We start from the raw sequence: 1,067,085 nt of genomic DNA on the forward strand, positions 1-1,067,085 counted from the left end.
CATCCTCATTTACCTTCCTCATGACAGCTACAGTCATTTATTGCCCAAGAAAGCAATGCAGCAAAATGTTATCTGTGGTTTTAATTGATTTTTATATAAATTAGAAGCTCAGATCCTTTTCAGGGTCTTCCCCTTTCCCTGTGCACATCTTCTACCTCCCTACCTCTACCTGCTCTCCTGTGGGCTTCAGTATCCAGTCCCTGTGGATTTCACTGACTGCTGTTCTCAGTAGGATATTGGCTTCTTCTGGCCCCATTTCATGAGGTGGATCCCATCTCTCCCCAGTTATCCTCATTTTTCAAAGGGGATACCCACAGCTGCAATTTCTGAATCATTTTTGAATTAACCAAAGGATGCTGTAGCTACTTTGTATGTCATCTGATCCTTAAAAAAAACTCCCTTTCATTCTTTTTTTAAAACTGAGTTACACACCAAAAAGATTTTGGAGAGAAAAAGCTACATGCTTCATTGGGATGATGCTGAAATGAAATACTTTACTTTTTAAAATGGAACATGTTGGTTTGTTTGGATTATTTGCCTTGTGTTTTCCAACAGTGGAAGTATTTTATGAGGTTTTTTTCCTCCTTTGCTTGTAGCTTGCTGTAATTGTGTTATTTTGATTCTTTCCCCAGTATTGGCTTTGGTTTCTCATTTGCTCAGTTCTGGATCCATCAGTTTTGAAGTTTCCATTCCTGCCCCATGTGTTATCCACAGTATTTAAGATATGGATGCAGAAGATGAGTACTGCAATCCCAAGTCATTGAAAACAGAAAATTAGTGGAAATCCATGGAAAGGAGCTGTGGAATTTGGACTATTGAGGCGTTGGTGTGACACAGGTGACTGGCAAGTGATTGAAAAGCCCTAGGAGGTGTTGGTTTGGTACCTCTGACCAAACTACAATCAACCTCTGGCATTTTTCTGCAGCCTGAACTGCAGCCATTGCCTGCTGCAGGCCTGCAGGGATTTTTAAGAAGCAGATTGTGCAGCAGAGGCTTGCAGTGAGGCGTTGGCTCCTGGAATCCATGGTGGATCTTCCTGTGGGAAAGAGATGGTGCCTCTTGCTCTGTCCCCTGCGGAAGAGCCCTCATTCACTCGTGCACAATGTGATAATTGAGAGGGAGTTCCTGGAGCTGAATGCTGCCTGTCCAGGGTCAGCAGCTGCTCTTCCATCTTGCCTTCCTTTGACATCCCTGATGAAGCCCCAGCATGGAGTTGGAGGGAGCCCTCTGAGCTGATTGTTGCTAAGAGACAGCCTCTGGAAGAGCAGCACTCATCAGCTTGTTGGGAGTGGGTAACCAACTGTGAGTTAAGGTATTTGGAAAATACTTCTATACATTGACTACAAACAGGAAAATTATCCTGAAATGTGGGGCATTTTGGTTGCTCTTGAACCATGGAGGTGTTTTAGCCACTCAGAGTGTGGCAGAGCCCAGCATCTGCTGGGTCCCATCTCTGCTCTCTCCCATCACACAGAGACATGCAGGGACCATTAACAGGTCACTGTGGTGCTGCTCACAGCTGTGTGGGGCCCAGCCTCACTGAACTTTGGTAGATGAAGCGTGTCTGCTGAGTTATAGTCCTACTAGAGAGAGATTCATTGCTCCTGCTAGGAGATAATGCATTTCAGGGTATTTTTTGGAATGTCACACATCTCTGCTGGGAGAGTGGAGGCAGGGCATGGAGTCACTCATCCCAAGCGCACTGCACTTTGTGCCTCACCCTCCCCAAATAATTCTTTGGTCCATTTAACATCAAAAAAAGTCGTGCCTGTGAATCCTTTGCAAGAAGCAGCATGGGATTTGTGCCTGGTGAGGGCTCATCCAGCCCAGGAACACCTTCCTGGCTGGCAGGGAGCCCCGTGCCCAGTGCAGCTGCTTCTCTCTCCTTCACCCCCGTGGGGTTTTAGTGGCTTGGGAGGAGAGGGGCTGCCTCCAAATGACTGGTGGGGCAGAACTGCATTGCTTCTGCTCTGGCACAGCACAGGGGACAGGGCAGAGCACAGGGCACAAGACAGATCACAGGGCACAGCACTGAGCACAGGGCACAGGGCACAGCTGTGCTTTGCAGTGCAGCACCTCTCCCGTGTCCTGCACACTGGCTTGCTGCACATTAGGGGGACGTGGTGGAAAATTTATGTCCGATTTCTCTGCCTTCAGCTGGAACAGAAGTGCCATTCTGCCCGAGAAGTGGGCTTCCACAGAGCTGAATGGCTCAAAGAATGGTCCCTATCAAGGCTGATAATCTTCCCTGGCGATAACGCAGTGGATTATACAGCGATTGGATGTTGAGAGGAGCTGACCTTAATCTCCCTTAACTTTGGTTTTCTTTCCCATCTGATAATAATGGAGAAAGTACAACAAGTGCCACAGAAGATTACACACATCCTGCCACACACTGCAGATGGCTGATACAAAAATCAGAGACAATGCTGAAATAATTAAAAAGCTCACAAAAAATGAAACAGTGCACTCAGCTCCTTTTGTGAGGCTGTGGCTAAGGAAACAGCCAGCCATCCTGAAATGGACAATATAAATGTAAGTAGATCTTATTAAGATTCTGTGTGGCTGTTAAATCATCCTCAGCCGTTGCTTCCAGCTTAGCATCACTGCTAATGGTGAAGAGAGGAAGAGATTAGTTTAGGCTACTTTGAGACATCACAGATATATGTGGGAGGCATCCTCTGTTTCTTGAACTTGTATTTCACTGCCCTGCTATGTGACGAGCGGAGTGCCAAAAATACAGAAGAGTTGGCACATAAAATCCACGTCTACTCTAGCTACTCTGTCAAGGCTAGAAAAAAAAAGTCCTGAATGAGCCTTGGAGAGTCAACAAATCACTAAAATAGCAGCTAAAAGAGGAAGTTCAGCACGAGTTCAAGCCATTAAAATTCCCTCTAATGCATGCTCTCGCAGACCAGTGGGCTGAGCATGATCCTGGGGAGTGGAAGGATGTGTGTGAGCTTCTGTGCAAGGGGAAAATGGACAAGGCTGGTGTTGCTGGCCTTCAGTGTGTAAGCCTGATCATTCCTGTTGTTTGAGATGGCTGTGTGGGAAGAAAAAGTCAATGGGGCAGCTCTGAGCTGAAAATGGGGAGAAATTATCTTTAGCATGGCTTTCTTGGGCAAGTCCCCTCCTGTGTGCAGTGTGTGGCACATTTATGTCTTGGACTTTTGCTGGTACTTCCACAAGGTCTCAAGGGGAAGGCAACTAGGTAAGGGAATGGCTGTGGTGGAGTGTAAACATAGATTCTTCATTTAGGAAACACTCTTTCCTAATGGTAATATTTGGCTCAGGAGCAGACAAGGCCTATTAACTGTGAATGTGTTCTTTTCATGTTCTTCCACACAGGCAATGTGGGGAAAAAAAGGAGAGTTACACCTGGATTGTCCATGTTAGCCACATTTCTCATTGCCTCCAGAGGGAGTTCTGTTCAGGAAGTGCAAAGCAGGCCTGGTAAATATATTTCCATTTATTCAGTTGCTTTGAGATTGAAAACGATGGAGACTGGGCAAAAGAAATATCAGGGGTATCTCATACCCAAGTGTTGCCTCATTAAACATCTGAAAATGGCAATAAAAAAGCAGAGATTGCAGAATGAGATTATCAGGGAGCAGGATGATAACAAGAAAGCCTCAGTCCTCTGCTTGTACAATACACAAGTGGTCAGAAAAATAAAAGCAGCAAACTACCTTACTGTGTAAGAGACAAGGATGCTCATAGCTGTTATTTGGGATGCATGGAAAGTAGAAAATGGCTTTACACCAGAGAGTCACTTGTTAACTTTGGATATGTGATATGTGAATGTATAGCTGAGATAAAAAAAAATCATCTGGTTTCATCCTCCTTGTCAGGCAATATTTGCATTCAGAAGCTCCCAATGTAACATTGAGCAGCTAAGGAATATATGACAGATTATTGTAAAGCTAACTGACATTGTGCACAAGAAAATTAGTTTCCTTTTATTGCTAAAAGATTTTGATCAGTCTTGGCCCTCTCAATAGGCAAAAAAAGGTGACTAGACCACAAATGCCTGTGCAGCTGCCTGAAGTCATGACAGCTGCTGGAGGAAGGGTCCCTGGTGGCAGAGTGTTTCTGTCACAGGAGAGCAACGTGTGACAGCAGCATCCTGGGGCCATGCTGTAAGAGCTGGGGTTTAAGCCAGTTGCCCACCATCCTTGCCAGTCCAGTGCTGGCATCATCCCAGGAGCAGAAATCCCCACCTGTGGCACATTCTCTCCCTTGCCCCTTGCTGCAAACTGCCCTGAGCCCTGGAAGCTGCATCACCGCAGGAGCAGAGGCAGGAGCACGAGTTGGACCTGCCCTGGGGTGCAGGGACCTGCCCAAGCTCTGCCTGTGTGTGGGTGACTTGTCCTTCAGCTCAGCTCAACCTCCCAGACCCAGCACTGCCCTGAGGGCTCCTAAACCAGCTCTGCTGTGGTGGAGATTCTCCAGAAGCCTTTTCCAGTGAGAGAAAATTTGTAATGTAAATTCCTACTTGAGCACCAGTTTTTGGGTTTTTTAAAGATTTGTTTTTCTGTAGGAGCACAGTAGTATTTGTTTTGGCTTGTACTTGTTTGAGTCTTTAGGTCCTGAGGCAGCAATGAAAGCTGGAATTCCAGCTGCCATCCATCCACTTCACATCCCTGGTACCAAATCTCCTGAGACAAAGCACCTCCTTAACCAAATTCAAGCCCAGCTCACTCTCTGGGAAAGAGCTGCCCCCGACCTCCTGCCATCCTTTTGTGTCCCCTGAGGGGCTGAGATCCAAACCAAGGGGAGCAGATGGGGCAGGAGGAGTCCAGCCAGCGCTGGCAGCTCAGGTGTTTGGTCACCCAAGCCTCACCTGCTGCCCAGGTGGGCTGCTGCTAATGCTGGGGCTTGTCTGCTCCCATGTGCTCTCCACTGGTTGTCATCAAGGGCTTTGCCTTTTCATTTTCACTGTTTAAAGAGCCTTTTCAAATTAGGTTATTGATGATTTGTGTCTGTACAGCATTGCACAAGTTCCAAAGTGGTTTCCTGAACCCCTTTGGTTTTTGTGGTAATTCTGTAGTTACAGTGGTGAGGGGGGTTCTCCAGGAGCCACCAGCCTTGCCAGGTCTCCCTGCTGGTGGCAGGGCTCTGGGCACACGGTGACACAGGCGGTGAGAGCAGGAAGGTGAAGATGAATATCTCTACTCTTTCACTACCATCCAACCTAAAATCAGGCTGGGCAGTAGCAGATATCCCAGTGGCAGTGAAGCCTGCAGGCTCTGCAGTCCAGGTGCATTAGAGCCTGAAGGGAGCTGAGCTCCCTAATGAACGCATGCCGTGGTTTTGAGCATCCTGCATCTGCTGCTGATTGTCTGCTCTCAGCTCTCGCTTCCAGCAGCGCTGGGCTTCCCCCTGCACGCCAGCAGCAGCTCTTCCAAACTTCCTTGATTGTGTCTGTGCCTGTTGCTCGGTGCTTGAGTGATGAAATGGAAGGCAGCAAGAGTGACAAAGATTAAATGAGCAGCGAGAGGAACCTGAGCTGAATTTTGGGAGAGTAATTAGTGGTGCCAGTGGCTCCAAGCAGAATAAGGGGGTTTGCTTTCTGCTATTATCTGTGTGGCACTGGAGAAACACCAGGCAACTCCCTCCTGATTCTTCTCTAATTAAAAGGTTTTCATGTGGAAGGTCTGTAATGTACGAGGCTGTGATAAATTAAACGTCACGAGTTCCCCACGCAGTGCTCGTGCTGCTGCAGGAAATAGATCCTGCATCTCACAGCCAGGCCAGGGAAGAAACTGCTCCTTTCCCACTGCCAACAGGAGCTCGTGGCACTGCCAGCCTGGAGGCATCCTGCCAGCTTTGCTGTGCCTGGGGACAGTGGCCAGTGTGGGCCAACTGGCCGTGGGGTGTCGGAGCCATCGCTTGGGTAAAAGGCAAAAGAAACGCTCTGAGTGTGGTAGGGCTCTGCTGTCACGAGTCCAGGAGGGGAGAGCAAAGGAATTGCCTTCTTCCAGCAGAGAGAAAGCAACAGCAGAGCTGCTTCAAGCAGTTGCTGCAGCCCCTGGGCTGCACTGGCTTCTTTCCCAGGACGCAGGGTGGAAAATGCAGCTTTTCTGCCCAACTGCAGCAGCTCTGGCTTCTTCCTGATGGCTTCTCCACCTGTCCCTCATGGTGGGCTGGGGAGCTGGGAGGAGACTGGCAGCCCAGAGGGATGGAGCAGGAAGAAATTGCATCCATCTGCCCCCCAGGGCATGACATCCCTGCTGGGACAGCTTCAGGAGACCATCCAGGGGCTGCAGCCAGGAGACACCACCCTCTGATCCCAGCTGCCCTCCTGAGCCCTGGGAAAACAACCAGTGCCATGTCCTGGGCTGACTCCCAAATTTGCCTCAAACAGGAGATGCACTAAAGCAAAATGCACACAGACAAAAAAGGGAAATGCTTCAAGATGATCCTAGAGGATTTTTTGGAAGTTTTCTCTGACAGGTCAATGCTTTTATAAATTTTTTAAAGGCTTGGTTAGATTGAAAGGGAAAAGGGAGGTTGTTTTCCTGTGGCTTGGAGTCAGTGTTTAAAAAATATAGCTGAAGGTGAAAAATAATTGCAAAATAAAATTAAAATCTACTCCTCAATGCCAAAAGAATGCCAAAATGTAACTTTTCAGGTTTAAGACCAGGTTTTAAGCCTGACCAAAACAACCCAGGAGTTCAGTATCATGTTGAAATACTTGAGTAAATCCAAATCTGTGTGTTCTGGAGAAAAAACTTTCTTACCTAAAAATTTCATTGAGCCCTCCATAAGCATCACCTCCTGGCCTGTCCTTGCAGTAGAAGGAATGGTTTGTTACTATCCTTCTGAAGGATTATTTTTATTTTAATAGGTAAAACTCATGCACATTGTAAACACACCAAAAAGCACACACCCTATTGAATTTTCAGAGACAGGTATTTTAAATCTGGCCTTTTACAAAACTGCAGGCATGCATTATTTACACTGAAGAATTATAATGTAACAAAGCTGTATTAGATTAAAATTGTTCCATAAAATATTGTGATTATCATTTTTTGTAGCTTGACTTAAGGTGAACAATTTATACAAAAATATGAATTATTTTCTGTTACAAAAAAATTATTCAGTGTGGGCTCTGAGTATTACAGTTATTAATCTTTCTATTTAAATGCAAATTTTTCCTTTCAACTGAGAGCTAAAGGTACTTTTTATACAACTAATAAAACACAGCTCTGATCTTCTGATCCCTCATAAGGGAGATGGTTTTTTCTGCTGTGTTTGGGATGTCTGTGCTGGAACATGGTGCAAGGATGCTCTCTTCATAAATCCATTGAGAGTTACCTGCTCAAAATGGAATTCTCATTTGTACAGCAAGGTGTGACTTGGTCAATCCTCAGTTGTGTGGTTTTTGTAAAAAGAGAAAAGAGCCGAGAAGAGCAGTGGCCTTTTGTGGCCATGTGCTGTGCCTGCAGTCTTGGAGGGTCATTTATCCTTGGAAAATCTTGGTTTGCAACTGAGTGGGTTTGCTGCTATGAGAAGCCTGAAGCTGAGGTTTCTTTGAGAGGCTGAAGTCAGCTCAGGTGGGAGCTGGTGGGGTGGCTCTGGTGGGGACTCAGGGGGGCTGCTCAGGGGTGTTTCATTCCCCTGTGAAGCAGTTTGTTGAAGATGTCCCAGGCTTTACAACCACCACAGTGTTTGTGCTGTTCAGAAGCTGCAGAGAGCCTCATTTCACCCCCAGGATGCCAGGCACCCCCATACCACCACAAACTCCAGGGGCATAGGCACAGTTTGCTCTGCATAAGTGTCAGAGGTTCTGTCTGAATGGTTCCCGTTTGCAGGAGGGAGTGGAAGTTGTCCTGTTGGACCAAGAGAAGACTTCCAGTGTCTGATCCCTGGGAGCTGCAATCAGCTGAGGTTTCTGCTTGCCACACGTGCCTGGATGTGACAAGGAGAGAGGTAACTCCTATCTGGCAGCTCGTGTCCTGAAGCAGAAATCAAAGTTGTTTATGTGATTTCATTTTCGGTAACAATTTCAGGGTAATTTCTGCCAATTTTTCATCTGACAAAGTGCTTCTATTACCCTGAGCAACTCCAAGGACAGCTTCCTTAATAACATTTATATTGTTCAAATTTAGTTTAGCATTAGCAAAGGAAGTGGAAAACAACTCTGCATCTCCATCTTTCATCCTTGCGTGATCACAAACCTCCCACCTCCCAAGAAATGCTGTTTCCTGCCCGTGGAAAGCTTTCATGGTTTTCCAGGTTCTGCATGGTCTGGCAGAGCGTGTTGTCCTCTGGCCACCCCTTGGTCTCCCTTGTTAGTGGTGCTCTGACTCACCCTGGATGGGAGCTTGGCTGCTCCAGCTGCTGGAAACGTGGGTAATTGAAAAGGCTGAAGTAGTGAGTGCTGTTATAATTAACTGTCTGTATTAGGCATTTTACAGTTCTGACACCTCGCAAGAGTGGAAGTTTAATGAGAATGGAGAGAGGCTCAAAAGCAATCCATTTTCCCAGTAAAGATTGTAATGAAGGTGTGAAATGATGCACAGCTAACTAAACCTGTCTGTAATAGCCTCTCTGTTATAATGGAGTGATCTGACACTTTGGAAAAACAATACAGTGCATATGTATAAATATATATTATATCTATATCTATATCCATCTATATCTATATCATATATATATATTCTATATCTATCTGTATCTATATCATCTATCTATATCTATATCATCTACTTATATATCATCTATCTATATCTATCTATATCATCCATATCTATATCTATATAATCTATATCTACCTCTACCTATCTATATATATCATCTATATCATCCATATCTATATCTATCTGTATCTACATCTATATCTCTATCTTTCCTTGCAGTGTTAGTATAATGCATCATGGAGCTTGACTGGGTGTGCCATGTGTAGGTCAGGTGCCAAAATGTGTAAAGAACCCATTGTTGACAAAAAAATGCTCATTTGCTGTGTAAAGATGAATGAAGCCCAAGGAAAGTCCCAGAAAATGTCCCAGAGAGGGCATTCAAGAGGAGCCCAAGGGGCTGTGAATGCCCATGCCAGGGCCAGCTGTGACACAGCACAAAACACTTCTGTGACCCATTTGCACCAGCACAGCATCCTCATTACACTCCTGTCATGAATTCCTTGGGATCTGCCCTGGAGGGGCAGGAAGAGCAAACAGTTTTCCCACTATTGCTTCAGAAGAGACTCAGTCAAGAATGAAAGATGGAGATGCCAAGTTGGTTTTGACTTCCTTTGCTAATACTAAACTAAATTTGAACACTATAATAGCAATAGTTTTATCACTATTGCTTCAGAAGAGGCTCAGTCTCTTAAACTATCAGTCAGATCTTAAACTGACTATCAGTTTAAAATCCAATAGCAGCAGCAGTAAGTAGAGTGCACTTTCCCCAGCAAACCCCTGTGGTCTGCACTGTCATTGCCTCTCTGCATTTGCAAGGAATGCCTCAGGTCCGGGTGGGTGTGCGGTATGGGAATGAGGATGGCACACACCACGGGGCTTCTGGTGCCACTTGGGACTCCGTGGCCCTCTGAGATTATTTTTGGAAATGAATGCTTTCCTCTGGGATCTTGTCTCTCCAGATTTCATCTTCACAGGTTTTCATGTCCCCCCTGCAGGGTTTCACTCTCAGCTGGTGAGGAGCTGAGCGTCTGCCGAGCCCCGTGCCCTGCTGGAGCAGGTGCCCTCTGCACACCCAGACTGGTGCACGGTCAGGAGGTCATTTCTGCCCACAAACTGCCCCAAAGCTGTCCCCAGCATGGAGCACTGAGGGCTATTGCAGATGTATTGCGCTCACAGGCAGGTTTCCTTTTGGATGGGTAAGTTTGTCACCATTGTCACCTTTGCTGGGAGGCACCTCAGCATCCTCACCTGGTGGGAGCAGGGGCTGCTGCCACTCTGCATTTCCAGCCAGGCTGAGGGGGCTGAGGGCCAGGTCTCTGGGAGCTCACAGGTCTGATGTTTGCCATGCTGGACCCTAAATGCAGACAGGAATGAAGGGTTGCTTCCATTCTGTGCAGCTCTTGCTCCAGTTTGATCCCAAAAAGCTTCTCCTGGCTGACCTGAATTACCTTCTCCTTTTTTAAATATGTGATTTCTATGACTGATATAAATTTCAAACACATAGATGAAGAATAAAAATAGAGATAAACACCTTGTTAATTGTAATCATTATGTAAATACCTGAACCCATAAATTTCAATAATTAGTTTTTTTTTCCCCTCTCCTTGCATGAATATGGCTGAGCTTTCTCATAGCTGCTTGTAGGATAGAGCCTTGATTGCTGCACTACATGAGTTTTGTGTGTGGCATATGGTGAGGTCTCATGAAACATAATTGTGGAGCACTAATGTTCAGCTCTCCTGTGGGGAGTATCACATCCTGAAGGGTGACTCCTTTCAGTAACACCAAGATCCTATAGGAAAAGAGCTTCTTTCAAAGCTCCCAGCCATATGATTTATGGTAAATAACACTTGTATTCACATATTATGTGTTTCTGATCTTGAGGTTTGCCCTTGTTGGTGCTCAAATTTGTTTTTGTTTAGCATGTCACAGGACTTGGAGCAATACAGTTTTGCCAAAATGCGTGGGAAGGCTATGTAAACACCATCCAAGCTCTCTATATACTCTGCATCCTCTCCAGTATGTTTAACTGCTCCAGCTATGCAGCTGAAGTACACCCACTAACACAAGTTAATGCAGAGACATGGTTATAGAACGGAAGCACTTTAACTAGATTTTTATAAAGAGAACAAGAGGATCCCCTGAGATATTGTTGTACAAATAACAAAAGACAGAGGCTCAATTAGTGAAAGCATGGAAGTGAAAAGTGAGACAAAAATAATGTAGAGTAAAATTCAGTAGGTATTTTAGTTTGCAAAGTAGACTTATACATTAAAGGGCTGCACTGAGGAGTGAATTACCTGCTTTCTCTATGACAGGTTTCTAAACTGAGGTTGTCAGAATTTTTTTGCAGTGTTCTGACTCAAGATAGGAAAAGTCAATTCCTTAATTCTACTAGATGGAGGTGTCACTTTGAAACTTCCATTTACTTTTTTCATTACAGGAGAGCAGAAGTTGTCCAGAATTATTTTTTTTTCCATTTTTTTGTTCCCCTGAGACTCCAACAATAACCAGTGATAGTTTTTTTTGTCCATATTATTTTAAATTAATATTTTCCAAACAGCAATATATAGAAGCACAAGCCTCAACAGTTGGCCAGCAAGTAAAACAAGAAAGGATTTGGTTTACAGAAATAAATCCAATCCTTATTCTTTTTCCTTAGAAGCTGACAGTGTGTTTCCAGCAAGGTGAGACTACATAACAAAATGTTGCACTCTGGCCCATGCCTGCAGAGTTCTTTGGTAATGTGACTTCTGAAGCCCTTTAAGCCTTTCCTAGAACAAAGCCCTGGTTTCCTGTCTGATCTCCTAAGAGAGCCCAGGAGCCAGCAGGGCTGCCTGCAGCATGTGCAATGTGCAGTGTGCACTGGGTTCAGACACTCCACAGCCTCATTTCATGCAGCTTCTCATGCTTTAATCCTGCTCTCATGGTAGTTCTCTCTCTGGGACTGCCAAGTGTCCACACCAGCCACTGGTCTCATGGGGAAAGTCCATTTGTGCAGAATCCTGGGAATAGCCCTTGTAAAATACAGCTGCTAAGAAAAAAAAAAAGAAATCATTAGTCAAAAGTGTTTCCCAATTAGTTGGTTCAAAATGATTGGTTTTGGCAACCTTCTTCTGTCAGTCACTGGCCCCATGTATTTACATAGGGCTTAGTGATAAAACTACTTGGAAACGTGTGAAATTATGTATTTTGCAACTTAAATCACTCTTCACCAGCTAAAAAGGAAATCCAAGGAGAATACTGACACTGAGAGAAGCAGGGTTTGTAAGGGGACTTTTCTGGGGTGAAGCTGGAGCTGTCAGGACCAGCTCCTGGTCTGGGGGAATGTGCAGGGCAATGAGATTCCATCCAGTTTTGTGGCATTTGGCTGCAGCCTCCACCTCTGTGTGCTGCTACCCTGGAAAGAGAAAAGACATTTTCAGAGCAAAGGTTGTCTGTGTAAAGCACCTTGGAAGAATCTATGAGAATGTGTCTTTTTCTGAAACGGCAGTTTGTTTCTATATTGCTTTTTTGTTGTTGTTGTTTTTATGTGGAATTAGAAATTATACAATTCATTTGACTCCTTAAGTCATGGTCTTATTAAATATTTCAGAACTTGAGTCACTACTTTGCCTGTCACCAAAAATGGGCAGCTGATTGTCCCCACTACAAAGATGCTGTGAGCCAGGGCTTGGTGTGGGCTTGTTTTGATTGGGGTCGATGTCAAATTTTAGGGGTTTTATTTTGCCAGTGTTAGGGTCGGATTTGCATGCATGAAAACACAGTCCTGTTCTGCTTCTGAGCAGTGAAAATGCTGCTCCCCTGTGCAGGAGACCCAGAAATTTTCTCCCCAAAGGTGAGGCACTGCCTGGCTGGTGGCAGAAGTGGAGCAATATGAGCAGCACCACTTGGTTTAATAGCATGAGATCCTCACAATGTGTTTCAGTTTATAATATTCTGGAGATAAGAATCTTTAAATACTGAAGGAGCATACAGTGTACAAGCATTGTATTGACATTTTTCTATGCTATCATAACCACAGATTCATCTGCTTGTCCTTATGTTAGCAATTTAATTTTAATCCAGGGCAATAATGAAAAAGTGCATTACTGGGGAAAAACAAACTCTTCATAGCCTGTGTTCCTGATATTTTTAGGGAATTGAATTGCATTTTTTGTTGACAATACTAGGCTATCTTTAGGTCTTCTGTGAGCATCCATGAACAACCAAAATGTGTCTGCTAATGTATTGTCAGCCAGAGGAAAAACAGACAGTTTGTAGCTCTTGTATTGGGGGGCGGATCTGGAGCCCTGTTGCCCTTTTACTCTGCAATTTCCTGTGAGGAATTGGAGCAGCTTTGGGGGTGTGGGGAGGCACTTCTGGATATGCTGAGGCTGAGCTGGGAGCCTGCCCTGCTCTCAGGGTGTCCCTGCCAGCTCTGGGTGGGGATGGAGCAGGGCTGGGCTGAGCTGCCCCAGGCTGGGGGGAGATCAGGGTCAGGGTTGAAGAGCTCAGGCAGGGGTGGCTGTTTCTGCTCAAATGGGTTAAAGTTCCCCACATCTCTGGGGAGTGATTTTAACTGACAACAGTGAGAGTCCATTCTGACGCTGAAAACCAGATCCTTTTTTTTTTTTTCTTTTTTTTTAATCTGTTTTTAGGAGCAGTTTGGTGGTACAGGTCCGTGGCAAACACTGCTGTTCAGGCACAGGTTTTCCTTGCCACAACACAACCCTAGCCATAGATTTGTTAAAAACTGGGAGCAATCAAGTGCTCAAAAGTGCTGTAGAATAATTTGGATTCCATTTTTTAATAATTTAATGTATTTTTATATAGATAGAGGACTCGAAAATCCTACAAGAAGGAGCACAATATGAGATTTATTTCCCAAAGCTGTTTTTTTCTAAACTCTTGCCAAGAATCTTCTACTACAATTTTGAGCTTTATTAAAAAAAATCCTAGGAGAAATGTGTACTATTCTTCATCAAACTACTTAGGACATATTCCTAAGAGTCACTCACACTCCCACACACACCTTTCCACAAGTGAGATAAATTGAGAATGTCACTATCTTTAATGTTAGAAGTATTTCCATCTTCCACTGCAAATATGCAGTGATGCATCTAGAATAGCACTGTCAGGGGAAGAAATCTTCACACGAACAGAATTTAGCTATTTGTGTTCTCTTTCTAGATGCACTCAGTGTTTTTTCTCCAGTGGGATCATGTTGGCTGCAGGGAAAGGGAGAAAGAAAAACTGTTTCTTTAGATGTGAGCCTGTCCTGAGTCCTGCCCCTTGGCCAGTCTCTGGCAGCCTGCACCCAGTCCTGAGCCCTGCCAGGGCATTGCTGACAGCAAGGTGGGCGCAGGGAAATTGCTTTGACACGTGCTGGTGGGGCTGAGCGTGGCCTTCACCTCCTGGGTCTGCACAAAACTGCTGGCTCCAGTGGGGAAGCAGATGGGAATGAGGGCTTGAGAACTAATCTCCTGTCTGTGCTTCTGCCTCTGTGACTAATTGCTCTGAAATTTGCACATGTAATAGCTTTCGCTTTTCCTAATGCCTCTTACTAGGTTAGCATTTTAAAAAGATGTATTTTCTTGTCATTAACAGCACTAGATGCAAATGGGGAAGCAGATTGATATACATTGCTTATTAATTAAAATAAGAGCACAGATTTTGGGCAGTGCAGTCAGGCTCCAAGGAGTACCTGATCCCCTGTCCAAGGCAGGGTATGCAGGAAGAAATGCACCCCCTGCACCACTCCTCTGTGGGGACTCACAAATTAGAAATTTCAAGGGCTGTTGAACGCTGTGAATTTTCACTGGGGATCAGCACAAAGTTATTTGGCATGGGAGGTTCTGTAAGTGTGATACATTGGGAAAGTTCACACTGTGCAATGGCCCTAAAACTCACCCATCCTCCTCTAGTATGCAGAGACCCAGTGCTCAGATGTGTTTAATATAAAGCAGGTAGGAGATGAGCTGACTGGAGCAGTTTTTCTGTCTCTTGTTGCCTTTACATTATTCATCTTAGGATCGTCTCCTGTGCTATTTATATTCAGCATAAATAATAATTAAACCAGGGGACAGAGGTATGGTGTGAATGTGAAGGAAAACTCCATGTCCCTGATGTTACAAAGATGGAAAGTTAGCCAGGACTGGGGGAGGCCTTAGTCTGAGGAGAGGTGGTGTGTTGGAAATGCTTGCTTCCTACAGGAAAGCATTAACATGCAAGCACTACTCTTAAGTGGCCAGAATGTAGTGATTAAAGTGCTCTTGCTGGGTGATCTTGGGCCTCTTGCCCTTTCTGTTCCTTAATTAATTTCCTCTATCATTTATGTATTAATAAAAACAAATTACCTGCTTCACGGGAGGTGAGAGGGTTTATTCATTTATGTTTGCAAACAGTGTTGAGATCCAAGGAAGGAAGGAAGGAAGAGGCTGCAGAAGTGAGAGTGTCGTATGTAGTGCATGAATGATATATGACAAGGTTTTATTCCTTGGCAGTCTGATAATTTGACATAGCAGTCAGTCTTTTTCCTTTCTACTGTTTAACTTTCTTTTTCTGACATTGTTCTATAAGGCACTACTTTTGCCTCTAGTGTGGTTTATAAATGAGTGGACACTTTGATTTTGGGTAGATCACTACCTTTGTTTCAGCCTTCTTTCTTTCATGATCATTTATGGGGAAGGGCACTGCCCAGTGACTGTGGAGTCATCTGCCAGCAGGTCATGTATTTGCAAATAATGTTGGGATTAAAAATTGTTTCCATGCCCCACTTTCATGGAATAAACACAGATTTCTCTCCTGGAACAATGCTCTGTTTTTTGCTATTACTAACAGGGCAGCAGCTCTGGGGGTTCTCCTGCATGGGACAGAGATGCACAGACAGGACAGTTCCAGCTAGACATGGAGAGCTGGTTCTTGTCTACTGACACAAATCTCTGCAACTCAGGTTTTTAATTTCTTCCTCACAAAATGAACTGGATCAAGCTCTTAGAGTCTACAGGCAGCATGGACTAGCTCTGGCCAGATGCTGCCTGTGACAGTTTTGCTGCTGGAGTTCAGCAGAGGCTGAGGCATGTCCATGACAGAGAGCTGTGCTCTCGATGTGTGCTCCTGATGCCTTCACTCCTGGTGAGCAATGCAAACTAACACTGCGCTTCTTCCTATCCGTGCAAACCAGTCTCAGGATGGAAGCAACATGAAAAGCCAGCATCTCTTCTCTTGTCATGTCTAATAGCAACATCTAATTCTGGATTTTCAAAGCTCTTGCCTTAAGGTGCTGCTGTGATATGGAGTGTGTTTGTGCCCAGGCAGTGCCAGGAGAGCAGCTCAGTGCAATTCTGTATGCAGAGAGCTCTGGGCTGGGCTCCCCTTGGAGTTCCTCAGCAGGCACTAAGGATGTGTCATCCTTTGAGTTATCTCTTACTTTTAACTCAGATTTCCTCTCTGAAAGCTGTTTTGGTCTTGATTCCAAAACACTACACAGATTACTGCATTTCACAGTGGGCTTTGCCAGGGGGGCAGTGAGGAGATGAGAGCTGCCTTTGGGGCTGTGCCTGCCTTCACCTCTCACGTGTGTCGTGCCTTTTTCATCAGCAGTTTTCTTTGTGCCCATCCCAAGTTTGCTTCTCTCAGGGATTTTAAGGAATGGCCACTGCCCTCTTGGAGCTGTGTGGCAGAGGAAGCTCAAGTTGCTCTTGGGTGTTTGCAGTTTGCCCCTTAAACCTCTCCCTGGAGGAAGCTGCTGGCACCATCTCCAATCTTGCACTGACCTGAAGTGTCCCGTTACCTTCCCCTCCTGAATGTGCAGGCTTTGTGTTTCTTTTGTGCTTGTGACTGAGGTTCACCCAGGGGCAGAAACCTTTGTGGGGCAGGGAGAAATGGAACTCTCTGTTTTGCAGTGTGAGAGTGCCCACAGCCCTCCCACAGCAGCCTCCCCTCATTTTTGGGGAAGATTTCCCAAAAATCAGGGTGGTCTCTCGGCTGCTGGCAATGAAACCCCCCTGGACAGCCTGGCTGAGGTGCAGCCCAGCTCTCCAAAGGCAGCAGGAGCCCTGCACTCCTCTGCCAGCTCTCAGGGCCAGGACCTGTCAGCCAGCCCTGCAGAGCTGAGTCCTGCTAATGATGGGTGCAAAGAGCTCACGCTGCTGAGGCCACCGTGCTGCTCCAGAAATGCTCAGCTAATTGCATGAAAGGTGAAGCTCCAGCACAGCAGTGACTGATTCAGCCTCAGGCCCTACAGCTCGTGGAAACCAAAGACCAGGCATGTGATTGCAGACCCTTAATCCAGCTGAAATACCAGGATGCCTGACCTCATTAGAAAGAAGTCACAAAACACATCTCCCTGCATTGTTCCTTGCTGTGTCCAGTGAAACAGTGGGAGCTGAGCCAAGCAGCCAGGTACTCCTCCTTCTCCTGCAGAGTGCTGTGTGTCCCTCTCTGCCTGGAAAACACTGGGAGATCCAGACTGAGCTCCTATAAACTCGTGGGGAGGAAAACTTATAGCTTACTAATTAAATAAAGAAATAAAATTATTGCAGCCGCAATGCTCAAGCTGATGCTGGCTGTGTAGGGTGAGGGGGAGTAAGGCAAACAAGAAAGTCACATGCAGTGCCTTATCAGGGGCCAGGAGAACTTTTAAGGGTTAGATTCTATTATAATAGGAATTAATGCACTGCCAGTGCACAGTTGCAGGCTTCCAGCTCATAGTCTGCGTTAGCCCCTGGCACAATTGTCCCTCCCATGGCAAACCTGGTGCACTTCAGAGCATGAGTTTGGGTTGCACATAGATGGGATGGACCTTGCAGGTGACAATGCTGTGCCTTTGCTTTCAAGGCCTCTCAGCTTCCCCAGCACAAACAAGTCCCTGCTGCTAACAGCAGACAGCTCTTACTCCAGCCTGTTTGGATGCTGAGGTCTCTTTGGATGCTGAGGTATTTGAAATTCATGTATGGGAAAGGGGGAGGAATGCTGGCATTTCCATGCATGTAGCTTAGTTCTGTACAGTGGTTTTCTGCAGCCCCTGAATCGTGGATGAATATTCCTACAAGGCAGCTCGGTCTCTACAGAGGTCCCTCTGCAGTGGAGCAGGGGGCTGAGCACCAGCACTGAGGGTTTTCTCTCTCTGCTCAGCACAGGGAGGAGGTCCTGGCAGGGTAATCCTGCCTCTCCCAGCTGGGCTGCAGGCAGGGGAAGGAGGGCTGAGGGGCTTGGCTGGGATGTGTGGGCTGAGGATGCCTGAAGTGCCCCGTCACTGACACATCACTGCTCGCACCCAGCGGGGCCCTGAGCAGCTCGGGGGTCTGTCCTGGCCATTGGCACGGCCTGAGGGCTCCTACTGGGCTGTGGCACTGGGGGTGCTGCCTGCAGGGCTGCTGACCCCTCTGGGGCTCCCCAGGCAGCAGCTCCCCTCTGTCTGAGGCCCTGGGCAGGCGGGGACAGAGCATCCCCTGGAGAATGATTGATTTCCTTATTTAGGAATCATTTAGGAATTTAGGATCCTTATTTGGATCCGTGGGGCTTGGGCTTAATAAGAGTTGGGGAGATGAGGCTGCTGCAGCAGCAGAGGAAGCCATCAGGCTTTGCACAGCATGGCACTGAGGCATTTATTGAACCTGCTGCACAGCAGTGGGGCCAGCCCTGCTGCCAGCAGGAGCCCCTTGTCCTGCCCCACGTTCAGCCATGGCCAGAGTGTCAGGGGCTGCCTGGAGAGAGCTCTGGGCAGTTCAGCCTTGGAGGCTCTGGTCTCAACCCAAGCCTTACAGCAGCACTGCTGGGCAGATACAGCCCCTGACTGCCGTGGCTTCTGAGCTGTGCTGCAACCTTTGCTTTGCTGCAGGGCACTGAAGGAGGGAGAGCTGTGTCACTGCCTTTGTGGAGGAGGAGGACAATCCTGGGAGCAGGGTGGCCCTGTATCACCAAAGGGATATCGGGGACAGGCAAGGGTGATACAGAGACTCCGTCATCAGAAGGCATGAAAAGACACGTTGTTATTAGAAACCTACTGTTATTATTAGAAACTTACTGTTCTTATAGAAACAATGATGGACCTCAGACCTGATTGGCCTTTAGGAATCTTCTCTCACACTGTTGGTGAACTATGAATAGCACACTCTGGAGAATCATATCTATAAACAATGGTTACAGAAAGAGAGATAATAATTGTTTAAATTCTTCCCTCTAAGTTTCCCACAGCTTCTAAAATCCTGGGAGAACTATGTCTCTCTCTGTTCAGAGGAAATGTAATTACTACAGCCCTGGGGCCACCTTGCCAGTCTTCCCAACCAACTCAGTAATTTGGGAAACCTTGTGAAATGCCTGTTAGCATGCCCCAACACTAGCTTGGACACAGAGAGACCCAAGCTGAGTCACCCTGCAAATCTCTGGTGGGATTTGGCCCAAACTCCCTCTCTAGGCTTTGCTGTGGACCCTCTGGATCCAGAATTCTTCCCTGTCCTGGTCCAGTTTGGTAGGAATTGCCAGGCCTCATCAAGCCTGTGCCTCTGGGGCTCTGAGAGAGGGAGATGCCCTGCTGGGAGCTGTGGAAGGACCCAGGCAAACAGCCAGATGAAATCCCTGGGGAGCTGTCAGCAGTGTTTGGCCTGGAGCATCAGCTTTGTCTCAAGCAAAAATCCTGTAAAGCACAGTCATAAAGCACAGAAATTGTTAGAAGGTCTTGAAAATCTCCCTTTTTAAAGCACTACCTAAGGAGAGCAGCTGCTCTTCCTTTCAGCTGACTTTCCTGCATGAAAGTTGGAGCCATCTCCCTCCTCCTCCAGACAGGCTTTGCCTGGCAGCAGTGGCTTTGATGGGACAGCCTGGCTTTCCTGCACATCCCTGGTCTGCCAGGATATTTTAGTTTAATTTCCTCCTCCGTGCCCATTTATCACCAACTTTTCTGAGACTGTTTCTTGGCTGCAGCTGCCAACCTGAATATTTACCTGGCAAACCAAACCAACCAAACCAACCAAACCAAACCAAACCAAACCAAACCAAACCAACCAAACCAAACCAAACCAAACCAACCAAACCAAACCAATCAAACCAAACCAACCAAACCAATCAAACCAAACCAAACCAAACCAAACCAAACCAAACCAAACCAAACCAAACCAAACCAACCAAACCAACCAAACCAACCAAACCAAACCAACCAAACCAACCAAACCAAACCAAACCAAACCAACCAAACCAAACCAACCAAACCAACCAACCAAACCAAACCAAACCAACCAAACCAACCCAAACCAACCCAAACCAACCAACCCAAACCAACCAAACCAAACCAAACCAAACCAACCCAAACCTCACCTCCATTAGAAGTAGCCAAGTTGTTGGTACAGACGAGGTGGGGAATGCATCACCTGAGGGCTCAGTAGGAGGAAGGACTTTGCTGCTTAAGAGAGGGATGTAGGACTGTGGGGGTGAGCTGGAAGGCAGCTGTGGAAAGGAGACCTTCATCTCTAGGATGATCTATCCACCTGTGAGAGGTGTCTGCAGCTCTGCCTAGTCTGCTAATATCCCACTCATTGGGTGAGTAGGAGAAGAGAAAAATGAGTGGGGATAAATCAGAAAAGCTGGAAATGTAGGGTGTTATCTGCAAAGTGCAGGTGGAAGAAATGTGTTCTCTCCTAAAGACTTCCCACAGATTTAATTCCCTTGTGTCTTTTCTTTTAATGTCAGTGCTTAAAAATAGGACTGAAGAAGGAATATAACATTTTTGCTAGTGTTCAGCTGGCAGCTAGTTAGTGCTGGCTACTTATTGAATAGGCCAAATTGCTCAGATGAGACCTGCTTTATGGAGGTGCAAAATGGCTGCTGCTCTCAGGAAGCAGGAAAATTGGGAATCTTTTATCTTTTTTACTTCTTAGGTGGCACAGTGACCTGCAATGCCTTAGCTTAGAGTAATGAGTCTCTTGTATCTGTGCTTACCCACCAGATAACAGCAGGGCATTGGGCTCCTGGTAGAGTTGGGGAGGCTTAAATAAGGACAAGCAATTCCTCTAATGATCTCTGCTGCCCTCCTGGGGGAGGCTCACCTAGGATAATGCCATCTCCTGCTGAGTGACCACTATCATCCTTTATTTCCAAATCTGCTTCTTGCACTTCTGTGGTTAAGAAGGATTTAAGACTATTAGCAGAAGGCAGTGTGCTGGCAGGGAGAGGTTTGGCCCTGTGATGTGCTTCCTTCTCAGTGCTGGTTGGAGCTCTGTGCCCCTGAAATACCCAAACACAGGATTAGAACCTCTGTGGGGAAGGACTCTGCATTTGGCAGCTGTTTGGTTTAGCTGCCTGCTGGAGCAGAGTCTGCTCATCACTCCTGAGGTGCTGGGCTGTGCTGGCTGGAGCCTGAACCTGCTGCTGCTTTTGCTGTGCATCTGATTTTAAGTTCAAAAGTTACAGCTTTGAGGGAATGGTGTGGCTGACTGGGTGGTTTTGTGGTTGACAAAGGGAGCAGGAGAGCAGCTGGGGTCCAGCAGTGGATGTGCAGCAAGGTGAGCCTGGGCTCAGACTCACTGGCTGAGCTGAGTTAAAGGCAGGGAAGATGGTGACATGAGGGCAGGTGGAGAAAATGGGGAAACTGTGTCTCTCAGAGAATCCCACCCCTTCCTCCACCATTGGGTAAAGTGGTTTACTCAGTAAACGAAACTGAATGAAGCTAAACTAACTTAACTAAACTGATTCTTCCAGCCTGGTACTTTCCTTTGTGTGCTGAGGAGTCCTGGGCTGAGCTGCTCCCCTCTGCAGGTGTGTTCTCTGCAGTGACTGCCTGGAGCTTGGTGACCCAAGGAGAGAGGTAACAGAGGAATAAATCCTCCATGGGTGGGCAGTTCTTCCCTGCAGGGACGGCCCCCTCCTGTTAAAACCTTTGGAAAATTAATTTGATTTTAATTTAAAATGCACTGAAAGACCTCAGTGTGGCAAGATGGGATTCCTCTTTTCAGCTCCCTGCTAGCCAGCTCTTCCTATCACATCCTGCTGCTTTCCCATAGCCAGCATGTCAGCTCAGATATGCTGCAGAGCACAAGTCCCAGTGGCTGTGGGAGAGGCAGACAGAGCTTCTCTACACAGCCCCTGCTGTCTGCAGTCTCCTCAGGCCAGTTCTGGGCCAGCCAGGCAGCTCTTTTCCCTGGTAGCATCAGGGCCTGCCTTTTCCTCCTGCAGGCCAGGCACTGGCACACCCCACTGGCACGAGCAGCTGCTGGCACTGCCAGTTCAGGGGTGCATAAAAAACATTTGTGGTGCCTCAAGAAAATATATCCCTCTTTCTGAAAACTATATGAGATGGAGCAGCACCTTCTGTTTATGCTGCCTCCTGCCAGGCTTTTTAGCATTATTTATTAGCAGCTGGAGAAGAGTTCCCTGGCCAGCAGCACCTTCCCTCGGAGCCCTGTCTGTGCTGCCCTCGCCGTGGCTCGCTGCCCACTCGCCGAGTGTGTTTGCTTTGCTGTTCAGCTGCTTTAAGGCCCCGCTCACCAGCTAGGATTTGGAGAGATTAATAATGTCTCTTTTCTCTACAATGCCCTTGACAAGCCAGAAATTCACCCATTTGCTGTTCTGAGCAATTAAATGGTGACATGGACATCCACCCCCATGCAAGCAGTTGGCGGAAGCGCCCTGAGCTGGAGCCGCAGAGCTCGGGGAGTGAATCTGTGCAGCCTGGCACAGAGCAGCCCTGCTGCCTTCCCCAGCCCTCACTGCTCTGTTACTCAAACACAAACATCTAAAGCCAGCACTGGCACTGCCCAGGCCAGCTGCTGCTGGTGGGTAACAAACCAGCATGTTGGGGTTTGCTGCTCTCACTGGGAGCCTCAGTGGATGGCAGGGATTCTTTATTGATTGCCCTTCAGATCAGAAACTGGATGGGACCACAGGGAGCTGGTAAGGGAGGCAAACCATTCTGAATGCACTGTAAGTGCCCCTTTGCAGGATTGGTGAGCAGGAAATGGTAATGTGTGTTTACAGGATGCAGAAAAGCAAAAGTGGTAAGCTTGCTTGGGTTCCCCTTCCACAGAAAAAATTCTGCTTCAGCAGAGATGAGGAAATACTTGCTCTAATAAATGTTCCTTTATTGCTAGGGTCTTATAACAGAAAAGAATTTATATTCCTACACAGAAGTTCTGGGAAAATTGGCCAGTGTTTGAAAATATGAGGGGAAACAATAAACAAAAAAGGAAGATGGGGAGCTGGAGTTGGCAGAAGTGGAAACCTTTCCTGTTGGCTACTTCTTCCCTCAGGGTTAGTTTGCAAAAGGCATGAAATGAATGCTCTGCTCTTATTTCCTGCATAGCTGGGAAGGATTCACCAAGCCAAATGGCTGAAAGTGTCCAGCAGGGACAGGTTCTCCTCTCTGTAGCAGCCACAGCACCAGGAAGCATCCCCTCGAGTCACCTCTCACCGCACCACACATTCCCATCCTCAGCAGCTGGTCTGGGTGTGAGACAGCAGAGCAGGTTGTGATCCCATTTATCACTTTGCTGAGTGTTTGGAACTTCACTCCGAGGTTTTGTGTGGCTCTGGTGTACTTTTGAAATGCCTGGGAGAGTGGCTGGGACGCTGATGCACAGATGTGCAATGAAAGGACAAAAGCCTGTGCTGTCGTTTTAGAAACGTGTGCTGTTCCCCTGGTTTGCCAGACTCTTACAATAATCCTGACACCTGCAGCCTTCCTGAAATCCAGCCCTGGATGCTTTTCTCCTGCTTGCTCAGCTTGTTTCTGGCTGCCTGTCACCTGGGAGATGCCCTCTCCAGCACTGTGGTTATCATTCCTGGAGCAACTCCTGGGAGCAGGGGGGGAGCTGGGACTATTCCCTGCTTCCCTGGGGCATTCCATGATCCTGGATGAAGGACACAAGTGGCAGGCACAGCCAGGGATTAGTATGTAGAAATGTTGAATTTTAGGAAAGCCTAATGTCTTTGAGACCCAACTCCTTGTAGAATTGTGAGTGAAATATTAGGAATGTTAAGGAAACAAGAAAGATGCTGGAATTTTGTAGTGTGAGGGGCTGGTGTTGGAAGGGCAATGAACTCATCTGCAAAGCCTGGTCTGTTTTATGTGATATCACCACCTGCTTGCTTCCCCTTTGCCTTTGTCCACCTAACACATTCAGTCAGAAATACAAGCAGCTTGGACAGGGGATGTTTTCCTTTCTTTCTGGTTACCTCAGCCTCACAAATATACTCAGGGCATCTCTCACTCCATGGACCAGGTAACGAGGCTATGAAACCATTTCCAGGTGACTTCTGATGCCTTTTAGCAGCCGCCTGGCTGCCAGGGGCATTGCTGCTGCCCTGCTGGGAGCAGAATGCTGGGTGCCTGGGGCAGGCACAGCTCTGCAGTGCTGTGCTGTGTCTGTCCTCTGGCCAGTGCAAAGGCTGCCATCACGTAGTAACTCAGTTTGGCAGGGGTGCTGAGGGCTCTCAGCTTGCTCGAGGCTTCAGCAGGTCTTAGTCCCAATCCTAAGCACTTGGAAAGCCGTGTGCTGGGGGCCAAGCTCACTGCCCTCAGAATGGCTGCCAGAGGCAGCGTTGATTTCAGAGGACAGGGGTGGTAATGTTTGCTGCTGCCTTGGATGCACCTGGGATCAAGCCTGGGTAGGCTGGATCCGAGGCAACCTTGGATCACCTGGAGACAAAGCCTGGCTCCAGCGTGTCCTGGGTGGCTGCTTTGCAGGCAGAGCATTAGTCTGGTGAAGCTAAACCTTGAGGGTCCGACCCTCAGCAGGCAGGAACAGATGCACTTGTTAGTGCCTATGGAAAACTGGGCCATGAATTATGAATGGAGCGCGTGCCCTTCCTGTTCCAGGGGACACGGAGCAGAAGGGCCTCTGCCTTTGGACAAGATGTGTACAGTGAAATGCAGCCACAGCTCAATGTTAATGCTCAGGATCTGATTTTTGGCTGCCTTCCTGCATTTCTGTTTGCAGATGTGAGGGATTTTTTTGTGTGGGTTTTTTTATTTTTTATTAGAAAAGAATTCCAGAGGAACAAAGAGCCTGAGACCCCTGTGTGTAAGATCTGAAAGCTCTCCTACTCAGAAAGGAGGGGGGAATCATTCAGAAGCCAGCCAAATAAAAGTCAGGTGCCAGAGCAGCATCTGTGTGAACCTCCCAACACAGACATTGGAGAGTCACTTTTGTCCACATTGACCTAATGAGCAGGCCATTGGATTTGTTATAATTATAATGGGACTTTGATTAGTCCTTCTCCGTGCATCATAATGAAGTTGTGAGACTTCTGGACAGCCTACAGTGGTTCTTGGCTGCAATACTGTGATTAGTGGATGGCAATTGCACCCAAACACCACCCACTTAGAGTTGCTTAAAGAAAATTAAAGCCTGGGTAAGCAGTGAAATAAGCCTTTTGTGTACTCAGAGCAACGTAATGTTTGTTTTTTGTTATTACCTAACAGGAAACACACCAAAACACATGGAAAACGTAAATTGTTTTACAGGCCCAGGCAGTTGTAGAACAACTTAAAAAGCAGCTCTGAGGTCACACAGTCCTGCTGTCTGCAGATGGGCAGAGAGGAAGAACACATTCACCAGGTGCCTGTGGCCAAAGGAAAGGGAGGCAGGGACAAGCCCAGCTGGTGGAAGGCTGCTAGAGCACAGGCAGCTGAGGGTGCCTGTGAAACCGGTTCAAACTGGTTCAAACCGGTTCCGACCAGTTCAGACCGGTTCTGACCAGTTCAGACCAGTTTTGACTGGTTCAAACCAGTTTGAACCGGTTCCGACAGGTTCCGACAGGTTCCAACAGGTTCCAACCAGTTCCGACCGGTTCAGACCGTTTCCGACCAGTTCTAACCAGTTCCAACCGGGAATCTGACGCCCTGGGCCAGGCGGCTGTGCTGGGCTGGAGGGGCGCCGGGCGCTGGGGGTCTCGGCTGTGCTCAGTCTGCTCTGCCAGCGGTTCCCCGGCTCCGAGCGTCATCGCAGAGACAAAGTCGGAGCAGCCCGAGCCCCACCGGGCTGGCAGAACCTCCTGCGGGGGAAAAGGCCTTCCCGAGGTCCTGCTCCGGTGTCTGCGCGCGCTGCACCGCCGCGTGATGTGTGAGCGCTCAGCCCCTCTGCTGCCAGGGAGAAATGAGAAATTTCAAGGGCTATTGAGCACTCTGTGAATTTTCACAGTGGCTCAGCGCAAAGTTATTTAGCACAGGTGTTTTGGTAATTGTGATGCATTGGGAAAATTCACAGTGCTCAATGGCCCTCAAACTTCCACCTGCTTGGTGTGGTGGTTAAGTATTAGTGCAGTGGATTACAGGATAAATTATGCAGGAGATAGTTGCTGGCTGCAGGAGTTTTTCTAGTACTGGTTGTACTTGTTCCACGATGGGTTTGTTTATCTGATGTGTACTAGAGGACAGAAAGTTGGCTTTAAAAGTTGAATGTTTTACCCCTGCTGGATCTACATCTCCTCATAGCCCAGGTGAGAGGAAATTGGTCTCTGGACCTCATCCCTGGCTGTGCTCAGCAGCACCTCTGGAGATCCATTCTGGGGCTGCAAACACACAACCATGACACCTGGGAAAGGGGAGAGGGAGAAGAGCGGCCTCTGCCCACACTTTTCTAAATGTTTGCAACAGGCTGCAAGTCCCGGGTAAATTCTCTTTTAATTGTCACTTTCCAAGTCACCTCTGTGCTAGGAGGGGTCCTTTGGGAAGGATGCTCTATCTGTCCTTTCATGCACAAATGAAATGATGAGGGATTTTTGCAAGGATATGATATGGCCAAGTACAAAGGATCAGACAAAACCTTAATTTTGCTTCAGCCCTGAAACACTCAGGCAAACACAAATGATGATGCAGGCCATTATTACAAAGTAATTGAACACAGAAAATATTGTTTTCTGCTGTCTCCCAAGCTGAGTTGTTGCACTGATCCTGCAAGCTTTGCTGGTTTTGCTGTGCCATGGATGGGCAGCTAAACCAAAATGACCTGTGGCAGTGTGGGATGGCTGAGACTGTTGGCTACTGCCATCTGCACTGCAAACTTATTTTCATCTTTTTTAGTTATTGAATGAATATTAGCAATTTGATGTCCCTCCTCCCCCTGCTCTCCTCTCATACAAAACTACAGAGCTGACTGGCTTTGCTCCACCCAGTTCTCTCCATATTTTCACCCAAACCCAGTAATCATGGGACTGTGCCTGCATACAACCACTCAATTGAAGCTTTCAGAACGTTGCCACCTGCAAGAGTTTCCAGAAGGTGAAAAGCTGGCGTGCAACTGCAGCCTCCAGACATGAAATGCAAGTAGGCTTAATGGATGGATTTTATTTTGAGCTCATTGAAATATTTCAAAATTCCTATTTCTGACAAAGTTTCAAATGGAAGTTGCTTCCCCACTTTTTCCTCAGTCTCCTCTCTCAGGCCATGGTTTTTAGTGTCATTAACATGTAAATTAAGCTCATTTATATAAAGTAACATCTTGTCAGGTTGACAAGTGTTGCATGTGGCACGAGTTTGGACTGAGAGCTGTTTCTGTTTCCACAATCTCTATTATTCCCTGGAATGGAAACACAGTCTTGTGCAGTGTTGCCTTTTTCCCAACCTAGGAATGAAACTTGAGACAATTTTGGTCGACAAAAGCACCCCCCACCCCTTCCAGGGATGAGTACATCTTTATAGGTTTTAGGAAATTAGCATAATTATAAAAAGCACCAATTAGAAGGACAGTGGTGATACAATTGCCCCCCAGGTCAAGCCCCTTCTCTGGAGCCCCCATCAGCACTGGCTGTACTTCATCCATGAAATGTTTCCCAAAGAGCTGTTCCAGCCTTGGTTCCCAGAAGAGCCAAGATAGGAGAGGGGCCTTGTACCCCCCTGGGCTTGGAGCTCTGGAATTTGTTTTGTCTTTCTGCCCAGGGAAAGGCCATGGAAAAGCTCTGGGAAAACTGGCTACTCATACAAGAGACTCCAGAGCTACAGATACACGTGGGAAGAATACAGAGAACATAGAAAAGAAAAAAGGCAAAACCCAAAGGCATCAGCAGCAGTGGCTGGGATGCTTGTGCTGCCTTTTAGCCCCAGTTCCCTTGGCACTGAGCAGCTGGGACACCGTGCTGGGTGCAGCCCAGTGGCTGTGCAGGCTCATTCCAGGTGCTGTAAAAGCCAGCAGAGGATCTGCTCAGTTGCTGCTGCTGCTGGAATCATGTTTGGACCTGTGTGTTGCATAGCAACCCTAAATTATTAGAAGAACCCTCAAAAGGCTATTAATGCTACTTATGCATAAATACACTCTGTCTTGCTCGTTTATGAATTGTTTTTATGCTGTTTCTCAGCCAAGTGAAGGCTTTCATCTTCCTGAACAATGAAACTCAATCTGTTTCCAGAAGGCTGCTGGCTCCTGCTCAGTGGCACAGCAGCTGTACCTGGTCTTTTCTGGGGCAAATTCCCTGGGTTTCATTATAAGCAGGACTTTCCCTTATTGCTTATTCCTCAGTGCTGAATAGCCCTAGCTCCCACTTGTGAGATGGGTTTCCTGGCAAGCATCAGCAGAGGTTGTGTTTCAGGTGTGGGAGTTTCCTGTGTGAATCCTCATTCCCAGATAGAAAGCACTTGCAGCTCGTCTGTCTTCACTTCTTCCAGGAAAAATCATCCCTGAAAGCAAGAGATGTATTTTGCCTTTTTCTCCTACACTTTGAAAACTGTCAGTACTAATTTAATTAGTTGATGCATAATCACAGGTTGTAATTTCCAAGTCTAATGTATTATAATATTGTTTGTACTGATTTGATGATGAAAGGCCTTGTCAGAGACTTTGTTTCTTTTCAAAAAGAAAAGGTATTTATAAACCTTAAAAAAAACCCCAAAACAAAGACTTTGTTGTCATGCAAATGAGACATCCCAGATTAGGGAGGTTTATTTTACCTGAACAGGTATTTAAGGTTATTTTCTGTATTCTTGCTATCATTGTTATTGTCTGCAGAACACTTGACTTGCTCTGCAAGATGAATTCTTGCCAGGCCCAGCTCTGCAGGCTCTGCCCAGCCTCACCCATGCTCATGCCCACCCACACCTGCTCTACCTGAGCCCATCCACCCCAGGAGGGCTCTGCTGGCTCTGTGCCTGCAGGGGGGTCTCAGAGCTCTGCAGCATCACCCTGCTTGGCACAGGGTGTTCCCAGGGCTGCTCCCCATGCACTGCTCCAGCTGAGGGTCCCCAGAGTGCTCAGTGCAGGCACAGGGGACTTGGGGCACAGCACCAGGGGCTCAGCCTGTGCCTGGGTGTAAATCAGCGTGTCCAGGGGCAAGAGGCCCAGCTTGGAGGCTGAGGGAGCCCTGTGATGATGCAGAAGTGCTGCTGGGTGTGACCCTGCCTGGCAGAGGTGCTGTCATGCCTGAGCTGATGGGTCCTCCCCAGCTGCCCCTCTCAGGGACCCCTTTATTCCTCCAATCTCCTAGCAATGAACATCTGCACTTTGCATCAGGGCTGGAATCAAGATCCAACCAGGTGGAGTGGGAGTAAACAGCACAGAACAGGAGGCTCCCCTGCTCTGAGCAGGATGCTGTGTAAACCCTTCTGTTTTGGGGGATCTGCTTCATTTTGCCTATGGTGTCCTCCAAGAGATGTCCATGGCTGCAGGCTGTGTGTCTGCTCCCTGAAAAAGCAAAATATTTCTCCACCTTCCTGCTGGAGCCTTCACTGTCAGTTTTCTGCCACTGGGTGAATGACTCTGTGTGTCTGTCACCAATTGCACAGTCTGTTATTTAAATTACAAAGCTCATTCTTTGCATCAGCTTATGCACAGCAAGTTAGCAATCTATGCATAAAGTCCCAGCAGGCAATGATTGTTTCCTAAGGAAGGCAGAAGGAAAGCCAGCCCACTGGATTGACAGAAATATCACTGAATTCAGATTTGCTCCTGGAACAATTTGGTTTTCTTTCGAAGAAAGTTGGCATTAACACGGTTGTGACTGAGCATAGGTGAGCACAGTGTTGAAAATTAGGCTGCCAACACAATTACAATGTGGTGTAAAAAAACCCCAGTGTTATCAGCTTGTTTATGACCTCAGTAAAAACAAACCCCAGACCTGAAAAATTATGCTAATTCTGCTTTGATTTGCAGCAATGATAACCAGCAATATGCTGCCAGAGCTGCCTGATGTGTGTGCCCAAGGATCCTGCATGGATCTCAGGGGCTTGCTGCAATGTTTCTCCTTAATGGTTCATTAAGATTTGGGTTCTGGCTATCACAGTCCCACTCTGGGTGTCTCCTCCAGCAGTGGGTGGTGTGAGCTCACTGACTCTTCATTACTAGCAGGGGGAATGTGGGTGTGATCCAGGTGAGCTGGCAAAAAATTGTTATTTTCTTTAATTGCAAGCCATATCAGGGCTGTTCTCTCCTTAGCTTGGGCAGTGGCCAGGCAGGGAGGCAGAGGAGACTTTTGTAGCCCATTTCTCCTCTGTGGTGTGTCTGTCTGCAGGACACTGCCAGCAGACAAGTTTAAGCTGTGCTGGCCTTTCCTCAAATCCTTGAGCTGCTCTCAGACCCGTCCCCTGCCACACCAACCTGCCTGGGAGTGTGGTGGAGTCACCAAAAGCACTCCCACTCCTCCAGAGGGGTTGAGCCACCTGGATTCTTGGAGCTTTCTGTGGATCAAAAGGCTCTTTTCACACCATCCCTATTTACACTTTCACTTGTTAGACAGGAATGACAATTCCAAACCGACTGAGCCCTCCCAGACCTTTTCTAGGTGTCCTCCCAGCAGAGTTCTGAGGTGTGGCTGGTTGAGCTGTCAGGGACTGAGGTGTGTCCATCTCTCTGTCTGTGCACACAGGGGTGCTGTCATGGGCAGGGAGGTGCCCTGCAGGCCCTGAGCTGTCCTGGGTGCTCCAGGGAGGGCAGCCCAGGGCTCTGGGCTGGGGGTCCAGTGGGTCAGTCACCCCAGCAGTGTCACCTGCTCCCAGCAAGCCCCCCTGAATTCTTGCCCTGTGCTGAATTTGCAGTGCTGCCCTAACCACAGCTCTTGGTCAGTTGTCTCTCTGGGGTTCAGCTGTGTTTGCTCTTGCTCAAATAAATCAGAGGAAGCAGCTCCTGCCCTGGAGCTCCTGTCCTGGAGATCCATCCCCCTGTCCCCTGGCCAGGCTGGTGCAGCAGGGCCCACTCACCCCCTCCACACCCTGGGCAGTTCTGACATGGGGACAGTGCTTCCAGGACCCCCATAATATGTGTGAGTCATTCCAACCCCTGGAACAATCCCTGGATCCCTGGTAATGGTCTGTCTCCTTGCCACAAAACTATTTGGGAAAGGCTGCCCTTCACTCTCAGGTTTTAAATGACCTTTATTTTTCCTCTGACAGAAGGATAAAATAACAGAAATTAGTGTGATAACTTTTGCTGTTTGTGGGTTTATGATGCAATACCTATTGCTGGTGTGAAATTTCCCCTTGCTGGGTGGAGCCCCTGTGCTTTGCCAAGCAGTGTCTGAGCCATGGCCTTACAATGGCACATCTTAATCTAGCGAGTTTAAGCACAAACAGTTATTATTTCTAAAGGAATACATGTTATTAAGTGCTATTAAACTTGTGTAGATATTATTATACCATCAGATGAAAAGCACTGGAACTCTCACCTGCACATAATGCAAATCAAGAGAGCTGCATTTCTTTACCTCTTTATTGGCTCACAAACATGCAGCCTGGAGGAGTCCTTCAGGATACCCCCCCTTCACAACTCCATTTATTTCCAAACACCACTAAAGGAACAGTTTTCTCCCTCAAGGTAATTGCATAACTTCCTTCTGTTTCACACTAAAAAGCACCATGCACATCAGTGGACTGCAGAGCATGTTTAGGTATCTCTTACCCTTCGCTAATGATGTTCAGTAGATCAATCAGGGGGAGAGTAATTTATTTTTTTCCTTCCTTATAGAGGATCTTGATCTTTCTCTGAGGGGAATGACCTTGACTTGATAATGCAGCTAAACTGGGAAAGCTGTTTTGCTATTCAAACTGAATTTAGACTAGCTAAATAAATAGCAGGCAAAAGAACAAATCTTTTCCCCTAAATAAATGTAAGATATTAAGACCTGGCTTGGCAATGATTATAGTCTAATACACAGCTTGCTGAGAGGTGGTATTTTGCCTGTGTCTCTAACCCTGAATTTTAGATTCATCTCTGTGGAAGTGCTTGCTTTTCACTACACATTTTGTGCATACAAAGAACAATTTAAAACTTACATGGTATGGTCAGTCAGAAATACCTAAATGACTCTTTGGAAAACATGAATTGTGCTTTTTTTTTGGTTTTTTTTTTTTGTTTTGTTAATACAAACACAAAACAAGTCAGTGGCACCACATTAATCATTCAAGCCGATTGGAAAGTCTCCAAGCACCAGCTGAGTTTAAAAAAAACCCCAACAACTAAACAAAAACCCCACACACTTTGATAAGAGCCAACTGGGAATGAGATTCTTTTTTTCCTCTAAGTTTCAAAAAGAACAACAAAAAAACAATTCGAAGAATTGGCAAGCAAACAAATTGAACTATCATGGCCGGTTGTAAGGGCCATGCTTTGGCTCTGGAGAAACAATTCATAAATATTCATTAGCCTGGGGAAACATGAAAAACAGGATTAGACTTGTTCCTGGGAGTTCATCTTTAGGGTCAATGCTGGGGTGAAAGAGCCAAGACAGGCAAATTGCAGTTTTATAACGTATTTCCCGGGACAGACAAGATCTGCAGTCTTCTCTCTTAAAAACAAAAGGAAAAAACAACCTCAAAACGCAGCCAAAAAGCCTTTTCACTTCCTCACACAGCAGAGATGCTGTCTCAGCTCGGGCACACCTGGTGTCCTCCCCAGGGGACAGCGCTGGCTCTGTGTCCCCAGGGGTTCTGTGTGTCCTGTCCCCACGGGCAGTGGCACTGCTGCCATGCTGTGATTGACATCAGAGGAATAGTGGATTTGTCTTTACACACAAGTTGTGGGTCTGCTGGGAGAGAAAACCAGCACTGGGAGATAAAAGAAACAATGGGAAGGATTCCACTGATTGATGAATGGAAAAAGATATTTGCTTTTACATATAAACTTTAGGTTTGCTGATAAATGAAATTAGACATTGAAAGATGAAAGAAACAATGGGGAAGAAAAACCCCTAAATTCCATAAGAATTAAAAATTAAAAGGGAGTGTTATACATTAGAGGGAAATCTTTGGCATCAGGCATTCTGGGAAATCTGTACCTCTCAAGTACCTCTGCCAATGGGGAAAGAGAGAAGGGAAATGTGGCTGAGAAATTGAGATAAAAAGGGAGGCTGAGTTTTCCAAAAATTTGAGAGATCCCAGGGGAATGCCCCATGGCCTCTCCCTTTATTCCAATAAAGTAAAAGACTCCTCTATCTCCTTTTTGGACATAAACCTCTGGTGTTTGTGGGTTAATTTTCATAACAGACACTTGTGAGGTTGCCTTATCCCATATTCCTTGCTAGCATGAGGGATGCTCCCAGGGCTCAGTGCCTGTGGTGTGCTGGAGTTCTGTACAGAAACTGGGGTTTCACTGAAGGAAAAGCTCCCACGGTTCTGGAGCTGGCAGGGTCACCCCTGGAGCCCCCCCTCACCAGGTCAGTGCACAGCAGAGAGCTCAGGAGCAAAAAAGGCAGATAGGATGGGAAGAGCCCACAGTGCTTCCAGGAGCCACCCCCAGCCTGCTGGGGGAATGGAAAGCTGTGACCTCTGGCAAGATGGCCAGGGGCAGGAAGATGTCCATATGCCACCTGTCCCTGCCAGAGGCTGAGAGGAGGAGAAGGGAGTCTCAGGGAAATGCAGCCAGGTCCAGGTGACAACCCAGCCCTGCAGGACTTGGAGCCCCTGCCTGCCTCTGCTTCCAGGGAAAGGCTGTTCTGCTGTTTGCTCCTGCATGCCTTGCTTGCCTGTTTGGAAGGTGACACTGGTATTGACTGTTGCCAAATGTGTGTGTAACTCCTTAGCAAGCGCTCTCCAGTGCCAGGATGGATGGCTGTGTGCTGCCATGAGACACCCACTGGCATTAGAGGCACCCCTGTGAAATCTGAGTGAGCCCTTGTGCTCACAGGAAAAAAATACAGCATGACTAGAAACAATGAAAAATCAGCCCCTCCACTTTTCCCTCCACTGCAGCACGCCAAGTTAATTGTGTTTTAGTCCCTTTAAAGTGAATGAATTGGGATTTTAGTGACTTTATCCATCATCAGTTCAGGACAGATACACCATTTGTGATTTCTACTCTTAGAATCTTACAATCCTGCAATCCTATCAGGTCTGTGTGTCAAGGTTTTGGTAGCAGGGGCGCTACAAGGGTGGCTTCTGTGAGAAGCTTCCAGAAGCTTACCCCATGTCTGATAGAGCCAAGTCAGATCTGCCACTGGCCAAGGCTGAGCCCATCAGGGGTAGCTGGATCAAGGTGTTGGAGCCTCTCTGCTGTTGGACAAGTAGCTGGAATTGCAAAACACCTCCTGAAGTGTGGGTGAGGAAGTGCAGTCCAAGAGTCTTGCCAGAAATCGCACCAGTTGTGTTGACAAATAGAGCAAGGGTGAAGCTGAATTTAGGAAAATGGTAGCTATTAATATTTTCTGCTTTGCTATAAGGAAAAAACCCCATGGAAGTAAATTGGTTAGTCAGCAGGATCCAGCTGTTAAACAGCAGCTTTCCCAGTTCCAGTGGGAAATGCTTTGCCCTGTGGTACTTGGGATACTGTAATATTGCCTTGCATTTTTGTTCTATATCTGCAGAGTCATTTCCTCCATCTTTGCAGTTACTTCTGTCATCTCTTGTGCCTTTTAATATTCCACAGTAACTCTCAGCAGAAGCACCAGAGGCTGAGGGGAAATTGGGCTTTCTCCACCAGAGCCTCTTTGTGCAGGGTTTTCTGTTTGCTGATTACTATCTTGAACAAGCAGAATCCAGACAAATGAAGGGAGGGGTGGAGGGGCTGCTCCCGTTGAGCTTTTGTACCTTTTCCAGGTTGTTTTCCTCTGCTTGCTGGGTTACAGAGATACAATCACAAAGCTTTAATACTCTTGCTTTGGGGTGAGGGATTTCTAGCTCTGCAAGGTGGATTTCACTGAGCTTGATGATGTGGGCAGGCAGAGGCTGCAGGACAGGCTGTGCAGGGCTGCAGCTCTTCCCCAGAGTGATTAGAGCTGAGCACCTGCTGGGTGAGGATAACGCTGTAAGGAGAGACCAAGGCAAGGCAAAACAACCCAGTGCCCTGTTCTTAGAGAGGATTTAAACAGCTGCTCTGCAGTGGGTCATTCTGAGTCTGGTTTTATCCCAATCCAGGTGTCTCACAGGTGTTTGGGTACAAGAGTTGTGGGAACAGCACCCTGGCTCAGCCTGATGGGAGCTGCTGGTTTTGAAGGGCATATGGCTGCTGTTTTCCCTTCATGCATGGTCAAGCATTGCCAGTTACAAACAGGGAGTCTGAGCCTCATCCCTCCCTGCTCTGTGCTTGCTTTAGTCTCTTGCTGTTTTCTTTTTCTTGCCCTGCATTGATACTTCCTTCACACTTCTGCTGGTCCTCCATCACCAGCAGCCAGGGCATTGCAACTGTCTATATTGTAACTTAAAGTGAGTGGCATCTTTTCTCCTGGCAACAAGCTGCTTTGCTTTCTTTCCCTCTCCTTCAATAAAAAGTGACAAGTGCTCCTTCACAGAGCAGTGCAATCAAAGGAGCTGCTCACAGAGAGCTGTCAGGAAGTTGTGCACTCTCTGCAAACTGTTTCACTGTGGGACCGCTTAAATAGAGTTCACATCCTTCCCATCTCTCTCCCTCTTGTGACAGTGCCTTGCACCCTTTCTGATGATATCAGAGCTTATCTCATCGTGGCTTATCTGAATAATCAGCTCTGGGTTTTTGAAACCATCTCAGAGGGATTTTTGTGGCTCTGCAAAGCTCCCCAATGTGGTAGATGCAGCTGAGAGCAGCACAGAGGGCTCTGCTCCCTGCTCTGACACCAGCAGCCTGCTAATTGCTGGGTCAATGTACAAGGACGTTTCAGGATGCACTGGTGTGCATCTTCCACAGTGCTTCAGGCAATCACAGCCACTCTTTGGATGGAGGGTCTCATCTTGCTGAGTGCCAGCTCTGCCTGGCAGCTGGGGAGCCTCTCAGCAATGCTGCAAATCAATAATGTCTCTAGTTCTCCTCCAAATTCCCTGGAGTTTACCTCTCCCATCCTCATCTCCAGCAGCGTTCCTCAGCCCTGATGGGCATCTGTTGCCCACTGCCTCAGTGCCAAGCTCTTGCCAGTGTGTGTTGGAGGCACCTGGGTTGAAAATGCTGCTGTTCCTGGCCACAAGCTGCTGAGGATCTGTGTTCCCCAGGGCAGCCCCACTCCCAAAGGCAGAGTTTGCCAGGCTCCTTTTGGGCTGCAAGGGCAGTGATTCAGCAGAGACCAGGGATGGTGGATATGGCTGTGCCTCTTTGCTCACCACAGTGGATAAGGGCAGGGCACAGGTGAGCCACAAGCTTGACATTAAATGCATGAATAAATCCACTCAGGGTAAGGCTGCCTTTTGTAACCTGGCCTAGAGATCAGGAAGGGGAAGGACTGCCACAGCTATGTGCGCTGGCTCAAAGCAATTCTTGATGTGAAGATGTTGGCAGGAGAGTTTGGCACTACTGCTGACAGAGCAATGCAAGGATGGAGAGTTCAGGGATGGCTTTTTGACTCACCCTTAAATCTGAGTCCAGCTAATTCCCACTAAATTTAATTTTAATTTGTTTGGACCAAATGCATTTTAAAATGAGATTAAAGTTCAAGCTAGTCACAAAGTCTCCCACCTTTATATGAGCAGCCATTTCATTTTGCTCTGTGTTCCTAGAGATGACCCAGTAGTATGCACTGGAATCCAGCATTTCTAGGAAGGCATTGCTCTCCATATTTCTTTGTTTTGTTTTGTTTTCTTATTTCTATCTACAGTATTGACATAGTTTAATCCCAACTGGCAACTAAGAACCACACAATCACTGATTCACTCCTTGCCCTCCCAAGTGCAATGGGGAGGAGACCTGGAAAAAAAGTGAAACTCATGTGTTGAGATAAGAACAGTTTAATAATGTAAATAACTTTAATAGCAATATTAAAAATAATAGTAACAACAATGTGATGTTTGTTGTTATGAAAAGAAAATAGAGAGTGGAATAAAAAGCAGGATGATTTATTCCAAGTGATTCAAAGGACAATTTCTCACCACCCACAGATGGATGCTCAGCCTGTCCCCAAGCATCAATCAGTGGCTCCCCACAGTTAATGCACTGAGCATATGGAACATCCCCTTGGCCAGGTCAGGACTGTCCCAGCCAGCCCCCTCCCAGCTCCTCATGCCCCTGCTCACTGCCAGGGCAGGGACACTGAAAATCCCCTGACTCAGGGTAAGCACTGCCTGGCCACAGTTAAACATAGAGTGTTATTGGTGTTATTCTCCTCCAAAATCCAAACACAGCCCTGTACCAGTACTGAGAAGATAATTGACTCTATACCAGCTGAAACCAGGACAAGTATGTTTCAGTGAGTTATTACCTTCATTGCTAGGCTATTTTTTTTATGCTGCTAATTTAAATGAGTATTGCTTTATCGAGCATAGATGTACATTGGTATGAGCAGTAGGAAGCTCAGAAAATCCTTTGCAAGGATTCTCCTTCTGCTGCTGTGCTAATGAAACTGAAACACTTTTCCTTGCAGTGGTCTGTGCAAGATAGCTGGACTTTTTACATTTTGTAATTAGTTTCTAGATGATTATCTATTAATATTTCATGCTTGATTCTATGCCAATGTCTGCTTTTGGCCAAGGTCTCTTTTGACCATCTTATTTTGCATATTAGTTCTAAGCTTCTGAAGAAAACACTGCTTTTGCTGAAATCTGGGAGGCTGCACTTGCTGAGCAGACTGGGGTAGCGATTTGGGAACTTCTATAATTACTCCTTCATTCCCAAAAGTCTGCTTATACAGCACATAAATGTGAACTAACCTTTAGGAATCCTCTTCAGCTCTGACACCTAATATCAAACTTACACTTTGCAACAGGACAGAGAATGTATAATTTATGAGCTAGTGAAGTATCTTTAATTAAAACAGTATTTTCTAAATTTTGACTGAATTGAATTCTAATCTAACAGAAAGAAGCAATCCAAGTCCAGCTGAGGCTTTCCTTAAATACCACCCTTGTTATCTGGGAGACTTTGAATCAAGTAAGATAGATGGTTTTAATTTCCATGTTCTCAGTGTAACACTTGGGGTCAATGTTTGCATACTTATCATAGGCAGTTTACCACTGACAACCACTGTAATTGTTCAACTTTTCCTTGGTGAAGACCTGATTGACTATTATGCACTGTATTTATTTTGTCTCACACTAAAATATAGATGATTGATTATTCCATTATTCTATTGACCAAGGCTGTAACAAGGTGTGACAAATACGTGCCATTGCAGTCCATAACCAGCTGTGGAAGGTGGTGCAGTCAGGTAGGAGAATTTTACTGCACACAAATCTCTGGAAAGCCTAGCAAACTTTCAGGACACTGCATTTAAAAGGTGTTACCTGAATGAATGGTCTTCATTTCTGCTAGGTACTTGCTAAGGATGAAAAAAGAAAAGAACAGGTCCTGATCTGAAAAGCTTAAAATATGATTGAGAATCCATGGGAGTCAAGGGAAATTCTTCCAGTGAGTTGCTGGGCTTTGGCAGGGTCCTGAGGGTAATCCTTCTGTTTACTTCACTGAGAGTTGTGTCAGCCCTGAAAAAAATCTCCATTTGTTAACTGCATTAAAATGTGCAGAGAAAGAAATGTCTTCTGTCACTGATGTGGCACATTATTGTGAATTATATGCACATATCAAGGGAAAAGAGAAAAATCCTGTATTTTAAAGCTCTTTATCTGCAACTTGGTATTTGAAATACATAATTTAATTATCTTTGAACTACTTTGTTCCTTCTTAAAATAAATAGTATTTAATTTTCCTTTTAAATATCATGCATTGATGGACACAGCACTGGGGATTGTGGCAACAAAATGGTGTTGAACCAGCCACTGGAAATTAGTACTAATAAACAATGCATTTGCTACCAGTCTGTCATATTAATTAGTCTTCAGAATGTGTCAGTGCTTTTCATTTGTATTTAACATTGCCTGAGCTTACTGCCAATTAAATACAATGTTGTTATCAACTCACACGTGATTACATTGGATTAATATGGTTCTTTTCTTTGATCCACTATAATTAAAAATCAGAGTTGTGATTTTAAACAAGTGTAAAAATACAATTAGTTTGTATATGCAGCTGCCTTTTCCTTCTAATATACTTTAATAACATTCACCTCCAATTAACAGCTGGGGAAACCCTGGGCCTTGTTCAGCAGCTCAGAGGAGACTGAAGCATTTTGGAAGCGCTGGAAGAAGCCCCATGCGTGTCCTTATCCTTTCCCTCTGTCCAGATGTTTTGGATGATGTTCTGGAGCAAGACCTTCAGCCCCCAAATCCTCCATGAGAACTCATCCAGCTGAAAGAGAATACTGCCTTAAAATTCCATACTGTGTCCCTTGAAGCCTGGTGGCTGCTCCATGCCCGAACCCCGGGGAGGCTCTGATGGCTGGGAGCACCCCAGGGGGATGGAATGTGCATCCTCCCTGTCCTGTCCCCCAGCAGGCACAGAGCCCAGGGGCACATGGAGACATGGGCTGGAGTAAAATGGGCCACTGTCACTGTTGGGGGGATGTGAGTACCTGTGTGAGAGCCCCAGAATAACCAGTCTGCCCAGTCTTGGCTTTGGTGTTTCACTGAGCTCAAATCTGGGACCTGCCACCCAGCAGGGGTAAGGAACAGACAAAATGCCACCACTCAAAGCAGAAGGACACTGTTTCCCATCACTTCCCACTTCTCTGCTGCTGACAGACAGGGCTCAGGCAGCGGAAAGGCTGGAGGAGGCTGCTCTTTGCCGGAGCAGATAGAAGTAATTAGTCAAATCACTGCGGCGCAGAGAGGGAAGCTGGCCCATCTCCTGTGCACCACAAATGACTCATGGCATAACAACTCCAGTAAAGGGGTGTTTTTTCCCTCTTCTACTTCAAGCAGGGAAACAGAGAGATGAGCTTTTCAAAAGGCCATCAAGGCTTTTGTTTGAGAGCTTTGCCTTCCAGGTCTCCCAGGACCACTGAGAAAGTCATGACCTGAATAAATGTCACCAGCAGTCTCTCTGGGAGGCACGGAGACCAAGAGCATTTCTGCCTCCTGAAGGAGCATAGCCATGACCTGGTGAGCAGCTGGTGATAGCTGGTGACTTCTTATCCACCAGCCTGACAGACCCATTTATACCACTGCACCCCAGTGGTGCTGGGTCCTGTGGGACCAGGGCAGCCACCCCCTTGTCCGTACCAGCCACGTGGGGAGGGCACAGCAAGGGCACGCAGCCCTGCAAAAGCACTGCTGGCTGCAAGAACGTTTTCCCAGCAAGCAGAAACAAAGAGAGACTTGCTCTCTTGCTTTTTGCCTCCCTTCCCAGGCAGTGAGGAGCAGTCAGTGCCGTGCCTGCTGAAACTTGCTCAGTTCAGCTGAGTCTTGCTCGCTGCTGCGCTCCACCTGCTGCCACTGCCAAGGGCAGCGTCCTGCAAGAGGCAGTTTGTCTGTCCCACCATCCTCAAACCTCCCCCCCCCCGTGCCCTTCCTCACCCATTCCCAAAGCAGAGGAGCAGCAAAGAATTAAGGCTGAACGAGCAGAAGGATGTGAAACATGAGCCACGCCTTGCTGGCCCCTCGGAAAGTGACACCGAGTTATGCTGAGGTAGTGCTCTTTGTGCACATATTGTGTAGTGTTCCAGTGAGATGAAGCCTCAGGCTCCTGATTCAGCTGATATTTCTGGCAAATTGTTGACCTATTGCAGTTTATTCAGGATTTTTGTTGTCCTGGTAGAGTGGTTCTAACAGTGACAGATTTGTCATTCTGTTTCTAACAAATATGCAGCTTTTGTGACTCTGAAACTTGTACCTTGAAGCATCCTGGATAATAATTGCTTCTGTGCTCCACAGTAACACTCTGTGTTTATAGGCAAGGAGAATAATTAATTTAACATTAATTAATAAGATTTAATATAGCCAGTGCTAGCTTGTGTCATAGAATAACTCATAGGGACAATTTTAATTTCACCTGACGTTGATATTGATGGTTTCTCTCCTGGGCTGGAACCAGAGGATGGAATTGCTGCACTCTGGGCAGTGAGAAGGGCAGCTCTGCTAACAAGAAGTGGCTGTGGGGAAAGGGTTCAGGAAAGCCACTTGTCACCTGGAAAAAATTTAAAGGAGAAAGCAGCAAAATGGCTCTTTTTTTGGTTCACCTTGTGAAGGAACACCTGCAGAAGCAGTCTCCTTGCCTGGGTGTGATGCAGTGGGTTTGATGGATTAAATGCTGCTCTTTTAGAATTTTCCCTGCTTTATTGTAGCATGAGCAAAAGGACATTTCTTATGTCACTTCAAAGAGATGTGTCAAATCATAGAGCACCAGGCTGGAAGTGACCTCAAGGATCACCTGGTCCAACATTTCTTGGCAAAAGCAGTGTCAGACAAGAAGGTCCATCACCCTGTCCTGCTGAATCTTAGAAGTGTCCAATGTCAGGGAATCCACCACTTCCCTGGGGAGATCATTCCACTGTCTGATTGTTCCAACTGTGAAAAATTTTCTTCTTGTCTAGTGTCTGTCTAGTTGGAATCTTTTCAGAAGTCATTTGTACCCATTATCCCTCCCTTTTCCTTGGGACTCCTGTGAAAAGGCAGTCTCTGTTTTCTTTGTAGCAGCCCTCTAAGTGTTGGAGCATGGTGATAAATGCCTCCCAAGGCTTGTTTGCTCAAGGCAGAACAAACCCAGTTCTCTCAGCCCTCCCCAGTCCTTGGCTCACCTTTGCAGCCTTTCTCTGGACTCTCTCTGCCTGGTCACATCCTTTTTATGTCACAGGCCCAAAACTGAGCACAGAACTCCAGGTGTGGGCCAGCTAGGGCTGGGTAAAGCGGGGTAATGACTGCTTTATCTCTGCTGGTGATGCCCTTGGTGATGGCACCCAGCCCACTGCAGTGTCCCTTGGCAGCAGCCATGCTCTGCTCACTCACCCTGAGCTCATAATGCAGTGACAATCCCAGTGCTGCCTTGTGCTTTGCCACCTGTTAAACCCAGCTAGAGGCTCTGATCAAACCCCTTCTCTGAGAGCTGCTAAAAGGCTTTAATTAGTAGTGAGATGCAGCCTGCAGGGACCTGTCACACTCATGTTTCCCTGACAGGGGTCAGAGATCAAACAAACTTCCTCAGTGATCCACATCCAAGTTGTCTTTTATATCCTTTCAATATCCTTTGGCCTCACATTTCATACCACATTAAGGTTTTTCCAAAATACTCATGTTTAAGATGAAGCTCAGGCTGGAGCTTGTACCAGCCCAGAGGTGTGCCCTGGCAGTTTTACACTTTTTTGGGGTGTTTTCCCTGAAGTCAGGCAGTCAGGCATCCTTGGCTGCCATGGGCTGGATCTTCAGTGCAGCTCAGCCTGCGTGAGTGAGGATGCTGCAGACAGCTGAGGTCTTGGGAATTGCTGATGGAACCAACTGCTCTGCCAGCAAACTATCCTGGGTCCCCCACTGGCTGTGTAATTAAAATGGGGACTGGATGGGTGTGAAGTTAATGCTGTATACATAATGTATCTGTCCCAAGGTAAGCCTTCACATCTGCTCTCTGTAAAAGTGTAAGTGCAGGGTATAATTGAGTGAGAAATAGTTTGAGCGGAGAGCAGTGCTGTCCACCAGCAGCTCAACCAGACCTCTCTGCAGAAAGCAGTGAGTCTAACCAGCCAGAGTTAGAGCTGGCATAAAAACAGGCTGAAGGCACTCCTGGTTAAAAACATTCATGGGTTAGTTTTTAAATTTTTCCACTTAATTTTGTCATTGAGGACAAAGAGAAACTTCAGGCTGTAAATGCCGCTGGTTCTCCATTTCACACTGATGTTCCCAGGGACAGCAGAACTGCCCATAAAGTGTCTGTCACCAAATGAAAATTGGAAAAAAAATCTTCCAGGTTTCTACAACCCCCTGTAACTCATAATTAAATTGTTACTTAACCCTTGCCTGCCCACCTCCCTCTGCTGCTGGAGATGGTGACAAACTTTCCTCAACAACTGCTGCTCTTCTGGGTGTGGGAGAGCTGCTGCAGGTCAGGGAGAGCTGCTGATGACAGTGAAAACAGGGGGAAATACCTGTCCTGGCATTTTAGGACTGGAAGTGTCTGCAAGTGCATTTGTGGAGTCAGAAGGGCCCACCCAAAAGCTGTAGACAATGTCTGAACTACCCACCCAGGCTTTTCTTCCCACTTCACCTACTTTTTTTTTTTTTAATATATAATATGATTATTAAAATATAATAAATATAATATAAGTGTATATATTTAGAAAGATGTTATAAGTGCATATGCATGTGTGTATCTATAAAGACCTTTTAAAAGGTCTTCTAATGTCTATATACAACCACTACATATATATATATATATATATATATATATGCACATAAATATACATATATGCACACATTTTAAACATTAAAAAGCATTGGAGTTTAGATATGTAAATATCTTTGTATATAAATACCTGAAAACATTCTATATCTATACATCATCTAGATCTAGTGAGTATTAGCATTTTGCAGAGGCTGTGGCTCTGGTGCTTGGCTCAGCTGTGCTCAGCAGTGCCCGTCTCACCTGCCCAGAAGGTCTGGGTGAAGTCCCCATCTCTGTGGGCTGCTGCTGCTGTTCAGGGACCTGTGACTAAGTGCCCAAAATACCCTTGGCTGAGCTTGTGCCTGAGCATTTGTATTTGTTTCTCTGTCCCCTGATGCCACTCTATAAACAATGAGATTTCAATTCCCTCTCTGCCACCCCTCTGAGCATTTCCTGGCATCTGTCTGTGTTTAGAGCTGACAAACAGGGAGTGTGCTGCAGCCTGTCCTGTGGGACATGCACAGGTGTGCACACACCCAGGGTTTGCTGTCTTGCCACTGTTAATTTTCCCTCTTGTTTTCCTGACAGTCAGTGTCTCAGCCTAATGCAAAAGTGGCTCTGGAGGGTGGCTGAGGACAGGGCAGAGCCAGGTCCCTGCTGCAGGGCCTTTGGAGAGGAGACCCAGGGGTGGAAAGGGATGCTTTGCTTCTTAGCTGCTGGATCTGACTAGGAATATTGTCTTTAGTGCCTGTAGCACAGATACTGATGGTTTGTTTATCATCTGCAGCCTGGTTTACATCAGGAGAGGCTTGGGATTCAGTGTTTCCTTCCCACCTGGTTCCAGGACTCAGTGGGGCTTGCAAGTGCTGCTGGAGTAAATTCAGGATGGGGCAGTACCTGGAAAACTCAGCTGGGGCACACACACCTGGGCAGCTCAAGGCAGTACAACATTCTTGCCTACATGCAGCCAGCCAAAGCTGTTATGCTGATTTTCTGCTCCCTGGAAAGACTTTTCTTTTGGCCATTTTTTTGTTTATCTCTGGCTCAAAATTTATAAAGTGCTTGACCACCCAAGGAGCTTTGCAACTCCACCATCTGCACTGTCACACAGCAGGCAGGTCCCACCTGCTCCAGATCAGTTTAAAAGGAAAAAACTTCTAGGAAGGAACTGAAAGCAGACTTGGATGAAAAATATGTTATTAAAAAGAACAAGAATTAGAAGAACCTAAGTGGCATAATGAAAGAAGCCTTGGCAATAAAGCAAGCTGTGTGAATAGGTCAGGAAGGGAAGGATGAAGGGACACATGCTGAGATTTAGACCTTGGGAAGAATATTCAAATGCACAACTTCTACAAACACAGGGCACGAGGAGGACCAGTGAGAGCAGACAGGAGGGAGAGCAGCTGGCTCAAAGCACAGGGCAGGAGTATATGGACAGGTTATGTGGCCTCCTCCTCAAAGAGGGAAAAATACCTGGCTTTTGGATAGGGAGGAAGATTTGGTTAAGATAGATGTGCAGAAATGAAATCCCAAACACATGAGCCCATGCTGAGTTGGGTTTTATAGATTCTGATCAACCAGCAGGAACTTACAACAGGACATTTTTGGGGTATTTTATCTAAGTAAAACATTTGCTGGGTTTATTTGGCACCTAAGGTGCAGGCTTGGGTTCCCAACAGCAGAGAGTGGGCAGTCTTTCTCCTGCAGTTTTCAAGGTGGGCGCTTGACCATCTTATAAGCTCAAGGGTGGGATTGTATACAAGGAGTGTGCTCCATGTTGTGCAGGTATTTAAGAAGGGTTTGCTGAGTGATCAGGGTCCAGTACTGAGAGCTTGGTCACATTTTTCTGAGAGAAAGACCATTTACAGAGACATGAAGGCAAATGGGATAAAATGCAACATGATTTATCAAGCAAGATTAACCTGAAATCCCTAACTGATCTTGTAGATAAAGGAAATCTAACAGTTCCCCTCCTCCAGGATTTCAGTGAATCCCCTGCTTTTGTGCTCTGAATATCTAACAGTGTAAGTCGTGCTGGAAAAGATGGGGATTAATGAAATAACTCAGAAATAGGTGAGGAATTGGCTAATAGGGCCCAGTAATGGTAAGAGAGCTTTTTCAAGGACTGGGCTGCAGCTTACTTTGATCATTCTCTATCTGCATTGAAGTCCCCAGCAGAGGAACAGGGGTGTTTGCTCAGGGAATCTGGTGGGAACAATGGCAAACACACAAGGAGCTTTGGGACATTTTAGTGAAAGGACCTGGAGGACCATGAACACACAGGAGGTCAAAACCAACTGGTACAGCCTGGTAAGAGGCACTTTACTGTCCCCCACAGCCCTGTGGCAGGAGGAAGCACACTCAGTTTATCTCATGTTGTGCACCAAGGCTCTGAATTTCCTCGTGCCCTGCTCCAACCCTGTGCCTGGAGGCTTCTGCAGCTGCATGTTGGGTGCTGTCAGAGGCAGAAAGCTGTGACATAATCCAGCAATGCTGGTGGTACCATGCCTGGTTCAGCACCCCATTGTTCACAGCTACCAGGGAAACCTGTCACAACCACGCTCTGGTTTTCTTGCTGCACTTCTCCCTGCTGTCACCCATCTCTCTGCATGCCTGATTTCTGACTAATGTAAATACACACCCCCTTCTTTAGCATAATTGAATACTAATTCCTTAATGTGTGTTATTTTCCACTGTATCTCCATTTCCCTGCTATCCGTCTTAAGAGTGCCAACAATTGCTATCACTGTTTGACTGCTGTGTGTATATAATTAGAACAGTTGGCTCAGGTAATTTCTTTTTTCTTCCTTCCTGCTTTCCTCTAGTCTGCCTTTTGGTGTTTTTTTTCATTTCAGGCTTTTTGGAGGAAGTTTTCAAAGCAGGGTGTGTGGCTTTTAACTCTTCCACCCATTGGATTGGAGGCCCCCAGCTGCTGAACCCTCCGAGTTTGTGAAACTCTCCTGAGCAGCCAACTCCTCTCATTCTCCATTTTTTATCCCCAAGGCTCTCAGTGGAACTTTGTAAATGATGTTTCTACAAGTGAATTGCCTGTCTGGTTTTATTCCCCCACCATTGCCAAGCCTCTACTGGTGTCCAGCTCCTCCCCGGTGTGCCCAGGGAAGCGACGTGCCAGGACCTGGATCTGGCCAGCCCATCACCTTCAAGCCATCCTTCCTGCAACAACAGGGAAAGGAAAACTCCCAGTGCCTGAGGGATTCATGTGGAGAAACAAAGCAAACCCACTCTGGAGAAATTCCCACTCTCTCCCCATGTCAGAATTTGTCTTGAAAGATTTTCTTTCACAGGGAAGTACCTGTTTAATTACAGCTATTGCAAAGACAGTTAATAGCTGATGAACACAGCAGTATATTTTAATTGAATATATTGAGCACTCTGAACAAAAAGCACAGCTCTTGACCTTTCTCATGAGTGAATTGTTAGAACAAGCTTCTGTACATTCTGAGCCCATGGAGAGCAAGGAGGGGACCACCCACTGCTGTTAATGGAGCCACCCATGTAAATCCCTCTATGACAGCTCAACAATGGGCTGCTGAATGTGCAATTAGTTTCATTTCATACAGTTATTGCTCTTGTTGGAGGTTAAAAAAGTGGGAGGGATGCTCTGGTTAAAGCAGAACGCTCCAGGTTGCTGTCTTGGCCACTCCAGCCTCAGCCATCCCACAATAACACTTTTGTTAATGTCTGGAAGACTTTGAGTGGTTTAATGCTGGTGGCTACAGTTTGTCATTGCAATGGGACAGATCTGTGAACTAACCACCCTCTCCTGCCCTCCAGGATCAGGACAAGACAAAGCCAGATTTATTAAGGATGCCAGGAGCTGTTGCCCTAGTGCCCACCTGGGTGCAGGAGCTGCAGAGATATGGGAATGGGACCCACACCCCTCCCTGTCTCCTCACCCCAGCCAGCTTCTTTATTGATTTCTAAGCCTGTGATTAAAGTTTGCTCGTGCTGTACCTTCCTGAATTGGCACTTGGGTCCTTACTCCAGCAAAAACTCCCATTGATCCGTGCTGGAGCTCAGGCTGAGGGAGCCCTCAGGGACCAGCTGTATATTTGCAGCGTGGTGCTCTTCAGACACATGACAATTTCAGCACAATTTAGTAACATTAAAGCAGCATTACCAGCGTGTCTTTAACTGGCCATAAATAGAAACCCTGACTTGTCTACAGTGGTTTGATATTCCAAGCTAGAAAAGAACATTTAGTCCTGGCTTGCAAGCCATTTTACCACCAAAAAGAAATTTTGTAGGTTAGGAAAGTCAAGAGCTTATTCTTGCAAAACTTCAGCCTGTGTCTGTGAGCTGCAGTGAAACTGCATCTAATATTCAAGTGCAGCAAAAAAAGGAAAGGCTCTTTTTAAGGCTCATTAGTGATGGCAAAAAGATACAAAAAGACCAACGCCATTTTACACTTGTAAAAATACCCCTAGCAGATTCATATTTTTTAATCTTCAGTACAAAAGCTCTGTAACTAAGGCATAAGTTCCCAATGACTAGCTAACCTTTTTTTTCTATAGCCTCTGGCATTAAAACTCTCAGTGAAAAGACACTTTACAGCTAGTTCGGGCAGTTCATTTTCTGTCAATCAACTCTTAGGCTGGAAGTATAAAGGCAGCAATATGACAAGATTTCTATTTTAATATCTTTACTCTTGATAAGATAATCCTAGAGGAACGGTGGTGATCAAATATTTACAGGCAGTGCTCACTGACACAGCCTATTGTAAAATTAAATACATAAAATTATGTGGGGATAATGTTAATGTTGTGATAGAAGGACAAAAGGCAGCGTGCTCAAAATGAAGGTTGACTCTTCTTAATATATCCTCTGAGGCAGGACCAGTGCTGCTGGCATGGGAAACAGAAGAGCTGATTTCATTTCACATTTTGTGACCTTTCTCTGCTTTTCAGGAGCTTGTTTGCTATTTAAACACATTTGCTTACTTAATGATCTTGATTTTTAAGTATGTATTTGTGTGTGTGCTGGGTGTCTCTGAGATGCACTGCATGGCTAATGAGGCCTGGCAGAGAGCAGGATTTGACACTGAGCCACTCCCTTGAGAGCCCAGGTTTGTTCCCAGCCCAGGTTTGGTCCCAGCCCAGGTTTGGTCCCAGCCCAGGTTTGTTCCCAGCCCAGGTTTGGTCCCAGCCCAGGTTTGGTCCCAGCCCAGGTTTGGGCTGTGCAGAGCAGAGGGCGCAGCCTGGGGGCACGGGGGGCTCTTTGCCCACTCACTACAGGAGTCAGGGTGAGCAGGCACCTCTGGGGAGCTCTTCCTATTGCCCTGCAGACAGGCACGTGCCCCAGGACAGGTGGAAGTGCCCAAATTCCTGCTTTTATTGACCTTGAGACTGAGCAAATGCACTCAGGGAGAAACCTTTGCAAATACATTTTTTTGTCTTTCCCTTCTCTCTCTCTCTGCATTCTTGGTGGGACATGAGGTGACCTGAAAGCCCTGTCCCTGCCCTGGCTGTCCCTGAGGAGCACTGGTAGCACCCCAACACACCAAGGCCCCTCTGTCACTGCTCTTTAATGGTGCTCCAGTGATGCTCAGCCAGAGCACAGGGAAAATGAAGTGCTGATTTAGGCTGAAAAGCCAGTGCTAGCTAATATGGGAAATTACTCCAGCAATCATCACTCTTTTCCTGTCACTATGGTGACAAAAGAAATGACAAAAGCCTGAGCAGAAAGATATGGTGACACAAGTAGAGAGGGACAGAGCAAATGCTTGGCAGCTGCAGCCTGGTCAAGGAAGATCCAGGAGGGCACAGGCAGAACAGGAAACCTGTGCTGGAGCCACTGCTCACTGATGGATGCAGTTGGGTCCCACACAGGGTTTGCAACGTGACACAAGTACTAAACCCAAGTTGCACCATGTGTCACAGCCAATGCAGCTACCACAGACCTAAAATATATAATAACCTCAGTCATACAAGGCTTTCATGCCACAGCTTTAATCCTAATGCACTAACCATCGATTTTTGCACCACCTTTCTCTGCAGGACTTGTTTTCCCTAGGGGGTCTGCAGCCTCCTCCCCACAGTGCCAGCAGCTGAGCATCCTTAGAGGACACAGAGGGACTCTGCTCTTCCCAGCCAAAGCCACGTTCACCTGGGACTTGGAAACAGGTGTCTACAACGGATGGGAAAGCACAGGGGGGCATGCTTGGAGGGGACCCAGGACTGTGAGGAGCAGCTGAAGGGACTCTGGCTGCTCAGCCCTTGTCTCTGCAGCACTGCTGGTCAGGTTTCTCCAGCATCCCCCATCTCACTGTGCACAGACACAAGATACCAGCTCCCAGATGCCCAAACAGGTTGCTGTGCTGCTCAAGGAGAGAAATCTGTCTCCAGAAACTCCAAAGAAGAAACTGGGCAGTTACAGCAAAATGTGGAGGTCCAAGGACAACTTGCTCAGGAGTCTCTGGTGGAGGAGGTGCCAGTGTGTTGGTGCCCATCCTGCAGTGACAGTCCAAGCCCTGGGGGCAGGAGGGGTCACCAGCAGATCAAACAGCATCCAAAGTCTTTGCCACTTTAAGCTGAATTTTTATCTTCCTGGAGTCAAAGGAGAAAAAAAGTTGAGGTGGATTGGAGGAGCAGAAGAGGGTTCTGGAGAGAGAAGTGGGAAAAATCTTCATCCTGAAACACACCCTCTGCCCCACCTCATCTTTTTTCTTTCTTTTTTTTTCAGGAGGGAACACTGTATTTTCCAGCCAGCTCCACTCATGAGTGATTGTGCAGAGCTGTGCTAATGGGCTCTGCCAAGCTGTGGTCACCCTACAGAGCTATTGGCAGGAGAGGTGGCAAGTTGGAAAGGACTACAAGGGAACTCTGCATGATATTTTTTGATGAGCTGATTATTCAGAAATTTCACAAGAGCTGAAATATATCACTCTGTTCTGAAACTCACAGCCCTGCCAACACACAGGACAGCTTACATGAGCAGCAGCATTTTCTCCTTCACAAAGCTGCTGGCCTGCACGTCAGGATGCAGGAATTGGACAAGGCTTTTCAGCAGCCATCGACCACAGTGACAGTGAGAGCTGGGGAGTGGATAGGAGGACACAGAAAGCTGGCATAGAAATTCTTTTGGTACTTTCATGGCTGTCACTATGTGTGTATTTGGGCTTGAGAGTTTTTCATTAGCTCTGTGGGTAGTGGGTAGTTAGATTTTTATTGCTTTATGGCTGGGTATGAGATCACCCCAGATTCCACACGGATTCAGGCATTTTTATTTCAGGAGTGCTCAGTCCCTGGCCACATTTCAGGGCACTGTCACATGCCCAGGAGCTGACCTTGACTCCCCCCACTGCAGCCAGGACCTGCTGCCTTGGCATCAGCTGTCTGCAGCCCAGTCAGGCTCCAACAGAGACCAGCAGAACATTTTCCCTTCTCTCCAACATTACCTAAAAACAAAACACTGGCTTATTTAAGCACAGAATCAAAAGAGAACCTGATACCAGGGGGGTGGGTGAATGTGTGCTGGGGGAGGTTAGAAGCAGCATAGGTTTCTGAATTAACACACAAAGTCTTCAAGGAGCTGACACAGCCCATCCCCAGCCCATTGATCTGTCAGCTCACACCCGTTTTGAGCTGCCTGGGGTGGCATCAGTTGTCCCATGGAGAACCTGGAGCTGGTACATCTGCATCTGGAGCAAGAACAACGCTGAACTGCTGAAAGACAAATAACAAACATCCCCGAGCAGCACTCACAGCCTTGGCTGAAGGCACCTGAGCTGCCTGGCATGGCAGGGGATGCATGGGCTGATGTGTCCCCATCAGATGTGTGCTCCCAATAACCCATCTGCTCTCCTGTGTGTGTCCTCAGACACTTCTGCAAGTTCCAGAGCAGTCAGGGGACGTGTGGAGCTCCCAGGCTGCCCCTACAAGTCAGTGAGGAGAGCTGTGGCTGAACCATATCTGGCTTACACATGGAAAAAGAGGCACACAGGCACAGCCCTTGCAGCCCTTCAGAGGAACTGCTGCTTCAGGAAAAACTCTTAGGAACTGAAAAAATATGGGAAATTTCCTTCCGTGTGTGGACAGGGAATTAGGGTCTGAGCTCTGTCCTGGTTTGAAGCCACCCCATTGGGACCACTCCTCTTGTGCCACATCCATCTGAGCCCCTGCACTGTGATTTTTCCCATCTTTCCTGCTTTGGGTGAGGGAGCACAGCCCTGCAGCATTCCCCAGACCCCAGGCAGGCCCCATGAGGGTGAGAGATGAAGGCTGAAAAGGACAAAGATGGTTACAAAGTTCATCAGTGTCTTCAGCACATTTCCAGCAACAGCACCTCTACATACAGCTCCTTGCCTGTGGAAAATTAAGTCTGTAGGAATACATAAATGATCCAGACAGCATCTTTAAGGTCCATATCTTAAAAAAACCATGAGGGTTTACTCCACATACTGCTGCAGGATGTCATGTACTTCATGATCTGCCTTTTCTAATCTCTCCTTATCTCTCCCTCCAATCCCTTCTCATGTCCCTCATCTATTGCAAATTCCCTTTCTAAGCTGGAGCGAAGCACATAAATATTTCCATGCTGCATAAAGAGGTTGTTTTGTGCATAATGTCACAGGAGGCCTTTTTTAAAACCAGGACCTTTAGTGCTGTGATAACGGGCTCCTCATTTACACAAATGAAATCTTCCATGGAGCTCAGCACTCATCTGCTCTGCAGCCCCCGTGCAGAACGGCTGGCACAGAGCCTGCTCATCACAGGCTACAGAATTAATACAGAATATTCCATAATAAATAGGAAGCCATTGAGCAGCAGGTTTGAAAATGCCTTGCAAATGTAACTGATGCTGAGGTTTTTCTTTAGTGTTCCCCAGCAGCACAACCATTGTCTTCCTTCCATGTGAAATCACAGCAACTTGAAATGCTGAAGTGCAAAAGGACAACCATTTATGTTGGCCCATTTGCCAGCATCTTTGACCATTCTGTCTGCTCACCTTACCTTCTCTGTTGCTTCTTGCTCCCTGACCTTCATTTCCTGTTTATTCAGCCCTTGCTCAGGGTCTAAAAAGTGCAGACACCATCAAAATGGACTTTTCATTTACTCTGCACAGAAAAAGAAATAGTGTTACAGCCTGTACAGTTTTTAAAAGGGCTAATGGAAGATACTGGGGGCCACACTGGGTCATGGTAAGTCTTTGAATCAAAGTGGTTTTCAGGGGCAATATTTAAATAGCATGGCAGTTAAAACTGGAATAAAACATCAGTGGTTTTGCTCTAGTATTTCTATTTGACAAGCATAAAGACTTCAAGCCAATGGACTGAATGGCTCTGCAGTAGAGAGTAGAGAGAGACTTGGTGAAAATGATGAGAGCTCCTCCACTGTGCATTTTCATAGTGCCCAGGTCAGGCTGTAACCCTCCAGGACAGACTATCCTGGAGCAGCTGAATTTGTTCTGAACACGATCACACTGTGCTGCCAGGCAGGCAAAGCTCTACCAGGCTCTGGTTTGGACCTGCTTGACCTCAAGTCCTCAGGCAGGCCCTGCACCCTATGGCCTCCCTCAGCATGACTCTTATTGAAGGACTTGGGGGCATTTTGTTTTTCATCCTGACTTTGTGGGACACAGAAATCTTTGGGTTTTTGCTTCCCTGCAGTTCCAGAGGAGGATTATGGGTGCTCTTTTCATGCAGATCTTACAGACTCATTTCTTCTCTCTTCCATCTGTTGTTTGACTTCTTTTCCTGCATTATGTGTTAACAATCAACAACTAACCCGTGGTGGGTTTCTTCCTGTGCAGGGTTCTGAACACAGCATTCCTTGCCCAGGGATTGCTCCAGGTGGGAGGCTCCCACTCGTTGTTTGTGGCTGGGAGCAGCCATTCATGCCAGCCTAACCCTGATGTGATTACTATCCCATGAGCAACTTCCCATATTAATTGTTTTACAGAAGTGTTTTGTATCACTTAAAACTCCAGAAGCTTTTTCATAATGCATTAAAAGAACAGAAAAAAGTAAGATCTCAAGAAGTTTAATATTTCTTGGTATAGAACTCACCTGAAGAAAAAACAGCTTTCCAAGTTTATCTTGGCTAGTCTGTAACAAAGTCTTGGTTTGTATGAATTGCCACACTGCTAAAAGATCTAATTTTTCTATGATAAAATAGCCTACATACAGTAACTGAATCAAAGAGCACAACATGGAGTAAACACTTTATAATGTATCTAAACACAGCAGCTACCTGATTTTCCTGGCACTTTATTTCTATTTAGGCCAAGGGACAATTTAAAAAGATTTATTCCCAAGTACATATTTCAGAAAAATATGAGTTACAATTCAGAGCAATATTTTGAACCAGTGCTGTTTAGTTGTCTTAGCTGGAATTCAACCTCGATGATATCCAAAGGTCCAATAAAATTTTTCATGGAAGAATCCCATATTTGTAGAACATAATAAAATTGTCAAGCTGCAGCTCCAGAGCCACTGAGAACTGGAGAATGAGGTTGTTCTTTCTGGGGACTTTCTGGTGTTGTGGGACGTGTTCCAAGCACTTTGTTACCTGAGAAGTATCAAACATAACAGATCATTACATATAATAGCAGCTTTGATCTTTGTTAGTAAGACAAAATGTGAGGCTGTTTATTACTAACGACTTAGGTGCTCATTAGTGTGTTCTGACAGGACTCACTGACAGCAATAGGCAAAAGGAAATGTTCAGTGTTAAACCCCCACACAGCACATTGCAGCTCTTATTACAGCCCCTACAATAGAGGAAGGAGAAAAGCCTTGCACACAACTATTTTAAAATTATTTACCAGAGCAAGAAAGAGATTTGTCCGATTTCTTATCTGCTTTTTCAATAAACTGCACTTGCAAATAATAGTAATGCCTGCCTTTCACATCGTGCTTTTCATTCTTAACTCACAAAGCACCCTTGGACAGAGGTCAGGATCATTTTACAAAAAACAAACATGAAGTGAGGCCACGTCTCTGATGTCCCTGAGTAAGGCAGCACAGTCCCCAGCTCTGTTGACCGCTCCTCATGGGAACAAAGGATTAGAAAGGGCATCTCGTGTCATCAAATCCAGCTTCTTACTCTTCAAATCTGTTTTGCTATAATAGCCTCATGCAAGACTCTTTGGGGCTCATGATCTGTTATATAAGCTCCTACAAATAATCTTTCAAGACTATCATCTGTTGTTTATCCTCCTCCATCCTGACCAGGTGGTGGGACTCTGCCTAATGCCACGGAATCACAAACCAGTGATTTGGGATCATCGCCCAGAAAATGTCCCCATGCTGGAGAATGAGTGGGGCAATTCTTGCCATGTCTGCTCCAATTTTATGCATCCCTTGGTAGTCCATCCCAGTAAAAGACCTGTAATAGGTGCCATGACAGATGTGAAGGTGTTCCTGAAGCAGAGAAATACAAATGCTGAGAGCCTGAAGCTGTGGAAGCTGTGTGTGAAATCCCTGCACAAACTCACGGCACAGGTGCTACTGCAGTGGTTGCTGGAGGCTTGCAGCAGCCCCAGGTTCAGACACAAGTAGGGTATTTGAGTTTACCCCTGCAATACCTCTGCTTTTGTGCAGAGACTGACATCCTGGCAAACAACAGAGCCTCAAGTACGCTCAGTACAACATATTTCCAACATCCATCACCCCCTTCCTTTCTCAAATAACTACTTACTGCAGGAGTTATTAATGCCTTTCCACCTCCACAGCCTAGATACCGACACTCACACAAAGGCAGTGCTGAAGCTCTGAGGTCATGGTCGAGCTGCTGGTTCCAATGTCTCTCTGGGCAGTTCTATTATGCAGCAGCTACAGCAGCAGGATACCACCATACAAAACTTTGCTAATAATTGAGCATGAAATAGGCTTTTGGCTTGGTATCTTCAGTTTTGTACCTTCACTTCAGAACATGCTTAGAGCTGGCTTCCATACTGGGAAAATTATCTCAGCGTATTAAACACAGAGCTGTTACCCAAGTGTTGGATGAGGGCACGGCCCCCGAACTCGCTCCCCGGGGCTGCGCGCGAGGCTCGGCTCTTGCCGCTGTTGTGGCTGCAATTCCCCAGCCACCCACTCCTTTGTTTGATTGTCTCTCTCACTGAAACATATGCTTCCCATTCCCACGGCATTTTGAGCAACAGTTTCCATTGTGAGCCCCTCCTGACTGACAGTTCGATGGCAGCCTGTGAATCGCTTGGCAGTATTTTGTGAATCTGCTTCGAGGAGGTTCTGCCTGCTCACCAAGAGCATCCTCTGGCAGCTTTGGGGGCAAGAGATTAGCATCACTTCAGCACAGGTCTGGGTGTAAAAATACCTAGTCACAGTTGGTATCGTCCTTATTTGAAGCTCAGCATTGTCCTGCACCTCAGCTCTTTTACCCCAGGTCCTCAGACAAATGTCCACCACTTATGCTCAGCTTCCCCCATTTTCCTCTCATACAATGTGACACACAAAGCCAACAATGAATCAAGGACTGATACCACTGACAATATTTGATTTTGACAGGCAGCCCAGGTGGGCATTCAGGCTGCTGGATGTGCAGGTTAAGAGAACATTTGGCTGTCAGCTTTCTTCACCAACAGCAATGCATTTGCTGCTTTGCATTTATGCTGTACAATCGTGTCTGTGTCTCTGGCCCTGATGTTTCTACTGTGGCCATAATTACAGGATCCAAGCACTGCTGTATAGAATTCATGTACTGGACAGCTGAATTAAATGGCCACCTATAGGGAAATGAAATAACCTTGCATAATAATGTATAACTTTTGGGACAGTACTATTCCAGCCTCAAAGTAGAGCCCTGGAATGGGTGTGAGGGGGGACATCATTGCCTCTCACAAGAGGATGACATTTCATTTGTAATTCTAGCTAGCTCTCCTGTAGTTCTGTTTTCATAAGAAATAATCACATGCTTCAACCAGAAAAATAATCAACCTCAACACTGAGGCTGCTGTGCATTAGCACACCACATTTATTTGGGGAAGCCTTTTGCCCTGAGCTTTCCAGTCTGGGTGTCACTGCTGTACAGTCACTGCACCACTTCTGGCTGTTTACACCTTGAAGAGGTAATGTAATTCCTGTATAAACCTTCTCCCTGCTACAGAGCTGGAGAGTATGGATATTTTACACTTAAAAAATACCAGCAAGGGCCAGATTATGTTTGTGGGATTTGTGTTGATAATTAATTTTCCTTGCATCCCATTGAAATGACAAAAACATTACTTTATATGTACTTACTGCAGAAAAAAGAGAATTTTGGGTGGAAAAGCACAGACCCTATGATCTGATCCATCTTCTCTTTGCTATTTCCAACTACTTAAAGCATAATGTCACACTGAAATGCACACTTGGAGTGCTGCATTCTCTTCTGACAGATTTTTATGATGTTTTTCAAGGTGACCTTCATAAAATGTGTTTCTTTTGAAGCTTATACTTCATTCTCAGGTCATAATAGTTTCACACAGGCAAGCAAACTGCCAGCTCCTGCTTTCTAATTAATGCTTCTTGGAGGCTTCTGAGTGGGGGATATAATTAATAGCACTTAAATCTGGAGTGCAGAGAAATCTATAGCAGATTACTGGGATGTGTATTTACTTCAGGATTACACACAAACAGCTCCTAGACCATGCCCTCTGGGAATTTCCCAGGTACCACCTGCCTCTTAACTCCAGTGTAAGCCCTCAAAAGGTTGCCCTGCTTTAACGAGTGAGGCTCTGAAAATACTGAGTGTTTCTGCTTGCTGCAGCCCTTGTCCCTGCTCCCATTTCCCGTGGCACTGCCTGCTGTGCTCCTCAAAGCTCCTCTGCTTTGCCAACAGGCAGCACCAAGTGCAGAAAATACCTCTGACCATGCCTGTGGTGACAACCTGCTCTGTGGCCACAGTGCAGGCACAGCATCTTCTGGGGCAGACTGTTCTCACTGCATCCCAGATGCACTCAGTGGATCACAGACAGAGCCATTTCTTTGTGGGTTTATGCAGTTTAAAGTACCAGAAATGATAGGAGGGTTTTTCTTACAGTAAAACAAGAGGAGATGGGTGTTGCAAGTAATTTTGTAATACTTGCCTAAATTTAAGGAAAGTGATGGGATTGCTCTGGTGTTCACTCTCGTGCATGCAGCATGGATTGTCACACTCCAGAGGTGCTGGAGTAAAATCAGATGCAAGTCAAATTGCCAGTTGAAATTCCCCCCTGGCCAGCTGCTGCTATCAGGGGTAATTTCCCTGCTGAAGGCAATAGAACAGCATTTTTTCACACATGCCGAGATCTTGGTGCAGAACAGGCAGCTGTGAGGCAGGATGAGTTCTCTCAAAGAATGAGTGGGGGGAAAAAAGGGTAGAATTTATACTCTCTGGAAAAGCTGGAAAGACTATATTATCCAGAAACATTGCCAGACTGGGGACAAGGGGGAGAATTGACATCAGAAATCCTGCAAGACTGTGCAGGACACATTATCTGAAGGAATTTCTACAAGAATTTGGCATGTTGCAGGACACAAAATATTCAGGCTGTTAAGCAATTAAAAGCTATTGAATATTTGTAACTCCAAGCACTTGGCAACAGAATATTGCTGTCAACTTCTTTATGCAAAGGGACATTTTGACATTGTACTTAACACTGACTACTTTTCTAATGGCATAAAAGTATTAATTCAGTTATGCACAAAATAGGAAAGCTACTGAAACTTGTGCAGCCTGGTTCTTTCTTCAGAAATAACAACACAGAGTGAAGCTGCCTTTGAAGAGAAACATTTTTCACATACTATCTGAAGGTTAAGTCTTTTAATCTTTAGCCTTTTTGCTGGCATGTGCAATTTAAAATGCTCAAAACAGACTATCAAAACACCCAGCTATACATAGCTAGAAAATTCAAAAGGCACATCTGAAAATAGGCTTGGAAATTAGGGTGCTGCATCAAATCCTGCTCTTTGAGTAAGGGCCTTTTCCCTGTGCATCCACCTCAAAAAGCAACCAAGTTATCAAACACAGCTGACCAGAGGACAGCCAACACAGAATGAGAAACAGCTCCCAAAGAGCTCGAGAGAGGTAAAATCTTGGTGCTGCTAACAAGAGAGTGACTAACTGGGGAAATTCTGTATTAAATATCCTCCTCCTAGAAAGGTTTGCTTTCCTTTTCTTTCTCTCTTCCAGAGTCACATGAAGTTCTCCTGAGTTTCAGCTCTGCAGACACAGTTCTGTGAGCAGAAAGAACAAGTCCTTCTAATGAGGTGGGAGACAGTGGCATGGGGACACCCAGGGGAAGACCAGAAACACATGCAAAGCACAAATTCACTCACTGATATTGCACACACAGATAAAATATTTAAAGATAAGCATTTTCTCAAGAGTGGAAACTTAGCAAGGCTAAATGTGTTCATTTCCTTAAGCAAGTGGGTGGATATTTTGGGTCATCTGGGGACTGATGTAGAAGCACTTAACTGTAGTTAGTCAGTCAGCCAAGAGGGATCAGCACCAGCAAATGAAGGAGGGAGAGAACTAAGAGCTGCTTGCCTTACTCAAGTATTTATTAGGAAAAACTTACTTGCAAGTCCTTCTTGATTAGATACTCTCTAAATACATGTAAAAGGTGCTACTGGACCTTGTCCATTCATACAGGAGTTGTGGAGGTAGAGAAGGACTTGTGATAAATGTAAAGGTAGCTGGAAAAGCCCTAAAACACAGCTCAGTCTGCCCAGGCTAAGCTAGCTAAGCTGGGCTTCTTTAAACAAAACAATGAAGTACAAAAATAATGCATGAGGCCTTAAAAATTGCTATTTATTGGCTGCAGAACACCCACATTCAGCTCTTTCTGACTTTCCCTATGCTGCATGAAAAAAACCTCAAGTTAAGTGTCATTCAGGTAAACCCACAAATGGCAAAATAAATCTTGTGTAGGTGAAAAACAAAAATAGCTTCAAAAAAGGATGCATTTAACCTTGTTAATTTGCCAAAAGTTTTCAATCTTCGTCACTTTAGAAGCAAGGTTAAGAGACAAGACAAAGGCTGAGAAATGCAGAATGCATAGATCACCATTATCTCAGATTCAGAGACTTAAAATTCAGAAGCAAAATAATCTTGGGGAGAAGAGATTGACAGTGATGCCTAATGTGTTGGGAATCAAGGGTTGGAAGGACTAAGCACTCTCATGATAATGATGCCAGGAAGATTTAATTTACCAGTTTGTTCTAGGAAAGGTAATGACCTTAATATCACAGGAAACATATCAAGAGGTCATCCATGCAGACACACACTGACTCATTTTCATAATAAATGGAAATAGATGTCCAGCCAAACAAATCTGCTTGCAGGAAAGGATTTATACCATCCATCCAGCTTTGTTTAGTACCAGAAGAGATAAAGAACATTTTATTGCTATGTGGGGATTTAATTCCAACCCCTTTGAGAATCTCTAGGAAAAAATGCATTTCCAATTTATTTTGGACCAAAAAAAAATCCCCCCAAAACCTACCAGATCAATAAAGGAAAACAATATCACACTGGAATAGGGATGTGCCATTTTCCCCTAAGTACTATTCATTGGTTGCTGGGCCATAGATGAAGCACCACATAATGCCTCTGTTAGAGAAGAGTGCTTACACATGCATTACCAAGAATATGCTCTTCCTGCCTGAGTAATTCCCATTTCAGCAGCATATTTCTGAGAAGGTGAAAAGTGGGTGTCTAAATGCAACTCCAGCAGCCACTGCAGAAATGTGACCGGGTAGCCCCAACCCCGCTGCTCCAAACCCTGGAGGTCCCATCTGCTGGGGAGAAATTTCCTTCCCAGATGGGAATAAATGTGTTCCATGGCTTTTTCTGTGCACCCACAGAAGGGCTGGCACAGCTACTTTGGCTGGAGAAGACGGGAGCATGGTCACGATGCAAGAAAAAAAAAATTCAGGAAGGGGAAAATCTGATGAACTCCAAAAGGAGTCACCCAAAATGCCATCCAAATGGCATTTGAATTTGCCATTTGAATGGCACAGGAGATGAGAGCTGCCATCTAAGTGTGCCACCCATACAATGTGTGGTTTAGCTCAAGATTTCTCAAGCCAGGCTGCAAGCAGTGAGTCACACAGAGAAAGGAGTGTTATTTCTGGGATTTTGGTTCTTCGGAGGAAAAACATGAAACAGCCAGAAATGACAGAGAAGTGAGAGTGCTGGATGATGGCAAACAGCATATGGGGAGCAGGGGAGAGGGGGATTTGGCATCCTTGCTGCAGTATTACATCCCAGCCTAACTCACATTGATCTCTGGGGGCCAGTTCATTCCTGCTGGAAGAATCTGGCTCCTGGGACTCTAGGTACAAAATGAAAAACTCTCAATTTCTAGAGCACCAATGTTAGTGTTTGCCAAGTGTTTTCTCTTTTCTATTCCTCCCTGCAAATCTTTCTTTTTCTTTTAAGGTCAGTGGAAAATTTAGCAGAACAGGCAGTTTTCCAGCAGGCTTAGTTTTGGAAGTTGAACTGATCAGATCATTTAATACTTGACAGGTGAGGTTAGTATTTATGCCCTCTGTAGTCTGAATTCTGATGCAATTTTTTATGTATAGGTGCATATGTATATGTGGTTGTACACAGACACACCCGTTTTAGCTCTGTGTAGAGGTACCAGGGCTGTTTTCTGTTTTAAAAACAGAAGGAGGATATGTTAGGTTAAAGACTCCTCTTAAGTAAATGCTGATGATTCTCATTTCTGGATGCACAATTACTTTTGCTGTCTGGCAACAAAATGCTCTAGGATGGTGCTGATTTGTTCAAGAAGGAACATGTCATTTCAGCCACTGTTGGAGTTCTGTGACCTTTTGGAAACAACACGAAACTAAGAGCTTTGTTTTCTTTTGTTTCATTCTAGATATTTGCCCCTTTGTCTTCAAGAAGCCTCTGGAGGCTTGAGCAAAGGCTTGGGTGCTGCAGGAGTAAGTCAATGGTCAGATCATTACCTCTAATTTTCCTGGAAATACTTCTTCAGAATTTCTGCTTCAGCTGCCATTTCTTCTTCTGTCCTCCACTTGTCAGGGGAATCTTCTTTGTCATGGCGCTGCAGCTTTTTGAGGGAGAAAAGAAAAAAAGTCAGTTTATTATTTTTTCAGTTTTAATGTCAGACTTAGGGCAATCAATCTAACTATTCCATGTGCCTTCAGGATGGATGAACCTGGTGATGAAGAGAGGAAGGGTGAAGGTTGCTGCTTTAGAGTGGTGACAGTGGCTGCATTTACAAGGACAGCACCAGGTGCCAGGGTGAGTGACAGGCAGGGACAGGCCCAGCTTTGTGGGCTTATGGTCAGACACTTTGTTGGTAATTGATGCAAAGCTGGCAGGTAAAACAACAGGAAAACACTCAGGTCCTTTGAAGCACCCAAGCCACCAGTGGAGTGAGCTGGACACCTTGTCACTATTTCCTGTGAGTTTTTCTCTCTGTCTTTCCCTCTGCCCATGGGACCAGCTTTCCTATCAAAAACCTTTTGTGATAATAAGGACCTGTTCAACTGTTTCCCACCAGCAGTTTATATTAATATTTTTTTCATTCCTTCTCTGCATGCAAGATATCAATCCTTCCCTGCCATTGCTGAAAGCAAGACACATCCCTGGTCTGGAAACAAAACCTGTTATTTTAAGCATAATTATATTTCATTGATTTCATGGAAAAAAAAATTATAAGAAACATATAATTTTTGTGTCCAACTTGCACACTATGCCCACAAAAATTTGCTCTATCCCATATGCAGTAACTGCTACATGATATTGTCCCAGACATGATAATTTGTTCCTTTGCCACTCAAGAAGAAGGGAGAAGCTGACAGCTTTGTTGCTTTCCTGAAGAGGGGAGCTCCACATTAGGGTAAATACTGGCACTTGAGTGACTATTTGTGCACATGTCCCTTCAAGGAACGCCTGACACTTGTCAAGTGAAGGCAGCATTTACACCAGCCAGCAGAAACATTTACTTAACAGATCAAGTGCTGAGATTCCAGTGGTTCTATAGGTTTAGAGCACAGCACAGACTGCATTAACAGCACCAGTGCTTCTGAGGAACTTCAAAATACCAACTTCCTGTTAATGTCACAAAAAAAAAAATAAAATTTGAAAACTAATGAATTTACATCTCTTATTCCAGGAAAAATTATAGTATAGAAGATGAAGTGGTGAAAAAACAAAGATGAAGCCATCATGAACCTACAAGCAAAGTGCATTACTGGATATGGAATGTTTAGCAATAAACTAGAATTGTTAGCATACCTCCAACTCACAAATACTTTTATTTATGCTATGTTTCTCCTACTCTGAATTTTGCTGCCAGCTAGAGTCCCATGTAGTTTTACACTCTGCAGCACAGATTTCCCCCTGCTCAGCGGATGAAGCTGCATTAGAAAACCATTTCCTTTCATGCCAATACAATGCAGTAGCTGTAGGCAAATTAAAGTGTATTACTGTTCGACTCAGAGAAGACTAATCTTCATTGTTACATTAGTACTAAGGATGTTATAAATCCATCTTGTAATAATGCCACAGAATGAGAGAGAAAGATTTAAAAGGCAGGGACTGGTGCAGTGTACACACTGACATGCCCTGGGTCCACAGGTCTGCTGTCACCCTCTGCACACACCCACAGGCTGACCTGGCAAGGAGTTATTGCAAAGAGTATCCATCATCCTGGGAATGGATCTATGGACTGGGAATGGATCTATGGACTGGGAATGCTCACATCTCACAAGAGAATGCACTAGGACAAGGCAAGTGGTGGTAAATCTGACTGAGGTGTGAGATGTTTTCTGAAAAAAAGCAAAGTTTTGCTCATTCAACCTAATGCTGGTAGGAGGTGCAGCAGGCAAAAGCTGGAAGGCAAGGGAGGGCTGCCCCTGCTCCTCCAGGTCTTCTTGTTTAACCCAGAAGAATTGCTTTTAGTGACATGATGTGGCTGCTGCTCTCCCTTGCTATCTTGTTTCTGCACAATCCAGGTGAGAGCTGGCTCCATGTAGAGACTGGTAAAGTGGAGGTGTGACTGGTAGGTGGTGATTTTTTTTTTTTCTGTTCAAGAAAACTGGAGTAATAATAAGGAGGGTTAACCTGCAATGGCTGTTGTTGTCTAAATTAAAACTGTGCAGTTACAGACCAGAGTGACTTCTCAAAGCTGGCAAAGGTGAGGGTTTCTTCTGCTACATAACAGCTAACCTTTAAAAACAATCAATCTTTGAGGTTAAAGCAGATGTATGGAGAGCAGCAATGAATCCTGAAACTTGCCTGGAAGCGCAGCAGCCCTGGCTGCCAGTGCACAGCCCCCAGGACACTGAGCAGCCCAGCCTGGATGGGAGCTCAGCACGGGCATCTCAAGCCTCTCTCACTGGAAAGGTGCCTCCACTTTTTGTGGGCACACTGAGAATGTCAAACAATAGCCTGAGGTGTTAAATCACTGCCACAGCCAAGGTATTCATTGTTAACTGACTTACAGATGAGTATTTTTCAGTATAAAATTGCTACATCTACCCCCAAACAGCATCCCAGGACTATTCTGTGCTCAGAGCTCTTACTGTGCCAGTCATTTCTGAGGTGCAATTATCACTCCAGAGCCACTTAGCTTGTGATATTACCAATGCAACACTGGAGGTATTGGGAAAACCACCTCTGGTGGCTTCCTACCCTTCTCTGACACCACCATCCTGCAGCTCCAGTACAAGCCAAACCATAGAGAGAGCCACCTTGATGCAAAATGGTTAAATTATGGATTATCTTGCTAGATGAGGAGTCTGGAGGAGGCCAAGGAGTGGATAAGAGGACAGGAGCACTTTCTCTATGAACACAGGCTGAGCCTGAAGAAGAGCAGGTTGCATAGAGACCTCACAGCACCTTTCAGAATTTGAAGGAAGCCCCAGGGAAGGGAGAGGGACTCTGCATTGGGAATTGTAATGATAACTCAAGGAGTAATGGGTACAAATTGAAATAGGGCAAATGTAGGCTGGATATCAGGAAGATCATTTTTACTGTGAGGGTGGTGAGATGCTGGCCCAGGTGTCCCAGGGAAGCTGTGGATGCCCCCAACCCTGCAGTGCTCAAAGCCACACTGGATAAGGCCTTGAGCAACCTGGTCCAGTGGGAGGTGTCCCTGTCCATGGCAGAAGCAGTTTGGGATTAGCTGATCTTTACAGTCACTTCCAACCCCAACATTCCATGGTGTTCTGGGTGTTCTTGGCAGGTTCAACAGTACCAGCAAACAGATGACAAAATAAAGGTTGCTGATCATGCTCTAGCTCAGGGATTGCACATACTACAAATCCATGGAAGCTGAAAAGCACAATGCAGGTCCACCTGTGCCCCTTCCTGGTTCTTCAAATCTCCAGGATCTGCTAGGGATCCCTAATGGTGACAAGGGAATGTGATCATGGATGGGTTTGGTCTCACCTGGTTATTTAATGTGTTCTTATGTAAGGTACATTTCAGTTGGGTTCACTTCTCCCTGTGAGGGCCTCTGTATGCTAAAGCTACTTTCTGCCTTTTTTTTACTTTATGTAAAATTTTAGTTTATGTAAATTTTACTTTATGTAAAATGTTTTTGTTTGTTTTAATTAAGAGAGATTAAGACAGTCTCTGCAGTCTTTTGGCTAAGTTGTAAGGCTGCTTTCAGGAGAAGAGAGCATATATATTTCAGCTATAAATTGTAGTGATTTAGAATTCAGGTGGGGAACAAACATAACAGTTGATACTTGTTTCTTAGGGACTTCTGTGCCTCAGAGTGTGCTCATATTCACACACACATCCAAGTCCCAGCTGTGAATCTTTGCAAACATCTGACTTGTATTGAAAGTTTGGATTAAGCTGAGGAAGTAACACTCTCTTGCACCTCGAGAACACTCCAAGGTTCTGCTCAACCTAAAGGGCAAAGAAGTGCCTCTATTTGCCTGATATCCATTCATAAAAAATAGTGATTTATCCATCTCTCCTACCCCTGTCAGAGTAAAAGCTGGGTAAGTTGAGCTGACATCCTTATTCAGATATATCCAAACACAGACTAGCTTGAAGTTTGGGATACTTTCTGTACAACAATTCCACTTCTGCAAACTCAGAGCACACCAAAGCAAGGTGAGCCTATAAAACCTTTTCTGTAGGGCTCCAAATTAGTTACCATTTCAAAGCACCTGGTACTTGGCCTGTTTTCATAAGAGGAAGGTGATGCAAAAGCATTGCACCAGGTGGAAAAAATGTTTTATGGCCAAACTCTGAAAGCCCCAAATTCTCTAAAACCAAACCTGTTTGTAGAGACTCACTACAGGAGTGCCTCTGAATCCTGAGCATCAACAGGAAGGTGAGCAACGCCCTCAGCAGAGCTTGGATAACACTGAAAGGAGGGAACAGGATGAGAGAGCATGAGCAGCTCTTTTAGACAATCTCTATTATGCTAAATTTTTCTTTTAATATTCCGAACAAGCACTGGGACACACATTAGTCAGGTCTCTAATCACAGCTGCCCAGCAAATTACACACTGGATCTGCTCAACATTCCTCAAGCACCAAGGCTCGTGTTTATAACTCCAAACATCTTCTTGCCTTGCAGTACAAATAAATGCACTATTTCTAAGATATGCCCTTCTTCAAGCAGATCATTACTGATGTCTGACTTCTTGGGCTTCCTGATAAATTATCCTCTTCTTTCACCTCAAGCAGAAAATGCTCTTCCACCGATAATCTATGACTGTCGGTCTTGATTACATGTAAACAGTGGAGCTCTTTGAATATTTCTGCTTGTGAAAAGTGTTCATTTTCTCACTCATGTCTCCCAGTGTGAGATGCTGGCAGACCTGACAGCTGTGCTTTATGTTATTTTATTAAAGTTGCTAGTGCTGCAGAATGGGCTATGTTTTTATCACTGCAATTCTTAAGGGAAACACAATATTGTTTTATAGCACATTCACATTGGGGGACCTCTCCTTCTTGCCCTTTGTGGAGGAGCCCAGAAATCTCAGTACAGCAGACTATAGGGGACCTGGGTCTATGACTGGCTGTTGCTTGAAGTGATATGCATGTATTTTTTTCTTTTTTAAACTTATGCCATAACACCATCAGCAAAGCAACCTGTGTAAGTACAGAGCACTAGCCAAAATTATTGGGAAAAAGCTTTTATGGTAGTTAGAACTATTCTCACTCCCCATGAATATTTATAGTTGATAGTTAAGAGTTTATAACCTCCAATGCATTTAACTAAAAGAAAAATTATAGTGATGGAGAGTAATTACACAAAACTGCAGCAACATAACAAAACTCAGCTGCTTCAGCAATTATAAAATATAGTATTATCAAAACCAGCAGCTACCAAAAAATAAAAAGAATGAAATTTTGCCAGTGGCTTGAATCAGAGATCAGGCATTACCGAGCTGCTGGTGTTCATTATTATCAACACACCTTGGGATATCCAGGCATCTTTTCTATAGTTAAATCCTATACTGTGGTGAAATATTCAGAGTGATATCTCAACAGCAGATTAACACATGAACCATGAAGAGGCTGAAAATCTAATTTCTTCTCACCAGTAGCAACCATTTCCAGAGGCTGGAGACAAACTTTATCCCAGGGCTGCTGCTACACCTTGTTTCTCCCAACTCCCTTATGGCAGCAGAGCAGCGTGACCAAAACACTCCAGAGCACACCCCTACTCCTCTTCTTGCACTGCAGCTGTGGGGGAGCTTCCACCCCATGGAAAAACTCCAGGGCTGAGCTGGCTGTGGCTCCTCAGCCCTTTGGTGATAGTGGGAGCCTCTTGGTCCTGGTGATTGCTTCCAGCCATCTTAGCCTCCTCTGCTACTGCTTTTAAAACTTAACTCCTGAATTGTTTCCTTTGCCCTGCTCCCCTTGCTTTTGACCCCTTTGCTCTTTTCCCCCAGTGCTTTCTTTCCTTTCTCTTCTCTTTGTATTTCACTTAAAACCTGAGTAAAACTTCATTTCCACCCCACCGCACAATGTGATTAAATGCAGCATTTACTGCTATTATCTGCACCTCCTGCTATGCTCCAGCCCTTCCTCACTCTCTGCTGCCTTGCTGAAAGGAGTGTGAGCTTTTTTGTAGGTGCCCTCCTCTGCCAGTCTGAGCCTCCTGCCTCCATCCCATTTGCCTTCAGCTGTGCCTCAAGTCCCGACTTGACTTGCAATGTACAATGAAAGAATAATGGATGAAACACAGCAGTTTCACAAAGCAGCTTCTCAGGGATGCTGGAATCACATGCTCTTACACATCCTGTTCCACCTACCTGGGAAAAATCACTGGGGGGGAATCACTGCAGCAGCAGCTCCCAGCCCTGGGCTTCTCTCCCAGCTGAGATCACCCCAGTTCTGCTCAGGGCCCAGGAAAGGCAAGAACAAGGCAGAGAACAAGCCCAGCAGGCTCCCCCTTGGGCACACAAAACACCCACCAGACTTTGTGTTAATGCAGTGCTGGAGGCCCCTCTGCCCCAGCAGCTGCTGTGGGATCAGGACCCCTTTCCAAGCCCCTTTCCCACTGCTCCCCCTCCCAGCCTGAGCAGCTCAGGCAGTTCAGAGCTTTCCACATCTCTGGGCTCGTCTCCATATTTAATTACAGCTACAAAACTGCTGTAATTTAATTGCTCTAATTTACAGTGAACACTGCAGAAAAAACCCACATCCTATAATTTTCTCATCTGCTGACTTTGCTTATGATTCTATATCATACAGATATCTACGTTTGCATGAATCAGAAATCCCTGATTTTGGGGTGGGTTTTACATGCTGCATTAAATCTGAATTATTTAAGGAGATGGGAAAAAAGCCTAAATTATCTGCATTTTATATGAGACAATTTTTAAAGTATCTACTGGAAAATCCTTCTCCAATTGTTTTACTGCTTCTGCATGAAATATACTGCTACCTCACAGCTGCTTATATGGCTGCAAAGCACATATTCCATTGGAAACCTCAGTTTATCAAAAGTGTGTTTTAGAGAGTGGTGGTTCTTTAGCCTCCTGTCGACTCTTTGTCATAGTGACTGCAAATATTTTTTCAGTTTTATTGTTGTGCTTTGAGGAAAGACTTGAACCCCACACTTCACATATGAATAACTGCACCCTATTTAGCACTTAGATGAAGAGAATTTTGTGAAAACACTTAAAGGTTAAGTAAAACCCTTAAGCATACATGTTTAAGTGCTTGGTTAAAATAAACTCTGCAAACCGTCATTTCTAAGAATTCTGATAAGGAAAAAAAAGACTAAATATAAAAGGAATCTTAAGAAATTTTTGAAAATTTAAAAGAAAAGCAAGCCCACAAGCAGAACAACACTTGCATGGAAAACACATTTACCATTCAGTGAAATATGTAGATTGCACTCTGAAGAGCTCAGATCTTGACAGACTTCCAGTTTGGCTCCAACTGAGATAAAATTCTTGGAAAGTGAGCACATTATAAAGAAGATACTTGAAGGAATATCCACTGGGGTAAGTCTTGCCAAAGACTAGGGGAGCTGCTATTTACAACCTGATTTGAATCCAAGCAAGAATCTATAAAAGTGTTTAGATACATTTTCACCATGCCCATTATCCTTCTGGTCAGCAGATAATATCAGAAACACTTCTGTAGTCTTCCTCACCTGGGAAGAGAAGGTGGATTTTTGTGGGGAGCTTCCTAATGGCCTTGGCTAAAGAGGGCTGTCTACACATGAGAAATGTGTCACACAGGGACCTGGCTAAGAAATGGCAATGTCATCAGTGTGATAATGTTGGAGGAAACCTTATCCTGCGTGCACAGCCTGTCATGCAACATTACTCATTTGGAAAAAGGCTATTTTTAATCAAGGAAAAGCACTTTAATCAAGGATAGAGTCAGTGATTCAAAAATTTCATGCAGGTGCATGCGTTACTTGACTGAAAGCCTCTTCCCAAGAGGTCAGAGCTGCAGAGAGATGTGCATGTCCCACTCCAAGAGCAGAGATAACCTCGAGGTGCCTGAATCAGGGTGATGTATTCTGGCTCCTGCTGCAGTGAGTTTCAAAGTCACAACTTCCCTCAGTAATCTTCTTAACTTTAGACAAATATTTGCCATACTCTCAAAAAGATTCATGACGTGCCAAGGAAAACACATGCGTGTTAAGGAGGTTGATTTGGTTTATTTGCTTTCTTTGTCTTTTTCTGACAGCACAAAGGATATCAGCTGCAGGTGCTGTGGCATTGGCACAGAGCCAGTTCACCACCAAGGGGAATGGGAGCATGCCCTCATCTCCAGGGGGGAGTTCTACCTCTCTCACCACATCTCTGGGACGTGCAGGAAGAGCCCATCGTGGTCAGAGTGTATTTCTTCTTCTCTGGGGAATTTGCTTATTGCTGTTAAAAAAAAAAATCCTCACTCTCGGCAACACTTTGTGAAATGAAGATGAAAACATTCCATCAAGGTGTTCTGGAGTAACTCATACTCTGAGTCACTCCCTCCACTGACTGTAGGAGGATTTCAAGGGGACTTTCAGGGTCTGAAATGACACATACCACATATTTGAGGTGAACTACAGGGGCTTCAAAGCTTGATTTTGTGTGTGCTTAGGAGACTCCTCACTCACCAACAGACCTTCTCAGGATGATCCTGCCTGCTCTGCTTTCCCCACAGTGCTCAGGATCACAACACTCCTGGATAAAGCTACATCCCCAGGTCAGCCTTTTCCCCCAGGCACCCCTCAAATACTTCTTTGGCTTTCAGCCTTGCAAGGCTACTCCACCATCTAGATTGCCTCCCTGGGATTTAGGCAGCCAATACCCTCTAGTAAGTAGGTAGTAAAATAGGTTGAAGAGTAAATTGCTCTCATTTAACATTCACTCAAAAAAATATGGCTGCATTTATTATGCAGCATATTGTTTTATATACTGTTTTGGTATAATAAGTCATGTTTAAAATGTCATGACATTTAAATCAACATCAGTAAGAAGGAAATGCTGAAAAAGAGCAAGATGATCAAAAAGCCTCTGAAAAATCCTGGTGAGTCATTATGGGCCAAACACTCTCATTACAGTAAAAACAGTCACAAAAGAGCTTTAAACTCCTCTGTGAGAAACCCACTGTAGAAAAACCCTCCCTGCCCAGGTCCCTGGGGTGTCCCCAGGTCTGTCACAGCTGGGTGGTGGCAGCTGGCTGTGGCCAAGGCACTTGGGCACCTGCTGCCAATTCTCCTGGTGCTCTGCATCCCCTTGCAGGTTCATCCTTTCTCTGTGCTGCCCTCTGCCCCCGAGCCACTGCAGCACTCTGGGAAGCTCTGCTGCACACCCACCCCTGGACCTTGTTAATGCCACTTGGCTCAGTGAGAGCTGGGCTTCACTGTCTCTGCTGTCATACAAATGAACTTTACAAATAATACAAAAGACTACTTTAATGTGGCTTCATAGCCTTTGAGGAGGCACAGAGCCTACCACATCTACCACTGATGAGCCACATGCACAATGGCAGATTTTCAACAGACGGACTTTTAATGTTAAAAAAGAAGAGTGTGGATCAAAGGAGCTACTCTGCTCCTGCAGATTCACTGCTCCTCTTTTCCATCAGGTCTGGGCTTATATGCCAGCATCCCTCACTGCTGCCTCCATGCTCCCTCACCCCCCTCTGAGGGAAAAAACAACAACAATAAATTCAACAACAAAACAGATGGCAATGCAACGAAACATTAAACCTGAGCCCAATACCTGAGCTGTACCATGAATATTTCACTGAGGCATGGGGTAGAAAAGACAACAAAATGACCTTTTCTACCATCTTAAGAGATATCAAACCTTGTAATTGCTATAGACACATTGAAGAAACAAGAGAGAGACAAAGACTATTTGAAAGAAGGTGTGTATATTTTTAAAAACTACTGTCTCAATGTTCCCATTACAACCTGCCAATATGAATGACATTTACTTTTGCTCTGAGAAATGAAAGAAACTCTAAAAGACAGACTGTATTAAGAATCTATTGATATTCCACTGATCTAGTGGGATAAGAACCAAACAAATTTTATCAAGGGCAAATGCCCCAGAGTCTGTAAATTCATTTCTTAAAGCAGCAGCAGGAAAAAGGAAGAAAATCTTCAATACCTAGAACAGTTTTTAGACCCAGTAGAGGCTCCCACGTCTCAATGATCCAGTGGCAGAGGATAGTACCAGACCCACATATGGGAGAAGAATTGGAGATTTCAGATGGCCAATCCCCTTTTCCAGTTTATCCAGCCCATTAATATTGCTGTAAAACTTATGCAGGAAGTTGCCTTATTATGGGACATCACAGGAGGTTTTGCCCATGTAATTTTTTCTCTATTGTACAAACGTCACAAAGATGTATTTGTGTTGCAGTGTTGGCCTTCTGTTGAAATCCTTCTTCTGGGGAGTAAGTTGTACCCACATAATGCCCATGCAGAAAAAAAAGGATGGCACAATAGCCATGGAATAGAATATTCTGAAATTAATTTAAGTGAAGGGGCTGTGAATTTGTGAAGAATTAATTTTAGCTGGATAGACTGGCAGTTAATTAAGGCTGGTAGCTTCTACTCGTAGAAAGGTGTTTTTGATGAAAATATATTGAAAATATTATTAAACTGCCTAGGAAAAAACAGTTGCTATTACCCATGCTAAAACCTCCCAGACATCCCATGTTTCTGTGTAGAAATCATAAACTGATAGTATTTGCATAACAATTATTATTTAATATGTAGACTTCAGTATCCTTCCTTTTGGACAGAATTAATATTAAAACCTTTGAGCACAGATATTTTAAAAATACTCATCTGAAAAGTCACAGGAACTTTTTTAGTTTGCAATATTTTTGCAAGTTCTGTTCTGGTGATGATACCCTGGCAGCAGATCACCACCTTCTCTTTGCATAATCCACCAGACATGCTCCAGAGCTACAGAAAATCCCACACTGCTTGGAGGGGAAGCACATGACCATGCAGGATGGAGGGTAGGACAGGTACAAAGACAACCTAAAGCAACCCAAACACTCCCAATTTTCAGAGACAAAAAAGTAATTTTGTATGCTTTCAGCTCAATCAGTTTGTTCATGCCTTAGGAAACAACGAGATCAACAGAAATGAAAGCAATTTCCAGCAGATATGGATAAAACACGTGGCTCTGCTGAGAAGAACTTGCACGTTATTCCAGAAGCACAGTCAAAAACTCGTGGATTAAATGCTGAGAGAATGGATCACGCATGGACTTGCTTCATCTGAATTTACTAGACTAGGGCTTTGCAGGTTTCTCACTCCTCCTTCAGGAGGGAATTGATTGGGGAATCAGTTGTACAGTCACATACTTTGTGGAGAACTTGCAAAATAATTTTATTTATTTAGACACATTTTGAAGTTGCAGTCCGAACTTCTTTCACGGGTCTGTTGCTATATTTCTCTCCTTTCTTTAGGTCTTTTTTATTTAAACTATCTTCTTCCAGCAAAACTTTCTTCTTCAAGCAAAATTTAAAAAAAAAGATCATGTTCTCAGTGTGTTTCAGGGTTTTCCCGTGCACATACTCTGTGGTACAAAGGCATACAAGCTCTCCCCATTCATCCTGACCCATAATCATTATTAAACTTAATTGCAGAAGACACTGTCTTCACAGCTTTATTTCTCATATGACATCTTGTGAATTGCCTTTAAGAAAAGCCATTTACACAACTTCTATATATATGTAAACTAGTACTCTAATGTCACATTCTTGTTTGCACATTCCCTTGTATTCATGTCAGCTAGCCCTAATGCAAAAGCAAGTGGCCCTTCGTGTATTTCAGTTAGGAAACAGTAGCATGGATTTTCATAAAACAAAAGTTTGACTGATACTGTGCAAAATCTGTTCCACTGAAAAATTGGCATCTTGCCCATCATCTTCCACAAAGTTCAGCATCTTTGTCGGTGCTCATCTACTTGACTTCTTAATTGTCTGTGTTCACTGGCTGTGTCAAATGGAGTTTTCTTTTTGCTTTTGCTCGCTGCATATTACATCTTTTAATCGGGATATATAATTACTTACCACAATCTGCCATGCCAGATTTTCTAAGCATTAGTCTAATTAACTTAAGCTTGATAATTATGTTTCAGATATCATAACAGTACGCAGAGAACTTGCAGATTATGCTGTTGGTTTAGCTGTTTCTGATAACACTTTTCTCCTATTCTTACTTTTTCCTCTTGTTTTTTCTCTTTCTGCATAGGGTGGGAGCACAAGCAGAAAGAGGGACGTTTTTCTCTTTAAATGATTCCAAGGTTCTCCAAAAACAAAAGCTGTCTCTTTTAAATAGGAAGCCATCAAAAGTAAGTCAGCACCAATGAGAATAGATCCATAGTGCAAGGATTTCCTCTTTTTATAAGAATAAAAGATAAATATGTCACTGAAGAAAGAACCTTGAGCTTCTGATAGCGGAAATTGTAGAGGATTCTAGCACAAACCTATAGCATTTATGGGCTAATTATGAAAGTACTCAGACTTTGCACAGGTCTCCAGCCTGAGCCACTCTAATTATCTGCCTGTTGGCGACAGCCTGTCGCCAGGGAGGCAATAAATAAGAGATAACATGCATGGGACCTGGCACAGGCACCTCTCCAACACAGAGAGATCATCCTTCAGAGAGTGATGCAGCCCATCTGGGCAAATGAAATATGCAAGCCTGAGACCCCAGGTAAGAGTAAATAGATGCAGAGGACACTTATGTCACAGTCATAAATAAAAGGAAATAGAAAAAGAAAATCTGTGACAGGCTATGGGTTTGTATTTGAGTTTCTGGTATAAATCAGCATTTCTCTTAATTCCTGACAGCTCACCTTGGTGTTCTGTGGAGAATATATCCTGCATTATTTGATTTGCCTTACTCCTGGCTGAGGGCATGGACACTGTGTCCCACCACACGAATGGCCTCTGCCCAGGGAAACAGAGCCAGGCAGAGCAGACCTCCTCTCCCTGCTTCCAGAGACCATGGATCTGTCCTGCTGGCTGGAGTGCAACAGGTCCTGTTGGGTCCCAAAGGCACCCAGACCACATTTGGGTACACAGGCTGCAAACCCACTCACGTCTTTGCCAAGAGACTATTTGTTGGAATTTTGGGTGCAATGGTGTGTAAGAGCTCTCAAGATCACACAGAAACCACACCAAAGGCATTGCATTTGCTCTGGAGGTGTTGGGTGAGGATTTAATCAGCTGTGAAACACTGGGAGACTCCTCAGCTGCTCCTGTGTTTTAGCAGACTTCAGGGATAGAGACAGGACAGGCAGCTCTGGCTGGTTTCCCTCATTCCAGCCCTTATTTTCAGATGATTGAAGGGCTGTCACCCTTGACAGAAAATATTATCAGCAGTCAAGGAAGTAATAGGGGTGGCAAGTACATAAATAACCATAGCATAAATCTGAATATTGGTAATTAGCATTTCATTCAATCAGATTAAAAGTGTTAGACCACTGTAGCAGCGATTCCTTATAGAAAGCTATTTAACATTCCAATTATCTCTAATGAATTAACCTCAAAGTATGGCTGAGGTGCAACACCCTAAGAATCCCTTTGCTCATCTACAGTCCACTTGCAACTAATTTCACTTCACAAGCCTACCTCAATTAACATTTTTCTGTATTTCACACATCAGTAACTGCAGTACTGAAATACGCACTCCTTTCCCAAATTTAATAGCTGAGATACTTTCATTTTTTTTTATTCTACAAATGAAGGAAAATCATTTCCTGCTACTATCTCAAACCAATTAAAATTCTTTTAATATTGGCTTTGCATCTCTTCAATACACATATGAACCAAAAAGTCCTACATTTTTCACATAATAATTACTTGGAATTGATCTGCTATGCAGCAATCCAAAGACAAAGGGATTTACAATTAGCAAATTTTAAAGTTTAGTTTACATTTTTCATCTCTAGAGTTTTTAAAGAATGCTTTTTGGTTGAAGGTTTTATATTAGGAAAGAAAACTCAATTGGTACAACTAAATTATTTTCATTTAAAAAGAAAAAAAATGGGAAAATACAGATTTATTGATAGGTCTGGAAGGAGAACACACTACATTTTAGGCCACTGTGGAACTACAATTACACAAAAAGCTATTGCAAAATAAAGAAAACTTTTATGAGCACACCCTGCTGATGGTGGTAGAAGGACAGATCTCTAACAGAGATCTCACAGTTATCAAATGCCTCTGAGAGAGGGAAGCCACTGAGCAGCCTCAATAGCAGGGCAGCTGCTGGGCCTCATGGCCCTTCCCTTCTCCTTCCCTTGTTTTTCCTGGTGAATTTTATAAAAAGACAGTGTCATTTATTAGCATTCCCACTTTAATGGGGAAGCATGGTGAGAAAGCTCTTGCTCTGCGCCACGGTTGTGGTAAAAGGAGCAGCATTTGTGAACAGATTACAAATCTGACGTTATTTTCCTTTTCCCTCCATGTTTGCAGCATTATTTTAGAATTAAGAAAAATGAACACACATGTAAGATAACAGCATCCACGCAGCAATATGGCATAGCTGCTATTCCTCTTACAGGCATCCAATTTAATTTTATCATCAAATACCACACAGCACCAATTCCTGTGTTCTATTCCATACTGATTTTAACCTCTGTGTAGAGCTAAGCATTTTTGTGCTGTGCATATCATCTAGAGCTCCCTGTGAAGAGGAGCACTGCCAGCAGAGTGTGGCAGTGGGGATACAGTACAGGACTCCTTCTCACATCAGGAATGCTGGATTTTCCTTGCCAGCTGAAGCACCCACATGATGCTGCAGAGCTTCACTGCCATTCCTTCTCTGAGCTGCTGAGCACTGCTATAATTAAGTTATGCAGATAGGACACAGGCATAATATAGCTTGCCCATATAGATACATAGAGTTTGTTTTGTATATTAATTTTTATAATAAATAGGGGCATGCATGGCCTATTTGGTTACATGAGCAAATCCGTGCCCTGAAAGATGATGTTCTCATTAAGAGAAGCTGCAAGCCCAAATCTTATCTGAAGTGCTGTTTACTTTGCTGGCAGAACAGCCAGCATGCTGCAGAGCCTATATCTTCCACTGTGCCACTCAAAGTGAGAGCATTCCATAATAAATTCTGAAAGCTTTAAAAAAAAAAAAAAAGCCAGTAAGAGGAGAACAAATATTAAAAATCAATAACTGCTTAATTTAGCCAACATTATAAACTAATATTTTTAGATGGAGTAATTTTTTTTCTTATCACATTACCACAATAACATTCTTTGGCGTTTTATCTACTCTCAGAGAATACTGAATATTGTAACATTTTGCCCTTACCTGAATTTTTACCAGCCCTTGGTTTTTATCACATACAACTCTATGGAAAGTCTAAATAGTAGTTAAAAATAAACTCTCTGCTAACATTCTATTTCCACTTCATCCATTTATAACCAACACCACACTGCATTTATGCATGAATCTGTTCTTATGTCAAAACCTGCTTCAAGCCTCATTTTACTCATACTTTTTGTCAAGTGTCTCTGGGCTCCTGGAGTGGCTCTGATCCCCTCAGGCAAAGGGGATCCTTCTCCCTCTGGGGAGAAATTCTTTACATGAAATGGGCACTTTTATCCCTGAGCAGGTGTTCAGGACCAAAGCTCTGTGTGGGGCTCCACCTGAGCAAATGCACCCTCCGGACTCCTTCTCACACTTCCTCCTGCCTCTGGTGCCCAGCCAGGGCCATCCTGCCTCCAGAAAAGCACTGGCAGGACTCTCAGCTGCCCTGGAGCCAGACAGAGCCCACAGGGCAGCAATTCACTGCCTCCTATCACAGCTTACTGGCACTATCTGAGCTGATAATTTCATATTTATTTCCTTAAGAGTTTGCTGCAGATGACAGTGCCCAGAAACTGGAGACATTTCAGGAGATAGCATTGAGAACATTAGGAAAGCTGTAAATTCTCTCCTAGGGATTGTTTCAGTGGCACAGGTCGAGGCAAGAGTTTTGATCCTTTCAACTCGTCTCTGGGGGTTTGGAACAGCCATAAAAATTTGGATAAATCTGCTATTGAAAAAAAAAAAAATCCCAGTTCACACCTAAAGAGCCTCCTGAAAATTAACATTGAGAAATATCTCATGTTCATTCTTTACTAAAAGGAGTGGGAAAGGCTGACAATAAACTAAAGAAAGCAAAATAGTGTGTGTCAATTTGCAGTTTGTGATGTGAAGACAGACCTTGTGCTGATTTTGGCGCCAGCAGGAAGAGGAAAGTCTCATGTAATAAGATCCTAGGTAGGAAGGACATTCTCCCTAGACAAATTTGTCAGTAAATCTGAAGCTGATTCATGTCCCCATTCAGCAGGGCATTTAAGTTTTCTTTCAATGCTTAAGAGCTGTTTGAACTCACTTAAGCTGATCACTTCTTAAATGCTAAAATGGGATTGCACTGAATACCAGTAGGCACATCTATAATTAAAAAAAAACCCTTCTGAGCCTAACAAGCATAGCTGGCTGTGTTACTCATTGTCCACATGTGAGAGCAAAGACTCCTGCTTTAATTAAAGTGATCCAGTGAAGACATCTGAATGCTCACAGAGAAAGAAATTAAGTCATCATGTGAGTCAGAAAATTGCATGTAGGGCTGGATTAACACTAGGGAAAAAATATGAGACGTTAGATGAAATTCTTAATGAAAATATTATTTGCTAGTTCAGACCCAAACATTCTGACAAATTTTAGGAAAACAACATTTCTTTCATTGGTAATGTTTCTTCTCTTGCATCTTCAGAAGTTTCTCTTATCATCACTCTTCACCACTGTCATGTTTCAGTTGTCGCTAATGAACATTTGATCTTTTTTATAAAAAATATAGGAAATATGCACGGTGCTTAAGGGGTAAGAAGAGCCCCAGCAAGGAATGACCACATCCTGCAGTGTTTACTCATAAGCATTTCAATAGCATGCCCTTTGACCTGCGGTGATAATTGGGGTCTGCAGGTCTTCCATAATTGTTTCCCTCAGCACAGGGAAATTCAAGGTTTAACACAACGATCTGGAAAACTGTAACAATCACTGCTAATAAAAACAGCACAGAAAGGGAGGAGCCTCCATTCATCCAAACAAGACAGCTTTGTATATAAACTCAATATTGTGATTAACACAGGATAAATTAGTAGATCATAATTGGCACAATTTACATTAATTACACAATTACGTTAATTTTGTGAAAATTAAGGTGAATAATTCTGACTCTAGTATTTCCATCTCAGTTTGGAGCTTCAAAAAGGCAGTGTGAGAACAAAAGGGGTGAAGCAGGCTCCAGAGGAAGTGAGGAGTGCTCCTTTCTGCTCCAGATATGCAGTGTCAGCCACAACTGCACTGAGGCCAGCATATTTGTCAGACTATAACTGCAGCTCTCGAAGGAGATCCATCACCATCCTGGCCATCCTTCCCTTCCTTTGTCTCTTTTCCCATCCTACATTATGATTTTCTTTTTCTCTCACTTTCACTTTTATCTGATGCCCAAGCAGATGCCGTGCAGCCCCCAGCACAAGGCACCCAATCCAGCAATGATGAGAGGAGAACCGTGAGGGCATCTGGGATTCTCAAAGCAGGGAGCAAGAACTGAGAACCACCAATTCCCAATCAAGTTCTGGTGTCCACAGCATTGTTTCTTCCTGTTTCAAAAAGCGTGTTCCCATTAAACCCCATACCACTGATGTCAGAATGACATGTGGAGCTAATTCTCTGCATCTGTCTGGGAGAAAAGGTGTATTGCTTCCATTTCTATCTGCCACTGCAAAGCTGCCCTGCAAACTGAGATGAAGAATTCCTGCTGTTTCTGCGTGCCTACAAAGCCCAATCTCCACAGCTCTTTTCTTAGAGGACACATTTTTAGCACGGGTTGAATGAAAGAAATGACACATTTGCGTATTTCCCCCAGCAAGCATTAGATCAGCCTTTGGCTGCCTTGGCAAGGAGTGAAATCATCCTGGGGCGGAGGGAAAGCAAACACAGCCCATCCTGCCAGCAGCTCCCCCTGCTCACGTCGGAGCCGCCAACAGGAGGCCAGGGCATGTCTTGCTGTTGGTTATTCTGCATTATCCAGGATAAGCCCTGGAGCCAGCACAGGAACTCTGGATTTGCAGAGCTGTAATGGGGCTCTGACCTAATGGTGCAGGAGAGCCAGGCCCCACTGGCAGCAGAATTTGACCCAAGCAGGGTCTGCTGCATTCTGCAGCATCCATTGGCTTCACTGGAAGCTCGTTCTGTGCTTCAGCGCCAGCAGGGAAACAAAGCTCAAAAGGTCACACAGAGAAAACATAAAGGGGAAATTGTTTCAAGGCACAAGGAGCTGCTTCAATTTTTTTGTTCAAGCTGGTCTATCAGTTTGATTTTCAGCAGAGCACTGCGCTTCACCACGCAGGCTCCCCTAACTAACCAGGCAGAAGTATGATCGGCTTTAAAGAAAATCATGGGTCTGTCTGTAGACAACTCAATATTTCACTGCATCAGGCCCTGTTCTCAAACTATTTCTTATTGATCAGAATACCTCAGGCTATTACCTTCATTAATTAAATGATAGTTTTTTTTTCCTGGTGAGTATACAAGGAGATAAATGTCTCACAAATAAACTCAGAGCTTGCAGGCTGAGTCATGTGGTGATTTAGAAGTAATTTATCTTTTTCTCTCCCCCTCAGCAAAAAGTAATCATTGTCACAATACTCTGCAAGGCTAATGTGAAATGTGCAACATAAAGAGATATTTTTCATTTCCAGCACAATTATACCAAGCTTTTATGTTCTACTAATTTGTAATTGCAATGCTAACAAGAGGATATGGATGGCTGCTAATCCATTTAAACCCAAACTACCACCCCGGTGAAACAGGGCTGGATCTGACCCCACTGGCTGCAGCCAACCCCTGTAGAGGCTGAATTTAGATTCAAGTATCTCTGTTCTTCAAAAGAAACCCCTGTTTGTATATGCCTAAATTTTCACTGCTATCTTGAGTCAGGCCTGAGGTTATCAGGTGATGCTCTAAAGATGAGACACAGCAGCTCCCTGAAGAACCTTCCCCCAGTGTTTTTCCCTGGCTGCATCACTGCAGGGCACTGTGATGGGAAACAAGCGCCTTTTACCCCATCAGCAGCCCCACAGCAAGCAGAGAAGTTGATCAGGTGCCTGCTAAGCATGAAAATATCACATTTCTTGGATCAAAGCTCTAAGCAAACTGTGGCTGCCCACTGACACCAAATACAAGGATCAACTAAGTCAGAAACTCAGAAAGCAATGAAAATCAATGATTTTTGCACTTTTTGTTCTAAAAATTGAAGCTTTCTGTCTATTCTAGAATATGTTAGGATATTCTTAGAAAGTGATATGTACACAGAAAGGGACACAGCAAAACAAAAAAAAAATAGTGAAAAAAAGGTAAACTCTTGAGTAAAAGTCAGACTTGAGACTGGATCTTTTTTCCCCAGGCCTTTCTTCTCTGATGTGGTTTTGCCCAAGTAAAGACAAACTAAAGAGTCTTCAAGATTTGGCCCATACATTTGAAAACAAAATACTAAAGATTAGTTTCTTTTCTTTAGGATTTACTAATCTCTTAAAAATCACAGCATTACATCCCACTGATGGTTTTGGGCAGGCTGAATTAGTTTGGTCTAAGATAGCTTTGACTGAGACATTGGAAACCAGCCTAACACAGCAAGAGCCACATTCTCCTAAGTTTGCAGTGCTGCTCTACCAGTTTGGAAGGGTGCTTTGCAGAAAGGGACAAAGGCAGCAAAGGCAATGTTAACAGAAACATACTTTAAAATAAATGGCACATCAGGAACAGGGAAGGCCTCTGATTTTTCATTCTGCAAGCAAGCAGCTGCCCGAGCACCAGCCCAGAGGTAGTTATGGTTTATCTGCAGCTCCCTGGGGAGCAAAGTGGCTGTTGCTCCAATAACAGTAAGCCCCAGAGACCCTACTGACATTTTCCAGCAGGAAAGCAGGGAACAGTGCTGGCAGCATGCACATGGACACCACTTACAAGTCCTTTGGCTAGAGCACAGAGACCACACTCTCCACAAATCTGCAGCCATCACACAGCTCAGGCTGCTCCATGCACTCTGAACCAGGCTGCTTCCATGGAAGTACCTCAGGGGAACTTTGCAACATCCCATCCTGCTCTCCAGGGCTGTTTACTTACTGTTCCAAATCAGCATTTGATACAGATTAAAAGAATCATAAAGTGTTTAAAGAAATCAAGATCATGCATGTCCTGTGACAGCTTCACTGAGAAGCAGTGATGCTGCACTGAGTGCTAGTTTGTCAACCTTTGCTACTTACACAATTCACAGCCAATTTAATTAAAAATATAACAGATCTGAAAGCTGCTAAAATGTTTGCAATGACTATCAGTCATTTGATAATGGTATGAAAGAGCCATTAGAAGTGAACTGTAAGCAAACTTTTTCAAGATTGAATAACAAGGGCATTACAGTTCCAGCCATTAATGTCATGCTTAAAAAAAATTAGCTGTCCATCTCGCCTTAAAAACGAAGCATTTTTATCTCCCACACATTTACAATCAAAATATGCTTATAAAAGGTACAGTAAATTTCATAGTTATGAGCTGCACATTTTGCATTCTGAGCACTGAAACAGCCTCCACTCACTTCATCGTTTGGTTGATTTAATACAAAAGCTCTTTCCTCCCCTTTTCTGCTTGTTGCTACGATGAATACTCCGTGTTCATTAGTAATCAAATACAATGGCAAATGTAATATTGTTGCACAGATGAACTCTTTTTATTACCAATACTCTCATGTTTAAATTATTTTCTTTAAATAGTTGTCTCTTGTTATTCTAGTTCAGCTTATGAAGTTCAGAAAAACAGCAGCTTGGACAAAGGATGCAAAATTAAATAAGTGAAGAAAAAAACCTCAGAGAATCAACGTATATTGGTTACACCATTAAAACAGCAATGTTTAGACATACTACAAGCCTTGGGGATTGCAAGATAGTCCTGGGATGACCAGGAACAGGATTCTCTGAGCACAAACCATGCTCAACTGCTTTTGTCCCCTGAACACAAATACTGACTGCCCTTACTTTGGGGCATGGATTGGTCCCAGCAATCCTGCTCAGCCCTGCAGGGCCCCCTGTCAGCAGAACGGACTCACGAGATCAAAGTCCAGCATCCACAAGTTGTGCAGCCCTGAGGGTGTTGGAAAACCTCAGAGCTTTCAGAGGTTTGAAGGGGTGGAGACTTTCAGCCCCAGGAATGCACTACTGGGAGGTCAGAACAGCATTAGTGCTGTTATTTGACTGATGAGATTTCTGAAAATCAAATTTTGAATTTAATTCTCACTTGGACAAACAAAGCCACAGGTATTTGTTTTATGAGGTACATTTCTCAAATCTGTCTTCTAACTTGAGGAATTCAGATTACCTGCAAAGAGAGACAAGCAGGTTCAGAATAGCTCAGGTGTTGTGCCAACAGCAAACTCCAGCACAGACGTGCAGATATAAGAGGCAGCCTGCACTCCTGGGAGCCAGGACAGTCAGATCCAGAGCTCCCCTGGTGAAAGCTTCAATTTTCAAAATTGTCAAAAAGAGGAACCAAAGGAAAAGAGAAGAAAGCAATGGCTTCCTTTGATCCCAGAGCTCCAAGAACAGAGATTTTTAACAACACTGCATTAAAAAAATATATATATGTACACACAAAAGCATGTACAAATATACATTTAAATATATTATATATAAACACATATTAGTACATATTATACATATAAAAACCAAAAGTAAACAAACCTTGTCCTTGACCCCCTATTCTTAAAGGTCTCAAGTTCTGTTTTGAAAGTCATTGTATGCATCTTATCACTTAATAATTTTCCTGTTTAAAACTAGCCCAAGTGATTTGCTTTGTTGAAGTACTGCAAAGTTAGAGTATTTATATGTATAGCAGCAGATGCTGCTGTCTCTCTCACAATATAATACAACTTTACAACTTCTACTGCCTTTCATACCAACTGCATTCCCAGATGGACAGCATTAAATACAAGGAAGAAGTGAATTCAGGCAATGCACAGTAGATGTGTGTATTGTGATACAGAGATGTAAAGTGCTGTCAAGACACTGTTTGATGAATAAATTAAGGCACTGAGCAACAAGGCCAATAAAAGAGTGAGGGAAAAAAATATGAAAACAGAGGCATGCACAGATGAGAAAATCTACTTAAGATAAAAAGATAAAAGTTGAAAAGATGAGGAGTTGATGAGGCAGAAAGATATACAGAGACTGCTCCAGATGGTAGAAACAACAGCAAAGGTTCCTACATTAGTGTGGCACGAATATGTACAAAGGAGCATGGCGTGGTTGCAGAGCCTGCAAAAAGACAAGCAAAGGCTGCAGGCATTGCTGAGATGCATCACTGCTTTTGGAAATAAGGAGGGACCCTGAAAATGCTGCAGCTTTTGTTCTCAGCATGGTCAGATTGCTTAAAAGCTCCTGATACTGCGGCCGTGAGAGAGTCCTTGAGCTCCGGGGCTTGAGGAGCCTCTATTTCCCCATTCAGGGAAGGGAACATGCAATTACACAGTCTGCCAGCCACTGATTAACAACTGGCACACACAGAAATCTTGATGAACCACTCAAGGAATTCACATGCAAACCAGGAATCACTTATCTACCACACAAACTCTGTATCAAAAATTGGCCCAAGTGCAGGGCTGAGCTGACCTGACCTCTCAGCAGTACACACTACACACCTATGTCAGATTTGCCTTCTGGGCTCCCTGTATTTTACATACAGTGTAGAGAAGTCAATCCTTACACATACCCTGCTACCTGAGGAGTTTTTAGCACAGACTGAAATGATGCATGAGTATCACCATATTGTTTTATATTCTCAAAAGTCAAACATAACTGCGCTATGCTACACTGTTTTAAAAATATTAATAAACAAACACTAAACAATCTCAAATTTAGCTCTTGGGCCTGAAGCTATGATACACGAGTGGCAAAGTGGCATAGATGTGTTGGCCAGAAATTACTCAGTTCTAACTAAGTGGCAAGAGTGCTACTTGAAATCACCAAGCATACGCATCCATGGATCCCTTTCACTCTCAAGTTGTCAGTGTGAGAACAGTGCTGAAAATAAACATCCCTCCCTTGACCTCCACTAACAAGTCTCCACAACCTTAGGCTTTCAGACTAGCAAGGCCTAGTGCTCACACATAGCTTCCAGAGTGGCATATTCAAGCAGAGAACGACAGCAGTGACACATTTAAGCCTTGTTCTTTTCCATATCCAGCTTTGTTTCCTTGTCCATCATCTGCAGCCTGTGCCAGCCCACTCCCAAGAAGATCCTGGTGTATAACAACAGGATTTAGCTACAGTGCTTGTACATGTAGTCTTGCTCACCTCAGAACACCCAAAGGTAAAAATGCTGTGTTTAACATTCATCAGACAGATTCAACAAAGCTATAAATGAAAAGAAATTGAAGCAACTTTGTGGTCAGGAATAAAGCTAAATTAAGTAGCAAGTGTTTAAAAAATCAAGACCTAAACCACAAGTTCCTACAACATGGAATCAGTCACTTTGGCACATCTGGGCATTCAGTGGCCAGAAATGAGCTTGATTCTTATGCAGAAACCCAGTAAATAACCTACAGGTAATTTAAAAGCCCTCAAGAGGGCACTCAGGAAAAGCCCAAGTCACTTACTGAATTACTGGTGGGACTCTGTACAGTGGCTAAGCATCCATCTCTCTGGTGTCAGCTGTGGAAGGCAGGGATGTAATCTGTCCAGTGTACCCAAACAAAACAGCATGCAAAGAATTGGTAGCAATATAGATTCACTTTTCTGGCTACCTCTTGTTTTATGCTCAGATATGAGGATGATGGGTGATTACAAAGGACTTGCATTACACAAATAATCTATGATGGGCTACTGGCTCATACTCATATGAGCATGACAGTGCAGAATATGAAATGCAATGTGGATGGATTCACTGAAAAGCAACAAATCAAACCTAAATCATCACTCTTCATGTCGAAGATAAGACAGCGCTGTTTTATAAGAAATAGCCCTTGGAAAAAAGGTACATTGTTCATCTATAACCTACCTAACACAGACTTTAAATAAGCTTCAGTTAACTATTAACTCAGACACCATTAATCTGTTTTGCTTTTACTTTTCAAGCAAAATTCTCATTAGTGGACCACTGGATTGACTAATTAATGACACAATACTTTAAAGAGCATGCAAATGTCTTGTGTGTCCAATGCCTGTGCAAGAGAAACACAAATGTCCTCAGGACCAGAAGAATTGTACGTTTTCATAATGAATTTAGGATACTGTCAGTCATGATCCTTTGCTTGGAATACCATGCTGAGATCCAGCTGAGATCCCCAGACTGAGCAGGGGCTTGGGCTGTCAGAGCAGACCAGATCTGAATTCTTTGAAAAGGATTAGGTCCTCCTTGGAGTCATGGGCAGGAGCTCAGTGAAACCCCTGAGGAAACCAGAGCAATCTCTGCCCAAGACTACAGAAAAAACAATTCTGTCAAAAATAGAAGCAAGATGCAAACAACCATGGCTAAAGTTCATGCACAATTTCGTAAAAAGAAATCAGGCACCACTGTAGGTAACCTAGGTGCATTTATTCAATCTGATTGAGCAGAAAGAGCATTATTAAAAGAATTAACACATTCCATCCTGAGATTTATTTGTATGGAACCAACTTGTGGGTGAGATCATGTAAGAATTGATTTTTCTGCCCGACTTAAAAAATAAGGTTACGGAGGGATGAAAAATCATTATCTGAGGTGTCCAGAAAGTCTTAAGCAAAACTATATCATACCTAAAATTCACCCAGTGCATGTATACGTGTTATCAAGGGGTGGTAAAAGTTGCTGTAATGGATAAATTATTAAATACTTTTCCTAAACTTTATTTTTTAAAGTATATCACATATTTTGAAGACACTGGAACTCACATTAATTCATTTACTAACTAGGTTAATAAAAATTGCTGTAGCCAAGAGCTCTATTATAAGTCCATAATGTTATCTTAATGGAGGAAAACTAATAGAGTTCTTTGGAAGTTTTCCATAAAATTAATATTGTAGAATTTCAGTGGATGATTTAAATAGTTTAAAAAGGCATTTTTTATTAACAGACTTAATAATAGAATTAAAACAAATTAAAATCATTACTTTCTCTAAGAGGAAGTATTTACATTCCAAGCATCTTAATGGAATTTATTCTTGAAGGAATGTAGAAACAATGCTCATTATTCAACATTGTGAAGTGGGAATTGGCTACTTGGCATCCAAACATAGAAGATCTGCCAATTTGCAACTACTGTAGCACTTAGTGGGAGCCTCTCTGTCTAAACCACTTTGCATGGCAGCAATCCAGGACCTCGACCTGCATTAGAATCCACCTCCTTGTCAGGAGCCTTTCTTGTTGGAAAGTGTTAAACTCAGTCAGCAACCAAGCAACAAAAAAATAGTAATTAAAAAAAATAATAGAAACCTGAGTAATACACAAGGCAAATAACTGAGGAAGTTATTGTATCAATTATCTGCTCATACCCTGTTTCCCTGGGCTTTTCCCCTCTTACAATTATCCCTTTGGTTTATCTCACGTTATCCCATGTTCCTTATTTCTCTGTCTCCCTGCTTATTGAAGGTCTGTGCACATTTTCAGCTGAATGAGATCTTCCTATTTCAACTGCACTTTCTACCTGCTAATAGGGTTAAAACACACACCAGGCAATGCAGATGAGCTGTGTGAGCCTTAGAGGGTTGCTGAGGTTGAAGGGCAGAATCCACAGTGCTGGAAATGACACACAAAAATCCCACAAATCCAAGCAGAGCACTGGAGGCAAGGTTTTGGCCAAGGGAGGGTGAAGGAAGAGCTGTGCAGCTGGAGGAAGCCCAGGGTCAGGGGCAAAGCTGATCTGGTCACCATCCTTAACTCCTGGTGGTGAGCAGAAAGCATTAATTATGACACAGCTAATGTGGCCTAAAGCAGCCATGCTGCCTGTGCCTGGAACCAAAATCCACAGAACAACAGAAAAATTTTGTTTGAACTCATGCAGGCATTTCTCAGGGAGTTCATGGAGAAAAGGGAAGCCCTGACCTGACAGAGGGTACTGCAGCAAGTTTACCTTCCTACTGAACTCAGCAGATTTCCAGTTCTGTTCCTAAATGAACAAACACATGAATTTCTGATGAAGTCACTGCATTTAATATCCAAGTACTGTGCAAAGGCAATTGATACTAAAGCTTTTGGAGTTCTATTCACCTATGGACATTCTCACTGGCCTTGGGTTAGAAGAGTCCATTTTTCTGACATGCCAGATTTGATTATAAAAGGCATCATCAGCACCAGTTTTGGACAGCAGGGTAACACATGCACATGCCTTCCAAAGTGATTAAAAATTCATGTCCCACCCACACCTTCCTCACCTTCTCATCAGTCAGGGGTGAGGGGAAGGTGACCGTGAGAGCGCAGCAAGCGCTGCCTGCAGGAGAGCCAGCACAGCCCCCAGGCTGGGCACCTTCAGTGGGAATTTTTAACAAGAGCACATCTCCTTTGAGCCCGTGGTGTCAGCTGAACACTACTGACTGCCATGAAAACAGGGCATTGTGCAGAAGTTATTTGTCACTGTGTAATCAGCAGAGATAACCAGACTTTGCTTCTCGTTATGGATGTTAGGCTGGAACAGACAGGGGTAGGAGGTGTAATATTGCATTGTAATTGCTCCTAACACTGGAACAGTCTCCCCCCACCCCGAAATAACTTGCCAGAGAGTTAAAGCCCTTCCACAGAAATTGGCAGCATTGTGACATTCAGAGAACAGGCCAGAACACTGAAGCTATTTCAACCATTACCTTACCAGACACATTAAAGGACCAGATCCAAAGGCCATAAAAGTTCCAGGAAACTTTGTGTAGTCTATAATGAGGTTTGTATCAGGCTCCAGGTCCCAATCAGCCTTCCCTAGTTTTGGTATTCATGTTTGCTAAAATTACAAAATGTCCTTTCATTCCAGAGAATCTTATCAGAAAATTGATCTCTTTATATATAAAGTCTTCAGCCAAGGTAAAGTCCTTTCAGGAGTTTTATGGTTTCCTATCATTCTTTTCAAAACCCTCTGGAAACTGGAAAATATGCTGATACTGTTTCCATGTTAAAAAGAATGGTTAAATAAAATAGAAATATAGTTCTCAAGTGTTTGCAAATATCCAGCCTTTTATTATCTCTTTGGCAAAAATGGCAAAGGTTAACAGAAAACAGGTAAAAAAATAATAATCAGAATTAATTCAGAATTACACAATTATTTACAGAAGTACCTATCTGAAGATTATCTCATTACCTAACTTATAAGGCCTACAACTGTGCTCTATGTATTTCAATTAAATTATCTAATGCAAATGTTATATATGAACATCTCAGCAAGACACTGTATTGTATCAACACAGTGTATTCTGTGTAAAAGCAGATTTCCAGTCCTGGGATTATAAACGTGTCAGATAATAATTTTATTGCTTTGCAGGTAGCAGAACCCCCAGTGTTCTTGTTCCCAAATGGTGATTGAGTGATAGCTTTTAATATTGTCTAATGATCACAAACATGTGGAGTCTTGTGTTAACATCTGGTTTATGGGTAAAGTCGCACACAAAACTACTCACAAAACAAATAACCCCCTGCCCTCCAAAAGGTAGAATTAATAGAACAAGAACATGTTCTTTTATTACTGAAGAAGAAGTAGCAGGGCATGCTGCAAACATTTATAGGTATGGTTTATGTAGTGCAACTAACTGAACAAATCACTTTGTTCAAAAAATTCTTAGAAGTCACAAGCTCTAAGGAGGGGAAAACATTTTGTCAGGAACATTGGAGGAAGAAATAACCCCAGAACCAAATCTCATAATTCTGAGCATGGCAAAGCTTTCTCTGCAGACAAGCAGAGCTTTGCCTAAGGGCAGCTTTAGCCAGGAACTTGTGATGTCCAGGCAAGTTCAAGAACTTTTGAAGGTAAAAATAAAAACCCCATGTCAGTTGTTCCATCCTTATTTTTTTATCAGTGAGCATCACATAACAAATAAAGCCTCAAGGACTATTAGAAATCACCCTACTTGGTCACAGCTACTACAATTTTAGTTGTAGATTTTCTACTAAAGTGTATTAAACAGGCTCCACCATGGACTTCCCAGTCTTATCACATTTATTTCAGTATCTCAGATACTGCACTACCATACATTTTTCACTTCCATGGTTTACTCTGTTCAAGCCCAATTCTTTTGTCTGGGTGGACCTTTTCCTAGGTAGCCTGATCTTTCCAGATGTGAGTTCACAGCCCAGAGCCCCATCATGGTATGGCTACACTTTGCCTCCAAGGCCTCTGCCCAGGGCTAGGAGTGCATGTGAACGAACTCCTCACAGCTCCTTTCACAAACCTTAGGCCAACTTGTACCTCTTGCTGGGCTCTCCTGGAGGGGACATGAAATATCTCAGCCCTGGGGGAGCAGAAGATGCTGCACTGGAGAGGTGCAGAGGATGCAGAGGAATTTGCTATGATTGTTTAAGGATTTTGTGGCCATTTTGCAGGCATTTCTAGGGAACCATCTTGTGTTCGGAAGGCTTGGGAAATCCAGCCTGCAAATCTACTCTTAGTGCTGAGATGCAGAGAATGAAATCCCCTGAGCAGAGAGTGTACACAAGGGCTGTTCATCACACACCTTCCCTTGCATCAGAGGTCTCACCTCAGTACCTCACACCTGGCCCACAGCTGCATTGCAAGGATCCACCAAAGTCAGTTAAAGCACCAGTGCAGACTTGGCTACACTCTGCAGGAAGGTACAGGTTCTCCCAGTCCTCAAAGCATCTCTTTCAGACAAGTTTCAGAGGGAAAAAAAAAAAAAACAAACCCAAAACCAACAGTGTGAAGAATGCTCTGGGTAACACAGAGAGCGATTTCAGCATCACTGAAGCTGTCCCCACCCAGCCCGTTATTACCTGGAACAGCAGGGCACAGCTGCTCTCCCACCCCAGCAGAAAACACTCCTTTCTGTGCACTGTGTTCTGTGGAGGGTGGCTTTTTCCAAATCCAAAAATTCCACAGCTGAGACTTGGATGAGACTCAGAATCTCTGTCCTCTAGACCCTAACATATGCACACATTCCCTTTCACGCTCTCACCCCTACAATTAATTGAAGAGTCATATATTTTAACAAACCGGTTAATTGAACATAGCTAAGTTGCAAAATTTAAGAAATTTGCCACATTTACATACATAGTAATGAGATCAATTACTTTCAGCTCATGTAGACATATTGAGAACTAATGAGGTACTTAAAACGTGTATGGAGAAAGTCTACTTTCTATTTCCATGCTGTAACTTAGAGCTTGTTAGGGATTTAGCTCTTTATCAGTTTGAGCTATGGCACTTACACTGATAGAAGGCCTGTTAGCTGTGGCTCCCCACTGCATTAAAAAGTCCTTTAATGCAGTTTTGTAGCGGCATACATCTCATTACAGTGCAAAAATGGGCAAACACTGAAGACCACGTTGCTGGAAAATACTTTGTCTGAGAACACAGCAAGCAGAAAGCTTATCCTTTGAAGGATAACATCCACCTCACTCATAATTTAGATAAGTAATTCAGAGACCTTTATAATAAGAAATCCTTTATCATCATTTAAATCTATTGAAAAAGACCCACGAAGGTAAAGTGCCAGATTCTGGAACTGTTATCTTTATGGGTCACTTACAACAACAAAACACTCTTTCTCCCAACACAAAACACAGTGGTAATTTATTTCTTCAAAGAGATTGCACTGAGAGAACACCTACAGCACAGTACACTTCATACACTGAGCTCTGGGTTATTACATAGGAAGCCAATTTTCAGGCAGTGGTTTCAACATCTGAGCACAGCCCTGGATACAGCTCCAGGCACATCCGAGGTTTCTCATTAAGTTGGACATGCAATGAAAATGTTGGAAGTTGTTTAAGGGTGAGGAGAAAATGGACACCAATATTATAAAGGTACAAGAAAAAACAGAAGCAAGCAGAGGAACCTCTGACTCTGGCATGGAGACTTACAGGGGAAGTCAGCCCAGGAGAGTCTCAGCAGGTCCCCGTGGCTGCACAAGTGTGCTGGCCAACCTACAGCAAAGCTTTAAATCTTGCCACCTAGCAGAGAGAACCAGCTGCTTTTAAACCATAGTTCTGACCATTTTTTCTGCCTATCAAACCCTCTAGATATTTTATTTCCCTGTCCCAGATATCAAATGACACCCAATGTATGCAATTGCCCTCAGCCATTAGGCTGAGGTCAGTACAATGCCTCTCCCCAGGGGACAGGGGCTCCTTATCCACAGGGGGAATACTACTGCACAAATATCTCAGCCTGGCTCCTGGGGTCACTCAGGTTATTAGAGACACCTCTGCAGCAGGACTGTGAGCTTCAGGTTTCCAAGAGATGCACGGAACAGCTTTTTACAGCTTTACAAATCAGAAGGCTCCCTTCCCCCCTTTCAGTTAAAAAGTATCAACAACTTAATTTTACTCCTGAATTTGTTCTCATTTGAAATGCCCATTTACAATGTGACAACTACCGCCAGGACAGCACCCTTCAAATGCCAGCTGAATCCTGGGTGTGAGGCTGAGGACAGGAGCCACAGGGATCACCTGCACTTTGAGCAGAGATTTGCAGATCCAACCTTCAGCTGCTGAGGGAAGGAGAGAAACCACTTATCCAGCCATGGCTGAGTGAAACAACGCCTCAGGAGCAGGAGAGCGGCAGCAAAACCAAAAGCTGCCAAAAAAGATGGTAATCAGCTGTCTCAGGATGCAGTTGTGATCCATGGGGTCACCTGCCTGCAGCACAAACTCCATCACCCAGCCTGGGTGAAAAGGTGACCCTCTGGGACCAGTTCTGCTGCTGAGAGGCAGAAAGCAGCTTCTCCCCTGCCTCATTCCAGCTCTGGATGTGTCTGGGGCTGGTGCTCCCCAGCTGTGCCACAGCTGCCCCTGGCTTTCAGCACTCACCTCTGCCCCTACCAGGCGAAATCAGCTCTGGGATTTTGTGGGCTGAGAGCTGGGCAAAAGGCCTGCCCCCCAGTTCACAGTGAGAACTGGGAGCAGGTATGGGGGGCCACCAACTCCTGCTCCCCACAGGGGATGAGAACCTGCAGAGTGGAGGAGGAGACAGCCATGGGCTATCCCTGGTTGTGGATTTCCTTCCACTCAGAATTCGTGTGCTCATGTGCAGTATGTTCAGCCTGAATATACTGCTTTCTGTGCCACTCATCATACATTTGCTTGTCATTACACTGCCTATAAGTAAATACAGAGAAATAAATAAGAATACTTAGCACTTTAAGCCCATTAAAGCATTGGCAAAGTTTCACATGAGATGGTCTTTAAAGCTTGATGTATGGCAATAAAATTAGTTCAGAAAGAGACAACTGCATAAAAACAATGTATGTCTCCACATAAAACTCTGAAAAATATTTTGACTGGCACAGATTTTAAGGTAGGCTTATTTATTGGAGCTGTGCTTCAGTAATTTAGAAAATACAGAATGGGAACAAGAGGAGCATGGGATGCTCGCAGAGGGGCAGTTCCAATGAGCACTCACTGCAGCTGAGGAGTCTGAAATCACACCAGGAGTCTGAAATCACACTTTGATTTTAAAATAGCAAAGATTTGTACCCAGTGCTGGGCAATGACCACACTTTACAAAAAATGAAGAGCTAATGAAGTAAAATTAAAAATAAGTGGAGTGGTGGATTGAAAATATTATCTAAAAATATAATATGAAAGGAATATCTGATAACTAAAGAGTAATTATGCTTTACAAAATCTGGGAGCATCACGTTTGAATTAAAACTAATACTTTTTTTTTTTAAATTGTGCTTCTGGACTACATGTGTCAGAAGAAGCCCCATCAAATCTGTGTCTTTGATCCAGTTACCAGTAATAGAAAACATTTTCCCAGAGAGATACAAAAGAAAAACAGATTCATGAAAGCCTCTACTTCTTATTTATAGCTTTATGCAATTTTTATCTCATATCCTTCTTCCTGTCCTTTAATTGAAAAGCAAAATTTATACCTAAGAGCAACAGTGCAATGAGAGATGGTGCCTGCAGATTGGATTTGAGTCTCTAAAGTGAACAGAGTCACATGAATGATGCAGTGTTCTAGTTTTGCTGTGCTCTTTGCTATCTGTTAATGATATCGTGAGACAAAGACACAGGACCAGCAGCAGTAGGCTTAGGTAGCTCTTTCTTAGCCTGTTTTAAAGTGAGGACTCTGGTGGACTCAATTCACACGGGCCAAGGAAAAATAGGGCATCCTACTCTTTGGAAAATGTAAAATGTGACAGAAAATTCCTATTTTTAAACAAATATTAAAGGTTTATTGCTTTTTACAGGAACTTGGGCTTAAGAAAATAGATTGCTTTGCCTTTTCATATCAGATAAAAAGTTTCAAATAGTCAATGACAATTTGTACTGGTTTTCCACTTATGCCTGGACTACCACCGAGCCTGTCTTGCATGAGCAAGGTCCTATTCATGTATTCTCTTAGTTGTCATACAATGAATTCTCATTACCAGTTGAAGCCTGTGCAGCCACATTAAAGTCCATTTATGTTCTGATATGTACATAGGCATTAATTCAGATTATATCCCTCTAATTGCACAAATTAATTGCTCTCTGATGAATTTTACAACACCTCATTTCTAAGGGTTTCTCCTGAAAGTGGAGTGAAAAGGTCAACAACATGATCAAACACTACTCTGTTCAACATGCTTTGAAGATTATAATTATATCCAATTAGAAGTTTTTGCAATTATCACATACTGTAAGTTTTACATTCTTAGAACTAATAAGATCCTTTTGTATTTATTTACCCTGCCAAATATGTGTGCACACACCACCCAATTACAATTTTTGATGGATTGTTTCAGCTCAGTGGGGACAATAGGATGTCACAATTATTTGCTATTTTTCTCAGCCAAACATGATCTTCTGCCTGGAAGGTTACCCCCAATGTCTGCAGCCTGACCAGTACTCTTTGGGACAGAAGAATACAAATGAGCTGATATTTAATGTCACAAGCATTAGTAGTACTTTATGGCTGTGTGCAATTTTTTCATGGAAACATGCTAATGTAAGGAGAAACTCCCCAGTTATTGGGCTCTCCATGGTGACCACTATACACAGCCTCTAAGCAAAGGAGAGGCACGAAACCAATGCATTTCCCAGTCTGCCAGAAGGCACATTTTTGTCATTCAGAAGGGTACAGATAACAGATTAGTATTCCAGGTACTAGTTGATTTTCAGCTCTTCTCGGAAAGCTATGTATGCACTTGTACCCCAGAGAGCAATATAAGAGCAAGACTGTCAAACTTCATCTTTGCTGCAGACTAATTATAAAACCTAGGAGCCTAGTTTGCAAAACTGGGCTTCCTTTGCTGTCTCTACATGCTATTTTATGTAACTTAACAGTATGGGGTTGTTTTATTATGGTAACAGATATGCTCAGTCTCTGGGTCTCTTCAAAACAGCAAAAATCACCAGTGCCAGCAGCAACATCAGGAGGAAAAACTGGCAAAGTGCTCAGCTTTCCTCAAATTAATTACCTGCTGAAATCACAACAACAATTAGTTTGTTGATTTGAATTTTACCCGCAATACAAACATAGAAAGAAGAAAAGATTACAAAAGCAAAAAGCAGTAATGGTGAAATGGAGGTTTGGTTGTCATCTCTTGAGACAGGATCTCCTTCTACCGCTCCAACACAAACATACATGGCTGTGATTGAAAGCCCATTGCTCTCAGGAAGATTTGATTACTTTCCAAACACAAGAAGGAAGCATCATTCCTCAAAAACCTGTCTTCCACAGTATACCTGGGGCTTTCACATCACCATTAATTTAGGGTAGCAACTCTCAACACTGCCTGTCCCACGGCAGCTTCATATCCAACTTCATTTACAGAATGGCTTGTCTCTGATGGCTGAGGCTGCCCCAAACCTCCCAAAGAGCTAATGGCTAATTTAATGAACAGATTTTAATATTCCTGAGCTGCCACCACATCAGCCTGTTTGCTGGACTGGATTCACCCATTTCCTACAGAGCCATTTCTATATCTCCTTGTACATACTCAGGCACACTCTGTGCCAGTTTGCTCACTGTCTTGGTTGTAATATCTCTTTGAAACACAAAGACATAATTATAAATATCAATAACAATAAAAAGCCTTTTATCTCTCTAGGCAAATTTTCTTTGAACCTAGATACATTTAGCATGTATGTGGGTTCCATATTTCAGCTTGAAGAATTACAAATGTATTTACTGAGTGTTGGCAAAACTCTTCACGTTGGTTTATATTCCTAACATGCACACCCAACAGAATGAAATCTCCTTTTGTGGAATCTATCTTCCTATCTTCCTCACCAGCAAGGGAAATATGAGTCATGTCTCTCATCAGAATTGTTTCATTAAATCCTTCCTTTTTCTCCCAGAAAATTCAGGAAAGATGAAATTTTATCCATTGCTCGGCTTCAACCAACTGTGACAAAACTTCTCATTGAACTTGATATTTGAGAACTTCACAAGTTGGCTAATTACTAAGAGAACCTATAAGTCAGGCAGGTTAAGAGAAGTCGAACAGTGAATAGCAAGAAGAGCAACAGATCCAACAGTATGTAAATTAGGAATTGTATTTAAGCCAACATATTACATTATGCATGAAAAGGTGAGTAATAGCAAATAGTTTGAGACATCTGTCTACAATTAATGAATCCTAAATAGCTTTATTAATGTAGGTCAAATTCCTTCTTCTTGTGGGAATTTGACATTTACTAATATGCCTCTCTGAATTATTCAAAGATGTATTTCATATATAGACAAAATTGTATTGAGTATGCTCTTCACAAAGGCTGCATTATATTTGTATTAAAAACCTATAGGGACTACTTAATTTCTAATCCAGTAATCACTAAATAAATAATATTTAAATCATACTCTAATATATCTAAATCCAAATGTTATACAGAAGTCTGCAAAATATTGTTTTATTTGTAGCCCGTAGCAGAATGTCATCACCCATCACAGAGCAGGTATTAAGATTCTGATTTTTGTTCTTGTAAAACATAAACCTAGTATCAATTCCCATTGTGAAGAAAAACTGTGATTAGTAATTAAATTACAGTGCACTAAATTTACTTAACTTAAGTTCACCAGCTGGGAAAATTCTATGCCTCTGGGCTTAACAATAACTCCTAATCTTGCTGCTGCCTGTACCTAATTTTTTAACTTGTATTATAATTTTCTTTATTGGAATTTCATTAAAAATGGTAATGTCATTACTCCTGTTAATGTTCAAAACCAACACCATAATCCTGAATTTTAATTAGTAATTATAATTAATCATTATTCATTAATGAAATGTTTAGTTGCTAATTGTCTTTGAGCACCCCAGTCCCTAGGCTTATATGCATTTCACAGTTTCTGTTTAAGTGGAAGCATCAACCTGACTCAAGTTTAACACTTTTGTGTGGTGCAGTACTTCTGGTTTTTCATCCCCTCCTTACAGGGTTCAAATGTAGGTTTGAACTCAGGTTCAGAGTCCTGATTGGTGTTCCATTAGGGAGAACGGTCTGACCGCAAATCCCTCCAGCCCAGGACCTGTCTCCATGAGAGAGTGGAACTGGGTCCCAAGAAAAGCATAAAAGAGCAGGCTGAGCATATGTTGGCACTTCCCCAAACTCTCCTCCTACCCTGAATTTCCTGCATCAGGCTTTTCTAAGTTGCTCACAAAAGCCTAGAAATGGTTAATAGTTATTGCATGTAGAGACATGAATATAATGCGTTAGACATGGTCCTAAATGCAACAAAAGAAAGCCTTAGAGATGATGGTGATAATTATTTTTTGAAGCTTTGGGGCTGTATAACAACTGGCTCCCTGATGAACAGATATATCACTGCTAACACTAATATATTAACCTTTAATTTATAAATGGAACTCTGTATGGAGTGTAGCCAGTTTGATCTGCAAAATCTTACAAGGAATGACTGATATTCTGTGTCACCACTTCCTGAGTTAAGGTTCACAGATTACTGACAGCCTGTGCAGCCCTTGCTGGAAACCTGATCTGGCCCATAGAGACATTAGACCCTTTGGGTATTTTAAATTTAGTGCTCCTTGATGAGTCTGCATGCTATCCCTAAGAAATTATGGGCACTGACAAATGGATGCTGGCCCAAAAGGCTGGAAAGCCAGAGTTGTGGGTTTATGCTGGCACTGAAGAGTATGCTAAGCCAACATTCAACTCACTGGAAAGTCAAAATCAGAATTAATCTGAAGTTTTGGTGAAAATCTGATACTTTTACTTCTGCACAGATCTTATTCCAGGACAGAAATAAATACATTTTTAAACACATATATTTTAAATCAATAAAATAGTATTCTCTTAAATTGAACAAGTTAAATATCTGCTTGTCTTGTGAATCCACACAGACACACACAGGGCATTCTTGGTGGGGGCATATTTCTGTAATTTATGTTTTGCTTATTTTACACTAACCGTTCTTCTTCATTGTCTGTTACAATGAAGTACAAATGACAGTTTCTCCTTTTCAGAACATGATTTTAGATGTTTGATGGCTACCCATGAGAGGGTCATCAAAAGTGTCTAGAAATAAGGAGGGATTTACATATAAAAAAAGTGCTGCATTTGGAAAGAGACACATAGGGCTCAGGGAGGCACCCCGCTCAGCTGGGCTTCAATTCCACAGGCACAAGTTGGAGTCGGAATATTTGTCTTAGGGATGAAGGTTTAGAACAGAAATCTCAGCCCCAATGCACTCAGGGACAAGAACTTTATGAAGTACAGTAACAAAAACTAGACTTCCTACTGGTTCACCATCTGGACATTATCTAATTATTAATTAGGAGGTAGAGGACACGAAGGAAGCTCGCTGTCTGCAAGGTGTGGTCTCTCCCCATGAATATCTGACAACACTTCTAAACCCATGATGTTAGCAGACAAGGGCATCTACTTGAGATTTACACCACATTTTCTTGGCTGCACAGAAAATAAACCTGCAGGAAGCCAAGAGCTGTTTCTGTGCTCTGGTGGCTGAAGGGTGACAGAAGAACATCTCTACTTGCTGCACCTCTAACAGCAACTGGGAAGCTGTGCTCTGTATAATGTTATGTCACTAATGTAGTACTTGATTCGGTGAGAGAAATTCTTAAAAGATAATTTTGAGGCAGATGGGGGATCAATAGTTTCCTGTACAGTCTGTACTCTCTATAGACCAAATAGTATTCATACATCTGAAGTTTAGCAGATGGTGTTTTTGCATTAATTTTCCAAACTACCAACTGTAGGATACTCTGTTTTCAGAAAACCAGTTGCCTTAAGGCTTGAATTTTTAAAAGTATTTCCAATGTTTTCATGTGTTGTAGGCACACCTCTTTCTCAGGTTCTTTCTCCCAAAGGTGCTGTTCTGATTTTGGATCTCAAAAACCCAAACTGGCAACAGGCTCAGCCGTGCGGGTTCACACCATGTTTGTAACAAAGCATGGAATATGACAGCAGCATCTCACTGCAGGGCATTTGCTCCTCTCTGCTGGACACAGCCAACCCCTCTGCCACTGCAGCACTTTGCTACTTACAAGGAAGGAAACCACACTGGTGGGTGGAAAGTACAATAGAACCATTCAACATTCTCACAAGATGCCAAGGACTATTTGCTTCTGTTTCAAATCAGTCCCCAATGCCCACTCCACACTTGGAGCACCTGTTTTCATCTATCTGCATTTCTTTCCTGATTTAAATTATTTATGTAAACAAACAAACAAAAAAAAGTTGAGGAATTACAAGAAGGCGTAGTGCCTCTGAATATTTTAAGGAGACTGAATTCTTTTTTGGCCAGCTGTTGCAAGCAACACTTGAAAATTTGACTAGAGATGTACATATATCAGAGCAGAAAAAGTTGCATAGAAGTCACCATGTCATGGATTTTGAGTTCCCAAAGAACTCCCCAAAACTGAGATACCTTTGATCCACACCAAAGGGGGAGTAAAAGAAAACTTCAAAGAAGAATGAAAATCCTGCTACTTTGCACCTGCTTTAGCTGCAGCCAGTGTGTATTATTTATCATCCTCACCTCACTCCTGCATTGCTCTAAGCATGCTGAAGTCATTCAATTTAGCTTTGCAGTTTGGTCAGCCTGCCAGGAAGGAGCAATCTCGCCTTCACCTTCCCCAGCCCCCTCCTGAACACAAATATAGAGTGACTGCTAATTTGTTGATTTATACAAGGTTTAATCCACTAGAGTCATAAAATATTAAAGGAATCTTTCTTCAGTAAATTTACAGCTAAATAAAACTGTAGCTTTCAAGCCTTGCGAGAAACAAGAGTGGCATTTTATTTGCTTGAAATCCATTTTCTGATTCAGTGAGGTGGACTGACATGGGCAGCCTGCTTATTTAAACCACAGCATGTGCAGGATGCTTGGGTGGAGTCTTTCTGAGAAAGGAAATGTGTTTTATTATTTCACAGAACAATGCAGCTAATGCATTCTTCTCGTCTTTTATTGTTACTACTAAAGAAGTGTAATAAAAGACTAGCTACTTTCTGCCACAATTGATGCAAAATAATTAAGAGAAAACCCTGCATTAGTGCAAGATGGAAGCTTGCCTGACATTGGTTGAAAATACATCCCTGAGCAATCTGGAAAAACTTGAAATAAATTTCTCCCTTCTCGTCCCAATTAACAACTAATGGAGTCAGCATCCATCTCAACTCCAAAGTGAAGACAATGATGGAAATACCCAAGAGACCAAATAAAGGTGATGAAGTTTCCTAGAGTACATCTTCAAACACTATTTCGATCAGTGCATAACTGCATAATTTTGAAATCAGCAGCAATCTGGGCAGCACATCACCAAGCCAAAAAAAACTCCAAAAAAACCCACCACCCCCTGTATATTTCCGGTTGGAGGGATGTCAGAAAAGGCATATGAAAAATAATTTTATTTTACAACCATCAATTTAATCTCAAGTGTTACCCTGCCCATTTTTATTTCCATGTTTTTAGGCTATTCCATTTTGCTTTCCTGAGAACGTTACAGGAGGTCAAACAGAGCATTTTCATCTGTTAGCACCTAACACTGGAATTCCATTACACAGGGTTATACACTGCCCTGTTTAAAGGGAAAGAAAATCAATATGGGGTTACATTTTCTTTTTTGCCTAACAGAGAATGGGGAAATGCCCTCCTCTGGATTTCTGGATTTTAGCATCCCAATAACAAGTTGAACCATAGGATGTCACTTAGGAACTCCAAAAAGTCTCCTCTATAGGAGCTCTGCATATTTTTTGCAATTTTTCCCCTGGAAATCTGCTTAGGCACTTGTTGTAAGTTCTTTCAGGCAGCAAAATTTCTGGGTAATATGCATTCATGGAGATTCAGTCCCTTACTTAAATGCCTAAAAAAAAGATTAAAGAAAAAGTCAAGTATCTCTATTAGATTTGTTGAAACAGATGATTTAAGAGTTTCAGAAAAATACTAGAGAATGAACATTTGAATATGCAGTTTATCAAAACTAACAGCTTCTGTTTAAAAAAATATTTATTCAACAGTCCATTTGTAAAAATTATTATTTTCAATAAAATATGATATTCATATCAGAATAAAATATTTTTGTAGCAATTGTGATTTAGTTAAAAATCAGAATTGATCCTTAGCAAGGTTTGGAGGCACTTACTGACAAAGTCACAAAATAATTAAATATTTAAATCTTTATGTGTGGTAGTGTGGCTTTGCTGATTTTCAGCCTACAAGGCAGAACACCCAATTAACAAGCAATCCCCAAAATTCTGTATTTTCTATGCAATTTTCAGAATCTGTCAGTTTCTGAATCCCCAAACTTTGCAGTACTATTGGGGCAGATCTATTCAAAGTAACTCTGTTTTGCTCAAGATAATCTCTTTGATATAACAATACCACAACAGAAAACAAACCAAAAAAAGTCTTCTTTCTCTGAAGTTTTTTTTGGAAAGGGGATTAAAAAATTACCATCTTTAGCTGCTCTTCTAATAGCAAGCCCGCATCAGAAGGGATAATCTCCCTTGCCTCTTCAGCACAGAAACAACAGTGTCTCCTTAAGGACACAGTGCTGTGGGTATAATCTGCTTTACAGGGGAGATCACTCCAAACTGTGCTCTAAGCTGTCAGAACTTGCTGCAGGTGCAGGTAAAGTGCATTTCCACACTTCTGCAGGCACAGGAAGCCCCAGCCCTGTCCCAGCTACAGCATTCCCTGGGGATCCCCATGGCCCTGCTGAGCACAGGATCCCATATCCCTTGTCATCTTATTGCAGGGGTTCCATTCTGTTATCTCCTTATCACAAAGGTTTCACACCTTCTTGGTGTTTCTCGTGGGCTGCTCCTCAGAGCACTGATTCTTTCCTCTTCACAAAGCAGCCAGCTGACTCCAGCTCCCTTCCCAACCAGCCACCCCACTCTTTCATAGCACTCTTCTTCTCATGGCTTACAGCTGTGGCCTGGTAAAGTCAGGCGTGTTCCTAATTCTTGCTAAGTGGCCGATCTGCAATTCCTCAGGGGTAAGATTACTTTCTACACTATCTTTATTTCCTTATACATCCCTCCCAAATTTAAGTCTTGCACTAGCCCTAAACTCATCTTCAGTGACCGTAATGCTGGTTCCCCCTGAGGCTCCAGCCCCAGCTCTGCATGCAGGGGATGGTGCCTTGCTCCATCACACACCACAGCTCTCCACACAGCACAGAATTGCCAATACATATTTTCAGCAGTGCTCAGCTGCTGAGGATCCTGAAACTCCTTTAAAATTTCAGGAATTCATTTGTCAGTTGACATGTCCTCCAAGCACTGCTTCTGCTATCAGTGCTTTCATTGTGCTTTTCATTCAAATGGGGATTTCTTTTTTCTCTCAGAGCGTTCCTCTCTTACTGCTGGAGTCACAACATTTCCATCATGCTGCCCATCACCTATTCACAAACAATATTGCAGCAAAGATTGTTGGAACATCCAGCATTTGGGTGTTCTTGCAACAGAATTTATCCACCAAGAGAAAAACTTGATTTATAGGTTGCAGGCTTTACACCTTCCATTCTGTTTTGGCATTGGCTTCATACATTTAATATTCATTCCCTTCACTCTTATCCTGGCAGTTGTAGAGTTTATAAATCCTAATCTGTCTCCCTGAGATGGCAAGGTTGTATTGCACCTTGTGTGATTCTGTCTCTCTCAAGATTTGTACCTTTTCTTAACTGTTTGCAAAAACATGAGATTGGAGAAAAGCTTTAATGCAGGGCCACGGATTAATCATGGTTATCAAAGCTCCTTTTTAAAATGGATAGCAGCACAGCATATACACAGAGACTGCACTTAAAATTGAAACTGCATCACAAAATTCCTTTTTCCATTTATATATAAATTATGCATCTAAACAGAAGTGTTAATAATTTATTAAGTTGCTCAGCTAAATTCAGATCTTAATTAGTCTTTAGAATATCTGCAAAGTAAAAGTACGTTGATTAGAACATGTAAATTTATTATTTGCCTTTTCAGCTCTTAGCATCAAGTGAAAATTTGGGGGTTTTTTTGGGGGGGGAGTTCAGGTACCCCATTCACCATGCATACTTGATATTTTGTTGTTCTTTTCTCTTATAGGCAACAAACAGGGAAGAACAAAAATAAAAAATATTTGAATAAATTCAGAATTTTACAGGTTTTGGACATGCTTGGGGCTTTCACTGTGAAACACACCCTGAGTGAATAAAGATTTACTGCCATGGAACTGGCTGTGAGGAAATAGTCTGGGGCAAAACAATAAGTTGTATCAGAAGGACACCAGGTTCAACGTGGGGAAATAATGATGGAAAAAAAGGCACTGAGCTAAAAACTGGAAAAATATTTTGAAAGTTTCTTTCTTTGCCTTTACAAACAGAGTTAACCCAACAGCCCCATGCTCTTTCTTTGCTCTCTGAACAACAAGAGATATCTGGCTCCTTGCAGTGGTCCTTTTATTTACATATCCCACATTTCTAATGGACCCTTATTCAGCTTTGAGTTTTATTTGAGGGTGGAAAGGGCAATAATTCAAATCCAAATGCACAAATGTTATGCTTTGAATGAACCCAGGGATGGTTCAATAAGGAAATTGAGAGCAGGTCTGCTCTTCTTAAGGTTAGAAAGTTGAGCATGGGGCTCGGAACTGAGCACAGAGGCACTGACTGTGTGCCACTGCAATGTCACGCCTTGGGAGCTCCAGCCACACTGCAGGATGGTGATGTGACATCCAAAGGGGTCTGGGGACACCTGAGGGTGATGGAGCACCTCAGCAGCGTTGTGGATGGGCACAACTGGCCCTGCCACCCTCAGAAAGGTCAGCAGCTGCTGGGAATGAATCCCCTAAGCTCTGACAACGGTGACATTGTCCCTAACGTTAACAGCTCAGCCAGGGCAGGCACTGGAGCCTGATCCTGCATCCCAGCAGGCACAGTCTAGTCCTGGATTCATTTTGCATTTTCATTTGGCTCAGCTGGACCAGGCTCTTTCTGCTCCCCCTCCAAGTGGGATTGTGGCTCTGGGAGCCTCAAGTCCATTTTCTGTTTTCCTCTTTGCAGTCAGTGCTGCAAGTTTTCCCCCCTTGGAAGCAGCTTCTCCCACAGCATCCAGAAATACATGTGGGGTTTGGTTTTGTTTTTTTAACTTTGTACATCTAAGACATTTCTGTGGACTTGTGAGCTGTGTTCTCCAGTACAAAGAAAGTCCTTCTTGGTGAACTGTAAGAGCTTTTGTCTCCCAGCCCTGCTTCACCCACTACTGGTACTGCTGCACTTTCAAAGATTAATTTTTCATCCTCTGCTTCCACTACTTTTTTTCCCACAAGTTTCAAAAAGACATAACTATGGAAAGTTTCTAGATACTGCTCTGCCAGTTTAAAAGTATATTTTATCTCTTTAGTGCCTTTCTTCCCAAAATGTAAAAATTATAGAAACGCCCCCCACATCCCTCAATAACCAACTGTATGTCTCTGTTGAAGAATATGTATGTGTACACACAGAAATATATCTGGAGGTGAGGAAATGAGCTGCACTCGTAGTGTGTGAGGATGAAGTTTTCTAAACTAAATTCTCTTTGACAGAAGTAGTCCTGCTTCAGAGAAAAAAATGTACCAGTAACTGTTAACACAAAGCTGTCAGGATTTCCATGCAAATTATGAAAGAGGAAGAGCAACCATTAGCATCCAAATGAGAGAAAACTGCCAGTCTTCATCATCTAGAGAAAAACTGCTAAATGTGAAGATTTTGCTAGGAAGTTTCCAAACAACAAATACATCCCTTTGCCATCCACCTTTGTTCATAATATCTAGCTTCATGAATAAACATTCTGAAGTCATGAGATACCAATCATCCAGTGAACAGAGTCCTGTGACTTTGCTGAGCTCCCACATTACAGTAAAATTCAGATGCAGTCTAACACTAGAGGACCTCAGCCCTCAGGAAAAAAAAAAAAAAGGTACATATCTTCTCCCAAATTACAGAAAAGATAGGATATCTGCCTCATCAAAGAGCACAGAGATCCTAGAGGCTGAGTTATTGCAGTTAATGAGGCAGTCTCAGCACAGGTACCATAACCTAAGAGGTCAGAAATTGAAAATGTGCCTGTAATTTGCAAAGTTTTTAATTTAATGTTTCAATTTAAACCCCTCCCTTGCGGGTCAGGGCACTTTGATCCCCTCAGAGGACAAACACGAGGCGCCTCTGTTGTACATGAGCAGGTCCCTGGTGTGGCAGTGGCTGTGCCAGCCTGGCAGGGGAAGCCTGGACCTGGGAAAACTCCACTGCAGACACATTCATTCAACACCCAGCCACTGTCCTTGCCAGTGCTGACAAATGTGTGACTGAAAGGTTCCCTCGGGAGGCTGCTTTGCTTCTTCTCCCAGGCTTAATGGAGGTGATTAACAAAAAAGTGGCTTTTTTGTGGCTTTTTTCCGCCCAGATTTAGCCCTTTGCTTCCCTGTTATCCAAGGGTCAGGGACTTCCCCCCAAGTCCAGTCACAAAGTCTGTGCCACAGAACAATCCTAAAGGAGCAGTCAGCAGTTTGGAATCAGTCTGTAGTCTGGGGGGCTCCTTTTCTCTCTCTCCAAGACTGAAGGAGAGTGAGGCCCCAGCATGGCCACCCCAGCCAGGAGATCCTGCACATCTCCAGAGCTGCTCCCACCCTTCACACTCAGCAATACATCACCTAATGCCAGACTTTGTATCGAATATTCTGCTTTAGGATTCCACCACATGTCCTGTCCTGTCCTTTCTTCAGAGGAATAGTGGATAACCCTGTCCTACTCACCCTCTCCATGTTGTCCTGTGATTTTTAGAGATATATTTCTTTCTTTTTCTCTTTTCCAGCCAGAGGATCTTAACTTGTTTGGTCTTCCCTTCCCAGGGAAGTCATGCAGATTCTCCTGAAGCTGTCTGGTTCAATGGATTTCACTGAAATTTCCCTAAATTCAAAAAATAGTGCTGTACTTTGCCCAAATATAATAAATGCCATATGCCCAAGAGGAAGTTCTGCTCATAGAAAACTGTGAGTTCTGGGAAGAAAAGGGAAAGAAGATTACAATGGATGCTGAATTTCAAGATACCAAAAATGTCTCTGGTTTCTTCTGCAATTTCCCATCTTTGTTGTGTGTCCCAACCACAGCACAGTAATTCTCAGCTCTTCTACAGTTCAAATTATTATCTTGACCAGCCTTTTTTAATTAGTAAGAATATTTTTTTGAAAAACTATTACATCTCACAAGGTTACAGTGAACTTAGCACTTGTGCAACTATCATCTCACCAAAATAAATGCTCTGGCCAGAAACTAAGCTAAAGACAGAATCTCCTTTGCAATCCTGGTTTGGGACACAGCAGTTATATTTTAAAACACTTCTGAATAAAAATTCTTGCTAGATTTAGATTATGAAAAAAATCATACATTTTTAAAATTAATTTGGAGGGATGGAACAGCTAAGATTAAAATTCAGGGTTAGGCACATACCTATGACCGATTATAATTTACATTTCCAAATTGTTTTAATAAATATGTAATGCTGAAAGAGGGATACTGTTGCTGGTCATTTAATTTTTATATATATTGAATAAGTTATTTAAATTATTTACTAAAGTTTTTAGCAGCTCAGCTATATCTTGTTCACAAATTCTTTCAAATCCTAATCTTTTACAAGGAAAACTGGGTCTAAACATTCTGGAGACATCCACATAAAAATCAGGAACAGGAGGAGGTTTGAGGACAGCAAGTCTGATTTGAGGCATCTAATTTAAGTGACATGTCCCAGCACCCTTCCCCTGCCCCCAGGACAAGCTGAGGTCTCTGTGACTGAGGAGGGCACGTGCCCACCTTGGGCAGATTTGCATGGATTAATACAAATATAACACATCACTGAGCCCCGTGAAACACTCAGAGACAAATGAGAAACAAGCCTAAGGATGAAACTGAGCCCCTTGCTTATGTGGTCCCTCACTTTGTTAATTAATCTTTTGCTTTGCAGCTGTGGCAGCTCTTCCTTCCCACAGGAAGCTTGGAGTGAGCACATCCCATCCAGGAGTGAGCCAACCTTGGAGCCAGATCCTCCAGGCAGGACCCTTGGCCCACTGCCACAGGAGTTTCTGCAGCTTCAGAATTATTTCAGAAGTGCATTCAGAGAGCTCATTTTACCTTGGAGCACCATTAGGTTACAATGCCATTGACTTCATTTGCTGGGAGAGTGGATTAATTGCCTTTGTCACCACCACTGAGGAATAAAGATTACTCTCACTGCAAGTATTTCCCCCAAGCACCACCAAGTTATCTTACAATCTCTTAACTTGTTCACTTACTGGTAGAAACATTATAATTTTCAACTAATTTATATACACCCATAGAAATTTTATATATATAAATATATATATATTTCAGACCTGTGACAGGTATCTTGTCCAACATCTTGCAGCCCATCAGGGTTACTAACAGCAGCTTTAAGCCATGGAAAACTACAAATCTCATTTTCACAGTAAAATATGGCTTTATTTCCAGCCTTGAAAGGCCATGAAATGATAGGCTATAAATTGCACATTTTAATATCTATTTATAGGCCCTTCTATGGTGCACATCTATGTATAAAAAAACTTTCTGATTTCTGAAGTTCTAAAATATATTACTGTCCTCTACTTTCAAGGTCTTTTTTGAGGAAGTCACAGATTAAAGTCACATGGTTTGCAAATGGCAGGGATTCATACGCCATGGATAAATTAATGCCAAAGTACCAAACTGCTGCCCCAGAACTACATTCTGTTACAGACATTATCCACACCAGCATCATTTTCAGAGTAATTATCCCATGAATATCCAAGGAAGCATATCCTGGCAGGCTGTGCCTCTGCATCTCCAGCAAACGTGTTTGCTCCAGCTTTGTACACACAGCAGTGACCCAGGGTAGGGAGGGCTCCAGACAGCAACCAAAACACTGAGCAAACTTTCTCCCTGAAATCAATATTTGTGCTGTGCCTCAGGAGTTTCTCTTGGACTGGGGATCAAGCAAGGCAGAGTGGAGCTGGAAAAGCAGAAATAGTGTGGATGTTGTCAGGGTTGTGAGGAGCAGGCAGTTCCTTCAACCCCCTTCTTGCAGCCCTGGAGCCCTGATGCCCATGAAGAGCTTTCCCTGAGTCCCAAGGCTGCAGTACCTGGGATGAGCAATGTGGAGCCCTCCAGAGATGGGCTGCACCTCCCCACCTCCATTCCCTGGGGCAGAACCACCAGAAGCAATCCTGCAATAGAAACCAGAGAGCATTCCAGAGAGCATTCCAGAGAGCATTCCAGAGAGCATTCCCAGAGAGTATTCCAGAGAGCATTCCCCAGCTGCAGGGGCCAGGTCAGCCTTTGCAGGAAGGCTAAAAGCCACCAGGAATGAGGTTTGCTCCAATGCCAGCTAATGAGAGCTTGGGACTGGGCTTATCCCTCTTTGCCTCTCCAGAGGAGCTGTTCCAGGCCTGTGGCTGTGATCAAAGCAAGGGGCCAGTGGCTGTGCTTGGCAGGACCAGACAACAGATGCAGAGTAGGTATCAGAACTTCAGATGACATCTTTTCCCCCATTTTTTTTATGTTGACACAGGCCTGAGCAGAATGCTTAATGCTGGGGCACACAGCTACCACAGCAGAAGATTTATGATTATTTTCATAACATAGGCCTTGTCAGGGATTTTTGATTTGATTTTGGTTGGATTATCTATTGCAATGCCAATAACATTTCACAGTTTTTTAGGATGCAATGCAGTCAAGGCTGGTGAAAAGCAGGGACAGACCCACTTAAATGCAATTTGTTAGCAGCCTCTATTCTAGGAGCTGCTCCCCAGGGGCAGCAAAGTTTGAAATGCTTTACAAAGGAATTTCTTAATATTTTTTTTTTCATAGACAACTACTTCCATTAATTATTTGAATAAGATTTAAGTGAGATGAAAGGCTGTGCTCTGCCTTTGATGTGAACATATAACTATCATTAACATTTCATTATTAATGGGAGCTGGGCACACACAGTGGGAAGAATAGATCCCCTCTTATTTTAAGCTAAAGCTTTGTCTCTTTCTCCACCATTACTTTCACCTCTAATAACTAACCCAAGGTTGGAACAGCTGGACAGGTGCCTTAGTTGTGGTGACAGCTACAACACACCCTTGCAGCGATGGAAGCATTTGCCATCCCCAGCACAGAGGTGGCAGAGTGACTTCCAATGAAGTTTCAGCTCTTGAGCAGCATCCCCATGTTGTGGGGACCACATTTTGCCTGGCTGACCCCTGCCTCACTGTATACCTCTTGCTGGAAAGTTTAGCTATTAATTTGGCTGTTATTTTTACATTCTAGACCTACAAAAGAACCCAAAAACCCAGGCCTTTTCTCCTGGAGACCTCTTTGTTAAAGTCAGGTACAAGCTGCCCATTTATCCCAAGCATTTATCCCCTGTGAAGACCTTACCCACAGGAGGATATGGGACTATGAACACGACAGGGAAATTTTCTGTATGAGAACACAACTTCAGGAAACATATTTAGTCTAGGAAAAGATACATTGCAGTGGTATAACTATGGCAATGCAAGTATTTTACTACACTACTGCTGACAGGTGTGGACAGGCTTTGGATGTGAGACATGCAGAAGGTTTTAGGGAAAAATTGAAGGGTACAAGCACTGGAAATATGATACTAACTGCATAAGTAGGGCTGCCAACTCAGGAGTTTGGTCAAGCCTTAAGCAAGATCCAGTTTCCTCCTAACAAAAATACATTTTCTCATTCCATATCTATTCTCCTGCTTTAGATAAGGAGATTGTGCTTCTTTCACTGAAATACCATGTGAGCAAATTAATGAAGCTACCAGAAACTTAACTTTTTCATTTCCAGACTATATCATTTTAACTGTCCTGATTTTATGGTGCATTAATGTTGTTGTTGGCATTTATATGGCATATTAATTACATTCACTCAGTTATTTTCTCTGCTAAACTTAAAAGGTCATATCCTTTGTGTATACTTTTCTATATGGAAATTTGATTTCTTTAGCACACCAAATAGAAACTAAATCAAGGAAATAATGTATTTTCTGTGAAACGAGTGAATAGTATTCTGTGAAAGGACAGTTAATCTACAGGCTTGTTGTGAATGTGGGAGCAATGGAATAAATGTTTTATTCTATTTCCTGCAGGAGAGGAGCTGCACAGCTCCTGTGCACCACACACATTCTGCCAGTGCCAAGAATGTTTATTCCTGAAAGAGAAAAAAATGAGGGAGTTTATACAGCTTTCTATGTGCATAGTTTAATGCACAGAATAGAAATACTTTCCCCAAGAAGATGGGAGCATAGAAGACATCTGATATACTACAGGCTATTAAGTTGTCACTACGTCTACCCTGTATATCTTCCCTCGAGTACAATTCTTGGATGTTTACCTTTAAAGAAAAAAAAAAAGGTTATATTTTACCCCCAAAAAATTTCCTGCAAAAATGAAGATCAATGGGGTGAATGGAGAAGTGTAAATATCATCTAGTGGAAAAAGCAGTCAATGCATAAAAGTTTCTGACAACAGCTTGGGCAATGCAATGATTTTGCTCAGAGATGAGGCCATTTCATCATGAAAAGTTTTTATACCAGGAAAATATTCATTGTGCTAGGGACCTGCTATCTAGCATTCCTCACAGATTTCCTTTGTCCCACGAGCTGACATGTAGGGCACTACTATGAACTGCAATGATAATGTGCTCTTTTGATTGTTAAATTTCAGAAGATGCCTGAAAAACAGTGCTCTGCTCCTGATCTTGGGGTTATGTAGGGAGCTCTGCAGAGCAGAGGCCCTGGGAGCCCTTAGGGCCCTGAATGACCCCCTGAAATCCACAGAAATGGTGTCTGAGGGAAGCAGGATGCTGGCAGCTCCTACGGGGTGTCAGAGCTGTGTGCACAAACTCTGCCCAGCTCAGGGGATGTGTGTGTGCCCCCATTGCTCCAGCCACAGAAACTGCTCTCATCTACACAGGGAGGCATTTCATCTCAGCCAGCAAATGGACAAGAACGTGAGAGAAATGCACAGGACAGCTGCAGCATGGCCAGGGGACAGCGTGCAGAGCTGTGATGGGACAGTGCCAGCACCTCCTGCAGGGCCAGGCTGCCTCTGCCTCCCCACCCTCCCATTGGGATAATCCTGACATTCCCAGCCCCTCCAGGACCTGGGAACTGCCCTACCACAAACAAACAATGCTGCATCATAAACTGGTCACATCACAGAGCAATAACAGTGCTGAGGCTCTAGTGGAAGCTGAGCCCAAGAGCCAAGTAAGTTACTCAGAGACCTGATTCACAACTGCAACAAAGCTTTGTATTATTTAGCTGTCTGACTTGAGACAACACCTGATACACATTTCTTCTGGCTGAAAAGTGGCTGAATTTCCACCAGCCATAAAATATGACACTAGTGCCTGGTGCTTTGCAAAAGGCACTATGCAGCTGCCACTTACAGCTATTCCTGCTTCTGCATTTGTGCACTGCTCAGTGCAGCTGCTGGGTCTCGCCATGGAGAGCTGCCCCAGGGCTGTTGGTTGGGTGGCTTTCCCTTCCACACACTATTTTTCAGGCAGTTTCAGCACCCAGCACTGTCACATTGTCAGGAGTAGGTACTCATGGAGGGGTGCCCAAGGCTGGTGAATTAAGGTCTTTAAGTTTTGCCTTTTTTTTAGCACCCATCCTGCAAGGCAGCAAATTGCATCTTTTCACCACAAAAATGGAGGAGTCAGGAGGGAAAGATTAATATCACAAACTTTGGTTTCCTTGTATCTGTTTTCCTTCTTATGACAGGCTGAGTAAATTTTTTTCTATTTCTGTTAAATAATGACACACTTAAGGCTGCAATTAAACCCCAATTATTAATTAGAAAAGGAAACAGAAAATAATGACATTTATACTAAATATATGTGATATTTACTAAAACCTTGGCAAGCCCACTGAGCTACATCATTGCTTCAGCACCTTGGGCTTTTTAAATATATATCCTTCAGAAGGGGTGGTTCCAAACTATCACAACAAATATCTTGAAGGGCAGGGAACTGCCAGCAGTGGCAACAGCAATATATGAAATTGCTTCTCAATTCTTCATATCTCCACTATGCCAGCAACTGTAAATCTAGCAATGTAAAAGCAGCCTGAACCTGCTGGGCTCCAGTTGTGTTTATTGTAGTGTGGAAAGGCCAGAAACCAGAAGTGAATATACAACTCAGAGACCATGCTTGTGCCAGGCTCCACTTAAGAAACTGGGGCTCTCAGAAAAATTTGGGCAAAACATGATTGCCTGTAATGGATCCATTTGCTCCTTCTCATTCATTCTGCACTGGGAATTTATGTTTTGTTATGAGGCCAGCTGTTCCTCCGCGATGCAGGGATGGGGGAGGAGAGGTCTAAAGCCTTCTGTTGCTTGGACTGGGGTGTGTGACAGGAATTTTCAGGAGGCAGGACTCCCTCTGGGGCAATGCACCTCGTGTTACTGGGTTGGCCCTGGTTTCACCTCACGTTTTGGCCATGGGGCAGCAACATGAGGACTGTCACACCCACTGGCTGCCCCAGAAGCATCTCCCATTCTTTTCCAATTCATCCAGTCCTCATGCCTCCTCCAAGGATGCTCCAGAGGATTCCTTAATAATTACATTAATCCTTCCAGCTGAGGAAGAGGAGAAGCAGAGAGCAGAAGATGACAGGGAGAGAACAGCTTTCTCCTGACTGCTAAGGCAGGGCTGTGACCTGCAGGGGAGATGGAAGACAGGAAGGGGGTGAGCTCTCCCAGCCCACAGAGCTCTGTCCCTCCCCTGGGGATGCACACCCTGACCTGCCTGCCCAGGTGTGCCTGGCTCTAAATGCACAGGCACTACCTAGGTCAGCAAGGCACATGCTCATGCTCACACACATTTAGGAATGGGCTGGAGCCCTGTTGGATCCAATGAAGCTTAAGCACAAGAGCTCAAAGCTGCATCAGCAAAGAGCAGCAGGCTCAGGGCCTTGCCCAGGCACTCACTCTGTCCCCAGGCAGCTCTGTCCAGAGTCACCCCACACACCAGTCCCTGCTCTGAACCCAGCCAGCCAACCCCTCATTGCAGCCTCCCAGGATTTCAGCTTCCTCAAAGAATTAAAGAGCTGATAAAATTAGAAAGGACATTTCTCTTCACACTTCTGGTGGCTTATCAACATTAGAAACTTAAAATAAATCAATAATACTAGATTAGTACTACAATGGAAAAATTAATTCAATCTTCATTTTTTTAAAAAATTCCTTTTATGCTGTTGGTGCCACTGTGATATGAACAGGGCTGAAGCATGAATCCTACCCTCCATGAAGCCAGCATAATTGCATGCTGTGTGCTAGCTATTCTATCCACATTGGAAATGCATCCTTAAAACATTTCAGCTTAAGCCTTGTCAGTACTAATCCTAATGCCTGATGCTGAGATGTGTATTTTATTGCTGTGTATAAATGAAAATGGAAAACCTTCATGGAGGATTACAGGGAGTAATAATGACCTCCACAGCATTACAGCCTGAAGATGTTCCCAGGCACCAAATGGGATTCTGGGATAAAAGTGACATGTGTCTATATAACCTTGGCACACGCTCCTGCTACACATGTACCTACCAGCTGTGGGATTGTAAACATATGTCCTTTCTAGTGAACTGAATTTTCATCTATAAGGAGGCTAAAAGCAAGGAGTGAGCAACAGAGGTGGATTTTGGCTGAGGCAGCTAATGGGCTCCAGCTTCCCCCAGCCAGGGAAAAGGCTGCTGCTGTTCTGTGCTGTCAGTGTGGACTGAGGGAGGACAGAGAATGCAAGAAGAAATGGCAGGAGAATGAAAAAAACAGAGGAGAACAAAGCTGGAGTGGCAGGGGAAAGGAGGGGCAAAGGAAGTAAAGGAGGGTGAAGGAGGAGGAGAGGAAGCAGGAAAATGCTGGGGGTGGGGGATTCACCTCCCTGCTTTCATGTCCCAGCTCTCCAAGGGGACAGTCCCTCCTGTGCATTTTAGGGATGCTTTGGAGAGGAGCTGTGGCTGATCCAGCCTGGGCTGGGTCGCTCCAGTGCAGTGCCTGGGATTGCTCCAAAAGAAGAGGAGGAAACACACGTGGGGAAATGGAGACAGGGAAGCATGGAAAGAGGAAAGGTTTCTGGCATCTGTGCTCCCTAAAAACAGCCCTCACTGCCTTTTCTAACTGCAGTGAAATGGAAGTGAGATGCTTTGAAACCTCATTTTATTTGGCCCAGTTTTACTCTAATCTACCCTGGGGCCAGAAACACAGCTTTTCAATCTGCCAGAAAGTTGTTCTGCTGACCCTGAAATGTCAAACTGTTATAGGGGGCTGAATCCAAAATTGATTACTTCAGAGATCAGACAATAGCCAATTTTGGAGTGATTTTTTTTTAAAGTCTTTCCTATGAACTTTAAAAAAATAAAAAAGAGAGAGAAAGAGCCACTTTTGAAATAAGAGCAGGAAACCACCAGCTTTCTGAGACACCAGCAGTGGTTCTTTGCAGAGAAGGGGAGGAAGCAAAGACCAACCCAACATTTGCAGGAATGGGATCCCAGGGATACAGCACACAGGGCAGGTGTTTAACCCAGCACTGGTACACAAACACTGCTCAGGGGTGGATGCACGCCTTGGCTGACCTGCCAGCCTGTTTCCATCATGAGCTCAGCCCCTGCAGACTTGCAGAGAGACGTGTTCCTTTGCAGACTTGCAGAGAGACGTGTTCCTTTTCCCTCCAGCCCACAGAAATTCCAGCGCTTTGGGACCCATCCTGTGAGATCCACTGCTGCAGCAGCCACTGCTGAGCTCGTGGGGAGAGCTCCATCCCTCTGCCAACACCCCTTATTCCAGCTCCCCTTGAGCAAGGAGAAATGCCCTCAGGAAGCATTTTTTTTCCTGTCTCAGCTATTAGCCCATCACAAACACCGTAATCTCTGTGTTTATACTGTAGTAAACAAGTGCTCTTGCTAAATCTCAGCAATTATAAGTGCTTCATCCTTTTCTTTAGCCAGCCAGCAATAGAAATACATTTAATTAGTTAACACCCCCTGCCAATTACAACATCTGAGGAAAGTATTGCTGAGATCGTTGGTCCTAATTATTTTAATATTCAGGAGAACCACTTTAACATAACAAGATAATTACTCATGGATAAGAGTTTATGAGAGCTGCAATCCTTTTCTTTATTTTCTACAATGCAAGTCTGGGCCTTGTTAAATTTCTGGACGCATTTTCAATTTAAGATTAAAAATTGCAGTTTGTGAGAAATCATCAAAGCGCCACATGCTGGAAGAAAAATAACTATATGCAATCTCAAAAATGTTAACACTATAGTAAAATATATAATAGATACACCGTGTATTACATGCAATTAATAGTGGAATCTGAGGGAATTGGTTTGTTTCTGTTTAAAAAGATCTTTTCACATGTACAGAATTGATCAGCCACTCAGTTAGGAGAAAACCCCTGACTGGCTCCTCATTTTAGACAAAATGTGAGTTGCCCTTTACTAATCCAGCCTGCATCCTTTTGTAGCCATATGAATCCTCCTTGCCTGCTCACAGTCAATGGGAAAGCTGAGCTCTGTTGCACATCTGAGAGACCCTTGGCTCACATTTCTCCTGTTTGCAGTGTCGCCATCAATGGAGGAGTTTTTCAGTTGAGAAAACGCTGGAATCGGTACCTGTTATATTTTAACACTTTATCATACCCAAAGAGATATCCCACAAGGGTTTTTCACATGCCAAATCCCAGAAATATATGCATGTATTCATCAAAAAAGAGTTTGGCAGGGGCTGTTGAACAATAAACTGTGTGCTGTTCCTTTCATGTACGTTCAGAAAAAAACCTTTCTTCCACATCCCTAAAGACAGCTTCAATATATAGGCAGTGAAAGATTTCAGTGTTTCTGGTTCTGTATTTGTACCCATGGAAGTACAGCCTGTTCACAGTGGAAGCCCATTTTCAAAGGAAATTTTCCTTTAAGAAAGTAATTTGCCCATAACTCCCATATTATGTATTGGCTTGGTCCCTTTACAATGCACTGGTGGGGAAAATGGGAAGATGAGAGATGAGCACCACCATTAAATGTCTCCATTTGCTCTGTGCATAAAGAAAGCACCTGATGGCACAGCTCTTGCTTATGAGGACAGGCTGTACTGGCTTTTAGGTTATGCCTACCCAACCATTTAAAAATATACTCAAGAGATGAATAGTCAGGCACCAAGTCAAAATTCAAGCTAATCATGAGTTCTGCTCCTTTCACTAATGCCACCATCAAACTTTAGAGCTAATCTTAGGTAAAAGAAGTTGGCTGTTAATTAGGTGTTTAAATCTTGAGAAATATTTTAGAATTTAACAAAAAAGAAAAATAAATGCCAGCACTACCAATTAATTTTTTTCTATAATCAAAATAATTTAAATTTATTTACTAGAATATTTGCTAATTTTACAGCCAGCTACCAGAGCACACACAGAAACAACCCCTGTCCGAGTAAATATGTAGTAACTGAGAGGGAGAAGAAATCCACTTGATTTACTGAAGCAAACTTTGCCTTTAGCCCAACAAGTGTGCTTTAATTCAGTTGTAAGGATTATAAAAACAATGCATATCTAAACAGAGGTGATAAATTAGTGGAATTAATCCAAATAATAGGCAAATGTTAGGAGCAACATATGTAGAATGACTGCAAAGTTGGATTAATTTAAAATAAAACCCTGGAGTTATGTAAGCAATTACAAAAATTGCATTTAGCAGTAAAAGAGCAATTAAAACAACAACAAAAAAAGCCCTAACCCCAGACATTATGTGCTGGGGACAGGACAGGGCTCATAGAGAACTTGGAGATGAGCTGGAAAAGCAATTGAACAGAAAGTTTGTCTGATTTTACTCTGTTATGGAATCAATGTGCTCGGATATGGCCTCATAATACACAGATGAAAGGCTCATTTCTCCCCAGATGGGGCTCAGTAATCAGATATAGAAACAGCTATTTTTAATGAAGACCTGCAAAATCATAAAGGCTTAGATGTTGCTGGCTGGAGTAAAGCAATGGGAGGCAGACAAGGCAATTCACTAATCTGCCTGGTGGCACAAAACCAAGCCTGATCAACACATTTTTCACAGCAAATCACATTCCTTCAGTAAGGCTGGCCCAGAAAGGCAGCCATGTCAAGCCAGAGGGGAGCCTGGTGCCAACTGGCACACATGTCCCTCAGGTGGGAGAGCCCAACTGCATTACACAGCCTGGTACATTAAAAGACAGAAAATACCTGCTGGATTTTTCACTCCATCATCCTGACAAAATGCTCCCATCGGTTCAACTCTTTTTTGCTTTTCCCATGTATCCAGCCCAGCCTATTTAAAATCTTTCCAACTGGGGGTATTTCATTGGGAATGCAGGCAGCCATCCCAGTAACTGCAGCAAAAGTGAACATCTCTGACTTAACCCCTTATTTTCTGTGTGCACACTTCATATCCTTTGACTCCAACATGTCCTGATATGCAAAGCCCTCAATACTTTTTAAAATTGAGAACTATCTCCTAGTGGTAAATATTTTGAAAAACAGTGGCAGGGAAGATGACTTCTCTTTGCAGCACACTAGATGCCAACCAAGGGCCACCACACCAAAGAAACAAGCACCAAATTCCTAATAAAAATCTTAGTGGAATAAACAGTCTCAAAAAAATCAAATAAATAATTTCAAATGTGAAAAAAATGTGTATTTCCACACTAAGAAAATCCCTGATTAACTTAGTGTCCAAACCAAGTTGAAGTTGAAGCATGAAAGGACGTGCAGGTTCTCTGTGGCACCTACAGACACAGTTTGTGCCCTGGGCACCTGAGATCCACCAGTGTCCCCCACCTGCTGTTAAAACACTTTGATAACAATTCTGCAATATAGAAGTGCTGTCAGATTTCTGGAAAAACAAAGTCAGGCTGGCCCTGCCAGGATAGAAATGAAAGCAGAAGATCCTGGCAAGGCAAAGATAGAAGTAGAACTCCTATTCTGTGGGGAAAAAACCCCAAAATCAAGAAAAAACCTGGAAAAAAGTACCCCCCAAAATTAAAGACAAACAAACAAAAACCCAACCCCCAATTTTACAATAATTTTTGGCAGTGAAAGTATATTCTGTGGGTTTGATTTCCTGACAAGACAATCTGGCACTTGCAGACAAATAATACCACACAGACACGGGCAGCCACTCAGCCCATGCTACCGAGTTGCCAGCCCATCACAAAGCAAGAAAGCAAACATAAACCCCACAACAGTTCCACAAAGCTCTTTTTTCCTAAGTTATGCCTCTCATGCCCACAACAACCTTAATCCAGCTTTCCCAATGGAAGGTTTGCTCAGCAGTGGAAAATTGGAGGTGGAGGCAGGGATCCATTACATCCTCATTTCAACAGGGCCATGAGTGCAATATTCCCATAATAAAGAAATTAAAAACACAACTAAGTTTCATAGAAATGTTAAGCACTATTAAAAGAAGTCAGTGTATGGACTTCTCAGCCAGAGTGACCTCAGATCCATTAAAAACTAAACTCATGGCTGTGAGAGATGCAGGGCATTGCAACACATGCATTAGCAAGGGCCAGTGAGCTGTGCTAAGTGGGCTGTCGAGCCTGCAATGAGCAAAACTCAATATGTCTATAACCTCACTGGAGTTCAGAGTTCTCCTCACCCACTTGGGTTAAAGTTTGGCTTTTGGAGACCCTGTTCAGGCTTTTTCTGCTTCAGATTAAAACCTCCCTACTCATACTGGATGCCAGAAATAAAAAATAAAAACCTGCATACAAACACATTGTTTTGATGATGGCCTATCTTACTGTTGGCAAGATGTACTGTTTTAACATCTGCTGCTGCTTTCTTGTCAGGTATCTATGAATAAGGCTGAGGATGTGTGAAGGAGGAGAAATCACAGAAATCATGCTACTTACAGCTTTGTACTGAAATGATATTTACCTTTCAACTCTTGGTAAAACAAATAAAATAAAAAGGAGGTCATTTTAGTGCTAGAATGCTGATGATTAAATGAAACTGTGAAATTTATTTCACAGCCTTTACTGTGAAATAAATGTTGGAGTAGCAGAAGCAGGGAGGGAGTGCTGTCAGCCAGGGACCCCAGCAAACTGAGCTGAAGTCAAAGAACTGTGTTGTGGCTGATCTCACCTTTGCTGCCTGGAAATGCTAGCAGGGCTTCCCTGCCAGAGCCCTCAGCTCCCTCTCCCTTTTATCCTGTACACACCCTCAAGGTGCAAGGGTGAGGAGAAACCCCAGCACAGCAGAGATGGAATTGAACTGAGAAACTGAGAGGCACCCAACTGGATTTATTATGAGAGCAGTGTTTAATCTAAAGAAAACTCCCTGCAAATGCAGAGATCCCAGTAAGGAGCCTCTTTCCTGGTCCTCTTCAGTCTCTGAGATTTTGATCTCTGTTTCCCAAGGTGGGCTGTTGCTCAGCTTCATGCATATCAAAACTGCCAGGCAGTGCTCCTGCAATTTTGGGTCATCACAGGATGGAGCCCTCACTCTAAGTCTGTAGCCAGGTTTTCCAGGCACTAGCAAGCAGTTATCCAAAGCCACCAAAGGCACAGATGTTTACTAAACAACACCTTCTTTCTTGCTGCATCAGTGGTGCTGGTTTATTTTGGTTTGGGTTTAGTTTTCACAGTAGTGAAATGAAATGCAAGAGTAATGAAAGCATTCCTTAATGCAATTAAGAGGATAAACATGTTTGTTCTTTGTAAATCCAAATAAGTTGGGCTGACTGAAAAATTCTATTTTAGAAACAGGTAAAACCTAAATTACTGAACACCACTCCTAAGAGAGTCACAAGTTGCAATTTGCCAGCTCATAAAACACAGTCTGAGAAAACACTCTTCTGCAAGACCCAGCAGATGCCATGACCTGATAAAACAGAGTCCTCAGGCCCAGGAAATTCTTCTGTGTCAATGACAGCAGAAGAGAAATGCCAACAGCCCAAGAGTAGGAGTTCTGCCACTCAGGTGAAGAAAGACAGGAAAGAGGCAGTTTTGCTGTGTTACATGTACTCAATGGAGAATTTTTGATTCAAGAGCCCAGCCTAATGCTAAGCAAGCTTAATAGATCTTCACACTGGTTTAAATAGGAATGGGAGTGGACTCCAAGCAGCCTGTGTGAGCACATGTGCTCACAACCACAGAGCAGAAGCTGGTGCTCCGCATTCCCTCTGTCAGGCACTAAACACCCCCATATGCTATCTCCTCCAGGAGTGTTAAGCACCTTCAGAGTTCAACATTAACTCCTGAAACAGCCATAAATGAGTTCCCAGCAATAATCTGCTCTTCTTCTTTTTCTTTTTTTTTAATCTTGCTCTAATTATTAACGAGCAAAACACTGATGAACAACACTGATTGCATATTCTGAAAAAAAAAAAATACCACCCTCCAGCTGCTCTGCTGGTGAATCCCTTTCTTGCTGCTTGTTGGGATTTACTTTCAGCCCTTTGCATCTGAAACTAATTACTGCAACACCATCCTCAACATTAATTCCCTTCTCCTCTCTGGAATCAGAAGCAATATGGTACATTCAAAGATAATTTTTCATTTCTCTTCCTAAAGGAAGGATCTCAGCTGTTCAATGAAGATAATGGTAAATGAGTCACCAATTTCAGAAGGTGAAACTTTCTGACATCCATTTATCAGAAACCATTGTCTGAAATTTCAGCTGGTGATTTAGGAAACTTTTTTATATGAATGTCACCAAGACCTAGTGAAATCTGTCAGCTTTCTGTGTGATCCTAAAGACAAATTGCAGCAATATCTTGTCAACCAGCTCTGTTAAACTTACTTTGCTGTGTATTCTCCTTGCACCTGTTTCACTGTTAGCTTTTCTCTCAAAAAACATTTTGCCCAGGTTTCTTAAGGCATACTTGCTGGAATTCTCATATTTTTCTTCATTTTTAATGAAGACCCTTTGTTTTCAGTGAGAAGAAGCACTTGCTAAGTGACCAGAGTTTCCAGGAAGTTGCAATTATGGTGCTGGAGTGCTCAATAGAAAGATTGTGCCATCAGGTCCAGTACATCTGTGAGGTGCCCTGTCAGAGTTGGTTTCAGGAAGGAAAGCCAGCCCTTACCCCTCTCCAGATCTTACTCCTGTCTCCTATCACCTCATCATCCCCATTCCTGTATCTGCTCCCCTGGGCCAGGCACCTGAGGAGTGGCTTTGTAAGAGGCACACTCCAAGAGATACTGCTACAGAAAATGGGTACTTGTACATTTTCTGCTATTCAGTGGGATGCTGAAAATAAAAGGAAATGAAAAATCAGTAACTCATTCAATTCAACAAGCAGATGCAACTTTGCCCTTCCACGCAGTTCCCTATGCTAAATATTAATCATAACAATTAGACTTTCTAGAAGATGACATTGTGCTTTCTCAAACTGATGCAGAACACTAAGACTCATTCCTCGAGTTCTCTGATGCCTGAACTATTGCATTGCTATGCATAACATCAGAAGAATTAAACACTTCCAAGCTATACTGTTATGACCAAAATGACACAACCGAAGCAGTGCTCAGCTTCTGTGTGTGCTCTCTGAATACAATCTGAGCCTTTTTTCACAGCATTACAACCTGACAATACACTACAAAGAAAGTTAGAAAAGCAGCAACAAGATAAAACCAAACCCAGCTGAGCATCAGACCTCCCAAGTCATTTAGTGAAGATGAGAATGAAAAGCTGTATCATTTCAATTAAACTCTCATCCAAGCACTCTCAAGATCTACCTAGCCTGTACTTTTTAATCTATCTGGTTGAAATGAAAAACTGTTTGATCCCTGATTTTTTTCATTATGGTGACTGAGAGCTTACATTTGGCATTGACCATTTGAAATAATGCAGCCAAATTTTCACTGGATAAAACTGAAAAAAAACCAATGGAATGAAAGAAACTTTCATGCAAGTCCTGAAAGGGTCACCACCCTGTAGGGTTTATTCTGGTTTGGTCCTGAACTGAAGCTTGAGTCAAACACGCATCTTCTGTCCAGGCTTATTTAGGTTGGAAATTTAGAAAATATTCTCCACTGAAAGCGTTGTCAAACACTGAACAGGCTGCCCAGGGAAATGGTTGAGTCACCATCCCTGGAGGTTTGTAGAAGATGTGTAGAGGTGGCACTCGGGGACATGGTTTGGTGGTGGCTTGGCAATGGTGGGCTCATGGTTGGATTGATGATCTTAGAAATCTTTTCCAACCTCAATGATTCTTTGAGTCTATGATTTTGTGTCAGTGCTGCCATGTTCATTCCCTTGCATAGACAAGCCCTTAAAACCATGCAAAGAGATGGCAAACAACTCTAAATCTCCAAAGGCAACATCCCACTCTTTTCCCCTTCCCCATGTTTGTGGGCTGTCAGGTGAGTCACTGGCTCTTTGAGGTGACTCTCTTTCATTAGGGGCTGTAATTTCCCCCTGTGTAGCCACTTGTGTTGTGAGCACAGTTTTCAAGCCCACGCTTTAGAAGAGGAGAGCTGCAGAGCCGACAGCCCAGCTGAGAAAAAGCTTTGAGTGAGAGGATTAGAAGAAATTTGCAACGTTGTGTTTGTAGCATTTTGTACTCCATTGTTCCCAGAGATAATGCCTTCCCTTTTACTTGCAAAATCTTTGTGTTCCTCACTACAATCAAGGAGAGGAAATCTGACTGTAAACCTCTTTGTTCTATATTATCATTTCATGTTGGTTTGGTGTCTTAATCAATGTGTCAGTAATGGCTGCAAAGAGAACTCATTCAATCCTCAAATGAAGAGAAATCTTAGCTCTCTAACACTGGCACATTTTCTAGTGGATAAGCTTTTTCACAGAGTAATTATTTCATTTTCCAGAAAGATTACTGATTACATCACATTGGAAAAAACTAAGAGAGGGGCCCTTTATCTTCCCCATGTTTCTGCAATTCTTGTACAAACTTATACTTGTTACCAGGAAAAATGACAAATTTGCCATCTGATCAAAATGTTAACAAGGTAAGTGTCAGTGAGATGGATCACTGACTGTCACTGCAAGCCAGAACATGAGGATACATTGATATTCCTCAATATATTCACTGCTTCCCCAATGTTCGCTAACAACATTTCTACTGTGAGTGTAATAAATCACACAGAAATAACAAGCTGCACAGGATCTCTAGGATATGATAGATTTGTCGTAATAGCAGCATTTGCAAGGTAGAAAACAATTGGTAATGATCTATAGAAAGACCTAATCAACTGTCATTTGCTATAATGTAGCAGACGAAGCAAAGATATGAAATCCATAACACTTCTTTAGCCACTGCCCTCCCCATACACATACACACGTGTCAATTGGGGAATAGTAAAAAGAAATAATGAGCTTTGGGGTCACAGAAGTAGAAAAGAAAGTTAATAGCATGCCCTGGATGCAATCATTAAATTATACACTGCTGAACAAGGCAAGGGATAATCACAGAAGCTGCACAGTCCTGTGACAGCAGTAAAGGCTTTTAGCAAGCCCATGCCTCCTCCTTTGCTTTATTTCTTTTACATCTATTTCATTATTTTAAAAAGTACTTTATGTCAAAGTGGTTCTGGATAAGCAAAGGGAAGGCACTGTCTAAGTTCACAGAGGACTGAAGTCTGTATGTGCCAAGGCTCCTGCAGCACAGGAGACCAAAATCAAATGTCTGTTTTGCACTGGTCCCCAAATGGCTGCTGAGGCTTTGCCTGCTCCCAAGGGGGAGGGAACACCATCTTCCAGAACACACAAGAACACACCACCCTCCAAAACACATGTGCAGGATGATCACTTTCAGTTTTCTCAAAGTCTAACAGAACTGCCTTCCTGGGAGCTTAAGTGCTGCCTAGGGTTAAAGCCTAAATTCATGAATTTTAAGTACTGAAATATCCTCTTTGCATCACATCCTCCATTGCCACCTGCCTACCATAACTTTCAGGTGAAGAACCAACACTCACCTAGAAACCCAGAAGCTTCCAAGCTTACACAAACTGTTCTGCAGAGACTTTTCTTGCTAGCCACACCAGAAAAGGCTCTCTGGAAAACAAGGCAGTATAGAGCATGCAAGGGGAATCCTGGATCTAAAATTTCAAAAGTAAAATTGTAAAATTCACTCAATTTTTATGAGGTTCAAATCAATCTTTACCACTTTTTTTTTTTTGGTCTTGCTTTGTTGTGTTGGTTTTTTTGGTGTTTTTTATTCCCCTGAAAGATTGGAAGAAGAATAATGGCTGCTTTGTGCTACTTTGCTTACAAACCACATTTTGCTAAGTGAATGCATTTCTGAGAACACAGGAATTGCTGTGCTGCCTCAGCACAGCAGTGCTCTGCCCCAGCATCCTGCCTGGCAGCTGCTGCAGGAGAATGTGCAGAAAACCTCCTAGTGGGCAATTATGGGAAAACCTGTTCAGATGCAAAATTTTCTTCCAGCCCCTCTATCAGTCAATAAAATTGGCACATCTTGAAACGTGGAGGTTTTTCTCTTTGCAAGCATTTGTTTCAAGTCCTTCCCAATGTTTGGAACGTAGTATTTTTCCACATCAGAGAGCTTGCTAAAATCTATATTTTCAAATATCCTTATCTTCCAGCCTGGCAGCAAGCAAAGCTGGACAGATTTTGGAAAGGACACAGCTCCTTGGTGAAATGGAACTGCTGAGTTCTTTTGCAAATCTGTCCTTAAAGGGTCACAACAGGAGCTGCTCCGTTTAGAGCAGTTTGAAAATCTTTCCTCAGTGGGAGGTGCTAAACCTTCAGAAAGCTGGCGCTCAACACTTTTGATAATCTGGCCCCAAGTTAAGTATCGGGGCCAAATTAAGTGATTTAGAGGCAGAAATACCCTACTGACTGCAGTGGAAATTTCCACTTGCCAATGAATGGCTCAATAGGATTCTGGAATAATAGAACCATGAAAAGTGGATAATACAACAAACAAACATCAAAGGGTAAGACTTTCCTTTTCAATCATGTCTGCCTGTGCTCTGCATAAAAGGACTGAAATATTTTGACATGAAAGAAGGAGAAGGAATGGTTAACTGCACAGCCATGCACTTCCTTCTGAGATGAACACACAGCATTTCTTAGGAGCAGTGATTTCTTAGTATTCATATGACATAGTTGGTAACAAGGATACCTGTCTTATATGATATAGAAGACACCAGTGGTACAGGAACTGATCTCCTGGACTAGTTTCCTCTTCCTATCATAGAATTGTAGAATGGTTTGGGTTGGAAAGGACCTTCAAAATCATCCAGTCCAACTCCTCTGTCATGGGCAGGAGCACCTTCCACTAGATTAATTTGTTCCAAGCCTCGTCCAATGTGGCTCTTAACAATTCCAGGGATGGAGACATGCACCAAAGAGAAAACAGCCTTACATTTATTTTCCACTCCAGGAGTGAAGCTTTGCCAGTCAAGTTATTTTGCTTAGGAACAAATGACTTCCCTCTCTGTCCCTTAGATATTTTCAACATTCAGCCACATCCATGATTTTGATTGAAAGTGAAGTTTGCACACAACTATTTTATGAGTGCTTGTGGCATTTTTGATGAAGAATTTCAGGGAAACTTACCGGTATCTTAAATGGACTTGGCCACCACAGAGCTTGAACCTCAGGCAATTTCCCCACACTCCCAAGGCAATTTTTGTTGTCCTTACTAGCATGATTAAGACTTCTGTCCTTCAGTCCTGATGGAACACCCCATTAACAAAGGGTTCCTGCATGTTTAGAAGAAAAAGCTTGAGCATGAAGCTAAAGAGGGTAATTATGTTGTGGGCTGGATGGAAGTACATCATGTTTCCTTCATGGCTTGAGGTCTCTTCCAAAGCCCTGGACAGAATACTGGTATTTACAGCTCCCTGTAACACATCTGCAGGGGTACACAGGATTTTTGGAGCAAGGCAGAGGATGAACATTTTCATTTCACCAGAAGAAATCTGACTATCAAGATGTAATCTGTTAATAAATGTTGTTCCATGTAATTAAAAGAAAAAAAAAACCAACAAAAAAAGTGCTACAAAATGACTTGTAGACCAGCAGGAAACAAGAAACCCTCCATGGAGAGTGGCAATTCAGAGAACACCCACCATGTGGCCCACCTTCCTATTCCCCCTCTAGAAACAGACCCATTTTACACACGGTGATTAAGGCACTAAAGCAAAAAGTATTAACATGATTCACATGTAGAAAACAAGGTTATTAGAAGTAGGGATCATTTCAGCATATTGTTCTCCCTAATAAGCATAGCAATGAGTAATTGAGTTTCAGGCAATCTCCAAGGTGGTGCTTTGTAGAGAAAACGGAACTTGGCATGATGTCTACTTTTCCTTTAATTACATTGCCCTAATGAGCAACTTTCTTTACTCTCAGCAAATTTATTTCTTGAGAAGAAGCAACAGTAATAAACACGTTAAAAGGATCACCAGGTAGCACCTGAGAAGAAACATCAGCAGCTTAAAATGACAAGAGGTTCCTAAAAGTGGTGGAAAAACACCAGATTGTTCTCAGCTTCATTATGCATATCACTCTTAAAAGCAAAGTAAAGGATGTCAGTGGAGCACATTACCTAACCTGGGAAGTGTCCTTGTTCTGCTGTTATTTCCCTTTTGCACATGTTCCTGAGAACAGCCCAGAAACACGAAGTGCTGATACATCAATCCACAGCTCCTCTGCTCACGCAGCAGCAGAGGGCAATTCTGTCTCATGCCCTTGTGCAAGATGAAAAGAGAAAATCACATGCCAATAACATCCTGCTGAGTGTCAATATTGCCACTGCAACCTGATACAGAGGATAAAGGGCTGGCTTTTCCAAAGTCTTTAAAGCATTTAGACATCTGACTCTAGTTGAAAGTCAGTGGCTGTTTTGCTTATCTTTTTTTAGAAAACCACCTGAGAATCCACTTATAGCAAAGGACTCCCTGAATCTGCCTTTCTGGAGACAAAAAGCTGGGACGTTTCATACGTATGTTCATTCTTCTCATTTTTTCCATAAGCATTTCCCTCCTGGTGTCCCAGGAGACACCATACTAGTGAAGATATACCCCCTCTTCTACAGCTGGGTGAACATGTCTCCTCTTGTTAAAATACCTGAGGTGTTCACCTTCAGAGAGCAGCAATTGCTGCTGCTCACAGGCCTTGGCTGAATGAAGCCAGTGCACTACCAGGTGACAATATGAATTTTTAAATGCCAGTAGTATTATTCTTCAGGAAAAAACAAAACAAAACACCCCCTTGAGAATCATTCCAGTTTTAATGTTGCTTAACACTGGGGAGCACATCCTGGAATATCTCCCAGCTGTCTTAGGAGCCCACTTTCATGCAGGGAAGCAAGGGCTTCATATGTGGTATTACTCTATGTAGCTGTAGATGGGTGATCAATCCAACTTTTGCTTATTCATGGATGTATCTGCACTCAGCTGTTTTGCCCTGGCTCACTCCAGAACTTCACAAGGTCCCTTCACCTCTCTGCATCAAACCTGCAAGTACTGTTACTTAATGCACTCACAGAGGCATGAGGAAACTTCATTTATATACATTAAAAAATATACTCTGAGGTCTTCAAAAACAGGCTCTTCAGATGTAAAAGTGTGAAATGAAATTATCTTCAAACAGAAAATCTGAAAGTGCCAATGGCAGCAGACACTGAAGACCTTGAGTGTTTATGCAGCTTTATGTATTGTTATTTCTTCAGTAAGCCTGTCACAGAAATGGCAGAGGTATGGGAAGAAAGTATGTTAGCACTTATAGTCTACTCACAAATGCATTAAATGCAACTATTTTACTGAGAAAAAATCCAGGAAGAGAGCAGAGGCTCATCTCCTAGGGAGCTAATCTCAATTACTGCTCCCAATCATGCCTCAACTGAAGAGAATCCTGCATAGAGCCTGTGCTGTGGCCTGGCAGTTGTGTGCAGTTGCCCCTTCAAAGACACTCATGCAATGAATGAGAATAGATTTTTCCTTACAAAAAAAGAAAGAAAAAGGTCATCATTCAAAGAAAAGAGAAATTCTAAAACAGGCCTTCCATTAAGGCTCTATTTATTGCAATACCCTCCCACTTCCACAGAGACTACAATCCCTAGATGCAAGATACCAGTCCACTGAAGTAATTTACGTAGCAAAAAGGAGACACAAATGTTTAGCTGGATTTGCTTGTATGTTTGCCACAAACCTATGATCAATTTCTGCAATTAAAGGCAGGAGGGGATTCTTTGGCAACCTCATGCACAATGCTCCAGCTTTCCGGCCAAAGTGGGACAAAGGCTGCCTTACTTCCCTGTTTCCCTGTTTTTTTGGAATACCTGTGCTTGGATAGTTATAATTGGGTTGTAACTCAGCCAAGCGGGATTTTGAAGCTTTCTTTTCCTTGGAGCAGTAAATGCCACTGCTTGATGTGGGCACCAGTTGTCACTTTCTCCAATTTGCAGGACACAAAAGCTGAAATGGGAAAAATGCTGCACTGCGCTACTTGAAACCCTTCCAGGGGCTCCCTGCAGCACGGGGAGGCACAGGCAGCCAGAAGAAGTTGTAAGCTCACTTTGCTAGCTGCAACTCTTAGTTGTCAGAAAGATAAAAGTTTCCTGCACATGCAAAATAGCAGCATGAGCTGTTTTTGAAAACAGATCATACGTTTCTGATAATTAATTGAATTTTGGAGATGTTTCACTTCTGGCCCCCAAGGAAATGCTGTTAGCTCCTCGCTTCTGAGCATCCTGTGTGTTTTAAAGCACACACTATATTCCACAGAGAATATTCCATCGGGGACATCAGCATGTTAAAACTCTCAGAGGAGGCATTACCCAGTGTGCACAGTTCTTTACTCCCCCAGCCCCCACGGGTCCCTGTGGTTCAGAGCTGGGCATTTGGTCTCTGTGCCCTGCTCATGGCACTGCTGGTCTCCACCTGCCCCTATGGCACCACAGAAACACTGAGCAGGGCTACAAACACTGTCTAATAAATCTGAGGGCTGGAGAACAGTAGGAGAGAGGGGAGCAGATTCTCACATCATCAGGAGGGAAATAGGCTTTTAAAAAGCTAGTTGTGTCTGTGCACAACAATGAAGCTTTATGTCTATATAAACTGACAAGTCAGATTGTCCTCCTGGGCCCAATTCTCAACATCAGTGCCATTTGAGGCGATGGCTGCCTCCTGCCTCTGCAGCCAAATGGCTCTGTCTGCCAGCAAGGGCAGGCAAGATGATTAAAATTAGCATTAACAGAATGGTTGGTGATTAGCTTCTCCCTCTCTCTTTTTTTTTCTCTCTTTGGTTTCTCTTTTTTTTCTTACATATAGTTTGGGCCCACCAAAGATTGCTAAAACCCGTTCTTCATTAGCAGTGTACTTAACAAGTGTGAATTTAAAGTATTCATTTTCTTAAGGCCAAGGATTAAAGCAATTAAGGAAAACTGCTGCAACCTAGCACCAGAGTCAATCCTTAACATGGAAAAGAAACAATGGTGCTTAATGTATTTAAATAAAACCAAATTGTGCACAATTATGCTAGCACTCTGTTAAACTAAATTCTCGCTCTTCTGCAATGTATTATTAAAATTTCTTTTCTCAAACTGAAATAACACTTCCTTTGTCCCCAGTATGGCAACAGATCTGTGGTTACTTTGCATTGCTTTCCTGGCAAAACCACTGCAACAAAAGATAAAATCCATTCTCATTCCATCCTCATTTTACCATCAGCTTCTCTTCTCTTCTGGCCTTAATGCCTTGCCAGGTTTGCACTGGATTTCAGTGTGATTTGGTTTGTGCTTACCAACTACCTGCTCCAATATCCTGAACCTTAAAGAGAATAGGAGAGCATTTCATTTGAAGCTTAAGGCAGCATTTTAATTTGGCAAAGAAAAATCTCTCTTTGGAAAATGGCAGCTCCCTGATAGGTTTGTTTGCTTTCCATATCATCAATCCAAAAAGATGAGTACCTAGGATACCAATGGGGCGTTTTCTTCCCACCAGAATGAGTTCAACCTACACTGCCTCCAAGGACAAGCAGAGATCTGAAGACAGTTTCACCTCAGGGCTGGGAATACACAGGAAGCATCTGAGCAAGTCTAAGCATTGACAGCATGATCCAACCTCAGAGACCGTGTTCACTTTAATCTTCTTATCAGCAAGTTGTCCTTGGTTGGAGGTTTTTTGTCACAAAGTCACTTGCCAATGAAGTACCATCAAGGACACAGCAGAGCAAATACTCCATGAGCTAAATACTATAAACATCCTACACAAGGAGCCAAGAGATCCTGGTAGCCAATGTCTTTTAACCTGGGAGGACAATGATTGCAAAATCCCTGAGGCAGGAAAGGATAAGAAGCATCAAGAACAGTGGTGGAATGCAGAGAGACAGCCAGAGTAGAGGGCAATGAGGCTGACCCATGGTATGTAAAATGCCAAATGCACATTGCCTTCCAGACAAGACCTAGGTGTAAAAGGGCATGTGTGTGATCATGAGGGATTGCTGCCTTAATGGGAAACCACTTCTAATTCAACCACTTCTAATTCCTTTCTATAGCTGAGCTCTTTCCGTTTCTCTAGGTACTATGGAAGATCTTCCATAGGATCTAGAGGAATTAATAAAATGGCTTTTTAAGCAGATCAGATTATGACATCCTGCTATCTTAAAGTAAGTGCAGCAACACAGCACAGAGGAAGGTCTGAGTGATTTCAGGTGTCAAATGAAGAAATACCTCACAGGGCTGGAAAGGGCAGAAAATACCACAAACAGTGGGGTCTTCATCTAGGGAGATAAATGTAACCCTGGGATGTCTTCCAGGTTTGATACTGGGCCTTACTGACAAATTTGTCAGTTTTGCCTCAAGTAGATTGAGGACATGGACTAAGCTTGCAGGGCATGCCAGCATCATCCAGGGGATTTCCAATCCTACTCAGACAACATATTGTGGTCCAGAAAATAAATTATCCTGTTTAAAACAAAAAGTAAATTCATTTGATGGGAAAAAACATTGTTTCATCTTAACTAAAAATGATTTTTTGTCCATGCACCTACAAGATCAAAACCATAATTATTGGCACAGTTCTAGGTTCTATTGCAATACTCTCAGCTGGAAATATTCACACACAGTCCATGTCCTGTTGGATCCACTAAAATATCATAAGACTCAGGAATCAACTGGGAAAGGCTCACACTCCTTGGCTAGGAGAACCTCCTCTGGTGCTTGCAGTCAGAAAAAGCAGCATTGGCAAGGCCACAGTAAAATCTGAAGCCTAGTGGGAAGAATTTATTTGCTGCTGCATCAGGAGATTAGGAAATAAACTTGTACCTGGGAAAACCAGAGCTTTAAAAAACACCCCACAAAACGACTTAGATTCTGTGCTGCTTCTGTTCTTTTCTATGGGTTTAACCATGCAGGGTGCAGAGAGAGCAGGGTCTGGCCCCGAGGGAGTTCAGACACAGCAGACTGATCTCCCAGCAGGCTACAATATGTTCCCAGAAGGTACAATATCATTCTGAGGCCAAGGAACAGCCTATTAGCTCTGCATGCCATTAATTTTCATGAATAGTTCAATCTGATGCTCACAGGAGCTGTTGGGCATCTTTCCATTTTGTCTCACAGACCTGGATGAGGGCTTATTTATCTTTTTACTTCATTCCTTACCTTTAAGCCCTTTAAGCAGCTCAGTGCAGCTGTGCAGGTTTCCAGCCCTGTGCCAGGCTCAGTGCCCAGCAGCAGGCAGGATGCTGTCTGCAGCTCGGAGTGATGGCATGTCACAGTCAAAGCCATTCAGGGAGAATTAAACTTCAGGCTTGTTTGACTAAACTTCTGAATTCACCACAGTTCCCCTGTTTTGCCAGCCTGAAGAAACAGCCCAGCAGGTTCTTGACTCATATGCCAAAATGCCTCCTTCATCCTTCCTGGAACTGGAAATGATTACTAATAGGTATTTGTGCTGAAATGATTTAGCATAACATGCTGAATGAGATCACTAAGTCAAAGTATCTTTTCCTAAGTGAGTCTCTCACTGCTTGCCTGAATGCCAGAGGGGAAGGAGGATAGCATGAAGCAAATTCTTTTGCTGGCTTTTTACAAAATTTCATAAATTACTGAAGAACTCACAGTAGGAAGTTTCACTCAGGTTCATTAGAAGAGATCCATGATGCAGGTCTGGCAGGCAGAGGAGGATGGAGACACAGGGGTTTGGGTTAACCTCTCTCTCACACTTTCCCCTTTTCCAGGGCTTTCCAGTCTAGGCTGGGAACTGCAGACAGGCAGTGAAACAAGGCAGCATGAGAGCAAGGCTGGGGAGGGGCTGGGCACTCTTTGCCCTTTGTGCACAGCCCTGGATGTGCATTGCTGTGGCAGCTGCCTCTGTTCCAGGAGGCTGCAGGCACCAAGTGAAATGCAGAATTTGGGGAGGAACAGGGGTGTGCACCACAAAACTCACCTCAGCATGCCAGGGATGCTCAGGGTTTCACTGAGAGGCCAGGTTGCCCTTACCCATCTGAGTCTGTCAGCCTCAGAATTAACTTATTGAGGTCAGCACTCATAACAGGAGTGTAGAGTTTTGATTGAGTCTTCCTTTCTGAGAAAGCCCCATCGTCTCTGGCCCAGTACAGCTATTACCTGCCAGCCTAAAGGATGATGAATGTTATTTATATTGCAGTAATGGCTAACCACTCAGTGGAGACCAGGGACAGGCTGTGCTAGGGACTTTTCAAACACCCACTGAATGAAGGCTGCCCACAGATGCCTGGAAGTGCCAAGACTTTTCAGGATAATGTTCTTGAATGTCTTGGACATGACGACCTCCAACAACTGCAGTACTTGTGCTGACTGCAACAGCACTGGGGGCTGTTCTACAGTAAAGATGTTCTTTCATACCCATTTCTTATCAGTCACTGTGACATGCCCTTATAATAAGAAAGAACTCATCTACTTTAAAGCAAGCAACTACTTCATAAGAGGCTTTTAAGTTCCTTGATTAATAAATGTAAAATATAATTTCTTTCAAACCAAACAGAAAATACAGAGGTATAAAGAGTTATTCTAATGGAAGGTTTCCCTAATATTTAGCTGCTATTGTTCTGCTGTCCAAGAAAAAAAGAATCAGTGAATAAGAACTACTCAAGATGAAGATGAGAAAAGTAATCTAGCAATAGTAAAAGATGAAGAGCCTGATCCTATAAAAAATCATGTAAGACCAATTTAACTTTGGCATGTGCACACTTGCAGGATCAGGCTTCAAATAATTGCAGAGAAATGTAAGAACTGATAAACTATAGCTTTAGCTTTCCACTACAGTGAGCCCAGAGAGTGGATAACTTCCCAGGAAATACCCTTCCAAGAAACAGCTCTGCAAAGATGCAGAGGAAATACATCTAAAATATTAAATGCAGATGTTTTTTTACTATTAGTGATTCTCTTTGTATCTTGGAAAAATCACACAGTGACTTCTTTCATATGCACTGAGGTAAAAAAACCTAAAATATTAAGTGACACATTCTACCAAGGAGTGTCTTAGAGAAGGTGCTGTGAAATAAGTGTCAGACCCTGTTTTATTCCTTCTACAAGTAATTTTCTACTACCACAGTTCAAAAAATATATCCAGAAATCAGCAGATATTTGCTGATATCCATCAGATACTTGATTAAAATACAAGTGCTAAGAAACACCTTACCCATAATTATACTCTTTACACTTAAAAACTACTTTAGACAAGGCTGTATCAGAGCTTCAGAGCCAAAGCCTGAAGACCTCAGAGCCCAGCAAACAGACTAAGCAGGAAACAACCTGATGTGCTTTCTTCTGCCTTTTCCATCAGGTGAGTGGTCACTCCAAAACTGAATAGGAGAAATTAAGCACACAGTGAGAGACTGCAAGCACTTTCTGGCTGTCTCAATTCTAGAAGGCTCCTAAGAGGAGTGATGTCTCAGCATCTGGGCATTCCTTTCACTGTCAGACACTAAGAGCAGTGGGATTTATCAGCAATCTGCTGAGCATATACAGATGACAACTGCAGAGCTTGGAGAGCTCAAAGGCACTTACAGATAGAAAGGGGTTTGCAAAAGACATGTTGAGCCAGAGCTGAGACCTAGAGCCTGTGAAAATTGCTCCCAATTGCTGTTAAACCTTTAGCTGTGGCAGCTAAACCAGGCACTGCAATATGCACAATTCATCCTCGGTGTGCTTTACAATTGCACAGACTGAGGGAGGCTGATCAGCCTCCATGTCACATTTTACAAGGAAAAGGCCATTGGGATGATTTTGGAAGGTGGTCTTTGCTACCTAAATTACAGCTCCATCTATCACTCAAATACATGGAAATGAAGTGTTTACGAAGGGGTTTTGGATTTTTAAAGTACAAATTTCATGAAAAATAGATTTAAAGCACTCTCCAGCACCCACATCTCACCTAATGGTACTTTATCCCTTGTCGATTTCCACCCTGTTGCCCCACCATGATCTACATATCTCCCTAAATCTTTTAAAGTATCTTCTTGTCAAAAGGATATGACTTGCTGACATCACACAGAGATGCATTATATCAAAATGCTTTTGCTGTACTGACATAAGCTCCAAATTATTTCCAAAGTCAGCTGCATTTTCAATAATTTGTCCCTTTTTCATTTTTCAAAATAGTTCTATTCACCTGTGATAGCAAATTTCTTAAGTCTCTGCATCCTCAATCCCGACAGTGATAGAACCTGGCATCAAACTTTTTATAGCAGCAAATGTGTCTTTGTTTCCCTGGCATTTAAAAAAAATCAAATCTTTCTTCAGCTACAGTCTGTACAAAAGTGTGCTAGCTCTGTGGTGTTCAAGAATAGCTAGTTAGACTCTGAGGCTATACATTCCTCTGCTAAAAGATACATTATCACATCTATGTCTAAATATTTATGGTTCCTGTTTGCTAAAAGCAACACCTACAATTGCTGTAATTGGAAATGACAAAATAAAAAAGAAATTCTTCCCCAATTTGCCACCCTTTTGCATCTAACAACACTAAATATATAGTCTCGTTCATTAGAGTTTTGCCTGTTTCTGTTCAGCTATAACAAGGGAGAAATAATTGTGTTAAAAAAGAAGCAAATGGAATAGTAAATGTGACAGAAATGGAAAGAGATTTGATGGGTTGATGCAGCATCTGAAACGCCTTAACACATGTGAAAAGGATAAGATCATAGAACCATACAATTATTTAGGTGGAAAACACCTGCAAGATCACTGAATCCAACCATCAGCCCAGCACTGCCAACTGTAACCCACAATCCTGAGAGCCCCATCTACACATCCTCTAAACACCTCCAGGGATGGTGACTCCACCACTCCCTGAACAGCCTCTTCCAGTGCCTGACAACCCTTTAACCCTGTTAACTTTTGTCTCATTCAACTGCTTTTAACCACCACACCAGCAAAGATTGCCACCATTTACTTTCATTGAATATCCTTGTTCAGCAGCCTCATTAAGCTTTTACCCTTACTAGTGGAGTTTTCAGGCACTACACTTCATAGAACTTGTCACTAATATGCTTTCTTCTCCATTTTTGCATATTTAAGTAATTGAAAAACTTTAAAACACTCCCCCATTTTCTTTTTGTGAGTGGGGAGTTGTCATCATGTAGATATCACAAAGGAAAAAATACCAAAGCAGAAAATGTCACGATGTCTCTTTCAAGCAGATGGTATTACAGTAGCACTGAACAAGTTTATATTAATTACTTTCAGGAAGAGAAGGAGATGTCATATTTCAGATAGAGGATCCTACCAAACCCACGAAGAACAAGCCATAAATTTAACAATAGTGAGATTTTTTTCATAGAATCATTATGACAGCTGTCAAACCGGGGAAAACTTTTTGTTAATGCCAGTATAATTGTTCATTTAAACAAAAGCCAGTGATTCATTCACACTGGAACAGCTCATGAGCTGAGCTCTGCTGCACAATGTGCACACATGCAGATATCCCATCTATATGCAGAGTTGCTCTTTAATTTCCATCTTTGGGGCTACAATGTGATTTGTCCAGAGCTGAGCAGAGCCCTACAAAAATCAGGCCAGAAGGCAATTTGTGATTGAGTTGTAACGAGCTGCCTGTGTTTTCTCTGGTTGGAAGGGGGAGGTTTGGCACCCCAGGCGAGCATCTGGTGTAGGACACCCTCCCTGCATGCCAGGCTGACCATGTGGTCACCATTTTTCCTTGTGCCCTCAAAATGAGAGACTACAATTATTTGTAGAGATGCACCCTGTGTGCAGTGACACACTGAAGTCCCAAAGGTCTCAACTGTATCCTCCCTCAGAGAGGGAGCTCACAAGGAAATCCCAGTACAAATCTTGGGGCTGTCACAGGATCTTTGCAAGCAGTAAAAATGCAGAGATCCCATCCCTCCACCCATGGGAGGGCCTGGGCCACTAAAGCAATTTACTAACAGCAAAACCAACTCTGAAGAAGAGATGGAATGTAACTCTTACCTCCTCGTAGACATCATTATTCCTGCTGAAGTCTCCAGCCCTCCTTGGCAGCACATGGACATGAACATGCTGAAAATATGAAACAAAATAATGGTGATTATCAAGTTCATGACTTTCTATTCTGAACTGTCAGCATTATTCTCAACACACACAAGAAACCATGCACAGGCTCCCACAGCATTATATTCAGAGGAAAAATACATTAACCTGTTCCATAACTGTATCTCAACTCTTTGGAGAATATAAAAGATGAAAAACATGAGAGAGTAGCCCTGGTGTATTATATGAGCTTCAGAGTGAAATGCCTGGAAGTTTAGGGGCTCTGTGGAATTATTCATAGTTGTCAGTCAGAGACATATTTAGCCACAGCTTTGAAATAACAATGTCCCTTGGAGCTGAGTGTTGGGGCTTTGGAACAGAGGGGAATAAGAAGGTGTTGGAGACGGGATGTGGGGAGAGCTCGTGTGGGCAGCCTGGGCTCAGAGCTCCCTGTCTAGGGACAGAGCAGCTGCCATGCCATGGACAGCATGTGGGCAGAAGGGCTGGCAGAAGAAGGCAGTACCTCCCATAAGGTTAAAAAGACTTTAATGCTTCCTTTCCTCCCTGGAGGCTGTAGCCCAACTACAACAAACTGAAACCTGTGGGGCACAAGCCTCATGCTGGGGACACACCTGCCAGGTGGCCCAAGGACTATGAGCCCAGTCTGGCAGAGCCTGAAGTGTGCCCCTCTCCTGGCACAGGGCCATTGCCCAAGGGGTAGCAGGGCTGAGGACTGAGCTGCACAAAGGCTGCACAGACAGCTTTGGGTTACCCAGTTTGGCAAGGAGGTGAATGGTGATGTGTTTTCATCAAGAATGCTGATAAGATTTGGGGAAAAACAAACAAAATTATGGACAAGAACACAAATACATGACTTGGCACCTTAGTGTTGTGTCATTACTATTACCTTTTTTTTCTGACACTCTGTTCATACCATAACGGAAGGATAATGCAAAGTCCTCAAGAACCAAACTCTACTGGGAAAAATACTTTTCTGTAGTAAGTTCAGCTGCTAACAACATTGCAATGCATGCTTTTCTCTTTCTCCCTTTGTCTTTCACTCTTGAGTAAAGAAAAACAATAACTGAGAATAATTCTTCAGGGAAAAAAACCCCAACACCTCAGTGAGGAGAGGCAGCAAATAATCTGAGTGATAGATCACATTTATGCATCTTCAGATCTTTTTAGATGGTACCTAAATCCTTTAAAAAAATGACTGCATCAGAAACAGCACCAAATGGTTTGCATAGAATTTAGATAGCTTGCACCTGATTCAATTTTATGAGGCAGAAATCAGCTGAAACTCCTGCACCTCATGGAAACATTCTCAAAACATGGCTTAAGTCTATAATGAAATATGAAATCAAAAAAGGTTTTCTTAGGCTATTTGTAAGAAAATTCAAACACCCCTATATTGTGTTAGCTTCTATCCATAATAACATTTGCTCAGTGAATAAAATGAAAACACAAGGATGTTTCAGTTAATGAAATATTCCAAATACCACACTATTTTTTTTCTCAGCTTTACCCTAGAGAAACTGAATATTTCTTATTCTTATTCTTATCATTATCCACAGCTTTCAGTGTATTCAGACTAGAGATGAGGGTGAATCTTGAGGGTCAGAAACTGTGTTTTTGAGTAATATATCAGTGATAGTGTTCTGATAGTGTATTATACTAATATATCACAAGAGCAAAAGTGCTCCTGTGATGTATTAGTGCAATGTATCATCTGAACATCACTGCTGGTATGATGTATTGCTCAAAATCACAAAGCAACTTTAAAGACAGTCTTCAGTAGCCCTAGGCCTGAAATTTCACTTTTGGACAGACCTTCAAGAAAAATTAAAGAGTAGATTAAAGTTTGCAGAGGTACTGTAAAATTTCACTACTGTCTCACACCTGTTGTTCTCATTAGATTTTAAATTTATTCATAAGAACGGAGCCAGTTCATCTGCCAGTCAGTTTCCTTCTCTTCTGCTACAAGGAATGAAAGATTCGCTACAAGTATCAATTTGCAGGAATTTCTACTGATGATATATATAAACCTAACATCAGCTATCAATAACCATATTCCCCAGAAGTTTAGCCACCTTTAAGCATAATTTTTATCTCTGGTGCAGAATGCTCCAGGACACACAGAGGAGAAGATCTGTGTATACCCGTGACAGAGGATTTGGAATATCAGAAAACACACAGGGATGAGTCCAAAGCTCAGAGCAGAGATGCTGCACTGCAGATGCACAGACCAGCACAGCAGGTAATGAATGAGCCTAATGTGATCTTCCACCCAAAATGGGCTCTTATGATCAGCGTGGAAAAAAAAAAAGAATAAAAAGTGTTTATGACAGCATATGGGCGACTTGGCATTGGTGGGGATGTTCTCAGGGGTTAGCCACCTTTACTACAGGCATTATGTTCTCACACACTGCCAGGCTGCATAGCAGAATCCATCAACTGTATCACAAAACAAATGAATATTCCCAAGGTTTGAAGTAACAACAATCAATTTGAAAGAGAGTAATTTTTTCCAGTCATCCGTTTTTGGTTTGGTTTTTTTTTTTTTGGTTTGTGGTTTTTTTTTTTAACTCTGTATGGGAAAGAAATAATTATCTGGATCCTCCCCACTGTTTGTATAACAGAAACAAAGACGATCAGCAGCAGTGTCTCACATATTTCCCTTCTATTCAGTTTTACCAAGAAATACAAGCGGTGCAGAGCTGTGGCTACCATGCAGTCAGAAACGCTGAACAGGAAGATTTCACACCTTCTCTAATCTGCCTTTCAGCTTCTGCCCTTCTCAACTCAGAGTGGCTGATATTTTGATTCATTAGGAGATCTTTAATTGATCCTTTTTACTCCTTACTACTATTTGTTACTGCTAAAGCCTCAATCCACCAAGGCACTTAAGCACCAGCTCCATTTCCAACCTGTGAATTGGTTCAGTGGGAATATTCACATCCCAAATGTTTTGTTTATGTCTCAGTGTTTTGCATCCACTGCTGGCTACAGAGAGGTCTCTCTAAATGGCAGTAGCAAAAATAACTTCAAGGTGCCCACAAATTAAAGTTGTTTCCTTTCATTTGTTTTTCCAAGCAAAACAAAACCCTGCACATCCAAAAAACCATTTGCAATTGACTGAAATACGTCAGATGCAAACAAAACACTGGAATGCTTTTTTTTTTTTTAACCAAACAAATACATTTAGGCAAACCTTCCATCACTGCTTGAACGGAAAACATCTAAACATTGACCAAAATTGTCAAAATAAAGCATTTTAATTTTTTTTCCCCAGTTATTGTTGGGAGCCTCATGCCTGGTGGGTGGCAGACAGCCCCATCACATTCCAGCAGGCTGTAATCAGTCACTGTTGATGGTATTTCATTTTTTTCCTAAAAAAATTGCTTTCCCCTCATTTTGCATGATTTTGATTAATAAGCAAGGAAAGCAACACACAACAGCCAAGACATTTACATTAATGGACCAATCAATATCACCCACATCAGGGCAGAAAAACGCAGGAACACACTTGCAGTGCTTAGGTCCATCCGCTGCTCCAGGCAGTGCTGGAGGAAGCAGGACACTGCCACACTGGGTGTGACAACAGTGACAACGTGAGGATGCAGCAGAAGTCCCCAGGTGGGGGGCACTGTGTGAGTTAAAGATGCCTGAGCCCTACTGGCTGCTTCTGAAACTGGGGGCAAGATTTCCAGTCACGGATATTTAGAACAGCAGTAGCTGGAAGGAGGCTGTGGGAGCTGAATTTTATAGGACCTTCAAAATTAAAATTATTAGACTGACATTTTTCTAGGGTAGGGACTGCAGCTCTCCCTGCTTTGCAATGTAAATAAAATCTCAGTTTGAGAAACTTCTAATGGTGAGAATTATCAGGTGATGCAAAATCACTCACAAGCGAAGTTTCTTCAAGACCTTTATAGCCAGAATGACAAGAGCATCAGAAAATGCACTGCAAGGAACAGATCTGTAGTGCCATGGGGAACTAATGAGCCAGAGCCAGGGTGAGATGCCTCTGGCCTCCCACTGCAGCAAGAGGGTGCTCTGATGAGCTCCATGGCATTCCCATCAGGGCTGTGAGAGCACAGGGCTGCTCATGGGCACTCTGGAGCACTCTCATCCCACCACTGCCAAAGTCTGGCTGCACCACAGGCATTTGTGGGATTATCCCACTAAAGCTGCTCTCCAGTGAACCAGGGCTGCAAAATGCCCAGAAAGTCTCAGCCAAAAGACCTGGAGCTTGTGCTGTTGGAGAAACAAGCACTCAGGTCAGGTGAATTTTACTTCAGCACCCAAGGCCATGCAGAAAGCAATGTTCCTGGTTATGGCTGGTTTTATACACTGAATTATGGTCAAAAAACCAACGTGTCACCACTACACTGCATTTAAAGGGAAAATACCAGACAAAAATAGACACTAAAAGAGATTTCCCAGGTAGACCAGAACAGTGAAGAGCAGATGACCCTGCCACACACCACTGGGGAGGACATGGGCATTGCCTGCAATAATTCATGGATATTATGTTGTGTTCACTTAGCTGCTGTGCTGGTTAGCAGAGCAACAGAGCTCAGCTTCCAGTTTAAAGGTAGATAATTGTCCATGAGCTGCTCAGCACCCAGGGTCTATTAGCAATACATGTTCTTACAGCATGAACACATAAAAGCTGGCAAAGGGTCACGCAACCCTGAGGATGGGGAGCTGCCACAACGTTGGCAGAGGAAGGGCTGTTCCCTTCACATCTGCAAAAGCAGAGCATGGCTGACCTGTGCCTTCATGCAGCAAAACCAGATGCTTTCAGCAGCTTCATCCTTCCCCTTGGTACTTTTCATTTTTTCTACATCAAAGCTTGGCAGCTGTGGGTTTCCATGGTCTCAGGGTGCAGCAGGAGAGGAAAACCCATGACCTGCTGTGGTTGTGGCCAGGCAGGAGGAAGGGCTGGAAGGGAATCAGCAGCTCCAGGCAGCAAGATCAGCTGGCCAGGAGACGCTCACCAGCAAGTTCACTGGGAAAAGGGATGGATAGTGGTTCTCAGGTGAGACCTCGCTTGCTGCAAAGTGCCCTGTCCATTACACAGACAGGAGCTTCCTATGGGAGGCTGTGATAATGCATCTTCTAAACTACCAGATTAACTGTAGGAATTCCAAACTAATAACCATTCTCCAAGTAAGACTGTTACTGGGTGATAAAGAAAATCAGCCATAATACAGAGATAGCCACATGAAAAATAGGGCAATTTTGTCCTCTCTGTAAACTGGGCTTCCATGGAGCCCTTGTTTGCTATTCTTGATTAACTGCTCAATTGTCCCTGTTACAGAGTTATTCCATGGAAAGCCCTGCCTGTATATCCACAGCTCATTAGCAGGAGGCTCTCCCTCTGCTGCCCCTGAAAATGCAGCGGGTCACCAGCCACAGGCACACCTGGTACAACTGCTCTTTCTAGGCACTGAAAGCTCACTTCCAGGACCCTTGACCTGCAAGTCCTGGAGACATCTTTGTGGAAAACAGTTCTATTCAGTGAGTATTTATGAGTTCTTGATGTTTTTCCAAGTCCTGAATTGGTTTGAGATGGACAAACAAATTTAAAAATTTTTAAAAAGTCCTACCCAGCATTAGGAAAAGAGTTTTGGACAACTGAAACACTCAATTTTAGCAGCCTTTAAAATTATTGCCTGCATTAGTAGTGTTTTTTTTCCTCATTTAAGGAGTTCTAAATTAGTCAAAGACAGACCACTTTAAAGGAGCTAAGTTTTATAAAATAATAAAACATGACATGAAACTGCTCGAAACCATTCCTTTGCTACAAAACTGCCCCATTTCTAGGAATCAGTGCTTTCTTTCCCAGCTTTACTGAAGCCTTGAGCACAATGCTGCACAGGAGAAGGCCCTGGCTGTCTCCTCCCCAGCTGGCAGCTCTGCCGTGCTGTAGGCGAGGATTGCTCCAAATCAGGGAGGCAGCAAGGCCTGACACACCCCTGTAGCACCCCTGGCTCTGGTTTATTGAAACACAAAACTCAGGTTTGCTGTTCTGCCGTTGTGAGGAGCATAAGGATGTGATACAGATGGGAAGGAGTGGCATAGACTGCCAGGCTTGAGAGCAGGATGTGCAGGGGAGCAGATTGATGCTTGCAAGGGAAGGACAGGGAAATCCATGCCTGTCTCAAAGCCCTGGGCAGCAGCAGGGGAAACAGCAGAGACAGATGTGAGGATGGACTAGAAGAGCCATTGGAAAACAGGGAAGGTGGAAGCTGTTGATAGAACGAAGGCAGTGGTCAAAATTTTGTGAATCAAAAATGCTGCTCAGAAAGAGACTGCAAAGAAAGAAAACAAGAAACTGAAACAAGTCTTAGGAGAGAAGGTCACACAGGCTGTCCATATGCAACCAGGCTGGAGAGTGAGTAGAGTGTGGCCCTTTGTGTAAATGTGCATCACAGTGCGCAGTACAAGCATCCTTAGGAGGAAAAATAAAGCTTTGCAATGATCCCTACCAACACTCACACCATGGATTTGCCTCTGGAAGAGTAATTATCAAGATACTTGCTCAGCACAGAAAACAGGTACTTTGGAAAGCAACAAAATTTAGAGAATTTGCAAATGTCTCAGAAGCTAAACCAAGTGGGGGACTTGCAGGAGAGTACATCTTTAAACATGTAGGTTCAGAAATGTGCAGATTCAGCATTCTCAATAAATAATGCATATGTCAACTGCTATGAAGTTTAAAGAAATGAGCTCACCAAGTGGGTGAGCTAGAAAAGGGCTGTAGACCTCATGAAAACAAGCCCAGAAAGATTTTTAAATCCACTTGATATGTGTAGTTAAAACTTCCATGGCTGAAGGCAGCTTTAGCACTTGCAAGAGAAGGGCCAACCCCTCCCCTTCAGCCCCAAAGCCAAGAAAACCGGCACAATAATGAGAGCAATAAGCCTGCTTGTTGGAAGTGGTGATCCAAATGTACATCTCTGAACATCTCTTAAGAATCATCTGAAATGCAGCAAATGGATAAACCAATTGGAAATAAAGGATGATTAATTCTTTGAACTTGTATTTCCTGACCTCTAAGCTGCTCTGCATTCTAGGAATGAGGGTCCATGCATGGTGTTGGGAAGGCCAGGCCAAGGACCATCCCCTGCCTTTACTCATTGTCCATCCCCTCTACAGCACTCACAGGGAAGGATGGGCAGACCTGCAGGAGCAGCACCCATTACTCTACACAAACAGCCCAAAACCCTGGCAGTCCCCAGCCTTTTTTACAGATGGGAATGACCAGAGAAGGTGCCCCATGCTCAGGCGTAGCTGGAGAGCACCTGCCTGAAGGCCCTGTGCCTTTGCCTTCCATCAGGGTCACTTTGCCCAGGTATTTTTGTGCAAATTTGGCATTGCTGAGATGTAAATGAAAGCACAACTGCATTTCCTCCACCTCTGATCTTTAGTTAAGTCTTGATACATGCATATTGTTTGAATACTTGTGATATGTATAATTAGGGTTCTTTAATTTATGTTTCAATAAAATGTTCTATAATAAACATTTACTGCACTGTGAATAAACATTTAAATGAAGCTCCTAATGGGGGTTACACGTTTTGAAGCAGTTCATGGCTTTGCTGAAGTCTCTGCCTATATTTAATGAGAGTCATTTCCATAATCTGTGCATTATTGCTTAAGCCTCCCTTTAGGAATATTTTACAAAGTAAAATTGTGTGAAATATTATCAGCTAAAAGAGAAAATGCTAAGAGGATTATCAAATTGTCCTGTTAAAGGGACAGCACAAACTTTCATTTCCCCCCTGAGATGCCAACACTGTAATTATATAAAATGTGCTTACTAATCGCCACACCGGTGTGTTTTTACTGGGTTTTTCCCTCAGAGACCCAGGCTAAATTAAAAGGATAGGAGACCCCTGAAAGGTCTGATATGAAGGGCAACATAAAGCTAATTTACTTTCTGTTATTAATAAGAGGAAGGACCAAATCCCCAGAGCAAATCTTGTAGATGTCAAGGAACACCCGGCTCAGTCAGGGTGGGGCTGAGCTCTGCACAAAACTGAGCAGAGCTGCTCCCACCACGGGGTCCTGCAGCCCCACAATTAACACCCAGGGTCTCATCCCCATTTTCCTGGAACTTCCACCCATTTTCTCCCTGACTCCAGCAATAGCAGGACTCAGTCTCCCACATGAGATATAAAGCACACTAGGTCAAGGGAAAGATTATTGTTGGAATACAGAGGGTTTTCAATTCTCTGGAGCCTCTGCAAGAATACAAACACCTGTAAGGTATTTCTTCCATATGTCTGAGTACATTTGAGGAGAGCATAAAACTGAAATATATCTTCTCTGCTCTAGCAGGAAATAAGAGCATTAGAGCAGCAATGGCCCACTCCCCCTTTTAATGCAGGGAGTGGGGGAGAGGAAGAGAAGATAAATCAGGAATGTATGTGACAGGGGGAAGACAAGCCTTACATACCAGTTATTCTGAGAGGGAAATCATTATCTCTAATTTTTGTGGCTGTTTTGTGGTCCTTTTATACAACTGCTGCAATCTCTTCTAGGATGATACAAGGTTCCTGCAGAATGAAAATACTGTCTCTGTCTCCTCTTTCATTACTCAAAGATGTGTATTGGGTTTGTGTGGCCAGGTTTTGGTAGCAGGGGGACACAGGGGTGGCTTCTGTAAGGAGCTGCCAGAAGCTTCCCCCATGTCCAGTGGAGCCAATTCCTGCAGCTCCAGGATGGATCCACCACTGGCCAAGGCTGAGCCCATCAACAGCAGGGGTGGGGCCTCTGGGAAAACAGATTTGAGGACGGGAGAAAAGCCCTGTGCAAAAGCAACTACAGCCAGAGAGAGAAGTGAGAGAAACAGCCCTGCAGACACCAAGGTCAGAGCAGGAGGGGCAGAAGCAGCAGCAGGAGCTGCTGCAGCCCCTGGTGCAAAACATGGAGAGGGAGCTGTGCCCCTGCAGCCCATGGAGGATCACAGTGCCCAAAGGAGGCTGAGATCTCATGAGAAGCCCATGCTGGAGCAGGTTTTCTGGTCTCTGGGAGGGAATCCTACACTGGAGCAGGGGAGCAGCATGAAGAGTCCTGCCCCTGTGGGGGAAAGGAGCAGCAGAGACAAGTAGGATGAATTTATCACAGCCCCCATTCCCCACCCTCCTGTGCCACTGGAAGGGAGGAGGGAGGGACAATCAGGAGTGCAGACAAGCCTGAGAAGAAGGGAGGGATAGAGGAAAGGTGGGGTTAGGATTTGGTTTCATTTTTCAATCCCCTACTGTGATTTGATTGGTAATAAATTAAATTAATTTCCCCAAGTCAGGTCTGTTTTGCTGATGACAGTAAATGGTGATTGATCTCTCCCCATCCTTATCTCTACCTACAAGCCTTTTGATGTATTTTCTCCCCCTGTCCAGTTGAGGAAGGGGTTTAACAGAGTGACTTTGGTGGGTACCTGGTGTCCAGCCAGGGTGAGCCTACCACAAGATGGAAGAGAGGTGCTGCTGCACTGAGAAGGAAATGGTTTCTGATGATGGCAATGTGACCAAGTTCATAAGTTTCTGTGGAGGATGAAATGCATTCAAGCCATGCTGCCTCTCATCACAGAATCCATCAGCGCTAAAGGAGATTTCCAAGGCTCTGTGTCAGTACTATATACCCTTAAGAATACATTTCCCAGGAACTAGTAAATATCTCAATGCATACCTGTAGCACTCACTAGACTGCATTTAGCTCCTTATAATATTAAAATTATATATAGCAGCTATGGGTTCCAAAACATGGGCTATTTCCCTGTTTTATTGCCAAATGTGCACATTCATCACTAAGGTTTAGCTGCTTCAGTTAAACCTTTTAAATGTAAATTATTTTCTGTTATAAAAAGCTGATTGTGGGAGTTTTAGTATTTCAAAGATGGTAATTTATGTGACTGGAACAAAATAAAACATTCAACAGAAACAGAATTTTACTTGATCAGAAACACTTTTATGTTTCAGTATAGTTTTCTTTTCATATTTTTCTCCTGCAGCAGTGGCCTCTGTCTTTCAATTAGCTAGAAACATAAGATCTTACATAAAACCATAATTTAATGCTATTTGCATATGCCTAATTCCACAACTTTAAAGTATTTTAAAGTATTTTAAGGAGTCACGAACCAATGCCTGAAATCCCTTGTGCAACCACTCAGGTGTTCACCCCCCAACAGTCCACAGAAGCCTCTGGAACTATGGGGAATGGACCAGTCTCCAAAAAACTCTCCCCCCATTAAGTCTCCCCCCTTGTCACCTCAAACCATTTCAATGACATGTCAGTGAGGGAGCTGAAAATGAAGAAAACAGATTTTCAGCCTGTGGCATATGACTGCAGGTCAATCCCACTTTTCTTCAACTTACTTCCCCCACTCAGTGTTGAATTTGGCATACAAAAAAGCCTCCTTGAAAACCATCATACTTCATAGGGTGCCTACAAAATCACCCAAAGGGGACTGAAATCTCTGCAACAACTCCTTGGTTCCAGCAGCTGCTGGATCAAACTTTGCTAATGTGGTAGCAGCACTGACACCTTTGAAGATTCTGACAACAGCCTTTACAGACCAGCATCTTCCCCCAGGCTACCAGTGCAAAAGTACTGTTCTTCTTGACTTCCCAAATAACTAGGATTTTTCTCATTGTCTTTCATAATATCCAGCCCTGCTTCCATTCTCTTTCTGCTCAAGTCAGTGGCAACACACTTATTAACTTCAGCTGAAGTCCTTCCTGGTTTGACTAAATCTGGCAAACAGATGGGCTAAAAATGGCAAAGGAAATATAATAGTATGTTCACAGACTTCACCAAACTTCATCAATGGAGTGCAAATAAAATGCACTCCATTGCCTTTATTCACTGTGTAATATTTTCAAGTTAGTTTGGAAAATTTACCAATATCCCTCTCTCAAACATTTTATTAACTTCTTAGGGTACTTTTGTAAGCCCTTGTGTGGCAGGCAACATTTGCACAGCTCCCACTTAGGTGTGGTGAATGGCTGCAAGGCCAACACTGATAAACACCCAGAAATGCATCTTCCATTGAGCAGCTGCTAAAACAAGAACTCAATAGTTTAATTAGAGAAATGTATTATTGATTCAATCTTTCTTCATATTCATGAGCTGGCTAGAGAGAAGAGTGAACTGTTCAGCTGAGTACACTTTCACCTTGATAAACATGAATTACCCTAATTGGGAGAGAAGTTATTTCAAAATTGTTTAAATCCACAGAATCCTTTCAACAGGGAACTTCGGTGGATTTGTAACAAACACTGGCATTTGCCAGGAAGCCAGGTGAAACCACCAGACTTGCTGTCCTGGAGACCTTTCAACAGACACTTTGTCCAAATGGACTTTGACTGTGACAAGCAGGGCCATATGGGCAGGGGGGAGCAGAGGTGAACAGTCTGTGATTAGTCCCTAAGTCATTTAACCTTCAGAATTACCATTCCAAACACTCTGCCACCCAACAGGAGGCTGTACAAGCAGGTAAAAAGATAGATGTCTATTCTTAATGACTGTTTAGAAGACTGCTGAGCTCTGGTCTGTGCTCATGTTGGTTCAGTTCATTAATGTAATTAACCAACAATCAATCTTTTTAAATTAGTTACACAAAAACAGCTACAGCCAGATCAGCTGGCATGAAAGGTAGGTCACGGTCCATTTCTGCACAATTTAACATCCACACTGGAACAGAAGACAGGGCATGGAAGCATCAGAAACTGGGGCCAAATTCCTCTGAAGCCCCACAACTTAATTAAAGCGTGTAAAACTTGTGCATCTGCCTTGGTCTTGTCTGCATGGCCTTCTGTGCTTGGAGCTCCACACCCTGATGACAGAAAAAGTGCTCAGAAAACAAGAGGGAGGGAAAGAGGGGAGGAGGGAAAGAGGAGGAAGGAAATGTTTAGTAATGAAGGAACTTAAATAAATTTGAAGAATATAACTTCATGCAGAACTTGAAACTGTACTTTAACAACTTCATGATTCACCAGTGGCGGTTCACAGAATAAAATGAAAACAGAAGGAGCTGCAGTCACTATTATTGTCTGTTCCCTTTCCACGGTCTAGGAAAAGACTAGCAGAGCAACCTGGACTTTCTCTGAACACAAAGGTTACACGCGAGGGGTTACACCACAGTTCCACCACCAGCCCGGAATGCGGATCTGCTGCCCTGGGATCAGAGCTCGGGCTCACAAGCTGCCTCCTTTCCCTGTTCTCTGGGGGCTGGGAAGGGATTTGGTTGGGCCGAGCCCGGCGCAGCTCTCCGGGAGCGATGGCCGGGGGTGGCTGCGGTGCCCGGGCCCTGCCCCCGCGGCGCTGCGGGGCGAGGTGCGAGCAGAGCCCCGCAGGGTTTGCCCCGGGCTGCGGAGAGCGGACACTGCACAGCCGTGCCCTGCCGGCACCAGGCTGAGGGCACCGGGCTGAGGGCTGGGCTCAGCAGGGAGGTGCTGCCCAGGAGCCCCGGGCCGTGGCTGCCAGGCCGAGGAGCGGCCCCCGGCCCCTCAGGGTATCGGGGCTCGGGCGGCGGCTCCGGAGCAGCTGCGAGCTCGGTGCGGGTGCGCTCTCAGCCTGCTTTGGCACTAATCGACATTTTCTTTCCCAACCCTTTAAGCTGAACCTGAACTAAACCGCTTTCAATTTCCGCAAAAGGCCAAGTTTGCAACTTCGCCGTATGTTTGTCCATTAACAGAGCATCTGGCTTCTTTTAATCCCTTGCACTAACGGAGTTGATCCGATTGCATCCTCCGGAGACGCGGCAGCGCAGGCACTGCTGCTGAATGACTGCCATGAAACCGCGATCTTCCTCCGAAATCCACCGTGAAACGGGAGGGCAGGCGGCTCCCTGCCATGCAGGAGAGCACAGCGCTGCCCGGGCTGGGAGCCTGCAGACAGCCGAGCGCATTGCTCAGCTCCTTCCCCGTGCTTCGCCAGAACGGCGCTTGAAGGCGGCAGGATCGGACCCACAGCCTCCCCTTGGGTGAAGTGTGAAACACTCACCCGCTTTCCACTGCTGTGAAATCAGGCACTCGGCTGGTGCGGCAGAAAAGGACTGGGAATTGGGGCAGATGGGGAAGGATGCCTGCTCAAGTTTCATTATGAAAGCTGTGCGTAAATTAGCATGACTGGAGGGGAAAAAAAAGGCAATTCTAGGAGACCAAGGAGGAATATGCAACCTGTCACTTAACACTCCCCACCCTCTGCAGTGTTTCTGCCAGAAAACCACCAGAGCAGGTGCCTCCGGAAATGAAACTGAAGGAGACATAAGTGAATTTAAAACTAATAACAGCAAGAAACTTTAATGAAACTCTCTCTGACTAGCTAGAGCTGCTTTTCTCATATAGGATTTTCTGGAGCTTTCATAACTCTGCACTCAGAAACCATTCTCAGAAGTTGCAGGCAGCATATTATCACTTTGTGCCTCTGTGAACACAAATGCACCTTTTCTGCAGCACACGTATAACGGCAAAATGTCAGGAGCCCATCACGGCAAACTCTTGATTCATTAACAGAGTGATCTCTATTTTCTTGGCATATATGCAATTCTATGTCATTGCTCTAAGATATGAATGCTGCTAATTGTAATTTGGCTGCTTCTGTAGCTGGAGGACCAGGTTGCAGGAGCTGAGAGAGTGGAGATCTTACCCCAGTAAAGCTCCCAGTTTGGTCTGGATCTGCCTCATCCCACACACTGAGCAGGCAGCCTGAGCTATCCGTGGTTTTTAGTATCCAACATTGCTGCCAGAGTCAAAAGCAAGCTGCAATGCACAAGGAATACAAAATAGGGACCTAGAGGGCAGGCAAAACTTTCATAAATTCAGTTCATCTACCAACATCGAAAGAATTAGTAATCAGAGAAAGAAAGCTACAGAAGTGTTAACATTAATTCTACTCTGCTACGAGCCACGTGGTTAACACCATGACACCTTACCATTTACTGAGGGAGAGCTATTTATTTATGTAACCTATAGCTCACATTTAAATAATTAGTCTGCCTGATAAATTTTAGAACTTGCAATCTGTGTGCCACGTTTGCATAAGCACAGCATATTTAATGCAGGTACAATTGTTTAACACCTCCAGCATCACATTAAAGAGTTTCATGTAATTAGCAGAGTTGGGCGCTCCAACTTTCAGGCCAGTTACACATTAAAAAAAAAAAAAAAGGTGCTAGTTGTACAGTGTGAAGCTGCTGCTCCAGAAATGTAGTCTGCACTCCTAACAAGGGATGTTCAGAGAGCAATATGTGCTGCCTGGGAATAAGCAAATCAGGTCAGCTAAGACTGGACTTGATCCAAAGCTCCCCTCAAACCTTCTGTTGTCTCTGAGAGTCTGAAGCTCCCCAGATCAGTCTGCAGTATTTGGTTTTCTCTCAGCTCACCAGGAGCAAAGGCCTGAATTTTAGAAGTGCCAACCACTTGTTCCTCTCTCCAGCATCAGCAGCTCAATGCTTCCCTACAGCCAGGTGCCAGAACAGCACCTGCAGACAAGCATTTTTATATGAGGGCACATTTCTAGAAGGTAAAGGGTAAAGCTCCTGGGGTGCTGCTCTGGATGCAGCAGTTCTAACTCTCTAATAAGCAGCAGCAGCTGCAGAGGGAAACTCCTAATGAGCTCTGTTTACTCCTCAGCAGAACAGTCCCTGCTTCCAGGAGGTGCATCAGGGATAGGCTTGGTCTTTATTGCTATTATTTTGTTATAGTCAAGTAAGCAAAACCCCAGTTGTGTGAATCATATCATGGCAGTCTCTTGGCATCTCAGCAGATTAAGAATGCAATAAATACAAAACCTCACAGTTCAGGTTGTAAACATAATACTGAATTTTAGCTTCAAATTTAGACACTGGAGGAACCTGAAGTGAAAGCCATGCTCACAGAGAGAGGATGTCATTGGCATTCCTACTCCATAGGAATTTGCTAAACAACATGAACAGAACTAGCCTCTATGTCAGAAGTTAGAGTGTGCAAAGTGACCACTAGAAAGCAAAGTGATATTCTGAAACTCAAATCACAAATCAAGAAATTAGAAATGCTCACTTAAGAACTTTCCCTTGGACATCTAACCTGAAAAGAAAGTAAAAATAAATTGGTTTATATGCTTCTTAGGTAGCCACTGCTCTTAAGCCAGATCACCAAACATCCAAATTTAAAGCCAGATTTCTGAACCCACTCAGCAATGAGCAGCAACTGACATCGACACGTCTTGTCAGATTTTCAAAGCCCTTAAATGTTCAGCACACTTCAAAGAAATTAGCCACCTGCATTATTGCCAATCAGTTCTGAAAGCCCTGTTTCATCTGTGTTAAGCTCTCATGAAAACTTCTACCTATATGTTTTTTTCCAAACGGTGTTTAGGCACTTCAGAAGCTATTCTTTGAATACTTTAGAGACACGTCAAGGCCCTTTTCACAGGGAATTATTTTCTAGTTCAATCTATCCAAAATTGTAAAGAAACTGGGATCAATCCCACTGTGTCTATTTATCAAAAATCTTCTATCATCACAGGGCCTTCATCTCAGATAAGTAAAATGAAGACAAGCTTCAAGTTAAAAATAGCACTGCACAGACTCCTCTGTTGGCAAGTCAGCTGCTGGGAAAATTTACTTCTATATTGTTCCAAACTGAGTGGAGCAAACAAACCTCCTCTTGCTTACTGCTGGAGAGAGGGAGCAAGACCAGATATTAAAATAATTTTGATAACTCTGGGAAAATGAGTTCTTCTTGGGTGATAAGAATATATTTTCCAAGGAGAACTGCCACAAGCAATTCTTAGCAGAAGGTATGGGAAAGCAGCACATGGTATATTTAGGGACATAAAATACTCTTGTAGTGGCAGAAGGAGAGCAGAAAAAGATGAAGACAGGGATGAAGTATTCCATATTCTTAGGCCTGAGAAAGGAAGAGGTCCGTATTTGCAAGTCCAAGGAAAGGAGGGGCCTTTGGGGAAGCACCACACAAAATATGGCCAGGGAAAAAGAAGGACCCTCTTTCTCCACAAAGAAAATAAAAACTGCAATGAATTAAGTTACACCAAAATCCTCATCTAGCAAGAATTTTAAGGGAATGCTTTTTTCCCAAGTTTTAATGGGGAAAAACAATTTAACAGCTTGAAAATAACTTAAAGAAATTCCCTCCCCCATTTCTATGAAGAAACAAACTCCATTTTGTACTTCTCCAAGCATGGAACCAGATCCTTGCCCCCTCCACAAGAGGGAAAAGCTGGGGAGATACAGGACAGACAGGACAGACAAGTCTCTTCTTTGCCTCTTTAGAGAGGTTTTTCACCCAGAGAAGCAGGGACTGCCCTGTCAAGGAAGGAGGACATGGAGTGAGGGGCTGATGCTGGGGTGGCAGTAGGATAATGAGCAAGGCTGAGACCATCCAAGCAGAAGTCCAGCAAGGAGGAGCATCTCAGTGTCACAAATCCTTCTCATGTCAAATCAAATCAAGAATAAATATAATGGAGCAGGCTGGGAAATCATCCTTTGTAATCTGCAGCTCACAAAAACCAACCACCCAAGGGGGTATTCCAGAGCAGCTCCTGAAGCTGTTTGACAAAACCCCTCAATTTCTGAAATGCTAATCAGGGCAGAATTAGCAGATCAGGGAAATGCCACGATGGATGAGGACAGGAGGCCAGCAGCAGATTACAGGTTTAAATAGACTTGTTAACATCTGCTTAGGGTAAACTATAATTAAGAAATCTTCTTTCCTTGTTTGGGGGTTTGAGAGTTTTGTTTGTTTGGGGTTTTGTCTCTGCTAGTTTTCTGCTTTCCAGTTCTGACAATGAATTTCCTATCAGGACTCTGGGGAAGCAGAGCAGACTTTCAGCATTCACAATCAGCAGAAGCAGAAGATCATGGCAATGGAAAGGCATTTGAGTCCCAGAGTTGTTGCATTCTTTCAGAAGCTTTTCATCTTATGAATACAAATCTCCAAAAACCTGTCTTTACTCGTGGATTTACTTCTTAGGGCAGTTGCATCACTACACACCTAAAGTTGAACAAGCAAACTGTTGCCCAGTTGTCCATACTCCTTCTGCCACTTCACTCAGTTAAGAAATCAGTTCTATGTGTATAATTAGAAGCAGATGTCCAAATTACACAAGCCTCAATTGATCACTTTTTCCCTTCAAAACTATGCAGTAAGTCCAAACTTAAGAGTAGGATACAAGTCTTCATAGTGCCCAAATACATTTCAAAGGGAAGATTTAGAAAGACAGATGTTTTTTGGACCATCCTGACCAGAGGACATGTTGATAGCCAGAAAGCACATTTTGGAGGGATAGTGGCTGATGACAGAAAAACAGGCCACAGGTTCACCCAGACAATGTAAACTAGTATTTGGTTTTGGTAGGTTAATGCAGACCTTTCTAAGCAATTTTTAGGGGCCTACTTTGGCTTTAGACTGTTGAACCCAGTAGATGATTTTAGCACAAGGAGTGGGATGGAGTTTTTCACAGGGAGCAGCTTGCTGGGACAGGAGGACATTATAACATGAATATCTAAACATAAATTCCAGCCTTTTCCCTCCATGGAAAGGAAAGCAGAACTCCAAAGGGTAGAGAAAAAAACTTATGATCCAGAGTAATACTAAAGGACTCAGTGATTAAACTGGGCTGGCCAAAGCAAAGTATCTGCATCTAAATTTAGCTCCCTAAATGATCTGGTTTGATTTTTCCAAGGTGATGAATGCCTCCGGCTCCTGTCGACTTCAGGTGCCCACATTTGAAATGTTTGGCCTTTAGTCTTCAACTTGAACTAATTGAAGGATTTAACATTTCAAAGCTAAGGGGTTTTATCCAATCCAAAGTGCCATAAAGCTGCAGTTCCCAGGCATGAGAGATATGACACACGAACAACTCAAAGGCAAAGCAGAGGAGGAAAGATGATTATTCCCCAAAGTGCATACACTTGAAAGACAGGCTAATGAGTTCTTAAATGACATCATTTAATCCCAGTGCTTCTCAAATACAATGCTGGAGTTTTCCCAACCTCAGTCATTACAGACTGCAGAAGGAAATTTTGACTGTGCTTCCCCTGCCTGTTGAAATACAGCAAAAATGTGTTGCTCAGTTAAGTTCCCCCTGAGCTGCATAAGAGATGAAATTAGCCAAAACCAGCCCTGCATCACAGCTAGGCAGGAAAGCAAGCCAAAAGGATCCTGTCCTCCCAAAGAGCAGAGACACGTTTTCACAGAGATCCAGGGCCCACCAATGCTGGAACAGAGACCTGTACAAGAGCATTTCCAGGGGTCACAACATGCTTAGAGACACCTCCAGAACGGGAAAACGGGTGCACATGATCCTACAGAGTATTAGGTCCTCAAGGTGCTCACACCAGGGATGAGCAGACTTTCAAGAAAGCCTTGTGAGCCATTTAGCATCCAGTTCAACAGCTACAGGGCAGAGGTTTTCACCAGGAGCTGTTCCAAGGAGACTCTGCCTACCAGGATCTATACTGGCTTTAAACCAGCTTCACATTGGAAAATTAAATTTTCATCACTCTATATGATGATAAGCAATGCAGTAGAGAGGCTTAATTATCAGTTAAAACATTTAATCAAAAGCAAGAACAATGAAAATACTGTTTCAAGAAAGGTGTGGTATCATGCAAAGTTCAAGAGAGAGTTCTAACAGCAGACTGAGGTCAGGTGAGGCTTTCTGTGATTTGGTCCTTGCTCTATCTGGTAGAGACATTTCAGAAAGCACAGCAAAATGTGCATGAGGCTGCTTTATTTAAGGATAAATTCATGGTTAAAGTAATCAGACCGCACTTTATAGAAGTGAGCCTATCCTTTTCTCTGCCCCAATTTTGCGCCACTGGGAAAGTCACCTCAGCCAGAACATCTCACTGTTGGTCACCTTCTGGGCATCCACAGGAAACCCACTGGACTGGTCTGCAGAAACCCTGAGCAATGACAAGTTTAACTGTAGTCTCTAAGAGCCATAAGCTGAATCTGTCATTTAGGTTGCTAAGTATGCAAAAGAAATCAAGCTCTAAAGCTAAGTTGTCACCCAAAGAGAATGAGCATTACTTAAAGTATAAAATATGTGTATTAATGCTTCAGAGACATTCAGATACTCTGCTGAGAGGCTCTGTGTGAAAGCTCAGAGGACATTAATAACCTTGTATTCAGGGCAGAGTTTGGATGGCATCTGGAACTTCACTGAACGATGCAGATAAAAATAAACACTTGATCTTGTCCACCCTGAGCACAGAAGAAAGCAGCAGCTTGTGATCAAGTCTTTAAGACTATATCACATTCATCTTCCAAATTAAAGCCACACAGACAGCCTTAATTCTGCCTTTTCCTAATCCTTCAGAGTTTAATTTTACAGTTCTAACTTTCTTTAAACATAGTAGTTTTTGCACATCAGTAATAATTCACCCATCTCTGGCAAGAATGATTTACATCCAGTATACTAGCACAGTAAATCCTAATGGAATGATCCCATGAATCATAACATAGCATTACATTTAATTGCTATATTCATTAAATAAGAACATTGGATCTTCTTAAAATGAGAAATTTTGAGGTGCCATCAAGTAAGATTAAACTAATAAGATAAGATTTAATAGAATATATAAGTTGTGTAAATAAGATTTTATGCTGTGCTCGATTCTAGCTCAATTTTAATTTGATTTAGAACATCAACATCAAACTTTCAGCCTTCAGATTTGTTTCAGTTAATCTCATGCTAGCTTTAAGAAGCTGAGTCTAATAATGATTGCATTGATATTATATTGATTTCTTTTCCTGTTACATGTTTTCTAAGCAATACCACTACTCCAATGAAAACAGAAATGATGGGCAGGATTTTTTTAGTTGCTTATGATGAGGGGCTTAAATGTAGAGCACAGGATTAGCTTTGCAGAGATGTTTCTGAGGCATGTAATTGCAATTCTCACCTGTGTGCAAAGCTGCTCTAGATGGAGGCCCCTCTGGTGACAGCAAGAGTAGAGACAAGGTGGCTGCTGGTGCACATTTGTACAGAAAAACCTCTATGTTTCTTACCTCTCTAAAACAGTGCTAATAAACATGTGCAATTAGTGAGGGGATTTCCAACAAGCACCATTTCAACAGCTCTGACAAGCTCTTGCCTCTCTTTTGTGAAAGTTCCACAGCTGTCCACCCTTTGTGAAAAACTGTTAAGAGAAAAAAATGACCAGAAGAGAGAACACAGAAGCAGGGTGTTTCCTTTATTTAGGGAGTTCTAAAAGGCATCTGCAGGCTGTTGAAATTAGACTTGAGTTACATGGACAAACAGTGTAACTGAAGAACACATGACCACCTGAGCAGCATGAAAACAAGCAGTGCAAGGTGGGCAACCCATTTGGGCAAGACACAGGAAAACAGGGGCTCTCTGGAAAAGGGCCTTGCAATGGTTTCTGGAAAAGGGACTTGCAATAAGTCAAGTGGGAGCAATCTTTGGCTGAATCCCTTCTGTAGTTGCCGGCAGAGACACTTGACACAGAACTTCAGAGGCATTAAACAAATGTTATCTCCAAGTCTGATGCACCAAGAAGGCATCAAACAGCAGCAGGAATCACAACTGAAAACACTCTCAAGATCATCACCAGCAGAATGGGAGCAGAACAGCACCATAAAGAGAAATAAATAGACAGTTTTGTAACTGAAATCAAAGCTGTATAGTTTGTTTTATGCTGATTTAGATTTTTGTAATTCATGTCAGAGAAAGGATGTGGCTTTTAGTAATGCTGAGCAATTGAAAGCAAGCTCAAGGACATATTCCTACTAAACCTCACTTGTTTATACACTCCTTGCAGGCACAGACTGAACAGCAGCATCCACAGCCAGGCCTGCTATCTTTGTAATGCAAAATTTACTTTAGCACTTCCTGAGCTTTCTCAGAGTGTTGAAATTGCACACTCAGATACAGACATTTGTAATTTCAGTAGATCCATCTGCACTTCTTAAGGACTATTACCCAGTGCTCTCCACTTTTGATCCAGCTATGCCATCTGTAAAGAGAAACAATCAAACAAACCAACCAAACCCTAATATTTTTCAATTTTCTGCCCTATTTATGTATCTTCAAAACATGAATGTGAAATCTAGACAAATCCACGGGCTCTAATATGGTTTCTTTCCCTGCATTCCTGGCATAGTACTGACAGAGAGGTAGAGGGTATTGGAGGAAATCTGACTGCTGATTAAAGTTTCATCTCTTGACTAATATACGTAGAACCACAGCACCTCGTTAACATACACTTTGTTACCACAGCTTATCAACCCACTAACAGAAAATAAACCTTAGAAAATGCTTCTAGATTAAAAAGGAGAAAATAGCTCCTGTCAATCAGGACTAGAAAACCCCTCCTCCTCCAGCTTTGGGTCTGTCTACAGCCTTTTGAAGACAAACAGGAGCTCACTGTTTGTCTGTCCAGACAGTGAGATGCAGGCCAGGGTGGATCCAAGCACCAGGACCACAATTCGGAGAGAATCCAGCCCAGGTTTGCAAGTTCATTAACTGGAGTTCACCACAGGCCTAACACAGCCTCAGGGCTTCTGGACCAGTGCTGCCTTACATCCCCCTGAGCTGCAGCTCAGGCAGAGTCCCAGGTATTCTTTTTTTCATTGGGCGATGCTCCTAATAAAATGGAAAGTCTTTTTGCATTTATACGTGACTCACCTATAACAGCATGTGGAGAACACAGACAATAAGATGGTTTGGCAGCCTCTCTGCCATACAGAGTTATCTTGTCATGGAAGAGATGCACATGCTTCTGATAGGAGTACACAGAAGGTCATACTGATATTGAAGGTTTGCTAACTCCCACAGTGCAGAGGTGTCACTTGGTTGCACCATAAAACAGACTGGTTTTTGTCTGCTAAACAGAAATTTATGTCTGTGAAACATTTCAATAGAACTCATGGCCACAGGATTCCGTTTTTGTGGGTTACACTGATTACTGCATGAGAAGCTATTAGCTAATGAGAAGATCTTCCTTTCATCTTTGGGGAAAAAAAATAATCACATTCCAAGTACTTCAGCACTGCTCAGTTCATTATTTCTGGTTGAAATTATTGTGTGTTTTGCTGAGGTTTCTAAGAAAGCCCAGGATACACACTCTAGTTGTACAAGAAATGAACCATTAAACAAAACCAAAAAAGTTTATGCTAACTTTTTCATGGAGTTAACATTTATCCTTCTTGTCTGCATTCCAGATAAGAATGGTATCTTGTTTGCTCTCTATTGTCATTCTTCTGTTTGTGCAGATCTTCAAAGGCTGTATTTGCATAATCTACACTGAAGTAGCAGGAATACTTGATCTGTTTTGTGCAATATGAAAACATTTACATTTACAAATTTTCCATCTATTTTTTTTTTAAATACTGCTGGGTATTTTACATTCTTTCATAGAAATCTCTATGATGGTGAGTTCTGCCTCACCAACACTCAGTTTAGTCTACTCTCCCAGTTTATGTATAGAATTAATTTAAACAGAAATTGTTATTTAAAGGAGACCAACCTGCTGTTCATCCAGGCCACTCTAAAACTGAGTACTACCTAACTCTACAACAGGACAATTTGTAGAATAAAGCAGCACTTGCTGGAACTGTGGTAGGGTAAAATCTAGACCTTTATACTGCAGGTTTAAAACGTGACTATTTATGATCAATCCAAGCAAAATGAAAATATAAGTGCTTCATTTTCTCCAAAGTAAAACCACCTTCACCACAATCACTACTCAAATAATTTACCACTTGGTACTTTCCATTCAGGTGTAGCTAGAAAGAACAAAATTACTCAGTCAAAGGTGGCAAAATTCAGTGCAGATTAATAACTCTGTAAAAGTAAAGGAGGAAGATAATTACAATCTTTCCAGCACAGAACTATTCTGTGTACAGAACAGCTTTACCTAGTTTCAATCCACATATATTTTCATTTAAATACAGTCCTTTGCTAATTCTACCACTCTCTAAAGTTTACTGCAGGGAGCATGAAAAAGATGGTCTTTATGAACAGATGGTCTTTTCAAGGAAATGTAGTTACACTTAAATACAGACAAATGCACTGCAGACTAATGGTCCTGTTATAGAATGCAAGTTCTGAAAAGGGAAAATATGGGACCACATAATATGCTAGCCCTTAATTACAGTTGTTTCTTTCTCCTTCTGAAGACAAACTAATCACTAATGAAGCTTAATTAGCAGTAAACAGGTACCAGTGTACAGTCATTCATGTACCAACAGATGTCTATTGATTGTATTTGACTGAATACAAATGTGAGTAGCTGTTGTTTAGGTATTATTAGTATAGGCTGGGAAATTGTAACACAACAGCTCCCTCCTCTATGACAAGTGGACAAATTCAGTCTGTCAAGCACAGCTGCATTCCTACCTGAAAGGATCAGTTATACCCCAACACCTGGAGCAACCTCTTGTGTCCAGCATGCTTTCCACTGAGCCCGGCTACACTTGACAGCAGACCTGGAGAGATTTTACCAAGCCACAGCCCAAATGAGCAATATGCTATTTTTTTATACTTCTGAGACACCTCCTAACATTTGTTGTTTTCTGCATTTTGGCAGAGAGCCTGCAATTTTGTGAATGCTGCCTGGGCCAGCTGTAATGCTGAGTGTAACACAAGGAAACAACTGGGACAGAAAAGTCTTTTGGGTTTTTCCTTTTTGTTTGTTTGGGATTTTTATTTTTTTTTTTTGTTAAAAATCTTCTCTGTTTCGTATTTAACAGGATTCATTTACCAAATTCATCAGACCTAAATCTATGAAAGGTTCCTCAGCTTCAGGGGCCTGCATGATTTTAGGAGTAGAGTACTTGGGGAGTAAACATTGTTAGATGGGAAACACAATGCCAGGGCAAAGATACAAAGAAACCTTGAAATTGAGAAGAAATCCTAACCTTTAAACTTTATTGCTTTTTGTGTTTGCATGGGTTTGTTTTTTTGGAAGGCTCATTGAGCTCCCTCTCTGAAGTTTAGGACAACGCCTTTCAATTCTCAACAGCCAGAATTCACTTCCAAGTCTACAAATACAATAAGATAGAGTTATGGAAGATAAAGGCACCCTGAATTCTTATTCCTACTGACAGTTTCCTGGTAAGTATCTTTTTTTCAAAACCATTTGAGCCAAAATAGCACACTTTTCCTTTTTTCACTCTAATGAGAATGGTGAACCTTTCACCTTCCACAGAGAAGGCCTAAGGCCTTGCCTATGGGTCTGTGGAAAAGAGCAATGTGAATATTAATGCCATCTTTCCCTCCCTCTCTGCCCTGGGAGAAGTGCACAAATGAAATTCCACCCTTGGCAGTGCTGCCTTGTGCAGGACTGTGGTGGTGTTCACAGGGGTCCCAGGACGAGGGAAGAGATGAGAATCTTGACTCCATGTTTCAGAAGGCTGATTTATTTTTTATGATATAATATATATTAAAAGAAATTTATATACTAAAACTATACTAAAAGAACAGAAGAAAGGATTTCATCAGAAGGCTAGCAAGGAAAAGGAATGGAATGATAATAAAATCTTGTGACTGACCAGAGAGTCTGAGACAGCTGGACTGTAATTGGCCATTAATTAAAAACAATCACATGAGACCAATCAAAGATGCACCTGTTGCATTCCAGAGCAGCAGATAATTATTGTTTTTCTTTTCCTTTGAGGCTTCTCAGCTTCTCAGGAGAAAAAATCCTAGCAAAGGATTTTTCAGAAAATATATCTGTGACACAGGACTCCAGTTCATCCAGGGGCAAGGTGAGCACAGCTTGGAGCTGCAGCCCTGCCCAGGAACCAGAGCTTTGTTTGCAATGCCAGGGGCTGACTGAGGGCACTGAGGGACAGGGACAGGCACCTGGAGCTGCTCCCATTCCTGCAGCTGCCCCTCAGCCAGGAGGCTCCTGCAGGAACCAGGAGACCCCTGAAGAAGGCTCAGTTCTGCACAAGCCCTTGGGACAGGGCTTGACAACATATGCTGGTTTTTCCCAAGTGCAGGAGGCATTGATACAGGAAAGGATGATAAGATGTGCATAGTGCTGGACCAGGACTTTGGGATATCAATTTATTTCAAGTCCTACTTCAAGTTCCTTCCATAAATTTCAGCATGTCCCTTCTCTACCAGTGTCCCTCCACAAAGCAACAAAGCAATACCTCCTTTGTCTAAGCTCAGTTATAACAAGAAGTGCCTATTTTATCAAAGTGCTTCCTGACACAGGAGTTGAGCTTTCAAGAGAACTGAGGCTGCATCTGTATAGCACATAGGGTGATTTCAAATTTTTCTGCAATATTAATATAAAAACAGTATTAATTTAATGATAAAGCAAATCATATTTGAAGATGCTTACAAAAATTTTAATACTGATCAGGTGCCCACATAATATTTTTATTATAATGGAAAGTGAAATATTAAAGTTAGTGATGATGATTGAAAAAAATATGGTGATTAATACATTGATTAAAGAAATAAAGACTATAAGGAATATAGTGATAGATAATGTCATAGCTGAGAGGAAGCAGCTCCCCAAACTAAATATTCTATAATATCACAATATCTTATTTCTGTTTCTCTTCTTTTTTGAAGTATAGAGATTCAGCTAAAGAACAGCAATTCTGCATTCTCTTAAAAATTAGATGAGTGAATATGCTCAAAACTGTCTCTCTTCCCTTGGGCAACAGGATGACATGGCTAACCTTAAACTGAGATTTGGCAAAATAAACCATGAAAGCTGTAACTAGAGGAATGCCAAATCCATTAAGATGAAAATGAAGGAACTCTAATGTGCATTATACAATAGGGAGGCTTATTTGGTGCCAGTTGAAACACTCATTCTACCTTTTTTGCTATGGTCAGTATTTCAGTTGAAATCCTAAGTGACTGACCCAAAATTTGATCTTGCCTCTTGGGTACAGAAAATCCAAAATAATTCCACAAAGGAACAGAATTAGTTGGGCCTTACTCTGGTGTTTGTCAGCATACACTGGCACCAGTTGTTCCTTTCTCTTTTAGCTTCAGCATTTAATTTTAAATAAGACAGAAAGGACTTCTCACAGTAGAGCTCAATGCTCACACCACAGATGCTTCGAATGCCTCACAATCTTATTTCTCTCCCTCAAAAAAGGCAACTTGAATCAGACAAATTGGACCAAAACCATGCAGATACCACATCAGAGTTCCTGTCTTGAAATGAAGTGGTGAACCACTGTCTCATCCACAGCCATTTGGGACTCTGGTATTAATTTCACACCACAGCCACTCAGCTTCTCTCAAGCCTGAGTCAGGTGTGTTTGGCAGACATGGGGGTATCCTGCCTCCCTGTCTGATGCCCACCCTCATTTATTTGTTTAATGCTCCTGATACATTAAAAACTTATATATATATATTTATAGTTATCTTTTCAGTAACCATGTCTATCCATTTGATAGCTTTTGATCACAAACTTGTGAAGGTAGAAACATCTTTAAAATGGTGAAGTGCACGCCTGTCTAGCACCTCTGTCCATGCTTCAAGGAACATCCCCAAACAAATACCATTACTGCTTTGCTGAGCATGCCCTTCATGTGGCTCTGCCTTGTTTCAACTATAACATGAAAGATCCTTCATGCAATAATGATCCTTTTCTTTGTAACACAAAGATGCTCAGTAACCACAAAATGAATTTTCTAAGGAAAGAAGTAATCTGGAAAGTCTGTTTCAACTATTTCATCCTGCTGCAGTGCTAAGTAACCCTCATGCTTTTATAACTAAGAGAAGTTTTCTGAAAATATGTATTTTTCTTGGCTTTATTTGTGTAGATACAATACCCTGAGCACATAATCCTTCACCTTTTACTTCTGTGGCTGATCAGATATGAAATTTCCCCTTGGCTCATTAGCTTTAGTGTAGGATGAAAACAGTAAAATACTGACTTGAAGTCATCAAATGGGTCTCGGGCAGTTATTTCTGTGGAGACAAGAATGAAATCTATGGCAGCTTTTAAAGAAATAATCAGCATTGGATTCAGCCTGTGCTGTAAATGCTGGAAGTTTAATTGCATAAGTCAGACAAGGGGAGATAGGATGATGATAAACACTCAAAAAAATCCTTTTACTAAAAAATATACAATAACATCAACACTTTGACCATTGTCATAAGAGGAACTTAGTTTTCTCTCCTACTTTAGAAAGTTAACACATAGAAAGTTGACAATATCTTTAGAATTTTCTTATTTCTAGCTGAAGAAACAGAACAGGACAAATTGAAAGAGATTAATCTCTAGTAAATTTGCATACACTTCCCCTTGGATTTGACTTTGATTCACAAATACCATCATTTGCACTGTTCCTGAAATAGGTGACACTAAGTAGTCCTGCACAATTTGAGGTTTACAGATTCAAGACACATTTGTAACTGGTCCTGTAGCAGAGCCTCAGATCAAAGTGATGATTAAAATCTAAGTTCTGGTGGGAGTTCAATCACTTCAAAGCCTATAGATAGCAACATTAGCATCCAGCCATGCATAGTTTTAGTGTGTGGCTGGGATCAGAAGTCCCAGAGGGAAATGAGGCAGCCTTTCTGTGGAAGCAGATAACACTCACAATACTCAAAGGTTTAAATCTCAGCTACTGTCAAACCCTCCTTGATGGTGAGGAGTCCTTTTGTGTTTATCTCAAGAACGCCAGCATTTTATTTTTTTTTTCCATTCCTGAAATAGTAACAACAGAATTTCCATATATGAGATTAAAAGCACTGCTGTTACCACACAAGTACAGTGCAATCTTTGCATCATTTGCAAGCAGACATCTGCTCTGTAAATTCTCCCCCCACTATTTAAAAATCATCATTTTCTACTGCAATACTTAGGAATGTTCCCATTGTATTCCTTTGTTGTCTCATTCAATAATACCTCGGCCTATAAATGGTACTAACACAATCAGTTTACCTCTGCTATTATTTATTATTCATGCTGTGGGAGCACATAGAATCTCCAGCCATGGTGCCTTGATCTTATTTGTACTTGCTGAACAAATACATCCTAAGAGACAAGTTACTGTCCTGAAGAAACATTCTATTTTCAGCCTAAACAGACAAGGCAGTCAAAGGGTGGGAGAGGAAATAATGAGGAATGGCTTGCCCACAGTCACACCACTAACCACTGACTTACAGAGGACAAGCAGCAGGCCACTGTGGAGTGCAGGAAAAGAGCCCTGGTCCATGGGAATGCTGCAGAGAGTGGCACTGCCCTGCCTGCAGCCAGAGCTTTGATTCCATCACCCTGTCATAGACTGAGCCCTGTCCTGGCACTCACACAACCCCTCACACCCCAAAGGCTTTTGCACTCGGGTCTTGCAGAGCTGTTCAGGATTCAGGAGCTCCATGGAGCCTGTGCTGGCACAGCTGTGGATCAGCAGCACAAGTTCACCCTGAGAGATGCTCAGTTCCTCCAGCTGTCCTGCATGTCACACAATAACCATGGGGGATCCCTCTTGGGATCCCCCACAGAGTTACTGCTATAAGTTTGCCTGAACAGCGCCAAAAGTGCATTTATTCATGCCTGTCTCAGTGGCATAAGGAGCAATTACTGCTTATGGGGATTGAATGAGGAAGTCTGCAGTGATTAAAGAACAGAGCATGGAGAACAGCTCGATCACCTTCACCCCTCCTGAAACACTCAGGCTCATTAGGCTCATCTGTTCATGCAGAACAATGTTAATTCACCCAAAAAAGGATTGTAGGAAAGGTGAAAGGTTGCTACATGTCCCCAGAGCTTACATATGGCACTGATAAGCTACAAGAGACAAAACCCCCAAACTGCAAATGAGTGGAAAAGGGCCTTGGATCACAGTGTGGCTGGAGGTGAAACATCTGTCACATCCAGCTATCTACAGAAGCAGAAAGCTCATTTATTAACCAACTCTCCACCCAGAGATTTCTATGCACAAAAATATCAACTAGGTGAATGCTGTGAAACTGAATAGGTAAAAAGGCAGAGAGACAAACCCTCAGCAAAGCTACAAGGCTGAAGTGCTGTCTCCTGCTCTTCCCAGATTAGATCCCAGCCCTCTGTTCTGTATAAACACACAGGTTGGCACCAACATCCTGGGCAGATTACGAGTGAAGGAGAAATACCTCTCCTAATTTACATCCCACTCTTCCACCTTTTAACCAGCCATCAGATTTCTCTTATGACCTTTTCCTGAGCTGCTTTTAAATGATAGCAGTGTATTTTTCCAAAGATGTGGCTCTGTTTTCTGACAGATGGAATAATTTTAATATATCATTTTACCTGCCTCACCAGGGAGCTCTGCAGTGTAATTAAAACACAGGACAGATGAAAAGGTTTATAGCACAGCTACATCACTGCAACATAATGTTCACTTGAGCATCACTTACACCCTGCTGCTTCCCAAGGATGCAGCAGAGAGTGCAGTGCTTGCTGGATAGCTCCTTGGGCTGGGACTGACTGGAGGGCAAAACAAATGCAGTAATTCTGCCCTGAAGCTGCTGAGCACCAGCTCAGCACCTAAACCTCTGTTGGACACTGCCAACCCAAAATAACACCCACATCAGACAGAGCAGATCTATGAAAGCTATGAAAAAAAAAGCTATAAAGTTCTATGAAAGATAAATCAGGTGACAGGACCTCACAGTGGAGACTTTACTTCATGCCCACAGCACAGACAAAGCAGCTTCACAGCACAGGGAAGACAAGGGTAGTATGGCAAATTTTTTTTGCTGAGCAAAGAAAACAATATAAATTTGGTAGCATCCTATTTTTTTTTTATTAGCTTAGAACAGAAATTAAGTATAAAAGCTTTGGTGAAGTCAGCAAATCACCAGAAACCAGATATGTGGATAAAGCATGTGTGAAGTAAGTGATTCAAATGGGCATTAAGTAGATGACATTAAGTTAAAAATCCATAAAGTAAAAAAATAGTGGAACACACAAAGGCTGTACAGAGGGATGCTCTTACTGAGGTCAAAACCCACTTCACCTTAGCACACTTTGACAACCCATCAGGACCATAGAAATCTGTTCAAGAGTGTGAACTAGCTGCAGGATCAGCAAAAGTAGAAAAAGTGATTTATTATTATTAAAAATAATAATAATTACATGAAATCCTGTGAGAACAAACAGTACTTAGGACCAGAGATACACTGAAAGCTGATCCTTTTAGTGAAAAGATGAAACAATAAATTCACTATTCAGACAAATCTCTCTTCTCACATTTGCCTTGGAAATATCAATATTGTGTAAGAATATCAAGGAATACATTTTGTTGGAGAACATACAGAATATAATTTATTCTGCTTGAATTTTAAATTTCTGTATTTTCATTATAAAAATTAAAAATGTCTGCAAAGCTCTGGCATAAAATTATAAAAAAGGGGCAATGCTAAAAATAAATAAATTTTTAAAAACTCTTTGTAAGGCAATATCCAGAGGAAGCAGAGTGAAAGGCTGGATTATGTCTGTATGTTAGCAAATGAGGTTAACTATGTTGTCAAATAAGTTTTCTGCTATGATTTTATTTTTAAATAATTCATGCTGTTTTTTACCTCCTTTTGCTAACAGGCTTAGGGTTCCTGGTTTTATGTTTAGCAAAAACAAAAAGTATATTTTCTCCTGTAAAACTAAAAACATTCTGGTGTGGTTGGTTTTCTGACATGCATCATGACACTTCCTCTACAAAAAGCCTTTGAGACACTAGGAGAGAAATGCAACATTCAGGGACAGAATCCTGTTCAGCTATCTGCAAAAATCAGATCTCAGCAAACCTACAGAGCAACAGGATTTCTAATAAGTCCTTCTGGCCATAAACATAGTTTATTGTAACATAAATATGATAATGTGAGGAGTTCTTGGCCGTTGTATTTCCAGCTGTCTTTTCTTAATGAACTCCCCTTTAAATCCTGTCCTTCTCTTGCCAGTAAAAGTCAGTCTTCTCTTGGGTCACTTTCTACTCTTCGATTTTCTCTAAGTATATCTTTAGAAAATCTTTCACTTTCCTTGTCATTCCCTCTCCATGCTCTGTTGGATCCTTGGCTCCCTCCCTTTCCTGGGTGATGCCCCCAGGGACAGATTGCAGCTCATCCCTGCCCAGCCCACAGCCACTGCCTGCCTCGCTGGGCCAGGGCATTGCCTGAGATCACAGCAAACTTCATCTCCACCTACCCCAAAATCCTGTAAATATCTTCCCTTGCTGGTTATTTTTAACATCCTGCTTCTCTCTTTTCATCCTTGCATGAGTTCATTGTCTCCTCTTGATTTCACCAAAGTTTTTTCTCTTGTGAGAGACAGCTCTATCACTTCCCTACTGCATTCTCTTCTGCTGTCAAATATTTTATTTTAAGATAAAGACAACATTTGTATAATTGCAAGCATGGTTATAAGACTTCTGCTATGGCAGAGGCAATGCCTGGCAATAATTTTGTTTTGCTTTTTAAGTAAAGGAAATGGATGTACTTATGCTTTTTAGTAAAGAATTAATTTCTGCCAACATTTTCAAACAGACCAAATTACATGAGCCAGGCACAGAGCTCTGATAGGCAGAAGCTGAAATATCATCCATCTTCATCCACTGAATTTGTATTATGGAATATACTTATTCTGTGCTTAGAGGGTAACTCTGCATTATTTCCTTTACATATGACAGATGCTCATTCCTCATTCTTGTTTTAGAGTAGAAATTACTGAAAAATACCACACATTTCACTGATCAGCAGAATTTAACCCCAGATTTTGCCCCCTAAAATTGCAGTGTGGCTTTAATGCTCATTTGTTCTAAAAATACAGTAATCCACTGCTCTCTAGCAGTTGGGGAATGTGGGAACAGGCAATCTGTTGCAGCCAGTTCTGTGTCAGACTTGCTGGGTGGTAACAGAAGTGTCACCTGAGAGCAGCTGCAAAGTAAGCAAAGCCACTCATCTCTTTACACTCAGCTGCTGTGTATGGGAAAAAAAAAATGGCAGCACTGATCTGGTACTGCCTGATACTTACCAGATATTATTTTGGCATTTAGCACAAATTTGGTGGCCTAAAACCTGATGCTCTCCTGTCAAGCTCTCTCCCTACTACAATGCAGAGTAGCCAAGTCAGCAGATGGACCTGTGTAGTTGCATGAAAAACCTGAATGCATTAAAGTGTGGTAGAGTGACCCTGGCTGGATGGTAGGTGCCCACCAAAGCCACTTAGCACTAACTTTCCAAGCTGGAAAGTCTTGTGGGCCAAGATAAGGATGGGGAAAATCAATCACCAGTTATTGTTACAGGAAAAACTAACCTGACCTGGAGAAATTAATGTAATTTATTGCCAATTTAATCAGAATAGAGTAAGGCATGGGTCTCTCAGAGACACTATCCCTACTGCTGATGGCCTCAGCTTTGGAGGGTCCCTTTGGAAATGCTGGCATTAGCTCCATCAGACACAGGAGAAGTTTCTGGAAGCTTCTCTTGGGAGCCTCACCTGTAGCACCCCCACCTTGCCACCAAATCCAGTCCTATTAACCAAACCCTTATGAGATTTGCAGGAGATACAGGACAAACAGAACCAGGAGCATGCCATGATTAGAATCCTCCCTCTGATCAAACAGCTTCTCCTTTTTTATCTGAGATGCAGCAAAGAGGCAGCTCTGACTTCTCTCACCTTGAACACTGCTGGGCCTACAGGAGAAAGCTGAGGAGCATCAGTTAAACACTGCACCCACAGCATGCCTCAGCTAAATCATTTCTACAGAGATGAGCACATGTAAATTCAGCAGAGGCTTTGCCTTGCAGGGTGAGCTGGGCTCTGGGCTGCAGAGAGCCCTAATTGAATTCTGCTGGGAGCGTGTGGAGCTCTCTGCCTACCTCGCGCTTGGGGTGCTAAACCTGAGCGTCATTAAACTGACATAAATGCAACAGATTTCAAATAGGAAGATAAGCATTAGGCCTAGAACAAAAATTCTGAAGCTATCTTGTCTGGACCCCTACCCTGCAGGACTGCTTCCTGTGGTATGCACTGAAATGCTGTTTTATCTGCTCCTGGTGGACCTTTCTTTCACTCCTGTACAGCATCACCTTGTTAACATTCAAGCAAAACAATATCCAAGGCCAACACTGAGTGCATTAGCAGCACCCTGTCCCAAGACACCACCCTGTTTGGAGACATTTGTAAACCTAAACCTTGGCATTCCATTTTTAATTAACAAAGAAAGCTTAATATGCAATTATTTTTTTCATCCATCTGGCACTAAAGTTGCTGAGTTGCTTTGTTGCATTTTCAGGAAAAGTTTGGGACTATTAGAAGAAAATTACAATATATTTCTCTGTCTGTGCTTCACCTGTCTGTTTCAAAGGTAAAGTGTGTTTGGAATTGAGAAAATAAGTGCTAGAGGAGATATTACCTATACACATACTTTCATGCATTCTTTCTGCTAGCAGCATCAAGGCCTTTTTTTCCTTTCCATGTGTTTTCTCTGTTCTGTATCAGGTCTTGGCATTTTCCCCCCATCAGATCTTAACATACAAGAGGACAAAAACCAAACCAAACCAAAAAATTGCCATTAATGCCTTGTCCATAGCTTGACACAGGCTCAATTTCTCTGCTCCAATTTAAAGACCCTCTTGTGGTGAGATAACCTAAAAGTAGAATATTTTTATGTTGCAATCTAGCACTTGTTCTCCTCAGTGATTCCTTTATCCTCTTGGGGGTATCTTCAGGGATTGTATATTGAGTTTTTAAATTAAACTCTCTGAGTCTTTTCCTTCTGTTGCTTTTAAACTTGTTGGTGAAGGAAATGTTTTTGAGCTTTGCAAAGACTTCTATAGTACTTCTCGCTTGTTAAAGCTACATCAAGTACCACATTAAAAAGAAATTCAAAGAAACTAGAAACAACTTTGTTTCTAACTGAAAGCAGAGATGGAAGAACATATAAGGAGCATGTTAGGAACTGCTCTTTTTCTGACTTAGTTTCATTAGATATCCCGGTGGAAATATAATATGGAACATATGTTCATAAATAAAGTGAACATCTGATTAATTCTGTTTCTATGCTTTTAATTGATCCATTTCTCAATACATAATGCCCAAATTACCATATCTATGTTGCACAAATGAAGGAAAGCCCACATGAAACCCTAGAATATGCAGTGGAAGAGACTTCTGGGATTTTTCTGGCACAAGGTAAGTTTTACCTAAGTTCAGACCCTTTCCCTGCTCCTTTCTGAAAGGCCTCCAGCACATCCCATTTTAACACCAGCCCCCTGAAAGGCACCATCCTGTGACACCCTTCACACCAAAAGTGCCCCCACCCCCAGCCAGCCAAGCAATCCATCAGGGCCAATCTCTTGCTGTGGGACTGGCAATTGCCAGATGCTGCAGCAGAAGCTGAATATCTCTTAACAGCACATCTAATTATCTATATTATCCAGGGGAGAAAGAAGAGCCCTTTATATCTCCACATGGCAATCGATAGCTGCACAACTTGGAGATATAATCCTTGACTTAACTATAATTTGTAACTTGTGCCATCACAGATGTCATGCTTCAAACAGAAGCTGCCCAACATTAGATCCTAACTTCTGAGTTCATTACTGCAGCCACTGACAACAGCAGCAGGGTTTTCCTTCCCTGGTGAGAAGGGTGTGTCTGCACAGCTATCAGAGGCTGAGTGCTAATTGTCTCCCCTCCACAGCCATTAGTGCAGGACCAGATAGCTCCTTCTTTAAAAGAAATCAGAGAAAGAAGGAAATGAGAATTTCAGCTCAAGGAGGTTTTGTTTTTTGTGTTCTTTCATGAAAATTGCTGTGCAAAAGAGGAAACCCACAAAACTATGGACTCCAAAGCTGTCAATAAAAGCCCAAGATTTCTAGGATGCCCTTGAGTATCAGGGAAATTTTCCCCCAAATCGATTTATCTTATGTGAATTTCCTTGTTTATGTTGGCCTCCAACACATTATGATTATTTAAGTAACCCAGCATTAATTATTTCAGTCATTTACAAATCAAATCAGTATGTTGTGAAAAAATGTGAAAGCAAGAATCTTCATCTTTTAGTGTAAAAAAAGCTAAAAGAGAAAAGGCTGCATATCTAGGCCCACTCCAGAGTTTGCTGTAACCTAATAAAAAAGGACACAAACGGATGCAGCTTATTCCCCTGGAAACAGGAATTTAAATTTACATTCATTTAATCTGAACACTTCAAAAGGAACATCTTAGAGCAGAATTATATTCTCCAGTTCATATGGCAATTACTACAGGGTCATATTGTCCATTACTGTGGCTCTCCTCCTGCACTGAGTTTCCATTGCTTACTAATTACAGGAATGCAGAATCAATTAAGAGAAAATAATGAAAGGGAATATATAATTTCCATAAATAAAAAGAGCCACTTTCTTTAGAAACATTACATAAGCAAATGAAGGAAAGCAGCTTTAATTTAACAGATGGCAATCCATTTGAGGACACTGCTCACCACTAACCCACACTTCCTAATTAAAGAATTCTGTCACTGTGAACCTTTATGTATGACTGTGTTATGATCTCTCCTGCCTAATCTGCTTTGAAGGGCTAATTAATACTAACCCACACTAGCCAATACAGACAGACCAAAGTAAAAAGAGAATTAGATATACATTATCTGGAAATAATGCTCGCTCTCTGAAAAACAGCTAAAGAACTTTATTGACCTAACTTATTTAACAAATGACACTTAAGTAATTCATTGACAAGGCAGAACAATGGTAGGACTGAAAGCCTATTAAATAATTTTCTCTAACAGACATCACACTGCATTGGCTGTAAATTTCTGGTGTAATTAATTAATTAAGACTTAAATATTTCAGTGATTAATTTCTATTAAAAATTCATAAAACATAATGACACTTAGGGAAAGAGATTATGGTTACTAGCATTTATTGACTGGGCTATAAAAAAACCCCAATCTATTTAGAAAAAGAACTCTCCTAGTTCAGCCTCAGAACACCAAAAGCATTTATTGCAAACACTGTGAAACCAAAGTGCTGATATTGCTCATACTTCTGGTGCATTTTCATTTTTCATTTGAGGACTGATTTTAGCAGATGTTATTTAGGGACACTTATACAACTCAACAGGAGCACACAGAATTTCCAAGTGGTCTGATCCCAGACCTACAAGGATTTGGCTTAAAATGGTGGTGCACCTTGCCCAAATATCTCAGTATTCCCTGCTGAGCTCTTGCCACATCCAACCCCACCTGCGGACAGGATCCTGCCACCCTTTCCCACCTAATCTCAGCTCTGTGTCCCCCTCCATTGCTCTTGAGCATCCCCTCTTTCCTTCCCAGCTTCATACTTCAGGTACCACCTCCCAGTATAAACTAAATTCTGTCTGCAACAAATGGTAAAGTCCTTGTTTTTAATTTTATTTTTGTTGGTTTGTTTTACCAGCTTAGAGCAAACTACTCAGCTCAGCCTTCCCGTAAGAACAAAGATTTGTTTTTATCCCTTTTCCTCACTAAAGCCCCAGTCACACCCAGAGGGACCTGGATACCAGCACACAGAAGCAGCAAAGCAACAGAGGCACACTGTGCCTACACAGACAACATTTCCCTCCCATCTGCAGGAGATACTCACAGTTTTTAAAACCAGCAGGGGACACCAGATTGCCCACACTGACCTCTGTTTTACAGCACATTACATTCCTCCCAATTACCATTCCACTGAGATCTGCAGGTTTAGCCCAACCAGCTGACTTTGCAAGAACAGGGCTAACCGGTTCCATCCCACAGGAAGTAATAACAAGAAAAAGAAACTTAGAGGAGAATCAAAAGAAAATAATTTCCTGACATTCCAAGCTTGGCTGTTATCAATGCATATTGCATTTCACTTTGTGTTCTCCATAACTCTTAGCATATCCAGCACCTCTGATGGAAATCAGCAAGGTAGAATGACAACAAACATACCCAGGACTCTTCAACCCTCTTGGCTGTATCATTTCTATTTATCTGTTGTCTGCCTAAGTCCCTTTATTATAAACTCTTTCTTGAGGCTAAACATTGATAGAGATACCGCAAACTCAAAGCTCAAGTTTTCTGCAAGCTCAATAGAATTTATAATCATTGCAAATGCTTTTTTATATAAAAAGCTAGTATTTTAATCTTTTTTTCTTTTTTGAATTAAAAGCCTCTTTTATATTTGATGTATTAGCATTTGTTCTCTATGAATATCAAATATTGGTGATAATTATTTGCATGTTAATGCTTATTAGTACATCCAACTGGATGTGAACAATAAATAGAAAAAAGTTTAAAGTTCAAAGCACTTCACATTCTATATTTCTGGAAAAGGATGGGAAGCTGTAATTACCAATGATGGCAGCCAAGCCTGTAATAATCAGAGTTAAATCTAAGGTAAATCTAATATGAAAACCATAAAGCAGTTTAACATAAGGTAGAGGGTTAAATTCGTTTATTAAAATTGGCTAGAAAACAGAATAAATTTATTTTCTTTACATTCCTTCAGGTACAGCATTTTGAGTAATGTAAGCAGTTAAGTAACTTATAGCCCTCCTTAATTATTTCAAAAAAATTCTCCTGGTTTTATGCTTGGATGGCTATGCTTGTTTGTTTTTAAAGGAAAATGATTATTTGGGGTCGAATTAGAGACCTGGTAAATGCAGGAGAATCTTGCTCAGCTTGTTTTTTGGGGTCACTGCCCCTCCCTGTCCTTTCCTCTCAGTTTTGCTCCTCAGGGATGTTCTCTCTCTGCTCTCACAGGTCCCTGCAGGATTTTCTCCTCCTCCTTCAAGCCCAGACCTTCCCACCCTGTGCCCATTGCCAGGCAGGCTGCTGCCCAAAGGACGGAGAGATGCCAAAGGGGCTCCCAGCAGCAGGAGGGGGAGGATCCAGCAGAGCTCTCACCACCCTGCCCCCTTCCATTTACAGGGGAATTACCAATCCTTTGGGACAAATCCTGTGCCTTGGTGCCCAGGCTCAGACCAGGAGCCTGGCTCTGGATCCCACAGAGCTTGGGGGAGCAGCTGGTGCAGGGAGCAGAACACCCCACATCCACCCCACATCCACACCCCAGCTGCTGGTGCTTGTTCTGCCTGGGGAAGGGGAACCTCTGCTTAGGAAAAAGGGGATTTATCCCCTGCTGGTTGCTTAAACAAAAGCTGCTATGAGGCAGTGAACATTTGGGCTGGGGGGTTTGGGCTCCAGTTCTTGGGGGCACTGAAGAGTCTCAGCACAGTCCCAGTCAAACCCAGCTCCTTGGCCTGAGGCAGGACCTGACCCCACAGTGGCTTTGGCCCCGAGACAGGGACACCAGCACCTCCACTGTGACAAGATAACCTCTTCTTTCTGTGTGAAAGCCAAGCTTAATTGCAGTTTCATTCAAGATAATGACCTACATAATTTTCAATAATTGGATACAATTTATCTTTTCTTAATTAAAAAAATGGAAATTAGCAAAGGGAAGGAATACTGGAAAATGCTTCATTTGAAATCTCTTCATTAATTATCACGATTTCTAAACACCATTTTGAGAACTGCACTTACAGAACCAGAATCCAAATAATAATTTTTTCATTAGTCTGTTGAGTTTAATGTAATTCTCCAATTAAAAAACAGCACCTACTTCTAGGAGAGATCTGTTTTATTTGGGTACTGTTGGTTTCACTGCTAAAATGAGCGATAAATCCACATATACATTCCTGAACAGGTAGCACAACCACCAGTATAAATGTGAATGTACACTCTGAACTCATTAAATGAGGATGCTTAGAACACACTGACAGTCTTATAAATTGCTTGGATCTTCCCAGAATTTTTAGTGGGCTTTGTATCAACCACAGAATTCTTTAAATCCTTGTTTTAAAATTAATTATTATAATTCATATCATGTTTTTGTAACTAGATCTGGCATCAGCATTTGATGGATGAAACAAAACAAGCCAGCCTTGCAGACGTTGGGTATCCCTGTTATGTGGTTGCATATGACAGGGGTTTATAAACTCAGTGTAACACACTATATTTACCAAGTCTCATTTTACATTTGTGGAGTTACTAAATTACTTTGACATATCCCCAGTTTATGTTCTATTACTGAAGAATAACTACACAACAGATGGCAGTGTGTTTGCATAACAATTTTTTTGGGCAGGTCAATCTACAAGGTAGTTATAGGGATTGATATATATTGGTGAACATGGGGATTATTTTTTGCACTATCAATCAGACAGTCAGTCAACAGAGTAATTTCTATATTGCAAAGGAGAGATTTAGCAAATATATATCATTATGGACAATTCTTTAAAGAGCAAAACCATAGTACCAAGAGTAGAACCAGTAATAGAAAATTATGCTTCTAGATAGAATCCTTTTCCTGAAGGACTTCAAACCTCTGAATCTTAAAAATAATATTAACAAAGAATGACTATAAAATCATACTGGGATTCATTTGGTGTATGAATAAATATCTATAGCTGTATCTACTGCACTCCTCAGCATTAAACAACAGATAATTATGGACTGTGTCATGTTAAGTGAAGATAATATCTTGCAAATAAGGTAATAATTATAAAGGAAAGTTGTGCTGCTCTGAGAGCCATGTTATTTCTAAATAAAACAAAAAAGCCAATCCTAACTAAAACTCTGAATCCTTGATTCCTGTAATACAGCCAAAGATATTTGAATCAAAAGTTGCATCTTCTCCTTACTTCTTAGTCTAAGGGGAATGAATTTGGTTATCTTATGTTGGCCCCACACTGCAGTGCTACATAACCTGATGGCACTGGTTAATTCATTGGGACTGCTTGAGCCTGTGTTAAGATGGAATGACTGGAGAGAGGGGGCAGAAAATGAGGCCACCTGCACCTCAGGATGTCTGGCTTCAATTTCCAGTCCTATCCTGGTGCTGTGGCCTGGATTCAACTATTTCCATGTCAACAATTGGGACAGTGATTCGTTCTCTTTAAGAATATTACGCATTATATCAAAGTGAGGAAGGGTTGTCACTTTTAGTTGATATACATTGTAAGTGGATATACACTGCAAGAGCTTCTTTCTACTTTGTCTGCCTGTAAGAACTGAGGAGTGACATTCCAACTAATGTTCATCCAAGGAGACATCTAATATTGATGACTTTGTGTCAAAGCAGTGAAACAAAATAACGAAAGAGTTAACAAAGCACTGCTAGTGTGTGCTCTTTCAGGGAACAATACAAGCTTCTTATTAATTAGTGCATTTTTTAAAAAAGAACATTTCTTTTGGCATCCCACTGCAATGTCTGGCTGCCATTGGGGAGGGCAGGGAACAGCTGTTTTCCATGAGAAAGCCTAGCTTGTCTCTGTGGGTGAGTATTTCTATTTGTATGTACCCTGCTTAGTGCCAGACCACTAACTTTTAGTAATGCGTGCTCTGTCTTTGAGGCACAAAAAGGGTGAGGTGGTGTAATCATTTGGAGGCTGAAAATTCACTGCTTGATGCCTCCTGTAGTAAATTTGACCCTGGAATATTAAGGGGTGCTAAATAAATTGGACAAAGAGGTGTTTGGGGAGTAAAAGTGCCAGACACACTGCCATGAATGAGCAATTAGATGTTCAGGAACCAGCTTATCACAAATTACATGCCTACAATATCTATTACTGTAATGACCTTGAGAGTTGCCTCATATTCTCCCTTAACCTAATGAGCATGCTGTGTATAATCAATTACGTCTGCAATTAAAATTATAATTTGTCTAACAAACTCTTCTTCACTTTCTGACAATTTTTAATAAAGTCTGTTACGTACTGGTAAAAGATAAATATTAATTTTCTGTTGTGCTCTATTTTTTTTCCTTACTCTGTGGCTAATTTATTAAATCATATTACTGCTCTCCATTATTTTTTAAGTTTTCAGCAAAATTTATTTAAGGCTCAGTCCTGAATGTCATGGGATAATTACAATATTTAACAACAATTTATCATTTCCCAATAGGGTTTGCAACCTGTCTTTGCCCACTTACTGAAATTTGTTTGCATGTTTCACTCAATGGTTACTGTAAATATTCTGCCTTTCACTTCTGCACAGATATTCCCTGTTTTACTGGGGTGACCAGAAGATATTCTACTGAAGAGAGCTGACATCTGCTTGCCAGCCCAGACCTCCTGAGGTCAAGTCAACCCAGCATCAGCAAAACCCAGCTCTGACCATTAAGGAACAGGATGTCATTCATTGCAATCTGCTGCTAATTAGAGTCACCCAGGCAGGCTACTACAGAACAACTTCTGTTTGCTCCTGTGTCCAGGACTGCCAAGTTACCTACCAGGAATTCTCTCCAGAAAAAGCCAGGCAGCTGTGCTGAACTGCACCCATAGGTGTTGATTTCTTTTCTGTGATCCAAAGCTGAGAAGAGACCAAAGACCTCTAAGGCTGATCAATGAGCTCAGGGTCTGCCCTGAATGTGCTGTAAATTACAGAGCCAGCCGGGGAGGCACCCCAAGCCCCAGGCTGAGGAATCTCACCCCAGGAGTTGGCTCACCAGGACAGCTCTGCTTTGGCACCAAACATCTTTTACAGAGAAGGGAATTAGCTGAAAGCCTCATTTCCTGCTCCCATGATCTGCCCTTAAAGCTCCCAATTAAGTGAGAGTATGTCAAACTGGAGAGCTTTATTTGCTCATTCCTTCTCCAACGCAGCCTTTCCCTGGACTTACAGGCAGTTAATGCTGTGAAATATTGATGCCTATCCAGAAATGAGAAGTGATGAAGCTGCTAGTGATACAAAAGGAGTTAAGGTTCCCACAGAAATGAGTTTTGAATCCTCCTGATTTTGTACCTTTGGAATGTGCTGCACCTGGATGGGCTCTGAAGGATGAGTGACTGCTGTGCAGGACAGCTAAAAACAGAGGAAATGGGGGGGAAAAAAGCCCCTTAAGGTACAGAAATACCCATGAGCCACTTCTCTCAATATGCAACAGATAATGAATAAACTGCCCAGTATTTTGTATTTATTTTTGTCAACAAAATCTAATCAAACTTCATTTTTTTTTAGAAACTCAATAGTTACAATAAATTAGATTACATAGGAAATTAAATCATAAATCCATGTAACTAGAGCCTGCCTCTGTCTTGGTTGCTCCAAAACACAACTTTGCTCTCTTGAGCACCTCATTTAATTCTGGGAGGCTGAGCTTCCAAACTAGTTATGGATTTGATCATTTAATAACATGAAACAAGTAATTGTGTGGGGGAAAATTTATGATTTAATTAGACCTTACTGGTAATCAATAGCAACCTATTAATTAATTAATTTGCATATCCCTTGTTTTTATGTGTGGCCACAAATTCTGTTAGCTTTTTTTTTTTTTGAATTTATGAACTTTTTACCTTCACTATGTAAAGGAGGTGCTCAAACTGTTGAGCAGAGGAAACAACTGAGCAGTGGGGATGCCTGTCTGCCCTATGGAACTGACTGCAGGGCAAGATTTAGTAGTGAAAACAAAGATGAGAAATAAAACAACAGGGCCTATTCTCCCCAGGATCCATGCACAATTCTCATTAATGTTAATGAAAGATACTAAATGAATCTGCACTGCGGGGAGTTTATTAGAACATAATAAATACTGGTATTTTCCTTTTTTTTTTTACACTTTATAGTTATTATAACTGAACTTCTCCAGGTGAAGTGAAACATATTTAAAGAAAAAATAAAAAATGTTACATTGAATTATGCTTCATAGGTTACTGTCTCAAAATGCTATTTTTCATTCAGAATTATTGGATTTACACACATCACTAATAACTGTAGGCCTAAATTATACACTATATGAAATCAAAAGTTTACAATTGTAGGATCAAAAATGTTTGGAAAGAAATGGAAAAAGCCCCATTGATTTATTTCACATGTTTTCACAAGTGAGTTGAACCATTTATACCAGAGAAAAATCTTGCCCCAGACACCAAGGTTGTGCTGCTTACATCAGGCTCAGACAATCGAAGACAGGTTATAAATTCATATTCTGCTGGATCATAATTCTGAATTTAACTCAGGGTGGCCTCACCAAAATGCACAATTGAAAGAATGGCTTTTGTTGAGCACAGACATGACTTATTTGCAGGAAAAAAAAAAGATTGATTAAATGCAGTGTGAACTGATCCACTCCTCAATCTGGGCAGGCTCACCACTCCCTAAAGATAAATCCCCTCCACCTGAGGTGCTGAAGGTCAGGTGAGGAAATTAGTGATATTATCTTTTCTATACCTTCTCAATGGGGAGTTAATAAAGCTCATTTTCAGATCCATTTTGAAAAAAAAAAGTGTTACCTTTGGGCATTATCTTTACTTCAAATACTAAAAACTATAACTGAAATCGGAGAAATTCAACATTCATGAAATCAGAGGAATTATTCATCATTAGAGATTTAACATCTTTACAAATAAGATCAAGACAATCATTCATATGAGCACTTTCCATCTGGTCTAGTTTATTTTCTTTCAGCCTCTCACGGAGAGAATTCTGATCACTGATGCCAGGCAGACGACATGAAATGAAGATTTCATGGTAGCAATGAAGGTGGTATCTCACAAAAAGTGTAAGTCTCCTCACATTTTCTGTCTGTAATCTTAGTGTAATTGTTGATAGATTAATTTTGGTTTTTTTCCCCGATTTATGTCAATTGTGGCATCATTACTAAAACACCCAGAGATGCTTTTAATTTACAGAACTCACTATGCAGAAGTTTCAATGATAATTTTTCTTTCCTTCAAAAGCAAGGGACTGAACAGTGGTTCTGTAGTGAAAGAAAATCCTGAGCAGCAGCACCTGATTCAGACACAGAATAATTTGTTTTAAAAATCCTAATCCTGAACTGCCAAGTTATCTACTAGGAATTCTCTCCAGAAAAAGCCAGGCAGCATGCTGAACTGCACCCATAGATGTTGATTTCTTTTATGTGGTCCAAAGCTCAGAAGATGCCAAACATCTTAAGCTGATTTTAGCAGGTAACTGCCTACATTTATGGAAGAATCAGGCTATGTTTGTGACTGTTCCTTTCACTTTTTAAAGGCACATCTCCTTAACATGTGGTACGTGTGTGTGCACAATCCACCTGGAGACAGATTTCTGCCTGAGAGAAGTTTGGGTGTTCCTCCCTGCAGGGAGTGCTGCACCTCACCTGCCTGGAAAAGCAGCACAGTGCAAGCACCAGAGGATTTCTCAGCAGCTGTCACTGAAACTGCAAACCAGGCAGGCAGAGGGGAGTGCAGAGCTCCAAACCCCACCCTGGCTGAGACTCTGCCCTGGGGAGTGCCCAGCTGAGCTGCACAGCACAAGAGCAGGGTTTTACCCCATCCCTGCATGCAAGGGAAAGGCCAATGTAAAATGTGAGAACATGAGGATAAAGCTCCCTGAGACTGGATTTTAAGGGCATATTTCACATTCTTTCAAAGGACAGCTTAGCTTTATGGAGTGAGCAGAGACCCAGCATATGAGTGGCCTTGCCAGAGGGCACCCAAGCAGCTTTCAGGAGAGATGGGGCAAATGAGGCTCGAGAGAAGGGTTGTGTTGTTTTGCAGGAAGCTCTTGGCTTGTCCAGTGTAAGCATGAACAGAAACACACTGCAGTATCCTGAATAATTGGCTTTTTTTTTTTAAAACAGTAAAATATTACCTACTTTTCACCCTGTCATCCTGTCTGGAGCTTGCTGAGCAAGTTTTATTCTATTATTTTAACCTTAGTTTTCCATTTCTAAATCACTTCAAGCAGAGACTTTTCTTTCAAAGGAAGTCCTGCATGGGCTAACATGGTGCTGCCAGAACAGACTAAAATGGGCTAGGTCAGATATTCCTGTATTTCAGATGTGCTTTCCACAGATTACAGGGCAGTGCCAGTGTACTGGCTCTTTCATATGGCACAGGAACACAGGGCTAGGAAAGTCCTCCATTCCCTTGATATTACATGCAAAAATGTTACATACACTCTTTCTTTTTGACACTTTTAAGAAGGAAACTCCTCCAAGCTGTGCAGGCTCTTTGGAAATTTGCAGGGGCAGCTTTAAGTACACACTTATTTCCTTTTCAGAAGAGGAGGTGACTTCCAGGAGAAAAACCATGGAGCCAACTTTTTCTTTCTTGTTGCACTGATAAAGCACCCAGGGCTCTCCTGAGTGGGCTGCCTTTGTCTGGCCAAAACTGGGTCAGCACCATGCACAAAGAACTGTGACCCTGCCCTGTCACAGCATCCAGCCAGACACTGGAGCACCAAACTTTAGCACAGAGCAATCAACTGAAAATGCCCTTGGGCAAGAACACCCAATAAACCCGACCATGAACAGTTTAAATGTGGGTTAATGCCTGCTCCTGGAAGGCACACACTGGCATGAGGCAGAGAAATCTTTTGACATCCCTTCTACTCTGTGGTCAGCATATGAATAATTTTCTGTGGATCTTGGGAAAAGCAGTACCTGGGAGGTAAGAATGTAAAGGCAAATGTGCAAAATCACACGAGATGAGAGCACAGTCACATCATGTTTCATTTTAAAGCATTATAATAATTTTTAGAAAGAGTGAGTCAGAAACCTATTGAACTGAAATCTTGTCTTACAACACTTGCTTAATAAACAATTTTCAACTACTAGAAAACACAAAAAACATCAAATTACACATCTGAATTAAACAGGAATAATTTTGCACATTTCTTGGTGAGACACATTTTACTTGAAAACAACGTTTTGTAACAAAATTGAAAAAAAACCAAACAAAACAAACCCAAGCATTCCCTCTTTGATGAAGAGTTTTATAAGATACAAGACTGACAAAGAAAAGAAGTATTATGGATGAGATGGAGCTTGAAAAGAAATTCATACACTAACCACACAAAAATTAATCAGACAGCCTTGACTGTGCTATTAATGATTTTAGACCTGATGCATGGGATTTCAAAAGGTTTTACATTTCAAGTACAATACAGTATTTGTAGGACCTGTACTCAAGAGTGGCATTTGATTGATTGTACATACTCGGAGACAGAGAATGCTTTAAATGCAAAACATATTGCTGTAACAGGGGAACAAAGAACTGAAAGATACTTTCTAATTAAAACAGAGGATTTTTGATCCTAATCTCAGTCATTGTGGGGCAAATAAAGAGCAGCATGTCATGGATTTCTCAACACCCCTCCCTCTATTGTTTTTTTTTTTTTTTCTGGGTCAAAACATGTCAATTCAATAAAACAGCATTTCCAGAGGAGGTTTTCTTTTCACAAAGAAAAAGTTTTTGTTGTCAAATACTCAGTTATAGCATTTTCAGAGGAGAATTTTTCTACCTTTTTGCTAGAAATACTTTTTCATTTTGAAATGTAAGCCTGTTTATTGAAAAAAAAAAAAAGACTGATTTGCTCAAGATTCTTCTGTCACAAAAACTGCAAATATCTGAACATATACCAGAAAAAAAAAAAGAAAAAAAAAGAGGATATTTAAAAATCTTTTGTGGAAGCAGGAGCAGGCTGTTCTGGAGCTGCAGAGGGGCAGAATGCAGAGAGCCCTGGCAGTGTTTAACCCTTTCCTGTGGGAATTAGTCAGGTCACCCAACGTGACTGCTGGGTTCCACTTGGAGCAGCCGCTGGCGCAGCCCCGACTGCCCGGGCTCTGCTGAGCCACCCTGGGGCTGCTGGCACTGGGACAGGCTGGGACAGGCACATCACCCTCCCAGGGACACTCCTGGGAGTGCTCACTCCCCTCCTGTCTCACAGAGCCACAGATTCCATGGTCCAGCTTCCACCCACCAGCCTGGCAGAGGAAAACCCCAGTGCCCAGCCAGGAGGGAGCTGGATGTGGCCAGCAGAACTGCAGGACTTTGAATATCTGCATGCCAAAGCAATTGAAACGAGCATTTGAACCCACTTACTTGCTTATTATAGTTTAATTTAGACAGTGTCAATATCTGTGACTAGCTCTGGGGATATTTTTGGAATTAAACTACCTAAAGAGAACATTCATCTAAGAAATCCATATGGCAGGAAAGAAGGGTAGAGCTGCTAGCATGGAATAGTAAAATGTTCCTTTTCATCACCATTCTTCAACTTAAATCTCTGGAAATTTCATTTACTATCCTCATTTATACTGCCCTATTTTTAACAAATCACTTTATTGGATGATTTTTTTGTTTGTTTGCTTAGGTTTTTTATATTTATAGTCTACACAGACTATTCTGTGTTTCTACAGAGACAGAGGATTATATTGCTTTACAAGTCAGAGGTACAGCATGCCATGACATTCACTACTGGAAATTCAAAATAATCTAGATTCAGAACTATCATAATTCACTGCTAAAGAGAATCTTTCAAAAATTTCAGTCCCCATCCCTTCAGGGAACTTCACAACCCAGTATTTCCAGATCAGACTTCATTATCCAGGTCATCATTTCAATTTATCAGTGCCTCGGGGCCTTTGGTATTCACAGCTAGGATGGTGTTATGTCCATCAATCACTAGGCTGTTTCCACATTCCCACTTTTCTTTCATCTTCTTCAGCCTTCAAAACAATCTCTGAAACTTTCCATGGGTGTATACTGGACACAGACACCTCTTACTTCTGTCAGCTGCTTGAAGTACAGGAAGGGATCTGTACAAATTATGGGGGCCAAAGAACTGTTTTCATTCTAGGCCCTGTATATTATTATTTGTTTTAGGGAAGGGTTTACAGATTTACCAGTGCCTCTGAAATCTATAAGCCTGGCAAACAAAATAGCAACATGTTTTTTCTGGAAAGCTTATTGTTCAGTCAAAAACTAAATGCTACATGTTATGAACAGAAGTAAGGACCTGACAAAGCAAACACTTATTAGGACTTATTTTGCATGATAGAAAACACAGGTCTGGCCAAAGGACTGAAAGGAGATTTAGACCAACACAAGGCAGATTTTGAAAAAATCCCTGAAGGAAAGGGCAGGAATTATTATTTAGAGTGAAGCCAGAGAGCTGGCAAAAGACTTCAAGGAAAGGGGGGGGGAGAAACTATCTGGATGATCCTGCTGCTTCTCTGTCTCTGTAAGGGGCAGTATAATCCTAGCTTTGAAAATATACATCACTAACCCCAAAGCACCCACCCCAAACTAAATATAGTACTAAAATAGGAAGAAAATTCTGAGCTCAAACCAGATGTAGCAGCCCTGAGACTTCTGAATTTACTGTACCAATTACCTGCCCACAATATTACATAGTCTCCAACCAAATACTATTAGTGTGGTTCTCAGAGCAATTCACAGACACTGCTGCACTTCCTCAAATCATTTTTGGATGTCTCACAAGCTTCCAAGAGAATTATCATTCTTAAGGGTAAAGCACAGGAGACAATTTGTTCACATGTTTCGGTACAATCTGGGTTTCAAAAATTTGTTGCTTCCGTGTCTTTTTGTATCTGAATTTTTAGATTTGTTTAAAGGTAAGAAAAGTCTTCACATTTCTCAAACACCAGCTTTTTTTTGTTCTTATAAGAGAGCAAAAGAGGGTTTCTAGTACTTCCCTAAACCAGGGCTCACTTCTGTTGGTCTGCAGGGAAAGAAGGCTGAGGCATCAAAAGCATTGCAGTTAGTGAATTTAATCCTTCCGATGCAATTAGTCTGCAATGAGATCTGATTAAATTTAAACACTCAAACCTCAAGCCCAGTACTTTGGGTCAAGACATAAATAGACAAAGAGGATGAAAGAGAAGTCTGCTGTGGGCTCCACAGCTCAGGTTAAGATTTCTGAGGAATGCAAGCCAGGTGGATTGATTTAACACAGCATTAAAAAACATCTGGAAAAGAAAAATATGTACATCAAAAATAATCACGAGACAGTCTTCTCAGTGTAAAATAACTAGTGGAATGTGTGACATATAAAATAAGTTTCTGCACACATACCCACACTGCCACCATCAGCTTTGCTTTCTCATTTATTCAGGGGAACCTGTAATTGGCAAAGAGGCCCTTCCTTTCTCATGGATAACAGAGGAGGTGCTGAGCTGCTGGAGACTTCAACACTGCTGCAAAATACAGGACGTGTTCATACGTGTTTGTGCAAGGGACACTTGCTGTGCAATATTATCTTGTCTCTACAGATAAATTAGTTGCTTCATGCTCCTGCCAGCTTGATTTGTTTAGCCTTTAGAGAGTACAGAATCCATGGAGTTTCTTGTGATTGAATCTCACGTAAAAGGTAAACCTGAGAGCTTATTCTACACTAAGCTATACATCCACCCAGGCAGCCAGAGCATTTGCTGACTTGATGATGAAAAGAAGGCTATAAAACATACCAGAGAAATCTTGAAACGTCGCTCACTTGACATAGCAGTAAGAGCCCTGCATTAAGATGCAGAGCTGATTTCCCTGATCCATGAAATTGCCTGGATATTTAAGGCATTCTCAAACAGAACCAGCATGAAACTCACCCTCCATTCCTGGCACAAGGACACCATGGGTTTTGTGTTCTCCAATAAAAAGAGAGCTCAAAATTGCAGAGATTAATAGTCTTTAAGGGAGGACCTAAACACAATTTCCTCCTTTTCTCAAATAATAAGAAGTAAGTATTCAAAATCTCTTGAATGCTAAAAGACAGTTTTGCTAGATGACACACTGTCCAAGTGCCAGAGATGCTCAAGTTCTCTGCTGTGAGTGGTTCAAGAACCTCTCAGAATAAAACAATGTGGAATTCTGTGACCATCTTTGGAGAAGGACAATTGTTTCTCTCATAAACAGGTGACAGAGCTGGAACAGGTACAATAGGTGGAAAGCTATGAAAAATGTTATGAAGGAATATATTGCATTATTTTGCTGTCTGAGACTGGGGACATGGTGCAGAATTCCTTACCAGTGTACATTTCCAGCTGCTAAAGGGTGGGAAAAGACCCATCTATACTTACAAATATTGGTGCACTGAGGGTCAGGTTTAATTACTTCCAAAAACCCATCCAGTGGAAACACTCAGTAAAGGGGAATTTGCAAGGGCCATCAGCTGCCCAGAACATTGACCTGCAGGCTCTGCTACCTTAGAGGCAAAGGAGGAACAGAGTACAGCAATAATGAAATTACCATTAGATGATGAAGAGCTTCCCATAGGGGAACTGGAAAGGCTTTAACACAAAATGCACACACCAGCAGCTTTCACACCACCAAAAGGGACATGTAACACTGGCAGACAATCTCATCACTGATTTCTAGCCAAAATCACATGGAAAGGGTCATCTCCTTCCAACCTGTTGCATACATTGCACATATAATTTTCAGCATCTCCACTGCTAAGAAAGACCTGAGACTCATATTCAGGTTCAAGATTTTTCTTGTACATGGATTATAATTTCTTCTTGTGGACAAAGAAGGAGAATTCCTTAACCTTTTTCAGACTGAAATTCTCAGGTTTTGTCTTCAGCTAGGCTGATAGCTCTTCCCATTTTGTAGTAAAATTTTGTACTGAGCAATTGAAAAGTCATTACTCTTCTGCTCCCTGTATTTCTGTTCCTCCATAACACACACAGTATTTATTTCTATATTTACACAGGTATACAGAATTACAAAAAATGCAACTGGAAAAGACTCTTGAAACCATCTGGTATGTAACCCCATTCAAAGCAAAATCAGCTACACCTAATTAGCTCCTGAGATACGCTTGCCTACCCTACTTAAAGAGTCTCCACAAACTCCCTTGGATATTTCAGATGTTTTGCTATTTTTACTTTTAGAATGTTTTTCTAATGTTTGGTCTGTTCCAGAAATTTTAATTAAAAGCTCTCTCAGAGGAGACTGGATTATTGTGGATTCTCATACATGAAAAAAAAACCCCAAATAAATCCACATCCAAAAACACGACACATTGAATTTAAGGTTCATAAATTATTTGTAGGTCACATAGGTGTTGTTTCAAGCTTTGTGATTCAGAAAAGCTTAAATGAAACCAGCTATTTATGTATCCACCCTATTGTTCACTTAAAAGAAGATCTTGATCACAGTAATTTCTTTCCTGATTGAAGTTTTGAAAGCTCTAAATTCTCTGAAGAAAATAGTTGTTGGCATTTTTGGATGATAAACATCCCAAAGCGATGATGATAAATTACAGTGTTGCCCAATGATGCAGAAAAGTAGAGAAATTTAAACTGATAACCTCTGATTTATGAATACATGCTCATAATTGCAAAGTCTAGGGGTTCACAGTTGTAAGAACGGGTCATTTTCATCTCAGTGTTTATGAAAAGTGTGAGAAGGAGGCATGAAGGGTGGCAGCCATTTTGTAATAAACACTTAATGCTCTTTGTTTCCAGTACAAACCCAAAGCAATACAGAACTTCTTGCCTTTTTAAGGCCTACATAAGAATTTGTTACTGTTCACAGTCACATCTTTTTACTTCTTTTCTCACTCATATAAATAATTCTTCTCACATATAGCCATTCCTATATACCTTTTCTTAATAGAGAGAAAAACACTTGTCCAAGATATTAGAATAAATCTTCAGATTTTCTTTGTAAACAACACTGATGAAAATAACAACATTTACTTCAAAAGTATTTTAAGTTATTATTTCAGCTATCAACAGACACTGCCAGTGAAACCCACCCAATGTGCTCAAAGTCCTGATTCAAGGAATCTGTTTTGTCACAGTACAGAAATAAATCTTGTTACATTCCTTCATCACATCCCAAGCTTGGTAATATTCTAATTTCTTCTTCTCTCTCCCTATTACCTCTCTGTTAAATATTCAAAGCAGGCAGCAAAAGGCAGAAGGAAAAATAAGGTCAATTCAGCAAATTGAAAAAAAAGTAAAATGTTCCTATCCACCATCATTTGGTTGTTGCAGTTATCTTAATCAACTCAAACAGGTTCTCTGAGACATCTAATTTGATTTTACAAAGTGCTAACCCATAGCCATATTTGACTTTCCTCTGATTCCAAACGTAAAAAATAGTCTTTATCTAATGTTGAGGCATATCATCTAACCACACATGCAATTGCATTTGCATTATGAGGCAGTGAAACATGGCTGGAGAGACATCTTGGATGTTATCTGTGTTATTACTCAAGTGGAGAATATAATCATAAATCCTCCTCTTCCCTTCCACCCTCCCACCTTTTTTTTTTTGGAAGTACACTTAAAATCTGGTTTTCAGCTTCACTGGGCCCATTACATTTGCACTTCAGTAACAAGAATGTGATATGAATACAGTGAGAGAAAGCATAGACAAAAGGTATATTTTCATAATGTGGTTCAGTTTAACTGTTCCTACAATTAGCTACAACTCATTAGACAATAAACAGAAAAACAAAGAGATCCTGAATAGAAGGGCAATATTTTCTCCATAAAACAAACAAAAAACTTAACCAGATGCTTCTTTCATGAGGCTTTCCTTGCATAAATACACCCAGCAGCTTAGAAAAGATATTTTCTTGATTGAAAATTTTTGTCCAGGAAGAAAACGTGTGAACATTATCTTATGCAATTTCAATAAAAAGTATTTACTGCTATTGTACACTTGGGACTTTTTGATCTCAAGGATAAAGCAACAATACATCAATGCACTGCAGATGATGAGCTTTGATCTTTTATTAGTTCCTATAATTGTGTCTTAATTTGTATTCTGCATAATGAGCACTCACCTTCACTGTTTGTCCAGCTTCAGGGCCATCCTGTAAGCAAAGGGAAAAGTCTCAGGTTAGAGGATCTAACAAGGATCACACAGGAATTCAGAAATCTTACTCAATAGTCATTCACATCAATTACACTGTCTGTTAAATTAGCATATTTTTCCTGAGGACCATTCAATACTAAGTTTTTGGACAAAGCTCTTTTCCATATCAGACCCCAGCAGAGAGGGAAACTATCTCACATCACAAAACCAATATTTTCTATTTTTCATTTTTTCAGATTATATTTTTCAATAACTAGCAGTAGATTTCTGATCCTTGTTAACATAAAATCACACAGAGAAGTAAGAATTTACTCAAACTGTGCTAGCTTAAATTCTGATTCTAATGAATGGGCTTATTCTCCTGGTTTGCTTTAAACAGAGTTCATTTTTGGTATAAAAACACCCAGCACAAACAACTGAAAGGTCAGAATTTATAATGTATTTACATGGCTACAGCTCTCTGTCTGCATATAAATATCTGTGAGGAGGGATCACCTACCTCAAGTATTGCAGTGGGTTGTGTGTGGAACAGGGGCTGTGGCTGCCTTCTCTAGAGGTCAACCCTGCCAACACTTCTTTGAAGGAAGAGTATTTCCTGAAATACTCACAAACAAGCAAAGCATTTGAGAGTGTTTGCTGGCTTTATCCAAGGCTTTGCAGTTATTAATTAACCTCACTTTCCCACTGGTTTCCTCTTTAGATTTCTCAATGGCAAATCTGGAAGACTGCAATGCAGTTATTTGGTTTCTTGTCTGTTATTGTTGTTATTTTGCATTTATTGCCCCTTGATGTTCCAGTGTCCTTTTGTGATTGGACAAGGGAAGAAGGCTGAAAAAACAAACCATTAAACCTTTCTCAGCTGCCTGGTTTACCAACCTGGATGGAAAAGGTGAGTGAAGTGCCACAGAAATGTTTCTCCACCACGTTGCCGACCCTTTGTGCCACATGGAACAAATCAGCCACTTCCTCGGGACGCAGGTCGCGGAAACGCTCCACCGGCCGCAGGGGACAAACCAGGACATCTGAAGGTGGCAGTGTCAAGGCACAAACACAAATCTGAGGGGTCCAGAACAGTCCCAATCCCCAGCCTGCAACCTGGTTCTGATCACCCTTGAATCACCTGAGCTCTTCCTCTCTGGTGACACAGCAAGAGCATCAGAAACATAAGGCTAATTGCAGGGGATTACATGATGCTGTGGTCAGAATTCTTTTCCTCAAACCCCTCAGATATGGATAAAATTAAGAAGGCTCTTGTGCTAGATTGAGACCTTTAAGGAAAAGCAAATTTTTCACGGACTCCAATTTACCATCTCAGTAGAGAAATGCTGGTATTTATCTCCTGTGAATGTCAGAGACATTTTCTTTTGTGATTAAAATGGGGGAAAGCCAAAGAAATTTAAGAGGGCTTTGGATGTGTTGTCTGAGACAGCAGTTTACAATGCTTTTCCCCATATGTGATATGTATTTTTGAAAATCTTGATCTGACACCTCTAATTTTAGGCCCCTAAATATGACAAGCTGGCACTATGCTGATCATAGCAGATCACTTATTTCTACACATTCTCTACAATACACAAGGAATGCTCACCTGTTGTAACTATAATGTGCTTTTAAAAATACATAAGATAATTAAGACTATTTCCTTTTAAGCACAGTGTTCACAATCCTGTAAATATACTTTGATTTAATTCTACCTTGGCGACTGTGATTTGAGAGTCAGTGAAATGAAGCTATAAAGTAAATAATGGAAGTACACAGATGCTGCTTAGAGCTATCTGATCTGCTGTGTTCACAGTAATTAATAATTGCTATGATTCCTCACTTGAAAGTCAATTATGCAACATTAATAATATGGTCCAGAATTCTTAGCAGAGTCTCAGTTGTGTAGATCCAACAAGCAAGTACTTGATTCTCATTTCAATTCCCTGCAGACAGGATTCTTTGCTGACTTACAGAATAGAATTTGCAGAATGAGGACCTTAAAGTAACCTTTAACACCACTTGAACTTTCATGACTAAAGGCTACAAAAATTATTTTTTTTCAGTATTAAAATAAATGTTCAAAGAACTGTTTGAAGAAAATTAAGCTCCATGCCATTGTATTACAGTCATCTTTATTTTTACTGCATCTTGAAGCCTGCAGGTGTTCAGGAATGTTCTCTATAATCCAGGAAAGGTAACTAGGAGCTGTCTGCAGTTAACAAGTTCACAAAAAGGTTACATCAACCTGATTGTCAAGAACCATGTGAGACATTTGAAATAAGAAGAGATTAATACATGAAAGATCAATTATTTCCATAAGCACAGAGACAACATGTTTACATACACCAAGGTTATAATATAAGAATCACACTTATCATTCTGATAGGACAGAAAACCAGACATTTTCTCAAAGTAAAGATGTAGTGGCAGGTTTTGATCATTTTTCTAAATCCAGATGAGAACAGACAAGTCTGTAATGGATATTTGCTATAGTGGGAGCAGAACTGAGCAAGCTCTACCTGTAGCAGCTCCCAAGAGAACAGGAGAAGACTGCTCCCAGCTGTGGGTGCTAATCTGCTTTGAAAATCTGTCTCTCAGGGGTTTTTGTACAGAATCAGCTATGCCACCCCTATTCTCCTTTTTTGCTTGTTACAGCTTATGTTATTACCTTTTAAGAAAGGAGAAAAAAATATTTAGAAAGCAGGTACTTGGAAACAAAACAATCCTGGATGGATACAAAACCCCTAGTTTTGTGGGGTTTTAGTTCTGCACTGCTGTGTCCTTTGGTAAATTTCCAGGCATAGTAAAACCCTCGTAATTCAGTTGTGCCTTCCCAGGGCATTGTACAGAGCACATCCATAAACTGTGCTATTGGCTAAACTTTGGACCCAAGGGAAGAGCTGCAAAGTTGATTGGCAGACCTGATTTCCATACCAGGAATAAAGGAATAGAAAAACTAATTAATTTTACTCATAAGAAGGAAATCCATGTCAACACTAAACCAGGAAAAAAGGACATTTGTTTAATCTAAGTTTATTTTTCCAAAGGAGAGAAGGGAAGTTTGTACCCTTAGGGCATCTGATATTTAAGTAGATAATTATCCTTCTTCTGCAGCACTGCTTTATTATCATGGCTCAATGAACCATTTATGAATGAAGAATTTCCTCTCACTTACCTCTAGCAAAACTGATGCTTACATTAAGACAAGTTTTCTTTTCTCCTTTCAAGTTTTCCCCGGCAGCATCTCACCCTCTCACACTTGCACACGCCTCACCAGCAATTGTTTGTTCTCTACCTAGCTCAGGGCCACAGCCACACTTTTTGAATTAATGCTGGTTTGTACAATCTGATTACAGTTAGCACTGTACTGTTTGCCACTGCAATGGGTTGTGGAAAACATGAGTTAAAGAGTTCTTGGGAAAGCTTTTGTTTCCACAGCACATCGCAGAGGGAGTGAGGGCTGCTTCTGACCAAGACAGGACAGGTTTTCTCTTAATTTCTCACTAACCTGCACTGTCATTTTGCAAGTTCTCTGTATCTCTCTTTGTCTCTCCTCTTCCATACATCATCTGTCTTATCTGCTTAGACAGCACTTGCCAGCTGGTGCAGTGGAGGTTTCTTATTAACCATGAACATCTCTGCTCATGTGGGGCCCCCAGTGCTCCTGCAGCACCTAATGCTGCACCCCTGGCATTCTGCAAAAAGGACTTGCACTTCCTCCTTACACTACCAAAACTCATTTACAACTCAAACTAGATTTTAGCTATATTTCTGTCTTTGAATTTGATAAATAATTCAAAGGCACAATCATAGAACGGAGCATCTTTTCTGAACTTTCCATCATTTCAAAATAATTCTACAAAGAATAATGATAGAAATTCTGAATCAGAGCTAAATTAACATGAGAATGTAATTAGGACAACATTCAAGTTATATTTAACTATGAATATATTAAAAGGAAAATGTTAGAATGAATTCATGAATGCGAGGTCATTAGGAAAACAACCATCCACTGTGACTTTAAATCATAGTTCTTAACTAAAGTTTTTGATGCCAAGATAGTTTTTAATTTTATACCTGGTTTGATTTTAAGCTGTACACCTGTTCTATTCACCTCAGAATTCTTACTAAGTTTAAAACTAGATAAACTGTTCATTACTTTCTACAATAACCCACTGCAAACCCTGCTATGAAACCACTTCAGGTGACTGTGTATTAAAATGAAGGAGAAAGGGAGTCTGTACTTGTGTTTATGTGCAATTACTTCTTAGACTGAAGCATCCACTGCCATCTGAGATGCCTCAGGGCATCCAGCTGCCACTCCAGAAGGGCAGGAGTCTCCCCTATGCCCTACACCATACCTGCCAGCCAGGTGGGCCCCCTGAGTCACCTTGGGCTATCTGAAATGCCACAGGTGCCTGTGTGTGTCCAAGAGCCTCCCTTTGACAGTGGCTCAGCAGGACAAGGTGCTGCCACTCAGCACAGACATGCTGCAGCACTGCTGACAGCATTCTGCCTTCAGAAAGTTTGAACTTTATCTTTCCTTTCTCTAAGGGCTGTAATTAATAATTTCTGATTTCTTCATTCATTCTGAACTGCTACTGACTGATGAAGTTTCTATTTTTAAGCTTTGATGTGCACAGCTGTTATTTCCTTCAAGTTCTCTGAGTCAGTCCACATCACTAGAGCACATGCAATTTAATATGTCAGCCTCTCCATTTTAGGGAGTGAAAAACCTTTACACCTTATTATAATCTGTAATTTCTCTCTCTAAATTTTGCAGAAGTCTCTCAACAGCCTTACTTCTCTCCCCAACACCTAAATATGCATACACAAATCAATCTGTGCTGGAAAAATCCCCCTTGGATGCGTGGATTGAAGGATGTGCTCACCCTGGGGATTTTGGGGCACGGCTGCAAAGTGAGCACGTGCTAACTGCACGCGGGCTTTGAGCTGATCAGAGAGACAAAATCAGATTCTACAAGAAAATCAAAACTGCTGGCCAACATCTGCATGGTGACCACTTCAAATGTAATTTTCCTTCCACTAATACACACAGGGTGAAGGCTGAAATTCAAAGGCTCAGCAGTAATTTTTATTTGCTTTGTATGGATTTTGACTCAGAAGCCTAAATTATTGTAATTGTGTATTTAAGGCCTAGGCCAAGCTCTCTGTTCACTTCAATGGGACTCCACTCAACCCCACAAAGTGCCTATTATAAATTTTCACACATAACTATCAAGGTACACACGTTCTGTAGTTCTGAAATGTTGGAAAATGGCCTTTGGGGGGGTCAAAAAAGAAAGAAAACCAATAAAAAAGAAATCCCAAAGAGGTTAAAATTCCTTTTATGTGACAAGCTTTAGAGCTGAACACAGCTTTTTCCTGGTTAAGTCCATTAATTTGCTATATAGAAACATACTTTCAGTTTTGACTCTTGTTTTATTCCTGAATTTGAACTTCAAACAGAACAATTCAAAGCTTTAAAAAGGAAAAAATTAAAGGCTCTCCAGGTACTGACACTCTAACAATAGGAATAAAGTTCTTTTTTTTCTCTTTGACTTTTTGAGGAACCACTTAAAAACATTAAAATTGACAGGTTTTCTTAATATGTGAGGCTTTAAAAGAACAAACTACAAGGGGAAAAAAGGCAAAATATCTAAAAGTGAAAGGGTAATTGCTACTTTATGAAGCTCCTGGGTTTCACCAATATTGTTAGCTTTCTATACCATTTGTTATAAAATTTTTTAACTTAGGAAAATTATTTATTTTCACACAGTCAGGAATTCATAGCTCACATTAGAATAGAAACATTTCCTGTTTCATTAAACAGTATTCCCTCTCACAAGAGGGAGTGCAAGAGTCAACATCTAAGAAAACAACAGCACAACAAAACAACAGAAAACCAAAGAACCAAACAGCAAACAACAACAACCAAACCACCCCACAAAAACAACCAAAGACATATTTAATGACAAAAACAGAATCTCCAAAACAAAATCTCTGAAAGTTTAAAATAAACTCTTCAAAAGTTTAGAAAGTCTTAAATATCTATTTTTAGCATTCTACTTTTTGACATAAAAAGTTCTTTTGCTGATACTCAAAATTTTCCTTACCGATATAATTTGGGGTAATTACTTTTTCATTCATATTTTGGTTTTGACTAATTGGTTTTCATTAAAAAACTGTCCCAAACTTTAGAGACCTAATATTCCTGCGTGCATTTCATAAACTCAGGTGAGTTAAAGCACAGCAGCCTCTGCTCTCCCTCCAGGCTGCAAACACCCCAGTCACTCCCAGAGCAACCCCCAACAGGGAATTCCTCCTGCCTTGGAAATGGGGGCTGTGCTCATTTTAGGATTAATGCAGATCAGATCCTGCCACCATCTCTTGGTGCCAGCAGGAAGAATTTGATGGACATGGGAGATGTCCCCCAGGAGCTGCTCAGGGGCCAGCCCAGCCCTCACTGCCTTGGGGTGGGCGCTGGGAGCTCAGGGGCTGGAAGAACCAGCTGCAGAAAACTGTAATAAATGATTATTTCCAACTATTTCATGCATCTGTATGAAAGAACCCTTCTGCACGGCCATAAGCTGATGGGAATGCAGAAATAATGCACTGTGGGGGGCAGAGAGAGGGATTATTCTCTTCTTACACTGTTTTACATGAATTTGCATCAAGAGCCCCAAGCAGAGAGAATCACACAGACAAAGCTTCAGGTATTAAAACTCACCACAATGTCCCCAGATTCAGCTGAGGAGTGTGGGCAGGGGTATTAAATTCATCATTGCATCTAAGCAGAAATTTTCTTTGTTCAAAAGGCTCTAATTGCTAAGAGAAAGAAGTCCCAGAGCTCTGAAAAAACACAGGAGAATGCATGACTAATAAAATTAATACAACTGAAAAACAACTGCCAGTCATTTATCTTTTTTCCTGCCCTTGAACAATTCTTCATATTTTGAAGGCTATGGGAGCAATTTCTCTGTGTGAGGAAAACAATAATGGTTTCACAGATGCTGCCTGTAGGAGGAGTTAAGGAAGAGAACACTGAAATATCACACACACATCCACACAGAGGGCATCAAAAAAGCCTTTAAAAATTAATCAAATGCATATTTTGCTTCATTACAACAATATGCCAAGGCACCCATTCAGTTCCCAGTAAACCCACAGAATCTGGACATCCATAAACCTGTAGCAATGCAAAACCTGACATTTCCCCCAGCCCAGAACAAGCCTTTTTCAGTAAGATGGAGTGACTGACTTTAGGGAGGAAATCTGTAGAGGTGTTTGAATTAAGAGTAAATATCTCATAACAGGAAAACGGGGAGAAGAACTCTTTAATGGATTTTACATGTAGAACTGTATTGAAATATATGTTAGAGGAGTGCCTGGGTACAATATGGGAAATAGTAGTACATCACAGAGTTTGCTACTTTGGGAAAAAACATAGCTCTGAACAATAAAAATGATTAAGAACCAATGCAAATGCAATAAAGTTACAATAAAAACTTAAAAATTGCTTCAGACTATTAAACCCACATACAACTTTTTTATATATTGCTCTGCTGCATATTAGCATTAATAACAAAAAAGCCATTAAGATAAGACAAATTATCTAAATAATTTGATCTTGATAAGGCAGCTCAGCACATGTTTACACTAATGCAGTAGATCAGATTTATGCAACATATCAGAGAACTAGTGGTTCCACTAGAACAAAGAGCAATCACTGCAAATCTTTGACAGGGATCTCTCTACACTACGAGAAGTACACTCTTTGAAGACCACATTGCAGCTTTTATACAGAGGGGTTTTTATTCTACTTGATCTTCTCACCCCACTGAAATGACTTAAAATGCCTTTTCATGTCAATGAAACATGCAGTAGTTCCAAGAAATGAACAATAAACATTACTTTTAAAAGTCAATACATCTAATTTAAATATAGATATGGCTTATTCATTTAAATATAGATATGGCTTACAGTCTGAATCTTGCTAGATAGAACAGCAAAGTACAAAGTCCTGCTACACAAAGTACAGTGACTCCACAAGACACAGGGCCACAGTGGGGAAATGTGAGATTCAGAACTGTTCACTTTTCATTTAAACAAGTCTTTCATATATTTGATATTCCCTTTAAATGCCTTTAGGGTATGTCAAGTAGGTCAACTTAAAGCTCAGTTCCTCATAGCAAGTGGTATTTTACTGCAGGATTTGTCCTTTTCTGCTGCTCCTGGCCTCGGGGACAGCCTCGGGCAGGAGCAGGTACCTAAGTGGAACCACAGCGAGAGCAGCTGTGGGAGTTTGTGGCTCAGAAACCACCTCTGATCCAAGTCCCATTTGGTGGAAATTTACTCAGGATCTAAACTTACATTTGTAACAGGAATCACACATTCTTAGAGTCACACCAAGCTTGTGATCTTGGAAGGCCCAAAAGCAAAAATTAACCAAGGACCAACACAGAAATGCAGAAGTTCCAATATAGAAGGATGGCATCTCTAATTCCTGGGATGCTCTGAGATCCTGTAAAGAAATCCTGCTGTACAGCAACCCATTCCAGCTAAGAACGACATCTTTATTGCTCCAGTTGAGAAAGCTTTTTTCCAAATGGATGACAAAACTGGTCACAATTACATGAAGCTATGAATGCCCCTATAACAACTATAATGTACAAGACCACTGAAATAAACAGCCACACCCAAAGCTGACAGCAGCGGCCAAACAACATTTGGGGTTCAGCTGTCAAAAAGTAGGGTTTTGGCCTAAATATTGGAGTGATGGCATGTGTCATAGTAACTGATTTGTTCATGCAAAGCTACTCAGCAGCTACAAACCTTGTCCAAATGACCTGCACCACCAGAAAAATTCAATTTACCAAAATAAGCCTGCTGGAATTACAACATTTTAACATGCCATTGCAATGCCTCATTTCAAACAGAGAAAGTGAGTTTGTGATCCAACCCCTCCACCTGAGAATATTGTGAGAAAATGCTTCAGCATTTGGTCTTAATTAAGGCTGCAGCACCATCATATTCAAAAACTAATGTGATCATTATGAAGCTATATTCTAGGTCATGATTCAGGAGCTATAATGAGGGAGTAACTAATTACTAAATATGACAAATTTAGTTAGGACAAATTTACTTTCTTGAAATTTATTGGATGCCATATACCAGACAATAAGTTTTCCTGGAAACAAGAGTTTACCTGGTAGAAAGATACCACAGAATGTGGGAATAAAGGTTCTGTACAAGCCACAGGCATTATTGACATTTTTGTCTATGGCACTTGAAAGTACAATTTTTTTTCTGTTTTGGGCATCTGCGGTGGGTGACAGTAGTAAATTAATCAGATTAATAATTGATGAATCACCCTGGGATTTTTCTCACCTAATTTTGAAGGCACATTGGTTTGACCAGAGTAAACCAGTGAATCTGGAACTGTGAAAAGCCAGATCTTTATTGGCAGTCCTTTGCCGCTTAGGAAGTTTCATTTCATCCTCTTCTGTTTTCTGCAGAGTTAAGTCAAGGAAGGTCCTGTTAGACCTGGAGAAGTTGATAACAGCTCTACTTTCTCCAAATACCTATCAATGCAGATGATTAAGAGCTTTCCATCTACTCTTTGTAGCTCTGCACCAGCTTTATGCTGAGCAGCACAGAGAAAAACAAACCTGTAGCAGCACGTGGCAGACCAACAGTGCCTTCATTCCACAACCAGTGAAGCATCAGCTGGAGCAACGCAGTACAAGATCAATTACCAGAGCATCACAGGGGACAACAAATATGTCTGGATAACCAAGGTTTCAGGTAATTAAGGTAATTTTGAGTGTAATTTATAGATAATGAGAAACATGAATAACAGGGAGTTTTGGAAAACTGAATTTGGATAATTCAGGGCTATCTTACACTAAGTATTCCTCAAAGAATATTGTAATGTATGCTGGGATTTTCAAAGTTTTTAAATAGACTAAACCACCTGATTCCCATTAATTTCTAGGATTGGTTTTCCACCTGGTTCTGTTAGGGCATTCAGAAAACTGCTCCAATTAAAGTCAATGGAGAGCTGTGTTTGCCTTAAACTGGAAGTGCTCATGGCATATTTTGCACAGTTAGTCACTGAAATTGCATCCAAAGAACAGGATAGGCTCTGCTGTTGCAGGGAACTTTCCATGAGAGTAGGAGGAGCCTAAATTACTACACCCCTTGCAGGTATGGCTTAGCCCTCTGTTAAAGCATCAGCATCTTTAGGAACAGTCCAAAACATGACAGAATCTTCTGTCTCCCTTGTGAAAGAGCCCTTCACCACACTTGCATGACAGAGAGACAAACTATAATATCTCTGCCCAGCAATATCACATCAAAGATGTGATAAATGTCCCAGTATTTTCATCAGTTCCTTTGAATGCTTAAAATTGCAAAGTCCATTATAATGGATGTGCATCTCTACTGCATTGGCCAATGCACTGTTGAAGTGGATGCAGCAGAGAATTTACTTTCCAAGTAACAGAGTTGATTACTGGCTTTGTAAATGTAAATTTGTTTGCTGTTTAGCAGGACTACTGAAAGCAGCCCTGCTAACACCCAAAGGAGTTCTGCAGCATTCACCTGAGAAGCCCAGGCACACACACACCCCTGCGTGTCAGGAGACCCTTGCAAACATTAATAGCTGGATGACAAGGACACTGAAAGGGTAAACAAGGGAAAGGCAAGTGGGGGCTGACAGAGGTACTTCAGAAGGAAAAGGGATAGAGCAATAGTCTCTTCTGTAGTTTATGTCTCTGGGGATTAAAACCATGAGCACAGCTAAGCAGGGAATCAGCCCTCACTCAGCTGCAGTAGAGAGAAAGGTGGGGTGGAAATATCAAAGATCCTGTGTAGCATTTAAGCAGAGACTAAGAGGCAGCTCAACATGAAAAGAAATTATTTTAAGCCACTATTCTTTAGCTACTTAATTTTGACAACTTATACCTGCTTTAACACAAAAAGCTTGGTGTCGATGAGAAGGTTCACAGAGAGGGTGTGTGTCAGGACAAACTGCTCCCAAAGGTGCATTTTTCTTCACCTCTCAGGGGAGTCAGTTTTGAGAAAGTCATACTTAAGGGCTGAGAAAATGTAAAACAGATGTAGAGTACATCTTCAACATGAAACTATCCGTACAAAGCACTCCTTCTAATACAAAATAAAACTCAAGCAGAGATGCTTAAACATAGCTTACAAAGCACCCGGGACAATGAAAGCTATAAAGGAGGAGGGAATCAGAAAGTAGGTCTCCTTCCTGTTTTTCACTTGCATAATGAGCTCTCTTGGATAAGGACAACAGGGCCCTGTGTCATGATTGCCTCTGTAGATGCTGTTCTAATGCTATTATTGTCATTAATGCACATTGTTCCCAGCTCTGCTGAATCGCTCTGCCATGCACGGTACATAAATTCATACTCTCATCCAGAACTCCTGCCGCATTCAAGAACACGGGAATGAAGAAGACAAACTAGCAGCTTAGCTGAATAACCTTATTTTGTGTGAGTGTCATCTGAAACCATTACTTTAATGTGATTATCTGTTTTTATTATTTCCTTTCTGAGGACTTGGAATAAAGACACAACCGAGACTCTCTTAGACACGGTCATTGGCATCATTACAGTCTTTCTACTGTCAGCAGCAGAGATCTGATCTGTAAATCAAGTTAGACTGTAAGGGCTACTGAAAAGCAAGCACTCTTTATCATCCTATTACATATCCAAGCTACTGCTTCCTCTGGCTCACTGAGAAAAACAGTCTGTTTTAGTTCCTTTACATAACCAGAGGAGTTCTTAATGCACAGATTATTGACTTAGTGGAGTTTTATCATGTCCCAGTGTACCAGGGGATTTTTAATCCAGGACTTCTTTACATGATCTATTTTCATGGCTCTTTTTATTGTCACAGTCTGTCATTATAATGATTTGCAAATCCAGAACAGCGTATGCTTAGCTCTTTAACAGGTGCTCGTGGAGGAGATGGGGGGAAGGCATCTCCCCCCTCTCCTCTGCCCTCTGTAAGGGCCATACCCCATCACATGCAGCACAAAATCCCTTCAGGGCTTGTGCAGCAGGAGCTGGCATGGCTTTCTGCCCACAGGAGCATTTCCATTCCCATCACTTCCATTAGCCCATCACCTCCAGGAAAGCAGCTGGGTGCAGATCCACCTGTGCTGGTGTCAGCCAGCCTTTGTGGAGGGGCACAGAAATGCACACATTCTTGAGGAGCCAAGTCTAAAGATGGTCTCCTGCACAACATCAGTTTCTTGTAAAGGCCACTGATGTTTTCTTCCTGTGTTGATACTACTGGAAGCAGGCAAGGATGTTCATGCCTAGTACAGGGTCACTTCTGGGAAAAACAAATGCTCCAAAACACAAGTAGCAAGGGGAGACCCTGAATGTCTTGTAGGTGTGAGATCAACACAAAAATAAACCATACAAGGGGTATGAAAGAATGTTTGCATCAGTGAAATCTTCTGTCTTTACAACTGTGGTTTCTGCTCTGCAGAGACTCAAACCTGCTCTCCTCCCTTCCACTCCCTTCTCCACTTTACTGCAAAGTTCCACATGGAAACACCCATACGAACCTCAATACCTGCATGCAGCTCCCTGTAAGTGCTGTAGGGTGTGAGGTTTTCAGGTACTTTAGGCTGATGACCATTAAGGGAAGCATCTGATTTTATGGCCCTTCAACCCTTACATCCTACCTTACCCTCAGTAGTGGATATTTCCCTTTCCACTGCTGGAACCAGTGGGACAACCTGCAAGATCCCTGTGCACTCCAAATTAATCCCAGTCCTCAAAGTCTCACTGGAGCAAGATCTGAGTAGCTGTTAGAGCTCCACAGCATGTCTACATATCCCCAAAGATTTGGGCTGTGATCTTTGGTTTGGAACTCTCTGTGTTACCATAATAAGAGCTGATAACAACAATATGTCACTGCACTTATTTCCAGTAGACAGTTCCCCGGAGGGAAGGAAAAAAATGGTTTAAATCTGACATGCTATCAGTGTTAAAAGAGAAAGTAAATACATGCCAAAAACAAACAAACAATTGAAAAAAAAAATCCAACAAAGAAAGATGACGGTATTCCAACTGCATCCTGGATGTGAGAGAGAAAATTGATGTTGAATTTGGTATTTGCAAATGAATTTCCAGATTTCTGTGTTTCTTCTTTAAATTACAAGCACACAGCATATCTTGGGGGTTTATGATCACCATCAAAGCCATCTTGCTGAGAAATGTGAATTTCTTTCTCTTTCTGAAGGTCACAAAGTAGATATCCCATATCTAGGGGCTTTAAGAGCAGGAACATTTGGTATTCCTCCAAATGAAAGCTTCTCCAGTGTCATTTGTTCAGCCTCCCCTTGCTAAGCTGCTGGAAGTGAATCACTCAGCAACCTCCCAACATGTCAGTGATGGCTGTGTGCAGTTGAGAGCTCAGAGCAAGAGCTCTCAACAAGAGCTCAGTCTTGCAAAAGTGATGTGCAGACTTGCTGCTCTGGAAATTAAACATGTTCTCTGCAGAGTCCCCTTGAATGTGGTGTCTGCATTTCCCATGCAGCCCCACGCTGATCCTTACCACTGGTGTGAAAAACACTTGAGAATCATTTTCCCCTGGGCTTTACATTACTATCTTAGGATTCTTATCAGGCCACTCAGAAACTGGTGGCACAGTCATTACTGGCTGCATGTCACTGATAGAGAATGGAAGACACATGAAAAGCCTAAGCATAAGCAAGCAAACTGCAGTATAACTAAAAAAGGCAGAAAACACTGCTTTTTTTTGGTTATTTATAGGAACTTCAAAGTTCTCCTCAGTTATAAATCATTCTGAGCTACCAGTCTGCCTAAGGATGGCTGTGCTTTTGAAGGTGAAAGCTGGAAGATCAGACCTTGGGTGATAAAAAGAATGTTGGTTCCACTACAGACAAATTCGATTGCAGAGGAGATAAAATGGTGTCCAAGAATACGATAGATTAGGCTGAGAGGTTTTTGCCATGCAACCAGTCATCAAGAGATTAAAGTGCTTCTGCAGGGTAGATTTTCAGTAGGAAAAAATTAACCTCTCTTAAACCATATTTCCCATCACAAAGAGTAAATAAAATTTCCATTTGACTGCCACTTTCTTAGGACAGTTGATTAGAATGGAAAGTTAATGAATAAGACCCCCAGCCTTTTAAACCAAACTTGAAAAAAAGTTAAACCTATAGTGAAAAATTTTAAAAACCCCTTGCAGCCATGATGCCAGATCCAATTATATTTGTACTACTAATTTATATGTGCAAGATAAGGGAAGTTATGAATGGAGATGAGAAGCCAAAGAATTGTAAGAGGCAAGGGAAATTGTTCTACAGCAAAACATGCTTAGGCTGTCCTCAAAAGAGGAACCAACAAGCAATTTAATGTTGTTTCAGTATCTTCTGTTCCAGAAGCAGCTCATCAGGCTGTGTATGAAAAAAAAAAGAGGACTGGCTCATAAAACTTTCAGATAAACTATGTTTAGAAAGCATTAAAAAAACAACAGCAGCCACAAAACAATCAGCCTTTTCCTGGAAGAAAAGGATTTGTATGCAAATATACCCCAACATTTGTCACCAAAACGAAAGGATTTTGAAGTGAAAGAAGGATTTTTTGAATATAGTTTATCAGTGCTCTGATGAAATGAGATGCCAGCTGCAAGGTTGCTGCTGTCTCCTTTAATAGCAATTAGGAGGCTGGGAAATGGAGCTGTAGCTTGTGCTCACAGGCAGAGCTGACACCACACATGTAGCACAATTCTGACACCTAAACCTCCAGTGGCAGCAGCCAAGACATCAAGAGGCTCAAGCTTGGAAGTAAAACACTGCACTTACTGGCAACCTCTATGACCTGAGGTACTACAAAATGCATGAAACACTCAGTATCACTTATAATAATTTAATGTTTTCCAGTGGGAGGAGGAATGGGGAACCAATGTTTGAATAAAGCTAAAAGCAAACTCTGCTGCTGAGAAGGAATGGTCGGACTCGTTTTGCTTTACATGCTTCCATTTTCTTTCTGTTTGTTCAGAACAGAGTGTTTGCCCTTGGGCAGTTTCACCCAGGCCTTCCAACCAGCAAGGACTGAACAGGAAAGAAGCACCAGGAATTACATTTGGCAGCCATGCCTCCCTCCTCAAGGCCCAGGGAAAGGATGAGCCCTCCAGGACACTTTAAAGGTCAACAGGAGCAAACAGAGGTCAAAGCCATGGGGGCCACTTAGAGAACGCCTTGAGAGCAACTCTGTCTTACAGATTTTGGATTTGGAAACATTTGGTGACAAATGACACCTCTGCATTTTCATCTGCACTTACAGAAATCCTAAAATAATGAAATTATGCAATTACTCAAGCTTCCTCCTTGAATTTATTTTGCCCTCAAAAAGTAGTGGAACATTCAAAAGCCTTGCTCAGACTTAGAAAACTATCCCCACTTCCAGATGCTATCAGCACTGCTCTGCAATAGTCAATTGCTGATTGATTTCCTTTAAACTTGTGTAAGCTATAGATATATAGATGTGTACGTGCATTGAAACTCATAGCGTGTTCCCTTGTTCAGAACTCCAATATCAAAACATCTCCAATCTCCCCAAGTGTGCTCTAGGACAACCTACAGGACAAAAGGAAGTCAGTTTTAACAAAGCAGGAGAGATTCCCAGGGTAAAAAGCATCTTAAAATATAATTGTAAAAATTATTTTCTTGCCTTAACTCACATAGGCACACAATTGTGTTTTGGAGGATGACATTACTGAGACTGCCACTGATCAATCACAAAACTTCCAAAACTTCCAAACAACTAAAACTCTCTCTTGGAGGTTTAGCTTACGTGCCTGCATGTTCACACCTGCTTCCTCTGTTTGCATGCTATAAACATTTTCCAGAAATAAAAGTCCTAATAGGTGAAGGCCAAAGTCATTAAACATAATTTTGAATAAATCAGAGCACAAAATGTTCCCTCGCTGGCAAGTGCTATGCAATAGAATAGATCTGCACATAATGGCAAGCAAAACACTGTGGAAGCAGATGTCAGGAAAATTATTTACCTTGATTCAGATTCTTCAAGGAGAAGGAGTTGAAAATATTTTTCTGAAACAGGGCTTAGCACTGATGGAGAAGAGGCTGGGCTGAACAGCCAGGGCATTTGCAGCCCCATTCTCCCATTACACCTGTGTGGGTGGGAGAGCATTGGGACCTCTTTCCCCACAGCAAGGGGAAGCCCAGGCAGGGCTGGATGTGCTGCTGGCACACAGGAGAGCAGGCCAGGGAGCAGAGCCAAGGGCAGGAGGGTGCAGCACGGTGGGACACAGCTCTCACCTCGGGGGTCTCACCTGGGGCATCCCCCCGGTGCTCAGGGAGCTCACAGCACAAACCCAGCCCGCACAAAAACCCACCTGAAATAGCTAACATTCCACATTATGTAGCTTTCCCCACAAAAATAGCTGCATGCACAGCACAGGCTCCTCCAGAGCTGTCAAACAAGATTTGAAACCCAGTTCCACTGGCATGGGATGCACAAATCTTCTGCAACAGCTATAGGAGATCTTGACTGACAGCAGGAGCAGCAAGCTGATATTGTTTGTTGTGCACTCAAAACCACACAAAGCAGAGACAGTTTGGGGACTTGAGCTTTACAAAATAGTTTTACTGTTCAGTAATGCTAGCCCTTGAGATACAAAAAAAAAAAAAAAAAAAAAAAGAAAGGCAAAAAAGTTTTCCAAAGTAACAACTTTTAGCTACAAGAATGCTTTAAAGCCCCCAAAAAAGTAAAGAAAGGAGCCTGGGATCCATACATCCTGCTGCACATAGTCCCCAAGCAGACTATGTGCAATAAGAAAAATATTATTACTTAATATTTTTGCCTTACATAATTCAGTACAGCACTGGATGTTGCTAAACCTTTTAACCCCTCATTTTTTTTTCCACTCTCAATTTCCACAAAAACTGGTGACTTTTCTCTAAGGAAGTAAGATATACAAGTTAATAAGTTGAGTAGCATTTCATCCTCACATGATAAAAATTCATTAAAAATTCTTTAAAAAACAAGCCAGGACGAATCCCAAACAGAAGAAAATCAGTAGTGCTAGAGCTTCCACAGAGGGCAACAGAGATGGCCTCACCTGGAACACAGCCCTTCACTCAAAAGAAAAACCAAGGGTATCTATTGCATCTTGTACAAATGCACCTTGGAAGCCACAAAAAAAATTAATTGCAACACTATGTCAGGCAATGTAAATATGCAGGTAGGTGTCCAATTACTTCAGCTTTAAAGATCGGTGTAATCTTTCTCTTTATAAGCAGAGAGGGTGCACACAGGTTTTGATACACGCTCTGGATGTATTACCTTTGAAATCTGGCTCTGCTGGGGACTGTTGTTGTTCAACCAAAGTGTAGGTATGCAAAAGCTGGATCATTTTCATCATGCTGTGTGGTGTATAGCTGTGCTTTTCAGAGTAAATATCTATACTGCTGAAGAAAACGCCCTTTTTCTTTTGAAGTAGCAGAGTACAAACCTCAAAGGTTGATTTCTTTGCAAAGACTAAGGCCCTAATGATCATAAGCAACACAAGATTACTGCAGCTCCAGAGTTAGAGAGAATCTATCCCAGGCAGGTCCTTGTCAATACAGCTCACAGCACATTGCAGAGAATAAAGTTGGTATAAACTATTCATTCATATGTTACTTCATATTGAAAGATAGATTGGTGACCTTCTCCAGCTTGACTGTTATAATAGTAATAAAACTGAATCCTGGAAGATTGCACTTGTGGTCAAAGTAGTAAAATATGACCTTATGCTGTTCAACATTGACATTTATTATATCAATTCAAACACAAAAACTGCATTAAAATGATGTTAAGTGTCTGGCTTTCAAGCACAACAGCTACGAAATTTGATCTGTCAGTAAGATTTCTTCACCAGCTCACCATCTCACTTTTCACCATTTCACTACATGAGACACATCATTTACCAAATCTGGTAGTTTAGGCTCTTTAAATAAAAATCTGCTTGTATCTCAGGCACAGGAATCATGGCAGAAGTGACACCATGTAGTGAATCTGCAGTGTTCATACAAGGCAGCCTCAATATAAACACAAAAGTAAAATAAATCCCCAGAATCAGGAGTTCATCTTTGCTCTTTGAGTGGAAACACAAAGGGCTAAATGCAAAATGCTGACCACCTGATTGCAAGAAGAATGAAATTTTTCACAGTCATTTTTAATATCACAGCAGCACATCCATTTCAATCACAGAAAGAAAACTTAGTCTCAGGTCAGCAAGGAAGATCGAGGATTCTGCAGCCCCACATACTCTGAACTCCTGCTGGTTTCCCTAAAAATACAGGACAGAGAGCAGCATATCAGAGCAGAGATGTGCTCTGCAGATCTCAGAGCAGAACGAGGTCTTGAGCTATTTTGGGATACAGTAAAAGTTGAAGAATAGAGCTATCTGGAATTCTTTTTATTTTTCTGATGCAGTTAGTGATGGTTCACAAGTAAATGTTTTTCAGGGTTACGGAACAATTACTAGTTAAAAATAAAATAAAAGAAAAATTGAGATTCCAGACTCTAAGTGATCTCAGATCAGTCAAAAATATGGGTATCTGAGCATTTATTTGGAGCCTGGTAATTCTGCACAGAGACCTGTCTCCTGCTATGTGCATCCTGACTGTTCTGTGCTGTGTTACACACTCACGGTGATTTTTAATGAGAAATTCAACAGCCATTTCAGAACAACAGACAGAAGCACATCAACCATTTTTTCTCAGAACAGAACTCTTACTTTTAGCCAGCCTAAATTTGAAAAGATGCTTAATTCTCAGAATTAAATGAGAATACTAATGCCTCCCACCATGCTGGCAAGTTGTGAATTTTCAGACAGAAAGAGAAAAACACTGGATTTTTATAATCCAAGTTGCATAATCTGTCAAGAACAATGATTTGCGTCTGGCGAATGCTGATACGCATTTTTAGTAGAGCTAAGCAACATCAGCTCAGAGAAGAGAGTAAAATCCCCCTGCCTTTGGGCCAGGCACTGCAAAATGAAGCTTTAAAAAAAAAAGGAAAAAGAAAGGAAAAGTGGGCTTGTCATCAGGGTGGCAGACAATGACAGCTACTTCATTTCAGCTCCCTGGAATTCAGACTTTCTGTGTTCAGGCTATGACTGACAGAGCTGCAGCTCCCCTGTAGTAAGGGTGACATCTCATTTGAACAGCAGCTTCACCCCAAGACATCCTCTGGGGTAGGCACTCCAGGCACACTCCCTTCCCAGAACCTCCAGCTTTGCTGGAGCATCTCAATGGCACATTTGTGCAGGAGATCTCCTGTTCTGCCTCGGCAGAAGCTGCTCCTGCGGTGCTCAGCGTCTACACAGATCCTTTTATTTGGTTCCCTTCCTCTCTAAGGGGTGCAACTGGGTCAGGCTTTTTCTTTTTGTAAAACTCCTTTTGGACACATTTCAGCAGGTTTCTCCTCATCCCCCCAAGATTCCTGCCTCCTCTTCACACAGCGTGCTCCTTTAACAAAGTGTGATGCACAGCAGGCCCTCACACCTGGATATAAAAGCCTTCTTTCTTTGCTCTGTACCTCTTCTCCTACATTATTTGCATCCAACCACGATTCATTTCCTCTTATTTAAGAGGACAGAAATGTGACTAGTAAGGCATGTTATGAAGTAGAGTATTTCACAAAAAAATCTGCCAAGCCCTCCACGGCCAAACTAATTATAACTGTACTCTCTGCAGCTTGATGAAGCTAAATGGAGATCTACAAACTGCTTCAGTAAATAGAAAAACATGCAAGTGAAAAACATTCATTTGGGGAAATATGCATCCAGCATTGAGGCTTCAGGAGCAGCAGTTTATAGACCCAGTTACCACTACATGCATTTTAAAATTGAATGCCTCCTCAGTATTCATGAAGTGTACCACAGTTCAATAGTTGTTTTCATGAGTTGTGCCTTCATTAGGTGAACAACATTAAACACCTGGGATACTGTTCAAACTAGTCCTAAGGGGCAAATTTTCATGACAAATGAGCTGAGATAAATTTTACAACTGAAAAAAAAATCTCATTTTTCCAATGGTAAATTTACTACTTGTTTCAAAGAAATAAAATAAAGCAACAAAGACACAAAGTTAATATTAATATTACTTCTACAAAATCCCACAGAAATTATTTCAGTTTGCTCTGCACATAAGAACACTTTCAAATACCAGAAAGAGAGTAAATATTTATTGACACATGCTTTTGTTTCCCCTTTCAAGTTAATGGGGTTAATTCCCCACTATCTTTGCAACCTTCTGTATGTTCATTATCAGGATGACTTCTTATGTCTTTATGGCATAAGTATCTTACAGATTTTGTTCAAATCTTTTTCTTTCTTTATTTCCTAAGGCCTTGTTTCAGTCCTTACTTGGACAATGTACCACTGCAGATGTTAAATGTGCAATTTTGGGGTGTCCTCTCCCTTCCTTGTTCAGAACTGAGCAAGCAGTGCCTCAGTGCACACACAGCAGTCTGGCTCTCCCACCCAGAAGACTCGGGAATGCTCAAATAGAGCTGATTGCAAGGAAGCCCTCTTGCCCTGCAGGTTGCCATGACTTCCCAAAGTTCTGGCCATCCCCCCTGCACATGTGGGAATGCTTCGTTCCCCTCTGGTGCTGCTCTCAGGAGTGAGGAACAGTTTGTGTTTGGGGTTTGCTTCTCTCTACTCGCAGCTGTCCCTGTCCCTTGACAGCTGACTGGACTGGAAAAGACTTGAAAGGACTCAGCCTGGGGGTCTGACACTGCAGGACTTGGTACCAGACTGCTCTCAGTGCCGTGGAGTCTGGCTGGGTCAGGGGATGCTCAGCGGTGCTGCCTCAGGCACCCTCAGTCCCACACCCTGCAGGGAAACACTGACACTGTCACCTATGTCCCCAGCTGGCACTTAGGCCAGAGGCAGCAAGGACACAGAGATGTATTTACAGCTACATTGTGTTCAGACACCAGGGGCAGAGAAAAGACGTGGTGGGAAGGAAGAAAGGAGAGGGAGAATCATCCCCTCCACTCCTACAGCAAGGGAAGAGTCAGCCTGTGGTCCTGGCATTTTGTGTCTTCTTGCAAGCACTACAACAGCTGCAAATAGGGAAAACCAGCTGCATTTTCAGATAATTCTAACAACAGTTATTATTTCCATAATCCTTTTTTCTAGCTCCTTAAATCACAATTTCCTCCCACATCAATGACACCATCACAGGAAGGTAATATGGTCCAGGTGAGTAATTTGTATAGATGCACAAACACCCCTAGCACAATAGAAGCTCTCAGAACATTTTCTTCTCTGCCTCTTTTTACTGTCTTTCTGGTTTATTTTACCCTAAACAATCCCTTTCTCAGGAGACCTTCCAGCTATCTTGCAAGCAGGCACTGAGCCTTTCATACTTTAATAAAACATAAAAATTAAAGCAATGAATATTAGAAATATCCATCTTACTCAATTAGATGCTCCATAGTGGACTGTAAACCTTTGAATGTGGTTGGCTAATCCCATTAACTGGTCAAGCAATTTTCTCTCCTGCTTCCAGGAGCACAGAGCTCACTAGAAAATACATTTAGAACCATGCCCACCCTTTAGATTAGATTAAGCTGCCTATAGAAGTCCAGAGTGTTTCCCTAAGGTTTAAGACCTATATATTAATCCCTGTATTTTTCACAATTCACTGGGTATGCACTGCTCCTAAAAATTACTACAGGCTTGGTTTCACTTAATGTTGACCTTCCTCTAAAGTACTAGATACAGTGGAATTACAGGCCAAGGGAACAAGGACTTTCTTTAAAGATTACTAAAATTATATTTTTCCTCATAGTGAGAAAGAATTCCTCCAAATTTGGTTTATTAACAAATTCAAGGAAGGCTTGAAAAGGAGCAGTCTGGCTTTGGATTGCATTTCAAAGGCTCCTGGCCCCTGCTGTGCAGGAGGGTGCAAACTGTGACCCAGTTCCTCTCTGCTGCTTCCCATTTATAAGGGGCTGTGCTTTATTGCTGTCAGCTCACACTTCCAGCCCTCCCTGAGAGAACAAGGGAGATGAGAAAGGATGCTCAGAGTCTGCATCCTGCACCCAAACACCTCACATGGTCACCAGGGAACATATTCCCCTTCCTTCCCCTTCTCCTTTCCCACCACTGAAGAACACTTCCCTCTCAAAGCTGATCAATGGGCTCAGAGTTCCAGGGAATGCTTGGATCTGAATCCAGTTTTTTCTCTTGGTTTGAAGGCAGACAAGGCAGATGGTTCATTATCAACATCAGTTTGTTGGGTTTTTTTTTATCTGCACTATAAAATCCCTTCAGGCCCCAAAAGCTAAACCTGAGGCAAGGTGTGAGGCCCAGCACAGATGAAGTAAGAAACAGTCCCTGCTCAGAAACCGTGCAGGAGAGACTGGGGACAGGAACACAGAAGAAGAAATAAAGCACATGTTCAAAACAGACATCAGCAGCACAGAATATAAATGCCATTTCCAAGGGAAACTGTGCTAAATATCTTCCACAATCTAACTCAGCAGAACAGGGCTGCAGATCACTGAGAACCCAGCAGTGTTTGCAATGTGAGCCCTCCTCTCCATGTGGACTCATTTTAAGACAACATAAAAGCAAATCAGTACCAAAGTTTAGTTATTTTCATCGGAAAAAAGTGCCAAAAACATGTTATGTCACTTCGTATTTTATGTCTAAACAAAGGATGTTAGACAAGAAAAAGGAAGATATTTGGAATCAGGAACTAGAAGGGCAAATTATTTTAATTTTAAAATGGTGGCATCTTGAACGAAGGTTCATAAATTGGCTGGAATTAAAGCAGAATTTAGCTCAGAATATTCTTCGTAGTTGAATTATTCAAACAACATGAGGCTACTGAGGAAACATTCACTGAGCTAAACCCTAATTACAACGGTGCAAAACAAACCACTTTAACTAATAGAGCACATCTTTCAGTGATGTCTGTTCTGAAAAATGCTACTTTTTGTAATATGTGTGAACTCTACATTTTTCAGGAAGCAGCAGACTAATAGTAAATATTTGGCTGGCACAGCTTCAGCACACAGATCACATACCCGAGATTTGAGAGCTCTCAGACAACAAAATGCTTCAGTGAATACTTAAGTTTGAATAGTTCCATATCAGCTGTCTTTGGCCACAGTTACTCCCCACAAGTCCCTGCATGACAGCACAACCTAGCAGGCTCTGCTCCAGCTAAATTAAAAGCAGAGAGTGATGGAAATCATGAATAGCTGCAATGTCTGCCCTAAACAAGGATTTAAAGGTCCTTATTTTCATAAATGAAACATTCTCATAACTGATACCTAAGTGAGGACTCGTGCAGAAAAAGGATGGACTGCAGAAAATATGTCACATCATAGGAGTACAGAAAAATCAACTGCACCATTTGCCCGAGAAAGGAGACAAACAGGGATAAGCTTTTAATAATCCCCATGTGGTTTTTTAGCAGGAAATGCATTTAGAAACATGTTGGGCTCCTTTGAATGAGAAGGCCAGTGTTCCTCTGAAGTCAGAGCACACAGACGGGGTGACAGGCGCTCACAGTGCCACGGCTGCCGGGACAGCCCCAGCCCAGGCAGTGCCAGAGCTGCCAGGGCAGGGGGTTCTGTCTCCAAAGGCAGCTGCTGAGCAGGGGCCTTGTTCTGACACTGCTTCACCATCCCCACGAGCAGAGAGCACCACAGCCTGCAGCTGTGCTCTCTAAAACCTTGGACTTCTGGCCCTCAGAGAGCAGAGCTGAGCTCAGGCACCACTGAGGGTCCGGATCATGATGGATCCTGGCTGAAATGAGGGGGTGGGTGGAGCTGGCATGAGAAATTCTGGACACTGAGGAAACAGAGTCCATAAGCCAGGCAGAACCTGGCAGCCACACCTTTTATCTGCTTAGCAGAGTTTGACATGTTAAGGGAGCCAGCACACGTAGAAGAGAGAATGCATTTCAGTCGGTGACATTTTCACTACAATACTCAGAGTTAAAAATGCATTAGCAGTAACTTTCCATCTATCAAAACCATGAGGCAGGAAGCAACACTTGCCTGGCAAAGTCTAAGAATGCTATTAAATGTGCTGGAGGCCAGACTCTGTCCTTTTTTATGATCCATTTGCATAAGTAGGACATTTTCACATAAGTCTACATGGCTTTAGGGCAGCATAACTTGCCACCTCTCTACCTGACTGCTACTTGCCTGACTACCAAGCATGAAGAGCTCACTAAATGTGGTTTTTACAGAACATTTATATCCTGACCCATACAATGTTTGCTCATTACCTGAGTTTTTATAATATGTAAACAACAAATAATTGCAGAACTGCCAGGGACACATAGCTATCACACCTCAGCTGAATCACAGCAGCCATACAAGCACCTTCTAGCAGCCCTCAATGAATAGAAGGGACTTAGCTTGTACTCTAGGAAAGAATATTCCTGTTTAGCTATGAGCTCTAGAAAGCCCTTACATGCTGCTGTGTGTCCAGCTTGCCACAGTCTTGTCTTTGTTTTGCAAACCCATGAAGAACTCGGTTCCTCCCGCTCTTTTCCTGTTACACAAAGTGCAATCACTTGCTGTACCAGCAGAGCAGCTCACACTTGCAGCTCTCCACTGGAGCAAGCAACATTCATGTGAGAGCAGCAGAGAGCTGTGGATGAAGGGAAATAAAATACCACTCCCTGTGCCATCTTGTATGGACTCAGCCCCGTGCAGAGAGGCTGTGAAGGTTGTCACAAAATGCTAACAGAACCCCAAAGCTGCACCATCAAACATGGCCCAGTGCTGCCCATAAGAGTGACCAGGGCTTTTCTGGTTTGGCTGCCAGTGCTCCACATAAATTAGCTGCTCCTTCCCAGGGGCTTCTGTGTTTATAGAATAAACACCAAAGTCCAGTATCCTGTGGTACACAGTGCACTCAGTTAACTTCCACCTGCATATTTAGCTCTCTACAGAAGACTTGTGTAAGAGACTTTCAAAGAAACTTCTTTGAAGAGGTGTAAGGTAGAAGCCAGCCACAGGCACGTTTGCTCCTGCTCTCTGTGGGAGGAAAGGAGGAGGACAGGCAAATACCCTCAGTGTCACTCCTCTCTCTGCTGCTCTAATGAACGTTCCTCACAGCCACCTTTCTGTCAGAAAGCCTGCAGTTTCTTTACATAATGACTTCAGAATAAATTGCATGGGGATCAGAACAGAGGGAAAATTATAACTTGCAAGTACAGTTCCCCATCAAAGGCTTCTTAGTTACTCCCTTATTTGGATCATTCTCACTGTGCTTCTGATGATACACAAACGTGTGCAGTGCCTTTACCACACCTGGGGGTTACTCTGGAGTAAAGCCACGTTTGTGTGGGCAGCATTTCAAGTAGCCAGGTGCCTAACTGTGAATAGAATAAAAACAGGTGTCCCTGCCATTTCCTCAGGGTCCCAAGAGTTAATCCTAAAGCCTGTTACCTGACACTGAATTTTAGACTCTACTTTCAACTCTCAACTTCAGGAGCAGGTAAACCATCTTTTATTTCTTCTTTAGGTGTCCCTGTTGAGTGATATTCTCTAGGAATTGTTATGGGCTCCTAAGGATCTGGGCAAAGTAGGTTCTTCCCAGATAATGTTCTTGCAGGCAGTGAGACAGTCGAGAGCTGCTGCAAGTGTTGCCCAGTAGCACTTGGAATGGCAAAGCAATTTCTGTTACTGCGGGCAGGGGAAGGGCGTGAGAGCAGTGGTTTAGAAACATTTCTAGCCCAGGCAGCTTCCTGCTGGTTCTCAAGATGCTAAGAAAGAAAAATTTCTGTTCTTGAATCCAATAGATGCTGCGGGGTGAACCGAAGGAAAATTCTCCTTGGGTCCTAAATACGAAAATATGAGAGGCTTAAACTTTCCCACTCATTCCATGCTACACCTTTTGCTCACTTCACCTAACTTTAGCCATCTAAATATTAGGATAGTTTAAATATGTGTAAATCTAGTTTATAGCCATCCCTCAGGGGGAAAAGCAAGATTTCTCTAGAATGCAATTTTCCTGTCCTATGGCAGCTATCTCAGGCAGCCAGGATAAATTGCCTGCTGGAATCTGATTCCTTTCAGCCTGGATGGCTGCCAGTGCTGAACCTTGTGAAAGGAAGGGCTGGGTACTGTAGGGTGGGAGTGTGTGAGGGGATATTGTGCCCAGCAAACAAATGGAGATTTCAGCTTGCCTCAGGAGGGGACTCTGCCTGGCTCATGGCTTTATCCTAGGACTGCTTTCTGATCAAGGAAGAAAAGGCAGCCCCTGGCTCCTAAAAATCAATCAGGCCTTACAAACTCCAGACAAATGGGAAAGTCATCAATTCCTGTCTTCCACAAACTGTAGTGGGGCAACAGCTGACAGCAGAAAGCAGAAATGGTGGTGGTGTCATGAACTTGTGCTGAATTACAGTCAAGTGTATCAGGACAGCAGCCAGGCAGGCAGTGAGTGCTTCAAAAGCACCAAAAAATCTGGGAGCAGGTCCTGATTTCTAACACTTAGACTGGGTACTGTGTCCTGGTGTGCTCAGTGTTAGCAAGAAGTTCTCTTTGTTATTTGTCTCACCCTGGTCTGTGTAATCTGCAAAACTGAACAGTGAGGGTCCAGTGCCTTCATCCCTACTACTGACAGAAATACTAGAACCACAAGTGAAACCAAGTTGAAGGATACATGGAAATCTTACAGCAGTATTATCAGCTTTATCAGCTTGAAATCAAACTTAAGTCTGCCCAGCCAGTCCCATAGGAACCATTTGCCTTAAATTTACAGTGATAAGCATCATCTTCTTCTCATTTCATCAGCATTATTAATTAAAACATCAATCTCTCTGTTATTTTGTCATAAAAGCCAAGCTTACAACTTTTAAAACCACAACATTAGATTTGCTCTGCTCTTCTGGAAATCAAAGACTTCAGGGTCTTATTAACAGTCAACATTATTGGTCAACTCTTAAAAAGCTTAAGAATGTAAGCTACATGTTAAATGTACCAATTGAAAACTAAGAAAGAAAATTATGCCTGACTTTTCCATGACTACCACATTATTTTGCAATATTTCAAGTTCCTAACTGGTAATTCCTGTTCAATCATTATCATGTAGAAGTGGATGAATAACACTCCCAGGAAAACCTGTCCTTATCCTTCCCACATCACATTTCTTTCTACCAGTTTGAGTTCTGATTCACAACAAAATACCAAGCATTTAAAGCCTCGTGAAACTTTGGAATAGTTCTGATTTTTCCTAATTATTTTGTCACAGATCATATTTTAAAGTTTAAAAAATAATTAAATTTGAAGCTTCCCCCCATATTAAAGTGAAAAAATTGCCATGGACACCTAGCTATGTTTTTAATCACTGGGATATAAAGCTTCAGGGAGGGAGAACAAAAGCAAGAAAGCAGAATGGCAGATATATTTGCAGGAACCACATACATGTCTAAATTGATAAATATATCTGCCTGCATAGGCATTTATCTAACAAAAAGAAACAGAGATAAAACGCGCAAAGAGAAACAGTAATTGTAAATAACAGTCTCTCCTGCTCTCATTTCTTCCTAAAATGAGTCAATTTGATTTCTGAGGTCTTGATCTACATTTTCTATTGTGGGCAATTTATTCCAAGCCCAAGAAGTCAAAGCATCTACAAAACTTTAGTCTATTAACCTTGGGACTGGCAGCTTATTAAAAGTCATAGGTTGAGTATTCCAATTATCAGCCAAGGAGATAGAAAGAAACAAATTAAACATTGTGGCAAACAACAAGGGTCTTGTGGCCCACTGCAAGCAGCAAGATCTTGTTTTGTCTAGTGCCTATTATTTTGGAACAGAGTTCTCAAAGGGCTGGAGATTGAGAATATTGTGCTCTTTTTCAGAGATTCTTGTATGTTTGTCTCTGTTATGTAAATCCCAGCACACACCAGGGATGAAAGCTATTAATAGAGATCACAAGGACTGAGAAAATGGCATATTTCTCTTCCTCTAATACTTTAGACTTTGATTTTCTGAACACTAATGTACATTAAAAAACCCAAGACAAACTTGCAGTACCTTAAACGTGCAGTTGTCCATGCCAAGACATAGGCTGCATTTCCTATCTTACATCTCACCCGCCCACAAAATTGTTTTTTTCATTTCTAACTTCAGACTTTTGTACCATAGCATGGAAATTCTTGTTCTGGAAACCTGTTAGTTCCACAGGCCACGTGTCAGACCACTGACCCCGTTTCATTAGCTTGATAAATTGAAATATTAGCTATTTAATGCCACATAAAGATCACAGTTGTTAGATTATATGATGTCTGTTATGGGACAAAAAAATAAGTGTGCTTGAATATGTAAAAGAAAACTTCCAGGAGCTCTGTATTTTACAGCATCCTGACTGCCTTTTTTATAACTTCCTATTCAAATCATCTACACAATTTTGTACCCACAATCATGCATTTATGCATTGTTTGCTTTGCTTGTATCCAAACAGCTTACTGGTGGGACCACAAATGAAGCTGCTTCTGCTGAAAAGCCAAGTGGCATGAAGAAACTGGAGCTCTTGCTTCCTCTTGTGCCAGCTTTGGCCCTTCACAGTGAATTTGTTAAGCTGATGCACTGTGGAAAGAGTGGCATTTTCCTTTCCATGGAAGGAAATCCTATCTAAGACTAAATATTTTTTTTATTCACCAGAGCTACTCAGAATGGCAGTATGGTTTTTATTTTTTTCCCAACCCAGCATTAAATAGCAAGTTTGTTGGAAATGCTACTGCTACAAATAGGGATAAGATGCACTACAGAGAAAAATCTGAAGTGTGTTTATCCCCCTTAAAACCTGAAGAGAAAATCTAAATCAGCCACTCACCTTTTATCTACATTTTGTACTGATTTGCAGTGCACTATATTTCAGAAGCATTTATCCAAATTTCTGCTCAGGTATACAGTGGGTAATCACAGTGCCAGATTGAGAAGAAAGAAATAGCCTTAAAATGAAATGGAGAATAGAATTTTCTGCAGAAAAAAAAACTTCTCTTACTAATTGGAAGTCAGAAGTTACGTCATACAAGTGCAGAGAGGCAGTTCCTGTTCCCCACTTGGAACAGAAGCCCCACAAACTTAGGGAGAATTATTACACTGCATACAAATGAGCTGAGGAAAACATTTGTATTACTCCTGAAGTGTCACAATTAAAATGCAGGAGGGTATAACAACATATGAAGAGTGTTATAAATGCATAGTTCATCAGCTCTTTGAAGATTTTTTTTTTCTTTTTATATCTCTTACTATTAGTTCTGATCTTCAATTCTGGTATTAATTTCTTACAGCAATTCACTCAGGGAAAAATTATGAATAGTTCTTAAAATAACCAAAAATCCAAGAAAGCACAAATTTTCTTGCTTTACCACACCCTAAAAATATGAAAAAAGCTGAAAAAGGATTGTTCTGCAAAACAAATGGAGGAGAAGCCCCTTAATGTGAACAGCCACACAGCACAACAGTAACAAAAGGAGTAATAAGATCTGAATGTCATCTCATAATATGATTCTCTACAGAAACAAAATACTTTATGAATAATAGAACATTCCCATTCAGAATTACAGTCTCATTCTTTTGTATTTTTAACCTCTCTTCTTATGTGATAAGGAAGGTACCCTTGACTGCTTTGTACTTCTATCCTCTTGAAGCTGAAATGCACTGGCACATCCTCTATGAGGCACAGAAGAGACTTCATTAGCAATTCCAGATCCAGGATGCTATGAACTGACATCTCTAGTGTGCATCTCCTTGTCACTTTACCCTGCCTTAGCACAAAGAGAAAAAAATTCCTGTCAAACACTCTTCTAGACACATGAGTCTCTAGATGGAAGAGAGCATTTTAAAACAGAATCCTCTGCCCAGAAAAGGCAATGAGAAATGTGGGGAGTGATGCACAGTTATAATACTCCACATTGGTTATCAATCTTCTTCTGCCTTATGAAGCCCAGTGGCATTGCTCTGAAGGTTTCCTCTCTTCCATACAAATACTTAAAGTAGCTGCTTAAGTATAAAGAAATCTATCTACAGAGTAACAAGAATATTTATGAACAAATAAAACTTTGTGCAAACGCTCAAGAGCAGAATTACACATTGGAGATGTCTGTAACACCCAGGAAATCCATCACAATGGCCATTGAATAAGCTTCCAGTTCCCTAATTCTTGGTGTACAAAAATAAGCAGTTATTTGTTTATTGAATATCCTTCACTCTGGTACAAAGACAACTTATGTTGCCCAATCAATTCTTTTGGCTTTAAAATATATAATGGCCAGAACATAAACAAGAACCTGCTTCCTGCACCAGCTGGGCTTCTTTCCACACTGAGCAATGTTGAGAGTAGCCCACCTTGCCTCTTGGAAAACAATCCCCATGGACCTGCTCTACCTACATGTACAGACAAATGTCACTCACAGGAAGACAGGACAGTTCTTGCATTAAAATTATTTAAATATTTTAAAGAACTGGAAAATGAAATTTTCTTTTAAGGGAAAATTCTGGGGGTTGACCATTTGTTTTCACCTTGAATAGACAAAAATGAAAGCTCCCCCAAAAAATATTGAGATTTTGATGCTGAGTGGGATAGTTTTTGCATTTTAAAATAAAAACACAAACTTGATGGAAAGTCTGAAAAATGTAATCAAGCCAGATGTTACATGATCAGAATCCCATTTTTAAACATAAATGATTTACAGTATGACATGGTAGAAAGATCTGTGCTTTTTAAATACCTTGGTCTGAAGACAAATCTATATATAGTCAAGTTTTTTGAATTAAAACGTTTTAGATAAGGGCTAATACTAATCTTGTAACAGAATCCTTGCTTTTCAGGTTTATATATAGCTTCTAACAGTTTCATCTAGAAGATAGATGGCACTTTGCATTCACAAAATACCATGCAGAGCATTAATCACATAATCTTCACTGTCTGCTCTGTAATACATATCAGAAAAAACCATTTCACAGAGAGAGAAACTGAGCAGCCAGACAGCTTGACCACAAGAAAAGCTGCCATTTATGCTTAAGACTTTCTAATTCCACTCTTGACCCAGCTTCATGCCCCTTCTGCAGTGCCTCGACTGTGCACAGCCTTCTCAGTAACACATCTACAACTTCTCAGTACTTTCAGGCTCATTTCCAGGTGTTTTTGCTTATTACAGAATAAAATACTTGAGAACAGAAGCTCAGCTAAGCAGAGCTGCCAGAAGGGTGCTCTGCCCAGCCCAGGAGCAGCACAGCACCCACCTGCACAGCCAGCTAAACTACCCAGGTAATTCTTTCTGCCAAAATGACAACCCAGGGCCAGGTTTCAAATACCTGTAGCCCAAGGACTAGTTTGGAGCAACATTGCTGGGTGACTTGGTCAAGCTTTACTGAGAAAACTGTTGCTTCAACTGGAATAGAGAATGTGAGCTACAGCCATGCAAAAGAAGAACAAAAAGATCAAAGTGTAATTGTTGAGTTGATAATTATTATCCATGCAAACAAAAGCATTGACTTGAAAATATATAAAACTATAATAAATAGTTTTAAATAGAAATAATAATAAAAAAAAACCAAAAGACTGACCTCAGCAAGACTGAGGATCAGCCTCTTTAAAGAGAAAACAGAGGTCAACACTTCCCTCCTGCCCAGCCCCAGAAACTCTTTGTTATCTCCTTGGCAGGGATGAGCATACTGTTAGCATAATGCTAAACACAGCATGTCCACATCAGTACATCTGTAACTTCATGAAGAGCTGAAAGACATTTGGCTTGAGGTGAGAGCAAAGAAAGATATTTCAGTCATGGATTTGAGGAGGTACAAAGAATTCCACTTGGTAAGGCAGTGAGACTGCCATGGCAATAGAGGTCTGCAGGATAGCATCTAAAACCAGTGTGATCTCAGTCTCTTCAAATCCAGATGTGACTTAAAATGAAATTTATTTCATTACTGTTCTTGGCATAGTAGTGAATACCTTTTGTGCTAAGACTTCAGATCAAGGACTAAAGTAAACAGTCTTTCAGTCAAGAACAAGTGACAACACATTTTGTTTTACACTTATATGGGGGTTTCTCAAGACAGCACACAAATTATCTAAACATCTTTTTAATTCTCTTTTCAAAAGCCAGAATGCAAACTTATAACACAGATTTGAACTTAAAGCCTAAGATGATGAATTTCTAGAACCAATTTCAATGAAATTTAATTTCACTCCATATTTTGGGACTCTCTTTCAGCAAAATTAATCCATAGCTTACCACACTTCCCTGGTAGCAATATTGGGTACCAAGGCTGACTTCAAAGAGCTACACAATGACTACACAAAAATGGGAAGAAGGCCAAAAATCAATTAATTTTTATTCTACCATTTCATTGTATTTACACATACATGGAAATACAGAGCCAAATATCATTCCAAGGTTTCCTTTAACCAGGCTAAACAAGCCATGCTCAGCAGATGCCTAGTGGGCAGCAGTCAATGAAGAAAACTCATGTTTTGGACTGAGGCTTTCCTGACTGCCCCAGATAATTTGATTTCTTTTGCCACACGAGTATTCCCAAAGTGGAATCCCTGCACACCTACAAAAGTACAGGTGTCTTAACTACTGTTGGATTCTGAGAGCCCAGACTGAGCTTTCTAGTTAGTGCCTGACTACTGGTTTGGGTTTGGTTTGTTGAGATTTGTGGGTTGTTTTTTTTTTTTCCACAATAGGGTATTTTCCACCATTCTTACAATTTTCTGAGAGTTTTCTGAAGGCTCTAGAAAGGTTTTCAGTCAATTGTCTGAGTTTCAGGTCAGGTCCAATGGTGCTTTTTTGACTAAAGAGTAGCACAGCTCCAAGCAACAGATGAAGAACAAGCAGTGATAGATTTCCTCTAGGGAATTGTACCTACTGATTTTAGGGGCAGGGGAGAGAATATATTAAATAGTTCCTGAAATTGTTTTACTTTATATGATCAAGCAGATAATGTGTCACAAAATGGAAGTATAAATAATATGCATATAACAAACAACAACTCAGCTGTTCATAATATCTCCCTGAAGCGAGACAGTGAAATCTGAATAACAAAGTTGTGCATATCACGTAAAATATAAATGAGACAAACTATTTTTAAAAAGTACACTTCATATTTCAAAGGTTTCTCTAAGTAACCTATTTCCTACTATGTACCTAATACTTTGCTAACTGTAATGGCAGCAACATAAACTAGACTGATTACTTACAGGAGAGATGCTTCCAAGAAAAACTCCACCCAGTTTGGGTGCCAGCAGCTGACCATTTCAATTGACTAAATAAACAAAATCCAACCTTTGTCTAAATATTACAGAGGTCAAAGTTTAAATAGCTTTAAACCACTTTTCTGAAAGTAGGAACTTTGTATGAAATACTGTTACATAATATTTTTATATATGTGTTTTGGGGTTTTTTGATTGCCACCTCTAAGGATCAAAAGAGAATGAGTAATTAATTCAGCTGTACTCACCATTAACTTATGGTATCTGGTAACTCCCTGCTAGGAATTAAAACTACTGACTTCAGCAAACTTGACTATAGAAGCATTGTGAGTCAAACTTATACCATGAAAGCCATTTTGAGAAACAATTATGTAACTTATGGGGCTCATTTCAAGACATGTCAGACTCTCGCATTTCATAAAGTGCTGTGCCTAAGTTTTCTGGAAGTCAGTGACCAACATTTCTTCTTCCAGGTTCCCCCAAATTTAATCAGCTTTGGTTTAATTTGAGACAGTATTTTTTTCCATTATAAAACCCAGTTTGATTATTCCATCTCTTGGGGTCCTACACTTTTGTGGCTTTAAAGTGTTTCATTCTTAATTGCTTTCAGGTAGACTTTAGAAAGAACTCAGGATAATCTCTCACTGATGGAAATCCTCTGCTCTGTTAAAAGGCCACCAAAGAATGCACCTTTTTTCTTCTGCACCCAACTAATCAGCACACAGAAACCGTGTTGAAGGAATTCACATTCTTGGGAACATCCTTTTTGAACTTAGCTTCCCACTGGTATCTCCTGAGTGATAATTCATAGCTCAAGATACACTTCACAATACTGTCCTAAATAGTGTTAAATTGGTATTCCCTGCTCCGCTGGGCAATCTATCTAGATGTGTAAAGAAAAATCAAGACAGTCACAATTATTTATGGTTGACAGACACTGGCAACATGAAATTGCACAATAACCCTTGGAAGGCTCTATACCTTGTTTGAACAATAAAAAGATGAAGTTTCACAGCAAATGGGTTATTATGATTAGAAGGAAATAATAACCACCCCAAGCCAAACAAGTATCTCAGCAGTCAAGTGTCACTTAAATTGCTTGAATCATTTGACATATCTTTAGTGTGTAATAAATATTAATAAAACAAATGAGGAATACCACTGAAATTTCAGAGGATAGCACTACAGTACAGCTGGAGAAAAATCAACTTTAAATGAATTTAGATCATGGAATCGATATCTAGGGATTTACTAAGGATCACTGAATCCTTCATTATTGATCCATGAAAATACCATCCTTTTACTATGCAGGACACAATTACTAGTTATTTTTACAAATTCACACAATAAGAATCAACAAACTGTGTACTGATTAAAATTCAGTGCTGAATATATTACATAAGGAATTAAAGTCATCTCAAAAATGAGAGCATGTTACAAAATTCATAGGCTTCATGCTCTTAACTGGAGATATGAAATGCATGCTTGCTTCCTTGTCATTTCAGTCTTTCTGGGAGCTTGATGCTAATTGGACCTCTACATCTTCTAACATAGAAGGAGAATTTTAAATGAAAATTATTCAAATAAACTCTACCAAAAAAAAAAAGCTATATTTTTCTACTTTATAAAGACAACTGGCTTGGCTGTTTTCTGCTAAAACCTTGTAAACAGACTACATTTGTGTAGTTCAATCTTTTATTTTATCAGTGACTTGCTGCATTACATACAAAGCATACTGCCATTCAAATTGTATTGCTAATAAATTATATCATGATAGAATATGTTTTTAATTATATCATGCTAGAATATGTTTTTTCTCTCAGTTTTGCACCTCACCCTCAGAAAATATTAGAGGGGGCACAAGAGGTACATGAGAAGATTTTATTTTTTTTTTACAACACCATTAAACAAATGTCCCCCATCAATAATCTTCATCTCCACAGAGCAACTTTCCAGTGCCAAAGAAAGTTCTGGTCTTGCATTCAGAGCCGTGGCTGAAAAACCCAGGGCACAGTTGAGATAAATCTACCTAAAACCTTTAAAATCATGGAGGCTGCATTAATTAGCCATACTTTGATAAAAATAGAATAAAAGATAATAATCTAAAAATCTACCACACATACAGGAACAACAACTGCTTTATAAAGACAGAACCAACAGGTTTTAAACAGAAATATCTCAGAATGTCTAAACTGTTAGCTATCTATATCTGAAATAATTATTATTGATATTTTATTCATATCAGAATCCCACAGGATGTTTTAGTTGTCCATTTTTGTGTCTGTGAGACCAGTGGACTGTGCTACAAGTTATGGTTAGTGCAATAGCCTCAACCAGAAACAGAGAACACTTTTTATTTCTATTTTATATTTGTCTGTTCTCAAAAAGACTAAAAGAAATCTGTTGATATGTAGCAAATTTCAGACAAAATTGCATTGAGACCCATTACCATGGAGTTTGTACAAACAAAAATATTTACACCAGAAGTATTCAATGAAAACAAAACCCAAACAACGCAGGAATATTCTCAGCACAGTCATATATAGAGGTTTTTGGTTTATAAATAGATGCTATGCAGTCAGTCAAACACCAGAATGTGCCAGAAAAAAAAAAAAAGAGAAAAAAGGGAAACCTAAAAAAACCAAAGAACAACAACAAAACTTTTAAAAAAAGAGAGAGAGAGAAAACAAAGTCCAAGAAGTCAGAATATGTTTTGGATAGTGAAATTTCCTCACATCCTATTTGTTTGAGTAAAAAGAATTAGGAACATTTCAAGTGTGCAGAATAATATCATCCCACAACATGGAAATCACATAAAATGAAAGTGCTTTATAGCAAATTATAAAAAATGGTAAATTGAATTAGGCAGTTGGGAGAGGCAAATACTCCCACTACCCTGCTAAATTATCATGCCTGATATGCAGAAATCAGCCTCCAATGCTTCTCAAATCTCACCTTGCAAGGCTCAGTTCCCAGAGGATGCCTCTAAATACCGCCCTGCTTTACAGCTTTCTACTCAAATAAAAGAGCTGTTGCATTGCAAGTAAATTTAATTTTTAAAATTTCATTCCCTAGCACAATCCCTCTCTCTTTTCAACTTTGAAAGAAAGACAAAGAAAAAATAAATCATTTTGTGGAGGCAGTAAAACAATATAGTTTATAATTTTCCTTTTCCTGACCTTTGAATGTGTGCAGTTCTCTCTGAACTTACTCCAGCGAGCTGTGCAGTGGTTGGCATTTTTCAATTTGAAGCAGTAATGAAGGAGTGTAACTATGACTAATGTGCTGCACTTGCTTTGCTCTGTTCTGTCAGTTCCTTCCATCCTGAACAGGATCTACCCTGCATCTGAGCAGAGCACACGGAGCCTTTCAGCACTCCCTGTTCCTCCGTGCCCCGACTCCAGCTGTAAACAACCTGCCCTGATACCCACCAAGGAAAATGGGCTGTGCTGCACTGAGACAGGAGCAAACACAGGCACAGCACAGGGACAGGCCACAGGAGCTGTTCACTTCTCTCATTTTTCTTTTGTATTGCTTTTCCATAATGCGTCTTTAATGTATCGCAAAAGGTGCAACATTTTCAAAGTCAATTTTCTGGGGAGGTGAAGGGCTGAATCCTTCACTGAGTGAAAATGCAGAAACTTGGAAACCTGTGCCAGTGTATTCCAACAGAAGGTCCTCTTCAATAGCTGAATTATCCCTGTAATCTATATTTCTTTACTACAGAAGGCGAGTGTAGCAAATCACAGCACATAAGTTATTTCTGTTGGGTTCCTTCTGGAGATTTCTCCATATTGGTGCCAGCAGGGTACACTGGGAAAAATTGATAAATTTAATCATACATTATCATGCCAAATGAGACCTTTTCATAAAGGGTGGGCTAAAGGAAGTGAAATTACAGCAATATTTGAGTTTCTCTTACCAGAGAAGAGCCCCTTAACTAAGAACATTTTTTCCCCACACAGTTGGAAAGCAATCCCTAGTTCAAGACTACTTTGTATGTTAGCTCCATATTCTCACTGAAATCAACTGAAAATGTATCTTACTAAATAAATATTTCTTAAATTCAAGATTATTAAATACACTGTGTTTCTAGGCAGAGCAAAAGCACTTTCATAATGATCTTGCCATTGAAATGTTTACTTTCCAAGAACTAACCTTAAATGCTATTAAACTCCAAAACAACAAAACCCAAGATTTTTCTCTACATGATTACAAAGATGAATTCCCTTTAAATAATTAATGAAGAAATATGATTAAATAGTTAATGCTCATAAAATACTGTGAAAATGTTTTAAGGAAGAATTTAATTCCAAAGGAAAAATCCTCACTGTCTCCTCCACCTTGGGTAGTGTGACATTTACCACTTCCAACAAAATAAACTGGGAAAACTCTAACAGATGTCTAGAAATCATGCACTGCTTACTAATAAGTGAAACTTTATTTTTCCTGAGAAGTTTTGTGGAAGAGTTGAACACTGGCTATTAGTATTACAAGCCTCTCCAGAGAAACATGAATGAAATCTTGCATCTCATTAGAATTGCATCTTTTTCCCAAAGTATTTGGTCCATTTCTTTTGCCTGATAGTAAAGAAAAAGAGCAAGGTCCTTCCCTCAGACTGCAAGCCTTATCTGAATTTTTTATGTGATCTAACTGCTAAGTGTGTGCTCTGGAGGAGCTGTAGTCTCCTGATCTCCTCAGAGGAAGAAGCCCAGGCAATAAACCTGCTCTCTGTCCCTTGCTCTGGGCACCAGCCTCTCTTCCCCACATTCCCCATCCCCAAATGCCTTGACCTTGAGCAGTGGGGTTTGATACACCTCAGCAAGGAACACTCTCAAGATAAAAATTCACAGATATTCCACAGCAATTGGCAGGAGGAGAAGGGAGTGTTGGAGATAACATCATACTGAGAGAAAGGCAGGGGACAGCAGCAGCCACAGCCTCTGAGAGCTGTCAGGGCTGCTTGGCACATTTGGAATGTCAGGGATGTAGGACAGGATGTGTGCTCCATGTATTATTCTGTTGATGATCAGACAGCTGCTCTGAGAAGTTTGCAGTTTAGGTTTCAGACTGCAAACAGGAGTAGGGGGAGATGCAAAGTGTGGATCAGAGAAGGACCTTTCTAAACTCCCTCACCACAAGTTCTGGTTTTGGGAGAAGCCAACACAAGTGCCTCGAGGGCTATAGCTGACCTGGAGAGTCTGAAGATCTAAAGAGAAATATTCAACACCCCTGGAGAATGGGAACATTGAGACTTTCTGAGAAAACAGGTGTGTGAGCAGGCAAAGTGCTGCAATAGTCCCCTTCTGAGAAAGGGATGCATCATCCCCCAAGCACTCAAAGCAACAGTAACTCCCTAATTAGGACCATTAGAAAAGGAACAGACCACTCTCATTCCCTCTGTGATTTCCCCTGAAATGTCACATAACTGAAGGAAATTTCTAAAACTGAAACCATCACCCCCATTAGGCAGGGCCCACAGGGTGCAGCAAACTGCTGTTTGCTCATTGGTGCTGCTTGTTTTGAAGGAGCTTTACACAGTGACAATATTTACATGGCTCTTGTTTTATCACAACTGGATTTCACACAGCACTGCATCTCCCACCCTCCTGCATTTGGCAGCAATGTTGAATAAATATGTCTGAGCAGAGCAGAAATTCTCTGGCCTCCCTGGTCAGAGCAGCTCTCCCAGCTACACCAGCTCTTCAACCCACAGCAGCTGGGAACAGGAAAGCTGTTTTATTTCAGCAGGGAGGATATTACAGTCTCTAATACTATTACCCAAAAGAGGTTTACTAGTGGGAATCAACATCTTGTCATATTTGCAGAGGCTTTTCTCATCCCCTATCTCATTTCCCTCTGGGCTCCCATTAAATTAATATATTAACCCAATGTTGTGTCAGTGGTACTGGAAATAACCTGTGAGTACAACCTATTAATGCTGTGGTGCATTGCAGGGAACCTTGCTGAGAGTGATGACCACAACAGCTGCCCTTCATTTGGGAAAGTTGTGGGGGATCACTGAGCTCACTTACAGACTCAGGAGGAAAAAAACTGCGACAGGTTCCAGCCCTGGGACACAGCTATGCCTGCACACGAGGAAAAATAAGTTTTCTGAATATCATTTGACTTAGGTGTGTCGTCTCACATTTGAAAGACAGAAAGATCAGGAACAGATTAAAGAAAAAGCACAACCCAACCCAGCTGCAGTGATTCTGAGGCAAAAACTTTAGGGTAGTGGTGCCACAAGCAGTAATTTTTTTTTGACTGATTCCTTCAGTGCAGAATTGGATTATTTTTTTTTTCTCTGAGTAATCTGCAATGGATCAAAGGATCCAGTAAATCAAGCACCAAACTTAGCTTCTAACTGAGATAATCCCTGGAGATCCTAGATGTAGGAAAAAAAGTTTGTCTCAAGACTACAAAACTGCTTTGCTTATACACTCCACTTATATAGCAACTCCAGAGCACTGCATTTATCAGCAGAATTGTCATATTGGCAGAAGTAACTGGCAAGAAAACCTTTACATTTTGCTTTGGATGATGCAGATTGTGGATTTGGAAGTTCCAGAGTCTCCAATAATATTTTTAATTGCTTTACTCTATAGAAAGTCTAAATGCTTCCAGGCTATTACCTTCTTTTTATAGATATAAAACTTGTTAATAATTATCCAGCCTTAGTGAAAGAGCAGCATGGGACAGGCAGAGGGAAAGGAGAAGGTGTCTTGGCTAAAGAGCTGAGCAGAGGCACTGGAGAGCACATCCCACCCTCTCCTCATCCTTCAGCCTCCCTTGGGCTCCATGGGCAATTCCCAGCTCCATAGCGTTGGGGCAGCAGGACCTTCAGTAATAACTGGGGACTTTGGAGGTCCTGCACTAGTTTAGACAAAGTTTCCATTTCAGCCAGGGCTGTAGATCAAACCTAAGGGTCCACACAGCATCTTATCCATAATTTTATGATACATCTTTGAGTGCCTGCCTAACAGGCAGAAGAATATAGTTTACCATACTTTTTGAGCAGCAAAGCATGCTGTTTGTGCTCAGACTAAAATCCTTTATTATAATTTTTCCAACATTCTGAGTAGCCTGCCAGGAGATATTTAGAAGAATAATAAATCTTACTGGAGCCAGGGTTGTGGGAGAAGGGCTCAGGACTAATACAAAGATCTGTTTTATGAGTGTCATCTGTTCCTGTTCTGCCAAAGGAAGAATGGCATATTGAAATTGCTCTGCTGTAGGCAAAAACAGCAAGGACAGCACATTATCCTCTGTTGGCACCCATGGAGGAAAAAAAAGAAAAGAAAAAGAAAACCATGAAAAACACATTGATGCCATTGATGCCAGTATTGGGAAATACAGCAGATAATGTGGTGCAAGTTCAAATATTGAGGTACTCAGTCACTGAAGCCACAAAAATTCCAGGGAGTTGCTTACTGTCAGGAGTGTCCATAGTGAGCCTGCTGCTCCTGCCTTTTTTACTTTTCTTCTTGTGGTAGGAAAGATTTTCAGTAGCATTATAGCAAATAAGCACAATATTATGCGAGCAGGAGAGTGGCAGGCACATGCTAATAAAACCAAAATGCCTCTCAACTCAATGTCTGCTAATGCAGGCAAAGGATCCTGGCACAGCTGAAGCAGCCAACACATATCAGCTGTCCACAGGAGGACATAATGAGCTTGGAGAGAATTATTGCAAAATTAAAGAGATCTTGCACATCTTGGCAAAGAAATCACAACAAGGGCAGCTGTTTCTTCCATGCTATATGTAAGAACATCTAGAAGATGTCAGCATTTAAACCTGTAATGGGAAGGGCAGAATAAAGTTGAGAACAGAGGAATTTTACTACTTCTGTTTATCAGGTTTTGGTCAGCATGAACAACACCTCTATTAGTGAAATTCATTTACAACAAGAAGTCACACATCAGTGACCACTGAGTTCTTGAAAATTTCTTCTGCCTAGAGGGAGGATGCTGAAGGTTTAGATAAAAATCTTAAATGACATCACTGGTAATGGACTAGAGGAACCCAAGGAAGGAAATAAGTGAACATAACCATCTTGAGGTATATATAGATCTACTGCAAAGAGGAAACACTGTTCTTGGTGTGTCTGGCCAGAAAACATAATGAACTTAAACTGCAGCCCAAAGGGACCACTAGAAAAAAGAAAATGTTTCTTCTGAGGGTTACCAAGTAGGGTTCAAGGGCAGATGTTTCCAAAGAGACTGAGGGATCTTGCACTGGTGATAAAAGCATAGGTGACAAGTCCTGGGACAGAGAACAGATTAAACAATGCCTGAAGTGTCTTTGGAATGTTTTTTAATATAATTCTGGCATATGTTGCATTCATCATGATGGGGAAGCTGTAAGATTTGGAAAAGCCCTAGCAAATGGTTCCCATACCAAGGTGAGGAATGCATCAGTTCTAGATAACAGCAGATGTTACAGACCAGAACTCAAAAGACTTTCCATTTTCCATTGAACAATTAAAACAATTTAGGGTCACTGGCTATGAAACAGACATTTGATGCAACGAGGTCAAATTGGTCTCATCATTGGGCACGCTGTGCACGCAGAGCTGCCAAGACAGCCAGTAAAGTTATGCCAAGTACAGAGGACAAACTACAGACTGGCACTCCTGAGACTTCCCCATGATTTTATCTAGGATTTTGGTCTTCTATTTTTTTTCCCCCCACAGAGACCCAGAAAGCTGAAAGGAACACACTGTTTTCTTCCAACTGCAAGATTTAGTACACATATTGACATGTTTTCCCAACTTCAAAAAGGTGTCATTTCAGTCTGTAGAACAGGGTTGGCTGGTTCTTAGGACAACCACATCAAGTGACCCATCAACAGCAGAAACTCCTTTTCAAAGATATATGTTTCAGCATGGCTTTCATCTCCTGACGAGGAGAAGAAAGAGTTGTCTTCATTTAAAGATCTTAAACACAGTGCCAATTACTTCTAAGATTCATCCAGAAAGAATCTCTTCAAGCAGAAGCATGGACACACAACAAGTAATATTTCAAGTGAAAATGTATCCTGCTTTTCTCAAGAAACCCTGAAAATTGGACAGCTCTATATGTTAATATATTCCAGTGAAATCCCCCCAGATTCACAGGGCACTTCTCCCTGCTCCAATGCTCCATTTTCACCACCATCCAGCTCCTTTTTTGTGCACCACAGAAACAGCACTGCAAGTGCTCCTCATACAAGCTCATTCAGAAAACAAAACAAAACAAACAAAAGGCTGAAATACCAAGGCTTACCTGTAACAAAATAAGAAAAGGAAACAGCAAAGCATAGACAGGTGTCAGAAAGCTGCACTCTTAAAACAAAAAAACTCTATTTTTTAGCATGACAAGGAAGTGATGCTTTCACAGATCGAAATGGGATCAAATCCTCAGGCAATGCACTGTAGAAAAGCAGGCACCCTCACTGAAGCATTCTCATTAAAACACCCTCCCTCTGCCAGTGTAACATTAGGGGTTTTTTTAAAAAGGAAAAGGAAAATCAGCTTTCATTTTCAAGTGACCTTTTTAAAAAATCCTTCCTAAAAAATATTAAAAGCATTGGGGAATACAACAGCTCCAATTTCTGTGCTGATAGAACCACGGGTTGATTACAAACCTTTGTGTTTCTTCCTGTATTAAGGCAGCATTGTGCAATCATTGCTGACCTGGGATGAAAAGAAACAAAACAAAAACATACAAGCATAAACTCACAGCTATCATTATCCATGCAGGCTCACCAGGCAGAGGCTGGAGTATTAGCTGGAGTTGTGCAAGGATGAGAGAGGAAGGGACTGTGATAGATGGGGAGATAATATCACACAATGTCACCCAGCAAATGGTGAGCACTCTGCAGCCCAACAGCCACGCTGATCTCCAGCAGCAACATAATTATATTTCAAATTAGTTTTCTGCAATGCAAAAGGGGAAATAAGAAAGATCATCTGATGTGATCATGATACAGAGAGGGATCTGAGTAATATATTAGGGTTTCTGGCCCATTATTATACACAGAAAATGAGGCTGTACAATTCCAGTTCATTTCTGAAGGTTCAAGGTCATCTTATTAGGAACAACATATTTACTGTCAGCCTGAAGAACCAGTATTGATCTGAATGTAAGTGCTTATGCTTGGTTTTAGGATCCCTCTTTTCCTGTGCTGTCCAAATGAGCCATGAAAGGAACCTCAGCTAAATCAGAAATGCCCAAGCATGGCTGGAATAGACCTTATATCTGTGCCAGTCTTTTGGCACCAGTAACATAGAAGGATCAAATTTCCAGCTCAATGGTTTTCAGGAAGTACTGGAAACCAGCAAGAGGATATGGGAACACCAGGATTGATATGCTGTAGCAAAAGGCTTAACAGAGGCAAGAGGACAAAGGGAGACTTCTCAGTGGCAGAAATAATGTCCAACCAGTGTATCTTCACAATGGTTCTGTTTTCTCTGAATCCATTACAGAACAATTCAGAAACAGAACCTTTGACTAAAGCCCTAACCAAGAAAGCCTTGGCTTCACAGAGCAGTATAATTGTTATCTGCTGTCTAATGTGTCTGGAGAAATGGGTCACAGGGTGCTTTCTTTGTGAATAAACTTGATGGCTGCAAAGAAATCCAGTCTGGCTCATCAACTTCTCCTCCCTGAGGAAATAGTCTGCTAGACTCCAGGTGCTGCCTACCTTCTCAGCAATTCTATTGATTTATGCCTCTAGCTAGTTTTAAGCCCAGGCACTGTGCTTAAGTACCTCACTAATGACAACTGCATGAGATAAAGGAGAAAATATATTTTAAAAATAATTTCCTTGTGTTTTTGTAGCAAATTGTTACGGATGCTAGTGCAGAAAGGTGCAGAAATGTGCACAAATGCAAGCTGCAAGATGATGGTGCCTTTTAAAATGTAGGGGTTTTATCTACCAGGACCAGGCAAGCACTGAGGGTTCTGCTGAGCTCACTGGCAAATCTGCTGCCTCCTGTATGCCCTGGTCAGACCTGTGCTTGTGAATCCCATCACACAAACAAGCTTTGCAAAATAACAACACAAGGCTGGCAGCTCAGGGGCACCATGAGGCCAATGGGGGCTGAAGGCTTTATTTCATTTCATTTCTGAAGACATCATCCTGTCTCCTTCTTTCTGCTTCCATTCTTTTTCTATCTGCCCAGAACCTTTCTGTCCATTTATTCTGCATTCCTCCCCATCTATTTCTCTGCTGTCATCTGTCAATATTTTTTGTTCCACCCTCTCATTTCCTGTCTCTTCTTTTAAAGAAGCAGTAATTCAAGGGTAAAAAAGACAATAAAGAAAAAAGGAAAAGGCATGGAAAAAAGCTGAAGATTGTTCCCAATGTAGTTTATAACTCATTTCTATCACTTCCCCTTAATCCTGCAACGTTTTCTAGCCACCAAGGAGTCACAGTAAAATATAACCCCTGATTATGGGGTGAGAAAAGCAAATGGCACAGAAAACTCGGTAATTCTCACCTAAGGGCTGCAACTACCTATTGGCAGCAGGACTGCAGTGACAGAGTCTGTGATTTAGGGTCCTTACCAGAATCTACACTGGTGTTAAACCAACTAATAAAGAGTTGCAACAGAGATGTGCTAATTATATTTTTCCACTTGAGTGTGTACTGAACATTGTAAACTATCATTTAGTGTCATTATTTTAATGATATATTATGTTGATAATACAATATGGGTTAATTCCCAAAAGCGAAATCTAGGGGAAAAAATGCTTCTCTGATCTTTTAAAAATGTAATTTTTTTTAACCTTAAACCAGAAACTACTATAGACCCAGGAAAAGCATTCATTTTCCATCAAAGGTAGCAACTATAATTATTCTGGAAATACTTGTCACAAACCAATTGTTATCTCTCTTATTTTAGTAGGGGAAAATACCCCAAAAGATAAAATCAGAATTTTATACGGTAAGGCCCATAATGAAGCACCTTCTATTAAGGGATGTCTCATCTTTTGCTGAGAGAGAGAGAGCAAACAGTCAGCAGTGTATTCAGCACTGGACAGAGGGAGAAAATAGTTGTATGCCTGCCCCAAAGGTATGAGGATATCAAAGTGCAACAAAGTGAAAACAAAACACATAATTCTAGTCATTCATGTTCCCCATCATTTTAAGCAGTAAAAGTCACTCCATACTTTAATCAGCCCTTATGCCCCCTGACCTATTAGCCTGCAATTAGCAATAACCATTATCTCTGAAATTCCACCTGAATCAAGAGACAGGTCTTTTCTTACACATTCAGGCAATGACTCCAACCCAACCCTGGCTGTGAAGGACAGCTCACACAGGTATTTGTTTACTATTCTATACCTCATTGCCAGGTATCCTTGGATGGCTGCAGAAGCAAGGAGCCATTGGGGCTGCCCTGACCATCAAGTATTTCACCAATTGTCCAAGGACAAGATGAAATGTTTCTTAGCCTATCAGAATCACATTTTCTTCAGGCAAGTAGTATTACCTTGGTCTTATGTATTTCTGGTTAATATCCTCATCTCTCCCAAAAAGAATTTAAAGATTTTATGTAAGATTTAAGCTTTTAACATGCTTGAGAGTCGCTACAAAAAACCAACCAAACAAATAAACCTGTTAAAAGTATATGTGCTTGAAAGTCCTCTAGAGCTATGTATAATGCCAAGAGCCTGATGCTTTCTTCCCTAACACTCATCATATCAGAAAAAACCACCCTGAGTAACAAAGGGATCTGCTAGTTCAGGCTATGCCAATAACAGAAATGAATGAAGTCTGAGATCTTTGGTATCTTCCTCTGCTTCCTGCAGAGGCAGCTGTGGGAGCACTGATCTGCTGCAGATTGGCAGAATAATCTCTCTGCTGAACCCCACACACCTTTTGTGCCAACTACTTGTTAACAGAGCCCAAACAGACTCATTCAGTGTTTATCAAACCACGGAAAAACAATGGTTTTCCCCAGAGAGAGGCAGAAGATTTCAAAAGGATCACAAAGCACTGACATTAACCACGGCTGGCAGAACTCTCAGGGACAGAGAATGAGTCTCTGCTGCTGAAGCCACTAATCACTGGGTGCAGGTTCTTGTCCCCAGCCCTGGAGGAGCAGCTGCTCTCAGCAGTCACAGGCAGCCAAAACAGTTTGAAAAACAATGGATTTTAGAAATTCAATACATTGGAGAGCGATTAAGGCATTTTGCCTTCGCAGCAAAGGCAGGGTTTGATTCTCACTTCGGACTGTCATGAGCTGGCCAAAGCAAAAATAGAACCTCATCAAGGAGAGAGGCAATCCAAATCCCAAATCCCTTTGATTTATCCTGTGCTGTCCTATTTTTACCCAAAATCTACCCCAGCACAGGGAAGATGTGAGAACTTGCAGGTTACACAACCCTGTGTTTTCACAGCGCTGTTGGGTGCTGCGATGGCTATAATTGTGATACACTGAGAACGTTTGCAGCCTTCTGCAGATCTCACACTCACACTTCTGCCCAACTGGTGTGATGTGCTTGTGTTATAACAGTTCAACATGTTGTAACCAAAAGCTGTTGAGAATGCTGGTTCAAATTATTTCTCTCCAAGCACTGTCCTTTGTTTAGGTCTTTCCATCTAGCAGTGAGTAGGGGATGGACACACTGTGAATATTCACAGCCTGATTCCCTATTGTGGCACTGGGAAAACCATCTCATCTGTGTCTCAGCATCCTTGGTTGTCAGTCTGATGCACAATGCCCAGCTCACAAGACTTTGGAAATTAAGGACCTGGTGGGTGGCACCTTTCTACAGATAAATGAACTCTGTAATTCAGGTGGAGGTTTATGACAGATTAGTTATTCCAGGAAACCTAACAGTCTTGGTGATCCTGGTCGTACTGCAGAGCAGTCAGATGCATTTTCCACCTATTTACTAATACATGAATAAAAAGAAAATGTTTCCCAGCAGCTGCACACAGACAGAACAGCAAACATTCTTAGTAGAAGATCCTGACTGTAGTGTCCAAACCAAGCTGAGTCTGGAGAGGAACTAACAACAAATGAAATCTCTCAAAGTGAGCCATTTGTTTTCCAGCTCAAAACACTGCTGGACTCGCATATGTTGCCTGGGGGATGAAGCAGGGGGATTTGCTTGAAATTCTCTTGATTTGTCTGAATTTTTTCTCCCCTCAGACTCTTTGACCTCTTGGGAAGCTTCTGCTCTGTCAGGCATGTAATCAAGCCCAAAGGGAAATCAAATGGGCTCGCTTACACAGTCATTAGTGGTCCCTAAAAAGCTCAAGGGCTCATGCTTTCTGACACTTGTAAGATAAATTGTTAAAGGGTTATAAAAGAAAGGAAATAAAGACAGGAGAGAAGTTGGAAGACTTGATTGAAAAGGCCTACAGGAGGCACCCCACTTTTTGCAGCAAACCCAGCAGTCTCTGCTGAGATTTGTTGCAAGACAAGAGCCATAGGATGTGAACCATTAGTTCTTTGCAAAGTTTTTCCAATCTGTACCACATGCATCACCTCAGTGTTCCAGCTGCAGACAAGTCAGTGTCATTTTCTCACAAGACAGTTTCTCTGCAGAGTGCCAGGAGGACATGCATAACCTATTAGAAAGGGCTGACAATAAATCCCTTATCTTTATTAAGATTCAAATCTTGCTCCACCCCACACTTATCAAATCTATTGATTTCAAAGTAAACAAAACCCCCTGTATAGATTGGCTGTACGTGAATCTTGGATTTAATCTAAGTGTGTAGGTACCATGATTTAAGCAATAGAAAATTGAACCATCACAACAGGCGAGGAAATCATACAGAGGAATTTTCATTCAATCAAAATGTATGCTATGTATGTTGTTTGCTATATTGTGTCCTTACATTATTTCTGTAAATTAATTTTAACCCCTCACGAATCACACAACTAAAGAATTATACATTTGTACACGAAAATCTAGGAAAAAAATAATGATGCGTTGATTCACGATTTGTTTTGGTAAAAAATTGTCATCCACTTGAAGCCATCATTGGAGAAATTGCTTTTCAAATCTATTACATCTCAGGCATACTAAGTACACTCTAATGAGTTCAAAAATGTGTAATGACACTGCTAATTCTATGGCTAGCTCCGAATCAAGACTTTTTCTTTTCTTCAAAGGAAAATAGGATTATTAAGTGCACTAGGAGAATTTCCTTAACATGATTGATAGGAAGAAAGAGTAATCACCTTTGAAGTGCCACTACGTATAATACCTCTCCAGTGTTCTCTTTCTCCTCCTGACACCCGTGAGTAATTGAAAGTAAAGAAGCTGCTTAGTGTGATCAATGAAGCCCAGATGACAGCCTGTTCTACAGCACCTACCAGCACTGCAGGGTGACAACAGCCTCATCTTTGATACTTTGGGGTTGACACAGGGCAGCGCATTTTGAAGTGCCAGACTCCAGTTTGGCAGGAATTGCAGTGCCACGATCACTAATGACTTGTATTAGGTGCTCCTCTGTCAGCACAGGGGGCCTCTCACTCTGCAGGAAATAATGCTGGAATCCAGGCTGGAAACTGGGCCAGGCACTGCTGGGTCTGGACTCAGGCTCACAAAACAGGATTCTGCTGCAGGGAAGCCTCAGGAGCCCAGGTTTGTGCTGTGGTGCCCCTGTCTGCAGCACATCGGGGACATCACCGGGGACATCACGGGGGAGCAGCTCTGGCAGGGCCACAGGGCAGGGCAGACCAGCAGTGGGTACTGCCACAGCCCCCAGAGTGTCACAAACACACCGAGAGGCATTCCTCTGTTAGTCACAAATTCTGGGAATTGGAGAATTAAACAAAATTGCTGCACCCAAGTAGGCTGCAGTCGACTCACCGCAGGTTTGTGAGGGAATAAATTATCTAAAAAATACCTGAATGGATTGCTTCCCATTTATCCATGTAACACTGTTTTGGTATTAACAGCTTAGATATTGATAATGACTCAATTTACAATTATATAAAGAACTAGCAAGCAACTGTCTCTGTTTTACTGAGTTCTTTGCAAAACATCAGGCTGGTCTGAGCTGACTTGTCTGAGAAAAATTCCCATAAAAGATAACATAAAAATCAAGAAAATGTGTACAAATTTGGCTTCTATCCTGAGCACCAGGATAAAAAAAAAATCTGCAACATACAGAGCATCTCTAAAAACATTAAATGCAATTTTATTGATGTTTCAACAGCTCAGATGAGTCCCATTGTTTCACAGTCCTAGGCATTGAAATAGGAGGTGGTACACCAAGGTTAAATCACAGTAGTGACAGTTTCTTGTGTCAGACACCTGTCAAAGTGTAATCAGAAATCTGTGAAAAGAAATAAGATGCCAAAAGCACATCACAACAGGGTTTTTCATTTTCATACTTCATGATTCATAAGTCACAGAAACTGTATACCTATGAAAAGAAGGTGGCAGCTCCACACCAACACTTCCTGTTTGGCAGAAAATTAGACTGGGTTGAATGTAGACAGGTCCTGCCCAGCCATGCTTAAGAAAGGCTGCCTAATTGTCACTATAGGACACGAAAGAACACAGGTGCACACTGCTGTTCTCAAGGGGAAGAGAAAAAGGGAAGTTTATTTTCTGACTCTAACATTTATAGTTTTCTAAAAGTGACAGTCAATTGGAGGGTGCTACCTCTCCAATGACACTGGACAAACTAACAGTCTATCAAATTTCTCTTTTTCTATAAAAGAATGCAAAACAATGAGTTATTTACAAAAAGTGCGTAAGAAAGTTTGTTACAAAAATGTCAACATCAGAAGGCTTAGAAAATCTTAAAACATCAAAGCAACACCTAATCCCACCCTGGAATAATTTACACAGGGCAGTGGGCAGGGGACAATTTGTGATTCACCTGACAGGCAGAGAAGCAGAGACGGTTGAAGTGTGGCCAAATCAACACCCCAGCTCAGCACCCCATAAATCCCCCAGTAATAAGGGATTTATGAATTGTGGGCAGGATATTAAGTAGGTTTTGTCAGTAGGGTTTTAGATGTCAGCAGAATTGTCAGCAGGATTTTAAGTAACACAGGTGCAATTTGCATCTGGACACCCCACACCTGCAGATTCTCCATGGGGTCTCACTCACACCTATTTCCCATGGGCACACGCCAGAAACCTAAGCTCCCTTTTCTTTACAAAAAACCCAGGGAGTGACAGACACACTGACACCAAACAATGAAATCCCTTCAGAAAAATCACAGCCATCCAAACTGAGCCACGCTAACAGGTTAAAAAACAAATGCATTTTATAGGAGACCTATCAAAGGGACTGAGGAAAATGGAGCAATCACAAAGATGGACAGTTTCAGATCTGCACACGGGCCCATGACCACAGGAAGGAAATAGGTGCACAGGTGTAGCACTGGCTCCTTTTTGTCAAAAGGGATTTTTAAATACCTGTTCCTTGAAATTAAAGGGAAGATTTTCACACAGAAGGGCTATCTGAATGTTATTTGTGTTATTAAATGATGCAGCCACAGAATGACTTAGGTACCATGCACACCTCTGAGCCTGCAAGCTGCTTAAACAAGTCCTAGCTTTACAGCAATAAGTAAATTTCAGTAAATCCCCTCTTCCCTCTTACATTACCTTCACTTATATGACAAAACAAATGGAAACAGTGGCCAAAACCAAGCATACATTAGGGGAGGCAATATTCATCTCCATGTAAAGATGCCTTTACTTTCAGAGCCTGGGCAGCTTTTTCTGGTTTGTTTTTAAATAGCCCTACTCTGCAATGTAGGCCAGTGCTGCATTTGCCTGAAAGTCTGCTTCTTGAAGCTGATTTCTTTAAAACTGTGAATGATACAGTCTGTTCTGAACTACCTATGCAGAGCTTTGGCAGTAACACTCCTACTAGCAGGAAGGGGAGTTTATAGCTGCAGCTTTGCAAGAAACAAATAACATTTTCCTGTGACTATTGATTGCCATCTATTTTTATGACACATCTGCGACTTTCAGTGACTTACACAAGTGCTCTGCATTAATAATATATCTGCTCCAGTTATTTATATATTTACTTGATAAATTAAAAAAATACATATTAATAAAACAAATGTAAGGTTCTCCAGAGAGGAAAATATTAAATGACTGCTTTTATATGAAAGGCCACAGAGCAACACCCACCGAGAGACCAATTTATTTTCTGTGCACACACATGCAGGCATGTCACATCTATCAGTGTATATACACGTGCCCTGCCTTTTCCTCCCCCCCTTTGGGGGTTCAGTGACCTGCACCCCCTCCCTTGCCAGAAGGGCCAGCAGCTGGGCTCAGCACCACCTGTCCCTTCAGGGGGCCCAGAAGATGAGATTCTGGGCCTTAGACCTGACCTTTAGCACAAGCAATGTGAAAGGGACAAAGTTAGCAACAGCGGTCATTTCCCTGAAGTTCTTCATGCCTTTGATATTAGCAGGCCTAGAGAGACCTGCCACAGAATAAATATTGCTATTTACGTTTCATTTTCCTGGCAATTTCTAAACAGAAAAAAAAATATAAATTAAAAAAGTCTCCCTCAGCTGGATGTGCACACAAAGTCTGTGACTCTCTGAAGCTGTATTGTGCTGCTTCTCTAATGGCAGCTGCAACAGACAGAAATATCCTTTAATCAGAGTTATCTTAAAATCATCTGCCCATGCTCTGCACTTTATAATTATAACATACTAGCCAGAAGGAAATGTTAGATTAACTAGTGCCCACAACATCTTTGAGCTGAGATTTATAGAGAAAAAGTCATTTTAAACTGAAAGATATTCCAATCCATTCTCAAGAGTCCCGCAGAACATGAGTGGAAGTGTAAAGAGAATAGCCAGAGCTAGTCATAGAGACTGCCAGTGTCAAAGATGATGAAAATAAAAAGTTGTGTATCCAATTCTAGAGGAAGAAAGATTCTGCCTCAGCCTGCCAGCTAACCCTGGAAAAAAATCCTCTATCTGCACCTCCCATTGCAGAGAGATTCCTTATCTCCCCCTCTCTGCTCACGTGGATTTCCTGTTTTAAAAAAGTACTTTAAAATCTCCTGGCTGTTTTGAGCCTGTCTTTGTGAGGCTGGGGATCCACATAATGGGTTGTAATCTGCCAGGAAAGTCCCTTGATCCAGGTCACCACTCTGTGCCACCACACACAATGGGTGGCACGCAGTGGAGAGCAGGAACCAGGGCAACATCAAGGACAGAAAGCATTAAGCTGTGACTAAATGTGAAACCACAGCCCAGCTGAAATAAATGGGGCATATTTCCTGTAAAACCATGAAGCAAAAGAGTTCAGCAGCCAAGCTGCCAAGAGGAAAGAGCAGGAGTCAAAGGCACTGTAGCATTATATGTGTATCTGAGTTGGTTTATATGCTTGTAAAACTGCCCACTTCCTTTCACCTCTAAAATCAGTCTCTTAAGAGAAGCCTCCTCATACTGGGTGACCTCAATGGTCTATTAGGAAATGCTTTCATCCTGTGGAAATGCCCTTGTGTGCCCACTGGCCATGGAAAAAGCATTCTGGAATGAGGTGCTTTAACTCCACACCTGCTGCCAAACCATGTGAACCCTGAGCCTAAACATCCTCTTCCATATTCAGAGAGATGCTTCTGGGGATGCCATGGAAACCAGTGCTGTCCTCCACAGAGACTCAAAGCTGCATTAAATATGTTCTTTTACCAACTTTCCTCCTTTCAGTGTTAGGACCATTAGGAAAATGGATGCTGGCAGGCTTTGCTCTTGACCTCAGTTCAAGCTCCCTGTGTTTTTCTATTAATCCCAAACAAAGAGGTAAATGCTAAGGGTGGCTTACAAAACACTAAGGTCTGGGGAAGGAGTGAGGAAAAATGCTTATATTATCACACTGCACTCCAGTTAATAGATGCTGCACTTAGCATGTTATAAATCTGGAAGTTTCAGTTTTAAATTCCAAGGCAAATGCTGCTCAGCCAACCCTTCTCTTACCAGCCTTTAACAACTGCACCTCATCCTTAGTCCTTGATAACACACAGCTATGCAAAACCAGCAGCTGCTGAAACTCACTCACTGAGTCCTCTCTCAAAAAACAGGTGTTTAACTCAGGACATTGCAAAGATGTATAACAGCAAAAGGAGCAGGGGTCAGCGCTCCTTAGGTCCTTCAATTTTAGCTTCTGGTTTTGAAATACAGCTGCCTTTCTAATTGGAAAAGGGTTTGCTGTTATTTTCTTAATTGTTTTACATATATCTATTCACTCCAAATAGATTAAGGTGAGAAAATGGATCACACACCTACAGCTTCTGAACAGACAGTCCCTACCTGAGAATTATTTGCATGCATGCCATGCTGCACTGAAATCAAATGCATGTTCCATGGCATGTAAACTAAATCACTACAACAGAAGAAAAAAAAAAGGAGCTAATTAAAACACAAAGGTGAAAGACAAAATAAACAGAACAAGCAATGAGCCAGATGACAGCATTCTTCAGGTCATTACAAGGAGGCTGCTCCTTCATTGTGCTTGGTGGAAACACCTATCTCTGATAGAGAGATTTCTGTTGTTCTCTGTAAAGGCTTTTGCTTTTATTGGCACTAATCTCATTTTTAAAATGGACAATACATGGGTGAAATCCATTTTGGACCACTCATATAGCTTGTCTCAGTGAATGTTACAGGCAGAATAGTCTCATGCTTCATCTTCCAGGAGTGCTGCTCACTGTTGCAACAGTTGGATTTTCCCTTTTATTGCTGGGATAAATTGCTTTCAAATATTCCTGCTTTTACTGAAAACACAAGACTTATTTTTTATTCTTCCCAATTGATAAGAAAAGCCTGAAAAATGTATCTCAATGCGCCCAAAATGTTCAGAAACTAAAACACAACAATAGTAAGTCCAAGGTTAGTTTCCTTCCTCTGAATCTCCTTATTAAGTCAATTTTAGAGTTTTCAAAGGCAAGCTTCCTAGAACATGAAGGTTGTCATTCCCACTACTAAGCCCATTTAATAATGGTTTAAGGGAAAATCCCCTTTTGAAAATGAATTTTCATATTTGAGCTAAGGATGTTTTGTGACCAAGGCAAGACATTTCCCTACTTGAGCCCCAAACTACTTCAATATATTCCATGTTCTTTCTTATCTCTAGGGTTCTGCTCAGGAATTACAAACAGACTGCACAGGTAGGTGCCTCTAGAGCCTGGTACTGTCTGTTCTCTCCTTTCCACGGGGGCATTGCAGGAGCCCTTTCCCAGCCCACAGCTGTGTCTGGCTCTGAGCACACAGAGCCTAAACCCCAGCTGGGGTCTGTAGGCTGGGCCCTGAGCTCAGCCAGCCCCCAGCCCACTCCCTTCCACACCAGCTGGGGGAGGCTCAGGCTTTTTGCCCGTGTAGATGACTCACAGCCATCGCTGCACAATAAAACCTCAGAGTTAAAAACTCAGGAGCTCATCTTCCCTCGTGTCACCCATATGCCTGCAGCCAAACAGAGAGACTAAAGAGAGTTTGTCTCTTAGCTCTTAAATATTTAATCCACACCTTCTACATGGTATTCTAGCTTCTAGATACAATCCTGTAGATCACTGAACATCTGTAAGAAGTTACACTATTCTAGATTTTTTATATTTCCTTCTGTGGCACATCCACATACAATGTGAAGGCTGATTAAGTTATGACTTTACATATTCTGACAAGGTCTTCCAGCAGTGCTCAGGAATATTTCAGGCAAGAGAAAAAACCAGTACTGAAACACAGAAACCTGCCAATTCTCACCCTTGCAGATAATCTACCTCAAGTCCATCCTAAATGCTAAACCCTTCAGAAGAACAGATGCAGGATGTAATTGTACAAGAGAGGTACAGATAAGAAAGGAAAAAAAAGTGGGTTTTTATCCCCACCCCCAAATTTTTGCTTCACTACAAATACATAATTAAATGTCTTTTCCAAAAGAAAAACACATTACACTGATAAATTAAATAAAATGCTAAAGCACCCTTCCCCTGAGAAACCTGAGTCATCACTTGTGATGGCTTCTATCAGGACATTGCTGTGCCATTTTTGTTAACGACATCTTGTTGTCACTGCATTTCCCCACAGCTGAATAATAAGGGATTTATGAATTGTGGGCAGGATTTGAAGTAGGATTTGTCAGCAGGATTTTAGGTATCAGCAGAATTGTCAGCAGGATTTTAAGTAACACAGGTGCAATTTGCATCTGGACACCCAGAGAATGAAGGACAAATGTCCATTTTTCCTTCGATGCAGTTAAGGTTCTTTGATAATGCAAAAATAGGATTGTGTCCTGGACAGTGCTTTTGCCTATAAAAGTTGTGAAGAGACAGGATGATGCTCTGCTTGAGAATAAGATATGGCTGAATGCTTGACTGCTCAGAAACTTACAGTCATTTCTAGAATAGTCCTTTCCAGAAGGGAGTTACCTATTGTGAAGGGAGTTTTCTATTGTGAAACAAATAGCTGCATTTTCCACTGCTGTTCACTAGAAATGAAGTCCCCTTGTTCCTCAGAATGAAGGACTGGGCACGTGTAGAATTTTAATATTTGTTTCTACTCTTTTGTCTTTCTGTTTAATAGTAAATGCCCCGACTGCTAAATGAAACTAGAACCTTTAAGGTCTCTTCCAGCCCAAGACCTACATGATTCTATGAATATGTAACTAAGCTCCATTGGCAGGGTTGAAGAAACTTTTGCTAATATTAGTAGTCAGGGGTTTTTTTTCCCACGTTTATAACATCCTGTAATAGGTTTTCAGGATAAGTTTGTTTATTAATTGAATCTGTCATACCAGGAACACAAAGAGCATTCAAATTAGGCCAGGCTGGATGGAGCTCTCAGCATCCTGGTCTAGTGGACAGTGTGCTAGCCCATGGCAGAGAATTGCATCAAGGTCTTTAAGGCCCCTTCCAACCAATCCATTCTATGATTCTGTGATTCCATTTTACAAAAGGCCAGAAAAGCCAATGTCACCTGCTGGCTACGAAAGGAAGAACAGAGTAATCCCCATTTCCACATTCTCTGTGTCCATTAGACAACTTCAGGTCACACAATATTGCTGTTACACATTAAAGGAACTCAGAAGTATCAAAGTACTAGAGAGCCAGTGAGTAACAGGAGAGGTTCTAAGATAGGATTAAAAATTCCAGGTATAGGTTACTTGCACTTATTTCAGCTCTCCTAGAGGGGATCTACTGCCTCCAAGTCCTAAAATTAAAGTCAGCAAAAGGATGTGCTGAATCCCAGATGTTAATTGCACAGACTCACTGGATTAGAACTGCAGATAACTAATTGCCAAATTTTAATACAAGCTGAACTAAATGGATGATAAGATTTCCAGTAGGTAGTTCTGAGGTCTAGAAGGAGAAGAGTGTTTCTTAAAATGTGAGAGCCCTAGAGTCCCAAATCATCTAAAATGTCTGATTTCAGGAAGTTAGAGAAGCTTGGGAGAGTAGTAGAAAGGCAAAGTGAGGAGCTGTGATGCTTGAGTGCAGCAGCTCAAGAGAGCTTTTGTGCTGCTAAATTCCTTTTGGTGAGAAGCAAGCAACTTTTCAGCTTTTAGAAACTGTGAGTAATTGTTAGCTAGGTTTTCTATATACACAAAATACTCTGTTAGATTTTATATTTTAAAAAAACCCCAAAACCAAAAAAATGGCATTTTCTGTTATGATACTGTAACCTCATCATCCTGGTTCTCAGGAATTCAGTTTATCAGTTAAAACTTAGAGTAAGATGACAGTAGAATTAGGGTATAAACCTTTTAAAGAGAAAAATGTCTACCTTTATGAGGACATATTTATCTGGGAATACATGAGGTTAAAACAATAAGATGAACAGAGAGGAATTATTCTATCACTTGTGCAGTAGAATACATGAGAGACTTCAGCTCTGATAAAAGCTACACTGTACTTCATGTTGCCTGCTCATTAAAATCCAAATTGAAAAGGAACAGCAGAAGTAAATTGTGGCATAGGCTCTAAGACACACATAGATTATGGAACTGATCCTCAGCCTCAAGTCCCCTGCTTGGTTTAAAAGCCACTCTTTTTTAACTCCATGCACTAGAGCACTGCCCCATCCCAAGTGGCCTTCCTGGTGTTGTCTCTGACATAGACAGAATAAGTCCTTTTAATTTTTTTTTTCTCTCTAGAAATGTGCTATGGAGACTCTCAGGCTGAAATTCACGGGTACCTGCCATGTGTTCCTAGGGTTTTGTTAGGAACCATGACTGAGAGGTATAATTTGAAACTATTATTATACTGCCAAGGCCAGGTTTATTTTCCTGCAACAGGCGACCCAAAGAAAATAATTTCCTGTTTGAGGAGACATCTAAATGACATTTAGCTGTGGGTATCAAAATAACATGCCCTACAATTAGATTTTTAAAATGCTGAGCTTATTTTGGCTGGTGCCTGATACCTTTTGAATTTCACTTCATCCTTTGCAGCTCCTTTTCAAGGAAGTTTCAGAGTGTCTGGTTTGAAGGTTCCTGACCTGGAGGTCATCTTTGATATCAGCCCAGCTTTTGATTATCAGTTTAGCTACATAACAAAAACTTCTACATCTGCAGAGGATAGTAAGTACAGCCACAACCAAGGCTGTCTCAGGAGGGTGCTGGGCTGTCATTCATGCTTTCATTACATCTCAGCTGGATTATCAAAACACATTGTTCACATGCCTTCCAGAGCAGGCACTTCACAAACTGCAACACAGCAAAAATATTGAAGCTGGAGGGATAAGTAGCTGTCAGTGAGCACAACCCACTGCACCCATGCTGAGAGCTAAACAAGAACCTCAGGCAAGGCAGCAAACTGCAGTTCTTGTCTCCCAACCCACCTCTAATAATAGTTCTTCATACCTGCCCCAGCAGCGAGCCCAAGAAATAGATTTGGTCCCTCTGGGTGTTATTTGGTTATTAATGACATGGCAGAGAGAGGTTCAGGACTTGTTGAGCACTGTGTGGTGCTCTACACATCAGAACATTCATTTCCCCTACCCTGGGAAAAAGCAGATTTGCCTGCACACCCTCCCAGAGCCCAGGGATTCTCCTGTCATATTCAGCCAGCAGACCCACTCTTCATCTGCTCAAACCTATTTATTTCACTAAAAGGAAAATATTCAAGACTGGCCAGGCTTCCTCAATTCTCCTAGAAATCACCCAATTCACCCATGTAAATCCCAGCTCTGTAGTTTTGAATGAGAATTATTAAAAAAAATAAATTCAAATTTCACCACTTTGATATTAATAGAACATTTTTTTATGTGAGAAACTTTACTAAGATGCTTAACACATTACTCAGTTGTGGGGTTAAAGATTATATATCTGTATTAGCAGAGGGCTGCAGTGATTCCTCCCTCCAGTCAGCCTGGAAATACAACTAAGGGATACCAAAGACTCTTGGAGAACAAAAAATTAAGACAAGCCAACTATGACTACCACCAGGACTGGTGAGTTAACAGTCATGGGAGCTAATCATGCAGAATGCACTTTAACAGAGAGTTTACTCTGAAGTGAGGTGAGTCATAACTCACTGAGCATAACACAACAACCTTGGGATACTTTTAAACATGGACTAAATGTATTATTCATCTGCATGTATTCACAATGGTATCTCAGCATCTCTTCCATTTAAGTACTACCTCAGCTTTCATTGTTTCATTTGTTAATTCTGTGATTCTCCTACATGTGAAGGGCATTCAGAAGTTTCCTGTATTTCGTAATGTATTGGTATAATTACAAAATCTCATTAAGAAGAACTTTATTATTGATTTAGTGGTTTTCTATTCATTAAATTTCACTGTAAAAAGGATTATTACTTTTAAAGTCAGCATGCTTAAACACAAATGGAATTATCGTAAGAGAAACAACATAAAATGGGGCTATTAATATTAAAGCAGCTATACTTTGAAGATTATTCATTTAATAAATCTTTGTGATATTAGCAAGATTGATGAGCAGTAGTACAAATGAGGGGAACATGGGAGAGATGATCATTTATTATCATTACAGAGATATAAAGTATGATTCAGTGTTTCATAATGGATGTTAAATTTGATTTAACATATGGCTGACTCATTCTCTGAAAACTATTCTTAAAGACATAAACTCATTGAAAAGTCAAATCCATTGTCTTAATAATACTCATGAATTATCTTTTGATAAGAAAATAAGTACCATGTCCTCAGACAAATCAGGCAGGCTGTGGCAGGGCTCTATGCCAGCAGTGCAGAAAACACACCTGGAGACACAAACACCGCCTTGAATGTGCCCAGGCAGGTGGGAACTGACAATGAGCAAAAATGCCTCTTCCTTTTGCACACCCACAGACCATTTGTGCTCTGCATGCTGCCCAATACTGCCTTTACCTGTGCAACAGCATTTCTGATTGTGAGCAGGGGCAAGGCCTCCAAGTGATGTCACAGGAGATTCCCTGAAAATATGCTTAAACCCCATTCAAGAATTATCTTGAAGTGCTCAGTATGCATAGAGCAGGGCCTCTGAGATAGGACTGTTTATTTCTAAGTTAAAAGATTCAGATATAACAAACCCCATGCCAGTGCTGAGCAACAGAATTTTGTTACCTTGTTGACACTATTTATTCATATAAAATTGAATAAACTGGACAATTAATTGCCTGATCATGTAAGAAATACTACTTTTTCAAATACCCTATCAAAATAAAATATACACTTGAGAAAAAGACAGCTTAAATGAAGGAATGTTATTTCTGCTAAATCAAGCCCTGCTACCTGCTCAGAAAATATCTGAAAGAACTACTAACCAAATTAAATGTGGAGTCACAGAAAGTTCTGTGTCATGGTGATCTTTCTGCTTAGCAATCCTGGCCACAAAAACTTCTGAAAATTCCTTCTGTAGATCCATCATTATTTTGCCAGTGAATCCAGAGCAACCTAAATATCTTCTCCCCTACGCTGCCCCCACATGCACAGACTGAATGAGCACCATGTCCTTGGCACATTTAACAACTCTATTGTGTGCATTTTCCACAGAGGGCATGTCTGCTACCTCTTTCTTTGCCTTTAGTTACCTGCAATATTTCTTGCTTAATTAGGAAAATAATTGAATCAATACCTCACCACCTCATTGTTCCTCTCCCCTGAGATGCAGCACTAACAGGATATATTCATATATTTATTCATTCATCATCCTCTTGTGATAGTGTAATCCTTGCTGCAGTAGCAGCAGCACAAGTCCCAGCAGCATGGATTACTGGGATGTTCAGTGTTCTGGACTAGCAGGTTCCTGCTTAGAAACCATCCTTAAACAGACTCCAGTCTGATGCTTTAATTTCCCACCTCCTCAGGCTTTTACTTATTTCTGTACTCTGTCATATGCTACAACTAATCCAGTCCTGTGCTTTATGGAAAAGGATTGCTGAGCTGCTCCACTACCCCTTTACATAAAACATTTTATATGTCCAAAGGAAAGGCTTTGCCCTGTTCTAACAAGCCACAGCCCCAGTGTGGAGCCTGCTGCAGGATCTGGCCTTTAACAACTGACATATTTCCTCTGCATAAATCTGCCCAAGTACCGTCTCATCTAAGTGAAATGTGACAGGCTTAAATGTACAGAAGAGTAACAGAGCCACAGAGTCTTTATTCTTTTAATATTATAATAATGTAATCACCTGCTAAAATGCCCTGTTCACTATCTCTCCTCAGCCATTTGTTTATTTAGTAGGAATTGACTCGGCATATCAACTTTGCATACATCTCAGACCTGTCATACTTTGCCTGCCTCACCTTTTCTCCATCTCTCATGAGAATTTACTTTCACTTATGTAGCACCACGCAGGAAAACTGGGTAGTTGCTAAATGCACTAAGTAGTATGAGAAGAACATTGTAACAGGATGAAAAGGTTTCAGAACAGTTTGTAATGGAGGGATATGCAGATATTCTACTGAGGCAGAGATGGTTTGTAATAGGAAAATTCTAGCCTCTACATAGGTTTTAACTCGCTCTTCTTTCTAATTTTACAGACTGACAATGGATTAAAAAGCTCCCAGAAGAAAGTGAGCATGCTGAAATGTAGGAGGTCTGGTAGAAAAATGAGCAATGGTTGTTAAGTGAAATCTTTTGACTACATATTCTCTTTTTTGTTTGCTGCAGTGACTTTACTGCTGGTAATTGACTTCTGCTTGTTTACAATTAAAGGATAACATTCATGTTAGAATATACAAGTGAAAAAGTGCTTTCTGCAGGTGATTAAATGTCACAGAAAGATAAGGATGCACATTAGCTGTGAAAGCTGTTAATTGCAAATATACACCAGCATTAGTAGTGCTGTCCCTCTTTCACTGTCCTCAGCAAGTAACAGCTGAGAAAGGATATTTGCATGCTCTTCTGCCTGTTGCACATCCACATGGAGGCAGGGAGATGTTTTGCTAATTCTTGGCTGGACTACCTCTTGATTCTCATTCAGTGCAGTTTCTCACAGGTGAGTAAACTACGCAGAGGTAAATCCCTGAATATTCAGTGAAGTACTAAGGAGACAGGATTAAGGAAAAAAAAAAATCTTTAATTCCTTTTGTTAGTTTGGAATTAATCAAAATTATGTCTCTTCTCATAATAACTTAGCAGGCATTTGGAAAAAATATTATATCTTTGTCAGACACATATCCATGTTGGGTAAATTAACCAGTGGTGAAATAGCAGATCAGCCAGATCTAAATAGCAGTATTTTCCTAAGTGTATAAAAGTAGTAAAAATAATCACAAGATTTGCACTAAATGGCAAGTTGTTGCTTACATAAAGATCAAAAAGATAGTAATTATGCAAACTGTGCTTCAAGCATGCTTTGTCCCAGTATCATTCCTTCCAGGACCAATCCCAGGTCATTGTATCTGCACCACCATCTCTTTGTTAAAGTAAGGATGTTCTGCAAGGCTTGCAGGGTTTCACTGCACATATCTGCCCCATCAGATACAGGTTCACCTTCTGCTTATTTGACTTCATTTTCTTCAGTTTTATTTAGTATAGTTGATTTAATTTCCTTCTTTCTTTTTCTCTCTTTTCCTTCCTCTCTCTGAAGAAAATATCTCCATAATTTTATCCTTTCAACTTCAATCTTATTCCCTCTCTTTGAGCATCTCTATATGGAACAGGTGTTATGTGAATATTGGAAGTGAAAAAGACTGGTTCATTATTGTGTTTGGAAATTCAAATATTACTCTATCTTTGATGCTCATCTTCTTTGGCCAAGTCATCACAGACTTCCTAATTAGCATTCTGTTCTTTTACATCCACTGTAGCTTTTTTCTACTTCTTGTTGTGTCATCTTTCTCTGTATTTAATATATATTTAGATCTAGATAGATATTTATATGAATTTCAAAATAACAACATTCATAATTCACTTTAAATAATCTGATTGTTTTTACAAGCTTTTGAGAAAGAAAACAAACCAAAACAGTTAGTAGGTGGAACACATCAAATACCAAGGATGCCAAGTCTATAATTTTGACAACTGCTTTCTCCTGTTGTCTCTTCAGTGAGGCCACCTTAACCTCCTGGCACACCCAGCCCTCAGCAGAGTCAAGCATCCTTGATTTGCAGGACCCATTGTTTCTAAGGATACTCAGAGCTGTCATTTTGGGTGAAGAGTTGAGCACATTTGCACCACCATCAAGTACTACCAGACTATGAAAATGATCCCAGACCATGAAGTACTGAGGTCTGAAAACACTAGCCATACATATTGTTCATTGTGTCTTTTCCTTCTCATAGCCCTGGCTTCTAAAAAGCCTCTCCAAATAGGAGGTGAGGATGTAAATGAGAGAAAACCTTTTTCATGCAGCACCATGTTTTATCTGCATCTTTTCATTCTCTCCCAGACAAGCTTCAATGCCATGTAGATGACTTTCACAATATATGGCTTGTCTGTTCTTTTTCCTTCTTGGGCTCTGAACACCAATGCTATTGTTGAGCACTCAAAGGCTCTTTGTAGCCCAAAATAGCTGAACCAAAGCCTTTGCCCTATTCAGTCCTTTTACCCAGAACCTGATTCTTATTCTGTGGAGTAGTGATGAGTCTTTTAAACCCTGCATGCTTTTGCAGGCATTTAAGGTTCAAAAGTCCCTCATGTCTAGCTAATCAATACTTTAGGAAGATCTTGTGTAATGCTCATTAAAGTCTAATGCACAGTATCTCTTCAGCTCCTCTGTGCTCCATGCTCAGAATACCCTGCAGCTTCTCTCCAGCTAAATGGCCTTTGAGTTCCTCACACAGCTTGTTGAGGTGTTTTCCTGTTCATTTTTCAGTGATATAGCTTAATATCTCAGATAAATCTTTTGTCCTGAATCCTCCCTCTCCTATCAGCAATCCTTCAAGGAGCAGTGAGGAGAACCAACTTCTCAAGTGTTAATTCCTGGAGCTGCTGCTGTGCTTTTTCACTGTGACTACAGTGAAAAACGTGCAGGCTGCTGAGCACACAGCAGGACATCCTCACACATTCCAGTCCACACAGATAAATGGTTGGATGTCTTTGAATGGGTTACTTTCTCCATTTTGCTCTTTGAACTCTCCTGTGGGCAAACCTGATGGTGGCTACACTGCCCTCTCTTCTGTCTGCTGCCTCCAACACCAGGCAAAGATTCCAGGCAATGTTAACCCAAAGGATGCTGAGTGCCATTTAACCTCTAATCAAGCCTTATCTCTTTGGGAGGGATAGAATAAAGCCTATACCTTGCTTATTTACAATTTATGGCCACACTGGGGAGAAGGAGGAGGCTGCCACAGAGAAGCACTATAGCACACAGGGGCTGCTTGGGAACCATTTGGCAACTCACTGGCTCCTAACTGGAGTTACACAGCAACCCTTCACATTACCTGAGAGAAATATGAAACAGAACAGCAAAGAAATCCCTCCTGGCTGTAAAGCCAACCAATCTTACATTTCACCATGTTGGGGTGGCATTCAAATGAACATGCTGTTTACATTTTCTCCTTCCTTCCCTTCTCCACAGCTACATTTCTATTGATCAAATGAGATCATCTAAGTGAAAGTAAACAACACCAAAGAGAAAATAAAGACTTTTTGAAGACAAATTTATGCCCTGCTAATTGAGAAGAAAGGCTTCCATAAAGACTAAAGCAGTAGTTAACAGTTATTTAGGCAAGTTAAGCCAGGATCTCCTAGTTTTATGCACCAATACGGGTGGCTCTCTCCTAGCTAAAAAGCCAAGCAGTGTTTAACTTCAGCCTATGTGCTTGTTTTGTAATAATCTGGGATGTACCAAGTAACCTAAACTACAAGCTACTGTTACTCTCATTTCTAGCTATGATGTTTAAAATAGCAGTCCAGAAGATGAATATATCTTTTGCCACCATATCTGGAAAGCAATGTAAAGTGACCACCTGCCAATCTCAAAACAGAGCTCAATGCCAGTCTGTAAAATTTTGTCTGTATTACCAGCATAATTCAATTGATTTTTTTCAGAATAGATTTTATAGAAATCAAACTGGAATATAATCAGGCAGGTAAGAGCTTCACAATGTAAGCCTGGATGCTTCAAGTAATGAAATCACATTCCCCCAATTTGTCCCCCTACTTTACTGCTGTTTATATGTTTGGGAGCCTGAGAAAGTGAGGTGCCCTTGAGTTTCAGGCCTAGAGAGAAATTGTTTTGTCTGAATAAAATGGGAGAACAATAGCTGACAGTCTATGGAGTTTTAGAATTATACACTAAAGCAGTGCTGATCTGAAAAATATAAAAGTGAAAACTTAAGGCATCAGTCTGACTGGCATTTCCAGAGCAAATTTGCTCATCTTTCTGCAAACTCAACCTTAGGCCTTTGAAAGTCAAGTTGTGCTCTCTGGCTCCCACTGCAGAGATTATCCTGACCAAATCCTGCCCTCAGTTACACCTGGGCAATCCTGGCTCTGGGAGCTGAGCTGGAATACAAAGCAAGTACAAATGTGAGAAAGGCAGCACACTCAGGATGTACACAAGACTGGTTTGTTGGCCAAGACATTCTTAGGTGATTTTTCTAACTTTAAAGCAATTCAATAACCAGCTATTTGTAGTAAGCAGAGGAAAAAACTGCTGCAATTTGAAAAGAGAGTCTAAGTAAGGACTTTTAGATGAAGTCCATTCCAAGCTCCCAGCAACTCCTCTGGGAACACCTTTGAACACTTTTACTCATGCCTGTGAGCACTGGTAAAAGGGTCCATCAGTTTTTCCAGTGCTTGGCACAGGGGAGCTGTGCACAGCACTGATTTCCCTGTTTGCTGACACAGGAACGAATGGGGTGCTTTAATTCCTCTTCAGGCTTTTTTTCCATGTCAGGACATCTTAGTCATAAGACTCCTAGTGTTCAGAGGAGATGCCAATTGTTCAATTTATTTCCTCCTAAATTAGGTCTATCCATCCTACTGCAAGCCAGTGTCAGGTGGAATGGGTACACCAAATCTGTGACATATATAGCAAGTTCCCAACCATTTTAGGTTTCAGCTTGGGAGAATAATGATGATTTCCTAAGCTAATGCTGAGGAAGGAAATGCTTAGACATGATTTTGTTTTCTTGTAGGAAATGAAACACAATAAAACCCACTAATTTCTGAGTGCTTTGGAAATAATTGCTCTTTTATTTAGATGATGCTTCTTGCTCTCAGTCTCAGGGAGGTAAATCCAAAGCAAGTACTTGAAATCAGTAGAATAACCTCTTCAATTTGACCCTCATTTTCATAAGCTTATATAAAAAAATACTCAAATAGCAAAAGCTGCAAATTATAAATAACAATAAACTACAATTTTAGTTTGACCGAGAGGAAAAAGTTACTCTAATTTTACCTTAAAGGATAAAAAATTAATATTTTCCAAATAATGCCAAAAGTTAATAGAACTGTGCAGCAACAATATCAGTAGGGGCAGCAAAACAAGCATGGCCCCAGTCCTGGGCACACACATGACCCTTTTAGAAGAGCAGAATCACCAGCATCCCACACAGCTCTGCAGGGTGCACACTGCCCCAAATAACAGAGCTTCCTAACACCTTACAGAGTAAGGAATTCTATTTTCTGTGACAGAAGCAGTATCCTGTTACCAGCCAGGTGAACTAATCCCAGCCTCTCCTTTCAGCAGGATCCAGCCCATGGATTTGTCCATTTGTTTATTATAATGGATTTATCCATTTGTTTATTATAATGCTGAGCCTTTCCCTCACCTACTTCCATGACCTTCACATTTCCATGAGACAGGACTAAGTACTATCATCCTATCCAATTTCAATTTTATTACTCTGATATTTTGTTGCTCAAAGCTGTCAAATTCAGTGCGATTCCACTCTCACTGGAAGTAGTAAGAATGTGATTATCACTGGGAGAAAAGTTTTGAACCATCTGCAAAAAATAGCAATAATAATGAAATAAGCTTTCCCAAAGATGCCATACATCACCTTTGTTTAATATTTTTGTCAGTTCCACTTAAAAAAATTAATGCCTTGGGAAAAAATAATTGAAAGTGTCTTCCTGGAGCACTGTAAGCACACCCTTGGGGTGTTTATTATTCTAACAATTTCCCATTTTAAAATACACAGGTACTAACAACCAACAAATTATTACATTTCCTTTAAATGAACTGAAACAACAAAGATAATTAACTAAGAACATAAGCCTGCTTTCCATATGGTAATCCACATCCCAAGGGCAAAGCACTTCTCTTTTAAGAGATTCCCCAGAGAATTCTTATCCACCTTGTAAGGGTAATTAACAACCTCAAAACACAACTGAACTTGCTTAATGTCCCAATATTCTGCAATGCATTTCTTTTTCATCATCTCTAAAAAAAGAGCACGGGACCTTGAAACAATAGGGCATTTTTTTCTGACATGGACAATGCTGATATAACTGACAGAACAATTTAAACTCTGAAAAGGTGGTTAGAGCATCATTTACATTAAACAACAATTTTGTGGGGAAAAATGAAAGGAACATATTGGCTAAGAGGTATCTAATGTGTTAAAAATCAGGTTAGATAAGGCAAACTATACTTTTATTATAATTTTATTAGTGGAAGCAAACAAGACAGAATACTAATGCTTTCTTAGCATGCACAGTGCATATTAAAATTCAAAAGTATCTTGTCTACACTACAATTTTAAGCTTGAAAGGTGTACTAGGCAACAAGCTTATTGTTACTAGGAACAATACATGGAAGAATGGGGTAAGTGGAATGAAATGAAAACTCAAAACCTAAAGCCAGGGTAAGCACAGGGGAGCAGGAAAGGTAAAGAGATGTCTTTGGATTGTCTGGATCTGGGGTGCCCAACACAAGAACAACATGGGCCTGTTGGAATGAGTCCAGAGAAAAACAAAGCCTCTCACAGGGCTGTAGAACTTCTGTTATGGAGGGAGGCTGAGAGAGTTGGGGCTGTTTATCCTGGAGAAGAGAAAACTTTGGGGAAGCCTTGAGGTCCCTTCTAGTCCCTAAAAGGGCTCCAGAAGACCTGGAGAGGGACTTTCCACAAAGACATGTAGTGATAGGAGAAGGGGATATTGCTTTAAACTGAAGGAAGGTAGATTTGGATTAGATACTAGGAAGAAATCCTTTCCTGTGAGGATGGTGAGGCACTGGCACAGGCTGCAGGCAGGCCATGCAGTGATGAGTAACCTAACTCTGGTTAGTGGTCAGGTTTTCATATTTTATTATATGGCTTCAGTGAGGGATTTGACACCTTACTAATGCTGCAGCATGGACCTGTTTAAATACAAGAACATTTTACATGGGAGAAATCACTGAGCTGGAAGAAAGTGAATGATTGGCACGGGGCAGAAGCACTTTTTGCTTCAAGGCTCTGGCCTGTCGTTTGCTGGAAAATCTGTTTTATTAAATGCCATTCACACTTCCCAGATAAGTCACTGAGGGATATGCCAGATTCTTTCCCAAATACTGCTTGATACTCAGTGCTGATCACTGATGCGAGCACAACATCTCTTTTGATGTTTCTAAACACTGACGTGTATACATCTCCCAACACACCAAATCTTTATAAGGCTAAAAGAGAGAAAGATATCAACCCCTTGGACAGAGAAAGGGCAGAGGAAGCTGTGTTTATTTAAATACACATATCAGATACTTAGAGCTCAGGAAATCCAAACTGGGTGCCACTTGCCCCGTGACTGTTTTTTGGTGTTATAGCAAGTTTCACTTCAGTGTAATTTTGGTCAATCAAATAAATATTACCAGAGGACAGGATGCAAGAAGGTGATAAGGAGTGCTGATATCACTGTACCAGTGATAGCCCAAGAGCCCTCAGTGTGGCTCCACTCCTGTAAAACACCCCTCTCTAACCTGCCCATGCAGAGCAGGGTGCAAGGTCATGGCCAAAGTTTGCAGGTGACTTTGAAGGTCAGAGGAGCAAACAGAAGCTGGCTTGGACACACATTTGGCTACAGATGCACACAGATGCACTTAGCTGAACTAAGAGCCCTTGTTTGACTCAGCTGTTGTTTGTCAGATGTGACAGCCAAACACTGATATTGTCCACATCAGAGGCCACTTTTCATTTCTGCTGTACATGTCAAACAAAATGAACATATTCCAGTGACACCCAGCAATCAGGCAGATTATCAGCATGAAAATTCTACTCTATTCAGAATGTTTTTCTGCTTAGTTCACTTTAATAATAAAAAACATATTAAATAATTTCTTCAAAAAGCTCACGGGCTCAGATCTCCCTTAAAGAACACCAAGGTGTTCTTACATTGAAGTCCCCTAACTGATCATTTAACATACATAGTACCTACAGCAATAAATAAAGTAGATTTACTATTAGAGCTGTGAAAAATCAAGGCTGTTACTACTGCAAGTCTATCCATCACCAGCACTTACTGCAAACAGCTTTTTCTGCAGCTTAGGCTTATATAAAAATTTCTCCAATCAGGCACCACACAGATTCCAGAATGATATGCAATAGCACAACTCTTAACACCTATCATGCTTTACAGCCTGGTTTAAAAAAATAATGTGAAAATACCACCAACTAAGCTTTATTGAGTATTTTTGTCTGTGTTGTCCACATTGCTGTTTTAGTCTCCCTTTTTTTCCCCCTTTGTATCAAAACCAATGACAAACTGCATGCCCACAGACACATTATTGAGAAGATTCACTACTAACCCTAATACTTTCTACAAAGGAGTATACTTGATATATATACATACTTGATATATACTATACTTGATAATAACAAGCAGTAGATCATTATAAATTATATTTACAAACAGTAGAGGCAAGAAATAAACATTCACAACACAAACAAAGATGGCTTTACCTGAAGCACAGCTCAGATGATGAGGTCAAAGACCACTGATGTTTTCAGGATCAGTAAATGCAGCACGGGCCATGTTGCAGCCATGATCACACAAACCTCTAACTACCAGTTAATATCCAAGTGAAAATAACATAACACCTGTGCTCAGCTGAAGGTTCTGATTCCTGACAGGGACTTGCCATGGGATTTTGCTCATCCCCAGCTGAGTGAGCCCCGGTCCCCACTCACAAGGTCCCCTCCCAGCCCTCCTGCAGTGAGGGGGATGTGTGGCAGATGCATCTCCTGGCCTGGAATTTCCCATCCTGAACAATGGTTTCACCTGTTTTGGGTACCAAGATGTCCTACAGCCCCCTCAAAATCTCCATAAGAGCACAGACCACAGGCAGAGACTTTAAGCTGTTAGAGGGTGTCCAAAGGAGAGCCATGAGGATGGCTTCTCTTCTTGGTCCCTTTCAGAGTCCATCCCTCCTACACTCACCAGAGCTCTGAGCAGGGCCAGCACCTCCCACAGCCCCTTCTTCCCCCTGGGGCTGCTCCAGCCCCACCATACACCCAGACTCTGTGGGGAAGCTGAGCCTCCAGGTGCAGTGACACAGTCAGGGCCAGGGAGCACAGCCAGGGCAGCCCTACAACACCAAGATCTTACAGTGCCTCCAGACAAAGCTTTGTACCCACCTCAAACAGGCGATTAAAGGTAAAAGAACTTGGTCTTGAGGCAAGCTTTACTACAAGAGCTGACAAACTCCAGCAGGTTCAAAATTTTAACTGAAGCCTCACCTGCTTGTCTCTATTGCTCTTTCACAAACCCAGACCTTATAAATGTGTTAGCAGTGTGATACCTCAGTACATCATAAAATATGTAAGAAGGTAGAGGATAGCAAAGCAAATGGCTCCAGAAGTAGCAAGACCCTTGGTATTGCCTGACTTTGGGGTACCTTTTATTCCTACTGTTGCATTAGTGTTATTTTCCAAGTGTTTGATGCAGTATTAACTAGCATCATGTTTTGAGGAATAGAGTTGTAGAACACTGCCCAAAGGAAAGGGAAAATGCCTTGAAATGAAGTGTGTGATCATTTACAATGCCGAAAGCTTTTTAGCTACGGGCATTATTTCACAGCCAAGGTAAGCACTCTCTCCTAGGGGTACAACTACACAGCTGCTGTTTAGAAAGGAAACTGGGCTTCTCTTTCCACTCCTTCTTACATTCACATGGATGAGGAGTGATCCTCCAGCCCTGGAGGTAACAGGGCTGCCCCCAAACCAGGCCAGGAGCAGCCACAGAGGGGTTTTCCTCCAGACAGCCCCTCCATCCTCCTTCAGCACACTCCCTGCACACAGCAGTGAGCACAGCTGTAGGGAAACCCACAGAGCTGATGGACACATCTGATCCAGGAGGCAGAGAGGGAGATAAAATTCAGAGCTGCCATGATGCTGCTTTAAGGCAGCAAGGTGCCACAGGCAAATCACTGGAGTGGGGCCACTAAAAGCAGGGGAGAGAAGAAAGATATTTCTTCTGGAGTCCTTCAACCATCCCAGAAACAGCAAACCAGAGACCAGAACCCACCCAGGGCTGCAGACAGGCACAAGCACAGACCAGGGCTAAGCTTAAACCTCAGGGCAGAAAGCTGAGAGGGTGTGGGAGGAGGTCCTGGGACAGTTCAGCAAAATCAGAGCCCTGGAGATGGGCTGCACACGGTGCAGGAGCCTTGGCAGGCATCTGTCTTAACTCAGAAGGGAGGAGGAGGTGGCAATTTTGAGATCCCTTTGTTCAAATATATTGTTAGGTGTTAGGGCATGGGTTGGGCTCGATGGTCTTGAAGGTTTCTTCTGACCTCATCATTCTGTGAATTCTGTGTGAAATATATTGTGAATTGCAGAGCTCAAACAAAAGTCTTCTGTGAGCTCTTCCTTTGGGCTCTCCAAACCCACCCCAGTTTGTAGAAGACACAGCATAAGTGAGTACATGTAACCTCCTCCACCAGCTGGAGCACACAGTGAAAAAAAGGGGGAACATTTGAATTAAAGTAATTAAATGCATGTAGCATTCTCAGACTGAAAGATTATTTAATTTCCCGTGTTCCTTATCCCTGGAAAAGAAGTTAAGTTTCATCTCATGAAGACTTGAAAGCTGGACAATCTCTGGAAAAATTCTGCCTTTCAAGAACACTAGAAATTGGAAAAATATATTCTATGCAACATAAATAAAGCTTAGCCAACAAAGAGGCTGCCTTCAGCTGTACATATATGAATGTGCAGGCATATAATTGATGCATACATTTATTAATGCAAGCTCAGAAGCTTTACACCTTGTAGTCTAGTTGACATATGATCTTTTTATTTTATTTTCCAATAGAAGAAAAAAGTAGTGCAGAAGTGATAAAACTCTTTGAGATTAAATTGGATTTTCCACTACAGAAAGCTGTTTGGAGACAGGTATTCCAGCAGCAAGAGACAGTACAAAAAATCTCTCAGAGCCTTAATGAGAGTGACAAGGGGAAAAAAAACCTGTCTCTGCTCTTCTAGAATGTTACTCCAAATGCTGTTTTTGTCATAAAATACTTCTGCTTCTTTGCAGAAACTATTTTCTTGTTGTTATTACTTTGCAGTATTTAGCTGAAAGGCTGGAACAAGAAAGCTGCATTATGTCAAAATGTGCTAAATGTGACACCAGTTTTGGATGCAACACATAATAAACTCATTATGCACTGATTTAAAGATCTACACTCACTGTAATGAATATGAAATATTAGGGTACCCCTGACAGAACTGAGGGGTTGGGATTTTTAGTGAAGTTACCATAGGAAATATGGGATAGCAGTGGGTCTGGCTCCATAGACTGAGTTCTCTGCAGAAGTCCAGAACTTCCATTCCTTGTTTCCATCCCTTGTTGGTCAGATCCTCCTTCCCTGCACCACTGGGGCTGCCTGCAGCCCCCAGACCCTCCTCCATGGCTGGGGAACAGCTTGTCCCTCTTCCTCTCCTTCCCAGACAGAGACAGCTCACCATGTCCCAAACAGCCTCACATCCCTTCTGCCTTTTCATCTGTATTCCTCTTCTCCTTCATACCTTTCCTCTTCACCTCCATATTTCTCTCTGCCACCAGGAAGGGTTTCTCACTCTCTCCCCAAAGACAACGTTAATTCCTCAAAGCACACTTCCTAGCCCATGCCAAGATCTCTCAGCCCTTCACTCCATCACACCTCTGCATACACATGCACTTCTTTCCTCTTCAGGATGCTTGTTATCTCCTGTTCCTCTGTGGTGTCACACATCTTTTACTCCATTTATCTTTCATGCTCACAGCTCTTGGATAAAGACAAAAGAAAAACCACAAATCCCCAAACCATGTCACAAACTGCAGGACAAATGAAAAACTTCCTTTCCTTCTATTCCCAGATCTCTGCAGTCTAGTAAGAGATTGAAGTTTAGACAAATTGAAGATCCCATTGAAGTGGTGAAGTCCCTTATAACCTGAATTATTCTGTGATTCTATGTGAATTTGATCAGCACTGGAGCTGGCAAAAAGGTAGTTGTGGCTCACAGTCAGCTGTGGTTGAAAAAGTGATATTAACGTTTTTTTTCAGCAACATCAGACAGTTCCAGTATAATTGCATATGCAGAAAAGTTCATTGAACCAGGGAGGTTTCAGTTGAAACACACTCAGCTGAATGAAGCAGCTTAAAATTTGTCACTTCACCACATATCTCCTAAGTCATACAGATCAAGGAAAACTTCAGGTCAAAAAATTGTGTGCAGTTTATGAGACTTTCCTGAAGTGAAGAAGGAGAGCAGGTTGTTGGTGGTACTACTAATGGAGCAGATAAAGGGAATCTGTCTTTCCAGGGAAAAGCATTTGTGAGCTGACCTATCAGTTAAATCCAAATACTTCAAGTGTAATACTGAGGACTCAGAGAGTAAATACAGACTGGCTGTGCAAGCTGCTAGAGAAGGGATTTGTTGTGTAATTCACCAAAGATCCACACAAACAAGTTCTGATACACTCAAAGTTGTAAATCCAGATATATATATATATATATATATATATATATATATATATATATACACATACACACACACACACCATTTTTATGTAATGATTAGTCCCATAACAGACAAATTTCTCCCAGCAGCAAATTAAGCAGCAAAATTAAAACTGTTGTTTGTTCCCTGATGCTCTTTACAGTAGACTCTTCCTGGAGTTCTGTGGCTCAATCCATTACAAACCCTGCAAGAGGGGCCTGTTTGTGTGGGACATCCCTTCACAAGCAACATCCCACTGTGATGGGCCATGCAAGGTTTGCATCCCAATGGAATTAAAACCAGACACCCCACACTGTCCATTGGTTCTACTTTGGGATTGGATCCACGTGGCAAAAGAAGCTTTTCTCAGTCAATTGCACAGGCAGTCTTAATTTCAGAATTTTCTAACTCCACTTTGGTATGTGTTTCTAAAATAATTTTGCGCAGTATATAAATTACATAATGTTTAAAAAAAAATTAGTTCAGGCTTTTGATGTTTGATAAAGTTGAATAGTTCAACAATTCAGCTACATTCAGGCACAGGTGGCTACCAACAACTAATGCAATGCATGAATATCATGATTTATAGAAATTTGTTGCTTTTTTGAGATATTTAAGTTATTTACCCAAACTACCTCAACCACTTTTTAAAAAGGAATCATCATGAAAATTCAGAGAAACAACTTCAATTACTTTTGACTTCTGAGAGAAAGACTGACTTTCTGAACACAAAAGAAACAGTTGGCAATAATTTATGGCAAATTTCCCCTTGACTTCTTGTCAGCTTACATTCAATAACTGCTTTGAATAGGACTAACACATTATTCAGACTTGTTTTAGGCTTGCTAATCTTCAGTATTTCCTGACTTCTGAGTTGTTATTATTATTATTACCAAAAGATAGATGATAGTAATAAACAACTCTTTTGGAGGATGTACTGTGGGGATTTCATTTCCCACTTTCAAATATCATTTATTATCAGGTTTAAAGAAAAACACTGATATTGAAATGAAAACTCATCTTTAAACTCAATTGAATTATTCTATAGTATATAGATACTGATCAGGAATTGATCTGATACAAGCTGAAGTCAGTGGAAGGCTGGCTATTGGCTTTAGGTCATGCTCTCCAGAGACTGAAAGAGATCTTAACAAAATTAGAGTTAATTACCTATAGTAGTCAACCTCTCTGTATAGGTCTACAGAACACAGTTTGAATATTTTAAGCATGTGAAGCCTTTGATGGAAGAAACACAAAAGGGTTCCTTGAAGCATTTTTCTGCCCAAACAGAAAGACTGTCCATTATCTGGGCAGAAAGGAAGGAGAACCAACTGGAAGGAGTGAGGTATCACACACACCACAGCATCATCTAAAAGGTTTTGGGCAAATTGTACTTCAGAGTAAGAACAAGAAGCACTTATTGGAGATGGATTGAAAACTCAGAGATTGTCCCAACACTCCAAATAAAAGCAGCAGAGGAAAACAGTCATAAATGTGACTCCAAGAGAAACTGTGATTTCTGTGCACCTAAAACCTGATAGAAAAACCTACTCAGAAAAGTCAGCTCCAAAATCATGGAACAAGTAAACTCCTCTACTTGCAGGAATGTCGTTCTGGGTAAAAAAGAGAAGTAGGCAAGGAATGAACAATTTGTGATCACTGAGCAGAAAATATGAGTCACCATTCAGGGCTATTATTTGGGTCAAAGAAGCAAGAGAAGAGGAACTGAGCCATGATGCTTTGGACACAAGTGGAGTAAACTGTACCCAGTAAGGAAGAGAAATACTGAGAAGAAATTTGTCAGGTAAATGTGAAAATAAGGGGCCTAAGACCCTGTGTACAAGAACCACCCTTTGATAAACTCAGAACACAGTCACACACTGCCAGCAAACACTGAAGTTTCACCTGCCCTGCCACACTCACTAACAACTAAAACAGGCTACTTTGCTGAAGTGTTTCCTACATAATGAAAATGCATAAGATAGTAATGTATAAACAAAGAATAAAACAAAAAACTTTTTACCTTTCATCTGTCCAAGTGGGTGAAACTCTAAACACAGTAAATCAACTTGAATTTTGCCTGCACTGTTATTAAATCATTTACCTTTATAGTTCAAGCTAGTCAATGCCTGACATTTGGAATCAGTTTATTTTAATTTGCCACTAAATGGAGGCCACCTGAAAATTTCCTTTTTTAACTGAAACATCCACCTATTGTAATCCAGCACAGAGCATGAACGGGCACTGTTAGGAATGTAAATTTCCCTCCCCATAAGTATTGTGCCTTATCTGGTAAATACTTGCTTTTCCTACTGTTAGTCTGCCTAGTGCATACATTTGTTCAAATAATCCCAGAGAGTAAACATGCAAACAGGTATTTCGCTTGGCTACATTTGGAAGAAGACAGCAGCAGAAATTTTAGAGCACAGTCTAACAGCTACAAGGGCAGTACTGTTAGATCCACAATATTATCACAAAAATGATAAATTGGAAAAACATTTACTGCATTCAGATTAAATTCAATTCTGGTAATTTTACTATTTTATGTCAGTAACAATTAACAACAAAGTTTAACAAATTTGTATTATCAGGGATTGGTACAGATGTAAATTATTTTTTTAAGGTCAATTTCAGAATATGAACTAAATGTTTCTTGATCATGAGATATTGGTATCTCTTGCTGTCATCACACATACAAAGAGAACCCAATAATTTCTTTTTTATAGTAAGCATGTGCAGGCTTAATATATTCTATGTAATAAACAGAATTTATATGCTGTAGAAATAGCATTTTTAATTGTTGCCTAGTAACAGTTTCAGTTTTGTAACTGACCTTCAGCTAAAAAAAGAGAAAAATAAAAAAGAAAAGAGACAAGACGACAGTAAATTATTTTAAAATTATTTTGCTACCATTTCTAAAGATTCATTTAAACTTCTTCCTATAAAATGCCTGGAAGAGTTAAATAATTCCCTTGTTAAGCCATTTCCCAGTTCACCATCCGAGCTCAGATTTTATGAAGTGTTGCTAAAATACGACACAGAGGATGAGCCTGTCACCTTGACAGCAAAAGTGTCCTGGTTTCTGCTGGGATAAAGTTAATTTTCTTCCTAGTAGCTGGTGCAGCGCTGTGCTTTGGATTTAAGATGAGAATAACGTTGGTAACTCAGGGATGTTGTGGTTATTGCTGGGCAGTGCCTACAGAGTCGAGGCCTTTGCTGCTCCCCATCCCATCCCATCCCAGCAGTGAGGAAGCTGGGGCAGGTCAGGGAGGTGGGAGGGGATCCAGCTGGGACAGCTGATCCCAAGAGGTCCAAGGGATATCCCAGCCCACACAGCTCAGCACACAGAGCTGGGGGAAGCTGGCTGGGGGCTGCTGCTTGAGAACTGGCCAAGTATCAGTCAGTGGGTGGTGAGCAATTGAACTGTGCATCCCTTGTTTTGTATAGGCTAATTATTTTATCATCATCATCAATTAATATTATCATTATTATCATAATCATATCCCTTTCCTGTCCTATTAAGCTCTCTTTATCTCAACCCACAGATTTTACCTTTTTTCTTCCAGCTGTCTCCCCCATCTCACTGTTGGGGAAAGGCTGGGGGGTGAGGGGGTACCTGTGGGGTGTTGAGCTGCCTGCCAGGTTGAACCCCAGTAAAAAGCCAAATTGAACTTTTGATGTCTGAGAAACTCCAGCATAAAGAATTACCTATGTGTGCTATGTTTGCTAAATGCATATTAAGTTTTGTTTTCACTCTAAATCAAATACTTATAAAACTTGCACTCACCAAAAAAAAGGATCAAGTTCTGGGGAAGTTCTTGCTTGTCAGAATCATCTCTGACATGCAACTCTGGCTGGAAATCCTCTTTTGTGTGACCAAAGAAAATGCAGTCACATTTTATAAGCATAAACAATTTTACATATGGCACAATCTGACAAATACAAAATCCCAGACTACAGCTCCTCTTAGTTCCTCAACTATTCAGTTGTAAACATCCTATGATGTTAAAACATATAGCTCTATATACACAGATAACAACTCTTTCCATGACTGCTGAGTATTTCAGCACTGAAACAGATCCTTCAACATTCAGAGGTAGCAAATCTGGGAACCATTTGCAGCAGACCTACGCACTGAAGAACAGATTTCGCCAAAAATGGTATTTCCTAGGTTTAGAGGTTAACCAGATATACACCTAAAGGGCATTCCTTAAAGGTTGCCTGTTTTCAGGTCAGTTCCCTAGTTCAGAAGGTACAGCTCTAATTGAAGCAGTAAGTTAGCTGATTTTACACATTTGGATGGAAGAGGAAAATGGCTTTTGTGATGAGCATCTGCTGTTTTGTTAAAAATGTGGTTAAAGACATTAACAAAAGTGACATTACCAGCTGTTCGAATGTCAAACAGCTTAGTAAAACTGTTTTTTGTCAAATGACAACATATGACACCAAAATCAATTCCAAACCAATAACACTCTCTTAGTTGCAAAACAGGCTGCAATCTAGAAAAAAAATGTTAATTAAAGTACAAATTATACTTTTTTTTTCCTCTGGAAGAACAGAACGCCAGATTTGATGACAAAACTCACCCTCTTTTCTAAATTCATAAAAGGCAGAATATAATTTACAAGAAGTCCTCTGATGTATAAATAACACCTTATTCCCATAATACACCTGCAACAGCAATGGAACATGACAGGCTGTGCCTTGCAGGGTAATTAAACATGCCCCTGGTGTTTCAAGTACGGCCTTTGGACTTGTAGCTTACAAATCCCTCTCCCTTTTGTGCTGCAGTCATCAGGCCAGCACTGCCTGGTGTGTGCTGCTGCTCCACCACCCCACGCTCCTGTTTGCATCATTTATAATTATCAGATTATTAGAAGGTGACACATTAGCAGCCTTGTCAGCCAGCATTCCTCCAAGGGAAAGATTATAGTCTTTGTGTGTTTGGGCCAATGGCTTTAATGTTCTCTGAAATATGACTTGGGAGGAAAGTAGCCATAAAATAAATTACTAAAATACAAATTTCTACCTTTAAGTCAGGCTTCAAGCAAAAGTGGACAAATTTGCCTTCAGTGTCTGAAGCAACCTGGTAAGATCAGATAAAATCCTAAATACTGGTTGGCTCACACCATATTTAAGGGTATACCCTGGATTTTTTTAATTAGGAGAAAATGCTTGGGAAGTATTTGGGGAAATGCTTTCCCCAAACATACGGAGAATTACATGAGTGGAGAGACTCAAGGTAAGCTCAGTCCTCTGAGACAGCTTTGCTGCAAAAGGGATTGGTGGGCAAAGGAGAGAAACAGCTGTGCCTTCTTGTTAACTAAATAAAGGACAAATGCTTTAAATTGTGATCGATGTTTGCAGGCTCACAGCCCTTGAAAAACACGGAAACTGGAATAGTGGCTTCCAGGTGGAATTACCAGGGGTGCTTTAGTGACCAAGGAAGTCTGGTGACATCCATTGGATTCCATGCTTCTGAGCAGAAACCCAGCTTGTTCAGGATACATCATGGCAGTTTTCATTTCTATATTAAACACAGCCCACTAAAACTCTGGTTTCTATTTTTAAAAAAAAATTAAATTAATGTTATTTTCTATTTTGAACACCCAAACACATTTCAATACACATTTTTAGCTAGCTGCAGCAAAGAAACAGGATATGGAACGTGTTTGTTGCTGTCCCCTCACACCCCAGCATATGGTAGGTGAGTTACAGGCACTTGTGTTGCTGCCGCAGCTCTTGAGAACTAAATTGTTACATTAGAACCTTAGGCATATGCTATTTTCAAGCTGTAAAATACCTGCTTCCTTAAACACACAGATGCCAATAATCCCCATATGTCTTGAGAAGATTTTGAGGCACTTTTAATAATTGATTAACTCTGTGAAATGCAAATTTGAAAATGTAATGAGAAGAAGAGGAGAGAAATTTATCACGTTTGTCAAAATTAACTGAAGTGTTGAATCCAACCCCCTTTGCAAGCTGAATTCATGTCCAGCACACTGGACCAGGTCCTTTCAACCTTTGTCATATACTCAGAGTTGCACTTCCCCTGATAGAGGTACCATGGATCTTCTCTATGGCTGATTAAGTCATTAATTTGGAAATTAAGCATGCTGTAGAGGATGGGTGCCCAGGAGAGGTGACACCGCCAGGCAAGTTGATCCTGCCTAAGGAAACAAAGGGGAAACCCAAAAGTGGCAAGAGTGGGAGGGAAAAGAAGCCAGGAAATAACAAAGCTTGTGGTTGAGGAAAGAAGGAGACGGACTAAACATGAAATAAATATCCAGTGGCAGCATGTTGTCATCTTATTGCAGGGGTTCCATACTATTATCTCCTTATCACAAAGGTTTCACACCTTCTTGGTGTTTCTCGTGGGCTGCTCCTCAGAGCATTGAGTCTTTCCTCTTCACAAAGCAGCCAACTGACTCCAGTTCCCTTCCCAACCAGCCACCTCACTCTTTCATAGCACTCTTCTTCTCATGGCTTACAGCTGTGGCCTGTTGAGTCTGGCCTGTTTCTAATCTTTGATAGTTGGCCAAGCTGCAACTCCTTTAGGGGTAAGATTACTTTCTACACTATCTTTATTTCCTTACATTCTATCCCCCTACAGCAGTGGATGCTGATGAGGGAAGGAATGTGACTCTTGCAGCAGCACAGGACTGCCTTGGGCTCCCCTTCCAACAGCCCCTGCTGATCTCCTGGAAATTTCAGTAAAGGGAAGAATTGCCTGGTAGAAACCATAATTATCTGACTGCACTGTCTCTGTTTGCAAGGCCTCACTTACTTATAAGCAAATCATTATGTACAGTAAATATAAGGGACTGAACTCACACAGTGCAGCCGTTAATCTAACGCTCCCACTGCATCCACCTAAGTAATAAGATGCTTTTATTTCCAGCCATCTGCAGAGCTATGGATTCTCCTCCCCTAACTTCTTGCTTTAGTTTGCTCTAAAACACATCACACACACACAGACAAATCAAGACATACAATATTCCACAGCAATTCATTAGGATTTCCTAGCTGCTGTTATTATTGATTACTAATTGTTTGCCCCTGCTGCAAACAGAATTTATATTCTGCATGTTAAAATGAGGCACTTCCCAGAAAACTATGAAAAATGATGCAAAAGCCTGACAATACAGATCCCTCAAAACCAAACATGCAAAGACAGCAGCAGACTGATTTCTTAAGTATAGGATTAATCTGTAAACTTAAAGCTTAACCACTTTGCATGGTTTTATCAGGACACAATCTAATAATAAAATACAGCAGCAGGCTACAATGCTCCCGAGTCTGCCATTTCTCCCCAGCTGTGCAGCAGCATGTTACACTGGTGAAAATTAGAAAGCAATGTAACCTCAGCTGACAGGTTTATTAAGACACAGAAGACATTACACAAGCCCCTTTGACATTATAATCACTAACTCAGTCAGGAGCAGAAACCTACTTGCTACCATTATTGGAAGTAATTGGCAAAAAGAAAAAAGTAGAAAAAAAGAGGAAAAGAGTAAGTAAACAGCCTTGTAAATGTCATGTTAATTATTTAGGATACAGGTGCTTTCAGGCACATAGATTGCATCCCATCTGTACTTGGGTGGTTTTCAGTGATCAAAAAGAAAGACCCAGTGGAGGAGCCTACTCTGACCTTGCTCCCTTAGTTCAACTGCTCTTAGCTATGTTAAAAAACCAGTTTGTGCTCAAGGCTGTACCATTGCTACCAGTGCAAGTCCCAGTTTGCAAGGATTTATACTTAAATTACAAACTTGCTCTAAGCTGAGACTTGGTCCACACAGACACCACACAAGTCCTTTTTCTTTTTTCTCAACCAAGCTGATTTTTATTGAGTTGTCTAATATTGTTGTTTGTGTTAGGGAAAGAGAAAGATTTCATGGGTTTATGGCTTTTGGACTTACCTATACAGATTTCAACCCTTGGAGTGACATTAGAAAATATCAATCCAAGAGAGTCAAAATTTCTGGAAAACACTTAAGTAGTTGTCAGTCCTTCACCTGTGGGACACCATCTATTGCAAGCAAGTAAAACCTTCTGTATCCCACATTTAAATCCCTATTCATTGCCATTCTTCCCATGCCACCCCACTGCTGAAACCAGCAGGCACCAAATGACAGAAAAGCACAATTCCTGCTTTTAGAGATTGCAGTCAACATACAAAGACCAGAAAAAAAACCCAGGTCAAAGGCAAGTGCAAATTAAGCTAAAGAAAATGAACTATATTAAAACTGAGATCTGAACTGTCTGCTGAGGAAAAATCTTACCACTTTTTATTGGCTGTGCAGCCCTCTTAGAGCTTGGGTTGTCTGAAGAGTGGGGTGGAAGACTGTCTGGCTTTTAACCTTTTCTTTCTCTCCTCCATTGTTTAAGAGATTCAAACATTCATCCAACTATTCCCATAGCTCTTGAAAACACTTCAAAACAAGAGTAAGAGCTACATTTTCAGGAGTGCTAAGACAGTGCTTTTCTCACTGTGATCTGTGTGTGAGCACACATGGAAATGCTGCCCAGAATACCCTTTTCTGAGGAGAACCAGACAGTAATTTAAACATTTTCAGTCTCAACACATGTTTGAACTTCTTCTGCTAATTTTTGTTCTGCTCCTCTGGGCAGGACCTCTCTTTCTCCCTGCGTCCTCAGAGAGCCTGGAGCCTCAGGCATGTCCTGGGTAGACCTTTTGAAAGTGCCTCTGGCTCAAATGAATGTTTCCTTCTGCCCTCAGGCACAACACAGGTACCTGGCAGGCACTGCAAAGGACAAAAGCTTTGTTGTTAAGGGGCACAAAGTGAAGGTGCTCACAGTTGCCGACTCCTCCATGGATTTCTCTATGACCCAAACTGAGTTGACTTACAACCCTGATCTAGAGAATATACCAGAGAAAATCATATACCCATATACCAGAGAAATCAGACCTTAGTAAGGGCAAACAATAGCTTGTGAGCTCATGAGCCCAGAGCTCCTCTGTCAACTTCAAAACGGGGGCCACCTTCAGTGTGTTACTGCAGGCACTTGCACGGCTGAAAGGAGATTTGAAAGTTCAGAGCAATGCACTCATTTTATCTACAAACTTTTCTGAATAACAGTAAATGCAAAACTAAAAAGCATTCGCTACACTGGATTTCCCAATTGCCACTAGACTGTGCCACAAGGGTCCATTTAATACAAAGGAATTTCAGAAAAACTTGAATATTCAGCCTTTTGATACTAAGCAGCTTCTGTAAGCATTAAATGTTCAACATACCTACAAATATCTCTCCAAGATGATATAAACACATATGATGACATGACTCAGCTAGATTTACTTTAAGAAGAAACCATATGAAAGCCTTAGATTCTTGATAGACATGACAATGTACACCAACCCTTGTGTCCTGGGGGGACTTAGTGGATGATTTAATAGGTATAGAAATGCTTGTGTTAGGAGAGTCCTTTAATATATTTATTTTGCCTTTAGAGCTTTCTTCTGATGAATTCTCTGTGAAGACCTCAGGAAAGGTCATATTGCTAGGAATTTTACACCTTGTACAGAGATTCCTCCAGAGAGCTTCCTGTGCCAGCAGTGAATAAACATTCCTTAGTGCTGTTTGCTCCCACCTTCCCTCAGCAGCCCGAGAGGCAAGAGCAGAGCTCTGCTGTCCCTTGCAGGATACATGCCTTTGATTTTAATGACTGTGAGCTGAGACAAGATCTGCTTTTGTTTCCTCTCATTTCCAGCTGCCTTCTTGTTTTGTCAGAACTGACAACTTAGAGGACAACCAAAACACTTTAAGAAACCCTTTTTGACCTTACTGCCAGGAGTCTCACAAAATTAATGTTTACAGCTATTTATATGCATTGGGAAATCACTGTTTCCCCTTTGAGTTTACACGTTTCAAAATGTCTTTTTCTAGCTCTCTGGACATCACCACACTTTGAGAACTTTTCACAAGCCATGATCTTTACTTTAAAAAACATACCAGGACTGATGAGAAATTGATGTTTCTCAAACACCCAGTGAGAGTCTCTCCACTCACCATTCAATGCCTTGATTCATTCTACACAATTCCAAGCATAAAATGTTTTCCAAGCACACAGCTTCCAAACCCTGTATTGAACTGTATTTTCTGCTCCAAATCTATACCAATGCCAGTCATTAATCCAGCAATAGTTTCTATCCAAAACACAGAGGCATCCTCTTGTCTGTCTTCTTAGGAGTTACAGCACCACTGTGTTAACGCTATCACTTGGAATATTTTGCAGGCCCAGCTTATTTTCCCAAAAAAAGATTATTTTTTTAGTAGTAGTTGTACCTACTGACTATCCAGTAAGAACCAAAATCAAGAATAAAATAGAATAAAAAAGAATAAAGCAGAATGATTGCACACATTATTCTGTCTCTAATTAAAGAAGTATTTGTGCTCAACTTGTGTACATCTGTACTTTTTAGCTTATCAGCACAATTTGACACAAAGTCATTTGAAATTTAAAAGTCAGAGGGTGCTTCTTTAACAACTGCTACTTTTCTCTAAGAAAAAACTTGAGTTTGATCAGTTATGTTCTCTCATTCCTTTAAAAAATAAAAACTGAATTATGTTTTAAATCTCCTAAGGAAGAGCACCACAAGCCCTGAAGAAATCAAATTAGGAAGACCAGCTTGTGCTGGGAATCATCAAACAAACTTCATCAGATGTCCAGCCCTTGGGTATTGCTTAAAACTGTGCCAGGAAATTCTGTAACACCAGGTAAAAGCATGGATGTGACCTAAACAGAGAAAAACAGCTTAATCCATTGACCAGGCCAATGCTAGACATCACCTTTCGACAGAAAGGGAAAAGGGATGCACAGATTTAATAAGGAACAGATGTCATTTTCTCTCTAGTAGCAGACTGGCATCAGGGAAACATTTGAAAAATTGTTAAATGAACTGTTGTGGCAGCTGAACATCCTTGAGTTTAGCCAATGTGATCTAAGCCCTAACAATGTGATTTGAAAATCCCAGAAAGCAACCTGGACTGAAAATTGCAGTGAGGGTAAAAACATAGCTTCTAGGCCTTTGAGTACCAGGTAGAGATTGTTCTGGTTGCTTCCTGCAGAGAAGGAGCTGGAAATGTGGGGATTGTGAAAGGAAGCCCTGTCAATCAAATTTTACAATTATTTTTTCAGTGCTTTATTTTCACCCCAAAGCAATGCAATTCACCTCAGCAGGAAAAGTGCCTGAAAACCGTCAGAAATGTCAAAGACCACTTGGGTACAGGAAAGGTAGGTAAGATGTCATGTGTGTGCCATTAGGCTGGTAGTCAGGGCAGCATCAATACAAGGTGAATGATGGTAGGGATGTTGCTTTTTTATCCTTTTTTTTTTCCTTTTTTTTTGTTTTTTTTCCCAGTAGTAGAGCCCCAAAAGAGCCATTAGTGAGAAACACGGGTGGAGTAAAGACAGCTAGAATGATACACTATCAATGGATTGAAAAATAAAACTGCATTGATTTTATAGACATGCTTAGATTGCTAAGTAGCAAATTGCATCTTTATAATGCCTTTGATTTCAAGTGCTCTTCTGATTGCACACAGAAGAATCAGGACACCCTCAGGTAGAGTGCAGCCTGTTCACTGACAGTACCTCTTACAGAGCTTCCAAACCTCACTGGGCAGGGCTGCAGATCTTCAGTACAAGGACCAAAAAACCCACTGTGTATAATCTTCACCGGGTATATTCTTGTGTGGGAAGCTAAGAAAAATATGGTAATTATAGTGCAGGAGGAAGAATATAGATAAAACAGAATGTAATCCTGAAACTTACAATTTACGCAGGATATCGCGTTTTATACATTGTGTTCAGTAGGCTTAGGAAGAAGAGCAATGCAATTTTCAGGAATTAGTGGAACCCAGGACATCCTCATTTACTCTACAAGACTGAAGGTCCTGGTCAAGCTTTGATTCCTCAGCATTCTGCAACAGTTGTCACATGTGAAAGGCAATTTCTGAGAGAACAAATTGTGAAGAAACCTAGGGATGCATAGAGCTGAAGGTGAAACCCGAGGGACATTTATTCCCTTTCCATCCTGCTGTCTCTAATGATACCCATGCATCCCTCCCATTGACTGGGCTCCACTAAGTTGCTGCTGAAAAGGATTTACAGCATTCATTTGAACAGCAATATCACAGGATAAGGGTTCCATTGGATTTTGGTTAAATATTTACCTGTGCTTTGAAACCACAGCCTGAGCAGGAGCTTTCACAGACACCTGAGTTCTCAGCAATTCTTTAAACTAGCAAGAACAGTGTGTGACACAAGGATTAGGATTTCTCTTTCCAATCTCCCCTAATGGTTGGGAAAAATCTTCCTGGTTGTCTCCTCAGCTTTTCTGCTGCACTCTCTCCAAGCAGCATTTACACTTGTCAGAAAGCTGTGCTATTACTGTGCTCTCATATTTTATCTTGCATAGCCAAAATGCTATGTTAGGCCTATCTGCAAATTTCAGCCCAGTGCACTGCAGCATGTTCATAAAACAGAAGTTCATACACACAAAGCCAACATTAATATGCAGCAGTTGAAAATGGATAATCTCAGTACACTGAATGCCAATGCTGTAAAACTGTGAGATACACTAAACTTGGATATACTGTCCTATTAAATCCAAAACTAATGTTACTTCAGTGGTGAAACAGAGCATTGGAATTACCAGAGCTGTGTTCCCAGTGTTACAGTGGGAATAATTACAGGGTATTGAATACATTATAGAGGGAATTTGACAACGTGAAGCAATGATGTAACAAGGGAAGTGTTTCCATACAGTTTCTGCTCTTAATTCCTTTGGGTAACAGTGACAGAAAAAATAAAGAGGGTAAGAGACAGAGAAAGAACACTAAACTCTTTCTAATCACCTTAAGTGTACATTAGAGAATCTGACTGCAACATTAGTGAAATTACACAGCATAGCTCAGATCAGAGGGACTGGATTTAATATACAGAAACCCTTCCACAGGCTGCACTGAGAGTAATATGGTAAGGAACATTGGGCTGGAAATTTGCAGGTTGAAAAAACACACACTGTACAGTTTCATTAAAAGTTTGAGAGCAGCTGATATTCTCAGTAACAAATCTTTCAAGAAGCTGCAGCAGCAACACACAAACTACCACAGCCTTAAGCTGGTAGCAATTACACAACAGTTTAAATACAATACATGACTGGCCAGGAGAGGGATTCTGTTTTCATAGACACTCTGGGAGGCCTATCTCAGAGACACCAGGACTAGTTTGGGATATAAATTATTGGAAAGCTCAAGGATGACCTTTGACAAAACCAGCTTAGAAAGAACAAAGCACTAGAAATTGCTCAAAGCAGAATAACTGAACATGAAACCATGCTGACTTACATTGTAGTCCCAAGACCCAGACAGACACTTGACAACCAGCAGCTGCATGCCAGAAAAGAAGAAACATCTGGGAAGGCAGATGCCATACTGGAAAATGTGTGTTTGTGGGTAAGAGATGGGGACTGTGCAGTGGGGGAGAGTTACACAGACAAATGCTGTAACTTGCATCCACACTAAGGTGTTGGCTAGGGAGAAACTCTGCTGTCCAAAAGAGTGCACCATGACAGAGTTTAAACCAGGGAAACAGAAGGTGCACTGTAGGAATTAGAATTAACCAGGTCAATTCCAAAGCTATCAACCCAGGAAATGTCCACATCACCAGCTAGAGACCAACAGATCAAGTCTGGCAAGGAGGATCTCCAAACTTACCATCACACCTCTCCATAACTTTCACCTCTCTCCACAATTATCAATAGGATGAGAAACACTGGATTTTCCACCGCACAGATGAGAGAAGAGAGACACAAAAGGGTACAGCACAAAGGTAAATATGTGGAGAGAGGTGCAGAATGATGGGCAACAGATAGGAGCAGAACATCAGTAGAAGGAGGGTTTTGTAGGGAAAAGGAGGAAATACAAAGACAAGTGTTCAAAGGAGCTGGAGGCTGTCACACAAGTAGAAAGAGTAGAAACACACAAAGAGCTGAAGAGGCAGCATTCTTCTGGAATAAAAGCAGGCAATGAGGCATATAGCAGACACAAAGAGAAAAGAGGGGCTGCAAGAGGAAGAAGTGTTTGCACACTTTTTCTGGAGGGTGAAGAGGGTTCATGAGCATACACGAAGGTCTGCAGCAGATGACAGACTGCTGAAACCAACATCTCCCTCCAATCCTTTGGTCCACATCAATTGACTTCTAAGACATGCTATAAGGCTGTGCTGCAGTTTCAGGTTAAGGCTGTGAAATGAGGAGAGCTGCTCACTAAGATGGAGCAGTATTTTATACCCTGTGGGAGGGTGTTGGTCTGCTGTGATGCACTGTGAGGTGTTTGCATTTACAGGAGTGCCAACAGCATAGACAGATGCTTTGTTAAACAAACTGTGGACATCTAAAAGTCAAAGGTACACGAATGTGCCAACACAAGGCAAATACTACTGGTGTTTTTTCTAAGAGCAGAAAAAGCCCATTCACACAGATCAAATGTGGTAAAGGAAAATAAAGCTAAACTAGGCCAAGATTAAGATTGATACACTGCCTATTTAAGCACTTGCAGAAGAAATGCTGAGCTTCATTCTCAAAGGGCAGTGCTCACACCCTGGGCACTCATCAGAACTGGAATCCTGCATTTAATCCCCAGCTGGAAGAAGCCATTGACACAATCCATCTCTGTAACTCTCAGCTGCTTGCCTGTGTCTCACCCTTGGCTGAGACCTTAGCACACAGCACACAGCAGTGAAGCTAATGTCTCTTTTTGCTGTCACTGAAACCAGTGTCCAGCTCCACTCTGCCAGGGTGCTCAGAGCTAACATGGACATCCTCAGTCCTCCAAAGCAGGCTCTGGGTCACTGGCATGAGCAGAGGTAAAGCTGCCCAAACAACAGCTGCTGATTAGTTAGGAACATAAAGACATACAGGCTGATTATTTGAGAAAGGGCTGTCAGGAAACCCTTCTCAGGAAGGGTTAAAGATCCAGGAAGAAGCCAAAGGTACCTGCACTTCCATCCCTCCTTGTGACCACAGAGGGGTCTCTGCTGAGAGCATGAGGACTGCAGCCAGAGCTCTGGGTCTTTCCTCACCTCTCTGTCTCAAGCTCCAGAGCAGTTCATACATAATAAAGGCTCTCAAATAGGCAGCACTGCTACTTGGGAAAGGAAATTACTTCTGCCTATCCTCCTCCAGAATCCCTTCCTACACAGCTTGGGGAAGGGTCACGGGCCTGCACAGTCATCCACTATCTTCCCCAGAACAAAAATGCCCTGAGCAGCTGAGGGTTGGTGAGAGCACAGACAGGCAGGGAAGATCACAGAGCGCGATCTCCAAAAGCAGCAGCGAGGAAAGATAAAGCATCAACTTAACCAGATGTTGTCAGATCAAATCAGAAACACTGCTGCTCCCCAGCTGTGAGTTAATGCAGGTCAAGACACTCCACTCCTCTCTTCTATGTGCTCTCCCACACTTGCTATGTAGATAAATGCAAAACAAACTGCACTGTAAAAACAGGATGAAAAGCAAAAAATATCACTCAGATTATGCCACAAGTAGGTAAACCAATGGGAAAGCAACAGCTCTCAGATTTGAGAGATGAGTTATATTCATATTGTTTAAGATTATTTGTTCTGTTGTCAGGGTACAATTTAATTGCTCTTTGTTGACAGGTTAGAGAGAAATGCCCCGGTGTGTAATGTATTCACAATAAATATAGATATATATGACCAATGCAAAGCTTTTCAGTGGAATTTACAGAGGTGATAAAAAGGGTCATACCAGAAATGCAGTGACCACATCAAATTACAAGGCCTCTCTTGATAGACCGTGCACTCAGCTGCAGATAAATTAACTCACTCTGTGACAAACCTTTTCTAAAAGAAGCAGAAACCAAAAGCAGCAGGAGAAGCTTAGCTGCAGTTGTGTTACACTGTTATCAGTTAAAAGGTCGAATTAAAAATATATTTATTCTAATTTTTACCTAAAGATAGAAAATATTGTGACACCTGTTCAGGCTCAGTAAAGGAAAATGGTGCATAAAAATAAGATGCATGGGGAGCTGTTTCTAATAAATAAAATATTTAAAAAAAAAATACAACCTCCTGACTCTCAGTGACCTCGAAGCTTTTGGTTTGCCCATGTTAAGGACACATTTGCTTCTTTCTCATTTCCTCACCATTGTGTGACTTGAGAAAATACAGGAGGAAGAACTACAAGAGCTACAGGTTAGAGTAGAAAGTGGCCAGGGTTACAAGAACTTTTACTACTTTGTAAATCATCACTGCAAGCATCAGGTTATTCTGCTCTAAACCACCTTAATATGGGAACTTTTAAAATACTGATATTTGGTAAGCCACATCTTCAGCACTTCAGTGTTGCTGAACCTTTTTCCTCTACAGGTTTCTCTTTCCCCTGAGACACTGCAGCAGCCTCTCCTGGGGCAATAACCTTGCTGAGGCAGTTTGAGGAGCTGCAGCCCAGCCTTAAGCCATGTCCCTTCAGCTGGGACTTAGTGACCAGGCATGTCAGGCAAGCAGCGAAGGAAAACACTTCTGCTTCAATCATCTTCAACTATTGAAGGCCACCTTGCTGTGATTTGCTCTGGAAGAGCCCAGGCAGGTTCACAATTCCCTTTCTGAGGAGAGATGCAGTTCCCAGCTGTGGCTGTGATCTGCCCCAATGTGTATTTTCACATGATTTCACTTTTTCAGAAAAGGATGAGAATCCTTCCTCAGCTGTAACACAGAAAGATTGGGACAACTGGCTTCTCTTCAGGCAAGCTCAAGGGCAGTGTCTCTGCTGAAATTATTCCACCTGGACCCTGTGTGATACCCTTTGTTGCACCATACTAGGATCAGTGTGGCTAATGATGGAGTGCAGGGAGGTTCTAGCATCACTAAATGTACCAAAATCTGCCTGGTTTTATTCCTGACCAGGCATTTCACCAACCCCTCATGAAGTGCAGTGGGAAACAAACAGGTTTTCCTGACAAATTATTGATGAAAAGGAAAACAGCCCAGTTGAGCTTAAAATTGTCAGACTGGAAGCAGAAGCATTTCAGTGGTGAAGAAGACAAGGGAAGTATTCTAACACTATATGTGTAAAGAAACTGTAAAAAGCCTTGAAGAGAAAAATAAGGAGCCTCACAGCTGTCTTTTGCAAAATACAAAATATTAGTGTTCGCTTACAAAGCATAAAACAGAATTTAAATGATGCACACAGCATAAAAAGAAAAAAAAGAAGTTCAGAAACCAGAGTCAGGCAGGGGGTTTGAAGTACTCTGCAAACAGCAGGAATAACTGAAAGCGATTTAACTGAGCTATTACCACAAAAAACAACAACTTACATCTTAGCATATTATTTTCCAGTTATACCAATTACACACAAATCCATTTTTGATGGTTAACAGGAGATGGTAAAAATATTCTTTAATGGGATACACAAGCTACATTCTGAAGTTAAAAAAAACCCACACATGACATAATTTTGTAATTTATTTTCAAGTAAATATCCCATGAATTTGAAATGCATAGCCTGGGCTGGAAGTTGACAGGTACCATCAAATGATGAGGTACTAAAATTTTTAATTTTGAATTTTAATCAAATTTTCTACCCTAAACATCAAACAGATTTTATGTCTAAAACCATGTAAAAATGACAGTCTTCCCTGGGAGATTTATGACCTCAGAGCACAAACACAAAATCTGATCCTGCAAATGCTCCCTCACAAGTACCTCTGATACAGTTTGGCTCCCAAATGAGTTACTGGCAGGAGTCCAGCAACCAGTGAGTCAAAGGTGGTGAGCACTGGCACTACCACAACTCACACCACTGTGTGTTGGAGTGTTTATCTCAATTTCTGCAGAATTAGAGCCACAAACATGGTCTATAACCCAGCTATTATCCACTGCTGAGCAGTGTTGAATTCCCTGTTCACAGGAACAGCAGCAGACAGCCCTCAGTCAGAAGCAGAGCCCCACTGAAAAGCCTTTCCCACATGCAGAGCCTTTAATCCCATTTATGAGTACAGCAACTGTTTAGTATAAAATGTGCAGAAGGGAAGTTACTCCCCCAGTACAATATGATGGACGGGCCTAAGGGAGATATCTGAAACCACCTTGAAGCAGGAAATAAGAGGGAAGGACAAATCTTGCCCAACAGATTCATATTCTTTCAGTAAGAATGGTTTCAGAAAGGCTGCCCAAAACAAGGCAGCAGAAAACAGATTTAAACTCAAAACAAGACATTAGAATGAGCAAAAGTTGAAAAACCCTTTCCAACAGCATCATGAGAACGGGTTCATTTGGGATATGGAGTAGGAATCACAGGACAAAACCAGCCTTGGTTTTAGTGATACAGCAATTCATCCCAAAATGAAAAGATCTGGAATGTGCACCTCCTCACCACTGGCCACTGACAGCCTTGATCAGTGGCAATACTGAAGGTGCTGGCTCCCTCTGTCTCCAGTCCTGGCTGTGCAAACCTTTCAGTATTTCAGGGGATCTCACCACTACAGGGGCCTCAGTTAGAAGAAATGAAGGCTGTGCTAATAGCAGGAATTCTTTAAAGTGCAAGGCCAAGGTGCCTGGAAATCCTGATTCCTGCTGTGCATTGCCCTGCTCAGGACACAGGGCTCTGCTCACCCTTCTTCCCCACGTCCACTGCTCTCTTCTCTTGCATGCAGGAAACAATTTTATAACAACTGTGCTCACAGAACCTCCAAAGGTGCTTCAGCCGTAAAACAGGTGCTTGGAAAGATTTGTTTGGGGAGTTTAGCAAAGGGGCCACCAGATGAACCTCAGCAGGAGGAGACCCACAGCCTTTGCTCCCCATGGCACTGCAGAGGAGCAGCTTTCAGTGCAATGTGGTTCTTTCAAGCCATTCTCAGCACCAGCACTCCCAGGCAGGACTCTGAGAAGTTGTAAAGCAGCATTGGACAGTAACCTTGCAGATGACAATCCAATTCCAATTTCAAGCCTCACAGGGTGCTATTACAAACAGCAGGGAAAAATTACAGGAGGTGCTTTGGCACCTTTAACTTTTAATAGTCATTTTAATCAGATGATCCTGACATCATTTTCCTGCCTGTTTGGTAATCTTATTTGGAAAACGGAACGAACACAAGATCATTCTGCAACATACAATAACATTTATTTTTTCCAGTACCTGTTTTCCTGAGCTTTCTTCCAGGGGAATCTTATCATAAATCAGTATACTCTGAATTGCTGGAATTGGCTGTGTTGGCAGCTGGTGCTGATAGCTACAAATGTGAGTCACAGAACTGTAAATTAGAATATAGAGCATCAATGGATTTCTTTAGGCAGAGATTTTTAATAGCATTAAAGGAGTGACTGCATTTATGGCTCAAGTGGTATCTTGAGTTCTTTTCCAGCTTAACTTGTAAAGTCACTTTAGTGGCAATGAGACTTCAGCAACTTTTTCTCCTAAAATTTATGTTACCAAAAACAAGAGAATGAAAAAAAAAAAAAAAAGCAGTCATTTCTTACAAGCAGTCATTTCTTACTGGTGCCTCTTTTTTGGGGAGTGAAAAAAACAGAATAATCGAACCAAAGCCCTCTTAAAAACCCAGATGAGGGGTAGGGCCATACAGGCTAGGATTTTTATGAAGATTAACATGACATCTTTGAGTTTGTGTCCCTTAGCACTTCAGCATAAAGATGATGAAACTATAAATAAAACTTCAGCGTACAGCTTTACCAATAAAAATACTTAGAACAAGTAACAGAGCTTTAGATGAAGTTGCAGTGCAAAATCCCAAGGATGATTTGACATCCCACACATTTGTCTCTCTGCCTTCTGGAGATATTGATGGGCCAAATGGTATGTTTTATATTTACCAATATTTTTGCCATGACAGCAGGACCTCAGAACCAGGTTTCCATGAGGTTTGTGTTTTAAAAAGCCCTAGAGAAACTTTATTCTAGATATAAAGCTATTGAGAAAAACTTAATTAGAATTAATATCCTTTCTGTGTATACTAAAATAAACTCTCACACATTAGAAGTCAAAGGGAAAAATCAAGCCAGATATTTAGAGCACACATAATTGGGAAAAACAAAACAAAACAAAAAAAACCAAAACAAAACAAAAAAACAACCCAAAAAACCCAAAAAATAACCCCCAAAACAACCAAACCAAACCACAAATCTCTAATTATTAAAACTGGCAGATCAGAAACTGTGGGAAAAAAAGGTTTCTCTTTAACAAAATGTAAATGTTACATTTCCGTCTAAAACTTTTTAAAAAATTAAGTAAAGATGGCTAACTTCTAAGCAGATGGTTTGAAAGAAACCTTATTCTAAAAATGGAAAAGATTTTATTTTAGAAACTGACAAAATTAAATGTTTAAAATTATTTTGTTTTACACGCCAAAATGGAAACATTCACTAATTGTTGTTTGTGCCAATGAAGCTCTGCTCCACTACACCTGTTTCACATAACCCAATTGTTTCTTTACTCACATCAATCAAAACGTGTGCTAAGAGTCTGCATTACAGCAGAACTGCCTGCTATGAATGCACAGAGAATTAGCTGGGATGTGTCATTATACAGCACAGTAATTCCAACTAATCCTCCTGAAAAACCTTAAAAAAACAGCAAGAAAAAAATGAGTCAATTTTATTTTCTCACTGAAAAAAGTCCCATCATTACATTCACTGACATTAATCATTTTTTTTTTAAATATTGGATATTTTGAAGCTCAAAACACAGCTGGAATACAAGAGCAGTAGAATAACTCATTCTAATACAGATAAGAATTCCTGTACTCCTGTACTGAGAGAAGTCTGAGTCCAGATTTGCTGGTTTTATCCTCAATGGCCATTTAATGTAACTTGGGTACTTCCTTGGGAATTCAGGCTTCCCAGGCTAGCCTATTCCTTTGTAATTCCTTTCTGGAACTGCCTCATGGAAAAGCACAAATGCAGCTCTGGGTGCAATCTGCCAACCAAGGCAGCTGGAGATCAAATCAAACATATCAATATTTGTAAGATGCCTTTGTTCTGTGATTGTTCATATTAGACCTCTGAATTTCAGAAAAAAATGTGTGAATTCTGAATGCAGGAACCAGTAAAATTGTTTTCACAGATCAGAATGTAGCAGTATGTGTATCCATGTTGTTTTTCAAGTCATTGCTCCATCTGGATGAAGGATGAAGGATAATGGTAAGAAATTTTTTATAAATTCATATTTGGGAATTTGGAGATAACAAAGATTAAAAATGCTATGTTATATTCAGAACACTAAAATTTAAGGAAAAAATTATCAGATATCAATAAGATGACTTTAATTATGTTAGCAGGGCCTTTAACTTTAAAGTCTGCCTGAGACTTAATGATTCAGAGGTGATATTTAAATCGTGATTTCATCCCATTTCTCAGTTTCTAAAAGTAAATCTTTCCCCTTTATTCAAGCGATGTGATCATTTCAGTCTATCTGCCCTAGAGCTCTTGCTGCCATTATTATTATTATTATTATTATTATTATTATTATTATTATTATTATTATTATTATTATTACTATTATTATTGTTATTGTTATTATCATTAACATGAAAGTGATCATAATTACAGTCTGCAGTAAGTAAGAGAATCCAAGACAAGGTCAAAGAAATGCTTTGCTGTCCCAGGGGCACCATGAGAAATGAAATGGTAGGAATTGTGAAGCACTTCCCTGTTTTCTGTGTCATCTGTTTTACAGATTATAAAATAAAGATTTCTCAGTCATTCACATACAAAAATCACAGCAGCAAATCCATAAAGGACAAAGCCCTTAATTCTGTCACTCTGGACTCACATTATGGCACATTTAGCCCTTGTTTCTTATGATTTGTAAAAGAAAGATGGATCAAATTATAGATATCATGCAAAAAGATAATCAAAAGATGCTGAAGTTGTGCTAAAAGGCTGTCCTTTGAGAACTGAAGTGTGTAACTTTGTAATTAGACTTTGGATGAGAGGACTATCATGTCTTAGTCTATTGTTGTTCTTATCAGTGGTCTCTGGAGACTGTGGACAACATCCACTAATGATTGCAGAATTTGATCATGTTTCTAAATTAATTGTGCTGTGGCCTGTTGGGAGTATGCAGTCATATCCAGTGGAGAGGAAGGGAATAATATTGTATCGTGCCAAATAACCCCAAATAGTCATTGCACTCAGCCTGGGCTGTGATCTAAATCAACTCAATTTACATTACCAAGCTGAACATATTAATTTGCATAATCAGGTCTAAGTACAGAAAAGGTATGGAACTGCAGCAGTAGCACACATTTCTCATTTAGGATTTGCAGTCTATAGTGGTATTCAAATGACCTAAAGTTTTTAAAATTTCTATACAGCGCTAGCAAGACAAGGAAAGGGATTTACTTGGCTGAATAAGGTGGGGTTGGGAGAAAGATTAAAGAAAAGCAAACATTACAATTCTAATTTTGTTAAAATTCCTACATGCCTGTCCTATCAGCACCTAATGAACAGGCACCTCAGCATCTGTGAGAATCCCAAACAAGATTCTTACAAGGAACCAAGCTGCTGTGGACAACCCAAACATAACCCCCACAAACATATGCAGTACTTTAAGTAAAAAAAAAAACAGGAAAGGACTTTGGGGTTGTTGCAGTATTGAGCCACCCAAATGCTTATACCCATCAAAGCTTCACAGATTTCTACCTTAATAAGCAACTGCTACTTTCAGAAAGTGAGGAAAACAATGCCATAGATTGGCATTTAGCAGAATGTGTCCTTTAGTGCTGTTCAAGATCCTGTAACCTCATCATCCAAAAAGCCACCCATCAGATAAACTTATTTATTCCAAGTAGTACTTCAGAGAAGCTCTAAAATTCTTCTCTGGCAGCCCTGCCTCTCTTGCTGAGCATGAACTCAGGGTGCAGCAGCTGCTTGGGCATTTGTGCATCAGCTGTCTGGGCCACATGTCCAGCCCAGGGCATCTGAGCCCTCCCAATCAGCTCTTTGTCACTGCATTTCTGGGCTCCTTCTCATCTTAGCTGCAGGGCACCCCCTGAGATGGTAAAAATTGATTACACTTCAAGTAATTTCTGGAAAATACATAGCTGTTTAAAATGTGAGTGCTCCCATTCTGCAGTTTTTTCATTGGAGATAAAATAAAACTTAACCAAACCAGCCAAACAAACAAACAAACAAAGCCCCCAAAAAACCTCAAAACCAAAAAAACCCCAAAAGCAAAAAACCCCAAAACAACAAAACAGCCCCTCCCTCCCCCCTAAGAAACCCAAAACAAAGCAAAACAGCCAGAAACAAAGTAAAAAAGAAATTTGCAGCCTCACAAATAAAAACTGATTCACTTACAGAGTGTCTAACATTTCCATTCTGGCACTGCCTTTGAAAGGCAGTTTGAAACAACCCCTGCCTACCAAATTGCTGAGGAATTATTCTCAATTACAGCCCTCCATCTGTTAAAAAGTGTAGTCACTGATCACCGCTGACCTCTCCTGTGACAGGTCAAACAGATGAAGCATTCTGACAGCCACTCAGTTTTGAAGTTCCAGGGAGAAGCAGACAGAGAAAGAAGGAGAGAAATAAGGTTTCTTTGCTCAATTTTGTCTTTTTTTTTTTTTTTTGTGAAAGTAAAACCACATTTGCTTTCACTCTAGTGAATAAATTGCACATGGCAATGCAATTTTCTTTAAAGTCATTAGCTTAATGTTTTAATTTTGGTATCATTTGCAGAAATCTTCACCCAATCAATCACTTCAGCTTTTGTTTCCTAGTTCTGGACGGTTCTGCTGAGCAGCACAACTTTGCTCCCCTCTCTGTTCCAGCACCTATATAACTAGGTTGCATATAAATCTGACAGGATTCAGCAAAGTCACACTGCTGGGAGAGACCTGTTGCTAGGGACACCTTGCCAAGCTACAGAGAAATCCCTGAAAACACTCTTTCAAAGCAGATTTGGGTTAATTAAACTTGAATGCATGAAGAGAGTCTCCTTTGAAAACTGTGTGACATTTACCTGTGACTGCTCCCTCCAAGAAAAGGCTTTCTGTGATGGAAGAGACACTGACCTAATGAAAGGTAAACACAAATCAGTCTCACTGAATTCTGACTTAGCAAAGTCTATATACAACCACATCCACAAGGTAGAGCTGTTAATTAGGACTGGGAACTACTTATAGAGCTGGGCTGCCACTTCTAAGGATTTAAAAAAGATTAAAAGGACTGAAGAAAGAAGTGTCCCCTCAGGAGCACTTCCAGCCCACATTTAGGTCAGCTCATGACTGATCCTTCAGCTATACCAGATGTGTTTTATTAGAGAATGCTGTCTTCTGCTCCCAAATGAAATGCAGTTATTGAAGCTCACTGGAAAGAGCAAAACCTGGCTGGTGCAGCCTGGACTGGCCAAAGAAAACAGGACATTTCAATTACAGTGAAAGTCTTACAGAAAATGCTGATATTCACGTTCATCTACTACTCTGCTAATCTTTTGTACAACTAAAAAAAAAAAAAAACAGGAGAAGGAGGTCTAGAGCTATTAAATGATTTCTTCTTGAGATCATTGTCTAAACAGGAGAAAAAAATAAAAACAAGCAGAGTCCCTCTAACTTCACAATGTCAAAATATGTAAAATGTGGGGATTTTTTTAAATTAAAACAAAAGCAAAGAAAAACCAGCCAAACCATCTGATTTGACATATTTTTTTCCCAGGTTAACCAGAGCTATCCCTTCAAGTCCTACTAAATGATTTCCAGGTTAGGATGTATGTGTGATGATGGAACTTGCTTAATTAAATCGGACTGATCTCAGAAGAAAATGTCATTCTGAAACAAAATTTCAACTTATTTATTTATAACATGCCAAATCTAAGGAATATTTTCCTACAGCTGTGCATGCTAACTATAGAAACATGTTTCTCATTGACCATTTTAAACTGCAGATAAGATCTTTGTGTGAAAAAAACCAAAAACACAAATTCAGTTGCCTCTGTATCTTTGCTTAAAGTGGCATTAAACTATTTGGTTGTTGTTGTCTCTTAAATAATTGTGGGACAAACTTTGGCTTTTGTTACTCACAGCTTAAGACACGAGCAACCCCATCTGAAGCTGGTCCTTGAGGGCTCTTTCTGCCTTATTCTTATATGCACATTACTGTCTTACACTTGCAGGCATTTTCTTCATTTCTTGATTCACTATTATTGTTCTTTTCTGCAGTCTCACTGTTTTTTAATGTCCTTTGAGCACCAGAGCTGAGCATGGTATCCTAGCACTGGCCTCCCTGATGTGAGGAGTGAGAAAGTGAAAGTCTTTGGAAATAATTTCAGCAGCTCCATTGAGAGCAAAAACTGCTTCAAATTCATCCAAACAAAAGGTGCTGTGGTCATACAACCTGCAGTTTGTCCCCTGAAGTTAAGAGGTTGATATTTTCAAACTGAATTCTAGATATCAATTCCCCAGAAAAGTGATTTTAAAAACAGAACAAGCCCATTCCACTTGAAGTGCAAAGCACGTGCAGGAACAGGAGAGATCCCAGGGCAGGTCTCCAACACAGCAGCACCAGGTGAAGCCCAGGGAAGCCCTGGTGATTGATGAGGTGATTGTTCTTGCATCCCCCAAAAATATTACAGATGCAGGATCTCACTGCAAGGACAGGTAGGGGTTGAGGAGTAAATCTGAGGACCAAGACTTGGCACCAAAACATTGGACCTGAAGCCTTGGTGTTCTTCATTCCCATGGTGATTTGTATACCCTCAGGAACGGGCAACTTGCCACTGTAGGTGATTTTCAGCTACATTTTGACCACAATTCCTTAAAGACTTTATTGTTGAAGCCTGAAAAATGGATTTTTTTTTTTCCAGGTCTTGCATATTACTTGGCACTGCTGAAAGATTTCCACATCTCTCCCTAGAAAGGATGAGCAAAGCAACTACAGCACAGCCTCTGGCATGCTTCACAGCCCACCTTCAGCTGCTGAGGTGCTGTCCTGACCAAGGCTGCCAGAATATGACCTGCATTTAAACCAGTCCTTGACAATAAAAGACAATAATTATCTTGATCATAATTGCAATTCTAATAGTCTGACAAGAGACATAGTTCAGAAGATACTCAGGAGAGCTTTATCAATTAAAGTCACCTCCTCAGTCACTATTGCAACCCATGCAAGGTCTGCAGCGCTTTTCAGCTTTGCTATCTTGGCTGGTGATAAATACACTTTTATGACTTTCCAGATGTTAGTGTACAAAGTCTCTTTCATTATCCATGCTCCATAAACCCATACGAAGAGCTGGGCACAGATCAAGCACATGGGAAACCTAATTCCAACTATCTCACCATATTTTAGATGTAATTTAGCAACAGTATGCTCAGTGCCCTTATTTATGAAGGTTATCTGCTTTAGAAATATATAAAGCCTCTGCTTGTCCTTTTACAGAATTTTTTCACTACTGAAGCTTGAAACACATCATAATAGCTTAAGTCACACAAACAGCAAGGGACACAACAAAGCCTGATTTAACTGACAATCTCTGCTTTGAAGGTAAAACTTCCCAAGCAGCTCAGATCCAGGAGTTGACCTGAAGGCTCATCTAACAACAGTTTGTGTTGTTAAACATAAAGGAGTCAAAGACTTAAAGACTCCAGGAAGGATCATGCAACCATGGTTTCAGTTCTCTCTTTTTTTTTTTTTTAAGGATTTTTAGATGTTTATTTTGCATTTTAGGAGACAGAATCTTAGTTTAAACCAGTTCTTAGCCACATTTTACCACATTACACCATGAGCCTTCAAAATGAAAAACCAGGCTTTTGCTAGTCAACTAAGAAATCTATTTTATACTGAACATCTACAAAACATCTATTTTATACTGATGTGCACAAAGATGAAAATACTTCACACGCTAAAAATCTGTATTTACATTTTACATGTTAGCAGCATGGTCTCCTTTCTGCAGATGACTTCCAGTCCCTGGGATCAGAAATCCCCAAACCAGTAGTGAGCCACAAGCAGAGAAACTTCAGATTCAGATGAGTCTCCCTCCCATGAAAGGTCTCAGTGAAAAGCAATGTCCCAAATTCCCCTGATTCCTCCCTCAGGAGTGGCACATGTGAAGGCAGAGGGACACAAATCACAGACCCAAGTGACACAGGGCATGCAGACTGCCCACCAAGCAAGGCACATTCTGAGAAAGCCAGAGAGCTTTGAGGACAGGGACTGCACCAAGATCCACAGGTGAGGTTTGCCTGGTTTTTTCTCACTCTGGAAGATGCTGCAAAGCAAACCAAAGGGCACAAGACTCTGGGGAGACTCTGAGCAGAGCTCTAGTGGCAGAATATTCTTGATGAAGGGTGGAGACAACAGGAATTTCTCCATGTTAATTCATAGCATCCCTTTCCCTCTGTGCAGAAAGAAAGAGTGCAGGGAATGTTCTCAGTAGAAAATGAACCAAAATCCTAAACTGCATGTATTTGTATGTAGGTGGCTGCTACCTTTTTTAATCATAGTGTTTCTTTGCCAAGAGATCATTTATAACATATGTATCAAATCAACACTTCCACAGAACCAACTGTGAAGGAAAAAAAAAGGTTTTTTTCTCATTCCTTTAAGGGACATAACCAGAAAAAATTAATTGAATCCTTTTTCAGCACTAAGCACCCATCCAGCCCTCTTCTCAACCACAGGTTGGGCAGTCCAGCTCAAAGGAGAGTGCCCCACTCAATTTTTTGGACCCAAAAACTCAGAGAAGCAAATCCCCAGTGACAGTCAGTGTGATATCTGGCTCTCCCTGCTCAGCTTGATGAGTGTATAGAGGTGACTTCATGGTTCTGTCCTCCCTCTGTTGCTGACCAAGCCCCGATCCCAGGCAAGGGAAAGTGGGATCAGGGCTCCCTGGAACACACCATGGTGCTCTGCACACTCTGGGAAAGCATAGCAAGGCCATTCACAGCCCACAGGGAGGGCTGGATTTCCACCAACAAAACAAAAATCCAGTGTTGCATGAAAGAGCTCACTTTGCTTTTAAACTAAACCAAGGTAAATTGGCTTTAATTTACCCCAGACATCCTCCAGCACTCACCTTCCCTTACAATACTCAGCTGCAGTAACACTGAACCATCTTCTGATCACCTCACTTCAAACAACAATTCCTTGGAAGTGATAAGCTTAGAGCTAAAAGTGATGAAAAGTTTAGATGATTTCAAGGTTTGTTATTCTGCAAAGCTCTGAGCTTATCACAAACAGGAATTTCACAACTGATTCACTGGAATTAGGACCAAAGCAAAAGTGTAAGAAACTCTTGAAGAAAGTATGAAATGATTGTACATCCACATTTGTCATTCTATAAAATCAGTTCTGTTTCTAGGAAATCCTGCCTGCCTTTCCTGATGATGGATATAACAAGCATATAATTTGCCTCAGAGGCAAAGCAGAAATTAAAAATGCATTAATTCGTGCAAAATGAGATCTGGGATGTATCTGTTTTGTTTTGTTCTATTATTAAAACAAGAAAGTTTAAACATGAGGAAAATTTGGTATGAAACATAATCCTTAAAGTCCTAGGGTCCACTACAATGCTTGGATAAAATTCAAATACACTTTATCCAAAATATGGCACCAGCTTCCATCAAAAAATTATATGTTCAGTCACAAATGGTTATTGTAAAATCTTTATTAACCTAAGTGCATATAAAAATTGTGAATTCTTAATACAAAGCAGTATTTGACTTTTAAATTTCATTTTAAGCTTGCCCTGTTCACTTGGAATGTGATTACAGAGTAAATTAAAAAGTAATCACATGTGAATTACATTTCCTCATGAATGTAATGACTTCAGGAGACTGATTAATGTTAAGCAGTGCCTGTCCTACCTCATGCATACCTTCCCAGGTGAGATGTGCAAGATAGCTGTCGTGAGTTGATTTAATTTCCTTTCTCTGGTAGTCCAGTGAGAAATGTTGAACAGAAACCAATTCAGCACGTTCATTAGACCTGTATATGTTCACTTCTTTTGTCCACCCAAGCACCATCTGCAAAATGCTCTCAGTGTCAGCTTATGATTGTGAGCAAGACCCCAGAGACCTGGCTCATCCTGTACTCTGCACAGCAGCCAGGAAAACTCTTTACATTTAGATAGAACAACTCAGCTGCTGCAGAGAGCAACAGATACATATGTGTCAGCAAATTAAAGCCTGATGAAAAAGAATACCTTGTCAATAAACTAGGAAATAGGCCTGTCTAGGAAAATAGACACAGCAATATATATACACCCCTCTAAAAAGCTGCACATAACTCAAAACATGTCTAAAACATTTCCTTTAAGAATTATTTTTAAATGAATGTAGGTATTACATTAAGAATCATTAAATTTACGGGAATAATTTGTTATCTATGAATAAAAAAAATGGCCCAAAATTCTTTCCTTAACTCAATAGCCACACAACAGTTTAGTTCAAATTTTTTCCCCCCAATAATTATTTTTAATTTAAATAAGAAACAGAAAGGATATTAACCTTGTTCTCAATTTGTTTGGATTAGTTCATTTTACATGTAATCTTTTCCAGGGAAGGACTCATACCCCTCTTGTATTCTTGACTTTAATAATAAATAGGAATCCACTTTATATCACAGCTCATGTGAGTCACAAGAAATAAACCCAAATTTTTGCACGAGTTTGTATGTTTCTATCAATGGTTATTCTATTCAGAGAATCATAATTCTGAACCCTTTTGTAAGAAAACATTCCACAAGTTACAGAGAACCAGCAGGATGTTTAATGCATATGAAAAGAGGTAAATGCAGAATGTACCTGAAGCCAGGAAAGGAAAATCCACCCAAAGGAACCAACCCTACATGGCTCAACACTGGTCTCAAAGAGTGATCCTGATGTTTTTCCAGTCTTAGATGCCCTGATGGGCAATAATGAAAGTGAGATGAATATAGGGACACCAGCATTTACAAAACAAATCTCTCACTTAGTTTCCACCCAGACAGAAGAAAAATTAAATTAAAAAAAGTATAGACCCAGCAATGATTTTAGCTGTATTAATTTTGCAGCTTAATTCAGCCTTGTAAATACTAAAGACAAAAGCATAGTCTAATTGTTCCAGAGCCAGTTCATCTCTGATGGCAAGAGGACTGTTCTGAATTCTAAGTGTGCTTTTTAGTGGCAGCATGAGAATAAATTCCAATATATTAACAAGGCTTTTTGCAATTATATATTCATATGTACATATATTCATTTTCATCACCTTATGTTGTCACTTACCATTATCTCTGCATCCTCAGCAGTAAGACTTTGTTTCTCACTGATTTTCCTCCCCATCCCAAGCCTGCTCCATCTCCTCTTAGCAGTGCTCCCAACACAACCCAGCCCAAAGCTTCTCCTGCCTTTGCCATCCTGGTTTGAGGTGGAGCCACTCTCTCACAGCCTCGATTTTTGGCTGGCCTGGCTGCAGTTCTCTTCCACCATCCAACCATGTCCAAACAGATCACATTTTAGGCATATTAGATAAAAATTGCTCCATTTAAAACTCCATCTCTATTCTGACGCAGCAACAAAAAATCCTCTGCAAACTGGACCATCTCCTGGTAGGAATAAAAATCCCTGTGAGTAAACACTTTTTAAAATCTATATGTGAAACTTCAACATATCTAAATATCTTCCTAAAAAGAAAAGGTCACAACATCACTATGTGACTAATAATAGAGCAAGGGACAACATCGCTATGTGACTATTAATAGAGCTCTGTTTTCAAAGAGGAGCCTTTGCATGTTGTGCAGTGTCATGCTCCTTTTTCAGCCTGTGGGATTATTGCTTTAAACTTTCCTCTTGACACCCAGCACTGCAGTTCCCTTCATGAGAAGGCATTCAATCACCAAACACCATTTTTCACAAAGCAAATGATGGTGCTCTCCTCCTATCTGCCTCTTTGTATTTCATTGGACTTAGGATCTCAAGAGACTATTCAAAAAGATAGCAAAAGACACTACTGCCCCAACTATCATTCTGTTTCTTGAATAAGAACTGGAAATTAATTGGCATTAATTCACTTGTTCAGAGTTGTACAGAAGCTGTTGCTTGCAAACAGCAGCCATGGTTGACTGATTACGGATAGGCAATTAATTTGGAAAAGGGTATTGTCAAACAAGAATCCAATATCATCTCAGCAGGTGTCACTGCAGTCAGAAGAACATGTCAGGAAAGGAATGCTCAATATTTAGATGGCATTGGCATGACCTGTCCTGCTCAAAGGAAATATTTATTCTATTTACCTGGCCTCTCCCAGTTTTAAACATATCTTTAATCACAAAAATTCAATTCAGAGCTTAAGATAGTTGTTTGCTGTAATAAAGATTCAGAGGGCAAGCACCAAAAAAAAAATATTTCTCTGCCCAGAATGAGCCTCCTGCAGCACATACTGCTTGTAATGACTATAACCATTGAGACATTTTTCTGCAAAATGTGTTTCCTGAATTATAAATGAAAATAAAATGAAACATCAAGCTTGACACAGGTTACTTCAGTATGCACCTACTGCCATTTTTCAGGGCAGGATGTTTGCACAAGCAATGCAGTGAAGGGGACAGAATGTTAGTGTGGATGTCAGGATGCCTGAGTCTATTTGAGCTCTGCCATTCTTTACCATCTTCTCCAAACAGCATCTTACTCTGCCCTGTCCTCCTGCCATATTTGCTTCTTGTACTTACTTAGCTTTCAGTCTTTTCTAAATCACTGTTTTTGTGTTTTTTCAGCCTGTACCTTGGTGGGGTTCCAGCTTTGCTTTAGGTCAGACATCATGGTTGCAGCTCCGATGGAGGGGTGATGTCCTGCGCCACATTGTCTCACACTGGCTCTGCCCCCCAGCAGCAGCAAACTCGACACTGCCCACTTCAGACAACAGGGCTGGGGCCAGTCCTGTTTCTTACTGACCTATTGATTTTCCTTCTTCACAGATTGCATGATGTTCATAAAGCAAAAAAAGAAAAATACCTTGATAAGCTCAGCATTTATCTACTATCAGCACCTAATCCACATAAAACATCAAACTACCAGGATTTTAATATCAACTGATGACTGAGATGGATCTGACAGCGAAGGGCAGTGCCCATATGCATTTTTACAGCCACATAATAGATTTTTTTCTGTTACAAGTTATGTACTGCATAACTAGTAGCATAATCAGCCACTGAAATGTACCACTTAAGAAATCATAAGGCAGCCTAAGGAAAACTTTTAGAATAGAAAACCTAAAATTTTATCAAGTGTTCTACTAACTGTTTCCCATTCCATTTTGAGAGGGACCAAAGCAGACACAGAATTTTAGAACATGTATTTACAAGGGACGCATTTCTGAAGCCATCTCCTCTCAACTAAGGCAGTAGCACAAAGAAAGGGGGAAAAAACCCCAGCTCCCATCAGGGTGTCATCACCTTTCTGAGTTACCAGAAAGCATGAGCATTTCCAATACATAAATATTCTCCAGCTTACTTGATATTACTGTCTTCCTACTGAAGATCTGCCCAACTGCCAGCACTACCCACTGCAGAAGGTTCCTCATGCCCCACAAAAACACAGGTCAGATACAGAGTGAGCCTGAGAGCTGAGGCAATTTTTGCCTCCTGACAACTTCCAGAAAATCCCATCCCAGCTGCTCTTTTCCTTAAGGCTTGGGAACACAGGTTCAAGGCCAAAAGAGCAAAGAGGCAGTGCTCCAGCTAAGTCCATGGATTTGCAGCTTGGACATGCCTCAAGACAAATTATCCCAGAGAAGCTTTGTGAGGAAGCTGAATGACCTAAAGGGAGCCAGAACATCCCCACCAAAGCCACTCTGTAACACAGCAGTGTGGCTGTTAAAGTCTTCTAAACAAAGTCAGCTTGGAAAGACCTCAAGGGATGGGCAAAACTGTTCATCTGAACACACCTCACTTTGGGAAACTTGTTTGACTGCCACCAAGGGACAACAGGAAACCACCACACCTTTAATGGTCTATGCTCCATGTGTAGAACAAATGTATTCAGCAGTCAACATACTGAAATGAAGGAAAATTAAAAAAACAAAACAAAACAAAACAGAAAACACCCCAGAACACTCATTTAGGATGCAGGAAACCTAACTTCAAATCCCTTTGCTGTTTCTCTCAGTAGCTTGAACCTGGTTCCTGCCAAAGGAATGCCCTAAGCACTTAGTAACTTTGCAGTGCAGCAGATTACTTGCACTTGTATTTTGTAAAATCTCTCAAAAGGCCTTTTCATTCCAGTGAAAATGAAGCTGATTTCACAGTATCATGTTTTTGTGCACCTTGGAACTGGAGTTTTCCTGCCAGCCATATTAACATTCTACATGACTTCATTCAAGAATAAGTGAAATTACCTCAATCTTCTCAAAAAACTTGAAGATAATTCGAGATTAATTTTCTCAATAGCCTTGATCTGAAATACTCAAATATGGTTTAATTCATTAAGGTGTTTAAGTAAATATTTCTTTAATAACTGAATTTATCTCAGCATTCTGCCTTTATCACCTATTGCAAGAAGCTGAGGTACTACAGAAAATCAATTATTTTCAACAAAGAAGTAAAGACATCAGTTAAATCTCCAGTAGTTACAACAGAATAGTCAATTTAATGGATTGGTATTTTTTTCTGACTTTTGCAGTCAGGCCTCTGGCTTCATCCATGCTAAAGGGCAGCAATGAGAGACATAACAGTAATTGCTCCAAGTGGCACCACAACCTTTAGGCATCATTAAGAAATTCAGCCAGCATTTTGGAAGATAGAAATTATACCCTTAGACTCTGTAATTTTTAAGACAATTGGCTGAAATAGCAATTCACATCTTGTGTCCTTTGTCTTACCAATAAAATAAATAAATTATACTCTACTACTAAGGGTAATAAGAGGTACATTTTCCTTTTGACAGAGATATAAAACTGTCATTAATATGTTATAAGGGAAGATTATAGTCCTAAATGTAGCTATCCTTTCAACTTCTGACATGTCAAATTAATCTTTGCTTACTCCATTACATGAACTAGACACAGGATGAAAATTCATGCCTCTGTAAAATGACACTACAAGACCCCTGCAATCCTGAATTTCCACTGTTAAGTGAGAACAGGTACCCCATTGTTGCCATGAATCTTATGTGCAAGAGTCAGGTATTTCTGTGCCAATTGACAAAAGAGCCTTCTAAAACTGTTAGCAAGGATACAGCAGTACAAATGCTATCTTCACTGGCTGGATTTTATCTACGAAGTACAAATTACACATATAGGATATATTATGTATAATTATGCTCAGAGTTACTAATTCATGATTCAGATGGTTCCTAATGGCACAGAACTTAGACTGCATTAAAAGCCACACAGCAGATTACAAATCTGTTTGCTCATGACATAGACCTAATCTTCACTTCTCGATGGATTCAAAGCTGGACTGCCTAATTTTAAGATTAAAAATGAAATAAAGACTAAGTTTAATAACATTCACAGTGTTTAAACAAAGATTTCCAGCTGACACCTCCTAGGGAAAAAGCTCAAATTAGTTCTGTCAGCTTCCTTTTGAACAGTTATGTGTTACAGTAATAAGAAGGGAGGCAGATTTGTTTTAAAAGTCGACTGCAGCCGTGTTCAGAGGACCCAAGAAGAACATTGTATTATAGACTCAAAAGGAAAACAAATACAGAGATTGCTCAGCACAATTAATTTTCAGAGCTTCCAAGCATGGCCATGTAACCCCAATTCTTCTGTAAACACATTGTAAATTACAGAGATTCAGGAAGCAAGTAAAGAAAGATGAAAAGATGATGCTTCCTCACAAAGAGCTTCAAAGAACTGCATTGCTCCACTAGGCCTTGCTTACTGTCAGAAACTTGGACTGTTCTGACTGTGGGTTCATTGGTAGCTCAAGGAAAGTAAATAAAACTCCTCTGTATCTCTACAGCTTGTGTTTTTAAAGTACACATTTTCCACATAAGGAGGACATATCAAATAAGGTTAAAAACTCCCAAGGTTTTAGGCCAGTGTGACTCTCTCCAAAGGAGGATTGTGCCTCTTGTTTAAAAAGGGCACTGAGCACCCATAAATGCATGGCATCAAAAATCTGGGGAAGGCTTTTTAGTACTGAAGTTCTTGCTGCCATCACATGGTCCTTTGACAGTCTTTAAGAGCATTTGTGCAGTGGGCCAGTCCTGGGGAGCTCCATGCAGCACCCAGGGGTGCTCAAGGAGGCACCACCAGCTGGAAAGCCCTCGGGGACAAAGGGTTTGCACAATCTCCCACCTCCACAGCTGGCTGGAGAGTTTGGCAGAAGTTCTTGAAATTAGTAACTCACAACAGCTATTCATCAGTTTGCTTTACTTTGTTCAGTACTCTTCACCTTACAGCAGTGCAGCTGATAAATTTATTCCTCTGACTCTGGTATGGTTGATCTGATGTTCATCCAGAACTGCTGTGGGCCCTTCCTCTAGAAACAGAAGCCTCTGTGAATAAAGCTCTTTGTGACTATTTCCATCTCACAGGCCTGGTTGTGTGGAAATTACACAAAGTAATCTCTTCACATGGAAATGACACAATTTAATTTTCTCCACCCCTGACAGGTCCAGAAAGACTTGAGAAATTTCTGCTCAAGTGATGAAAAACTCAAGGTAAGATTTGGTGTGTTGGAAAACACTGTACCCCTAATTGGTCCCTGACCTGGGTTTCAGTCCTACATTTGAGCACTGAAATCCCTCACTTGGCTGGGAAGGATGAAATCTCTGCGGCACACAGATATTTTCAAGAGAAACCTGACACAGCCTGCTACCAGACAGAAAGTTGGAGAGCATCCAGTGAGACAGGATATATACAGAATCTACCATGTGTGCTTCAGGAGGGCACACAGAAAAGCAGAGGTGTGTGCTATCTATAAATACCTGGATGTATATCAACAGACACGTGCAGAGGCTGCTAAATTATGGCTGCTAAAATTATACATTCAAAGAGTATAGATTCCATCTGATCAATCATTCAGGACATATTTACCTTTAATCTGCATAAAGGACATGATGAGAAAGCCAAACATATCACTGCGAAGATATGCTAAATCAAAGGAATTCAGAGTGCTTTGGGCAAAACCCCATTATTATTACTTTAATCACATTCTTATAGGGAAAGTGATATAAATGTATGCCATTGCTGGAAATCTGACCAATTTCTTTGATGCCTGCCCAGCATGAATTGAGCCAAGGATGCCCTGGAATCACAAAACATTATTTGTAAATTCACTTTTAAAAATTTGATACGAGCCTAGAGTGAAATTCAAAATCTGAAAGGGTATGGCAAAAGCCTGTTAATACCTAAATCTATTGAAATAGGAAGTTATCTAAAGTAGTAAGGGCACAGAAACTACAATTTTCACTTCTTTTAACTTGAACTGCTAGGGACCTTTCTCAGCTGGTCCTTTTCAGAGATTTTGAAGTGCCTTGGAAACTGAAATAGTGCCTTAATGTTCTCCTATGAGAAAAAAAATAAAAAAATAAAAGTCTTCCTTAGACACAGCAAAATCCAGCCATAAAACGACCTCCTGCACGCCCACCCAGTGTGTTACATTGGAACTGGGGAAAGCCCAATGTTACAAGAACCTGTAACAGCACAGGAAGCTGCTAGCTACCCTCTTGTTTAACTCCCCTTCCTCTCCCACACATCTGGCTCAGCAGTGAGGCTATTCCATCCCCAGATTTGCAGGGTCAGGATGTTGAATTGAAGCCAGCACATCCTCCTTGTGTCTGGGCTGACCGAGACAGTCTCTACACAGCATCACACCAATTTCCATCCATCCCAATTTCTTGCAATGGGCAGGCTGGGCAGCTAATGGAAACCAAAACTAGGGGGGTGTGGGTGTATGTGCAAAAGAGGTAGACAAGATCCACTAGAAATGAACATTATCGGTGTCAATCCATGCCATGGATTACAAATATTAAAATAAGAAAGCCAAAAAGTGCAAAGACTCAGCAGAACTCAGCACCAGTGCCCACAATAAAATATAAATAAATAAGGCCTCTTTGCCAAGTTTTGCACAATTTTTGAATGGAGGCTGATGTTCAATTCCTGATGGACGATCAATCAGTGTTATTTGGTTTTCACATTTCTCTTTGTCTAAACAAGTCCTGTTCCAATTACAAATATTGGCATTAGTCTCTGTCTCACTGAGTGCTTTTAGTTATGGACTGTGTGGTGTTCAGTGACCTTACAGTCAATACCTAAAAATGTTAATGCAATGTGTTCTATGTTACATCCCCAAAGAAAAGAGAAAATCCCTTTATTAAGATATTTGACAGAAAGAGAAGCAATCTTATTTCAACTTCTTTCTCGTGTCCTAAATTTAGCAATGCAGCATCAGCAAACAACTTTGTTTCTCTGTGCCTTCATTAACCTTTCCTGTTAATGGTGTTTCACACTGCTGGGACTATAGATAGCCTCAGAACCATTATTAAACATGAAGTTCATTTCATTCATGAGGTTATGCATACTTCTCCTGAAACCAGTGCAGGAAATCAGAAATGATAAAATAGGGCAAAAAAAAATGTGAAGGTAAACAAATGCAAAATGTACTGCACAGAGGATAATATTTTCTGTAATATAATAGCACTCCTTCTTTGGCTAGCAAGAGGAGAGTTTTCTCTATCAGTTTCTAATTGCTATATAAATACTTGCCAGGTGAATACTGGCACCAGCTTGTTTGATTGTAAGGGTAAAAAAACTAGATATAAATGTTCTATTAAAACTGCAGTTAGCAAATTTTACTAAAAAATATAGCAGTTGTCTTTTTTCCTTTTTTAAACCTACTATAACTGTTTAAAAGGTCTCACAATCCTCATGGAGGGAAGTCATACTTGACAACTAAATACAGCTTGCTACTACACATCAAGGCAACATGAAAATACATTTAAAAATACTGAATTTATAGAAGATTAAAAAATGTTTGCTGAGAGTTTTCAGTAAACCTTGTCCAACCTGGCAGCAAAGCAGTCTACTAGCAGATGGCAATCTCTCTAGGAAAAATATGATTTCATCCACATGACTGTGTAAATTACCTGAAGACTATAGGTAATTTCATAGCATTACCTCCAAGAAAATAAGAGTAATCTTCACATATTGCTCCAGGGAGGGGTCCTGATATTAAGGGGATGATGATGACCTTGAAATATAAATGGGCAAGAAGAGATGAAAGGAAAATTACCTATAATTTTTGTTCTCAACCACTGGTAAATCTAAAGAATCCCTGGGTGAACTCCATGTCTTGTGTTTCCGGCAGAGGCAAAGCACACTGAGTTACTGAAATGACTCACTGGTGATGGATACCTGCTTATCCCATCACCACATCCTTTACAGGAAATTTCAACCAATAAATTTATCTGTTCTGCTCACCAATATGCAGAAAGCTTGTTAGAGCAAAGGCACATTTCAATTGGGTTTCTCTTGGAGAAACTTAACCTTTTTATTTTCCTTGGGCAATACAGTTACTGTTTTAAGAAAACAGCTTTTGCCAAGAGCTCTCAAACACTAAGTCATTGTAATGGTTCCTTCCTTGAAATAAAAAGGAATAGTTACAGTACTGCTCATTTTTAAACAGAAAGAACAGTGCATTTCCTCTATTTGCTTCAGATATTAGAAATACTCACATAGAAATACTAAATTTGAGTTTTCTTTGATCAGTGTTGTGCTTGCTTTCCTTCTGGTATTTTATTATGCAAATTTTTGCCTTTTTTGCTCAAAATGGTGCTATCCTTAAAGATACTTGAATATGAAAGATGCACCCCAGCCAGCAGAAGGCATGGCATTCCTAGGCCAACAGACAGGGCATTTTACATTTTTTTTATAGCCCCCAGACTTAGTCCTGCTGTCCAGAGAGCAATGAAAAAATTAAATTCCAGCGCCCTCCCATTGCACCCACTGCCATAGAAGAAATCAGGAAGCAGGGACAGATGTAGAACCTGTTGAGGAGGTTAAACAACACAGGTGATTTCCTGTCACTCCATCATTATTTCAGCTAAAACAGAAAGTTCATTACCAAGCAAAGGCCACAGTAAGGGATGGACACAAACAGACCATTTGCTTTGAAGGTATGGGCAGAATGAGAGCCATCGCTTCCCTGCAGATTTGATAACAGGAATCACAGGGTGGTTTGGGTAGGAAGGGACCTTAAAGATCATCTCACTCCAGTTCCTGCCACCTTCCACTGTCCCAGACTGCTCCTAGCCCCATCCAACCTGGCCTTGGAAACTTCCAGGGATGGGACAGCCACCCCTGTGCCCCAATGTAACAAATACAGCAGAACCTTCCTGAAACGTGCCATGAGACACAGAGGGTTCAGTGCAACATTCAGGCAGTGAATACAGAGCTGGCCAGAGGGTACAGGAATGAATGTTGCATCTAAATAGCCAAATTACATAGACTGTATTTCAGTAAAATTAATAACAAACTGAACTCAGAGGCACCTCATCTAAATTTGAAATAGAAATTTGCATCTGCCATGTTTATTTCATTATTATTTCATGAGGAGTCTATGCTTGTTTATGAATTCTTAAAGTATATTTAAGCAATCAAGCATAATAGTGGTGTAATTATCTCAAACCTATTGCAGCTCCAGGACTTTATGAGGAATCTAAGTGCATTTCATGTAGCTAGCTCCTAAGGTGTCTCACTCATGAGTTTATTCCCTGCTGTGTCTCATTGAAAAGAAGAGGCACTGACAAGGGAAAAAAAAAAAACCCATACCCTGTTACCAGAAAGGGAAAAGCAGCACATCAGTCCTGTGAACTGACACCACTCCCAAAAACCACATCCACGTCTGTCCCTGCAGCAGCCTGGGGGCTGTGGCAGAGATCTTACAAGGCAGTGTTTTTGTGTTTATTGGGCTCAAAGCTACCTCAGTGAGGCATTGCTGGAGCGGGCACCTGGACCTGGCAGCCAGCCTGCAATAGAGTTGCCACCTTTAGGGGAAAAGAATCCAGCTGGGGAGCTGGTATATAATGAAAATGATTGAAAAGTGGTTTTGCACTTAATAACACTGCTGCCATGGTGATCTTTTCCATTCTGCTGCTCTCTGGGTAGAAGGCACTTGCTTGTTCCCCTTCACATGTGATATTAGCTCTTTCTTAAAAAGAGACAGAGGTGGTAATGCTTGGCAGCTTGCAGATCAGCAGGGCTGCAGAAAGCAGAAAAACTCTACAGGGCCAAAAGAGACAAACACTGCCTCAGATCAGCAAAGCCCCTTCCCTTCCTTCCAAACTGAAGTATCATACTGGAAAATTAGATTGTGCTAGCCAGAAAAGTCTGTCCAGGCTTGCTACTACTACCAGGGCATGTTTCCAGCAGTTGTGGGCCACTTTTCCTGTGAAATCAAATATGGACATAGGGTCCATATCACCTTGTGCTGCAGCACAAATTATCTTTTGTCTCCTTAAAACTGATTCAGCCACCTGAACTCTTCCCATTCAGTAATGGGAAATGGGATCAAATGCAGCAAAGATAATCTGCTGCACAAATCATTCCCAAATTAAGCTTTTCCCAGACAACATATCTAATTATTAATGTTTGAAAGGGTGTGAAAAGTGAGTTCCAGGACAGATTTGTAAATCTTGCCAGGAAGTCTGCCTTAAACTCAGCTCCAACAATTGCCACTGCTCTAAATTCTGGTACACACCTTTGAACTTTCAGTCTTGCAGTGGTACATTCAAGACAAATGGGAGGTGACAGCTAAGTAGCAACAGTTCTTTAGCATAAACCAAAATTCATTAGATGAACTTTCAGAGGGTCTATGCAGTGTCTCACACTGAAAGAGCAGCTTTTCTACAGCCTGTTCCAGGCATCCAAGAATATCTTGCTCCAAGACAAGTCTGGCTGCAGCGAAATTTGTCAAAATATTCTGAACTGATGCAATAACTGGATACACAGTCATTGACAAGGATTAGGAGGTTTTCTTTATGGTGATACTATAAAAGGATTAGTTCTATGGTTTTACAGTGTAAATCCCTAAAGGCAGATTTTATTTTATTTTTTTTAATATATGAACTACAAAAATATCATGGTATTTCTTTGTGAGATATGAATTTACTGCAATTTTTAGAACACTCATCTTTATCTTTATTGCTGTATTCCAGTAGACAAACAACACTTCCCATGCTATCCTTACTTTTAGCTCCCCCTCTGCTTTATTAACTCGATCCTTTTCAGCCCTAGTTCAGGTGATATTTGATTAATTTGTGATCACTGCTCCTGGGCATCATGTTCTTAAAGATACAGTATTGTCCAGAGAATTATACATGGGAAATAACATCCTTTGTGTTTGCCTTTATTATCCTTTCTCCTTGTTCAGTGCCCATTTTTCCTTCTGTGCCACAAATACTGTATCTTACCGTATCACTGTATTATCCTAGCCACAAAGCTTTGTTCTCTGGTAATTGAAAAATTCTTTATCCATGGCTCTCACATTTACTGAGGTCACAAACTATGAACATCTCACGCATTTGAAGTGCATTAGATTACACAGGCAAGTAAGTGCAGAGTTGTTTAAAAGAATCATGCACAACTGCTTTTTAATCAGCAAAGACCCTTTAAAGTAGTTATCAGCACTGTACTATCAGGAACTGCTATTTAGATGCTCCTACTAAAAGCACAAAGATTATTCAATCTTCTTTAACCTAAAATAAATTTGGGTTACATGACACCAAAACATGATGTATACACATCGTTTAGTCCATACACTAGAGGTAGCTGGGCTCATAATTTCTTTTCTATTAATATTGTAGAAATGAAACCATAGAGCTTGTCCCTTTGAGACAGGGAAATCATAGAGATACTCTTGGATCCAATACTGCTGTATGTTAAAGGACTTATTAGAATTTAAATTACTATTGTGTATTGTTTTAATATGTCTTCACAGCATGCACCACAACAGCTCCTTTGCAGCTATTACACTGTACATTGGCTACATCAATTAACAGAAATGCACATTATATATTATTGACCTATTTAATACCTAATACATTTTTCCACAGTCTAGTTTTTCTTCCTAATGTGCACTCACAACACACACCATGAGTTAGTTTTGCTAAGAAAGTCACATATCGGTGCACTTACTCCAAGAACACTGTGCATATAGACATATATCTGAATCTAGTGACTCCTTTTTAAAGTTGAATTTTGCTGTTGTCTTTCCTTTTGCAACATCCAAATCCCAGTTTTTAAAAATAGGATATTAGTGCCACGTTAGGGACAAATCCTCATTAATTGGTACCAAGTAGCACAGAGAAAAAAAACTTCTGCAAGTTCAAATAACTTCACACATGTGAAAAATATCAGATCTAGGTCAACATGACAAGTGAAGTATATCTGATGTGTATTATTACTCAATAAACAGACTGGAAAATATCTAAATGCAGTTCACTAAATCAAGATAAAGTGTTGAAATTGGCATTCTTACAGATGACTGTTTCTAAAATCAATATTCTAACATTAAACTTTATATTTGTGACTGCCTCAGAAAGCAAAAAATAAAATCTTCAAAGCAGTGCTGAGAATTTAAATATTTAACTTTGACAGTCTGAAAAAATATCCAACCATTTTTTAAAGAATTTCAATTATGTAAATGAGAAGAGAGTTTATACATAACTGACAAAATGAACTGTTTCTTTGGTGGCCTATTAGTATTGAAATGGCTAAACCAACATCTCTGCTACATTGATCATAGTGACTTATAAGCATACAATGACTTAATGGTAAAATATCTTATCTATATATAATGCTACTGAATGCAAAAGCCTTTATGCATTTCCAGGTCTGAAATGAAGCATACATATGCAAAGAAAAAAAGGGGATAAAAAGAAAGCTTTTCTAAACTTTATGCAAAGGGCTAAGCAGCTCTGGTTGCTCACAATAAAATAAAATAGTTCCCATTCCAAGGCTTCTGATTTAAATTCGGTCTGTGTTGGAAATGACCAAAGCTGCTTAAATGTGACACGGTCTGTGTGGAAAAAATCAGTGGCTTTGCAGGAGGGAATAAGGTCTGCACCTTGGAAAGTTTCCTCACCAGGCAGGATGTCAGGGCCAGCTCCCAGGAGAGGCTCAGCTCCTTTCTGCAGGCTGTGACCCCTCCCAGGCACAGCTGGGGTGCCTGACACTCCTGTTTTAGTGAACAAGTGTTTTACAGAAGTGCTGGGCTCCAAACCCACTGCTCACCGTGGCTCTGAACTCACAAACCCAACTGGGTGAGGGTGAGAGACCCCTCCAAGGTTCAGCACCAAGGCAAACTTTTCAGAGGTCTTGAGCAGTGATTTGAGTGCAGATGAGCTACACACAATCCTCTTTTGCCCTGTCCAGAGGACATCCTAGAGCCTGGATTTAATGTGGGTCGAGGAGAGTACAAAGAAAAAAGGATTGGGTTCATAATGCCTTCACAAATCCTTCCTTTTTTCCTTTCTCATTCCCCTCCTTTAATGTCTCCTTTCATGTTTCTTTTCTTCTTTCTCTCTCCATGCCCAAGCAGAGGTGCTGAATGCTAACAAGACCTGACCCAGCCAGTTAGTCACTTTGGATAATTTCTCAGGGCACAAGCTATGTGATTTGCTCTTTGTATACCCACCTAGATACCACAAGGTTGGACTCTTCACTGAAAGTAATGCTCTGGTATCCAATTTTCACAACCTGCCTACCTGATAGCAACCTCCTGACTCCATGTCTATTATGGCTTTGGTTCTTTTTAATGGAGCCTTTTTCATTTTCTCCTCACAAATGTGCTTCAATCTATCTTACATTTTAATTGAATCAAATTTAATTTAAACCAAATCAAAGGTCCTTTCAATACATCTACATAAGAAAGCACTTAATCTTAATAAACTACCATTTAAGATGGAAAGGGAATCTACAGTAGCAGTGAAATATATAGCAAATCAAAATTCTCTCTGTTCATATAAAGGAATGAAGCCAAAATAAGCTCACTCTACTGTTTAAACTGTGCTGCATGTAATGTGTAAGGAAGAGAAATGTGCTGCAAAAGTAATACACTGTGACTGTGAACTATTCACTGAAATCTGAAAAGAATCCCATTTCCCAAAGCAGCTTAGAAAATGACATTTGCTGGGACCCTGTATTAATGAGATGAAGATCCTTACCCCCTTCAGATTTTATTACATTTCAGAAGACATTTCAAAAAGTCAAATAATTTACTTTGCTTAGGTGAGGAGGAGTTAACCCTCTGGGATTCACTGTCTCTTCAGCTCTACAGTTGTCTAGCATATGAATTTTACTAGAGCTGTTAACTTTTATTTCCTGCAATGCATGGATATGAAATACTAACTGCTCCTCCTCCCTCCTCTCTGCCTTTGCACTGCCAAGTGTGTACAATTCTTCAAAACCAAACAGAGTATAGTCCTACATTAGCTGGCCCATGCATACATATATTATTTACTACAATTTACATAAGAACGAGCTCACACCAAAGAAAGATTTGTGATCTTTCAACAGGAGTGAATAAGAGACATTAGTTTATGGGAGACAACTCAATTATCTTTCAAAGTTCTGCAATAAGATCATTAGATTTCTCCTTCACAAAAGCATTTCTACAGGTGCTTAGAGAAAAAGAAAGCAGTGTCAGGTACAAATCCTTAAGTTAATGCACTTAAAATAGGACATTAGTTCTGGAAAAATCTGTCTAAGTTTGTGGAGAGGCAGCTCCAGTGACACCTCAGCTGATTTTGTGCAGGGATCAGAGAGAAATCAGGCTCTTCCACAGCCTGTGCACTGAATCCTGGGTCACTTTGTGATAATACCACACAATTAAAATGGTGTTGTGTTGCTCTGAGGGAAACCTTGGGCATAGCAATAACTGCACTTTCATTATCAGTGGTAGAAACGCAAGAGAAGCCATGGAAGAGTCTAGATCAGTAAAAGCATGAATGCAAAACCTGCACAACAGCCTCTTAAGAGATCCTGCTGTTGCTTACAGGGAACGAGTAGTGAGAAATTTGGGGATTCTAGTGCACTGATGAGAGGACAATGCAAGTCAGGCCAGAGTGAATTAGAGCCTCCTCCACCCTCCACTTGTGGGGCACTGTTGTTAGCACAGAATGTCAAGGAAGAGCACTGATGGTTGCTGTGATTTAGCTGCTAGAAAAATGTCAGGGTGCCAATAGCACTTGGTTTTCCAGGGACAGTGGGAAGATTAAGGCACTTTGTGGGAGCAACACCCTCACACAAAAGAATTTCTTCCTAATATCTAATCTAAACCCACTCATTTAAAACCATTCCCTTTTGCCTCTCTCTATTTTTCCCTCAAGTTCCCTTCAGGTTCTGGAAGGACACAATCAGGTCTCCCTAAAGCCTTCTCTTTTCCAGACTGAACAATCCCAGCTCCCTCAGCCTTTCCTCAGGGCAGAGGTGCTCCATCCCTCTGACCATTTTGGGGGCCTCCTCTGGGCTTTCTCCAACAGGCCCATGTCCTTCCTGTGCTGGAAGCAGCTGTGCAGGTGGGGTCCCACCAGAGCAGGGCAGAGGGGCAGAATCCCCCCCCTAACCTGCTCAGCATGCAGCCTGGAATATGGGGTACATGTGCCTTTTGTGGTCTAACTGGTTTTAAATTTGAGCAGGTACAATATATTACACATTGCTCATACATCAACCATCCTCTCTCTCTCTTCCTTGCCCTTTTTATTGTTGTATTAAAGATTACTTTTTTCCTGGGAAGCTATCACTATATGTTTGTTGAAGATATTTTTATGTGGCAGCTAGAAAGGAATTACTGTCTGACATCCCCTGATAAGGTTACAGGTGAATACAAAAGTATAACTTTCCCTCTCTGTTACATGGTCTAATGGAGAAGTGTTTTGTTTTGCTTTCTTTCAATTCTTTCCATATCTCACTTATTTGAGGACTTGTGTGTTACGAGGAACATCAAAGACTGAATCAAGCATTTTAATATGAACAGTTTCCTGATAGATATGGTATGTCTGAGATTATAAATTTTATGGAAACCTCCCACATGTGTGACCCTCCACACATAGACTTAAATGCACTGGAGGGTAAAAAAACAGTCTTTCCTAATTCCCTTATAGCACTTTTTCATTTGAAGCACGTTCTAGCTGAAGAGAGAAGGAGAACATGCATCAGTAGAGTCATTGCTGCTCCTAAACTCCCCATTCCTAAAGGTGCTGCTGACACTGCATTCCATTAACTTCTCAATAGCTTTGATGCTTGGGCACACAAAAAGTAAATTGGGCACACATTCTCCCAGGAGAAAACTCCACATTTATGTGTGGCTCAAACACCCAGCTAACATGTTCAGCAAAAAAAAAAGGAAGCTTCCTACCTAGAAATATCTCTTCCCCAGCACACACACTATAATGGAGCACAACAACTACTCATGCTTCTCCATGGACCTGTCTCCCCATCACCAAGCAGGAGGCACAACACAGGATTATGAATGGAGCCTATTCAGAATGGCATCAAAACAATTGCTTACTGCACCATTCCCTGAAACAACTGGACCTGAAGCTATTTGTTCTGCTAGTTCTGAAAAAAAAAAAAAAAAAGGAGTGGGTTATCTAAAGTGTTGGAGGGTTGGCTCAAAAAATCCAAGGGAGAGCAAGTTCTGAAAAATAAGTTTGAAAATCATAAGGACAATATCTGATTGGACCTGTTCCTCTTTGCATTTCCAGCTGGAATTCAACTGTAGCAATAAGGTAGCACATAAATCTCTCCTTTTTAAAGTTTTAAAAATGATCATGTTTGGGGTCAAATGAGATTTTATACAATGTATCTTCTACTGTCCTAAGGAAAGCACATAAAATATTATAAAGGAGATACAAGAAGATACTGCTTATGCTATTTTAATAGTTGGCCCCCTTCTAACTGGAAATTACCTTTATTTAAGCAGCTTGAAATGATGAACTGAGGCTTAAAAATGCCTAGAGATGCTAAGAGAAAGATGAGTCTTCCTTTTATTTCTTCCTTTCAGATGATTTTCCCTACACTCTGCATTAGTTCCTAGCTGTACCCAGTATTTTTTATTGTAGTATTAACCACCTACCTTATTCACAAGAACAAAAGTTCCAATATCTCCCTGAAAGATAGTAAGTTTAAGTCTCCTTTTGTGATTTCTGATCAAAGTATAACATGTATGGCAAAATTCTTCATTTTGTGGCAGATACCAAATAAGAAGAAATACTTTAGAGATAAATAACATCCTATAAACTAGGTCACTTTTTCCTCCTTAAGCTGAAAGGCTCCCTAGTACCTGTGAACCATCACATAAAAAATATATCCTTATTCTGCCTGACCAAGATGTGGATAAAGATTAAAATAAGCCAGAGAAGATTTGAGCCAGAGAAAGAGCAGGTATGTTTAAAAGCTTTCATTTGCAGACAGCTCTAATGGCTATGTCTGGCTTCACTTTAATCAGAAAGATGAAGAAGAATTCATAGGCTCCCTTCAGCAGTGTGAGGACATTATGTGGCAGCTGTTTGTTCATACAGTAAATGTATAACACCATGTCTTGATTATTAAATATGTATTTGCAGGTTTACAGGAAGGTTCCTCTGTCAGACTTCAGCATACTTTATATTCAGGTGCAACAGCCGTATCTTGTGTTAAGCAACCTCAGCATATTAAGCACACTTTGATTTTCCTTCAGTTATTCCATGATGCTTAAAAAAATGATTTTTAAGATTTTTATCAATGAATTTTCTGGTTCTTTGGGGGTGATTCTCTGCTATCACGAGGATTCATGATGGACTTTCATGCCTGGTTGTTGTCCACCACTCCTCTGCAGAGCTCATTTTTTATATATATTATCTTTTGAGAAATACTTAATTCTTTGTACTAGATTAATTACAAGCACAATTTGGCTCTTTTTGACATTACTCTTTCTGTGCATCTTCCTGAACTATAGTTTCTCCTTCTTACATGTAAAAACTAATGACCAGGAGCTTGCTGCACCTGATTACATTTCATGATAATGAATTTCCTCCTTTAGTGTAACTTTATGTTACTATTCCAATTACACAGGCCTAGGGTATAGATTTCTGTTTGCATGCACAATTTCTTTCACCAAAGTTTAAATACAAATTGCCCAAAGCCTTCTTTAAAGAGATGTTGGTGTCATGCTCCAGCCTAACAAACAATCTCAGACCAAGCAATTTCTGTCTGAAGGGGCTACCATGGGTGTTAAGAGTTGGAGTCAATGATCCTTGCTGATCATTTCCAGCTTAGGATATTCTGTGATCCATCCACTGCCTGTGCTACTCAAAAGAACAGCCTATCTTATCTTAAAGGTCCTTTCTAGTCTGAAAATCCAAGAATCAACTATGATTGCAGCATTGTCCCCATTATAAAAGGATGCTCGGCCGAGACACAGAGCCTGGAGGGTCTTGACATAGCTGGTCAAAAAACATTCCAGCAAATTATCCTGATCTATGGATGTAACAAAAGACTCACTGGAGCAGAATAATTTTCACAGTCCTATATATACCCTGGGAAAAGAATGGGTATCAATTCTCATTTTCCTTATGGTTAACATAGATCCATTTCTGCAAAAATTAGATGTGAGTGTATACAAATTAAATGTGTAAGCAAAACCAGACTCACCCTTTCCCACAGCATGTACACAGAATGTAACAGCATTCTCAGTCTGTCATCTCAGCCACAAGTGAGCTGAACATGGCATCTGAACTCCTTTTTCAGTCAAGCAAACACCTATATAGGTCAAAGGAAAATTGCTTCTGTAAAGACTGTGAAAATTGAGCAAGGAACAGAGGAGCTGGCATACAAGGAGCAGGATGCAGGATGCCACTGGGAGATTACACTGTTTAGCTCTCCATCTCCACTGTGCTCAGGTCCCTCTTAGCAAAGGACACAGCTGCAGGAGCACAAACACAGCCTGCACACACTGCACTGCTGAAATGCAGCCCAAAGTGTCAAAGGCAACTGAGGGAAGAGCGTGTCTCATACACACACAAATGAAACACCGTGCCTCCCATCAAGGCAATGCAGCCAAATTAAAAGTACAGTTGGTGACTTTGGTTGGGCATCTTTTCCTCCTGTGAACACCTTTTTCCCAGAGGTGGAGGTGTAGTGCATGGCCCTTACTGTTTGCTCCTTCAACAAGATAAATAACTCAGTCACTAGCCTGAAAAAAACCCCATGTTGGAAACTGGGAATTACTCTGAGGGAAGTGTCTATTTACCTGTCTGGTTCTGCTGGTCCCTTTTGGAACCTGTGACTGCTGTACCAGGATTATCTGTGCTCCTTCAGGCAGAAGAGAGCCTAAAATGAACCTCTCTGGGTCCCACTGCCAAAATAAGGGAGTATAACCCTAATGAAATAATATTGCAGTTGAAATGTTTGTGCAGCTTGCGCCTCATATGAATTCTAAAACTTTTTATTCAATATACGTATGGGGCTGTAATTATAACTTGAAAGTAATTGTAAAAAGGACTTTCACTTCTAAGATCTGGTAATAAAAGAGTGAGGAAAAAACATGAAGACCTTTTCAGACTTATTTTTCCCAAACATTAAAAACACTGAAAGGGAAATACTTCAGAATGACTCATTTGTAACCTCACAATTGAAAAAATTATTTAAAAATCCCCCAAACCTGACAGCCTACAATCAAATAAATCAAATAGGAACAGAGCCCAGCCAGAAGCTTCTACCACATATTGACATCAAGAAAATGTGACTCTGGGAAGCCATCACTCTCCAACTACAATGACCTGAAATTATTTGGTAAACAACATGACTGCAATGTAAAGGTATAATAAACAAAGCAATATTAAAAATTCAGGAATGACTGCAGGGACTGTGAAAATTATTACTCTATGTTTTTTGTTTTATTCAAGTGCCAACAATATTTAGTCATCTTTCTTTCTTATTTTTATTTCTTGCATCCCTTTCAGAATACGCTTGTTGTAATGCATTAGGTTAACCCTAACTAAACTGTCACTGAACATGTAACTTGAACATCAGCAGTCTTCCAGCCCTGAGGAGCCTCAGCACGTAGGTTTTAAAGAAAAATACATTAATAGTAATCCATACAATGTGCATTGATTGTACTCTATGGGGATTTTTATCCAAAAGTACAGACACAAACACTCATGCTGCTTTTTGGTATCAAGGGAAAACACTGCATTCAGAGAAACTACCTTCCTAAAGGATAAATAACCTGCTCAGCCAAAACACACACCAAGATCATACACAGATCCCACACTCTGAAGGTCACTGCTGCCCCAAACACCTTTTTTATTGCACAAGAACAGATTCCCAAGTTGCATTCCAACAAGGTAATTGAGGTACATATTCTCAGACAAAGACTGAATAAACAAACCTCAAATGGTCACTTGACCAAGTGTTCCCTGTGGTGGAACTGCCAAGCTAAAGGACAAGAGAGACAGCAGGTTCAGCCCCAGCAGCTGTTCCCAGCCCCACAGCCTCACCAACACCAGGGAACCCACACTGCAGTGAAAATCAGCCCAGTTCAGTCAGGGACTGCAGTCAACAGGACCTGATCATACCCAGATGAAAAGCTTGAAGACCAAAACACTGCCACACTTTCCAAGCTACAGCCAACCCAGCTTCTGGCTTATTCTGCTTTCCACAATGACCATGGCACGTTCACATTTTTGCTGTGGGAATGCTCAGAGTTTGGGCAATCAAAATCCACAAGGATTAGGCTACAGTACATGACAAATCCTCATCAAGGACACAAACACCTCAGTCCAACATGCCCCTTAAAATACCGGGTGAAATAACAGCCTCATAAGGACTTAAACCACCAGCTTATGCCTGCAAAAGGCATTTCACAGAAGTGCACAAGTGTTAGGTTCAAGTAGAAGAAATGCAGGAAATCTTGCAAGGACAAGATGACAGAAATGATTTTGCTTGGTTACAGTTGATGCATGTGTTGTGTGCAACCTCTGTATCAGAGGGTCAGAGGACAATGCACTTTCAAGAAGACACAGAGAGGCTGGTTGAATTTCTAGTTATCCTTACCAATGCAACTTCTTTTTTTTTTTTTTTTTTCAATTTTCTGTATTGTTATCCTTCAATAATGACCTTTCTAGTTTCAGAGGAAGACATATGTTTCAAGTGGAAAGCCAATTCCTTCCCTGGAGGTTTGTGGCAAGTAGAAGCCCTTTTGGTAGATAAAAAAGGAGTGAGCGACTATCCTGCTCCCTGAATTTTGTTGTGTTAATTTTTCAACATGAGAAAAACTCTAAGCATTGAACTTCACCTTTCTGTAATAAGCCACCCACATGTTGAGGTTCTTGAGCTTGGAAGTCAGAAACTTCCAGGTGTGCAGTCACCCCAAAGGGCAACATGAATTGACACCTCTGAACTGAGACTCTGGATCCTGGGTTTCATTTCTCTGTAGTTACAAGCAGGACCAGCCAGGAAATTCTATAAATTTCTCAACTCTCAAACTCCTGGTTCTCTCATCCCAACCACAATGTAATCTCAATTTAAAATTATTATAATTTTCATATAAATATTCAGATTTTAATGAGTCTTATTATTTGTAACATAAATTATTTTGAAACAGTTTAAATTAAAAAACTTTCTAATGTTGATTCAATAAGGCTCTGCATTTACTTTCTGATTGATCAACAAACTAACATGGAAAAACATTTGGACCACTTGAGACTATCATTATAAAAAAATATCAATTAAGAGGTTTTCTCCTAATGAAATTACTTTGTAGACAAAAAAAATCACACTGTTTCCAAATCTGGCCATATCAGTATTTATATATCAGGCCACTTCAGCGCTGAATATTCAGACTTTTCCTCTAACTCATGTGCACCCTTCATGCACCTGGAATTTGTTTGGCTTTAATGGTCCTAATTATATTTTGTCAACAGTATTTTCACACATAAATATATTTTCACTATATTTTTCCTCTTTTTGGTCAAAGGGATTCACACCTGCCCCTCACATCACTGCTACCCAGAAGTTTGACATTCTTGCCTTAAGTGAATTTTTCTATAATTGCTCCAAAAATTATTTTAGGATATATAGGGTTCATTGATATCCTGAATTATTCAGCCATTTTTATTCCAAGAAGTAAAAAGTAAGCAATGGCTTAGCTATAAAAGTTAACCCTGGCTAAGGGATTATTTCAGCTGTACAAATTATTGTTGCTAACAGTATTTGACTGATTGATTTGCTCTGTGTATGTCATAAAGAAGTAGTCTGTGCATTCACAGCAGCTATTAGTACAAACAAAACTGCCAAAGGTGTATTTGCTTTGACACACTCCCAGTACCATGACATTTTGATCTGAGCATGATGCTCATCAATCTAGCACAACAACCACCTTTTAAACTTAGCTGCAGTGTTTACACTTGGATATAATGAGACAGACATTGTACATTAGACAACACACTAAGCCAACAGAATAGGTATAAAAACAACAAAGACACCACAAACATTTCATCAAAAGCCACAAAGAAAATTTAGGTGACATAAGCCTTTTCTTAGATAGCTTTATATTTTTAATTTAATTGAAATATTTTCATCCACTGGGAAAACGCTGCAGCTTTCTAGAAAAGATGAGTTATTAGTGACTGTCGATTGATCTGACTAAAGCCTTCATCATAAAAAATGTATAGCTTCACATAATTAAAAAATCCAAGCACTGTACGTTGACTAAAATTCTGTGGACTTTTAAATAATTCAAATTTGTGTTTAGTTACAGCAGCTGTTTAATTAAAAGGTAGAAACTGCAACTAATCCACTATGGTTGAATGAAATATAATCTATAACAGAGTTTAATCCCCCTAAGACAGAGAACACTGATATGGATTCTAGAAGTCAGGGGCTCCATTTAATGAATCTCACAAAAGGGATCATAATACATCTGAGCCAGCTCATCTTTGTTTCTCTGATTATCCAAATAATGAATGATTTCCCAGCTTGGTGCTGAAATTATAATTCCTGTTTTTTAATATTAAAAAGAAAGGTCTTTCACATGCATTATGTAAACTCCTCTGCTGGAATTTGTATTCAAAGCTTTACCAGAGTGAAAAAATAGATGCACAAGGACAGAAGAAATGCAATTTTTGACTCTTAGACAGCTACTTAATTGTTCATAATTAAAACATTTTGTAACAAAATTCTTGCATAAATGGCCTGGATGAATTTTTTGCAACGTAACAGTCAGCTAAGGAAACTGCTGCACACAGGAGGTCTGCAGTTGCCTGCTCTCTCAGCTGCAATGATTCAGGCATGATTTCAACTTTATACCAATTCCCAGAAGGATACTTCAAGGCAGGCGCAGAACAAAACGTTTTTTCTTCACTTCTATATTTTTAATTACAAAACAGAATGAACAAAGAAAAAAATCACCATGTTTTCCTCCTCAGATCCAGAGAGCGTTCATTAGTTTGAGATGCCTGTAATCATTCTGAATTTTGTGGATGCCAAGGCAGAGGGGATATCAAAGCAGACAATGGTAGTCCTTAATTAGAGAGGCCAGGTGGCACACAGAGTCACAGCACAAATTCCCCTCCACGTCCCTGCCAATGATTGAAAACTTGACCTCAGCAGCCATTCTTCAGGGGTGAAAAATAATACAGTCACCAGGTGGCCATCTCTTCAACATCGACAGCCATCTGCACCAAAATGTGCTAAATTATGTTTCGTTCTTTTTAATGTGAACCATTATCCATTAGAGTCACAGCAGGAAACCATGAGGTCCTGTTAATTGAAACTTCAACTGTGACTTAAACCTCTGTCCCAGACAGGAGACAGACACTTCACCTGCTGAGTCCTTCAGCCGAACATGGGCAACATTTTTCCTAAGTGTCTGATCAGATATAGAACAGTAAACGCCTGCTCTGCCAAACAGGCCAGGATTTGGAGAAGAAATCATTCTGTGGAAGTGTTTTTTATAGGCTTCTCAGGGCTGTCTGTCAGACTAAAAACCTGTTTGATTTTGCACACCGCTGTTTATTTTACTAATGAGCTGACACAGAGTTGTACTTGTGATTTGTCAACAAGCCACTTTTTAACCCCTTCCTGGGGAAGCCCTGAGAAGATGAAATGCAATGTGAGCTGCCACAGCTAAAACCTGTACAGAAAGCTCTGTTTCTGCCAGGAGAACCCAAAACTTGTCCTAGTCTGTCTCCTATTAGCAGGCACAGAACTTGCTTCCTCATCTGCTCCTCAAGTATGGGGGGACTGAAAATGTACACCCAAACACAAACAGAGGGTGAACATCTTGGAAAAAAACCCAGAAGCATTGGAAAAACGAGAGAAATTTTCACTCATCGTGAAGATACTCGCTTCAATGCTCAATTTTCCCCAAGCACCTTGAGGAAAGCTCAGTGTGAACCAAGGTCCATCTCTACCAAGATCAGGGCCCTTGGCTGGCATGCCCTGGCACTCAGCAATATCTCCCCTTTGTTATTTTCACTGCACCTGAAAGAGATCCAGCAGTGCCAGAAATCACTGTGAGGAGCAGCCATCAAAGACCACTTCAAGAATCTGGCAGAAGGCAACCTGCTAGGCAAGGAAATATCTGATGGAGCTGGAAGCTTGAGACACATTGATCCAAGCCACTCTCTTTCTGGAGGAGTGTATGAATAAAAGGCACCTGTAACTCCTGAAAAGACTCAATTAAAAGTTCATGGGCCCCTCAGAGGTTTGTGAATTGGTGGCATTGCTGTGATTTGTGCCCTTTGGGAGCTGAGCCAGTGCTCAGAGGTGTCTGCACTGCCACATCCCCGGGTGCCCAGGCAGTCCCTGGGGCTGGGCAGGCAGAGGGGGTCACAGCCAAGCACAGACCTTCACTCAGAGATGTTGTTATTCAATCAAATATAATAGTAAAGACACAAAGTGCTATGACTCTGAGCCTGCACATTAACAGAATCCTGGTTCATCAATTTTTAAGTTCACATTTAGAGCTTCCTCCTAAAAGCCAAAAAGTGGCTACAATAGATCGTCTTGCAAAACACGGCATCTGTTCTCTTTCATTCCATGGTTATGGATAACCTTCATAAGCTGATTTGCTCATGACAATAAATTTATTTTCAGAAATTATACTCCTGATCTAATATGAAAAAATAAATAATTCAGAGGTTTCACATTATTATAGGGAATTATATTTAGGAGATCAACAAGGGATCTCTGTAATGAGAAACATTCACCTTGCTAGAGGAATGCTACTCTGCATTTAATCTTATAATATTCCCTTCAGGGTGTACAAGACAGCTTGCTGGAAAATATAATGACTCCTTAACTGTTTTCTGAAGAAAAAAAAACCAAAAAGAGTAAAGAAAACAGTGATATGGAAATGAGATCTACATTTCATTTGAAATTCCATATGCACTATTTTAAAGCCACCTTGTTTCAATATGGAGAAAAATAAAAAAGACTTTGATGGGTCTGTTATTTGGAAAAAGATATTAAAACCACAGAGAAACAAAAGGATGTGTGGTCATGGTAATATAAAGTCACTTGTATTTCACAAAAAGAAAAAAGCTGTTTCAGCTGTTTCTACTTTCTTATTTGTTATCAGAAAGAGAAAAGTTGGTTCACAAAGTTCCCATTGGCCAAGAAGTGAAAACATCTGTTGGAGCCACGAGTGAGCTGCCAGGCACGTGCAGAGCACTGGTGCTGCAGCAGTGCAGCTCCACTGTCCCCAGCACAGCTCGGGCAGCAGCAGCAGCTCCCGCTGAGAGCTGGGGGAGCAGAGCATGCCAGAGTGCAGCCACATCTGAGCACAGCTCAAAATAACCACACTGCAACCAAGCATTGCTCTCTCCTGGCTGTCCCCTCCAACTGCTGTAATTTATCTGGGTCAGAAAAGGAAACTATCCACTTTTTCCAACTAAAACTAATGTTTGGTTTAATGCTGCATTCAGGGTAATGAATATTGATGTTTGTAGCCATCTTCCAAATGAGGTAACTGAACAATACATACGTAGTTTCCACCAGTCTGGAGTCTCCAAGAAAAATCATTAAATTGTCAGCATGGATGATCAGCTCGGAAGGAAAAATAAGTATTATTGATGATGACAGCATGCTATTGTATCTCTGCATCATTATGCCAGAGGTGTACCTTTTCAAAGCATCCCATGAGAAGTAGACAGACAACACCAATAATTGCCTGTGGGATTGCTATTTAGATGCAACAGCCTGAAAAAACATGTCTAAATCTTCTAAATGTCTCCTTATTTTTTTAAGCATGGTACATTCTGCCTCAAGTATTTCAAGTTATTCAGCGTAATTAGAAATCTCCTTCCAATTAATTTTGTGGCAGAAAGGAAATCCTGAAGACTAAAAAGAGATCATTTGAAAGATTACTTGGATACCTCAGAAAGTACAGTGACACATAGCCTACAATGGAAAAGAGTTCCAGGAGCAGAGATCTCAAAAATTTCCATTTCAGTTTCCAACCATGTTATTATTACACATCAAACGTCCACAGACAACTGCCATCACAAAAATTATTGAGCTAAAAATTTTTACTGAGGCACTAATTTCAGGGTTTCACTATGAAACAGGGATTTTGACATAAAGTAAGTCTTACTGCATTTTTTTCCTCTAATAAGTCTCAAAACTCAGGTACGGTATGCAAATAAGGTATAAGTATGCAATAACATATAGTGTTGTTTGACACAGAATCAGGGTTCCAGTCCCTGTATCACCAGATCTCACAGCTGCAATGCAGAGACACTGATGCCTGACAACTATTTTATTTTTGTTCAGTTTTGAGAGTTTTCCATCAGACCTGACTTTATCAAAAACATTGACCAACCATCTTCTGCTTCCATTTTAGCTGTTTAGAGAGGGGGTTTAGTACATGAGTATTGTAACCAGCCCAGCAAGACATGCTGGGCACTCCATGTGAAAAGGGACACTGTGAATTTAGAATATCTTGATGTAGCTCCATCATTAATAAAACTTCCATGCCCTGCAAGTCCTGAGGCAAATTAGAAAATGTTCTTTACCATTATCAAGATATCCTCATTTCTCTTCCCCTGGGAAATGAAGCTAAACTATTTGTTACAAGTGTTGGTGAACAGCATTCACTAGAAATATGGTAAAATGGCATATATTACAATTAATTAGATTTCCTGAGGAGTAATGTGGTATTTGGATTTGACATTAAATCAATTCAAGCTTTACAGATACTCTTGACAACCCCACCCGTAAAATCAATAGTAAAGCCTTGTATCCCTCAGAAAGGACAGTGATATCCATGTGAAAATAGAAATTTAAATAAAATTGGGATTGTCTGTAGCAGGTAGCTTTGGGATTATTCCAGCACTTGTACAGTATTTAACATGCCTTCTGAGATAATCATATTCCCAAGCACAATACAGAGGGTCTTTAAGCTGTAATTATGAATATTTTTTGTTATGCTATCATGTACATGGCACTTTTTTTCTTTTTCCCATGGTCAAAGGAAAGTTAAGAATTTTTGGGATTAGTTTAAGGTCAAATACATTCTCTTTGCATCTACTCTAACTAAGTAGCTTCACAAATCACACACTGATGGTGAGATTCTAAATTATCCTTATGATAATTCACTATGAGGACTACAGGGAGGAGGAGGCAATATCCTTTGCATGGAACAAAACTTCCCCTAAGGTGGCTTTTATTGTTGTCACAACTCATCTTCCAGTTTCTCATTATGGTAAATAACAATATCAAAGAAAAAGTGGGGTTTTTTTTCCAGAAGGATACCATAGGCATCGGTCTAAGAAGCAGGACCTGACAGTGACAGAAGGAACTGGCAAGGCACTTTCACAATCACTGAAAATACTCAGGCTTGAAATGGGAAACAAAATGAAAGAGTCCTGAAGGATGCAGCCACCACAAAACAATTCTGAATCTCCCAGAGTGGAAGAATATAAATATTCATTGTGTTCAGCAGAGAATAGCACATTGCCAGCTCACTGCAAAATAGAGACACTTTAGTATATGTTGAGGCCTCATAACAATGGGATTTGCCAATTAAATCTGAGGGGTGTGATCATTTCTGTTGTGATATGGTGAATAACATGCTGAGAGAAGCCCAGATGAAAGGGGTTTGAATCATTGCAATATTCTGTTTCAGCTTTCTTTTATTTTTTTTTCATCCTGTGTGAATATGAGAATGAAACGTGGTAGACAAGCCTGGGGAGACTTAAAGGAAGGTTATTTTAAGGTTGTTTTTCTTTACTTATGACAGCTAAATGTTAAACTAATACCACCTACATTTACTTCTCTTTTAAAGCCTGTAAATTGCATCTAATTAATAGACCTTGATTAAGTCAGATACCTTTATTCCTTCAGATTTGGATCTAATGGAATATTTCTGTTATGTGTACAGAAAATTAAAATCCTGGGACTGTGTTGTGCATATCTAAACAAATTCCCTGGGTTTCTTCCACCAAGTAAGTGAGAAGGACTGATGATGGCCACCCTGCCAGTGCTGTGATTTTTAATCTTTTCACTGCAAGCAGCAAAACCTCCTCACTGTGACTCTCTGAGGCTGAGGGAGGTCCTAATGCAACGTGGCAGCATTTGCAGAGAGCAGCACAGAAAGAGCTCAGCACATTCCTGCAGGGTTCATGGCCAATAATCCTCACAAGGTGGGCAGCAGGTTTTCCACTCCATCCTTTGAATAGGCTGGGGCAGGTGAGGCCCTGAAGGGATGGACCCAAAATTGTCACCCTCATAATTTACATTAACATAGAACGTGGGAAACAAGTCACAACCCCCAGAACACAGTCCCCAGAGTGGGAGCAGTTCAGGGAGGATATAAAGCCCTCTTCCTAGAAAACCTCATCCTCCAGCAGAATACAGGGAACCCTAACAGAAACACACAACAAAACCTGCTGTCCAACATTTCCACAGCTGTCTCTAGCTCCTAAACAACCTCTGCCAATAACCAGTACGTTTGTGTGCATATCCCTATAAAATGAGATATTTAAGGAGTGTTTTGAAGGAGAATCAACTTCATTTTATGGCAGCACATTGGGAGCTCTTCTGCCTGAGGGCACAGAACAAGGTGCTGGAAGCAGTGCTGAAAATGAGGTCCATGAGCACTGCATTCACTCTGGACCTGAGCGAATCTGAGTATCACATGTTCCCAGTATGGTCATTGCTACTGTTTTATTATTCTTTATAGTATTACTGCTTATTAACTGGCAGGCACAGATATTTAAAGGAATCTAAAGGGGAAAATTCCTTCATGTATATCTATATTTAAATCATGTTTCACATGTCTTGTATAAACCCTGTCCCTATTAACAACAGGGTACTTCAACCCTCAAAAGGTTCTGTAAGACACTGTCTGTCATTTAAATACGACATACACTTATTTATTTAGGAAATAAAGCCATCAAAACCTAAAACACTACCAAAAGCTTCCCAAAAGGTTTTGGTGTTAAATGGGGAGCTCTGTCTGGAGGATCATTCAGCAGAACCAAAACAAATATTTCCAGACAATAATAATAATAACAAACAACTTTTTGCCTGCTATCATGGCACCTTCTAAGGTGACAACTAGCAGAGTTTTCATTGGGCATGCATATCTTATTTCAGGTCATATCCTACAGTACATATTTTGATTGCTGCTCACCCTTATCACTATTTGGCAGATATCATGTAATCTTCATGCAGCAACATAAATTCTACCCATGTTCATTTTGCTTGGTAATCTTATTTACCGTCTCCCAGTAGCCATCAGTTTCCAGTGTACATACAGCTACATGATAAACCTCATTTTGGTCTCTAAAAATTATTGTCACAATTTCCTTTGATTTCAGCAAGACTTGGATTTGGCCTAGGGAATTTATCCCATTTATTTGCAAAGCTTTTGCTAAATTTGTAAATCCCTGGAGAAATGTTCATATCGCAGGGAAAGAAATTTCTTAAATGTGACAGAGTTGATAAATTTCTCAAGCACGGAAAAGTTTGGAGGATGCAATTTCTATAGTCTGAGCAGTCATCTGGCACACTGGGTGACAGGAAACTGGTTAATCCAAAGGGCTTCCTAAGAATTTTTTAAACAATTTCTCCTCCATCCTTTTAAATGTCCATACAAGAACTGTCAGATTCTATATTAATATGCATTATATGGGCAAAGATGTGAATAAGTCAAGCCATAGTTTCCTTCCAGGCTCTTGCTGCTGATCCATAAGCCTTATGATGTGTAGAATCATCATTTTGGAGGCCGCACACTGAAGAGATTTCATTTTGCTTAGTTATCATAAGAACTTCATTGCTGCAAAATAATTCATATCAGCTAGAAAAAAATAAGCTCAGCAATCAACTGAAACTTAGCTGTGGACTCTTCTTGTTAAGAGTAATCCAAAAAGAAGTAGAAGAATAAAAAAAAGTGAAGGGCAACGACAATTTTCATAAGCAAACTATGAACAGCTGCCCCAAGGTCAGTAACTGGAAAAATGATGCTAATGATCCTGCATTGGCTGGGGAACATGTTACTGCTCAAACAACTCAGCCCAGATTTGAACCATTGTGTGGCTTGACACCAGTACCAATTAAGGTGGCAGATGATGTATAAAGAGCCTGGACAAAGGATATTATTATGTTACGAGCTATATTGATTTTTACAAGGCTTGTTTGATTGACTGACTGATACTATCAAGTAATTAGCTTTAATCTAGGGTTACAATGACCAAAGAAATCCTGAATCAGGTTATATTAGATCTCTGATAGTATTTTACTGATATAGAAAAGTGTTTAAACAAGGCAGAACCCTGGTTTCCTTTGTAAAGTCAGTGTTACACAAAAGATCTGTGAAGAACTTGGCACACCCAGGAGTTGCCCAGGCTGCACACAAATTCAGGTCACGTAGGCAGTGGTCAGAGAAGAATGAACAACCTGATAAGAGATCCTGATAAGCACAGGAGTTGTCTCTAATTAGTTTAGCATTTTGGCATATCTGATTTTTAAAAAGCTCAGATGCAAAATAGTATGCAATTTCAACATGCTTTTTTGTTTGTTTGTTTTTGTCAATGATTCTAAAAGACAGCCACAGGGGATGGAGAGGGGGAAGATGCCAAGATCACTTGTCCATTGTGGTCACTTTTCCCATTGACAAAGCCAGGGCACTTCAAGAACACTTACAAACTGCAAGCTCATCACCCATATGAAAACCAGGCTAACTTGGTGCAAGGAACCTGGTCCTAAAAGTGAGCTCCTCCAGGGGGTGCCTGATCCCAAATACCAAGCTAACACTTTGTTACCTGGAAGGGAATTCTTTGTGGGCAGTAGACCAGGTCACAGATACTTGCAATACTTCTCCTTGGAGAACTAACAGCAAAATGCCTTAATTTGGTCTTCTCCTCCATTTTACATGTATGCCTAATTTTAGATAGTCTAGAAGAAACACTGCATGTTTTGATCTCAGAGCTCCCCAACAGACTTGTTCATTTCCACACACATACTTGCCATCCCACTACTGCACTTCCACACTTTGATTTGCTCAGTGTGATGGGTCACTTTACTTTCTCAAATATCATCTCCCTCTCTTCACACATTTCCTCTCACCCTCCCATCCTCCTGAGCCCAAATAATTCAGCTACATACTCTGGAAGGTTTTTACTTTCTCTCACTCATTCCTAACTTTTATACATATATATATTTATATATATATATATAAAAATTTGGGACTAAATACCCAACAATTTGGGACTAAAAACCAACAAATTCCCACTGAATTTGTTTGCCCTGGCTTCACCATGCCCTCTGTGTGATAAGCTACACGTGGCTGCAATCCTCCCAACACCCTTGTTTGTGAAGAAGCTGTCAAGCCTTCAAACTGCATGCAAGTTGTAAATAATACCATTGAAATAGCATTGGAGGTCCTGACATCAGATGTGCCATGACTTCCACAACAGGCAGTGCCTCTGAACCAAAGCTCAGTATAGTGCTGAAGGTGCCTATCTGTAAGAGAAACACATTTCTGCCACTGTGCCTGCCTTGCAGTATTATCCAGGCTCACATACAATTCTCTTTCATCTGGATAGTTTGATAGTCATGGTATTTAAACACTTTGAAAATTAGCAGTAGTGTGAGCAAATCACAGCCCAAGTTATCTCAGCAGAGCTTTTAATGTAAAGTCCTGCTCTTGGTCACTGGGTGGGGCAGGTGGTGGCATTGTTGAAACACAGTGTGTTTTCTTATTAAATCTCTCTTTGCCCCCTTTTTATTGATTTGCAGATCTTTGTTCCCAGAGTGAATTCTCAGTTCCTTTCCTGGTGACACATTCTGGGCATTGATATTTATTGTGGGTTTGGCTATATATATGTATGCCCCAGGGCTTAGCTCTTATCAAGAGAGAGATTCAGTGTCTCAAAGCTGCAGGTCCTGTTTTTTCTGGTTCAGCACATCCTTGCTCTAGAAGTTTCTGGATTTGCTTGTCTCCTGAGAACTTACAAACTAAGACAAAGTTCCGGAGCAAAGAGAAATGTCTGTATATGTGACAGCAAAAGAAAAAAGAAAAATCACAGCTGTTGTGATCAAACACTCTGCCAGCTCATTTGAAAACTGTACTAATTCAGACTGAACCAGCATAAGCTGATGTGTGCAGGCAGATGTTTACAGCCCCCCTGGAGCCCAGAACAAAGCTCCCACCCCAAGGACCTGCTGGCAGCCAGGTGGCCTTTGGAGCCAGGGACAAACCTTGGCTCAGCCTTACACAGTCCAGCCCGTGCCCCTGGGACAGAGAATGGGAGGTGTGCCTTTCTTTTCAAAAAGAACATGTTTGGCTTAAAAGTTGGCTGGCCACCACTGGCTGCAAGTCTAAGGGGACTAATGACATATTTTCCTGTACAAGTAGCTTCTGTGAGTGCAAATTACACACAAAACCCTCAGTAATCAGGTTTGGGAAACTTGACCCTAGAGAAAAGGAACTTACTTCTTTTTTTTTTTAAAGTAATTTGCATAACTGGCCATTGTTTTTAGGATGATGGGGCATACTAAAATGTACATATAACAAAACAGTAATGTTGGCTGTTCCTGACACTCATTTGGAAATGTCAAACTAGTGCTGGCTAGGATAATGTCACTGCTGTTGGAGATCAGGGAATGGGGAGGATAAGACAGAAGGCATCAGGAACACAAAAAAGCACATGCAACAGAGATTTTTATATCTCTCATGAAATCATCTATTTTCACTTTGAAAATTGTCCAGCTGGTGACACAACTATCCCTTTTAATTTTATTTTTTTAGGAAGGTAGATGTGTGCTCTGGGACAGTGATAAAAAGGACTTGGATTGGATCAAGGCTGCTGCCCTTGGGGACAGTACACAGTCAGAAATGGCTCCTATGCATTCTCAGGGATTTCTCCCCTTTTCTTGCTGAATACTTGTTTTTTGCTAGAGAGAGATAAAATCTCCACATAGCTTCCTACAATAACTGCCCTTTTCCTCCTGATGGGATAGCAGTTAAACTAATGGGATAACTCTAGGAAGCAAGAATTCCACATGAACCAGACAGCACTTACAAAGCAGATTGCTCTGAAACAGAAATAATGCCACATATTTCCCAGAACACCGGAAGCCTACATCCAAAGTACCAAAAAAACTAACCAAGTCCCTGGTCCCTGAAACAGTTTCAGCCTGAAAACAGAGATTGCAGAGGATCCATGAAATCTGAGAACATGCTGCCTTGGACTTTCTGTGGAAAATGTTCAGATAATTAATATAACACACAGCAATATAAACCTTAAGACAAGGTTATATTTACTGAAAATGAATATATTTTATACTCAGCAGCAGAAGAATATCATGTGTTCCTCCCATTTGGAGAACGACAGCCAAATAATTCCTGGAGTGGAACCCTAGCCCCACTGAAATCAAGAGCTGCATCATCAGAGCTTCACTACCACCTCAGTCTTTATGACTGCCAGTTCCTGGACCATTCAAACAAAATTTCAAAGAAAAATGCTATTTCAAAGCATCCTTATTCACTCTAATATACAGGCATGTACCAAGTAAGTTTTTTACTATTATGACAGACCTGACATTCTTTTTTTGGTCATATAAAAATATCCTTATTAGGCAAAAGGGGAAAGACAAGGAGGATAATGATAACATAACAATGCTGCATGGGAGGGCAAAATGTATTCCAGTGAGTCTGGGGAGTGTTCTTTTATCTGCTTTGCTGGAAAGAACTCTATCTTTGTGAAAGCCAATATTCAATAACTGTGGTTGTTCTTTTTCATTCTAAAACAACTAAGACAAACTACAGATAAAAAAGAAGATATTAGATTTGCTTTTAAATTCTGGTTGTTGAGCTGGCTGTGATTTTAGACACAGCTGTAATTCAACACCACTGCAGGAGTTCCCCATTCCCTCTGACTGCACCCTAAATGATTTATATGCAGGAACAGAGACCAGGATGAGAAACAGCAGATGCCAGATAAAACCACACAAGCCACATGCTCAGTAGCTGTGAAAGTACAAATGTAAAGGGAAATGCTGTGAATCACCAGCAGGAATTGCAGCTTGTCCAGCCCTGCCTGGGCTGGGTGCTGCAGTGCCCTGATCCCCAGTGGGGGCCGCCCACCAGTGCTCCTGGGATTCTTGGCACTCTTGTCCCAGCCATGCCAACCACAGGTCTCTATAAACAGTCTAAAGCCAAGACAGGTCTGATGCAAATTACAGAAGTGACTACAATGTAGATGTTCCCAGGGAGATTGTGTTTCTTTAAGGCCAGAAATCCATGAACTACTTCAGTGTTTTTCTTTTTTCAGCTGCCATTGTCTCATTCCAGCAGTCAAGATTCACTTACAAAGCGCTTCTTTGAAGCCAAATGTTATTCCACAACATCTATTTTAAGAGCAAATACCAAAAAGTCAGCAGCCTTTTATAGCATCTTACAATGTCTTGAAAAAGCACAAAGCCTTCTGAATATAAGAGAAAACCAAATGTAATTCAGAATCTTACAGCCTGAGCAAGAACCAAAGGGCTTCCCCACATACCATGTGTGTAAGTGAACACAGCTATCCTTTGTCTCCAACTTCAGCTGGATTGGTATGGATATACTTATAGAAAATATACCAGCAGAGCAAAATTCCTATTATTTCCTTTATAAAGAAGGCTTAAAATTAAAGAGTCTTTTAGCAAATTAGAACTGAACTGCCTTTGTTTAAGCAACAAAACCTGTTTTCCAATGTTTCAAATAACACCACGAATCCAGTCAACATTAATAATAATGACAGCACCCATTCAAGGCAGCAATTAAATATTATCTCCTGGGTTTTATGAGCCACTTACTTAACAGAAAGGGACTCTATATATGCACTGACACACAGATGGCACTTTAGTTCTGGCAAAAGAAGCAAATTCAAATACTTACAAAACCACTCAGAACCCAAACAGTAATTTTAGTATATTCCCAAGAGAATTGTCTGTATCTGAAGATCAATTATTAAGTTATGTGACTATCAGAACATGATAACATTTAGCATTTATGGTAATAAAATAAAACTGGTGCCTTAATATGTTCACTGCAGGCCAGAGGAGGGTTTCAGATGCAGCACTGTGTCCTGTGGCCCTACACCTCCCCTGGGACACGCTGAGGTGCTGCCATGAGCACAGAGGGGGTGATGGCTCTCTGGGCATGCCTCAAGTCCAGTCTCATTTACTTTTGCTTCTCAGAAGTGCAGGGTGCCTCAAAAAAATGCAAAGAGGAGGTGGGACATGGCTCCACAGGCCACACAGCAGGGAGGCAAAGGGAGATTGCCTCTGGATCAGCCACAGAGGAAGACTGAGAAATAATGGGGGATATGAGAGTGATCAACAGAACACTCTAAAACCTGATGCAGCAGGCTGGTTCACATTTAATTATGTAAACTAAAGCCTTAGATTTGAAGTCTTTTACTATTCTCACCAACACCAGAATGGAGGGAGATGATGTAAAATTGACCTCAGGGACTTAAACAGTAGCCCATTACATTTTAATACTAAATACTCATTGTCAATTATAAAAAGTGACCTATCTTCAACATGAAACCTGAATGGAGTATTTACATTTACTGTCTAAACCTGTGCATTGGCAGAAATCAAACATTTGTAACACAAATGCTTCCATTCCCATCTTTGGTTCAAATTCAGGAGTGACTGAAGGTTGTGACCATCTGGGGGCATTCACATGACCCCTGTTAAATTAACTCTCTGCTCCACTCCATGTTTTTATGGACAGCTGTCACAGCACAGCTGCAATCTCTTGCCATTTTGGCAGTTCCATGGCTCAGCAAAATTCATGGAAACTGGTTCTGGAATGAGAATAACATGGGCCTGCTGTGCAGGTTGGTTTGGGCTGCACTGATCTCCTCCTCTGGTACTGCTCATTCACACCTCTAAAAGTGCTAAATCCACACCTGCACAGGCACAGCACAGACAGGTACAGAGGCAGTGGAAAAAGCATTCTGCATGGCACAAAGAACTGGTTATGCACTTTGAGAACTTGAAATATCGCTTCTCTAAGGAAAAAATTCAGCTCATTCACTGCTGGCAGATGTAGTGAGCTTTCAGACAGAATAAAATAATTTTGTGAATAAATACTTATTTACTCTGAGCTCAGGGTTTCTCTGCCAGAGCATCTGCAGAGCCACAATTAACTCAGCAGATGTAACTCTGCCTCCTCCACTGCCCAGCCTCACCACAGTGTCCGATTTGAGTTACCTGGGAGACATCACAGAAATTGCAGTAAGAAAGCCAAGCAATTGGAAACACCAAGTCTTCCATGGATCATCACAGATGCACTCATTTGGTTTAATTTTTAGTTTAAGTTAGTACTTGTCAGTTCCAGAAAAGCAGAGAACAAAACTATAGTGAGAAGTCAGTGCTCACTGGAACTTTTAATATTTCTGCACATCCCTCTGCCAATTTACTGCTCAACACAAGCTGCAAGGTATTAGGAGTGAAACATGCAGATTTTCAACTAAATAATGGAAATGTGATTGAGCCACGGTAAACCAAATGAGAGCAAGAGAGGATCTGGGAATATGCATATGCAATAAGGAATATTAAAAAGTTTCTTGGGCCCTGCAGTATGACAATGCACTCTGATGATCATCTTTATTAGATAGCACTAGATAAAGAGCCAATTCATTAAAAATTAATGGCACTGTACTGCCATCCATACATTATACATAGCCATAAAGTGGATGTGGACAGCTAAATGCTAAATCTGTTGGAAATAACTGCAAAATGAAGTAGGAGAGTGTGTCATAAAATAGGAGGAACCATGTAATAAGAAAGCCATACAATAAAATGGGGAGAAAAGAAAGACAATCTTACTCTATGAGTCTGTAAAATCAAATGAGATTAGAAAAACTACAGTAAACCAAACCTCTATTCTGAAACAGAAAAATTATTCTCAGAAAATGTACAACAGCAAATATAAGAAGCTTATTAAAGAGTGAAACTGGAGGGTGGTAAATACAGTGACAAATGGCAGAGAGATGTTTGATTGCAAAACAGCAGAGCTATTCATGAAAAGAAAACCATTTTATTGCATTTTTTGATGAAAGCTCAACAATGTGGGGCATTAATATCATTGAGGCAGAATCAGTAAAAGGTATGAAAACAGGCAGATAAACCTTTTTCATTCGATCAGAAAATGAAAATCCAATTTACACCATGCTGTCTAATTAAATAAGATTCATTTTAGAGTCATTTAAAAATCTGTTTCATTTTCCTAAAATTCTTAAAGTTTTGATTACAAAATGAAGGCCTGTGACAAATTCCATGGTTTTGGATCAAAAGAGCTATTCAGAATACTCACGTGTGCTAGAATGATATTTCTAAAGTTTGTAGACAGCTTTAGTGTGGACTTAAACTATCTCAAGTAAGCCACCATTTGGTATGTTCAGCCCTAAAAAGATATGCCTTTAAGAACATTTACCATTCCACATATTTACATAGCAAGATACTTTCTGAAACGATTTTGCTAAATAATGATTCCTTCACAGTGCATAGAGAAATAGTGTTTTCTCACGGTGATGATGAAGAGGAAGAAGTGGAACTTCAAAGAAAACTGTTTAGTTCAAACACAGATGTATTTTCATGAACGCTGTCTTAAATCCTAATATTCCCAAGACTTATTCACTAGGCACAAAATCAGACATACTCAAACAATTCTATCTTTTGGAATCAAATTTCAAAAGGAAAATTACATCTAGAACCTACTGCTTACCCCTGAAACGAACAACCAGATTTGGGAACGTAACACACACGCACTGGTGCAATTTCAGAGCCTGCACAAAAGCTGAAGGAACTACAAGACTTAGCATGAGGCCACTTTCAAAACTTGACCTGGCTGGTGGATGGGAAGAGTGCAATTCATATTCAGAATGCCATTAAATACAGCTAAACCAGGCAAAGCTCTACTCATTTCTACTCCACTGAAATGAAATTCTGACCCTGCAGCTCCGGGAGCTCCCGGGCTGACAGTGACAGCAGGAACAACACGCTGTGTCATCCAGGGATGACAGGTGCTGGCATTTCTGAGCCTCTGTGAATGTCTGTGCCTCGTGTTTCCAGCACGTTCTTTGCTTTAATTGCCTTGTTGCACTGCAGCACAATTCTCTCTGAAAATGCATTGGTGCAGCTTAGTGGAGCTGGACTCCCTGGACTGAGCCTAAACCATGGGTCCCACCCTTTTGCTGTTCAGACCTTTCCCTAATCCAGCTGCATGTTGCACATCTGGTTTTACAAAGTATTTATCACCAGGGTTAGTCTCTCTCACTTTGATATCTCAAACATAATTCTGCAGACTACTAACAACTTCTGATTTTAGCAGCTTCTAACGACAGCCCTTTAGAAGAAGCCAGACACAGACAAAGACTGGTACAAAGAGAGCTTGAAAGCAAGTTTTGAGTTTGGGGTAGGAAAGACCCCTCACCCTTATGGATCTGGAAAGCATCTATTCCATGCCTCAAAGATCCTGGTGGATTATAAATGTGAAAACTAAGAACAGAAAAGGAATTATTCACCACATTATTAAACATGACAAAAAGCTTCTGAATTGAAGCTTAAAACAGGCTATTTAAGATTCCAGCAATCCCTGGGACTTTGGCAACAAAAATGTTCAAAAGCCTTTTATAGTTGCTGTCAGATTTATGTAAAGCATCTGAGATTCCTGTGAACTTATTTATATAACAACCTAAAACTTGAAGCCAACTTGAAAGTCTTCCTATTCTAATTATTCAGTATTGGAGGTGCTGTACAAAAGATACTCAATGTTCTTTGTTAAACATATCCTAAAATGGTGGCCAGGAAAACACAGACTTCAGGTGAACATTTTATGGGATGGCTGTTATTGTGGATGAGCTGCACCATTTGATAAAAAAGTTACTTGGTGATTTGTTTTCCTGTTTTCTGTTCAGAGACGTGGGGGAGATATCACTGTGTTCTACATTCCACCCACATTCTGCCCCAATAATCTCACATTATTTATTTTTAGGAAAATGCTAAAATAAAATAAAATAAACCAAAAGAAATTAAATGAAATTAAATAAAATATAGAAATAAAATAGAAAGAATAAAATAAAATATGAAATATAAATTAAAAATAATATAAAATATTAAAAAAGTAAAGAATTAAAATATAAATAAAATAAATAACACTTTAATAAATAACAACCACCCAGGCTGTGTACACTTTGAACACAGACTTGCTTGTCAAGCAAAGCTCTAACTACCTCACATGTCTTTATATTGATACTTCATCAGGTGTCTGCAGCTTCACAAAACCAGGGGTCTAAGAGGAAATAAATGCAAATCTCAGAATATTAACATTCCATAGAGACATTATTGTGCATTACAGACACAACAAAAGGGCATTTGCCTGTAGGACCTGGCATGTGAATTATCTTTTACAAGCACTGTGAACCTGGTCAGACTGTTTTATCCCTACATGTCTCTAACCAATCAATGCCCAAATGAGGGAACCAACATAGCAATTAAGAATTTCTTCACTGAAAACATACTGTTCCTCCTCATCCTTGTTTCTTTCATCACAATGCAGCAGTAAATACTAGCTTGTATTAATTATTCAAAGCAGGAGAAAATTTATAACCCAAATGTGACAAAAAGCAAACTACACAAGATCATAATTTCTTTCATTTATCATCATTTTGCCACGTCAGTCAAGAGCCAGAAATGTAGCTGCAGCACATCCAAAGAGAAACCCACACAAGAACTCAGTACCACAAACACTAAGGATGCCAACCTGTCTGGCTGGGGGTTTTGTTTGGTTGGTTTTGTGGTGTTGCATTTGTTTCACTGTGCTGATGAACACAGTTTAACACCCATGCATTGTTATAAGTTAATGTGAATTCTCTCTCTTCCTGTGTTTCTTTCTTTCAGGATTATTCCATAGACATTCTGACTGTGGGATTTTTATGGATTAACACAGAAGCCAGCAGCATTCTTTATTCACTGCTTTTTGGCATAAAAACACCACTTTGATTGCTTTTCTTTTTTTCCTACTTAATCATGTTTTAGACAGAGCATCCAGGTTTAACTCATCCCAGCTCAGTTTTCTCTTTTTCTCTTTAGCCATAAGAGTTACAGACAGAGGTTACAAAGAGCAAGAAAAAGGTAATTTAATATTTAGTTCAATGACGCCTGTGGAGGAATCTTGTGGACCTGTGCTGAGATCCCAATGAATCACCAGTGACTTACGATGCAAAACCAGTGACATAAAGGGGTAAAATGTCTATAAAGTCTTCAGGACTCCATTAGCTATTAGAAATAAAATATTAATATCTCTATTATGAGCATCCTTAAGACATGAACAGTGAATTGCAGGCCCTGGGTCAGTCTTATCCAGTTTATGCCAGTACAGATCCCACTGAACAAAAAGGTGGCAAGCCCATCCACACAGGCAACAAAAATGAGCACCCCTAATTTCTAATTTCTCTTGTGCTGCCTGGGTCACTTGAATTAAGCAAAGTGAAGCCTGCACAACTTGTGTTATATTTATTTTATGGATAGGTGTAAGAACAGTGCCAGCTGAAAGGTCTTTGGAGACAAAGCAAAACCCAGTGCCTTTTAGTTCTTCCAGTAGTTCCATGGCCCCGGGATCACTGCACATTCAAAGAGAACTGGAACTTCTCTCACTGCCATACAACTTTCCTACAAAAACAAAAGCCCAGAGAAAACACCTGAAGAGAAACCAACAAGGCAGGGAACAAACATCTCACTCTTCATTGTGAAAGACTTCTTTTTTCCTTCTGACAGAGCACATACCAGAGACAGGCAGGCAGGACGTTCCTAAGCACGCTGATCCGCACAATCAGTTTGCGTTTGCTTCTAAGCAGGGCTGCTTTCCTGCGTTTTGATCAGGACTTATTTACTTTGGGGCATTGTATGATACTAAGATGTCTAATAGGATGCAGAGCCTTTCACCTGCAGGTCAGTGTGCTCAGTTTCAGCCCAGCTGATGCAGCTCGATCTCGCACGCCGGGAGCTCCGCAGGGGCCGCCGCGGATGCTCCGAGCTCCGGCGGGGACGGCAGCGCTCAGCCCCGGGAGCAGCAGCTCCTGCTGACGGAAAGTCGATCGTGCTGCACGGAGATCAGGTGAAACACAATGCTCTTGTCAGCTTTGTTCCTCTTACATTAATAAAGGAAAACACGGGGCTGCCCCATTTGTTGCAGATAATTGTGGTGACAGATGCCCTTCCACCGGGCACGCACAGGGCCTGAATCACTTCTGCAGCTCGCAGGAATCTGCTCCCAGCACCCAGCCCATGGCACATCCAGCCAAAAGGATGCTGGGAACAGCCACAGAGAATACAGTGGTTCTCCAATAACACATTAAGCTTCTTTTTTTTTTTCTTCTTTTTTTTTCCCCCATTGTTATATTGAAGGATAACAATGCATTTTGAATAAGCTGATGGCATCCAGCAGTAAGGGAAGAATTACTTGCATATATGCAATACTTAGACCAATCTTTTCCCAGGAAATAATGAGCTGAATTCTAACAATTCCAGCCTCAGGTAAAGTGGTGGAAGTCCCCTCATCTGCATTAAAGTGCATAACACATTTCTAAATGTCTCCATCACTAATTTGGAAATATACTGCAAGGGCCCAGGATCAACATTAACAAAGTTATGTAACACAGCTGAACTGTTCAGTAATGCCTCTTGGACTAGAAATCATTAGAATTAGCTAGAAAAACACCTTTTTTCCCTAGAAGAAGCTTTAATGTTTCTGAAGGAAGACAAATAAGAAGGATTTGTCCATGGGAAATATTTAACTCATCTAAAAAGCAGATGTGTTTACCTTTGACTGAGATCAAAGTCACATGATACTGTAAGTCAAAATTGCAATTCTGACTACAAAAAGGATTTTGTCTTTTAATCTCAAAAACTGACATTGGACTGCCTTTGCAAATAAAGTTAGGTCAAAATCATAGAATCATGGAAACATGGAATGGTTTGGGTTGGAAGGGACCATAAAGATCATCTAGCTCCAAACCCCCTGCTATGGGCAGGGACCCCTTTGCTAGAATGTTCTCTATTTATTATTGAAAGAAGCCTTTTGACCAAATAAATATTTTCTATTAAACAGAAAATTTGTTTTGACAATATCATATTTTTGCTTAGAAAATCTCTCCCTCAAGTAATTCAGCCTGCTTTAAAATACTGGAGGGGGCGTTGCATCTGCCTGTTTCTTCAGGGAAGAGGTGGCTGCTCTTCATGGCTTTCAGTTTTGCTGCCCTCTTCTCTGTCACAGAATCCCTCTGTTGGAGATGCCAGCACTGAACCTCAAAGGGCAGCTGGCATTCAGCAGCCCAATGTTCCTGTATAACAAAGACATATGGCTGTGCATGTTGAAGTTTTGGCAGGATTTTACAGAAAAAAAGGCTCTCAGCAACCAGAAATAAAAATTGTAAAGAAATTGATTCATAATCGCATCTTTAAGTGGAGATATGTACAAGAAACTATTATGTAACTACAGCCATCAGAAAACACAAAAATACATATACAACCCCTACCAGTTTATCAGTTCTAGGCCTGTGACTGTGATATTTAAGAGCTTTCTGCTCACTGATATATATTCTGCCAGCTGTCACATTTTATTTCTAAATTGTTAAAAGAACCCCTTACCTATCAGCCCCAGAGGCATTCATTTTTCCCTGGACTTTATAAAAACTAGAATATGTTTCCGTGATATTTCTTTTACAATAGAAGGCCTGTTAAAAACAGCATCATGAATATTCTAGTTATGACAGATATGAAAGGACATAATATCCAGGAAACAGTTCTTTCTTAACATATTCATGAAGAGGTCCTTGTCAATCACAGCCAGTGAATTGAATAAAAAAATAATACTCGGAGTCTTAGGAGGATACAGCTGAGTTTTACATGCTGGAGATATAAAGACTGGGTTCCACTAACAAGATTCCTGGCCTGAAGTGCCTTTGTGAAATTATTCAGAAACCTGCCAATAACAATATTTCAGGCTGCAGAAATCTCCATGTGGGTCCGTGTGCTGCTGCCACAACTTAATGGAGTCTCCCAGCTGGTGCTTTAAAGGAACGATGTCTGCAATCGTCCATTCATCTTGGAGTTTCAAAACAATTTGCTTTATGGCCCTGCTTCTTTTGAACATTAAAAAGCTTACATCTTGAAATATTCAGGAAATAAGAAATAAACTGCCAAATGCCTCAAGCAGGAGAACAACTTACAAGGCTACTTATATATATATTTTAAAGTATAAAAGCAATATTATTTCCTATTTATGCTGTGTTGCTGACTTGTTCAGCATAGATAATTAAACAAAATTTTATAATAAAATAGTTTTTTGCTGCCTTTGCTACTTTTAAAGCAGGTCCAAAGCAAAATATTTAAAACACACTACTCGAAAATATACAATACAGAGCCAAATCTTACTTGATTTTTTACATAAATCAAAAGCTAATTCCAAATATTTTAACATACACAACACACAGCAGCAATCTGAAAAAAGTGCTAGTTTACTGACATTTTCAAACCACATGTCACCTTCCCAAGGAACACCCCTTCCTGAAATAATATTACAATCCAATTTAAAAGGCTGTGTCCATTTTACTTCGAACATAATTACATGTCATTTAAATTTATTTTTGTATCAAGAAAGTAAAAAACCCAAACCCAAGTATCACAGGTGCCTATATGAATCAAAATCAGTGAAATAAACCCAAAACCATAATTACACCACACCCAGGGTTTCACTGCTGACCACAATGTCCACAGCTGGCAAACCCCATTACCAGAACTCCTGCAGCATTCCTTTTGCCAGACTGCTTCCAGGACACTTAAAATATCACAGTGATTTGCCCAGGAAATACACACAGTTTCCTGCTTGAAGATACAAATCACCTCAATGCAAAACACTGGGGTAAATTTACAGCAGCTTTCAAATCCATAAATTGCATGTTTGAGATTAATCCATATATATGGCATTCCACAGCCTTGCTCCTTCATGGAGATGGAAAGAACTGTGCACTGCTGGACACCCCAGCCCACAAGGCAATATACAGGGCTGACAGCTTCATAGACTCATTGTTTGCATCCCCTTCACAGTGCATCTGATGCCAATTCAGCTGGATTTATTTCCAAAAGATAGGTATCCATGCCTAGATTCCAGGGGAGGGTGCTGAGATTTGCCAACTCTTACTGCAAAGACATTTTAAGGCTCACAAAATCACTGCATTCTTTTTTTTCTTCTTTAAACAGGAAACAAAAATAATGTAGAACAACCTCACCAAACACATTGTGATGAAATCTGAAAGGTGGGTTACTCAAACCTTGAGGCACAATACCAAATTGCCAGCAGTCTGTTTCTGAAATGGAAATGTCTCAGGCTTTTGTTTTCACCTACCTGTGGCAGAGTACACAGAATTGCAAACAGAAATATCCCAGCACATTTTGGACTCTGTGTGCAAGTACCAGTGATATGCCAGATCTGAAAAAAACCCCAAACCAATAAATCTGTCTGGCTGTCAGATATTAGGAATACCTACTACAGGTAATGTCTGGTACACCACCACATTTATTATGTGACTCACTCTTATGAAAACAATGACTACCTGAATAATAATAAAAACATTGCTGAATCCAACTCAGCACCGGCTTCAGAGCCTTCTCATGTTCTCACTAAAATAAATACACAGGCTTTCTGAGCTGCACAGGTGAGATTTAATCATGTTGGAAGTTTAAAGCCATGCAAGTTCAGCATCAGCTTGAACCAACATGAGCACTGCAAGGACAAGGAGGAGCCACTGTTGGAAAACCACCAAAACAGATCTGAAATGCTAAAGGATGAATTTTCTGCATGCAGAAGCTCAGTGTTTCATTTTTCCCATCACTTCACCTTTGGTAAACTTGATTCATTAGTGTGTTAGTGTATTAATTGACAGTTGCTTCCTGTTGTAAGTGATTGCTTTCTAGTTCTATTAGGTACTGTCAAACAGCAGCACATGATTAATTACAAATAAACCAAGAACTTTGCTAACAATGGGCTGTTACAAAACCTCCCACCTTCAGGAAAAGAATTCTGCTGCTCACATGGCTGGGATGCTTTCCAGAGCTCCATCTGCAGCATTTCACACACATTCAGCTGCACTGGCTTCTCATGAGGTTTTAGCTGACATTCCAGGTTGATATAAATGGGTTACTTTTCCTTTTGTGCCTTACAGACTGACCCCTTAAATGCACAAAGTCATATCCCAGTGTTGGTCAGTACACAAAACATCTATCAAATGAGAAATTAGATTTTATGGAGGATAGCAGAAGGCTGCATATGAGATCTCTTTACAGACCTCTGGCATGAAGACCAGGTCCAACACACATCCAAGCCCTGCAGCCTCACAAAAAATCTTCTGATCGATAGTGGGAAATTAAGATACTTCATTTTGCTGTCAATATAATTAATATGAACTCAACTTAAGTGATTATCTATGGTCTTCTAGCTCACCAGAAAGAAGTGGAAGTTTAAAGTGTTGCAATAGCACAGCTACAAAGGAGGATGGCTGCATGGAGACATCAGACAGGCTATTTATCACCCACCTCAGCACTAATGGCACAGGTTCATAATGATTAAGAAGATCCATTCTGTCTGAGGTTGAAGTTGAGGTGGTTTAACTCTCTCTTTCAAATCTGTTTGCAATGAATTTCCAGGGCTTTTATATATGAACAGGTCCTTGAATTGCAGATCGAGAAGAAGTCCCTTAATCAAAATCTGAACTGAAATTTCTCCTTAAAAGTTCAAACCAGCTGGCTGCCTAGTTCCTGTTATGGGATGAACTGCAAACTCTTTTAATCAGTCACAAAGTTTCCCTCTGTCTATATTTCTTTTGGGTTTATCTGAAAATTAATTTCAGTAACTGACATTCCTGAAATTACAACTCCACAAGGTGAACCCTGTTTGCTCTCTTTTGGAGCCCATCAAAAAATTGAAAATCACTTATACTGGAGTAGTTTGTACCGCACAAACTTAGAATATTATATTTCCAGAGGAATAGTTACTCTTACTTGGAAAAGCAGAATTCCACAAGTAAAATACTTCTTAATCAACTTCAATAACACTAACAGAAAATAATTATTAGTTGTGGAAAACAATTATTGTCTTTTTACCATGTGGCCAAAATCAACATCACTTCCAGGATAGCCAGAGACTGCAGAAAGGGAAACCACTAAACATTTATTTTAAAGTATGGAACACAGAGGAATAACACATATTCCTCTGACAGCTGTGGTGAATATCTCTGGTTCACATTTTTGGACAGGTTTTATATGTTCTCAAGAACCAGCTCTTAGGAACGAATGGAATTTTAAGTAGATTTCCTCTGCCCACAAAAAAAAAAAACAAAACAAAACAAAAAAAAAAAAAAAACCAACAAAGGTAGACTGTACATATAAGAAAAAGATGATTTACCTTGGCCCATTATAAAATAGAAAACAGATGCAGTTAAGTGGACCCTTCAGCTGAAGTTGTTAAAATACAACCATCAATCATCATCATTTGGGGGTAGTCAGGAAAACCAGAGTAATGAAAATTGGTGCTTTGATCATTTCACCTAATTTTCTTTGTAAAAGAAAACAACCACATGCACAGGCAAAATTTCAAAGTCAAAAGAAGTCATTTACCAAGATCCTCAGATTTTGAATTTGTAAATAGCCATTATTTACACAGCCTCTTTTACTTTCTGGACTTGTTTTTTGTTTGTTTTAAGCAGTTTTATTTAAAAGAAATCTACTTTGCATCTGCCAAAGACTGCAGAAACAGAGGGGCCTATATCTTTGTAACACACAAACAAAATTATTTATTTCAGCTAATATTAAGATGGAAAGATGAAGCATTTCACTGGTTGTATTTTCATTTATAAAGGAAATTAAATATTATTTACCAAACTAGTAAGAAAAAAATGATGGATACTAAATGGCACCTGCACAATCCTGTATTCATCTCTGTAAGCCTCGCTCAAGTATTTACCAAAATGACAATGCCAGACAATAACATCCCTGGGATGAGTTTCATAACTATCCAAGTTGAAGTTAAAAAAGTGAATGAATCACTTGTAAAAGCTTTCCTTCTATCACAATATCCCTCTTTTTTTCTGACAGGATTTTCTCAACTAAGTTATGATTTATTGCCACACAGTCCTAAGTACTCACCCAGAAAAACCATATTCAGTTTTAAGAACACTGTCTGTTTTACCAGAAACAATAATCTAAAAAGTTTTATTATTAATATTCTGGAAAACACTCTTCTTACACCCCTTCTTAATCCATTCCTCCATGTGCTTTTTCTAATTCACAGATTATCCTGCTTTTGGAATAATTCTCTCAAATCTCATCACACCGTCACACAGTGTCTCCCTGCTGACCTACTTTGAGTCAGATACTAAGTCCAATAAAGTTAATCAAACACCTTTCCTCTACATTAAGTACAGTTTTGCAAGCATCCTTCCTTCTCTGAGAGTTGAGATCTTCAGTTACAATTCCTAATTGCTGCCTTGCTTCCATGCCTTCATGCTCAACCTCCCTCTGTAAAAATCCCCAAAACCAAGAGAAGATCAAGAGGGTGACAGATTTTCTGCTGAGCAAAAAAGTGGAGCTTGTGGGTTAAAACTAACTGAATTCCATTTGTCTTTGCAACATATTCCAAAAGTAACAGAAGAAGGTAGACTGTGACATTAAATTTCAGAAGGCACTTACTCAGCATAAGAAACCCCAGCTGAGGAGCCTGAATACCTGACAATGATCCAGATAGCTCTCACTGGCTACAAGTCATGGAAAACTACTGTTTCCAAAAGTTACTTCAAGAGAAGTACAATAAAATTCCATTTAAAAAAATCATCATTCAAACAAGGAAATGGCCAGCTACATATTCAGTTTGGCTGAATCTTTCCTGCCTAATGCTTAGGCATTCAATGGAAGGCTCTGTAATCCTTTCACTTTATTTCATTTCATAATTGCTTCATATTTTTTATATAATCAATTTTAAAATAACTTGCAAGTAGAATTTAAAGAAATCTCATCTTTTTTTCAAAAATAACACGAAGAAATGAAGTAGCAGATATGGCAAAAGATCAAATCACGATATTATATACCTGACAGAACTTTTCATAACTCTATTTCCCAAATCAGCTCAAAGCCTCACTTTGTGTCTTCTCGAGAACCATCAAGGACCAGAGAGTGAAAACATAAAGGACAAAGTACTGAATAAATGGAATGGAACAGGGCAGTGCATTGTGTGTGATGCAGAATCACCCCATACCTTTACATCTGACATTCTGTGCTGGCAGGGAGAGAGCACCTTCCACAGAAAGGAGCCAAACAAAACACTGCTGCATTCCTCTGGGCTTTAAATCCAGCTACCCACAGGTTGTGTTCATGGGCTCCCAGCTCAGCCTGGGCAAGTCCTTCACGGATTGTCCCCTGGGAGCCCATGAAGCACGCAGAGCCAGAGTTAAACCTCCTGCACACAGGAGCACCTACACCTTGCCAAGGGCACTTAGACTGAATTTCATGCAAATTAAGACACATAACATACAGAGAATGCATGAAATGGCTACACAATTCACAGTGTAATTTTGGTGCTGTTACAGTAACTTTGATCTGTTTTCACAAGTATAACATGGGGGGGGGGAAGGGGGGAGGGTTACCCCCCTATTTTTTCTTTAGAACTAAGCAAAGAAAAGATAAAAGTCTAAACAGTCCCTTCCCTTTGGAATCATGCATAGAAAAATGACATTTGCCACAAAGGATTTCATTTTGCCAAGACTCTAAAAAACACAACAAGCAACATGACAGGAGAAAGATCAAGAAAAAGCCAGAATGTTAGAAGAAAATAGGCAATGCTAAGTGCTCCACTTGTAGCATAAGAACTTCCTTCCATCTGGAAATGCATCTGGAAATTCTTTAATTTACAGATGTCAACACCTGAATATAAAAATTTACAGGTGTATTAGAACCTGCAAATAATTGCACAGTCAAAAAATTGTCTGGACAAACTGCAGTGCACTTGACCCCACTGCTCATGTGACTCCTCAGGGAGTCCACTCAGTCTACAAAATCAGCAGAAAAGCAGTCAAGCCAAAGAGCCTCAAGTCTGAACTATTTCGTTTCAGGACAGCTCATTTGGCTGCAGTGGCACGAAGTTCAGCACAGGGAACTAAGTGAAACTTGTTTACTTAAACCACAGAGAGCAGGACCAGCAGTAAAACCAATGTTTTCTAAGATCCCATGTTTAAAGCTATATGGAGTCTTAGAGGAACAAAACTAACCCTCACCACATGAGAAATATATCTTAAGACCTAACTCTCTCCAATGCCATAATGTAATTTTCCTCTATTTCCATTTCAACCAATCATGAATATTTAGATATTTACCAGAGCACCTCATATTCCTCCATTAGAGCATTCACTTGCCTCTCTAAGCAAAGGACTGTGCTACTTAACAGTCTGATGAGTACCATGAGCAGTTTGAGCCCTGCATAAACAATAGGATAAATTCAGGACATGTAAGGGACACTGGGCCCAAACAGCCAGGTGTGTTCCCCAAAAATCTATTACCATTGTCAAAACCTGTGTGGTCAAGTTTGATAGGGCAGAGAATTTAAGGAGCAGATCTGTCTCTAGCATAACCTACACTTTTCCTGAGATGAGGAATAGTCAGCAGAGCTCAGAGACTCATCAACTATCACAGAGTGGGGTCCAGGAGATGGGCACAGGAGGATGTGCCCTGGAAGTGCGTCCTTTGTTGCTGCTCTTCACCGAGAGGATGGGCCAAGGGAAGTCTGTGCTATTTTCTGAACAAATATTGTTGCTGTTGTCAACAAACATGCTGTGCTATTTTCTGTGAGACTCAAGCTTCATTTCAAGCTTTTGCCATGTCTCCTCCCTCCCAAGGAACCCTGCCTCTGGGGCATTGTAATGCAGGTGACTCCTATACTGTTCTGTTACCTGATGGTCACAGGGGTTTTGGGATTGGTGTCATTTGGGATCTTGCAGGCAGTACAGAAGATGCCTCCCAGTAGTGGTCATGTGTGCTCAGCTATTAGGAACAATTCCCAGGAAAACCTGTATCCTGTGCCCTCCATATTGTTGTGGGAGCTTTCACACTTCGAGAAGCACCCACTGTGACTGTACCTGCAAGAGACCATTAATCACATGAGCAAGCCACTTTTCCTAGTGTGCCATCCAAAGCAGAACTCCCATCCACCAGATGTATTATGGAACAAAAGGTTCTTTTAGATTGATTTCCATACTGAATACTGAAGTAAAGCTCAGCTTCAAGTTGTCCTGCAAATTTGTGCTTTTGCTGTAATACTGCACCATTTTCTTGGGATACACAAGGACTAAAAAATAGGCTTAGTAAAATTTGATAGAACATTTTTCTCTTTTTTTAACTAGCCTTATTAAAAAAACCCAAACATCTGCCCCTTCCACCCCCCCCCAAAAAAAAAAAAAAAAAACTCAAAAAACTCTGCTACAACCAAAAAACCCCATACCCAATCCCTTGAGAAAACACAAAAAAACCCAAACAGTTTGCTTCTGGAAATTTGACAGGGCTGGGTTAGACACCTGGGAAAAAACCCTCCCCTCAATACGTCCCAAAATTAATAGCATAATACTGGAATGGATTTTCCTGGAGATATTGTGGAGCTTCCATCACCAAAGATCTGTGGGGAAAAAGGATTAAACAAACATTTGAGAGGCAGAGCATCAGCATAAACCAACACAGGCTGGTACTGCCATGGGATGGCAGAGTGCACTGACTGCCTCTTGGGAGACTTCCAAGCCTATTTTCCTATGATTCTAAATCGTGTTTGTGTGTGTTTTTCCCCACAAAATGCAAACCTACATAGCCCAAGAGAAAGACTGTGTTTAGTTTGAAGTTACACAAGAAAGTGCATCTCAAGGGGGGTAGAAGTGGGAAAGGTTAAGAACTTCAAACACAACTAAAAGGATAGTAATATTTTCAACATAGGCTTGAATATGTTTCACGTTGCTAGAAAACTCTCAGGTATAGAAATGATTTGTGAAAAAGCAGCTTGCTTATGGTTCAGCCTACAGAAGGTCCTGTATGTTAGAGGATGATTTTTGACTTCAAGTTGTATCTGTCAAAAAAGAGGTGTCAGCAAATAAACATGGGTTTGTTTCTTCAAGTGGTGGCATTTCCACTTCTCAGCAGAGCAGCACTTCCAGTTATGAGCAATCCTTGTGCACACAGAGGATTTCACCTCATATTGTCCAGGAGAGCCCCCCTGTGATGGCAGCTGATGCCCAGAACCCTGCACGTACTGCCCATGGCCTCTCCTCACCAGCTGTTAATATGGATGGAATAAAGTCTGCTGGAATAGTTTCAAAAGTTTCTCTGGGTGAAGAAGCAAGGAGGGAGGTATGACAGGAATTCTCTAAGAGGCAAGAGGGTATACAGGAGGTCTTTGCATCTCTGCCTTCAAGGTGTCTGTCAAAGCTTCCTACAGACCAGAGGGGACTTTTCTCCCTGCACTGCAGTTAGTGAAGCACACAGAGAGGTGACCCCAGCCTCCACAGACCAGTGTTTGTTCTGGGATAGCAATTCCAGTGTTGAAGTCTTTCAGGCTAGGAACAGTTTGAGTATAACATATTATTCCTGTATGATTTCCAGAGCCAGAGACTTGTATAAATTAGACATGTCATGAAAAATCTGAATTATGTGTTGCATGGTGCAGCAGAGGGTAATATACAGACCTTTATTATGTAATAAAACAATTGTGTGCTGGGGTGATATTTATAGTATAATCCTGTATGTCCTCATAGCACTCTTTGGAAACATATAATTTAATACACACTGTATATTTTGCCTCTGTGTGTTTACATTTAAAGTAATGCAAACTTTATTCTCTAAAATCCCAGTAATATATCTGGAAAGGTTATTGCATGGCATACTGGTAAACACAACCATAAGCCATTCTCTCTTGAAAAAGACCACTTACTGCCTGTGACTCATTCTGCATATTTCTTTAATATTTTCTTTTTTAAATCTGAGCAAGCTTCTCAAATGCTTAATGAGTAGGCTCTAAGGCTTTAATTTTCAGCCAATCCTAACTTTATTACAAAAGTTTATCAAGCTATAAACACACTACTTCACTACGCTGTCATGTTTTTATAAAGTAGTTTATAAAAGGTGACATCTGGCAAAGAGGCAGATCTATAAAAATCATGCTGGTGGATGTAGTGTCATTTTTTCTGCCATCCTCCCAGAAAGAGTAATATTATTTTGACACACACATTCATCCCCACTGTCAAGCTTCTATTTTTATAGTTAGCTTACTGCACATATCCTTAAGCTATACAAAACCTTTGGGCTAATGTAAAGAATGACATTTCTGCATATTTATTATAACACTTATTTTAGGGGTTGACTTTGCCTGATAGGATTTTTCAGAGTACAATGTCATTTTTGTGACAATACACTCCGTTTGGAAACAATAAATAAAGATGCACGAGAAGTCATGAAAGGCCAAATATGCACGGACAAGTGTACAGCACCTCAGCTTGGCAAGCCCTACATTTGTCCTTCTTTAATATTTTATCAGATGTGTGAACTGTATTTTGGAGTTCAGCACAAACTTCAGTGCACATAGTATAATGAAATCTCTCCAGGACATTATAAGTTTCAGCAGGGTATAATTTTAACACTGTGGAGGTTTTAGCTCTGACATGTTGGGATATAATTTCTTTCAAAGAGTTCATTTTTTTTCCATGTTTGTGTTGGCTCAAGCACAGCCAGGATATAAGCAAGTGGAAGAGCACTGAAATCAGGAAGCTGATGAAGCACTTTTGTGATTTAATTACAGCAAATAACTGATTAATCTCTGCTATGTCATAGTTTATCTGCTAAACTAGATGATATGAATCCCAACACACCACAGAAAGGTTGTTTCATTTGATTGTGCATAATGACTTGCTCTTTCTCAGACTTCCTCCAATACAATGGATACCTCACTTTTTAAATGTGAAGTCTATCATTATTCACCTCTGTTGAATGCTAGACCTCTAAAATATTTAGCTTTAAACCACATGCACTATTCATGAAATGACTTTTCAGTGCCTTTTTCCAGTATTTAAAAAAGCAACAGAAGTGTGCATTCACACAGCCACAAGCCCAAAAATTAGAATTATTTAACTGCTTTTGAACATGACACTGATGTAGACAAAACGAGAAATAGGAGTCTGTTCACAGCATCATTATTCTGCCATCAAAAGGGTTCAATACTGGAAATTCCTGAGCCGAGATCATTATTGGCAGTTCACTAAATGATAATTTGGGTTAGAAGCAGCATTCTGCTCCTTAAACAGAGCACTGTGTTTGACATTGATGAGAAACATTTTACAGTGTATTTTTTAATGCTGAATTCAAACTACATAATACCATAGATCTGTTAGGAAACCAACATCACCCTCTGGATTGTTCACTATAATTGTGGTAAGATCAAGACTTGTTTAACTTGATTGTTCCAATTCTAATATCTGGTTCTAATATCCCAATTCCACAGCTGCACATGAATAGTCAGATCTTTGTGCCTGTATCATGCCCTTAAAAGCTTCAATTACAGAATCAGGGACTATTTTTCTCTCTAAATAATATTTTTCTCTCTAAACTTCAGTATGAGCCATAGGAGAGAAGGTCCTCAAGTGCACTAAGTCTGAGGATTTCTGACCCTAGGGGAGAAGTAAAGAAATAGGAAACCATTATAGGGGTGAAAGTTACAAAATCTTCCCATCCTCATATCTCCTGCTTTAATATCTTTTCATCTTTATATACAATCAGTGGTCAAAAGCAGGTCTTCAGAAATACCAGAATATATGCCTAATTGTGCTAAAATATACATATTTACATACTGCTGCGCCTTCTAACTTGCCAGGCTACCTTCACAAGGTGCAGTCTGGGCTAGATTGTGTCTATTTCCTTTGAGCACTGCAATATATTTAGTATAGAAATCACAACTTTGAAATGCTATTTTCTGTCTATGTTGTACACGTACTTACTGGGCACCTGCAACACCCACCCTTTGGAATTGTTCTGGCACGACTGAGGGAATCACCTCCTTTAAGCAAAAATCTCAAGCAGTGTCTCTATCATTCAATACCATCAAATAGAAACCAGCACATCCCATTTGGATGGTGATAAGGAAAAAGGAGCAGACACACATCAATGTGAAAAACAACACAGAGGGCATTCTGGAGAGCCTAGACTGAAAAATACCCTGCTGAAGAGTCATGTAAACATAATGCACTGGGGATGCTCTGTATAGATCTGACCTGGTTTTGATTAGTTTTGTGGTATTTTGCAAGGTAGTACATTGGACTGTCATGGTAATCAAGGACTGGAAGTATTATTACCTGGAGTCAGCAATAAGGAGAACAGAACCTCTAATTTCAAATTATAAGATAACACATTGATTAATAACCATGGGATGATTAGTCAATCCAAGACCTTAATGCACAATAGAGAAATTTATCCATTATCTGTTCAATGTAATTCTTCTTTCCTCTTGGTGACTTTAAAAACAATCAAGGAAAATTACTGTCCCTCAGTAAAGGCTTTTGAATTTCATATGCATTTAATTAGATAACTGCCAGCCCAAGGACAGGAACCATGACAAATAGTTGTTCTTTTAAAATTAGAAGAATAGACTGTTCAATGAACAATATTGATGTTCTCGTGTACTGAGTTATACAGGAGTCTACTACTACTTCCTTTAATTTATCTAACCATTTTTAAGATTTAATGAGTTTTTTAACAAGGTTTTAGTTACATATGCTAGTCGGTCATTTTAAAAAAATGTTGCTAACAGCCACAGTACCTGCATAGATAAAAATTCATACGCCACCACAATTTTCTTGGAATTAGGAATGAAAGTACAATTTACTTAGAAAAAAGGGCATTTGGGATTAAGAGGCCATCTTTATGTTAGTAGAAAAACAACAGTTAATTCTGTTTAATCTGTTTAATTGCTTCAATAGCCATAATAATAAAGATTAGCTGGCTGTGAAACACTTAACTATAAAACAAAGGAGGAATTTTTTTCCCATTTCTGGTACTGGGTGTTGTTTTCAGCTTTTGCAGGATGAGGGTAAAATGGAGGAAGGGTTCCTTTTGTGATCTTGTTGTTTGAGTTTTGGTTTTGATCTTTTGTGAAGCTTTTTTCCTTCTAAAATTTTTCCTTTTAAAATTTTTCCCTCTTCCCTACTACATATTCACACAGTCTAAAGGCTGCCCAGCAGATGAAGCACAGTTTATTTATTACCAGGAGCACTCCTTTCCTGTTCCACAGGGGGTTATGACTTGACCATCCTGAGTTTGGTACAAGAGCACTTGAGATTTAAAAGGCCAATGGCACCAGTAAGAGAAAAGGACCTTCAACAACCTCCTGAACTGCCCCTTCCCAACACTCCCCACTGCAGAGACAGGATTCCAGCTCCACTCTTGCTGTGGACTCACACACCCTTCTTTATGACTAGAAGAAGCACAGAAGCCATGTCTGTGCTAAGTGCTGCCTTCCCCATCAGCCTGCCTTTCACTTAGAGCTGCTCTACTTGCCGGACCTTGTGACCAGCCTGTGCCCACCTGGGCTCCCATGCAGGAACACTGACCATCCCTGCAACTGGATTTGGCCCCAGGTTTCCCCAGAGCTCCAGGCACAGACTTTCTGCCTCAAGGAGTTTAATTTTATTCAGTAATCACCTATCAGACACATTTACCTCAAAGGAAATCCTTCATACATTAAATACCAGACCTGAAATAATTTATTCCTGAAAGAGTTAACTCACAGCACATTTTACTTGGCAAGTAAAACAGTGTGCTCTCTAAATAATGACACCCAGCTACCCAGTGACAAAATATTTCCCTATCTTTTATACCATTTTGATAATTCACTGTGTGCATTACACACAATCAAGACATCCAGGTTTCAGAGGGATTCTGAGCACATCGCTCAGACTGACAGAGCAAGTATTCCAGACAATTGGCTCCCTGAGGGTCAAGACAGTGATGCTCAATCAGGATTCAAACGGGTCATAAACCCTTCATGGATCTCGCTCAAGTGGGTGGTGATGTCTCCCTGGGGCAGCTCATCCTTTTCTGCTACAGTAAAGCACTTGTCATTACAGACAAACTGCCCGTCAGTCTCAGGCACTCATTTAATCGAGACTTAGTGAGAACAGCAAATATTATCAGTGCCACAAAAGCCCTAAAGAGACAAATATATTAATCATAACTGCCGTGATGGTAATTTAAGACACTCTCAAAACTCTGCTGGTGGTCTTTATACTAAGACTGCTTTTTAATGTAGATTCAGATTTCCAAAACTGGGTGCTGAAATCAGGCAATGCCATTTGGGTTTAAGCTCTTCAAGACAAATGCACTGAGAAGAGAGAGGTGCCAGAGTACCCCGAGCACAGAAACTGGGAGTGTGGCAGAGCACTTCTGAATATTAGAAATCCTTCATTCAAAACCCAGGTCAGGGTTCCATGCCCAAATTAAGCACACAAAAGGAAACTGCCCTTCAAAAAGCTCAAAGTGCTTAGAATGGCCCAAAACATTTACTTTTGCAACTGTTCAGATACCCTGGCATATGACCAAGGCAGCTACAACAAACTACAAGCGTGAAATGAAAACCCAACACAATCCTGGCAGCTTGGGACACAATGCTTTGATTGTGCTGTTTTCATATATAATTATGCTCCTATGCAAAAAAAAAAAAAGAAAAAAGGAAAAAAAAAAGAAAAAAACCCTCACTGTTATACACTACAAAAGTGTTGTGATAATCTAATGCTAGGCTTGGCTGGCTCAATAAAATCTTCCACAAAAGGTTTGCTCCCTTTCTCTACACCATCCTACAACCACACAATTCCACACTCATACAGTCCCAAAATTAATCTAGCTCAGATTGTCATCACTGCTATAAACAAATAAAGCTTTTATGTTCAGCTCATGTTTTGGAGTAAGGCTGAACACATGATAATTAATTTCTTGGGTTGCTGTAACATGCAGAGTGAACTCCACGCTCATTCAGCCGCATGCACACAGGTGTACATTTGAGACCAGATCTTTTCATCTCCTCAGCAAAGGAGTCAGCCAATGTATCAGTGATGTCATGTTCCCAGGAGGACAAAAAACCCCAGTGATATAAATCAAGTGTTCTTCTGCTACAACATAAAAAACTTACTGGAAAAGAAAAAAAACCAAAGCAGTTTCCAACTTTGCCTTTCCAGATGGGTCTGATCCCTACACAATCCCTATCTCTGCTCTGCCTTGCAACTGCACTTCCCTCATTATCTGAGAGTTTTCTCTTGGCTTCCTGAGGAATTGCAGTGCAGACATACCCAGGTACACACAGGTGCAAGCCAATAAAGCAGGAAGCTCTGCCTCTGCACCTCTGGGATGCCCAGTTCACCTGCACAGCCCCAGACCCTCTGCAGTGCCCCGGCTCTGGGGCTCCATGGAGCACCTCTGGCTCCAGCTGTGTTTCACCATCAGTCCTGCCTGGCTGGCAGTCCCATGAGCCCAAAACTGCTTTTATATCAGAGAGGTGTGTTTAGCACCCACCAGTCCCTTTCAAACACATGCACACCCCTCAGAGGTTTCATCTTTTGTGTTTTGAAACAGGCAAGTTATTCCTGTCACATTGCTTCCAAACCAAATTTCTCTCACCATGCATATTTATCAAGCAATTCAGGAATATATAAAATACATTTCTACATAGCAGGTGGATAAAATATATTCTATTAATGTAAAACTGTTTTAAGTTGAAAATCTTCTGACTGTATTCCAAAATATTAAAGCATAAATCACAGTATTTAGCAAGATAAACCAAAGCAGAAGCTGCATTTCAATAATGGGGGTTTACAAGATCCCTGTACTGTTTTCAGCACTAATACAGCAGCAGGATAAGGAGAAATGAGGCTCCTTTGACCATGGCTGTTATTATATAAGGTTCTTTATCCAAAACTCCTATAGAATGTTCTTTATCCAAAGCACTTTTCTCCTCAAACTTAGAACCTGATCAATACCCATAACTAAATAGGCCTGGAAATCAATCTGTGTTTGCAATCCCCTGTATTTTGTGAAAAACAAATAAACTATTGCATGTGAAACAAGAAACACATAACCCCAAAGCAATCTGAAACCTTTTTACAATACTCAGGACAGATTAGTCTGAACAGATCCAGTGACCTTATTTGATAATAGATAATAATGTTATATACAGAGTGACACCAGAAAGCTTTGAAAATAATATACAATTAATCATAGAAAACTAAAAGTTTTATAAGCATTGAAAAAAAATTACAGTATTGGATATTAAAGTCTTGTCCAGCCAAGTATGCAAACTTTGGATTGACTTACATTATATCTGAGTAACCCCACTTACTGAAAAACAACTTATTAGTTCTTATTAGAATAAATCTGAGCACGTGATTCTCTTTGATTCTAATCTGGAGCTACAATTCCTAAACCAGTACAGGGAGGAGCAGAAAGATGATCCTTATAAAAAATACCTTCACCAAAATGCAGAAGAAATTAAAAGCAATCAAACAAAAAAGCACTCAGATTTGAAAAGAACTGTAGTTGTCCAGTGATAAGAATCCTAGAAATACTGCAAAAGTTTACATTGGCCAAGAATCAATCAGGTATAATTTGGGCTCTCTTTTGGCAGAGGGATAAACTGGATAAACTCTTAAGGTCTCTTTGCAGCCTACAAATTTTGTGAAGTGATTTGGGATCTATAAAGACAAAATCCATCATATAAACATAAAAGGGCAAAATTCTGCTCTTTCTTTAGTGTGTGCTAGGCCCCAAACACAGAGGGAGAGAAGAGCTTTCACTTCAAAAGCATTAAAGGCTTTAGTGCAAAGCCCAGTGTCAGGATCAAAGGGAGGCCTGAGGTCCTGGATGGGATGGGGCAGAGGGAAGCCCATCCCTGCTGTGCCAAGCAGGCAACAAGGGGACATCCTTACTCCTGCCTGGTGTCACAGCAAGTGTAATCACCAATATTCTTGCAGATAAAAGCAAAAGCAACTTTCCAGCTGGATCCATGCTGGCTGAACACATCTGTGAACAAGTGGGAAGGTGGGAAGCTTGGGCTCATCCTTAATACTCCTGGAAAATTCTAGAAGAATTCTGTATGTGAAACCACAGCCAGAACACACACACAGTAGTAGGGATCATCTCATTTTAAAATGACAAAGTCTTTTTCTACCCTGGGTCTTTCCTGATGCCTATTGTTTATAATATAAAACAACAACACTGGGTCTTTATTTTCCATGTATTTAAATTCCCACGTCCTGAAAATTAAGGAAGAAAATCGACTTGCTTGAGATTTTATTGAAAAACTAAGAATGAGCATGCACTTCCTTGTGTCACCAGAATAGTATTTAGTGAATTTCTAGCTGCAAAGAAAAAACAGCACCTTAGGTTTACAAGTGTCTTTTCAGAAACAAGTCAAACTTCTCTTGACTAATTACAATATTTTGGATTGATCCACACACAGCAGGATATCGCTGTGTTGCAAAAGCACAAGAAATAAGAATGCTTTAAAACATGAGCACTAAAATTAATACAGGAATTAGGCAGCTGTTCAAAACTATCCATTTATTTAAACATGAGGTCTGTTACCTTGGTGTCTTCATTGAAACTCAACACTTGACACACATTTGCAGGGGATCAGCTCCTTCAGGCTCGTTTCTGGAGTTCACAGCAATAGTCCTGTGCTACAGGAAGGCCTGGCACAGTGCAGCCCATTAAAGTGGTAGCCAATTCATACCCCTCACCAACAAGGAGAGATGACAATTAGTGACAAACACAACCGCAGTGTTCCCCTTGTTGGACAAGAGCAGCTCCTTCTGTCAGAGCAGTTGCACAGGCTGATCATGACTCGGTGTCTTCAATTAAGGCTCTTACAAAAATGGGTGTGAAGGGCACTGAAAATTGCCATGAAAAGGCAAATTAATTAATGAAAACAGCACAATACGGGTGAACACTGCTAATAAGTGCTGCTTAAACTGATCAGAATTCAGTCTCATGGACTTTCCTTCTCTTTTAAACCATTTCCTTTTGTGTCCATTGTGTTTCTGAGGGTGAACTAGACATGGTGAAAAAAGACACTAATGCAATATCAGCAATTAGCTCAAGATTCACTTTGGAAATTGCCAAGTATTAAAGCAAGGGCAGAGGGAGAGGAAACAGTTACTTTTGCAAACAAACAGCCTTTTACTACCAATCTCAAAGCCACCATGGCAACTGAACCTCACTTTTTCAGTAGTGCAGAACATTTTATCTTTACAAAGAAACACTCAATCACTAAAATAAAAGAGCCATCTCTGTGAACTGAACTTCTTGAATGGAACATTTGAGTAAGTGCATTTGTCTTCAGTATTAAGGACATATTCAAGATTTCTTCCATTTTGGATCATAAACACTTTTTCTTTTCTGCCTGCACTGTGGGGAACAGAGGATCGCTGGCACTCTTGTGACTTGCAGGTTCTATTTTCTGCTATTATTCTTATATTTGCTACCTGTATGAAAACTAAAAGTGGGCAGTCATTGCTACTTCATCAAATGAACCCTGGCTATGAGTGCCTGGAAAGTTCTACTAATGTCAAGAAAGGTGAATTTTCTATAGGATTTTTCCTGAAACAGCTAACTAGAACAATAACATATGCTGGAACACGTCCATGTAAATCCTGAATTTTTCTATTTGAATTGAGCTTACTATATTCTTCTTTGGTATGAAATATTCATGGCAAAAAAGAGAAACCTCTTTAGTGTAGGGTTAAGCTTTTAAATACTGTGAAGAGTTTTAAAATGTCATGGCAATGTAAAAGCAAGCAATATAAATATTATGAGTTTTCCTAAGTCAAATCTTTGGATTTTCTGATAGCAACAGATTACATTCAATATCATTTACACATTAGGGTTTATGCTTCAGGTAAATTCTACAAGTCTTTCTGAGTACAGAATTAGTGTGCTACTTCTTCCATTACAGAACCTCTTCCTCCTCAAGATCTTAGGTTTCCTGTAGGAACTGCGCGTGTGGAATAGCCAGGGAAAAGCACCAGCACATGGAACTTAACTCCCCAGCTTTCCTTCCTGGCACAGAATCATCTGTAACAGTGAGGAGTTTCAATCCAGCACGGGGCCACTCACATTCCACTCACGAGTTTAAAAGGAGATAATTCAAATTCAGAACTAGAAACATTTCCTTCTGGAGCTCACACAATCCCTTTATTTGGGAGATTAAACCTCTGCCATTTGACAAAGGAAGAGCTCCCTGTAACTTTTGCCACTGCAGATCATTTTGCATTCACACTCTACCCCCTCTTTATCCTTCCTCCTGTTGCTGGAGTCCACACAGGACAGAATTATGTGTTAGTGGGTTGTCCATTAACATATAAAAAAGAGAGAAGACTGGGTAAATAAGCTTCTTTTTTCCAGGCTGACCCCTGCCTCTGGCAGTGAAAAGATAAAAAGTTCAGCTGCCCAGTTACCACAGATAGAAATAATGGAAATCCAGCAAGTCCCCAGCTCCTCACAAGTGACATCATGTGCTCATTTACAGCCTGAATTGATCTGCCTCTCCTCACTTGCTGAAAAGCCCTGATAAGGTACAGAGGAGCAAAGAGAAATCCAGATTTTGTAATCAAGCTGTTTTGTACTTCAAATTAATATTTTCATATTTGCTGTAATTTAAAGATGTTCAAATCAGTACATATTACCAAGCTGAACTAGTTATGCATAATTTTAATTCTTGCAATTTGTCACTTGCTTCCCAGACAATAATGTTATGTTGTTTCTAAACACGGATCACAGTGACTTTCTCACTTTATGGGTCCTGCAAATTGCTTTGTTTCGCACAGCCATACTCTGTTATGTTTCAATTACAGTCACATTTTATAACTGACATTCTTAAAAGTATTATATGTTAATATATTAATTTAAGGAATGTCAGATGGAGTGTGTAGACTTAGCACAGAACATATTCTGACAGACCTGACAAAAAACATGAAAAATGTGCACTTTCTATCATAATGATTATTTTTCAGATAACACCAGCTGTGCAACTATTAAACCAAGTGACTGCTTTTCCACATAACACCAAGTACCAGCATTCAATCATGAAAGAAATATAAATCTCCATGGGCTCTTTCCACATGCTTTAAATCAGCAGCAATCTGTGCATTTGTATCTGCACTAAAAACATGGTAAAAACCAGCAATGTCTTCCAGCTGAAAACTCTTTGGTATTTTATTGATAGACACTATGATTGGGATATGTAGTCTTATGCTTATAGGGATGTAGTTCAGTTTTAATCTAAGTTCCAAGTTTAATATGACAAAATACACTAACCAAATAACTTGAGCAGCTACAGGAATGATTAAATCTTTAATTTCATCCTCCCCATTATTTTATTATGGAAGCTTTGGATTCTTCATCAATGCCAGCCTAAAATTGCTCAAATCAAATGCATGATGAAAGGTATCATTGCCCTTATGAAACTCCAAGCTTTTAGAAGAGTCTTTCCTTCTCCCCCTCCACTCACCTCCCATAAGGTCCCACCTGGAGCACTGCATCAAGCTCTGGGGCCCCCAACACAAGAAGGACATGGACCTGTGGGAGAGGGTCCAGAGGAGGCTGGAGCATCTCTGCTCACACTGGGGGAGATGGGGTTGTTCAGCCTGGAGGAAAGAGGGCTCTGGGGAGACCTTACAGTACCTTACAGTCCTTGAAGGGGGCCACAAGAGAGGTAGAGAGAGAGGGACTTTTTACACGGGCATGGAGTCATAGGGCAAGGACTAATGGCTTTAAACTGAAAGAGGGTGGATTTACATCTGAGAGGAAGAAGAAATTCTCTCTTTGAGAGAGAATTTGGGGAGGCCCTGGCACAGATTGCCCACACAAGCTGCAGATGCCCCAACTGTGGAAGTGTTCAAGGCCAGGTTGGACAGGGCCTGGAGCAACCTGGTCTGGTGGAAGGTGCTCCTGCCCATGGTAGGGGGTTGGAATTGGATGATCTTTAAAGGTCCCTTCCAGGCCAAAGCATTCTGTGATTCTGCTATTCTTGGGTATTACAAGATTCTGTCTACAAGCTGCATGTTCAGGGACCCCTTTCTTGACAGCTTTGCAATTGGATAACGCCATCCTACATCACATGCTGCAAGACAAAAACAGCCTTCTGCCTAATTTCTGCCCTCCTCTATGGAGTTCAGATAGGTTTATTAAACACCTCTAATTGTGTTAAACACCTCTTAACACCTCTTAAACACTTCTTTTGTGTTCATTTCAGTCTCAGAATCACACATCATCTCTGTGTCTCAGATCCTGAGGAAATGAAAAGGAAACACAGTCATTTTTCTGGGTACACTATTTTAGATGTGGTGAGCTTTGAAGGCTCCAGGGCAACAGCCTTTGGAAATTGGGATGTTTTGAACTGGTCTGTGACCCCATAATGTTATAAATGGAATAGCTAAAAAATGCAATAATTACATTGAAATATCTGATTCAGACTATGACACCAATTCTGGGGTTAAAACATGCATAAAATGCTCTTTATAGAAAGGTTATAAAGTAGGAAAAAAAGAAAGCATAGGTCCAGCTTGGTACTGCATGCACATGTAAAGCAAATAACTCTGGCTTGTGAGGAATATGGCTCATAAAAGATTGGATCACATAGACTGATAAGCAGTTGCTTAGGGCCAGGAAGAAGAGTAAGCAATCCACTTACATATCTGACACCTCACTAGAAAATCAGAAAATCTAAGTCAGCATAAACTTTGCAAAAATGTTAAAGCAAATGCTCTACTGAATCATCACATTTAGACAGAAAATCAAATCAGGATGTGTCTAAAGCCAGTGGGTTCCAATATCCCTATCCTTTAACTGGAGAGAACACAAAACTTGTGACCTCCCTGTCAGGCACTCAAACCCCCAGATTTCAAGCCCTACTAGGTCTGCTGCTCTGTATGCATTCTCTCTCCTCCCAAACTCCACACCACTCTCCACAGAGCCTTATAATGCTCTTTTCTGTCTTTAGGGCTCACAGTAAGACAAAAAATCCTATCAGAATTAATATTTTCTTTAAAAAAACCAAAACAAAACAACAAATAAAGCCAACACAACAAATAACACTTATTTGAACCCAACCCAGCAATGGATGGTCCTTTGTTTCTTGAGAGCAGTAAATCCCATGAATAGCTGAAATTATCTGCATTGTGTTGCCTGACAGATATGCCCAGAGAGGCCTTGAGATCTTTGCTTTCATCTACCTGGTAATTACCTCAGATGGGGGGAGATGTTCTACAGTCTCATCTCTTTATTATTCATTATTGTTCTTAACTTCATCAAATTGCTACTCTGGGATGTGTAAGAACAGGGATTTCCCTGTGGTTAGTGGACTTTCTCCTAAGTGAAAAGTAATGTTTTAAAAAGGCAGAGCAGTGCACTGTCAATCAGTCATAGCAGGCATGATCTAAACAGCTGGATTATGCTCCTTGGGGTGACTCAACATGCAAATATTTTCATTTCAGTTCAAGCACCGCTATTATTTCAAAATCTTTTGGTTCTGACTTACTGGACATAGAAACATCCCTCTTAAGCAGCTGTAGTCCCACAAACAACATAACACTGAATTATTTACTTGTTCATCAGTGAATCTATTAAATAACATATTAGTATATAAATTTACAAAATGGAGTGAGTCTCCTTGGAAGCATCAGAGGGAGAAATGCTGGGAATCTTTAGCCATCTCTGTTTGACCAAGAAAAAAAAATGGAGAGCAGCCCCTAGCAGGCTAAGCTGACCTGCTGTTATCTTCCCAGCCTGTGGATCCTCCCTTCCTGTCAGGTCTTGTCACAGGACAACTCCAGGGAATTGTTTGTGGTGAAGGTGCTGAGCAATGTTGTTCAAACCTCTGCCACACATTTTGCACATACAGAGAAAACACATCTAATTCCAGTATCACCTGCACACAGGAGGTGCTAAAGGCTAAAATCACAAAGCTGCCAAAGGAAACTCATGGTTGCTGTCAGGGAACAGCCCAGCAGTCAGTGGTTTCCTGGCAGAGGGAGCTCTGGGGACTGCCCTGGAGGCTCTTCACTCTGTGGAAGCAGCTGAAAATTCAATGGGAACAGCAACAGGGAACCAAGCACATCTTAGCCAAATGAATCAAGTTCAACCAAATGTCCCTTCTAATTCTCTTGATTTGCATACAAATCAAAGAAATTCACTAATATTGGGAGAATAATTTTCTTTTCCCTTAAGCCATGAAGGTCTTGAGGCTGATCTTTAACCTTGACCAAATCTGCTGACCCTTTAGAACTTAGGTCTTTTGCTCTCACAGTCATTCATGGACTTTGCACTTTCTGATGGGATGCTTTTCAGAGCAGGAGATAATCTCTTTCCAGATATTTAAATGTGATGAATTCAAATACTTGGTTTGGACCATTACATTTCATCATTTTATAAATAACAATATACATTTCCATGGTTAGTTTTTTTAACATCCCTTTTTAAAGAGGGATGCAGAGAAACTAAGTCCAAATTGGAAAAAAAAACAAACTAAAAAGCAGTGTATTATACAGTTTTGTAGTCCATGGTGCAGAATGATGAATATCTACAACGTGTGTGTGCACACACAGGCTTTTCTGGTTCATATACACACATTTCCATTTCTCTTTAACAGCAATAATTGCCTTTTTGAGGTATAGAATTGCCATGTACATATTAGAGAAGAGACAGCAAAGCCTTTAGCAGCAGGTGGCACGCTAAAGGAGAGCAAAGTGCTCCTTGTTGCCAAATAAACACAGCAGCCATTACACACTCAGCAGCCTCACCTAGAGCCGTGAAAGTCAGTGCTGCTGCTTTATCAGAGTATTAAGTGATAGACAGGCTGTTAGCCAGAACTTCTTTATCTGCTCTTATTCTGAATCCTGTCATGCTATCTTTCAAATTTATCTAAACTACCATGACAAACAAGCAGACAAGCTCTCAGTTTTCACTGGCACCTCAAGGAGCTTAACCCAGAGCTTTGCACTGTTTTTGCCTGACACAAGATAAGGAGTGTGGCTGGGTCATTGGCAGGCCAGGAACACTGAAGTGCAATCTCTTCATTCACCACATTTTTATGACACCTGCTGTTACACACTCCCTATTTTGAGCGCACCAAGAGCACCAGGAATCAGGTTAACCAATAACTCTGGCTTCAGAGGAATATGGCTCATAAAAGCCATAGGCTTTTCCATTTCCAAGGCTCTTCCATTGGCCCTGGCACTCCTCTGCATCCCTGTGTTGAGTCATTGTCTCCTGCATGGTGCAATTCCCAATCTGCCAGTGGTGTCACAGCCACCTGTGACAATATCACACCTGGCACCATATATGGCACATAAAAATAAATCCCAGCTGGTACAGCCAGCACTGGGATATTGGACTGATTTTCCATACCTAACATAAGACCTCCACCAGGACATTGTGCCTGAAGCACATTGTTCCATTTGGTTCTTTTTCTGGATATGGGTTTCACCCTTCAATTCATATACAGGATAGTGGAGAGTCTGGCCAAAACTGTTCTCAATCCATTTTTCTCATCTTATGAACGCTTAAGAGAAGGTGGAGTAGGATGGTTTGGTTTTTTTTTCCCCCTCATGAATTCCTTTGTCATCCAAGGGAATGACTTCTCCAGTAACAGAACCTGCAGCCTAAAAAGAGCAATATCATGGATGTCTCTTGCAAGCATGTTTAACAGATTGGTTTAATGGACTGGTAACAGAAGAGCTCCATTTTTCTAATGGGAGGAGTTCTCCTTCACCATCTTCTGCTTACATGCAAAAACAAAGCCTACCTTTTCTTCACCTTTTTGATAGCAATTCAATCATTTCTGTAGATCAGTAAATCATTAAAGCCACCTGCAAAATCTCTGGGGCTTCAAATTGTGTTATGCTTAACTTTCCTGCACAGAAATAATTTTATTAAGTGATTCAGTGCTCTGCACAGACCTCCACCCTCCAGAAAACTGGAGCTGTTGACTGCAATAGATTTTTCAACAGAACAGTCAAACAACACAAGTGATTTGCAACATTGCAGGACCCAGTAATCCCCACTATTCATCTTTTCAGGAGAGCTATGAATCCAATGAAGATTTATAAGCAGAAAGTCACTTCATTCCCAAATAATGTACAACTGGCAGCAGAAGGCACCCAGGTTTAGCAGGCTCTGCTCATAACACACTGCATCACTTTGTGCCATGGCACGCTCTAAACTCTGACCTAATTTGACACGACAGCTAAAATTTAAAGGACAACATTTCCCACTTCACTATCAAATGGGAAACCTGCAATGTTCCAACAAAAGCTGGCCAGCAGAAGGAGGGCAGACAGGAAAGTGTCCATGGTCTGCCAACTCCAAATTACCGTTAAGCAGTTCAGCAGTTCTCTGGGGAAAAAAGCCAAAAACCTTAAAAGAGTAATTAATTGTCATTTAGGAAAGGTCCTCAATAAAGTGTATTTTTTTTTCTTTTAGCCATACATTCCAGTTTATCAGTAAACATCCATTTTTTCTGCACATACTCCTATACTGATGGCAATTCTAAATCAGTAGTTTTGAACTCAATCAGAAAAATATGGTCATTCTAAAACTCAAAGCAAAAAGTCCCCAGAAGTATGTTAGTATCTCCCAACAGTTTCAGGGCTTTTATTTTCTTCCTGAGATGTTTGAATCCGATGTCTGGAGAGTAGGACACATCTCCATTATTAATGCATCTCCTGGGATAGTATCTTTGAAACTGTAGGATGTATTGTATTTAGACATAAATAAATAAAAATCTGAGTTTCATGGATTGCAAAAAAACAACTTAGAGATTCAGAAGTTCAGAAGAGTCAATTCAGAGAGCAAGCATCTCCTAACCAACCCAAAACTTCTGCATTATGTGCTTAATCTGTGTCTCTGTATCATAAAAAACATCCTGAATGATTTCTTCTTTAAGGATATGCCCAGGACCTCACATCTCCATGAAGTACACAAGAAAATTATCAACTCTGTTTTAACTTCTTAACTTCACCTTAATTTCTCTCTTCATCAAAATGCAGAAGTTTTAGGATAACATTTCAATCTAATTTGCATCAACCTGAAATGCCATTTGAATTTGTATTTGCCTTTATTAAGTGCATTGTAGAAGGATGTTTGAAAAAAATTTAAATTCCACTAGTCAAAAACTTTAACCCAGAATTTGCAGCCTGCCCTGTATTTCAATTCCCAGTCAAGAAGAGACCAGAGTTCAGAACAGTCAAAACCTAAGAAAAATGCCATTCAATCAAAGCAAACCCTAATCTTCTGTGCAATTCATGATGGTAGGACATTTAGAAAATGGGATAATTTCCCCAAATCATCCTAATGTGTGGAATACAGGAAAATTGCCATTTTCCATCACCCCTATGCTTTCCCTGAATGAATGCCTGAGGCAATCATGTTAAAATGCTATTCAAAAAAAAAGAAAAGAAAAAAAAAAGGAGGGGCAGTAGAAGCATTCTTCCTGACAATTCTTGCCCTACACCTGCTCCAAAATTAGCAGTGATTGTAGAAGACCTCATAAAACATTAATAAAGTCAGTTTTCATCTTTAGTGGCACCATCTTTAGTACCTTCAAAATTCTAGGGGATGTGAATACTTGCTTGTGCCATCTGGATAAAATTTTACTAAATCACTAGAAGTAGTGCAAAGGCACTATTCTCTCCAAAAGAGATAAAATAATAATTTTTATAGTAACTCTAATTTCTTCAGTGAATTAATAACATTTCAAAGAGGACTTCTGACCCACCCTTTCAACTGAAATTTTCCAGTTATAATTACCTGGTAAAATATTATGTCATTTCCATATGCGTGGTTAAACCTTGCCTTCTCATGACTAAGTCTGATTACATTCCAGAGCTGTAATTTACAGATTTTTGATATCCTTAGAGAATTAAAATATATTAAAAAATAAATCAAGCAATGTGAATCTCATTAGGGAATCATCTCTAGTAGTTCAAGCAAAGGTCTCATTTATAACTTATAAGCAGCTTGATTTTTTTATGCTCTTGGCACATCCCTAGAAGTTTTACAGTGACACTTGTTATTCATCTCTCAAGTACTCAAAGGAAACACCTCTTTTCATTTAGAAAATTCCTCATTTAGGATGGCAGGGGCCATGGCTTTATTCTAAACATTAACCCCTGCTATCCAACTTGAGTTATCATTGTAAGTGATCATGTTAGAAATATTAAAAATAACAGATAGCTTTTCATAATGCTAACCCTTGCTGGTTAAAGAAATGATGTTATTTACAGACATTTATATGTAGTGTATTCACAAAAGTCTAGGTAGACACATCCACAGCCTTTCCCTCTCCCACTCAGCAGTGGGTGAAGCTGCTCCTGCCTTTCCTAAACCCACCCTGGCTAGGCTTGATCCTTAATTGTCCCTCACTTGCCACTTGATGGCACACAAGATGACCTGCTCCATGACTTTTCCTAGCATCAAGATCAGGTTGACAATTCCCTGGATCCTCCTTCCAGCCCTTCTTGTAGATGGGTGCGATGTTTGCCAGCTTCCAGTTGATTGGGACCTCCCCAGTGAGCCTGGATTGCTGGTAACTGATGGAAGGTGGCTCAGTGAGCACTTCCAGCAGGTCCCTCGGTGCCTTTGGGTGGATCCCATCCAGCCCCACAGAGCTGTGTGTGTCTGAGTGGTGCAGGGAGCAGGTCACTCACCTGGGGTTAGGGGGGCTCCATTCTACTCCCCGTTCCAGCCTTCCAGCTCTGGGGGCTGGGTACCCACAGAACAATTGCTCTCACTCTTAAAGACTGCAGCCAAGAAAGCACTAAGTACCTCAGCATTTTCCTCACACTTTGCCATGATGTCTTGCCTCCCATCCAATAAAGGATGGAGACTCTCCCAGAGCCTCCTTTAGTTGTATTCATAGAAATATTTTTTTGCCTTCTAAGCCTTTTAACTAACATAATTTAGTTCCAGTTAGGCTTTGACCCTTTAAATATTCTCCCTATATAAACTCATGACACCCTTGTATGCCTCCTGCATTGTTTGTTCCTTTTTCCAACATTTATAAACTCTTTTTTTTTTTTTTCTTCCCCGAGTTCCAGCCAAAGCTCTCAGTTCAGCCAGGCTGGTCTCATTCCCTGCTGGCCCCTCTTCCAGCACATGGGAACAGCCTGATCCTGTGCATCCAAGATTTCCTTCTTCAACAATGTCTAACCTTCCTGGACTTCTCTGCCCTTCAGGATCACCTCCCAAGGGACACTGCGACCAGACTCAAAATTATAAACTCTAGTGTATATCAATCATAGTCCAGGAAGTTCTCTGAAGCTCTTTGACTGAACCTAAACACAAAGATTCACAGGCTGCCTAGAGCCTGAAACATTGTGGTCATGAAACATTACCTCCCCAGCATGTGGTGTGCCTATCAGCACAGAAGTGGTAAAAAAGAGCCGACTAACTTTATTTATTACATTTGTATTGCTTACAAAACCATTTACTTAATGGATGGGTATCATTAGCAGTCCAACCACAAAAAAAGAATACAATGATGTGTTACATGGGTTCATTAAAATAATATTTCAAAGCAATCATTAGAACAAGAAGCTAAAGATCCAAGAGACAGTAAGTTATCTGCAAATAAATGAGGCAGAACAAACATGTTTTGAAGTAAGTTAAGAAACATGTTTACAAATATAGTGCATCATAAAGAAAGCAGGGCACGAAGCTTAGAGACTGCTGTTCATGCAACTTATTACACAAAGCAAAAGGGAAAACTAGTTTTGAATCAAGGGCTCTCAAACCTTTGGTCAGTTTGCTGTGCTCAGGAGAATGTGTCTGAACACAGGGAATACAGAAGTTCAGTATACAAAGCACAGCAAAGGGAAGGTTATGAGTAACAGTTTCTTAGACTAAAGGCAGAAAACTACAGACATTGCCACCTCCTACTGTGTATTAAAAACAAAAAAACAAAAAACACAAAAACCAACAACAGCAACAACAACAAAAAAACACAGTCAAAAAAGACTCCCCATACTATTGCAGCATCAAAGAACATCCTCATGCTCACAGGCTTCCATGGTGAAATAAAAGCATTTCCAGTACATCAGACAAAGGTTGTAAGGACTATGCTGCTGTGACAGCTGGGGAATCATAAGTTTGCCTTACAGTAAATTCAGCCAAAGAAACATGAGTGAAGGTTCTGGAGCATGATACTCATTTACTGGAACAGCTATTAGCAGAAAAGCAGAAAACAGAAATAGTGGGAAAATAGGCTTGTTGAAGCATAAAGGTAAAAAAGGCCAATACTGAAATCATGCTGGACAAATGCAACCAAGGCAGAGTTATAGCAGAAAAATTTTGGAGAAAGACAAAGCACAGAAGCATAAAACCCACTCCATTCTTAATATATTGCTCTTCTCTTTAAAAAGGGAAAGTGATGTTGATGATTTCTGAACAAAATTTAGAGGGAAAATAAATCCAGAATATTAGCATAAAAGCTGCCCTCATCTCATTTAATATTAAATGCTTCACCTGATTTTGATTGTTTTTCTGAATATTTAAGTTTTTTTTTAAATTGCTGTCAGGAAACTACAAGGACTAATAACCAGCCTACAACCAGCTGCTTATAATCATCAGCACATTTAATTTTCTGGACCACCTTCTATCTAATGAAATTAAGAAAGCTGTCTTCCAGCCATCAAAGCACCCAGCAGCTGATGGCCTGAGAGGAGCTCCTGTTCTCCCCAAACCACCTGAGCCACAAATGTTTTGTTATGGGCCAGCAGTGACACAACTATGCCTGCATCAAACAGGAAGCATGAGAGAATGATTTAATAAAGACTAAACTGAAGGGGGGAGACAAGAACATTATGGAAAGGAAGTAACAGCTCCCAAGTTAAAGTTGCAATCAATTCCTATTACAAAGCTCTCTTTTAGCAGTTCTATAATCAGGCCTAGATTGGAAAAGGTGCTGAGCTCAAAAATTGTCAGATTTATGCAAAAGCAGAAGAGAAAGCTTAAACAGGCTTCAGTTCTAGCCTGTTAAAATACTGTCAGGTTTCAAAGACATCTATCATATTCTTTAGTCCCATTCTGTCTTTAAAAAAAAATAAAATAAACCAAACCTTTCTCCAGCACCCCTGAATCTTGCAGCCTTACACAGTACATAGCTCTCCTTGGGCAGGTGAGCACTCACTGTACACCACGATATGCAACAGCAGTTAATAGGATGTCTGGGTATTCTTGCCATGGATAGTTTGGATCATAGCTGAGATACCTGGGAGCCTTACCATTTACTTTCTTCTGAGAACTCAACCAAAACCAGGGGAAAATCAAAGCAGGTTGATCTCAAGTTATCTTCTGTGACCAGCTTCTTAAACTAGTGTAGAATCCTAAAAATTCCCACAGCCTGGAAAGTTGCATTTCCATTTTTATCTTAGCCAAAACATCTGCTTAACCAAATAAAAATGTTATATCTTTTTTTTTTAGGGAAGCAGCAAAGGAAGAGGTTATCACATTTTACATTGTACTTAAGTAAATCTAAGTGACCAAGATATATACAAGATAATATTAACTGGGCTAGAGAAAAGCAATGCTCATTTTTAAATTTATTGCCATATCCTTAAGTGTTTATTCAATATATCTCATTATTGGAAAACTCAGACTTGTTCAGTGTACCAGAATAGGAGCTGACAAAGAAATCTCAGCTGTTGTAATATCTCTGCCCTAAGGGATTGAGATGGGATAGGAATGACAAAAGGAGGCAAGAACCTTTAAACTAAAGGACAATGCAGGAAAAAAAAGGTAGGTGTAAGGTAAGAGAATAAATTAGTAAGTGGTTATTTGTTTGGTTTTTGAGTATTACAAAAAAAAGGAAAAAAAAAAGCCAAGAACTGAAGATGTCTTAGCAAAGAGCAGAATGATACAAGTGCCACCAGGTGACACAAGTGTCAGCCAGGAGAGGCTGTGGGTGAGGGCAGCTCCCGCCTGGGGCAAGGAAAGCCCTGCTCAGCACACCCAGCCTTGCAGGCAGGTGCCCGAGGCTGCAGAGCTGATGTTCCTCATCTCAAAACAAGTGGGGTACCCTGGGTGCAAGTGGGGCCTCAGCCTGTGCAGGAACACCCAAGGGTTTCTGCATAAATAAGCCATGAAGGACATAAAACCAGTGAGTGACCCACTTTGATCGCGTCATTTTCACTGAGTCTGCCCTCAGGCTAATGCAGATTAATCTTTTTCTCTGATTAACAACATCATTAAAGAAAATAAATAAAGTTCTCAAGAATGTGTGGAGTGTCAACACCTGCACATTTGCACAAATGTCATTTTCTGGAGTAAGCAAATCCAGGCCAGTGTGTAACACACGGCACAGTGACCTCTGTGCTCATCTCTGCCAAAGCAAGGACTGGACACATTTGACAAAGGAGCTCTCAGACTGCAAAACACCATGAAAATCACATGAGGCAAGTCATAAATTTGTTAATTAGTTACAGGTTTATTGCAGGTGAAAAAATGAATATTTTTTTACATTAATTTCCCTGTCATCCAAATGATAAGCTAAAATTTAATAAGCTTCATATTGCAAATATGACTTTGAATTATTAAGAGGCACCTGTAACCTTTACTTGTGATGACAAATTCTAGAGGATTACTCATCACACACGAATCAGTCAACTTTTGCTCTTGAGCTTTCAAGACCCACCTTACCCAAAGTATCTACAATCCTGTTGCCCAGTGAGCTGTGAGGAGAAGCTGGTGACAATCACACATCACAAAAAGCATTTGAAAAGTCTGAGTATGCCCTGAGATGACAGGATTAGTGCTGTCTGCAAGGGCCACCAAGCACTATGTCTATTTTTGTGCAGTGAATACCCAAGGAAGTATTTTACCAAGTATTATTATAAACAAAAGTGCTGAGACCCACCAGTATTATGTAAATTCTTTTATGGATCACATGAATTTAGAAATCAGATGAGGTTATCACTTTGATAGGATGCAGATTCTTACAAAATCAAATGCACTATTTTTTTACTGCAGTTGTCACCCTGAAAAACTCATTAAACAGGCAAATATCCATTAAATACTAGATGGATCAACCCTATAAATATTGTTAAACAAATTTCAAAGTCCTTCCTATCACAGCCATTGCTGAAACCCAGGCATGACTGAAAACCCCCAACTTTCCCTGAGCAACCAAGATGAGGACATTGAGGTAGTAAGGGGAGCATGATAACTCACACCCTGGATTCACAGTGGCTCCAGCAGCTTTTACAGCTTCTCAAATTCTTTTACTTTCCTAAGGAACAGCCCCTGCTATCTTCCTGCCCTCTTTGACCAACACCCTAAATAATTCAGCTCGTCTAAGGAAAAGGGGAAACAAGAAAGGCAGAAAATCCACCTTAGTTGCTCAGAACCTTTTTCCATAAAATCACCTCCAGTGAACCCCCTGCAAAGCCAGTGCTGAAGAACTAAACTAAACTGCTCCTAATTTATTGCTTCTTTCATTCAGTGAGTGCTTAGAAAATCCAATACTGAATTCATTAATAATATTAAAGCACTAAATTCTCTGCTAAAGTTTACAGTTTCAATCAACCACAATTCAACAATATTAAATTAGTGCAGCACAGCAGGTGAGAATTAAATATTATGGTTACTAAACAAGTAGGGAAAAAAAAGGCTTTTATTGTTGTGACACATCTCTAATATGCTTCATAGCTGATTATTGGTACTGAAAAGATTAAAATTACTTAGTTATTTAAGTATATGTTAGTCTAATATATATGTCTAATGTATACTTAAGGAAAAGATTATATTTTCAAAACTACTGATCAACAAGAAGTCTTACACTGAGGTCCACAAAACCTTGGAGGCACTCAACATTAAATAAAAAAACAAATGTGGATAAACACAGCTGTATGGGAGTAAATACAATTTCAAGTTTTAAAAAAGTCTATCTTCAATCTTTATTTTTATTTCTTGGGGATGAGAACAGGATTGATTTCAGGAAGAAGGTTGAGAGTAAGTGATTAAAGGGAATGTATATGAGAGCCTCTGATTTTCTGGCAAAAAAAAATCTCTTTCCTTTGAAGGTATGGAAAGGAAAAGCACAAAAATATTAAGTTTCAATGGCTTAATTTTAGATGAAGTTTATGTAACATCTACAGGAAACTCAATCCTCACAGACAGAAAAATCACCATCTTAAGAAAAGAAAATTACTGTAATTGAGAAAAACCCACACCAAACAACAAGAGCAAACCCTTCTACCCTCAGGGTAAGGACTGCTCCAGGCAGCCTGATTTCACCAGTTTGGGCAGCTCCTGACACCCAGGAACCTCTGCTGGAGAGATGCTGGAAGGCAGAGGAATGGCCTGATGGTGAAGTAGTGAATTTCAGAACAAAATCTTTCTACACAAACTGGCACCAACATAATTCTGCTAGCATAGAAAAATGGGGACTCTTCACTCACTGAGAAAAATATTACTAACATTTTCAAAGAATTCCAAAATTAAATAACAGACTCAGCATCTGCCTGAAAGGATACAAACTCCACAGCTAGGCATCAATGTGTAAAGCCAGTCAAATTATTTCATCTTGGAAAACAACTGAACAGATTTGCTGAAAGTTGACATGACAAATTCTGGAAAAACGTCCTAAACAGTTTAGTCCTGTCTTCAATAGAAGCAATGATTTTGGGTGTAGTGTGAAATAATATTGTTTATGGAGTTTTGCCACTGAGTTTTGGAGAGATGTTTGGGCAGCAGAGGAAAGGGAAATGCCAAAATGTTGGAAGTGATCATTGTACACTGTAGGCAGCTGGATGTTGACTTATGGAAAACTGACACAGCAATAACAACCATGATCACACAAAACTGCCTGAATTTAAAATGGAGGAAATCAAATATATCTTCAAAGGACAGAGTATCAGAGGAACTTGTTAAACTTCTTCAACTCAGACAAAAAGCAGTGATATGACATGTTGCAATCCATGCTATAAATGGATTTATCCTAGGCTGTACACAATACCATAACATGGATAAAGGCAACCAACTTCACTACCCTCCATGGGAAGTAGCTGGAATTCAGCTGTGCTTATCTGAAGAACAGAGTTTGTCTCACATGCTATTAAAAATCAGAGCCCCACCAACACTGAAAGTGTCAGTAAGAGATGAGGACTGTGCCACTGCAGCACACCAGAAGTGAAACACTCCATTTCCACTTCCAGGCTGCTCTGCTTGGCTCTGCATTGAACAGAAAACATGAGAAGCACAAAGCAGCACATTGTTGTCCTTGAGAGCTCTGACCCCCAAATGAAGCCAGGTTTGCTTGCTCCATCTTCTAGGGCAAGAACTGTTTGACTGGAGACAGTTTTCCTTAATTAAATTTATGTCACAGAAACATGGCTATTGCTTATTCAATCCAGACAAATTTCTGAGCTGAAATTAGAGCTCTGTTGTTTGGCAGCAAAACAGGCTTTTGAGAAACACCAAGGAACTTTATTTTAGGAGAGCAGCAAGAAGGGACAGGGTGAAGTGTTTTTATAGCCAACACTTACATACTCAGGTAATGCAAACTCCAAGTGCTCAGTATTTGTTGCAAGTTTCATTTCTGCTTTACAGTTGAGAATGAAGAAAAAAAAGAACTTTAGAAGCTAAAAGCACTCAACATGGACCTACTGTGCCTCTCTTTTACCAGGAATGTAAAACCTCCCTCACAGGAGAGAAGCTGAAGCATCTGGCCAAGCTTCCTTTTCCACATGCCTTGTGATGGCTTTAGGCTCTGCATTAAAACTGGGGGTGACCTGGTTCCCCTGTTTAGTGACACCACCCAGCTGTATCCCCAGCCTGTTTAATCTGATCAGGAAAGGCTCCTGACCACAGCTCTGCCTTTGCACAATGCACACAATGAATTAAACGCGTAAATAAAAAAATAAAAGCTCCCTGGCACAGCCCTCCAGGGTCCTCAGAGCTCTCCAACACTGAGAGACAGTCCCACAGGAGGAAAAGGAGGAAAGCTCCCCTATTGCTGACTCCCAGAGACCCATCTCAAGGCATACAAAAAATTAATTACTCCATGAGGTACACAGCTACAGCATCACTTGAAAGTACGTGACATTTTTGGATAGTTCCCAGGCATTTGTGGCCAACAGGTGCCTGGTAGTTGCACAATTTTCTAATTAGTTCACGTGCTGTACTTCAAAACTAATTACTGAAATGGCTGGATTATAATGTAGCAGGGAGTCATTCGTGTGCCACCTACCATTAAGGGGAGGGAAATTTTGTGAAGGTTAATTAGCATTTTTAAAGTACTTTGGAGATTAAAAGCTTTAACTATATGCCTAATAAAAGAAGTAAAGGTAATACCTTCTATTCAGTGGATTCCTTTTTGCATTGAAAGTGAATTACAAGGGTTGCTTTAAGTCCAAGAACATAAATTTTCATGTACAAGGAATTAAATCAACTCCCAACAGGATCAATCTGTTGGAGGGTGGAGACCTCCAGCAAGGCACAAATCATCAGAGGTGACCACAGCATCCTGGTGTGAGAGAGGCAGCTGCTGGTTCTCAGGCAGAGGTTGTGTGCAACTAAGAGTAGAAATTTCCCTATAACATGCCCTTGAACAGGTCAAAAAAATCAAGCCATTATGAACAGGTACCTTTTTAATTAAAATAATTCACAGATATTCTCCTCTTGGGACACCTGCTGGCTGTTCTCTGCTCAGAAAACACCCACTGGCCTCTCCAAGAGGGGATCTATGTGCATCTGAATCTTTACTGAAGTTGCAGCCTCAGCATTTTTCACTCTTCTTGCCTACTGCCAAGATTTTCAGAGTGATAGAGGACATCAGAAACTTTCTCCATAAACACAAACTTATTTTCTTCAGAATCAGAGTTACATATAAAATATTTCATGAACTTATAATTGCTTTACGTGAGCTTGGGAGAAAATATACAAATCCTTATTAAGCATACATGTGTATTTTGTATTAATTCTGCTTCTTCACAGCAGTAATGGGGGGAAAAAAGAGTTCATTAATTATGAAAAATATGTTCCAATTATTTGGTTCACATGATTACTATTTATGCTGTAAATCCAAAATTGTCATTGACTTAGAATGTCACTGTCTTCAATAGAAAGATTATTTTAGTGCTACAGATGGTTGTCCTTTTATAGGCCATTTTAATGACTTGTTCTTATATAATCTGTCATGCATTATTTTGTTGTTGTTATAAACTTTTTAAGTTTCATATCAATCCATTTTGATGTTTACTAAACAGATGGTGTTACAAAAAAAAAGAAAAGGGAAAAGCATAATAATGACATTTAGTTCTCAAAAATACTCCAAAGGCTCCACATTTATTTTGTCAAATATGAAATCCATGTCATTTGTTTAAAAAAAAAAAACTTCACACAGAAACAAAATTATGCATAAGTTGTAAACTTAAACAGCTTAAAAAGCAGAGCATGAAATCAAGTGAAAGAAGGTTTTTATGAAAGGTTATTGAACTTCAAAAATGTTTGTCAATTAAGATATATAAAGAATCTATTCACTGTAGTTCTCAGCATTCCTTCTCCTCATCCAAAGCACCACTGTCAATTAACTGCAGTAATTGATAATTCATCTAGATAATTATTTAATATACAGGTGTGACTCAGCTGCTTGAAATCTACTTGTAGGTTGTGGTCATTATGTAAGCACCTCAATTTACAGAAAGTTTTGCTTTGTCATTGTAATCTTTATGATTCTTTTGTTTAATCAGTGCACTGTCATCAAATAGACAAAAGGCTTGAAGAGCTGAGCACCACAGCAAACAAAATTACTCCTAAATTAACTTAGAGCTCTGAATATTGTAAATTCTACATTGAAACAATAAAACTCTTCAATCCCAATTCACGAGTATGAGCTGAAAAAACCGTCCCTTCCCACCCATGACTTCTAAGATGTTGCAGAAATCCACCTCAAAATGTGAATATCATAAAGTGAAGCATTCTTAGATGAGGAAATTCCAGAGTTCAGGATCCCTTAGCTCTACACATTCTAGTCCTGTCCTGCAATACAAACTTCAGCTACAGAATAACCTTTCACCCAAACAATTCCTCTCATTTCAAACTGTAAATAATAGCTGCTTGTGGAGTTCATCTGATTAAATCTTCAGTTCTAGCAAATATTAATGTGACTAAAAGGGAATATATATATTCAGCTGATAATAACCAGTGGAACTAGAGCAATAACATCATAAAAACCAATTCCAGCTGATGAACCTAACCATGCTTTTAAATAGCCAAGGAAGTATTTTCTCTCTGCATTTTAAAACAGGAAAAGGCAGAAGAAAAATCAGAAAAATAAATGGTTTTTGTTCCAGGGACGCTCCTGTAGTAAGCTTTCCACAAGTTTAGGCAGTTTTATGTTTATGATAAAATATCATGAGTAAAATACAACTAATTAGCCTATGTTAATTGTGTTACCTCCTTACAGCATGCTGCAGTAGAATAGGTATAATTCTGTATTTACTTTCTTATCAAGCCAACAGATGTGTCCCAGCAGGAAGTTCCTCTGACAATATGTACTTAGCATGGTGATAATTCCTGCAAAATGTGGGTTTCTCTTGACATAGGCAAAACACTGAAAAGGAGGTAAAAAAAGCCATGATACAGATGGACTACTCTTGCTGAGGAAAGTTATTAAAACGTGCAAATTTGTGCAATTGTTTCTATGAAGGAAAGACAGAGTTACTAAATTGCCATTGTCCTAACAAGAGCAAGCATCTGTTAGTGCACTAAGTGCCTCATTGGGCATGACATGGGCTTCAATGTTTATATTCCTGGTATGTAAACTGGGCAAAATTTATCTCTGGTGCAGCTCCATTTAAGTCCTTGGAATTCCACCAAGTCTACATTTGATTCAATGGTGATCATTAACAATAAGCTAAAGGAAGGGCTATTATCAAGGCTGATGTCATTGCCTTTCATCAGTCTTCTACAGGGAAAAATTAGAGCTGACTTGAACTCAGGATGACTTCAGGGGTTTTTTTAATATATTTGGATTAGTACAGTATCAATTTCTCATTAAACTGAGCTCACTCAGGCAGTGATTGCAGAGAATAAAAGTAAGTGTAAAACTTTCTACCTTCCTTAATAGTGTGTATATTTTTAAAGCACTGAAGACTCACATTCATTAGAGAAGCACAACTCCAGCCATCTCTGAGTACAGTCATAAAAGTGACTGTATCTGTGGCTACAGGGGTATATTTAATGAATAACATTTAGTGTCCTGAACAGACAAAACCAAGTTGTTCTAACAGACCCTGCTTTATCTCCATCTCTCGCTGCATTTGCATGACTGTTGTGCCAGCCATTGGGCTTTAAATCAGTGCAATCAACTGCCCAGCAGGAAAAAAAACCAACTTGAACCATCTTTTAACAAGATGAAAGGGTTGGACAAAAGATGTCTTAGGGCCAAGCTTTATGTTACGTAAGTGATGACTTTCCCTTCAAATAATACTGTCTGTAAACACTCTTGTTTCAAAGCACACTCATTGTTCCTGTGTTTAATCTGATCTATGCTGGGTGCCACACACACAGTGCACTCCACTCTGGGCCACAGTGGAAGGCTAACAAGTCTCATATTCCCCTGTCTGCGGGCTGGAAGAGGCGGGATATGTCACAGTCAAAGCAATATAAATGCTTTATCAGAACAGACATGTCTTTAGGCTGCCCTGGGAGAGAGTGGCACCTGAAAGCAGCCAAGTAGCAGTCAAACATCACAGCCCCAGCACTAGGCTGGATGTTTATGAGAAGTAACAGATTAATGTGTACTAAAACCTCATCACTCCCCCAAAAGAGGTTCAAGAAATGCCTCAATCAGAGGTACAGTCATAGCTTAACAATCAGTGGGCTGGAACACCTCTCCTATGAAGACAGGCTGACAGACGTGGGTTTCTTTGTCAGAAGAAGGGAGATCTGATTGTGTCCTTTCAGTACCTGATGGGTGTGCATAACAAAGATAGATATTTTTTACCAGGTTTGTAATGGTAGGACAAGGGGCAACAGTTTTAAACTAAAAATAGGAATACTTAGATTAGGTACAACGAGCACATTATATGCTGAGGGTGGTGAGGCACTGAATAGGTTGCCCAGAGAAGCTGTGGATCCCCCATCCATGGATGTGCTCTAGGCTGGGTTGGTTGGGGCTTTGAGCAATTTGGTCCAGTGAAAGATGTCCCTGGTCACAGAACTGGGATTGGAACTTGATGATCTTTAAGGCCCCTTCCAACTGAAACCATTCCTGATTCCCACCCTTTGATTCTGCCTTAGCTTTGGGTTTTACCTTTCCAGGAATATTTTACCTGTGGTGGAGCTCTCCTTAGGGCTCTCCACTCAGTGTTTGGGCTTCACCACTGACCTGGAGATCTTGGGAGCTGCTGTTCCCAAGCTCCAGAAGATGATCATTAGAAGTAAAGAAGCAGTGCCAAGAAGGCCAGGAATACTGCAAAACTTGCAGACAGATCCAAAACATTGATGCTCTTCTCAAACAGTTGTTTCAAAGTGGTGCTGTGGTGAACTCCAGAGCACAAGACTTAAAGAAAGAGGGATTCAGACTTGAGAGCTCCCAAAAGCTCCCCAGAACTTCTCAGAGGGCTTGAAGCATTCCCTGTTCCAGCATAAAAGCAACAGAAGTCCAGAAAATAAAGCACCTGGCCCCTTCTCCCAAAGAACAGACAGAATGGCTGAATGGCTTTCTGCTCTGGGTGGGTCAGCATCTCCCCTTCTTCCTCCAGGGAGGCAGCAAAGCTGGGCTCCAACCAGGCTCCCCCAGCACACAGAAACTGTTCTAACAGACATTGACTCTCCTGTGAACTGGGAAAGGTCTTATAAAAGTTTGCTGCACCAAAAAGAAATCAGTCACTAACTGGTAGGTCTTCCTTCCATCCCTCCCCCATTTCCCACTTAGGATTTCAAACACAAAGATCCCTCTTCTCATTTTCCTCTGCAAAAGGAATTCCTGCTCATTTGTAGTACTGGGGATATGCCAGTAGGGCTTGTGTAACTAAAACAGAGAGAGCAAAACTGCAGTTTTTTTAAACAGGTTGGTCATTTGTTTGAAAAGCAGTATTTCCAGGATTTGTCTTCAGGAAACTTCACCATGAACTTTTAGAACCATGTATAAAAAAAACCAAAAAACCCCACAGGGTCTGCAGAGGAGTTGCTGCTGCCTGATGCAATTCATTACAATTTCACAGAAAGGTTAAACAAATTCTGCTGGTTGCTTGATTTAATTCTGTACCAAATATGAGGCCACCTTGCTGTCTGTAATTTTCCATTATTATTTAGCAAATTCTCTTCATGTCTGTCTATAAATATTCAAGTTTTCCATAATTCTGTGACTTTTACAGCCAAATCCATTAACCAGTTTGGAGTTTTTTTCCCCAAAGGCTGTACATAGAAGCATCACTTGGGGTCTGAAAGTTATCTTATTAGGAGAGGTTGAAAGCACACAGAAATTGCAGAAAAAATATAGTAGATAAAGCAAAACCTGGATAAAACTTAAACCAGCTTTATGAAAAAATCTTATAGCTTTTTTGCTACTCTAGCACTTCCATCAGTGAGAAATGCTCTCCTTGTGCATCAGTCCAAAGGCATGATTTGAGGCATGATTTCAAAGGCATGATTTCAACTCCTCTTGCCCTTAATTTCAGCGCTCTCTCTTCCTCTCCCTGTTTTGGCACCTTTATTTTCAAACAGAAAGGAGTGTGAATGCTTGAAGTACAGACTGTTCTCCAACACTCTGTCCCTTAGGAAATGCTGACACAGCTCAGGATCAGAATTCCACAGAACCCAGAAAACTTTTTCAAAGGGAACACCACAAGAACATGTTCAAAACATTGTCCTTAATTTTCTTTTTGGAAATAGATTAATAACTTCACCTAAACTTTGCAATATTATCAAGAAAAAAGTGCAAACATGATGAAACCATTCAGTCTAAGATCTAAAATGTGTTTGTATCAGAGCTTAGCCCTGAAAATAAAATCTGGAAGATCTAAAAGCAAATGAAAAGAAAACATTTGAATGGGAAATCATGGGTTTGGATATTTCTACATCAGTACCGTGCATAAAACTGGCAATTTGTAATTTTAGAATAGTTTTGAAGGCTATTTGCAAAGCTAGGAGCCATCGTGTGAAGCTGGCCACAAATTTCTGTTTAATAAATATTGAGTTCCTACTCCATGTGGATTTTGCTACCTCAAAGCAATTTTAAAACACATCAATCAAATCCCTGTGAATCAGCAAAAGCAGATGCTGCTAACTGTTACAGGCAATATCACCTGAAGTTTCATTTTCTGCAGTGCTCAGTTAATGCAAAATGCATAGGAAGACCTTGGAGCAGAGACTGGATCCTGGGATTTCTGACTAGAACTAATTTCCCCTAAGTTTCCCAATCTCTAGGTCATTGCATCAGTCTCCCCCTTCTCTCTCTCTGGTTGAGTGAAGCTTGAAAATATTCATAAATATATAAGCACATCCTCAGTTCTTTTTTCCTTTGCAAAAGGCATGGACTATGCTGAGAAGATGAAACATCCCTCTGCAGTGGCACAGAGCCACAGTGGCTCCTGACCCACGAGAGCTGAGGATGGACCACCCTGACCAAGGGAGCCCTTCTTCATCTGCTGTGTGGAAGAGGCACCATCACTATCCACTTTCCAGTCTGCTTTCTAAGAAAGGGACATTCCTGGTTCAGCTTTTGATAGTACAGGTGCCAATGCTCCAGAGGTTCAGGTCTCTGCCAGAAGCACTTTACCCCACACCTGAGATAATGTGGAAGTTCCTTCCCAGGGCAGGATTTAAACAACACTTACTCTTCTGAGTTCAGTGTGAATGGGCTCAGGTCACAGAGACAGTGGCTGTCACATCCCACTCTGCACACATTTCACTGTAGGAGCCTGAACATTAACTCAGCATCAGCTCCAAAGGCCAATTCTGCCCTAGGACAGCTCAGCATCCAAAGTCCAAGTCACTCTGCAGATTTGGTCAATAGGTCACTGTAACAGCAGCAATTCTCCTTTCCTGCATGTTTTGAAGAACTGTTATGGGAAAGAACTGGGTAGCCCCATGTAAAATGAATATGTAAATGAAATCTTTAGTGGCAGAAGTGTATTGTGCCTTTAAGGCACAAAATAACTGTGGGCCACAAACCATCATTGGCTCACACACAGATCTCCCACTGCTGTCAGTGGGAATCAGGCACAGACCAAGATCCCAATATGCCCCCGAGAGTCTTTATTCAAATAAGAAATTTAAATGACTGGTGAAGCTATAGGAAAAAACATCAAAACCAAATCCAACTGCTTTCAGAAACGGTAAATGAAAATCATGGTTTGTACCAATTTTATCTCAAATTTCCTTTTGATTTCATGAAAACATAGGCTTAATGCTTCCAGCTTTTCTTACTCTCTCTCAGAAGCCACACTCTGACTGTTGAAATTATGAAGGATCCCTTTGAGAAAAGCAAAATTTTACTTTGGGCCAAGTCGTCTGATTTTGCCTGCAGTCGAATTTTACTTTTCTAACACTAAGAAAAATGTTCAATGACAGATTTGGCTCTTTTTCATATCAAATCAAGCTTACTAAATTTTATAAATTCTTAGCATTGTCATGAAGAATTTACCCTCCAGTGGGGGAAACCCAAAATAACCAACAAAAAAACCCTAGGTAAACCAAAACAAAAGAAATCACAGCACAAAAGGAATCACAGATAGATAAATCTCCCATTAAAGCCAGTTTTGCATGTCACAGAATAATTTTACTTTCATCAAGGACAGTTTTGCCTGTCATGCAATGGGAGTTAAGCAATTTGCCAGCTATTCTAATAGGATAAAACCTTCTCCAATGTAGACTTGGGGACTACAAGCCAATCAATTAGACCTTAGTGGGGAATTACTGAGGTAGTAATGAGCATTTGCTCTCTGCAAGGATGTCTTTATAAGTAGATGTGATCCAGAAAATGTAAGCTAAGAGCGAACAAATGGCTCCGTGTGTGTGTGTGTGTCTAAGTGAAACAAGGATAAACTTAAAGCTAATGGGTATTTAAGGAACTCCAACTCTGCGTTACCAAGACAAATCCACCCTATTCTTCAATAGCAGGTCAAGGAGTAGTTGTGGGAATTCAAAATCTCTGCACTAAATTACTGGAATCAATAGGAGTGAATGCAGAAAGAGGGTAAGTACTGACCACAGCAGGCTCACTCCCAGCTAAGACTGAGCTCTACTGAATATTAGCTTGAAATTACACAAAGTGGTAGAAAATTCACTGTGAGTTTAATCAATGTGGTCTATACCAGCAACAAATGTCTCAAAAAATCTGTCATTATATTAAGATAAAGGTTACTGTTCTTTATCTATAGTAGTACAGTGGGGTTTGTATATATTAAATCTGACACTTTGAGGTAGAAAATAAAAAATTCTTTAAAAACAGCAATAGTTTAGTAAGAAAAGTGTTTTGTAAAATCACAGAACAAAATACAAAAGCTTAACCTGTTCCATTAACTGTTAAAATTATTTCCAGAATAGGAGTAATATATATGCTGGCTTTTGTTAATCCTAAAAATGCATATACAGAAAAAATGGATTCATGTTAGAAGTACTAGTAAGGTCAAATAATCTCACACTAGTGGAAAAGCTGATATCCAAGCCTATATCAAAGATGTAAAAAATTCATCATCCATATTCTGAAACTAAAAATGTGACTTATATTTCCCCCAGTTTTGGTGTGCCCCATCCTTATCCTGCATTTTGTGCATCTCACGGAAGAGACCAAAGGTGACAGCACCCTTCCTCCCAATTTTCTACAGTCAGCCTTGCAGACCTGGAAACCACAAGTGTTATCTTTTACCCTGGGATCAATTTTTCCTTTCAATTTAGAAGTCAGAGGTTTCTTCAGATGGCCAGAGTTTGAAGGAAAAGTCTGTTTTTCTCTGCAACAAGTGAAAAGTACAGCAGGAAAGCAGCAGTCAAATGCCTGAACAGAACAAGTCAGAACTTAACATTTGTATTTATGAAAGTCACGATATGGAGGTAATTGCATGTGTTTATCAAGTTATTCCCATGTCAGCAAAAAGCTTGTGTGAATGTACAGCTGACCTGCTATGAAGCTGAAACATGAATTCTAGCATGAGGGAATATGGTTTGAAAAAATTATTTGAGAATAATTTTTTTCCTCAAAGTCCCATGCAAAAGACTATTTGGGAAAATAAATACAGAGGGATGAGAAGTAAAGTATGGTCTTTGGTCAAAATTTATCTAGAAGAGTACAGACATTCAGATACTACTAATTAAGACAAAAGTAAGAGGTCATAAAATGTAGCAAAGATATGCCTAATGCATTCTTCCTGTTAAAGGCCAATAGAAGAGAACTTTCCTCAATCCCTCTCCCCTCACCCATAGCATAAGAAGCCTGTAGAGGACACAGTGTCAGAATTTTGGTACAGCAAATTGGTGGAAACAAAAAGCAGATAAGGTGTTCTTGAAGCTCACAGTGTAGCAATTTTTCTTCCCAACCTCTCCCATGTACCATGTCAATCCATAATGCTTTAGTAAGTGAATTGTTTCATTTTCCTTGCAGCATTTGATTTTCAGCACTGTTAGAGAAACAGGATAATGGACACGACAGACCAGTAGCATGATGCTGTAAAGCAATTCTTGCATTCCCAAGACACATTAAAAGGATCTGTTAGTTCTTCATTGAAGCAGTGAAAGCACAATTTGTTTATCAGACTTCACACTGCCATGACTGATTAACAATTAATACATACAAGAAAAAATGAGACAACGCTACACACTGAGCAGGGGAGATGTTTCTGATACCAGTTTGGCAACTCAGTATCTTTCATTCCTAAGAGGCAGTGAGAAATAAGATACTAATCATTTGGAATGGAGGACATTTTAACACCACATCCTCTTTTTAATAATGCTTACATTTAAAAAGAGGTTTAACAACACTTACAGTCAAAAAGAGGTTTTATTGTTCTGGCCGTGTGTGTCCAGGGGAACAGAACACACTCAAAGGAAGGGCTGCCTCTCACCCACACCCAGCTTCCTCCAGGAACCCCAGCTCGGCTCCCATTTATTGCAACAGCCCCAGACCAGTCAGGATGGGGGCTGGGGCAGGGACAGCAGCCACCCTGGGCACAAACAAAACAAAATAGATCAAAAACCCCCAAAATGGTATGGGATAATAAACCATGCCCAAGACAAGTTTGTAATGTACATTATCATTATTTTACTCTGTTGTATTATACAGAGTGTATTTCAAAAGCAGTAACAAAAATCCTTTGGGAATTCTCAACAAGCTTCCATTTTTTCCCATTGCCAAACTTTTGTAGTCAAAAAGATTAATCTCCAGCAGAAGATTATGACACAGGGTGGCAAGTGGAAAAAAAGAGAAATGAAGTGGCCATCTTTCTTTTTGTAAGCACTTACAACGAAGGGGGAAAAAATTACATCCAAAAAGTAAATGTAAAAATAGTTCAAAAATCTTCAGCTCTTCTTCTGAGGTTACTCACAAATATAAATCTGTATCACATCCTTAGACAAGGCTCTGAAAATGTTCAAGACTGACAGCCACCTCAGCAGCACCTGTTGTTTGAACTCTAAAAAAAATTAGCCATACTTGGGACTCTTAGAACATTGTAAATGTTACCTGTCCAGTGATTCCATGGGCCTTGAACAAACCTCAGAGACTTCCTGGAAACTCCTGTCTTACAGCATCTCTAAAATATATCAACTGCTTTTCTTGGATTATTTTTACATCTCTCAAATGCTCTCCTGAAACTGTAATAGTTCAATTACAGTTCTTAGTTCCACTCCGCCAAAGTAAAAACTGGGAGATACAAGATGTGAATAGGCTGCAACAACTATTTCAGCAACAGGAAATCTGGTTATGCAGAACATATTGTTTGAAAGTCCACATACTTTTCAAGACTTGACCATGTCTTCACTCAAAATCCATAAAGATACTTTCATTTAAAAGCAATAATAAAACCATCATGTTGAACCTTAAAGTATATGAGAGATCAAAGTACAATACCATCTCCATTACCATCACATGTAAACAAGGTGAGACAGAACCACAAGTGACCTATCACTCACCTACCAGAAGAAATTAATTACCCCTTGGCATAAGGATAATTTTTACATACAGAGTCTGGCTCATAATGAGGTCTTTACTATGCAACCGTATTTCAAGTAATTGTCATCTTAAGTAAACATGTTTTAATTACTGTCACTTTTTTTCATTATTCATTCTCAAGTCTACAATACTTGTCAGGGCTTAATGGATTGTCATCTCCTGCTACTTCTCCGTGATAACATATGTCCCCATTTATTTCACCAACACACTAATTAAAATACACAGAGTATGCAATGAATTTAAGGTAATTCTGATGGTGATGGTATTGCAGTTGTCCATCCTAACAATCCTTCAGAGCGATTATTTGCTTCTCTGAGTACTTTCATGGTGCTTTGTAGCTGGAAATAACGTTCTGTGTGACTGTTGATAAAGTGACATTTGCCACAAGCACCATCACTTTGAAGAATATCCAAGGAGCAAAAAGGAAATCAATGCAATTTCCAGATAAAAACTTTAAATTTTCATTCAATTACATGGTACAGAATAGCATATTGAGAATAAATTCACCTAGTGGAGGGAAAAAAGGGGGCATTCTGGAAATAAATACTCCCCCTTTTCATATGTGAGCCTTAGTACCCTTACAAGTAAACAATTTCATATAATTATGTAGAAGATGCTTACTTGTATGTTGAGATGTTATTTATATTAATACCGTTGAAAGTGGTCCATCAAGGACTTGAAGGCCAGTTAACTCTGCCACTTGAGCATGCTCATAAAATGTTTACTGTTTGTACTACAAATGAGGTATCTCAAATGTCCAAGTAGATGCCATATTCACACCAAACAATTGCTGAATCAACAGGTCCAGCAGTCCCTCAGCAACTCCTAACAGAGCTTTCCTGGAGCCCTGAAGGGAAAGGAAAAACTTTAAAAGGGTGCCAAACCTTTAACCTTTATATAAATAGAGCAATAATTTGCTAAAAGCACTTTCATAACACACCTAAAATGGAAGTTAAAAATAAAATGTAAAAGGGAGAATAGCTGGAGAAAGCAAAAGAAAACAGAGGAAAAGATATAGGGGCCTGGCTTCTGTCTACTTTTTCCCCACTGACTACAGGGTTTGTACATCACAGATGATACTGGATACATCCTGCTCTTGGAGCTGTTCGTGCTGTTCAAAGGGAGTCATTGCATGTCCAGTGAATCACATTTGATTCATTTCCAACATCTCTGTTCTGAAGGAAGACAGTAAAACTGCAGTGTCTGCAGAAAATAAATGCACATGCCTCATTGGTAAAAAAATTATGATCAGCACTATAAAAAGAAAGAGTAATTTAATATTTGTAATCACAAAAGAAACTCAGTAACTTGTTTCTGTAAGTCACACATACTTCCCATTTCTTTAACCTGACATTCAGGGAATTGTCTGCTTGAAAGTTGAGTTTTGAAATTAGCATCTGTCTGTTTTTACCTATCAAACACAATCACACTGGGCATGGCTGAAACTTTTATTGCTCTCCTGACAGACACCTGGAGCCAGTGCTGTCAGAGCTCCACTTTGTTAGCAGTGAGGAAGTAAATGAGACAGACAGTTCTTCAGCAAAATGTTGAACAAAAAGCAGACTGAAGCCTTTTACAAGGACATCACCTTTTGCAATGCAGAAAGATTCTCTTTTTTTTTTTTACTTTTTAGCACTGTCATATTTAGCAGCTCACATTCCCTCTTCTCAGGCAGTTTTTCTCTATGATGAACCTACATTGTGAAGGAGACTAAGCTAATCACCAAAAAAGCAGAGAGAGGAATTCAGGTCAGGTTTGAAGGTGAGGGAAGGGGGACACTGTGCCTGAGCAGGCATTAACAGGTCCTGGAGCAGCATGGGCAGGAGCTGAAACCCTGCTGTACTTCTGAGGAACGCACATGAGATTCTTCTTCAGTTCCAGGGTCACTGGCACGGTGGTCAGTGCTCCCTCTTCACCTCCTGCTCTTTTTGGGACAACCAAGAATTACTCTGAGCAAGTTCTGTGTTAGTACAGAAAGCTAATAAAACATTCCTCTGTCCACCTGACACTGCAGAAACAGGACTGTGTTCATTCTGGATAAAAGTGCCCTGACAACACCCCCAGGCTGGCAGGCAGCTTTATGAGCTGGGGAGCTCAGAGTAATTCTGGTCCTGTTTGGATGCCCTCACTCGGTGTCAAATCCACTGTAGTGGCTTCTGAGATGATATTGCAAACATTCTGTAGCACCCCAGTAACTTTTAAATGGGTTCAGCCAAGTTCATGTGCAGGAAAGCTACTGCCAGCAACGCCCCAGCACAAAGATCACCTTGCTGCAGTATCATCACACCACAGAATTACACAGCAAAATGGCCAACAGTATTTTGAAGCTGTCCAGAGAAAGATTAATTGATTCCTGACTATAGACTATTTCTAATCATTGCTGCCTCTCCAAGTGATAAGAAATATTTGCTTTTCTTCATCAGGAAGGAACAGTGGCTGCTGGAGCCATGGTGAATTATTTCTTTCATATCCTTGGAAACATATTATACAGCCTTAATTAAAAGAGATTTCCAAAAGAATAGCAAAACACTCCTAATGGAAAAAGGACATTCTGGCTTTCAATAGCAAGGAAAATAGAGTGCATTTGTTTACTTCCCTTGATATTTTATAAGCCAGGAAATGTTTTCTCTCCCTATCTCACCTCCCAACGCTTTGATTTGGTCTATTCTGCAGTATTTCACTTCCAGCAGCAATCAGGGGCTGTAACAGGACAGCTTTCTCTTACAACACTTTCATTTAGTCTCTGTACCTACATTTAATACAAGACGTTATTTAGAGAGGAGAATAAAAAGAAATATCAGGAAAATGGGTTCTCCGAGGCCTCAGGATCCAGAAGGGTGGACATCAAGCTTCCTTTAGTAAAGGAGACCAGAACAGACTGCTGACTGTAATCACACACTGATTTCACTAAACCAGAAAATTCTAACAAGACCCTTGGGAAGCCTTTGAGAAGAGGAAGCAGAAACAAGGTACAGAGTGGTGCAAGTCTACCAAATCTTGTAACATACTTTTCCAACTTGTTTGGAGATTATGCACTCAGTAACTGTTCTTCACCAAAGCAAATCCACACAGACATGTCTTCCAGAATCTTATCAAATATGCATAAAATCTCCTAAGGAAATTTTAGCTTCATTTTTCTGGCTACAGTTGACTATGTTTCCACTGAAAATTGAATAAAGGACAAATAAAATGAGCCAACTTGGGAAGAACTCACACTTCAGGAGAAATATAGCTGATTCTCTTAGAGCCAAGATTCAAATCCCAGAATTCTTCATTTTTAACAAACAAGAAAATGTAACCCACTTGACACTGGGAATATGGTTTCCTGAAATCCATTCCAATTGCTGCAATTAAATGTGGCACATAAGCCAAGAACATGGAATTAGTTAGATTATATCTGACACACATTAACAAGTTTAACCTTAAAAAACATTAATAATAAATTATCCCTTTGTAAAGTCAAGATTGGTGAGGTAAGAATTTCTGCTGTTACTGTCCTTTCTTTAAAAATTGGACACAGGTGGAATTCCTTGCATTTTCTTTCCATTTTAAATGCTTTGAAGGATGCTGCCAGCAAGAGAAGCACGCAAGTCATGCTGTCCAAATTTCTCAAAGTGGAAATGACATGTCTTGAATTTTCTCACCAGAGTACATGCAGAGTTTGAACTGACCACTAACCAGTGCTGATGGCAAAGAAAATCCTGTGGTTCCAGCAAAGTGTTACAGGAACTGAAAAGCAAACACAGCATGGGAGCACCTTGACTCCTGGCCTTTTCTGCTCTAATGAAATATTTGAGGTTATCTCCAAGAAAGATGGGTGCAGTATTCCAAGTTTTAAGGAATGTAAGGCCCACCAAGGAAATAGCTCATGCTTAAAATATTAAAACATCACAGCTCTTACATAACACGTTTGGGACAAAGTTCTTCAAGCCACAGACTCCAGAATGGCTCACTGCATTCTGCTATATTGCCCCAGCAGCTGCAGAAGAAACAACTACAGGATGTTCACCTGCATGTGCTGCAGAAAAACACCACCACTCCTTGTGCTTACTACAAACATGCCACAACAACTGCAAACAGAGGTTTTTTAATCCTAGATCAGAAATGCCCTCCCTCCTTGTGAGGCTGTTCTCAGGAGCCAAGTGTTACTGTAGCAAAGACAAAGCTTATTTCATTTTTCTCCCCAGACAATTGCCATCAAACAGGGATTTCTGAAACATATTACAGCTTGTCTCGCAGACATCTGGAGCCAGGGCTGGCACAGACTCTGCTATTCAAAAGAAAAGTGAAAAAGACAGACAGCACTTCAAAATAAATCAATTGCATTTATTAGCTCCTTTTGCTGATGTTTTAGGGAAGGAAGGAAGGAAGAAAGAAAAGAGAGGAAGAGGTTTTCAGCATTAAAAGTCTTATTTTCTTTGCTATTTAAAACTCCTATTAGTTCTAGTCAGATCAATGGCATTATGCATTTTCCAATAATTTGTCTGAGATAAAACTAGAGCTATAAAAGCTTCGGGATTTACTAAGGACATCTATTTCCAGTCCAAGAGCTAAATAAAACCAGGAAGAAAAATAGACCAATTTGAGCCCAACATACTTGGGTTTGTAGTTGAATTTCCACACACTGAAACCAAATGTGGCTCTCAAATTTGCCTCGAAGAAGTCCAAAAGTCGGAACATTTGCTTGCACAGATTTAGGAGTTGTCCTTCAGAGCACAACTAATATTCATGTTTTAGAAAATGTACTGCAGTAGCTGCAAAATGCTGGAAAGTGAGCCTTTTCCACCCAATACCAAAATTTAAAGGTTTTATAAAATCTATACAGACCGGAGCATCTGAGAGAACAAATACAAAATCTTCTAATAAAATTTACAAAATCTTTTTAGATTGGAAGAATGCGCCAGCATGCTCAAAGCTTCATATGGAAGGCTGGAGTATCTCATACTGTTTGTCAAACCCAAATGAAGTCTTCTAATCACTCTATTGGACAGCGAAATAAATGCAATAAGCTGCCAGAATACTGGAGCTTTCTGAGCTATCTGCAATTGCATCGTCTCATTTCTCTAAAAATAATACTTGTCGGCGCAATTAAACACAGAAATAGAACAGCCAATTCATTAGATTCAGTTTTCCTTTACACTAACATAAATTGGGAGAGATGAAGTGAAATATACTGAGTTAATTCCCAATTTGTACTGATGACAATCAGAATCTGGCTTAAATATGATCATCTGCTAAAATACATGAACTATGAATTTCAAAACAAAACAAAGTCTCTTCCTACAGAAGGCAACTGTGAAAACAGATGTCTCTGCTGTAAGAATGTTCAGTTGTATGCTATTATAAGAATTATAAAAACCAAGATCCACAGAAGCTTCCTTCCTGTTGGAAAATATAATATGGTTCACTTCACTAAAACAAACAAAGTCTGGCATGTTAAAAAAACCAAACAAACCTACACTACTGTTGCAGTCATTAACGGCAGTTCCTACATTCCAAATTTCAGTTGCTCTTCTCCTAACCTGAACAAGGTCTCAAAATACTAAAATATTGTTTTTAAATATTTATGATTCTGCTTGGCTTCAAAAGCAAATCACTTAAAAGTGATTTGGTGGATGTGTGGGAGTGGAATGAGAAGGCAAGTAAGAATACTAGAAATCATTTTTTGAGTACAAATAAGGAGAACGTGGTGCAGGGTCAGTGTTGCCGAGGGCATTGTAGTAACCACTGCAAAAAGCTGCACTCAGACACAGCTCTGTAGGAAAGAACTCCTGAGGCTGCTGACAGTGAGCTCGAGGCAGTCCCAAAAACCATTCTGAAACAAATCCTGCAGCGCCAAAGACCATGAGTGACTTAAGCACACCGAGTAGCAAATAGTAAAAGAGTGGAGGCAGCTTCTTGATTCCTGCAACAGCAGTCAGCATCCTCTCTGCCAAATATAGTGGCTTTGAAATAGGCTCAGTAACAGACTGAGCCACCCCCAACTTCCCCCTGTCAAGCTCTATGAATTCTTGTCTGGCTGAAGCACCACAACTATTTTTCCTATCCAATATTTATTTCAAGAATTGCTCTCCCAAAAGACTTTCCAAAACATGCTTTTATGTCTTTGTCTTGGCTTTGAAGCTGACACCTGTCAGATGCACACCAACATACAGACAGAAAACAAGAGCCTTTTTCTCAGCCCTGGTTTAATAGAAAAGAATTCCTTTCCAGAGTCTGAGGAGCAGCATCCTAACCAAGATACAGCCATTGCACCTTTCTCCTCTACACCAAAAGCCAGAACACTTGCTGGTAACTAAGCCTGGGGTGTTCACTGCTTCCAGTTGCCTGTCAGATATCAATATAATCAAGGCAGTGTAGAAGTTTTAGATTGGGCCAAACAAATCAGCACATGCTCCTACCATAATTGATGGAGAGATTGGGTCTCAGTTTGCACAGAAACCTTTAAAAAAAAAAAGTTGAATCTTCGAATAGAACAAGTTTAGAAACTAAAATTTATTATTTTCAGCAACAGATCCTGGTAGGAAAGAAGAAAGTGATTCTTGGACAGTTGATCTCTGCACCCATATCTGTATATATAGATGGAGAAATCAATTCATACGGACAAACTTCATGGTTATACAGAGCTGCAACTGTTGAATGAAACATCTGTCCATTTATACTTTTATATCAATGAACTTGTACTTTTAATTTATCCTAGTACTACTTTATACTTTGTTGCTCCTTTGATTCATTAATAATACTGAGGAGCTGTGCACCTCCAAAACAGAGTGGAAATAGTGGAAGACTCCTAAGGTTATTTGAATAATCCTGAAAAGTTTATATGGAAGCACTTTTGACATGGAGTTTCTTGTGATTGTTCTGATTTGCTGGTAGAACTGGTCTAATCAAAAATGCATGTTGCAGAAATCCAGGGGAAACACAAAAGAACTTCAGCTTCTATTCCTGGCACTGATAGACAAAGACATGATCCTTATGTACACTGCAGTGTGCATTTTGGGATCAGAGAATGACAGCCTGCTGCCACACATCCACATTTCTACTGTGTCCATTACATACTTCTCAGAAAGGTATCAAAGCCAAATTAATGAAGTCAAAGTCCTTCTGGAGAAACTTGGAAAAGTCTGCAAAGCTCTATCTTTGCCACTAAAAATAATTTGAAGGTGATACACCACAGCTATAGCTGCCTCCTGCAGTTCTTCTGTTCTATCTGCAAGTTAATCAGAGCAAGGACTGGACAACAAAAACTATTTTCTGGAGCCTACATGGCTACCAGTGATGTAACACACAGGACCATCTAACTTCAAAGAGACCATTTGTTTTCATGTATGAAATGAGATGAACAGAATACTCTGACTACTTACAAAAGCAATTTCACTATGCACTCACAAAAGGACAAAAATCACATAGTACTGCCTGTTATTAAAGCATTCTGAAAACAACAAAAAATTGAAGTGCAGAAAACCTAAAAAGGGAAAGAAAAATATCACTTAAAAATCCTTCAAAACTTGCTAAAGAGTAACAGACCTATCAAGTAATAAAACCTACTTTACTCAACAAAAGCATTTGTAGAAAAGACTGCTGAGGGGGAAAAAACATTCAAACAGTTTTCAGACATTTCCAGGAAGTGATTTATCTTTTGGAGCAAAGGTTAAAGGCTCAGAGGAACAGACAGGTTAATTTTGAATGCAGGAAAGGAGTCTAGAGAGGCAGTACTAGATATGTTGGCAAAACTAACATCAAGGGAGAAGTCACAAGTTTTGACACCCTTTTTTTTTTTTAATCCAGAGGAGAGACAAAGAGCTAAAATTTAATTTTGCTCTTTCTGCAAGTTAAAGGTGTCTTACTACCACAATGAAAGGGAGGTATCTTTATCCAGATGGCTTAAGATGGCAAACAGTTAAGCAGAACCATAATCCTCTCTAAGGTTACACAGGCCAATGCAAAGAGATGAACAAGGTCTCAAAATTAATAAGAGAAAGGGAAAACCACATCCAGAAGCTCTAAAAATTGTTACTTGCAATAATGGCACAGGTTAATATCACTCTTGTCATGAGACTCCATGCAATTTCTCAGAGGGTCTTAAAGATCACAGCACTACAAACCAGAATTTTTAAATAAAATTGGATAAGTCTTTAATAGGAGATGATCACTTTTCATACTTTTGAGGATAGGGGAAATGAAATATCAAATATCCATGTATGAAATATGGCTACTTTGGATTATGGCTACTTTGCACATATATTAAGAGCTTTCCCAAGGAATTTTACCATACTTTTTAATGTACATAATAGACAGGAATGGCTCCCATTAGGGAAAACTACATATCCTAAATTAAATTTAAAAAAAAAAAAAAAACACAAACATATAGAAAGGATATAGCTAATTAAACTGCCAAGCACAACTCCACACTGACAACCTTTTAACAGAAAAAATACATGAGGAAAATACATGCCTATTCCTGAAAAGGGAGCAGCAAGGCACAGATTCTCTGGCCTGCCTCCTGGCTCTGACTCTGCTCCTCCCTTACTGCACTGGGGATGATTTCTCCCCATCCCCACGTTACCACCTGGTCCATATTCCTCTCCTGATGTTCTCCAGACTCTGCTCACCTAAAATTCTCAGTCTATGTGATCCTCCTTCTCTTCCTAGCACAATTTCTGATTATATTCAATTTTCTTCCTGCTCTCTCTGTAGCTGTGTGATATCTTCATCTCACTCATTCTGAATTCCCATGTAGTTATTCTGGGCTTGTTTCTCACCTCAATTTTTGCTTTATATTATATCAATTCTGCTGAGCTTTTCCTGACTTGCCAGGCGATAACCTAAATCTCCTGAGCTCAGTGGGAGCTGCCTGCCAAGCCCACTGGATCAGAATTTTACTTTTCATGTAAGGAAATATTACAGAGGGTTTTCTAATTCCTGTGATCATTTCAGGGATCTATAATCAAAATCTCAGACTTTGAGTCCTGTATGAATGAGATCACCATAATCTCTCACACCAATCAAAAAACACATGTCAAACACTGACAACAGTAGAAATATTGCTGTTTCTTCTGCCAGGAATGTTGGTTACAACTTTGAATTATCCACTTGCTAGAAACACACTTATTCTATGCATTATACTAATTATTGGGCACACAAGTCCATGCTCTGCTGAAAAAGTGAATAGCTGAAAACATCACTGTGAATTTGATCACAAAGATACAAAATGACCAGTATAAATAAAGTAGATTATAAAAGAGCTCTGGAGCAAAACAGCCATAGATACAACATTACACAGGTTTTGCCATTTCATGGCAAAACTGATCTAAAAGCCTCGGACTTGGTTAGAAGCACAGAATTGCAATATTCACAACATGACTCAGCCTTCATTCCTGCTTGAAGCATCTCTGATTAATCTAGTAAGAGGAAGGAAATTAAAGTTTGAGTTACTTTTTGCTTTTGGGCAAAAGTTGGAAAGAGATGTAAAGGGTACAGCAAATAAATTGAGGCAAGGTGATATTAAAAAAAAATATGAAAACATAGGAAATTACTCTGTATTCTGACAGAACACACAGAGAACATACTCAGCAGTACTGGATTCCCCTTCCCTGAACAATTTTATTGACCCAAAGTGAGCCCCAAGGGTGCTCCTAACAATCAATCCTGTCAGCCAGCTCCAATCCTTGCCCATTTGTGGACAGAATGCTGGGAAAAACAGGCAGCTTAATGGTCAAGGTAGGAATTTATAGAAAGGTCAAAGTGTTGAAGCTGCTACTCATTGACAATGGATTGTAAAGCCTGGATCTCTTAAATATGCAAAATCACTTAATACATAATAGGAAGTTGCAAAGTTCTTATTGCAAAGAGTTCTTGGAAATGACATGCTGAAACTATAATTTCCTACCACTTTGACAACAGTGCTCTATATGATCCTAGTTAAGCCGCAGTCTAAAATGGATTTCATTACATTTTGGAAGGCAAACAGATATAAACATTGACAAAAGTTCAGCTGCTCATTCAACTTAAGCAAAGAAATGCTTTCAAAGTAAAGAAAAGGAACCTATTCATTAATAGCTTCCACTTTGGGAATTTTGGACTGATTCCTTATGTATTCCTGTTGCAAAGTCACCATTCTTTGATGTCACAGCACTGATGGAAGCATCAGGAAAATGCAATGCTGGATGTCACTACAAAGCATTCTGGGCTCCAACTGGCATTAGGTCCCTAACCAGATGAGAGTGAGAGGCGGGTCACAGCAGATGCCCTGCCTCGGTTCATTACTCAACACCTGTTAAAGTTGATTAACAGCCCCAGCTAATTAACTGTTAAGAGTAACTCATGCTGTAACAGATCCCAGAGGTCTGAAAGTTGACTTCATTTACATGCTTGTCTCCTCTCACAAGGTCTTAGTTAAGCCTCACCAAAAATACCTTCCATAAAAAAGAAAGGGTCTAAATCTTTTATCCAAGATACCAGTGCCACCTGTATGTGACCTATTTTCTAGTGTCAGATGTGTGCAGGGAAAGCCTTACAATAGGACTTAAAATGCTCAAAATACACACCTGCCCTGCAATTTAAAACTGTTTCCAGAGAACATGCAATAAACTAGAGCCATGTGCACTGAAGCAGCTGAAACAGATGTCATGGCAGTCAAACAAAAAATGTCCTAATTTCAAATTCAAAATTCTGTGCTTTGGCAAGCACGATTTCCCTAACATAAATCAAAAGAAGTGATGTTTCTCAGTGCTGAACGCAATAGAGACACATAATATAGATTCTGCTGTTAGCAAGGTGAACTTTGTATTTTTTACAAACAGTGGGACATTATGCATTAAAATCACTGAAGCCACAGCCTAAATAAGACTAAAGGTATAATGTTTCAGCAGCATTTTATACAAGTGTACCTCCTATGGAGAGGAGAGATTTAGAACTCCACTATTGGTAGCATTTAAGGTTAATAGGCCACAAAACTTCTAAAGAAAAAAACTTCTTGTCTCATTCTAATGATAGAAGAAATTTCTGCATTTGACAAGAAATTTCTCAAATGAATGTGAACTTTAAGACATCACATGAAAAAGTGATTAAAAAAAAAATCTACCAAATCAGGCATTGAGCAGCCAATTCACCTTGTAATGAGATATTTATTTTAACCAGCCACCATACTTCCTAAGCTGAAACTGAAGACAAGTTCTGAAAAAAACTGAAAGTTGAATGATACTGCGCAAAAAATAAGGGAGAAGGGCAGGCAGAGTCTATCAGGACACAGTGAGAGTAAGTAGACCACAACTAAAGAGCTGAAAACACGCTTCTGTCTCAAAATATGTTTTTCTTTCCCCAGCAATAGAAGTTGATCTAATGAAAGACTTCACTTCTTGCAACCATTACATTGCTTATGATTATTCCAGTATTTCTTTAGTCTCCTAAATGTCATATCCAATCATTTTTATCTCTTCTTACTCCTTTTATGTATTCCATCCCCTTGATACCATTGGAATCTATGCAGCCACAATCAGGACTGTCTGTTCTTCCTTTCTTTATGCCTTTTTCAGGCCATGAAATAACTGGTCAAAAGAGAATATAAGGAAGGATAAAAGAATAAAGTGGCTACAGTCATACTTAATTTTGCTGTATTGAAGAAAAATATTTTCTAATTTTCTGAAATGATACATTTTTTAAACCAGCTAAACTGAACAGTTAAACAAAATTAATTTATTCTATGAATTCAAAATCATTACTTGTATTTGATCTTTTTTCCACTTTGTTTTTTTATTTTTCTGGAAGAACTGCATATGCAAGGATATAACACAGGAAACAAAATAAATCACGCTACTATTATAAAGCCATATGTATTTGTATTTCTTCTAGCCTTCCTAACAGCAGCCAATATTAAAGTCCTCAAAATATTTTTCTTTTCTTCAGACTGTCATTTTCAGCTTAATATTTGTATTTTCCCCCTTTCCATAGTATATTATATATCCACATATTTACAAACAACTCTGAAATTACTTCTGTTCCTCAGCTATATCAGCACTGTACTTGTTATCGTTCTCATCCCTTACAGGCAACATCATTACTCCAGCATATTTCTAATTTTCCCTTTCTTGTATCACATCAAGATATAGAATTGTGATTTAAAATTACATTATTATTATTATATTAGCAATCTCAATTACAGAAAATTTGCTGTTCCTTTCAAAACCTGAACACTTTTTTCCCATGCTTACAGCTCACAGTTAGTAAAGGGAAGAAATATTTTACAGTTTGTCTGTAAACACAGAGATTGCACAGATTCATTTCACACCTACAGCAAGATCTTTGTGACAGTGCAGGATGCTCCGAGACAAGTGTTCCTTTCAGAAATAATGGATCACAGAAACATAAAAAATGCAATTTCAAGCTCTAGTGGAAGAAGTGAAATTATCATGTCATCAGTCTAAATGTAATCTTTATTTCACGTCCTACCCCCAGCTTCCCATTCCGACACCTGCAGGGGCCAGCCTGACCAAGGGATCTGCAGTCCTTGTCTTCTTCATCTGCCACTTCAAAAAAAGCTGCCAAGCATCCAGTCATTATCTCTGATTCAGAATAATAGCAAACTCTTCTTTTTATTCTCATGTTTATGAAAATAATAATTGTTGCACAGCAGGTATGTCTCTATAAATACAGAGATGTGAAACAGTCCATAGTGGTAATACAGAAATAAAGAAAGCTCTTTTCATCATTATTATGCCTCTGAAAGAGAAACACAAGGCACCAATTTTATGGGCAATATTTAACTTGAATTCATATCAGAAACAAGCAAGAATTGGTTGTGCCAGAAAAGTTGTCTTTTAGTCCTGAATTTCATTTTTCCACATTAGCTGAAATAGACAGATTTTGAATTTTTAAAAAAGATAGAAGAATAAATTTATATATTCCACTAAATGAAAAGGTTTTAAATTTTGCTTTTGATTAGGGAGCTTGGCAAGTTTATGCACTTGTAGATATGATACAACAAAGGGAAAATGGCAAAAAGTAGAATATAGATGTTGCTTTCTTTGAAAGTGAAGACTAATAGGGACTATGCTGATTTAGTTGGAGGACAGAACTAGTAGAAAGAAAGTACATTTCATTAGTAAATACATCTAATTATAAAGCAAGAAAAATATTACAAGGATGGTCTGAAATATGGATTCATGTTGTCAAGTCTATTAATTTTCAGAAAAAGAACCCTCATTGCCTTTCACAGTTTTGGAAGTCATCATTCATGGAGTATCAGAGCTACCTGACTCATTTTGGCAGCTAGGGCAACATTGGAAGCTTTTCACAGCTCATCTCAGCAGCTTTGGGAACTCTGAAGCTCTGCTGTAACCTATTGGACAGACTGGTTCACCTTACAGGAAATAGAACAAAAAAAAAAGTGGTAGGAAAATAGAATAAAATGGACTGCAAACATTGCTGAGGAAGGAAAGAAAAGGAACAAATATGAGAAGTGAAGAAGATGACCTGCTGCTCCCTGGCATCAGCCTCAGTCTTTGAAAAGACCCAGATGCCACTGCCACTATCCTTCATGTCCTTTCTTCAAAGCCTGGGTTTCAGAGGGCCCAACAGGAGAGGCATTGCCAGCTAAGGAAAATCAAGTATGTTCATTTACATGAGTGAAAATCATGTGCATATCAGGCACAGAAAATACACAAAGTATTAACCTGGCTATGAACAGGAAGTGTCAAACAAAGGAGCTATTTAAAAAATAACTAAAAACCAACCAAACCCCTGTCTCAACACTGAAAGGATGTAATGAAATAGAACTGTTCCTGAGGCAGAAGCAGAAGTTCCCTACTGCAGAGCAGGCATAACCTGCTTCTAATGTCACTGGAGCACCTAAGTGTTACAGGACAAGATAAATAAACATGCCATTTGCTATATGCACGTATGTTATGGAAAACAAAGGGTATTTTGCCTTTCTGTAGAATGTAAATGGGATCAAAATCTGTCAGGAAAAATAGAGATTTTACTGAATGGATCATAGAGTTAGAAAAGTCATAGACTGAGAGCAAAGGTGACAAAACTGGGAAGACAATAAAAAGGAAAACTAAAACTTTGTAACTAAAAAGTTACAAAGGCAAAAAATAAAAACAGGAGAATATGGTCACCCTATTGCAGTAATCCACAAAAGACAACCAAAATTAACAGCTAATTCATAGATCCCAGACTGCTCACTTTAACTTGCAGCACTTTTTTTCAGAGATGTACCTGCTCATCTTAACAGCATCCTCATTTTGCAGCTTCAATTCATATTCCCAAAGCAGGAAAAGAGCACTCAAATTTAAAAATAGAAAATATTCTCTTTTGCCCACAGGCATCCCCAGGACATGAAAACAAGGAATGTACTTGATACCTATCACAGCTTGTGCCTGCTTGTAACCAATGGAACTGCTGCAAAAACGCAGGGAGGAGAAATGTCACCACTCATCAGTTGCCTTCTGCATGAAGGAGCTGCTTGTGCAGACAGAGGCACTTTTTGGTTTATTTTGATTGTTTATCACTTCTGTTGAGGCTCAGGATGCATCAGCTTGCATGTGGCTTCGTGCCAGACCCACGAGAGACTGACATGCAAACCACAAACACCTTCTGCTGCTCCGCGCCAAACTTAACATACAGAGTAGGAGGAACAAGTTTTCAATTCTTGTAGACACATTTCTTTACTGTGATGGATTTTAGGGTAAACTGGTAGGTTAAACAATTCCAGTCTGCAGCCACACATCAGATGCTGCACAGCTCTGGAGATTATCTCCAACACATCCAGCCCTGCACTGGAAAGCATTCTACTCGTGACCAGCTCTCCTCTTCTGCAGCCATTTTAACAGAAGACAAAAATATCTCAAGGTAAATGGAAGCACATTATTTATACCTGCTGGGACTCTGGCTACTGACTTTACGTAAATATAGTCTTAAACTGTACAAATTATTTGAAAGCTATAATGCATCATTTCCTACTGCTGAACTCTAGTGCAGAGAACAAACTGTTATTCTGTATTTAGCGCTTTATGTCCAATATTTGATTTTTTTTTCCTTTGGCCCTAATGTTTTTACATAAAACTTTCAATTTTACTAATTTTATTTTTAGTTTTAAAAACTCCATCCATATTTTGTCATTTAGACTTTTATAAAGAGTAACGCACATGTGCATTTATCAAAAATATCAAAATAAAACATTTTAGTTTACATGGAAAAGGATGCATGAAGGAAATGCCTTTTCCAACTTGATCAAGTTAAATTCACTCCTTTGGAAATGCATTCTAATGATGATAAATGAAGATACAGAGAATGTTTTTCAAGCACACTAAGTGACTGTTCATCCTCAGACATTGAGGCCATTATTTTTTCCTTTCTTTTTCCTGATAGCAACAGATTTTATTACGGTCAATACACAAAATACACAAGTTTCACCCTTTTTTATTTTTTTAATGGCTTCAATACTGTCTGGTACACAGCATTGAAAAAATAATCTGGCACTGCTTCTGAAACCATCTTGGATTTTTGCAAGTGAGCTGGGTCACAAATCAGTTCATGATTCCACAAGAGGAATAGTAGCAATAAGTGGTTTTCCGACTGAAAGTTGGAACTAGAAAGTAAAAAAAAAATCAAACACCAAGCAAACAACACACTGAAGAACCCCAAACTGCTTTTGATTAAGTTATTTCATTATTTATCTTGTTTTTTCCCCAACAGACTGCAATGAAGTGGCACAACATTTTCTCAGTTCAGCACAACATGGTTAATTCAATCTGACATCAAATATTTATTCTGGGTAACTATAAGAAAAGCAAAGAGAAAACAAGAACCTGGTTCAAAAAAGTTGAAGGTAGTGCCAGTTCCCTTTTAATGGTACAGCTCAAACTTAAAATGCCCTTCCCTAAGCCACGTTCACTTGCCTCTCTCTACTCCCTGGAGATGTATCACAGACCCCTTGGCTGGTGGAGTCCTGTCAGTCTCACAGTTCATGCTGCTCTACTGCATTCTCTGGAGCCAGGCTGCTACTCCAGGAGTCCTCCACAGAGTAAGAACTCACTCCTTCCCTCTCCTTAAATGATTACTTCAGTGTGTTCAGCTGCACAGAACAGCTCTGGAAGGAAACGAAGGTGCTGAAATAGTTCCAGCCTTTATCTAAGCAGGATTTCAGCTTAATCATGATTGTGCTTAGCCCAAGGAAGGGACTTGGGTTCCTCTTGCAGAGGTCTTGTAGAGCTATTCCCTGAAATTCTCTGCAGTGCTTGCAGATACTCCAAGTCCAAACTTTTCCTGTAGGGATTTTCAATAAGAGTGTACACAATCCTATTAAAGCAAAAGAAGTAAAATACTGCTTTATATAGATTTACTTAGTAGCAATGTTTTTTCTGCCATTATGGAAAAAGTTGTGAAGCTACAAGAGTTTATAAATATATTCATACACTGAAAAACAAGTAATGAGAAAAACACACATATTTGCTTACACTGAGGAGCTCTAACTCAAAAAACACATAGAAGAAAAATGTTACTGCATGTATCTTCTGAAGATAAATCAAGTTCTAGAAGTAGGAGACTAATTTCTGTCTTGCATCTATTCATTTGTTCAAATGAAAGAAAATTTAATAACTGGCTATTTTTAAAAGTAAAGTTTTTATGTGTGGTAGTTCAGCATTTTGGGCACTTTAAACATGAGCACTTAAAAATGCCTCTGACATATTTTTGCATTGATTTGTTTCCTGCAATTATGGAATCAGAAAATAAAATCAAAGTTTTAGATTTTCTATGTATCATGACGAGTTAAATAACTAATATGCAGAGCAACAAGAGTATTAGAACTAATCCTCATTTAGAAATGGAAAAAACCAAGCACCAAAACCCTAAGTGATATAATCTAAGGTCTTGGAAGTGCACTCTAGAAACCAAGCACCATACTGATATTTTTCCAGAAACTTTTCCCTTGATAAAATAATGCTGCTAATTTTCTGTACAGTGTTTTGAAAATTTACCATGCACATGCTCTCACAAATTCTTTTCCCTCCTTTCCACACACATGCAGACACATGAACACAAAGCTTGCAGTGAAGCTCACAAAGGACTAGAGTGAAAGTTGGCAGAAGCCCTGCCAGGTGACTCTGGCTGCCTGCTCTGCCCATCCTGTGTAAAATATCACAGTGACTGCAGGAATTTGCTAAGGAATAAAAAGCCTAAGCAGATCTTTACTGAAGATTGATTTACTGTCTAATATGCACTGACAAACTAAAATGTGTCTTCTGCAACAAAGAAATCCAAGCTTTGTTGTTGCATAGACTGTTTTGCAAAATGGACTATTTGTATACATGCACTAATCAAATTATTTTATTCTACAGGTAAATATGATTCACATCCCAATTCTAAAGAAGCATGTGCAATTACAGTACTACACAACACATCCAGCAGAACTGCACTTACAAAGATCTATTACTTTTTAACAAATTAATGGTTATGACATTAAGCCTATACTAAAATGCTCAACTCAGTCATGTTCCTCAAACTACCAATTTCCAGTTTTTACGCTGTAATAAAATATTTAATTTTACACTCCTGATACTTCACTGGAAATGCAGGCATTCTTTATACTGTAGTCCCTGAATTAATGGATCCAGACTTTTCCAGTCTCAAACCCAAAGGAACTGGCACTGCCCACTAACCCTGTCATAAAAAAACCCCAAAAAACCAAAGATTTTAAAAGCACTGGGACATTTCCTTTTCAGCAAAGAGCTGTTAAAAACGTGCTGCACTTCTGCATGCAGCTCATTATCCAGCTAAATCCTCTTTGAATGCCCAACACCATTGTTTCCAAGCAGATGGCATTTAACCAACCTTTGGGGCTGTTTTGGTCAGTGGGCTTTATGGTGGATAACTTTCTATTACCTATTATAAAGGTTTAGTGACCTTTTCTTTGATTACCCTCCTGCACTTTAGGCACGAACAGTGGGAAGAAGGAGCTCACTGGGGATCTGCCAAAGATCCCTCCCCATTTGGATGTGCAATAAAGCCAGCTGGAGATTGCCATTCCAAAACCCTCAGTCAGACAATGACATCACCACACAGTCTCCCTCTGTTGAGGTTTGACGCTTTCACAGCTCCTAGTGCTAAAGTAAAGGACCAGCTCTGCTCTTAAAAATCATCCCCATGTTTCTTTGGCTCACACATTTCTCATGAGATGCAACTGCTTTTACATTACCTCCACCACACCTCTCATGGAGGAACTTCTTGCTTCTGCTGCCACTAAAAACTGTCCCAAACCATGGGGGAGAATTCAGTGGTTAGGGTACACCTTGCAGCATAAAAATATAAGCAGTTAAGCTTCTTCATCCTGTTAAGAGCTCAGAGACCAAGAGAAGGAGAGGTGAAGAAAAGAAAACAAAGTGTGAAGACTTAGAAAAGGATTGAGCGATGGAAAATCTGGTCAGATAGCCAAGTGACAAGAGAGGAAAGGAGAGACCATCTAAAGGGAATGGCATAGGAGGATTGTGCCCTATTTGGAAATCAACTCTGCATGTTGTGGTGAAATTATTTGTCATAATATTGAATTGTCATAACTATTGAATTATTGAATTGTGTGCTTCAGATTTCTTATAGCTGCAGATAAAGGAAGATATGAACTTTGCTTGAAACAGAGCTCTGAAAAATAATGACTCAATCCCAAATTAGCTGATGTTAACACTCACTGTTTCTCTATGAAGACAAATGAGCATAAAAACCATCACATGGTTTCTCAGCAGAGAGTGTGAGCAGAGGTTCGCTACTGTGAAGTACCTACAATTTGATAAGTGTCACAGGAAAGTCCATAAAGCAAATGATACTGCAGCTAGTTCTAGCACAGTGTATAAAAATCAGGGCCATATACTCAATCATGCAAGGAAGCAAAACTCCCAACAGCTGCTTCTGAAACTTCCACCACTGTCTCTGCATACTGAAAGATGCAGAGATCTGAAAGCAAGAAATAGTTTGATGAAGTAATTAGAGTTGGTTTTCTGTTGGGAACAAAAAAACTGTAAAAATTATTTTAATTCTGATATTTCCTAACTCCTGACTGACTTTGCAATAACCATCTTGTTCTAGGTTTTCTGTATTTATAGAGAGACAGACAAGATTGAGTTATCTTGGGAGGATGGCACTCCTCTTCCTTGCAGTCTTCAATAGTTGTGTTTGGACTTCACACGGCATGACAAGCTGTGTCCAGCAAATAAGACATGTTATTTTTCTGGTAATAATAATGGCTTTACTTAATGAAGATGAAAAGGCCCCTGTTATTAAAGTGATTTACAGAATGACAGATATTCTTCCATTGACTGCATTGGAACAAGTTTCCTGCTGCTGACATTACAATTAAAGCTTTCAAGATTGACCTGGCAGAAAGGATTCTGTAGAGTTGTCGTTTTGGGAAAACATTGTCATATTTAAACAAAACACTCTTAAATACAGGAATAATTTCTCAGAATGGCTCATTTGTCTATTAGATATTAAATTATTACTTGCAAGGATATAATGTGAAATAGAAATAACCATGACAAGAATGGAAAATAAGTTGAAAACAAGCTTAGATATGTAAAAGTGGCTTGCAGCTGACCCTGAGGGAAGGCAGTTTGGTGATGTGGCACGTTCTTTTCCAATATGTGCTGTCTGTGGCTGCAGAACTAACAAAGCCAGGGAATGCTGGTGCCTGACAGCAAGCTTGTTGCTCCTGACATGCTTTTCAGGAAGCAACTGCTTTTTAGAGGAGCAGGTGGGGGGAGAGAAAAATATACCACTGGAACAATTCTATTTTAGACCTTTTGTTAAAAATGCTGTCATTGGTGTTACTTCAGAGAACAGAAACAGAAGGACAAGGGGGAGGGTGGAGGGAACAGGGAATGCATAGTGTGGATTTATTAATGCTCTGAAATGCTGTGTGAGGAGAAATTCCAGGAACACCATGTGCAGCATTCAGGTCAAAGTCTAGAGGAAAGGCTGTGGATATGGATATTCAGCATGAAGTGAAGAGAGGAAAATATGTGCTTTTCACTTTTTTTTTAACCTGCCATGCCTCTTAGGAAGTTTGTAAACCATCATGTTCTCTTCAGCCTCTTCCCATCCATAATGACCTGCCCCATTCTTTTAAACCATCACTGCTAGGCAACTCCTGAATTGATTGTTTCAGCCACTCTTCTGTATATTATAAATCGATGTTTGTTTTTCAAGAACTGATATAATAAAAAATCCAGAAAAAGCTTATGAAACACTACCAGGGCAGCATGTTAGCCTTTATTACCTGTCAGACACAGCTGAAACCACATGCTTATAACTCTTCTCATTTTCCCCACAACCATACAAGAAGGTTCTTGACAATATGAAGAGCCATGTCAATCTCACTCTGAGGTCAAAGGCCAAATATATTTGGAATAATCACACCAGAAGCTCTCTTAGGAAGCAGCAGAGAGGGACAGAGGTGTTTTCATGTTGTTGAACTTGTTCTTCAAGTGAATAATGAACTTCTCTATGAAAGCACTAGGAGTACATACTTCATTAGGTACAGTTTGAAACAGTGTAAGTTTACTGACAGCTCCCCCAAAAACCTCACCAAGACCTCACTCTATGCCAGGTAACACTGCTGAAACAAGATCTTCTCCCAGAGAGCATTTTAAGATTTTCAAGTACACTCTTGAAGTAGCTGTAGGGTGTTTGTCTATCCCCAAAATTCTCTCTTTCACCCCCTAATACGTACAATATCAGCATCCTGAAGAATTTGTCTGTTGAAATACATAATTCCTGATGAGTAGCACCTCTGCACACAAATTTATCATTGATTCTTCTGCCAAAGAGATATAGTTTCTGTTTGTTCAGAACAGAACACCACACACTGCCTGGGTACAAGCTGCTGCTTAAGATAAGCAGACTGTAATTTCAGTATACAGCGGTATATTTCTTGCCCTAAAATAATCTGACTTTATAGCAGCTGGATGTATGCCAGTTTCTAATTGTTTGTCTTTAGACTGCTGGCTTTCTTCTAATTATTCTCTTCCTGGGATGCTTGGCTTATCTACTCCTCATTTTGTGCTAAACATTCCTTATAAAGTCTTCGTGAGCTTTCTTGCCTTCTTATATGTCTAGTATGTTCCCTATGAAATAAATTCTTTGATTATTCCAAGCCTGGCAGTGGAAACCTTTCCAAGTTTTAAAAGCCCATGCTATCTCATTTTTCTTCCTGTAGCCAATAGGCATTTCAGCGATTCCTTGGCATTTGAAAGCTGCCATCCTCTCTCATCTAACAAGTTGCTAGGACATTTTACAGTATGTTTACAAGGAATCTGGGAAGCCTTGTTTGTCCAGCAGTGTCTCTTGTCCACTTTGATGCTGAGTTCTAGTAAATGAATTTGTCTTCCTGGCACTTAAACAATGAATTGTCTTTCCATAAGCACTGGTTTGTCCCTACCTCTCAAATCTGGTAGGGGAAAGTAATTTTCTTTCAGTTCTTGTCACTCTATCTGCAAAGCTCCATAAATAGAAAGGGCAGGGACAAATGGTATTTACTGTTCATACACACCACTATTAGAGGAACCATATGCAATTTGTGTATATTCTGCACTCTCATCCTTTTGGGGCAAGAACATGTTTTGGTCTGTGTTGTAATTAGTTTAATAGCACTCCTGATTTCCAGGTTGTGTCCCTAGGAGCCAAAGTATAACAAACAGACACTATTATTAAGCCTGGGAAAAGCATCAAGATTTTTTTAAACGTGATTACTCTGTTGGCTTGTGCTAGTTAATAATTGGGCATCATGCTCACCCTGTCCACTACACAAAAAACAAAGCAGACATCCCAAGAGGCCAATTATAGACAGACCTTTGGAGAGCTACCAGTATTCTTGAAGGAATCAAACTACCTGGTATTAGATAACTTTTCATCTCATTGCAAACTGCTACTGGTACTTTATGCACTTTTAAAAATAAAAACTTTGTATAAAAATTTCAAAATATCTCTCTGGCTTCCAGAGTAAGCTTGCGTCTGCCTAAGAAATCAACTAATTTTATTCATTTTTTAAACCCAAAATATTTTTTGATTTGTCTATTAATTTAGACTAAAAATATCCCCTTATTATGCTTCACGCATAATAAGGGAGAGTCTGTCTCAAAAAGGTTACATTTTAATGAGTACATTTTTAAAAACATGGGCGGGAAGTGGAACAATTATTCTGCTCCCGTATACAGAGAAACAGAGACACAGAGGCTCAGATTGTGCCTAATTAGCCCTCCTGCTGCTTTAGGCACACTCCATCATCCATGGAGAAACTGCCACTTCTTCCACAACATCATTTTGGAAACTAATCTGAGTTCTTGGAGCTTTCAGTGGCTGTGATTATCGTGTCACTATTGCTGAAACAGAGAAAATGAGGGAGGAAGAGGCAAAAATCATTTCAGCACCAAATCTGGTCACTGAAAGACCAGAGACTTGACCTCGCATCCAGTAAGATTCAGTGCAGCTCTTTATCCTATTCTACATCTTGATTCAAAGCCTACTGAATTCAATGGTCAGACTCTCAGGAGCAACCAAGATTAAATCTTTTATTAAAAAACCTTGCAGTTACTCATTTCATATGATGAATCCAACTACAAGAAAGAGTGTCTTTAAATATCTTGAGATTTAATGGCAGAAAAGCAGTAATTAATCACAAATCTTCTGAATTATTATTCTAGGAATATAATTACTTTGAAAACATTTCTGCAAAGTGAAAAAATCTTAACTGAGGGGGAAAAGCCCACATTTACATTTATAGCTCTCAAGACACACCCTTTTTTTGATATACACCCTTCTAATTTTTTTAAACAGAACAAATGAGAGCACAGCAGAAATTATAAAATCCAAACTAGATTATTTTGTAGATTTCAATAAAGAGTCCAATGGAATTCCTATACTGTACTTCACTGTAAAAAGTCACACTAACCCATAAAATTCTGCAAAGTAATTAAAAACTAAAAGAATTAAAGAATGTATTCATGTTAAAATAAAATCATTTCAACACATATTCAGGCTCCTAAAAGTGCTGAGAAAATCTGGGAGAAGTAGGTTACTCTAAATGTTGCCTGTTTGTTAGAATCAAAGAGACAGATCAGAAGGTATGGCAACTAGTGATGGCATGATCAAACCAACTCAGAAAAGTAGCTGTTACTTACATAATTCCCACAAACTTCAAGAGGTTTCCTAAGTTTTGTAGTTTGAAAATAAACTCAAAGCAATTCCTCTAGGAAATGTTAGAATGGAATTAAACATCATTAGAGAGATTTTGACACTTTGCCCTCCAATGATCCAAATTACAGAAACAGGACTGTGTACATAATGATGTAATTACATGCGGTCATGGGCAGTTTAATTATCACATGCCTGAGCAAACCTTTTTTTAAAAAAAATTAGGGCACTGTTGGAACTTTCTTACTTCTATACCTGACTGATTTTAAGTACATGGATAGTGTTGTCCTAGATTACAATTCCAGCATATAGAAATTCATTTCGTTCTGACACACAAACACAAACAAAAAGCACATACACTCCATGGATTAAAAAGTCACCAACGGGCATTAAGTGACACTTCATGTTTCTCTTCTTGGAAATATTGGCTGTGGTCAGACAGAACTGCAAAAGGTTTTCAATAAAAATTAATATTCACCAAAGCAATTTTGAAATTGTTGGATAGTCAGCTGCATCTTTAGTGCCTAAACACTGCTTAAAGCCTGTCCTTAGCTCTTACATTGCTGACAGAAAGTGTCACACATCTGATGCACAAAGTGTGTGCCCCTGAGAACTGCACAGTACTGCAAAAAAAGCTGCCAAGCCCCATTTTGGCACCTGCTGATGCAATGCTGCTCATTGAATAACTACACTGCAAAGCCATTTGCATTAAAGAAAAACATGCCTGAATCAATGGAGGGCTCCACACAGGGGAGGTTCTACTGGCAAGGCAGGGGTTGTTTCAATTGTACATTTATAAAAGACTCTAATTTGGATCACACTGTTAGAGGCAGGTAATAACAGTTTTCCCTAGAGATTTCCTGCATTTCAGTGGTCACATTTGATCTATAAATAAACTTGCCAACATCTAGAGGGTTTTTTTAACCTTCTCATTAATAATTATGCTGGACTACCCAAGCCTAGTGAGAAATACATTTCACAAAATTGCCGAAGGTACACGGCAAGGGATGACAAGGGATGACCCACATGACATTGTGAAGCTAGGAGGAAGCACTAAACTGCCTGTCCTTCATTATGATGAAATTCCAGTGGGGTTTGTGGTTGTCAATCCGAAACCAAAAGGGGGTCTCTTCAATTTTCTATTAAAAAGAAAGCATACACATAAATTCCTTAATACATCTGTACTCTCACACTCCTCACTAAAAAGGTATCATGAAATCTTTGTTTGTCCTAAATATTTGGCAGCACTAGAAGCTACACTTAAATCTTCAGTATTTATTGTTTACCAATTAATTAGAATTCAGAGTCATGAATGTATGTCCTTGCTCATCAAAATATCTGAAAATCTCACGCAAACATCTTAAGAACCTACAGCTGTACTTGGCATTCTGCATTTCCAGCTACAATTTCCAGCTAATTTTAAATTCTCCTTCTTTCATGATGAACATTTGCATCTTCATACAACCCTCCTCTGGCCCATGACCTCCACAGGCTGGACAGTGACTTTTCCCAGTCCTACATCTGCCAGCAAGAGGGCAGCTAAATGAGCCATGTTAGAGCTGGGATGGAGAATGGGTAGAGGGCAATTTAAACTCTAACCCAATAAGGATCTCTTTTGTTTTATTCTAAGGTTGGCTTTGCCTCAAGCCAATTCTCATTATTAAATGAAATTGATTCATCATTCCATAAGTGGGAATATGCATTGCCAAAAGGGAAAGCACCAGACTTTGCTGACCAGTAAATTGCTTAGACTTTTCAGAGAAACAATTTTTCCTGGAAAAAACATTCATTTTCTGTTCTTGATTAATACAAAAAGACACCTTATACAACAATTGCTAAAGCCATGCTTCTATTAATATTAATGCCAAAAGCAAAATATCTTTGAGAATGAAAGGAAGGCAACTCTGCCCTGAGAAGCACCACATAAAATTAAAATTCAGACACCTTCCTCAGTCTGGAATCACTTTAGACCTGCACAGTTGAGAGTCTGTTCAAGAAATCCTTTTCACCCATATCATCAGATTTTACATTCCACTAATAATTTAATCTCTGCCCTGTATAGTAATTACCTTTAAATGTAATTAAAAGGTACAGTAGCACCTTGAAAATTCATCCTTGGGGGGAAAAGCATCTCAAAATGGAGACTACAATTTTAAGATGATGAGGATGGCAGCAGCCAGGCAGATGATGGAATAAGTGTTACCACCCATGTGCATTCCCTGCCACTTGTTATTGCTCAGCAGTTCACTTGGCAGTTGCAGGCAATTCACTGGAGTTCCTGCAGGACATGTTGGAATAACCAGTGCTACATCACATGGAAATGCAGATGATAATTCATGTCAGCTCTACTGGGGCCTGCTTTTAAAACATACTTTAAGACAACACTAATTGCAGAGAAAACCCTATTTGCTTTAGATTTTATTTCCAAGGGTTCAGCTGTTTATCCCCCTGCAGATCCAAACATTTACTGTACTCTGAGAGTTCACCGTACTCTAGCAATTAAATTAATGGCTGCAGCAACAGCAAGAAATCCTTTAAACCCCTGTGGGCTTGTTCCTTTGATTAGACTAGATCAGTGAAGCTACAGCTATTTGCAGGCAGATTAGATAGGCTTGGGTTTTATTGCCATTTGCACTAGAGATTGAAAGGTCATGTTTGTTGACATCTTACCAAAATCCATCTGTGAAAGTTTACTTTAAAAGTTATTCTTCAGGAAGATTTTTAATTTTTAAAGAGTACCATATGGATCTAAGAGGAAGGAATGACCTAACCAGGGTAACACAAAGCAGAGCATTCCACTTTTGCAACGAGCAGCAGAACCTATCTGGAACCCACACTTAATTTTCTCTTCTTTAAGAGCAAAGTTTGAACAAATTATGAAATATCGAGTACTATTAATATTAGGCTTTGGGGATGAATCACAAGGTAGTTCAAAATCTGCATCTCTCTGATCTTGTTTTGGCTGAAGGAAAGAGTGTCCTGTCTGCCATGATATTTTTAACTGCATCATGCTTTTTCCCAGTATTTAAGAATGTTTATGATGATGATGATGTCATCGGTAACAATGAGCCTGTCAGAGCATTTTACAAGTATTTCCATTCCTATTCTATTTGCAGCGTCAAACACCAGACATTTTGGGATCAGAAAATATCCTCTCAGCCTTGTGGGAACAGCACTGCCATTCCTGAGCTTCTGAGACAAAAGAATAAGAAAGTTACTGGCAGAGCTGGGAAGGGAATCCAGCCTTCTGCAGACCTTACTGCCAGCCCTAACAAAGAGCTGATCACTCTGTCCCAGGATCTGCCCCTTGGCAGGAACACAACAGTTGTGCTTGAACAGTAATGATGCTTTGAGGACTTCCCCATCAACAGCAAGATGACCCCAGCAGTCAAACAGAAACCTATAACAAGTGAGTGCATCATATATTTGTACTGCTGGGAAACAGCAGTAATCTAATGGAGTTTTGATCAAAAATGTGGGGCTTTCCATACAATCAACCAAAACAACATTTTCCCTGAACCTACTCATTCCAGACACAGCACAACTCAAGCTCAAAGTACCAAACTCTTTACCTGCTTTAAATTCAACACTAAAGTCAATAATACTACTAGAAAAAAAAAAAAAATCCAAAAAAAACCCCAAAACACAACAAAATAAAAAAACAATCTAAAAAGAAAGTGTGGTGTACATTGCCCTCACATTATTTACATCACCAAAATTATTTTTATTTTCTTTCTTTTAGATTTCTATTAATATCTACACATTTCATCAAAATAAGTATTGTGATAGATGAGATTTCCTTCCCCCAAATGACATTTCTGTAACTTGGTTTTAAGAAAGATAGCAGATTTTGAGATATTCTGAGTTTCTAATACTTATAATTTTTATAGTGAAATTTGTTTTAACACCTCCAGAGAAAAACACCAAAAACTAAGCTGTTTTAAAATGTGCAAGATTTTGCCCTTTTTACCATGCAAGTTTCACACCAATTTATTCTACTCCTACTGTACTGCCAGGATTAGGATTGCCTCAAGAAAACAAAACCTTTAATTAAACTCTTATGAGAGGATAAAAAGAAATTATACTTTACTTTTTTTCTTAGCCATATTAAAATAGGTCTCTTAGGCCATTACATTGTAAGTCTGTAATCCCACTCACTGCCTGTGCTGCTGGTGTGGAGCAGATGTCTTCAACCCTGCTCACAAAGGAAGTGCTTTCTGTATGGATTTATGCTCCTAAGGAGATGAAAGGTTTGTACATTTAATTTTGAAGGATGTGACTTCACCTGAAATGCTCAGATATAAGACTTCTTGCAAACAGTAGAGGTATTCATTTCTCCATCCCTGTTGCAACCCTGGAAATTCCAGTAATTTTCCCCCCTTTTAATTGATAGTAAATGGAATTATGCTAGAATGATTATTTTTTTAAAAAATTAAAAAAAAAAAAAAGAAAGAAAAGAACAAACTCAAAAAGGATATCTGTGACTATTTCCCAGCAGTTTAGAAAGTTATCTTTATAGGGATATATCCTATTTTCTTAAAACAACACATAAAAATTCCTCAAATAAAAAAATCTCTTCTTCAGTCAGCTCTTAAAAATTCTATTTTTGCTGCTTGTTTTATTGTTTAAAATTTTTGAGGGGTGTGGAGGGTTAGAGAAGACAGGAGACCAATGCCACACATCTTCCTAAAAGGCACAAGATCAAAAAACTCCCTTGAAGTATCTTTCAAAACATCCAAAGGCAGAATTTCCAGACTGTTCCTTATGTGTTTCTCATTATCTTGGCTCCCCAAAAGAATGCCATGAACAGCCAGTGCTGAGTTGTTTTCAACTTCTAGAAAATACACATTACAAAATCAAGCACCAGTAGTTCTTCATTTCCACTTGATATTTTTCAAATATTTATATGACACTACAGAAATATGTTCTAAAGTGTATCACAGAAGGAAATAAAACTGATTTTAAATGTCTCCCAATTTCAAAAACCATGAAGTTCTTTATGGCTTCTGTACCTGCAGCTTTTCAGTTCAGTACCTGTGCAGAACAAGCACGTAAGGAAACCACAAGGCAACAAGAAATCTGTGCTGTGACTTACCTCCTGATTTCACACCCTGCAGCACAGCCTTTACTTGATCCCAACTTTGCTAAGCAGTCTAAGGAAAGGTGTCTATATCACATATAAGGCAGTAGCAACAAAAATAACTCCTAGACTTAATTTTTGTACTTCTTTGCATGGAGAGAAAGCAAGAAACCCACTGGGTAAAGTTTCTGTGTTAGTTTTCAAAAGAACAGCTGCCTTCTACCAGAGAATAAAAATTCTTTGCATTCAAGTGGAACATTCTAACTCTTCCCAAAAATCTCCACTACAGCTTCCAAGTTAAAATTACTTGATTCTCTAAACAATAAAGTTCACAAAAGAGAAATGAGGAAATGTATCAACTCTATGGAATCTTTGATTTTTTTATTTGTATACTCCCTTTACACCATGCTCTAGTAACAAAACAGGGAAGTAAATCATTCAGTCAATGGATATAATTCAATAAGCCACTGAACTTGAATGCTCATCCTGGGTAATAGCAATTTACCAGTTGCGTGATTGGCACAGTTGTTTGGAGAGAATTCAATTATAAAAATGACATTTTATCTGCCTTTTTTTCTAGGTTCCAACCTCTCATTTTGGGCTCTATAATAAAAATTAATGCCAACTACAGAATCACATGTTTATTTGGTTTTTCTCCTGCTTCACTGTCTTTAAACATCAGCCATATCTAACCCTCCTAACTCAGGGTGACCAAGGAAACATGGACTGGTAACTCAAGTTTATAAAACAAAAATATGTGTTCATTGAATTCTTGCATGTGCCCCAGAAAAAATGGCATTACATACCAGCCAAAACCCTTGGATGCATTCCAGAAGTGAACCCATTCCTTCCTCTTTTTTTTTGTGCTAATCAAATTTTAAACCTTACCAGCTGTTCTTTCTTTCCTTGATTTGGAGAATAAGGCTTTATCTTAAGCTGGAAAGGAAGTTCTTACACCTAGAAAGCCCATTTCCCATTATTTCGTAGTGACACAGCTTCCTAGAAAATTTATCTAAAGTATGACACCTGCCAGATGTTGTTTCTCAGTAGGAAGCCTGTCCAATTGCCTAGCAGATATGTTTCTCTTCCTCCCAGGGTTTTTTCCAAGGATTTCCTTTTTTTCCCCCCAATCTTATGGCACTAAAAAATGCCTCAGCTATCTGCAAAATTTGAGAACTTGCATATTAAAATATTTAGGTAACCATTCCTCTGAACCCTTAGGGTCCTATACTGTCATTACAGTGGGATGCAAATTTTTGTGATGCCTTCTGTCCCAGATTAGCCCTGGCTAATTTTTCTTATGCTCTTCAGTCTAGAGCACCTTTTCAGGTTTTACCACCAATTCAGGGAAAAAATGAATGGCATTTAAGTTCTGTAGTCTTCCTGCTTAAGGACTTCAGAAAATTACAGTCAAGTTTCACACAATTGACATTTTAATACGCTGGCAAATGGGCAGATGGGAATGAGGTCCTCTTGTTAGCCATTCAGGCACAGGGAAGTGCAATTAAAAGAAGGTTCTGGGGAGAGCAGTGAACAGGAGCAGGCAAACAGGTGTGGCACGGCTCTGAGGGCACAGCACAGCAAGCAGGAAGGGTTGCAGTCATCCTCCTGCTAGTGGGGTTGTTATTTTGTGTTAGGGTTTAGTTGGTTGGTTGGGTTTGTGTTTTATTCCACAATGGTCACCAAACAATCAGAAGCTATAGCCAGTAAAGTGTACCAACCCAAACAGAGCCTGCCAAAAAGGACGTGTCTGTCCAGACCACTTCCTGTAAGGAGAGCTTGAGCCTGTCAGTTGCAAAAGACATCTCCCTGCAGTGCAAACAGATGAATGAGCTGTGATTCTGAGGTAATACTCCGGAAAATTGGTAGTTAACTGCAGTCAACAAACTGGTTTTAAATTCAGGTTGCTAATTTTTCATATTTGAGCTTACACAGTGTGTGCACTCCTGCAGTATCACCTGGAGAAACATCCCTCTAGAAGGACTTGGATGCACATGCTTTCCCTCTTGTAAGATTGCAGTTCATTGTTTTAATCCATAAGCTGGTTGGGCTGAGTGAGGTCCATTTTTGACAATAACAGGCACATGATCTAGGACAAGAGTCTATGGACTCAGTCATTAATGAAAGCACTTCCCAGGGAAAAGATTATCAACTCCATTAAATGCTCTATGGCTTAACCACAGTAATTTTTGTTACCAAAAAAGAGACTAAGAATAGATACAAAAGCCTGCAGATATTAAAGCCCTATCATGCAACTGTGTTCATGATAAAATACAGTATTTATGGTCCCCAGCAACCTGAAGCAGGGACTCCAGTCCCAACCACCTCACCTTGGCAAGTCCATCACTGGCCTTTACAAAGCCTTTGGAAGGTGCCAGGAAGTGACACAGTATAGATCAAATTTGCAACCTGAAGAGTCTGTTTGCCCTGTGCCAACAGCAAACAGTTCACACAGCAAACCACCAGGGAAGAGAAGACTGGATCAACCGCAGCACAACAGCAGTTTTCCAAGGAGGATGCACAAGCTGTCCTGAGCACAAACCACAGCTCGACAAAACTTCAGAACCACCTCAAGGAGAAAGCATTTTTTACAGCTATTGCCACCAAATCCGACAGTGCAAGTGTGACCAGCCTGCCCTCACCCTGTCACCCCATGTGGCCTCACTGGGCACAGCCTCACTCAGGAACAGGCTGCAGACACTGCTCCAGTGTGACACACACAAATGAAGAGACATTTTATAAAACAGATTCTTGAAAGCACAAGGATTAAAGTACAGTGCTTCTGCTGACTGCGGAAGCATTTATTTCTAGTCCATGGATGCCATTTGGGGAATATTCTTTTGATATAATCTTTTATTTTCAATTTAAATGAAGCAGCATTACCAGCATGTTAAAGAGTTCATTCATTAGAATTAGAGACTTTCTTATATAATACTCTAATACTTTTTTTCAATAACAGCTTTTTAAATTCTCTAACTGCATATTTGTATACATGTACGTACACTCCCTATGTTTCCAATCCATTATATTGAAGCACAGCACATATATTTCTTTATTCCAATATTGGTAATTCATGGATTTCCAGTGTGTTTAATTCACCCCTACTGATAAAAATCTCCATGATATTCATTTCACACAGAGAACCATCATATTTCATGCACTCCTTGAAACTCACTGCTAAAATCTGGGATTTTATTTTTTTTAAGCCTTTATACATTTTGGATTAACAGAAAGTCCCAAATCCCTAAAGACATTAGTGTTCAAGTGAATAGAAATGGCTTTTTGATCTTAAAATTGCAGCAATTATCATATCCCATAAATTGCAGGAAAATCAAGTGGCTTGAATAAACATTACTTGCTTCCTCCCAAAAACTGGCATCTACCATTTGCCTCATTGAATGCTAAAGCATACAAGAGAAAATTCTGCATTTATTCTTCATGTTAAATTAAGTAGATCAAGTTTCATTAGTAATATATGCATAATATTGAAAAACTCAGTTAAGTCTTGATTTTTCAGGAAAAGTTGATAAATCAGGATTAAGTCTAATTTGTTACCATCAATAAGACAAGTAAAAAATGCTGCATGCTTTTTAGAATTGCAAAGCTCAGCAATGAAGTCCCTCGGGCCTAAATTTCCCAGATGTCAAAGACTCTTAGGAATTTCAATAATTATTATTAATCACCTCATAGTAGTTCTCCACAAGCATAGAACCCTTGTCCTGTAATGTGGTGTTGGTTTTAACCCCTAAATTTTAAAAATACAAGGCATAACAGGCTAGAAATACATGAATTGCACATCTTACTCTCAGGAGCTTTGTGATAGTCATGGCTTCTGCTGCTGCTTTTTCTCCCTCCCTATTGTGTCTTATTAATCTCCAGCACATTACTTTCCATGACTTGATAAAAGTTTCTTTTCTATTTGAACGTTCCATAGCAATCCATCATTGTCTAAGGCAGAATGGGTGTAAGTTATATCCTCTCCACAAAGAATAACCTCAGTGCCTCCTTTGATAGCAACATTCACATTGATATCATCGTGACACTATTTATGACAGCAGTGTCAGGGACAGAACAATGTTCTCCTCCATCATAATTGCTGAGGTGGAAGAAGTTACACAACAGAGATTAAACTGAGTCAAAGTGCCAGGTACTCTCAAATCAGCAACAAATATAGACTGGTTTTGGCTTGATATCACTGCATTTTGTGGTCCAAACACATAATTAGTTGATCAAATCACATGACAAGTTTGTTTATTCACCATCTGTCAGCACCTCTAGGTAGTCACCTTCCAGAAGAGTATCTCTGCCTGCATTCTTGCTTTCCCAGATGTTGTGGTGATTTTTCCTAGCTGTATCCTATCCATCAAAGCCATGTAACAACCTGCTGGACACACACACAGCAATGTTGGACAAATTTTCCACAAAGCCTTTTGTGATCTGCCGGGAGGCAGCAACGGATTAAGCACAATTCAACTTAATGACACTAAAACAAGCTCTTCCAGCTGAAATGCCCAAAGACACACTCTGAGCATTATTAATTGTTTGGGAAGGCCAAAACCAACTTGGAGATTCTCATTCTTCTGGCTTCTGCTCTTCTGGAGACTCACTGCCCTTCCAATGTGCAGAAAGAGCATCTGTCTTTCATTAATGGGCTTGAAGAAAGAGAAGGGAAAATAGGGATAGTGCATGGGAGAACAAATCTCTTCCTTTCCTCCCACTGCAGAAGGGGTGATGTGTAAGTTTTTCTCCAATTCCCCACCAGTATTTAAAGAGCACATGTTCTTACAGCCCGTCCAGAGGAGATGCAACAGCACTAAGACAGTTGTTTACAGACCTGAATGCTAAAAAGAAGAGCACAAGGACATAGGAATAGAAATTCAATGCAGATGGCAAACTGGAAAAGTCTGTCAGCAAAGGAAGGAGATGAACACTTGCCCTTGAAGAAGAATAAGTTCAAGAAAAAGTTGGTTTAAGCATCCCTTAAAAAGATATACTAAAATAGTGTTTACTAACATATTTCTGATTTTTCAGAAATAAATGTTTTAATAACTGTCAGCTCTTAAATTAAAATTATATTTGTGTTAATACTTCAAATATTCTTTTATGTTCAAGAATAGAACAAGCCCTTGTGATTGATTCAAAACAAGAATATTTGGAAAGTTTTCATTCTATCCTCAGCAAAGAAAAAAATAAGAAGTAAAACACTGTTTCCACTCAACTGGCTTAAGCAGCACACATAGTTATGGTTGTTAAGCTCACCACCCAACATTACTTTATAAGGTTTGACCAGGATTTTTGCTAGCTTTGTTTTAGTTCCTGATTTTTTTAGTCACCAGATTTCTCTACCTAGATATTTTACTAGGTCTCTTTTCATCTTCTGGCTTTTCAGCCTTAGCTTTGCAAGCAGGGATACAGGGCATCAAAGGAACAGCTGAAGCACCAAAAATAAGCAAGCAAGAGAAGGCAGCACCCTACATGACAGGCTCCCCAGCATTTTTATGCTTATGTTTCCACAATTTCATTTCAACATATTGAACAAAAAAAGATCATTAAACAGCTACAAACTTTTACATTCTGACACCAATATGGTTTGTTGACGAGAAAGAATTTTTTGAAGGCAAGCATAAATTTGATTGGCAAAAATGTGATTTCTGCTCAGCTAGTTAAGTGTTTTTTAAGAGAATATAAAGAGTTAATTTAAATTAAAATTCAGTGTTTTGAGTTCTAAAGCTCAACAGAAGTGAAAGGATTAGACATAAGACTTTAATATCAGTTCAATGTATCAAAGATAATGTGTATGGCAGGAAGCATTCTGGCACATCAAAGAGAAATAAGTTACAGACACCTTTTGTAATATTTATCTGCTTCTCAATCTAACATACTTCATACACATGTATCTTTTGCACTATTTGGAAATCTTCATAATCCATCCTTTCCCTGATTAATATTCAGCACTGCAAAAGGAAAGTTTATGGGATTCAGCCCCCCAGTCACACGAGCTTGCTTTGCCCCCTGTGCTGCTCCTGCACTGCTCCAGGACACCCTCCAGTGCTGCTGAGCTTGGTTCTCTCAGCATCCAAGGCAGAAAGCAAACACAAACAGCTCAGAGAGCTGCAGGGTTGGCCTGTTCCAAAGTAGCACAATCTAAACCTTTCCAGTGGAGTTGCTACACAACAAGCACCTACAACAACAGCAGGAAAAAATATATACACCACAGGCAGTGTAATATATAACACTCAGTATATAACTCCCAAGCCCTGACTAACCCCGCTGGGCTCAGTGGGACTGGTTGGTTATTGTCTGTCAAGTGTGGGAATGTTTCATCCAGGGAAAAAGAAGCAAAAGGAAATGTATCCAAGTAAGAATTCAGCTGAGGGGAGAAAGTTGTAACACCAAATCAGTTTTTTAGGCCAAGGCAGCTTTTTCTACATTCAGTTACACCCCAAACCTTTTTTTTAGTTAGTTATATTCTAACTTTTTTTTTATGTTTCACTGACTCCATAGATTCTCTAGTTGTTTTAATTTGCTACTTATTTAATGTCCATTTAGGACAGTACATGTAACAATATTCATCAAAAAAGCCGGAAATATTCCTAGGCTAATCTTTTTAAGTCCCTTCCTGTAGAACCCTATATCCAACCCCCCTATTCCATTACACAAGCCTGAAAATACTGCCAGTGTTCCAACATTGTGTGTTCAAACCTCATTCATTCTCCTACCAGGACTATGTGCAGTAATGCACTTATAATCAACAATAAATACTTTAACCTTAGCAAGGTGAGGCAGTATCTATTAGAGAGACAAAAAATATATGGAAGCATCTTTGGGTGGTGTAGGTTCCTTTTTTGAATTAAAATGAGTGTTTGGGATTTGTTTTCATAAACTTTTAACTTCAAGCACCCCTAACTGAATTTTGACTAGATTTTTGCTTGTTGGAATATGAACCAAAAATGTTCTCTGTTAGTTTCTCATTAATTTCTCTTAGTTTATCTCATTAAACAACTACACTTTAATGCACTTAAAATAAGAAGTTAGGTAAACAATTCAGAGTCCAGCAGATTCTTATGGAGGTCACTGTGTGTCATACAAACACCTGCCAAACATATGCTTTGAGAGAAACTTTTAATTCTCAGTTTATTTCTTGGTAATAGTACTGCAAAAGAGCTGGATAGAAAAGCAGCAGAAAGTCTGTTGAGAGGTGACTTCAGTGTTTCCATGGAAATTTGTCTGTGATCATTCCTCTGTGTGTACTTGAGTGTCAAAAAATTCTGCATTGGGCAAATTTAGCAGATAAGGAGTCTGCTTTAGGCTGAAGAAGCTCAGAGAAAAAGCCTGAATCCCACAGCTAAATCATGCGAGGAAGTTGATGCCAGTAATGTCTTTAAATTTCCGTGAGCATCTTACACCTTTGAACAACTGATGTGTAAAGCCAAAAGCACCGTGTCACCCTCATCCCGCCAAAAGCACCGTGTCACCCTCACCCCGCCAAAAGCACCGTGTCACCCTCCCCCTGCCAGAGCAGCCCCTGGTCGATGCTGGCTCCCACCTCTGCCTGGGCTCAGCACCCACTGAGCACTTGGATCACTGACCAGGAGCGCAGCCTCGGCCCCAGGGACAATACAAGTGTAAAATGGGAAAACAAAAACTACTGCCTTCCAAAGAGCTGATGTGTAGAAAACTCCTTAATGCAGAACTCTCTTACCATACTTTTTGTTCCAGCCCTCCAAAACAGCCCTGCTCTGTGTTGTAGTTCTGATTGAAGTATGAATTCAGCTTTTACCTGTGGGCTGAGATAAATAAACACTGCCTTGCACATTAAAAGCTGTTCCTTTAATAAGACTGCTTCTAAAGAAGTCAGAATATTTCTTATAGAACAAAGTGTAAGCAGAAAATTTTCTCACAGGGACATCGAGAGTAAGGCATTTTGCAAAGAACTGGAGTTTCCTCACCACCTTTCTGGCAATCTGCTATTTCTAAGCAAACCTTAACAACCTGATTTTGTTTAGAAACTTGTTTTCTGTAGAAAAAAGACCTCATATTAAAATGGAAACATATTGCAAGAAGAGGTTGTTCAAAGTAACATTTCCTACAGGTGAATTGTTTCAATTAATTCTCACCTCTTGAAAAGCTTAAAATATTTCAACTTTATCCTTTTTGTTAATTTTATTTAAATGATTCCAAAAACTAAAACATATTCAATTTGAGAAAAACCTCATACTTGGTATGAAAGATTAAATTCATCAGCAAGAAATATTTTTATACTAGAGAAATTATATTGTCAAACTGCAGACATTATATTTTCCTTTTGATCCACATATTGTATTTTCCTGAATGCATTTGAAATCAGCCTAAGTTTATGTTGGGGAAATAATCAGATTCAAACTTTTCATTCTGATTTATTTCCAACTACTTTTTAATTTTTTTTAATAAAGAGAAATTTATAACTTATTATTGCTATGTCCAATTTCTCTCCCTGAACATTATTAAAAAGCATTCTACAATGATTATCACATGCTAAAGATATACCTTATTTTAAAATTTGGGATATTTGCTCTTAATACACTTATAAGAAATGCCACTGAAGGCCTGACTGCACTGGGAAGGTATTACAAATGTAGAAGGCTGTGTCCATTCGTGCGTGAGCACACACACCCCCATACACACTTCCTGCAAATACAGAATTGTGGTGGGGTGACCCTGGCTGGATACAAGGTGTCACCACAGCGGCTCTTCAGAGGTTAAAAACAGGTTAAAAACGGTTAAAAACATTGTAACCATAATTGACAGGTCTGAGAATGTTCTCATGTTCAAGTTACAAGCACTGGAAGAAAAGGAGTTTGTGACAGAAATGCTGAGAAAACATTTTGACCATTCTAAACACAATGCTATAATTACATTCTTGGATTAACAGCTCGTTGAAAGAATTGCCACTCAGAACACAACTCTGATTTCTGGCTGGGAACAGTCAATCAGAATTCCCAGATTATAGAAAACTCCTACAAGACACTATTATCTATACAGCCACAGCCAGAAGGTGTCAGGGAACCAATTCATATAATATGCCAGCTTAATAAAATCTGCATGCAAAATTTATGAATACAGTAATATTCCCTTATATTGTAAGTTATTAATGGTCAATTTAATGACTATCTACAGCTCAAGTGCTTTGGTTCTGTATGATATTTTAATCATCCTTAGGCATTTATTTAAATGCATTTCATTTTATAGCCATCAGCTCCTCACAGATAAGACAGCCATTACATTCATATGGAGACATGCAAGGTAGCTACTAATTCTGTCTTTAAGCTGTTATTGATCCCTTAAAATTTACTACATCAGGAAGAGAACTACATGTGCCATTACAACAGTACTTGTTCTAGTGCCTAAACTAGACTAAAAAGATATTTATGAGAAGTACTCTATGTGTAATCATGCTAATATCTCTTTATGTTTAGAGTGCACAGCCCTACATTCCTGGAAAAGCAACATTCCCTGAAGATGAAGAAAAAATGTGGAATTGAAATACCAGTATCCTTATGATGAAGCAGCATTCTCCTTACTCCATATTTACGTCAAAACAACAGACTTCTTAAAAGCTTTTTTTAAATTTTAAAAAAGGTATTATTCAAAAGTTCATTTTGTTGCTTCTATATAGAAATAGTCATGAATATAAATAGCCTCATAATAAGTATGTGAATCTTCTGCTTGGATCCATGGTTGGACAAGACGGAAAAACTAAAGAAAGCAAGTCCTAGGAGACTGGAGTTTTTCTTATTATACAGTAAACAGTATCTTTTAGATCAAATCTGATTGTTGATCCATTAAACTTCCTATAAGAGACCTAATAATCCCTACCAGCCAGCAGAAAAGACTGACTCCAAGACGGAACATAGCAGTTGTTTACAACCAAAGTGCAAAGTATGTGCTGAACACAGTCCCTAACTCCAATAACAGCCATAAAAAATTGATGAGGTGCAATTTTCACCCTCCTATTTTTTGAGGCAACTAGTAATCATTAAATTAGGACTTTTCTATTTGTTTGCTGTTTGTTTATCCTGTATAGCCAAAGGAAAAGGAGTTGAGAGACTACACAAAGAGATCAAGGACACCACATATGCATAATTAGGCCTCTTTCAAGTAAAATCCATAGCAAATGTATTCTCCCACGGAAAACCTCAGTCACCTGCACTGGAAAGGATAAAAGCCTAAATCTCATGTTTATTTTCCATATCATAACTCAGTTTCTCTTTTCATCAGTTTGAGATAAATATAACCCTTACAGAATTTAGATCTCTTCCCATAACTGTTATGGCTCACAAAGCTATTTCTACTTCATATAGCTTATGAATACAGGTAATTATAATTCATTAAAAAGCATTTTAATCCATTACAATTTTTCCCATGTCATCAAGCAAGATAACATATGCACAAGCATTGGACTAAAGCAACAAAATAACCTGAGAATGGAATCACTAAATTATATTGTACTAGTGCTGCAGCTTCTTGAAAATAAAACATATGCCTGATCAATGATCAGGAGTATCTGAATATACAAATTACATTCTCAGATATATTTTAAGCTATAATGTGATTACAATATTATATGCATAGTAAAATATTTCAAAGGTTTCAAGAGAAATGCGATTCTTAAATAGGAAGACATTCTTAATTTCTATTTTACTAATGATACAATAAACAATGGGTTTCAAAAACAGTGAAAACAATTTAAGAACCCACCCAAACTCAAACTGTTTTCATATGGATCTATGCCTCAGGGAATCAGTTCAGAGTAATTTCCCTACTGTCTAGTAAAAGGCAAACCCCTGTAAAATCTTCATTTTGGGTCACCATTAGTATCTCTCCTCCACTCTGCTGCCTACTTACTTTTGACATACAGTCTGCCCCTCTGCCAAATCTGGCAGGGAATTAACTTTTCCAGCCTAAAGAAAAAGTATGAAGCATAAATGCTATCATGCTAAACACATGATAAATGTTCATATCCAAAATCCTTTCTACTACTGTCCTTGCAAATTTAGCCCAAACTGGCAAGCCCAGGAAAGACAGCTGAATCTATGAATAAACAATGTATTGACCCCACATATACATAATTGCTTTTCTTTAGAACAAATTATAACCGTTTAACCAGACAATAATTTGTAATAATCTTTTATTTTTATTATGATTTCATAAAGCTTTAAAGTTATGTTTTTCCTCTATAAATACAGCATCTGCTCCTAGGAAGTTCTACTCAAAGGTGGTTTTATTAAATGGCCTCATTTGAATAAGTAGAAAGACCTTAAATTAATAAGGACTATTCACACAAGTACACAGGGGTCAAAGCAGCACCACTTTGACTGGCCTTCTGTTTGTTTTATTCTGTTTTGTAAGCTAAATGCAATAAAATAACAGAACACGATGATGAAAATCACAAAGGAATTTGTTTATGTTGTACACATGACTCGGTCAGCACCCTTGGCTCTGGCCTGCAGCTTTCTGGCACAGGGATTTTTCTTGTGGAACTGCTTTGCAAGCCAGGATCCTCTGTATTCAGAGGAGCAACACACTCTATAGATGCACAACGTTCAACTTGGAAGCATCAGATAAACGCTGTCCCCATTCTGCCACCAAGCCATAGCGCTGCAGCCCCTGGCATGCAAGGCACTGCCCACCCAGCTGCTGGGGGTCAACAGCTGGCAAACCCAACAAGGTTTTGTAATTGTATTCCAGTGCTTCAAAAAGGAAAAATATATGACAACAATAACTTTTCTGTCATTGTCAGACCTTAATCAGTACAGGGTAATAACTCACCATCTTTTGCATATCCAAGGATAGGCTACTTTTCAACTCCCTGGTAATAACACACACCTCAAATCACACACACCATGCTCAAGGTTCCCATTTCCTGCTTGAGCAGCCCTTTGACAACTTGTGAAGTGGGAGTTCTAGTGAGATTGAAAACCTGTTGGCTGAGGTAGAAGACCAGAGCAGTGAGGAGCAAAAGAATATTCAGAAGATTTTGACACCCTAAAAATAGGTACTGGAAATCACTGGGCCTTCTGTCAGCCCATTCACATCATACAGGCACTTAAGAGAAAATATCCTTCCACATAAATTCCCAAGCTACCAGCTTTATATGGGTTTTATGACTTGCACATCATGAACAAAAAGTAAATTAGAGCATTAGGATTACAATTTAGGTTTAATACACATATCAAGAAACACTCCAAATTACTGTCGGTATATCTGCAGAGGAGGGGAAAAGGGTAAAAAGAAGGGATGCTTCCTCTGAGGCTGTATACAAGTTAAAAAAATGCAAAATTCAACAGGGAATTAAAATAAAAGCCAATTGTACTAAATTCCATGCTAAATTCTATTGTTTGTGGTTAATCTGTAGGAGTACCTCACAAAGGCAGTAGTTTTAATATCTTTGGACAGCATGTGTTTACCTAGGCAGCTATAGAGATCAGGAGGGTGGTTAGTCTTAGCCATCTACAATGGTCAATCACATATTTTTAAAGCTTCAAAGCACAAGAAGTGCTTGTGCTAGGAAGTGAGTAGGGCCATCTATCCCGAATTAAAACACCAACATGTAACATCTAACCCCAGGGCAAGGCTCAATCCTGTCTCAACACTGCAATGACATTAATGTGTGTGTTTCTACAGCACATCATGCAACCACCACCACACAGCTTCCCTGATCACTCAGTGTTTGCTCTGCCCTTGCCCATACCATGACATGTCCCTGGATCACCTGTTAATAATAAAAGCCAAGTTGTATACAAAATACTCATTGTAGGCACCACAACCACCACCCAAACTCCATAGAAATTCCAGGAGTCCTGAGAAAATTGCCTGTTCTGTGCAGTCAGTTAAATAATTTGTAACTTCATCAACTTCATCCTGTTTTCACTGTGAACAGGAGCTGCTCCTTCAGCTCCTTCTTAAGCACTGCCATTTCCCACTGCAGAGAACAGCATGGTTGGCATCTACAGGTCAGGGCCAAAACACAACCTTTGGCCTGACTCACATTCAGCAGACAGCACATCATAAAACAATGTTACAGTTTTTGTCCCAACAGGCAAAATGCACTTTCAGAGCTCATTCATGTATCAGGTGTAAGATCTTAATTATCCAAAATCAAAAGAAGTTACTCTACCTTTATTTCTATACTTCATATTTATTTTATGGCCTCATAATTCAACAAACTGCAGAAGTGTGGGCTCAGCTTTAGGCACCTGAGTGTTCCAAGTCCGTGGTACTTCCTGCCCCAGGCCATCAACTTCCTGAGCATTTGTGACAGAATAACATCTTGTTGTGATTTCAGTTTAAATTCTCTCAGAATAAAGGTCTGGGCTCCAAAGGTAGGCTCTGAGAATAGAGGGTGAAATTGCAGTTCTACTGTAAAGACTGTATGGCATTTTTCCTTTCTGCTGATCAAAAATGTCAGCCAGAAAATAGTGGCTATTGATATACTTTTATGCTGCAAACACCTGTAATCTAGAGATGGCTTTAGTTTTTAGCAGAATTTAAAACATTACCTGTAGTAGTTACTCTTACACACTTAATACATGACATGACCTACTGAAAGTACTTTTCTGATATTACTGACATTTGTTTAACCTATAACATTAATTCTTTGTAGCTCAATAAATCTGAGTATCTTCCCCCTGTATCATCAAAAGACTGATACTGACAAAGAAAGTCAATCTGAGGCCCCCACAAAAATAATAGCTTTCTATTACATTTGCCATTTCACCTGAATAATTCCTGATAATCATGAATAATGATGTTATTTGACATTCTAATGATATCATGCTGTGCAACTTCAATCCATCAGTCACTGTCAGGAAGGTCAAATATTTGTATTCCATTACATTATGCAGAGTTCATTAAACAGTTAAATGACATTATACACCTTAATTATACTTCCAAATGAAACTAGCACATATCATTTAGATTTTAGAGTCTGTGTGATGCATCTCCATTTAAAAGAAGGATCATGATTTTGAGTATTTGCTGGTGACAAAGAAATAAATTGAAAATTCAAACAGTAGTTCTTCAGCTCTAGCAAATCCTGATGTGAAGATGAGTTCACTTGATACACCTAAAAACACCATGTTCTTTACACACCAAGTTTATCATATTATCTACTGCTCCTATGGGTTACTTAGTGATCCTAACAAGGGCTCAAACACTGAGACATAACTGCCCCAGGAAACTGATTGCTGACTAAAGCTGTCTGGATCCAAAATGAGAATGTAGCATTTATGCAAGGAAACAGACAGGAAAAAAGAAGAGGAAATTTCTTATCAGTAATATTTTACTCTTCTTCAAAGCAAGGAGTTAAAGTTTACCTCAACACAACTCAAAATCTGCTGCAGTGGATTAAAACCAACATCAGAAAAAGGAAAGAACCATGTTCAGCTGTGGAGTTAAAAGAATTCTATTTTATTATACCTAACATTACAAAATCAGCCCAGCTTATCAGTGTAAATACTTACTGCCAAACTACTACAGGAAGTAATCTAAAAGACTTGCTTTGCAAGAATACAACTTCTTTTTTCTCCCATCAAAACAATTGTCAGGAAAAACAGTAAGAGGTTCTTAGCCATTAAGCAGCTATCAGCAGCTATTTATTGATTTAAGTGGACTCTTTAAGAAATCATAGTCCTTATGACTTTATTAGGAATCCTCTTTCCACCACAATCTTCTAAATGAGATACATACACAATAGGCAAAGAAACGGAAAAATGAACACAAGGAAAAATATGTTTAAAATCTACAAAAAGTACAAGTAAGGACAAGACCTTTTTTGAATATTGTACTTTACCAGATTACAAAAGCCTTATTAAAATCCAACTTTCCTCTTAGCTACAAATTTGCTACTTCTGAAATGAGTCTCTGAGTCTAATATTAAAAGACAAAACCAGCCTTTTTATCAGATTGTCTTTAATTTATTACAGTATTTTATGTATGGGAAAAGAAGAAAATTCATTAGATTACAGCAGTTACGTTCTTCAGTTCCTCATCTAGCTTGAACCACTGGCTTCTAAGTAATCAAAATCAACCCAGTCATGTATGAAACTGAAGAAGTTCAGCAAAAATCAAGAATCCTGTTGAATATGACCTGAGTTAATGACAGGGTTTCCCTCTCCATATTAGTCCAGCCTCATTCATGGAGCAATGTATGTCTCTTGGCATCCCTAACTTACAGCTGAAACAGCTAAACCAGTATAGCCTTGGAATAAATGGAGACATTTTAATTGAGTAAAGAGCTGCCTACATATACAACTAGCTGATCTGAAGAGTTTATTTATCTGTAATTATCTTTCTTTGCTTTCTAAAGAACTGGAGAAAAATATTGTTTTCCTTCATATTACCTATTCTTCACTGTTCTAAATCTCTGATAGCTGCCAAAAGGTATTGGAGAGAACTGGGAATAAAGAGTTTACCAGTTTCTGAGTTATTCCCTACTGTTTCTCCAGCTTCATTAAAGTAATTTTCCAGTAAAGAAGACATTTTTCCACTTATTGGGAACTACTTCCAAATGTCTTTCATTTGTGGTATTTTTTATAGTCCAAAGTAATCTGAGCTACACTGTCATCTGCAGAGTCAAACCTAATTAATTACTTCTCCACTTCCTTTTGTTAGTGCCAAATGCATCATCACATCCTTATTACCAAATACTGCAGAGTGGTGAAGGCCAGGCCCTGGGATTCAGTGTCTCACGTAGCAGATTTAAAGCCCTAAAGAAAACAGCAGCCTGTGTCACATGCTCAGCATTCATTATGCCCAGAACTCCAAGGAGGAGGACAGAAAGATGATGACTGCCTTTTTTTTCTTTCATATGGAATGGATATTTTAAACTTAATTTTCAACTGAATCTGCATGGAAACTTTTAGAGTTAATTTAAGCCTCAACAATATAAAATAAAAAACATTTTAGGGCTAATATTTTTACATCAAAAGGCACAAAACAACTAATATAATGAGATGAATCATGAAACTGAAATCAATCTTAAACCTTGCTGCTAGGTGGGCAAATCGAATTGCTTTCAGTATATGCAGCACACTTGTGCTTCCCTTTCCTCACCAAATTACAGACAATCCAGCAGTCACTACAGGTAACAATATTTAATTACTCAATGGGAATGGCATTTTCACAAGGTTTATCACTGTGTTGCATATGATATGTGTTTACATTAAGACTAATTTTGGAAGTTTTCAGTTTCATTATTTTACTGAACAAACAAGGCTGTCATGGAATATAATTAGGACATCACAAAGGACCTTCTTAAATAGATATTCAGAATTCTGTGGCTCTGACAGCAGAGGCTTTGCAGAGTACAGCAGCTCAACTGACAACCAACAAAAATTAGATTCAAGAGTTGGAATAACATTAGTTTTAGATGAGTCTGCTGGCTTTCACTGCACTCCAGTACAAGGACAATGGGACAAGGAACTCACAGGGAGCCTCCTCAGGCCTGCAATAGTGGGACAAACACAGAACCTCCACACTATTTTATATCTCCACACTGTTTCTTTTCCTTATCTGTTCAGTATTTGTACTGGCATTTTTAGTTTTTAAATAAAGCACTTGTGAATACATATTTTTAATGGCCACATGTTCCCAAATATGTGAATTCCAACTGGGAAATATTCTCAAATTCCTTATGTGTCAGAATATCTTACTCTTAAAGCTATCTTCTACCCCTTGTAGGTAGAAATGAACAATTTTGGTCAGTCTGTGACTACTGACAAACTGGTACAGTGTTAAGAATAACAAGTATGCAAATCTTGCTAAAAAGGACAAATATTGATCTTTTTAGAGTTAATGAAATTGCCCCTGCCTACGAGTGGAAACAATTATCAAAGAAGACCTGCAATATTCTCTCAGCAATGGCTTTGAAAAATCAAAACCACCAAACGCATATGGCAGAAAAAGTCTTAAATTCCATTTTAAACCAAAATACAAATTAAAACCAGAGTCAGATTAGATAAATCATGATTTTTCTCTCTTCAAACCTGCAGGGATAAAGAGCATGGATTTAGTAAATTATTGTTTTTTCTCTGCACACCTGACAGGATAAGGAACACAGGAGGTGTCTGACAGGTAAGAACACTGTCATCTCCCCACAAAATCACCAACTTGGGAAATAGGCTTTAGAAGTAAGCATGTCATGCAGTAAATGGGCACAACAACTACTGGAGATCCACAACAGTTGACAATTTTTCTTGCAAAGATTAAAAAGTTTAAAAAGAGAAGGAGAAGTAATAAGATGGTAGATAGTTATTGCTGCTGAATCCTCTGACAGATCAGATGACAATCTTGATTCAACTTCCATTATTTAAAAAGACAAATAGAGCATCTCTCTGTGCCTTTTCAATCGTGACAAAACACAGGTATCAAATCACATTATATCCTTTACTCTGATATCTTGTAGGCAATATAAAATCATCCCCCATGGACAACACTTCAGCTGAGGTACAAAGTTAAGTTCATTCAGGTACCATCAATGTGATGGTTAAAGATCAAGGGGGATCTGAGAAAAGACTCAAAGCTGGATTGCACATCACTCCCTTTCCCCTGCTCCCTCACCATGCCCCCATGTGGAATAAATAGTAGAATATCTCAAAAGCAGTAGATTTTTGGAATACACAGGTGCAACAGCCATCTAACCATTGCACAGAAGAGGACCTTGCATTTTTACAGCTTAATTAAAATAGTAATTCTTTTATCCTTTCCTTTAGTAGTGCCAGATTCTTTGTATCTGTTTTATATCAAAATACTCATAATTATGTGTGCTGGTATTTAAATTAGGAAGATCAAACCCCATTACATTTCCAAATATATCCCATGTATAATTCTCTCAATTCTTACCTATGGCAGGTACATAAAATCATCTGCTTAATTTAGACACAAAAACACCCCTGGTTTTAGCAGGCAGTTTTGCAAACTGTCTGCTACACTGCAAGCACTGGACAGATACAAATGAGCAGATAAATCCATGGGCTTCTAAAACACCAAGAAATGTAAAAAAAGCAGTCCTCAACAAGAATAAAGAATACACACCACACATCAGGGTTCCAGTAAAAAAAGCAATGCTGCTGTGAATGCCAGATAAATAAACCAAATTCTTCTTGTTTAAGGATGAATAAATCCTGACCTGGACTCTTACTGGAGGTTTGGATTAAGATTATCATTCATATGCAGAAAAAGAAAACTCATATTGACATTTTGTGCCCCTCCAGTTTAAAAATGGGTCAAACAAGCTTAAGATTTGTATATAAAGCTGTAATAAATGTTATAAAAACCATTGCGTCCTTTTTTTTAAACACCAAACTTTCATGTAAGAAGGATGTTCCTCCACATTAAAAAAATATATTCAATACCACAGGTATTTATAAATAAGTCATAATTGATACTAGATGCACTTAATTTTATTTTGTGAAGGAATATGGGAGAAAAGGGAAAAACATGCATTGTTTTCTAAGCTAAAATAGCCTCAGCAAAATATTATGTTAAGTCAGCAGTGCTCCATTAACATTGCTGATAAAAATAGAATTGTACAACTCTGCAATATTTTTGTGATGAATTTTCTCCAGGTCAAATTCAGATTTTTTTTTGAAAGACAAGCAAGTATAACTTATTTTATTAATATTGATAGGGTCATAGTAAGGAAACATTAATTGAGCAGAAATGTCATTAGTATGCTTCCACATGACTGGGCACTAATTAAGTGGCTTTCTTATTTTTTATCCTGAGAATCTTCTCACTACCTAAGAAGGGTGGCAATTTCATGTTTTGCATTCACTCAAAATGACTGCAGAAAAAAAACACAGCCAAAAAAAAAACCTTTCTTGCAACACTCTGCTAGTTCCTCTGCCTCTCAGTGTAAGCAGCCACGTCTCAAAAATCTCTCTAAATTTTTTTGAGGAGAGTCATTTGAAAAATACATTTATCCTATTTCAAAGTGTTTACAGACTTTTCATTCCCAACGTAATTTCTCTCCAGCATAACAGGGCTATGCAAATTGAATTTAAAAGTTTGCCTTCATTTTGTCTTTAATTTGCACTACCTGGAGCTAAAGCAATTGGCAGGGGGAAGAACACGCAATTTCATTTTGAAAATATGCCAAATTTTTCTACAGAACACTGAGACAGGAGGCAATTGGCTCTAACAAGAAAGCATTAGATTGTTTGTAGTATTGCTAGTGGTGCTTGCACCAAACACTCAACAGGTATGTAAAGCTTGGCAGAGGTGCCCTGCTATGTCCTCATGATCAGGCAGTTAAAAACCCAAAACATCAGACTTTTTTTCACATGCAGTTGAAATTAATTGAATTTTGCCTTACAGGGAATGCAATTCACAGAAGTTTAAGTGTTAAAATGTATAGAAATACAATCACTAATATATGAGTTACACAGAATTTTAACAAATTCTATATTAGCTATTAACAGATATTTAGAATTAGAGTAGCTTTATGTTCCCTTTCAAGCTCCTGGCAGGAATATGAGGTTAAGAGGTCAATAAAGCTGCTTTATTTGTAATTCTCCCTATTATCAAAGCTAAATGATACCCCTTCAGAAATAAGATGCACCTCTCCTTTGCAAGCTTATCCAATTATCTTGACTTCAGTTCCTAACACACCTTTTTCCCTTCCTTTTTATATCAATCTTTCTTTTAAAGATGAAATTCCATTTTGAAGGCTTGAGAATGGCAAAAAATGTCACAGCTCATTGTTGTCCCACTAACAGTCCACATCAGTCAGGGAGTGAGAGAAAAAGAGACAAATTATTCTCAATTCCTCTATGTCAACCCAGATTCCATTACCCTTCCTCCATACAGATATTATCTTCTTATTAATCTTAAAGAGAAGTTCAATCTTGATTTCAAAGTACCAGATAATAACAAATGCTCACCATCTCCAGCAATTTGTTTCAGTCACAAAGTTTACTCTAAATATTAAAACAAAATCACTGTTCCTTGTTCAGGAATCACCAGATTCAGATTTAGAGCTATAGCTCTTATTAATGCCATTGTTCATCTAAGATTTTATTACTGGAAAATTTGTTCCCATATATATAAACCTGTTTTCCCTTCTCTACTTCTCCTTCTTCCTCTTGCTCCCCAAATCACACATTATTTTGAACTCAATAGTGTCATCAGAAATGTAATGCTTTCACAATTGGGCTCTAGGCTTCTTCCCAGCCAGGAATGCAGTTTATTTACTGAGCCATGTGCTCACTATATTTTTTCCTCACCTTTATCTTTGGTGTGTGAAGGTAGTAAAGTGAATGAAATCCCACATTAGTTAGGCTTTATCCAACTAAAACACCATTAATGAAACTAAACCTAAGAAGGTGTTCCTGCAATGTGTGCTCACAGTGCCTGAATTCTGGCAATGTTCATTTCTATGGCATAATTTAAATATATAACCTGTATCATATATTCTTTCTCTACAACCAGGCAAATTCTACCTGGGAATGACAGAAAAAGAAAGCCTGCATGAAACAATGACATTGTATTGTGCTCTGATACACAAAGTTCATCAGACCAGAAATGTTCATGAGACCAATAAAAAAATCAGACCAACAAAAAGCAGAATTTCCAAATTTACCTTCTTAAACTCACACTCATTGCACAGAATTTCAAATTCTATGACGCAACAAGCCACCTCAATCCATTCCCAATTACTAACAGGAAGAGATCATTGAATCCTGAACTAAAAGCAACAGCTCTTAGGCAGCCTCTTAGAGAGATTACTCATCTGAATGCAGTACAATGTTACACTGGAGCATCAGAAGGAGAATATTCAACTTTCATTGTACAATATGAACGTTTTCTCAAGAGAGATCACTGAGAGATGCTGAGGTTTTCATGTTTTGATTAGAAGCAGTAGAAGTCGGCAGGTTACAAGGAGCAGCACAAGTAAAATACATTAGCAAATGAATAGCAGACTGTGCACACTTGTGCAGCCTTAGAAACCCAGATATGGTATGAGTGATAAAGTGAAATACATCTGTATCCATGAATTATGCACTCCACCTCCTACTGTAGCCTCATTTTACAACAAAGCCTCCATTGTCTGCTATGTTGATATCTAACTTTACTCAAGACAACTTACTAAAACATAATTTACCCAATTACCTGCTCAGAGAAGGTGCTTGACCCTCCACTGAAGCTCTGCAAAGCAATTATGGTGCCTTTTGGAATCACTGTACTTGATAATCTCACTTATCACTTCAAACCACAGAGGAAAACATTCCCTGAACAAAAGAAGGAGCACAGGTGAGCACCTTTGGACACAAAGGAGGTGAGAGACCCTCTGGAGCAGCCAGTGGGGGAAGCACAGCACTGGGTATGAGTTACCTGTGCTGTGCACTGGAGAGGAGGAAAACAGGGAGGGAAGGACTTCACCCTGCCTGAAAACAATAGAAGCCAGAAGAGCTAAAGCCAAACAGACTTGAGGCCTTGCATCTCAAAGCTCAAGCTATTTCATACAGGTATGTGGAAGTCTAGTACCGTGTCAGAGCAAAGCAATTGTGCTCAAGATTTTCCTTTTTCCTTAAGTTGCATCTGAAAAAATCTGTATTGGTGACTGGACTCCCTCCAGATCTCTGCACCTGCACTCATTGAGGGAATACAGTAAATTGGCTTTACCCTCAAAACACTAACCCCTACACCAGGCAGTCTAAAGAGATACAGATCACTCTCTGCTCTGGAGAAGGCACTAGGATGGCACATCACAATGGCCTGTTCCTTCATTCCTGTATGTTTAGGGAGCATTCCTGCTTATTTCCCCTGCACATGGCATGCCCTTTATTTCCCTCTTGGCTGCTGAAGGTTGTACTGGTTTGAGCTGGAGTGGAGTTAATTTACAGGAGCTGCTCTGGGGCAGTTTGGGATTTGTGCTGGAAACAGCATTGACAACTCAGGGATGTTTGCACTATCGCTTTGCTGCTCCTCACCCCATCTTGTGGGGGTGGCACAGCTGGAACAGCTGATCCCAACTGACCCAAGGGATATCCCAGACCATCAGGGGTCATGGTCAGCATATAGAGCTAAGGGAAGGAGAAGGAATCCAAAGAAATTAAGGGTGGAAGAAGGAAGTGAAGGAGTGTTTGAACTGTTCCATGGGATGAGGCACTGCTCTCCTCAGGATGGCTGAACATCTGCCTGCCCATGGGAACCAGAGAATGAATTTCTTGGTTTGTTTTGCTCATGTGAGCAGCTTCTGCTTTACCTCTTAAACTGTCTTTACACCTAACACTGCTTTCTTATTTTTATCCTTCCAGTTCTCTCTCTCTTCCTGCTGCAGGGGAACAAGAAGGTGGCTATGTGGTGATTAGGTGACTAGGTGTTAGGTGGTGAGGAGGATTAAACCACAACAGAGGTTCTCAAAATATAAGAAGTACAAAAAAAATTCTTCTTTAGCTTATAATTATGGTGCATTAAGGAATATTAATGTGTGTTTCAACAGAAAAATACCATATACTAGGCTCTTCACAGCTAGAAGAGATGACAGATTAACATTGAATCACTGGATCTCCTCTTAGGAGTTGCAGTAAGAAGTTCATGCCAGATGCCTCTCAAAAAATGTGTTCCTGAAGAAAACACATAGTTGTATTACACTGAATAGCACAAAATAGCCCAATATACTGGAAACAATAAGCAATAAATGAAATTTCCAATTGACTTTCCAGCAAATCTATTCTCATTACAAATGGAGATTTTGCATGTATTGCATTACTTATGGTAATTGTGTGACATCTATTATGAATAACCATGTATTCCAATCATCTCTTTTAATTATATTCTGCTGTAAGAGCAAGTCATGCAATTGCTTGCCCAGACTTGGTTAACTGTGTGTGTGCTGCATATCACTTCTAATGGCTATATTGAGGACAAAAGGTGCACAAACTGTAACAGGAATGGCTTGTAACTGTCATCTCCTTCATTAGCCAGAAACTACTTAAATGAGTAAAAAACCCTGAACTTAAATCCAGTTATATACTGAGGGAAAAAACTTGTTTATACTCCTTTCTTTTCTGAAGCTTGTAGTAATTGGAATTTGAATGCAAAGCTTGTGGTTATCTGCTACTGATGCAGGAACATAAATTTTCTATAATGTCAAAAGTGCAACAGCAGCAAACACCTCCTTTATACTTGTTATCTACCATCCATTTTTTTGTTTGGGTATTACTGACATGATAAAAAGGATAAAATTACAGGTTTGTTCAATAAGACCACCAATTACAAATTTCCTCTCTACTAGACTACAAAGTTACTGCTCGACTAAAAGTATTCATTATTTATAGAATCAGAGAACCTGTTTAGGTTGGAAAAGACCTTTAATCTTCTGAAGTCCAACCCTTTACTCAACCCTGCCAAGGCCACCAACTAAGCCATGTACCCAAGTGCCACATTTACACATCATTTAAATCCCCCCAGGGATGGCAACTCCTCTACTGCACTGGGCAGCTGTGCCAGGGTTGGACAACCCTTTTGACAAATACATTTTTCCTAATGTCCCATCTAACCCCCACCCCCCTCCCAACAACTTCAGGCCACTACTCTATCCTATTTCTTGTTCCTTGGGAGAAGACACAGATCACCACATCTCTACAACCTCCTTTCAGGTAGTTGTAGAGAGAGATAAGATACACAGGACTTCACAGTTTTTTAAACAAGAATGCCCATTATTGTGTTAAACCTCAAAGGAAACACTCATTTAACATTTCCTGAGTCCTGCTTTAGTTTTCCTGCCACTTTTCATACAAAAGTTTGCTACCACTTATTTTCATATCCTTCCACATTATTTTGGAATTTTTTAGCTGAATTTAAATATTTGTTAGCAATGTAGTCAAGAAATTTAATTGTATAAATCCAACCTATTATGACATTGCTTACAAGCCCAGAGATCTCATTACTCTCCACACAGTCAGGGTTGAAGGTTGGTTCAACACATGACTAATAAAGAGACTGCTCACCCTCCACAGCCCTGGTAAGATGCAACAGGTTCCAACCTAGGAGCTGATGCCTTCCCTTACGTGGCCTTACGCAGCTTTTCTAACACCTCTTCCAATGTAGGTTGTGCTACAGCCTGAGAAAATCTTACCACTAATCTGCTGAATACATGTAAGTAAGTGATTTAATTGGTAATTTATTCCATTTGCAAATAGGCAAGAAATACTTCTGATCACATTACTTTAATTTTTTTTTCCTTTACTATTTACAATACTGCCACAAAGTAATTAGAATGGGATTTTCATCAACACCATTATATTAACACAACTATTACAATGCAAACAGAATTGTATATCCTTATGTGAAGGACATCCTCTTTCAACAGTCAGCACCTTCCAAGCAAGACAAGATTTGAAGGGGGAGAAAGCATTTTTATCAGACCAAATAAGACAGTTGAACTCCATCCCCACAAATAAGTCATACAGACAAGCCTTTGTGCACAGAGCCCCGAATCTCTTATCTTCAGCAGCAGCATTTCTTAATGTGAGTCAAACACCATCCTTTTGTTTGTAGACTGCAAACAAAATGACTCCAGCCCTGAGATAATTAACTGGCCTCTCTATCACCAGCAAGTTCAAGTGGTTTGCATACACAGAGCGGATCAGTCATTCTTTGGGCTGTTGGAGGAGAGCCCTTTTCCCAGAAGGGAACTGGAGAATACAGCAAATACTCTGTTGGCTTGGTGCTGCCAAGGGCACAGTCCCACTCCTTGCCCTCTGTACAACACAGCTTAATTTTGCTGATAGTTATTAAGCATAGGAATGTTTTTCTTACACTCATTTGTGCAAGTAAACATTATAAGGCATTAATAAATCCTACTTGAGGGATCAGTAAGGAAGAGCCATAGAACAGCTTTATTTGGCATCTGAGGTAAAAAAATTCAGGAGTTTTCACCGACTCTCAAGAGCTTCAGATACTTACAGTCCATAAAGTCTGAATTTCCTCTGCATTCCTGATGAAAAGATATATTCTATACTTCCCCCCCATTTTCAAAAAAGATGCATCATTTATATCAGTTCTTCAGAAGGTCTTTGCTGCACCAGCAAAGGAACTGCATCCTCCTCTTAAAGCCCTCCTCTGCAAGTGCTGTTACACATTTTGAAAAATTAATGTAAGTAGTCCAGGCTTTATTGTACCAGACAACATTTTGTATCTCCATTGTGATTCCCTTGCATCTCCAGCCTCCTATTTAAATTACAAAGCCTTTACCAAACCCCTTTACTTTTAGCTCTTTGCTAAAGAGCTAAATGGAACATGACTGCTCCTTAACATTGTGCTAAGCAAACTAATAATAGTGGTAATGTATAGGAAGCTTCTGTAATGGGCACTAAAGAAAAGAGTACTTTCCTACAAGATTAGATATCTCAAACAAGCTGTTGCAAACATGCAGTGTATGTTATTGGAATATGTAGATATAAATATATATTCTGCAATATAACTGAATGTTATTTTCTTAATCTTAGTTTGATGGTAAATATTAACACTTATTTAGGCTGAAACCCATAAAATTCACACTTACAGAGCATAAATATAGGTATGATAAATGTGTAATGTACAAATAAAACCATAACAGCAATTCTTTAAGTTTATGAAGAATTAAAATTTCATGTACAAGATAAATATCATGGTTTTCAACCCAACTTGTGAGAGAATACTACTGTTCTTTCTAGTGTGCTATCTTCAGTGGAAACTCTGTCAGATCTGTAACTAAATGAAAATTACTTAGAAAATATATTAAGTAACAATAATAATTCTAAAAGACCATTTCTTTTTAACTGCAAAACTTTTAAGGAAAGCATTAGAAAAATATTTGTGGCACTACAGAACACATCAGTCTGAAGCAATAGAGCCGTTGTGACAGCAGATGACAGGGAGCTCCCAGCCAGACAAACTGTGCAGCAGAGCAGATGCTGCTCTCACATTGCCTGACCCTGGATCCCATCCCACCCCTGCAGCAGACCAATTACACTGCAGCTCGGGGTGTTAGCAGGCCTTTGAAGGGAGCATCTGGTTCAACTAATGTTTTCTCTGCTCATTAATAACAGGAACAAGCGGCAGGAACTCACAGAACAGCACACGGCCTCAGCAACAAATAATGACCATTATCTCCATGTAGTGATGAAGGTGCCAGAAAATATCATATGCTTTGGGGTTTTATACATGGTCTAGTCCCCATAATCAGAATACTTTCTGGTGGGAAAACTTAGATATCCATGAAAAGAGCAGTACAAAATAGTCCAGCAAAATTCAGTATATAACAGTTAAACAGTCATCCTTTTTTATTTGTTTTGTTGGGGTTTTTAGATGGAAAAGCCTTTTCATAATCAATCCCATATGAAAAGTTGCTATAAAGTGTTTATTCTAATATATTACACACATACATGTGCCCTTAGTAAGGGAGCCAAAATGTCCACAAATTTCTATAAAATTACTTGGTCCCAATAACCCTCAGTTTGCTGTTCCCAGCTGGAAAGACTGTTCCTTTTAATAACCAATTCAATAAACTGCTGAAAAATGCTTTGTATAATATAGTATTGCCATAGATCTGCTGTTTGTCTCTGTCATTACACACTGCATTCAATCAATTTACAAATGTTGCTGTGTTCTTTTTGTGCTAGTTCTTATGGCACCCTGAACACAAATCTAAAGATCAATACCTTGTCTACTGAAAAAAAAAATGGACATAACTAATGAATAATTTTATTTATAATAAAAAGTCCTAGTCTCCAAATGGATTCTGCTAATGTTAAAAGTCATTTTTCATATTTAACACAAGATGAAAACAAGTACCCTGCACAACACCATAAGAAAGGCAGTGATAAAAACCAGTTCATATTTATTTAATATGGGAGTGAAAGCCCCCATGTAAAGCTCTGGTGCAGGGCTAAGAAAACATCAATAAAATGGTAGGTCATTCACAAGGTATCTGTTACCATATTAAAGCACAAAAGGTCCGTGTCAAAGAGCAGATGGAATTTGTTTCAAACAGCACCACAGTTCTGCTCTATGGAAGCAGCAAGGTTCTGAATGAAGCAATTCAAGCAAGAAGCCAAGGAGAAGCTGAGCTCATGCTACTTGCATGTTGATTCAGTTCGTCTTGTGCCTTTTGTGTGACAGAAACAATGCATTTGCTGACTATAGACACATCCCTGCACTGCTCCAGCTATTGAATAGCTGCCTCCCCCAAAACAACCCCAGCGACTGCTTTTCACAATCACCCTCTGCAAAGCAGCAAGCTGACAGAAGAGAGGAAACAAGGACCCTTGTAAAAAAGGGAATGGATACCTGTAAAAGGGTATCCCAGCAAGCTTCCAGAACACCCAGCTACCTCCTCCCCACTCCAAGCTTACAGCCCAGATGTGCACTGAATACAGTATCTGTGCTCCCACCCAGACTCTTGGCTCTGCAACAATGTCAGAAAGGCATCATAAAAGTGCACTCCAAAACCCAGGACCTTGTTAATCAATACCCCAATGCCATGTGCCTTGTGCTCTGATATCAGACAAGAAGAAGGCAACAGCAGAGCAGACACAGACCCCTTATTATTCCAAGTGACCATGTCTCCAGACAGCCTGTGGTCCCACACCTCTGAGTCTTTGCCTGCCAGGTGGCAGCAAAGGGACTGGATCTCCCGAGCGGAACAGGCTCTAATCCCGCACCCTGACCACCTGCAGCTCTCCTCTGTCTCCTTGAGCCAGAAGAGGTCAATGTTTCCTACTGTGCCACACATGTGCACATGGTATCTTGTACACTGAAGATTCCAGTTTAATGTTGGGTATCTCTTACTCAATAATAAGAACCCAGCACCTTCCTATCCAAGAATCTGCAGCAATCATTTGAAGGGATCCCAATACAAACTGAGTTCCTGGGTCTGAACTCGGTGCACCCACTGGGCAGAAGTCTAACGCTGGGAAAAATGAGGCACCTCTGTCCAGGAACAGGAGAACCCTCTCCCTATCATAAATACTGTAAATACTATATTCTTACTCTACCTAATTTTAGATTGCTAGCACAATTCTCCTTTCAAATATCAAGCGAAATTCACAGGACTGGCATCTCAAAATAAACAAAACAAAACTTTGCAATGTGTTAAGTGAACAAGCCTGCTTTGGCATTGCTCAAGTCATGTTGAACTCCACAAGGCCATTGTGACAGACTTTCTCCCAGAGAATAGTTTTATTTTAAAACTACTACTGCAAATTCATAATTCCAAGCCTATGTTCCGTTTTAAGATAGAATTTCAACTTTACTAGTTAATTAAAGCCACCACCTGGAGTGATCTGGCTTTCAAACTGATTTCCTTTGTCTCTCTAATTCACATACATTAATATTTTATTTTGTACTGAAAAAAAAAAAAAAAGATGTCACACATGTGCCAAAGACAAGGCAGATAAAATTATTGCAATAAAACAAAGAAAATACACTTCTTACTGCCAGGTCTCAAGATGAATGCTGCATTATACAGACACTTTAAAAGGCTTACAACTGCAAATTGCTCTATTTTACATACTGTATTCTAGCCTTTACATCAAGATCTCTCCTAATTTCTTCTCATTGTAATGAGAAAGGAAAAGGGTTGGGTTTTTATTACCTGAACATTTATTCAATGGAGAAACAAAGACTACATTATATATTACAACACAAGCTATTAAAACAATGTGACACTATAAAATACTCTGCAATACTCATTATGGGATAACAAAGCTAAACCCTGAGCAAATAAATGTATCTGCCAAAAGTCAGCAATAATTATACAACAAGAGTTTATAATCTTTAATTATTTAAGAAGAAAAGAAGCTTGTAATAATTAAGTTTTATAGGCTCCTTAACTTGTCATTACTAGGTGCTCACAAAACTTGAAAACAAGAACACTTCATCTGAAACACTCTATTTTTAACAACAGATGCAATTGTTCACTTAACTGATTAATTTAAAAAAATAGTCAAATATTGTTTTTAAACCTTCATTCACAGAACAGATAAGAGTTTATTTGCTCTCTGATCCACACAATGCATATAGCAACTGCTCAGGCACCTACAGGCCCAGCATCACACAGTGATCAGTGTGACACTGATGTATCCTTATATAGCTTTGATTTGGTTTTTGTTATGACAAATCTGTAAATCACCTTGGATTTACATCAGGAATTTCAGAAACTTGAAGATTAGAAACCCTCTTAATTTAATTCATTAAAATCTATGTAGCACCTTTAAAGTTTCTATGAAGTTTGTGCATCTTTGCCATGATCTGACTTCTGGTACACACAAACACCATTCAAAACAGGTGGATAGAAAAGTTCAATATTGAACAATTATAATCTACACAAGTGGTGGGAGGAAAGGAAGGCTCCATATTTCAGAGGAAATAAATTTTTAACTTAAAAATATATATTAAAAGTCACTTGATTTTAAGTTACGAAAGAAACAACAAAAAACTGCAAAACTAACAAGAAGACTTTCAATAAACTCCAGACAACTTCCTTTTTTCCCCCAAACACAGTCACTCATTGCCTGAGCTTCTACTAAAATTTTATCATGAACCTCTATGGGAAAAGTGATCAGTCTTGATTATTTCTGAAAAATTTCACTTCCAGACACTAAAATCAGCACAAGCTACAGAGCAGCAGAATTTTGACTTGAAAATAACACACTACACTACAAAACACATTAAATAGGTACACTGAGCATCTTGTATAATCAAGTTGTAATACAGTTTTGAACTCAAGAATTTTACTTACACCATGAGGCTTCATATTTTCATTGTGAAATGTGTGCACTATACAGATGGTTTATTTAATCCATTCCCACCTAAATTAATCAAAGCAATCTGTCCCCCCCAAAAAAAAGTCTTCAAAGTCTTCATACAGGGTCCTACTGGCATTTGACAAATGGTGTACATTTAGCCAGGAAAAGCTGAAAATCCTCCATAAAAGAGTTACCACATCAAAAAATAAGTGACATTATTAAAAGGGAAGTGGGATGTGTTATTCAGCATAATATGGAATTTAAACAGTACCACCTCCAATAGACTTTAAAATGCTCTTAGTAGCACCTGGTTGTTTATATATCTTCTGTGGCGAAAAGGTCAATAGAATTTCACCTCGAAGGTCACAGTTGCTAAGCAACTGTTTTCAGCAGTTCTGCAACACTGATCAAGCATTTTCTGATCAAACATCACTGTCTGGATTTGGAATAAACCCATGTTGCATCCTACCTGGCCTTCCAAGTGTCCTGAGCGTGTCCTGCCTTTCCCAGGATGCAGCACCACGGAAAGGATACGTCCTGGCACCACCGGCCTGCGGTTCACCAGAGCAAAGCACAGCTCTGTCCTCAGGAACACCACCGAGGGCTTGATGAGGTGCTGCCCAAATCTCAGCATGGTCAGGGTTGATCTTCAGGGTCTGAAAGAGACAATGGTTAAAGATAATTAAGGGATTGACTCTGCCTTTGCAAGCAACAGGAATACAACAATCAAACTGCCTATGGAGCTTCTAGCAGAAAGTGCCTCCTGGGCTCATCAAAGCATTGGGTGTCCTGGAATGGTTGTTACATCTTCCCTAAAATGATCATGTCTTCGAAGGAGTGGTGGAAAAGGCTTCTTTCCAAAGCGAAAAATTTACATATAATTTCTTAAAGTTTTCTCTAATCATCTTGGCAGGGCTACAAAATTCTAGGGAATGCAATTTCTCCCTCCTGTTTTTATTTGTCCTGCATTGTAAACACTTAGGTCATCTGTTCTTTGAAAAGCATAAATAGGATATCACATTTTTTCTGCCATAATTCAAATCAGTGCATACAAGACTTATGAAATAAACCACATTTTCTTAATCTCTCTATTAAATACCTCAACTGAAGAAACACTGGCAAATTGAAGAAACTTTATTTAGCCATTTTCCATCCAGACTTTCTAGCTTGAGCAGCTGGAATGTGAAGATGATCACTGCCACATTTTTTCTTATAGAAAGTCAAAGGATTCCACTTTCATTCACTAAAATTTTCTCTTTTCGTGACAAGAATGAAAATGCCTCTTAAATAGCTACAGCACAGTCCCAACTGTGTCTATTTTAGGTCTTTAAGCCCTAGAGTATTTAAAGTATTTAATTCAATCAGAAATATCCAAGGTACTGCAGGGTGAAAAAAAAAGAAATGACAAATTTCATGTGACAATACTTGAGACACATTGGAAGCATTATACTCACATAACCCAGCTTGAACCAAGTGACTAATCAGGAAATTCAGTTTCATATGTTCTCTGAGACAGGGAAATCTACTGCTACAGTCATAGAGGGTCTTCTGTTGCAGTCATTTTCTTGCAAGATTACTGTGTACAGTTAAGACCTAAACTTAGTCCTTAATCTGAGAGATTTACTCTGATTTATCATCCCACTTGCGTCACAGCATACATCACAGCTGAGATGGCCACAGTACCCTGAGTATCACCACACCATTTCAGAAAGCTTTAAGCATTCACCCGTACACAGTAACACCACACCTCGTCAGAAGGCTGCAAGCATCTGCCCATCCAGAATAACATCATATCACTTCAGAAGGCTGCAGGCATCTGCCCTTCTTGTTCTTCAGCAGAACCTTTCATCCCCCCAGGGTGATGCACTGCCCCCGTGTGCCCTCTGTTCCCCTTGGTGGTTGGTCAGTGCCCCTGGGCGCTCCCTGGCTCGTTGTGTCAGTGCTGCTCCCCTGCTCTCACAGCTGTGCCCATGAGGGTTGAGGCTCAGCCACAGCCCCACCCCAATGACCCCAAACCGTGTGCCTGCACACTTGTACCTGCTCCCATAAGAAAAGAACACATAACCCTCTCCAAGTGCACACAGTTTGAAAATGTCTTTGAGAAATACTTGTTCCTCTAAAGGGACTTCTGGCTTTGTAGTGGTCTGATTCCACAGAAGAACTTAAATTAAGGGCAGCAGATGCATCTAATCAGGTTTTATACCAGAAAAACACGTATAAATCTTAATATAAGATACAGTAACAAATAAGTTTACTATATTTCCATGTAATAAACATTTGCTAAGCAGGCACCATGTCTAGTTTTATTTTTGAAAATCATGGATGAAAGGAAATGCTTGAACAGACCATGAAAGAGTGGAGATTTTAAGTATGCCTGTTTCAAAGATTTGAAAAGGTTCTACATTCTTTTCCACATAAAGACAAGAGAAGATTAAGTGTCTGAAATGTGTCCCTTAGCATATATTAAACTTGAAAGTTGACAACATACAAAAATCAAGTCTCTTTAGCTACTAGAAGAATTGCTTAGCAGAGAAAACACCTGCTATCTTTTGCTGATGCTTGAAAAAATAACTATTAGGAACTTCAATCAATCTGCCTCATTTCTCTTAAGCAGTCCATCAGCAACCCCCCATGGGGGTTTTTCATTCCGATTAAAAGATGCAAGAATGTTTTTACACAACTCAGTAAAGAGACATGGTTCTCTTTGCAATGAAGGAAATGCTTCTGACTAAGAAGAGAAACACATTCCATAGCCAGGACTACCCTCCAGTGATGAAATGCTAAGCTGGTGTCTCCAGAAGCTGAAAAATCAAATGAACCAGCTGTTCTTGCATTTGGCAATGCTATCAACAAAAATCAAAGTACTACTGATGATTTCTTGTTCTGTCTTCCAGGACACTGATAAATAAAGGTACTGTCCAGAGGCACAGAACAGACTGAAGCACAGAAACAAGGCTTCAAAATCACAAATGCTAACTGTAAAATATGATGATTTGAAATGTGACTTGAGGAGGGAGAGAAGCTGAGATATGGTAATCAACTGGAGAAGTCCTCTGGCTGATTGCTGTCATAAGCAAAAAACAGCAAATGTAGCAAAATAAGATTGGTGACATCATGTTGCCTGTGCTGTGTTTTCATCATGCACCTACCACATGATATTTACTTACTTTAGTACCTGTCTTGTTTTTAAAATACCCAGAAAAATCAGTAGAGTAGAAGTACTAATGTCATACCTCTCCTTGTAATAGTTTGAAGAATCACACTACAGCCCAAGTGGGTCGATCCAGAATTATTAGAACATTAAAAAATCTCATGCATAGAATTAAAGCATTTATTAAAACCCTTTCTGTTTGTTTGCTATGCAAAAATGTATCTGAAGAATGTATTTCTATCTCTTGATTCAGACTAAATAAATGTGTTTCAAACTAATGTGTCAGTTGTAGTGGTTGTGCCGTGTAATATTGCAGACTTCCCAGTGCTACTCTCTCCAGTTCTGCAAAGGGATTATGGGAGAGTTTTTCTTAAACAATTATTCATAATCTATTATATATTACTTCAGCTGCCTTCTGCCCTAGTGATCCTCTGTGTTTTTCTGCGCAGCACAATCATCTGTGCTCAGTACCAACACAAATGCTAAAAAATGCATTAGGGAAATAAGTAATGGGTACAAGTGAAATATCCATGACTGTGCAGCAAGACACTAAAGCAAGGCTGGAATATTCCAGAGTTCTGCCAGGCAGGAAACTGCTACTGGCAGAGAAAGATTTTAGCCACCTGAACTGCACCACTTACTGCTTGCATGGTCTGGAAAGCAGCAGGAATCAATGAGCACAGGTGTGTGCACACAGGTCATGAGATGCAAACAGTGTGTGCACAAGGCTTCCCAATTCCCAGATTGGAATGACCACGCTCTGTTCCTCCAGAGATTTCCATTTTTCACATTAAGAGGAGGTCAGTGCCAGACAAACTAGAAACAACACATAATTGGTTAAAGATGTTTCCTCTTTAATGATGGTAGCCTTTCTAATCCCCAGTAATAAGGAGGACAATTACACAGTAATGTTAGAAAATGAAAGAAATCCATTTCTGATTAAATTTCAGCCCAGTTTAACACAGTTTCTATTCTGACTAGTCAGATGAAAAGTGTATTTACTCTTCTTCATATTGCAGATATACATTACATTGCCTATTTCATCTGCCTCATTTTCCTAATTAAATTCCCTTCAAGCTGTGTTACTGCAGTTGTAGGTGGGAATACAGTATTAAAGGCTAACACAGCAAGTAGACTAATTTTACAGCCACAACAGACCTCAAATCTTTATAACCCATACTAGGAAAAGAAAAAAAAAAGACATCTGGAAATCTAAATTACATCCTGAAAAAAAAACAGTATTAAAATTAAGAAAAAATCTTGAGATAACACTGAAATAGCTTCAAATATTTTTATCATTTTGTAAAATTTCAGTAGGTGATGCTATGATTATTTTTTGCCTTTTCTTTTATATACCTTTTATGTGTTCTCAGTATCTTTACCATATATATTTTCAATTCCTTAAGTCTGATAACCCAGGAGACCAAACATTCTAAAGGCCTCGCAGTTGGAGGCCAGAAAGCCCTACAATATCTAGAGAAACAAAGGTCCCCTCTAGAATACATCCTGTAAACTAAAATTAAGCCCATCTAGAAGGGAATACTTCAGGATAGATATCACACGATTAATTCAAGCCTCTCATTGGGGCATCTTTGTTGAATATGCTAATTTGCAAGCTCTATAAAAGTGTATGCAGGATCTACCCTGAATGTGCATTTTGGTGCATTCCACCTTGGCCAAATGTTGCACCATAAGGATCCTTATTAAATACCAAAATAAAAACCCTTTATCCCTTAACCATGCCTGGCTCAATTTTAGATCCAAGAAAAAGGCATCACAGGCACATGGCATTTCCCCAGTCTGTATAAGTACTACTCATATATTAAATGTATTTTTGAGAGGAAATCTATACACGTCTCACTTTTCCAGATTTATTCAGTTTTGGAGTTAGGGGCTTTGGTCTGTGCTTCAGTTTTTAAACAGCATAAGCTCTAAAATCATTTGTGTTAAATAAACAGCAAGAACTCTGAACAGAAAATATGTTCTCTTCTGAGCAGAAGGCAAGTTCACCTAAAACCAGGTCCACAGGACATCAAGATGGGTGTCTGTTTGTTACAGGTCACCACTAAAATCAGAGACCTGGAAAAGTGCTGGAAGTTTGTTGATTACAGGGAGTGATGGCAGCAGTTCTTTAATGTTCTCTTCCTCTCACCACAGGCCTCCCCATTGGATGCTTAATTGAGATGGTGTTGGTACTCCAAAATGCCTCCTTTTTTTTGATACAATTACTCCTCCTTAGAACAAGGTGTTGAGATCGGCACCTGCTGGGAACCAAGCTCAAGGCTTTTGCTGAGAATCCCCTGAGCACTGTTTTAGGAAAGCTGCACATCTGGTTGTAAAGGGACAAGATGAGAATGCAAAATGGGCTGCTAACTTCAAATGTGTGTATTAAAGGAAACCAATTACAATACCATTATCTCTCTGTGCTAATAGAAAGGACTGTTTTAGAAACACTCCCAGGAGTATTCTTAAATTTTTATTTTACCATATTAACATCACCTCTTCATGAATGTTGACAGTCCTGATTCCAATACTCAATTTCACTGCAAAAACACTGCGAATTTACATGCCAAAACAAAACTTCGTCCTTTCTAATTTTCTTTAAGGTCTTACAAAAATACTAATTTTTTTTTTAATTCATCAAGATACAAAAACTTGTGTTACACACTGTACTTAAGGGAACAAAGTACCTATATCCTTAAATTCCCATTTGGCATTGCTGCCTTCCAAAGGTTTGGTTATGGGGAAAGTGATAGTCCTACCTAGTCATCTAAATTCTGCATCATATTCAAGAAGTAATGTGCAATGAAGACCTGCACTGCAGGCTACCTTCCCTCTTTTCATGTTTTGGAATTTTTTACTTATTCTCTGCTCTCACTGCCACTTTGTAAGGATGAAATCCACACAAGTCAGAATATTACTTATTTAACTCAAGCACCTAGCAATAAATGTGCTTGTTGCTAGAAGCCAGGATTTGACATTTTCATCAAGAAATACCTTAGAACACTAATAGAAATAAATTCTTTTATTCTAAAATCACTTAGTTTTTCTACTGGCTCTATGTCCCTAGAACAGCTTTATCTCTCAGCACCCTTCCCTCCCACTCTTGCACAAAATTTAACTACATATTTTGTGTTCTTCCAGTTCCAGAAACTGGCCTCTAATTAAAAACTGCTCTCCCTCTCAGTGAGCCAAACATCACATACTATGCCATTTCTGTTCTGAAAAATCCAAGAAGAATTACAAAACTAGAAAAGGTGCTCCTGTATCTTTGACAGCCATAGCCTAGATTCTCTCTATGGGGATGGTATTTAACGTTCTACACGACGTTGAAGGGAAAAGCTTGTGTGGATTATTTTTCATTTTCACCACCCACAGAAGCTACTGAACAGCAAGCCCATTAAATGTGATGCATGCAACCAATCCTGTGGCATTGACAAGGACCAATTCCTCCCATCACAGACAGATTATGATGGACTCGAATCCACTACACGTGGCTTCCCCTGCTTAATCTAGCAGGGAAGAAAGCATCAAAATTATTACTGTTTAAATAGATAGCCATTTTCTTAGCATGGTCAATCAAGCTAAATTATCTACACTTACAATGAAAATAGACTGTGGCCTGTTGCATAGCTCCTCAGCACCTTCCCATGTGTGATGCCACACATCCATCTGCAATCTCCCAGCCTTTGCCTTGCAGCTCTGTTCCCTTTCCCCCGAGCTGCAGCAGCGTTTCCCAGCCCCTCTGGGGCAGGATTTTCCATTCTGCTCTCACAGTCTAACCCTTGAAAATCCCAATGTTGTTGTTATAGTGGGTTTTCCTAGGGCATGACTGTGACCATCATGAGAACTGTCCCTTCCCCTGCCTGGCTGTGGCTTTTGGGGAGCACTAGTGGGCCAAGGAGGAGACTGCACAAAGCTCCCTGGGCAAGCAGCACCACCCCTGGGCACAGCACAGGACATGAACAGTGTGTTGATCAGTGACCTGAGGGAACTCTGAGCTCCTGAGAAAAACCAGGTAGTTCCCAGTTGTACTAGGTCTGACTGGGATGGGCTTTTGCTCACAGGAGCCAGTATGGTCCTGCAGTTGGGTTTTGTAACCAAATCAGTTCTGATAAGACACCAATATTTTGGCTATTGCTACAAGGCTTTCTCTTTTTCTCCATTCTGCCCATCACCAGTGAGCTGCTGTACACCTTCCCCTTTGGCTCCTGACAGGAAAGCTGCATTGCCCCCAAACCTGTCTCAAAATACTTTGTGCAACCAGTCCAGCTGTCCCATCAATTTATCTAAAGCAGAAAACACACAAAATTCAAACAAAAACTATAGCCTATTTAAAAGCTACAGGTCAAATAAAATATACTAGCATTCTCATTTCTTTGTGTACTAGCATACACATTTACTTCTCAAAATTATCCCTCTTCTGGCATTACACATCCTCTCTACTTCACCTGGTCAGGCAATGTGTGGGTACACACAGGCAACATGTACACAAGTCTGTCCTTTCCAATTTTTTCTGGTCCATCATTAAAACAAATTTTTTTAAGACTTTTCCCCACTCCCCAAATCCTCACAACCACCCCAAGAAACAACTAAACAACTCAAACTTCAGATACCCAGAACCCTGTTGACCAAGAACAATGCAGACACCTAAAAGCAAGTGAACTCTGTAGCAACACTGTAAAGCAATTGCAACTTTGACAAGTTAATCAGCAAATGCAGAATCAAGCCAGACATCAGAGGCGATATAACATCCATAATACATGGAGAGGGCATAAATATTTTTAAATGATGTAGAAGTAGTTGTCAAATTCATTTCTACAGCAAGCATTTTGGAATACAAATTAGGCCAACTTGGTTTTTTCTTATCATTCAGGTAAAGAGTGCAAAGTTATAAACAATAAATGAAAAGGTTTGTAGAGGCAAAAGAGTTATATAATACATTAAACTTGTAGAAAAATGAGGGTTTAGAAGAGTCTTGAAAGCACTAAACAGGCTCAGCATTCTTCAAGTGTCCATGTGTACACTGTGTGCCTCAGAAGATGACTCACACACCATTTAACCATGCTGAGAAAATCAGTCTGGCAGTGGAAGCCCTTGTTTGCCTCTGTGCTGAGATAACAGCCAACTTCAAATATGAAGATTTGTTTCCAAACATCACTTTTTTGTTGTTGTTCTTATTTTGACATCCTAGCTACACCTGCAACTTTACTTTTTTCAAAGACCTTTTACAATTATGAGCATGAAATAAGATTGCTGTCTTGCATTATCCTGCAGTAGGTTTATGTCCATTGTATGCCAGAATGCACAAACTCAATGCACCAGAATATTACAGAAGTTATCTTTCAAACAGAATTCCAGTCCCAAGACTTGATCTAGAGCTTCTACCAAACTTCTCTGCTCAAAAATTGTGCCCATTCTTCCTCCCATTAGCAGAGGTTATCTAAGATTATACCTCCTTCTATCATTATCCAACAAAAATTCAGCAGGAATTCAAAGACAAGTCTGATAATTATGAACAACTCAAAATCCATGGACTATGTCATTGATTTTAAGGAGGATGTTTTGTGAAACAGGATAAAATCAATCAAAATCAACCATTCATTCTCAACAACTTCTACCAAAAGAACAAAATACATATAAAACCATGCATAAACACATACAAAACCATGCATATCCAATAAAATAAATTATGTTCACAGATCCTTCTTTAGTGTTAATCTTCGAGAGAGAGGGGAGGGGGAAAGAAAAAAAAAGGCAAAACAAAACAAAGAAACGCGCATTAAATTTCATTTTTTAGCAACTTGCATGTACCACAGCTATTATCCTGATGCATGGAGAACTCAGGGGTTTGATTTTGCCTCTGCAAGTCATTCTGATGAACGAGACCTTTAGTGTTGTAATAACTGCTGTGAGTAATGGAACAACCAATGGCTTTTATTAAGAAGGAACACTGAATAATGTATTACCAACACTAAGATCAAGGGAAAATACATTTTTATTAGGGAAAAATATTAATATCAATCATACCATTTTTTTAAAACAGAGAGGTGAAAGGCAGAAAAGGAAAAAAATTAAGAAAATGCTTTACAGTAGGCATTAAATGGCAGAAATTATACCGTGAAAATCCTTTTTCCTAGTGTGGCTACCTAGGGCTACATTACATGGTAGAGGAGCAATAAAAAATTGTGACATCTCTTGAGATACATTAATGTAAGGGAAACTCTACCCCAGCAAAAGGAGGGATGGGGGAGGAAGCTCATTCCTTTTGAAAGTACAGACTAAGAGAGCTGACATGATGGAACAACTAGAAATGTTCTTTTGCTGAACACTTCAGTAGAAAAAAAGGTGGCTTTAAAAATGGGGAGTGATGAAAAAGCTGTTTATTATTATTATTATTACATATACTGCAAAACATAAAGTCACTTTACAGGCTTTAGAAATACACACCAAGACTAAGCCTTCCCTTGAAGTGGCTTCCTACTTCCTCTGAGTGAATGCAATTTGGATATCTATAGTGTTGGACAGCAGAGATGGGGCAAAGAGAGCTGCAGGGAGTTAAGTGAAAAGATTCAAGGAGTAAAGAAGTCCATTGGGAGAAGAGAGTAATGGCTCTTCCCAAATCTTTATGGTGGTGTAAACCAAAGCACAATCAGAAAGAGAGAGGCTGAGAACACAGGGTGTGCTATGGCAAAAGGCTGCTCCACACAACTCCTGGCTAGCACAAGTCCAGGCAAAAAGAAATGCGGTATGAGCCAGAAATGTTGTATGATGAGTTCCCAGATACAGTCCAGAATTTTATAATTTCTTCACTGAAAAACCAGCTACATCACTTCCAAAAGCTCTCCTGAATCAGTAAACACCTTTAAAGATTTATTTCTTGTATTTTATTCTTTCGTCCTTTTGCCCAGAATTTCATTCTGAATGCAAACTTATTATTATTAGACCATGGCTATTTGGTAATACTATGAATTTGAATTTATTATATTTAGAGCAATTCCTGTGAGACCTGAGTATCTCTGCAAGCATTTCAGCTTGCTGAATTAATAAATGTAACACAAACATTCAGAGGAAAATGCAGACACCATATTTAGTCTAACAATTCCTCAAGCATACAAATGAAAATAGACATTTAATGAAAATTTATTGTCATATTTATATTTATATATAGCTAATAAGACTAGATAGTGGGTCCTTCACATTTATGTACAGTTCATTTATGTTTATTTCTAGATGTTGGAATCTTTAAGACAAATCCCATTAGTTCTCATCTCATCAATTTATATATGTGCTTGCTCTCCCAAATGAAACCACTTAAACCAGATTGTTCCACGAACACTGGAATTAATGAAGCATCATTTCAAAGGATTTATGTCCACATCTTTCCCCTACCTCCTTTTGTCCACCATAGAATGAGAGCCACAGCCCTGAGTGTCCCCAGGCTGCCCCCTGGGGAGCAGCAGGGAGGAAAAAGAGGCTCCCACCACGCAAAGCAGGTCAGGGCCACTGGCCAAAAAGTGAACTGTTAGGGCTGTACAGGCTAATTACAGAACTACCATGTTACACATACATATCTAATGTATAAAAAAAAAAAAAAAAAAAGAAGTGCTGCTCCAATGCTGAAATTTGAGTTATTTTTTTAAAAGTTAATATTATACTCACTGGAAAAATGCAATCTGGTGTGACATGTTCTTACTATTTCTGGTTCATTTACACCAGTCAAATTGTGGACTGCAGGCAAAGAGCACTTTTCTAGGTTTAACTTTCTGCACAGGTTTTCCCTCTGATTTTCCTCAAATGCTTTCTCTTGACCATATGTTTGGAAAATGGCAAATACCATTCCTGCTTTCTGGTCACTTCCCTATCATTCTCAAAGAAACCTGTGGCAGAAATCAGATGTTTCTGATTTTTGTACAGAGTACTATGAGGATCCTTGCTGGTTGGTAATGTTGGACGATAGCTGGGTTGCAAATCAACTGAAAGAATAAGCAAATTTTGAAAAAGGAACACTCCCTGTCAAACCAATATTAAAGCATGACAGGAACCTACTTAAAGATTTTTGGTTAGATTAATCTTGAACACTATGACTCAAAAAAATGTAGGCAAATACAGGCAGTCTTACATGATATTTTTGTGATATTAAGTTTCATATCTGGTAGCAGAAAACACAGTTATATTAAAATACAGCTATTTACTGAATATGACATCTTTTCATAAGATATTTTCTGCTGAAATTGGTTTGCAGTTCCTGTTATGTAATACATACAGACATTAGATTTATTCCAGTAGGACACTAAGCCTGAGAAGTTTGGGGTTACATTTTCACCTCAAGTTGCTCTTCAGGAATCTTTTCCCACTAGACAGATGCTCTTAGCAAATTAACCACTAAAATCTATTGAACAGTTTTTTTGGCTTCACTAGGTTTCTTTCAGAATCAGGCTGTAAGACAAGTCCAGCACCTCCTTCGATTGATTTACAGAAGTGAGAGAAGACAAAGATGATCTTGTGAATATTCTTAAAGTCAAATTTCAAAATCACTGATGTAATGAAGCATCTACTGTAATACTAGAAGCAGAAATACAGAGAAAACAAACCCAAATGTGATAAAGAGCCTAAACCTATTTTCAATATGCTAGCCTGCATCAACCTTGGTAAAAGAATTGGAAATGCTTTTAAAAAATTACATAAACATAGGAATTTTTTAAGTGCTCATTATTTTTTAAAATGTATTATTTAAATTTTCTTATTCATGTAATAATTACACATTTTACTATATCTGTACATCATGGTTGCTTTTTGTTTCATGATTGCCAAATGTCCTGAAAAATATGCATCTTCATCTATCTGTAATTACCATAAGATTCTTCGTGTTTTTTCCTTTTAGAAAACAATCTATATGATTATTTTTTAACCTAGACTCACCATAGAGAACTGCATGAGTCACATAATCAAGCCATAAACCAAGCAAACAGTTTTGTATGTTTCTGCTGTATTTCTGGCTCGCTTTCCTACGCTGTATCACTTCAGGCATCAACAAAAAATGTTTTAGTGTTCCTGCTTTTAACTTTTCAAGACTAAAAAACATTTATGGTCACATGGTAGATTGGAATAGTTGAGAGTATTATGTTCTTATTTTTCTGTAAACTTGCTAACATTTTAAACAAGAATTGGGTGCCAGATGACTGTTCTGCAACTAATTGGGGAACAAATTTTTTGTACGATTTACTGAAAGGTCTTTGGAGCTCCTTGCCAGCCAGAGTTTCTAATAAGATACTCATGAGTAATTAGAAATCTATAGACATGATTAAATCTTAATCTGCAATCTGCAGGATAAATGTTTAGGCTGAAGTATGGCAAACTGGCAGAGATCTCAACCAGGGACCCCTCTGTAGCTCCAAGAATTTGTCAAAGCTGAAACTCTGATTTATTTCTGAATTCCTCCGACTTCCCGGGACAGGTAACTCATAAATTGGGCTGCCAGCTCAGTCTGCACCCAGAGCCCTGACTGCCCCAGTACTAGCACATTTTATAAAAGGTAGGCATAAATGGTTTATTTCCAATGAAAACTTTGGGCTACCATTGCACTTCTTAAATAATGGATGCAATTTATTATTTAAAAGGTGATTTTATGCACAATACACATGTACTACCCAAGCTGCCCAGTAGGAAATTGTACTTAGTCAAGCAAAGTTCTCACTAACTTTCATTTTTTCCTCAATAGCAAGCAGTTGTTCTGTAAGTAATGCCACAGCAATACCATAAAGCTCTGGGAATAGCTGGCTCTCGGCAGTCTGGAAATGAATACAACTGTAAACAAAAGAGACTTTGAAACTACTGAAAAATTAATTTTCTTGTGTTGTTATAAGAGACGTTTTGGCTTCCCTGAGTGCATTTCATAGCTAGGAGAAAACTCTCCAACTCCATTCACACAGGGTAGGCCTCCCAGTTCCACAAAAGATATGAACTTGGCATGAGGAATGTAGTCGAATAAGATGATTTGTAGGTTAACATTAAAAAGGTGTTTAAAGAAAGTGGTTCTCTAACTATCTACATAATTCTATCATACCAGCCACTATCCTGGTACCTTTCTTGAGTGTAAGAAACATTTCACTTCTCTAATCATCATCAGCTGAAGATTTCAAAGAGCTTTAGGAAAATTTAAAGAAATATTAATCTAACAGATAAGAAAACAAAGCAGAGATAGACTTTAAGGAGTACAAAATGATACAGGGAAATCTTTTTTCACTGGTCAAATTTATGCCACCAAAATTCTCAAAAATTAACAGAAAGACTCACAAATCACTGTGTTTAGCCGTGGTACAAATCTATGCTGCCGCTTTTAAAGAGCTGTGAAGAACTAAGGGCTTATCTTGAATTCTCTATGATACTCTATAAGCATTCAGCAGGCCTAAAACAAAAACTAGCATAGAACAAACTGCCAGTGGAGAAAATGAATGCAAGGAAAATCATGTAAATGTACTCAGTATACAAAATGTGGACACAACACATAAAAATCACCAATTAAAATTTTCCCAAATAGAGAAACAGTATTTTGCTAGACTTGCTCACAAATCTTCTGGTATGTAGAATATCTTCACAGAGGTAAGAAGTCTGAATATACAATGAAAAGAAATGAAAGTTCGTTTGGAAAGATCCTCTTCATGTTTACCACAGAGAAGACAGTACCATCTTTGAGGCAATATGGTTTCTCAATTAATATTCATTCCCCAAATTAACTGGATCACAAATTCCAATATTCCAAATTAATCTTTCTCCATTGCAAAAATCAAATAACCAAATTGACAAGGATGAGAATTCAGATAGCTTGTGTAAAACCAATTTACAAGCAAGCATTAAGGAACAGGCTTTAATAATAAGGTCATATCAGAGTTTTCAGCAAGCCCCAGTGCCTCATTTCTGCAGGTGATTCACTGAAGTTCTGCCTGTTTCAGAGAAAGCTCTGAGTGCCTGTGTGATACTGCCCAAGATATCAAATACAAAGCTTTCTTTAGTGCTAAGTAGTGCCATGTAAATGTTCAGTTTGCAGCCTTGAGCTGCTGGGGAAGTTATCCAGCAACAAGAAGAACACACCTGATGTTGAGCAGCAAGTGGTGTTTTCTGCACACAGAACATCCTGCATGATCTGAAGGGCACTAAAATCCAATCGTATGTTCTAAAATGTACATCCAAATTTGGTGAATTTTTCTGACCTTAATCTCTGTCAGCTCCCCATCTGTAAAACAGAGATAATACCACATCCCTCACTGGGGCTTTGTGGAGATAAATTTAATTTAAAACCTGTGTAGCACTTGGATACAGTAGTGATGAGCAGCACAGAAAAGCCTATGAGGAAATTAATAATTCTGACGCCTGAGCAGGGTCTGAACAATGTGCTGGAAATAAGGCTTAGGGCCACATATCAAACACTGAGGATAAAACAACATCTCAAATAGCTGCTCATTAATTGAGCACTGTCCATCTTGTGCACTGAGCAAGAAAGAAGTTTTCTGGAAAATATTACGTGCTATAGATAATTCTGATTACTTTATCAGAAAGTAGATGCATAACAGAAGTCGAATTTCTATTGCAATTCCAGTCTTAACACTCTCTTCTTGTACCCACTTGCTTTTGCATTCTTAATAATGAGCTCTTCATGAAGTTTAGACATGTAACATTTATATAAAAAAGAATTAATTATAATCTCATTGTGAATCTCTGATTTCCATGCACAAGTGGTGATGAAAAATCTTGGTTTAAAAAAAATTCATTAGAAAAATAAAATACCACTCTTGCCTAGGCTTGGTAAATTCAGCAGGGCTTCCACTGAATTTCCTCTTCAGTTGCTTGGAATGTTCCAATGTTACTTCTGTTCACACTTACTGTGCACTGCCATAAGAAACTTGGGAAGGGAAAACACATCAGGGCACTGTCCTTTTAATTTTAATCCAAGGCATTAAATTTTAATTCTCAACAACAACAGCAGCTGACATGTTCCCCTTGCTAGTTCCTGTGGAAGTAAATCAGGCAGAAATTAAGTTAGAACTGCACTTGGGAATGACAGAATAATAGAATCTCCACAAAATGCTCTCCAGTGCCTTCTTCCTCCTCCAAAAATAAATCCCCTCTGCACTTACAGAAGCAGGTGATGGTGCACAGCCCTCCCAGACAGAGCCCTACACAAACAGCTCGGCCACCTGACCAAGGCAGCAGACTCCAGGCCTGACTTCATTCTGCTGACATCTAAGTTGCTTCTTAAAATCCAGAAGAGTTACAACCCAAAATAGAGGACCAGACCCAGACCCTGCAGCACAAAAAGTTTTCTAGAACTCAAGTATTAAAACAGCATAATGTATTCAATCTCAAACTAATTTTGTTAATACAAAATAATATGAAAAAAATCAAGTAGATTTCCCAGAGACTACTTGCAGAAACCCTTAAGAAAACAGTACTCCCATTTCATTAATATCATTTATGTATGATCAGTGCTCTTAAACATCCCCAAGAGGAGTAAAACCTGTTATATTCCAGCTAAAATATCTGTCTTCAGAGAGTAATTAACAGACATTTTTTGTTCAAATCAACACAAAATTCATTTTACTTTGTGAACAAATCTTTCATAGTATAACAAATATACAGGAATAAGAAACCAGAAGGTTTTCTATCTAGAATATGCCATCTTCTCAAAAAGGCAACAGAAAGCCAACATCTTTTAAATATTTAATTAGGACTCAAATCAAATTTACATAGTGATGTGCCACATTCTCAGCTAGTGATGAAGACAAACATCTCTGTGTGTTATCAGTACTTGCAAGGGTAGTGATTTCTGTTTCACTTTGCTTACAGAAGGTCTCCAGAGATGTTCACACCGTTGAGCATAATTTCAGAATTTTTTTTAGCTTTTTATTTAACTAGTTCATTGTTGATCTAAGTTGGGAAATTACAGTTTCAACAGCAAAATATTTGGTACTTGATCAAAGTTTGACATATGCCCTAAAATAATTGTATTTGTCTTTAGCAAATACTACATTTGTTTTTTGAAAAAAACTGCTGATTGAAGCTGATGAAAATTACTCCAGCTTGACATGAATTGACAGATGTGATACTTAGCAAGGGATTTCTCTGGAAATTTTGCAATTTTCTTTCACTAATCTAGAAAAGGTTTATTTAAAATCTGCGAGAAGGTACTGAAGTATTCTGGCTTCTTGAAATGTTAAAAAGTTATCCAGAAGCTAGAAATCTTTTAAATTATCTAAAATTTCCTAGCAAAAGGAGAAGGAAAAAAAGAAAAGAACAAACTACCTCTAATTCAATCACACAACTAATAAAATGGACATACATTTCTCACTTCATGAGCTTTTCGGGAGAAAGGGAAAAATAATTCCAAAGAAAGCTTTCTCACTTTTTCTCTCTATTGAAATACTTAATTGCCAAGAAAACAAATTTCCGTAAACAGAAACAAATACACAAGCACAGAAACACTGCTAGAAAATCACTATGGAAATCTTCATGCATTTCAAGGGTATGACTTGTAACAACCTGAAAATATCAAACACAGATGTCATTGCCTGCTAGCAAATTTGTGTTTTACCACAATGACAAAGTGGTATGAAATCAAAAACATTCATCATTAATCACTTTAAAAAAAAAAATTAAAGAGATAAATTGGCCAAAATAAAGTAATAAACAAAACTCCTTGCCTTCAAACATGACTTAGTTGTTTTCTCTGACAGCAATGTAACCAGCTAAACTGTGCATTTTCCTCCTCCCCCAGCATCAGAAGATCAGAAAACTGAAGGTGAAAAGAGAAGGAGTAGCTCATTCTATTAGTGCTCCTATACTGTCTAGAAAATGTTGCTGGAAGGGAAATCTACAAGTGTCAGCTTCCACCTCAGGACAACAGTGGGACTGCGGCAAACACTTGATCATTTGAACCATGGCTTTGGCCTGCTGAATCTCCAGGGATGGATATTCCACAACCAACCCCAGAAACAATATTCTTCAATATGGAGGGGGAAAAAATGTAGATCATGAATGAACACTAAAGAAAACAATCCTTAGGTTTCCACCAAAAACATCATAAGCCTCATGGGGCAACAGGTTCTTATGTTAGATGCGTATTACCCCCTCCAACTTGTTAGATGGAAAGAGAAATTCAACAGTCCAAAGCAACTGTTCCAGTTCCACATAGATATTCCAAACTGTGACTCACCTGTGTTAACCTTAAAGAATGAAATGTTGGGCCTTGCTCTTTTAAGGTGTAGGACAAATACTCTGTAATTCAATGTTTAACTGAAGAATGTGTACAGGTTACCATGGCAATGGCTAATCCATATTCCTACAGCTGAATATTTTATTCAAAATTATTAGTTTTACAAAGGACTTTGATTTCCATCTCTTCAGAATGCACAGCACAGGATACTGCAGGTCTAAATTTGCTCAGGTGCAGCCTCTCAGTTTGCGTCTGTGCCCTGGACATTTGCACTTTAAGGCAGGCAAGGGAGCTTTGGGAGCTCACTGCATTCCTGATAACAGCTACTCTGTAGAATTAGCAATTTGGGATGAAGAATCTCAGATGAAGTCACAGGATCTCACAAGTCCCTGAAGCAATTGCATCCCTTGAAATGAGATTTCAAACCCAAAGCAGTGTGGGGTTCCCCCCCTGGTGAACACCTGTAGTTCTGTGCATGGGGTAAACAGCGCAGTAACCCCATTTTGTAGGAGATTCACCTTCTGGAAGGAGGGATCCTGCTTTTGCCTACCTTGTGCCTACTCAGGTGGATAAGTGACTTTGCTTACTGGGCTGGGTAATTTTTTTATCCTGCAATTTCTACATGTAGAGAACGGCTTGCTAAATTGGAAACAAAAGTATTTATAGAGAGAAGAAATATGTGTGATGTTTTCTTCAGAGCATCATACTCATGGGAGAATTCTGAAGACAAATCAGAGCCTACCAGTAGCGTGTCATTTTTTTCAGGCACATTTGCTGCACACATACATATATGCCTACACCTAGTGAACAGCAAAGGAAAACAAGGTGCTTCCATTGCATGGCTTGTCATTTTTTTGGAGTTGGAGAGGAACCTGACTAAGCACATTCCTCCAGGTATTTCAAATGCCCTTTGTCCTTCCCACACACTGGTATTGCCCATCCCTACTGAACACACACGCAGTCAAACATTACTGCTGCAGAGGAAACAAGCCACGGCAGCAGGAGGCAGAGCTTTTACTTTCTCAAGTTCAGAGTGTAGAATTGACCCACCCCAGTGCAGGGTGTTCAGGAAAGAGACAGAAGAGAGCAGGATGACAGAGGGATCTGGACTGAGCAATCCTTTATTCTACAAATAGATATTGCTAATGCATGTGAACAATCAGCTCTTACCCAGAGGCCACTCTGTCCCCCAGCAAACCAAGGTATGGAATCTGACAGGAAAAATATTGATTTCCCCAGAGGAATTAATTTTTCCAAACACAAGTGAAGTATTATCTCAAATCAGCAATCAAACTGCAGCAACAATTTGCATTTAAAGACATTTAAAACTATTATACTGCAGTACATCTAATATGTAAACATTCAGGACAGCCTAAGTACAATATGTATTCACTTACAGACCTTGAGTGTACTAGATGTGTTGCCATATTTAATTACTTCTGAATCAACACAGTTTAAATTAATTTCTCATTTTATTGTGGTTTAATTTACTAAAGGCACAATCCAAAGCCTTTCCACAGGAAGGAAAAATTACCATAACACTTGAATTGACTCAAAAGACCTTCTCAGAAATGGTACTTATCACACCAATATTGTAGGTCCAGTCTTCCCTGCAGCTGTTTAGTGCCCCTTCACTTATAGAAAGTTAATTTAGGTAAATTTTCCATAATTTATTTTACTGTTTGAAAGAATTTATAGCCCATATGCCCATTTCATCAGTGAGTGGTATGGATCTCCCAGATGTGAGACTTGTATTTGACCCATATTTAACTGACTTTAATAACATCAAGTTACCCAAACTAGAGGACTAAAAAGTGGATTATAAATGGGTATGCCTAATCCACTCTTATTACTTCATTCATCCCATTATTTCATATCAAAACAATAATATGAACTATTACGAAAACTGGAAAATGTATTTCTTATGTGGTGGATATACAGTACTCTGACATTTCTCTGATGAACAAAGTACATCTACTATTAATCCCCTTCTAATTAATTCCATTAACTTATTGTCTATTTGAACAGTTTATTTGAACCACCTACTCAGGGCAAAGAGTGATTTCTGCAATCAAAAGCAACCCTAAGATGATACAAGTTAATTTTCTGTGTCATCTGATTAACTTCCAGCAGTTTATATACTTTTTCACTGTTACAGTGAGCACATTTTATGTTGCTATATAGAAGACAAGCGTTCATATACAAGAGCAAAGCCAAACCAAAGCACATTTTTTGCTTTTATAAGTATCAATTGGAGAAAAATATTCAAATAATGTTCTAAATCCAAAAACTTGCTATCCTCAAATGTCCTTTTGTATCAAGATGATTAAGGAACTGTTTTTTCTCAGGCAAATATTCAAGTGAGGAGGGAGAATAACACAGTGATTGTCTTTACCAAGCTTAAATTCACAATCTGTGGATGGTATTGTTTCAGTATTCAATCTATCAACTTCTACCTCAAAATCTCTATTCCTGATGAGAGCACTTGAACACTTCATCTAACAGATGTGTCTTCTTACAAATAAATTTGCAGACTTCCAGATTGTTCTACCAATCCTAGACTAAAAAAAAGAACGTAATGTGATGGCTCATTTCCTGGAAGAACATTTCAAAGACATAACCTTCTTGCCTTTGCTTCCCCCTTCTTCAAAACTGTAAGATCAAGGTGTACAAAATAAAACTCCCCACGATGCAAAAGAACAAACAAAGTGAAGTGACAGCAAACTAAGCCAAACTTCAATGAACTTTGCAATTATGGAAATGTGAATTAAAAAATCTTGTGAATTGTTCGCTATAGAAGTCAACAGAGAAAAAGTGATTTGGGTTGTATAAAGTTCGGCACTGTTTAAGAACAAGTTCCAAGCTCATGATTAGTCCTAACTCAAAAAGAAATTAGGTAATATAGGATAAAAAAAAAAATCAAAATAACCAACATGATTTAGATCAGCAGTGAAAGGCACATAATGAATGAAAGGAAGTAAAGCCATTCCCAGCAACACATATGAGTCAGGACTAAGCAATTGCATAACTGATTAAGGAAAAAAACATATTAAAAAATGGGCAGCAGAGGACACTAAGAGATTTCATTAAAAACACAGAATATATAACTGTGCTGCATGGTTTGTGGCAGAAGTATTAATAGAAGTAATAATACAGAAAAAAGACAAAAGCATTCACTAAGTATGGGTCTTCAGGAAAAAGTGAGATGATGCCATTGCAGGGTGAGTGCTTTCTACAACAATTATTAGAGAGAGAAAGTTAATTAACAGTTGTTGAAATGAAATAGATCTGGATAATTTGCACCTCAAAATTTTGAGACAGCTAGCCAAGCAGCAACAAGAGTGTCATAAAGAGATTACATTGCTAAGCTTTAAAAAACAAACAAACAAAACCAATATCCATAAATTGGGCAAGTCAGGCAAAATACTGGAATGGTTAACGTATGACTTTACTAATAAGCAAGTAAAATAAGGCAAAACTAATGCCATATGAGATGGATGTATGGGAAATAAAGTTAGCTATCTGGAATTCACCTTTTTTTTCTTTAAATGCATTAGAAAGCTTGACTCATAAAAACAGGTACACCCTCAAAATTAGGGTACCCTTCAAAAGGGTACATTTTCAAAAAACAACAGCACAGGACACTTTCATTAAGAACTAGAACAATTCAACATGACATACACAAGACAACATTTTTTTAAATCACTAATAGACACTAATAAATAACTGTAAATTAGAGTAATCTGAGTTTAGATGAACACTGCAGAATTTAGAATTTAATTCCATACTAGCATCATTCGTGGTATGAAAAAGGAAATTAAAATCATTGAAATAGGGCTTTTGCACAATAGACTGAAGAATGTTCTGACGTAGAGTAGAACACAAACGTTCAGCAAGAAAATAATTTGACTGAGAAATCTGAGCAAAGAGAAGCAGAGGCTGTGCTAAACATCAAGCTATCAGGTGTCTGTTGCCATGTTTGCATATCAAGAACATACATTGAGAATCAGGAGTTTAGGAGAGTTCCGGAGTCACTGGTATCAATGTCAGAGCCTTTGCAGCAAAGGTTCAGCCTCATCCCTGGACATGCACACAGGGAAGTCCCAAGCACACAAATGGATGTTAAATTACTTTCTGCACTTGGCACCGGTGCAGCCAGAGCTGGAATAAGGCCTCATGCAAGGACTTAGACCTTTTTTAATCAGGCAGATACACTGGAGAATATTCATGCAACACAAACACAACAAATCAATTAGAAAACATACTTTGCCAAAGGGCAAAAAACTCCATCTATCTCACTTGTTGAAGGGAAGCTTGAGGAGCGTCTTGAGTGCTGAAGTAGCTACAAGCCAAGCAGAGCTTTGCAATTTAGAAACAAAAAGGTATAAAAGCTTCTATTGACGGAAAATGACAACAATTAAAAGATATGAGCTCAGAAATAAAGTGCATGTTTTGTTTGGTGCATTTCACTTAAGGAAAACTTATTATTTGAACAAATTACCCAGGTCAGGATCTTTCAGCAAGAGTAATTTTTAACAAATAAATTAGGATGATCTGAAATCTCTAATTCCAACATTAATTTATTTGGGAAAGTTGTATGGCTTTGTCCAGTGACAGCAGAAGGCACTCTAAGGTGACTACACGAGTGCCAGTCCCTCAGAACTAGGAATTAGTTCCTTTAAGGAGTTTTACTGTTGCACATTCTGTTCCACATACTGTTGCAGGTTCACAAATATTGTGGTGCTTTTTGTGTCATGATAATGATCATTGAGCAGTGTGGTAGGGGACTGAGTAAATGAGGTAATCTGTAATTAAAATTAAATGTAAGTTTAATTTCTATTACACCTTTGATTCTGTTATGAATTCTGATCCAGTACTTACATAATAACCCACATTAATCAACATTATCTCTGTACCTTTTTAAAAACTTGGTGTGCAGCCTCTTTTCTAAGTGCCAAAAACTCTGCCATCACAAGCAGAAAAAGAGAGATTTACATTTACTTTCAAAATATAACTTAAGGAGTTTAGGATGACAGTTGGAAGGCTGGTTGTCACTAATCACACATATGTTTCTATTTGCAATCAGGTAGAAAACTAAAGTTTAAATTCACAGTAAACTAAGCACAATATTTCCATTTGCAAAAAGTAAACAAATATTTGGCTTTTTCTCTCCGCAGTCCCTAATTCCAAAATTGTTTAGCTTGAACTGGGCAAAGCTAAATCAAGAGTAAACAAACAAGGCAGATGGTTAAATGTCTTTATGGTCTGGAATTCCATCAATTTCCAGCTACCAGCTTACCACAAGGTACAACAGCTCATAACCACTACCAGAAAAAGTAACCCCTGGGGAGTTCTATGAACCAGCACATGGAAAAGTGGTCTTTTGTGTCCAGTGATCATTTTCAAGATGAGATTCCTGCTGAAATTCATACAACATAGCTCTAAATTTTCAGAGCAATTCAGCTGCCACTGCTACCACAGTATGTCTGTATGTCTGATTTATTCAGAAATACACATATGCACAGGTTTCCTTTCTTTTTTAAGGAAGAGGGGGAGGCTATTCCTATTCCAGACAACACTCAAAAGGGTGTCAAAATTTCTGATGCATTTTGATAGCATCTGAAATATAAGCACCACTCTAAACAGAAAACCTTTGAAAATTTTAGGGAAGGACAACTCAGGACAAACAGTGAAATGCAGCAGTTTTTTGATCCTTAATGTAGATCAAAGCTGTATGATTTTTTTTTGGGGGGGGGGGGAGGGGGGAAGGGGGAGGAAAACCAGTAAAAGTGTACTTCCTCCAATTTCTGAAATTCATATCCATATCCTACAGGGCTGGTGCAAGGCCTAGCAAAAGTCTACTGAAGGTCTCCCAGAATCCCAAGAGAAAGTTCTTCTGGAACTAGAACTTAATGCAACGTTCTGCTAGCACATTCTAACCACATCCTGCATTACCACATTAAGTTTGGCTGAAAGGTGAATGCAATTCTTACAGACCTGTATAAGTCAATGCATTCCAAGCTAAGTCTAACAACTATAAAAGGAAAATCAAGTTTCACAAAAGAAAATTAGCCTGCATACCAACTGCAGCTAATTTCACCCAAGAGGGATTCTTCCAACAAGAAAGTTTTAAATAGAGGCTATTTCCTCCAAATTACCAAACCCTTTTTGACAACCTGTAAAATTCAATTTAGAGGTTACTTACATGGGAGTAATTGCTCTGATTCCAGAAATGTAGCCATGTCTGGATAAAGTATGGCAGCTACACCACCAATCCAGAACTGCCAGCATCTTCAGCTAGCAGGGATGAGCAGTAACAGAGAAGCTTCTGGGCTCCAAACCCCTTCCAGGGGTAGCAGAAGTACCACTACTCAATCTCTGGCAAGAAAACATCACTTAGCAGACTGCAGATTTTTTTATTATCTACATGTCTCTATTTTCACCTACCCACTGCTTTCAGCCTTAGGTTTTTGAGAGAAAAGTAAATATTTCTCTAGTGCACAGAGGCATCTCCATGAGAATGCTGCGTGAATCATTCTTTCTTTATGCTCCTTTCATTGGGATGTGGAGACAAGGAAGTCATTTCTCAGCAAAACTAAAAAAACTCTAAAATCAGTAATGCTAGGCAGCAGCTCCAGCATGAAGAAAGAAAAAGAATTTGCCATGTAATTTCAAAAGCTGAAGAGATGGATTCATAAACAGAGGCCCAAGAATGCCAAATACCACTTCAGTGATAGAGGTAGTCAGGTGTCTGAGAGCCAGGAAAAAGCTTTGCCCACATTCAGGAGGTGAAACAGCAGAGAGTCCTAACACAAACACACACCCCCACAAAGCCCACACTCCTTCAGAATTTACAACTGTACTTTATTAGCCTCCCACTGTAATGATTCCAGAGTCAGGATAAGAAAGGACCTTATTTACTGTGCCTCACTTTGCCTGAAGAGAACCATTTTAATGGTTACAGTGTTGTACAAGCGCCTCTGCTCAGGGCACCTCTTCATTTGTTTAAAAACAGAACTCTTGTTAAAATGCAGCACACTTTTTACTACGGGAAATAAAAATAACTGTGTTAGCAGGAGGCCCTGTAGTCTTTAGGGATTGAAAAGCAAAGAAAAGAACAACCCAGAAACCTCAGAGTCAGTATTGTGGCCTCTTGGAAAGAGGTTTAAAAGATCAAGAGCAAATAGATTAGCAGCCCTTTAGGCAGGGCTGGAACCTTGATCTTATCTATAAAAAGGCAAGAACAAAAACCAGGAAGAAAGACTAAAGAGTGAGCTCTGTTTAATTTACATTTCTCCATTACTAAAAATTAGAAAGGTACAACTTTCTTTAAGGAAGAAGAAAAAATTCTAATTATTCAAATTTTAAAATTTAAATATATACAACCAAAGTCCTGAATCCAGAACTAGAATTTAGGATTTTTCAGTGAGAAACAGTGGAAATCATTGATCTTAATATTCATTCCAGTGTGAGGGGAACACAGACCAACCACAGCAGCACTGAAAAGAAATGGCTCTTTAATTTTTAATTCAATTGTGTGGTTAGGGGGTCATGTGCACAGAGATGCACACGCTTCTGGATTTTCTTACATCTGATATACTCACAGGTCAAAGCAAATTCTCTGGAGACTGGCAACAGCTGATACTTAAAGACTTGGACCTAATGTTTTTCACACAATTACCAGCTCAGTGATACGAAAACACAACCACTGTGCAAAGCATTCCTTTGCATCTAAAGGGTAAAGGAGGTTTGCTTCCACTGTGTAGAGGAGATTGACACAAGATTGTTACTGCTTTACTTTTCCCCCCAGAAATGATGAAATGGTGTGATGATGAATGCTGAGCAAGAAGGTACTAACACACCCGTGACACAAACAGAAAACCCACGGGGAATTCAATAAGCCCAGGGAAGGAGAAATTCACCCTGACACAAACTGGTTAAGAGTAAAGAGACAAACTGTGCTGGGGGGGGGCTGTGCACATGATTTATTCTTTAATACCTTCTGCAGCAGTATTTTTGGGGCACATCAAAGAACAATATAGGATGATGTTGACAATCTCTCTCACATATAAAAATTTCATTATAGAATGTTCAAGGCATCTCCCTGTATGAGAAACAGGAATTCATAGCAGTTGGCTTTTCTTCTGTCCTGAGGAAACCCCTCACCCTCATGGTGACTGTGTTGGGTTTGTGTGGCCAGGTTTTGGTAGCAGGGGGCCACAGGGGTGGCTTCTGTGAGGAACTGCCAGAAGCTTCCCCCATGTCGAGTGGAGCCAATTCCTGCAGCTCCAGGATGGATCCACCACTGGCCAAGGCTGAGCCCATCAACAGCAGGGGTGGGGCCTCTGGGAAAACAGATTTGAGGAGGGGTGGGAAAGCCTGACACTGAATAGTCTTGCCAAAATTTGTTCTGAAGGCTGCAGATGTAAAATACAATGAAAATCTGATAAATGGGAAAAGAAGGAAGAAAAAAATAAAGAGGTCAGCACACCACTGTCAGACCTGCAACTATTTTACATTCTAATAAGTTTTTAAATGCTTCTTGTAAACACTTTTCTATTTCCTTCTGCAAAGTTTTCAGCACTCACTAACTTTTACAGAGATGTCTTTACTCAATGTCTTCTCTTATACAATCGCAGTGAAACAAGTTTTATTTTTCATCAGTAAGAAGTGCAGAGTTCCTTTCCCTTCTGTAGTTATAGCAGCTGGATAGCCTGAGCTGACTGAAATGCACCGTCATAATTTCAATCTCAATTCAGTGTAAAACTCTTGCTTGTTTCCAGAGAACAACTGATGCACTCTGTCCTGTCTTAATTATGTGGTTGCCAAAGCCTGCCTCAGGAATGATTGCACCCTGGAAACCCAGCAGAAATACTGATGCACTTAGCACACAACATAGACTTCAGTCTTCAGAAAGGATGGCATTGCATTTCTGGACCTCATGAAAAAACAAGCACTCTCAGTTGTTTTTGATACACATTGATGAAATTGCAAAATCAGAATGTGCAATAAAACCAAGAGACAAAATTATCCTCTTAGTCCTTCCACAAGCAAAACGAATTAGAGCTGTATTTGATTTACAGAAGTAAATTTACTTAGAATTTGACCCAAAATTCATATGGAAGATAACCACTACATAAAAGCTAGCCAGGAAAAGCTGCCAACAGTGCATCAAAAGTTTTAAACAGAGGCCACTACCTACTGCCGCTTTCTTTTCCAACCTAGAAAAAGAAACTGCTTACCAGATGCTGAAATCTTCAGCAGCAAAGAATCTATCATTCTCTTCTCATTACAGCACTGCACATGAAAAGTACCTTCCTTTGACTTCAGTGTAGTCAGATGACAACAGACTAGAAAGAGGAGAAACAGTCCCCATGTTTTATTAAACACTTTAAAAATTGATACAAAGAGTGCTCCAGTAACAAGAGCTGACAGCTTTGATTAACACAGCTACATTTCCTTCCTGTTCCTGCATCACAGCCATTGTAATTTAAAAAATAAATAAAACCTTCTTCATAAAGTGGAGGAAACTTCTAAAACCAGCTCTTTCTAAAGTCAAAGCAAAGAGGAAATAAACCTAAAACCTTACTCCCCACTAGTCATGCTACATAAAATGGAAGGGTCTCTACCTAGGAAGAAGCCCCTGACAGTATTGTGCAATTAACTCTGATTCCATTAAGTTCTCAAACAAGTATCCAGACTCACTGCATGGCATCCAGACAGAAAAAACAACGTGATCTCTGCCTCAGACCATGTCTGCAAGAGACAGACTGGGGGATTCACAGAAAGAAGTGGAAGGGAACACAAAACTTTAGACAACGCTACAGCTTATTTTCCTTCAAAGGCTACAGAGCATCCCCAATACTCCCATGAGACACCAAACAAGGTTTCTCATGTGGTAACAGAATCATCTTGCCCTAACACCATTCAGGCCTATTTAAGTCACATTTTCTGTTGTTGTTTTTCTTTTTTTTATTAAAGTAGGGAAGAGCAAACAGCTTTATAATCTTATTACCTAGTCTCAGTCAACTGTTTGCCAATGTAACAATATAGTATAGTGGTGTATATTAAAGTTCAAAAGTTGGACTCCAAAGCAAAACCTATTGAGGAGAATTATTTATAACCTTTAAATCAAGCTGCAGGAAAAGAAGTGATAAGGGATTCTGGTTGACTGTTGGGGCAGTAGGGCACAAAATGAGACAGCATAATTTAAATCCTTCAAAATTATATTTTAACTTTTAAAATGTCTGTGTTTGACACAAATAAAATAACCACCCTCATGCATATATAAATATTGGCTGTGACAGCACTACTTGTGGAGTCTGAGTGCCAGGGCATGTGCATGCTCCCATGCCCCCAGCACTGGAAATGTTCTGCTTTTGAGGACAGAAATTTCCTCTTTTACTTAGTGACAACTATTAGTAATCAAATTCATTTTACTAGGATTACTTCCAGGCTCACCAACATACTGACTGTGTGCACCTAGAGAATTGTCTACTGTCTGCAGCATCCTGGCAGTACCAGAGCACAACCAAGATTTGATTTTCCTGGGCTCTTCTGGAAGCAATTTGGTAAAGAATTATTAACAATAAAAAAGAGCACAGACAATACAACAAAAGTTAATGCCAAAACTGAAAAGGCTAAGGGAGACCCTACAAACTGCAGGGTATTTTAGATTTTATGCTCAAATTGACTTGGAGTTATGGAATTCTTTTAATTTATGCTTCTGCCTTTGATGTAGCTGTTAACTGAATGTGTCACTGACCTTGGCTGGATGACAGAGGTAATCATTTCCCAAGGATGAATTGCTCTTGAACAGTTCTTCATTATCAGGCAGGCCTATGATTTCTTTTAAAGACTAGACAAGCCTCTATTCTTCTGCTTTGTTTATTTTGATAAAGCAAGTGTGTCTCATTACTAAGGAACATGCTAAAAATCTATTTTATTTCCAGCTTGTTGCATTCCAGAGTACAGACCATCTTCATGTGGTTTTTTTTTGAAAGAGACCTGTATAAACATTAATGACAATTACTGGATACTGAACATTTCAGAAAACTCACAGAACGGTAGGAGGTTTAGTCTTAGAATTTTTAATTTTCTTTTTTAAGTCTGGCCAAAAAGTGAAAGTATTAAGCAATCAAACCCAGCTTATTCCATGCCTAGAAAACTGTGGTAGACCTTATCAACCCTGTGATCTTTCATCATGAGGTAAAACTTATTTTTGATTCCAATTAGCCTCTGGATGCCTCAAAATAGGAAAAATGTCTCTGTGGAAATTGTGTCCTTTGCTCACAAAGGACAAGAGGACTTCTCAGTAATACCACTGCACATTTGTCACTTTATGATCCTCCTGGCACCACTGATCTTTGACTACAAAAACACAGACCACAAAAACCTACTTTTTCTCATCTCTCCTTCTTAGAATGGAATCTTTTAACCATCTCGATGATTTTACCCTTTCTTGCCCTTTCTTTAGCAATAACAAGGAAGGAATACCTTACATTAGTTTTCTAAATTTTAGTATGCAGGTTGCTCAATATTATATGCAAATACTTCATAATATATTTATATACTCCCCTTAAAGTTTGCCAGTCTCAAAGAGGCTGAGACAAAAGGTTCTTAGGAAACTGATGCCAAGTATTTCCAGTCCTTAGTATTCAAACTAGAACATTGTAAGGGAGAAAGATTTTTCCTGATGATCATTTTACTTAATGATCTTTACCCAAAGAGCTCCCCATGGGCTCATCTCCTGTTTCAAAGCAGAGCTCCCTGCATTCAAACCACTCCCCATTCCCAGTCTCTTAATGCTGGATCACACATTTCAGAACTCCAGCCAGGAGACTGCCCCACTACCAACCTCCATCAACCTGCAACAAGCTCCTGCAATTCTGCACAAACTTCCCATTCTTCCAGTTTGCTCCCCTTGCTGTGTGTTTTCACGTATCAGTAATTAGAAATAGCATGCCAAATTTGAATTCTTTAGTCATTGTCAAGTGCTTTAAAGTCGGTACCTGCTCAGACATTCAAACCAAACTTCTTGAGCTGAAAAAGTTACTGCTTTTCAAACTGAAAGATTTTTATTTTATCAACTTGTAGGGTCATGGTCAATTGATGACTATCATAAAATACTACCTGAAAGTATGTACTTTATAATACAGCACCTGAAACACAAATTGCTTTATGTTGCCTAGTGCAAGCAACAATAATCAAAAACACAACTAGCCAATTTATTTTAAAATTGCCATTACTTACACAGTAAACACAGCTCACTCTTGTATATAAACATTTTCAAGTGAAACTGCTTATACTGGACAGTAATTTTAGCAAGCTCTCCAGTATAATTTGCTTGTCTTTTAATGAAATTTAACTGCTGGGAATAAGGAGCTACAAGCAGACCCCAGGCTGTCACAAAGCACAAGTCCTCACTCCTCTGCCTATGGACTGAGGTTCAAGATGAGCTGTCATTATTTCCACTGAGGGAGCCAATGTGGTTCCCAAGAGAGGGACTGCAGTGACTCCTTAGCAACAATCCATTCTCACACTTGAGATTCTTTAAAGGATTCAGAATTCACATACATGACGAAGAATTTCTGTTATAAACTCCTGACCCAGGAAGCTCTCTACCTTGATTATTGTTTGAGAAGAAAACTAAAAATACCACCACCTTATCTATAGTAACAGGTGAAAGGAAGACAAAGGTTACACAGTGTTGGTTCAATACTCACTACCACCAAGTAGCAAATAAATGCACAGCAGGAAGTCCTTGCTATACTTTCAAAGTATTCAGATACAAATTTGTTTTTCCAAACAAATAAAATCATTCAAGTTGAGGATCCTTGTTAGTATTTTTCAAATTGGGCTACATATGTTGCCAAAGAAAATGGATTTCTTTAACTTCCCTCATTTTTCTGAGATAATGAGTTAAGAACCCAGTTGTTATAGTACATTGTGAATTAAATTTTGTACACCTTAGAAAAGAGACACTCAGATTTCAGAAAATGCTTTTGCTTCTAAAGTAGTTCAGAGTTATGATTCTGCTCAGCCCCCAACTGAACTGGATTACCATCATCCAATTCCTTGTCTTCAGGAATATAAAAGTGCTACCAATGTTAGCAGGCTTTGGCAACACAAAAAGCCTGGCCACTGTACTCACAGTGAAGTGCAAAAGTTGCACTAATGCAAAGATAAATTATGGACTCAGCATAAGGAGTGAGGACACAAACATCAACAATATCAGCAATTAGGAATATTAGAACAAGAATATTAACCTGTCTGTATTTCACAAATTCTTCATATTTTGAGATTTATTTTTAAAAAATGCAATAGAATACTCTACAGCATTTTTAGAGAACTTTATGGATGCTGCATTTTAACCTGTAATACTTTGGAAAACAAAGTGCAAGCTAAAAGATTTTAAAGAATTCCAGAACATACACTTTCAGTAGTTACTATTAGCCACATTATAATGTCAAATCTATTATCTGGAATTGAAGTTACATCTCACATATCTACTGAGCAGCCCAAAAAGAAATATCAGACTATTTCAATATTGGAAGACTTCAGTTAATAAATGTTTAATATTGATAATTTCTGGTATGTCCATTTCATATTTCTAATTGAAAGACTCATTTTTCAGGATGGCCTTAATGCAGGATTGCTTTGATGAAATTCAAAAAGCTCTTACTTTCTAAGTGGTCATCTCTATTTCCAGGACAAATCCTCAAAAAATAAATTAGCAAAATTTCCTTTGATGTCTGCTGAAGGAAAAGCAAGTTTTGTATGAGTAATTAGCACAGGACCAACAACAGAGGCCCTGAAAGGGGTAGGTCCTCTGAAAAGCCCTTTCTAAGCCCTCCAGAGGGCAGAACTGCCAGACTAGATGTCTTTCAACATTAAGCTTCATATTCCCTGGGAAACCAAGTGCAAAACAATCTTACAATGTTAATGAAATGCTGAGATAGAATAACAAGTAGTCAGATGCAGCTAATATTAATCTTTCTCCTCTGGTTCTACTGCTCTGATGCAGCACTTCCCAATTCTTTTTTCTTAAATACAAACACTGATCTCTTTTTTGCAAAGTTAAAAATCAATATTGTACAAGGACCCAGGCCTAAGCAGTTAATGCTTCAGCTAAAAGAACAAACCTCCTGCCACACAGTGACACAGGCCCTCTTCAAACAGTGGGGCTGTGTAGATATTTTATCATTCATTCATCAAAGTGCAGGTGAAAATTTTACCCTCCACTACAATCTGCTTGGAAATTATGAAAATGATGCAACATAATGAAACCTGCTCTTCAGGAAGTAAAAATACCAACAATAAAATAATAAAATAAGAGAAAAATCAAACTTGCTTTGGGAAAGATCTGATTTTACCAATTTGACTACAGAACCTCGTCATGTGGAAATAACACTCAGAATTACACTGAGAATGCCACCAGGCAGCAGGGGATTGACCTGTGACATGAGTACAGCCACCCTGGAGGATGAAGACATGTTATGCTTTTGCACATAGACTGTTTAGCTTAGGAAAAACAGACAACTTGATGTTCCCAAAGAGAAGCAGTAGTCTCAGAAGTAGTGATCTAGGAAAACAAAAACAAACAAACAAAAAAAAAAAATAAAATAAAAAAAAAAAAAAAGGCAAGATCCTAGCTGGAGAAATTGTTCTGGAAGCAAGAGCCTATCCATCAAACAGAGGCATGGATATGAATGCCAGGGAATTCCCAGGGACCTGGAGCAGGAAAGCCCATGAGCACTTACTGCAGGCAGTGGTGCAACACAAACTGGCTCAACTTTCATCCAACCTTCCCAGGGCAGCAGCAGTGTCCCAGCTGGGAAGGGAAGCCAAGAACAGTGAACACAGCAGGAAACAAGACTGATAAACCAGGAAGAAGGGTAAATCTCCAGTTTTGTTTTAGATTAAATTCCTAAACTAACTACAGACCATTTGCCCTGGTTAATGCATGTACTACGTGAGTCTGCAACCACAGCAGATAAAAAGAAATTGCAGTTCTGTTTCCAGAGAAGCAGACATGAAGCCTAATAAGCCTAACTGTGACAGTGAATTGAATAAACTTGCTGTTGACCAGTCAGTACCCTTTCTGTGATTCCCCTAAAGTCTGACTTTTCAAATCTTAGCAAAAAGATTTGCAGGTTCACGTGGCTTAACAGAAAGTGTACATGTTTCAACAGCAACAATCCTCATTCTGCTTATTAGAGTAGAAAAAGCAGGGTGGAAAACCAAAGAAATTTCAGTTAAGTGAATAAAATCCTGAATCAAGTGAAGCACAACTTCAGCACAATTACATGGTAGAGTCTGTAAGAATCAAGAGAAAAGTGGGGGCAGAGGTTTCAGCATCTTATTCACCTCCCCCTCAAACACATACTTCTCATGTGAAAAAACTGAAATCCCCAGGCTACTGCAACTCTTCTCAAAGATGAAAAACATAGAGTGATCAAGGAGCAAGTAATACAGACAAAGAATTAAAATGTCTGATGTCATGCCTTGCTGACTCCATTGGGAGCGGGCCAGTGTCAGAAGCAAACTGATGAGTGTTGCTGAGGAAAGAACCATTAAGACCATGGGCTCATACCAGTGCTGCTGCATATTCCTCTTGATGGAAGATGTGAGGCATCCTGGGCATGGGCAGGACACACTCTAAACAAAACATTTATAGAGCAGCTAGCTAATAGCCTGCAGCAGTTGAAAGTATAACATTTCAGAAAACTGTTGGATTATTTTTGAAATCACCAACCAAAAACATCACTTGGTAGAAAACAAAGGAAAGGAACAGCCTTAGACCAGAAAAGAAGTGATGGCATTTTCAAATAGTTGAAGAACAGGAAACAGTACCCAAGGCAAGTTGGGCTCGTCCCTTGAGTGGAAGCTGATGCACACTGAATTGTTCTCTTAGTTCCACTAACAGGTTATGTTGTTTTTTCTATACCCTTTTTTCTTAGCTATCAAAAGAGACCTGCTGAGATAAATACCTCAAACAACTGTGGTAAATACTAAAACTCCTTTATCCCTAGAAGCAGCCACAGCACAGAAACAAACTACACCTATTGAAGGCCAGGAGAGGTGGAGACTGAAAACTTAACAGGATCCCACTGTTCAGTCCAGAGACAACAGGGGAGGGAGAAATGCAGGTAGCCCAGAGATGCACCATCTACCTTCAGGCAGCTCATGTTCAGATATCAATGAAGAGACAGATGTGCAAGCAGCTGGATAATTTAGGTGCTCAGCTCCTTTGAGCAAACAGTTATTTAGATTAGAAGCTTCTTGTCAACACAATGTAGTTTTAAAAAATTAAGATACTGAACCACTTAGAGCTAAAAAATGAAAAGGAAACGTGCTTGTTGCTCTTTCAGCCTTACTTGAGTTTACTGAAGATGATGATCAACACAGAATGCCAGCAAGTTTAACAAAAACAGGACTACAATAGGAGTTTTGAGATTACAATGAAAGGAATGTCTGCTCAAAGGCAGACAAAAACACATTCAAACACTTATTTTCAAATGACAGTCAACATAACTGAACTTCAGCCTTAAAAACTTAATAATTTTTCCCCACAGTTAGCAAAAAGTATTACCTTGTCCACAAAGGAGATGTAATCAGTGCTACTTTCCCCTAACAAGATAACATCTGGCAATAACAATTATATTGATTATCTGATTCCAGCAACCTTTGCAGAACAAAGCCTCGGCTACGAATGCATAATTCTCACCTCTCTATCATGGTTTATTTTGTAATAAGATATTGATTGAACAGAAAGAGGGAGCTTTCTGGGGCCAGTCTTTCAGGTGTATTAAACTAGCCCCTAGCTTCTTTTCCTAAAAACCACACAGTGACTGGGTAATTACACCTCATGCCAGCTGACTGGGTTTTCAGGGTCCACTTCCATTTTGCTCCTCCTGCAAGAGCAGCCATGAAACAGAGCCAACATGAGTAAACTGCTGAACTGCTGCAGTCAGAAACACCGTGACCTTCTGACAGCAAAATTCTTTGCAAAAAAGACAAAGCATGAGTGATCTTTGATAAATCACATTTTCAGACCTAATGTGTTTTATAGCTAGAAGGTAGATGAAACCATGCCTGTGGTGCCTGAGAAAAAGCAACATCCCATCATGTCTCTTCCACTTTCTTCTCTTTGCCCATTACCAAACCCACTCAAACCCTCAGAATACCTTCATTATCAGCTTAGTGCAGGAGCCTAAAGGGAGATGTCTGGGCCAAAATTTAGACAGCTTGGCACAAACCTCCTGGCACGTCCCACTATGAGAAATTCTCCACAAAATAATTATAACCAATGTCAAAAACTACATCCAACAGCAACAGAGGGTAATATGCAAAAGCTGTTTGTAATTAACCACTTGTTCTGAAAATACTAATATAATTTCATTTTGTAGATTCATTAATAGCAAATTAAACCAATTATTTATATTGCTGTACCATAGTTTGTGCTCTGTGCATTATGCAACTAAATAGCATTGATAAAACTACTACACTGCTATGCAGAATGTAATTAGAATTCCATTTTGCATATGCAATTGCTGCTGTACTATAATAAAGAATTAACTGATAAACAAGATTCAGGATACAACCATTTGTCCTCTTTCCAACCATTATATTTTGTAATGAAATGGCATTGCTCAATTTAGCTCCTAAATATCTTAACAGAGAATAATGAACTTGAGATGTTCTGGAAAGCAGGCTAGGGAATGCTGTGTCGATAACAGCATTGTATTCCCATGACAAGAATGAACTGGGAAAGTATATGACAGTAAAAAAGTTCATTTTGTGATAAGGAAAACATTGTGTTTATACTGTATTGAGTTTGTTCATTTTCCTTTTTGTGCATGTGTCTTATTTCTAAAGCATCACAGCTAAGTATTTGTGCTTTATTTCATCATTCTACAAAGACAAAGTGGGGGAAAAACAAGACTGAACTGTACTGCAAAATGGTTTATTCCTGAATTCCTCTTTCTATTCTTTTAATTGAGTCCAATACAGTTTTTCTGTGGGCACTAAACACAAGTACAAAAAAAGCCCAAAAAAACCCCAAACACACACAAAAAAACCCAAACCAAACAAAGAAACAAACAAACAAAAAAAAAAACAAAAGAACCAAAAAACAACAATTAAAAACTCAAAACAACCACAAAAAAACCTCAGAACTGTCACAAATTCACTGCAATATAGTGAGAGATCACCCTCTGTTCTTGTGATAGCAGCAGTTTTTAAATAGGGTTCTCATTAAAACACCCAAAGCACCATCATTCCCCAAATCTTACATGCAGGGGACAGACTTGAGAATGTTCTCTCCCAAAGGATCAAAGTGGTTTTTAGAACTGAAGTTCACCAGTAACACACTGTGAAAGCAATGCTGCCACACTGCAAGTTCTCATCCTGAAAACACTTTACAATATTAAGCTAGCATCATTATCCCTTTTTTATTGAACAAGGCACAAAAGGATAAGTAACATGGCAAATGTCTTAACAGTGAAAAAGCTGGAGACAGAATTTAGATATGACATCCTGTTCCTTATCCTCCTTGCAAGGCTACAGAGCTTCACATTTATCCTATAATTTACATGAAAATACAAAGCCTACTAGCATTAGAGTATCTTTGTGCCAAAGGAAAGTTAAAATGTATGAAAAATTCCATGACAGCAGCCTGCAAAACCTTCTCTAAACTGCCTTCTAGTACACACCACTGAGAACATCTCAAGTTGACCTGTAAAATAAATTCCTTGTTCTTTTCAGATGAATTTAGCTAGACCCAGAATTAGTGTTAATACATTTTAACAGAATTGCAATGTCCTATTTTATACTTCATTTGACAACAAATATGAGCAGCACATAAACCTCAAATATTGACTAGCTCCCAGCATGGGAGGGTGTAACATCCAAAATCTAAGCGTTACTAAAATATTTTGGAAGGGAAACATTTTGGAAGGGAAAATATCATCCAAGGAAGTGGAATAGCAGCTCTTTTCCTCGCCCTTTCATTTTGCATCGTCAGATTAATCCCTAGAGTAATTTCACTCATTAGAACGAGTTTGGCTGATTATGTTTGACCTAAGCTCTACTGCTACCACATTAGAGCTTGTTGATTTGTTAATTAAAAGTGCAAGTCCATCAAGCTAGTCACAAAACGGAAAACCTCTTCAGAAATAGTAGTCTCTATAGCTGCTAATTTCTCCATGCCTAAAGCCAGTTTAGTACACAGGAGAGCAAACTATAAAGGACATTTTTTGTTCTTTATGCAAAAGCAATGAGCAATGAGTAATAAAAGGTATCAATTATTCACATTGCTTCCCAGCAGTTCAGAATCTCAAGAAGCACAAAAAAAGAAGCTATACTGCTTTTTAGCAAAGAGCAAAAATTATTTGGTGAAATGCAGATATCTCTGTACAGAGAATTTGGCTAAATACATTTGGAACCAAAAAAACAAACCCATCTCGATTCCTTTCTCTCAATTTGTTAATAATATGGGTCTTTTGCTGAAGTATAAATCCCAGAATTGAAAACTAAGATGAGAGAAGCCACTGAATAGCTCATAGTTGGCATTACCAAGCCAAAAAATATTGCATTGCAAGAGTTTATGCTTCTGGAAATGTTGAGAAACCACACTTTGCCCTTTGCCTCCTTGGCTTGAATCAGCTGTACTTGGGCACCAAGAGCTGAACATTCAAAGGAGAACTGCTTGCACAGTTGCAGGGCTTGTTGATGTTGGAAACATCATGGTGTATATATATTATATATATTGGACAAAGCTCCCTGTGGGTGTTGGGTTTTTTACTGTTTTGGGGGTTTTGGGGAGTGTGCTATTTTGCAAGGGGAGGTTGTTGGGGTTTTTTGGTTGTTGTTTGTGTTGACTTTGTTTCCTTTAAGCGAAGAGGTAAGAAATAGTAATGAAAGGAACATGAAAATATGAAGCATCAAAAATGCTTCAAAATGTTTCTTTATACTCAATGATTAAACCTTTGCATGGGAATGCAGATTATGCATTTTAGAATTAGAGTTTGTGTTAAAAGAGTTAATGAAACGAGCAGAGAATAAAACCAGTGCTTTGTATTCAAGCTGCTGCCTTATGCATGGTCACCATATCCCAGTTTGCAAAATCTGAGCAGAAAAGGCATATTGGCTTTCTAAGCTTTATAAAAGTAACCACTCTACCCATCAGGCATTTGATGAATTTGCTCATTACAGCTCTTCTTAACAGAGAAGACTCAACAAAAAACTGAGCTTTGTTTTTTACTTTTCCCAAAGTCCTTAAATTATTACATTACAGTGGTTTAGAATATCGATATCACCATGCATTTTCTAAATAATTAAATACAAAGAATAGAAAGGGCTAGCTTTCCTTTATGGTATTTTCTTAATGAACTCAAGAGGGAAAAAAGGATATCAAGAGTTTATGAAGTGTTTAAACATAAAACCAAGGAATTATAGATAAAGTTCCAAGCCATTAATCCATTATATACTGAGAATTGGACAAGCCCAGTGAGACATCATTTCCAGAAATGAATTGAGGAAAGCCATCAGCAAATAGTTAACACTCCTTGATTCAATTCAAGCTGCAAACTTCTATGTTTAGAAGCTAATTTACACTGGAATCTTGAATTTAATCATCTCATCTCATGCATTTGAAAAAGGATGACTTTACTTCATATAGTCTAAATTAACTTTGAAATTTTGCTACACATAGTAATATAATATCTCGTCAGATATGCTGATCTTACCTTGAAATAAATTAATTGCTTGATTCTTCCTCTTAATATTGTCCTGATGTTGATAAAATTTTCCTAGGCAGCATTTTGAGAGGCTCTGGTCTTTGCTTAAATAGGGTGGAATATATATATAGATATACACATAAAGTCACATAAAAATCATCAGGAATGGGGATAGAAACAGGTTTGTTAGACAGGAGGTAAGAAGAGATGAAGGAAAAATAATTTTCTGTTTGATCCAAAGTTCACTGATTTCCAAAAAAATAAATCAAAGGCCTTCGAAATAATTTTGTTTAAAAATCATATTTGCAAAGTGAGGACATTGTTGAATTTCCCTTTTGCTGTTGTTGTTCTTTTGAAGTCAATAAAACCTGGGCCATTATTTACATCACACTTACTGCATGAAGACTACCAAAGTGATTAGCTATTTATTTCCAAAAGTGCTCTGAAGAATCCCCTGGAAGGGAAAATTCTGAGAAGTCTAGATGTTCAGGCAGTAAATAACGTGGGAAGTTTATGATTTTCTTTTCCTCAAGAAACAAATTCTGCAATCAGTAACAAGAGAGAGAAAACCCATAATCAATATGAAGAGAGCCTTCCTATGCTTCAGACTGTATGAAGGCAGATGTGTTTTTTGATAAGAGTCCTCTAGCTCAGGAAGAAAAATGTCAAGTATTTGCTTGATCTAGTGGGTTTATTCTTGTTCACCATTTGGAAAGAACAGCAGGTTCTGTGATCCTTCTAAACCAAGGTCCTGACCTTCATAGAATCACAATGCAATCAGGCTGGCTCCTCAGAAAGTCAATCAGTGGGATGTTAGAATATGCAATTGTTAGTTCACACACTAAAGATTTAAACTGGTTTATTAAGATTTAAACTGGGTTCTACCAGTTCACAGGAGTTAATACCAACAGATTTTCCACAGAACAGGATGTGAGAAGAGCCATTTTTAGGGAGACTAAGAAATTTTCCAAAGGGAAACTCTATAGAAGGATATTTCACCAAAAGTGCCATTTATTTATTTACAGTCTATGCTACTTCTCATTATTCATAACCCATTATTTACAACAGAATACAAAATGTTATCTGTATTAAGTCCTCAGTGATATATTAACCTACACAAAAAGCAAAACAGTAATAATATCTGTAGACAGATTAAAATACCTAGTGTTGTAACCTTTCCCTATTTTTGCCCTGAAAATAGGCAAAGGTATGACCTTCTCTGCTTGGGGAAACCTCAGTGGCCCTGCAGACAGTCCCTGTACACATCCACTCTGAGCTCCAGCACAGACACAAACAGCAAGAGACAATCCATGACAGGAGTAACACTCTGAGGTGACGACCAAACCTGCTGAAACTTTGTTCCTTGCTCAAAACATCTGGATTATCAGTACAATTCAGTTCCTGTGGACATTGCAGTGCCTTCTCTGAGCCCCCCAGCACTCAGCCAGGCAGAGGAAGGAACTGAACAATCCCTCAGGCGAAGCTGGAGCAGCAGCAGGCAGGAGCAATGTGCAGCACTTGGTGCCAGCCAACCTTGAAGGCATGTGAGATCAACTGCACCTTCCATTAGCACAGAAAAGATGGGTTTAATTACCTTTAACGTTACTAAAGACATCAGACTCTATAACATCCATGCCACTGGCATACTGACCTCTATGGCTTTGTTGTAACTATTAATAATAAAGCAATGATAGTAAATTATGTGTGTTCAAGCATAAAAGTAATTTTTCTGATTAAGTAATTCTAACTTAATTTGGAAACAAATATATTTCTGCATTCAGATAAAGAAAACTGAGAAATAACTCAAATGAAGAGATATCTGCTTTACTACTTAAGGTGGGGGGGAAAAGGGTTTTAAGTTAATTTTTCAGGAAATATGTGTAACCAGAAAAGAAGGTTCCTTTTTTCCATCATATCAAGAGGGATGAGAAAACATTAAGGTAATGAAGAAATTACACATTTATTATTAAAACAAACTGATACTGAAAGATGTGAACAACACACACACACACAAAAATTAACAGCAAAACACAAAAATCAGAATAGAAATCCACTCCCTGACCTTGAGAGCCAGACTTCTGGTCACCCTAAAAGAAAAAGGGGCTGGAACACAGGTATTTGTCTCAATCCCAAACAGGTTTATTCACTCTGTGATAGCAACAGTTGCCTTTAATCCAAATCCAAGACTAAACCATTCCTCAGCCAGAGCACAACTTTAACACTTGTAACATACTCCAGATCTCCTAACAAGATGTAATGCTGAATGTACAGCCTGGTAACATTAAACACCTTTGGGCTGAGATTGAAATAGGATCAAGTTATTTGTATTAGATAAGGTTCTACTCTCCAGCAAAACCAGCATACCACTTACAAGTATGACAAAGAGATGCTGCAGCACAAAGATATTGAAATAATCAACTGGAGGTATAAACAAGTAAATATTCCATTTTGTTTCATTTCCAGAAGAAAAAATAAATTTAAATATCAGACACAATATGCCTCCTGGATAAGGCTCTACACATATAGAGAATTAGCCCAAAACTAGCTACTCTATCAAAACTATAAAATAGTCTGCAGATAGGAAGAACAAGTGACCCTTAACCTTTGGTTTAACTGCATATTACACAAAACAAATTGGACAAGGAAAACAATTTGCTTTTCAGAATTCACACAAGAAAATGCTATTTGCAGAAGGCTAAAAATGTTCTCCTAGTATTGCATGGTATTTGGATTATCTATTATATCAAGAGGCAAAAAAATTAAACATCCTGAAAATCAGGTCCACTTGTCATGGAAAGAAAGTTTGTGAAGAACAATAAAAGAGGCTCTAAATTGAAGTTCATAAAACAAAAAACCGAATACAGGTGTTCTAGTATCAAAATTCAAATGGAAAAAGAAATGCAAGATATAAAGGTTCTCAGACTGTTTCTTGTAAATTAGAAATATAAACGTTCATGGGTTCTTTGCTGAATATTTGTGTGCAGCAAGGGCCAGAAATATGAGAACATCAATCAGCATCTAACAAAGAGTCGGTAAAGGACTGCTAGAAGTCCTGCCTGGGATCTGTGATTCCTTTTGAACAGAAAGATAAATGTGCTAAAGAAATTAAGAACTGGATTAAGCAAAGTCAGTATGGAAAACTCTGGAAGCTGTTAAGCCGCAGGAAAAAAATCCTAGCAGGAATATTTTCAACCTAAATACTCTAAAAGGAAACAAAAGTGGGACAGGTACACTCAAAGCATGAAACAATTCTCACAACAATATTTCATAGTCACAGCCTGTTGTCATGTTTTTTGATTATCTCAGCTCAGAAATATAATTTTTTTCTATAGGACTCAAGAAGCCACGGGTCAACTCCATTCCTCCTTTCCATCTGCCTGATATGCAAACAAAACTGATACTGGAGATGCAAATGTCACAGAATCATAGAATGGTTTGGGTTAGAAAAGATTTGAAAGAGCATCACTATCTCAGGAGACTTGTCCTCTGCAAGAGATCTCTTCAGGCAATACTGATAAGGTTTCATTCATTTACTTCTATTAAAACTGGTTTAGAAAACAGTGGAGTTCTGTCCTTAAAAGGCATAACAGCCATTCTTGGAAAATTCCATGGAAAAATCTAAGCTGTTCTCCATATCAATCAAAGTATCCTGAAAATATAATTAAAAAGGAGAGAAATTCCAGTGCAATAGAAGCTTAGAGGCAAATCTCACTTTGCATGGATTTTCTGATGTATGCATCCTGAGCACCACTTCAGAGTATCTTCTGTGAAAGGTAAAACTACTTGAAACACACTTGTCCTTCTACTCCTTACCCCCACACTGATGTGCTCCTCCTCCCTGTCACAGTTCAGGCTCAGTTATCCCATGGCACTGTTCAACTCCCCTCCCTGGATTCAGCTAAACCTTATCTTTGACACAGTTATTTACTGCAATGCTGCTGCTCCTCTGAGGCACAGCAGAAGTCAGACAGAACATTTCACAGAGGCCTGAGCCCTGTATTTCACAAGTTCACAGGGAGCACAGAGCAATACCCCATTTACTAGAGGACCAAAGAGAGCACTGAGCCCATCCCTGAGCAGCTGACATTCCTGCTGAGACACCAGGCCACTGCACACCCATGGGATGTGACAGGATGGGATTGCCCCTTCCCTCCAACAGGAAAATTAATTTCCTGTTTTATTAATACCTCATCACTGTAACATAGTGCAACTCCAGGCATGGAAATCACAGTAGGGAATAATGAGCATCTTCTGTCTTTACAGAAAGGGCCCCCATTCTCCTTGTAACACGTGTAACTCTCATAAAACACAGGCACACTAACACAGCACATTAAACCCGCTGAACTGGAACATCCTTTATGAAGGCCAGTCCTGTTATCCCTTTGCTGGGCAGTAAATCAGCCCATCCTGCATGCACCCACTCACTCACAGACAGGGCTGTCCCTGTGGCACTCAGAGGTTAATGCAGCCCTTCCTCAACTCCTGACATTGGGGGTACCATTGCACATGCACCTTGATCCTTTTTATGTTTGCATCCTGTTGAAGAATATTTCAGAACTAAGAGAGCCATCAAAGCCTCTCCTCACATGTGAATTCACAGGTTTTCCAAGGTGTGATCACTGAATCCTGTCAAAACTTACACATGGAATGCCAGTTGCATCACTTTTTGTTAATCACTTTGGTCCTTTAGCCCAAGGCTAGTATTTCTTTTGAGCAATATAAATCTTTTCTGTCATCTTATTTTCACTGTCACTCTGTGAAGTATTATGTTGCTGAGTCAAGATCCTCATTTATCCCTGGTACTGCAGTCCTGTTCTTCCTGACAGCTACCCTGTGAATATATCATTATCAATCTCCCTGATCCTCCCAGGTTTGTACATAAATTCACCTCGCAGGAATTGACTTCCATAAAGTCATAAGTCCCACCCCATTAAATACTACTTGCTGCAACAGAGGTTTTACTTGAAAGCAGCACTGCTGAGAGACATGTTTGTTGTGTTCTGTGGTGAAGAAAAACATTCAGCAACAACAGGGGTAAAAACATGGACCCTTGAAGCTCCAGCTAATTTTTCACACCCACACAAAGTGCCATTCAACCCAACATTTGGTGCAGTATCACCTCCCCCATCACACTGGAACACCCCTTCATACTTTCATAGAAATACTAATTAAACACTTACAGAAAAAAATAGTTAATTTTATGCCCTTAGCACACGGTATAAGGCAAGTATTTGTATGCACAACAGTGAGACCTTTGCATGCGTACATCATGAAGCAGAATCCTTGCCATTTAAAACAGCTGAAAATTGAAGTATTTTTCCTCTGCACTGCTACCCAGTATGAAAATCCTTTGATTTTTAATATCAGTTAACCCGAACCCCAGTCCCAAGTCAGGAGGAGGACAATGCAGAGCTTTCAGAAACACTGTCATTACTGGCACAGATTCTCTATTGGAATAAACTGTAGTAATGCTATAAGAGTACTATCACTCTTCATAGTGCAGCACATTTTTGACCAATTCAGAAAACACTTGAAATTTGGGGTCTTTCTGTGGTTTTTTCCTCTGTCCTGCTTGTGTGCCAGAACATAACACATCAACTATATTTTTCAGCCAGGAAAAACAGATAATGAGAATATTTAAATACTAGTACTAATTAAAATTTCTTTCCCTTTCATTCCTATTCACTTCTTAACACTACAACCTTTGCATTTTGTTCTCTGGGTAACAGGTCCAAGTCCACAAACAAATACACACATAGGTATTTCTGTCTGTATTTACACCAGTGTAAGACAAACAGAATTTTTTTTTTCCTCTCAACCATCCAGAAGGTGACAAAGTCTGTAACAGGAAGCAATGTCCTACTCTTTGTCATATCACCCCATGATAATAGGAAAACCAGATGGCCCTTATATGGAAACTGCCTGCCAGGTTTTGTAATTAAATCCAATAATTCCATTTCAAACTATTTATGTGCATCTTCAAACCCAGAAAACTTTCAGAATTACCAATCTGATGTTAGACATCTTAGTTCTTGGTCTTAGCCAAAAACACCATCACATTTGTAAGCATGAGCAGCTAATTTTCAGTGCTCTTTGCTACATCTATCTCTTCAATTTCCTAATTATATCTAATTTTTGAGCAGACAACTGTATTACCATAGCAAATAACAAGGATAATCAATCACATGCATAAGCAGACCAGAGAAGGATCCTGACATCTATCCCTGTCCCTTGTGTGTGTGATTTTCACAGTTGCAGCCATTCAGGACATCAGTAAAAAAGGAGATCACAAGGATGCCCTCCCACAATCAAGAGGGGCTTGGGGGAGGGTTTTGGAGGAATTTTGGTGGAGTTACTTTGGGATAGAAACATTTTCAACATGTAATTGCTCAAGTCACCAAATTTTCCCAGTCTCATCAAAAATGCCAATTTCTTTGTCACCAAATGTGTTCTGCCAGTGCTCCTCATAAAATCACTTTTGATCCATATATGCCAAGACAACACTATTTAACATGGTAGCTACACTTGATCAGTATTTCAGAAAAGAAAAGAAATACTAACCAACATCTATGGACAGCTTATTATTGGTAGGAAATCTCAACAAGCCACATTAGGATATAATTACCAACTTATGGCTAAAACAACAGGTAAGCAGATAGCTTCATTACTAAAAACATCTGTTAGGAAATGTTCTTGTTTGCAGCAGCTACTTCTTTTTTAGGGGTTTAGCATTCTTCTTCTTAAAACAATTTATCTTTTTCTGCAAACAATGCCATATGAGTTTGGGGATTTTTTTTTTGTGTGTGCATGTTAACAGAAAATGATAAAACATGACTTCTGTTACCTTGTTCTCATTCTTCTGAAAAAATCTCCTTAGTCAGAGAGCAGACAGGCCTGTCCCCCCACAAAGACCATTTGTATTTATTTATCCTGATAAAACAGAGAAGTGAGTGATAATTCTAGACAGAGACCAATTTGGATCTCATTATCTCCACACTTTTTTCAGTTGCTGCATTTTTCCAAGACTGTATGTACCTTGGCAAGGGATTATTACTTTATTATAACTGGTAAAATATTTTATGTCTTCTCATACGAACCATGCAACACAAATAATCTTCACTTATTGTATAATAATAATATAGGTGTGCACTCTCTGGTACACTTCATTGCCTAACTGGATTTTAAAAGGTAGATTTTGGGTTTCTTTAGTCCAAAAAATTCTTAATTTCTGAGCTAAAATGCATTTTCAGAACATCAAATAATTTCTTGTTTTATTGATGACTGTGGAAGTAGGCAATGATCTTTAAAGTTAGCTCTTTGTACCATTTATCTTCTGAAGCATTAACTGATTGAAAAAACAAATCTTATTCTCAAAAAGAAATCAGAAGCAAATACAGCATTTATTTTCTTCAACATTATGTATTATTAATAAAAACCTGCAGTAATTCAGCAGAATTATTATGGAGCTCCCCAGTAAAAACCTGTCACAGGGAGAAAATAATAAATAATAGACTGTCCATCAAGCCAGCTGAGCCTTCATGTGCAGTGAAATGTACTCTGCAGCAGGTGTGGATCAAAAGCCACTTTCTGGAGCACAAATGGATGAAAACATATATTTCTAAATCCTAATATTTAATCATTCCAATTTTGTATACTCTCCTCTGCTAAGGGAAGGGCTTAGAAGTCAGCTTTAGCATACTTCTTCTAGCAGTCCTTGTGGTGAATGAAATTTTGACAAATAATAAATATTGAATGTTTGTTGAAATTTCCAATCTTTGGAGATCATCATTAAAAGCTAGATTATACTACTATTTATTATTTAAAGGGCATAATCAGTGAATGCCTTAACTGTGTTTAATATCTAAAATATGCAAGGATGCCAACAGAAAATAATTATTGATTTAAATAGGACCTATTTTAACTATGACTAACCAAGACAGTTACAGTGTTAATAATTCAATGTTGCTCGAAAACCACTCTCCTATGATTGATTTATACAGACTGAAGTAGGCACATGTTTTATGCTACAGGTGGATGTGAGGTCATAAGAAACCACTTTACAGTCTTCCCAGAAGTGCAGTGTCAAAAAGGTCACCTGTGGTAAAGGATCTTTTGGATTAGTCTTTCAAATCAATGCATGAATTAAAGGCAATTTACATATAAATGGGCTAATACTCTGGCTTTGAAATTAGATGAATTTTTAAGAGATTTAAGAAACAGCAGAAAAGGTCAGTTAGGCATTAAGTATACATAATGCAATTTTTAAAAACTCTTTGTCTTGGAACTGCATGTTTCTGGTTTATTAATATTTTGTATTCATAGCCTGTTTTTCTCAGAAAGGTGCTGCCAGCTATTTGTGAGCAACTGCAAAAAATAACCCGTGCCAGAGGGAGCAGTTTCAGGTAAGTATGGTTTCAGACATAAAGAGTGAAATTCTGTTAATATTAAAATATTCAGAAAGAATTTTTCTTTTTATAAGGAAAAATTAAGACGCTGTAATCAAAATTATTTACATTCATTATACACTAGAAAATAAACAAAATTTTAGGGATATTTCCCCCTGGAAATGGGGGAAGGGGTGGGAGGGAGAGAAAAGTGGGTTTAACATTCAATTTTATTTCTCTTTATCTTGTTCTGACATAACTGGTAATAAATTAAACTAATTTTCCCAAGTCAGGTCTCTTTTGCTGGGATGGTAATTTGTGAGTGATCTCTTGACACATGAGCCTTTCTTCTATTGTCTCTCCCCTGTCCAGCAGAGCAGGGGGGATGATGGAGAGGCTTTGGTACCTGACATCCAGCCAGGGTCAACCTGCCACAATCCTACAGTGTTTAATAATCCTGGGTCATTAATAATAATACTGACAAACCAGCATGTGTTACAGACATCACCAATGCTGTTCTATGAAAAGATAGAAAATCATTTATAACAAAGTTCATAAGCCTTCCATGCAGCTAATTTTAAATATTACAGAATTCTAAAGAAAATATTATTATCTAATCAACCCTGCTGACAGTTTCCTTAGAAAGCCTGTTTTCTATCATACTGCACAGTGCAAAACTGAATTTTATGTGATAATTACTAAATTGGTCCCTTCCCTTACAGGAAGGCAAAAGAAATCAACAGATGCTTGCAATGAGCTATGCAGCAAAACAGAATCAAAATTGAGAAAATTTTAAACTTTGAGTCAATTTCAGAAGATAAACAATGAAGCTACAAATAGCATTCTGGGGCACATAAAAGGAATCATTTGAAGACTCTTCTTAGCCTCTTTTTGTTCTTTTTTCAATTCCCTTTTGTATGGTGAATTTATTCCTACCGAACCCAAAATAGCTTAAACCAATTACAGATTTACCTTGATAAATTTCCATTTTGTGCAGATACTTTTAAAGCAGGTGTATGATTTTGTACAGCAATTCAGTTGATAAAAAAGCCAGATTGCTTTTAGTGGGTAACTGACTTTTGTTAGTGCAGATTATGCCCCTAAATGGCATTACTTCTTTAGTTGTCTATTTCACAGAACCATTTTTTGAGTAAAAGCTGGAAAAAAGAAAAAGAACATTTAATCCTATACTATTGTGGGTAAAAATGCAATGATTACTTATTTATACAATTTTGAATGGCTTCACATATGAAGATGCTGTTAGACAGAGGAACATTATCTGTTGCACAGATATGAGACTGAAAGCACATGTTGAACAACACCTATGTTTGCAATCACTGTTTTATGAGAAGAATGCAAAAAATGATATTAACACATCACTGAGTCATGTAGGTGCTGGAAGATCTGTGATCGTAAAAAAACTCCTCAGAGGATTGAGATCTAACCCTTAGAAAAATAAAGAGCAGATTTTGCAAAGTTCCACAAGAATTTTGTAAAAGAACAAAAGATATAGTTTATAAGGCTATAGAAAATTGTGTCAAATATAACAACAAAGGGCATGAACTTGAGCTAAGGAAGGGTCATCTTCAAAGGGAATTCTGGAAGAAAGGTTTACACAACAAGCAGTTGCGATGGAAAATAAACCGCTATGACAACCTTTGCAACAAGTGATATCAACTTTAAAGGGTGACAACCATGGGAGAGACAGTTATTGTGCAAATATAGAAAGAGGGAGAGAGAGCTGTCTGGCCTTTTCAAAACTAGACTTTGCATCCATCCGTCTTTAAATCATCCACATTTCAGCCCTATCTGCTGCCTCAGAAGTTCACTAAAAAGAGAAAATTGACACCAAACTGAACTGAAGGATCTAACAAGAAGATCCTGACAGTTGAAATGGGTCTTAGAGATTCCATCTACAAATGTTATTGCCTGAACTTACTCATTTCAGTGAAGGAATAAATCTTGCCCTATCTATTTCAGAGCCTTCATTCCTCTTGTAATGAGTCTTCACTTTAACAAGTTTTGATTCAATCATTTGCGTTCTATAAACCAAATGCATAATCTTAAGTGACTACCCGTTAAAAATACACTCAAGTTACATATTAAAAAACCTTGAAAATTTATCTTCTGTCATCTGGATACCACTCTAAATCCCACATCTTCAAATGTCAGAAAAAAAACTTTTTTTAAACCATGCTATGAAATATCAAGTTGAATACTACTTTTGAATGCTATAGTTGAATATTACTTCTTAAGTTCAGCTGCAGAATAGACAAGGGAAGCTTTCATAAAGCAGACAAGCCTCTGGGGAAATCCAGGCTGCATTAGGAATCGTATTTTCAGGAAGGTTCAAAAAAGAACTTGATGTCATCTTCATTACATATTCAAGGGCACACACAGTTTCAAAAGTAAAAAATAACTGATCATAAAACATCTCACCGAAACAAATATATATAATCAAATCAAGATGGCTCCAGATGCTCATTTCTTCAGTGAAGGGATCAATAAAATGGCTAAAAATGACAAGATTCCCTTAAAAATTAACTCCACTGTATTCTACCATATGCAAAACAGAAAAGAAGCTCCACTAACCACAGCCGTCTGCTTGCTGAAGAGGGAAACTACCTCTGGAATTAACATTTTTTATTATCTGTGCTAACAGACTCTACTATGAGATTGATCTTGGCTTACCATCATTCAGTAATGTTGTTAATAAGAACCATTTTTATCATAATACTGTATTTAGAAAGCATAAAGAAGTTGAATAGTTCTTTAATGATGTTTGGGGACTTGCACCATAAAGAAAATATATTAGCTTACCAGATGCCAGATCATGCAATGAATCATTAACAATAAGGTGTTTTCTGAATACTTCCCAAATAAATACCAGCTGATTTGTTCTCAGGAAGTAGTCACAAGCATCTCTTATCTGAGATACCAAACCAAAGTCAAACACATCATATACTAAAATCTCTAATGTTCATTTATAACTTTTTTGTCTCAAAAGCAGTACACTATGTACATGATCCTGCAAAGATTCAAAATGATACAATTATTTTCAGATTCTAAAAAATATTAGTAGTTTTGTATCAATTTTTTAATTTATTTAAATGGAAGAAAAATATATACCTCTCCAGGTATACCCTGGCGATCTGGTTATGAGGAACAGCATATTTCTTATCTGTCAAGACATCTTTGAAGAGCAAGATGGTTAAGAGAATCATGTCAATGGACTGCAAACTTTAGGCCCCTGCATTTGAACAATCATCTCCACACACTCAAAACAGAGACTAAAACCAACATACCTGGCTATCTGGTATTTTCTGTATATTTTAGGCAAGCCAGTCCTGATGCTCCCTGACTCCCTGCTGCTGCTCATCTCACAGAGAAGCCCTGATCTTGCTCACCTCCAGTGTAAGGACAGAGTTCACAGCCATCAGTGTCACCTTGCTGCACTCCACAAAAACACATTTGAGTTGTGCTTGCATCACCCTCCAGCCCCTTTCCACAAGAGAAGTGGAATGGGGGCAAAAAACCACCCACAACAAAACAAACTGCAGGGGAGAAAAACCCCTCACTATTCTCAGCACTCCACTGTCTCTTTTTCTCCTTTGAGGAACAATCTGACTCGAACAGACTCAGTCTGGTTTTTTGTGCCTCCTTCTGACTCCAATTGTAAAGCTGGGATAGGGGAAGACACATCTATTTGTTCCTCTCTGTCACTAGAATGAAAATGTCTCCTGCTATTTGGTCAGCTTTAAGTAACCCCCTGCTGGACAAGACCTCATGTCGCTGGAGAAAAGCAAAGGTCATAGCAGGAAAGCAAGAAAAATATTCATGTTAAAAGCATAAAGCTTTAGATTTTATTTCCCAATTGCAAGTGACACGTTTACAAAAAAAAAAAAAAATTCTGACACAGATATGGAAGTAGGAATTCCTCAAATAAAGCACAAAATTAGAGAGTAAATTATTTTCCCTATCATCTAAAAGCAATAGTTACTTCCATAAAGAATTAATAATGACCATCCACAGCTTTATACAAGAGAAGAGGGATGAATATCACATATGTGATAGCTGCTGGTTAGCGGTGAATAATATAAAACTAATTTACTCAGTATATGTCTGCCAATACATCAGTTGCTAGAGCTGTTCATTCCAGAGCTAAACTATTGCATAAGTAGCAATCTCAAAACATTTTTCTACAGAATGCAAATTAACAATTAATGTAGCCAGTGCTTTTCAAGTTACAGTTTTCACATTATATATTTAATAATGGGGTTTTTCATAAACTGATAGTAATTCTTTGTCTTCATAAAAATACAAATGCACTTTCCTGTAGCATGTACATTTTCTGCCACTCATTGAGTCAAAGTGCAAGCAAACAACCCTGCATGTGATCTAATTCATATTTTTACTTCTGGCAGGATAAATCCAGGTCTCATCTGTATTTGCCATTTTGCTCTGCAAAGGTGATCAAAGAACCCAGGAGCTGCAAGGGTAGCCTGATACAAATTTTCTCCTAACCTATTCATATTGAGAAGATTATGGGGTTTCTGATCCATTTGCATGCTCAACTAGCCTTGTATTTCTTATCTAACCTCAAAGTTTGTTCAAATTTCAGTTCTGTTTCAGCTGTTCTGTTTATGCCTAGGGGGAAAAAAAAGAAAAAGAAAAATAAGTTATTAGAGTATTTTCCTTCTTTGCAATGATTATTTGTGTGCTAAGCAACCTCAGTTCTTGGAAACTTGGAGGCTGAGAAGTACTCAAGAAATGATGAACCAAGTGAGACTCCTCTTCAACCAGATCACCCCTATGTGAGCCAAGAAGTTTATTTACAGAGTGGGAATAGATCACACTTCCTCCCATCTCCAAGAGCTGAGACCACAGATGATTAATTTATGGTAAACCCAAGGCTTTGATACTTCGATACATTTTGTGCCACCCACATACTCCATCTCATGCTTTCTTGCATCATTTCCAGTTCACTCCACTGCAATTTACCAAAACAAACCTATAGCCCAGTCAAAGTGGGGCAAGAACAAGAAAATGAAGCCTAAATGAACAAACCTTCAGTGTGCAAATGAACAAACCTCCACTTTCCAAATCAGAAGTATCATGGTAGTTCCTTATAAGAAGTGGAGATTTATAATAAGATTTTGATTTTAGCTTTAAAACCAGTGAGGTTTCCTCCCTGCAAAACTAACAGCTCAGTATTGAAAGGTTTTGCTTTCATTACCTAATTTCTCCTGGGATTTACACAGTTACCAGCTCACTTACAGGGTCACTTGGGGTTCCATTATTGCCACATGTATTTGAATGGGAAAAACTGAAGGCTTCAATGTTTGGAGATATCCTGGCTTGATGAAACTTTAATTTCAGAATTCTCATAGGCACACCAGCTGCACAATTCAGCTCCCCATTAAAGAGCATTAGCTTAGTGAAGAATTTGAAGATGCAGAAGGCTACAAGCAGGAAAGGAGAGGAGGAGAACAACATATTTCAGCAGAAAGTCAATCCCTCTCCAGGGGTCAGGGTGTACAGCTGGACACTCTGTTTACCAATGCCAAGCCTCTTGGCTTCATAAAATTGGCTCTTGTGATCGAATTAAAAATTTTTGCAAGACCTATAGAGGAATAAGCTCAATCAGAGATCATGAAATAACCATCACCCCAGCTCTGCCTGCTGGGGGTTGGACTGCCCAGCCTCATTTCACATTCAAAAGAGCCTGATATGCAGTTTGTCCTAAGTACCTAAAGCTGTTTCACATTACTGGATCTATAATAATCCTTATTTTCTTTCCAAATTGTTCTGATGAACAATATTGTGCTCCCAGTTCAAAGATAAGGCATGTAGATTAAGAGACTCACAGAGTCAGTGTTACATGATTTACCTGATTTGGGGTGGGGTTTTTTTCCCCAGAGGTGCTTAAAATCACTATTTAAGGACTCAGTGAATATGTGTCACATGGATTTTGGTACTCATTTATTTGTTCATTGCTGCACAACCTTGTAAATAAATCACTGATGGGTCTTAGTCGTGTTTCAGCAACCAAAGCAGAATGCTCATATGAGAAATACATGCTTACATCAGGAGGTTGCAGGAGGCCTCTTCTATGTATTATTCAATCACCTGAAAGAAAACACAACTTGGAGGACTTGACTAGAGAGGGTCACAAAATTATTCAGTGGAGAAATTCAAGCATAAGTGTTTGTTGTGTGGGAAGAGATGTACTCTCAATGGGAGCCTTACTGAATTCCTCAGAACAGATCAGTTCATTTTGGGAGAACTCAATTGGTATTTGACTTTTTTGCCACAAGACCATCAAACCAAATTAATTCAATAATCACTAATATTTAGAGCATCAATCATCAGCTAACTGTTGAAGAATCAGTTACCAAATTGACAGTTTAGTAAAAAGCTGCATGATTGGAAATCATTACCACCAGTATAACATATTTTATGATAAGCACCAAATAGGAATTCTGTCATAAAGCAAAATCTTGAAAAAACTAATGTTTTCTTTGGTGAGAAGCTTCAACATTACCCCTTTTCATTCCAGTTTTCTTTTAAGCCTCACTTCAAATATTGTGAATTCCAGATTTTCATTAGATTCTTTAGAACAAGTCCAATTCTATCCTTACAGATCACACGGCTACAGATAATCAAAATTCTGACATGAACTTCCCAAACCTATACAGTAAAGCAATGCATGGTCTGAAGAGAAGGAAAAGCAAAAATATTTCTCATTCTTGCACATTGCTAGGAGCTCCTTGTTAGAACCTACTTTAGCCACCCAAGGATTTTAGCTCCAAGCCTGAGGAAAAAAGCCTGTACCATATAGCTCAGTGCAGAGCATGATTAGGGTGATTCTGCAGTGTGTAAGGAAGGGACAATATGCCCCTATGCATTTCACCATCAATTACACTGGTGTGCTATAGGAGAATGGAGATTAACATTCCTGTCATGCACAAGATCTATGCAGCTGCCTCTTATTATTTGGTGAAGGTCATGAGTAAGGCCAAACCTATGACTGCATTCTAGCTGAGTAATTCAGCAGTCCCTTCTCCAAATGTGATTTGATAATGAGTTATTAGGCAATACGAGCCTGGGGTAAGAAATATGCCAGTGTTTAGGAGACAAGATTCTGCGACAATCCACAGTTATTGCAAATTAGGGACATGAAGATTTCTCTCAGCCTAAGTAAAAAGCCACCATGAACAGAACTAACCTAATGTGGCATTCTGTCAGTCTACAGAGAGTTTAAAAACACTGGAAAGTGCTCTAAGTAGTAGTTTTATTAAATTAATGGTATTTATTGATTCTATTAAATCCCTCTATCCAGGTGCCCATTCTGTGCTTGCCAGTAACTTATCTATTGTTTAGTTGCCAACCATACAATTATTGTCATCCAATAAAACCCTTTTGGTTTCATAGAAGTAGCATAAGCCTTTATAAAGAGGAAATACTTTATTCCAGAAATGTAATTCTGTAAATTGGGATCAATTATTGAATCAGGAGAATGGAGTAATTCATACTTTATCTTCTATTCTTCCAAAGCATTCTCAAAGGTAAACAAAAAGCTTAAAATAAAAAGCACAGCATTAGGTATTACAAGAAGTTAACATGGGAAAGAAAGACTTGAAGGAATGGAAAATTCTGATTGGTAGGAACATGGGACTTAACAATATCTACCTTAAGGACTCCTAAAAGGTAAACTCGACTGTTAGTGACCACACTAGGAGGGTCGCTCTAGGACTGGTGCTAAAACACTCTAGTCTTTAGCCTGCAAAAATACCCTTCTTTTTGAGCCAAGCAATTTGGCAGCACAAAGGTAACTCTAGAGGCCAATTTAGATAAATTTATTTATACATATATAAGTATAAGCATGAGTTTCAAGCCAAAATTTTGAAGAGACTGACAGAGGCAATGTTAACAAAAAGCTCAGACATCTACTAATTAAGAAGCTTTATTCTTGAACATATTTCAGGTATGTTTTAGAACTATACCAATATTGCAGTAATTTGACCTTCCTTGACATCACACATTTGCTCCTCAGCATCTCTCTTAGAATCATTGTTTAAGACTAAAGCAGAGAGGTACATGAAAGAATAACTGTCAAAGGTTACAGGCAGGATTTCAGCTTATTACATTAAAACTCCATCAGTTCTCAGCTCCAGGAAGGTTTATCCTGTGCTTTGACTATAAGTTCCACCATTTTGACTCCTTGGGATAAAGCACACAGAATCTAAATCTCAAAACTATAGGTTCAGGTTTACAGGGCAGGACCAATGACAGCCTTTTAAACAAGGAGCAGCAAAAAAAATTGATTATTTTGGTGGGCTTTTCATTACAACGTAAAGCAGTAAATTAGTAATTATCATAAATTACCACATAGCTTTGAGGATGAAGAGAACTCAAAGAGAAATACAGGAAAATCAGAGGATAAAGTAAAAACGTTATATATCTATGAGCAAGTTTTTATAGGGATTTGGCATTTGCAATGTTGAAGATAGAAGGAGGCATTCCTTTATCAGGGTGTATGGGGGGAGATTCCTGAATTTGTCCTCTCAACAAGTTCCACACCCACATCTACTTGCCCACACTGGCTCTTTCCAAGTTCCACTTACAGGCCTAAGCTCCCTGGATCAGAGAACTTCCTCCCTGTAGGTCTGTAAGGCAGCTCTCACATGGGCTCCTGATTTGCAGCTTAATCACTCCTTACTAAAGTAATTCAATTTACAGGAATGTGGCTTGTCAAACCTTTAAAATGTGAAAAATGAAAATACATTGAGAAATTCAAATACTTGTAAAATTCTACCATTGTGTGGGAGTACCAGGAGCTTGGATCAATTTGAAAACACAGAACAGTCATTTGAAAACACAGAGAAGTTGTCTGACAATTGAAATCCCTAATTTTCTAAAACCCATATGCACAAGCTTTCAAATGGCAGTTGCTAAAAAATCCCAGTCATTTAAGAGCAGCTTCTACTAGAACAGACTTTGGGATGGATAATTTTTTTAACATCTACTGCTAGATTTTGGCGACATTAGAACAAACCATAACACAAAATCAAGGAAGAAAATCAAAAATCTAAAGTAACAAGTAAAATTTGTAATATTAAGAGTTTCTAGTGACCTGCTTGAGATTTTTTAACTGGTATCTCATGTAGTTAAACTCCAGCCTCCTGGTAAATGGGACTCACTGGAGAAACACTGTGCTGAGCCTACAGGAGAAAAATGCCAAGAGGATTTATAGGCACATTGACTGTAATTTACATTCTGCAGAATTTAGTGTCTGCCACATCTACTATACTGCTTGAAATCTTGTGTTTATCAGACATCTGGGGAAAATTTCAGATTGCTAGGAGATAAAGAATCTTCAAAAACATTTGGAAGGACCTCATAATAATTTCTTGCAATGCTTTGAGATAAAGCTTTTTATAACACAATGACTATATTTGGTCACTATGAAACCATCCTGAAATTCTGATTCTTGAAGATAATACAAAAACTTCAGGAACTGAATCTTTAGGGAATGCCATAAAGAGAGGAATATCAAAACACTTAAGTTTTGGGAAACAATTTGTATCCAGAGCCCTTACATCCAAAATGTAGAGATCTTTCTTGTAGGCCCTCTTCTTCCCCAGGACTTTTTTTTTAATCTTTTATGAGAAGATAAAGATCTCTTGAAATCATGAAGAAAAAGCTTGGGATTTGCTGCAATACTGAACAGTGCATTGTTTAAGGTACTCAGTTTGAGCTGAACCCTGCACAAATACTGAAGAATGCACCAAATTTACAAAAAAATGGAGCATTTTATGAGGAGACTGTACTTGGAGAAGAACTTTTTCTCAAAAAAAGTAGACATATAACTAAAGGAGATATTATACTCATATCCTCAGATTTGCTGCAAGTCCAAATGCCAGGAAACAGAGTAAACCCAAAGAAAAGAAAAAACATGAAATATTTATCAACTTGAGACACACTCATCCCCCATTTTCTCATGCTCCATCAGTTTTGGGGGAATGCCTTGCTTTTCACTTGAAAGGCATGGAACTCCATTTATCCTCTTTAAAATAGTTCCTCTATCTACCCTGTCATCATTTTTATACACATTTTTTGAAAAAGAAAAAAGGCACCACCACAAAAACAAACAAACTTATACAATACAGCCCTGAGCACACACAGAGGATAAAGTTTCTCAACCACAACTTTGTAGGCTGAACTTTGAACCTGTAGCTCCCAGGAGTCCTTCTGAGTCTAACTCAGTACAATAAATACCTGCTGTACCTCAGCTAGCAGAGAGAAATGGGAATTTTCCAGAAAGATGAATGCTCAGAATTCTGGCCAAATAAGGCAAAAACTTCAATGAGTCACTTTCTCCTGTACTTAGGGTCACTTTCAGTAAGTCCAGAGTCGTGTTTTAACAACACCTGGAAGTCTAATAGCTTGTAAATGACCTGAAGAGAAACAAAGACTACAATCAGCCAAAAAGAACCAGGCCATGGCCAAGAAAACCTTTAATTTTCAATGACTATTTGTCCAAAGGCTACAACGGAAGTATCCAGTCAATATTTGATTTTATAACCTCACAGACACATGGTTTATGTCAGCATGTCATGCCACACCCACTACTGTAACCCTATACCTGAAACTGCCTAATGGATTTTGACTTTCAGGCTTCTTTTTTCTTCTCTAAGAGCACGTCCATGTCACCCAGAGATTTCAGACCATGGTTTGCTACACAGGATAAAGCAGCAAACAAACTTCTGTCCCGATGTAAAATCTAAGGCTATACAGAATTCCCAAGCTCTGAAATACTCTGATCAGCCAGGCCCCTGCCAGAGCAGGCAGTGGCTGACCTGATGGTTTTCAATTTCACTTGGGAATAAGCCATAAAATGCTCAGGAAAGAAGCACCTAGAAAGATCCACTGTATTTTTCATGCTTATCTGGGGAGGTTTCTTTCCTGCTTAGTATTTCAAGCAAAGGTTCATTAGGCACGAGTTTCTAAGAATATGTAAAGGATTTACAACAGATTGTTGGCAATGCCCTGATCACTTTCCTGCATGTCCAGAAAAATCTTCAGATTGAGAGCTGCCTTAAGCAGAATAATTTTTAACATTTTCCTTATTGCCTAATAATAAAAATAAAATAGAGTTCTTTAAAAAAATTAAAAACCCAAAATGACAAAAAAAGGGGAAGAAAATATAGTGGTCTGCAATCCAAATTCATTAGCTAAATGGGAATACATAGCCAGGAACTGCAGATCTATAATCAGTGAACTTCCAGTAACTTCAAAGCAGCACAGATTTCTCCAAAAGGAATGCACCAGAAGAATGACATCTGAGGCTCTCAAGGTTAGACAGAAAATATGAGCACAGTGGAAAGTTCATTTACCCAGCAGTTCTCTCCAACTTTCCTTCCAAAGCGTTGCTGCAACTTTAGTTCATCCCCCTGGCAGCCTGAGGCAGTGACCTGCTGTCAGCCAGGCATGGAATTCTCTTCAGTCCTGGAAGCAACTTCACCCAACTCAACGAGTCAATACCTGTTATTGACGGGTGGACACACAGCCCAGATGCCACTTTCAAGTTGGTGAATTTTCAGTATTTCGGAACAAGTATTAATAAAGGTTATCAGAGTACTGACATTTACTACTGGAAAGAAACTAAAATTTTTTCAAGGGATAAATTAATCTGGTTTGTAAACATTCACAGCAACAAAAGATGATTAAAATACTGATAAACTGAATACAGCACAGGTATCTTCCAGGCATCACATTCAGCATGTATAGATTTTTTAAACGCCTTGCACCCATAATTATGCTACAAATTATAATGGTGGTACACAGACAGGTAGGTACAAATCCCAAATAAAGTCACCCATCAAAACTGCATCAAAACAATAATTGCTCCAGCAGAGACCACAGTAACACGTGCAAAAGAGAAGAATAGGCAGATTAAATCTGTATGTGCATTAAAAGTGCAGTAACATTAGATAAGCATTTACGAGTTTAGATTTGAGCATGGATTAACAGTAAAGCAAAACCCATGCAACAAAATGTTACAAAAGAAAGCAGTCACTGTAAAATTCACAGTCTTTTCGCCAGATGATAAAAACTATTCCCTGCATGGAAATTAGATTCTTCAAAGTTACCATACTGAATCATTTAATTTGTCTGAGTACTTCTAATGCCGTTACACACTGCTCCAAGAATTTGAATTTTAGATTGAACTAATGAAGGGCAAGGTATTTTTTTACACACACAGTTAGAAGTCAGCTTAATAGCCAGATGCAGCACAGCTTATAAAAACAAACAGCAACCCACTGCAATTTCATTTATCCAGGAGAAGGATGGATGTATCTTTCACAAATATTGTCTGTACTTAAATATTTCTATTACATCCTTTTACATGCCCTCTGTGTGTAACAGTTCCTCAAAAGCTATAAGTCTGTTTATTTAAATTTGGTTTTTTCATTATGCAGGGTAGGCCTTCCAACTGTAAAGCCTAAAGTTTGAATGCAAAATGTTTATATGGAATTTCAGTGATCTTAAAAGCTTATTATTCTTTAATTGATCTTATTATTTATAAGATCTTCATTCTTTAAGTGATCTTATTATTCTTAAATTATTTATTGCATATTTAGCAACCCTAAGCAACTCAGGCATGGCTCAAATCATTCCACCTGAGCCTTGTGTTCCACTTAAAAAAATTATCAATAATAAATATGCAGAACAAAGTCTAGGTAAATACTTCTATGTCATATAATGAAGAATTTATTCACAGTTTAGTTCTTGTTACCCTTTGTTACTAACTATAATAGCCCATTAATGACATTAATTATAGATCATGCAAGCACTCCTTACAAAACATAATGCCACCTTTAGTATTTCTTCTAACTAAGAGCAAATGCAAAGATTAATTTAGTGAGAACTACTCCATCTCTTTCTGGAGAAAGATCACCTGTTAGATTTAAGTGGTCTTTAATATTAAGACCACTTAAATAATATTTCATCAGCAGAAGGAAATCTGTTGATAAAAAGGGATATTCAGAGGTGGCTTTGAGTAGAATATACTTAAAACCCACATGGCATCTTCTTTCCCCTACCACATCCCCCCTATTAATTGCTCTGTTTCACATGGTTTTAATGTACAATGGTCATTCATGCTGCCATAAGCATGATCTTATTAATTTTAAGCCAAGAACTCAGTCCTTGGTTAATTACCCACAGCCTGGAGGGTTTGCAAGCACCTTGTGAGCTTTGCAATGCCAAGGATCAGAGACAGGAGAGGCCATCAACAGTTTTCCACAGGCATCAGAAGCCTGCATGATGTCATTACAACTCTCCTCCCCTGCAGAGCAGCCTAGAACTGCTCTAACACATGAAAAGGATAAAACCCAGCTATACAGATGTGGAACATCTGCACACTATCCAAGTGCATTTTGTCCCAGGTACTGTGACACTCTGTGGGAATGACTCAGTGGACAGGCTGGGCCAGCAGTAAATCTTTCAGTACCAAACCCTTCAGAAGTGTTTTGATTAACCTGAAGGACTCTCTCTTTCCTCCTGCACTACTTAAGAACTGCTTTGGGTAAGTTAGCAAGTCATCTCATTTTCCCAGCAACCAAACACAGCACAGTTTACTGGCACTACCTGGTGGGAAAAGATGCTTAAGAACCTGCAATGCAACTGAAGAGCCCAAATCCTCTAATACAGGGTTTCAAATCTACTACCATTAAGTAGATTCCCTTCAGTGAGAGAAAACTGAAGTTACATTTGCTTGCACTATAAAAGTCATCACTTTGTCAAACAAGTTCTCACTAAAGTGACTACAAGCATAAATCATTAACAAAATTTATTAGAACAATTAGAATGCATCCTTGTTGTCTCTTCTCTTTTCATTACTCCTTTTACTTTTAATTACAAAAGACAAGAAAAGAATAATAATTTCAGATCTCTAAAATCATCTGGAGAGTACATGAGAAGAGAACGATCAATAATGCTAATCTACTGGAACCTAAAAGCCCAGAAAGTGATATTTTATCATAAGTGATTCTTTAAATCATCAGTGTTGTTTCTCAAAGTCTCTTATTCATAGTTTAAAAAGCACAAATACAAGACAATAGACACTGAAATAATCATAAAAAACGCTGAATTATAACTGTACTTTGAGAGCTTCTAGGTGAATTGCACATCACCATCTTCTCTCACTGACCACAAACCCAAAAGTGAGAGATGCCATTAGATGATCTCTATACAAAGAGGGAACTTGAAGAACCCCTCTCATCCCCTACATTTCTAACACCAGAGATGCTCTTAAACACCTGATTACTTCTAATACCTAAAAAGAATTCAGTGTATCTTTATTTTCTCAGTGGAAATGTCATCAACCACAATAGAAAAGTGTCCACCCACAGTGGTTTTTTATTATTGCCTGAACTTTGTTAGCACTTTAAATTGATATTGCCAATCAAAGTTATCCTGAACTTTAAGAATCTTTACAGCTAGGAACAACCAGTACAAAAGAAAGCAGAGAAAGATTTAAAAAAAAAAAAAAAAGAAAGCCAGAAAAGAAATATCAGAGCAAACATGAATAAAAGGTCCAACAGGTAAAGGGACCAACAGCAGAGCACAAAAATTATACCAAAAATATATATTTCATGGAGAAAAAAGACAACTTATTATAATATCCCTGGTTCTTTCTCTTTCTACTAACATGAAACAAGTACCCAAACTGTAATGTCAGAATTTGTTGGTTACTTTAAGATTACAAACTGCAAACAGGTTAAGCACATCACTGCTAGGATTCTATTTGAGAAACAGACAATACAAGACATGTTACATCTGCCACATCCCATCCTTCAAGTCATCCTATTCACTCCAGAAGAAGGGGAATACTCCTAGCCTTTCACAGTTTTCCACTATAAAAAACCTGCCTTTTCCTGGAACTCTCCAAAATCCTTGCTCCTCTGTAAAATCCAATCTGTTGTGTACAGACCCACTTTACAATTCTCTTTGGATCAGAGACTGGGAAAGGCAAAATGGTTTGGAGCACTTCCACCTCAAAGCAGTCTCTGGACATTACTAAAATCTAGAGCCTTTAAAAAGCCATCAGCCAAGTAAATAATATAATAGCCAGGGAGAAATCACTGGTGAGAAGAAACAGTTTATTGATGCCTTTTATACCTAGGAATGAAAAATAACACATGCAAGTCATAAATCACAGAAACATAGAAACATTTAGGCTGGAAAAGACCTTTAGGATCATCAAGTCCAACTGTCAAGTGCACAATGCAGCACAAAATTCTCAAGCTTTCTTTTCTCACTATACAACACCAAATGTGGATAATGGGCCCTCCAGTGGGAAAGAAGGAGGAACATCTGACTGTTGTCGCTTAACCCCAGCCAGAATCCAGCCCCACACAGCCCCTTGCTCACACCTTCCCTGGTGGGATGGGAAGGGAATTCAAGGAGACGTGAAAACTCATGTGTTGAGGTAAAATCAGTTTAATGCATAAAGGTCTTGATGGCACAGCAATAACTAAAACATCCCTGAGTTATCAACAGTATTTCCAGCACAAATCCAAACCAGCTACTGTGAAGGAAATTAGCTGAACCCCAGCCCAAAGCAGCACAGTCAGACCTAGGCCTACCTGAGGACACACCTACACAACCATTACATTCCCCATAGGGGGCTAACCACAAGATCCATAGAACTTGTACACTAAGAGTTTGAGATGCTCCCATCTCTGCAGGGCCACAGGGCATATAGGACCTGATTATGAACCATAAAAGTAAAAAGGCAAGACCTAAACCACCTTCTGTCTCAAAAGCTGAAAATACTATTATTTTTGTAGCAGAGTAACTAAGGAAGTCTCAGATCTGAAAGTGGTCTCTAAACCAGAGTGATACTTTAAAAGTAAAATAAAAATTTTATCAAAAATAAATGCTCTCAGCAGCCTTCATTATAATTTCAGCAAAGAACAACTGGAAAAAAATATGCAGTGGTTTTTTTCAGTGCTTACTCTGGAACAACTGCCACTGTTATATTCAAGTGGAAAATTCAGGCTTTAAGGATACCTCAGAAAAGCAAAAACCTGACTTATCTATTGATAGCTCAGCCAGCTTCCTTAAATGGACTGCAAATAATTTACTGAAAGCTTTGTAAAACTCTAGATATTTTGCAGTGCAGTAAAAAGATAACAATCTTGAATTTCTTTTCCATGAGACGTTTCCACATCAGTGGAACTGCGCAGTAGTAGGCAAATAGGAGATGATATAGTACAGATGATTGCACATAACTTCAGAAAAGATACTGAGAAAAAGCTTTTCTAAAAGTTATCCCAAAACCCACAGTCCTTTTACCTTCTTGTGAATTTGGAGATTTTTTGGGATGTTTTTATGGTTTTTTTTTAGAGGGGTCTAGGGGGCCAAGGCTGGAAAGGAGAGAGGGGAATTATATGCCTTTCATAGTACAACAGCAACAACCAGCTAATTGCATTCCCTTGCATTTAACAGATATGAAATCAAAGATAAAAATAAGGCACAAAGGGATACTTACATTTTAGAAAACAGACCTAAATCTAGTCCTAAATAGACTCTTCCCAGCCTACCGACAGGAAGGTAGCCCACAGTGATCCAACATGTTTAACTGCTGATGAAGAGGTCAAGTTTTATGAATCCAACGGATTTGTAACTGAAGCAAAAACTATTATTACACCCAAGAATTTGCATCTGAAAAAAAGGATTTCCAGTGGCTCAGTCCACTGCAGGAAATACCTAAGCCTTACATGAGGCAATTTGCTGTAAAAGAACAAATCCATAAAGAACATAAATGAACTGAAGGTGTAGAAATACAAAATTAGGTGAGACAAGAAAAACAAACACATATAAAGAGTGGAAAGAAATACATGAAGTCAATCAAAAACTAATCCAGTACATACAAAGACAGCAATGCAGCCAGAGTCAGGTAGCATCATGATTATTTTGAGGTCAAAGGTTGTTCTTTTCAGCATCTTACCAAAAAGTACAGAAATTCCCAGTTAAGTACAACTCAAAGTAAAATTATACTAACTTAATAAATTATTATTTTTTTAATTTCAAAATTCATTTGGAGATTCTTGCCACATCACCTATTTGCCACTATTTTCATGCAAAGCTTCCCACTGAAAAGTCACTCATAGGAGTATAAAGGTGTCATTTGGGGGCAAAAGCATAAAAGAAATTTGTTGCATGTATTAAGGACTGACTTTAGGTATTGCAAGTTCAGAAAGTTGGCATATTCCTGTAAGTCTGTTTGCTAATGAAGCAGATATGGATATGCTTCCATTTGGTTTATTCATACATTATTTATTAACAGCTTCCAAATTCTTACAATAAAAGCCACAACCAATAATCTCAATGAAGCAGCTGTCATCACCAGACAGCAGGAAGTCTGAGAAAATAGGCAGTTTTCCAATCTTTTAAAACTCTTTTACCACCTTCCACAATTATCTTAAATAAAAATGATAGGGTCCCCAGTGACTTCTCTAGGGCAGGCTTTATTTTTTCCTTTTTGCTTTTTCTCTTCTAATCCCTTATTTAATGCCAAAAAGTTTCCAAAGATTCCAAAGGACTTTGGAAACCTGTGTGTGCCAGTTCTCCCAGATCATTCTGACACCTAGAACATTCTATCCTATACAACATCCCTAAATACACAAATGGGTAAGCCACTCCAAAGTGCAATATGCTCAAATCACTTTAAAAAAGTACATGCCTGATAATTCTTTAAAGCTAACCCATTTGCCATGCACCCCCTAAAACAAGCGCACAACCTTCAAAAAAGGAAAGCCAGCATTCCAAATTCAAGTTTTAAGACCTCTCAAAATGAAGCATATTATACCAATGTTGAATATCTATAATATTTATTAACCTTTATGTCCAAAGTCTTCTCTCAACTACCCTCTTTTATCTTAAATGACACTTTCTAAGCATTACTAGGCTTAGAAGTCTAGCTTAAAAAAGAACACAGATAACTGATGTGTAAAGCTTGAATTCAAAATCATATAATTTGTATATATGTAAGGTAAGGTCTGCACTGGCCCTGCTATATCAGTCATGACAAATAAGGTGAAATCACTGATCAAACTTCTCTGCAGAGACAATTTTTATGAGGAAATTTCTCTTTTCCCTAACAAGACACTCTACCTGTGATAGATAAACTGTAGCAGCAACAGCACAGTCCTTGGTTGCACTTATCCTAAGGATAACTTCCTGTTATCCAGACCCACCAATAGAACAATTTGGAGTTTTCTAAGCTGAAATACCTTAACTAGTGCTGTAGTATTCACTTGATCCACCAATAAAAGCCACAAAACAGATATATGATATACTGATAAAAATCAGTATATCAGATTTACTGATATAAATCAGTGTTACAGGATAGTAATTCCTAAGAAAGAATAATTACACTGTGAGAACTTTCAGTGGTGCATCTGCATTCAGAAGAATCAAAGAAAGCTTTTTTCCTAATATAAATATGCTGTCATAAGAAAAGCAGAAGTAGTAAAAATGTGCATTTCAATCCAGTGGAAGTAATGTCTCCATTTAACAAGATGCTTCAAGTTTCTCAAGGGAGTTGTTTATTTGTAACACAAAGCACTGCACTTCATGTTTCTATTATGTCACATGTCATTTGTCTTTCTCTCAGAAATCTGTGTTGTCAATATCTATTTCATTGCTCAGTAAATTTTCATTACACATGCCATGATGCCTACACTGTTATCTGCCTGGTATACATCAGTGCCCCACATCCCCTCTTTGGTTCAGGGAAATCTGGCTTTGAAAGGAAGAGCAGCAGTGGTCTGGATCCATCTCTCATACATGGGAATGACATCAGAACCATCTGAAACATCATAAATGAGAGCTTCACAGAAACATTAACCTAAAAACCTTCTCCCGTTTCTTTTGGGACAATAAAGAGAACCATCTAAAGAAAAACGAAAGTTTCTAATTGTTATTCTGCTTCTCTCTATATGACAGAGCAATATGGGACATCTGACACTGCCCTACCTAAAACAAAACAGCATAAAAATCATCTTTAGAGTAAGATTTTTCAATACTATTCACAAGGTACCTGTCTCACAAAAGCTGAAAAGAACCATGCTAAAATGGTTTGTTAGCATACAATTCTAAGCTAATTACTACTCTTTTGTGTCTTTTGAATCACCCCTTCACCATTTTTTTTTTTCAAACTGCACCACCCCAAAGGATAAAATTCATCAAATCCTTACTGATAATCTCTTGAGGGGAGTCTGGTTTTCAAACAAATATATATGGTGTATATATATACATATCTTTAAAACACTGTAGGTCCATCACTTCTGCCAGTGATATTCCTGATTTCCATGTTATTATTATGTCAAAGTGAAGAGAACTCTATTCAGAGATATTCTGATGAAAACATAGGCATTATAAAAGACAAGAATAAATAATTTCTACCATTTTGAAGAATGTTTCAGATCAGTACACATTTACAAGCGATCAAATTTCAGGATATCATTTATATTCACATAAATATGGCTTTTGTCTTGCTTGATAAATACTTACTGTCTATAAACCAGATGCCTGTAAGAGCTGTATTTACCTTCATTCTCATCCTGCCTACAAGTCTGCTTCTATATTGTCAATTAAAAAACCACATATTTTGCTCCTGTTGAAATAAGTAATAGCATTAACCTCCCCCCTCTTTGTACTTCTATACAAAACAAGCCATGCAAGGCATAGAGAGGAAAGGAACTGTTCCTCCAGGAAGTGCTTCAATGAAGTAGAAAAAGGCATAAACATCTCTGTATGCCTTGTGTGGAACATGGAGAGTCACACAAGGAAAAAGTACAAGGAATTTGTTATGTGTCCTGTCAGAAAATGGCTCCTACATAAAAGCAAAGCTTACTGCCCTAAGGGAATCCTGCATTTTCTTAGCTGTTTTTTGTTTTCCATCTTGCTTTCCTGCTAGAGTTACACTTCCCAGCAAGGCAGAGTGTCAAGAAGCTTCAATGCACAGAGAAAGATCATCTGACAACAAAAAACATATCCAGACTGTCAGATGGAGTGTGTACATTGGAGAGAACTAACTGGGAGAAAGCATCTGTCCAGAGATTGTGAATTTCTACTTAGAGGCAAATAAATCCTTCTCTCCAATTTAAAACATTTATTCCATTCTAACTATTCCTTGGTCTTCAGGTGCCTGCTTCAGATGAAGAAAGATACTTAAGAATCACAGAGACACACTCTCACTTAAATAGAAGACAGATGTGTGGGGTTTTTTTAAATGGTTCACAGGCATTTGCTGTGAAACAGTGCTGCCTCTTCTGCCAGTTATCACTGGAAATTTTTTTAGCAAATTTTTCAAGTTAGCCAACATAAGGAATGTGATGTTAGTAATGGGATAACAAGAACCACGGGTGAGGCAGCTGCACTGGTATCAGGGCAACAGCAAAGGACATGAAAGCTTTTATCACACAGTGCAAGATTAGGAAGGTCTGAAGTACTTTGGTGTGGTCACAAGAGAGACACAGCAGAGTTACTATCAGTTCATTTTCTCCTGAATAGCACCAGTGCAACAGGACTAACTCTAGCTGAAAGAAAAAGAAGTCAATGAAAGGAATATGCTTGAAACTATTTGACTAAAAGGATCAAAGTATGATAGAAACAAGAGAATGGCAGTACTGTATAGGAAAAAACCAAATCTGTATTTGCTGTAGTTCAGGTTTCCTTTTTTGTTTCCTTTAAACAACATAGCAAAGGTTGAGACAATTCTGTTAACATTACTGGGAAAGCTACTAAAATTGTATGATGTTTTAAATATAGCTTATGTTTAATAGTCTGAACTGCAAACCTGCAACCAAGATACTTTGCACCACATCCCAATTTTCAGTGTATTTGGCCAAGCTAGAAATGAAGCAAACTAATGGAAAAGTCATTCTTCATGTGAGAGAAGAAAAAACACAGCAGCAATTCTCAATCTTGCCAAGTTTCTAACTCCAAATTCACAATATTCCTCATTTACTATTAATGCAATTAAAGTGCAGCTATTAAGACCTCAGGAATTTTATTCTTTTCATAAATACTGAAGTTGTTTGATACGTTACCAAAATTGTTACAAATGCAGATAGTTGCTGAAAATACTCTTCAAGACAAAATTACTGTTCAAGTGTTCACAGCACAGTCATCAAAACAATTTACTCTCATACATAACAGAGAGAAAATAGTAATAGTAACTAGAGCACCCAACAGACCAAAATTACTGAATTGTGTTATCAGATAAGTGCAATTCACTCCTGCAGACTTCTGCACAGACCATCTTTTCTACTTAACTTTACTTGGACTCACTGTAGTGGAAATGATGGCTCCTCCTCCTGCTGAGTTATAGAAGTGGTCTGTGTAGCCTGAGTACAGCTTCCTAAGGCTGGATCCCAGCTGAAAGCAAGAGAAACACCTGGCACAAGAAGTGAAGCACAGCATGCTCAGCACATTTCTGTACAAGCACCAACAGCCAGAGAACCTGTCCCTGGGTGCCAGCCCCAGCAATGCCAGCCTTTCCCTTGGGATCTACCAGGACCTTCCCCACACTTGGCATTCATTGTACATTTTCTCCAGCACAGTGAGCAGTGTAGGACCTCGGTCCATTCTTCTTTCTTCTGAACATTTAATCTGATATTTTTTGCTTTCTGTTGATATAATAGAGAACCTAAGTACAAGAAGCTCTTGTATTTTTGTTCAGTATAATTAATCAAAATTTAGTGGGGGGATTTAAAAACTAAATTAAAAAGCAGTGTAAGAAAATACAGTAAAGATACTGCACCTAAAAACCCTGACTAATAATTGGGTAAAACTGACACAACAATCAAATGGAGATACTTTCCACAAACCAGAAGACAGATATGTTAAATTTCAAAATGCTAAGATATCATAGTATCCCAATAAAATGCAGGCAGCTGAAACATCATAAAATAAATCCCAGCTGTCTTTCAATATTGAAAAAGGAAGTCAGAGTAACAATCGAACCCCCATGACAGATGAACATTTAATCAATAAAAGCACATTTTTAGTGGCTTCTCCTCTTTGAGGAAATTCTTAAGCAATACCTGCTCAAAGTAAAATCTGGAAGGTAAGAAAATCCCCCCTAGCAGCCACATGAATAGGATTCTGCAGCCACCAAAACATTTTCTCCTAACCACAAATAATTATAATTTACAGTGCAAGAGATTAAAAACCATTTTATTACTTCTCACTGCCATTCTGCCCTTACAGGGCTGTAGTTACGACTGGCCAAGTAGATCTTTAATTTGCACACCTCAAATACTGATTATCTGTATTCTGCAGACATCTACCAATACATACATCAAAGCAGCTGGCTTCCCCAGAATGTTAACGAGGGCTCATTGTTCTTACATTCTTTTTAGAGTTGAATCCCGGTGCATTAGGTCTATAAACAGGTCCACTTAGTCATTTTCTTACAAGCTATTCATGTAGAAACTATAATGTTCTGTTCTCCCCAGAAGCTTATAATACATCACATGGATAATTGCATTTGAAAAGATTAAGCATGAAACACAAAAAACACTGATAAAATTCAAAGTACACCTGAGTCATCACAGGAGAAATACCATTATTTCTTAAAGAGCAGGTAGCATGGGGGGGTTGGGGGGAACCAGAAAAAAACCCAAAACAAAATGAAAAAAACAAAATTAAAGTTTCAAAGAGCAGAATCCTTTAAGCACTGAGCAAGCATATTAGCCTTGAATTATACACACCGACCTGAGACACAGAGCATGCCATGAAGTATTAAACATAAACTACAGTGGAATTAGCCTCATATACACCCAACAGGGCATAAATCTTCACTAAAGTCTCCTGGAACACACAAAACACTCACACAAATAATCTATTGAGAGAAGACATCCTCCAGCCTCTGCTCTCCCAAAGCCAGAAAGCCTTTCCTAAAAATTAAAGTCCAAGTCTGCATCTCTAAATAGTGACAAACACTAAATCTGTTCAATCAAATGCAGTGTAACAGGAGACAGTTTTCTGAAATTGTTGAGTTTTGTGTATGCAATTGTTTCATATGAGCCACACTATTTTGAAGAAATGACCTCTTTTCTAATCATGTTAACCATTATCTGTTTTGACACTCATTTAACTGGCAAGGATTCAACCACTTACTAAGTAATTCCACTTGCTATGTATTAATAGTTTAAACTGGTTTTTGCTGTCTCCTATCTGAGCACCCTCCAGATAACTTCCAGTGTTTTTCCCATTTATATTTGATTTAGAAAAAGTCATGACAAAACACAATGTCACTTTTGAAACTAATAACAGTGTCATTTGAAACAGTTCATTAAATTTGCAAAACATGCATTGCAACCTCTCTATTGAGGCAGTATCTATATTAAAGGCAGTAAATCCAATTTAAAACAACTTTTAATCAAACTCAAGTGTTGAAGTTCTTAATATGTCAACCGACAGTGTACAAAGGCCAAGGTGTACATTTCATTGTCAGACTAGTTCAAATAATTAATGAGATTTAAAATTAATTTTGGTACAGCAACATGCAATTTTTCCAACTACTACACTGACTCATTTAGTAGAAAATATTGCAGGCAAACATTTCCCAAGTCCATTTCAGTAGACATTGTTATCAGCAGAGACATTCAGACTCAATCTTGGCTTCTTTGGAAGTATCCAGAAATCCAACTTGTCTGTATTATTAACAACCAGTAGGTGCCAGCCCCTACAGAAGGCAGAAACAACTTGACTGATATATGAGAGACCAGGGTTCCACATGTCCAAGTAGCCATTTGTTTCAAGTATATTCAACTTCCCTAAGCCAGAGGGGTTTGCCTCCTGTCTGATCTATGCTTGGTGATTTCCCCAAACCCTGGGCAGACACAGCCCTGTCTTAACCCCCTGTGTTCCATGAGTACTGAGTTACAAATACGTTTTTCAGAACACAGATACTGCTAAATGGGACTGTGGTGACTGGCTCTACCCCAGCACTGCCCTCTGTCTTTTTCAGTCACACACTGCAACAAGCTCCAGCTTCTCACTTTTGGCAAAGCTGAGGGCCAGGACTTGAGGATGAGGAGAAGACATTGCCAGCTCAGGTCACAGGGCTCTTCAAGGGTCACTGCTCTGCTGCCTATTTAAGCCTTCCTTGCAAGGCTTATCTCCCAGGAAACCCAAATGCATGGGCATTCTACATTGAAACAGTAAAAGTGCAACAGTCCTCTGTTCATTGTATTTGTTTCCCTGTTATTCACCACATAAAGACATTTTCAGTAAGAATGCACCGACTAAACTAAGCAATGACTTAATAGATAATGTTAAGGACTTCAGACTCTTTCAAAAAACTCAAAAAAAAAGTTTATTTTTGAGATACCTTAATCTTCCAAAAACAAAAGCATTCCTCATCACACAGCACAGTTCAGTTCTTTTCAGCTTGGTCAGTTATTCCTGTTTGGTTTTTTATTCTCCAAATTATCACAAAAACATCACTTCAGGATCTAGCTACTGGCACTACAATATTTCAGCTGCCACTCTTGTTTTGTAGCTGAACATGCTCCACAGTTAATTCAACAGTAGTAGTCAAGCAACTAATGCAAAAATCCAACTTCTGTTTTTCCTGTTAAAGACATAAACCCCTACTTCTGCAACATTTACAGAATCTGCACCAGTCATTCTGATCCCTTTTATGGAGCTTTTAAACATTGACAGCATTAACTAATTAATTTGCCATTAACTAATTTATCTACTGACCAAAGAGAAAGAAACTGACACTGGGAAATGATTAGTTTGGAGGTTAAATTAATTAAAAACAGTACAGTAGTGACAGAATTTAATCTCATGCTTCTCATGAGAGCATGGAATCACTCACAACTGCAGCAATTTGTGATAAATCCATGGAGAGATTCTATGATGGGAGTGGAATTAATTTGTGTCACCCCTAAGAGTATATGTCCTCAGTCAACAGTACCTGTACTAAACAATATTAAAAACACACAAATTGAGCAAACCAAATGAACTTGCTTGAGCTAGCACATGATACATGCCCTTCAATATCAAAACACAATAATTTGCATCAATAAAATTCAGGGGATCACAGGAGTGGTCAGAATGAACATTTTTGCAGTCTGTCCTCATCTGTGTGAATGCACTTGAGTAAAGAACCCAGCAATGCACAAGGGTAGTGAAGAGCCGCTGAAAATACATCACCAAGCACAACTCCCCACCCAAACCCAACCCCTGCATCACTCAGGAAATTGCCACCAACTCACAAGTGCAACAGAAGAGGGACCTCTGGGCCTGAACAAAGAGAGCAGTGATGAGATTCCCAAGTCCTGTGGCAAAGAAACAACAGAGAGAAGGATGAGAAGATGGGAAGATGAGCGGCTCCAAGCACAGGGACTCAGGCTTCTGCAGCAACTTGATTTCTCCACTCAACTCTTTTCTGGATCTTAATACAAAATGCCCTGAATGCATGAGCCCCCACCAAAGCAAGGCTCTAACTATCCAAGAAACTGGGCTGTTTTGAATGGAAGATTAAACAAACATAGCTTAGAAGACTCTTCTGTTATTTGCTCTTAATAACAGAGTACTGGTGACAGAACTTGTCACCCCATTGAGGTACATAACCCTACAGCTCAAATCAAGAGCTGCTTTTGCAGGTTATACACAGAGGATCCAAATGGCTTCAATTTGAATCCCAAAAGAACCAGTGACATTGTGGTTGTGGCAGCAAAGTTTCCATCATGCATTATACAATTCTGCCCAAAAGCCAAGGTAAGTACTCACATTAAGCAGACCATCTATAAAAGGGAGATAATGTTTTGTCCTGCTTTTGGTATTATTGGCAAGTTATCTTCTATGTGTGAGCAGGAAGTTGCACTGCAGCTTATGACAAGAACGACATTCACTAGGTGGTAGTGTCAAACAAATAATAGCCATGCTAATAACTAAAGGAACTATCAAGACAAATCAATATGAAAAGAAATTACAATGCTTATGTAAAACATTATTGTCTACTCATTGAAAAATTACAAACCACGAAATACAACTGAGCTAGCAATATGGCCAAGTTGCTATTGATTTACATTAAGAATTTTTCCCTACTTGACATATCTAGAATTTTTATATAATTGTATATTAAGGCTCATAGTGAGGATGAGATCTATTATAAATTCCACACATCTGCTGAGAAACACCATTCTGAAATTAACTGTCTTGAAACTTATATTTAGAGCACATGAAAGTAATTCAATTTCCCAATATTAACTCTTCTTACATCAATACCAGAATTTAAGACAGGTTGCATTTTTGTCCATGTTGTAGAACAAAACCAAGAGTCTCTTTTCTGTGGGGCCACAAGAAACAAGTATTTTTTGCAATTTTTTTCAGAGGAACAGATTCAGCTGACAAGGCTAACATTTGATAATGACTGAATAACTGTGACTTAGATTCTAAATAAATGTAGGATGTCATGAAAATTTTTGAAGTTCAAGTCATGAAAATGCGATGATTAAATCTAAGTTTTTATTGCCATTAATGTCATTCTCTTTTTTTTATATAAGCAATTTAAGGCTGCTTTATTAAGTATTTTGTAATACAATACAGACTTCTAACATTCAAAATAGACTATTTGATCTCAGGGATAGCTACTCAGCCCCACAGGTACAGCAATGATCAATTCAAGATGCAGGCCAGCATCTCTGAAAATGATACCTCTTTGTACAGACTCTGAGTATGCAAACATGTAAATTAGTCTGGAGAGAAAGCTACAGTAATGGGGGGATTCTGGAGAGTGTTAAACACCATTATGATGAGGTTTCAAACAAAATTCATTATCATTATTTTAAAAAATTACAGTTATTTTCTCCTGTGCTGCTATAATTTCCTTTTGAAATTAAAATTCCTGTGTGATACCAAATGATATCTGACTATTTGACAGAATTTGAGACATACATTGCACATGCTACTTGCTTCATTGAGCTTTACATGGTCTATCTTCAAAACTCAACAGTGATCTAGTGAAACTGAAATGAACACCACAACTGTTTGGGGTTTTTTAGTGAGGGAATTTAACATTTAAGCTGCACAAACCAGCAAGGTACTTCCTGATTACTCTAAGTCCTTAACACTAAATGAATTTATCATGTCTTTTGTCCTCCATTGTTAATCTCATACTTCCACACAAGGAATTAATCAGAGAGCAACAAGCCAGTACCTCTGATATCTGATATCATTAATGACATTTCTTTATTAGCAAGAAAAGAGACTATTTATCAAAACTCCAGCTTCAGGTTTTACAAGCAGCTGACAGAACAACTGTGGGTCCAGCTTCAGAAACAGAACCACACTGAACAGGCTCAGAAAAGCACTTCTTTTGATCATAACCTGATAGTCTTCATGCTCATCTGGACAATTTTAGACTCACACTAGCATCAAACATGGCTATCCATTTGCCCTGTAACATTTCACCTGCTGTAGAACATGCAGGTTGTTGAAGCTGCAGCCCCCTGAGCAGGAAACCACTACTGAGAGAAGAGGACCCAACACACCCCAGCCAGCAGAGAGGACAAGGCCTGGGCAGACAGCTTGGCAAGGGAGAAAAATTAAATTATTTTAACAATTAAATTAAATTATCATCACAGAACAGACAACAAACTGGGTCAAAGCAAACAATGAGGCATTCTAGGGATGGCAAAGCATAGAGTTTTCTAAAGGAAAAAATTGCTTTGCTAAGAATGTTGGGGCTTGTTTTATTAAAATCATCAGTATCTTTGGTTAGACAAGCCCTTTCTCTAAACTGCTTTTAACATAAAAAGTAAATCATAAAAGACCACAGAATGATTATTTCTTATAGCCCCGTCTGCAAATTACCTGAAGTTAAAACACAGAAAGAATTAAATATCATATGCTGTAAAATTCTTTTTATTTTTATCAGATACTTCACTTGATACTCAAGGAGAAAATTGTGTGCTACTTAGAAGATGCTCCTAAACTAAAGTTCCTTGTTCAAATTAGAAACTTTGACATTTAAAATGAATTTTAATAGGATAATAAACTCAGGATATTTCATAACTCCATCCAAGATATGAGGCATCTCTCACCTACTGACACCTCAGACTGAATGAAAGTCATCATTAAACACTCATGAGGCAGCACACCAACAGACACTTTGGAGTGAGTTATTTGAGTGGTAATGACAGATATGAGAAAAAAACCAAAAAAGCAGTTCAGCCTCTATTAGAACTATGTTGTGATATTGTAATTTCTAAACTCAGTACAGTTCTACGAGATCTGTTACTAATTGGCCCAAAGCAACAAGCAATTCTGATTTCTGGGTGCAAACTGGCAATTAGAAACATTTACAAAACCTTCCTAGAAATCAGGGCAATGTATAAAAGAGAAACAGACTTCTTATAAATCACACAGAAAAAGATAAAATACAAAAAGTTCTTATGACAAGAAATTTAGAGGTTCCTTTTCTAAAAATTAAGGAACTGCTATAAATCAAGTACAAGGGAGGTGTCCATGCATACTATACACCAGTGCAGCCTGGTTTTATTAGCACTGCAAAAAAAAAAAAAAAATCTTATAACCAATTTTTCCATAGCCATCCCTGTTGCTTAGCATAGGAAAGTCTATCCCTTCATCCCCATTCCAACATAAACATTAAGTTGCTAAAGTTCCACTGATCTGTACCAGTAATGAAGGAAGATTCCTGAAAGTTCAAAATCTCACAAGTTCTCACTGATAAAATGAGATAGGTTGGTAGAGATTTACTTGGTTTAGAAACTGATTTTCTGCTTTATCAAAACTGGATTTAAGCAAGCAGTTACAATAGTTTTAATGGAACACTATAGCTTTATAATATTCAGAGATTATTGTGAAATAAGATGGTGCAACAGTACCATTAAAAAAAAAACCAAAAAACAAACCAAAAAGAAAAAAAGAAAAAGGTAAAAAGCCGGAAAAAAATCAGGATTAAGGGAGTGAAAATATTCCAAGAGAAAAGACCTTCATTAGTACCACAAGTCTCCATTGCAAACAGGTTCAAAGCAACTGTACACCAAGTAAATCAATCTGATCTGTACCTTGCCCAGAATATCTATCAGTTTGCCATTCCTGTTGCCATGCTTGGAGGGGAGACATGCACTCAGTGCACAAAACACATCACATTTGATGTGACTTTTTAAAGGTCAGGATTTTATTTAAGAAAGTGATTCAGTGCTGGTTACTGAGTTACTGGTCAAATGTAGAACTGATTCACTGCTGTATGCCCTAATTCCCATGATGAAAGCAAATATGGCACTGACTTTCTATGGAAGGCATATAACACACAGTGAATTTACTACAGTCAGAAAAAGCCTGGGATAACAGAAGAAATAGAATACTTATTTCTGCAGGTATCAATAATGCAACTATCACAAAAAATGTGTTACAAAATTAGTTCTTAAAAACTGAGATCCAAAACATAACTTGATAAAGGATTAAGCAAATCAATTGTCCGCAAAGCATTTCTAAATGTTTGCTCTGTGGGTGACCATGAAAGGGAATGTGTTCCCTAAATGCAGGCTTTTGACTGAAGTTCAAGCTGTGCATGTTTTCCAACAAATCTCATTTCATAGAGATTTAAGATAAAAGTCAGACTCTTAAATAACTAAATTCCAGACTAAGTATCAAGAGAGGAACTTAAAACCCTTACTGAGCCTTGAGAACCAGGTAACCCCAGTGGGCCATGACATGACTTGTGCTTTGACTGCCTGTTGGCAGGAACTTTCCTCACTTCCACCTCAAATAGAGGGTGAGACAAGACTGGAACAGTAAAACTTAGAAACAAGCAGATAATTAACCATCACAGAAATGAATGGCTGCAATCCCCTGGCCAGCTGCAGATAAACAGCGACCCTACAGTTCCTTCCCTTAACACACAAACAACAGTGCATCCTCCAGGTGTCAAGGCAGGAATCATTTGGTCAAAAGTTGTTCCTAAAATAGCTGCATTAGCATCAATGTGCACCAGAATGCTTCTTTCTCTCAAGTAATACTCCTTCCAACTCCCCTAATTAAATCTGCTTATTCATTTTACAACAGAACAACAGATTCTGACAAAGCAGCAGCAGTCAGAATTCTTGAATTATTAAAATTTTTTGGTACATATTGATAACTGCATGTTCCTAAATTACTTTTCAAGACAGAAGACAGAGAGTCAGGTACATAGGGAAATACTCACATGTATAAAAACACAAATATTTGCACACAACCTGTGTGTGAGCAAGGAAGAAGCCACACCAGTAACAGTGAGGAATTCAGACTGCATCACACAAAAAATTTAACAGACAACCCCGAAAGTAAATATAAAGTATCTAAACGTTTTTAAATTACTAAAACAGGCACATTATAATCTATATAAGTAAAAACACCACAAAGGATTAGATCCAAAAATCAGAATAACATTTTTCAGTTTGAAACAAATACTTGCATAAGCTTATTTTGCAATTAAACACCTTCTGGCAAACCAGAAAATATCCAGCAGAGAACTATAAGGAGACATGATGCTCATTTTGAAGGCAATATCAGAAAGAAATCTGGAACACAGCACAGATGCTGGTGCACTAAAATGAATGCTAGTTCAGAGATTCAAAACCTTTATCAAACTTCACATCAGCTAACTAAAATGAGTTTTTAATCAAAACTTAGTTCTCAATTTTGCATATTTTAATTGAGTATAAACACTCCTAAGGTATCAATAGTGATAACACTTCAGTGTAGCTGTTTCCTCATCATTTGACCAAGAAGTAGAATATTAAAAGCAACACATATTGAAATGAAGAATATCTAAAAATAACGCCAAGAAGCTTTTCAACAGATGCCCTTAGTGCTTGTGCACCATGAAAGTTAATTTTTAAGCAAATGACATGAATTTTAAGAGCCAAGGAGCAGCAGAAATGCTGCCCCATTCCCATTGCCCTGAACATCAATAATGACACAAGGGCCACAACATCGAAACTACACTTGGGGAAAGTGTTTCAAAATAAACAATTATTTGATTTACAAATTAGGATTATAATGTGCTTAGAAAAACAAAACAAATGGAGATGCATTCTTGAAATGAAGAAAGAGGGAAAGCTTTAACATAAAAAGATCTGTATATTTTGTTAAGAAAACAAAAATTCTATTCATAGATGTTAAAGTGGGAAAACAATCATTAAAGATACGACCCCGATAATTGTTCCTGCCCAGTTCAATTATCTTTTTTAGTGGGTATTTAATTGAAAACTGAACCATGAACAAAGCAAAAAATAGCATTATATACACATCCAGCATAATTCTACAATATCTGTCTCTTGTTTTGACTTACCTAACTAGATAAGCGATTTCTAACCAGATCAGTGGTTTTTTATTGTCAAAAAATATCTGAATTTGAAGAACTGAGAAATAAGCTAAAATAATTGCTATTTCATAAACTATGCCTATGGATAAAATAGAATTTCCAGATTTTCATAATTCACAACTTCTTTTTTCCTACCACTGCCTTTTCTGTTTCTTGAAAAGACTATTAATAAAGTTCTCTCAATTTAGGAAATTATCATTTTGACTAAAACATGCCTTTGTAGTGCCACCTTATTATTATTAATTAGCAGCAGCAGCCTAATCAGGTTGGAAATTCTAAAGCTTTTTTATAAAAGCTACAATTACTTGAATTTTTTTTCAGTAAGCACTAAATATCAAAAATTGCACCTTTGCTCAGCCAAGCTGAATTACCTCTTTATCCCTCATGAGGGCAAAATAATGTCATCCAGTATTAGGCAAACTTCACTGAAAAAGCCAACAAAAAAAAATAAAGATCTAGAGACCTTTTATAGTCTCGAATCATTCATTTCACATGCACAGGTTGAAAATATTGGTTAGAAAAATACTCCGATAGTTTTATAAATTAGGAACGGAAGTTTGTGTTAAATTGTTATTGAAGGAATTGGACTTTTATGACCAACCTATGCAATATTTTGTAAATCTATGCAATATTTTGTAAATCAGCAGCAGACCCTGGCAAGAAGAACATAATGGCAGGGAAATTCACTGCCTCATCCTGCTAATTGAAAGGACCTGACCTCGTCAGAGTCATGCACTGCAAGTTGGAACAGCCACACTGCAAATTATCACTGCTTTGCAGCTGCCCCTGTCTGCTACCTGTTAAGGCAATGTAACTGAGCATGCTACGCTCTGGTGATTAAAAATTAACTTTTTCCCAGTCTACATGGATTTTAGAAGGTTTAGAAACAGAAAAACTCCAGGTAAGTGGGTTTTTGCCTACATTTCAAAGTTATTTAGAAAATTAATACACTGTTCCATGTATTGTTGCTATTGATATTCAGGTTAGACCTGGAGCTTCCCAGGAGGTGACAAGTTTGCAAGCAGGGATGTATTTACACAGCATCAACTCAATGTCCCAAACTTCCTTGTGCAATTTGCCTTTACTTATAGAAAGAGTAACAGTGCAGTCAGTAAAACATCAGCTAAAAACCTTACCCATACAACAAGGGGTAAGAAAAGAAGCCTATTACATACAGACTTCAATGTGTAACTTTAGGACACTCAACCCCAATATTTCCTCCCCATTCTTGAAGAAACCAGCATTCCAAATGTATATAAGCAATATATGTGACTGCTGGGAGTAAACTTTCAGTTCTCTGTAGGCACTTTTCCACTGATAAAGATACATTCAGCATATGTATATACTGAAAATTCTACATTGCTGTTCTTGGCATGTAATTAGGGGCAAAGGAAAATGTGCAGGACTAGAATCTTAAGTGTTGGTTTAATAACCTTTATACAGCTCATTTCTGAATGATTTTCTTTCTCTCTGGAGAGGCTTCTAATGTCAAACACTAGTATTAAGGTGAGTCATGGTTACAGAAGAAGCACAGAGAGGGCACATGACAAAATTATTAATTATGGGGAGGGAAGGAGGCAGAGAATTCTTTTTACTCCATAAATGTCCTTGGAAAGCAGAATATTTAATACTGAAGTCAAATACAGTTTCAGTAGTCAATAGCCACTAAAGTCTTACTGCTGCTGAAAACAGTTGGGGATTTAAGAATGCCATTTAAAAACTGTTGCAAATGTGATTTTTAGAAGGCATTGGATATTTTTGAGAAGGCAAAAAGATTTACAACTTTTCAACTACGGTAACAGAAATTGGGCAATTATTCAATATCTAAGATATCTAAGCTATCTATCATTATCCAAGCTAGTGAGCTAAACAACTTAAATAGAGTAATTTAAAATATACTTTTTCATACTGCTGGCAGTTATTGTTCATTTTTCAGATTCCTTCCTTTCACACCAAATGGTAAGAATTGTACCAAGGCCAACAGGAGAGGCGGTCAGCACTACTTTCTGCTAAACTGAAATCTAACAATTCTTATTCTAACACCAAAAGGTTACCTACAAATAATACCTTAAAGCAACAGGACAGGTAAAGTTTAGGGTTGGTTGTTTGGGTTTGGGGTTTTTTTGAGGGAAAGGGAAAAAGAAAAAGAATTGTGGTTCTACTCTAATTCATTTTATCTTTAGTAGATTACCAGAGTTACGGAAACTTCCTTTTTCCAGCAATTCCAACATAATTTTCCAGCAACTATGTGAGCAGGCTTCATTAGGAATTGTATCTTTGAACTAACATTTTAATCATAATTTAAGCAGGAATGTAGAAAAACGCACAAAATTTTAACAGATCAAATACAATCTAAGCTTTCAAAGTAAAATATTTGCATTAAAACTTTTAAACAATCTCTGATTTTTTTTTAATCCAGGAAACATTTTTTCTGCATTATGAAAATTCTACAGTATCTAGCATTCAACTACTTAAAGTTTTTTGCCTGATACAATCCTACTTCTTACAAACATCAGAATAGTTCACTCTGCCAAGGAATTGCATTTATGAAAAATGCATGATGTGAATGCCAAAGGCCATGTTTTTAGAATGAAAAAAAAATAAAAAATCCAATACATCCTTTAAAAGATGACAAATGGTCTTCATGAAAGCCATTCCTGCTCTTTCCATTATGGAAAAAGAAATCACAGTGGGAGTACTAAGCTCAGCATATATTTGGCAGCTCACTGACCAGACAGGCTATTAACTATATAAAGGGCTATTTCTGAACATTTTTTTTCCTTAAATAAAGTTTTGATTTCTCAATGATTGAAATGCAGTGATGAATGTAAGTGCAAGCTGCTTATTAGAAATAGTATCTCATCATCCCTGCACTCCGTATTTTACCACAGCTCCTATATCAAATGCATTTCTTCTGTAGATTCCAATACATCCCTTTAGTCTAAAACTTCCTTCACATTCCTTAACATCTCTTGTTTCCAGATATCCCTCTTTTATTTTCTACAGCTTCCCATCACCCGGCTGTTTACTCTGCCACCATATCTATGTTTTAAAACCTCTTCCTAGATCCTGAAGCCTCAGCAAGTCTCCTTCACTGCCTTTTTAGAGGCAGAATCTGTCCTTTCATTAAGCCAGCTCTACTTGTGTCTCCCTACGGAAGTAGTCAAGCTCCTCCTTTGTGTGACAGCAATCACCTCTGACCTTACCACCAGGAGCCAGTTTCTTGTGGTTGTTGGTTTGTTGGGGTTTCTTTCAATATGAACATACCTATACTAAACCTATACTATGAGGAGTGAGAAAAGGTTTTGTTTTTTAAACAGTGGAGCAAAAAAAGGGCTTGGTATTTATGATGAACCCTCTGCTACCAGCTGATAGCCAGCAGCACTCAGATGGACTGGGCTTAAGGTGTTTCATTAATTATGCATATTAGAGGGATGTGTCCTATCAATAAATGAAACTTGAAAATGAAACAAAGCATCTCAAATTTAATATTCTGATAGCATTTCCCAATACTGAGTCATGTTTGATACCACTGGGAAAAGCTCACTGAACTGGAGATATGAACAGAAATTCAAAGTGACAGAACAAAGTACTGTGCATGGTCACTTATAAAAGTTTAACATGTAAAAAAAAGTCAGCCCAGTTTGTCCAAGAGCACACAACATGACCAATGTAAAAACTCAGTTAAGATATTAATTTTTAGGATTTTGTTGTTATTTAGCTTTCAGTAATTTGGTTTTGAAGGAGTGGAGAAGATGGGGAGTTTTTCTGTATTTCACTGGATGAAATTTCATAAACAAATTCTTTTTCTTGCACTATCTCTTCCTGTTTTCTGCATCTGTATTCAGGCAGCCAAGGGACCCAATGAGCACTTTCACTGAAAACAGAAAGAACTGAAAAAATACTACATTCTTTTTATTCTTTTCAGCCATCTGTCTCTCTACAGATGTAACAGAGCAGAAGCTTAAATCGACTCTACTCTGATAAATACTGTTACAACAATATAATCTACAGGTACATTATTTTAACTTCTTAAGAGAAAATAAAATTCAATTCTTCCAAAGTTCATTTTGGTTTCCCTCCCATGACACCATAAACCAAAACTGAATTAAGGTTTTAAAAGAAACACTGAATCAAGGTTTTAAAATAAAAAAGGAAAACAGTGTCAAAGTTGTATCCTAAAGCATTTTTTGCTGATCATGTAAATAATTCATTTTCTATAGTAGAACGGCAAATTAAGAATGTAATATTTTCATTTGCTTTAAAGACAGCCTAATTCATTCAGAAAGGACAGGGTGTGTGGAGCTAAGGCAGGAAAGACTTGGGATTTGTGAAGATTTTACAAACAGCTACTGAACACATTATTACAAACATTGTAAATTCAGGGCAGATTTTTTCTGCTCTGAGCAATCATTTGAACCTGGAGTTCTGCTTTCTGGTTTTGAGTGAGAATGCCCCTGACTCCTCAAGGAGATACTGACACCAATAACAAGATAAGCATCTCTTGTCAAAGCAGCAGATAATGGGGGACTAAGAGTCACCCCAGAACAGCCAAACTCCTGAGCTCATTCAGAGGATGTGGCCTTGTCTCCAAATGCTGGATGCAGCAGACAGCTCTGCACAGCCCTGCATTCCAGGCTTCAGGAGAGCAAGGGATTAGGCAGGGCACACACACACACACAGCCCCCCTCAAGGCTTCCTTCTGTTGTAAGAACCTAAAGCAGTGCAGCTCTACTGCCTGCACCCTGCTAACCTCTAATTGAGATTTTCTAGCAGAGGTATAATTTAGATGAATGAGATCAAAGATTTGCAATTTATTTCCAATGTCAAGAGAACTCAAAGGGTTTTACTAACTCATGTACATAGTGACCCATTATTTTAAAAGGATAAAAACTTTTCCTTTCTAAAAAAGCAATTACACCACTAAGTATTGCAATTATTAGATAAGCAGTACCTCAGCATAAATGCAATACATAAACAATCCTAAGGAAACAATCACCTTTTATAAATGCAATCTTGTGTATTGGATACCATTAGAGAGCAGCCTCCTTCAGTTGGCTTGATTTGCAGAGGCAAAAAGGATGCAACCAGATACTCCCTTAAACAAAGTATTTCCACTGAGTAAGATTAAAACCAATTCTCTTCAAAACTGGATCTTTTAATTGCTAATGAAAGTTAATTGTCAAACAGTCAAACACCACCCACAAGGAAAAAAGTTTAATTCAAAGATTCTTCCACCTCAAATTTCCATAATATTGGGTTTTAGACACAAAACACATGACAACACCCATATTAAGTCTTCAAGATATTAGAAGAAAACCTTTTTCCCCATGACTTCCTTTTCAAGGATCAGCTGTCACACTATGTGACTCTTCATATGAAATGATACTACCCAAGTGATAACGTATTCGAATTATCACAAAACCAATGGAAGGTTGTTATTCTATATTTTATTGCTTTCAATATTTCTTTAGCAATCATCATTGTAGTCTGTCTAAACAGTTCTCTGTGCACTGACATTCACAAAAATGTGTTTTCATCAGGAAGTTAGACACTGTCATTAGGTTTCATGAAAAGCTATACTTTTCAGTTCCTAGCCAATTTTTTACACCTCACTGCATCACTGGGATGTGAATGCAACAGTTTTTACATCTGTCAGGTTTAGTTTTATTTACTTGAATACAAGCATTAATAACAGATTACAGGCAAACTGTAGAGAGATGATGAATTAGTTACGTTCTTATTATCCAACACTGGAAGGGGACCAAGAGAGGAGGGTTCACCACATCCTCTGCTAAGAGAAAACCTATTGATCAGCCACAACAATCACCTACAAAGCCTGGGAAAGGCAGTGATTCAGATCATTGTTTCAGAGCTGATATTTTACATACCACATCTGGCAATACCTTCTGATTTCCTAGAACTGTTTGGTAAGAAACTTGCTTGATTGTCAACAGTTGCAATATCTTGAGATACAAGTACAAGACATACTTAACCTGTTCTAAAGCCTACTACTTTTCATACTTTTCTACTAGTTTCTAGAAGTTCCAAATACAATTTTTCATGCCCTTTTATATTCTTGTAGAAGTAGTTGTCTATGCTGGAACCTTACAAACAAAAGAAAGTATTGAGGAATTTTTATCATACACCCCAAGATGAATTAAAAACACATTTGTGCACACAAAACACACAAAATGTTCTGTCCCAAATGAGGGTCTTTACCTCATAAGGCTCTATCAGGAAATGGAATCACCTGAGGATACTTGAATAAAACAAATCTGGCTCCAGCACAGGTGGGAAAAAAAAAAAATGTTTTAGCGCAATTACCTCACCCCAGCTATTAAAAAAAAATATATATATAAATATATTTTTTAAAAGACTGTCAGTCATGACTATGATAAATAATAGCCTCTGAATTGCATTCTACACATAGACTAAATAGGATCATGAGAAAAGAGTTCCCTTCTTTAAACTTGATCTTTTAGTTCAGCCCTCCAGCCCAACCATCCCCACACACCACTGCTGGGATGTGCAGGACTACATTTATTCCAGAGAACTCCTGCTCGGATTGCAGCACAGGGGCCTCTGTCCCCGACCTGCTCACTGCCTGCTCAGCAGCAGAGCACAGCAATCTGTGAGAAAGAAGAGCACAACCAGCTTAAAGCCCTGCCACTCCTAAGCACTCTGCCTGTATCTATTTTTCTTCGCAGTTCACTAGAAAGAAATACTTTTCCAAGTGCTCATATTTCCTCATCAGCCTTACACAGAAATCACTTGACATGGAAGTGTTCATAACTACAGTTCACAGACTAAATACTATTGCATCTTTTTAAACAAACATAACACATATCAACATAACATAACACATTTTTTTTGCAAGTATTTTCACATACCCACCACCACTTAACAACAGGCATTCCTAGAGTCAAGCACAGAAAGGGGAAACTACAACTTGAAGCATCTTTTGGAAGCTCAAGACAATTAGAAAAGACTATGCACGCTGTCTTCACTACTTCATGACATTCATGTTATTCTGAATGCAAAGAGAGCATATAATTGGGTTTGCTTCCTGATCTAAAGCAAACCAGCATGGTTTTGAATCAGTGGAGTCTGGTTCTTTTAAAGGCTTTCTAAATGCAAAGACCTATAGACAACAATTCAGAATCAGGAGTGCATAATCAGAGGCTCAGCTGTTGCTACACTAAATCAAGTTTCTGTTATGTCACATTATTTTCACAGATCCACTATGCCTTATGTCTGTACAAAGGTACCTCAAGAACAACTTCAGTTTCAAAGCTAGGAATAAGACTAATTCCCCTTGCTATGCTCAAGCATATTTTTCGCTAGCAGGTAGATACCTTTTTACTCCTCTGTATCTTGGAGGGAAGAGGAAGAAGGTGATAGGAAAAAAAAAAAAAAAGAAAGGAAAGGAATCTTCAGGGACAGGCTGCCAAGAAGCTGAGAATCTCAAAGGCTACATTAATCAAGGAAAATCTATGCTTTCAACACTTTACAACTTTTGCACTGAAAAAAAACCTCAAGAGAACGAAAAAAAAGACACTCTTCCCAGGAATCCTGAAGCCTGTTAAAGCATCTTTGTAAGAACAAAAAATCTACAAGGAACAATATTCATAGATAAACCATTTTCCTTATGTCACATTCACTGCAAGAAGAAAATAGTCTCTGGAAAAGCGACACAGTGGTCAACTGTCAAAATGAAATGTAATTTAGCACTAACAATAGGTAAGGGTTGTTAGTCTAAGTGCTCAATAACAACCATAAGAACCTCCTTGAATAAAATGCTTTTAGCATAAGTTGTATCTAATAAAATTTTAGATCTTCCTCTCTGCAAAGAAAGAAGTACTACGGAATATCTTATTATCAATTTTAAAATATGAAAGTAATGAAAATTACCATTTGGATTTTTTTCTGAAAATTACCATCTTCCTCTATTTTTCCATATATCTTCATAAATGGTACTGTGGTTTTTCCAAAAGTAGACTAATTGTCCAAATATTCACTTCTCTGCAGACAGCAGCTGCTTTGTTTCAGTTGTGCAGCTATTCATCACAACAAGTTACTAACTGGACTCTGAAAGTAGTTTGTGAAATTTGCAATCAGTATTTTTATTTATAAATTCTAAATCACCTTTCTTCGGCTAAATTATATATGCATTTAAGCTTTTTAAAACATTCACAGATCTGAAACAGCAGGAGCTGTTTACCAAGTCAAGGGATCCCTCCTAAAAGGTTAGAAGCTACTTTTGGGAAATAATCAACCTTGAAGTAGTAGAAATGTTTTTGCAAAGCCTGGGGCATTCCAGTGATTTAACCCCCATGACCTCACCCTAACTTGGTGGAGGTGCCAGAAGGAAAAAACTTTAAAAGGCCAAGAATCAATTATGAGTTTAATCCTGAGAAAGCAGAAAACAAGAGAGTGACCTAGGGAGCCAGGGCTGGAAGGAGTGAGCAAGGTCGCCTTAGCAAAGCGATTTACACTCAGAGCTGGAGAAGGGAACGTGAGTATTTTCCTGGAACCATGGAACCTTTGCCTTATATCAGGATTTTCTCCTGTCAGAACACAAAGGGCAGCCCATGGCCAACCCCAGAGCCAGGAGATGCAGCAATTGAGAGAGACAGACCATGCTGTATGCAAGCAAAGCCAGTTTATTACACTAATCACCAGAATTTAGAGTTCTCTTACTTCCTCACAAAATTTTCAACTCAGAGCCCCTTGCCCCTGTTCCCTTAGCAACATAATCTTTTCAGTTTTCAGTTATCAAGTCCTTGTTAACATCCTCTTGCACCAGAGCAATCACACGTGGTATCTTCAATTCTTGTTCTTGCCTGGAGTTTATCTCTCCCACGGTTTCCACTGTACCAGGGCCAGGAGGTCTGTGGTGCTACCCAACTTATCTTCTGCAGCTGTCTGATCTCCTACATTTCTCCCTTTCTGTTCTACAATCTTTATTTGTTTTATTGATTGATTAATCAATCTCTGAATACACTGAATCAAGCAATGCAGATATCACTATAATTAATAGTATCCCTAATACAAACATTCCCATCTTAATTAAAATTTCTGACCCATCCAGTGATCCCCCCAGCCTCCAAAAAGATTGTTAAGCCAATCACTTCATCTACTATTTTTAATTTGGCTACATTATCTTGTAAAGCTTTAATACTTGCATGAATAGATGGGGAGTAATCAGAAAGGTTCATATAAGACATTGCAACAAAATCTTCACATCCATGTTCATGTGCTAAAAGCAAAAACTCAAGAGTGGCTCGATTCTGCAGTAGAACATGTCTAATCAAATCAATATTGGTTAACAATCCTGTTAAAGCAAGTGAACCACCATCAGTTTGTTGAGCTAACCAGCAGTCTAGCTGGTTTAACAATCCCAGTGTCTTTCCAGCGGCTATTCCTGGAACAAAAAGGGGACAGCCCAACACAGTTGTAGTGACCAAAAGTCGAGGTTATCATTGCAATTAGGGCTAAACACATGAGTACTGTGCTTCCCTCTCTGTGGAAATTTATGTTGTAAAATCATGGATGTGTTGGGTGTCAACAGCAAGAGTCACCCTAAACTGCAGGGCCTCCCTCAATATGCAATGGAATAGCAGCCCAAGCTCTGTGTCCCCAAATGAAAAACACTCCTGCTGGTAACAATAATGGAGCATTAGTAGAGCAAAACATGTTGGTGGAAGAGTAATTACACCAGGCACTTTCAGTCTTGAATATGGGTTAGCTCAAAGAAACATTCCACACTTTAGACTGGTTGGCTCCAGAATAATTAAATTTAACACAAAGGTCCATTTTTACAGATCCTAGAAGTTCTAATTCCTGAGGCTCAAGGGCTGCACAAAGGACATATGGGATCTATGCGTCAGCATTATTCTCAAAGTCAAGAACATGAGCTGAAGTGGGATGTGACCTTGTATCTAAAGACAAGTAGTATGTGGGTTTTCAGGAGAGGCTGTAGCCAAGCATAAAGTATCTTGCCCTTTTCAATTGGCTAAAGTTATCCATACATTTGGTTTTGGCTGATTAACAGGCAAAGTAAAAGTAACAGGAGGAAGTACTAATACTAGAAAAGCCTTTGCTAGTGTGAGCCAAATACTAGCTTGAGGCAATGGCAATAGAGGACTCCACATTGCTGCTGTGGGAGGAGTTAGAACTAACACTACAAAACTTATTAACAACAGCAAGCCATTGCTCACTTGATAACTCCTGATGCTCAGGCAAACCATATTGATGCCCACACACCAGCTGTTTAATTTGTATATTATTCCGACTGCTCCTTAAAGGGTCACAATACCGACAGTCAGCTCTTCTTTTATGAGATGCACAGTACCAAAGGCACCCACACCTTTGACACTCACACAGAGTCCACGCTTGATGATGCCCTGTGTGACAGGTCAAGCAGGGAAAGGAAATTAACAGACCTGCAGAAAGCTCATGTTCAAAAGATGTCACAAACTGGCTGGGGTCTGGGTGTTGCCAGTCTAGAGCAAGAAAAAGGTCATCAAAAGGAAAGGGAGCACAGTACCGACCACCTCGGGACATATGATCAACCGGCTCCCCGAAGACAGAAGACTTGTCTTTTATGACTTTGATGTCTCTGGGAAACCCAAACCACTTCTTCAAAGGCATTAATCCTTTTCCGTATTTTGATCAGATGGTTGTTCGATGAAGGACCTGATGTTCTTGACTGGAACCCAATGAGGACCAGTATCTGTGGAAACACAAGCATAACCCGTTCCCCATATAATGAGGGGAAATGAGCCTATGATTTTCCCACTTTCTGAGTCTTTTACAAGGACTCATGCTTTTTGCCCTATGTCTAATAACATTTCTTTAGAAGTAGGGGCAAAATAAACAGCTGAGACCATTACAAGCAGAAAACCACGGTCTTCTCTAAAGCAAGTTCATTTTGTCTGGGCTTTGACAACACCAGATGTTTTCTGATGCTGTACAAACAGAACTTGTTGAAATTTATTGCTGTGAAAATCAGATACCTTTCTAGAATACTTAATATGCAAAGACAAGATTCAACCTGTGTCTAAAGATCAAATTAGAGTCAAACTTCTATTGGAAAATTGAAATATGTCAATTAGATTGAATTCTAGCATTAAATTGGTGCTGAAAACAGAAAAAAAATACTGCTATTCTAAGACATTTTATTAAGAAGCAAAAAAAAGGCCGAGTAAAAATCTGTGTTTTACAGTAAATGCCTAGATTTACTTTGGAATTTAATACTGAGGAAAAGTAACTCAGAGTTTTACTGATTAAGACTTTCCTATAAAACTGACTTAAGACCTGTGACTTCCAAGAAGGACAAAAAAAATCCAAAGCTAGACAGGATATGATCTGTCCCAGTGAAAGGCTTATCAGGCATTCAATTGTTTTCTTACAACCATAAGTAACAGAGGTGGGCAAAAGATCAGAGTGACGCCTTGTTCTCCTTGTCGAAGCCATTATTTCATTTCCATCCCTTGGGAAAGCTTCTGCAGGGATCAATTCCCAGGTCTTCTGAAAGATACCTGAGTGACAAGACACAACTACAACCACCTACAACTACCATCCCCCTCCAAAAAAAGTACTCAGGGGAAAAAAAAAACAACTGCCCTCTTACCGATCATAATTTCACCATTTCTTTGGAGATCATAGGTATCATATTGTATCTTCAAAGGTTTCAGAGTGTGTGTGTATATATAACAAAGTAATTCCTCTCTAGATCAGAGGCCCAAACACTCAACACAAGTCCAAAATGTTTTCTGCACTGTGCTGAAGCTGCTACCTGGGTAGCTTGCCCGTAATGGGTAAGGACATGGCTGAGATACATTTTTAGCCAACTCCCTAAAAGTGAGCAACCCTTATGAGGAAATTCAAATTGTGTCAAATCAGTTAAATAAACTCAAAGGCCAGGCCACATAATAGCATGTGGGTACAAATACCATGTCCTTTCTACCATAGGAAGGCCCAATGCAAGCCTGGGTAATCAGAGCCAGCAAAATGTGTGTCAATGTACTAAAATACAAAAAGGTCACCTTTAGTGAATTAATTAAATGCACAATGAATCAGGCAGCAAAGCTGCACAGCCACTACAACTTGTTTAACTGTCCATTGTATGTAACAGTTAAGGGGGGAGGGAACTTACACCCTCAGTAGCTCAGCAGAGCCCTGTCCTAATCACCCTCCAAATGAAAATCTTTGTAGCCTTCAGTTTCTTGTGACATCTATGGTATTTTAGACTTTTGAACTAGATTAACTGAATGTGTATTTTCTAATAATTCTACCAATACACAATTCCTGGAAGTACTACAATAATTCTATTACCTGACACCATTTGATAGGTTCCCACGTCGAAATCCTCTAAAAGGTTTTCAGTCTTATCACCAAAAGGCTTGAGCATTATCCAGCAGCACTTCTAATTATTGCACAGATGACCTAAACAGCACTACATCCTGAACTACAGCTTTCCTAAGAAACAGTCAACATAGGACAAAACAAAACTCTTCTGCATCACCATAAATAAGACCACCACTTATTCTGTCACTGAAAGCCCTCATGTTTTAAATCTCTTCACCAACTATCAAAAAGTTTGTATCTCTTCTCTAATTTTAATAACTTCTGCATTGAAAAATAAATGATCCCATAGGTGTTAACAAGAAAAGTACATCTTTATTTTGTTCTAAAAAGAAAGTGGCCGGGAAGGCATCTTTTGAAACAGAGCAGCACAGGTTGGTGGGCAAGGACACGACTGAAATTGGACCCTTCTAGCCAGCACAAACAACTGCTTATTACAGTCCCTAGGTTTTTATGCATCATCCAGGTTAATTTTGATTAGAAGCTATTTGTCTTCTGAAGACACTGAATACATTCCCACACAACTATAGGAGTCACTCTGTCTCAGGGAAACACAGTACTTCCTGGAATTCTTGACATGCCAAGAAATCAGAGTTACTCCTATTGCTCCTTGCTGACAGCTCTTATTATCAGTTCTGCCATTAACTTGGAGTGAAATCCAATTCTGGCCAGCTCCTTGACAAGGCATTTAAGACAACCAAATACTTACAAAAACTCTTCTCATACTTTTTGTATCTGGGAAGTAGAACTCTTGTTGCTACTTTGCATTTTGTTGTGTTAATTTTTCTACTGGAAAGCCAAAACAAAATATTCCTCCTTGGAATTTTAATGCAGAAACTACAGTGGCATGGACATTTTGCATAAAGAATCTATATCCACCAAAACTGTATTACATTGCTTTTTTTAGAGGTATGCTGAACATCAGCCTAGCTAAGAAATATGCTGACACAATAGAAACTTTTACTATATTTCTGTACAAATGCACCAAGAAAAGTGCTTTTCACTTGCAGCTTTCAAGACCTTGAAGACTGTTCAACACAGTGTAGTGCACTTCCATGAATGAAACCCCTATAACCATCTGTGAGTTCTGGAACTCTCAGAATGTCCTACTGGGATGGTGCTGCTGGTACAAGAGACCAGTTCCCCTATTTGATGAACATAACCTAAGTTGAAATAAAGGAACAGTTATCATCATCTATCTCAGATGGAAGTAAAGAATGAAAGGTAAATAATGAAGACAATCCCTAAAATACTGGACAAAACCAAAATTATTTTACTACTGTCAGGAATGAAGTCAGGAAGGAGCAAGAGTCAAGAACTGAACTCATATTTGCTGAACTTAAATCCACTTCTTTCAACCCAAGCTTTCCTTTATTCTTCAGCACTACTGTGATATTTGCAGCTCCAGGACTAATTTAAAGACTAGAAATAATCTTCATTTTCAAAAAGGTGGCTGTCACATTCAATAAGACAAATGCATTCCAAAACTCAGGTTAGACTTAACCAAAAAAGAAATTTCCCTGCATTCAATTTAAAACCTTTCAGGAAAAAATTTATGAGAATTATAATGGAGGGGAGGGAAATGAATCACCACCCCAAAAACCTTCTATTAACAGTATTGCTAATAAGCAAGACATCCTTTATTTCTCCTAACAAACCATATAAATTTATAATGTGTGTGTGTATATATATATATATGAAATAAGAACACCTTCTCCTCCCTAACTATTTGCAAATAATGGAATGAAAGAAGAATCAAAACAGGGAAGTTAGAGCTGCAATGAAAGAAAACAGGGATTGGGAGATAAGCACTTTTTTAATTTTGGGGGCTTGGGGAACAGTGCTGTGAAAACAAGCAACCAGCAAAAAACATAACTGAAATTTCCTCCGGGGAGAAGAGCTGCATAAATCTGTCCAAAAGATTGAGGAGCTGCTTGACTGCAGAGAGAAAATGGTACACAAGAGGATTCAGAGGTAAAGTGACACACAGAATGCTCCCACCTGGCAGAGATATTGACTGATATCCACAATATAACTACACAGACTAACACGTGGAAAAAAAAATACAGCAACTAGCAACAGACAAGTAGTTTCAAGATGCTTTAAGTATGAAAGACAGAATTTGGCAAGACAAAGACTAGGATTGATCAAGTCCACAGTTCCTAAAATTGCTCAGGGAGATTGTCATAATATGGCAAAGGACTGTACAGTCTGAATTTGTATAATGGAGTCAGAACTCTCAACAAATGCTACTTGAAAGAAACAATTAGGGACTGGCATATGTCCCAAATCAATAAATGGAGGTAACTCTAAAACAGAGTATACCGGTATAACAGAGTCTAAGATAATCTAAAATGCCAATAATTGAGTCCTGAACACAGCTGGTTTAGATGGGATACAGCTTTAGAAATTCTACACACCAAATGCCCAAGCACACATTTTAATCTATTATCACTTCTTCAATAAACTTCACACACAAGCATGCTCTTCTACCTTTGAGGAAAAAACCCAATCTGCTTCATCTTGGCATAGACTGTGCTGCCAATTGTTACTCAGGGACAAGTTGGGCACCAGTGGGTGCTCAACAATTGTACTAAGCATCACTTTTTTCTCTCCACTTTTAGACCTCACTGTCTCCTTTTCATCACAATTATTACTACTATTATTATTGTCGCTGTTATTATCGTCATCACTATTATATTGGTTTTGTTTCCATTATTAAACCATTCTCAACCCTGGAGTTTTATATTTTGTCTCCAATTGATTCTCCTCCCCAGTGAGGGAATGAAGCAGGGGAGTGAGCAAGGGGCTATTTGATACTGAGACGTCAGCTGGGGTCAAACCATGACATGTATTAAAAAACAAAAGTGTTATGTTCAACCCTCATTTTAAACAGCTTAACCTAAATTGTACAATAAAAAAGTCAGCATTTAAGTACAAGTTTGTTGAAGGCTAAGAATTCTCCTGTGGGAGGAAAAAAGCTTTATTATAAACTGATTCCCATTATATTAAAAGTATACTGTTCCTCAATGCAAGCACATCATCCATCATCTCTTAAGTGGTAAGTAAAATGTCTGTAAATCAGGAAAACATTTTAAAAATCCATAGAAAAATTCCAAAACAAAAAATATTATTAAATATATCTTCATTTTATATTTCCTGCTCTCCCAATACATTAATAGATGGTTTTTTTTAAGCCCCTGGAGAACACCCAACTCTTTTCATAGGATTCTTTCTGGGACAGCCTGTCCCAGTACCTCCCTCCTGTGAGGTACTGGGACAGGCTGCTCAGAGAAGTTGTGGATGCTCTGGAAGGTTGGATGGGGCACCAAACAACCTGGTCCAGTGAAAGGTGTCCCTGCCCATGGGGCTGCCGAAACAAGAGGATCTTTCAACTCCTCTGCAACCCAAACCATTCTGTGGTGGTATTTTCTATACCTCATCACATAAAGAGACATTCTTTAGGCAGTAAGCAAGGCCACAAAGGAGGAGGCCATGTGTCACCTTGTTCCAGGGTGAGCCAAGTCCTCCAGTGCATTGTCACACTGGGTGAGATCTCTAACACAGAAAAGTTCTCAAGTAGCACCAAATAAGTAATTAATTAATTCAACTTATTTTTCCTCCACCAGTGCTTTTAAGTTGTCCAAGGGCTACTTGGAGGTTTAATGACTATTATTTTAATTTAAACCCCTTGAGCACCACCGGTTGCTAAGGCAGCACTGGTTTATCAATATGCCACCTCAATATATTCACATGCAACTCTTTTTGCTCAATTTTCTGCGATTACAGGCAAGTCCCCTTCAAGAGAGCTGGAAGCAATCAAACCACCAGAAGCAATCAAGACACAGAGTGATAAGTACAAAATGGAGCTAAAAAGATTGTTCTCTCAAACTGGTCACCCTGCCCAAATGGGAAGGACTGCAAGACTTCCCACTGTGAAGCTGCAAAAGAGGGCAGATAAGGATGGTTCAGTCATCACTGTCAGCAGCAGCACATTTCTGTTGCAAGTAAGGAAATAAAAAGGTTTAAGCAAAATGGAAGTATTCAAACATTTATGTGAATATTTCATCTTATAAAGCATTCCCTGCACTTCATTTTTTCTATTCTTAATAAAAAGAGGAAACCCCCATACTTTTCATTTAATTCATACTTCAGTAAATTACTGTTCTAAAACATCTATTACCCCATATTAAAAGACACTGAAACAACTGAATTTGGCCTGCATATCAAGGTTACAAGGAACATGAACCACAACCAGGAACTGAATTCCATTTTCAATGGCCCAGTTTTGATTCCAATGGTTTTTTATCAAATTGCTTTTAAGAAGTCAATTATATTTCACAGTATTAAACAAAAGTAGTGGTAAGGTCAGGATGACAGAACAACTATCAGGAACCAGCTCCATCTACTCATCCTGCTCTTAAGAGATTGTGAACATGAGATCACATCCCATTTGCAATAATCAAAATACCATGTACTCTAAAGCAAGCCTAATTGATTTTTTCCCCAAAAAAGAGGAGCATTTCAAACCATTCCAGATTGTATCCTTTCTCAAAATTATATTTGGCACAAAGGGATATATAAGGAAAAAGAAAAAAAAAAAGCCTTAGAAAAGAAAACAAGGATCTAGACAGACTCTATTTCTTTGTGTCATGTTTGCTGGGCTTCCAGTGTAACTTTAATAAGCAAATTAAAAAAGGGAGACTTAGACAGAAATTTCAAGGACACAAGATAGAAATTCTGAAAATTTATAAACACCATTGGCAGCTTCCTCATAATTTCTTTAAGCAGGGTTAAAGGAGCTAAATTGATTGTGTAAATATGAAGCAAAACAAAACAGCAGCTTATTCTTGATTTGACACAGGATATTTGTAACAAATGAGAAACATTTACTATCCTTGGATCATTAAACCCACAAAAATAATTTACATTAACCAAATTGTAAACTCCAAGGAATATTCTTAACATCTGCCAGTATAATTTCTTAAACCACAATCTATATAATCCATTTGATTTTCATTTTTTCTCTGCTCATTAAGAATCTTGCATCTGGTACCTTGGGTATGCCAGAGAGGTCAAGATCTCTGGCAAAATGAAACACATTACAGTATATACTTCAACAGTTTTTTCTTTCCAAATGAATTAGTTACTAATTAATTAAGGTTTGAGTTGGATTTATTTTGCTTTGGTTTTGGGGGGAGGAGTTGGTGGTTAGGGGTGTGTGGAATTATTTTTCACAAAGCAACTCCAGAACATCCAACACACTTTCTAGTAATTACATTCAAATGACAACACTGATTAATTTTAGAAGGCAGGACACATCCAGTAAACTAAAGTTTCAGGAAAATATATAGTCTTATGAGTTCTCTAAGGCCAAAATACCTATTATAAGTATAAACTGGAATACTAGATATATAATCTATTATTATATAACAAATTTAAAAGATAAAAGGCCTCCATATTCAAAGGCCTAGGTCATTTACAGTGACCTCAAATTTAATTATTTTCATAGTTTGGGGTTTTTTCTGAAGTTGGATTAGAATGACTTCATAAAGCTTTGTTGTTTCTGTTGGGTTTGGTTGCCATTGTTTTTTAAAGTGATCCCTGTAGCTAAGTGCTACAGAAGTCATAGAATAGCAAACTCAATTCAAGGTCTGTCAACAAAAAGCTCAGTGCAGATCAGCCTCAGGCCTCTCCAAACCCCCCACAAGGAGATTCTAAGCAGAAACCAGCAAATGTTTTGGTGAGCTCTGATTACATCCATCAGATTATCTCACAAACTCATTTCAGAGGAGGAGAGAGGAAGACACCAAACAATTACAAACAAAAAACTGAAAAAGCCAGTTTATATCCACATAAACACTTGAAACTTTAAACCCTGCCTTTGTTAAAGACATTAATCTGTTACTGAAGATCCACTCCAGATCATTAACAAATATGGTACAAATCCAATGCCCTGAAGGGCATTAGCAGAATCCAAAAGCTGTGAATAAATTCATTAATATTTGCATGAAGTTTGGCTTTTCAAGCCACTCAGATACTTTTCTTGAAGCAAAAAAACAAAACAAAAAAAGGCCAGAACAAAAACTCCAACCAAATACCATAGCAGAGCAATAGTACAACCAAATTTTTCTACTTTTATATGACTATTTCTGTAAAATCAGATCAGAAGAAGAATTAACAGAAGTGTAGAAAATGAAATTTACATGTTACATGCTAAATATGAATTTCCAAGTGCACTGAGATTTTGTTTTAGCAACAACAAAATCTAAAATGACTGTAGGACGCATAGATTTATTTTGAGCAAATTTATAACAATATTTGAAGTGCAGCTTCATAGTCTATTTGCACTCAGCTGCCAATTCCACAGGCACTTTCCTACTTGCTTTGGATACCAAGCAGATCCCCTGGGATAAGCCCATAAATGCTATCCTAGCAGCATCTCAGAAGGACCCTTTCCACCCTTATCCCTTTGCCTGGCACCACAGATTATTCTGCTCTCTCCACTGGCATAACAGCAAGATTAACTGTGAAGTCTGTTTGAACATCTATTTGAAAATATAAAGGAGGGGAAAGAAAACAACTCCCTTATGGTTGGGTGCTATATACATGTAAGATGCAATGAAGAAACAGAAATAATATCACATTTAAAGAAATATAAATTTTTTTTTTCAGAATCAGTAATGGCATGTTGTGCTTTGAAAAGACAAATTATCCCAGGGCCAAAATAGATTCCAATATGACTGTGCACTAATGAGTTCATTTACATATGTCTTAGAAATTGCATGTATCACAACTTCAAGTAAAATTTAGTCCCAATAAATTTAACTAATAAAATTAGTTTTCTTTTCTCAAAATAAATAATTAGTATATTCTACCACCAGTAACTCATTCCTTGCACAAAGGAACAGTAAAATTTAGAGCAGCATTTTGAGTCTTATGTTTTTCAATCAAGTTATGATCAAAGTATTTCCTGCCAATCAAAAGAAAGGCTATTATCATCAGTTATTTGAGTCAAAGTTTGGAGAATTTTCATCTTTACTTCAGACCAAGAACTTCAATCACTGAAAAGACACACTTGGCTATTTAGTACTGTTCTCTAGGGGAAAAAGAAAAACTAAACCAGAAAAAACACACAATCCAGCACATTCAAAACAAGTCTGAGCATCACATCCTCTGAACTGCCAGAACTCAAGTTCAAGTCACAAGTTCTGACCTTCTCAGGTATGCAAAGTCTTATATCATGCTTATTATGTGAATACATTAAGTTGGGACAGGCTGCAAATCTGGGCAGAAGTGACCTCAAACCCCACAGTTGATGAGCAGTTTCTCTAACTACAACAAAAATATCTTATAAAACAAGTGTCGAATTGTCATAAAATCTTATGAGCCTGGTCTTAAAAATCTCATTTTCCTTGTTTTTCAACAAAAATCAAGTCTGGGACATTAAAGTATGACAGCAACCTGTGTGTCATCTTCAGTCATGCACAGCTCCCTCTATAGTCCCTGGAGGCAGCAGAGCCTGTGAGCTGTGCTAGAGATGCTCAAAGTCACACTCTGCAGCAGCTTCTCCCCCTCCTGAATGTGAAGGGAGCCAAGGACAATTAGTCAACTCTCCCAGGCTAAGCACTGTGCCTAGAAAGAGGCAGAAGTGTTAAGAGTCTTGATCAAAAGACATGACATGACAGATGAGAGTACCAAAACAGCCATATAGCAAGGTAAGAACAATGATAAGATAAATGTAATTACAGTCTTTACCAAGACCCTGTAAGCACACAAGTTTTTTGCCTTTCTCCTTTGAGCCAGGGTTACAGAGAGGGAGAAGCAGCACGGAATAGGAGATCCTCATTAAACAAACATTCTCAAACTACAGGATGTGCAGGGATATACCCAGCTCTGTTGAAAAAAAGAATCACAGCAAAAAAAAAAAATATCTACCTTAGTGCTAGCAAAGGTAAATTTATTTTATGTCCTTCCTCAAAAAAACTTAGAAAATGTCATTTTTTAGGCAGCTTATCATAAAGCTCATACAATTTCCCCTGCCACAATTAAATTATAGATTGGTTTACAAAAACAGTAAGTGTAGAACCATAAAAAGTTTACCATTTTGTATTTAATGAAATGCTGCAGTCTTGCAAAGATTTATGCATATACTCAACTTGATCCAGGTGAGGCATTCCACTGTGAGGGCTGTTATGTTAAAGCAGCAGCAGGTATAAACCAACATTAATTTGAAGCTCATAGTTGTTATAATAGCTAGAAAAGGTTTTCATTTGTGTTTAACATCACTTTTAGGCATGAAACACAATCTTATTAGCACAAAGTAACTCCCACGTTAAGCTACATGTGCTGCCAAAGCACAGGAACACCTTTTTTGTTCATTTTTACTTTCCAGTTTCTGTTGCTGATACACGGTTCTTATACTCCAGCTATAAGCATAAATAAGAATCAGATGCTTCTCATCCCTGCTTTTCATTATTTAGATCTAAATCCACATTTTTTTTGTCTTCAGCTCTCAGAGAACCACACCGAAGTATTTAAGTGCAATAGAAAAGTGGAAAGCAGGGCTATGGTGAAAAAAAAGGTTGAACACAGACATAGAGACACAAAAAGAAAAACCAACCTTTTGCTACAACTTCATTTTTCTCTTAAGTCAGCCAATAACATACTCTGTCTCCTATATTACACATTTCTGTACATTATGCTCAAAGCAAGTCAGGAAAAAAATCTTCTAAACATTTTTCCTGTTCATAAATTACTATCTTCAACAGCCATTTGATCAGGCACACCTTCAGCACTGTGGTCTGCCCCTAAGTTGAACTAGGCTGTTTTCCTTTTATTCTTATCAAGAAAAAAGGAAGTCAGTTTTCCTGCAAAATTTTCACTTATTAAGATGTCTTTATAATAGATTGTTTAATGCTTTTTAAATCCTTCATAAAATCATTTCAGAGTCACCAGACAGAACTACAACAAATTTGAGTATTAATAAAACAATTCTATTTATTACATGCAAGACTTTAGAAGGGCAGAATTCTTATGCTCTTGACATGCCACAGACTTGTTAGAAATAAGATTGAATGAAAAAAGGTAACTTTCAGAGTCAGCATTAATCCATGGTCTCTTTTGATGCTCACTCCCTTGGCAGCAGGTATTAGCCTTCCCAAGCCCAAGTGCTCAGAGGAACTACATTACTACTATTACTAAGTCTTATTTACCAACCAAAAGGCTTTAACATGAGGGAAAATATGGAAAGGCTGTGAAAACCCTGAGGGCTGTAGGAAACATGGGCAAAAAGAAAACTCCCACACCCTGCCTGGAACTGTCAGTCCATAAATCCGAGCAAACTGTGACTGAAGATATTTAACCTTCAACAATTACAAAGAAACACTAAATAAGTTAGCACAATCTACCAATAATAATAATGAACCCTTTAATTTCAAACTTTGACAAAACATTCAAACATACCTACACAAACCTGCAATAAATCCTCAACAGCATCTAATTGACCTGGGACACGATGTCCTATTTTTTGGGCAGAGACAACACCAACTCAATGTTCAAAATATTTGAAGGCAATATTAAGAGAAAATATTGACTAGAACAAACCTGACTCTGTCATTAGGTGATACACAACCAATGAATATTGTCCTAGCCACAAAAGTACACGTTACCTGATTATCTATTCCCTCGACAGTGGCACGTCTTTTTTTTTCTGACAATATCACACAAAATTTATTTCTATTCAGGAATAAATCAACAGAAGAGATTGGACTTCCATTCACAGAAAATCTGGGTGCTACTCTCAGCAAATTCTGTTCTCAGCACAGCCAGGTACACAGAACAATTTTTTACCTGACTGGACAACGTTTCTTTTACAGTGAAGTACATTAGCTAGATGCAAAGGCAAATGCAAATCATTAAGTCCCATTAAAAGCACCCATATGTACAAAAAGTGACAAATAAATGCTTCCAACAATGCAGTTTAAGACCAAGACTACAAATACTATGACGTTAAATACGCTGGTGAAACATATAACTTTATTCTTTGTTGTACAGTACAAATACAATTAGACAAATCTTGACATATGCCTTTGGCTGGCACTCTCCTTTCCTTTGCAACATGTTCTTGAAGTTTAAGAATTGTTTGGCTTGGAATTTAGTTTGTATTTATGTAAAGCCACTTTTCATTGAGGCTCTTTGCCTCGGGGGTGCAATCACTTTGTGTTCAAGGAATAGTCTGACAAACACAGAAAGCTTTTACCTGATATAAAATTAACATCCCTGTAACTGAACAATTCAGTCTGCTCTCCAAGACATCTGAGTGGCAGCAAGACTAAACATTCCCTGGTCAATCCACTTCTGACTGAAGTCATTTTCTGCACAACACTAAGAGAAGGGAACTTGAAGGAAACATGAAAAAGTAACCTATGAGATGCATTATTGAGAAATCTCAACTTTAACACCAGCCATATTACAGCTGTGCCTACTTAGAGTCCCCAAGTAATTATATGTAATGAAGGACTAATGTGTTGGATGAACATTAATTAAATCAAACTCTTTTTCCTGGTTGGCATGTTGCATTATTTATATTATATTGCACTTACAGACCACAGTGTCCTTATGGAAATTAAATACAAGTCAAGAGACAGATTTTTGCTGTCAGCACTAAGTAGACCACTACCTTCAGAACAGTCTTAGAAATTTTCTCATTGCTTGGAGAAAAAAAAAAAAAAAAAAAAAGAAAAACCTCAGTTGGTGAGCTACAAAAATATGCTGGCCTTGAAACAAAATCAAGGAATGTGAAAGGAAGGATAATGAGGAGGGAATACCAAAAAGCTCATTGAACATCTTATTTCTAAAAAATATATATATTTGAATGTATTAACTTAGATGTTAAAGATTTACTGCATTTAAACATGCAAAAAAATTAGTTTAAATTTAACACTCAGCTATGCATTACTGCAGTACCTTAGATGCAGCAATGCTCAAAGGAAAGATCCACAACTGCATGCCCTACATAGGTGTTGCATTACAGGTAATTAGCAATTATATGGAGACATTTATGTGGCATTTTAAAAAAAATGTTTATGCCCTAAAATACTTCATTAACAAAAAAAAAACCCAAACTTGAAAGAAATAGCTATTTTAAAATCAGGCATTTTGATGCATAAAGTCAAGTGCTGTTAATTAGGTGAGGAATTCCAGTCTTTTTCATTAAACAGAATTACATTTAGCTGGGATTTACTAGATTAAATCTAAAGTCAAAACCAAAGATCATTCCATTTTGAAAAGCTTCCTACACTTTTATAATAACATTAATACTTTCCCAATCAAAACAGATTTCAACTTTTCAAAGCATTTTGCAAGCATTATGCCAATTGTGCCAGAAACTACATTAAAACCAGTTGAAATGACCTGTCAGAGGATACATAAAGAGTCAACAGTGGGAGTGTGAAGAAGTTGCAGGTTTCTTAAGACCCAAACATCAACACTTGTACAACCAGATTTGCATACTTGGGTAAAGAACAAGGGAAAATGGAGCTATAAATCAAGAAAAATAAAGCCCTCTCTTCTACATCACTTTCTTTCCCACCCAGCCACCAAAACTATAGAGAAGGATTCTCACAGAAATAAAGTTTTATATTTGAAAACTAATAAGTTTCTCCAGCTGAATTTGTATGTTTCATTAATGAAAGTGAAAACACAACAGGAAACTAATTTTTATGGGTTTTTTTTAATTAAACATGGTGGCTATACAACTGAAATAATAGGAATGAACAGGTCACATGCCTGATGGACTTCTAAAGTTATTTGAAAAATTTCTTTTCTCCTCATTTTTCAAATTATGCTATATCTGTTAAACCAGATTAAGTGAAATTATAATGCTTCTATTAAAAACTCAGACCAAATAGGAACATTAGTTTTACTTGGTCCTTTGACATAAATTATGCACAAATTTGCATATTAAATAAACTTAATGCCAAGTCTATGCCTCTATTTACCTGGTTTAAATTTCTTTTAGATTAAATCCAGCTCAAACCCAACTCCATTCAGCTGGAATGTACAAAGGTAGAGTTAAAACTGATTTGGTCACTTCAACTCAATTTGGTGCATAGACAAAGCTTATGGTAACTTGATAACAAGCCAAACATTATTTGCAACCACAAATATTATTTTGGAACCACAGCCTAATGGATGAAGCATGAGATGACAAATCCATTTTTAAATAGAAACCAATTTTCATCACAGACCACTGAGTGACTCTGGGCAAGTTAATTAACCTCCCTGCAATCTGTGAAATTGGGATAATACTGGGCTTGCAGTGAGGCTTATTTCATTAATGCTTATGAAATGCTGAGAGATCTTTAGATGGATATACTGTAGAAAGAGAAACAAGCTCAGTATTTCAAACAGTACTTTGAAACATAATTCCTATTTGAAAACACACCTCATTGTCAAGTAAAATGTCACTTCATAAGTAGTACTCAAGTGACTTTAGCTGCACTGAGACTATACTCCACACCATACCAAAACTCACAAGAAAAATAACCAAAAAAAGGGCACAAATTACAAGCATTCTTTCAGCTACATACAGAATTATCACTATGCATTTACAGAATTCAGATTCTCATCACAAGCAGCCACAAACATTGCAATCAACTTTGAAGAATTACTCAGAGTCTGCCAGGGCACCAGAATCATTAACACAGAATCTACTTCTGACTGCAAAGCTGTAAACTTCATTTCCAACGTAGCTCCAGTGCAAATATTGAAGCATTCACTGTACTTTTTATTATTTCGCTCCCTGATTCTTATCTGCCTTCAAGAAAAGATTGCAACAGGAAGGAGTTCATTGCAAAACCTACAAGGTGAGAGATGAAACCAGGGTCGATGAGGTAACTGACCTCTCAAAGGGTTACCAGGGTTATTCAGAATCAAAGGGGAATTTGAGAAGATGCGGGACCAACTTTTTGAGAGTTCTGAGCACCAACATTCTTTCTTCCAGCTAGCATGGTTGGCAAATTCTTACCTGAGCACATGGCTCTCTTTAAGGGAAACAGGCTTTATGCCACAAAAAGTTCTTCAAAATAAAAAATTTAGAAGCAGTTCCAGGCTTCCCTGGAACCTGAACATCCATACATCATTGCTTTCAGAAAAGTTTGCTCTCTTTAATTAAAACACACTCTTTCACTTCTGTATTATGCTTTCATAATGCCTGAAAGGTTACAACATTCAGCTTAAAGTAGCAGCCTACGAAGTACAACCTATTTTGTTTGTGAAATTCTTGTACATGTTCTTCTTCCTAAAGAAAATTATGCTTCAGAGACAATAGTTCTATAGTAAGTATTTACATAACACACGTTGACTACACTGAGGACCACATTTTCCCCCAAGCAATGAAGCCAACAAGGAATTTCCATAACTTATATACTCAACAGAAACGATCTTTGCTGTCTGCACTCTGGAAGTACCAATTCACAGCCTTTCCCACACACTGAAAACACCAACACAATGCTGCTGTGGCACAAGCAAAGTACTTACCACTCTCTAGGGCTTGATGACTCCTTTCTTGGTGTACTGAAACAGTTTAGAGAAAACTAATTTTCTTAGTGATTAAGGAACTTTCTAAGTGATAAGGAACTTATTCTTACATAAGTCAAGAGTTACTGAATACCTAAATACAGCAGTGATTTATTATAAATGCATAATAATGATGTCTCAGCCAAAGACAATTGAACTGCAAAAATACATCATTAAGACTTGGGATTTTCTACCTCAACTCCCTTCTGCTGGAAAACTGTTTCAAGCAAATTAAATACTTGGCCTCTTCTTTTTCTTTTCCTCAGTACTAAAAAACAACAAACTTAAACTCTTATTTCAAAAGTCAAGTATTTTGGGGACTTTGACTCATAAAAAGGAAACTTCTTCAACTCAAAGGTGCTACCATTTAGTTGAAGATAATATGAGTAACATTGATAAGCAATCAGTAACAGATAGGAAATCCTGTGAACCACAGGTAGAGAGGAATTGTATACAATAAACTGAAGGGAATAAGGAATGCCTTGACAAGATTTAAAAGTAGAAAGAATTTTCAGAAAAAAGCACTGTTAAAGGAAAGTATCACCTTAGCTTGTTTCTTTGGGTATTTGTGTTGCAGCTTTAGAAAGTTATTTCAAGTTTCATCGAGTGTGTGGTGCTGAACTGTGACACTTTTTACACTTCTCCCTCAGCTCTATGTTACTGCCTCAACTGTCTCAAATCCAGAAAAAAGGCAAAATCCTTTGGGTTCAAACACACTTTTTCCCATGACATTTTACACAAGTTAAGATTACAATTAAGATATTAGGAGCAACTAACTACTCATTTTGATAACAATTAATGGAGGGCCAGTAAAAGTTAGGACAATTTGTTATCATGAAGCCAACTCAGGGGTATCATAGTAACTATTAAGTAAACCTAAAAGTAATCTCATTTTCCTCAAAACATATTCATATTAAAAACTTTAGATTCATAAATATAATAACTTCTTTCACTTTCACTGTACTCTACAATTTTCTTGTATACTAGACCATCACATAAACACCTGTCTATATAAAAATTAAGATTCAGAACTCCAAAACCTGTTAATACTAGTAAATGAAGCATATATTTAGCTACACAAAATATTCCTCTGCTGGAATTACCTTGCTGAAATAAGTGAAGACATAACAAAAAAAGGGAATTTTGATATTTCATATTTTTTTGAATGCCATTGCTGCACAGGCAATCACTGTCTCTTACATATAAATTAACATCCTACCATCTGTCAAGTGTTCAGATAATCACAGGGTTTAATGCACAATATGGTTATTAGAATGTGACCTGACAAAAAGAAAAAGAACACAACCTAATTTGGACTACAAAATCTACACTCTCACTGGCAAATGACAGTTTGACAAGCTATTATTCTGCATTTTGGCTTCTCCAGTAAAAGCAATTTTACGCATACGTAATTCTATTAGTCATACAGTCAACTGCCTGTGGAAGATTACTTCAAAATATAAAATTTGCTGGGTCATTCAGGATTTTGAACCTATGTAAATGTTAGCACCATGAATAGAAATTTAAAGATCTTTATATACACATAGTTAAGAAGAAAATACAAGACACTATGCAAATGCTATCATCAACTGTAACCACAGAGTTTCTTCAAGCAATCATGCAAAAAGTCATCAAGCCCATTAAATACTTACTTATCAACTGGCACTGGCTGTTCCAGAAGTAGAGTGTGCAGGACAGCTCTTTATCCAATCTGTTTCACATGCAAATGTGTCATCTGCTAATAAGCACCATCATTATTATCATGTATTACCTCCATATTCTCTTTATGGCTTATTCTACTCCCAATGCCTTGTTTTTGCCAAGGTAAACATTACCAACAGTTGTCTCTTCTAAAGACCACTAAAAAAAAAAATCCTATTACTAATACAAAACTACCAGACAAGCCTCGTGTGCCCATAGCTCCCACATTTTTCAGTAACTCAACTGCATTGCTAATGTTCCAATAAAATATATTGCCAAAGGAAATACTCTAATGATAACTTCAAAGGGTAAAATGCATGCTCAGGAAAGGTGAAACTATGCCTTCAGAAAAAACAAACAAACCAACCATTTTAAGAAAGTGAGACAAGAAAAACAAAGCACACACAGCAACAACAGAAGTTCAACACAGTTTTACTACCTGCAGAAATAAAGTTTCCATTTGGTAAATTTTGTTAATATCTGGCTACACTACTCAAGGACGTGCCTCAATAATAAAGCATCGTGATCTTGCTTTCTTGCCAGGAGGCAAGAAAAATCAGCTCTTGGTATATGCAAGGCCAGTCAGCATTGCAAAGGGTACCCCTACTTACAGCTACACAAAACAGGTCTTATCAGCCAGAGGTCTGCTATTCTGATTACCAATTTCTTCCAAAAAGGAAATAAGAAAAAAACCAGGAGAAACCACAAGGAAGGAACATTTAGATTACTTTGTTCACGTTCAGTTTTACACATAGTAAAATATTTTCCCTATTAAATGCCAGAAAATATCAGTTGTTTAAGTGAAACATCAAAAAGTACCGTTTTTCAAAGTACCTAAGCCAATTATGTGAGCTTGGTCCTTCTTTTGAAAGACCACAGAATATAATTACCACAAGTCACCAAATTCTCACTGTATAATAATGCACATAGTGGAATTTATAAGATATGCTCATCTGTATCATCCAAACCTGTAACTGCTTTGTGAAACCTGTTCTTCTGTACTGACAAGGCTCTAAGACTGTTTCTCTGGGGAAGTTATAAGATAGACAAAGGAGAGAACAACCATGACATAATCTACTCATTCTCTGGATGTCTGTAAGTTGAGGAAGGGCAGAGAAAAGCTCTACAAATATTTACCCAGGGAATAACTACAGAGTAACCACCAAGCAGTAAATTCAGTATCTCTTACTGTTCATTGAATTCATGAAATAAAAAAGTGTCCACCCTATTCAAAGGCAAGTGTCTCCCCAAATTGGAACATAAACACTTCAGTCAATTGGGTATATCTTTCTAACCCTTAAATTTAGGCACTTGGGACATTACACCTTCATAACAATAACTGATAATTCTAAGCAACTTCAGGCTTAAACTGGAAAGCAATGCACCTCAAAACCCAGACTATAAAAGTTAAAGAATTAGATAGAGTTGTACTTGCCCAGTCAAAGTTCTTAGTGCTGGACTCTTCAGGACAGACTTACACTGAGACAAGCACAGAAACCAGTCTGCTCTGCTGGCTACTAGTTGCTGCTTGTTTACTTGACTGAAAACAGATTTACACAACCACAGCTGCTACATCACACCTGAAATCACACCTTTAATGCTGCACCTGACACTTCCAACTGAATGTTGTTGGTCAGTCTCAAATAACCACACTGATGATTAACCTATGGAAAAGTTTGGTTTTAAAGATTCTGTGCATCACATTTAATATTCTTCTTTTTTTTTTTTTTTTTAATAAAAAAGAATAATTTCACAGGAGGTTGATCAAGCTTTTGTGGGTTTAGGTCAATTTGCAAGTTCTTTGGCCTATACTAGTCACCAGGGCATTTATATTGTGATGATTCACTCATCTCACCTGTCTTATATTGTCTTATGAGAATGAAATTGAATACATTAATATCTGAATAATTAAATAATATGAAACATAATGCACGTTTTTTCACTGAAACATTTTAAGTAATTTCTCACTAGGCCAAGGTCAAGAGAAGATGAAAATTATAGTCCAATTAGCCCAAAATATAGCAGCTGACTTAAAGTAGTTTAGCAGCAGAGTTAAAGTAGTATATTACAACTGCCAAAACAAGTGGCAATGAAAACACACTTTTGTGTACTGTGTAAGGAAAATACTGTGGGTGAGGGGAAAACAAAATAAACTTTAAAAAATACCTTTGATAATCAAAGGAGCTTCATACTTCTCTATCTCACAGATTATTCAGTGAATTACGTTTACTTCTCTATAATAATTTCATCCCTAACAAGATCAGAGAAAATGATTTATTCCACCCCCAGTCTTCCTACATTTGTACGTCATCCTAGGGGACACTGACTTTCTGAACACTGAATTGCTTTTGGCCATCTGATATTACATTACTGCAGTCTTCTGCAGAAGGAGCCAGAAAAGAAAAAAAAAGAGGGGAAAAATAATTACATTAATGCTGGGAATCAAAGTTTATTGACTTTCCCTTGAGCTATAATACCAAAAAGCTGATTACAGAAGTTGTCAACTTATTTAATGATACCACCAACTTCTCTCCGAACTCATCAAAATATCTTCTGAAAAATTTCTCAAAAGTTTTTCAAGTAGAGGAATACATTATTAACTCTACTTCATCTGACTGAAGATAAGTGTATTTTGCCTCTTTTTGCCTCTTTTTTTTTACTAAAACACTAAAAACATCATCATTGTAATTAAAAAAACTCCAGGATGCTCAGAATTGCCTTCTCAAGCAAACCAACATCTCATTTTCACATCCCAAGTACATTCTACTTATTCTAAAAAACCTAGGGAAAACCTTGACTAGAATATAGCTCTAATAAAAGTGAACATCTCATCCCTACCCATGGCAGCTTGCTCTGAGAACTGAAGCTCAAACATGGCACTCTGCAGTATGGACACTCTAGTGTACAGAGAATCCATAGGCCATTTATGGGGTTTGAAATTTTTCTTCACACTGTCCCCTCCCAAGAAAGAGGGCTGCCCATACCTGTATTTGTTCCAAAAGTTCTCTTGAAGACAGTTAATGCTTCTTCCTCCTTTGGAGAGCAGTTTTCTCTACCAAAACTTTTTCTCCTAGACCAAGAGTGCCAAGAGGAACGTCTTCCTTCCCTTACTTTTACAAAATGACTTTATTGTACAATATGCATAGGGAAATACTCAATTAGGCAGCTGATAATGAGAAAAAATGGCCAGAGCTGTCTTTTTTAGCTTTTTCATCAGGATCACCAGTGCAACAGAAGGTAGCACTCTAGCAAAAAAATTGTCCTTGTATCATTTACAATACAGCTTTTTCAAAACATAAAGTACAACACAACTGTTGTCAAGTTTTCTGAACACTAACAAAGCCAGGAAGTACTTAATTAATTCAACAAAGCTGTAGCTTATCACATTCTCTTTCAATACAACTGCAAGCACGCCATGCAGAGTTTACAGTAAACCTCTTCTGAACAACGTGCAATTAGATGACCCATAAAATATAGTGAACAAAATATATTTCAAAGGAAAGACAGAACTGCTTTAGAAGAAAATGCTCCTTCAGCAAGATCTCCCTTAGTCAATCTGTTTCTTTAATTCACATGAAGGAGAAAAATCAAGTTTGTTGGTTTTATTACCTGGTGATTGAACAAAGGTATTTATGCTCGAACACTCCTGCCAACACACGGTACACCTGCATGTCTGTAACAATTTAACATGGTTTAGTCACAGCAGGTAAAAGCCTTTCATGTTGTAGTGAATAGGCCCTTTGATACTCATCCACAGTCAAACGCTGCATAGGAGATCACTCTGCAACAGAAAACTGCTGCGAAAGTTTGGCTTGAACACAAGACTGACTGCTCAAGAACACTGTTCAAACAGGATATCATGACATGACAGATCAGAAGAAACAGCTTTCAATAAAAGGCAGACAGGGCATGCTGCTTACCTTGTGCAAGGTGATTTGTTCAGTAGCATTAGAAGGGACAACATCAGACAGAGCCAACAACCCACGCAACTGAATTTGTCAGTGCCTCCCATGACAAAAACAATCTCTTACATTTAGGCATCTGTCAGTCCAGGGAGGGGAAGTTGAGATATACCCAGGGAGCAATACTCAGTAAATAGGACCAAATTTCTGTACATTTTGGATGTACAATCTGGTTGGCTTGAATTAGCTTTTGCCAGGTAGGAAAAAAATGAAAAAAAACAGATCAGTTTCTAAGTTAGAAGAGGGGAAAAAAATGCATTCTACCACTCTCCAACTAAACTGGAATTCTGTATTCATCACTAAATTTTTATTCTTATAATCAGTCTTTAAACACATAAGAAATGGGCAAGTCCTTTTAAGGACCTTTCAGCATTGTCCAGGCTTGGAAGTCAGCAATGATTTTCCTGGAAGAAATTCAGTTTGCAAAACTACATAAACAGCGACAGCAACAGTGCTTAGTATTACTATAGCATTAACTAGAGGAATCTACTGAAACAAATGTTTATAATAAAGTATTGACTCAAATAGCATAAAACATAATAGGTTCAGATTACTGCTGTCTTATTCAACATCTCATTTTCACGATAACAAGAATAAGCAGGTTCACCTACCTGCAGGTTAACAGGTCTGCCTATTATTTTAAACTATACTTGTGAATTATGGTAAGGATTTATGTTCCTCATGCAGAATACAGAATGCTGACATTGGAAAAAAGCATCAACTGGCTACTGCAGCTTCTGTGTTCTAACCATTAGAACCAATACCTGAAAGGGCAAAAAGACTATAATATTTCATAACAGAAATGTGGCCAAAAGTCATCCTCACTTTGTGGCACTGAACCCAAGTCTGAGTTTCTCTACAGTGAAGCTGCTCCTGAACACTCAGCTCAGCTCACCTGAGACTGAGACAGCCACCAGACACCACCTGGCCACAGCCACCTGTATTCCAGGACAGCAGTAGGAACAAACAGGTTATTTTCCACCTTCCTTGCTCGCATCATTTCTTTGAGAATATTGGCAGAGATTCCAAGAAATTCTTCGAATAATTTGAAAATGAAGAATAGATTGAGATACAAAATTGTGGTGTGAAGTTAAAGATGTGTTTCAGTAGCTCTCCTTCAGAAGTACTATCGATAAAACAATAAATACATGCCAGTTTGGGATCTGCTTTTGCTCACAAGACAACTGAATAGCTTCAAACTTTAGTTTTGTACTAACCCTGATTACACTAAATCTTCTTGGTGACTTCAGTTCTCTGCAACTGCCTTTGACTGCCTTTAAATAAGCAATTCCCTAAAACCACATTTCAGTCTTACTGCTCTCACACAGAAGTGTGGGTTCCCTTTTTAGTAGTTAAAAGTGTACAGTGTAGTCTTGGACATGTAGGTTCCATTCATGGACAATTTAAAGCATTAAAAAAAAAAAATCCTTCCAATTTCTTCGAGTACTTGATTAAATGCAAACCCTTCCAGTGCAATATATATGCCGTATGCTGTACAAAGACAATGCTGTCTGCAGTGTCAAATAACAGACATTTACACAGACCAAGTTTTTTCATTACTGATATTCTTCTAAAAAAAGCTGGCCAAAAGCTTTAATTGAATGATTAAAGTTTAATCTCTCACCAACCATGATTAAGTAGAGTCCCTATAACTGTAATTGAGCACCTTTTTGCCATTATTGCCCAGCAGCTACAGCTTCAAGAGCCACAGTATAGAGAGAATTCTGTTGCACATTACACTTTAACCAAGAGCATCAAGCAGAACATCGAGCATAATGCATTTTTCATGTTTAGCCCAGTGAACAAGCCTTTTTTCCAAGACTGAGAAGTTAGCCTTTAACAAGAGCAACCCAAGGCAAAAGGATTACAAGAAACATATCAGCATTTCCAACAGGCTTTAAAGCAATCTAATTAGGTAGCCACATACTATGTTTTGTGAGAAAACCAGCAAGCTAATAACTGGATTGTCATCAGAAACAAAATGCTAACAGTGAAATACTATCTTTTCCTCCACCATCTGCATACTATGAAATCCTGTCAGTATCTCATTGGGCTGATAGACTGTCAACTAAATAGTTTAAGAAATATCTGCCCTATTTTAGGCTTAGAACTACAATGAGAGGCATTCAGGTTTAAGCACCACCTTCCAAAAGAAAAGGATTCAACACCGGTTGGATGCAGAATTTAAACTTTACAATGAAATGAAATTTTGCAAAACATTTATGATGAAATAAAATAAGATTCATTGATACAATACAAGATGTTGAACATCCTCACTTAAAACTTGAGGAACATATTATCACAAAATTTGTGTTTGTAGATTTGCTAAGTCAGTTACAGGTAGCAGTTTATAACACCACTAAATCAGTTTCAGGAAAGTGAACTTAACACATTACCCACAATTTACACCCCATGAATGTTAATTACTTTGTTTTGAACCGTACCCACTACTACTTCTCTTTCACTTCTTTTCTCAACCATTCATCTTACTGACATCCACAAAGCAAAAACACTACAAATAGACAAATGTTCAATTAATGTAATGATTTAAATTACTGTACTGTGCTCTAAAAAAAAATAATACTCTTCAGGATTTTTTCCCTTCTTCCAGCTTTCAAAGAACACTGTTTACAGTGTGAAAACCTACTTTCCCCTCAAGCACTCTATTTTAGAAGTGTTTTGTTCTTGTCTAAGTTATTTAAAACTATGTACTATCAATTCAGAGCAAAGCTCTCACTGATGCCCTTTCTAATACTGCTATAGTTACCATATACAGCCCAAATGCAGCACTGCTTTGTTTCATCTGCTAAGTGATGTGTCAGTGTTTGAACAATTTATTCTTAAAGCAAGAGCTTCAGAGAAACAGCTGCTTAATAGTAAAAAAAAAGTTTAAAAAGCTTAAAAATAAAAACTATTTAAATACAGTATATTATTATAATTCAATACAGAAAAAAGTTCCTTTACTGTCTCTTTTCTGAGAAAATATATCAGAGACAACAGAAAACACAGGGTTGATATCAATTCAAACTATGAAAGACAGTCCTTGATTATCAGCATCACATCTAGTCCTTACTTTATTCCCCTGGTCTTAGTAAAAGAATAAAGATTTTTCTCCCCTTCCCAGGAAATAGATTAGGTAGGCATGACATTTTCCTGCTTCACCGTCGCATGCGGTAATAAGCTTTCCTTTTGTAGCATTTATGAATTCAAACAGTGCTGGGGTTAAGCCGGAGCAAAGCAATTTGGCATGCTTGCATCTGCTTTTATCAGGGAAAGGAAAAGCAATCCATGAGGTCTGGACTGACCTTAAAGCACAAGTATTTATTTGGAGATTCTAAGGGCTTACCAATTGTATTTGGTAAGAAGGAACTTAAATTCGATCACGCTCCCGCCCAATGTCACCTTAATTCAGGCAATCACCTTTCAGTTCTTCTGCAGGGCCAATAACGTAATTGGTATTCTGGTACTACGAATATTCTCTTTAAAAAGGACACAGTAACTACACACTTCCATTCTACCATGCTTCTTTCTACAGGACATAGCAGGTTTCCAAAGTTAGGTGTTTCCAAATTCAGATAACTTACTCAAAAAAATTAAATCTCAGCAACTCAACACTCCTGTTTTATTTCAAGGCAACATTGCTCCAGCTCTTTCAAGAAATCTGAGCAACTTTCAGTGTTTCCAACTCTCATGTTCACAATAAATTAAAAGAAATGCATTAGAAACAATTAGTGGGGAAACATTTATTGCCTCTCAATGACAAAGATACTTGATCAAATTTAGATCCACTGCAATGCAAGCAGTAAAAAAATGTGAATACATAGTCTGCTGCTTTGCAAATGGAACTTTTCCATCTTTCCACCTAATAAATAGTACTGTTATTGCCAGATTGTGATGTGCCAGTGATTAAGGTTTTATTATTCTTTTTTTTTTATTTTATTCACTCTTCCTCCATCTGGAAAATCTGAGACTATTTTAAAACTGACAGTACATAAAATTAATTCTCAATGACATGATAAGCAAGTCCCATATTTCATACATTCTAAGTACACCAGCATCCTATATTCAAATACAGAATGTATTTGATGTGGCACTTAGGGACATGGTTTAGTGGCAGTGCTTGGCTAATGGTGGGACTCAATGATCTTAAAGGTCTTTCCAACCTAAATGATTCTAAATATACATTCCACATTATAAAAATGACCAACAAGAGAGAGAACTGTTGTAATTCTTAACTCCTCTGCTGATTACATTAACTGAACAGAGAATTACAGAAGGAAAGACCATTCATTCCTTTCTTCTCTAAGTTTCATTCAGATCTCCTGTTTTCTCTGTCTGGAGCCAGAACAATATCAGCTCAAACACAAACATGCCCAGAGAATCAGGAATTCAAGCCACATGTTCTCACAAAAAGATAAATTGATTCAGTTCACCAGGGCTGCTCAGGGCTCAAAAGCAAAGCAATCAGGCTCTCAACGAGCCACAGAGATCACCACGTGCAATTCAGTTAGAGCCAAGGACAAGGTTCTGCAGTCCAGACTGGCTTCACTGCCATTTTCTGCTCACCCAGCCCCTGTGCTTAACATCCCACTAACACACAAAGGGCACTAAACTGCCTCTTCAGTCTGAACAAAAGCTGCACGATTCTCTTAATTTGACATCAAACCCAGACCAGTAGCCGATGCTAAGGGGCAAATCATAGCAGCTTGAGTTGAACTCAGAGCTGAAGAGGTGAGACAGCAGCTTCAGGATGGAGCTGGCTCGTATTCACCAGTGTTGAGTTTCTATCTACATGACTAGAGCATCTAAGAAATGTGCTCATAATAGGGCAGAATTAGTCACCACTTCCTCTCCAGAGAATTTTCCTCTTGCCAGGATCTCTCCAAGGAAAAGCAAGTCTGACAATTAATGTAGGTATCAGCACCTGACAGCAGCTGTGCAGATGTGCCACCTAAAGGAGGCAGGTACTGCAGGAGATCGAACAGCCGGTTTCCAAATTAAGAACAGGAGAAAGATCTGGGTGTGTGCATGTGTGAGTATGAAATGGAAGCCAAATCTATCTAAATTAAAGATAATCATAAGGAGGCTATTTGGTTCAAGGTCACCTATGCAAGGCAACATCCCAGTTACCACGATGACTTCAGATAAAAAGAATATTAGACAGGTACAAACAGCTGTAAACCTACAGAGTGCTGCTGCCACATACAGACCTCCACTTTCTAGCTTCTCTTAAATGTTTTCCTTTGAAAATACTTTTATTTATTAGAAATATTTGCTTGCTCCAATCTCTTTTTTCTTAAATGTTTTTTTACTTATTAACAGGTCAGCTGCCTATATATATTAAAAATTAATGTACCATGTCATAAAAGGCAAACATGATCAGGAAAAAAAAAGCAAACTCACACCACAGCATAGCATACATTTGCTTCTTCTGGGCTATACAAATCTCGTGTTTAAATGGTCTTTAAACAGTTGATCACAGTGATTTACAATTTATAACAACACAAAATCATATCAATTTAAATTTTACTGCATAATGTGACTATCTTGAATTTCTACATCTTTCTTTTATGTTGCAGGCTGCTTTAATTATCCCAGTTCAGCATTCTGAATATGACAACAGAAAAAGGTGAAGATGAAGTGAAAAACGAAAAGATGAAGTTGCTGAAACAAATATAAGTTTATGGGATACCTGAATCTCAGCAAAATAGCTTACTGATGAAAATGGGTCTTTTTCAGGCTGCCTGATGTAATATCCAGTCTCTTTTTAGCAAAAAAAACCACCCTAGTTCTACTTTAGCTATTAATCAAAGAACAATTTTGTTATACGTTTATGAGAAAGTACAGAATGCTGAATTATCTTAAAAGACTAAAGTTATTGTGATATTATACACACACATAACTATTATGCTCTGCTACCTAAATTTTAGGTATTTATCCACTCAATACACAGTGAAAATCCACAGTTGTGCAGCCTTATCTATCTTAATTTCCTGCTTTCCAACGAAATCCTTGATGCACACTACTACAGAAGCAAGCCTCATGCAAATTCAGAAGAATCATAAAAAAGTCACTTTCAATTTTCTTGTTTTTCCCACCTGGCATTATTAATCAAGGGAGCAGACGCAGGACCAGTGCATTTATTTTTAAATACACTGGCATTAATCTTTGCAAACATACCTACACCAGCACAACTTAACCACTGTGAACGAAGCAGAAGTCAGCACTTATTCTCTAAGATTTGGAGACATATCAACATATCAGCATATCAACTTCCAGCATATCAACTTTCTTTACATTTTCCCTCTATCACTCACCCTTTTGTCTGATAGTGAAGCCAGGTGGCTAAAGAAGTTGTCCTGTCAGCTTTATCTTCAATCTCTGCAAGCAGATCTGTGAATGTAACACGAAGGGTGTAAGGCAATGCTTATCACTGCAATGTAAGAAATACACTTACCTTTGGAGTATCATCTTTCTGTAATTTGAGACTACAAAGGGATAATAAATACATGTTTGGCCTATACATTAATAATCATGTTTATTTGGAAGAGCTACTACTGTATGGAAAAAGTCTGTACAAATAGATGTTGCTTCCCTCTACTACTTTAATGACCCCATTGTTTGGTCACTAACACTGAGCTCATCCAGCAGTCTTGTACATACACAGGGGAGCCAAGGCTGAAGCAATTTTGGCAAATGCCAATTTGCCACAGAAGTTAAAAGGGACTGCCCCGCATGTCAGCGAGACAGCATAGACAAACGATCAACTTGTACAACCCCAAGTTTAATCTGAAGATGATTACCAAACATGTAGAACTAACTACCAAAGGAAGTGGGCACAGAATTACCTCTCAGTCTCTTCAAATGAAGAGAAGCTTTCCAGCAGATCCACTTCAGCTGAGCGTTAGCAGCCTCCATCGAGGCAAATAAGAGAATTTACATTCCCCATGCAGGAGTTCAAAGGAAGAACTTCAGTGATCTGATCTGTACAACTATTAGTCTCTACTTTGTAACCCTTGGTACAATATTTATCTAAGTTTAGCACAAAAAGAAACACAAATTTCTGCAAAATCAAAATTGTTTGAGTCTTTCCTTCAGTTTTCCTGGAAAAAATGATGGAGAATTACTTCTTGTCTGCGCCTTGTCACTGCTGCCAAAAAACCTCCCATTTCTACTCTCTCCCCTCCTTTAATTTCAGAATTGCACCTCATTTATAATGATTCTTCAAATTATTTAGACTAGCAAGAGCTGGCTACATAAGGAGTAAGATAACCATTCCAACAAAAACAGGTCAAGTCAAGGAACAAAGCTGCAGATCTTTTAGCTAGGAACTTCAGAGTTAGGAAATAGCACCACAGATTTCAGGTGCTTTTGTCTTCAGCACTGCTGAAAATAGAGAGATTTTAAGTGTGCCTATATATACATTATCTATGCATGTTTTTATCAGCATGCATTTGGGTTATTCCCTCAGAAATCCTTCACTCTTGTCCACAGAAAATCTAATTCAGGTTTTAGAGTTCTTACTGGGAAAAGAAAAACAATATACAAAATATATTTTAGCCTTTATATGTTACAGGTTTTGTGACAGAAGCAGCAGCTTTCTGCTGTTTAAAATGTTCCTGTTCACTTACATTTTACTTCTGAGCTTGTTTTGGATATTCTTCATCTGTGACATTGCCAATGATTTATTCTGGTCAGAAATCATAGGATTTATTTCTGTTGAGCAAACCAGTGAGCTTTCTCAATGAATTATCATCAACTTCTTTCTTTTTTTTTTTACTATTTTTTTAAGGAGGCCAAGAACTACTGGTTTTCCCAGCTAACTGCACTCTGGAAAGTTCATTGCACACTCATTCTGGTTCTGTGTCACGTTCTCAATGATTATTTAGTGTGTTCGTGCTGTCTATAATGACCAGATGAACAGAATTCAGCTGAACATCTTTATCTAATTTTTCAAACCTAGAACATTACGTCCCATTTTATTTTCATGAGACTTATTTCAAACTTTTGCAAAGCAGGTCTTAGGTACAAACCTGATGTTTTTCTTTGTTTTTTCCTTTCCATAGCTCTCTAAGCCACCCCCAGAGCTCATCAGATAGAATGAAATCAGTCGTTGTTGAGCTTTACAACAGTCATATTGATTGGTATCTCCCAAAGGCACACTGTCATCATTTTACCACTGATGGGGTTATGGGCAGACACACACTTTGACATTCCCCTTAGATGTGATAAATGCAATTCTCATTCTCTCAGATCTTGTGCAATTCACCACAAATCCATTGATCACAAAACTACCCTTTCTATTCCACTGAAGCTGAGAAATCCAAAGATATAAATATCTTCCTAATTCATATATACACTATACATTCCATAGTCCTATTTTTCATTAGATTAGGGTGATTCAGCTCATCATTTCCATGATGAAAATTCCAACTGGTGTGTTCCTTTTGAATAATGTTGTACAGCATCACTCTGAATAAAACATTATTAACAGGTTTCTCCCCAGCTATAATCTATCTCATTTTTGAATAACAGAAGGCATTCCTGACATGTGTCACATGTGAATCATTTTATTTGTGGACTGCCACAATCATTATTATTATAACAAACAGAAACCACTTGGTAGTTGTTACTGGCTGAAGTTTTATTTGGAAATTTTACTCTAGTAAAAACATTTTTCAAACTAGACATAACAGGCTAGAAAAATTTCTTCCTATGCTTAACATAGGAAAAAAAACTAATCACCATTTACTAAGCATTATGGTTTGTGCACCTTTTGCCAATATTCTCAAAACAAGTAAAAATTGGTCATTGCAACAATAAAGCAGCCAAGTCAGCCACAAATGAACTTCAAAGAGCAACCGCACAAACTCAGTGCCCTAACATTGCTCCTATCACAGAACTACAAAGAGTGCAGAGATTATGGCAAGATTTGGCCTAAGGCACAAAATTCTAGATGCACTATTTTGGGAAAATGTAATAAAATCTCGATAAAGGTTTGAACACTTCAAATGCTAAGTAAGTGCTCATGATGAAAAAAGAGATGCCTGTCACTGCCCTACCGAATTATAAAACTGTTCTTAGTTATGGGTCTTAAATATACAATTAAAAGTTTCCATCTCTCATTTCAGATAAGGAAATTGCAATTCTTCTTTGGAAATTAACTTTCCATCTAGTCCCTGTACATGTTTTTTTTAATTATTATTTTTGAACCACATGCCATTTAATTATTAAATGTGCATTTGCATCTCTGGAAATAGTTTTTTCAATTCTCTCTTCTTCTACCATTTCATTTCATGTGAATGTGGTAAGAGCAGGTTGCTGACTATGCTGATAGGCAGGGAGCAGGGAGAAGTCCTCGCTCCACATTTCATTCAGATAACAGAAACCTGCAAGCTGCTCAGTGTGACAGATGAGCTCTGTGAGCTAAAACAACTTGTTCCGCCTGTCAGGCTGCAAGAGCCCACAGCAGCAAGATACAATTGTGATGACACTGCCATCTCCAAACTGGGTCAAACATACGGTCACTTTAAAACAGAATGTCACCCCTTCTTTCTACTTGAGGAATTTGATTCAGTGACACTAAAAGCTGTTAGATACCATTAGCTTTATATCCAAGTTCAAAATGAAACTGTTTCTTTGACAGTATTTGAAGGATCCTCTTTGCCATTAAAGTTCGTAGGAATCACAAACTGTCAAATAATGTCACTATTGCCCAGAGCGAGCGGGTGCTTTATGAGCACAACGCTCTCCATGTTGCACCAGGGGAGGGGGGCCTTTGGAGTTATAGCACCATTATGGCCTTTGTGAATTAAATGCATTAAAATCACCACAGACTTCTAAAGAAAATTGTACAGATATAAAATGTTTTCTTTAATTGAAGGAATAAAAATAAAAGATGCCTGAACTCATGCTTACACCTATTATTTTGATTTTTAGATCACCATCTCATATAAAAATTAACTTTTTATTTTTCGTGAAATAAAAGAATAATTAAATGAATGTTAGTAAAACTGTAAAGATAAATGAAAAGTAATATTTAATAAATTGTTGAAATTATTTCCCTCACTCTTGGAAGATTCAGTCATGCCATACTGTGATGCTGGAATACCCCGTGCTATATTGCAAGCATGTACTGTTCAAAGATTAAATAACTGTGGTATACAGGTCACACCACATGCTGGTTCTAGATAAGATTTGGAAAAGCAGATAATGAGATGAAGATAGTTCTGGTCATACTCCGATACTTGATGATCAAAATCTTATATGTATTAAATGCTGTGTAAAGCCATTTTTTTAACAGAATTACACTATGTATATGTTTCAGCACGGACACATTTAGTCCAAAAGTACTAGAAATGTAGAAGGAAACAGTAAAGGTCTGAGACATCCAAAAGTAATTTCCTTCTCAATATTTACCAATTTGTGTTGACAGTCTGAATCAACCTCAAATCATGGACTCAGGCCAAGTAAAAATTCCCAGCCTGTTAGACTCCACAGTTTAATTTAGGTATTTCAATACAGCATAATGAAGACATTTTATTTATTTCAGGTTTTGATATATCTATTTTTCTGGTTTATGTTACATACTTGCCTTTCTAGTTCAACACAAAAATTTTCAGGAAAAATATTTTCAAGAAAAACTTCTCATGGAGCCATACTGTTAAGATGATTCATATTTTTGTGCCGTTAAAAACTTATATAATTCTTAAAAATATTTGTTGTTTACTTGCTTTGATTTCTAAATGTCTTTGATCTCATTCATTAATATTCATTAGACTTCTGATGTTGGACTAATGAGAATCTTACACATTTATGAGAAGTTATTTAAACAATGCTATCAATTTTTTTTCTGACTTATTTTTTTCATCAGCACTGACAATACTTTAATTCTTTGTATTCTTCATTTTTTTTCTGCAAACTTCCTGAAGACATGGTACATATTCTCCAAAAGAAAAGGGAACTCAACAAATGCATAACTAATTCAGCCAATTTTGAGCATGGAACCCTAAACAGACAACAAGAGAAACACATGATATATGTGGACAGAATGAATAATGCTCAAAGGAAGAATCTAGCCACAACTTTTCAGCCTCAGGAGTTTACAGGCACAAAAGCAGCAGTGCTGTCACGAGAAGACAAGAGCAGCCACTGATATTTGCCATCCCAGGTGCACACACAACTGCAGGAACAGCAAGGCACTTCTGTGCTTTGTATTTCAGAAAACAACAGCTGTCCTCAGATTGAGTTTCCATTGTTTGCAGTCCATATCCACAGAAAACTGAAAGGAAGAGTCACAGAAAGCTCCCAGAATCACCCGCATTGCACACACAGCATAAATGAGAAGCACCCAAGGGAACCGAAGCCTCCCACCACAACATGGCAGCAAACAGATTCAATACAATATATCAAAATTAATACATATATATATATATTCAGATTAAGCTACACCAGTTTGAAACCATCCATTAGAGAATTCCATCTAAGAAGTAACTCCTACATTGCAAGAGAAATAGCCATTATAAGCTTCCTAATGACAATATAATAAAATAAACATGCAAACGCAGCAAAGTACATGATTATGCAGTGCCCACAATAGCTCAGTCACACCATACACCAAATTTCCATACACAGAAAGCCACTGCTCTGGTCTCAGTACTAAATAATAACAAAAAAATTCAAGGACAAAGCATACCTAATTCTAGGATTCCAAATTTATCTCCCAGGATGCTTGGTACCTAATACCTCGGAATCTACTATCAAACTTTTCAAAATAATTTATTTTGTATAAAAAAAGATCTCCACTGGTACAGATGTTTTATTACGTGTAAGTATATGAAAATGAATGTGATTCTATATCACAACACAGCTCTGGAAGAAAATAATAAAGTAATTTTAGAAGATCTAAGTAGCATCCAAGGTATTTATATAAGCCAGGATCCTGATTATGTGCAACACCAGCCCTTACATATCACTCCCAAAGTTAAGTATTATTAATCTTCCTCTAAAGAACAATATTTCCACCACTTCTCCCTTTCTGTTCTTCTCTATTCCCCTGCATTCAGATCCTGATACTCAGTCAGTACCCTCAAGCTCTCTTCTCAGAGACGTGCCATCACAGCACCCATCACACTGGGATGTTATCCCACCTAAGCAAGTCTTCTAAAAACCAGCCATGCATCAGAATTACTGTGACATGAAAAGTGTTAATATCACAATACTAGAAGGCAATTTTTCCCCTGACACCTGAGAAAGTGAAAAACAAGTTAACATATTATTTAACAAAAATTTTTCCAAGTAAGTCAAGTATACACAATGCTTGGGGTTTGGGGGTTTTTTGTTATAAAATGTATTCTAATTCAAATATCCTAAAATTCCCACCTCAGAAAAGAAAATGTCAGAATGCTCTTGACATGAAAATCTGATTTGGTTAAACAGCTCAAGACTTTTCAACTGAATGTAGACTTTGAAAAATATACTCATTTTTTAGAGAAAATCATTATTATTGTTTCGAAAATTTCTTCATTCCTACAAGTATCATTTTTTTTTTTGTGTGTGTGTGTCAAACAACCCCAAATATTTCAACCATTCTAGAGACAGAACTGGAATGCAAGGGGGTTTATATAACAGTCTTTTTTAGGACAAAAATTAGGCTCTTGCAATGCAGTTCCTTTTGTATTTAATAGAAGCCCAATTCCTTACTAATTGTCACTGTTTCTGTGACCAAAAACTGCAATTAGTTACACTTCACAACACACACATGAATTCTTTCGTGGTTATATTATTCAGCCTGAACATTAATAGCAGGACTCTGATAAATTCTACAGGAATTGCATCACAATGCTTATTTTATTAAACCATTTGTGGCAAGAGACAGTTAAAGGCTGTGTATCCTTTAAATATATTATTCTAGTTGAAAAAACGGTCTATCAGATGAATTAAAGAAAGCAAAAACCAAGTAAGACTACTATTTAATTTGTACAAACAGTACTTAATTTTTAAGATCACATAAAATACTAAAAAAATAAAATGCATTACTAATACTGTCTTATTTTCAGACTTCATAGTTACAAACAAGTTTCACAAGAAAAATAAAACTGACAGCAGAACAAAACCAACAAAGGAAAACAATTTTCATCAGTTCAAATGAAACTAACCAGGGCTACCAGCAGTAAAAACCCAACTTATTTTAAATTCCAAAATGAATCTCCTCTCCTGACCTTTATAAAGCTCAAGATGCATACGTACACAGAATAAACAAAATAATTTGAAAGCAAATTCACTGAGTGTGCCTGACCTTTGAAACAGCACAGATAATTTTAATCAGATTTGCACAATGTTAGTCTGTCTCAGGTTGCTTGTAGTAACACAAAGATGACAAAACTACTTAAGGAAAGAAAAAGACAACATTTTACCAAAATAAAACCATCTTTAAATATTTTTTTTAAATATCCCTAAGAAAAGATCTTTTCTTTTCAGAAAAGATTCCTCTGAAGTTCTACTCTGTCGATACCAGGCTAAGGTGCATAACTCAGCTCTAGACAGAAAAGCCCTTTCTGCCAGTTTGCAAGTTCCTGTCTCAGTTAAGATGAAGACTTGACGTCAAAAGAGGAAAAGAAGCTAATTTACATAAATATTTAAAAAATCGGGGTTTGTAGGAGTGGCCTGTAGTTGCCTCCTTGACCACCTAGCATGCAGTGGCTGCTTAAAGCTTCCCAGTTCCATTGACTATCTTATATTTTTCAGAGTTAATGACTAAAAAAATATCAAGATCTGCAGCATAAACCTGACAAGCAGTGCTGACTAGTAAAAAGCTCAAGTTACAAAGAGCAGAAGTTCTCAGAAATATACGAAAATGAGCCTTAGCTGAACTAGCTGGCAGCATCTTCCTTTGTGGAAGGACAGATGTTACACCAGGAGTTAAACCTTATACTTTATAGAAGCCCCAAAGCAGGTCACTGCAAGTGCTTCTATTACTTGTGCCTGATGAAATGAGAATTATTAGCATGGGGAGCCAAAAGTCCTGTTTAGGTTCACAATGTTCAACCTCCATCAAATTAGAACTTGCCAACAGCAACAAGAGGATTCTGCCCAAGTTGGAAGAGACAGCATGAGAGCAAAATGCAACTAAGCAAAGACACTTTAAAAGCTGAAGTTTGGCTTTGGTACTTTTGAGAAAAACCAACAGTGAGCAGGACAGAGATCTTCATTAATTATTTGCCCAGCTGGGGGATGCAATATGACAACATAGCTTTGTCAAATAATGCACTTTATCTAACACCACCAGTCCAAATTACTCCTGGCCTAGTTGCTTTTAAAGCTTCCCTTCTTAGCATTTACAAAGAGATGTACAGTTTAATAAACCACTTAGAACAGCTGGAAAGGAAATGTAAAGTAAATAGTATTAACTACATGAATTTGTAAGCATTCATGGCTCACAAATGAATTTCCTATATTGGCTATTTCCTTGTAGAACCTGTGCTACCCTTGTAATTCTTATGAGCAGCAAGACAAGTCAAATGTGTTTCTAAGGAATTTGGTCCCTTTATCCACACTCAGATCATGGTGAGCAAACCTGCTACTATTTGACAAGGCCTCTGAGACAATAAGCAAGAGAACAGCATTCTGAAAACCAGCTTTGCTGAGAGCTAACACATGTTGAGGTGGATCATGAACACAGCTTTCCAGAAGAGCATTCTTCCATTTGTGTGTCACTGATTCTCTCCCTGAAACTGCTGCAGCCCAGCCAACCCAACCCTTTCAGATTATGGCAACAACCACATTTCTCTTCTACCACACTATTCTGGTCTTCTTCTCTCTCCTTTGCTCACAGAGAATTTTACAGCTTGTCTGCAACAGCTATCTGATATCCTCATCTTCTCCTACTAAGGAGTTTAATTTATTCAGCTTATCAGGAAGCTGAGAAAGGAGCTGATCACTGTGTACAGACACTTGCACAGTCTGTCAGTGTGAAGCATTTTGACCTTGCAAACGGAGTTACAGAGGCCCTGGCACCTGGAAATAAATAACACTGAGTGCAGTGGGTGGTTCCTTACAATATTGGCAAATATTATTGATAACTGCATCATCCAGTCTCAATACACAGAGAACCTGTTACAATGTGTTACAATAACTACAAAACATTTAAAAAATAATGTAGAATGATTTTATCCTTTCTAATGCTGCCTTCATATTCCTATTTTCAATATACAACGAATGCTCACACACAACCAAAAAGTAACATTCCACTAGAAAAATAAAGGAACACAGCTGCCAAATGGAATAGAACTTTTAGTTTCATATTTTCCTTTCAAATTTTTAAGCAATTTTCTACATCTTTAGACAAACAAACACCTTTTAAAAAACTTGTTTTTCTGAGAAAGTAATTTCCGTTTATTTGACTACTCCTATCAAAATACCTACACTAAAATGAACTGTCTTGTCTAACCTTTGAGTAACCTTTGTATCCTGAGTAAATTCTTTGCACTATTTAGCTTCAATATCCAACCACCTCTTTCCTGATTAAAATCCTCTCATAGAACTTCAAACACTAATCCTGATTTTTGTTACAAAGTTGCAGACAAGAAGCTATTCCCACACTACAGCTATTTACTATCCCCCACTGAACAGAAGCATTGCTGCAGTGGGAGTGCCAAGAATACTCTCTGTATTCAGTCCTTAGTAGGACTGAATAGCAGGACTCCAATTCAGTCCTTAGTAGGACAACTCATGATAGCTACACTTAAAAAAACTTCTTATATTTATAATATAAATATTTCACCACAGTTTTCAATAGGCAAATAACCAGTCTTATACCAGTCTATAATGACAGCTGAACACTTTAGCTGACAATAGTTTCCAGCAACACACAACAGGCACAGCAGTTTGACAATCACCACTTCCCCAAACAATAACATCACTGCAGTTTAAATTCAACTCCTACAAAGGCTTGCAGAGTAATGGAAGCTGAAGTCCTGGGTCCTAAAATTTTCTAGAAAAATACTAGATAGACCATTAGTTCTTCATTTGAGCTCTGTCTGCATTTTGGTTTTCTGATAATTATGTGAACCTAAACATATTTTTAAAGAAGACTACACATTTTCTTCAGCAAAACATCTGCCTAATCAAAAATAAGACTTAAGAGATTCATAAACCCCAGATTTAGGCAAGCTCCCTTCTGACTTTCCCCCTCTCTTTCCAATATTGAATGTTTTAAAAACAAATATCACCCAAAAATTTCTCTGCAATGAACCAAATTCTGCTCTTCTGAAATAGGATTCATCACAACCATGTAATTCTAAAATATTTAATAACACAACATACACTAAAAAGAGACTGAAAGCCTGAAATCACTAGATGTCACACCACAAGAAATAAAAAGGAGACATACATTTCTCTGCAAGTGCAATTTCAAAGTCCTTTCACAGAGGGATCTAAAGACTGTCAGCTAGGTTGCTCTGCTACTGTATATTAAACAAGCAAGTAATGAAGCTATTGGTTTTGACTCATAAAAATGCCAAAAAGATCGTGGATAAAGTATACAAAAAGTTAATGATTTTTCCTTTTTTTCTTTTTGAAAAGGAAGTATCAGGAAGGCAGCAAAAGTCAGGTAAAGCATCAACAAGCAAAGGAGTGACAACAGAAAACACAAAATCAAGCACCTTTTAATTTTAGTGACCATCTAGAAAAACATCACTGCATTAATGCTATTTAAAAGCTACTTCAAAATCCAAAGTCCCTATGAAACACTTTACTTCCTACCAGTTTAAGGAATCATTATTTTGTTTTCACTAAAAGAACACTGATGTTCATTCCTAATGCCGGCTAAATGCAAATTTGAGCCTCATGTGTTACCTACTGCTTTCTAACAGGCCTTCATTATCTCTTAGTTCTCAGTTAAGACTCGTGCACAAATCCAGCAAAACAGTTTAGAAGGTACTTAATTTTTAGTATTTGCATAATAACACTGAACAGGATAAATAATATGCATACTTAGTGCCAAGCATCAGCACTACGCCAATTTAAAGCCTTATTCTTTAACATTTCAGAAATAACTTTGAAAGCAAATTAAATGACATATGTAAAGTATTCCAACAAGTCAGTATGCAATGACTTCTGAACAACAAAACACCTGCCAAGGCCAATACCTACAGACACATCAGATTTTTAGTGACTTAAAACCTTGGCAAATCTCAGCAAGCATTAATGCTGAAAATCCTTTATATTCAGAAGAATTGATACAAATGTTTTTGGCTCCTCATGCAGTAAGACAGAGCATTATTTTGATAAAGTAACAGGCATCACTGCAGTGCCAATACAGAAATTCTGTACTTTGGAGTAGCTACAAATGTGAAGCAGAAAAATGCAGCTGTTGTTATGTGCTACAATGCAAATCTGATGAGCTACACTGGGAATATTCGGTATCGCAGTGCAAATTGATGAGAGGAGAAGCACACAATCTGAATAAAATAAACAGGTTTATTCAAATCTCACAATTAGAAAATTTTCTTTAGAATTGTCCAAAAGATTAAAACCAGCTTTTTTTCCCAAAACCTCTTTACAATTTTTCAAGTTTGCTACTAGAATAGCCACACCACTTCCAAGAGGAGTAGGTATTCAGAGGCTCTCCATCAATTTGAGAAGTTCTATCCCCTAACTGTAACAATCTGCAGGGACCTATGAAAACACCTGCTCCCCTCTGCAGGTATCCTCAGCCCTCCCACCCTGACACATCTCCCTCAGGGATTACAGTCTTAGAAACCTCCTCTCTGGGGCCTTTTATGGCTTGGGATTCCCCCTCACAGTCCAAGCACTGGTGAAGGAGAGCTCTTTAGACAATTTTCCAGTCTGTTCCATGTAGGAATACAGTTAGCAGACTGTCTTGGAATTTAAGGGAAGGGAGGAAGAACTAGTCTTAATTAAGGGCTTCTGCAGAAACCCGTTCAACAGCTGAATCACAGAGAGTACAAATGAAATCTAATTGCACAGTCCCCCGTGACACTGCAGGGACACTGAGGCTGCTGGGTTAGGCACAATCAGGGCCAGATCCAACCCTTTCCAACAGGAATCATATTCAACTAATGCAACTTCCCTTTTTGCCAGTAAAGCTTCTTAAATGCTGATTATGAAGCTGTTTTTCCCATACAACCCTATTTTATCCGTAGTTTAATCCATGTGTGCGCATTATTATGTGGAGAGGTAACTCCTTCTCTACAAAAACTTGCATGCAAAAGTGAATGGCTTCTTATTCTGACATTGACTGTTTACCATGGACACTCAGAATTATCCTGTAGCTTTAGGGACAATCATATTCCCCTCCCTGGTACCCAAAGGAACCCAGCAGGCATTTTATCAGAAAAAAACCAAACTAAGATAAAGAAGAAATAAATAAAAAGAAAGAAAGAAATAAAAAGCAAACAAGCAAACAAAAAAACCACAATTACATATGCATTTGAACACTACACTCGGAAAACATGAGTTATAAACTGCAAGGATGCACAAGGAACACATTGCACCAAACATGTCTGAGAGTTTTATTTGATAAATTACTGGTGGAGTTGAGAAAGACAAGAAGAATGAATGTAATTTATAAAGACTTTCTTTAAAGTGTCCATCTCCCCCTAGAGCTTATGGAAATAACAAAGCAGCAAAACTATATAGCCCAGTAAGAATAACTTAAATCTAAGTGATAAAATATCTATAGGAAGGCAAAAAAGACATTTGAGATATTATTTTAATAAGGAGAAAATATGGATGATACTGGATCAACTTAGACTGATGCACAAAATAAAATACTGCCTACACAGCACAAAATATTTGAAAGTAATCAATTTGCATTTTGCAATCATTCTGTTAGGATCTGAGCTACAGAAGTGAACAATGCTTTTCTTGGAGACTTAATATATCAACATTTGGCCCTCTGTAGTAAGCATGGCCAATTAGTCTGAAGCTGTTTATTTACATACTAAAGACATTCTATACACAAATCAGCTGACAAAGTTGGAAAGTGACAATATTTTTAACCTTTGCAGAAATAGGCAAAATTATAATATAAATAAATGTAACTGACATAATTGAATCTGCAGATTCTGAAGAAGAAAGAATGACTGACACGTATAAAATTGAGTAATTCAATTTTCTGCAAATTCACAAAAGGATTCATGTGACAGATGACAAAACGAATGAGAGGATTATACATTGTAACCATAAAAAGGCAAATCCTATAAAGTACATACACAGTTGTAATATGCAAGACAAGGGGATAATCCCATGTTCAGTGTAAGTTACATGAGTTGACCCATTGTTTCCAATAGCATCTCTACATCCTCCAATTTTCCCAGCACGTAAAAGTATTAACTTGGTCACTAGCAAAGTCAATGGAAACTGCAAACACACAGTTCAAAGGCTGTCAAAATAAATATGTTACTATGACTCCAGGCTTGGTGTAACATGTTATTCTCGTTGCATTCTAAGACTGAGACATGAACCTTAACAAAAAAAATTATAAGCTGAATAAAAGCATCTGAAAAATGGATTAAATGTTTAATAATAAGCGAATGAAAACAAGTACACCTCACAGCTTTCACATATTGCTGCCTTATTTCTTCTAAGTTTTCTCAAAACTACAACACCAATAAAATTATCATTACTAGAATAATACATTTTGAAGAGAATGAATTAGAACCTGCATTAGAACTGTTATACTTGAAAAAGTTACGGTTCCCATTGAATGAAACTAGCAGCACCTCTGACAAAATGTCCCAAAAGGGAAAAAAAAAAAAAAAAGAAATCAAGCTGAAAGAAATAAATTAAAGGTTTCATAGTAAGTGGTGAAATTGACAAGTAAACTAAATTCAGCTTTTCCTGGCACTAAGCCAAACACAGGATAAAATTAGTGCGGGGTCTATAGACTATAACTGCCAAAACATGGCTCCCTCTACAGATTTCTCCTTGGAACCAGCCTTAGCCCAAGGCTGCTTTTATTCCTCTGCCCAGTGTTAGGGGTATGCCTAGGGTTAGAGTTCTGAAAAGCACACAGCCCAGAGCTCCAGGCACGCTGCAGCTGCAAAAGGCATCCCAAAGGGAGCACAAAAATGGCACAACATAGCTTCCTCCATGGCTTTTTCCTTGGAACCAGCCTTAGACCAGGCTGCTTGCACTGGTAACAGGAAGGTGTAGGCTGCTTTTTCCAGCTGTATCCAAACTCCAGCTCCATCAAAGTGTGAGCTGTCTGCACGTTTTCTGTGCACAGCTCAGTGGGTTTTGTTGGTGCTGTCTCCCTCAGAGGCCCATGTAGGAAGGGTTTCTATGGGCATGGGTGAGGTGCCAGCTCCACCTAAGACTGAATTTTTCAGTGCACAGAATGTAACTTTTAAAGATAAGAAAAGTACTCTCCTGTTGTTCAAAGACTTTAAATTATTCAGAATGTCTAAAACTGCATTTGAAAGGAAATGTGAATGTAGGTTATGAAATATGGGGACCTGCTATTTATTGGAGATGAGACATCGTGTCCTAAGAAAAAAGACAAAATATTTAATGCCATTTTTCCATTAGGCATTTCAGTGATTCCATTTAAAATTAACATCTTAGCACATGTTCTGCAATGTCTTACCTGAATCACTAACAGCCAACATTCAAAAATTAAGTACTTTAAAAACTGCTTACAGGTGGACATATTGTGCAATTGCTCCTTGAACTGAACTTCGTATTTTACTCTTTTTAAGATTACAAAATCATGTAAGACTTTTAATTACACTACACCCTTCAACAAAAAATTAAAAATAATTCTTTGTCTTAAAACTTTTAGCTGAAAATCCCTGAGTTCACATTTTAGGTTCCATCCTACAGCCAAGAACAAGAGGACAATTTTAGGGAGGGGGTAGGAAGTGGGGCTTTTTCTTGTCCTTAATCTTGATTTTATTTATTTCTGAAATGGGTTACTAGGAATCTGCAATATGAATCTATTCCTTGGACATATGCTAACCTCAGAAAAATACAGCTACCTTTATCTAGTGTACGGTATAGTCATGCAGCCTACCCATGTTCAGCTAAAGTCATTTAGGAACTGGCATAAAAGCACTTGATCGATCACTTCGACAAAGCATGTAAGGTTTCTGAAATGGTTTTAAGCGTTACTGCCTTACACAGAAATTTAAACTTCAGTGACTGCTCAGTCTCTCAGATCTCAGACTGCTCAGATCCAAGCACGGGTTGGCTGTTCAATGACTGACTTGCGTTCTGCAGAGCATGGGAATTAATGGATGTGCTGTAACACACTCTATTTGCGCCGCTCACCGAGGGGCCGCAGCACCGCCACCAGGGGCAAATAAAACAATTTTAATTAGCGCGAAATGTCCCCACGAGGGTATTTTAATAGCGGGAGGGGAGGGACAGGAGCATGGTGGGGCCGTGAGGGGAGGCGGGCGCGGAGGGCACGGGAGCGGCGGCGCCTCAGGGAGCGGGGCAGCGCTGCCCTCGGGCTCCCCGGCAGCGCCCGCAACCCGCTCCTCCCGCTGCCAGGATCCGCAGCGGGGACAGGGAGAAGGGGTGAAATTAACACAAAATGGAGACTTACAGTCCCGCTGTGACACGCGTGCGCGGCCCCGCCTGTGGCGGCGCACGGCCGGGTAGGCGGGGCCGCCGCGATCTCAGGGCCAGCTGGGACGGTGGCTGAGCGGCTGCGGCCGATTTCGCTGCCTCTCGCCGATTTTCCTCCCCATCGCCTGTTTTCCTGTTTTCCTCGCTGTCACCGGTTTCCCCGCTTGTGGCGGGCACAGGAGGATGGTGAGGCGAGCGGCTGCTGGGCCGCGGTGGCCGCCCCGCAGGTGCCAGCCCTCCCGGAGGTGAGGGACACCCGGGCAGTGCCGGAGCGCCGTGCTCAGGGCCCGCCGTGCCCGAGGGCAGCCCGCAGGGAAAAGCCTCACTCACTGTGTGGACGCTTCCCTTGGCAATACGAGAGGCTCGCACCCTTACAAGTGGGGAAAGTGATGTTACGGTGTGTGCTGTGCTTTGGTGCTGCCCTGCGTATCTGGTTTAGACCCTGCTGAAGACAAGAGTTGGAATGATAACTTCCATTTTGCTCTCATCTTGCCTTAATTTTTAGCTACGTAGCAGCGGTGAGACTGTCAGTCTGTGCTTCGTGCAGGCAGTGATGTTCCTGCTGAATTCCCTGGCACAGACTCCGATGTTGGAGCTCCTTCAGTTCAGTATTGGAGTCACACAGGGCTCTCTGTAGCAGCAGCTCCTTCCAGAGCAGCACATCCAGCACCATCATCAGCTTCTGCCACTACTATTTCTCCTTCCTCCCTTTTCCTAAAAGAATTAAAGCATGGTTAGTGCTTTGCTTGCATTCGGTTGGACAGATTTTTTTTTTTGGTAAAGACAAGGTCTTACAGCAGAAAGCCAGGTTTCCAATGGTCTTTGGTTTGTTGAGAGTTTTGTTTGGTACCCAAGAAAACTCTCACACAGCTACTTTTGTGTATATCCACTGTAGGGGAATGAAGTTGCTGGACACTGCTGTTAGTGCACCACTTTGAGCAATCAGAGATGCTGAGCTCAAGCCCAAATCTTGAACTTTATTTTATATACTAAAGAACATGTTGGATGTATTTGCTGGAGCCAGTACCACTAAGAATTAGTGCAAGGCACTTCTACTGCTGCATTAATGAACACTGCCACAAATGATGACCAATACTCCAGTTGTCATAGTTTATCCTATAAACTCACATTGAAGACATTGTTGTCACCAACCCTTGAATGTGGTATCAAGTGTCATTACTACTGAATGCCAATAGAACACCAAGACTGCCTTTTGATGCCAGTGCTGTGCATTATGTCTCAGTGTCTGTACTTCCCATGCAGCAAAGTCCCTTGTCTAATCCCAAAAACCACTCTGTGCTGAAGTGACAGCATCAATTCCCCCTGCTGTTACACCTTTTGTCAGCCCTTTGTGACACTGCACAGCAACAGGTCCCTTGAGACATTTGTCTGCAAAGCTACCCTAGATATGTCCCTTTTACAGTGTGTACACCTGTCTTCTAGAATTAAGCAATTGAGAATCCAGTAGTGGCTGCTCCTCCTATATGCACTTGATCCTGAGAAACATCCTGACCCCTCGTTTTTTTTACAGAAGCAAACACAGTGGGAATAATTCCCTTACCTAGTACAAGTGAAGTTATTTGCCATCACAGGGCCACTTTCTTTCTTGATGATCGCACTTTTCCCTTCCTGGCATGTTTTACTGTCATTAATTGTTAAGGAGACCATATCATTAGTAAAAGCAAAGACCATCAGACTTGTGTATGGACAATTTCACTGCCATTTGCAGATGGAAATCCATCCAAATCAAGGGATGCTGTGTGAGATGATGTGCCCATCACACCCTCATGAAAATACACTCCTTTTATGTGAGTTGTCTCTTGTTGACTCATCTTTTTATAAAAGATTCAAAAACATTTCTTCTTTTAAGGTAGTCAAGAAAAGATAAAATTTAAGACAGTTTTGTTGTTCCAAGCACATGCTCATGATACTGTGAAAACACTGTACTGAAATATATGCTGAGAAAGCAGACACTTCAGTAAAGCAGCACATCAGAAAATCTGCTTAAGTATGTCACAAAGTTTTAAAACCAACAGAAAAACACCACCAGCAAACAATCCTGAATGTTATTAAACACTGCTGAAAACAAACTGCAAATTCTAATCTCTTTGAATAGCTTTAGCCATAATTCTCCACTTCTACCTCTGCAACCCGTCTTTAACCAGAGATTATGTATTAAGTAAATACTTGCAGCTGCTAAAATATGTGAGAGACACACAAAGAGGTGGGCTACTGCTACATCAGAAGCCTTGGCTTACCAAGAAAACAGCTTTAATATTCTATTATTAACAGGGAAATATAATACATGAGCAGAAGTGAAGTGTGTTTGTAGATAATCTGCTTCTAACATTCAGCTGAGCATGAAATCTCTTGAAGAAAAGCCTGATAGAGATCCCAGGAAAACATTCCTTTAGCTCACTGCTGCTTCTTTGTTTGATGGGGCAGTTCACTTTGTTCCTTCACACTGAGCTACTTTACACTAATACAGAAAGTATTTATCCTCCCTCTAATCCTAAGAGGAGCTCAAGCCCTTAAGATCTTGACTTTGCCAATTTCAAAGTTTCAGTAAGTCAAGTCCTTATAAAAGGTGTTTTACCTGCAAAATAATACATGAGAATCTCTCTTCCTCTGTGACACATGGTAATTGTATTTATTTTTCAATGAATGCTGTGGTTTCCTATATGAAACTGTCTTAAATTATATTAAAGTACAAGCCTTAGATCTATGGTGTTACATAGCACATATTTTCAATCAAACTTTCTATTGCCTTTTGCCTCAGTATTTGTTGTGTATACAAGAAGTAGGAACATAGTAGTTCTGAAGAAGCAAAAATGGTATAAGTAAATGAAAATCCTGTGATTTTGTCATATAAAAAGGTTATTCTTCTCATGGTCTCTTTCTGCTGGGTTGTGCAATTTAAAGCTTGTGTTTACTTCTTTTGTGTGAAATGATATAGCTCACAACCGAAATGCTCCTGTGAGATCTGTGTGTAGCCATCAGAAAATCAGCAAACTATCAAAGGATTTTTAAATAACTTCTCACTCGTTTCTTTTGTATTCAGTTCTAAAGCTATTTTTTGTTGGTTCTATTTAGGTGGGATACAGAGATTGTAATGTGTTGGATTAGCACTGTTCTTCTAAGGAGGCTAGGCCGTGGACGTTCATGCACAGTTTCACTTTCATGGCAACTTCTTTATTACTGATGCAGGCTTGCTCTCACTATTTTCTTCAAGCCACAATGTATTTTCCACTGGTGAACACATCAGCTACTTAAGACCAACTGGCTGTTCCTTCTAAATTGCTTTTAGTCATTTTTTCTCAAAACCAGGAACAATATTCATGTATCTGTGAGTAACAATGATACTGCATGTAACCAAAACAGTTCCTTCTGAGAAGCCAGTCATTAATTCCTCTCTGGTAGCTTGTCACCACCAGATGCCTGCTGAGTTTACACCCTATGCATTTCCCATAGCAGCACCCACAAGGCATCCACAAGTGACTGGATTTTCAATAATAACACCACATCCTTTTTTGAACTCTCCTCTTCCCTACCTCAGCAGCTGCAGCTCACCACAGAACTGCAGCCTCTCTTTGTGTAAGGTGTTGTACCTCTCTCTGGAGTGAAGGACTCTACAAACAGCACAAGAGTGTAAGATTGCTTTTACTTTCAGAATAAGTTTCAACACTCAGGGTTGGAAGTGAGTTTTGCACAGAAAGTAATGAGAAATTGCCTACATTCAAAACAGAAAAACATTTCTGGGTTTATATCAACAAGTACAGAATGTTCTGTTTTCCATCAGAAGCAGTGGCAGTGAAGCCTACCCCTGCCAATAATGAAGCACATCTAAAGGAGGACTCAAAGCTCTACCTAGGCATGAGAAGTGGAGGCACATTTCCCTCCAGAAATCAGCACTCACTGAACCTGTTCACCAGCTGTAGGTGCAATTAGCTGTGTCCAATTTACATTTGGAGCACAAGGGACCAGCTTTCACAGCGTGCTTAAAACAGCAAACACAACAAGCTGGGGTTTGTCAACACAATGCACAGTTTCTCTGTTCAATGGGAAACTTTACAAAATGTATGTGCAAGGTATAATTACAGCATGCCACAAATAAAATTTCAAAAGGGTAATTGAAACAACACTCATATCTTGGAAAAATAAGCTGGTTAATTGTTGTAGGTTCACAGAGGTGTCAGCACACAATACAATTAATAAAACATAAACACTAATTTTCAAATCAACACAGCTTGATAATTTGAATTCAAATTTTAAGAACAGAAGAAAAAATCCTAAAAAACACCACAAGTCTTTCTTTCTTTTCATGCTCTCTGTGGCCATTGAGACTGGTAGGAAACCAGCCAATTTAGTCAGAAAACTTTGCAGCATAGCAGGGAGTTTCATTTGTCATCACATGCAATAGCAGCTGTCTCCATCAAGAACGAAGTTAATCAGTACAGACTAAATAAATTAGGTAATTCCTTAGATTGTTAACATTGTACTTTTGAATGAAGATTAATCTTTGTCTTCTGATCTGGAAAACTTCTCTTTCAAGTAAATCAATTTTGTGGTTTGAAACTAAGGAGCAGTGAAATTCCTTAATGTGTTTTTTACCCAAATATTTTTGGTAACTGAAGACATTGAGTTTACACAAGGGACACAAAGTGTTAAAATTTTAAAGGCAGAAAAACAAACAGGTTTATGCAGAAAGACTTCAGTATTTACTCTTATGATCACTTTTTCTAAAAACAGCAGTAAATCTTTTCACTTTGTTTCAGGTTTTATTTTAATTCTTTCTGCAATGCTTGAAAAAAAAGGATGGTATATGGTGCCTATTTAACTAAAGGAACAACAAAAACCTTTAGAGCATTTTAATATAAAAAGAACTAGATCTTTATCACAAACCCCACCAAAACCAAAAAAAACCACCAAGGTTTCCTGTACAACAGAAAACTTATTTAACCTTAAAAATCTGCTAGGCAATTTTGTGAGGAACCAGAGCAACTAAAACACATATTAGAATAATTAAATACAGAAGAAAAGGTTGAGCGTCACATATATTACTTACAGAAGTTCTTAAACAATAGATGGGCTTATTAATGCAAAGAATATTCATATTGTGATACTATCAAAAGCAAACATCAAAGTGGAGTACATTTTTCCAAAGTCAAGGAAAATTGCTTTTATTTTGGCACTTGGTTTGACATGTCATGTCCAAAGAAATTATAAAATGTTTCCATGATGTACTGAGTATATTACTTATAAAGTATTGTGCTTTACTAGGAAGGAAGAGGCAAAAGGCAGGAGAGTTGCAGGACAGACACAGCTCCTAAGGCAGCATAGGTAAGGATGGTTAAAATCTTTGGTCTTTGGCAAACTGAGCCTAGTCTTACAGATGAGCTCAGGGTGAGAAATATGGTTCATATGGATTTACAGAACTTACATAAAATTCAAAATTTTTTACATGAAGGGGTTTCATTTTGAGAAGCTTGAAATTATCTTTTTCTTCTGAAGATTTGATAAGGTAAGTTGCTTTAGAGTTCTGTTTTACAGAGAAAAAGGGACTAAATTTCCCTTGTAAGCATCTCACTGGAAGTAACAAAACCAATCACAGATTTGCTCAAATGTATTTTAAATTGGTTGGTGGACTAATGTTGAAGGGGTCAGTATAGCTATGGAGTAACGTTTCTAAAATTTCCATATGTCATTTACACAATGGCATTTAAGGAACTTTTTTTCCTAACTCACATAAAACTGATTTAAATCAGTTACTGCTTTTAATCAAATTCCGCTGGCCTATCTTAGAGCTTGTCCTTTGAATCCACAGATTACCCAAAGGAAATTTACCTTGAGAACAGGATGATAAAGTATTGACAAAAATGTAACTTATCCTTTGACAATTCTTGTGCTTGTGAAAAACATTCAGTGGTTGAAACAGTTGTGCCAGCAGCTACTTAAATGCAGTTGTAATCTTGACTAGGCTACAGAAAACTCAGAAAGCTCTCCACACTCTTGATAGCTTAAATATTTTGTGTTTTTCTTTTTATGTTCTATTTTGAATTGGTAAGGGATATTCCAATGTTTTTGGATTTATTTTTGTTTGGTTTCTCTGAAAACTGCTTTTTTCAGGGGAAAAGGGGGTTTGAGAGTGACTGTAGGTTTCATAAACTGTGTCTGCACCTACCTCTGTGAGCACCTGTGCAGTCGGCAAAGGAGAGGAGCTAGAAAACACAGGAACAAATTTTAAACTCTTCTAAAATACTCTCTCATAGTAATTTTTATTGCAGCATATTCTGACCTTTTAAGTCATAAGGAACTGATATTATTACAGTACTTTTGGTAAATGGGAGTCATCAAACCACTGTTCCTCAAGATCATTCAGAACAGTTGCAAGGACAGTTGATCTCTGGAGCTGCAGGTGGTGAAGGAGTGCACAGAGAAGCACAGTCTCTCCCTGGTCCCATGCCATGCTGCCCATGTCAGATAAGGCACTGGGAACAACTGACAACCGTGGTCCTCCCCTTCTGACCTGCCAAGCTGTCTCTATAAATCTCCTGGCACTGCTAAGAGGGCAGAGTGAGCCTCCACAATAGAAATGCCAAATACCCAGTGTGAATTCAAACTTTGTGTGACTTCTGCAGGAGGAGGTTTCACATCAGATATCACAGTTATGATTTGGACATTAAGAAACTTGGGTTTGGTGCCATTTCTTAACCTATATAAATCACAAATATGGCCTGAAAAATTCCTTATTTGTCAGCTGTAGCCAAACAGTTTTCTCAACCCTGTTCAGAATGTGTCAAAACTATTACTTTAAACATTAACTAGATGTCCATATGCTTTTTGTTTTCTGACATTGGTTTAGGATCACTACTAGTTCAGGTAATATGTCTTCATATTTGGGAGTTTTGATAAAGCACATATGACCCTGTCTTACATTTCTTTCAATAGGAAACCCAAGGAGTTTTGAATAGGTGTTCATTTACTAACAGAAAACCATGAGCAGTTTTCTCTGGCATTAATCTGGCAATAGTCTGCAAGTAGAAAGGCAGCACTAAAAGTGGGCATGGCCCTGTGCAAAGGCTGACAAAAATTCACAGCACTCAGTCTCACTGTCTCACAGTCTCAGCACCGTCTTGTCACTTCGTTCTCAGCTGTACCACTCCTTTGGGGAAAGAAAAGCATTCCAAAGTGGGATATTAGTAAAGTGCCACTGCTGCTGGTTGGAGAGAAGGGAATCTGAAGGGATCTGGGTTTATGGATGATACACAGTAAGTAACTGAAGGCTTCCACTCTGCTTTCTCCTTCATCAGTACTCTGTGGCTGTGGCTGCTGTGGGCTCCCTAGCAAGTGTTTAGAAGTGAGCTGAACCAGCTGAGACTAACCTTATAAAAATACAGGCTGCATGAATGAATCAAAAGCTATATTGCTAAATTCCAGGGGAAGACCAAGATATTTGAGGTTTCAAATTAGTCCTTTATATGCCTCCCAACCGGATTCATTATGAAACTGCTTGTCTTCTAGAACGTAATAATTCAATAGAGAAACACAAAGATCTGTAAATTGTTGTTTTGTTTTCATACCTTTTTTTTTTTTAAATATTAGGGTACAAAGCAAAAGTGCATTCCTATCACAAGAAACTTCTAAGCAAAGCAGAATTAGCATGAGAGGCAAATAGAGCAATACAGAGAAAAATGATGCTACTCAAGAAACAGATAGTACTGTTAAGATCCCTTAGTTGGCAAGACAGCAAGCCTGGACTGATTGCCAACAGAATGGCAACAAAAACGTTCAGATAAATTCCAGTCTCAGTCTCACAGACATGAAGCCACACAGGAACATTTAAATGCAATGTAGTATGCTTCCCTAAATAAGTGGTGGGAAAAAATCCCTTCATTTTGTTAGGGGAGAGTTTTATATTTGGTAGAGGAGAATGACTATAAGCTATAGGCAGAATTTTAACCTAGATTGGCATTCCACTCACACAGTGAGTAGGCAAAAAGGCTCGACTTAGCTGATATATTTTATGATTCCTGTAAGATGGGGAAGGATTCTCTGGTCCTCAGTCTCCAAATTGTACTCTCTGCTTAGAAACAAAGTAGGATGCAGTTGGATCTAGTAATACCATAGCAGAATACAATAGATAAATTGGGAAGAGGATATAGATAATAAGATATCTAGAAACTCAGTAAAAGACTATTCCATCTTGCAGCTGCAGTGTTTGAAAGAGTGCAGCCCTATGCTTGGGCACTGAGGTGAAATTATAACCATCTTCCTGTGCTGAAAAAGAAGGTTGCCATGTTTTCTCCTAATACCTTTGTTCTCAATTCTAGCCTTTGTTATGATCTGTCTCCACAGGGAGCAGAATCTGGCTCTGGCTGCTCTAAAATTTTTATGCAATTTTTAATAAATGGCTCTTAGTTTCAGTCTCTTCCATGAGACATAATTTGAATTTTAATATATTTAGCATAAAATGTAAAGCCTATCTCTGTGCAGGTATTTTTGCTATTACAAAACTGCAGACATTCCGCTTGAATGCTATGGGGGATTATACCTGAATAATACTAAGATATGTGAATATTTGTACACTGACATCAACTTAAGCAGTGCAGAAAGCAAATTTTACTAAATCAAACAGAATATGATAAAAATTTTCAAGATTTAGAGTAAGTTCATATATTTGTACCGTGACTTCAGTAAAATAAGCCGGTGAAAAAGATATTACTCGAATCTGAGGGATAAATTTGACCTGAATATTTGTGTTAAAGTCACATTTAGCTTTTTTGGACTTTGTTTTGCACTTAGAATATGAAGAAGCCTTTTAAAGTATGTATTGCAACTCACTTTAGAAAATCACCTTTCTCTGACATATGCAACATGGTCTCCCATGAATTAGAAAAACCTGAATAATTTCATGCAGGAAGGAGATTTTCATAATTTTGTGCAAAATTGTGTTCAACGAGCTGTGTGTAACACCTCAAGTGCAATGAAGGTTTTAACTTTGAAATCCATACTCTGTTTCTGTCATCAAATAGGAATAGTATTAAATATCAGAGAATGGTTATCATAGTAAAATCTTCCACTTTCAAATAAACATAGAATAAATGTGGTGCCTAGTGCAATTTTACTGCAGAGCATAAGTTGTATCTGCTTTGTATTTAGTATTCAGTAAGATACAATATGAATCTGCAAGAGAAGGTTTGTAAGAATTCAACTGCATCAATTTCTCCCCTTTTTGCTGAGCAGTGAGACATCTCACTTTCCAGAGGGAAATGGATGGATGCGACGTGAAGAAATTATGGTCAAGAACCAGAGCACAGTGTTTGATTTGAGGTTTTAAACACTATACTCTGAAAAAGAACCCATGGCAGAGGAGCACCCAGTAGTGCAGGCACCATTCAGTTTCTACTCCTTCCCCTTATGGGAACGGAGAACCTCTGGCAGCTGCCAGGCTTGAAATTCAACATTAATGCATTGGCACACTGGAGACAATCATGGAGTCAACGTAGTGGGGATTCTGTTCATTTTTCATACATGTTTATTTGTTAATGGTGGGGGCCATATTGGTTGATCTACTTGAATAATGCTGCCATTTTGCAACAGGCCTTTAGTAAATATTTAGGAATATTCCTTTTCTATTTAGTTGGATCCAGTAATGTCTGTTTATTACTTTAATTATTCTTGGTATGAACAGGCTTTTATATACTTAAGAAGGAAGACAAACAAGTTGGAAAATGTCCTGCTGGCACACCAGCATTTGGGAAAGGATAAAGGCAATACATCCTCAGACATTTATATTTATTTCCAAACTACAAACCAGCTAAGATATTTTATTCTGTGCAAACACTGGCAAGAGATCAATATAAACAAAATGATCCCGGATGAGCAGCTCCAGCTCATTGTTATGGCCATTTCTCCTGCAACTGCCTATTTTAGCTATTGAACAATTGCTGGTGTTTCTGACTTGAAAGTATCAGTTACTTTCCTGTGAAGAATCTCGGAAGCATGGACTAAGTGACAGTGGAAAATTGTATGCTATGATGTTATAAATGATACAAAAAATCATGGGGTTGAGGATAAATATTTTATTCATAACTATAATTTTCATGCTGTTGCATCTCTATTTATCAGCCTTCATTGCACGTCAGTTTTCACATTCATTCTTTTGGCACTACAGCTCCGAGCAGCTCTAGCCAGTAAGACAGATACTCAAGATCTCTATCTAAACTTTCATTTTCTAGAGCATAAGTTAAAACCAGATGGAATCTGAATTACAAAAATACGGTAATCTCAATTCATATAAATAACCTATAAAACCAGACTTTTTTGAAATGTACTTTGCATATTGTCCTTTCATGTAGTGTCTAAAGAGCTTGTTTTATTTGTCATTATTGATTCTGAATGAAATAATTAAGATAGCTTTTGCAATAAAAAAGCTACAGCTAGAGCACTGATATTTACAACAAACTGTGGCTTTGGTGCAGTTAAAATAGTGTCTTTTTTTTCCATGCAAGCCTCAATTTTTAAGAAATTCAAAATTTCTGTATCTGTTGAGTTGGCAATAAGAAACTGCACAAAGAACTTGAAAGAGTGAGTACTTGTTGTTGCTATAGAGAGATATTTTTAAATAACACATTGTCCATAAATATTTTGATACTGTTTTTTGAGCAAATGCACAGGCAGGATTTGCTCAAGTTGCTCATTCGCTCTAAAATTCTACATGAATTTGTTCTTTATGTCAAAACATTTCTTACCTGAAAAATACTGACCAGTTCAGCAAGCTCTTAAGCAGAGGAATAATGTCATTGTGTTGCAACTTCTGTTAAAGGCATCAGTCTAGTTCTAGATTTAAAGTTAAAGCTATGTACAAATGCAGAATAAAAGTAAAATCCTAACCCAGCTGAAGTCAATGGCAATATTCCCATAGGCTACATTGATACCACTATTTAATCACACAGTTTTCATATTCAAATACCTGCATCCAACAGCCCTCCTTAAATTGCTATTGCTAATACCACTTTTTCAAATTAGCAAGATTGAACAGGCATTATTCTTCTATAGCTGCATATATGACAAATATATAGAGCACATCCCTTAGTCGTAAATATGGCAACATTGTCCATTTACAAACTGACAGAAGGCAAAGAACACAATAAATGAGAGCTAAAAATACTAGCAGCTACATCTGTAATACAGAAATATAGAAATAATAAGGATGGGAGAGGACAAAATAGAATTCAAGTTAATGGAGTAACCTGGGAGAAGACATGAAGAAAATAAATACACAATGGATAAAAGAAAACAAATATCTTCTAAATCAAAAGGAAGGTCAACTGATACTGGCCAGAGAGAAAAAGGATTGCTCAACATTTACATTTTTTCCCTATATTTAAATAGAAAAGAAAAGGAGATCATGGAGCTCAGTGAGATAAATATTAATGAGGTTTGGGAATATCTAGCAGCAGAATTAATAAAAAGCAAGTAAAAGAATATTTAGATAATTTAAATATTTATTATTCAGAAGATCTAAATCATATTCAACCAAAGGATCTTAAGGAACTGACTGAGATAGATCTGACAGACATCTTTGAGACCTCACTGAAAAAAGGTTAGGTACCAAAGGATTGAAGAGGGATAAATCATAGGAAGCAGAAGAAGCTGCTTTCAATTTCAAGCAAGCTCCCAGTTTTTTCTGCCATACAGGATATGACAATACATAATGTAACTAATAGTGTATCATTTAATGCACAGCAACATCAGAATACTCTTTTGAGACACTAAATTTTGTGTCTCTGTCCATCTTCATCTACTTTGTTAGTCTTAGTCATTCCTGAATAAAATCAAAAGTTAATGGGTGTCAAAAAACTGAACCCAGATTAAGACTTGGAAGTAAACAGATTATTTGCACAATAAAACAGAATATTTAGCTACAAATTTGTAGAAACTGAAAAGCTAAAGAACAAAGATTATAAAAAGAAACAATCAAGAGGGGTAAAGATAAATTTACTTAGAATTACGCATTTGTTTTAAACCACAGAAGTTCTGGTATACAAAATTCAGTTCCAGTATGACTCAGTAAGATGGAAAGCAATACCAGCAATACCAGTCCTCATACAGAATGGTACAAGATGTGACATAAATCTGTCTGAATCACATGACCATGTGCCAAGATTGTGGATCAGTCACTCAGAGGTTAGTTAGTAAGATTACTGTTCAAAATCTATTATTGCACAGGATCACTTCTGGGATCCAAACGGATTCCCATCTTGGGAGCTGCCACCACTATCTCCTGCTCATCCCATTGACAAACTGTTCACACCCTGTATTAGAGACCCCTGGGTGTTTGACACTTATTCCTATAGGAAGTTGTTCCAGTATGTCACTCCTGCAATGGCCAAAATCTCCTAATTTTCAGCTATGACAGATGCATTGCCAATGTGAAACTTCCCATTATTGGCAATATTTTTAATTTAAATAATTACCCTCTATGTCAGGTGTTTACCTCTCTTTATTTTTGGCAGGCATTAAACAGAACCTTTCCCAGCCTTTGGTTTTTTTACTAGGAAAATGAAATTCTACATTTCCTTTAATCACATTATTAATCCTGTTCTTTCAGGCTGTGATTCTCAGTCATATTGAAGATCAGGTCTTACGTCACTATCTAAATGCAATACTGTTTGCCATACCTTCCTGATGCATCCTAAGATGAAGTATTCTCTCTCCTATTTTGCATTAGTCCTTACAGTTGTGTTGCAGTGTCCCTTTGTAGACTTTCACCAATTAAAAGCAAAAATCCTCTTTTTCATCTCTGAACTCATGACTTTGCAGTATTCAATATCAAATGTCCTTCTATTTGTATTTCTGAGATCATCACATCATCTAAGTTGACCCACATGTTATTCTAGTCCTCTTCTGCATTGATTATCTCTCCCAGTTTTCTGTTTTGAGGAAATTTCATTAGCACATTTTCCTTTCTGTGTCATGCTCATTAATGAAAATATTAAATGAGTCCTTGAAGAACTCCATTAGCATGCTCTTTTCATTGCAATGCTTTCCCTTTAAATTGTTATCTCTCCTTTAGATACTTTCTTGCCTACTTTAGATTTCCTCTACTATTCCCCAACTTCTCTTGCTTAACTGGTAATTTCCCAAATGGTATTATATCAAAACCCTTTATGAAGTCCAGATGAATGAGACCTGCTTCATTTCCTTTGTCAAAAAATCAGTTACTTTATCTGAGAAAAAATATCAGATGCTGCTAAAGTTACATTTTGCTAGTGGTTTATTCTGCATTCTGATGAAACAGTGCTATGTTCTCAATTTTTACAAAGACTATATGCTTCACTTACCCACTATCTGCATGTTTCTTAAATTTTCATGAGAATTTCTAGTATGCAGAGGCAATACTCATGCTCATCAGCCACATTAACACAATGGCCCTTTTGGAGCCATCACAGTTGATCGTGCCAATGGTCCATGGATTATATACTTTTCTAAGGTCTGGTGCACTTGCAAACAAAAGGGTTTTTTCTTTGTATTTCTGTTTCTTAAAAGACACTTTTTCTTCCTCCCCAAATCATCCTTTAATATTCACACAAAGCAGCCAAACAAAAGAAACCAAGCCACAAAAATTCTAGCTAAGATGATGTGATGAATACACTTAATCCTGAAGCAGAAAAGTAATTTCTGTCTCAGATGTAGGTTTTTTGTGGCTGCTTTTCTGTTTTGTGCTTCTGCAGCACAGAAAGGCCCTGACCCACTCTGGGGATCAAAAGCACACATGCAAATTCAGTCCCATTTTTAACCATGCATCCAAGAGAGAAACTGTTCCCTGAGAAGTGCAGTTGTGGTTTTGTCTCTTTCATATCAAATGTTGCCAGCCTCTGACTCTCCCCATTCCCAAATAAAACTGTTCTGAAGCAGATCCATGTTTGCTTCTGACCCTGGTAGCATTGGCCTCTGGACCAGAGAAACCCCTGGAGACTCAGATCATGTCTAACAATGCAAATTATTGAAGGTGTTTGGGAATTTGTTTGTCCTGCCTAAAGGTCATTTTCAGGCCATGCTTTAAAACTGGGACAAACCAGGAAGGGAATACAAGGGAATGATGCCATTAGACAGCTTTTCATGGTCGTCCTTTGGTTGTCCTTTCCTAATCCTAGTGACATCTGTGAGTATGTCAGGGAAAAGGCCATTCTAGAACCAATTGAAATTAATCCTGTGCTGAGTGGAAGGATTCAATTAGCATTAGCTGCACTGCTGTGTTGATGCATCTCAGTCAAAGCCTCCTCATTGTCCCCACCTTTTAGACACATTTCTTACCTAACCCCATCCTGGAGAAAACCAATTAATTTGCTGAACAGGGAGACCCTAATATAGATTAAAGAACAGTGTTACACTTTGTAGACTCACTGAGGGCTGGGGTAAATTTTACTTCTTCCACACAACTCAGTGGGAACTCAGTTCACAGTTCATCCCAGGTTTAGTGCAGGCACAGCCAGGCTGCACCTGCAGCATTAACTCTGCTCACTGAGTGCACAAGCCAGTTACCTGCTGCACATGGGGAGCAAAGTATTCATGTAATTAAGGTCATTGGCCAGCAACAGGGAGACACAGAGCTTTAATAAAAACAAAACAAAGAACATGGAGGAATTCAGGTAGGGTTCATCATTCACAAACCCAAAAAATCCCAAACTCAATTCCAGCTTGATAAAAATACAGGTACTGGATCTGCAATGATGAGTCTGGAGATTATTAATTAAATCATAGACGATTCCAATAAAAAGCCCTGTTGTAAGTAGCTTAAAAGAGAAATTGTGGTTTAACAAAAGAGCTTTAACATCCTTGCAAGTCACAGTTCACAGACTCCTCACCAAAGAGAGAAGGCTTTGTTTGGAACACGCCTGTGCCGAAGACCTCCTGTGTGACCACAGGAGTGTATCTTACTTTCCCTGTACCTTTGTTAGTTATCTATAAAATGGATAATATTATTCCTTTCTCCATCCTTTATCTCATCTGTTTAGATGTTAGTTTCTTTAAAGAAAAATGTTGCCTCTCACAGCAAGAAAGAAAGAGTGTGGGCTCAGTAATAATAACTCCGAGACCTAGACATTTTCTGACAAAGTAAAATGATTTCCTCTTTGTCCCCTTGCTCATCAGCCAGAAGTATCAGGATGTGCAACTCTTACGAGTCCATGGATATATAATGGAAGGCTGCATAGCTGGAGAACCACAGGGCATTCACAGTCTTTTACCAAGGGATATGAACTGTATTTGAATTAGGAGCAACTGACATTCAGGGTCTCCAACAATACAGGTAATTTGGACTTGTATAAGGAAGTAGGAAGTACCTATTAAAAAGAGAATTTGTGCAGAATACTGACCAGAAAAAGAATAGATAAGGGCTATTTTCAATAACTACCTGAAGTCATCATCCCAGTGAATTGGAAAAAAACACACACTTGCTGAAATGCATCCACAGGAAGAGGAAAATGCCAACACAGAAAATACTAATGAAAAGACATAATGTATAAAATCTAGTTCCACCTGCAGTATTGCAGTCAGCTTTGATTACCTTATCAGATATGGGATGCTATCACTCCTGGAAGGGTGCAGTGCAGGAAGTCAGGGTAGTTCCTGCTTATGAGAGACGCTTTGATGCAGAGCAATTATGAGGCATTAGGCTTGTTTTCCCTGATAGGTTTCAAGGACATTGTAATAGAATAGAATTCAAGGTGAGACAGAGGTATTAAAGTTACCTTTGTACTCAGCTGGAGACAACCAGTCTCCTCTGAGAAGCACATAGCAAATGATCACAGTCCAAAGGAGGGGCTGAAGCGGGGAGCAGGAGAGCAACTTCCTCATTTCCACAGGAGCTGTCCCTCTCTTTTGGGGACCCAGGTCACTGTTTGGTCTCCCTTGGGCTGTGTAGCTCCATTGGCCACTCTACTGACAAAGGGAGCTCTAAGGGAGCATTAAAGTCACTCATAGCAATTCCCTTTATAGAAACAGTACACTGTCAATATATAAGTTCTATAGTTGTATTTAATTTTTTCTTTTGGTTGCTATATAGGAGCAAGACCAGGAGACAGAATTGTCACAGAGGCATTTAAAAACCAGGTTATGTGAGGAACAAATAAGAATTCTTTTCCTTTGCTAACCAGATAAAATCTTCCTGTGCCTAATAAATAGATTATAATAGAGGGAGTCTGCTAGTCTGAATGTTAAGATCTTACCAGTGGCCTCTTTTTGTCTATTTCTAACAGCCCTCAGCCCAACGGATTTTTTTTGTGCCATAATTTTCTGTGTTAACGGTTTTTAAATTTTATATTCCAATCCTTCTTAGCTGTGTACTCTCAAATATGTAACCATTACAATTTCATGTGTTTGGTGATTGACATGAAGTTGGTAACAGTAAGAAAATGTGTATTGCATCCTTGTAGACTTGTCAAGACTCTGGAATGAACATATGCTCTTAGGACTGATTTGTCTGGCAGTCCAAAAACACTGATTGTTGTGGCAGGCTCAGATTCAGCACTGAGTTACTTCATTATCCTTCCTCTATTAAACCAGCAGAATTAGTAACTGAAGCCTCTTTGAAGGGGAAATACATTTCCATGCTCATTTTTTAAATTGCTGTGAAAGGACTATGGATACTTAAGTTTTATGGAATGAGAAAAGGTAACACACTGGAGTACTGGATTTGCTGATCAGTACCTTAGAATCCCACTTGCACAAATAATTTAACTTTCACAGCTGTAAAAGTCAGTATTGTTTTGTATAGTTTTAACAGACTGCAGACCTTCATTTCTCATTAAAATTACTGCATTTTTAGTTATTGTTCTAATTATAATACATTGAAAAGTTCTATAATTTATAATTCCTGTTCTACAGAATTGAATTGAAGGTATTCCTCTTTTGTCAGCTGATACAAGTGGAACTATTGGATTTACTCATACGTGGCTTATGAAAAGCACAGAATTACACTTTTTTCACCTGAGAGCAATTCAGTAAGAGCAAGGTCTCCTAAAGTGCTTACACTGGCCTTAGACACGTCTTTAGAGGTGGTTAAGACAGAGTTTAGACTCACACCACATTTAATCCTCAGAGTCACTCTTCACTTACCACTTGGAGTCTATAACTGTAAAACTTGTCCAGCAGTAATTGATCATGATCATAAACAGCCAAGAAGTAATTGATCATGATCAGAAATTCCTTTTGCCAGTGCTGAAGAGTTCAGAGTTTGTCTCAATTTTGCTGAAATATTTGAATGCACAAATTGGAGATGTGACAGATCCATATTGAGTGACTCGACCCTGCAAATTCCATCATGTTGTCCTCAAAACCCAATTATTGATTATTCTAAGAGAGAATACTCATCTCTTGAACTGATAGCACACTGCACAGAAAAAAAAAAGAATATTAATTGAAAATTCAATATATTTGTATTTAGAGAGGGAGGCTTAAAAAGTCACTGCAAATAAAATCTCTCTTTTCACTTGGCAAATGAGGAATCATGGACTCTTTCTCCAATGACCTTTTATTTTTGAAATAAGTATATTAATTAAATAGAAATTAGAGCAGTCAAAACTGAAATCAACTCTCAAAATCAACAAGGCTTCAGGAAAAGAGAAGGATGAAGATCTCTCAAAAGCTGCTGAAGATAAAATGAGATCTGTATTTTTCATGTCCTTCCTGCTCTAACCGTTGATCACCACTTAGAAGGGAGTAGCAACACCACGGCTGCTTCTCACTCTATTTTGTGCAAAGGGATTTGAAGCAGAGAGACAGCCCCTGACATCTGCAATGTTCTGAGGGGGGGAAGTGTCAGAAGAGAATGGAGATTAAGAAATAATTTTTTTCTCTCCTTGGCATTTACCATCAGTTACATTTGGCAGTGTCTTATTCAATAATGTAGATTTGGAAGATACCTAGTTATTCCCTGGCACTGGCATAGGGACACTGGTTATTTCCTCTGGAAGGGAACAAGAAATTCCCATGCTAAGCCAAAAAATACATATTGCATGCTGAGCCTAGGTCACCTTTGTGGAAGACTTATTAATTATTTAGTGTTCAGGGGGATTCTACCAGCTTCAGTTGTTCAGATGAATTTTTAATAAGTCACTATTAACATAAATGGAAAGTATAAATTGCTTGCATTATCCTCTATGCAGTGGTAGCAATGAGAGGGTTCTGCATTAAGGTCTAAGATGTGTTGTTTACCTAACAGGAACTGACATCTGAATGATCCCATTCTCCTGGGAATGGCTTGAAAAATAAAACCAAAATCTTTTCAGCATAGAGGAGCTCTATTTTACTGTAGCCAAAAGTACCTGAAGCAGTTCAGTTATCTGAAGAACTGAAAAGAAAAAGCAATACCTTAGTGATGTACTCAGAAACTTACCTGGAGATGGAACTATGTTCTAAAAGAAAATTTATTTGAGCCAAACTCAACATCTGGCAAAAAACCAAATTTCTGTAAGGAGAGCATGTCTTTTCCTGAAGCACATTACTTACTGTATATATTTTTCTCAATACAATTTGTTATTCTTAAAAGAAAGGTTTAAGGACCAAAATTGTAATTCAGTGATTCATTATCATTGAGAATTTTCAGTACTTTCTGTTTTCCCAAGAAATCAGAAAACAATTAATAGGTGTTTGCATTAAATTAGGTTGTCTTAATGCTTATTATTTTTTGACTGTTGCCAGGACAGTGAGTCAACCAAGCACTACACTTGATGTGCCTAGACCTTCAACCTAGTGCAGACAGAATGGTTTTAAATTGAGAAAAGCCAGCATTTACTTGAAGAAAAACTGGAAATGAAACTTTTTTATTAAATACTGTTTAAGGCAGGTGGGGGAGACAGAGCTGCATTGCAATGTAGCTGTCCCAGGTCCCTCTGTCCTTGTGGCTGGTTGGGTGCTCCCAGTTAACTCCATGACTTCCTAAGTCACTGAGGAAATTCTGTTCTCTTGTTGCCTGGAAGGGAAGACCTATGTGAGATTTACCTGGTTTCACCCTCCTCATCTCTGCAGTGTCTTTGCATGAGCTTCAAGCCATCATCTTCATTCTGTTTCTCTTTTGCTGGCCCCATGAAGCCTGGAATTGTTTCTGTCTCAACACACTCAACAGCTTCCCTGAGGAAGGAGCCTGTACAACCTCTCTGCAAGACTCCACCCAGACAGGCTTCTTGAAAGAACATAAACACAGTTGTGAAGACATAAATAAAACAAATACCATCTGTCATGCTAGCATTGCCCCATATGTGTAACCACCTTTTCTTAGTCTTTTCAACTGATTTTCCGACATACCCAAATACACATTTGGCTTATTAGAGCATTTTAGCACCTTATGGATGCTATTCCCAAACATTCTAAGTGCAGTCCATGCAAGTACCAAAATAATTCTGGATTTTTCTTGTCCAACTACAGTCATTTCGACTTCCCAGTCAACTGTACAGTTAAGCTCTTTTCATCTGAATTATCTGGGATTGTTTTAGTCCTTTCTGACTTTGTCTATTCCCTTACCCCTCACCTGAGAAAGAAGCAAATGGGGCAGATTTACTTTGCACAATTTTCCTGTAATCAGCAGTCTTTCAGCAGTCTTTCAGCATACATGAATTTTCTGAACTTTTTTCTGCTTTGTGTCTACCAAATAAACTTTCAAAACTACTCGTCGTCCTTAACTTTATCAGTCTTCCTATCTTTATAAAAGTCCTCTTTTAGATGAGGGTTGTTTTTTTGGTTTTTTTTTTTGCTACAAAGAATCATTGACTCCTGTTTAGTAGTATCAGAATCACAGATGCCAGAAGAAAAAAGTCAGAATCCCATTTGAACCAATAGGTTGCAAAGCCAGGGAAAATGCATGAAGGGTAAACTGGTGTCCCACCACTGTACTGCAGTCCACGTGGGCAGAACTGTGAGGGAGATGAATCAGAAAATGAAACTGCTCAGTATTTCCCAGGTGTGATAACTACTGTAAAAGGCATCAAAATTCCTCAGAGTTGAGTAGTCGTGATCTTATTTCGAGGCAAAAGATCTTGGTATGAAATACAGATCAAAAGGCAACTTGAAAACCTGTTGGTTGCGTAGCACAGAGGTTTACAAATTACTATGAAATACAGAAAACTGTCACTTCCACAGACTACTTGTGCAGCCTTGGACAGATCATTTAATCTCATGTAGACCCAGAAGGCCTGACTAGAATGAAGGTTCTGCTTTTTCCTCTCTTATGTCTGTCCTGCTATTTACATTGCAAGTGTCTCTGCCGAGGAGTACAGTAGAGTCTCTCAGCAGTGCTGTAAAGCAAGTCCATGAATGAAGACAAAGGCTGTACTGTCCAGCAGTGTGGATCCTAAGACATTAGAATTTGTCATGCTTAGATAGCATTCTTCTTACCATAATCTTATTAATGTGATAAACTCCTGGTTCTCATGATGGAAGTGCAAGTGCAAATGGTAACAAGGCCTTTCTCTGAGTTTTGGCCCTCTGGGACCATAACTGGCAGTTAATCAGCTTGAAGCTGATTGACAGCTGTAACTCCAAGATGAGCAGCAACAACAAATTAAACATCCTGCCCTAGAAGGACAAGAAGCCTCCTACTTAATTGGCCACAGGCAGAGAAAAGGTAGAGACTGTGAGGAAAAGGAGATCAACTGGATGATATTAAGGTAGAGGAGGCTTAACTCTGCCCTTGTTTTTACCCATGTTAATTGGTCTTAATGCCACAGTGGTGCTGTATCAGCATTAAACCAGCCAAGTGATGGAAAAGTGAAGTTCAGACTCAGTTGCCATAGGCAGGCACATGATCAGCAGAAGTGCCCACCTTGTTCCCAATTACCACTGAGCAGACACGAGGTACTTCCCTTTCTGCCATCACTCGTGTTTTTTCCTGTTGTATACCTATATATTGTACTACTGGCACTGATTTCTCATTCATTATTTCAGTATTAGAACATATCATAACATCAGATCATAACATAGGAGAATGTTTGTGTCTCTCTCAAGCATAGCCTTGGTGCTGTGTAGGATGGGAGGGGAGGCAGAATGACAGTAAATAATAAATAAGGGAAATAAAAACATATTTGAAAGCATGTAAAATTTTGGCAAGGATTTTTTTTTACGGCCATGGCTTTGGGGAAAATTACTTTTATGGCCAGCTTTTCAACAGGCCTGCACAAATATTCCTATAGTGTTTGCAGGTGCAACTATATGTATGCGAGGCATGACTGTCTAAAGAAAAAGCTTTCAGCAAGCTGAGAAAGTTTCTTTTTTATTCCTACTTGCTTTTAAAACACAGGTTTTCTAGGAAAGAAATAACAACCTCCAGCTGAGCTCCTCTAGCTATGTGGTTGGAAGAGTGAGAAAGGCTCAGCATCTTGGGTCTTAAACTTCCCTGAGAAACCAGTACTGAACTCTTATGAATGTCACACTGGATGCAACTGGGTGGAGAAGATTGAAGAATCTGGCCTGAGCATCTAGATAATTCCATGTAACTTAGCTCTTGTTCCTCTTTCCTGCTCCTCACTCCCCTATTTACTTGCAGACATGGGCACACACATTCCTGTGTGTATGCACACATGTGGAAGTTTATACTGGGACATGGATATGCACAAACACACCTACAGAGAGACACAGATACTGTGTACTTCAAAAAAATGCAAATCTTTTCTATTTAATCATAACCTGCCTGCAAGCAATGTGTTTAATCATGCTAGAAAAGATACAAGTTGATAATTGTATTCAAATGAAGGAATTGAACAGAATTTAGAGGTTAGAAATCTTGAAGGCTGATTGCTAGTGTTGAGAGCATATATTTATAAGCAATTAATGGCATGCTTGGGGTTTTTTTTCTCCTACACATTTTTTGCCAATGATAAAGTACGCCCTGTATGGTATCAACCAGCTCTATTATCAAATAGAAAGAAATAGATGAAAGAAAATCACAAAATCCTGTAATACACTTATTCTCTGCCCACACAAAGCTATTCTCTCCTCCTTTTCTCAGTGGGCTGTAATTTCTCCTTACCCTTTGAAAGAAAGCAGAATTATAGGAAAAATGGTAAACATGTTAAAGAATTGGTCACAAAATGCTAATATATTGCAGTCCTGTTGTGTCACCACCTGTATGTGGTGAATGCCTACACATATGCAATAGCACTAATTATCATGGACTGACCAAAAGTGGAGGAAAGCACTCTAATAATTCAGGACTGGACATGTGCACCTTTAAGAAAGGGCAGGTAAGCAGGGCAGGGATTTTTTTTGGGGAGGGTGGGGGGAGGTTTAAAATCTTACACTGAAATTAAATCCACAGTTTTTCCCCTTTTCTTTTTTGCCACACAGAAAACTATAAATCTTCTCCCCATCTGTTGATTGGAAAAAATTTGGAAACAAGACTGTTTCTTGGAAAAGCAGGGTTTTCAAAAGCAAAAGTCTTCACAAGAATGTACTGCTTTTTTTGACAAGCGAAAAAGTCTTATGTTCAGAAATATATGGGAAAGGGCAGAGGAGAGGAAAGAGACTGGGATCAGTCTCAGAATATCCTGAAGGTAGAGTGCCTGCACAAATATGGGAGACCATTCCAAGACTACATTTGAAGGAACAGTTAATTACTTCAATAATTATTCTACCATGAGAGACCCTTCTCCTTAGAGTCTGGTGTAGAGCCCTGTCTTGTGGCACAGGAATATTGACCTACTCCTAGATCTTCCTTCTGAGGGGGTGAAGAATTAATATAACTAAATATTGTATTAATTAAAACTCAAGGACTACAATGAATTAAGGAAGAAATCTGGGATTGAAGAGGATCTCAAGAAATCGTGTATTCCCCCCCGCCCCTGCGCTGAGCACAGGAAGTGGACTGGATTGTAGAAGTTTGGAGCAGGGATCTGTTTGTGGGGTAACCCTCTTCTTTCTCTTTTTGGAAGAATAGTGTAACTTAGAGTAGAGAAAAAGAACAGAAGGGAAGATTGTTGTTTGCGTTGACTCTCCAGAATTAATGTTCATGAAATTGAACTCATAGGTTTTTTCCCTTTGTTATCTTTAATTTCTCATTAGAACATCTGACAAAAGTATTTTACCAGAAATCCTGAGTGTGTCAAGAAGTGTACATGATATAATGACAGAATTATTGGTGTTTTCCATCCGAAAGCATCCATCAATGCCAGTGTTCTCTAGTCTTCCAATACGTAAAGGTCTACTCTATTCCTGAAGTTCCCCGATCAGCACTGAGAAAAGACTTGTGAAACTAAAACATCAGAAGACATCTGATCTCAAAAGAATCCTAATTTCTTCTTGTATCAATTACCTTCCTTAGACATTTGGATTTAGTGGCCAGGTCTGTGTTTTGGCATTGAGGGTTGCTGGCCTCCATGTTCTCCTACTTTCTGCTTTACCTGTAGAAACACCAGGAAACCATCCAGCTGCAGAGCATTCCAGTGCTGGTGAGGCTTTTGTCCTGCTCAGCAGCACAGACATCACACAAGTTCCTTCTCATCATTCTTGTTGGATGGAGAAGTCCAAAGACACAGAAATCCCATGTCATCTCTTGCCTCCATGGGGCTAGTCCTAAAATTCCTGAAACCTGTGTCCCCAGGAATTCTTAACCCACAGCAAAATACAGGTTCCTTCCTGGATGTGTGTTGCTGTGCTGTCATCTAGTGGCAAGGATGAATTGGATGTCATTCAGTGACAGTGGATGACAAGGTGTCCCTTTGCTGGACTAAATGCTCGATGTTGGAGAGTTCACAACTTTCTAAGTGCAGCCCCAAGGCAAAGATCCCTTCCTTGGTTTGTGCTCTGCGGGAAATCACTGTGGGGAGCCTGTGGAATGGGCTGAGAAATGGACATCTGGTCGCAGACAACAGGCTGTACAACACCATAGCATCTCCTACCATGTCCTTCCTCTCCATCTCCTGTCATCCATCTTGGCTGTTAACTGTTTGCAAATACTTGAGGCTGAATTTCCAGCAGTGATTGATAGTTTCTTAACAAAAGCCATTCGGAGCAGTGTCAGCTAATGAAATGAGTCATTAAATCTATAATCATCTAAGCTCAAGAAGATACTTCTCTCAGCAAAAAAATCCTTTCTCCTGCATTCATTTTTTAATTGACTCTTGGGGAAAAATTAGAAGTGCCACAATGCAGTTTTCCAGGAGAAACCAGACAAAACCAGCTTTCAGAATGACCCACATTTGGTTTGGTGTTTGGCAAGCTCGCTGATGTCAGCAGACAGACTTACTGGCATCGATTTCTGAGGGCTTTCACTCAGATTGGGAATTTCATATGCCAGGTGATGTTACACTTGCTTGTGCTTAGTTTGGGTTGGCAACATTATTATTAACACATATAAACATTTACAGTCCTGAGTTTATTTTTAAACTTCAACTGCAATGCTTGATTTAATGTCTTGCATTAATGTCTGTAAAATGATTATAAAATTATGTAGAAAGTAATAACCCTTAACAATATAACTGGTCACAACATCTATAACACCTCTTTGGCATCACCTGCTGAACACTGCTGGGCTTGGCTGGATTAGGTAAAACAGTTGTAGCATATCCTTTGCTTGAAATGCTGATCCCAAACCCTGAGAGCTGCTTTCCAGAACTTACCACCACAAAGGTGGGCTCTTCATAGGTATCACACTCTGGAAAGAAAGACTCAAGAAGCAACCTGCACTGCAAAGCACCATTGTCAAAGCAGTATTCTTGTATAAAATCTTCTTTCATCCCTGCTACATGAAGTTGACAAATATTCTTAAAATTCCTTTTTATGACCAAGTTGGATTTTGTGTTTATATTTCTGTCTTACAGTACAAATTGTGCTCTATCTCTGAATTTAGAATGATTCCTCAATTCAACCAAGTACAATAAAAAGATACCTAAATCTCCAAGCAAAGAGAAGGATGTGCTGATGTTTTTTAGTGACAAGGGACATTTAAGCACATTCTTAAATAACTTGCCTCTGTGAAGACTACAGTAGCTTCTCAAAGGAGTGAAGCAATGGTGCTCTATTTGCAACCTTTCTTGTTTGGTCCAAGTCCCAGACCTCTATCCCTATAGTAAAGAAAAATATTAATGAAGCTAAGAAACATTCTGGTTTTCAAATTATTATAATTAGTTAGAGGCAGTAAATCAATGACATTTTGCATTGGAGTATGATAAGACATTTCTTTATATGTCCCAGAAGAGGTTTAGTTTATTTTTGGCTCAGAATTTCATTTTCCTTGGGTGCTCTGTAGAAACAAAATTGCAACTTTTTAATTGAGAAATTGAATGACAAGCTGTAACAAGGTCAATCGGGTTGAAATAGATGCATGCTTATTAGAATGTAACTGCTTCTTCTGTTGACTAATAATATCTTGATATAGTAAATTTTATACATAAATAAACTGTTAAAAAAACAGAAGGTTTAGGTCAAATACAATGAGTGAAAGTGTATGTGCTTGTATAAAAAAAGGAGGGCTAGGCCTTCTTACAGAAATAGAAAAAAATACCAGCTCTTTCTTAGGAACAGTTAAGAATGATTTAACAAGTATACATCAAAAAATAAAAGTGGAGAAGATGTCTCAAGAATTCCAGTGTCACCTTGAAACAGTTGGTTTCAAAACAGGGCGTTTTGGACAATGACACTTGAAATAAGATTGGGTTAAAAGTAGTATATGGAGAGAGATGAGGGCTGTGCCATTCACTGCCAGTAACTACAATGCTCTTTCACCACTGAATGTTGCTTTTCATGAATGACCATTTGCACACATGTTTTACCCTTTTAGCAGCCATTCTTTATATGTTCCCATTTCTTTGAGAGGAGGCCCTTTGTGTCTGTTCACAAATCTAAGCCATGCCCAAGGTCTGTTGTTCACAATCCCTACACAAACTGGCACAGATTGGCAGTTCTGACACTGGGTGGAGGAATATCTTGTGAACCCCTATTTTCCTTCACTTGTAAATTTGTAATTTCCTCTTCGGAGTGACAAAGGGCAAAAAGATGCCAGGATATCTTGAGTTTGACTCGATTGTTTCTCCATTTGATTACCTGTGGAAATAAAAGCATAATCATTCCATATAATGTCATAATCCTATCTCAGCCTCCTACTTGCACATTTGTTTCTATTTGTCTAAGCATGGAAAAAGGCCCATAAAATTCTATCCTTGCTGATGATACTTTTGTATTGATAATCCTTGTTTTGACTTAGTTCTTTCTGAAGATGCTCTTAAAATGCAGATCACAGATAACGTTACTTGCTGTATGAGGCAGCTTTCAAGTTTTCTTTCCATTTTACCTCTTTCTGAGCATACAGGAGATTTTTTTTCCAATTATTTTCAGTTCCAGAGCAGACATTAAAACTTCTTTTCATTATAAACATATGCAGCTTGGGCTTTGCAAACTTTCAGTCTTTGTCCTAGAAGAACATCACCACAGAACTTTTTGTGTAATCTATCCATTTTGGTAATATTGAGCTCATATAATGGATCTCTTAAAATGAACTCATGATGAGGATGGATTATTTTTAGTACTTGGAAGAAAAAAATTATATATATATATGTGTGTGTATGTGTGTGTGAAAATACTGTCTACTTCACATAGATGAATTTGGTTAAATTCCAAGAAAATTGAATTTTCATATATATAGTTTCCTTTATTAGATGAGTGTGCATTCCTACACCCACAGAGAATCTGTACAAATTCATCTTACGCTCCTTGGGTGTGCAAACAATACCAAAAAATAGTCAAAGTTAGCATATTCTATATAAAACACATTTGCATCTGCTACGCACAGCTTCCTACGCTCTTCATCTTTAATTTAGCAATGGCTGGATGATGAAGTCATCGAGCCTTAGGAATGTGCTCAGGTCAGGGTCTGAAGCTTTATACTTCATCCAAATACCATTTGGTTTGGCCCCTTTTACTGAGATGCAATCTATCGTGCTACAGAAGATTTAAGTGAGCACCCTCAATAAATCAAGCTGAAATGAATTTTCCACTATGAATTATGTTGCAGACAGCTGCAAAAGCTACATGACTGGCGCTTTTTTTTTTGTAAGTTTGAGGCCAAATCTTGAGAGTAAGGATGGAGGTGAGGTTTGTGGCTGTAGAAAGGAATCCAAGAAGATTTTGCATGCATTAATATCTCTGATGAGAACTGAATCTACCCAAATACTTTGTTTCATTGCCTTTGACAATAGCTACAGGAAAGACTCTTCTGTCTCAGCCTATGATTTGTGCATACTTAATGCAAGTCTGTCTTTGTAAGTAACAAGGCTTTTTACTTCAGCTATCGATCTGGGCTGGTTCCATAGCCAGAGTTAATTCTGCTCCATGCCACCATGAAGGCTGTGCTGAGAGTGACTAAGATTCTATTGCTCTGAAAGGCTGATGAAAATATGGAGCAAAATTTTTTACTCAGAGTAATTAAGTGTAGCAGTATTGACTTTTTGAAAGTTATTGTAAGCTACCACAGCCAAGGAAATGGCTCCAACTTTCCATCACATTGGCTTTATTTTGCAGTGGCCTCCATGACTTTCAGCAGCCTCTTTTCAGGCACTGGAGGAAGATGACAGCATCCAGCATTTCTTATGGAAGCATTTCAAGTTAGACAGTGACAATGTCTCCCAGTGTATCAAAGCACCCAGCTTAATCAAATGACCAATTTGTCCTGGAGAATTCTGAGAAAAGGACACAGCTTCTGGGTGAAATTCTTTAGAAGGCTAATTATTTCTGGATTTTTCTCCATCTTTCCTGCCAAATCAGGAGGCTATAAGTAGGGATTTCCATTGCTGCAGCGAGAAAAAAGTAAAAAAGGATTCCAGCTCTTGGTATCACAGTAACCCAGCACAGGTGATGTGTTCACTGCCAAATACTCAGAGCTCTACACCATCAACTGGAAGGAACAAATCATTAATGTAGGAACTTTGTAACATGCCAATATACTCAAGGCAATAAACAGGACAATCAGTTGTGCCACCTTTAAATTTGCAACACAAAATCCCAAGTCAGGAAACTACTTAAGTTTGGAACTTAGAGGTGTGTGCTGAAGATAAAGAGGGCATAGCATTAGACACATATATAATTTGAACATTCTCCCCTTGGACATGAAAACTTATCCCTTCTCACAATGATTATGTCTGGGGATAGGTTGGGGTTTTTTCCAAGCACATATTGAAATACAGGTCACTGTATCAAGTACCCTGGTTGTGAACACAGCAATTGGATGAGGAAAAAGAAACTCACAAACACCTGAGAAGTGGATCAGCTATTGTTTGTTTTGCAATGAAGTAGTGTATTTCAACATCAGTCAAAATTTGCATTTTCCTGCATTGTAATAGACAACCATTTAGTAGCTATTTGCCAGCAAGTGTGACTGCTAATGCAAGATTCCTGTATTAATTTAATGGGAATGTAATTGTGTTGTAAAATACATAATCTGAAGTAACCTACTATGACATTTACACTTGATTACCATATCAATGCATGCAGATACCTTTGCATTACAGATATCTTTGGAGGTGTTCCTTGAAAATTGCAAAGACAATGCACTGTGCTGTATTTCAAGCAAAAAGTCTCTACTTGGAAGGAGTTAGGGTGGTAATGGCTCTCCAGAACCTTAACTGGGATGTTTCACTACTTTTTTCCTTTCTTAAACATGAAAAAGGTTCACCTGACCAAACTAGGATCTCAGATATACAAAATCTTTTAATGAGTTTTCTAAATAGATGATCTTGGCATTTAAAAATCATCTGAGGCAATGAAGGTTTTTCTTCCTCATAGGGAACTGAAATTAGTTCCCAGACCAGCTGGTATTTTTTGCTGTACATTTAACCTCTGGGGTTCTGACTTGCATCTTTTCCTATAACCAAATGATCATTAAGATATAAGGTCAGTGGCATAGATTTTGCTGTAAATGCATTTTAATAGAGAAGAAGGAAATCAGTTTTGCAGACCCCGACATAAGGGCTGTCAGGAGAACCAGTGCACTACATGGTTAATTACTGCAGTGCTGAAACACTTTGACCAGAAAACCTTATAACACCCCTAGGAGGGAGATGCAAATTTCAGTATACACTTTACTGGTGCAGAAACATATAAAGAAGAACTTCAGATGGTGGTAAAAGGCTGAGACGGTGAACAGAGTGCCTTCAGGAGTGAGTCTGCATCAGAAGCCCTGTGACTTGCCTGTTTCCTACACTAAGCCAATGATGTGAGCTTTTTTTTCTCTTTCCAATTCTTAGAGTATCCAGACATTCCAAGTGAAAATCAGGACCCCACAGTTTCATGGTACACGGTAAAGCCTCAACCCTAAAGAACTTAAAGCCTAAGTAAATGAGATATAGAAAGCTTAAAACAGAATACAGTAGAAAGAAGTGCACAAAGTTGAGCTGGGAACACAGTCCCTGAGTCCCAGTCCAGGGACCTTGCCTCCAGACATAATTCCTTTTCTTTGTATTAGTCAGATGATAACTTGCCCCCTCTTGAAATTAAACACTTCCATTACTGAGGCAGACAACTCTCCTGATATCTTGTAACATTAGGAAAAGGTTACTTTTAATGTTTTCTGAACTAGAACATGACAAGGAACAACCTGAAAGAATGAAAGGCAAAGTTGAAACCAATAGTTGAAAGGCAAGAATTACATAAAATCACCTAAACCTAATTCCAAAAATTCTGGAATGTTTCTTGCTTATTAGACAATTTCTGCAAACGATCATCTTTGAGATAAAAAGCAGGACAATCAGCGACCTGTAATCTCATGATGCCTGAGCAAGGGTGTTTTCCAGTGTGCACCCAAGGACTCCTGTGTCCACAAGGAGGGACAAATGCCCTCTCTCTTTTGCACCAGGGCAGCCCCAACAAGGCAGGAAGCCGGGCTGCAGCCCAGCTCTCACCTGGTACAGCCCCTCCACATCCAATGTCCTCACACAATTCAAGGTGTGTGAAACAGCTGCCTGGGCAACAGAAGAGGAAGGTCCCACCATGGATGTGGTTTGGGGTTTAGATGCAGCCCTGGAGGAAACCTTCTGCTACCCTTTTATCTTTTGGGTGTTGGCTTTTTGGTTATAGGTTTGACCACGGAGGGGAAGCCTGGGATGCCTGTACCTGTCTGAGTGCTGCTGAGTCATTCCCTAGCTTCCATCCATGCACAGGGGTAAGGAGAGGCTCTGGAGCCTAATTGTTTTATTTCTTTGAGGACTGAGAAATCCTGTGCTAAGGAAATTTATAACCAGCTAATAAAAATGTGGCTGTTGCAATTAAACACAATAAAAATTACTCTTTCTGCACCAAAGGAAAGGCATATATAACCATGAACATAACCATGTTCATGTCAGCATTGTTTAATGTACGAGTTTCGTGTACATGTGGCTACATTTACTGATAAACTGTAAATGCATTAATCAGAGTTTGTACAATAATACATTAAGTAATGATGCACAAATCTGTTATCAAAGTTGGGCTTTTATGATCTTCAAAATCAAACTATAGGAAAGCTGTTGAGTTATACCCATGTCATGGAGCTTTGCCAGCCCTCACCTGTCCAGCTTACTCAGGCTTGCAAACCTCAAAGAATCCATTATCTCCATGAAAAATGAACCTAAACTAAACTACAAATAATGAGATGCAGTGTCTTGGTCAACATTAAAGCCTTCAGACAGATGATACCAAGGCAAAAGGATGTGCTGTGACATGAGTTTATGTTATTTCATTGTTTTTGTGCTGAAACAACTAAACTTCAGCAATCTGAAATATATAGACTAACAGAAATCTCTTGGGAGAACCTCTAGCAGCACTTTATTGGAAACAAGAGACAGATCTTTACTTTCCATTTTATCCACACGACCTTATTCATCTTCTTCACCTGAATCTATTTCTTAGGAAATAGTGGCCTTTTTTCATCTCATCTGTGACCTCACCAGCTTCTTAGCACATTAGCAACATTAGCATCTTTTCAGATTTTCACTTGGGTTATCTGATTTTTTTCCACTAGTCAGAAAAGTGGGACTCGCTTGCATGCTCACAGTAACATCACAGAGAAAAGTATTTGGCAGTACAATCAGCAGTTATTAACCTTTGGGCATAATTCTGAAGACCAAAAATTCCTTTCTGATTTGTGTTCTGTTAAGTTACAAATATAACACTTGCAGCAGATGATTTTCTGTCAGGGAAGCGATAGATTGAACAGTGGGAATGCTATGGTGCTGGAAGTTAGGAGGTTTTTTTCCCTTCTCTCAGTGAATTTTGTCCTATTTGTTGCCTAAGAGATGATAACAACTGGTGCTTAAGAGAGACAAAAGAAGTGGCCAAGGTGGGGGAAAGGGGTGCAGCTGCCTGCAGCCTCTTAGTGGGAGCTTTTCTCTTGGAAGGGCAGAGGTGTCTTCCTTGTCCTTCCTTCCTGTCCTTTAAACTAGGACATATGGTTAGCTTTTAGCTTAAATTAAAATGGAAAAGAAGTTAGAAAATCAGTACAGCATAAGAAGAACTTGGCGTTGTCTTTCAACGGTAATGGTAAATAATCTGTGGAAGTGATGTTTAGAGTATAAACAATGTGAATTTCAGTGTAGTTGAAATATACAACTTTGTGATAGCACTTTTTGAAGAACCACCTCATCTTGCAGTTTTTTCTGTTTCAGGAAAGGGAACCTCAGATATAGAAAACTAATATTTTAATCTGATTACTCTCAGAAAGCAGATGATTCAAATCATGACAAAGCCTAAGCAATTGGAACAGAAGGTGGCGGGGGGAATATTAAGCAAAGTGTGGAGCACACAATGCTTCAATCTTGTGGTATCAAAGAAAAGCTCCTTGTTCCTCAGAAGCACTGACAAATTTAGTTCTTGGTCTTCTGAAGGAAATTACTGAGGAGAAAGAGAAGGTTTGCAGACAGTAAGGCAGCACCTTCTGCTTTCATGGTAGGAGCAGGAAGATGGTACTGATGCCACATCCTGCCTGCCCTGTCCTCTGCTGTGGCACCAGAAGGAGCTGTGGCTCAATGTGGCTCTGGGGTGAGCAAAATTGAGATGTCCCACAGCCAAAGGCTGGCAATTTTGACAGCAATGATGGTCTGCTGCTCAAGATACTTGGGGTTTTTTTGCCCAAGCCCAATCTGGATGGTGCTCTGAGCACCACTGGATACCAGAATAAAACAGAGTGAACCTGGAAGGAAAATCTGTGGGCCAAGATAGTAGTCAAAGATCAAAGGAATTAAAGCAAATTTAGATCTTTGAGAGGGGAAGCAGCAATCTCTGAACAGGAGCTTAGCAATTCAGACACATTTGGAAAGTAGAGGAAGAGATGCACATACAAAAACAGACGCCAGAACACAAATCCAGTGTGAGATAACTGCATCAGATCAAGGTGTAAGAACATAGACAAATACAGAATAATGTATTCACAGAGGTGTTTGGGGGAGAATTACAGAAATCATCAAGGGATGCTGAGACTTGTCTAAGGATTAAAATGATGAAACAAACTTATAAGAGCATTCATAGAGCTGCAGTTCCAGCACTGACTTCCAGTAGGCAAACTTTGATCTATCACATAAGATTTAAGAATCATGTAAGAATTAAAAGTGAAAATTAAAAAAGGGAAGGTTCAAGGTTGCCAATATGGCAGAGTAGCAGGGGAGAAACAGGAGGAAAATGTGAGTTGCCTACATCTCTCATAAGCAAAGGCAGTTCTCACTGATATCAAGAGAAGAAGCCTGCACATAACTGAAGGCAGAATGTGCCCAGGAGTCATCCTCTGAGACTGTCAGCTAAGCACCTTTCAAAAGCATTAAATACACATGCTAAGATATATCCCTAGCTGCATGAAGCCACTTAGCAAGACCCAAATGACAGATCCTGGGAATGCTTTGCAAGATCAAAATCTAGACTGCTGTGTCTCCCTTTTTCCCCATTTGGAGATTAATCCAGCGGTGAAAATCACTTCCAAAACACTTATATTGGGAGAACTGAATTCTCAGATCTGTATTAATAATGAGGATCTCCTAATGTTGCCTGGTTTTCTGTGGAGTATGCTCATATTGCATCTCTGTAGTTCCCAATATCTAATAAGGATGAGATGTAATGGAAGTTTTTCTTCCTAAGCAAAAACATTAGGATCATCTCTTTCTACTCACTGCCTGAGTAGAAAGAGGTGATCCTAATGTGTGGAAAAGTCTTAAAGACCTCCATCCCTGTGCCAGTCCCCACAGTTGCATGATTCCAGGAAAGCAGTTTGAAACATTTCTTCACTATGTTTTAGACATCACAGTCCTGTGTGCTGGTCAGTGGCTTTCCAGTGGACACCTTGCAGTGGTCCCACATTAAGTCACCACATGTCCAGAGCTGCTGTTATTTTAAGAGTTTAAGCACTAAATGTTTAAAAATTAAATTTTCAGTGTGATGACCTAGGAATCATTCCAGGATATCAAGAAAAATATATTAATTCAGAGAAATCTTCAACATCACTACAGAATTTACGGGGCTGTTTCCTCTTTTTCGTTTTTTATATGTTCATGTCTTTCTCTGTTTTAGTTTTCTAAGTGTTTTCATTGATTTCTTTTTCATTTTCAGCACAAACTGAACACAGTTAATCAGTAGATACAAAATGCATCCTGCAACATTGCCAGTAGCCTAACATAAGTGGATTCAATTGCTGAATTGTCGTAAGATTAGACCTAAGCCACAGTATAAGCCTCATTGATCCAAGCCCAGCAAGATGTCCATTCAATAATATGTGTTTTAGCAAGGTTTTCCACTTGTAAAAACTTCCTGCAATTTAGTGTTCATCCAATATGCACTATAAACACAGTGGATCAAATCTTGTATCAGTTTAAAGAACATCCCACTCCTCAGGAGGGAAGCAGGGGAGCTGGGTGTGTTGTGTAAGCAGAGACACACAGGGAGTGAAGTTCACTGTCAGAAGAGGCTCATCTGTGGAAAATGGGCACTGAGCTTCCTGACAAGCTCTGGGAGGGCAGGGGGTGAAAGCAGGAATGAAGTGCTGGTGTTGATAAAGCCGTGGGCTCAGTAAAGCTGCTGTTGTCACCAGCTGAGTGGTTCTTACATGGAAGGGGAAAGGTCACCAAGAGCTGCGTGGCATTAAATACACATGTTGGCAATATCACTGACACTTACCTGTGGATATTAAGGGTCTACATAGCCTTCAGCATGGACACTGATTCTCTTTGGGCTGGAGCAGGGACAGGTGCCAGTACGTGATTAATTCAGAGCAGACCCCTCGTGACATTAGGAGTTGTTGGGTTCCTCCACACAGGGATCTCTCTGCCAGCAAGACAGGCAAAAACCCCAAATGGCAGAGGTGATCTAAATGCACCCAAGGGATTCTATTGCTGCTCACAATGTCCATCACCTGGCACAAGTCATGAAATGATGTGGCTGTGATTAGACCACAAATGAAGTGGGGATGCTGATGCCAAAAGAAGAATGGGAATTGCAGGTAGAGTTTCAAAATCAAATATCTCTAATAGGAAGGTCGTGATTTAATAGCACCTAAAGCTGCTTTTTCATTAGAAGGTTTTCTTTCTTTGGATTTTTCTCAAAGCCCAACTCTTATTTGGTTCCAAATGCCTAAATGTAGAAATTGTTTTTCAGCCCTTCCTCTTGAACCTTTAAATGCACAGCATGCAGACTTTGGTATCAGAAAGGACTGACAGCATAATGACTTTACATGCATGTGAGACTTAAAATTACAACCAGTATAGTCTTATTCACTGGATGTTGCCCTTGAGAATAAACTTGGGTACTGGTAAACAAATTCCTGTATACAGTCTCAGTGGCACAAATACCTTGTCATCTTTCTATGCATATTAAGAAAGCCCTTTATTATATAAATGTCCCCATTTTTATTTTCCAATTGGGAACTTACAGGATATATATATATATAAATATATATATATGTTATTCTTGGTGCTGCTTGAAGAATGAGTCATCCTTATTTCCATTGAGAATTGCCCCCAACTACTTTAGTTCCATATAGGGAGCTGTATTATTTTGCTTAATTACATAAAGATTTCAGATCACTAAGATTTTATGTTATTAACACAAACATCAAATGATTTAAGCGAGTTCCTAGAATACCTCAGTGAAAAAAATCAAAACGAGTGCCTTAGAGGAACTGCTTCTTAAGTTTTGAAAGAGTAGGCAAATGAAAAAAAATAAGTTAGTCAAGGATTTTTTTCACAGGAAAACTAATAAAGAGAAAGGCAGGGATATCTTCCTTTCCAGGTGAAGCCTCCTGTGGCTGATCTTTCACATTTTTATTTAGCCTAAAACCCCACCCTGCAAAAACATAAACAGATCTTTAAATTTATGATCTTGAGAAGTCTACCCACATGAGCTTTTGCAGGATCAAGACCTGAGAGAATGATTTCTGTTCATAAAGCACTTTTAAAGTTTTATGTGCCAAATTTTGAGAACAATCTATTTTCACCCACCCACTCTGACCTTATTTGCTCAGCAGGCACTATTTCTAGACCTGCCAGAAACCTCAACATGGCTGTACATTTTGCTGTCTACTCTTGAGGAGATAAGGCCAGTGTTTTCAAATGCTTTATGCACTTAGGCAGCTGCTGGAATGGTTCCTCACAGACATGCTGGGTTTTTCAGCAAATGCAGATTCAGGGAAGCCCTGCATAGGTCTATTAATTCCATGATTACAGTCCTGAGACAGATTTCCTTTCAATGTGAAGTATGGCTTGCAAAGAATCAAAGTGGGGGAAATGGCCTTAGATAAACTTTAGTGGAGAAGAAACACATGAAGAGCTCATCAGAGGGTGTCTGGTTCCCCCTCCCTGTCCTGTCTCCAGGAGAACCAGGTGGCTTTTGTCACAGCAAAAATCAATCACACTTCTCCCTGCTCTCACCTAGTCACTGTGTGTGAAATAAACCCTGTTTCTAGAGTTTAAGTAGGATAATAGGGGGAAATGTAGTTTGCTTCAGCCTATGGATAACACACAAGGTAATAATCTGGAGCAAGATCTAGATTTAAGGCAAAGATCCTAAATATATGCTTGTCCAAAACTTCCTACTTTTGCTAGGAGTTCCAAGTCTGTGAGGCAAGACACTGGCCTCACACCTCCCTAAACTCTACCGTAATATTTGAAAGGTATCAGTTAATCATAGATCCATGGAATATCCTGAGTTGGAAGGGACCCGCAGGGATCCTCAAAGTACAGCTCCTGGCCCTGCACAGGACACCCCAACAATCCCACCATGGGCCTGAGGGCATTGTCCAAGTGTTCCATGAGCTCTGGAAGGATTTGTGCTGTGAGCACTGTCCTGGGGAGCCTGTTCCAGTGCCTGGGTGAAGAAGCTTTTCCTGATCTCTCACCTAAACCTCCCCTGACACAGCTTCATACACTCAGCTTTGTCTTCAGTACTTTGTGCTTTACTATGCAGTATCTTGAGCTTTGCACCAGAAAAGTTTCTTAAAGATAATTTTACACTTTATGGTCAAAGAGTGAGAAGTGAGTAACTCTGTAATTGGTAATAGAGTTTACAGGAATGTTCCTTCATCCATGATTGCTTTCTTCTCTTCTTCTCCTGAAAGGTGCATTCTCTGTACAAACCGGTAGATGAATAAGACTGACAGTATTTGATTTGAAATTCATCCTAGTAGCTAGTTATTAAAGATAACAGTTTGTCTGAGCTTCTGAATATAAGAAAGCCTTCCTAAAAACCATCTCTGATAAGCATAATAGTTTCCCTTGCCTTTTAAATTCAGGGGCTCGACATTGTCTTCAGTGGTAATTCACTTCAAACAGGATACTACCAAAGCCTCTGTTTAAATGAACCATCACACTAGCAACATTCAGCTCTTGAAGTTTCCTTTATTTGTATCACAAATGCCAAATTAAAAACTAAATTCACACCATGACTACAGGATAGATGACAACAGGTTCACATTTTACACATCAATCCCAGTTGTACTGTAAAATTTTACAAGGCTCAGGCAGACCCTCTGTAGTGCCCATCCATCCAAATTCATACTTTGGCAATGTGGACACTCAATCTGGTTTGGGTGAGCTGAAATAGGTGTAAGAAAACACAGAACATGGATAACTGAGTCAAACCATTCCTAGGTTGCAAGTAAAATTTTCTCCCATTGGTTTATCCTGCAGAAAGTAGGAGTGTTTGGGCTACAGCTAAAAGCTGAAAAGAGAAACTCAGAGGATTAGACAAGCCCAGTTTCAAATTCCTGGCTATCCAATTCACCAGCCTAAATTGATTTAAATATTTTAAGACCCGATTTTAAAGTAATATAAAATATTTATAGATTGTAATTACAATTGACAGAGTTGGTTAGTTCAGACAAAAGTATCAACAGACTGGAGTGGGGAGCAAACACTTCCTCTGGGGGTGTATAGCTTGATAAATATTGATATTGAAAACCCAGAAGCCTTTCCTTTGCAGCTCCTGGGAGCAGATTATTTCCCAGGTGTATCCCACTGTAGGGATTAGGCATTCCTTTAATGTGTAAGTAGCTCAGCAGAAGGTGCTGTGCTAGAAATCTCAATGCAGTGGCAATCCCTCTGCAGGGCACGACAGAATGAGCTGCTCTGGGAGGACTCACAGCTATCACATCCTGCCAGCCCAGCCCCTGAGAGAGCCTGTGGTTCCCATGTGAGCCAGCAGCACAGAGCTGCTGAGGGCTGGGAGTGGGGATGGGAGGGCTGGTGAAGGCACATGAGTCAGGGAATGGCCTGAATGGGGGTGAATCCACATGAATCCACATGAATCCACATGAATCCAGTGAATCAGGGTTGGCCTGATGTCACAGTGCCCTTGTCTGAGCCTCAGCATGGGTAGGATTGGGAGGGATCTTTCCTAGTTAAAACATTTACACCAGGAAGAAAAAGGACAGTATTGGTCCCTTCATCCCTCAGCTGTGAAGTACAGATATTTTCAAACAGGGACTTAATCTGCAGGAACCACTGCATGCAACTTGTCCAAAGAAAATCTACACCTCTCTTGGTGTAATTGAGCAAGAAATATACAGTGTGGGCTCTGACTTTGATGTCTTGCTGGATGAAACTTAAAAGCTATGATGGCTTAGAAGCAAGCATCAACACCATGAGTTTTCAAAATGAAAAGACATCATTCAGAAAAGCAGAGATCAAACTCCAAACATCCTTAGATACCTCTGATAACTCACTTGTGAAATGGACATCTGCTGCTACTGAGACTCTGCTGGATGCCCAACAATTCAGAACTCTGCTGAAAGCTTGTAAAGGTGGGAGCAGTGGCCAAAGTCTCATCAGCAACAACAAATAGTTGCCCAAACATTACAGGATAGGCACCATTATAAGAACATGAGAAAGAGGAATGGCTTTAGTGGAGATATAAATAATGCAGACTGGCACAAACACATAGGCTGTGAGAGCTGAGAGAGGCTGCCTTTCTGGACAAAACAGAAGTTATTTGCAAAAGGGCAGAGGACTATGGATTATAAAATAAGTGTTGAAAAGCTGGTACTCCATAAATATGGTAAGAGTAGTTTATCTGCAAGAGGATTCAAAGACCAAAGAGAATTTCACATGCTTAGATGAATGTATTCCTGAAATTCTGCTACTCAGCTGTGGCTTCCCTCAGTGCAAAAATTGAAAGCAGAGACGTGATTTATTTATCAATAAATCCACAGTCTAATTGAACATACAGAAAAAAAAATAGTGCCTGAGGATAGTTAAAGAAATATTAAATTACCCCCCAGTGTTTGCTGAATCTGCCACTTTGTCCCAGCAAATTTCTGTGTTGGGACACCCATGTGTGGGGAAGGAGCTTTCTCAGTGTGGGGGAGGAATCTGCATGAACCACTCTCTTGCTTTCCTCTGTTGCTGCCTCTCCACATCCCCTGGACTCCATCCTGGGGATCCTCAGTCTCAATCCATGGGCTGTGTGGGGCTGGACAAGAACATGGAAATGCTGGCCAGGAAGTTCAGAGTGACCTTTGGTGTGCTCCTTTCAGCTCCAAATGAGTTCTTGGTCATGCAGCTCTGCCTGGACTCTGCAAAAGCAGAGAGAAGAAAAAAGGAGAACCAGAGCTTCCCCTCTCTTCCAGGAGATCCAATACAGAGTCTTAAAGGATGGGTAGCAGAGTAGTTACTGCTATTTCCCAATTCTGCCTTCCCCACATTCAGCATCCTCCTTCTTTGTTTAAGTTCTGTACTTCTGTTAAAACACAGCTGGATTTGGTGGAATAATCAGAATCAGCAAAAAGATACTGATTTGTTTTACTCACCTCTGATCTTTGCAATGCCAAGAACCACCTTCTAGAGTTCCTTTTTGCATTTTTTTGTTGATTGATTGTATGTCTGTTTTTTTATTAAAATTTGTGTGTGAGTGCAACAAAAGTGCAATTACAGCATTTCAGGAGCTGAGGAAGTAGGGCTGACAAGGAGCTTAGAGGATGTTTGGTGTAGCCCACCTCTGCTGAGGAATGTGGATCAAATATATCCAACAAGGCTGACAGCTCTTTTGTCTAATCTGGTTTTTAAGACTCCAAGTAATAGAGATTCTACAGACACTCCAGCAGCCTGTTCCAGTGTTTACCTAGGTTTATAGTTAGAAAGATAACCCAAATCTCCTTTCTTGGAAATTAAAGCAATATTTCTTGCCCTAACCTCAGAGGACAATGGATTAGTACCTCCTTTTAGTGGCTTCTTATGTGCTGGAAGTCAGTTATCAAAGCCTCCTCAATTGTGTACAGGAAACAAACTCAGTTTCTCCAACCTTTATAGGTTTCTATTTATTCCTGTTTCTGTCCAGTGGGACTGAACCTTTTATTTAAAAATATGGTACTTAAACCACATTCTGGGTAAACTGGTAAACCTCCAATACTTGTGAGCACAGCAGAGTAATGATGTTTGTCATGTTACAAGCAGTGCTACTGGTAGTGCATTTTACGAGATTTGCTTTCTTATGAGTACATCTCACTTCTCATTTACTGTGGATGTTATCACCTTCAGATCTTCCAGGCTTCTCCTGCCTTTTTGGTGTGCAGAGATTTGGCTTCTCCTGCCTAGATTTAGCTCTTTTTATTTCACTTGAGTGAATGTGACCTAGTTAAATTGGAATCATTTCCCTGGTTTACCAAGAGCACTAGTTCTAATTGGGGTGCTCTAGTATTTCCAGCTCCTTCCAAACTGCTGTCGTTTACAAATGTTACAATATCTAATTTATTTTTTCCAGTTATAACCTGCTTAAAGTTAAACTGAGAAATACATGGTTTCTTGAGAGTCCCTTTTTCCATTTTCTTGAAAGCAGGTACTATATCTGTCCTCCTCTGGTTTTCTGGGACTTGACCTATCCTCCACAGTTCTGAGAGATGATCACTCATAATTATGAAATTGCACTGGTTAATTCCTTAACCACTTTAGGGGAACAGGTCTTGCTGTCTGCAATACATGTAACTTAACTAAATTTTCTGTAATTCATTCTCTATTCTAGTTCACACTCCTTTGCCCTGTTAAAACAAAATTATCAAGTTACAATTAACATTTTTTCAGGAAAGACCCAAAGATAGCATTTAATGAGTGAGCAAAATTGCCCCCACACCCTCTTGGCCTCCTTCCCCCTTCAAAGAAAATCCCACAAGGCTTTTGAGAGGAAGAATTAGCAAAAAGTGAAGTAAGAAAATAACAAAAGCTGTTATGGCAACTTGAACTCTTTCCTGTTCATCTCTTTGTGTTGTTTGCTAGACTTCCCTCTTTGTTCTAATTAATTGACATACTCCTGCTAGAGTCATTCATTTCTCAAAACTTATTTATTTTGCCTCACAACATTTATTTGCACAGCACTACTGTTGTGTACAAAGATTACTCTTTAATGGAGTTCAGAACACCCTTGCACAGCATGCAATTCTGTTCAGTCCAAAGAATACAATACCCTGTATACTGAGTCTGTAACTTCAATTAATCTTATTTGGTTTTACTCTGCTTGATTACTCTTTATGTGCTTTCTTAAAGTCATGTGATTTTTACTTTTTATTTTGACTATTTTAATTACTTGCTTCCACACAATATTTACAAGGATATTCCACAGCTCTTTTCAAAGCAGTTTGCATTAACTAACTGGAATAGATTTGCTTTTGCAATAACAAAATTAAAAGAATGAAATCTTTTTAGATCTCAAGTATGTATTTAAATAAAAATGAGTCAAAACCTGCAACTCCATACTTTAAAATTTGAGACACCAGATAAAATGTTGGCATGGTTTCAGCATGTCTGGATCTGAACATAGCCCTTGTGGAGGTCTGTTTTAGAGGCTATCTGGGCTGCAGCCACACACAGCCCAGCAGGAAGATACACCTGTAAATTCCTGGAGAACAAATGCAGGTGACTATTGGCAGTGCTGATCTGAACCTCCACACAGGTTTGATCTTCAGAGCTGGCCTACAGACAATAGCAGGAAATAAACCTGCAGGACTTTAAGGGGGGAAGCATCACCTGCAGTAAGACTGAGGTCTGTGACCTTGGCAGAGGACATCAGTACCACTGCTGGTGCAGCCAGTCCATGCACTGCTGGAGCAGCACCCAGCCCGACCTGTCTGGGGCAGGGGGAAACAGCAATGGAGCTGTTTGCCTTGCAGAGCCTCCAGCAGCTCCTGGCATTCAGTCAGGCACTCAAGTCAGCTGCTGTCAGTGCCCCAAGCAGGCAGGATAAGCTGTGCTAACGTGTGTGCTGCCAGGGCAGGCCCAGGCTCAGGCACAGCTCCAGAGCCCAGCCCAGGCTGAGGATCAGGGCCAGGTGCTGCCCTGGAGCTGCCCCAGCCCTTTGGCAGAGCCTTCGACCTCCAGCTGACACAGAGCCAACAGCAAGGGCTCTGGAGGGAGTGCAGCTGCTGGGAATGCCATAGAGCCTCTAGCTGGCCGAAGGAATGCACCTCCTGCACTCTGGCTGTGCTGGGTGTTTCCCTGAGTGTCTGCAGAGTGCCAAGGGGAGCAGCAGTGAAGCTGTGGTTTGGATCTTATCACTGTTATTTAAGTGACTGGTTAAGCCCGAGTCTGTCAGTGATAGATAGAAATAACACCTGCCTGATCTGAAGACAGGAGCCTCAGTGACTTTGCCATGCACTGCAGATAAGCAATATCTTGCCTGGTCACAGATGCCCGTGTTAACACCGCTATTGCTGCCAGTGTCTGAGAGGGCAGCTGCCTCCATCTGCACATCCAACAGATGCACAGATGCCACTGGTACCTCTGCTTGCTAGATAAAGCCAGCCAGCAATATCAGCAGACCCCAAGCCAGCTTTATTTAAGCAGCACGGGCGCTGGTGCCATGCGAGGGCATGCAGAGATGCTCTCCCACATCCTGACTGTGACGCTGTCAAGTGCTCAGTTAAGGGTGGGGATGGCTGCTGCCAAATATTTCACATGCAGAAAGAAAGCCAAGTTATTTATCTTGCTTTATTTACAGTAATAGGAGGCTGTTGAACAGCTTGTAAGTGCACTACAATAAAATCGATAGAGAATATTAAAAGCAGAAATAAAGATCAGCCAATATAAGGAAACTACTGACTTGAATGAAAGGATCTAAAAGGAGGGAACACTCAACAGCTCAGGAGAACCAACCCACCAAAACAAAAGAGAATGATTCCCAAGTTTGATTAGATAAATCCTCAGCCTTTCACTAAAACAAAATACCCTTGACATGATGGTTTCTCTGAAGCCTCCAACAAGAATTTTTCTCAGCCTACTTGAAAAATGTTCATAATCAAGGACCTGCAAATCCATAATCTCTACTTGGTCTGATCTCAGGTGACTAATTCCAGAAACTGATTTACCTGCACTGACACTGCAGGACTGGAACCAAAAGAGAGCATTTAACAATTCAGAAGTCAGTCTGTCCATTCCAATGTCAACATGAGTTTTGCCATTGGTCTTAAAACAGTGCCAGAAATTATTACCCCATGCAGAGGGGTGCTGGATTACTTTGCTTTCAGATGTAAGCAATAGATGGCTGGTACTCCAAGCATGACTAAAAGGTTTCTCTTTGGTAAATATACTCAGATTTTGAGACAAAGTTTAATGGGCAAAGCTCAAGTCTGGCTGGAAAAGCTGTTTTCTGGATCACTGACCCAAGTAAGTCCAGTTTGTGAATGATCTATGTGATTATGTACCAAAAAATTGTTTTAAAAAAACAAAGTTGTGTTTGCTGTCAAGCCGATTTTTGCTGCTTTAACTGGGCTTTGAATGAGCCATCAAAGACAGCTGCCCATTAGTGCAGGTTACAGCAAAAGCCAGCAGTGTCCTTTGCTGAAAGCCCCAGCAGCCACTGCCCGAGCCCCTCTGGTTGTGTGTAAGGGCTGCATTAAAGCAGCTCCCTCAGCTCTTGCTGCTGTCATTGCAGCCCTGCATTAGAGACAGCACCTGGCTTCTTTCTTACCAAAAACTGTGGAAAACCGGGAGAACAATGTAAAGAAGAAAATTAGTGAGCAAGTTGAAATCTTTTACCTGAAATTTGTGTATTTGATCTGCACCAATTCTTTTGTTTGAAGCTATGGTCCCCTTGAAAGTTTCTGAGCTTTTCTCAAAGGTAGAAATTTTGAACTATGATTGTTTGATAGTGGCTGGTTTTTAACTGTTCTTTCCTTCATTCTTTCCTGCCACAAAATGTCTTAAAATGAATGAGTCAATGCTTCCATTCTTTACTTTTCAATTTTTCTATTTCACTATTATTAATTTGTCTTGTTCTGCTGCTTTTCAATTTTTTTTTTCCCCTCTGGTAAAGTTGAAGGACAGAATGAAGTATTAAAAAGAACTATGTCAATCACTTGGCTGGTAACCAAAGGGTTACAAATATTTTCAGTTGCACATTCCAGCTCCAGAGATCCCAAATTATTGTCCAGGTAATTGTATTTAAAGTGGTTCACATTCATATTCATAACTGCTAGGCCGCAAAAAACCCAGAGAGTAATGAAAAATACTGTGGTCATTTCTCATACTGAGAGTGGCCTCTGCAGCAGAGAATGAGAGGTGGGAGGGGATCCAATGAGGAAATAACAAAAATCAGCTTCAGAAAGTTTTTATTAATGCTGTAAATACATATTTGGAGAGAAGAGAGAATGTTTTAAAATATGAACACACAAACACCCTTGTGCATTTAACAGAATGCTTTGATTCCATATTGTACTTCAGCTAAAAATTCTATGCCACAGAAAGCTGTAATTATTTCAGCTTTGCATATTGCAAACCTGGTCACTGTCATTCTTTCTTTGCCTCCACATGCCTCAATGCCATTTTCTACAATCGTGGGGAGATTGCCTTGGCTCTCACTCAGCTGGCTCAGCTAATGCAATTCACAGGCCTTCAAATGTAAGCTTGTAAACTATTTAGTTCTTTTTCTCTCTAACAGCTTGTCTATTAACAGCTCATTGAATGGAGGAGGGAGAAGAAGCTAGTGAGACCTCTCTTGGTATTGTTCAGCAGTGACCCCGACTCTCTCGGATTGGTGGCCAGTGCTCACTGAACAGCGTTTGTCAGGACGCGTTGTTTTGCTGGATAATGGTGTATTGTGTGAGCAGCCGTCTGGATTAGTAGCAGGTAACAATAAGCTGGGAAAGTAAGTCTCCTGTGTGATATGGTTAGGTCACAAGAACGATGTATAAAAATCCAAGGGAATGTTCGTTAGGATGGCCTGAGTACTGCAAGAAAACCTGTGCCGTGTTGAGAGAGATCTGCCCGAACTTCCCTCGGTGCCCTGCTCAGGGCCCCCATCAGCGCTTGGGATGTGTCCCCCGGCTTGGGATGGACTCGGGGAGTGAGGATGGTTCCCTGCTGCAGGATTTGCAGGCTGAATGTCCGCTGCTCATGGCCTGTGCTTACTGAAGGTGGGTTTTGTAGGATTATTAAATCCTGGGCCAGGAGCATCAGAGCCTGCCCACACGGTGCCCGTGCCCACTCTTCCTGCAGCTATCTGGTGGAAGGCTGCAATCCTTGCAGTGAGAAATGCGATGACAGGGTTGATGATAGGGCCTGGCTCCTGCTCCAGCGCCGCTGTTCCACTGCCACTGCGAGATTCCGTGTTGTCCTGTCACGCAATGAGCCTGCCACATCCTCTGCTTTCCCAATGGATGACACAAAATCGCTAGTATTTCATTACTGATGGCTGAGATTCCTTTAACTTTCCTCAGTGTTCTACATGGCATCACCAGGCAAGCTGGTGGCTCAGCGTTCAGTAAAGAGAATCACGCTGGGCACAGATTTCTCCCCCTCCAAAAACCCCGACCCGCCGTACTTACAGGAACACCGTTCTGTTACAGAAACACCGCCTTTCCAGCTTTGTTTTTTGCTGCGCTAAGTGTTGCAGATCTCGTGTTATCTCCCAGACGGACTGACAAGGCGGCAGCACGGAGAAATCAGGTTTGCGAGGAGTGATTTATGGAGGCGAGCTCGGCCGAGCGCGCATTGCGACTCCCCCGTGTGGCTCGAAGCCGCCTCCGGCTCAGCCCCTGCCCGGGGCTGCCGGCGGCAAACGCGGCCCGGGGAACACCCCCGTGCTCACAAGTGGCCGTCGGCTCGCAATTAATATTGGCCCCGAGAGAATAATGCCATTCCGTTGTGTTTCTGCTACAGGGGAAAAAAAAAAAAAAAAAAAAGTAAATATTTTACTAACTGTGATGCTGCGGGACAAATTATGAGGTCTCATATTCTTTTGCTATGAAGTTTTCTTAACAATTTAATTTTCAGTTTCCTTTCTCCCCATCAATGTGTCTTAAAATGATACCCTTAACAGACGTGTTATAAGCGGCATTATAAATTAGTGCGGACTAAAACAACGGTTCAATGTTCCAAACACATGTTAGTTGTACTCCCCTTCAGGTCACTTATGATAAACATTCCCCCTTTTTGGCCTAGTTTTCAGTCTGGACTGAAAGCCTAGTTCTCAGTCCAGAATTGAGTATTTTTACACAAAACCACCAAAAAAAAATACAGTTTCTACTACTATCTTTTGTATGTCTTATGCATGTTCTCTTGGGCATGGGCCAGAGGAAGCAATTGTCTTCTTCCAAATTAAAGGGTTTGACTCTGTCCCATGCTACCCTATCTCAAATTGCCTGTCAGCTGCATGAAGAGAGGTTAGACTTACACCAGCATAGACAAAGGTAGAATTGTGCCCAGTGTTTATTGTGTTTATTAAAGTGTTTATTGCTTTCAGGAACTTTGTATCCTCTTCTTCCATTCATCTGAAATCAACAAAAAGAAATGCTGAAATTGTAAAATATTTTAAGCCCTCCGACACTGTAGCTGTGAGCAGAACGCTTTGTAACTACCAGACCTTGATGGCACGAAGATATGATCATGAACATGAAATCTGGGGAGAAAAGATAAGCCTTGCCACACTCCCACAGTAGCAAAACACTGCAGAAAGTAACAACTGCATTTTTGTGGTATTTGGTCACGTCCCTCCTTGCACTGGCAAAACTTTGACTTGGACCCAAGTAGTTGCAGTTCCAGGAAAGGGAATGCCCAGTGGAGTTGTGCCCAGCTGCAGTGGATCTGTATTTGATGACAATTGAAAAGATGAATGAAAATCATTTTGGTTGCATTAGGGATGTAAGCTGTCAGGGATTTGGATTACTGCTTATTCAACGTTTTGGACGGCGTCTTTATGCTTCCAAGAAATCCTTTTTAGTCCAGGCATCAAGAGGAGACAGGATGAACTCCAAGCAAGAAACTGGAGTTTGCAGACAAGCAGCTCATGCTCCTGACACTGGAGAATAAGGGAATGGAAAGTAAAATAGAGAAAACAAAGGAGACTTTGTGGGTGTGCTGTACTGCCAAACCTCAGTGGCCTGGATACATTGTTGTTGTTTATCTATCTCCATCGGTGCTTATGGGTATGTATTGATCTGAATAACTCATGTCTGAGGGGTCACTGGGGCATCTGATTTTATCCCTTTCTTTGGGAGGTTTATTAATATTGACACTTCTTCATTTAATTGGGGCACTGGCTATGGAATCCTTTTTTAATGGAATCATATTAGCTAATGTACTGCCTGTCCACACTCAAATCCAGAGCGCTTTATACAAGTCTATATTTGAGTAACTGCTATTGTTTTAAGGGAAAAATACTCAAACACCAAAACCAGAAATATCTGAAACGAGAGAGGAATAGCAAAACCAGAGCTATGCTGTAATCTGCAATCTGCATTTCTCTGTTGCAACACAGGGACCCAAAATAAAGTAACAGTAACTTTTCCTGTACCTCACAAGTGTCATTTCTTTCCTTGTTCTATCAAGGCTGTTCCTCCCTGCACCCTCCCACCAGGGGCTGAATTAGTTTCTGGAATGCAATTATTCACATCTGTACAAGCTCTTGTAAGACATTACCAACTAAAAAAGATAGGCAGAACATACAAGTTTGCACATCACTTCATTCCTGTAGTCAAAGAGAGTGTATCTCTGAGTGAACATGGGGATGGCAAATGTTGCTCTTTAACTTTCTCTTCTTTCCTTAAACAGATTGGGAGTCTGCTTCTACCATTTATAGAACAGATTTTTGTTTCTTGAAAGTGCTCTCCTGGGATTGACTAGGAAAGTGTTTTTTGCAGCCTGCTTGATTGGTCTTCATTGTGGAGCAATTTCGGGGGCCTGGCTTTGGACACCATTGGCAATGGGTTTACAGCAGAAGGTCACACGTTGTTAAAGAGTCATTTCTGCCTCTCCCCTTGGGAGCACAGCACACCTGTGTCTTTACCCTTCACCAGCAGCTTCTGACAGATCTTTTTGACATCTGTGCAGGAGGACAGGGACATATCACACTAACTTCTTTGGCAGAAATCAGCAGTAGAGCGAAAGAGGGGAAAGGAAGAGCAGAAATTCAACCTTCAATGAATTTATTAATTCTCACCAATTTTGTCTGTGTTTTTAATGATGCTTTGCTTGTAATGCATGAGGCTTTTAAAAGAGTAGGTATCTCATTATGATACTGGCTTTGTGGAGTCCAGGAAGACAAGGGGGCTACGGACATGAAAACTGCTCTTGGTAAATGTGTCTGTAACATGTCTAGATCCAGCACACCACAGCCCTGCTGCTCCTTACAGCAGCTTATATTCAGCCTGAATTCACACTGCCGGCAAACCCTGCCTGTCCTTGAGTCAACTTCACTGTGTAGAAAAACCCAACAGTTGCAGTTATCTCCCTGGCAAGCTGCACGAGAGCGGAAAAACATCGAGCATGGATAGAGGCTTCTCACTCGAAGCATTTCTGCTTCTCTGCAGCTGAGGATCCCAAGACTTTAATTGAACCCAAACAGTAGTGAAACCTACAAACTATATTTGCATCAATAATGGAAGACCCTAAGTCTGTTGTCTCGTTAGTTTCCACCTGAAATTCTGCCAAGGCAGTAATTTCACTGAGTCACAGACATGGTCACAGACAAGCAGGACAGAAAGCTGGGTCTTTCATCTCATCCCTCAGCTCTAGTCATGAACATGCTTGCTCTGCTCGCTGCCACACTGAAGATAGATTTTTATATTCTTCTCTTAACAGGAGAGGATTTGTGAATTAAAGACACACTCAGGGCCCTGGCAAGGTCGTACCACAGTTCTCTGAACTACAGCTGCTTTTGAAAGAGAAACTCGCTGCTGATCAGTCCAACCCTCCACACACACTTCTACACACACAGCCATTTTGGGGCCCTTTCGGGAGACAAAAGAACTGTTTGACTTCAAGGTTAATTCGAAGTTTTCAAGTAGGCATCTCAGCATGTGACCAGTGTCTGTTCTGAGTGATTTAGCCTAGGGCTACCCTAAGGTGGTGGCTCCTTTTTTAGAACACAAGAAAATAAACGTAGTGGTCTTCCAAAAGAGCCTTGTGCAAACCCTATGGGACATTTCCCAGCCAGGACATCTTGGAGTATCTCTCAAGCCAGTGCTCATTCCTGTCATGCTGGTTGAGTTGGAGATGTGCAGCCTGTAACATTGCAGCAATCTCTGACCCACAGCCTGTCTTAGCCAGAGTTTGCATCACCCACTCACATTTTTCATACCTTTCGCTTTACCTGCATCTCTGAGTTCATTTATTTTTATGCCTTCATAAATCAAACAATACAGCTCATTGCTATGATTATATTGAAATAAAGCCCTCTCTTTTATCACAGCACTTTGCTTGCCCTCCACCTCAGGTTCTCAGCAGGTTCTCAGATGCCTTGTTAAGACCTTCAAAGCCTCACAGCATACTCTGAGAAGAATGCATCTGTCCTGAGGCTTCGAGAAACTAATTCTGCAATAATATAATTTATGAAACTCAGCATCCTTTTTTTCTTTTCCATGCAAAGCTGAACAGGAACTAGGGCTGCTGAGTTAATCTGGAAGTTTATACGTCACATTACTTATAATCTGAACGGTAGCTGCTTCTTCATACTTCATGTTGAATTATCCTTTCAGGGCTAGATCCTCACCTGGTCTTTTCCCCACAGATTAACCATTCCAGTGAGGTTGGCTGTAAATAAAGGAAAATTCATCCCTTTTTTCTAGATGCAAAAAGAAGTGTAACTTTTTGTATCTGACTTTTTTCTTTGATTTTTATTTTTCCAATCCTTTACATAGTCATTATAGAGGTTAAGAAGCCTGTTTTGGGAAAGATTAATGCTATTAATAATTTTCTAATTCAATAAAACCTCTCATCTTTGAACTCCTTGCAATATTTTCTGCTTTCTTCAGCTTTTCACTAATTCAAACATACGACAAATACAACTCTTCGTTTCAGTTTTCTATTATTTCTCACATCTGATCAAATAAATTAACAGACTTTCATTTCTTTCCCAGGAGTCATACCTATATGTTGGTGAAGACAGCATAAAAATATTACTTGTTCAAACAGGAGGAGGGGAAAAAAGGATAAAAGTTATCTTTTATTCACTGTTCCAAGCAAACCAGGGCTGCTGGTCCCATTCCTCTCACCTTGACATCACCTGCTTTGCTAACCATAAATATTGCAAGATTTGCAGAGCACCCATTGGTCTGGTTTAGCTGCACTGGGTTCTAATGTCCCCTCTCAATCCCTTCAATAGAGCAGCAGTTATTTTAATCACACCAGCCACGGTACTTCAGTCGCTGGGAAGAATCAGCTGTCCTGTCAGATGAGGCTGCTCCACAGCCAGGCGGCCCCAGCCCAGCAGAGCAGCATCCTGCTAATGCAGTTTGCTGTGTTTGGGCAGCTAAAATCCGTCTGCAGGCCAATCTGTACCTGTGTATTGTTGATAGACAGCGTGCCTCGGGCACAGAGATACTGCATGCAGGAAATGGATTCCCATTTAACCCTGTTTAATTTTGTTCTCTGCATCTCCATCATCTATCTTTCCATTTCTCTGCCCACCCAAATTGCTAATGCAAAACAAAGCTCCTTCGGCCACCACAGCTCCTAAACTGATGTGTGACGATGCAATGATTGATTTCCCACTGCAGGAAAAGTGGGTCATTGTACATGTTGTACCACAGCAGGCTGAACCAAGCTGGTCGTGCTGACATTGGGCTTTTGCAGATTTGTTTTAAGAAGTTCAGACCTGAGGCGACTACTGTGAATATCCAGCCCGAACACCTCTGGTTTTTGATGGGAGCTCTGCCATTCTAAAATCTTCCTTAGCAGCTCAGAGAGATCTGAAGTCATCTGTGCTCCTCAGGAGACAGCACTCTGATTATGCATTTTATATCTTACTTTCATGTTTGCACCAAGAATGGAAAATGCAAAATTCCTCCAATTCCAAGATATGGGTCCAGTTTCAGGTTTGTCCTTTTCCAGGAGAGAAAACCCTAAACTAATTTAAAAATAGGTTTTAAATACAAATCAGTGCAATTAACAGCTTTTGCAAAGGATTTTGAATTAGTGAGAAAAATATTAATTCAAACTGCTCTTTGAAAAAAAAAAATCCACTGCTTTTACTTTTCTTTTGTGATATAGTGTGTAATAACTTTTCTCATGTAATGAGGCCTGTTGAAACCCACTTTAGATTGAAACACCTTAAGATTGCCTCTTGTAATACCAGGGAGACATCACTTGAAGAGGCAAGTCTCAGTATTGGTGTAGAACCTACCTCTCTATCTGCTGAAATAGAACAGCAAAGTTGCAATCAATTGCTGAAAGGGGAATATTTTGCAGGTTTTTCTGAACAGCCCAATAAGTAACTGAGCCCAGATGTCATGGCAGAATCCAAAAGGTCAAGGCAGATGGGGATTTGATTTTGATTTTCATAGGAACAAAAAAAATCTAGAAAAATTAGCTCTTAAAATTGTATCTTTGTTTTTCATGAGAGTTGAAACCATGTTCTGGGAAATGATTTAATGTACAAGTCGGATGAGACCTTTCTCCAAGGCCTGTAAATTTTTGCTTTGCTTTAGGCAAATCCTTACACAAGTACCCTTCTCTAATTTTTGCACATCCCAACGGGTAGTGTCCTCAAGGACAGAGAATATCTAATCAGGTCCTTAAATCCTTACACTTGAAAAATCCCTAGTGAGATGAGCAGTTTTGGCCAATGAAGACTGCACTTTTAACTTCCAACTGTGATTTTTGGCAGTCATGACCTGGTATGTGGAGAGAAAATCAAAGGAAAGGCTACAAATGTGTCCTGATGAGGGGCCCTTTGGGTGCAGCATAATCCACTGCCTTGGCATCTTGTGATGAGGGGGATAAACCTGGATGGACACAAAACCACTTGCAGACAGTGCTAATTACCTGAGGCGCTGCTCTAGTGACCCCTGAGCTGAGGAAGGGGGAGAGAAAATCACTGCCATTCCACAAATGACTCCTGAATTTTCCTGCTCTGTTCCCCCTCGCGCCAACCATCTCCTCTCCTCTGGAAACACCACGAATATGGAAGGTTTGCAGGTAAGCAATGAGGGGCACGGCAAATGACAGAGCCAGGGCTGAGCACACTACCCGCAGATAAACCTGGCCAAACCCCTTCCTTTCTGAAACTGAATCCCTGGAATGGATGTAATTAACAAAGAAACAGACAAAAACTACAACTGAATGAAATTTGAGCATCAGCAGACCACAGCACAGCCAGGAAATACCAAGTACAAGCAACCATCACTTCATCCTGAATTCACACCATTTTCTGCTTCTGTTTCCTGTGCAAAATTATCACTCATTCAGAAAGTGCTGCCGGGGGGGAGTGTGCGGGGTGGATGCAGAGTGGCTTGGGACAGACTTCATCTGACTTTGCAGAAACACCAAACAATTATCTCATTTTGAGGTGGCTCTCTGGAAATATGTAGTATAATGCACAATACTGGGGGGAAAATAGCAGTTTTGTGGGATGCTTCCAGCAATACCCAGAATGATGAGTATTACTGGGGGAGGAAAAATCTATGTGATTCTAGGGGTAGTGGGGGTGGAGGTGTCTCTTGCATTACCCAAAAAGATACGTACCACTGGAGGAGAACAAAATCTGTATGATTTCCATGAGGATTTCTGGAAATACCCGGCACAGCACTGAGCTGTGGGATTCTGTGGGGGACAGATTCGATGGGGATGGGAAACTGCGTGGTTTTGGGGCGGGGAGGGGGGCCGGACCCCTCTGACAGCACCCTGAGTGATGCACGCAAGTAGCGGGGGGCCCACGAAGGACAGGGCCCCCTCGCAGCACGCACCGGGGGGCGGCAGAACGAGGCAAGGAACTCCGAGCAGACAGCGCCGGGGCGAAAGCGCGGAGCCCGCAACTGCAAACGGCGAATTTCCGCGGCTCGGTGTGACACACCGTCCCCAACCCCGCCGCTGCCGGCGGCGTCCTCCACAGATACACGCACACAGGCGGCGGGGCGGGAGCGGGAGCGTGCACGGGAACGGGAGCGTGTACACGAGCGCGCCCCCGCCCCGCCGCCGCGGCCGCTTTAAGGGCGGCGGGGGCGCGCCGCCGGGGCGCCCGGCGCGCCGCCGCCTCTCCTCTCCTCTTCTCTCTCCTCGCCTCGCCTCGCCGCCGCGCCGCGCTCTCTCTCCCTCTCTCTCTCTCTCCCTCGCCCCGCTTTAAAGTCTCCGCCAGGATCCGGGCTCGCCCGCCACTTCCTGTACGGCAGGATGGAGCGCGCCGGGGCCCCGGCTGACCGCCGCCCGCCCGCCCGTGCGCGGAGGCGGCTGTGAGCGCCCCGTCCGCGGCATGCGCGCCCCGCCGCTGCTGCCCGCCTGAGCCGCGCCGCCCCGCGCCCGCCGAGCCGCGCGGGGGGGTCCCCGCGCCCCGCCGGCGCTCGACTCTGTCCTCCCCCTGCCCCGCGCTTGGGGAATTTTTTTTTTTTCCCGTAGAGGAGGCGAGCAGGAGCCCCCCCCGCTTTCTCCCGCAGGAACAGGGGTGCGGGGAGAAACTTATTTTCAACAAGTTTTTTGGGTTTTTTTGCCCCCTTTCCCCCCCTTTTTTTTTCTACCCCTGTGTGTTAATTATTTTAGCCCCTTTCCCCTTTCGATGTGCGGCTTTGGACATGCGGAGGCTACTGCAACCGTGTTGGTGGATCTTTTTCTTGAAAATCACCAGCTCCGTGCTCCATGATGTGGTGTGCTTTCCCGGTGAGTGAGCGCGGCGGCTGGGGGGGGTCCCGCTGCCTCGTCCACACGTGTCCGCGACCCTCGTGGGGAGGCGGCGGGGCACCCCGCGGGCGCGGAGGATGCGCGGGAGATCGCGGGGGCCCCTTTGCCGGGGCGGCCCCAACGTTGGGTCTCCTCCCGCTCCGCAGCACTCTCCCGGGTGCGGGCAGCTCTGCCCGCGAGTGGGGCCGTGAGCGGAGCACGGGCTCGGCTCCGCGCTCCCGGCGCGGTGTCCCCGGTCTCCGGTGCATTGCAGCGCCCGGCGGCGTGGGGCGGGCGCGGGGGTTCCTTGCGCGCTGCCGTTCTTTCGGGGAGCTGCCCGGAGCTCCCTTTGTGCTGCGGGACCGCCGCTGGCCGCCCCGAAAGGCAGCGTGACTCCGCGCTCCGACCCCGCGTCGCAGCCCCCCGGTTCCGCCGCCAGAAACTTCGCGCTGCGCGGGTCCGTGCCCTCCCCACCCCACTCGTGTCCGCGCCGGGGGTCTCGCCGTGCCGCCTGCTGACCTTGGCAGGGCGGGGGGGAGTCCCGCGGGGCTGCGCGCCCGCTCCGCACCGGGGCTAGAGCTGTGCGGCCACCATCGCGCACCCGCGGGAGAGGGGTTCCGCGGGCGGGGGGCACTCGGCGACCACCGTACAGTTCTCCCCCCACTTCGAACCCCACGGCCGGTGCCTGTGTATCGCTTCTCGCCCCGTGTCGAACCGCGGGGCTCGCGTCTTTCGGGGCCGGGTGGGCGCTCTCCCGCCCCGCGCCCCGCGCTGGGACGCGCGGCCGCGCCGCTCCCCCGGCCCGGGGGAACTCGCGGGGCTCGGGCTCCCTCCCGCCGCCTCCGCAGTGCCCGGGCCGCCCGCCAGGGGCGCTGTGGCGCCGCCGGCGGCCCCGCGGGGCGCGCGCCCCTCCGCCGGCGCGCAGCGCGGGCCCCGCCCGGCGCGCTCCCGGCCCGCGCGCGCTCCCGCCGGGATCCGAGCGCCCCGGGAAGGGCCGGGAGCCCCCAGCGACCGCGGGGCTCGTTTTGCCCTGGGCTGCTCCCTCCCGGCGGGGATGCGGCGGGGGGTCCGCGCCGTGAGAGGCTCCGGGGGAACTGCCCCCACCGCGGCTTCTCCCGTCCTTGCCGTGGGCTCCTGAGGCTGCCCTGCCTGTTGGCCCCGGCCAGATGTGCAAGAGTCTAATGAAATAATTAAATTCTGGAGGTTCCATAGGAACTTTCACTTAAGCGTTCTTTTGTTTTTTTCATTAAAAAAAAATAAATTTTCTTCCTTTCTTCTTTTTTCCCTAACACCAAATGCAGAGCTAAGCAGATAGACCCATCCCATTCCTTCCAGCAGCTTCTCACATGGTAAAATGATCTGAAGCCAAAAGAAACTAAGTTGGGGAGAGGGTTAATACCTCTGCAGCTTTTGACGAAACATTTATCTTCTTTGTATTGATTTCTGTTCAATTTCAGCCCTTGGAGTGATGCCTCTCTCTGGTTCTGATATATATTGTATAGTAATTACATCTAGAAGGCAGGCTCCAGGAATGCTGCAGGAAAACAAGCCCTGATGTTGGTTTAATATGACAGTATTGTATGACTTGCTGATTTAGATCAGCGGTGTTTGAACCAGATAATATTTGCATTATGGTTGGAATATGAAGATGGATGCAAGCAGAGGGTAGTAGGACGCTTGCAGAGTGTTGGTAAACTCTCTAATGCCAGAAGCCATAAAACAGCTGTGTAATACTCGGGAATGTTTCAGGGCTCTTCGTTGCTAAAGGTTTGCCTGGAAAGCAAACTATTTTCCAGAAAGGCTTTTATGCCTTTAGTTTTTGTACAGAGCTACCATGTTAGACCTCGGCGCTTGCTCGCCGCCGTGAGCTTTCCTCTGAAGAGCAGCGGTACCCGGTGTGCAGCGAGGGCTGCGAGTGAAACATCCTGAGCCACCGGGAGCCTCCGGCTCTGATCCCGCACATCAGAGATGCCCGAGGCAGGGAAGCTGCAGGGAGGATCTCTGTGGGCTATAACAGGACATTGGTGCTGACAACATCCAATGGCAAATCATCGGAATTTGTGTTGGCAGGGAATCCCGGCCAGATATTAACCATTTAGTACCTACCACAAATGCTTCTGTACCTTTTTGTAACATTTTCTAGAGAGGATTAAAGAAGTAAGGTATATGTCAGCTTGGTTTTAATTTGCAAGCATCCTTCTTCCTTCTGTTTCATATCTAGCTCCCTTTAAATGGAAGAGAGGTCACTACTTGTTTTCTCCCCTGCAAATCACTTTACTTTGTGAGGAAACATAAAGGCTGTTCTTTTCTTTGTTCAGTTACAATAAATGAACCATGTAGAAAATAAGTCTTTGCAGTATTTCTTTGTTAGTAGTGTTGTAATAGGGTTTCACTGTTTAAGTAGCTATTTTTGTTGTTGTTCCTTTGGTTGCAGTAAGAGAAAGGAGTCACTCTGGCAAAAAAAAAAAAAGATGTGGGTAAGGTTTTCCTCTTTCTGAACTGTTTAGTGCATTTCTCTGTGGGCTTGTCACTGGTAATTGCATTGGTTAATAAATCAAAGCAGGACAAGGTAAGAGAGGTTGTTTCCATGGGGTCTGTTTGCTTACTAATCTAAATTCACAGTACCAAACATCAGTAATTCATAAATATTAGTGTTAGGGCGATATCCTTACTATCTGATTTCTTGGTACTTTGCCAAGAGAGAGTAAATATTTTTTTGTGAAGTAAAAGGTACACGTGTGTGCAGTTCTTAGCTCTTTGACATTCTTGTCATCTAAGGAATGACAATTGCTGCCATTATCTTAGGCTAGATGCATAAATAACAGTAATTTTCTTGAGTCTAGATTAGCTCTTTGGTAATGAATCAAATTGTTGCTAACCTGGTAACTGCCTAAATGGGATTTTGGATTTTGAATCTTCACAGATCTGAGCTGAGAGTTAATTTTGCATGTAACTGTCTTCTGCTTGGAGGAAAAATTACACTGGGAGCTATGCCTTATGAACTAGAGTAAATACTACTTCAGAGATTTCTGATGGTACAGAGAAGACTGGCTTTGTCTAGTGAAGATTTTACAGAGGAAGGTGCATTGTGCTTGTAGAGAAATACGGAATGTACAGGAGAGGGCCCTCCAAGACTTTATTTAGTCCTGTGGCTTTTATGAAGATGACACTTTGTACATTTTAATTATCCCTTATTTTCAGTGCTGTTTCAAAATATGTTACAGGAAGTTGCTAATGGAGTCCTTGCAGATAAAGACAGTCAAGTGAACCTTCCCAGGCTGCAAGAGCTGAGCTTGTGATTTGCTTCTTGGGGGGGAACTCCAGGGAGAGCTTTGCTGTCCCTTAGCAGGCTCGTGGTTAACGGGGCCTGGACCCAGCTTGCAGAAGTCTTCAAGTAGTCTCAGGAGCTGTCTGTGCTAGCAGCCAGAGGAAGAGCTTCCTAAAGCTGGGAGGGAGGAAGAGGCATCACAGAAAGAAAGGATTTTAGTACATTCAAAAAGAAGAAAGGAACACAATTTGAGGGTAACTGGAATTCCCTCACTGATATTGCAATATCAACAAAGCCTGTATCCAGGCTGGGGCTGTTGCTCTGCTTGGAAGAACAAGGAGGATTTTTTGCCTGTGTGCATGAGTTAGGATTTCTTTTGTTGCTCTCTTATCCCCTATACCCTCTCCTTTTTGTCTAGGAAAGGAGGAAAGGGTTTCTGATCCCGTTCAGAAAAGGGGTGTCTTAGAGCAGTGATGGACTTCTGTGAGTCAAGCAGAGATGTTGTGTCCTTCACCCATCCCATCTGCATCCACACTGGCAATCTTTGTGGAACAAACAGATCCTGCTTGGTACCATAAAATCTCTGGAAATCACCTATTGATTCAGTAGGGTGATGGTTTCACTCCCAGTTTCTGGGTCTTTGCAGGGACAAGTGTTGGCTGTACTGTTATTAAGTTCTGTAAGTTTAATAGTTGGAATTTGTTTCCAATTACAGAAAAGACAGCTAACAGCTCTATCCATCTTATAATCAGTGCTCAAGGACTAACATACTTACAGTTTTCTGAAATATATGTTATTAAAGTTGACTCTAATTTAAATGTTCAAGTTTCATGGTTAAATTAAGGAATGACTTCAAACTATTAATCTCAACTGTCCTTGGAAAAAAGTGCTAATCATTTGGTTGCTGCTTTTTAGCAGCCAAATGAACATGTGGCATGATGTGCTCTGAAGCCTAAGGGTCTAGTAATAACACTGTACTTTAGCTAATATGTAACTTTAATCAGAGAAATTATGAAAAAATGAGCCTAATTTCTATTTGCCCAAGTTATTGTGCTTCCATTTTTATAGAGTTGCTCCTGTGTGTTGATGAAATTGTAGTTATTTATGTTTATGTGCCATGCTACTTCAAGTTTAATTCTAAACAACAATTCTTAAGTATTTTAGGAAGTGAAGCTTGTCAGACAAATGTTTTTAAAAATATGGAGTCATCTGAGGATTTAACTATGCACCATATGGGTTAATTTATGGTTTATATATTCCGTCTGGGGACTGCTTGCTGCTTTAGGTGTCTAAATATCTTTAGCAAGTTTTCCCTTCTTCATGAGGTAAACTCATATCAGTGTTTCCTCCAAGTGAAAATTGTGGATCTGCATTTTCTTGCACAGGTTGATGGGAACATTACTTCCCAGATTGCCAGGTACAGCCCAGTTCCACCAGGGAGCATCAGTCTTGGGAACACAGGCATGGGTTGGAAGCAAAGCAGAGAGGGAAGATGTGCATTAATGCTTCCTTTCATCCTGAGCAGAAGAGCCTGGGGTGTGGCCAACTGGAGCTCCCCAGCTAGAGAACAACTTTTGATAAAAGCAGCTAGTTTCCACATTTGTGTGTCCATAAACCTTTAGAGAAAATAAAACAGCACAGGAAAATTATCCTTGAGTGCTGTTAATTTTTCCATTACTCAGTATCTTGCCCTCCTGATCTTGTTACCTGTTTTGCAGGGTACAGATTACTTGCCCCAGGGCAAGTCAAATTGGATTCTTCCTTTCAGTGGTTTCTTCCTTCCTCCAGTGCTCCAAGATGATCTCAGCCCATTTCAGTGAGGACAAGTGTGCTGCTGAATGAATCTGGGCTGCACTGGTTGTGTCTCCAAGTGCTTGCATTTCAATGTGCACTCATCTTCTTGAGGCACAGCTGCCAGGACACAGCAGATTCCAGCTTTGTGCCTTGAGCTGTCACATATTTGTGGCCTAAGCAGAATCTCTTCCCACCCTGAAAGTGAACAGATGAATTAGGGAGCAGATTGCAAGCACAGCAATGATGCTGCTGAGATACTCCGTGGATATTGCTGTTCTTGTCTCATTTTTCCTTTCCCCTGATATTACTACTGGGAAGATGAAGGAAACAGTGGTGGGAACAAACTCCCTGCTTTGGAGGAGGAGGAGTGAAGGCACAGGGCAGTAAGGGAGCTCAGGAGTTCATGCAGTCACTGAATGGCTCACTTTATAGCAATTTGAATTAGTATTCAAGTGAACTCTGGTTCAAGTAAATCAGTTACTGTATGGCCTTTTGTTTTTTTCATGTGGTTTTATTATGCATCTCCAAGTTTGCTTGGGAGTTGAAGTACTAGTGCTCTTAATTATCAAGTCATTTGAATAATGATGAACAATTTTCTAGAACTTAAAACATGTCTGCATCATGCACCTGCCAGCAGTACTGGCACATAAAATCTCAATTGAAGTGGGTGCTGCAGTTTTTCTATGCATAAATGCTGCAGTGATGCCTGAGAGATGTTTATCCTGTCCAGTGCCTGCTTTGAGGGACTTGGCATTCATAGTGTGGGGGCCTTTCTAAAGAAAATCTAGGTGTTTTGAGACTTGGATTGCTTAGCTTAGGAAAGCTCCTTTGAAAAATCCTTTTCTCTGCTTGCAGCAAAGTAATGAATGAAACCTTGAGCCCTGAAGAGCTGCAGTGGTATTTAGGAGCAAAATGCAGGATGTTATTTGGTCTTGTGGCAGCTGCTTTGTTCTTTTTTTGAAATAAAATGTGCCTGTCTCTCTGACAGAGTGCTGTTAAAAGTTCTGTTGGGAGTCAATTTATTCTGCTGACAGGAAGGAAAGCTATCTGATAACTTCTCATAGACAAAGTGAAGAGCTGTTCTGTTTTCCCACACCTCACTCTTTCCATCTTCTGTCCTTGCAGGAGGCTTGCAAGAGACATAGGAAATGCTGCAATACTTGCTTTAACCAAAGCAGTCCTTGCCCTTTCCTTGCTCCTATAAAAGTATCTACTTGGATTATTGTTTAGCAGTCTGAAGTCTGAGACCTGGAGTTCCTTGGAGAGGTGTCAGGCTGGGTGATGACCAGTGCTGGTTGTCCCAGAGTGGAAGAAGGCTTCAGTGTAAGAAGAGGTGAACACTGAATAAGCAGGATATGATGGTCATGTTGTGCCAATGCACGACATTAAAAGTAATATTTCCACTGCAGAGGTAAATAAAAACAGTTCTGTCCTGGCCCCCTCAACTGAAAGCAAATTACTTTGTTTTGGTCTGTCCATTTCTTTGGAGCAAGAATGTCCCTGAGGTAACTCCCATCGCTGAGAACCACTCGCTGCCTTTGTGCCAGTTTGGTGTGCTTAGAAATGCTTCCCTGTATAATCTATTTTCCCTTTCCCCACCTCCCCTCTTCCCCTCTAGATTTTGCAAGAATTTGGTTTGTATCTTAGAAGGTGGTGAAGTTTGTGATGCCTGCCTCAAAATAAATAGGTTTTGGCTAAGAGCTTTTTAGGGCAAGTTTAGTGATTTTTTTTTCCTTAGACATATGTTTCTATCAAACCTCTGTTAGTGGCCTCAGTGTGAGGCTTGTGCCCAGCCATCCCTCCCCATTCCCAACCCCCTGGAAACAATAAAGATACCTAGTAACTTTCAAATAATTAGGTGCAGATCTACATTGCTATCAAAATTGAGTTTAAGGATTAATTTTTTATAGACTTTCATTGACATTTAAATTACTTAGGTGCTTTTAGACTTCTGGAGATTATGGTATAGATTTACTGCAGTCAAAGTAGAAATGAGGGATTATGCAGCATGTCTGTCCCTTAAACATTGCATCCATTCACTGGATAGGCAGAGAGAACCAGTTGAAAGTCTCTTCTTGTTGGCCTCCATTCTACTTGTAGGTAGTTGGCTTATTATTGTTACAGTGCAGTAGCTTGTGTATTTTGTATTTAAATACGTGCTTAAAATGCAACTAAAATTTGCCTGTTGACAGCAGTTGCATCATATTTTAATTGGTGAGAAGTGCTAATGGAGTGTTCAGGTTCTAAAATTAGTTGTTTATTTTTCCTTCTTTGCCCAAGGGTTTTGCATCAGATTATATGGTTTCTGTATAACTGTTTGTGTTCTGAAGTGACACCTTTGTACAGTTTTAGCTATTTAAGTAAGTGTTAAAAGTTTGTGCTCAGTGACAGCAGTTTCAGAAACTGTGACTTTTTAAATTGTTTCTTACTACATTGTTTATGCATTGCAAAGCGCTTCCCTCCTGTTTACTGTGAATTAATTCATTGTTATATTTGCAAGCTGGGGGTGCAAAATGTGCAAGTTCTGTCATTTCTCCTCTTGGTGCAACGGCAGAGCCTCAGCTGCTGCACACCCTCATGGCACGACTGCTGCTGCTGTGGCAGCTTTCACCAGGTGAGAATTTGTGCCATAACCCTCATCATGACATTATTCTGAAATACAACTGTGCTTGGTATTGCCAATATTCTCTTTGGGTGGCCTTGTGCCAGAGGGGTGCTGTTTTAATACTGCCTTTATATGTCTCTGAAAGTTTTTCTTTTACTGTGTGGTGAAATGCAAACCCACCTCCTAGAATGAGTCTGCCTGTGGTGAAGCAGAGATGTCCAATCTGTCCATTAAAATTCTGCCTTTCTGGAAGATGCTTTATCATATGTATCTGTTCTTGGAATTGTTGTCAGTTGTCTCTTTTAAATCCATTATTTGTTTGATGCCCATTTTGAAATTATCCCAGGTTTCTTTCTATAAGTAAAGCAGTTACCAAAATAAATAAGCCACCAAAAAAAGTGGTGCTTGAATTACTGAATATCAAACTATAAATATACAACTACTTTAACAACAGTTTCTTATCTGTTTCACTTTTCTCTACTAGTTGAAAGAGCCCTCTGATATTTTGTTACCATGAGAGTACTTCCACATTAGGATAAAACCATGTTACAATGTCCTGATTAACCCAGTGACCTGAACCTCACAAACCCTTTGTCATGAGATTTTATCCAGTCCTTGAATAATTTTTTGTCAGTATTTTTTTTTAGCTTTTCTCTAGGTTTTTCTTTTTCTTTAGAAAGGTGCACACCAGAACTGAGCACTGGTCTTGTTCATATTATGTATGTGCAATGCTATTGCCCTTTCTGTTTGTCCAGGGATTTTCAGTGCCCTATTTTTCTGGCACAGCAAGGAAGCTCATGTTGATTGTTTGCCTAGTATGACTTCTGGATCATTATTGGAGTCAGTGCTGAACAAAATACTCTGCTGTTCAGTGGATGTGGCCTGGATCACTGATTCTTAGGGTTTCTAACTTTATTTTCATAAGCTCTTCGAATTCATTTTCTTTCCCCTTTTTTTAAAATTTTTTTTAATGTGGCTTGAAAGCTGCTATAATGGGAATTTTAGAAATAGAAAGAAAAGCTTAAGTCCTCTGCAGTCTTAATGTCTCAGATAATTTCTTCTGTTTTTGTTTGTTTCCTTTTTAAGCCCAGCAGCAATCTGTGCATCCTCGAACAGTCCAGGTGATGTGGAGCTATCTAAAGAGGGTAACTCAGCCTTTGACTTCTGTCAGACACGGAAGGTTTCACACAGCTCCAGAACCTCCCTGTGACCTTCTGGCCACACTTATCCCCCTGGAGTGATGACCTAGGTGTGGATAAGAGATGAGCTCCACCGGACAGCTGGAGTGGGCATTGCAGTGTGGGGCAATCCAAGGAGGCAGTGCATTTCCCAGGAATGTGGGGAAGGCTTTGCTGTGTCCATACCCTCACCCTGTTAGGGTTGATGGTGCTGCTGGGTTTGGTAGAAAGTGTTTCTTTTCCTCCTCTGCTGGAAGCGGGTGGGGGGACTGGGTATTGAGCTGTTTGCAGGATTTTAGATCTGCTCTGTCACTGTGACCCTGTGTCCTTTAGGGTGGCTGCAGGCACACGGTTTGGGGTAATTGGGGTGGGGCTGGGGCTGAGCCTCAACTCTCATGGGCACAGCTGTGAGAGCAGGGGAGCAGCACTGACACAAGGAGCCAGGGAGCGCCCAGGGGCACTGACCAACCACCAAAGGGAGCAGAGGGCACACAGGGGCACTGCATCACCCTGGGGGGATGAAAGGTTCTGCTGAAGAACAAGAAGGGCAGATGCCTGCAGCCTTCTGGAGTGGTGTTACTCTGTATGGGCAGATGCCTGAAGCCTTCTGATGAGGTGTGGTGTTAGTCTGTTTGGGGGAATGCTTAAAGCCTTCTGAAATCGTGTGGTGATACGCAGTGTATCTGTATGGTGGCCATCTCAGCTGTGACAGGTGGCCTCCCTTGGATGCTCTCAGCTTTTTACCTCTAAAGTAATCAAGCTGCTATTACAGTTTCCCTTTGCTGTGGAATTTACTTCATGGACTTCCCCAACTTCGATTTGGCGTTTATAGAGAGATGACACAGAGGGAAACTTCATGGAAATCAAAAGGAAAGGAAAAGAAGTTGCTTGAAATCTAGCAAACAAACTTTGACACTAAATGCTGAAATAACTTCAGGTGCTGCATCAGCCTATTCTTGTGGCATTGCAACTGTGGGGGTTTTTTTGGGTTTTTTCCCCATGTAGAGACCTATGCAAGATGAAAGAGACCCTGGAAGAGAAATGTAAAAATCTCATATAAAACGGATAAAATACAGCATGAACTAGAGAAAAAGTTCCATGTTGATAGGAAAAAGTTGATACCATGTATCAAACGATGAAAAAACACTCCCTTCTCCCTGAGCTGATATTGTCTGGGAAGAGCCTGGGGTATGCAAAGGTCTGTGGGAAAGGGCAGAGATATTTATGACTAAAGGAGAGAGGGAGACCTGCCTTCCAAATATAGAAGCCTTCCCAAAACCCAGAGAAGTCCTGATCTGTACCTACCAGGTACTGTTGGCTCCAGTTCTGGTGTGCTGGAAGGATCATCCATCATTCTTGATTGATCCTGATGCTGTGGTGTGCTCCAGGCAGCCCTGGCAGTGCAGGCTGTCTGGAGAGCAGAGAAGAGTGACCAGGCAGTTTGCCAGGAAGGTTTTAATTAGCCTTTAACGTGCTGGGCTGGACGGCCATCCCCAATAGTCCCTTCTGGAGCTGTTGAGTGCTGCACACCCTGTGCCTGTGCTCCCTGAGCCTGCTCTGTGCCTGTGCTGCTCTGGAGGCTGGGGTGCAGTGGGTCAGAGCTGCTGCAGCCTGCAGGATGTGCAGGATGTGCAGGATGTGCAGGATGTGCAGGATGGGCAGTGTGGTGCTGATTCTGGGACCTGCTAGAGCGTGAAGCCTGTGAGTAATGGTAATGGGAACGTATTTCAATTTGTAACCCATTCTCCTGTATCAAGATTGGACTACTTCTATTCTGTTGCACATGTGCATCACTTGGGGAAACATGCTGATAGTACTAAACATTTAATTGCTTCTCTTGATTTTATTTGTAAATTAGAATCTAGAGGATCTGTAAGGGAAAAAAAAACCCCAGAGCTTAATTGGACAGCATTTTAGAGTTGCTAAAGTAAAGAGAACGTGGCTCTCCAGCTTTTGGAGCTGAGACAAATGCAAACTTATTTATTGATCCATACATATGATATCATATTTTAACTACTGTCTAAACTGGAGGTCATCTCTATACTTGATTGCTTAAAAATCTGTCTATCTTATCACATCTTGTACTCATTTATAGTTGTTTCCATTTCTGGCTTTGTTGGAGAGACAGCTAGTGTTTCAACCTAAATTAAAATCAATAAGAAGCAATTTCGTTTGTTTTTTAACTACTAGAGCAGACTTCTTTTTTTTTAAGTGAGTCTCTGTATGTTCAACTAAGTCACTTGGTTCTTTCCATCAAGATAATTGCCAGGCCTCATTAATTCCTAATTTTTGCATATGTAGGAATTGGTTTATTTTCCAATGTACCTAACAAAATGTCAAATATGATTTAAAAATAAGCACTTACTCTAAGTCATCACTGAGAAATAAATGCGGTAAAAAAATACTTGGCAGTTAGAATTGGTTTAAAAATATCTTGGGGGCTGCAGTGAATGCTGAGACCCTGGAGTCCTGCACTGGCAAGGTAGCTCAGTCCTTCCCTGGCACATTTGGGCAGTGATCTGCAGGGATGACTTCCAGTGGAAAAAGCAGAGTCTGGGTCTCTGTGCTTTCAGTCTTTGGCTAGGATATTTCTGCATTATGCCAATTCATGTAAGAAGCTGTTGTGTTGTCAGCTGGCTTTTACCCCACAGCCAGCAGATTGCCAGCAATAACAATTACCCTGAGTCAAATTCAACATGGAATTCACACTGCAGCAGTGCTGGGGCTTCCCAGGTAAGGCAGTGGTGAGCCATCATGTAATACCAGAGAAAATACCTGCAGGCAGTGCTCTGATGGAATGTCCAAAAGAGGAAGTGTTGCTGCTCGTGTGAGTTGATCACAGGGTGATCAGGGTGACAAGGAAATCATCCTTGGTGGTTTGCTGCAAAAGTAAATGCCTGCATTTTTATCAGGTGGTTCTTTGGGTTACTGTGATCTTGTTCAATGCTTCTTGTAATTTAAGAAATGTAGAAGAATTCCTGGAATGCTTAATTCCGAATACAAGAACCTTTTGCTTGGTCTAAATCTCATTTCCCGTTTGACCTTCTTTTGAAGTGCCTAAGTGTTATGAGATACCTGTTACTTTAATTTCTTGGGTTCATTTTTCTCTCACCTTTTCTTTTCCTTCTGCTTGCTTTGATTCAGATATGTTCATGAGTTAAGGAAGGGGGCAAACCAAGGGCAAACCAAAGGCAAATCTGGCTCCCCTGGTAATCAAAGCAAGAGACTGTTCTCTTAAGTTAAAAGCTAAAGTAGTGTTTTGTAGGAAAAAAAACATGATTAGTAACTAGGTGACATGATGAAGAGCACATTTCCTTCACCCTTGGAGGCAGCATAGGAGTTGTGTGCGAATTTCTTGAATTTGGTAACAGAACAGCAAATTAGTTAACTAGTAACTTAAAACCACACAGCAATTCATGTTTATGTGCCAAGAAACCAGCTGTGTTTAAAATCCATCAGCACACCTGGCACCCAGGGATGTAAGGCAAAAGGGACTTGTTCACATGCTGGTGACACCTTCCTTAAGTGCATCCCAAGGCATGGCTCAGTGTAAGGAGTAATACATCACAGCACAAACAGATGCTCTGCCAAAAAGGTAATTAATACTTCATGTCAAGCACTATCTGCATGTACTGTTTCCCCTATTTCATGCTATTAAGCAGTGTGACCTTTTCTCTTTCAGCAATTAGTTTCCAAGGTGAAAACCAGCTTAGGAAGAAAATGAACTTTTTTCCATTGGCTCTGTGGAGTTTTATAATTTCACGGTAGTCTTGATTGCACCTTCACACTGTACAGTTCTGAATTCTGTCTTGATCAATGACTCTTCATTCCTGTGGTTTGAGATTGCATTCCCCCCTTCACTTCTGTGTTTGGGATCAGGCATTTTGGGTGCAGGGACAGATGAGGTCTGTAAGATGCTCACTGTCAATGAGTAACAACTCCAACTTGTCTCATTTGCACCCTATTAGTAACAAGTTCACTTGCTAAAAAGCTGAAGAGCAGGACAGAATTATTGATGTGCCTGACAGCTGTGCTTTCAGTTGAACTGAGGCTATGAGCACTTCATTTCCCTAATGAAGCAGTGCTCTTCCTTTGCAAAACCAGGTGTTTCTAAACTATATACACTGAGACATAGGCCTTACAGTTTGATTTTTATAGTCCCTCTGCTTTTGATTTGCCTTTTTGCTTCTTTTTGTGTACTAAAGGCCATCCTGGAGTTGCTGCTTTCAGCTGGATTCATTGGACATTGTTGATGCATGTGGGTCTTACTGGAAGTGTTCTTTCTGGGTGAAGTGGACATGAAATACATGGCTTTGGTGAACATATTTCCACTGGCTGGCTGGGGCATGCAGTACTGAGTGAAATAAAGGATCAAAGGCAGGGGTAGTGTCCTGTCTGCTCTGGAAAGGTGATGAACTATCCAGTGCTTCCCTTGGCACCTTTCACTGACTTTAGCTGTGATTGATACAAGCAGCATCAGCAGAACCTGGACCTTTCTGCCTGCCCTTGCTGTCTGTAGACATGTGCTCTGGGAGAGGCCTGCTCACTGTTTGTGTTTTATGATGGGGCTCTGCTGTCCTGCCCTGTCCAGGATGGCACTGCAGTGGTGCCAGGGTGGCTGTGGAGGAGCTCATGCTGTGGGTTTGGATATAGAACCCAAGGGAGCTCCAGAGACCTTTCAGCTGGACTTCTAAGGATAATGCAGTGTTACTCTTGAGTATTTGTAGCATCTCATAGAAATACCTTGGACTGAAGGATTGTATATTATTCAGATAATCAATAACTTCAGAGAGCTGCTTTGCTGTTTCTTTGTCCTTTCATTTGTGTCTGTCTTCCACTAATGGCTTGTTCTGGTGGTCACTGCTCTGTGGTTCTTCTCATTGTGTTTGCCAGGTGGGTTCCTGGGTTGTTCTCCTTGGCTGCAAAACCAAAACCCAGCAGGATGTGCAGTGCTGCCTTCCTGAGCACTGAGCTGTCCTTGCTGTGGGCATCTGCCTCCCATCTGCAGGAATCCTCCCATTGGGACTGGGGGCTCCTCTCTTTGCCCTGTCCCTCTCTGGTGTAGCTGGGATTACTGTCCAGCCTTGGGTGGGCTGCAGGAGGAGTTTGGGTCCCTGGATGCCTGGCTGTGGGCAGCTGTGTCATCCATCCTCCTGGAGCACTTTTCCAGACACCTGGACCTGATTTCTCTGGTATTTATCATCCCTGGGAAGGAGGATGCTCTGATGCTCTTGGATCACTGATACCAGAATGGGTTTCTTCCATTAGTAAAGCAGTAGGTGAAATATGGAATAGAACAAATATTCAGCAGATATTGTAGTAGTAGAGTAGAACTGACTGTGTCTGAATCCATGATTAGAGACACCATCACAATAATCAGTTTGGCTTTTTTTTTCTTTTTTTTTTTTAAGTCTAGTCCTGTCCAAGCAAGTAACAAGGCTGTTTTGTAGGGCAGGAAACCTCTTTGGTGTGTGATACTGGAGGCAGATGGCCTTGTGATTCCTTCGGCTGAAGTGGTTTTTGTTATTACTTTTCTGTTGACTCTGAAGGCAGAATTGTAAGTGTCCAAATAAAACCTGGTCAAACCTGTTAATTTTGCACCAGGGTTGAAGTGGTGGAGAAAAGCTACATTACCTAGAAACAGGTAGATGGTTACACAGGACTATTGGCTTTGGTCTTGAAAAAAGTCCCCCTTCAGGCAGTGGAGATTTCTACCTTGAGTGTGATGGTGCAACATCAGATGAAATCTGACTGGTGAATGATTTATTGCAATGTTGACAAGAAAAAACTTATCTACCACAGGCTATGCTGATAGAGGACAATGATATTTCATTGCAGTTTCTTCCCTGAAAAGCTGCAGTGGCATTGATGTTTTATAGTTTACATGTTGCTTCATCAGTTTGGGCAGCTCATGTCATGGAAGGGAAATGTGTGGAGATTGCTTGCTTTCAAACACTGATGCCTATGGACACATCTTTTGCAATGAGGGAAAGCAGTGGAGAAACAAGTTATTTGGACAATCATGTTCACAGCCAGATTTCTCCCTTTTTCTGTCTAGGCTCTATTTTGCCAGCTATCTGTTTTCTTTAGTGTTTCAAGAAAAAGCAGTAGGAACAGCGGTAACAGAGTCTACGTAAAATAAACACTGGTGTTCTAAAATCAGTTGAACATGTATTTTAATCTAAAATTCAGATGTATTTTTCTTTGCCACTCCTTTCCTAGTTCCTCTCTGTTTGGTGCCATCCCAGGAGTGTTTGTGACACCCAGAATTCTCATTGTGGAATATGGGAGAATTCTGCAAGTGACAATTAAAAGGAAATTGCATGGCATAATATACCAGATCATAGGTGATTTGCTCAAGCATACACAAGTTGAAAGAACCTGACGATAATTTTGTAGAAAAAAAAGTCTGAACTCTACCATGATTATGGGAGACTTTGTATTGGAGGGTCTTAAACAGGACAGTTTCTGGTGTCCTGGTTTGAACCTTCCTGTGAAGAAAGCAGACCTTGAAGAGTGATGGGCTGTGTTGGCCCTGAAGATCTCAGTGTCTCCTGATGTTCCCATATCCCTGAGAAAGGCACCCATGGACGGGGCCATAGCTCTTTTTTGAGATAATGAAGCTGAACAAACATGCTAAAAATACCTTGTTAAGTTGGCTTGTGTGTAACCAGCACCTCTCAGAGGACACTCTGCATTTCCATCAGTTCCAGGATGTTGAACCTGGTTGAATTGCTCTAGCTTTTATTTCTGGGGTTGGTTCTGACAGCCACAGAACAGCTGCATGTGATACCCCATGCTTGCAGTGAACCAGTGTGAACACATCACACCTGTGACTGGCAAACTGGACTCCTCTGCTTCTGTTGACCAAAGCCACTCTGGTTTAGAAGCAATTAAATTTAATTAAACTTGAGCTATTTGGACCGTGTTCCTCACAGTATACTCATAAAACAGAGTCTGTTCTGGCTTTTTATGCTCCTGTGTCTTGAGTGTTTGGATGAGAAGCTCTGAGTAGGTGGCTGTGCTTTCTCCCTCCCAGACTCTGGCTCAGCAGGGTGCTGGCAAAGTATTTGGTGGTGCTTTCAAGCCTTGCTGCACAAGGATGAGCAGGTGTGTGCCCAGGCTGACTGACCCAGGATGGCTTCTCACTCTTGTGGCAAGGGAGGAGGTCAATTTTCTGTGCTGCAGCTTGTTGTGCTTAGCTCAGCTGAGGTATCAAATAGCCAGACTTCCTCCTGCTTTAATCTGTGTAAAGGCAGGGTGGGAGAGCAGCCAGGCCTTCTTGCCCTGGCAGGGGTATGTGCAGGTGTCAGCCTGCCTGGTTTCTCTGCTTGGGAAGCAAGAAAGGAGGAGTTTGTGCTGCACAGCAGCAGATTGAAGGGAGTGGATCCATGGTAGGTTGGGAGCACTCTGGTATCTTTGTGGGCAATGTTTATTGTGGCAGCACAGGTCCTTAGGGGTCCCAGTGTCTTGCAGTGCTGAGCATGAATACACTGACAGTGAAGAAGAGGTGGTGTGTATTCTCCAGGGAGTCTTTTTTTTTTTCCTTTTAATGGCTTGGATTCCTTTTGGACACATGTGGCTTATCAGACCATGCTACACTTGAGAATAAAGGAGCCTTTCCTCAGTGTTATCTGAGGTTCTCTGACCAAGGGGATGCTACAGCTACACCTTCACCCTTTCAGCTTCTCTAAGGTTGGCTGCAGCATGAATCTGGTTTGCTCTGGAGGTTCATAATCATGAAATCAGCATTGATACTGAGCTGGTGGAATTTTTCAAAGAGGACAAATAGCAGTAGTCTTTCCATTTCTCTTTAATCAGATAACCTCTTCTGAGAGGAGCTGTGAGCTGGTAAACTGATATGCAGTGCCTGAGACAGATCAAAAATGATACAGCTGCGAATTACTGATTAGTTTCTGAAAAAGCAGTTCTTTGTGGTGTGTAAAATAAATTGTCTCTGTGTGATGGTATTGGGATGCTGTTGATCATGCAATAACCATCTTCACAAGGCTGAGTTTTCATTTAAAAAGGCATCATTGTCTGTTAAATATTTGGGCATTTGTATTCCCCCTGAGCTGATCAACTATTTGAAATGCATTATCTCACAGTGCTGCCACAATTAAAGAATGGCATGCTCAGGTGAAAGGGTTTGTCTGTTTCATAGATTGGAGAGATATGCTCAGTGAAAATGAACATCCTCCCAAGGTTAAATTAGCTATTTAAAGCTCCTCCAATTACAATCTTGGATAGAAGGATTTTTAAAATTTTTTTTTTACGTGGATAAGAGTTAGCAGAGGACAAATGACATAATTGGAGGGGGAGACAGAGACTTCATACGTGCTTTCTTCTGAAAGAGTGAGAGGGAATAGACAATGCCAGGGAACTGCCTCAGATCTTAGTCCTTTTTGGTTGCTTTTCTCTCAAGCAGTTTTTACAGGTTGGGAAAGAAAGAAAAAAGAGTAAGTGCTTGTGTAAAAATGTCCTGTGACTTCTCCCAGGTGTGCTATGTGGGCATTGATGCTATCTGGCCTTTTTTGTAAAAAAGTGATTCTCATATTGGGATATATAAATAGTCTGCTTTTGCTCACAAACAGCGCAGGAGAATGTATTAGCTGGTGAGCTGAACTGACATATTCCTTTGTGCACAAATTATAACAACTTAAATGAAAATTACACTCATAGAAAGAGAATGCACTCTCTTTAAATTAGATAAGGAGATTATGACAGAAAAAGATCATTGAATAAAGGGGGTTTTAAACTAGCCACTGAAATAAATGCATGACTTCAAACTTTGTCCTGCCAGAATTTATTAATAAAACACAATGAGGCATTTGGAATACAATGAAGACCTCTTCCTTTGAAGGTTACAGTGCAATTTGTGTAATTGTGTTTGTATAATTTGACTTCAAGATCTGTCCTTGTAATTTGGTAAACTGCAGATCTTGCTGCAATCTGCTGCATTTTTCTTGTGCTTCACATTGACACATCTAATTGCCTCCTAAGTATATACTCTGTTTAAAGCCATTGCACTGCCCTCTGGACCTTGAAAAATTCATCTTCTGGTGTGTAATGATAATGTGTGTGTGGATCTTATCTGTGCAGCATCTGGCCACCTCTGCTCGCTCCCTTGCCGAGCACACACAGCTAATTGCCATCCTGAACAACCTCGGTTTACGACCACGCTGCTGAAGAGAGCTTTGCTGGATGATGCCTTAATTTCTCCCAGCTGCAGAATGCCTTCTCTTGGCAGGGGAGCCAGAACACGGAGTCACAGGCATCTTCTTGGAGCTGGCTGATCCTTGCTGAGAAATCCCCTCTCACTGTGTGTGTGTGGCAGAGTTCAGCTGGTCCTGTGGGTGTGAGTCTTGTGTGAGTGGCTTTGGACTGGTGCTGCTAGCATGTGTGTGTAATTCTGAAGATATTATTCCAATGACACTTACCAAATGGGTTTTAAACTCTTGGTTTTTCTGGAGGTGTGGACTTGGAAAAAAGTTGCCATTTTGTTGCTGAGTTCCTTTGAAATCAACAGACACTGTAGGCAATTCACGTTCTAAGGCATCGATGCTTTGGGTTTGTTCACTTGGAGGGTCTGAGTTTGCTCTTGGCTGATGAAGCAGGGAGAAATTTTAAATCTGGGGTAAAAGTTCAAAACACTGCTGAGGGAGATAAAACCAAATTGGATAAGAGATGCCTGTGGGAGAGTTGAGGGCAGAGAGTCGTGTTGAGGAGTTGAGTCACTGAACTCTGAGTGCAGGCAAAGCTAATTTAGAGTTGGGGTTTTGTTGTGTTACAGTAATTTCTCCAATGGCTTTACACAGCAGGGCCTGAAGAAATGGCTGTTGTCAAACCACTGGAAACTTAAGATGTCTTTGAATCTTAAAATTACAGTGGTTTTTTTCCTAATTATTTAGGAAAGACACCTCTTCACATATGTATTGATTCCCAAATGAATGGTATGAGACTTGAAAAGAAATTGTGTAATTTACAACTTATTTCTGCGTCCTTGGATTGAAATATGTGTAGAGTTCAGAGCAGAAGATGTTGAGTGAAGTTATACAAGCTTAATAAAAATAAACCTATACATGACTTTGCATAAATGGAGGAAAAATCAAAGGACTAACAAATTTGCATAGATAACATTTGAATTGTTAATTCATATTGCACTTCATTGCAAGGATGTAATTTTTAATTAAGAATAAAATGTGGTAGATATTTTAAATGGGAAATGATTATAATTGCAGATGGAAATTGAGGTAATGAGAGCTGGTTTAATTAATTGTTAACATTTTTCTATTTCATTTTTTTTTAAGGCTTGTGGTCTGTGGACATGGCATTTGTTTTGTAGATGTGTGTATTTAAACATACAATGATTAAGGCATGAAATGTTGGCAGCAAACACAGCTTTGGCCTTAAGTTGTATGTGTTGCTTGAAAGGCTCTGGGAGGATGGACATTGGGGGATCTTGAATCAGACTGATTGTGATGTTTGTAGGATTGGTATGAAACTGAGGTATAAGAACTATTTCCAAAATGTCCTTTTTGAGCCACAATTATCTTTCACTGTGGATTTCACAGATGATGCAAATACTTCACTGGAGAAATTGAGGTTGTGTTTGTCCCCAGTAACCTTTGCCTTTGAAGTTCCCCATTGATGAATATGGCAGCGTTGACCTGAACTGAACTCCCCAAGACTTTGTGGCTCTGTTGTGCTCAGTCTGCGATTTCCTGACATGGCCCTTCAGGAAGCTGTGGGCAGCTCTTGGAAGAGCTGAGCAGATCCTGCCTGCCAGGGAGGGAAGGGAACCTGAGTGAGCAGCTCCTGACATCAAAAATCCTCCATGTGTGGGGGAGGCTTCCTGCAGCTCTGCAGAGCAGCGTGCAGGCAGGGAAGGGAAGAAGATGGTGCTGCTGGAGGCAGAGAAGCTCCAGGTGTGTGCTGGAGCAGCCCTGCTGTGTGCTGTGCCCAGGGGGATTTCACACAGCCTGCTCTGGGCAGCCCTGGATGCTCCCACTGCTGGAGAAGGTCCCTGGGCCCTGTGTGCACACCCGACTATGGCACTTTATCATTTCTTCTTGTCAAGGTCTCTGAAGATTTACAGCCTTTTATTTAGGGAAATGCAGCATGAAAACCTACAGAACAACCATTTCCTATTCAGATAGCTGTGGCACTGAGGTAAGGAAAAATACTTGAGCAGATTCCTTAGAAGAGAGGTACTTCTGCCATTTGAAAACTTGGTAAACTTATTTATCAAGCTTAGAGCTCTGCGTTCAAAATGATTTTGAAGTGAACAAAATTAGTGTTGCCACTTCTGTTAAGAAGCACATATGAAGTCTCTGTCATCTTTGGTTGCAGAGGGACTTGGAGAAAACTACAATTAGCACTAATTGGCGTGCTGTCTGAATCCTCTGTCTGTTGGTGTGAGAATGGACCCTTGAAATGATTGGCAGGAACTACCTGCCTGCTCTAATTCCCTCAAGAGCTGTTCTGTTGCATTGCAGCCCATCACAAATGAAATGAGTGTTTACCAGAAGCAGCCAGCTAACACGTGCCTGAATTATCCATGCAGCACAGATGCTGAAATCCAGTTTCTGAATGTGCTGGGTACTGGTATCTGTAATAATGATGGAGTACATTTTTTTTTTTTTCCCTGACAAGTCTAGAGTTTTGACTTCTGCAGACATCATTGCTCTGTGATGCTCCCTCCACAGAATGTGTGGAAGGGATGTGGCACACCAAGCAGTTGTCTAACCTTTTCAGTATGTAGGGGTGTTATTTTTAAATTTTGGATTTTTTGCCTTGTCACTTGGAAAGCAGCATTGCACCTGAAATCTGGCTTGTTATCCATGTTGGTCATGGGCAAAAATTTGCCAAATTAGATGAAAACTACGGATGTAGAAAGACATATCCCTACTTGCTTTTGGGTAAATATAATAGAAGCCTAAAGAGTAAACTAATATTCAGTAAAATGATAAAAGAATTTACTTGAATGGCAGTGTAGTGGGGTTTTTTCCCCATCTGAAGTGTGCAACCAGAGATATGAAGTATGTTAATGTCACTAGGGTAATACACAGCTGATAGCAGTGCAGTCATTTGCATTTCTTCCCCTTTCCTTGTGTTTCTTTTTTTTTCCCCTGAAGCACATGTGTTGGGAATTGAAAATGCAGCTTGCCTATTTTACACTGGCAGTAATCTTTCAATTTTTTTAATGTAAAAAATGAGTCCACAAACACGAGCAGCCGCTGATGCATGGGGCTATTGATGGAAATTGAATTTGCAAAGGGAAAATGGGATTTGGTTGTAGTCTGAAATGATAATGATGTAGCCCAAATGGATTTGTAATGGTCATTCATTCATTTTTTTCTGCAATTTTGTGGTTTGACAAAACATTTATGCAGGTGACTATGAAAGTAGTCCAGGTTCACTCTGTTGGGAGTACCTAGCTAATGGCAAGTAAGAGTATGCAAAGTCTGAGCTTGAGCCTGTGCCCCTAGACTTCAATAGTGGAAGGATGTGATGCTGTGATTTATTTCACTGAGAGGGGAAAAGTGGTTGGGGCAGTGTTTCTTTGAGATCTAAGAAATAATGGAAGCTAAATGTACCTTGACATAATTCTTAAAAATGTATGGGTTTGTAGGATGGACCTCGTGAGTGCTTTATGTAGCACAACAAATGTATGAGAGACTTTGCACTGTGTCTGGATAAGCACAGACCTGGCCCTGAAGAATTTCCACTCCAGCTGTGCTTAAACTGCTGTGCATTGCATTGAGCTGCTGTGTTCCTGTAAGCTCTACCTGTGGGACAATCCCCACCAGCCAATAGTCTGGATTTGGGGCTGCCAGTGGACTGCAGAATTTTCTGGTTTTTTTATGTCCTGGGTGTAGTTTTATGTGCCTGATGATAACATCTGTATTGTTCTGATTTCAGTGGAGCTCTGTCTTCCCTCCTGTGAAAGCAAAAGAATGACATGCCAGTGTTCATATGGTCAGAATAAACTGGTGGTGACAGGAAAATGATAATTCAATGGTGTGGATGGATTTTTGGCTTTGTTTTCTTCTTGTTTCTATTTTTTCCTTCTTTTTATAGACCACTGAACGTCACACTTGTAAACTGCCTTCCATTTTAACCGGAGTATAGTCCTTGTTAAATGTTGTATAATTTAAAAGTATGAATAGAAGTAATTATGGAGTATGGGAAAAAGTGCTTCTGGCTTTATAAATATATCCCTTTTTATAAATTCTTTCCATTTAAAATCATTAGAGCCAGTGGTTGAGATGCTGAGGCCCATGTGTACATGCCCATGTGATGGACTCTGGAAGGAACCAGGGAGTCCATCAGTGCAGAACATTCTGTGGATCTGCTCTCCAGCTGCAGGAGACAGAAAGGGAGCACGTGGGGAAAGCAGGGCACTGACTCACCTGTAGTTAACATTGCCCCTGTTTGCATCCTGCCACTGACTAAAGCTGGAGCTTTCTGGCCAAGAGCTTGGCTTTAATGCTCTGGAGCCCTGGTGGGGCTGTGGTGGGGGGAGCTGGAGCTGCAGGAAACCTCCCATTGTGAGCAGGATCCCTCAAGTATTTCCTGCAATGTAACTTCAGCTGCTTTGGCTATGGGCCCTACTGCCTTTGTACTTTTTTTTTTTTTTTTGTAACCACTCCATGAATGGTCCCGATGCAGAAAAGGCTCTGAGCCTCATAAATCTGTTTATTTTAATTGGCTTTGCTATCCTGAGAAGCTCAGGGCAGAGCTAGGTGGCTCAGAGGGCTGTGGGTGGGGTTTGGATTGTTAAATTTCAGTATTTGGAGGCTGCTGGCTTGTTTTAGAACCAAGCAGGTTGGGTTGGTCGGCCATCCCATTTGGGTGAACAGTTTGGGGCAGAGATTGGTCCCCTGTCAGAATCTGCAGACCTTCCCAGAGCCTGGAGTACTGCAGCACTATAAATAGCATTAAGGGACAGCACTGCTCCCTGTCTCCTTCCTTTGTGAATGACAGCAGCTTCTTTTTGTTGTGGTTTTTCATAATTTAGGATTGGCTGCTAAGCAGGCTGATTTCTTCCCATGATACAATAATAATTCCTGTTTCTGAAGCAGAGGTGTGAGACTACCCAGACTGTGATATCACAGAATGGGTGAGGTTGAAAGATTTACACCAATTTGCACCTTTGACAAAATTAATCTCAGAGGGAGGGGATGCCCTAAAAAGTCATTTTGCATTTTCACCCTGGTGCAGTGAGTGCTGTGAAAGGCCAGGTGCCAGCAGCTGGGGGGTGTAGCTGACACAGGGTTTGTGGGGCCCCTTCAGCAGCAGCACAGTTGCAGTCACTGATGGATGCCAGGAGAACTCGCAGGTAAAACCAGCCTGTGGGACCTTTTGACTTTGTGCTCAAGACACAGACAAATAAACATGGGTAGAACCATTGTGCTGTTGGCTTTGGAGCAGGAGCTCTTGGCCAAGGCAGACTCCTACTTCAGACTGTTCAGTTCCATGCTCTGTGCCCAGCTGGGTGTGTGAGGTTGCAGCCATCAGTAGTTTTGGTTTAATGCTGTGCTCTCTTTATGTTGACTCAACAGCCCATTTTTACTTCTTGGCTTGAACTCAGGAACATGCTTAAACATGAACTTAACTCCTGAATTCTTTAAATGTATTATTGAATTGGAGCCAAAATGGTGAAAGTGAGAAGTTTTTCACTAAACAAATAAATTACTGGGGTTTTTGTTTTGTTTGTTTTTCAAAAACTATAAGTAATTTTTTTTTCTAAAGCCAAGTAGGTGATTTATTGCTTGGTGTTTCCCTTTTAATTTCCAAAATGTTTATCTGTTGCTCTTACAATTTGCTGCATGTACAGCTCAAATGTCCTTTCCTGCAAAGGCAAGGAATTGGAAATTCATGCATTAGTGCATCCAAATTTCCTTGGGTCCAAGTCCTGTGCAGTCTCTGGGTGAGGCTGGTTCCTCTCCTGTCTCCTGCAATCCTGTGGAGGCCCACACTGCTGCAGCTCTACTATGAAATATTTTGCTGTTACTGTATTATTAATAAGATGGAATTGTCAAATGTAGCCCAGTAATGTTTTGGTTGATCAATGGGAGTATTTTTTATAGTGTATCTATGTATGTGTAGATGTTTGATTTGAATACTTTCAATACTTTCAATGACCCTGGGTTTCAGCTGTTTTACTGGAAGTACCAAGTACTTTTTGTCTTTTCCTTGCTTAGCACCCACATAATGTTCATGAAACATTTATGGCAGCAATCCATTAAGAGGAAGATGAAGGCTTTCCTCTGAAGAGAATCTGCAAAATGTCTTGCTGAAATGACCCCTGCTTGCCAGCTGTTTTGTGTGCATTATTGCTGCCTCCCACTGCAGGTTTCAAAGGTCCCTGTGATGTAATGCAACGATAGTTTTGTGTGCAAAGCTGCTTGGAAGCAATCTGAGTCCACAGCAAAGCAGTATCTTCTTAAAGCTTGTCACATATTAGTTTTGTGATCTTGGGTATGAGGGGGATAGAAAGGGCAAGGGTTTACTGTAGATTCTCTTAAAGGCATGTAGAGTTCTTGAAGTAGTAATAAATGGCAGATTGAAATTGATCTCAGTGAGACTTGCAGTGTTAACCAGTGTTACAGGAGTAAATGACTTCAGGTTTTTGGCCGCTTCATCAAATGGATCATGTTGTGTCATGGTGTCAAGAAACAGCTTTACCTGGAAATTCCAGCTATTTCTGGGCCTTTCTGGAGTGCCTCTAGAACAGTCAGCTAAACTGTAATGAATGATTGAATGACTATTTGTGCATATAAACACACACACATCATCCTAATAGAAGAGATAATGTTCTTGAAGACAGGATTAAGGATTCAGAGGAGCATTAAAAGCAGAAATATTTTTTTCTAAGTGAAGGAGAGATGAGTATTTATTATTAAAATGTTAAAATAGCAATTAATACTGCTAGGAAGTAGTAGAAGAAAAACTGTCTGGTTGAGCTGGTACAGATGAGCAGCTTTATAAACCACAATGTGCAGTGAATCACTTCCTTCAAGTGGCAGAATTGCCTGCTGTGTTGCTGCCAGTGATGATCCTGTTGGCCTGGGCACCTTTCAGAGAACAAAGGGACAGATGTATTTATATATGCTCTTCTACAGTGGAGGGCAACTGACTTTGTGGCTGCTAGATGGACATGGTGGTAGGCTGAGAAAAGCAGCTCTTTGAACACAGAGCCTGCACACAGAGCCTTGGTCAGATTTGCCTAAACAGGCACATTTCTCTGCAGTCAGGGTGGTTGTGCCTGGTTTCACTGCTCCAGTCTCTGGCAGTGCTTTGCTTTGGGTGTGCAGGTGTTTGGTGTCCTGAGTGGGGACGTTCTTGGTGCTCTCTGGTGCTGAAATACCACTGAACTGCATTGTGGGCTTCTGTGAACCCATATACCCTGAAATTGTTACATGGAGAAGGGAAGGTTGTAAGGAATAAACATGGGGATTTTTATAAACAGTGTTTTCATTTTGGTTTGTTTTTAATTTCTTATGGATGTACGGTCCATATGAAAAAATGTAATAGTCATGCCCAGCACTATTATTACCCCAAAATCTTTCCTGCATTTCTGTTTTTCACAGGGAGGCTCAGAGGTTTAATCTTCTTGTCCTGGCAATCTTTCAGAGAACTCTAATGAAAGTTTTTTTAAAAAAGTATGATATACTAAGTAGGTTACATGTTTTGCTAGGCTCTATAGTTTCCAGAGGAAAGAATTTCAATTTTGTGAGTTCCCAAGTGCTTAAAATGTCCAACATCTGATAGGGAAGTGCTTGGTTTTCTAGGGAAGGATAGAACTTAGTGTATTATTGTCCATGGATGAATAAAGCTATTCTATTTTTGTTCTGCTGCACTGGTGTTAAATTCATGAAATGCAAATCTGAAGTGTATGTACTGTGCATATTTGCCTTACTCCTGGAAAAGAATAGCAGTTTATTACTAAGCACAGGACAATTTTTCAAGGTGTCGGTTTGCATTCCTTTTGCTTACTAATGAACTATGGAAATTGGTTACTAATGAGCTATAGAAATGGAGATTCTGCCTTCTCCCAAGTATGAAAGTGTTCTCCACACAGTAGGTAAAATGACTTGTTACAGGTTTTGGAGAATACAAGCTGTTCAATACATTGCTTTTATGTTTTAGAGGGTCAAAACACCACCAGCTCCCAGCTTTGCTGTCACTGCCTGCAGTTTTCTTCTAATAACTCTGAAAAGTTTATTCCTTATCAATGCATAAATCCTCAGCTCTTTAATAAGCAGATTCTTGCAAATAGAAGTAATAAGCCAAGAGATACTGAATCAAAATGGAACCTGTGCCATTTAGGTTTGCTTGGAAATGCTGCATTTCTCAACAGTGACTGCTGCACATCAGTCCTTGTGTGCTGTGTGATACCTGGGAACACAGGTACTCCAGGGTCTGGTTCCTTTCTTTGAGTGCTTGAGTACAAAAACTATGGAGACAAGATCTGTGGAGTCTTTAGGAGGAGGTAAAATGTAGATTTTTCCAGCCACTTGCAGATCTGAGAGATTAGGCAAGAGCACCTCCACCTGTATATATGAATTTCAAGTCTCATGTGCTTGAAGCCAATAAGTTTATGTACAAATAAAATGTTAACCCACCTTAGAAATATTGAGTGTTTGTATACACACATGCCTACAGTAATACACAAAGGCTTTGGAAGGATTGTTATTTCTATACTCAAAGAGCCATGATGTATTTGGTGATTTGGAAGAAACTAAATGCAAACAGAAATAGATGGAAACCATTTCAAATGCCTTGTTGTACACCCTTCAAAAACAAACATTGTTTCCGGAGGAATGTGTATGTATGTTTTTTCAAAAGAAAATTCCTGGTTAGAGGCATGAGAAAGCATGAATTAAAAAGGGGAACCTTACAAGAAAAAAATACCAACAAGGCAGCAGCAGTACAACTGCTCATAAGGGAAGTTAAGAAGAACTGGACAACTGATTTATGTTTAATAAGAAGAAATATTTTGAATTCATTGAGACAAACCAAATATGAAATGTTATGAGGGAGAATAGTAAATTTGCCAATATTCAGTCATCTATATGGTCCTAAATGAATGTTTTGTAGTAAGAGGGGAACCAGCTGCTGTGTTTCCATATTGCAAAAATAATGACATGACTTTTCTCCAGTACATTTTAAGACACTGAGAAAAAGAAGGTGATTAGAGAACAATCCTTGCTTTCAGGTGGCTGAAATATGGATGATAGTGATGGCCTGAAATCTATTTCAGGCAAAATAAGGAAGAGTGGATGTGGTAAGCAATAAATAGTGTGACTAGAAGGCAGTAATGTAATTCCTGTCTATGGGAGCCAGTCAGGCTTCCTGCTAGAGAGCTGCACATTTGACTGAGACAGTGATGGGGTGGTCTCTGGTTTCTGGAAGACATTTGATTTATTTCCATGTAACAGTTGGAAAAGAGGGTGGGATAGAAGGGGAGCAATAGCTAAAATGGGGCAAATTCAGTTTGAAATAAAGCAAGAACACTTAGTCCATGTATCCTTGCTGGGTTGGATGCTGTCCTGGGGCAGCAGGATCAGATTCTTCCTCTAGAATGGGAATTAACAGGTTCTTTTTACCCTGTCCATGAGTAGAAAGAGTCATGCAAGAGGAAGCCAGGGCCAGTGTGAGCACCATGGGTTTGTTTGTTTTGCCAGCATAATGCTGTCAAAGCTTTATTGAATGAGCTGACTTCAAGCTGTTGATATAGTTCAGACCTTGGCAGCTCTCTAATCTCCTTGAAGCTTTGCTGTTTGATTGCATTGGTTTGCCCTGCAAATAGTCAACTGTGTAAGTTATCTCAAAGTGAGAATATATTTTGAGCCTGTGTTTGTAATGGACAAGGTTCACAGGAGTGCAGAGACCTTGTAAAGCACGCGAGCTTGTTTTTGAATATGCAGTGAAATATCGAGTCCTGCTTCCTGAAACCTATCAAACCATGTGGTTACAAGAATCCTTTGGACACTTAGCTTTAATTATTTAATGGTTTGTGAAATTACTGTCTGCCTCTTGTTGTCAGGTCACTGCTTTGTTTGATGGTGGTACTCTACTGGCTTTACCTAAAACAACATTTTTTGTCATTGTTAGAGGAGAGATACAGGAAGTGTGGGGGGGTTATGTTTTTTGGATTTTTTTTCATTAACAGGTTGAGTTTTGTTGCATTCTTTCACAGGCAGGGTAATGTGTTCAAGGAAACAAATGCATGTAGTCTGTTCCTCATTGATAAAATATTTGCTTTCAGCTGCATGATAACTGAGGTACAATGTGACTTCTGCAGTTCAGGCTCTGTAAATAGTTTCATTCTGAATGTCCCTCCTAGGGCATTATATCATCTTTTGGGAACCAATTTGACAAATCTGTGCTTAGTGTAGAATAGCATTTCTGAGAATCTGGATAAAAATATATTTGCTGCGTTTTGACACTATAAAAAAAGTGTATATTTTAAGAAATGCAACTTTTTATTCCACATGTTTCTGTTCCAAACTGCTGTGCTTAAAAGAGTGGGGGGATTAACTAATGGAAAGGTGTGGGAGGATGTCTACTTCCAAAAGCCTAAATGGAGGGTGCAGTTAAGTTTCTGTGGTTGTTTTTCACTCTGCTGTAATAGGTCATAGAAGCTGCTGATCAATACTACAAGCAGTTTTAGCTCTCTACACTTCCTTTAATTTGGTTGATGCAGTGTGCTGAAAATAGAAGGATGCAAGGCAGGGGTAGTGGTGGAATGAATGAGGCAAGTGAAAAGCAAGATTTGGAGTATTTTTGTGAACTGAAAGTAATACCAAAGGCATGTAAATTGTCATATTGGAACTTGTTGCATTTTTATAACCAAAAAAAAAAAAAAAAATCACTTGGTTACTGAGGATCATTGGATTTGCCAAGATCAGTCGATGTATCATTAAAAGAAATATTCACTGTTTGAAGAAAGTGATTCATTGCACCAGATTGTATAAAGAATCATTATCCCATTGATGACATTTTCATCAAACAAGGATTTAAGTTCCTGCTTCATGCCTCCTGATAGTGCTTAGAAATTTCTTCTTTTCAAGCACTGTGTATGTGTGTCAAAATTCAACTGAAAAGGTCATAAAAATTAATTGAAAAGGAGCAGTAATGTGAGGTCTGTCAAGAACAAGCTTTCAAAATTGCAGCACAACTTGAAACAGCATTGGATTGCCCTGCTAGAATATTTTTCTACAGGTGCAGAACTCAAAGATAGTTTATATTGGGGTGGTGCAGTCTTTAGTGCTCCTGTTCCACTTGTGCAGTAATTTTGGCATAAATCTTTGAAATATATATAGAATTAATCTAAATACAATGGTGCCATGCAGATACAGCAGGCTAAAAAGCTCCTTTTGTCCTGATTGCTTTAATGTCGACTCTTGAATGTTTCAGTTTGCAGCCTTAAAATAGCTTTCAAATATAGCTTTTTGAATGGAATACATAAATAAATGCACTCTTCCTTTCCCAGAGGGGCAGGAAGGGTGTGTGTGAGTTTAACTATTTCATCATTCTTTCTCAGATGAGTTCCTGACACAAAACAGTACTCCCCCCTGCCCTATACAGGAGTTGAAAGAAACTTCTTGGTGGAACATGTGGTTGTATCCTGAAGTGATTAAAGACCAAGTTCAAAACTCTTGTTTTCCCCCCAAGGAAGCAGAAGTTGAAATTACCACTGAAAGTTTGGCAACTATAGAAATGCAGGAAGCCCTCAGCAAAGTTCTTGTGTGTTATTAACCTGTTTCAGAATTGCAGTCCTGTCCTTACCTCTGAGACCATTCCTTCAGCAGCCTGGGAGGCAAATGTGCCGACCCTCCTGCTGAATGGCTTTTCTCTCATGGCATTTTCAATACTTGAATCCCTGGAAGTTAAATGGTTTTCAGAACGTGTGAATTTCTGCTGCATAAAAATAAACTAAGCAAACATAAAACGTTTATTTCAGTTTCACAGCCGCGATTTATCTGGTACCTTTCTCCTTTTTACCTTTTCTCTCTTCTTTTTGAATGTTCCAGTTTGTTATTACAGACAATTTAAATTCCTTTCCCTCCTAATAATCTCTCTCTTGCACGTACAAGATAACAGCCATATATATGGTTTTGCTGGATTGCTAAATTGACAAAGCACCAGAATAAACAGCAGTGTGCTGCGAGAAGAATTAGCTGGTGTTTAACCTTCTTTTTTAATTTATTCAGCTTCTTTTGCTCTCCCTGGCTCTAGTGAAAGCAGCCCAGTTGCTGCAGATCCTTTGGTGGCATGCAAACCGATTACACCGAGGCAGCAGGATGAATGCTGGGTGTAACCAAGAGAGCCCAGAGCCAGAACATTTGCAGGATTTTTTCGGCAGCCGTCCAGGAGGAACCTGTTCAGTAATCTGTAAATGTGTAATCCTTTTAATGCGTCAACTTTGTTAGAACACATTAGTGTCAAATGTTAAGTGTAATATCTTAGTCTGGGAAGCATATTGCTGAAACAAAATTAAACTGGAAATATAATGTGATGATGGTGGGAGGAAAAAAAAAAACCTCGTGGAATTGTTCAGAGATGGATCTGGAATAGCTTTGTTAGCTGTTCTCCATCACCCTCCAAATGGAAGTGGCATTACATTTCCCTGAGTGTTTGGCCTTTAACCTGTTGGTGGCTGCAGGAGGCGTTGTCTGGTGTGAGCTGACTTCTCATTGCCATAAGTTACTGTGTTGGGTTTCCTTGTTCATCTGTTAATTCATATTTGAAGTGTATTCTGATCTATTACCAATAGAAAGGTGACTTCTTCATGGTGCTGCTCTGGTGTTCAAGGCTTCACTTGAAGGAATGTCCTTTTCCAGTGGGGTGCAAGGAAGCTTGAGGCTCTCAAGCTGTTACAGCTCTTTTGAACTGTGTGCTTTCAGCTTTGTGTGGCTTTTGGAAGTGAAAAAAAAAATGTTCTCCTCGGTCTGCAGACCTTTCCTTCCTCTGTAATTTTAAACCCATTTCCTCCCCTTTTCTCCATGAACAATCCAAAGCGCGGAACTTTTTTTTATTTTGGTTTTATTTCCCCCTTTGGCTGCAGGGTGGGGCTGGGAACACGGGTGATAAGCTCAGCGCAGGAGGGGCAGCCAGGGGCCAGAGCCACCTGCGTCACCCCAGTGTCCTCTGCTGCTCTTGGACTCGGCTCCTTCTGCCCCTTCCTTCATTTTCTGGAGGCAGCCAACTCTGGGCTGAGCTATTGGCAGCTTTTGCACAGGTTGAGGGTGGCTGTCCCCACCGTGGCATCCTCCAAGCTGCTTGTGTCTCCCCAGTGAACCCAGGAGGGGTTAGATGGACACAGAATCTTTAAAATCAGAAGAAATTGATATAAATCAAAGCTTGCTTGGATTTGAGCAGCACCTTGGATTGAGCCTCTTTAATGCTGCATAACTCAGCTCTGGGCAGCCACTGTAAATCTCCAACTTGCTTCAATCGCCTTATGCAGCTCCTGAAAGATCCCAGCATTTTCTCTTAAACTTATCAGTGCTTTGACATTAAATATTTCAAGAGGGTTTTGTTGTACAGAGTGTAGCTTTTTTTGCGTGTTCTTCTTAAAGGTTACTTCTTGTTGGAATGAAATCGAAGGTTGGGAGTTCTTGGCAGATGTTATGATTAAATCTGACTGGTTGTAGGCTCCTTCCTCCCCCAGCTCCCAAATGTAACATTTGGGATGATGAATAGCAGAAATTATAAGTGATTTTGGTAGCTCTAATTGTTCAGGTTTTGTGTGTGTGCACAAACAAACTCGTTTCCTGTGAGCAAAAGCAGCAAACCTGATGGTTTTCTCTGGCTTGTAACTGCATTTAACATGTCCATGAGTCCCCTTCACGTGGGTGTCCTGGTAGCTGTGAATGAATAGTTTAATAATTTAATACCTGACTTAAGTAGGCTCAGCTGGAGAGAAATCACATAAAGGACTGGATGTGTGTTAAGTCTTATCTTTTCTATATATCTGGTGGATGAGTTTTATGCACTTACACCTTTCAGCTAGACTTTGAACTTGCTATTACTAGATCTCACCCTTGAAACAGTTCTTATTTCTATTTATTCTCACAGTGGAATGGCCTGTTATCAGGCTAATGTTCACCTAGATGTCTAATAGTGCCTGTTTTGCCTCTGGCTCTTCAGCCTTCAGTCTTTACAAACATTGTTAAGTAGATCTCTAGTGAAACCCTGAGTACTCCACCAACTGCTAATACATTTCATCATCTTTCATGTATTTGTGTACATCTAAAGTTTGCAGGGTATTGTGGAGAAATATATTTTTCTTCTCTAGTATTTAATTTTAGGTTTTAGTAGCAGTGCTGTGTAATGAAAATTAAATCAATTTCCCTATGTCTGAGTCCTAGAAATAAACTTCATGAAGTCTTGTTTTTAAGTATATTAATAAAGTTTTGCATGTGTGTATAGGACTTACACATTCAGATAAGTGAAAACTGGGTTCTTCTTCCAAGGAAAGTCGGGGACTTTGAGATTTTCAAAATTGAGTCAGATTCTGTGCATTAATAACATTTAAGCCTACACAGATGTAAAGGCCTCAAATAGATTGTGTTTATTTTTGTTTTTTTTAATTCTTGGGTTTTAAAGACCTATTTTCAAAGATAATTGCGCTTCTTTCATGTGGTACAAAATCCTTCCAGTGTCACTGATGTGAGTGTGGTGTTTTGGGTGGTCCAAGGTGATCACAGAAAATAGCAATGTGTTTTTTCCTTCATGAAGTCCCCGTCCTCCTCCTCCTGCCACACGAGCCAGGGAGGTGAGCAGGTAGCTCATCGTGTTTTTCATTGGTTTGGTCTCATGTAGAGCCAGCAAAGCTGTTTGCAGGCAGTTCCTAATGCCAGCAGAGATTTCTTGGGTGAGCTCTGTGGAGAAGAAACCTTTAGCTATGTTCTATTAACAACACTATACTCTTGCAGTAAAAGGAATTATTTGGGGCAGAAGTCCATTATTTCTGGACCAGTTTCATTTAAAGTTACTTGTTCACCTTTGAACTGCTGTTCATTGCCTGGTGGCTTTACAAAGGAGCAGCTAAGGCTTACTGCATCTTAAAAATCAATTAAAAAAAAATCCTGCATCTCCATTTGTGACCTCAAAGTGGAGAAGGCAGGCAGATGCCAGATTGATTCAATTTTCTTCTTGGATAAATATTGATACTGAAATATGCTTTACAGAAATCTGCTGAAATTCCTAGAAATAATGTCTACCTTCAATAGATTGTTAGTGCCCTGACCTAGCAGAAGATAAAGTGTTATTAACATATTATTTACATAGGAAAAGTTAGCTGGCTGGGTACAGCAGATTCCAAAGCTGTCTCTTTGCCTGGAGCACTGCAAAGGCTGCTAATGTGTCTTAAATTCTGCTGCTGCCACAGTTCTGGGTCTGACAGTCCGAGCTGAGCAGGATGTTTGCAGTTGTCACAATGGCAGTAGACTCAACATTGCTTTGTCTTTTTTTATACAGCTACAGTCTATATTTAGTGCTCTTGAATCCTAGTTAGCAAGCAATATTGTTTAAAAGGAAAGATTTAAAAAAAAAAAAAAAGGAAAAGCTCTGTTCAACAACTAGGCTAGGTCCTGGCCTCTTAGTGCTTTCCTGAGCTCTAGGGTAAGGCAGGTACAGCTGAGCAGGGTTAGGGCTGGGAATCCTTGTTTCAGTATTTGAAATAGCAAACAAAAGCCCCCTGAGTGATGAAGCAGGATTCCCAGCTGGGGTTGATCATATTGTCACTTTTCCTTCTCGCTCAATTATTTGTTTAGCTTCTAATGTCAATGGTTCTAGGAAAGTAGTATATTATTTTTAGTTATTAAGTGTGAAGTGGAAACTAACATAAGAGGAGATGTTGTTATTTCCTACAATAACTTTGTTTCTTGGTGCCTGTTAAAGTCTGTAAAGAAGAGAACAGTCTGTGCTGATGGACACAAATCTCCCCTGTGTTGCTGCACATGAATTCTCCAAGGAAGTTGCCATTTTAGTGAGCCAAACCCATCTGATTCATGTTAGAAGTATGGCCAGAACCTTCCTATGCTAATGCTGCTTGAAATGGCTCTGTTCTTCAGGAAGCAAAGGATGTGCTTCTGGGAACATCTGGCTGACTGTTTAGAAGATGCCAGTGATCCAAGAGCTTGAATGAGATGTCCTTTTGGGTAAATCTGTGCTCATTATTACTTTAATATTAATAGAATGAGACAATGCATGAAATCCTGGCTCCAGCATCCTGGATGGCAGAATGCCCACTGCTTTCTGTATGCCTGGGCTTTTTTCCTTCCATGTCTTGGTTGCCATGACTTCTTTTTATTCTGTCAATGATGCTGCAATGAGCTGTTCAAGGAAAGGAGAAAGCAAGCAAACTCCACATAATTTAGGCTGTCACCCAGCAGTCATCCTGCATGGCAGCTGGGGGAATGTGACACTTGAGTGTTCGTGTGCCTTGACGGTGAGCTGGGGCCCAGAGACCTCTCCAGGAGTGTGCTCAGGCACTGTTCATCCCCAGAGTTCTGTCATTCTCACTTCCCTCCTGCCTCTGCCACTGCAAATTAGAAATTACTCTGCTGAAGTTAAAGTAACTAAATCAGTGTTAAGTGAGAAGAGATTTAAAATTGGGCCTCTTATTTTAAACTAATAAAAATAAAAAAAACGAAAGTGTGCTTTGGGGTTTTTTTTAACACAGTTCTTTGAAAAAATAACAGTTCTGGCATTTGCAACTGAGAATAGAAGTTTTCCTGTTAAAGCTAACAAAAGGCTTAACTTCGCCTCCCCCAGATATCAAGTATTGTCAAAACTGAAGGTCAGAGATCAGTGACATTTACAATAGAGAGTACATAGAGTCTGTATTAATGACAAAATATGCTCCATCCTTTTTTGTTCTTGTGGGCACATGTGAGAGAAGGACTTGGCCTCAATGAGAATTGCTGCAGTGCAAACCTAAGTAGTTTGAAGTCTTTGCTTTCATCTGTTACACCATTCAGTTAACACACTTTTGTCTATGTTTGCTGGGCTTTCTACTATTGTGTGATTTTTTTGAATGTACTTCTTGCTGCAAGTAAATGTAAGCTGTCTTAAAACAAAAATGTATAACCTTTTATTAACTTCTAGCCATTGAAAATGCAAGATGCCAGGGTAATTTGACCTCTGACTTCCTTTGGAGCATAAAATTTGGAAGCTGCACCTCTTGCTGCTTTGCTCTTTATTATTTGCTCTTTGCTTTTTATTTGTGTGGCAAGTTTGCACGTCTAAGCTCTGCTCTTTCCTGTAAACTATATCGAAATACCAGAACCAGCATTTTAAAAGTTCACAGGGATTCAGCAGTTGAAAGTTTCTTTGTGTGTGGAGCATGGTGGCAATCACTCAATGGTAGCATTTACTCTAATGATGCAGACAAATTGTGCTTGCTCTTCTCTCTGTATATACATTTATATTTCTTCCCTGCTGTGCACAATTTTAGCGCCTGATTTATCAGCCTCAATTACAGGGGTAGAGCTTGATCTCTTTTCCTACATCACTTCTATATGCAGCCAGATGGGTGCATTGGCTGCCATGTTTTTTAAAAACCAAAAACACTCAGCAGCCCATCTGGAATCTCGGTTGGCGTTGGCTAAAGCCAGCAGCGAGCAGAGATTCCAGATAAGTGCCAGCAGCAACACATTTCTCAGTTTAAAAAAAAAAAAAAAAAAGCTTCATTTTCTTTCAGTTCTTGAGCTGCTGCTTAAGCTGGAATGAAAAACTGTGTTCGGTCCAAAAGACAAAAAAGCATTGCAATGTTAGAGATGCTTTCTAAAAATTCAGGGACTGCTCTACAAATGTGCTACGAATCCTGCAGCTTTTTGAAGAGGCTGCAGTTGTGCTGCACTGGAATCTGGATTGCAGAATGTGCAGGAATTTGCACTGAGCTCTGCTGGAGTGAGTGCTTGTACCACTGAGAATGAGCTTGGGTAGCTCATTGGGCTTCCACGTGGAATATGCTAGCACAGCTGGGAATCTGCTTACAGCTTTGGGTGACTTCCCCAAAGTTAAAATGATTAAAAGTGAGGGGGAGTATGCTTGAAAAGCCTGACCAGTTAGCTAGAGAAGCTGTTGTTCAGCAGTATGGAGCTGGAAATATCCTCCTGCTTCCCAAGTTACTGACAGCATATGCACAGATTTTAAGGGGATATAATAGGCAGTGCCTGAATGGGAAGTAAGAATGCAGGGAGAAACCAAACAAAAATCCCCCCAATATCTTTCATGTGGAGTAGATATCATGTTTATCTTGGACTCTGCCTGTGTGCTAGGAAGAACAAAAAGCATGCCTTGACTTCTTAATGATTTTTTTAAAATAAATACTCTTTGATTGTAGTTAATTTCTGAAAAGAGACGTGTGGCAAGGGTGGGAGACACTCCAAGACCCAGTTTTGAATTTCTTTCTGCACGTTTTGCTCTTACTTTTAATGTGAAGTAAAATGGGAAGCTTTATTTTTTAGTTCAGTGGAGAAAAACTGACCCACCTGAGAAGGAGCTCTGCCTTGCAGGAGAGGGAAAGCAAGGGAATTCCTCCCATCCAAAGTGCAATTACTGTAGTTGTGCTTTTGTATCTCAACAGACTACTTCAACATGGTTTTGGAGTGAAAGAGATGATGGAGAAATTTAGAACAGTAAATAGCTGTATTAAGAATTCAGATTCCTGAGTGTGGTTCTATCTTTAAACAAAAAAGCTAAACCCAGAAGCCCAATAAGAGTGAGGATTTTGTTTCCTTCTTAGAACTTGAGCCTTAATTCTAAGTTGTTCCAGCTTTGTATCCAGTTTTTCAACAAGGAGTGTAAATTTGTGAATATGTATTTTTTGGGTACGTTGCAAAGCCTTATTATCATGTGCATGGGATTTTTAAGTTGTTTCCATTTTCATCCATGATGAAGTATTCAGAGACTGGGTGCTAACACAAGAGCCATAATAAAGTTAGATTTATTTACATGCAAGTGCTAGGGTGTAAGATTCAAGTTAATTCATACTATTTTGCTGCATAAACTTCTTTCTATCTATCCCTTTACGAAGCAAGAGTATTTTTGTTTCTTTAGCCTGGAAATTTACTTCTGTCTTTCAGATGGAGAGAAGAGATGGAACAAGCTTCATCTGTGCAGATGGAGCACTGCTGAGATAGTGCTATGCACCTCTCTGGTTGTGTTAATGATTCTGATTTTTGGAGCAATGGCTTTTGTGATATCCACTCTGAATTTTCCCTTGGCTGTCCTCTTATGCACTTCTCACTGGAAATGCTTGCACCTAAGTGAAATAGAATACTGAACAAGTGAATACTGAACAAGTACCATGTAACCTGGCTGTGTGGGTTACCCTGCTGTGTTTAGTGGGGTGGCTGGTGGGGATGAGCTGGGGGAGCCCTGCTCTGCCATGGGGCTCCTTGCCCTCCCTCTGGGCAGCAGTGGCTGTCCCTGGCAGGTCTGGGTCAGCTCTTGTCTGTCTGTGCCCAGACACGCTGGTTCGTTCAGATTGGGCTTCCAAGGACGAGGCTGGACTCTCAGGTTTTTGGTCTTCAAGGTTGTTTATTATTTCTTATCTACAAAGTTTTCTCTCTGCCCAGCTGGGATCTGACCAGCAAGGCAGCCAAAGGCACGCTGACCGCCCATGGGGCAGTCGTGTCTTTTTATAACAAAACCTACATAAATCATATTTACCTTTTGTCCCCAATACCTTTCACCCTTGTTGGCAAGTGTTCCTTCACCAAGAACCTATCCACAAGTGCCTGCATCACACAGAAAATGGATGATAAGAAGGAGGAAGAAGAACCATGAGATAGGCCCTGATTCCTCCATCTTGTCTCCATAACCCCCCTGTACCAAAACCTTAAAACCTGTGTTTCACCTTGCAAATATACTATTTCTACACCATTCAAACCCCAGTGATTCTCATATCCTCATATGCAGGTGGCACATCCCTAGAGGGATCAAAGTCAATCCACCAGGCACTTTTGACAACATTCCAAGCCCTCCGAGCCCCCCAAGGGTTCTCTGGGTGGCTCTGGAGATCCAGAGGGATGTGCTGAGTCCCCACGCTGGCAGGTCAAGGCACAGCCCTCCCCTGAGTCCTTTCTTGCCTTTCATTTTCCCTCTGGTGTCCCCCTGTAAAGAGGGCACAACGCTGATCAAAGGGATGCCTCCCGCTTCAGGGAGGCGCTGGCTCAAGGTGGAGTGCTGGATTCCTGTGTGGAAAGGAGGCTTTGATCCATGGGGAATTCAGATGCTGTGGGCAGAGCTGGGTCTTGCTGCCCTCAGTCACTGCTTTAGGAAGTGCTGTCACTTCAGCAGGTGGATGTGAGATGGGACAACACAAAAGTTCTGGTGTCTGTGATCTGTGAAATAGGCTGGGCTCGTGGGTCAGTTTGTGCTACAAGTGGTTGCTGTCTGGTTATTGCAAACAAAGTTAAGCTTGGAAGATTTTGGGCTGAACTTCTGAAACCTGTCTGGCTTGCTCCCAAAGGATGCTGCTGACATTAGATGGTTCCTTACCCTCCGAATGTTTTATTATTGTCAAGGCTGTAGTTTAAAACAGTACTACAAAATGCTGTTATATTTATGTCTAACAGTCCAATATTTATTTACAGTTGAGGTTCTCTGTTTTATTTAATGTTCTTTATAGTCTGTCCATTTAGAGTGGTATTTGTAGAATAATGTATTTATAGAAACTTTTTTAGTCTCTATTATGGCATGGCAGTATCCTGATTAAGTTCTAGTTGGGCTTTGGCCCTTCTAATTTTCTCCCTGCATAACCTCCTGATATCCTTGCATACATCCTGAGTTGCCTGCCCTGGCTTCCAAAGGTCATAAGCTTTCCTTTCCATCCTGGATTCCAGCCAGAGCTCTGTTCAGCCCAGCCAGGTCAGTGGTCTTCCCTGCTGACTTCTCTTTTGGCATTTGAGAGCTGGCTGGGGCTGCAGGAGCACAAATAGGGCCAGAATCTTCCAACTTGTGTTTTGAATTTTCCAGATTGTGTATCTTTAGAACTTGAATTAATGTGAGCAGTGAGAAAATGCAAAAGCTTTAGCATAATGATGTGTGGGTGTGGTGCCAGGAACTGTTATTTCCCTTGAGAATATTTGTCATTCTTTGAATAGGATCAGAAATAGATTTGAGTGCTTACTACTAAGAGTGTTTCTTCTTGGTATTTATCTTATTCTTTTGTTAGGTGCTGTTCACCTTAATGTTTCCTCCTCCTCCCAATGCCTCTTACCCCTTCTGTATGTTTAGTCTCCAGCCTGTCCTGTCTTCCTTGTGGGTTATAACTTGTCTTGGCCAGGAACCAGTGAATTCCTGGAAGGGAAATGGTGTCTCTTGCTGTTCCTCCTGCGCCTCGCAGGGCCCTGAGCTTGGGAGGTATTGCTCTAATGCAGTGGTGAAGATTCCTGAGAGTTCTTCTCGTGTGTTTCTTGTCTTCTCAAGATTATTCTAACTTAAAACCAAACAAAGAAAGCCCCCAGAAGCAGTTCCATACACTAAAAATAGAATATAGCCCCTGCCCCCCACATCCTTGCTGAACAGGATGCCATAGTTAACTCTGGCATCAGCATCCCAAGAGCTCCCAGTCTCAGCTGGAAGTCTTTGCTGAAACCTCCTCATCACCTGGGCTTCCTTGGGTGCTGTTACCAGAAGGGGAATTTGACTCCCAGTTAATTTTGGTTGGAAGGAAAAAGGAGAGTGGCTGCTCTCAAATTTATTTTAATCTGCTTTAGAAATTTGAACTTAACCCATGTATCTGGTTTATTCAGAATTCTGGACATGGTTCTGCTGCATCAGCACAGATGTGCACGTGGTGCCTCTTCAGATCTTGTAGGGTATTTGAGATGACCCCCCAGGGTCAGCAGACCTGACACCTGTGGGATACCCAGGTCCTTCTGCTGCAAAAGCACCACCTAAAGCCCTGCTGGGTCACCTTGGAGCATCTTGGTGGTGTGTGCAGGAGAAACTACATAGTTCCATGTGGGTTTTTCCCCCATGGATCATGAGATCTCTGGATTGTGTGCTGATGGAGACAGGGAATATCTTCATCTGTACATTAGAATGAACCTGGCACAGCTTGGGTACCACGTAAGCAAAATTGAATCTCATCATCCATAGCTCATTTTTATTGACTTTGGTACTGATAGCAGTACATCCTAAATGAGAACAGCATCTCATATCAAGGCAGCTTTCTTTTCTGCTGCTCAGTTGATGGGATCTGGGTGGCAGCAGGCCTCTAACTCAAGGCATCATTTTCCCTAATTCAGGAAGTACTGTCAATATCCATGTTTTTACTGGCCTTTTCTGTTTACATGGGCACTTGCTTCTTGCCTGTGGCAGGCTGCTCTAAGAATTTTCTTCAGTATTTGTACTTTGCGTTTCTTTCAAGTTTTTTGTTTGCTTTTTTTTTTTTTATTATGAGGAAGGAATACTCTTTGTACTTTATTTCTGGCAGGATTGTTAAAATGTGAGCTTAATTTTTTGCTGGTAGGGAGTTTATTGCTCTCTGCCATGGTAGAGTTCCTTGTTCTTGTATATATCTCATTGCTTTTATTTCAGTGTCCCAAAGGAATTTAGAATATGCAGCAGTTAATCATGTCCTATTTTTCTATGCAATTATAATTTTTCAGCTTGTCATATTTTTTTTGTGTGTGTGTGTACATTCCCAATACACTTTTTTGTTGTTGGTATTTTGAGAGAAGGGAGCGTGTGTGTATTTCCATTTGGCTGTAGGAATTTACAGAGACCTGTAAGAGGCTGGTTGGCATATCTGGAATTGGAATGATTCCTTGCATCAGTACAATTTGTTATCTGTAGAAAACCTGGAGTGGTGGTGACAACTGCCATCCTGTGTGGCCAGGATAATGTGCCTTTGTTCAGCACAGTTCCCTGTCTCTGCCCAGTAATTAGTAGATGGAAGAACACTTGTACACCACGTTTATTTAAATGTAAAAGCTTGCAAGGATCGATAGACAGACTTCAGCACAGAGGTCCCATCTGCAGTACCCAGCTGATGTAGCCATCTCCTGTAGCATGAGGATGCCAGTAAATAAGCACAAATCCCTGAGAAAATGATGCTGTGTTTGAGGGGATGTGTGTTATCTCCTTTTATCAGCCTCTGAGCTGCTGCTGTTGTGCTCTCTACATGGGATTAGTAATAGTGGGATTAGTAATAACATACTATAACTAGGCAAGGGGAGGGGAGATGCCACATTCTGGAGCTGCAGAGTGCCTCCAGGAGTTGCTCTGATTGGGAAGAGCTCAGCTGTTTGGGCTATCTTTGGTGTGGGGATTTTATTGAGGACAGAAAGGACAGCTGTTGCCATTGACAGTTGTAATAAAAATCATAATAGGCTCGTTTTAAATGGCCAAGTGTTTGGTCCTTCACCTTTTTTCCCTTCAATGAGATGCTGTATTTTCAATTTCTGCTTTCCCCAATGATTTTGGGAGGGAAGAGGTTGTTTCTTAAGGCTTTGTTCTTGTCCCCTTTGCTCTTCACCTTAACCTTCAGGCAATTTCTTCAATTCCCACTAAATCAGTGGTAGCTGAGGCTATCATCTCTGTGCAGATTTGTAGAAGTGTCTCTGTTCACTGCTAAACTTCTGCTTTTCGATCTTGCATATTGGCTTGTTTCTGTAAAATGCCTTACAAATGTCTTCTCAGAGCAAGCAGAGTGTTACAGAAACCTCAGCATCTCATTTGGCTCAGGACCACAGCAGACAGGTTATTCTGAGTTTTCTCCATTTCTCCAGGGTGTTTTCTTGTTCAGGCATTTTTCTGCTAACCTGTTCTGATTAATATATATTAAATAAATCTGTCTTCTCACTCCTAGTCATTACTCCTGTTGGCCCAGCCAAAACACTTGTTCTAACCCACTTGTTCACGCAATTCCTTTCTAGAAATCCCCTGTAAACTTCACATCCCGTTATTGTGTCTGATGGATACTTTTTGTCAGTTGTGAAAGCTATACACAGCTGTGACCCTCTCCATTTAGCATCGCTTGCTGGGCTTGCTGAGGTCCCTTGTCACTTCTGCTGTGCTCTCTGCTTGTCAGATATTTCATGATGCATCTTTGTGCTGCCTGCTCTGTGACTCCCTAGATGTTAATTCCTGACCTCCCTGCTTTCATCTGCACGGGTCTCTGTCCCGTGTGCTCAGTCCCTCCTGAGGACCTGTGTGTGCCACGCTGCTCAGTGAACTGAGCTGACAGACGTACAAATTGCTGACTGTTCCCTGAATCAAGGTTCAGCAAAGTGTTTGGAAAATGCTTGGCATCTATATTTGCTGGCAGCACCCACAAAGCAATAATACTTGAAGTGGAAATCGGTCTGACTTCTTGGTACAACCTCTCCACTTGTAACTCCTGGCATGGATGGCTGAATCATCTCTGTCTAAATAGACAGTACTGTGAACAGATGGTAAATAATTTATGAAAAGTGAAGCTATGAGCAGCCCTAAGACTGAACTTTGTGTCATATCTTTCTTACTGTCATAGATGTAGGCTTGCAGCTCTGAATCACAGCAGACTATACTCCATTTATAAGATGAATTTTAAATCATTCAGGAGTAAATGAGACAAAGCTGAATTTCTTGATTTAGGCTAATAACAGGCAATGATCCCCCAGAACAAAGGGCTGTGAAGGGACTGAAAAGCATTGCCAGAAATTCATCTTCTGCCTCTACCCACAAGCCCCGGTCTAAAGTAATGCTGAAGCCACTTGTCATTTTCACTTCAGCTGTTCCAGTGACATGTTCAAACCCAGCACTGGATGCTGTGTCACAAAGTTCCTTCATGTTTGAAAAAATAACATTAACTGTGAATTCAGAAAGATACTGCAGGAGGAATAAATTCAGAGTTTGAGAAGTAAGGGGCCATGTTGGTAACAGTGTGTTACCTCTGCAGACATGAGGTGACTTTGATCAAACCCTTTAGGATCACAGCATCTGCTTCAAGAGACGAGTGCAGGGCTAAATTACAGACCTCTTCCTGGTTGTAATAAGGGACTGAAAGTACTAAATTATGCTATTCCTGAGTTTATTACAGGTCAACTTGTAGTCATGTGGTTTTGGTTGGTGTGTGATGTGTAAACCCCCCATCCCCCCCCCCCCAGTTTACATAACACTGATTCTCAAAAGTCTTCTAGGGGAATCCCAGAGTATTGGGACTCATTTGATATCATCCATCAATATGTAGAGCACAAATGATCTTTCAGTCCTCGTGTGATTGTTTTGAAAGCAGAACCAAGGTGAAAATGAAGGGCTGCCCTGGCAGACAGCAATGCCTGTTTGTGGGTTCCCCACTGGGAGCTGCACTGTCTCAGTGCCACATTCCCCACTGCAGGACTGGTACCAGCCCTTGCTGGGAGAAGGTCTTCTGAGCCAGCATAACAGATCTTGGGGAAAAATAAAGGCAAGCAAAGTGGTGCTCCTGTCTTTTTGATCAGTCAAGTCTGTCCAGATGTTTTGTGTCTCCCACAGCAGTTAAGGTATTGGCTGGGAATAGCTGCCCAGTTGCTCCCTGCAGCAATTGTCTGTCAGAGGATGTGTTGGCTGAGGATGCCTGATCTCCTCCACATGAAAATGAGTGTATGGCTGCTGGAGTCAGTAAGCTGAATATTGACTTTTATGGCTTGAAGTAGTCACTGCTCCCTTGAATAATTCCCTGTTCTGGAAGAGACCATGACTGACCTTTGGGGGATTCTGCCGCTGCTTTTCTCCTGATGTGGACCCTTTTTCCAGCAAAGATCTGATTTTTGGCAATGCCTATGGATTTGTTGACAAGAACCATTGCTTAGTCAGTAGCTTGTAGCACAGCCTGCCAAGTGTAGCCATGCTTTGTATCAATACCTGCATCTGCCCTGAGTGATTTGCTGACTTTGGGGGTGTGTGTAAAACAGGGGGTGTGTGACCCCTTGAACAAGTGCTTTCTTATTTACAAAGCCACAGCACTCCAGAGAAAAAATAGCTGGTAATGTTTGCTAGGAGTCCAAATGGGATCTGACATACTGTAGTCAGTGTTTAGCTCTGAGATGTCATCACAGAAGGGAGTTTTATGGTGATTGATATGTGAAGAGTCTGAGATTCAGCTGTGGATTCTACACTTGTTTTTTTAGATTGTTTCATAAATATTCTTTGAACTTGAACTTTTTAATTAAAAAAAATATCAGTGGTGAGGCTGTTCCACACCAGTAACAACGGTTCACTACTTGTGAAGATAGACAGATTTCAGTCAAACTGATGAGGAGAAATTTTGTTTATAAGTGATAATTTTGTATAAGTAGTGATGATAGTGATAATTTTGTTTAAGTAGTGATAATGTAGACATTTTATCACAGAAATGTGTAATTTTATTTTTTTTCCTCTTTGGTACAACTTGGATGCTTGTTCCTGCACAGAGTGAGAAAGAGTGTAGTTCTGCCAAATAACTAGTTACATGACTCATTACAAGGATCCTTAATTTTCCTTATTAATTTTTTAGGAGTAATTTGTGAAATCTATTAAGCATGGTAGCCCTGATGAAAACAGTGTGATCTGAAAATCACAAAAATTCTCAGAATTATTTTTGAGATGAGTGCCATCCTGTGCTAAAAATACGTTGTGGTACTGCAATCATTTTGTAGCTGGATTCACTCCATCACACAAGCTCTTTATCTGAAATTGCTATAAGCCATAACATAAAGCTTTTTACTTGCTCACATCTAATTGAGGGAATATTTATTTGGTGCATATTAAATTCAAACTGGCCTACTTCTGAAGGAATATTTATTACTTTAAATCTCAGTGCTTTGAAGACAGAAGTTTTAGAATGACTCTTATTCATATGACAAAGTAAATTAGAAGTTTGTATTTCAGTTCCTGTAATATTTGAAAGGGAGTAGTGTAGTGTTTGACAGATAGGTATAGTAAATCATGATTTGTTGACAAAATTAAACTGTAAATGAAAATTTAACTTTTATTGTGCACATTTTGAAACAGTTTCCAGGATATGTATGGAACTCCACAGACAAATCTGGTGTGTTAAAGCTCTGAGCTTATAATGCAGGAACGTCTATCGTGGCTTTTACAGCTTTTCATGCATTATGGATACATTGGAAAATAGGGACATGTTCCCTTCCCTGCTGTTGGCTTGGGGAAGCAGCATGGCTAGAAATCCCAAAAGTGTCTTTTTATAAACTCTTGAGTTTTGTGCAAATGGAGCAATGTCAAGAGCCAAAGCTGTGTCTCAAATATTTATTAAACACAGGCCAACCTGTTAGCTCTCTCTTTGTCCATGAAGTTCTGCTGGTGATCCTTGAGCAGATCCTGGAGCACAGGACCTGTCTTCTTCCCTGGGGGATTTCCCAGCTCTCTGCCATCACAGCCACCTCTCTCCTCCTCTGCAGCAGCAGCACCGAGTGTATTTTGAGAGAAAGCCATCTTCCAGTCAACTCTGCTCTCTTGCTGATGAGAAGGATCAAACTTCCATGCTAAAAATCAGCAGTAATGAACAGCAATTGCTGCGTAGAGTCAGCTGTAGTTTTGTGCAGCACATGTTTAAAAATAGGTGAGAGAAGTAGTTTGTTGGTAAGTTACATAACATGGCAAACTTTGATGCTGCCCTGAGCTCCTTGTGCCCTGGTCAGGGCTGTGCTTAGGACTCAGAGCTCTTTGCTCCCTGATTGCAGTTCCCTTCCCCCCAGGCAGGAACTTTTAGCCCCAAGTGTGCTGAACCACAAACAGTGTATTTGGGCTGCTGCTCATTCGTGGTGGAATGGGCTTGGATGGAGGCTTGGTGCAGCTTATGTGAGGAGTTGTGTTTGAGATAGATCACTTGTTAATATTTTCACTAATTTATTCATTTATTTGTTTGTGGTGTTTTTAAAAATTGATGAAGGCTGAAATAGAGTCTTTGCTGCCGTTGGAGTTCTGAAAAAGGATTTTTTTTTTTTCAGTAACGTGGACAGAGTTCAGGTTTCAGTGTGAAAACTCAAACTATTTTATCTAGGCATGTCATATGTGTGCTGCTCTCTGTATTTTTTTCATGAAGATTTGTACCTCTCTTTTCTGTGATGTGCACAAAATGTCTGAGGTGTTGTGAGGTCCAAGCAAGTTGGATATGTGATACCATCTTGGAATGGGATGTTGCCTCTTTGAACCTGCCCAGCTGCTGCTGAGAAAATAGCAATACTCTCAGCTCCTTTTGTTCAAAATTAAATGGAAGCTCTTTCATTTAATTTTAAACCAAAGGAGCTGAGGGTAAAGTACAAAAATCAAGGACAACTCTTGACCCACTTAGGAGCTAACACAGGCCAAGGAAAAGATGACACTGAGACAGAACCTGCTTAGACCATCCAAAGTCTTGACCTTGTGTCAGGGAGCTCTGGAGTATCTAGCAGAGGCTCAGGTTATGCTCTGAATGTCCCCTAAATTATTTAGAGGTCATTAATATTTGTTGGACATATTTGAGACTGATTTTAAATATAAATGTAATGATTGAAAATGCAGTGGGAAATAGGGTATGAAACCCAAGTGAAGGTTACAATACATGAAGAGCAGTTTGGGGTAGAAGGGATGCAACAAAAACACCAGGAAAACTGGACACATGTGAGAGACTGTAGCAGTTTTTGTGCCAGCCTGTTTAAACATTTTCTTCCTGGGATTTTTTTGTATATTTTTCTTCCTCTGGTTTGGTATTCTTGAATTTCACACTGCAGTGGTTCAGTTTACAGGCTAGTAAAGCAGAGCCTCGCATCTTGCAATGAACCATCAAGAAGATTTTTCTAAAATGCTGAAAACCATATGCTTTCAGAAGTAGCCTATCACAAGTAACTGGAAGGTGAAAGCCATACAATATGTTCTGCATCTTTAACTATGTAATCATAGCAGAAATGGCTCTGCTGGTAAAACAGATATCCCAGCAACAAATTCAAGGAGCCATTGGGTTTTTTTGCTATTTATTTTAAAGTCATAGTTGAATTCAGCCTCAAACTATTATGGAAAAGGGAGCAGTAATATGGCTCAGTGATCTCTGCAGGTGGGGACAATAACTGAAAGTAGCCAGAGAAATGCTAGTGAACCAGCCTGAGCTGCTGAATAAGTGAAGGAAGAATCACCCTCTGAATGTTAAGAGAAGTATCAATTTTTTGGTACAGGTTTATTTAGTTTATCAGAACAGGGGATGGATTTCTCTTCTCTCCTCTGAGTAAACATTGGCCATAACTAAATGGGAAGCAAGCCTGGGAAGATTAGACCTACTGTGGAAGTATAGAAATAATATTTGGCTGGCAGGCTTAAGTGAAAAAACCCACTGATGTTCCTGAGAAAGTTACAGACTTCAGATGCTGAATGCATGGAGTTCACTGACCTCATGCTTTAATTACTGACTGTCTTTAGCCCTATCAGTGGTTACAGCCAAGTGCCCTCCAGGTGTGTATTTTCCAAATAGGAAGTTGTGCTCAGCTCTTGTTGCACCCCCCTGTTAAGGAGCCTTGTTTTCACTTTGTTGGAACGTGATGCTTGTTGTATGTCTGGGTCCTTAGAGTTAGCTGTGAAGTCAAAAGTTTCATAAATAATAAAAGCTTATCTTGGTTCCAAATAAGCATCAGTCACTGCTAGAGACAGGATGGGACTTAGAAATGTGGGTGTGTTCCTGGAGCAGTGTGAAGCAGAATGGGACTGGGGACTGAAGTCATGCGAGTGGAAACTCTCGAATATTCTGCCAACAGTAGCTTGGATTTTTTAACATAATGTCACTTGCACAGAAGTTGCTTCTCCAAGTTACAGAAGGTATTTGAGGGGAAGGGAATGAGGAAACGTTAGACTGGATGTTACACCAGTTCTATAGCACACTGATCTGAACTTTTTTATAAAAACATTAGTCACTGGAAGATCTGCTCAGGGCATGGTTCAGACATTGCTTTGAGAAAACTGTGAGATTAGAAAGACCCTCAGTGCAATGGCTTGCTTCTCATGGAACAGCCCTGTTTTTCAGAATTGCCTCAGTCGGGGACTGGGGTGTGTTTGCAGATGAATGTGAACTCTGGCTCTGCTTCCAGCAGCTGTGGCTGCGCCCTGAGCTCTAACAGGTAGCTGTGGCTGTGAGTTAGCACAGTGGATTATTGGCTAAAGCGAGGAAATCCAGTTTGGCTGCACAGGCTCTGGTCCAGGCAAGCTTGGATCCGCCTGCAGAAGACTGTGAACAACCCGTGGGGAAGAGCAGACTTCCCTGCTGCTTCCTCATCTCCTTCTCTGACAGCTGCTGCCTGTGCCGAGCGCTGCGTGACAAAACTCAGCAACAACTCAGCAGGTCCTGCCAGGACAGCACACGTGGCTGTGCAGAGAGAAGCAGCTCAGAAAGCTGCATCCTGGCACCTCTTAAGATTCACAGTCAGTCTGCGCTAGGAACAGGCAGGTTGAGAGAGCTTGACCCTCCTCGGAGTATATGGAGCTCCAGAAATCTAGCTGTCTTCAGTGGGATTATTTGTGATGTGAGGTAGTGTGTAACACAAGTAAGGGATATCACAATCTGTTGCCTTAAATTAGCAATCTGTTACAGAGATGAAATTAAAATCAAGGTCAAATTTCCTTTCTCCCATCCATGCATTTGGCTGATATGCAAGTCACCAAGAGTTCTGTGTGCGACTCAAGATACAATTTGGCCCTAAATTAATTTCATTACTAAAGCTGAAACTCAAACATGGTGTGAATGAGACATCTGCTAGTCTGCTGATTCATGTCTAAAGAGAAATGTCATAAAGGATTTTTAGAATGCAATGTTTCATATGAGGCAGCTGCACTGACGCTGCAGATCAATCTGTTTCAAATGGAGTCTTTACCAATAAACCCTTCTGTGAACCTTTTTGCTGTGAATGTCTTCGAAAATGCAGAGAAATTCATGTGCAACACTGAAAATGAGGAATGTAATGAAAAATACAAGGAAGTTACCCACTAATGTTGGACCATCAAGTAAATTGTCCCTGTAACTGAACTTCCCTTAAATCCTCTTGGTGTTTTCTGCTTTGCCTCCTTGAAGAGGAGGACTTTAGTTAGGTGTGGTGGCACACAGTCGTAAGAAATCATGTACTTGGGAAATTCTAGCTTAAGATTAGTCTCTTCTTGTTTTAGCTGACTAATCACAGAATGATTTGGGGTTGGAGGGGACCTCTGGAGATGATCTAACCCAAATCCTCTAAATCCTGCTAAAGCAGGTCCATCTAGAGCAGGTTGCAGAGGATCTCATCCAGGATTTTGCATATCCAGAGAAGACTACCCAGTGTCTCTGGGCAGCCTGTTCCAGTGCTCTGATCTGCCTTTTTCCCTTCAATTTTGTCGTATCTATTTTGTATTGGTACTTTTTTCTTGTTGGAATTGTATTTGCTCTTATTGAATACTCGCATAATCACAAACCTTCGCTAATGGTGACAAAATGTTATTTATTTATGTTTATTTGTTTTTTTATTGGCTTTTATAGCATCTGTTTCCTTTGGCATGTGAGCTTCCCTGCTACTAAAACGGGGATTTCAAGAACGTGAGCTGAAACTGCAGTGAGGTTGCATTTAAAACTCCCTTTAATTTATTTTTTTCTTTTTTCTCTTTTTTTTTTTAATGGGAGCCTGGGTGTGCAGGGATGGCAGGGGTAGGTAACATGCCTCTTCCAGGGAGAATAAACAGCAGGAACACACGAATGTCAGAGCAATAACAATCCTGTTTTCATGCAAATTTCCCAGGAGTAATAGAGGCATATTGTAGATGACACATTAACAGGCTTGTCTTTAAATAGAATTTTTTTTCCCAAGTCTTCCTGGGGGCACCAGTGACTGTTCAACGCAACATTAATGGATTTGGAGACTGAAAGACACACTAAACTTGCCTCCTGCCAGATTTTGTACAACTCTTTTTTCTCTAAATCTGTAACTGGATTGGGGCCTTGAAAGGGAAAATCCACCCTCGTGTCTGCAGTGCCAGTGACCTTCAGCAGGATTTCTCCTGTGGACATCGGGGGGATTGTGAGCACCTGGAGCAGGAAGAGCAGCTGCTCACACAGGTTTGGATCAGGAGATGGACATTCCAGCAGCTGGGGGTGGGAAGTGTCTCCTGAGCATGGCTCACGGTGATGGAGATGCTGAAGAGCCTGTACACTAATGCAGTTCTGGAGCTCACAGGTGCTGTCCACTGCATCAGTTAGTTCTGCTCCAGGCTGCAGCAGCCTCATGGCTCCTGAGTTCATGCAGTGATGGAAGTGAGGAAAAAATGCAGCTTTGGCCTTATTTTGAAGAGTGATGTATGTTTCCTCTCCTCATTCCTAAGGGAAGTTTCCCTCTTGCCCCATTATGATTAGTCAAATAGTATAGGTCCATTTTCCAAAATATTTCAACGTTTATCTAGTCATCTTTCTTTTTCTCTTTGGCCTTGCTTTCTTTTTATACCTTTCAAAATTGGGAAATTTGAAGGGTGTCTCTCCACTTATTGAAGAGGACACTGCAAATCAGTTTGGGCACTAAAACTCCCCCCTTTCACTCATCTCTGATTTCCTCTGTGTTGTGTTCTGTGCTCTCTGATCCAACTGTGGGAAGACTGCATGGAATAGCATTTTAGCACCAGCAGGGTTTCACTGGTTGTGATGATTTGGCACAATTTCCATCTGTGTTATGCATAATTTCCAGGTCTCTTTATGTCAGAGGGACAAGATGGGTTTTGTGTTTTGACAGCTGTGTGTTGTTTGTGTTTTAATTTACTTACTGGGATGAAGTCCTCAGCTTTTCTGGATGAAGGTGGCGACAGTCAGCACATCACAGATTGGTACAGTGGTGTTCCAGGGACATGAAATATTGCAAGCCTATCAAAAATGTTTTGTGCCTCTCCAGGTTAGGTCTTTTGTTAATTTCTTTCCACTGAAGCTCTTGTCATATCTATTTTGTATTGGTGCTTTTTTCTTCTTGTATTTGCTCCTATTGCTTCCCACTTCTGCTTAGTTTAAATACTCATTTTAGCAGAACCTGAAATTGAGTTCTTTCCTCTTGCCAGTTTTCTGCCCGTGGCAAATTATCCAAGCACAAGACAATTGAGCCTTTTTCTGATCCAATGAATATTTAAATATTTTATGCAAATATTTGCTATATATTATTTGAGAGCAAGTGAGCAAACAAGAATATCTCCATATGCTGATGCCTAGTATAGTTTGCTGGTAGTGGGGGAACAGGAGCTCCAGCACATGCTTTTGCAAGTTGTTGTTAGGCAGAATGAGTAGCTCTGATGTGGGGTTGCCCTTAGAATATCCTGTAGCTGTGTAGTCTGAGGACATTTGGTGAGTAGGAGATCCAGATCTGCCAGAAAGGAGGTTTCAACCTGCTTGTCTGCAGGTGAATGTTGTAATTACTTACCTAAATTTAAGTTCATGAGCAATTTTTGTTCCTTAAAATTGTATTTTTGGGAGGTTTTTTTTTTGATTCTTGGAGGGAGGAGGAGGAGTAATTCTTTTTTTTGTGCTGAAAAGGACCATTTTGGATCTCAGCTTATGCTACAGCAGTCACCTACACTTCTGAGGCTGTCCTTACTTCTACAAAAGCCTGGAAGAGCAGGGCAGTGCTAACACAAATCCCCAAAAGACTGAAATGCTCCAATACACTCCAAGTACTCATTTTTAAGAATATGAAAATCAGAATGGACTATATATGATAATTTGAATTATATTGCTTATTTCATGACTTGGCATCTCTGAAATGCTAGAACAACCTGTAAAGAGTCATATGCCATTTCAGCCATTGATTTCTTTGCCACAACCCCCTTCTCTCTGAAGTAAAAGTAGCAAAAGGAAATAAAAGCAACTAAATTAAAAAGGAGTGGCTAATCTTTTTTTTTTGTTTTATATTCATAGCTGATGTGAGTGTAATAATTCACATTCCTGCTCTGTGTTCCAGTGTGTAGGTGTGTTTAAATGTCAGTCTCCTGTCATGCAACCACCTCTGGCTATTACTGAACTGTTAACTTGGAGTGAACAAAAAGGCTTCTGAGGAAAAAAGTAACAGAGCAAAGTTCTTGTGTGTGTGGGGTTTGTTTACCTTGCTCTTCACAGAACTCTGAGAAACCTGGTGAGGGAGAGTGCATGGCAGAGCACACTGCCAGGGGCTCCTTGTCCTGGAAAAGATCTTGGTTGTATAAGAAGCTTGCTTGTCTGTGTTGCCAATCAGTTATTCTGCATTGCATGATAGGGTAGAGCCTTCTGATATTGTTCACTCTAGTCTTGGACTTGCAGGATTGAAACCTGTTATTTTACTGTCTCCTGATTCTTGCTGTTAATATGGTAAGCAATGCAGACTTTTTTCAGCTAATAAGCACATATCTCCATGAACACACAAGTCTGGCAATCACCTTGCCTAGCAGAGTTGCAGGAAACAAGGAAACATACCAGTAGGAATGTCACTTACTACCAGTAGGAATGTCACTTACTACCAGTAGGAATATCACTTACTGCCTGCCATGGAATTCAGCTCTGGCTCAGACTCACCGCTCGCTGAAGGAAGGTGAGTCTGAAACTATACAAACCTTTGTATAGTTTGTGTATCTCCTGTTGTATAAAAAAGGACCTGAAGAGAACTTGTTCTCCTGAAGACCAGTTAGTTATCTTGGCTGAACCTAACAGCAGTTCTGATTTGTTCTGCCAAGATGGGGTTGGGGGGAAAAAAAGGACACAACAAAAACTCTTCCCCAAACAAGTGTCTAATTTAGTAGATTTGTTTAAGCTGAAAGAGACATCAGAGCTGGCAAGTTTTGAAACTGTCTTTTTCAGCTTAATGAAGTATTTTCTTCTAAAGCTAATTATTCCCCAAGTTAAACCTCACCTTCAGTAAAACCAGAATTCTGACAACACACTTGTGTGGAGCTGGAGTAGCTGCCATGGTCAAGGACTGGGGATTTTTTCCCTTTATTTTCTCTTCTGACCATTCTCCAGAAGGGTAACCCCGAACATTCAGACCCATTAGGAAGCAGGACTCTCCAATAAGGAGTCAATTATGTGTTGATAAACCATGTTAGTTCTTCAGAGGATAAGCAGGAGGGCTTCTCTATGGAAGTGGGAAGCGTTGGGTTTTGGTTTTCAGCTCTTTTTCTGGATCTCCAGTACAATTGTTTGACCTTAATGAGTTAATTAAAAGGAGAACTTTTAATAATCTGACAAAAGTCAAGAACTTTCGAGCACCTCTAAAGGTGGAACAACTTAGAATCAGATGGTAGACTTGCTTGATTTAAATGAAAAAGAAAAGCTTTTTTTTTTTTGATTAACTAAGTCTGAAGATTTTTTAGGTCAGTGCTTTTAGGAAGACTTGTTTTGTGCAGTTTTACTAGTAAATTTTAAGAACAGTTCACTGAGACTGCTTTAGAATGCCTTTAGCCCTCTTATACAACAGTTCTGAGATATATTAATATTCAGCAGTATATGATATAATCTCACAAAGTAATTGATAAAATGGCTCTGCAAACAAGAAAGCTTAATTGTCCCCTCTCTGCTAAAAGCCTTGAAGCTCTTGTTGCCTGAAATCCACGTCAGTGTGGGAACTGGGCTGTGAACAGTGCAGTGACACAGAGCAAGAACAGGGTAAGCCACACTGCAGCCCCAGGTTTAGTCCTGGCTTTGTATCACCATCTGAAGATCTCCTGCATCAGAAACGCCTCCCTAGAGCAGCAGGGAGTTCTGAAGCTCCAGGTTTGCTGCTTTGCCTTTTTTTCCTTCGTGCCTTATCATTTTGAGATTCTCCATCCCACAGCAGAAAGCCCCTGGGTCTGTGCAGCGTCTCGGTGCTTTGGAGCTCAGTGAGGAGGGGAAAGCTCAGCCTGGGGCACCTTTGGGGTGAAGATTCAGCTTGTGCACCAGGCAAGATCCTGAGCTGAGCGTGGCACTTCAGACTTTGCACTTCCAAGGCTGCTCCCAGCTCCTCCTGAACCAGCAGCTTGGGGAGGTTTGTGCCGCTGCTGGTTGAATTAGCCCAGGAAACCGTGGCACTGAGGGGAGGTTGGGAAGTGAATTTCAACATGAATTGAACATGAAAGACCAGCAGATGTTTGAGCAAGCCCAAGGTGTGCTGGAGTGGTTGCACAGGATGCGCTCAGCAGTGGCTCAGGGCAGCTGGTGCCTGATCCTCTCCCCAAAGTGGGGATGAAGCAGAGGTGCCTTTGTGGGACAGCATCATTTATTACCCAGTTGGTGCAATTTAAAAAGATCTGAGGGAGAGATGGCAGGTGTATGGAGAACTTCAGTCCAAGTAAGGTCAGTTCTATTTAGATGCCCTGGTATATTTGTGTTTTGAAATATCTTTTTGAGAAGTAGCAGTCTTAAAAGGAAGAGCAAAGCCTTGCCAAACAACATGCTGTTTGATTTTACATCAAACCTTTAAGACGGGATAATATTCACTCCAGGGAGGAAGAACAGCTAAATAAACATGCAGAAACTTAAAAGGTGCTGGGTTTGGGGTTTGGAGTAATCAGTGTGCAGTGTCCAGTGATGGCTACTGAAATTTCCTGAAACAGCTCTGGGAATTCAGTCAGTGGAATTTAACACTGTAATGACAGGGTTTTGCAGAGGCAGTTGCCTCTCACAGGTTTGCATCAAAGTTTGTTGAGCTTGTGGGTTTTTTTGGGTTTTTTTTTCAGTGACCCATGACTCTGCCCTTTCTAAGTCATCAGTCTTCACCCCAGCCAATATTGCCAAACACTTTCAGCAAGTCCCTCAAGTCTTTCCCTTCTCCACTGCTTTGGTGACCTCAGCTGAGCTCTTACATAACTGCATGATGTGATCTTCTGTGCCTTCTCCCTCTGGCATCTTCACCTCTTACCTTTGAAGCAGCTCCTTGAGAGGGCACCAGTGTCTCTGTGGCTGTGTGAGACTGAGCCTGGCGGATTTCTGGTCATGGTCAGGGCCTGTGAGCTGTGATTTATTGTTTTAAGGACATGCTTTATTCACTAATGAAATAACTAATAGGAAAAAAACATCCTGATGGAATAAAAACAAGTGGCAGAGAATTAAAAAAAACACAACTAGGAGAGAGCAACAGATGATCCTTCTGTGGTTTTCTTTGCCAATTTAATATTTCATAGTAGACAGTTTGGGGGTTTTTCCCCATAATGCAAAATTCTTGGCAGCCATATAATGAAGTGTTAATTTTTAATGGCGTTTTTTTTTTTGGTTTTGGGGTTTTTTTTTAAATGTTAATGTTGGGTTAGCCTGTCTGTTTGTTGTGTGTTGGTGAGTTTTTTTCTAATTCATATGCAACCCAACTTATGCTGTGAGGGACTCTCAAATACAAAGAACCTTCCCCTCCCTGCTCATGGCTGGTAAATCCTTGTTTACTGCCTTAGGTCTGGCTTAGCAAAAGCCAGAGTGGGTTTTGCTCCTCTCCTGTCGTCCCTCTGATCAGTGCTGCTCTCTGCCAGTCTGGGGGAAGGTCTGCAGTGCCAGCAGCCAGTGGTGACAGCACAGAGCAAAGCTCTCCATCTTTGCTGTGAGCCACCAGCAGGGATCCAGCACACTCCTCTTCTCCCTGCGCCCCTACGTGCAGCTCATTTTCTGCTGGTTCTGTGTTCAGTTTTATTTACCACATGGTGCTGCTCCTTCTTCCCAGTCATGGAGACAATTTTGGGCCACCCTCGGTGCCAGAATTGTGGCACATCCCCCTGGCACCACACCTTTAGGGCAGAGCAGTTCACCGGAGATGAACAGGACACAGGGAGGTCTGTGAGGAGGCTGTTTCTGGGCTTAATGACCTGCTGTGGCCTGACTCCTTTGTACTGGTTATTCCAATTTTTGTGATATTTAATCAGAAACCTGAGGTACTGCTTCCCTCAAAGCCCTGGCTCTTGGAGACACAGAATTACACAAGAAGCCTGCCTGGGTTTTTTCTATTCATGAGCGAGTTGTTTGCCTGTTAGTGGAGACAGAATCCTTGGTCCTTGGAGAAAAACTTCCAAAATGTCACCCAATAAGGTTCTAAACCCAAAGCAAAGATTAAAAAACTAATGTAGTATTTCTGTACAAAACACCCAACAAGGAAAAAAATCCCTCTGCAGCTCTTGAGCTGTTTGTGAACAGTCTGGGCAATGCTGCACTCTGGGAGGGGAGCGTGGAGGAGAACTTGCAGATTTGTACCCTGTGTTGCTTTACCCCTTTTCTGAAAAGAAACAAGATGAGGGAGAAATAACAAAGAAATCTTTGAGGGGGAATTGTTCTTGAGGAGGGTATTGTGGATATCTTAAAAAGAACAATCCTCTGCAAACAGCTGCTGCTCCTCGTTTAATTTTTAAGTAGCTTTAAAATCAGGAGCTTGATAGTGGGGAGGGCAGCATCTTTGCCTACTTCTAGCTCAGAAAGGAATATTTAGTCGTGTAGAAAGGGTTTATGAAAGCAGATTCCCTTTGCAAAGATGATTGTCACAGTAGCTTAAATTGTCTGTCAAGCATCATAATGGAGTTTTACTACTGTAGGAAAACAAAAGCAAAAGATAAGCTTAACTCAGTGAAACAAAAGAGAACAAAGGAGGGAGAACAGCAAAGAGCCTCGCTGATGACAGCAGAGCACAATGATTTCCCTGCAAGTAACAACTCAAAAGGGGCTCCTAAAATTAGGTTAATACACTGAACAGCTGCAGAGGCTGCAACAGGGCTACCATAGTGCAGTAACAAGTGTGGGCAGGCAGGTTTGTGGGCTCCACAGCAAAGGCTGTTCTCCAGGGAGGGGCTCTGAAGGAGCATCATCTGAGGCCACATGCCCATCCAAAAGTTTTGTTGTGCAGAGAATGAAAGAAATTCCCAAGTGGGGGAAATCATGAAGGGATGAGGATGTGGCCCAAGACAATTGCTGACAACTTCTTGCCATCCTTGTTCCCCTGGTGGAACACTTGGGTAATCTTGCCCCTCTCCTGCTTTCATTTGTACTGAAGGCATGACTTAGGCCAAAAGATTATTTGAGAGATGGTGCCTGGGTGAGGCAGTGGGAAATATTTGCCTTTGAGTTAGGCAGTTATGAGGCAGGGGCACTGTCAGGAAGCCAGAGCTCACTATCAACCTTAAAATGTCACATACACTTCCTGCCTAGCCCTTGCAGTCTCTTTGGCTTCCCATTTTGCTCACATTCCTGAAATTGTTTATAAATATTCATTACTGAATGTGAAATGGAGTGAATATCAACCAGGTGAATAGTTCCCAGCCTGTAAGCCATGCTGCCTATTGGGATATGTGGCAAGCAATCTTGGTTCCCAGAAATTCAGCTCTGATCCTGCATGTGCTAAGACATTTAGGCTTTCTGTAGTGAGAGTTTGTGTGTCTAGACTTAAACATAGGACATGAATCTGTGTGCTACACTGTTATGCTGAAAAGGGAAAGATTTGCCAGGACTGTGCTGCAGTTCTTCATGAAACACCCCTGGAGTTTCACTTTCCCTATGAAAATGGAAAATACAGGGTATAAAGCCTTAAAGATTAAAAGCAGTGTGACCAGGCTACTTCTTCTTTTTAAATGCTGTGTTTTTTTGTTGTTGCTTTATTTTTACTTTTGCATATTTTTACATATGTATTGAAAGTAACTTCTAGCAGAATGGCAAGTGTGTGTGACAGATGCTCACCCTGAGCTCTCCTACCCCATGGCAGTGGGTCAGTGAGTCAGTGGTGATGCTGCAGGTAAGGGATTGGATGGTTGGACCTCCTGTTTAGAGTTGTATAATTCATTTATCTCTCTCCTTGAAAAAGGATCCCTAAGGTGCACTGCAGAGCAGTGGTGCTCAGCTGCTGATTCTGCCCTTTGCCACTGCCTGCTTGAAGGACAGAGATAAAAGGGTTGATCAGGTGGCTCCTGGATGCAGAGAGGCACCAGGAAGAGCTGAGTGGCCCAGGCTGCATGAGGGAGACTTGAGCAGCTTTGCTTCAGCCATTTGCCATTCATCTGCATTTTCAGTGTAGGTTCATAACCAGCTGGTGCCTGTGCTGCAGTTACTGTGCCTTGCTGGCAATTTGGCAAATATTCATCAAATTTGCTCCACAGTAGGCTAATATCCTTTGGAGGTAAAGGAGAGGCAAGCTTTACAGATATTGACATCAGTGTCATGCTTGGGTGTTGGATGCAAGCCTGGCTAGATAATGGTCATGAGAATGATCAGAGGTTACTCATCAGTGATTTTTCAGGAATGTATAGGATAATGTACTGAGCATGGCTCAGAAAATGTCCTGGCACCAGCTCAGTTTAACATTTCTGTATTTGTAATGACTTGGATGATGCAGAAGGGAGTGTCCTTGTTAAGCTGATAGATGATGTGAAGCTGGGCTGGGCTGTAAATACGTCACATAAATAATCTTTTAAAAAAATGGATGTGATTCATTGAAGAGAAATGTAGAACAATGGCTTGGATTTGTGCAGAAGGCTTCCAGAAAAAGATCTGGAGCTGTGGTGTGTCACAGGCTGAACGTGAGTCAGCAGTGCCATTGCTGCAAGAGCACTTTCCAGAGAAATCAGAACTCCCTGTTGAGAGGAGCAGCCGTCACATCACGTTGGCTGTGCTGCCTGCAGGTCCCCTGGTGTCATCCTGCTGGTCCTGAGACCCATGGGAGTCCTCTGTGCCTGGTTTGGGGCACTGGGCTTCAAGGGAAAAGGGGGAGTGACTGAGTGGACTTGGCTTGAGGCTGGTTACTCTGAAGAAGATTGCCAGGAGCTGTGAGAATAGGCTTCCAGAGAGAAATCTGTGCAAGAAACTTCATCAAGTGGAAAAGCTGAACAGGGAGGCTGGGAGGATTTGGGAAGATAGTTTGAGAGGCTGTGGGTGTGTTTGACAGCCTCTAGGAACAGGCAGGTGGGATCTGTTAGTTTTAGGGAGAGCTTTGGTGCCCTGTTTCCTATGGATTACAGTGGCTGTTCCAGCTGTGCTGGGTCTGTGAAGGAAAGGGGCACCAGCAGCAGCTGTGGCTGTGCTGTGAACCCCAGACAAGAGCTTCCTTAGCCTTGGGGCTCCAGCAGGATGCTGCAGTTGTGAGGCAAACTGAGATGGGGGGAACATGCTCTGTTGATGCCTCTGTGCAGCCCCAATGGAAATGGCTGTGTGGAAGGGCTTTATAAAATCCCTGTGTCTGTTTGATCCTGCTGTTGATATCCCATGGTACAGACTCACCATGACCTCCCATGATATCCAGGGATGTCATGGTGAGTCTGTACCTGTGTTCACACCTGTGGTTTCTCTGAGGGTCAGCTTTTGTTTTGAAGTTGTCACGTCTGGGATTGGTGCTACAAAGCTGTGGGGGGCTCTCCTCTGTGCAGGAAGCACAGACAGGAGTCAATAATCACAAACCAGCTCAGGGCATGGCTTGCAGCCTTTCTGATATGGAGGCAGTGCATGTTCCCTCTGCTGCTGCCTCCTCCTCCCTTGTGCTGGCACCATGGGATGTTTGCAGGCCCCCAGAGTGACCCCAGTCAATGAAATGAGCTCAGCTAAACACAGCCATTAAAGAAAACTGTTATTTTGCTGAAGGCTTTTTTTGGCTTAAATGTGGTTCCCCGCTTGAACCCACAGACAGCTGCACCAGCCCAACTGGGTTTTTTGAGCAGGGAGAGGAATGAATGGAATGGGAGAGCTTGGAGAATGCCTGAACTTTTTCTTGTGCCAGGAAAGAATGCCTGGCTAGAGCCCAAAGGCTCTCACACCCAGAGCAAATGGCTCAAATCCAACTGCTGTGGAATCTGTGGACTTCAGGTGTGCCCCTGAGGCTGTTGCACCACGCAGGTGTAGTGGCTGTCAAGTAGCAAGCCTGTAATTTGAATTCTGTCACCTATGTAAGCATTAAATTACATGCTGTTAGAGTTTTGAAGGAAGGTATTTAAAGCCATCTAAACTTTAATAGAAACAAGATTTCAATTATTCTTGTAATGAGAAGGATGAAAGTTTTCTAGTTTATCTAGAAAAAGCCCTGTTCTTTAATGAACCTCCATAATTAGAAATGCACTAGTCTATAACTGAATTTCTAATGAATAATCTATAGATTTAGCAGCTTCTGTCTTTTTTTTTCCCCTTGCCCTTTATAAAAAGTTCCCAGTAAGCTACATATTTCCCACTGTGCAACTCATAGAGCATGCTACTGTCTTGCCATATGGTTGCTTTCCTCTAGCAATTAATAGGACTGCAAAGGCCCCTGAATCTTTGGGGACTGGGTATTTGCTTGTGGTCTGGTCAGAACATGCAGCATTTTGAAAGTCAATTTCTCACATTTGTGTCCACTGAATAACAAGTTGTCCAAAAAACAGCGTAGTAGAACTTTAAACAGACCAATTTGGTTTATACAATAAAAAAAAAAAAAAAGAAAGACAAAAAACCAAACTAGAGTTGCTGTATCATTGTAAGTTTCTCAGGTCACGTTCAAGAACTAGTTTTTATGGGTGGATGCATGTTGCATGGATGCATGTAATCAGTTTCTTGGCAAGTGTATTTACAAGGACATTGTTTACAGTCATTTTTTCCTTGCATTATTTAAAAATTAATATGATCCCAAACAAGTAAACTTGAAGAAATCAACTAATGTTCGTAGAGATGTAGTAAGGGATGGAGGAGAAAGATTATGGAAACAATAGTCAAAGGTCCTGATTTAAAAAAGGGAAAGAGAGATTGCATCCCACTGTATTGAAATTGCACCTTTAACCCAGCTGCATGAGCACTGAAGCATTTGAAGAATATTTTAGACCCTTTCCACACAGGTTTTTTTCCCAGAGATGAAAACTATAGGCACCTCTTAAGAACAATCTTTGTCTGAATTCTCTCTTCCTTGTGCTTCTGGAGCCTCCTTACGTGACATTTGGAAGGAGCTTTGCGTGATTTCCCTCCCTGGTGGCTCTCATTGTGCATCACAGCAGGAGCAGCTCTGCTCTGAGAGCCCCACAGCGTTCAGGGCTGGGAGCTGCTCTGTGCTGGAGCATCACCACTGCTGCCACACCCAGCTCCTTGGGATTTTGGCTTGTAGGGATGCCCAGGAAGTGTCTGACAGCTGGATCTGACCAAGGCTCAGTGAGAGAAGTCTTGTGTTCTTGTGCACTTGAGGAAGAAGGTGTCTCAAGGGTGGAAATATGGTTCAGTTGCTTTAATGGAAATCTGAGAACCTGGGCTGGTTCATGGCTTTAGGGCAGCTCTGAATAAGAACTATTTAGGGTGTAAACTTGTGGAAGGTGGAACATGCCCCCTTCTGCATATATTACTGTGCCTAGTGAAAAGGAACCTTTTCCTGCATGTCTCTAAGATAATATTAAGGGCATCTTTTGGGCTGGAATTTAGTCCTGCCAAGGGAAATGGGATGTGGGAAAGATGTAATGTGTGTTCTGCACAGAAATGTGTCCAGCAGTGGGGACACCATGGGTTAACAAAGCTGACACTGAGGAAATCAGGAGGTGTTTTAGTGCACCAGGATTCTGGTGATTTGAGGGTTTGCTTACCTACCCAGCCTTCAGGAGATTGTTCAAACATCATTTTTTTTTCAGTATATCAGGAAAGGGAGGCAGAGAGAGGATGATGGAAACTAATCCTCTAGTGATGCTGGAGATGCTGACTTTATTAAACCTGTTAGGTTGCAGTGGGTCTGATGGAAACTGGCTTAGGACAGAGGATTACAGAGCTTGAACCCACTGTCAGATGTGGAGTTGCAATGCGGGGCCTCGCCTCAAGGCAGCTTTGTGTGCAAACCTTGATTCCAGGATACCTCCTTAGCACCTGGGGAAAAGTTCTCCCCACACCTCCAGCTTATCTCTGAAAGGTCAGCATCTGTGTTTTTTCCCTTCTTCCTCTGCTGCCCTGCACCCTGGAATGGAAACAAGAGTGTGTCACATTCAGCTGTGCCCTGTGAACATCAGGTAGTTTTGAGCAGATGCAAAGGAAGCCAGGGAAATTTCCCTCTGCAAACCTTTTGAATCTACATCAGAAACATTGGCCAGGGATTTTATTGCAGCAAATATCGCTGTCACTCTGTTGTTGCTGTTAAAGATGCTTATATGATCTGACAATGTTAATGAGAGGGTAACATCAGCTGAGTCTAAAAAGCTCTTGCACAGGAAGAATATATTAAATTTCATGGTTATGGACACGTTTTGCCTTCTTAGCTACCCTGATCAGGAAAGAATGTGATTTATTGTGGAGTAACCCAGATGAATTTGGAGCAGTTAATCAGTTGGTCCTTTCCCCATTAAATGTCTTCAGGTAATACCTGGGCTGGAAGTGACTGCAATGCTGTGGTGCTTCCAGAAAAGTTGATGTGTTTATAATTATATCTGGTGCAAGAATATCAAACAGCAAATGAGTGAATAGGAGCTGTACTTTTATTTTTGGGCTTTTTGGCATGTGAGTGGTGGGGAGGTGTCAGCCCCCTTCTATGGTGGCTAATTACATTTCCCACATGACATTTCTCTCTCCTTGACATATCCCATCATTCGCATCAGTGATGATTGTCACCAGCCCCCCCGGCATCTCCTGTGCTTGCTTGAAATATGAAGCCATTTGTTTAGGGAAAAAAACTCCCAGGGTTTTTTTCCACTGTCCTAATTTTCTCACCAACTTACTTGAGATACTCTGTAAAGGTTTTATTCTCATAAATAAGCTTATTCTCCTGACAGTCTTTTTACAGATGTCTAAGCCCAGTGAGGTCCCTTGGTTTCCATGTGTTTGTTACCTGCAGGAGGAGTGTGTTTGACATGGTATTTTTGTAAATAGAAAAACATATTTGTATTCCATACTTAATAGAATACAGCTGTTCTGTGTATAGAGTCTGAGCTGGTGAAGCTTTGTTTAAGAAGGCATTCTCTGCATGTCTGAGTGTCCAAACAGAAATATTCTGTGTACATAATGTATTAAAAAATGACACCAGCTTCTTGTCTTCTGGAGGACAAGAAGGTTTTTATCATTTTAAAGGCCACTCAAGGAAATGAAACAATACAGTTCTAGTGATTTATTTATGCTGCTGCCGTTGTACCAATATCCCATTTAAATGGTCTTACTCCAGAACAAGAATCCACACTGGAGGTAACAGCAATTGCAGTAGTTATTCCAGGAGCTGTTGTAACAGAAATTAATTCATTGCAGCTTCTTGGGAAGATGCTGAGCTTTAGGTCTGGTACAGGGTAACCCTTCTGCCTGGACTTCTACAAGTCCTACAGGAATGGGATTAATGCTGTGACTTGGAGGAGAGTGCTGCCTACTTTTTGTGACTTTGGGATGAACATTGCTAAAAACTGCTCGGAATCTCTGACTTTGTTTTTATTAATGAAAATAATTTCCCTATGATGTTGCCAAACTATGTTGAAAAGTTGTTTCCCCTTTACTGAGGCACTGCTGTGCCAGCAGATGTCCAGTTTCTGCCTCTCTAATTGCCTTTTAAACTCTTCTTCATTAACTAACTCCCACCTTCTTAAATATTCCAGGATATGTGAATGTTCATGGTTTTTTTTTTACCTTAGAAGTCAGGACTGAAACCTGGCCAAGCAATGGAACATTAAATTTAGACCTGGGAAATGGTTCCCTGTGCTTCTTACAAAAATCCATTTAATGTTTACATGTGAGCTGAAAAAGGGGATAGGGAAAAACATTGCAGAATTATTTAGGCTGAGCTTGAGGACCAGTGGAAGGGGGTTCAGGGATAGCTGGGAGAGAGGGCAGAAGGGTGGTGGGCGCAGCACAGGAGGAGTTAAACCCAAGGCTGAACCTCACTGACTCCTGATTATCAGGAGTCTCATGGTGACACAAGACTTGGACATTAGGTGAGCTGCTTAGTCCAATGTGGCAGTGAATTCTTGATGACAATTATTGATTCAGGTCTCAGAAACTGGCATATATATTGGATTTTAGAGGTGATATGTTGGGCTATCAGAGAGAAGCAGTTTTGGCTCTCTGCCTGACAAGTGGATTCAGTCATAAGACCAGCAATTGCAAGACATTAAGCTTGAATGGATGTAACTGGCTGGGGCAATTAGGGTGGTGCTCTTGTGGAGGGTGTTTTTGACTGAGTAGGGAAAAACTCTTTGGAGGCTAGAAAAACAAAAAAAAAGAAAAAGCAGAATGTAAAGCCATCCCAGTCTTTGCCTCTTGCCAAAGGCGCTGCTGAAAAATACAGTAAAGGAAGATGAGGGAATGCCTCATATATGTGTGTATGCATATGTATACATATAAATATTTTTATTTAGGGGACAGGAGAGGAAATTTGAAAGGTTGTTACTCTCAGAAGCACATAACACATCTCATCTCTTGAATCGGTAAATTTGATACCAGGTGAAGCCCATATATCTCTGAAGATCTTGCTCCTGAAACAGTCTGTCAGCCTTCTTCTCTTGTACTGACGTGTAAGATATGTGACATGCTGCATATCCACCTTAATCTTTTTCATTCCTAGTTAAACAGAAATGTTCCAAATATGCTCTTAGTCTGTCTGACCTTGGGCTCATGTTCCCAAAGGATCTGTGCAGCTAATCAAAACTGGACCTGCATGGTGGTAAGTGCCTGATGCTGTACCAGGGCAGTGCGTTTTGAACACATTCTAAAAGTGAGTTACAGTTAACCTGGAATGTTGCAAGTACCAGGGTAGCAAAGTTGCCCTGGCTGTGATAAATTGGTGGCCTCAGGGCCTCAAGATTTAGTAAATGAACAACTCTGTTGTTGCCTTCTGCTGTTTCTTCAACTGGCATTGAATGCAAATACCTTCAAGACTTTGAAGAGGAGCCTTGGAAGTCTGGAATATGGAAAGGCTGGAGGGATGGAGGGAACCCCCAGCTTCACTTGCAGTCTGTGACATTTAACATAAGACACAGCACTGAAATACCATTCAGCTGTAATGCAGTAAACTTTGACTCAGATGGATTGAAGAATTCTGCTCCTAATGGTCTAAATCTGTAGATTCAGTTGGGGTTATTCTGTTTCAACATGGACAAAACTATGGTTTGCTTCTCTATTTCTTTAGAGCTTTGCATATTGGAGCACTCAGGATAAATCACGTTGATGTCAGTGGCAAAGCTCATGCGTCTTTTGATGGTGTCAGGTTTTATCCATCACAAATTGCTGAACATTTTAGAATTCAGTCAGCTGTAATCAAAACATAAATGCAAATCGGTATCATCTCATAATGTAGCAAATACAGGGGGAGTCTCTTTCTCGTGGTGGTGTGAAAGACACATCTGTGCATATTTTTAACACACCTATGCTGTGATGAACAGATTTAGCTACTATGTCATTATGATCACAGGGGAGAGACATTTCATTGTCAGTGACTGATTGCTTCTGCTCAGTTCTTGTTCCTTCATCATAAGGAGTGTAGGGATTATGATGGACAAGGCAGAAAAAATTATGTAGCTGTTTGCTGTGATTTCAGATGCTGGTGACCTTCTCTCCACCACTGGGATGTCAGATTCACAGTGAATGGTGAGAGGCAGTGGAGTTTCATTCCTTGAGAGAAGGGAGAAAAAGTACCTGTGCATTATCTGGGAGTTAACTGTGATGATAAAATTACTAAGTGCTGATTTCAGTCCTGTGTGGATCTTCTTAAATCACTGTTATACTGGATAGGGTTTTGAGGTAATTTCTCAAAATATTTGAGGTAATTTCTTAAACTATAACGAATATTTTCAGAACTTAATCTGATTTTTCACAATGTTTTCCAGAGAAAAACTTCTCAGAACATGATGTGCTGATGGTGGGATTTAGGTTCTTTACTTGGTACAATCAGTCAATTCACTAATTAAACTCTTCTTGAACCTTTAGGAAAATCATAAGTTAAACAGAACTGCTATTTTAAAACTCAGCCTTTAAAACCATTGAGGGGGAAGACTACCTCTTCCAAGTTATCTGAGTCAGCGTGGGAACCTTTGTTATCCAACGTGATTCATGTTAGGGAATGCAGCTTGTGAATCAGAAATGGGGCTAGGGTGTTAAAGGGGGGGGGGGGGGGGAGTATCCTATTTTATCTCCCAAGCAAGAATTCTAACTTGAAAGCTAGCTCTTTTCTCTGCTTCCCTGCTAATATAATGGGACATAGCAGTGGAGGAGAAGTATGAAAAAGCTAGCTGGCAGAGTTGTAGGCAAGTTGGACAGTGATGAGATAGTTTTGGAAATGGTTGTGTGAAGTTGCATAAGAAAATGGGATCAGCCTGTTCCTTCAGCATGGACCAGTGTGCCTGGATGGGTTGTGAGGAGGAGTGCAGGTGGGGTGTGCAGGCACTTTGGGATAAAATGAGCTATATATTTGTGGTCTTCTATTTAGGAAGCTTTGATTAACAGCTCTCTGTGAGGTTTCACAGTCTGCTCAGCATTTCTGTCACCAAGTATTGTGGGAATGAGCAGAGTGTTCCTGCTGTTAAGGCAGTCATAAAAGAATGTGTAAAGTAAGTATTTCTGGTAACGTGGTGAGTCTCCTCACCTGGGGTTTTGAATTAAATTTCTGCATGAATGTGTATGGTGGTCAAAGCAGAGACATCTGTAAGACTTTTGAGAATGAGCTAATACCTCATGCTGACACCTGTTACAGTGTGACATGAAATTTCTTTCATGCTGTACCACCACGACTAAAGGTGTTCCCTTCCTTTGTAGTAGCATTTGGAAGTTAACCAGGAGATTGGAGCTTATGTCTCCTTCCTGTTATGTAAATTCCAAGTGCTGCTGGGGGGCTTTTAATAGTTAACTGCTTCCATTTCAATGTGCTAAGCTGCAGGGTGTCCCTTGGGTAAACGCAAATTATCCTAATGATAAATTTTTAAAATATTTCATAAGCGTGTACCTACACCAGCAGGATGGAGAGTGGGGAGGAGGAGAAAAAGGCAGTGGGGTTTTGGCTGGGCTTCTAATGAAACTTGTATAATTGAATATGTGCTGAATGAGAGCAGCATCTAATGAGAGTAGATGAGCAGAATGACAACTGAGGATATGTACTTCAAACTTAAAACCAGCAATGAGGGCAGTAAACATACCTGGTATTAGGTAGCCAGATAACAGAAAGTTTAAGACTTAATAAAAATGAGCAATGTTCTTTCTCCAGGAACACAAAAAAGATTCCTGTAGCATTGTATCATGTCCTTTCTTTGTCCTTAATCAGCTGCAGCAGAGGCCTGGAGTTCAATACATATCGACTTAGAGCATATGCTGAAGTCTGAACTACTTGGGTTTCAAAACTTCGATTGTCAGGAGCAGCATACTAATCTTGGTTAAGTTATCTGTTCTTTTAAAGTTAATTCTGCAGTGTAGTCACACTTTTAATTCTAGCATATTAAACTCTGAGCTGTTTAAAAATCCATGCATCCCTAGCACTGAGCAGCCTGTTGGAAGAGCAAGCATATAACTTATTGCAGAACTCTGATTGCCTTGGGAGCAGCATTGCCCGTGTCCATTAATCTCAGTAACATTATATACACATAATATATTGATAAAATGTTAATGACCTAACTTAATGCCAATAAAAGCTGGAAATGAGGGTGTAGGAGTTCAAAGTGTAGCACTCTTTAGCCTTCAGTCATTCTGGTTGGTTTATTTGTTTGCTTACTGATTAGTTTTTTAAAACCTCTCCCTTCCCCCCTGCATTGCCAGCAGACTGTCCACAAAAGCACAGTATGTGCCCAGATTCTAAACTAGCTACTCACACATCAGAGGATGAGAAATGTCCTCAGACTGGCCCCTACACAAACATTTTGATATTCCGCTCTCCTTTGCCAGCTCGTGCAGTTCTTTGGGCACCTTCAGCCAAGAGCCGCTGCCTGCCCAGCCCTGGCTGGCACCTGAGACTGACTGAGCTGTCTCCTGACATGCCAGTCCTTAGTCCTGACTTAAAAGGCAGCTGGTGGAGTAACAGGCCTGCCACTGTGAGGAGGAGCATCCCAAGTGGAAGGGTCTGGTTTGGAGCCTTTCGGAGTAAAACCAGCAGCAAACGCTTCTCAGCTGCTGCTGAGCCAACCTTTGCTGCTGGTGCCACTGCAGCACTGGGAAAACTGATGGATTTCTGTAGCTGGAACACCAGGAAAATGCAGCCTGGGTAAGGTATTAAGGCTTCCAAGTATTTCAATTAAAACTTAAATCTGAACTCTGCAACGCATCGAGTGAACGGAAGAGAAACAGAGCAACAAAAATCAATATAAAAAGTAATTCATGCTAATGACATTTAACAGCCCTGCCCTGCAGTGTGTGATTGTCTGGGGAGGAGGACAGTGTGTTGGCTATTGAAGTCTTACATAAAGTGTGAAGTGGAGAATGTGTGCTGGAGGGCATCAATATAAATCTCGTAACATATTTTGAATTTTCCCCCCTCCTAATTAAATCAAATGAAGCTTATGGTGATCCTCATAGGCTATTTCTTGAGAAGAGGGAAAAATAAATGGAGTCTAGTCTTTATGTTGAAAGTTAATTCCAATAAATCAGAAAGCAAAGATCTTGTAATAGGAAAGTATTTTCTGCACTCACCCAATTAAATGTTAGAAGCTGGATAATGGAATAATTGTAGTTAGTCAATTGCTACAAAGTCATAATAGCTTCAGTACAACTAAGACTCCAAGGCAGTAAAATGCCAGTGGTAAAATAATAAAACCATTATTTCAATAATAATCTCAAGTTAATTAGAATAAGGCAGTGCAATGTATTTTTAATATTAGACAAAAACAATTAGCATAGTACTTAGTAACAACAATATCCTTATTATCTGAAAGACAAAATAGGATTAATACAGCAGTAAAGCATTGAAATCATATGTCAACAAAAGAACACAGAGGGAAAATGACTTTTCAAATAGCCCGAGCCCCAGCACAACTAATGGAAACTTCCACATGCAAGGAAGGGAAAATTTGATTGTAGCAGATGTATGGATGAGTTTCTTAATACAAGTATGGTGTTTTCCCTGTGCCAAATGTTTATCTGTGTGGCTTCTTCACAAAAAGTCTTGAGTATGTTCTGATTATTCCTCCCTCTTCTTATTCCTGACAAGATTGAGACATGATATATTCCCACATGCCTGCCGGAGTACAAAATAACTAAAAGCTAAGGCTAGAGGGATTATTTAAATGATGATTTGACCTCCTGCAAAGCACAGACCAGAGGATTCTGCCCTGTTACTCCCATGTTATCAGGCTGACATTTGAAGCAGATGTGTGTTGTAGGTGCCCTAAGTTTCAGGAGTCTCTTACAGCTTGTGTCAGTCAGTGCTGTGACCCTGTCACTTCTTAATAGGGTGAAAAACTGCAGTAGATTTTGTTGCAGTTGCCCTGGTGGAGATCTGGAAGGCTGAGAAAACATTAAGCATTCACACCAAGCCTCAGACAAGCACTGTAGCCAGCCTTCCATGGGGACGTGTGAACACAGGCTTCTGACTTGCAGGGAACAGTCAAGAACAAAATGCTGGGTTTTGTCCTTAAAGCCTTTTAGTTGCTTTCAAGATGATCTACTGAATGTTGTGGCACTTTCACTTTGGTGCTTTTGGGTCGTTGTTACCTGTTCATGTTTTGAGGTGGAGCAGACGCTCTTGCTCAGCCTTACCTGCGCTGTTACTCCTGAGGAAAATGAGGTGCTCCTTCTCCGAGAGTGAAGAACCAGTTCAAGTCCTCTGAGCTGAGCTGAGCTGGCTTCCTCCCTCTGGGCTGCAGAGGGGAGAGCTGGGCTGAGTTGGAAATGGTGACCTAAATGGGACAAGTCTTGTGGGTTGTGGTGTAGAGAAGGGGCTTAGGGAAGGTGAGGACCTGCAGCTCCTGGAGCCTCCTCCCTGTGCAGTAGATCAGGAGTGATGGATGCCAGGGAGCTAGGTACAGCTTTGGAAGAGAAGTTCTTCCTTCAAAACCTTGATCATTTTGCTCTCTGTGTGTGTTTAACTCAGAAATACATATGCTTGTGTTCTGGCAGATGCCTCATTAGTACTGGTAGAAGGAGGGCTCTGTTTTTGGAGCAACTTATCTGTTCAGAGAAACACCAAGATCTCCTGCACAGCTACCAGTATCTGCATTATAATATCTGCCACGTTGCAATAATATTTTGTAATTTAAGCCCAAGGACATAAATTCAGGAACTGCAGTACAGTCAATAAACTAAAAAAATTGCTTGGTGTGGATAATTATGGCCCTGAACTTGCATTACATTTTAACCTACATGAGACCCTGCTGACTTAACAATGTTAGTTACTTCCTTTTCTTGTAATGCATGTTACGCTGCTTTAGTCTAGCATAGAGGCCAGAAAGGAGGCCATGGATCTGTTCCACTGTGTCCAGTCCTGTTTTACAAGCCAGCTGCTTGATAACCACTCTGTTTTACAGTACAGCTATTTGATAGCCACTAACTAGCTGGTATTCCTGGAAAAATCCAGGAGATGCACTGTAGGAGGAAATGCTCTCAAAGCATAGCTTCAGTTTGTTAGAATTGAATTTTCTTCCTTTTTCTTACCAGTTAAATTTTTGCTGTGAGTTGTGTATTCCCCTTGGGTTTTAGCACTGGGAATAATGCCTGACATTTTGTTGGGGAGCACAGAGTGATGGAGAAGGTTAGGTAAGTTCCCTGTTTCCAGTTGTGGCAGCTTCTGGTTTGATCTAGATAAAATAAGAATCTTAATGAGATGTGTCCTCTGATTAATTTGTAGCATTTTTCCTCCTGTTAATTATAACCTGCTGTCTGGGCAATAGGTAAGAGAGGGTGAAGTCTCACATAGAATCAAGCATTTGAAGGAATCAAAAATATATAAGGTAATTTCCACAAACCTATCTCAAAGAAAGAAGCATTTCCCAAAGGCCCTTAACACAATGGGAAGGCTCCTATTTTCTGCAACATCCTCATGTCTGTGTGTTTGAGATTTTCATGATGCTGTCAGCTGCTGCAGACATATGGCTCCAATTGATTTGTCCTGACAATAACAGTTACCAGCACTCATTTCTCCACACCAAGAATGAGGCACATCTGTTATAAATTTGTTGACTGTCAAGGACCAGTAAAGACCTATCTGAAGAACATCCTTTTTTTGTACTTCTCCCATCTTCCCCATCCCCTCTGAAGGGTGGTTGTGGCCTGCTGTCCAAGACTGGCTATTTAAAGGTCATTTCCATGCACTGGTGTAGATCATGAGCATTGGTTTTTATCAAGGATGTGTCGCTGTGAATGAATAATTTCTAAGCACACTTTCTCATTTTATTCTGGGAGTTTTTAGTTGTTCAGAAAGGGTCTTGGAGTCTGGTTTGGTTTCTACTCAGAGGGAGATTATGCCCCTTAGTCCCATTTCAGGCTGTAGGTGATTATTTTAGTGTGTACTTTTGTCTTTGAATGCCTGAAAATGTTTGTTTTATTTTGAGTCTGGGCTAGAAGATTCCTGCAAACTATAGTGGGAGATAATAGAAGTGAAAAAAACCAATTTTTTGCAATATGACAAATATATATAGAAGTGCTTCTCCAGGATAATGTTACTCCTCTGCCACCCAAATCCCTTTGTTTTGTGTGCATCTTCTGTGGGTCTCTTCTGTGCTTGAATGCCTGGCTGCACCTTCTGACTAGTGCAGTCTGTGAAATTCTTTTATCACCTTGGGTTTAACTTTGAAGGACAAATTGGTGCAAGTGCCTGGATGGAATATTCCACTGGCACTCAGGTCTGATCCTGCATTTTAATTCTGCTTTGACTGATGGCTATCAGATGATACCAGGTAATGATTTGTCTTCTCTGCCCCTCTGTTTTTCCTGCCAGTGCTGACTGTCTTTGCAAAATGCTGTGGTATCTCACCTTGTGCAGGACTGTGTAAGAGCAGTTTTACCCAGCTGTGAGAGCTCCATGATGTGGTGGGAGTCAGGGAAGGGGACTCCAAAGTAGGCTGTAATGTGTTCCTGCTGCTCTCATTCCCCAGAATCAGAAAATACAAATATCTAACAGGTATGGGAGGTTTATCTCTGCTGCCTCTGCAAGCGAGACATTCCTGCTTTCCAGGTGGAAGGGTGAGAAGGATGGACAGGCACTGCAGATATTTTGCTTCTTCTCTGACTGGCACAACTCATTTGAGGATGATTTTTGTTCCTTTGCTCTGCCTTCACCTGCCCTAGGGGTGGCTGTAATACCACAGAGCAATAGCATCTCCTTGTTGCCTTCCCCTTCAGCAGGAGGAATGTGCACCTTGGCTTAGGACCTTAGACCATGCAAAGATGCAAGTTTTGGCTTTACAGGTACATATGAGGCTTAATGAAGTTTAGTTTTGACTTTTCTTTGCGTTTGCATAAAAGTGATAAAGTTTCCCTTCCTGCCTCTCATTCAATAGCACAAGCTGGGATTCATAACACTGCAAGGGAAATATTAATTTAAAAGAAAAATCCTTTTCCTCCATTTTAAATTAAATTTCAGATGAAGAAAGACATCTCTATTCCTCCCATGGTAATCTTTCTTTTGTTTTTAATACAACGTATTATAACGTCATAAATAGAAATGTAATCTTATTAAAAGGCGGGCTACTTTATTAAAAAATTTTTTAAAATAATCATTTACCAAGTTGAAATATTAATGTAGCTGGCTGCAAATTGCAGATTTTTTACTAGGGCATAGTCATCTTTTAAAAAGCAAATTAAAGTAGATATATTTTCAAGAAGTGAAATTTCCGATAGTGACAGCTTTTTATTAGCATATTCTGGCACCACTGTATAGTTTTAATTTTTTTTTCTTAAAGCACTAATATTTATTAAAATGTAAATTTAAAAAAAAAAAATCTTTTTCTGCCCCTTCTTCCCCCTGTATTCTGCATTGTCTATAAGTGGAGTACAAACAAAATTATCTTAAATCTCAATTTGAATGTCTCTTGGCTTTTGTATAGTATAAATAAACTTACATCAACCCAGGGCCTTGCCTGTGAATGACATAAGGAGCGTGTAACACCTTCTCACTTACCTAATTCTAAGGGGCAGAAATGCAGAGTCTGCTGAATATCTCAGCTGCCTCGGACCTCGGTGGCAATTAAGAACTTGCAGCTCTTTCAAGGATTTCTTCTTTCCTGACGTGATATATTCCTAACTCTGACCTGAGAAGCACCTTTTTTCCTTTTTCCTTTCCTTACTTATACTGAAAATAATGAATAGTTATTGATTACATGTTGCTTAATGGTCTCTAATAAATTTACACTTAAAGTAAGATTCTCTAGTGGAGTGTTTCCAGCTAAATCAGGGCCTAGTTCCTTTGCATTAACACCACTCTGCTGCAGTGGAGTGGCTAAAAATTGAAAAAGCAGCCTCCTGCTCCATGGCTTTTTTTGTTGTTGAAGTGTTTAGAGTTAGAGAGTGGGTTCCTGGTAAGAGGATGGTCAGTGCCATTGCAAGTCATGCCTGGCCATGGGCACCCATCCATGAGGTGTGCACATTTTGGGGTGCTCTCATCCTTGCCCTGTCCCCAGGGTGCCCTGGCAGAGCTGCTCTGCAGTCCTGGCTCCTGTCTCTGCTGCCTGGAGCCAGGGCAGGCTGCTGTGTTCCTGTCCCAAAACATTTTCTTTCTGTGAGCAGTGCCATGGTCCTGCTGACCTGTCAGCCCTGCCCACCTGAGTGTGGTTTGCCAGCCAGACCAGACTGAGTCTGGAATTTTGTGTTCCTTCTGTGTAGCATCCCTCAGAAACGGTCCTGCTGCTCCATTCCCCCAGCACACAGCTCCAGCATTCTGTCCATAGCAGGGTCTCTGCTGGCCTTGTATCTGTTCAGAAGCTGATGGGATGATTTGTTTCCAAGTCTGTTTCTTTGAGTCTGGGACTGGTTTTCTCTATAGCACCAACCACCTTCTCCTTCCCTGTGGCTCAGTCTTGTCCCTGATTCCTTCTCCCTGAGGATGCCTCTGGCCCCTTGCTGCTGTTCAGCTTGGAAGCCTCAGCATCTCTGCCTCTTTTCTGTGTGGGGTATTTTTTGTTGTTGTTGATGTTGTTTAGTTGGTTGGCTTTTTGTTTTTGTGGTTTTTTTTTTTTTCTTGTATTTGCTGATTGTTTTGGGCTTCCAAACTCCTGGCAAATCCTAGTGTCCATCTTAATAGGATAATGACTTGAGCCATCTCAGTTGGAAGCTAAGCTTCTTGCAGTTTCTTGGTATCTCAGCAGATCTGCTTAAACTAACTTCTTATCTCGTGTTTGTATCTTTTATTTCCCATCAGGGCAGTGCAGTAAACAGAGGGACACAGTCCATGTGAGCAAAGATGATCTTTGGATGTGCTGTGCTAAGATGGATCATATCAGTTGCCAAGTGTGCTCTACGTCAGTCTCTGTATTCCTGCACCTTTAAATCTGCACCACATACAGTAGATGCTATTTTCTAATCATTGTTACATTTTTTATAGCTATTTCAAGTCCTGTGTTCAAACAGGATTTGGTTGTCAGTTGGCAAGTAGCTTGGGTGTGTGGATGCCTCTTTGTAATGCATCAGTTTGTTCATCAGAGAAAATTACAATGTCAGGAGTCCTCTTCCTCCCCCTCCCTGAAATTTTGATGCATGTTTTGCAGAAGTCATGAAAGGATTTAAATCCAAAGCTGAAAAGCCTGACTGGAACTGATTGCTTTGAGCTTCTTGTTTACAAAATATGAATTGGGGGTTAAGAAAAGAAAGACAACAAGAGGTTTTCTTATGAATAGACTTACTTCTGATTTCTCCAGCAAAGACTGTGGTGTGTGGGGAGAATGTAAAAGAAGAATAGCAATAAAAGTATATTTAATGCTGAGCAGCTTTTTTTGAGGAAAACTCATTTTTGATAGTCTGTGCAGTATTGATAGAAGTTTTTTGTAGTTGTAAGATGCAGCTTTACTGATCCCTGTCATGGATAGAAGGAGGAATGTTGTCACAGAGCAAACACTGATATGTTGTCAATATTTCATGCATTTGTTATTTAAAAAGTAATTTCCTTATTTTAATGTATTTTTAAATTGCTTAGAGTAAGGGAGGATATCTGTTTTGGTATGAATATCTCCTTTTTGTTGACAAACTAGAACACAGAAGATCACCATGAGGAAATAAATCTTTTTGAGTATTGCATAAAAGGGTGAATCTGTTTTTCAACATCGACACTGGCTATCTGGGAGAGAGAATATTCTTACAGTTCACAGTGAAAGCATAAAAGAAACATAAAATACAGAAATAACAACTGTAGAACACATGTGCACCCTTTGGAATTAACTCGCCCGGGGGGGAGTTATTTTCTAGAGTAATTAAACTTCCTGTGGGTATTGAGGACCATTCTGGGGCTTTCTGAGTCAAGTGGGGACTGAGTACAAAGCTGCATTGTAATTAAACAGCCAAGCAATCTGCCTGGGCAGTGAGAACCTGCAGCAGTCAACAACCTTGTTTCCTGCAGGTGGGCTGGAGTCTTCACGAGGATTCTCATGATCCCTCCAAAAACAATTACCTGTGTCAGGCTGCGGGCTGTACACCAGATTTCTCTGGCCATTCCAGGCACGGGGCTTGTGTTGTGTTTGTCAGTAATTGAAGTGCTTGTAATGACTGCAGGATGAGCAGCGCTGGGGATGGGAGGGAGCAGCGTTCTGGGCCGGAGCCTCCCTGGGAAGGGATGCTCTGGGAAGGCAAAGCCTCCGAAGGGATGCTCTGGGAAGGCAAAGCCTCCGAAGGGATGCTCTGGGAAGGCAAAGCATCCAAAGGGATGCTCTGGGAAGGCAAAGCCTGCAAAGGGATGCTCTGGGAAGGCAAAGCCTCCGAAGGGATGCTCTGGGAAGGCAAAGCATCCGAAGGGATGCTCTGGGAAGGCAAAGCCTCCGAAGGGATGCTCTGGGAAGGCAAAGCCTCCGAAGGGATGCTCTGGGAAGGCAAAGCCTGCAAAGGGATGCTCTGGGAAGGCAAAGCCTGCAAAGGGATGCTCTGGGAAGGCAAAGCATGCAAAGGGATGCTCTGGGAAGGCAAAGCATGCAAAGGGATGCTCTGGGAAGGCAAAGCCTCCAAAGGGATGCTCTGGGAAGGCAAAGCATCCAAAGGGATGCTCTGGGAAGGCAAAGCTCGGCCATGGAGCGTGCAGCTCCTGGTGTTTCCATCCCTGCCAGAGGGAAGGTGTCTCCTGCTGGTCCCTGAGGCTGCTGGGGGATGCTGTGTGCCCCTCTGCTGCTGACCCCTGTGCTCTGCTCTGCACTGACACTCGGGTAAGGCGTGTGCTGTTTCCAGCACTTGTGTGCGCTGAGCTCCCCCTCTCAAAGCTGCCCCTTGCTTACTTAAATCGTGGTGTTCATCCGAGCTCCCCTGGGCCTGGCAGAAGGTGAAAGCATCCCTTTGTTCCTTACTGAGCTCTTCACCTCCTCCTCTTTCACTCTTGTGCTGTGAGAGCACTTCTTGCTTGAAGATCGCCGTTTCTGAGTACTCTAAAATCTGGCTCTTTATGAGGCTTGTTATGGAAATTGATGTATGAAACAAGGAGGTGGAGGGTGGGGTGAGGCACTGGAGACTGGAGAGGGTGACAAGGAGCGCACCAGGACACGGCCAGGCGGGGCTGAGCAGCCTGGGTTGAGGCTGCCCCAGCCAGCACAGACTAGGAGGGCACAAGGTTGGTGTTAAAGGTGCTTTGATTCATTTAATGTGTCTTGTGTCATCCCCTGTTGTCCCTCCCTCCCCTGCCCCAGGTCTTAGATTTTTTTGCTAAAAATGAATTTTACTTTTTTTTGAGTAATAGGCCTCAAACAGCATGTGGCACTGCAGTGACAGGCTTGCCAAAAACTGTCTAAAACTGAGTTATTGCTTCCAGTATCTCTGTGCATGTGGCCCAGGATAGCAATTGTCTTTTTCTGCAGTGGTATTGCAGCATGAACTTTCATCTAATTCATTATCCACCCTAATACTCAAGTCTTTCTGCATTACTGCTTTCTAAACAGCACTCTCTCACTTCATTCCTGCACTGATTATTATTTCTCCCCCACTGCATAGCCTTCCATTTATCTTCAGTGGAATGTCTCACTTACATCAGCCCATTTCACCGAGCTTGCCAGGCAGCTGAATATTTTTGAGACATTCTTGCTGGCTTCTCCTCCTCTTGGTTTAGCATCATTTACATTTATGGAGTGTGGGGTTGGCTTTGTCCTCCAGATGGTTGGAGTTGGTTGGATAGGAAGGAACAGTGACCCTGTGCTGCATCCCACCACTGGGTCATTACAAAGCGACACCACTGCTGGGAATTTTGGTCTTTTTACTTCATCTGAGCTCTCTTACTGCTTTTTTTTGTTTGTTTGTTTTTGGTTTTGTGGAGGGTTTTGTGTGTGTGTGTGTGTTTCTTTGTTTGTTTTTATTTGGTTTGGTTGTTTTCTTCTTGTTCTTGCTGCCAAAGGCCTTAAAGCTCTTGCTCCCAGTAGTGTGAGGTTCTACGTCAAGATCTTTATTGAATTCCCTGGAGACAAATGACCAATGAACCAAGTATTAATTTGGGATTCTAAACAGCACCAGACCTTCCTGCTGGGAAATTTCCAGAAAAAAGTCTTGCCTGGGTGAAAACACTAATGGGAAACTGAAAAGCCAAAATGGAAGTTTGATTCAGTTCACAGATCAGCTCTTTAGTGTTTAGTGTCTTCTCCCTTTGCACAGTGCAACTTATTTGGAAGGAAAGGAGAGAGTTCTCAGAGTGGTGGGTCATGTTTTTGGGGCATATATCCCAGACTATCAACTTGTTCAGTCAGCACAAAAAAAAAACACCTTTATTTATGTCAGTTTCCACTTCAGATTTATATTTTGGGAAATAAGCGTGGATGAAACCCTTTGCTACAAAATCTGTATGTAATACAAGCTGTCAGCATAAAAAAAAAGATGAAAAACCTTCTTTTGTGGATCATAAGCCAAATTAAATACATTTTTACACAAATAAAAATGAATGTTTGCCTGCTTGGTTCTACTCAGCTTTTAAGTTTGATCCCAAAATAATTTTTCTGGATCTGGCTGGAGTTGCTGTCACATGCTGGAGGCACTAAAGGGCACTACTGATCTGTTTCAGCACAGAATGGTACAAATCTCAAGTTATTTCTGCTCTTCCATCTTTCCTCCAGGAGATTGTGCAGCTGTAGGTGGTCAGACCTGAGTGCAAACTGAGAGGAAGGCATCTCACAGTGGGATTAGAGCATTTCTCCTTTCTTTTCTTAAATAGTTCTTTATTGAGCTTTCCACCTTCAGCATTAATTTGAGAGCTGGAACCAAATAACCAGGAAGAGATTGATGTGGCATCACTTTATTTCCCACAGTCGATAAATTGTTAAATGGGCCAAAGGACACAGGTTAAAAAAATCATTTTGTATAAAGAAGGAGGGATTTTTATTAGATCATGAGCCCCTTTCTGTGAAAACTTGATAGTGGGGCATGTTTGATCTCATGTCATGCAGTGGAGCAGCTCTGTTGGCTTCATAAAAATGAAGCCTGAGTGGGACTGAAATCAGCGCTGTGCCCTGCATTTGCTGCTGGGAGGATGCTGGGTGTGCTGCTCCTTCAGAGGGGAGCAGGGTGAATTTGGGGGATGCCTTGGAGTGAGGACTCTGTGAGCCCACAGAGCACAAAGGGGAAGCCCTTGCCCAACAACAATTGTCCTCTGGGGACTCTGCATAAGTTTAGCAAAAACTCTGGTTTGTAGGGAGATGTTTGTGATGGAATGCAGAGGAGCTTTTAATGGGATGATGGGATGAGAAATGAAGTTATAGGTTGCCATCAAGGAGGCAGGAATATGTCTGCAAAGATGGCAGTGGGTGGACAGAAGTCATGCACAAAGCAGATTTGTGTCCCATGGTCCTTGCTATGGCTCTTTGGATGAGTCTAAGATTTTTTTTTTTACCAAGATATTTCGTGTACTTGGGGGAATCCATTTTGAAGATGTAACAAGGCTGTACTACCACAAATGCTGGCAGTCGATGCAAGCAAATTATTTCTAGAGCAGAGAGATGAAAGTGCTGATTTTGCAGAAGTTTGTGTGTTTTTTGTGAGTACTGCTGGATTTAGTGAAATGATAATGGTATGATTCTGCATTAAGCAAGGCACTGGAAGTACAAAATACTCCATTAAGGTCATATTTATTTGCTATTCAGAGGGTGCTCTTTTAACTCAGTGCGTGCTGCAGCACCTGATTAAGTGAGAATTAGAGTCAGAGGGGTGGTTCCAGCCACAGCATTTTCTGTTGCAAAACCCTTAAAGTTTGGGTACTTGCAATAAGGCAAGAAGTGAAATAAAGCTCCCTTTTGCAATTGTTAATGCAGCTAATCCAGTGCAAACTCCATTATACGTGTGTGGTTTATACATTCCCAGATAAACATGCCATGAATGAAGGGACCAAAGCAGCCCCTTCTCAGAGTGCCTGGGCTCATGGATTCAGGTTTCTTCTGCACAAATATACTGGGCTGCTACTGGATTCCAGCTTGTTCCAAGCTTGTCTTTGTGGAAGCAGTGCAGAGGTGTTGGAGCTGGCTGTGTGAGCAGTGACTTTACCCCAATATTTGGGTTTTCATTGCCTCAGCTCGCTCTGCCCAAGCTACCTGAGGTACTGGAGAATTGGGTTTATCTGCTTTCTCCCAAGTTACCTGCTGTGATTCTGTCAGTACTGGCTGAGAGAGCATCAGCTTCCCCGTGGAGGTCAGCCTTGCATATGAACCTCTGCTCTGAAGTTTTATTTCTGTGTTTGCATCACTCATTACTACAAATAAAATTCAGAGGTGACAAGACCTTTCTGAAGCGCAATGGGGAGAGAAGATGAACAAGGATGAGGATTCCTCCTTTTAAGAAATGCAGATAATGATGGTTAACAGGAGTCTGAAGGACTGTGAAGGATGCACAGAGCAAGAGTTTTCAAGGTTACAGAGTTTTCAGGTGCTCCCAATTATTTTTCTGTCTGACTACCAAACTCGGAGGTGTCTAAAAGGACTCCAGTTTTTAGACTATAATGTGCTGTAGTCTTCTTTAAGGTATCTCAGCTTAGATGCCTAGAGTACCAGTTTGTTTGAAAACTTTGTCTTAAAGGTAAAGGGAGTGTATTTCTGTATTCTCTGGGAAGTGTCAGAGAGCAGTTTGGTGGAATAAGGGTTTTAAAAACAGCTGGTTTTGAGGTGTCTGCAGTTTCCAGAGTTGGGGGATGAGTGTTTCTGGGATGCTCAGACTTCATTTCTTCAGCTGTGGCAGTGTGACATGAACAGCAGACTCTCCTTCCTGGAGAAGCCTTGCAGTTGTCTGGGATATTTTTTCTGCACTTTCTTCAGGGGAAAAATACCAGCCTGGTTTGTTTGGTTCTTTTTATATTACATGTAGCTCACACATGGGTAAACTGGAGCTCATGTTCCACAGACTGAGCACCCTTAGTCTCAGAGTATTCTGCAAGTTCTCTGGCAGAAGCTTTGCTGCAGGGCACCATCCTCTTGGCAGGGGAGATGTTGCAGTTGGTTTATTTGTGTGGCTTTATCTTGAGGTGGAGTTGATGGCACTGTTTGTTATCTGGCTGAGTGCTTATTCTGAGCACAAGTGCTGCAGGTGATGCTGGTTGACATCAGTGGTCCAAATTTACCAGCTATGTCACATCTTGCACAGCTGATGCCAGCTAAGTGTAAGCCATGAAAATGCAAAATCAAGCCCTTTCTAATCATCCAGCAGCATCTGTCTCTTCTTGGCCTCCCAAGCTTCTTTTTCTGTGTCCCCTTAATGGAGCATCATTAATGCAACTTGAAGTTGCCTCGCTGTCTCGCTAATGAGCTTTGCTCATCTGGGTTATGAAGCCAGGCAGGCTGAGAGCAGAAGCTGTGGGAGCTCCTGGTGAAGAGACTGCTTTGCTTCTCCTTGGGAGGGCACCTGCTCTAGGGGAGAGTGGCTGATGGCACTGGGCACCACAGTACAGGGCCTGCCTAGGGCATCAGAGACTTTCTTGTTGCCCTTAAACTCCATCCCTTGTAATACAAGGAAAAGTCTGTGCTGCAAATCTCTTTTCCATTGCTTGTCCACACTGGCTCTGCTGCTCAGGGACTTTTGCCTTGTGTTGATACATTGGAGTATTACAAAACTGCACTGCATTTAACTCATGGCATTGAACACAACAGGTTAGCAAGGGGCGCACCTGGAGACTGCTGTATTCATGTTTGGGATAAGGGCTTTTAATTCTGCCAGTTAATTTAATCCCCATAGTTTGACAGTGTGTTCCTTGGACTATTTTTCATCTTCAAATTGCATTCTGCTGGTTAGTTCCTGTAGAGGCCTGCTGTGCTCTGCATTTATGTTCTTGTTCTTAGGATTTGTGCTGTTACCACATCATTTATCAGACACGTGAGCTGCAGAGAATGAATGGATGGTGTGAAAAGTCTCCATGTCAGTTTTACACTGATGGACCTGTGGATTCCACTTGCACAGGAATTAAGGGGATGTCTGGGTGACTGTCATCTGGGAAAGGGACACATCTCTCCTGGCAGGTGAAGCATCTGGGTATCTGTTATTTCACTTAAGTTGCGAGGAACTCGTCATTTTTAACTCCCATATTTCATTAATGGAAAGCTGTGAAAATTGGCTGTGTGTTCACAGGAGAGCAGATTCTGGCTTTTATCTGATATTGGGTAGAAATCTCTGCAGCATTATCAAGGGATGAAGTCTCATTTAGAATATAATTTGTTGATGCTGTCTGACCACTATATGTTGTTGTAACTTCCATTCCTCTTTGGCAAGATATAAAATAATCTGCAAAATATGGAGATCCATGTCTGAAAAGTCTGTTTAAAAGTAATGCACTATCAAAATGGATTGGCTGTGCCTGAAATATTTCTAGATTTATTTGCTGTCAAAGGGTGGTAAAATATTTAAGGCAAATAGCCTAGTTGTGTTTAGGAATTTTACCATCAAAGAGCCTAGGGAGATGAATTTAAGTATTATTTATACTAATTGTGCAAAATATTTTAATTGCCCGATATTATAAATTTATTATCTATCAATTTCCTCCCTCTTCTTTTATTCTTTCCTTCTGGCTCATTTGGCAACATTTATTCTAAGAAATTGCCCAGAAGCCTGAACTCATTTCAGCAGAGTGTGTGTTACAGTGCATAGCATTGCAATGTCTCCAGCTTACCTGCTTCTCTTTAGCACAGTCCAATTAAAATACAGTGAAGGCACCTAGATAAAGGAGCTGCTTTTTGCTGGTGAGGCTTGCAGGAAGCTTTAGGCTCGCAGATGGGTGTCTTGGATCACTCATCTCTTATATCTACATTTAAGAGATGGTATAAAAGCCCTTCAAGTAATGTCTCTGTGCTTTTGTGCCTTTTTAAAATGCAGTGAATGGTTTTCTTAGATTTGAAAAGTTGCTTGTCTGCAGGCATTGATTTGATACACAACTAATTGCTAGAATACCTTATGATTTAGTACTTTTTTTTGTTACACACTAACAAGATCTTTTCTTTAACTTCCCTGCTTGAAGTGTTCTCCTGATGTGACACTACTGCAGACTCCAACAGACCAGGCTCTGTCTCCAAAGGCTGGCTGTAGCTCCGTGTTGAACTACTCAGTTAAGAAGTTCGTACACATTAGGGACTAGGAATAAAACCGTGGTTCACCTGCTACTATAGTCCACGGTGGCAAGTCAGAATGATTATGAGGTGGACAATGTGTGTATCTTTGAATTTGTCCCATTTTAATCCAAAACCAGATTTGTGTGCAACCCTTGTCTTCAAAGAAAGCTTAGAAGAATGCGAGTGTGGCACACAATCTAGTTAATCTGCCATTATAACTAATGATTTCACCATCCAGACCTAACGTATCGATCTTAAAGGATTTTTCTTTCATAGCTGATGGCTTGATACCTTTTAAACACTAATGCCAAGGGTATAATCTCTCTGAATAGTGTAATAGCTTTATATTTAAGGTAGATTGGGGATAAAATTTTGTGTTTTCATGTGAGCTATGAATACCAGTAAGGTACTCAGGCAGGAATTACCTTATCGTACCTTTGAGGGCACTTAGCAAATAATTTTTATTGGAGAGTTAATCTGTTGAGTCAGAGTGAATGGAGAGCTGCTCAGGATGCTGAGTGTAGCCAGCGTTGCTTTTGCTGTCTGCAGCTCTGTGGCCCGGGCTGATTCATTTAGCACATCATCGAAAATCATGTAGCATTCAGTGCTGCTCAAAATGATATGAAATGGTGTGTAAGGGATTTCTCCACGTTGGCTTTGAAGGATCCTCTCCTCCTGGCAGGGCTGCAGGGCTCAGCACAGCTCCACAGGCTGGGGATGTTACACCCAGCACACACCAGCGGCCAGGGGAGCTGCTCAGGGTTTAATTTCACGCTTGTGTATCTGAGTGTGCAATCTCTCCCTTTCTCTTTTAATCGTGGATCTGCAAGCCTCACACCATATATTATGGTGTTCATTTCCCCTCTGCAATCAGCACTGGCTTGATGGATCAAAGGAAACTTGCAAGGCAAGGGTTTCTGCTGTGCCTTCTCTTCATCTCTCCCTCCTGCTCTGTGTCCCTCTATTCCACCCCTCTAATTTGGCTGCTCCGTGTTGAGCCTTCCTGGAGCATGTTCCTGCCCCTCCTATTGTCCTGATTTCCACTCCCCCAACTTTTGCAGGGCTCCCAGAAGAGAGGAGCCTCTCCTGTTTGCTCCCTGTCAGACCAGCCTGTCTAATTGCTGGCTTTTCTCCAGCATCCAGCTCTGCAGGAGTGGAGCAGGAAACCACTTGGCTGCTCCCTGTTCTGGAGCTGTTAACTGTCTCCCAGCTGAAAAAAGACTTTTGGAATCCTGTAATGATTGGTGCTTATATAACCTAAATATTTTCTCAAAAACTTAAACTTTTCATTGGTGTCAGGTTGTTTGGTCAGAAGGTACATCCCCACCATCACCCCCCAAATCTGGAAAAAGTAGTGATTCTACCTGAAATATAAGATTGTTTTGCTGTATAAAGCAATTCCTTTTTTGAAAGAACTTGATTTGAATGCTTTGGCTCTTCCAGACTTTTATCTGAAAAGCCACTGTATGCTCTGTTCTGTACCTTGGACCCCTTGAGGATGAGAGAGTCACTGACCCCAATTAACACCGAAGAACAGAAGCACCACGAGATTGAGTCTGGTTTTCTGATGCCTAAACCACTCTGAGATATGGCCAGCAATATCTGCTTGTTCACTAGCACAACAATACTTGTGTTTTCTTGTGTTTCTGGGACCTCATGAAGAAATGCCTGGTTGTACTGTGGACAGGCTGAGGGAGGAAGGGGGTGTTGTGGCGTGATTTTTGCAAGAGCCAGACCATTACCTTTCCAGTTCACAGCATGGCCAGAGATCCTGAGCTGGCATCCTTTTCCCAGAGTTTCTGTCATCCTTTTCCCAGAGTTTCTGCAGCCACCCAATAAGTGTATATCTTCTCTAAATTGCTGATGACTGCTGAATTACTGCATGTTTATAAGGGGATTATTCTTGACATTAATGTTGGGCTATCTAGCAGTGGTGCAGGATTTTATTTAGAACAGGATGTTTCTTTCTCAGTTTGTTTCTTTTTCAGTCCTACAGAAGCTATTTAGCAACCAGCAAGTCTCTTCCCCTAGTTCTCTTGCAAAGTACTTGAGCTCCCTCCTGGTTTGTAACATCTTTTATGGTGGAAATAAATTTGTGTACAGCATGTCTCTTCATCTTTTATAAATACAGAGTAGGTGCACAAATCTATTAAGTTATCTATGCAGAAAACTAAAACTGCATATTTTCATAAGAATATCAGGTTTATAATTGCACAAATAAGATGCCGATGGAAGCAAATGTTCAATTTCACATTAAAGTTAGGCATTCATAAAGGCTTGGGTTTGCATAATTTAATTTTCTGCACAGAGGACACTGAAAATCAGTGGCATGATTCATGGCCATACCGTGGTTACTGTGAGGCTTTTTGATGGCTCCAGCTAGAAGTACAGAGGTGTTTACAGCCCAGGATGTTTTGCACTGACTCAGACCGCCTGTACCTTCAACAAATATAGATTATTTACAAATATAGATTATTTACAAATATAGATTATTTACAAATATAGATTATTTACAAATACAGATTATTTACAAATATAGATTATTTAGGCTCGGTGCCTTTCTCTGGATGTAAAGGCACACAGGAGGGCTCACTGAGCCGGAGCACCTTGTTCTTTGGAGGAGGCAGTGTTCAATCTTCCTCCTGCTGAAAGGTTCAGACTTTTTCAGCAAGAAAAAAATCCCACAGTTACTTGCCCTCTCTGTAGAGGATGCTCAGGAGAAAGCTGCTGTCTTTCATTTTGTAACAAGGAGAGGCTTTAGGTGTATTCATCAGCACATGTGATTTTTAAGTGAATAAGTTGGCCATTTTTTTCTGATGGCCTTTCCAGCCACCTGCCTAGGCTATTTCATTGTTCTCTTCCTTGGGCTTTTCATGGTCTCTTATCTTTGTTCAGTTTTGTGGTTTTTTGCCAAGAATGTTTGGGTCTCCACATCCCACACCCGTTCTTTCCTGCTGAAATGAGTGCCTGTTAACTCCCAACCACGTAGACATATAAAAGTAAATAAAAAGAAAAAAAAAAAGAAGACTGAAGTAAGATGTTTAATTTAGTATTTTTAGAGAAGAAAACAAAGTATGTGAGGTCGTGTTGCTTACAAATCCTGGTAGCATGATGTGTTCCAGTGTTTTTAGTTCACAGCCTAGGGTGAATTTAACATTTAGAAAGTTGCCAAGGAATCTGGAAAACTCATTCAAATGGCACAATTAGTACCTTTGCTTGCACAAGAGAGGATTTGGCAGGGGCAAACCTGAACTGCCTTTCCTGAAATTGCACGACTTTTCCTACCACTTCAGGGTTCCAAAACGTGCAGAAATCCACAGTGCAGAGGGAAGGTTGTACCCAGAGCTGGGTAGCACTCATGGATAACCTGGGGCACAGCAGGCTCTCTGCTGCTGTGGTGCAAGAGCCTTCCAGAAGCTTTTCCAAAGGGAGAGAAAGGCAAATTCTGAGTTACTGGTGCATGATGTCCAATAAAGTCCTGTTCCAGGCTTCTCTCCAGCCCAGCTGTAATTGGCTTGGGAATAGAAGGGAATGCAGCACTTGGTGACTGGGTAGCAGTGCTTCATGGGGTTTTCTGAAGCTTTAATTTGAATTATTCAGCTAGTTTCTTACTGATCAAATAAGCGGTTTGGGAGAAGTTGGGCTTAAATTTCCATAAAGCCATTTGGTGCATACTTGTTCCTCATTCCATGTCTATGGATCTAAGGTGGTTTTTGTTTGTGTGTATTTATTATGGTGCTCTGAAAAATGCAGTTGAATTTATTACAGACTTTCTACTGGCATTTGTGAATTTACACACCTCCACTTTGGTTCAATCAGATGCATAGAAACAATAAGCCAAATGTGCACATAAAAAGCCCAAATACCCCACATTATCATGGAAGCAATTCATTCCTTTCAAAAGAAAAAATAAAAGCTGTTGGAGGTATAAAAGAAAAAGTCCTGGGATGGAATGTAGGTGGGTAGGGGTAGGATGTGATTTTTTTTTTTTCCTGATTTACTTGAATTTAACATCTTGTGGCTTGTAGAGTTTGACAAAGATTTCTCCATTCCTGTTGTCTCCCTTTCATGCTGTAAGTCACTGGTATGGCACAGTGGGTGTTTTGACAGACATAGTTTGGTAGTCATTGGCAAAGGAAACTTCTGGGTCTAAACAGAGAAAGTTTGGCCATACATCAAGGCTCATATTGTTTGTTTGTGTACATCACAATTTCCTTATGGAAATTACTGGAGTTGCACAGGCATCCAGAGCAGAATAATGGTGAGCCAGTCCTGGCTTCTCCTTTGGATGGGGGGAAGGTTCCAGCCTGTTAAATTCTTTTAAGCAATCCCTGGTTTGTAGTCTCTGCTCAGCAAAGATTGAAGCTTCACTCTGCAAACTCCAGGGAGCCAATACCACTTTATTAACAATTCCTGCTTCTTTTCTTGCCAGCTCTGACCGAAGGTTATGTGGGCTCTCTGCATGAGAACAGACATGGGAGTTCTGTGCAGATCCGCAGGAGAAAGGCTTCAGGGGATCCTTACTGGGCATACTCGGGTGAGTGACTTGTCCTTTCAGAGCACTAAAATGTGAAATCCAGAATCAAATTGCTTACTTGCTTTTTGTTACTACTATGCTCAGTTTCAATTAGTTTTACAGTGTATTTTCCTTCTTCTGCCTTGCAAATTCCCCCTGTACACATGCCAGCCTTTCTTGCATTTCTGCCATTTTCCTGCAGGATTTGCCTTATTATTCTCCTCCTCCTTTCAGTCTTGTTTTTATTTCTTGACATACCCTTGGTCAGGCATACTCCCAAACTTTTCTTTGCTCTTCTGGTCTAATCAGTAGATTCCCAAGCTCACCATTTGCTTACCATTTTGTGCCTTCTAGGAAGACTGTAAGCATCCATATATATATATGCAGAGCAGAAAAAAAAGCCAAACCAAAAAACCAACACAATTTTTACAATGATTTGTTTCTGTGAATTTATTTTTGTGGTAGTGTATGATGACAACAATGAGACTTGTCAGTGCATCGAGCCAGGATGTGTGGTGCTGACAAGATAGGATACTGGAAGGGTATTTTATAGTTTGTCCCACTGCTTTCATAAAGTCTTATGGAAGAGCTCATGCACCTGCACAATTTTGAAATACCACAAATAAAAATACACTTCAGAATGATGTCTTTGATTTGCTGGTTGCTGTGTTCTAGAAATGGTGTTAATAACTATGTTGACTCTGTGGGAAATATCCAATATCTAAAAAGTTTTGATGAAGATTTCAAGCATTATATTGAACTTGTGTGTGCTTTTCTGAAAGAGCTGAGCTACGTTTCAGACATTTGCTGCTTGTCCAAGAGGGTTTTTGTCCAGGGGGAGTTTTAGCTGAAGGAAAAATATTACTTTCTAAGAGGTCTGAATGCTGATATAAATATGCAACTGTTAGTTTTTGACTGCCAACACCCCTCTTTTATCCAGACCATTTATTTCATTGGGAATGAATGATTATAGGTAAGTGTAGAGGTTTTTTCCATCAATATACACAAGTTATCTCTATTAGATGTCAAAATACAATCTATCTCATTTGCAAATGGGGTCAGGCAAGTAAAATAAATGTAAACATTTCAGTAATGTAGGACAAATGACCACTTTTGGTTTTCAGCCAGTTCAGCCTCTCTTATCTGATGCCATTTTGTTCATATTTGCTCTCTGAGGGGACCAGAGGTGATGAAAATGCTGAGCTTCTGTGTTTAGGTTGAAAGTGGGAATAAATGGTGGGTGGCAGAGCCCAGATACCAGACAGATATTTGTTTCTAGCTGAGCACAGTGAGGAGGATGATCATGTTATCTCTTTCTTTCTCCTTGCTTCCTCATTCCCCAGAATATTTCCCAGGAACCCTGAGCAGGGCTTGGCTAAGGTTTGTCCTGTGGGTAGGGTTTTGGACATGCCTAGGAAGTTTCCATCAAATGAGCCTACAGAGAGGGGAAACGGCATTCTGCAGCAAGCAATTAGCCTGTGTCAGTGGTTTCCAAGCTCTTTTACAGACATTATCTGCTAGGCTGCTTCCCTTCCCTATCCTCAGATGGTCAGGCCAGCTCCCCTCCAGTTATTTGTACAACAGCTGCTGGCCCAGCCCCAGCAATTATGGGCAGGGAAGGAGGCTCTGCTGGGCTGAGGGCTGGTGAGTCTGGAGCTTCTTCTGAGGGACTTTGCCAAAGGGAATGGACAAGACCAGGATAGCCCCTGACAGCCATCAGTGGGAGCTTCTGCTGAGCCCCAGCAGAGTCCATGTCTGAGCTGAGCTATGGCTTTATATTGATTTTATATTTCAGCTGAGTAGAAATGATTTACAGCAGCATAGGTCTCTCTCTTTCTATGGCTGTGCCTGCCTGCTTGCAGAGCTTTTGTATTTTTGGGCTTAAGATTTCTGTAATAAATCCTGAGTTGGGGGTGGAGAGGTCCAAAAGCAGGTGGGCAGTTGTGGTTTTCCTGCTTGGGGGTGGTAAAGGGCACAGCCACGTTGCAAAGAGCCCTCAAATATCCATCTTCCACAGGATGTGTCTGTCTCAGACTGTGCATTTAGATTATTTCCTCTGTAGCCTGTAGGAAACCCTTCTGCTGCCTGGAGCTCTTGTGGAGGGTGAATGGTCTGGAGATCAGGAATTTTCCAGCTTTTTGAGTGATCTATAGCCTTACCCTGTGCTGCCTGGTCATATTGATCCTCTCAGGCACAAGAGTTTGGAGAGGAGGAACTTCATTCATTGATCAGGTGTTGAACAAGCCTCAGACCTGTAACATTTGTATGAGGTACCCACATCCCTAAAGGTGCCTGCAGCAGGAACCTGTGAGCTCCAGTGCCTTGTGCACAGAGCTGCACCACACTTCTCCTTTCACTGGAAAGGAAAGGATTTTAAGCCTTGTAAAATAACCCTGTCTACAGACACAATTCTGACTATAACATTTATTCGAGTTCAGAAATAAAACTTGCAAAAGTAAAGACTGGATAATTAAATGAAGAAGGCCCATTTTGAATGGGTTCTGTCAAAAAGACAGCAGGAAACACAATCAGCCCTTCACAAGAAACTTCATTAAGTCTCTGCTAGCAGCTCTTTAGACCAAATTCAGAAGTGAGCAAACGCTGAAAACAGAAGACTAGCTTGTCTTTAAATAGGAACAGCAAAACTGAACAGAGACTGACGTCTCCTAGATGTTCTTTTTAGGCTTTTTAAGAAGCTCAAATTACATTTCTGGGGGGAATTCTCTGTGCATGTGTATTCATGTATGTTTTGGCAAAGTATTTATTGTGTTATTTACTGTATTATTGTAAGTTTTGACATGACTGTGTCTTAGAGTTTGTCAAAGATTTCCTAAACTGGGACTGGCCACATTACTTGTAGTGCAACAGAAATGTGGAAGAGGCACAGCACAGTCACAAGGAGCAGATGTGGATCCTGAATGTGTTTTACTGCAGTCTTTGCTTTTCCAACTCATCTTTTCTGTTAGGCTGACCACTGAATGGACAGGTTGGAAATTATTTTTAGCACACCTTTATAATTGTCACAGAACTCAGTCTGTTTCTAGTACCCATCATAGTGACAGATAGTAGCAGTTCAGGTGCTTTTTCATCGGTGTGGACATAGTTTTGTCAAAATGTAAACTGGTTTTTAAACAAAAAACTAAAACAATACTTGAAACAAATGCCTACAGAAATATGCAACAGAAATACCTACCAGATCCAGGGCTCTGACTGACCCTCCCTTGTGTGGTGTATGCCTCTTCACCGACCACAATATTCCAGACCTTTAAAGATGCTTCTCAGTGTTGCATCTGTCAGTGCTCAGAACGCTTTGCTGGTAAGCTGAGCAGACCCTGGTTTGCCTTCAGTAGCCCAAAAAATGAGCAGCTTCAGGGTCAGGGCCTTAGGAGGAGATGCCAGTGTGAGATGCTGATGCAGATGGTTGTACCTTAAGTGATGGTAGCCCTGGAGGACCTGTATCTACTCATACCCGTTCTTTTGAAAAGCTGTTGTGCAAAATTAATGTGGCAATCAGTGCTTGAGATTGTGGAAAACCAGAAGTAGGGGCTTACCCAAATCAGGAAACTCCTTTTCAAGTCTTCAGGTAAAAGATGTGATGTGTAATTATTCCCAGTGTTAATTTTTGTGATTAATGGTATGGGATGGGTCTGCCCTGTTCTGCTGCAGGATTTTGCTTTTGTCACTGGAGTTCCCAGCTGAGCTGGGGTGCTGGCACTGGCAGGGCTGGTGTGCCCTCCTCCCTTGATGACTGTTCTGCTGATCAGCTTCAGTGTTGTGAGCTGACTCATTCAAGAAATACTCTTCTGAGTAATCAAAACCATTTGGGCTGCTCAGAGAACAAAAAAGCCAGAGGTTGGCTGAGGATGTAGATGTGTTCTTTTTAGATGTTTATCTAACTGTGGTTTTGTAAAACGAATCCTGTGTAAAAAACTCATACAGTTGTTTTTTTCCTTTAATCTTATGGCGTGTTCAAGGCATCTCTTTCCTCTTTGTACCTTTAGTCTCTCCTATTCTATGTGAAATTATTTGCACCACTTATGATGCTTCTGTTATTTGTGCATGTCCTTACTGATTTTTTTTTTTTCTGTCTAAAACGTTGAATCCTTTCTCTCCAAGGTTTTGTGCAGCTGCCGTGAACATTAGGAGAAGTTAATAGAAGAAAAATAGGCGTTACAAGAGTAGAGATGACCCTGAGAGTGGGGAAAGGTGTCCATTAAGAACAGGAACTTTGGCCATGCTGTCAAGCTAGTGGACACTATCAGTGTGTGAATGCTTTGTCCTACAACACTTAGGCACTTATTGCTGTCCTTTAAGATGCTATTATTTAAAATATAACCGGTGGTGAATGTAAGAATTGAGTGTTCTTCTCAAAAGCAATTGCTGGCATTAAAACAGGAATGATGGGTAATGGTTATTTCCTGAAAGAACAGCAAATGGTGTTAACTGTGATGGAATGTAACTTGGCCATATCCTTTGTAAATGTGTGAATTTCTCTCTTTGCTTAGATTGTTCTCATTAAATAAGCTGCTAATGTGAATTGGACAGGAAATAATCAGCACATAGTAAGGAAAGCATCAAGACTTATTGAACTGAGAGGTAACTAATGGGCTATTTGCTGTGGTCAGTATTTCACTCCTTCAGTCCCTCAGAATAATAAATCTTGGTATTGACCAAAACTCTGGCACACCCTGTGTTCAGTTATCATTCCTCTGGAAAAGTACTCATCTCCCGTAAATGCAGCATAGTCAAAATGGGGAGGTTCTGGCTCTCTTGCTTTCTCACTCTTTTGAGCTGACTTTCTAAAGAGGAGCTCAGCTGAGAGAAGTAGGAAAAACATTCCCATTAATATCTGATCTGATCAGTAAACTGAGCTTTGAATATTTTTATCTGCATTCATCAGAGATGAATAGTAGTCTTCAGTGAACCCTGCTGGAACCAGCTGCAAGGCATTCGTTTCCATATGCATCTTGTTAGTGGAACAGTTGTTCCAGAAATCAATGCTACACTCTTTCATAAGGGGAACACAGGAAACCATAGCTGGAGAGTTTGCTGCTACTGTCTGAGCATGAACCCTCATTTCGAACGCGCACAGCTAAAGCAACTGCTGTGTGTTTTCCCAAATAAACAGGAATTACCATCTGTATATTTTGATTGTTTGTGTTCTGATGGTTCGTGAGGCTTCATGTCCACGGCACTGTACAGATGTGCACGAGGCACATCTGTGTCTGCAGAGCCTGCAGCTAAACCTGCACGTACCCAGAGCACGTCAAGGAGAGTTCCTTCCATCTTTCCTTAGCTATCCTGCCCCATGAAGGAACCAGTACCAAATACTATCTTTTGCTTCTGCTCTGAGAATGAAGAAATGAGTTGTCACAATCCTTTGCCAGGGAACAGGTTACATCTTCCTAACCACAGCTTGAATGGAGTTCACAATCACCTTGTGTTGAGTATTTACCATCAGCAGTTCCCTGAGGAGAGCCAGCCTTGCCAGGAGCAGCCCAAGTAGTCTCTCTCATTTTTACTAAGCCATCCTGCTGGGGAGCACAGCCCTGATTGAGAGTCTTGTCATTTACTGTGTTTGTCTATTGGCAAGTTTCTAAATAATCTGCTAAGGAAACCTCAGATAGTAATTTAGTTTCTACTTAGACACAGACACGATTTCATTATTGAATACCATTAATACTGTTTACTCTCTCTCTTGCCACCTTTTCTTGTGTGCCACGCTAACAGTTTATTCCAAGTACTGTCATAGTCAATCCTGGTATATCCAGTCTATATTGAAATGCTTGGCTGGATTTTTAAAAGTTGGACGCAGATATGGTGAAATTCCCTTGTTTTCTTTCTTTTTTTTTTTTTTTTTTTCTTGGCAAGGTTCTCACTAGAATTTGATTGGTTTTCATGCTTAAGTGCATTAAAGCAAATCTCTAATTTTTGAGTGTTGTGAATTTTTTCTTTACTGTTTCTTACCAGATAGGCCATTGGCAGATGAACAGCTTTGAGAGGCTAAAATAGGAGATGTGCAAGGAACCAGTCCCCTCAACTTTCACTCTTTCATGAATTATTTTTCCTAGTACAGAAGTACAAAATAACAGCAACAGATGCTAGATGAAATCTTCAATGCTTCAGATACAGTTGTTCCAGTAGTGCATCACAAGCATTTTTACTTTGCACTGCTGCAATCCCAACTGTGGTGACCTCCCCTCACATGAGGGAGCACAAAGAGCTGCTTTGGCTGGGGAGGGGAGACCTCTCACTTCTTTAAATGTACTGTGCTTTTTGTTGCATTTTCTTTCAATGTGAACACTGGGACATTTGTGGAAAACCTCTGGAATTACAACAACCAGTGCACTGTTTCAAAGGACTGAGAATGTGCTAAAGTGCAGCAAAAAGTTGTCAATTTAGTTGATCTCTAGGCACTGAAATAAGCAACAGGACAAAATATTTTAAGTTCTTCAGACATAAGAACATGTGAAATGCATATATTTTAAGCAGGCAAAAGAAAGATGGATTATTTGGGTAGCAGCTGTGATACAAGCTCAGCAAATGGACTGGAGAGTATTCAGAACATTTGAGTCTGCTGTTTTTGAGGTCCTTGAATGATTGCAGTGATATATTGAAGCTCCAATCTTGATTTCATATGTAACTGAACACATATAGGAGAATAACAATGAGGAAAAAAGTATGTGAACAGCAAGGATGCTTCAGTGAGAAACAAAGCAAGCACGGAAGTTCTGAATAGCCTTGTAGTGTGTGGTTTAAAAAAAAAAAAAAAGTAGCTTGGCACAAACATTATTGCAATAGTCCAAGCATGAAATAATCAAGAAATGAATGAGAATTCTAGTTGCAGGATATAAGCAGAGTCTTTGTATGAAATGGCTGAGCCAGGCCAGTACTGCAGTCAATGTAGTTGATGTAGAATTATTTTCATTATTTTTGTTATGTCAGATAGCTTCTTTCTGTCTTTCCAGTCACTGCTCAGAAGATAATCTTATTTTCAGTATCTCTGCCCCAGTAATTGCCCCATCTCTCCCCTTTCCCAAAAAGTGTCTCCATCTTGCAGAAGGTGGTATTGCAGATTTAGGGTTTTTAATCATTGTGATCCTTGCCTGCACAGGGAGCAGATCTGCCACACTGGGCTCCCTCCTTGGGGAGGAGTGAGAGGGGCAGGGCTGCCATGGGATGCAGGTGCCATGTGTTTATTCTGTGTCAAAAGGCACAGAGAAAGGAAGAGTCCGATGCTGGAGACAGGAAGAGCCCCGTGCAGATCCTTTGGGGCTGCAGTGAGTGCTCAGAGCTGCAGGAGTTCCAGTTCTTACAGTGGCTCTGAGCTGGAGGTGTTTTTTCCAGTTGGGGCAGTGTGAGTGACTCTTGCATGCCCCCCATGCCATGCACAGCAGAGTGGGGAATTCAGGGCCAGCCCAGGGCTGTGCTGTCTCTGAGGCCAGGCATCCCTCCTTACCAGGTGCTGATTGAAGACACCTTGGTTGCCTGGGAGACTGCCTCCTTTGGGGGGACCATGTTGGTAGCACAGCTGTTGTGAAGCTCCTGAGCTAACAGAAGGTTCTCTGGAGGTTATCAGGCTATGGAGCTTAATTCTTCCTTCATCAGCAAGCTCAGTTTCTCCCTGTGCTGGTGCTTTGTTGAAGCTCTTAGTCTGTTGGATGCTTTCAGTTTTTTGAAGAAGATCACATTCTTTCCCTATTCAATACACAGAACATTTGGCTTTAAGTTACAAAGTTTTTTTTTAAAGACTGCATGTGCCCAAAGAGTTGGATTGGGCACACTTTTAACTTGTCAAATTAAATAAATATGAAATCCTGCAGTGGAGTGCGGAGCTGTGCATATAAATTACATCCTTAAGCAGCACTTGAGTGATTTTCTGGAAATGTTTTCAACTCTCCCCTGAACTTTTAAGGGTCATCTCTGTAGCCTTTCTATCTGAGGCAGGCTATTGGTACTAGAATGATTTATTGAAGAGGTATGTTGCTCTGCAGTGTAAAAATAATGTCAAGCCTCACTGAGAACCTGAGTATCAAGCTTCTGTTTTTGTAAAGCTGGGAAAGCAAGTGGGTTTAATTCAACTGAACCCTGAATGAATGTTTCCTAAGTGTGTGTTCCCATCCTTTCCTGTCTGCTTACACTGCCCACTTGTGAGAGGAGTGGGACTGTGGGATGATAATATTTTCGGGGTAATTAGTGAGATGAGTGGTTTCATTTGTGAAGAATTAGGAACCCTTTGTCCCTGTTGCAGAGGTATAAAGATTGGCACTTGAACTGCCATACTAAGGCTGGTGGGTATTGCTTACTCATGGAGCCCTTGTGGTTGAACTCTCAGTGGGGTGAGATACTTTTGAAACACATAACTCCTTTAAAAATATCTAAGACTTGGCCAGCCAGTAACTTCCAGCAGAGGAGTCTTTGCTGCCATGAGTGTTAGACCTTCCATCTTCCTCCCTCTCCATCCTGCCTGTTTTCCTCCCAACAGTACTTGCCAAGTTTCACCTAAGCCAGTCTGTTCTAGCCAGGGCTGAGGTAAACCCTGTCCCCTGCATCCCTGGGTAAATGCTCTCTCACTCCATGCAGTTTTCTCCAGCTGCTGTAGGCTTCCAGCCTTGCAGGGGCATGCACAGCTGCACATCCCTCCTTAGCTGCTGAGAGGGAAGCTCATGCAGTGTCACAGCTGTGGAGACCAGGAGGGCACAGGGAGGCTGGGTGCCAGGTCTCATCACCCCAGTGTGCCTCAACTGAGGTCTCTGATGCTGGTCTGCTTTTTTTAGCTTGATGTAAATTAAAGCATTCAGGTCAGCATCTAAGGTGTGCAGCTGGAAGAAAGTGGAGGAGGAGCTGTTCCACGTGGGGTTCTTGATTTTTGACTCTCTTGAGAGGTTTTCTGAGCTGTCTTGGTGTATAAATTTCCTCAGAATTGAACAAAAGAGGAAAAGTCCCTGCAGCTGAATGCCTGAAGGTGATGAGTGTTGGCATGTGACGGCAGTTTCTGTTGCTTTCCTTATGTGGAATAGTGAAACAAATGTTTCCTATGTGTCCCAGCTCCCCACAATACACTCACAGCTAGAACTGAGGTGACAGAAGTCCCTTAAATGTTGTTCATTTGCCTTTGCTCTGTGCTGGGTGGACCTCCCAGGGCCCTTCTGCTGAATTTCACATCATCTGGTCCTTGAGCACTGGAGCCCATCCTGTGTGTCAAGGTCCTGGACAAGCAAAGCACGAAATGGATGGGCTCAGAATGAAGAAGTGAAAGTGATGTGATTTGCTTTGTGTTTGTGTGAACGCATTTCCCAAGTAGAGAAATAAGATTTACCCAGAGGTAGCACAGCAGTGAAGTCATGGAGAGTTGAGATCACTTCATGTTCAGTTTTACATGCTGTCTTTTGCTCCTGAGGTGTGGTGCTGTGGCTCAGGCTGCTGCTGGAGCCTTCTGTGGCCCCTTGGGGTATGAAAACTCACTTTACATGCCAGATGCTAGTCTGCTCCTACCCAGACGTGACGTGAACTTTTCAGACAGATTCCAACTTGGAAGCTTCTGTGGCACTTCAGATTGTGTTTTTAATTTATATTTCTGTTGCTGGAGACATGAAATTGAGACCACTTATCTTCATGATACACTGTTAGCATATGCTGATCTCTGAGGAAGGGGATCTGCTCTGTGAAGGTGTTTGCAGAGAATTGCATGTGACTTTTGCAAAGAAGGGCTCCGTGCATGTAGCTCAGTTACTGCTCATGTTGCACAGGGGCTCCCCAGATGCCTGAGGGACATAATTGCTCTCAGTGCAAACACAGAAAAGTTACCTCTGCCTTAAATTTGTGCAAGTCATCTGAGAGGTGGCCTGGTGTTAAATGCATTGATGGCTGAAGCAGAGTGCAGTGAGGTGAAGACTATGAGCCTGGAGAAGGCACTAAAAGCTTCCTTTTCTCTGTTAAAACACCAGAGCTGTGCAGCTCTGTGAACAATTTAGTGCTTCATATTCCTGTGAAAAGTCTCCAGTGCCCAAGAAGCTCTGGGCTTCTTTCATGGCCTCCAGTTGTGCTGTGTGCCACTGTTCCCTTGTTGATGCTTGTGCATCACTGAACCAGCGGCTGTGCTGTATCTGTAAATCTGTAAGGTCACCCCTCAGTGTGGGTCAGAGTTACCCAGCAAGTTTCAGAGTTGTGGTGGGAGGGAAGGGGAGTTGGTAGCCCAGATGCAGTAGAAGGCTCAAATACATGAGCCTGTTTCTTTAGGCTGATCCACGATGGGCCCCTCTTCAAAATGGCCAGTGCTCCCCAGCAGCTTTTCAGAACAGGCACCAGTGAAGTTCTGCTTCTGTGAGGAGACCCCTGTGAGTGTGGCAGATGGGTTCTGAAGGCTGAAAAATGTCTGGGTGGTTCAAGTGATCAAAATATTAGTCATAATTCTATCCTGTTGTGCTAAGTGAAGTATAACTGTTGAAAGGAAATAGTCCAAGTGCAGCCTTTCCATTTGATACCCTGGTCAGACGTGCCAGTGGAGGAGGAGGAGGCTGCACAGGAACCCTTGGAAGAGGGATTTGTAGGCAACCATCTGCTTGGCATTAGCAGAAGACCTTAAATGAGGGAAGGTGGTGTGGTGTGGCACCTGAACTCATCATTCAGCATTGCATCTTACGATTTCAGTGTGAACAGGAGTGCAGAGTATGGTAGAGTATGGTAAACATTTTCAGCTTTTTTCCCCCCCAAAGTACTGTTGGAAACTGTAATAAAAAGTAACTGCTGGGAAAGTAGTTTTGCTGAGTTATGCTATTTCTGAAAATGCATAATGCTCCATAGGCTTTTAAGTGATACTGGGCATATTTAACATTCTTTGATGTTAATTTCCTGGCATATGGACATCTCTACTTATTAAAATAAATAAGTACTTTCAAATTTAATGAAATGATGGAGGAAATGGCCTTTTTTCACATTCACGTCCGCTTCACTGGATAATTTAATGTTTTAAAATGTAAGTTCATATTAAAGTTTAAAATTCAAGTATTGGTTTTTGAAATTCTGTAATAAAAAGGTTTTGCTGTGGGAGAGCTGTATGAATTACTGAGCATGATAACACGATTAGCAAAGTCTAGCTGGTGATTTCTCTGGTACAAAATGCGAGCTGTAAATCTTCCCAGTAGGACCTACAGCACTGGTGTGCTGGTGGGAACTCCTGGTGCTGATGACTGCTCCATTCCTGGGGCATCACTCTGGCAGACTTGCCAGCTGCCTGTATTCCAGAGTGAAGGTACAGCTCTGGAAAAGGTCTCCTGCATCATTGACCTTTCCCTCCCCTCACACACACATTTTACTCTCTCTTGGAGCTGACACTTTAAGCTTCTTGGGGCAGAGATGAGCACTTGTTAATACTGGCTCCCAAAAAGATCTTGCTGCTTTCTTTTATACTAAACATGTATATTTGCTTCTCAGGTCTTTGCATCTAATGGGAAGGATTTTCTTTATAGGTGTTACTGTATTATTATGAAGTACAGGAAACACACTTTGATCCTCTCTTCTGTGCTGAGGGAGAGCAAGAATTCCCTGGAGAATAAGTAATGTTCAATGTAATTGACTGGGTATAAATATTTGAGTCCTAAATATTTAATGGAAATCATTGTGTTTGAATGTAGCAATGTGCAGTTGATGGAAGTTTGCTCTGTGTCTTGCATGTCTTGAGAGACTGCTCACGTGCTGTGTTCAAGCCAAGGGTGGCTTTATTTCATTTCAAGGCAGAGTAGAAACTGAAGAACTTATTTTCAGGGAGAAAAATGGCAAGAGACCCGAATGAAAAACCTACTCAGCTGAAGCAGAGGTGACAAAGTTCACTGTGATTATATTGATTTTAAATTACTGTGTAGAGCTGGGACTAGCCTGTGTCTAGTCCTGCTCATGATGAGAAGAAGAAAAGAAAAAGGCATGAATACTCTCCCCTCTGCTTCCAAATATTTTGTTACCAGTATGAAAATCTGAGAGCAGTCTTGTCCTCCTGACATTCCCAACAGGCAAAATAAAGGTGTTCCAGCATCCTCAGTGGAGCTGAAAGGGGATAAGAAGCACAGTGAGATCAAAACCTGTTTTTTCCCCCTCAGCAGCCTACCCCTGTGCCCTGGCTCCTGGAGGGAGGAGCACACAGTGCCCTGTTCAGTGTGTAACAGATGCCTCCAGTCTGTGTGTGCCCCCAGCTCTGCCAGAGATGACGTTCATAGCAAACAGAGCATGTCTTGAGTTGTATGCACTTTTGGTGAAGCACTGCAACTGCCTATGCCACAAATTAAAACTGAGCTGGAATTAGTAGCAATTAACAGCATCTATATTCATCTACTAGAAGTTTTACAGAAGAGTCATTACTGTTTAACTTTATGTAGTTTGCATCTGTTTCACTGTCAATGAGAAAATTATCCAGTCATTTAGAGTTGACCATTTATTTTAGACCAGTCATGTGTTTTAGTATCGAATGGGACTTTGGGGAACAAGAATTTAGAGCAAATAAAGCTAATTGTGGTGAAAAATGGATATATTATCAGTGGTATATATATTATTGTAATGAAGCTCTTAGTTGCCCCATGACTGAAGGAGCACAGGGGTCTGTCTTGTACCTGCAGTAAATCCAACTCTGATGGGAGATGCTGAACCTCCTTGTTTGGTGTGATGGAGAGAACGCCTGAGGCACTTGGGCAGGGAAGGGGACTATTTCTGTTCCTTCCCCACGGTTTTTCAGCAGTCTGCCATGGTGTGCATTGCTGGGCCCGTGCCAAGCAGAGATGCGGCCTCCAAGTGCGACTTTATTACTTCAGTTGTAGATGATTAATTCTGTACCAAACCGTATGGGCCTGATTAACCCAGAACACTGCAATAATGCTGTTTTAAAGATCTTTAGTGCATCCATTACTTCTGTTTCCAGTCTGCTTTTTCACTAGAGTAAAACCCCTTGTTTCTTACCATTGAATCTTGAAGTAGGGTCTGGTCCATAAAAAATGCCGCCGAGCTGACAGTGGCTTGCTATGTTTAACGTTCTCTTCATTGAGGGAATGTCCAAGATGTCCTTATTTGTAGCACCTTTGTAAGGCCAGAGGTTATTGCTGCCTCCACCACTGTAAGGGGGAAAAGAAAGCCATTATCTGTCCTGAGCCATCCAGGAGACTCAGGAATCAGAGACTGGGGTCCAAACCAGGGTTTGTAGATGTTTGTCCCTTTCAAGACGCAGCCCACTCCACTGTGGCAGCACCACCACCCACTGTGTGGTAGCACACCTGTCTGAGCCCTGCAGGTGTGTTGTTCCCTGACTGGAAGGCTCCAGCTCTCTGGAGCAGGTTGTTCTTGCAGTGCAGGAGGGTGCTGCCTGCCTGTGAGTGCTGGGTCTGTGCTTGGGGTGGCTCTGCAGGCAAGGCAGGATGCTTTTACATTCACAACTGTCTCAGCTTTTTTAATGAGATGTTTCAATATCTTTGGGGGGTGTGCTTGTTGGCTTTATATGTTTTCATTTTTAAGCTGAAAAGTATTTTGTAGCTCCACTGTAGAAGTGCAGGTTAAATAATCTATCCATATTTTGCAAGTCACTGAACTTTAATACCTTTATCTAAAAGCATTTTTGGGGCACTGCTTGGCTCATAGAAACCTGCTGTGTTTGTTAAATCACTCTTTAGGTTTTGTATAGTTCAAGCCTTTAGAAAATAAAAATAACAATCTTCTATTGTCCCTGGAAAAGCCTTGTACCCTTATCAACATCCTCCGGCTTGGCTGGGGAAAGCAAATCCGCCCCCTCATGCCAATGGCCCTGTATGGACACAGCCTCATATCATTTCTGTGGGATTGTGACTTCTGTGACCTCTTGCTGGTGGAGAATTTGCCTGAATAAATCCTACGATAATGTGCTGCTGGCAGAACTTACCCACACTGGGGGAGCAGCCATTCAGACTCTTGCACTTGGTAAAAGAGGCCTTTTTTGCCAAATCTGGAAGGAGAAAAACGGCATTTGTGGGAATCACTCGTGTTTCCCAGCTGTGGCAGTTCTGCTTTCTGCTTCTCTTCAGGCCAGGTCAGTCCAGCTGAAACTGGAGGTGATTATCTCATTGGTCTCATTATCTCTTCTCATCACTCCTCAATTTTCTTTTACACATCTTTCTCCCTTGAACATCCATAGCAAGACAGATCTCTCCAGCCAGTTACACTGCCCAGTCTCTCCCACAAACACTTTTTGAATAATTGTGCCCTGTCTCCACAGGACTTGCTTTCACAAAAGGATCTATTGCTGACTTTTTTAGACTCCAGATCACATTATCTTGATGCATACACATTGTCTCCCTAAATGAAAAGGAAATTACTTTTAATCAATGAAAATATAAATGCCAGTCCTGTGTGGTTTTAATCCCAAAGTGCTGGAAACAATCTGACCATGTCCTGCCAGCCAGTGCCTCTGAGAGGTGTTTCTCAAGCATGCCCAGGGGCTGACAGGAAAATCTTGCTTCTTAAAATAAACCAGTTCCTAAAAGTCAGGTTTTGGCTCCCTGGAAGCCTGTATTTTTGCAGCCACCTGTCCTGGCTGCTTCCTGGTGTGATTTAAACCTGTGCAATCTGCCACTGTATGCTGTTAGATTGCTGTACAGTCGGCTGGGCTGCGGAGCACGTCAGGATGTGCTCTAGGAGCATTTCACTGCCTCCCCTACATGGAGGTGGGCAAAATCCCAGACCCCTGAGCTGAAGCTCCACATGGTTTGTATGAAGCTGTTAAGGCTGTAGACTTCAATGGCAGAGAGATTGAACTGCCAGGAACTGGGTCCATCTTCTCTGACAAAAAGGAGAGATAAAGGAAAAAGCACTTCCCGCAGGCACCTTCCATAAGTGGAATTTTACTACATGCAGACCTCCAGACAAGGGTTTTGATTCATGAGATAACAGTTACCTTTAAGATAGTGAAGGTTGGATTCAGGAGAAGGCTGCTGTCAGATTAATGAGTGTTGATGGGGTTGACACAGGTATAATGGAGAATTGAGGCAGGGGATGGAAGTCACCAGACAGAGAGCTGGGTTAGTTGTGGGCTCACATTATATCTCTTGGGGTACAGGGGACTCCTGAACAAACCTGTGTGAATGTGAAATGAGGTTTTCTGTGTTTGATGCTCTGATTAGGAACTACATACCTTTTCATATATCTAGGAAATGCATTATCAATTAATTTAAATGAAGTTCCTCCTTTGATATTCAGTTTCTCTCCTGATATTCAGTCATTCCTGTTGTTTTTTTTTTACTGAATATGTATCTTAAAGCAAAGCCAACTGATGGAAGAGGAATATATATTCCACAGCATTAAAATAGATTGAGAGTTTTGTCTTCAATGGCTTAAGAAGGCAATTTCAAGACCTTGCAGTATAAATAAATTCTGCAGATTTAAAACTTTTTCTTTGCCTGTTCAGTTTAAAATGATACCAGTATCTCCTACAGAAATTGATAATACAGAGAAAATGGACTTTATTTTCAGGGAGATGAATTAGGATGAAAAAAATGCTACTAGAAGGGGGAATTTGGGAGAAATCTTAATAGAAATCTCCAATTAGTTGAATGGCTGGTTATCTGTGACAAGACATAATATTTACTAGACACTGCAAGCTGCATGTATACTTAGAAAGAAAAATGTAAAATAATATTCAAGTTTGTGTACTGTGGGTTGTAATATGTGGGTGATCTTTGCAAGGCTTTGTGGCTTAAATAAGTTTTCTAGAAAATATTGGGAGAAACATATTAGTGGATTATAAGATTATGAAAATGACTGTGTTTGGAGACCTTGTTAAAATCTTTGTCAAACAGCCATTTTATTACACTTGGCTCTAATTTGATAAGCAAGGCCAGCAGAATGGGGATCTTTTATTTTTGTCACTGAAGGCAGTTCTATAAAATAAGGAGGAAGATTTATCCCTTCCAGCACATAAATAAAAAGTGGAACTAACTGAAAGCTAGATGGTAAATGGTATGAAGTGTGAACCCCTAAACTCCTTTCATCAAATACTTCACGTTTTAAAAAAATAAATCCCATTGGAAGTAATTTTATGAAAATTAGAAATCCTATTCTTAGTCCTGGAGATGGTTTCAATCTTGCAGTGATTAGTCATAGGTGTGAGGATTGGGTGAAGTGTCATTAGCTTGTTTTAATTGCAAGGGGTTTTATAGCATAGAATGTCTATATGAGACTGCAAATGCAGAAGGGAGAAACAAGATAACTCCTGAAACTGATTGCTACATGTGAATTAAAATGCTTTGTCCATCTCTGACAGTTTTCCAGGTAATCTGCAAATCACGTGTTGGTTTCAGCAACATTTCCTCCTGTCCATATTGTACTGCAGTATTAATCTGGGGGTTTGTGTGTTTCTGCATCCTGGGTTTTGTTTTTCAGTGGAGGTGGAGCCCCATGGTGGCTTCCATGCTACTGTGTTGATGATGACAATGTTTTCTCTGGTGAAAATGTAGGACATCCAGGCCTTTGAACTGATGTGGAGTAAAACTGGGGGATGGACATGAACCCAAGCTGTATCTTCTTTTACTGCCTGAGGTTTATTTCTCTGCTGAATTTTGAAATGTGCCTACTTCCCACAGTAGCTGGGAGGTGAGTGTCCTGGGAGGTGCTCCTGCAAAGGCCTCAGGTCGCTGCCTAAATCATTGCATCAGCTGTAAAAACCCAAAGCTGGAGGGGAAAGGGATGAGAATTATTTTTATGGGGTTTTTTTTCCAGTCAGAGAAGAAAACAGGAGGCTGTTGACATGATGGCCAATGACTAATTATCACCTGTTGCTCCCACAAGAGCTGAACAGGGGATTAGCATTCCCTGTGCTCCCCCTGCTACTCCTGCCCTAAATTGGAATTTTTTTCAAACCATGTTTCAGATGAAAATGCAACAGTCTGGCATGAATGAACACCGATATAGATCTGTCTAAGCTCCTTTCTCACTTCAAACTCAGTGATAGTTAAGACAGGATTATAAAGAAGCAAGAAAATTCAGCTCAGAAGTCTTGAAATCAAAGCAGCTCAGTAAAACGAAGGTATTCTCAAACCTTTGTGCCAATTAACATTGGGCTGTGACAGCAGAGTCTCTTTTACCTCATAAAAATTCTAACTTGTGCTTATTTGGGTGGGTGGATTTAAGCAGGGGAACCTATAAGGCTTACTTTTGATTAGCTTTCCCCAGGCACTGGGTCAGATCAAGCACTACTTGACAGTTGGATTTTTATCACTTCAAAGAAGAAAATATTTCGCATGATACAGAGATTAGATGCCCGTGCTGGTGCTGTTAACTGTGCTGAGGACACCTTTTTCAGCCAAACACATGTCCCAGAGGAGACATTTCTTGCTACCCACCAGAAGTGTTTAAATTTGAAAAAATTTCTACAGGTTTTGGTTCAAATCCTACTTACAGGGAATCAATTCCAGAGCTCAGTTTTTGCAGTCACTTAAACAATCATGAAATTTGATTCATATCAGTAATTCTGTAAAACTATACCTGGTGATTATGAATTACACTGCATACATCCTCTTAATATAAATGTCAGGACACTGATATCCAACTGTGCATGAAATAAATAAGTATAAGCTCCTTCAAGCTTATTTAAATATTATTTATTCAACCCAAGTAACATCATTACTTATACAGTAGGTGTTTTTATAGTGGACCTTATCCATTTTAAAATTCAATTAATCATGGTATGGTGTAATTATTTTTTTTTATTTTATTCATTCCAGGCAGAGAAATAATTGGCTGCTTTTGCAAGATGTAGCTGCTTTAAAGGAAAAAAAAAATTCCAAAAATCAAATAAGAACATTTTCCAACTACCTAGGATCCCCTGAGAGTAATTACGTTACAATATACAGAGTTCACTCCGTGCACAGCTGAAATGTGGTCAGCCAATTCCACAGTGAAATGAAAGAACCATTTAACAATGCTTAAGAACAGCACAGAACAGATCAGTACATGGAGTGAGGAATATTAAACTTCACTAAAAGTTTTAGGCGTTTAGAATGTCATTACTGAAATGGAAATTGTCAGGCTCCTGGGATTAATACCTCTGCACTTACAAAAATTGCTGTAATGTCAGTGACCGCAAGTAGTCATGACCTTGGTTCTATTTGGAGGGATTTTAAAGGTCTCCCATTGACCTTAAAAACCTAATTTCCAACATTTTAGGTAAGCCCATTATTGCAAAGATAGGAACGCAGAAGGATCCATGCTGGAGCAACAATTAGGTGCCCGAGTTCAGTGTTACTGTCCAGCTGTGGCCAGCGGTTTGTGCTGGTGAATTTTTTATGAAATAGGAGCGGTTGCTACCTGGCTGCAAATCCCCCGTGTGCTGCTGCTTTGTGCAGTGCTCGGGCTGCCGGCGGAGTTTGCGGAGAGAAGGAGCTGTTGCCATGGGAATTTTGAAAGCTGTCATTGTTTCCCCCTTTGCCAGCAATTGTGGAGAAACAGGACTCACTGGAGCAAATTCTTCCTGGGGTGGAACTGCTCAGCCGTGCCGAGATGCCTGGCAGATGTGGAGGCTGGGACGGTGCAGAGGTGGATGAGGAGGGGGAGGCTCCTTTTCCCTGCCCAAAACACTAGCAGAGCTCACAGGTGGAAGGGCAGATTTGGAAATTCATGGGTACTGGGGCTATTGGGCAATCTTGTTCTTTTCCCAAGGCTTGTGCTTCTCCAGCAGTCTCCAGGAGGAGGCTTTCAAAGGAGTTCTCTATTGCTATAGAAATAGGAAAATGTGAAAATGAAAAACTCTTTTGTAAAGGTCAGCCCGAGCAGGGTGCTGGGTTGACATTTATGTCTTTCAGAAGTTCCTCTGAGTTGTTGCTTTGTTACACACGATGAAGAAACTTACTTAGAGGGCACTAGGCAATTTTGGTTTATTGTTTTGTTTACTTGTCATTTTTTTTTGGTTCTAGCACCTGTTCAATACCTCTCTGGGCAATACTATTATAGGCAGCTGCTCTTGTGGTGGAAACCCAGATTTCCTGGCAAAATTCTCTTTCAGTCTAACACTTCACAAGCTTTTCCCAAGCCAGAGATGAATGAATGCTCTTGGAAAGTCTGCTAAGATTCTTTAGCCTGCTATTTTCTGTGCTGTCTAAGAATTTAATCCAATAACCATTTCTAGTGGCTGTGTCAGACTTTTGGATCAGACCCAAAGCATGCCAAAAAAAAAAAAGGTTTAGATGTGTATGAGAAACATTCTTCTGTGGCAACAGGATATTGGAGCTATGTTTGAGTGTATCCTCCTATTTTCATGTGTTTCTTACATGTGCTCAGATAAGTTTGGGTCTATTCCCCTGATTTCTTGTGTGCCCCTTAGCTCAAAAGAGATGGAAAGACAACACTACTTTTTTTCCCCTTGCCTATCACCTTTGGTCTCCTAAGAAAGTAATGGTTTGTCTTCTTCCTTTGTGCTCCCACTTTTCACTTTTTTTCCTTTCACTTTTTTTCCAGTTTGCTTGCTGCCACTAGATAGATAGATAGTGTAGTGAGGCATGGAAGTGATCCCCCAGTATTTTTATTTAAAGCCTGAAAATTTCTTACAGGTCTTTATGAACCTATTTATCAGGCTGCAAATGGATGTCATCACCAAGCTGTTTGCTAGATGGTTGATACCTGGCTCTTGTCCCATTTTCTGTGACTTTGTGGCTGGATGGAAATTTTGGGCTTGCTATCAACACATCCTACATGTGAATTCAGAAACCAAAAAGAAATCTGAACCTTTGTTTCCTTATGCTGCTGCCTTCTTTCTTATCTACAAAGCATTTGTGGCAATGAAATTAAGCAGATGAAGAGCCTTATCTTTCATTAATCCATGAGGAAAGGCAGAGCTCTGCTTATGAAAACTTTGGCTCTGGCCCACACGTGCCTTGGTGAGGAAGTCAGTGCCTGATCTGCTAATTTTATTCATGTACTTATTTGTCCATTTACTTTCTCCCAAGTGAAAGATGACTTCTTCATTGAGGGTTGTTTTCCCTCAGTTATCAGAGCACAGAATAAAGCAGCTGGTGATATTGATTTCTTTTACACTGTAAGGATCATTTAGGATGCAGGAGACCAAAAACTTCACACGCACCACAAGAAATCATGTGAGTCTAATGATGCCATTTAACAGACAGTGTTTTCCTTGACATAAATTAAGACCCCTCTGAAAAAGTTTATAAAAATTGAAAGAAGCTGTGTTGTCTGAGGATGATGAAACAAAGAAGTGAATTCAGGAAGACGGCTTTTTGGCTTTAAGAGCTGATAAATCTTCAGCTGAGTAAGAAATTTATGCTGCCATAAGCTGAAGTTCAAGAATTGCTGTTTTCTCAGTTGAGATGAAGTTCCTCTGTTTATGGAGAAGCATTAAGTAGAAGAGGATTTTTTTAGTCTACATTCCTGTAGTTCCAGGGCACTGACTTTTGACTCTTGAGAGAAGACATTGCAGAGGAGGCAGTGTCTCAATTGAAAGAGCTTTTCAAAAGCAGGTAGGAAGAATTCATATTTCTAGTACAGACACACAAAATACATGCTAAAAAGGTTGATTAAAGTGGCTACCCACATAAACGTGACAGCTAGAGCTCTGTTGTGCCTACAGCCTGAATTTTTAATGGGAAATCCCTTTCTTGAGTTCAAGTTCTCTTTTTTTGTAGGTGTAATTGACTGATGTTTCCATTGGTTTTGGTTCCCCACTTCACTGGGCTGTCTAGGATTTCAAGAGGTTTCCCACTGCTGTCACAGGCAGCACCTTCTTTACAAGACAGTCCTCAAAATCTCTTTTCTTAGGCTGTCATTCAGAGCAAAGTTAGACTGATTGAGGGATTTCTTTTTAATAGCAACATCCCTGAATCCCATCCCTTATCCTTCTGGCATCAGTTAGCTCTCTGTTAACTAGGGGGTGCTGTTACTTTCAGCACATCTCAAGAACTTGTAAAAAGATAATTGTTAACCTAAATGCCAATAGGACTTTAGCAAAGGCTTGTTTAGAGCTCAAAGGTTTCAGCAGCAATCAATTTGATAAAATATTGGCTTCTGTTCCCATCTGGAGATATTTCAGTCCTTTCAGGCACTTTGTTGAATGGAGGGAAATAGTCATCAGATCTATGGTCAGTAGAAGATGCTGACCAAGCCACAAGCAATTGTGGCTTGTTCCCTCTAGTTTGCATATTTGAGTCCTTTTCATTCTGGAAGTGAAACAGAAGCAAAAATTTTGTGTAAATCGCTCTTTATGTTCAGCTGCTCACCAGAGCATTCTGGGCCACAAGTTTCAATTCAATCCAAGAGCACGCAATCTTATTTTATTTTTTTACTAAGGTTTCACTGTTTAAACTCTTGAGAGATGAAGGTGCTGGCTGTATTCAGCATGTTTTAAAACCTGGCAAGAAGTGTCTCTAATTGACATCTGAATGTTGGTGCACACCTCCTGCACAGCCTGTTAGGGATGTCTCCACCCTGCCGTGACAGCCTGCTGTTCTTACACAATTACCTGCAGTGGCCTGCACAGGTAGGAGGGCTTGGGAAGCCAAGGGGGTGTGGATCTGTATTTAAGTGCTCTATTGTCACATCCCCTGTATTAAGTGGTGATGCTGCTGCTCCTTTCCCCTTGAACCCTCACCTTACAGCTGAACACTTCCCTGCTGCTCTTTGCAAGCAGCTGGTGTTGCTCCAGGGGGGGAAGGACTGACGTTGGTTTGGCTTTTTCATTTTAAATTCATTTGTTGTAATTTGAAAGATAAAATATCCAGCTCTAGCTAACTGCCAAAAGAGTGTATCGCTTGCTGTAAGAAATCACTTGTCTACCTTTTAATTTGTCCTAGGTGAGAAGTGAGAATGCTGAGATATGGCACCAGGCTGGGGACTTGCTAGAAGATTTGAGGGAAGCAAACTGAAGGAGAAGGCTTTTCTCAGCTTCCTATTCTTCCTTCAGATTGCCAGTAACATCTTGGGAAATAGTTTCATTTAATCTTTCCTTTTTGCACCTTTCTTAATGGAGTTTGTCCTTTTGTTTGGGACACGCTCCTGAGAGCAGCAGCATCCACACATTGGGGGTTTTTCAGTGAGGAGGACTGAAATGCTCGTGGAGCCCATATTTCTGTGTTAGGCAGCACAGCTGAGCTTTCTGACCCACAGTCAGGGGTCTGGAGGAGGAAGGAGGCACAGGAACCAATCACTCACCTGACACTTCTCTCTGCTTGATGACTCCAGGGTCAGGCTGTGACCACAGGCTGCAGAGTCCTTCCAGATTTTTAACAGCACAAACGCATTTTTTTGCAAATTCTACTAATACATCATAGTTTGTTTTGACTAAAACATTGTCAGGAAAATTTACCATCATAGTGTCTATTTCTGTGATGTGACAGAGAAGAGTTTAATAGTTTGAAAATGAATGAATTTCAAATTGGATAGTTGAAGGTCAGAACTTACAGTGATAACTCAGCTAATGTAATATTCATACCTTGGTCTAAAATAGTGCTGTATATCAATATGTTGTCCCTGTCTGCCATGATTATCTAGGGTAGAAAGACATTTGTGTACTGACAAATATCTAAGGGAGAAAGAGACAGGGTGTTATACTAACAGTGTGCAGGAAAATTCAGAAGTGAGGGAGGTACCTGGAAGAATTGGCCACAAACCATTTGTCTCTTCTGACTAAAGCAAACTGTATTGTGTATGCATTAACCACTGTCAATACTTGCCACAGTAGAATTACCTGGGCCATCCTTCAGCTGGTTCTATGCTCCAGATTAATGACTTGGTTTTTTTAAAAAGCACTGAACTGGGAAGGGGGAAAATATCTGATGTGTTTCTAGCAAGCTTAGTTCTCAAATCAACAACGTGGCCTAAGAACTGAAAATTATTCCTGCCTCTCCAATACAGAGGGACAAAATCAAAGAGGATGCATGAGCGATGGATACACTAACACCAAGCACCAGCCTAATACAGGTCAGCATTCAGTCTGTCCCAGGTCTGAGAAGCAAAAGTTCATGCAGGGATGTCTTTTTTACTTTTTGACATTTTCAGGTTTTACAAGGTTTGTGCTGGAAGGGATTTCTTGGACACTGCTTCACTGCCTGCTATCTCCCGCTCTCATCTCAGATCGCCTGGCTGGGCGTTCAAAATCTTGATTATCCTTTGTCATCCTAACGTAAAAGATGTGATATATTTCATGGATTGTTACCCATTGCTTGAATAAGAATGCTCTGCCTCCTTGGTTTTAAGAAAAGGAGCATACCCTGCCCTAAAGAGGCATAAAATGAGACTGCAGGACAGGGTCAGTTTGGATGCATGATTTCCAGGCAAAGAATGAGCAGGAACTGCATTTACTTGGAGAAGAATATCAAAAAATCAGTATTTATCTGCAAACTCCAGTGAATTGCTGACCGAGTGGACTTACCCTGAATTAATTATAAACACTCAGCCTGCAGCTGGCCAAGTGAACCTTCTGTGTGCATTTATAGTGTTCTGCTCCAAAAAGAGTTCATGGTCCTTTACTTGGTATCACAAGCAAAGGTCTGAACTGCAGAGCTGAAATCTTCTGGGAGAGAAATGTAGCGTTTTGCTGAGTTGGATATGTGGGATCAGGATTTGATATCCCTCTCTGCGTGCCTCTAAATATTCAGGGCAAAAGTTGAACTTGTGCTAAAGGTTTTCTTTGTTGGGTGCTGGATGTTTGGGTTTCTGTTTGTTTTTGGTGAACTTGAGATGACTTCAGGTTTCTTTAAAATTCATGTCTCTGTGTAACATTCTTACAGGTATATTGGCAACCACATCAATGAGGTCATTGCCAGGCTAGAAACATGACACCTCTGCCATCTACAAAAAAAGGGTAGAGTCTGTAAGAGCTAATCCACTGCCTGAATAGATGATTTATTTTTCCTGACTTTTGAAAGAACACATTTTACATGAACATATGACAGAGGATCTTCTGCAAAGGAGGAGAGGCAGTTTTATGCAAAATGAGAACTGGAAAAAAAATATCTTCAAACATGTTAGACGAACCAATTTGTAAATACAAGTGTTCTTCCTCTGCTCCTGTTACCAGTTTTCTCAAGAGTCAAGAAAATTAATCAAAAGTAAGCCTCCTTAAGAAGCTATTTAAATAGATATAGATTTTTTTTTAATGCACTTTGTATTTTGCACAGTTTTCTGGTTTATAAGCCCTTTTAACTCCTGAAATGGGAGAAAACTCATTGAGATACTTGACAGGTGGTTTCAATAATGATCACCTGTGATTGTGCAGCAAAGGGGGAGGTGGGTGTGCTTTCATACCATCACCAACACTACTGTGGATTATTTGTATTAGTATTTTGGAAAAAGTTATTTTAATGTGCTGTATTTTAGAGTAATATGATCCTTTCTTTTTGAAAAGGTTACAGCCAGCTACTTGAAAAACAACATTTAAATTTATAATAATCTCTAGGGGTTTATCTTCTGGTTTTATAGAAACAGACCTCTCTGTCTTAAAAGCTTGTTTCTTATGCAACAAAGACAGAATTCAGACAAAAACAACAGATTTATTGAAGTGTACTTTGCAGATACTGGTAGCCAACAGAGAAAGAAGAAATCAGACACTTCCCCCCAGACCCTCAGGTTTACCCGGGTATCCTGTCCACCCTTTTACCCCAAGGCAGGGGAAAGCTGTGGATGTTATTTTGGGTGGCTTCATGTTCTGTTTGCCTTGGTTGGAAGCTCAGACTGAAGCTGTTGTCATCTCCCTGTTTGTTCACTTGGTCCTGAAAGGTTCCCAGATGTCCATCCAGGGCTTGGGAAGTTGTACCAATGACTCAAATATGAGGTTCCTCATACTCAGGGCAGGGAAAGATGGGTCCCACAGAGAGCAGCTGTCTGCCCTGTGACAACAGGAGATGCTAACTCCAGCCCAACAGGGAAGAAGAAAGAAACTGGAAGAAACCCTTAGAATAGGGGTTAGAAGGACATTTATTTTCCCACTTGCTGTGAGGAATGAGAGTTCAAGGTCCATCTTCCAGTGAGATCTGTGTGATGTGGCCACGTTGGAAGGAGTTCAGCAGTGTCCTCCCTGTGTGACCAGCCTGGGGCTGCTCTCCCAGAGCCTTTCTGGTGCTCCAGAGGGGATCCCCACCGGCAGAGGACCCACATCCCACCCACCAGAGCACTCCTGCCATCCCGAATGCCATCCCCTTCCTGCAGTGCAGGCTGAGGGTCCTGGCCCTGCACCTGGGGGACAGCTGGCAGCTCCCCCAGGCTGACACTGTGTGTGACATGCTAAAAACATCCTGTATGGCTGATGCTTTTCCTCCAGGTACGCATAAATAAATAAATAAATAAATAGCTAAACAAGCAACTCAAACAATTTTCTGAATTTATTGTTGGCAGTTGCATTAGAGAGAGTGTAGCAGAGTGGTAGATAATACTTTTAAGCTCCTAATGGATTTTTAGAAAAGTTCTTTCTGTTTTTTTAACTGCAGGCTGGGAAGTCACTGCTGCAAAATGTATTTGAGAGCCGCGAGATAGAACAGATAATTTTCTTTCCCATAAAGCTTTAATGTTTTCTTTTTCCTAAAGTAAATAACACCTTGCTGAGCCGTCTTTAAGTACGCCAATTTCTCCCTGGAAAGGAGATTGCAAAGGTGTTAATTACAGCGAGCAAACTAGTTATTAATGGTATTTTTACATTCTTGTCATCTATTGGTGGCTAAAGGAGGATGGGGGGAAGAGGTGCTACATTTGTAATACAGGTTCCTTTCTACCAGCAGGAAAAGGGTAGTGAGAGCAGAGAGGGGTTTGAATTATTCTGTAAGGGTTAAAGGAGCTGACATTTGGGCATGGATGGCTGGTTCATAGAAGTTCTGGAGAGTTTGCCTTTACTGCCTTTCCCTTTAGTGATCCGTGAACTAAAGTGTCCCCAAGTAGGATGTGACACAACAACCTGTGACTTGCTCATTAAAGGCTCCTATTAAGGCCTGTCTGGGAGCTCTCTAATGCCAGCTCACTGGGGCCATGGAGCAGAACAGCACCTCTGGAGCTCCTGCCATCCCTGATGGCAACACCTCCAGCTCTGGCTCACGGCACTGGCTGCAGCTCTGCTGTCCTCTGGGGCTGCCAAACTGCTCTCAGAGCCCCTCTGAGATAAAGGTGATTGATACAATGGGCTTTAGTTGGTTAATGATATTTTTACCAGAAATAATCATCAGATGGCAATAGAGCCATGAGCTGATAGGTAGCAGAGTGATGCTGTATATGTAATTATAATCTCCTGACAGTGAAGTGTGGCCAAAACAGGAGTTCTCTGAAGGGCTCACCTGTAGGTTTACTTTATATTGCTGCTACATAGAACCTTGGTTTTCCTGCATCTTGAGTGCTCTGTGTGGTTCTAGTATTTGCACCTCAAGGAAAGCATGGATCTTACTAAAAGAACCCACCTGAGAACAAGTGTTAAAGAGAATGCACTGTGTAACATTCCTCAGTCACTTTTGTGCTCTTCCCAAACAGCTCCTTCAGCTGCTGCAGCAGAGAGAGCAGCAGGCTGGCTGGGCATCTCTGAGCCCCCAGCACACCCCCTCTGTCCCCACAGCCCATTACAAGGTGTTGTGCTGGAACACAGTCACAGTGAAATTTGACCAAAGCCAAATGAGACTAAACAGCAGGGAGTAACTTATACTTGAACATTCGGCTGCTTTGATCATCTGTGTCATCTCAGTGTTTTTGAAGATACAGGTGTTTGGTCAGCAAATGTGACTGGCAGTGACATTTGATGCTGACAGAGCATAGAATCCAGGCTGATTCTCCTGAGAGGCCTTTTTTGGGGGAAGAGGTGTGACAGAACACGGGTACAATCAGTTATTCAGCTCAAAGCAAATACATACAGCTCTGTCTCTAGCAGAAAATGGTTCTGTGGAGAGATGTGCTGTAAGGAATTCTATTATATTACACAGAGATTAAATGTGAATAGAGATATGTTTTGAGGGGGGTTGTTGGGGTTATTTTGGGTTGTTTGTTTTGGGTTTTTTTGGCATGTGTGGCTGTTTTCCTGGATAGCAGCGTGGATTGTAGCATTTCTGAGTTAGCAGGAGCAAGCAGAATCACTTACATGCAAATGTAAAGCTTCAATTGCATTATATCTCTGCTGTAGGTGTATGTAAACTGGGCATGTATAAGGAAATCTCTCCAAATTGCTGCATATTCAGCAGCTCCTCAGGCCACAGGTAGTGAAGTAACAGCAAAGCTCAAAGCTGTTACTGCAGGAGGAGCACTGGAAGTGTTGAACCTGCCTTGGGCAGGACTGGGTGAGCCCCTGGAGCAATAGGCTGTGTGGGGCACAGGCATCAGGGCTGGTGCTCTTACTGGCAGAAGGTTTGAGAGGTGGAGAGTAATCTGGGGACTTAAAATATGTATAAAAAGGGATTTTGAAGACTGTGGTCCTTAGTCTTGATTTCTTGGTTTGAATGAGTAACATAGTGAAGATGTATGTTGTATTTCAGTATTTGAGAAATTGTGTTGGTTCAGGATCAGGGTTAGCCATTGACTTATTCTGCTGTTTTTTCTTGCCTCCCTTAATCCCTCAGAGATTTGATGTTTTCTCAGTATATTTTTGATGTTTTCTCAGTGTATTTTTTCCCCAGCTGCAGCTATTCTGGTTTGGCCCTGTCTGTGTGCCTTAGCATGTGTATTGTTTATTCCTGTGCTGCTGTTATTGAATGGTCATTGGTTTTGATCCCTCTTATTTTCTTAAAAATAGTTATTGCTTTGATAGTCATTGTTTGGTGTTAGTTAGTTAGAGGTTGTTTAGCTTTAGGTCTTCCTCAGAGACCGTGGGTCAAACCCTGAGCTGGGTAAAATCAATGTAATCAATAGAGCACTGCTGATGCACATCAGCACAGATGAGCCCTTGTGTAACATCAGCTCAGCAGAATCCTACTCAAACCTTTCCTTTATTTCCTAGTTCAGCTTTTGGAAGGCATTTATGGTCACAAACCACTTGTTTTCTTTCTGCAAATCCTGTGGTTTTCAAAGCATAGAGCAAACAATTAAGAATAATGCCTTTCCGTTAGGCATGTCAGAAATGTACCCTTTTTTTCTGTGCAAATAACTTGAAGCTTGGAATATGTAAGAGGAAGAATTGTAATCTTTTCCCCAATGACTGAATGTGTTAGTTGACAATTCCCATATTTCAGGCATTTGCCATATCATGACACTTTCAAACAACAGTATAGCTCTTTATGCAGAGGACAGTCAAGAAAATACCTGGTGCCTTTTTGCCTTGGCAGTAAATCCCACATCCATGTGTGGGAGCAAGGAGAGCCAGCAGTACTTGGCCAGCCAATTTCTCAGGGCATCAACCAGCAAATGTTCCTTTTGGAATTGGTGTTGCACAGCCCAGAATTTAAAACCACAGCTTTAAATACGTGACCCAGCCCCCACTAAAGAGGCAGCAGAAGGCTGCCAGTGGAGCCCAGCAGTGGTGACTTCTGTCTCCTTCTCTAACCTTTATATATGCTGCCTCTGTGTGTCAAGAGACAGTAATACATCTTCCCAAAATAGATGGCTGCAGGATGTGCTGGCAAATTGGTTGACTGGCAACAATGAGCAAAATCATCAAGAGATGGTTGTAACCAGTGTCCCTCATCCTGTCCTGGAGCATCTTCATGGGCAGTTAAGACTCCAGCAATCTTCAGTGAATTTCAGAGCTTCTTTTTAAAAATGTATATTGTCTGCAAAGGAAGCTGTTAAGGTAGAAAAGGGAGGATCTTTTAAAATATGACAGTAATTATGATTTGTTCTTGATGAAAGGCCTCTCCACTGCTGGGTGGGTACCCTGCATGGTTCCTATGCATAGCACACCCACTACCTGTCCCCGTTTCAAAATAGGAAAGGCTTAAAACAAAGAAGGGAAGAGCACTGATTGCCAGGAAATTGCAGCACCAAACGAAGGAACAGCAGAAGAAAATTCTGTTACAAACAGGCCTCCCCTCCTGACCTGAGCTGCAGAGAGTTACAGGTCACAGCACAGAATGCAGTCCTTCATCTGGCTGCTGCTGGGGCAGGCTGGAGGGGAGTTCAGCAGGTTTCTTCTGGTGGAGGTCATGTGCCAGATGAGGTGAACTTGGCACGAAAGAAGCGAAAAAGCCAAGTTTGAGATGTGAGAGATAGAGACAACATCGTATTAAATATTTGTTTTGCCTCAGTAAACTCCGAGCTTCCACCTTTGCAATATCCTCCAAAGTCTTTGTGGGAAGCAGGGCCATTATTTTCCCAAAGCACTTGTGCTTGTGAGCACGTCTTCATAGGCTTTGCACATGCAGATGGAAATCTGGGCAGAAAAGTTGCTTCTCCTTTACATGACCTCGCCTTCTGCCTCAACCTGGCCTGTTGTCAAGTTTCCACAACATTTTTTAGAAATCCTGAATTTTCTCCTGGTTTTTCATGGTCAAGGCTATGTTGTCACCAGTGACAGAGCACCATTACACCATTTACTTGAAAGTTTGAGGAATGAGAATAGGCTCATAATTTATAGAAAGCAGCCCAACAGCTCTACAGAATTCAAGGCAACATTTTCCTGAATGTTTAAGAAAACGTTGTATTTATTGGTGGCAGCTGGTAGCTCCTTCCCAGGCTCTGAAATTTAAGACTATTTTGTAATTGAACAACTAATATGTAAATAATAATTAAGTGATTAAATACCTTCATTAATGTAACTGGGGTTTTTTTCCTGTTTTGGAACATTTTCCTTTTCCTTGGTTCAACTCTGAGCTTTGGTTTTAAGTGGTGCCACATTAAAGAAAATTTTCGGCTTTAGAGAAACCACATCTTCCAATCTGAAAAACAGTATCCTAGCTTGTATTTCAGATCTATCTTTGAAGGTTTCCTTGATGTAATTCATCAATACCTTTAAGGAAATAGAAAGGAGACTGCTCTCAGTTAATTACAGAAAAAATATCATTACCTAATCATATACACATAGGAAAATTTCAGAGCTTCCACTGTGATTAATCATATAATGTGTAATACTTGGCAATTAGTCTAGACTGACTTTAAGGAGTTCTATGTCACAAATTTTAGGCACATAAAAACACCACTTGGTTGTGTTTTACATGTCTAATACTTTAAAAAATAGATTTGTTTACTTCTTTTAAAATCCTCTTTAGAGCTCTTTTGAGTGTCTGAGTGTGTGTTACAGACCTGCCAAGGTTCTTCCTGCAGTTACACATTCACTTGTTAATGACTTTGTCTTAATCAATACTTTCTCAAATGGAGATGCTCAGATATTTCAAGAGTCACCTTAAAAGACCTCTGGCAGATAAATAATTAAACGACCTGCTGGCTGCCTTCCTGCATGCAGAGAACTTCTGGAAGAGACCTAATTGTTTGATTTCAAAAATCAAAACCTGCCAACCCCTTGAAAAAAAGTCAGTTTTAGCTGTTTGAAGAATCTCACTGCTTTTAACAGGTCATTGTAGTGATGAGCTGCAGAGTGAAAGAAGAGATACTTTTGTTCATTAAATTTTGTAGCTTGCAGAAGAGAAGTAGAACGAAGGGGGGAGTGTTGAAAACCAGTACATAAAATCTCATCTTGTCAGGCTGCTAACTAAGAGCTTGATCCTAAGAGCTAACTAAGAGTTGCTCAAGTGTCTGCACAACTTGCTGGTGTCAGTTGTGTTGAGAGCATTACACAAGTGCTTGAAAAATGAGACAAAGGAAATCTGAATCCCTTCCCTTTATTGCCCTGGCATTAACTTCATTAAGTTCAGTGGAAATAGGGGAGTCTGAGCATTGGGGCTGGTTGTCTCTCTCTTTTATGTCCTTCTGACCAGTGGAGCCTCTGCTCTGACTGTTTTGAGCTTGACAGAAATAGCTTTGACATGGTGACAGGACGTGTGCTAAGCTGCACAAATGTGCATATTAATTTGGTAATAAAACAAGTTAGTATTTGTCATTGCTGCTTATTAGATTGATGTATTATCTCTCCAGACAGTACCCTGCATCTTGTGGAGGCAGTGCTCGAGGGTGACAGCTGCCAGCACAGAGAAGGGGTGGAAACTGGGGTCTCAACCTCTTCATCTTCAGGAAAAAACACTTGCCAGGACTACTCTGTTAGTAGCCTTCCTGCATTCAGTATGCCCTGTTTGTAAATCACTGCAGGTTTAGACACCCCAGAGGGTAGATTGGGAATTTAATTATGGTATGTTAATTATGTTATGCATACTGGATTGAATATTAAAGTGGACTGTCGGATTCTTTGGAAAATGTGGCGACTGGTTCCTTGAGGAAGGAAGATGTGCAAATCCAGATTATCAGTCTCTATGCAATATAATGTGTAATAATCTAGATTATTAGTCTCTGTGCATAGAGACTAATATGCATAGAGTCTCTATGCATATCTGATGCACTTTTGACTTGAGGATTATGTGAATAAAGTTTCCTGCTGCTTTGAGAATGTTCTGAGTGCCAGAGGGCTCTGCTGGCACAGTCAGGGCCCTGTGAAAACTGGGGCATCTCTTACCTCTGTGTGCTCATGTTGGTGACAGATCTTCAGTGCCATGGCAGAACCTTTCCAGGAGTGGGGTTGGTGGGAAGTCAGGTCACTGGCCTTGCTGGGATGCAAATCAGCCATGTTTAGGATTCACTGGTGAGCTGTGGCAAAGGGATGCTGTGAAATTCAGTGGGATCAGCACAGCTACACTCAGCTTCAACAGGGGAGAGTCAGTGCAGATAAATATGTGTTGGAGAGCATCCTTTGTGCAAATTAAGTTTTAATTTTGGTTACCTCTTTTTAGCTTCTTCACTTATGTGTGTTTGTATCACTTCTAATGTGGTACAAATATTGACTTTTCTTTACACTGAAGATCAAAATGAAAGCGTCTCAAGGAACTAAAAGAATAATTTAGCATAATATCGGGAAATAAGGAGTTTGACAATCTGCTAAAAAAAGTAATATAAAGGATTATATCATGCTGAGTTTTCAGGGTCATTGTAGTTCATGAGTAAAGTTTTTTTAAGATCATCAAGATCTTAAAATTAGGAAGAATGAAACTCTTTTCGCCTTTTTGGATCATGATTCATGTATTATAATATATACAGTGTGTGGTCCTCCTTCCTCTGATCTCTGCCCTTTTCTGTCTACCTCAAAAATGGTGTGAGGATGCTTTTTCTGTTCAGCTCCCAACTACTAAGTTTGTCAGATAAACTGCAGTTTTATTTAACTGGTCTAGAGCTTGATGTGTTGAGCTCCCCGCAGTTATCAAGAGAGCCTCTTGGTTATAGCAGCACAATATGTACCTTGTTATTTATAAACTTGAGGAGGTTGAAAAACCTGAGGTCCAGCCACACTCAGCATCTTTAAAGCTCTTTTTTCAAACATTTTTGCCATTAGCAAGAAATCAGTCACATCAGACCTGTCCTCCTTCCCTGGTTAAGATAATTCTAGTTCAGAGCTGAGACTTGAACAGGGGAAAAGCTTTTGCAGCCTCCTGTCCACTTTTCTGCTGCAGTTTGATTCTGTGGGAAAGCTACCAGATCCTTCAGTGATGAGATGCAATAGCAAAGCTCATGACAGAGGTAGGGTAAGAAATGTTACTTTATTCTGCCCCTTTTGTGTTTAAATCACAAAGGTTCACTTTGCATGAGCTCGATTTTGAACCCTGCCTTCTGTGATATGCAGAAATGTAGTTGCTGTTCAGTCAGAACAGTTTTGTATGTACAACTTGCATTCTATGCACCCTCTAGAGCTTCCCAAAGCATTTTGTTTGTTCAAAATTCAGCAAATAATGCTTACAAGATCACCCTCTGAACATGCCTTAGGGAGCTTCATGCTTAAAGCTGATGTCAGGGTTGTTTCACACCCTTTCAATCTGACATTTGATATTCATGACATATTTGTCACTTGACAACTGCTTGTCATGGCTTGTAGGAGGAAATGTTTTCTGTCAGGACATGGCTGAAGCACCAAGCTTAGTCCCATTCTCCTCTGTCATGGGCCTGCAGATGAGTATTTTTCCCTAAACCTTGGAATTCTGCCCTCAGAGATGCTCACTTGGAGGCTGCAGGACCAAAGCAGAGGCACAGGGAGCCCTCACTCTGTTTCCTAAGTGAGATTCACTGCTGGTTGGGATGAAGTCCCTTGTGTTCTCCTCTTCTGAGATAATTTAGATAGCACTGGAGTCTCCTGCCATGCCCTCAGCTTGTCTGTTCCTTTAGGTACTCATGGAAATAGAGGGATCTTTGCAGACCTGATAATCCCATCATGAAGGTGAAAAATGCCTGAAAACTTTCCTCCTTCTGGTATCTTGCTCATCTCTGCAGTGAGGCTGAAAGTATTCAGATTCAGGCAGTTCCCTCAGCCCTGATCCTTGAAAAGCCCAGTCAGGAGATTGGTATTAAAACCCATACTATTGAGAGGAAAGAAGAAAAACAGTCCTCTGCTTTTTTCTTTTGAGCTGTTCTCTAATTCATTTTGGGTGGCATTTATTTAGCTTTTCTGTGAAACCCAGAAGGATTGACTTTTATTTCCCCTGCCCCATTTTCTGACTGGGAGTTGAGAAGATCCTTCTCTAACCATCCTGGGATGGTTATCCCAGATGCAGGCACATGCATGGCAACTGAATTTCCCAAATGTGGGAGGCATTATTACCTTCTTGAGTTTCCTTGGCCTGTCACAAGCTTGAGGAGGAGTTCCCAGAAGTCCACATCTCTTCTGAGGCACTCAGTGCATGGGCACAGCTGCTGTCCTGCGTTTGGGTGCGCTCAGACCAAACCCTGTGGGGATGCTGCACTGCACAGAACTCCAGGTGAGCTCCTCTGTGGGTGCAGCCCCAGGAGGGAGAGGGGCAGTGGGGTGGGAATTGAGGGCTGGCTGAGCTGACAGTCTGCTCCATTCCCCCCTCCGTGGCTGCACGGCTCTGGCTGGAGCTCCCATCCCTGTATGTGCTCTGCAGGTCACCACATCCAGGGATGCTCCAGTGAAAACAGCTCTAGCAGGCTCTGGCTGTGTGGTTTTCTGTTAGATGCCCCACTCATGGTAGACATTCAGGCCATTTTGCCTCTTTCTAAGCAGATTTTTGTCTTTCTTTGGAAGCCTTCCAGGAGAAAATGCAAATAGAGTAGTGATGGAGAGCATGTAACACTGATTAGTTTTATTCTGGAAATGCCATACACATGATCTCGGCTAATCATGCTAGATATATATATTTATAAAAAAATTAAACTGTTTTTCAGTAGGGAGAAGGGTTTTTCCTCTAGAAAATCAATTTTTAATTCCTTATTCTTACTGAAAGGGTGGCATACAGTCACAGATTTAATTAAAGGTATAGTAGGCTTTGTCAATCAAGGGAAGCAGAATTGTACTTTGGTTACTTTCCAAAATGGCAGAGGCTTAAAAGCAGAAGTAAAAAGCCTTTCCCACAATGTGTTAACACATTTTGACTGTTATTACAGCTCACGTTGGTTGTTGTTTTGCTTGTGCTGATAAGAGAATATCATTACACAGAAAATCAGATTGAACAGTTTCCAGTCATTGCTGGCTTGGTGCTTTAGATCTTTCTTTGCTTCTCTGTGTAACTTTAATTAAGCATTGGGTCAATCTTGGAGGGGGCAAAGCCTTTCAGAAAGTAATATGTAGGGAATGGTATAATAGTATTTCTTTCATTTCAGCAGAGGTTTCATTTGTTGTCAGGGCAAGAGATGCATAAAACTAATTGCAAGACTGCCAGGAAGAACATATCTTCTTGTTATGATAACAGAACTTTGTTTACCTGACCTTCCAATTAGTCAAATGTGGATTCTTGTTTGTATGCTGACTGCCTGATCTCTGTGGGTTCAGCTGGTTCAGGTATAGATGCAAAAAACAGAAGAGCAACCCCCTCAAAGTTGATTTCCTTCATCTCCCACCCCAGCTTGTGGAAACAAATAAGATTTCAGCGTGATATTAATGAATAGTAACAGAGTCAGAATAATTGGTACCCTCCTGGTTGTGATTAGGATTCAGGGGAGTTACTTAACAACCACTGTTTCTTAGATATGAATTCTGATTAATAACAGAGATCTTTTTCTCTCATCTAACAGACTTTGCAGCTGCAGTACTTTAAAATTATATATTTCTTTTTATGCGCTATCATGTCTTGAATTGTAATGATCTCAGTAGGAAGTTTTGAACAGCCTATGTCTGTGTGACCCTTGGTTTCTATTTTTTGTCAAATTTTTCATTTGTTTATTTACTTTTGCCTTTATGATTAAGGATCATGCTGGTGCTGTTTAAATCCTCTTGTAAGAGATACTGAGATAAAGGTTCTTGGTTACCTCTGGCAATAAACATGCTTTGAGAGTGGCTGTTATGTAAACACGAGGAGGCTGCAAGTGATTTCATTGTACTCACTGAGTAATTAGACATGAACTGTTAATGTCACAAAAGTATCTTAGGAAATAAACTTTATTGTGGGAGGGGGTTCTCATTTGTTTGTTTTTGTTTTATGGAGGCCTTACAGCTCAGGAAGAGCTTTGGCAGCAGCCCCGGCCATGTGTGCTGCATTAATCCCGAGCTGGCTGCCACATCCATCGCTCCCCTTGCTGTCACAGTTTGGTGCGTGTCAGTCTTCATTAACTGACTATTTTAGGAATCTCCAGCCATTCCCAGGCTACAGCTCATTAAGAGCATTCTAGTGCCAGGAGTGCAGGAGGTCAGATGCTATTTTATGAAGTGCAGTTATGTGTCCAGCAACCCTCCAGCTGCTGCTCCAACGTGTTGTGCTGCTCTGGAAATCTGCGTGGAGCCAGGGGAATGAAAGGCACTGTCAGTGCTTTTCATCTGCCCTTTTATTCCCGGGACATCCTGGGGTGCTGGACAGAGCAAGGAGCTGCAGCAGATTTGGCTGTTCATCAGACTTGTCGGTGGTCTGGAGGGCCAGAGCTGTTCCTGTGCCTTGGCTATTTAGAGTTACCTTTGAAAGGGTTTGAGGAAAAAGTGCAGCATGGAAAATGGATGTTTCAGGAGTTTGCAGCAGTACAGTAAAATTTGCTGTAAAAGGAGCAAAGCGGTGGATTTTTCATGCCTTTTGAACTTGCTAACAGGTTTTCATATAAATTTAAAAATTTCCTCACTGATGTCAGCAGCAGATATTTCAGACCTTACTAGGTCAGTTACAAGCAAGAAGCACTTACTTAATAATAAAGTATTAATATTTATGGGGATTGCATATTTATTCAGGGATCTCAAATTGTGTTACAGATTAAACGAATTACTGCACGCGCCACAGGTTGAGGTACAGAGAAGTTAAATCAAATCCGAATCACCCAGGCTTGGAGCCGCTGAGGTTCTTCAGGGAGTGCAATAATTTTTATCCACAGGCTGAGCATTTGCAAGTGCTTTGCAGAGTCAGGTTTAGTGAGTCACTGGCAAGGCTGGGAATTGAGCGTTGCAGTCCTGTCTCCCCAGCCCGTGCTCTAACCAGCAGACCATACTTCTGCACCTGACTTCATCAAACAGCAAATTCCACTCCGTTCAACCAGGTTCTGCTAGGTAGTTTTTATTTCTAAAAAGGACTGGAAATGAAAGACTCACTCGCCTAAATCATGTAGAGATGACTCAGATAGCAAACTTTTTAAATCCTCAGGCCTCTTTTTTTAAAAAAAAGAAAATAAAAAGGAAAGAAATCTGTGAACGAACTCCAAAGGAGTATCAAGAGACTTGGGCTGAAAGGAAAGTGTGTGAGCCATTCAGAGTACCATTAAAAGCTGGTTTTATGCCAACTTGTGGTCCAGCACTGTTCTTCAGTGTAATTTATTTTACTCCTAAAACAAACCAGCCCCACTAATGGCAAACAAAAAAGCTTCTTTCATCCAGGTTTTGATTGTTGAATGAAAGGATTTTGGAGTAAGCAAACCAAACCCACTTAAGTTTCATGGCATGTGCCTTCACCCAGGATTTTTTTGTGTGTCTGTTAACTTCTCCTCTCTGTGCTTGTGTTGCTGTAACTGTGTCATTCAGAGCAGAGTAATAGCCCAGAACCTAATCCCAGTGTATCCTCTGTGCCTCACCTGGGCATTCTGGCCATGCCTTGTCAAGTGGATGAATTGGCTCACCCTCAGTGGTGTGAATAAAAGAGTATTTGTGGTGACTGCAAATCCCATTGAACTAAGGGGGTCACTAAGTCAGAGCACATATTTGGAAGGATTTCTCTGCATTGGGGCATGAAGGAATCAGTCCTCTCAGCTCTGCCTATGTTGAGAACTAATAACTGAGTTAAATGAATAAATGTAATTCAATTAGGATTCGTGTTTAACAGTTTATTTTAAAGCAGAATGCCACCAAGACGTTCAAACTCTTGAAAATACAGATTTGTAAAAGAAGTGTGAAAGCTCAGAAACTTTGCAAGACCCTGAGGGTGTAGAAATGGGGTATGAAATTAGTATTTTGGAGTCCATAAACATCCTCTGGCTGTGCTGCCCAGCAATATCCTGAAAGCTAATTGAACTGAAGTTTTCTAGAACACTATTCTTTTCATCCAGAAAATCATCAAAATTTGTATGGGTGTTTCAACTTCCCTCTTTTAGCAAAGATCTGAAAACCAAGTAAATACACTCATTAAAGTAGGTCTGTGCAGGAGTATGTCTACAATTACTTAGGGGAAAAAAAAGAGGCCTGTTCAGAGGAATTTTAAGCAAGGTACAGGTTAAAGTAATTTCAAATTCTGCATAAGTGTGTAGCTTTCTGTGTGTGCTGTTGGCATTGTTTGGTCTTTTGTACCCATGTAATTTACTCCCACACAGAAGCCATTTAGGCTGCTCTTTGTCCTTTGGGAGTGGTTTGAAATGATCTTAATGTAAATGAGAGCCCTACCCTGAGGTCCAGGCTGCTCCCTGCATCTTACTGCCTGGGGTTACTGCAGTTACTGCAATCAGTGTGATTGCTGAGTGGGGATCAGGGCTGCAGCTCTGACCCCCAAACTGCACCTCGGAGAGCTTTCCAAAAAGAAACTCTCAGAACAGTATCTCATTGCTTCTGCAAATCATTTTTTTTAAGCAAGTGAAAGGAAGATCCTTGTAGCCTCCAAGGAATCTTTCCAGGGTCCAACCAGACAAGAAATATAAATAGAAATATAAATCAGGCATTCACAAGGAAGGAGACAGTTCAGGTGAGAGACCCTGAAAGCTGCTCTGCATTGTCTGAGCGCCATTAGGGCTGGGGCCAGAGATTTGTCTCTCTTAAATAATGAGGAGTTTTTCACAGTTTAGAAGTTTTTTGGTTTTGTCTTGTTTTGTTTTACTTGTCTGTAGCTTTCTGACAGGTGTCAAGGAGATTTGATGGTGGGTTTTTTTTGGAGGGGGGGTGTTTGGGGTTTTTCTTTCTTTGAGTCTTCAATCTCATGACAGATAAAACCTTTCCTGGGTGACTGGTCACATAAAATATAATTTAGCCCCTGTTCTTGTTGCTTTTCCCCTGATGTTTGTACAGCTTGATTTAAGAAAGTCAGGAGGGGAGAGGCATTTCAAGAACAAGAAATAATTTGTGATCTTACTTGCAGTAATATGTATGTCCTAGGAAATGCCATGTAGTGACTTTTCTTACCGGTGGATGCAGAGCCAGGTGTCTCAGCTAAGGACCTGAACTGGAGTGAGGAGCATCCTGCCTGGACTAGGCAGGCAGATCTTGTGGAAAAACAGAGCTTCCTGAAATTTAGTTGTTGTTGAAGGAATCAGAGTTTCAATTGGAGAATTTTCAGTGTACGTCCCCATCACCTACCCAGGGCCTACTGGTTTGGGGGATTTGTTTTTGGGGTAGAAAGTGAAGAATTTGTCGCTGTGATACACTCACAGTGTTAGATTGCAAATCTGTGGAGCTATTCCTGGCTTCTGCTCTTTGCTGGTGTGGTCTGACCCTTGCAAAGGGATGGCTGCCTTGGTAACAACAGCTCCTCTTGCAGCTGGACCCACATTTTCCTTTTGCCTTCCCATTTATCTGACTGGGCGTTCTACAGTCTGTCCACATTGCTTCAGAAAGGCAAAGAAACGTTCTGGGGGAAAGGGTCAGGTGAGAGATGCCAGCCAAGTGTGGAGCTGGGTGGGTTTTGTGGTTTGATTCTGCTGTCAGCATCACAGGCAGGGAGCTGGGAGAGTGTTGACAGCATCTGTGCTGCTGCCTGGCCTGGGAAGCTGCCCCAGGAGCTGTTCCCAATGCAGCCATCCCTTTGTGCAGGACCAGTCACACTGGATACAGACTCTCAGACTCCTCAAAGTCTGGTGCTTTAAAGCTCAATCTTGCAATCATTTCCTTCTTGGCACTAAGGTCCAGCTTTCAGGGCTGAAAGTGGAGCTGGAAGCCTCCATATTTTGGGCAAATGTTCCTGGAGCCTCATGTTACAGCACCATTTTCAGAGAGGTGCAGAAGGGAACCTGGGAGAAAAAGAATATAATAGAAAGTCTTTCTACTGGTTACACATCAAAACCATGTGCTTTGCTTAAAAGAAACCCCAAAACACATTTATGAGACCAAACCAGGTTTCTGCACTTCTGTATATACACACACAGAGAGGTGCTGTAGCAGTATATCTAACATGTATGTTCTGCACAAAACCAGAAAATTATATAGCTACCAGAAGGTTTTGCAATTGTACATTGTTTTTCAAATTTCTGTATCATTTCCACACAGAACTAGAAAAATAGAAACCTATCAGAAAGTAAGCAGCTCTGGTTTTCTTTGTGTTAGGAATTTTTTTATGGAGCTTGCTTTGCCTTTAGCTGCAAAGCCTGAAATTTAAATTGCTGCAGGCTTCCTTGATTTCCATGGTTGAAATAAATGCTCTGTATCATTTTGCTATTCATGTCATTACTCCCCATAATCACCACGCTCATCCCAGCACGCTGTGGAGTGTGCTCAGTTGAATATCTCTGACTTTCAGGAGGCTTCCTGGCTGGCTGTTGTTTGTTTCTGAAGCTGCACAATGACATACTCTATTGGGCTAATTTGATAGTTTGCATTCCAGTTGCTGTGAGTTACGACTTGTGTTTTCTGTTTGCCATGTAAATGAAGAATTGAAATTTACAGGGAATCATTTGCTTCTGTGGTCTCCTCACCTGAATTTACAGATTGTGATTAATGATCCAAGTTTGGTGAAAGTTCAGAACTTTCACCCTTTTCCCCTCCCTCCCTACCTCTGTAAAAGTTAATTGCTGCTGCTGCATATTCAGCAGGGAGCTGGGATGGAATGGAGAGTTAATTTCCTGCTGAACATGGGAGCACATCACTGCTTGGACTCTCTTCCTGTGATCAGATTCATGCACTCAAGCGTTCATGTCCTTGCATTCATGGGGTGACCAGTTAATTTCCCGTGTGTGTGGCTGGAGCTGCTCCTCCTGAGCAGGGTGAGCTGTCCCTGGGAGCAAACAGCACTGCAGGGCTGGGAGCCAGCAGAGGCTGCAGCATCAGGCTCAGTGCTGCCTAAAGTACCAGCAGTATTGTGAAAATGGACACGTGCAATTAGGGATGCTGGTGAGAGAAAACAATTTTATCCCAAACGCTTCTGAACACGCGTCAGGTTTTTGGTACAGTTTGAAAAAGTTCCTGCCCGCCAGCCCCTGACTCCAGCATTGCCACAAAAGGCTCAGAGGGTGGCACAGATAGCAGAAACTCAGCGGGGTGAAGTGTTCAGAGGTCAGTATAGCTGGTAGATCTGTAAATTAAATTGGTGTAATTACAGGGGAGTGTCCCTCTTTGTGCCCCTGCAAGAGAGAGAAGGCAGAAGGCAATGCAGATGCTTCCCTGTGCTTGATGCTGGGCAAAGGTTGAAAACTAGAGAGTGTATTTTAGTATATCAACTTTCTGTGGCTGTGATTTACTTCACAAACAAGGTCTCAAAAGCCCCTTTCTTTTGCTAGGATCACTTGGGAAGTAGAATGTTTCTCAGGGTGATGAGAAGTCAGAGTCTTGTGTGGCTTTTGCAGGTGTTCACATTGTGAGAGATAGGACAGTCTGTCTGTCCCCCATTTCAGAGCGACTCAGCACCTGCTTGCCAGGTTTGAACTGACAGTAAAGCCTTTCATACTCAAAAGAAATTATATTTTATTTCAAAGATCAAACTGTACTGGCAGGATCTGCCCGTCTGGAAGGGGTAGGAGGAAAAGGAAACCATATGTGGATGTTGTTTGCTTATTTTGAAATGACTTTTATAGCAATCACTGAGAACTGACATCTTCGGAGTTTCCTGACCAGAGGTTGGCTGACTAATTACTGTTTCTATTACAATCCTGAGATCCACATTGTGAGAGATGAGAGAAGTAAAAATAAAAGCAAACGTGCTTGGATCCTGTTGGTTTTCCAGTAGATGAGACAAATGACTTTGGGCTCTGCTTGGCATAGTCAAACAAATGCATGTGTGGGCAGATACACACACACACACACACACACACACACACACATATATATATATATATATATATATCCATACTTGGGTTTATAGGTTTAATCCAGAGAGGTAGGGGGGTCTTTATCACAGAAGCCAATTTTAAATAATTATATTTAAAGAGTAACACAGGGGAAGTCATGCACAGGCACGGAGCAGAAAGCTCAGTGTGTATTGTGGCTCTGTAATAGCTATTATTTATCACAAATGTGCCGTCTGTTTGTTCACACAGAGTAATGAATGACCTTTCTGTTTCCACAGCTAGACCTGTGTAGACTTCAGCTGATGGGGGTGTAGTGCAGGAGCTATTTATCATGCTTCACTTATACTGATCACTGGTTTAAGCTGTACCACCAGGGTAATGTGTTGGACTTACATTATGGTTCAAAAAAGTAGCTTTTATGGGGTTAACAGCTACTTTGTGTCCCTGTTATAATTCAAAATTGACTTTGCTGAAATTTGAATCAAATTACTGCCAATATTGTCATAAGGAAATTTATCAGCCAAGGACTTGTTTACTGTGTCTTAGAAATGCAGGGCCTGATTTGATGTTTTCCATTTTATTTCTTCTTTTTGTGTGTGTGTGTGTGTGTGTGTGTGTGTGTGATTCCTTTGTAGAGCTTCAGTTTCTTACATTGATAAATGGGGTAGAATATATGAATGAGAAGAAGCTAACTCAGGAGAGGTAATGCATACCCATTTTAGTGCAGAAAAGGTCTATTTAGGTATATAATATAAAATAATAGTTATATATTAGTGCAGAAAAGGTATAAAAAGGAAGTTACATTTTTAGCTCCTCATACTGTTCAGAAATTAATAATGTATAGAACCAAAAAGGCTGGTTTTGGGAGGGCAGGGGAGGGGTTAAGATGGGGTGGGAGAGTGAAGTGACTGAACCATTCTCAGGAACAATCAAGGTCTCCTGTTTTATTCTTGCAGGTTGCCCCAATTAGTTATATTTTACTGATGCAGTCCCTGGGTGTCAGAAGTCAGTCTTTTCCCATGTGGCATGTTAAAAAGCAAAATGCATTATTAATGCTTGAGGTGGGACCTCTGCAACTGTGGTATAAAGCGTTAAATGGCATTAATTTAGACAATAATACTATCATCACACTGCTTTACAAGCCAATAACCCAGCTCTTGTTCCCCCTTGTAGTTTATCTCAAGGAGGGAAGTGGATTATTGCCTTATAAAACAGGCACAATGGTGTAGGTGCTGTTCTGCTGCTATTACTGCAAATGTTTCAGGAATACTGAACAAGAGAGGTGGCTGAACAAAAGTGGAGAGAGGTGGAAGACTGCAGCACTGGCCCTGTGATGTGAGCTGAAAACTACAGAATGCATTCGCGTGCGTGAAGCCACAATCAGGAATAGCTTCCTGATATGTTCCAGTGCAGGAACACGGCCCAGGAGTCACTCACACTTCTTTTCACACAGACCATTGGATGGGAGAGAGACTGGGAGAATGTTGGCCTCGAGGCCAGGCCTGCAGTTGCAGCATCATGTTTGGTCCAGGCTGAATTTGTGCTTGGTTAGAGCAGATGCTAACTTGGTGCTGCCTGCCTATTGGCAAAGCTCTATCACCCAGCTTGTTCCTGATCAGCTTTTGTTATTCTAAATAACATTTACAGCCATGACCCAGCAAATTCCAGACTCTGCAGGGTGTTTCTGAAGGACAGTGCGAGGCTGAGACCAGAAAATTCAGCGCTTGAGGTGATGCAGGGAGCCTTGGTTTTGGGGATGCAAAGGAAGCCTGGTGGGCTCTTACCCCTGGACTTTGTTCTGGGATTTGGAGAGCTGGGTAGGTGCTGCTGTAGCTCCTGCTGCTGAAGGGAGGATGTGCATGGTCAGTTCTCCAGAGGGGGAAATTCACTTTTCAAGGTACAAACCACTTTTCTGTTGTCTGGCAGATGAGCACTATGTGGTTTGGCACAAAATGCCTTGTAGCAGTGCTTTTTGTGTGTGAAATTAATGGTCTCTCTTCTCATTTGATCTTGAACTCCTTTTCAGTAAAAGCTTTTCAATAAAAACCTTTACAGTATTCAGTAAGATAAGTGGTAAGACAGCAGCATTCGATTATTTAACCTTCCCTGTTATTTGGAACATGGTCGTGTCCCCTGACATTGGTTAATTACTCTGAAAATTACCTCGGTTATCCAAAACCTCAACTCTCCACACACATCCTGTGTCTCTGTGACATTCACATACCCAAGGTTGTTCTGTATTAGCATAAACATCTGACCAGCTCCCAGAAACTAAACAGGGAGGTTTTGGCTCTCATTACATTTATGTGTATTTCTGCCAATCTCAACATGTCTGCTGCTTTATATTCATCCATTTAAACTGGTGATTTTTGTGTTATACTTAGAGCCACCCTGTGCTACATACTGCAGAAGATCATTGTATTATAATGTCCCCACCTGAATTTTCATCACATCTACCAGTGAACCCTCTTTAATTAACTTGTCAAAAAAAAAATCCTGATTATTTTCCATTTACAATATTTAAAGTTAAATTGTATTACTGCTAATACTGCAGAAATGTCCAGGAAAGCTAGATAAGAATGATAAAATTATTTGTGGTTTTGGAGTGTGTTTGAAACATTCTTACTTTTCTTTTGAGTAACTGTTATTTGAAAAATATTTTTGCTTTGTTTTTAAGTAAAAGCATTGGATAATGTTACTGGTCTCTATTTTCATTTTGCTATGGTTTTCAAAGCCATTGCAAACAGTTCAATGACATTTTGAATTGATGTCTAGGAAGTGTTTATCTTATTACACCATTCCATTTAATTGTGAGTCAAAAGAAATAGGGAATTAAGAAGAAACAGGAATATATTGGTTTTGCTAGGTTTTGTCTCAAAAATGTTGTGCATATTGCAGTTTATCAAAACATAGCTCAGGGTATCTGAGGTGGTTTGCATGAAGCAAAATATTTGACTTGTTTTTTAGATCCCATCAGAAATTACTCTAGAGAAAGTAACATGCAAGATTTGTGGGAGAACATAAAGCATTATATTGATGGATCTGAGGGTGTGGGAGGATGGGGAGGTAATTTGGAGTGATAAAGATGAAAATTTTATTTTCAAATCTCAGTATGATTGGAATGAGTGCTTTATTTCTTTCCCCATAAGTAATTATAACAGCAAAAATACTTATGTGCCAGGAGGGAGCCATGCTGCTGGTGGTTTGGCTTATTGGAATGTTTGGGGTTTAGTGATTCTGTTGCCTGTTCACACCCAAGCCACTTAGTGCTAGAGGTGCCTCTTCTCATGAAGGTCACACCCTATGTGTGCAATTATACTTTGAATAATGTATCTTGATTGTTAAATGCATCTTGATTGTTATTTTTCTCCTACTGGCATAAATAATGAACTGGTAATCTATAAATTTGTTGACTTAACAGCAGTTAATAAGTGTTTTATGTGGATGAATTGGGTTGTCCTACAAGTGATGCTTAGATATGTACGTGGGTTTGGAAGTGGGTTTGTTTCAAATGAATTAAAGAACATGGGGCTACTGTGTTCCTGCTTGCTTTTTGTTTGGTTTTTTGGGGTTTTCTTTGTAATACCTTAGTAAATAAGCTGAATTCTCTGGAAATACATGTGCATTATAAACAGGGCAAGCAGCTCAGTTGATTTAGAACCGTACTTTGACATTCTTGATCATAGTTATTTTAAAAATAGTTTGAAATCAAGGGAGCTTTGAAATAAGCAAATTAACTTATATTCACGTTGTATAATTTGGCAGGCAGGGTGGTGTTGCCACCCTTGTCAGAATACAGAGAACATAAACACCACTGGATCTTGTCCTCAGCAAGTTGTCACTGCTCACTGCCGGCTGGCAGAGTAGAAGTTCTGCAGTGGCTGCAGAGGGTGGAAACCACAGCTCTCGCTGTTCTGGCTAGTGGGCTATTGCCCAGACAGCCTCCCTAAAGGTGGGGATGGCAGCTGGAGGCACAGCAGCCCCTTCTGCTCCCCTGCAGGGCTGCCCCAGAGTGAGGAAGGGCAGGGCTGGTCCTGGGCTGGGCTGCTCTGCCGCGCTCGCCTTGGTGTGTGCCAGCCAAGTCACGAACCAGCTCTGGGCTCCTGGCCCATCCTGCCATTTCCTCCTGCATCGAGCTGAGGGACAGGGCAGTAACATCCTGAGCCTTGCAGAAGGACAGTCAGAGCACAGCTCTGAACTTGGCACTGTGGAGGTTGGGAGCGAGGATGCTCCAGTCCTCTGCCTGCTGCGGATCAAAGAACCTCCTCTTCCTCCTCCTCCTCCTCCTCCTCCTCGCTCCTTCCTGAGCTGAGCTCAAGAATTCAGGTACTCGTTGCTGAACAATAGGACAGTGAACATTACACATGTCATGGTTTTTGCTGTTCCCACTTGGTCTTTGCAGTGAGATGTGAGAAGGTGGTGGGGATGGTTAGTTGTTTCACAGAGCCAGGAGAATAGATGAGGAACAAAGTCAATTCCTGCTGTGGTTCTCTGTGGGAAGTATCACTTATAAGCAGCTTAGTCTTGGTCCTAAGCACCATTGAATGGGATCTGTTACCACAGTAGAACCAGAAAGGATTCCATTACTGAAAGCAGAGGGAAAAAAAGTACCTTTGTTGAATCTGACAGCAATGCGATGAAGCTGCTGCATAAGAATTAAAATAACAAAACATGATAGTTTCTACCACTTAGTAAAAACACCATGGAAAAAGGTAGTCTCCTAAGATGAATAATACATTATGTTTTGGTTTTCTGCTTTTCTTTAAATCAACTACAAATTTAAAAATTCTTCATCTTTCTGAGTAGGTGGGATCTATTAATATTTTAATTGGGGTGAGGTTTTAACTCGAATCGACAATATTGTTACTAGCTAAAAATGCCTGATGGAGCACGTAGGGTCCAGGGAGAGGAGTTCTATTCCCTCAGCCTCTGTGCTTTTCTTCACACTGGCTCCAGGACGCCCACGCTCAGCTTTCAGATGAGGAGCCATTAGATGGGCTAATGGGGCATCGAGCTAACCTGAGGCAATGTATGTAGGGAACAGCCTCTCTCTTAACATCTTATTAGAACTCCCTCAAGTAGAACAGGAGGGTAGAGGTAATTAAGCTAAAAATGCAAATAAACACGATGTGACCATTTTTATGCCAAGTGGCCAGCTAAAAATAAATATCTGCTTGGTATAAGTTGTTTCCATGGAGCAGGGTAAATACCAGTTCACTGCTTGTGGCAGGGTCGTGATCTCCTGCTGTGGCCCAGATTGAAAGGTGAAGATTCACAATGCTTATCCTTCCAGAAACTGTCTGGGGTCCTGTTAGAGGAAAGAGAAAAAGATGGACAATTTGCTAGGTTGCTCAAGTCATCTTCCTACATTGGGCCAACTGCAGCAGAAGGGGGACAGCCATTATCAGTGCTGGCCCTGTGAGGACAGTAAAAATGAATTTATGGCTTTACTCCACTTCTTAACAGAGCAACTTGTTCTGATTGTGCCTCTTGTAGACTCTGCAGAGGAGAACTGTTTGGCAGAACATAGAGGATTAGCTACTGTTATGCCACTGAAAATCCCTGACTCTGAGGAGAGCATGAGGAGCACGTTTGAGGCAAGGCTGTCACACAACAGCTTGTCTTCCAAGCTCAGCATCAGCTGAGAGAGAAATCAGCCCAGTTTTCACAAGCAGTACAGCATTCTCCTTTAACCTGGTCCTCCATACACCAGTGGAAGTTTCACCACTGGCATCCATGATTCTGGAGTTAAAGAGCTTTCATTTCAGTCATCACAAAGCTGCTGATGCTGGTGAATGAAATCACCTTGTGAGCCTGCCACAAAAATTACTTCATACATTTCCCCTGTTTGTAAGATCCTTGTCTTCTCCTTGGCTCTCTAAGGATTACAGTGCTGATGGTGAGCTAGTTCCTAACTGCATTGGTTTTGAACAGGAACAGGCTTCCTCATAGCTCAGCCCTTTCCTGAGCAATTGAAAGAGCTGTGCAATTTTTCCTGCACTCACGCTTTCTCTCAAGCATGCCAACTTGTGATTTGGGCAAGTTCTGTTTACATTAAATTTCATTCTCTCAGGAGCTTTTTCATTCAGCAACTGTCTAGCACAAGTTCACAGTAGAAATTTGCTTGATGCCGAGTGCCCTTTCCTCATGTTGGCTTTAAAATGACTTATGGGTACTAAGCTTCTTGCAGGATCATGTGCCATCATTTATTTTACACAACAGTCTGTTTTACATAATAAGATTTACAACATCAAAGACAGCAAGAATGTTCTTTTTAAGAAAGAGAGTGTGAACCCCTTACATGCTTAGGGAAAACATTATTTCCTGTATGTATTTTTCACATACTGGAATGCCTGCCATTTAACAGTGTCTAGGGATTTAAATGAAAGCTGACAACAGAAATATCCTAAACATACCTCTTTTTTAAATACCTTTAACTTCTTTTAGCTGCCTGTCTTCTGGCTTTCCTTTGTCACAACAAAAGCCAAAATCTTAGAACTAGTTTGTTTACAGGATTTCCAGGGTACTCCAAATAATTTCTGTGCCTGGTGGAACCTGAACAAAGATGTAGGAGAGTGCTGTCAGATATGCACCGAGGAGAAGAGGTCTGGCAGTGAGGGTTTTTCCCTCCCAGTGAAGCAGTTGCGCTGCTATTGACTTAAATCAGGCAGAACCTGCCCCTTGCCTTTGCCCAGGGAAGGAGCCATGGAGTAGGGACAGTGCTTCACTGATCTTATGGGTCCTGCTGAAAGGGCAGGGGCAGCCAGGGATGTCTTTGGAGGGCACAGACCTGCCCTGCATCGCCCCTGTGAGCAGAGACCTCGCTCAGTCCACTTGTTCAGATAAGGCTTTCTTGCACAGCAGTGCAGAGGAGGTTGAAACAAATCCAGGACTATGAGTAAGGTACTTGCTGGTGAAGTGATTAAATACACCAAGTGTTAGATCCTTCTCTCATTCCCAAAATGGAGACAGTGACATACAAAGGGTGGAAGAGAGGTGGACTTGTAACCTGTAATGTCTGTGGATCAGGGGGTCAGGAAGAACCACTACACAATGCAGGGATTTTTATAGGTTGTTTAAAGAGCTGGTTTGGGGAGTAGCAGGAGTGAGAGGTTAAGCTAAGTGCAGAAGTCAGACCAGTTGATTATCAATATATTGCTCTCTAAAAATTTTAGACTTCCCATTCACTGGAGTCCTTTAAAGTCTTTTGCTGTTTCAGTGTCCTCTATCCTGCTTCTCATAACCTTGTGAGATGGGCTGGCTCTGCAACCTGAACAGACTTTCTGGCAGCTGCAGTACCCCAGAACTGCGCATTTTGGGATTTTGTAGCAAAAAGAGATCCATGGCAAGAAATACCTTAATTCTTTTTTCTTTCTTTCCTAATTTTAGACCATTTTAGTGTAAGAAACCACTTATTCTTTCTACATCACACACAGTTGTAGGGTTAACTAATTTTGTTAAGATCTAGAATGTGCTTTTAAATATACTCTGGAGAAAAATTTTGCCGTGGCAGGCAATGAAGATGATGAACTCATCAGTTGTCTTTGTCACCGGTTTTACGATTCCTTTTTTATGGTGCTCTGTCTTTATGAAATCATATGAAATGTATGAAATTGTCCTTGTTTGCAAGACTCTTTTAAAATGTTTTGGAATTCTTATTTGCAAGCCGTGTTTCCGCTATAAATACATTGGCAGATTAGAATTTCATTGCTGCAGTTTTTCCTAACTGCCTCAAGCACAATCTTCATGCAAATGGAATAATCCCTTTGCTCTGCAGTCTCTAGGTCAAAACTGGAAGAGTGCTTGCAGGGCCCTGAGTGCCTTCTTGAGCTGGCTCCTGGAGAAGGGCAGACAGACCCTCACTGGAACAGCTCCTGACATATGTTTGGCAGCAAAAGCGCCCCCGATCCCACGTTCCAGATTATACTTCTCAGCTATGGCTGGCCCTCTTCCTGGGCACTCATTAGCTTTTATTTTAGTCATTTTACACCCAACAGAGGTTGTCTCCTTCTGCTGAGATTTTCCTGTTATCTTTTTTTTTTTTTAAGTGCAGAAGATGTGATCTCTCTCCTGTGTTGTGGTGGGAATGTGTTGGGGTTCCCTTTGGCTGAAAGGGTGGCTGGCAGGAACCAAGTACATTTATTCTTAGCAAAGAGGGACGTGTGAGCTGGGGGAGCAGCTCAGAGAAATCTGAGGTGTGTCAGGAGTCTTCCTTGGCACTGGGTGCAGCCTCAGCTCTGCCTGCTGCTGTGGCAGTCAGGACTGCGTCCCCCCTCTGTCTCAGACACCCCTGTAGACAGACCCAGCCTTTTGTGCTTGAGCAGCAGATTTCTCTGGGTCCATCTGGGTGCTGGCCCCTTTCCCAGCTTGGGGCATCTCCCATTCCCAGCTGCAGCATCCAGTGTCTCTGAAGAGCAGGACCAGGATGATGAAAACCACTCGGGGCATTTAAAACCGGAGAACAAATAGCAACAAGAGAAACCTCAGAATGCAGAGAGGTGACTGGCTGAGGTAATTTAAAATAAAAAATGGCTCTTGTCTAGCAGCTCCTTTATAACACATAGTTACTGTCTAGAATATCTCAGGAAACCATTTTGTATTCTGCTAGTGTAAACTTAGATAGCAGATTTATCTGTAAAGATTAGGAGTTATTTGGGAAAGTTTCATTTCATTGTTGTATTAAAACCAGAACATTCCTGTCTCTTTGTCATCTAACTGTTTTATATATTAAACTAATTACTTTAGTGAGGCTAAGTTAAACAATTATTAGTCAGACTGCGTATTTGAGTCTCCTTATGGCATCAAGATAAAGATCCAGTCATCCCACATTATAAGCTCTTCCCTTCTCTTCCCTCAACTCCCCCAAAAAAGGTTTAGGTTATTTGGTTGTTTGTATTCTTTGAAGAGTACGAAGGTTTTGCACTTCAGACAAGCCCATTTCCTTTTTTAATGGGAAAAGCTCCAAGCACTGCTTTTCAAACAGAAGGAAAAAGATTATTTTTGCAGACTTCTGTCGAGCAGTTTTAGACAACACCCTTTAACAGGAAAGCATGGATTGTCCAAAATTTCTTCAAGGTGGAGACAGATAACCTTCCTGTTTTAAATTACTTGCCACAATTAATGGTTTGAGATGATGATAGTAATGTTTAAGTTATTTTATCCTTTTACCTTTGCTATGTGAATGAGTTTAGTGCACTGTGCCACTTGACGTTTGTTGTTGAACTTGTGGTATTTGAACTTGAATGTTTGTTTGTAAGAAAGAAGGGCAAAGACACCAACTCCTCATGTAAAAACATTTAAAGGAATGGGCCCAAGAGCAGACCCAGTGCTAAGTCAGTGTTGAGAAAAATGGATTTAAGCATAGGTTAAAAGAAGGCCAGATCTTCAGTTAGAGATGATTGCCCAGGCCCTTAAGGACAGAAATGATGGAATTAAAGGGACAAATATTTAGTTGTGCTGCACAAAAATGTTTTCAGCTTTCTCACAGATCTTTTCATTTTGTATCTGCTGATGAGTGTAGGTCCTAAAACTATTTCAGGAATGCAAACTAAACATAACCACAAGTTTACAAAATACCAAAGCATTTTTGCATGCAGAATCATGCAGTGTGGTCTGGGAAGGGATATAAATGCCTGCCTAATTTCTAAACCCTTTATTCTGAGGAACAATAACTAAGTACACGTAGGGCACACTGATACATGGGGCCATCCACGTGGTATTGCAGGCACAGAGGATCTTGTATTTCTTCTTGCTGTTCTGGCTCTTCCCAGCTGTGGATGATTAGACAGGGATAGAGACTAAAACTTCCATCTTTTGGATATGATGATAAATATGATCCAATATGATGATAAATAATCTTGTGACACCTTTTTCATAGTCCTGTGGTAGAACAATGTGATTCAGCACTTGACCAAATTCCCAGTATCTGCCAGTTTGGCAATTTTAATCACAGTGATGAAGCATGAGGTCAAGATTGCAAGACATGCAGGGAGTGATTTGAAGATAAAAGTGCTGTTATTGAACATTTTCAGGATTGCAGATTTAGAAGAGGTTGTTTTGTTTTATTAAACAGAGACTGTTAGCTATATGGGCCAAGGCATCCAGAAAGTTCTTACTAAGAACCAGTTCTGGGGGAAGTGAGCTTCGCCTCCAGCATGTTCTTGGTTCATCGTATTCCATGGATGATTCATCAAGGAAAGTTCCTGCTTTCGGTTAGTTTAAAAAAGAAAATTAAACCTCCCAGCATCACCAGCATTAAAATGTGTTACATGATGTTCAGATATGCATGTTTTTAAAAAGAGCATATAATTTTTTTCCTGATTTCTGGATTTCTAGAACCTAATGCTAACCTCCTTTCCCTTTCCTTTCCTTTTCTTCTCTTGTTTATTTGAACGATGAGCGTGAAGCAGAAAATAGCTTTCTGGCAGTAAATGCTCTCTGGCATTGGAAAGTATTTGATGGTTAAGTTAAGAATGAAAAATATGGGGTTGGAATATGTGGTGGTTGAGCTGCTCTGCTGGCTGGGCACCTTCCCGGATGGCCAGACGTGTCTTGCTGCCACAGATTTATAATGTGGCATTTCTGCAGAAGGGGGAAGAAAATACTCTGTGTAAATGGGGAAGGGAGAGGCTTTGAAAAAGAGAAGCTGTTTTTGCTTTGGGTTTTAGATGCTTTCTGAAATCATCATTCATTTCTTGCCTAAAAAACACCACCACTGAATAAAGGAGTGATGCCTTGCATGGCACTTCCTCCAGCTCACTGCCGTACCAGAGCTTTCCTCTTGCGTGTTTGGAGAGTGTCTGGCCCACAGAAGCCCCGTGCTAATGGAGCCATATAGGGCACAGGACATTAATAATATTAATGCCAAGCTCCCACAGCTGTGTTATGTTTCCTGTGCTGTGGAATTACCCTCTTAGCCAGATAAGTGCCTGCTTTCCACTTTCCATTCCCTGCAAAAGTGAGATTCGTTTCACTGCTCAGTAGCTCAGAGAGAGGCTTTGAACATGAATTTCTCCTGCAATTGCCACAGTGGGACAGCCCCTGCATACCAGTGTAATTTGCATTGCTGTCTGAGGACACTTGCAGGCTTTAAGCACTTCAGGAGCCACCAAAGCAATTTATGCGCTGGGCAGCCAAGTGTGCTCTTTCCTGTACCCTGCTGTGCAGATCTCCCTACAAAGCAGAAACCCTGAGTACTGCCCCACCTTTCTCCTTCAGCCTCCTCCCCAGCTACACTTGACCCTGGGAACAGCTTTCAGCCCAGAGCTGCCTGCAGAGGTGCCCTTTGCTCCTGGAGCCATCTCACCCTCCTGTGGGGAGCAGGGAGGGGGTTTGGTCCCTCTCTGTCAGGACCAGTTTAGTGCACACTGGGAGCTGCTGCTCAAGGGTGCTGGTGAAATGCCAGTGAAGAGGTGCTGGTGATGACCTTGCTCTCCCACACGGGCAGCCTGACCCAGAATGTTTCCCATGGAATAAACTTGTGCTTAATTTCAAGTGTCAGCGTAGAAACCCACCATCTCTTTGTTACTAAACACGCAGCTAATTCCACTGCAAGCTTGTTCTGTGTTTTGGACTGAAGTGCAGCATATTTTTAACCTGAAACTGACTTTGGTAGAGAACATCCTTCCTGCATCAGGCTGTTAGCAGAGCTATGGCTGAGCAGCCAGAGGAAAAAAGAATTTGATGTTTCCCATGAGTAACTGCAGTGCCAACAGGAGCGCTGCTAGGGACCAGGGTACTGTGGGGCAATTCATAGCATGTGATTGGTTTGATAGGAGAAAAGTAGATTTAGCAAAAGGAAAATAAATGTAGAGGTAACATTGGCTTACATGGAAATAGTGTCTTCTTATTGCATGATGCTTGCTAGTTTATAGCAATAGGTGCCAAGCTAGTGCTTAGAGCATGGATAGCATGATTTATATTCAGGGGCCTAGCAACTGGTACTGTTTTAGGAAGAAAAGGCATATGCTTTTAATATGTTAAAATGTGTCTTTGGCAGCAATGGTTTTAAAATACTACTGCTCTTCACTCTATGTGTGCTTCTCCCATATCTTGTTTCCCAAATTCCACAAGATCCAGCCATCTGGCCTTCTCATTATCTGGCCCATTGTATATTGTTAGTCTACTCTTCTCTAAAGAAGGAATGCATTATTAAATTCAGTGTAGTTATTAATTCCCCATTTGGAGTTAGATTTTAGTTTAATTTGTATTTCTTTACATGTTTCTTGGTCCTGCATGGTTGTACTGTGTTAGTGCCTGGTTGCTTTCTAAATGTGGAGGAGAGTCTGGGGTGTTGGTTTTTGCTTGCTGGCTAAACTTGGGGGTTTTTAACCCTTTGTGCAGTAGGCACATGTGGCTTGTGCTCAGGTTCAGCAGCTGCCAGCCTTGGGGTAGGTCTCTGTGTTCATTTTCAGGAGCTGTGAAGGAAGTGCCCAGAAGCTTTTCTTGTGACTCCCCTCTGCAGGGACACAGCAGGGACAGCAATGCCTGTGCTGGAGGATGTGTGACATTCCTTCAGTGCAGGGAAGGGGGAGCAATGGCTGTGATTTAACCCTTCAGAGCAGGTGGAATGAGTCCTCCAAGCTGATCCAGGTGGTGAGGGCTTATCAAGAAATCCAGAAGTCTACTCTGCTTTATTGTCCATGAATGTCTGGAAAATTCAGGTGTTATAAAATCTGCTTGTGGGCTGGGGCTGAGTGGGTTGGGTTGGATGAGAGCATCAGAGCAGGAGTCAGGGCAGAGCCATTCCTATCTCTGGGCATCTGAGCTCTGTTCCACATCAACTGGAAGGGCCCTGTGTCCTCAAGGAAGCACAGGAGTCAAGGACTGGGAGAAGTTAGCAAAATCCATTGATATTAATCCAAATTAACCTTTGAACACCTCCCGTTTTCTGAATGCAGTTTTTTTAACGGCAGCAGACAGCAGTAAATGATCTTGTTTAATATCTCTAGCTTCAGTGAATGTGAAACATTAGTATGAAATCTCTTATTGTTATAATAAATATCTGGTTTAGCCTGATAAGAGGTGAGATGGTTCATAAAATGCTGGATGAGTAAGCCTAAAGAATCTTAATTGAATCTTCTTTCTTACAATGTCAGAGTAGTCAAAACTAGAGGTCTGGGGAATTGTGGTAAAAGGCTGCTTTGGCATTTCCTCATTGGTGAGCTGGGCTGGTGATGAACCTGTTTCATGTCCCCATGAAACCAGCTGGAGACAAATGAGGCATTTTAATCTAAATCTAAACCTTCACTGTATGAAAATGTGTGTGTATGAGTTGGGAGGCACTTAGCTTAATTTCATAGGTCAAATAAGGATGTGAGGCTGAATTTAACCATACTGTCTGAAGTAGCAGGAAATGTGTTTCTTAATGTCACCATTTTTCCTTTTCTTTTAGGAACTGTTACATTGCATAGGGAACATTTAGCAGCTGTGTCTCTGAATCCCTGTTGTTTACTGATGTGACCTTTTATAGTGTTCAAATGTGGTGGTGGGGTTTTTTGGTTTGTTTTTTTTTTTCCCCACCTAAAATGAAGCTTAAATTTAAATTTCCTTTACCATTCACATTAGCATGGCTTTGTCTTACACAACCTGAGCAAGTATCCCTGCCTCAAATGAGTAATCTGCTGGAGCTAGTAATATGAGAAAAGGCTCTGAAAAAGGTTAGTACATGCTACATTCAAATATCCATATTGCATATACAAGACCTTTGGTTTAGGTGACAAAGCAAGAATATAGAAGCACACACACACACAAAAAATATTAGCTATCAGGAATTTATAAACCCTAAGCACTTCAAAGCAGGTTAACAGATAGTTAAGGGGATCATAAATCTTGTGCCTAGGTAGTAAATACCCACATTATACTCACCAAATACAAAGAAATGCTTGTTTCTTTATGCATAGGTCTGAGCTCTGACCTATGGATTTCTGAGAGTTCTTGGAAGTTACTTCTTATTTTCTGTCATGATGTTACTATTTCCTGCCATGCTGCAGCTTTCTCATCATCTGGGAAGAATCATGTCAAGTTGTCAAACAGACTAATTGGTTTAATATTTTGCAATTCTTTCACTTGAAAACTGATTCTTAGCTGGTGATAAAATCACTTTTGTTTTAAATGTTAGTGCCTTTGACAGATAGAAGTATTAGATACTTTGATAGGATTTTCAGAATTGCCTGTGGGTTTTGGACATTTAATTCCCATTAATTTCAGAGAGGTTCTTTGCTTCCCTCGGGACACTTTCAAAATCTCAGCCTTTGTAAACCTTCTGGATATGGCTGGCTTTAAAATCTTTTCATTTTCAACTTAGCGGCAAATCTGTTTCTCACCCAGTTTCTACAGCTATAAATGGAAGGTGGGGCTTTTTCTGGGAGCACTGGTCGAGGGAGGCAGCCAAAACAAGCAGAAACAGGATCCCAGTGACAAACCTCCCCAAGATCCCGACGCCTCTCTGGGAGGGAGCTCTGTTTGCTTGTGCAGCCCTTTGGGCAGAGTGCACATCCTCTCCCCAGCATGAGCTGCATCCCACCGGGGCTGGGGGCAGCAGGGAGAGGGTTTAGGGGTGCAGGAGTCACCCAGAGAGAGCCTCTGTGGTTCCTTCCCACTGCCGTGCTGCACCTCCCCATCTCCCCTTGCAGGAATGCCTGGCGGTCTTGCTGAAAGGTGGTGGTGGAAGAGCAGGGGGTGAGCTCAGTTCCCTGGATTTGTTATGTTTTGTATGTTGGAGCACAAGCCCCTGGTAGAAGGACACTCAGCTGGAAGGCTGCAGCTCTCAGGAAGAAAGGCTGGTGTTTGCTGTGAAACCATCCCTATGGTTTAGTCTGGAACATAAAGCTTGAGGAGCTGAGTAAATCCTGGGTTAAAACTGGTGAGTGAATTCAGAGGCAGACAATATGGCCTGTGAAATCTGGGCTGGTGACTGTGAGGAAGCAGAACGTGCAGAACAATGGGGCTGGGAGCAGGCTGGGAGCGCGGAGCCAGCTGCGCAGCCTTGGGCGAGCCTGGGAGTTGAGATGCACGTGATGAAAGCAGCCTGGTCCAGCAGGGAAATTCTGCCTGGAAACTTCACTCCTGCCCCGAAATCATCAGCCTTCATCTCGAGATTGCTGACATTTCTTGGCTTAACGGTTTGACTTGTCAGTAGCAAAAGACAATGTGAGAAAAAACATCTTGCAATTTGTGTTGTTCCTTTGCATTCGTTCAAAACGGCTGCTGGGCAAGGGAGGGAAAGTCTTTTCCCAAAGTTTTAGAAAGGGAAGCACAGCAGAGTGGCCCTGGGTCATGCTGTGTAGTCTGGCTGTGTTCAGCCTTAGCACTGATCCTCCTGCAGTTGCTCTGGAATGCCTGAAGCTCCTGAATGTTTTCCTGAATGGGCCTTTTCCTCATCACAAGGAAGGGTGTGGAGACAGAAGTGACCTTTGGAGCGGTGTAGGGGTTGCAAAAAATACATTGCTGTGGATCAGAGACATTGTTGTAAAAACACAGAGCTTCCAGTGGTGCTGTCTTTGTTTTTCTGACTCGCATTAGTCTGCTGGTAATACAGTCCTGTCCTTTGTCTTCAAAAGCACCAGAGAGATGTGCAGTATGAAAAGAATGATCCTGAGGCCACCAAAGAGTCCCATTTTTTTGTTGTTGTTTATACCAAAGTATTATGTTATACTATTGGCAAAGTAATTTTCAGCTCCAAGTGAGACAAGATCAGTCACAGTGGTTTTCACAAGATTGATGTGAAGAGCTAGAGTGGTGCTAATTAATCAGAGATGGGGAGAGCGTGTGCCTGCATACTCAATTAGTGTAACATTTCCTAAATTGGAACGGAGCTCTGCCGTGCAGGAATACGACAGCAAAGCCTGAAGGGTGCAGGGATACAATTCATAATGAACACCTGAACTTGTTACTTGAATTCTTGCACCCCCAGACACCCCTGAGAGCTGAGGCCAGAGTGATTTTCTGTGGTAGGTGCTGCAGTGCTGGGAATCACCAAAAATGCTGGAAAGGCAGCATTTCCTTTGATTTAGATGATGTTATATAACTAGGCTCCTTAATTATATTTTTCCTTAAGCAGAAATAGGACTGGGTGTTTGTTACAGTAAATCATCTTTGACGTAAACAATACTTAGTTACGGCTGTTTCTCACTGTTCTTTGAAATTTGAAGTCTCTTTTAAGAAAAACTGCAGGTTGTGAGAGCTGCTACAATGCCATAAATAACAATAAAGTGGTAGTTCCAGATTTGTTTCAATACTGCACACGGAAGCTTAAAAATGAAAACTGATCTCTAATGTAAAAAAAAAGTGTAGATCGTTAAGACAGAATACTTTCTGTGCTTGATATCTAAATCAATTTCACCCTTAACCTCTAGTATTTGTTTGTTCTTAAGTTACAGCAAAGGTACTTTTTTTCCCTATAGGTAGAAAAACCTGTAAGCCATTGTGACCTAAAGTAGCAGAAGATTTTTGTTAAGTCTTTGAAAATAAACTGATTTAGTGGCATAGCAGCTTTAATTTTATCCAGATTTGTAGTGTACATCAGGCACAGCTGTTGAGTAAACCTGCAGAATGAATTAGAAATGGATTAATGAAGCTCTAAGACAAATACATCAGAAAATTTTAAACAGCTCTCAAGAAAACAGTTTTATTTAATTTTAGTCATGTAATGGCTTTATACTCTGAGCAAAATAAAGTAAAACAATTGACCCAAATTCTAAATTGACAGCCAGCATATAATTTTTCCACAGGCTTTTGAAGTATGCAAAACCATATAATTATTTTCTGACTAGTGATATTGGTTCCTAGGGTTTATGAAGAAAAGGAGCCCTCCCTAACAAGTATGGTTTGTGGCAGCTGGCCTGATGCCTCCTACACCATTCCTCTGTCTGTAAAACCAGAGGTAACAGCCCAATTCCACTTGGAGAAAGTTCCAGTTTCCAGATGAAGAAAGTTCATTGGTTTGATCCAGCAGCAGAAACCCAAGTTGCTTTTCCTCTCCCAGACTCTCTCATTTCAGGCCACGTAGTGTGGGTGAACTGTGCCTGATATCTTTGATCTCTAAAGTCATGAGCAGGTCACTGATGGTTGATTCTTGAAGGGAAAGCACTCAGTTCAGCAGAGGGGGAGAGGAGGGCGATATCTGCCGATTGACTTATTCCACTCAAGAAATCCTTCAGCTGCTCCTGTGCCTTCTTGAAATTTCTGCCTTGTTCCTGCTGAAACAGGCCTTGAAAACAGGAATTTCTCCTAGGTTTGCGGGGGGAACCTGGGCACTCGTTTCTCTCTGACTGTGTGGGTTGTTGTTGCTCTGATTGTGTGTCACTCCTGTAGCATGGCTGACACAACAGGAGCTGCCAAGCAAATTTAAGAAAATGCCAGCAGGTTTATTGGTCTTAATCATCCTGCTGCAAATCTCTTATAATTCAGAATATCCTCCTTTTTGCAGCTTGGCTGAAGTGTTACTACTCAAGAATTTAATTTGGCAGGAGAAGGATTGTACCTGTGTGGAAGGAGTGTTGGCCTCCCACTGACAGACAATTTTGCAGTTGCTCTGGAGGATGACTGTTGAAGCTGGCTAGAGATGGATTTATTCTTTGTTCTGCTTATTTGTGGCTTGGTTTTGTATGCTTGCTCTACAGTTGAACCTGTTTCTGTGAGAAGTTGAGAAGGGATCAGGAATGCTTAACAAAAGAGCAGGTACTTGGGAATATGGATAGAACAGTGTTTGTAAAAAATAATTATCCTTGCCTTACATCAAGGCAGACAAGGTATGTTCTTCACCTTACCAAACACAGGTCAAACTGAGCTTAGCTCACTCTTGAGAGATGAGAAAAGCCTGTGCATGTAGTTAAATTCTAATGCTGTGGAACAAATCCTCTGGTTGATGTTCCAGAGTAGATTGTTATTCTAAAACTGCTACTGAAATTAGAGAGTCTGGTTTGGCCCACCCTTTCTTCAAAATTGGTTAAATTCTGAATTGCTGAGGATTTCATGACCTTTGGCCATTGAGCATGGCTTGCCTGGCTCAGAGTGATCAGCTCCATGCCCTGCAGAATCACCTAGAGCAGAATATGCTTTTAATTTCTCATTGCAGTGGCTTGGCCGTGCTTAAAGTCAGTGTGAGTAAAGAGAAATAAAATTCAAGTCAATAAAATGTAATAAATAGCATCCCTGATACAGGTACAAAATGATACTGCTGTACCTCAGTCATGCAGTTGTACAACAGAAAATGCTACTTAAACAAAATCCCAATTTTTGACAATTTGGAATATGTTTTTCCCATTTCTGTGTGAGTTGATGGTTTAGTCTAAAAAAGCTCCTATTCTGTCTCCTAGACTATAATTTGTCAGTCTTTGTTCCTACTGCTTTGAGTCCTGTAATCAATCCCAATTATCTCCATGTCTCTGCAACTGATTTCAAAGGATGGTCTCATGCCATACCTAAAGCCACTGGGGTTACCAATTAGAAAAAATATTGCTGAGTGGGTTAATGTATTAGCAACCTTTGTTCAAAATATTTTTGTGAAGATAATGTGAGTTATTAAATGGCTGAACAGGGATGCACCTTTTTTTATTTAATGCAGCTGACTGAAAATTGAGATAGGTCTTCTAATTGCATGGACAAACATCCCTGGAAGCTGTTTCTGCTGAAGCCATTGTTCTTTGATCAAAAGGAGTTTGTGGCAGGGATTGTTGTTTTTTATGAGATGGGAAATGTGAATTGTATGAAATGTGTTACCTTAATGTCGTTTGTTATGTATCCATGTTTTCAAACTTTTCAGAATGAAGCATGATCCCACAGTAGGCTATAATGATAGGGTTGTTTGGGTTTTTCTTTTCTTTGTATGGGAGTCACTTGTTTTTTATCTTTTTCTCACTGGTTTAATTTTAGCCTTGGCACTAGCTATGCCATTCTGATGTTTCAGTGGCTTGTGTGAAACGGTGATTTAGCTCTGTTTCTGAAGGAGCAGGCAGTAACTTCTCATGAACAGCTCTTCAGGAAGGAAACACCTCAGGCCTTTGGATCCATGAGAGGAGGAAGGAAAACCAACATGCTAAACTCTCACAGATAAAAACTACATTAAATCTGGCCCATTGGCCTGAGCATTTCACATGTTCCCAAGTTTCAATGTCATCTTTTCAGGAGCAGCTGTGTCAGGGCTCTGGATGCTCCTTGTGCTGATGGATGCACTGAAGGATGGCCAAGCATGGAGGAACTTGGGAGCAGTTTGCAAAGTTTCCTTTCAAGTCCAACATGAGCTAATAAATGTGCAGCAGAGCTGAGTGTCCCTTCCCAGCTCCTTTCAGGCTCGGGGAGCTGTCGAGGTTCATTTGTGAATCCCCTGAGCTAATGACCCTCCTTGTGATCCAGTCTTACCCCGCCTGGACACGTGAGCTGTCTGCCTGATGGAATGAATGCTTAGGCCCTGAATCAGTGGTTGTATCTGGAATTTTCATTCTCTGTTTACCAGCTGGTCAGAAGCTTGACTGAAAGGCACAAATTAAAATCTGAAGAGAACCTTAAAGGAGGGCCAGGCAGATGGAGATCAGTGTGGAGACTGGGGAAGGGCTTAGAAAGACACGATAGAACTTGTACTGCTGCCCTCAGGCTGCATCTGTTATTGGAAATAAAACTGGGGGTTATCATTATTGTCACTTGTCAGAATGTATGAGCTGACAAGAAGCAATGCTGGTGTCTCTAAACATTTTCATGGTGAGGCATCTGCTGTTTCTGCATTAGGACCCATCCCTGTGCTGCAGCTTCAGCTGTAATGCAGAGCTGAGCTCAGGAGGAGTTGTGTGTCACCACACCCCTGTTGAACACCCTGTGTTATCACAGGTGGATTTTATGCCAGGCCAGCTGTACAGTTAAATTTCTGCCCTCTGTCTGTTTGCAAATAGCATGACTGTGCTTATTGAGTCATATTATGGATATTTTATTGACTGTAGCTTTCTTATAACCTTATACCCCGGGCTATGTGTTTGAGTGGCTTATCACTGGCTGTATATCCACAAAATAAATTAAACACAGATATTTATAACAAAATTACTTTTTAAGCAAAGCAGTGAAGTGATTATGGTACTTTTAATAAGCAAATTATTTTAAAACTACTATGGTTCCCTTTTATTTTGCAAGTGAATTAGTATAATTATATGTTTAATTACTAAAATAAAAAGACAAACTGCAAAGAATGTTTTTATTCTATTAATGAACTCTGCTAAAGTGCTGAGTCTTTAAATGCATTCTACTAAGCAGGAAAGGATGAGGTTAAAATTAAGAGAGCAGGCAAGACATGGGATGTGGTGAAAAAGAGGTTGAACTGGAAGATAAGACACACAACAGTTCTTGGATAGGAGTTCTGCACAGTAGAGTGTGTGTGCATGTACACTGACAATCTAATTAGGAGTGCTTTAAAAAAAAGGCTCTTTATGTGAACTGCTGTTTACAAAATGTTTAATATATAAATTCTCTTCTGCTTTTGATTAGTGTGTGGATGTAAAAGCCTTATTTTATATGTCCTTTTATAACTGTGTATAGAAACAACCAAAACCTAAAAGAATTCTGCAGTTTGTATAGTAAAATAGTCCTGATGGTCTTCATTTGATTGGTAATTAAAAACAAAGTTATCTTGGTACTTGATTGAGATGTAAAGATGTTGGTAATTCAATGTTTCCCTCTCCAGAACAGTAAAGTTGTGGAGGTTTGGTTTATGTTGGCATTTCATAGTCATTCCAAGATGTTGTATCTTAGGGATTTTGAATTTTGCAGGTAGGTGACATGATCCACATTGATCTGACTGTGTTTACTGGGAGTTCTGCAGGAAGCTCTGCAACTTTTTAAAGCTCTTGGCACGGGGCTCTTGGCATTCTGGAGTAGATGAGTGTTTGTGTAGTGAATTCTACAGAACTGGGTTGTTGCATGAGGGACTGGATGCCAATATCTCCTATTCATGTAAATTCCAGGGGTACTGCAAGAGCTGCATAGTCTGAGTCCCTGGATGGGACAGGCATGGAAATCTCTCCAGTATTTGCAATGCCAAGCAGTCCTTGCTGATGTTTGTCCTTGGCATAAACACGGGCTGACCTGACAGGAGTTTGGGAATTGCCCTGGCTGCCTGGTGAAGGTGATTTCTGCCCAGCCCATGTGCTGGATGTGGTCCAGGAGCTCAGAGTCCCCAGGTCACCCACTGAGCAAGGAGCCTGCATGGCTGGCAAATTAACTTCTGCCCTATTGAAATGAAAAACAAATAAATAATTGCCTCAGGGTGACTGTGTATTGTAATATTAGTAATAAATTCATGGTAAATTACATTTATAAGGAAGCAGGGAGGCGCCATGCATCTTTGGCAATTTATATACACAAACTGCCAAGTTGCTGAGCTAATGGTAATTTGTGGGAGGTTATCAACCTTGGTCTGCAAGATAATTTAGATTGGACCTTGTATGATTCTAGTGCATTCACATGGAGCTGGGGAAACAATAAAAATATTAATAAAGGAATTAAAAATGCAAATGCTTATGGGAAAGAAAAGGCCCCATACACCCTGAATAAATCTTGTCCCTTACAGGCTGATTTATTTCTCAGTTCTCATTCTATTCTAGGATAATTTCTGTAGCTTTCTAGCCTGTGCTCATCACTTGGGTTTTTGAAGACTTTCAGGTAGTCCATTAAGTAGCATGTTCATCAGATCATTATATCCTGTCACTGAGGAGAGGATTAAATAGTGATACTGGATCTATTAATCTGAGAAACTGTGCTTCAGTTGCAGCAGACTGGAGAATAAATGGAGATGAGCTTTATTGGCGTATGGCCTTGATAGAATATTGGTTCTTTACCTAAATTTGGGGGTTTTCCCCCTAAAGTATTAGACTTTTTAAAAAATAAAATTTGACAATCCACATACTTATAAGGAGAATTGCCTGTCTATTACTAGGAATTATCAAATTACATGTAATAGTTAAATAAAAAGTGTTAGAACCTGTCTCTCCTGTCAAGGAAGAAAAAAAATCATCATTATTTAAAAAACACTGTGCAAGTAAGCAGTCAATCTCCAAGGAAGAGGTGAGGAATAGAAAAATTACTGAAATATATTGAGATATGAATACATCTGCTGTAGGGGAAAACAAACCAGAACATTCCATCTCCTGCTAGTTAAAAAGGAAAAAACTCCATCTGCCAGCACCTGAGATTGGAGGGAACACAAATGAACATCGACTAAAGTTATGTTAAAATATTAAAGAAATATTTTAAGCTATTCCCAAGCAGCATTCACACTTCACTGCTAGTGTGTGCACAGGGACACAGAAGACCCTGGATTATGTCAGCTTGCTGGAGCAAGATGGAAAAATTCAGAAGTTACATAAGGATTTTCAAACACAGATACTGCATCCTGGCAGGAAAACCAACTGTTGGGAATGGTGACATGTAAAGAGTTAGATAAATTTTTAATTCACTAAATTCATTACTTTTTTGAAGGCTTTTGACTACATAATTGAAAGTTTTCCAGAGTGGTGGTGTTATGCAATCTTGCCTTTTTAAAAATATAACAAAGATTTTAGGAAGCCAGCCTGTTAAAGATACTTGTCTTCATCAAGTTACGCGTTTATATTTATTTTAGAAGCAATCATTTAAATCCTTAGTGGGGTGAAACTAGCCAAACCTGTCTTCAGCTGAGAGAGATTTGTGGCCAGAGTTTTCTTGGAGATATTGATAAGACCAGGTTTATAAGAGGAGCCAAGGGGTCTGAAATGCACATTCTGGGAGGGCTGTGGAGCAGGAGGGGCATCTGCAAAGGCTTTGCACCTGCTTGGACATGGCAGTTCCAGAATTGAAAATGTACAGGTTTAAAACAGGAGATTGTGCCAGAGTGTGACAGGCTGAATGCTGGCTCTGGAATTCCTGATGCTCCTGTAGCAGAGCCAGCCTGGGAGGGGAGGCAGAAGCACACTTGGGGCTGTGCTGTCCCATGGCAGAATGGCACCATGGCAGGGAATGAAGGGGATAGCATTTATTGGGAGTGCTGTGCTTGCCTGCTCTGCAGCAGGAACAAAAATATTGAAAGGACAGAGCAAAGTGCCAGCTTAGGAAGTGCATTCCTTCAGTGCACTGCTCTGTTACCTCTTCCTTTATTTGTTTAAAGAAACTTACAATTCGTTTATCTTCTGGTTTTACTGCAACAATTAGCTCAGCCCCTCTGTTCTCTCCAAGGGTGCTTGTGATGAGCAGTTAATTAGGAAATTACTTTATCACAGATTTTAAAATGCAGTTTGTTGACTGACCAATGACAACATACAGATGATTACCTCTAACTCTTCCTGATTTATCTTGTTTTACGGTGAGCTACATTTAATAATACCAACCTTGCTTTGCCTCCAGTCCTCTAGAGGTTTGTTTCAGTCTTTATTACTTGCAGAAACAGCTCGTTGGTGCCCTGCTTCACACCCATCAGCCCCAGAGAGGTCACACCTTTCACATTTATTTATTTTTTCTCATTTTAAGCAAAACAATATGTTGATAGAGAATATGAAAATGAAACACTGCAGAATTTTTGTGTGAAGGCTGCCCATGGGAACAAGGGCTTTGCCTCGCAGCTTCTGGAAAGTTTTCCTCAAGGGAACACTGCTGCCTCAAAATGATAGAGACAGCTTTCCCTCTGCCAGGTGATTCAGTTTGACTGAAAACTTGAAAAGCTAATTTTGACCAATTTGCATCCTGAAGCACAGATCAGGTTGTTTAATTGCTCAGGCTGATCATTCTGTCCCCCTGTCTGTCCTGACAAAAATCTTTGCCCCTGCTGGCATGGCTCCTGAATGCCATGGGATGGGAAAAGCAGGGTTAGGAGCGTTCAGTCCATTGCAGTGGGACAAGTTTCACAAAAACCAAAGGCAGGGTAGAGAAGCACAGCTCTGCTGGTGCCTCTCCCTCGGAGGGTGGTGCTGCAGGGACTGTGCTTTCATCAGACACCAGCAAATCCCCTGGGGAAGCAGCTGCTCTGAGTGCCTGGCCTGTGGGATGGGGGAACCTTAAATGACATTGCACACACTGTTAGATGCTGCTGGAGACAACCACAAGATGCAAAATCCATCACAAATCCAAGTTTCATTACTTTGCTGCCCAGCTTCCCATCGTGTGTGCCAGCACGTTCCTGTGAGATGTTAAACACATTCTGCTGCAGAAGAGTGATCACTTGTCTTTGGTCTGCCCAGGCCCTTATGGGGATTTACAGGGTTTTAGGTTGCATAATTAAACCTCTTCCAAGTAGACATTAGTGCAGAGGAAGTGGGAAATCATCCTGTGATGAGTTTTACTGCTGAAATTTCAGAAGGGCTCCTGCCTGTGCCTGCCAAGTGAGGAAAACTCCCTCTGTTGATGTGCATTGTCCCTGGGCAGCAGTGGCAGAGATAACTGACCACTGGGTTTCTGGGAAAGAAAAGGGCACTATCAGGGAAGATACTGGAAAAATAAATTAGAGCACTAAATGAGCAAATATTTTACTGTCATTACTTCAGCGTTCCTAGGGAAAGAGATAACATTAATTGCCTATCAGAGAAATGGTGGAGGATTATGACAAATGGATATATGGGAGGCAGGATGAACAGTCAGATGTGGGAGAAATAAGGCAAAACAAATAATAATAATTTGTGAATGTGTGTCAGAAATAGTTGAAAAATGTTTAAAAAATTTAATTAATCTTGTATGTGTGAGCATGCACATGCATTTTTTTATTGGATTAGCAGGGACATCTTTCAGGATTATGAAATACAAGCTGTATTCTCCAATACTGAGAGCTCTTATAATTGCCAGAAGTACAGTAAATGTCCCTATCATTCTCTGGGTTTAATCTCAGCATAATTAGCTCCTTGCACAATAGAGTGTTTAATTTGAATGGCTGCCAAGGCTCATTAAGTGAGAGAAGTAGTTCCTGAGATCTCTGTTGTTAAAATTGGGATTCTCATATGAGAGAATTTTCACTGGAGGTGTCACAGGGTTCTTTTTGATATTCCAGTAATAATTTTAGGCAGGAAACTAAATATTTAAAGAGATACTGCTGTATCTTTCAATCAGATGCCACAAGCTGGACTTCACACCCTTCTCAAAAATGGATCTGCGTTCTAGCATATTTTTCAGAGCAAACAGGGACAAAACCAGTGTGTAATCAGCACTGCCATCAGCAGGGAAAGAGAATATTTTTCTAAGGAGGAGAATCCATTTTTGCATGTGTTAATTGCAAAATAAAGATTCTTCTTAGTTTGGAGAATAGGAACCCTTACAGTGACTGTGACTGGGATTTATTTATAAGAATGAAATCCTTTCATTAAATATTTTCAATCGTATTTTCCTTGACTCTGATTATTCTGTTCTGCTTCCCTGAGTTGCTTTACCACTGCAAAAAAAAATATTTCCAATGCCTGCAGTGGGACTCTGGTGCTGACTGAAGGCAGTTGTGTTCCTCCTGTTACCTGACAATTACCTGTGACTCATTCATGCTGTCACCCAAATTATCGCACTGCTAGACTGCATTATTGTGATGGAGCTCATATTTCTGGGTTTTCTCAGGTTAGAATGCTGACAGTGCTACTTCCTGTCACCTCTAGACTGTTTGAAACTGGATGTCAAAGGCTGTACCAAAACTTTGTGAAAAATATCAAAGAGCCAGCTGGTGTTTTTGTGGAGTTGGAGGGGATTCTGTGCGCTCACATGCTGGTTTACACCTTTGGGACCTTGTCTGGGCTGCCTTTTGCTTCAGGAGTAAGACAGCTATGTAAATACAAGCTGATGTGAAGAAAAACAGCCTCTCAAAAAAACAGCTGACATGTCTGTGCACCCTATTATTTTTCTCTGAGTTTGGATATTTTGTTCTTTCAGAAGTCTGATTTTTTTTTTTTTTTTGAGTAACAGAGCAGGTGTGTTTCTCTGTCGTGTGCTTTGTGATAGACTTGGGACAGTAGAAATTCTATGATAAAAAAGGTGAAGAATCAGACCCCTCAAAAAAAGATTTCTTTAACTGTGTTCATCACTGACAGTGCCAAAGTCTGGAATTTGAGAAAGCTGTACCAGATGTCTTCATGTACCTATCTTGTATTTCTTGGTAGTGAATTGTGCTTCTGAGCCCTTGAGATTTCACAGCACTAGCCCAAAACTACTGGACATGGTTTCCATTTAAATTACCTGAAAGATATAGTAAGGTTACTCCTGGGGTCCATCATGATTTATGGGTATGTGAAATAATTACAAATATTTCTGTGGATCATGTTTCTTCAGCTGTGGCACCATATCTTCATAAGATTCTCAAATGCTTTTTCACAGTATTTAGTTTGCCCATCTGTAAATATCCACTCTTGTCTCTTTTTGAGACAGTCTGGGAGAAGTGCATAGACATTAACTTAAAATATTGAATTCTGTTCTTGAGGCTCTGCTTTGGAGCTGCCTCATCTCTGTTTCCAGCCTTCTATGATCCCTGTGTTCTGTTTTTTTCATATTGCTGGCTCTGTGAGGCAAGAACTTTCTCTTCCTCTGTGTGCAGAGGACACGATGGGACTCTGTGCTCAGCTGGGCTCTAAATTCTAGCAGGGTATCAACATAATCAGTACAAGCTTCAGACTGCAGAGGATGTGGAGGATGAATTATTTGCTTATTTAAGAAAAGCCTAAAGAGCTTAGATGGCAAAATTTGCATGAATTATACATTGCCTCAGAGTGGCTCTTTAAATTTTCTGCTTATTCCTGTGCAGGTGATAGAGCTTTGGATGTCACTATTTTTACTGTGTGATCCCATTGCACCACAATTAAATGTGTCTCAGCTTCATAGCTTTTCATAGGAAAATACCAAAATGTCCACAGAGGTCTGTTTAGCCCAGTATTTTGTGGGTTTTGGTAGCTCAGTAAGCTGGGTTGCTGATGAGGGCAAAAAGGGGAAGGCAAAATGTTTGGGAGCTGCCCTGCCAGGCAGTGATGCTCCTGTCTGAGGGGCCTCTTCAGCCTCAGCTTGTATCTGTGCAATTGCTTTAAACAGCCCTTGGCTGGGTTCTCTCCAGTGCCTTTCCCTAATTGATTTCTTGCACCATTTAAATATTTTTGGCCTCTGCAAGGTCCTGTGGCAGCACATGCATTAGCCAAAGGAAGGCGCATCCACCTGATGCCCTGGAGCTCTTGGCACAAAGTGTGAGCTCTGGTTCTGTGTTCATCTCTTTCATGCCACTCCTGATTTTTAAAGATTGCTGGTAGACTCCTCTCTGTCTGCCCTGAATCATCTCTTTTTCAGGCTTGGATTTTTTGTTTTTGAAACAGAAGCCATTGCATGCCCACGCTCATCCTTCATGCCTTTCCTGATCACTTTTTTGGAGATGAGCAAGCAGAAATGCTGTCAGTATTCAGAGTTCATAAGATGGCTGTGATGGTGTTTCACTCTTCTCTAATTCTTTAATAGTAATTCCTTGGGTGCTGTTTGCCTTCAGAGCCTTGTGCAGCATGGAGGTGACACAGAGAGGGCTGCCAGCCTAAGTGATTACTCCAAAGTCTTCCCTGAATATTAACAGCTAATTTCAAGTCCATCATTGTATATATAATTAGCTTTGATTCTGCATTGATTGTCATTGAATTTCATCTGCTATTTATTGAGCAGTGCTGTGAGATCCTTGTACACCTCTTTGAAATCATTTTTGGTGCATGACAGGAGTCAAGAGCTGCTGGTTAACAGACTTTTATTTTTAACTTAATCGCAGAAAAATTTTAAATGTTTTTTCCTGGATAAATTAAGATTTGACTATCTGTCTGGAGTGGGAATCCCTTCAGTGTCAATTTCCTTCTATGGAAAACCTGCCCAATTATTACTACTGTTTCTTTCCTTTTTTAAAACAGGGTTGCATCAACTTAACATGCTACATGAACACGTTTTATTTTGATATGTTAGTGCTGCCTAATGTTAGCTCTTTCATGTAAAAGTAGGTTGTATTGTTGCAAATTAAGTAAAGTGGGAACATGTTTAAGTTCACCCCTTGTTTATACCCTGTCAGGGTGTAGGTACCAGTTTAATGCAGATGGATTAGAATTTAAGTTGGTACCATAGTGTGTGAGAAAACTTTGCAGAAATGAGCTTATGTGGAGCTGCCAGTAGCATTTAAATTTAAAATGTCCAAAAAAAGTCGATAAAATTTGTTTTAAAATAATTTGGGGCCTTAAGGCTGCTGTTTAATCTATAAAATTACCACTCTGAATTTATATCCTCTGAGTTTTTCTGAGTCACTGAATTCAGTTAAATATTTCAGCATTTAATAAAGCCCTACCATATATCAGAAGCTGCCATTTAGGATCTCTTTATCTTCATCAAATAATCAAAATCAATGAACTACAGCAGCCAGTTTTAAAGTCAGGAGAACGACAGCGGTTCTGTGTTGTTATTTTAAAAACAAAACCTAATTAAAACAGCCAGGGATACAGAGATGCTTAAAATCTTCAGCTCTTCCTGCTTACAGGCTCTGACTAAGAGCTGACTGTAGAGTGAAAGCTGACTGGATCTAAAAATGTTGGGGAGGGAAATGAAAGGTCCTCCGAGAAATCGCAGAAGGAAATTGCAAAGTCTGAAGTCTTTGTAAGTTGAGTGTGAAGCAGATACAGCTTTCATCCTTCCAGCTATCATCCTGCAGTCTGTAGAAGTGCAAAACTGAGTTTCTTTAATTCAGTCCTGTTCAGTACATGTGGCAGCCTTTAGAAGAAGTGATGCCCAAGGGTGGGGGGCAAAGAGCGACGCGAGAGCTGATTGTCCCCTGTCCCCACCTCCAGTGGACATCCTGGCAAGGAAGACTCATTTAAGCAGGGAAGGAAATTCTTTTGTAGTAGCTTGGATTTAGGCATATTTTTAGTTGCCACCACAGAGTTGTTGGAAAACATGAGAAGGTAAATGTAGCTCCAGGAGGAAATCAAAGAAGTTGGATTTGCAGGCTTTTTGCTCCACAGCTCCTTGTGGGAAACACTTCTGGCTGCCTACAGGCAAATAAAAAATGGCAGGATCGTGTGATAAATCGTACTTGTGTCATAAATGTTGGTGTATTATATTGCAGTAGGGCTGATTTTGGGTTATAAGTATTTTATATTTGAGGGTTTTCATGTTTAGTTAGGAGAAGCTGCCTGCAGCATTGCAGAGGTATGAAAACCCCAAGGTGTAGGCAGAGCTGCTCTTGCCAGCACAGTTCTTTTTAATCATATTGTATGTTCCTTTTGCATCTTTGCAGAAAGTAAACAGAGCTTAATGTGACCAGGGTATTCTAGCAGAAAAACAGAAGTGGGACTGCTGAGAGTCTGTGAGGAGAATTTTGTCTTTTGCTGGAAATGTTCTTCAAACCAACGCTGTGACCGCTCCTCCGTTAGCCCAGCGAGACAACACGAAATATAATATTGATTGGACATAAAAGGGAAAGCATGGCCACAGTCCTGCAGTTCTGGGCAGACAAATCCTGCTGTTCCTAGTGCTAATGGCTAAATTATGACCTCAGCCCTGTCAGCCCAAATGTGGCCCTGCAGGAATTAATAATGCAGTTGGAACAGAGCTATATTTTGCCTTTCATCTCCATTAGGTCTGGGGGTTGACAGTAGAGTAGGAATTGGCAGTTTGCCTCAGACTACAGAGATGGCCAAAAGTATGAAAATAAGATCTTGTTGTTCACTCAAACAAATGTCAGCCACAGGCTACTGAATCTTATCATACTTGTTTTGTTTGTGAAATATTGTTGAAACTGCAGTGATTACTCATCCACTCCTTTATTTCCATTCATATTTTATCTATATCCTTCCCAAAGGAGGAGGGGAGTTAGTTTATGCTTAATTAAGTGTAAATAAGTGATTGCCTGTTTCTTTTTTTTTTTTTTTTCCCTGAGTTTTATGGGCTTTTATTTCTTTATTTACATGTCTGCCTTTGGTCTGTGCTAGAAGATTGATCTACAGAAGGTCTGGCCTCTTTTAAATAAGTGAAAGCTTGATCAAAGAACTGATCCATCCACACAGGCAGTTCCTGGGTGCTAAGTAAACTAATGAGGTGCTGTGTGTGCCCTGCCAATAGAGGGTGAAATATGGTTCGTATTTTCCTAATATTACTCTTGGAGCTTTGCAGCTGGAACTAAACTGCCACTTTTCTTGTAAATTGAGTTGTAAAGTGCTTGTGCCAAAATGACAAGGAGTTGCTTGAGAAGTTGGATGAATGGAAGCCTGCCTTTGGCCAAATGACTGGGCGCCCAAGTTTAAGTGCATTGTGAGGGTGAAGAATGTATCTGTTGTGTTCCCTGGGTAATGCGGACCGTGTTGGCCATGAGCCACTGAACTCCACAAGGGATTGTGTAGGGTTGAGATTTATAGGGGAATTGGAGTCTGAAAAGAGGTTGACAGAGAAGGTACAGCAGAAATTGGAGACCTCTTCACTGCTCTTTTCTGACACTTTTTAATCATTTTGTTTCTGGCAAAGAAATCGTGAATTCTTAAGGGTGCAGTCGTGGAGAAATATGGGAAACAGACACGGGCTGCTTGGCTGTAGATGCATCCTGTAAGAACTAATGTGGTATTAAATAAAAAGTCTTTTTATCTTCTTACTGATTGTCCCAAATATTATTAAAAGAAGGAAAAAGCACCATTTAAAAATTCCTTTAACTTTTCTATTATCTAACTACTTATGTCCGAATTCTTCACAGTAATTTTTTGTGAGGTTTTGGGTTTAGGGTTTTTTGGGGTTTGTTGGCTTTTTTTTGTTTGTTTGTTTATTTTGTTCTGTATCTGGAAGTCCTTTTCCTAGATTTACTGCATAAGTATTTTTATCTCTTTCACTAGAAGCAGTGCACTTATCTGAAGATCTTGATCCCTGTGTTTTGCAGCCTCTCACTTCTGAATAGCCAAGTGACTGTACAGGAACGCAGCTTTCCTTTTTAATACAAAAGTAGTTTCCTGGCCTTTGGCTTGAAAAAATAAATGCAATGTAATTTTAAATTATGTCTTTTGGTAGTCTCACAATAATATTCTTTGTTGGTTTTGCTTTGATGGAAAGTCTGTATAGTCTGTATAGTTCTACAGGCTGTTGCTACATATAGTGGGAGAAATTTAACACTAATGCTCTTATATTTAGAAATGGTGATTTCTTCTTTTGAGGGTTTTTGGAAGTAAAGGCTAACACAAATGGCTTTAATGGGGTTTTTTGTGTTACTAAGTACCATTTTATATATATATATGTATTTCAGATGTTTCCTGCTTGTCATGCTGCAGGTTTTCCTGCTGCACAGGTTGTGGCAGATCCTTTGGGTTGTTGTGGCCTCTGAGTTCCCTGCAGTATCACAATCCATGCAGAGCAGCTTTTGCACAGACAATTCCTTTGTGCATTCCCTGGATGGCACATAGTAATGGGGGAATGTGGCAGTTTTTCTCTTGTGAAATTACTGGGGAATTGGGTGCTTGCAGTTAAGTTTGGAAATTGCCATGTCCTGGGTTTTGTGTCAAACAGCAAGGAGCTGCCAGTAGATAGAGCTGAGCTGATTAATGCCACTGTCAATGACATAAATTTTTATTTCTGTTCTTCTTACGTGTCTACGGGCTTAGGTCAGATCAAGGTTAAATCTCTTCCATGCAGCATCTTGGACATATCAGAGTTTGAAACTGTTACTACAGAGCCAGCTACAGTAACTGCAGCTGACTGCATTTTATTTGAGTGTTACCATAAAAGAAGAAAATTCTGCAAGAAAATTCTGTTTTTCTAAGGTACAGGTTTAGATGCTCATTGTAGGTTCTTGTTTCAATCCCTTGGTTTTGGAAAAAGCCCTGATGACTGATACAGATGTGTCTTGGGTAACCTGGCTGAGGCTGGAGCCAATTTCCTCTGTGGGAAATGAGGCTGAGGCAGTTTGATCACAGCTGGCTGCGAGCATCCTCCCTGCATCCTCCTTGCCTGGGCAAGACAGGTGGACATTGGGTCCCAGTGAGCAGCTTTCCACTCCACAGCATGGGGTAACTGCTGCCTAATTACTACAGCACTAACAAGGCTGGGAATAGCTGGCACTTCACCATGGAAGATACTGTATTTGTGTCAAGTGTCTGTTGGTGCAATTTTTTTTTTTTTTTTTTATTATCCCTTAATTATTATCCCCCCTTTTTTTTATTATCCCTTAATTCTAAACATTATTGTGCCTCGGTGGTGCAGATGGGTAGTTTTGTGTCCATTTATGTGTTTGTTTCGAAAAGACTGTTGCATATGGTGATGGGATGGAAAAGTGTTAATGCTGTGCCAGGTTGTGCTTACCACACACAAACCCAATCATGAGACAGTGAACCCAAGTCATGAGTCTTTGGAAAAGTTGTATTCTGGGACATGAGTGCTTCTGTCCTGCCAGGCACGTGAAGCAAATTGCAAAGCAAATAATTTTTCTTGTACTAAGATCTCATGTTTCTTAATATACACTGGTGTTTTTAAATGTATTTTTTTAGGCATTGCACTTTCCTGACCTTTCTATGCAACATTACTCTGTGCAAGCAGGTGCTGGAAAGAGAAGTGTTTTGTGTGGTTATCTGTCTGTTATCCCTGTAATTATGAACAGAGAACTCAGCCCAATTAAAGAGAAAGGGAATAACGTGGGTCATGATTATAGCACACAACACTTCTTAATTTCTGTACGTAGTGGTTTAGTCTCCTGCTTGCTAAATGTGATTCTAAATGGTTTCATTATTGTAAAAGAAAACTATGACACATTATCCTGTGCTGTTTAAGTTACTGGGCTGTGCTGCTGCTTAACCTATGTCAATTAAAGTTTATTACAATATCTGTGTCCTGTTTTGTCTCAGGTAACACAATTAACTTTTCTCCAACCTTAAGACAGAATCCATAACTTGATTCAAAAGCTAGAGAAAATAGATGGCATTTATTCTGTGTTAAAATTTCTCTGTTTTGTTCATACAGAAACATTATAGGACTTAGTTTTGTAGTTCATAATGTGTTAAAAGGATGTATGGGTTAATGCTGGTTGATAGCCAAACAGAAGGTGTAAGAGGGTAATTAAAAGTCAAATTTTATGTGTTCAAAAACTATGTTGCCAGTTTCCCAACAAAGGAGTGTAACAGATGTTTTCCCATTCAGACTTAAATCTTGATAGGTGACAAATCATTATCAACAACTGTTGATTAGGAGCATTAAATACTATAGGGACATGATGATGTAGAGGTGAAGAACTGTTCACTGAAGACAGTTCTGTGTGTGCTTAAAATTGAAAAGCTATCATCTGAGTTATTAGGACTGTTTTCTTCCCTTTTCCCCCTTATTTTCTTCCTTCCTCTCCCCTTCTCCCCTCCTTTTTTATTTTTCTTCCCAGAAAAAGCATGTGTGTTCATTTGGATGAATTACCAGCACTGGAAAATTTTACATAGTCATCTGATCTTGGCATGTTTGGTAAAATGAAATGTTCCATTCAACTTCCCACATCATCCCCAAGTCTTTTATATTTGCAAGTTATCATGTGAACATGGAAAATAATGAACACTTTGTTGTATATTTTGTTCCTTTTTGTAGATGTTAACTGTAGAGTATTTTAAATGGCTTTTTCTTGATTTCCGATGCACGGATGTGACTCATCACCTATTTTCTTAATTTTGATGCAGTGCAAATAAATAATGATCAGTGACTAATTTGTAAATTGAACCACAGTGCCCCACCTTGCATTTTCTCAATGAAAGCCTTTGGCCTAGAAAACCTAGACTGTATTTCAGGAGCTGACTTGGCTCTGGTAGAGCATTAACATGTTGCCTTGTTGACTGAAAACCAGACACAGCACTCTGCTAAATTCTGAGTTTTGGACTCTGTGACATTTACAGTTCTTGCTGATGTCGGATCTCTAATGGATGTTGGGATATGCAGCAAAGTAGAGGGAGTAGCTGAGGAGTGCTCTGTGAGAAATGCTGTAGCTCAGGGAATTCATTAGGCTGGTTTTGATCATCTTCAGTTATTGAAGAAAAAAGTGTATTTTATTTTTAAAACTTCTTTTAAAAAGGAGCTTTATAAAATTACTGCGGTTTATGAAGCATTGGCTTGCTATTATGCTGAACTCCTCATGTCTTAGTTATGTGTTTTTGCTTGTATAAGGCATTTAAGAGAGCAATATATGACTGGGTTGATGCCTATAAATTCAAATAAATCCTCAACTGAACTATTTAGGGGCAATAGACACAGCCTGTTGGGGGAAGCGGGACTTCATTACGTTTCTGAATGCATTTAGATTCATTCAAACAATGTTTAAAGTTTTGTTTAAACTGATAGATGCTGGAATATCTCTGAGTCAAAGCAGCAATTAGGGCAAATAGACTGTGTGGAAAGAGATGTGAATCCCTGCAGATTCAGATAAAATCCAATTTTATGACCCCATATACTGCTGTACAACTTTCTGACCTTGTGCAGATGAAAAATGATGCCAGAAGATTAATTCTGCTGCTCTGGCTTTGGCTCCCACACGCACTGGATACGGGACATGGGGAATTTCAGCCTGTGCAAAGCCAGGCAGGTGCTGAGCTGTGCCTGGGGCTGGCAGGGCCCCTGTGAGCCTGGCTGTGCCTCTTGGCTCTGGCTGCAGAGGGGCTCCCTCTGGCACGGACTGTTCTTGCACTCAGAGGGCTCTGAATGCTTTCCTGCCTTGGATCCAAGTTCTTCAGCTGGGTGTCTTTGTTGGGATAAGTCATGGGAGGTGACAGTGGGGAGAGAGGGAAATGGAAGGAATTGCCCAAATCACCAATGACTTTGGTCTCCTTTCCTTTGATGCTGATGTCCAGGGTGCCTTACATCCTTTTGTGCCTAAGAAATCAGGGGTGGGGGGGTGTGGGGTGTAATCTCAGAAATAACAGTACTGAATTTTTTGTGGGCGTGATTTGAGAAGCCGGCAGGAAATACTTTATTGAAGGACAGGAGCAGATGAGCAATGAGGACAGGAATCATTCCCTTTTTATCCCTTGTCTAACACCTACAATTCTAACCCTTTATAACCTTTGAGGTTGCCTTTCAAAACCCATAGAGACATTATGCTGATGAAACAGCACTCCTCTCAGGCTGCACATTTTCAAGTGAAACAGTCAAATCCATGTTTCGGTTTTTAAGGGCAAAGTGTACATCCAGATGTGTAGCACATTCCTGCAGAGTTCCTGCAGCTGTCTGAGGCAGCAGAAGGTGAATGTGTGTTCTTGGCCTCTCTCACATGTGAGAGTAATTCAGTGTCCAGACTGAAGTGAGCCCTGCAGCCCCAATACCCTGCAGCAGCTCTGACTGCTTTAACAGAAGGGCACTGTGGATGGCTGTTTCTCATTCATAAAGAGCCAGTGTGCTATTAAAGCAAATATTGAATTAATATTTGTCTTCTTCTGACGTCTAGACGTTAACCTGATGTTCACATCCTGCTAGAGTAATACTAACTTCCCAATTTAGGAGAGTGAATCCTGCCCAGGTCTTCCAAAGAGCAAGGTTTGTGGCTAATTCCCTGCCCATAAACCACCGTGAAATGCAGTGAGGGTTTGCTGGGGAGGCATGCAGATGTTGCTGTGGTTGGAGTGAACTGGCTGGAGACTCTGCCCAGGCTGCTCCTTGAAGAGCTCTTGGCCAGCTGTGCCTGCTTATTTGTGCCTTAGCTGCCAAATGTTATTCCACTGAGGCTGACTTTGTGATTGGCATGTCAGATTCACACAGGGAAAAAAATAGATCTTTCATCTTGACCTAAGGGGCTGTCGGAGTCCTTAATGAAAGGAAATTGCTTCTGCCTTAGTGGAGAGGAAAGTAAAAGCTTTTGGGTCTAGCATCATCTCACAGCAAGAATTCAGAAATCCTGCTTCAGCATCCCTTAATTGAGCCTTTAGAGTTTCCTCCTGAAGAGCTTACCTGGAAGAGTTAAATTAATCACCAAGTCCTTGTGCTGTAGCTGCTCTCCCGTTGTTTTTCTTGTGCTGGGAGATGATTAGTTGCCTGGACAAGCTTGGCATCTTGAAATCTGAAACTGTCTCTTGGCATTTTTTAATGCTTCAAGATCTTGGTTAACATTTAGTGTGTACTATTAAATATTACTATACCCCGGTGTTCTAAAAATTGATAAAGTCATTAAGAGAAATGCAGGGCAGGTGAGCTTTTGAATAATGGCTTCTCCAAAACAGGAAATATAATTTTATATATAGTGGAGACTGTGTTTTTCACATGGTAAAACTGACTGTGAATTATTTGGTTGACATACCTGTTTAACTGTAACTCTGTTAGTAATACATCTTCATGGGAGCTGAAGTGAACATTTTAATTAAGTGGTTTTTAACTGGCCCGAAGGGCGAAGCTGCACTCCAAATGTTTGCTTAAAGAATATACATCCTCTTCTCTTTCATAGTTAAGAAATTCCAGAAAGCAACAGTTAGAAATACACTGATTAAGTTTTCCTTTTATATACCTATTTGTTATTTTGTTCCTATCCATCACACTAAAACTCAGTACAAGTACTAAATTAGCTAGTTCTGACAAAAGTTATTCCTTTCTCAAAATATTGAATAAGCTTCTTCTATAGTTACATTTGAATGTTGAGAATTTGGGTATGAAATATTTGCCCACTGTTATCAGCACTGTAGTAACATCTTTGGGGTTTGGAGTTTTTTAAAGTTGGTTTTCATCTCAAACTTGCTTTCTTTTTTTAAAGATGTGAGCTGAATATCCAGTCAGCTTCAGTGATGTTAATATTTCATTTCTTAGAGGTGAAATTTTTGGAAAGTTCTTTTTTCACCAGATTGCATTAATATACATTACAATTATCCTATTTTCTAATAGTTACAAAAGTGGTGAATTCTGTGCATGCTTTTGAGTAATTGAGGTATCAAGGCACGTGCCATTGTTACTTTCCTTCAGTAAAAGCACATAAATTTTATACATTTCCATATATCTTGTTATGACAGATCAAAGTGAGACTGTGATCCCAGAAATGCAAATAATGTCTTGCAGCCTTGCCTGAATCAGAGTAGTTTCAGATCTACCAGCTCCTGCATTGCTCATCTTGTGGCACTGAGTTGATTTCCCAGGATGTAAATATCTGTCAGAAATACCCAAGTGTGGAGGGAAGGACACCCTAACCCAGCCTGTGTGTGTCTCCTCCCACAGTCTGTTCATCCTTGGGATCCTCTGCTGTGGGTCTGTGTAAAGCAGTGCTCGCTATTCTTTTGTTCATAAATTAAATTTGGAGCTTTCCAGTTACTGAGAATATTGCAGGCTGTAGCAAGGGGTGCAGCACAGACAGAGCTCCCTTCCTTTCCCTTTCCTTCCCTGCATTTTGTGACATATTCTAAAGTCCAGAAGGTCATAACTACTTTCAGACCAATCTTCCAAGGGAGGTGTGAGCTAAAAATAGGAGCTTTTTAAGCTGCATATTGTACCAATATTCCTTTTTTTATGTAGCATGGGAGTTCTTCTAGTGCATGTGCCTGGAAACACAAACTAATAAATACCACAGACTTATAAATTATGGGTTTCTCAGATGTGATTTTTGAGTTAGTCAAGCATCAGTATTCATTTTTGTGTTCTCCATAAGTGCATAGACATATATTTATGCAGACAGTCAGAGCTACATGGGATATCAACCTTGCTATTTATCCTACAGAGAGATGGCCCTTCTCTGACTTCTCCTTTACTAACACAGCCCAGCCCTGAGTGCTGAGCATCGATCACAGAGAGCAAATAGGAATCAATTATCTTTTATGGGGTTAAATGGACCGTAATGAAAAGTCTGTTGATATAGCATATATTTATTATAATTAATCTACCTAAAAATGAATGATACTGATATAAAAATTATTGTAGCAATGTCAGTGTGACTGGAATATTAAACTCCTTTTGAGGTCATCTCGGGCAGGGATGGAATAGTTGCGTGTGTATTCACAAGGTCTGATAAGGATTTTTGTATTTGTGGGGTTATTCATTAGGGAACTAGCAGGAGCTGCCCAGCATTTTTGTAGTAAGGCTTCTGTGATTTCTGCAGCATTTCAATCCTCAAGATGATGTGTAAAGAAAGCTCACAAGGAAATGTGCCAGATAATTTAATTGCTCTGGTAGGTGAGAGTCACTTGTTCTGTAAGGGTTCAGATGCTTTGAATACATTTTATTTTTCATCCAGCATCTTCAAGTAACTTTATGGTTCCAAGTTTCTTAGGTAGCAGTATCTTAATTTTAAAATACACTCTGCTGTTCTCCTTTTCACTCTTTTCAATAAGATTTATAGGTGATAGGAGCCTCTGGAAGGGAGACATGTTTGCCAAATTCCAGGTTCCTCCTGACCTGGGAGTCACACTAATGGCCACCAGGAACCGTGCACTTAGCAGAAGAGCAAACTAATTTGATTTTGTGTGCTGTAAAAATGCAAACCAAGCATAATGATGATAATGCAAAGTGTAGCAGAAATATTGTATTACACTAACCCTTTGACCCAGGGGCATTTAACTTTCCAATATTTATGTATTAATGTTCTTCGAGAGGATTCCTTCAGTATTGGAAAGCGATGTGTTCAGGGGATGAATCTGTGAACATTTTCATCTTAAGTGAGAATAGATGTTCATAGCAGAATTTCCTACTGCTCCTGACTGCCTACCAGCCAGTGATTATATTTATTGGTGCTATTGTACAGCTAACAAAATAAATGTTTAATTTTGGTTTTTTGTTTGTTTGGGGTTTTTGAAATTATTTGTCTGTAAAGCAAATTGATATTTCATAGACATCTTTTTCTTGCTTCCATTTTTTAATTAAAATGTAATTACCAATTCAGATTTAGGAGTCTGTCATCTTTTAGCATTGGTTTTTCTTTATTAAGCTGTAACCACAAATGTCATATAAGAACAAAACAATTGCCCTGTAATTTCAGATTATGGATTTTTGTCATTATGATTGACTTGAATATACAATATTTGAATATATATGAGATATGAAGATGCTTGGATGTTTGTGTTTTCTTTTAAAACAGTGCATAAAACACTAAAAAGAATTTTCACTGTTTTGTTCATGCCCTTAACATTAAATCAAGTCTAGAAGCTTTAAAGACAAATAAACATTCTTTGTTACTGCTTAACAAATCATCCTAGATTTGTGAAGTTCTGAATCACTGAAGAAGCTGGTTGAGCATACAGTCAGAATGACTTCTGCAATGCAGAACATAATGGAAGTTCTTAAACAAAATGCATAAAGATGTGGGAGTCACACGTTGATCTGATTTTTCTTGGAGTTATGTTTAGCTAAGCCCTCAGTCACTTTATCATTTATTCAATACCTATTGTTTATTAGCATTGGTTTTTCAGTTACTCTATGTCTGTATGCTGTTACAGTTTCTCTTGGTGTTAAATTTTTCTTAGAATGTGCACAGCCATAAAAGATACCCTTAGCACATTGATCCCCACCAGTATTTAACAAAAGGGCTTCTTCAGAGCTCAGGGTGTGAGTGCACAAGGAAATGCCCAGGTGAAGTCATCTCTGCCTTTATTTACTGCCCTTGGAGTAACCTTGGGGTGTGTTTGGGAAGCAGCTGAGGAGAACCTCCCTGCTTCTCACAGTCTGAGAAGACTGTAAGGTGGCAGCTGATGTTTTCATCACTGACTCACTTGGTCAGTGTTTTCATAGACTCAAATCATCAAATAGCCTGGATTGGAAGGGACCTTAAAGCTTATCTCATTCCAACCCCCTGCCATGGGCAGGGACACCTTCTACTTGGGCCAGCTTGCTCTAATTCCTGTCCAACCTGGCCTTGGACACTTCCAGGGATGGGGCAGCCACAGCTTTTTCATTTTGTGTGTCCCTGCCCAAGATGTGTTTTGGGTAAGCTGTGTCTGATCTGCTGCTGCCTGCTGCAAGCCCTTGGTTGTGCCATAGCTAATTTGGGCACGTATTGTAGAGTAACTTGAAGCATTGCTCCTGCTTTGCTGAAATGTTTTTGCTGTTACCTAGGGAATGCACTTTCTTTTGGAGACCTAATAATTGAGTAAACAAATAAAGCCCCCTTGCAGCATGGAGGGGAGGGGAGTGTGTGGAAGGGCACAGGGCAGTTTCTACCCAAGAGCTTTGTGTTATTACCTTCTGAATGCACTTTTGGAATGGAGCATGCTGCATGCAAAAAATGGACTGTCCTCTAATAGTCTGATAATAAGCAGAGTCCTAAGGGTAGCTTATTCATATGGTGTAACAAGTTAATCTTGTTAGTGTGAGCTTTATCTAGCTTCATAATCACTGAATTTGGTAATTTCCTCTTGGATGCTCTTCCTCCTCCTGTTCTGTGCATGGTCTGCAGTTGCCTCCCCTGTGCTTAAGCTGAAGGTAGAGGATTCTGAACAGCTGTAGCCCCTTTCTGCACAGTTCAGAGCTGCAAAATTCTGTAGGAGGATTTCAGGATTCCTGAAATGGGCTCTGCCCTGTCACCTTCTAATAACATGCAGGATAAGAATTTTTTTCTTTTTTTCTTTGGCAGTGTAGAGGTGTCTAGTCCTTATGGCCAAATTTGAAGGTGGTGCCTTGTGCCACCCAGGATCCTGTGTGCAGAGAGCAGCTCCAGAGCTGACACAAAGCAGGGAGCTTGGTACCTTCCCCTCTCCTCAGGCTGTATCCACCTTCAAACCCCATTCTTGGACTTTTTTTTATTTTTAAGTTTAAGTAAAGAGAAGCAATGAAATGTTATTGGAAGTGTTAGCTTTTCTGCATTATCACAGTGGAAAACAGCTACCAAGAAGATCAGACCAGGCAGCCAGGCCATGATTCTTAATTGCAACGCTTGGCTTTTCATCTTCATCTTAAGAAGGTAGATTGATCCATTAAAATGTACATTTCCATTTTTACCAAGAGTGCTAGTTGCAATTAAAGAGCCACTGAAGGTCAGTGGTAAAAGGCTTGGGAGGTTGGGAGCCTGAGAAAGTTGAGATTACAGCTTCCTGCAGTAAACCTGTGGACATTTAAAAGGAGTGTAAATAAAAATGCATTCTTGGCGGGCCTCTTTCAAGCCGGGCTGTTGGATTCCTCCCTGGGGAGCTCATTATCTCTTGAGTGTGCTCATCTCTACGTGGGCTTTGCTTTTTGACACTGGGCTGGATCTGGGGCTGCTGCCTCACGGAGCTCAGCCAGCCTGTGAAGGGTTGCACGGACTGTACGCGCTTTTGGCAGCATCTTTTCTTACTCCCGCTGATCTTACAGGAACCTGTGGCTGTGACAGTCTTCAGACCACAGTGAAGAGTGAGCTCCCAGCTGGGAGCTGTAATAACTGCTGTCAGGAGCATCCCAGAAGAGGGAGGAGAGATGGATTCTGTTTGTTTGTGTCTTTATTTCTGTGGGGAGGGGCAGGCAGTGAAAGCCTTTTTTTAATATCATCATTTCCTCCTTTAATTTTCCCCCAGCATTTAAAACGAGCAAACAGAAATAAGTAAAAGATGTCTGGCTGCCCTCAGGGGTATTGTGTTAATGTCCCTCATTGGGCTACTGCAGCTCTGTTTGGGAAGATAATGAGTATTTTCAGTTGAGGTTACATCTACAGCAGTGAGGACCTATAATCCCTGTGCTGTCCCATGTAGCTTGTTCCTTGGAGAAGAGGCTTTTGTGTGATAAACAGCAATAATATCAATCTGTAGATAATCCAGCCCCCTTTGCTCTGTTCCCCCTGAGGAAAAAAGAAGCAGCAGTAGCTGCATGTCATCTGCATTTCTTTTAAAAGACAAAACAATGATCTTGAACAAACACAGCGGAAAAGAAAAGGCTGCCTCCTCTTATTTTTCTGTTGCCCTCAGCATTTCCAAAGAGCAAGAGAATTTCTTGATGATTGGTTTGAGAACCTGGAGAATTGTGCTGAAATCCTGATTAATGCACAAGTTTTTCAAGCCTCTCTAGTGCTTTCAGTGTGAAAGGAAATGGCATTTGCAAGAGAAAGAATCATTGTTTAAATAGCAATGTCAAATTTCATATTTATCTTATTTTCGCTGCCTTCATGATTCAGGTGAATGCTTGAAGCTTGCAGTCCTCGATTTGCAGTGTACTCTGAGCTTTATGTGAAAAATGAGCAGCTGAGGTATTCTTTCCTTTTTATATTTTGGTGAAGGAAGAAGTGGTCTTGATTCTGTAATTCTATGATTGTTTTTTAGGTAAAAGGAAATTAACTTACAGCAAGAAAACTGAACCTACCAGGAACCCATTAGAAAGTGCATGGGATAACACTGTCACTATTTTAATTTAGCATTCTGTACCCTAACATCTGTATCTAGGGGAACAATAGAGGAAATCTTATGCAATGACATTGAACTGCAGCCAATTCTGTTTGCATTTACTGCCCCTAGCTGAATAGCAAAAAATAATTGCAGCCAATTCCTGAATTAATGTTCCTGTGCCTCTCTGGATTAGAAAATATGTGGGAAAATAAAATACAGTAAACTGCTCATCTACTGGAGTTAATTCTAATAAATCCAGAAGCCAAATAGCAAAGTCAAGTTAAGGTAGAAGCTTTTAATAAATACTTCTGTTCAGTAAATCAGATGATGTATTCATATGAGATGTTGGTGATTTAAGTATGTACCATCACACTGACAAGTAGGCATGATATTGGACAGAAGGTATTAAAATCCATCATTTTTATATCAGTGGGGGCAGATAACTTGGATACAAGCGTTCCTGCAGAGCTGAGGAGTTGATTTCCACTAAGGATGAATGCTGCTAAACTGTTCTGAAGGAGATGCAGACCCAGCTGAGAGCCAAGATTAAGGCACTTATCTTCTATGCTGAGGCTTTTCTCTCTCAGCTCTTTGGGACTGGAGCTTCAATGTTTCAGGAACTGAGTTTGGTGACCACAACTAAGGTGTAAAATTTCTTATCTTGTAAGTGTGCTGTGTTTTGACACTGGCCCAATGCCAGGCACCCACGACAAACATTCACTCACCCTCCCCTGTCACAGCTGGGCAAAGGACAGAAAAATATAATGAAGGCTTCATGAGTTGAGATAAGGACCAGGAGAAAACACTCCAAGGGCAAAATAGGCTCAACTTAGAGGTACAAAGTGAATTTATTACTAACAAAGTCAGAGGAGGATAATGAGAAGTAAAATAAGCCCTTAGAGCACCTTTCCTTCACCTAACCCTCCCCTCCTTCCCAATGACAGCCCAGGGAGACAGGGCATGGGGCTTGGGTCAGTTCATCACTGAGGTTTCCTTTTGCTGCCCCAGGAGAGGAGTCCTTCCCCTGTGAGGCCGTGGGGTCCCTCCCCTGGGGGACAGTTCTGTGAACTTCTCCAGTGTGGGTCCTCTCTGATGAGCAGCAGCCCCACAGCACCTGCTGCAATGTGAGTTCCCCCAGGGGCACACAGTCCTCCCAAACTGCTGCAGTGTGGGGCACCCCTCCACGGGGTGCAGCCCTCCAAGGACAGGCTGCTCCAGCCTGGCAGCAGGGCCCCCTCTCTCCACCTGGCATCCTGTGGGATCACAGCCTCCTCTGGCACCCACCTGCTCCAGCATGGGCAGCTCCCCCCAGCTGTGGGTGGATCTCTGCATCCCCCTGGATCCCCAGGGGCTGTGGGTGGATCTCTGCATCCCTGTGGATCCCCAGGGGCTGTGGGTGGATCTCTGCATTCCCCATGGATCTCTGCATCCCCCTGGATCCCCAGGGGCTGTGGGTGGATCTCTGCATCCCCCTGGATCTCTGCATCCCCATGGATCCCCAGGGGCTGTGGGTGGATCTCTGCATCCCTGTGCATCCCCAGGGGCTGTGGGTGGATCTCTGCATCCCTGTGCATCCCCAGGGGCTGTGGGTGGGTCTCTGCATCCCCCTGGATCCCCAGGGGCTGTGGGTGGATCTCTGCATCCCTGTGCATCCCCAGGGGCTGCGGGTGGATCTCTGCATCCCTGTGCATCCCCAGGGGCTGTGGGTAGATCTCTGCATCCCCCTGGATCTCTGCATCCCTGTGGATCCCCAGGGGCTGTGGGTGGATCTCTGCATCCCTGTGCATCCCCAGGGGCTGTGGGTAGATCTCTGCATCCCCCTGGATCTCTGCATCCCTGTGGATCCCCAGGGGCTGTGGGTGGATCTCTGCATCCCTGTGCATCCCCAGGGGCTGCAGCAGCTCAGCTGCTCCACCATGGTCTCCCCATGGCCTGCAGAGGAGTCTCTGCTCTGGCTCCTGGAGCACCTCTTCCCCCTCCTTCACTGGCCGTGGTGTCTCCATGCTGTTTCCCTCACATGTTCTCACCTCTTCCTCTTCTCTGGCCAGGAAAAAACTGTGTCCCACTTTATTTTGGTTTTCTTCTCAAATCTGTTATCACAGAGGCGTTACCAGCCTCTGTAACTGGCCCAGTTTTGGCCAGCAGCATGTCCATCCTCAGAGCCATCAGGGACTAGCTCTGCTGGGCATGGTGGAAGCTTCCAGCAGCTTCTCACAAAAGCCACCTCTGTGGCTGCCCCAATACCAAAAACCAACACAAAGTACCACAACAGGCACTGCTGTTTGATTCTGGACTTTAATTGCAAATAGCTTCAAGTCCTCTAAAATTCTCTAGTCCCAAGAGAATTCTGGATAGCCTCTTCTGATGACTGTAGGAGAATAATAATGTTATATTAAAAGTTATGAGCAGGAGTCATGGATTACTTATTTTTTCTTTCATTCCATTTTGCGAATTGTTGGTATAATCTGAGACTTAAATTCAGAAGAGCTTTACTTTCTCTTCCTTGCTAATACAGTGGTATAGTTTTAATACATTTTACAGTGAAATGTATGTAGAAAACCACTTTATACATAATTAATAAAAATAATTGTCTTTTGAGCTGTGCAGTGTGTACAGGGCTAAGCATTAACACAGGAGTCCTTCATTTGCATTAGTAATTCATGCTGCTGTAGTTGCACCAGCATAAAATCTAAGGCTTTAAATGTCTGTCTCTTCCTGTCCCTTAAATCTTTGTGAATAGATGTGACATTCTTACCCTGATGACAAAAGTACAGACTCAGGTTGGTTAAATATTTTAAAGCTTGTGGTTAGATCAATATTTCACAGCGCTGTGCAGTGTACGTAGGATGTCACCCGCACTTAGTCTCTTTGAAAGGCAGCAATTAGAGTGATACGGACTTTAAAGGTGTGTTCAGAAAAATCATCATCTAATCAGGTGTGCTGGCTGGCAGTGGTTGCTTCTAGGTCAGAGCATTAGTTAATGCTCAGTGGGCACACTGCAGCTGTTGAAACAATGTGAATTTGGTTGGTGGAGACATGCCAAGCAAGACTTGCGTCTCCTTATTATGCTTCAGGAACTGAGGCTTTCAGGAAGCCTTCTGCCCTGCAGTGGCTCAGATCATTGCATTGCTATGTCATGCTGAATAATTTGCAGCATTTAGCACTTAAATTGGCTCATTGCAGACAATCCAATTAGAATAAAGTCTATTATCATTTTGGAACCTTGGGATGAAATAGTGTTCGAGCCATGAGCCGCCTGTGCTTCCTGTAGTTCCTCAGCCTGGCAGGCCAGTGTGCTGTGCTGAGGTGGTGGAGGGATGCTCCTGCTCAGCCTCTGCTTGCAAGCTGAGCTTTCATCTGAAGATGTATTGGAAACCTGCAGTCTCAAAAAGGGTTTGAAGCGCTTCACCTTTTTGTCTTTTGTTCACATGTAAAACTTTCTAAGCATTTTTCTTCTTGTTGAGGCAGACAAATTAAAATGTTGATGCTGTGATATTAGCCTGATGTTATATGGCTGATGAAATTTGGTGTGGCTGCTGGCCTGGGCTAAGTTTTCCATCCCAGGCTCAGGAAGCCACATAGTCTGCTGTAAATTTTGCTGTTCATCTTTTGTTCAGACTCTGGAAGCCAGCAGAGGCCAAGTTTGCAAGAGATGCTGTCGGGCACGTATGCAAATTCACAAAAGCACCCAAAATAATTTAGGCGGGACTAACTGGTCCATAGAAATGGGACCTGAGCTGCACAGGTGCACTTTATGTCCCAACTAGATATGTTCATATCTAGTTTTGGGTTGTGTGCTGGGCCTTTGGTGGCTCTCTGCTTTAGGACATGGGTTTTGGTTGTATTTCTTGGTGACAAATTGAGTACAAATGTTTTTTCCCCTTCCTCCCCCCAGTTTGTGCCCAGCCTCATGCATTCCTCTTGTGCCAGTTTTTGAGCTATGTAATGAGCTGATCTGGGAGCTGTCCCAGGTTAAAAATAACTCTTTTCTTCATTAAACTTCAGCAGAAGCTGATGTAGCTAACACATTCAGATGTTTTTGCTTTTATTCAGTAGAAAAACTGTAATAAGGTAGATGGAAAACCGAATATGAGCAAGTGTCTATGCTGAAGTGTTGCATATAAGCTAAAAGACTGACAAGAGAATAATACATGGATATTGCATTTTAATACTAATATTGGTTCCTAATGCTTAGATAAGTCTCTCAGCACTCAGGATGCTTTAGCAAGGGGAGATAAGGGCCAAATCCATTAGCTCTGGTGAGATTTGAATCTGCTTACCTTTGGATTTCATGAAATCGGGCGCTTACATCCTGAGCAGCCGTTGTGCTGGTTGAATGCAGCTGTGCAGGGCACGAGCACACGGAGAAGCAGGGCAGGGAAATCAGCACTGAGAACATTCTTCAAGCTGGGAGATCAGATGTGTGTTCTGTGTATCGTTCATCTTGTTGAAAGGTTTTTATTTATGTACCTTAGATCTGACTGTGTATGTAAACATACATAGTATGTAAACATACGTAGCCTGGGATAGATTTTTGTGGCGCTTTGTATTTAGGCCTTTGTTCCTCAGTGACATTAATTTGTCCACAGAATAACAGTAAGCACATTAATCTTCTATCCAAGAAGGTATTTCATGCATAGTGTTTGGCATGCAGTAGCTGTTTATTACCAAAACCTCTTTGATAATAAAATTATTCTATTAAAAAGAAAAAAAAGAAAAGCCAAGTGTAAGTATTTATGCAAGATACTTATATGCTGTGACATATTGAAAAGGAGTGCTTTAATATACTAATTAAAAAGATGCCAACTCAACATGTTAGAGTACCCCTGAATGTTGTAATTTAAGCAGCTCGAGATTTGTGGCCTGAGATGGCTGGTTGATATGGACAAACTAACTTTGCTACAGTAGTTGGACTTGTTTTCTTGCCCAGTCTCACGGTACATGTGGTACCTGAAATGAAATGTGTAAGCTTTTAAACCTTACATGCCTCAGTGTAGCTGAAACATGCCTCCTATCCTCTGTTGGTCCGTCAGTTGCAAAGGAGTGGTCCATTACATGCAAAAGCTTTTTTGTTCAGTGGGAAGATTTAAAAATATAATCACCTAAGAGTCACAGTTTAGTGGTGCACCTGAGCCAGCTCAAGATTGCATTACCCCTGACAAGCACAGTTCTGTGCTTGGTCACTGCCACATGCTGCTGCCTCTCCTGGGCTCTGCTCATCTGACCCATTCTTTAGGCAGAATTCACCCCAGGAAGAAAAGGACCAGCTCCAGGTCCCTGTGGGATCAGCCCAGCAGCCGGAGCAGCTGAGGGGTGGTGGGTGATAAAGGAGAAAGGTGCCATCCTTTGAGCTTTGAGCAGCAGTCCCTGCTGAGGACAGCTCCACCACAGGGCTGTGTCTCACCCCCGTGTCTGGGTAACTTCTCATGGCTGATGTTTCACCACTGTGCCGGGAACCCTGTGGAGGTGAAGGTTTGTGTTCACAGGGGGAATATTTGCTCTGTGTTTCAGTCAGCAGAATGCTTTGAGAGGAGCAGGCAGGACCAAGGAGCAGCATTTCTGTAGCACAGCTCCCTGAGAAGTGGTGAAAGCTTTGTTGGATTGCCTGAACAGTGGTATCAAAACAAATTTAGCACCTGCTGCTCTCTTCCCTGCTCACCAGAGCTGGCCAAGCAGAGTGTGGCTGGTCAGTACTGGTTCCATCCTGGAGCTGCAGGATGCTTCTGCTGAGGTGGTGCTTTGTGGCTGCTTTTAATACACCCATTGGTGAGAAAAGAAAACACTTGTACATGTCTTCTGGGTACACACTGCTGTAAAATGCAGGAAAGAAGTGAAGTTTGAGTTGATTAAAAAGCCTCTTTGTTTATTCAACGGTGATTAGCTTCAGAGCAGTGGTTGGGTTTTGTTTTTAATTTGTACGTGCAGAGTCTCTCGTAGAATAGCCAATTAATGAAAACATACAAAATGAGCACTCCTTTTTAACTGTCCTAAAAATAGAGGTTTAGATTGGAAATGTTATCTCAACTTTAACTAAACAGTAGTGGAAGCCATAATAATGTGGTAGTAGTTGAAGTTGACACAGCAGGTAGTGAATCTTCAATTGGATATGAACTTTATTATTCAACATATAGCTTCAGCTTGAGTCTGTCTCTTGTTGTCACAAGAGTAGCATTTGCATAATTAAATAAATGATCTTAAAACTGTCTGCCCCGTGTGGCTGTGAAATACAACGCTTCTTTCTGTCAGTGCTCAAGCTCATACTCATGGATTATTGGAAAATGCATCACAGAAAATTAACATCAAACGTTTGGTCTTTTATGAGAGGACGTCCTGAACCAACAGCCTCGGTTTTGTTTCTCATCTCGGCTAATTGATCTTGGAGCAACTCTTCATTAAAGAGAAGAACTGAAGGGGGTGTTTTGAGGGCCTTTTTGCACTGGCTAAAATTTAAAAAATGACATGTCATGGTAAGGAAGACTGAAGGCATTAGGTAGTTTTGTATGGAGGAGAGGTTGATACGCTTGTGTTCCCTTTTTTAATTTACTTTCAGAAAAATTTTCAGTTTTTCATGAAGCAGATTATGCTAAGACTTATAGCATTAACATCAAAAGGCATTTCAAGGGTGTAGCTTCCTCTGTCTTCCTGTGTGGGCTTTCTTTTTTTATTTATTTTTATCCTGTTGTTGCTAGGGACTAGATTTTCCTTTTTTAATTGAAAAATTCAGTGCAACCCATGCCCCGGTGTGTTCCCATTGCAATGCCCATGGAGATCATCAGCCTGCCATAGCTGTGCTCCAGAAGTCTTGGGGCTTTGGGTCAGGATACAAACCTGTTGTTTAATCCTGCAAGTCACCACTTTGGTCCCATGTTTTGTCCAAAGCAGTGTGAGAAGCAGAATAGCATCATCCTGGCCATTTTTAAAAATCTGGTTTCTTTTTGTTGTAGTGCTGACTGTGATCAGTTTCAGTAAGGTGTAACCTCAGGGCTGTCACTGTCAGTGTGCCCTCCTTGCCTGGGAGGCCCTTGGCTCTGTCTCCTACAGCTGGTGGAGGAAGCTGTTCTCTGGAATTTTAATTGCTAATGAGGCTGGCAAAGCACAGGCAGGGTGCCTGGGAGCAGGTGTGTGACCCAGCACACCTTTGGAATGTACTGGAAGATGTTCCCACTTGGGACTGCTTCTGAGATCGGGAAGGAGACTAGGATTAAATGTGGTACTCCACTTTGAGGTTCCTGGTGTACAAACAAATCCATGCTATGATTTTTCCTGGTGGCTGGCGACACCACTCAGGTCATGGCACACAGAAAAGGAGCTGGCTGGTGAAGGAATGTCAGTGGCATTGCTGTTCTCCCTCTGCCTCATCCAGCACCCACTAAATCCCATGGAAGTTGTTCAGCAGGACATGCAGCAGGGGCTTGTGACCCTTGAGAATTGTGACACAGGCATTGACACTTCTCAGGGAGGGGAAAAAAAAAGGGGAAAGAAGCATTGCTAAAATGCCATATATACATTTCCAGGCTTTGTGTTTCTGTAAAGGTGTCAACTGCACCATGGTATTTTTCAGACATAATAGAATGTCATAGTTATACCAGAAACTTGATTGCCACTGTAATGAAAGCCAGGGTACATCCATGTACACGTTTTAAACTATTTTTGCCTTTATGCTTTTCTTGTTTAACCTGACATTTGCGATTACTTTATCTTGGTGCCTAAATATGCCAGGTGTTTATAGTGCATAGATTCCCCCCAGCCTTTCTTTTAATAGCACTAATTCTGTGTGAACCTTCAATTTCTTGAAGTTTTTTCTCCATTGTAAGACAATGCTCTGTTAAAAAAGGAAAAAAAAGAAAATGAAATACTGCTATGTGTCTTGTGAAATGAGGACAACTGATTTATAACAACAGTCCATTCCTTTTTTTTAATCCATTCATTGAATTCAGCTTGTTCATCCTGAATTTATTTCCCAAGACATAGAGCAAACATTTAGTTGAAAAGTGAGTAGCTTATTCCATTTCCATATGTTTTTAATTGTCCAGTTCCTCTGAGAAAAGGCCATTAACTGAACTAAATTACAGTTTGGATGTGAATTTTTCAGCATGGATCTCTGCCCAAAAGGTGATAAATTAGATGCTAAGCTGTCTTTGATAGTGACCTGAGAGATTAACACAAAACTGTTTTGAAAACAGAAGGAAAGATTTGTTAGCCAGTCAGTGACTGTCAGGTTCAGGCATCATAAATTCCTGCAGTACTTGCTTTTTTTGAAGTGAATGACGATAAATAGGAAAATTTCAAGCAAACTTAACCCTTTGGCATCCCCATAAATTTTGAAATTAAACTTGAGCAGCAGTGATGTTGGAATTATAGGCAGACAAAAGCCCTGCAGTGAACTGCTGTTTGCAGTTTGGATTTTTGGTACCTTTGACTGGTGTTGGAGCACGTAAAGGGCTGATGGGAACCTGTAAAGAACAGGAGAGCTGTAATCCTGAGGTGGGCTTCAAGTTACAAATAAAGCAATAACAGCATACAACCAAACAATTAAATCTCAGGGCTTTTGGGGCTTTAGTTCTTGTGTTTTGATTTTATGCAGCAACACAAGTAATAGAGAGGTGTGTTTTTCCTCCACCACTTTTAACAGCCCTCGAGTTAAATGAAAAGTGTTTAGAGTGTTTTGTGCAGCTGTGTTTGGTACATTAAATGCACAGACATGCTGGCTGTATTGACCTGAAAAAGGAGAAGATATGCATTCCTGTAATTTTAGCTGCTTTGTGGTCATTAGGAAAATGTCATCATTTTTATGCTTACAGCTGCTATTTGGAGATGACCTTTGGTGAATGCTCCCAGTCCCCCTCAGCCCATTAATTTGTGTTGCTGGGTAAGGCAGGGCTTTTCTGCAACCTGGCCCAGGCACAGTTCATCTGCCTGGTGTTGGTGGAGAGTCTGCATGTGGTCACTGTAGGACTCTAACCCCATCCTTCTCTTAGCCACCTGTGCTTTAGGAGATGCTTGCTAAAAGGGCATCTGTAGGTGGATCTTGCTTCCAGGATTTGACTGAGAAGAAACTCAGTTCTGAAAGACACTTGTTCTCCTCTGTTTAACATTTTCCCTCTGAAAATGTCTCCTCTCTCAAGGGATTTAAAGAGAGCCTGGGCGTGACATTGGAGTGGATAATCTTTGCAGCTGCCTTTTTCAGCAAACCTCTGGGGAGAAGGGGTGAAACAAACGTCTGGGAAGCCAGAAGACAGGATATTTCTCCAGACAAGTTGAGAAATAATCAGGGGCTATGGGATCTTCTCAGGATGAGAATGAAAAGGAACAGATGGATTCTGGAGATTACCCAGTGGGATTTAGTGGCCATGTCAACATGTAGGGTAGGGGGAGGATATTTAGTTTTAAGAAGTTTTCTGATTGCTTTTATTTTAAGGCAGCCCCAAAACTAGTGACAGGGCTGATGCTGTGTGATTCTCAGTGCTGCCAGTCACTGACAAGGTTTTGACTTGGTCTCAGAAAAATATGGAAGTAGTAAAAAGCGGGGAGCTGCCAGTGAGGAAATGTACCTCTTACTTTTATAAAAACATTGAACTTGCTAGGACAGCAGGAAACTCACATTTGCATCTTTTGTTTCCATAGGGAGATGGCTGGCATTCAAGGCTTGCACCTTTCTTCCAAGTCCTTTTTTTGTGGACTTACATTCTTAAAATCCCTGGATTTGTACTTCAGTGTCTTGGTCAGGTGTGAGAGCAGCAGGTCTGGAGCAGTGTCCCTCTCAACAGGCAGGTTAATTCAAGTCAAATGCCACCTTATCTGCTAAAATGAAAGAAAGAGCCCACACTTTTCTGATACTTGATCAGGACAGTTCCAATACTTTCCTTTGTGAGGCACTTTTTGTGATGACATGTTCTTTTATTCTTAAAAGAAATAGTTAAATTTGCTTCTGCAACAGAAAGATGATAAAAAGCACCAACTAGCTAGATTATTTCTGGTCTCCCCAGAAGAATTGAAAATGCTGTATTTTAAGACAGATTTTTTTTTAATAAGTTTAAGCTATAATATGGAGACACAACTATCAAACATTAAACTATTTTTGGGCTGTCAGCAAAGACATGAAGGACATGGGGGCACACATTTATCCTCTCCTCTTCCTGGTGACCCTATTCAATACAGTTGTGGGATTCCTACATTTTTTTTCTACTTATTTTTAGACATGGTTATTCTTTTGTTTCTTGTTGCTTGGCAAAGCCACTTGAATGAGGCAAATCTCTGCAGAAAAATGATTGTAATTACATAGAAGCAAGTGCCTACAGGGTGATGCTAAGAAATGATTTGAAATGCTTGCAAAATAGTTTGAATTGATTGGCTGGATTGGTAAGTTACTCTAAAAGCATAATGAAGAGCAAATGTAAATAAAATAGGAAACACTATTCTCCAAGGGCAGGTAGCACTGATGTCCATTCTGCTCAAAATGGACTGTAAAAGGCTTGTAGCTTTTTGTATAAATCATGCTCCCTTCAGCTCTGTGAAAGCTTTCAGTGGAGCTTTTGAATCTTAAACAGGCAAAGCAGTCATAGCAGCTGTAGCCTTTTTTCTTTCCTTCTCCTTCCATGGGGCACATAGCAGTAACCAGATGCAGTAGCAGAGGCTGGGCAGAGAGCTGCAATCCCCACTGCCCCTGTCACCACTGCTGACCCATTTTGTTATGTAGCTCATTTTTGTACTTCTCACAGCTCTAATGACCCATCTTCTGTGTTGCTGAATGTCATTTTTAATCTGCAAGAGCTGCCTTTTGGGTTTTCTGTATTTATTTCCATTGAGAATGTCATATAATAGATACAACTCACCGTGAATTTCAGCTCCCCACAAGACAACAGCTGGATTCAGGGCTGAATGTGTTTATCAGACTGGCTTTTGTAGCAGTAATGGCCAAAATTTTGTCTAGGAACAATGAAATATTTAGATTGAGACTTAAACCCCACCTTGGTACTAGACACTTTTACCTTGCAAGTCTGCATTTGTAGCTTGATTATTATTTTTTTTTTTAAATAACTGATAGCATTTTCTGCTGAATAACTGATTTGAATCAAATTTGGTCATGTGGCTGACAACTGTGTGTGGAATTGACTTTTGTGGCCCTAGTGGCTTTGAATGAGTGAGTGTTCCCCCTCCGAGCCTCCTTGTGTATTTATGAGCAGTTCCTAAACCCATTGCAATTACTGATTAAACACATTTTTCATCTTTATAAACTGCTGGTGCTCCTAAGAAGCTTTCAGGCAGTGTAATGAAAGAAAAGGGAGTCCTTTATTGTAGTTTGAGGAAGACCAGATTCTTTGCAGCAAGTACTTAATGATAGCACAGAGGACGCCAGCATTTTGTCCTGCTCACTATCCCATGCTGGTTTCCTGTTTAAATCAAGATTAATTTTGATGCCATGTCTATTACAGTGTTCTGTTTCCTTCTCTGGACAGTTAAGTTTATCTGAACTACTTATCCATGTCCTTACAGGTACTGTTAGGTCCTTATATTTTAGATTTTGCTTGATTTTTATGGTGGATTTGGAAACATCTGTGAATTTCACTGGGAAAGTCATCATCATTCTTGTTTTACAAATATTGAAGAGAAGAAATGAGCACAACTCTCGTGCACAGATTATGGGATCTTTGTTTGGAGCTGCAATGTTTCGAACAAACTTCTGACCTCAGTTTTGCATTGTGGTTTTCTTTTGCTTCTGTAATTGATACATAATTTTGATCTGAAGGGTTGAAATGCCTTGATTCAAAACGTTAAAATCAATTGATTCTACTTGTGTAGAGAGAGAGAAACTTTATTCCTCTCCAGCCTCCCCTTGACTGCTTCCAGTGAAGCCATCTGCCAAATTCATCTCAGCTGGTGAGCACTTAGCCCCCAGACATGATGTCTGGGCAGACGTGCAGGAGCCAGCTGTTTGCAGCTGTGCAGAGCTGTCCTGCCAGTGGGGTGGAGACCAGCCCTGCTTCCCCTTCATCTCCAGAGTCAAGTCATGGTGCTGGTGTTGATGTGTGAGGGTCTTTATAGTTTGGGGCCTGGCTGATGAGGCTGTTCTGGGGTCCAAGAGCTGCCAGGATGGAGGAGATGAAGGTGAGGTGGGTCTGTTCACTCAGACAGCCTTAGCTTGGAATGACCTTCCCCTAGTGCCTTGTCACCTGGTGTCTGCTGGCATTTGGGAGACCATGAAGGCTCATCTGTCACCTGTGCTGTTGCTCACTGGGCTGATTGCAGAGATTGTGATAATCTAGGGTGGGAAGTCTATTTTCCCTGGCATTACTCAATAAACCATATATAATCTTGTATACAGGCCTGCAGACCACATGGGGTAATGCATTTACAAATCCCTAAATAGATGGCCTTAAATGTCACAAGCCCTTTTTGTATACATGGAGACTGTAGCCATGGACCTCTTTCAGTGCTGTCAGTTTCTGCTGCTCTTTGTAAAGCCCACCTCATTTCACTTCTCACGTCTGCTCTCGGATGGCACAGTCAGAAGTAATGTAGCCCAAAAATACATTGACTCAAAGTGTGCTCAGTCCTGCTTTACTGCCTCCCCCTCGGATTCCCAGAGTTTTGTGGGCTGACTTGCTGATCCCTGTGTGGGTGGATGGTGGCTTCATCAGAGGGATCTCTGCCAGCAGCCCAGGAGCCACTGTGTCATCAGCTGAGGAGTGGGATGAGCCTCCCCTGTGGTCACATCTGCTGGCATTGCCCCTCTTGGGGTCCAGTCAGGCAGCAGGGCTAGAGGGAGGGTGTACAGGTTTCCCACATCTTGTAGGGGAAACCTCGATGGTGTTGAATTCCTTCCTCTGCAGAAACAAAGGTGGCAGTGGAGGTGATGGTGTTTTGTAAGAAGAGACAGAACATGTTCATGATAGCCCATGGGGATGGACAGTGCTGGGGAGAAGGGATGAGTTACCATGATATATTTGTATACCAAGGAACTGTCTTAATATATCATCTCTGCCATGTTGTGTGACTTTGTTTCAGAAGCTTCTCCTTTTTCTAGTTGCTTTCTAAATGCATGAAGCAGGAATGTTTGCAAACCAAGTGCTTGCAGTTTGCGCAGATCCATCTCACACATTAAGCATTCGCCAGGACCGCTGACACATGGCTCTCCAAGCAGCCAGCTGGCCACTGCCATATATAAAAGTTTTGGCAAAATTGTAGAAACAGATTTCGCTTGGGAGAGAAAGATGTGCTGGCTTGAATATGTCTGATGAACAAGGTGGAGTCACTGACACAAACCCCGGCACTCTGTCCCCATCTCTCCCTCCTTCCTTGCATCTCAAGCCTTTCTGAGAGGTGCTGTAGCTGTTTTAGGAACTCCTCCATGAATACAAATGTTTACATGTACGAGTTTAGGGTGTGTTTGCTTTCCAGCACTAAGGCTATGAGGTTTTCTGAAGATCTAAGGTTTAATACTATGTGATAGTGCACTCTTTGTTCTTGTAGGACAATAAAAGTAAGGCAGAAATTATCTTCAACTAGAAAAAAAAGCCAACAACCTAGCTATCAAAGGGACTGCTAGTGTGAGTTTATGGGACTATTTTATGTCAGCCCCAGAACCTACAAAAAGCCATCCTGATACACTGGACTGTGCGCTTTTCTTCTGCTCTGAACCTGCTGCTGGTGGAGGCAGAAGTGGCTCATACCAGGATGTGCTGGGGTTGTGGATAGGAGCAGTTACTGTTTGGAAAAGTGTCGACTAAAAATGATATCCCTTGTTTCGGGATGAGGATTTCTTTCTCTTTTCCTACCAACATGCATAAGCATGAGCTGTGCTGTTTTCAGGTAACCTTTTTTTCTTTGGAACACAGAGAATTCACCTCAGAAGGTTTTTGGGGAGAATTCCTCATGACATTTATGTTGTGAAAAGGGGCCTTATTGCCCATCTCCAAAGTCAGGTGACAGCATTGTGCTATCTCTGTGGGACTGAAACATGTAAGCACTAGTATGAGTGAGACAGTCATCACTGAAGAATAAGCTGGAAGATTGGAAAGCTGAGATGAAAATGGAGCTCCCAAAGGAATGACAAAACCTCCTTGGCTCCTTGTTTGGGGCAGATGTGTTTTGGGTACAGCAGGGCGGTAAAAGCCGGACTTGGGGGTGTGGTGCTTTATCCTGTGTAACTCAAATGAAGAGAGAAGAATCCCCACAGGATCACAGATTCATTCCTCCTGAACTCCAGCATCTCCCCATTCTTGATGGTGCCTCTTTCCCCACCAAAACAGACACCATCCCCTCAGACCCCTATTCTGGAACTGCACATCATCCTCTGCATTCCTGTGTCACATTTTCAGGGGCTCCTTCCCAGCTTTGAAAGACTCCCTTTCTGCCACAGCCTTCTGGCTCTGTTCCTAGTGACCTACCAGCTGTGCAGTCTGCCCTTGCTGGTCCTGCACCCCAGACATTTTCCTCCTTTTTCCTTCAAAGAGAAGGATATTGCTGCCCTAAGAGCAGTACTGCTCCTGCAGCTTCTCCCTGTGTGGGGAATCTTAAATAGGAGCCTTCAGCCAGGCTGGAGACCTTGGCTGGCCACTGGCAGGGAGCTTGGGTGGGACTCTGCTGGCTCGGCTGTGATGGCAGACTGCCACTTGAATTACCTGGGCTCAAAAGGTTGAGGAAATTTATTCAGTTTCAATTAATCTGCAGAAATACCTTAGGAGCTTATGTGAGAATCAGAATGTGATATTGTAAAAGGATTTCACATGATGAGGCTCTTGATGCAATAACATGTCAGAAATCCTCCCTGTTCCTAAAGAATGTAGATGCCTGTGTGAAATTGGAAGAGCAGGAGACGTGGACAGTGTTATTGATATCCAGGACTGTGAGGAGGGAGAAATGGGGTCACCTTCTTTGACTGTACCCAGACATCAAATCAACTCCTCTGAGTTACTTTACTACCTTCTGAGTATATTTCTGAGTATTCAGAACCCAGATTTGGGTGTAATAGAGTTTAGGACTGTTTAAGGACAGGAAGCTTGACTGGGTGTAGGATCAGTTTCATCTTGATTCACCAACAGTGTGTTAATATTTTCCTCTAGTTGATATTTAAGTAGCCTGGTGATTATCTCTAAGGAAATGAGATCGAACTATGGGTAATGGTGGCGAGGAATAGAAAGACAGTGTGCCAGAGTAATTTGTTTCATGTTCTTTTTTATTGGAAATCACAATTATATGTGTTTCTCTGTAAAGCATGCAGCTAGTGATAATTTTTCACTTGTTACTTATTTTAGATCTTGTATTTTGTGTGTTGCTTGGATGCCCTTATTGATATTGAGTTATCACTGTGCATTTTTGGTGCTAGGACTCACGTTTTGGGATGAGGGGAAAGGCTGTTTTGTAGCTGGTTGGAGAAGTCTGTGGTTGGGTCAATGGGAACAAGGAATGCAGCATCCTCAGAGTGCAGCACGTGCAGTCTCCTACTCTGCTTTCCTTCTATATTCCCTGACTTTATTGGATGTTTTCCATGGGATTTTTGTTTCCTTCTTTTTTTAAACATTAAGGCTGTTTAAAATGAATCCGTTGTAATCCATGTAGCAAAGCTGTGTAAGTTCCTCATAATGCCTGTTGGGTTGTTTTTTGAATGAAAATCCCTAATCTGTTATCTGTCTCTGTCTTTAGAATAAATTTTTATAGCTGGGATTATCTCCTCCCTGGGTAGTTATGTCATAGTTCATTTTTGAGACAGTGGCCAAGCAGCAAAATAAAGGGAGAGGAGGTTGGATATGGGAAAAGCATTGGATCAGCCCTGAAAGAAGAATAGCATTTATTCATGCTGAAATGTAAACAGGCCTAAAATTTTTCAGCCAAACAAAGCATTTCTTTGAAGCATATTTTCAAAATATAGCTCCACTGTGAAATAAAGTTTTTCTTCAGAACAGAAAAATAAAATATTTATTTTGCAGCTGATCAAAAGTGAACATGAGAACTTTTCAAATTACTTTTTTTAGCTGAAAATACTCCCCATATTAGACTAGATTAATTCAGATTCAGACTGGCCTTTTTAAACAAACCCCACAGACTGACTTGTGTATATCCATTGCTAATCCTGCTACCTTTGTCTCCTCATGAAAATAAAGTAACATTTAAAATGGAAGAAAGAAGTTCAAATTGAATGGTATACAGTGTGGGATAGAGATTCAGCAATTCCATGTTTCTAATTGCAGATCAGGAGGAGGTGGTTTTGGTAGCAGGGTGGAAATATTACAGTCAAAGGGAGCCATCTGTTCCTCTTTTAGCAGGAGGGTTGCAAGAAATGCCTGAAATAAGGCATCAGTCACTGTCTGCCAGTGGGTGATGGAGGCTGTGGTTGGTGATGAGAACCAGCCCTGGCAGAACAGCTCTGCAGAATTTGCTGGCATTTCCTCCACCTCTGAACCTGCCTCTTTGCACCAAGGTCAGGGAGTAACAGCACCATGTTTAGGAAAGCCTCCTGTACAGGAGAAAATTGTTCTATTAATTGCCATTGAAGTTTCAAAAAACTTGTGCTACCTTGATCCAGGGAGCCAGGTGGTATTCAGTAATCTTAGACTGCCCTGGAGAGCTGCCTCAAAGAACAGAAGCCATGTATTTAGCTATAATTACATTTCTAGATAATATTTTCCCCTTTCTTTTTGGTTGTGCTACAAGCCCAATAAAAGTTTTATATCCTTCATGAAGCTGACTGGCACGTGCCTTTCCCCCAGCCTGAAGGATCACTGTGTGCTACAGTGCAGGGCAGTGATCAGTGGTACAGTAACAGCACTCACAAAAGGCTCGAGACCCAAAAGATGCACTAATGACAGATCACATTTTACATCTTGAATATGAATTATTCTCCTGCAGCCTGAGTGCTTGCATCATGTCAGACACCAGAACTGAGGATTGAGGTAAAACCTCCACTGAAAAACCTCTTTTGAGGATGTTTTCAGTGTGGTGGGATTGCACTGTCAGTGGGTGAATTGGGATCAGGCCTTGTTCAGTCCCCAGTTTTAGTCTTTGGCAAAATTTTTGGAAGCTGACTTTCCAAAAATCCTTTCACTGTGGATACTTGAAGGTGGGAACCACTATTTGTGATGTAGTGTTGTCTAGCTGGGGCTAGATCCAAACTCTCTGTGTGCACCCATAGTAACAACCCTTTTGACAGTACAGCCCCTGTTCTGAACAACAACAGGTATGTGGAATGGAAGTCGTTGAATTTTGGGGAATTTCTTCCAAGATGTCAAGTCTTATGCCAGGGATTATCCGACCACTGGCAGTGGCACGGTAAATGACGGGATAGTCAGGCTTTGAATGCTGTCTTGTGCTGAGATATTTATTATTATTTATATCTTCTCTTTATTAAGAGAAGATTCTTACCAGAAGAAAGTTATTTTAAAATGCTATGAAAATGTTTAAGTAATTGTCAAGAAAAGAATTTGCTTTGTTGCAAGCAAATGATGTTGCAAAACATTTTGGAAAATGATTCTGAACACCTTAACTAGCAGGTTGTTTCAACCTTATCTTATTTCATACTAGGAGGGACAGTTTCACAGACATCTCGTGGGTGTTATTTTGTTTTGATTTGTTTGTTTTAATTGAAGTGCTACATACTGCCTCTTTTTTTTTTTCCTTGCCGAAAAATATTAAACTGAATGTTGAGAATAACACACAAGCTGCTCATTTCACAAAACTCCGTGGCTGAAAAAGATTCTCAAAAGTGAGCTTATTTCTATTTGAGGAAAATACCAATTTTCCTTTGGTATTTGAATATCAAATCTGAAGGAAGCTTAAGGCTTGCTTTCAGCATATTCCTGTCTTCTGGGCAGCAAGCTGTTATCAGCACAGGTATTTCCTCTTTAGATCCTGTGGTCTTGCATGTACTGTGCAGTCCTTGGAGAGCAAAACAAGGAGGTTAGCAGGGTTATTTGATGCCTCTGCCATCTGCTCTAATTTTCACTTTTCTGCTTCTTTTGTTTCCCCCTCTTTTTAATATATTTGGGTTTAAAAATGTAAACCAACAGAAAAGAACATATTTAATGGGTAGTTACAACTATACCTAGAGATCTCCTTGCTGTTAACTCTGGAGTGTGTTTGGGACACACTTCCATGTATCACCTCTTTCTGGTTTTGTCCCTCAATGGATTTCCCTATTGAGCTTCACATCTTTTTCACTTTGCCTGGTGAACTGTTCCTCCTAAAGACATTCACTTGGATTAATGGTCCAACCCATCCTGATGTTCACAGGAGATATTTTGCAGTTTTTATGGTAGAGATAGTTTGTCTGCTAAAGTGTAGATGCAGAGAAAATGGCTTTCTGTATTTTTTTACCTTTCATTTATTTCCAGCAGCTTTGCTAATATGGACAGCCTGCAGAAATATATATGTGGCTGTGAACAGGCTTGGTGGATATCTAAAATTTAAACAATTTTCTAATCATGTGCCAGGAATGAATGTGGAAACATCAAATTTGCCTGGATCCTTCAGAGAACTGTTAAGAAAACACTTTGTCTCCAAAACTAGGAATTAATTTGGTTTGCAGTCTTCTGAACCCCATTTGGCTTATGTGATAAATGGATGTATATAGATGTAAAAGGGGCCTATATAATGCATGCATACATGCACAATAGCAACACATGCACATAAACATTTACAGTGTGCATTAAATTTCTGATTGATTTAGGCTTCAGAGAGAAGCCCAGGCTATGGATTTTTCAATGCTTCTCACAGTAGTATTTCTCCTTTTGTGTGGGAGGAAATAGCCACTGTAAAAGCAGGACTTCACTGGAATAATTAAAAGCAATTAGGTCAGTATGTTTATAAGTAGTCTAACAAAGTGTCTACTGAAAAATAATCAGTGAAATTCTGGTAGTTCTGCAGGGGAACCTGTGAGGAGAATGAATACACAGGGGAGCTCCAGTCAGCGAGATGTGCAGTCCTCTAGCACTTAGCAAATCAGCTGACAAAGGGAGCTTTGAAAAGAAAATCAATTTAGGTAAAAGAACGCATTTATCAGAGCTTGATTAATGATGCAGAGATATCACTGGGAAAACAAAGGTTTTCACCCAGCTGTTTCAGAGTGCTGGCTGTGCCCAGGACAGCTGTGTGTGTCAGGGTCTGTCCTGCACCACGGGACCTGCACAGAGCACCCTCAGCCACCTGCCCAGCTTTGGGCTTGTGCACCTTTGGGGATCCAGGGGTTTGCATGAGCAGTCCATGAATGGTGTCTAAGAAAAAAAACCACAATTATCTGTGGTTTAGCTCTGCAATTCCTGGGCTGTGCACCCACCTTGGGAGGTGTTTGCAGAGTACAGCTCAAACAGACTGCAGCCCCCCAGCCTTACAGCCTCTGCAGCAGAAGGAGAATCAGAAGCTGCAGGATGAGGCACACATGTAGGAGATCCTGTGTATGTTTGTGTTCTTTCTTCAGTTCCTCATTAGTCTTCAAACTGTGGTGGGTTTTGTTTGTTTTGTTTTGGTTTGGTTTTTTTTAAACGTGGTTCTCAAGAGTTTTTTGACCCCAAGAGTTTGCTATTGTTGCAAGGAAATGATGCTCTCTTTTTTTTTTTAATGAGCAGTAAATGTTAAATAAATTGAATTTTAATGTTTACTATGGTCCCAAAGGAAGGTGAAAGCATTACCTAATGACCATAATGATGAACAGATTTTATTTAAATTTGGAATAATATTTGATCTGCCACGCTATTAATGTTGATCCTGTTTTAAAAAAACCCTCTATAAATACAAAGGAATGAGTGTGATTAATGCAAGCAATATGAAGTTGAAAGTGATATAATCTGTTTGAACTGCAATTTACTACTTCTGTACAGGTTTAGATGCTGAATCTAGCTATAAAAGCTTCCTAGTTTGTAAAAGCAGAATAGCACATTACCCTACATTTATCTCTTCCTTTGGAATATTCTTCCCTTAGGTTTATCTGGGTGATAGAAAGGGATTAGTAATTATCACAGAATGATCTTCCAGGATTTAAAATCCATAGTTTTGTACATCAGAGGTTTGGGTTTTTTTCATTGAAGGGATTTTAAAATCTACATCAAAAATATTTTAATGATGTTTAAGGCGTATATATGTATGCCTTTTAATATAAGATCACAGAGGAAATCTCCAACATTTCATTTTTCTTGAAAATTGTTTTTAATTGATAAAAATATATGTGAGGTTTATAAAACAGAAAAGCCAACTACTTTTGTAGTGTTAGTTCCCAAAACTGCTCAGAGAGATCTTGTTCACATGAGTTTGAGTTCCAAAAAATCATATTTATGTACTTCAGTGTAGGACAGAGCCCTGGGCCATGCCTGTGAGGTTACTCTGGTTACAGATGCTGCAGAAAAACAGGAGTGCTGCACATCTGGCCTTGGTGCTCTGGCACTTAGAAGACTCTTCCTGATCCCTTGGGCTGGGAATGCTGGAATGGTGCCAATCTCACCTGCTCACGCCAAGCGAGGATTTGCAGCAGACCCTCTGTGCTGAAATCTCATTTAAATCTTTTTGTGTGGTGCTTGGGGCTGGATGCAGCTTCCACTGCTGGTGTAGGCTTCCCTGGTGCTGTTGAGGGAGCGAGAACAAGAAACCTGGGTTGTAGGGGCCTTCCAGGGCCCCCATTAACATCTGGAATTGCCCATGGAAGGAAATGGCAAGCCCATAGAGGAGAACAGCTGCAGCATGTTTCCCATAGTTAAAGGGGTATCATTATCTTAAAATACAATCAAATTAAATAAAAACTGGCCTAAAAGTCTTTTATTGTTTCTAACCTTGGCTGTCCTCCCATTATTTGTTTTGTGCAAATGATTTGTGAGAGAATGATGTGATATCACCAAATTGGTTGTACTTCATGTGGGTGCTGCAGATCCCAGCCAGATGCTGATGATAAATCCAAAGAAATTTTCCTTTTATCTTTTCTAGCATTAGTGAACCTGGGTGCTGTGTGGGACAGGGGTGGTTGGGGCACTCTGTTAAAGCTTGATGTCCTTGTGACAGTGGTGAAGGAAGCTCTCAGCTCTGAGATGAGGCTGCAGGGATTACCCACATCCTTGGAAGTCTGCGAGGGAGGACTGACCTGGGCCTGGCTTGTGCCTTGCAGGCTCCAAAGCATGAGGCTGTTGAGCACTTGAAGAGGTGTTGTGCCATGTGAATCTGGCAAAAATGCCCTGTTAGCATGAGAACATGGACCCTTCATCCTGAACTCTGGTGGGGCTTCTTCTCATGGTAGCATTTCAGGGTGAAGCCTTTCCTAGCTCAGCCCTTTCATTTTATTTGTGTATCAATTAAGAAGCTACCTCTTAAGAGACTCTTTAAAGATCCCTGTGAAGAAGTACTGACTGCTTATGAGGGTTGAAAATGTTGCAGTCTCTGGTAATCCTCTCTAGTGTCACCAAAATGTCCTGGAACTCCTGCAGGCACTGGGAATCCCTGTGGGGTCTGTGTTGGATGGGCAGCCACAGGAGCAGAGATACTGCTTCTCTGTAAATGTTTGCATGTGTTAACCTTTTGGCAAAGAAAGCTCAGGACATCCAGCTGTAAGGACTGTGTGTTAAAAACTGAATTAATATATTGTCATACAGATTAGAATGGAAAAACACACAGCCAGATCTCTAATGCCTTTTCTTTACTGTGCACGTTGAATAGCAATTATTTTATGAAGATAGTACATGGTAAATATTTATAAACAAAAAAGGCAAACAATGAGATCACAGTGAATAACTAACAATAATATTGGAGTCCTGTTTCAGAATAATGTACAATTGCATTCCTCACTATAATAAAGTTCTTTCTTAATGTCACAAAAAGTTATGCAGTTGTCAGTGTTCAGTTCCAGTGGGGTGACACTGGATATGTTCTGGCTACATTTTTGTTTAATATCAAGGTGGTATTCTTGTTCTATGCATAAAAGCAAGTAATCTTGAAATATAGATCTTTTTTGGGTATAGTAATTACTGCTTCTTCACCAACTGGAAGAGCAATTAAGCCCCAACTAATGACCAGTTTTCTACACTGTAGTTATTATGCTCTATCTTAATAATAGTTATCTCATCAAATAGCTTTCGTTCTTGGAAAAGAAATGTCTAAATTCATTACACATTTTACAGCTACTGGTCAGAAGAGCTTAATGCTTTTATCTTTTAAGGCAATTTTAGTTTCTTTTTGTTCTCAGGTGCATCTGGTTCTATTTAGATTTTTTACCCTCTTTAATTTGTCTTCTCTGGCCACTTTAGAACATAAACCTGCTTCACATGCAGGGCTGGAGCTGGAACTTTCATCTGAAATAATGACTTAATGCCAGGCAAGGGAGATGTCCTGCTCTGAGGGCAGATGCCTGTAAAGTGTGAATTTCATTCTTTGCCTTTTAATCTAACAAATTTTGAGAACTGGCTGTTGGTGGGTTGGGGGTTTTTTGGCATTCCTTTTTCTAACAATTTAAACTACCATATTTTGAAACATCTAAGCAGTAGCCACCAAGGTAGAAAGTGGGTGGTTTGGTGGGGAGCAGCTTGGAATAAAAATGGCCCATAGGGGTGAGGCAGCACTGCCAGGTCTGGGAGTTTTAGTGTTGTTCTCACAGCATTTGGTGGTTTTCTTTAAGCCACAGCTTCTGGAGTCTTCTAATGAGAGGCAAATTCATCACCTTCCGTGTGAAAAGGCAGCAGTGGTTATGGGAAAGGAGCTGGAATGTCTGTTCCTGGTAGTGCTGACTGGGGGCAAAAAAAGACAATAAAAAGACTCCCTCAGAACATTTTGCTCATATTTTGTAATTAAGTATCATCTTTCAGAGATGAAATGCATAGTAGGATTGGGAATGCTGTAAACAAACAGGCAAGTTCTCCATCCAAGGTGATCCCCTTTTCTTCCCAGTGTGTTCCTGCAGCCCCTGTGCACGACCATGTCTCTGTGTGACATATGGGCTGAGAGGAGAAGCCCCTGCAGGGGTAGTTTTAACACACCATATTTATTTATTTATTTATTTATTTATTTATTTATTTATTTACATTGGTGTTTTTCTTTGTTTGCTTGTTTTTATTTTAGAAGCAAACACATCTTCTCACATGGGTTGAGAAAAATTCATCCTAATGCTTTGTTAAACCACATTGCCACAATCGTAGTCAGGGCTAAATCAAGGTGGAGATATGAGAGAAATTGAAGTAAGTCCTATGGTTGCTTAGTTCTCCTATTAAAAATTCTTAACAGTTTAGAACTGAATTTGTAGAAGCATTATTAAATAAACTCTGGCTGTGGCATGTTTGCTTTAGGACCTTGTTTAGCAAAGCACTTTAGTAAATACATAATGTGAAGCCCATGAATGATATTATATCTGTGCAATGGATAGAGAACACGAGTGAGTGCTCAGTGTCCAAGATACGAGGAGCCCTTGAACTGGAACTATTCACACAATTGAAGTTAAACATTTGCTGAAAAGACATTGGATTATTCAGCTATTTAAAGTAAAGCATGTGCTTAAGTACTTTGCTGAATCAGAGCCTATAAAAAGAAATGTTCAGAAAAACATGTGAATGCTGAAAATGGAAACTAATGTCTAGTTAGCTGATATTGTGTGGCTACACAAGTGAGCTGAAGCTGGGGGTGAGACCACTGTTGGCTGGGTTAGCTCTGTGCATCTCACATCCAACCTCCAAGCTCTGAGCTTTACTCAGGAGTGTTTGTGCTGGCTGCCTGGGCTGAGTAGAACAGAAGTCTATTCTAGGGCAGTAAATCCACTGCTTAGTTTGCAAGTCATCATACCAGGAGCATTATGCCACATGATATGCGTGCTATAAAATGCAAGGCTTCTCTGAACCACTTAATCGAGGCATAAACTGGAGCTGTGAGGTAAACTCTGGAGGCTGAGTGTGAGTAATGATCAATAAGATGTGTCTCAATAACTCTTAAATTAATAAACTTCTACTACTGATTTACTAGCTTCTCTGTGTTAGTGGGGTTATAAGTGGTTACATCCAGAATTTGCTTCAGAATAAGCCCTGCTTCAGTCTCTTGAGTCCACCAACTATGGCCTTAATAAAGTCATTAAATTGCTTAAGACATGCTCTATAATCAGAAAGTTGTGTTTAATTATATATTTTGGTCCTTGTTCCAAATACTGCTGCTGCTATTGGCTTAAAATACTTTGAATACTTCTAACTTCTTCCTATACATTTGTACTGGAAAGAAATTCCAGTCATGGATTGAAATCTATTTTGTGTTTTACTTTGAGCAAAATAAAACCAGAAAGTCTGTCTGCTCCTCAGAAGGCTCCTCCTGGATTCAGTGTAAGGTCACAGATACCACAGGAATACAAACAAGTGCAACAGTGCATTGCTCAGCATAGTAGGGATTGATCTTGTTCCCACAGTGAGCCAGTCAGCATCTGGATTTTATAGTTGAAACAAATAAGGGCTGACCTGAAGGAAGAAAAGAACATTTTGAATATTTATGTGTGGTACTTAGGCTGGATTTGTTGATCTGTTTCCCCCCACACTTTGCTTTTTGGATACTGAAAGTCCATTGACAAATTCCATCAGAGCTGAAAGAAGGAATCCAGGCTTTTGGAGGATATCTGTGATTTAGAGGAGACAGGATTCTGATCCACACATTTCTGATCCAAGAAATATCCTCTAATTAGGGCAGTGGAGGGCTCTGTTTGGGTCGATTCAGTGTTGTCATTGAATCCCCAGCCTGGCTGATTTCTCTGAACAATAGTTCTGGGCAGTGGGTGACCTTCCCTCAGGAGAAGAGTTATCCTGCACAACTGCCTTTACTGATGAAGACCCTCTGCAAGTGTCTGGATTGAGAAGTCTGCATCTCCATCAAGGGAAGATGCTGTGTCCTGAAGATCACCTGGAAGGCAAACAGGGACTGGGCTGGTGTAAGTTGTAAGCTGCAGATTGAAACTTGGAGAGCAATCAAACATGGCAACAACCTTTAGAAAACAAACCAAAAAGCCACAAACAATGGCTACTCAAGATTTGAGTTCTTCAGTACTCAATACCTTTCTGAACTGTTTTTAAGGCTCTGAGAGGTGACTTTATGAAGTGTAGTGACTCATGCTTGTCTTGTCAGTATGTGTTATCCAACTGTTTATTCTGGCACGAAAACCTGTTAGTTTTCACTGATACTGTAAGAGTGGAAAACCAAACAAAACCTGAGATTCCTTCCCCTGGAACAGAGCAAGCTTCAGCAGTCTTTTGGAAATATTACAAGGCTTTCCTTGATTAAGTGAACTGTTTACAGACCTGTGTAACTATCAAGGATGCCAGAGGTTAAGTGAGATAATTTATTTTTGATGAAAATCCAAAAAAAACAAAATCTGGTTTCTATTCTGTGCATTAACATTCCAGTTAAGCAACTGGAAATACTGTTCAAGGAACATCTAGTTCATAAATGAATAAGGATTTCAGGCCTGGAGTAGAGAATCTGTACAAACTGTGCAGCAAAGGCTGCTCTGTTGGAGTGTGTGGTTTTGCATAACAGGTGAACTGAAAATGATGGGTATGACAGGAGCTATATTTAAATGAGCTGAGTTGAAAGCAGTGCAAGAATAGAGGAAAATGATATACACAAATCACAGTGAATTCTGTCCTCCGCAGATCTATTTCTTTTGTCCCGAGCAAAAATTGCTGTGATGGAACATGAGGAACTAACTTTTGTGACCGAATGAGCCGAAACAACAGTCTGAGATTGGCAAAGGTACATGCCTTGTGGCATATGAAGAGGAAAGAAACAAATGTCTTCTGGAAAAAACTGAAGCAAAGAGCAGTTTCATTTTCCAGGACTCCAGAAGGATTTTAAAGGATTTTTTTTCCTTATGTAGAAGGAAACTTCAAGATCACAATTTTCAGTGTTTTAGGTCAACACTGTCATTCAATTTCTGAAAGGTCAAAGTTGGAATGAAAATATACTGTGAATGGGTCTTTGCACAACTGAGTTTCTGGGGTTTTGTCAAGTATTTTTTGCATATATTTTGGAGTTATGGCTACTATTGGCTTAAAGGAAGGACCAGGAGAGTGTGGAGCAAGTGATGTTGTTTAGTACAGCGCTGGCTGGACTGCAGTAGCGTGGTGTGAGAATCTCATGCTTCCCAGCCTCTGGTACTAGAAAAATACTATGGTGTGATTAAAATCATTGTTTAGGGTATGTTCAGATCCGAGGAGAGCTCCAGAGGGCTGCAGTATCTTTATATTCTCAAGGGAAAGTCCTGCTGTTATCAAACTCAGTGCCAATCTTGTCACATCAGTGAAACCAGTCTGCACTGGGGTTAGCCCATCATCCCCACACTGCTTCTGTCCTAAGTCACCATCTCTTTGTACCTTAACCTTAAATACAGCAGTAATTTTACTCCAGTTTTACTTCTTGACATTACTGAAATTACTTAAATATTTCAAGTCATGTTCCTCGGTGGACTCATTAGGTGGGGCATGCAGTAAATTTCATTTTTTTATTTAGGGAGTTTCCACTGCCATTTCTCTAGGCTTAAAAGCACTCATGCTTTAAATAGCAATTTACCTTTTTTTATTTTGCTGTAAAAGTCGAAATGCACTGGTTTTCCGTACTTTCAGACACCTGCAATCTCATCTATGCTGCATTGAATTGAATCTCCTGTTTGCACTGTTTGGTCCCCCCCCATTTTCTTTTATACCCTGTGAATCCTGTGTCCGTCCTTGTTACATCAGGCTTCTACAAGAGACAATCAGGTTGATCTCCAGGCTCATCCTTTCAGTGAGCATCTACTGCTTACCAGGCTTCCCCCCTAAAGAAATTTCTTACGTGGGGAGCAAAAATGGTAAAAATGGTGGTTTTTTGTTACCCCTCAAGAAGCTCCTGCTGGGATGGGCAGTGTGCTGTCTGTTAGCATTGTAACAGAAAGAGCTGCATTTTTCCTTAAAAGAGCTTTGTTATGAAGTTCATTTGACTGAAAATATTTTGCATGCTTAACTACCTGCTCGTGAATTTTTCTGTGCCAAGTAATGTGTCAGGAGCTAGCGGAGCATAGTAAGTTAATTACTTGTGTGCATACTGTGAAGGAAAAGCAAACAGCAAGGCACCGGTGATAGGAAGAATGAGACTTCATTTCAGTCACCAGAGATTGTGTTGTTAATGAATCCACTCAATCAGCAGGGAATTGGTAATGTAGATAAGCCCAGGTATGGCTGTGTACCGATAGGAAGATTAGTCCCTCAACCAAAACATTGTTTTTAGTGAGAGTTTGCTAATATTGAATAGTTTCTCAGAAGCACCGGTGAGATAAAGTAACAGCCTGAATAATTATGGCTGTCTCGAAAAGACATGATGATGCTGATGATCTTCTAATGTGCTCTGCAGACACCATATAAATCCAATAGCTTACAGATTTCACAGTGAAGCGATACACTCCAGATTCCATTTTATGGTACGTGTCACCACGGGCTGCCCAAACGCTGCTGTGACGGCAGAGCACAGGGAGCCGTGTCAGGAGCTGGCTGCTGCCTTCCCACACCGGGCAGGGAGGGCTGTGGGAACACCTGCCTTGCTTCCAAACACCCTTGGTGGCAGCAAGTGAAGATGCTCCCATGGGAGCTGCAGGCATTGAGGTGGAGGAACAGGTGATGCCCTTACATTGCCCTCGGGAAAATTCATCCTGGGAACAGCTGCATCCCAAAGCCTGCAAGCTGCACTCTGGGGTGAGCATCCCTAAATGAACGGTTCCTGTGGTGCTGGAGGAAAGAACTTTTATCTCAGCTAGGGTAGCTTTTGGGTATTTTATTTAACTTAGTGTTTAAAGGTGCACCGCAGGTTCTGTGGAAGTGAATCTCCTGCAGCGCTCACCCTGACTCCACCCATCACAGCAGCTCCTCGCTGCCAGCTCTCTGCAGCAGCTGGTTTTCCCCCAGAGCAGCTGCTCAGGTGTGCATTTCCCTGCAAAGGGTGGTGCTGACAGAAGGGAAGGGGTCTGGGGTGAGAGAGGGGCTGCTGCCAGTGCCCTCCTCCGGCACTGATGGGTTGCTACCTAAAACTCATCTGGAGAGAAGGGGTACGAGCAAATAAGATCCACATTAGGAATATTAAGTCCTTTTCATGACTTTGATTTGTCAGGTTTTTTGGCTTTGTTTGGTTTTTGGGGTTTTTTTTGGTGGGTTTGTTTATTCATTTTTTCCTAACTCTGGACTTTCCTAATGGAAAAGTAAAGCCGGTTTGGAGCAGTTTAAGCCATGTAGTGTAACATACTGGAAATGACAGATATAGAACAAAAATGAGAGAACTGGTTGTAAATGTTCTCTGTCAGCCACAGAAGCAGTGCCTTCTGATGGAGTACCTCAGGCTGGACACTGGGCTGCTTATTGTCTTCCTGTTCATTCCTCTTAAATTAATGGCAGAAACATAGACTGAATGTTAATAGAAGTTGAGGGCAGGGTTCATGGTGTGTCATTAAGTAAAAGCTAGCAGTCTCCCAGCAGCTCTCCTGGGAGCTATTTTACTGGTGCATATTAGCGACAGGGACAGCTGGATTGAGAAGGCTGTTGGACCAGAGATGCCATTAAGATCTTAGTTGGGCAAAAGTTGATTTTCACCTCAAAAGGCAATGTCACAGCAAACCAGTATTTGTCGAGATGTGATGAGTGACTTTGGGGACTGTAGTGTTTTCTGTGATGTGATTAAAACAATGAGGTCCTAATCTGGTGGCTGTCTCTGGTCAGGTTAGGATCCACAAGGGCCTGAGGGTGACATGTTTCAACAACAGATAATTTTATCTTCCTGGCTTTATTTTTTAAATCCACCTTCCACTTAGGACACTTCTGTTTATTTTAAACCTCAGCCAAAGCAACAAGTGAAAATCATTTTTGTAGTAGGTTTCTTTTGAAATGATGAGTACTTTCACCAGTGCCTCTGGATAAGCTTTATTGATATCAGCCCTCCCTCCCTTTATTCCCTTTCTATATTGCTCTGTGCTCTCTGTGGGTGTTTTATTAACTTGCATCCTGCAAAAATTCAATAAAAATATACAGTTTTTTCCTGTCTTTCCTCCTCCTTTTCTTTCTTTTTTTCCATGCTGGCTTTCAGAGACAGAGCTCTGGGGAGGGCTCCTTTGGTTAGTTACGAGGAACAGATGGGAATCAAGAAAAGGTACTTTCTGTTCCTGTACCCACCCAAATTGGAGGTAATTAAGTTACAGTGATGCATCATTTACGTTAGCAGTTTCTTTGGTGAGATCAAGCCTATTCAGGGTACATGTGAGAAGTAATTGGACTCAAGTCTGTGGTGCTTTGAGAAATAACTGGAACTGGGTTTTTTCTAAATGCATTTGCAGGTACCCTGGCACCAAGATCTGTAGTGGGACAGTTGAGTCTTGCACAGCTTTTTATCTCCATAGCTCTCTTGAAGTTTTGAGCAATCCTTGCAGCTGCTCTGATGAGACAGGTGAACTCCCTTTATAAAGGAAGGGAGTGAAATGGAGTGTGTAGCTCCTGGTGGTAGGAAGGAGACAGAGAAGCAAGATGGGAATTTTAGATTTCCTGACGTAAATGTCACGGTGTATCACTGTCACTGTCGTTCAGTGTTTGTGTCTGAGCCCCTGGGCAGGCTCAGCAGCGTGGGAGCATTGATGCTTCAGCAGGGTCTCAGTCACGCCCTCAAACAGCCACTGATCTCTGGTTCAAAAACCACAAAAGGGTTCCTGAACCCATCATGTCTGTCCTTGCACATTTTCTCCTTGCCTCACTACTCTTGCAGTCTGAGGTGTGTCTCCCACAATTTCAGCTCAGCAAATGCTCCCAGGGCTGCTCCCCAGTTTCAACTCCAGATCCTGTGGGGACTTTGGCTTGCAGTACAGTGGTAAGATCACAGACACAGAGTGCCTGCTTGCCTTCCTGGCTTTTGCCTGCTCTGGGTATTGGCAGTGGTTACTGTAATTAGCACTGAGCCAAATTCAGGTCCTCTTGCTTCCTTTTCTTTCAACAAAGTTTCGCTGAAGTCCCCAAAGCCTCCATCTGCCTCCAACAACTCTTGGGTGGGAAAGTTTCTCACCCATTTTCTTCGTCTTGTTTGCTCTGATTTATTTTCTCAGAGCTTTGTTCATGCTGTGCTTTCTCCTTGGAGTTGCACAGATGGAACCATGGTTTACATCAACATTATATGAGCTTGTGCTTTTTCATATGTTTAATTCTATGAAATGCCAGACTCATTTCTTCTTTTATCTTTGCTCTCTGGAAGAAATTATGGGTTTTTTTCCTTTCTCATGGGAAGGTTGATCACCTTTCTGGTGTGTTAGTGCCAGTTCTGGAAGATGGCCTTGGAGAAGAAAGCATGAAGCAAGGTGTTACAGAGAAGGGGAGGTTAGCCCAGGGGGATGCATCTGTTCAAGTTTGAGATGTTTTATATTGTGTTTGTCTTATATTGTTCAGTTTAAGCTTTTTGAGGCAGCAGCTGTTCGCTAGTGAGGTTTGGAAGAATGGAACCCCTCTTCCTTCTGCTGCATTGGGGCACTAGAGCAATAAAAATATCCCTCCTGTCAAGGTCCATCATCATACAGCTATTACCCTGTAAATGAAAAAAGGATAGTTGAAAAGAGAGACCCTTCTCCAGAGAAACTTGGCCTGGATGTGACCTGTCCAATGCACCCATTACTAAAATCTGTGTCTTCCTCCCAACAACATAAAGTGCTCTCGCTCAGCTACTGCATTGATTTGTAATACATCTTCATTCTGTAATTTCCATTAGGATTTATACTTTTCAGAATTATATTTAGGAAAAAATCTATTTTTATGTCTGTCCCTAGTCTTCATAGAGCTTTACTGAACTGGTATAAGAATGGAAGAAAGGTAATTTACGATGCCTTCATATAAATTAATCTCCTGTTTTTTCCTTATATTGTAAGTTATCACCTCGTTTATTATATGCAGCTCAGGGTGAGCAGTTTTAAAAGGCCTCTGACGGTTATGAAATGAATGGTGTGAGATGTCAGATACATTTATTAAAAATGTAGAAAATGATAAAAAACAGAGGATGTAGATATACATTGTCTCAGTCACTTGCCACCAGCAGGCACTTTCAATACCACAATTTATCCTCCTACTCGGTGAATTCTGCTTAATAATTTTATTGATATTGTCCTCTGTGCTCAGTATAAATAATTTTGAAATAATAGTTGTTAAATTCAACAGGTTATTAGGCAAGTCTATCTAGACTTTATTGTGTGAGACACCTCTGAAAAAGCCCCAAACTATTTTGCCAGCACAGCTAAACTTAGTACTATTTTCACTTTGGTGTGGTGGTAAATTATTCAGCTCACAAATGCTAAAACTTGAAATGTTTATGGAAAAAGCTTGTTTTAGTAATTACACTTACTCCACTTTTTTGTGAGCTTCTTGCAGTGTTTGTCCTAAGGTCCTGGTGTTTCCTAATGTTGGATATTTATCATACATTTTGCCACTGGCAGGTTGATGGGTACAGTGGGAGCTTCATACAAGATTCATGGCAGCTTCACACTTTTTTCAGGATAAAAATTGGGATGCAGAAAGTCTGTATATGTGAGGGGGGACATATAATAAAAAAATCACTAAATTTGTGACTGTGTAATAGAGAGTAGTTCACTAAGGAATACAAAGGTTGAAAACACATTCAAAACTTCTCCAAAGGTAATTGAAGGTTAGGAAGTTTAATTAAAAATCCAGCAATAACTGTAGCATCTGTGGATATGAAAATTTAAGGAGAACATACATGGCACTCTGTCTTTCAGTTTAAAAGCTGCAGACATTATAGGATAGTTTATATTTAGGAGCATGATTTAAAGCCTTTCCTTGTGATTGCCACATTCTGGCAGTGTGACAGTATCACTGACACAATCGGTTTTGAAATCAGCTTTCCTTCCACAGCCCCGCGGCTGGGCAGTGCTGGAGCTGGAGCTCTGGTGGCATTGGTGCTTCTGTGCTGCTGCTGCTGCTGGTGGCTCAAAGGTTATCTAAATCCACCCCCTTTTTGTTCCATCTTCCTGCATTCTTCACTTGTTCCAGCAAGTACTGATTAAGATATGCCTTATCGGAGATTGTTCTTGGGGAAAGTTTCTTTCAGATTTTTTGACTTCTCAGAAAACTGTCCCTGGTTGTTTACACCGCTCCCAAGCCTTGCACACCTTCCCTGTACTGAGCTCGCAGATTGCTTGGGCCTGTTTGTGTCTCAGCAAGCTCTTCAGGATCTTGCCCTTGGTATTGGGTCTCATTTTTCAAGCAGTAATTGGAATTTTCTGCAAGCACAAGTGTCTCATGTTAAACAGAGTGATGACAGAGAATAATAAAATGAAAAGCCCTTTTCCCCCAGGGCAGGAAATCTTTGTTCAAAGCAGCACTGTGAACTCTTAACTGCAGGCTCTCCTTCTCCATCCCTTTGATTTTGGTATGCCATCACTTTAGAGCAAGACAGTATAATTTCAGTAACTTTTTCCCTTAATATAATGATTTAACAACGTGTCTGCTTTCTCTGCAATGGGAAGACCTCTGAAAGATGCTACTGATTTTTATCAAGGCTTTCAGGGATTTTTATACCTTTACCTCTTCAGCCTCATGCTAAATCAATCAGCAAGAGATGTGTCATTCAAATCATTCTTTTTGGCCTTGTATCTAAGTGCAGTCTTTAGACTTCATCCTACAGATTTCTCTCTATTTCTGCTTCCCAGGAGGGGACTGCAGGTGAGAGGGAGGCTGATTTTTCAGCCAGTTTGGATCTGCAGTATGTGCCTTGCTTCCTGTCACTGTTTACGTGGATTAAGCACCTTCCTGGACTTACTGAAACAGCTCCTTTTAAACAGCAAACAGTGATGATGAGATCTTCTGGCATCAAGTAACAGCTTCAGGTTTTTTGGGTCCAAATAACAGAGAGGAGCCCTGGGACTGAGATTTCTGAAGGATCTTAAAATGCTTCACTTCTGTAGTGAATTTCACTGATACTTGTTTGTTTAAAACAATTTTTTGCTGTTTGAAAAATCCAGCCTGCTATTGAAGTTCATTACTTTGTAGCTGAGCAAGGGCACCTCTTCCTTGTTCTTCCTGTGTGTGGAAGAAAGGAGCTGATTTTGTTTGCTGTGGTGACATTTCAGTGTTTCTTGAGATTTGGCTCGTGATGGAGCAGTTCAAGGAGGGCAGAGATTCAGATCTGTAGTGTTGCTCAGCTAAATGTTGGAATGCTTGGGCAGGTCATAGCTGCCAGTCCCTGAAAAGGGAAGCATCTCCATTTATCCAGAGCCTGACAGAGGTTCTTACCTGCTGTGATCCTTGAAGTCTGTAGGCTGCCCCTCCAGAGCTGTGCAAGCAAAGGCTGGGACCTCTGTTTTCATTTGAAGAGGAAATACTAATTCATTCTGTTAGTCCCTAATAACTGGTTGGATTTTGTTCTAAGAGAAACATGGAATTTTCTCCCATGTTAAGATGTGGGGTTGGATGTCTCCATGAAATGACCAAGCTAATTGCAGAAATGAGGGGATTTGATTGCTTTGTAATCATTATTACCATTTTCATTCAAAAATGAAAAGTAAAGAGGCATTGAGTACAGAAAAATATTTGTCTGGGGTAATTCTGTTACAAAAAGGACCCAAGAAGAACAAATAATAAAAAACCTCCAAAATTAAAGCCTCTAAACTAGTTCTTTCCATGTCAGGCCTGAGATTTAAAATCACATTTTTATAAAAATGTTTAGAAAACAAGTGAAATTAAAAAAAAAAAGAGGTTTCTATTTCTACTTCTTTACGAATGAATGATGAAAATTATATGACTCAAAATTTGCTAATTTCTGTTAAAATATATCTATGTAAAGGTATATGTGTTACAGAGCAGTTTTTATCAGAGTAGCTGATCCATTAATTAAAAATTATGCAAAATCAAGGAAATGCCAATGTTTTTAATAACAGATGTTTTAAACAAAACCTGTGTGAGAAAAACAAATAGATTTGATTTTTTTTTTAAGTGGAAGTTTTTATACAAGCTTTAATTAGATTTTGGCAGAATGCATTACTTTAATGGTTTTTCATTAATGAAGACTGCTCATTTCTTTGTACAGTAAAAAGAAGAAAAAAGTAATCTTGGATTATATTTAAGGAACAGACAGTGTATTAAAAAACTATTAAAGTTACTGCAGACATTGACAGAATGATTTTGCATAAGAAAAGGATCTAGGAAGCATCAGGTAATTTCAGACAGGGATGGGTGATAACATCTCTGGCCTGAAGTGTGGGTTGAAATGTGTGAGACCCCAGGTGCTGCTGAGCTCCCTGACCCCAGCTCTCCTTCCAGCCTTGGGAGCCCTTCTGTGCCTCATTTCAGCAGAGGAAAGTTCAAGCGCACAGAGACCTGGCTGCCACCCCAGCACACCCTGCTCTTGCATTTGGGTGATCTGGGGTGGATCCACCCCTCCTGCCCCAGCTTTTGGACCCAAACCCATGGTTTCCTTTTCAGTTCCTGCAGCTGCCAAACATTTTCAGTTAGCATTCTTTCTGTGCTGCCTCTGCATCAAATATTCCAGCTCTAGGATGGGGCTGCTTGATGTTTACCTTTGCCTGTAGATTGTCCCACCATCTCAGTGGAAATGTGTGTTATTTGTTAACACAGGTGTGGGCTCTTGGCTTCTGAAAACCGAATTATTTATCAGCCTTAAAAGGCCAACTCAAATTCATTTGAAATTTTATTTGATTTAAGTCACCATGCTTACTGTTGGAAAAATGAAATACAAATAGCCATAAGTTCCTGTGTTTCAGATGGGTAAATGTCACACACAGAATTACAGGATTTCTTTTTTTAACTAGGTTTAAGTGAAACAGAGTCTTTATTTAGTGTCATGTTTTTATTTAAAAGCATTTATTTAAAGTTCTAAAAAACAAAGAATTCAATAAAGCAAGACAGGTGTAACTGCAAATGATTAATGATATAATTCTCAGTACTTTATAAAGTGTCTAACACTGAAGAGATTTATACAGTGCAGAATGGCAATTGTGCTTTGATGGAAGGAATAGGTAATCAATATCTGCAAGCTTGGAAAAAGTGTTCTATTTCCTCCTCTAATGATATAGGGCTTTTTTGCAAAGCAAGGATGTCTGGAGCATGAGACACTTGGAAGAAGAATTAATTTGAAATCTGTAGTGGAAGATCAGTTTTAATTGAAAGTGCACTTGAATATCCATGGAAAAAAACCAGGCAGTTGGGCCTGAACCCTTCTGATGGCCACCTGGGAATTTGTGAATCACACTGCACTATTCTTGATTACATTTTATAGGTTGTTGAGTGCCTTTTTTTTTTTTTTTTTTTTTTCCCTGGGTAGGAGCTATAATTTATTTAGTTTTGTTTCAAGCTCAAAAGTTTTCCTCCCCTCTCCCTGGCCTGCCTTCTCCTTTCTGTGGTTGTTGTTAAAGCTGGGGCAACCCCAGTTCTGCATGCTGGGAGTGGAGGTGTTGGGCCTGTGGCCCCTTTATCTGTCTCAAGCTGCAGCCACAATGGTGCAGGTCACATTGCATGTAGTCATTTACATATCAAAAACCTGTGAAAGAAATTAATGGCAAGCCCAGCCATTTATAAAATCCTGGGCTGATTTTAACTAGCAGGTCTTGAACCTCTAAATCAGAGCTTAGCCTTATGACTGTAATTTGTGATGTCAGGACTTGGAGTCACAGCACCAGCACTAAGTTGAGGTTTTGAATTGCTGAGAGAGTTTCATTGCACATTGCATTAGATTTTTTTTTTTCTTTAATAATTCAGCACGAGTATGGAAGCATTTTATGCATGGAAACTTATCCTCTCACATGAAGAAAGCAGATACTGCTAGGCTTTATTTTGTTAGATTATAGATGTACAAGCAAGTGAAGCTACTGTGTTTATTGAAAGAGATTTATTGCTATTAAATTAATTCAAGCAAGTTAAATTAATTTAAGGAAAAAAAAGAAGACTTGTTTTTTAAAATGAAACAAAGCCTTCAAAAGTCTGTGAAACACTACATTTCAGCAAGAGTCAGTTCAGGTACCTAAGTCACTTGAGGTTTTAATTCAACATGGTGGTTTGTTTGTTTAGCCTTATGGCTTATTTTATTCATTTTGACAAGGCAGTTTTCACTGCAAATAGGTTGAGAACTGGCTATACTTAAAATAAATAAATAAATGAATAAATGTGACATGAAGAAACCCTACAGTCTCTGTTAAAATAAATCTGCCTATTTTTAAAAAAAAGGAAAAAATTCCTCATTGACACCAGAATACTTATAAAAGAAAAATTGGAGTGCACAGCTCCTTTTGAATGCACAGCTGAAACCACTGCGATAGCCTCTGTGGGCAGAGTGCTTTTGAAAAGCTCGCCCCTTGTTTATAATAAAGCCAGAAAACGAGAGCTGGCGGGTTTGATTATGTGTAGTGCTAGATATTTAAAGCAAATTCCCAAATTTCATGGGGTAGATGCAAGGTTATATGTAAAGTAAATCTGAATTTCCAATTAACTCACTACAGACCAATTACTAAGAGCATCCTGATTGGAGGGAAATAGCTGTGCTTGAGTGGAAGACATTTGGTTTCCACTATTGTAGGGGTTTTAATAATTCTGTTCTCCTTGGTTGTGGTACATTGGGAAATAACTGAAAGCAGCTCTTGCTGACAATATAAGTTGAACCCCGAGATAAACAAAACTGATTTTTAACCTGGGCAGATGATGTAAATGATTTTTAAACTATATTGCAATTTTGCCTAATTGTACTTGAAAGCAAAATTTTCTTATTGTCATTTGGGTACCAGACAGCATTTGTGTGTGATGAGTATGGCAAAATCTTGCTATTGATTAAGTGTCCTGCATCAGCTCACAAGAAGAGAAACTAATGCACTTTGCAATAGACAGATTAAAACCCAGAGGCCAGAGAAACTGGCCTTCCCAACTGCTGGGTTTGGATAGCCTAATTGAATATACATATGCTGCTCAGATGCCAGGGTAATAAATGCACACTGGTGCCTCATTTCCTGCTGGCTGCCTGCTGAACAGACCTGCTGACTGTGTAGTTCAGAGGTGTGACACAGGTGTGACATCTGGACTCTCAGGACAGCAGAGTTGCTGGGGTGGTAACTTGGTTTCAGTAGTTGAGCTTGGGCAAGTTGCTTTCCTTCTCAGCCATCAACTTTCCTGATCTTTACATGAGAATAATGTAGCTGATTCCTGCTGTAAAGCACTTCAAGAGCTGTGAGCAACAAGTGCTTTACAAGAAATCTATGCTGTCATTTCAGGAGCTAAAACCACTGCTTGCACTCATAGGAAGATAAGCTCTCAGTCTCTATTAATACAACTTAAGGGTTGGGTAGGCAGGTCATAAGAAAAATTTAAAATTAATTTTAGATTCTCCTTAGAGCGGTGCTGAGCATCCCTGGTGTTCCAGTACATCTTGGGCTGGTATGTGGTGTGGATGACAAGGTTTTTGCCTCAGGCTTTTATTTTTCCATATTATTTTAATTTGTCATCAAAACCAGAAAACTCATGTAAGAATAGCAACAAAATTAATTTACTGTGTATTCCTGAGGGATTATTGTCCTGTTTACTTCTTCCAGAGGTTTTTTTTTTCCATTCTTGTTTTCTTCAAATTTACTAACTTACATTTAATTTCATCCTTTCTTTTATTATTTTCTGGCTTCAAAACCTCCAAAAGAAATGAGATCATTAATAAAGATCATATGATCTAAGCATAGTATTGCAAGAACACAAGTTAATGTGTGTCTGTTGCATTATTTGTCCATAATGAAAGGATAAACTATACAGTAATATATTAAGGCTGGAGCTTTAGGGAAGTTCCTGGAGCTACATGGTAATTGATAACATATGCACGGGAGGAGCTTGGGAACTGCAGAAAGTTTTATAGAATAGTTGTTTTTTAAAAAAAGGCCATTGTTCATTACTGCCAGAGGCAAAGTTGGAGCACAGCACAAAGCCAAAGGATTTCAGTCTCCTCATAAGTTAAAAAGTCTTAACCTCTTTCAAACGTGGGAATTGTAACTGTGGTGGAGTTACCTGGGGAGCTTAAGTGCTTCATCCTCACACTTAAGAGTTCTCCAGCACTGTTGAGCCCCTGGGATGCTGACATTGGTGTTTTTTCACAGGCACCTATGGTCCTGAGCACTGGGTGACGTCCAGTGAGAAGTGTAGGGGGTCTCACCAGTCCCCCATAGACATCATTGACCACCTGGCCCAGGTTGGAGATGAGTATCAAGAGCTGCAGCTGGATGGTTTTGACAATGAATCTTCAAACAAGACTTGGATGAAAAACACAGGAAAAACAGGTATGTTCTCTTCTGCTTGCCTCCATAGCCTGACTGCAGTCAATTAAAAATTCAAGCCATGTTCCACCCTCCTCCTTTTTCATTGTTCTGTTGTTTGGGTTTTTTTGTCTTTTTTTTTAAATGTAATTTTTTAGTAGGAGCCACCTACCTCTGCCTCTGCATTCTCTGCAGAGCTAGTTTTACAGATTGATTTGAAGGGATTTTTTTTAAGGGCTGCTTTTTTTTTGGTGTTTTTTTTGTGTTCTCAGTCTAAACTAATTCTCTTGGTAGTCAGTTATTCCTCAGAATAAAAGGCAGTGTAAGAGTTTCAAGGTGTAACCTTGAATTATCAGCTTTGGGAGGCTGTAACACCTAATCCAAAAGAATGCTGAGATGCAGGGCTCAGGGGGAAGGAGAGGGGAAGTCTTAGAAATTGGAAGATTTTAGAGAAGAAAGAGCAATAACTGCTCAGAGTAGTGGGGGCTTATTAATGTTTCTCTGGTATGATTATAGCACTGTGTTCTTCACTGAACTGAATCCTTTTCTACTCTGTCTGCTCTGGCTTTTAGAGAAAAAAGAGCAGGCATGAGTACTGCTTATTTTTACCAAAACAGTTCAACGAAAGGTCAAGGTTGATTTATATGCAAAGCTGCATACATTTGATTACTCTTTAATTCTAAAAACGTAAAAAGCAGAAATTATAAGGCCACCCTCTTCATTTGACAAGGTCAAGTATTTTTAGGGAATTGGATTAAACCACTAATTAATTCAATTTTATTTATTGGAAGTATATTTTTATCTTTATTAACATCTGACATGCATCCCTGTAAGTGCTCTCTGTGCCATGTCTCCTGTCACAGGTGGGCTAGCTGGACCCAGGGCACGTACCTCCTCTGGAGTTGGTGGCTCAGCTGTGCACACAGTGTGACCCCAGGTACACCCATCAACTCCAGGGCACTTCACATCCGAGCCATGGCCTGGAGTCCAGCAAGTGCCTCAGATCCAGCAGTTCAGGGTCTTAGCAGGAGTTATTTCCCCTCAGATGAAATGGAGTGGCAGACTGTAGCTTGTTTTCCTTCACTACAAAGCAAATCCAGTTAACATAAACCACCACCAAGCATAGCTGGGGGTTTTGCTGCATTACTCGGGGTTTTTTCCCAGATTCACTGAGAAGTTCTGTTTGCTTTGTAATCCTGAGTTGGTTGCCCTTGGTAGCAGCATGAGGTTCAGGCAAGGTTGAATACTATGGAAATTTGGTGCTTAATTAATCTACTCATGTTATGCACCCTGCCCTTTATGGTCAGAGAGGCTGTTTGTGGTAATCAGCAATAAATGTAATTAGAAAGATCATGAAAAAGTGATGGTGCTATTCTTTTAAGAAGGATGTTAATGCTGTCCTATACATGTAACAGTAATATTGCTGCACATACAATAGGAAACCTTGTTAGAATCATAAAATCATTTAGGTTGGAAAAGACCTGTAAGAACATTGATTCCAACCATTCCAACCCAGCACTGCCAAAGACACCACTAAACCATGTCCCTAAGTGCCACATCTACACATCTCTTAAATACCTACAGGGATGGTGACTCCAGCACTTCCCTGGGCAGCCTCTTCCACTTCTTGGCAACACTTTTGAAATTCTTTCTAAGATTCAATCTAAACCTCCCCTGGCAACAGTGGAGGCCATTTCTTCTTGTCCTGTCACTTGTTATCTGAGAGGAGAGACTGACCCCCACCTGGCTGCAACCTCCTTTCAGGGAGTTGTAGAGAGCAAGAGGATCCCCTCTAAGCCTCCTTTTGTCCCAGCTCCATCAGCAGTTCCTTATCAAACTTGTTCTCCAGACCCATTCCTAGCTCTGTTGCCTTCTCTAGTCACTCTCTAGCCCCTCAGTGTCCTCCTTTTAGTGAGGAGCTCAAAAGTGAGCCCAGTGCCAAGTACAAGGGGACAGTCACTGCCCGGGTCCCGCTGGCCACACTGTTGCTGGTACAAGCCAGAACCTTGTTCTGTTGAACTGAAAAGTGTCAGCAGATTTTCTGGTCTTGGCACAGTTGGCAATGAAAGCTGAAGCTTCAGTCTTCTCTGCTGGGTGATTTTAGCACTGCTGCTATATTTGATTTCCTCACCCATTGGGGTATGGATTTTTGCTGACAAGTTATTGCTTCTCAGAGCAACAGTAAGTGTCACTTTTCCTGGTAAGTTACGGCCTTTTACTGGTAACGTGAAGACTCTTTTTGCTTGCTGTCAGTCCTGATTTCTTCTGCTGAGCTCCTAACTCCTCCCTTGTTTTATCAAGTCCCATTCCTTTTCTTAGTTTTCTGACCTTTTGAAGAAACTTGCCTGGCATTAATTTTTAAGGTGGTAAGTGGCAGAGCAGCAAACCAAGTAGGATGTTTTGGCTTGTGGGTAGAAGATAGAGGCCGACTGTGCCATAAATCGCGATGCATTTTGGCAGCGGAGTCTTGGAGCAGATGGCCACACAAGACCTTCATATTGCAGACTGACAGAGACAGTAAACTAAATAACTGTTTAAGAAATGGTGATGGATGTAGAGGGCATTTCTCAGCAATTAATGTCTGGTTTAAAGAGACAGGGGTCCCTGGGAAAGCTAAAGGCCCTTAACCTTAATGCTCATTAACTGGCAGGAAATATGCTGCTTGGGTTATTGTTATGGCTGTAGGACCTAGTAATTTTTTTTTCTTTTAATGATTGAACAATGAGTTATTTTTAGGGTCTGAAAGGTAATTCTGTTTAGATTTGTTCTGCTCTTTCTTATTTGTGTCCCCCTCTCTACCAGGTAAAGAGCAGACAATGTACAGAAAACAATGTTTCGTCCAGAAAATATCAATGGATTTTATAGGTCTCTGTCTTGACTAGAAGTGCTTCTGTGCACAATTACATTGGCAAAGGCACTAATGCGGGTTCAATTTCTTCACTAGAGTGGCTGGCCATAGTATTAAGTGCTAGAGATCACTTGGAGGATATACACATTTCATAGTTGTATTTTCATTAATTGTGTTCCTACCAAAAACTTGCAAAATCGGGAGAATTCTGCTTAGAGAAACTTACTAAAATTTCTGCCAGAAATAGGGTTTTGTTAAGTATCTTTCCCATATGATGTGCATCACTCTGGCTGGTCCTGACTATCAGAGCTGCTCTGCTAGGGCAGGGGAAGAGCTGCTTTGAGTCCAGGTTTATTCCTACACTAACAGGGGTGATGGGCATCCAACACCAGTCCTGAACCTGAAAATGGCATCACACAACTGGGGTCCTGGTGGCTGCACACCACTTTCTTTGGGTTTTTAATCTCAATTATATAGTATTTTAAATTAGTGGGCTTTGGGGGTTGATTCCTTGCACTCTACAGGAGTCCTGGGATAACAGCAGTGGTTCCCAAAGCCCAGTAAAGTAATGTTTGGTTCTTTCAGTCCTCAATACCTGGGGTCACAGAAAAAGAAGGGAAGTTCCTGTCACTAAGGGGATGCTGCTTAGCCGGAAAGGTGATGGGAACATGTGTCATACAGCTCAGCAGTGTAAGAAATACTGTAAAATGAACAATTAGATGAACATTCCAGATTGTACATCCTCCTAATTATCCTTTTTAATTATTCATCTAAAACAAGTAAAATGACCCCTGACAGAGCCATAAATTATTTGGGAACTATCAAATATTTATTAGATGCAACTGAATCTCCACAGAGGTTTTTAACAGATGCATGCGAATCTGCTTTGCTGTATTCCTCATCTCCTACAATTTCATCTATGGAATTTGTAACTAACTAATTGAATGAGATTTTTCACCATTTAAAATACTGCTGAGCTCATTGAGAATTTTTTAAGGGAAGTAGAGAGCAGTGGTGCTTTCAGTCCCTCATGTTTCAGGGATTTGGTGTAAGCAGACAGTGACTACCAGCAGTACCCTGGCTGACACAGGCACTACCCTATAGCCACTTCTGCACCACCCATCCTCCTCTACAAAGCACTTGGATGCAAAGGGAGTGCAGAAAGAAGCAGAAATCAAGGAAGAAAACAGCCCCATGATTTTGCTGTTGCAGTTTAGAAACATCTGAACACCTCATGCAATGTAACATTAGGATGGTTTTGACACAAACCGTTTAAAGTTGAGCTGTGTGGAAAAATTGCACCTGAGATGATGCTGCCGTAGGTCCCTGTCAGGGGAGGGCACAAAACCTGGCCTGCAGCACTGAGTCACCAACAGAGAAATAACTTTTATTTCACAAGTAGCTTTCTTTTGGTTTTTTTCAGCAGCGAATAAAATCCTCCCTCTTACATAATAAAATTGGATTTATAATAATGTTCCTGTTGTGATGACACAGTTGGCTTAAGAACACAGAGAAATCCTTGTGGGTTTTGCTATTTCCATTAAAAAAGAAAAAAATCTCCAAAATCAACCCCAAAACTTAAATTCTAGGATTCTAGGCACAGCAAGCACTAGTCTGCAATGACTTTTACAGAAACAATATTCAAGTTTTAGTTCTGTTTTTGTGAGGGATGAGAAGAAATAATTTTGTGGGGAGCAGTTTTTAGGAATGGTGTGTATTAAAACCAGGAGATGCTGGAAAAGAAGGGGATATTGTAGTGAGAGCAGCAGAAAGGAATTTTTTGAAAGCTGGGATCAGTTCTTGGTTGGACCACAGGCCTCCCCTGTAACCAGCTTCCACCATACAATTCTGCCCTCTGTTTGGACCTATAGCTTTTATTGTTACATAAAATACAAAGGCTTTTGGAAGTGAAAAGAGAATACAAAGGAGATCTTTCTGACTCTTATTGAATCACATAATAATAATATCAGAGTTACTGTAATAAAACACAGTTTTGTGATGTGAGGATGTCTCATGACTGGATCTCAAAAATGTCATTATGACTCTCCCTATTTTCCAGAGAGGAGGAGCAGGGAAGCTAAGGAAAGCACCCAGCATGTCCAGCAGTAGAGGTGGGACAGGGCACAGGGTCCCCACCAAGAAAAAAGAGGAAATCCAAAAAACAGGAGACCCATTATTTTCTTAACTTGTGATCTACAGACCTTGAGGGGTTTATAAGGACAGGGACCATGGTCAGCCATTACCCTCTGGAACCACATTAAACAGGTTTTGATGCAGTTTCCATTTAAATTTTAATCAAAGTCCAATAAGGAGGGCAAAATGTCCTTGAGAAATTTGGACTTTGGGATTTTCTGTAGTCCGTGTAACTTCATAATCACTTCCAGAATTAGCTAACATTACTTGCAGACCTGATTTTTAACAATCCTTGTAAAGAGGAAAATGATGACCCGACATTTTACATGCATTACGAGAAGTATTCTGATATAATGAGCAAAAACTGTAAGCGTTTCAGAAGAACTATGCTGAGTTTCTTTCTTGTTGTTCTGTGTGTGCAGTTGCTATCCTGTTGAAGGACGATTATTTTGTCAGCGGTGCCGGGTTACCGGGCAGATTCAAGGCAGAGAAAGTGGAGTTTCACTGGGGTCAGAGCAATGGATCGGATGGCTCTGAGCACAGCATCAACGGCAAGAGGTTCCCCGTTGAGGTGAGTGGAAAGACACGTGCTTGTGTTCTCAGAGAAAACAAAATCAGAATGTATTGCTGTAGTCCCAGGCAACTGTGGGATAAGGCAATGATTCTTTCAGCGAACATATCACTTTGCAGGCCCTTCTGGCCCTCACAGCGCTCCATCCATCATCTCTCATGTGCTTCTGCAATGTCAGCTCCGAGCTCTGCTGTGCTGGCCTTGCCAGCTCTCATGTCCCATGGGTTAAGTTGCAAACAGCCACTTTTCTCATTTGTCCCATAAGCTTCCCATGTGTGGGAGGATCTGCTTACAAATATCTGCCGAGTGACCTCCTTGTCCTCCAAACTTTTTTTCCCATGACGCTTTCAAAGAAATAGCAGCAGTTTGGGAGCCATTGTGCTGAGACCGCCGTCTGTCAGCGGAATTGCCTCCTTGCCCACACACAGGACCTGACCTGGACCTGGGTTCAGCTGCTGTCTCCTGCCTGGCACTGACAGGAGCTCTCCACAGATCCACGCAAACAGCTCTGTGTTTGCTCTGCTGTGCTGGAGCCAGCTGGGCCTGATCCAGCCCCAGCCAAGGGCGGCCCAGCTATCCCAGGAGTGAGGGACGGCCTCAGGCACCGCGCCCTGGGAACACAGCCCTGCTCAGGGCCAGGGCCAGGCGGTGACTGTGGGGACATGGCTTCAGATGGAGCAGGTCAGAGCCAGGCACCTGTGTGCAGTGACTGTGGGGACATGGCTTCAGATGGAGCAGGTCAGAGCACAGAGCCAGGCACCTGTGTGCAGTGACTGTGGGGACATGGCTTCAGATGGAGCAGGTCAGAGCACAGAGCCAGGCGCCTGTGTGCAGTGACTGTGGGGACATGGCTTCAGATGGGGCAGGTCAGATCCAGGGCCAGGCACCCGTGTGCAGTGTCTGTGGGGACATGGCTTCAGATGGAGCAGGTCAGAGCCAGGGCCAGGCGCCCATGTGCAGTGTCTGTGGGGACATGGCTTCAGATGGAGCAGGTCAGAGCCAGGCACCCGTGTGCAGTGAGGGACATGGCTTCAGATGGGGCACATCAGAGCACAGAGCCAGGCACCCGTGTGCAGTGAGTGCAGGGATGTGCCTTTGGAGGGCCCTGAGTACAGGCACTCTCAGGGTGCTGTTGACTCTTGGTTTGTGAGCAATAGCCCCAGGTCACTCTGTGTTTTCTGTGTCAACAGAGTTTGTTGATAGTTTTCACTGGATAGTCAAGGTTTTGCATGGTGAGATAAACAAGAGATAATCTGGGATTACCTTTGCCTGTGGGTAAGCAGATATGCAGTTCCCAAGTATGGCATGTGGATCCTGAGCAGGTTGCGGGGAGCTGCGCTTGCTTTCCCAGAAGGTTCATGGGTGAGCAGAAGTGGTGGTCTTGGGATGTGCCATAATTCATCAAATGTGGCTGTAGCCAAGTCACGTTTATCAGGATGTGAGAAGAGGCTTCCAAAGGTCAAAGGGAGGTTGTCATAGACTCTGGTGCTTTATCAAAACCTCCAATTTTCACCTGCCTGTTCAAACTGCCCCATCACACAAGAATTAGAAGCTGGTTTTTGTATCCCAGTTGTGTACCTGTATGTTAGATTTTCTGAGAGGCAGAGATTTTTTTTTTTTTCTTCTTTTTAATGAACTTTTCCATTATCATCTCCTTGATGTAGCTGTGATTTCTCACAAGGGGCCACCCCTGAGCAGATGGAGCAAAGGCTCAAACCCTATCATACTGCCCTGTCTTGTCTCAGTTGGCAATACTGGTGTTTGTAAACCCCAGGAAGATGCAGCCAGGAAATCTACAGAGTCAGTCAACTCTTCTGAAATTTGGGGGAGTGGAGGGGGTGAAAAACCTGGGCCTTCTTGTTTGTGTCAAAAATAGTATTTCTACTTCAGAAATGCTTTCTTAAGATTCCAAGGCTGTTTGATGGTGGCTTGTTGAATGGAAGCTCTTGTACTGTGGAAATAAGCAAGTTTCTAAGAAATAATTTTCTTATGGTGTAAACATTTCAGTTGTTTAGAATATCAACTTGAAAACTGGGGGGAGACTGCCTTAAGGAATTTATGTTTATGTTATTTTGGCTTGTTTAGGAATGCTGAGCAAAATAAATTGCTGGATCAGATAGGTTTAGTGTTAATCCTAATAATTGCTATGTGATTTGTGCTTGTTGCAATGACATGGACCTATGGCCTCTGGCCTTCCTTGATATGATGACATTAGCAGAATTCCCACGGCCATTCCTTTTTTCTTTTTTTTTTTCTTTTTTTTTTTTTTTTTTTTTGGTAAAAGAAGAACAATTTCCAAAACAAGCCTTTCCCTATTGGGATGCCATCTACTTCCTACACAAGAATTCTGATTTTCAATCATGTGCTGCAAAGGATTTCTATGGGTGGATTTTGGAGGGTCCAATAGGTCTAAGGTGATAAAATTGAGTCTTTACTGCTGATACAAAACCGGTCTAAATAGTTTGGATTAGACTTCTCAAGCAGTAACTCTACATGTATCCTCAGTGGGGCTTTTAATTTGTAATGCTAATTATGGTGCAGTTTGCAACTGTCTGATGCAACCCCAATTGCCTGATGCTGGGAGGTCTGTGCCAAAAGCACACTACTTCATTTGAGACGTAGCATTTCTAGGGAGGCTGTGGAAAGGATAAACCGAAATTCTATCCTACAGAAAGTAAAGCCTAAACCATTCTGAGCCCATGGATGCAGGAAAAGCTTACAGCAGTGTGTAGGTATTGGCATTCCAGGTCTGCAGCAGTTACTGAAAGGAAATGTTTTCTAAGTCTTTATTTTGCAACCAGATGTGGACTATGCAAAACCCATTAGTTCCAAAGCACATCCCAAGGGAACACAGATAGATCAGCTTCATCCATAGAATGAGGTTTGTGCACATTAAGTTTAGAAGTTTTTTCCTCTGGGAAACAAAGTACTTGCTGGTAGTCTTTTTTCTTGAAGAGGATACAGAAACTGATTAGAAATGTCAGATCTAATACAGAGCATTATTGTTTGACCATGTTGTTTGGTCTTTATTATTACAACTAATGTGTCAGATGGTAAGGCTGTCTACATTAATTGGTTTCCTTCATTGAAGCCCATCTGGATCATATCTTTTTATGATTTATATGTTAAATTAGTTAGTAAGATATATGAGAACATCCTTTTGTTTCCTGCTTTAAAGGCATGTTGGATCAAAGGCGTATTATCTTGCAGTACTTTAATGTAGCATATTGTGCCTTCTTTTTAAACTATGGCACATGTAATGGTATTCTTTCATTATGTGGTCTTGATTGCTTATTTATTGATTAGATTTTCCTTAGTGATACTTGATCTTTATGAAGCCACTATGAGTTTGGCTTTCTCTGAAGCAGCATTCATGATCAGAGATGTCCGTGTGCTTTATACTTCCACGTACATCCAGATTGATACCAGGCCTGGCCAGCATTCACTAGAAACTTCTTTTTCCCCTCTTTCTTGCCACTTTGCAAGCAATATCTGGGTGAGGCCAGGAAGTAGTGCTGTGATGCTGCATTAAAGTGATACCATTAGTGTATTGCTGTGTGAGTGGAGTGTGAATCCTAATGAGGACATGGGCTCTGTGCCAGTTTAGAAAAAGACTCTCTCTTTTTTTTTTCTTAGAGTTAAGAAAAGTTTTTAATGTTGCATTTTCTAAATTTTAATGAATTGCTGACTCCTTTGTATTTTGTTATTGTTCTTCTCCACTATAATTCCTCAGGTTATTTTTTTCTTTCTGAAACCGCAGCAATATAAGTGGACATGCAAATGCTAGAAACCACTTAAGTGGAAAAGTGACAAAATTAAAATAAAGAAGATGAGCTTCCCTCAGGCCAGGAGAGAACCCGGGTTTCCCTCATTAGAGCCAAGAGGAGTAATTGCAGCACTTTAATCTCCCGTGCCACCAAACTGGTTCCCAGCAGCAGGCAGGGCTCACTGTGCTGGCTGACTGCTCCGAGGGAAACCCAATGCTTAATATTTCCTAGCAAGTGAGGAGCTGACGTGGCAGTGCTCTGTGTGCTGCTGGAGTGAGGTACCACCATCCCAGCATAACCATGGGGTTATTTTTTTAATTTTTTCTTAGCTGCCTCATAGTAATTTTTATGCAAAATGCCGCTTATTTCTGTGAAGAGCAGAAATCAGAAGAGTGATTTTAATCATGGCTGTGTTAATTTGATGTGAGCTTTGGCTGTTTATGAGAGTTCTCTTTAATGGTGCTAATTGTCAGTTATAATGTGAACACCATTATACAGTACTATACAGTAATTTATTTAGTAAATGAGTATCTTATTCCAAGGACCATTCTGCAATATGCCATAGAGACCTCATCCTTTTACTCTTACATGAACAAACTTGCACTGTTTAGGCTAAATTGCTTCTGAAAGAGCAATGTGATTTTATACCCACAAGTACCAACATGCATGTTTTTGGAAATCTCAAGTTCTTTTCCATTAATTAAAAAAAAAAAAACAACAAACCCAAAACAAACAAAAAAAGACCCAAAAAACCACCCCACAACCAAACAAAACAACCAACCAAGCAAAACAACCAAAAAAACCACCACCCTCACAAACCATCCCTGCAGAAAATGAAGAGCTGACACCGTCTTATGTCAATTAACAAGCTTTTGCATTATGTTTATGTATTCACTTTATTAAATTATTATTACAAAACAATCATTTGCATTAACAATTCTTGCTGCTCTTCAAGTGTGTTTCTTAGAAGACTTTCCAGGTTCTAATGGTGTCTTTGTTCTTGCTACTTCTTTGATTTTCTTCCTTTTCTCTTTGAATGTACATACTGACATCTGTGTGGTCTAGATCTACAATTAGTTGCTTTAATTTGAATGCTCAGATAACCTTGCCAGAGTTTATCATCGTGTGCTGTTCTGCCTCTCATTATATTACTTAAATTTTGATAGTTTGTATTATCACAGGCAGATGACAATCAGTGTCATAAAAGTAGAAGGAATGAGTGGTATTCAGTGCACAGAAACCTTTACTACAGGGAATAAACTGAGATTAGTTACTCAGTTTACTAGGCTGTGGTTTTTTTTTGTTTATCCTGAATATTAAGACATTCTATCACACCTGGAATCACAGTAACTTCCAGCCTTCTGTCCACCTATGTATGGCAGGGAATATTTACTTTGTAATGTTAGAAATGGGATCATTTCTGTTCTGTAGTTTTACTCTTGGTGCAGCTGTGACTCTGTTTAGATTTGCACACACTTTGTGACATTAAATGATGAACATACCACAGCATGTTCTCTTCCTATACAAGAGAGAACTAACACCCTGTATTGCAGCTGGGTTTATTATTTCTGGCATCCAGCATATCTGGTAATTGTAATTTTGCAAAGATCTCTGGTGCTGATTTCAAGCACAAGTAAAGATTAATTGTGAAACAGGGAGCCAGTGTTGTGTTTATTTCCTCATATTTTGTTTACTTGTTGCTCTTCAAATTTCCATACCTCCATCTGGCAGGATGTAGCAAAGTAGAAGTCAAAAAATGATAAGGGGACCTAAAGAGGACCACTGGGAATACATCACAGTGAGATACTATGACTGTCTGAAGTAATTTTAGTGTAATATTCTCTCCAAGGACCAAATCCACACTTATTAGGGGATACTTAGAGCTCCCAGTAACTTTGATGGGAGATGTGCTGGTGAAACTCTGGGTGAAGATTTGGCTCCATGCTCATGCTGTCTGTGCTGTAGAGTGTCCAGGGAATTTAGCATGCTCTGCTTATTCCATCTGCATTTCTTACAGCACCTCTGACTTAATCATTCAGACAAGGAAATAGCTTGGGGATTTTCACATTTAATTTATTTTTCTTCAAAATGACACTTAGCATGGGTTTTGGTTTTTTTTTCTTTTCTTACAGTCTTCTCTCTTCCCTTTCCCCACAGTCTTCAAGGGTCCAGATAGCCATAAAAGTAAGATTTTATTCTGAGTCTCTAGGCTTTACTCCTTTTTGCTCTTCAGTGCTTTTAAATCTTGTTCAAGTTTCTCATTGTCAGGAAAGCAGTGTGTCATCATTTTGAAAACATAAAATGGATATATTGAACACATCGCTGAGTTTCCGTCTTGTTTCACTGTGAGTAGTGGAAATTAAACATCCTCTTATCACTGTCTGGTTTACTGTTTTATTTTCCTTAGTGTAGCTGCTGCACTGCCTCCTCTCAGTTGTCTTTAGTGTCTCCCATATACTGACAGAAGAGTCAGTTGAGACTTTAATTAATGACTTTATTGTAATCAAGGTTCCATTTTAGTGCAGAATGCTCCATCTTATAGTAGTGAAATATTTAGTCTCCATCTGGCTGATCTTTTCTGTGAATGTCCCATGATAATTAAGAAGAAACAGGAGAGGATGGTCTGAAATTAAATATGTTTAGTGGAGGGGTTAGTGTATCCTGGGACTGTTCGTGTAGAGACTCAGACAAAATTTAAGAATAGAACAGCAGTTTGGTTTTATGGCTGCATCTTCCTGCTGTCTGCCAGGCCCCAGTAATTTCTAGTCTGAATAACAAATGTTACAATGCATCCGGAGTTTTATTTTGAAATAACTATCCAGTAGCATGAATCAGAGATAACCCTTTTCATTGTGGCTGGGAATGTCCTGCTTTCCCCAAAGGATTTCGACTGACTTGTTGAAAAGGTCAGAGGCAGTAGCACTACACTGCAATTACAGTATGTTAATGATGAGCTAAGAGTTCTACATTCTTCTTAACATAAGTCCCTGATTTTCTACATGATTAATTGGAATCTGAAAAGACTGACAAGGAGAAGGAGGATCAGATGGGGTGAAAATAAGAGATAAGAGGCTGACAGCCAGCTCTTGTTGTAAAGGAGAGTTATTTTGAATAGGAGAAAAAATCAATACAAAGGTTGGAGGATTTTACAGAGTTGTAAGAGCTACTTTAATGAAAGGTAGCAGATTCAATAGGATTGTTACTTGAAATGTAGGATTGTCAGAGTTAGAAAAATGGGACTGTCTCTCCCCAGCTGTAAAGGTGAGCTCTGCATGCTGAGCTTCCTGTATACTTAGTCCACTGGATTTACTGGCATTTGCTCTGGGCACTCAGTATGATGAAAAAAAGAGGGGAAAATATGTAGGGGAGCTTAGTAAATTCTGTTCTTCTGGAAAAGTTACTTGATTATGGGAGGAGAAGGAAGAGGACAGCTCTTTCTGCTGCTTCAGCATGTTAGGTGGCTGCCATGTGGGAGTGTCTAGCAATCGGGGAAAAGGAGTTCATTATGAGGAGGTGGCTTCATTTGGCCCTGACTGTAATGAACAGGCCAGGACTTTGGTCGACTTGAAAGGATGTTTAGCATGAACTGTTCTCTTACACATTCATGTCAGCTTCCTTTCCCCAGCAGTGATGGTGAGAGGTGAGTGCAGGTAGGGAGGCTGTGCACTGAGGCTTTCCAACCTGGGCTAGAGGTGAAGCGAGGTGAGGAGTCAGATGAACCTCAGCATCAAACACATTTTGGTCAGAAGCACTTAGTGTGGGTAGACAAGGGGGCTTCAGCAGTGCTGCAAAAGAAACTTGCTCCTGCAGCTATTAAATGGGCTGTTTAATTACTCTCAGTAGAGATGGCAACTTCAGTCTTAAACAGGAAGCCAAGTTTTCGATAATTGCTTGTAGCTTTTGAAGTTTGGGGACTTAAATGCCAGAAGGCAATTTTTTCAGGTTGCAGTGCCCAGCCATGAAGCATGTGAGGCTTACAGGGAGGGGAGCTGCAGGCCCCTCAAGTGTGTCGGGGCTGTGGACTCTGAGCCCCAGAACAGGTGCACACTCCATGTTGTGCCAGGCTGGCTTGCCCATCAGGATCTTGGCATGTTGGTTAGGAGCATGTGAGGCTTGATAAGTGCTCAGCACAGCCCCTTTCCATTGGGCAAGTCCAGCAGTCTTTGGAATGTCTTCCCCTGGAGATGTGTGACCCTTCATGATTATCCCAATAGGCTCTCTGGAAATAACAAAGAGGGATAATATTTAGGGCTGTGAGGGATAAAAGAAACATTGCACAAAATATGTTGCAACAAAACCTTAATGTGGTTAATGGGCTGGTTGGTAGCTGTCAGAAAGTATTTCCCGTGGAAGCCATTTCACTGGGACTCAAACAATCAGAATAGGTTTCACTAATGTTAAGCATGATTTAAGGCAGCAAGCAGGAAATTATTTAGATTATCTATTATACTGGTGCTGTACTGATTGCATTTTACTTCTTTTGGGTTTTGTTTGGGGTTTTTTTCCTGAAGAATTCTAAACAGTTGCTATAATTTTGTGCCAAGAGAATAAATTACGTCAGACATGTTTTTTGCTGTGAGAAAATTCAGTACATTTATTCAGACACTTCTTTTTTGTCATTTTATCATGTGTTAAAGTACTGCATTGTAAGGGATGACTACCAAAAGCTTGTGTAAACCAGAAAGGAAGATGCATCTTCTTGTCTGGTTATTTGTGGATCCAGAAAGGTTTTTCATTAGAACTGACTTTCCAAGGCAGGTCACCAAAAGGCTTTTTAATTCTAAGGGGGAACAGGCTGTGAAATACATTCATTGTGGACTGTGCTGATCAGTAGTACCATAGTTACCTTCTTGCCCTTCCACCTGAATCCCTTAGCAGTTTCTTATATTGAATCTAAAAGCTCTTTGGGATAAAGAATATCTCTTTAGTGGTTTTGTGCAGCATCTGCCCCAGAGGAATTCCTGCTCTGGGATGCAGCAATCTGAGCTTAATCCTTGTTATTTTCCCAGTTCAAAGGCATTGTATTTCCTGACAGGATGGGAGGGTTAACTAAAGTAGAAAAAAGATCTAAAATACAGCTAGAATTTACTGTCTGGTGGAAATGAAGCAAAAATCAAGTCACTGAAAACAAGAAAAAAAATGTATGTGTTTGCTCACGCTTTGAGACTCTCATCTTTCCATACAGAAAAAACAATTTGGTGAAAATAGTTGTATCCCTGAATATGTGTCTTGCTTCCTGTTTCTCTATGGGGCTTAATAAGAATCATTCTTTTTTCCCTAAATAGTTGGGCTTTCCATCACATTCTATGAAAGGCCAGTAATGCCCTTTCTGTCACTGTCTCATCTAGGCTGGCTATCTGCAGAAGGGGCTTTCCTTTATCCTCTGGCTTCAGAGAGGAGGCCAAGTGGGCAGGTATTTCCAGGAAATGCCTGCAGCTACCCTCACTGCTCTCTGCCTTTGTTAGCATATCCCACAAAGACGCTTGGCTATTGTTGGTTATTGACCATTCAGTAAGGTTTTTTTTTTAATAAAAAATAGCTCTGATCTCCACATGTGTAAGAAATTCAAATTTAGGCTTCCCAATGTAGCTAGGAATACCATTACCAGGTGGGAAAGAGCTTTTCCCCCTACAGTGGGCCAACAGTTTGTTAATGGTTTCTTCAAGCACAGAAAAATGGCACCTGGTCTGCCAAAAGAGCGTTAGTTTCTCCAGATGGGATTGTCAATTGCCCACGAAAAGAAGATTGAGAGTGTTTCCCTTCTAAATTAGGGATGAATCATTCTTCTCTGGGACTGGGGGCAGTTTTGACTTTTTTACAGACTTTTTTACAGACTCTTGAGGACCAAATGCAGGGTGGAGAAGCAAATTTGCTCACCCCAAGTGGTGAATGTAATTTGAGAAATAAAAACGGGCATTAGTACAACATCTCTCACACATCTGTTATGAAAGGGAGAGAGAGATCTTAGGGATTTGATCGTGCCATAAATGGATGAAATATCTTTAATTTTGTAATTTTTGCCCTTATATACGTTTTTACTGCTCTCTGTGTTTTGAAGTTCAGAACTGCAGTAGTGCTGATGTTTGCTCTTTATCTTCACCAGATCTGTAAGAGTGATTTTAGTTAATTTTTATACCTATATAAAGCCCTTTTATTCCTTCAGGGTGGTAGTGCCTACAAGTAAGATAAATTCAATACTCAATGCCTGCATGCAGTGCTCAAGGGGTTTTCAAAGAGTAGAAGGTTTAGCTTTTTTAAATGCAAAACTACCCTCAGATGAGTAGTCAAAATTACAAATTTATTTGAAAAGAAGAGGAAAGCCTCTTTTGCTTCATTTCTCATCAGCTTTGGTTGAGTGGGGAATTCTATGCTCCTTTCTCTGTGGTCTTTGTCCTCCTAGGGCAGGTTAGTGCTCTTGAGGGAGAGAGTGGCTTGCTGGGAATTGAGTGACACATTTGATCCTGAGGTGGCATGTTTCACACAGGACAATAATACCTCTTAAGGAAAAGAATTGTCATTACATCCAGTTCAAAATAGGAGATAGGCAATAATAGGACAATTTTGAAAAAGATTCATTTCAAATTCGTTGCTTCAGAGCTCTTTTTCTGTTTGGGAGGCAGGAATGTGTGCACTCACTTAATGAGCTACATTCAAAAGATAAAATTTCAAGAGAGTAAAAGTGAAAACTCAGTATTTCCTGAACATAAATTGAGTCACCCATCCTCAAATCCATAGTTATGTTCTACTCATCAACCTCATCTAATATTCCCCTTGCTTCCTGTTTAACTAGGAAAAATGTAAATACCTGAAGTAAAGACCTTCATCCATACCAGTCACTGATGTTAAAGCATGAGCTCTTTACTTAGTGCTGCTGGAAGCTACAGACTGTTGTTGCTGGAATACCATTTCTGAAAGCCTGGTAGCCCTCCCACTGAACCATATGGTGATTTATCAGACAGTTTAACAGTAGCAAGACCCAAGTTGGTCAAGTCTGAAAATGCATATTCCTTATGTCGCTTCTGATAGTGTGGTTCTGTTCTGTTCCTTTTGTAACATTGTGAACGCCTGCATTGGGCTGTGTGTCCCCTGGAAGGGAGTTGCTGTATTTCCAGGGTAAGGGATTACAGTGTTACAAGTTAGTCTTTCAAGAAACTGAAAGCATCAGTTTCTGGATTCTTGCAGCTCAAATGGCTGTTGTGTTGGTCCATTTTAAAGAAAAGAAATATGAAATATATGAAAGCTCAGATGCAGCTCTCATGAGATGATGTCAGAGGAAATTAATGTTTTCTGTAGAAAAAGAGCAAGCTCTCGTTTCAGAGAAAGCTTCCTAGCAAACCATTTTGTTTTGCTTAACACTTGCCACTCATGATCCCTGACATAATATTGCTGCATTATTAGCAGAGTTAGTTCAGATGTTTTCCCATCATACTTAAGTGAGTTAGCAGTGGAAAGCATGCTGGTAACACTACAAGGAATAATTTGGCAGCAGTCAGAAGCTGGAACTGAAAAAAGGCAGTAGGAGAGAAATAATTAGTAAGGATAATTGTCAGGCCTTGACAACCTGGTGTGTCTTTCTAGCAGTGAATGGATTCACCTGACACCCAGAGATAGCCATCTGATAATGGTACTCATAAAATCAATACATCGATACTTTATCCTTGAAACAGTATTTTAAGTCTGTTCTTAGATTCATTTCTTTACTTCTGTAAGTTATAGCAATCTGGGATTTGAGATAATGCATTAATTACAGCCTTATTGGACCTTCTTTGTTTGCTATATTTTAATGCATCTATGGTGATTGCTGAAGAAAGATGCCTGGTGAGCTTAATCTGCTTATGCTTTAGAAAGAAAGGATGCTGAGAAGATTAAAATGGGGCCTCATACTGAACAGGTTTAAGAGTTTGCAGTGCTCACAGTGGCAGGGAGTTTTTACAAGAGTTATTTCGAATTTAGAGCTTCCCTGATGTTGGCTCTGCTGACCTCATGGAGGGGGAGGAGCAGGAGCTGGGCACAGCTGAGATTTTGCTTTTGTAGATTGAGATTGTGCACAGGCTCTAAAAATGCCAAATTGTTGCTGGGTTAAACATGATGCTGCTTCTTTCTGTTAATGTTTCCTGCTAGTCCACATCTTTTCTCATTGCAAAGAACTGTTTGTGGGATTGTGATGCACATCCCAGGACACAGAAATAGTGTGTACATGGTTGAAATAATGCCCATGCAAATAATACTGTAGATAAGTATTGCAAGAGATTTAGGTCTGCTTCTCTTAGTGTACTCATCACATTTCCCCAACTTCATGTGTGTTGGATGAATTGAAGTGGACTGGAAATTTTATTTTTGATGACATCTGCTGTGAAGGACAGGAGACATGCAACAGGACAATATCGCTTCCCTGACTGCACCACACATTTGTGCCATCTCTAGCAAGGCAAAAGCTTATGTTGAAAGCAACATTAACAAAAAATCATTTTTATCATAAAGGCTGTAAAGATCAATGGCTGCTCTCTGAGTGCCTGAGAGGAATTATTTGTACCTCTGCCTCCTATTATTGACGGGTGCTTCATTGCAGGGCCATTGCTGTCCCCGCTGTGCCACCACCGGCTTCTCTGGCAGGTGGAAAATTCAGCACTTTCGTAAGCAGTGGGTTTTCTTCATTTTAAGAAGATTATGGCATGAAAGATGGAGGAGGAGATCAGAACGGGCAGGAAGCTGTGATTTGAATAGGACCTTCAATTTGACACGTTATGTCCTTAAGAGAGGAGTCAGTGCCTGGTTTTGTTGACAGATGTGGCAACAGCTTTGAGGGATGACAGGCACTTCACTGAATCACTAAATTGATCTGATAATCAGTAAGTGAGTTTGCTAAGAGCAGGTACTACGTGCCTTCTTTGGGGCTTGGTTAACTTAGTGACAGCTTGTTTTAAATATACTAGGAGGCTGTAGTTTATTTTTCCTTTCTTTTCTGGGAAGAACCCCACTTAGAACCAAATAAAAGAAGCCATTTCTCCTCTTTGGCTGGATAACCAGACCTCATTTTTACAAAGAAGCTGCTGTCACAGGTTAAGCTATCTCCATTTTCTCCAGATAGCAGTGACCATGATCAGCCACAAGTGTTTGTCCTCTCAATGTGGCTTCTACCTCCCCTGCCTTCCCTAGGCAGAGGGCATCAGCTTTGCAGTAGCCTTTGACTCGCTGGGAGCCTGGATAGCAGCCTTGCTCCCATTTCCTGCTGGTCATTCCCAGCTAGCCTGGTAACCTAGGATGTTTTCTCCTTTGGAGCACAAAGAGGAGGTTATTCCTTTCCTTGGTGGCATGGTGGCCCTGCCCCATGCCAGAAGGGCAGGCAGGTGCCATGCCTTGAGGTGCAGACAGCAGTGGCTGGAGGGATCTCCCTCAGCTGTAACCTTTGGGCTGTTTGTGAGCTCATGGCTGGATTTGCAGTTGCCTCCCCATTAGTTCTGCTGTTTACTGTGGAAACTTGACACAGGACAGGTTTGGCAAATTAAAATGTTCTGCCTCCAGCATCAGGCATATGGATTAGAGTTTGTTGGTTTGTACTGGAGCTATTCAGAAGGGGAGTTTCGCTTCAGGAATTTTCCAAAGGTGATAGAATTTGTGAAAGTTCAATATGGATTTGTTTTATGATGCCCCAGAAATGTCTGCATAGTTTGCTTGGGTTCAGATAAAAACCATTTGTAGTCAAGGTAAATATTACAAATCAGAGATTTTTTTTTTTCCTTATATGCGTTCATAGTTGTCCTCTCTTCTTCAAACATAAATTGAATTTGTGTTCTTCATACCGTGATGCCTGGGCGATTTCCTCTTCAACAAAGAGTACGTAACAAAGGTTAAAAATGATTTTTGCAATCCAAGCATTTAAGTATACATTACTATCTGTTTTAAGGATGGATAATCAATGTCAAAAATGATACTTCCGTGTATTCCTAATAGGTCACTGTGTAAATATCCATAATGGAATCGATCCCCTAGGTTATGGCAACCATTAGTACAGAAGGGGTTTCACAATTAATGTATCAGACATTTGTCTTTCCTACTTACATGCAAAATGATTATTTATTGATTATTTTCAATCCAGGTTAATGATGTTGAAGAGGTTTCAGTATCTCAATTTAAAGTACTTAAAGTGCGCTTCAACAGAAATATTATATCCCTTTCAAGAAATTGTGACTAATATCTGATAAGTGATTTTCCTCTGCATTCTCTCTCATTTATATATGTATACATATATATAATTCATAAAATAAGGCTGTTTGCACACCTAGAAAGTGTCAGTGCCATGTGAATGAATGTTCATGTGAAATTATTGTATTTTCCCTGTTACCTGAGAAGCATGTGTAAAACCAAACTGTATGCTGAAAGACTTGGTTGCATAAAGCTCTTTAGCAACAATAATGAGCAGAGGGAAGTATATTAAAAATGTGCAATAAGTGACTTAGGTTCCTGTGTCCCATTTGGAAAGGGACCTGGCACATGGCTCTGGATAGTTTCAGGTCAATACTTGGTGTCTTCCTCAGTTCCCAAAAGTCAAGCCCACAAGCATCAAGGTAATTGTTAGTCCAGGAAGAGCTTGTTCTTTGCTCCTGGCCCCTTTGGTATATGTCTGTGTAAATACCCTGCTGTCTTGTAGAAAGAGGTCTCTAAAAAGAGAAAGATGCCTGCCAGGCAGCCTGTCCCAGTCACAAGGGACAAAGGATTAGCCAGTTGAGGCAAGGACAGTCTGTTTTTTCTATTAAAAATGGTGGACATTTTCTTCCTCTTTGGAATCCAAAAGATTTCGAAGAAACCAAGATCCAGAAAGTAAGTCCATTTCAATTCAGAAGGGTGTTGAGCTGACGTGTTTGCCTCCACTTGCCCGTGCACACAGGCAGGGACGGGGTGGAGGCTCCGTGGCAGCTTGGGGAGTTGGTGGCTTTGCTGCAGAGCTGTGGATGTGGTGGGAATTCCCTGCTCCATTCACAGGCAGAGCTGCATGGGAGCTCTGAGCCTAGGGCTGACATCTGCTTTGCAGTGACACTCTCCACTGGAAGCTGACATCAACCCTCTGTGCTGCTTTAAATTCATATTCTCCTTGGGAAAAAAAATCTAATATTTCAGTGAAGGTTTGATTTTTTTATTATTATTTTTTTATTTGTGACTCTCCTAGTAATTTTCCTGATTAAGTGTCAGCCCTTCTTCAATGAGTTTAAGCCAACTGACAGTAGACTGACTTTTCTTAATTATCTTTTCCAGACCCCTTTAAATTAGTCTCCCAGGGGTCTGTGAACCTCATATTGAAAATGACAGCTTTTATATTTCCTTACTAAATACATACAAAGAGTTGTCCAGGGATGCTGACTCACATGAGAATGTTAATTCCCCCTGGAAAACAAAAGAATCTGATCTTAAGTGGCAATACATCTGAGAGACTGGGGCACAGTATGGAGGAGGAGGAAAATGGCCATCAGATGTGCCCATGGCTTTGTCCATGCTGGAAAGAGTGTGGGAGGGGAAAAACTATTTGAAGCCATTGAACTCATGCATAAATGTATAGCTTTCAAATAGCTAATTTTTTATGTCATAAAAGAAAACTGGCTAGGGCTGGTTCCTTCTTTATAGCCCTGTCATAAAATCTGAAAAATGAGGTTTATAATTTATGGTCCGAAACCACCTTAACTATTGCAATACAAACAGCATCACTGTACTGCAGTTTATTTCTAAAATGCCTCTGGTGAAAATATTGCAGTGCCATAATTAACTAATACCAAGATCCTGTTTGCTTCGCTTTCTCTGCTTTCCCCAGAATTATACAGTGAGTATAAATCCTCAAGGCTTGGAAGATGGCTTCAGAATAATCTTACATCACCATGTCAGTTAAGACAATCACTAATAGTGTTTCTGTGGCTCATAGAGTCTGTCCCATCACTGACTGCATTTATAAGGAGTGAGTTACATAGTTTTTTCTATGGCTATATATGCATGCATGTGTCTGTGTCAACAAAAAAAAAAAAAGAAGAAGTAAAAAGAAGTGCAGAGGAGAACAGCGTGCCTGCTGTCTCCTAATTACTTTGTTTTTTGATACCTCAGCAACATTGATCTTTCAAAATGATCTCTTGCTGGTGGCATCAGCTTTATGTTGAAAAATATTCCTGCAATTCTGGCAATGATAAACTAATTACAGACCATACATTTTTAATGATTTAATCTCCTGTCATATTCCTAGAGAGAAGTGATCCTGATTCCAAACAAATCTCCCATGCATGACCAAACACTCATCATGAAATGTATGGTTTTCATTAAACCCCGTTGTTAATAAAGGCTTAGGATTGTTAAAATGGGGAGAGGTTGGGGAGTAGAAGCATGCTGAAAGATTGCTGTAATAATGCTGCAGTAAGCTCTTTGAATCACACAGAGTTCCCAGCAACATTCCACTGCCATGTGCCTCCCATTCCAGAGAGCTCCTGGCCGTGTGTAATGCTGGAGCCACACGTGGCAGAGGGGTTTCCATGGGTAGTGCTTAGAAAGATTCGTTCTGTTCCTTGGTCTGTGCCAGGAATCCAGGTTTGTGTCACTCACCCCCATCTCTGTTAGTCTCTAGGTTTAGGAATGATGATTAGTCAAGCAGTGGGTCAAAAAAAACAGCTTCAAGAGATGCCCTTTTTTAAGATATTGAGGTCTCTGCTCTGTGACTTGCTGTTACATGAGTGCACTTTATACCCTTGTGCCACTTTGGCTCAGTGCTGTGTGCCTTGGTGTGGATCTGCTTTTTAACTTTGCATAAAGACCAAAGGAATGCACCTTGGCCTCTGACTGGGGTCAAGGGTGGTGCTGCAATGGGGGAACATAAAGTGATCATCTCCTTTGCATCTGCTGGAGGGACTGGATCTGAAATGCCCTTCAGCAGCAGCTCCTGTAATTTAGCATCAGATGCAGAAGTAAAAGAGGGTCGTGATTCTCTTGAGAGCACAGATGTAAGAGGTGTTGGAAAGATGACAGAGAAACACAATTGTTAGAAATTTCTTTTACCTATGGGAGAAATGTCAAGTCATTTCAGGGAGCTGTAAACATTCCTGCCATTTTTGCTTGCTTTCAGGTACTTTTGCCCCTTTCCCAGAGAGCTCTTTTGTTGATTTTAATGACTCCAATCTTTGGGAAGTCTGAAGATAAGAACAGCATTTAGAGAAGGCATTTAAAGCAAATTTTGGTATACCTGCACTGACTGTGTGCATGCTGGTGCACTGGTAACAATCTGAGTCAGATGCACACACATTCCCACAGGGCCTAGAATAATTCAGCCTAGAGAAGTGAACTTTTTGTGGATTTCCTGGCAGCGTGACGATGAAACTATTATTATGAACTAGAACTCCAATTTTATTAATGTTCTGAAGTATGGAAGGAAGCAACAAATCTGATTTAAGAGAAGACATTTGTCTTGGCAGTGTGATTTACTCCAGGGTTGTAAATTTGACATGATGGAGACTAAAATGTACTGAAACTTAAATTTCTCCCATATCTCACTCAAAGTCAAATGATTTAAATAGCAGAATAGAAGAAATTACATGTATCCATGGATGCAAATATATTTTTGGTACTGAAGATTTTAATTTCACGTCTGAGGAAATTTATCAGTTTGACAATGAAACTTTTAGGAAAACAAAGGTCAGAATTTCCAGGCATGGTGTGGGGATGCCATGCAAGTGCATGGGGATGATAAGTGCATCACTATCTCCTGCAGTGAAGGTTTCCTGCCTGGTAACCTCCTGTAATGGGTCCAATAATGATAAAACAGGTATTGTGGAAGGTGAAATCTGCTTTGCTGACACAGATCCTGCAAATGCTCCTGTCCTGCTATGCACGCCATGCTTCTCTCTGGCACTGTGCCTGCCCTGTCTCCTGTGCTGTACGAATGTGTCCAGGACAAAATACCATAAGGTTTTAAAGTACAAGGTGTTAACAAACCCAAGCAGAGCTGGGGTGGGGGACTGAGTTGGTGTTGCAGGTAAAAGGCCCCCAGCACAGTCCAGCATTGCTCCTGCCTGCTCTCGATTTGGGGGGAATTCACTGCTGGCATTTTGTCCTCTTTGGACCAGCTTGTGTAGATGGACCAAACCTTAGTCCCTGCTTTGGACTCTTCACCGTGGTTTTTCCCTCTGTTTAGTAATGGTTTGCACTGCCTTGAGGGTCACCAAACCATTGGGATCATTTGCCTTCTGATGGGATCCTGTCCTTCCACTGAGGATGAAGGGAAGTAATAGTGTTACTCCACTCCTCACTTTCATACATGTCAGAGGTGCCTGAAGTTTATTTTCAGGCTTTGACCTTTTGGTAATCAGCAGAGAGATGCTTATTCCCTGATGAACATAAACTTAACCCAATGGCTATAAGATCAATTTGGCAGAGCTCTAATCCTCCTATTCATTTCCTGAGTAATGCCTTTTAAAATCTCCATATTCTGGAAGTAAAAACCATAGCTTAATATTTTTTTTTACTATTTTTTAAGATAAACCGGTAACTTTTATGGCCTTACTCTGTGATTCCATGAAATGGGATTAATTTCTTAGCAGCAGTGGACCTGCTCTGTCAGTTCAATAAAAGTAATGTGGACAATTTCAGTCTATTACTTTTAAATTAACTCAGCCCATATGACTCTTCCTAATACACTGCCACCTTGTGAAAAACAGGGTTGCGTTTTATTGATTCATGTGATAGATGAGAATATTAAGTGTTCCCTGGCAAACAGCACCCCAAACAACACAAGGCTCTTAGGCATGCCAGGACTGGGGAACTAATTATGCTGAGACAGAAGAGGTTATTTTACTCATATGCTGTAAAATGGAAAAAATATTAAAGTAACTTTATAGCTTAAAAAAGAAAAAAACCCAGCACTTCTCCTTCATCCCCCCCTCACAGCCTGGCTGTTATGTTTTTTCTTGCCATATTTTCAGTCAGTTTCTGGAAATGCAGAATTGAAGAAGGTCATTGGGGAGGGAATAAAAAAGCAACTGAAGCAGGGAAAAGCTCAAATCAGTGAAGGTACAATGAAACAAAAAGAGGTCCTTGTAACATAGCACACCTGATATGTATGTAGTAGCCTTGCTTCCACAAAGTCAGAGAGATGAACAGGTATTGCCCCTTCAGAGATCCAAACTTTTCAAAAAGATTGCTTGTTAAATTTTTACTTGGTGAAAAATGAAGTCTGAAAAAGCTGGTGTGGTGATCCTTTGAGGACATTCTAGAATAATTGTAATAATGCATTAAAATGTCACTAGGGGAAATGATTAATTGGAATTGCCTTCATTTTTCTCCTCCATTTGCTCGCATTCCTGTCCTTAGTTCCTCATATAAAAAATAAAAATAGTAACATCCAGTGCTAGCCCCATATATGAAGACTTTTCTTACTGCACAGTGACATACATGAAGCCTTGCTACTGACACTCATGGAGTTACATGCCTACTACTCCAATTGCTTTATTCATGTTTTGGTTTTCAGCATAAAAGCTAAAACACTGAAAACCACCGTAAAATTCTGATTGTGGCAAGGACATTTATCATTCTGTAACAAAAAACAGGTGGGTTGTTTGCTGGCTGTGTTGGTTTGTTCTTTCCACAGCAGAGAACCCGATTTTCAGTTATTTTTCTCTCTTGTGCTCATTTCACAAGGACTAACCCAAGTCAGCACACTGTGCAAAGCAAAGATCAGTGGTAGAGGTGACTTTTGTTCTCATGGCTCTAAAACACAAGCAAAGTGGGAGTAAATGGCAGACAGATGTAACAAAAGCAAGAGAAACTGGGAGCAGGAAGTTTATTTTCATGAACTCTTGCCTGTGCCTGGTGGTTCACTCCTCCAAATGATGAGCTTTAAAATAGGCTGCTGGGCCAGCATCCTAAACTTGACCTTGTGTGGGTGCACTTTTCCTCTCTGTGTTTTCCTACATAAAACTATGTGGCATTCAGGATGGGAATCTCATCCAGTATTTTTTTTTTAAAGGGGTTTTCTATTTCATCAAAGGAACTCAAGGAGAGGAAAAAAGCAGCATCACAAATAAGTAAAATAAGTAATCTGATTGTTGCTTTAGGTATGTTTCTGCTCATTTTAGTTTGTTGTCATTCAGCTTGATTCACTGAACTGATTCAATTTTTAATGGTTCACTTATGCATGCAACTACCTGGAAAAAAAGATTAAAAAATGCCCCTAAAGCAAATCTTACTGAGATTCTGGTCAAAAAAAGGATCATAAATAAGCAGAAGTAAGAGCAAAATCTAAAACAATATGGCACACATCAAGTAAAAGGAAAGTACAATATGTGAAGTGCAGAAAATAAACATGAGCTACAAAATAGAAGTTAAAAAATAGTACCTAAGGTAAAAAAATCAAATTCAATATGTTTTACAATTACACAGGAGAATGAGTTTCTTCAACCTTTAGATTCTTTCTTTATTCAGTTAATTTAAAGACAACAAGGCTGGAAGGGTATCTCTTCCAAGGCACCAGCAGTTTTGTAGAGCCCTTGCTGAAAGCTGGAAAATTTAGCAAGGAAGAAAATTGCATATACTAAGAATATAACATGATGAATATGTTGTGTCACATACATACCATCTGTGAGTTATTCTGATAGACAGAACAGCTTGTCTGCCAAACCCTAAAGCATGGCTTTGATTATTGCATACATTGTAAAATAATAATCTTGGGGACTTTGGGTGAATGGAATTATGACCTTGAGCTTGTACTGTAAAGGTCATGCCATTGAGGTCTGTAAGGGTAACTCTCTACTGCTGTAATTAGGTCTTTTGGTAATGGGTGCTGTAGAACAGAATTTTCACAAATGAGGCTGCCAGCAGTTACCAAGGAGAGGAGAAAAACTTCAGGACATAACTCCTAGGGAACAGGGACAGTGGGGTGTTTTTTCCTGCAGTGGTTGTAAAACAAGATGTGTTGTATCTAGCTCTTGATGCTGAGAGAGAGTAATGCAAAGGGGAGTTTTGAACTTTCAGGGGTTGCAGCCACTCAAGGAGGGGTGGCCTGTGCACCATACTTTATTTACCTGCACAGCTCTGTAAATCATCTCCTTTTGTGGTGGTCACAGAGTTCCCCACTTTTTGGCCCCATTGCAGGCACTTACACAGTGGGAGAATGATCCACAACTCACAGATTTGGGCCTTGCTATTCTGTTCTTTACTACTGTTGAAAGTTAATTTCATATGCTATCATTTACTTAAAGTTGTTAAATGGTAGCCTGAGTTTTAAAAAACCCTCATTTTTGTGCAATAACACGATTCAGCTGTGATGGCTGCTGCAGTTAATGTCTTATAAAAGAGGTCCCTTCCTGAGCTATAGTGCCCATAAATATTAGCTTTATTTTTATAAGTAGTTGCTTTTTCAGCAGCAAAGTAGCTGTAACCATAAAAATGCTTAATAAGAAATGCTTTCTCAGTTGCTGTTTATATGTTTAAACATTTAAAAGAACCATTTTGTATTTCCTGAATAGCCCTCAATATTAAATGTAAGTTCTATGCAATTGTTTTTCTGTAGTTTGGGGATTTTCTGCAAAATTACTCTGAACATAAGGCTTCCTATTTTTTTCCCCTTTCTTTTTTCTTATATTTTGAAATTTTTGAGCTGCTCTGAGTGTTAAAGATCTAGATTTTGAGAATGAGAAAACTTAAAGGAGGCTTCATGCACATCCTCTCTGAGCAATCTGTTCTAACACAGACATCACCAAGTGAAATCGAGGCCATTTCAAAACATTTACTCACTGTTCCTAATTGGTACCTGTTCTGAGTCACCCTGACTCGCTGTTGTGGTTTGAAAATCATGTTTTTTCCCTGTCTTTCTCCCTTTCCCACGTTACATGAAAATAATAGAGAAAACCAGTTCAAGGTGCTAATTATATGGAGTGACATATGAAAGGTTCAGGTGTTTTAGGTGCTTTTCTCCAGCAAAAGGAAACAACAAAAATCCTGGCGTGTCAAATCCCTCTTTCCTTTCTTAGTTGTTCCATGGGTGGAAAATCTCAGCACCTTTCTGATGCTCTTTGATAGGTATAAAAAGCTGCAAGCATTGCTCGTGCCTCTCTGGAAGCAGAGCAGAATCCTGTTAAATGATTTGTGACTCATCCACTAGCACTTCTCCATATTTAAGAGCTACCCAAGCCAGGAGAAACCTTTTAAGTGTGGCAGACTTCAGAGTGAGTAAAGGCAGCCTTAGCAAGCTCTGTCATTTGAGTCCAGTCCCAGGGTGTCTTGTGCTTTGCTGGAAAAAAAAGGAAATGCTCTGACTGAATCCTCTGAAAAATTATATCCAACCCTGTTCTGTGAGAACCTCTGTAAGCTTTTGCAGAGAGAGAAGGAAATTACTCCTAAAAGTTTCATTCTGTGTGGTGGAATTGTTTATTTTGGAATCTGCATTGAAAAGGAATAAAAATGGTCAACAGCTAGGAACTTATCACTTGATAACCAGAAGGCATAGTGAAACTGCAAAACTCATTTCCATTGTCTGTTTGATTTGATCCTATAAAAATCGTGACAATGAACATAAGCAAGCATAATATATTCTTTCATTATGCTTCTATATTTATTTTGTGTAATAGGCAGAAAAATAAGCATGTCACTAGCAGTTGCCCTTTTTGAGAATATTATTGTTGATTGAAACATTTTGAACAACATTTTGAATCAACATTATTGTTGACTGAAACCTTTTAAAAGCTGTGTATAGATAGTGGATTTTCACTTCAGAGGCTTCTGTTTTTACATATTCCTGTTTTAAATCTACATTATTTTCATCAAAGGTTGTGATATTTTCTGAATAATACCACTGAAAAAAAACTTTCCTGCGTTTCCTTTAGGCACCCAGGGAAAGTCAGTAGCTGTGCTGAATAAGAGATGTGAATAGAAAAAAATAATTTGTGCTGTGCTATTAGGCTTCATTTGCACAACACCCAAAAGACCAGCACATAAAAGCTATGGTTGCTTATGTTTTCCATGGTGAATTTTATAGGATCACATCAAATAGTGTGAATGTAGGTTTTGTGGTTTCACAGATTCCACATTCTCCCCCTGATATCTGTGCAGGATGCAGTAATTGCCATAATTTCTGCAGAGAATTTGTGGTTTTTACAATTTTCTGTTGTAACAAGGGGACCCACCTTGAGTGTGTGTTTGCCAGCAGTAAGTGTTGGTAGCAAGTCCTTAGGGGAAAAGTTGTTCCTGAAAAGGAGACCAACTCTTAGAATAAATAAGCAAGTGCAGAAAAGGAACATTAGGGTCATATAGCATAAACCAGTATGAAATATGCTGCAGCTGTACCTCTCCAAATATCTTTTAGATGCTGCCTTGGCCACAGTATGGTGTAAATGAAAATAGTGGAGAAGGTTTTACATTCCAGTTGCTTCATCATGGGAACTGTGAATTTCCACAGATCCAGTTAAAGTTAGCTCTGGTTACAGCGGACACCAGTTCTGTGGAAGACCATGTGTTAGGAGAAAATGTTCTAGTCCAGAGTCAAAAATCTTTCTGAAACTATGTCTTAAAATACGCACTCAGCTCCAGAATAGCAGATGCTCTACACTCCAGATGCAGTGTATGGGAAGAAGTCTGCATTTTTTTGGTTGCTGCTAAAATAATGTGTATTGCATTTCAGATTGGAGACACTTTGCAGTTCAGGAAGAAGTTCCCCAGATGGAAGGATGTGAATTATTTATGCAATGTTTATCTCAGGGTTTACTTCCCATCACAACCAATTAAGGCTATTTCATTGCATTAAAACTAACGTTTTCACATTGGGGAAATCATTTATCTAAGGAAAGCTTATATATAGTATCCACTATTTAAAAGCTTGAAAGCTTCCATCAATCATATAGTCTCAAATTCATTTAAAAATGTACAAGATGGGAAAGTAAAGATATTTTCCTACGTTAGGTCTTGCCAAAATGAATTATAATTAATTGAAATTTAAGAAATTAAGATATTATATTCGTGTTTTTCTTCATACTCAGTAGGAAGCAATTGCATTCAGTAGTCCCCTATCACCTCAGTGTTGCAGTCACTGGACAAGCCTCAGCCCATTTTAATCCCTATACCTAGAGCAGAGAGGAGAAGAAGCCTTTGCTCCCACACAATTATCTTAAGCCTTTTCTTGAATAAGCAAAGATTGAGATCAAGCCTTACAGAAACAGAATATATTATGAAATCAAATTGTCTGCTTGGTCTGTAACTCTGCATTTAAAGTGGCTGTACTTGTGTGGCAGTGAAGAGTTTGCTGTAATTCTTGTCTTTGTTCCTGTCCTGCTGCCAGAGGCCGTGTGAGACTTGGGCAAAGTGTACCAATAGATAACTGTGATAGCCAAGGCATTAAACTGAAAGGTCAGCTTATTATTAATTTTAGAACTGTTTTCCAGTTGAGGTACAGCCAGGACTCACCAAGGTTTCTGCAGATCAGATAAGAAGGGCTTGTGTATAGGCCTGCTCCAAATGAATAGCATCAGTCTGGGGGAAGAGAGAAAGAGAGCCCATTACTGTCACTTGACAACTTCATTTCGGTCCTTGCCCCCAGTAATTACAACTCCCAGGAAAGCCAAACTGTGGAATCTGGGGAGTTAAGGTCTGGTCAAACAAATCACAGCTTTTTTAAATGCCTAGACAGAGAAGGAGGCCAATCTGTGGAATATGCTAGGAAAATACAGACAAAAATAACCAAAATATCAGGCATAGAGCTTTATCTGGGTGTGTGATGAGTTGGAAATTGCAGAAAATGCTGTGGCTAACTTTCCTGGTAGTTCTTTTTGAGATGTGGATCAACAGTATCACAGAAGGAATGTTAAAATACTGATTTTTTTCTTGTGGCAGGTGGTATTCCTGCATAATCTCCATCCTCTCTGGGGACTGGCGTTAACAAAGGTCTTTGGAAGTCATTCAAGGCTAGCTTGTGAATAGCTAAAGTTTCTTAGAGTTTTGTAAGTAGACTGTAGTGCTCTGACAATCAGTGCAATTTTATGCATTTTAGGGGAAATAAACTTTGGTTTTCACAGTATCCTGCTGAAAACAAATCTATTGCTTCCCTAAGCTTGTGGGCATATATGTGTGTTTATTTATATGGAAGGCCTGAATCTTTTAAAAACATATGCATATTTTCTTGGTGAGATGTGACATGCATGTGATAAAGGCATCTAACTATGGGGGAAATTTCTTTGTATCATGGATTTAGTAAAATGTCTGAGGCAAGTTCATCCTTATTTATGCCTTGCTGCTGTTAATGTGGAAAAGAGCAAGATAATAATGATTACAAACTCAGATCTGTATGTGACTGTAATCAGGTTGTGAAATGGAAGGAAGGAGGAGAAAATCTCCCCTAAGTTGGCTGCAGTAGTTTATGTTATGCTATACACTGGATCTTTGAACCACCTTCCCCCAGAAATGTTTGCGCGCCTGGATAGGCCAGAGACAATCCAAGGTTCTTTGAGCTCAAAATACTGTGCAGAAGTCCTGTGGTTTGCTGGCTTCTGTGCTTGTAGTATCTTTTGAATCAGTCTTCATGTTTGTCAGGCTGGATCCTGTACAAACACCAAGCAAGGAGGCTGCTCCAGGTCTGAGAAGTGTACACATGGGTGGCTTCAAAGTGAGCCACCTGCAGTGAGGGCTCCCTCTCATTGACCTTGATTTTATTCTCAGCATTCCACTTCTGAGATTTTTGCCTGTCTAGCACAGGACTGTTTTAACTTGTTTTGTCTGTGTGAGTAGGTAAAAAAGGAGTATCTACCTGATACAATTAAGAACATATACCTAAATTTACTGATTGGGCTGTGTTGCTCTTGTAACTCATCTGTCACTTGTCAGGTTGCACTGGTCAAATGCTTTACATTCTGAAAAGATAATTTAATAGAGACAGAATCACATACTTACAGATAGCCTGATTTTTTTGGTCTGGAGAACATTAATGCTACCAGGTTTTGAGCATCTACAGATGAGAGCATGGCTTTCTGGGGAATGATGTGTAGATACAGCAATCCTGGATCTGAAACTTCTCTGGGGGTCCTGAATTCAGAATAATAAAGTCACTGTATTTATTAAGGGCGTGGACTTCCTTCATATCCTCTCTCACTGAACCATCACTAACTGAATCCTAAGACAGAATCAAAGGAGGGCTTCATCTGTACAAACTCACAGCAGAATACGCCAGAGCTCTGTCCCAGCAGGTCTAGATGCTTCTGGCATGTAAATTCTGAAAATTATGATATGCCTTTATTAAATCTCAGTTTTGGGATGAGAAGGCAGAGGAAGTTGATGCTTCTGTTTCTCTTTAGGACTTACTGAAACCGAAGGTGTAATACAGCTGTTCAGAGTCTGACCTTTCACAGGTCAAGGTGATGGCCACTGTCAGGTCTAGGACACAATTCCATCCTGTGGTGACCATGTGCTCTGGAGTGACCACATCCCTCCAGTTCTCTCCCTGGAGTGGCCACAGAAGTGTTTGTGATTGGACCTCACACAAATGCTTTTTTCCCCTCAAGTTTTTCAGACCTTCCTTCTTTTCCACAAAAGGGTTTAGCAGAACAGCCAAGTGGCTTTATTTAGTATTAAGCTGTGCTTCAATTGTCAGTGAGATAATAATGGAAATGTATCCGATACTGAACTCAAAGTGACATATATATGTGTGTGTGTATGTGTGTGTTAAAATGCTGTGGGTTATTGCACACCTAAAGATATCTTGCTGTCCTTACTTTTGGAGATTTTTTTTTTTATGTAAAGCTCCCAGTCATGGTTTAGAATTTGCCAGTTCCATATTAGTGTTTCTCTTTTTTTAATGGTAACTTTTTCTGTTGAGGAGTAAAGTAGAAAGGAAATTTTTGACCAGCAAGTTTTCAAATCCTTCATCTTGTTTTCAGTCATCATTCAAAGTGAAATTAGAAAAGGAGCATTTCCTGATGCACTGATAATAGGTGATGAAACTACTTGTTAGTTGGTGGCTACAAATTTGCTTTATTATTGGCTTTAATTTTTGCTTTCTATGTTTAAGGACATATCCTCTATTGTTGATGGCTGCTTTTGAAATTAAATCAAGATGTTGTGCACTAGCATGAAGGTAAAAACAATCTGACTTGATTTGTTTTGGAGAGCTCATCATCTCTAAAGGTTTTGGAACATTCCTGACACATGAAAGGATGTCAGGATGAGGAGGCAATTATTTTTATGCATTTTTCTTCCATGTTTTTACTCTTGACCATGAAAAGACAACCTTTTCTATGGAACACCATGCTCAATCACTGAATGCAAATTTCTTTCCTCAGACTCTTTTATTAGTGGTAAGTAATATGCAAGTGGGAAGAGTTTTAGGAAAAGCACCTTAAGGGATCGTTAATAAAGGCCAATATTTTATTTGAACAAGAGGCCTGCATTTTCCTGATATTTTAGAGCTTTGTGTGTTATATAAAAGCAGGCTTGTCTGAAAACTCTCTGTAGTCATGCCTTGATTCACTGAAGTTTGGACTGAATACTCTTTCTGTTCTCTCTATTTTTTTGCTCAGCAGTTCTTCCCTGGAATGACAGAGGCATGTTCTGGGGGGACAGAAAAATTGTTCCTTGCCACCTAATCTGTAAGAATTTTGGCATTCTCAGGAGTTCCCGCTCAGCTATCCCATCCAGTTATTCCTCCTCTGATATGTTTTGCTAAGACAGCTTTCCTTGTGAGTCTGAGTGCTAATTTTGCTCATAAGGAGTCTTTGCTGATGTCTGAAACAAATTTGCATACCCTGCTTTATTAGAGCAAACAGGAGGGGCTACCTCCTAATTTTCTAAGGAATTCTCTTTGAAGACCAACTAACAGGTGAAGAAAAATGTCCTATTCCTCATCCACATGAAAACTAAAATGGAGTGTCAGATATTTATCACCATCTTTTTTTATGTTTCTGAGAGATTTAATAGTGCCCAGAATAATAGCTACATGCTGTTTAAACTGAGGCATTATTTAGCAATTGGTGCTGTCTCAAGAGGATAATTACTCAGAAGTATCTATTTGAAAATTCATCTACTGCTAGTTGTATAAATGTCTACAGTGCCTGAAGTATTTAAATACTGAGAGGCTTTATGATTAAAGTTAGCATATTACAATATTAAACAGAGTGGTGGATTTCTATTAATATTATGTGTGCTTAGATTCAAATGCTGGTATTCTCTCAGTGACTCAGGGGAATCTGCACCTACTGATAGCATTCCCACTGAGCAAAAGAAAGTGGGTTCATTGTGTGACCTATAACATCCCCAGGTGCAGAAATGAGTGCTCTCCAGTTGAAAAAGGCCCAGGTTATCTGCATGCAGCATTGCTGAGTTTGGAGGGGATGTGACAGCCCCTGAAGTGCCTGCTGCCCATGCTGGGCATGGTGGTGAAGTGCTTTGTGAAGGAGGGCAGGGAGTGTCTTCAGTGTCTTCAGTATTTTTTTCCATACTTGTGAAACTAATGGGATCTCTTTAACTTTGCTACTTAACTGCAAAGGCACTTGAATGTGTGTCTTTGAGTAGTTGAGACCCCAAGTGAGCAGTTGGGTTTTGATCATATTGGTCAATGCACTCTAAAATTATTATAAAGGTCTGACACCATCATATGCAGACATACACACAAAGCAGGATCATATCAATCTCATTTTCTAGTGTAACTGGGTTAGAAGACTCTGACTTTGCACATAGAGTAATGAACATTAAATTAGTTATTGCCACTCAAGGAAGTGTTCCTGGAGTCCTTACAGAGAGCTGTCTGAACATGTGAGCTCAGTACTCAGCAGCAGCAAAAAGGCAAAGAGAAACATTCGAAAATACTAGGAAATTAGTGCATGGAAAAATCTTTACTCTGTGGAACATATGAATTGAGTGGTTCTGACTGCCCATCCTAAAAAATACCGGGTATGTCCAAAAAAGTAGGAGGCCTTCAGTGACAAGAAAAAAAGATAAATAGTTGTTGTGACATCTCAGCTTGGAAAAGGTGACTCTGGGTACATGATTACACAGGGCTGTGAAATTTCAACAAAGTTAAATAAATGTAACTTGCTGTGCTTCCCAGTGTAGCTAAGGTTCTGAGTCCAGAGAGACAGAAGGTGCACAAAGGAACCCTTTTCCAGCAGTGTATCGAAGTGCATGAATTGTGGAGCCCCTCGGGAAATGAGCTTCTAGCAGTCAGCAGTAAATACAGGTTGGAAAGAGGATTTAACAGAGCTCTGGGCACACCAGTCAGGGATGGTCCTTGTGCAGCTTCCAGGTGACACAGGCCTCTGAGGCTTGCTGGAAGCTGCAGAGGTATAGCAAAGGGAACAGTTGCTCTTTGTCCATGTCTTGATTTACTTTCTCTTAGTGCCTGAGACATAATACAGAGCCTGATGCACCTGTAGCTGTAATCAAGTGTTTTGTGAGGGCTCTCCAGAGCTGTATTGCTGCAGCCTGGAGTATCAGACAATATCCATGGCCACACTGCTCTGCACAAGATCTGTGTGGAGCATTGTTAAGAAACTCAACAGAAAGAGGGCACCTTGAAATCATCTAAAACCCATCAAAATACCTTGCAAATTATGTGCTTAAATGAGAAGAGAATGGAACTGGGAATTAGCAGATCAGGCTGGTGTTTTGTAAAGGATTGGTGCACATAATTGATAGATAGGCTGGTGCCACCTGTAGCCCTTGGCTGGCAGGCTGTGTGATGGGAGATCTTGGGAGTGAAAGGGCCAGATGATAATTGGTGGAGGGAAGCAGATGAACTGAAATACTTGAATTTTACAATCTCCTGGGATGTCAGGACCCTGTAATACCAGCCCAGCAACCACTGGGTGTTCAAGGAAGCCAGTCATGGTCCTGAATGTGTTTTGAACTGCTCTGAGTAGCAGGGCTACCAGAAGCTACCAAAGCGCCACCGATTTCAGTGAAGTCTTAACAGCCCTTTGGTGTGAGAGATAGGGATGTTGTCTTTTCTTTCTTTCTCCTTTTCTTTCCCCCATCTCTTGTTCTCCTTCCTATCTCTTTCCTCCGTCTGTTCAACACAAGCCTGGCACAGGGAGCCAGACACACTCCCTTTAACAGCACTGCTGTGATCCCGTGCCTAGCAAGGCAGGGAAGAGCTGTGTCCTGTGCCACCTGGCAGGAGTTACCAGGTGTTGAAGGGGCTGATAACAGCCATTTTCATTGCCTGCTTTCCACGGTAATGAAGTTGCAAGTATCAGTCGCAGAAGCCGAGTTATCTGGCTGTGCACTTCTTTTCTTTTTACTATTACATGGGTTTTTTTCTGCAGAAATTAGGACTGGACTACAGACTTAGATGTAGCCTGTCTCACTTATTTTTCTGAAGGAGAATGTTTTTCATCACATTTAGTACCGTCCATAGATTGCTGTTGTAGGAAAAACCTATTTGCTTGCAGAGGAGGGGATAAGGCATAGGTAACACTAGAAGACTCAATTGTTTGTACTTGAAATTCTTGATCTTTTTTTTTGTACTGTTCTCAACTTTTCTCCTAAATCTTCAATTAAAAGTTATAAAGATGTTTAAATCATTAGTGTTGCCATGGAGCTGAGCAGCCTGGGTCTGTGCTCTCAACTCAAACCAAGTTTGACTGTTCAGCCTTACAGACAGGGTCATGTTAACACCTTAACCTACGACTCTTCATACTCTGTTTTACAGACATGAGTGAGCCAAGATGTTGGATGCTTTTTCCCCAGGAGTCACAGGCCCTGCTGCTGGAGGGCAGGCTGAGGCTCTGGGTCACTGGTGAATACTGGTGTGTGAACAAGGTAGCTCAACTCTCTCAAGATCAAGCAGGTGACATTACAGGTGTTGGATTCAGGTCACATTCACCATCTTTTCTCTACAGCTAGAGAGGAGATGCATGCATTGGTTGAGTGAATGTGGAGATTATTGAGTAGACACAGGCTTTCTTATGCAGGGCTCTAATTACAAACCTGCAATATTTCTGTCATAAACTGACCTAGCAGACTTTTCTTAGTGAAGTGTTAGCATTAGCTGCTGACAGGCTTTGGAGTGTGTGTGTTTGACAGGGGATGCTGTGGAAGGAAACTAGAATGTTGGATTAAAGAATGAAGCTAGCCAAGGTGGAGGAAGAAAGCTGAGCAAAAACTGAAGGAGGACACGAACCCTCTTTCAGGGACAGCAGACCCTTGCAGCAATCACTGCTGCTCCTGAGGCGTTGACACGAGAGTCAGGAGGTGGTGCCTGGACCTAGTTTAAGAGAAGAAATATTGCAATGGGAGTATGACCTTTGGAATCTTCTGGGGGTGGGTGTTTTGTGCATCTGGTGAGGTTCTTTTCCTGAAATGCCCCCAGTAACAAACGCACATACTAGTGACGTTCGCTTGTTGAGTGAGGAAATTGTTGTTTTTTTCTTACAACTGAACATTTCTGAATAATTCTCTGGCTAGGTACTCTTAGGTGACTGATTATGATCAAGGCTGCATGGTTGGAGCACATTTGCACCATTTCTTGTTACTGTGTATTGTTGACTTCAAAATTCTCTTTGAGATACCTTTCTGGGTTTAATCTCTTTTCAATATTTGAGTGCAGCATACACTCACCTTTTTCTAAACCTTCACTACAATAATAGGAGAGTTTAAAATTTAAATTAGTGTTTTAACTTTAATTCTGTTTCTTGAGCCATGATGCATGTTTAATAGATGGTGGTATATTTTAAAGATCAGTTTGGCAAAATCTTGCTTACCAATACTGAGATTTATGCAAAATAGTTTTATCTCAGATATGTGACTCATCGTACATCTTGTTATAAAAAGGTTAAATAAAAGAAATACAACTTTTACAGAACATAGTCTATAAACAGACTCTTGAATGAAACAGTGATTTCTAGGTTAATATTTGAATTTTTAACTTCAGTGCCACATTTTTAATACATTTCAGGTTCCTTGATCCAAAGCTTACTTTATATTCTGAAGGCGTGCAATTGCTGTAATCTCAAGAGAAGATAAGCATGACATCTGGTTCACACCTGTGGTTTTAGGGATAAGAGCATAGCTGCTTTATGTATTATTCAGGGCGCTCTGTTGAAACTGCAAGGAATTTGACTCTTTGAGGCCCTTTGTCAAAAGGTTTTTGTACTTGTCTAAAGTAAACATGCAATATAGAAGTCTTCTCTCAGTAGGTAGTGAGTAGACTATTTATTCCAACCTGCCTGCTGTCAGGAGGGAAATCAGTTATGCAGGTTAATTATCAGATTTATGATAAAGACTTTACTGGTGCAACTCCCACAGTTCAAAAGTTCCACTGAAGCATTTTGTGCTGTGACAGAACCACACCAGGAGAGGTGAATGCACCAGTAGCACATACTGGTGTGGATTTGTGTGGCAGGCGGTACCTGCTCAACCTCTGGGCAGCTTGGGGCAGCTCTCCCTGGTGTGTGGTGGGAGAGGCTGTACCAGTTTGGAGTATTCCCAGTTCCCATCTGCGTTTGCTGGTGCAATCCAAATGTCTGATGCTGGTGGTGCGAGGAATGGCACGAGCAAGAATTAAATTGGTTGGGCACCTTTACAGCCAGAGACGTCAAGAGTCTGGAGAGAAGGCGGCAGCTGTCACACTGAGAACCAGAACTTCTCTGGTGTCCATTACACAGGTGAATTGTTTGAGTGTGAGATGCTGAGGCGGAAGAGATGCTTTCAGAAATACACAGGTGTGAGCCAGACTGGGAATGTGACTCTTGGGCATGCAAATCATTTCTATTATTAAAATACAGTCAAGGGAAGGGATGAAACTGGCTCAAAGCCTGGTTGAGCAGGGACACAACCGGGCATGCCTCCCACCAGGAATGGTGAAAGCTCTACCAAACCAAAGACTGTGAAATTTGGACTCAAATGCCAATCTGGTGGCGCTGTTGTGTTCTTTGGGACTCCAACATCAATGGGCCTGCAAGAAATTGGAAGTGTTAAAGCTGAGAGGTTGTTTTAGTCACTTTATATAACGTGATGCCACAAGCGAGCAGCACATCAGATGCACCAGGGGAGTCTCAACATGCTGTCTGCAGACAGGTAGAGCAAGGGAGGGGGTGAGAATTAGAGCTGTGTTTCTGTTTCATAGGCATGGAAGAATAACTTTGACATTTAGCAAAGGACCATTACAGAATGTGTTTGCAAATGGGTTTGCAGCTGTGACAGTGGACCAGGGTTTAACTTTAAAAGGCTACACAATTTCCAGCACTTTACTTTTCTGTCAGTTTTGCTGCTTGCCAGAGTATTTTGCTTCTTGCTGTGCTGAAGTCTAGTTCTTTTTGATTTGTTAGTGTAAATCCAGAATCATGTCCTTAACACACTGGTGCCATTAAGATGGCACTTAGCTAATCTGTGTGTGTGTGTGTCTGTCACTTAAGAAAAGAAGTTCACAAATTTCTTAACACTGCACTCCAGATGTGTGTAGACTTCACTTTCTGCTTGGTAAAAGACTCAGAGGGTAAGGGTAGAGAAACCTAGAAAATTAGAGACAGAGTACAGTGATATTACATGTAAGGTTTTCCAACACTGGGGAATTTGGGTAGGCAGCCCATGGTGGGGAAGGATTTCAATTTGAGGTATTTTCAGGAGATCCTGAGTTTTAGAAAGGATATAGTGTACTCACTCCTTGCATATTAAACCCTTTTGAGAATCTTGAAGTAAAACACCCACATTAAGCAGCTGCGTTGGAAAAATCCCTCATGTTCCAATGGGACAGCTGTGACAGAACCAGTGCTGTCCCTGCAGCACAGGCTGTCACACATCCCTCCAGTAATCTGTAAGTAGCTACTGAGAACAGTGCACTCTGTTTGCTCTGCCTTTGGCATTATGATGAGGGTCTAGATAGAGATGTCTTCTGCAAAATATGAGAAAACCCATTATTATTTTTACCCTCCAAGTAAGCTCTTGTCCTGGCCTGGTTCTGCTCTAACTGTCCATCTACTTCTTCACAGTTGATAAATAAAAATAACTCTGCAAGTGTACAGCCTGGAGGATTTCACATCCCCTCAGAGATAGGAATGGCCTTTCGCCCAGCAAAATGCTGCTGAAAACGTGCCCCATCTGCTGCATAGCTCTGAATCCAGAGTGAAACTATAAATACATCAGAATTTGTTCTGAGGCATTTGGAAGTTCATTAAACCTCTTGGAAGACCTTGTCTTCTCCCACTGGGGGAAAAAAAAAAAAAAAAGAAGAAAAACCCATCATCCCATCATCAAGAAAAAGGACCACACACAGAGGACATTTTGAATTCCACAGTGCAAAAAGAGGAATTTGTGTTAAGACATGAGCTCTCAGAGGAATGAATATTTCTGCTAGTGCATCTTTAAAGTGAATGGGATATGAAATTGTGTTAATCACACATGCTAGGAAAAGTAGGCTTTGTGGGGTTTGTTCTTCCAGTGCAGCTCCTTTGTTTTTCCTGAAGAGCACTGGAGTATTTTTGGAAGGAAATCCCAGTTCTCTCCATTCTGGCAGCACTTCTTGGCGTTTAATAAAGTAAATGGATTCCTGAAAGATGATCTGTAGTATGGGCAGTTTGGGTATTTTGAAGTTTAAAACTCTTCAGTAGTGATGTTTTTTCTTTTAGGAATGCCATGGGAAGCATATGAAGAAGATATCTAAAACAGCCACTTCTGGGTGGAGTTCAGAGCTATTCTGTTCACACAGTTAGCCCATCCAGCTTGTTTTTTGTTGCTGTGTCATTTGGTGCTTAGCCACTTTCTAAATTGCCTGTTTCAGATTTTCAGCCATGACAGCAGCTAAGTATTGCCTCTAATTCTTCCATTTGTGCAGTTTTAGGAAGCCACGTTTGCCTCAGTGTTGTGTGTTCCTGCTGTCTTACTTGGAATATGCCACCATTAGACAGAGCCACTGTGAGTGAGACTCAGAGCTACTCAATAAATACACAAAAAAGTCTCTTCATAGAGGAGATAAAGACCAGTGAAAGACACCAGTTGGCCTCCCAGAGCCTGGGAAGATGCCCCTGGGTGTGTGGGTGCACTGCCCTGCATCAGTTGTGTGCGCTGAATTTCTGCGACGTCTGCTCGTAAAAGGGATGTGAACCACATGGCATTGAATGGAAGGAACCTAAAATAGGTTGGAAGGAACCTAAAAGATCATATCATTCCAACTCCCATGTGCAGGGACACCTTCCACCAGTTCAGGTTAACCAGATCTTTCCAGGCTGGCCTTGAACACCTCAGGGACAGAGCACAAACAACTTCTCATGACACCTTCTCCTGTCACTTATGAGCTGGTTGAAATTGGTACCAGTGTTAAGGTACCATAGACTCCCTCCATGAGGTACCTGTGTGAGTCTTCCTTATTGCAATATCAAGCAAATGAACAGCAACCTCAAAGTTTTTTTTCTCTGACAATGCTCCATGTGGCACTTAATTTCACATGGTTTTCAACTGTGTGTCATTCTTCCCATTAATTTCAAAATTTTCAAACTTTTTTCATAAGATTTCTGCTTACAGAAGGGACAGGCAATGACCACATGAGGAACTGAGGCCCAGAGAAGGGCAGTGATCAATGCAAGATAGCAGAAAATCTCTAATAGTCTTTGCAATCCAAGGGCCAATAAGTTGCCATTTCTCAAGTTACCAAAAGACTTGATATTTAAGAAATATTCCTACTTCTACACAAAAAAAAACCCAGAAGCCAAACCAGAATACTGAACTATACTGAACTATACTGAACTATTTCTCTCTCCTTGTTTTCATGGGCTTCTTAATCTTTTCAGGAGGTTTGCATTTCCTAAGTTTTTCTTCCAGACATGAAGGCAAGAGCCACAGTGATTTTAAAATTGCAGTGAAAGTTCTCCTGCAATCACATCATTCTGGTTCCTTGGACTTGAAGTGAAATACCATTTGTCAGGAATCCTCTGATGGAAGGGTAGAAATGAGCAATACTGTGTGGGGAAATCTTTTAGCCTTTTTTTATTTTTACCTCCTCTCCTTGGATCTCTTCCATCCCTTGGACATGTGGTTCACATCCCTTTCACAAGTTGGCTGAACACTCTATTGCACCAGTTACCACCCACATTTCCAGAAAAAGAGCCTCCTAAATTTGTGTGTCTAACAAGATGCTGTGACATATCTGGATACACAGGTATAATTACCACGGGATGAAGGCATTTTGAGCATTTTTAGGAGATGAGAAAGAAAGGTTCAAAACAGCCTCCTGCTCGTTATGCTTCAGTTCTTGCTTATGTCTCAGTATTAAAGTGTTAGTATTATAATCTCCTGTGTTTGGAAGGAGGTCAAACATGAAACATTTGTAACACAGAGGAAGGAGGATCAGAAACAAGAGACATTGCACTGGGAGGTAATAACCACAGCTTTATAATTCAAGGGTCTTGTGCATTGTGAAAGAGAAGACTTACTGCTGATTTTTTTTTGTTGGTTTTGAATGATTTATAACATTTCACTTGTGGTGGAGTGTTGCAATCTATGTTGTCATGGAAATTCTATTGAATTTATAGTTCCATTTATCCCAAACGATTTTCCAGACTTCATTTCATGGTGAATCATATGGCTGTTACTTGGAGTACAAAGCAATTGCAAAAAAGTTTCACGTTATGGAAAGCATAAACACTGACACCGTTATTTTCATATTAGGGTAATACAAATGAATGCAACATGCAGCTTCTTAGCATCAAATGGGCCTTCCTTGTGTAATGACTCACTGTGTACACATGAGATGGATTTTCGTGTTAGGCATGGGAGCAGGCCTAAGGGGTGTTTATTTCTGGCAGTAAAAATCAGGCAAGTTTCTGTCTTGGCAAAGTCCTTCTCTCTTATCATTTAGGACTTGAAATACTGAGTGGTGTGGGTGTGATCCAACAATGCATGGGAGCCCAGGGTGACCCCAGAAGTGCTGGATTTTCTCCCTGTCCTACTGAACTGTCACTGGACCACTCACAAGTTTAAATGCTGTGCAGACTTATGGGCAGAAGGTAGACTTATGGGCAACTACCACCCTTCAGGTTGAAAAAGACTCTTGAAATTGCTTTGTCTCAATTTATAGCATAGGTACACCTACTGCATTGTTAGTAGACAATAAAGCAAGAATTCATACTTACTGTTAAAGAAGATGAAAGGGAAATTTGCCGTACTTCTGAGGGATATGAACATCTAAATTGAGTTAAATTCTGGTACTTCACTTGCATGATCTTGCTCTTCCTGTTGTTTCAGCTCCTTTCATTTCTTTCAGCCTAGCATTGTATTCATTATCAAGTTGCAATTACACTGGGACAAAGTCCCTGTCTGACTCTTTGTTTTGCAATTTTACCCAGCACACTTTTAGGCACTGTAGAATACCAAGTTGTGACATTCAAAATACATCTCTCTACCTGCCTAACTACAGTTAAAAATTCACTGATGAATAATAGACTAGGCAGGAAAAACATGCCATTATCTGCTCCTGTTCAACTTTATCTTTTCAAAAGAATGCAATATACTCTGTGTTATTACATCAGGCTCTGGTAGGAGAACTGGAAAACATCACGATTCGCTCTTCCCCCTGCCTTTCCTAGGCAGATTTTGAATATGTTATAAATGATAAGTTTCATGGATTTTTTAAAGAGAATATAATGAGAAGTCAAACATTAGACTTTATTGCCCCAGTGTACATCTCACACTTCAGTAAACATACAGACTGCAGGACAGTTATTTTGAATTTTTAGTGCTGCAGTGAAGATTACATTATGTCTGTAGAAAATTTTTATTCCAGCCAAATGGATCACATCATCCAGTTCACTGGAAATCTATGCACATATTTAAAGCAAAAGTAAGTTACATGTAAGCTTTCAATTAAGAAAAATCATGTATGATTCATAATCTTAGCAGAGAAGTTTTAAATCCAGTTGTAAAAATGTCTGAGAATAATTTATTCTTACAATGTAAGCAGTAAAGACGCTAATTAAGAATTAGTACATTCAGTGCTTAACTCCATCATTTAAAGCAAACATTTCAAAATTTTTGTTTCACCACTCTGCAAAGAGTTGCAATCTACCTGCACTGCCTGGGTGTTGTGCTCTTCTGAAAATACTCTCAGTCTCCAAAGCAGTACATAATAATCCACATCGCTGTTCCCTCTGTGTTCTGCTGCCTAATTCATAAAAAAATTGGCTGGTCTATAAAACCTTTTATTTTTTAATGCTTTTTTGCCATGCTTTAAATTGCAGTGTAGTCCTTGGATTGCTGGAAGGAAATGAGCAGAAAGATAATTCTGATGATCCTTTCCCTTGCACCAGAATTCCTGATTCTGTTGAATATTCTGTGCTCCACATCTGTGACAGCACAATGAGCCTTTGTTCATTTTTTAATCTAAAGAGAAATCTGCTGTAGGAGGTTGCACAGGGTGATAGCAGCGCAATTTAAAAGTCTCAATTATTTATTTTTAAAATACTTGGCATCTGTCTATGGAAAATGTACTTGCTTGGTTCCCAGTCTCTTAGAATTGCTTTGAACTCACTCACATCTTCTGGGATCTATCAAATGCTCATTGTGGCTTCTCTCTCATAAGTGCTGAATGAGTTTGGCCGTGACAGTCTGTATTGGATGTAAACTTTCTGTCTTTGTAGTGGGGTAATGACAGCAGAGATGTCATGCATGGGAATGGTGATTTCTGTCTGGATGCCTGTCATGCCAAGCACAGAGACAGAGCCTTTTATTTGTGGATGGGCAGTGAGGGGAGGCTGTTCACTGGAAGCAGGCTCAGCTCTTGCAAGCCAGTGACTTTTCATAATGAGGGTTTAGTCATTCAGAGGCAATTGCACTTAATAAAATCAGAACTGGTCTCTGGTGGGCAGTATTTCTCAGTAATACACACGTTTTGGACAGCCTGTCCTTACAACATCAGCATGGTGGCAGCCCAGTTTGGCATCAAAATCTAAGCACAGACATTTTGCCAAGTCTGGGTAACACCAGATTTCTGTAGAGGTTGAAAGGACACGGTTGAAGAAAGGTGTTCCTGCAGGGAGTAGGTTGCCCTGAGGAGGAGGCAATGTCCTGCCCCTAGGGCATGGTGGAGGGGCAGGAGCTTGGAGGCAAAGGCTCTCCAGGCTGGAGAATCACCCACATGTTGGATGTGCAGGGTATTCACTTGTCTAAGTCTTGTAGGCTGGGAACAGACCTGGAGTGCTTGGAAACTGTAATGGTTGGCCAGTGGATCTTCCTGGACAGCAGAGACTAGAAAACATGACATGTTTTCTCAGGGTGACTGGTGATTATCTCCTGGGTTATGGCAGAGTGAGGGCTTTCTCCCTAATCCTCTGTTTTAAGGCACTTGTAACAGTCTGAAGATTTTGCCCTTAGTGATATTTTTTAAGGCTTAAATCTGTACTGTACAGCAAATCTCTCTCAAGTTTGAAAACAATTCTTTTGTAGCTTGAAGAGTGTCAAAGCATGAGGTTTTCCCATTAAAAGCAAGCTCTTGCCCTCTCCCTGCCTGGTAAAGCTCTGTAGCTGCAGTAGTATTAGTGTTAGCTTTTTAGGATGGAGAGTGTCTTCCTGCAGGAAAAGTACCTTTGTTTCACTAGGGATGGTTTGTCTCAGCTTGGCTTTACCAAAATACTGAAAATTTCAACTTGCTTGGACACACAAGGTTTTTATGATGCCTCTTTACAAGGTAAATGCAATTGCACTGCCGTGTTGCACATCAGAGATTAAGGAAGGCCATGTAAGCCTTTCCCAGCCTTGTTAGTTGTAATGGGGCTGGATGTGAAAGCCTTGTAAATCTCATCTATTGTGCCACAGAGGGCAGGATGCTCATGCCCTCCTGGCCCTGTGCCACAGGGAAGGAAGGCTCTGTGGAGCACAGTCAGCAGGGATGTGTGGAGCAGAGTTCTGACTGCACGCAGGTGCTGTCACAAAGGGCATTTCAGGTTTTACTGCAGGATTCTCAGCCTTTAAATTTTGTAATTTTGGAAAATAGAAGCTGTTGTGGAATCACATGGAAAAATGTGCAAAAATGCTGTTTTATGGGGCTGAAATCAGTCAGTGCCATAAGTCAGGTTGGTTGTGTAAGCTTGGGTGACTCTCCATTCTGCGTTTCACAAATAGCATATTATAATACGATCCAAATTTTCTTTAGCTTAAAAGCCTCTTTGTTGCATTCTGTGCTGCTGCTTTTTACATCCCAGGCAGAGACAGTAGAAGTCATTTATATGCAAAGTGCCCCATATATTGTATACACTAATTATATAATAAGGAGTAATAATGAAAATTTTCTAGCATGTTTAGGCCACTTAAGTATGCGGTGAAATTAATTTTACAGTTAACTGTCTTATTCCCACTTTGTACATAAAGAACCTTATCCCACCCATAGAAAATATTAAATTAACTATCTACTGATAAATGCATTCAATATTATGTATATTATGAATAAAAGAACAAAAATACATTGGATACATTTGCATTTTATTGTAAATTGGGGAAAACTGATGAGGCTGTATTATGGAAGAGAACAATATGTGATCATGTAATTAGAAAATTGCCATAATGCTAATGCTCAGCGGTGTCCAGGTGTGGTTTTATGGGCAGCCTGAACCATGAGGCTTTGAGGGTGTAACTTTAGTGTCTTTTTACCATTGTTTTTGCAGGGTGTGTGTGTAAATTGTACAATAGCAATTCCTCAGACATTGTATTCCTAAAATGTTCCTTCCAGCTGTATGAGCACATAAGGAAGCTACTGCATGACAGATGACAATAATTTTTCATACAGGACAGTTCCCCTTGACGTGATGGATGCAGAAGAGAGTAGCCAGGCTCTCTGGAAAAACACCAGGGAGCAGTGGTAAAATGCTCCAATGTGTATGGTAATCAAGGCAGTGTGTGGTTCTTGATTAGGCTGGGAGATTAAACTGCTAAGACGAGGGATCTGAATGAAAAACTCTTTTACCAAAGCCCTTTGCACTGGGATGCAAGAGTGCATTGTAAAAATTAATTTCCTTAAAATGCCGTGAGCAAAATTGATCCAAAATGATTTTGGCATATGCTGAACTCACTCAGTGATGCTTTTCTTCATAAACTCCTGTGAGGAATATATTGTGAAATGTTTTATGCAAGGTATAGATAATTTTAGACTTTATTTTAAAGAGAAGCAAAATGTAGTTTGTGAGTGTTTGGCCTGTGCTGGTTAAACTGAAGTTTAAGCAATTTTTCCTGAAACAGACTGTTTCTAATTTCTACATCAATGAATGGCTGTACCTTGCTCTGCATTTGTTCAATGCACGAGTTGTCAGAATCTGGAGGCACTGCCACCTTTGTGAGATACTGTCAGCATCTGTGTGTGTGCTATGAGTGTGCTGGGAAATAGGAAGGCCAGAGAAGGGGAAGAAAATTGCTTTCAAATTTTATAAAGATAGTGTGAGTGCCAATTTTTTTCATTTCTTTGTGGGCTATTTAGAGTGTGGTCTTCTTCCTGCTGAAAAAAGTACCTCTGTATGCTCTGACCTTCATGTTGGCCTTTCCCTATGTGGTGATGTTTTTTTAACTCTATAATACTGGCAAAGCACCTATCCACTACAGACAGTGTATACAGTCAGACGCCTGGGAATCAGTAAATGTGAGTAGGAATGTATCTGTGCAACATAAAAGGGTATAATCTCTCTTGGCATATACAAAATATGGGGAAAATAGTGCATTTGTGAATTGTAGTAGGATGTGTCGTGCAGCACTGTTTTGGAAAAACCCAAACAAGCAAATGATGGCGGATTGAGATGGACTAACACTAGGGGCTTCTTTTGGAATGGAGGGGTTGAACAACTGCTGGAGAAGCAGCAGTGTGTTCAGACAGCTGGCAGAAGTGGGAGCTCAGCTACTGTGGGAAGTGGAACAAGAACTGTACTAGAAATTAAGAGCACAAACACTCACAGGCCTGGGAAGGCTGCCCTTACTCATGGCATGTGTGTAGTGGAATAGGATTGTTTACCAGCAGAAGGTGTAGAGCAAGCTGTTCTTCATCCTCTTCTATTTGTGTAACTCCAACACTTGCTGGTTTGGGGTGATCATTGTTCTCACCTGCTCTTACTTGGGGTTTGTGTAATTATTAATATTTATTATTCATTTAAAAATTACATCAATATATCTTTTTGTCTCATGCTTTTTGCAGGGTACTAACACTTTGGAAATAAAAGTCATTAAATTTAAGTGAAGTCAGGGAGAAGTGTGACCTTAACTGGTAGACCTGAATATCAGAGGCTCATAAAAATGCATTGCTATGGAGACAGACTTTTATCTTACAAATTACTTTAGGAGTAAAGGAATAACTCTAAACATCGAAATCCTTTTCAAAATTCTCTATGGATTTTGAGATAAATATGTTTAGCACATTTAACAGAGCGGGAGATGAGCCTTCAATGTGCAAAGAAATGAAGAGATGCTGGCAGAAATCACAAAGTTTAACATCTGAACAGAACTGGCCATACTGTTTACCTTTGGATTTGGTGTTAAAATGCATTGCATCAGCTCTGTTCCCTGCTTACTGTCCCAGCAGGGCAGTCATGCTATTAATCAAGATGCTGTTTAAACAATTGTTCAGCAGAATTCCTTTATCTCAGGTTCATAACACTGGGTTTACATACAACGTGTATGCATTACATCATGTGAAAGCTGTATGAATCAACACTAATGGGATTCTGTTGTTGGTTTTAATTTTTGCAGATGCAGATTTACTTCTACAATCCTGATGACTTTGACAGTTTTGGAACAGCAGTTCTAGAAAACAGGGTGGTAGGAGCCATGGCCGTGTTTTTCCAAGTAAGTTAAAACAAAGGCTATATCCATAAACCAAAATGTTCACTGAGTACTATCTAATTCATTGAATTATTTCAAGCTTAATGGATGCATCTGTTTTCTCGTTCCCACCTGTCTAAGTGAAAGATATTTCATATTGTCTATGTGTGATTTAAAATGTAAATAAGTATATTTAAAAACATAATGAAAAATTTTGCCTGGATTGTTCTGACTTTATAGCTACTCTACAGATGCAGACTGGAGAACACATTTATCATGGAACTTCCTTTGCTGCTGAAGCACATTGCTGCAGTCCCTGGAATACTAACAAACCAACACCAACTGGTTTTGTTTAGGGAAAACTTAAAATTCAAATGTAGCTTGAGAGAAAATTAATCAATACGTTTCATCAATCTTATCTGTAGCAGCTTCTTCTAAATTGTCATAGTAGCAAGTTCTTGAACAGACCAGATTTCCAAATGAGTGAATTTATGCATCCACTTGTTTGAAATGCATCCTGAGAGATGCAGGTCTGGGGCTGCTGGGTGAGCTCATTTGTGGTTCCACACACTCCAAATCTGCGGCGTGGGGCAGGGACCGCTGCTGGTGATGGGAGTGTCACCTGTGGCAGTGGCATTCAGCAGTGTGAGCCCCTTGTCCCCTCACATCAGAAGCCTTTCTGACTTGAGGGTGAATTGAAGAGAGGGAGCTGGAGCCACTCCACACCACCAGGCTGTCACAGGCAGAGCAGTAGCTAATGAAGATCTGAAATGTCTTGGGGTCTTGCTTTTCAGAAGAGAGGAAAGGCGGGAGGGAAGAGCAAGGGAAATGCTGATCCTTTGTGAGGTTTCACACTAGTTTTTACTGAGGAAGAAAGTGATCTTGCTGTTATCTTTGTGAAGCCAGATAAAAAGGAATATGCAAGTACTCATATGTAAATACCTCCCTTTTTCTTATGATGTTAGAGTGACAAGCCTGACTCTGCTGCTCAAATTAAGTAAGGTTGTCTTTTTGCATGACACTGATTTTGATCAAATGCTTTGATAAGGAGAAAAGGACAGATCCTTGTATTGCATAAATTGCTGTAACTCTGCTGACATCAGGATAGTGGAAGGAGGCATGTTAAATTCATCACTGTTGGATTCTGAGCAGTTCTGTGGCATTTCATATTAGGGCAAAGTTGGTGGAGCTGTGATAATTTACAGTGGCATGACATGATGATGATTCCTCAGACTTCTTAATCTCAGTGTACCACAGGAAGCTTTGGGCAAGTTGAATTTGGCCATACAAGACAGAAGTTTAGAAGCAGAGCAGCCAAAGGCTGGTTCATACCACAGTGAAGCATCGTGGGTTTGGTGTGTGTGCCATGTCAGAAGGAGCGTGGGTTTGTGCCATGGTGTGCACCACATGTTGTGGCATCATCTCTCTGGAATTTAACTGCTAAATTGCCTTGATGGGCTTCACATCAGCCATGTGAAGCACTGCCCCATGTCACATCACTGTATTCCCTAAATCCTGTTTTTTTACAGAATCTTAAAATTGTGGTGGGACTGTGTTTTTTATTCCCCACCTGCAAAGCCAAGTGCTGCACTTAGTGTAAGTCTCTCTTTGCACAATTCCAAAGGAACCATTAAAATAACTTAAAATAGTGTGTTATGCTGTTAAAAACCCCATCTTTGATTGTCAGAGACCTCAGGCTTTTCAAGACCCCAACTGAGTGTTGCAGTCTCCTCAGGGAAGCAGAAATCTACACTACTCATCATTTCCAGCCCTGCTGGCTGCAGGACATGAGGTTGTAAAATCTGGATGTTGGTGCAGCTGGGCTCCTGTGCTCTGGGAGCTGTGAAATCTGAGGCCATTACTGATGAACACCCTCTGATCTTTTCCAAAGAGTGGGGTCAAGGTAATTCTTTGGCAAAGTGACCCAGGGATGACCTGTTTTGTGGCTGCAGGGAAATTATTTGGGGGTTTTGGCGCATTTTCCTTTTCTTTTGGGTTGAAATGAGAAATCTGTGCTGTGTTGTTAAACTCATGAATGTATCAGGTTTTCCTTCTGGGCAGCTTTGCTCCAAGACAGAGAACAGTTGAAGAAGATTTGTAAAGCCCAGAGGCCCCAGTCTAGAAGGGCACATGCTGAATTCTGCACCTGTGAATAAACTTTAGGGACACCAGTGTGACAGCTGCTGTTTTGGCCATCATGAGGATTTTCCAGAACTAGTCCCATAGGGCTTGAATTGTTGTACATAGGGTTATTAATGGATGATGTGATGATCCTTTTGCAGATCCCTACTGTGTTTGACCCAGGTGCTGTTTTAGCCCCCTCAGCTGCATATCCTGTGCTGGGCTTGTTGATCTCTGACTTGGGAAAACCTTTTTCTTGAGAAATAGTTGGTGTTCCCTGAGCCTTGCCCTCCAGGACTCCATGCAGATAAGCTTGCCATGGCTAGTATTTCAGAAAGCTAATTTAAAGCTGTCTTTTAAAATTGATTCCTAGAGACTTTTGGATGAAATGTCCCTAAGATGTCCATGGTCACATTTTGATTGGCAGCTTATGTTGTTCAAGTACTGCAGCTTTCTATTTTCCAGAGCTCTGGTCCCATCTTGAACTCATTTACCTAGAACACAGCTTTTAAAAATTGTTGTAGAGAGGTCATACTGTTTTTTATAAATGCATTAGAAAACTGTATCATGCATGCTTTTCTATGTAAATATTTTAACATAAATTATTGGATGAATTTGCCATTAAGACTTGGGTTTTTGCTAATGTGGTAATGCTGTGTTGGAATGAATGTGCACAACACTGGCTGAGTTTATAGTCTGGCAGGTGTTTTTTGTTTGACTGATGTTCATAAATGTTCCTTTGAAAATCAGGTTCTCCAGTGAGTGAACATTATACTGAACTATATAATTATTGGTGAAACATTAAATAATTAAGTACCCTCTTTCTTCCTTTTTAAATAATTTAACTTGGACTATATAAGAATTTTCCTTATTGAATTCATTATTTCAGGGGCAATTTCCAGGTAAAGTACATTGGTTCTGAACTTGGATAATTGAAGCACTTGGAATTTTGCTGTAATTAAAGCTGTGCTTTTCTCATTACTTTCATTTTAAGCTCTGTTGATAAATGCTATTTCTGTTTGTGTGCTGCTGGTTAGTTGATCTGACAAAAAAAAATTACAAAACTTAGAAACACTTCTTGCAAATACAAGCTGCTGTAACTGCTCATCTCTGTATCTCATTGTGGATAGACACGGGGAGGGTCTCACACAAAATAGCACTGTGGGGACTCTGTAGCAGGTATTGTCAGTTTGCAAATGAGGTGAGCTGGCCTGAAATCTCTAGCTGGATTTTCTTTGTTGTTAAAGAGAACTCAGTTGTAATTTTAGCAAAAATCAAAATCCCCTGGAGACAAAGGAGAGCATGCCATGACTAATGAGACCGTGCCTTCTGACAGGTTTTTCAGGAGGACACATTATGGCCATTCCTCTCAGTGTTGCAGGGATTTGGTGTTGCTCAGAGGGAAGCTGGTAGTGGTGGGAGATGTTCAAATTGAAAAGCCCATCACCTCCTGCTGCCAGCACCCTCTTGGCTGGCAGGAAAGGCTCCTGGATTTGCAGGAAGGATAGTGATGGACCCAGCTGAGGGATCCTGTTTTGTGGCAATCCTAAATGAGCCTCTGGTTCCACCAGCTGCTGGAACACATGGAGCAGGTCCCAGTCCAGCCAGGCACCTCAGGCTTGATTTAAATGATCCTAACTTGAATAGTTGGTGCTCGTGTTTCATTGCAGCCCACGTAAGATTCAGCTTGGAGTTAATGATGTTCTGGCTCTGGGCCTTGGTTAATTGTCAGGCTGAGCTGGCTTTGAAGCAAACCAGGAGTGCAAGGCAAGGCCCAGGTCTCTCATGGCTCCTGAGTCATCCGTTCATCATGCATGTAATACATATTTATAAGTCACATTTAAAATGAGTAGTTACTTGGATTAAATGCATTCAGACATATTGCACAGCTCTGTTTTAACCATCTAACAATATAATTCATTGCATACTTCACTACTTGCTTTATTAAAGCCAAACTTGAAAGTGTTCAAAACAAACATATTGCTTTTGCATTTGAAATATTCATCTTTTAGTCCTGCAGTAGATTCATTATGGCAGAGAATACTTCATTCCTTGATTACTGCTGTGAAAAGGCACAATACTGATTCCCTAAGCACTCATCAAATATTCGATAGCTCAGAAATTCAGGAGGAGGTGATGGAATTCTTGTTCCTACTGGGAGGGCACATAAATCTATTTTATATTTGCAGAGAAAACCGTCAGTGATTAGTTACTGTGTCTCAGGTACTCAAACAAATCATCTCTAAAGAAATTAAGTAAAAATGAATTTTAAAATAACTTTTAGCAATGCTTTCATCATTAAAATTAGCTCCATAATGATGAGTGATGTTGATACCTCGATCACTCAAGAGCTTCAGCAGTGCAGAGCTAGATTTTTAAACGTAATTAGGTACTTGGCAGCAAATGTGCAACTAGCAGTATTTTTAAAAGTACATGGAATAAAAATCAAGGCTTTACATGTCTTTAGCTGAGTTGCCTTCCGATGCAGACATGTCTTTGTCAGTTTGTTGAAAAAACTACTCTGTAGCCCTTCTAACTTTTAGAGCCATGTGTGGATTATTTGCATATAAATGTCTCCATATTTACTAGTTCCTCATGTATCCAGGGATGTGTTCTTCAGTAAAATGCATGTTTGTGGCCTTGCTGTTTGTGAGATTTTTTTGGTAGTAATTCTTGGTCTGCATCATCAATGGGCTCAATCACTCACATTTCACAGGGGCCTAAATGAGCTGAACACAGAATAAATTGGTGGAAATATTGGAAATATTCAAAGCTATTGAATATTTGGCAAAAATATGCTTTTTAAATGTATGTTTCTCAAATAACATAATTCAGCTTTTAACTTCCCTTGGGAGCCTTTTTGTTCCCTGTTCTTCCCTTTCATTAACTGTTTCATGTGTTTGCCACCATGACAAAACAGATTCAGTGAATAAATTATTTAAATAATGTGACTGTTGAGAAAACCACATCCAGTAGGAGACAGGGTCCCTCCCATGTCCCTATCTCAATTCCTGGAAATTCCCTGATTCTACCTCTCTTTTATTCTAATGCTTTTTGAAAGTCTGAGCAAAACTAATTTGATTTAGACAATGAGAATGGAGAGAGAGGTGTGCACTTCTCTTGGAACATTATATCCACCCACATGAAGCATAATCAGTACTCCAGTGTTTAGGCAATATCTTAAAGGTGATTTGCAAGAGTGAAAATAACACATGGCATCATTAACATGCAGAGCATCATCTAGAGTCATTGAGAGACTTTTCATTTATTTTAATAGACTTCAGATAGATGTAAAGAACTTAAAATTGAATTACGGTATTAATTCTTTTAATGGTTACATTAGAACCCATGGCGTTTTATTAATAGTAGCTCATGAATAATAAAACAGTTGGTATTGATTAGCAGTGTTATTTAGCATCAATGCAGGTGTATTTTTATTAACTTCATACCATGAAGAGAAGTACATCTCCTTATTCAGTAGCTGTATACCGATAACTCTCCATGTAAGTGAAGACAAGCAAAACAATTTGAAATGTATTTTTCTTTATTAAGTCCAGTTTTGCAGCATTTTGAAATGTTGCAGTTGTTTGTTGTTACTGATAAAAGCGATACTAGGGCCTTTAAATGGTTTTAAAATAGTATAGAGGTACAAAGCAGCTACCCTGACACATAAAGACACAGCCAGAGCAGGTGGATATGGCCACTGCAGCACCAGAGCACATTTTTCTGAGAAACACCTTGCACAATAGGTGCCAGGGGGTATAGTGACATAGGAAGCATCTCTGGAGCAGAAAAAGATTCTCCTCATTTTCCAGCAAATAAGTGGAGATAAAATTGCCAAAAGTGATTTTGCATCATGGAGAATTTAAATTCAAAATTTTGAGAGTTTCCTAAGGTCTGTTAGTAGAGTTCAGTATGTCAATGGCACAGGCCGGCCTCCAGAGGTGTTTTTTAGCCAAAATATACAAGTTTGCGTGCCTAATTACAAGTGCTCATGCTGATCAAGTTCCTCTGAAGCCATTTAGATTGGAGGAGGGTTTGGGTAGAAGACAAAATTCATGGAAACTGTTTCTAAAAAAAATCTATTCTACCCTTTCCATTAAAGAAAACAATTTTTTTTTAAACTAAGCTCAAAATTCTGATTTTTTTATTTCAACTTATGTTGAAACTTTCTTAGGGAAATATGAATATTTTTTGAATATTTTATGTAAAATAAGAAAGGGAAAGGAGAACAGATGGGGAATAACTCTGAGTAATATATATATATATATCTCCAATTTTGGTGCTTATTAAATTTCCAGTGATTAACAGACTTTCTTCTGATCCATACCTCTGCCCAGATTACTCATGTTTCAAATGACGTTTAATAGTAAAACTACTGTTTACAACAGATTTTTTTATTTGTTTTTAAATTAAGGTTTTTTTGTAGTAATGTTCTTCATCCTTTATTTTGATACATAAATGGGAAGGCTGACTCCTGAGAGCACTAGGCAAACAATCCCTGATGAAGTCTTGAGTTTAGTAGAGAGGCTTCAAAAGGTTTTTCATTGTGGAGGGTGATGCAGTTCTGAGAAGGGCAGAGCTGTATGCCTTGCTCAAAAAGGAGGGCAGATAAGAGGTAAGGAAGGGGCAGATGATGCAGGCATGAGCCCTGGAACCTTCCTGTGAGCAATTTGGGGAGCACAGGGAGCTGGAAGGGGTCTGTGAGCCCAGCACTGTTCATCACTCAATGCTGCTGGACTCAAGAAACTTTCTTTGTAAGTGAGCTGAATTGCACTGAACTGCAGTGGCCTTTTCACCTGTGGAGGTGTTTGTACCAGATATGCTTCACTTCTCCAAACTTTCAGTGTGTTGGCAGCAGCAGTGAGGCACACCTTTGCTGCTGGGTGACTGTGCAGAGCCTGGGATTCCCTGGGTCACATCCCATGCAGACAGGAGCCGAGTTTCTGTCTGTGTGCCGGGCGCCGTGCGCTCGGGCTCTCGCTCACGCGGCTGCACACTTGTCATGGCTTGTCATGGGAAGGAAGGAGCTCATGTGGCTGAATCTGCGAGTGTGAAGAGCAGAGGTGTTCACACAGCAGCCTGAACATCCTGAGCAAGCCTGCTTGGAGGAATGAGGCACAAATGTGTGAGCGAAAGGGGGGCTGGGTTTGGAGGCACAGACTGACAGGGCGGCTGAAACAGATCGTTCTTGGAAGCAAACACATCGTTCCGCTTCTGCTTGCCTGTGTTCTGCCAAGAGGCATTTGCAGTCTCTAGATCATGATGGCTGCAACCTGCTGTGTTGAAACTTTCTATCCACAGGCTGACTGTGCAGTGTAGAAGGGTAATTTACCTTATGTGCACTTATCTTCTTCAGTGCCCGAGCAATCATCTTCCTTTTCCTTCTCCTCACTCTGTGAACTTGTTCATGGTATTTTCCACTAAGGCAAAAACTCTGATGACCTCCAAAAATGCAAGACTTTCAATTAAAGTATTTTTGTTAGGTTGAGTTTTAAAGGATATGGGCAGTACTGAAAGTGGTGCCATGCAGTTCTTTTTACAGTTCAGAGCAAAACACCAGAATGCACAGAGAGTCTTTGGTTTTTATTTAGTTTTTAATCTCGGGCATACCTACGGAAATGAATTTCCAAAGCATCTAAAAAATCTAATTGAAAGTAAAAATTAGAATTAGATGCTTTTTTTTCTCAAATGCACTGTCAATGCTTAACTGCATAGCCTGAGACCACAATTCACAACTTGTGCTGTCTCTGGCTTGGATGCAGAGCAAGGAGGGGGAAAAACAGTGGGGATGGGTTACCAAGTGATTTCTGCTTTTTGTAGTAAATCACAGTCCTTTAGTCCAATTTATTTAATGGAAAAAATCACAAATGTTAGGAAGGACCTGCAAACTTTCTTGTTGTTTAGAGGACTTGGACTCCAAAGTTCTGCAATGCTGCAAATACAAAAACCGCTCTGCACCTTTTATGGGGTGTGTCCTCAAGGTCTTGAGCTATCAGTCATTAATGAGAGCTGGTTGTATATGTTGCATGGGAATACATCTCTGTGCTCTTCTGGTTTAATGTTCTCTTGAAATTAGGATCACTGTCTTTCAGTTTACAGCATTGTAAATGTTTTTGACCTGCAGGTTTTTTTGCTTTCTGAATGATTCTTAATTGATTAATGTATTGAGATTAATCCCAAGCAGGATGCCATTATTAACTTGCTTCATTAAATTACATACCAACCTGTTAGCATTAATTCTCATAACTGTCCCCTTACATTTTAGTGGTTTTATTTTAATTACTTGCCTTAAGAACTTGATCAGCATGCATTTGTGTATTCTTTTCTTCCCTTTCCTTTCTCTCACCCTTGATGTTCAGAAGTGGAATCAGTTTAGGAATATTTATAGTGTCTAAAGTCAGCTTCTTAAGCACAGTAATTTATTTCTTGTGATTTGAAAATGTCCTTTTAAAGAAAAAAAAAACAAAAACAAAACAAACAATTTTGTAGCCATGCCATAAAAATTTTTACATTTAATGAAAATGTCTTGTGGATTTATCATTACTTGGCTCCTGAAAATGACACTTACATGTGTAATATGTAAAAATTACAGTTGTCAGCCTATAATCTCACCACTTCTGTGGTTCAGGAAGATTGAGACTCAGGAAGTTTACTGATTATATACATTAGACTAAAAAACAAATTATTTCCCTGACTACAGCAGTAGTTTGTGCATTTTGGCCTCTGTTGTGCATTGTTGATGCATCACTTGGTCACTTTGTCAAACATCACAAAGCAAACCTAAAGCTGGGGCAGGATGGAGGGACCCCCAGCCTTGCTGCAGGCTCCATCACTGCTTTAGGGAAGGGACAGCAGCCCCTCTGTGTCTCTGAGCACTGAGAAGCCATCAAATGTGGCTTGTTTGTGACTTTGGGATAGCAATGATTGCTTCATCCCTGTCCTTCTTACATGTCCCAAATCCAGTGCATTTTTATTTGACTTTTCTTTAAGAAAGAAAGAGAGAAGCTGTAAATAAAGAATCTATTTTTTGCTAAGTTTTCAGATAGTTTTGCTAAAATTGATGTTAGTTACAGAGTAACAGGAGATTTAAAGATATACATTCATCTCCTTACCTCTCCTCTCTCCCAAACAAAACAGTTGCCTCTGGGAAGTCCCTTTTTTCTCCCAGTTTTTAGAAATCTAGCCTGGATTCCAGGAAGATAGTTTTTTATGCCCTCCTCATTTTAAAATTTAATTTGCTTTTTTTAACAGGCTCTGTATTCATCTAGCGCTCTGACCCATTTGTCTCTCAGAGGGTTATAATATCAAATGTATTACATGTGGTTTACATTTGTGAGACGTAGATGGAGAAATCTTAACATTTCAGCCAGGAAACTCCAGTTCTCCAATCCATAGTTCCCCAGCTCTGCAGGATTTTAAACAGGATTTGTGTAACCCTTAGAGAAGTTTCACCTCTTTTTGCCCTCGGTGTCTTCCATGAAACTGCAAAATCTCTTCCTATGTCTCTGGTTACCAGTTAGTGTTATGGCACATTTTAAGCAAAGGTGAGCACAGGATCTATTCATAAATGATTGTCTAGTTTCACTTTGTGCCATAAAAGAGAGATTGGTTGTAAAGTCTGAATATATAAAATAGATGGGTAAAATTGGGGCTTCCTTTCCCTTTAGATCTTCTGGCTCAGATGAAAAAGTTATTAAATACAAGCTGTTCTGCCTGAAGAATTATTACTGTAGTTCTCAGCTATAACAGCACCACGTTTCTCCTTGTATTGGCAAGAATAAACAATACAAGCTTCAGACAGAATTTCCTGGGTAGCATACCAAATGTTCTGGAAAACCTTCTCGGACAGCAGCTGATACATTTTTAATACAAATAAAACATAATTCTTTCGTCTCGTTCCAGTTTGATCCCTAAGGTGGAAAAAGTATACAGACTATGCATAATTGATGTATTTGTTTGAAGTGTTTAGCTGGATACTCCATTCACAAAGTCTCTTTTTGTTAATAGGTTGCTGTGAGATGTAAGAATCACTTAGGGCTCTCTTTGTACAAATAAATGGAACGTGTCATTTTTGGTACAGGCACTGAGGTGGTTACCCAGTCACCCTGACTGTGTCTTTGTGCTGCCCACACCATTCAGCCTTAGTCAAATCACAGAGCAGGTCTGGCTGAAATGTCAGTACACTCCCAGATCAGAAGTGATGGGAAAGCATGAAAGCATGCAAGGGAGAGAAGAGGATGGTTGGGAGCTTTCAGGGTCACATGGATTGGTGTCAGCTTGGCACGTCCATGTAAGCACCACCCTGGCTGTTACCAATGAATGTGTGGTTTCTTGTGCAATTCCTAAACATTATACATGATGCAGGGCAAGCATGCAGGAAAATATCCCTCAGTAATTTAATTATCATCTGTCCTAAATGACTATAAATCCAGTGTTAAAGGTTACTGCCAGAGGGTTGAGTTGTTGCTGGGTTTTGTCTGTAGTTTCTGTGCTGCAGGATGACTGTGGGAGAGATGATTATTGAGGGCGTTCTGAGCCCATGGTTCTCATTCCAGAGGTCAGAAAAAACTCAATGAAAGTAAATCATAATCTAGTCTGGTCCCTTCTTGATGTCTTTGTACAGATGTAGACATTTGTATGTGTAACTGATGGTTTAGCTGATAATGCTGATGGCAGATCACCCCCAAAATAATTCTGCAGCTGAGATGGCAGCTTGCCCAGAGCAATCCTGGTACCTGATGTTTTACCTCCTATGAATCTAAATCAGAAATCTTCAGGTTTATAGGGTGGAATTGAGGGTGTGTCAGCCTGGGAACCCTTTTACAGCCTAACTTAATAGTAGCTTTCAGAGGTATCTTCCACATCTGGGATTCACTGAAAAGCACATTAATTTGGCTAAGGTGATGAGTTCCAAATGAGCTCAGTGGTCCTGGTTCAAGTAATTTAAAGCTCCCTTTGTTTTGAAGTTCAGGTGTGCTGCTATCAGTTTCCAGAACAAAACCAGCACAGAAGCTGGGATGTGCTCTTATGCTCTGCTGGAGAGAGGTGAGAGTCGAGAATGCCAATCACCATCTTATTCTATGCAGAAAAATGAAACTTGTTAAATAGAGATTGCTTAAATCTGTTCAGCACCTCTGAACAGTGAGTTTTGGTGGAGCAGGATTTTTCCTATGAGCTTATGGTGTTTGCAACTGCTTCACAGCTCTGAGGAGCCAAGGAAAAGCTGTCTGGCTGACACCATCAGAACAGTATTTAGCTGCTGATTGTAACTGTACCATTTCTGTGCATCAAAAATGCATTGAAATGTGGTCATTATCAAGTCTAAAGAGACTTTCTGCAAGAGGGTATTGGTTTTGCAACATCTCTGCTGTATCAAATGAAGCCTAACTGGAGATTTGGCAAAGTGTTCTTTATCAGTAAAGTAAAATGATGTACCACATTAGAAAGGAGCGTGGTTATTAGAAAGCTCAGTCTTGCTCCTGATGAAATGGATTTTTTTCACCGTAAAATTCATCTTTACATGCTGCAAGAATATTGCTAAAAGAGATTAACTTTGGATCTCAGTGTATTTTATAGTGTGTCTCATGTTATTTTAAGGCTGTAAATATATTAGCTGATCTGTAAGCTTCACTGAAGTTACTGCTTTCTGGGTTTTGGAAGAAATAGGATCATGGTTATGCAGGAACCATGAAGATTGAATTAAATCACCCCTTTTGATATTTATTTTCCCTTGGGATCATGATATCAGATCAATATTTAAAAACAGCTTTATGGGTAAGTGTTGATTAGAAAGCAAAGCTCCATAACCTTAACAGCTAAGCTAGCAATTTTTTGGTGCATTTTATCTGTGGTTTGTACGGCATTATCCATATGTCTGTGTAAAAAGTAAGAAAATACTTTCATTATTTTCTTACTCCTTCCTCCCTCCTGCCTACCTTGCTACCTAGCAAACCTACTTTATCATATCTAGATCCTATAAAAATATCTAACATAATTTGAAATGCTCTTGTGTGAAACATGATTAGACTGCATCAATCACTTTTCAAAGATTTTTTTTTCCTCATCATTTTGTATTCTAAACTGCTAAAACACACTCTTTTATATCCTCCTGCATTTCATGGGAGGCACGAACAGACAGATAGTTCCCCATCTTGGGTGAACCAGTCTTATTAAGTACTCTCCCAAAGTGCATACCAGTCAAATTAAGCTTTAGGTTAACGTTTTGGAATGCTCTCCTCTTGCCAACTCATTACTAGTGATATGGCAAAGCAAACTGTTGCCTTCTGCTATTCCAGATATCTACAGAGATTTATTACGTTTCAGATAATAAGCTTACCTTCCTAATAGCATGCAGCCCACCCTGCCTTATGGCTTGACTTGCCTCTGCTCATAACTTCAGCAGAGAATTAAAGGCCAGAAGTAAAGCTGGCTTTTAAACCTGTCTGGGTAAAGCTGTTTGGGGGTCCCTGTGTAGAGGATGGGAACATCCATCATTTTGGAGTCTGAACTCACTCATTATCTAGACCAGCTCTGCACTACCCCTCAGGCTGATACTGATCCCTCTCTGTGGACAGATGGTGGTGGGAGAGGAGGGTGATGCCCGGGCGGGTGGCACCACCTCAGTGTGCTGCAGGGCCATATGGGCACTCAGGTTTTAGAGAAACTTGGTCTGTGCATGAGTACAGCTGGCTGCTACCACACCTGTCTAATAGAGTTGTTGAAAGACTGTCTAAATTCATGCTGAGCTGTGGAGATTATCTCTGTCAGCTGTTCTTGTGTCAGAAGCAATTTTTTAAAATGCTGCATTTGTGTCCTAAGAGCCCAGCCTATGTCTGCCTTGTAGAAAGTGCCCTCTTCCTTCCTTCATTGCTGCTTGCATTGCATCTGAGACATACAACTGAGACATGTAGTGTCTTAACCCTAAAAATAGGAGATTTTTTTAATGCCTTCATTATCATGCCATATATATTTGCTGCTCCCCTTAAAATTTGAGTGTAAAGAGACCAGCAAGTGCAGGTGCATCCTACCAGTGTGCTGGGGGTACAAACCAGACTCCAGGGAACATGGGATGCTCCAGCGTGAAGCTTTTGGGCTGTGGTGCTTCTCTGGAAAGCCTCTCATCCTCACAGCAGCCAGCAGTGCAGTGCTCCTGCTGTGCTTGTTCCAGCTGGGCTGGAATTCTGTCTGTGTTGGGTCTCAGGCACTTTGGGCACGGCTGGCTGGGCAGCCTGGCAGTGAGGATGTCCCTCGGTGCCAGCCCTCTGTGGATTGCCTTCACAGAGCTTGGCTCTTTAGCTCCCTCCATAACAATCAGGCCTTTGGCAGGGAAAAACCTGGTGCAGGTTGTGGTGTCAGTTGCAGGTGGTGACATCAAGAGACCATGCAGCCTGGCAGATCTTTAGAAGAGTGATAAGAGACTTTTCTTGAGGTTGACACCAAAACTGGGGCTGTGGTAATGCATGAGCCAGGAGCCTGGATGGTCCAGCTGACCTGCCACAGCACTGGGGATCAGATCATAACCACTGTTCATGGGCTGTGGACACCCAGGAGTGACAGTGCTGGGTGTGAGAAGAAAGAAAAAATAATAAGGAAACATAAGGAAACACCTCAAATTAATAGCCAGGTTTCCTGATGAGCAAATTCAGAGCGGAGAAGAGATGGAGGAATCTTCCTGAGAGCATTCCTATGTACATTCACCTGCAGGAAGCATCTTCACTCTTCTGGGTCAGGCTAGACTTGTTCAAAGAGCACCTTTTGTTCTAACCCTGTTTTAAGTTTTGTTTTAAATCCTGTTCACTTGTATTTTACTTCTTCTCTCATAACTTTCCCTGAGATTTTTAGATTTTGGCAATTTTGAAGTTATACCCTGTGTAGGAGGAGGGCTTCCTGACCAGAGACAGAGCTTGAAAATGCCCTCCATAGATAGGTCATGCTCCACAGGAGCACAGGAAAGCTGTAAGAAGCCCATGGAGCAGAGGCATGAAGGCTAGAGAATCCTGAGGAGTTCTGTGGCTTTAAGATTATCACCTACTCGCAGTGATTGAATAGCATTCACTTTGCCACTGCTGAAATGTAGAACATCTTGAAACAAGCACACATGTCATGTTAGTTTTTGTATTTCTTTGTATTTCAAGAGGAAGAAACTGCTGCCACAAACTGAATGTTTGCCAGGCTTTTAATGCACTTGTGTTCTAAGTGCTGTTTTTCTGCACAAAACTTGCCCATTTGTTCTAAACATGAGCCATGATACTTGTTGAAATGTTTTTTTAAGGAACCGAGTGAGTTGTTGGGTCATGCTAACCAAGAGAAAAAGAAACATCTTGACATATAATCCTCACTGTTTTTGTCTAGTGCTACACCAGGTGAAACAGTGGGGTTGAGTTGTTCTTCTGTTGCTGCAGGAACTTGAGCAGTTTAGAAGCAGCTGAGAAAAAAAAAAAATGCAGGCCACATCCTGCCACTCTTAATTCAGTGGCTTGAAGAAGATTGAGATGGACTGCCTCATTTCTTTCACCTGCTTCTTGGAGTTCTGCTGCCGTGACTGCCCAGGGACAGCTCTGTGGCTGGCTCTTGGTGCGCCCACTCTTCATTCCACTGGCTCTGGAGCCCTTGGCAGCCTTGCAGCTGGTACCCTTGGCACCCTGGCTGCTGGCATCCAGGTTTCCCCTGGACAAGCCCACTCACCGTCCTCAGCAGCCAAAGCTACTTCTTTCTCCTGTCTCCATAAAGAACATCTCAGGGGGTGGAAGAGCAGAGGAACTTCCTTGGAGAGGAAAAGGTGGGAGAGCTGTGGAAGGATGCTCAAGGGGGATGTGGAACAGTTTGGGAGGGGAGGATGCTGTGACATTTGAGGAGACAGAAACAGCTCACTGAGTGGAAAGAGACAGTGAGGAGGATGTGGCAGGTGTGTGGTGGAAGAGGGAGGCTACTCAGACATGAAAATGGAGTCAGAAGTGAGGAAACTGAGGATTAGTAGGTGCTTTCTGCCTTAGGTACTATGAGCACTAAACTGTGCAAGTTCATAGCACTTTGCAAAGCTGCACACCTGCAAGAACTCTATGACAGTGAAAATCTGCAAAAATATAAGATGGAAGAACTTGCTGGAAAGAAAGTTACAAATACAAGACTGTATTGTAATTGTCCTTTTATGCTGGAAAGTATTAATGAGCAGCACTGGTTTAACATTGGGTTCCTGGGCCACAAAGATGCCTGAAAGCCCACCCAGCCCACGGCTGCTGCATTAGAAACGGGGGATTTGGTGTAGCAAAAATTCCTGCTGCAGTTTTGGGAGGCCAGTTTACACCAACCTCCTTAGAAGTGAGTTAAAAGGAGCAGCAAACAAACTGTACTGGAATTTGATTTTTCAAAGCATAAAATTAAGGAGGAAAAAAAAATCTTCCCTACAATAATTTGTTTTCACTGGATTTCTAATTTAATTGTGAACTGAGGTGTGGTTGTCATTAGGGAAGTGACTGTGTAACTTAATTGACATTTCTGCATCCTCTGTGTTTGTGACTCATAGATGCTGGCTTGAGTCATCTGTACTGCCTGGCTGGAGGGAGCCCAGGGCTGTGCTGGGAGAGAAAAAGACAGGACTTTTCTTGTAGAATGAATGAAAGATGTTGGGAAGCTGAGACAATTCCTTTTCCTTATTTTAAAGGAGAAATTGATGTGACCTCTCTCACCAAAATCCTTTGTGTTGGCTAGAAAAGAGGAAAAGGCTGGAAATCTCTGCTGCATCCTAGGCAAGCTTAGCTGGAGCAATTAAATTAAACCCCTGCAAAATGCTGGAGTTCCAGATGTCCATCTGAGCTGTTCCTTTTCAGCCTTTGCATTTTGCCCAGGAAATTTTCCTGTTTAGCCAACAGACTTCATTGCTTTATTTTCCTTAAAAAAAAATAAAAAGAGCTGGAGATACTTTTTTCTCACTTGCACAATTTTGTACCAAATTCAAGCCAGGAGAAGAAGAAAATGAGAGCTAACTTCCATTTGTGGTTTCACAGTTTTGAGTTTAGCCTCTCCAAATGTGTGAAGTTGTACATCAAGGAGTGGGTGCTGCAAGATGATCTGGCTGTAGTGCTTGTTATATTTTTTCATTACACCGTTTCATTTTCCTCCCTACTTAGGTCAAAATGGTTATTTTTACCTAAAAACTGTAAATTGAGCAAATTGAGAAAACTCTTAAAAGAGACCCAACTCCTTTCCCCCCCCCCCCCTTTTTTTTTTTTTTTTTAACTCAGAGGATGAGAACAGTTTATACCTGATGGCAGTTTTTATAAAATAGCCTCCATCCTGATAAAATGTTACCCCCTGGTGTGTCATTTTTCCAGCTGAACTGCTGGTAGGATTGAGAGATCTTGCACACTGCTGCTTAAATAAATAGACTACATGCTCTATGAAGAAATCATATTATTTTCTCAAAGGAGAACAAGGAGGCTCAGTGCACTGAAATTGCTTTAAATAAACTTGCAGCTACTGTAGCCCTTTTTTGCGCAGCTGCAGATGGCAAAGTCTATCAATCAAGCTTTCCCAGCTTTGAGGAGCTGCCACTGAAGCTGCCTCTCCTCTGTGTTGCAATTACATTTTTTGTCTTTTAGAGAACTTTGTGTCTGAGATATTCTATTGCTCTAATCAGATTGTGCTTTTGGGCTGAACATATCCTTTGTTTTTCCTCAGATATATGTGTATTAAGATCATTCAGTAATTTGTTAATTGAATGTGCTATTCACTTGCAGTAAATTAGCTGCATTTGTGCAAGAATGCTTTGGGGAAATTAATTCATTTAGCAATGGAATAAGTCAAAGTTTGGGCAAAAGAGTGCCTTAAAAAAAGAAAGGAAAATACATTGTCTGTTGTTTCTTACCATGCTGCAGGTTGCAAATCTTGTGATAGTGAATGGAGGAAATGCTGTGGAGAGGGAGCTGCTGAGTTTTCCTCAGCCTGGTGCTCCAATCAGCCGCTGCCAGCAGGTTACAATGAACGATCAATGTTCCTCTCTGCTAACAAAGGAACTCACTGTGCACAAACACAGAGCACTCTGAGCTGAGTTATTAAGCAGACTTAACTCTTCCTCCAAGTTTCATGGTCTTGCTTTTTTTTTTTTTTGAGACAGTCTCTTGTGTCAGGACGTTGCACCAACACACATATTCTGTTCAGTGTCCTTCCGTGTGGTAGCCAGTGCTTTGCTCTTTTTGTGACACTGGTATTTCAGCCAACCTGTGGTGTCAAAGCAAGCATCCCTACTGGACATAATGAAAGGGGAAGTTGCTGATCTATAACCTACATTGTCCCATCCTAGTCCCAGAATGTCTGCAACTCAGGTGCAGAGGCAGCAGGTACAAAGTGATGCAGGGGCTGAGTTAAAGGCTGTGGGGAGCAGTGGTTGCAAACAGCTTCATTGCACTCAACCAAAGAAGAGGGACAGCCAGAACACCTGACCCCAAAGTAAGTTCAATAGCTTTTAAAACCATTGTGGACTTCAAAAAAGTAAAGGCAAAAGTGGAGCTTCCTCTTTGGCACTGCTAGTTAATATACCCTGGTAGGAGATATCCTCCCGTGCTGTAGTGAAATATGAAGTTCATACATCACTAGCAAGCTTTCAGTCAGAATGATGTATTATTCAAAGTGGAATTAGCTAGAAGGATCAATGCACACCCATTACTCTCTTTAAAATAATCATTGGAAGACTCATTAACTTTTTCTTCTCTTCTCTTGAAACAACATAGTGAATGAGACATTTAGGAGCACCCCCTCCTCCAGCATATGCACCTCTATGACTTCAGTATATTTTCATTCATAGCAGAATTATTAATACCTGAAGGCCAAACCCCAAATTTAACTCAACAGAGTTTGCCTTTACATCTCTAAACCTGAAACCAGTTGCCATAGGCAAAGACAAAATCAGTGCTAATGCACATTTTTTAAAAAATCAAAGGTCGTGGTAGTATCTGTGTGAAATAGTGCCTGTGCCACCTTAAGGTTCAGTGTCATATCTTGCCTGGGTGCCTGTTATTCTCTCTGATTTTACACATGAGTAGAAAATTGAAGTATTAAGGGGGCTGTTTCCATTTCTTGTTTTCCCTTACAGATATATTCTGCAGGATACTTACTTTGGCCAGTCCATTCATTACACAGCAAATGCCTTCTGCCTCCCTGCTCACCTCTGTCAGGCTGCAGGCTTTTGGCCAGATTTGTCCTTTTGCATCAGCTCATATGGGAGATGTGCAATTATAGCTTATATGGGGGAGATGGAAGAAAATATCATCTGTGGAGGAGCAGGAATATATCATTCTTGGATCATTTGGTGCTTGTGAAGGTGAAAAACTTAGAGCACCAAATCTAGCTTATCATTATGTTGGGAGCTCTGTAGGCATTTTCTTGGCTTCATAGATAGCTCAGTGTGCTATTGTGTCAACCAGTATCCCTTCTCACCCATCAGCTCTCCTGGAAAGCTCCAGATAAATATTTCCTGCTTTATTTCAAAGCAAAGCACATGTAAACTTTTCATATCTGTTCATCTGCATTCCAGATCCGGCTGAAATCTTTCACTTCCTTTTATTCAGTAATGTTTAAGAAACTAGATATTTATCCACAATCAGATTTTGCAATGTGGACTTCAAAAGGGAGAGAAGCAAGAGGTGGGACAATGGAGTTAGTGCAGAGCAGGAGGGTGTGGACCACAGAGCCAGGATCCTTTCCAAGTGCTGCAGACTGATGCAGGTTGAAGCATCGTTGTTCAGAAGGATTAGGAGTAGGGCTGCCCAAGCTGATAGCTGGCCCTGAAATTATTTGGCTCCGAAGACATGGATTTGAAGAGTTTCAAAAGCAATATCCCTAGTGCTTTCCCTTTAGTAAGAAAAGAATGTTTCTTTTGATGGTGATTATCTTGGACTCTTTAAATCCTGTTGCTGTGATGTTAAAATGTGTATTGTGTGGCACAGTGTTAACAATAATGGGATTCTTCTAATTTCTGTTCTAACCAACTGAAAATCAGGTCCTTTCCCACAGAGATTGGGGACTGGCACCTGTCCAACATCGCTGAGCTGATAGAAGAATAAATTGTTTAACCATGTTGATTGTCCTGAAACCCTACAGGACAATTTAATCTCTGCAACCTAGTTAATTCGTAACAGTTTTCTTTTTCTTCTTAGTTGTTTGTACAGAGCGCTTGGAGCTGAGGTTTTTTGCTGGTGAGTTGTATATCTTCACTGCAGGCTGTATGGGAGCTGAAGGCACACAGTTGGGGGAATATTACCCCTGACTTTCAGTGTTGTAATTGAAAGTAGAGTTTGACACATTGGCATCTTTCTGTGTCAGCCATTGTCACTGGCTTCAGCTGCCACGGTTAAGTATGTAGTCATTCATCCTTGGCAGACAGCATCCTTTGCAGCATGAGAGGATGGTCTCTGGATGTTAATGCTCAGCACTCTGGGAGCAGCTGGCTATATCGAATTCAAGGCATGCAGATTTTCTTGGCCATTTTACTTAGCAGATGGGTAAGGCTTGATAGATGGAAGATTTAGTTTCCAAGTCAAGGGCCAAATGTTGCAGTGGGAGAGAAAAGTAAATTATATCACTATTCAGAGGGGAAAGGCTCAGGTACTGTATCACAAAATTGTTGCCATTCATTTTCCTCTGCCTTGCACAAAATGCATGTCATTTCACCTTTCAATATAGCCGACTGTGGCATTCTCCTTCACTTTGAGATGCTTTGCAATACTGTCTGTGAGCCCATTTAATGAGCTTGAAAGCAGTTGCTGCAAATTTATGACAGTTTAATGTCTAAATGCCAGATATTTTTAAGGTGGAAATGAAAGAGAAATTTGTATTTTGTATCAACCCAAATAGGTGAGTTTTCTCCAGTTCTTTTTTCCCCACACCCTTTTCTTCCAAAATATTTTTAAAGGAAAGTGTATTCCTTACCCCTGATCTGTTCCAATGGTTAATATTCACCTACTTCTCACAAGGTAGCTGGTACCAGTGATCATTAGAGAGCTTTGTGGTGCTCCCTCCAGACCTCCTTGGCTGGTGGGAGGTTAATCTGGGTTTCAGAGAGGCTGCCTGGAGCTTTGGGCAATGGGGGTGTCTGGTCTTTTGGACAGAGGTCTTAAGAGTCAAGGTCTGATGTTTCTATGTGGCCTCTCTAACTGCCACAGTGTGTATTTGGGGGTTTCCCTGTTTTTATTTGTTGGTGTTTCTAAAAGGAGCATGGTGAGATCAGTATGTTTGCCTGAGATCTTTTTTGCAGCTTCATGGAACGGTTTCCAGCAGAAAGACAGGTCATGGATTACTTACATGACTTTAGCATATGGCTTTAATTATACAGCATGTGGCATAAATTTTAACACTTTACAAGTCTGCTGAGTTTTGATAAATCAGGGTGTCCAGGAGGTTCTAATCTGGTTATTATTTTGTCCTATAAAATAATCAGATGAACAGAGAGCTTTGGCTGCTCTACAGTGAGTGATAGAAAATGAGAACAGATTTGTGTCTTTTAAATCATGAGGACAAGCTGAGGTCAGTGCAGCAGCAGCACAGGGGTAGTACCTTGCCCAGTAAAGCCTATCTTCACATGCTGTGGCTTGGTGGCTGAACTGGCATGGTCAGCCTGGCTGAGGTGCTCTGGTCTGTCCTCTGCTCACATTCCTGCTCTGCTCAGTCACTGAAACTGTCCTCTTTGGAGTATTAATGTTATCCTGAGAAGGGGCTGAGCTCCCTGGCCTGCCTTCAGGGGTACAGCTGTAGAAGCAACACTTTGGAGCACAGGGACAGCACATTGTGCTGGTGAGAGGTGTTAACAGTGCTGTCAATAGAGCTCACGGCTGATCAGCCTTGTTCACTGAAGGAGCAGTAATTTCTCAGTCCCTGCATCAGATGCAGGAGCTGTAAGGAAATCTCACCTGTCTAGAGTATGATTTCCACCATGACTTCATGTGAAGAACATACCTGGTTTATGGCTGCAGAATGGGGTCACTTGTGCCTTCCCTTTTCCCATATTGCAAATATTTGTCTTGTTCATTGTATTAGCATCAAGCCATTCTTTCTATTCAGAATGGCATGTGCACCAGGTATTGAAGTCACCCAAAGGGTACAATAAACAAAAGATTTTGCTTCTTCATGTCATGTTCATCCCATATTTACCCTATGGTGAGAGCTCTGTTAGCACAGGAAGCTGCTTAATGATATCTCAGTGTTTGTTTTTCCATTGTGCTTAGCATGACAGTTACCTATTTATTTCTGCTGAAGAGGATTACAGGCATTTTTCAATTATAAATGATGCACACAAGCATTATTTCATCTGTTTGCTGCAGACCTATAGAGTGTTAGTCAGTTTTGAGCAAAAACATCTTGTACAGCAAGCAACATTTGTAGTAGTGGTACTGTGGGTATTTTAGGGCAATTTCAGGATGCTTTTCCATCTGTTTGTTAATACTCACTCTGCAGCATTGTAGGCTTGTGTTTGTGCCTGGAATTCCTGTGGCTTAAGAAATTTGTCATTCTTGGTGTTTCTTCCAGTAAGTTCTTGAAGGAATAGGGGGGAAACTCACAGTTCTTCACTCACAAGAAAAGGTTTGCCAGCTTTGACAGGCATGTGTTGGGTGAAGCCAAAGTGCCCAGACCCAGTTACAGATGTATGATCTTTCTCTAAGGTGCCAGCAGAAATGTGGAATGTAAGATCAATCTGAATAATTCATTGCTGTTGTCCTTCAGGATATGTTAATAAGATCATAAAAAAACACGTTGGGAACACATATATAACAAAGAAAGTTAAAAACACTTTGTAGGAGGATATAAGCTCAAGCTTCATGACATGGAATCATAAAGCAGGTCAGAAGGACACTTCTTATTCTGGAGATTTTTTTCCTTCTACTTTTTAAATTTTTTTTTCTTCCCTTCCTTTCTTTTAAGTATCAGCTGTTATCAGAGACAGGATTCTTGTATGGGTGAATCTCTGATCTCAACCAGTGTGGTAGCTGCAGGCCAGTTAAACCAGAGATGTGCAGCAATGAGGATAGAACTTGACATTTTGGATTTCAGAAACTTGATTTCCACTGTGAACACAGGCAGAAAAAGGATACAAAGAAGTGAAAAAAAAAAATAGAGAGATGAAAATCAAGGTGGGTTTTTTGGGCTGTTTAAGGATTTGAAGAAGAAAAAGATGTAAGAAAACTTTTGTTCTGAAGTCCAAAGCCTTCCACAAAATGAGAAACCTTTTGGTCACTTTTCTAATGGTCTTGCCAAGATCCTGAAGCAGTTGTACTGAGGTGTGAGAGAGCTGTGTGTGGACATAAGGTAAGAGGAAGGAAGGTATCTGGAAGGAAAAGAAAGCTATATCCCATGCAGGTTTGAACTGACATCTCTGCAAGTGGTACTTGTTTGAATATGATTTTTAAAGAAACATGAGATCCCGCTCCCCATAGCCCTGGAGGAAACAAGATTACAGATGCATGGAGCATTTGCCTTCCAGCCTCCATAGCAATCCTGTGCCTGTTGGTTTTGTGCTGTTGAAGAGCACAGCTCACTGCAGAATGTGCTATCAAAGAGGCTGCATGGCTGGATCTATACAGCCACACCACCTCAGATTAAAGGGGCGCTGCCAGGGCTGAGGTTAAGGATTGATCTACTTTGACACAAAATCCCAAAAGGAAGAGTTCTAACCTTTATGATCCTTTCTGTCTATTTGGTTTTTTTTCAAACTGATTGCAGCTGTCACCAGACATAAAACCAAAGTAAACAGAATAAAACTCTTTACCACTTATAGTTAGGCAGCAATAAATAAAACATTGTTTGCATCCAGAGCAATATTTTCTTATGTTCTTGTCCTTAAATGCTAGTAGCATTTTAATGATTTTTTTTTCCAATGGTGCCCATGGTTAGAGAAACCTGGATAAATGGAAAAGATGCAGGAATGTGTCACACAACAGACCCTGTATTTTTAGTGTTTCTTTTTGATTTGTCAGATGTCAGAAAGAACCTACAAAGTGGGTAATTTGGTGCACTGTCCTGTGATTTTTATTTATGCTGGATCCAAAGTGTACAGAGCACCCCTTTGGGCATATAAAAGTTCATGCTTCAAAGAGCTTGCAGCCTTCAGGGTAATGGTGTTATGTCCAGTAACATCTGAGCTGTATATATTTCAAAGCTGCTTTTGCTGCTTTGATAATTTTATTGCATTTCTTGCCCTAGATGATCATTGCAAGTTCTGGAGTACTGTGATGAGGAGAGGATTTTCAATTTCCATTTACCACACCAAACCATTTTGTCTCTAGAGAAGTGCATGAGAACGAGTCCTGAACACAGCAGAGTAGTTCATAGGGCAAATGAACAGAAAAAGAAAAGTGGTTTGTTTTGGTTTATCTCAATGCAGTTGGCTGAGAAGATAATGAGGTTTCTAAGAATCCTAATTAGTTAGGGGGAGGAAGGACAAGATGAGAGGCACTTGTGCTTGTGAAACTTGGGCAGTAGATTCCAATTTTCCTGTTCAGGCTATTAAAATTTGTGATATTTTTACAGCACATTTTTTGGATGTGCTGTGGTCAGTGATCTCCTCCTCCTAAGAGCAGCTCCAAGCTGGTTCTGCCCTCCATAGATCAGTGTGTTCCTTTCTCAGGGTTTTCTTCTTTTGTCTCCACTCCTTTCCAAATACATTAATGCACAGCCATAATGTGATTAAACTCTGTTTTTCCTCACGACATTGAGGTCATAAGCAGGCAGTAAAATACAGGGCAGCTCTTCTGTATCTGAAGTGTTGCCCATTAGGAGCTGTCCATCCAGAAATTATCAACACTGCTCAGCTTCTGAAGCTGGTGGGGAAGAGAAGGAAGAATGTGCCCCATGAGTAAGATACATGGCAGTATTTATCTCCCAAAAGTAAATTGGCAACTATCTTAAATAGTGGAACATGTTCACAGAAATTGTGAGTTATTCCTACAATACCTCTGAAGAGGTAAAAGGTTTTAAAAAAATTGCATTATTGTATTATTGCATTATTGGTTGTGAATTCCTCGTCTCCGTGCAAGTAAGTGACTGAAATGATGGGTTTAATTTGGAAGTTGTGGAACTCAACAGGGTTAATCCTTCCTGCTGTCTTTCCCTCCTCTCTCTGGTGGTGGATCTCACTGTTGTGGAGGATGTGGGCAATTTCTGAGTGATAGAAGGAATGTTACAGGGTTTGGTCTGGCAGTACAGGCAAGTACACTGTCAAAAATTGATTATTTTTTTCCAGATCCTCTCACAGAGCTCTTTTGCCTTTCCTTTGTCCAAGTGACACTGAATTAAGTAAATTTAAAAATATGTATAGCAATGAGATGCCAAGGCCAAACTCCATTAGGGCTGAAAGGGATCCAGCTTCCCTGACTGCAGTGGCAGCACCAGATTTATGGCCTTGTTGGTAAGGAATGAACTGGTCTGAGATGACTTCTGTTTATCACAGCAGTTCTCCTCTGTGAAAGGAGGAGTAGATGGAGAAAAATCAGCTCTGCGTTTTTAGGCTTTGCAAGGCTCATAATTGGTTAATGTTTTAAAGAATGCAGAGGACACTTTAGGTTTTATTTAACCTTCCTCACTTTATTTTGTGACACCATGTACCCATGGCATTTGGTGAAGATCTGTTGTAAATGTGAGAACTCAGCAGCTTGTTAGGTAACATCTTTTTTTCTTCTCTTGTTAGAAGATTGAACTGAAACTGTTCTGCCTAATGCCAGAGTAGATGTAACCAATCCTGTATCCTTTGCATCTAGGTCAGCCAGAGGGACAATTCAGCACTGGATCCCATTATCCATGGGTTGAAGGGCGTTGTACACCATGGTAAGTAGCTACTTAAACTTTCTACTTGTTGGGAAGGGGAGAGGGGCAGAAATATTGTCCTTAAGGGATCAGGTCACCCCTGGAAGGACACAGTGAGCCCACACATTCCTCATTCACTGATGTTTAAGGGCATCACAGGCATTATTTGATAGGTAAAGATCAGAGTCATTTGTTACCTGAGAATGGTTTAGGGTGAACAGTAAACAATTTGTTTCTTTTCAGTCAGTGCTCCAGAATGCATAAGTTATCAATCACAACCTGCTGCAATCTATCATTCATATTAGAACTTCGAAGGCAGCCTGGATGCTTCACTCTGTTATTTATCTTCTGTTTGCTCTAAAAATACACCTCTCTGAAGTTTCTATTTGTAAATAAATTATTTGTCTTTCAAATTTAGGGAACTGATAATGAAACAGAAAATTAACTATCTATGAAAATTAATTAAACTTTGCAGCAGATGAACATCTTTCTAATGCTGGCATAAATACGATCATTCAGCTGTTCTGATGCATATACCTATTATCCTTGAACTTATAGCAGGTACTAAAATAAATATTAATATATTTTATACTTTTATAACCAATTTTTTACTTGGGAATTTTCCTGAAGCCTTACCGCAGGTAATGCATCATCAGCAATGACATCAAGATGCTCCAGTTCCCAAAGTACTCTTGTCAGGTTTTAAAATAATGATTTGTAAAGTTTTAATAATCTCATTGTAATTCAAAAGGCATCTGCTGGAATGGTGCTCAGTACAATAATAAATCTCTGTTCCATCTATAGTGCCGTGATAAAACATCTTTGTACCTTTTCTGAGGATTGTCTTTAGACATTAGCTAGTGCTGTAGAGCTTAACAGACATTTTTTTTCTCTTGACTGCAAACCTAAAACTAGTTGACAGTGTTAGATTAAAACAAATAGGATCTTGGATTAATTGTTCTCCTTTCAGAATCATTTAACTTTGCAACTGGGAAGGCAAATAAATCCAAGCACAGTGAAAAACGGGTTAAAAGATAACATGCCATAAAGTCCTTCATTTAGAGAATTTTCCTTAGGTTTTGCTGCTTATAAATTGCAGTGTTCTGCTGTGAAATAAAAACAACACACTGAGGTGAAAAACTGGTGTGGTTTTCCACAAAAATAGAAGTTATTACTTTGTTGCTGCTGGATAACAAAACAGGCCAGCAAAAGCAAAGCTGGGATGTGTTAGGCTGCGAGATTTTTTTCAATGTCTGTGTAATTTGACACTGCAGCCAAGCTGCCATTTATCTGGACTGGGATCTCTTTCTAGTTTTGTTCTTTACCTGCTTTCTATTCCAAGACTCCAACCCCCTGCAAGCACACAATGTGTTGGCCACCTCATCAGGTTTTTCTGCTCCCTGTCTTGCTCCTCAGACAAAACAGCCCCTCCTGGATAATCACACCAGTGTCTCCTTAGAGGATTCTTCCATTCCCAAAATTAATTGTTTGGGTAGGATGTGGCTGGTCCCCAGGCTGTGATTCCCTGACCACACAATGATCAGTCCATCTCCGTGCTGTCTTACCCACAGCAAAATCTGGGTGGATAAAAGACATTTATTTTTGTTTTGCACACAATGCACAGAAGTCTGCTAGTGTTTCAAGTAAAGGATATGTTTCAATAGCTTGTTTCCTTTTCAAAACATTAAGGAAGAAAAAGAGGAAAATCATGCTTTCCTTCCTGTTTCAAAGGCCCTGATTAAAGGCCTTTTCTAAGGTTCTTTTGGTGGTTGGAGTAAAGGAATTTCCTCCTGCAAAGCAGTTGTTGAAAGAGATCATTCTCTTTAACTTAAATATTGATAGAACACTTCAGTGAAGAATTCTCATATTATCTCTCTTTTAATGTTATTATATAGAATAATAGTAAAGATGTGAGGGTTTGATTCCAGATTCTTACATTTCTTTTCTTGATGTGGTTTACTTGCATCTTACATGAGCACAGTGTTATGAATTTATCTGAAAAGCTTCTTCCTGACTTCCATTTGCCTTGCATTCAACTGGGACCCTCAGGCAACATGGAGTTTTTGGCTGAAACACAGTGAAAAACTCTTGTGGCTTTTGAATAGAGTGTTTGGATCAAGCAGGAATCCAACAAAAGAAGGCAAAATTGAAACCTTAAGTTTCTTTGCATTTTATAACGTTTTCATCACCATGTTGGTTTTAGGTGGTTGTCACAATACAGAGGCACATAGATATGATGTAAAATTAAGAATATTTACAAGGATTGAGGCTTTCTTGCCCCTCTCCCTCCATCTGGCAGAGCATGTTTCCTGAGTTGTGCTGAACGCTCACTCCTCACTCACACTCATTCATTTCTCAGCATGGGAATGGCACACCCACACAAACCCTCATCATCCTCTTTTTGTCATTTACTCAAAGGCCTGGCCCTGTGTGGGGACTCCACTCTGTACAGGGCTCCCACACTGGCTGTCCCCACTGTGGTGACAGATCTGCTAACACTCAGGTGCATACACAGATGATACTCATGAATCATGAGATGGGGTTTTTAAAAAATTTTTTGTATCCTTTTTCCTTTTTTCTGTCAAGTTCTTGTATTCTTACATTGCCCTTCCAGGGGTATGCAGACATTTCCAAAGTCATAAGTACTTTCTGTAGAAGCGAAAGCAATTTTTGCTTGATATTTCATCAGGGATTTGAATTACTTACTAATTTGATGGAACATAAATAATTGTGCCCTTCACAGTGTCACCAGCTTAGTAACAATGATAGAGAAACATACACATAAAAATCAATACAGGCTTAGTTGCTACTTAGTTGATTTTGTTTCCTCATCTCCAGGTATAATTTTGTAGAATCTTAATGGTGACATTAAACTTAATTTTACATGAGCAACCATATAAAGTTTCTTAGCTGGAAGGGAAATCATGGTGTACCAAACTGGCAGATGATGTCTGGATCTATGATAATGCTTTGGGGTCTGCCCCATGTTCTTGCTGCTGAACAGGATGTTCCCACACTTCTCCCCAGCTCCTGCATCCGCCCTCCAAGAGCAGCACAGGATCAGAGAAGGCTCTTACAGGAGCTGTCAAATGCTTGTTGCTGATTTTGAAATTGCTTTTGGTTTTGTACTCTGCCAAGGATTTGTCACACCTCCTGCCAGCCAGGTGCCTGCTCTTCTCACTGCTGCTTTCCCTGCCCCAGGGCACGTGGAGAGGTGTCTGCCACAGAGCCCAGCCAGGACTGACAGCTGGGAGTGGGCAGCCCTCCCTGGGAAAGGGATGGGGTATGAGCAGGTGGGTTTTGCATTTACTGGGGCTGACTTGTTCTTTCAGCTCTGAATGCTGGGGGTCTTTTTTAGCTCCTCTGCAAATGCTCTCCTCATCATGAAAGCTGGTGGGAAGGGTCTCCAGCAATGCTGGTGCTGGCAGGAAGGATGATGCATGTTGTTCATGTTGGAGTTGGATCACAGGTAAAAAAGTCACTGGCTCCTGGCTGTGTTTGCAATGCACATGGGGCAGTCTTGGTGCTGCACATCTGACTCCTCTGCCCGTTTTGCTGCCCAGGTGCTCAGCTGGGTGCCCTGTCCTGAGCCCCTCTACTCCTCATCCTTCTTTGTGGTGCTGAGGATTGCAGGGCAGGAAGGAGCTGCTCTTGTGCAAGGGCTGAGGAGGCTGCTGAGGCCTCAGAGGGAATGATTGTGCCCTTGTGGGAATAGGGGCTGAAATACCAGAGTGTGTGTTATACAATTGATTTGCATTAAAATGGCCATGAAAGCTTTTGCCTGCCACACGTTCCAGCAAGGTCTCAGAGGAGCACCTGTCAGGATGGAGCTATTGCACAGAAACATTGCTTTTTCCACCTTTGCTGTCTTTGATTTGCCCTTTTTGGTACTGTTTTGTATGTAAGGCTCTTAGAGAAGCCTTTTCCTTGTTTTTAGCAGCTGCCTGGAAGGCATTAAAATGAGCCTTCTTCCCTGATGTCAGTCCTGGGGTGGCACCCAGTGCTGGAGGCTGTTTGACATTCACCTTTTCCCAGCCTGGCACGGCTGCTCTGCACAGGACCACAGTCCTGTTTTACTGTGCAGGCAAAGTGTTGTCAGAGGGGACAGCAGCCCACACTACCCCAGGCCCCTGGAAAAGATTTCAGGGTGATGGAAACCATGTTTTTGTCACTCTGTCCTGTTCTCTTTGGGTGTTGTCAAGAATCTACACTGATCAGCAGAAAATTATTATTAGAGCACAAATAAATTACCACAGCAGAAAAGGCTCAATGTCACAAAAATGGGGCTCTTATTACCTTCCTTGTCAAAAGTGAGCTCTGAAAATCAAAGTGCTTCCAGATCAAAAGCTTAGGTACAAAGTGAATCAATGGCATCTGTTGCTTGTTTGTGAACATGCGGTGGGGTGAGGGGAGGAGAGGAACCTTGGTTTATTTAAAAAGGAGGTTGGAAAAGATCTTAAAAAGCTGTAACTGGAGCAGAGTGAAGTCTTGGATCTCCCTTGAGATGGGCCAGAAGTGGTCAGGCAAGGGATTACTAAAATTTCTGGTCTTGCTGGGGAGGACTTACCAAAATACAGTTGAAACAACTACTTTAATAATGGAAAAGGATAGAGAATAAATATGTTGCACATCTCTCCAGTTGTCCTAGGTGAAAAATCAGTGAATAACCTGTTAAAATAAATCAGCACTAAAAAAGAAGCAATCTAGGCAGTGTTAGTTACCCTGTGGATCTATCACACCAGAATGCATAATAACAAGAAAACACCATTAGCGCCATGACACGTTTTTTCTTTTGTTTTGAACTTCAACCATAACACTGCCTGACAAGCTGTTTGCCTTCTACACCAAATATCATGGGGCTGTAGAGAAGAAGGGTGGGGGGGAGGGGTGAAGGTGAGATGTGATACCATGGGACCTCATCTTTGAAAGTAAAACTCAGAAGAAAGCAGCAGCTCAATATGGAACAAGGAAGGACCATCAAAGGGAGAGCAACACCGTGTGTTAAGCTGAGAAGGAAACGTGGAGGAGCATTTCTTTTTCCTCGGGGATGAGCTGGATATATTCTTTTGTTTTCTGATCTGTTCTTGTGTTCACAGTCAGAGTAGCCCTGTGAAAGGGGCCAGGACACGATTGCTGTGGAGCAAAGGGGAGGAGGAGGGAAGTGGGAAATGAAGATGAGAGCAGAGGTGATAAGTTCACACCTTTATATAGGGCAGCTCTGTGCATAGCTGCAGGGGTCTGTATCATTTAAAGGAATAAATGGTGGAAGTGTTGGAAATCTCTGGTCCTTCACCTGTCTGCTCTGCAAAAAGCAGTGCTGGTCACAGCTGAGTAAAGACCAGCAAGCTGACAGAGAATTAATAATTGCACAGAAAAACTAACTCAAACAAAAAAGATTGCACTTGTAAAAGTTAGGCATTAAAGCTGATGTTAAATATGAACAAATCATCGGCAGGGAGTAGGAGTTGGGTGCTATGCTGGTGGGTTTTGGGGATTCACTGAGAAATGATGGGTGGAGAAGTCTGAGAATATGTGGTTTTGCTCTGGCTCTGCAGAAACAGATGTGAACAATCCGTGCTGCTCTGGGCACTTCTGCTTCACTTCAGCCCAGCTTCTACCAGGGATCCTCCTCTCCTCTAAACTTTGTCATAGTTTCTTTTTCCTCTTATGGCTGGTGCATATCCTGTATTTCTTAGTTTCCTAGCCTGTCCAGCCTCATGTACCTCTGCCTCAGGTCAGGTTTTGTGAAACCTGGAGAAGTCTTATCCCAGTCTAGAATGCCAACAGCTGCTCTGCATCAGCACTGCTTAAGCAGGAAAGGTTCAGAATAACATTTTCCTTCTTTAAAGAGTTAAGACCTCTTCTCTGCAGCTAAGCCTTTTCCTCCTAAGCTGTTTTAAGAAAGGGAGTGAGAAAAATTAAGCCTGAGACGAACATGTGCATGGAAATGGTTATTTTGTGAATAAGAGACCTGCCTTTTTTATTCCTTCCTCCTGGATTTTTGTTCCTCTCACTGGTTGTCTCAGATTAAATTAGTCTGCAGGACTGTGTTATTATCTCACTCCCCTCCTCCCTGCCCTGCTGTGCTTGCTGTGTCCTTACAGCTCCTTACATTGCTCAGCAGAGGCTCTTCTTAGAAAAAAAAAAAAAAAAAAAAAAAGTGAGAAAAATAATTGCACAATAAATGACAAGAATTACCATGAGTACAGAGAACTGTCAGATACTGCTCTTCCTGCAGGATTTACACAGCAAGCATTCATCTGATGATCCTTTCAGTTAAAGTAATATATAACATTTGTAATGTCATCTTTAGAATCACCCCCACGAGTCTGGTCCTTGGCTGTGCTTTGCTACCTGCTTTATCTGGGAAGTTCTGGCTCAGTTGGTGTGCAACACGGTGTCCTTTTCATTATTTTTGTGTGTTTGCTTTTTAAAAGTTTGAATGCAGAAGCTTTAGAATGTCTTGGCTCATTGTGAAAATGAAATTGGCAATAACATTGTTTAATAAATTTGGGAGACTTTCAAAGCTCTTCATATTGGTATTGCAGATTTCAGTTATTCAAAGTGTAGCTGGGTACCTATCAGGCACTGCACATACGTTAATTTTGGAAAGAAGCTCATTTTAAGATATTGTTTTCAATGCAGCCAAGTTCCTGTTTTCTTACAGAAAATCATGATGAAAGTCCCAAAGCATTCCATGAGATATAAATGGACTTGGCATATAGCTGTTTTCTTGTGATGTCCAATCCAAGTTCCTGTTAGACTTAAAAGAGTTTTGATCACAGATAGTTGTGTGCTGTTTACCTGCGTATCTCAAGAAGCCTCTTACTCTAGTGATTTGGTCTATATTTTTCCACTGATTTACAGACTGTATTTTTAGCAAGTCAAGTCCTTGAAGGCAAAATGTTCAATTGTTGGCTCTTTCAAAATAATATTTGTTGGCATCAGCTTCTGAAAACTGCAGTAGTTGGTGGAGATCCACTGCTGGTATCTGGTTTAAGATCTGATTTCTCTCCTCTGCTCAGTAAGCTATTGTGCACAATTTAGTATTAGTTCAGAGCTAGTGGTGATGACTTGACAAAGAATGTAAATAGGTCAGGCTTTTAAAGCATGTCTGCAGTTGCTCTGCGTTTGGGTCAGGTTGTGCAGAAAATGCCCCTTTGTCCCATGCAAAATGCTGGGGAGATTTCTCAGCCCAAACAAAGAATATGCAGGGTGTGACTTTTCACTTTGCTTTTGTGAGACACAGACCAAGAGGCAGATGTGAATGGTGTATCAGAAGGTCAAATATGTTACCAGGTGGCTCAGCTAATTGTTTTTTGTGAATGTAAGAGTTTAAATACAATATTGTCCTTTCATACTGCAGAACACTTAGTATTTTAAATGCCACATTCATTGTCTTAATGGTCAACAATGAATCTGTGGTGCTTGCTATTTTTACCTCTGAGGTGTTAGAGTGAACGTGTTTTTCCAAGCATTGGTGCTGTACACAAAGCATTGCTGTTTGTTACCTGTGGGTAAATCTGCATTAATGGGGAGATGTTTTGGATACTGCTCTTTGCTGCATCACCTGGGAGCGCTGGTGGCAGCAGCAGGTTACTGTTCTTTCCCAAGGGAACGTTCAGTATTTCGAGAGCCTGTCTTCAGGGTCAGGATCTCTGGGGCTCTGCTTTCCTGATTGTTTATATTTCTGTTTGGATGCTCAGATGGGAGGAGGACAAGGAGCAGCAGAAGAGAGCATTGCAGGGCTTTGGTTTACATGTGAGAGTGAGTAGGTGGCTCAGGGTCAGTTTTGCAGCGTTGATTTCAGTGATTCACAGTTGTTTGCAGGTGAACACCTTCGCTTTGCTGTCTTTTATTGCTTTGGTCTGCTAGTTATTTCCTAGTACCTGTCAGCAGATGTTGTCTCATCAGTCATGTAGTTTCCAGCCTTTTCCACTTTTTTCCTCCTAAAACTCCTCACTCCACTCAGTCTGTTCCCAGCCTCCTGGACACAGTTCAAGCCCATCCCAGGCACTGTAAATGGGAAACAGGAGCTGATAATAAAAGACAGTGAAGAAAGGTTTGTTATTATTTCCAACCTTGTTCTTTTTCATTTAGTAGGAACTATATATACATGCACCCATGTGCATGTGTATATATGTGGATGTATTAAAAATATTTCTGTGATAATCAGTGAATGCTCTTGCTTAGCCTGGAAATTATTCTCCTTACAGTTTTACCAGTAACAATAACTGACTTAACATTGAAATCTTTGAAATTATATGACTTCAAATTGCCATTTTCAAAACTGTCTTAAGGTCTTAGGAACTTTAATTTCATGGCATTTACTGTTTCAATATGCTCTTGAAGGATATGGCAGGCAGGCACTGGAGTTTCAAAGTCCCTTTTTCTTTAAGCTTCATGTGAAGATCTTTGTGACTCTGATTTCTAAAACTCTGCACCATGCATCTAGATGGCAAACAATACAAAAGAATGATATGTTTTCAAAAGTGTTACATTTTTTTAAAGCATAATCAATTGATTATCATCTATTTTAGTAGTCATTTTAATCCAATTATATGTATGTTTTCATTTTAATCTTTGGCATTCATTAATGAAAACTTAGAGCATTGCTTGTAGCCATGAAAAATTAGATCGAGTACACCCTGCCCTACTTAAACTGTGTATTAGCAAAGCTACTTTTTCCTTGAGAAATATTCTTTTTCACAGCTGACTATGACTTCCCAAGTGCTTAGGAAAAAACCCTCCCTAATTGATAACCAAAAATTAATCATAGTCGGATACTTCCAGTTTGCATTCAAATAAGGTATTTCTCTGTCTAAATAAGCTTCCTTTACTTGATTATTCATATTGTAGTTCAAAATGTTTAAAAATGAAAGACAGAGTTGGATGAAATGTAGACTACTTAATACAGTGTGTATTTAATATAAAAGTTATGCATTATTCATTTTTGCAATTTGAATAACTTTGAATTTAGCATCCCTGTTCTTCATCTTTCCCTTTGATGAACAATTAATTATTAAAATATAATATTGTCAGCATATGGCACAAAAATCCTTGAAAGTGTAAAATGAGCTTCCTTCTCCTGCCATCCTTTGATAAAGGGATACCATATCTGTGGTTTTGCAGAGCCTTTATCCAGCATCTTAAGTGATTCCATCATTGTAATTAAAAGATTACAAAAGTTAGAAATAGTGAAATTGTTAATTGTAACTGCAATATTTTTTTTTTTAATTCGAGAGGAAAACACTTTTCAAAATGTGCCTCTGCCTGCCAGCTGTGTCATGTGTAGTCACTGGCTGGTAGTGCAGGGGATGTATTCAGACACTCTCTGGGATTCATTGTGGCCCACTCTATCTGAGTGCTGATATAGGGAGACAGCTCTGAAACAGAAATCCAGTGTCAAGTTTGTGTACTGCATTTGGAAATCAGGTCCTGTGACTGAGTTTCGAGTTTTCCTAACCAAGTTTTTCTGCATAAAAATGAGCCAATCAAATTAAATGCGACCTTTTGCTGTGATTATGCCTTCTTGATTAGAATCTCTTTGAACTTTGGCCAATCACATATATTTTAGTATTTATTATTTAGGCACACTTTTTCTCACAGAGGTATGCTATGACGAGGAAAAAATGTGGATTGTTATTTGTTTATTTCCTTTTTGGAGATGCAGATATGGTCAAAATCTACTTGGATTAGAAGGAAAGGAATTGTTCACCAAGAGTTTGCAGCAGTGCCTTGACTTTAATAGAATTACTCATATTTTGGAATGCTAAAAGCTATGAGAACATCACAGACCTGTTGATATTGTGCAGAAAATAGAAGATATGTGAAGTGTATGTATCATTGGCGTCGTGCAGCAGCAGTGGAGTTAAGTCCCCCAATTATCAGACTGCTGCTAAGAGGTTTAGGCAACTCCTGATTTGATCAAGACTTACAGAAGACTGTGGGATGCTGTGGAAGTGAATTCTGCAGACTTCATCCTATTTGGAAGACGTGTGTGTCAATCACCAGCCCACCTGCTTCTCCCTTCTGTTGGGGCGGGAGGGGGTGGTGGTGGGTTTGCTCAGCAGCTCTGGTGAGACAGAAAAACGACTTCCCTCAGCCCAGGCGTGGACTCCTGTTTGAGGCATGCAGGATGTTGAAAGTAAGGAATAGAGATGTCCAGGAGAGCCCCTCATGTCAGCCTGCCTGAGGCAGTGAGCACCTTTGCACAGGCTGAGAGGGCGCCTCAGCCTCTCAGTCAACATGAATTGGAGAGGATAAATGCTCAGGGATGGCAGGGAAATTGCCTTGCCTCCAGCTGTTCCCTCCTTTTGTTTGTTTCTTTTTCTTCAAGGTGTTAAATATTACCAGCTTGTCACTGTTACTTGCAGGTGAATGCTTCCAGTGCTTAGGTTTGCATTTCAGGCTGTCCAAGGAGATTCTCAGAGAAAAAAATGTTGTCCTCAGACTGCTGGACCCTGGGAAGGACTTTCTTGGATTTGGGAGAAGGGGCAACAGTTCTGCCTGTGAGACCTATTTGTGGTGCAGTGCTGGCTGTGTCTGGCAGCGCCCTGGCAGTGCCAGTGTGAGTGGGTGCAGGCAGCCTGAGCGAGCACGGCTTGGATGCTGCTTTGAGCACCACAATGAGCTTCAGCAGTGTCCTGTGTCCCTGCTCCTCAGCCCAGCTGCCTGGCAGCTCCCAGAGAAGTTTGGCTGAGCAGCATGGCTCTGCCTCCTCTGTCTCAGCAGTCCACTGAGGGTTTGACTGTGCTCCTGCATCCCTTTCCACCTCTGGCAGAGATGGGGCAGATGCACTGCCTGGTGTGCTCTGCTCGGGCAGCAGCAAACAGGACCCGTGGGCCTGGCTGTGTCCCACTGGGTTCTGCCTTGCTGCCACCAGGCTGGAGAGCCACGTACTGAGTGCTGGAACCATTGACTCAGGGTTATTTCTGTACTGACATGGACCAGTGGGCTAGCAAGTGCACTTCACACCTGCACACGTTCAGATTAGGAGGGTGTGTGTTTGGGATGGGGCCGACTAACATTTTGGCTGCTCTTTTAATAAACCACACATCAGCTCTTACCGAGGGTTTCCATTTTTCATTACATATATGATAAAATATGTTGTTGCCATTACACCTTGTTAGGCTGCCTAGCGATGTGATGTCTGTTTTAAAGACACATTAAAAAAAAGTGTAATCTTGCTTGTCAATCTTCCCCACAGAGAAGGAGACCTTTCTGGATCCCTTTGTGCTGAGGGAACTTCTGCCAACGTCTCTGGGGAGCTACTACCGCTACACAGGTTCCCTGACTACTCCTCCCTGCAGCGAGATCGTGGAGTGGATCGTTTTTAGGAAGCCTGTGCCCATTTCTTACCACCAGGTGTGTTTGTTTTGTCAGTGAAACCCACCCCTTAATGTGCCCTCCTTAAGTCGGTGTTTTCAAAACCGGCCAGTTTAATTTGGAGAACGCAAATGTTTCTGTTGACAAAAAAGGAAGTGTTGGCGATTTTTTTTTATTCTCTTAGGTAATATTGTTTCTGAACAGGAGCCATCAGTCTTGAGAAGACAGTACAACATGAAACCCAGTTTCCTTTCAGTGATTTATTTTGTATTGTTTTTGTTGAGATTAAATTAAGTTATGGTGTAAATAGTTACATTGAGTTCCCTTTTATTCTTTTTAATTGAAACTTTCTTTTCAAAGTAAAGTGAGTGATTTCAGTTCTGCTCAGATTTAGTAATTTGAACTAATTACATTAGAAAAGACATCTTTCCATTAATTCTCCATGCTTAACTGTTTTTATAACACAGTAAAGCTGCCATTATGTGCTCAGCGAGCTGGTGCACAAATCTTTAAAATTAGCACATAGCAGCTTTTAATGTAAATAGACACAATGTCTGGAGTTTGAAGAATCAAGCAATGTCTAGATGAAGTCAAATGTTTGACAGTTCAGTGTATTTTGACACTGTAAGACTGTGGTCTTAGAAAGCCAACCTGCTGCACTTAGTCTTGCCTCTTATTCATCTGTCATAATCCACTGAAAAAAATGTTTTTACATTACTAATTCTGTCAAGTGCACATGAACAGGTCACTGGGTGATCCTGACTGACAGATGTGGTGCTCAAAGGTTTCAGAAGTATGGAAGGCACTTGCCATACCCCTGCTCCAGGCTTTTTTTCCTGTTTTCTAGATCTCAATGCTTCTCCCATAGATTCTTTCATCTTTTTTTGACAGTCTGTGTTCAAAATCAGTTGCAGTGCTTCAGCTGAGGCCCTCCAGAGGCTGAGGGGCATGTCAGGATTCCTGTCTCAGCCCGCCATCCTGGTGTTATTTTGCCTGTTTCACAGAAGTGTGCGGTGCTGCCCATGTTCGGCTCCTGGTCAGCAGGAACACTTTTGCTGGAGGCTTTCCCTGGAGCTCCCTGGCAGTGCTGAGCACACTGTGCCCCCAGGCAGCCCCCAGTTCTGGCTGGAGCCTGGGACTCTGCACATGGTCCTGTTTGAATCAGACCCCTTGTTTTTTTCAGGCTATTTCTCTGATTGTCGAGATCATTTTGAATTCTGTCCTTGACTGCAGGGTACTTGCAAATCCCTTGTAGCTTTTCACTACATCAATAAGTTTACTGTTTATTATTTGGTGGCTGCAAGGCCTGGCCCATGCTCAGTTTTATACCCTGTGTGCCTATCAGGTGGGTCACGGCTTCTTTTTTTCTTTTTTAACAAATGCAAATAAAATGGTAAATATCAATTTCAGCTGTCAGTATAAAGGAACTTTATCCTGGCATAGCTCCTTTCCTGTGCTCTACAGATGTAACTGTTCCAAATCAGGCCTTTAAAATTTGGCATTGTGCTGCTCTGTGCATGTGCATGTGGTTGGAGGGCTGGGAATTCTGTGTGTAGACAGACTTTCATTGATACTACAACACATGTGGAATAAATAATAGTATTCCCCCCTCCCCGGTAGCTCTAGATGTGTGTGTTTCAAGAGCCTGCCACCCTGCCACTGCTATGATTATTATTTGTTCCTCTAACAGAAACAGTGTAACATAATCCATTGCCATAGTTTAACCTTCTTTATCACAAACCCCATGAAGCAGCCTGTAATCCCAGGGGATGACAGTGATACTGTTTAAGCTTTGTTGCTGTTCCAATTAAATGCGTGCTTTTGTGCAAAATACCTTGCTGGAAAAGGACAGTAGTGAAGTGGTCCATTTGTGGAGGCTTCTCTGTTTTATTTGCAGTCCTCCATCATCATCATCTTCCCTGATAATTAGACAGCAAACCAGGACAAGCTGTGTCACCCTGTGGCTGCATTGTAAAGCTAAGTGCATTCAATGACCCAAAGCATGGCATTATCTCTCGTAATGCATACCTCAGAGTAGCTCATTGTGCTCACAACAGTTTCAGTATTTTTAATTGCCATTTGTATATCCAAGCCTTAGAAAACTACACATCAGGCTTTAGTGGTTTGTAATTGCATGACTCAGTGTTTTAGATCAGGTTTCCCTGTATCTACAATAGTCTTACAAGAGCTTTTAATTTCTTCTTTTGAACAGGAGCTCTTGTACTCCTTGAAGAGCATGAATGTAGCTCCTTGACTGCAGATCTTACAATATTATTTTTTTTCTGGCAGCTATAGATAAATTAATTTCTCATTTGTCGTAGATAATATTTTTATAGTGAAAGTGAGGTTGAAATGGCTTATATATACTTCAACACATAAAAAGTGGAAGGTTAAAAATCATGTTTGAATTGGCAGTTGTTAAAATGCAATTATACCTCCCCAAGGTAGCATGGCAGAAGAAAATATTTTAAAAGTTCTCTCTGAAAGTTTAAAAATTCAATTAATGTCACAGATGTCTAAGCCTAGAGACTTGACTTCAGAAAGCAGTTACTACCCAAGTTCTTGCACTTTTATAAAGTCACCTTAAACCCTCTTAGCTGGCTTCATCAAAACTGCTTCCAGTGCATGAAGTGCAAAAGGTATGTGAATAAGCACAAGTTTTGATCTGTGCTTTTATAGAAGGGTGTAGCAGGATCATCTGTTGTGGGGGGTGTTTTAAAGACAAAAGTGTAAGTCAGTCCTTTCACCACTTTTTTACTCCATCCTCCTATGCTTTTGAGGGGGTCCCGCAAATACTTAGGACATGTTTCTTTGAAAGAATCAGAAACAGAATTGTGTTGAGAACCTCAGAATAAGGCATTCATATAAGAACAGGAAAAAAAAGGACAATTCAAATCCCAGCATCTGCACCTGCAAGCCTGGAAGCAGCACCTGAGCTCTGGAAGTGGCACCTGAGCTCCCTACCTGCAGTGGGAACTGGTCATTGGTGGTCACCCCTTCCTACTCATCCCCTGCTGTCCCTCTGGTATGGGGGGCTCAGATTACTGGTGTGAAGGCAAATTAAAGAATGGTAGTGGGTGCCTCATGAGCCAGTGGATGATGATTAATTGCTCTGTTACACCCTTCTTTGATTATTTTTATCAGCTTTATCTACTGAGGCCACCATGATAATTCTTCCAGTTTTAAGATTTGGGGCTCACATGCTTCTCCAGAGCTTTTAGAGCAGACACACTTAATGAAAAGTGTGTAACTTTCAGTGACCTGCCATTAAGCTATGAATGTTACCCAAGTCCCTTCTTGAATTCCTGGGCCGGATTCTGTGCTCCCAAAATCCATGCTATCAGTATGTGTAACTGATGTGATGCAAACAATATCAGGACTGATTCCTTCTCTGCTCTGTCTTGCTCAGTCTTTCCAGCAGCAACATAACTAATTCTAGTTTTTGTCCTGAATGATAACAAGGTGACAGTAAATGCTGTACCTGCCTTGATAGCTGAGAGGAAAACATTAGCTGAAAATATTTTCTCCTTAGTTGGCTAGAATTTTTTTTTCTAAGAAACACTAAGATACGAAGTAACAGAAAAGTTTTCCAATTACAGTTCTTTCTTACAGGTTAATACGTTTTCTTATAAATAGCTCAGATCTGAATCCAACAGAAGAACTTATTCCCAGAGGAGTATATGCTAGCGCTGCCTAAAAGTGCTGCACGAGCTGTCTGTGAAGCTTAGCCTGGCAGCTAAACTTGGTAAGGTATTCAGAGATAAGGAAGTGTTGCCTTATCCAGGAGAAAGCTCTCGGTGTGGAATGACCTGGAGGCACTTTCTGACGGGATACAGTGAAACAAAGCGGTGCCAGCAGTGAGGAGGGTTTGGCAAGGCTGTGTCACACACGAAAGGGATCTTAAGGGCAAATATTTCTTTGCCAATGACAGATGTGCACAGGTTCTAGAAGGCCTTCTCCCATGTTGGGCAGGATAAGCCCTGTGCCGAGATAAGGTGGTTGGCAATAATTTCAGTGGGCAGTCTGACTTCCCATGTGCTTTTATCAGTCTTGGCATCAACATTTTACTTCCTTCCATTTTGCTGTCTTATCAGCCACCCGGATTTCACCGCATTGTTTTTCTAATTAACATCCCTTCTCTCCCCTGCCATGATGGCTGCCATCAGCTGGAGGCATTTTACTCCATCTTCACCACTGAGCAGCAGGACCATGTCAAGTCTGTGGAGTACCTGAGGAATAACTTCCGACCCCAGCAAAGCCTGAACAACAGGAAGGTATCCAAGTCTGCTGTGAAGGATGCTTGGAACCAAGATATGACAGACATCTTGGAAAATCCACTTGGCACAGAAGCTTCCAAAGGTAGATTAAACTTTTGAATTTTACACTTGACTGATAGGAGAATTTTTTCTGTCTACTTTGTTATCAAATGGTGTCAAGAACAGCTGTGAGCTACCAAAGAAATAATGCAGGTTGTGCAGGCATTCCTTGTTGGTAAGTGTCAATAAATTAACTAATTCTGCTTATGCTGCAGATACCTGTAGAACTCGCTGTCACAAGGTGCCATGACAATACAGCCTTAGAATATGTGGGTGTCAGAGCCACAATATATGAATCTCAAACTGGCAATGTCCCTGGTTCTGCCAGCTGGCTGTAAGGTTGTGGAGATGCCAGACAAAAAGGGAAAACCAAAGGGCCAAGGTCAGAGGTAAAATTTCAGACCCATTAGCACTGAGGCACTGGGTGTTCGAATAGAAATAGAGTATCCAGATATGGTTATGGGTTTCATCTCTCCAGTAAGTTCTGAAAAACTGCCAACCTTTTAATTCAGCGTTTGTATCAGTCTGTTGGTAAGGGTGACAGGAGGAAAATAATCTCTTCCTTTTAGGCAGGTGATTTTCTAATGTCTTGCTGAAGTGTTTCATGTGCCTTTTTGTAGAGCAGCTGGTGCTTGCTTCTGTCAGACACCAGATAATGAGCTGGAGGGAGGTTCCTGTCGCACTGGCACAGGCAGCCCTGGCTAGAGGAGCACATCAGAAATTCTGAGAGAAATGTGTTCTGGATAAAATAAGAGTAGAAATAAATATAATTCCCTACTTATATTTGCCTTTATTTTACTGACTGGTGTTATTTATAGGTAGAAGAAATCACTTGTGCTTTCCAGTCCTCAGTCTTGCGAAGTGCTTGGTGTTTAACCAGTAGAGGTAAAGGAGGGACAGTTTGCCAGAAGGAAACAGCTAAGCAGATTAACAAGCTTCCCTTTTTTACCTGGCATTTTCACCTGGCCAGGCACAGAAAGTGCAGATTTTAGAGGATGTGAATCATGAAAACAGCTGCGTTCAGCAACCTCACCTTCCCGAGAGAGTGCTGGGAGAGTGTATTTCTCAGGGCTCATTATTCTCTGAGTGCGCTTATTTATATATATATATATAATATACACGCAGACAAAGCTCATGTACCAGGCAGCCTTGGGACAGAGAATTTACATCAGAAGTGAGAAGGAGATCTTGGGAATGAAGAAACTCTGCTACGCTCGGATGCTCTGGCCTGTAGTTTTCAATCAGTGTTGTAACAGCAACATGTGTCAGTAATTTCTTCAGTTATATCCTCTGCACATATTATTTACCCAGAACAGTGATGAAAGTTAATGACTTACATTATGCTAAAAGTGACAAAACTGTCTCGATTTTATTTTGAGTGCAGCCAAGGTACCTCTGATAAAACATTCAAGGAGATTTAACTGCTTTGGCCACATGCCTGCATATTCCTCACCTCACTGGATTGTTTTTAAGATTATAAAGAATCTTGGGGTGGTTTTCAGCACCATAGCAAATAACTGAAACCTACAATTTTGTCAGAGCATTACAAACACTAAGGTCTGTAGTTAATGGGCTGATCTTGAATTTGGAGCTGTCGAGACCAAAGGAGCACCTTGAATAGCCAGAAAGATTCACCATGACTTTGATTTTTAAGAACCAAACACATGTGGCTTAGTTGTCACGAGTGAGCCAATTCACAGGAGCAAGGGACCAGCACTACCATTAGCCCATGTTTATGTGGTTTGGTTCTTGGGGACTGGTTTCATGAGCAGGTTCTCTATGGGTCCTCTGCCATTATGTTCAAGTACCTTAATGCTCTGTATTTGTGCCTGCCTGGGAATTTGAATTTGTGACATGAGAGACCCTCAGGTGGGGGACATGCATTTCCCATGGTCTGACAACATTCAGCATGCCATCTAATGGTAGGGAGGAGGCTGGAGTTGGTGAATTCTTCCTCCCCTCAGCTTTTGGTCTAGGAGGCTATTGGCTGGGCAGCTGGTTGCTTTGTACCAGTTCTGTTAGCTTGTCACTTTCTGGGTTGTGTGCACACCAGGGGACACTGAAAATAGATGCATTTTTTTCAAGAACTTTAGATAAATAGGTTGGCACAGTGTTGCTAACACAAAATGTAGTATATCCTCCAAAGGTTACAGGGATGAGATATAGCTGTTCCAGAAATATAGCAACGTGGACGTTTCTGGCCCCTTTTTTGACAAAGGTGAGCAGTGATGATGTACCCGGTCCACTGCACATTCTGAACTACTGACATATAAATAAAATGAGTTGAAGTCATAATACTTGAGTGAAAGCAAAACCTGTTGTTTATTCAGCTAGTGAATATAGTAGCACTTTATACAGTGTCATTCATGCAAAAGGACTGAGGAACAGAGTGCATGAAGTGCTTCCCAGCCAGGCAGTCTTGCATACAAGTATAGAAGAGTGTAAGCTTAGCATTACAAATTTCTTTTTTGCAGATTCTTCTGCATACCTCCTGGTTGCACCTCAATGCTTTCTGCTTTGCATTAGGCAATGTGACCAATGGCTGTCACATGGTGACTCTTGTCTGCCCTACCTGTTCCTGATTTGTGTGTTGTAGAAAAAGGCATGGTCACGAAAATGTGTCTCTTACTTGCTGCAAGGTGATATGGTTTGTGATGGTCTTCAGCTCTGCAGGGGAAGCTTGGGTATGTTTGTCGGTGTGAATTTTTGCAATTTGTTTCCTCTGTCACACTCTATTAAGTCTGTGGGCAGTATTGCTAATCTGGAAAACAGTGTTGCATTCATTATGTAAGCCTTTCTTATTTTGGAGGAAAATGTGCCCAGAACAATTTGCATAACGTTCAGAATAATTTTCAGAATTCCCTGGTGAATAGGGAATTTCAGATCAACACAAAGCAGTGGTCCATTGGCAAATGAGCCATCCTGAACAGTTTGGGACCAAAGAGCTCTCAGCTATTTCTCTCAGCTATTAAAGCTATCTCAGGTCACAGAACTGTGACCACTAGTGTGACCTGCAGATACACTGGAGGAAAACTTTCTCACTCTATACCAGTCCTCTGAGTATTTCCTTAGCAAAGCCCCAGAAGTGGTGGCATTTGGTAAACAAAAGGTCTTCTGGGAAAGGCTGTTTTAGGTCAGTGCTCTTGGATCCAGTTTGTTAACCAGTGTGAATGTTACCAGCCTTTTGCTTTGCAGTTACTCTCCTCTCCCTTTTCTTGTTTTAATTCAAAAGAGGCAATGAAGAGAAGGGCATTGTTTTCAATCATCAGAACACAAGATGATGAAATACTTCAGCTAATTTGAAATAGGACCAATTTTTCACTTACAAGTGAAAACTCCAGATTTTCTTTTGTGTCAGAGTTTAACAAGAAGAATTTTCCTTTATTCCATTATCTCATTGCTTCCTCCTATTGGCAAAAGCTGATTTAAAACAGTTCTCTTGAGGACTGCTTGCATGCCTGGAATAAAAGCATATGCATAAGACCTTTGCTGAATCAGAGCCCATGAGCTGAGCTTAATTTTTAAGTTGACCCTGGAGCTATTTCAAAAAACCATACAGATGATGTTTAAAGATCTTAATTCTGAAATCCACCATCCAGGTTAAATACTGTTCAGCTATGTAATTGTAGCAACTGGTGGGTTGATAGTAAACCTTTGTACAGTGATACTTTTTAAGAAGATGAGACTTTCAGAGATCCAAACTATACAGTGGATCATACTGTTAAATGAGGCATTGTTTAACAAGAGGGCTCACCCATGTTACAATACTAATTTATGTAAAGTTTTGAAAAGTTAGAGGTTCTCTGTACACACATTCTAAGCCAAGAATGTGTTTGTGAAGCATTAATCAGATCCTGTAATTATCAGTGCCTGTGGCAGTGTCTGACTTTTTGGACAAGATAATCTCTGTTAAAATTGCTTCCTTTCTTCTCTGGCCTGTCCTCTGTGGCTCAGGACTGTGTTGCTCTGTCACATCATATATTGTGCTCCTGCAGCTTCTGGGCTGCTTTCAAGCAGCTCTGGTAGAAGGATTGCTAATTATTTATTGCTTTAATAGTGTACATTGCTCTTCAGGGACAAACAGAATTCTTACATAAAGGTCCATCCAGTTCAAGGATGTGGGTCTGCAGGGGATTCTTAATACTTTCACATGTTGTCCCATCAAGCAGAGCTGTATTACACAACATTACCTGCTTTAGTAAAGGTGTAGGCAGGGAAACTCCAGAGGAAAAGGTGTTTTATTTCCTTGTTTCAGGAAGTACCCCATGTGCAACCATACTTGCCCATTTTATTTTGCTGCTGATTACATCAAATGTTGTTTCTTTATGTTTTTTTTAACACTCAAAGAAACCCTTTAACCTTTCTACTCATTAAATGTGCTGCATGCCTTACAACACTTAAACAGACATCCCATGTGAGGGGCTCTTGACATCAGAGTTTTCTTTCACAGATGCCTGATTACTTTCCCAAAGGTGTCTGATTACTCTTTGCTGGAGTCTCAAACGATGCTGTTTCCCATCAGTGGGATTTCGCCTCAGAGTACCATCTGTAATTATGATCCTAGACTAAGTTAAATAATGAGCAGTCATAAATTCACTCCAGTAAAACTTAGCTTTGGACTCTAAATTAACAGCTGGGACATTTCTCTAGTACTGTGCAGGTGATCATTTTCCTTACTGGTTTTTGTTATGTGGTGGTAATTCACAGTTTGGAAGTCCTTTTAACTTAATGCCGCTAAAACATGGATAGAAGATATTTGGATTTTCCTCCCTGCCAGCCTTGTGCTGGAAGCATGGCTCAGGGAGGGGCCTGCAGCCAAAGGTACTGCACTGCTCAAGCAAAGCAGTTTAGTTCTTATTCACCATTTCATGGCTCCTGATGTCAGAAATGAGACTACAGCATTCTGTAAAGGTGCTGCCTTTCTGCAGAGCCTTGGAGTGCACCTCCCATGCAGCAGCATCCAAAGGAGCAGAGATTCAGTGCACTGACATCAACACTCTGAGGCAGATAGTCTAGAGCATTGGCAGCAGCGTTTCTGAATGAGAACAAGTTATTTGTCTCATTTATAGCCTCTGTTATTACTCCCAGTAATTTGGTTTTGCTTTCTAAATGCCCATGTTTTATGAAAACTGTCTCAAAACAACTTTGCAGTCTCTTCATGCCCTCAGGTTCTCTCTGGGAGTCCAGAAGGAGTCTTAGGCAGAATAGTTCTACTCTTGCAGAATGTCATTTTTATGTTTTAGTCAAACCTAAATTACTAAAAATACTCCATAGTAATATGTAACATATCCAAATCAACAACAAAGTGAAGGTGAATTTTAAATGATTCATTATTGGAAATGTAACTCAGGATGGCTGAAGCAAAATTCAGCTATTTATTTTCTTTAAATATCGCAGGGGGAATGGAAATAAACAAGAACCTTTTAAAGTTAATTTACAGTATGTTTACCATTAGCATTGATTCTTTTTGTCCTTTGAAAGAATCTTGGAAAATTTCTTCATGGATTAATAACTTCTTCCTCATTTTCTTGGACAACTGGGCTTTTCCTATTTGCTTTTTTATTTCATTTTGCTATGGAAGTTATCGTTTCCCAATTCTATTCCCCTTTAATCAGGTCAGCACCCTACTAGGTGTGTTGCAAATGAATTCATGTCTCATCATTAGGACTTCTGTTGGTGTAGCAGCCTGTCTTGGAGCAAAAGGTCACACTGGAGGGTGGTGACGCTGTCCTGCTCATTGCTTGTCCCGCATCTTTGTGCTGCAGACCTGTCTGCTATTGCCTTGTTGCTCCAAGTAAAGGTGCAAGAGTCTCTTTTTGACCCCCAAGTGGCTGCTGAATGCACATTTTAGGCAGAAATCAGGGTGTTCCTTCTGCATATTTCATTCCTGCCACCTCAGCCCTGTCTTGCTCTGCAGCACTGGCTGAGTCCTCGTGTACGCAGCTGTCATGGAGAGAGTCCTGCAAAAGCAGGAAAGGACAGGCTTCTGCCTTCCAGACAGTTTCAGGTCAGGTGCAACACAAAGCTTTTCCTTAAAAAAACTGACCCATTTTGAAGGGGAATCAGATGCAAAAAGATGTGGCGCTTAATCTTGACGTAGACCTCATGTTTCCCCTGCAATGGCTCTGTTCTGTGGGGTTCTGTTTTACACCTATAGTAACTTCTGTGTAGTTGTATTGTGAGGAGTGTGTGTGTCTGGGCCTGAATATAGTGAACATTTTGTCAATAGATTTATTAGTAAGCACTAAGTCACTGCTTACACTTCTTCAGAGATTATAAAGGGTCCAAACCAACAGAGCAAGAGGAATTCAGCATGAAAGTGTAGGTGACGTTTGGGTTCACAGCTGCCACTAAAGCTGGAAGAGCTGAGCTTGATGATTTATTCCATTTACACCTGGAGGGAATTCCTTTCTGCACTGCCTACCTGCTGGCCCAGCTGTTCAGCCCACAGAAGTACTAATTTTAGTTTGAACCATGAGTCCCTGCAGCTCATCCTTTAAAAAGCAGCCAGAAACTAGGAAAGGAAAGCTGCTTTCCTAATCTGATTTTGGGCATCCCACAGGCATTTATTGGGAGGCTCTAGCAGCCCTATTGCTGTATCCTTCCTTGCTCCCCAGGCCACACAGTCCTCACCACAACACTGGAAAGGTCAGCTTGGCTAACAGAACAAATATGTGTCCTTCTGGCAGGAATTCCTTCTTTCTCCCCATTGATACTGTTTGTGCCACTGAATGCGATCACACATGTGGCACAAACACACTGTGTAAATAAGGGCACAGGTGTACATTTGAAACACAAGTCACCTTCTGTGTGCACACACAGATGTGTGCAATACAAACACAAAACTTGCAGGGCAGGTCCTTGTTGGACATCAGTTTAGCCCAGCCTGGCATCTGGTGGTCCATGCCTTTCAGTAAAACAGGATCTGTTGCTGTGATGCCATGGAAATTTCGGTGCTACAAAGCCATACAGGTTTTAATCCAAAGTGAACACTTTGGGAAATGGGCCAGCAACAGAGGGGCAAACCCCAGCTTGTCCAGATGCCCTCTGCCAGAGAGACCCGTGTGCCCATTTGCTCATGAGGTTATTTCACAGGGCTCATAAAACAAGTGTGGGGTCTGTGCCTCACACCTCAACAACCCTGTCTGTTTGAAGCATAGTGGAAGGTAAGAGCAGGGAAGATAAATAGTCTGTCTCCTAGCTACATTCTGCCTGTGGATTGAAGTAGATCAACACAAATATTTGTGTGTACAGCATGCTCCGGAGCCTGCCAATGCCTGCTGGCAAAGTGCAGGCAAAGGTAAAGGAAAAATGTGTGCTACTCTTTAAAGCAATTATCCTTATGTATTAATAATGTCATTTATAAGCACTCTGAGAAGTCAACAATGTACACTAAGCAAAGCTGAAAAACTGCAAACATTTAGTAAAAGAAGGGGGGAAATATAAGTATGCCTCTTAGCACTGTCTGATGTATTAAAGCCTGTGTTGTCTGTGCATATGATCTTCATAGTTTATTTGTTATCCTTTGGGAACACAGCCCTTGCTGAACTCTGGGATTAAATCTGACAGCCCAAAGCATGCTGTTGTTTATTATGGATTGGTGTCTCTTCCTGAGCACCTCCACTGAGTCACACCAGTTCAATGTAGCTGAATCTGCCCTGTCTCATTTCTCTTACCGTGGCACTGAAAGCGAGTTTCCTCATTGCAGCACAACTCATATTTTTGCATTTCAGGGTTTATTTGAAGTTTTGAGGATCTAATAATGAGAAGGAATATATATATGTGTGAATATATAGGTATAGATGTAGTTGAAAGTATTTTCCTTCCCTTTTGTGTTGGTGGCATTGCTTTTCTCTTGTCTGCAGTCGGGTTCCTGGGGGTGACAAGGCTGAATGAACTTGGTGCAGTGTTTTGGCAATAGCACAGGCACTGACCACAGCTGGCAGGCACTCTGAAATCATCTGGGATGCCTGTGGCTGAGTTGGGTGTCATTACAGCAGCAAGTGGTGCATCTGTCCTGCAGGGCTGGTCCTTCCACCTCCTTCCCAGGGCTGGAGCAGAGGGGAAGGAAATACCCTCTCTCCTCCAAGAACTTGGCCACCAAATTGTTTGCCCCTGTGGTGAAAGACCCCCATAGTGACCTCTCAGTTTCTTTTCTACTGAGCATGGGGGAAGAAATGCCCCAGCTACCTTCCTTTGTGCCACTGCTTTGTAAGGGAGAGACACTGTTCCCTGCCACTCATCGTGTTGAATGAATCATCCTGCATATACAGACTAGTAAGAAAAAGAAGTGAGGCCTCTCTCACCTTACAACCAGGAGCTGCCTCCCAGAGCAAGACAAGACCCCTGTCCCTGTCTTTTAGTTACCACTGAGCAGCTCTGAGCCAGGAACAAGCTATGGGCACATCCTGATGCTGATGTTTCCCCTTCCTGGTATGAATTGCCTTAGAAGATGCCCATGTCACCCCAAGGGATTGAGGATCTCACTGTCACGTTGCTTTTCTCTGCTGAAAATTGTCAGGGCTTCAGCACACAACGTGTATCCCATGGCACCAAGGAGAGGAGCAGCAGTTTTGCATTGCTGAGACATACAGCAGGAGGTAGAGAGTGGGATTTTTCAAAGGAGGGCATAGCACAGCTAGAAATAACTGCCTTTAAAGTGGTGACATTTTTATGCATGGACAAGCTAACTTAGAATATTTTTAGAGGATTTTATAAATCCCGCTGAGCCCAGTGCAACTAGATTCATCATATGAAGACCTGTTTTACAGGGAGAAAGTGTACAAGCCATAACTGAATACACATTTCTTGCACTCTCACAAAGTTTCCCTAAATAGGTCTTTTCATAACCACAGGTAGCATATGCAAAAAGCATGATGAAACCCAGAAAGTTTGGCTGGTGTTGCATTTCTGTCTTTGACAGAGAAATACAGGCTGCTTTTAAGGAACAATTTTAATTTAAAAAAGCTGCAATTGTCTCTTAAATGCTCTTTCTGCATTCATGGGTGTGTCTTAGTATCAGCAATTAATTTCTGCAAAGCAACAAGCCCCTTTTTTTGTCTTTCAGCTCACTGAAATGGAGCTGCCAGGAGCTTTTGGATTAAGCTTTATCAGGCTTTCAGTTAGGAAAGCCTCGTGGAGGTTACGTAGCCAAATACAACATACAAATCAAATTATGGGAGAGATGAATGCAGAGTTGTTAAATTAATTTTGTTTGTTCCAGCCCACTGGAATGTTTTTAACATGAAGAAAATCATTCTCTGCTGTATGGCTGGCCTGCCCAGTGCTTATGACTGTATCAGCATGCAGCATTCATCTGCCAGTGGCAAACAGGTTTTGTCCAGGCTTGAGTGAGCCCTGGAAGATGAGGCTGGCCAAGATGCTGGATTCCCCCTGCCTTCCCCAGTGGGCTGATCTGCAGAGAAAAGCCTGGGTCAAACTGCTGGGCAGCCCCACACATGGCCAGCAGCTGGGAGAGCCCCTGAGGCTGCCTGAGTTGGGTCAGAGGGGCTTCCTCCAGATGCACCCACACAATGCTTCTGCCTCTTCAGGACTTTTCCAGAAGGCAGGAGCTGGCTTGTTTGCCAGGTTCTCCCAGTTCAGGTCATCCCTGACAGGAAGGTGAGGGTGTTTTTTCTCTCCTGGAGGTCCAGGGCATGTCTGTGCCTGCATGACGATGGTACTGCAAAGGCTCTTGCCTGGTTGCCCCAGCTGGGGGTTTCTGTCTCCACAGGTCTTGGCACAGGGCTGCTAGCCCAGGACTCCGTGGCTTTGGTGTCCTGCCAGACCTGTGCAGGTATCTGCTCAGGATTGCACACACCACAGGAAGGCATCCTGAAAGCCCCCACAATATTTTAATATCCCTCAGGATCTGAATTTTAAACAGAGCATTAGTAATATTTTTTTCTAAAATTAGCTGAGATGCTATATCAGTGTGGAATAATGCTGGTTGTTGGGTTTGGGTCTTTTTTTTCCCCTCAAGAAATCATGAATTCACAGACTTTTTTTTTCTTATTAAGCCTGGTTTTGTTAAAAAAAAAAAAAAAGAAAAAGAAAAGCTTGTGTTTCTCTTTAGTGTGTCCTGATTAAACTTCCCCTTCCCTGTCCCAACCTCTTCCTGCATTTCTATCTCTTCTTCAGCTGCACATTTTGCAAAATCAGTAGAGGTCCTTTAGCCTGTGATTCTTTTAATCTTCTTTGAAAAATCCAAAGCACAGAGAGTATTGAAAGAAAAATTAGATCTCTGGGAAATGCCAGTTGTTTTATAGATGGTCAAATCATTGGACTTTTTTTCTTTGCCTTTCAGACATTCATTATGTTATGTATCACTTTAATTAAATCATCAAATTGAATTATTGGATCAAATGTTTCTTTATTCCATTGTGTCCTAAGCAGGTTTAGTTAAATTAATAAAACCATATGTTTCATTTTATAAAAAAAAAATTTTTTTTTTACCCATTCATAAGCTTTTTTAAAAAATACAGTTGAGCAGAAAAGGTTGGTTAATACTAGATTACTCCAGGTTTTTCAGATACTGCTCTGTGCCTTGGAGTAAATTGAGCCAAGTCATACTAAGTCATGAAAATTTTGTGATATTTACTGGGAAATCAGAGTATTATAAATTCAGCCTCATTTTAGCTGGCTGTGAATGAGGCTTGTCCTCAGTGAAGTCATCAGAGTCACTCAGGTGATTCAAGGTGCTCATGACCTTCTTGGATCAGGGGGCAGAGGCAGGGAGAGTCTCCTGGCTCTGAGCCTGAGGCTCTCCTCTTTATCCTTGGGAAATCCCCACTTGTCTGGCTGTTCCAGATGCCATCCAGGCTGGCTACAGAGAGTGGCACAGAGCTGGGGACATGGCAGCCCCCTCTCCCTGGGGTGGCTTGGGGTCCTTGTGTGAAAAGCAGCTGGCCAGACCCCACTCAGAGGGCTGCTGCAATTAAGGTGGATCTCTCTGTCTCTCAGGAAGGTTACCTGCTTGAATTATTTCTAAAACAATTTGATGCATGATTACTTTAAATATATAAATCTCTGCATGTCCTCCTGGAGGACAAGGACTGGGTAAGAGTTTTAGGCCTGGGTAGTGCTTCACCCTGGCTCTGTCCCTGATGGGATTTGATTAGGTGGAGCAGTAAAGGCTGGCCTGGCATTTTGAAGTGTAATTCTGTGATGACAAAGGGCGTCAAAGAGGGCAGTTATGATTTATTGGTGCAGTTATCAATAAACAGTGATGTCAGGGAGAATTGATCTGACCATCTCAGCGGAAAGAGGTGAGCGTGGAGAGGCATACCAAGGATCAGGGAGCTCTGTAAATAGTGATAACAGAGGTGGCTTTTGGCTGTCCCATCTCGTCCAGGTCCTGGCCACCTTCATGCTGTGCTTTGGGGGGCCAGGAGGGAACCAGAGGGAAGCCATGGTGTGGCACTGACAGCAGAGTGCTGCTTTGATTCCTTCAGCTGGGTGTAAATAGAAACTCACATACATTTATCCAATGCTTTCTTGTTTGTTTGGATGGATCATCCTTCTGGGTTGAGCAGAAGGATCTACTGCCAAACTGCAGGATTGTCACCCCTCATGGCAAGAGCAAATATCAATGATATTTCCTGCCCAAGCATATTTCTGCAGTTCATGTTGTCTTGTTCTGCTAGCTACAAAATGTGAATTATAACTGCACAAGTGCATTTGACAGGTATTTTTCTATTGTACTGGTAATACTGGTGTTTAAAGCATTTAATCATTTTTATTTAAGAACTGTAGCTATTTCAGTAATGTAACAGCACTGCTGCTTGGCCAACCTGCAAGTCCAGGCATAGGAATAGACATATTTCCCCTTCAGTGCTGCCAGGACTCTTTAGAAGTGAAATAATGACCAAATATACATGCAGTCACATACCTGCAGAGTGCAAACAAGCTCAATGCGTTGGCTTTAAGAGGAAAAGTCATACTGGGAAAAATAATTCTGCAAACAGTGTCAGCCTGATGGGCTGGGTGACACTTTGCCAGAAGAGACCGGCTCCTTTGCCACGGCACATGTGCTTAGGTATCATTGCAAGCGATTTGCTTTGGTTCAGGGTTTATACTGAGAAAGAGAATGTGAGAATCTGCCCTGAATTGGGTATTTTAAATGTGATTTTTAAAGCTTGGGAAACAAATCTAAACTCAATAGCTGGGAAGGGGGTGATGCAGTTTTCCCACAGCATGTGAGTGCCATCTAGTGTTGTGCATCCCCAGCCGGACCTTTCCATGGCAACTCCTTGAAAAAAGTTTCCTCAGCGCTGCCAGGGGACTGTGCACGCCCCACTCCTCCAGGGGCCGGGCTTTTCTGTGCCTGGGCTTGGTCTGCCCTGCAGAATTTTGGGTTTGGTACTGCTGTTAGCAGAAGCCATGTTTTTTCCCGGAGGTTAAGCTGTCCCTGTGCTGATGTCCCCACTGACATGGCTGAGGAGTGACTTGTGTCCAGGCTGCAGGCAGGGTTAGGAAGGCAGGGCTGCCTGGGGGTTCCTCTGCCTGCTCAGAGGAGATGGCCAAGGCCATCAAAGAACCACTCTTCCCTGTGCTGGTAACGCATTACTGACAAGCTGTTGAGCATTTTGAAGAAAGATGTATAGGAAGAGGAATATAAAATAACTGAAAAAATGTACTAGATTAACAAGAGAACATTTACTGACCCAATAGTGCCACGTTTTCAGAGGTTTCAACTCTTTCCAGGGCCTGCAGAGCACATTGGGGTATTTATCCCTTAACAGCAGGAGGGTGGGGATGAGGGAAGCTGGGGATCAGGTTCACTGTATTTTTTCATGTTCCAGTGCAGAGCTCTTCAGTCACCAAGTTAAAGAGTAGGTGCAAATGTCAGGACTGAGAATTAAGTGGAGAGCTAAGCAACCCGCCTGCAGAGAATGGATTCTCTCATTCACTTTACTCTGGAGAGCAGAAAGCAGCTGCAGGTGGTATTAAATCCCATTGGTCTCAGTGGATTGCAGTCTAAGCTGTTACTGTAGGCCAGGGCATTAAATAAAAAAAACCTAGCTCTTAGAGTGAGGCACTGTTCATTCTGTTTGTTTTCTCTCAGTTATTTAGAAGAGCTTCATATTTTCTCCTTCTGTTTTTCAGCTTGTAGCACTCCTCCAGTCAACATGAAAGTGCAGCCTGTGAACAGGACAGCACTACTGGTGACCTGGAACCAACCAGAAACCATTTACCACCCTCCAATCATGAACTACATGATCTCATACAGCTGGACTAAAAATGAAGATGAAAAGGAGAAGACTTTCACCAAGGATAGTGACAAGGACCTGGTAAAAGCACAGCATCAACCCCAGACATATGTATCAAGCTACCCTTATATTGTTATTTCCTTGGTAGAAGGGGGTAGAGCAGGAAAGCAGTTGTTACCTTACAGGCAGGCTAGTGTTTGGCCCACGATGAATTGCTATTTAAATGTTCAGCATTAGCTGAACCTTGCCTAAAAGGCTACCCAAACACTGGAGAGTGAATTTATAGTTTATGTGAGTGCATGAAGGACTGAATCTGCAGACACTTTTTCATGTAGTGCTGCTGAGAAGCAGCTGGCTCGGGAAATGGTGAGGCTCTGAATACCTTTTGGCTTGAGTTCAACTTACAGATTTTCACATTAAAAGTCTGATCCCCCAAAATCTGTTCCTGGGCTCAGGCTTTTCACTGTGCATAGCCCCTTGCAGGCTTTGGAGCAGTTTCTGGCAGTAAGTGCTGCCAGAGGCAGGAGTTGCATAGTCAGGGCTTGAAGATTATTTTGGAGTGGCCCTGTACAAGCACTGCCTACATCTGGCAGTGTGAGAAAAAGAGAGAAGAGCAAGACAGTTCCAGCACAGATGGAAATACTGCTCTATCTCCTCCATTTAGGATTTCATCTGCTTGTCATTCTTGTCTAAGTGGAAGCAAGTATTGTACTGGTCCTTAACATTCTCTGCATATAAAACCAGAGTGACATATTCAGGTTTGAAAGGCCTCCATTTATTGTTAATCAAAGAAAGCCTCTAGAATAATGAAATCAGTAATTGTATATGCACATGAAAAATGCAGCAGCACAGTGTTATTCCTAATGACTGTTACCATTTTTTTTTTCAAATACACAGTCCTCTGGGCCCATTCAATCAGTTATACAATAATACTTCTCTTATTCCCTTAGATGAAGCTTCTTTTACTTCATTTCCATTTATATTTCCAATTTCCCCACTAGACATTGTTATCTGGGTCACATTAGGGAACAATCTGCCTCATGAAATCAGAAAGGAATCCATTGAAAGACACCCAAGGTTATGATGTATTGTAACCTCTCTCTTGTCATAATTTCACACTCTTAAGGGAGATTTTTTAATCAGGTATAAGGAGGAGAGCCTTAATCAGCAAAAATGAGGTGGGCACCATGAAAGCATCCTGTTTTATGTAATAGAAATAATTACAAGTGCAAGGGTTGTGATGGAGTGATAGCTTGGAAACAAATTGCAGTGAGACCTTGTGCTGTTCAGCAGAGGTTTGGGTTAAGACAGCAATGACATTTTAGTCTATTTTAGGGGCAAGAGAAGAGGAAACCCATTTTCAGAGGAAAGTGAAGATTGTTTTCAGTGCTCTGGCAGATACAGCTGGGCTGTCCCATCTTGAGTCAGAGCTAGACAGTGTTTTGCTGTAGAGATAACAAGTATTTCAAGTGACTCATGTAGCTGCTCCTGTGAACTGATGTGGTTGTGGACTAAGGTAACTCTCAGGTCTAGGAGTAAGCAGGGATATCCCAGCCCAGGATGCTCAGCCATCAGGTTGTATAGCACACCAGCATCAAATTGCCTTAGCCAGTTTGTTGCAAAATAGTAAGTTTGACTTTTCTGGGCTTATCCTGTGTTTGGGTCATGGATCTCTACCTAAAAAAATCTTATTATAATTGCTGTAAAGGTGAATGACTTGAGTTTTAAGTTTTTCTGAGGAGAGCAGAGATATTGAGGCATGAAGGCTGTCATGAGAACAGATGTGGGACATGTTCATTTCTTTCTCATGGGCAGAGTCAGCAGTGTCTGGGTGCATCCCTTCAGCCTCACCATCCCCAGGGAACCACTGAATATTTCTGTGTAGAAATATACTTTGTCTTACATGGCATAAATGTTCTGTGTTAGCACAATGCTTTATATGTTTCAAACTGATCTTGGACAGTACTGTGGGGGTAAAAAACTGAATAATATCTATTTTTTTTAAACAGAAGGCCATCATTAGCCATGTCTCACCTGACATCCTTTATCTGTTCAGAGTTCAAGCAGTTTGCCGAAATGAAATGCGTAGTGACTTTAGCCAGACTATGCTCTTTCAAGGTAAAAAAATCACATACAAATTTTTACATTGAACTATTCTTTGTTTGTTTAATTTTTTTTTTGCAGAGTCCAATGTGGTGTGAAGTTATTTCAGAAGATATTTGAATACATGTAGACAATGCTAATTTCATATTGTGGCCGGTGACTTGATCTGAATCTCATTTCCAGTGAGGAGGGTTTGCCTACACCTCTCACTGTCAGGTTTTGTCATGTTTTAGGAGAATTTAGAGCTTTTCTTGGTACTAGTTTTCTGAAACAAATTCATCAGAGACTGCTTATGCATCAGAGGCACAGCTCTAGCAGAATGTGAGTCTGATCGGTGTCTGTTTTATGTAAAGAGGAAAGGAGATCAGTCCTACCTTGACAACCACATGTGGAGACATCCAGGTTTTACCATGCACACAACCTCAGTGATTTCCAAAACATACATATTTAAAGAAAATCAAAAGAACTAGATGATAAGCTGTCCTTTGTCATAGATTTCCTTTTAAGTTTATTGGAGGAATCTGGTAAAGCTGAGATTTGGAAGAAGAACTTGATTATTTTAGAGTTTTTTTAAGTGCTAAAGTTTTGCTCCTTCCTGGGAATTTATTATGACATTTTTTATTAAGTAGGGCAAATTTTGCCTCTGATGAGAGCATTCCCTCCCACTCCAGCTTATAGATGCATAAACCTCAAAATGGGTAATGGAAGAATAAAACAAGCAGAGAGTTAAAAGTTTAAATCCTTAGGATGAAGCAAGGAGTTTTCACTTGGATCTGATGCTGTATACGGAACAAAATAATAAGGGCATTTTTCAGTGTCATTTTCAGAAAGTATGGGGATTTTGATCCTGATTTACCAGCACTTAGTGTCTGAGGGATGTCAAGCATGGTTTAGTTCTGTTGTGGTGGCAGAGAGAGCAGGATCAGACAAGTGTCCTGTCCAAGTCACAGCTCATGTGGAGCTCTGTTCTTGGTACCTCAGCGTGGTGTTTTAGGCTTCACTTCTAAGTGCCAGGCAGAAGTTAGAAACTGGTGTATTGCTTATCTTTTACTAGATGATGGAATGGAAAATTCTTTTAAGTTTGACTACAATTACTGTTTAATCACAGTTAGGAGTAATTCATTACTGGCAGCTCTGTAGGAGATCCTTTGGCTACTCTAGCCCCATATTCAATGCAGTGAAAGTGATACACACATCTGCAGGGGGGGCACATTATGTGATTCCTCCTCCAAGTCCCCAAAAAGGAGCTGCTGTTCTCATCTCTGGCTGCACACAATATCTAACCTAGAAAATTAGTCCACTTGAGCTTTCAAAACATTTATTAGATGTTGATGGCAGTTGTAGTTCAGATATATAGCAATAAATAATGATAATATTATAAGGACAGAAAAAAACTATTATCGTCAAGCTGCTCTTGCTTCCTGTGTAAGTCAGGATGTTTCATCCAGCTTGGAGTTGAAGGAGAGAATTTGTTTTCAGTATTTGTCAGAAGAATTTGTCAGTAAGCCAGCGTTGGCAGGCCTGAGTAATTAAGGGCAAGCAAGTCGTGTTTAGACACAAGTGCAGAGTGAGTGAGTACTGTCCCAAGAGCTGAGTTGCCTGTGCTCCAGGCTCAGCCCTGTGCCTGTATTCTGCAGCCCCATGTTGAGCAGTGCTTTAGCAGTTGTTCCTCTGCCTCCTTCCCTGCCCTGATGTGCTGCTCTTCTTCCCTCCCCAGCTAACACCACTCGAATTTTCGAGGGGACCCGAATTGTGAAGACAGGAGTGGTAAGTGATGGATTTAGGGACCGGGGATTTGGGGACATTTCCCACCAGGTGGCAGCACGATGTTGGAAATCTGCAGCGGGACCCAGCTTTCCTGGGGAAGGGCTGTCCAGACCTGTCACAGAAGGGTTTATAGCGTAAAATGCAGTTCCAATATGAAATGGTTTTCTAACTTCATGCTCTGAGAAGCTTGACCTCTGGAGAATCAAGTGTTACAAAGTTTTCCTCAATCTAAATTCAACCCATTTAGAGGGGATTTGTAAAATATTAATGATGACTGTGTGGAAATAAATTTAATTTATTTTATTAACTGTACGAGCAGAAGTATATGCAAGAGAAATAAGGCCTCACACACAGCATCTTTGCTCTTCCAGAGCTTTAAGGATACCTGTTACTGTGTGAATAAAGCCTGAACAATGTCTTTGTTTTATTTTAATTCAGGTGACACTGTACCATGTCACTGAGGCCAACTTTTGTGTTCCAGAATCAGAAATGTTGGTACATTTACAGTAAAAGCGGAATACACTGTTTCAGTCTTGAAGCCGTCTTATTAGTTTATTTAATATAAATAAACTATAAACTATCCATAACCTAAATTTCTTGGCATCTGTTGTCCTGAGTTGTTCAGTCAGATTTATGGGCTGGATTCATACTATTGAATTTACTCTAAGTACATTGCTTCTGGTTTTATTCTGATCCAGTCTGATATACTCCCTAGTAAGCAAATAACATATACAAAGCTTGCATTTGAATGACTTATGTTTGTTTAATGATGTATAGAGGTATTCTAGATACATAAAATCTGCTGTCAAATTTTAATACTCAGTCCAGCTTTGAGACTGTTCATGCCAGCTAAAAGCAAATCTCACAGTGCCTTAGGGATTCAGATTGATAAGTATCTTAAAGTTTAGATGCTTATTTAAAGTTTTGGCTTGAAATCTCTAAAGCACAGGTTTTCATCTGAGATCTCAGGTTTTCTGTGATTGCAGCTGGTCAAAAATAATGTGAGAAAGCAGCCTTGCTTGGTTTACTGCAGCATTTCAACTACACGGCTTGACTGAACCGGGGAATTGCAGAGAGATGCAGAAATACTTTAAAGTTACAAATTTCAGTTTCCAAAATAAGCATCTTACATTTTTTTCAACGTTCAGCAGCACCTATTTAACCCTTTTTTGTCCTCATCCATTGCATACCTTTCCAGCTAATGGCCCTCCTGCTGATGAATTCAGTAATGTGAGACATTTTTCAGTAATTCAGAGAGGAAGAATGGTCAGGCTGTCCAGAGGAACCGCTGACACAGCTCTTCCACAGAATTATTCCTTGTCTTTAGACAGTTCACTTCAGTCTCTTATGCCACATGTAATTCTGGACTAGTTCTTTATGAACAGACCAAGGTTTAGTTCTTTATGTGTGTGCAGAGGGGTTTTATTTACAGCAGAGCACACACATGTGTGCAGGACCCTCATGCAGTGCAGTGGGTTGACAATTGAGCAATATTGGCAGGGTGCAGAGGATGCAAAGTCCGTAGTTCATCACCTGCTTTTTCTCAGTGAAGCAGGCACTGCCAGTCCTGCCCTTCATTCACTGGTGCTGGCCAGGGAGAGTCCTGTGGATGTGGGAAACATGGGTGTCACAGCCTGAAGGTCCTGGCAGATGTGGTGGTGGCTTGCTGAAGGGCTCCTGATGCTCTCAGAGTCCTTCAGGAGTGCCCAGATGGCCATGCTGCAGTTCTTTGCTAACAAGAGCAATGCCTCACAAAGCACCAGTCCTTGTGAGAATAATCCTGATGGGTAAATTAAGGAAATAAAAATAGTATCCTTTCATGCCCTCACAATGTGCGTGGGAAGAGCCAGAGTTCCTTGTCAGAGCAGCCCCACCAGCCATGGATGCTCACGTTGGCAGCCATTATTTTGGGATAGCCGTTATGTAACACTGTATTTTTAAACTCCTGTCTTCTGTGGATTAAAGCACTGTGAGTAATGCAGCTGAACTCATTAAACTCCTTTACATTCTTCTCACCCCAAGAGGAAACGTTACTCACAAGTCAGTAGTGATGTGGGAGGAGAAGGTCTTGATGTAAAATAAAGATAAGGATAAAGAGGGTTTTAATGATGATGTGGTGAAGGCAGGAGGTTTCCTCTCTTGTGGTTTGCTGGTAGCTCTGTGGCATGTTCTGTCCTGGCTCAGCCTTTCGTCCAGCTGGTGTTGGATCTCTGGTTTTAGGAGACTAGCACGTGCGTGAAAAGGGAGGGAAAAGCAAGAGAATGACCCCAAGTGCTATGTTGGGCCCCTGCTGATGCTTTCTGCTGTGTTTTCTTCCCCTCTGCTGCCGATGGTCTCCTCAAGCCCACAGCATCTCCTGCCTCCTCAGCAGACATGGCTCCCATCAGCTCCGGCTCCTCCACCTGGACCTCCTCGGGGCTCCCCTTCTCCTTCGTGTCCATGGCCACAGGCATGGGCCCTTCCTCCAGCGGCAGCCAGGCCACCGTGGCCTCCGTGGTGACCAGCACCTTGCTGGCGGGGCTGGGCTTCAGCGGCGGGGGCATCTCCTCCTTCCCCAGCAGCGTGTGGCCCACCCGGCCGCCCGCCGCCGCCGCCCCCAGCAAGCAGGCCGGCCGCACCGTGGTGGCCACCACCGAGGCCGCCGCCGCCTCCCCGGGGCCGGAGCGGGACTCGGCTCTGAGCAAGGACGGCGAGGGAGCCGAGGAGGGGGAGAAGGATGAAAAGAGTGAAAGCGAGGATGGGGAGCGGGAGCACGAGGAAGAGGATGAAAAGGATGCCGAAAAGAAGGAGAAGAGCGGGGCGACGGCGGCCTCGGAGGCACGCAATAGCACGGAGCCCGGCGCGGCCGCGGCTTCCCCCAACAGGACTGCTGAGGAAGAAGGAAATAAAACCCTACCGGGAGAAGTGCCAAACCAAAACGTTGCCCCCACGGCTGGAGGTGCCGAGAAGGAGAGCTCTGCCGAAGCCGACACTCAGCCCCAGCTGCTCCCTTCCACCCAAGTGCCACCGGCGTTCACCGACGAACTGTACCTGGGCAAGATCCCAAGGAGACCAGAGACAACGAGAAATCCTCCTCCGAAGATAGACAGGTTTCCAGAGGAACATCCCTCAGATAACAAATTCATCACCATTAACCCAGGTGAGTGATCCTCAGGGAAACTGTTTTTACCAGCGTTAAGTTGGAAAACAGCACAATCCAAATTCCTTACTGCTTTCCAGTAGATACAGCATTTATGTGGTGTCTGCCTACATCTGATTGGCAGGTTGTCACAGGACCCAACCCCACAAGTTGTTACCGGGGGGAGCAGAGTGGAAAGGAATATCCATTTATTGGGACAGATTCATGGTCCTTGTAGCTTACTGGAAGAGCAAATCTGGAAAAATTTTCACTCCCAACATGCTACATCAAGAACTTTGTTGAAAAGAAAAAGGGAGGGGAATACAAGGAACTATAGTTGTGAAATTATTTTGGAAGAGCAGCTGCTGTGCTTTGACTGGCATTTCATAGGAAGTTTAGTATATGTGCTTCTCTCTAATTTAGTTTATCTGCAGGATTCTCCCTGACTGGGCTTTGAGATATTTTCCCAAAACAAGTATCATTGCTGGTTTTTTTCTCAACACAAAACCCACGTGCTCTGATCTTCCAAAACAAGGCACCTTCTGTGGGGAAAAAAAAAATCTTAACCAGGCAGAGTTCACATATTTTCTATTTGTCCTGATGAGAATTGCCAGTGCTGCTGTACACTCCAACTCTGGATGTATGCACCAGCTTCGCAGTGTGTGCACAGCAAATACAACCTCTTGGAAGCCTGCCCAGGAGATCTGCATGTGCACCAAGCCTGGTGTGGTCAGGGTTTGCTGCACAGGCCTCTGCAAGCTCATGGTCCCTCATGGTGCTCCCACGGAATGTCCACACGTGTTCCTGCTTGGGGAGCTCCGGGCACTGGTGAGGAAAACTGCAGGAGGCACGTGGAGTACATGCATGGGGGTTTATTTTAGATTTATTTATTTAGATTTAGCTTGATATATTTATTAGACAAGTTTGTTTGAGTGATTATCTGTATTACAGCATTTATGAGATAGTGCACTTCTTTGTTTGTTGTTTCTGGGGGTTTTTTGCTACTATTTTTTGTTTTGCTAATCTGTAGAGTGTTTTATAATTTTCTTTTTCCGTCAAAGCTGCTCTAAAGTACTGTGGAAAAGCCTTGCATATTTATTTTTCCCTACATTGATAAACACAAAAATGCAGATATTGTGCATTCAGTTATAGCTCAGAACCAATTTAAAAAACAAAGCTAAATCCAGTCCTTAATAGCATTTGTTACAGAAATGCTGACCAGTCTGTAATGCTGTCAATCATAACTATTCTGTCAGAGATCAGATTAACAATGCAGAAGCTGAGAAATCTGCAACAGGTTGTGCTGGTTTTTTTTTTAAATACACTGCTGTTTTTCTTACTCCTCAGCTGGAAACCCTCAAAGGCCAGTGCTCCCACTGAATAAGGTCTGAGATGCCTGTCAGGCAGTTTTCAACCTGCCACGTGCCCTAATCACCTTTGGGTTAGGAAGGAGGCCTGTTGAGTGCTACCCTGTGAGAAGACACTTGGGAATGCAGGAGAAGGAGCTCCATGCTGGATCTGGGTTACCAAAGACACAGGCTGGCAAATTAGACTAGTACAAAGCCTAAGACTAGTTGCTTCAGCTTAATTGTTTTCCCCAGTAACATGGAAATTTGAAATTCATACAGACAGACCTGACCTAACTCATGCCAGGAGTTGAGTTCAGTGAAACTCCAGCCATAGCAAGACCTCTTCCTGTGAGAAAGGGCCTTAAAGGTTTTCCATAACAAGGTAAGCCTGAAATCAAGACAGGTGAAGCCAAGGGGGCATTGCCAGAAGTGTCTCAAAGGACTCCTGAGCAGCAGCACAGCTAAGACTGTTAAGGCCACTTCCAAAGTAAGCAGAATGCATCTCTGCACTTTACTCTGTCCCAATGTGAGGGCAGAAGCATTTTTGGATGCATCTTTTCTTCTGGCATCTTTTATCTTCTGCATCTTTTAAAAGCAGGTTTTTTAAAGCTGCCAAGGTTTCAAAAACATTTTTGTGAATAGAAAGTTTAATCATTTTAAAGAGTAGAAAATTGTTTCATAACAATGTACATTTGTAAAATTAATTATATAGCATCAAATTAGCAGTTGTAAGTAGATAACTGAAGAGGGAAGTACTCATGAGTGTGCATGATTAGAGGAGAACAGGGAACTCATGAGAAATTACAGGGAAAGTGCGAGGCCAATTAGTGCAGCAAGGCTCATTTTCTTTTAGGGCTTATTTCACACGTGCATACACACACACACCTCTCCTGAGGCCATGTCAATACTTTCCAAATGGCACTGGCCTCTTTCTGACTGTGGTATTGGCCAATGCTAATGATTGTCTTCTGTCACTGAATGCTTGCTTGCATTCTTCTCTTTCATTTCCCTGATCATCCTTTTCTCTGTTTTGGTGCCCACATTAGACTAATTGTACTTTTGAGCTGCAACTGCTACACACACAGCTGCTCAGCATTGTCCATGTCTCTGAAACCTGAAAATCAGAAAAACAGCAATTAAAATTATACTCTCACAAAAGAGGGAGGGGGGAAAAAAATAAAATAAGCAAGGGAAAAAGATGAAACCCAGGATGATTCAGTTTAATCAGGCTAAAGCAGATACTATCCCACAGAATTTTGGTTGATTGTACCAGACAATTAAATAGGTCCTTTTTTTTTTTACTGGAGTTAACAACTAGACTGTTGTAAGCAAAGTAATAGCTGTGGAGTAGGGGCAAAAGCCTGAGTGGTGAGCTCGTACTGAGGACAGAGAGATGGGTTTGACTCCTCATCCAAATTTCAGCCAGGTCCTCCCATCCCTCGGTGTTCACCCACCTCTGCTGAGTTTCTCCCATGAGAGGGCATTTTAGAGACAGAGAGATCTTGATGTGCTGGGTTAAATTTCAAGCCTGATGTATGCATTTACCAAAGACTGAATATTGGATTTTAGAGCAGTCTTTGCCAGGTCTGAGGTTACAAAAGCCTTTTAGGGATTACCTCATTAGCATAATTAAACATCTGTGTAATTCTGCTCCATCTGCAGCAAGGATTATTAAGCTGTATTTTCATGTGGCACTTCAGCCATTTTCACTCAGAATCACAGTGTGTATAAAGTTGGGAAGGACCACTGGAGTCAGCTAGTCCAGTCTCCTTGCTCTAGAAGGATTTCCTATAGCACTTTAATCAGGATGGTGTCCAGACAGCTTTTAAATATCTTCAGAGATGTACGTGGTAGCTTACAAGAGCAAAGAGCAGAATGGCTTGAAAATAAAAGAATGGAATTATTTACTGCCTCCAAACCATGAATTTCAGATAGAGGATTAAATATGATTGGCATCTGTTACAAAGCAGTGAAAAGCCATGCTTAGTAGTGCACTGCCTGTAAGCCTGAATACTGCAGGAGTGCCTTGAAGAAATAGGGGGTAACAGCTGCACCATGGTACAAGCTTGTATCAAAGGTAATACTTCTTTAAGAAACAGGGGTTTGCCTTTTTATTATTTCATAAATGGCCAGTATTATTTTCCATAATTAATTAATACATTTGTATAAGTTCATAACTTCATTTACTCAAGGGAAAGATGAGCAAGCTGACTTTCTCTTAGGAGACCCTGTGGTCTGAGGCAGTTCAGGAGCAGGGTTTTTCTTTGGTTAATGGTATCTGAAATGGTACAACAAACAGAACTTTGTCCTGGCAGTTTGTGCAATGGCAAGGAATGATAAAAGTAGATAGGTTATATAGTACAGCTATGGTTGCTTATTATAGCAAGCAGTGTTACTTAAGGGAAATAAACATGTTTCTTTTCTCAGGAACCATTTTCCAAGAATACGCAGGGAAAAAAGCACATTTCACAAACTCTAGAATGCCTCTTTCTTACCTTGACCTTTATGCAAGAATTGCACTGCCAGAGCCTCCCTGGCTGCCTGATGCCATCCAGTGCTCCCTGTGCCAGGGCTCATCCATCCAGTGCCTGGGTGGAACTGCTGAATGGGTGGTTCACAGAAGTTATGGACTTTTCCAGACGCAGGAGTAGATTTAGTAGTGCCAGGGCTTGTATCATGTGGGACCTCCTGAAACAGATATGCTGTAATAATTTTTATTCCTTCCTACTGGGATGAATTCCAAGCCAGTAAAAGGCAAACTGAATTAATTCAACGAAGGCATATGCCACTGGAAACTGTTTACATTTCTTAGCAAAAATGGAGTTTCCTAGTCCGTTTTTTAAGCTTCTCCCATCCCTTGCCAAGTACAGCTTATGGTGGGCACTGTTACAAGGATATGCTGTTGACACTACCAGGGCTTGACATTCTTGCTTTGGAAAAGAATGAAGTGGTGACTATTTTTTTATTTCATACTGTTTTGTTATATGGGAGAACAGGAAACTGTAGGGCCCCAGATCTGTCTTTTTGTGTGTGTGTTTTCATTTCATCTTTTTCCAGCATGCTGGCATTTCTTAGGCTATTTTGCCATGACACTCAAGACAGACACCAGCTCTCCAGCTGCACTGCTCTACCTCTGGCCCCAGCTGCCATTCTTGTACAAGTTTTACTGGCACTGGTTTGTTTAAGCTCTCACAACACATTACTTAAACAGTGGAAAACACCTCAGACTTTTTCTTCAAAGCCAGCACGGGAACTATGTCTTTTCTGCTGAAGCACATCACTGCTTGAGCATTCCCAACTGGAATTTCAGGGCCAGCCATCAGTGTTAGGGAATGGCAGTTGCTATTCTGGCACTCAGCATACTGAGCACTTTCTTCTCCTCACATCTGTGGTACAGGGAGTTGGCAGGGGCAGATTTGTGTGTTCTCCACACTAGACTGACTAAGAGGAGCATCGTGAGCACTGCAGAATTTAACAGTGTGCATTGGGACTCCAGCCCATGCTGTGCTTACAATGGAACTGAATTTTCTTCCCATGCAAACAGAAACATATGGTTTTGTGTTGAAAGATGTGGAGGTGAAACTAAACAGAATATTGTCATTGGAGAGAACTGAAACAACACCCTAATGGATATAAGATGGTAGGACTATTTGGCTCTTCTACAAAGTTTCATTACATCACGTGGTTTTTGATTTGTCCCTTTTACTGTTCTGATTAGTAACACCTCACAGGCTGATTCTTTTTCCTGCTCTTAAATTATTTGAAATGCACTGGTAATAACTGATGCCTCAAGACTTAGCATTTCATAAGTTTGGCAAATACAGAGAATAAGCCTTTGCTCTAATTTGGGGGTTGCTCTTTTCCTTATTCTTTGCTAGTCAAGGAATTCAAAGATGTTCAATCAAAGTGCACGTTCACTTCCCCCAAACATCCTTCTGATTAGCACATCACTTAGGCTGCTTGCTAAAGGGCATTACCTCTATCAGCCTAGTTCTGAAAACCAGGAAGATTTCTTGCTGGGCTTGCAGCAGCCTGCAGCCTTGCTCTGTTTTCAGCAGTCAGGCAAAAGCATTTACAATTAACCTTTACTTCCACGTTAGCTGAATTTTCCTCCTGCCTATGGAGGAGTATAATCTAAATGCTATTAAAATAGAGTATGACTTCATGTTATGTGACATCTGGTGACTTCCAATTATCTGTGTTTTGCCTGCCTATGGTGAAAAGGCAATTATGTTCTTCTGGTAGGATTTGCAGCAGTTTCGGAAGCTATGATAATACAATACTGAATGAGGGCAAGGAAGCATGTTGGTAAGGAAAGACTCACTCTACTTAAAAGTAGAAGTCAAGTGTGCATGTTTCAATCCTCCTTGAAATCTGAAGCTGTTTGTACCAATCCTTTCCCATTATGTCCTGTTGACAGGTATTGATCAACCACGGCCTGTTTGTTAGGAAACATGAATAAGATATGGAATCCGCTTCTGCATTTTTCTTTTATCATTCTGTCTAAACCAATTTATTCATCAAGTCTACATGAATTTGCACAAATCAGATGTCTTTTGAAATACACTGGTGCAGTGTCTATGCTCATTGGCTCCAGTACTTGCAGAACTTCTAGATATTCATCTTATATATGATACAATAATTTTAGTGAGATGTCATGCAAAAAGTGAAGCGGAGTTAACTCAGCCAGATCTCAGGGTATTGACGAACTTTAATTTTGTTCAAAAGCTGTGGCATAATGATTTCTTCTGTCAGTTACAACACATCCTATCCATTCATTCATCCACCCATCTTGACAATCCATATGCTAAAAAGTGCTTTCGTATGCAGTAACCCACCAGATTGTGACAATTCTGCAAATGATGTGACATGACACCCAACATGTTGAGGATTTTTTATTTTAAGATAGTTACCAAGAAATTTATTTCTAAAGCTAAGTATTACACAGAGCTTTGCAAACAGGGCTGTCCTGCACTGTTGAGAAACAGAGTACATTTATCTGCAAACAGTGGTGACAGAGCACAGCATTGGCTCAGTGGGATCCTCTACATCTGATAATAGGTGCTTGCACGAAAGAGTCCTAAAAGTGTCTAAGAGACCATAATTACAGGCAGTAGTAAAATCCTAGCCATATGTGGCAATAAACACCATACTTCTGTGCTCTCATGTCTCAGACTGAAGACAAATGGAGTCCCACCCTGCAGTTAGAGGATCTCTGCTCTGTTTACTCATAGCATGTAAAAGGGATAAGCTATTTGTTTTGTTTACACATTTTTCCATACAGTAATTCTTTTTTCCACCCAGTGATTGGTTTTGTTCTGTGTTTAACACACAGCTGGCAAGAACAGCTCCAGCATGGCCACGAGACCGTCTCCTGGTAAAATGGAATGGATCATCCCACTCATTGTGGTCTCAGCACTGACCTTCGTGTGCCTCATTCTTCTCATCGCTGTGCTTGTCTACTGGAGGTGAGCCTGGTTCCTTCTCAATGGAAACTGATTAGGGTTTGAAACACGTTCCAGGTGGTGTTTTTAATGTGGTCCTGTGTTCTGTTATTTTATTAGAAGTTACCATGATAGATGCATTAGATAGTTCTCTGGGTGCTAGAACAGCTTTGTTGGTTAACTATTCAGCTGTCTTAAATACTGATTTTTGTGTCATGAAAATGAGCTTGGAAGAGTTCTACCAATGGTGTAATGGTGACAAATATTGGGGACAAATAGTCCCTCTGAAGTAGCTATAAAAATGATCTTTGTCTTGGCCTTCAGGAAAGGTGGTTGTGGTTGAAAATCCCAGTTAGACTGGCCTTGGTTTCATGGGTGTCTTTGCCACAAACCTCCTCTGTAATCTTACGCAGTTCTTTTCTTCCTTTGACTGTACTTCAAGAAAGTGAGGTAAGCTTGTGTCACATTCCACAGCTTTGCTCTCCGGCATTAGTGAAGCATTCAGAAGTGCAGCCTGCAAGGTCTTGAAAGTAAAGAGTGCCTCTTACAAAGAGACACTGTCATTCACACCAGTGGGCATTGGTTCAGTGGTGGAGACCAGGATTAGTACCAACAAATCCCCCTCCATTTGTTTTAGAGTAAACAAAACCTGCAGCACCTGCTCATGTCAAAATCAGAACCCAGAGGCACCTCATTTGTCTGGAAGTTAACATTAACCAGGGATAAGCCACATCCAAGGTATTTAGGAATGATTTGAAAATCTGATTAGCTGGGATAAAGTAGCTTTGATGGGAAATACCAGCCCATTGGTCATTATATTTACAGAATTCATTACAAAGCTACCAAGCTATTTTTCAGTACACTCATTTTGCTGATGATTAGTTGGCCCAATTGTTCAGGCTGAGAACATCTGAAAGAATTAATAAGTAGATGGCAATAGTCTTGTGAAAATAATTTCTATTAACATTTGTAAGTAGTTAACATCATTGCAGTAAGATGGTGAATAAAAATTGCAGTGGTATATGCACAAAAGCTGAAATAGGAAAGGTTCTAAAGATCCCATTGTATCATCCTGGTTTTCAATGTATATTGTCTTTATTTGAAGTACTAAACTTGGTCAAATTCACAGGCAAGTTCTGGAAGGATTTGGTATATCTCAAAACACTGGGATGAAGGATTAATAGTATTTGTCTAGTGTTGATACAAAATGCTCTTCTAAGGCAGAAAGGTTTTGAAATACAAAGCTAAGAGCTATTATCTAGAAGAATGTTGGTACCTATCACTGTTTGCAAAATATTTCCATTTCTTTGCAATTTCACTAGTGGAGCAAGAGAAATAATTGTAAAATTTGTATTTAATTTACTCAAAGAGTAACAAAGCCATCCCTGAAAAGATATTAAAGTTGGTGGAGATTAAGAATTAATATAGACATAAAAATTACGTCATGCAGCAAAGTTTTTGATAAAATTGAAGCAAGAAATAAAGGAACAAACTTGAGAGGACATATGTACTGCCTTCAAGTAGTTCTGAAGATTTTTAATTCTGAAGATTTTTAACAAATACAGAGTGTGTATTAAAAATACATGTGTGTTTTAGGATAAATCAACAAGCAACTAGAACACAAATCATTCCAGTAACATTTCACATTGACATGGTCTGCACACTGAAGCAGCAGCACAGCATTTTATTTGCTGCGTGATTGCCTTTCCTCAGGGAAAAAATAAAATGTTTACCTCTATGAGTGTTTTAAAATAAGGAAAAAAAGAGATTTTGAAGCACTGCGGACTCTAATTCAGAAGTTTGAAAGGAGCAGCAATTTGCATTTTCAGGAAAAAATACTTAGCTTAAGATGTAATGGGCAACATATGGAATAATTTGCTGAATAATACCATCAAAGCAAATGGCATGAAAACGAGTTTGAGATGGATATTTCATAAAGGGAAACATGGTATTGAAGTGCACAGCAGAGAGACACTTGTGATGAAAGGATAACCCTCAAGGGGACAGGTGTGCTAGACCAAGGGGTCTTTTCTTGCACAGCAGTACTTTGTTTTGGTGTTAGAAAAAAATATTATAAATCAAAACCCAGAGAACTAGAGGAAGCAGAAGAGACATAGTTGCTCTTGGCAATGCATTGTGAGGGTAAAACGAATTTTATTTTTGTTTTTGCTTTTTTGAGCATTTGTGGAATTAGATGATTTGAGACCAGTGGTGACATAAGTGGAACAATGAAGCAGAGCCTTTGCTTGTTTCCATCTCATCAGTGCCCTATTGTCCAAAATAAGGAGTTAGAGAAGTTGCTTGGGAAGGTTTGGCAAAGCATTAATTTTGTTTGGTCTCTGTGTGGCTCATTCCACAATACAGCAAAGAAATAAGTTTTGTGAAGAAGACTTCTTGTAAGGAAGCTTCATTTTCTGTTCCCTTTATTTGAAAAGGAGACTGTCATTGTTTGATGAAGATTTCCTTTTTCCATCTGTTGAGCTTCCATGCTGTGTTTTAGAGACTTCTTGTAACTGAATATATTTGGAAATGATCTGTGCCACTTCTGAAGAAGACTCGATTATTTGCAGAGGTAATTTGCTGTTTTCAGTTCCTTTTCATGTGGATCCTGGACAAATGGTGAAAGAATATGACTAATGTTGAAGAGAAAGGGTCACTTCCATCTTTTTCGTGTGGTGGCCATCTCAATAATGAAAAGGGATGGGAACTTGCAGGCAAGCAGAGCTCTGAATTACCTTTCTACTAAAGTTTCCTGGATTCAGTACTTTAATGGCACTGCTGCACAAAGAGGCCTGTGTGATTTTAAGTTGGTAGAGTGGAAGATAAACTAGGTCAGCATAATGAAGCTGCAAAAATTGTGCTGCCTTTTATCCCAGAAAAATGAGGAGAGCACAATCACAGGGTGACCACGAGCCACGACATCCGCTGTGGGCTGTTGGTAGTTGGGCTCCCAGGGCAGGAGGGACAATGATGCTGCACTTTCAGTTTGCTTCTGTGCATCTTTGATTCCTCTTGAGGAAAGGCTGGCCTGGCTGATCCTTGAGCTGCCGTGGGCATGATGAAGGGGACTGTTGCTCCCAGCACCTCTAGTGCTTAAATTGATTTCTTTTAGCACCAAGTTGAGAATTTGAGTCTTAGCAGACAGAAAAGGTGAGGAGACCAGATCCTTGTTTTACTCACCATATGGATTCACCATTCACTTTTGCAGTGGCACAACGGTGCTTCTTTTTCTGCTTTCTTTCCTTTCATACTGGTTCCAGAAATTGTGTGCTGTAGGGACAACAACTGAATATTTCTGAAAACTGTACCCTGGGATTTTAGGACCTTCACTGGAGCACTGCTAGCTCGTCTAGAGCCCATTAAAACGTGGGCGTCATGAGGTGCTGTTTCCCAAACACTTTATTTTTGCATTTCTGGGCATTTGTTTTGCATCTGTGATTTTATACCCAGACTCAGTATCATGAGATCCATCTGCAGATCTTCAAGGTCAGTTTAAAATCTGACTTGGATTGTCTGCAGTCTTTGCCACTGTTACTCTCACAGCCTTTGCTACGAGCTCCGAGAACTGCAGGGTGTGTTTGGTAGTGACCTCCAAACTATTCAGGGATTGAGTGTGACTTCAGTTTTTTTGCAGCAAGATGAGTTCCTATAGTATGCTGAGCTGTAATATGGCTTGAAACATGTCTTTTCTAGAACTTCCACTATATTCTGTAACAAATTGAACTAGTTCTGAGTATTGACACTTAGGGGTAAACCCAGGGTCAGTGTCACTTTCATCTTCACACAGGTGCAGGAGGGTGACTAGAGTCAGGAAATCAGCTGAAATATTTTGATACACAGCAAGTTTGGTCCTTTGGGAGGAAAAGAACATATTTTAGGAGAGGGTGGTAACCTTCCACTGTTTGTTTTTCATTCTGATTTTTAATCTAAACACTACAGTTCTATAGACTGTGGTTTCAAAGGGAAAAAATAAGCAGAGAATATTAAGAAGCAATTAAGATTTTACAGTGTAGCCAACAGCAACTTTTAAATGAGAACTAAATTATAGCCATTTCTCATTTTCAGCTAAGAGGAAGAAATTCATTCACGACTATAGCTGGAGAGTTTTCTTTTTCTTTCTTTTGAACAGATACCATAATTCACCTTGAATTATTGCCACAATCAACATCATGATCCCAAAGACAAAGTGGGAATATTGTACTGCATTTCTTATTAAATCAAACTGTTTATACAGTGCTAATATGCTTACTTTCAGGGGGATTTTTGGAACAACGCAGCTGCTGCCTTTCAAAGAGCAAGCAAGCCTGCATTGCTTGTTTTATAGCTGTGTGTGTATATGAGACAGCTTGGGAAAAAGATGCCTTTAATTTTCCTTGGGCAAAACCCTATAGAATTTAGTAGACAGAGAGAGAATTTTCTTAAGTTTTTCTTAAGTTAAGCATCCTGTCAAATTGAACTGAATCATTGGGACAAGTCCTGTGACAGAGCCTTGTACTTCTCTGGCAATACCTTTCTGTGCAGGAGAGCTCACACTGAGCACCAGGAGATGTGCTCTTTTTTCTGACTCAGTCATTGATTTCTGTGGGACCTCAGGCCAAGTCACTTACGGGTTGAGAGCATTGTTGTTGAACTCAGTGGCAAAGATCTCACTGGGAGCAAGCTCAGGTGTTCAATATTTCAGCATCTGAGTTCTGACACTGGTGAAATAGCAATGAAGAAGGTTGGTCAGCTGTATTTGTAAATCAACTTGTAATATAGCAACAAAAGCTGCAACATAAACTACCCTCATATTTACCATGTCTAATAACCATGCCTCAGACCTTTGGTGTTAAATTCTGGTGAGCTTGCACAGCTGCTTAGCTAAGAGAGTGTTAAAACTTAATTGGGAAAAAAAAATAACTTCTGCCTGTACCAGGTTGTAAAAAGTGCTGAAATTGTTATTTGAACCTGTCTCTAGTTTTTATTTTATGAGTACACAATGTGTTGTTCATCTACTGTACTGATTGGAAAAGGAACATTGCAAATTTACAGACCATTGTAAAATTGTTTGCTTACAATGATAAAAGCTTCTTTCAGCTTACTCTAAAATGTTTGTGATTCTTCTCATTTTCTCACCCATGGAGGATGTTGAGTGGTAACACTTTCTGAGACCCTGGGTGTTAATTTTAAGAATGCCTCAGATGCAGTTGCATGAGTATTTATTTCAGCAGCAGCAGTTCAGGCAGGGTCCTCTGTTCCTGCCCTTGTTCTGCCCTCTGTGATCCCATTGCAAATGTTTGTACAACCATGTGAGGAGCTGGATTGTGAAATAATCCATGTTTTTAAAAAAAAACTTCTAAAAAAATGAGAGGAGTTTTCATGTCCTGATTTAAACCAGATTAGCTCCCAGTCTGGTTCATGTAGTAACAGGACAGAGCTCTACCAGCATAACTGAGGGAGCAGCACAGGGCAGGAATGAGAAGGATGGATGGGGATGCTCACCCCAGCATTGTCCTCAGTGATGCCTGAGGACCCCATCCAGGCACCTGTGCTCATCTTGGCAGTGGCAGTGCCCCAGAGCTTGTGTCACCATAGGCACTGAGGAGAATTCACAAGGACAAGAGACTTCCCTTCTCCCTGGAGAAGGGCAACTCCGCAGGGAGACAAGGGTAAACGTGGAGGTGAGTGGCATACCTGAAACTTCTTGCAGCTTCCATCTCTTTTTTTAGTCCCCAGCTGTGCCTTGCTCATACTGAACAAGTCATACCTTTGTTTTCCTCTGGGAATAGCCACATTTAGTCTCATATGTTGAGGGATGGGATGGGGGAGATCACTGCCTGGTAAATGGGATGCAGCCTAGCCTGATCTGGAGTCCTCTGATCTGCTTTCAATCCAGGCGATGGAGGAAAAGCGCTTCAGCTCTTATTGCAGAAGATCCAGGTTGTGTGAGATTTTGTCAGTGTCAGAGGTAAAGGTACTGAATCTGAGGCCCTTCTGTGTTTAATATCTCAAAATGCTGCTCATTTTCATTAAAAGGGAGCAGGCCTGTGATCAGCTCCCTCTTATCCCACTCTGGGACCTGACCTCATCTTCTCTGCTGACGTCAGCCCCTCACTTTCAAGCCGGATGCTCAGGACAGCACTAGTTGCTTGTTCTGGCTGTTGGGACCATACTTCCAGTGCTCATCATTCTCCCTTTTATGAGGAAAATCAATATGAAAACTTCTCTGCGCTGTTTCATCCAGCAGGACAGAGGCTGGGGCAAGAGCCCCAGGTAGAGCCCAAGAGCAAACTGGAGTGTGTCACTGCTGCCCTTCACGGTGTTGGCTCAGGGGTTTTATTGTCCCCTCCTGCAGGGGGGCTGAGCCCAGCTGGTCCCAAGGCTGCTGGGACACAGGGCTGGCTCCGTGTGGGAAGGGCTGAGGCAGAGGAGCCCAGGACAGCCACCTGCAACCATCCCTCAACAACTTCTTGTTCCATGACCATTTCCCAAAAGGACCTTTCAGAAATCAGGGGAGTTATCAGTTGTTATGGTAACAGATCCCCTGCTGCTGAATTGGCCCCAGATGTCCATTTGGGCTTTTGAACAGACTAACTCAGGCTCATTAGACAAAAAAGAGAGAGAGACAGATTCGCAGATGGAAAGTTGCTTTTTAAGCATGCTGGATGATCTGTTAAGGGCTTGACTGTGGGAAGGGGCATATTCTCTCATTATCTGCCTGTTACTTTTACTCTTTTTTAATTAACACTAGGTTTAATTTTTTTGTCACAAAACAGAATTCTACAAGATCCTATTTCCTTTCTGGTGAGGCCAATAGTGGCCTGCCACTTTACAAACCAACATATTTTGTCTTGAGAAATGAAACAGGTTTTTGCTAAGCTTAAATGGAGATCAGTGGTGATTTCCAGAACTATCAGGATATTGAAAAAGCTCAGAAAATAGTACTTTTAATTCTAATTATAGAGCATCAGGACCAAAATCAATAAGTACATTCCAACCCAGGAATGTCCCATTTCAAGGAAATAGGACTGTCTAGATTTTGCTTTAGACCTGAGCCATCCCACTGGTGTTAACAGAATGATTCCTGAATAACTTCTGCCAGCTACAGCAGACTTTGCCATTGTAAATTTGAGTCCACGTGACTGAGGAGCCTGTTTCATCTTCAATAGGTTCTCAGGAGTATGTAATTGCAATATCAAATTTCTTCTTGCCAGATATTTGAAGCCAGCTTCTTCCTGTGTCCCATATGGCCAGCCTTCTTCTGAATTTCATGAATCAGTGTTCTCCTCTCAGCTGTCCTATAAATAAAAAGCAAATACAGTTTTATAGCAGCCTGATGTATCTCCAGGTGTAAATAAGAGAGGACTCTGGGTTTTTTTAATGTGATTCACCTTTTCTGCATGGAAGATTGTTGCATCAGGTGGGGCAGGCAGGGCTGTTAGCAGACAGGGGAAGCAAGTGCTTGAGTACATGGAAGGGGTCTGCAAGGAATCCATCATCCTCTGCCCCCATTATGCTGCAGATGTGAGGGGCCTTTGGCTTAAATTACAGCAAGAGGGAAATTTCAGCTGGACATGAAAAACAGGAAATGATAGGAAAGACCACAAAGGGGTGGTCTATAGAATTTCCATCATTTCTAGCTTTCAGACAAGGTTAAGCAGCTCCAGTGAGGATGCACCACAGGAGTCTGATCCCTCACGGGAGCTTCCAGGCCTGTTCTCCACAGTCCTGCAGTGCAGCTTTAAAGCACACATGGAAGTGAGAGAAAAGAGGAGGGATGGTACAGTGTGATAAATTGCCCTGTAAATCACAGGCCAGGAGCCTGCCTGTCACTCTAACACTGAAGCTTATGGGTCAGTTGGTGAACATCTTCCTGCAGGCACTTTTATGGATGTGGCTGCTGAACTCAGTGGGAGCTTAGATGTGCATCACCTTTATTTTGAAAGATAATGTCAAGCATGCAATCATGAGTCACAAAACAGGACAATATGTGCTTTGGGTGTGGAAGACTAGAATTCAAAATATCATGTTGGTGACCTTGAAAATGCTCAAACACAAAAAGTGTAATTTTTATTTTTAATTTGCTCTATGATGTGTCCCATAAGAGCTGAGACATTCATGCTGTAGTCTGCCCACAGGCCATCCTAAGGGGGTGAACCTTATACAGAAGTCTTGGCAGCAAGTTGGAAAACTGCTGTTGACACCTTTCCTCAGTGCTTTGTTTAGAGGTGTAGCAGAATTTCCCCAACATTTCCACAAATACTTTCTTCTGCACAGAGAGCAAAGGAGAACGGGCAAGGGCAGCTGAGGTCAGGCAAGGAGGGATCTGCACAGCTGCAATCGATCTTATGTTTTGTCTCTGTGGAACTAATTAAATGGATTAATTGCAGACATATTTTTTTCTCTGGAAATGCTTTCCCCAGTGCTGTTGTAATGGTGAGATCTGGGAAAAAAAAATAGCAAGATTTTATCCGTGCACTTACTGGTTTAATAGTTTGCAATGCATAAGTTTGAACAAATATTTTGTAAATATCAACATATTCCTATTAATTTCCATTAAGAACAGGTTTTTAAGTGCTCAGAAATAATATGCCATGAGGAGTGTGGGTTTTCTCATAACTACAGTGGTAGTGGATGTCAGGTACCACTGGCATCTCCTACTCATCTGCTGGGTCTGTTGTAAGTTACTATAGAGGAAACTCTTATACAGCTGTAAAATTTTTGAACTCTGACTTTCAAAGCTGTGAGATACCTTAAAAGAGAAACAAATTTCACCATTTTTGTGAAATTATATCACTTTATAAAAGAAGGCTCTATTAAGAAATTGATGCACTCTTTCTATTCCCCTTCCCAGCTCAAAGAAACAATTTGCAAACTATTGTCAATTGATCTGTTGCTAGTTAATTTCTTTTCTATACTATTCTTAGTATGTAAGAGCATGTGTTAAAATGCATGCAGGTATCTCTGGAGTAGATTCACTCTCATAAGCTGGTAGGTTAGAGCTAGAGCAATGTCTCAGACAAACTGTGAATGAAATATCCTATAATACAGCTAGATGTACCCTGAGGGAACAGTATACCTCTGCTGTGAAACTGTGAATTAACCACAGCAACCAGATAAATTATATTTTTTCTCTCTCCTTGTAACCATAAAATATAGCTATTGAAAGGCCCTCTCCTGTCCTCAGTCCCATGGCAGCATTTGGACTAACATTAGCACCAGCTATTTCACAGCAGGATGTAGTCTGAGTGTAAAATTATAGGGTAAGAATATTAAATCAATTTGGCAACCTTAGCTGCTTGGATAAATACTGGGAAGCAGCAAACTAGTAAAACAGTAACAAGCAGGGTGAACTTCATTTTACTGTTCTTAAAACCTGTGCAATTTGGGGAAAAACAAGACTTTGGAATGCACAACACGTTGTGCTGCTGTTACAAATGTTGCAAGTACAGGAATTCATTCAGTTTATTGTAGAATGCTGAGTTGGTTGGTTTAAAAGAAAACAGTTCCTCTATTGCTATAAACAGCATGTGTTTTACTCTATTGACTTACAGGTTAAAATCCATTTGAGTTCCAAGTTTTAAGCTGAAACAGGCGTAGGCAGCATGCCTGGGTCTTGATTGGTGGGTTGTTTCATATTTTGGAAACCCTGTCTTTTCCAAGAAAGAGCAAAATCTTTTTGAATTGTCCTACAAATTTATAAAGTAGCAAAAATAAGCCAAATCGGAATTGTAAAAATATTATTAATGTTTAAAAAAGTAAAATAAAGACAGTTCTTATTAATGAGAAATGTTCTGTTCCCTGAAAGTTCAAAATTGTTTTATGTTTCTGATCAAATTAACAGTTAAATGGATGGATTTCTGCACAGTGATTCACTCTCCACAGCCATTTTTTAACCACCATCTGAAGGTTTCCAGTGCATGCTGGTAAAATTCCTCCCATTTTGTAGGAACCACATCATCATTAAAAATGATGACCATTTACTCTCTAGAGTCTTAAAAGTTTCCTAACTTTCAGTGTTCATCTGTTACAGTGACTGGTGTTGCAGACATGAAATGAAAGCTGGAAAGAGCCAGTGCTCACACCTGCCTTATTATTTCAGTTTATTTTGTTGGGTTTTGTTTTGCTTTTTAATAAAACTTGGGACTTAAATGTACCAAAATGGTAAGTTTCTGCCCATTTATACAGCTCCTTATTTTTGAAGCATTCAAGTGTGCTGTTTCAATCAGGGAGTAAATGGGTTTGCTTTGCAGGCTCAGAAGAGCAAACTGCAAATGCTGCTTTAGTCAGTTAAGGCTGAATCTGGACTTTATCCACAGAACCAGCATTTAGACAACAGCAAAAAAACATTCTGCTGGCCCAGATATTGCAGGCTTCATACTCATATGAATTAACTGGTTTTTATCACTTCCCTCACTTTAAGAAACAAACCTTTTAACTTAAAAGTGCTTTTCCTGCAACCTGTTTATTTTTTAGCAGGCTTTTCTGTAAGTCTTGTGTGACAGAAGTCATGTTTTCTGCTAGTACCTTGTCTCCCTACAACTGTACAATTGTCCTGTGTCCTTGTTCTATTTTTGGGGACCTGGAGGGGAAGGGAGGGAATGATGAACAGCTTTTCAAGCACCAAGGACATTTACTAGGTTTACATCTGCCACAGTTATTCTGAACATGTTTATGGGATTGAATGGTTTATCAACTTTCTATTTATTAGTAGTAATTCTTTATTAGAAAAAAAAAAAATTCATAATTAAAGCACACCATTTGCATGCACAAATCACCATAGTTTAACTTGGGTGCTATTTAATACTGAATCTATCTAGGCAAAGCAATTGTATCTCTGTGGAGATCAATCCTAAAGAATAAAAGAGATGAAAGGATTTTTTAAATAATTTGAGCAAAGAAAAGATTGTCTTCTTTTCCCTGAGACTATGGAAATAAAGTTTCTGCTTTCTAAAGGAAAATATAGTAATTAGGAAATTTGCAAATGGAAATTAGCCTCTGTTGGTCTTTGTCTTTATTTATATCATTAAATGTAGTCTTTAATTAGCATATATATTATTCATGTTTCAATATAATCCATTTTATAAGTCCAAGTTCAAATATAAAAATCAAAATGGGCTTGATGCACCCTATTGTTCCCATGCAAAGCAGTTAACATAGATGTAAAGATATGAGGTGAATTGAAACATCCATATTTCATAAGGATGCAGTCTACATTTGCTGAAATTATGGCTTGAACTCTTATTTTTAACTTTTTCTCATTTGCATACATATTACTCCCTGTTTAAATGATGTGTTAATTCTATTCATTAGACTTCAGTGGATGCTTCTGACTCTCCTGATAATCAAGCACAGGTCCCTGGAAAGCAAATTATGGACTTTCATGTTGCACAACCCATTGTAAACGTGACATTTATCACTGCAAAGCCAACTCCTGTGGAGCACTTGGCTGCAGTCAGGAGGGCACAAGCCTTTTTCTTCTGCTTGTGGCAATGATTGTCATCTGTGGATAAGGAGCTGGCACCAGGTCCCCAATGGCTCTTCAGAAATGGTTGGGCACTTCACAACTGCTCCACAGGCTCGATGGTAAAAATGCCAGTTCAGTTCTTTGAGGGAATAATTTGACTTAGGTCCTCACACAAACAGCTTCAAAAAAAATGGGTGGTGAGGAATTTTCTGTTTCATATGATGTGATGGTAGAGACCAGGATGGGGGGGCCTGACCTAGATGGGCTCTGTACTGTCTGAAGTGTATTTGGCTGCCAGAGACAGAGCCTGTGGCTGGGGCTTTGCTGTGCTTCCAAAATATGCTTGTACTTCAAAATCTGGAAGAAGAGAGCCCTGAAAGCAAAGCACAAAGATGACAGCATTACAACAGGAGTCCTTTCTCCTTTCTCCGGTTTACCATACCCTATTGTGAACGTGGGAACAATCTGTGGGAAGAGAAGGGCCAGTGAAATAGTATTGGAGTTAGGTGTCTGCTGTTCCATATTGATTTGCCAAGGCCCTGCCAATTCATCTCTTTAATTTGAGGTGTAAAAGCATTGTTATCCCAGTGGCAAAGCCAAGGTGATCATTTTGGAAGGTTTTATGCTGATGGGGTGAGCCCTTTGTGGTGCCACACAGGGAGTTGCCCTGTGTGATCTGATTAATAAAAAAGTTGATGGGATGAAGAAATATTTATATTGACATCTCTGTGAGGAAATCCTTGACATCTTTTAAAGCCCATAAGTGTAGTTTTTTTGCAGAGCCTGGACCTTTTCAAAGGCAGTGCTGATGTGCTGCAGGGAATTAGTTGAGGTCTTTGTGACAGCAGAAGGTGAGAGTTCAATGTGTGGTTTTGTTAGCCACAGAGCTACAGAGAACAAGTCCCCTTCAAGGTTCAGGTGGAGACTACTAGAAAGAGACCTGTTGTCCCTGCAGCTTGGTTTTATTCAAAGTGCAGAGAATAAGAGAGCAGAGGAGATCACTGCATTAGATGCACATTCTCAGCTGCTGCTTCATCTCCCTGTGTCTGGCTGTGTAATCTCACTCTCAGGATCTTTCTGCATGAGGAAGCATCAGGGCATGGTTGAGCACAGGAGGAAAAATCCCATTTCACCAAGCTGCAGCTGGGCCCATGGGGCAATGAAAAGTCTGTGTGTTAGTGAGTTGCAGTGCTGGCTCTAGGGTCTGAGCTTGCACTTGGATCCTCTCTTTCCTTACCAGTGCTTCCTTGCACTGAAACTGTGCAAGGGAATCCTTGAGCTTTACACCAGCATTTTTGAAACACTTAAACCCACCTGCAGCCCTCTTCTCTTTCACTCCCTGGGCAGTGAGTGTTGAGTCCAGTGGGCCTTCTGCACTGTAAAGCTGGGACAGGCTGTACTGATTCCTGTGTGGTGAGCACAGAGGAGGATTCTGAAGAAAAGGGACTTTAATCTTAGCCCATGGTTTAAGGTTATCCACAGTTCTCAGTATCATGATTTGGATTTTGTTTGTGTTTCATAAACATGGAAAGTAGGCAGCTCACCTCTTTGGGGAAACGAGGCAGGGGATAAGCATTCCCCTTCCATCCTCTTTCCTGAGTTTTTTCCCCTGGTGGGCCAAATACAGCAAATTCCCATCCCAGAGAGCGATGTATTGGCAACCTCACTATTTTGTTCTGGTGACTGGATTAACATTGACATTGTCATTGCTCTCCAGAAATCTTGTTGTATTTACTGAGCTTTCTGCAAAGAGTGAGTTGAATACATATGGCTTGAATGCTTTCTGTTACAACTCATGTTCTTGACCTTCTTGGCTTCACATATTTCCCCTTCTAAAGTTACTAGCTGTATCTGAGATCTTAACATCAGTGGGTCGTTTTGGGAAATTCATATTAATGAGATGGCTGCTGATTGTATTGTGTGGGTAGAAAAAAATGTTTTTATATTAAATGGAATTTAATATTAATTGAGTGGTTTGGATTTAAAGCAGGATATATAGTGACAAGCTTGTGGCACAGCAAAATGCCCTTTGCAGGAATACAATTAGAAGAGGGAGCAGCAAATTCTGTGCAAACTTGCTATGATCACACAGGGGCAATCACAAGAATGGAGCATAATTTGGAGCTTGGGACCTGTCCCCTTGAATGTCTCATAATGTCCATGAATCAACATTTAGCTACTATGTGGTGCTAAGTTTGCTTATTATTCAGCTTTTTCCTGACAACGCTGCATCCTGTTGCTCCAGACCTCCCTCTCCAGAGGGAGACAGTGTGTTTTGCCATAAAGGACACATCAATTAATGCACAGTCCTGCTGCATATCTGCAGGAGAAAAATGACTCATTTGTTAGCCTGCTGAAATTACTTTGCACTGAAAATCTTCTGCTGATGTAACAAGCTTTTGCCTGATCACTTGAAGCTGTTACCTTTGCCATTTCCTCAATGAGGATGATCAAGAGTTGTCCCCTTTCCAAATTGCAGTGTTTATTCATGATTTGGAAAAATAGAAGGTTTGCTGACATGTGCTGTAGAGAAATGGCTAAGTCCTCCCTCAAGAAGCCAAGTGCAATTATCAGATATATCTTGTGTTATAAAGAGTGATGTAAAGTATTCATTGAGTTTGAATTGTTCAAAAATAATTTCTCTAAATATTATGTATTGTTTTCATCTGGCAGATGGAGTTGCAGAAGCTGCTATAGCAAGAGTTTGTTTGTGGCATTTCAGGCAACCTGGGTATTGTGTGAAATTGGCTTAGCAAGCCTCTAAAAGGAGGGTGCAGAATGTAAAGTGAGGGTGTAGGAGTGATAGCCAGGGCAGTGCTTGCAGGCTGATAGAGAAGCATGTGGGAAAAAAAGAAAAAAACAACAAGGAGCAAGTCAATTTATCCATTCTGTCAAAATGGCTGTGATCAGCCAGGAGGCAAATGAATAAACGGATCAACAAGTATTTCACACTTGTGTGTTCTCGACAGGAAATCACAGATCTGAAACCAAATGTCTGGGACAAAACTACCAGAAATAGTGGCAAAATACTCTGCTGTTTAGTCTGCATTTTCAATGTTTTTAGCTCACAAAAGTCCTTGAATTAAAGCACTAGAATAAAACAGGAACTTGTTACTACATTTCCCAGATATGAGCAGAGATAAAAATATTTGGGGTGGGTCTAAACAGCAGGACCTCAGTCCCTCCTGGAATCTCCCTTGGCTGCACACCTGGATGTGTCTGGCTGGCCATGGTGATGGCTCCTGTCTTTTCTTCTCCCAAGCTCACAGTCTGATGGCAGCCAAAGGACCACCAAAGATCACATCAGAGCACAGAAATGAAATGCATGAATACAGCAGGAGGAAAATGATGTGGATTGCTAGAGGTGCCAGAGCTGAACAGCTCACCTGGGAGCAGACATCTACTTTGTTCCTCCAGGACATTGTGTCTGCCAGAGCAGCCACAGCCCTTCATGAGCTTCAAGAAAGGGAAATGCAGAGCCAAGAGCTTGTGTTTAATTACATATCTGCTTCTGAGCGAGTGCCTCGTGCATCCAGGCACATTTCTTCATACCTTAAGAAACACATTTTTCCTAAGATGTGAACTGCAGTTCTTGTGGGGCTTTTTTCTCCTTTCCCCCCAGTCCCACATTTATCAACACTGCAAGGTTATCAAGCACTTAATAAAAGATAAGTTTAAGGTTTAGAAGTAGTGCAAGTAAAGAGAACAGTCCATAAATAGAAAATACATTAAACTGTATCTGGTGTTAAGGGCTCTAATAATTAACACGGGTTGAGTGAATTTCTCCTGTTTTGCTTATCTGCAATGAACTTTTGTCCTGAATCAAAATGTTCTGCTCCTGTGGTTAGCAGCTCTTTCTACACAGTGATCAAGACAACAGGAGAGCAATGTTTATTTGCATACCTGTGTGCTTAGTGCAAAAAAGTTTGTCATGAGGACAAAACCCATTTCTAGTTTTCTGTTTCTAATTTTCAAAATAATTTCAACTTATTTTTTAAATGGAAAATTTCTTCTATGTTTGTTATTTTATGATTTTTTTAATTCTTAGCTCTTCTATGTAATTAGAAGCCTGTTAATAGATATTGTGATAACTTTTCTGACACACCTCATACTTTGAATCCTTTTTGGCATTATCTGGGCATTTGTTTATGTTGCTGTTGTTGTTTATGCTATTTATTTTGTAGAAACATTCTCACAGAAAATACAGTGGTTTAAGACAGATGCTGCTGGGAGGGTCCTGCTGATGTGGGGACTTTTCATTGTGATATGTTATTTGATGTGGGTCTGTGGTGGCTGGTGAAGGGAGCCCAGTGGGGATGTTCACACCATGCTGGCTGCCTGATTTAACCAGAAACCACTTCAGCAAATGCTACTGTGCAGCACAGTCTGCTAGTGCAGAGCTGTGCCCAAGGTGGGAAGCAGTGCTGGAACAATAGAAGCTCTCAGCACCTGCGTGGCTCCCTGGCATCAGGGAGAGGTCCCTGGGTCTCACTGGGATATGAGGTGGGGATGTATTCCTCATACTGCAGCACAATACACAGCATGCTAACTCTCAGTGGTCTGGTTCAGTGGTTGGCAGTGTATTGCCCTGATATTTGTGTTTCCTTGTCACATTTGTTAACCTTTGAATGCAAGAAACTCATTAAAGCAATTCCTCAGATGCACACTCCAGGCTTCCCCAGAGCTCTCCACTCAGGCCCTGATTAGCATCAGCGACTGCAAGAAGCAAATCTCCAAATGGCTTGATTGATAGTGAGATTAATGATCCTCAAGATTTCTGTCCAGGTTTATTATTGGGAGGCTTACAAATCTTTGCTTTCAGCGAGATGGGTGGGGAGGAAGAACCAGCTGGCTGCCACCCAGTCTGTCTGTATTAGTGATGAGGTGATGGACGTAGCCCTGTTACAGCACCAGCACTAGGCAGTGTATTTTCAGTGTTCCTATTATCTACCAGGTACTAAATGATTTGCTGCTCTGCTCTTGGTGGCAGCTGCTCTTTTCTTTTCCTTTGTGCTGTGCTTCCAAAGGTGTAATGCCATTCCTAATTGTGTTTTAAACAGAGTTAAAAGAGAGACCGTGAAATTTTTAAAGTAGCTTTTTCTTGTTGAAGTGGCCAGTGAAAAAAGCACACCCTCCAAATACTCAGTGATTAAGAGAAAAAGGAAATAATCACTCTTTTAATATTGATCTTGGCCCCAGATAAGCTAAACATGAATTATGTCCAGCAGTGTTGGGAATTTTTCCTAGCTCTCCCATGCAGTTTTAGTCCAGGTGCACATGGACACATGTGTTGAGAAAGATGAAGCTTCCCACTGAGTATTTCATTACATTTAACAAACTGGCATTTCTGCCTGAAGATGGGCAGGGACATGAGAACTGAGGAACAAGCTGTGCTTAAATTTTTACAAGACTTTTGTGTTAGATTCCAGGCTGAGCCTTGGGATACCTAACATATCTGTCAGTTGAATGTCCTGATGTCCCATTTGGAGGAAGAAAAGAATATTTTTTGTAAAGGCAGTAGCAGAGCTCTTCTGTTTTGAGAGTAATTAGGTGGGAGTAATTAGGGACATTTATGTGCATAATCCAAAGAGAGACTGCTGTCTCCATTTCTGTTGTACCCTCCTAGGCTGGATCATCTCTGTTTTGGTTCTCTTATAACACTGTGTCCAATCCAGAGAAATTACACTTTGCATTTAAAATTACTTGCATTTTAATGTCCCAGTGTGTGACCCTGGCTTTATTCATTCTTTTCCTAAGATTCATCATCCCAAAGGGAATTCATGTCCTGAAATGATAATATCAAGTCTATCAAATTTTGAGATCTTGGGAGGTGCCACTAAAAGCACCTCTCTAGTAAGAGGCAATCTTCATTGATTGCTGTGGCTCTTGTGATTATGGAACAGCTCTTCACCTGCTTAAATCCAGCTTTCTTTTGTCAGAAAGTTTTAAGGCTCCTTTTTAATATTACATGATGTTTTGGGCATTGGAAGCACACATTTTATAGGAAGTGCCTGAGGTATTATTTGATTGGAAAAGGCATGTCTTTGTTTCCCTCTGTAATTTTCTAGCCTTTGTTATGAATGTTGCATTACATAAATACTTGGCTCAGGGAGAAGAAAATTAATATGGTCAGGCTTTCCTTTGGTTTTTAAAGCTGTGCTTAATGTTAAACCATTTTAAGTTACCACCTAGAGGTATGTCTACCCGATTTCTGCCTGAAGACATGAAAGTTCTCAGTGGTAATACAGATAACCAAGGAGCTTGTTCTCTTGCAGTAGAAAATACTGATGAGTAAACCCATTCAGTCATCTGTAAAATTGCTGAGTGTGTCCAAGGCAGATGTTGTGGGTATTGATTCAAGCAGGAGCGGAAGGTTTGGTGCCTCTGGCCCTGTCAGAGGTCACCAGGAGAGTAATTAGCTACCAAGTGTCACAGGGCCAAGTGTCATCACAAATAAGGTTTCACCATTGCCTTTGCTGTTCTCCAGGGACACCAGGGCGATGGGACAAGGAAGCGTGGAAAACGTTTGTGCTGAGTTAAACTAAGATTTAACCACATGATTTGCAATTAAAGAGCTTTCTAAGTGCATTTCTGCACTGGCCACCTGGGTGCTCTCTGGTTGTGCAGCTGATGAAGGGGGAGGACGTGCAGGCAGCCCATCTGGGGGTGTTGTCATTTCTTAACTGTTTAATTATTTGAATGCCCTTCTGAAAATAATGATCTCTCACATAATACCTGAGTTCACTACTGTTTGGGCTAGAAATGGGTGTCTGCTCCGTGGTGCAGGATAGCATCTCAGAGGATTGGGAGAAGAGGATTTCTAATTTTCTGGAGAGCTGTGTAGTCAGCTGGCAAATTTAGGCCATAAATATTAAATTAGCTGTCGTTTTGTGTCAGAAATCCCTAGTCTTGTTTGCAGATTAGTTTTTCTACTGGACAGTTTTACTAGTGGTGCATTCTTCAGCACAAATACTGTCTCAAAGTTTTGTCCACCTTCTTTTTTTTCTCTTTCCATCTGCCATTTCCTAGCCTTTTTCCTGTGTTTATTTCCCTACAATACTACAGAATATTGTGGTTGGACAGGTGTGTAGCATTTGGAGACTTTTGTGCATCTGTGTGGGTCAACTCCCTAATGTGGAAAAGCACTTCCCATTGCCCAGAGGAAGTCTCCTGAAAGAGACAGTCTACTTTTCCCTGTTCTGTCTAGGATAACATGGCTTGGTATGCCATGCACTTCTGAAACTACGCATTACCATCCAGACCTCTCCAGGTACCATATCTGGGTGATGCTCAACACTGCTCAGAAACTGCTTTGTGGGGAGAAGGCAAGCAATCTTCAGGAGGGATCTGCTGGAAAATCAGCATTACTGTAGGGAAATTTTCCTCCTTTATTCTCCTGGGTTTGATGCATTCCTGCTTTGTACATCCTCCAGCAGCTCCAGTTTGCTCTGCATTCAGTGCTTTACTGTTCCAGCATGGCACAGGTTCTTTTATAACTTGGCTTTTGAATTCTGGTCATTAAGACCTGTGAAGGAAAATAACTGTAGAAAATTAGGGCAATATAAGCTGTTTTCTGGCCAAAAATAATAAATGCAGATGTCTCTCTGATACAATGAATGTAATATCACTGCTCCATGCTGGTCACTTATTCATATTCATAAGATCAGCTTTTTTTGTGTGGTTTTCTCTCCTCTTTTTCTTCTTAACGCTTGAGTCAGTTTTACTGCTCATAAAAATCAGTGACTGATGACCCCAGCTAGAGCAGTACAGACTGCAGACAGCTGTTGTCCAGGCTCCCATCCACTGCTCTGCTGGTGACATGGTCATGATTTGCAGCACTTCTGTTGTTCTGAAGTCTGTGCTCTTTTCTGAGGAGTCATTGCCAATTCTGACAGTGACAAATGCTTGCCAAGGAATAGTGAAGTTAGTTTAAAGTGCAGAGCCATGTGTTACTAGTACACTTGACTGCATACATACTCTGGTTTTGGTGCCAGCAGAAACCAATCTTAATTGTGTCTCCTGAAAAACATGCAAAACAGTTCAATGGGAATCTGAAGCAGCTTTTCTTCTATTGAAAGTGGGAATGAATGTACAGAGGTAGTGAAAGGGGGTCGTTTCCTGCCTTTACATCCCTGTTTAAGAGTTGGTTGCAGACACCCCCATGATGGAGGAGCATAGGGAATGAATGCCTGTTTCCAGGTTGCATTTGATAAAGACTAAGCCATGTCCTGTGCAGCCTGGTTTAGAGGTCCCTTACAGATCCTAGTCTGACTCCTATTCCATCTTTCCAGTTCTTCCCACCAGCTAGAAACTCTGTGTAACAGTAGGATGGCTGCAGGGACTATTGGCCTCTGTTAATAAACACGTATTCTGCAGAGGTTCTGTCTGTGAGAGGCTGTTTCTGGATGAAGGGTGCCTGAAGGACAAGATTTGCCCTGCTCTGACAGTTGTGAATAGGCCTGCAGGACCCTTTCAAGCATCTGTCCCCAAACTGGCCATGTTTTAGTAGGTAATGACCCAGGAAGAGAGCCTAGAGCTCCTAGATGCTAGTACAAAAATAAAGTAATATAAATCTGGCTGGCCATGGAGAAGGAATACACACTGCTCCAGCCAACATCAACAGCTGGAAGAAGGACAAGTGAACAAGGAGCAATGAATGTGCTGGTAGCTTCAGCATGAGGCAGGGCCTGGCTCTTGGCTGTCCCCAGAATGTCCCCAGAATTCCCCTTTGGCTTTTCCTGTCTTCAGCCACTGCCCTGGTGACTCCAGCCAGCCACTGCTTGTTCCTCACCATAATCCTGGCTCCTCGTCTCCCTGCCCTGGCTGCTCCAGAGCTCACAGATCCTGCCTGTCATCACAGATCAGGGGATGCTGCCTGTGCTAGCCCCACTATGGAGGAGTAAAGGCCAGGCAGTGCCCTTGGAGCAATTCCCAGCACTCCCATTGTCTGTGGCTAAGCTGTGTCTGCATTAACTCTGAGGCACCACCTTCTACACAAAAATGAAATGCATCCATATTTTCAGGCCATTATGTGAACTTGTTCTCCCTCTTGCTTTTAGAGGAGCATAAGGGAGAAGCTGCTTGAGCTTTAGTAACTAATAATCAAGGAAACCTGTTTGGAGTGTCAAAATCCCACAAGGCATCTCTTCTTACAGAGAAGTTAATCTGGTATTTTGGTCAACAGAGATGGAACAAGCATTTAACCCAGCTAATCAGGACCATCTTTTGGCATATTTTTATGCTTTCATCTTAGTAATAAGGGGCTGCTTCTCTGGGCTTTTCATCCTGTTAGTTTGCTTTAGTAACTCACAGCCAGTATCTCTGCAAAAAGATTCTGGGCAGGGGGATGTTCTCCCTCACATTGTCTTTGCATTCCAGACCCTGGCTCTGCTGCTTCTCTGGGGAGATGCTAATCTTGCAGTGTTTTACTTCTGCATTTGGGTCCATATGTGACAACTGTGTGTCTGATCACCACAATCTCGCACATTTATTGTACCCCAGGGAAAGAGAGCCACAAAAACATATGGGGCTAGAGAAATTGGTGTGCTTCACTGCTCACGGGCATGTTTCAGAGACAGCAGACTCTGGTATTTCACAGAAAAGATATGGCTCCCCAAAATCTTTTAGAAGTGGATCAAGGTTGTGATTTGTTTTTCTCAACCGATGCTGCAGAAATGCAATAATTATTCTAAAATTAGTGTTTCAGTTATTAAGATTTTAATAATCATTTATGCCATGACAAATCCCAGTTGTGCATTCACTATGGACTGCTTCTATTAGGAAAAAAGACCCATTATTATTTTCTGCTGATAGTGTTGGTTTCCTGAGTAAATGGGCACCGATATGCAAACACCTGCCATGCATACACACTGGAGTTAAAAGTTACAGACTGTTGTTCTTATGTGAAAGTAAGTGTGGATTTGGACCTTGTCTAGCCCGGCATCCTCTCCTCTCTCTGGTGGCTCGAAACAAGCAATTTCCTGCTCTCATCCTTTTCCTTTATCCAGCCCTCCCCATGTACACACTCAGATTTACTGCCTCTTGTAGCCTTAGCAACTGCTGCCACTTAAGGTTTGTATCTGGAGGAAAAAGTAATGGGGAGGGGAAATGCCAAAAGATAGAAAGGAGCATCCTAAACTGGAGGAGGAGGCAAATACTGAATTGTCTGAAATCCCTCTCAGTAGCCTTGATGGCAGCTCTCAGTGTGTATTACTGTAAACCAGACATGAGTTTCCAAAAGGCTCCACTTAGGGCCAGGTGTTTCCTTACTCAGGAAGAATGGACATTATCCAAACTGGAGTCATCTGCCTGGCACCCTGAGATGTGTTCCCTCCTGGAGCTGCACAGAGGAAAGATGCCAGAATGGGAAATAGACCCAGTAAGCAGAACTTGATGGAAAATTCGTTCAGCAAATTTGTTAAACCCGTAAAAGAACTTTTAAAGGTCTGAAACACAGAAGAGGTCACTGGGACAGGGATGCAATGGCCTGTGTGCAGTAAGCTCAGCTGTAGAGGGTAAACTTAAAATATTTACAGCTATTATGAACAGGTGGAGGAAAAAAAAAGTTTGAGAAACGTCTTCACATAACGTGCCAGTATTCAGTGTTGTAAAGTAATGAAAGGGCTGCATTGCATATATACATTAGACAAGAGTGTGATGTTTGTGACTTGAGAATACCTTTAGTCAAAGTCTAAGGTGTCTGTCTTTGCAAAACAGCTGCAGAAATTCTTCCAGGACTAAAATGTAGGATTTTTAATTCCATTAATGATTGTAGCAAAGCTTACTATGTGAAATATTAATTCAATACATTGTTAATCCAACATAGTGCTCAGCAGAGTTGTGCTGGGCTGGGTATTCAGCTATTGCCATCATGGGCCTTAAAATATTGCACAGTGTGATTATCTGACACATTTACATGTTTTGAAGCTATTAAGAAAAAGCCATCTTATGACTGTGTATAAAAATCTTAATGCCAGCCTTTCAGAGCCTCTGAGAGTATAAAATAACAAATTAACAAAAAAAATTGCTTTTCTTCAATATCATCAGCTTAAAAAAATCCTGTAAATCCCTGCATAAAGGTCTGTCTTTTTATCAAACACCTTTTTAAGGCCTTCATTACCAGGAGAAGCCATTCAAGGATTTCTGTAGTATTGACTCAAGGGAAAGAGCCCCAAATACATCAAAATCAGGAACATTTTGCCTGTTTCATATTCATAGTTTCTTCTTTATGTGTGACTGATTTATTCCACTGCGTGCCCCCAGGGTGTTCATTGTCCAAAATAAAGGCTGCCAAAAAAAAAATGAGAACAGGGAGCAAGTGGTGAGGCGGGGGGAGTTCAACCATGGTTTTAAATGCTGTGAGACTATTGCACATCTTGCATCCTCGTGTGTAAATTCACCTTATGGTGTTTCTTAACAAAAGTGTACTCACTAAAATATAAAACTTCTGCAGAATGCAAGCCATCATGCCTGAAGATAAAAAGCTGCTCCCAGACAGTGACTCCATGCTGTGAAATCCACGCTCTCCTGTATTGTCTGAAGTTGTACTTGTGCTGCCATAGCTTGTACTTGCATTACAAAGCACTGTGCCCGTGCATTAGAAAGTACAGATGCATGGAAAGCAAGCACCTGTGATAATTTTAGATCCTGGTTTCACCTAAGAGAGTGGTTTGGTTTTCAGAAACTTTTTTTTCTCCCTGGCATGTATGGATGTTGGCAACAAAGGCACCACAAATGACTCTGCTCTGACGATGGGCTCTGCATGGGAGAGCACAAAGGCTGAGTTGCAGAGCAGCAAACTGCAGAAACTGCAAGGCAGCAGCCTGGAAGCCACATGTGCAAATGTGTTTGAGCAAGGGAACGTGCAGCTTGGCAAAGGCACAGTTCACCAGGCCCTCACAAACTTTGCCCAGGTGCTGAGGAGCAGTTGAAGGGTGACAGTGAGGGGGATCTTTCTGCACTGGGCTGCTATTGTTTAGTGCCTCGACAGATGAGAGCAGACCCTTCTCCTGCCACAATAGCTGCTCACACCAAGCAAGGCTCATTAAATATTCAGTTCCAGCCTCAAGCAGCTCATTAAGTCAGCAATGAGCAGTGACGCTGGCGTTGGAAAACCCTGCCTCAGTTAACATCACCATGCAGAGTCTCCCTGGATCTCTTGATGTTATTCTCCTCAATACCTTTTCTGTGATGACCAGCTTGTGCTCTCTGCTTTGCATTAAATACAGGTAAAAAAAGAGTCAGGTGGATTTAAGTTCTGCTCTTCATTGTAGGCCTTTTTAGAGAGGAGTCCTGGGGCCCAAGGGAAGTGTCTGTTGGATTTTTGTGTACCAGCATATGTAATACAAGTTTGCAGGAGGAGGATGGGATGAAGGTTATATGGTATTAGTGTTAAAAAGCAAACAAACAAAAAACCTTAATGTTTGAAGGATAACTTTCATAGCAGAACATCATGATACGAAGCCGTTACAGATGCTGTGGTGGCTGTTACACAGCAGAAACTTTTACAGTAAGTGTATTTTCCCTGGAAGTTGAGTGTCCTAGGTGGATTTGGGCTTGAATTGTATGCTGAATGTGTTTCTTGTGTGCACAGTACCTTTCTGTATGATGTATTTGAAACCTGTTTTGCAGCCACTAGCTTTTATTATTATAATTTCATATTCAATAGTACTTAGCAATAATGTATAGAGGCATTTATGATGGGTGGATGTCAGATGTGAGTGAATTAGAGCACATCAGAATCTAGACTAAGAATTGTAATCGTAGAAAGCAAACATGTTTTCGTGTATCAGTGTTTTAAAATTATAATATCTGAAAGTGTGGAACAGAAATGGAGAAACAGAACATCTGCAAAAGTTTTTTTCAGAGAACAGTTTTTCACACCCTGAATTTATTTTTTTTTCTTTTTTCTTTAACAGAAAGTGTTTTCAGACTGCTCATTTCTATGTGGAGGACAGCAGTTCCCCCCGTGTGGTCCCCAATGAAAGTATTCCCATTATACCTATTCCAGGTAAGACTGGCTTAATCTCCTGTGTTTGTGCTACTTGGAGTCTGGATTAATTACATAAAGAAGGGAAGGTTGTGCTTGTGATAAATCATGGGGTTTTGGTAGAAATTTGTTCTATCGGTGCTGCTTCATTTAATTTAATGTGCTTTGTAATGGGGCTCCGAGTGCCAATGCTGTATTTTTCCACAGACACCTCTCCCACTTAGTTTTAATAGAAATTTCAGAATAACCTTTGCAAAATGTCAAAAACATGAGTAACAAGTCTTGAAAACACAGAGACGTTGCATCCAGGGTGAAAGCAGCTGTTCCAGCAGGGCAGGTTGCAGAGGAGGGATATTCAGTTCCCCTGCTCTCTTGAGGCTGGGGGCCTTGCCCCCACTTTCACCGTGTGTAGAGGTGGAATCTGGGGCTCTCAGAAAGGACAGTGAGACACAGGGACAAGCAAACAATCTCAAAGTCCAAAGCCATCTGTTAATTTGGTATTAATAAAGTTTCCAAAGGTCAAATTCTCCTCTCAGCTATACTCAGAGTGATGTTGGAAGCAGTGTATAGTGCTATTCTCTCTTCATGAGACATTTCCCTGGGGAATTATTAAGTGCAGGATGCAGCTGCCATGGAGCTGTGATGACAGAGAGCAGCTTGGTGTTACCGTGGCCTTTGCAGCCACTGCCTTGTTTGATGATGGGCAGGCTCACAGGCAGAATTAAGGTACCAAAAATGTTATATTGACTCAGTCTGTCAAAGGCTTGTACTTGTTTCTTGAAGGTGTTTTAAGTTTCCTTGTCATATTCTGTATCTGCATCATCGATCTGGGATTCAATCTGTAGCTAATTAGGTTCATTTTACAAGAAAACATTCAGAGCCTTTTCTGAGACCCTGAAGAAACTTGCTTCCTAGCAAAGGGAAAGAGTCCAGTTATATTTTCCTTGATTTTATTCAGTAGACATGTGTGACTTATTTCTAGAAAGAGTCTTTCAAAGTACCCATGGGAACTAGTAGAAAAGGTCAGCTATTACATTCCTGCAGAAAGTCTTAGGCAGTTTGCCTTGCAGTCTGATGCTGTACCACTGAAAATAAAGAAAATGTGCTATTGTCCCCTCTCCTTTCTGTTGGAAACTAAAATGCATGTCCTGGCCACCTCATGTCCTTAGCAAGAAGTCATCCTTCTCCTTTAGGGTAGAGGAGGCGACAGGTTTGAATCTTAGACCACCAGTGATTATTTTTCACAGAAATACTTAAATAGCTGGAGTACCTCATGCTTCCTACTCTGAAACCAAGGGGAACAAATGCCTGTTGGGACTGCTTGTGGCAGTCAGTTCAATGGTTCCACCATGCCTGCTCTCCTGTGGTACCTCCCTGAAACTTGTGGGGCAGGGCAGGCTGGGCTAAGCTGGACTCTGGCACAGCATAAACCCAGGCAATTATGTCTACAAGGCACTGGAAGGAGACAAATTCTCCCTTCAGACAGAAACCTCTTTGGGCAATGTGCAGTATTTTCACTGTAATTGAGACAATTTTTTTCTTAGCTATAAGAAACCAGCAGAACGCTCCATCTTCTCGCGCTGCAGTGTGTGTTGTTGAGACAGTGGTTCTTCCCTGTTGCACAGAGATGTTTTGATGGTCAGTCCATTAAGACTGGAGTGCATTCATATGAATGGTAGTGTAGGCTGAGGAAATTCCATTAAAAACATGCAGACAGCAGATACTGTCAGGGCAGCATGTGCACCAGTGCTTCTCCAGCAGCCCTTCTGGCACATAGCAGAAAGTGACTGGGAACAGAATATGGTCTTTGGGGGACGTTTCCCATGACTAGAGTAAGCCAGGCCGAGAGAGCACAGCAGCTTTGTGAGGTACAAGATGCTGCTGTCACTGCAGTGCTCCCTGTGGTGTGGTCACTCAGTAATGCTCACCCCTGATAAGGGGCACTGCAGATTAAGGCATCCCCTGAGCAAATGCTGCAGGATACCTTGAGGAGCTTTGTAGTTAAAAATCTGCAAAGATTGCTGATGATCTTTAAGGGATGTCAAGAACTGAGCCTTAGAAAGAAGTGTAGTCTAGTTGGTTGCAAAAGTGAATCCAACCCTTGAACTCCCATCTAATGACAACATTTTTGTGGGTATAATGGATATAGAGGAACACCTGCATACAGACATTCAAATGGAGGGGCCTTAATCTGAAGTTGAATGATGCCCAGAAAACCTTAAAAGGGAATGAACTGGTGAATTTGAACATCTTGACACTGACTTTAAAGTTATTTAGGCCACCAAAAGGCAAATATCCCTCTGTAGGGACCTCCCTCTGTGTGTATTACCTATCAGGGATAATAGTTAATACATGGATACTTTCAGCCATGAGGCTCAAGTTAGTAGAGAAGAATTCCAGCTATGTTGGCTTTTTCCAAATATGGGAGATACTGCCTTGAAAGATCTGGAAGCTGTTGGCAGCATTTGCCTTGTTTGGAACTGTAGAAGTGGGCTGGTTTCCCCCATATACCTGTTGCTAGATGACAGTCTTCCCTGACGTCAGCTGCTGCTCCCACATAGACAGCCCACTGAAATGCCTTAAGAACATGAAATGACAAAATTCTCCTTTAAACTGATGGCAACTGATGAAATGATAAGCCTCTGAACTTTTCCTCTGGAAGCTGCCGCAGGGTGTGAGAAAGTCTTACTTGCCATGTTGATACTAGGAGCAAAATGTAAGCGGCATTTTCACAGAAACAAGCTTTTTAAAGTAACCTTGTTAGTTTGTGAAACCCCATCTTCACAAGAGGAATTTGCCTAGGTCCCTGTGGGACTGTGCCTCTACCTCCTACAGTTCAGTGGACCAACTTCCACCCTTGCTTAAGAGCAAGCAGCCACACTGATGGCAATTTGGAGCAGCCGAGTGGCTGAAAATGTCCAGCAGGTTTGCCAAGACCCATCTCAGCACACAGTGAGCTTCTGGGCAGAGGGAACTGAGTGGGTCTGGGTTGGCTGGTCCTGGCCCAGGTGTGCCTGGAAGCCAGGCACAGCGAGGTCCTGACCCAGCTCGAGGTTTCAGAAGAGCCCTGGTGTTTCTGTGTGCCACTGCTCTGCTCCGTGATGGGTTGGCACAATCACAGGTAGTGTTTGTTTTTATTTCTGCACAATGTCCTGCTCTTGTTTGTGCAAACCCTCTGTTTTCTCAGGTCTATGAGCTCTAAATCAGACTGCCAGCTACCTGCTATAGGCACACAGTGCAACTTTTCAGGTGTGACATCTAAAAATCTTCTTGCAGAGGAATCATTTTATCCATTTTCTATTTCACTTCCCTTGGCTACATACTTAATTATTGTGCAGGAAGCCACATCACCCATAGGTGTGTGCCTATCTGCACATTCTCCCTGAGATCCAAATCATTATCCTTACTCGTAATTATCTGCGCTGCTTGATCTAGAGAAACATAGGACAAAGGAGTTATCATTATCTGAGTCACCCACTGGATATTACATCTGAGCTTTGAATCTCAACTCACATAAGCCTTGTACCTAACAGTTATGCATCTGTAATCAATGGCAGATTTCTGAAAACTCCCCTGCCATTCTGCCCAACAAAATTAATTCTCTGTATCTTCTCCCTTTGTCTCCATGCTCAGGTAATTTTGGCCACATACACATCATCTTTGCCTGGATCTCTTCTCTAAAACATTTGCTCTTTGCAGGATCTCTTCAACAAAGCTGCTCCTGCTTCTGTTTGTTTGGTCTTCCTATTGCTGGGTCACCATCTGACTGTCTTTCTGAATCTTTCTGGACTTGATCCTTTCCAGTAGAGTCAGGAAAGTAACAACAACAGCAGCATCACAGCTGCACACCTGTGTGTTTTGCAACCATGAAGCCAAAACGCATCCATCCCTTAGCAGTTCTCCTTTCTTCTCCTAGCAAGACCTGCTCCCCAACAGCACTGTAGAAGGGCAGCTCTGTGCAACTGAGATGATATCCAACAGTGACATGAATAAAAATTTCTCTTCTAACCTCCTCCTCTCCTTTGTGTCAGAGTTTTCCTGCCCTTGGGCGGAGCATTGTTCTGGGTCTTGCTGTGACTTTAGTGCTCCCTTGCCCAGCCCATGGGCACAATGGATGCTGTGGCACTGATGTCAGTAGGACTTGAGGTGAGGTCAGTACAGAGCCACTTGAGGCTTGACCTGATGGGAAAGCTCAAAGCTTCTGTGTAGTTTTGACCACAGTCCAGAGAAGCACAGATCATAAGGACCAAAACAGCTGGCCAATGCAGCTGATACATTTACTATCATTTCCAGAAGTAGTTCATGTCTTATATTTTCAGTATAAGTAAAATTTCTCAGAGGTGATGCCAATCATTTCAGCTGTGTCTAGATTACAAGACTTAAGAAACATTTCCCAGTTTTCAAATCATGGTGTGTTCAGTTGTAGGTTTAAATGACAGTAAATTCATTTTTTAACTTGTCATGGAGTTTATTCATAATGTATTTTTAAAAACTAGTGGCAAAATCTGATGGAGAAATACTCATAGTTCTTCAAGAAAGTCTCAGTATGGGTGTACAAGTCCAGGAAATAGAGGAATAACAATGAAAAGCTGCTTTGCCACCTCACACCCACCAAGATGTGAAGGCCAGGGCACCCATGACCCTCTTTTATTTCTCTTTGTCTTTGTCTCTTTATGGTTACAAGGAGTCCCATCATGAGTCCATCTTATTAATTCTTAGCTCTTCAATAACTTGAATAGTGTCTTGAACCTTTCCTGACAAATGTCAGGGGTCAGATTTGATGTGTTTTTTAGAGGCTCAGCTGCTGTGTTCTGGTAGCATCCACGGTTTGACAAACTGTTTCTCTTAAGAGACAATAATGAGTATCTCATTTGACAAGGAAACTGCAGGTTCCCAGCACAGGTATCTTACTGTTTTCTGCTGAGGCTGTCTCAAGTTGCATCCCCAGAGCTAAAGAGCAGAGCCCAGGATCGACAGTGACAGTGCACTGAGCACAGTGAGCCTTGGGAGGTACAGGAACTGCAGCCAAGGGCTCCTTTCTCAAGGGCATGAAGCTCTTCACTGAGCACAGAGGTGGTGCTCTTCAGCTGCTTAAGACTTTATTTCTGCTCTCTGCTCCCTGTGGATTTATGTTCCAGCACCATATTGTGAATTGTACCTATCTTCAGCTTCAATTAAATTCATGAACGCAATGTGGCGAACACAGCCATCCTCTGAAGCCAAGAAAACATCAAGGTATTTTAGGGAACATCCACCTTCCTTTTACCCTGGTACCAGCCCTGCTCCTGCAGTAGTACACTGTAGAATTTATGGCATGATATCTACTTGTGGTTCTTCTAGTGGAGGCTTCAGGGGTTGGCTACAATGCAAAAGAATGTGTTTTTATGGTGGCCATGTGAAATGCAGATAGATCCTTTTCTGAGAGCTGTTACACTGGGAGGCAGAACCCTGGAGTTGGATCTTCATGAGCTCAAATGTAAGGCTTGTGTGTAACTGATGCCAGGACTAGGACCTGAGGATGGAAATGCGTGAGACTAAAATTGTGTTCCTTAGCTGGCAATACCAAATAATAATAATCATGTTTAATATCTGGGCTAAGGGAAAATTCACAATCTTTAATTCTCTTGGACTGAAATTGTCTTTTTGCTTAAAGGCAAGAAGTGTATTGCTATTACATTTATAATTAATGATAACCTAATCTTTGTACAAGCAGATTTAAAGTGAGCTATTATTTTGACACGTATAAAATTTTATCATTAACATCTTTATATTCCTGACTGACACATGGCTAATAGCATTGTAGTAGATTAAGTCTTGAAGCAAGAGAGATGAATGTAGCTTCAGAATTGCACAGGTGATTTTTCCTATCCTGCTTTTTCATATGCCTTCCCTTTATCAGAAGCCTGCCCTTGTGTTCATTTGACTTGATTATAACAAATAGATAACAATTATCTTGCTGAAAGGACTCCTGTTTTTCTTTCAGCATGCCCATCTTTCCAGGACTTTCAAATGTTTTCCATGCCTTTTCACTTTGAAAGGTGCTTTTTATTAAAAATAGCACTTCATAAACACATGATTACAAAGAAACGAGCAATAATGAGGAATAGTGCTCACAGTAATCAACTCTTAATGAGTTCTTATTCATCTTAATTCATTTTAATTTATAATTTGTCTTAATTATTGAGGTTAGTGACTTCAGGAGGATGCCACCCTTAAGAGATACTCAGCAGGTATTTTGTTGTCCTAGAATGAAACCTATTGTATAGTCTTTATAGTATTTATGGAGATTTGATCTCCCCAGAAGGCAGACACCTTCTCAATACTAAGGCTTTTTAATGACTTTGTTTTATCATAAATTAATTGATAGTAGCATTATACAAATAAAACTGTTATTATATTTCTGGAAAATTTTATACAGCAAGTAAATGCAATCAGTCAGAAAGATTAATTATTCTAATTGAAATACAATGGCTTCAGTTGCATTCTTATTTTAAATAGTTATGCAATGAAAGGCAGTATACTGCAGAATTAAAGGCTCTGCCAATATAAATGTGTATAATTCAACTGCACTAAGTCTACAATGGTTTGAAGAAAGCTGGGCCCTGCCCTGTTTTACGTGTGGAATTGCTCGTAGAGTCCAGTATTTGGGTGACTTAGGGCAGGGGCTGGCTCCTTCTGTCTGCTCAGCATTTCAGATTCAATCTGTGCCAAAATTTGAGCAGCATGTGAAGTTTCAAGCTCTTTTAAGTATCTGCACTTTGGAGTGGATGCTCAGTCTGCAGGTTTAAATAGTTTTATCTAAGCTTTTCTCTAGAGGTGGACAATTGAGTTGATGGGATTCTTTAATAACCTCTGCTGGGGCAGAATTTTGCCCCAGGGTGTGCTATTCATCCTTGCAGTATTCTGTTTGCTCAGCCACTCTTGAAGAGACAGAATATCACACTCCACATGGTTATTCCTGCTGCCATAGCTCTGGCAGCCTTGTATGTATTGTAGCTTATGCAATGGCTCTTAGATTCCATTTTAACTGAAATGCATCCTAAATTTTTATGCTAGGTATTCCAGCTACTTGCAGAATTTTTTTCATCCTGCCTTGTAAAAAGTAAAAAACCCATGAAACTTCCTGAAGGTGGTTAACAATAATTTTTTTTAAATCCTGTAATTGCATTCAATATTCTTCCTAGGAATGGAGAGTAGGAGAGTGAAAGATGAACATCCCAGGGTTTAGTGTTGCTGGGAACAGAAAGGTGCTTGTTTGCTATGGATATGGGAAAGCATTTTTCATATATGTTATTTTTCAGTTAGTTAAGAGATCAAATCCAGTCCTGTTACAATCCCACTGGTAGATATTTTGGGAGGACTTTTTTGCAGAAAATGAGAACTTCAAGGATACACTGTTCATAGTGGATTCCCTGTGTTCAGGATCAATGTCCCTAACCATGTCACTGATGTTTAATGATCATCATAAGCCAAGTTAGGTTTGTGCTGCCTTCAGAAAGAGAAGTTTCTCTGTCACTTCACTATTTGTCATCCTAATGAGTAGGATCAACCCATCTACCCCATCAACAACTAATTCTTCCCCATCCCCACAAATTAAGAAATCATTTCTTACAGTCATCAGCCAGCTTAGCAGGTGGATTCAGATCGCTGCTCAGCCCCCAGGCAGGAAGAGAGCAGTGGGAGAATCCCTTCATTCTTTGGCTGGAGCTAGCTGTGAAGAGCACACTGAGGATTGATGGAGATGCTCCTGGGATGCAGGGATGGCACAGAGCATTCAGTGGCTGCTGTGGGAGCAGATGGACCAAGGCACGTGACAGCCATGGCACACGAATCCAGGTGGCTTAGTAAATGAGGGGCCAAAGTGCAGGGACTCACAAACCAACCAAATGAGCTTCCACATTAAGAATGAGGCATAAGATGCAGGGAGTATATTGGATTTAGGAGGCTGGCTAAGGCAATAACTGAAGAACAAAAGCCTTTACAGACAGAACAAAAGACATGGAGAATTTTCTTACCAAGACTATTTCATGTGTCAAACATCTGGTGTTCAGAAACACCAAAACTCCATCTAAATAAAGGTAATATGAGGAAGCACTTTGGTTTTGACCTTCTTCATTAATTCCTGACCCAAACCCATCTATTCCAATACAATGCCACTAAACTATCCGGTGAGCTCTCAGACTATAAATGAATCAAAATGAATCTGAGACCCTATTATGTGGAAATGTCATTTCTGATAGGATATCCTATTTTTCTTTGAAAATTGGCCCCTATTGCTTTAACATTACAAAGGCAGCTTATTAAGTGGGAGCTATGGGAAAATCCTTCCTGGTAGGATTACTAATTATCTGAACTTAAAATGTAACCCTGTTCCAACCTTATTGCTTCTGTATGCTTTGAGCTTCTTTTGAAGGTGTCTGTCTTATAAAGGAATGTGTTAAATATTCTGCATTTGCAATTGCCATTTCTTTAAAAAGGAGGTGTTAGTGAAGGTCTACAGTCATTTTTTTTAAACAAACATGATTTTCTTCTTGGCATTGTCTCTTTGTGGCAGGAAATGAGCTGCCTGTGCTCCCCTTTGGGTTTATTTGATACTCCTCTCAGGTGCTTGGCTTGGGCCAGCAAGTCAAGATGAGAATTCCACCAATATATTAAATATTTAGCACAGAAATTAAACATACCCCACCGTGTGTCAGTTTTGGTAGTGTCTGATTTTTAAAAAATATTACTAAAATATGGTCCATCTGAGTATACTTCTTTCTCTGTGTAACACAAAGGGTTAGTACATTATTATGGTGCCAGATTCAGCTCATATTTCACAGTGAAGTAAATCCAGAATCACTTTATTGACACTGATAAAACAGATGGCTAAACCCAAGCTAGACAGAAATGTAATTATATCTGCAGTGTTAGAGGTGAAGGTATGTTATTAAAACACCTCCCTCTTCTCTTTGAATAATGTGTAGGTCTTGCAAAATGTAAGGATTGCACTGACAATATCAAATGTCACTCCAGCTTCTTGATGGGAAAAAGTATATAGTACAAAGTGAATATGCACAGAACAATGGAGAGCTGCTAATTAGCCATTATAGGATTCTATTAATCTCTTCAATCGACTGAAAGAATTACAGTCATTTAAGTCTGTTTGCTGCAAGATGGAAAGAAGGCTTAACCAAGGCCTTTGGGCTGATGATAGCTAAAGGAAAATCAGATTCTGTGCATCTAGCTACACTGTTGGTTTTCCTGGAGAAGGTCACAGCCATCTCCAGATAGCACCAGCTCAGGCCATTCCAGAGGGCTGGGCGTGTTAGCACGCTTTCTACCAGAGGCCTGGCAAGCTGCCCATGGCCAAGCATGCCTATATCCAGCTAAAGTGATTCGTGTTCCTGGGCAGGAGTTTGGAGGTTATGAATAGAAAAATTCCAGCCCAGATTGCTTCAGCATTTTCCTGTTGCACTGGTTCGTGTGAGAAGCTCTATCTCCTGTGCAGCTGCTTTCCTGTGCCCATCATCTGGAGCAAGTGGCTGTGCAGGGAGCACCAGCCACATCCTACCACCCTGTAGGTTGCCCATTCCCTCAGGGCTGTCCTGTCCCTGTCACAGACCATGCTGGACCATGTTACCCCACCAGTTTAAAAGCTGGAAACCTTAAACTGTTTTTTAAATTTCTAATGTTCAGAGTCCTGATTTTAATCTTTCTGATGTGTAATAATTATATTTGCTCCAGGATGGTTTTCCTGAGATGATGGGCACCTTCATTTCCCTCTGACCCAGTGAGCTCATATGTCAACAAGACTTCCTATTTAATTATTTAATGTGCAATTGTTACCCATGTCATCAAATGTGGTAAGAAACTGCATTGGGTTAAGGCTTCTGGAAGGAGTTAGAATGAAAATGCAGGGGAGGAAAAAGGGAGGAGAAGCACAAAAGGACAGTTAACAAGAGAGAAGTGAAGTAGCAGCGGGGATAAAGGTGGAGACATACTGCCACCATGCAGTGATGATGGTAAAAAGAAAACTAACCAGGCTTTGCCATGGATTTCTGGTGCAGACCCATCCTTGAAATTGGTGGAAATTCAATGGACTGGAGAGCATGTTATCTCTAATGTATTTTTTGGCTCACAGATCACAATTAAAGTTAAATTCTGCCTTCTGCGAAATTAGCTTGGACACACCGGTCTGCTGCAGCCAAATCTTTACCTTGGTTGGTCTCAGTTGAGCTAAACCTATGCAAGGAAAAAACCCAAATTATAACTGTGGAGCTTCTCTTGTGAGATTAAATGCAATTGCTGTCATAGCAGAAGCTATTTTCAAGGAAATCTAGGAAGTATGAGTTACTTTTCAGAAGAGAAAATACTGTTTTACAGGTTCTTTTATAGATTTCTATGATTCCTATAGATCATTCCATTCAAGTGTCTTGGCTGTGAAAATATTGATATAAATGTTATGAGATTATGATATTCCCAATATTATATAGAATAAATGTTACCACTTAAATATTTTTAAATGCCAGCATTTCTGCAGGCTGCAGCATTTTGCTAAGAGCATACACTTGTCAAATGTTTTGAATTCTGTATTATTCAGTAAATGAGCATGTGGTTAATTAAAGTAGCATTACTATACTGTGAGGTGACCAGATTGCAAACATATCTTTAACAATTGGCCCTTGTAAATAAAATAGAAGAGAGCTGATTAAGATCTGAAAATGTCAATAGATGCAAAAAGCCACCTTAGAGCGTTACCTTATAAAATAAAAGGAGAGAAGTAATGACATGGTCAATATTAACTGCCATCAGCTGGAAAGAAATCAGATTGTCAGGGATCTATAAAATTCTTGCCAAAGTAGAACCTCATTTACACATACAGATCTTCATACCCTTTGCTAAGAAAAGCGTATGTGACAGCTTAGAGGTTTTAGCTGCCAAAGATCTTTCACTCTGAATACAGTAAATGTCACATCTATTTATTTATCGTTAAATTTTGCTAAGTATCTGTAGAAATATTTGGATTTTTTCTATCATAATGTAGATGTTTAAAAGGAAAAGAATCCAGATTATAATGCAGCTGTAGCACCAAACCATATGTCTGCTAAATGGGAGCAAAAATACACCACTGAATTACTGGGAGTAAACATAACCTAGATGCTATCTTCAGAAGAATATTAAATGGATTATATAAATACAGGGTATTGCCATAAAATCACACAATCAGACAATAGTAGCCATCAGGCAATAGATTATTTCATATGCTGAAAGTAATCACAGTTGTATAGCAATTTGCATTTTCTAAATGCCAGACTGAAAATATTAACTGGCGAATCTTGGCAAGCACAGATTTTGTACCAACTGCAGTGGTGGTCATAACAATATCCAGGCCTTTTTTGAGAGCTAAATAGAGGAATAAGGCAGCCATCCTACACCCCAGCTTTATTAGAATCTGCCTGGAGTCCCAGGTGCTCAAAACAGTCTTGTTTGTCTTCAGTTTAACTCCCTTCTTGTACAAAGATATATAAGGGTGATTTACTGGTATATTGGGTGGCACTGCTGTGCTGTGCAAGAGCAAATGGTCCAGTGGGATACTCAATAATATTCAATGTTCTGAATAATGTCTGGCATGAGAGAGAACTCAAATCAGAGTGGCTGTTGTATTTGCCTGTCTTTTGCTTAGAAGCAGTTTCATAAGTCCATTTGGATTCTACATTATTGTGTGAAAGGGAAAAAAGATAATAACTTCAATAAGAAAGGCTTGTATGTTTGCTCAGTCTGATGGAACTTACTGGGACTAATTGTCAACTGAATTTTCACATTTGGGATCTCTTCTGTTCTTTTTATATAATGTGAAAGGAGAGGAGGTTTCTTCATCCCATCCACAGCCATCTTCAAACTGAGTAAGAGCTGATTATCCTTGAACTTAAATTGTTTGTAAATCAGCATCCCAGGGAACAGGCTCTCAGGATTTATAATTGTAGTGCTTAGAATTGGAAATACACTGAAATGTTTACCTCAAAACTGGCCAGATTTATCAAGATTTCTTATTGCTGCATACTGAACTAGCTCTGCCCCTGGGAACTCTGATCTAAGTGATATCGAGTGAAGACTTCCTCTCAAGTTTCATGTATGAAACAAAGAGCAACTCTGAGTATCTCTTTCTTTTTTTTTCTACAGATGATATGGAAGCAATTCCAGTCAAGCAGTTTGTTAAACACATCAGTGAGCTGTATTCTAATAACCAGCATGGGTTCTCAGAAGACTTTGAGGTACGATTTAATGACCCACCAATAAAATGTTGTTTTCCTAAAGTTAATTGTGTATTAATAATTGGGGACTATGTGACATCTGTGTGAGGCTGTCATGTCAGGTAAATGCAGTGCTCAAATGTATCAGAAGAAACAGGATGATACCAATTTTATACCAGCTATGAGCAGTGTGAGACTGGACATTTACGGATCTTTCTAACCACCACAGATTTGGTGCCTTTAAGGGGGAGCCCTCCTGGGTTTTTCTTACATAGGTAAAGCTGCCTGCAAGCCCCCAGGAACAACATGAAGATACAAACAGTCATTTTTAACTCAAGGGTTTTCTTATGACTATTTTACTCTTCTTGCTCCAGAATTTGCTTCTCTTGGTCATCTGAAAAGTCATATATCCCCAGAGTGAAACAGTGCTTGCAATGAATAAAAGTAGTAGAATTTGGTCTTTGAAGAAAACCAACTGTGAGTTAGTTCCTTGAGCCCTTGTTGATGCTCTGTTCAGACAGGAGAGACTGCTGTTGAAGGCATTGATTATTTTGTTCCAGTAAAACCAAGGAGAAAGGATTTGGGGTTTTGTTGGTGGTATTTACCTAATGTGACTGTTTTTGAATTTGCGTCTTGTTACCTGTGTAGAACAGATTCTGACCTATAAATATGCTGTCATTTGGAAATAACTCCAATGGAGCAAAAGTAGTTTTTTACCTCTGGGTTACCAAACCCGTATTATGCAAGCATGGTAAACATCAGGCAGCATAAGACAGCAGAGTCAGACTTTTCCTTCACTCAGTCTAACCAGTCACTGCTGAACGTTTGGAAGTACTGAGAAACGGGAGGAGCCCCAGGAAACCACATGGAGTTGTACTTCTGGCTTCCCCAGGAGCAAAAGAAAGTGTGTTTGCCTGCTGCCTGTATATCACAGCAGCAGCTCTGCTTACAAACAAGGCACTGAACCAAAATAGGTGGCCTTATATCTACAGCTTCTTTGCTTACTGCACTGTAAAGACAAGATTGTATGCAGGAATTGTTTTTAATGGGATCATTTAAAACGTTTATTGTTGCTGTTTGGTTACTGTCTATAAAGAGTGTCTGCTTTGTCTGATGCCAAAAAAGCGTTGTGTAAGTTAGAAACATTTTGTATTCATGAGGAAGGCAAATGTGTAAGGTGTTAAAGTGATTTAGTTCAATTGACTGCTGGCTGGATGGCTGAGCAGGAATATTGAGGCATTTAACAATGTTGATGGTATTCAGGACAAACATTTATTCTCCAGAGAGTAGAATTTGATCAGGATGATCAAATGCGACTCACTCTTCTCAATTATTTATGAATTGTGACCCCAGTGCTATTCATCACAGCTGGGTTTTACACCATTTAATTATTCAAAATAATCAACAACACATCTGTAAACTTGGTCTGGCTTTAAGCAAGCTTTGCTTCAGCTGTCACAGAATCACTGCTATTAACAAATGTTGGACACCTTCTGCCTGTGTTTTAGCAAAGAAAAACACTGCTCTAATAGCCTTATTTTTTCCTTCCTCCTGGAGTTCCCTGCTGTGAATGCTGTGCTGTGGCAGCTAGCTGGAGAGAGCTTTGGCCAATTAGTCCCATGCTGGGGAGCACAGGGTCCCCTCCAAAGGGAAGTTAAACTCCTCTGACTGCACTGCATGCCCCAAATTCTGTTCTCCGTGCTGGCTTAAAACTTGGAGCATCTGCTTCGAAGTCAGGATAGCTACTCCAGATTTATTTCTCCATAGCTGAGGTCTCAGCCTCCTAAATGTAAATAAAATCTCCTGCTGGAGTAAGGAGTATCAATAGGAACAAGGTGATCTCTGTTAGGGATGAACCAGCCAGCTCCCCTTCATTGCTGGTGTTCTGCCCTGCTGAGGCCTCGTGGGCCTGATTTGAAACCCAGGATTTTTCACAGAACCTCTGTGTAAAATGTTTCTCAAGTGCCCAGACTGACTCAGAGGTCAGAGCCCAGCTTGGAGAGTGGCTGAGGGGCGGTGGAACCCGAGGTTACGTTCAGTAGCTGTTGGAGTGGCTGCACTGCAGCTTCTCACATCCAGTCAGATCCACGGTCCGTGTGCTGGAGTGGCATCTGCCAGCTATGGGAAAGACTTAGCTAATGATTTATGGAGAAATAATAAGATTCCACCTAAAACAGAAAATCCAGGGCTGCTAGCCTTAGACAGAAAGTACCACAGCCACATCGTGCCTTCATGTCTGTGGAACTTTTGAAAAGAGGTAATGGATTCTGCAGTCATACAAAAAAATACAGCTTTTTACAGCTAAAAGGGGAAGAAGAGAGGAGGGTGAGGACATGCTGAAATAATGTGATCAATACTGCAGAATAAATAAATCCTCCCAAAGGCAGCCACTGCATGAGATTTTGTTTTAAAAAGAAAGAAATTGATCAAAAATCTCCTCAGAAATTTCTGTGGCAGAAGGCTTAAGGTAGAAGTTGCAAAAGGAAAGACTAAGCTAGGCACACACATGCGCTGCCCAATGTGGAAGGCAAACATCCTCCACTTGTTTGTTGCTAGATTTTGGTGTCGCTTCCTGTGTTTTTGGCAGCATATTTAGGGCTGTGTTATGTTGGTTTTTACAGGGAGAAGGTTCCCTTAAAAGTAAATTGTGTGAATACTCCCTCCTCCTCTTAAATTGAGCTGTAATTACAACTAAATATTTTGTGAATGTGCTTAGGAAGCATTTTATGTGCAGAGGAAAAAAGGACTTTGAACTCACAAATCTTCCCTTGAAAAGTACGTCTGAAATAAATCCTTATTCCCTTTGGGTAATCGTAGTGCAAGTAGCCAGCTTTATTGTCTGATGGTAGCTGGGCTTTCTTGTATATAGAGAATTTTAAAGATTTCCTTTCAGTCCTGTGAATTTTCAATTTTTGATATAAATTGGAAATACAGGACCCAATTTAATATTGAACAACAAATAGCTTTTTAAATATAGATCCTGTATCAGTAGTGCTGTTCTCTGTGCATCCCGGTTTACTCACATGATCCTGTCTGCCTTTATATTCCCCCTTAATAATCCATTTTCAAATCTGAAGAAATCTAAATTACTCACTTTGTTTTTTAGAGGAAGCCACTCCAGACTCGCAATGAATTGTCCCTTCTATATCTTTTTATCTTCCTTTACCACAACCTTGTCAAGATGGGAAGACCACAGCTGTGCACAGAATATGGCAGGTGGTTTTAATGCAGTGTTCAGTGGCGTTTTCAGTTTTCCATTACTTTTCTCCTTCCTTACATAGTATTTGGTTTTTAACAACTACTGAGCACTCAGCTGACACCTCCAGAAAACTATTGAGTGTGACCCCAAGGCCTCATCACTGCATGGCAATAGCAAATTGGGAACCTGTCAGCATGTATGTATAGTTGGGGTTGTTTTTTCCCAAGTACATCACTTTGCATTTATCAACATTGAATTTCATTTGCCATTTTGTCGCTCGGCCACTCAGTGCTGTGAGATTGTTCAGCTTCCCTTCACAAAAAGCTTTCATTCTAATTATCCTGAATAATTTGGTATTGTAAACACACTTTGTCTCCTCTGCAGTCCACCTATGAATAGGTGAGGTCCTTGTAAGTTCCACCAGTGTAAGTTGAACACTGGAAACTCCTGGGTGGGTGAGTCCCACCTCTCCCTTGGTAGTGCACAAAGGAGAGTTTTTTTTTGTTCCGAAACCAGAAGAGGTTTTGAAGTAATATTTTCTGAGAGGCCTTTTCACACATTTTGGAAATTGATATGTTGCTCTCCTCTAGGCAGCCTGTAGACTTCTTCAGGGACTTCTCCCCAGTGTGTTCAAGGCACTCGCTAGCTCTGCTCCTCAACTGCAGAGTCTTGCAGTTTGCCCCACAGAGAAGTCAGATATAGTGGGCTGCCTAAAACCCCTTCTGGATCTCAATTTAAAAACTGATGTCACATTTGTCATCCTCTATTCCCCTGATAGCCTGACTATATAGGACATGTGCCCTCCAAATTCCTGTATCAGAAAGAGTGTGAAGTGCCACCTCCCACAGCAGAGCTTTTCACTCCCTCCCCCTGGCCGGTTACTGGAATAACACAGTCAGTTTTTTTGAGTAATCATGTCCTTTTGCTCTAAGAAAGGAACACTAAGCCAAGAAATCACCTTCCATCCCCAAAGCTAACTGTGAATTTTTACAGTTTAATGCAGCATTTGGATTTTTGAGATCAGGGAGTTTTACTTCCCTCCTCTGTAATTCTGGAGTGAGCTGGTCAGTGCTGCTGCAGGAGCAGTTAGAGAGGGGAATGCAATCTCTGCAGACCTCTCCTGCCTGTGGCCGTGTGAGCACAATGATTCATTGCCAATTTGGAGTCTGAACAGGCTCGCTGAACTCAGAGGCAGGCTGTCTAGCTCCCTCATCACATAAATTGAAAATATCTTTATACTCCAGTGGCACCTTCTTCTAAATGGCCTGAAATGTAAGAAAATAACATAAATCTGTATTTCCAGCCATGTGGCAGGGATTTGCTAATGTTATTCTCATGGTTGCTGCTGCTCAGGGCAGGGGTCACTGGCTCTTTTTAACTGGGGACCTCAGAACGTTGGCAGTGGGTTGCATTGAAAACAGATAATGCTGCACTTTGCACACTTCTTGAGATACTAAAAACCCAGTGTAGTTATCCTGGCATCCCTTACAGATTAGACACAGCTCACACCAGGCACATGCTTACAGCTGCGTCTATACCAAGGAATTTGGCAGCAGAAGGATGCCGTTTCAAAAGCATGCTGCTAGCAGGCAATACTGCATTGAGAATGTTTTACAACCTGGCCCAAAATTGCCTTAATTAGAGGTATTCTCATCCTTTGCATTGCTGTACTGAAACCAGAGGGAAGCAGCACTGTGAAGCTGGAGGAGGAAGGATTGCTGCAGAACAGGGCCTTCCTGGAATTCTCAATTCTTATCTCAGTGCTTCACCTACCCTGAGAAATTGGTGTTGTGAATGAAGAGATGAAGAAAAGTAATAAAAGAAGTTCAGATATCTGGGGTTTCTATCACTAACCACAGTACCACAGCCATTCCCAAGGGTTGTGCCTGGAAGCCCCCCTTGGATGAGCCATTGGCTGGGCAATGCAAGGTTTTGGTCAGACTCTGACACCTCTGCCCCACCATCCTTTCCTCTCTCATGCATTTTACAGGACTTTTTAGCAGTCTATTGATGTTATTCCTATGTTGAGTCCTTTTGGTTTGTTTATTTTCACCTCTTTCTAGGCTGTCCCCAACTCACCTCTCTCTCGAGTGCTGTTGGAGAGTTTATACCAGTGCTAAATTATTACAGAAATCTACACTGTTCCTGGGGGATATCTTCAAATACTATCTGCAGTCTCTGTTGGTATGCTGTCTTCATGTTTGCTGAGATAAAACAAACAGAAAGAGCACTACCACAGAATTCTTGTAATTTGGGATTAAAATAATAGATCAAAACTGATATTGGGGGTGGATGCTTCCATGCTGAAAAATACCAACGTTAATATCAAAACCCGGCTGTGGATCTTCTCAGCTTTAGTTGCTCAGATTAGGATCCTTTCTTTGTTGTGACTCCTCATTGCTATTCATAGGCTTTCACAGTTCAGCCCCTGCCAGGACATCAGCCTCAAGTAATGGGAAACAACAGCAGCAGTGCTTTGTAAGGCCAAATCAAGAGACTGAGTTCCTGCTCAGCCACTGTAGCAAAAAATCCTGCTCAGAACCTTACACTGCCAGCAAGACACTGGAGCAGTTTGATTTTACACTTAAATGGAAATTCTTTGAAGTTTAGAAGAAACTAATCTGTAACTTGTTTCAGAAAGGCAATTAAAATGGGTCGTTAAACCTGGGTGTATCAAATTCCAATTAGCATTAGCATGGACAATATAATTAAAAGGTAAATTAGCCATAATAGCACAGACTAGAACACTTCTTACAGTAACTAACAGTCAATTGAAACCATGTACTTTGGTTTCTAGAGTTGTCAATGATTAAGTTGAAAGGACAGAATAAAGCCTGTATCCATTCATCCTGGGACAGTAATGTGTTCTGGGAAGTTAAACATGAGGAGCAGCAGTGTGCAAGCCAGCCATCATTAAAATCAGTGGAGGACACTAAGCAGGATTAAGGAAAGCCAAAGGAAATATTCTAGAGATGAAAAGTTTATGGATGAATTATGAACGTGGTGATACAAACACTATCTGTCCTACTCCAAGGTGCCAGGAAGAGTTTTGTGCCTGCTGGGAGAGGACTTTGTCTAGGCTGAGCTGCAGTGAGCAGCCCTGACCTGGTGACCTGCCTGCAGACGTAGGTTTTAGTAGTAATGCAATCATGGTGATGCCTTTAGTGCAACTGAAGGACTTGGTAGCCAGTAAGGTTTAGAAATCCCAGGGTGTTCATTGCATAAGCAACAGAAAATGCTGGGAAAGTAAATATGTGATATACATAAATGTGGTAAAATGGCATAATAATAAGATGGGGACTTTGGGGACTTTCTCCAGGGTGTTATTTATTAACTGGGGTGTCCTCTTCTGCCAAGGGGTAAATAATACTCTGAACAGAGACACAGATAACAGACTGCAACAAGTCTTGTCTCCTTGCAGCCTTCTGTGTGCTGGTGAAAGGCAACCAGCTCAGCTTTAATAACAGAGGAATGTGAAGTTATGCCTTACTGGCTGGTGGGGGGAGTCTGTGGTTTAGTAATTTGCTGTTTGGATTTGGAGAGATGAGCCTCAGAGGGTAGGAGAGCGTGGATACCCACCTCTGCTCTCAACCCCATCTGGGTTTTGGCACAGCCAAACCCAGGCCAGGCTGGAGCTGGAGCTGGAGGATGTCCTCAGTCCCCTTCTCACTGACAGCTTCAGTGTCCCAAAGCCTTGGCTGTGTCCTGGACTGGAGGGGAGGGATGAAGACTTTAAAAAGACAAAAATAGCTGAGGTATATTGGCAAGGGGGAAGCTTTTCTGAAACAGTCTCCTTTTGCTATGCTTCTGCATTGTGTGGATAGAGGAATCCACCATTACAACAGCTTTCCAGAGTATTAAAAACCATTTAGAATGCTGTGTGTTAAGAAAAGCCATTTTCAGATCATCAGCTCTCACAGCGTCAGACCTCCTTTTCCACTGCTGTGTTTTTCACCATCTTAGCTTAATCTTCCTCTTCTATTAACGTTATATTGGCCAGCTGGGAACATGTACAGCTGAGGAAACAGTCACCATCAACATAAAAAGGTTAATTAAAATGATTAACCTCCCCAACAATTCCCTTATGGAAAAATCCTATAGAATTTAATAGAAAATGATACATTTACTATGTAGTATTTAAACTGTCAGAGAAAATTCCTTAGCAGGGAGGTAATTCCCTATTAAATTCTATAACTTCTCAGAGTATTCTCCACAGAACCTTATTGGATTAATCTGTATTAAATTCTACAGCATTTGGCATAAATTTTTCAACGCCAATAACTATAAAGAATTTTATAGTGATGCAGGAATGTAGGGTTTGATGTGAGGCTTTTCAGAAGCAGGCAGGGTATTTTTTAGGAGTGACCTGTAACGGTACAGCAGTGATGTTGTATGATTTCTAAATGAAAATATAGGTAAAACAAAATTACATTAAATCAACTTAACATGTAAATATTGCTGCTCTTCCAGCCATGACTTAGGCTGAACTGATCCTGCCTATTGTGTTATCTGAAATCCCTTGCTTACTGGAGCTGACAGGCAGAATTAGGGGAAGAGCACACTTTAATATGGGGTTTTTTATTTGATAGAAGTGAAACTATGAAAATTCCATTAGGGCCAGCTGAGAGTTTTGCTTGATTCGTCTTTGTCTTTGCTCAGCTCATCTCCTTGAGCACAGTATGTTTCTCCCTGTGGAGGGTTGGGAAGAGAGAGAGAAGCAATTGTTATTTGAGAGTGTCACATGGATATAAAAGCTATAAAACGTACAAGGTTTTAGTATACTTTGCACTTTTAAAATGTAAATGTTGGGGAGGATATCAAAATTGCTATGCAAGTCCTTGGTGAAATGTCTGCATAATGCTGAACTCCTACATCTGCTGTTTGTATAGCATTTCTTGTGATAATTTTTCTCTGTCACTTAGCTCGTGATCTTTGTAGCAGCTGTGAGCTCCTAATGACTTTGCCTCTTAGGTTCTATACTGTTATTTTTAAAGTCTGAAGTACAAAGTAATTTGGCACTTCCTCACATATCCTGGGGGGAAATTGGTTCTGTTTGGTGCAATTTCTGAGAGTCACAAAAGATTTGAATAAATATAATTTCTTCCACAACTTCGTAAACTTCAAATTTTAATGTTTTTTTTCAAAAATATGTCTTTAAATGAAGAATATTTATGCTACTCATAAAAAGAGGGTTCTCTTTTTCAGGAAGATTATGGTGAAACAAATACTACAAAGGTGTATCTTGGAGATGAAAACGGTTCTGAGCAATTCAGTTTGTAGGGCAGTCTCTGAAGGGTGTAGCTCTCTAGGGGAGTGGCTGCTTCACTTTAGAGTCAAAAAAAGACCATTGCCCCATTTCAACAGCTCTGTATTCTGTTTTTAAACAGAGTAAGGGGTGGGTTAAGAGCTTCAAAATTCCAAGGGAACTGGGTATTTAACCTACAGCCCCAGCTAGACTGACATCTGCATCTCTGGCTTCATGAGCACACTGGTCTCTCTGCTTTGTAAATGTGCATGGATGCAACCTTCTCTTCACTGGATCAGGGCTGTTAATCAGCATCCAGGCAGTGGTATTTAAAGCCCTCATTGTTATCTTCACAGATCTCTTTTATTTATATTTTACAAAAGGCATCTCTCTGCAGAGAACTAGCAAAAGGTCAGTGCCAAACTTAAATGTCAGAAACCCCATTTTGCGAGGTTATAAGCAGAGAAGTTGTCCAGCAATCAAAAGTCTTCTGTTGAAATGGTTTTCTTCATAGTTTGTTACACTGCGCTGGCCACTCTCAAACCTGAGGGACCCTGTCTTAGCTCCCCAAGGAGGGACAAAGTGGGCTGTGGCAGGAGATGCAGAAGGTGATGGACTGGTTGGTGGTCAGAGGGGACAGCTGGCTCTCAGGGTGCTCATCTGTCCCCAGGCCTGTGGAGAGGAGCATGACCAGGGACAGCTGACACACCTCAGTGTGAGACCACAACATACAGGACAATGCTGAAAGGCTTTGTGTTTAACCCAGCACCTAAAATACTGATACTTTGAACATGGTTCCCATGAGCTGTTGCAAAAGGAGAGAAAGCTCAGGGTTTTTGGGACTGACAAATTTTCCATGTGAATAATTTTGTGCCTAGGAAGTGCAGCGCTGTACGGCTGACATGAACATCACTGCAGAGCATTCCAACCACCCCGACAACAAGCACAAGAACAGATACATCAACATCCTGGCCTGTAAGTAAGCCCTGGCCTAAGCACAATGAATAACCCAAAAGGGCACTCTCCTCTTGCAGTGTATGTGTGTGACAGGGACAGGCAGGTGGCCCCAGGGTACATTATTACACAGGGTATAATAAACATCTGAAAGTGTGGCTGGGAGATCCTTTCCCCGTTAAAGGCAGTGAATGTTTTGACTTCTCTGGGGCCAGGATTTCACTCCAGCTTTTGTTTTGAAATGTTTCACAGCTTGAACGTCCAAGAATAGTTGTAGAAGTTTGGTATGAAATTTTGCAGAGGAATAACTGGGATAAATGGATGATCAGAGCTCTCCTGCCTGCTAATGCCTGAAAAGTGGCCTAGGGGAAGTGCATGGAGGAGCAAAGAGTTTTACTGATGATTCCTGGGATTACCCTACAGTCCCAAAGGTGCTAAATCTTACAGAGTGTATCTGCTGTATTTCAAACTGCTTTAGCTCTGTGTAGGATTTGGACAAATAGTGATCTTTGTAGCACAGAGCAGGCTTTGCCTGTATCCCTCTGAGAACTGCAAATCTGGACTCTGCTCTAGAATGCAAATGATCTGGGATGAAAGTGCAGGAACTTTTTCCCGGTTGTTCTCTTATGTGGAATGGATGGCAGATGCAACTGTCACTGTGGTTTAGGGACAGACATGGAGAGCCCACTGGTAAAAAGTCCACAATGTTCATAAACATTGCAGTAAATCTTAAATGCTTTTGATGGCATAAGAAGGAAATGCATGTCTCTAACAGATTTTCAGTAGTAATCAAGGTACTGGCTGAGGACCAATTCCCAGACCTCTGAAAGACTTGCTCTGTGGCCTTGGGCAAAGGCATTTATTGAGCTTGTCCCAGCTCTGATTTTAGACATAGAAGTCTCATCTCTCTAGGTACTGAGATGTGTGACATTGAAGGAAGATTGAAACAGGCATTTCAGTCCTCCAGATTATCATTGGAGGATCCTCTCTCTCCACTGGTCCTCAAGGAAAGCAAATGAAACCAGTCTTTTGCTTAAAGCTGGCTCACATGTCTCATCTCTGCATGAGCTGGAAGCACCACACAGCCCAGTGCTTCTGCCTAGGAGCAGGACTATGATTTTTTTCCTGATTTAAGGTGGAGTCAAGCGTTTGAGTGAAACAAAAAGAGGAGCTAAAGATCACAGCCTCAAGTCTGTCCTCATGGTGCGATGATGGTGGTGAAGGAGTGAGGACATTCACTGAGCTCCCAGAGCCAGCAGAGCTGTCTGAGCCCAGCACTGAGGGGTGGATAATGAGCTGAACCAAGCAGAGGCAGCATTTCACAGCCCCGTGGGGTGCCCTGGCTCTTTGAATCTCGCTACCCTGAGTGATGTAGATGATTCTAGAAATTGTGCTCCTGAGGCTCCAGTGCCATTTAAAGAGAAGCTGTCCCAGCATGAACCACATACTTTAAGGGATGTGAAGGCTGAAAACCTGCACATGAGCAGATGACCAAGAGCAGATACTCCCATCTCCCTCTTGACTCCACTCCAAGGCCAATCTCTTCTGTGTATTAGTAAGGGCAGCCCTGATAGCCAGGAAATGCAGTTCTGCAGCATGTTTGCCTAATGTTTCTCTGCTCTGTTCTTTATCCTGCAGATGATCACAGCAGGGTGAAGCTAAGGCCTTTACCAGGGAAAGATTCTAAGCACAGTGACTACATTAATGCTAATTATGTCGATGTAAGTTGTTTTAATGGTTTTTATCTGCTCCACCTTTGAATCCTTCCACAGGAAGGAAGTATTGTCATTTGTGATGTGATTGTATTTTCCAACTTCACCTGATAATTTTGCTACAAATTCCTCAGTATTCTGACTTAGAAAAGCACCTTTCTTGTTACTTCTAAAATATTAATTTTTCTGCCATGATACTGCTTTCATCTCACTTGGCATTATGGTTTTCTTTGAAGGGTTACAACAAAGCAAAAGCCTACATTGCTACCCAGGGACCTTTAAAGTCTACCTTTGAAGATTTCTGGAGGATGATTTGGGAACAAAATACAGGAATCATTGTCATGATCACGAACCTTGTTGAAAAAGGAAGAGTAAGAGATTTTCTCGTTTATTAGCAGTTGCTCCTTAACACTTCCCCAAATCACCTGGGGAGAATTTGTTTTAAATGGCTTGGGATGATATGTACTGATGCATAACACAGAAGTAACACAACACAGGGTGTTGCATTTGTGGGGTGCCCGACGAAGGAAGGACTGATGAATCTGACTCCCATGTTCTCAGAAGGCTAAGTTATTATTTTATGATACTATAGTGTATTTAAGAATGCTATACTAAACTATACTAAAAAATACAGAAAGGATATTTACACAATGCTATAAAAGATAATAACGAAAACTCGTGACCCTGTCCAGAGTCCCGACACAGCTTGGCACTGATTGGCCAATACAATAAGTGAAAACAACTCACACCAGAAACCAATGAAACAATCACCTGTGGATAAACAACCTCCAAACACATTCCACACGTGAGCAAAACAGAGGAGAAGCAACTGAGATAAAATTGTTTTCCTTTTTCTCTGAGGCTTCTCAGCTTCCTAGGAGAAAAATCCTGGGCAAAGGGATTTTTCAGAAAATGTGGATGCCACGACATCCTGAGCCCTGATTTTTTTCAAAAAGCTCTAGACACAAATACAAAGCAGCAGCTCAGGCCCTTACCCAACTCACCCACCTGTGTCTGTGTTCAGAGGAAGTGTGATCAGTACTGGCCCACGGAGAACAGCGAGGAGTATGGCAACATCATCGTCACGCTCAAGAGCACAAACGTCCACGCCTGCTACACCGTGCGCCGCTTCACCATCAGGAACACCAAGATGAAAAAGGTGAGCCAAGCCCTCACTGCCCCCATCCAGGCATCTTCTGGCTTGGGTAGGATGCAAGGCACGCCAGAGCAAAACTCAGCGTTTGCATAGGCAGCCTGGAGAGGCAGGTGGGTGGGAAATAAGTAAGTAAGGATGGGAGTACAAGGCACCTGTTGCTAAGGTTTAGCCTGTATTTCTTTTACTCAAGTGCACTGCAGCTTTGGTGTCCTTGTAATTGCTGTTATTACCTGTTCCCACATGTATTTGTCCTCAAACTCTGTCTCTACCCATCAGCAGGTAGAGCTGCAGGTTTCTTCTGTCAGAGCCCAGCGCTTTCCTAGCTGAGCAAGCCAGAAGGGACTGACGATATTTTTTATGTTTCTTTTCCCTCTCTCTCCCTTGTCTCTGCACCCCCTCGGTACCCAGGGTCAGAAGGGGAACCCCAAAGGGCGGCAGAACGAGAGGACTGTCATTCAGTACCACTACACCCAGTGGCCTGACATGGGCGTGCCCGAGTACGCCCTGCCCGTGCTCACCTTCGTCAGGAGATCCTCAGCTGCCAGAGCCCCGGACATGGGACCAGTGGTGGTGCACTGCAGGTATGGTGGCTGTGACAGACCGCCTGTGGAAAGCACAGCCAGAGCACACCTAACACAAACACTGCAGGTTACTAACACAGGAGCAGTGTGTCAGCCCCATGGGGTGCAGGTAGACGCGAGCTCTACTTTGCCCACCTCACAGAACAGCTCCAACGCAAAAGCTTCCCAGCTGATACAGGGTTTTGCTGCAGACATGATACTGAACTGCTGAACTGCATTGCACTGGAATTGGAAAGCTCCTCGGTCAAGGCTTGTTTGTTCAGTTCAGTGCATGGATAGGGCAGGATCACCTCTGCTGGGAACCAACATGGACACCTGGGAACGCAATTGCCAGTGAACCACTCTAACCCTCACCAGCGCTTGCAGTCACAGCGATAGATCAGTCAATATAGTGGTTCAGAGGTGTGTGAGGGGGCTGCACAGCACTGTGTCAAAGAGGGGAGGATGTTGGGGGTTACAGCTCCTTCCTCAGCAGAAATGGAGAATCTCTGAAGACCTCGTTCACTGTAAGGAGTTCTTGCTCCACAGGATTAGCCCCCTTTTATACCTTCCCAAAGTGCTGGTATCACTTTCATTTCCAGCTCCACTGTGCAGCTTAAGTTTACCTCAAGGCTGAAGGCAGCCAAAGCCATCTCACAGCCTGGAGTGACCTTGGCACTCCAGCATGGCAACAGCTTGGCAAAGGGTGGACCTCTGTATGGCTTCATCCAGCCAACACCAGTAACTGCAGCAGTGGAAACAGGAGCCAAGTGTGAGCAGCCAGAGTGTGAAGTCCAGGACCACAGCAGCCTTTTCCTCATGCTGCTGGCACAGGTGTGATGGCTGTGAAGCCCAGAAATACCCACAGAAGGGAGGAATTATATACCTGGTAATATTTCCAGAAACCCAAAATATTTTCCTGGGAAACTTTAATGTTTGAAGCTAGGAGGAAAATGGAAGCCCATGAACAGGAATATGTGAATATTTGCTTAGTGCTGTTCTAGCTACTTCTGCATTTGCTTTCACCTGGCTGTGTTTCATGGGTTTCTCTTGTGTTCTCTGTAGTGCTGGTGTTGGCAGAACTGGTACCTACATTGTGATAGACAGTATGCTGCAGCAGATAAAAGACAAAAGCACAGTTAATGTCCTGGGTTTCCTGAAACATATCAGGACGCAGCGCAACTACCTCGTCCAGACAGAGGTAAAAAATGCAGTGGGGTTGAATTTAAAGCCTTGCTCATTTCTGCATTGTAATCAAAAAGAGAATAGATTTTTCCAATTACTTCCCTGTAAAAATTGATTATATTACTGATATTTTTCTGCACTGGAATATCTCTCTTTTTTTAGACCAGAAACTTCAGATTTTGGTTTTGACTTATTCAGAATTGTATGTGCTAAATTTATAAATATTTATTCTGAATTTGGCAGTATTTGCATGAGTGGCTTGTTTTGCACACCCTTTCCTTTAGTGTGCACTGCTCCTCAGACAAAGACATCCATTTAGGTTATTCCAAATGTCCACCTGACGTTCTAACGTTCTTCTAGGAGCAGTACATTTTTATTCATGATGCCTTGTTGGAAGCCATCCTTGGGAAGGAGACTGAAGTGTCTGCAAACCAGCTGCACAGTTATGTTAACAGCATCCTCATTCCTGGCATAGGAGGGAAGACCCGGCTAGAAAAGCAGTTCAAGGTAAGTCTAAATCACTGCCATCCAGAGGAACCTAACATTCCTACCCTCTTTTATATGGACTGTCTTCACTGTCCATTGTCATGGCTGAGAAACCAAACCAGAAAACTTGATCAGCACAGCAGAACATCTTGAGGGATTCAGTCCTGTACAGTCCTAGCTTCTCTGCTGGAAATCAGTGCTCATGCTCTTCAGTGAGAGTTGAGAAGGGGGACAGGGACACTGGTTGGGACTGTGCTGCTGGTCTCCCTGTCCCCAAGGGGCCTTGGATGTTCCCAAGTCTGTGGTTAGCTTGGCTGGAAGTCTTCCCCCAAACTGTGGCTCTCATGCATACAAATATGGGGAAAGACAAGAGATGAGGTTCTTTGCACCACCTACTATTTCATCAGTGTAGATAAGGAATTACAAATGTTTTAAGACCAGGAAACACAATATTTTGTGTTTCTCATTGCTAATCATGATGCTTGCTGTGTTTCCTGCTATGTCATAGCTGCTTCCTTCCTGGCTAAAGTAATTTCTTTTTCCCAGATCTTTTATTTGAAACCTAAGATTTTCTGATTGCACTTTATTTGAATACATTGTAAAATATTTTGTGAGAGTTTGTATCATAAGGAGACACATGACATCTGTTTTCACAGCTAAACTCACTCAGTTAATAACTACCCAATAACTACCCAAGGAACTGAAGCTGTTAAATTACACCAGGTGCGAAGCTATTCAAGAAATGAATCTGAATTCACTTGTAGGAATCTCAGTGTTTCTCCATCACTCAAGGCATTCCAGATGCTTAATTACTAAATTAAAGGCACAAGTACAAGAGCACGCACGCCCACAGAAAATGCAGGAGGAGGCAAAGATTTGTTATTTTAAAAAGTGTTGCACTTTTACAAACAATTCTAAATTATATGTACAAATTATATGTTTTCTGATGACTCGTGCCAAAGTTTAAAAACCCTAAGTGCCATTTTCAGAAATTACTTTCTCTGACAACATTGCACAGTTATTTAGAATCCCCATAACTTCTAATGGGGTTTATGCCAGTGCAGAGATGAGTTGAGTGCTATCTTGTTTAGAGTGCATTTCAAACTGGGATGTGACCAGCAACAATTATGAGATCTTTATCTTGTTTCTGCTGCTGCCACAGAGCTGGCAGAAAATAACTTGGGCTCATGCCCCAGTAGAGCAATTTACATTCAACCATCTTAGAGTGAAATGACACTGAGTAAGTAACAAGGTGTGAGGGCAGGAGATGTGAAAGCCACCTTTACTCTCTTTGCTCTGGCAGAGTTTCCCTGTGTACTGGGGGAGTATTCAAATACAAATCTGCCTTTCTTTGTGCCTCTAGGCAGCCCAGAATGAACATGGCAGAAAAAAGACATTCTGCAGGAATGATCTGGCTATTATTTTGGGGGGGAAAAAAAAAAATTAAAGTTTTGTTGCTCTATTTTGCTAGCTCTTTTTCCTCAAGACCTGCCTCTGACTAAACATATCTGAAATTCTGTGAAATATATTCTCAAAAATAATGAAACGTACTGTTCTGTGAAAATACATTTTGATGGAACCTCATATGCAGGGTGTTGCAAAGCTGAGAGCTGCAGAGATCTTTTTATCTATTAAACATGTTGTATGAAAAGGATGATTTCCATTGGAAACTTGAGTACTTTAAACAAGTTTTAACAATGCAGTTTATTCTTCTACTAATGCATCTTTGCAGGAGTTGGCAAAGAAACCTCCTGTCTTCATTTAGAGCGCTCTGAGGGCTGACTTACTACTTTATTCTCTTTCAGCTGGTTACACAGTGTAATGCAAAATACGTGGAATGCTTCAGTGCTCAGAAAGACTGCAACAAAGAGAAGAACAGGAACTCATCAGTTGTGCCATGTAAGATCACATCTTTGGTTTGATTACTGCCTAGCATAACTTTTTGTGCCGAATCCTCCCGGTGTTATGCATGAAAAGACATAGCCACTAGGAAGGGGAAATGTAATCTTTTGTTCAGCCCAAGCTGTCTTGTCTTTCAGTATTACCCTGATGAAACTGAACAAAAGGAAATAGTTGCAGTGTCGGCCAGATATACTGTCCAAGTGAAATGTTAATTTGAAGTGCTTAAGAATTTGAATAATTAGGTAGGGGATAAATCTATGGAATACTGAGAGATTACTTTGATACCAGCTCCCAGCTCTGCTGAGATCTCCCAGAGTGATTGGCACCAGTTGTTTGTAATTCAGCTACTGCACTCTGTGAGCCACCCCAGATTTAAGGGTATTTAGTGCCTGAGGACACAGTTTCACAGTCATTAAAATGGAATCTGTGCATGGCTGTCAAGCAATATGAACTTGCACCTCATACCAAGCATGGGCAGTGTCATCCCCATCACATAACCCAGAGGACAGGACACAGAGGACAGATGATAGCCAAGCCAGCACAGAGTAATAGTGGCACAGATACAGTCCATCATGAAGCTTGTTAATAAAAAGGGAAGTCATCAGAATACATCTTAAAAACAGATGGGAACACACTAGAAATAGGCTGTTTGATTTGGCCCTTTGTGTCATGCAGCTGCACTGATTTCAGTTTGGCTTTTGGGGGCTGTCAGAGGGTTTGAGGATGATGTTGAGCCCAGCCCCAAACACAGGGAAGTGTGGATCTGCCGAAGAGCACCCACTTCTGGGAGGTTCCCCATTAGGGAAGATGTTTGTCTCTGGAGAGATGGCTGTGCTACAGAGTGGTAGGGAAAACAAAATAAATCAGCTGAGTTTGTGTGCTGCTGGAGACAAATGGAACACTACACACAAGAATTACCCGAAATCCCCTGTTATCACTGCATATACTGTTATTTGGTAATTCAGCCTGCTGTGAAAATCTTTGCTATAGTAAAATTTGATTCCTGAAATTACTTTGTCCTTGTGGGAATATTGTGCAACATTCTCTTTTATATCCTGTGTTAGCAGGCAGTGCTTTAACACAGTTAAAGTGCTGGCCTGCTCCTGTGGGAGATGGGAGCTGCACACTGTTTGCTTTGTTAACGGCTGAGAAATTCTTACTTTCTGCATTGTGCCATGATCAGACTTTGATCTTTTTTTTCTCTGTGTTTTTTTCTCCTTAATGTTATAGCTGAGCGTGCTAGAGTGGGCTTGGCACCACTGCCTGGAATGAAGGGAACAGATTACATTAATGCCTCTTATATCATGGTGAGGAAGCCAACACCTAATTACAAAGTAAAATCAATTCTAAGGTGCTAAATACCAGATGCCTATAATTGTCTTAATTCTGTATGTAATGGCTGTGTATTAACAGATGAGATTTTAACACCTTCCCCATAATGTAAAGCTATTAACCATGTTTTATTAAAGATTCTTGCCTAAAAAAATTAATTACAAGATGCATTTAGATGGAATGTGTATTTCTCTGAGATACAGTCAAATAGATACTGGGATTTAAAGTAAATTAAAGCAATAGGGACTCTGTAGAATTGAAATGGAGTTAAGAAAATATAGTCTGTGTGTAAATATTGTGGTGTGAAATGAAATAGGGTCATTATGTGTCCCCAGAAATTAAATCAATGCTTTAAAAATATGGGAGGCAGTAAGTAACTGTGTGTTTGTTTTGCTGCCAAAGGGCTACTACAGGAGTAACGAGTTCATCATAACCCAACATCCACTGCCACATACAACTAAAGATTTCTGGAGAATGATCTGGGACCACAATGCACAGATCATTGTCATGCTGCCGGACAACCAGAGCCTGGTGAGTTGCCTGTGTCTCTCCCTGCGTGGTGCCACTGTCACAGCCCAGCTGGGCACAGCACAGGGTCACTCATTGCCTGCCGGGGCTGTTTTGTGGCTGAAAGCAAAGGCAATTTTTGAGCCACCTACTCAAACTTTGCCATAAACTGGTTACAAAAAGATAAGTTCAGTAACGTAGGGATGTTCTTTTGCCGTTGCCTTTGCACTCACCTGTGGACATCCAGGGCTGGAGGGACCACAGTGCTCACAGATAGCACAGCACACCAGTGCTGTCAGCATCTGCAAGGCTCCTGAGGGCTGCCTGGCAGGATGCAAGGATTGAGGTATGGAGAGGCTGGGGTTATGGGTAAGGACTTTGAGAGGAGCAGAAATGCAAGGTAGGGACAGGAGGATAATTGCTGTAAGCTTAAGCCTCAGGCCATGCAAAACTATGAGTGCAAGGCTGCACATGCCATTTTTAATGAAAGTAAAAAGCAAACAAGTATGTTAATTTAAGTGGAAATAATGAGTCAGACAGAGAGATAGAATAAGGAGGCACAGGTGAAGTGCTAATCACTACTTCCAGATTTACTAGCACATCTCAAGAGGGCGTGTTGAAAAGGATTAGGAACTAAGCGGTTCGTTTCTTCATGCACGCATCACTGAGGTGAACAGACAATTGTAGCTGAAAGTGGAAGAGAAACCACCTTCATTATAGCAGGAAAATAGCAGTCATGAGGGGCTACTAAAGAGGCAGCAGTCAATATGCTGCTTGTGTGTGGGGATGAAAGGGAGGGCAGCACTGCAAGGAGTGCTCAGAGACATTTGATCAGATCACAAAGTGCTTATGAAATGAAAGTATGTCAGGTGGAAATGAAGAGGCTGATCTTGTCTTCACATGTACATGAAATAGCTCTGCAGAACCACAGTGATCAAAGGGTAAGGGTGGAATGCTGGGCTCAGCCACCATGCTTTCACCTTCACCATTCCCAGGGAGGAGGTGGCCAGGATGGCAGCAGCGTCTGGCCTTGGCTCAGTAGTCAGTGTGGGATGTGTTGGCTGGCAAGAAGGGATAGCACAGGATTCAGACAGCATTGGATGTGCAATGCCAAAGGACAAGACAATAATGGAAGGTACCTGTATGAGGACCTGTCAGTGGCAGGACAGGTCCTTTGCCTGGCACTCAGCCATATTACTCTGCTTCCCAGCACTTCTGCTTATTTAGGGCAGAATTGTAAGGATGTAAAACCTTAAGTCACATTTTCAGAATGAGCACTGACAGCACAAATCTCAACAATATCTGGCATATCAGAGCTGCAGACCCACAGAAATACACTTGGTTTAAGAGGGATGTACAAGGCCATGGCTGGATGACATCAGCTCATAGTTCATGTTTGCTCATGAGTGAGAGGTGGGATGTCCAGAGACATGGGTTTGCTCTGTGCACGTGGCCAGGGCAACTTCTGTGCTCATTCTGCAAGGACATAGACCTTTAAAGCCAGGAGAAGAAACAGACTTTGCATGTAGGTGGTGACAGACCATAATTTCCTTTCTCTGCATCACATTAGGAATTCACAGTTATTTTTTAAAGAAGGGCTTTGACAGCTGCTTTAAGGAACAGCTTTGACTTACATCCTGCCAGTCAGGCTACTTCAGCATGAACTTCTTCCAGCCTTCTCAGTCTCACTGAGGTTTTACCGTGTCCCTTCAGTTGAGTGTTTTGCTGGAGAATTTGCATTAAGTTTAGCCAGTGTTTTTTTCAAGGCTAAGAATATTTGGGTTTTTCTCTTCCACTTCATTCCTCTGCTCACTCCTAAAAATTCAAGCCCTACATAAGTATCCATCAATCTCCTACCTAGGCTTGATCCATAGACCTTGAGTTTTAGATTAGACCACAATAAACACAAATTAAAAATAACAAGTCATTAATTTTTAAAGGTCAATGAGTTTTTTCTAAACAAATACCTGACTTTCAAACAAAACTGTGTAGGCAGGAGGCCCTAAAGCCTGGGATACCATACAAAAAAGTATGAGTGAGCTAAGATAACCATTTCCCTGTGACACCAGTTAAAAAGCAGATGTTACCTGTCTGAACACACAAAGGGAGAATCTGGCAGGTTTACTGCCTCCTGTAATAGTAAATTTGTTTTAGGCATAAGTGTTTTTTTAAGGTCAGTTCCTGATCATCTCTATTTATCAAAGCAATTTTTTGATCCACTGGATTTTTTAGTTGCGCCAAGGTGTCTGAAAGGCTGCAGTACTGTGTTCTTTCATTTCTCCAGGCAGAAGATGAGTTTGTGTACTGGCCAAGTCGTGAGGAATCCATGAACTGTGAGGCCTTTACTGTGACCCTTATCAGCAAAGACAGACTGTGCCTCTCTAATGAAGAGCAAATTATCATCCATGACTTTATCCTTGAAGCTACCCAGGTAAAGTAAACCTTCAAATGTGGGTCTTAGCTTTTCACCAAAATTGTATTGATGCCATTTAAATACAGAAGAAGGAGAGTTCAGAAAGTTTTTGAAAAGGATTTACTTGTAAATGCATGTTGCTCTCAAGGGAAAGGTATTTTCATTGGCTCCTTCTCCCTCTCACATCTTCTGCTTCCAGGTAGATTCGTCTAGCTAGAGGAGGTGGTAGTAGGGCTAGTATTAACTGTCTTCCTTGAAAGTGAAGACATGTGATTTTACCAAGGTGTATTGTCTTATTTCTGCTTACAAAATTCAGCATTTATAGTTGTTTGGGGGTCTTAACTAATCATAAAAATGTAAGCATGATTCTTTTGAACTATGAACCTGCTTCTAGTTTGTTTTCTGGATTGCAGCTGGACTTTGCTGCAAGAAATTCATTTGCAAGCCCATTTAAATTTGACTTGGTTGCTCTAGTTTGACTTCTGAGCCATAAGCATTCTGAGAGAGGTTTGATATGAGCCCTGAATTCAAATACAAAATCTTTTATTGATTAAACGTTTTGTCAAATTTGCATTATTTTAGGGTGCTCACTGTTACAGAGATGCTGGAGCTGTGTGTCCTCTGTCTGTGTAAACTGTTTGGAAGAAGAAAGTTTCCCTCCAGTTTGCAGTGAGGCTCTTTCCTCTCTGTCCCTGGGGTGGATGGCTGTGCAGGGGAGCTAATGCCAGGCTGGTTTGTCATTGCAGGATGACTACGTGCTGGAAGTCCGCCACTTTCAGTGTCCCAAATGGCCAAACCCTGACGCTCCCATAAGCAGTACCTTTGAACTTATCAATGTAATCAAGGAAGAGGCCTTAACAAGGGATGGCCCCACCATAGTTCACGATGAGTATGTCATCACTTTTCTCCCATTTATGTGCAGATTGTATGGTCAGCTGAAAGACACTTGTTAGGACTGATGTCTATTTCTGCATGGAGTACGTGGGGTTTAATAGTCCAGGAGAAGGTGGGGCTTAGTAGTCCAGGGAACAGATTAAGAATATATAAACTTCCAAGAATGAGTTTTCAGTGGGCATCTGAGGCCAAATACATTTTGCTTAGCATATTTTTTGTGTTGCTTATAATCTTATGTTCTTCTGCTCCTGGAAATACCCCAGGCAAATCCTACAACTTCTTTCAAAACCCAGCAGGGCTTTGATTTAGGTAAGGCTCTAAGCAGCCTAATGTGGGCTGATGGAAACAAGTTTCAAAACAGCCCAGGCTCCTGTCTAACAGCTCAGGTTTCATGTGCCATGTAAGACAGAACAGGCTTGGCTCAGCTGTGTCTCATGATGAGCAGCAGAAATGTCTTGTGACAAAAGGCCCAGGTCTAATAGCAGATTTATTCTTCCTCCTTTTGCTTCCCAAAAAATATTCCAAGGGGCCAATATAGTGCCAGGTGGGAGGGAGGGTGCCCACGAACTCCAGTGCAGCATGTCCCAACACTTGCCTCTTTTGTAGCACAGTGGTGAGCATTGTCTCACCAGCCGTGCTTGAACACCCAGTTATCAAGAGTTCTGCATTGCATATTATTACTTGCACACATTTGGAGCTGCAGAATACCATTACAGTGAGGCTGGAGCCTGGGTCTGACCTGATTTCCTTAGAGGGAAAGAGCACTTCCTGGAGTCATTCTGTGCTTAAAATCCCAAGGAAGCCCAACTTCTGACAATGCTTATGTTGTCCTAAGAGCACCAAGCCAGCACAAACTCCTGCTCCACCTACAGCCCCCATGCACTGCAGCCTGTTAGAGCTTGCCACAAAACAGAATCAGTGGGAAGGTCTTGGGAATCTTTGCAACAGCCTCACTGTCACATTCTGGTGTGTCAGTGTCAGAGACTCTGTGCTGGTGTCCCAGGAGGACACTGATGTCCACCGGTGCTGCTGGAGCTCTCCCTGCACATCCAGGTGTTGCTGCTGCAACAGGTTTTTCCCAACTGACTCCTGCAAATGGTGCCCTGGGCTGCAGCAAGTAGTTTTTCTCCCTCCACCTCCTCCTGCCTTGCTTATGCAGACTTTAAGCTCTGTTGCCTTTCACCAGCACTGATTAATTCCAGGCTGGTTTTAATATTCATGCTTTGGGTAGTCTGAAGTGAAGTTTTGCTGCTCTTGCAGTATTTAAGATTATGTTTTACAAAATTAGAAACATTATTGATTTGGGCATTTCATTGCCAGATGAAAAAAGAAAATCAAAATTGCATTCCAAGCAATGCTGAGTCATTCTTTCTGTACATTGCTTTTTTGGTTTATTTGTCATATTCAATGATTTTATCTTTATGCCTAATACATAATGTGGATTCTGCTTTTAATTGGAGTCTAAGGAAATGTAGCTGAAAATGAAAATTTCCCTTTGCTACATGCAACAACTATATCACATAATCTACTAATAATTACAACTGCAGATTAATTCCAAATATATGAATTTGCAGATAACTGAATTTATGTGGTATTTAGAAAGTACATGGTGGGATGAACTTGCTAACATTTTTAAAAGTTCAGAAATTCCAACTTTAGACAGTTGTCAAGGTTTTTAAATGTAACTGCCCAAGTGTAGGCAACTACGTAAAGACCTGCTGCATAATTTTCTGCAAGAAAATTCTTCAGATTGTTTGAATCTGGAAATTACCAGCCCAAGTGAAAATTATGCTGTTACCCCCTCAGAAGGATTTAGTTGTGTCCTGTCAAGTACATGCCCTGGGCACTTTGTCCACTGTCCCTGTAGATGAGTCACAGCCATCTGTATGGTGCTGCTGCTTCTCCTCTAGCCCTTACATCCAGTAGAGCACATCCACTGTGATCTGAGTTCTGTTTCCCTTTCTAGGCAAACTGAGCTTGAGTTTTCAAAAATCATCTAAAATTAAGTCAGCATATGTCTTGATTTCCATGGGAATGCTGTACAAATCCTAGTGGTAAATTTGCAGTGCAAGATGGTATTGCAGCATTTGCTGATTATTTCAGTTTTCATAAAAGCTCTCCAAGTGGCTTGGAGAGCAGGTCAGCACCGATGACCCCATTTACTAATGGGAACATTTAAACACAGACTTTCTCAGAGTCACAGACAGACCCATAGCACAGCCAGGACAGAATTTCAGTCTCCCAAGTACCAGGAGAGCAGAGGAGAGTGGAGGCTCCTCAGAAGCCGTTGTGTTGGATCCTTCCTGCTGTGCCTCACACCTGCACCTACAGCCTGAGCACACCCCCAGGCTTGCAGGGAGGTTCCTACCTGACCAGTATCTCAAGGATATCTCAAGGACTAATGTGCTCCTGATGGATAACTGCTGCTTGGGATTTTATTACATGACAACACAGCTCAACTCTTCAAAATCTGTAATGTCTCCTGGGTGCCTGGCTCAGGGATGTTGCCTTTACTGATGAATCAGACCTAGGCAGGATTTTGAGATCTGCCCCAATTACTTGTGAGCTGTATTAGTTTTCTGCAATTGTCAGATATGGAGGAAGAGGCAAAGTCTCATTTCTTTCTAATCACTCATGTTTTGCTTGAGCTCCCACTAATGAATTTAAATACACTCCACTGTAATGCAGATGCTCTCAGCCCATGTGGTGTGGCAGAACTGATTTCAGTGTTACAATCTGCAGGCTGGGTATTTTGGAATGGTTCATGTTCTGCTGCTGATACAGTTCTTTGTGTTCAATAGTGCAGATACCTGAGATTACTGGTGTACCATCAAATTTCTTCTACGAATTAAAATGACAAAAAATTAGCCACTATAACACAAACATTTAGTAAATACAGAGAGGAAGTACAGTAATGAAATAAGGCTATAACAACACTTTCATGACTCTGTGTCAGTTTCTGAGTAACTCTTCACTTTGCTGTGGTTTTCCAGGTATGGAGCTGTGTCAGCAGGAACTCTCTGTGCCCTTACCACTCTCTCTCAGCAGCTGGAGAATGAAAATGCTGTCGATGTGTTCCAGGTGGCAAAGATGATAAATCTTATGCGGCCTGGAGTATTTACAGACATTGTAAGTCTTTAAATGGACTATAAATAGATTGTTTACAGGGTTTTCCTCTGAGACCAAAAGCATGAACTAAAACATGCATTGTGTATGTTATCAAGCCCTACAGCATCTGCTACCAAGCAGAATTTGCATTTGAACTTTTTTTGTGTAGTTGTAATTTTTTGTTAACCTCAAAGCCACACTGTAAGTCTCTGATTTGCACTTAAACTTATTTCTCATACTTTGGAGGGAAGCATCATACAGGCAAGTCTTAGCAGAGAAGGACCTTTCATCTTGTCACCATCTGCCTGCCAGCCCTGTGAGCTGAGCTGTGCTCTTTAGATCTGACATGCTGTGGTGTGAAGGGATGCTCAGGGCAGGTGAGATGAGGCTCTTCCCTGAGTGTCCAGCAAGAGCAGCCTCTTGCCTCAGTGAGTGTGGTACAAGGTTCTGCCACCCAGGGAGTGACCTGGGGCTGAGCTGTGGCCCTCCTGAAGTGTTTAACAGTATATCAGAAATTATATAATCTACTTCCAAATTGGAGTTTGGGTTGACAAAGTTAGACTGGATGGACAAAGGTAATTGCTCTAAGTTTATTTCTCTGCTATATGTTTGCTTCTGGTAATGAATGCCCATGACCTTCCCTGGAAATGCCAAATTCAAGTTTTGGCAAATACTCATTTATGTACACTCAAAGGATTGAAATAAGTTGTTTTTTCTTTTCCAGGAACAGTACCAGTTTCTTTATAAGGCAATGCTAAGCTTGGTCAGCACTAAGGAAAATGGAAATGGTCCCATGACACTGGACAAAAATGGTGCTGTGATGGCCAGTGATGAATCTGATCCTGCAGAAAGCATGGAGTCTCTTGTCTAATTGGAAACCTGAAAAGGCACTTAATTTGTAGAACTTCTGAAGACTGAGTGAACTTTTTTGAGGCCTTTTTTGCCAGACTCTAGGTTATACAATAACCCAATTACTTTTTTACACTGATAAAAGTTTTGATATTTATTTTTTGCCATTTTATGTCTTAATGGTATCCTACTGAGCATTTGCACCTCTGTTTATTTCACACAGTGAAACGCAATTTTATCTAGTTTGCACTATATGATCAGTGTTACTGCCTATAATATCCTAATACAAGACAAGCCCTGATGTGACATTCCATGACAACAAACATATGCTTTTTCTGTTTTGTTTAAATGCAGTGAAGTTTTGCTAACTACAGTGACCCTGGAATCTTAAATCTTGAATGCTAGGCCAGATGGATTCTTTCTACAACAGATACTGTACCCCTTCATACCATATTTATTATTTAGTGATCATGTCAAAGTTTTGGTAACAGTGTTCTGCATTCCAGTGGAGTGGATGAGCAGTGTTCATCCTTTCTTGACAAAATGTGGCAGGTGATTATGAGCTACAGTGAAGGTCCAACAGCCTTGTAGAGCTGAAACAATGATTTCTGTATTGTTTCAAATTGCTGTGTTGTATACTTACAGGCCTGAGACTTGCTTCACATGGAATATGTGAATTTGATACAAGATAATTATAAATTAGATGCAATTCATATGTGGGATGCAATGATAAGTTTTGAATTTACAGTTTCAAAGTTTCCCCGTGTATTCAGGAAAATGTTGATTTTGGTTTTTAACCAGCCCTGTGATGGGAAAGTATTTTGTTTTATTTTCATCGGAGCCAATACAGTGAGAAATCTACAACAACCCACAAGCAGACCAGTTTTCAGATATATTAAAGGTAGCAATATTTTACATTACTAAGCTATTCAATATTTTAAACACATCTAATTTCCTTACTATTTCTTGAATATGACCTCACACCTAATGGTATGTTACATGATGACAGGCGTTTCCTAATTTCATAACTGTTAGATGCCATTTTTACAGGTGTGTAATTTTCATACTTTAGTGCTAAAACATAAAGTACTGATCCATATTTACTGGTGAAGCAAACTAATAAAAAAACTACCTATAAAGTTACATTCTCCCTCTTTTTTTTTTGCCAGACTAATTCTTTAGCAAAACCTTAGTTTGTTGTGTTTTCCCTCCCATGCCAATAGAATTGTTTCCCCCAGATTATGTCAGTAATTATTGTTTGGAGCATTTAAGTTTACAACCTCACTGGCTCCCTCTTCCTTTGTATTTGGTTGCAATTCAAGAAGGTCAGTCCCTGTTTAACAAAAGAAGTAAGCACATGCTTAATTCTCCTGAAAAGTAAAATTAGTTGTGCCCTTCATAGCTTGGCTGAGTAGGGAGGGGTTATTGAATCTGCCTGCAGAAGAAAACATGTGATTTCAGCCATCCTGACCCTTGGTGTACAGTTAAATGCACTATCCCTTATATGTGGCATTAATTTCTTCTAAACTACAGAAAATATGCACTGTAATTTTTCAGGACTTGTCAAAATACTACAACTTCTTTTTTTTTTTTTCATTTAAATGTAAACCTATTAATTTCTGCCAGTCCAATCTTGCTGAAATACAGACATTTGGCAAGGTTCTGCTTATTTTCACTCACAAGGAAGCTGAAAGCAAACTGCATAAAAGGATATTGAGAGTAGATATGTTGGTTCAGAGCCTCTTAAGGTGCAAACTGATACAGCCTCACTGAGAGCACAGGAGCTGTGCAAACTGGTATGTGCTAACATTTGGCCTTTTATCTTAATATGAGAAAGATTCAAAGTATTCAAGGATTCATCAGCAACCTTTTACACAGTCACCTTTTACTTCTCAGTTTGTTGAATCCCTTCATCCAAGAAATCCCAGTCATTGCTAATACCAAACAATTTAATAAGCCCATGGTTTCAATAAGGCAATCCCATGCCCAGCAACAGCTAGTCCAAATAAAATATGAGCAGAATGTTTCAAAAGATTGTAGTTTGCATCCCCTTTGCACTGCATGGAGATGGGAGTCAGTAGGAGTTAGGATGGCCCTCCAGTCACTACACCCCATTAACAGAATGGTTTAAGTAAGTTCTCAAGTGCTGCTCCCAGCAAGGGCTGGAAGGTTTTGCTGAGTGGTTTTCTGGCCAGCCTGTATGAGCCTCAGAGGCTGCTGAGCCCCCCTGTGCCCCCAGTCCTGAACCTGGACCCAGCCAATGCCAGCTGGTAGCACAAAGGGACTCATGAGCTGGTTCAGTTCAATCTAGAAGCATTTTAAGTTCCTGGGGAGATGTAGGGAGAAGTTAGAAATTCAAACCTTGACAACTAAGTGACACAAAGATTACTGCAGGCATCAAAAGGTTGGATTTGTTCAGTACTTTCAGGTGATTACTTTTCATTTCAGTGGCATGATGGAAGATAACTGGGGTTTGTGACACACTGCCTGAATACCCTTGGTTTAATCCCTTACCTTCTCACAAGTTTTAAGCATCAGTGAATGAAGGCTGCGGGGGTTGAACGTTGGTAGATGCTTTGGAAATCCATGCATTTGCATTGGCATTTTCCAACACCTGAAATACTTGTTTGGGGTTTAATCCATGGGGAAATAATGTTCTATGAGTTCTCCATGGATTATTTTGTAAGGGAGCTCCAGCTGTAAGTTAAGTGCTATGCTGACAGCCAGGTAGCCAAGAGATGGTAGTGATGCACAAGGCTTGAAGGGGTGAAGCTAGAAATTGCTTGTGAAGGTCAGGATTAAGCACACAGAAGAGCCAAATCTATCCTCCTGTAAGCAGCTGCAGTTCTGCTCTCTTACACAGGTTTGCACCCTTTCCTTGGGACTGAGTGAGTGGCAGAAGGGGCACTGTCTGCTCAGAGATGGGCACTGATAAACTCTCCTGATGCTCCCACGAGTGTCCAAATCACCATCTGCTCTGCAAATCACCACCTCTTGCTTTTGGGACCCCAACCCCTCGGCTGCACCCAGCTCCTGCCATTCAGTCAGGATGTCTTTCAAGCATCAAAGGTTCCCAAGCAATGTGCAGATCTGCAAATTAAGAGAACCTGAGAAAATTCCTATATCAGAGTGTGGTCCTCAGCACCAGCCCTGAGAAATGAGGAACAGAAGGACTGAAGCACACACATGTCTACATTTAGAAAATCCCATTTCTCCATGTCTTGCACGTGTCCTGTGCCCACAGACCATGTGAAAGACGTGAACTGTCTTGAGACCATAAGAGCAGCCAAGCTTTCCAAGTGGGAATGCTTGGAAAGCTTCTGTGTCATCTGAACATCTGAAATAGGTGGCAGGCTCAGAATCATCCTTCAAACCCTCCTGTGTGTGAGCTTGGCTTTGGTAGGAAGGTCTGGGGGAGCCGGTGGGACCGCTCAGACCACTGAGTCCTCTGCAGGATCACTGTCTAAAGAACATTCATTTTAAACAGCATTTGTCCTTAGTATTTCAGTGTCTGTTTCCAAATGCTAATTTAGAAACAGGGAAAAAGAAAAATCCAAACCCCTTAAACTTGTCCTTGTAAGTGACTGTTTCTGTATTGTGGGTCTGCTCTAGGTTAGTGGAGTCATTTACAAGATCTGCAAAATTTCACTTGTGTTTCCAGTTTCTGACTGCTCAAATTGCTTGAACACAGAGTGATACATTGGAACATTAGGAGAAGAATCTTTATGATACAGCACAACTGCCTTCTCATTAATCTTTTTTAAAGCTGATGTATTTTATTTAAAAGCTAAAAAGTATAAATATGGATTCTACCAAAGATACATGCTACTAATTCTCAGCAAAACAAAACCAACTTAATTAAAAAAAAACTGTAGTTGTCTTGAAGATTTAGCAGTCTTTCTCAAATTCATGTCTTTTGACATCAGATCTTTTGTTCCGAAGTTTATGTTCAAATGGTGCCAGTGAACTTTTATATGAAGGGAAAATGCCTATTTGTTAATCTACTGCATTGCTTTTCTTCTTTTTCTTTTTCTCTCTCTTTTTTCAGATGTAATTCACTGTTACCCTTTGCTCTTCTTCTCCTTGTTGCCATTCTAACAATGTGAACTGCATTGGCTTCACTTATCAAAGGAGAAGGAATGCAAAAATAAGGAAAGAGAGGAACTGTAATAAAGAGATTTGGCCTCTACTTTGTCTTAGCTGTTAAACTGTTTTTAGTGTTTTTGTTAACTATTTGCAAAGGGAAGCATTTTCTACAGAGGATAATTAATTTCAAGAAAAATGTCTTGAGTTTTAAGAATAAACGTCTCCAAAAGAGGAGATAGTCAATTTTATACAATGTCACAACTCTCCAACATTTGGGGTAGTGACTTTTTTGTTTTGTTAGAACACTTGAGACTAGCAAGCAGCCATTGTTTCTAAAGACCGAAGCATTCATGTGTACTCCTATTTTCTTTTCCTTCATTTTTAAAATAGCAATGTCATTAAAACTGTAAATATTTTGTTGCTTAGATAAGCATCTTCTGGGAACTTTGTATCTATGGTATATAATCATAGAATTTTATATTTTCATATAAAGCTAATTTTTTTCTAGTTTCACCTCCTTCCTAGTTCTGTGGTGGTTATGTGAATACAAACCTTCTGTGTTTCAAGGTAGTGAGATGCCATCATCACACTCCAAAAAAGATTTCCACACATGTCATTTCTTTGGGGCAGTGATTGTGAAAGTTGGATTTTTTTTTAAATTCCATTGTCAGTGTGTGCAACAGGATTTAGACTTAGCCAGTCACTAGATACGTTTGTCTCATTGATCCATTCAGAAGAAAAATAAAAATGTGGTGTTTGGTTTGGGGAAAGGGTGGGAGGGAGTATTTTGAGGGAGACTTTTTTGTTCCTTTTTGGTTTTTGTTTGGGGGCTTTTTGTAACTTGAAGAATCTTCTTTTTGTTATGTTAAACTATATCAAATCATTCTATTATAGTGTTATTTAATATGTAAATTGTATTGCTATACATAAAATAAAGTATGGTTTTTGATGTATTTACAGACTCCTCACTTATTTGCATTGAGTACACACAAGGAAGAGAAGCAGGAGTCAGTATTTCCTTGTCCCAGGCATGCAGGAATGATGAGATCCAAGGCCTGCTTTAATTAGATCTCAAATTTCCAAGCAGTACTCAGCTGGGAACTGCCAGTGACAGTGGAGTTCACTGTTTCCTTCTTAATTTTCTGCAACTGTTAGGGGGCTGCCAGTAAATAACCCAATCCCTTTCCACCATTGCTCCTCTCCAGACAACTGTGACCCATCAAAATCCCTTTTGGACAGGGGACTGTCTCCATTCTGAACAGGACCTCAGATTCTGAGCTTTCTTGCCAGCTCCTTTGACATTTCCTTCCTTCCATCTGTTTCTGCCTTGCCAGCCTGGAGGAGCAGGGGCTTCCACCAAGCCATCATCATCCTGTGATTTACTGTGATGAATGGCATTGCTCGCTAACCCAGCACTGCAGCAGGAAAAGCAAAGTACTCGTTCCCATCTCAGACAGACTGGGGGGGCACAGACGTCCCAAATCCTAGAGAATGCAGCAAAACCCCCCTTGGAGTGAGTTAGTAGTCACAGCTCCTTACTGCTCCAGCCAGGAGCTGTCACTGAGGTGGACACACGTGATGCCATCGATGCTCTCGGTGTTTTGCAACAAAACCTCGGCAGCTCCAATGCCACCTCCCATTCTGGTTCTGTGCTCAGGGCTGTGTTACCTATTTTGTTGTTCCTGGGGGGAAGCCACTCAGGTTTGTGGACAGATTTTTGTTGCAATCTGCTTCTGGCAGCACCTTCAGAAACACAGCAGCACTCAGCCTCCCGAGCAGCACCTGCACAGGGACAAAAACATCAATAAGTCAAACTGCTTGTTGATGTAAAATTGCTGATTAAAATCAATACGCTACATCTGCTGTCTTTTGTGTTGCTGCATTCTCACCTGTAAGGTCTGTGTTGTGGTTGCCTGGGTGGAAGAGGGATCCTGGAACACTGGATGGGGACTGTGATCAGTGAGACACTGCCCAACAGCTTGATGACCCTTGCCAAGCCCCCCACCCTGTAGGGTGCTCCCTCCAGCCCCTGCTCTGGGGAGCTGCCTCCTGGATGAGCAGTAGGGAGCTGATTCCCAGCCTGCCACACCTGCTCTAGGGGATGCTCCAGCACCTCCAGTGCCCTCTATAACTTCTCCAGGCCAGAAGCAGGCACCCAGGGAAAGCTTCCTCTGCCCAGCTTGGCTGCTTCACCTCCATGGAGAAGATGGCAGCCCCTGAAAGCGCAGGTAGGTGGGTACACAACACAGCAACAATATTGGAAAAGAGTTGTGTACATACTGCTTGTCTGGGAAGTGCCTGAAGGATGGAAAGGATGGCAAGCTGACCATGAGCCAACCCCACTGGCTGCAAAGTAGACACATGCAGGTCTGGCAGGTCTACACTGGGACCAGGTGAGGACAGCTCCCAGTGTGCTCTCAGCAGGGTTAAAACCATCTCATTTTGGGAAGGGAGAACCACACAAACAAAAAAATGTAGCCCCACTGAAGACAGACAAAAGGAGAGCAACGAGGATGGTCAGTGAGCAGGAAATCTGAGCCAAGACAGGATGAACCGGGGCATTGCCTAGTGAAATGATGGAGGGAGAGGGCCTGGAGGAGGCAGGAGCAGAGAGGCTGTGAGGCTTGTCTCCTGAATCACCACTCCTGAAGGAAGGCTGTAACTGCTCCTACATCTTCAATAGATACGACAAAAACCAGAGTTTGGGAAGGTAGGGGTCAGGCAGTGGGAACATGGCCTGGGGCAGCCATGGAACAAGAAAAACAGCTCTGGAACAGCTACAGAAATTAGAACACCCCAAGACAGCTCCTTAAATGAAAAACCAGCATTTTCACTAGACAGCAGCACCTCTGAGGTGAGCCCCCAGCTGCTGCCAGCCAGGCTGTGATTGCATTGACAACAAACAGGGCAGAGGTCCCTGAACTGCCAAGGTCGTGCAGCATTTGCTCCAGGAGGCCTTTGCTCCTCCTGAGACATCCTGGTGAGCAACAGAGGCAAGAGTGGAGGACAAGAGAAAAGACAAAGCCTTGGAGAAAGTACTTGGATTCCATGCTTGGGAATGAGGCCTGGCTGAGACCTGTATCAAGTAGAAAGATGTAGTAAGAAGTTCATTAATACTTTGGCAACAGAGATATGATTTACCAGCACTTCCCACTACTAACAATATGCCCAAATTAATTGGTGGTATCAGGAGATCCCAACATCTTCTGTAATAAATAGCCCACAAGTTTAGCCTTTAAGGCTTCCAGAGGCTGCTAGCAGTCATTTTAAGCAGGCACAAATAATAGCAGCATTTTTATTAAATGGATTCAATTGCCAGAAGGTTTATTTTCAAGACCTTTTACAACATAAAAATAATTTTGATCAATGACTTGGTCCCAGTCCTATTACTTAGCCACTTGAAGTCCCACAAAGTGCTTCCTGCACTGACATGCCATCCCCACCTGCTGGCAGCCACTTTATTGATCACTGGTGATTTCTGCTCCCCTTTGCTGCCAATCAATGTTTTTGATGTCTCTGACTTTGTAATGCTTTAAGAAGCAACACTCACAAAGCAATCTTTCCTGACACTGTGTTCAATCAATCTGACAGTCACTGGGCTTGCTTTTCTTTCCTAAAGTTGTTATCTTCAGTATGTCTGAAATCCTTGTTTAGGAGTCAAGGCCTGCTTCATTCGTGTTTTATGCCATGGTTTTGAATTTTGGAAAGATACTGCAATTCAGTTCCATGTCTCTTATGGGAGCTGTTTCAAATGTTCCACATTTCCCTGTCTGTGTCTCTGAGCCATGTTTTCTGCACAGCTCATTGTTTCTGTCACTCCCCAGTTCAAAACCTGTTGGTCCTGTGTTCTATATCACAGGATATCCTTGCACTACACCTAATCATAAATACTTTGTTCTTTTGTCTAAGGAGCTGCTGAAAGAGAGAGTTTTTGGGTTAACATCAGAAGAAAGGCAGAAGGTATGTGTCTTTTGTCTTGGGAGAAGGCATTATTGGCTGGAAGCCCAAGGCTCAATATAGGGAACATGGCAGAGCCCCCCATCATCTGTTTCACTGGAGCTTTTGATCTGTCTGCAAGATGAGAGCAGCAGACTCTGACTGCTCAGGCAGGGAATGAGACACTGAGGCAACAGTGGGAACCTGCAAATAAAGCCCAAATAATAAATCTAGTACAGACTCTTTAAAAATATTTTCACATCAGGATAGAGAAACGGTGGCTTCTCAGCCATGCATCACAAAGACCCCCAGAGTCTCCTAACGTGGGTTCTGTCAGTCAGTCTGGAGTTCTGAGAATGCTGCAGGTCCCTTCCATGAGAGGGAAGGCTATGATCCTTTCCAGTTCCTTGCTGAGAAGGAAAGGCAAAGAGAGAGCTGATGAGTTTGACTGCAGGACAAAATGAGATCTTTATGCTTCTCTCAGCCAATGCATGGGAGAGAAATTGAAATCCCTTAAGGAAAGCCTGGCTGTTTTTTCTGTGGGGTTGCTATGGGGTGCACAGGAGGGATGGAATGGAGGTGTCCTGCATGTACTGCATAAATGAGCATTTTTCTCTAACAAGGTGCTTAGTTAGTTTCATCAGCACACAATCAAGAAGAACAGGAAACCACAGAAAAACAATGAATCGAGCCCTTCATTACATGCAGCCTGATGGGACCATCAGCACCACACTGCTTCATTCTCCTACCAGGCTCAAATCATTACCTTCAATGGTATTGGCTCAGTGTCAGACCTGTTGGACAAACTCTGAGTCTAATCATCAGATGAACATTTTAATTTAAAATATCATTTAATTTCATTTAAATTAAATATAATTTCATGATGAATCTGAATACAGTATGACCATGACCAAAAGAGGCTGTTGGCTTGTAGCTGTAATATGTAGCTGCATAAAAATGGTGACACAGAATAAAAGGTGACACTTTATTTATCTAGGTATAGAAAGGTTATCACACTTTGCAACGAGCAAGGAAAGTCCTTAGTGCTGCTTAATATTAGACTTCAAGCTGAAAAACACTTTTATTGGACTGGGGTGAAATCATGAAAACTCTTAAAAGTTCAGTACCTTAGGTTATGAAAGGCTCTGCCCTCTGAATTTTAGTGCTTTAAATAACCTTCCTTATAACTTAAATCCAATTTTCTAGATAGCTTCTTACTTTGAGCCTCTTGGACATATGTTATGCCTTTGCCTGAAAGTCTCCCAATGACCTGTAAATTGATTGCAACCTGTGAAATTGGCCATAAGTAAATCTTTGCACCTTTTTCTTCCTCCCCTGTTTTCTGAAATAAAAAGGGTGCAGGTGGCTTGTTTACTCTCAGGCTATAGATCCTATATGGACTTCAAAAGCACTATTGACATCCTAGCAGCATGTGCTAGGAATAATAACTGACTCAAGCTAATCTGGGCAGATGAGCAGAGCCCTGTCACAACACAGTTTTCTCTATTTGTCAAAATTCTCCTCCAATTTATCCATGGGTGCCTGATCAGCCAGAGCTCAGCACCTTCCAGTCCCCAGTGAAGATCAATGACTGGTCTTTGATTCATCAGCTTCAATAGTTTCTGAAATACCTTGTTGTGCTGGTATCCACCACAAAGAAAAGGTATGTAACTGCCAAAATAAGATATTAAGTTGGAATTTTGTCACATAAAAGATAAGACAAAAAGAAATAGAACAAGCTCCAAAATGACAAGCAAAAAAAGAACATGGTAATTTAATATAAATTACATAAAATTGCTCAAATTGCACCAAATTTCTTAAATAAGGAACACTAGTATACCCCCACTTTTTATGCCTGTATTTCTTTTTGCTTTTTACCCCGTCGCTGCATGTAGCTGGGTAGAAAAACAAAATTATAAAGCCAATTTTGCAAATGGCCACAAAGTCAGAGACACATGGCACAAAATGCTGACCCAGTCCAATGCCTTCCTGGTGGTTTCCAGTTTGTTCACAGAATTGTTTTGGGGAAGCTGCATCCCCACAGAGTTTGAGCCAGATCAGGAAAGTCCATTCTGTCACAAATGGCTTAGAACCCACCACTCTGGGTGCTTTGAGCAGATATTTATTATTGCCAGGTGTTTCATGACAGCCCCAGCAATGAACAGCCCTGAGCAGGGCTGGTGTTTTCTGAGCACACAGCTAGCTACCCCTGCCCAAATTTTCTGCTTGAATCATGTCTTACCCTCTTTTCTTCCTCAGACTATACAGTGGTCCCTACCCAAAATAGAGAGTAAAGTCCTGTTATGTCATTTCCTTCTAAGTAAGTCCAAAAAGCATGCCCCAGGAAGGTAATACTAACTTTGGATTCTTTTTGGAGCTCCTATTCCACATTTTGCCTGCACTTCAATTTTTATTGATTTTCCTCTGCCACCTTTCAGTATCCTTCCTAGGCAGCATGATGCATTAACTTTCCATATAATGAATTTTCCCATTTGGTTCTATACTCTGAAATACTCCCACCTGTAAATGAGATTTCAACCCTCTGCATTGCTGATTTCCAGGTGTGGGCCATAGCCCTCATTTTTCATAGGTTGGGAACACCAAAAGAGCCTTCAAGACCCAGAGGTCTTCCTGTAACACAATCACTGCTGTACTGGGGGGAAGGAGAGCTTTTATATTTTCATACTAGTTCCAACAATGAAGTTATTAAAGAGATTTTCCACCCTGCAAGAAAGTTACCTGATGATGATATTGTGCCTGCCTTTTACTAATTTTATTTTAATATGGTGCATTTGTAGGCATCATAATCTTATTGGTGCATGTTATTCCCACTTAATGACTGAAAAGGCTATTGTTTGGGGAATGGGTTTGTTCTGGGTTTTATGGGTTTGGGGATTTCTCTCTTTAATTTTATCAACTGCTAAAATATCAGAAACTAAGCCAGTTCATTCAATAAAATCCTTCCTATCCATTGCTTTGTTGCCTTCAGTTTCCTGAGAAGGATACAAGGTACATTTGCAAAGCAATATGGAGAAAGACCTACAGTTATTCCAGGTAGGATACATCCACACAACTAGGGGTCTGTTCCAGCCAAGGTACAGAGCAGGAAGTATGTTTGTAGTTCAGCTTCTCATAGAAGAGGAATACATTTATATATTTATTTCTATAGTCAGATCTTCCACACTGGATTTGGAATATTGTGTCACTAAATACACACCCCCACTAGGGTGGCACCCCTGCAGCACTGGGACATCACAGTCTCCCTGACCTGAATGGCAGCAGACCTCCAAATAAAGGACTCCCAGTTCTTTTATTTTCACTCTTAACTAATTTCTGGATTTTAAAAACTTCTTTTCACCTTGTGTAAAGCAGGATTGGTTTCACAACATGTTCATTACAATTACTACAGCTCACACTATAGCCCAAAAGCACTATTTTGAGCCTCAGACTCCTTCTCAAAGTGGCATGAGAACACTGACATCCACAAGTGCTCAGCTGCAGGATCTGGCTTTGTGAAAATGAATAGCTAAGCTGGAAAGAGTAGTACAGTCACCCAGAGTGCACACATACTTGTTAAAATCCATTCCTCTGAATACATGACAACACACCTTTCCTTGGAGCCCCTTTGGGCAAGAGACGCTCTCAGGACATCCAGGAAGAGCAGCTGTCTGGGCAGACTCTCAAGGCAAAAATCTGGGCTTTACCAAAGCCATGGGCAAAGTTCATTTTGACTCCAACAGAGCCAAGAATTTTCTGTCACCTTACCACTACATTTCTTGGCTTTCAACATTCCTGCATATTTTTCTGAGCAATTTGAGGCAAACCTCTCTTCTGACAAAGATATTCATGAGGAGTAGTAATTATTCTGTTGTAGTAGTACCCTGGGACCTTAGCTGTGGACCCACGTGCATCCACAGCAGCAGTGTGAGGATGCATAATAAAGAGACAGGTTGGGTCTTTATTTATGTATGGTGCTCTTTACCTTATCCTCAGACATTGACATGAAGGAGTTTAAACTGAGAAGTAAACACAAAGATGTGGATAGAATCCCTGGTTCAGGATATGCCTGGTCTACAGACTGCCAAAGCCTGGTAAGAACTGACGTCTGCTGCTCTTTGTTACCTTCCCTGAGTATCCTCTATTGTCCCTTCTTAAAAAAAGAACAGAGTCTGGATTTTCCTATACTCTCAGTAATAGTGATTTTTCAGCCTGTGTTAGGTTGGGAAAACCAGTCTGGAACATCACTGGTGTAGTGGCAAACAAATCACAATCCTGCATCCTGACAGCAAAGAGATGGTTCTTTCTAAAGAACTCCTATGATGTTGCCTTGTTTTTCCATAAATGGGCCTTTGCAGAACATTTTTAGAGTTCACAATGAATGATGCCTTTTCTAACTTAGTGTTTCCACCGAGATTAATCTGATTTTCTGCATATATTTCAGCCCATAAAGGAGCCAGTAATCTAACTGCCTTTTAAAAACCTTACTCAGCATAAACAATTTTCCCAAGCCACATTTATAATAAATCTGTCTTGTAGGCTGTGAGATCTTTCACTATCTCTCTTCCTCCTCACCCCCATATCATGCTGAGTCATTTTCTAAAATTAGTCCAGTTGCTTTTCTATGAGCAATGAATGAAATCTAAAGTGAATGAAACCTAAACATAGACTATACCAGGTAGATGATGAGATGGAAAGAAGACATGTAATCATAACTTTCCAGACTTGCCAGAGTTGTATTTCCTTATAGTCCTGCAAGCATATGAAATGAGACCACAAAAAAAAAAGAAAAACTGTAAGGGAAAAAAAATTCCCTTTTTCTTTAGATGTGTGTTTCCTTTCCACTCTATTCTAAACACAAGCAATAAACTGGAAATGATCCTTTACTAGCAGAGATTATCTTGTGGTGATGTACCTTGCTACCTTCAGCATACTTTGTGGGATTTAGCCATGGATCCCAGCGCTTTCATGACCTCTCCTACAAGTAACACTCACATTTTCTCACACATGGGCAGACATTAATAACCATTTCTACACCTGCCTGCACGTCTTTTAGTGCAGAGATAATAGTCCCTCCTCAGAGTCTGTAACAAGTCTAAGACAATTCAAAGTATGTAAAACTTACACACCATGTTTTTCAAATATAACTGGGAAAGCATAATTTTAATTATCCCTATTTGATTATTCCAGTTGGCACAATGTGTAAAAAGGTATCACAAATTATTTTGAGAGATCACCCAATTACAGAGAGACATTTCCAGAGAGGAAATTTAGAGCATCTCAGTAATGGCTTGATTAATACACCAGTCATATTTTAGCAACAGATAGTTTGATTGCTTGTATGAACTGGTTTCATTCCACTTGCTTTAAATACAGAAAAATACTGAGTAGATACGCAGCTCTATGAACAACAGAGCCAAGGAGCCTGGTTTTCTATAGATTTGAGTTGGTAGGAAAAAAGCCTACATGAACCCTCGGACATCTTACAAATTTTAAACTCTCCTTACTATTTTTTTTCTCTGAATAGTCACCTATCTTCAAAAAAATTTAGAATTTTGATGTCTTTGGGACTAGTAAACTATTTAACTTGTTGTTAAATTTGGCTGCAATTGGTCAGCTTCAAAAATCACTGGAAATAGAGATATGTGCATGCACATGTGCACAGTCACATACACTCACACACAGAGTATAAACACATAAGCTACATTTAAATAGAAAATCATTCTCTTTTAAAAACTGATATAAACTGCTATAGCTCTACAGATTTTGCCTATCATACCCATTTTCAGAAATTAAACTGCCAACCATCAACTGATATCATTCTTTGATAAGGTTTAATGAAGAAAATAAATGGTACTCCCTAGGGAAACTAATCTCATTCCTTGGAATGTATATTTTTTCTCATATCTCTTACTGCTTCATCTTTCCAGAGAAAGTACTACATTATTGCAAAGCTGAACCATAAATGACAGAAAAGCAACCATTGACCCTTTGCACGTCAATGGCAGTGCTGACATTTTTACCCAGCTATTCAAAGCCTGGACTCCACAGTGCTGTCCATAACTCTTATCATAAGGAGAGTCTGGTTCATTAAGGCCAAAGACAGTCAACTGTGCAAGAAAGTCTGAGAATGCTGTTAGAACTAGCTGTTATTTAAATATTTTAAACTGACAGCATTTGAAAACCAACTTGAAAGCTAAAATTTAAATTCACCTGCCTTTCTGTGCCTTAGGCTATGAAATAAGTTCAGACAAACAGCCAACCACAAATAATGTCATGTAGGACTTTGTAATGTAAAGCTCATAGTGAGATCACAGCAAATAGAAGGTTACATTAGGAAGCCTACACATACAGGAAGATTTTCACAACACAGAGATGCTGTGTTCAAAACATTCTCCTCCCAATGCCTGAATGGAGTAGCAATGCCCTGCACCCCTGCATAGCACAAACGTGTCACAAACACAGCCTAGCTGGCAGGCAGAGCCAAGCTGGCTGCATGAGTTGTGCACTGTGCGTTTTTTACAGGTTTTCCCTCTGCAATTTTATCCATAGCCAGAGGCACAGAGCAGCAGGTGACTCGGAGCTTTAATTTTCAAGTTTTCTCTCAATGAAGACCAGCAGCTGATAGCAATACTGACACTGGTGGTGGGATTCTGGTATTTCACCAGCACAGCTGAAATGAACAGATCTGCTATGAAAAACTTCCCATTGGAAAGGTTCTGCAAGTCAGGCTTCCCTCCAAAGGTCACCAGAAAGCCAAGACTCAGGATCCCAGTCACACATGGGTGAAGGCCCCTGTTAAAATGACCCCATTCTCCCTCCCTCTCTATTCTGTCTAGAAGTTCACCTGTCTGATGCTCAAGCACTTCCTTAAAACTTCTCTGTTCAATAGGTTTAGTCATTACAGAATTATAGAGTGATTTGCACTGGAATGGACCTGAAAGATCATCTAGTTCCACCTTTCTGGCCATGGGCAGGGACACAAATGGATTACATCCATTTGTTCTTCTCACAGCACTATCGTTTTGTTTTAAAATCTCTTTTTCATCAATATTAATATTATCATTCTATTGTTAGTAGAAAACAATCAGATACTCTTCCTGCTTCTGTTTTGATAAATAAGGCAAATGTTTTAATCTTTTCTCACAAAACAAGTTTGCTTCACTCTCTTGATCATCCTGAAATCTTCTTCTACACCTCTTCATTTCTCTCGAACTCGGGTAACCAGAAACACATCAGAACCATCACAGCTGGTCAAATAAGTAGAATGACCCATAACAGATTTGCAAGAAGCTCAGCTGAACAATTCTCTCAAAAGTAAAGAGGGGTGAGACAATCCACCTTTTCCTCCATTTCCTGATTATGGGTAAGCCTGAGGGGAGGGGGTTAAATTGAAGGATAGAATATGACCTGTAATTTGGGGTTAGTGCAGATTATTTGTGTCCCTTGGAAGTATTCGTTAATTATGCTTTTATATTACTTGGATAACTCTTGTCTCTCTTATCCTTCCAATTCATTCATACAAAGGAAATATGATACATTGACATTTATACTTCACACAGTGTTATAAAGCAAAGCTGATTCTTTTTATAACACGAGGCTTGAGCTACATAGATTCTGTTTGCTTTTCTTAGATTTATGTGATCATGCACCTTGCTTCCCTGCTTTTAGGATGGTTGTTAATATTCTAAAGGTTTTGTTACATTCTTTCACACTTTAAGATTTTTTCTGGAAAGAATTGTTTATCAAACCAGTATTTTGTGTTTGTAAGAAATGTAACTTCTCTGCTAAAAAGAAAAAGGAAAACCACAACCAACAACCACATTTCACAGAAACAAAATAGAGGAAAGAGATTAGGCCAGAAAAAAAAATTTTTTTTTTGCATATCTTTTAAAATCTGCTATAAAAGCTTCTTCTGAGGCTTTTCCTCTCCGGTTACCAAACAAGATGCTATTAGACTTTTTTTTAACCATTTTAGCAGGGCTAAGGGTACTGCTCAAAATTATTGAAATTGCAGGTCTGAGCACTCAGCTGCTCTAAAAAATCAGGTCCTGTGTGGGTCAAGTTGGTCATTTCCTCTGAATGAACACTCAAGAAAATGTTGGCTTTCAGCAAGTTGGTTCAGAGTATTAATCCACTCTGGCAGAGATGGGAACAGAACTCAGGTTTTCTGACTGACTGATCAAATGGCTCGACTGTGCTATCACCAAGAAAGAGACTTTAAAGAATGACTCTGAAAGGTTATATTCATTGAATTGCTGAGTACATAAAATGTGTTGAAAGAAAGGGTAAAACTTCTTGAAAGGGTTTAGAAATGGTTATATTTCTAATCTGTTGTGGTAGGATTTTCAACTCCAGTGTTCAGCGAACCTAGACTGACAAATTTATTATAGTTATAAGGCTGAGAAACCTATTAGAAGAAATATAATAGAAGGTACATTTTTGTGAGGCTTTAATAGGAACAGAAACAATTCAACAAAAGACTAAATTTTGTAAGGTGGGAAAAGTAATTTATTAAATCTTTCTAAAAAGATTGACTGACCTTTCTTTAAAAAGTGGGGCTTTTTTGTAAAAAATGAAAAGCTCAAGCTTCATAACAACAACCCAGTAAAAGGGTTTATTAGAAACTGGCTTCCTGCACAAGTTCAGTTATTTTTATTGTCAGTATATGTTGGTGTTATGCAGCAAGAGAAGCACTGTTGCCTCTCTAATTTCTTTCTGGAACTAAAGAAATTCATAATAAAAGCACTCAAAATCTAAACAGAAATTTAAAAATAGAACACTGCTGCTCAGGTTTGTATGGCAAAATCCAGAAACAATGGGCTGAGAATTCAGCTCATAAGGAAACTGTGCCAGAACTGTGAAGGTGGTGTTATTTCTTCTACCTCTGCTTACAGTAAAAGTCAAGCTATTAATATCAGGCATCTTGACAGTCGTATAAATGCATGTATTAAAATTCAAAGTACTTTTGCTGCTGCAGATGTGTCATCATTACAGAATAAGACAATTTTAATGTACGACCAGATGGCAATAGCATTACTTAGGGGGGCTTAAAGTTATAGGGTGACTTGTACACACAGTGCAAGTGGCCTGAAACTGAAGATGGTGTCCATCATCATCCCAGAGCACAAAGCTGAATAGTCCAGTTTGTTTGAAGCATCGTGTGAATGCAGTTGGAAGAGCATTTAAATAACCAGCTGTACCTGCATGTGATTGAATTCACATGAAATTAGCAGGTACTGACCTACTCCTCAGTAAACTTGCTATGGTTTCAAACAGGAATCTCAAAGCAGGCCAAAGCTGACAGACTTTCTATCTGTGCAGCAGTCAAAGTCAGTCCTGAGGAGCTCCAATGAACCTCCACTAGGGTGTGAAAGACATAAGCTGGGAATGGTTTGGAAGCAGATGGTCAGACACTGATCAGGTACGTAATTACAGGCACCAATCTGAGGAAAGCAGTTTCTCAAAGCTCCCTACACAGCCTGTAAAGAATGATACCTCTGGTCCTTCAGAGCAGCTCCAAATGCTCAGCCTCAGGTCTACACTGTGGTCAAGGAGAGCTGAGCTCTCTGCACTGATTAGGGAGGGAACCAGGGGAAATCAGCCTTCCCTTGTATAAACCATCTGACATGACTTTATGAGCCAAATAGTGTATTTCTGTCCCTCTTGTTCACATGCACTTCATATGCTCTCAGGAGGAGCTTGCCCTCCATGCTGGGGAAGAAATATCCAGGCTGCACTGGTAAGAGAAATGCTGGTTGAAAGATCAAAGCTAAGCACGTCCATTCAAAGTACTCCAAACAGGAACAGAGAAGGGTGCTTCTCCAAGAAGTTTTTTAATTGTTTCCTTTGTGCAGTTTAGTGAAAACAGACAACAGGAGTTGTTTGAAATAAAGTTTTAATTTACTATCCTAGCATGCTGAGAAGCAATTAGATTCAAGTTAATTACTGTAAATAGTTATTATAATTACTTGTAAAGCATTCAACTACCTGTACATCTGTTAAAGTCAGTGGAGACCTGTACTTTTTTTCTTTTTTTTAAGAGAAGGTTTAATGTTATTACTTAAGGGCCAAACTATTTTCATGAGCTCTTCAAAAAGAAGTAGCTATACCATAGGCACTAGTGATGGAGAGCACCTGTTGGGGCATGTATGCCCTTGACAAGACTGAGTGGGTGAATCAGTAAACTGTCTGAAGAATTGTCTAGTTTAGCTTATATTTACAGAACCTTAAAGAACTTTAATCAAAAGAAAAAAAGAAATAAGAAAAAAAATGCAGCTGAATACTGATTTTCTTAGATTTGTTTTATTTATCAGGTTTCCATTCCTACTTGAAGCATGAAGAAAATATAGTCTTGTTAACATCTTTTTCTCAAGAACAGTATTTTTTTCTTTGACACTGGACAGAGTCTGGCCTGGTACACAGTTTTATACCACATTTTGACAGGCACACAAAACAGCTGGAGTTCCACCACTTCTGCACCTTCACACACACAGCTCATGGTTCTTCCTCTTCACACAGGTCTCCCACCTCTTTTCCTGAACTTGGCCCAGCTGTCTCTACTTTGGACTATTTTTGCACCAGCTGATGGTTGCTGCGCCCCTCCTGGTCTGCTGTTTGGGTTCTGGCTCACCTGAAACAGTTCTCCTGATGTCTGGGGGCAATTCCAACAAGCACACACAGTTTGTCTAAGCTTAGAGTAATGTGTTAGAGTTTTTTTTCAACAACACTTGAATTCCACATGTGCACCAGTGTTTCCCACACCAAATACACACCTTTAGCTACCAAAAAACCCAAACCCCAAATGCAGGAATATGTTGCTGAGTTGTCCTACCATTTATGAGCTTCATCTTAGCTCTAATATCACAACAACAAAGAAGACGATGATTTGCAACACAGGACAGGGAAGGGTAGGGGACCTGACAACAGAAAGGTTGAGAGCTAATCTCTGAATATTAGAATGTGAAAGAGGAATTAGAAGCCTGTTTTTTACCCTCTTAAGTTTAATACCTTATTAGCTCACTCCTGCTCTGGGAGGGCATTTCCTTGCAGGCCTTTGCCTTTTAGCTCGTAGTAACTCAGAGCAGCTTGCCCAGGGCTTGTGCAGTTGATTGAAATGCCGCCGAGCCTCTGCAGCTGATAGAGAACTGCCACAAGCCAAGGTTATGGCCACAGGCTGCTCTCTGATGGGATTTCACAGCTCTCAGACCGTCCCATAGGCCTGCTCCAATTTACCAATGATATCACCCAACAAATGTTTATAGATAGACCTCAAAGTGGATATTCAGCTACTGTACCAACAGAGGTGTACCTCCAAAAGGTAAGGGAAGGAAGAAGTGGAAAGCAAAGAAAAAAAACCCTAAAATATGTGCATTTCTTTAAAAAAAGTTTTGAAGTGGTTTCATATAAGAAAACTCCTTTCTTACAGTTTTCCCTTTGAAATACTGGTGTCTTGCAATCCCAATGCATAAAAACATTTCCTTTTTTAAAAACTGACATATGGCAAAAATTGGTAGCAGTAAATAAACTCACATAAAGCTAAATCGTGCCATCCTAAATGTTAGTAAAAATGACAAAATAAAATACTATCTATATAAACTATGCACAGGTGTGTATCATATTACAAGCAAAAAACATATCTTGCAATTATAAGCCCACAGTATTTATTTCAGTTGTCTGTAATTACATTTTTTATATGTTTGTTTAGTAATATCAATCCAAGACATCATTTTGAGGATATAATTAACTGCATGTTAGAACAGGATGTGTTAGACTGTTTTTGTGTGCTGAAAGAGACAAAAATCTTTGTTAGCTGTATTTAAGTGCCATCTAGTGTCCCAATCCACAAATTTCACTTAGAAAATCCTCAAAACCCTCCAAGCTTTCAGAGCAAAATCAAGTTGCAAGGTTAAAAAAGAGCAAGGGTAACAATGTTCCCATTTCAGCACTAACATTAAGTCTTTAATCCATGTGGACAGTAAATACAGATCTCAAGGTCCCACTAGCTTTTCAAATTTTTACAGCAGTGATCCAGCAGTGAACTCACATAGAAGTATCTAATGAAGACAGAATCTGGGTGAAAAAAAGGCTTTTTATAAAAATTACTAAAGGTGGGTTTTTTTTCTGAAAGATCCACAACATAACTGGAGGTGATGGCAGGGGCACACATGACATGAGTCACATGTAACAGCAGGACACACTACAGCGAGGTGCCAGTGCACTCAAACACAGGAGAAAGCCTTTCCCCACGTACAGGACTTCCTCCCCAGCTCTGTACGCTGACCATGACACCATATGGTCTGGGATGTCACCTGGATGGGTCTGGAATGTCACCTGGATCCTTAGGATCAGCTGTCCTGGCTGTGTCCCTCCCATCACCCTGTGCACTCCCTCAAGATGGGGTAGAAGCAGAAAAGGCCTTGACTCTGTGTAAGCCCCGACCAGCAGAAATAAAAACATCCCTGAGTTATCAGCTCTGTTTCCAGCACAAATTCAAAACACAGCCCCAGATCAGATACTGTGCAGAAAATTAATTCCACCCCAGCCCAAACTAGCACGTGGGGATTTCTAGCTCTTAGCAGTATTTTTTCTCAATAAATTTAAAGTATTCTTGACAACTTCATTCTTGTATTGTATTCTTGTATTCTTGACAACTTCAGAACCAATCTAGGTTAAAATGAGAGTTTATAGCTCAGTAGCTATGAACTTCACCCACTGTCACATAAGAAATTAGCCATTAGAAAATTATGTCTTCCATCCTGTCTCTGTTTCCACAATACTGAACAATTGATAGTGTCTGTACCTTTACTAAAATGCTCTTGGCATGCTCATCACAAATGGCATCTGTAATGGTCTATGTAAACCAAACTTCAGTTTGTCTCTTTTCTTCCTGAAATTCATTAAATGCTACAAAGAAAGAAAGATCACAGCCACTACAGAGAGCTGGCGTAGCTCAAAGTAAAACATGCAAACCACTTGGGCTTTCTGTGGCAGTTAGTGTGACCATAACAATTAGCTTTTGGCACCATTAGAAATGAGGACTGACTCCTACGCCTCTGTGACACTTACTGAAAAATCTTGTCTTTAAATCGCAATAATAGAAAGAAATTAAAATATCTTTTTAAGTACTACTTATCCTGACTGCTACAATAAGCAAGGGTGAGTCGACAAGTACATTAAAAGAACTTCTATTTATGTCATGAAGTGAATTAGTGTGAATTTATTGCAGAAATATAAAATAGAAAATATAAAGATATGAAAAACCACAAGAAACAGCTTCTGATCAGCAATAAGAAAGGCTTGTGATGAGTCGTCAAACTAGGATGAGAGAATGCTTAGATGGAAAACATTTAGGCAAGACAAGCACTTTCAGAGCAGCTTTTAGAAATCTACAGCTGCACATGTGCATAAATCTATTGGGCACAAATGAAATGGATAAAAAAATATTTTTCAGCTTATCTAGCTTGGAATTTTTTTATTTGTGTTTTCTGTGAAGGACAAAACATTTACAGAAAACAAAAAAGGTGGATTAATTGTGCTTTTTTTTTTATTCGGAATATATTTTGATGTAAGTTTGCGTATAAAGGACTAAACTCGCCTCAAAAACCCTTCAGTTTTGAGGCCGGGAAGGAAGTCGGGTCCGACACAAGGCGGGATCACACCAGAAGGTTTGGAAACCGCGTGGAGAAGCGGGCTGGAGCTGCGAGGCGCTGTCCCGGCCCGGCCATGGAAAGCCGTGCCTTGCCCAGAGGAAGGAACATTGGTTTTAAACGCAAATCCCGGCAGGAGCTCCGGGGCTCCGGGACGCCAGCTCCGTGAGGGGGAGCGCGGGCACGCGGCACTCGCGCCCCCCGCGCGCCTCTCCCCGCGCTCCCGCCCCGGGCCGGATTGGCCCCGCGCCCTCTCGCTCCTCCAATCCCAGAGGTGGATTTCGTTCCCGCCCCCCACCTGATCCCGCCCACCAAAGCGACGGCTCTGCTCCACCTTTCCGGCCGTCTCCATGGCAGCGAGGGCGGGGGGTTTCAAGACGTCCCGGAGACCATGGCGGTTGGTTGCTTTGCTTTTCGAACCCGGCGAGGCTAAAGGTAAACTAGCTAGTGTATTTTGTATTTTATTTTTATTTCCTGACTTATTCCCCCCTAATCGTATGGGATGTTACCTTTCAAAGAGATCGTAAATCCATCCTCCTCCCCCCTTTCCCAATGGTAGGGCGCAGGCGGTGCGCGGTCCCGCTGAGGCCGTGGCGCTCCCGCCCCGTTGGGACCGCGGCCTGAGGCGGAGTGGCCGCGGGTCCTGGGGCGGAGGTGCCGCACTCGGCCCGAGGGCCTTCCCTGAGGCTGCTGGAGATCCGGGAACTGCTCGCGGAGGTTCATCCCGGGCTGCCTCAGGCCTTGGCATCCGCCCAGGGCAGCGGTTGCCCCAGGGTGCGGCGGGCGGAGGATGCTCAGGCTGGTGCCGGTTTGTCCCGCACGATGGTGCTGGTTTATCGCTCCTGCTGTCAGCTGTAGGCGCCCTTAAAGACAGCCGGTACGGGCGGCGGGATGCTCTGGCTTCCCCTGTCGCCGGTAAAGGTGTGTCACAAAGAGCACGAAGTGCCCCGGCTGAAGGAAGGAGCGCTGAAGGGATGTGCTCCGTGTTAAACGGGGTTAAGCATTAGCAACAGGCCAGGCGGACAGAAGTGTTTTCACAGTGTGATAAACATACATCCCTAGAAGATGCACCCCAGCGTCAGCAGAGGCCACATACAAATCTCTGGTTTCAGAGTTAGGTGTGACACATGATAGTGACGAGGCCTTAGCTAATGTTATCTTGATGAGCTTTTTTAGTTCTTCCACCCTTTGACATTATCAACACGTTACAAAGTTATTTAATTTTACTTAAAGTAAAAACGCAGTCACTTCTGAAGTGGAAAAAAAATAGCCAAAACATTCTCAGTCTTCTAAAAAGTGCTATAGGATCTTTATTTGCATCAGTGGCCAGTTGATCTCCTTAATGGCTCAGAAAAAAATCCATTAAGTTCTAAACAATTTAAACGTAGTTTCCTATGAATGGGTCCCTGTATCTTTGAGAAGTAATTTACAAGTATAACTGTGTTCACTGTAACGTGATAAAAGGCAGAAATCAGTAATGTAAACAGTAATAGTCAATTTCTGTAAGCACGAAGTGTATGTGTGGTTATAAGCATCTGAAACTCGAGAAAACCCAGTGCTGAATCTGAAACTGAAAAAATCTTGGGTTTCATAAATTATTAGAATACAGTAGCATCTCTCTAAAACATATTGTGAACATTAGTAGTGTGAATGTATTCAAATAAAATTGTAGCAATGCCCTGTGGCAGGTTTTGTGTAGATAGCTGACATGTATAATGTGTGCAGCTTTTTAACCAGAATTGTTTAATGCTGGAAAGTGTACGTTAATGTACAACTTTAGAAAATTTTAATTTCACTTGGCTTTCCTTTTATAGAGTACAAAACTGGGGCAAACAACTGAAGATGTCATCCTGTTTGGCTCAGGAGGTTCACCTTGCTAGAAGACATGAGGAGATGTGAGTAGTTGCGCTCTGCATCGCAGCAGTTTGCGTTGGGTCTTGTGATTTTCTCCCTGCCTGCCCACGACCCTCGGTGCCAGTGAATCTGAGCTCTGCACAGCGCAGTGGTGCTGCAGCAAGGGGCTGGAGTTCCAGGAGGTGGCACTCTTCCTTCAGGAACCATGGGAATTAGCATCCTTGCCTGCCGTTTAGGGTATTTAGGTTGATGAGGTTTTTGACTTCCATTGGTGGTGCTGGTTTAAGATCTCCATTGTCAACCTGTCACTGTTAAATTCCTATTTGGGGAAGGTAATTGGATTCTCTCACTCAATGCCTTAATTATAGAGTTGCTTCTTTGTTGCCCTGTAAACTCAAATTGTGAGGCAAATACAGTAGTGATTCAGGAAAATTTGCTTTTCTTGTAACAACTAGTACGTGCCAACGAGCAAATGTAGTACTGATCAAGTCACCCCAACCCACCCTGTCTTTCCTTCTTGGGGGAGATTTAGTGTTTCTAAGCCCCTCAGCATTTGAGGAGTGCTGGTTGCAACATTATAGCTTTGTAGCACAGCAGGTGATGCCTGCCTGTACCTTTTCCCTCCCCCAGCACACCCACCCTGCAGCCGGCTTAATTAGCCCCATAGTTTTGAGAAAACTGGGTAAGGTAAAAAGGTTATTTTCTAGCTCCTGAGCAAAATGTTCTACCCACTTAGCAAAATGTTTTCCTTTGTAGACTGTCTCAGAGATCAGAGCTGCTACAGCAGATGGAGACTTATCTAAGAGACAAAAAGACTAAAAAGACATGGCAAACTCAAGCAGCTGATGCAGCTCATAAAAGGAATGCAGCACTTTTAAATGTAAGTTTCTGCAACTACCAGGAACCGTATCAAAATGTCACAGTTATGTAGCTTAGATAATTAAAAAAAAAAGAGAGAGAAGTGTTTGCTCTATAGTTGTCATTTGAATTCTCTTCTATATGGTTGTCTCTTCTGGAACTTGACCAAAAAGTATTAAATGACAAGTCTTTATTATCCGATGGCATCACTACCTATTTCCCGTGCCCTTCTTACAAAAGCCTCGTGGTGGCAGCTGCTACTATGTATTTTTATTTTTTTTAAGCACATGTAGTGATGTAACACATGCTAGTACATGTCTGCCTGAGAGAACTTAGGGGTCTGTCAGGACTCAGAGCTCCTTTACACTGCGGGCATGTTTGGAAATGGGCTGACCAGGCTACAGTGCTTTGGGCCAAGGGTAGGAACTGTTCTCCTGCTGTGGTTGTGACAGGTTGTGGAAGAGGTCCTCAGCTCAATATTTTTCTCTAAAGAGGTGTAGAGCGACTTCAAGCATTTTGCTTGCAGGTCTGTAAAAGCAGTGTTTGGTGTTCCCAGCCCTTCATAGGGGTGACACCATTAATAATGTTCATAGCTGTTCTGCATACCTGCTGTCATATTCAGGTAAGATTTGTTTCCTAGGCAATTAAAACTATCTAAGTTTGATGGCAGGGACTGGAATACTGAAAGGCTCTTCTGGAACCCCTAGCTCAGGCATTTGAGTTTGAAGAGATGCACTTGACCACTAACATGATGCATATGAGAAATCTGTGTCAATTTTTCAGGAGGCAGCAGAAAACTGAACCTCCTGTGCCTTTTCTTTAAGCTCCTACTTACTAAGGATCTATAATGCATGTGTTGTGTTTATTGAAAAAAGTAAATTTTACTCTAGAAAATTACAAGATTAATTTGTGTCACCAGAATTTCACTGGGTTTTTGTCATGCAGAGCCTGGTTCAGTTTTAAAATGTTCACGTTTTGGGTGGGTATCATTCTATTGCATTAGAGTGTGCATTTAAAAGAGATATTTATTTAGAGAGGGGCAGACAAGAAGAACAGCTACTCAGGAATACCTTCTTAACTATTCTGTGACAAGGAAGATTTTTCAGCTTGGGCTGGTGAACGGGTACATTCTGGACAGGGGCAATCGAGCCCCTCTTTGGATAAATGGAAGGTTTGGTTATTTTTTCCATAACTCCTGCTCCGTTGGTTTAGTAATTTCAGCCATTATGACTCCTATTTTCCATAGGCATTTTAGGTTAGATTTTTTCTTTGTAAATATAGGGTTTTATAAATTATTTGTGTTTATGAATGCATTCTCAGTTTACATATACAGGCAAACACAATAAATGCAGAGTATATTTCTCCATCCTGAAAGCTATATTGTAGTGGAAATGGTAACAATAGCTCAGACATATACAGAGTGTAAATATTTCTGCAGTTAAACAGATATTTGCTATCTTCTGTCACATCCTCAAAATTGTTCCTTTCAAGTGTCAAAAATGTTGGTGTTTGTACAGAAAAAAAGCAAAAACATATGTATCAAAACAAATTCTGTTGCAGGATAAAATAGCATAAATCAATTTAAATCTATTAATTTTATCCTAGTTTTAACAAGCATGCACTCCTGCAGATGCTTTTTGATAACAGAAGAAAACAGGAAAAAAAATCTATGCGGCATAATATATGAGAAGCTTGAAAACAAGACTGATTAATGTGCCAGATTCAGAATATTGTTCCTGATACCAAGCACTGTACATTTCACAGTTACCATGTGGAGAGTTGTTGATTTGGCCTACTCAAAAATACATGGACATGACGAAGTGTTATTTTTTTATTTGCATTTCTGGTTTTCTGCGTGTAAGCAAAATCAGTTGTTTTCAGTAATAGATCATAGCAAAAGCCATTTTTCTTTCTCTGTGCTGTTGGAATTTATGCACAGGAAAGATTTCAAAATTAATTTAAATTCTAATCAGTAGGAAGCAAGGAACTAACCTTTTTTTTTTTTTAATTGAAATTTTGACATTATAAGCATTTGTTCAGCATTTTAGCATAATTATCAGAGTATTTTCCTCTATGTCTTTAGAGGGAGACTGCAGATTAGGGAAATCTGTATCATTTGGTGCTTATATAATGTTGTCGTAATAAAAGCAGAAATTAGACTAGTATTTGTAATCTAATTTATGACATTTGTTTCTCAGTGATATTTCTTGTGTTTAGAAATATGTATTACTGTGCAACAGCTTGTAACATGAAATAGAAAAGAAAGAGTATGCTATATAGTAATTAGTACTGGAAAGGTAATTTAGAACAAATTTGCTTTCCTTCCCGGGCATGCAATTCCAGAATTATTTAAGTGTGATTGTGCCAGACTGATATCAATATAAGTGACAGCTGAATTTGGTCCCCTAAAAGCAATGCATGTGTCATGCATTCCATTTTACCTCTGGGGAAGGGTCTTGAATTGTTTTTGTTCCAGTCCTTGTGGTTTTAGGGGAAGCACTGTAAGATGCTCTCTTTTTTTCAGTACAGTGACATATTAGATTAGCTGGTTTTTTTCCAAAGAAGTTTATACTGCTGATGTATTTATTTTTATATTGATGACAGGGATTTATTTTTCCTACAAAGCTTACCAGTTGTGTAGACACACAAGAAGTGCCATCTAATCTTTCAGTAGTTCCAGTTATTTTCTAAAGCATACTACACCTTCCAGCAAAAATTTCTTTCACTGTCTGTCATTAAATCAGTATTCTGAATGACAATAGACTGCACAACACAAACTGGAGTGAGCAATGAAAAGACACATCCAATATCTAGGCTATGCCAAAGTGACCTTCTCTACTAAACATATATGCACAACTGCTGTCTCCTTTCTTGCCTGAAAGACTTTCATTTCCTATCACCATAAACATTCCAGTTACTTGGCTGAGTCTATAAAGAAATAATGATTGATATTCTTCTTCCTCCCTGTTAAAATTCTTGCAGTAATTAGGAAGAAGGAATCAGAAAGGAGAAAAATCCAGTGGAAGAATATGAGGTGAACATTACTGAATGATCCTTTATTCAGTCTGGTTTGTTATGGGGATAGCTTCTCCAAATTTGGCCTGAGCCATTCTGATACGAGCTTCATTTGGTGCTCTGTGTGTCTGTCTGTCTGTTCTAAGTATGTGCAACACAGAAATTCTTTGCTTAAGTCACTTAAATCTGTGTTGGCCTCTGTTATTTTGACATCATGATTTCAAATGGCCTATGTCCTTTTTCCTGTTCCCTCTATATGTTAATCCCATTAGTCTTTTTTTACCTGAGAAGGGGCAGCCATTTGCTGCTTCTGAGAACTTAGAGTAAACTAATTCTCAGATTTATCATTCTCAGACATCTTTTAGCTTCCTACAGTGGTATGGGTTTTGCTGTAGAAAAGGGAGGAACAATTTTACTTCGGTTTACTTAGGTTTGTAATTATGTACAAGAGAATATTGTAAAAGGAATGAATGAAATAAGATGAACACTAAATTGAACAATCTGACTGTGTGTGTCACAAAGTTAAACTTCAGCAAGGCTGGTTTTTTGCTTTTATTAATCATACTCTACTGAACTAAACTTGAGTTGAACACTGTTTACTTATTGATGTGTTCAGACTGGCTATTATTCAATACGAGTAATCATGTTTGGTCTCTCTTGTGGATCTGCTCCTCCAGAATCTCACTCTTCTTTTCAGCAGCAGTGGTGGTGAATATTTGGGAAGTCCCTTTGGGGAATTTCCTCTCTCATTTAGTTTTTCTGTTGTACTCTTCACACCCGCTCTCTGCTCCCAACTCTGCCATCTGCTATACTTTCTTTCCCCCTCCACTCTGTTCAGCTTTGGCTTCTTCACACCCCACTCCCACGTCCCTTTCTGTCTCTCTTCATCTGCCCACCACTCAATCTCTTCAATGTTTGGGTATGGAACTAAGCCCACAAGAACAGGTCAGAACTTTAAAGGGGGAGGGTGGTTAGTTTGGGAGCATGCTTTGATTTGTTTGTTGCTGTTAATTTTTTTGGTTGTTTCTTTTTTATAAGATTTATTTGGGCCTGTGTGAATCCAGCACACATCCACTGGACAAGCAGAAACCCAAATACTGATTTTTTTTTTTTTTGTAAGAAAACTATGTGAGGTGCATTGTCATCCAAGCTTGTCTGGTGAACAGCTTGCTGCAGCTCTACATTTATGTGCACATGTTATGCATGCATATTAGCAAGTCATCTTTGTCTTGAGAAGTAAAGATATCTTGCACATAATTTGCCTAGTTACTTTACAGTTACAGTAGCTAGAATACATACTTCAGTCTTAGGCAGCACAGAGAAATGTTCTGTTCCCCTCTATTTCCTTAAGTTTTGTACAACAGAATTGAACTAATTTACCCTGGTGTCCAGAGAGAATAGCAGTGTTTACAGCAGAAGTCTTACTTGCTTGTGAAATGTACTCTTTTATGAAAGAGGTGCAGCAAATGTATTTAGCAGCTGTAGGGTGTTAGTCTAAGTAGTACAAGTTGTATTTCAGAGTGACTAAACAAATATTTGTACTTCAGTGTTAATTTTGAATGCTGTTTAGCTGTAATGGGTTTATTTAGGTAATTTAAATGTCTTTATGTGTGTATTTTTCTTTTAAAATTCCCAGTGCTTGTTTTTAAAATGTACTTTGCTTGTGTTTTAGGATATAGAAATAGCAGAAAAAAGGCTGCAAGAAAGAATGTATTTACTTCCACATCCTGATACTGTTAAGTTAGAAGTAAGTCCTAGAACTCTGTCTTTTCATTTGTTTCCATTTGCTGTTTACCAAATATTTTGCTTTTTTTTTTCCCCTGAAGCATGTTCTTAAAGTGAAAATAATTGATTTTAAAATCCAGTGACTGGTATAGCCAAAGGCCTGTGTACTGTGTAGCAAGCTGAACCTAAATTCTGGGACAAGGTCCTTAGATTCCAGAGCGTTCTGGTGGAAATATTTAGCTTTCAGATCTATACCAACTTCTATTTAAAAATGAAGTCAAATATAAAAAATCAATATTGTGACTATTAGAAGAATACTGTGTTTACTGTGTCAGAGCTATATAGTTTGTTTTATATGGTCATCCCATTCTCAGTTTACCACAGATTGTCATCTTTACATTTCAGGGTCAGCAGTTTATATCAGCATGAACAGGGAAAATTTCACATCAATTATTTTAGACTTGTACAGAAGCCTATGAAAAGTACTGCAGCAGGAACACTCGGTTCTTTTTTTTTTCTTCTCAACCTGCAGTCCCTAAAGCATTACTTCAAGATAAAAATTTGAGCAGATTCCCATCTGTTTCTTGCCCCAGTGGTTTGTGTTTGTGCTGTGTGGTGGCTTGGTTCCCAGAGGCACAGGAGCAGAGTGTCCCGTGCTGGTTTGGGTGCTGGGGCTCTGTCAGAGCAGGGCTCAGGGCCAGGTTTCAGCACTGTCAGCTGTGAAGAGAGGTGTATTGTACCTCAGCTTCACACCTGCTGGGCAAGTGTTGGCATGCTTAGGCTATTACTTAAAGGAGAGACATCACTTCTTGTTCTGGTTACTGTTCAAAGTTTTCATCTGTCATTGCATTTTGTAAATAGCCTACTGTGGCTGTGACAGGGTGCACACTGGGTATGCCCCTTCTGTGGCTTTTTTATTATTTTTAGACATTTTTAGGCAAAAGGGTACATCCTTTCCTGAATACTTGTACATTTTGAATGATGCTAAGGAAGATGCCAACCTACTAATATGAGACATTAAACCTGTCTTGACTGTGTTCAGAAGTAGTTTTAGACTCTTCAGAGGCTTTTAGAGGCACCTCTCGAGGTGTTTGGGTCAGTTAGTCCATGGTAGGTGTGAAGCTGCTCCTCAAGCAAAGTCAGCACAAACTGGAGGCTGCAGAGTGATTGCTCGTGGCTGCAGAATGTCTGCACTCTGCAGCAGTGGTGGAATTTTGGAGAGAACAGAGTTACTATTTGAAGGAGAAGATCCTCTTTCAGCTTTTTTTTTTTTTTTTATGCTTCTAGAGAAGAGTGCTATAAATAGTGGAAAAAGAAAACTTTCTTTCATGGTACAAAATTCTTGTACATGCGTTGTTCCAAAACACTTCTGAGCATATTTCACTCAGCCATATATGTGTCTGTATTAATATACTCTGAAAGTTATGGCTATAATGGATCCCCAGCTTGCTGAGTCGGAGTAGTTTTGTGTGACAGCACATATGCTTGTCAAAAAAGATTCTTTGAGTAAATCTGTTGAGGAAAATATTTTTGTAAACCTGCAAGAGCCATAGTTATATCTGAGTTACATGTAAGGATCAAAATGATTAGCCAGGAATCTAATACCGTGCAGGCAGATCTTCAATTTTATGCTGCACTTCTCCTTCATTATATACTAAAGAAAAGAAAAAAGGCTCACTGCATATGTATCCTAACTGTTTCCTACTGCAAAATTACATTTTGACATTTTTCTGAATGGACATCGATGGCAATAAATACTTACATATGTGGATGGATTGAAGTGCTATCTTAGCACAGTTCTTAGATCATGTTATTTTGTGGGGACAAAATGATACCTGGCACTTAAAATATTCCTGAAAATCCTACAAACAACAGTTATCCTTAGGATACCAACACAAAAAGGATGAATGAGCAATAACACAGATAAATAATATGTTTAATTTATTATTCAGAGGCACAGTGTCAAGCAAGAGGAAGGGTTAGATGATCCACAGTGATTCTCCTAGACCACTCACTAAATATACATCACCTTTTTATTATTATTTTAAGTTGTGATCCAAATACTGGATATGATTACTTCATCAGTGAATTATCAAGTCTAAACTTTTACTCAAATATTTTGAATTATAGTTCTGTATAGTACTGTAAACTTTACTAGAATAATCACTTTACATTGGTAAAGGGGCAGCCTTCATTTCTAACATTTTTTCCACTGCAAAATGAAATTCTAGGAACATGCAAACTTAAGTATAAAAGCTGCTTTTGGAAAAGTATATAATCATGGAAAATAGTTTATTAAAGGTACTGTAAAGTCTAAACTGATGTGTTGCTTACCACAAGAGGGCACATTCAGTCACTTCACAGTTTGTCCTGCAGAATGAAATATTTCCAAGCTGATATTTTGTATCATACAAGAGATTAAAAATTTCATATGTTAAGTACGTTGTTCTTTTCTGAATTGCTTTACTCTTAAAGTAAGATTTAATAATGCATTGCATATCTTTATTGTTTTAAACTGGCTGACACAGATTTTGAAATTAAGTTTATTTTTTCTTATGTCTTTCTCAGACTCTCTATTGGGCATCAATAAAAGAATCTCTTCCCAAATGGGAAGAGTTTCTTTTAGGAAGAGCAGAAGTTCCTATTGGCTTTAAGAAAATGAAAGCTACAAAGCAGAGCATAAACTACCCTGAAGAAGATTCACAAAAATAAACATTTTAGTTTCATTTTGTTTTGCAATTTATCACTTAAGCAGAGAAGATGATCCAGATATCAACAGAATGTCATGCCATTAAACTGAAATGTAAATAATTTAAATGAAAATTATGGATATGAGATCATTTCATTCTATTGTTGCATTGTGTATGATTCCTTATTTTTATTCTGTACTAGAGAAGCAATCCTCACATGGGCTTTTAGGATCAAGAATGAGAAACATTGGTTTATAGATTTCCACAAGGCAATTGTGTTTTCAGTATGAGAAGAGTTTTCTGTTATTTTTAATCCTCTGCTTCTACATATAAGTGCGATAAGTAAAGACAGATTCTTGCATTATCTTTCTTCACTTCAGTCATCTGTGCTGCATGCCTGCTCGTGGATGAGGCAGAAAGGAAGAATTTACTGTTAGCAGAGAAGGCAGACTGTGCCTTAGAGTAGCCTTGGTTTAGCACCAGGAACCTGTGCAAGAACCTTCACAAGAGCAGTTGTAGAAGGAGCAAACTTGAATTTCTGCATCTTGTTTTCCCTGGTTTTTTTTGTCATTGCCACTTTCATCACTCATACACCTCACTCCAGGCAGCTTTTCCTAACCTCCTTCTGCCTACATTGTATTTGTTGTCCAACGGGTGGGCAAACAAATCTCTAGGGCTTTTTGCTACTCCTAGGCTGCTCTTAATTTTATTTTTTTCTGCTGATGTAATCTACAAGTGAGAACTTTTTCTGAGGCATGAAAAGTTTGAAAGAAGCAAACTGAAAGGTAACTGGCAGTGGCTTTCCAAGAACAAAGTGTATACAAAAGTTGAAGTAAATATTTTCATTTTCAGTCATTGAACAGCTTCCCAGGTTGCTCCTACAGTGGTGCAGTATCAGTGAGTTTTAATTGTACTGAGCTAACTTGGTATGAAAAATTCACTGGTACAGAACTTCTTAAAGTGTCAGTTCAGTGGAAGATCCTTTCTGGTGTGTGACATGGCCTGCAGAAAATTTGTTTCCTAAGCAAAAGAAGCCGATAAAATATTCATTTCTTTTATTGTTAAGAATCTGGACTTGAGTTAATATACTGTTAAAATTTAATCTCTTGCAACAACATCATTCCACCCCCAACCTGGAAGTAGTAGAAAAAAAAAGTACCTCTGCCAGTGTGTGAGGATATGAAAATGTATTGATTGGAAATATCACTAACCTACTAGTTATCTGAGCTATGCATCTTCATACTATATAGAGAGAGACTCCACCATTCAAAAAACATTATATCCCTATGCAGCATGAAGAATCACTGACACAATAGAATCAAAACTTGAGGTGCAATATTAAATTGTATATTTTCCACAGGAATATTAGGAGTTCATTTTAAACTTTTTCTATTGAAGTGTCCATTAAACTGATAACTTTTTACAGAAACTGCCATCTTAGAATTATCCTGTTGAGTGGGTGTTGGTGTTTGTAACAATAACGTTGTTTTCATAATATGTGATGGCAGATTAGCACGCTTCTCTGCAGTGTTGTTAACAGTTGTAATTAAGGAATAAACAGTAAAGGGTGTCAGTCCGATGACAATTTCATCTATAGTGTCACAATACAAAATGTCACAAAATATTAGAACTGTTATATAACTACAAAAATATCAAATTAGGCTTTCATCTTACAAGCTGAGAGCTTAAAAAAAAACTTGGCATAGAGACCATTGCAATTTTATACCTACTCAGTGTTCTGTCACAAAGACAACTTGGTAATATTTTTTTCTGTAAACTCACAATGTGATTCTCAATCTGATTTAGTGGGAATGTGTATGGATCTTACGGTTGTAGAGCTCACATTTAAAAAGAAAATAATTGGAACCATTTGAGCACACAAGAAGAGAAAACCTATTATAGATGATACTCAGAATGAAGGGATGGATGGGCAGTTAGTTAGTAACAAAGAATGGGACTCATCCCGTTCTTTGCATGCAAAGGGAAATCACTTCAACAAAAATCTGGGCCCCTAAGTACTTTATACATGCAACTAATCTGAGTCTTTATCTCTTCTGACTCTGCCTAACCACTGGGACACAATGCAGGTTCTCACTCTCCTTGCCCTGGTGCTTTCCCCTGGAAGGAGATCTGGGTGTGTGGACATCGAGTGCATGCAACTCCATGGGTGAGAATTTGGCAATGTGCATAAAAGGCGCCTGCAAGCAGGGTTAGAGGGGTTACCCTGCTGCAGTTAGGTGCTCACATTGCAGGCCTGAGAGTAAAATGAAATTATCTTCAAAGAAGGAATTTAATTTTATTTCCTGCAGCACAACTTTAGAGGCAATAGGGCAACTAGTTCAAGGGAAACTATGTAGGAACATGTCCAGGAATAGAAAAACTGAATGAAGAGAACCATTTAAAGCAGGAATACGTGTAGGTGACTGTTCTCACAGAGACAAGGGCCTTCCTGTTGGCCTGTGGTTTGAAACAAATAAATGCAATTGCCTATGACTGTGAAACAGCACAGTAATAGGGGCAGGGGAAGGTGTCTGTTGAGTTGGGGCATGCAGTGACAAGGGACCATAATTATATGCTATCTCCTGTTCTACTTAGATATGTTGAGTTTAAAGTACCATGGCTGGGCTAGCTTGATACTTGCCTTTTTATAGATACAGATTTTGAGAAAGCAAATGTTAAATTTTGGTATGCTTTAAAAGAATTTAAGAGTCCACCTAAGTGCTTTGTACTGATATGATTTAATATTGGTCTCATATGAGATCTTGAATGGGTATTCTTCACCAAGTCAAGACAGTCACTTCAAATATTTTGATTCTATGTAGTTATAGCCTATCTTATCCCAAGCATTTATATATACATAAAAAAATCTAAAATATAGAAATTACATCATATATATTTTCTGTGATTTCCTACTCATCATAATTTTTTTTCACAAAAAAACAAACTCACCACATCCCCCCCCTTAAAAAAAAAAACCAAACCACAAACAAACAAAAATAAAAAAGATAAGAAAACCACCCCCCCAAAACTTGTTGCTGTATAGTATTGACTTGCTGCTTGCCCTTTTGTTTTACAATGTATGTACACATAAGGTGCAGTGGTCCTAGGGGCCTGTTGCTTCCTGTGCTTTTCTGTTAGGTGGGGGACAGCAATTGAGTAAAGAGCAGCAAGAAAAGCCAAAGGTTTTCCTCTTTGTAAGTTAATCTTTTAGTATCTTGCAAGAAGAAATAATTAATCATACTTTTCTAGGTTAATGCACGGATGAGTAACCCCAATACTAACCCAGGAGCACAGCCTGTTTACCCATCTTGTCACCTCTACCATCACATTCCCGAGCTTTTTACTTTCTCAGTTATTCTGGCTGTGGGGGCAGGAGCAGAAGGCAAGGCATGTTACTTTTCCCTAGCATAAGAAACTTCTTACTCTGCAGAATCTTCCACAAGCCTATTAATTTAATTTGGGAGTATATTTGAAATAATAAGTTGGTTTAGATGCATATCTGACACTATGATATCCTCTTGATTGTATTCATTCAGAGTCATGTATTCATAGAAGTGGGGAGCTAATTTTTAGGCTGAGCTTATAGTTCTTAATTTCTGTCTTTTTCATTCACATAGAGCAGGTTGGGGATGTAGATGCTCAGTTTGAGCTTGTTGGTACTGAAAAATAAGAAAACCAAATTTAAAATGGAATGTACTTTTAGAGGTTATATCTGAAAGAAAACATTATTTACTCCATAATGGTAATTTTCATAATATTTTAATACTTGTGTTCAGATACAACTTGACCTTAAATATCACCCCAAATGCAAGCTGTTTTAACATATTTGTAATGCTAAGGTCTTCATTACTGTGATATTCTGTTTGCTCAAGGATTATAATCCATGCATATACTGTGTTATAGTTGAAATAAAGCTTTGCTCAGTGCTGCATTCCTTGCACGAGTTGGATGTAAGTCTGTGCCTGCTGCAGCCAAGTGTGAACAGTGAGTAGGCCAGTGATAAATAACTTTGCTTAGGTATGGTGTTTGTTTTCCTCTGACTCTGATATGAAATATTAATCTGTTGAGTGAAGATTAAAATCTCAGAAGTTTACTGATGAAAAATCCAAATGTAATGAATCCCAGATCGATTATTTTCACTCTTCCTATTGTTTCATAATGTGTAAGCTAAATCACTTCAGATACGTGATTACTAGGAAGATGTAGATAGAGATACTTAAACCCTTGCTAAGGAAACAGGTGGGGGAAAATGGTTCTTTAGTACATCCTCCTGCTGTGTGAAACTCTTTGTCTTTGCTATAAATAGGGTGATTTAATTTGGGAATTTGCTACTCCTTTTAAACACGGTTAAAACAGCTCTTGAAAATGCGCTAAGCTGTACCCGCTGTGTTTGTAGCCTTCCAGTTGTAGCTTTTACATTTGGCTTACTTTGAATACGTGTGTTTTTAACGCATACGGATAGAAAGTATGCTCACTTCTTCCCGTAAGTTTTATCGCTGTGATGATAATCTTAAAAATAAATGTGTGGTGTTCTTTCCCCTCACTCTCAGTCGTATCACCTACCAGAAAGCCCTAATAAGCAACAAAATAGTGTGAGACAGTATTTACATCACACTTTTGAAACAGATTCAAGCAGAACCAGCTGCTGTAAGATTATTTTACAAATCTATTGTAAATTAATAAAAGGAAAAAATTGCCTTCCTTTAGGTAAATTGTAGTCTCCTTTACTAATTACCGTAGCTTGAAGCCGCAGTAAATAAGTACCTGCCTCACTGCGGTGAATGGGAAATGAGAAATGCAATTTTGGTAACCAGACTTGCCTTTCTTTACCCATTTAGTTCGTATGTGTTCCAATAGCTTCATTCACGGAGCTCTGACTGTTGCTCAATAAAAGCTTCCGGAGGATAATATGTTCAAAGTGAAGCACATGCCGGCAGCTTTGTTCAGCGCCGGCGAACCTGCGCGCTGCGCTCCGCGGCCGCGCTCGCCCCGCGCCCCACCGGTGCGGGCTGTGCCCGAGGGGCAGCGCTGCTTCCAGCCGCGGAAACGCCAAGCCAAGCGGCTGTGGGAAAGGGAGACAGGAGGGGACGAAAAAAAACCCAAACCAACCAAACCCCGTTTCTCGGTGCTTGCCCGGTGGGAAATGAGCTCGCTGCGGCGCGGGGGAGGACAGGCGGGTGCCGGGCGGTCTGATCGGGGCGCGGGCACTGCGCGTCGCCGGGAGCGGTGCGCTGGGAGAAGGAACGGGAAGCGCATTGTGTGTGTGCGTCCTCCCTCACTCAACGGCGCCGAGATTCCCAGCAAAGCTCTGGGCAGCGGGTTTGATTCCTTGGAAACGCTCGTAATAATGTTAAGAGTAAAAAAACATATTCGTAAATCCCTAGGAATAAGGCTTGTCTATGTGACCCAAAGTGTCGCGGTCCCCAGACAACTGAAATCTGTGTTTAGAGGGTGCTTAAACTACTGCAGCCGCTTTGCTCTATTTCTCGGACGTTTCTTTGTATTAAGTTTCCGGGTACACTTGGCTTTTTCCTCTATAATTAGCTTTCTTTTGCTGGATTCATTGATAGATACGATAATCCAGTGTTGGTAATATCTCAATTCATTAACATAATGAATCAGAAGGGAGAGGCTGATAATAAATCAGAAAGCTTCTATTTATGTGAAATATCTTGGCAACTGGCAGCAGTGAGAAGACAGTAGAAGGAGTATCAGACAGTTAACGGGACCTCGGGAGCGCGGCTGCAGGTCTCAGGTGCTTTCTGCGCTTTAAGCGCCCGAGCCCTTCACAGGACAATCCTGTCCATTGCAGGGGCGCTCATGTGGGAAAATACCTGGCTCCCGTGGCCTCGGCCTCCCAAGTGGTTCAAAGCGCCATCCCCGTTGTGTTCGGGCTCCCGGCCGCCGCTGGCAGCGCAGCCCCGCGGGCTGGGACCGGGGCTGCCACTGCCCGCCCCCGCCGCTGCTGTGGCCCCGTTTGTGGCATTGCCCGCGGGCTGGGGTAGCCCGCAAGGGGCCGGGGATGCTCCGAGAGGCTCGGCGAGAAGCCGGGAGAGGAGAAGCCCGTCCAGCGAGGTCCCCACTCCTTGTCCCATCGGCTGGGAGTACTTCTGCCCCTGGATTAGATCTCTTTTAAAGTTTGTCATCAGCCCGCTTCTTCTGCCAACGCAGAAGACTGCAAAGATGCAACTATTTGTAAAGTCAAGTTTTGTGTTGTTTCGGTCTTATACACCCAGAATCCTGGGAGCGGACCTTTTCTGTGGTCTGTGTCTGACAGCATTTTGTCCCGCTTTGGGACAAAAAGGTACTTCGGTGACTAAACACGCTCTTACCGGAGTCACTTTGAAGCAGAGTTTAAGATCACTGGTGACTTGAAGCACCCTCCCTGAACGGCTGCTTGTGCTCCTGGGGAGCACGCCCGAGGCTCCCTGAGGGCTGAGCCACATGGCCCAGCTGCAGCTTCAACACCTTATGAGGAGAGGCAGCCCGTGAAAGAGAGCACAGAAGTCTAAATGCACCCTTTTCCTTTTTCTTTTTCTTTTTTTTTTTAATTTTTAATTGAGGGCACGTGTTGCCCGTAATTCACTCAATTAAGCAATTGCAGTAAATCAATGAGATAAATACAAATAACACGAGGCTACGGCTTTGAGCTAGGCAGGGTTAGCAATAAGAGTAGACTAGGAGTGGGGTTAAAAGCTGGGGCAGCGTCACCTGGAGAATAAGGATGAGTGGTGGAAACCAGCTAGTAAGGGAATTTCCCCCTCCCCTTACGTGCCTTCTCTAAGGTCCCGCGGTGACGATGTTGGTCAGCACAGCACCGTACCTGTGAGAGGGCTGCTGAGAAGGTGGCGAGGTGGGAGGGTGACTGGTTAGGGCAAAGCTGGCCGTGGTGTGAGGTCTGAGTGCAGGAATGCTCAGGGAGGAATGCCATGGGGTGACCGCGGTAACCGCTCCAGGATGGCAGTTTAAGGGGTGGGTGCCTTTCCCTGCTGTGTGCCTGCACAGCCCCAGAAGGGACACCTGCCTCATCTGCATGAGGTTTTCGATGGGTCTAAAGCAACCGGGCTGGGAGCCTGTCACCCTCGCTGTGGCCGCTGTCGGTCCCGGCTGGAGGGAATGCCTCTGCTGGGACTCGCCGTGCCGACTTTTCCTTCGGGTGCCGTGCAGCTGCCCCTGGAGCTTTAGTCTCTCCACAGAACTCGGCTGTGGATGGCGATGCAGCCCCGGCTGTCTGGGGGTACCCAGGGTATAAATTTGAAGGGGACCTGAGGAGAGAGGCATGAGGAGGTGTTGGGAGAGTGGGCAGGAGCCACACCATGAGCGCTGGGGAAGGAGCGCAAGGGCTGGCAGCAAGAGCCTAAAGGAACAGAAGTGCCCTGATCGCAACCCTAGGAGGGTGAGGCCCATGAACCCCGTCCCTGGAAGGGACCCTCGTGGATGGCACGCAGGGGTGGGCTGGCACAGTCGAGGCCCAGCAGGCTTACTTTAAAATCATGCAAATACTTCCGTAAAACGGCTTAAAGAGGCAGAAGGACAAGTCCTACGGGCACCTGGGCGTCCTGGGGGACACGGCGGTTTTGGAAAGGCATGCGTCAATTTAGCCCTGGTGTTGACTTAAGCGAAAGTGCTAAGCCATTCCTAAACCTAAGTCAATACAGACTTAAGCCAAAATTGTTATTAACGAGCTCTAATCTGATTTAAGAGCCTCCGAGCGAGCCGTGTCTACACGACGCGCGTTGCCTTGCGCTGCGCTCCGCGGTGCCCGGTCCCGGGGGGGCCCGCAGCGGGAGGGGCCGGGCTAATGCAGCCCCGGGGAGGAGGAGGGCGGGTTTCTGGGAGAGCCGGGCCGCCGTGATTTGGGCTGGCCGGTGATCTCCCTCCGCGGGATAACTTCTTAAAACGGTACCCAGCTCGGCTGCTCTGGGGCGATTGGGGTCTGTGCGAGCGCCTCCGGGCCGGGGCTGCCGGGCCCCCTCTGCCGTGCCCGCCCGGGGGTAGTGCCGAGCGCCAGCAGCTCCGCTCGCTCGGAGAGGGACATGCCAGTGCATTTCTTCCCCCATCCCAATGGGGCAGTTGAGCCCTCCACTCCACCCCTCACTGGGGGCCTTTCTTTTCTTCCCCACCAGCTTTGAGCAGCGCTGTTTCAGATTGGCCTTTTTATGTTTGATATAAAGAATAGTTGTTGGCCAATTCCATCTTTTCATCGCTGCTCTCCAGGCCCGGGTCCAAGCGGCTTGTCAGATGCTCATTAACTCCCCCTTTGGCTCTTTCCAGTGTGTCTCCTAAGCTCATTGTGCCAAGAACTAGCGCTTCTTTCTCTTTACATGGCTCCCTTTCTCTGCTCCATCAGGGAGACAAATTACTTTCCAAAAGGGATCGCCAGGGATGGTTTAATGAGAATTTCTCCAGCGCTGGCCGTGGAAATCAATGTAGTTAACATTCGGTGCACTTAATTGGACTTTTCTCTTCTGCCTCCTTCAAAAAAACTCTGAAGCTATCCTGTTAATCTCTCATTTGTAATCAATTGTGTTGACTAAACAAAAGTCTAGGTCGTCCTTTCTTCCTGTCCCAGACAATCCTTTGTTGCCTCTAAATGCCTCATTCTTGAGTGCTCCTGGTCGTGTAGATGGGTCCGATTTTTGACAGTTCATTATTGCGCTTTTGTCCATTTAATCTCCCTCGCTGTGTTTTGCATGTGCATGCCTTAATGAGCTCCGTTGGCAATTAACATGTTTCTAGCAGCAAACTGGTTGCTCAGACGTTTGGAGAGCGGAGTGCAGGGAAAAGGGCAACGCAGCTGCCTGTAGGTTGGTCGCTTCCCGGTGCCCGGCGCGGGGCCGGGACGCACCTGGGAGCTGCCCGGTCCCGGGGAAGCGCCGGGCCGGGCCGGGCGGGCCGAGGGGGAAGCACGGAGGCGCTGGCACGTCGCTCTCTGCGCAGAGGCACCTCTAACCCTCCCCCCGAGGCACCGGCACCGCTCAATCTGTTGTGTGCGCGGCTGCGGCGCCGGGAAAGGGGTTTTTGTGCGGGTTTTGTGTTATTGAGGCTTGCTGGCAAGAGTGCCGAAGTGTGAGCAGTCGTGGACAGCAGAAACATCTTGTGAGGGAGAAGATAATTGGAGTCTCTGGCGTGTGTGTGTCTGACAGAGCCGCCCCTCCCCCGCGATCTGCGGCTTGTGTGTGCCGGGATCCGGGCGAGAGCCGGGGGGGGGTCCGGGGCCGGCCGGTGGCGAGCGCGCCGCCGCGGCCCCTTCCCGGAGCGTCCGAGATCGGGGGGAAGCCGGAGCGACAGCCGGTCCGGGGAGGGCTGCCCACCGCCCCCCAGGAGGGGCCAGGTGACCAAGCCCACCAGCGGCGGCGGACACGGCGCTTCAGGGTGCCCCCAAGATGCCCTCAGCCGTGACGGGGATGCCGCCCTCCCCCCAGACGGCTCTGTCAACAACGCCGCTTTTTATAAAAATGCGATAAGAACGCACTTCCTTAATTCCCTTCCTGGGAGTGGGTTTCGCACTGCTCTCGCCCATCAGGAGAGCTGAGGAAGCAGCCTGCGCGCTGTCTGTGGGGCCCGCAGCCGCGCCTGGCTCCCGCTTTCGGCTCCCGGCTGGCAGCCCAGACCTCTTCCCGGCGCCGAGGTGCGGAGAGAGCGGCGCTTCCCCCGGACCTGGCAGCGGGACCGGCTCCGTAGGCGCCCCTCGGGATGCGCACGCCCCTCTCCGGTCCTTCGGGACCTCGTCCTGCCGTGGCCGCCCCCGGCACAGTGTCCTCAGGGAGAGAGGGGTCCCTCCCGCTGTCCCCGGCCCGTGGGTTGTCCCGCCCCGTCTGTCGCGGCGGCGGGAGAGCCAGGCTCGGCTCCCGCCTGCCGGGGGTTGAGCCGCAGCCCCTTCACTTGCGGGACCGTTTTCCCCTGCCAGGGTTTCCGGAGCGGTGACTTAGCGGTGACGGAGTTTGCAATTTTTTGCCTTTTTAAAATTTTCCTTTTCACCTAAAACTCCCCCAATTTTTTTTTTAACAAATTCAGTTATGATCTTTCCCCGCTGCCAGGATCACCGGACATTCTTTTTCGCTCCTCAAACCGTCAAAACGCTATTTCAGACACTGGAAAATGCAAACCCCGGGAAACTCTAAAATCGCCCCGTCTCTACAGCGGGAGCGCGGGGCCCGGAGCCCCGGCCCCAGCCCCCAGCCCGCTCCTTGGAGAACATCGCAGCCTAATAATGAATCCAGAAACCCGGAGCGAGGGGTTGAGTCCCGTTCCTGCGCTCGGCGGCGAGCTGTGCTCGTCCTCGCCTCCCTCTATTTAACCACTCAATTAAGCGGAGAAAGGTGAGCTCCCCATTACGCCGTCCCCAGGCATTTCGGTGCCTCTCTCGTTCCCCTCTTCATTGGCAAGCCCGGCCCGAGCAGCACGCACACGCCCGGCCTCCTCAATCTCCTTTCTCCGCTAGAATAATATTGTTCCTAACGACGTGGCCGGAATAGACACTTGCGTATTAAAAGTGAGGGAGGGGGGGGGAGATGAGAAGGGAATATTTAGTGTAATCCAAGTGCTTGATTATCCATATTCTGATCACAAAGAGTTTCTGAGGCCTGCTGGGAGTGATTAGATTAATGTAATGCGGTTTGAAGGGTCTGTGTTTTCTCTCTTAATTTGGGTCATTACTCGGAAAGCAAGCGTGAGATCATTTTATCTGCATGCAAGGAAAGATAGTCATTCAGGAGCGGTTTAAACACGCCGTAATGAACCGACCCCGAAAAGCGGCGCTGGGAAACTCCGAGCCGCCCTTCGCGCTGCCGGTCGGGGCCGCGCAGCCCCGCCGGGGGTCCTGCAAAGGCTCTGACCCCGTTCCGGGGGGCAGCAGCAGCCCTCTGAAGCCGCCCGGCTCCCTCCCGCCCTCATTTTGCTCCTCCGGCGCTCAGCGGGCCCTGGAGCGGCAGGGCCCGGCTCCCGCAAGCCGCGCTCGCACGGGGGAGAGCGCCATGCAGCCCGGTCCCCGCTCGGGCCGGGGCCCAGGTGGGAAATGAGACACCTGCGAAGGGCCGGTTTATTGTCCCGTGATAGATATAGATATAGATATATTCCTCACTTATTCGAGCGTACATTTAAAATGGAGATTTACAGACACGTATAAAGAGCGCTGTCCTGGCGCCGGGCGGGGGGCGGCCAGCCCGGCCCGTCCTGGCCCGCTCCGGCGGCGCAACGCGCCGTTAAATAAGATTCCTCTTATATACAACTGCGGCTCGGGGTCGCTTGCTACCGGCGGCTGAGCTCGCTGGGAAAAGGACAGAGAAGCGAAGGCTGGTTCGGATAAATAGTGCTGGCCTGGTTGAGCAGGTCCGAGTGTGGCGGCGCGCCGGGCCCTTAGCTCTGCCCGCTGCGCCCAGGGTCCCGCGGAGGAGGAGCGCTGGAGACGCTGTCGTGCAACTTTCGGACGTGCTTCTTTAAATCAAAGTTTCTGCAAAATCCTTTCCCGCAAGTGACACACGTAAAGGGCTTCTTGTCATTGTGGGTGTGCATGTGGAAAGTCAAGTTATAGATCTGGTGGAAGGCTTTGTTGCAAATGGTGCACTTGTACTGCTTCTCTCCGCTGTGTGTCAGCTTGTGGTTCTTGTAGTTGCCTGCGAAAGAGGAAAAAGATGGAAAAGGGAGTTACCCGAGGGTGCCCGGGCCGCACGGTGCGCAGGTAAGGGGGGCATTAGGAAGTGTCTCCACCCGCACCCCCGTCCCACTTGTCAAACTCGGTCCTCGTCAGCGCGGAGCAGCGCGCAACTGGCACGGCACAAATGAGAGGCAGGGTCAACCCGGTGACCCGCGGCAAACGGAGGGCTCTGGATTAGGACCAAGGCCCGGCACCTTTCATTTAAAAAGCATTTAGGGGGAACCGTCAGCACTGCCCGGCGATGCGGCCCAGCTTATAGGGAAAGTAATTGGGAGCGGCGGCGGATCTGCCCGCGCCCCTCGCTTTCCCCGCCGGGCAGGGCTCGCTGCCTTTAATCCCCACTAATGATGGGCGAGGGCCCCGACGCGTCCCGGCTCACCTTTCTGGTGGAAGCCCTTGCCGCAGAACTCGCAGACGAAGGGCTTGTAGCCGGCGTGGATGCGGATGTGGGTGTTGAGCGTGGAGCTCCTGTTGAACGCCTTTCCGCACTGGTTGCACTTGTGGGGTTTCTCCTGCACCGGGGTGCGAGAGGCCCGTCAGTGGGGGCTGCGCGGAGAGCAGGGGCGGCCGCCGCCTCCCGCAACCCGGCCGCCCCCCACCTACCTGGGTGTGGATGATTTTGTGCCGGCACAGGGTGCTGGCCTGGCGGAAGCCCTTCCCGCAGACCTTGCAGACGAAAGGCCGGGCCCCCGTGTGCACCGGCATGTGGCGGGTGAGGTTGTAGTGCGCGTTGAACACCTGCGGGGAAGCGCCGGGAAGGCGAGGTCAGGCACGGCCCCGCCGCCGCCGCCCCCGGTTCCCCCACCCGATGCCGGCGCCCCCCTTACCTTGCCGCAGACCTCGCAGGTAAAGTTTTTGGGCTTGCCCTCCGCCGCCCCGCCGCCGCCGCCCCCCATCTTGGCGTGGCCCTTGGGGGGGCCGCCGCGCTCCGCCGCCGCCGCCTCCTTCATCACCTGGTCCAGGTGTCCCGGCAGCCGCTCCTTGTGGGCGAAGGGAGGCGGCGGCGGCAGCTTCTCGGCCGCCAGCCCCGCCAGCTTGGCGTTCTCCAGCAGGAAAAGCTTCTGGTGGGCCGAGAGCCCCCCCGGCGACGGGGCGCCCAGCAGGCCGGCCGGGAAGAGCTGTCCGTGCAGGAGGTCGGCCGGGTGGTACGCGGCGTCCAGGTAGTTGAAGTAGTAGAGGGAGCGGGGGGCGGCCGGGACGGCCCCTGCCTGGTGGATGACCTGCGGCTTGATGAGCCGGCCGCTGGGCTGGCCCAGGGCGAGCTCTGCCTTGCAGCAGACGCCGCAGTTGGCTTTGCAGAGCCCCGCACCGCCCCGCAGGCTGCTCTTCCACAGCTCCGAGTAGTTGAGAGTCTTGGAGGGCAGCTCGTAGCCCAGAGGCGGGATGGGAATCACGCAGGGCAGGGGCGAGCACAGGCTCAGCGGCTTCTTGCCTGGCTCCGGCCCCGGCCCGCCGTGCCGCTCCTCGAAGGCCGGTTTGGGCTCCGACGTCTTTGCCATGATCCGCTCGATGGAGAAGGCCAGGGTCTTGGAGGGGTTAGCGGTGGCGGCTCTGCCGTCGTGCCGGGGGCAGGAGGAAGGCATGACCGTCTCCAGCGACCCCGGGCTCGCCATGTCGCTCCGCCGTGCGGGAACTTGGTGTGAGCAGCGACTCGCTCCCGCGCTCGGCTCTGCATTCCAGAAAAGCCAGGAGACAAATCAATTTAATAAGCACCTTGTTCTCCCCCCACCCCACCCCCCACCGGCACCCCCTCCCTATTTACATTCAAATGAACATATTCAAGAACAATGGCACGTAGGGTACCAGATTACTGCTCATTAAGCGGAACACGCTAAAGTAACATGCAAGCTAGACCTTGTTAGTATTAAAAAAAAAAAGAAAAAAAAAAGGAAAGAAAAAGAAAAACCTTCCCCAGCCCAATGCCACCCAGCCGAGCCCCACCGATGGCCACGGTCCGGGAAATGCGGGAGCAGGGGCGGGGGGCACGGCGAGGGGCGGCGGGGCTCGCCTTAGGACCACTTACCTTTGCCCAGCTCCGGCGAGACTCATCCAAGCAGCGCAGCGTGGCCACAGTCACATTTTGATAGCAAACATCTTCCTGAGTGTCAGATCACGGTCTCGAACATTTAAAGCTGACATCATATGAAGTCACTTTGAGCAGAATGACATGGGGATGCCACCATGGATCTTCCCCAAGCCGAGGCGCCGGGCTGGAGCGCGGTGGGTTGGGGCAGAGAGAGGAAGACGAGCCCCCCCCTCTCCACGCACAATTTCCTTCCAGTTTAAGACGCACAAATCGCTCGTGTGCGAGCTGGGTTTTTCCTCTCTCTCTCCCTTCTTAAAAAGCAACTTGCAAAGCAGAGGAATCGTTTTGCATGTGGCAAATTAGAAGGCAAGTGCGATTCACAAGTTGGGTGGAAAAGAGTGCTCCAGTTCTTGCTGGGGTTAGAAGAGCCACTCCGAATGAGCGTGAGGATTTTTTTTTCTTCTTCTTCCTTTTTTTTTTTTTTTTTTTAAGAAGGGGGAGAATGATTTTTTTTTTTTTCTAAAGCAACTACCACGCAACCATGCTCGAGTTATTTTGGCAACCCATCTGCAATCAGCTCCGTTGCAACCGAGCTGGAAGATAATTAATAAATTGTCACTTATCTGCGAGCCTCTCCAGCATGTATAAATTAATAGCCAACCCATTAATTAGGACAGTGTATTAATGTTAATTAAACTAAGTTTAATTCCAGCCCTCTCCCCTCTCAGGGTAACTGGTGATTAGCCTTAAATAAATGCGGAGGGAGTCGTGTCCAGGACTCGAATTCGCTGCTGAAAAAAAAAAAATTAAAATAATAATAATGAAAAAGACCCGTGTTCAGCAAGGGGAAGTTCTGCAAGTTGTCACCCCCCAAAGGTGCCCGCTGGTCCGGGGGGCACCCGGCGACTCTCCCTTGCCCTTGTAGCCCTTGTCCTGCCCCCCCCACCTCCTCCTCCCAGCACTTTCTTCTTCCCCCTTCCCCCCCGCCCCCCCAAACTGGCGACGCTACATTATAGCGCCTGGAAGCCGGCGTTTCTTTCCTTCCTCTCTCTAATTAAAACACCGTGATGCGGGAGGGGAGGATTTGCAGAAACCTCAGATGCGAGGACGCGGTAATTGAGAGAGTCCCGCGTACACCTGTTTGGGGGGGCCCGGCTGCAGGGCAGCACCCCCCGGGCTCTGATTAGCCGCCCCGTCCCTCGCCGGGGCTATTCAGCCGAACCAATTTTCCCCCGGCGATTCAGGGCGCTCAATTCTCTTTCACTTGTAGCCACTATAGCGCTGCGTGGAACCTGGTTTTGTGTGTTTCTAAAATAAAGGGGAGGATTATCCGGGGGAGAGGGGGGGAGAGAAGGGTTTAGATTGAGCCTGGCCAGAGGTAAAGCAAGCAATGAAAAGGCCCCTATATATATATTTTTCCCCCTCCCTCGCGCGTCTAAGAAAGTTTAGAGGAATTCGGGGGTTTTGTGCGGCGCTGACAAAAGCCGCGCCTCCTCTCCCCGCCGGGACAGCTCGCCGGCGGCTGTTTGCAGACAGGCTTTTTCACCTGCGAACCACAACACGCTCCAGAAACAAACTTTAAAAGCGGCGGCCGTCCCGGGCTGCCCGCGGGCGGAGGGGAGCGCTCAGCCCCGGGGGGCACACCCCGCCTGGAGCATCCGTCAGGTGCTGGCGCCCGCCCAGCCCTGCCCGCCCGGATCGGCCGGGTCAGCGCGCAAGGGAGCGACGGAACCGAACCGCTCCTGGGGGAGAGGCTGGGACGGGACCGCGGAGAACCGCAGAAGCCGTGCCCGGGATCTGGGCTGCGGGAGAGCCCGGCTGAGCCCCGGGGAGGCACGCTGCGCCTGAGCCGCGGTGCCCGCCCAGCCCGCGCCTCCTCCGGGCAGCGGGAGCGGGCAGGCGGCGGCTGCGCTGGGCTGGGCTCCGCTCACTCCCGGGGCTCGCCGGCTTTAGCGAAGTATTTAATTAGCCTCCACAAACTTCTTTTCCTCGCCTGCAGATTATACTGAGTGGAGGGTTGGGAACTATTTTACACCTTGCCACTCACATGTTAATTAATCTCTATCTAACCCTAATTGCAGTTTATTCAAGCACCGCTCAAACAGCTCACCCACACAATAAACACTGGGGCTGCTTTTATCCATATTACTCCCCGCTCACACGTTGAGTAATTAACTCCAGTACCAACTAATAGTGCAAACAAATATTTTCTGTAAACGAGATGATTTCGGGCAGGATGAAAGAAGGGCTGCGGAGCTGGGACCGGGAGCTCGCTGCCAGCTTCCCCGAGCCGCCCTCGTCCTTGCCGGGGTGTTTGCTGCACCGGGTCTCTCCCTCTTTCCCTCCTTCCCTGGCCAAGGGGACAGCTGGCGGCTCGCTGCTGCGCACCCACCGCCCTGCTCGGGGCAGCGGGTCCCGCAGGCCTCGGGGCTCCTGGGGGCGAGGAGAGGCAGGGGGGCCCTCGCCCAGCCGCGGGGCTGCCTCCTTCCTGCAGCCCGGAGGAGCTCCCGTGCATCCGAGGCCGGGTACCGGCTCGGGCCGTGCCGCTGCCTCCCGGCCAGCTCCAAACCGGGTGCCGCACGCCTTACGCATCAGATCCCAGCTAAGACCCGGGCATCAGAGCTCAGTATTTTAATTGAAATCGCAGGTTTAGGCACAGCTGGAGGCCGTCTCTATCGATTCGACTTCTGCTGTTCCGGCGAGCATATTACAACTGACTGACTTTGAGACAGCTGCCCCAGCCCCGCCGCCTGCCCAGCACCGAGCCCGAGCCCCTGTGCCCCCGGAGAGCCAGGCGGGAGGGGTGGGGGAGGCTCTGGGGGGGCCGAGCGGCCCAGCCCGGCTTTGGGAGGCAGCAGCGCCTGCACGTCGGGCGAGCAGCGGGCTCCCGGCTCGGCCCCGCGTTCCGCCTCTCCCGTGGAGGCAGCTCTCCCGTGGGGTTTTAATCCTTCACCCCCGACATTTGGAGGGAGAAATGGTTTGCGGATTTTTCCCAAGAAGGCGCACGCCGCGAAGACGTTCCCGTTGCGGACGCGATCGCTTCTGCGGTTATTTTTACGCCGCTGCCTCCCCAGAAAAACGAGTGCGGTGTCCGGGAGGGCCGGACCGGCCCCGTGCGGGACACGCCGGGTCAGCCGGGGCTTCTCCAGCGCCCGCTCCCCTCAGGGGTACCGCAGGCGCCCGGCAACACCAGCCCCAAACCCTCCCCGGCCGCTGACATCGAAAACCGGCGGGGGTTCCCCTTTCGCTCCTCGACAGCCGGACCCGCTCGGTGAGGGGCTCCCGGGGACGCGTCCCGGGTGGGTCCCGGGCGGGCGGGAGCGCAGGGCCCCGCAGGCTCGGCCCGGCTCCCCGCGTCCGTCGGGCCGCCTCCGCCCAGGCAGTCGGCACTGGGCATTTCTGGTCCGCTGAAAGATAACCTAGGATCCTCCTAGTTATTTAACTTGGCAGCTGCTTAAACTCCGCAGTGGAAGCTGCCGAAAGTTATTAGCATTATGCTTCGATCTCCCCGAAATGGTGGCTTTGATTTCCATGCTGCTTTGCTTTTTATAGGTATTTTTCTAAATACTTTACCCCCCAATTCTTTTCCCTATTATTTTTTAATAGAAGGTGATGGACTGCCGGGTGAGCCACCGACCCGGGCAATTTGGATGGGGCTGTCTTTGTGAGCCAGGGTGAGAGAGAAGCTTTTTCTGTGGCTTTGCATCTTCGTGCCCAGGGTGCGCTGGAGGGGCCCAGGGTTGGGCTGGGAGAAGGGCTGGGCTGCCGTGCTGCCCGGCCCTGGCCCCACCGTGCTGGATTTGGGTCTGTCTCCCTGCAAGGCAGCAATTACGACCTCGAAGAGTCAGCCCAGAGATGCTCCCAAGCTGTTTGGCCGCAAGTCAGTTTGCAGTGGTCAGAAACTGGACAAAATAATAAGCAATGAACAGAAAAGTCAGGATAGCAAAGTTTGGGGCAGAGGTGAAGTGAGGGTTGTTACCCACGTGAATCTTTCAGGTTCTTCCTTTGGAAGTGCGATACTTGGTCCGAGGGAGCAGCACCCCTGCAGCTCTGTGTGCCTCAGTCCCCACGGGCAGTCCATCCTATCCTGCAGGGCCCTGGGGGGCATTGGGGGGTGACCCTGCTTCCCTGTCACCCAATGGACACTGCCACACCGAGGCAGGAATGGTGCCTGGCAGGGCCACCTTGGATGGAGCAGTGGCTTTGAGACCCTCCCAAGGTATTTTTTCATTCCTTTTATTGAGTTATGTATGTTTCTGCCTAACTATAGGCAGATAATTTTATTTTATATTTTTAGATTTTTTTTTTTAATTTGGGACCTAAGTTTTTGGAGCACTGTACAGGTTCCAGAGGGAGTGTGGTTAGTGGAATGTTGGAAGCAAACTGGCTCACAGTCCTTGCACGGCTGTACTGGTCTATATTGTCAGTGATGGCAGGAGTAACATTGACATTTTCAACCTGAATCCAATTTCAAAATCTGGTACCTGACCTGCTTCTAAAACCGTTTGAAATCTAGACCCACTGCAAAGCAAGCGGCAGGGCACCATGGCAGGAGCTGCACAGAGTGCCTCGATGGCAATCAAATGGGCTTATGTAATTCTAAAAATGGCAACTCCTTACTTGCCACATCTCTTTCTGTCTGTGCGGAGAGTCCTGCAGAGCTGCCAAACAGAAGCAATTGAATGAACTCTTTTCCCGGCTCATTCCTCCTTCCGCAGCTCGGAGAAAGTGAGCCAGAGCCTATTCTAGTTTGCCTGTCAACAGGAATGGTAACTAACGGCTCGATCCCAGCCAGGCTTTCTGCCCCACAAACGCTGCCTGCCTGCCTGTGAGGAGCAGAGAGAGACATCATGAGGGAAATCTAGCTCCTGGTGTGAGACTGGTCTAGCCCGGGAGGCAGGTGAGGAGTCCTTGGAATCCACACCATGTCCAAAGCCAACCTGTCCAGTAATGCAAGGAAGAAATTGTTGAAAGGGTGAGCTGCTCTTCTCCATCTTTATTGTCAGAAATAGTCATCCTTCGCATTGCAGTAATGGAGCAATGCTGCCTTTCATTTCTGAACACTGAAAGTGAAAGATGTTCCTTCCTAATGTTTTGAAATGTTGTACTTTTTTTTTTTTTTGACGGAGTGGGAGCTTTTAAGTTTTTCTGGGTTTGTAGGGGTTTTTTCCCCTTATTTTCTATTTAGGAGAAAAGGTGGGAGGAAGTAGAGAAGGAGAATATAATGGGGGGATGGCCTTGTTCTCACTTTCCTACTGAAAACGTTTCAGGAAAAGGAACAAAAAACAGTGAAAATGGGTAGAAGCCCACTTCAGTTTCATGTTCCTATTCCTTCCCCTTTTTTTTTGCTTGAAAGAAGGAAGGCCAAAAAAGTAAGTGGGACAAACTCCACGTGTTTTGAATTATTCTCCCCTTAATGAGATAGAAAAACATCTCATTTTCAAAATTACTTCCTTTTTAAATGAAGAAAATCAAACAGAGAAAGAATCCTTCCAAAACCAATCTTTCCACTGTCATTTTGCCACTCGCTCCTCACTCAGTGTTGCCCAGTCTTTGCGGCTATGCCATGCCAGGTTGTTTGAGATTTGCCTTTGCCATTTTTTGAACTCTTGTCACAGATGTTCTTACCTGCTGCACAGCTGGATTCCATGGGCTGCATGGCATGGAGGTGGCAGCGGGTGGCAGCACCTTGTCCCCTTCCTCTGGGGTGTGTGGGACCGGCTGGACTGCAGCATCCCTGTCCCTCATGGTGGCTAAGAGAGAGCCTGGCAAGGCTCCCAGATTGACAAGTGAAAGTGTTGCTGTGCTGCTTGGGCGCAAGAAATGGGTTGATTCATGAAGACATGATCTAGAAAAGCCACTAAAAATCCCCCCAACAATGAGAGCCCAGACTAAAAATCCGTTCCTTGTTACTGGAGGAAAAAACTTCAGTGCACAACCTAAGTATTTCCTGAATGTTCAAGAACACCCACAAATTATGTAAAAATAGATGAGAATTTATTTATTTGATTTAAGTATGAGCCTAGATTGTGATTTTGGGGTGGGGGTGGGGCTGGAGGTAGTGATATTGAAAAAACAGTTGTGTGATATCAGCCCCGGTGCACAGAGGAGCTGCTTCAGCTCTTCCTCACAAAACACAGAGCACTGCAGAACCCACCAGGAACTCTCAGACTTCTTGGGTGGGGAGGACCTCACCAGGGTAGCTGTTTCTCCATGGGGAGCTCTAGGCCTTTCCATGGACGAGGCTGGTGTTCCATGGCCATGGGCAGTTTGTGCTGGGGGGACTGGCTCATCAACTCCTGCTCATGCCCCATGCACATGATCAAGGGTAGGTCTGTCATGGTGAACATGAACTGCCCCTGGTGGGGCACCCTTCCCACCCCCATTGGCTGACTCCCAGAGCTGCTGAACATGGCTATGGGAGATGTTCCTGTCCCTGCTGTGAGGGTCTGGATGGGCTTGGAGGCTGCCACATCTCTGCCTCTGATGTAAAACCAAACCCTCAATCTTCACCTGTTTAGCTGGATAGAAAAACACCATTCCTGTTACCAGAGTTCATCACCACCACGTTCACTACCAGTCTTTGAGCTATTTATCTCCTCCTACCTCCCTTCCAGTGCGTGCTTCTCCTCTCCAGCTGACAGCCTGGGACAGCCCCGACATCAGCTGCTTGTGCAGCTCTCTGTGCAGAAAGCCAGTCCTAAACGGTGTGGCCTTTGCTCCCCCCAGCTGTCATATCCTCCAGGATCTGCAACAAGTCCTGATTTTACAGACCCCATCTTGACAGTCCCCAATCTGATCTGACCACCTGGTTTGTTTTTGAGTCGAGCACTTGAGTCATAACATTTCTGTTTATTTCAACAACTGTATTCCTTGCATAGGAAATGAGCCAAGATGGTCTAAGGCGGGGATAGTGAAGCATGTCATGGCTGTAATTACTTTTGCTCTCCCAATATAAATTTTTACAGTATAATCAAAACCTTATTTTCGTAGCACTGGACTCTGTTATTGACTTAATCTTCTTAAGTGCTCCTATTATTCCAGTGATTTCATCGTTGTATGTTGATTTTAATCTTTTGATCTCCATATTAGCTACTGCCTGCAACTAATTTGTTGCTCAGTGTTTTTCTTTGTTTTGACCTGTGAGGCATTTTCCTCATGGCACACAACTCTGCTGGCAGATTGCATATAATCTCTGCACTTTTTTTCTCCCATATTTTGCATAGTTACAACAAATGCGGATTTATGACTTGAAATGGAATATGTATCTTTCAGAAAGGCTGAGGAAAATATCACTTCAGGTTTAGCTTGAAAGCCTAAACTTGTTTGATTAAAGGAAATATCATGGAATACAGCTCACCAGGGAGAGGTGTCACACAGGCTTTTTTTAGTCCAGCAAGTTCATGATGGGTGAAAACTGCAATAATTTTATTATATGCAGTCAGGATTGAAGAGTTCTGAAAGCAGTGCTAGACCCAAGATGAAGAGGGCTGGGTTTTTGTGAATGGCTCAAAGGACTCTCCTAGCCAAGCTTGGTTTGATACAACAGTGGCTTTGTTGAATCCTGGCAACATGGAGCAGGTTTTGGAACAAATACTGGTGATGGAAGTGCAGAGTTCTGAACTTCACAGCCGAAGTGCAGAGGTTGACATAGAGCTCAGCTGCACTTTGGTTGGCCATTAAACAGCAGCTTTTCCCTGTGGTAGTTGATGGTTTAACCTGTGCTGATTTATCATGTGCTTTCTTTGCATTAGCTTTTTCTTTTAAAGCTTAGAGAAATAATTTTTGCCTTAGGTTTGCTGTGACTTTTTAAAAAAGAACACAGCCTGAACGTTGGCAAAATCATCTTTGCTTTGTTGCATGCCTGTTTATGCTTCTGAACACAAATTGTCTTCTAATATTTTTGACGTTTTGGTCACTAGAAAGGCAGAAAAGCAATTTCTAAGATGCCTATGGGCCAGAAGACATGCATTACAGCAGAGGGGAAAGAATCTGTTAGTTGGTGAAATATAAAACAAATTGGATGAACAGCTGCTGACACTTGTCAGTCAAATAGTTGATAGCATTTTCAGTCTCCATGCCACATGCTTTAAGTAAGTCTGTCAAAAAAAGGATATTTTCGCTGGACTTCCCTGTAAATATGAGAGAAGTTTTGGCCTGATCTATCATTTAAAATTTTGCTGGCAGAAGAATGAAATTTTCCTCTTTTCCCAAAACTGATTGGCATAACTGCACAGGCAGACTCTTCATCTAGGTGCAGTTGTCCTGGCACCAAGTCCTTTGACTGCTGGAGCTCGTTCCATCACAGCAATGGGTTGAAGTGAACCAGCAGCAGATCTTTGCTTTCCTCAGCCACCTTTGCCAGTGCTCTCATCTCTCCATACCTTACAGGTGCTGCCCAAGGCGCAGCTTTGCTCTGCAGGAGCTGAGCCCTGTCTAGACTGCAGTCTGTGCCCAGGCAGGATTTGAACACAGACTGATATTTTTCAGGCATAACCAAACCATTTTGTATTCGACATTTCTCCAGGACTGACCCAAGGTGGCTTTTCCCACTGCTGGTAGCACAGGGCAGCACTCACTGAGGAGAGGGCTGGGCTGCCAGCACAGCCTGGCCACGTGCAGGGTTAAAGGCAGTGGACTCCTTTGCTCAGCCACAGGCTGCAGGCTGTGGAGTGGGAGGTTCAATCCTGCTTTGCAGCAATGCTGTAAGATCTTCTCCCTGCTTACACTAAAGTACATAACCTTGAAGCTCATCTTTTGGGTCCAAATGCCTTAAAAATAGTGAGTTGGCTAATGCTTCCCTGTGCTGTGGTCAAGCCTCAGGGCTGTGGAATTTCTGGGGTGCTTTTTTTGGGGTTTGAGGTCACAAAAAGCTGTCCCAGGCCAGAGGGTCCCTGCTCATGACAGAGGCACTCAGTCAAGAGTGTCCAATCGCTGCTGTTTGAGGGAGGTACCGACGTGTGTTAGCAATGCACAGCCGAGGAGCATCTCCTGAAGGCTGCACCCACACTCTCTCATTCAAAAAACTGAGCAGGGCTCACTATTTTGAAAGGTGGCAGGTGGAAGTGGGCTGTGTTTTTACCCAATAAATATTTTGTGTTTAAAAAAAAAAAAAAAAACGGAGACATTTCCAGAGCAGAATCAAGCTGTTTCTCCAGCTCTGCTCTGCCTGACTGCCAGCAGAGCTATAAATTTCCATGTCCTTCAGTGCTCTTTGCTACCAACCTGGTGACCACCCCAGTAAGGCTTTCCTAGGGCTTCCTCTTGGAGCTGTTGTCCTTTACAAAGCCACTGAGGGAGAGGATAAAGAGGGCATGAACACACCTGTGCAGCAGTATGTGTGTGGGGCTCAAGTGGGTCTCAACCCCCTAGAAAGAAAGGACCAGGTGGGTGTTTGCAGTTTGTTCTTTGCTTTATATCTTGTGAGACTTGCTTTATCAGGGAAGGCCTGGGAGGGCTTCAGGGTGGGGTTGAAGGCTCCAAGCATAACGAGGTCAAGGAATAGATATTTTTTGTGTGCATGCCAGTGACAGACCTGCAGAGGAATCTAAGCTGGTTTTGATAGACTGAGTATGACTTAAACACTCAACTACTACCCCATCTCCTCTGAGGACTCAGGGCCAAGTAGTTGCACTAGAAAGGTGGGTAAGAACAGGGAAAATTTCCTGTGTCTGTGGTCACAAAGCCATATTCCTGCCTAAGTCCTCAGAAGCAGCTTTTCCTGGCAATGCTTCCCTCTACCAGCAGCACAGAGCAAGACAAGTATCAAGTCTGCTGGGCTACAGTCAGGGCTCAAAATTAGTCTATTCTGGTGCATCAGATGGCTTCTGAACATGTAAATGGTGCTAAATGTGCACATCCACCACCCACTCCTGAAGTGAAGCCCCTGCCAATGCCCCTGTTCCAAGGGGGGGTGTTCCCAGGACACCTGGGAAAGGTGGATGCTGAATGTGTGGGGTGCGGCCGTCCAGGTGGGGCTGCACAGCACCTCCACAGCAGACACAGAGGGAAGGGACCAAAAATCCAGCACTGCAGGTGAATATGCTCCAGGCTCCATAACTATCCCAGCCCAGTCCAGGACTCAACACCCCCTTCACAGGCAGTTCCAAAGGTCCCAATCTCCTCCCAGGGTGGGTCTCATGTTTTTTGGGCTCTGGAATATGGTTTAATTGTTCATTATGTCAGGAAGGCTCATCCAGGAAGGAGGTTTTTCCATTTGTCCATCTTTTATTTGTGAGGGATGAACATTTGTCCTGGTTCCCCAGGCTGGCCACAGGTGGTTGTGTTTGGGGGTAAAGCACACCAGTTCTTCTGCTGCTCTCTCACATGACTGAGACCTGGGCTAGCAGGAACCAGTTCTGGTGTGAACTGGCTGATGGGAGGGAGGGACTGCAAAACTTCTCAGAAACTCTCAGTCTCACAGAGAATCACAGAATGGATTGGGTTGGAAAGGACCTTAAAGATGCTCTAGTTCCAACCCCCTCCATGGGCAGGGACACCTTCCACTAGCCCAGGTTGCTCAGAGCCCCTGACCTTGAACATTTTCAGAGATGGGGTATCCATGACCTCTCTGGGCAGCCAGTTCAAGTGTGCTCCCATTAAACATGTTTTCCATCAAACCAGACTTTTATTTAATTTCAGCTGAGGGTTTGTCTCTGCCCTGCTGCACTAAAACTGCTTTGGGAGAAGTTAAAATGCAAACTGAGGCCTTTTGAAGGAGGGTAAGTGTTGGGCAAGGCTGATGGCCATATAATAGCGGGGGCTGAACCAGAGCAGACATCAATTAGATGTCGAGGGACAAATTACAGGACACAGAGTACAGATAATGGTGGAAACTGCTGTGGTGGTCATAGCAGAAATGCCCTTGTACCTGGGGAACAGACAGTGTGCTCCCAGTCCTGACCTTGGGGAGCAAATCAGGAAACCATCTTCTTAATTAATAAACTAAAGCACACCCAAGAGAAAAGAAAATGCCTTTATTCTGTGAGGTTGGGGCTCTTACATCTCAGCTTAGTTTGTTTTTTTTTTCCTAAGGCAGACATAAAAAGACTCCATAATTTATTATTAGGACATCTGAATAGTTATTTATTGAGAAGCCACAGTTCTCACACTTTTACAACTGTCGGCTTGTATAAGGCAAAGAAAGCAAGATGGATCACTATTTTACACAGAAAGTAAAAGCTCTGGAGAAGGAACTGATGGACATGCAGTTACTGGTCAAAATGCAATGTACATGACATATATAAAAACCATTGTGAAACAGAGGAGTTGTAAATTATGGTTACAATCTACCGAAATAAATATTCAATATATTATTATAAACACATTTGTAGAGTCTAAGATTGTAATTAAAGTTGTCTTTGTACATACACGGTTATTTGAAATTTAAACAGAAATGTAACATTTAGAGGAGCAAACGTCAACATAAAACAACTGCTTTGGACTTGTAATGTGGCATGATATATCCATAATGATAGGATTAATCTGGTGTGGCAATTAGAATGACTAATCCTCTGGGATGTAGTCTCTATGGAGTTAACTGCATATTGAAGGGAAGAGCCTGGTACTTTAACAAGGATGCAGAATGATTCAAACGGCTGTCTGGGTTTGTTTGTTTTCTGGTTTTTAAATGAACAGAGAGAGAACAAAAAAATCATTTGTAATTGCCTGGTTTTTCTTTTAAAAACAAAGCTGTTTTTTTAATTAATTTTAAGCAGTTGGCATCCACAGAAGAGAAAGAAATGAAAGGACTCGAGTCACTCATCTTCACAACAATTTACCATC

At 40.8% G+C, this 1,067,085-nt stretch overlaps 4 protein-coding genes across 10 annotated transcripts; 2 read left to right on the forward strand and 2 right to left on the reverse strand.

The window, feature by feature from the left end:
• Nucleotides 1-53,146: 53,146 nt before the first annotated feature.
• Nucleotides 53,147-570,109, reverse strand: FHIT (fragile histidine triad diadenosine triphosphatase). Of its 6 annotated transcripts, none has more exons than XM_084214238.1 (10): nucleotides 570,087-570,108; nucleotides 554,830-554,905; nucleotides 465,579-465,686; nucleotides 439,511-439,632; nucleotides 189,547-189,692; nucleotides 188,639-188,668; nucleotides 136,059-136,127; nucleotides 87,122-87,157; nucleotides 60,996-61,099; nucleotides 53,147-53,598 (listed from the first exon to the last, which is right to left on the reverse strand). In XM_084214238.1, exons 4-9 carry the CDS (start codon nucleotides 439,608-439,610, stop codon nucleotides 60,998-61,000), a joined length of 483 nt encoding a protein of 160 aa, XP_084070364.1. In that variant the 5' UTR covers nucleotides 439,611-439,632; nucleotides 465,579-465,686; nucleotides 554,830-554,905; nucleotides 570,087-570,108; the 3' UTR covers nucleotides 53,147-53,598; nucleotides 60,996-60,997. The 6 variants fall into 6 exon arrangements, with proteins under 6 accessions (XP_084070364.1, XP_084070362.1, XP_084070361.1 ...); XM_084214236.1 differs by lacking the exon at nucleotides 465,579-465,686 and adding an exon at nucleotides 510,778-510,840; XM_084214235.1 differs by lacking the exon at nucleotides 465,579-465,686 and having other exon boundaries at nucleotides 570,087-570,109.
• Nucleotides 570,110-623,195: 53,086 nt separating this feature from the next.
• On the forward strand, nucleotides 623,196-1,014,642 carry PTPRG (protein tyrosine phosphatase receptor type G). Its single transcript, XM_084214136.1, has 29 exons — nucleotides 623,196-623,604; nucleotides 710,286-710,390; nucleotides 831,912-832,091; nucleotides 837,471-837,619; nucleotides 880,024-880,119; nucleotides 904,959-905,025; nucleotides 916,214-916,371; nucleotides 920,499-920,691; nucleotides 933,756-933,940; nucleotides 935,869-935,977; nucleotides 937,680-937,729; nucleotides 940,073-940,868; nucleotides 947,532-947,664; nucleotides 972,004-972,095; nucleotides 984,237-984,328; nucleotides 993,630-993,726; nucleotides 995,344-995,426; nucleotides 995,654-995,788; nucleotides 996,442-996,576; nucleotides 996,982-997,154; nucleotides 998,199-998,334; nucleotides 998,679-998,825; nucleotides 1,000,610-1,000,703; nucleotides 1,001,937-1,002,013; nucleotides 1,002,441-1,002,569; nucleotides 1,004,830-1,004,976; nucleotides 1,005,705-1,005,847; nucleotides 1,008,846-1,008,981; nucleotides 1,009,685-1,014,642. Exons 1-29 carry the CDS (start codon nucleotides 623,520-623,522, stop codon nucleotides 1,009,829-1,009,831), a joined length of 4,269 nt encoding a protein of 1,422 aa, XP_084070262.1. The 5' UTR covers nucleotides 623,196-623,519; the 3' UTR covers nucleotides 1,009,832-1,014,642.
• A 17,196-nt stretch (nucleotides 1,014,643-1,031,838) lies between these two features.
• CEP15 (centrosomal protein 15) lies at nucleotides 1,031,839-1,043,047 on the forward strand. 2 transcript variants are annotated; one of them, XM_084214400.1, is made up of 5 exons: nucleotides 1,031,839-1,031,912; nucleotides 1,033,292-1,033,372; nucleotides 1,034,088-1,034,211; nucleotides 1,038,877-1,038,951; nucleotides 1,041,498-1,043,047. In XM_084214400.1, exons 2-5 carry the CDS (start codon nucleotides 1,033,320-1,033,322, stop codon nucleotides 1,041,639-1,041,641), a joined length of 396 nt encoding a protein of 131 aa, XP_084070526.1. In that variant the 5' UTR covers nucleotides 1,031,839-1,031,912; nucleotides 1,033,292-1,033,319; the 3' UTR covers nucleotides 1,041,642-1,043,047. The 2 variants fall into 2 exon arrangements, with proteins under 2 accessions (XP_084070526.1, XP_084070527.1); XM_084214401.1 differs by lacking the exon at nucleotides 1,031,839-1,031,912 and adding an exon at nucleotides 1,032,102-1,032,398.
• Nucleotides 1,043,048-1,052,977: 9,930 nt separating this feature from the next.
• FEZF2 (FEZ family zinc finger 2) lies at nucleotides 1,052,978-1,054,888 on the reverse strand (the record flags this gene model as incomplete). The annotated part of the gene is made up of 4 exons (XM_084214420.1): nucleotides 1,052,978-1,053,234; nucleotides 1,053,655-1,053,787; nucleotides 1,053,879-1,054,013; nucleotides 1,054,103-1,054,888. 4 exons carry the CDS (start codon nucleotides 1,054,886-1,054,888, stop codon nucleotides 1,052,978-1,052,980), a joined length of 1,311 nt encoding a protein of 436 aa, XP_084070546.1.
• Nucleotides 1,054,889-1,067,085: the final 12,197 nt, after the last annotated feature.

Source organism: Fringilla coelebs (assembly GCF_963513975.1).
Source record: "Fringilla coelebs genome assembly, chromosome: 13".
NCBI classification, from domain to species: Eukaryota; Metazoa; Chordata; class Aves; order Passeriformes; family Fringillidae; genus Fringilla; species Fringilla coelebs.

Bases quoted from the DNA above. Each gene is read 5' to 3' on its own strand.
- CEP15 (XM_084214400.1), top strand. From the start codon at position 1,033,320: ATGTCATCCTGTTTGGCTCAGGAGGTTCACCTTGCTAGAAGACATGAG. The intron at 1,033,373-1,034,087 runs GTGAGTAGTTGC...TTTCCTTTGTAG, and splicing joins GCTAGAAGACATGAGGAGAT to ACTGTCTCAGAGATCAGAGC. The intron at 1,034,212-1,038,876 runs GTAAGTTTCTGC...CTTGTGTTTTAG, and splicing joins GGAATGCAGCACTTTTAAAT to GATATAGAAATAGCAGAAAA.
- FHIT (XM_084214235.1), bottom strand. From the start codon at position 439,610: ATGCTGAGATTTGGGCAGCACCTCATCAAGCCCTCGGTGGTGTTCCTG. The intron at 136,128-188,638 runs GTGAGTGCTCAT...TCATATTTTCAG, and splicing joins AAGCTGGACAAACAGTGAAG to CATGTTCATGTCCATGTGCT. The intron at 87,158-136,058 runs GTAAGAGTTACA...TTGTTCATTTAG, and splicing joins ATAATGATGTCTACGAGGAG to GAACAGAACTGGAAATCTGC.
- PTPRG (XM_084214136.1), top strand. From the start codon at position 623,520: ATGCGGAGGCTACTGCAACCGTGTTGGTGGATCTTTTTCTTGAAAATC. The intron at 710,391-831,911 runs GTGAGTGACTTG...GTTTTTTCACAG, and splicing joins TCCTTACTGGGCATACTCGG to GCACCTATGGTCCTGAGCAC. The intron at 1,002,014-1,002,440 runs GTGAGGAAGCCA...TTGCTGCCAAAG, and splicing joins TTAATGCCTCTTATATCATG to GGCTACTACAGGAGTAACGA.